The sequence below is a fragment of the Pelodiscus sinensis genome, chromosome Z, assembly GCF_052426305.1.
Source record: "Pelodiscus sinensis isolate ZL-2025 chromosome Z, ASM5242630v1, whole genome shotgun sequence".
Lineage (NCBI taxonomy): Eukaryota > Metazoa > Chordata > Testudines > Trionychidae > Pelodiscus > Pelodiscus sinensis.
In genome coordinates this window covers 23,833,253-24,837,500 of record NC_143085.1, presented here as the reverse complement: position 1 = coordinate 24,837,500, position 1,004,248 = coordinate 23,833,253, and the positions used below count along the sequence as shown (strand labels likewise).

General features: G+C 44.0%; 3 protein-coding genes and 1 pseudogene across 12 annotated transcripts; 2 read left to right on the top strand and 2 right to left on the bottom strand.

Annotated features, from left to right (window-relative positions):
* Positions 1-16,246: 16,246 nt before the first annotated feature.
* Positions 16,247-83,967, bottom strand: SLC15A4 (solute carrier family 15 member 4). 2 transcript variants are annotated; one of them, XM_006120489.5, is made up of 8 exons: positions 83,260-83,965; positions 65,734-66,029; positions 63,371-63,539; positions 59,368-59,445; positions 39,617-39,785; positions 33,763-33,918; positions 23,320-23,478; positions 16,247-17,759 (listed from the first exon to the last, which is right to left on the bottom strand). In XM_006120489.5, exons 1-8 carry the CDS (start codon positions 83,851-83,853, stop codon positions 17,611-17,613), a joined length of 1,770 nt encoding a protein of 589 aa, XP_006120551.5. In that variant the 5' UTR covers positions 83,854-83,965; the 3' UTR covers positions 16,247-17,610. The 2 variants fall into 2 exon arrangements, with proteins under 2 accessions (XP_006120551.5, XP_089631455.1); XM_089775329.1 differs by lacking the exon at positions 33,763-33,918 and having other exon boundaries at positions 83,260-83,967.
* An 8,361-nt stretch (positions 83,968-92,328) lies between these two features.
* On the top strand, positions 92,329-243,294 carry GLT1D1 (glycosyltransferase 1 domain containing 1). 8 transcript variants are annotated; one of them, XR_012895997.2, is made up of 14 exons: positions 92,329-92,608; positions 116,784-116,932; positions 120,906-121,011; positions 128,370-128,421; positions 152,838-152,874; positions 154,527-154,583; positions 185,818-185,913; positions 192,062-192,109; positions 192,516-192,565; positions 200,643-200,693; positions 203,951-203,994; positions 205,627-205,747; positions 206,186-206,322; positions 218,671-218,769. XR_012895997.2 is itself a non-coding variant. In XM_075898460.2 (14 exons), exons 1-14 carry the CDS (start codon positions 92,541-92,543, stop codon positions 240,380-240,382), a joined length of 1,125 nt encoding a protein of 374 aa, XP_075754575.2. In that variant the 5' UTR covers positions 92,333-92,540; the 3' UTR covers positions 240,383-243,267. The 8 variants fall into 8 exon arrangements, 7 of the variants coding, with proteins under 7 accessions (XP_075754578.2, XP_075754575.2, XP_075754576.2 ...); XM_075898460.2 differs by lacking the exon at positions 206,186-206,322 and adding an exon at positions 240,236-243,267 and having other exon boundaries at positions 92,333-92,608; XM_075898463.2 differs by lacking the exons at positions 206,186-206,322; positions 218,671-218,769 and adding an exon at positions 240,236-243,273 and having other exon boundaries at positions 92,331-92,608.
* Positions 144,374-152,831, top strand: LOC149520705 (uncharacterized; annotated as a pseudogene).
* A 47,795-nt stretch (positions 243,295-291,089) lies between the features above and the next one.
* On the bottom strand, positions 291,090-888,406 carry TMEM132D (transmembrane protein 132D). 2 transcript variants are annotated; one of them, XM_075898457.2, is made up of 9 exons: positions 887,404-888,406; positions 711,868-712,756; positions 606,161-606,307; positions 476,744-476,927; positions 363,026-363,169; positions 303,566-303,771; positions 302,065-302,338; positions 298,305-298,496; positions 291,090-293,993 (listed from the first exon to the last, which is right to left on the bottom strand). In XM_075898457.2, the coding sequence occupies exons 1-9, from the start codon at positions 887,480-887,482 to the stop codon at positions 292,809-292,811; spliced, it is 3,300 nt and encodes a 1,099-aa protein (XP_075754572.2). In that variant the 5' UTR covers positions 887,483-888,406; the 3' UTR covers positions 291,090-292,808. The 2 variants fall into 2 exon arrangements, with proteins under 2 accessions (XP_075754572.2, XP_075754574.2); XM_075898459.2 differs by lacking the exon at positions 711,868-712,756 and having other exon boundaries at positions 291,091-293,993.
* Positions 888,407-1,004,248: the final 115,842 nt, after the last annotated feature.

The window sequence follows — 1,004,248 nt, the reverse complement described above, 5'->3', positions numbered from 1 at the left end:
AGCATCTGAGAAGAGATAAATAGAAGCTCTGAAGCAGGGAGGAGGGTGGGACATGGAGCACCCACAGGGACACACATCTCAAAGAACAGACGTTACTGCACAGGGTGAGTAACTCTCTCTTCTTCATAGAGCGGTATCCCCGAGGTTGCTCCACTCGAGGTGAGTATTCAGTAGTGGTCCAATGCTACACGTGTGCTTCAGGCTTATAGCCTCTGTGCTGTAGACAAGACAGCCTAGGCCACCACTGAATCGGACTTCAGTATGTTTGCGAGGGCATAATGTCTAACGAAGGTAAGAGTAGATGACCAGGTTGTTGTATGGCATATGTCCTGCAATGGTACTCCCCAAAGGTAGGCAGTGGATGTCGCCATGCCCCTTGGGGTACTCGGCTATGGACAGGAAAAGTCGCTGAGACTTCCTAAAGACCCATGTTCTGTCAAGGTAAAAGACTAGCGGTCGCCTGACATCCATGGTGTGGAGGCGTGACTCTTCTGGCAAGGAACGAGGTTTTGGATAGAATGTTGGTAGGTTTATGGGTTCATTTCTATGAAAAGCAGAGCTGACCTTTGGCAGAAAGACTGGGTGCACACAAAGTACCGCACCATGGTTGAAGAACAGTGTGTATGGCGGGTCAGCCAAAAGAGCCACTAAGTCATTTAGGGTATGTCTACACTACCACCCTAGTTCAAACTAGGGTGGTAATGTAGTCAACTGGAGTTGCAAATGAAGCCCGGGATTGAATTTCCTGGGCTTCATTTGTATAAAGCTGGGTGGCGCCATTTTTAAATGTCCGTTAGTGCGGACTCCGTGCCGCGCGGCTACATGCAGCATGGACTAGGTAGTTCAGACTAGGCTACTGTGAAACGAGGAGTAACGGTAGTTCGGACTAGGAAGCCTGGGATGATTGAGGGCTATAAAACAATGACTGTTTTGGAAAAAATGAATAAGGAAAAGCTATCTACATGTTCCCATAATATAAGAACTAGGGATCACCAAATGAAATTAATAGTAGCAGATTTGAAACAAACAAAAGGAAGTATTTCTTCAGGCAGTGCCCAGTCAATCTGTGGAACTCCTTGCCAGAGGATGTTGTGAAGACTAGGACTTTAACAGGGTTCAATCAAGAGATAAATAAGTTCATGGAGGTTAGGTCCATCAAGGGCTATTTGCCAGGAATGGTGTCGTAGCCTCTATTTGTCTGGAAATGGATGACAGGAGAGTGATCACATGAAGAATACTTGTTGTGATCCGTGCCTCTGGAGCATCTGGCATTGGCCACTGCCAGCAGACAGAATACTGGGCTAGAAGGATCTTCGGTCTGACTTGGTGTGGTGTAGTGGGGGTGCTGTCTGCTCTGTGACCCAGGGTGCCCCTGCGCTTTGATTGGAGATTCTCACTGACTCTCCCAAATGTGTATTAACCCAGACACCCAGGCTTAGCCTCCCAGGGAGGGAGACAAAGGAAGGAAGGCGGAGACCAGCACCTGGCTGGGGGGCAGGGCTAGAAGAGAGGTTTTAGTTTCTGTCTGGAATCATGGAGGAAGCAGCCTAAGCAACAGGCTGGGATTTAGGGGCCCAGTCTCCCCCATCTCCAGGGGGGCTGAGGTACCCTAGGCCTGCCCTGTAACCGGATTACATCTGTGCTGTATCCTGGAGAAGCAATAAACTCCATCTATTCTACTGGCTGGTAGAGTCTGTTTGTGCCACTGCGGGGGTGCAGGAGGTGGGGGAACCCTGACGCACCACCACAGTGGTGTCAGGAGCGGGATGCACTGAACCCCGTGGATGAAGCTTCCAGCAGTGAGTGTCAAGGCTCAGTAGAAGCAAGGGCCTTAGAGCCAGGCATGCTGGAGACAGAGCAAAGTGGTTCTTGGGAATTGTGCGGTACTGCAGCACTAGACCGGTAAGTCCAAACCAAGGGGACTGGCAAGGAGATGGCCTACACCCGACTCCTGAAGGCAGAGCTGGTGAGGCTTTGCAGAGAGAGGGGCCTGCCCGTGGGAAAAGCAACCAAGGCCCAGCTGATTACCGGCTAGAAGAGAATGACCAGCCACAGGGCTGGAACCCTGTCCCTGTGGGAAGCAGCCAGACTCCCCCCGGGAGCATCTCAGGCTCCAAGAGGGGGCGGAGCACTGGAGCCCGCCAGGTAGACGGGACAGCTTCCCATGGAAACCCTGTAAGCTGTAGTCCGTCTAGGGCAGGGGCCAGCCCAGCAGAGCTGCGGCGGCTGGAGATCCAGCTGCAGATGAAGAAATTGGAAGTAGAGGACCGAAAGAAGGAGTGCCAAGATCGAGAGAGGGACCTCCAGGACCGAGAGAGGCAGCGACAACTTGAGTTGGCCATGGCAGAGCAGAGAAGCGGTGGCGCCCCAGCTGCGCTGAATGGGGAGGGGCCCCAGGGGTCCAGAGCTGCCAGATGCTTGGAGAAGCTCGTGGTGGCCCAACTGAAGGACGTGGGTGACACAGACGGGTTCCTTTGAGAGGGCCTGTGGACTGCAACGGGTCCCCCCAGCTGACTGGCTACAGGCGCTCATCCCCACCCTGAACCAGGAGGCTCGCGGGGTGCTCAATCAGCTGGAGGGCCTACAGCCAGGGGATTACAACTGAGTCAAGAAGGCCCTGCTGTACAAGTTTGGGCTGACCCCCGAGACATACAGGAAGAAGTTCTGGGGGGTGCAGAAGGGGCCATGGGAGACCTATGTGGATCTGGCCTCCCGCCTGGTTCAATACGGCTGCAAGTGGGTGTCCAGGGTTGGAGCCCAGACCACAGAGGACCTGCGTAAGCTGACCATGATGGAGCAGTTCTATGAAGCGTGCCCGCCCAGTCTGAGGCTGTGGCTCAAGGACCAAAGTCCAGGGGATCCCCAAGAGGCTGGGAGACTGGCAGATCAGTTCACGGAGAGCCGGTCCAGGTGTGAATGGGAGTCCCCAGGAGAGAGGGAAGCACGACGAGATCGATTCCTGGCTAAGCAACGGAGAGAATCACCAACGAGCCGAGCCCAGGAGACCAGAGAACCAGCCAGGACCTGGACAGAGCCAACCCAAAGGGGGCTGCAGGACCTAACTTGCCATCACTGCGGGCAAAGGGGCCACAAGGAGGCTCAGTGCCCCAGGCACCGGGACAGATCCCACAACCCAAGGCTTGCTAGGATTAACTGGTGGGGTGAGGGGAAGGACAGGCCGCCCCAGAGGCAGGGGCTGGCAGACAAACCTCAGCTCAGAGTGGGGGGAGGGACGTTCAGTGCCTCTTCCCTGGGAGGTCTGACCCTCGGGAGGCAGTTTTCTCCATGTATTGGGTGGGGGCAGGAAGGCCCCTGAGGAGCAAGTGCCTCATGCCCCTGCAGGTGGATGGCAGGGAGGTGATGGGCTACTTGGACATGGCGGCGGAGGGGACGCTGGCCCGGCCCGAGGTAGTAGCCCCAGACCACATGGTACCTAACACTCAGCTGACCCTGAGGGGCATAGATGGGACCCCGTTTAAGGTGCCCGTAGCCCGGATGCATCTGAAATGGGGGGCCAAGGAGGGCCCCAAGGAAGTGGGGGTGCACCAGCACTTGCCCACAGAGATGCTGATGGGGGGTGACCTAGACGAGTGGCCAGATGGACCCCACAGGATCCTGGTCACCGCCCGTAGCCAGAGCCAGCTAGGGGCTGGCGACCCTGACCCAGGGGAGGGCTCCCTGCTGGGGGCTCAGGGCCCCATTCCAGGGGACACGGAGTTCAGCCAGGCTGGGACTCTGGACCTAGGCAAAGGTTGGGAACAGGTCCCGATCCCTGCCCCAGAGGCTGAATTCCAGGCTGAGGTGCAGGCAGACCCCTCCTTGCAGAGGCTGAGGGACCAAGCTGGCCTCCATGCAGCTCAGCCCCTGGGGGGAGGTGGCCAGGAGAGATTCCTGTGGGAGCTGGGATTCCTGTTCCGGGAATGGCTTTCCCCCAGGAAGGTGAGGGCATGGGGGGTCCAGCGGCAGCTAGTAGTCCCCCAAAACTATCGCCTCAGGCTGCTGTATTTGGCCCATGACGTCCCCTTTGCAGGCCACGGGGGATCTGGTGCACACGGCTGAGGCTGCTCCAACACTTCTACTGGCTGGGGATATTTGCGGCTGTGCAGTGATATTGCCGGTCCTGCGACTCCTGTCAGAGGGGCAGGAAGGCCCAAGATGGGAGGAAAGCTGCTTGGGGGTCCCTACCCCATATAGAGGAGCAGTTCTGTAAGGCAGCATTAGAGATAGTGGGGCCTGTCGGTCAGGCGACCCAGACGGGGAACACATACATCCTGGTAGCTGTGGATACGGCTACCCACTGCCTCAAGGCTGTGGCTCTGTCCTCTAGCGAGGCAGACACGGTGGCAGACACACTGCTGGCCCTTTTTGGCAGGGTGGGGTTCCCTAAGGAGGTCCTCACGGACCAGGGATCCCATTTCATGTCGGCCCTGCTCTGGTGCTTATAGGAGAAGCACAGGGCCTGGCTTACCTGGACACCAACGTATGGTGCCCGGCCCAGCAGGCTGGTGGGGGGTTCATGGGGACCCTGAAGCAGATGCTGGAGGCCTTTATGCTCCGGCACCCACAGAACTGGAATAAGTACCTGCCCCATCTGCTGTCTGCACAGGGGGAGGCACCCCGAGGGTCTGCCAGGCTCTCCCAGACCGAGATAGGGTGCAGAAGCAGGAAGGACCCCCTGGGCTTGCTGAGAGAGTTATGGGAGGAGACAACCTCCCAGGATGGAACGTCGGGGGTGGAAGATGTCCTGGCTTTCTGGGAAAGGCTCGCTGGCTCATGGGCCCAGCCGGAGAGACCCTGGCCAGAAATCAAGGGCAGTGGAAGGGCTGGTACAGCCACCAAAGACGGGCCTGTGCCAGTCCCACCAAAGCTGTGCAGCAACGGGACGGGGGGAGCCGGCTCCTGCAGGGCATCACTGCAGCCAGCCCGAGCCAAAGGGACCACCAATGTCACCACGGCAGCTTTCCCGGGCAGGGGACCTGAACTTCCCTAGGTCACAAGTGGAGTGACCCTGCTCAATTTGCTCTCTGAGGGGGGACAGCTGTGGCGTAGTGGGGGTGCTGTCTGCTCTGTGACCTGGGGTCCCCCTGCGCTGTGATTGGAGATTCTCACTGACTCTCCCAAATGTGTATTAACCCAGACACCCAGGCTCAGTCTCCCAGGTAGGGAGACAAAGGGAGGAGGGCGAAGACCAACACCTGGCTGGGGTGCAGGGCTGGAAGAGAGGTTTTAGTTTCTGTCTGGAATCATGGAGGAAGCAGCCTACACAACGGGCTGGGATTTAGGGGCCCAGTCTTGCCCATCTCAAGGGGGGCTGAGATACCCTAGGCCTGCCCTGTAACAGGATTACATCTGTGCTGTGCTGTATCCTGGAGAAGCAATAAATTCCCTCTATTCTATTGGCTGGTGGAGTCTGTTTGTGCCACTACGGGGGTGCAGGAGGTGGGGGAACTCCGATGCGCTGTCACATTCGGTATGGACATTTTTATGTTTTTATGTACAGTAAATAGCCAGGCTAGACAGAAAGATGGTAAAATTTACCATGTGGTGATTTTATTCAATTTTCTTTCAACCACTTTGAGTAATTTACCTCTCATGGTGCAAATGCAGTATTTGCCAGAAGAGAAGCACCTGTTTGATGTTCGTACCCGATCATGTCCTGCTGTCTGAGGTAATCCTCTACACCCCAATTTAATTCCTTTGCACCTGGAGCATTTCAGGAAATCCCAAAATGAAATCTATCAAAATTTAAGTTGCATGCCAGCAACAAATTCTCTCTCAAAATAATACTATCAGTTTAACTGATGCAGTATAACTTGCCTGGTTTCTGTATTGCAACACAAGAGCTTTTCCAAACCATCATGGATGTGTGACTGCACCTTCCCCCCTACACTCCCATTGGGTGCTTCATGACTCTCTCAACAGGTGATTCTTGAGTATGAAATGCAGTACAAGCAGTCCCCGGGTTACATGGATCCGACTTACATCGGATCCCTACTTACAAACGGGGTCAGGCAACCCCGCACTAGCTGCTTCCCCCCAGCAAACCAGGGAGACACGAAGCTAGCGCCTCCTCCCCAGCAGACCAGGAAAACGTGGAGTGGCTTTTCTCAGCAGACACCTCAGCTTGAGAATAAAGGACTGAGGGAAGTGAGGTGTGGGAGAATAAAACTGAGCTCTGGAGAAATGTTTGGCTAGAGTTTCCCCTACAATATGTACCAGTTCCGACTTACATACAAATTCAACTTAAGAACAAACCTACAGTCCCTATCTTGTACATAACCCGGGGACTTCCTGTACTACTTCAATAAGCATTTGGCTACATAAACATGAGAAGTCATGGTTGTCAGCTAAACCCACCAACAATTCCCCCATCATCCGTATCTTGCTACAGACTTACAAAGAGGGCTGCAGCAGGATAGATCTCTAACCTTTACACTACTGAGGTAAGAAGAGAGTTCTAGCCCTCCTTAATCCAGCAGCTCCAGCCTCAAGATCTAAAACGAGAAACAGCAGGATGTCCTAACACCATGCTGTTTCCCATCTCTCCTCCCCATGCCTTCAATGCCAAAATGCCCAATGTCAGAGTCAGCCACTACAAGGCAGTAACAGGCTCCTAGTCATTCATCAGCACTCTAATAAGACGTGATACAGAATAAATTGCATCAGAAATCTGACATTAAATATAGCTTTTGGACCTACCAAACAGCATATTTCACTCACTTTATGATGAGCTGCCTAGCAATTATTTTGACAGGAGGTTATCAGTTAGCAACCTCTTAATAAAAAATTGACAATGACTTAAAGAGTGACTCTGGAATCTGCTGAAGTCAACACTGATATTTGCATTTAGGCAGTCAAAAGCTCAAAAGTTTAGAGAATATAATTTCATAATAGCATAACTCTGTGTCATCAACCTATTAAGAATTTGTGTATTTTTGACTTGATGCATTCCAACTTTCCTATTAAACTTAAGGCTAACTGCCTTAAGACATAGTAGCCTCAAAGAGAGAAGAACAACCTCTTGCTTCCCCGTCAACAACGCAAGTTTACTATTAGCAAAAAATTCAGATGTTTCCACAGAAATAAGCTAGGAAGACAATCAGACCAATTGTGTATTAATTCTGATATGATGTAGATATGTAGCAGCACAAAACATTATTTAAAGTTGTAGCCATCACCTTTCTTGAGAGAATGTTTTCTATTGCTTTGTTAATATGAATTTGATTGGTTATCACTCCACACCACAGAAGTTGCTTCATATCAGTGCTGTTACAAAGATACAAAGGGCTTTGGAAATGACAAACAAAACATTTTAAAATATAAAATTGTGCAACACCTTGTTCCCTAGATCAGCAGTTATCACAGATCCATTACAATCCTTCCAATAAAAAGTTGGCCAAATCTCACATCCAGGCCTGTAAATACTTCCTGGTTTATCACCCCAGTAGTGGGAACTGGATCAGATTTTGCTATATGGAATATCAGCGTGTCAGGCTGCTTCATGAAACTGAACCCTGAATGTGAAAAAGTTTCAGAGTGGTAGCCGTGTTAAGTTTTTTCTCTTACAGACTGAGCAACAAATAGTCCTGTAGCACCTTAGAGAGTAACAAAAAATGTAGATGGTATCATGAGCTTTCGTGGGCATAACCCACCATTCATCTGAAGAAGTGGGTTGTGGCCAGATAGCTCATGATACCATCTACATTTTTTGTTACTCTCTAAGGTCCTGCAGGACTATCCCCTGCATGTTAAGTTAGATTTAAAAATAAGATAAAAATAAAACCACAATTTCAGTTGCCATAGTATCACGTTAGCAGTGTGAAGAAAAATTAGGGATTTGACTGTGTAGAGAACACTGCTCCTTGCAAAAAGTTAGATTTTACTATAGCCTAGCAATGAAAATGTTTGTCCCCAAAATCCATGGCAGGTAGCTTGTAATTTTGACACCTGCACTTTTTAAAAATCGTTCTTTGAACATAAACATAACAATGGCCATACTGGGTCAGACAAAAGGTCCATCTAGCTCAGAATCCTCTCTGCTGACAGTGGCCAGCACCAGATGCCCCAGAGGGAGGGATCACAACAGTTAATCTTCACTTGATCCCTCCCGTCACCCACTTCCAGAAAAACAGAGGGTGGGATAGAATTTCTATCCATCCTGGCTAATACATTCATGGAAGTTGGATCCATCAATGGCTATCAAGTTATTTTTAGAACCCTGTTAAAGTTCTAGCCTTCACCACATCCTCTGGCAAGGAGTTCCACAGGTTGACTGTGTGCTGAGTGAAGAAAAACTTTATTTTATTTGTTTTAAACCTGTTGCCTATTAATTTCAGTTGACAACCCCTAGTTCTTATATTGTGGGAATAAGTAAGTAACTTTTCCTTATTCACTTTTTCCATATCAGTCATGATTTTATAGACCTCTATCATATTCCCCCTTTGTCTCTTCTTTTCTCAGCTAAAAAGTCCAAGTATTTTTAATCTTTCTTTATATGGGAGCCATTCCAAACCCTTTTCCGAATGTTTTCCAGTTCCAATATTTCTTTTTTGAAATGAGATGACCACATCTGAATGCAGTATTCAAGATGTGGACATACCATGGTTTTATATAAAGACAATAAGATATCTTCTGTCTTATTCTCTATCCATTTTTAATGACTCCTAAGACTATTTCATGTTTTGATGTGCCAGTTTTTGTATCAGCAAGGGTCAGGAGAATCATTCTGGAGTCTAGAAGTTTCTAAGAGAACACAGAGCAAAAAACTAACTAGCTCTCATAAAAGGAGAATTAGATGGGAACTCAGTTACATACCAAGTATTTTTTAAAAATCTATAGTGCCTGAAGTCCATAGATGCCCTAATTTCTGCTAATGAGCATCCACACAGCAACCTCAGTATAGGCATATAGGCTACAATGCCCTGCCCCATCTGTTGTATGATGAACAGGCCTAAACCCACAAAATGAAGACCACGGTAGCCTCTCTTATAGCTTCATCTAACCAATGGACTAATGGATATTCTGGCATCTCAATCTCTCTTGCAGCAGCCACTCTATTGTGTATCAGTAATTAAATATGCATTGTGCTGGCAAGAGAAAAAAATGGCTGTTTGGGGTAGGGATGTTAAACATAGGTTAATTAACTAATCGACTAGTCAATGGATTTTCTCTTGACTAGTTGATCAGTCAATGAGCGGGGGAACCGCAGCAGGGTTAGCTCCCGGCCAACCCCACTGCAGTTCTGCCTTTTAAATATATTAAGAGCCTGCCAGCTCTTAATACATTTAAAAGTCTAAAGCGCAGCAGGAGGGGGACTCAGCGTGTCCCGGGAATCAACTGGCTTGGCTCGCACTGGGTCCCCCTGCTGAACTTCTGATTTTTAAATGTATTAAGAGCTGGCAGGCTTATGGGATAGTCATTTACATCCCTAGTTTGGAGTCACTGGAGGTGGGGAACTAAATACAAATCCTGTCTTCATATCACACCTGGGTCTCACATATGCTGAGTGAGTGCCCTAGCCTCTGAGACAAATGTTGAGGGAGGTTGCTGCATTTCTTCTCCCTCCAGCATTGCTTAGATGCCCAACTCCAAAGACTTCATCACTCAGAATCCCACCCACTGACCCTGACTTAGGTGCCCAGAGACAGAGTCTAGTTCCCAACCACCTCCTTTGGATTTCCTACTGGCTACCTTAGGGACCTCTCTGCTCAGGGCGCTGGCTTTTGTTGATCACATTCTTGGACTCTTACCTCTGCCTATCCATAAATAGGGAGTGTTGGCACTAAACTCTGGGCTGAGGATTCTACTAGGATGGTAGGAGTTAGGCAATACAATAACAGGACCTCCTCTATACAGGAGTTACTACACACAGGGTTGAAATACAGAGTTGGCAGGTGTATAAAATATATATGTGGTAGTGATCCCTGTTTTTATCTGCATCACTGCATAAACACGACAGAGTGCTGCAATATCTATGTCCTTTTGTGGATCTAGTCCTCGGTCTTGTGCACGTGTGTTAATCTGACAGGGAAATGTAAATTTCATAGACCTAAGCAATGTTTGCATTTTATTCCTTGTTAAAGTCTGAATTATTTTGCTGACAGTCCAAGATGATTTATGGACTCTTTTATATCACTAAATCACATTACTGAGGTAAGAGGGCTAGGAAGCCTTATCAATAAATAACCTTGTATTCAGAAAACTGAAGCATTATACTACTGAATACGGATACAGGATGAACAGGAAAGAGATAGCAAGTGTTTTATTAATATTTTGACCTCATTTGCTATAGAAGATTTTCATAGTAAAGTTTCTAGGACTCAAAGAAAATCCTAGTAGTTTCTTTAAATCACCCCCCCAAACAAGACACGCAAAACCAATTTTCTTCCCAGTGTAGCTATTCCGTAACTACCTTCTGTAGGGTTATTTCCATCTTCCTCTGAAGTATCTAGTACTGATCACTGGCAGAATCAGGATATTGGGGGAGATGAACCACTGCAGTTCCTATGATCCTATGTTTGTGTAAACATGTTTCCATCTCCTCCTCCTCCAGAGTACAGGTTGCAGATCACCATTCTCATGCTACAGGACTATTGTAAATCTGATACAGGGAATCTAACTTGTCCCTAACCATGTTTTGAGGACTATCCTCAATACACATTTTGTGAACGTGCAGTATATTCTGCAATAAATCTAGTCTGGACAGAAATATGTTCAGCCACATTCTGAACACTATTCTTAACTTGAAAAATCACCATACACCCAGACTACGTCAACTAGCACTTCACCATTTTTATTCAACCATTATTCAACACCATTTTGAAACTGGTAGGACCTAGAGAAATGCATCCTTATACACGTATTTATCCTTCAACGGGTATTGCTTGCCATTCTTTTTATTTTCTGTTCATTCACTGTAAAGTTATGTCATTGCATTGTCCCTAGAAGGAACCACAAACTCTCAAATAGATACATTAAATCACCAGCAGAGACTAAAAATTCTCAAGTTCCATAAGGACATTTACATCTCAAGCTCTATTTCCTATGAGGTTTGTCTGTACTAATATAGCCTGTCTTGCATGCATGTAAGGACACTTGCTAATGTGACTTAGTTTTTAGAAAAGCATAACCAATTTAAAATAAAAAAATAGTTAAGAAGTCCACGTATCCATAAGCAAAGGTTTACTACCAAGACAAAACTTCCTTTGACGAAGTTCAGTACTGAGCAACTTTTACAATAGAACTAAATAGTGAATATAATGGAAATGCTAAAAGACTCTTAATACTGGCAGAAGCCAGGATGGCTATAATTAAAGTAATTCACTCAGAAGTTTTGTATAAAACACAAGATCGATGGGGACTTTCTTTTAAATTCCCCCTTGTCTAAAAATAAATTGTTAGTTCATTCCATGTAACAGGTACCCGCAGTGAGAGGAAAACAGGTTTTTGCATATTATTGAAGATATGCAAAAAATTAGAACATGTGAAAAAGCAGTATATCTATGCACTTATCCCAATGAAATACTAAAAAACTATACCTCATGTTTGTATGCTATTCTTGCACGTAAGCCATGATTTATTGCTTATTCTTTGTATACTTTGTTGTAAACAGTAATTACAGTAAGCTTGAAAGCGTTACATAGTCTGATGCCCCTAACAATAAATATGAACTTCTTGAGGTTACATTTTAAATTAAGAAGATACCTGAAGAAGTCAGGTGCTTACAAATGTCCTTTTACGGTGACTCTTGTGAAGGATCTTTTTACAACAATGGAAAAAGTGAACATAACTAAATTTAAATTGTACACTTCAAGGTATTTCATTAATTAGCTATAGGGTTCAGTCATGAAGTTAATTGATTAATCCTACTTCTGTGAATGGAGTGGAAACACTAAAAGATAAGGCCCGGAGAATGAATCAGCTAAGCCTTTTAGTCACAAAGACCTTATCCCTTTGATGAGAAGTGCCAGATTAATCTTCATAAATGGTCTAATTACTTGTGCCTGGAGCTCAGCCAAGTCATTCCAAATAAAAATTAAATTATACAACTGATTGCATGCTCAGTTTCCTCTCCAGAGTTTTAGAACAACCATACAGCCTCACAATATAATCTGACATCTACTGTTTATTTACGACAGTGAAGAACAGGGCTGGGCAAAATAAGGCTCAGGGGCCAGATCCAGCCCACCAAGCCACTGGATCCGGCTTGCAGATCACCTTGCTGGGACCCTCAGAAACACAGCTGCTGAGGTTTAAAGTGCAGTCCAAGTAGCTCTTTGCTCAGAGGGAGCAGGAAGCTTCATGTGATCACCCCGCCCCCAGCCAAATTCTCTGCTCTGATTGGTGAGAAACAACCAGCCAATAGGAACTGACCCCCAGCCAATCTCTCAGCTTGTATTGGCTGGAAACAACCAGCCAACAGGAGCTGAGTGACTGGCTTAGGGGTGGGGGTAGTTCAAGCTTCCTCCCCCTCTGGGATCTGTGAACCATGTGAAGGGAGCAGCCTGCACTTTAAAGTGTACTGCGGTTCCCTGGCTGGGGGGTGCTACAGAGCTGCTGGCCAGGAGATACTTAGGAAGTGCCTCCCAGCCAGAGCCTTACTGTGGCACCCCAACCCCTCCTACACCCCAACTCCATTTCCCAGGTTACCATACAAACCCTCTGCCACCCAGTCCAAAGTCACAATTCCCTCCCAGATCCTGCACCTCCTCCTGCACTTCTTCCCCAGGTCAGAATCCTCTCTTGCACCTCAACACTCTCCCAGACCCTGCACCCCATTCCCCTTCCCCAAGTCACTACCCAAACCCTCTGCAGTCTGCACCCCCTTTTCCCTTTCTCCAAGGACACAATTCCCTTCCAGACTTTCCCTCTCCTAGTGCTCCTTCCCCATGCCAGAATCCTCTCCCTCCCTGACCTTGCACCCCAATCCTCTGACCTAGGTCACAATTCCCTCCACCCAAACTCCCTCTCAGACCTCACACTGTCTCCTACACTCCAGTCGCATATTCCACACATCCGTCTTCATTCAACCTTCATCCTAGACCCTGCACCCCCTTTACAGGAAAATGTGGCCCTTGACCACTTTCCAAAATCTTGGAGTGGCCTCTCTTGGAGTAGTAGATTAAAGACTAACAAGATGGTTTATTAGGTGATGAGCTTTCATGGGCCAGACTGGGTCTGGCCCACGAAAGCTCAACACCTAATAAACCATCTTGTTAGTCTTTAAAGTGCTACATAGTCCTGCTTTTTGATTCAGCTACACCAGACTATCATGGCTACATTTCTATTAGTATAGTAAACATTCTCCTATTACTGAACAGGAGAAACTAGTCAAGACACTATAGCTTCAAGGCCACTGTTTTTATTATGGTAACATCCAAAGACCCACTAATCAGAACTCCATTGTACTAAGCAGTGTGAAATACAGACTCACCTGGGTACCCACATGATTTTGGAGTCTAAAGATAGGTCTAATCTGCATTGTGAAAAACCAGTGGTGCCAGATCTCAGGTCAAGTGGAGCAAAAAGAGCAGTATAGCATTTCTCCTGAGGATGGATCCTGGGCTCAAACATGGTGAGAGAGGAAGGGCTTGGAGCCTGAGCTATTTTGAACCCTGCAAAACCAAGTCAATTGACCGGAGCTCAGAATAGGAGCTGTTTTTTCTCTGCAGCGTAGACATACCCTATGTGACTCTAACCATGGAAAATACTACCCTTTGTTCATTGTACAATCTGAAGACAAGAAACAATCTCTGGTCTCCCTTCTGTTAACAGAGGTAAATTACTTTTGAGCTATTTGATGGTCCTCAATAATTTTAAATATAGTAAAACTCTAATAGTCCGGCATCCAATAGTCCGGCTCTCCTGATAGTCCGGCATCAAAATGGCAAGAGCCTAGTGAGTGAGCTTCGGCAAAAAAAGAGTCACAAGGTAACAGCGGCAGCAGCTGAACTGAGCAAAAAGGGTAAAAAAGGCTTAAAAAAACTGAAACGTTACAGTATACTGTATACAGTATATACAATGAAAAGGGTTAAGAACACTTTATATACAGTATATAATGTATACAGTATATATATAACCTGTTTATAGTACCTCCTGATAGTCTGGCATATTTGATAATCCGGCACCACCTCAGTCCCATAAATTGCGGATTATTGGAAGTCTACTGTAGTTCCCTAGCCTAACATAATGGACTTGATTTCCCTCTCTCTCCACCCTGATCTCATCCCCATTTTAAAAGTGACCTTGAAGTCACTGTATATATATTTATATTTTGCTATAAGCAAACCCAAAGAAGCTCTGAGGAGCAGAGTCAAAAGTGAGGAGGACACACAGGACACACGAATCCAGAGCCTATGTCTGATAAGCCAGCCAGCCCAGCCAAATGGAATTCTCTAGGAACCTAAGGTATATTTTATTCTCCACAATTGAACCTAGGTGACAACACACGCTTGGCAATTTGTCAGGGCAGAGGATACAACCTGAACTTGTTTCATTAATTACTCTCCATCCTAAATAAATATGGTTTTTGATTAGCCCAACTGAGTGTTACACAGTTTAGGAATTTCATGCACATCACTGGGAATCTTTGAGCTCCAAAAAAAGCTAGTGAAGGAAGTTTGCTCCTCTTTGGGAAATCTCTATCAAGGGGACCTTATAGTGTCCTTGCCCATGTGTCTCATGGAAGGCCTACTGTTCCATGATCACCACAACAGCATTTAAAAGGAGACCAAAGATGACACTTCTGTCTCAGACTGATATGCATTACCCTCTAGCCCCTGAACGGGTTTCTTGAATAAGGAGAAGACAACTCAAACCTCCAGATGAGTAACTAACAAGAAGGGCTCTCTAGGAAATGTTTGGAAAGTAAGCTGATTGCATACTGCACCTGTAGATCAGTTTACATCAGGGATTCTTGTATCACTCTGACTGAAAAGAGGAGGTTCTGGTATTCCTTTCAGGAGACCCAAGATTGAAATGAAAAACACTCAGTCCCCCAAAAAGGAGAGAAACATGCTAAGTAAAATGTATATAAGGTACTACCCACTTTTGGATTAAGCTAACTGAACCACACTTAAATCTTGTCTAACCCAAAGAATTTAATCTGTGGTAGACCTACTGTAGCAAGAATCCAGTACCTTCCAAAACTGCCATTACCAATTCCCTAGAGTAGATACGATCTTAACATACATCTTACTCAACATATAAGTTTCCCAGACCAATGTGAAATGGAACAGTTCTATCATCAAGGATCAGGGTTGAGAATAAATTCATGAGATTAACCCACCAGTGCAGATGGGTATCTGCAGAGAATTCTGAAAACACATTGGCTATGTCTACATTGCACATTCTTGCGCAAGAAGATATGCAAATGAGGCACCATTTTTGCACAAGGGGCCTTTGTGCAAGAGGGAGCTGTCTACACTGCTCCTTCTTGCGCAAAACCTTCCTCTTGAGCCAGAGCCATTCTGCCTGATAAGTGGCAGAACAGCTCTTGTGCAAGAGGGGGTTTTTGCACATGAAGGAGCAGTATAGACTACTCCTTCTTGCACAAAAGCCCCTTGTGCAAAATGGCAGCTCATTAGGTATTCATCACCGCGCTTCATTTGCCTATCTTCTTTCGCAAGAATGCGCAATGTAGACGTAGCCATTGAAAGAAATTAGCTAAAGCATATAAGTATTTACTGGCATAACAGAGTAACAACGAGCTGCACAGCAGTTATTTTGTGAAACTACAAATGCTTCTGAAATATAAACCTGTATTTATATGAAATCAAACCTTCCTGATTCATCCCATCCTTAGAGTTCTGTCATCTTAAAAAGGAAGATCTCTAGATAAGTAGATTTTTAGATAGTCATATGATTCTTTTGTAGGCAACTCCAATCTTTGCAAAGAATATTAATCCCACCAGACCACATTGGTTTTTAATGTGATGTACCACAAATAGGGGATTAAAAGCTATATAGAATACAAATTACATTAGCCAATAGGGAATATTTAAAGTTTTGCTTACAAGAGCTGCAGATCTTATTTGTACTCTTCTGTTCACATCTTATATCACACTCAGGAGGCAGGTAGGGACTTACAAACTATTACCAAACTTACTGGGTGTATGTCTTTTACCAAAACAACAAACAGATGTAATTACTCCCAGGCTCATCCCATACTAATACACATTCCATTGGGTGGCACAATTAATAGGATTTCAAAATGCATCTGAGGAAATAAAGACCAAAGAACAATGGATATATGCATTGTAATTTTATTCACCTGGGAACAAAGGGTCAGTCACAGCACAAGAGTTTGTTTTGCTTTGTAAACTCATTAAAAGGACATTCTATGCACTGAAAAATATTTAACATTTAAATGTGAAAAAAACTGTAAAAGCTCACACACTACACCATTTAATATTAATTTTTCAGTTTGTTTTCTTTATAATCACTTGCAAAATATTGCTTTCTATATCACCTTGCATATGCAGTCTTAAATACAAAAGGGTGAAGCAATTAAAGTTGAACAGCCTGAAAGATTGAGAATTACATTTACTCTGTAATAGGAATGTGTTGCTGAAAGGTACTAGCCCTGTAACACATTAGCAAGAATTACATAAAAGACACCAGGATTTTAGGGCTATGAGACCTCCAACAGATATTACACATTCATTTACTAAGAAGCCAAGTGAAATTCAATCTCCAATTTATTTTCACACCCTTGAAAATACTGAAGTACCTTTAAATAGAGATAACGAGAATGATAACCTTAGATAAAAGACTTAGTTGTTCAAAGGACACAAGTTTCTCATATGATCTAATAAACCTAACTGTGACCTAAAAATAAAATAAATTCTGGAATAGAACCTGTTCAGTCCCCCAAAGTGTTTAACATGTATCAAAAATTATAGCAGCTACAAAATAACCTACTGTATCTTCCAAATGCACCCAAGGCCATTTATGTTAAATACTGAAGTGTAGGCTTTAAACATTTGTCCTATTTGTAACAGATTAATTACATATAGGCCATCCCTTTTTATCCAGGCTAATATAAAGTTCAGATTGCTCCCACCTGCCCCAAAACTGACTTGTACAATTTAGTTGCCTCAATTTTTTAAAATTTAGAGATTTCTTACTTATTTCACTGAGCCTCTTGAACTATACCCAGAACTTCAAGAAATTAAAGTATTTTATGGAAAAAACCAGGTGCCATGAACATAATAAAGACTGCTTAAAAGTATCCTCTTCCCCCATCCACCTTCCTTAACTGAACAAAGTTGTTCAGCTAGGAGTGAACCTTATACTACAATGGTTTCCGTACTAGTTATGTTCAGTTTCCAAAGATGTTAAGTAGTCCGAATGTCAGCATGAGCACAGCACCTGTAATACCTAGAGTTAATGCACTTCCAAGATCTGAATTTGCCCTACCAATAGGGCATACGAGCTTCACCAAATAAGGCACTTACCTACTGGGAAAGGGGAAAGAATGAGAACTCATGTAACATACAAGCTTAAGGAGCAGTCCCACTGGAGAACAGTTTTAAGATCTTGCAGTCAGTTCATTGCCAGTTAATTTATTGTGTGCTGGTCTAATAAACTGTTCTTCCACTTCACAGAATATCAGGTCCTCCTACTGGCAGCCACTCCATTAGTCCTTGATCTCTGATGATCATATTTCACAGAAACAATAAGGAAAAGTAGGAGGGTTGCTCCTTGGATAGCCGCCAGCAGGAAAAAATAGTAGTTTAAAAAGCAGCCATTAATATTACCTAGAGAGAATTGGAGAGGAAAAATATGTTCACATGGGAAGTATACAAATAAAGATGTCAATCCTGATCAGTCCTATGAGTACTAAGATTTCTCTCTATAAAAGTATCAGCAAAACCAAACCCAAAATCATACTTCTATCATGTAACAAGTATTTCTGTTTTAGGCATAATCTAGAAAAAAAAGTGCATTTCTAGGAAAATATACATCTTGCATGCTATGCTTTGTATTTTGTTCTTCTACCTCTTAAGTTAGTAAAGTCCTTGCGAAGTTCAGACTCCATTAGCCCACAAATAATAGGATTTCTTCTCAATTACTGCACAAAACTCCTCAACTTTACAGGTATTACATGTGTATAGCACGAAGCACAAGCCACTAAAGCCTAAACAGTTTTTAAAAAGAATTAGTAGCCTGAGAAAAAGTACATTTATAGACAGGAAGGCTATGAGGATGCCTCATTTTTTACAGTTGATTTTCAACTTATGCAGAATGTGAATTCATTACATAAACACCTAAAAGAGAGAGAGAAATATAAGCACTTACCAGAAGTATTTAGAAATGATGTTCCTATGCAATGCCTTGAAATACAAAAGCATCTGAACTTAATGTGCTTTCAATTTACACATCACAGTTTCTTAAACTTGAAGCACAACTCATTCTTCTGCTCTACTCTGCGCTAGCTAGGCCTTAGTTGGAGTATTGTGCCCAATTCTGGGCACCGCATTTCAAGAAAGATATGGAGAAATTGGAGAGGGTCCAGAAAAGAGCAACAAGAATGATTAAAGGTCTAGAGAACATGACCTATGAAGGAAGACTGAAAGAATTGGGTTTGTTTAGTTTAGAAAAGAAAAGATTGAGGGGGGACATGATAGCAGTTTTCAGGTATCTAAAAGGGTGTCATAAGGAGGAGGGAGAAAACTTGTTCATCTTGGCACCTAAGGATAGAACAAGAAACAATGGGCTTAAACTGCAGCAAGGGAAGTTCAGGTTGAACATTAGGAAAAAGTTCCTAACTGTCAGGGTAGTCAAACACTGGAATAAATTGCCCAGGGAGGTTGTGGAATCTCCATCTCTGGAGATATTTAAGAGTAGGTTAGATAAATGTCTATCAGGGATGGTCTAGACAGTATTTGGTCCTCCCATGAGGACAGGGGACTGGACTCGATGACCTCTCGAGGGCCCTTCCAGTCCTAGTACTATGATTTTATGATTCTATGAAAACAATTAAAACCAAGTTTATACAAAAAATTATAAAGTCATTGCCCATCTCTAGTCATTAACAGCCTTACAGAAGATGAGATTTTTCTTCTGAGTAAACTGAATCATTCTCTTTTAGCTGTCTAGTGTTCCAGTTAAATACATCCACAATTCTTAGCCAATACTACCTAAACTTCTATTTTCCACCAAATAATTTATGTAATGAAAAAGCTAAGTGATCTAATTTTAGTGAACTCTTAGAATACAGTGAAACCATAAAGCTTGAGGTTAAAAACATGTTTTACGAAATCACTAAAAAGGATGAAGCATAAACAGAATTCTGAATTTCATGTACTGGAATTTCTTTAGAAAACCTCTTAGTCTTGCTCAATATTACATGGTGCCTATATGTCTAAAGACCTCAATCTCCCTCCCTGATAGGTCAAATGGGGAGCGGAGGTGGGGAGGAGGAGAACAAAGGAGTCAGGAAAAAAAATCAATGCTATCATGAAAAATGTAACATTATCATACAAAGCCATTACAGCAATTCTCCTTCAACCCTCTCAAAGTTAGGAATCCATACAACAAAGTGGAAAGTCTTTCAGGTTTAGCTCACATCTGACATTTCCTGAAAGTTGTTTTAAACTAGAGATTTGTGGCATATTACATACATCTAAATTAAGAAAGCTTATTGGTAAGCCTTTTATTAAGAAATAAACTCAGACTACTGCTGAATTTTCAGAAACAACACATTATAGATCACTACCAACATAACACAATAACTACAGCCAACTGGACTATAATAACCGTTATAAGCAGAAGGAGGGGAAGCATAAAATAGAGAAGCATACACGAATCCTTACAAGCTTTGACTGCAGCATACACATATGAGTTGAGATTAAATTATGAAAATTTAAGATCCAATTAAAATGAGTTTATAATAAAAAAGCAATAAAAGCAAAAAGCAGTTTTCTCTTGATATTTAAAATACAACATACTTCTAAAACTCCATTTGAAGAGCAGATGTGTTTAAAAAAGTATTAATTTTCCTTTGTGGGGTAGGATGGGATAGGATGTTAACTACATGAAATCTTGATTTTTATCACATAAATAATTTAATAATTTCAATATAGGAATCAATACTTAAGTGTCACCAGACAGTGTACTCTATCACCATCAATGGGAAATAGGAGCAAGCAAATGAGAAAACATTTAATGCTCTTAGTTTATGCTTCATTTCTCTAAATATTTATAGGTGTAGAATACCTCATGAAAAATGCCCAAACCCTTAATTCACAATAAAGCTTCTGTCTCACAACTGATGGGAAGGACCCTTGAAGTCCTTAGTAGGTCTTACTAATTTAAAATTTGATTAATCATTTGCTAAAAAATTTTAAAGTATAAATAGTGAATTTAGTACTTTGAAAAGTACCCAGTAGCTATAAGAAATGAAGCCCTCTTTATTCAGTGGAGAGAAACAGTCCATATAGAAGCAAGTCAAGACAGCACAACCCAAAGCCATCCTACTGGTAGCCTCAACTCTGATTCCAAGTACAAACTCTGAGAATGCAAGAGGTTAGAGCAGTGTTCCCCAATGCGGTGTCTGCGGGCGCCATGGTGCCCGCTGGGGCATTTATGTGCACCCGCCAAATGATTTGGGCCGCATGCGTGGTCCCAGCCCCGGGTGTTTGGTGCATGGGTGGCTCCTGCCCCCAGACGCCCGGCGCGTGAGCGGCCCCGCCCCCTGACGCCCGGCAGCCCCGAAAGGTTGGGGAGCCCTTGGTTAGAGTTTTACAGTTGCTGCTCAGGGCCAAAAGCAACAGGGATTTTTGGCAATTCCCTGGTAACAGATGTCCCCTGGGAAGCAGACTGAGCATACCTGGCTTATTCTGCACAGCTGATCAAAGTAGCCCCCGAGGCAGCACTTATCAATCTTAATCAATTCAGGAAGCATTTGAGTCAATCTAGTTTTACACGAGGGGGCTACCTTTTCTGAGGCTGTTTTATCATAGCTTAAAGCAGTGGTCACCAACCAGTAAATTGGGATATACTGTTATAACTTGGAGCCTCTGACAGGTGATCCTGACTGGATTGTCTAAGAAGCTATCAAGTGCGGGCACTTCAGCTGCCCTTCCCCCCACTGCTGTGCACTTCCTGCCCTTTGCCTTGGAGCTGCCTCCTCCCACCCCCAGGAGCTTCCAGCTTGTTGTGCAGGGCAGGGGAGGGGAGGGAGAAGAGGGATGCTGATGTCAAGATGCACCCTCTCCCACACTGTATCCTATCTCCACAGAGCAGAGTGGAGGAGGGGGGAGGTGCGGCAGGGCCCACAACAGGACTTGGGATGGAGTTTGCTGGCTGCTTTTGGGAGTGGTGCAGGGCCAGGGCAGGGGTGAGCCTGCCTTAGCCTCACTGCACCACCACCTATGAGCCATCTGAAGTAAGCAGTGCCCAGCTGGTGCCCACATCCTCCCAGAGCCTGCACCCAGAACCCCGTCACCCCAAATGCCTGCCTCTCCCAGCTCAGAGCTCCTGCACCCCAACCCTCCGCCCCAGCCTGGTGAAAGGGAGGGAGGATGGGGGAGGGACAGTGGATGGAGTAAGCAGGGGTGGGGCCTCAGGGCACAAAAGAGGTGGGGGGCAAGGGTATTTGGGTTTGAGGTAGATCTTGGATAGCGCTTAAATTCAAAGTTTTAATTCAAAGTGATCTCATGCTTTAAAAGGTTGGAGACCACTGGCTTAAGGGAAACAAAACGGGATGGATCATACTGGAAAGGGGGGAAAAAAACAAAAAGTCTCAAAAAAGCATTCCTAATTAAAATTAAAGATGTTAAATTATGGTTATCTGACTAATCGTGTAGTGATACAATTTGTATCAGCTACATGATTAGTCGATAAGGGCCGCTCTGCAGAGCCACAGTGAGGGTAACTCCAGGAGCTGGCTCAAGTAGTTGATACTCCAGTCGACTACTGGATAAGCTTATGCTAATATCCCTAATTAAAATGTTCAGGGTGACAAACATTTTAATACTTATAACTTCCTCCAGGCTTGTGCACATTTCTTATATTATATTCATGCAGTAAGAATGTACAGATTTCATCTCCAATATTGCCATGGCAGAGCAAATCTTGTTTTTAAAGTCTTTTTTTTATCTTCAGAATGAACAAACATCCTAACCCCACAGGCACCAAGTCTCTCACTGAGAATTTGTAGGTCTGGTCCTGCACTGTTCAACCACTGGTCTAATAGTCTTCCATGTAGCCCAGGGTTTAGCAAGAAAGACAAGATGGGTGAGGTAATAAGTTCAAAGATCTCACAGAAACCAATTTCCCATTCATGTTACCTGAAAATCCCAAACTGAAGTTATAGAAGAATTTTTTTTTAGAAAAAAAAGATTACTCCCATGAAAGCCATGACAAAAACCCTATGTTCTTAGAAACTCAACAGCTACTGGTGTGTCAAAATAAAATATTTGTTACTACTGTGCAGTTGAAATGCTGGCCCTCAGTCTTTGGAATAAATGTTGCATTGGTTAAGACATCTGTTTTTAAAGAAGGAGCTTTAAAATGAAGATGTCAACTTATGACATGAATACAGTTCCCAGAGTGTTAAAAAAGCCTAAGTCAGATTTGATATAGCAGAAAACACAAAAAATTCAGCTCTAAATTTAACTTTGGACATATTTAGGGGCTACAAACTACGCCTGAATATCAACATTCAATTTAATAAATAAGGGTTTTACACACTCTTCTTGCTGGAGCTAGTCAAGCCAATGAAATCTGTAAATGATTTTACAAAATTCCCAAGGTGCCACCTACTGGTGCCAATGATTTTGTTTAATTTCAACTAACAGTGAAATGCATGGCTTGGGTTAAAACTATTATACAAATAAAGAGATTGCAAGGTAGAAATGCAAAGCACATTGAAACATAAGGTGCAAATAGCACTCAAATAAAAAACCTGTTTTATTATTTTTACTGAAAATGTGTAATTTTAAACTGTTCAGAGAGAATAAAAAAAGAGATTCAACTTTCTTTAACTGCTCCTACTAATCTAGACACTTCATATAAAATATTCTTAAATATACAACTATCTTCTGGTGATAAAAAATAGTAACACAGCTGAGCAATTAACTAAATCAGCTCTTTTATAAAGTCCACTTTACAACATATGCATTTCTGATTCATTCATCATTTAAGACTATCTCAGCTCCAATTACAGCAAGATGAAATTGTGTCTTTGCCATATTAAGAGGGCTTACAAAATTCAAAGTGCTAGAATTCTAAGATAAGTTCCCACCCTTGAAATAAAATGACTTGATTAAGCATTTTACTGCATCGTCCTCTAATACACTTAGGATAACTTACCAAAATCTGTATGACTACTCATCCAGCCAATTGCATTAATAGACACTAACGCCAGAAGTCCTGAGCCAACAAATGACCCAATCCCAGAAAAGAAAAAGAACAGCCCCATAATGGCACTCTGCATGGATTTTGGAGCAGCTGAATATGCAAATTCTAAGCCTGTGTTAAAAGAAAAAAAAAGAATTAACCTGTAAGAAATTAACGTACTTGGTTAGTAGCTCAATGTGCCTGCTAATGACCAATATCCACAAACACAGAAAACAATACATGTGTCCAAGGTTAAAAACAATAACTTGGATTTTCAAAAGACTAAGGGATTTGTGTAACCAACTCCCATTGATTTCCAAGTATCTAACTCCTAGGCTGCTCTGAAAGTCTTAGTCAAGGTTATTAATGTTTTATATTAACTCATTAAGTCCTGAACATCTGGTTATTCAGATTTTTATTTTATGTGCTGCACCATTCCTTTCGTTCTCTTTTTAGCAAGTGTAAAGCCTTTTAGCCAACAAGTTTTCTCAGAAATCGTATGTATTTCCAGAACATACTCATTTTATTTTACAAGTCAACTGATATCAATCATCAGTGTGTACCAAAGTCAACATACTATCTAGAGAATTTACATTATACTTGGCTTCAACCTTATCCAAAATGAGTTAAACCGTTAAGATGCTCTCCAGCCAAAATGTTTTAGGACAATGGTTAAAAGACCATGATTGAGTCTTGATGGACTGTGACTACAATATGATGTAAACTTGAAAATGTATTAAAGTTGTTTTTGTAACAAAGCCAGCTCTCTTGACTTTCACTGCAGTTTTCTCAGACAGACGATTTTCCCTCATACATCTGGTGTTAAGTTGGGAACCAACTGGCAAAGAACACTTGTTCGGAAATTGTCTATGGCAATCACTATCCTTTCCCTTCTGCCTGCTCAAAAAGTGGCTTCAGTTGGTGAAGATCCAGGTTCACTAAGAAAATTGTTACTGTGACAGGGAATTTAAGGGAATCTGATTATTATCTTTCCATCATTTCATTCTTGTTTTGTGAGGCTGCCATTTGAGTTTTACTGAATGATATGTATAAACGCACTGCCCTTTCTGACAAGAATAATGGATGAAAGAACTGACTGTGGCAAATGCCCCAAGGACATGAGTTTCATTCAACTTGGAGCAGTTAGAATAAGTCTAAATAATTTTTAAAAACATTGAGAGAAGAGGAAATTTACTTAGGAAGATGGGATCTAGAATCTATATATCAGTAAGGTCAAGCAGCCCCAGTGCCCCAACATGATACACTGTTATAGGGCCTGATCCCACAAAAATTAAGCAAATACTTAATTTTACACATTTATAATCCTATTAAAGTCAATGGGACTACTTATAGAGTGCAACAGAAAGCACACAAAATTCTTTGCAGAATTGCAGTCAAAGTATGGTCTATCAAAGGGGTCAATTATCTTTGGCATGTGGCCCATCAGAATAATCTGCTGGTGAGCGGCAAGACATTTTGTTTACTTGGACTCCCCATGGGCATGCCCTCCCATCCCCCAGCAGCTCCCAGTGGCCAGACCAGCAAATGTGACTAGGGTTATCAGACGGTTTAACCAAAAATACCAAACACGCCCCCTCCCTCCAAAAAAAAAAAAAAAAAAAAAAACCACCGGGGAAAAAATTCTGTTGAGAAAAAAAAGGGGGGGGAGAGGGAGAGACAAAACTTGTTGACATTTTAGGTGTCCGGTATTTTCTGAATTTTTTTACTGGACAGGAGGCGAAAATACTCGACTGTCTGGGTCAATATCAGACACCTGGCAACCCTAATGTGGCCATTGGTAACTTCTGGGGGCCATGCCTAAAAACAGTCAATTACCACCAGCAGATTACCCTGATGGGCTGCATGGTCTACAGATAAGGTAAGGTATAGGAGACTTAAAACAGTCTGTATCTTTTTTAAATTAACTGGAAGGACTCTCCACCCTCACTTTTTGCAAAGACATGGCCGTGCCCATAAAGCAAGCTCAGAGCCACCTTCTGTTCACAGAATGTTGATTATTACTATTCATCCACACATAGCACTTAATAGGAACACAATGGTGTTTTCCTTTAAGGAAGGCTTAAAGCTTTAAGCCAGCTGGGTCAATTACTCAGGGCTAAAGGGAGCAGTGCTGTTCAGAAAGGTAAGTACATCAGAACTACATGTTTTCCCTTACAGATCTGATAGTGTTGTGTCACGCCACATGGGGAACTCTGTCTGAACCACCACATTATTTCCCTTCTCCCTTGAAGCAGAGTGCACTTGAATGTTATAAAATGGCATGGCTCTGATAAAGGTAAATCCAGAATGTGATGCTCAGTGTCCTTACAGATAAATGGAAGACAACAGTATGTTTCTAGAGGTATGTCTAGACTACATGCCTCTGGCGACAAAGGCATGTAGATTAGACTATCCGGCTTAGGAAAATGAAGCATCGATTTAAATAATCGCCGCTTCATTTAAATTTAAATGGCTGCCGCACTGAGCCGATCAGCTGTTTGTCGGCTCAACGTAGTAGTCTGGACGCTCCGCGGTTGACATCAAAGGCATCTGTCGACTTCCCAGGTATGCCTCCTGAGATGAGGTTTACCTGGGAGGTCGACAAATGCCTTTGATGTCGACCGCGGAGCATCCAGACTACCGCACTGAGCCGACAAATAGCTGATCAGCTCAACGCAGCAGCCATTTAAATTTAAATGAAGCAGCGATTATTTAAAATCGATGCTTCATTTTCCTATGCCGGATATTCTAATCTATGTAGTCTAGACATACCCTGGGTGAAGAATATTTCTTTTTAACATGATGAACACTAAAATATGTCAAAAATTTGTTCAAATCCTAGGTACTGGGATGTTTTGCCATTATTATTACAGTTGAAATAATTTCTCATTCTTACTTAGCCAAATCCTGATTAAAAATGCAGCAGTCTGTAACCTTTCACTAGTTTCATTTTAGGTAAAAATAAAATAACCTTAGCTGTCAGAAAAATTCCCAGCCTATCTAATTCAGTCTGGTAGCCATATTGGATACTATTCACACAACTTAAACTGAAGTACACTTAAAGAACTCCAGTCTGATTTTTTTTCTTGTTTCCTTCACAAAAGCATTGGATTTGAGTGATACTGGGAGAAAAATACAAAGTTTATAATGCTATATACTTCCATAATTTAAAAAAAATATCATGCTTTCAAACGTGAATAATGTTCATAGTAACCCAAATATTTAATCTAGCCTAAAATACATAATCTTTTCTTCGCCTTCAGTGAAACTACTGCCTGCTGGCAGCCATTGATAGCAATTTCATGCTACTTCAAACAAGCAGTTTTGAAATTAAACCCTCTAGTTGGTGTTGTCATGTGAGATTATGATTCCCAGCTAAATAAGGGTGCTTTAAGAGGATTTCAGGGAATAATACACAAGATTAATGCAGTGTGTGTCATCTTTTTAAAAGGTACCTGGAGTGAAACTAATATGGATTAATAAAAGTATGCTCAGCTTTACTGTAAACAAAAACAAACTTATGTTTCTGCTTTTAATATATTTAGTCTTTTTGAACATAGTAAGTGCTTTCAAATCAATATAGTACTGTAACCATTAACATTTCATTTTTAAACTGAATTTCATAGTACAACATATGCACCTATCACACACACTCACACACACACACACACACAAAATCACATTTTCCCTGAAGTATCTTGTGCTCAGTCTTCCTTATAGCCAATTGTGTCATTTGGATAATGATTAGAAGACTGAAACAAAGGATAACAGAGAGCAATAAAGATGTGTATGAACTGTTGAAATAGGAACATGTATATTCCCCACCTCCAAAAATTTGGCCAATGAACAGGTTTTGAAGTTATAAAACCATTGTTACAGCTGCAGCAAGTGCAAAAGAACAGTGTACTTGCTTGAGAATAGGACAAGTCTTAAATTATTCTGTTTCCTGTCTATTAATCCAAGCAGAACAATCAACCCTGAACTTAAGAGCTCAACTGAAGATTTAACTTTTTTTGGTAAAATCACTGATCCTTTGACAAATAAATTGCATATATTGGCTACACTTTCTTTGGGAACTTCTATTAACTGTGTAATAAGTCTGAAAGTCAAAAGAGAAAGATGACACTTCAAAACAGTGAAGCATCTAATACCTGTTTTCAAGTATACAAGCATTTCTTGTAAGTCAGTTGCATACATGAATTCAGACAGAGTTAACACAATTCTCCTAATGTTGCTAAGCAACTATGTATTGCTTTTTCTCTGCTTTAAGCTTTCGGTATAGTTGAGAAAGACATTAAGACAGAGATGACATTCAGAAAGTGACTTAAGCAAGAATTCCTATCACTTATTCTGAAATGATAGAAGCAGTCATTAGGAGCTGGGTGTAGAAAAATATTATAAGGTAAAAGGAGATGTTAGGGATGTTATTAAACATTTAATAAAAGTTAACATGATAGAGGGCAGCACTGATTATTGCAAAAGATCAATTTTGCACTCCCACAACACATCTGCCACAGAGGTTAGTGTCTTACATTGCGCCACCCCCATTTTACAAAAAGTTAAGCTGAGACAACACTGTCAAGGTGCTAAATTTTCATTTCTTCCAGTCCAAAACAATGCCAGTCTAATTATGCCCTAGCAGCGGACAGAAAAAAAAGATAGAGGAAAGCTTGCACCAGCTAAGCAGGCCAGTTTTTTACCCTTTAAATAATGAAGAGCAACACTAAAATAAAAAGCCAAATATTGGGGAAAACATGTGAAAAGGCAAGTGCCTCAGAAGAAATGGATAAAGTAGCAGGAGGTAAAGAGAGTTAAAGGCTATGAAACACACATGTAAAAAACATGAAATGGACACTACTGATCCCTTCTGTCCCCCCAAAAAGTGTCAGGTTTGCAATATAAAATTGGTACCAAGGATGTCGTTTATTTAAAAAAAAAAAAAAAAAAAAGAGAGAGAGATGTTTGCTACAGCCAGAAGGCCTCTGAAACAATGTTTCATCTTGAGATGGTTTGATGAACATTCATGTTATAAAAGTTGATCACAAATTCCAACATTCAGTGTGTATTCATGTAAATATACAATGCTTCTTTCATATGCAAAGTAAGTTCTCTTCCTCTTTTGCTCTAAAACCCAACTCTGAGTAAGTCCTAAAATTTTCATACCCTTTGCTCCTTGTTTCCTGCTCTCTTCCATTTTTTCCCTCCTCTCCCCTATTTATTTTGGGTCTGCACATCCTAAACTCAAAACTCCAGTCATCTGAAGAAGTGGGCTGTGCCCCCGAAAACTCATGATCCCATCTGCATGTTTTGTTAGTCTATAAAGTGCTATCAGACCATTTGTTGTGTTTTAAGTTTATCATGTACAGACTAGCTCGGCTATCCCCTGAAGTTTCATTTCCTAGTAGTAATGTGCCATGGCAGGAGACCAGTGGGACATAGATTAACAAGCTAAATTCTCTCTGCTGTTGTAATAAGAAGGAAGCATACTATGTTGGAACTGGAGGTAAGACAAGCTATGCGTTCTAATTCTAGTTGGACAAAAGGGAAGATTAGCCTCTGAAAACCCTCTTGTCCCATAATGGGGAAAAACAAAAAAAGCTAGGAAATCCTATTTGAGGGAAATCATCTAAGAGGCTCTCAAACGCCCTAAGAAGGTTTGGACATGAGCCAGTAGGTGCCAGCTGCCTGTCTTTTGACCAAGATGTGCTGCCAAAACACAGAGTTCCACTCAGTGTAACGGCTAAACACTATGGGAAGAGGCTCTACTCAGTGCTCTGCCCCTCAGCTTGGGTCTGCCACAGAAATGATTAAATACAGGGCCTGTTTCCCCATCATGCTTTGACCAGCCCTCCCCCCAGTGTTCCATTCCGCACAAGAGCTGGTCTCTTCCATCGTCTCCTGTGCTCTCCTATTTTGCTGAAGCATCCTATACAGTATTACAAGGGTTTCCCCTCCATTCCTGTAGGCCACCATCTCATCCCCACCCTATTCTGAGGGCTCCCCTCCATTTGCGACTGAACTGCTGCTCATCATGAGCAGTGGAGCTGGGCAAACTGGGATTACCAACAGGGTTTCTTTGTGATCACCTGCAGTAGTTGGCTTCCAGTTCAGCATCCCTATCATTGCAGCAGATCCTGGCACCACCTTTCTCCTTGTTCCCTTGTTCAACAGGGTCCCTCTGCCTGGTCAGGTGCCAGAGAGAGCCTGGCTCCAGCACTGTTCCTGCATGAAGTGATGTGTTGCCTTCTGCACGGTGCTAGTGTAGCTAGAGAGTAACTGGTTGATGTGAGCCAGCTATAGCCCCAGCTCCTCTGATCATGCTATGGCAGAAGCCCATCCCAGCTACCCACTATGTTCCCATATCAACTTTTGCTGCACTGGACCAATGCACAACCAGCTCAGGGGGATGGTGAACTAGTGATTGCCCAAGAACCCCACTGCTCCTGCCCACTTGCTCTAAAGGGGCCTAGCACCCATGAGCTCCACTCTGTTCTGAGCAGAAAACTGAGGAGTTATAGTGTTAATTGGTGTTACATTTTCTGAAAGTATTTGGACAGTTACTGTAGCTGGCCTAATCTGTATTTTCAGAACAGAACTGAGAGAACAGAAAAAGGTGCTTTATGAAATATAAATAAAATTAGTACTTCTGACACAAATACTCATACTTAGAATTAATCATGCTTATTAACACAGTAAACTATGATAGAGGAAGGGGAATTATTTTTGCTTCACTGAATTCCTATACAACAAAGTTTAAGAACCTCTGAGCTAAGAAGAAGAAACTAAGCTCAGTGTTTAACTTTAAACATCTATACAAATGAAAATAGTAAATAATTGCATCTATTAATATATACAGTCACGTTATGGCTCTAAGCAAAAGCTTCATGTGACTATGTTCACTCCCTCAGTGACCTTTATTCAGTTCTCCCACTAGTTGGCTATACTTTACTCATACTGTATTAAAATATCTACTTATAGAACTAATCCCAATATACTGGTTAATGCTATTAACTATTGTTCACAAGCTCCAATAGTAAACAGAAAAGTTTATTGAAATAATTCACAAAAGCAATTTGTTTAATTATAAGAAGAAACCAATGCAAACCATATCACATACAAAACAGATGCAACAGATAAATGGTCTGTGAGTTTTTTTGTGCTAATGAACCCTAATGTGCGTGAAACAGACCAGAAAATAAGATTTTATAGTCTCATTCACACTCTCCTCCCACTTCAGCTTCAGCCTAAAAATCAATATGATCTCACATTGCTGTTCACTACACCACAGAAGAATGGCCCGGAGAGATTTACAGACACTTGTGATTCAGTTCCAGGAAGATGTGGCTTGAGTAGTGCTTCAGTTTACTTAGTATTTACTACACAAAGTACTAGATAAAATGCGCCTCCTGAACAATTATCCTAAAAGCAAAAGCATGTCTTTGAGATCATTTCCAGAAGATTCCTTAAAGCTTTACTAGTGCTACTTATTTGTAAATAGAAAATTGCTAATCTAGCCTTGTTGGTTTATAGATCAATGCCTCCTGACCAGCATAGTGACAAATTAACTATCAACTCTGCCCTAAGAACAAACGAGTAGTCTACATACCATGCCAAGTCTGTGATACTGAAAGTTTTTTTTTTTTTTAATCCAGAAAGTTTTATAAAAAATGTTTGTTTATATCATGGCCTAGATCGGGGGTGGGAAATAATTTTTGGCCAGGAGCCACTTCAAAAATTTCTGAAGTGGCCCTGGGCCACCCGGAAGGGGCGAGGCCTAAACTGGAATGGGGGGGGGGACCAGGAGATTCTCGGCTACCCCACCCACGGACCATGATTAGTCTGGGAGTGGGGGAGCCCCTTTGCCACCCCCTTCCTACTAGGCACTCACGCCACTTGTGCTCCGCCCTGCCACATATTCCTTGCATGCCAGGCGTAGGGCAGGAAGAGGCTTCAGGTGCTCCCCTCAGCCCCAGACCAACCAGAGCCTGGGGGCAGGGGAGCGCTAGAAGCTTCCTTCCACCGTGAGAGGAGCGCGTAACACGTTGAAGTGCCATGTGCTCCTTGCAGGGCTTGGCCAGGGAGAAAAAAGCTTTGCGCAGTTCCCCCACCTTACCCACATCCTGTGAGGAACACGTGGCACTTCAAAGTGCTACATGCTCCTCACACAGTGGGAGGAGGCTTCTTTTGCCCTTCCCCCCCACCCTGCATGAGCGTTTGCCAGTCTGAAGTGCTATGCGCTCCTCGCAGGGCGTTGGGAGGGGAGGGCGAAGGAACCTTTGCATGCTCCTCCTGCCCCCAGGCCAATCAGGGCTTGGGAGCAGGGGAGCACGTGACGTCTCCTCCAGCCCTGCGAGGAGCTCATAGCACTTTGAAGTGCAGCGTGCTCTGCACAGGGCGGGAGGAAATTTTGAGTGCTCCCCCGCCCACAGGCAATATTGGCTTGGGGGCAGGGGAGCGGCATGGCCTCTGCAGGCTGGATTAACCCTCTTGGTGGGCCAGATATGGCCCGTGGAGGCCCTTTTGCCCACCCCTGGCCTAGATGACTGAAAAATGAATGCTTTTTATTTCCAAATGTTATAGTTAATTAACACTGAGCAATATTTGTTTTAACTTTTCATGGTAAGTTTCATGCTTGGGAATGTAAAAGATTAAGTGCTTCACTAACAAGCCATGCAAGAGCTTTCCCACATCATTTTTGTCACCTTTAGACTAGCCTACCTCCTTAGCTTTTCTTAAGCAGATATTCCAAAGGGCGCTAAATTGTGTGGCAGATTATGTGGGGAAAAGAAGAGATCAGGTTCAGTTTAGATGGGAAAATACCATCTTACAAAACCAAAACCAGACTGCCTTCATGAGACTAACCTCTTATGTTCTCATACTAAACACAAGAATGGCTATACTGGGTTACACCAGAAGTCTATCAAGACTAGTATTCTGTCTGCGGATAGTGGTCCATGCCAGGTGCCCCAGAAGGAATTTACAAAACAGGCAATCATCAGATGATCCATTCCTTGTCACCCATTCCCAGCTTCTGACAAACAGGGGCTAGGGATACTATCCCTGCTCATCCTGGCTAATAGCCATTGATAATCCTATCCTCCATACATTCATCTAGGTTTTTTTTTAACTCTGTTATAGTCTTGGACTTACAACATCCTCCAGAAAAGAGGTCCACTGGCTGACTGTGTATTATGTGAAGAATGTGAAGGGAGCAGGTTGCCAGGCCACAGGGCAGGAGCGGGCTGGGGGCAGGCTTCCTGGTAAAGGAGTAGGAAGGTGGCTGCCTGGCCAGCGAGGTGAGGTAGCGGGGAGAGGCATTCTGGCAAGGGGGTGTCTGGCCAGGAGTCTGGGGTAAGGGAGTATTCTGGACAGGGGGCTTATGGCAGGGGGGAACAGCAGGAGGTGTCTGGCCAGTGGGCTGGGAGGATTTTGGCCAGAGGCTTGGGGCAGGAGAGATTCTGGCCAGGCGGGCAGTATGGGGAATTGAGGGAAGGGGTTGTCTGGCCAGGAGACTGGGAGTGGGATTTTGGCCTGGAGGCTTGGGGCAGGAGTGATTCTGACTGGGGGTAGGAGGGAGGATTCTGGCTGGGATGTGCCTGGGTAGGGGGCTGGGAGTAGGCGGATTCTGGCCAGAGGGCCAAGAGGGAGGCAGGGAGGGATGATGGGGAAGCGCAGGGGACAGGTAGGGATTCTGCGCAGAGGGGATTTTGACCAAGGGGGCAGGGGCTGTGTCTGGGGTGGTGAGTGAGAGACTGGGGGTCTGGGCTTGAAAGGGTTGGGGGGACACTTACTTGTTTGTGGCAGGCACCATGTAACATGCCTCCTGCTGCTCTCATTACCCAGAAACCCCCAGGAAGGATTTGCAGAGAAAGCCTCTAGGAAGGGTTTTCCCAGAGGGATGAAAAAGGGCAATGCGCATGGAGCCATTTTGGCTACTTGTTTCCCACATGCGGAGGGAAGGAAAATAACTTCACACAGACACATCTTTTGCTCCGTTTGTTGTCTGCATGCCAGATCCAGTGCAGAGTTTAGGGGGTTTCTCCTCTCCTCCCACCAGAAGTGGGCACTGGCGCTCCAGTCTTGTGTGTGTGGGGGTGGAGAGACATAAGGTTGTAGCACCAGTGCGGGTTTCCTAAAGAATTAAAATATATGTCCTACTGCATATTAATCATACCAGAACTGGTCATTTAATGTAATGGGTAAACGTCAAACAATTAATAGCAATCTGCTAATCTTATAACCCAGAGTAACTTTCAAGAATTAGGTTCTTTCCCTTAAAAATTAGTTTGCATTTTTTAATGATTGTGTGCATTAGGAAAATGATCAGACACAAACAAAAGTTACATGAAAACCTGACTTTAAAAAAAATAAAAAAATAAAGAAAAGAAAACAGAAAACAGAAAACAGAAAACTTACCTGCTATGCTTGCAAATATTTCACTAAATCCAATCAGTACATATTGAGGAATCTGCCACCATATTGGCAAATCAGCAGCATAGTATGTAACATTTCCAATTGTCTGATTAATTGTTTTAACCTTTACAATATTCAGTCTGTTACCTTCCAAAATTCCTAAAAGAAAAAGAAATCCTAAAATACAAGAATTTTTTCACACCTAGACCTAAATTAGGATCCAGATACTGCATTACATGAGTATCTGAACCATGCAATAAAAAGCTTAGATACCATGAATAAGTACTTCATAACATTCCATATCAAGTACTACAAAGTAATAGCCAAAATAGTCTTATTTCAGAATATTCAGTTCCTCTGCCACAGGACTATAGTTATTCTATTCTTCATCAACTATAATTTCACAAATCTTTACTCCATTTCAAGTGGTTTATCTCACAGAGCCATCTGATACAAACTTAATTTTTTTAAAGGCAAATTACTTTGCAAAGTTAAATTATTGCATGTGCAAGCATGAAAGTACTACATCAGTGACTATTTTTCTGTTTGAAATAGTCAGTGCTACACAAATGCAGTTTACCTTATTCATAATCGCTTACTGTTGACTTTCATTTGTATAGCAACTTTCATCACACTGAATTCCAAAGCTTCTTATGAACTCTCTTATAAGTTACATTGCACATTGAAATGCAGACACTAATTTGATTTCTGTGTCATGAAGAGAGTGAAATGCAACAACTATTTAATGGTGCTCATCAACACAATTGGGCATGTTAAAGAAAGGAACTCATATCTAAATGAAGCAGTAGGAGAAATTTCAGCAGGTAGTGAATGGTTCGCCCAGACTGAAATTAGGCATACAGTTACAAAGAATGCTTAGGATCTTTAATAACCAAAACTAAGCATGGCTTCTAATTCATGCGTTACCCAAAGGAATCCACTTCTGGTTAGCAATACAACTGTGTCCACAACCCTATCAATCTGGTACACTAGCTCATTGCTGATTCAAAAGGCAGAACAGTGCCTATTGAATCATTAATACTAGTTCCTGAAGCACTCATATTGAAAAGGTAGGTCTCCATCTGAATGCAGTTAAGGATCAGCCCTGTTTTGGTTAGAAGATCAAGATCTGATCTTATACCTAATAAGAAAAATAATGTCAATAATAATAAAGAGTTCACACATCTGTAACATGCCATGTATACAGAGTTGCTGACAGTGTGCTTAAACAACTAAGTATTATAGTCAATTTCCCCACTTATCAGATCCAGATAAAAAGCAATGGGTGCAATACCCAGACAGGTGCATGTGTGCCATAATGCTGAGTCCCTGATAAGATAATCACGTATATGAAATCAGCCCAAGATTTGAAGGGAAAAAAAAGTCTGCTTTGTTTTAAAAGCCTGAATGTGGTGCAGAAATTGAGCAAGAGAATTCTAGAGCTGAGCCGCTTACAGTTTCGGACTAAAAATACTGTTGTAGTTCACTACTGTGCAATAGGAATGCTGGGGCTCAAGCTCTGGAAGTAAGATAAAAGGTTCACGCCTATTTATAGGTGCATTAAGTGGTCTATAATGTTCTTTTCAGAAGGGTGGAAAGCTTCCTATATGATAGCACAAGTTTAGCCATTAATGTTAAGAACGGGGCTGCTGATAAAAGGGTGGGAGGGAGAGGGGAGAAAAGGACTGCTGCTCCAGGACCTAGCGACTTAGAAGGGCATGGGACTCCCTGCTGCAGCTGCCACTAACATAGCGGTGGCTGATGTTCCAGGCAGTTCAGGATGGGCAGCAATGAAGGGCTGGCTGGTGGAGGCTAGCCCTCAGACCTGCACTTTCCAGGGGCTCAAAGCTGTGCACTGCCCATTTATCCCTGGGGCCCACCAGTTCTGTCAGCATCCTTGGTCAAGAATCAATTGTAGAAAAGAAAGCTCCTAACTGTTCCATTGCCGATTATATTGAAAACAGCAAGTGTGGAAAAAATGGGTACTTTTATTCCTGAAACTACTCCAATTATACTTTGCTGATCCTACCACCACCTTTAACACATTTCAAAATATACTCCCCACTGTAACAATCAGAGCCTGAACATCGTAAAGGGAGCAGAAGTACAAACACTAAAGAATAAGCAATTGGATCAACAGGTTGAATGTAAAGTTACTGTGTATAAAAACATTCCAAAATATGTCTTTTATGAAAGGTTGTAATGTTCTGAACTTGATGGCCCTCATGAGATATGTATAAAGACTAGTATTAGTACAGCAAAGAAAAACTCCTTCCAAACCAGTTGTTCACATGATTGTCAATTAAAAGTACTCGTTTACTGTCCAGCCAGGAAGAGACAATGGTGGACCATTAGAATAAGTGGGAAGTTATTGCACTAACTTGAAACTGAAAAGAAAAGCTTAGTCTTGGAAAACTGAGGGTATGCCTATAACAGCTGCAGCCATGCTGCTGTGGTTGGAAGCAATGGTAAATCCAACTTTCTTCCAGTGACCTATTGCTAAAGTTGACTTATCATAAGTTTATTTACTCATAAGCATTATAGAGGATCAACAGAAGAAATCTTCCAATCTAGAGTTGTCTACACAGGGATTCGTCCCTGGTCTAGGCTACAAATTTATTGGCATAACCAAGTCACTCAAGGATATGGAAAAATCCACACAATCTCTACCGACCTAATCCCTGGTGTACTCAGCACTATGTCAATGGAAGGGCTTCTCCCATTGATATTGTTTTCCCTTCTCAGGGAGACAAAAGTATCAACAATGATCGGAGAAACTCTCCCCTTAGCACAGGTAGTGTCTTCACTAAGCACTACAGCAGTGTTATAAGTATAGACAAACCCTTAAATTGGATTAACTACACCACTCTGGAGGATGGATTTTTCATACTCCTGAACAATAATTATTTCTAGGGTAGATTAGGGCTACACCTAAAAGCTGCAGTAGCACTCCTGTAGCACTTTAGTAAAAATGCTTAAACTGATGGAAGAGCTTCTCCTGCTAATGCAACAGTGCAAGAGGCAACAGATATGCTGATGGGAGATTACAATGGGATTAGGTTTGTACAACTGTTGTCCAGGGGCATGGATTTTTTATGCCTCTCAGGGTATGTCTAGACTACATGGCTCCGTCAATGGAGCCATGTAAACTAGTTTACCCGGCATAGTCAAAGAAGTGGGGTTTTAAATAATCCCCGCTTCATTAAAATAAACATGGCCGCCGCACTGTGCCGATGATTGGCTGATCCGGCACAGCGCGGCAGTCTAGTCGCGGATCTGTCGGCAGGGGAAGCCTTTCAGATGTATGAATTTTTTTATACCCCTGAGTAGCATAGGTAGATCAACCCAAATTTTAGGTGTAGAACAATCCCAAGAAAGGACAGAATTTCCCTCACCATGAGTCACCATAGACTGAGAGAAAGAAAAAACTGCAAATCCTTCAAAGAGAAAGAATCTGAAATGAAAGGCAAAAGAAACTGAGGGCCAGCATGTAGGTGAAACATTGAATCTATTCCTTGACTATTCAGAAGCAATAATTAGATAAATTTACTTTTTTAATATAAGTTAATATAGAACATCTGCTCAGTTAAAGTCTTGCTGAAATTTAATTGCGTCAAATATAGTATAAAAGTCTATGGCGATGCTTTATGTATACTCAGTTCTTGTAGCTACATGCTGCTGATGCTTATATTTGGCCTCAAGACATGGCTACTATTTATGAACCTTCAGACTAATTTACCATAAATTTACCTTCAAACCTGAAGATTTTAGAAGCTAAAATCCACTGATTCTTTGTTGGACTATACTTGAATGTGACAAGTTACGAGTTTAAAATTCTTTTAACTATTAAAACTTTAAGATTAAATTCTTGCTACAATTGTTTAGAGTCTCTAAATGAAGTTGATTTTCCAGTTGAATAACCTTAAATACTGCTATTAAGAATTTACAATAGAATGCATGAAGTAAGCACAGCAGATGTTCATTAAATGTAATCAGTTGTATTCACTCAATTTATAAAAGGTATTTAAAATAATCTAAACAACCTAATTGGCAGTCTAACTCATGTCCAGAACTACTACCAGTTTGGCAAACATATTAAAAATAAAAACAAGGCACAAACAAGTTAAGTTGCTTCCAAGACTGCAGATTAAAAGATATTGGTATATTTATATTATTCCATATTGTCATCATGATTTCTGTATAAGAAAATGGTGGTCAGATAGATATACTGCAGTTTAAGAGTCAAAGATAATAGCTTTTATAAATGCCACTCATTAGCCTGCCCTGTAAAATGAAACACTCCATGAATTATTAATATAATTGGAAACAAATTTGTATTAACTTCAGCCCCAGAAGTCCATCTGACTTGGGTTCTCACATTCTAGAATGTTAGCTTACTTCAATCAGAGGTCAAGATTGAATTTCTCCACCAGGGGCTTCAGATCAGTGTTTCCAAGGCCAAAGAACCAAAAACCCTGCTGATACCATATTTCTAAGTCAGATATTAATCCTGAAAATTAAGTCATTTGAAATTTTTTAGAATTCGAGTATATGAAACCTGACTCCAATTATTTTATTTCAGAGTGCTTCTGTTTCAGTAGTAGTGGATACTTGACTTTTAAATCAGTTCATGTAAGAATTCTGAACCAGCAAGTATTTCAACTTAAGGCTAACATTCAACATTTCTTGACACTGCCCTCCTATTAGCAAAGAGGAGCTCCCCAAGTGTGCTTAAGTGCCATTGAATAAGAGAAAGATTCCTATTTTAAGTTCAGATGACTTTCACAGTAAGAACTTTATTTTATTAGGCCATGGTCATTTTTGTACGTGGGCAAGTAATTACCTTTCCCGTTGGGAAAAATCTTGATAGCTGTATGAAGTATCCCACTTTCCAAAATACAGAAGAATAGGAGAGAAGAGCTTAATTTTATTTAATGCTATAATGCTTTATCGATATGTTCATTACTGTGATACTTGGTGAAGGGTATAGGGATATAAGACACATTTCTCAGAAATGTTCAGTTCCACATCAGTGCTTAACAACTTTAAACCATCCTCATAGGAGATGATTTATGGTTTGAAAGTGATGCCATCTTTTTCCTTTCATGCCATAGCTAAGCTATTTTACACTACAATAATTCCAAACATTAGGGAACATTAACACCGGGGGGAGAGGGGGAGCGAAAGTAGGGGAAAAGTCTTGCTCAGAAATAAGCAAATTTTATTACTTCTTCTAAATACAGTTCTAAAATAGAATCTCGAGTTTGTTTAATATTTGAAAATCAGACTATAGTAAGGACTAACATTAATTTTTATAAAAATCTTGTTTTTCCTGTGCTTAACATTTAAGTGAAGTGATTTTAATAGTCAGATGATATTGCTTTGGGGCTTCCTTAATATTTAGAATATGGAACTAGAATTTTGTATTTATTTTATGAAGTGGAATGCTTTGCAATCTGATCACCAGTTGCAAGCCAAAACAAAGCTGAGTTCATCTTCAGTGATACAATGATAAAAGTAGCTCTCTGGCTACTTTTCAGTATGCTTAATCTTGATAGCAGCTTATCAGAGAAGCAAAACCTTCATCTTCGAGACTGTGATTAATCAATTGCTGCAATTTATGCTTCTTTAAAAGTGCTAATGTATAACCTTGTTTCAAGCAGAAAAATGGTCTAGTAGTTTTATACATGATAAATAAAAACATGAAAACTTAGCAATGGTATGAGTAAAACCTCTTTGATTAGGCACAAACATTCATGCAGCTCATCCAACAGTTGAAGACTCCAGCACTATTTCAGATACTCATAACAGGACTCTGCAGAAGTGAATCAAATGTATATCTAAGTTGCTTTCTTACCTGCTGCAAGTGCGGAGCACATCACAAAGAACATTCCAACTGCAATCCTCTTCAAAGATGATGGGAGCAAACCATTCCTTTTTAGAATAGGGTCTACCAGTTTATCCTTTAAGGGTATTAGGATCAGAATAAGCACTGCATCAAACATAGTCAACCAGGCTGCAGGAAACTGAGAACAGAGTAGATGGATTAATTCAACTATGTATTACTTACCACCTGATTTATTCTTTTATTTAAAAATAGCATTGTATTTTTCATGCAATATTGAAAACCTGGGAGAAACCGTTATAGACTCTCATTAAAATAAAATATTTGAGTCTTTTGTCAGCACTTAGCTTAGCTATTCACGTTTTACTTAGCTACAGTTTTTTAAAATTCTTCTGGCTTAAAATATTAAAAATAGTGGCTTTCCAAAGTAAGTAGGATACCACTGCATGCTCCCACTTCTGGAATCACATCCATCTGTGCAGAGCTTTGTGAGCTTCCCAAAAAGCAGTGGGGGAGTTGCACAGGCATCCTCTTGCTCGTGACAACATCAAATGTTTAAAATCAAAATTATAAGATCCAACTGCCTCAATTCCTTCTGCTAAACCTAGTAGTTCTAAAATCAGAATGCCAAGGAAGAGGGAAAGATGGAAAAGAGTGTGATTATCAAGAGACATTCTCTGAAAGCCACATGATCCATAAAGAACCCTTCTGCTTTTGAAAATAATGGCATAGCATGATTGCACATTTGGGTATAGTAGGAATGGTATCAATGAAGTATCTCAGCTATTTAGATAGTTGGTCATTTGCAGATAAAAGTGAAACAGGTGTTCCACAAATCAAACCTTTTCATACCTCTAAGACCGTGGTCCCCACCCATCCATCATGATCAAATGGTCGATCCCACGGGCTCGACTGGTCAATCACAAGGCTTTTGGGGCCCCCCGACTTCTCCCCTAATCCCCAGGAACCCCGCTCTGAAGCTACCTCCAGCAACAATGGAGGTAGCATGGGCTTCCTGTGAGGTGAGGAGCAGTTCTGCAGCTGCACACCACGTCCAGGAAGTGTGTGGGCTGCTCTTCCTTCCTCCTCAAACAGCCAGTGCCATACCTGAAACTCCGGCTCCATTGTGTACCGGGGATTTCCTTCCCCTGGCTGCCTTCCTGAGTGGGGGGAGGGGGGGAGTGAGGGAGGGAGAGAGTAGGAGTCCCACGCCAGAGACTTCTTTCTCCCTGCTGCCTTCCTGCATATTGGGGAGGAGGGGGAGAGAGGAGAAGGAGTCCTGGGAACGCACCAGCTCCAACTGCTCAGGCAGTGCCTATTCCTGAAGGGAAGTCCCTGGCACAGGATTCCTACTTCTTCCCCATACTTCCCCCCCCCCCCCCCCCCCAAGCAGGAAGGCAGCAGGGGGAAGGATGTCCCCAGTGTGCAATGCAGCCAGGGTTTTAGGTACCGCACCAGCTGTTTGGGGAGGTGAGAAGAGCAGCCCGTGCACTTCCTGAACTTGGCACGCAGCTGTGGACTCCCCTCTTTTCCCCCCAGGCGCAGGAAGGCAGCAGGGGGAAGGAAGTCCCCACGCGCTACCAACCCAACCTTTCAGGTACTAAGCTGGCTGTCTGGGGGGAGGGAGGGCAAGCGGGGAAAGGGAGGATTCAGCCTATGCACTTCCTGGATCCCCAGTTACTAGGTTGAGTTGTACCAGTCCCCTCCCCGTCCCAGACCCACACGAGTCCTCAGGACCCTGCTGCAGCCCCCACCAGCACCTGCATTTGCACCCTGCCCCAGCGCACAGCAGCAGCCTGCCTCAGCCACTACCAGCATGCTGCCTTAGCACCCTGTCTCAGCTTGCCCCAACCCCCACCAGCAGCCTCCACCTGCCCCCTGGCCAAACCCCCATGAGCACCCTGCTCCTGTCCCCTTCCTCCTGGTCAGACACCTACCCCCAGCTTGCTCCTGTAACCCATTTCCCACCTAGATTCTGTATCCCCATTCTTATCCCACTCACTGGCACCCCTGTTCCATACACTGGATCCCTCATTTTTGGCTCCACCTCAGATTGTAGAGGGCCCCACAAATGCCACTAACCCTGGAACCCAGGAGAGTTAATCTGGCCTGGGGCTGGACTGCCAGAGGAGTGAAGTGTCTCAGTTGGGGCCACATTAGTGAGGCTTGGGGGGTTTTGGAGGGGTTAGTTTTTTGCATCTCACTTATATGGCCCCAACTGACTTTTCTTTGGGTCAGTGACCCATGAACTCAAAACAGGTTCCCCACCCCTCTCAGAAATAAAGACAACGCTGAAACATTTTGTTTAACATATTTTATTTAAAAATTAAGCCTGGCCCACAAGCCCCCATCTGGCCACTGCATCATAACACTTTTGCACCTCTGCCAGACCCCAAACCTGAGCCTCTCACAGCCTCAAACTCCTGCACCCCCACATCCTCAGTCTTGTGCCACAACACTCCTGCACCATTCACACACTGCAAATTTGTGTCCTGAGCCCATCATACTCCCAACTTCCCTGCTCTGAGCCCCTCACACACTCCAACCCAAACTCCAGCACCCTCACATCCACAAACCTGAGGCTGGCTCAGCACCACAATCCTCCTCCTGACCCCAATGCTCCCCAGCCTGGAGCCCCCCTCCGCAAACTAGCATCCCCTTCTCCACGTCCTCCTGCATCCAAATTCCCTCCCAGAGCTTGCACCTCTCATCCCTTCCCACACCCAAATCCTGCACCTCCTGTCTCAACCCAGTCAGGGTGTAGGATTGGGGATAGCAAGTGATGGAGAAGAGGGGAACAGAAATGCAAAATGCAAAAATATCAAACATTTAAGAGCTCAATTATAGAAGGCTGGTAAAAATTATCAGTGAAGAGGCTGACCGGGGCTGTTGCAATACATTGGCCATGGTCCACCTGCTTAGTATCTGAGCCCACCCAGATGTGAGCACCAGGAGCAATGTTTAAATTGAGGGAGGCTGCAGACCCAGAAAAGGCAGGTTTATTTAAAGATTGAGCCAGGTTACTGAGGGGGACAGTTTTATAATAAAGCTGCTGCTGCCTCAGACTGCTCATCTCAGCCCACTTGATTTTTAAACACAGGTTCAGACACTGGCTCATGCCACCCACATCTAGTTACTGCCCTACCTCTCCATTGGATGATTGTTTGGGAGATGAGAGCAATAGGCAGGACAGACCTCTGCTAATGGGGATGAAGTAACTAGAGCCAGGTGAGGTGGGACGCAGCTGGAGCTTGTGTCGATGGGAAACAGAATGAGCCCTTGGACTAGGAGGAGCTCATGCATGAGGTCACAACACACAGGCTCAACCATCTCTCTATCATTCATTCCGGAGAATAGATATTAAATCATTAAGCTAGGTGGCTTAATGGTGGAGTCGTTTTCCCGTTGGCATGATGGAAGAGTAAGTGTGCCAAATCTGTGCGGGACATCAACCACTCAGCTCTCTAATGGATATAGGTTTCACAACATATCTATATACATATAAGTATTTGGTCCTGCCATGAGGGCAGGGGACTGGACTCGATGACCTTTCGAGGTCCCTTCCAGTCCTAGTATTCTATGAATATTGAGCTTGGATGGGAAACAGAAGACCCACAAATAATGTCATTCAGTTTTGGTCCAGCTGCTCCACTGCCATGATATCTGGCAAGGGGTTCTGGCTATTAGGCACAGATGTGGAGACTAAGCCCCTCTTACTCTACCGAGCTGCTCTCTATGGGTATGTCTACACTACAGGACAAAGTCAAATTAACACATGCAACTTCAGCTACGTTAATTGTATAGCTTAACTCAGCCTTTGGCCTGTCTACACTGTTGGAAGTTGAAGAAAGAACCCTCTTCCTTCAACTTCCCTTATTCTTTGTGAAAACAGGACTACCAACATCAACCAGAGTGCCCCTCTCACTTAAAATTAGTGGTCATAAGTAGTCCGCTAATTTGAACCCTGGAAGATCGACAGCAGCAACTTTGATCTTCCTCTGTAGTGTAGACGTGCCCTACTGGATCCACACCATAAGCCATCTGAGCATTCCACACCAATGAATTTCAGTGGGTTTGAGTAGACTGGAGTGATGTCTAGAAGTGCTGGCACAATGAGTTTCAGAGTGCTGGCAGAGCCAGACTCTTCATCTGAATCAATGAATAAGGACAAAAAAAGGAATAACTGACAGAACATCATGATCACTGCTAGAAGGATTAGCTTCATCTTAATATCTGTATTGTGTGTGTCTTGGAATGTACTTAATAGAAAATTCATTATCCTGAAAGAACTTTCATGTCATTAAGATCTATGAAATCACAGAACACTTATCTGTTGAATTATCGATTGTGCCACTTGTCTCTGGTAAACAAATATTTACACATTATTTAAACAAATATACCAAGATGCATCTATAATAGCAATCAAAGGCAATTTTAATGGCATATATGGCAGATGGTGGTTTAATACAATTAGGTATTCCCTGCTTGTTTATTTTGCTTCCAAAGAGGTGTTCTTGAATCTGAAAATAGGGTTAGATTTTCATTACTCAATTGTTTCTATTCTAATCATGAGAACTATTTAGTAGACAGATGCTATAGATCTGCCATTCATATTATGACTTTTCATAGTTGCTGCATAGTAGAAAGAGTATTTTACTAATATAATGCAACATATAATTAAAATGAAATTATAATTGTCAAATGATCAAAGTGTATTTTGTGACACATTTATTCTAACATCCAAAATTCAGTAATTCACAATAAGATCCCAAGTCTACCAAGCTTTAAAATATTTTGAGTCAATTCTAAATGGATAAAGATATTCCATTATGCACTAAGGAAATACTATGCAATTACAAAAATAGCTTTAGAAATATTCAATCTATCCAATTGCACTATTTCCACCATAAATAGTATTCCAACTAATAAAATCCAAATGAAAAATTTAGAGAGTGCAAAGCATAAATCTCTCCTATAACTATTTTTTTTTTAAAAAGAGGACTCTAAAAGGCAGAATCTTTGTATAAAAAGCCTCATGATAGCATCAGCAACTAGGGCCAGTCCATGTAAGTCTTGGAGGCACATATCTGATTTGGACCTCCAAAGAGAAGATGCAACATTTTATTATCAAGTCCTTCCACCAGACCTAGCTGAAACCAGTTGTGTTTGGGCAGTGACTGCATGTACAAGATAAACATTGTGTCTGTAATAAATATTCAGAAATTGAGTTAGAAACCCAGATTTAATTTTTTAAAGATAGAAAAATTAGATAGATTCTGTGCAAAGAGTTATGATAACAGTGGATATAAGTTTCCTGGCGATTAAGCAGAAGGAATAGGTGTCTGCCTCTGAGTTCTTTTCAACTCTGCTAAGCTGGACTGCTGCTTCTTGGAATTCAAGACTTTTTTAAGCTTTTGTTTTCAAAAGTTGCAATCTTAAGTTTTATCTTCTCATTTGACTGCATTCTGTCAATTTTTTGAGTCTTTTTGATAACATCCTTGAAATGCTATTTTGGGCATCCTTTACAGGGAACTGACATCTGGCAAAAGACCCAGAGGATGCCCTTTGAGATGTGCCAATAATTCATTTGGCAAATATGCTCAAGTCAGCACAGACATCTCTGTTTGAAGAGTGTTTGAATGCTGGGTCTGTTGGCCTGCTTTAGCACCTCAGTGTTGGTGACTGTCCCGCCAGGAGATTCCTAAGATTTGACCAAGGCAACACATATGAGAGCTGTTAAGCCTCTTTTCTTAACTCCATTAAGTTATGAAAAACTGGAAATCCTCAAAGACTGAACTATTATATCTCACTGTGCTGTACACGCTTTCATGGAAGGACAGAATTATGATTAAGAGCTTGTGGGACAAACAGTTATCTTAAAAATTAATTCAACAACTAAGAATTCCTATATTACACTCTATGCTTTGAAACCATTATCTTGAAATAATCAAAACACTTGGAAATATTTAACAGTTTGATCTGCTTGAACGATTAACTGTTCAAAGTAGTAAGATTATGGTTAAAGGGACCATCGTGTATTTTTGACAAAAAATATTGTTGCTTAATAATTATGTACTGGTTATCTTTTTGCTTTCCAGTAGAGACTCAGTAAGTATGATTTAAAGTTAAATATTTTAAAAATTAAGATTATTTAGATAAAATATGAAATGAACCCACTACTATAATTTAAATATTAAAGATGCATGTTTACTGCCATGCTTTTAAAAAGTCAAGTCACTGAACTGGTGAAAAGTCACTAGGTAAGCACCTGACACCAGAATCTGTTGCACTGCTAAAGTAGCTTTGTTGCACCAGTAGCCTTTTTGTAAGTGAGTGCAGAGGGTATAACTACTTAGGCTAAGTCTAGACTACAACCCTCTTTTGAAAGAGGGATGTAAATTGGAGATATCGAAATTGCAAATGAAGCTGGGATTTGAATTTTCCGTGCTTCATTTGTATAATTGTGTCACAGCGTTTGTTTCAAAAAACGCTATTTTGAAAGTGAAACCACAGTCTAGACACGGTTCTTTCAAAAAGAAAAGCCTTTTTCGAAAGATCCTGTACTCCTCAAAAATTCAAATCTTGGCTTCATTTACAATTTCGATATGTCTAATTTACATCCTGCTTTCGAAAGAAGGATGTAGTTTAGACATACCCTTAGTTATTCATGCTAAGTTAAAAATCAATTAAGAATTAAGAGTAGGAAAAATGGTTTCTCTTCAAATCTTTGAATAAAAGCCAGATAGGAAAATCTAGTAGTTCTAAAACTCTGAAGAAAATGGGAACCAAAACCAGTTTAATTCACTAGCAAAAAATATTTCCTTTATTTAATCAGCTTTAAATACAAAATGTTTTGATACATCAAAAAAATATCAATGTATGTTTTACTGAAGTTTTTTTTTTTAACAACAAACCATCCCCACCACCAAAAATGTATTTAGCATAAATGACTTTTACTATCTCACTACATTAACCAAGAGCACAAAACTTGAATAAAAAATACTGGTTTTGTACATTAATTGAATCTGAAATACCATCCAAACAGAGCTTGAGAAATAATAAGTAAATAAGTAATAAGTATATATAAATAAATAAGTATCAATAAGTAAAAAGGTTAGTCTAATTAATACAAAATGGTGAATGATGCATTTTGTAACAGAATACATGTAAGAATTAAGAAACTAAATGTAAGTTAAACTATATAATTGCTTAAATGAATGTGTGTAGAGGTCATGTGTGTTCCTTGTTAGAAAAAGGTAATAAATGTAGTGTAAAAAGCTGTATTTTAGTTGGTAATCCATGTGTATTAATGGTTAAAAAATGAGAAACAACCTCTCTTTGGAAAATAAATAAGTAAAAATGCAACAAGTGACTGAAATTGATTTAAAGTGGGGTTTCCTGCTTATTTATATCAAAATTAAAATCAGTGGTTTAAAATCACTTTGAATTAAATCAATCCATCCAATTCAGAAAAAATTTCAGTTAGATTTCCCTCCCTCCAGCAATCCAAATATATTTAGCATAACTAACTTTACCATATCACTACATTATTAATCACTATTACGAAACTTGAACAAAGTAAAAAATGTAGCAGGTGTTCTGGTACTACTGAATTTTGTAAAGGAGAACAGAATGTGCAAGTGTCCCCAGCATTCGTGTTCTTCACAGAATTCAATCAGAAGTTCTTCAGAAAGTACCCCGTTCCCATTTCTATTTATCAGGAGTTGGCAAATTGAGAGTATTTACATGTTTACATATTCTCCTGCTCCTGGATAAAGAAACTGTATACAGTATTTATCCTGCTCACTTTAGAGATACATTGCGATGCTTACACAGAAAAAGATGGGGGAAAAAGCCACATTCACAGGAAAATGTAGATCTGAAGAAACATGACTCAACTCATCATTTATTTAGCGACCACAAATCACCATGTCCTGATGGTTAAAGGCACGTATGATAGCTTTACAAGTGACAGAACATATACACATATTTTTGGAAATGTAATGTTCTACTATGATGCCTTTTACATGACCTAAACAGAAAAAGTGATAAAACCACAAATCTACTTTTAGATGGTTTTAAAATATAAGCACAGAATTAGTATGAAGATTTCAAAAGAAAGCAGCGAAAGAACTGCAATAGAAACATTGCAGAAGTGGGAGCTGACATTTATTTATAAACTAGGTGGTAAAAAAACCATTTAAAATATCAAGACAGACACGAAGATGACTGTTTCTATAAAAATGCCATATTATTTAATACTAAATACAATTAAAGTGATTTGTAAAAACACAGTTTAAAATCAGAAGAAATAGTCATATGGCATGAGAGGTATCTTAAATCCTTTTCAACAAATGCTAGTAATAGTCTTCATTGCTTATCTGAATCAATTCAATTTCTGAACCTACCATTCCACTTACTAAAGAAAAAAAGGAATGAACATGGCAAAGGCTAGAATAGGTTTGATTAGCAAAGTTTATTCCCAGAGCAGAAACACAATATATTTAAAGTTACAGTGCATCTCTAGAGGAAGTGGGTGAGGGGGATGGGTACACACTGCCTACTATAATTCATACATATTTATATGCATAATATTATTTAGGGGCCTAAACGGAGAAATATAACATTGTGCTTTGTTTAAAAATAAAATTTACTGCAAAAATCAGTTCATGCTTCATTAATTTCCCCATATTAGATAAAAGCGTGAATATTTCATTAAGTCTTCGTTAAGTTAGAGGACAACTTATCATTTTGTTCAGTCTAGCAATCAGGAAGCTCAATTCTGAGACTTGTTTAATATTTGAAAAAGTCATGAGATTGCCTCATGACAAAAAAAAACCCTACAGAAATGCAAGAATTAATATTAATAAAGGGCAACAAGGGTTTCACAGTAAGAATAAAGTAAAACTTACTTGCAACTATCAGGGACCTGTGGTCAACTGAAAGTGAGCTGTGCTCTTTTAAAATGTACATCTCAAATCTGGCCCGAAATTTGATTATGCTAAGACCTTGTTTACACTGGGAGTTTAGGTTGACCTTAACCACATTAGGTTGGAGGTGAATTATACCACCACCATGCCCATTTTGTCAACTTTAAGGGCTAAGTCGATTTCAGTACTCCTGCTTTTCACAAGAGCTAATGCTGAATTCGACCTTACACAGTCGACTTAACAGTAATACAGATGCAACACTATGGAATTTGAAGTTCTTGGCCTCCAGGAGATGTCCCACAGTAACTACTCTGGCCAGGACTTTCAATTCCATTGTTCCCCAGGGGCATAGTGGGGTGGGAGAGTTTTCAATTTCATTCCCTGTGTGGCCAGCATGGCACATAGATCTCTTAAGCAGGCCTAAGCAGCACACCTGACCATGAGTTCTCAGGGTCTCAGATGAGCACCAGCATAGAGCTCAGAGCAGATCCTGGACTTCACTGTTGCGTGAGGAGAGGAATCTGATCTTGCAGAATTACAAACCAGCAAAATAAATTCAGACATCTATGCCAGGATCACAGAGGGCATGGAAAAGAAAATACCCCAGGGATGCCCTGTATTGCCAAGTGAAAATAAAGGAGCTTGTTGGAGGTAAAGGAGGAGCAAGGGGAGAGTTAAAATGGTTGTTTTTCTCTCTCTCACCTGTTAATGATGTTATTTGGTTCCCTAAACTGTTGGAGTGTTGTCTGTTAACCCCCTATCCCTTCCCTGAGTGAGTGCAGAAGAATGTTTGAGGTAAACAGCAGGAGTAAACAACAATGCACATGGCTCCCAGCAGGGAGTGCACATTCCCCAAGAGGTCCAGAGACTCAGAGGCTGCATGTGGCTGATCCTTAAAGGAGAGAGGGACAAAGACACTGTGGGTTGACCATCAAGTGGCGCCTCCCAGAACGCCCTCTGCTCGGATTGCCTGGCCAGCGGACCAGCTTAGGAGTCAACTTGGGAAGATCAAACAACATGAACTGCCTTCTGCTCGCCTTATTATCCTGCCTGGCACTGTAACTGTGGTTGAGTGTATGACTGAGATCCTCCTCCCTTCCCAGTTTTAACTGAATAAACAAGCCCTTTACACTCCTATGTGGTGATCCCCTCTCCTTAATGTTTAAAGCAGTTGCAATCCACATCCTCTTGCAACATTTTTGGTGGAGATGCCGGGGAAGAGGGATAAGTGAAAGTCCTTTACCCACAGGAAGTTGAGACGGTGAACTTTGGGGGACTGGGGTGTGTTGAATCGTGATAGGCTAGCAACCCACGTCACACAGTCCAGGTTCCCAACAACAAGATGCCCATTTGGGGTAAAGGAATGGGAGGTGTAAAAGACTCCCAGAAGGGAGGAGAAGGGTGGAGTGCAGCACCTATGTCCGGACCCCTCAGGTAATGGATCCAAAGTAAAGAGGATGACCCCTGAACCCAAAGGGCGGTGCTCTCTGGTGCTTCAGTAACTGATTAGGAACTAATGATGGAAAAATGTGTTACTGTATAAGCCAGACAAGGGAGGTAAGGAGAGAGCAGCTGCCTGGCTGCTATGACAGGCAGTACATCAGCGGCAGGCAGCTAAGAGTCGGCTAGCACAGGATGCGGAGCAGTTGAAGGAACAGAAGGAGGAACTGGAGAAAGAACGAGATATGTGGAAAGCTCAGGCGCTTACAGCCAGCGCCCAAGCCTCTTCTCTTTCTGTTGCCGCCATACAAGTGGCAGCTGCAGAAGAGGAACGGGATCATGTCCAGGAGGAGAATAGAACTTTAAGTGAAAGGGTGCAGTGTCTCAAGGAGTTGGTTTTGGAAGAGAGTAGGCCACAGGGAAGGCTGCTTTCTAAGGAAAGAGTAGTGGCTGTAGGGCTTCCTAAGAGAAGTGATCAATCAATATCCTGGAGCTCAGAGGCGTTTTTCCCACCACCTTCAGAATGGACCCCATGGTGGAATGAGATAACAGGCACGCATGTGAACCATTTCAACATTAATTCAACTCTATGGTGTATATCAGCAGCTCAGTTGGTTTTGTCACTGCTGATGGAACCACCTTATCCATAATTAACCCATCTGGCCATTTAGGAGCAAAGCGGGGAGGGAACCCATACGACATGGGTTCCATGGCTAGGCCTGAAAACCCAATTAATGTGTCCATGGTGTGGCCCAATTGTTCCCGGATGGTGAAAACATGGTTGAAATTGGCTCTTAACCCCCCTTACCATGCTAAGTGGGATTTGGGAGGCTTGGGCACAGGAGCAGGCATTTTAAATGCGGTAGACATCGAAGTGGTGGCCAACAAGTTACCTGCCACAGGGACCCTATTTCAAAAGGCCCAAAAGACGGCTGCTAGTATTTCTGAGGACTTCAGCGGCTGGGCAGAGTCTTGTTGCCTCAATGGGAGATCTACCCCTCCATCTGTTAACTAATACCCTTTCGGCCTTGGTAAAATCTTTTGTCAATCATTCCCAGAAGGAACAGTATTTAACAGTTCAGCAAGTTTTGTTTGTAAGCTGGTTCCAGCAACATACCCTCCTAGACTAGGGTTTGGTTCCACGGTGGTGCAACTGAAATCGATTGGAAATATGCTCATCGTATATCCTATGTACCTAAGGAGCCATGGACAGGGGTTTTGTCATTATTGGGAGTTCCCCAAAAGTTCCCACATTTTACCCTGTGCATCCTGGTTCCTATGCCCAAAGCTTTAGGACTGTCTCTATGGATTCCCCGTAGTGTTCACAGCCATCACCACCCACAACTGGGATTTTTAAATTTAGGCAAAGAGTGTGTAAGTCCAAGCTTTGGTCGATGGATATGTCCTGCCAAAATGCCAGCCAAAGATGATTCTTATTCCCCATGGGATGCCGAAACCATGTGTGTTGCAGTGATTACAAGAACCGGTAGTGGTATTGACCCCCAGTCCACTATTTATGTGTGGGGTTCGGGCAAACTTATCCACTGCAGTGGTGTGGACCCCATCTTCCAATGCATCTTGGTGCGCACTCAGAAATTATACTTGTGTATCTAACGTTACTGGGGTTGTTGTGGATGGGATATTTTCACCTGCCATATTGCCTCCCCCAGTTGAGAATTTCGCTGTACAAGCAGTTATGTGGTCATACGGACCCCCCACCCCCCAAGCATTAACTTTATTGTTTGGGCTGAACTACAAAAAGATGCCCAACCTAGTCTTCAGAAAGCCAAGGCTGTGGCACAACAAATTAAAAATAAAGAAATACACATTATTCAACAAAGTAAGTGCCTTTCAAATTACTCAACATCATTGGTGGAACATTTTTAAAGGGTGGTTAGGATCTACCAGATCTATCTTAAGAGTTCTGGTCCACCCTATTCTGTGACTCTTGTTATTGTTAATTGTGTTCTTTATTGTATTTTTATGTCTATGTTGTTATACTCATAGATTGGGAAACAGGGTAGTACGCCTTCAACAGGTAACCTTTGCCCTCCAACGACATCACCTAATGGACTGTTCAGTAGATCAAGGGGCGGGGTGTTGGAGGTAAAGGAGGAGCAAGGGGAGAGTTAAAATGGTTGTTTTTCTCTTTCTCACCTGTTAATGATGATATTTGGTTCCCTAAACTGTTGGAGTGTTGTCTGTTAACCCCCTATCCCTTCCCTGAGTGAGTGCAGAAGAATGTCTGAGGTAAACAGCAGGAGTAAACAACAATGAACATGGCCCCCCAGCAGGGAGTGCACATTCCCCAAGAGGCCTGGAGACTGATCCTTAAAGAAGAGAGAGACAGAGACACTGTGGGTTGACCATCAAGTGGAGCCTCCCAGAATGCCCTCTGCTCGGATTGCCTGGCCAGCGGACCAGCTTAGGAGTCATCTTGGGAAGATCAAACAACATGAACGGCCTTCTGCTCGCCTTATCACCCTGCCTGGCACTGTAACTGTGGTTGGGTGTATGAGTGAGATCCCCCTCCCTTCCCAGTTTTAATTGAATGAACAAACCCTTTACACTCCTATGTGGTGATCCCCTCTCCTTAATGTTTAAAGCAGTTGAAATCCACATCCCCTTGCAACAGAGCTGAGGAAAGAATATCAGCTGCCAAAGGAGGCAAACAAATAATCTGGATCATTGCTGCTATGAGCAGCTGCATGTAGTCCTTGGGGAGAATCCAACCTGCTCCCCCTAGCCAGTCAATGGATTCTTCCTAAGACACTCTTCAAGCAGCATCAGGCAGTAGCGTGAAGGACACCATTGATGAGGAAAAGGAGGACAGTATTTAGCAGATGAGTAGAGCAACCAATATCACTGATGCCAGAATACTATTAATAACCCTACCAGAATGTCTTGCAGTCGGGCACTAATTATGGGAAGGACACCTCTGGTTAGTTCACATTTTTCATCTTGCTACAAGTGAATTAAGACAATCAGGTGTGATGTATGGTCCCTACATGAGGTGGGATACGGAGTGTCCCCAGAACAGCTTGTTAACCTGTCTGCAGACAAAGCAGGAATCCTCTCTGCATATCTCCATATAGCTCTCATAGAGGAACTCTTTCATTCTTCTCCCAAGGTATCTGGGGAGGCCTGCCTTATTCTTTCCTCCACAGTAGGACACCTTTCCATGCGAAGTGGTCTGGTGTTGTTGCAACACAAAGCATTGCAGTGTAAGGTCCAGGTTTCTGGCCACAATCAGTCAGCACCTGCTTCTCATCACTACGTGTGATTCCGAGAAAACTGATATCTCTCATGGAAACCTGGATTAAGCAGAGGAAGCTATTAGCAGATTCCTCTTCAGTAAATCTCTGTCGGCTCATCCCACTGAAGAATGGCATGAGCCTGTGCACTGCCCTGCCCCCACACCTGGAACCCCTATCCCACTCCCACCCACATACTCCCATGGGAATGGAAAGTTGCATTCTACTGGCAAATGGAGTGGTGCCAAACACACAGGCACCATGTGAGCCTCTGCCCAGCCCTGATGCCTGAAGCCTCCCCTATCCACACGCTCTTGCAGGAAGGGAAAGTTTCACTTGCCCATGAAATGGAGAGTGCCAAACACACCAGTGCCCTTCCCCCACAGGCATGAGCCCTGGCCTGCACCTTACAATGTCTGCCTCCAAGCCCAGTCCTAAGAAGCTGTGGTGTACCTGCTACATAGTGGCTGCTTAAAAGCATAACTGTGGCCTTGTACATAACACATCCCTATTGTCTCTAGACAGACCTTCCTTTTATGCTAACAAATTAAGTTTTATGTATCTCCTGTACAGTCTGCCCCTCACTTTTTGTTACAGCAGGAACAACAGTGAGCGTGCTTCACGCTCCTCCAGCTTTGCCAGCTGTCCATCTTGAACAAATCTGCAAGCAAAAACAAAGTAGGGATGACACATTTAAGGAGCAATCTGCCCACTTGAAGCACTTAAGCAAGTGGAGGAATACGCTGCTGCTGGAGATGAAAGTGGACTGTGAGGAAAGGAAAGCATGTAGGGAGTTGTAAGTTAAAGGCCAGCGAGTCTTGAACTCCATGGCGGATGTGATTAATCACATGGCAGCCTTCCAGGACAGCTACATGCACAGACCCTATCTGCCCTCCAGGCCTGTGGAACCACATTTCATAGAATAGAATCAGAGCTGGAAGAGACCTCAGGAGGTCATCAAGTCCAGCCCCCTGCCCACGTTCCATAGCCTCCTCTCCTAGGGGCCTTAGAATGTGAGGGAGGGAGAGTCAACTGCAGCCACATACTTAACCCCCAGGGATGCATCACAAAGCAAAAAGGCTTTATGTCTCATAATTGTTATCAGCACTGCCAAGCCTCCACCATGAACTTCTTTTCTGTCCCTATATAAAAATGCATGATTTCCAAACAACAGTCTCTTTATTGCTTGTGTTGAAGGGGGGTACAGTAGGCCTGGGGCCAGATGTAGCCTGCAGCATGCCTAGATACAGCCCCCAAGGATCAGGGCCCTCCTTAGCACTGGGGGGCGTGTGCTGGCACTCCAGCCCCACCAATGTCCCGCTCTAGGGCTTTCTCATTTGAATCTACGAGGTTGGAGTTCTCTTAGGCTCTGGTGAGAGAGGGGAATGTGGGAAGTGTCTTCCTCCTTCTCAGTTGCGGGCCACATCAGTGAGGGATTTCTTTTCTTCTCATTTGCATGCAGCCAGGCCCTGACTGATTTTTTGGTGGGTCAGTGGCCCTGACCCAAAAAAGGTTCCCCATTCCAGGTTTACAGGCAAGCACACTGAATGCAGGGGCACCTTGCTAAGAGCAACACGCATGGCTTTTAAAACTGGCCATTCATAAAACGCTCTCTCAAAGCCTCTCTGATTTGCAGTGTCCTTGCTGTGCTCTCCTTATTGCCCTGGTGTCTGGATTCTCATATTACTGGGAAGGCAGTGTGTCTTAACACCTCACCCTCCCATATAAAACTTTCCTCCTTACTCTCATAAATATTTTGGAGCACATAGCAAGCTGCCACTACAATGGAAATGTTGCATTTGTTAAGATCTAATCTAGTCAGTAGAATTCAGAACCTTCCCTTTAAATGCCCCAAAGCACATGCTGCCACCATTCTGCACTTGCTCAGCCTGTAATTGAAATGCTCCTTACTGCAGTCTAGACTTTCCACGTTCGGCTTCATGAGCCACGGGAGCAAAACTGGGCTGCTAAGGATCACTATTAGCATCAACCTTTCCGGTGGTAATTTTCCAATTTGGGAAGAAAGTTCCAGCTTGCAGCTTTCTGAAGAAGCAGACGTTTCTAAAGATGTGCACGTCATGCACGTTTTCCAACTATCCCACACTGTTGTTGATGAAACAGCTCTTGCAATCCACCAGTGCCTGCAGCACAATTAAGTAGTACCCCTTATGGGTCATGTACTCTTTGGCAAAGTGGTCAGGTGCCAAGATAGGGATGTGTGTCCCGTCTACCATCCCACCACAGTTAAGGAACCCCATCACAGCAAAGCTCTCCATTATGTCCTCCATGCTACTTCAAGTCACTACCTTCCATAGCAGGATACTGATTGCTTTGGCTACTTGGATCAAACTGCCCCCACTGTAGATTTCCCCACTCCGAATTGATTCCCAGCTGACCAGTTGCTGTCTGGCACTGTAGGCCTTAACAGGACTATTGCCACTCACTTCTCCACTGTCAGAGAAGGTCTCATTATGATATTGCTGTGCTTCGGGGGTGCAAAAGCAATTCATAAACTTCCATGAAAGGGTCTTACACATGCAAAAGTTTTGCAGCCACTGGTGATGATCCCATAGCTTCATCACTATGCATGATCCCACCAGTGGCATTTGCCAGTTACTCAAGTGCTATGCAGAAAAGTATGTTCATGCCTCCCAAGATTATTCCTCATTCCAGCAAACCCTAGAAACTCTCTGAATATATTCCAATATAAAGCTCATCATGGTTAATACGATTGCCATGCTTTGATGTTCAATGTGATCCACGATTGAATCCATGCTTATATTTTTATGGTGTTTGCACAGATAACCAGGGGGGGAAAAAGAGTGCAAAGAGACTGTTTGCCATTGAGGAGATGAGTGTATTATGAGACGCTAATGACACCTACCCAGAATCACCCATTGCACAGTTTTGGCCCCAGTGTGCAGTGAGAAGATAACCCAGATTGCAAAGGGGTACAGGAACTGTATGATAGCTACCCATTCTCAATGTGCATCATTCTCAAGCCATCCTACTGGAGACACACTACTTCAAACTGCACTGAATTCTTAAGCACAGTGGGGACATGCACCTTCTACTTTACAAAAATCAGATGCTAAAAAAAAAAATCTACCTTAATAAATTTGGCCTTATCTTGTAGTGTACATATGGTCTAAGGCTAAATTTAACATACCCTAGGGACCAATGAAAGTATTTCCATTTTTAAAAGTTTCTATTCAAATTTTAAAATGAATATTACCTTCCAATAACTGAAAATCAAACACTGCAGCACTAAAAATCTGGAAATGAAGTTGCTTTGACAGTGAATGAAACGGTGTCCAAATTAAGTGAAATTTTAAAATAAGCAGCAAAAAGTTAGCGAATCAGCTGTTCAAGCTCTGGGAGGGAGGGGAAAAAAAGCGAGGACAAAGTGTGAATTAATAGATCCGCAACATTTCGAAAGTGCTGAGAGGAGAGGAAGGAGTAGGAAGTACAAGGCTCCGGTGCTCCAATCCACAAGTGGCATATGAGGGGCAGACAGGCTACGTCTACACTGGCATAATTTTCCGGAAATGTTTTTAACTGAAAAGTTTTCCGTTAAAAGTATTTTCGGAAAAGCACGTCTAGATTGGCAGGACACTTTTCCGCAAAAGCACTTTTTGCGGAAAAGCATCCGTAGCCAATCTAGACGCGCTTTTTCGCAAAAAAGTCCCGATCGCCATTATTGCGATCGGGGCTTTTTTGCGGAAAATAAATCTCTGCTGTCTACACTGGCCCTTTTGTGCAAAAGTTTTTCGGAAAAAGACTTGCCCGAACGGGAGCAGCATAGTATTTCCGCAAAAGCACTGATAATATTATATGAGATCGTCAGTGCTTTTGTGGAAATTCAAGCTGCCAGTCTAGACAGCTAGAAAGTTTTTCCGCAAAAGCGGTTGCTTTTCCAGAAAAAAGTGGCCAGTCTAAACACAGCCACAGGATATAGGCAGGGGGACCCCAAAGGGCTGCAAGCTGCTATGGTCTACTGAAATGAAGGAGGACCACTCATGAGGCCCACTTACTATTCCAACACTAGAATAGAGTTAGGCAAACAGAAATTATAGGTTGATAAAAAGTTGGCTTGATGCACCTAACCAAATCTTATTTTTGCAAATGGTTTCACTGATGAAAGAATACGAAGATGATCGAAATACAAAGATGTTTTCAAATATAATGTTACTTTAATTTTACTTATGATGCAGTTTACAGTACACACATTTCATATTTGCATTTGTGAAAAAAGCAGCGAAAGCAATTTTGATATTGTTATATCACTAAATTTATGCCAGTGGCTTAATTTCAAAGGCATATTTAGCAAGCCTCATAACTAATTTATACTGATAATCATTATTTCCATTTTACACAAAAAGCGTGTTTCATTAAACACTTCATGTTAGACTTTGCAAGTTCTTCCTTGAATAAGTTGTTTCCATAACTTCCTTCAATATACTAGATCCATGGTCACCAACAGATCGATCGCGATTGACCAGTCAATCGCGAGGCCTCTTGTCCGCCCCGCTCCCATTTCCCTCCCACCCCTGAGAAGCCCCACTACCTACCTCAAGTGAAAATGGAGATAGTGCTGGCTTCCCGTAGATGGACAGAAGTCCCGCAGCTTAGCTCCACTTCCACTGCGGGAGGAAGCATTGGCTCCCTGCACCGCACATGAGGGGTGAGTCAACCCCGGGGGAGGCGCGCGCAGGGGAGGGGGTTGGCCCCGGGGCAGGCGCGTGCTGGTTTCCCTCGGGGGGGGGGGGGCGGCAGGAATCCTGGGAGGAGGCAGATGCAGGGGACTCTGCCTCCACTAGCACCCCACTCCCCAGCCACAGAGCTCTGTCCCCACTCCCCTGTCCCCAGCTACAGAATTCTGCCCTTATTCCCGTCCCCACTCCCCGAACTCTGTCTCCACTGGCACCCTGTCCCCAGCTGCAGAACCCTGTCCTCTGCCCTCTCAGCACCTTGTTCCCTCTCCCCTGCCCCCAGCCGCAGAACTCTGTCCCCACAAAATTATAAACGCTTCATTTTATATTTAAATAGCATGAATAAAAACAGACCATTTATTTCATAACTATAAACACATGATTTTAATTTTATATATTGCATAATTTAAAAATAAACTGTTTATCAGAATGTGTAAGTAAGGGCTGGGGACAGCAAGTGATGGACAGGAGGAGAATAGAGAGGGCGGAGCTTCAAGGAAGGGGCGGGGTGGTAGATCTTCCCCTGTTCTAAGATTTAAAAAGTGATCTTGGGTGTAAAAAGGTTGGAGACCACTGTACTAGATTATCCATTTCACCCAGGATTACTGATTAATCAAGACAAAATGCAAATATAATTAAGGGTATGTTCACACACCATTTTTAAAAAACTGTAACAAGCCCAAAGCAGGTAACATAGAGTAAGTGGCTGTTTAGTTGCACCATAGAAGGTAGGGCATGAGCGGGAGCCTGGATTCTAGGACCCTGAAAGGCAGGAGGGTACCAGAATTAGTGCTCAACCCCAAATAACTATATTGCAATTTAGCAGCCCCACAGCCCAAACCTGATAAGCCCCATCAGCTGGCATGGGCAATCTCTGTTTTTTTAAGTGTAATGTAGATGGCCTATACTTCACTTTTAGCATGAGTAGTTCCACTTGTGTTTATTTACAGATCTCTTCTAAGGACCATATTTTGCCACCAAGAGACACGGAGACCAGTGTACCCTCTAAGATGGCAGTAGCATAGCTTCACATGTGATTGATCAGCTCTGGCCACTCAGTAAGCTCCATGCATAGAAGCCCTGAGCCTCTTACTGGGTGGGGCTGATTAATCACCTGTGAAGCTGTGCTACCCTGCAGCTTAGAGAGAACACTGATGGAGATTCCCAGTGAAGTTAGCTACCTGCATTCACTGAAGAGCAAAACCAGGCTCTCAAAGATAGTAACCACAAATACATTCTGATATTTTACAAATTTTAGTTTTATACTAAAAAATTGACATTACAATGAGTTCATTTAACCCCAACAAAAGCGTTTACTGTTCATATCATCACTTGTTACATTGGACCATTTGCTTGGCTCAGGGAATTTCAATTGAACAAAACAATTTAAAAAGAACAAAACACTCTCCATATTTTGCCCAGCTTACCGTATGAATATGGGTAGTGACACTTGAAATTTCAGGGATTTTCAGATGAAGACTCTGCAAAACATATGTAGTCTGCATCTAACATTAAGAAAAAGTAGCATTGTTACTTGATAAAGTCATACTTTGAAATGAATGAAATACAATATCAGTGACTTACAAGAACTGCATTTTAATGTGCTAAATAGCTGTTAAAACAAGGTAGACAATGAGACACTTCCACATCTCTTCAGGCCCAAAACTGAAGTTTTGTAAAAACACAAGCTTTTAGACTCATAAATCGGAAGGGACTATCATGATTATCCTGTATGATCCCCTCTACATTGAAGGCCAGAGAATCTCACTTCTCCACTTGTGTGATAGACCCATAACCTCTGGCTGAGTTACTGATGTCCTCAAATGGCGATTTGAAGACTAAATTACAGAAAATGCATCACTTACACTAATTTAGACCTGCATGTGACCCTTGACCCATGCTGTAGCTGAAGGCAAAAAGCTATCAGGCTCCCTTTCAATTTAACCCAGGAAAATTCTTTTCTGACCCCCAAATATGACGATAAGTTAGACGTTGGCCTTCTCTTAAAAAAACTCAAAGTACTGCTAAGGCAGATTCACACTGGTGCTTTGTAGAGTTGTACCTGGCTGTACTTGGGAGGGCACGGAAGGATAAAGTTATTAAATAGCCAGAAAGTTGCTACACAGGCACTTTACTATGCTGATTTAGCCTTTGAGCATATCCAAATTTCAGCTTTCTACTGAAAAACTCACGCCAATGAAGTTTCCCTACAAACTACATTTTATTCCAATAAAAGCAATTAGTGTTCATATCATCACTGTGTTATACTGGACCATGAGGTTGGCTCAGACCCACGAAAAACACACCTGAGAAAAAATTCTCTATAGTAGCCCAGAAAACTCCCCAATCCAATATCCCAATCCCAGTTTTTGGAGATATTTGCTACTGGCAGCTGCGGGTTACTATAGTGGCATGTAGGCAGTCTCATCATATCATTTTCTCCAGAAACTTATCAAATTTAGTCCTGAAGACAGTTAGGCTACCTCTACACAACAAGTTTTCTCGGCAAAAAATATGCTAATGAGGGACTCATTTGCATGAGAATCTCATTTGCATATTTTCTGCTAATCCATTTTTGTGCTAGGTGTTTATGCGCAAAAACAAGCAGCATAGATGTTTTATTTTTGCGCAATCCCCTCCTTTTTTGGGGCGTAAGGATCTTGTGGAAAAAGGGGTTTTTGCTCAAAAAGAAAACATTGTCACTGCTTGTTTTTGCATAAAAATCCCTACTGCAAAAAAAATGCAAATGAGATTGTGACTCATGCAAATGACTCCCTCATTAGCATATTTTATGCTGAGACAACTCACTGTGTAGACGTAGCCTTAATGTTTTCTGTCTCACACTGCTCTTTTTGGAAGCCTGGTTCCAAAACTTCACTTTTCTGATAGCTAGAAACCATAAACCCTGAAGTTGTTCATGACCAGTAGTATTCTGTTTAAGTGTCAACACTGATGCCTATCTTAAATAACTGCTCTTTATAAATACATCAGAGGGATAAATACCAGAAAGGGAGAGGAATAACACCTCTCTTTAATTTGACCAAACAAAAGCTAATCAAGCTCTCCATCTTCTCTTATAAGGTTGGTTCTAGGGATGTGAAGGATTAGTCGCTTCCCCCTCTCCTCACATTGCTGCCTATCAAATAGAGGCAACAAAGGAGGAGAGAAGAGCAGCGTACTTCAAAGCAGCAGGACTGCTCTGTACAGCACTGCTGCTTTGAATGACGTGGGGAGCCCGACGTCAGAGTCTTCACAGCATTTCAAAGTGGCAGCGCTGCATGGAGCCCAGGATCATGGGCTCCATGCAGCGCTGCCACTTTGAAATACCACATGGAGCTTAGGATCAGCTGCAGAGCTGGGCTCCTCATGGAGCTGATGCTTTAAAATTCCATGGAGAACCTGGCGTGGCATTTCAAAATGGCAGCACCACTTCAAGCCTGGGATCAGCTGACCCTGGGCTCCCTGCAGCACTGCTGCTTTGAAATGCTGCGAGGAGCCCAACACCCAACTTCCCACAGCATTCAAAGTAGTAGAGGCCTGGGCTCTTTGCAGCACTGCTGTTCTAAAGCACTGGTGCGGTGTTTCAAAGCGGCAGCACTGCACAGAGCCCGGGGCCAGCGGGAGAGTCCCCAGCTGACCCTGGGCTTCGGTGCTTTCGCCTTTGAAGTGTAGCCCTAGGGCTGTTGCTACATTTCAAAGGCGGAGGTGCCCTATTGACTAATCAATAGTCAATGCAAAAATGCATCGACTATTCGATTAATCTGTAACCCGATACTTAACATCCTTAGTTGGGTCTCCATTCCTCTGACCTTCCTAGTAGCTCTTCTCTGCACACTGCATCTATTCCAGTTTGAATTTATCATTCTTAGCCATGGGAGACCAGAATTGCACATAATAGTCCAGATGAGGTCTCACTAGTGTTTTGTATGATACTACCACTTCTCTGTATCTCCTGGAAATATCTCCTCTGATGCATTCTAGGATGGCATTCACTTTTTTCATGGCTACATCACACTGGCAACTCATAGTCAGCCTGTGATCAACCAATACAACCAGGCCTCTCTTTCTCGATCACTTCCAATTGATAATTCCTCAACTTATAGCAAACATTCTTGTTGTTAGATCTATTACAAGAAGATCTAGATGATCCTGACAACTAGAGTAACAGAAATCAAGTGAAATTATAACATGTAAGGTCACATCCTTTGAGGTTAATAGCAACAGAACCATTCTCAGAGCTTTTTAAAAAAGTGACTTTAAAGCTTTAAGAATTTCCACATAAAAACAGCCAGCCATCTAATGTGTTTGCAACCTAAGCTCTGCAGCATGCTGCCAATATAAAGAAACAAAGTGCAATGGATTAAAATAAAGTGACTTGACTAATACTTTTTACTGACTAAGATAAGTGAATCAGAAAAGAAAATGGTTTAATGTTGAAAAGTATAGATTTTCTCTAATTATGAGATTAAAATACATATTTTGAAAATATTCTCAAAATCCTTTTAGACCATTTATTCATCCCTCAACTTCAGAGGGAATTTTACATTTGTGAAGGACACTATGTAGCACTTCACATTTAGATACAGATTGGACCTCCCTGGTCTGGAACTTTTGGGACCTGACTAGTCCCGAATAAGGGGATTTTGCTGAACCAGGGGAGGCCCCCTGCCTTTGGCCTTCCAGCCTGTCTCCCCTCATGGTCTGTGGCCAGCCCACTGAACCATGTTCAGGTTCCAATCCAGCCATCAGAGGAGCTAGGGTTCCACAGCCACTGCCGGCAGGGGAGCTCCCTAGCCACCAGGTCCATGAGTTCCCTGCTGCAGTGCCTGTTCCCCTTGCCAAGGGGCTCCCATCCCTGCCACCAGCACTCCCTGTTCTGGGCTCTGTGGCCCAGGAACATCCAAGTTGCCAGACCAGAGAGTCCCACTTTAGGGATGTGCAACCTGTACTAGGACATATTGGTAAACCTTGCTCCATGACCATTTTGCTTAAAAAGCCAATGAGCTAGCAAACGTTTTTGTCATTACTAATCACTGGCTTGTTACATAATTTTAGCTAAATTGTACTAGCAAACATACATCTATGAGAACTACTTTGGAATAAACCCTAAAACTAACAGTGTATATCGTGTAAGAGTCAGCTAGTCTACAAAAAATAAGGCTACGCAAAAATTGTTAGATTTCCAGCCTCTCAGAATTTTAGGCATGGACATGTTGAACTATTTTATTTAACAAAAGCTCATGGAACATTCCCCCCCCCCCCCTTTTTTTAAACATTCCTTCCAAACTGAAGGTTTCAGTGCAACTTTCAGAGGAATGAATTTTTATGATCTAAACTCACAGTTGTGATCCTATTATAGCATCTACAGAGCTTCTAATTGCAGAGTTGAAAATGTAAAGTTATAGTATTTGTTTCACTGGAATCACTCACTTGAAAATACACGGTCCAGTAAGGTATCAGAGCCAAAAAGACAGGGATAATCTTGACAAGGGCTTTCACATCTTCCACTTTATCTTCTCTGAACGGCCCTCCACGAGAGATCTTTGCCATCTCAAATAGGCTTTGTTTACGAGGTTGCTGCAGTACTTCCTGAATTTCTCTTTTAAAAATAAAGTTAGTTCAAAAACTCATTGACAGGTCTGGACTGCCTTTTCATCATAAAAACACCTTGTGCATTTCAGAAGTAGAAAATGCTTTTAGATTCAGAAAAAAATCACATGCCAGTCAAAATGGATCAGAAATGGGTGAAAGGCACAAATTAAACTAGTATTCATAAAAAAATTTACTAGACATGTTATAATCTTTCTTCATTCACTGAGCATAACTGAGTATTACAAATGCAACATTTGAAAATAATAATTGGTTTACTCAAAATATCAAAAAATAAGTTAATCTAACCGATTTATACACCTGATTCTGGGGCTGTGTCTAGACACATAGGCAAAGGCAAATGAAGATTAGACACATAGATTGTAGATTAGACACATAGGCAAAGGCAAATGAAGCCGCGATTTAAATGATCACGGCTTCATTTACATTTACATGGCTGTCGCGCTGAGCTGACAAACAGCTGATCAGCTGTTTGTCCGCTCAGCACACTAGTCTGGACGCTCCCCTGCTGACATCAAAGCCCTTTGTCGGCAGCCGCATTATTCCTTGTGGGATGAGGTTTACTGGGGCTGCTGACAAAGAGCTTTGATGTCGGCGGGGGAGCGTCCAGAATAGCGCGCTGAGCGGACAAACAGCTGATCAGCAGTTTGTCGGCTCAGCGCGGCAGCCATGTAAATGTAAATGAAGCCGTGATCATTTAAATCGCGGTTTCATTTGCCTTTGCCAAAACAACAAATCTACATGGCTCCGTCGACGGAGCCATGTAGTTTAGACGTACCCTGGGTGTGTCTAGATTACAGTTGTGTCAACAAAAGTGGACTTTCATCGACAAAACTATACCTGCGTCTACACTACCGCCGAGTTCCATCGACATAACATCGTCAGAACTCAGCAGTTTTGTTGACAGCGGTAAACCTCATTGTACAAGGAATAACGCCTTTTGTCGACAGAGTTCCGTCGACAGAAGGCGTTATTGCATCTACACTGTCCTTTGCGTCCACACTCTCATGTCGACAAAGCAGCTTGCTTTGTCGACAGAACTGGATGCAGTCTAGATGCGCTTTGTCGACAGTATCTGTCAACAAAGGCTGTAGTCTAGATGTACTCTATGTGAACACATGAAATTCTGTAATGGGTGAACCACTTGAAACCCTTTGCCAACCTAAGGAGGGTAGCTGAAGCTACCATTTCATGAGGACCTCTTTCTGTGGGGAAGACAGTAGCTCTACAAAACAGTTAGAAAATGGTTATACAGCTTAATTGCCTCATCATGTCTATTGGGATACGAAGGCAAATAAATACAATTTTAAAATGAAGATGTGTCTATAGAGTGAGCAAAGCAGAAAAGAAAAATTGTTAGTGCTCCGTAAAAATTTTTTTTTTTTACAAATGTTAGTCTAGAGTCTGACGTGTAGATAGATTCACTGGGAGTATGCCTACACTATAATGGCATAGCTACAGTGCTGGAACTGTGCACTGTGAAGCACATGCTCCTATGTTTACAAAAGGATATTTTTTCCCCTCCATTTACATAGCTAAATCCACCTCTCTGAAAAGCATGGGCTTGTATCCTTCTATTGACCTAGCCATGTTGCCAACAAGGACTAGATTAACCAAACTATGGTGCTTAGGGAACAAAATTTTTCATGACATAGCTAGGTAGACCCAGGGACAGGACTACACTTAATAGTTAGGTCAAACCAGCTATGTCCCTCAGAGGTGTGAAAATTCCATATCGGTGATGGTTAAGCCAACCCTATTTGTAGGTTGATGTAAGAATTCTCTCATCGACCTAGTTATCTTTCTGGAAGACAGATTAATTATAATGAAGCGATAACTCCATCTGCTGTTGTAGTGTCTACAGTGAAGTGGTAAAGCTGCAGCATTTCTACAGAAGATATAGAGCAGGCCTGAAAAAAGGAGCCACATACAAAATGTTATAGAGCAAGAACAGCAAATCTGATTTTGCTGTACACAGGAACAAGATGAAAAAACAAAGATATATTGTTTATAAGGACACATAACCGCCCCTCACCTTCACCCCAAGCACTCAAAGATATAAATTGAAGTCCAAATCTAAAACTGTATAAATAGACTAGAATACACAGCATTAAACAAAGTGGCTTGAGACCTTCGTTTAATTTGAAGTGGGTTAAGCCCATACTGAAGAGTTCTTTACAAACCTGTTAGTTCGGTGTTCACTGGATCTCTTTCGTGAGCAACACGAGTATGCCAGAATTTTAAACATGTCCGTTAAGGCGCTACCATCAGGTGGCTTTGTGATGAAGAAACTCTGACCACACAAAAATACCATGAATGAAATTCCAATGCAAACTGTTGGAATAATATATCCAATAACAAAGCTGACATTTTGTTGAATGTACGCAATGCCTCCAAGGGAGACAATAGCCCCCAAATTAATGCTCCAATAAAACCAATTAAAAAATCTTCTTGTGGCTTCTGGACCTCGGTCTTTGACCTATAAGAGATTAAAAAATAGGCAAGTCATTAGCTTTCTGATGACTGAAGCCTACATACTAAAATTCAGTCAACCACAATATAGACTCAGAAGTTAGGTGTAATACTAAAATGACTGAAGTGGGCTAGGCTTAGTATGGTATTTAATGAAGCAACACTGCATTGTGATCTCCGTAACATCACTGGTCTTCCAACGAAATTAGTACATATTCAATGTGTGTACAGAAGAGCTGTACCAGACCTATTCTGCTCTTACTTGCAGATAGTCATTACTTCCACAACATTAGTATACCTTGGTTGCAATGCATCAGTGAAAATGTTTTGACAACTAAGCAGTCTATGTAGGATTCAAAATAATGTTTATGTTTTAGGTTCTGATCAGACAGTTATAAATTTTTAATAATATTTTTCTAATACACATACTTCAATTATTATAGTTTGATTATCTGAATTAAGTTCTCTGGTTTGCATTGCAAAGTTGCAGATATTTTAACAGCTTTCCCCCAAAAATTGTAATATAATTATAGAGAAAAAGTCTTAAGAGTAAGTTGCTCACTACTTGAAGAATAAGGCATTTTAAAAAATTAGGTATTATCCCTATTGCAACGGTAGCTTAACTGCATACAGAAGATAACCAGTTTTCAAAGATTTCTCTATCACCAACAGGCCCCACCAAACCAAGTAAAATATATATTTCCCCTTGCAAGAAATAAAAATTAAACACAAGTCATTCTTCAGCCAGAAGCTTTAATTCAACATCTCTACAGTCATTCTACAAACTCCATAAGTTTATGATTTCCCCCCTATGAAATTCCAAGTTCTCCTTATTCTACTATTTAGAATTACTATTTCAAGTTAAGAACAGGCAGTCCCCGGGTTACGTACAAGATAGGGACTGTAGGTTTGTTCTTAAGTTGAATTTGTATGCAAGTTGGAACTGGTACATATTGTAGGGGAAACTCTAGCCAAACATTTCTCCAGAGCTCAGTTTTATTCTCCCACACCTCACTTCCCTCAGTCCTTTATTCTCAAGCTGAGGAGTCTGCTGAGAAAAGCCGCTCCACGTCTCCCTGGTCTGCTGGGGGGAAGCAGCTAGTGCGGGGTTGCCTCACCCCGTTTGTAAGTAGGGATCCGATGTAAGTCGGATCCATGTAACCCGGGGACTGCCTGTAATAAGAACCTTGTATAACTCAGGACAGGATGCAGTTTATCAGAAGTTCAAATTTGGAAAAAAAAAAAAAAAAAAAAAAGCCTTTACTTAATAAGCCTTTACTTACAGACTCCATGGCATCCTATAACTCTAATGACTGAAACATTTAAGTCAGCAAGCACCCTTTGGCTGAAAACTGACAAACTATTAACCAATCAGCATCACATACCAACTTAATGGAATTTGATATCCCATGACTGATGATCAAAAGCTCCCACTTTTTAATTTGCCTGGCACTCAGAAACCTGGAAGTACGATGTGTCTCTGATCCACATGCTGTGTGTCTGATCCGCATCTGAAAACCCAACTTTTTCTACAGGTAAGTTCTATTGCTGGTACTGCTCTATATCTTCTGCACCCACAACAGTGAAAAAAGTACTGTTCAAAAACTTGATTATGCTATTTGACTCAACAGCTGTAGGAGGAGGCACAATTTAGCCTGACAAAGCTGCTGTGTGAACCCTGGAAGTCTAAAGGGCCCTTGCAATTTCTATTTTTCTTCAAATTTATATATAACTATCAAAGAAAAGGTGTCTCACTACAAGGGAGATGGAAGTGGGCCTGCCCTGAGTTTCACCATGGTAGGGCATGGAAAGGTTGCACAACTATGGGGTGCTAACATATCTTTGGTTTTCTAGCAAACAACTTGCCTAACCTGCACAGAACTACAAATCACAGCTCCCATCTATTCTACCACTAAGGGACAACTAAAGAGTCCCAATTTTGCAAGTTTAAGACAAGGACTTCAGAAAAGAGAGTGAAAGGATTGACATTAAGTGAAATGTAGGTCATGGGCCAACAGGACAATGTGGAAAGTAACAGATACATTAAGCTGGAAGGGACAAGGTGTTCCCATCCCCTAAGGTATTCTAGTCCATAATAGAACAAAGGAAAACTAAGACTGAACTTTGATTGCTGTTGAGGTTCTTGTGCTCTGTTCCCATTAAATACACGCATATCGTTCCTCTCTAGGAATCTGTATTTCTTACGGTAATGAACTAGCGATGTAAAAATTTGTTTAAAAATATAACAGCTAAAAATCAAAACAGTTACATATATTGTGGGCTTAAATTAATAAGCTTTATACTGCAGAGCCTGCAGCAAAGCCTCCCTGAAAGAAGGGGGGGCAAAGAGGCTTCACTGGGGACTCTGCAGCCAGCTCCCCAGTAAGGATGTTAAAGGCTAGTCAAAAGGTCAGGTGAGCCCATAGCATGGAGCCCAGGGTCAGCAGGGAGACTGAGTGCCACGTGAAACTGAGTGTGCCACTTTAGGCTCAGCTGGGAAGCCCCCAGGTGATCCCAGGCTTAGCTGCCTCCCCTCTGAATCACGTGGAGGCGGCAGTTTCAAAGAGGTAGCTGCCACACAGCTGATCAGCTGTGTGGCAGATGTCCCTTTGAAACTGCTGCCTCCGCGCAGTTCAAAGGGGCAGGGAAGCCCATAGCATTGAGCCCGGGGTCAGCAGGGGACTTATAGGCTCTCCATGGCTTTTAAATGCACACGAATTCCCACTGGGGACTCGTGTGCATTTCAAAGCAGGGACCCATGTGCAGCCCAGAGTCAGCGGGACTTCCTGCTGGCCCTGGGCTGTATGCAGAGTTCCACATTCCTCTTTTGAAATATACAAGAGGGGACCACGGGGGTTCTTGTACATTTCAAAGGAGGAATGCGAAAGTGCATATCGATTAGTCAATGGAAATTCTGTCAACTAGTCTATTAACTGCATTTTAACATCCTTACTCCCTAGGGTGCAGGCTGGCCAGTGTGTAACCTGCGGCGGGGGGATAAGGATGGGAGATGTCACCACAGACAGAAGCTGTTCTGGCAGGCACAGCAGGGATGGAGCAGTCCCCTGTCCAGGTTAGGTTGGGAGCTGCTCCAGCCGCTATCAGTTAACCAGAACTGGTTAGCCTCACCCATGCCAGTAAACTGGTTAACCATTTACATCCCATTTAATGAACAGACAATATGCAAACTGTAAAAGTAAAGACATTCTAATCACTGTTTTGGCTACATGTAACCACTAGCATTGTTAAACATTTGAGCAGATATACTACAGGCAGTCCCCGGGTTACGTACAAGATAGGGACTGTAGGTTTGTTCTTAAGTTGAATCTGTATGTAAGTCGGAACTGGCATCCAGATTCAGCCGCTACTGAAACTGACCAGCGGCTGACTACTGGAAGCCCGAGGCAGGGTTGCTCTCAGCCGCTGATCAGTTCAACAGGCTGAATCTGGACGCCAGTTCTTACATACAGATTCAACTTAAGAAACCCAGGCGTCCCCAAGTCAGCTGCTGCTGAAACTGATCAGCGGCTGATTCCAGGAAGCCCGGGGCAGAGCAACTTTGCCTCAGGCTTCCTGTAGTCAGCGCTGGTCAGTTTCAGCAGTGGCTGACTTGGGGATGCCTGGGGCAGAGCAGTTTGGGTGATGCTGGGTTGCTCCAGTAGCGCCGCTCCTCCCAGCAGCACCCAAGCTGCTCTGCCCCAGGCATCCTGATTCAGCCGCTGCTGAAACTGACCAGCAGTGGCTGAATCAGGACGCCTGGGGAAGAGCAGCTGGGGTGCTGCCGGGTTGGTCCAGTAGCGCCCAGAGTGGCGCTACGGGACCAACTGGCAGCGCCCCAGCTGCTGTACCACAGGTGTCCGGAGCAAAGCCGCGGAGCACAGGGGCAGCGGGACAGCCCAGTCGCGCCGCGGCTGTCCTGCTGCCCGCATGCTCCGCGGCTTTGCTCCCCGTCTTCCTGGTCTGCTGGTCTCCAGCAGACCAGGAAGATGTGGAGCAAACCCCGTTCGAACTGCGGATCCGACATAAGTCGGATCCGCGTGACTCGGGGACTGCCTGTATAGGCTAACAGACACAGCCTCAAGCTAGCAATTTCAGGCTTCAGGACAGTCAGCACAAATCAGATATCAGAAATAGTAACACATGTAAACCTGGAGGGGAACATTTTAACCTCCCTTGTCACTCAAATCAAGGATTTGAAGTAGCCGTTCTTCTGCAAAGAATTTTCACCACCCAATTAAGAGAGAGACTGCAGAATTGGATATCTGCAAATTTGGTACTGTTACCCCGGGCTTGAATAAAGACATTAACTGGCTAATTTACTATATACAAAGCCAGTTTCCTCTGCCTTTGACATCAGCATTTAGACATCAAAAGCTATAAATGGGACACATCCAGCTCACTTAATTAGCATCATTAACACAGGTCCTACAATTCACAGGTACTTCTTTTGCAGTTATATACATCTTGGGTTCTCTTGTTTCCACTAACTCATCTGATGTTATAGATCTGTTGGAGTAAGGTGCCACAAGACTACCCGTTTGTAAAATTAAAGACTAACACAGCTACCCACCTATTCCTGATTACTTTACTGGCATCAGTTCCACTTTCAATATTGCTTCACATCGGCTTTCTTTTTAAAAGCAAAATGGTATACATGCCAGTGAATTATTAATGAAGGATATACCATTTATATTAAAAACAACCTTCCAACTTGCATAAAAGTAGATTAAGTTTCTGACAAAGGACTTCCCTTTTTCCTTTGCAGAGTGAGAATTTGACTACTCCTATTAACTCCATGCCTCTCTATGCAAGTAGCTAACTCAGTCACATTATCAAAAGAGAAAAATGGGGAAATTAAAACAGAATTTGAAAATGGAAAAAGAACACTGGGATCTACCTCCATGATGAAGTAGGCTTACTAACCACTTCCTTAGACAAAGCATATTTGTCTCTTAAAACTGTATTAAAACTCCCTGCTAGATAAACTAGATATAGCAAAGGGACAGAAGAGAATTTCTTGTCAACTACAGAAAATACAGCACAGTTAAAAAGCATTCAATGTATTTTCTTTCAAAATGAAGCATTGGTTCCTTAACAGATTAGATATACTAGATACGTAGAGTTCTCCACCCTCTAATTCTCCTTGCTGGCTATAACTTGAATTGAGTGACAGCAGGAAAAATACTAATCTACTCTCTACAGTTTCTAAAAACCATGTATTAATTGACTAAAATAGTTTCTTATTTTAAGCAAACCTACCCCTTCTGCTGCCATCACTTAGACACTTAAATTTTACTATGAGAACAAGTACTAGAGAATTGCAAAATGACTTTTATTAACAAGTAAATATTTGTCACAACCCTGAAGGAATCCTACTTTGCCTCCTTCCTCCCCCTCCATTTTCCCATTATGTTCATTCACCCGAGCAGAAAAATGTTAGTTCACTCTACTCAATTTCATCTGTGCTCAGGCATAACACCACAAATAGTTTGATTAAATTCTTAAGACCTGCAGCAGGACAGTGCTATCATGCAAGAGCCACAGGCATGGCCCTTTTCCTATGTTTCCAATAATGTTCTGCAAGTACACCGAAAGCAGAAATTGGTATTACTGAAAGGGCTCATACCTATATAGTCTTGTGCATTGGAGGGGAAAGCAGCTGATGTGCTGTATCTTGATTTTAGTAAGGCTTCTGATAGTGTAGCTATCAGAAATGTAGCTTAGAGATGCAACTACTGCAAGGTGAGTGCATAGCAGGTTGGAAAACTGAGGCCAGGTCTACACTACAAGAAAAAGTCAAACTAAGATACTCAACCCCAGCTACATGAAAGCATAGTTGGAGTCGATGCAACTTAGCTTGACTTCTGGGAGACTCTCCCATCACCTTCCCTTACTCCTTGAAACCCAGTGAAGTACCAGTCAATAAGGGCATGATCTGCACCTGATTTAGTGGAAACTATGCAAGATGGATCGCCACCACATCAATCTCCTGGTAAGTGGATACAAGGCCTAAAAATAGTTATCAGTGGCTCACACTGAAACTGGAAGAGATATTTAGGTCTCAAAGGAATTGTTCTTGGGCCCAATTCTGTTTAGTGTCCTGATGAATAAATTTAGATAATGGCAGAGGGAATTCACTTATGAAGTTTACATAATATAACCAGGTGGGAAAAGTTACAAGTGCTGTGGGGAATAAGGAATAAAATTCAAAATGACCTCAACAAACCAGAGAAATGGTTTGAAGTAAATAGAGTGAAGTTCAGTAGGAAAAATGCAAAGCAGTCCACTTAGGAAGGAACAAATCTGTTGCACACATACAACAAGGGAAATGATTGCTTAGGAAGGAGTACTGAGAAAAATAATCTGGAGATTTTGGTTTAGAAAATATGGTCACCATGACTATAATTAAGGATATGTTAGCCACCCCCCTCCTCCCCAAACCTCCATTAGCCACACCCTGACAGAAGTTCCAACCCTGGAGGTAGTACTCCCAGTGTCAAGATGGACACATGACCAGAAGTAAAGGGTGTTGTGTGACTCCTCTAAGAATTCCTACCACTATCCTCTTACCAAAAGGGATGGGTTTGGCCCCCACTGGAGTTCCCAAGCAACTATCCTGCAATTTCATTAACCCAATTTGCATTGCATTAGCTTGAGGGAAGGGAGAGGCTGAGAGAAAGAGTTCCCTCTAAGATTTTCCTACTATGAGTGGAGTGAAATTTGTCTTGTGCACCAGTATTGAGTTCATGTGCACTTGTTCAGATTTGTGCTACGGTGGCATCCAAATTATTAATAAATATCTTGTAAACCTCTCCCTTTTCCCTCTGTTGCCATGTCTCCCACCCTGCCCTGGTGCTTGGTTATTTACCCCCTCCCCCAAAACACACATGTAATAGTGAAGTCAATTACTCGATTAACCGATAAGCAAAAGCTTATCAGCTAATGGGTTAATGCTAAGACTACACGCATTTCCCCCTCCCCCTACCAGTAATTTGCTGGCCAGCAACCTGGCTCAGTCCTGGCTTGTGCCAGGTCCAAGACCTACACCTGCTGCAATTCTGCATTTAAAGAGCATTAGGCAGGCAGCAGCACATGGTAACAACAGGAGGTGGTTTTTAAACTGGCTCTACTTATGGACCAGCTCGCAGCAGGGGGCTCCTCAGGAGTGGGGCTGACAGCACTAGCTGCCAGCAAAATAGTCAAGTATCAATAAAGCTGTCCAATAAAAGTAACCGATCAGCAATAAGTTTCACTATAAAAATTCAAGATGTTTTAGTTGTGAGCATTCACAATGAAGAGTTGATACTTCAGTGTACCACTTTCTTTCATCTGTACCAAGTCCAAGGAATTCAAATGCCACAAGATGGAATATGATAATTATTTCGTCTCTTTGATATTTAAGGCAAACAATTCAATTTATTATGGGCAGCTCCACCTTAAAAAAAAAAAAAAAAAAAAAAGACTCCAAGAGAATAAAGCTAAACTCATCACCATTTTAGAGATGGGATGCATCACGTGAATGAAAACTACCAATTTTTAATACTTACAAGTCCTTATCTAAATTTCTATAAAAGTTACTCACACTTAATCATAGGGCAGATTTACAGACTTAAACTTTGATGATCTGACAAAGTCCAAACTTCTCACCAATATCTAGATGTTTAAGTGTTGGGGAGGTTGGAGTCTAAATCTAATGAACAGCTGCTCTATACCAATACATTTTGCCATTTCTGCTGTTATAGACGCCCTTCTTCCAGGCTAAGTAGGCATAACAACACTGACACTTGGACAGCATGCTCAGCTGCCATCTTGGAGCTAAGGTAAGGTCATCTTGCTAGTTTATGCAGACTTTGATTAAAACCCGTTACTAATACAATTAATATCACAGAAACTCCATGGCTGAGGCTTCCTAATACAGAGCAGTAACTTCAAATAGTTTGGCTTCCAAGGGAACACAGACTCCGCTTATCAGAAGCAAATAATAAAACACTCGGAACACTCCATATTCACTACAGATAGTCCCTGACTTACGAATGGGTTACGTTCTGAACACCTGGTCGTAACTCAATTTGTTCATAAATCAGAAATACCCTTATACAGTACAGGTAGCTATCGACTGCCCACTACCAGTTATCTTTACACATTACTGTAATATTAATTCACTAGCACTTCAAACATAACAAAGCACCTACAAAACAACAAACAACAAAAGAAACATGAAAAAACTGCAGTGACAGCAAACTCAAATTGACAAACATGAACATGAAATACTGTACAATACACAATGCAATAATGTGAATACTGTAACGTGATGTAAATATTGTACAAGAACTTTTCCTTTATTCCAGGTATTGTCGTACACACTTGGATTGATAATTACTGTATGAAGGTGAATGAACTGAATTAATTGGATGAGGAATTGGAGGAAGTAGGTGACAATACTCCAGGATCATCATTATCAACAGCAGATTCATCTTCTACTTCAGCAGTGCCTTTGCTTGTAGAAGACATTGGTTTCTTCAAAAAAATATTCATTTTAGACTGGACAGTTTGTTCTTTCCTCTCATAATACATTTCTTTATAGCAAGCCACAGCATTCTGAATTAAACGATCCACTTTTGAGAATCTTGCAACATTAGGGTCCATTTTTTCAAATGTTTGCATTCCTTCATTTATTTTGCTGAAGGCTGCAGCCATCTCTTTCATCACAAATTTTTGGGGGGCTTCTTCTTCTTCTTCTGGGGCTTTTAGTCTCTCTTCTTCTACTACCCTCTTTGACTCCAGGTCCATCAAATCTTCATTGCTCCTCCTCCCCAACAGCCTCAACCAGTTGGCGTATGTCTTCATTATTCACTTCCAGATCCACTTCTTTCACAAGCACTACAATATTATTGGAAATTTTTTCTAGCGCCTTTTCTTTTTCAAAGCCTGTTAAACTGGTGACATACCTTTTAAGATTGTCTTCCATATGCCATTCATACATTGTTGAGTGACTTCCTCCCACACAGCAGCAATGTTCCTTATGCCATGCAGAATGTTGTAGTCCTTCCAAAATTCATGTAATGTTTTGGCATTTTCGCGTTCTGTGGCAGCTATTGCCTTTGCAAATGTGTTGCGAAGATAATATGCTTTGAAAGAAGCTATGGCCCCCTGATCCATGGGTTGGAGAATAGATGTGGTGTTGGACAGAAACACCACTTTCACGTTAAGATGTAAGTCATAGGTATTGAGGGTGACCCAGAGTATTATCCAAAATAAGCAAAAAATTTTGAAAGGAATTGTTTTCTCGAGAAAACATACCTTGACTTCAGGAATGAAACAGTTTGTGAACCAATCTTCAAAAAGTGCAAGCATCATCCATGCTTTCTTATTAGTGCAATAACCAGGGCTCAACAACTTTTGGAAAACACTACTCGCCAGACAAAAATGGGACTTGCCACCCTTCCCCCCCCCAAAGTTTTTTTTAATGGCATAAATTCCTAATAAGAATAAGAACAGTAATTACTAATACATTCTAATAAATATCACCCAATCTATTAATAAATATCTTCTAAACGTCTACCTTTTCCCTCTGCTGCCATGTCTCCTCCCCTTGCTCCATCAGCTCCCCTAGTACCTGCTGCCCCCCACCACCTCCTCACCCTCCTCTGCTGTCCTGACTCTTGCCCTTCTCGCTGCTCTCAGCCTTCCTGAGACCTGCCCCCCTCCACCAGCCCTTCTCTCCCCCCTGTGCCCACTCCTCCAGTAGCCCCACTCTGATCAAGTGAGCTACCCCTCCTCATCCCCTCTCCTAACACCTTCCTCTACACACCTGCCCCTCTCCTCTGGTGCTGGTCCCTCCCCTGCATGTGTCTGCCCTTCTGCTTCACCCCCAGAATCTCCTGGCACCTGCACTCTCCTGGTGCCTCCCTCTTCCCTCACTGCCCCTGTCCCCTCTGCCCTCTTTTTCCCTGATACCCACCCCCTCAGCACTCTTCCCCCATTTCCCTCATGCCCCTGCGCCCTCACACATGCCTTGCTCCATCCTCACCTTCCTTATGCCCACCCGTTCTTTCAAACCTTCTACCAGCACCTCCCTCTAGCCCCCAGTGCCCTTACCCTCTCCTCTCCCAGCATCACCCTGTTCCCCCCTCCCACTGACAACTCCCCTCCTGCCCTTTTCCTCATTGTCTGCACTTGGCTCCCTGGCATTTGTCTCTCCTGCACCTGTCCCTTGGTGCGGGGTGCGGTGGAGGCACAAGGAATGGGATGTGGAGAACGGGAGGGGCAGAGGGATCGGGATCTAGGGGCAGTGCAGGGAACGGGCAGCACAGAGCTGGGGGGGGGGGACAGGGATCAGGGGGAGCAGGGTACGGGGTGCAAGGGTGGCACAGAGCCAGAGGGAGAGCAGGAGATCCAGGGTGCAGGGGCGCCGTGGGGAATGGGTGGCGGGAGCCAGATGGGGCGCGGGGCGGGCGCAGCGAGCCGGGTGGACAGCCGGGGGCGCTCTCTCGCCGGCAAGGGGCTGGGGCTGTGGCAGGACTGGAGCCGGTGGGGCGGGGCCTGGCTCTGCCACATGCCGCAGCCAGCTACCAGGGACACACAGCCAGAGCCGAGCTGCCCTTTAAAAGAAGCGGGGCCACGTCATGCCAGCGTCCTGGCAGCTGCACGCAGGCAGCCTGGCACTGAGAATCACCATGGTTCCCCCTCCACAGCAGCGCTCTGCTCCTCCGCCGGCTGGCGGATTGGATGGGGCTGTGCCGCCCGTAGTGCGGGCTTCGGCCAGCCCGTTAAAACAGCCCACCGGGCCAGTCCGCTCCTGCACTCGTCAGCTGGCAAAATCTACTCATCATGGGCGAGAGGGCAAGTGTATTTGTCGAGCCCTGGCGATAACGACTGGTAAAGTAGCCTAGCTGATATTCTTGAAGGCTCTAGGGTTTTCAGATCGATAAATCAATAAGGGTTTCAATTTATATCCAGAAACATTCCCTCCTAACAAGAGAGAGTTAGTCTTTGAAAGCCTTAAAACCAGGTATAGTTTTTGCCTCCTTATGTATGTAGGTACGGTCGGGCATTTTCTTCCAAAAGAGACCTGTCTCATCAACATTAAAGATCTATTCTGGCAAATACTTTTCCTCTTTTATTAGCTTATCCAATTCTTCTACGAAAGTTTCTGCTGCTTTCAAATCAGCACTGCTGCCTCCCCACTTACTTTCACAATGTGAAAGTTTGCACGATTCTTGAAACTTTTGAACCAACCATGACTGGCACTGAAATTTTGGTCGTAGTCATGCCGCTCCTTTTTCTTTAAGTCTTCAAAAAGACTACAAGCCTTATCCTGTCTCATCTGGAGGCTTAACGGGGTGTGTTTTTAAATTTGGTCTTCCATCCAAAGCACTAAGAGTTTTTCCATGTCATAGATGGGACCTGTTCTTTTCTTTGTTATAACCGTTGATTTCATAGGTGCAAACCCTTTCACTGCTTCACAAACGCGATCACTATCCTTTATAATGGTGCTTATGGTGGATTTCGATAGGCCTAAATTACGCGCGATGAACGACACTGTTTGACCCTCTTCCTATTGCCTCACTATCGCTATTTTCTGTTCTAAATCAATAGCTTTTCTCTTTCTTTTCTCACCATCCTTAACACTAGCACTTTTCCTATTACTTGCCATGATAGCCACCAGCAAACACAGAAAATACTGTAAGGGCAAAATACTGTATACAGTATGAGGGAATGACACGTGAACACACTGCCCAACTGCAGACACGCAAACACAACATGCTACTGAGGAGAAACACAAAACGGGGAGTGAGGAGGGGGCAGAAGAACACGACCATGACTGAGCTGTAGTTCTCATACCACGCTGCCCGTGCTGGTCGTAAGTATGGATGGTCGTAAGTCAATGCGTTCGTAAGTCGGGGACTACCTGTATTGCCTCTTCTGCAAGTGAGGTCATGAATAGCCCCTGTTTTCCACAGGATGAGCTGCTGCTGGACAGGTTTTCACCTAGTTTTCTGAACTTGAAAGATATGCACAGAACTGGAAGGGTATGCATTGAAAGGCTGAACATAGGGTGAGTGCTCCCATTGCCTGACATCCAGCCTCAAGTCTCCTAGAGTTGTGAGTTCACATGCAAATCACTTAACCTACATCTCCAACTGTAAAATGAGGATAGTACTTTTTTCAAAAGAGAGTAAGGCATAATTTATACAGAGCTAGAATGCACTACATAGAGACACGTATTAAATAAGGGATCAGTAGAAGAGAAGCATTTATTGGAACAGGAAGAGACAAGGCCTCCAGACCATGCTTTCAAATGCAAAGTATTTTACTTAAGATTTTGATTATTGTCAGAGATGTGCATTTACATGTTCCATCCTGAATTCCAAAGTACTTCAACACCATATTTCCATCAATGCAGACACTAGTGAGAATGAACACCCTAGCTCAGGGGTGGCCAACCCGCATTTTTGCCGGGACAAAAATGAAAAACAAAACAAAACAAAAAAAACCATTGCAAAATGCAAACATGCATAAAAGACTACAAAAAAGGGAGCGGGGGGGGGGGGAAATGTTTTGCTTGGGGCAGAAAAAAAACCTAGAGCTGCCCCTGGGGGAAGGGAAGGAGCTGGGCTGGGCTGCAGGGAGAGGAGGGAAGGGGCTTGTGCTGAGGGGAGGGAAGGAGGTCAGGAGAAGAAAAAGAAGAACAGGGGTGCAAGAGAGACAAATCCCAGGGGGCCAAGTGCAGACAATTGGGAAAAGGGCAAGAGGGGAGGTATCAGTGGGAGGGGGGACAGGGTGATGCTGGGAGAGGAGAGGGTAAGGGCACTGGGGGCTAGAGGGGGGAGGGGAAGGTGCTGAGAGAAGGCTTGAAAGAAGGGGTGGGCATGTGGAAGGCGGAGATGGAGCAAGGTATCTGTGAGGGCACTGGGGCATGAGGGGAACAGAGGAAGAGGGTGGATATCAAGGAAAAAGAGGGCAAAGGGGGTAGGGGCAGTGAGGGAAGGAGGAGGCATCAGGAGGGTGCAGGTGCCAAGGGATTCTGGGGGTGAAGCAGAAGGGCAGACACCTGCAGGGGAGGGACCAGCACCAGAGGAGAGAGGCAGGGCAGGTTTGTAGAGGGAGGTGTTATAAGAGGGGATGAGGAGCGGCAGTTCACATGATCAGAGTGGGGCTGGAGGAGTGGGCACAGGGGAGAGAGAAGGGCTGGCGGAGGGGGGCAGGTCTCAGGAAGGCTGACGGCAGTGAGAAGGGCAGGAGTCAGGACAGCAGAGGAGGGTGAGGGGTTGGGGGTAGCAGGCACCAGGGGAGCTGATGGAGCAAGGGGAGGAGACATGGCAGCAGAGAGAAAAGGTAGAGATTTATAAGATATTTATTAATAACTTGGGTGATATTTATTAATAACTTACTAGTAATTACTGTTCTTATTCTTATTAGGAATTTATGCCATTAATAAAACATTTTCTTGGGGGAGGGTGGCAAGTCCCTTTTTTGTCTGGCGAGTAGAGTTTTCCATAATTTGTCGACTCCTGTTTATTGAAACTGCAAGCTTCTTAATCCAAGACAAATACTTTCTGCATATGTATATAAATATATATAGATATTATATAAAATTATGTATCTGACAGTTTGTGAGCAAATGAGTTTCTGTCCATCTGTTTATTCAAGAACTAAAACAAAAAGAGCTAGGACCCCAAATTTGGTATGAAGCTCCCCCTTATTGTAATTTACAGCATAACTTAAGTGCGGGTGCAGTGGGTATCATAAGGAGGGGAAGGAACGGACTTCCCAAACCTCAAGCCTAGCCCAGCCCAGACTCTACCCCCAGAATACTTACTATAGGTATACTGGGAGTGGAGTTGCTGCCCCCAACTGACCATGCACTCCTCCCCATGGTGCTTGGAGGTGGGAGAGCCCTTAGGTCCTGGGTCTGGGGGGGGGGGGGAGTTAGGGGAGCTGTGAGCTTGCCTTCCCCCAGCTCAACCTTAGCTCACTGCTCATGCTTAAATGTTTGGTTGTGTGAGGAGAGAGCAGCTGAAGCTTCTCCCCTTTTCCCCCAATGTATACAGCCGTGGTCACCAACCAGTAGATCGCGATCTACTGGTAGATCTCAGGGGCTCTAAGAGTAGCTCTTGAGCCTTCTCTGAACTGCGCACCTGCGCAGTACATTTACATTAGATTTCATCATGTAATGTAGGCAGGGCTTCAAGGAAGGGGCGGGGCAGTAGATCTTCACCTGTTCTGAGACTTAAAAAGTGATCTTGGGTGTAAAAAGGTTGGAGACCACTGGTATACAAGGACTAAGGATATGAAAGTGTAACCTTATGTATGATTAACCAATGAGCCTAGGCTCATCTGTTAATGTGCACAGTTACACACAGCACACACTGGAGCTGCTACCTCTGTATCAGAGGCAACAGCACAGTGAGAGGAGGAGAGGACAGGAAGGAACCAGTATGTACAGGGAGCTGACTTTTAAGCTGGCTTGTTGGGAGCTGCCTGACCTTCCTCTCCCACACATGCAACTGCTGAAGGTTTCAGTTTTTAAATGTTTACTTTAAAACAATTTAACATCCCTAACAGGGACTCAAATTGTTACCGAGAAGAGACAGGATTACCAGGCAGGTAAAAGGGGCTAGCTGGAGTGCCACCCTCCTGGGAATGCCCCAATCCTATGCCTTCCACACTATGCTCTTTAGGGGGGACAGAGGAGCTGCAGTTCCCTCCTCCCATTACTGGCTGTTCCTCTTTGTCAGGGAGGAAGGGGAAAGTGAACAATTTCCTCCATTTCTCAATCTGCCTGAGCAATGCAGGAGGCAGATGAATCTGGACCTGCCCCAAGCAAGGGACATGCACCCCTCCCTTGCCTGCTGGAGCTGTAGTAGCCATGAACAGGTACTCCTCATCAGACCCTAAGATGCTGTGGTGAGAGAGGGCTGGGGTAGTTCTCTCCCAATGAGACAGCCTGCATCCTGAACCCCTCATCTCTAGCCCCACTCCAGAATAATTTAAAATGAAGAAAAACAAAAATGAATTGAATTAAGGACCTGAGCAACCATGGGTAAATCCTCTAGCATGTATATACGATCAGGTGGTTATGCAGCTGAATTCTACACCAACATAGAATTCTTATTTGGTACCAATAAGCAGGTGAATATAATGAAATCTGATCCCAGCATCAGCTGCTAATGACTTCTTGTACTCTGGGTCCCTGAAATTTCTTCCAATGAAATTTCAGTCCTTCTGCTTATCCTTTGCTGAGTCATGAAAGCCAGTTCAGCATCCTCCTGCTATTTTTTACCAATAATAATAATAATAATAATAATAATAATAAACAAAAAACAAAAAACCACCACCCAAACAGAAATGTGTGTTTGTTTTCAAAATATTAACACTGTCAATGTTCACTTACTGACCAAGTAAAGTCTCTCTGAAGGGCCGTTTCCCACAAAGCATTTTCTAGCCCTGACAGGCAGATGCTGCAGATGGCAAAACAAAACAAAATCCACTAAAATAACCTCAGCCATCCCCAACACAGCTAAAACTATGAGTGGCCACGCAGAACACCAAGGACTAACTATTTACCATTTTTCCTGTTTGTCCCCAGATTACAGAAGTAATGAGTGATGGAGGACAGTTCAGCATTCAAATTCATCTTTACAAGATTCATGAAGCTGTGCTTTCACATCTTTCCATTCATTACTATAAACAATCTTTTTTTGTTGTTTTAAAATACACTGACGAAGTTTATGCAATATCAGTACAACTCCATAATTTCAAACCTTTACCCTGAAATTTGGACAGTTTGCTGTTAGGCTTCACCCTATTCCATGATCACTTCTGTATTTAACTTGCCTGTGCAGATTTTTTTAACCCACTATTTGAGGGCATCAGGGATTTGAAGTCCATGCTTTAAATTAATCAAAGACATATTTACACTAGGAAAATATGCTTAAATGCTTCCTACCATTGTTAGCACTACTTTCAGTGTTACCAACTTCAAGATTTTTGCTAGGCCGCTAGCTGCCATCTGAGTTAACCACCTGTTAGATTTTTTTCAATACAGATGTGCCAGTCCCTCTAATCTTCAGTTGAAAAAAACCTTTTCCAAGGAAGTCTGATTGTCCTGATGGATAAAAATCCATCTACATCACTGCCAGTGTTATTCTGATGGAGCTGAACTAGCTTTAGCAACAGTTTAAAAGCTTTGGAAAAAATCTCCTAGAGCCTAAATCATCAGTCCTACACAGCAAAACAGGAAGTAACTGAAATGTACTTACAATAAAAAGGGGAACTGGAAAATACCAGGTTAAGTCACATGTTTACAAACACTATTCTAAGAAACATCAGTGTCAGAATTAAGTCAGTATACTGAATCACACCAACCATATAGGAAAACAACTCTTGCAAAATATTTTTTGGAATTTACATCAAGAATATACATTTAATAATGAGCTCATCACACTGACAGAGAAATGACTGGAAATTGAAACTAAACAAATGAACACTGGGCATAAACTCTTAACAGGGAGAGCTGTTAACCACAGGAACAATTTACTAAGAGTCATGTTGGATCTTTTAAATCAAAATTCCATGTTTTTTTCTAAAAGATATGCTCTATTAATTGCTTAAGGTAAGTTTGTGGACTGTAAGACACACAGAGTCAGGCTAGATGATCACAATGGTTTCATCTGACTTTAGAATCTGGGAATAAGCAAAATTCAGTAGCTAAATTTACAATAATTATGGGTGTTAAACTGACAGACAAAAACAGTTTTGTACTAAAAAGCCACTTGTAAAGTATTTGTAAATACCTCAAAATCTGTATATTTAATATAAACACTTTGAATAATGTCCTAAGTTGGATTAACAGAGTCCTAACTTAAAAAGCAAAGTTCTATGATCTGTATTAGGCAGACAGCCAAACTAGTGGATCAAATAGTCCCTCTTCTGGCCTTCAAATCTCTGATTCTCTACAGGCAGGTAGCACATTCCCCACAAGCTGGCTGACTCAAGGCCAGTGTTCCCTATAAGCTTGTGCAGCTGCTCAGGAGATTCAGATGCCACCCAGCTAATTAGCAGAGCACCCTCACATAGCCTTTTTTCTTTGTACTGGTGGTGCACATTCACACACACCTCAGGGCATATACATTTATTCTGCACATGAATGGAAAAAAATTAGAGACACCATTGCTCAGAACCACCAGGCCCAGTCACCAAGCATTCCCTTCTCTCCAGAGCCCAGACTTCACCTGGTCAGCGCCGAAGGGAGTGATGTTGGCTTTGACAGAGCCCACGCTCAAGCCCACGAGGACCAAGCCGGCGAAGACCAGGGCGGAGCAGTAGCGGGTGGCTCCCTCCGGGGCGCAGGGGGCGAGGGTGGCGTTGGCAGGCGGGAAGGAGCAGTTCTCGATGGGGGAGAGAGGGATCTTCCCGCAGAGGGCCTCCCGGGTGCCCGAGGCAGCCAGGGCCGGGAAGGTCAGCATCCCTAGCAGATAGAGCGCCATGCTGAGCAGGATGGTGCCGAATTTGCCCAGCAGGGCATCGGCCAGCCAGCCGCCGAAGGGCGAGACCAGGTAGGTGATGCCCATGAAGAGCAGCAGGGCCTGGCTGGCCTGCGCGCCCTCCCAGGTGTAGGGGGGCCCGTTGAGGAAAAGCACCAGGTTGGAGGTGATGCCGTAGAAGGCCACCCGCTCCAGCAGCTCGGCCAGCAGCACCGCGGCGCAGGCCAGGCGCCGGCCCTGGAAAGAGCTGGGGCCGCCGGGCGGACCTCGGCCCCGCCACCGGCCGCTGCCCCCCAGCAGCGGGCTCCGCTCGCCGGGCTCGGCCCCGCGGGCCCCTTCCATGGGGGCGCCCTTTGACGGGAGCCCGGAGCCCCCTCGGCCGACGCTGCCGGGCCAAGAAACTTCTCCTCCCCCTGCCCCGCGTCTCCAGGCTGGGGCGCGTGCCCCGCCCGCTGCGCGCGCTGATTGGCTGCTTCCGTGGTCACGCTGCGAGGGCGCTTCTGGGCTCGGCATGCATGTGGGGAGCAGGGGCTGCCCCTAGTCCCGGTCCCGCCCCCGTGGCGGTGACGTGGTGGGTAGGGCGTGGCTGAGCGCCTGGCGGGTTACTGCAGCGAGCCAGTGAGTGGTGGGTTGCTTGTCTATGCTGGGGGCAGATGCCACAAGGATGGGGCCACGTGCTGGTTACTTATACTCACCCAGCTAGGGGCCAGAGGTGGCCCTGATGCTCGTGGGCCTGCATTCACTTTACAGGGCCATGAACTGCTGACTTATAATTGTCTTTTTGACCTATTATTCTAGGTGCAGACTATTCTTATTCATTGTGCAATCAAGTTTTATTTTATTTATATGGTCCAACAGGTGCCTGCAACACTTTACAGACGGTGAAACGACTGAATCAGAACATTATGTGGTGATTTGACACTCAGCATAGCAAGAGAGGAAAACAAACAATGGGACCATACCATTGAAGTAGAAGATATAACAGGGAAACAGGATTTTATGCATACTTTTTCTCAAGTACATATCTTTTGAATTCTTTGGAAATAAATTTTCACCATAAACAATGACACACCCTGTTGCCTCTCACTATGCATTTCCATTAAAACCACACATTTTCTGTTCCTTTTAGGGTCTTATACTGAATTCATCCTCATGGCGTACATAGATTTACAGCTAAATTCTGGACTACATTTTAAAGAATGTTCTTCTTACTTTGAATAACCTCACTCATCTTTTTTTTATTCTCACTTCTTTAAATGGTCACAGACTGAAACAGTTCCTGCCTGCATATCGTGAAATAGATGCATCTGTTAATCTTCACTTTGGATTTCAACACTGAATTGGAATTAAGTTTGCTTGTAAATAATAAGATATTACTATGAAAACATTATTTTTCTTTCACTGCAGTTCATAGAAAAATAAAACTAAGAAAATAGGAATGATAGACAACAATTATCTTGAAAAAATGGAATTCTGAGTGTAATCTGTCACTTTTTCATCACATTGGTATTATAGACTGATCATTTGACACACCTTCAAAATTATTAGTATTTATATTTAACATATGGTGGTAGTGTATAATATGTGAAAGATAAATGATTAAAAAGCTTAGTTTAGACTTGCCTATTTTTTCTTTTCTTCCCACTGTATTTGAGTTTTACTGTATGTCTCCAGCTTACCTTAAGCAATTAAGGCATTGACATCAGTGGGACCCATTCATGGTAATAAAGTTAACCATGCTGTCAGTGTTACCTGAATCAAGGTCTTAAACTTCCCATTTTGCCACCTTCATTTATGCTAATTAGTAGTTGACATTAATGAGACTAATTTTAAAATGCAACTCAGCAATAAAAGGACATTTAATACTTCAGTGGAACTAGTAACAGAAGTAAACACAATACTCAGAAGTATGTATTATAATATCAAGCCCTAAGATAAAATGTATGCTGTGAACAAAGTGGAAAAAATACTGTACTCTTCCTGTTCTCAATAAAAAAACAGACTGTTAGACAATATGCCACCACACCCAGCTATCTGGTCATAAATTTTATAATTGTCAGTAAAGGACAGCCTGTAGCTATGTGTTGATAATTATACAGCTGGTGCCAGTAAAAATGCACTTATCTTTAAAGAAGGGCCTTTGTAAATAACATACTGACCTCATGGAAGTGACTCATTAAATATATTTGCTCACTTTAAAGTTTAAACCTAAAGACAAAGTGCAGCAGAGCTCTACCAGCCAGCTGTGAAGGAAAGATCTCTGTTATAAATTATTGTTGTAAGTATCATGGGGTAGCATTGTTAGTCTGCTTCCACAAAAACAACTAAGAGTCCTGTAGCATCTTAAGGTGCATCTACACGGTGGTGCTAGTTCAAAATAAGCTATGCAATTTGAGGTATGAAAATTGTATATCTTATTTCGAGCTTATTTCAAGATAGTCTATTGTGAAATTTGGCACTGTCTACACAAGTTGGCACTGTCTATCACTATTTCAACAAATCCCTTAATCCTTGTGGAACAAGATTTACCAAGACTTCAGAACGGCAAGCCCGTTATTTTGATTGCATTTGAAATAACAGGCGTACTCTGAAGACACAGAAAACACTATTTTGGGATGCTGGACATGTGCCCCAAAATAGCACCCGCTGTCTAGACATACTCTAAAAGACCAACAGATTTATTTGGATATAAGATTTCCTGGACAAAAACCCATTTTGTTAGATGCAAGTGGGTTTTTGGCCATGAAAGCTTATGTCCCTATAAATATGTTGGTCTTTAAGGAGCAAGGGACTCCTTGTTGTTATTGTTGTAAGATCACTAATATTTTGGCAGGAACAGACCAACATTTTAGGTTTATAAGACTTACCTAATTCTATATGCTATTCCCCTATATGGAACCAGTGTGATTACATTGTCTAAGGTTTCCACTAGCTTTGCCCAGAGATTACCAAGTAGATAACATTACTTTGTGTTAGTCCACATTTTAACGTATACAGATATCATATTCCAGTTCCTGCACAATTTATCTTAATAGCAGTATGCTGACATTGTATATAGGCCTATTCACCAACTGTTAAAAACATCTAGCAACACTGAAATAATCATATTTAATATTATTGATGTACATTACAAAGTGTTATGTGTGTCTTTAGGATTCAGAACTAAGTAGGTTATGACAGTCCCAATGAAATTCAAAAGCATCTATTGAATTTAATATTGATTAAAAATAGTGGCTTCAACAAGACATTTTTTATTTTCCTCCAAACAAGAACATTTAGCTATAGTACATTTAAAATTCCTGCATGAGGATATACTCATGATGAATTTACTGCCCTATGAGCTCTTGCACCACTTAGTGTTGCATAAAAATAAGGATTTTCCATGGAAGCATTTTATGAAGGACATAGGCGTGAGTTTTTGAAAGCAAGGTAAACAGATGGAGAATTGTTTTTCCTTCATGGCTTACTTACTTTTGAATTAGGACTCTCCAAAGGGAAAGAAAAACCTTTTGTCTGAATGCCACATTTATACACTTATGTCAATATAGATATTTTAAAGACACAGCAGTAAGTAATCATGGCACACATTTAGAGTGTTATGTCTTCAAGGTAGAGTCTAAGCCTTTTGTAAACACTATATTCTTTCCTATTTCTCTCCTCTGCTACTTTTTTCTTCTTTCCTCACTCATCTTTATTCTGATAATTTTCTTTAGTCTGTTAGTTTGAAGCTAGCATCTCTCTATCAGAAATATTTTCCCATCTCCCTTCTTTTAAAAATGTTTTTGTCATGGGGAACAGGTCCTGATTAACCAATGTGCATTCAGTGCACTAAAAAAGGCCCTCAGCTTAGAAAAGGTCTCAAGCACCAGAAGAAATAAATCGAATCTGCTACAACTCCAAGCACTAGGTGCAACATCAGTCATAGAATCATAGAACCATAGAGCTGGAAGAGACCTCAAAAGGTCATCAAGTCCAGCCCCCTGCTCTAGGCAGGACCAATCCCAACTAAATCAACCCAGCCAGGGCTTTATCAAGCCGAGACTTAAACACCTCTAGGGATGGAGCAACCCAAGGTAACCCATTCCAGTGCTTCACTACCCTCCTAGTGAAATAGTTTTTCCTAATATCCAACCTGGACCTCTTTCACCACAACTTGAGACCATTGCTCCTTGTTCTGCCATCTGTCACTACTGAGAACAGGCTCTCTCCATCCTCTTTGGAACCTCCCTTAAGGAAGTTGAAGGCTGCTATCAAATCCCCCCTCACTATTTGCTTCTGGAGACTAAACAGACCCAACTCCCTCAGTCTCTCCACATAAGTCATATGCTCCAGCCCCCTAATCATTTTGATTGCCCTCCACTGGACCCTCTCCAATGCGGCCACATCCTTTTTGTAGTGGAAGGCCCAGAGCTGGACACAATACTCCAGATGTGGCCTCACCAAAGCCGAATAAAGGGGAATAATGACATCTCTGGATCTGCTGGCAATGCTCCTCTTAATGCAACCTAATATGCCATTATCTTTCTTGGCTACAAGGGCACACTGCTGACTCTTATCCAGCTTCTCATTCCCTGTAGCCCCCAGGTCCTTTTCTGCAGAACTTCTACTTAACTGGTTGGTCCCCAGTTTGTAACTATGCTTGGGATTCTTCCGTCCCAAGTGCAGTACTCTGCACTTGTCCTTGTTGAAACTCATCAGATTTCTTGTGGCCCAATCCTCCAATTTGTCTAAGTCACTCTGGCCCCTATCTCTGCCCTCAAGCGTATTTACCTCTCCCCTAGCTTAGTGTCATCTGCAAACTTGCTGAGGGTGCAATCCATCGCCTCATCCAGGTCATTAATAAAGATATTGAACAAAACCAGTCCTAGAACCGAACCTTGGGGCACTCTGCCTTTGGCCAAACCTGAGTGAATGACATTGCAAACTGGTGCTTGGCTGTCCAATTCAACTATACTACCAAAAAGCTTATGAGTCCCTTTGGTAGAGAACTTCTATTTGAGATGTTAGAAGAGGGGCAGCACACTTAAATTTTGTCTGGTGCAGCAGCTTTCTTGTCTGTCACATGCTCTGTCTAGTTTAAGGAAGGTGTGTGGTGGAGGAGGGCACAATATCCTCAGTGGACAGTGCCCTAAAATTCTTTAAACTGGGCCTGATGGGTAATCCAAAATCTTTGAATATAAACAAGGTCTGCAAATCTACTCAACCACAGTACAGTGAAAGCTAAACTACCAGACATAGCATAATTGGAAGAATACACACATAACACACCCTTCTTCCTCCTGCCCTCATCCTTGCAGCTGTGGTGAGAAGTGCTGATTTAATTTTGAAACACAGATGTCTTCTGACTCTGCACCTCCTCCTCAGATCATATGCATCTGTGAGTAATATGGGCCTAAAGAGTCAAATCTTGTAAAGTGCAATGCAACTGTGGAAGTTTAAAAAAAAACTGCTAAGATCCTGGCCCTGCTGAAGTCAATGGCAAAGCTTCTTTGGTGTCAGTGGAGCCAAGATTTCATCCCAGGCTTTCTATAATGGATGAATGGTTGCAGTTTGATTATTTGACATAAAAGGGAGCTCAGGGTTTTCAGCATTTTGCAAAGTTATTCTACAGTCCTCAGAATGTCAAGGTTGTCCCAAAGAAAATAAAGACTTGTGAGCAAAGCACAGGCAGAGCTATACAAAATGCTTACAACTTCCCTGAATATACTACACTAATTGATCTTCATCACTTTGGAAAACTTAATTCTTGAAAATGAAGAATATTTTACAAACTATTCAGGAGCACTACATTTTGAAAGAGTTCAAGATTACATCTCTCATTAGGACTCTGTTTCCCCTATGTGAGGATTTCTACCTTGTAAGAAATAAGGGATTTATTTTTCCTTCAAGTATGACAAATTTGTTGAAAATTCACATTTAAATTAAACCAAACTTCTCCAAATGGTGCTTAGTTCTTGAGAATTAAAATATTTTTTACTAGGATTTCTAAGGACTTGTTTACACTATCGCGTAAGCTAATATAACTTACATCGCTCAGGAGTATAAAAAACCTTCTCTTCTGAGCAACGTAAATTACATTGTCTTACAGTGGTTCCTACACTGTACTATGCTCTTCCCTTTTTACTCTTGTTTCAATGGAATAATTATATCGATAGGAGAACATTCTTCTGTCAGTGTAGTACATCTTCACCAGGTACATTATAGCAACAGTGATATAATGTGGTAGTGAAGACAAGTCCTAAGGGTATGTCTAGACTACATGGCTCTGTCACCAGAGCCATATAGATTAGTTTACTAGACATACCCAAATGAAGCAGCAATTTAAATAATTGCTGCTTCATTTAAATTAAAATGGCTGCCGTGCTGAGCCGATCAGCTGTTTGTCAGGTCAGCGCAGCAGCCATTTTAATTTAAATGAAGCGGTGATTTTTTAAATCACCACTTCATTTGGGTATGTCTAGTAAACTAATCTACATGGCTCTGCTGACAGAGTCATGTAGTCTAGACATACCCCAAGTGTTTGTCCTAGTATTCCCTCCCAAAGATTCAGAAATGTATTTTGCGGGAAATACACTGAATGCTTCTATTGTTGGGAAAGTTTGGATCTACTGATTTTTTTATTTGGTTTTCATACTGAATGATAACATAGACCCATGAAATCATTATATAAAAATGAAAACACATACAACAGAAATATTATTCCAGGTTATAGTAAAATAAGTATTTATGTGGATTGTTGTTTGACAAATGATTGGTTTCTTTTCATGTGCAAAACAGAACAATGGAAAAGAAAATTAATAAAAAGGAAAATATGTATAAATCTCCCCTCACTTTAATGAAATAGTCCTAATGGACCATTTCTTTGTTAATATGTGCAGATTTGCTACATTTCAATTGTTTGGAGGGAGCCTCCAGTTTTGTATTAATTTTGTGGTTGTTTTTAAAGTATCTTGTTTCAATGCAACAATTTGAAGCCCACACTTTGGGGGAGGGGGAGGAGTGCTGATTTGTCTTTTAAACTCACTAATTCTGTTTAAGTATTGATCTAGTCAATATCTTCATCGACTATGTAGATATTGACAAAGAGAGTACACTTACTAAGTTTGCAGATGATACCAAGCTGGGAAAGGTTGCATGTAATTTGGAGGATAGGGTTATAATTCAAAGTGATCTGTACACACTGAAGAAATGGTCTGAGGTAAATAGGATGAAGTGTAATAAGGTTAAATGCAAAGTACTCCACTTAGGAAGGAACAATCAATTTCACACATACAGAATGGGAAGGGAGATAGAAATGTAGCCGTGTTAGTCTGGTGTAGCTGAAACAAAAAACAGGACTATGTAGCACTTTAAAGACTAACAAGATGGTTTATTAGGTGATGAGCTTTCGTGGGCCAGACCCACTTCCTCAGATCAAATAGTGGAAGAAAATTGTCACAACCATATATACCAAAGGATACAATTAAAAAAATGAACACATATGAAAAGGACAAATTCAAACTTAGGCGTAAAGTGTCAAATTTAAGCATGAATGACAGTTCTGAGGGTGAACCACATATTCACAAAGCTGAACCACATATTCACTCTGCTGATACCATAATTGGACCTAACCAAGTGAGTTATAAGATCAAGAACACATATTCCTGCGCATCCAGAAATATAATTTATGCTATCATGTGCCGAAAGTGTCCATCTGCTATGTACATTGGACAAACGTCTCAGACACTTCGCCAAAGGACCAATGCCCACAAAACAGATATTAGACAGGATCACAAAGAAAAAACAGTTTCTTGCCATTTCAACCAGAAAGGACATCGTCTCAACGACTTGATTACCTGCATCCTGCTTCAAAGGCCTTTTAAGACTACACTTGAAAGAGAATCCTCTGAACTATCATTCATTCTTAAATTTGACACTTTACGCCTAAGTTTGAATAGACTTTAATTATCTTACCTATTACAAAGATAGCTTCCCCAATTATCACATCTAATATCTTTAGCTCACCGACATTTACCTCCCACCCTCCCATCCCCGTTCTGTTCTGAAATTGGATTTGTCCTTTTCATATGTGTTCGTTTTTTTTTTGTATCCTTTGATATATATGGTGGTGACAATTTTCTTCCACTATTTGATCTGAGGAAGTGGGTCTGGCCCACGAAAGCTCATCACCTAATAAACCATCTTGTTAGTCTTTAAAGTGCTACATAGTCCTGTTTTTTGTTTCAGAATGGGAAGTGGTTGCCTAGGAAGGAATACTGCAGAAATATCTAGGGGTCATAGTGGATCACAAGCTAAATATGAATCAACAGTGTGACACTTAGAAAAAAAGCAAATATGAAATTAGCAGAAGTGTTATGGGCAAGACTTGAGAAGTAATTCTTTGCTCTACTCTGTGCTAATTAGGCATCAATTGGAGCATTTTGTCTAGTTCTGGGCACATTTCAAGAAAGATGTGGAGAAACTGGAGAGGATTCAGAGAAGAGCCAGGAGTAATTCAAGTCACTAATGTAAACATAGTGCAGAGAAAGCCTGTCTTTGTGAGATTGAAGACTGGAACAGGGAGTCTCTTTCTTAACCTTTACTGGCTGGAGAGGCTAGCCCAGTGTTGGGAAGCCTAAGGAAAAGCCAATGCCTATCTCCCCTTCAGGGTTTCTCAGGATGTGGCCCCAAATTTAGGGCTGGATCTTCTGCGTACATTTGTCACTGGTGTCCTTCCTGGTGGTAGGAAGTTAGGGGTGTGTCTGTCTTTCTGTGGCCCCTCCCCCTAAAGCTCAGGACTGCCTGTCACTAGAACGGTCTGGCCGCCTCCCCCTCCGCCCTGTAAGGAGCCGGAGGACGTGTCTGCCCCGCCCTGTCGCTCTGTCCCTCCCGCAGTCGGGGGAGGGGAGGCGGAACGCTAGCGCCGGGCGCCTGTGGCCGGGGTGCCGTTGTGGGGCCGGACCGTAGGCGGCCGGGGAGCGCTGGCTGCGGAGCGATGCTGCTGGTCCTGCTGGGTAGCCGCCCGTAGCCGCAGGTGGGGCCGCGCCGCTATGAGGCTGCTCCTGCTGGCCTGTCTCCGAGCCCAGACGGGGAACGCCACCACCGCGGGCAGGATACAGTAAGTACCCCCCGCCCGGCCGTGCCTCTCTCTGCTCCCTGCACCAGAGTGAGGTGGGGGCCCCTGGACCTGCCTGCCTCGCTCCTCTCCTCGCCGGTGACTGGAGCACGAGGGTGTCTCACCTGGACCCGCCCTTCTTCTCTTCCCCATGTTCACAGGCGGTTCCTTGGGGTTTGCCTCCCCCCTTCTCAAGGAGGATCTTCCCATGTTTGCCTCTCCCCCTTGCAAAAGAGAGGGGGGGGTCTCCCTATGCCTGTCTCCTCAGCTGTGAGGACAAGGGGAAGGGGGTCTCCCCTGTATTGTCACTGCCTTCCCTCATATGCTCTCGGGCAAGGGAAAGCACTCATCTCCCTTGTGCCTGGTCTCCCTTCTATCCACATGGGCAAGAGGGCACTCTGCCTGTCTATCTCTCTCCTGCTCCACAAAAGATGGGTGAGTGTGTGTGTGTGTGTGTGGGGGGGGGGGGTTCCTTTGTGTGTAATTATTCCTCCTGTCCCCCACACCAGTGTCTTCTGTACATTGAGCACTTGGGTGGCCACCTAAGAGAGAGGCCAATGCTGGTCAGCTGATTAGCAGAGTACCTATAGCTGGCAGCATATGTTTCTAATGGTTGTGCACATCTGCACTTGCCTTGGTGCCTGTAACAAAGTGTATTCTTCCCAGGGATGGGGGAAAAAAATGGAGGGAACACTGTTCCTCCCACTCTCAGTCCATTTCCACAGGAACAACTATGAGAAGAATGGGTGCAGCATAATATTGTGGTAGTCCCACCCATCCTTTGTGAAAATTGACTTATGAATATAAAAATGCTTAATTTGGAGATGCTTTGGACAAAATACCTCATGTAACCTATAAATTTTAAAGTTACAGTGTTTTGGATTTCGCTATCATATTTTGATAGAAATGTAGCCGTGTTAGTCTTGTGTAGCTGAAACAAAATACAGGACTATGTAGCACTTTAAAGACTAACAAGATGGTTTATCAGATGATGAGCTTTCGTGGGCCAGACCCACTTCCTCAGATCAAATAGTGGAAGAAAATAGTCACAACCATAGATATGTGACTATTTTCTTCCACTATTTGATCTGAGGAAGTGGGTCTGGCCCATGAAAGCTCATCATCTGATAAACCATCTTGTTAGTCTTTAAAGTGCTACATAGTCCTGTATTTTGTTTCAACTATCATATTTTGGTACACATATCATTCTTGAAAGAGAAGTTAGAAATATGAAATGTGAGATAGATTATAGTTTTAAATGTGCTCATGAGAGCCATTACTGGTGCCTCCTTCTCATCCCAAGCCTTAATGACTTGGTGATCAACTTAACGATTTGTAAAGACATATGACCATACTACCTGGTACTGGGATTCCATTTTGACCCAAGTATTTTTCCATGGAAGGGGGAATGCAAGTTTTTTGTTAACTAGCATTAGCTATGCATTTTCTTTTCATTTTAACTTGCTAAAACTTTGATCTATCTATTTTCACTTGCTACCACTTAACTCCTATTTCAGAGGGGTAGCTGAGTTAATCTGTAACAGGAAAAACTTAAAAAACAATAAATAGTCTGGTAGCACCTTAAAGATTAACAAAACATGTAGATGGTATCATGAGCTTTTGTGGGAAAAATCCACTTCTTCAGATGACCGGAGTATAAATCCTACTGTTTGTACTTAATAAAAACTAGGGAAATAAAAGGTTAACTGGTTAATGGGTGTGGCTTACTGATTTCGGTTAACCTGTAGGGATTAGTGTGGCTCCCTGCCCACACTGGCCAGGGGATTTCTATAGTCCTGTGGGGCTCACTGCAGGCAACGGCTGCTCCAGCCAGGCACAGCAGCCCCTGGCAGTGTTGGGCCCCCTGGCTTTCCCACCTCAGGTTATATGCTGGCTCCCTGGGAGCTGGGCTGAAAGGGGCTGCTGGCCCCACTCCCTGAAAGCTGGCTGCAGAGCCTGTAGTGAAGCCTACCTGGGAGCAGGCCCAGTATGCCTTGCCAGTCCTATCCCCTGGGAGGTTTCACTGTGGGTTCTGCATTATAAACTTTATACTACAGAGTCTGCAGCACATGTAACTACTGGGATTTCTAGCAGTTACAGTTCTACATGACGTTTTACATCCATAATAAAACTACCTTTGTTTACTATCAAACTCAGTGTAAAAGTTATCTGCAGGAAATCTCCAGTGTACATATCTTTCTTTCATTGATAAGAGGCAAACATCCTCATGAGTTTTCCTTGTGTAAAGTTTTACACAGAGAAATCCAGATTTATTTTTTACAGGGGTTTTGATCCCTTTTGGGGGTTAATTACCTGGGGGCTGTACTCTAGAACTGCATTGTGACAGAGCTGAATTGGTTCAGTATCTGCATTGCTTATTAGGAGGATGGTAATTGCAACTCTGTACCTTGTCTGATGGAGAATAGAGGAGCTGGCTGAACATGACAGGGTGGTGCAGAGCCTGATAAAGCAAGAAGGTAGGTGTCAGTGGCATAATCAGCACACTGGGGAGCAATCCGTACGGGACGTCTGTGATATCTTACCCCCTCACAAATATATTTTCCAATCAAGGCTTTTCTCAAGTCCTGAGGAATTCCTTCATTGATAGAGATTGGGTCTGTAAACATCCGCCTGTGACGGGGTGGCTCCGCCCCACATCCAGCCCCAGGAAATCACCTGGCTCAGGGGGCAGAGAGGGCCATGCCCACGCAGCCCTACTCGGCATGCTCCCAGGAGGCCCCAGGTGTAAAGGACTGCAGTCCTATTCAGTTGGGCGGACAGCCACCGGACCCAACTTGCAGAGCCGCCGACCCGTCAGCCAGAGAGGGGGTCGGCAGGCCCAAGCCAGGCTCAGCCCCAGTGTCGGAGCTGCCAGCCAGCCACCCGGGACCCAGGCACCGGACCTGCCACTGTGACCCCAGATGCTGAGTCAGAAGGTGCTGCAGGCATCGGGCTAATGCCAACAGGTGGGATGCTGCTGACCAGGGGAAGGGGATAGGAAGTGACCAGGGCAGGGAGCCGGAAAGGCCCCGGAGGGCTCTGCGCGTTCAGGAAGGAACCCCCGCCGAGCCAGTGGTGGGAGCTGCCCGCCACTGATAGGGCCCAGTGGAAAGGAAGGGCCCAGGCGCCTCTACCCCTCCTTCCCTGACCCCCAGTGAGAAGGGGTTTGCCTAAAGGACTAGGTCTCAGGGCCTGCGTACTTTCAGACTAGGCCAGCGGGCCGGGCCGTAGATCCCCTAATAGAGGAGCAGCGTACTTTCAGACTGGGCCAGGGGCCATAGTTCCCCTAATACAGGGGCAGCGTACTTTGAAACTAGACCGGAGAAGTCCGAACTATGCCCAGGAGGCGGGCAGCCCGCCCCGAAGGAGGGGCGGCTCCCTGTCACCTCCAAATAAGTCACAAAAGAAACAAGGCATCTTCTAAATCACGGAGACTTGGGCAATGTCAGGCTAATGAGATGAGTGCTACATAGTGTTTTTATAAAGTTAACACTCCACAAAAGGAATATCTTTATCTGTATCTTGTATGTCACAGTACCTTAAAGCTAGTAATGACAATGCAGGGCAATAAGAGTCAGAATTTGTAGGTTATTTTCCTAACTCTTCTACATTGAGTGATGCTGAGTAAGTCGCTTAACCACTTTGTATGCCTCTGTTTATCCCCACTTGTAAAATCAGATTGATAAGGGCTTGTCTACACAGAGAACTTATCTCAGATGACACATGATGTAATTTAAAGCAAAATAGCTATTCTGGTCTTTTCCCCAATGTAGACAAATTCTAGTATATACCTTTTCTGAGCAGTATGAAAATTCCTTAATTAATGTAAAGTACTATGAAATCTTTAGACTAATGGCGCTATACAAATACAGGCAGTCCCCGGGTTACGTACAAGATAGGGACTGTAGGTTGGTTCTTAAGTTGAATTTGTATGTAAGTCGGAACTGGTACATATTGTAGGGGAAACTCTAGCCAAACATTTCTCCAGAGCTCAGTTTTATTCTCCCACACCTCACTTCCCTCAGTCCTTTATTCTCAAGCTGAGGTGTCTGCTGAGAAAAGCCGCTCCGCGTCTCCCTGGTCTGCTGGGTGGGGCGCTAGCTTCGCATCTCCCTGGTCTGCTAGGGGGAAAAGCAGCTAGTGCGGGGTTGCCTCACCCCGTTTGTAAGTAGGGATCCGATGTAAGTCGGATCCATGTAACCCGAGGACTGCCTGTACATATTATTATTGAAGTAGTGTTGATGTTACCATTTACCTAGTACTTTTCTATAAAATATAGGAGAAAAATGCATTATGATTAAGAACATAAGAATGGCCATACTGGGTCAGACCAAAGGTATCTGTATCTTGTCTGCCGACAGTGACCAATGCCAAATGCCCCAGAATCAGTGAACATAACAGGGATTCTTCATGCAATACCTCTCCCATCACCTAACAGACAGAGGCTAAACACACTGACAGAGGCTAAACACACTGTTCCTACTCATCCTGGCTAATAGGCATTGATGGACCTGACCTCCATGAATTCATCTGGTTCTTTTTTGAATCTTTGTTAAAGTCCTGGTCTTCACACACCCTCCTTTGGCAAGGATTTCCACAGGCCAACCGTGCATTGTGTGCAGAAAAACTTACTGTTGTTTGCTTTAAACCTGCTATCTAATAATTTCGTTTGGTGACTTCTAGTACTTATGTTACGGGAACAAGTAAATAACTTTTCTTTATTCTTTTTTTCCATACCAGTGGTTAAGTGACTTACTCAGCATCACTCATTTTGTAGACTTCTACCGTATTCCCCCTTAGTTTTCTCTTTTCTAAGCTGAAAAGTCAGTCTTTTAAATCTCTCTTCATATGGGACCCATTCCAATGGGCTTTCAGAGAACCATTCCAAGCCCCTAATCATTTTTGTTGCCCTTTTCTGAACCCTTTCCAATGCCAATATATCTTTTTTGACATGAGGTGATCATATCTGTACACAGTATTCAAAATGTGGGCGTACCATGGTTTTTTATAGAGGCAATAAGATATTTTCTGTCTTATTCTCTAAACCTTTTTAGTGATTCCTGACATTCTATTTGCTTTTTTTTGACAGCCACTGTACATTGAGTGGGTGTTCTCATAAGGATGTTAAAGGCTAGTCAACTAGTCAGCGATCCAGTAAGCAAATGCTTATATGATAGTCAGTTGACTAGTCAATCTCCCCACCCCCTTGCTGCCTCTATCAGATAGAGGCAGCAAAGGGGGACAGGTAACGGGGTACTTCAAAGGGCAGCACCGCACAGCCTGATTCCAGAATCAGTTGTGTGGGGCTACCTCTGTGAAACCCGAGGCAGCGTTTCAAAGCGGCAGAGCCACTTGGAGCCTTGGGTCCCCTGGGAACTCCCCAGCTGATCCTGGGCTCCATTCAGCATTTCCATGGAACCCAGGATCAACTGGGGAGTCCCCAGCAGACCCTGAGTTCTGGGGAAATGCCGCGTGGAACCCACAGTTGGCTGGAGAGTCCCCAGCTGATCCCAGGTTCTGCTGAAATGCCGTGCGGAGCCCAAGATCAGCTGGGGAGTCCCCAGCTGACCCCAGGTTCCCTGTGGTATTTGAAATAGGCAGTGCAACATGGAGCCCAACCCCTTCTCCCTTCCTCCCCCCGCTGACCCTGGGTTCCATGAATGCGCTTTCACTTTGAAATGCACAAGAACCCCCGCTGAGGACTGTTGTACATTTCAAAGCTGGCACGCCCACATGCCGCCCAGAATCAGCGGCACTTCCTGCTGGCCCCAGGCTGCGCGTGGTGTTCTGCATTCCTTCTTTGAAATATACAAGTGCCCCAGAGGGAAGTGCCTATCGACTAGAAATTCCATCAACTACTTGACAAGTAAATTAATCACTATTTAACATTCTTATGCTTTCAGAGAACTATCCACAATGACTCTAAGATCTCTTTCTTGAGTAGTCATACCTAGATTGGTCCTCATCATAATGTATGTATAGTTGGGATTATTTTTTCCAATGTGCATTACTTTACATTTACCAACATTACGTTTCATTTGCCTTTTTGTTGCCCAGTCACTGAGTTTGGTGAGATCTTTTTGAAGCTGTTCGCAGTCTACTTTGGCCTTAACTATCTTAAGCAATTTAGTATCATCTGAAAATTTTGCCGCCTCACTGTTTACCCCTTTTTCCAGAGCATTTTTAAATAAGTTGAATAGGATTGGTCTCAGGACAGACCCTTGGGGACCCCACAATTTAGCTCTCTTCATTCTGAAAACTTACCATTTAGTCCTGGGGTGGCCAACCCATTCTTGGCAAAGAGCCAAGATATCAGTGGATGCAGTGCGAAGAGCCGGGGCAAAGTTGTCAAAGAAAAAAAGGATTGCCCCTTTAAGAAAATGCATTTCGAGGCTTTTTGGCCACATCAGGTTCCACCGGCTGGCACGATCTTTAAAACTCCATCTTTAATGGCTATGCCGGATGGCTCTCTTGCACCAGTGAGCACAGGGAGCTGGGAGAAGAGGGCCGTTTTCAGGTGCATGGGGGCAGCTTTATGAGCCACGGGAGTGGAGGGGTTGTTGTGAGCCACGGGGGTGGAGGGGTTGTTGTGAGCCACACCCAGGGGTTGAGAGCCACATGCGGCTTGTGAGCCACAGGTTGGCCATGGCTGATTTAGTCCTACCCTTCTTTCCAGTCTTTTAATTAGTTACCAGTACATGAGAGGACCTTCCCTCTTGTCCCATAACAACTTACTTTATTTAAGAGCCTTTGGTAAGGGACCTTGTCAAAGGCTCTTTGGAAATCTAAGTACACTGTAGTATCTGCTGGATTCCCCTTGTCCACATGTTTGTTGAGCCTCTCAAAGAACTCTAGTAGGTTAGTAAAGGATGATTTCCTTTTATAGAAGCCATGTTGACTTGCCGCCAACAAATTACGTTCATCCATGTGTCTGACAATTTTATTCTTTACTATTGTTTCAACTAATTTGCCTGGTACTGGTGTTAGACTTACGGATCTGTAATTGTCAGGATCACCTCTAGAATCCTTTTTAAATATTAGTGTCCCATCAGCTATCTTCCAGTCATTAGGTACGGAAGCTGATTTAAAGGATAGGTTACAAACCACAGTTAATAGTTCTGGGCTACGTCTACATTGGCATGATCTTGCCCAAATACTAGAGTGTCTACACTGGCATGTGCCATTGCGCAAGAGATGTGCTTTTGCACAAGAGCATCCGTGCCAGTGTAGACACTCTCTTGCACAAGAAAGCTCCGATGGCCATTTTAGCCATCGGGCTTTGTTGTGCAAGAAATTAACATTGCCTGCCTACACTGGCCTCTTGTGCAAGAACAGTTGCTCAAGAGGGCTTATTCCTGAGTGGGGGCATCATAGTTCTTGCGCAAGAAACACTGATTTCACACATTAGAACATCAGTGTTCTTGAGCAAGAACTCCCTGCTAGTGTAGACAGGCAGCATGTTTTTGCGCAAAAGAAGCCGCATTGGTGCAAGATCGCACTAATGTAGACACAGCCCTGCAGTTTCTCATTTGAGTTCTTTCAGAACACTTGGCCATGCCACAGTGACTTGTTACTGTTAAGTTTATCAGTTTGTTCCAAAACCTCCTCTAATGATACCTCAATCTGGACAATTCCTCAGATTTGTCACCTAAAAAGAATGGCTCAGATTTGGGAATCTCCCTAACATCCTTAGTTGTGAAGATGTACGCAAAGAATTAATTCAGTTTCTCCGCAGTGACATTGTCTTTGATTGCTCCTTTGGCATCTCTATTGTCCACTGGTCCTACTGGTTGTTTAGCAGGCTTCTTGCTTCTAATATACTTAAACAACAGTTTGCTATTACTTTTTAATTTTTTTTGGCTTGCTGTTCTTCAAACTCCTTTTAGGTTTTTTTTATTTTACTTTTACACTTAATTTGACAGAGTTTATGCTCCTTTTTATTTTCCTCACTAGGATTTATCTTCCATTTTTTTTAACAATGCCTTTTTGTATTTCACTGCTTTTTTTTTACTTGGTTGTTAAGCCATGGTGGTTCTCTTACTGTGTTTTTTTTAAATTTGGGTTATATGTTTAAGTTGGGTCTCTAATATGCAGGGATTTTACTTCTGTCACTGTATCTCTTAATTTCTGTTTAACTAACCTCCTAATTTTTGTGTTGTCCCCCTTTCTGAAATTAAATGCCACAGTGTTGGACTGCTGAACTGTTTTTCCCACCACAGGGATGTTAAATTCTACTACATTATGATCACTATTTCCAAGTATAGCGGAGTCCGGATTAACCGACATCTGGGAATCTGACACTCCACTTTATCCGACCCTGCAGCTCCTGGGGACTTTGTCCCAGGAGCTGCAGGGTTGGATACAGCGCAGGCTGGGAGAACGGCCCCGCTTGCTGCCCGGTCGCTCTCTACGAGCGGCAGCAGCTTCTCCTAGAGAGCAAGAGAACAGCTGATGCCGCTCCTGCCGGGGACGTCTCCGCAGGAGTGGCATCAGCTGTTCCCTTGCTCTCTAGGAGATGCTTCTGCTGCTGCTGGGACGCTTCCAGGCAGGAGCAGCAGCAGCTTCTCCTAGAGAGCAAGGGAACAGCTGATGCCGCTCCTGCCGGGGACGTCTCCCGCAGGAGCGGCATCAGCTGTTCCCTTGCTCTCTTGGAACAGCTGCTGCCGCTCCTGCCTGGAAGCATCCCAGCAGGAGCGGCAGCAGCTGCTCCTAGAGAGCAACGGAACAGCTGATGCTGCTCTGCCGGGGATGCTTCGTCCCGGCAGGAGTGGCATCAGCTGTTCTGTTGCTCTCTACAGTACCGTCCGTATCATATGACTTATTCACTAATCCGACCATGTGTCGGTTCCGTTTAGGTCGAATGATAGGTATTCTACTGTAGTCCACTTATATTTATCCCTTGGATCAGATCCTGTGCTGGAAACTAGTGACGTTTCATAATTGTGAGCTCTTATATATATATTTTTGGGGGCGGGGGGAAGGGACATAAAAATAAAACGTTATCTCATAGTGGCTTTGTCTGCTTGTGTCCTGAAGTCATCCCTTGCTTTTTGTATTTTCAGATCTGGACAATAACTCACCATTGTTATAATTTGTATTTGCAAACTTAAGCCCTAACAGTGTAATGGTCTACTAACATGCTCCATTCTTCGCGCAAAAATAGTCCATTGAGTTTGTTTTCCAAGAATTTTCCTTCCAGATTCTTAATTTACTTCCTATTCAGTCTTATGTAGTTGGGACTCCAAATGGCTGTCAGGCTTCTAGAACAGGGGTCTCCAAACTGCGGCCCGCGAGGCCCTCTCATCCGGCCCGTGGAGACCTTTTTGGATTCAAAGGCAGAAGAAGTGAGATTGTTTCAAAACCCATTTGAAGCAGATGTGGCCAGTTGCCCAGATGAACTGCAGCTGGAAGTCATTGAGTTGCAAGCAAATGACCTCCTTAGGGACAAGTTCAAAATAGGACTGGTGGGTTTTTACCAGTTTTTGCCCAAGGAAGACTTTCCTAATGTCAAAACTTTTGCATCAAGGTACCTTTCAATCTTTGGAACAACATACCTGTGTGAACAAACATTTTCAAGAATGAAATACGTGAAGAACAATTTGAGAACAAACTTGTCCGATGATAATCTCAGGTCACTGTTGATGTTAGGGACAACAAATCTAAAGCCAGAAATGTCTGCTATTTTGGCATCCAGGAAACAATTTCACCATTCACACAAATACAGGTGTTCATGTGTAGTGTATGAATGTGTTATTAAATAATAACTGAATAAAATAATATTAAATAAATAATTAACAACATCCATGTTTTGATTGTTTTTTATTTGGACCTCAAGTGTGTAGTCGGCCCCCGAACTGCTGTTTGATAGTTAATGCGGCCCTCGGGCTGAAAAGTTTGGAGACCCCTGTTCTAGAAGATAGATTTGTAACAAGTCTACTAGCCTCCAGTACTTGGAGTGGAACAAAAGGGACATAAAGAAAGATCCAAAGCAGTAGAAAGTTAAAGTTTTGTATGATTTAATAGAATGATGAATGGTAAAATATTACAATAAAATGGCTATAACTGTGTGTGACAGAAGTTCTATATCAGAAGCTGAGGATAGGGTTGTGGGCGGGGAGATCACACACAGCCTCCTTCTCTTTCCAGAGCAGAAAGCCACAGGGTTGCCGGGTGCTTAAAGGTCCTGGGCGTGTAGTATGTGGCCCAGAGCCGGTGGCTGGGTGGATGGGATGCAAGACTTATCTTGCTACCCCTATTCTATATCTGCATACTCAACACAGTTTTTTTGAATTTGTGTACTGTGATTTCTGTGTCTATTTATATTATCCTTTTCAATTTCCACTTTTTTTCTAACAAAGCATTCAATTGTATAAAAAACGATATACAACTGGGAACAGATAAAACAACCCAACCATTGCCAGAGTATTCTACTCTTCTCTCTCCTATGTAGCATTATTTTTCTGCCTTATAAATTACACAGCTTTAAGCTAGCCTTCCAAATATTATCTATAGCCTTGGAAAAATGTAAATCTTCAGCCCTTCTAACAGTTCAGGACTTGTCTATCTGCAGTAGCTGCACTAATACAACTTGAGTCATCTTTTAAACTTATTATAAAAGCTGTTTGGATAATCTTTTTCAAAATTAAAAAATGGCTAAACTGAAATAAAAGTGTCCACATAGGATTGTTACCAGTTTAAAAATATCAGTTTAAATTAATACATTAAGTTAGATTGATGCAACTTTCTCTGATCTCCCATAGGGATGTAAGCGACTAGTCAACTATCTGATAAGCATATGCATACTGGATAGTAAACTAGTGTCTCTATTAGTCGCCCCTCCCCTTCTTGCTGCCTCTATCAGAGAGGCAGCAAGTGGGGGAGCAGGAGCTACTGCTTGGGAGAACCATCTTAAAAGCTGGCTCTCTTCCCAGCACCATCTCCATGGGGAGGCAGTGGAGTAGCGGGGAACTGGGCGCCAGCTGGGTATTAGCCTCACTTTAGCCTTTTAAATGTATTAGGAATGTCTTGTCTCAATTATAATAATCGCTATTCATAGCAGTGGTGTAAAGGACCCCATAAAAACATCTAATCTGGATAATGTGTAAGCAGTATTAGCTAGAAATATATTCGGCTGTTTAGTAGTGTTAGCTGCCAGTTTAGATTAAACAATTCTACATTGACACTGCCAGGTAAGGACAGTTATTTTAATTATTGTACTTATTATTTAATCAGGTTTTAAAGGCCTAGAGCCTCATACATTTTAACTTTATGAATTGGAATTCTCAGTGTGTTAAGTTAAGCACATACATAAGCCTTTGCAGCACTGTGCTTGAATATATAGATTTTATGTGCTCAAGGAAATATACTGCTTGCTTTAATCACATCCATGTTTGCACATACTATTTTATTTACTCAAGCCTTTTTATATGTTGAGCTGTAGCAAACACCGGTTTGTTTAAAAAATTAAAATGCTTAAGTTATTCCCAAATGGGAGAGAGATTAATATAGGTTGATTTTATGTCCCAAGATCATTGAGAGTGCTAAATTTGTGAGACTGGTTTGTTTATGTAACTATTTTGTCTCCTCAAACAATATTTTCATCTTCTGAATTTAAGCTTTTGAATTCCTAAGTGACAGAAATACCAGAGTTTGATTTCAGAGGGGTAGCTACCTTAGTTTGTTTCAGCAAAAAATGAGGAGTATTGTGGCATTTTCAACACTGAAGATGTGCCTAGACTACAGGGTTTTTTTCAAAAAAAGTAGCCGTTTTTAAAAAAAACTTCCCCTGCATCTAGACTGCTGCTGCGTTCTTTTGAAAGTAAATTGAAAGAACGCAGCGGTTTTTTTGACTGCGGAAAACCTCATTTTATGAGGAGGAATGCCTTTTTTTCGAAAGTGCTCTTTCTAAAAAAAGGTGTTATTGAAAGCAAACAGTGCTTTTTCGAAAGAAAGTATCCAGACTGCCTGGGTGCTCTCTTTTGAAAAAGCGGCTCTCTTTTTCGAAAATACTGGTTGCTGTCTAGATGCTCTTTTGAAAGAGGCTTGTAGTCTAGATGTAGCCCTAGTGTTTAATGCAGATACAGCATGTTGAAATGTTAACTGCCCTAGAGATTGATTAGAACAGTGGTTTTCAAACTGTGGGCCATGACCCAGTAATGGGGTTGTGGAACATCAGGCACTGGGTCTTGTTACTGCAGGGTGATCAGGTAACCAGTGTAAGTGCTAAGGTAGGTCCTGCTGCTTGGTTGGGGGGAGGGGTGGAAGAGTGCACAGAGCTCAGAACACTGCCTCTGCTGTGAGCACTAGCTCCATACTCCCATTGTCTGGGAACTGAGGCTGGCTGCTTTTGGAATGGAGCATGGTCTGCGGAGCCAGGAGAGGCAGGAAGCTGCCTTAGCACTTCTTATGTACTGGGAGCTGCTCAAGGTAAGCTTGTCTTTCTCTAGCCCTGATTTTCCTCTCCTCCCTGCCCCACTCCAAACTGGAGCCCTCGCCTGCACCCCAAAGCTCTTATCCTCAGGCTGATCCAGAGCCCACACGCTAGTCAAATTATGTTGGGCCTTGGGCATGAGCAATTTTCTTCAACTAGGTTATGAGAAAAAAAGTTTGAAAACCATTGGATTAGAATATTGGGTGTCTGCATGCATGCTACATTGCAGGTTAAATATTCATCAATATTCACAAAAGCATTGTGGCTTTTATTTGTTTTTCTTTTTTTTTCTTGCGCTTCTTACCTGGAATTATTACTATGGGAGAGGGTGTGCTCCCCATAGGGAACAAATGCTGAATTAAGAAGGTATTTTCCATTCATCCTCCAGGCCCAAGGCCTCATATTCTGACATTTACAGCCCCAGCATGTGATGCGTGCTGCATTCCAAAAGGATTGACATAGCTGATCCTGTTTACAATTAGAGTGAAATGTCATTGGGTTCAGTTCTACCTCTAGAGGGAAAACTACTGACCTCAGGCACTAGAGGCAGACTGTTTGCCCCTCATGATTATTGTTTTAATGTTTCCATTCCACAATGGATGTGATCCAAAGTTAGTCTTGTGTATCGGTTGGTGCATATTCATTTAAAGCCTAAAAAAGTTTTCTATGTTAATCCCATGCTGTTTGGAAAGTGATGTCCACGGCAGGGAAAAATTTAAAAAAATGGATGTTGATTAAATAAATATGGATAAATTAAGCCAATGATTGAGAGTGTACAGAAGTAATTTTAGACTTCTGGCCACCCTTATATTTTGTTACACTACAGGAATAGTATATAATTTGCAAATAAAGGTGCCTCATTATTTTATAAGGGAGAAGAATAAAACCTACTGATAAAGGCAATTTCAAACCAAAAAAGGTGTTACCAGGACAGATTTGGTTACACAGTTAAAGCATCTCAAAGTTGTACTTTAAATACAGCTTCCACAGACTTCATTGAGAATTGTAGTTCACTAGCTTTTGAGGGTAAGGCACTACTTAACTGATCTAAACACAGTACACCAGATGAAGTTGAACCTCTCTGGTCTGGCACTGTCTGGTCAGGCCACATCCATGGTACAGCATGATTTTAGTTAGTTGGATGTCCACTTATCATGAGTGTGGCCAACTTTTCCACAATCCCATAAAGCTTGTTTACAGCCACCGAACTCTCAATGTTGTGTGCTGTTATTTAGCTCTAATTTACCCCTACAAGTCTTCTAAGAGCCCAGTAAGCAGTGGAAGTGTTGATAATGCTGCTAGACAATACTGACCTTCCATACTTTGGCAAATTCTCAGGTCCCGAAGGTGCTGGACTAGAACAATTCTACATCTAAAAATTATTTCATTGACTTCAGTACGCTTAACATTCGGCCTACTACACTCAGTTTAGAAGCACTTTATTCCACCACGTGTGTCACCAAATTCAGTTGGACCATTCATAGATTAATGTGTTACTCAGGATGGAAAAATCTGATAAGGATGGCAAAATCTGGCTTAAAGTGAAGAATGTCAGTAATGAAGATTTTTCTTTGGAAATTTATTCACATTCTGTAAGGAAACAATAGAGAAAATACTATCTCAAGTTTCAGTATTTCTTGCAAGGCTCTACTGCAGGGCTACTTAACTTTGGGAGCCACAGTGATACTCATAGCACATGCCAAGGGCCACAACCGAAGTGTGGTTACAAATGCATGCAAATAGATTCTTTCACACTGACGGGAATGAATAGAAAAATCAAAGCAAGACTACACAACACGTAGGCCCCATTTAATTCAGGTCTGCTGATATTAATAAAATGCAATATTTACTTGATTTTCACCCACATGACAGCACTTTTAATGAGCAATGACAGCCCAGGAATTTCACTACTAAAACGCGTATCAACAGAAGACCATTATATTGACTACTTTTTTGTTTTGACTCCCACCCATGGCACACAAACAAATGGGCCACAGGTTTCATATGGCCCGTGGGCCACGTGTTGAGTAGCCCTGCTCTACAGCATCAGAGCTGTGTTTGCTTTATGAAAATGCATTTATTTTTATTCCAATACTGCTTGTTTATGAATTGACCAAAAATATAAATACACAGTTTCTATCAGAAGGGAAAACAAAATATATCGTGAGTGAGTGAGTGTGTGTGTGTGTGTGTGTGTGTGTGTGTGTATATATATATATATATATATATATATATATATATATATATATATATATATATATGCATGCCTTGGCCTGAGTCAGGGCCTTTTATGACTTCACAGACAGTTGAGTTTTCAAAACAGAATAAAATAAAAACCTTGCAAAACTGTCTACAAAGCATCAGCTCTCTGTCATTTTGAAGTGGCAATATGTGTTCAAGTACACAGGAAGTTGTACTCTTTATGCCCTGAGCAACAGTAAGCCTATCATGGAGGAAGAAAATTACACTCTGTACACTCAAGTACTTTCAATAACTCCTATTTAATAAATGTGATCTCACAAATATTTATGCATGAGCTTAATCTGAAGCAGGCAAGTGAGTAGTCAAATTGAACTCCATGGCATGAGTATAAATGTTTTCAGCATTAGGGATTGTTAACATTGTAAAGAATTTCCAGACTATTCATTTTAACTTTCTAAATTGTTTACTATCTTTTGCATGCCCCTGAACAGCCACTCATAAAGTGAGTCAAGCTTTTTATCATGCTGTTCAATCAGCAGTTCTCAAACTAAGCTGGGACCCCATAGTGGGTCATGCCCCATTTTAAGAGTGTCACCAGGACCAGCATTAGAGTGGCTGGAACCCACATTGGAAGCTGAAGCCCCACCTCCTTCCAGGGAGGAGTCAGGGTCAGTGGGCCTCAGACTCTGAGGGTACATCTACACTAGCCCCCTAGTTCGAACTAGGGGGGCTAATGAGGGCGACCAAAATTGCAAATGAAGCGCAGGATTTCAATATCCCGCTCTTCATTAGTACTTTCTCGTGCGGTTGCCATTTTAGAAACTGACTAGCCTGGAATAACTGCCCACATCTACAGGCAGCAGTCAAACGGGAGTTCTAAGTAAACCCCTTAACTCGAATTAGCTGTTAATTGCCTCGTGGAATGAGGTTTATTCTGGGCTAGTCACTTTCCAAAAGGGTGACCGGCCGGAAATATGCTAATGAAGCACGGGATATTTAAATCCTGCACTTCATTTGCAATTTTGGTCGCCCTCATTAACCTTCCTAGTTCAAATTAGGGGGCTAGTATAGACATACCCAGAGTCTCTGTTCTCCTAAGCTGGGAAGGTGGGGCTTGGACTGCCTCTCTAAACGTATTGGTTAATCTAGCTGACTGTTTACATACACAAGTAGCGGGGGGCAGGGGAGGGCGGTATCAAAGGCAGCGGAGGAGCAGGAGTCAGTGCTGGGAGAGCCAGCTTGAAAGCCAGTTTTCTGCAGCACAGACTCTGTGGTGCTTCCCCTTCCCCCTCCCCCCAGCACGCTGCTGCCTTTGTGAGCTGTGAAGCTGTAGACAGGCCTGCAGAAAGAGGCTGCTTTGTGACAGCCTCCCTTGGTCTTCGTACTCCCTCCCTCACTCCACAGCAGCCTCTGTCTGTGGGAAGCTCAGATCCTGTGGACAGGGGCTGCTACCATTCCACAGTGCTGCCTCTATTTTTAAAACTGGTTTTAAAAACTGGCTCCCTTCGCATACTGGATTGTTCCTGGCATCCTGCATTGTTGCCTGCTACAGAGGCAGCAGCTCAAGGCTGTGGGGGCTCTCTGGAAGTGGGGCCAGATTGCACTGGCTGTCAGCCCATCCACAGGGACTATAGAATAGTTGAGTAACCGATAAGAATTCATGCAGTTACTCGACTATTCAATTAACTGATAGCTAACATCCCTAACGACGAGTCTAGGACTCTTCATTGTTTTGGCAGGTACAGACTAACACAGCTACCTCGCTGAGATCCTTCAATAAGAGTGTCCTTCACAAAAATCAGTCTTTTAGTACATCACAAGGAAATAACCCTTCCATTTACTATTAAGACTACCATTGTTCCACTTAGATTTTCTTCTGGCAGGATCAGCTCTGTTGGCAGATTTTGCCATTGTTCCCTCTGTTTCAATATGTAACACCTAGGCTATGTCTCCACTGCCTTTTCTTGCAGAAGAGGATATGCAAATGGATGCTCATTTGCATTTCTTATGCTGATCCTTTTTGCGGAAGAGGTTTTTGTGATAAAAAGTCCCGTGTAAATGGGGCCATTTGTCAGAAAAATACCCTTTTTCGCAAGATCCTGTAAATCTCATTTTTTGAGGAATAAGGGATCTTGTGCAAAAGATTTTTTTTTCCAGACAAATAGCCCTGTCTATATGGGGCTTTTTATCGCAAAAACCTGTTCCGCAAAAAGGATTGGCAGAAGATATATAAATGAGAGCATGATTTGCATATCTTGTGCCGAAAAAATCCTGGCAGTGTAGACATAGCCCTCGAGTGGGAGTAGGGAAATTTGTTCTGGGTAGCCCATCAGCTAGTTTTGGACCAGGCTCTGCAGAGAGCTCTCCCTTTGTCACCTTTCTCATCCAGTCTGAATAAAGTGTTGCTCTTTGTGCCACATGCTGTGCTGCTTCCATGGGAAAAGCAAGTCAAATAAATCCTACTTCTGCACTACAAAAACTAAAGGATTAGGGAACCAGTGTTCTGACGTGATTAAGACATGGTTCAGTCTTGGCTGGAAGATGGGGTTGCTACTTCTGATGTGGGGAAAAAAACCCAACAGGACATCCAGGGTAATCCTGAGCCCATAAAATTGGGCAGCTGGTAGTGTATACTGAATATCTCTACAGATTTACAGTGTATACTGAATATCTCTACAGATTTACAGGGACAACTATCTTAAAAAAAAGATGAACCTTTTTTGATAGCAACTCCATGGGGTAGATTAGATAAAGCTTTTAAAATTACACTAAACACCAGTGATAACACCATAAAGTCCCACATGTACAGGTTGAACCTCCCTAGTCTGGCACACTCAAAACCTGATGGATGCCGAATCAGAGGATTTGCTGAACCACAGGAGGTCAATATTCTAGCTAGTGGGTCTCTTTATTTTTATTTTGACAAGGCAAACGGAACAATGTTTGCAGTGCTGCTTAATATATGACTATACTGATACACCCTATATAAACCTACAGCTAATCAGCTCTCTTCATAGAAACATAGAACACTAGAACTGGAAGGGACCTCAAGAGGTCATCAAGTCCAGACCCTTGCCCTCAAGCACAGTCTAGATCATCCCTGATAGATGTCTGTCTAACCTGCTCTTAAATACGTTTAGTGATAAGAAATTTTACAACCTCCCTAAGCAATTTATTCCAGTGTTTAAGTACCCTCACAGTTAGGAAGTTTTTCCTAATGTCCAATCTAAAACTCCTTTGCCACAGTTTAAGATCATTGCTTCTTGTCCTATCATCAGAGGCCCAGGAGAACAATTTTCCTCCCTCCTCCCTGTGACTCCTTTAGATACCTGAAAATTGCTATCATGTTCTGTCTCAGGCTTTTCTTTTCAGGTACATCTACACTTGCTCCCTATCTCGAGATAGGGATGCAAATGTAGTGTACCGAAATTGCTAATCACATTATTGCAAAATAAAATGCCCCGTGTAGCAGTGTTATTTTGAGAGAGAACCCTTCTCTCACAATAACTGTGAGTTATGAGGAGTAACAGTTATTTCAAGAGAAGGGTTTTCTCTTAAAATAACGCTGCTACACGGGGCGTTTTATTTTGCAATAACACGATTTCAAAATGGCGCCTGGATGCAATTATGCGAATTAAGCACTGGATATTTAAATCCCACGCTTCATTAACAATTTCGGTACACTACATTTGCAACCCTATCTCGAGATAGGGAGCAAGTGTAGACGTACCCTTCCAAACTAAACAAGCCCAATTTCTTCAGCCTCCCCTCAAAGCTCATGTTTTCCAGACTTTTAATCATGTTTGTTGCTCTTCTCTGGACCTTCTCCAATTTCTCCACATCTTTCTTGAAATGTGGTGCCCAGAACTGGACACAATACTCCAATTGAGACTTAATCAGTGCAGGGTAAAGCAGAAGAATGACTTCTTGTGTCTTGCTCACAACACTCCTGTTTCAAGGCATCCCAGAATCATGTTTTGCTTTTTTTTGCAACAGTGTCACATTATTGACTCATATTTAGATTGTGATCCACTATGACCCCTAGATCCCTTTCTGCCATACTCCTTCCTAGACAGTCGCTTCCCATTCTCTATGTGTGAAATGGATTGTTCCTTCCTAAGTGGAGTAGGTTGCCTTTGTCTTTATTGAACTTCATCCTGTTTACCTCAGACCATTTCTCTAGTTCATTTTGAATTATGACCCTAACCGCCAAAGCACTTGCAGCCCCTCCCAGCCTTGTATCATCTGCAAACTTAATAATCATACTGTCTATGCCATCATCTAAATTGTGGATGAAGATATGGAACAGAAGTAGTCCCAAAACAGTCCTCTGAGAAACCCCACTTGTTCTTCCCGTCCAGCATGACTATGAACTGTTAACCATTCTCAGAGAGTAATTATTATCCAGCACCCACTTATGGTAGCCCCATCTAAGTTGTGTTTGCTTAGTTTATTGATAAGAAGGTCATGTGACACTGTATCAAATGTTTTACTAAAGTCTAGGTATTCCATGTCAACTGCTTGTCCCTTATCCACCAGACTTGTTATCCTGCAAGACTTGTTATCCTATCAAAGAAAGCTATCAGATTTGTTTGACATGATTTATTTGTTACAAAACCATACTAGCTGCTACTTATCACCTTATTTTCTTTCACATAATTTGCAGACAAATTCCTTAATTGCCTGCTCCATTATCTTTTCTGGCACAGACGTTAAACTGACTAGTCTGTAGTTTCCTGGGTTGTTTTTATTTCCCTTTTAATAGATGGGCCCTATATTTGCCCTTTTCCAGTCTTCTGGAATCTTTCTGGTCTTGATGATTTTTCAAAGATGATAGCTAAAGGTTCAGATACCTCCTCGATCAACTCCTTGAGTATTCTAGGATGCATTTCATCAGACTCTGGTGACTTGAAGACATCCAACTTTTCTAAGTAATTTTAACTTGTTCTTTCTTTATTTTAACATCTAAACCTATCCCATTTCCACTAGCATTCTCTATGTTAGGCATTCCTTCATCATCAGGCTTCTTGGTGAAGCCTGAAACAAGTCATTTAAACACACCTGCCATTTCCGAGTTTCCTGGTATTGTTTCTCTCTCTTCACTGAGCAATGGGCCTAACAAAGTGTTAGTGTTGTTACACAATTTTACTGTATTGGCACAATGAAATAAGTAGATAAAGCATAAAAACCATGCTTACACTTAACAATATTACCAACACTTCCATTGCTTATTTGGCTCTTAGAAGACCTTTGGAGGTAAACTAGGGGGCTGCATACCATGCTTGCTATACTCACCAACTTCCTTCTCTCTGGGGGTAGGCGTCTGACCAGGGGAAAGGGGACAAGCATGGGCTGGGGGGGAGGAGTAAGGGTCTGGCCAGGAAGAAGGTTCAAGAGCAGGGGAGGGTGCAGGAGCAGGCTGGAGGTACGGGGTCTCAGCGGATGGGGTGAGGGATCTGGGAGGGATTGGGCTCAGATGGCAGAGAGGACCTGGCATGGCCCGGGGAGGGCTGGAATGGCTGAGGGATGTGGTGCATCCCAGGGGTTCAGGCTTGGATGGTGGAGAGATCCCAGCCCCAGCAGCTCCTCCCTGGTGGTGCAGCCCCCTAGAGTGTGAAACTAGAGCTGGAGTAGCCCAGGGCCAGAGGGAACAGCACCGAGGATAGCCACAATAAGCAGCTGAGGATGGAGGTGGGTGGCAGCGGCGGCATGAGGATGCAGATGATGTGAAGACATCACTCTGTCATCCCACAGGACATTATATATATATTAGTGCTAAATAACAGCACAGAACACCGAGAGCCAACACGGGTGGCTGTAAACAAATATTAGGGGACTGTGGGAAATTTGGCCACACTTATGACAAGTGGATATCTGGCTAACTAAAATCATCCTAGATCATGTATGTTGCAGGATTAGAGTGTGCCGGATGGAGATTCAACCTATACAAGAAAAGTGTTTAATCATGTCAGGTTTTAGTATGTTGCATTTGGGTCCCTTAGCATGGTAGTTATGTAGACGTACCCTAACTAGCCCCCTAGTTCGAACTAGGGAAGCCAATGAGGGTGACCGAAATTGCTAATGAGCGCGGGATTTAAATAGCCTGCGCTTGATTAGCATATTCCCGGCCGGTCGCCATTTTGGAAACTGACTAGCCCAAAGTAACTGCCTGTGTCTACACGCAGCTGAGAAGCGGGATTCCGAGATAAACCCCTTAATTCGAATTAACTGTTAAACCTCATTCCATGAGGAGTAACAGTTAATTTGAACTAAGGGGTTTATCTCGGAATCCTGCTTCGCTGCCACGTGTGGATGCAGGCAGTTACTTTGGGCTAGTCAGTTTCCAAAATGGCGACCAGCCGGGAATATGCTAATCAAGCGCAGGCTAATTGCTTCATTAGCAATTTCGGTTGCTCTCATTAACCTCCCTATTTTGAACTAGGGGGCTAGTGGAGACGTACCCTTATATAGTGGGAATTAAACCATGGTCATTGAAGACAAAAGGAAATATCACCTTGTAGTTAGACAAGATAGCTTCAGCTCACATTTTCTAGCTGAGTTTATTGGGTTCTGAAGTCCTTGGCGTGTGATGCTAGGGAGTTATTTTCAAATTAACTGCAACATGCAGACATATTGCTTGTACATGATCATGATGTATGCTAATTGGAATACTGAAGGGGAAAAAAATTCTTTCAGACAAATTAATGAGCACATGAGAATGTGTGAAATGTGTGCATGAGCATCCCAATTGCTTGCCCAAGAGAATGCATTTCTACAGCTGTGGGGTTTGCAAGTGCATTATTATTTAATTAGGGCCAAATTGTGAACCTCATACATTGGCAAAGAGGTACTTACATAAACAACTTGACTGAAATACATGGGACTTGCTCATATGAATAATTGCTCAACAATGTGAATAAAGGCCTTGAAATCTGGCTGTATTTTATTATTTATTAATGCTTACTTTAATGTATTAGTTTTATTTCAAATAGTGAAACCCTAAGTAAAATTAATTCCTATTCAGTATAATGGAGAAATACAGGACCATATGTTGTGCCAATAAGGCTTTGTCTGTTATAGTACTAATAAGGTTTCCAGGGCCTCAAGATATTTTATAATATTTTTAGCAGCAATTTCTGCACTGGTGACTAACTTCTCCAGGACAGATAATTACATTCTTTGGGAGGCTGTGAAGTGAACAGCGAAAGGAAAAAGAACAATATTCAAGAAGCTATTGAATTCGTGCTTTTTTAACGCCAGAATAATTAATAGTCAGATGAGAAATGAAACCACTGAAGCACTATCTAATGACTGCAAAAACTGTAGCATTCTTTTTATGATGCTGGAAATGTAAACACTTCATGTTTTATTTTTTTTTGATACACTATGAAAGTTTCTATTAAAATATAGACATGTTCTTCCACTAGCTAATGACAATTGCTAAACTGTGAATTAATCTCAGTTTCAGAGGTGGAGGAGAGATGTAAAATCTCACTGATAATAAATAGATTGCTGGTGCAAAACCTGTTGTAATCCGTGGAAGTTTTTCCGTTGACTTTAAAAGTCTTTTCACTCAGGACTTTAACTGGAAGAATGTTGTTAGATTTAGAGATGTCTCTCAGAAAGAGGCAGCAAGGGAGGGAGCAGAATCCAGTGCTGGGAGGAGACTGGCTTAAAAACCGATTTTTCTCCCCAGCACCATCTCTGTGGGACTGCTTGGGTACCTCACTGGCTTTGTCACAGGCAGCAAGGCAGGGGCAGAAGGACCTGGTGCTATGGGGGAACCAGCCTAAAAGCCGGTTCCCCCAGCACTGCCTCCACTCTCACCTTCCCCCCCAATGCCTCTATTAGAGGGAGCAGGAGGGGGAAAGAGGAAAGGGTAGGGGCCAGACACTGAGGACAGGGGTTGCTTCACAGGCAGCAGCCCCTGTCGGTGAGGGTCCCAACTTCCTGCTGGTATCCTCTGCAGCCAGAGGCTGCCGCTGTAGAGCAGCTCTATCCGTGGCTAGGTGCTGCAGACAGTGGCTGCTATGTGGGCAGCAGCTCTTGTCCACAAGGGTCCCAGCAGGGAGCTGAGACCTCCAATGGACATGGACTGCTATTGACAGGACAGGCAGGCCTTCTCAGTGCCTGCGGCTCTACAACGTAAAAGAGTAGGAGCTGGGCAGCCTGCCCCCTGTCTCCTACTACAATTTATATTGCAGGGCCACAGCAAGGTTTTGACCCTGACCCAGTGCAAACAGAGACTGAACTGAACTGTCTGCTCCCCCACCGTTCCTATTCAATTTAGGAGCCAGGTCCCCAGCCCGGTTCAGTCCCTGCTCACACTGGGTTGGAGACCAATCCTCGCCGTAGTTCTGCAATTTAAAATTCAGTAGGAGTCAGGGAGCAGGATGCCTGGCTCCAACTAGGGTTGCCAGATGGTTTTAAAGAAAAAATACTGAAAAAAAAGAAGACCTCGGAGAGTTGTTAAGCAACAAAACAAAACAAAAAACCCCAAAACAGCGTGGTCCCTTTAAAAAACGTGTGGGGATGCTTTTTTACCCTAACCCTGAATTGAGCCTGTGTGGGGCTGGACAGCTCCCCTGTGGAACCCGGTAAGTACTATGGTTGTTGGGCTGCCTCCGTATTGAGCCAGACAGCATGGGATTTTCGCCTCCTGGCTGGGAAAAAATCAAAGTACCAGACATTTTAGGTGTCCAGTATTTTCAGAATTTTTTTTACTGGACAGGAGGCAAAAATATAGAACTGTCCGATTCAATACCGGACACCTGGTAACCCTAGCTTCAACTGTGTTTTACATTGCAGAGCCACAATGGGGTTTGGTCCTGGTACAAGTTGGGACACCTTCCCCTGTTGAGTAATCAAGTAATCAATAACAATTCTATCGACTATTCGATTACTAAAATAACCTCAATTTAACATCACTATCTCAAAGCTCCAGTGGATCAGGCCCTCAGGGGGCTAAGAAATACAGACATAGCAACCAAAGGAACTCTTTCCAGTGATTTGAAGGGCATTGGACCATGTTCATGGAACCAGATCCATACATATGCTGAATGTTTTCAACTTCCACTGATTTCAAATTAGGCTGATAATTCTCAGTGCCTTAGAAGATCCTACTACTGAAAGCACACTCCAGTGTTCCCTGTACTTGTGTAGCCACTCAGGAAAGATTCCAATGATTTGCAGAGTGCACAAAGCTTGTCTTATGTTGTGGTTATGTAGTGGTTGTGCACATTTGCACATGCCTTGGTGCACATAAAACTTTATTCCACATATGAATGGAAAAATCTGCACATGGATGGAAAAGATTCAAGGGAACATTGGCACAGAACCTGTTAAATAAAGATTAAAAGGACGAGATATCAGAAAAGAGCTTTCATGGGAGAGTATTTTCAAACCCAGGTTGCATAAGGAAGGTGAATCTAGGGACAAAAATTATTAAGCAAAACATGTTTTTATTAAGCAATTTAACATACTGGAAAATCTGCAGCATATTCATATTCATCATCTTCCATTTGTTCTATTTATTTTGTGATGAAGGGATCATCTAGAAGCTGTGGGTCACAAATGCAGTCTTAAGGATGCTTTTGGCTATGAGAACCCATCTGAAATAGCAAATCTAATCTCTGCAGAGAAGTTTGAAGCAGCCTTGGCCATTCATCTTTATAAAGGAGGCAGACTTCTGCAAGGTAATCCTCTTTCAATTTAGCAGTTAAAATAACCCTTAAAAGAAAGAGACTGAAAGTAAGCAGGATGAAGACAAATAGCTACAAATGGAAAATGTACATAAACCCATGCATAATGTAGTTATTCTTTATTCATTTCAACAAATGTTAATAAACATTTAAAATGTTTCTCTGTGGGGGGAGCCTAGTTCAGAACAGAGGAATAAGTAACTGTACTTTTAAAGGACACTGTGTGTTTTATAATTAAATATTTTTACTACAGTAAGATAAGAGCATTACAGTAACTTTAAGATACTTTCAATAAATGTGCTCTTTCAGAGGATGATAATAGCTTGGCTAAGTATAGCAGAGGTCAAACAGAAGAAAGGAGAAAGGCTAATTTGATTTTCTGTTGAAAAATGAATCATGTTTTCTAGACATGAAATAACTTTGAGTTGTCAGTCATGCCAGCTAAACTGCAGGAGACAGCATGTTAGCTGACAAATAATAAAATCTTCCATTATAACTGGCGAAGTAGAACAAAATTTTAGTCTGCCATTAATGACATGAGCAACATTGGCTTCCTGAATTACTGAGGCCCCAACTGAAATTGGAAATATATATCGCCCCCTTCTTGAGATCATGTTTGGATCGTCCAAGCCTGTATATTTGGTCAAATGTAGATAATTGATTACTTGCAATAGACCTGGAAATAACTCTAGTTTTCAGGTCCTAAAAGTCTCCACCTTTCAGATACTATGAGTGTTTCAAAGCTTAATTTATTACAGCTAGTATGCATTGGCACAGTGTCCATCACAATGGAATCCTGTTCAGATTGGGAACTCTGGAATATAAATAAGAAATAATTAATCATCTTAATCTGTGTACTGTAATTTTTATTGTGTTGCAGGACACAAAATAGTTACAGCAAAGGCTAATGAAAGGTGCTAAGATTGATCTAACATACTGTTGTAGGTGAAGAAGTGAAGATAAGGTTGGATTTTCAAAAGTGATTAATGTTTGGCTAATTTGTACAGAAGTCAAATTCAGTTAATGCTAAGTACTTTTCAAAACCGCACCCTAAAATCCAAAATGAATTGAAACCTTGCTACTTATCCGATAAAGGAAAATCTTACTAATCTAAATGAATCATAGTTGCACTGTTCCTATAGGCAGCTGCAATAGCGAACAGAATTATATTGAAAAATGAAATAGAAATCTACAGAGAAAATACACTAATATGGTTATCAGAATGATTGAGCTGACAAATCTTGGATGGATTATTGAGCTTTGAAATGGAAAAAAAAAACCCCAAAAGCCCAGAATGTGGGAGAGAGATAGTAATTGGTTTCAAAAATTTAATAATTGGCGTGCATGTTTACAGTAACATCTATTTCAGGGGCAGGCAAAATACAGCTTGTGTGTTGGATCTGGCCCTCCAAACCTTCATATCTGGCATATCACAATTCCATGGCCCTGCAGGACCCTCAGGCAGACTCCCTGCCTGCTGCACCGCCACACACTGCACAAAACAGCCGGCTGCTAAGGTCATGTGCATCTTGGTGCAAAGGGGTGGGGGTCTCCTTACATTGCTACCACTCCCAGCACAATCTAGAGTAAGCGGCCTCCCAACCAGAGCCTACACCTGGCACTTCACCTCCTTCGTCTCCCCAACTGTCTGTCCCAGGTCACAGCTCAAACCCCTGCACCTCTGCCCCAAGTCACAACCCCTCCCAGATCCTGCACCTTCTGCTGAATCCTAATCCTCTGCCCCATCCCCGCCTGCCCTAAGTCATATCTTACACAAGACAGGGCTGCAAGATGGGGCTCTATAATAAAATATTAGAAGTAAGTTGCATTTCTGTAGTACCTTTCTACCTGAAACCCCCAAAACACTTTAAAAATAAGTATTACTTCAATCACTACGGAAAAACAGTTAGCTCTGAGTTAAAAATACAAGAGTGATTTTGACAGTGCATATAACATTTTGAGAGGTGAAAATACCATATTCAATTGAAAATGCAGGGGGAATTTTTGGTAGGAAGAATGGAATTGAGTAAATTGGACATTAGCCAGAACACTGTGGTAACAGTCTAAATCTTGTAAAAAATGTTAGTTTTGTTAGTTTTAAAGTAACAATAAATATTCAGGGCTTTAGTTTTTTTTCCTCCAAAAGATGGTGTCTTCAGAAGCACACTGTTCCCAATGACATGTTGTACATTGGTCTAATCTTTAGAGGAAAGAGTGCCATCTGCTGAATCATTGACCCCACTGCTATCCAAAGGTAAAAACATGGAGCAAATAAAATCACTTTTTTGGAGGGAGAGGGAATGGAACTGCACCATTTTCTCTTTGCAGTCCTCTTTAAATGTTCACTATTATGGGTTATCAATTATGAAACATAATAGTGCGTTAGAGTCAAAATGATAGAGCTCTGCCATAAAGTGCTAATAATCAATAGCTACAAACCCTAGGCAATGGACAGCTGATAAAGGTTCCTCTATCCTAATGGATAGAACTTCATAGTTCTATATAAAACCCACAAAAAACAATAGTCTAGATGACAGACCTGATAAACTGTATCTAGCAACACTGGAAGAGGGGGATGCATTTTGTTCTGCCAATGTGTAATCTCATTTATCTGGAATTTAAAATTAATATTAGCAACAATCAGCTAGTTGTTTGTAGCATACTGAAGTTTAAAACTGACCACTTAATTGTTTTCAATACTTTTGTAATGCTTCAAGAATCAAGGATAATATCCTGTGCTAATTTGTTTTTGGTAGCTATTTACTAAAAATCATCTGGTTCCAAATAAACAAATGCTATTAGAATGGAATCTCATTTTTAACACCATTTTTTCCCTCTAAGTAATCTTTAGGCCATGTTCACATTAAGACTTTAGCATCAATGTTAAAGCGCAGGTGTAGCTGCCCTTGGTGTAAACTTTGACACCCTGCACTTGTAGTGATGCAAGTCCCAGTTTACAGAAGTGCAGTTTGTCTAGAGTAGGGCCGTGTCCAGACTCAGGGGTTTTTTCGGGAAAAGTAGCCTGCGTCCAGACTCAAGCCGCTTTTCTTTCGATGGCGGTAAACCTTGTTTCACGAGGAAGAACGCCTTCCTTCGAAAGTTCCTCTTTCGAAGGAAGGCATTCTTCAATGTAAAGAGGCCGTCTTCGAAAGAGAGCATCCAGAGTCGCTGGGTGCTCTCTTCCGAAAAAGCGGATTTCTCTTTCGAAAGATCCGCCTGCAGTCTAGACGCGATCTTTCGAAAGATGCTCTTTCGAAAGAGCCTCTTTCGAAAGAAGCCTGCAGTCTAGACATAGCCTAGGATTTTACATCAGTGCAGTATTTTGGTGTAGCTATACCTCTGTCTAAAAACTGGAGTGTTGACAAGTCTTTATTCACAGCAGCCCCAATATAATAACATGTTGGCACACCAAACACAATTCTTACAACTGTAGTTGCAAGCATTGATGCTTGCAGAAGCTGCTTCTGGATAATCTGTAAATTAGATCTGCCACTGTACTGTAGGGCAGAGTTAAGCAGAATGGTTAATCCAGTGCATCTTCAGTTCTCTAAGGAGACACTATGATGGACTAAAATCCTTTTGTCAAACGTTGCAATTAACTGGTTCAACCAGTGTTTGTAAAGTGCTTGAAAAGCAGCTGAGTATGGAAACTCAGGCTGTTCCAATCAGCTATTTATTGCAGCAGCTTTTTGGCTGAGTATAGGCAAGGCTTGAGAAAACCTTACAGGTAAGTAATAGACTGGCATGCATGTAATAGAGTACACATATTGTACAATCTCATTAACATTTAGGCTTACCCAGTTGTTATGAAAGGAGTGTGCTTATGAGTGTACGAATATAGCTTGGAAACATACTATTTTAGGAATATCATCTCATTTTCACCAGTGCTATTCACCAGTACTTTCTTCAAGTCCTTATCTTATTACATATAGCTTGCTTGCTTCTCTTGTCTATTTTCATTTTGCAGGTAGTAGAATTCCTTTTGGAATCATCTTCGGTGGGACGGATATAAATGAAGACATCAAACATGAAGAGAAACACCGGGTGATGGGAGCAGTGTTAGAAGAAGCCAGGTAACAATGAATGTAGGGTTTATGGAGAAGTTTATTGTTAATCAGTAAAAAATAAATATATATTGTGGTTAGTGTTGACTAAGGCCCAAACCTGTTCCCACAAGAGTTATTGGGAGTTTGACATAGACTTCAAAGAGAATAGAGCAAACCTTCTGTAAAATCAAATGTGGAAACATACTGTAGTCACCACTGTGCTATTTGTCCATGTTAATGACTTGCTCCAGTCATACAGGGAACTGGAGGAAGGGCCCTGATTTCCTCCAGTAGGATTTTCAAAAGCTTCTGTGTTAGTTAGGAGTTCAAGTCCAATTAAAAGTTAATGGAACTTGTGGCCTAATTATCTAAACCACAACTGTTCCCAAGAATAGTGGATGTGTGCATGCGAGGAGGAAATCATATTATAGGACTGGTAAATGGCACAATAATCTTATAATGCAGTAAAATAATACCTAGCATGTTTAATTTGTATGTGATCAGATATATGTGTGTAAAGGGAGGGTATTATTATTATTATTATTCATTTTTTGAAAATAATAGGTTTACTTTTTTTAAGACAGTCTCTGGAACAGGGGTGAGCAGAAGCCTCTCACCGGGCCGGATCCGGCCCGCTTTGGGCTTTGATCCAGCCTGCGAGGCAATTACAGGCCCCGTGTGCAGAGGAGTGGGGGGTGAACTTGGCCACTGCAGAGAAGGCAGTGCTGGAGCTGAGGCTTCGCAACAGGGCCAGCCCCGGAGGCGCCGCTTTCATGGCCATGCGATCTGGGGCCAGCCCCGGCGTTTGGAGGCGCCACTACCACAGCAGTAGAAGTGCTTCAGGGTCTGGCCCCAGGGCAGCTCTGGGCCACTTGGCCATGATAGCAGCACCTTCGGGCTGGCCCCATGCCGTGGTAATGGTGCCTCCGGGGCTGACCCCAGGACACAGCAGCAGCCCCTCCAGGGCCAGCCCTGGGATGCCAGGCTGATGCAGTGGCCCCTCCAGGGCTGGCCCTAGGCCACCCAGTAGTGGCACCTCTGGGGCCTGCCCCACGCCACCTAGCCATGTCAGTCGTGCCTCTGGCATCCGGGGAGGTGTGTGAATGCGGTTCCTCGGGCCTGGCCCCAAACCGTGTGGCCATGGCAGTGGTGCCTCCGGCTTCCAGGACTACGTGGCCGTACTAGCGGGGCCTCCCTCCGGGGCGGACAGTTCAGGGTGGCTGCAGCTATTGCTTCAAGAGAGTATGAAATCAGGTAAGGTTCCCCCTCATGCCCAGAGCCCCCCACCCGCACCCCAGTCCCACCACTTCCCTCCCCCCAAGATCCAGCATCCCCAGCTTGCTCCAACACCCTCCCTTGTTTTTTCACCCTCTCTCCTGGCCACACACTGCACCCTCCCTTGTTCCTGCTTACTCCACCTGGCCAGACACCCTACTCCTAGCCTGTATCTGCAGCCCAGTTCCTTTCCAGATCCTGCACCCCATCCCTATCCTACTTGCTGGCCGCCCTGTCTCACGCACTGTACCCCTTATTTTTGTCCATACACCAGAGCCTAAGGAGGTCCATAAAATCCAGAACCCCAGGAAAGTAAATCTGGTCTTTAGGAAGCCCTGAAACTCAGTTTCCCTCTTCCCTTCACCCTGTGAGGTTGGGGCACCAGGGGAGTGAGGTGTCTCAGTTGGGGCCACATCAGTAAGCATTGAGAGAGGAGATTTTGCTTCTCACTTGTGTGGTACCCAGCTGATTTTTTTGTGGGTCAGTGACCTGACCCAAAAAGGGTTCCCCACCCCTCCCATCAATAAAGAAAACATTGAAACCTTTTGTGTTGGACATAATATTTTACTTTATTTAAATGAAGTTTGATAAAGTTAAAATGAGAAAGTTAAAATGCTTAATCTGTTTCATAATTTAAATTAAACTGCTCTTACTAGCTGCAGAAAATAAGGTCACTGTAACCAGCAGGGTAGTTCTCAACCCCACCCGTTCTGGGTCAGCGCAAGGCCACTTCCGAAATCTGTGAAGTGTCCCCCCTTCCAAAATTATTGCCCACCCCTATGGTGGAAGCGTATTGCTCTTTAATGGTAGACTGGTACTGAGTTTGCATTGAGATCTGTCTTTTCTCTTGCAAAAATATGTATCTCTTTGTCAATCTGAATCTTTCCATTGACATCAGTGGGCTTCGGAGTCAGGCTTTTAATGGGTTCTTTCATTTCATGCATTGGAAATCAAAACATTTCAGGATCATGTGCATTTTTATTTGTATTTGTATTTTAAAATTCAATGACCCTTACTCATGTTGAGCAGGGCTTTCCTCTGAGAGTCATCCCACTGACATTCAAATAAAACATGATTTTGGTGGGACTGTTCAACAAGTAAGGGCGGCTGTACTACTCAGCATAAATAAGGCAGAATGAGCTTAAAAGCCCTTACAAGTGATCTTTGCATGAATGTCAGGATGGGTCCACATGGAGCTCACTGAAGGGTTGGGTCTATACACCCTGATGCTGCAAGGTACTTCTAAGCCCGTGCTGAAATTTAAGACCTGAGTAACTCCACTTAAGCCAAGGTGCTATTTGCATGCTTAAAAATTAGACACATTCCTTAAATACATGAATGAACTGAGGCTTTACACTCCAGTTCAGAAAAGTGTATTAACATCAGCTCTTGTGCTTGGGTACAAGTCCCAGTAAACCAATCACTAGAGAAGGGGTCAGCAACCTACGGCATGTGTGCCGTAAGTAGCACGTGAGCCAATTTTTCAGTGGCATGCACAGTCTGCAGAGAGAAGAGCTCAAGCCTCTCTCTCCGGAGCCTGCACAGCTGCAAGGCTTGTAGCACTAGCTACAGCTTCTGGGTACACAGGAGGGGGGGGAGTGAAGGAAGCCCCGACTTCCATCCGCCCCCAGTGTCTGAGAGAGCTGCCTCGGTTCCCCACCCACCTCCACTGGGTGGCACAAGGACCCTTTGCAGAGCCTGGAGGCTTCCCTCTCTCCCTCCTCCCCACCTATGGGATTGAGGTTCCATTGCCCTGTGTGCGTGCTGCTGTTGTGCCCGGTCCAGCTCTGCCAACATGTGGAGGGGCTGGGTAAGAAGGAAGCAGTGGGGTGGGAGTGTCTGCTCCTGTTGCCTCTGAGAGCTCCCCCGGCTCCCAGCCTGCTTCCACCAGGTGGCACAGGGATTTTGCACAGAGCTGGATGATTGAGGTCCTGCCCCTGAACTTGTGCTGTTGCTGATCTGCCTGCCCCAGCTTTGCCTGCCCCAACTCTGCCGGCATGTGGGAATGTGCAAGTGTGGGAAGGGGGTTGGGAACAAGCTTTCCTGCCCTCAGAGCCTGGTCAGGACTGTCTCTGAGCAGCCACCAATGTGTGAGATGAGCAGTGAGGATCTGGGATGTCGAGGGCTGGAGGGTGACAAGGCAGTAGGGCGGCTGGGTGTGAAGTGTGGTGGGGAGAGTCCACGCCGGTACCTCCAAGCACTGCCCCAGTTTCCCACCCACTTCCACTGGGTGGCACAAGCACCCCACACAGAGCTGGAACCTCCCTCTATGGAAGGGGTGGGGGTGTGGGAACCAGGGGTGTGGGAAGTGGGGGCAGGAATGAGGAGGAAATAGGGGAATTGGGAACTGGGGTGTAATGGGGTCAGGCTCAGAGGGTTGGGGGGTTTTAGAGTAGTTTTTTTGCATCTCACTTGTGTGGTCCTCAACTGATAGTTGCTCACCCCGGCCATAAATAAAGAAAACATTGGAACTTTTTGTGTTGAATATAAGTTAATATTTTACTTTATTTAAAATGAAGTTTGATAAATTAACATGAGAAATTTAAAATGCTTAATCTGTTTAATAACTTAAATTTGCCATTCCCCCAGCTGCATAACTAGCAAAATGGGTCGGCTGAAATTATATAATTAATGTTGAGTTTCCATTAGCAGCTGGTGGTCCGTGAAAAGCTTTGCATTGAGCCAGGTGGTCCATGGACCAAAAAGTTTGAGAACCATTACGCTAGAGGGCAAGTGCTGCCCGGGCTGCAGCTCTGGGGCTGGGCAACAGTGTGGATTTCTAAGGGGAGAAAATGCATGAGGAATCCTCCTGCCTCAAAGCCAAGTTGGGTGCTGGGTACCTAGGTCTGTGGCAGGAAGGCGAAGGGCCTCATTGACTGAACCTCTACTGGACCCCACCCCTAACAGGGCTAGACACCCTGAGGTCACCCACCAGTCTCCCCCTCACCCATTTCCCTGAACCTCACTCTCCACAAGCCACCCTGACCCCAGCTTGTGCTGACAATCCAGCATCGTGCCCCCCAAAAGATTGGAGCCAAGACTTGCTACCTGCAGGGAGTGGGGGAAGTCCCAAGGCTCCATGCTTCCTCTGGCTTCTGGGGAAGCGTGCTCGCGCTGTTCCTCCCCTCCCTGCAGGAGACCAAGCGGGTGCACAGTGTGCGGTGTAGAGAGCTCTTTCCCACCCCCTCCTGGGGGAGTGGTGTGGCCCAGGGCAGATGGGTTAAATCTTAGCACACCACTTTGGACCCCTGCACTAGAACATCATTTATTTATAATTCACATTTTGACTCAAGACTATTTAAGCATATGCTTAAGTCCCAGTGGGATTTATAGGTAAGAAGATATTGCAGTGTGGCTCTGAATTAAGGCCTTAGAAATGTATTCTTGCTTGTAATCAGATAGTTAGAATATCATTTATATTACATTGCAATTTTCCTTTCAGAAATACCTATGGTAATAACTTTGGAAAAGGAGGAGAAAGGAAAGACAGGCGAGTGCAGCTGAAACAAAAATATTAAATGTGAACATTAGATTGAAGCAAACGAAACATTTTTATAAAAATTGGGCTTTTATTTTTTTCTTATTTTTCTCTATTGTGACCTGTATTGGTACTTAGAGAATATGCAATCTTGCAGCAACATAGCTTTTGCATATGTTAAGTAAGTTCTATGGGTAGTCAATGCAGAGTTGTGGTGATTAGTTTAGGAATTTTAAATGTATTTTATTATGTTGGATTTGTTCTAAATGCTTCAAAATGCATTACCATGTGCATTGTAGAGTTCATAATACTTTTTCTGGTACAGGAAAAATAATTCCATTTTCTAGAAGCTACAGTGAGCAGATTGCCCTGCTAGTATTATCATAGTATTATTCATTGCATAGTTATTAAAATAAAGATTGATTTTTTTTATTATTGATTTCAGGATTCTAAGTAAAAAGTTCCATGAATTGTAGATTACTTGTCCAGAACAATATACCACCAAATTCCAATAAAACAAAGTATTGAACTGTGTCTAGCTTTATAATGAGTGTTTCATTTTTAATCAAATTCCTCTAAATGGTGGTTGTACTCCTCCAGGGTATATTTTCAATTTGACAGAACTTTGTGGACTTGGGAGCAAGAGTTTTTCTGCTTTTTAATGTGATGTATTGAAAGTAAAATTGTAAAAACTTGAAAGGGAGCATATGCAACTTGAGAAAACAAGCATTTTCAAAGGCTTTAATAATCTTTAAACTGTCAAATTGTATATGTGGACTGCATTGTAATGATGTAGAGCAGATGCCACCGAGCAACTGCACGGAAACAGGCTTGAGACTGTGAAAATAAATATAATAATTTAGCACTATGACTTCTGATGAATGATTGTGACTTCACATTAACAAATTATAACATTAACAGTTCTTAGTGAAAGAGCATTTTTGTGACTATAACTTTCTAGTGTACTTCACCCATTGATACTATGGGAGTATAGTATAAGCACTAACAGTGAATAAAACAGAATTGTGCAGTTGTATGAGCTTCGATGATGTGGCTTATGTGGGTAGGTCCTGTGATGATGTCACTTGTAAAGATAGGTGGACAGAATTGGCAATGGGATTTGTTACAGGGGTATGTTCCTGGGTAATGTATCTGAAGTATGATTGTGACTGCTGGAAAGTATTTGTTTTGGGTTAGAGGTTTGTCTATAGGCGAGGACTGGCCTATCTCCCAAGGATATAACCACATAAGCCACAACATAAGAGGCTCACATCCTGTATAACTGCACATCCTCTACGTGATCTATGCCAACATGTGTCAGCAATGCTCCTCTGCCATTATATTGGCCAGACTAGACAGTCTCTATAACAAAGGATAAATGGACACAAATCAGACATCACATAAACCTGGAGGGAAACATTTTATTCTGCCTGGGCACTCAATCATTGATTTAAAAGTAGACATTCTTCTACAGAAAAGTAGGCATTCTTCTTTCACTGGCTTCAGGGGGTAGCCGAGTTAGTCTGTTATAGAAAAAAACCAGCAAGCAAATGGTCTGGTAGCACTTTATAGACTAACAAAACATGTAGATGGTATCATGAGCTTTCGTGGGCACAGCCCACTTCTTCAGATGACCAGCCTACAAAAGCTCATGATACCATCTACATGTTTTGTTAGTCTATAAAGTGCTACCAGACCATTTGCTTGCTGTTTTTTTCATTTCTCTAATCAGTTACTGAGAGTGTGTGGAATTAGTATTCATCTGAAAATTTGATAATGTTTCCCTGGGCTTGAACAAAGACATTAACTGGATGTAGCATTATAAAGCCAGTCTTCCTTGCCTTTAATGGTGCATTTTTACATCAAAAGCTAAGTATGGGACACTGCCAGCACATTTAATTAGCCTCATTAGCACCAGTCCTGGGGAAAAGGTGTTACACTCACATAAAGAAGTGCAAATTGCTGGGCTGGGTTGATCTGCCAGCTATAGTATGGAGGGTTATGTCTACACTATCACCTATGTCAGCATAGCTGATGTTGCTATGGGGTGTGAATAACCACCTCCGCCGAGTAACATAAGTTATAGCAAGGTAAGTATTCATGCATATAGTGTTGGTTCTGGAAGAGCTTTTCCTGCAGACATAACTTCTGCTGTTCACTGAGGTGGTTCTTAATGCTGACGGGAGACCTCTCTCCTGTTAGCATAGAGCATCTTCACCAGACACGCTGCAGTGGCACAGATGGATTGGTACAGCTGTGCTGCTGCACTCTGTTAAGTGTAGAAATGCCTTAACTGTATTGGAGTTCAGAATCCTTCTCTTGGTAGAAAGCTGTGTACTGTAACTTGAGAGCAGAACTGGGAAGAGCAGCCTTGAGGCAACGGTGTCAATCTGGATAAATGTCAGTGGGCATCCCCAATGTGTGGGCTTCCAGTGAATGCAATAAATTCTCACTTTAGCTCTACTTGGCAAAACAAATAGAATTTCTGATTCCTGCATTTCCATCTTACTTTAATCATTTTTATCAGCTTTCAGTCTTTGTTTTGATATACTTTTATTCTGAAGTGCTCCTTTATTATTATATTTAAAGACTTTAAGCAGATGATCCTACCCATTTTTGTTCATTTAACTAGGTTTGCAGTGGCTTTCACAAAGAAAATGAAGGAACTGGCAGCAGCAGAGTGGGTATGTTTATATGATTATTACAGCATTATCAACTATATAGTGCCATAAAATTTAATTCTGAATAATGCTGGAGAATTATAATAATCTTCATAGTGTGTATTTATGATTTTTTCTGGAGGAAACAACATTTTATATTTATGCACTTTCCCGGGTCAAATAGGTCTGGCATTTAAAAACCTTTAGTACTTGAGAAGAGTTTACAGTTGTTTTTAAATGCACCACTTTTAAAACTAGCCTTTGCCTTTCAAGTCTCTTTTGAGATTATATTTATGTTCTTCTCTTTTATTTCATTTGTTAAGCCCCTGGATGTTACCACAATTTTATTTAACAGTTTCTACTTACTGTGAGCAATATTTAAAATTAGTTTGTAAATACTTGCTTTTTCAACACAAGAAGTTTGCTTTATTTTCTAAGGTAAACTGGAAAATTAAAAGGAATGGGGGGCTAAGTCCAACAATATGATATCTCCATTTACCAGGCTGTGAATGGTATAAAATACATATTACTTTTAAAAAAAATGTGTTCATTTGTGAATTCAAAATGAAAAAATATATGCTAAATGATACATCTGGCCAAACACTGAATAAAATTATTTGTAATAAAACACATTAAATACAAAAACATCATTAGAAAAATTATTTGAAGTATATTATCTGTCAGTTGGCAAGTTCTTCCAAACACTCTTAGTCCTGTTAGTTGAAGCATTTTATTTGCATGAAGTACATTGAATTCAATTTTATAGTAAGTGTTCCATTTAAATTTTACTATAATGGAAAAGATTGTTAAAAGGAATGTTTTCTTATAAAATTGCGTGACTCTCAAAGATAAATTTTGAACTGTTACAGATGTCAGGAAAATATTTTTGGGGATAGAATTTTTGTGATATTTCTCTATTTCAGGATGTATGTATATATTATATTTATGATACTTAGAGCCCTGCAAATCCTCAGATATCCTCTATATATCTGCAAATATGGATGCGGATATCTGTGGCTCATTTTTCCATACACAGATGCAGAAACAATTTTGTATCTAGAACCCTGGAAATTTGCAGATATCCACTTTATTCACAGGTGTCCTCATAGGTGAATGTGGATATCTGCAGTTCATTTTTGTGGATATGAATGCAGATACAAATTTTGTATCTGCATACAGCTCTACTAATAATCCGTATACCTAATACCTGATTTTGTAGACAAATCTCTTTCCTCTCATGCAGCCTTGTTGACTGTGGTGAAGTTCCACATGGACATAGGAATCCATCTATGTGGAACTCTTTGATGGACTAGGACCCATGTGTGGTGACATTTAACTAAGTCTTAATGCTTCATCACTCAAGTCAATGATAGCTCTACCATTGACTCATTGCCTAGAGGATCAGGGCCTTAATTACTAGGGTTTGTTTTCCAGTTTCTGGACTGATTTCAATTAGGATTTTCAAGATTTAGGGCTAAGTAATTTACTTCTAGTGATTGAAGTCACAGTAGTTCCAAACTACTGCACTACACAACACTGCATGGGAAAGAGGTGGGCAGCCCTCAGTGGAGAAAGAAGAGGCTGAGAACTATTTAGAAAAGTTAGACATACATAAATCCATGGGGCCAGATTTAATGCATCCGAGGGTGCTGATGGAGTTGGGAGATATTGCAGAGCCTTCGGCCATTATCTTTGAAAACTTGTGTAGATTGGGGGACATCCTGGATGATTGGAAAAAGGCAAATGTAGTGCTCTTCATGAAAAAAGGGAACAAGGACAATTCAGGGCACTTTAGACTGGTCAGCCTCACCTCAGTCCTCAGAAAAATCATGGAGGTGATTCTTAAGGGATCCATTTTGAAACACTTGGAAGAGAGGAAAGTGATCAGTAAGTCAACATGGATTCACCAAGAGCAAGTAATGCCTGACCAACCTGATTGCCATCTATGACAAAGTAACTGGTTCTGTGGACATGTGGATATGATATACCTTGACTTTAGCAAAGCTTTTGAAATGGTCTCCCACATAATTCTTGCTAGCAAGTTAAGAATCCAAAGTGACCTAGGCAAATTAGAGGATTGGGCCAAAAGAAATCTGATGAAGTTCAGCAAGGACAGGTGTAGAGTTCTGCACTTGGGATGGAAGAATCCCTGTGACAGGGTGTACCAACCCTGCACTGGGCCTGTAATGTTTAACCAGGCCTACCTGCCTGAGAGATCCCCTCCCCCACAGCCTACTGGGCATGCTCCAACTGAAGGACCAGTATAAAGGCCAGTGAAGCAGCTTAGTCTGGGCTGACCACCACAGAGGAAGGAGCCAGTGCCAGAGCTTAGGAGAAGGAGGAGCAGCAGATGGCTGGTGCAGCGGAGGCCAGCCAGTGGAAACCGGCCAGGGCAGCTCCAAGTCTGGAGGAGGCAAGTGGGGAAGATGCTGACGATTGTGAATCAGATAGGAAGTAGCCTAGGTTGGGGAGCTGGAGCCCGCCGAGAGCTCAGCGTGTTGCAGGAGGATTCCCCACTGAGCTAATGGTGGGACACACCCACCACTGATAGAGTCCTGGTTTGGGACCCGATTGAGAGGGAGGGCCCAGGTACCCCTACACCACCTTCATTATACTTGAGGGGGACACTACTGCTGGAACTATTGACTTTGGCTCTCAGGCCTCACTGCCCTGTGAGCTGGGGGCTGTTGTAGACTTGGGCCACTGGACCCTATTGCCCTACGAATAGTGGATTGTTATTGACATTGGCTGCAAGGCCTTAGTGCTATTATAGACTCGGGCCGCTGGGCCCTATTTCCCCACAAACGGGATTGCTATTGATTTCAGTTGCAAGATCTTATTGCCTGGTGAACCAGAACTTACTATTGACTTAGGCTGCTGGGCCCTTCTACTGACTTTGGTGACAAGGCCAGACTCTTGTATGAAAGTACTGGGGTTGGTACCACTCACGGGGTGTAGCATGTATTGAGGACTCTGATAGTCACAACACCCTGCCTCAAAGGGGGCTGGACATACCTGTCCTATTACAATCCCAAGCACTGTTACAGGCTGGGAACTGACTGGCTAAGCAGCAGTTTGGCAGAAAAGGAAATGGGGATTATCGTGGGTAAGAAGCTGGATATGGTCAACAGTGTGAGCTTGTAGCCAAGAAGGCTAATGGCATATTAGAGTATATTAGGAGGAGCATTGCCAGCAGATCTAGAGAAGTGATTATGCTTCTTCGAGCGGTTGCTCATGTGCATTTGAATGAGGTGTGTGCATGCTGTATGCATGGCTCCTGGAGCATTTTTTCCCCAGTGGTACCCGTCAGGCCGGCAGGTCGCCCCCTGGAGTGGAGCTTACTGTCTCGTGCAGATCCCAGCTAGTTAATTGTTGCCCATTGGCAGTTCTTTGTTCGTTAAGTAGTTGTTAGGTATTTAGTAGATCGTTTGCACCTTTCTCTCTCCTCCCTACCCCCCGCTGGGGGACGGTGATGCCAGGCCTGCAGGGCTTCAAGCCTTATGTGGCTTGTGCTAAGCCTATGCCCTAAGGAGACCCCTTAAGTGTCTGGGGGAATTTCATCTCACGGACTCCTGCAAAATCTGCCGCAGTTTTAAGCCTCGCACTAAGAGGGAAAGGGATTCCCGTCTAAAGTTACTTCTCATGAAATCGGCACTTCAATCCATGCCTTCAAAAGAAGTTTCTGGCCCCTCCCGCACCTCAGTACTGAAGAAGATGGCACCGCGGCACCGATCTCAGTCTGCGGCACTGAAAAGGGTGAAGGACTCCAGAGGGAGACACCTGGCTGAAAGGCCTATGGGGACTGGCCACCGGCATAGATGTTCTCCGACACCATCCTCATCACTGAAGAGGAAGGCAGACTCGCACCGGGCGCGAAGCTCAATGCCTATTCCAGCCCATTACCCCTCCACTCTGGAGACGTTCAAGTTGGCTTATGAACTGATAGAGTTGACAGTCTCACCTCTGTCGCCCCTTTCCTTGGAAGGGTTCTTGACTTCGGTACCGGGAGCCTTGGGTGCACCAGTGACTTCCCCGCCTCCAGGACCCTGACTGGCACTGGCAATGAGGAGACCAGCCGTTGCTGCCGGCACCAGTTACAAGGGGTCAACCTGTACCAGCACCAACGGCAGCGCCTAAGGTGCTGGGTGACCGCTCAGCACTGCTCTCGGAGGCAGTAGGGGCGGCACTGTTTCCCACTCCGGGGACATCTGCGGCACTGTACCCACTGCCAGCACCTGTGAGGCCGGCGGCTCCATCAGCCATGTTGACACCAGCACCGGCACCAACGCCTCTGGCTCAGGCCCTGACACCAACAGCTCCAGATCAGGCCCCAGAACCGACAGATCCAGTGCCAGCAGCCCCTGCTGGGACCCCAGGATTGGTGCCGCAGCACCAGATGGTTTTTGGCATTCTGATACCACAGTTGCCACAGCTGCACCCTGTACCCACGCCAGAAAGCCGAAGTCTATAGTGAAGTACAGTACTATAGTGGTAATACAGGAGCAGCCCTCCACGGCACCACCGTGGTTGGCGTCGGAGCTGTCCTCCGAATCCGAGGCAGAATCCCTATGTTCTGCAGGTTCATCCCACCTGTTGTCACGGTACCGCTCTTGTTCCCAACACCGACCGATACCACAGGGGTTCGAAGAGATGTAGCCCCCACAGGCACAGCAGTCCTGGCCCTTTTGGACACCTTGGGCCTACCACCAATGGCAGGGCCCGATGCCGCCTCCCCATTCGGCTAGTGGGTCTTACAGATGGTCCACACCGTCCGCCTCATTGTCCAGAGCTCCACCATCGCCCAGAGGGGCCAGTCCACAGGAGCACACCGACTTAGGAGGGTCACACGCTGATCTCCAGCAACAGCTGGTAGTGCCGCAACAGCTGGACCCTGCACTAGTGGTGATGGAGCAACCAGTTCGAGGTCCGGAATCATCGTCCTCGTTGTCTCCAGATGAGGCCCTGGCAGACCCGGCTCCATCTATGCCAGCAAAGGACACCAGATCAAACCAGGAGTTGCTCTGTCGGCTCGCAGCAAACCTAGGGGTGCCAGTAGATCCGGTGACTGAGGAGTCCGACCTGATGGTGGACATTCTCATTGAGGATGCCCTGGCCAAACTGGTCCTGCCACTTAATAAAACTGTGGCAAAAATTACTAATGCATTGTGGCAGATGCCAGCATCCATATCCCTGACACTCAAGGGCAGTGAAAGGAGATATTACGTCCCCCAGTCAGGGCACGAACACCTTTATTCGCACCCCATACCAGGCTGAATCGTGGTCCAGGCAGCAGCACAAAAAGAGGGGCAGGGGCAGCCAGGTCCAACCCCAGAGGCTAATTACCCTAAGTACATGGACCTGTTGGGGTGCAAGGTCTATGCAACTGGAGGGGTGCTATTGCACATTGCCAACCAACAGGCAATGCTATGCCTACAACACCTGGCAAGCGATGGAGAAATTTCGTGACCAGCTTCCCCAGGATGACAGGCAGGAGTTTGCCGCCCTAGTTACAGAGGGCAGAACAATAGCCCACACAGCTCTGCAAGTGTCCCTTAATGCAGTGGATTCGGCTGCCAGGACCATGGCATCAGGTGTGGTAATGAGGCATAATGCCTGGCTGCAGGTCTTGGGGATCCTGTTAGACTTGCAGTCTACAATACAGGACTTATCTTTCGATGGGAAAGCCCTCTTCTCAGAGAATACTGATTCCAGGCTTCATAGCCTCTGTAGTGGGCCGGAGTGGCCGCCCATTGATCCGGAGGAGGAGGAACCCTCCGGCTGCCATGTTGGGCTAAGGCTGGCCCCGCCAGCCACCTGACTGGAAGCCAAGGGGCAGGCCCAGAACTATTAAAGCCCAGGCAGTCGGCTGAGCCAACAGAGAGACCAGAGGTTGGGAGGCTGGGATTGAGGGCTGGCCAGGGCTTCCTACCTTCCTGGGCGTAGAGGTCGACTACCAGCCCCATGCCGGGGAGGCTGAGGCCTGGCCCGGTGCGCCTACATTTGTTGGCCATGCCGGGGACCAAGGGGGCCAGCCTGATCCCTTGCTCCAGACCCTACCCAGGAACCAGAAGTGGCTGCCGACCTTCCGACCAGAGGGCCAGCCCGGGACCCATGCCGAGCCCAACTCTGCAATCCGGCCTCAGCGCCTGACGCCGCCTGCACTGGGAGCCCAGCTGAGGCCCGCAGACCCACACACTGCGGAGGACTGGACCGAACCGCCCTAGTGGGATGAGACCCTCCTGGACTCCCTGCCTACTCAGCCCGACACTCAGGTACCGGTCGAGGGAGAGAACAGAAGTGGTCCAGGGATTATTGGGGGCTGTTAAAGGCCCCAAGGCCGGTGTGTTTTGGGCTAGAGCCCCTGCTGAGCCGTAGCAGCCTGCATTGCTGCTCCTAGGCCCTGGGCCGGGGCGCAGTGGAGTGGGTGGGCCTGTGCCCCTCCCTGCCACCCACCTGCTGGGTGGCTGTCTCCCCCTCGCTGCTGCCACAGGCAAGTAGCCTGTCCACATCCTAAACCAGGTGATCCACCCTGCGTGAAACTGTGCTTGTTTGTTGCCCCGCCCTGGCTGCGGGCCAGGGCCTCCCTAACTGACTGTGGTAATGGCTGTCATGCCCTGAACTAAGGACCTGGCCGCTCCTATAACTGTGTTTGTTTGCTGCCCATCCTGAAACAAGGGCCGGGCTGCTCCCTGGACCTGGGTTTGTTTGTTGCTCTGCCTGGAGTGAGGGCCTGGGCCTCCTAAACGGACTAAGCTACGGCCGCCATGCCCTGAACCAAGGGCCTGGCTGCTCTTCGTAGACACTAACTATGTATGTTTGTCGCCACACTCTGATCCAGGCTTGGCTGGACCCCCAAATTGGGACTTAGGGGATTTGCTGCCCACCCTGAACCAGGGTTGGGCTTGCGTAAAGACGCAGACCGTGTTCGGGCTGCCCACCCGAAAGCAGGCTGGGCGCGGACATGGGGCTTGCCTTAAAGGGGCAGTGTAGTGGGCTGGAGTGGCCGCCCATTGACCTGGAGGAGGAGGAACCTCTCGGGGCAGGCAAGCCGACTACAGCCTCAAAGATACCAGATCTACTCTTAGGTCCTTGGATATCCATACACCGGCGCCTCAGCGCAGGCAGTTGCTGAGTAGACAAACAAATAGGCCGCAGTTCCTGGCTGTGCGCCCAGACTATTTGAGGCATAGACCTCAGGGCTTTGTTAATACAGCTTTGTTAATACGCCGAGCTCCAGTACATGCAAGAGGCGCTATTGGCCTCGCCCGGATGCAGGCAGGGGTGCTACTCAACCCCCTTCCCATCAACCCAAGCAGCCATTTTGAAGGCGCGCTTAGGGACCACATACCAATCCCTACCATCTCTCCTCCCTTTGGGGACCTTTTGTTCCATTTTTCTCAGGCCTGGTCAGTTATAACCTCCGATAGGTGGGTGCTAGATATAATCACCAAGGGGTACTCTTATCACGTTCTTGAGTTCCCACCCTTCCCTTCCCTCCTCCTTGTCCCTCTTCAGGGACCCGTCTCACGAGGCTCTCCTCAGGCAGGAGGTCCTCATGCTCTTGGAGAAGTGAGTGGTAGAAAGGATCCCTTCCCATCTGGAGGACAGGGGGTTTGCTCCTGGTATTTCATCATTCCCAAGCCAAAAGCAGGGCTTTGGCCTATCCTGGACCTCAGAGATCTCAACAAACATATACGAAAGGCAAGGTTCAAGATGGTGACCCTAGCCTACATCATTCTGGAGGGGGGCATCCTGTACCACCCGGATGTCAAGTTCCTCCATTTGACAGCATGGCTTATCCATGGCTGAAACAACCGGAGCAGGCTTGCTCGCAGGGGGTGCAAGCGGTTCTCCTAGGGAGTAGGAAACCAACCACCAGATTGTCCTACACTGCCAAATGGAAAAGGTTTTCAGTCTGGGCCTCTGAGAGGGGAGTATGCCCCTCCCAGGCCTCTGTCCCCGTGGTGCTAGACTACTTGTTTGAACTGTGTCAGGTGGGTCTGTCTACATCGTTGGTGCGGGCACATTTAGCGTCCTTGACAGTGTTCTACGAAGGGTTTGGGGGCAGATCACTGTTCACAGACCCTCTGATTAAAAGGTTCCTGAAAGATCTAGACAAATTATTCCCGCAGGTGAGAGCCCCTGTACTCCAGTGGGACCTCAACTTGGTGCTGACAAGACTTATGGGTCCTCCCTTTGAGCCCCTGGCATCCTGTCCACTCAAGTACCTATCTCACAAGGTAGTATTTATAGTGGCCATCACTTCAGTGCACAGGGTGTCTGAGCTGCGTGCCCTGACGGTAGAACCACCGTACTTGGTGTTTTCTGCAGATAGGGTTAGGTTGCGCCCCCACCCGGTATTCCTCCCCAAGGTGGTGTTGGCCTTCCACATGTCACAAGATATATACCTTCCAGTCTTCTTTCCCAAACTGCACCGCTCCCCTAAGGAGCAGGCGTTGCATTCCCTCAACGCAAAAAGAGCTTTAGTGTTTTATATAAATAGAGCAAAACCTTTTCGTAAATCATCCCGGTTGTGTATTGCCTATGCAGAATGAATGAGAGGGCTACCGGTGTCAGCCCAAAGACTATCGGTATGGATCTCATCGTGTATTAGAGAGTGCTATACTCTGGCGCACAGGGAGCCACCCCAAGTGTCAGCACATTCCACTATGGCGCATGCTTCGTCTGTGGCTTTTGGGGCACAAGTCCTGATACTTGAGATCTGTAGAGCAGCCACATGGTCCTCTGTCCACATGTTCACAGAACATTATGTGCTCACCCAACAGGCCATGGAGGATGCCGCATTGATTTCCACTGTGTTAAGTTCAATTCTGTTTAAAAAAAAAAAAGGAAAAGAAAAGGAGATTGATGTTTTCCATGATCGCTGTACCTACCTCTCCTGAGTTCCTGTGTTGTGTTTTGTTATGTTCGGTTGTGATTCTATTACATTTCTGGTTCTTGCTTATGGACATGTGTAGGTGTGTCTGTCTTGCTAAGTGGTGGTCCGACCCCGCCTCTGGTTGGATAGCTTGGAAGTTTTCTCATTCGAATGGACATGAGCAACCACTCGAAGAAGAAAACAGGGTTACTTACCTGTAACTGTTGTTCTCCAAGATGTATTGTTCATGTCCATTCAATTTCCTCCCCGCTTCTCCTGCATTGGAGTCTCCGGCAAGAAGGAACTGAGGAGGGAGAGGGCTGGCAGGGGTACTTATGCTCCGCTATAGCGGCGCCACTCCAGCGTGTGACCTGCTGGCCCGATGGGTACCAGTGGGGAAAAAGTGCTCCAGAAGCCGTGCACGTGGTGTGAGTGCACCTCATTCAAATGGACATGAGCATTACATCTTGAAGAACAACAATTACAGGTAAGTAACCCTATTTTCTCCTTTATTTGTCACTGGTGAGGCCACATCTGGAGAATTGTGTCCAATTCTGGGTCTCCCATTACAGAAAGGATGTGGATGCATTGGAGAGGGTCCAGGAGAGGGCAAGAAAAATGATTAGGGGGTTGGAGCACATGACTTATGAGGAGATGCTGAGGGATTTTGGCTTGCTTAGTCTGTAGAAGAGAAGAGTGAGGGGAGATCTGATAGCAGCTTTTAGCTACCTGAAGGGAGGTTCCAAACAGGATGGAGAGAGTCTGTTCTCAGTAGTAGAGAAATGGTTGTTCAAGTAGAAGTGAGGGAGGTCTAGGTTGAATATTAGGAAAAACTATTTCACTTAGATGGTGGTGAAGTACTGGAATGGGTTACCTAGGGAGGAGGTAGAATTTCTATCCCTAGAAGCTTTTAAGTTCCAGCTTGACAAAGTCCTGGCTGGGATGATTTAGTTAGGGTTGATCTTGCTTTGGGCAAGGAGCTGAACTCAGTGACCTTCTGTGGTTTCTTCCAGCCCTATGATTCTATGTTGATATATTATTTAAGTAACATGAAATAAGTTCAGTAGCCTCATCATGTATTTTTAGTGTGGTGGGTGTGTCCACTTGATAGCTTGAGATGTCCAAAATTTAGTCCAAAAGGAATTAATTAAAGCCATCACCATCTCTAAAATTGAAATAAATTAAGGTGAGTGAGACAATGATCTTAAATATCTTGTTCCACATTAATTTTGGTGTAATTGAGCTTAAATCTGTGTGGTTCTATCGGGTGAATATGACCACTTTCCCAAATTTGTACTATTAAAAATATAGCTCAAAGGAAGGGGCAAAGTAAACGACAAGGGAAAAATGTAAATTTGTTTAACTTTTACAGAGGCATTCACAAATTTCAGCGAGAGACTGAAATTAAAGGAGTTTAAGAAACAGGCCTTACAAATAAATCAGACAGTGAAGTTGCGCAAAAACTACGATTCTCTTAGATAATTTCTGTTTGAGCATTCTTTCTAAAGTCATAGTTTTAGTGTAATTACATTTTGGTTCTCACACTTTACAATATTGTCAGATTTTGCTTTGTGTTAGTAATCCTTCTTAGTGAACAAATTTGGCCCAGAATATAATTTAACTAATCCCACTAATTATCATGAAATAGAAAAGCAGTAGAGCAGTCACCTCAAAACTAGTAATCTAGAATTTGGTGTATTTTTTTCTCATTTGTCATTTGTGTGTTTTGTTTTGTAATTGTATTGCATGTGTGGGAAGGTTTTAAAAGTTAATAACATGAATTTGTTTTGAATGGAAATAGTTTATATCCTGAAACAGTATTCATTATAGTGATAATATAATATTTTGCATTTCAGTAACACTTTCCTTTTGAAGAACATGAAGAATTTTATAGACTTCAGGCCAGATCCGAATCTAGTGTAAATAAGTTTATCTTAATTAGTTTGAATGAGTTATGTCACATTACACCAAATGAGGATATAGCCCATAATATTCATGTTTGAGGGCTTGTCTTTGTTCCCTCAATTATAGACAGCATCATAACCTGAACTACTAATTCCCGACTTACAGGGAATACTGCAATGGTAAAGCTAACCTCTGCTTGGAGCCATTTAGGCTGCAGCTTAGTGTTCTTTATCCTGCGTATAACAGTATTTGAGTGGGGCAGCTACACTTGTGCCTGGCCACCGGATGGAGCCATGCCAAATGTAGACAAGGCCTGAACTTGGACACTTCACAGAAGCTTAAGAATGTGGAAGGCACAAGGAACTGGGAACAGCTACAGTCTTTGCCCTCGTTTGATCACTAAGATTGCTTCTGGTTAGTACCATTATTGAGTTCCTGGCCCACCTCAACCTCCACCCACCATGAGGAGGCAGAGTTCCTCAAATTCAAAGACAAGTACATACTGCATAGCTTAAGGATAGGTCTACTCTAGGGATGTAAGTGACTAGTCAACGCTCTGGTAAGCAAAACCTTATCGGATAGTCAACACACTAATCGACAGGTCTACACTAGGGATGTAAGTGACTATCACAAAGAGGCAGCAAGGGGGGGAAGAAGAGAGGGTACTGGGGGGAGCTGGCTTAAAAGCTGGTTTCCCCCCCCCAGGTCCAGTTCTGTGGGACTGGGCAGGGGCACAGCAGCAGGGCTTTGACATGCACAAGAGCCCCAGCAGTGCTCTTATACATCTCAAAGCAGAAGCTCCTGCATGGAGCCTGGGGTCAGCGGGGAGTCAAAGCGGAAGTGCCTGCATGGAGCTTGGGGTCAGCAGGGACCCCTGCTGGGACACATGTACATTGCAAAGCAGAAGTACCTGCATGGAGCCTGGATCAGCAGGAAGCTCCCTGCTAGCCCTGGACTCCACATAGCTTTTCAATCTTTGTACATTTCAAAGGTGGAACGCTGCACTAGTTCTTATCGACTAATTGAATAGTTGATGGAAATACCATCGGCTATTCGATAGTTAATCTAAATTTAACACTCCTAATCTATAACACAAGGACAGGTCAATCTAAGCGATACAATTTGAGTTATGTTAGTAATGTAACTTGAATCAATGTAGCTTAAATCTACTTACTGCTGGTAGGTCTTTTCTAGACTCATTAAATTGTCAGTGGATCAGTTGCTGTAGCATCCATCTTCTCAGTAGGAGACAACCCCTAAGATGTAGGTGAAGTAGCTCTGCTCTCCATTTGCTCCATGTGAGCCAACACTTCTGCTTGGAGAGTGATTTTTGAGCCAAATACAGATGGTTGAAACCATTGTTTTCCATTATTGAAAGCTTGTTTGGGAGTCTCCTCTACAGTGTACCAGAGCCTGGGCCTGAATATTCCATCATTAATTGAAACAGCAGTCCCTTTAGAAACTGTTCTACACATAGCAAGAGAAATCCTTTGACTGCTAGCGAGAGGAATCCCTTGTACTGTTCACTAGGCAGATGAACTCAGGAAATCTTCATTTTTTCATATGCTAGCCTGAATGAATGAGCTTCAATATGACTGACTCCAGGCATTTCTTAGGAGGGTATTTTTCTCTAACAATTCAATTCTTCTCCATCTCTTCTCCACTTGTTCCCTTATTTCAATCCCCAACAGCAGTAGGAACTAACTGCCTGTGCTATCTCTTAGGTTTTAAATTTCATAAGCATGCACTCATTTTCCTTAGGCATTTGGTTCCCCACCCTTCCCTCCACCAACAGAAAACTGTTAAGAGGTACAGTCCGTATGTCCAAACAATTTAATGATGCACATGAATGCTGTCTATAGTTTCTTCAAGATTAATTGACTTAAATCTTTTAGTGAACACAACAAAAGCAGGACACCCAAAGAGATGTGTGGTCTAGTAATTGTATTATTTATTGTGAGTAATGACCACAAGGTGCTAGGCACTATAGAGTCTAGGGATGTGAACGACTATCCAACTATCCAATAAACAAATGCTTATTGGATAGTTGATACCCTAGTGTAGTCGACTAGTCACTCCTCCCCCACCCCTCCACTGCCCCTATCAGAAAGAAGCAGCAAGGGGGGGGGAGAGGAGGGAGTGCTTCAAAGCAGCACGCTGCAGGGAGCCCGGGGCCAGAAACAGGGCTCCACGTGGTGCTGTCACTTTGAAATGCTGCCTACAGACCAGAGCCAGCTGGGAGGTCAGCCTTGGAGCTATTGCTACACTTCAAAGGCGGAGGCGCCCTTATCGACTAATCAAATAGTCGATGCAAATTTCAATTATTATTTGATTAGCCAATTAATTGATATTTTACATACCTAATACAGGAATCTAAAAACATGCTCCCTTTTCCAAAGAGTTTACACTTGAAAAAGTCAAAACAAAGAGCTGGACAAAAGATAGAAGGCAAGAGTACAGTTAGACTCTGGAGTCCTAACCCTGGTTCTGACTGTGGCTCCCTTAGTAACCTTAGGAAAGTCATTTTTATCATGGTACATATAATATTGGCTAATAGTCATTAATATATTAGCAATTAGACATTTAATTGCTTCTGAAAAATCTATGTATTTTAGGCACATTTGGCTCCAATCACCATAGTAATGGCTCTCCTTACAACAGGTTGTAATACCTGCCCATGGGTTGGATCCTGTCTGACAAGGTTAACCCCTGACAGACCCCCACACTGCTGTTTACCTGTTCCTCTTGTGATACGGGGATCACCAGTGGAGGCATAGGTAAATATAGCAGCAGAGGCCCACCAGGGGCTAACCTTGGTGAATTGATGCCAATTTATTGTGCACCCCGGCCTTTCTATTTTTTAGTGTATTCATCCTTCCCACACTCCTGTGAGGCAGAGCAGTGCTATAATCCTCATTTTACAGATGGAAAAACTGAGACACAGAGAAGCTGTGTGATTTGTCCAAGAGCATACAGGAAGTCTGTGACAAAGAAGGGTCTTCCAAGGCCTAGACTCTTAATTAGCTGGGTCTTAAGTACTGTTATTTCAGGTAAAACAGCTGGATATGGAAATTTCAACTTCAAACTTTGAGAAATACAAAAGCACCTTTCTTTGCTATTCTCCTCAGACTATTATGATTTCTTATCCATTATTTCATACTAATCTGAGCTATATCTTTCTTCCAGTGTGCTGTTTATTGGTTAATCAGTAATTTAAGAATTTAAATTCCTAGCAAATACTGGGAATTATGAAGTACTCAGTAGGCATGTAATAGTGTAATTGATTAACCAATAAGCAAAAGCTTATAAATTAATGCTGTATGCTACATGCATTCCCCACTCCCAGCCAGTAATTTTTTTTGGCAGGCTGGCCAACATCCCAGCTCAGTCCTGGATTGTACTGGGTTCAGGACCTATCCCCACTACAGCTCTGCATTTAAAGAGTATTAGGAGCCAGATGGGCAGGCAGCCCGGCTCAGTTCTGGCTTGCACTGGGTCTGGGAGCTCAGACTTCTCCCATCCCATTGAGAAGAGCCGCTGCTACCCCTCACCGCTGTCTCTGTATCAGAGGCAGCGCAGGGTGGCAGATAGCCAGTCCATGAGGAGAGCTGATTTTTAAACTGGCTCCCCTCATGGAACAGCTCTCGCCTGGCACCCCACACTACTGCCTCTGATAACATGACACACATCATACCCAACCAGATTTTAAATAAAGGGGTGTAATTTTGTACATTTTTAAAAATTATTTAAACGAGATGATACAATTTAAACATGTATTATTACAGGACACTCTTTATTGTTCCCATTGGAACTGACTAGATCTCCTAATATGTATCATGTTTTTTCTGTATCCTTAATAAATGAAACCATGGACAAAGAGGTTTAAATCCTGAAAAACCACAAACCTTTCATAATCTCAATTTAATTTACAGTTCCCCATATATTAATCTTGGTTTCAACAAGAATGCCTAGTTTGGTGACAGCATAGAACTGTTGTTTGGGGTGGTGGCTCTCCACAGGAGCTTTGATCCTGAATAGTCTAGGTTACAATATGTTCTTTATTACCTTTTCCACTTTAAAGCATAACTTAAAATCTTCTGACATATGCTTATCTTTGTATTTTTGGACACTCATTTGGTTTATAATTTAGTTGTTAAGCAAGTGACATACTAGATCCTAAGGAGTTATGGTTATTTCAAGGCAATGGAAAGAACACATACTGAGCAAAGAAAGTCCAATCAGTATGCAGAGCATAATTGTGGCAAAGTTCTGGCTGTGCCCGATGGGTCTCACGCTATTGATAATATTAGGCTCAGAGACTTGCTTTGGTCCTATACACCCTTTTCTCTTTACAGGAGGCAGGGGCCACAGCTTAGTGAGTGATACTCATCACAGGCTAGTCCACGGTTTTGGGGTGAAAACCCTCTGATAGTCCTGGTCTCTCTTCTTGGGACAGGCTGTCTTGGCGTGGGGAAAGGTTTGGGGGGGAAAGGGCTCATCCACTACTCTGGGTTCTGGCCCAAGGCCCCTACAGTAGCAGCAGCAGTCAAGGTTGTTTTTCCTTCTGACTTGGCAGCTTTTTCCCTGGGCCACTTCCTTAAACAGCCCCTCCAGAATATCTCCCTCTGGTTCACACACAGCATCCTCTTGTTCCTCCCTTTTCTCCCTCCGGTCTGTCACCCTTTGTCTTCCCCCTCTCCTTACCTATGGGAGGCCTTTTAAAACCACTCCACTGGCTGTAACTGGTTGCAGGTGTTGAGTGACTTGCTTGAGGGAGCAATCTAGTTAATTAGCCCCAGGTGTTTTCCTGCTTTCATTTTATTGCAGCAGGCTCTAGGGCTGTGTCTAGACTACATCCCTTTTTCGTAAAAGGGATGCAAATTAGACATATTGCAATTGCAAATGAAGTGGGGATTTAAATCTCCCCCGCTTCATTAGCATAAAAATGGCTGCCTCTTTTTTCCGGCTCAGAGCTTTGCCGGAAAAAAGCGCCAGTCTAGACGCGGATCTTTCGGAAAATAAAGCCTTTTCTGAAAGATCCCTTATCCCACTTAAAATGATCTCTTATCTTAAAATGAGGGATAAGGGATCTTTCGGAAAAGGCTTTATTTTCCGAAAGATCCGCATCTAGACTGGCGCTTTTTTCCTGCAAAGCTCCGAGCTGGAAAAAAGCGGCAGCCATTTTTATGCTAATGTAGCGGGGGAGATTTAAATCCCCGCTTCATTTGCAATTGCGATATGTCTAATTTGCATCCCTTTTACGAAAAAGGGATGCAGTCTAGACACAGCCTAGTAGTTTACTCTGGAAAGAGAAAACCACTTATCCAGTGCTCTGTTTACCTGCCTTCCACCAGTGTGTGGCAGACTGCTGGCTTAGGTTTGTCACATAATATGCACGCATGCACATACACCCAAACACATATCTGGGGCTCTTGGCACATGTGGCTTTTAGTAAGAATGGTTTATTGTTATTTCTTGTTCTTAACCATGACTGGCTCATCAGGCTTCAGAAAGTGCCTGACATGCCGGGACTCTATGCCCGCCTCAGACGGGCTCTCTTCCTGCATCAGGTGCCTTGGGGAAGGCCACATTCCTCAAAAATGTCAGCACTGTTCAAAGCTGACAGTGAGAGCATGGCGCAACTGTGAAATGCACCTCAAAATGCTCTTATTTGATAAGGCACTCCACCCACAGACAGGGGCTGAAGAACAAGTGGCTGTATCTCGTCAGCCCTCCCCTGTGGCAATGAACTCTTGAAGAAGTCGCTCTCCATCGCGCTCCTTGCCAGCGGTGAGGGTGAGCTCCGAGGACAAGCCGGGCATCTCTTATAAAGTGGCAGCTCGAAAGCAGCACAAAGACAAACCGGTCCGAAGTATATCGGCACCAAGCTCAATGGCGCATGTGGCGCCGAAGCCGACCGGGCACCTCAGCCGGCGCGGCCAGCCCCAGCACCTCCAGCATCTGATCCCACAATGGCACTGACTACAGTAGTGCTCATGGTGCCCAGGGCTTCGACACCGAGGCCAGCACCGTGAGAATCGACGGCACAGCACGGGAGCTCTGCACAGGCACCGACGGCCAACGCTGCCAGAACGTGCACCGTCATCAGTACAAACAACGCAGTCGGCACCAACATCCCGACCACATCTTCACACCACGTCATCACATGCGGCCCTGGAATCCCCGGCACCGCTAAGACACTCACCAACTCCATCATATTCCCGGAGGATCTCCACACTAAGTGCTTCTCCACCTACACCCCGATGCAGGTGTCCCCCTCCTCGACGAGTGGGCGACTGCCAGTAAGCCCAGGACTGATGGTTTTTTCCTCAAAGCTGCCGCCTACACCTCAACACTGCCGACGACCAAGACACAGTATCTTCCCCCCCATCGAGATACTGTTATTACAGATACTATTGATCGCCATCTCCCTGCTGCTCACACCGCAGATCCAGGTCATTGAGATCCCCCTCGTATTCTTGGGATTCCAGATACAGGGATGACTACAGACACTCATATCACTCTTGATATGATGACCGCTGGCACCCACATCACGACCATCGAGACCGATGTTTCTGGTCGATCTGTTCGTCACCATCGCCAGCTCCATCACGGCTCACTCATGGCAGGAGTAGGTCCTCCATTCCGGCAGCATCCAGACCACCTACTCCAGCCGGCGATTTATCTCCTATGCAACAGCCCATCGTGGAACTACCGCAGGTCTCCGAAGTAGAGGCACCATAACAATTCTCTCCCACAGACGTGGCTTCCTTTTCTCTGGACGACGCCATCCTCACCGGAGATATGTCACCCTCCGATGACCTCAAGGAGTTCCAGGACCTTTTCCGTCGAGTAGCAGACACACAGAACGTGAAGCTCACAGAAGTCCAACAGAAACAACACCATCTGTTGCACAATCTACATCCTTCTTCCCATGCTTCCAAGGTCACATTGCCTCTGGATGAGGCTATATTTGAAATTGCCAACGCCATCTGGCAAACACTTGCCACAGCCCCACCCATGAATAAAATGGCAGATAAGAAATATTACGTCCTGACCACGGAGATGGAATACCTGTTCACCCATCCCCAACTGAACTCGTTGGTTGTGGATGCGGCGCAACAATGCGCAAAAGCTCTCCAATACAAGGCAACTACTGGGGACAAAGATAATAAATGCCTTGATCTGCTCGGGCGGAAAGTTTACTCTTCAGCCACCTCCATCCTTTGAATGGCCAACTACTCCACGTTGCTGGCCAGCCATAACTTCAATAATTACACAAAGTTAGTCCTGCTACTGGAACACCTGCCAGACACAAAACGCCAGCTGCTCAAGGCCATTATCCAGGAGGCTTGCCGTTCAGCGCTGAACGTAGCCCTCGACATGGTAGATTTAGCAGCTAGAACGACGGCGACATCTATAGTTATGCGCAGGGCTTCGTGACTCCATATGTCAGCGGTCCCCAGGAAACTTCAATCTAAGGTTGAGGACTTGCCTTTTGACATCCAAGGTTTGTTTGCGGAGAAAACAGATCAACTTCTCCATTCCGGTAAGGACTCACGTACCACCTTGAGAACTTTAGGCATGTATACACTGCCATACTGCCGCAAGAAGTATACACTATATCAGAAACAGAGACTGCCCACCTATGCACAGCCACGACAATATGAACAGCAAAGCTCTAAGCAGTGTCCCCTAAGATGATGTCCACAGGCTCCCAGGCCTACAACTCAACCACAACCCAAGCAGCAAGTTTGACTTTTGCAGTCTATGATGACTACCCCATTCTTATGATGGTGGGAGAAGAGCTAGCCAACTACATAAAACAAGACCAGAGGGTTGGAATGGTCACTTGCAGCAGGCCTAAGCAAGCCTCCACACCTAAATCCATTCCTGAGCCTCCGACCAGGGATTAGTCTGTGCACCCAAGCACCCCAGGACCAGACACACAGATGGAGGTGACAGAGCCAGACCCCAGGCCAGCAACCTCAACTGCAGCAGTGGATCCAGTTCCTAAAATCCAGGTGGAACCAGAGCCAGAATTGGAATAATCAACCAAAGATGCCACAGAGCCTACATCAGCAACTGAACCTGCACAAGCCCACCTAAGCCTTCAGCACCACCCAGTACACCAGCAGAAAGTGGTTCCTAACCAGCAGAGATACCCACTTCACTTGCTTCGCTTCCAGAGGAACCAAGCCCAGGTTCACAACCCAGCAAGGAACCGATGACTCCAACATCAAGAGAGCAGTTCCAGGCCGAACAGGAAGCAGACGAGAGCATCATGGTAGCTTGGATGGTGGCCAGAAGTGACCTGCCACCTCTCAGCTCTTCTAACAGCCAAATTTGCAGTCAAAAGAGGACTTTTATACTGAGAGACTCTTTCTGGGGAGCACAAGGAAGACTGGCAGTTGGTAGATCCAACTAAATACAGAAAAGACCTTTTCAGCTTATCCCATGATCACCCTAGTGGCCATACTGAAGTCAACAGAACCAAAGACTGGTTGGGAAGGTCATTCTACTGGAAGGGAGTGGGCAAGCATGTGGCTAGCTATGTCTGAACTTGTGAGGTGTGCCACCAGGTGGGGAAGTCCCAAGAACAGGTCAAGGCACCTATCCAGCCTTTCCCCATATTAGAGGTCCCATTTCAGCAAGTAGCTGTGGATATTATGGGTCCTTTCCCTAAAAAGACCTCCAGAGGGAAACAGTTCATACTGATTCATGTGGATTTTGCCACATGATGGCCTGAAGCAGTAGCTTTAGGGGACGCTACAGACATGAATGTGTGTCAGGCACTAACAGATCTTTACTAAGGTATGATGACCCTCAGAAATCCTTATGGACTTAGGAACTCATTTTCTGGCAGAGACCATGAAATGTCTCTGGGAAGCTCATGAGGTGAAACACCTACTTGCCACTTCCTCTCACTATGCTCAAACAGATGGCCTAGTGGAAAGATTTAATGTAACTTTGCAAGCCATGATACACACATTTGTAAATGAATGCTCCAATGACTGGGACCTGGTTCTGCAGCAGTTGCCGTTTGCCGATAGAGATGGTCCACATCCCAGTTTGGGATTCTCACCCTTTGAACTGATGTATGGCCATGAGGGTAAGGAGGATTAGATCTTATGGAATTAGAGTTCATACAGGATCTGTAGGGTGCAGCTCATGCCTATGGATAGACCTTTTTCCCTTTAATTGCAGAACTAGTGTTTGTCTGCAGAGCGCCTGTGAAATGTCCACTGCAGAGTGTCTGTGAAATGTCCATTTAAGCGACTTCCACTTCAGCTTCCTATCCCTTTGACTGGATTGTTTGAGTAATTGAAAGAGAATGTCGTGACTCAGCAGTGGAGAGGGCCAGTCACGTAGGACAAAGTTGAAAAACAATACATGCAATTGTTTCACATTGGTTTTGAATTGGGACTGTCTCCTAAAACAAGTACTGGGTCACAGTCTGCTGATAGAGGTGGATATCCTAAATTGCTTTTATCTGAGGATGCTAAACTCTGGGTAATATAGGGACTCTCTGCTCCATTGGGCAACTCCTCGTGATAATAGTTGGAACTATTTAGGCAAGCACTAGTCATCCCTGCAGCCCTAAAGTACTACAGTTCTGAGACCAGTATCCTCCAAAATAGGATGGGTAAGATGGTCTACATGGTACCTGGTACTTAGGCCCCATGCTGATGAGGGAGACCCCTCAGAGGCCCTGAGTTTACTTCTTGACTAAAGGCTTACTTTGCTGTTTTCAAGGTAAAATGCATATTATACGGCCTGATTTGCTCTAGAATCAATTCTGGAGAGAAGGAAGGTTATGAAGTATCAAGCTCTTCTTTAAACATATACGCTTTGTCTCCTGGTGGAAACTGCTATATCCGCACTGTATAGCTATTCCAGAACACTTTTGGAAATCATGGAATCATAGAATACTAGGACTGAAAGGGACCTCAAGAGGTCATCGAGTCTAGTCCCATGCCCTCATGGCAGGACCAAATACTGTCTAGACCATCCTTGATAGACATTTATCTAACCTACTCTTAACTATCTCAAGAGATGGGGATTCCACAACCTCCCTGGGCAATTTATTCCAGTGTTTGACTACCCTTTTAGATACCTGAAAACTACTATCATGTCCCCTCTCAATTTTCTCTTTTCTAAACTAAACAAACCCACTTCTTTCAGCCTTCCTTCATAGGTCATGTTCTCTAGACCTTTAATCATTCTTGTTGCTCTTCTCTGGACCCTCTCCAATTTCTCCACATCTTTCTTGAAATGCAGTGCCCAGATCGGGACACAGTACTCCAAATGAGACCTAACCAGCGCAGAGTAGAGCGGAAGAATGACTTCTCGTGTCTTGCTCACAATACACCTGTTAATTCATCCCAGAATCATGTTTGCTTTTTTTGCCGCATCATCACACTGCTGACTCATATTCAGCTTGTGGTCCACTATAGCCCCTAGATCTCTTTCTGCCATATTCCTTCCCAGACCGTCGCTTCCCATTCTGTATGTGTGAAACTGATTGTTCCTTCCTAAGTGGAGCACTTTGCATTTGTCTTTATTAAACTTCATCATGTTTACCTCAGACCATTTCTCCAATTTGTCCAGATCATTTTGAATTATGACCCTATCTTCCATAGCAGTTGCAACCCTTCCCAGCTTGGTATCATCTTCAAACTTAATATGCATACATTCTATGCCAGTATTTAAATCGTTGATGAAGATATTGAACAGAGCCGGTCCCAAAACAGACCCCTGCGGAACCACTTGTTATACCTTTCCAGCAGGATTGTGAACCATTAATAACTACTCTATGAATATGGTTATCCAGCCAGTTATGCATCCACCTTATAGTAGCCCCATCTAAGTTGTATTTGCCTAGTTTATTGATAAGAATATCATGTGAGACCATATAAAACGCCTTACTAAAGTCTAGGTATACCATATCCACTGCTTCTCCCTTATCTACAAGACTAGTTATCCTATCAAAGAAAGCTATCAGATTGATTTGACATGATTTGTTCTTTACAAATCCATGCTGGCTGTTCCCTATCACCTTGCCACCTTCCAAGGCTGTGTCTAGACTGGCATGATTTTCCGCAAATGCTTTTAACGGAAAAGTTTTCCCGTTAAAAGCGTTTGCGGAAAAGAGCGTCTAGATTGGCACGGATGCTTTTCCGCAAAAGCACTTTTTGCGGAAAAGCGTCCGTGCCAATCTAGACTCGGTTTTGCGCAAGAAAGCCCCGATCGCCATTTTCGCCATCGGGGCTTTTTTGCGCAAAACAGTTTTTACCTGTCTACACTGGCCCTCTTGCACAAAAGCATTTGCACAAGAGGGCTTATCCCTGAGCGGGAGCATCATAGTATTTGCGCAAGAACACTGACAATCCTACATTAGATCGTCAGTGTTCTTGCACAAATTCAAGTGGCCAGTGTAGATAGCTGGCAAGTTTTTCCCGCAAAAGTGGCCGCTTTTGAGGAAAAACTTGCCAGTCTAGACGCATCCCAAGTGTTTACAGATGATTTCCTTAATTACTTCCCCAATATCTTCCCTGGCACAGAAGTTAAACTAACTGGTCTGTAGTTTCCTAGGTTGTTCTTAGTTCCCTTTTTATAAATGGGCACTATATTTGCCTTTTTCCAGTCTTCTGGAATCTCTCCTGTGTCCCATGATTTTCCAAAGATGATAGCTAGAGGCTCAGATACCTCCTCTATCAGCTCCTTGAGTATTCTAGGCCACATTTCATCAGGCCTTAGTGACTTGCAGGCATCTAACTTTTCTAGGTGATTTTTAATTTCTTCTTTTTTATTTTATCTTCTAAACCTACCCCCTTCCCGCTAGCATTCACCATGGTAGGCATTTCTTCAGACTTCTCGGTGAAGACTGAAACGAAGTCATTAAGCATCTCTGCCATTTCCAAGTTTCCTGTTACTGTTTCTCCCTCCTCACTGACCAGTGGGCCTACCCTGTCCTTGGTCTTCCTCTTTCTTCTAATGTATTTATAAAAAGTCTTCTTGTTTCCCTTTATTTCCGTAGCTAGTTTGAGCTCATGTTGTGCCTTTGCCTTTCTAATCTTGCCCCTGCATCCCTGTGTTGTTTGCCTATATTTATCCTTTGTAATTTGTCCTACTTTCCATTTTTTTATATGACTTCTTTTTTTTTTTAGATCATGCAAGATGTTGTGGTTAAGCAAAGGCCGTCTTTTGCCATATTTTCTATCTTTCCGATGCAGCGGAATAGCTTTCTTTTGGGCCCTTAAAAATGTCCCTTTGAAAAACTGCCAACTCTCCTCAGTTGTTTTTCTCCTCAGTTTTGATTCCCATGGGACCTTACCTATCAGCTCTCTGATCTTACCAAAATCCGCCTTCCTGAAATCCATTGTCTCTATTTTGCTTTCTCCCTTCTACCCTTCCTTAGAATTGTGAACTCTATGATTTCATGGTCACTTTCACCCAAGCTGCCTTCCACTTTCAAATTCTCAACCAGTTCCTCTCTATTTGTTAGGATCAAATCTAGAACAGCTTCCCCCAGTAGCTTTTTCAACCTTCTGAAATAAAAAGTTGTCTCCAATGCAGTCCAAGAACTCATTGGATAGTCTGTGCCCCATTGCGTTATTTTCCCAACATATATCTGGATAGTTGAGGTCCCCCATCACCACCAAATCTTGGGATTTGGATGATATTGTTAGTTGTTAAAAAAAAAGTCTCATCCACTTCTTCCACTTGGGTAGGTGGCCTGTAGTAGACTCCTAGCATGACATTACTCTTGTTTTTAACCTCTTTTAGCCTAACCCAGAGACTCTCGAAATGGAGTAGTGTCTACAGAGGGGAGTTATTCCCAAATAGCTATGCTTGTCAATGTCTACACATAGCTAGTGACGGATGGCAGAACAAGGAGCAATGGTCTCAAGTTACAGTGGGGAAGGTGTAGGCTGGATATTAGGAAAAACTATTTCACTAGGAGGGTGATGAAGTACTGAAATGGGTTATGTAGGGAAGTGGTAGGATCTCCATCTCTAGAGGTTTTTAAGTCTCAGCTTGACAAAGCCCTGGCTGGGTTGATTTAGTTAGGGTTGCTCCTGCTTTGAATAGGGGGCTGGACTTCATGACCTCCTGAGGTCTCGTCCAGCCCTGTGATTCTATGATTCTATAAGTCCATATATATTCAACAGTGATCTTTGACAAAAGATGGTATGAGAGATAAGTGGAGTTTTGGTTTTTGTCTGGTATATTTGAAAGTCCTTTTTAAAGATAAAACCAATTAATGTTTTTCTACGAGTTCCTGTGTTTTTGGAAACTACAGCCTTCTGCAGAGAGTTCTTTTTAAGAACATAGTTTTCTGTTTCTTCATACAGTGAGCAAACAAAAATGTCATTGGCATAAGCCAAAAAATACGTTTTATATTAATCTGGTAATTGTATCAAATTGCAAATTTAGTTGGTACATACTATAAAAATTGATTAAACCTATTTAAATCACTGACTTTGCAAAAGTGTTCCTTTCTAATGGTCAAAACCCACTAGAAATTAGATATACAGCTGGTCTCTTCTCAGTACTCAAAGGGCAACTATGCAGTGGAGCATTTTACTGCATTATATTATTGTGAGTCTGAACAGTTTTTCAAATTCATTATTTTACTCTCTTCTCTTTAAAGCCAGGTGCTAGAAGCAAAATATACATCCAAACTCAAGGTAAGTTTTGAAATATTCTGTAAGGTATGTGCTTGCTTTGAAGTTTGCTACCGAATACCCTTGTAACGCCTACTTATGTACATTTTTCTGGTGATACAAAAGTCTTGCTGAAACAGCCATAGGATGAAAGCCTAGTTCCACTGAAGATAGTTTTGCTGTTAACTTCAGTGGACCAGGATTTCACCTCAGATCCTAGATTTTCACGTGAACTCTTGATTTTGGGTGACTCATGTTTCAGCTGCTCGACATGACACATTCATGGGTTTGACCAAAAGCACAGTGAAGTCAACAAGAGTCTTTCATAGACTTCAATGAACTTTGCATCAAGCTCGTTTTGCCTAATTTTCAGAAAGTGCTAAGTATCCATTCTGGAAAAATAAGGCCCCTTTAACATGCCTCAAGTTGGAGCCACAAAATCAGAGGCTCACAAATAATATCTATCTATCTATCTATCTATCTATCTATCTATCTATCTATCTATCTTTTTTAAATCTTGGTAGGACAATCAATGCAGGGAATGTGGTGTATGCTGTTTCTAAAGTACTATCTTCATCTATAGTGCCATCTAAGTATATTAATACAAATTAAGATCTAGCTTGGCATTTTAAATGTTGCTTCTTCAGCTTCTGCTCTCATTGCCTAAACTAACCAATTGTAAATTGGAAAAATAAAATATAATTTAATATAATTCATATAATTTGGTAGTGACATCAAAAGATTTGGACATGATATTTTATTCCATGATACTTTGGTATTTGTGTCACAACAATTCAGATGATTTTATCAAGTAAAATCTACATATGAGATGCCCAGGCAACAATGTACAATAATTCCTCATTTAACACTATAGATAAGTTTCAGAAAATGATCGTGGTAAGTGAAAACGTGTTATGCGGTGTCAATTTTACCATTGAAAATTATGGAAAAGGTGGGGGTTGCGTTTCAAGCGGTGGTGTCTGTTGGGACCGGGACATAAGGTTGTGGGAGAAAGGGCACTAGGTTACAGTAGGGAGGGAAGGTGTTTGGTTCTGGGGAAGTGAAGGGGAAGAGAGGGGAAGGGCATTGGGTTTGGAGTATGACCCTGTGATGGGTCTGCTGGGACCCACACTGCGTCCGGCGAGGGGGGAGGTCGCTGGGAAACAGCGTGGTGAGTGGCGAACCCTCCGCCACTTTGTAGGGAGGCAGGGGAAACCCTGCGCAGCCACCGGCAATGGGCCGGCTGGGGAAATCGTGTTATTCCGGGGATGGTCGTGTCATTCAAAAAATGTTCCCTAAAAAAAAAAATCTTGCTATTGCAAAAACATGTTAAGCGGGCACATGTTAAATGAGGAATTACTGTAGTATTAAGAGACCAAGCCAACATTTATGCAAATAGGTCTGACTCTGTGGACTTCCTAGGAGTTGCACCCTCTGATTTCATTTGGCTCAAAGTATAAATACTGGAATCTAAACTGGAACAATGAAATGAAACGTTATAGAAATTCTAGGTGAGGAAATGTAGATGGAAAGGAAAAGCTTGAAATGGGAGCAATTGCAAGTGTGATTTAGAGTATTTGACAAAGACATTATTCACTCAGTGCAAGACTTCTAGACTATAGTTCTACCACCCTGCATCTAATAAATCATGATGTAGTTTTTCCCTTTGAATCCAGGAATTATGACCACACCCAGTGCATCTTTTAATTGGAAGAGATTTCTACAAAATGCAGGTAACATGTAAAACTGCTTTATGCTTCTGAACAAATTGCATGAAGATCATAGTTCACACATGCTTCCTCTTCCTCTAACTATTTTCAGTATATATTCCTGATACGTTTGAATGATTTTCTGTTTTTGCCTCCATTCTGGAGGGGATCTTAGCATATGTAAGTTGATCTGTTATATGATTATTTTTTTTAGTGATTTTAAAAAGGAGGGACTAACAGTGGTAGGTAGAATAATTTAGTTAGAATTCTGTCATTGCTTGTTAATCACAGCAGTGAACTACTCGTGCTATATCTAATCCCATCCTTTAGCTATACTTAAATTTCCAAACATGAAATAGCCATTCTATTCTTAGGTGCAATGAGAGATGGACAAATGTTACCTGGAAATTTATTCATTTCACTCATGACCAAAGAACAGGTACCTGGGCATACTAGTGATACACAAAAAATGTGGTGGAGGCTACTTTGACTTTGACAGAAGGGATGAGTAGGGCATCTGAAACAGCCGTTCAGACTTCCACAATCTAATCAAGTGAGTTTAATCCGTGACTTGGAGAGGTCAGATATCACTCAGTATTTGTACCTATACTCTATATAGACAAGACAGATTGGAGTATTGGGCCAAAAGAAATCTGATGAGGTTCAACAAGGACCAGTGCAGAGTTCTCCATTGTTACAGGCTAGGGACCAACTGGCTAAGCAGCAGTTCAGCAGAAAAAGACCTGGGGGTTACAGTGGCTGAGAAGCTGGATATGAATCAACAGTGTGCCCTGGTAGCCAAGAAGACTAATGGCATATTAGGGGCATTAGGAGGGGCATTGCCATTAGATCTAGAGAAGTGATTATTCCCCTTTATTCGGCTCTGGTGAGGCCACATCTGGAGTATTGCGTCCAGTTCTGGGCTCCCTGCTATAGAAAGAATGTGGAAGCGTTGGAGAAGGTCCAGGAGAGGGCAACAAAAATGATTAGGGGCTGGAGCACATGACCTACAAGGAGAGGCTGAGGGATGTGGGCTTATTTAATCCGCAGAAGAGAAGAATGAGGGGGGATTTGATAGTAGCCTTCAGCTACCTGAAGGGAGGTTCCAAAGAGGAAGAAGAGAAACTGTTCTCAATAGTGATGGATGGCAGAATAAGAAGCAATGGTCTCAAGTTACAGTGGGGGAGTGTGACGTAGTGGGGGGTACCTGGCTGGTTTCTATGCTGCTGGCTCTGGGGTAACCCCCACTGGCTGCCGTGGGTACCACGACCCAGCAAAAGAGGATGAGTCACTATGCAAACGAGTATGGCCAGACAGCCCCCATGGAGAGGAACAAAGGAAGGTGGAATGCTGCCCTGGCTGGGGGGCAGGGCTGGAAGAGGGTTAGTGAGTTCCTAGCTGGAAGGCAGGGAAGAAGGAGCTGGGGAGGGGGGCTGGGACTCCCCTATCTCAAGGGGGGCACTGAGGCCTCTTAGCCCCAGTTCCTGTAACCAGATTACATCTGTGCTGCGCTGTGCTGGAGGAACAATAAACAACCTCCATTCTACTGGCTGGTGAAGTCTGTTCATGCCATTTCGGGGTGCAGGAGATGGGAAAACCCCGACGCGTCGTCACAGGGATGCCTACGCTGAATATTAGGGAAAACTATTTCATGAGGAGGATGGTGAAGTACTGGAATGGGTTGCCTAGAGAGGTGGTGGAATCTCTATCCCTGGAAGTTTTTAAGTCCCGGCTTGACAAAACCCTGCTGGATGATTTAGTTAGAGTTGGTTCTGTTTTGGTCAGGGGGCTGGATTCGATGTCCTCCTGAGGTATCGTCCAACCTAAGAGTCTATGTTTCTATATCAGAGGTTGGCAACCTTTTCAAACCAAAGAGCCAAATTAAACCAAAATTCAGAACGAGTGGTCAAAATGAGCCATAAAAGAGTGCCCATTTGTATGACTCCAAAATGCACAACTTACTATAATTGACATAATTGACATAGTGATTAATAACTGCATAAATGAAACATTGTACTCACAGATTTACTTAATGGGACTTCTGCTGCTACATCTTTTCACACATTTCTTTGAAGTTTACAGCATGACTGGTCAAATCTAGATTCATTCAGGCTGTCTTCTGTCAATCTTTTGGCAGAGGGCGTATGTGGGGGTGCAGGAGTCTGAGTTGGCGAATATGGGGGCTCAGGGCAGGGGGCTTGGGTGTATGATGGACTCAGGCTGAGACCTAGAGGAAGTGCAGGAGTGTTATGACACTGCAGCCAGATGGGGGCTGGATCCCAATTGGGGGCTTTTTGTCCAGGCTTCATTTTTAAATAAACTAAAATATGTTCAACACAAAAGGTTTCAACATTGTCTTTTTTATGGCAGGGGTGGGGAACCTTGGGACTTCTGAGAGCCACTGACCCTCAGAAAAATCAGTTGGGGAGACTACACAAGTGAGAAGCAAAAAAAAACATCCCTCCAAAAACCTCTAATCCTTACTGATGTGTCCCCCAACACAGATACCACACTCCGCTGGTGCTCCATGCTCATGGGGGAGGAAGGGAGGGAAAGGGAGGACTGAGGTTCCAGGCCTCAGGCCAGATGAACTCTTCTGGGGTTCCAGAGTTAGTGGATTTTGTGGGCCCCCCATAGGCTCTGGGGTGGGGCCAAAAACGAGAGGTCCAGTGTTCAGGACAGAACAGCCAGTGAGTGGGCTAGGGATGGGGGTTCAGGATCTGGGTGGAAGGTAGGGTGCAGGAATGGGCTGGGAATAGGGTATCTGGCATCAGAGAAGGGTGCAGGAGCAGGATGGGAGTGCAAGGTCACAGGCAAGGGGCAAGGGATGCAAGGTCTGGGCCAGGAGTGGGCAAAGGGGATGCCCTGCCATTCCCCCACCCCCTAGCCAATCAGGGTCAGCGTGAGAGGGAGTACGGAAGTGTCTTGAACCCGCCCATTCTGCAAGAGGCCCTGTCCCTTCTGTGGTGGTTTACGGCCATTTCAAAAATTAGTGAAGTGGCCACGGGCCACTTGTCTAAAATTATTGCCCACCCCTGGTCTGGGTGGCACTTACTTTTTTCCCCCAGTGTCTGTAATAGGGTCTATTCATTGAAACAGATACAAGTCACTCCCACGTGTCAGCTATCCACTGCGCCACATGGGTTATGGCATAAGTTAGCATCCCAAGGGCCCAGTGTGGAATGGAAGCCACACCTTGCCAGGAGTGCAGGGAATCTGGCTGGTGGGTCTGGGCATGGATGGGAACTGGCTGTGCTTTTTGTATCTCTCCAGGCTGGCCAGGATCCAGCCCACTGGCATCAGAAAGAAGGTGCTCAGGCCTGTGACAGACTTCAGCTGCCCCCATGGGGTTCTCCAGCAGGTGTGAGTGCATGGCGCACATGGGTGGTACAAGGCAGGGGTGGAGCAGTGCACGGAGCAGTGTGCACATGGCCATGGCAGCAGTGTTTCCTTTGTGAGCAAGATGGTGGCTGGATCTGCTTTTTGCACCTCATGCTGTTCTAAGGTTTCCTGTCCCAGGTATGAGTTCCTGCTGCTCCATTTGCCAGATTTTGGCCAATGGAACAATGGGAAAAGCCTCAAGGCAGCGCACGTGTTCTGCAGCTGGGGTAAAGGAAGGGGGAGGAGGAGCACGCTCTGGCTCTGTCTTCTTCCCCAATCATACAGCAAATCTCGGGGCTTTCTCCACCTCTCCCTCCCCCAAAAAGCCAGCACTGGCTCCAATCTTGCTGGTATGCGAGGCTGGATTATGGTTGGAGTGCATGGGGGCTGAGCTTGAGCTGCGAGTCATATTTGGCTTCTAAGTGTGCCATATGTGTCTTGTGAGCCATACATTGCGTACCACTGCTCTATATGGCCTCACCATGAAGACTATCCTAAAAAATGAGAAACACGCTTCGACTTCTGGACAGGTATTATGCTGCCACTGAACTATTTGGCAACTCTTTTACAGTGATAATTTATATATATCAGTCTGGGCTGAAACTTAGTTTCAAAGCAGGAGAAAATTTTGGAAAAGAACAGATTTGTTTTATTAATAAGTCTTTTAAATAGATAATTAAGGTATTTCAGTGAGAACAGGATGACACTCCTAGCACTGCATCTAGAGTTCATAGACATCAAGAATAATCATCATGTTATTAGAAATGGTTGAAAAAATTCAGAGTGAACTTTGTCAAAAATATTTTGTGAGATTGATTAGATTTCTATGAACTTTGCATGGATCCCAGTTTGACAGCAAGAGTCCGGTCAGCTTCACTCCTGGTATGACATTTGTTCTGATGTGGGATGGAAAGTCTTCCAGAATCTCAAAAATTTTCCTGGGATGGAAAAACTGATTTTCCACTAATCTCTAGTTATTGTTATTAAATATTTAATCGGGTACCCTGACGGACTTAGTCAAAATGTTTAGATGCATTTTTGAATTGCCCATTGAGTCTGTTGGTTAAAATGCCCATTAATAAATTTAGAATTAATATGCCTACTTTACATTTAAAATACTGGGGCATAATGATGCCTTTGAGTACTTACTCACTTGAACAGTAAGTATAAATACTTTAAAAATTATAGCTCCTCTAACCTGAAAATTGGAAAGTTGATATTTTTCCTTTTCAGATTGAAACACAAATCATTTTCTGGGCTCAGAGCACCTTTGCCGGTTTTCAGCCAAGAACAGCAAAACCTTGCTGACTTACTTATTTGAATACAAAATAAATACATACATGGAAGCAGACTGGATTCAGCAAAGGATTTTTGTCCAATTCTGGGGGGCATGGATGGGAATCAGAAATGCAGAATGACTTGTGGCGAATGAGAGTTCTTAGGTGATAAATCTGAGAAATTGTCCAGATTGAGTGTCATTAGAGGAAGTTTTGGGACAAATTGATAAGATTAACAGTAACAAGTCACCAGGACCACATGTTATTCACCCAAGAGTTCTGAAAGAACTCAAATGTGAAATTGAGGAACTATTAACTATGGTTTGTAACGTATCCTTTAAATCAGTTTCTGTACCTAATGACTGGAAGATAGCTAACATGATGCCAATATTTAAAAGGAGCTCTGGCAATTACAGACTGGTAAGTCTAACTGGTAGGTCAGTACAGGGCAAATTAGTTGAAACTACAGTAAAGAATAAAACTGTCAGACACCTAGATGAACGTAATTAGTTTGGGGAAAGTCAACATGGTTTCTGTAAAGGGAAATCATACCTACTAGTGTTCTTTTGAGTTTCAAAAAGATCTCGCCAAACGAAGTGTTTGGGCAACAAAATGGCAAGTGAAATTTAATCTTGATAAATGTAAAATAATGGACGTTGGAAAAAATAATTCCAACTACACGTACAATATGACGGGGACTAATTTAGCTATAACTCCTCAACATAAAGATCTTGGAGTTATTGTGGATTGTTCTCTGAAAACATCCACTTGGTGTGTGTGACGGGGCAAGCCTGCACAACGCGGGGGCGTCCCCCCAGGAGGCATTGTGGGGCGGGAGGCTAGGCAACCACCGGCGTTCTCCCGGTTGCTCGGCAGCCGCGCAAGACGCCCATAGCTCCGGCGCAGCGGGTGACGTCAGCCGGAACGCGCCACGACGCTGGCCGTGTTACCATGGCAACGGGCCGACTCTCAGACGGAGGGGCGAGGCCGCCGCGACGTGCTGGCGCCATGGTTCCGGCGCCAGATTTAAAAAGCCGGTCAGAGGAGAGGACAGGGGGAATTCACTGCGGACGGAGGCAAGCGGCGGGAAGAGCGATCAACGCATCCATCCCCAGCAGTTCCCCCAAGCGGTCCCCGATTGGAGACGGTGAGCAACTTGGACCCGGGGGCATGACGATGGGAAGGGAAGGAAGCAGCCCAGGGCAGAGTCAGGAAAGACTGGTGGGCTGATGAGTTAAGGGGGAACACCCCGTCAGCCAGGTCGGGTCAAGCTGAGTCCGTACCCTTAGGGCCCTGGGCTGGGGCCCGTGAGAGTGGGTGGGCCCGGGCCCCCCTTCCCCTCCCATCTTGCTAGGGAGAGGGAAACTGAAGATAAGCATGTCTAAAAGAAAGACTACGGGAAGTGGTTCGGGGACGTAGGAGTGAGAGCCCGGGGAGTACGCTGCGGAGCGACTTCGGGGCTTCACAGTGTGCAACAGCAGTCAAAAAAGCAAATAGAATGTTAGGAATCATTAAAAAGGGATTGAGAATAAGACAGAGAATATCTTATTGCAGGTATATAAAACCATGGTACACTCACATCTTGAAAACTGCATACAGATGTGGGCACCTCATCTCAAAAAAGATATATTAGCATTGGAAAAGGTTCGGAAAAGGGCAACAAAAATTATTACGAGTTTGGAACGGGTGCCATATGAAGAGAGATTAAAAAGACTTGGGCTTTTCATCTTAGAAAAGAGGAGACTAAGGGGGGATATGACAGAGGTCTATAAAATCATGACTGGTGTGGAAAAAGTAAACAAGGAAAAGTTATTTACTTATTCCCCATAACCTAAGAACTAGGGGTCACCAATTAAAATTAATAGGCAGCATGTTTAAAACAAACAAAAATAAATTTTTCTTCACTTAGCACACAGTCAGTCTGTGGAAGTCTGTGCAAGAGGATGTGGTGAAGTCTAGGACTTTATCTTGGTTAAAAAAAGAGATAGATTCATGGAGGTTAGATCCATCTATAGCTCTTAGTCAAGATGGATAGGAATGGTGTCCCTAGCTTTTGTTTGTCTCTAAATGGATGACAAGAGAGGGATCACATGATGATTATCTCCTGTGTTCCCTCCCTCTAGGGCATCTGCTATTGGCCACTATCAGCAGACATGATACTGGACTAGATGGGCCTTTGGTTGACCTAGTATGACTGTTCTTATAGCTTTGTTATTTTGCCTCCATTCTCATAATCTGGCAATCAGCAGCCCTTCCATCCTTTGAGGATTCTTTTAATTTTTTTAACTCATATCGAAAACATATACTAACATTATATGAGAATTGAGAAGGTATTTTATATAATAGCTACCAAATGAGCATTCATAAATAAAGCCCTATGCCTGTCTACCCAAATCTTCCTACAAGCTTGAAGATATAAATTGGTTTCACAATTTTGCTAATGACAAATTAGAGCCGTCTCTTCTGCTAATGTAAACTAGAGTAATTCCTTGGACTTCAGGGGCTCTGTGTCATTTTATAGCAGATAAGTTTAAAGACACCATAATAGAGGCCCAACTTAACTGTATACCTCAAATTAAAAAACATAGCAAGAGACCTAAAAAAGAGTCACTGTGGCTTAACCACCATGTAAAAGAAACAGTGAGGGACAGAAAGGTATCTTTTAAGAAGTGGAAGTCCAATCCTAGTGAGATAAATAGAAAAGAACATGAACACTGTCAAATCAAGTGTAAAAATGTAATAAGAAAAGCAAAAAAAGATTTTGAGGAACAGTTATCCAAAAACTCAAAAAGAAATAACAAAATGTTTTTTAAGTACATTAGAAGCAGGAAGCCTGCTAAAAAACCTGTGGGTCCCCTTGATGATCGAGCTATAGAAGGAGCAATCAAGGACGATAAAACCAGTGCGGAGAAACTAAATGATTTCTTTGCTTCAGTCTTCACGGCTGAGGACGTTGGGGAGATTCCTGAATCTACACCGTCCTTTGAGGGTGATGAATCTGAGGAACTGTCCCGGATTGAAATATCATTAGAGGAGGTTTTGGAACAAATAGAAAAACTTAATGTTAACAAATCTCCGGGACCGGATGGCATTCATCCAAGGGTTCTAAAAGAACTCAAATGGGAAATTGCTGAGCTATTATCAGTGGTTTGTAACCTATCCTTTAAATCGGCTTCCGTACCTAATGACTGGAAGGTAGTCAACGTGACACCAATATTTAAAAAGGGCTGTAGAGGCGATCCTGGCGATTACAGACCGGTAAGTCTAACTTCAGTACCGGGCAAATTAGTCGAAACAATAGTAAAGAATAAAATTGTGAAGCATGTAGAAGAACATAATTTGTTGGACAAAAGTCAACACGGTTTCTGTAAAGAGAAATCCTGTCGTACTAATCTGTTAGAGTTCTTTGAAGGGGTTAACAAACGTGCGGACCAGGGGGATCCAGTAGATATAGTATACTTGGATTTTCAGAAAGACTTTGACAAGGTCCCTCACCAAAGGCTCTTGTGTAAATTACATGGCCATGGGATAAGAGGGAAGGTCCTTTCTTGGATTGCGAACTGGTTAAAAGACAGGAAACAAAGGCTAGGAATAAATGGTAAATTTTCAGATTGGAGAGGGGTAACTAGTGGTGTCCCCCAAGGGTCAGTCCTGGGACCAATCCTTTTCAACTTATTCATAAATGATCTGGAGAAAGGGGTAAGCAGTGAGGTAGTAAAGTTTGCAGATGACACCAAACTGTTTAGGATAGTCAAGACAGAAGCAGACTGTGAGGGACTCCAAGAAGATCTCACCAAACTGAGTGATTGGGCAACAAAATGGCAAATGAAATTTAATGTGGATAAGTGTAAAATAATGCACATCGGGAAAAATAACCCCAACTTATACGTACAGTATGATGGGGGCTAATTTGGCTATGACAAATCAGGAAAGAGATCTTGGAGTTATCGTGGACAGTTCTCTGAAAACTTCCACACAGTGTGCAGCGGCGGTCAAAAAGGCAAACAAGATGCTAGGAATTATTAGGAAAGGGATAGAAAATAAGACCCAGAATATCTTACTGCCCCTGTATAAAACTATGGTACGCCCACATCTTGAATACTGTGTACAAATGTGGTCTCCTCACTTCAAAAAAGATATTTTGGCCTTGGAAAGGGTTCAGAAAAGGGCAACTAAAATGATTAGGGGTTTGGAACGGGTCCCATATGAGGAGAGGTTAAAGCAACTGGGGCTTTTCAGTTTAGAAAAGAGGAGACTGAGGGGGGATATGATAGCGGTCTATAAAATCATGAGTGGTGTGGAGAGGGCCGATAAAGAAAAGTTATTTATTAGTTCCCTAACTAGAAGAACTAGAGGACACCAAATGAAATTAATGGGGAGCAGGTTTAAAACTATTAAAAGAAAGTTCTTCTTCAAACAGCGTGTAGTCAACCTGTGGAACTCCTTGCCAGAAGAGGCTGTGAAGGCTAGGACTATACTAGAGTTTAAAGAGAAGCTAGATAATTTCATGGAGGTTAGGTCTATAAAAGGCTATTAGCCAGGGGATAAAATGGTGTCCTTGGCCTCTGTCTGTCAGAGGCTGGAGAGGGATGGCAGGAGACAAATCGCTTGATCATTGTCTTCGGTCCACCCTCTCTGGGGCACCTGGTGCTGGCCACTGTCGGCAGACAGGATACTGGGCTGGATGGACCTTTGGTCTGACCCAGTACGGCCGTTCTTATGTTTTTATGTTAAGTTCTGGCCTCTTAAACTTTCAGTTAAAAAGGTGTTTATTCCAGAAATGCTGTAGGTGATGGGAGCTAAAACAATGGTGCTTGACCGGAAGAGAACAAAAAAGCAGGATCTGAGGTATCCGGTAGTCATAGAAATTCAGAGTTACAATAGCCTGACAGGTTGCACTGAGATTCATAGATTTCAGTGTTCATTGTGATCATCTGATCTGACATCCTGAACAACACATGCCATACAATCTTGCATTGAGCTGTGTAACTTCTGGAACACAAATGCAGCACATGCTACTGTAAAGTTGACAGGTGGAACCAACCCTGGAACCTCTGGAGCTTTGTGCATGCACCTTCAATCTACAGCTTGAGCTAAAAGTGAGCTGACTATTAGCAAAAGCTGTAGAGGAGACTCATCGTTCTCTGTAAGTGGTCTCGGTGCCACTATGTGGAAAATACACCACACCCAGCTGTACGTGGGTTACACTACTTCGTGCTATGTCTCTAGGGGAAAAGTAGGTGTGTGGATCATTCATTTATGTGTGCAGTATGTCTGCCATAAGCAGTACCACGCTGGTGTAGACAAATGAATTGTGCCTTCACAGAACGTTTATGAGCCACAGCAATGTTACACTGAGTTCCTATGTCAGCCTTTCAGTAAAAGCAAGCTCTTCTAAACTTTCTCCTTTAATGGCTCATCTGGGCAACGGACTAATTTTAAAAAGCCATTTCACCTTCACTTTGATTATTAAAGCTCCTTTAGCCACCAAGAAAAATTTTCAGGCTTTTTACCCTGAATTTTTTTTTTTTTTTTGGCCTCTTGTTCATCAGTCTGATCTCCAATAGTAAAGCTGTTTCTTCCTCCAGTTATAAATGAATCCACACTGTTCAATTGCTTAATCACTTCAGTAAATGCGTGTCATTATTCAGAACCCATGTCCAATTTTAAATTGAGCTTTGTGAGGTTATTTCGTTCCCAGTAAATCATAGCACACTAGCACAGCACCACTAAGATTAATAATTTTCAGAAGTATAATGATTTGTCACTAGCCAGTATAGCCCTAGCATTGATTGGATCCTGTGTCTTGTTATTTCGTGATTAAAGGAACTGCCGGGTCAGGAGTGCAATGGAGAAGAAGATTCCCCATAAATACAATTTGTCTGATATATTAAAGGCACTTTTATCCTAATGTACTCTAATGCAAAACTGCAAAATAATTCATTATTCACATAAAAAAGCAAACAAAATGACTGTGACTTCCTTGTCTTCTAAGCAATAACTTGAAAACCGACAAAATTATTCAGTGTGTATTGGTTTTATGACCAAGTGCCTCATCTAATTTGTCTTTATCATCAGTCCTGCTCTTCTTTCTGTATTCAGAGATGGACTGCAGGTCTCATCAACTCTTTCCCTATGCCCTGGTAACATTTAGAACATGTTCCATTACAGCAGATCAGGTCTGGTTGTTTGTTATTCTCCAGTAAGCACATAATTAGAGTCAAAGGGAGCAGAAAGATGCTTTTCATGCCATTTGCAATTTCTAGATCCCATCTCTTATACTCTGAATTATGGCAAACTTGTAACAGTTACTGACAAATGAGAAAATATAGCAGTGACAATATTTTCCTCAAAGTAGGGCCATTTTGATTTAGTTAAAGCATGCATTTGCTGAGTGCAGTGCACTTTAACCAGATCATCTACTATTTATGTGATCCTATGACTGCCCAATCTAGTTCATCTTATGAAATTTACTACCTTCTGTCATGTATTCACTACTATATCTATCCTGTCTCTATAGGTGATTAACAGTTTTTTCTCCAAACACTTCTCCTAATAACTGGAATGTATTTTCAGTAGTGTTCTCCATGTTATATGCCCAATTTGTCAGCCAGTACCTAGCCATACAGTTCCGACCAAAGTAACTGGGAGCCATAAATGCTCAATTTCCCTGAACACCTGGTCATATAGTGCTAAGTAAGTGTCATTACATCAGTGGACTCTTTTGAAAACTTTATTTTTTCCTAATTGTTTATGCTCCACTTACATAATCCAACATAGTACTAAGTTCCATATCCTTGGTGATGCCTGATACTCATGCTGAATATAACTTTATATTTAAATAATTCTGTTAAAATCAGTCACACTGTACATGAAGTGAGGTACGTCTATACTGTAGCCTTCTTGTGGAAAAGCATATGCAAATGAAGAGTTGTGTGAAATATTGCTATGCTCTATTTGCATAAGAGCAGATATTTTTTCACAAGAGGCTTTTGCGCAAAAAGGAACTCTGTAGACAGCTCCTTTTTGTGCAAAACCCCCTCTCTTAAGAACATAAGAACGGCCATACCGGGTCAGACCAAAGGTACATCTAGCCCAGTATCCTGTCTGCTGACAGTGGCCAGCACCAGGTGCCCCAGAGAGGGTGGACCGAAGACAATGATCAAGCGATTTGTCTCCTGCCATCCCTCTCCAGCCTCTGACAGACAGAGGCCAAGGACACCATTTTATCCCCTGGCTAATAGCCTTTTATGGACCTAACCTCCATGAAATTATCTAGCTTCTCCTAGTGTAGTCCTAGCCTTCACAGCCTCCTCTGGCAAGGAGTTCCACAGGTTGACTACACGCTGTGTGAAGAAGAACTTTCTTTTAATAGTTTTAAACCTGCTCCCCATTAATTTCATTTGGTGTCCTCTAGTTCTTCTAGTTAGGGAACTAATAAATAACTTTTCTTTATCGGCCCTCTCCACACTACTCATGATTTTATAGACCTCTATCATATCCCCCCTCAGTCTCCTCTTTTCTAAACTGAAAAGCCCCAGTTGCTTTAACCTCTCCTCATATGGGACCCGTTCCAAACCCCTAATCATTTTAGTTGCCCTTTTCTGAACCCTTTCCAAGGCCAAAATATCTTTTTTGAGGTGAGGAGACCACATCTGTACACAGTATTCAAGATGTGGGCGTGCCATAGTTTTATACAGGGGCAGTAAGATATTCTGGGTCTTATTTTCTATCCCTTTCCTAACAATTCCTGCATCTTGTTTGCCTTTTTGACTGCCGCTGCACACTGGAAGTTTTCAGAGAACTGTCCACGATAACTCCAAGATCTCTTTCCTGATTTGTCATAGCCAAATTAGCCCCCATCATACTGTACGTATAGTTGGGGTTATTTTTCCCGATGTGCATTATTTTACACTTATCCACATTAAATTTCATTTGCCATTTTGTTGCCCAATCACTCAGTTTGGTGAGATCTTCTTGGAGTCCCTCACAGTCTGCTTCTGTCTTGACTATCCTAAACAGTTTGGTATCATCTGCAAACTTTACTACCTCACTGCTTACCCCTTTCTCCAGATCATTTATGAATAAGTTGAAAAGGATTGGTCCCAGGACTGACCCTTGGGGGACACCACTAGTTACCCCTCTCCAATCTGAAAATTTACCATTTATTCCTAGCCTTTGTTTCCTGTCTTTTAACCAGTTCGCAATGCAAGAAAGGACCTTCCCTCTTATCCCATGGCCATGTAATTTACACAAGAGCCTTTGGTGAGGGACCTTGTCAAAGGCTTTCTGAAAATCCAAGTATACTATATCTACTGGATCCCCCTGGTCCGCATGTTTGTTAACCCCTTCAAAGAACTCTAACAGATTAGTACGACAGGTTTTCTCTTTACAGAAACCGTGTTGACTTTTGTCCAACAAATTATGTTCTTCTACATGCTTCACAATTTTATTCTTTATTATTGTTTCGACTAATTTGCCCGGTACTGAAGTTAGACTTACCGGTCTGTAATCGCCAGGATCGCCTCTACAGCCCTTTTTAAATATTGGTGTCAAGTTGACTACCTTCCAGTCATTAGGTACGGAAGCCGATTTAAAGGATAGGTTACAAACCACTGATAATAGCTCAGCAATTTCCCATTTGAGTTCTTTTAGAACCCTTGGATGAATGCCATCCGGTCCCGGAGATTTGTTAACATTAAGTTTTTCTATTTGTTCCAAAACCTCCTCTAATGACATTTCAATCCGGGACAGTTCCTCAAATTCATCACCCACAAAGGACGGTGTAGATTCCGGAATCTCCCCAATGTCCTCAGCCGTGAAGACTGAAACAAAGAAATCATTTAGTTTCTCCGCAATGGCTTTATCGTCCTTGATTGCTCCTTTTATAGCTCGATCATCTAGGAGACCCACAGGTTTTTTAGCAGGCTTCCTGCTTCTAATGTACTTAAAAAACATTTTGCTATTTCTTTTTGAGTTTTTGGCTAACTGTTCCTCAAAATCTTTTTTTGCTTTTCTTATTACATTTTTACACTTGATTTGACAGTATTCATGTTCTTTTCTATATATCTCACTCGGATTGGACTTCCACTTCTTAAAAGATACCTTTTTGTCCCTCACTGCCTCTTTTACATGGTGGTTAAGCCACGGTGACTCTTTTTTAGGTCTCTTGCTATGTTTTTTAATTTGGGGTATACATTTAAGTTGGGCCTCTATTATGGTGTCTTTAAAAAGTTTTCATGCAGCTTTTAGGGATTTGGCTCTAGTCACTGTGCCTTTCAATTCCTGTTTTACTAACCTCCTCATTTTTGTGAAATTCCCCTTTTTGAAATTAAATACCAGGGTGCTGGACTGCTGAGGTGTTCTTCCCACCACAGGAATGTTGAATGTTATTATATTATGGTCACTATTCCCGAGCGGTCCTGTAACGGACAAGAGCTGGTCTTCCTGAGGAATATAAAGGATAAACAGAGTTAGAAGATGTATTGAGGATATCAAAGACATATTCCACTAGTGGACATAGTCATCCAAGATTCAAACTCTGGAAGATAAAATAATCATCTCAGACAGAATTTGAAATCTCAGCAAGAAACCTGTCAATACTCTTTGGTAGGAGATCAGTTAATACTTTGAAATGTTTAGGAGACAAAAAAGCAAAAACAAAAAAAACTGAAGTTTTCAAGAGAGATTAAAGATTTGGTATGGTTCAAAGTGAACAGAAAGAGTGATTTGAGAATGGATTCAACCTCACCCTCTGGTCATAACTTAGGCATAATTTGTGAACAAAAGCAAATGCAGGAAGATAATCCTAAATAATGTGGACCTAATATAGAGCTCTAACAGTCTTTGAAATACAAGTGAAAATCAAGCTGAAGTCAGGGATTTAAAAAAATTAACTTTGCTTGACTTTGACCTAGCATTCATAAGACAGTGTTTGTTTATGTGTAACTCTGTACCACAAATTAAGTTATTTAAATACACAAATACTATTTATCTAATCTTTAATATATATTATTTTCAAATCTTAAACTATAAAAAGTAAAACAAATGTTAAAGTTTTGGAGGGAGGGGGCAGGGGTATTAGGATTATAAAATAAATTCTGTTAAAAATAAGCACTCTAAATGAAAATCCTCAGAAGTATGTTTTTTCCCCATTGGAGTTTTGTGAATGCATTTCATGAAAACAGCCATTAAAACCTCTAATAAGAAAAAATATCTGTATTTGAACGAACAGTTTAAAACTAAGTCATGTGTGATTAGATGTTCTCAGACAGCATCCTCGCCTCCAGCAAGTTAGAGTTTGATATCACCCAGACACATAGACTCCCGAGACTCTGCAGTAAGATTTGTAAGAAGACTTTTATACTATATAACTGAAATTGCTCTATCAGATTTTTCTTGATGGTTCATATTGGGAGGGTGTTAAATCAATTTGCTATTTTAAAGTTCTGTGAGGTGACGATGGTTGTCTTTTACTCTTGCCATTAGCATAAAAATAATGTAATCAGGAATGCCTCAGAAATAATTCCTGAGATGCTACTTAGTTTGTTTCTCAGTTAAAATGTCTTGGCAGCTAAGGCATGGATTATTTTCAAGGCCCCATTCACCTAGTACCATGCTATATCTCAGTTCTGAAGGAGAATCTTTGTTTTTACTTCCTAACATATTATGTAATCTTTTTATATATAAACCTTGGCAACATCTACCCTAGTTTCTGTGGCCCTCACATTATTGCTGCAGGGAGGAAACTGGAGGATTTCCATAGTAATAGATCTTCCAACACCTTGGATTTAGTACCACTTCACTACTTGATACTAATCAAATGACTGCCTCTTAAACAAAATACACATAGTCTTTCCCAATTAAGAATCAGTCATTGTCATTTACTATTAATAAACTAAATATATTCTCTAGGAAATTCTTTTATTAGGCTGTCATCCTGACAGAGGTCTTGTCTACATAAAAACTTCCGCTCATTTTATTACGCCAGCTCAGTTAAACTGCCTTAATAAAACTAGTGAAAGTTTTTATGAGCAAACCCGTCTGGACACTTTGAATGGTTGATTTCAGTTTAGGATCAGGTTTAAGCTATTTGACTGAAGCTAAACTGAAACAGGCACAATTGAAAGTGAAATAAGAGCATTCACATCTGTTTAAATCCTTTTATAGTCACATCTCAGATTAATGACTATTAAAATCTAGATTAGGTGTCCACACACAAATGTTTGCAAAGCAAAGAGAGCAATATACTTGTTGTTAGCCATCAGCTCATAGCAACAGTGAAAAGAGTCATGAAGCCAGATGATAATGGATAGTTCTGTTGTCAGGATAGCAAAATGTAGTCTTTGTAATTATCTTTAAAATTGTAAAATTTCATTTAAAAAAGAATGATCACTTGAAGTTTCTGAAAACAAACAGGATTTCATCCAAAATATTAATTAAAAACCTGTCCCCTTACTGGGAAGAAAAGTTTGAAAGTCCCGAAGACTGATGTTATTTCCCCGCTATAATGTTTCATATCTAGTGGCACCACTATCAAATGTGAGAAGGTAACTCTGTCACCAAGTCCATGGCAGTTCTGCAAAGTAGGAATGTAAAGGACTAGTCAGTTAGTCAACAGGATAGTCAACTTCCCTCTCCCCTCCCTCCATTCTTCCTGCCTCTATCAGATAGAAGGGGAGAATGGGGAGGGGGGTAATTAAAAGCAGCAGTGCCTCACAGAGCCTAGGGTCAGCTTTTCAAAGCAGAAGTGCCCATGTGGAGTCCAGAGTCAGCAGGGCTTCCTGCTGGCCCTGGACTCCATGCGGTGTTCCAATTTTGAAATGCACAAGAGCCCCAGCTGGAGCTCTTGTTTATTTCAAAGGCGGAACGTGGAAGTGCTTATTGGCTAGTCAAGTTGTCGATGGAAATTCCATTGACTACTCTACTAGTAAATTAATCACTGCTTAACATCCCTGTTGAAAGCTTGTTAATAATCGGGCCAACTGCAGTGATGGTGTTTGCTTTAGTGACACTTATCCACTAAGAACTGGAGAGAGAATGCAAACATTGGATGGCAATCATATGATAGTGCCATTTGAGCACTGTCTGCCTCGGCTGGATTTGAATAAAGTACTCAAAAGAAAAAAGGTTAAAAATCCGGTTTTAGGATGTCATTTCTTTGTAGTTGGTTCTTAAAAGACAATCTATTATTTCCTCAGTTTTATTTTAAAAAGCTCTATGACCTTATGGAATACATGGTAAAAGATTTTATTTTATGGATATAGGAAGAAGTCTATATACATCACAAATAAAGCTCAAAGGAAGGAAAATATTAAGGACATCTATACGAATACAGGGGCAGAGATTCTAAGAAAAATTTCAACAATTTCTGTCTTTCTTCCCACCTAAAGTTATAATTATCTGTTAGTGACATTCTAGTTGCTTGCTGTGAAAATGATTGATGTGACAAACTCAGGATTATGATTTCAGATGAGGAACAAATTGTAGGAGCTGAACCAAAAAAGATCTTGTTTTCATGCAGAAGTGTTGTATAATCAGAGTTCTATCTAACCACAAGGTTTTCCAAAAGACACGCTTGATCTTGAGAAGCTTTTTGTATTTTCACTGTGCTTTTCAGCTGAGAAGTTCAAAACACTTTACCAACATTACTTGGTTACAACTTCATAACATCTCTTGTGGAATTATATTTATTTTACAGATAGATACATATAGGTTGTTTGCCATTAAGTGATTCACTCTTGATCAGGTGAGTCAAGAACACAGCCAGGCATAGAATAGATTTATATAACTGTAGGACAGAAAGGAATTTTGAGCAGTCATCCAGTCCAGACCCCCGTACTTATGTCAGGACCAAGCACTATCTAGATCATCCCTAATAGATATTTGTCAAACCTGCTTTTAAAAATCTCCAATGCTGCAGATTCCACAACTTCCTTAGGTAATTTATTTTAGTGCTTAACCACCTTGACAGTTAGCTATTAGAAAAAATTTCTTAACGTAAACCTCTCTTGCTGCAATTTAAGCCCATTATTTCTTGTCCTATCATTAGAGGTTAAGGAGAATAGTTTTTTCCTTCTCCTTGTAACAAACAACATTTTGGTTTCTTGAAAATAGTTATGTCCTCTCTGTCTTCTCTTTTCCAAACTGAACAAACCCAGTTCTTTCCATCTTCCTTCATGGGTCCTGTTTTTTAGACCTGTAATATGTTGAGGCCAGTTGAAAACTAATCAGTGTGGAGTACAATGGAAGAATTTATTTCCTTTGTCTTACCTACAAGACTCCAGCTAATACATCCCAGAATGTCGTTTGCTTTTTTTGCAACATTGTCATACTGTTGAGTCATATTTCATTTGTGGTCCACTATGAAACCCTGCCCCTAATCCTTTCCCCTTTTCTATCCTAGTTATTTCCCATATTGTATATGTGCAACTGATTGTTCCTTCTTTAAGTGGATTAATTAGCCTTTGTCCTTATTGAATTTCATCCTGTTTACTTCAGAACATTTCTCCATGTTGTCCAGATCATGATTAAGAATCCTATCCTCCAAAGCACTTGCAGCCCTTCCCAGGTTGGAATCATCTGCAAACTTTATAAGTAGATTCTTTCTGTGCCATTATATAAATCATTAGTGAAAATATTGAATGGAACTGGACCCAGGACATATCCCTCTGGAACTGCTCTCATCAACTATGTCTACACAGCACCGTTATTTCAGAATAAGCTATTCTGGAAGAGATTTTCTGGAATCGCTTATTTCGAAATAACGCATCTACACACAAAATGTGTTTTGAAATAGCACTTAGCTATTTTGAAACAGAGCATCCACAACTGATTGGACATTGAATTGCATTTAAGACCATCCAGAACCAGTTCAGGCAGGGCATCAGGTCAGTACTTGCTTTGTGTACTGACAAGATAGCTGCTTGAGGCTATCTGAGGGCTCGTGCTTAAAGGGATGCCCGTGGACAGCTGTTTCTCAGGTTTCTCTGCTTACTTCCCTACATCTCTGAAGGACAGCAAAGTATTTTTTCTTTTTGCTCTGGTTGCCCTGCTTCAGGACACCACAGCACTCTCTGCTATGCAGCTGAAGCTGCCTCCAGGAAGTCTTCAGTTCTTGCAGCTTTTGCTGCCGGTCATGCAGCACTTTCTGCAGGCTGCCTTCCACATTCTGCTGGAACCCAGCCCTTGTGGCAGTCCCTCCTTGGTTATGTGAGGGCACTCACAGCTGGAGGCTGCCCACCATAGTTTGGATGCCTTGCCCTGCTGCATCTGGTGTCTGGACACAAGTGCAGATTGGTGGGACTACATCGTTCTGGAATGCTGGGGAGACCAACAATGGCTCCAGAACTTCAGAATGAAGAAAGGTACCTTCCTCAAGCTCTGTCAGTGGCTCACCCCTGCCCCGAGGCAACGGGACACGCATGTAGGCTTGCCATCCCCCTCCAGAAGTCTGTTTCCATTTCCCTCTGGAAACTCTCCATGCCAGTTCGGTGTAGGGAGATTGACCATCGGGGCACTGGTTGTGCAGGTATGTGGCATTCTCGGGCTACTGTCGTAGGAGGGGGGTAGAGGGATAGAATGAGCTTCCCTAAGGAAAGGGGGGGGTAGAAGTGGCGGTGGTACAAGTCCCCTCCCTTGGAGGGTTTGTTCTCTTCCGTCCTCACAAAGCCCTGGTAAGGGTGGGCATGATTGCAGGGATTGCACGTGGGGAGGGGGACTAGGTGAGAGTAGGGAGTAAACTCTCAGGCACCCCTATGATTCTTGGTTTGTCTCCTTCTGCAGGTGGCCAGGGCCATCAGCAGCATCCTGATGCACAGAGCCATCTGCCTGGCAGATGAGGACACTGTCATCAAGGAATTTGATGCCCTGGACTTCCCCAACTGTGGGGGGGGGCTAGTTATTAAGGGGACCCACATCCCTATCCGTGTTACAAACCACTGGGCATCAAGCTACATCAATTGGAAGGGATACTTTTCGGTGGTCCTGCAGGCCATGACTGACCACCGGGGTCAGTTCACAGACATATATGCCGGGTGGTCGGGGAAGGCACATGACGCACGTGTCTTCAGAAACTTGAGTATATTCCAGAAGCTGCATGCCAGATCTTTCTTCCCCACCCATCTGCCTGGTGAGGGATGTGGCCTATCTCGTGCACACATGGCTCACGAATTCCTTCCCTGGTTATCTCAACCTCAACCCTTCACAACAGGCATTTAATGACAGGCTGAGCAAGGCCCGCATGGTGGTCAAGGTGCACATCTCAGGGAGACCAGTGACACTCCCCTGATACACCCAACTGAGGGTTTCTGCTTCACCCCTCACTGCCATCCTTCCACGTACCCCTCCTTTTCCTGATGAAAAAATAAAGACACTTTTTTTGGAAAACTTAACGCTCTATATTTTACATAACTGGGAGGAGGGGTGTCAAAGAAACTAGGGAGAGACTGGGGAAAAAGGAGAGGTGATAGGGTGGAAGAAGGGGGGTATTGAAAACCTTGGAGGAGGGAGCTGGAAGGGGGACAAAGGGGAAGGATAGGCTCAGGACTGGGTGTGGCACCGGGTTCTGTGGATCCCACTGCCAGAGATGCCGGGGCTTCAGCATCCACTGGGGGATAGGGAGACTGTGGAGGGAGGAGTGACAGCAGGAGATGGAGCAGAGGTTAGAGCGGGAGGAGGCAGCATGCTCTGCACAAGGGAATGCACATCATAGCACAGAGAGGGGCCCTGCACAAGCAGCTTCTGTCAGCTCTCCAGCCATAGCTGCAGGTGATGGATAGTTTGGTGCAGGGCCCAGAGTGCCACCAGGTGCTGCCTCTGGTATTTGTTCATGGGATGGGTGTGCCTGTGGAAGCTTCGGGTCTGGGAGGCTGTCCTGGGTGGTGTTAACTGCCCTGAGGTGGTCCAGCTGTGGAGAACAAAGATAGATGGTCAGTCATCCCAGGGGACACAGTGCCTGGAGCCCAGCCCCTGTCTGCGAGCCAAGATCAACAGTTCTCAGCTCTGTGTCAGGCGATGTGCTTGGAGCTAGGCCATGTGCGCATTGGTCAATGGCCCCAGATGTCCCCAGAAGTGGGGGCTGATACAAGTGCATACCCATGAGCCATGCACAGGACTGCTTTGGGTGTGTGTGTGTGTGTGTGTGTCCCCTGCCTCCTTGAGGTGGCTTGTGGAGGGAGGCTGTCCCACCCCAAGGTCAGGAGCATAGCAGGCCTCTCCAGACACCCTGTGCCCAATAGCCCAAGGATCCTCTGAGGCAACCTCCTGGGGTCATGTACCCAAGAGAGGTATGGCACATGCCCCTATGTGCATAGGTTGCTGCGTGATCCACAGCCAGCAAGGGCCAAGCGAGGAGCACCCAGCTTCCCCCAACTCAGCCATCTCCTCCACCCCCTGTATGAAGGGAAAGTGATGGCACTTAGACGATGTTCCTTCTCCAGCCTCGGACAACACCTTGGACCTGTCCACAGGGAAGGTGTCAGGGTCCTGGGTTAGCTGTGTGCTGAGGCTGGCCTTATCCGGGTCCTGGTCCTTCTCCTCGTCGCCATTCCTTGCCTCCCTCCTCCCGGGGGGATGACGATGGTAGTCTCCAGCCCGGAGTCGGATCTCTTTCACCTTCATCCTCACCTGTTCTTGGGTGCAGATGTGCCCCTTTGCTTCTCAGGCTGTCTGCCATTTGACCATAGACGGACGCATTCTTGTGTCTAGTGTGGAGATCCTGGAGGTTCATTTGGCCTCCCCATCACCCCAACCTCAATAAGGTCCAGGATCTCCGCACCAGACCAGGAAGGCACATGTCTTTTGCAGCCCCTGGCAGGCTGCTGGGAGCTGTCTGCATGCTCTTGGGGAGCAGTGGAGGGCTGGGTGGCATCATGAGGCTGGTTCATTTTGGGACCTAAATGCAGTCAGGGGAAGCTGCAGGGGTGGTTTAAGGCTGTCGCCTGCTGTGAGCCACAAACCCTGTCTGCAGAGTCTGCAGCTTTAAGGGCCCTGGAGGGGGAGGAGTTCTTCTGTGTGTAGACAGAGTGGCCAGCAGGTCATCCTGGGAAGGGCTGGAGCCCCCCTATTTCAAAATAGCCCCTATTCTATGTCTACACAGCCCCTATTCCGAAATATCTATTGCGGAATACGTGCTATTCGTAGAATGAGCTTTACAGAACTCAAAGTGGCTTATCTGCTATTTCAAAATTATTTCAAAATTGTGGTTTTGATGTGTAGACGCTTGCAAAGTTATTTTGGAATAGTGGCTGTTACTCCAAAATAACTTTGCTATGTAGACACACCCATCGTGTCCTTCCATCATGATTATGAATCATTAATAAGTATTCTCTGGAAACTCTATCTATGTTATATTTTCCTAGTTTGTTAATGAGAAGATCATACAGGACTGTATCAAATGCCTAACCAAAGTCTAGATATAGCACATTTACGAGTTCCGCCCTATCCATAAGAGTTGTTACCTTGTCAAGGAAAGTTGTCAGGTTGGTTTGACATGATTTGTTCTAAGAAATCCATTCTCTTACTTATCACCTTATTATCTTCTTGGTGTATGCAAACTGATTCATTAATTATTTGCTCCATTATCTTTCCTAGTACAAAAGTTAAGCTGACTGGTCTATAATTCCCTGGGTTGTTCCTACATCCCTTTTTATAGATGGGCACTGTATTTGCCCCTTTCCTGTCTCAGATGTCTCTTCAATCAGCTCCTTGACTATTTTAGGATGCATTTCATTAGGCTCTGGTGACTTGAAGCCATCTAACTTGTCTAAGTAATTTTTAACGTGTTCTTTCCCTATTTTAGCTTCTGATCCTATCCCATTTTCACTGGCTTTCACTATGTTAGGCAGCTAGTCGCCAACAATCTTCTTGGTGAAAACTGAAACAAAGAAGTCATTAAATACTTCCGTCATTTCCACATTTTCTGTTGTTATTTTTCCATCTTCATTGAGTAATGGCCCTACTCTGTCCTTGGTCTCCCTCTTTCTTCTAATTCCTAGCCCCTTATTATAGCTACAAGACAAAATTTTGGAGACCAAATTCTATGGTAGTGTGATTGCACTGAAATCAGTGGAGTTATGCCATAGAAAAATTTACCTGCTCTCTTTATAGTGAAATTATACTCTGATATATCATTGTAAAAGTGGCAGCCCTTTTAATGAACTATTAATGGTGGTCAAGTTTGTTCCATTTACAAGTTTGCTTTACAAAATCAATCAGATAAGTGCAATACAGATATTGCAGGTCAAATCTGAACCCAGACATCAGAAGTGGAGAGTGGAATTTTGTCCCATAGGAGCTGGAATTTTTTTCTATTTATGATGCGTGAGCCAGAACACAATTCAGCTTATATTGCCAAATCATTGACTCTCTAATGCTTTCAATAGTGAAAGTAACATGAAAAAAGTAAAAATAAATAAATATTTTTTGTCATCAATGCAAGAAGATTCTATCAAAGTCGAATCTTTCTATTAAAAGTGTTACTTTTGCATATTTGCTTTTCAACCCACACTTTCAATAGAAATTGCATTACAGCTGAGTTAAAATTTCTTGGAAGCTCAGTGTCTCAGCAACAAGTGAAGCTCTAATTTAAGCTACCTCTCTTCCCACCCCCAAAAAATCAAGAACAAAAAAACCAGGTGCCTTCTGTCAGACATCAATTTCCACATAGCTGTTATGGCAGTAGCACCTAAAAAGCCAGTAGCACTGACTGTATTAATCTCTCCCCATATTAGGGCTCTTGAGTATCTTGTGAGGCCAAATCAAAACTGAGAATGTTGAAATGATTGCTTTCTTGTCCAGATAGTTATAGTTTACTTTTCACAGCAGGGGTTCCAAGAAGTCTTGGAAGAGCACCGAGGAGGTGAAAATCCAGTGGTAGCATTATCTTCATGTGAAAATTTAATCATCTTCAGTGAATAAATAGAAAGCCAACTAGACATACAGGTGTTGCTTAAGTCTGACTGTAAGCAGACCCAAAATAGAATGGACTACTGACAGTGGGGATTGGCTGTAATGCTCCTGCGAAGGAATCTTCCCACAAATGTTTTTTGATATGAGTATTAGGTTGAGGAAAGTTGAGACATAAAAATGAATTGGGCAAAGAGTAAGATGTACTGCATGTAATAAAATATAATTGTTAACTGATTCCTGGCTCAGGAATTGGATTGTCGTAGCTGGTAATAGCTCCTTTTTGATAGTTTTTAGGACAATCAGAATTGCCATATAGGATCAAAACCATGTTCCATCTAATTCAGTATTATGTCTCTGATAGTGAATATTATGAGAGGTTTCAGAGGAAGGGGCAAAAAGTCCCATAATGGACTATTAGGATTGGATGTTCCTGTCTATGGGAGTTAGGCACCCAGTTTCAATTAAAAACCAAACTCCTTTAATGCCCTTTGAAAAAAAATCACAGCCTTATGAAATAACCTGCCCATCAGAAAAGCTGGTTATGAATGTTTGCGCAACATTAGGAAAGAATATATCAGTAATTTGCGCTACAGAATTCCAGTGGAATGTATAGAAAGTGCACAAATACATAGGTGCTACCCTGCTGTCAGACTGGTATAGATGTGGCTCTTTGAATGGTAACTTTAAATACTGGATGAATGAAGAAATCTCTTACAAAATAATGCAATTACCAGTTAGCACTTACAAAGGGCCCAAGCCACAGAACTGCAGAGTAATGTGCACTATGTGGGCTAAAGCATTACACTGGGGTGTATGAGACCCGGATTCTATTTCAGGCCCTGCCAGTAGCCTGCTAGATGCCTTAGGCAAGTCATTTCATTTCTCTCTGTTATCCCCATTTTACATGGGGATACTGAATCAAAGTGCTCTGAGATCTGCTGATGAAAGCTCTCTGCAACTATTATTATTTATCCTGGGTATGTCTACACAGCAAAGTTATTTTGAAATAACTTTCCTAGCATCTACACAGCCAAACCGCTATTTCGAAATAAATTCAAAATAGCAGAGCGTGTATTTAGAATTTGGTAAACCTCATTCTACGAGGAATAACGTCAAATTCAAAATAGCTATTTCAAAATAAGTGCTGTGTAGACACTTATTTCCAAATAGGGGGCCTCCAGCCTTCCCAGGGTGCCCTGGTGGCCACTCTAGCCTCAACCAAGAACACTTCTCTCGCTCCCCGCTTCCTCGGAGCCCTTAAAGGGGTAGAGTCTGGCCACAGTGCCTGTGCCAGCTTCAAGCCTGCCAGCCCAGAGCCAGCAGTCACTACCCCTGACCCAGTGGCCTTAAAACATGAGCCAGCAAGCCACTGGCAGCCAGCCCTCCACCGCTTTCCAGGAGCAGTCTGCCAGCTCCCAGGAGCCTGTCAGGGCCCAGAGAAGGTGGGCACCTTCCTGGTTCAGGGTGGAGATCATGGACCTTATTCAGGTTTTGGGGGGATGCCCCCAACGTCCATGATCTCCGCAGTAGATGGAGGAATGCGGCCATCTATGGCAGGATAGCTGCCAGCCTGGCCACCAAAGGCCACATGAGAACCCAGGAGCAGGTTTGCATGACAATCAAGTTGGTCTGGTGAGACCCCCAACCCTGAGCCCTGAGCTTCCCCTCTCCCTTCTTCTGCTTGCTTCCCCCTTCCAGCTCCCTTCTCCCAGGTTGCTCCTTCCCCTCTCCCACCCTCTCTTTTCCCTTCTCCTGCCTCCTTTTCCCAGTCTCACCAGAGTTTCATTGCCCCCCCCCCCCGTTTTGTTAAATAAAGAGAGTTTGTGTTCATGAAAATATGTGTACAGGCAGTCCCCGAGTTACGCGGATCCGACTTATGTCGGATCCGCACTTACGAACGGGGCTTTCTCGCCCCGGAGCTCACAGGCAGCGATCCGCCACCTCGACCTCCGGGACGAGAAAAGCTGCTCACGGTGCCCCTGGTCTGCTGGAGACCGTCTCCAGCAGACCAGGGGCACCGTTAGCGAAGCTGCAGCGGTGGCGGGTTCCCACGCCTCTGACACTTTGCCAGAGCAAAGCCTCAGAGGCGCGGCACCCCGCTGCCACTGTGGCTTTGCTCCCCGTGTCCCTGGTCTGCTGGGGGGGGGGGGCGCAGCTAGTGTGCCCCCCCCAGCAGACCAGGCTTTTGTTGCCGGACCCTGGGGCAGAGCAGCTGGGGCGCTGCCGGTTGGTCCCGCAGCGCTGCTCTGGGCACTACTGGACCAACCCAGCAGCACCCGAGCTGCTCTGCCCCAGGCGTCCTGATTCAGCCGCTGCTGGTCAGTTTCAGCAGCGGCTGAATCAGGACGCCTGGGGCAGAGCAGCTGGGGTGCCGCTGGGTTGGTCCAGTAGCGCCGAGGAGCGGTGCTACTGGAGCAACCCAGCAGCACCCCAGCTGCTCTGCCCCAGGCGTCCCCAAGTCAGCTGCTGCTGAAACTGACCAGCACTGACTACAGGAAGCCCGAGGCAGAGTTGCTCTGCCCCAGGCTTCCTGGAATCAGCGCTGATCAGTGTCAGCAGCAGCTGACTTGGGGACGCTTGGGGTTCTTAAGTTGAATCTGTATGTAAGTCAGAACTGGCGGTCAGTTTCAGCAGCGGCTGAATCTGGACGCCAGTTCCGACTTACATACAGATTCAATTTAAGAACAAGCCTACAGTCCCTATCTTGCACGTAACCCGGGGACTGCCTGTATTTTATTTGACATCAGGAACGGGGGTTAGGGAAGGGTAAGTGAAAGGACTTGAGGGAGGAATGAGGTACAAGCCCCCACTGGGGCAGACCAGAGAGGCTCTTAGTGCTCCTCAGGCTGAAAGCTCTCCCTAAGGGCTTCCTGGATACTGACAGCCCCCCAATGGACCTCCCGGATGGTAGCCTGCAGAAAGTGCAGCCAGGCTCGCAGCAGCGTGTCCAAGAGAAGCACCAGAGTGCTCAGGGGCAGCTCTGGCTCCATGTTGCAGAGTGCTGTGGTGTCCCGAGGGAGGGCAACCAGAGCAGGCAGAGACAAAATGCTTTGCTGTCCCTCATTGAGGTAGATAAGCAAGCAGGGAAACCTGAGAACTGGCTGTCTGGGAGGGTTCCTTTAAGCACAGACCTCAGATAGACACAGGCAGCAGCCTCACAGAGCAAATTCTGACCTGGTGCCCTCCTGGAACTGGTTCCGGCCAGCCTTAAATGCGATTCAGAGTCCACTCAGTGTGGATGCGGTATTTCGAAATAGCAAAATGCTGTTTCAAAATGTATTTTGTGTGTAAACGCATTATTTCAAAATAACTATTTTGAAATAAGATATTTCGAAATACCACTGTAGTGTAGACTGCTGTGACTTGAGGTTGCCCAGAACCTACTGCAGGATGCTCAGCACCTTCCAGATTTGATCTCACTGTGCTTTTCATCTTCAAACTGCTTTACAAACATTATTTACACAAATAAATAAAAAGGCAATGCAGAAAAAAGATGCTAAGAGCTAGGAAGAAGCAAATATATTAGATTTATCAAGGCCAGCAGGTATGTATTAAACCCAAGGATCTTCATAACTTTTGTGATGAACTCTACACCTACAATAACGGAATTCTGGATACTCATTGCAGTGCAATTGTTAGTGTCAATCTGATGTTCCTATCCACAGCAGCCAAAGAGGTTAAAAAGTATCAGGAGGTGGAGAAAGCTTAATTTAAATCAAATGTCTGTGCCTTACGTGTAATTAAAATTCAGGCAGAGTTGCTATGCTCAGTCTGACCCTTTTTCTAGCAGTTTTCTTTGTGGAAGTTTATATTATGACTCAAAACCAGTCTAGATTCTTCTAAGAGCATAATGTCTTAATGGGGCATCATACCAGACTAAAGGACCTTTCCAGGCCAAACATTGTGTATTATGAATTATTCTTGGTCCAATAAACAGCATAATTATCTACCTTGTCTGCTGCAGCCACTCTGTGACAGCTAAAACTATTCAAATTAAATCAAAATGACTCAATGGCAAATGCTGTGAAAAATAACATTTAAATTCCCATGTTAGATTTTAATTTTAAATGCAATATCACTTGAATATGTCATGAACTACCCATTGTGTGCCTATGGATGACCACGAAAGCTCATTATACCATCTACATGTTTTGTTAGTCTATAAAGTGCTACTAGACTATTTGTTGTGTTTTAAGTTCATCCTGCACAGGCAATCCCCGGGTTACATGGATCTGACTTACATCGGATCCCTACTTACAAACGGGGTGAAGCAACCCCGAACTAGCTGCATTTAGTGAAAATGGAAAAACAAGAATATGAGATAAATCTAAATAAGGCTGCATCATTCCATTTCCTATTGTCTTTTAGAATTAGAGGGTGTCTCGGAAAATAGAATGTGTGAGGAGACGAGCTAATGTGCCAATGAATAAAATAAGATTGTCCCTGTTTAAATAAAGCATAATTCTTTACTACTATTGATGTTTTATGTTCCAAGGGAACTGTTGGATATATACAAGTTGTTCCAGAAAAAAAAATTGCCTTAATGATTCATTACACAGAACTGGGATATTTGTGTTTAAATTCTGACTTTTTCCCTAAAATGTAGATGATGTGGGGATGTCACTTAAATATTTTCCCATCTGTAAAAATGGCTAATAATATTTCTCTTCCTCATGGGAGAATAAATTCTTTGATGTTTGTGTAGTGATGAGACACTATGTGAGCCCAATCATTGTACAGTCAGAAATAAGCAAAGTTAGATCAAGCCAATTGTGTTTCATCTTTAAGAGCATGTCTGCATAGTAGGGCTAAAGCCAAAATAAGCTACACAATGTAAACTAAATCAATTGGGTAGCTTTAGTCAAAGTAGCTTATTTTGGCTTTTGGTGCTGTCTATATAGCGGGAAGTCCGAGGAAGAGCACTCTTCCTCTGACTTCCCTTACTCCTCCTAAAATGAGGGCTACAGGAGTTGGAGTAAGAAGTCCTCCAGCTTGACATTATTTTGACATTATGTCACATTATGTCAAAATAACTGCTTGCAGTGTATTGAATAATGTTATTTATTCCAAAATAACTTTGCTGTGTAGATTTATACTTAGGCTCAGGTTAGCAATTCAAAATAATTAGCTGGACATAAGGCTGAGGTTTTATTTTACTGAGAAATTCTTAGAGATTTGTTTCCCTTCAACAAAGGTACTTGATGCTTCGCAGAAGAGGTTGTAAATGTTTTATACTATTTTTTGATTTATCACGTCCTGCCTCAGTTTTTGTTGTTTTCTTCTTTCTATTCTTGAGGTCATTTGACTTAAACTGGTTGTTTGTTTCTGAAGAGTCCATTTGTTGCAATTGTTTATCTCGACAGTGTGTGTGTATTTTAGTTGTCCATGAAAGAACAGCAACTCTTTAATAAAATTAAAACAATCAGATAGGGGCGGATAACCTCATAAATAAAGCTCTTGATAACATGGCTTACAGCTGTAAAGTTTTGCAGACATTAGGTATATTGGCTCTCCTTGCCATAATTCAATAAATGTGTGCATGGAATTGATCTGCTTTGTGCAGTGTTCAGCCAGGAAATGGAATTTACCAACCCCCAAGAATTCATTACGTGATGTTGCTGTTATGTACACGCATTGAGCAATTTGTGGATTATATTAAATTATGGTGAACACATTTGATCCAAGCACATCACATGGTGACCCATCCCCAGAATTATATTCTGAGTGTATCTGTGCTATTTTACATTAGAATGTCGTTTTAAAAATTATATTCTTGTGAGAGTGAATGGAATTTTATGGTTCCTATTTGTGTTTCCAGCAGCATTTAAGCGTGGATGCTTTCTTTCTTTTTTTTTTACATTGAGATTTTTCAGATTAGTTTTGATTTGCATTTCTTATCCACAACATACCAACCACTAGTTCAAGTGTGACATGAGAGGCCCTGTCTTGACAGATTCATTTTACCAGAAAGATGTAAAATAAATAGTGAAGGGTATAGTTCATTATCTTCAAAAGGTTTTCTTGTCAGTGTGCTACAAAGGAAATTTAAGATTAAAATAAGTGCTTTGCAGTCATGTAAATTCTGGTTAAATATTCTGTGACAGCTTGGGGGTTTAAAGGATAGATACCATTTTGGAAATTGAAGCAATAAGATTTTGCTCTTATTATGCAATTCCTTTCATATGAAGAACTCACATCTCTTTACAAACATGAAGCGCTTCACAGCTCACAACACTCCTGAAATAGGGCCATGTTATTACCTAGATACACATTATCTCTATGTCACTGATGGGGAAACTGAGTCATGGAGGATTTTTATAATTTGCCTCTCTGTTACGAAGTTAGCAGTAGAACTGAGGCACCTTGGCTACCAGATGCTTTCCATTGAAAATGTCAGTGGTTACATGGTTAAATGCAAGGGGGCAGCCAGTTCCATGGGAGCCAGTGCATGCTGGGAGCTGGCTTTTAGGGGACAGAGGCAGCAGTGCAAGGCAGCAGCTGGCTCCCAAGGAGACAGACCAGGAGTCACATATAACCATTTGAGTAACTGATAAGCTCATGCTTATTGGTTACCTGTTTAAACAGATATACTCTTACATCCCTAGTCTACACCAATGGAAAGGATTTTTCTGACAGTGCAGGAAAACCACCTGCTTAAATTTGAGTAGTTTCAGCAATATAAATATTATTCTGTCAAAAGAGATGCATTGACAGTGGGATTTAAGTTAGCATAACTGTGTAGGCGAGGGGTATGGGTTTTTCATACTCTTGACTGACGTAGCTATGTCCAACTGACATATAAAGGTAGAGCACCCCTTAATATTCTAGATGGTAAAATGCTGCTTGTTGCTTCACTGAAACTATTTCTAGAGTACAAACAATATATTTTTTACTTGCAAACTATTGACTCTTAATGTAAGACTGCCGTGCTGAATGTGTATGACTGTAAAAATAAATAATTGGAATACTCTGTTATACTCAATGCCATATGGAAAAAAGTGGAATCTACTTTGGCTAAGAGATTTTGGACAACACTAGACACTTACTTTTGACAAATGTAAACTTGCAGTATTGGATGGTTAGAGCATTAATTACATAACAGGAAAGCTGCATTTTTTTCATTCACTGCAGTTAAGAAGAACAAGCACAATAACAGCCTTGCACCCAATGAGTTATATGCACTTTGCATTATTGTGGGCATTTGCTTGAGTTTTATTGTTTAAAAATTAATATTACATTATTAAAATATGCAATCCGGTTAACTGACTACTGGATTAGAAACCAGAAACTCTGGATTCAAATCTAGATTCCCTTTAAACAAGAAATTTTAACCTCTGCATCAGGTTTTCCATTCATTAAAAGAGTAATATTTCATCAGGATGCTAAAAAGACTCTCAGTGATTGCAGTGAGTTTTGGATTAGGCCCTTAATGCTGAGATGCACTGAGACAGGCAGTGCTTAGCATTAGGGGTAGAATTTTCAAAAGCTCTCAGTATTGACTAGCTGCTCCCTCTTAACTCACATTTACTTCAATGAGAGAACTTAGTTTGGTGCTGGGTGGGTACTTTGGAAAAACGTCACTCTATTTATATATTCCTATCATTACTGCACAGTAAGCATGCTCACTCATAAAGCAGCTGTGGTGAAGATATTTTAGGGTTCTAACTGCATTCAGTATTTTTGTGTTACAGGCATTCCTCAAGACACAGACAATTTATGCTTGTTTCTTTTGATATGTGGACTTAGAAGAGTCAAGGACCCTCTTTATTTAGTGGATGCATTTTCAGGTATGTACCCTGCTGTTTAAATATCTCTGCATTTTCACTGGATTTGCTTTTTGCCCTCCAGACATTATTCAGATACATTTCTTGGTGTTTATGACTGTACTATAAATTGTGTTTTTCTCTGCAGAATAATTCATAATATATTTATGTTTTTTAAAAATGTTCCTATAAACATTGATCTTTTGAACATATTTTTCTGTACTGTGTCTTTTTCTGCCTGTTGGGAATAACATAGAATTGCAATCAAAGAAAAATATTTGGTCCTTTTGCCTGTTTAGGGAGTAATTATTTTGCTGCTAGCATGTAATATTCATAATACACAAAAAAAAGTTTACCTAATTCAAAATAAGTTTTTTGGTTTATTGTGTCATGGTTATTACATGTTTCTAGGTGTACCAACGAAGACTGTTAAAGTTATAAGAAAATCTCTTTTCACATGTGCTTAGATCAAAGCAATAATCTAAATGGAGGTTTATTTACATAGCATATAAGAAAATCTTACAATCCTGAAAAAGGTTGCAAACGACCATATTTCATTTACTAGAACTATGCCAAAAAAGTTTCCAATCAGTTCCAAATTTAAAAGTCTACTGTATTCAATGACCATGAGCATAACGCATCTCTCAGAGCCTTGCCTTTTGCCTTTCACAAAAATATTAGCAGAATATAGTGAGAAATAATACAAGGTATTCTTTCTAGGAACTAGGGTGTAAATGGGTCTTCCTACTTTTACAGGGATTTTATCTGTGATGCAGTTGTAGTGTTAGTCTGAATCTGCAAAAGCAACGAGGAGTCCTGTGGCACCTTATAGACTAACTGAAGTGTAGGAGCATAAGCTTTCATGGGCAAAGACCCACTTCGTCAGATGCATGGCGAAGTGGGTCTTTGCCCACGAAAGCTTATGCTCCTACACTTCAGTCAGTCTATAAGGTGCCACAGGACTCCTCGTTGCTGTTGTAGTTAGGGTTGCCAGATGATTTAACCAAAAATACCGAACACCCCCCTCCCCCAAAAAAAACTACTGGGGAAAAAATTCTGTTGAGGGGAGACCAAATTTGTTGAACAAAAAAAAAAAAAAAAAGACACCGACAGCATGGCCCCTTTAAGAAGAGTATTTTTTGCCAGTGGCCATTTTGTTTTTCTTTCCATCCACAAGACAAGCCCCCGTGGAACCAGGTAAACGGGAGTAGCCTGGCAGAGAGTCCGGGGGCCAGTTGCTGAGTGTGTCGTAGGGTTGCCAGGTGTCTGGTATTTTCACCTCCAGGCAGGGAAAACCCCCCAGAAAATACCGGAAATATTAGGTGTCTGGTATTTTCTGAATTTATATTACCAGACAGGAGGCGAAAATAGTGGACTGTCTGGGTCAGCACCAGACACTTGGCAACCCTAGGTGTAGTAGTACAAATTGAACCTCTCAGATCTGGGACTCTCTGGTCTGGCAGGACCATGGATGTTGCTGTACCAAAGAGCCATGCAGGCTGGGAATGGAAGCCAGCCTGGAGCCCAGTGGCTGCAAAGCCCCCATGGTAGCTGGGGAATCCCAAGTGGGCTGGTGTCAGCCAAGGAGCCGTGGCCATAGGAAGCCCCCTTGGCAGTGGGACCAACGGCAGCTAGGGATCCCTGGTGGCTGGGAAGCAGTGACAGCAGCGGGGCCAACAGTGACCAGGGAGCATCAGTGGCAGTGGGGCTGGCAGCAGCAAAGGAGCCCTGGCTCCAGGAGCCCCAATGGCAGTGGGGCCACTGGCAGCCCCAGCAGGTGTAAGGCCGGCAGTGGCTGGGGAGCATTGGCTCTGGGGATTCCTGGTGGCAATGGAGCCTGTGGTGGCTGGAGGCTGGGCTAGCAGCAGCAGGACCAATGGTAGGGTGGGGAGCCCTGAAGAGGGGCTGGCAGACAGCAGGAGATCATTACCATCCAGGGGCTGGGAAACTCTGTGGTTCTAGAACCACTCAGGTCCTGAGAGTGCTGGACCAGGGAGGTCCAACCCGTAGAATCATACTATCTCGAAGCTCTAGTCATGGACTACAATCCTATTATGCAAACACAAGCCACAAAGAGAGTTTCTGCTCCAAGGAGCTTACAGTCTAAGGCAAGAGACAACAGTTGGATAGTGACAGACAGAAAGGGGAGTACAGGAAAATAATGAGATAGCATTGATCACTTTAATAGGTAGCATTATCATTGCACAAGCAGCCTAGCTGTTGCCAAGAATTTTTTAGGTAGTAATTAGAGAAAACAAAGGTTTAATGGAGGATAATGAGTTAGTTTTGCAGATGTTTATCAAGCATTGCACTCAGGTGAGAGGAGTAGGAGGGGCAGGATGGGTAAAAGCATGAAGGTTCTTGTTTGAAAAGTTAACAAGTGGAAAAAAATTATATTACAGTAGTAAAAAAGATACTTTTTCACACAATGCACAGTCAACCTGGAGAACTCCTTGTCAGATGATGTTGTGAAAGCCAGGACTTTAACAGGGTTCAAAAAAGAACTAGCTAAATTGATAGAGGCTAGGTCCATCAATGGCTATTTGCCAGAATGGGAAGGAATGGTGTCCCTAGCCTCTGTTTGTCAGAAGCTGGGAATGGGTGAAAGGTGGGATTACTTGATGATTACCTGTTCTGTTCATTCTTTCTGGGGCACCTGACACTGGCCACTGTTGGCAGACAGGATACTGGACTAGATGGACCTTTAGTCTGACCCAATAAGGCTGTTCTTATGTTCCTATAATAGGTGAGACAGGGATGCTGTGAAGGGCTTGGAAGGTGATGATAAATAGCTTATGTTTGTTTCAGAAGAGAAGGGGGAGTTACTGAGGGATTAAAAGAAAGAGGTGACATAGTCCAAGTGAGAGACTAGAAAAATACTTTTGGCAGCAGCATTTTGAATGGGATGAGAGTAGCAAGAATGTGTTTGTCAAGGCCAAAAGTTCCAGTAACACAAGATGATAAGAACTTAGCTCGGTGATTGCAAAGGAAAGGACATGTTTCACAGATCTCATGCAGAAAGGATCTGAAAAATGTAAACATAACCTGGATGTGAGGGCTCAGAGGAAGGGCCAAGTCAAACTTGACACCAGGGTTACAGCCTTAGTGAGTATCAGAGGGATAGCCGTGTTAGTCTGAATCTGCAAAAACGAGGAGGAGTTCTGTGGCACCTTATAGACTAACAGATTTATTGGAGCATAAGCTTTCATGGGCAAAGACCCACTTCGTCAGATGCATGTAATGGAAATTCCAGAGGCAGGTATAAATATACAGGCATAAGAAAAGAGTACCAGTCAAGAGTAGGGCTAGAGATAACGACGTCAGTTCAATCAGGGAGGATGAGGCCCACTTCTAGCCGCTGATGTGGAGGTGTGAACAGCAAGAGAGGAGAAACTACTTTTGTATTTGGCTAGCCATTCACAGTCTTTGTTTAATCCTAAACTGATGGTGTCAAATTTGAAGATGAACTATAGCTCAGCAGTTTCTCTTTGAAGTCTGTTCTTGAAGGCGCTTTTGTTGCAGGATGGCTACCTTTAAATCTGCTACTGTGTGTCCAGGGAGATTGTTCTACCGGTGTTCTACCGGTTTTTGTATATTACCATTCCTGATATCTGATTTATTATTTTACATAGGACTTTCCATTTTGGCCAATGTATATAACAGAGGGGCACTGCTGGCACATGATAGCGTATATTACATTGATAGATGTGTAAATGAATGAACCCATGATGGTGTGGCTGATCTGGTTAGGTCCTGTGATGGTGTTGCTGGTGTAGATATGTGGGCAGAGTTGGCACTGAGGTTTGTTGCAAGGATTGGTTCATGAGTTAGAGTTACTGTGGTGCGGTGCATAGTTGCTAGTGAGAATTTGCTTCAGGTTCAGGCAGGTTGTCTGTGGGCGAGGACTGGCCTGCCTCCCAAGGCCTGTGAAAGTGAGGGATCATTGTCCAGGATGGGTTGTAGATCACTGATGATGCGTTGGAGAGGTTTTAGCTGAGGACTGTAGGTGATGGCCAGTGGTGTTCTGTTGGTTTCTTTGTTGGACTTGTCTTTTCGTAGGAGGCTTCTGGGTACACGTCTGGCTCTGTTAATCTGTTTCCTCGCTTCCTCAGTCAGGTATTGTAGTTTCAAGAATACTTGGTGAAGATCTTGTAGGTGTTTGTCTCTGTCTGAGGGGTTGAAGCAAATGTGGTTATACCTTAGTGCTTGGCTGTTGACAATGGATCGTGTGGAGTGTCCGGAATGGATGCTGGAGGCATGAAGGTAGGCATAGCGATCTGTAGGTTTTTGGTATAGGGTAGTATTTATGTGACCATCACTTATTTGCACTGTAGTGTCCAGGAAGTGGATCTCCAGTGTAGACTAGTCCAGGCTGAGGTTGATGGTGGAGTGGAAATGGTTGAAATTGCAGTGGAATACTTTCAGAGCCTCCTTCACAGGTGGTCCAGATGATGAAGATGTCATCAATGTAGCATAAATAGAGAAGAGGTGCTAGTGGACAAGAGCTGAGGAAGCGTTGTTCCAGGTCAGCCATAAAAATGTTGGCATATTGTAGGACCATGAGGGTGCCCATAGCGGTGCCACTGATTTGGAGGTATATATTGTCACCGAATCTGAAATAGTTGAGTTTTAGGGTAAAGTCACTGAGGTCAGCCACCAGTTGTGCTGTGGCATCATCAGGGATATGGTTCCAGACAGCTTGTATTCCATCTAGGGATGTTGGTGAGAGCTGTAGTAAGAGGGATGTTGGTGTTGTCCACAGTGATCAAGGAAGGAGGTAACAGGGAGGGCAGATTAGGACATCTGCTTTAACCACATTAAGATTAAGCTGAGGATTGAGGTCCACACAGAGATGGTACAGGCCACAATTTTAGTTTGGACTGGAAGAGATAGGTATGGGTCAGAGAGATAGACCAATGAATCATGAGTCATCAGAATGAATTTGAATTGTCATCAGAATAGTTGAATTTGTGTGTGCCAGTGAGAGTACCCAGAGATAAGAGAAGAAGAGAAAGAAATCAAGGATAGAGCCTTGTGGAATGCCCACTGAAAGTTGGAAGGGGGATGGGAAATGAGAATGATCCACTGAAAGAAGTGATCAGAGAGAGGGGAAAACAGAGTCATGGAATGTAAGGAAGGATAAGAATTCAAGAAGAGCAATGTCTTGACATTGTCAGTGACAGCTGACAGATTAAGGAGGATGAGGATGGAGTATTGGTTCTAAGTTTTGGCTAGGAAGATGTTATTTTTGCAAAAGCAGTTTGAGTGGAGTGTAAGAGGTGAAAGATTACAGAGGGTCTAGAATGGAATCAGAGGGAGGAAGTTGTGATTCTAAAGTGTGCGTTCAATGAGCTTACAGAACAGAGAAAGGAAATGGAGTGGTAAGCTAGAGAGGCAAGTGGCGTTGAATGTGGCACTGAATATGGGGAGAAACTAAAGCATGCTTCTGTTGTGAAGGGAAAGAGCCATAGAAGAGTGAAAGACAGAAGAGATGGGAGGGGATGTGAGTGGGCATGAACAGGGCTCACCAAGTGGCGGCGAGCCCTGCTCGCCAGCCACGTGGTTCTGCGTATGCGCAGATCATTCTGCACATGCGCAGATCGCTCTGCGCCGGCTCTTCCGGGATGTAATCTACTTGCCACAGGTGAATATATTATATTATTTGTCGAGCCCTGGGCATGAAGGAATTCAGGGGTGAGGTGGAGTTTCTGTGCAAGTGGAAGGGATACAGTAGTACCACTGCATTTGTGGCAGAGAAAGTGGGACTGATGGGAGAAGGTCGCATTGGTTGTGTCTACACTACAAAGAAAAGTTGGAAAAAGATATGCAAATAGAGAACTGCAATTTGAGTATCTTTTCTGCTTTTCTTCCGAAAGAAGCTTTTCCGACATTTGGCCCGTCTACATGGGGCCAAATTTTAAAAAAACCCACCTATTTCGGAACATCCCTTCTTCCTCATGAAAGAAGGTTTACAGGGATGCCCACAAAACATCCGCTTTTCCAACATTTTTTTCCGAAAAGCGGACGCGTTCCTTGGATGAGGCAGAGCTTTTCTGGGATACCTACTTTGGCAATGAAATCTTTAAAGAAAGGCATTTTTGCAAATTCTAGAGTTACAAAACACTATATAACTATAACACCACTGCAGTTATTTCTTCTTTCCATTCACTAGTAACAACAGAACATTGCATTTCCTGGGGGCCACATGCAGGTGCTGGTGGTAAGAATAAGTCCATTTAGGCAGTACAAGAATCCAAACCATCTTGATTTAGTAACCCCATTCACTAGCATTCTGTAAAATGTTTTGCTGTTTAAATTATTCTAAAATAGTACCTGAGCTTAATCGCAAAAATAACACTTGAATCATAACAGAATGAATGAAAGAAAAATTAATGCTAACTTCAATAATGTTAACGAATCAAATATGACGTGTGAATGTTGGAGGTGAAAATCTCATCTATGTGCTATATTTAAACACTGTTGCTAATACTAATGTCCAGATTCTACCTTTCATAGTCATATAAGTGTCTCATTGATTCCAAGAGAGGAAGACAAGCCCTGTATGGGGGTGCAAGAATATTAAGCATAATTTGTTAATATTTTAAAAAATTACTGTTGTGTTTTAGAGTGGCACAGAAGAGAGCCCCATATCCACCTTGTTATAATTGGACCCGCGGTAAGTTGTTTTTCTCCCTTTTTTTTAAAGTAAGTAATTATATTGACTCATACAGATTTATTTTAGTGGACAAATGAGATTTTTTTTTCCATGTTTGATTGCAAATGGAGACAGAGCTAATCGTGTTTGAACTATTACAAAGATTCCAAGTACACCACCAGATTATTGGTGTAGCTGGTCAAAAGGTGCTCTGAATGATAGAAGTCAACCAAGCACTAATGTTTTAATTTCCAAAGCTTCCAATGGGTCACCAGGGTCTCATGTTTTACAAGGTTTAGACACAGTTACATTTTGAAGGGAATCTAGAGATATGCTCCCCGTGAAGTCAATGACAAAACATCAGTTAGTGGGAGCTGGGCAGACTTGAGTTATTTATAATATGGTAGTATGGAGCAGTCCTAGTAAGGATTGGGGTCGCACAGTGCTAAATACTATATAGATCTATGGAGACGATGGTCCTTGCCCAAAGAGCCATACATACAGTCTAACTGAGGCCACGTCTCCACTTACCAGAGGATTGACATTGGCAATCAATCTTCCAGGATTCGATTTAGAAGGTCTAGTAAAGACCTGCTAAATTGAACACTGATGGCACCTCTAGCAACAGTGATACTCCTTACAACATTGAGGAGTAAGGGTAGTTGATGGGAGAATTTCTCCCATTGACCATCTGCTGTAGAGCTGCCCCAGAATATTGATTCATGGTAGGTCAACTCCAGCTATGCAATTCACATAGCTAGAGTTGCATATTTTGCCTTGATTTTCTCTGCCAGCATAGACCTGCCCTAAGAGGGAATCAGAATTGATTTAATGACCTCCAAAATGTATTTCGCCAATTTAGATGCCAACTGTGAGACTCAGACCCACTTACTGTCTTGGAACTTACACTTTTTCCTTCTTGTGCCATCACATCTGAATTAAGCTGATCTACCTCATGAGCCAAAAGGCAAGAATGGAGTAGTGTAGCAAGTGCATGGTGAAGTAGCCCCCACCCATCTTTTCCTTTCATCCAGCTCTTTGCATACAATCTGATTCATTGACTTTTGCCATTGACTTCACTGGGCTTTGACTCAGGGCCCTTGACCTTGCTTACATTTCAGCACGTAATTCTAAATTAGACTTTATATGTCACCTCTGAATTTGGGCTACATCCTCAGCTAGTGCAAACAGGCATATGTCTCTTGACATCACATGAGCTAGCCTGGTTGACTGCATCTCAGGGCCTTATGTCAGTTTTGTAGATACAGAGGACACTCTTGTGATTGGAGCAAATATACTCTCTTCAGTTTGAATATTTAAATTCTGAACATTCACATATTAATGATATTCATTGATTTCAGTCTCAGAGCAGAGGCTTTAATATCACATATTACCACAGGACCAACTTTTGGAGGGGAAAACTGTACATTTAACATTTTAATTTTAACATTTACTAGGGTATTTATACCATTAGTTTAACATGCTGATTCTCTGCTGCAGACTGAAAAAGAAGTTGAAAGGTCAAATCTTGTAAAATGAAATATTAGAAATTCATACTTCTGTGTGAATATTTTATGAACAGAGGTTATCTAGCATTTTAAAAGACAGCAGTTATCATTTCTGAAGTTTTTCAGAGAGTCTTGTGTTATGAAAATTTTTAATAATATGTAGATTATATCAAGCACCTTCTAGTTGGTGGTATACTTTTGTTAGCTAGTAGGGATGTTAAAATGCATGTATTTTTGTAAAAATGAGACTGCTGAATTTTTCAGTGGTGCACATTTACACCTGAGAAGGCAGGCAGGAGCTGGTGCTTGTAGCGGGATGGCTTTTAAGCTGTTCCCCCACAAGCATCAGCTCCCACCTGCCTCCCATCCCGTTGCCTCTGAGGGGGTGGGAAGGGCATGCAGGCAGCTCTGCAGGAGGCAGCATGCATGGGGAGTCAGCTTTAAGCCCGTTCCCCACACGTACCAGATCCTGCCCTTCTGTGAGAGGCAGCAGCATGGGGGAGAGGGGGAGGTGGCTCCATGGGAGACAGCACCCATGAAGAGCTGGCTCCCCACATGTACCAGCTCCCACCTGCCACATTCCTCCCTGCTGCCTCTGTATCAGAGGTGGCAGGGATGAAAGGGGGCTGTGCGTAACTCCTGAGGATTAACCGTGTACATACATGGGTACACTTTCACATCCCTACTAGCTACTTGGCAGTATTTAGGGAATACAGGATGCTGCAGGCAAAGTATATGAAGAAAGAGTAGTGGAATTTTGTGTGAAAGTTGCTAACATGATATTAAAGACTTGTGTGACTGATTTTCTGTTACTAATGTCAGATTTTTTAAGAGCTACAAGCCTCAGTTCTTCAAGGTACTAACTTCAAGGTTCCTAACTTCAAGCACATGAATAGTCCAACGGATAGGGGGATTAGTTAAGCAAGTGCTTTGTTGGGTCAGGGATCTAATGCTTAGTTCCACTGAGCTATCACTCCCCCCAAAGTGGTTTTGTGGACCACTTTGAGAAACACCGGGCTAAGTGTTTGCAGGTTGTCTCTCAAAATTTAGCTCCATGTTACATTTCCTATTTCAACTGCTTGAGATGGTTTATCTTTTGTAAACAGAAGAAGGCCCTTAACAGGCAAAACTAAAAAGCTGATTCACCCCCTAATTTTCAATAACTACAGTTAAAATCTGTGAATCCTGTGACATGTAGCCTGTTTTAAGACTTGTATTTGTGTGCTGAGATAAGTCTTCCCTTCCCCAATTTTGGTTTATTTAAGTTTCTGTTCACACTGATTTTGCTGATGCAGGAGGCTCATTCAGTTTAGATTATTTTAATGACATTTGAACTAGTGTGAATTTTCATACAATTAGCAGATATCAGCTGGTGCAAAATGCTGCTAGGCTTTTTTCTGACAGCAGACAGTGCACAGCATTTGAACTGACAATGAAAATCATTGACGTCTGTTTCACTTTTGGATTCTGAATTCTGTAAAGTTTTGTTTGTAGCTATCAAAGGGGAATGTTTAGAATGTTAACAAACATCCCATGCATTTACATTAGTGTTGTTTTACAGACCCGTGGAACTTATACAGTCCATATTTCAGGCTAAATATGAGTTGACAGCATCCCTGGAAATGACTGGCATATCTTTTTTGAAAGTGTTGGTTAACGTTAGATTGCATGCTTTACAGTAGGAATTTTTCTTCCTTCTTTGGATTAGATTGGTTTTGTTTTATCTCCTCATGCAAAGAATGTTAAAAAGATGGATACTATGAATAACTCTGATTTTTAAGTTTTGGGTATAGCCTGTATCAATGGCTACTATGCTTTATAGTGTTGCCAACTCTCAGGATTTCATCATGACTTACAATATTTATAGTTTGTCCTAAAACCCTAGCTCTTGGAATCATAGAGTCATGATTTAAAATGATCATTTAAAAAAAACGTAAGTTTTTTAGCAGCATTCACTCGCAGCGGCACTTAGTATTTAGGCATTAGGTTTCTATGTGTCCTACCCTCAGTATCTCTCGCCACTGTCATGTCTCTTGGTGATCTGCCTTTTGATATGTATGGACTTCACTTTGTGTCATATCACCACGTAAGCTTTTCTTCTTCTGGGGTTACAGAGTCCCAGAGACGATATTGGGTTCCAGGCCCTTACTGCTGGGGGGACCTACAATCAATCTGTTGATCCCTACAGGCTCCAGTTCCAACCCTGGATTTTTCAGAGTTTTCATCCTTCCCTTGCTTCCCCAAAGGGAAGTCTGTAAGTGGGAGTTGTGTGCTCTTCATAACAAGGGTGGTTGATAGTGGAACCCAGGCCAGGGTCTTGTAAGAGGCAATGATATTGAGACCCAGAAGTACCTAATGGCTGCCTCTTTGGATCGCTTCCTACTGCCCACCACCCTGCCTTATTCTTACAAGGTCTGACACAAAGGCCATCTGCCCCGTCACAGACCTTTTAAAAAACAGAGCCTTATTGTTCAGTGTATATTAGGGATGTCAACGAGTAGTTGACTGTATGTTTAACCAATAAGCCTGGGCTCTTGTACATTTCAAAGAGGAAGCGCCACTTCTGCACCCCTGCCCCATCCCACAGAGCTGGAGCTGGGGGGAACCAGCTTTTAAGTTAGGTCCCCCCAGCACGTTTTCCTCTCCCCCTCACCTTTGTGATAGAGGCAGAAGGGGAGGTAGAAGTGACTAGTTGACTATCCAATAAGCTTTTGCCTATCAGATAATCAATTAGTCGTTTATATCCCTAATACAGTGTGCCCCAGGGAGTGCACTGGCGACTGGTCCTGCCCCCGGAGACTATCAAATAGTCATGTGTCCACAAAGATTTCATGCGGTTATATGACTGTTCAATTACCTGATATCTAACATCCCTAGTATATATGCAGCTTACATTTTTGTGAGTTCTTTCAAGTGCAGTGCCAAGAGAGAGATGGCTTTTAGCTATAGACTATAAACTGAACCATTAAAAAACACAAGAGAGAATGAGATTTAAGATATGCTCATCTAACCCAAAGATTTTTACGCTTTTATTCCCGGTGAGCCAGATATTCCATTGCACTGAGTTTATAGTCGCAAATGAAAGGACCAAGAAAGAGAAAGAGGGCTCTAAACCACCTTACTGCTCTCCCAATACTGGACAAGTGGAGGGCCAAAATCAGCTAGGACCTAAAAACTACTTCAAGGCCACATCTATACTAACCAGACTGGAGATCAATCTCATAGCATTCATTTGAACAAGTATAGTAAGGACGTGCTAAATCGAACATTGAGGGTGTCCCCAGTCAGTGCAAATACTCCTCAATTTATGAGGAGTAATGCTTCCTTCAACCTCATGCTGTTGAGATGGCACCAAACTCGGCTTAAGGTTCATCGACTCCAGCTATGTTATTTACGTAGCTGGAGTCAACGTTCCTTAAACTGACCTTCCAGGTCTATTATAGACCTAGCCAGTGACTGCTGCACTGGCCAGAGATCTGGGGGAGAATCATTCAGTCTGTCATGCCTTCCAGATTCTAATATGTACCATCTGTCAGGAGAAATCCTTAGTTTCTAGGGAAACTCAAAGCAGCTCTGAATGCATTAACACACTGCACTTGCAACCGCATCACACGGTGGAGAAATGGTTTTGGTGGCTGGACACCAGTTCTGACTGGTAGGACTGGCTGGTGATGGAGCGGTGGGATGGCCAGAAGTGGCTCCAAAACTCCAGAATGAAGAAGGAGACATTCATGGAGCTGTGTGCCAGGCTCACCCCTGCCCTCCATCAACATGACACCCAGATGCGACCCACCCCTCCCCCTGGAGAGATGGGTCACCATCGCCATCTGGAAGCTTGCCACCCCAAACAGTTACTGGTCCATAGGCAACTAGTTTGGCATGGGAAAGTCTACCATTGGGGCCCTCCTCATGGAGGTAAGGCACTCTCAGGTTGCAGGCCCGGGGGCGGGTATATGGAAAGGGGGACCCTAGGGAAAGGGGGGTTGCAGGTACATGGGGTGGGCTTCCATGCCCTCCCGTCCTCCCAACAACACTCCTTCCCTGCAGACTATTTAGTTAGGAAAAAAAGCTTGCTTGCTTTTTTATTTGGGATAAAAGTAACTAGGAAGGAGGAAGCGAGGCTGAGAACCTGGATATGGAGAGGGAGGATGAAGGGCTGAGAACCTGGATATAGGGTAGAAGGAGGGGGGTTCTGAGAACCTTGGAGAGGGGAGGAGAGGCTCAGAGCTGGGGCTGAGACTGGTGCATATTTTGGGTGGTAGTTCCACCTCATGTCTAGGGACCTCAGCAACCTTGGGACGTGGGATGGGGCTCCTGGAAGAACAGGAGGATAGGCTGGAGTGGGGGCTGGTGCAGGGTCAGGCATGGCAGGGAGGGCAGGGGCTGGCATAGGAGGAGGAGCAAGGGCTGGCATGGGAGGGGTAGCAGGGACAGGAGCTGGGACTGGTGCTAAGTAGGTCACCATGTCTCGGATGGTTGCACACATGATGGGGCCCACTTGGTCCACATCTGGGTCCATCATTGTTCATTATCTCAGACATTCTGGGCCAGCGTCTGCTACATGTTCCTGAGGACGGACACACGTTCCCTCATTAGGCCCTCATGGATCCTCCGATGCCTGTGGCTCCCCCAGGGTTGGACGGCTGGCTCAGATGCTGGTGATCGTCCCAGTCACGTCTGGTCTGAATAAAGAGAGATGATCAGTCATCCCTGGAGCTACTGTCCCTGAGACCTTGCCCTCATTAGCAAACTGACAGCTATAGTCCTTGGGGCAGAGAGCCATGACCCGGGAGCAAGGCCATGTGTGGCCTGGACAATGAGCCCTGCCCCCAGCCAATGGATAAGCAGACAAGGGAAGTGTCCAGCCACACTGGGATCCTCTGGGCGGGAGAGGGGCCTGGAGCATCCTGGCCTTCCATCAGGGCTGCACACACACCTGCATCTAGCAGTGCTGTCCCCAGGAGCAGATGGTGCCTTGAGTGTGTAGGTATGCTCATGTGCTGTGTGCAGTATTCCATGTGCGGGCATTCCTGTGCCCTTGTCCCTAGCCTCCTTCCAGCAGTGGCTGGTGGAGGGAGGGCATCCATCCTTGGGAGTCAGAAGTGTGTCTGGCCTCCCCCAGAACCTGTGAGCAGCAGTCCAGGGGTGCTCCGGAGATGCCTCCTGGGGCTGCGTGGCATAGACTGGCGCTGCAAGTGCATCCACATGCACAGACTGCAGCACGAGGACCAGGCTGAGAAGGCCGAGCAATGATTGCACCTCAGCCCCATAGCATCTGCCACCCCTGCCCTATGTGTGTGAAAAACTAAGAGCGCTCACCTGATGATTGCTCCCCGGCTTTGGAGGATGCCTGGGAGGCATCCAGGCCCGGGGATACTGGCTCTATGGTGATGGTAGTCACCATGCTGGCCATCTCTTCATTTTCTTCCAGGTCTTCGTCGTCCTCCTCCTTCTCCTGGGCTGGGACCCCTGGGTGGGAGACGACGGGCATCTCCAGCCCCCAGTCCATCACCCGGGGTGGGGAAGGGCTGTACCAACCCCCAGGATGCAGTGCAGTTCTGCATAGCAGAGGCAGGAGTGGAGTCCTGCCCCGGAGCGTGAGCTGCACTCCCTTGCCCTGGCATAGCCCTGCTGGAGCTCTTTCACCTTTCTCTTGACCTGCTCCAGAGTCCGATCGTGGCCTCTCATAGCTAGGGTCTTGGCCATCTGGCCATATATGTCGGCATTGCTCCATCTGGAACTGAGATCCTGGAGGCTCTCCTCTTCACCCCATACCTCCAAGAGGACCAGGATATCCACCCCAGACTAGGATGATGCACGCCTTTTCCAGCCCCTGGCAGGTTCCTGGGAACCCCATGCATGTTCCCTGGGAGGGCCATTGAGCTCTTGGCGGGCTTGTGGCTGGAACATTGGTGTCCGCATGCAAAGTACTGGCAACCACACAGTGTATTGCAGCTCCCAGAGCTGGTTTCCTGCCACAAGCCCTTTCCCAGGTGTCTGTAGCTTTATGAGCTGCTGGGAGACAGAAACTATAGAGTTGTGATGAGTGTGGCCAGAAGGGCACCTGTGTTATTTCCTGGAGGCCTCTTTTTTCAACAGAACTCTCTCTTCCACATCCATGCATGCCTTTTTCCAAAAAAGCTTTTTTGGAAAAAAGCTTATTACTCATAGAATGAGCTATACTGCAGTCAGAAAAAGCCCTCAGTTATTTCAACTTTTTGTTGAAATAACGCAATTGTAGTGTAGATGCTAGTATTGTTTTTCCAGAATAACGGCCGTTATTTCAGAAAAACACTGCAGTGTAAATGTATCCTTATTCTCAGTATTCTTTTTTGCAAAATTCAAAAGTATCACAACAGGATACCACAGTAACTCCACAATTAAACTTGCTGTATTTATTTTCTTGTGACCCTGAAAGTTTACAGGTAACATGAGAAAATGAATAAAATCTGAATGAACAAATGATTTTTTTTCTCCTTCTTACTCATTTTTGTTCTCTTTAAATTTCAGAATATATAGTTCTATTAAAATACTACAGCATCTTCCTTCTTTTATGTTTTTCTTTTTATCTTCATTTCTTTCCACTCTAGTACACGAAAAGATTTGAAAGTGAACTGATGTGGAAGATAAATCTGAAGCAGGTATAATGCAGTTTGTGTTTGCGACTTGGAAGATGCATTTTCTGCCTCAAATGAAGACTTTAGGCACTTCAGTTGTCTTTTTAAATTTACTTCACTTTTTCATGAATGAACATCATTACGAAAAGTAACCAGAAGGACCCAACGTTAATATAAATAACACATCCATAGTGGTTGAATGATTGACCAAACTTTTAAAACTCTTAAAATATTTAAAAAATATTTCCACACCTGGGAAAGGGCTTGTGGCAGGAAACCAGCCCTGGGAGCTGCAATACACCGTGTGGTTGCCAGTTCTTTGCATGCGGACACCAATGTTCCAGCCACACACACAGAGAAGGACATTTTCTCCAAATACTGTTAAATATATTTCAATATAGGAGGGGCAACTCTCCATCTCAAAATAAATCTTAGCTGCATTCTAACTCACTCTGTAATAGCCTTGTTTACATTAACTCATACCACAAGATTCTTTTGAACTCAGTGGAGTTACTTGTAGTATAAGATAGTATTCATTGTTGGTATCACGGCCTGGCTCTTAGCAGTTATCATCACATAACAACAGATTAATGTATTTTATTTTCTGTTTGTGTTTGATTATAATTTGTATCCTTCATTCTTCACTTATGAGTATCTCTGTTTACTTTAATGGGATTGCTCATTTGTAACAGTTGCAGGAAGCTCCTTCACAACTTTTTTCTTTCCCCCATTTCTATTTTTAATGATAAAAACACATGTAACTTGTAAGAACAAAAGCTTACAGAATCTTATTCTGAAAAGATAAAAAATCCTCTTGCAGAACTTTTGTTCATTTGAGCTTTCCCTACTGCAAGTTTAGCCTCTTGTACTGCAATAAACTCCTCTTGATACCCAATTTGACTATACCATATAATTTTTAACCATGCAAGTGGAAAGTACAGAATATTGTTATGTTTATAGTGATATTATTTTCCATTGACAACTATTTTTTTCATGTCTGCCTTCTTCCTGTTCCCACTGACTCAATTGTTGAATTCAGTATCATCGAATCTAGAAATAGAAAGAACCTATCAGGTCATTCTAGCCCATCTCCTTAATAATCAGGACTCTTCCTGACTCTATGGTTTGTAGTAGTTTTTTGTAATCCAGTTCTGAAGGAATCTACCAGTGACACTCCTAGCAATTCAAGTACAAAATTATTCCACTGGCTCCCAGACCTTACTGTTGGGAAAATTTCCCAGTGTGAAGTCTACATTTTTCTTTAACTTCATCACATTTCTCCTGTATCCATTCCTACAACCTTCTGTTATAATAAATAATTCTGTTCCATCTTTGATGGTTACAACTTCAAATAACTGTACATTTGTATATTCCCTCTCTTTTAGCAGAGTAGTCAGTTTAGATAGATAGATAGATTACATTCTAGGAATACATATGTACATGAGGGTGGGGCAGTGCCAGATGTGAGTGAGCAGCCAGCCCTTTTCACCTACTTGGTGATTCTGTATCTTTTTATATATCTCCTTATGCATGGGGAGACTTTTCCCCTGCACTGCCAAATCCTGACCTTGCTTTTAGTTTTGATAAGAGGAATCTGAATACCAAATATAGTGGTCCTAATTGAAACAGGACAGTGCACTTGAGATAAGAGACCTGTAATCCCATGATCCAAAGAGTAGAGAGGAGGTCCTGTGGGATCACAACAGCCACACACTATGAGGTAACTGAGAAAAAAGTGTGCTCTTCAAGGCCTCCACAACAACAACCCAAGGGCTGATACTTGTAACTTTCCCATCAAAGAAATCAGAGACAAAGGCATTTCAAGCCAGCCAGTTGACCTAAGAGCAACATCCCCGAGCATAACAGTGCCTGAGCCAGAAGCTATTGCCCAGAGTGCAGTTCCTGAGTGACTCTGAAGCTCAACAGGACACACAAGTTAAAGAAGAGATGCTTTTTCTTTTTTCAAATAAACACATCCCATGAAGAACAAAGCTGTTCTTATTGAACTTGCAGGCATAGCTTTTGACTTTCTGTTGCACTCAGGGCAGCATGTTGACAGACTGCAAATGTGCTATGAGCTCTCCTTTTTACAAAACTTAGACAACAGCAATAGTCTTACCATCATCAAAAAATTCTGGACCACTTCTTTAGTTCAAATTCATTTTTAAATGGCAGGTGTTTAAAATAAGGTGTTTGCAGACAGTTCCTTTGGATTTTTAATATGATATGCCCTTCACTGAAGCAAAGACATCTTCATCATTGTGTTATATTTGATCTATGGCTGTTTTCACAGTGTCGAACATGTCTCAGAGATTATTCTTGCCTGTCAGCAAACTAGTGCTTCCCTCGTAGCTTAACTTAACCCTGCTGCTAAGCATGGTTTCTTACTCTCTGTATCCATTGACTTTTCATTTTGCTTCATGTGCACTTACAGAAACTGTTCATATAACACAACCAGTGTTTCCTGTAAGCTGTGCAGTTTTGATCTCAGGAGAGATTGAAAAGTTGCCCAGCTGATTAGCTGAATTCCCACAACTAGGTTTTTTGTTTCTACTGATGGTGCACATTTTGCACATGTTTTGGTGCATATTAAAATTATTACGCATGTGAAAGGAAAAGATGAGAAGGAACATTGAACACAACCTCAGTGATAAGAAATCCTTAATGTCTTTCCTGGATTTCTTTTTTTTTTTTTTTTTCCCCAATGGGGAATTGTTTAATAAAATGCACTGGACAACTGATAACAACTTTCTGCTTTTTAATACTGTATTTTGCACAGTCTCTCATAAATCAACTTAATAAAACCTCAATATAACAAAAAGAACTTGTGCTCTTCTTGCTTATCTGGTTATGATTTCCAAATGCCTATTTATAGTTTTTAATCCTACTAAATGAAAATAGCAGAGTTGGTTAGTTTCTGTAAATAAGCCTGTTTAATTTCCCACCTCTACAAAGGGGTTGTGAATTAAGCTTGAACATTCTTCCCATTATATTCACACATTTTAGATTATTACATTAGTAAAAGCTGGAAATGGAACCCAGAGATCCTGATTCCCATTCTAGTGCCTGCATCACAAAGCTATCTTTTTCTCAAGAACTAAATATGACCTACCAAGTAGGATTTTCTATAACATGATTTTAACATCTAAATTCCACTCTAGAATTACTGCATATTCTTGCAAATATCGAACTGCGGAAATTTATATTTTCCTTTTAGGTGTTTAATTTATATGTTGTATTGCTATGTAGATACATGTAACCGTGTTTGTGTGTCTTTATAGGTTGATCCACTGTTTACAAGTGAAGTCAATGAAAAAGTTAATAGGTATGCAGTTATTACTCCTCCTTAGTTTAAAAAAAGAAGCAAAGAGTTAATTCTGCCTTTGTTTTGTTCATATCTGTGTGTGCGTGCAAATCCTTGTACCTTATATGTATAGTACTCTTCATGTCTATCAAACTAGTTCTACTAGTTTGTATATGAGACTCACAAATAAAATATTGTATGTTTCACTTTTCCAACACTAAAGCAGAACCCTGTATATTGTTTTGTGTTAACTCACAACTGATTTAGAATTAGATTTCTTATATTTATAATTCATGTGGATATTCTCCTTCGAGTCTTCCCCTGTGTTTCTGCAAGATCTTACGTGTTGTTGGTGGGCGGACGAGATAACCTGTCTCAGTTCTTTTCTGTTTCTAGTTTAAGTTTTTTCTAGTTGAAGGGTATACATTTTAAGAAACAGATTTTTTTTCTGCAGTACATAAGGATTTCTTGGCTGGAACAGAACACAAGAGCAATTTCCTAACTCTGGTAGCCTGTGCTAGATGGACAGTTAAGAATCAGCACAGCATATGTGCTCTGTAATATTCTGCTTTCCTTTGATGTTATATTAAGTTACAGTGCCATACAGTTGATATATTCATTTGCATCTATAATAACTTGGTGTAAAATATTGTAGAATTAGAATGGTAGCTTTTGGTGGTATAGTCTAGGTCTGGGGTGGGCAGGAACATAGCAGTTGTTCACCAGAGTTAGCCCCTGGAGGGCTGTTACCACTATATTTACCTGCAGAGCTGCAGGTACTGATGATTGCAACTGCCGTTGACTGTGGATCACCAGTCCCTGCTAATGGGAGTGACAGGAAGTGGTACGGAAGGGGCACTGCTTTCCACAGCTCCTATTGGCTGGGAATGGTGATCTGCAGCCAGTGAGAAGTGAGATCATCAGCACCTGCGTTTGTGCAAGCAAATATAGTGGTGGGGGCCCACCAGAATCTAAGCCTGGTGGATCAGATCTGGGTCGCAGACTGGTATTTGCCTAACCTGGATCTAGGTGCTGAATTGGGATCCAAAAAATAAGGGGTCTAGTCAGGGCCCCAATATCAGATGACGTCTCTTAGGACCACTGTAATACAAATAATAGCTCATTATAATATTCAGCACAGGGGGTGAGCAATACATACGTGCTAGCAGTAATAATACATTGTGCATAAGGAATCTTTTATCTAAAGATCTATTAATATTAATTAAGACTCATTATGCCTCTCATTTTACCCATGGGCAAGTCAATGAGTTTGTCTGCAGTGCAATCAGAGTGCAGTTTATTTAGGTCTGTCCATGCTAGCTTTAATCTAGTTAGCACAGCTAAAATTAGAAATGAAGATGCAGCAGAATAGTATATACTTGAGATGCTAACCTATGTGATTCCACCGCATTTTCACTGTAAGTGCTATTCAGACTAATTAGGTTAAAGCTGGTGTGGGTCTGCCTCCATGAACTGCAATCATCTCCAGTTGCACTACAGATACTGATTCTTATTGCTGGAATCAGAAACATAATTCCCAACTGCCAGAGTAGTTTTAACTACTGGGCTATAACTCAGTGACCCTAAATTCTGAGAAAAAGTCCATAATGCTTGTAGTTGAAGATGTTCTAACTATGCCCTGTTTACTTCTAGGGCACCTGGGGTACATTTGTTACAGGAGATACCTCAAAATGATCTTCATGCTGCTGTGAAAAGATGCTTTGCAGTGGTGAACAGCTCCATTTCAGAAGGGATGTCTGCTGCAATCCTGGAGGTAATTACATCAAAGTGTTGAATGTGTGCAGAGTGTGAATCTGAAATTGCTTTGTATCTCCTGAAATTTGTCAGCATTCCTATGCATATTTCAAAGCCACTGAAGGCAAAACCAATTTTTTTTCTTCACAAGAATTAATAGTTTTTAAAAATAAGTTAAATATTTAAATATTAGAGTTTATTTTTAAAGACAGGCTGTATTTTCATCAAGCTTGTTAAATTAATATTACAGACCCTTAGGTCGGATGATCTAGATTTCCTGTGGGTATCAAATATTCCTGGTTAAATATCTATCTACTTATAAAACTGCTCAAAAATGCTTTATTGTTATTTAAGTGTTACTATGTCTGAGGCTGAATTTGGTTATTAAAGTGATTAATACGTTTAAGACAAGCTCATTTTATTCATTTAACATATTGTGGTTAAAACAAAATCTCAGGTGTCTTTCATACCAGTCAAAGTAAGGTCCTGCTTGCTCCGACTCCTACAAAAATCATGATTTACTGAGACTATGTCTACACTTGTCAGCATATAGAGGACATGCACTTCATGCATAGCTACATGCAAGAGCAACAGGTAAGCTGCATCCATACGTGTCACTGCTTTGCACCAGGAAAAGGCTTTGGCGAGGAGGCACGAGGACACTACATTGTTAAAATAACAGCGTAGACGTGGGAGATGGTGCTTGGGCATGTAGAGAGCTGTGTAAGGTAAATACCCATGGGTTTCAGGTATGTAGTGCACTCTATTCACCTAAGCCATACCTCACCATCTGCACTGCTGTTTATACCCATTCTAGCAGGAGTGCAGAGTTTATATTCCACATGCTGTTGTAAGTGTAGACGTACCCTAAGATTGTACAGGGCAGTAGCCCATCTTTATATTCTGTTTGTGTAGTGCTTAGACACACTAGGGGTATTAGCCCATGACTGAGATTCCAAGGTGCTATGACATTATTTTTACTACTATAACTACTGTTAATAGTGAAACTCCTATTGCTGTTCTTAGCAAATGTTCACTTCTAGAATGTTTTTCTAGATTTGTTTGTATGTAACAAACAGTTTCGTAAATATTATCTCATTATACTCATTATACTTCATAAGACCTCTGCAAGGTAGATAAATAGTAGAGAAGGGAGCAAATCATTCATCACTGATTTGTAGCCACCTCTAGGATGGAAGGCAGACACAGTTTGACTGCACAAAGCCATACTGCATACACTATTAAGACCAGAAGCACTACTGCTTCTGGGCAAGGGCTAAAGAAGGTTATGACATTTCCATAGTTTTCATTGCTGCATTTTTTTAACATTGAACAATTGTTGAGAAATGCTGGAGCATAACAACAGCATCTTATCTCTAACTCGAGATCTAAGAAGAATCAAGGAATACCACATGCAATTGATATACTATGAGTAAGTTAAATAGATGTTAATTATCTGAATAGAAATGTTATTATCTGAATCTGAATTTGCTAGGGTGTCAGAGTAAACATGGCAAGTGCCTTGAAATCTTTAATTTCTGAAGTGGTTAGGAACTCAGTTTTAGATGTTCTTCAAAAAACAGCAAGACAGTAACCCAGGGGTGGGAAACCTCAAGCCTAGGGACTGGATACAGCGCCTGGCTTGCCTGGATCTGGTCTCCAAGGCTCAGCCCCTCCCTCCCCCCCCAGCATTGTGGAGCCCATGCTCATGCTCCAGCTCTCCCACTGCCCCACAGCGGGCTAGAGCACACAAAATCTACTAGGTTGGGCCCTCCCACCAGGCTCTGGTGTGCAAGAGGAATGTGGGGAGTGTCTTTCTCCTCAGTTAGGAGTCTGTGTCAGTGAGGAAGTTTTTTTTGCTTCTCATTAGTGTGCAGTCCCCGACTGATTTTTCTGTGGGCTGTGGGTCAGTGGCCCCCAACCCAAAAAAGGTTCCCCACTCCTTTAGTAACCCCTAGCAGTATCCAGAGCAGTGGATTTAGTACTGACTCAAAGGAATGAGTGCTCCCTGCTGAGTCACCAACACCGCTTCTTACTGCACTTGCATGTCCCCTTAAAGAAATGGCCAATATTCAACCTGATTTTCTTTGTGCGGGGAGAGGGGAGAACAGAATCTCTGTGGGGAAACAGGATCTCTGAGGGTTTCCAACAGAACCTGGTGATTCTGCTGAGGCGAGGAGTAGTTTTTCCACAAGGACGGGACTGACAATTTGTGATCATTGCCATAAAGGTTTTCTGTGAAAAATCCTCTCCCTCAGGTTTTAATGTGGGAGGGAACAATCAGCTCTCATGAGCAGGTGAGTAATTTAACAAATGTTTGTTGAGTCAAAAATGTAAGTCAACGTGAATTTACTTGAAAGAGAGTATTGACCTGAATTCAGGGATTATTGATTTCAGTTCTGCTTTGTTGAAGTCACAGTTCTGACAAGCTTTAGTTCTGATGCCTGACAGACTAAATCAGTTATCAGCAGGATTCCGATGAAGGTTTGTATGTGTGAAATAGAATACCGCTACTCCGTATGCAATTTTTCATTATTGCATTTCTAAAGAGTTGAGTATCACGTCAAGGGGAAAGCTGCCTTATTCTAAATTTCTATTACATAGATGAAGTAAGTTTCAAGGTGCATAGCTGCCACAAAACCCCTATATTCTCATGGAAAACCTTTCTTTCTTTCTTTCTTTCTTTCTTTCTTTCTTTCTTTCTTTCTTTCTTTCTTTCTTTCTTTCTTTCTTTCTTTCTTTCTTTCTTTCTTTCTCTCTGTCTCTGTCTCTGTCTCTGTCTCTGTCTCTGTCTCTGTCTCTCTCTCTCTCTCTCTCTCTCTCTCTCATATATATATATATATATAATCCCCCAGATGCTTTCATATACATTACTCCATATTGAATTTAATTTTATTTCCTACTAATACAGTAGATCAGTGATGAGCAACCAAAGCTTGGGAGTGAGCCACATTCGTGGCCCTCCTTCTTCTCAATGGGCTGCAAGACTGTCGTAACCAAGATGGTCTTGTAGGCTAGGGTAGTTTTGCTAACTGCACTTGTGCACCTGCTGTGTCAAGTATTAGAGGGGTAGCCGTGTTAGTCTGAATCTGCAAAAGTGGCGAGGAGTCCTGTGGCACCTTATAGACTAACTGAAGTGTAGGAGCATAAGCTTTTGTGGGCAAAGACCCACTTCGTCAGACGCATGCATCTGACGAAGTGGGTCTTTGCCCACGAAAGCTTATGTTCCTACACTTCAGTTAGTCTAGAATTTGTGGTGTGTGCTGACTGAACCATAGCAGTGCTTTTATTGTGCAGAGGGAGTGCATGTCTCTCACAGTCAATGTTGTGTGCTAGCAGCATGCACCTCACCTCACATGTCCTTGTTTTACATGTGTGTCATTTTAGTAATATCAACAGGAAAAAAATAAATGGATTTAAACCAGCAAAATCAGGCCACCCCTGCACGTGCGCAATGATAAACGAAATGTCACATGGGCCATACGTAGAACCCCAATGGGTTTCAGGTTGCCTACAACTGCAGTAGATCATTTGGTATTATTTTCCTACGTTTGCTGGTACAGGTAGCTACTAAAGATGGCCCAATTTACTACTGTGTGTAGTTTTTCAGCTTAAAAGCTATTTTGCAGAGACTCGCTACATTGAAAATGGAGGGGTGATTTGTAGTTGCTAAATACTGTACACTCTAATAACCTGTGAAGTACTTAAGTGGAAAATGAAACTCCCTTACTCTAGGTGCAAGAACTGATCTTTAGTTGTTTGCTTGTCACTTGTACATGATGCTATTGAAAGAGAAATCATTCTACCTACTTTCCATTGTTGTATTGATGGGATCATTTCATAGCTTGTTGTAAGTTTTGGATTGTGTTCCTGCATAATGATGTATCTACTTCCAGATCTTCAAAACTGAGCTTAGCCTACACTTAAGAGTTTAAAGCACAGCTGTGGCAGTACTTTAAACTGAAAGAGTGGCCATGGCATGAAGCACTGGGAGAGCTCCTCCAGCACTCTATGTAAAGCATCACCACAAGGAAAGTATTTAACAGTGATAGGAGCATGGCTTCTAGAGCTGTAGCCTGGTTCACATGGTGCTTTACGATCCTGTAACTTGCTGTGCCCTGAGGGGTGTTTTTCACACCCTTGAGCCAGGAAGTTACAGCACTATCTTGGCCTAAGACTCTGGACTATTTAAAGTTGGCCTCCTCTTCTTAGGTATGTTGATGTAGTATATTTTAATTTTGCTTTTTATTCTGGAGATAAAATAAGGCAGCATATTTACTTACAATTTCTGCTGCTACTGAATTTCTTTATATATTACTAGGGGGCTGTGCCCCTTGCCTGCTGTACTCGCCAACCCCCCTTTCTCGGGGGTAGGCAACCCTAGCTTTCCCTGCCAGCCACAGGGGAGGGCTGGGCTGTAGCTGTGCCAGCCCGGGTCCCTTTCCATCCTCCCCCTGCCACACCAGCCCGGGCCCCTTCTCCCCCACCCACCACACCAACCCAGGCTCTCCTCCTCCCAACGAGCCAGGGTCCCTTCTCCCTTCCTCTGCCCCCGTGAGCCAGAGTCCCTTCTCCCCTACCCTCCCCACCAGCCCAGGCCTTTTCTCTCCCTGCCCCAATCCTAACCCCCCTCCTGGCTATGATGCGTGCCAGGCCCAACTCTAATCCCAGCGTCTGGGGAGCTGCAGGGGTGCCTGCCTATCCCATGTGCGGCTCAGGTAGTGCCGTGTGTAGGCAGTGCTCCAGAGCACTGCAGCCTGCTGAGGTAGGGAAAGCAGCAGCATGGTGGCTGCTGTCCCGCCCTCTCTCCAATGAAGTCCCACCTGCGCTGCTCACCACCCCAGCACTGCCCACAGAGCCCAGGGCTGCCTGCTTGCCGGGAGCGGAAGGGAAGAAACTGACAGCTTGGTGCAACAGCTCCCCCAAGCAGCTTGGGAGTGCTCTGGCGGCCACAGTAAGTGCAGCCACTGGGAAGAGGGTGACTGTCCATGGGGGCAGCTGGACTCTGGGCAGTCAGACACCGCACTCCAGTTCCCCAAGAGCTTGGTGGCAGGGGAGCCCCTAAGAGCGGAAGCCCAGCTGGGAGTCCTGCTCCTAGCACTGTCTCCAGGCTGCTGTCCCAACCACCTCCTCCTCTCCCCTTCTTCCCCCCACTCAGTCACATCTGCGATGTGGAGTCTGATGACTACTGTGCCATGTGCACTGTTGTTGAAAGCCCTGTGGGGTGGGGAAGGCAGAAGAGGAACAGGGGCTTGGTTTGAAATAGCAATTCCAAGTGGTGAGGGGAAGCAAGCGAGGTCGGGCTTTAGCTGGAAGAGTGGGGAAAGAGAGGGGAAGCATGCGAGACACAGAGTGTCGTCCCATAGGAAAAAATGTTTTTAATATACAGAGAGATTTTACCAGTGTTTTCTGTGCATCATTAAGAAAATGTTACTTGATAATTTCCTGTTGCAATAAATAGGATCTAATAATGGAGGCTTGAAAATGGCCATAGCTATTTTGTCTGATTCACTTGACTATGATTGCTATATACCGTGTTCTCATAACAAGACGTGTTGTCTCATGATCTGAAAATGTCACTGGTGTCAGGAACTCCTGAGTAATAATCCCTGTTCTGACAATGACTCCCTCTTGGGCTTTGGAGAAATGATTTATGGCCCAGGAAGTGCTGAGAACCCGCAATTCGCATTTGCTTTTGGTCTCCAGAGAAGATGCTCAGCATTTTTGAAAGTCAGACCATTAACCTCTCTTTAGTTCCTCCACAATGTTGTTATTAGAGTCAGCACCAGTTACAACTCAAGTGGAATAGAGAGAACACAAATTATTTACCTTTGCCTATCTCAGTGTGTGATATCTGTTGGTAAATATTGAACCATTATAGTAACCACTGTACTTACCCAATTCTTATTTAGGGGCTGTATAAGAATTAACAGCTGTAAAGATCTATGAAGATGTCACTGCTGAGTATTATTCAAAATTCAATAGTGGCTCCAGGGCTTGTACTTTCTCAGAGAGTAAGGCACGTGAAGCCATAATGATACTCCATTTCCTTCCAGCACTAACAAACCTGTACGGGTCAGCTGCTGAATCAAGACAGATGTCTTTAGTATTGCCTTGAGAGCAGAAGACTGGATTAAAAGACCAGTAGGTCCCTTTCAGTCCTAGGATTGTATGAGTCTATGGATACATCCTTTTTTGGAGTCTACTAACATAAGCTGAGCTTATGTGACAATGATACAAAGAGCTAGTACCCCTTCAAAAGTCTGAGCATTCTGGCTCATGCTCACATCAAATGAATGACCAAGCTACAGTGTAGAAAAGATAATCAAATGGACCATGTGCTAGAGAGGGACTCAAAAGTCCTGGGTTCAGTTTTTGGCTCAGTCACATATTTCATGTGTGGCCTTGGGCAAGTTACTTAAGCTATATAATGGGGATAATAATTCACATTGGATTGTGAGAAAAAAATTCCACCAATGGTTTATGATGTGCCCAGACATTACAGCAATGAAGACCATGGAAATAGCTATATGGATAGTGCTGTTTATTTGTTAAATCTCTTTTAAAGATAATGGGAAGCTCAGTCCAGGTTAGAATTGCTGACAGTCTTCCATTGACCTCAATAAGAGTAGAATCAGGCTCTTAATTTTCCATTAGGCTAGAACTTTTTAGTGACATCAGCCATAGAGCCACTTGGTGCTTTTGCAATTAATTTCCTCAGGATAATTATATGGTAGGATTTGGTAAAACAGTGGAACCACTTCCCTTGAAAATATCTTTTGAAACAAGGTTTTAATTTCCTTAGCTAAACCCCGGACCTAATATTTCCAACAGTAGGAAGAGCCATTTGTCAAAATATTGTCATCTTATCAAAACAAAACAAATTCAAAATTTTTGGATCAGAAATGGAATAAACATTGTGCTAGGATTTAAAAAAAATTGCTGTCTACTAGGGAATTTAAAATGTAGAGAGATTTGTATCCTGCAAACATGCCGGCATACACTTAATTTTATTCATATGAGTTGTCAGTGGTCTCTTCAAACTATAAAATTATGTCTGGTTGAAAACTAGCCCTGATTCAAAGTGACCAGAAATCATTACTGTCAGATTGTTTGATCTGGCCATCTAAGATCTGTTTTTAGCATCCAGATCACAATAGAATTGTCACAATTATCACCTTTTCTTCTTCACTGTCACTCAAGAAAGTAATGTGTGGGGTTTATTAAATAACCTTTGACCCCTTATAGTAGGGGTGGGAAACCTAAGGCTGCGGGGCTGGATGTGGCTCCCAGCTTACCTGGATCTGCCCTCCAAGGCTCAGTGCTCCCTCCCCCCAGCCTTGGGGAGCCCACACTGGTGCTCCAGGTCCCCTGCTGCCCCACCACAGGGCTAGAACACACACATTCTACTAGCCTGAGTCCCTATAGGCTCTGGTGTCTGAGAAGAATGTGTGTGGCCTCTGACCCAAAAAAGATTCCTCACCCCTGCCTTAGAGGGTACAGGGACTTGGTTATTATCACTGTCCTACATAGCAACTTACTGTCTAGTGGCTGAACAAAAGAGTTTGACTCTTCACATCCTTTTACCACATCACCTTTCCTCTGCTCTATCATGAGATATTGCTGGAATTCAAACAAACAAAAAACACAAACCAATCACCTAATTAAAGAAAACTCAGCACAGAAATGAAAACATCATTAGATGTTTACCCTCTGATACAGAGGTGAGGAACCTTTTTGTGGTCGGGGGTTGCTCACCCACAGAAAAAAATCATTCAGGAGCCGCACACAACTGAGAAGCAAAAAAACTCCCCAGAAACCAAAAAACCCAAACCCTCTCTGATGTAAAAACAAAACAAAAAACAAACAGGACTATGTAGCACTTTAAAGACTAACAAGATGGTTTATTAGGTGATGGGTTTTCATGGGCCAGACCCACTTCCTCAGATCAAATAGTGGAAGAAAATTGGCACAACCATCTATACCAAAGGATACAGTCAAAAAATGAACACCTCTCTGAAGTACACTCCAAGTGAGAAGGAGAAAGACATTCGCCATATTGCCCTAGCATAGCAGCACCTGGGGGGCCCATCCTTGTAGATTTTGTGTTCTCTAGCCCCGTGGTGGAGCTGCCAGGGGAATGGAGAACGAGTGTGGGCTTCAGGGGCCAGATCAAGACAAACTGAGGGCCACATTTGGCCTCTGGGCCTTAGGTTTCCCACCCCTGCTCCAATATTCTATATTGTGGTACAGATTTACTCTTAGTCCAAAAGCCCAGATTTCTGCTTTAGAACAACCTACAGAAAGCTAAGGAAGAAAAAATTAAGCTGGAAGACAGTAGGTAAGAAGTGTGGAGATACCAAAATGACACAGAGAAGAAGGACTATGAGGCAGCAAATGAAGGACTCCCAAAAAAGACCATACAATGAATAAAATCCACAATTCCCCCCTCCATACTTGCATGTGTGTAATGCCTAACTTTACATCCTGTATCTGTCTCAAACTGCTCTTAAACATATTGTCAGGATAAGGTAACAAAAGAGAGGGCCATCAGCATAAACTTTTACATTAAGTTGTTATTGACAGATCCCAGGTCAGTAATTATATATTTCCAGCAATACAAATGATTCTCTTTACAGCTTAAAAATAGAATAAATGTCTAAATTAAATTCAAGACTACTTGATATAGCAATTATTTACAGCATAATCCATTTGTGTAAGACTGGCTGGTGCAAAGCCAATTCCTTGTCTTATCCACTTGGCCATCTGTTGTATCTTTCAATGGCTGCAGTACATTAATGCCTATGTGATTCCAGGCTCCAAGTTTTTCAGATGTTGCATTTATCAGCCTCAGTCCCCAACTAACAAGCACTATACATCTCTTTCTCCACTGGGTTCAGAAATGAATTATAAACTAAAGCTCAAATTAACAAAAAGTTTGTAGGTGCCTATATCCCATTGTTTTCTGTAAGAGTTAGATGCTTAAATACTTTTGAGGATCTGGGCCTTTGTGGCCATTTTTAATAAGCTGCAGCCTATGTGGCATATGGAGAAAGAAATGAATAACTGTACTATAGCAAAGTGCATAATAATGAGGGAACACTTCCAGACTGTGGTGCAGCAATATTGCAATACATGTACAAGTTCCCAGTACTAAACTCAACCTAAGGCAGAATTACTATGGGCACTAGTACCTTGAGTCGGTCATCATTATTCATGTATCGAGTGGCGTGTGATGGCCTCTTGTTTAGTATGCCTAATTTACTTCTCCTATCTGTCCTGCCTACCCCAATGTATGGATAGCAGGCAGTCACAACAGCCCATTCTAGAGCACTGAGAGGAATTCAGAAAAAAAAAATCTTTCCATTTAATTTAATTTTAAAGGAAATGTCTTGGCCTCTGAAGTGTATCCAATGTAGTCTTGTTCATACGAAAAAAATCTACATAAAGTAGTCAAGTTACTTTTGAAGCATTGTGGCATTTTTTTTAAATTGAAGGAGAAATATAAAATTTACAGAGCCAAGTACTGCATTGTGCTTATCTCCCCCACTGAAATCTAGGAGACACAAGACAGTACAGAACTGGACCCTAAGGGTTACACAACAAATACTTCCTTTGAAAAAAATGTCCACTGTCAACTAGTCTTAATTGCTTTTGTGTTGGTTCCTGTTATAGATTTGAGAGATGATTTTTCCTGTCACTAAGCTGGTCCTGATTTTCCAGAGCCAGCCATATGAGCCTATTTGGTTAAAATGATGGTGCTTTTAACATTTATTCTCTTCTAACTTTCTGGGAAAGCACTGTTCCCTGGGGCTTTGTAATCCTCAGGGGGTGAGGAAACTTTTCTGGAGTTGTTATCATATAGCGTTCCCTCCCTAGACTTCAAACAGGCTAACTGATGGTATGGTTCTTTGATAGAAGAAGCAATCTGTAGTCCTTTCTGAATCCTGGCCTTGAGGGCCACAGTATAAAAACAGAACAACAAAAATCAGAGTTATTAAGGAACCTAGGTCTAAATTAGTGTCTTGAACTCATCTCAATTGGTTACCTTGTTTACATAACTGGATAACTGGAAATAGTTATCCTATTCCCCATCATATGCAAAAGACCAGATTTACAAAGGTATTTAGGTACCTAATGCTTTAGATTTTCAATAGAACTTAAGTGACCTAGGCACTTGACTTCCATTGACTTTCACTTGAAAATCACCCTCTACACCAGGGCTACTCAACTTTGGAAGCCCGGGGATTACTGTGGTACTCACAGCACATGCCAAGGGCTACATGTTAAGTGTGGTTGCACATACATGCAAACATATATGCAAATTCACACTGACAGGCATGAATAAAAAGATTAAGGCAAGACTACACAACACACCGGCCCCATTTAAGTCAGTTCTGCTGATATTAATAAAACACAATATTTACCCCATTTCCACCCATTTGACAGCACTTCTAATGAGCAATGGCAGTCTAGGAATTTAACTACTAAAATGCGTATCAGCAGAATACCATTACATTGACTACTTTTTTGTTCTGGCTTTCACCTGTGGGCTGCATGCGGTCCACAGGCCGCATATTGAGTAGCCCTACTCTACATCTATTTGTGTCTTTAGGTGCCTAAATCAGTATGTAAATCTATGCATACTCATTTATCCAAGATTGTTAGACCATTTAATTTCTTCTCATGAATCTGTTGCTTAGAATTATCTCCATTTGGCTCACTATTTAGACTAGAATGCCTGTGTCATTAAGGATTATTAATAGGCTTTTTAGAACAATCTGCTGAAAAGCATTGTAGCATCAGCAAGTTGATGGGCTTTATATGTCTAGTCTAAATTTCTCTACACTAACTATGTTTTCCTTGGATATTTTAAACTATGAATGCATGTTGCTAGGCCACTGCATTCCTTTACTTGTCAACTTGCCGTTGGGTTTGTACGCTAGTGGCTGGGGTATAAAGTCTTGTCCAGATTTACAAACCAAAGAAGCATTTTTCTTCCTCACTTCTTTCCCCATTTAGCTTTTTCATGCTACTTATGCTGACAGAAAATTGCTTCCATCAGAGACTATAATGACAATAATTAAAAATGTGTTCTCTCCAAAGTGACAGTGAATCAGTATGAAATAGATTGTACATTTTGGAGAGTGAATTTGTTTTTTGTTTGACACTGTGATAATTGTATAAGATTAGCCATTATACATTCAGGGTTTGTGTATTTCAAGATTTCCAAATCCCACATTGGTAATTAAAATTTCACATCAGGGCTTGACAAATGCATGAGTAGGCGGTGGGTAGGGATTTTCCTTGGGTGACTAGGCTTTGCACACTGGGTTCTGTACACTTAAACTTTTGTTCAAAATTTTCTAGCTCTTATCTTTATTATGGAGATGATTTACTGGAGATAAACTCATGCGGTGCTGTCTCTGTACTCCTCAATCTACAGACAGCCTGAAATGATATGAGAATAAGCTTAATACTCCATGCTCCCTGGGTATGTGTTTTTTTTAGAAGGGTGTCTGCAACGACATGAGGGGATCGCTTTTCTGCTTCTGCAACATTCTACTTGACTTTTCAGAAGCCTAGACTTTGGGATTCTGTGGCTGTTAAAGGAACAGATTCTTCTCCACATAACTCTTGGATTGAGATAACTATTTTAGTTTTGAGAAAATGGAAATATGCAATGCTTCCCTTGTACACTGCCAAGCTTAGTGAGTTCTCTACTATAGCATTAATGGAAAAAATGACTAATAGAAATGCCTGGAAAAAATATGAAGTTGGTCACACTTGAAACTATTGCACACTTGTGCAGTTTAGTAGATAATTGTCCCCAGTATTCATAGGCTGTATTCACACTTACTTATCTGTGTAGTCACTTTAATAGTTGTTGCCTTGCAATGACCTCTGTGGGTTCAGGTTTTGGTTTGTTTCTTTCCAAGTTTTTCAAACAAGAAACTTTTAATTTATTTTATTTATAGTCTATGTATATTGCATTCTTATTGTATTTTTCATTGTGTGTTTATATTTTATATAAAAACAAAAACAAAAAAAAATTTAGAACTCCTGAAGGAATCTGATTATCGTTAGAAGCTATATTAGCTTGTGCCATCTGCCCTCCTCTGTGCTTGGAACCCTCTTTTGGAGAGCGCGATCTAAGCGAAGCCACAATGTAGAAACAGAGGCATGTTTAACAAGGGCCTGTGGGAACCAGGGCAGCAGAGAAGAGGCCAAGGCATTTCCATGGAACTGGGGGTTGCAGCTACATGTGCTCTCCTGAAGTAGTAATAACAATCCAAACATATTGTGTCTACCTTCAGCACCCCCATTATAAAAATTGTTCCAATAGGACAGACTCCTTGGATGTCCTTGCCTCTAGAGGATTTCCTGTAAAGATTTTGGGAGCTACGTGGATCATAATTTCTCTCTTCTTCTATGGAGAGAACAAAGAGCCATATGTAGGGGAGAATTAGTCCTTTCAGGGTAGCTGTGAACTGTGTCTGTTCAACTCCGTGGGATGTCAACTGTGGCAGGAAAAGTGACAGGCTTCAATCTAGATCTTAGTTTTAACTCCTCATGTCCTGCTGCATGCTAGGAATTTCTAGGAGGTTTCAGCCTCTTCCTGGGCCAACACACCCTGATTACTCTGAATACCTGCCTTGAGAAAGGTGAACATATCACCCAGTGACCTGCCAGATGGGCAGAAAAAGGCTATTTCAGATATTATTTTGAAAGTGATAAGTCCTGATTGCCAGAACCAACATGACAAGTTTTATGGTTTCACATGGTTCCATAAAGTGGCTAATATGGCCTCCCATAGATCCTTGTTTTAAAAAAAATTTGGAGAGGAGAAGTTTTTGGAACAGGTTTCATACTTTGATTGTATTTTTATTTCTCATCACAAGCCCTAACTGACTACATCTTCTTTTTTTCCACATTCTTTAGGCAATGGATTTAGATGTTCCAGTGCTGGCAAGGAATATTCCTGGGAATGCAGCAATAATAAAACATAAAGATACAGGACTATTATTTACAGATCCCCAGGTAATAAGAACAAAAACCAAAGCATCACAAAACAACCCTTTTTAAAAATTATTTTCCTTTTCCTTTATCTGCTTGGGCACATCTAACCTACATTCCTCTTTCAACAGAGGAATATATATGAAGCCAATCAAAAGTTCAAATGAAGCGTGGATTTACAGATCTCATGCTTCATTTGCATAATCGCATGAGAATGGTTTTTCGAAAAAAGGTTTTTCAAAAAAGAAACCGCAGTCTAGACAAGGTTCTTTAAAAAAAAATCAAACTCTTTTTCGAAAGAACCCATACTCCTGAAAAAATGAGGTGTACGGGTTCTTTCGAACAAGGGGCTGTTGTTTTTTCAAAAGAACACTGTCTAGACTGCTGTTTCTTTTTTGAAAAACCTTTTTTCGAAGAAGTGCTCTCACACGGATTTGTAACGAGATTTGTAAATCTGCGCTTCATTTGAATTTTTGATAGGTCTCATTTATATTTCTCTTTCAAAAGAGGAATGTAGTTTAGACATAGCCCTTGTGTCTTGATGCTCTACTTATGGTAACTTTCAGAAGTTCTACCCTCATTCTCTTAAAACGTCTCCAAACTGATCTTGGTTTTAATGAAGGTTTTTCATGCTCTCTTTGCAGTTCACTGAATGTGGGGGGTAGGGAAAGGGGGGAATCAGCATTATTGAACATTTCTTTTTAGCTTATGACTCTGCTACTTGCTTAAATGCAGTTCAGTTGAGATTTTATCAGCTGATTTAATTTAGTTTTCGGAGCTTCTTAGGCAAACCCTCGAATAGATGCTGTTCAGATGTCTTACTTCCTTCAAGCACTCTCTGAAATGTGAATGTATATCATAGAAGCAGTGGATCACAAAATCAAAAAGAGTTGTGAACTGAATTCATTGCTAGGATTACAGAAAATCCTAATATAAAGAATTAGTATATCATAAATAGCAGTAGGACAGAATATAGTTATACAGAAAGTAAACACTATATTTTGCACTCTGGATGTGTTGGAGAGAACTCTGTGGTTGCATTTAGACTGGCAAAATTTTGCACCAAAGCGACTGCTTTGGTGCAAAATCTTGCCGCCTATCTAGACTGGCCGCGAGTATTTGCGCAAGAACACTGACTTTGTACTGTACAAAATCAGTGGTTCTTGTGCAAATGCTTTGACGCTCCCGCTCAGGGATAAGCCCTCTTGCGCTAAAATGGCCATCAGAGCTTTCTTGTGCAAGAGAGCGTCTACACTGGCATGGATGCTTTTGCGCAAAAGATGTCTTTTGCACAACAGCATCTGTGCCAATGTAGATGCTCTCTTGTGCAAATCTTTTAACGGAAAAACTTTTCCGTTAAAAGTATTTGCGTGAAATCATGTCAGTCTAGATGCAGCCTGTATGTATTTAAGTCCTAGATATTCTTTGATTTGTATGGTGTTTTATGTGGAATGTAAAATCCCGTTTAAAACGTTAACCAATTAAATTATATGTTTAACCCGTTAAACAGCCCGCCATGTCGCACCATGGGCAAGGATGCCTGGCCGGGCTGCAGCAGCAATCTACCCAGGGTGCAGTGGGTTGCTCCACTAAGCCAAGTGCCAGTCAACCGGTTACACTGGTAAGCATGCCGGTAAAGCAATGCTTACCAGGTAACCTGTTAACACTTTACATGCCTAGTTTTATCTAATGTGGTTTGCTGTTCTGCCATTGTCTTTGTGCATTGTGTGCACGAGAGGCTCTGCCACATGTTTTTTTGAGTCTTAAGCAAATCTTAATTTTTCTGCCTCACTTTCCCCATCATTAAAACAGAGCAGTCAAACAGCTATCAAGAGCCTGCCAAGGACCAAAAAAGACATGCACCTTCCTGATCTGCTGCAGAGATCCTGGAACTTATTGAGGTTTAAGGTGATGAGACCAACCTCCAGGATCTCCGCATCAGATGCAGGAATGTGAAAGTCTATAGGTGGATGGCTGACAGCCTGGCTGCAAAAGGATACATACTAACCCAAGAACAGGTGCGGATGAAGGAAAAGGAGCTCCGCCAGGCATATGCCAGAGCCAGGGAGGGAAACTCCCACTCTGGGGCAAGCTCCACACCTGCCCTTATTACAGAGACTTAGACCACATCCTGCGGGGTAGGACAGTCCCACCTTACTCCTCGCCCACAGTTGTAGACTCCAGGCTCAAGACGCCCATCGTCATACTCGGGGGGGAGAGATGAGGAGGAGGAATAGGACCCGGATGAGGCTAGCATCTCCACCCAGCTGACCCAGAAGCCTGATAGTCTCCCTGAGGATGTGTCCCAGGTGTCATCTGAGGCTGGGGAAGGTAAATCATGTGAGTGCCATCGCTTTCCCTTCATACAAGGGGTGGAGGGGATGGCTGGGGCAGGAGGAAGATGGGCGCTTCACATTGGCCCTTGTTGCCCACAGATTGCATAGCAGCCTGTGCATGTGAGAGCATGTGCCACACCTCTTCTGGGCAAACAGCCCCAGGAGGCTGCCACAGAGGACCCTTGTGCTATTGTACCGTGGACATCTGGGCCCACTGGCCAGAGTGCACATGGCCTTTCTTCAAGCACATCACCTGTGACAGAGCTGAGAACTGTTGTTCATAGCTCACAGATGGGATCTGGGCTTCAGGCACTGTATCCCCTAGGTTACTGACCATTTATCTTTGTTCTCCACAGCCAGACCAGCTGTGAGAGAAGGGGTGGTCAACACCACCTGGGACAGCCTCCTGGTCCCGAGGACCTGCAGCTGCATTGGGAGAGCTGGTGGAAGCTGCTTACATAGGGCCGCTCCATGTGCACAGCTGTCCACTCCCTTGTGCAGAACATGATGCCTGTTCCAGCTTCTGCTGTAGCTCCTTCTCCCACTCCCTTTCTTCCTCCCTCTCCCGCTTCTCCCTCAACACCTTCCCCACCCTCAACAGAGCCTGACACCACTCCCAGCCCCAGTCCTGAGCCTCTCCTCACCCCTCTTCCCCTTCACAGGTCCTCACCACCCCTTTTCTTCCACCTCCTCTCCTCTCCCAGGTTCTTTCCCCAGTTTCTTTGGTCCCACATAAAAATACAGAGGTTTTAGTTTTTCAAAAACAAATGTGTCCTTTATTTTTTCATCAGGAAAGAGGGGAAAGAGAAAAAGAAGGGTTAGTGGAGGGACAGCAGTGAGGGGTGACGCAGAAGCTCCCAGTGGGGCAGCCCAAGGGAGAGTGTCACTTGGCCCCCAAGGAGAAGCTCTCCCTCAGGGCCTCCCAGATACACACAGTCCCCCAAAGGACCTGATGGATGGCAGCCATTTGCAGCTGCTCATAGGCGCTGCCTATGAGGTCAGCCTCTGCCCCCCACCCTGGCAGGAAGGCCTCCCCCTTCCTCTCACACACGTTGTGCAGGACACAACACGCAGCCACCACATGTGGGATTTTGTGCTCCCTGAGGTCCAGACAGGTGAGGAGGCGTCTAAAGCGCGCCTTCAAATAACCAAAGGCACCCTCCATAACCATGCGGGTCCTGCTTAACCTATATCGTTCTCTGGAGAGATTGAAGTGGCTGGTGTAGGGTTTCATGAGCCAAGGCTGCAGAGGATAGCCCACATCCCCCACCAAGCAGATGAGCATCTCCACATCCCTGACCCTGATGGTGCTGTCAAGGAAGAAAGTTGCGACATGCAGCTTCTGGAACACGCTCAAGTTCCTGAAGACACCTGTGTCATGCGCCTTCCCCAACCACCCAACATATATGTCGGTGAACTGTCCCCATTGGTCCATCACGGCCTGCAGGACGACTGAAAATATCCCTTGTGGTTGATGTAAAGTGATACTCAGTGGTCTGGGGCACGGATGGAGATGAGGGTCCTGTCAATAGCCTCTTCAAAACTGGAGAAGCCCATGTTGGCAAACACAGTGATGATGGCGTCCACGTCTCTAAGGGAGATGACTCTTCACAGCAGGATGGTGTTGATTGACCTGACCACTTGCAGAAGGAGACAAACAGAGAATCACAGAGGTGCCAGGGTGCCTGAGAGTTCCCCCAGTCCCCTTCTCCCCTCCCCCACTCACCAGAAGCAACCCACTCCAATCACCCCAGCCCAAGGCACGGTTTTGTGAGGGGGCTTGCACCCTCACCACCCCCACATCCACGCCCCTTTCTCTAGGGAAGCCTATTCCATCTTTCTACCCCCTCCCCCCACTCTCCCCAGGACAATAGCCCGAGAATGCCATACCTGCATGACCAGGGCCCCAACAGTCGATCTCCCCACACTGAACTGGTTCCTCACCGATCAGTAGCCATCTGGTATGGAGAGCTTCCAGAGGACGATGGCAACATTCTTCTGGAGGGGGATGGCAGGTCTCATGTTCATGTCCTGTTGCCTCAGAGCAGGGGTGAACCACTCACAGTGCTCCATGAAGATGTCCTTCCTCATCCTAAAGTTCTGAAGCCTTTGCTGGTCTTCCCAGTGCTCCAAAACAATGTGGTCCCACCAGTCTGCACTGGTGTCCAGATGCGGCGGGGCACGGTGTCCAGAGCAGGGCGGGTGGAATCCAGCTGCAGGAGCCGTGCCTGCACAGACCCAAGGAGGGTCCCCAACAGGGGCTGGGTATTGGGTTCCTGCAGAGCCTGGGAGGCTGCATGCAGAAACTGCTGCATGACTTGCAGCAAAAACTGCAAGAGCTGCAGACTGCCCAGCTCTACAGCGGAGAGTGCTGTAGTGTCCAAAAGCAGGGCAACCTGAGCACACAGAGAAAATACTTTGCTGTCCCTCAGAGAGATAGGCAATCAAGCAGGAAAACCTGACAAACAGCTGTCCAGTGGGACTTTAAGCACAAGCCTCAGATACCCTCAAGCAGCAGCCACACGAGGTGACTTGCCACACTGACTTGATGCCCTGCCTGATTTGGTTCCAGATGGCCTTAAATGCGATTCAGGGTCCAGTCAGTGTGGATGCTATTTCAATATGCATTTTGTGTGTAGACATGCTATTTCAAAATAAGCTATTCCAGAAAATCTCTTCCAAAATAGCTTATTCCAAAATAACTGCAGTGTAGACATACCCTTAGTGTCCTATGCAAGTCCCTCTAAAGCTGGACTGGGCTGATGATCTTTAAAATGTGAAGTCTCTTCTCATCATGAATATGTCAGAGACTGTACAGTAGTTTCTATTTGTTTGGCATGGCAATGTATTGGATTATTACTGTAATGGTATGTATTTCTAAAGCTTCCATTGTCCCATCACCCAAGAAATGAAATTCTACTAGTGGCAGTGATGAAATCTATTACAGTCTAATATACAGTTTTCAAAGTGTTCATGTGCCTACTCTATGTGAAAAGGATTTTTTTTTCATGTTAGACAATATGCCAGTTAAGATAATTAGATGGTTTTGGGATCTTGCACAGGGGTATGAATCAATTTGTTTACTATATAAACCATAGTTTATGTAATACCAATCACGAGCTAAACATGGCACAGATTTTTGTCTAACCCCAAATGAAACTTCCTTGAACAAAATATTTGTTCATTTTGCAAAGCGGAAATGCATTATATTTACCAACTTTGCAGTACATGTGTGATTAATGCATGCTATTAAGCATAGTCTTGGAAGAGGGATTCCTTTTATTTTCATTTGTTTTTTAACTGAAAAAATTATTTCCAGTAACATTTGTCTCTCTGGAAAATTCACATTGTTCTCTATGGTTTTTTACAACCAAATCTTTTTTTAATTACGGTAATTTGTTTTCCTTTGTGGTTTTTTAATTACTCTCTGGGTGGCAGAGCTGTCAAACTGTTCTCAGATAAACCTATTTATATATTTAAACCTTGATTCTGCAACTACATGGAGCCTCATTGACTACAGTGGGATTTCACAGAGGCTCAGGCGTCCATCTGCTTGGGTGTAGTTGCAGGATTGGTGCCCAATACTGAAACTCATAATGGTGATGGCCTACCTGATATTGAAAAATAGCAGGAAGGTCACAAGTGCATGTATAAGTCTTTGCAGGATCAGGGCCTATGATCCAAAGCGTCAAGGTTAAATTAATGAAGACACACAGCATACCTAAGCACTGACTCCTTCACCTAAAAACCTTAAAGTTATAGCAAAACTTCAAACATGTTAAACTGAATTCAGCTATTATTAGCTTAAATGTTTTGCTGTATCAGTACAGAGAGAGAGAGACAGTAAATATGATTCCAGTATTTCTAGAATTCTGTACTTCTCAATTCCTGTCAGTATAATCCCTTGCTGTGTTCCCCTTCAGCCCCTTAAATGTTGCCTCTAATATTAGTGATTCCTTTTTATTCTGATACTGTTCTTCTACATCCCTTAGGCTGTATCTAAACTACATTTCTTTTCTCAAAAAAGGGATGTAAATAAGACACTTTGAAATGGCAAATGAAGCCAGTATTTAAATTTCCTGTGCGCCGTGGTTCTTCTTCGAGTGTTGTCCCCGTGGGTGCTCCACTCTAGGTGTCGGGCTTGTCCTGCGCCGCAAACTGGAGAGTCATGAGCAGTGGTCCAGCCAGACCACTCATGCATGGCAGGCGTATCGCGCCATTCGCACCGACTCTGAGTGCACGTGGTCCGGCTCCTGCCAGTTCCTCCTGACCATCTACGGCTGCAGACGGAGCTCTTTTTCTTCTCCTGCATTCTGACAGAAAAGTTGAAGTTATAGTTAGTTCAGTAGGTCTCACTGTTATAGTTCTTTAGTCTTAGTTATTCTAAACAGTTTAATAGTAAACAAAAAAAACCCAAACCAAAACATTATCGTCATAGTTAACTTCTGCGTAGTCGCTCCTCAAAACACAACATGCCAGGATCCCCTGGCTTAAAAAAATGTGCTACATATCAGGACGCAATGCCCGCCTCGGACAGGCATTCGCGATGTTTCAAGTGCTTAGGTAAGGGCCATATCCCTTAAAAATGCCAGCACTGTGCCAAACTCACGGCACAAGCCAGACGAGATCGCGAAATGTGGCTCAAAATGCTGCTATTTAGCAAGGTCTTGCAACCAGCCGAACCTGATGCCTCATGGCCCCTAGACACTCCGGCATTGGACAGGCATCAGGCCACCCCAAGTGCGCCTAAAAGAAGGTCTTCGCCACCCCGTGCAGTTGGGGGACTGCAAACCATCCCTTTAGCATACCATCCACACGACTCACACAAACTGTCATCATTGATTGAGACCATACCAACATCGGTGGTTTGCCATCACTACCGACAGATGGGTACGCAAGGTAATCACATCGGGCTATACAATCCCATTTGCTTCTCTACCCTCACCCTTCCCCCCTTCCTCGTCCTTCTTCAGGGACCTCTCTCACGAGCCTCTCTTACAAAGAGAGGTTCTCCTCCTACTCGCAATCGGTGCCATAGAGAGGGTGCCCAAACAGTTCTGGGGCAAGGGAGTTTATTCCTGGTATTTCCTTACCCAGAAGAAATCAGGAGGGTGGGGACCAATCTTGAACCTCCGACGACTCAATCGATAGCTGCGAAAGGTTCAGGATGGTGACATTAGCCTCCATAATCCCAGTGCTCAATGCAGGGAACTGGTTTGCGTCCCTCGACTTACAGGAAACCTACTTTCAAGTGACTATACATCACGTGAAAGTATAGTCTGCTCACAGATGTTTCTTCAGGTTCCTGGTGTGCGACGAACATCAGCGCCTAGAGTCTTCTCAAAGACGTTAGTGGTATTGGCCACTTATCTACGCCGACAGGGCATCATAATATTCCCATATCTGGATGATTGCCTAATCAAGGCGCCTTCTTTGGAGGAGGCTTCATATGCGATCAACAAGACACAAGCTCTATTCAATGCTCTTGGGCTCATAATTTTGCGAAATCTTCCACGACTCCACAGGAATCCCTTGAGTTCATTGGGGCACAAGTGGATTCCACCATGGCCAGGGCATACCTGCCCCTATCCAGATTCCAGGTAATTCAAGATTTCATACAGATACTTTCCACAAGCCCCAAGACTTTGATACTTACATGCTTGAGGCTCATGGGTCATATGGCCACCACCACACATGTGGTGCAGCATGCAAGGTTACACCTCAGATGCCTCCAGCATTGGTTAGCTTCAATTTACCTACTGGGCAATCACGATCTTCACAGAACAATGTCCGTCCCTGCTACAGTACGAGGCTCCCTAACATGGTAGAGTACCCCCACAAACATGCTCGCCAGCGTTCCTTTTTGTCGCCCACAGCCCATGGTGCTGATCACAACAGATGTATCCTTAATGGTTTGAGGAGCCCACCTTGGAGAATACCAAATTCAGGGCCGATGGTCTGCTTAGGACTCCCTCCAACACATCAATTTCCTCAAACTGAGAGCGGTAGCCAATGTCTGCAAGCATTTCCTACCCAGTATTCAGGGATGCTCTATATAAGTTCTCTCCGACAACATGACAGCAGTATACTACATTAACAGTCAAGGCGGAGCCCACTCACGATCCCTTTGTGCAGAGGCTGCCCATTTATGGAACTGCTTATCTGCCACAACATTTCCATTATTGCGACATACTTGCCGGGCAAGGACAATGTCATGGCCAATACTCTCAGCAGGCACCTAGTCCATCAACACGAATGGCAATTGAATTCCAAGGTAACACAGCACATCTTCCGGAGGTGGGGATGTCCCGCTATAGATCTATTTGCAACATATCATAATACAAAGTGCCCCTCTTACTGCTCCAGAGGGAGCCTCGGACTGAAATCTCTCCGAGACGCTTTCCTAATAGATTGGAGTCATCACTTGCTGTTCGCTTTTCCTCTGATTCCACTGATTCCCAAAGTCTTGGAGAAAATAGGCAGAGATAACACTAGGGTCATTCTCATAGCTCCCTTCTGGCCCCACCAGACATGGCTCCCATTTCTCCTCCAGATGTCCCCCATACCACTTACTAGACCGACATGACCTTCTGACACAGCAGCATGAGAGGCTCATACACCCACAGATCCACCGCATGCACCTAATGGCTTGGCTCCTAGCTGGTTCCGGCAAACAGAAATTACCTGTTCCCAGAAGGTCAAGCATGTGCTGATGCATAGTAGAAAAGATTCCACACATACTACCTACCTATACTAATGGAGCCGTTTCCAATCCTGGTTCTATGCCAACAACCTTGATTCCAGTTCGCTTCCCATCCAGCATATCCTCGACTATGCCCTGCAATTACAACAATCAGGTTTAATGCTTTCTTCTATTAAAGTTCACCTTGCGGTGATCTCTGCCTTTCGGCTCCCCATAGGAGGTTACTCACTATTCTCCCACCCAATGACCAAGAGGTTCTTAAAGGGACTCACAAACTTATACCCCCTGCACAGGGAACCTCCGGACCTGTGGGATTTGGAATTAGTTTTAGATGCACTAATGTGTCCCCCCTTTTGAGTCAATGGTGACATCGAATCTGCCCACACTCATGATGAAGGTCACCTTCCTTCTGGCTATTACTTCTGCGCTAAGGGTGGATGAGCTGTCTGCCCTCTCAGCCACACCACCATATACACTTTTCACCAACAAGGGGGTGATACTACGCCCCCATCCGAGCTACCTCCCCAAGGTGAATTCAGAATTTCACATTAACGAGCCTATAGTTCTCCCAACCTTTCACCCTAAGCCACATTCCTCTATCCAGGAATCTCGTCTACAAACCCTGAATATCCATGAAGTTCTGGCGTACTACTTGGACAGAACACGAGCTTTCCATAAATTCCAGTGCCTGCTACTATCCACTGCAGAGCCTCTAAGGGCCAACCTCTGACAGCGCAGCGCATTTTGAAACTTATTGTCTCCTGTATTTTATGCTGCTACTCGTTATGAAATTTAAAAAAAACCTCGTGCCCTGAGAGCACATTCAAGCAGAGCGATAGCAACTTCTACAGCGTTTCTTAAGGGGGTCTCCTAAGCAGACATCTGCCATGCAGACACATGATCATCCAACTTCACGTTCACGAAACATTACGCTATCAACACTTCTATGCATGACTCAGCAGTTGCTTCCACAGTTTTGTCCACAGCAAAAAGATCATAACTCCAATACCCGCCTCCATAGGCCAGACTACTGCTCTGAAGTCACCTAGAGTGGAGCACTCACGGGGACACCACTCGAAGAAGAAGAAGACGTTACTTACCTTGTGCAGTAACAATGGTTCTTCGAGATGTGTGTCCCCGTGGGTACTCCACAACCTGCCCTCCTCCTCGCTTCAGAGTCTTTCCTTATGTATTTCAGATATCTCCACTTAGGAGGAATTGGCAAGAGCTGGACTGCGTGCACTCAGCTTCGGCATGAATGGCGCGAGACACCTCTCACGCATGCGCGGTCCGGCTGGACTGCTGATGACTCTCCGGTCTGTGGTGTGGGACGAGCCCAACACCTAGAGTGGAGCACCCACAGGGACACACATCTCGAAAAACCATCATTACTGCACAAGGTGAGTAACTTCTTTTTTTCAAAAAGGGGCTATTCAAAAGAAAAACGACTGTTTAGATGGTGATTGTTCGAAAATAAACCCTTTTTTGAAAGATCCTATACTCATTTTTTCAGGAGTACAGGATCTTTGAAAAAGGGTTTTATTTTTGAACGATCCCCATCTAAACAGCCGTTTTTCTTTCGAAAAGCCCCTTTTCGGGAAAAAAACCCCCTATGGCTGCCATTATGCAAATGAAGTGCAGGAAATTTAAATCCCAGCTTCATTTGCAATTTTGCAGTGTGTAATGTACATTCCTTTTTCAAGAAAAGGGATGTAATCTAGACATACCCTGAGTGCCTACCAAGTAAAGGTGTTAACTTACATTACCATATTAACTAACATCATCCTAAATAATATTTGCATTGGGATAATTAATGTTTGTGCAGGTGCTCTATCTTGAAAAGTGAAATAATCACTTTTCTTTTTCTGTACACCAGCAATTGTATTATATTTAATAAAGCTCCTTTTAAAAGTGCTTTGGTTTCAAATCATGTATAAAGTATCAAAGTTTACAAATGGGTCAGAAAAAGGTTTGTTTTAATGTTAATACCAGGATTCCACCAGGAGGTTGTTGGTGATAATTGTCACCTGCAGTGTCTGCCAGAATGCCACTCACTTTCACTAAATCTTTCAGTTTCACTAGGTGTTGAAGGGAAAGTATTTTATGATTATCCCATATTCCTTGACACCACCAATGTGTGTCAAATACAGTTTTCCAAACCTCCATATGTAACACATGATCAAGAGAGGGATAACAGAACAAAGAGTTCAGGAAACATTTCTCATTTCAAGCAATTGCTAAAACCTCTTTGTATTGTTAGAAATGGCAGTAATACATTTTATAGCACTTTGCATAGTCTGCTCTTAGAGCACTGGTACTTGACCGGGGGTATACGTTTGCTGATTTTTACAACAGGCTACATAAAAAGCACTAGCAAAGTCAGTACAAACTAAAATTTCTTACAAAAGAATGAGAATGGACGCAATCTTTCAGTAATGGTGTGCTGTGACATTTGTGTATTTTTATGTCTGATTTTATAAGCAAGTCATTTTTAAGTGAGGTAGAATTTGGGATACACAAGATAAATCCAACTCCTGAAAGGGGTACAGTAATCTGGAATAGGATGTAAACAACTAACCATTTAACCAATAAGTGGATACGTATCAGTTAATGGTGTCAGTCATTGCAATGGTATCAGCTTCACTGCAGCAGGGCAGTGAAGCCTCCTTTCTGGGAGCTAAGTGAGCAAGAGCTGCTGCCTCCGCTCCCATGAATTCTCCCTATGTGCAACAGCTAGAGGTGCTGCTCTCAGGAGGCTTCACTGTGGGCTCTGCAGTATAAAGCTAAGTATAGGCAGTCCCCGGGTTACATGGATCCGACTTACATCGGATCCCTACTTACAAACAGGGTGAGGCAACCCCGCACTAGCTGCTTCCCCCCAGCAGGCCAGGGAGACGCGAAGCTAGCGCCCCCCGCAGCAAACCAGGGAGACGCGAAGCGGCTTTTCTCAGCAGACACCTCAGCTTGAGAATAAAGGACTGAGGGAAGTGAGGTGTGGAAGAATAAAACTGAGCTCTGGAGAAATGTTTGGCTAGAGTTTCCCCTACAATATGTACCAGTTCCGACTTACATACAAATTCAACTTAAGAACAAACCTACAGTCCCTATCTTGTACGTAACCCGGGGACTGCCTGTATATAAATAGTGTAACAGGGTAACAACAGTTACAGTTACCTATTACACTATTTTTAACTTCCCTTCTAGAAAAGTCTAGAAAATGTCTATCTTAGAGGAATTGGCATGCCAGTAGAGGCAGGCCAACCTTGTGTGCTGGAAAGCAATGTGTTTTTTACATTTCTCTTCTGATTACTTCACATCTTAAGTACAGTGAAATCTTTGTTATCCAGTACTCTGTTAACCAGAAAACTTTGTTAACCAGCATTGCCCCCAGCCACAACACTGGCACCTCTTCAGGCGCACAGGCCTGGCTTGGTTTACCATGATTGGCTTAACAATTTTTTATTTAAGAAGTACTAATCATCTTTAACTCAAAATAGAAATGTGAGACCAACTGCCTCACACTTCAAAACGACCAATATTAAAAACTTGAGTTTTACTGTTATTGTCCATTGGTTTTTCCTAGGTTGATGGGACCCTCAGATAACCAGAATTTTTAGATAACCAGAATGTTCTAATCCCCGAGCGTGCCGGATAACACAGGTTTTACTGTATTTGGTAAAATATATCCCACAATAACCTCAGTTTGTTCCTAAATTAGATGTCTTTCAGAACCAACTGTTCAGAGCTAGTCTTTTGGAATTCATCTAAACACAAAGGTTTACATGTAGTTACACCTCTGTCTAATTCTAATTCAGATTATTCAGGAAATAGAAGCCACTATTTGCTTTCTGTTAACTACATTATCTGAATTGTCCAGATTTTAATAAACTAAAGTTTATTTGCAATGCAGGTCAACCCACAGACACATTCCTGCTGGTGTTTGCTTTGTTAAGCAGTATCCTACATCAGCAGTACTCAACATGCGGCCCGTGGGCCTCATGCAGCCCGTGGGCCACATGCAACCCATGGCCCGTTTGTTTGTGGCCTGCAGTGTAGAGCCAGGTGGGAGCCAAAACAAAAAAGTAGTCAGTGTAATGGTCTTCTGTTTTAATAGTTAAATTCCTGGACTGTCATTGCTCATTAAAAGTGCTGTCATATGAATGGAAATCAGGTAAATATTGCATTTTATTAATATCAGCAGAACTGACTTAAATTGGCCCTGTGTGTTGTTTAGTCTTGCCTTAATATTTGTATTCATGCCCATCAGTATGAAAAAAAGCTATTTGCAAATATTTGCATGTATATTTGGAGGTATATGCAACCACAATTAAGTTGCAGCCCTGGGCATGTGCTGTGAGTATCATTGTGGCCTCTGGGGCTTCCAAAGTTGAATAGCCCTGTCCTAGATCATTCTTTCCCTGTCTACAATTAGCTGGTGGATAGTAAGTATAATTGAATCTAATTTTATTATTTCTTTACAATTAATATATTTTCCTCACTACATAAAATATTATGGTGCAATCTGAATGGCTTTATTGAAGTGTTTGGAGGTTCCACATACTAATAAGGGTGTTTTCATACTACTGCAGGGTCCTAACTCTTTCAGCAATTAGCTTTCTCTTTCAGATAAGCCTCTCTTTTATCCTTCTTTTCCTCAGAAGGTGTCCTCCTTTACACTCCTCAGCACTGACTTTTGAGCTCTAGAAGAACACTCTGTTTGACTGATACATTAGACTTATTCTTTATTGCTCCATTGCCTAGGACCGCGTTTCTCAAACTGTGAGTCCTGACCCCCTGGGGGGTTGCGAGCAACTTAAAGGGGGGTCGCGATATCACAAAGTTTGAGAACCCCTGGCCCAGGATAAGCAGCAGATGTAGCAAATTTGTGTATTTGAATCTAGATCTATAGTGTTAAAAATATTGCAGTTTTATTTCCTTCCCCCCCAAATACTAACTATGAAAAGGGGCAAGCTAGATACTGTGGAGGCTTGGTTATTGGACATGAATCAGTCTTGTGGATATTTCAGTTTTTATGTCAGGAAACTAAATAAAATGAGTTTTATATGATATATGAGAAAATAATAATTTTAAGTACAAACTTTCCTTTTTTAGTGAGGAAAAAAGTGATGTTTTCTGGCTTACAAAGAAATCAGGCAACTTTTCTTGCCTAATTATACTCATTATAATTAATTGTTGGTAGATATTCTGAGCCCTCATGACCATGTACATAGACAAAAAAAGAAATAGCCAGCTGGACGCAGCTGTTACCATATAAGTGAAAAGTCATGAAACATGTTGCCCTTGATTCTTGAGTTACACTCCTCATTTTAAAGCCATGTTTTATTCTTGCCATTACTCAAATTTGCAAGTTTATGGAATATGTGACACTGAGTTAATGTGACCCAAAAGGAAAACTGATAACTAAGAAATAAAGGAGTCGTGGGCCCTGTTTGGGTCATAAATAATCACAAAGCATATTCAAATGGAAGACGTGCACCATTATTCAGCAGACTAAGCTTTAGGGTTACAGAATGTCCAGCATCTGTGAAGAATCGCAAAGGTGGGCTGGGGGAGAGAGTACGTAAACCTCTTTCGCCCCAGTCAAAACAGAAGTTCTTGCTATTAGGGAGCAACTGGAATTAGTAATATTAACTGTGTAAGGGAGGCAATCAATTCGTGGACCTACAGGCAGGAGCACATTCATAGTAAGTTGTCTTGCTGTGGCAATGTGGGGGTATGCCATCCCATTGTAAGGTGCTATGATGACATGGCCAGGATTTAGCCCTTAGACTATGCTTCTAGTCTTGAGGACTTTCGTTAGCTTTCAGGATAATATTGAACAGAGCAGTTTGCTGTTTAAGCAATGATCATAGAATCATAGACTCCTAGGACTAGAAGGGATCTCGAGAGGTCATCGAGTCCAGTCCCCTGCCCTCACGGCAGGACCAAATACTGTCTAGACCATCCCTGATAGACATTTATCTAACCTACTCTTAAATATCTCCAGAGATGGGGATTCCACAAACTCCCTGGGCAATTTATTCCAGTGTTTGACCACCCTGACAGTTAGGAACTTTTTCCTAATGTCCAACCTAAACCTCCCTTGCTGCAGTTTAAGCCCATTGCTTCTTGTTCTATCCTCAGAGGCCAAATTGAACAAGTTTTCTCCCTCCTCCTTATGACACCCTTTTAGTTCTTGAAAACTGCTATCATGTCCCCCCTCAATCTATTCTTTTCTAAATTAAACAAACCCAATTCTTTCAGCCTTCCTTCATAGGTCATGTTCTCTAGACCTTTAATCATTCTTGTTGCTCTTCTCTGGACCCTCTCCAATTTCTCCACATCTTTCTTGAAATGCGGTGCCCAGATCGGGACACAATACTCCAAATGAGACCTAACCAGCGCAGAGTAGAGCGGAAGAATGACTTCTCGTGTCTTGCTCACAATACACCTGTTAATTCATCCCAGAATCATGTTTGCTTTTTTTGACACAGCATCACACTGCTGACTCATGTTCAGCTTTTGGTCCACTAAAACCCCTAGATCCCTTTCTGCTGTACTCCTTCCTAGACAGTCACTTCCCATTCTGTATGTGTGAAACTGATTGTTCCTTCCTAAGTGGAGCACTTTGCATTTGTCTTTATTAAACTTCATCATGTTTACGTCAGACCATTTCTCAAATTTGTCCAGATCATTTTGAATTATGACCCTATCCTCCAGATTAGTCGCAACCCCTCCCAGCTTGGTATCATCTGCAAACTTAATAAGCGTACTTTCTATGCCAATATCTGAATCGTTGATGAAAATATTGAACAGATTCGGTCCCAAAACAGACCCCTGCGGAACCCCACTTGTTATACCTTTCCAGCAGGATTGTGAACCATTAATAACTACTCTCTGAGTACGATTATCCAGACAGTTATGCATCCACCTTATAGTAGCCCCATCTAAGTTGTATTTACCTAGTTTATTGATAAGAATATCATGCGAGACCGTATCAAATGCCTTACTAAAGTCTAGGTATACCACATCCACCGCTTCTCCCTTATCTACAAGACTAGTTATCCTATCAAGGAAAGCTATCAGATTGGTTTGACATGATTTGTTCTTTACAAATCCATGCTGGCTGTTCCCTATCACCTTGCCACCTTCCAAGTGTTTACAGATGATTTCCTTAATTACTTGTCCCATTATCTTCTCTGGCACAGAAGTTAAACTAACTGGTCTGTAGTTTCCTGGGTTGTTCTTGTTTCCCTTTTTATAGGTGGGCACTATATTTGCCCTTTTCCAGTCTTCTGGAATCTCTCGTGTCTCCCATGATTTTCCAAAGATGATAGCTAGAGGCTCAGATGCATCCTAGAATACTCAAGGAGCTGATAGAGGAGGTATTTCATCAGGCCCTGGTGACTTGCAGGCACCTAACTTTTCTAGGTGATTTTTAACTTCTTTTTTTATTTTATCTTCTAAACCTACCCCCTTCCCACTAGCATTCACTGTGTTAGGTATTCCTTCAGACTTCTTGGTGAAGACCAAAACAAAGAAGTCATTAAACATCTCTGCCATTTCCAAGTTTCCTGTTACTGTTTCTCCCTCCTCACTGACCAGTGGACCTACTCTGTCCTTGGTCTTCCTCTTTCTTCTAATGTATTTATAAAAAGTCTTCTTGTTTCCCTTTATTCCCAAAACTAGTTTGAGCTCATGTTGTGCCTTTGCCTTTCTAATCTTGCCCCTGCATTCCTGTGTTGTTTGCCTATATTCATCCTTTGTAATTTGTCCTACTTTCCATTTTTATATGACTCCCTTTTTATTTTTAGACCATGCAAGATCTTATGGTTAAGCCAAGGTGGTCTTTTGCCATATTTTCTGTCTTTCCTAACATGATTGGGAATTACCAGTCTGTTGTCCTGCAACTGCTGCACTTTGCCATTACTAGTAGGTGCATTGCTATTTATAACTGTTAATTTAGCTTTATATCTGGAAATTGTCTTGCCTGGGTTTATACTGATCTATTTAAATTCCATGTCCCTTTCCTCTCCTGCAGCCGAGTCTGAAATGGTTTAATTACAGATTTTAGCTTGGTATTTGCTGTGTTTTCAGGGCTCCTCTTTCCAAAACATCTGGGTCTGTAGGGATGTTTGCAAAATTTGGTACTGAATGATTTGATATGTACTGTTGCATTTTCTTGAAAGCTAATTTGGCAATCTGCCTGAGGGAGAAACATATCAGTGACATCATTTTTGAAGATAACTATTACCTAGGGGGATACTGACTGTCCAGAAACAGGGCATGCATCACATTACTTATAAAACTAAGCAGCCTAGTGTTTGCCCCAATATTTTTGTTCAACTGATAAGTAAGTCTTCACCCTATACACACATATCATTTATGAGGTAGGTAATTGTTGTTTTACCCACATTTCCATGGGTTTATTTTGGTAGATAGAAATTAAGGTCTTCATTTTCAGAAGTGGCATCTAATTACAAGTGCCTCATTTTTTGGATGCTCAGATTCAGCAACCTGGGGCCTGACTTTCAAAGATGCCAAACAATTGCAGCTCCAGAAGATGTCAGGGGGAGTTGCAGAAGAACACGTGAGTATCAGGCCCTTACTGAGCATCCAAAAATGGAGAGACTCTAAATTAGATGCTCCAGGAGCCTGGTCCAAAACCCAGCATCATGAAAGCCGATCTTTACCATAGCTTCAGGTCACACCATGAGTGACTTGCCTGAAGCTGCACTCTGAGTCAGTACAACAGCTATAACTAAAGTCCCCTGGCTTTATCCATTTGCTATTTTTCCCTCCTGCCTTTGCTTCCCCTTTCCTCTTTGGACTTGTGTTTAATATTATGCTGAAATTATCAGCAGCAAAAGGCAGTTTAGCACTGTAGCAGTGTCTCATTGCTTCTATCATTTACAACGTTTCCAAGTTTTTATCCTCTCTAGCCACATATTAATAGAACAACTCAGCAAGCAATGGTACATTGCAGCTTCTGATATGTATAATTTACATAAATTATTTTTAAACAAAATAAAATCCTCTACAGGAGCATAACATTAAAGTTGGAATGCAGTGGAGTGAAAATTATTATTTATTATGATCACATAAGAGATTCGATCTAACTAGAAGGCATTTAAAGGTTTTCCCCACTTATCCTGGTGCTGTGTGTTCTTGGCAGTATGGAAAAGAGCACAGAGATGGGATGTGGAAAAAGGAAATGAAGTATTAAGAATAGACTCACTGGGAGAACAGAAAAAAACAATTGAGAATGCAACAAGAGACAAGTCTTGAGAGCTGGTTCAGATTATGCCATGCTTTGCAGGGGAGAATGTGAAGTTAGAACTCTGTTATTTTAAGGGTTGCCATCAGATGAATGCAAGGGGGAAGTGTGTGGTGTAGTGTGTGTGTGTGGGGGGGGTGCTCTGACATGATCAGGTCAGTAAGCAAGGAAAATAATCTTTGCAGTCATGTTTTGGATGGGTTGATATAGGCAATGTGCATGTCCTGGAAGCTGGAATGTTGTAAATTGCAGTAGTCAATATGGGAGTGGCTATGGGCATGGACAACATGAGCAAGAAAGATCAGATTTTTATTGTGTGTTTTGAAGGGGGAAAAAGGCAGCTGGATTTGGAGATGGTGGGAGAAGAAAAAAAAAAGAGGAGTCAGATGGTTACAATCCTGGGTGACTGAGAATGTGGGTGCTGTCTACTGCAACAGAAAATGGGGAAAGTGGCGAAGGTTTACAAGAGAATATATTAAATGCCTCTAATATAATATTATGATTATAGCTCTTAATTTGTTAATCTCCACTTCTGATTCGAACCTCTTAAGAGAATAAATTCTCTAATTTTGAAAGCATTTTTCAGGAAGATTTATTCCATTCAGAGATTTCACAACTACAGCTATTACAAGAAATGAACACATCAGTAGGAATCTTTGAGTTCATGAAGGGCTCCATTGTGAATTAATCAGATACTTTTTCCACAAGTGGTCGTTTTTAAATCCCTGTAAATATGCAGATATCTGGTTTATATCCACACTTTTTTGTGTGTGGATGTGGATACAAATTTTGTATCGGGGCAAAGCTCTAGTCATTCTGTTTTAGAATGTTGAGCAGAGGAAAAATGTACAAAGAATTCCTCAAATGAATCTTTAGCATTTATGCAGAAGAGGAACTCATCTTCAAGTTGTGCAGTGCCCTCCTGTGTGTCATTATAGGATGAGAGCCTTAGTAATGCAGTCCCCCCAACCCCGCAAGTAGGGAAGCTCTTCTTTAGCTCTTTTGTGTAACCTTTAGGGGCATGTAGAAGGAGAGATGCTGGTGCTATAGAAAGCTTTATATACTTATAACATAATGTTTCCAAGTAGCCTGACGAGGTAAGTATTATTATGTAATCAGCAGGCAAAGCCTCATCCTACAAACCCAGGTTACATTTTCAGAGGTAATATTTTTAAAAATTAAAGTTATTTGTGGGCATTTAATTTAGAATTACAGCTGCTAATGTGATTCATGTAAACTTTATATTAACCACATAACCAAGACATGGCTATTGAAAAATTCCAGAAGGTTGGAAAATACTTGTAATGGCCAGCTAAAGTGACATACACACATTTTCTGCTGTCATTGCTGGGCCCAGTTTGCACTATCGAAGCATAGCAATCATCCCATGTGACTCAGCATGCAAGATTGACGCCATACTCTAACTGGATATATACAGTAATGACAAAATTGACATGTGAGAATTCATCTTATTTAGTCTATTATTAAGAATGTAAAAAATAAAAAAAAAATTAACCATGTAACAGATAAAAATTCTATTGGTTACATGGTTAACTGTTCCCGGGGCTGCCATAGCTTCCAGCCCCAGAGGGCTGCCAGGGTTCCTGGTCCCATATAGGGGCCCATTAGGGCTGGAGCAGCCCTCTGCCCACTGATTTAGTTGGGGTTGGTCCTGCTTTGTACAAAGAGTTGGACTAGATGACCCAGATGGTCTCTTCCAACCCTAATCTTCTATTATTCTATGATATGCACCACTAATATACATGCTTCTTTGGCTATGTAAACTACATGCCACAGTGCTCCATATGTTAAAAACATGTGCATGTCTTCTCAATGAGCATCAAAGGCTGTGATTGGAACATGTGCAGTATTATTTCATATCTCAGCATCGGTTCCCAGTGGTAATGCTGAAGTTGTATATTTTGCACATTGACCATATAAATTACATCAGCAACCATAGCTCTTTGATAACCATTTTTTGTGGGTGAGTTTAAGTAGAGTTGGCTAATGAAGGAATTGTTGATCAAATATGTATTTTCAGCTCTTTGCTGGAGGGCCTCAGTGATTTTCCCTTTAATAGTTGACAGCTTATTGTCAGGAAAATGCCATCCATGTCTAAATGCTATTATTACTCCACTTGGAGTCTATTACTGATTTTTATCATCATTTGTGTAGTAACTAATGATCTTCACTTTATATTGATCCTACCAGTGCTGACCTTTCTGAACTAGTGCACATTGCTATACTGGTTTTGAGGTACTTCTGCAATCTAGCTTCAATGTTGAAAGTCGTCCTGTGATGGCAGAAAATCAGACAGACAATGCAAAAGTGCATTTGTTTACTTAGAGGCCTCCAACTGTGACATGAGCTCTCATATTCATTAGTTTGGTACCTACACTTCCTAAAACCAAAACTGGAATGGCAGAGCATTGGCCAAAGAAGTCTTGTTCTATCAGTTTCAGTAACTTGTCTCATAGGGCTAAAAGGATTTGATATACTGCATTTTGCAGGCTGTTTGATATTATGTGCCAGATGCTGCCTAGATTCCAGGTCATTAGCTTCCAGCATCACACAGTGCAGCTCTTCTTTATTAGCTTGGATCAATCTTGCATCTATGCCCTGGCACAATACAGATAATTTGTTGCTGAGTGTGTGTTCTTTACTTTATACTATAGACATCTTTGTGAAGTGTTTTTCTTGACCTCATTAAGAGCATGCAATTACCTAAAGATGCCTCATTAGCAACCAGGCATATGCCTAGTTGAGCCTAGATCAAAACTGTCTGCTACCACCTCTCCTTCATCCAGCAAACTAGTTGAATTTGTAACTTCTTACCCAGCTATGGCATGCTTCATTGCTGGAAGTATCTGGTGTTCAAACACTTTTCTGTCTCATTAAATTGTTTGTCCATATTTTGTCTGATTTAGCACTCTAGGGATTTGGCCATGGTTTAAGTTCTTTCATCAGTGGGCTGTATAAAAGATTTAAAAAATTGTATTTGTTATTTATGGAGTTGTACTTACATATAAAATATGGTACTTGACTCTGAGGAATGGCTCTTGAACTGCTCAGTGGGTGCATTCACTCTAAACTCAACTGCTTTGCTTCAGTTTCAAGATTATTTCAGGGTAAGTAGATGCTCAAGTAACATTTATGTTTTCTTTAACTTTTTAGGAGTTTGTCCACCTCTCCAAAAGTCTGATGAATGACCCTTCTTTGGAAAGAGAAATTGTGACACAGGCAAAAGCATATGTGAAGAAACACCATTCATGGGAATGTGAAAGAGAAGCCTATCAAAATTTTGTCCTTAGACTCCAGTGAATCAGTGGGTATCAAATGTGGAAACTGATCATATTTTGTTTCACTTTAATGATGGAATTGTAATCAAATTATTTTAAAGAAAAAAATCACACATTATGGATATATTGTTCCACTCAAACTGTGCCCACTGTACAAACATAGTGCATCAGATGGTGGTCCATCCAACTCACTATCCTGGCTCCAACATGAATGGCATAGTGAAATCAAGGATGTCAATTTCTTCATAGTATGCAATCATGTGGGCCTCAAAATAGGGCTCTTCTTTATGCACAGGCGGGGATTTCATCCACATTGAACTTATGCAATGCCAGTTACTGTGTTTTAGCCTGACAATGTTAATAGGGCTTAAGGCATTTATACTCTAATCTGAATTTATCTGGATACATGTCAATGATACACATAATGTTGTAAGAGTGGGTTCATCTCGCTATATATACAGTAAGGATGTTAGCTGGGTCTATGTGATCTAAAATTTTAAAGGGGAAGGATCATGAATTAGTCAAATGACTGGTACTTTAATCAAGAATGTAACTCTCTGGAGCTGGTGAGCATTATAGAAGTTGATGTTTTCTAGCATGATCAATAGTAGACACTGTTTGCTGCCTACATATTCTACTTTATTTATGAATTATTGGAAGACAGCAGCTACCTCTTAAAATTACCAAACTTTGGGGACCTCACAGATGGCCATTCTTCTTACAAAAGATGAATGGAGGCTGTAATAAAGATCAACAATGTAATTTACTATTTGGTATGTAATTTGGTAATTTTGCCATGAGTGACTCTCAGGAGAAAGACATAAGAGAAATCTGTGAGCAGTTTAGTCAAATAAAAAGGGTTTTTAAATTATATAACAAAAGGAATCTTAATAGTTCTAGGTACTGGCTCATTACTATATGTATATGGTAAATATTACAGACAAAAATGTTCAATATTTCTGTTCTGTATTTTGAGAAAAAACATGATCTATTAATATTTTATGATTATATATTTTCCAATTACAGTAACAAAGGGTGATATTAAACAGTAGCTATCTAAAGTCAGACATCTTTAAAAATCAGCAGATCCACATAAACTGTACCTAAAATTTATAAAAGAACTGACTAAGGAGTTCTCTGGATCAGTTATGCAAATTTTCAATTAACTTTTGAACAATGATGAATCTTCAGAGGAATGAATGAAAATTAATGTTTTGCCAATATTTTAAAAGGACAAGCAGAATGACCCATCTCACAGAAGGCCTGTTAGCCTATCATTAATCCCAAGCAAAATAATGGAAATATATGGAACTCAATAAAGAATTAAAGGAGGATGATATAATGAATGCTAATCAATATGGGATTATGGAAAACAAGTTGTCAAACTATATCACTTTTTGATGAGTATGGTTAATAAAAGTAATAGTGTTGAATTAATATACCTCTCTGTAAGACATTTGACTTGGTACCACACGTCATCTGCATTAATAAATTAGATTGATGCCAAATCAGCATGGTATCTGTTAATTGATTAAAAATGGTTAAAATGATAGGTCTCAAAATTAAATTGAAAACAAGAAGTCATAATTGAGCAACTTAGGGGCTCAGTTTTTAGCTAAAATTTTTAACCAATCACTTGGAAACAAACATAATAATCACTGGTAAAAGTTGGCAGATGACACAAATATTGGGTGAGTGGTAAATAATGAAGAGCACAGATCACTGAGAGGGAACAATACAGATTGCTTGGTAAACTGAGCACATGCAAACAAAATGCATTGCAGTTTAGCCACATATAAAGACATACATCTAGGAGCAAAGAATGTAGGACACCCTAACAGGATGGCTGATTGTATCCTGGGAAACAGTGCCACTGATAATTAGCTGAACATAAGCTCCCCGTGTGGCCAAAAGGGACAATATGATCTTTGGATTTATGAATAGGGGAATTGTCGAGTAGGAGTAGAAAGTAATAGTATTGTATTGCTGCTTGAGCACTGAATCCCATTATGGTGTTCCCTGTTCAGGAAAGATGTTGATAAATTGCAGAGAGTTCTGAGAAGAACTATGAGAATGAGCTAGGGATTGAAAAAAAATCCTAAAGACTTAAGCTATACAGACTGAGCTCTTTATCGAAGAAAAGATTAAAGAGATCACTCGATGACAGCCTATTAGTTCTTAAAAGGAGATAGAAATTTCATGAGAGTTCTCTTCATTCTGCAAGACAAAGGTATAATAAGATCCATTGTCTGTAGGTGTTAGATAAATTTAGACAGGAAATAAGGTGCAAAATTGTGAACAGTAAGACTAATTCCTCATTGGAATATCCATTATGGTACATTTGCTGTTAGTGGCAGTTTTTAAATTAAATCTGGATTTTTTTTTTAAAAAAGCTGTTGTGTAACTAGAGCTATTGAAAATGAAGCAGGAATTAAAAGATGGAAGTCCTATGGCCTGGATGAATTCAGACCGGATGATCACAATGTTCCCAGGAAATCTATGGTATAAATCTATTTTGGGGAGCAGTTAGCCACCTCCTAGAAGCTGAGAAATAATTACATCAGCCTGAGTTCTGAGTTTAATGGCCTCTAGCCACTGCATATTAACAGATTTTAAATCTGCAAATTAATTTTGACTTACCAAACTTAAAAAATAACAAAACAGCAGAATCGAAGGGTATGTCTACACTTCAACACTAATTCGAACTAAGCTAATTCGAACTAGTGCATCTAGACTAAAAAATTAGTTCGAATTAGCGTTTTGCTAATTCAAACTAGCATGTCCACACTGAGTGGACGCTGAACTAAGGTTAAGGATGGCCGGAAGCAGTGCCGGCAGGGCATCAGATTAGGACTTAGAGTGTGGAGCTGCTGCCTCAGGCTAGCCAAGGGCTGTGCTTAAAGGGACCCGACCCCCACCCCGGACAGACAGTTCTCAGGGGTTCCCCGCTTGCAAAGCAGTCCTGGCTTGGAGTGCCCTGAGTGCCTACACTCGGCACATCACAGCACTTGGCCATCAGCCTGGCTGCACTTGCCGCAGGCTGCCATCCGGAGGGGGGAGGGGGGGTCAATCGAGGGGCTTCAGGAGAGCTTCCACCCCGAGAAGCCCGCAGAGCCACCCCAGTCCTCCTCATCGGGGGCTCGTACCCCATTCCTCCCTCACCTCCTTCCACTTACCCCTCCCTAGCCCCCCTTCCTGATGTACAAAATAAAGGACACGTGTGTTCAGAAATAGAAACTCTCTTTATTGAACTTGGGGAGAGTGGGAAAAGGAGGTGGGAGAGGGGAGGGCAACTACAATATCGGGTTTGGAACAGGTCCCATATGAAGAGAGGCTAAGGAGACTGGGACTTCTCAGCTTAGAAAAGAGGAAACTGAGGGGGGATATGATAGAGGTCTATAAAAGCATGAGTGGTGTGGAGAGGGTGCATAAAGAAAAGTTCTTCATTAGTTCCAATAATAGGAGGACTAGAGGACACCAAAGGAAATGAATGGGTAGCAGGCTTCAAACTAATGACAGAAAGTTCTTCTTCACAAAGCAAAGAGTCAACCTGTGGAACTCCTTGCTGCAGGAGGCTGTGAAGGCTAGAACTAGAACAGAGTTTAAAGAGAAGTTAGATAAAGTCATGGAGGTTGGGTCCATGGAGTGCTATTAGCCAGGGGGTAGAAATGGTGTCCCTGGCCTCTGTTTGTGGAAGGCTGGAGATGGATGGCACGAGACAAATGGCTTGGTCATTGTCTTCGGTCCATCCCCTACAGGGTCCCTAGGGTTGGCAAGCTGTTGTCAGACAGGCTACTGGGCTAGATGGACCTTTGGTCTGACCCGGTACGGCCATTCTAATCTCAGTGCTCAGGGCCGGGGGTCTCAGTGGACCACCTTGATTTTCATGCACACCTGCTCCTGGGTGGCCAGGTTGGCAGCTATCCTGCCCTAGACGGCCACTTTCCTGTGCCTAGTGCGGAGGTCATGCATGAGGTCCACGATCTCCACACTAGACCAGGCGAGCGCCCGCCTCTTGCGGACCCGGGCAGGCTCCCGGGAGCCGCCAGCCTGGTCCCAGGAAGAGGCGGAGGGCTGGGTGGCAGCGGGTGGCTGGCTCGAGCCGTGTCAGGTGCAGGGTCTGCTGGCTGGGTGCTGGCAGGCTTGCACCTGGCATGGGCACCGTAGCCAGCCCATGCCCCTTTAAGGGCTCCGGGGCCAGGAGGGGGAATAGAGTTTCCCTGGTGGTGCCCAGAGTGGCCACCAGGGAAAGCTGGGGAGGGCTAGCCTCCCACTAGTTCGAATTAAGTGGCTACACAGCCCTTAATTCAAACTAGCTAATTCGAAGTAGGCGTTAGTCCTCGTAAAATGAGGTTTACCTAGTTCGAATTAAGTGCTCCGCTAGTTCGAATTAAGTTCGAACTAGCGGAGCGCTAGTGTAGCGCCTATCAAAGTTAATTCGAACTAAAGTCTGTTAGTTCGAATTAACTTTGTAGTGTAGACATACCCTTAGAGACTAACAAAAAATGTAGATAGCATCATGAGCTTTCATGGGCACAACCCACTTTTTCAAATGAATGGAATCAAAGGGTCCAGTTTCCAAATAAATAGCAAAGAAAAGAGGAGGTGTGGGGGTGAAGAGAAGGGAAAAGAAGGAGGGTGAAGGGAAAAAATTGTCCATTAGTGTATCCATGCTAAATGAAGTTAATAGAGTGGGTTCTAAGTGCTCTTAATACCCAGTGCTTGATTTTTTATGCCATTAGGATGTTGAATATAGCGGGCCATCCATGCAAGGTCTTTGTTTAGGCCTCTGTTGCAGGTATCTATTCATTATTTTTTATGTTTTTTTCAGTTAAAGACTAATTTGGATACCCCTCAAACTCTTGATGTATCAGTCATTCTCTGCTATTCTCATTTCAGACTGTAGGCCCAATATTGCTGGAGGCTCCCCAGTTGACAGTTATTGGTGAGGTAGCTCTCCAGCTGACAGTCCCCCACTTCTTCCACAAGAAGTTAATTCCTGAAGGCAGGATTTAAGAGGATATTTTTCCAGGGAACCACAAGGGGTGCATCCTCAGGCAGTATAAATAGTCCTAGCACCATTAACTTCCAATTTCCTAGAACCAACTCTCCCAGGACTTCCCTGTTTGTATTTCCTTGCTCCTCCACTTGCACAACTATGACCTATTATACACTGGTTTTCCTCCATCCTACCACACAAATTGTTTTCTGACAAATATGCAGAAGCATGAGCATTTAAAAAAGTAAGATAGTGTTCAGCCCTCCTGTTAAGCCCGAGTTAATGGTGTGATGATTAGAAAACTTGTTTTAAAAGCAACACATTAAGTGCCAACTATCAAGCAACCTTATGCCTGGACAAATTGGACCTGAATAACGCATTTGCAGAACTTCCAGCAAAAAACGTGTTCAAGTAAGGAATTCTGCTACATCCACAAAACATACTTAACATGCAGTATTTGATCTATAAATATGAAAAATGCATCTGGGAAACAGAGCAATGCACTCATTTACATGTGATAACTGTGCAGAAAGAAAACAATCAACCCTCCTCAAGGATGTTGGCCTTTTTTATATAGTTATCTAGTTATACCGTTCAGTGATTATTGGCATTCAGTGTAGATGTCATTTATTATTTAGCTGACTTGAATTCTTGGGACCATGCTGAGCTAAGATTTGAGGGAGAGAGGTTACTCTATTTGCTAGGGGCTATTTTTCAGTCACAAAAATGTATATTATACACCCAACTCCATATGTTTTGTACTTTATCCAATCTTTTAGCCAGGGATTACAAATACTCATTACACCTGTGAGGTAAATATTAGACCCATTTGACAGATGGACGAACACAATGGACTTTTCATGCAACCTTAATTTTAAAACAGCATGCTCATTTTACATGCAAGATTAATCATTTTGACCAAAAGACATCTTCCTTCTATTACCACCCTTACAATAAACTTTTGGCTTCCTCTTTCTGGAGCCATTTCCTTTATCCTAAGAAGTCTTGCAACTGAGCCCGGCCTTAGTTTAATAACAGCTGTGGCTCCAAAATGATTTGCTCCAATTTCTGTCCTAGGAAATTTCACATTATGTATTAGCTCTGTGGCTGGTACTGCGTTTCAGGACCTCCGACATGTACAGTTAATTAATCCAATTAGGCACACCCCAAGAGACATTACAACGCAGACACAGCTTTCAGAGATTAAAAATTTACTTTTGGCCTATACCAGTAACCAAAATTTCCTTTTCCCCCCAACATCTGCTCAGAAACTCTGACAAGCAAATGGGTGAATTAGATCCAATTCTCTATTCTTAACTCCTATTCTGGAGAAGGAGTAAGCAGGTGAGAAGCCCCACTTATCCCTGAGTGTAAAATTCCAATAACTTGCATAAGGGTGCAAAGGCTTTCTTATTCCCTATGGGCACACACAGTCTGTGTCAGAATCTAGCCCCTAATGTTAGCATTCACAGTCTGAATACCCAGTGTTTGTAGTAGTTAGTTCTTACTCAGAATCGTGCCCCAACAGCACCAGCAACTTCAGTACCACAATATGAAATGGTTCTTATACAAGCAATATAGCCCTGACAGAATTGGGAAAAAATTTTGTATATGGCTCTTTAAGAGTTTACAGAGAGAAAAAGTCATGCTTTCCTGTTCGGATATGTTATGACTCATGGAAATGTGCAAAGAGTTAAAAGCCAAACAAAATACAAACAGTCTCTCCCAAGAAACAAGACTATATTAAAGGGCTGTGAGGACATGCTGGACATTTGAAAGTATTTTAATACCCAAGGGCTCTTTGGGGAGATAGGCTTCAACTTTAATTGATGCCTCATGGCACTTAGAAAGTTTACATTTTAAATTTGTCCTTAACAAAGTGGCAAAAGTTAACAATTCTACTGAGCAGGTGTCAGTTTATCAGAGATGTCAAATACATGTTAAATCCTGACATTTTGCAGTAGGTCAGATGGCTCAGTGGATTAATCAGAGCGCTTTGGGATGCCACTTTCAATCAAAAATTGACCAGAGTGATTTAAAATTTTAATGGATGGCTCAGTGCTAACAAATTAGCTAAAGGTAGTTACTTTCAGATCTCAAGAAGTCAAGTTCTTTTCCTCTTGCTATTAAGCTAGTTCAAATATCAGACTTTGAAAAAAAGCCATCAGAGGAAGATGTTAAACTATTTTAAGATTTAAAAGCACTTGGTGCTTCTTTTTCAAATACAATTTGCCATCAGCTTAACATGATCATCAAGTGAACTCAGATATGTTACACTTAGACCCTTTCTGCTAATTGAATGTGCAAATCTTATCTATCTTCGCTCTCTTTTCCGTAGATTAATCTCCCCAGTTTATCTCTTTTCTGTAATGTAGTGGGGCTTGTAGCCTGTTCTCTGTCCCTTTATCACTCTCTTTTTAATCTTTTGGTCAAGAACAGTTCTTGAGGAAAATAAAGAAATTGTTTTGTCAGAGGCTTGTCCAAAGAGATGGGTGCTTCCATGTGAAAATCAATCATTTAATGGTTCAGTGGGATCTGAGAATTTTTTTTCATTAAATTGTCCAAAGTAATTTCATCACCCTGGAATTTATTCCACTCTGTCCGGTTGGTCAGAGTCTAGGTGCTTTAATATTGATAGTTTAGACTCGAACCACAGGTGAATCCCTCCTGCCCATTATGTGAGAATGCCTATTATATTAGCCTAAGGAGGTGTCCCAAGTATTCATAGCTACTGAAAGAACATATGGTAAATGAAAGAACATTATACAAAATAAGGCCCCGCAGTTGCACATATGTAACATCACAGTACAGTGGGATACTAACATATGTACATTTACACAGGAGTTTAAGCATTTGCGGAACTGGGGCCTAAAATTTTAAGGATGCTAAATTGTTGTAAGAGATAAAACAATGCATTCAAGTTCTCACTGCTTTTAAAGGGCAAAAGGCATTTACTCATATTGAATGATGCCTTATAAGCAGTGTTCCCTCTTCTTTTTTCCATCCTGTCATGAATAGGAGCTGCTAAGCAGAGTCTGACTTACCTGGATAGTGAGAAAAGAGTTAAGCAACTCTGGAGATACACCTGAGGGAGGGGGCTTCCAGGAATTCAGCCATTGAAATGCAGATAAGAATTTCAAACTGAGAGAAGGTTTTTTTTTTTCTTTCTTCTTTTGTTTTTGAGATCAAAGCCATTTTCCCCAGGTAACAAGGGAGACAGCCTTTCCCAGGAATGGACTCCTTGAAATGTGCAAGTAGGGAAGAGTTTAGATAGTCCATCAGATTTTATTGTTTTCCTTGTTTGGGGGTTTGGAAATCATGTCTGAGCTGGTTAATCGTTTTTCTCTTTTGTAAATAAGAATTACAACCCAAAGGATTTCCCCTGAGTCTATTTCACTCCATGGCTTTTAACATCCAGTCGTTTACTATGCTTGCAACAGTAATCTTGTTTTGATAATCAAAGTGTTTTCTTTTTTGTTTTGATTAGCCAGTATTGGTTGATTTTTGTGTCCTTAAACTTATATGCCTAAGTTACCTGGGAGGAGTAGAGCCCCATTGTTCTCTGGATTCCCTCTGGTTGTTTTCCTAGCTCCAAGTGAAATGGAGGTTGAGGTAGGGGGGAGAATTTTGCTTCAGCGAGGGGATTCCCAAATGATCTCTTCTTTGGAAAAGGGTTTATTTTATTTTATTTTATTTTATTTTATTTTATTTTATTTTATTTTATTTTTTATTAACTACACTTGAGTGGTGGCAGCAACCGATCTTCTTCCTTTTGGGTCTCAGGGAAACTGAGTCCGGACAAGTTTGTCTCTGGGAGTTAGAGACAGGTTCTTACAGAGTTTATTCTGCTAGCTGGTCCCCATATCTATACTCGAAGTGCCAGGTTGGGGAATTGAGCCATGACACATCCATATATGGATTAAAATTTGTTATGTGCACCAAGACATGTGTGGATGTGCACCACCAATAGAAACACATGCTGTGTGTGCAGTGGGCACTCTGCTAATCAGTTGAGTGTCATTTGAACCTCTCCTGGTTGGCCATCCAAGCGCTTAGCTTACAGGGAACACTGTTTATAAACCATTGTCATATAAATTTCTGAGACCCAGGAGTAAGGTAACATTCAGTGTAAGGATGTCACATTCTGGCCCACAATTTTGAACAGGATTAAAAACAAGCTTGCATTGGCTGAGCAACAGCTGTCGTCTTATTCTTTAAGGACCATCAATTAGGAAAAATGTCCCTTGTGCCATGTGCCTAGAACCCTGCCAGGTAACAGGAGACAGAGCAAGCTTAAGAACAATTCTTCATTGAGAAGTGTCCCTGTAGGTGCTCTACTACAGGTGTTGGGTTTGTCCCGGTGCCGCAGCTTGGAGAGTTTTCCTTATCAGTAGCCCCCCGCTGGACCGCGCATGTGCAGATGCTGCCTCACACAGTTTGCGCCCTTTCTGTTGAGCGCAGTCCAGCCTGCCAGTTCCTCCTAACCATCCATGGCTGCAGATGGAATCTGGATGAGTTCCTCCTCAGTTCTGAGGAGAAAGAGAGACAGAAAAAATTTTAAGTAGAAAGTTCTGTTTTTCTTTTTTTGTCCCAGTTTAGCCCCTTCTCAATAGTTCTAGTTCCAGTTTGTTAAAAAAAAAAAGGTTTTCTTCTGTATATAGTTATATGCAGTTCACCGTGCAGTTTGACAAAAAAAAAAAAAAAGGAGAGAGGAGAGGAGAAAGAGAGAGGAACAAGGACTTAGGCTTGGTAGTGGTACCATCATGCCCGGTTCCCTGAGGCTAATCAGAGGCACCACTAATGCCACCTCGCATGGGGAGAGGTTGGAACCGAGATCCCTTGCCTCAACTCCAACTAGCCCTACGGGTTCGGCTCCACCTCCTGCGCGTGCCTCTACAATGCCTATTAAGGCGCAGTGCAGGTCTAGGCATGTATGCACACCAACACCAAGTCCTGAGGTGGCTGTTTTTTCTCCTGAGCCTTCTCCTCCACCTTCCTACAGGAAGTCACAGACATGAATGCTACATTTCACCTCCACAATGTTATCAGAGATCCCCATGTCGATCACGCTCACCTCATCATTACTACCAATCCTACCCCTCTCATTCACCTTCACACTACACAGTGCAATCAAGATCACCGAGGACACCAATGTCACTATATTCTTGCCATTATAGGAGCCCAAGTTCTTACTCTCCAAGGGTATGTCTACACTACCCTCCTAATTCGAACTAGGAGGGTAATGTAGGCATACTGCACTTGCAAATGAAGCCCGGGATTTGAATTTCCCGGGCTTCATTTGCATAAGCCGGGTGCCGCCATTTTTAAATCCCAGCTAGTTCGAACCCCGTGCCACGCGGCTACACGTGGCATGGAGTAGCTAGTTCAGATTAGGCTTCTAATCCCTAGATATTGCTGACTGTGCCTCTCGGATTACAGCAACATCAGTGGTCATGTGGCGTGCTTCCTGGCTCCACCTGGCATCCATACCAAAGGACCTCCAACCAAAAGTAGAGGACCTACCCTTTGACCGTCAATTGCTGTTCACTCAGAACACCGATCAGGTCTTCCATTCCAGCAAAGACTCGTGTACCATACTGAGGATACTCAGAATGTATATGCCATCATACAGGCACAAGAGATTTGGTCTATACAATAAGCAAAGACCTTTCTCATGTGCCCCACTTCAGGCCATATGATCAGCCGAGGCAGAGACAGCGTACACAGAGATGCTGCCAGCAACCAGGCAAAGAGTCCAACCAACAGCACCCTTAGCAGCAGGTATGACATGTTGATTGATCGAGGGACTGCATGCCATTCCCCTTACAGAGGCTCCACACAACATGACCACATTATTCCATCACCAGTTGAGAGTGTACCACCGCCACTGGTTTGCGGTAACCACAGACCATTGGGTCAGAGAAATCGTCACGTCTGGTTTCACCATCCCATTCTCTACCTGCCTCCCCCCCCACCACCCTGCTATCCCGTCCCTCTTCAGGGACCCCTCTCACAAACCTCTTTTGCACCAAGAGGTCTCACGTCTACTTACCATCAGGGCAGTGGAGATGGTGCCAAAGCAGTTTAGAGGGAAAGGCTTCTATTCCCGGTACTTCCTCACCCAAAAGAAGTCTGGGGGTGGAGGCCTATCCTGGATCTCTGCAGACTCAACGGCTACCTTTGAAAACAAAAATTCAAGATGGTCACGTTAGCCTCTATCATTCCAGCTCCAAACGAAGGGGATTGGTTTTTCTCCCTTGATCTGCAGGATGCTTATTTCCACATAACCATGCACGCTGCTCACAGGAGGTTCCTCCGTTTCACATTGGGCAAAGAACATTACCAGTACAGAGTGCTACCGTTCAGCCTTTCAGCAGCACCGAGAGTATTTTCCAAAACCCTAACAGTCATAGCCACCTACCTCCGACACCTCAGCGTCACCATCTTTCCTTATTTGGATGACTGGCCTGCTGAAGACTCCTTCTGCAGATGAAGGTATGGCAGCAGTTAACACATTCAAAGCTTATTATCAATATCCTGAAGTCTACTTTGACGTCTTCCCAGTCTCTCAAGTTCATTGTGGCGAGGCTGGATTCTGAGCTGCTACAGTGTATCTGCCCCTGGACAGGTTCCATACCATCCAAGACCTCAGGAACAATTTACTTGTCACCCCCAAAACACCCATACTTACCTGCCTGAAACTGCTGGGTCACATGTTGGCCACCACTTATGTGGTGCCCCATGCAAGACTCCACCTGAGGTGCCTTCAACATTGGGTACTCACCATATATACACGGGGCAACCAGAGCACATGGAATTCTGTTGTTGTCCCCAAACACGTCCCTATTCCTTACTGTGATGGCTCAACCCAAAGAATATCCTATCGGGAGTCCCCTTTCACAGCCAACAGATGCATCCCTAATCGGTTGGGGAGCTCATATGCGTCACTATCATGCTCAGGGGCTTTGGATGCATCAGGATAAACTTTCTGGAGTTGCGAGCTGTGTTCAATGCCTGCAAACACTTCCTGCACATAATATGAGGCATCACAATACAAATTGTCAATGACAACATTTGCACTGTCTTCTACATCAATCGGCAGGGAGTTGCCAGATCCCGATCACTCTGCACCGAATCCATCTGATTATGGAATTGGGCTGTCCAGCATGGAATCACACTCACTGTTGCTTACCTCCCTGGCAGGAACAATACTATTGCTGATGCCCTCAGCAAGGCCTTTCCCCTGCAGCACAAGTGGGAATTGCTCAACAAAGTAGTCTGCAACCTCTTCAAGCATTGGGGTATCCCACCATAGACCTTTTTGCCACTTGGATCAACAGGAAGTGCTGCTGCTATTGTTCGAGAGCAGGCATAGACACAGCTTCCCTGGGGGATGCCTTCCTTATCGACTGGGGACCTCACCACTTACTCTACACCTTTCTCCCCATCCCATTCATTCCACGGATGCTGGAGAAAATAGCTACGGAGGGGACGACAGTGATAATGATAACACTGTTTTGGCCCCGACAGATCTGGCTATCTCAGCTAACACTGATGTCAGTATCACAACCACGATGACTTCCGCAATTACACAGCTTCTGTTGCAATGCCACAGGTCGCTCCTTCACCCTCACATCGACTGTTTGCACCTCACGGCTTGGCTCTAATTTGACTCCAGGGCCCAGAAACGACTTGCTCTCAGGCAGTGAAAGACGTCTTCAGACATAGTAGATGCCAGACCACCCAAAAGACCTACCTTCACAAATGGCATTGATTTCGGTCCTGGTGTGAGATAAGGGCTGTTGATCGTCTAGTGACATCGGTCCAGCAGATACTGGACTATATTCTACAACTAAAGACCAGAGGATTAGTGATCTCCTCACTTCAGGTCCATCTGGTGGCGATTTCTGCCTTTCATCTGCCCATCAAGGGTTGGTCAATCTTTGCTCACCTACTCACCAAAATATTCTTAAAGGGTATCGCAAATCCCCTCGCAAACCTCCCCTGGAAGAGTGGGACCTAGGTCTAGTCCTGGACACTCTGACTCATCCTCCCTTCAAACCACTTGCGACATATGATCTGCTCACACTCACGAGGAAAGTGACATTCTTGCTTGCCGTCACCTCTGCACGGCGCATGAGTGAACTCGCAGCACTCTCTGCTTATCCCCCATATATGTTATTCATCGAGCGGGGGGTAACACTGTGCATTCACCCTGCCTTTCTGCCAAAGGTCAACTCTCCGTTTCACATAAACGAACCTATAACCTTACCTACCTTTTACCCGAAACTGCACTCCAATGTGGAGGACATGCGTTTACATATGCTAGACATCAGAAGAGCCTTGCTTTCTATCTGGAAAGAATGCACACCTTTCGAAAGTCGCGGCTTTTTCTATTATCTATAGCAGACCGTTCTAAGGGCCAGCAACTTTCCGCACAGTGCATTTCCACCCGTCTCGTATCCTGCATCACTCGCTGTTATTCCTTGAGTAATAAATCATTATCTCATAGACCTAGGGCACATTCTACTAGAGGGATTACAACCTCCATGGCTTTCCTGAAAGGTGTATCACTGCGAGACATATGCCGTGCGGTGACCTGGTCTTCCACCTTGACCATCGCCAGGCATTACGCCCTCGCAAGCACACTAACAACCGATGCTGCGGTGGCCCAGATGGTCCTATCCACGCAGAGACTTTGATTCCGAAGCACATTATTTACATCGGAGCACTGCTTCGTATTCACCTGTAGTGGAGCACCCATGGGGGCACTACTCGACAAAGAAAGAGTTTCTCATCTGTGCAGTAACATCTGTTCTTTGAGATGCGTGTCCCCGTGGGTGCCCCCCCAACCCACTCTCCTCCCTGCTTTGGAACTGTTGCCTTTGTTTTTCAGATGGTTCCGGCTAAGAGGAACTGGCGGGCAGGACCATGCTTCACAGAAAGGGCGCAAATGGTGCAAGGCGGCATCTGCGCATGCGTGGTCCGGCTGGGGGCTACTGCTAAGGAAAACTCTCCAAGCTGTGGCACCGGGACAAACCTGACATCTATAGTGGAGCACCCATGGGAACACACATCTCGAAAAACAGATGTTACTGCACAGGTAAGTAACTCTTTCTTTTCTGATATATCTGAACAATGCAAACAGGTGATCTACATATTCAGCATGCCCTCATACCATTTCAACCTTCCAGATGGCTTTCTGAGGACCATGGTATTAGCCCCTTTCCAAGCAGGGTTACAAACCTGGCCCAAGTCCTGGGGCATAGTTTGATGATTATATTTATTGTTTTATACTGATTATAATGGTTACTGTTTTATTCTTGTGAGGTGCTAAAAGATTTCCCTGTGGTTGTATTCATCTTGCTCGCTTTGCTGTTCCCACATGTGTGTCCCTGCAATAGTCGCTTGGTTCAGATGAGACACCAGGATGTATTTAGGATGGCACTAGAACAGAAAGGCTCCTAGACACAGCAGTCATGGCAAATCTTCCCCTTGCCTTTTTACTTGTTTTTTGCTCAGGTCTTTCAGAGCAGAACCATTGCTGCTGGTAGGGCAGTGTCACCAAGGGAAATCTGCAGGCAGTAGCATCAAATAAGAAGAAATTGAAGCTTGTAAAGAGTTAACAGGGGCCATCTGATCACATGGCCATTCAGGGCCTGAAAGAGAAGCCTCGGGGAATTATTACCCAGTGTTTTTTCAGTTGATTAGCTTCTGTTTTGTGTATAATCAAGCAAGGACAGGGTCTCACAAGGATTGGTCCTGGGAGCTTTACTCCAGGGGCCCTTCCCCTGGCTGGTGAACCTGCTGTCTTCTTACAAGCAGGTTTTACAGTGGTACTGCTTGTTTCTATTAATCTCCAAGTCCCTGCAGATTGCGGGTCTGGAACAACGGAGCTGACAACCTGACTGGATTCCTGGGCAAAGTGAGGGAAGGTCGGCTCTAAGCTCATGGAAAAGGTGAGTGGAAGGGGCAGGAGCAGCCAGCCATGAGCGCTGCTCGGATCACAGTATGCTTCTCCTCAGCCCTCACAGATATTCGGAGTGTGCTGCTCGGTGCTCTGGCGCTGATTTAAAGGGCCCGGGGCGTCAGTTGCTGCCACAGTTGTGGTCATAGACAGGAGCTCTGGGCCTCTTTGAATCACTGGCCCCAGGGCAGTTGCCCTCTTTGCTGCCCCATCCCCCTATTGGCAGGTCAGCTCTGGAATTGCCCCAGAATCCCCCCAGTGGGTGACAAATAGCAAAATAGCCACTAAATCCTCTTCAGGCCCTAGACTATTGCCAGCAAAGGTGATAAGACCCTCAATAAGATCTCTGAAGTACAGGTATGTGGACTGCGAGGAATGGCAGCCCTGTGTTATGAATCATGGAACAGATGAAAACTCAGCCAGAGAGGGAGGTGCAACCACATGAGAGGCAGACCAAGGAGACAGAACCTAATTTCTCCTCTCACACTGGTGTCATGCTATTGATTTCACCCAACTTACTCCAGATGTACCCCAACATCATGGAGATTTGAATGTACCCCACTGAGAAAAGTATCCAGAGATAAGCTCTCTGGCTCACATACTGTACTGACTGTACTATATGGTTTCTTTATCAAGAAAGTCACTTTATCAAGTAGTCACTCAGCCATCTGCAGCTAGATTTTTGATCCCTGTTCTTCGGTAGTCAAAGGAACAAAGTAAATATATTGTTGTTTTCTAAGATTACTCAGCCCTTTTATTCAAGGGATCACCTGTCAGCTTCTGGCAGCATAAAAAACACACTGAAGAGAAATGTCATGCCCAGGAAAGATGCCAGCTTGGCACCTCTGGAAACCATAGATATGAGATAGCAGAGGTGGTGGCAGTGCCAGCTTTACCCCCACACCATTATGATAATTTGCCTCAGCCCTCAGAGGTTTGCAGTCTTTAGAACTCCAGAGGCACTTTGGCCTGGCTCTCTCTGCTCTCACCAGCAGCAAAGTTGCCATTTAGTGCTAGCCCAGTAGTAGGGGGTTTTGTGTGCAATATGAATGCTTTTCCAATAGGAACTGGACTGAGAATACCATCTCCTTTCCTATAGGCCACTGGACAGCTTGACAGAGGGTAGGAATTTCACCCTCTGAGCAGGGCCGAGGAGACTATGCGGGGCTTAAGGGAGAGAGGGGTCAGCTCCAGATGGGCAAGGGAGGTCTAACTTCCCCCAACCTGCTCTTCAGCACTGCTAGACATGTGCTGCCCAGGATCTAGCAGTGATTTAAAGGGCTCAGAGCTCTGGCTGCTACTGCTGTTGAGATACCAACAGCAATGGCCAGGAGCGCTAGGCCCTTTTAAATCACTGGTCCCTGGACCAGCTTCCCACTTTGACTCCCATTGTTGGCAGCCCTGACTCTGAGCATTATAAAAGATTTGCGGAGGCAACCCATCTACACACACCAAGCCCCACTCCAAGCCTATCCCATGCACTGCCAACATTTTTAAAGATAATCCCCATTTTAACTAGAAAGACTGCCTATTGGCGCCAACTTGTCTTGAGCGGCAGCTGCTAAATCTAATGGCAAATGCATTCACATCTCTAATTTGAAAATCACAGCCCCAAGCACTGAAGAGTCAACTGGAATAGTAGGATCCAATCATTAAAATCCATGTAATTCTAAGAACCCATGTAAGTTAGCATGTCTAGTCTCAACAGAATGGCCAGTGAAGTTGTTCCAGGAAGACCAATAAGTTGCTAGAAAAACCAGCCCGAGGCAGCCCAGCCAAAGTGGCAAATTGCCAAGAAAAAATTTCAGAGGTCAGAGTCACGAGAAAGAGAAGAATGAAGGGGGAGACGCTCTCCAGCAGCCATGGGCAAGAATGGGTTCACAGCACATTCAATATACTGGGTGAATATACTTACTATTCATAATGTCGAGATATAGTGGATACATCACAAATCTCTGGGAGGAAGAAACCCTCCTGTCTATCTTGGCACAAACTTTAGACTAAGACTTAGCAAGCTGAAGCAAGGAATACTTCAAAAAGCTGTAGCTTTAGGTCAGGAATGGATTCCCTGGACCCCCAGTGAACAAAGCTAGTTAACTGCCAGGAGGTAGGGATGGGAGGTGTTATACAATACACAATACCAGAAACCTTTCAGACAGGCAACTGGTTGAGAAGTCATAAAAATGACTACTGCTGAGGTAAGAAAACTCTATTACATCATCAACTACATGGGAAAGAATTGTTTTGCCTTTGCATTTTCATGTGTGTGCACCCATCTCAATGAAGATCTAGGAGCTAGGTTTCAAAGGAAAAGTGTTGTGATTTTTCCTGTTGCCTTGAGGTGACAGCAGACGCATTAATTTAATCAGGCTACCAACCTTAAAAATGACAAAACAGTATTTAACACCCCTGGAAAACTGCTCTCAGACTCTATTCATATTGACTGAGCAACTCTGTAATCCATGGGTGCTACAATTTTAATAGCAACTCTAAGGTGAAACAGCCTGCGATGTCATGCATCCAGACACTGATGGAAAATAAATAAATGTTGTGCCCAAAGACAGAGTACAGCATGAGAGTTCCACAGCTCTTAGTAAGTAAGATGGAGGTCTGTATTTTCTCCATGGATTTGTTTCTGTGATTTTTTTCCATTTTTAAAAAGTCACTAAAAAAGAAAAAGAATGGGAAAAAATCCAATGCTTTGTGATAGACTGTTCAGCTCAGTTCAGTGTATAAAATATTCAACAAGAAACAAATAATTCTATTTAGGTAAAGAGAAATGTAGAAATCTGCTGTTGCTTATATCTCTGAGGCTACGTCTACACTTCAAGAATTTGTCGGCAGAGGCAATGCAATGAAGTGCTCATTAGCATAGTCTCATGCTTTCATTTGCATAGTCTCTTCCAATCCTTTTTGCTCAAAAAACTGCAGTGTAGACGAGGCTATTTTGCGCAAAAAAACCCCCACCCTTTTGTGCAAGAACCCTTATTCCTCAAAAAAGCAGGTACACAGGATCTTACACAAAAGGGTTTTTTGCCCCACCTACGCTGCGTTTTTTTTCCGCAAAAACCTCTTCCACAAAACGGATCGGAAGAGACTATGCAAATGACAGCGCTGGAAATGCTAATGAGCACTTCATTTGCATTGCTTTTGCCAACAAATCCCTACAGCGTAGATGTAGCCTGAGCTTCCAGCCCCCACATGTCTCACCACACCAATCAGACAGATGGACTATTTCCTGCTTTGGTATTTCATAGTTAATTTTTATCCAGAGAGACACAGTGACACAATGGCACTCACATGGGAATGGAAGTCTTTGCAGGATCAGAGCCTTGATTATGCTTTTGCTCTGGCTCAAGTGACTAGAAACGACTTCCTGTTCGGCAGTAGCCTTTTTATCAGTGGTTATTGTATGTGTGGACTTACATCCATCTGTTCCCTTTCATATTAGACATTCTCATGCACCACAGATGAGATGTAAGATTTATTTAGGAATGAAGCAAAAGATGTGGCAGTGAAACAGCTATTGGATTTGCTCATAAGTAACATGGACAATGTTTTCTCTGTTGCATCTTCTGAATGTTATCTGCAAATGCCTAGTTCTCCCTGTTTCTAACTATTTTTAGCACAGCCAAAAGTCCTCCAGCAGAATATAATTATCTCAGCCAGAGATGTCAGGAGAGCTTAGAGCTGAAGTAGGTGTCTCCCTGCTCAAAATATTAAAATCTGTGTGGGTGTGTATTTTAAAAGGAAAGTTATTGCACAGTGTTGTTTATCTATAGAAATTTGAGAATTCTGTTGAACAGGTGGGAGTGATTTCTGTAATGTTTCTATTGTGGGACAGAGTAAGTCACATGAATCCACTTGATTTTAACTTTCAATCCTTGGGATTGAGCAAAATAAATCAGTTTTAATTAAATCGCTGTTGCTTCACCCCATGGAGAGGATGCACCTAGTAGAAGCCCCTATTAATGCTAATACAATGACATTAAAAAACCAAGAAGGTCACCTAGGACATTGAAGCAGCTTACAATCTTCTCCACTGATTTGGAGCTACCATTAGGAAACTAGCACATACTCCCTCTCCTTCTCTGATGTTACCAAAAAGTCCAAGGATCCTCATACAAAGCTTATTTGAAATCACATTAGAAGGAGGCACTGTGGGTTCAGGCCATTGATTCCGACATCACTTAAAAAGGGCAGGTAACAGCTGGCCATCCCAAGAGGAGTGAAAAACACCATGATGGTCCATGATGACCCCCTGACCTTGCTGCTATATTGCTATGGCATTCAGTTAAGAATGCCATCTCCCAGAGTTTGAATTGCACACAATGCAGGGGAATGTTAACATAGTGGCTACATCTAGACTGGCATGATTTTCTGCAAATGCTTTTAACAGAAAAGTTTTCTGTTAAAAGCATTTGCGGAAAAGAGCGTCTAGATTGGCATGGACGCTTTTCTGCAAAAGCACTTTTTGTGGAAAAGCGTCCGTGCCAATCCGGATGTGGTTTTGCGCAAGAAAGCCCCGATCGCCATTTTCGCGATAAGGGCTTTTTTGTACAAAACAATACCATGTTGTCTACACTGGCCTTCTTGTGCAAAAGCATTTGTGCAAGAGGGCTTTTGCCCAAACGGGAGCAGCATAGCATTTCCACAAGAAGCACTCATTTCAGACAGTAGGAAGTCAGTGTTCTTACGGAAATTCAAGCGGCCAGTGTAGACAGCTGGCAAGTTTTTCCACAAAAGCAGTTGCTTTTGCGGAAAAACTTGCCAGTCTAGATGCAGCCTGTTTCCTGAGCACTTTTAAAATTTATTTTGATTAGGTTTATATCCAAGCATATGTAAATATTAGAACAGAATCTCCACTTCCAGCCTAAATTACCGGATAGGCTCCCACTTAGAAAAACACTAGCTTTTAAAAGGAGACAATTATTATAAACAGTTTCATTTGTGGAAAGGAGGCAAGGCCCAGTAGAAACAGGGGTGAGGGGAGAGGAGGAATCCCAGGCTGATATTAGTTTATGGAAAGTCACTTTGGCCAAAAATTTCAAAAGTGCCTAACTCAAGAGAGGTAGGGCTCAGTTTTCAGAAGTACAGCAGTATTCACGCTATTTTTTTCCATCCATGTGCTGCATAAATTTTATTATGTCCACTGAGGCATGTGTGAATGTGCACCGCCAATAAAAATACATGCTGCTGGCTGTGGGTGCCTGCTAATCAGATTGGCAGCATTTGAATCTCTCCCAGGTAGCTACCAAAGAGCTCAGCTTATAGGGAACACTGGAGTAACTCAGACCTCACACTGACTCTGACAAGACTTGTGGATCATAGAACTCATAGAAATGTAGTATTAGAAGGACTCGGTTCGGTCATCTATTCTAGTACCTTTCACTGAGGCTCAGACCCTATATGGTATATGCTCAGTGCAATAAAAGTAACATTTTACTCACAGGACAAGAGGGATGGGTGCTTGTTGCTTTATTCAACTGCATCATAACAAGCCGAGTGGGGCAAAGTCCAGACTTCCGTTAACAAAATAGAAAGTACGGAAGTACATTATGGTGTTAATTGTTCCATCTCTTCAATAAGGGTAAAAATACACACTTCTCTACAAAGAGCTTTGTTGATGAGAAGAATCAAAATGGTATGTGACCATACCTGTAGGCTGTGTCTACATTGGCCCCTATTCCGTAATAGGGATGCAAATGTAGCACTTTGGAATAGGCAAATCCGCGGGGAATTTAAATATCCCCCGCGGCATTTGCATTAACATGGCTGCCGCTTTTTTCCGGCTTGTAGATAAGCCAGAGAAAAGCGCCAGTCTGGACGCGATCCTCCGGAAAATAAGCTCTTTTCCAGAGGATCGCATCCAGACTGGCGCTTTTCTCCGGCTTATCTGCAAGCCGGAAAAAAGCGGCAGCCATGTTAATGCAAATGCCACGGGGGATATTTAAATCCCCCGCGGATTTGCCTATTCCAAAGTGCTACATTTGCATCCCTATTACGGAATAGGGGCCAATGTAGACACAGCCCTATTGTATTTGTATTTAGATCTAACACCAACATCAACCTGGTTACCCACTGAGAAACTCAAAGGGTCAGTTTCCATTGTTAGACTCACATATGCAACCCCCTTGATTTTAGCTGGGTTACAAGGTCTAATGAAGGATAAAATTAGGTCCAGTACAATGGCTGCAAGTCCTCATTATTCTGTGAAATGTGTTAATTCCCTAACGCAGCTAAGCGTTGTTCATTATTTTTCAAGAGCTGCAGTAGTATGAGAAAAAACACACTATACATTGTATTGGATAATATGCCCTGTTATTTTGCTAACACAATAGCGGACCCCATTGTTCTCTTGGTGCTGATGCTAAATCAGGGGTGGGTAAAAGACTCTCAGCGGGCCGGATCCAGCCTGCCTTGGACTTTGATCTGGCCCACGAGGCAATTACATGCCTCATGCCCAGACACTCCTACCCAAACTCCAATCCCATTACTTCCCTCCTCCACAAGACGCAGCACCTTCAGCTTGCTCCAACACCCTCCCTTGTGCTTGCACCCTCTCTCCTGGCCACACACTGCACCCTCCCTTGTTCCTGCTCCCTCCACCTGGCTACACACCCTTCTCCCAGCCTGCTTCTGCACCCCAGATCCTTCCCAGCTCCTGTACCCCATCCCTATCTTACTTGCTGGCAGCGTTGTCTTGCACACTGTACCCCTCGTTTTTGTCCCTACCCCAGAGCCTAAGGAGGTCCATAAAATCCACTAACTCCAGACCCCCAGAAAAGTAAATCTGGTCTATGGGAAGCCCTGAGCCTCAGTTTCCCCCTTCCCTTCCTCTCGCCCCGTGAGGCTGGGGCACCAGAGGAGTGAAGTGTCTCAGTTGGGGCCATATCAGTGAGCATTGGAGGGTTTTGGAGGAGATTTTTCTTCTCACTTGTGTGTGGTCCCCAACTGATTTTTTTGTGGGTCAGTGACCCCAGAACCAAAAAGGGTTCCCCACCCCTCCCATCAATAAAGAAAACATTGAAACCTTTTGTGTTGGACATAATATTTACTTTATTTAAAATGAAGTTTGATAAACTAACATAAGAACGTTAAAATGCGTTCTGTTTCATAATTTTAATTAAACTGTTCTTATTAGCTGCAGGTGGTTCAGAAAATAAGGTCACCGTACCCAGCAGGGTAGTTCTCAACCCTGCTTCTTCTGCCTGAGGTAACGCCCCTTCCAGGTTGGCCTCCAAAATTTGTGAAGTTGCCCTCCTTCCAAAATTATTGCCCATCTCTGTGCTAAATGAACAGTAAGTTCAAGTTATCTGAAGGAAAAAAGCAAAAATAAGTGCTAACAATGAGAATAATTAAGAACACAATTCACTGGTAAAATGTTTTAATCAGCTAACTTAGCTATAATCACAAGGAACTGTTTGCGAGGTTAAGACTGCAATTCGGTATTTGAGTGAGAAAACATACAGCATTATTCAAAACATGCAGTTTCATTCTGGCTGCTTGACTCAGATCTAAAGCTGAAGAGGACAGTCAGAGTTTGTTGTCCTTCCCCACATGAGTGATTTCCAACAAAATAAAAGTTAATGGGATATTTACAGACAAAGAAGCTACTTTGCAAGGAAATACGCTGCCAAATGAAGCCTATGGCCAGCCCTATGATGCCCAGAATAACACATCTAGAGGGAGGATGGCATTGGGAGGGTTGGGTTCAGTTCCTATTCAGCCATAGACCTCCCCTGTGAGCTTGGACAAGTCAGAGAATCTCTCTGTGTCTATTTAATGGAGGCATTGGGAGGATAAATCCATCAACAAATGCAAGATGCTCAGATGTTATGTGTAAAAGCCACGGAAAAGCCTATAAGGTAAGTGGTTCAGACTTCCTCTCGTGTCAGCAGGATCAGACTCTGCCTCATTAATCTGTAAGGAGCTAACAGTCCCCTCTAAGAGAACTATAAGAGGACTCCTGTGTAAGAGGGAGCTTGGCATTTATTCTGACAGGCACTGGATTGGATCCTAAATGAGAGATGAATAATTTGAGTAACTCAGCTCTGGGGAGTTGATCTCTTTCAGGCTGGTGGGCATTATAGGCCATGGGAGGCTGTCTCCTCAAATGCCCAAGCATGGCCCTTTCCACACTCTGCCCCCAGCCTCTCTCCTGCTTCCACTTAGCACAGCAGCTGCTTTTCCGGAATAAGTGGCCCAGTGTAGACACAGCCCAGAGGTTTGCTTAAAAAGGAAGCCTTCGCATCTGTTTCTTAACAGCCTGAACTTTATGCAAGACTCACCTAATGCAAAGCCCAACTCAGTATGAAAAGGGCTCACTCATAAAAGATAATTCCGATGGCAGATTTGGGCATAAAACTAGATGGCACCATTGCAGAGAAAGGGCTGGGTCCTGGGGAGAATGAAATGGGGCTAAAATATCCATCCGTTTGGAAAGAAGGATAAGGGAGCATTACAGACAAATAAATGGTTACTGCACAGAAGATCAATTTGGGGGCCCTACTACCCTTTTCTATAATATAAGAATAAGAGGTCTTTCCATATGGAAAAGCACCACATCTAAAACGAAGAGCACTTATAATGCATAGTTAACCCGAGGGACTCAGGGCTGCAGGATAGCTTGGGCAGTGTCGCATAGTTGCTTTGTGCCAGTCACATAAACAGGCCACTAGGGGGCATCTTGTAATTTCATGTGAAAGACCCACATCAGCTGAAAATAAAGCATCTTAGTTACCTTCATTCCAGTATCTTGAGGCTTTTCTCTAGTCCGGGACTCCTGAGTGCTATTCCTGCCTCTGCCTCTCAGTATGTGACCATCGTAAGCCAGAAACACTTTCTCTTACTGCGCCAATCTGGCCAAAGGACTTACCTATATTGCAGGAATGTTGTGAGATATAAACAACAGCTGCTTAGAAGGGGGCTAGAGCTCCGTGCAAGAAAGCTGTTACGAGTGCAAATGATTATAGTTACCATGCATGCAGAACAGCATTGGCACTTTGACTGGTTGTGATGACAACTGTAAGGGCCATGGAGCTAAAGCTAATCACTAGCTGGCTTCAGGAAGAAATGAGACTCATCATATTTTCAATCTATTGAACTATAAACTACCATTTTAGTAGGCCCTATGTAACTTAACTGATTATTATTGTGCTGTGCAAAGAAACATGTAAGGTGTATCCTGTCATTCACTCCCATAGATGCTCAGCTTGGATCTGAGGTGGGTCCATCTAATGAGACAAGGTGTCCCTTCGGGTGTAAATCAAAGAATATGGACTAATATTGTGGCCTCCTGCCCTGCTCTAATGGCTAGGAATCACCACAGAGGGTTTACTCCTCTCTTTATACTAGGGGTGGAGAATCATTTTTGAGTCAGGGGCCACTGACCCACAGAAAAATCAGTAAGAGGCTGCATACAAGTGAGAAGCAGAAAGAAAGAAAGAAAGAAAGAAAGAAAGAAAGAAAGAAAGAAAGAAAGAAAGAAAGAAAGAAAGAAAGAAAGAAAGAAAGAAAGAAAGAAAGAAAGAAAGAAAGAAAAAAATTCCCCTCACACAGCAGAGCCTTGTGGGTAGCGGGCAAGCCAGTGGATTTTGTGAGCTCCAGCCCTGTGGGGGAATGGAGTGGGGGCTAGAGACCAGCATGGGCTCCTCAAAGCTGGGGAGAAGCCCCAAGCCTAAGGGGCCGGATCCAGGCAAGACGGGGTATGTTTACACTAGCCCCCTAGTTCGAACTAGGAAGGCTAATGTAGGCATTCAAAGTTGCAAATCAAGCCCGAGATTTAAATATCCCATGCTTGATTTGCATCTTCCTGGCCGGTTGCCATTTTTGAAATTTACAAGTCCAGACTAACTGCCCGCATCTACACGTGGCAGAGACCCGGTAGTTCGAAATAAAGCCCTAGTTCGAGCTACCTGTTAAACTTCATTCCAGGAGGAATAACAGATAGTTCGATTTAGGGCTTTATTTTGAACTACCGGGTCCCTGCTGCGTGTAGACGCAGGCAGTTAGCCCGGACTTGTAAATTTCAAAAATGGCAACCAGCCGGGAAGATGCAAAACAAACGCGGGATATTTAAATCTAGGGCTTGATTTGCAACTTTGAATGCCTACATTAGCCTCCCTAGTTCGAACTAGGGGGCTAGTGTAGACATACCCCCGGAGGGCCGCATACCAGCCCTGAGCCATAGGTTCCCCACTTCTGATCATCTGGCACACCCTACTGGACTAGGTGGAGCACTGGAGTCTCCTCAGCCAGTCACTTTATCCTGTCTTTTGAGTTACTTTTACTGTATCATTAAGGATTCTTTAAGAAGTCACTAGAGCAGGGCAATAGGCCACATTATTAGTCCACATTCTTTGATTTTAACCCAAAGGGGCACCTTGTCTCATCAGATGTACCCACCTCAGAGCCAAGATGAGCATCTAGGGTGTGAATGATATCATACACTGTGGCTGTGTCTACACTGGGTCACTTATTCCGGAAAAGCAGTCACTTTTCCGGAATAACTTGCCAGCTGTGTGTACTGGCCGCTTGCTTTTCCAGAAAGCATGACTATCTACTGTAAAATTGTCAGTGTTTTTCCGGAAAAAACTATGCTGCTCCCGTTCGGGCAAAAGCCCTTTTCTGGAAAAACTGTTCCGGAAAAGGGCCAGTGTAGACAGCACAGTAGTCTTTTCTGCAAAAAAGCCCCGATCGCGAAAATGATGATCGGGGCTTTTTTTGCGGAAAAGCACATCTACATTGGCCACGGATGCTTTTCTGGAAAAAGTGCTTTTCCGGAAAAGCATCCTGCCAATGTAGACGCGCTTTTTCCAGAAATACTTATAACGGAAAACTGTTCCGTGTTAAGCATTTCCGAAAAAGGGTGCCGGTGTAGACGTAGCCTCTATGTTTCCTTGCACAGCAGAGTGATAACAAGGTAATTTATGTAGGGCCTACTGTAATGGTAATGTATAGCTCAATCGACTGAACATATACAGAACTTTAAAAAGCTATTCCTTTAGAGAGAATGTCTGTAGAGATGTGATCAGTTTGTGATTTTAGATAAGGATTCACAGTCTCTATAAAATGATGAATCAGGGTGAGCTAATGTCTTCAGGTGTGTGGCATCTACTTTATAGTAAGACACACACATGCCTCCCAATGAGAACATTCTGGAAGAGAGTATTAGAGTTGCTCTTATATCAGAGCCAACAGATAGGTTCTCTCTCCCCTTCCCCTCCTCATCGGCTGTGTCTAGACTGGCAAGTTTTTCCGCAAAAATCTGATTTGCGGAAGAACTTGCCAGCTGTCTACACTGGCCGCTTGAATTTCCGGAAAAGCACTGACGATCTCCTGTAAAATCATCAGTGCTTTTCCGGAAATACTATGCTGCTCCCGTTCGGGCAAAAAAAAAAGACTTTTGCGCGAAAGGGCCAGTGTAGACAGCATAGTACTGTTTTCCGAAAAAAAACCCTGATTTTTCTGTGGGTAAGCAGCCCTCAACCCAAAAAACGGTTTCCCCCCCCTGCGTTAGAGGCTGAGAATCCAACCTAGACCTCCTTCCTAGACCATTTCTGTGGGTCAACTTTATTCCTGAATGCACAACCCAGATACAGGTCACAAGCTTTACCCCTGGGCTCAGGATGAGCACAGGAGTGAATGTCTTCCATGTGTTTACTCATGCAAGGAATCTCACTGAGTTTAATGAGAGTCCAACTTAGCTGTATGAGTAATGGTTGCAAATTGGGCCCTGCTGCAATAATTCCTCTGGCTGCCACTTTAGTATATTAAACCAGCATTGATGCCAGGCCACACCATCACTCACTTTTATCCAACAGCTTGAAAAGCTTCAGAATCACTTTCAAGACATGTGAAAGGCAAAGGAAACAGTGACACAGCGCTGTGGAAAGCAACAGGTGAAAATCATTGCACCGTCATATGTCATCTTGGCACCAGAAGCAAAAGCAGCCACAAGGGAGCATCAGACTGTTCCAAACAGATAGCAAGCAAGAATGGAATGTCACAGAGACTGGGACAAAACACCATCTCCATAAAAAAAGATCGAAGCTACGAAGACTTCATTGGGCAGGGGGGTCTGCAGCCAAGCAGGACCTAGGGCAGAGGAACCCCAAGCATCAGCAGGCTCAGCTGCCATGATGCTGGGTGTCAGGGGCACGGTGCCAGAACACCAAAAAGCTAGAGATGCTAACCACCCTCCACATCCCTACTTCCAGCACTCTGTGCAGCAAGAGACAGCTTCTGCCCCCAAAACAAGCTAAACAGACAAGTCAAAGGATGGGAAAATAGAGAATAGAAATCACTTGCCATGGGCCATACAGCAGACAGGGCAAAGGGAACTCACGTCTCCCGAATCCCAGCTCTGAGGCCTCTCCACATTGTTTCACAGATGGCTGGATTGTGAAATAAAGGGACAAGATGTTGACCGACTGAGACCTGTTAGAATATTGTTCCCCATTTGGGTGTGAAATTTCTATCCGATTAACAGCAGACCTAACAGGTTCTCAAATCCAAGCTCTTCCAGTCATTGACATGGCAGGTCGTTTAGATGGATGAGCAGCTGCAACTTTTGTTGGCTTAGGTGGGTACGAGCACAAACATTTTGTGGTTAATCATCAGTCCCAGAATGGTTTCCTTTGTCATTTCTTCTGGAAATTCTGTCCATTCAGAATTCTCCCTCAGCCTGGAAACAGAGCAGCCAGGGACAGCTAAAACCCCCCCAGTGCCATCTAACTCAATGAAAGTGCACAGGGGCACACTGAAAAAAAACCCAAATCACCTCACTGCCTGACCAAAAAAAAAAAATCCTATCATGGTCAAGGGGGGATAATTAGCAACGTGCTTTCCAAGCAAGGTTGCCGCTAATGACCACTTTCCAGGAATCTGACCCAACCTCTAGCCTCAACGCAATAAATGATTTAACGCACGGGGCTTCAAAATCAGCCATGCTCTGCACTGAGGGGCAAATGTAGCCTAAACAGGCAAATAATCGTGCTGCCCTTTCAATACACATACAATTTATAGTTACTGCAATATTTCAGTAGAGGCGCTTTCTGAAGGAGGAACTGTCCGCAGAGCAATTAGAATGAAAAAGAGTTTGGGCTGCCTTTCGCTTGGTAGCTCGCTTCTCTGTCACGTAGGGAAATTTATGCTGCTGCAGAAAGTCTGCATTAAAGGGTTGGAAGGAGGGAGTTTGCCCTCCAGCTCTCGAGATCTTGCAGTGGTCAGAAGTGTCTCTGTGGTGCCAAAAATTCTGTATTAAAATGATAAGCTGCTTGGAACACCATTAGGAATAATAATAATAATAAAGCAAACTTCCCTTTCCCCCAACCACCACAGCTGCTTCTTTCCTTCTCTATTGCACAGGGGTAGCTATAGATCATGTTTTACACAGGGGAACTCCCCACAGCATTTTGCTGTGGTTTCCTTACCCCTCCAGCTGGAAGATAGGCCTCTTGCTCCAGTCCCAGTAGTTACACAGATTTAAGGAATTAAACATTTGAATAACCTGGCCTCCAGGCCTGAACTTTCCTATTATAGAGGAGGCAGAGATTCCACTTTCTATTCTAACAGGGTTCTACAACTAGTTCCTGCTAATTTTCCATTAACACCGGACAGTTCTGCCCCTCTCCCCCAGACACAAAAACATGGGTTGGCTACTTTTGGGAGCAGCTGGCAGGTTAAACAGCTAGAGCTAGGCCCAAGTTTGGAGCAAATTAGGGGGACACCAGATAGTTTAGGCCTCAATCCCGCACACACTTAGACATAATTTTAGCCATGTGCCTAGCCTCTTCATTCCAATGGGATCAGTCACTTATTTAAAGTGAAGAATGTGCAGAAGTGTTTGCAGGATCAGGGCTTAATCACAACATGCAATTCTGTACTGAATGGCCCTGCTAAGACTATCAAGAAAGGCGGGCTACCAATAAATGCAGTCCTGCCTGTTGCAAGGGGATGTGGATTGCAACTGATTTGAACACTAAGGAGAGGGGATCACCACATAGGAGTGTAAAGGGCTTGTTTATTCAATTAAAACTGGGAAGGGAGGAGGATCTCAGTCATACACTCAACCACACTTACAGTCCCAGGCAGGATGATAAGGCGAGCAGAAGGCCGTGGTATCTGATCTTCCCGTGTTCCCGCTGGCCAGGCAATCCAAACAGAGGGCATTCTCTGGGAGGCTCCATTTGATGGTCAACCAACAACCTGTGTCTTCATCCCTCTCTCCTTTAAGGATCAGCCACATGCAGCTTCTGGCTCCCTAGGCATCTTGGGGAATGTGCACTCCCTGCAGGGATCCCTGTGCACTGTTGTTTACTCCTGCTGTTTACCTCAGTTTTCTCCCACCTCTTGTGTCCACCTCAGACACACTTAGGGAAGAGACAGGGGGTTAACAAATATCACTTTAACAGTTTAGGGAACCAAATAACATTCTTAACAGGTGATAAAGAGAACAACATCCATTTTAACTCTTTCCTTGCTCCTCCTCCTTTGCCGCCAACAGTGCCTTTTTATTTTTATATTCAAACAATTGCACACTAAGTACTAAGTCAACCAGCTCAGTTCACTTGAGGCACAAGTACCTGAAATGGCTTTGAATTAGTGACTTAAGTAGGAAAGGCCGTATAGCCCATCACCCATCTTCTGAGCCTCTCTTATTTAGCACAGCACAGTTGCCATTTGTAACATACACACCTGCTAGGTGTGGTGCACAGTTCCATCTAATAGTGGCACTAAGACCACTTATAAAGAAAACAATAGAGTCATAGAATCCTAGAACTAGAAGGGACCTCGAGAAGTCGAATCCAGTCCCCTGCCCTCACCCTAGAACTCAGCACCATCTAGACCATCCCTGATAGATGTCTATCTAACCTGCTTTTAAATATCTCCAGTAATGGACATTCCACAACCTCCCTAGGCAATTATTCCCATGTTTAACCACCCTGACAGTTAGAAAGTTTTTCCTAATGTCCAGCACCTCCCTTGCTGTAACTTAAGCATTGAGTCTGCTCTGTAGCCTTTGCTAATAGTCATCTGGATTTTAGCTCATATAGCAGCGGCTCATGCACTAAGCTCAAGAGGTATTTTGCCTGTGAGTATTACAATTGCTCTATTACTGAAATCAATGCAAACATGACACCAACATTTTCGGTAGCAAACCATGTCGGTTTTTACACAGCTCTATTTCAGGCAGACATGTTATGCATTAAAAACAACACCTACGAGGACAGCATACTCTTTTAGCTCAGATACACTTTTATATAGGTAAGTGTTCCATTTCATATGGTTAGTTCTGCTCACATTCAATTACAGCTCTAGTTCAGACTATCTTGCACTATGATGCCATCCCCAGAGACATGAGGGTCTTGCAGTGTCCAGGGTCAGCACATAGCCCCCCAAACTGGGTACATTTTAAACTGCAATCAAGCAGAATCACATTAAGGAAGTACTCCTGCAAGCTATACCTGTATAGTTAAAACTCCCTTTAATAGGACCTTCCTCATGTGGATGTAGTTATACTAGGTAGGATAAATGCACTAGCTAAGTTTATTCCCCCATGGAAAGGGGACCAGTCTATATTGATATAAAGCACCTTACTACTGATCTAACTACACCCACACTAGGGGTTGCACTGGCATACTGAACCTGTAGAAGATTACAACACTAACCGATAGAGTTATATCAGTACAAGAACAGTGTTAGGACTAATCCTCCTTTGTGGAGCAAAATTTTGATTGGTAAAATTGACTTTAAAGATACTTTATATTAAGAACCCGCCCCTATACTACACTCAATAGTCCCCAGAAATATAGTTACTTGGATGCTTTGCTAGCATGTCTTTATGATGCACTGCCCTTGCAACTTGACATGGAAATCTACATCTATAAAGGGCCTCCAGAAAATTGTATGCCTTCTGCCTATCAAGTGTTGTGACAGGTGGAAGTTTGTTATCTTCAATAACATTTTGGGTTGTGGAGATTGCTATGCACCCATCTCTGTTGCAGAGTAGGAAAAGAACACAGGTAATCTTGCTTAAAATGTCTCTTCCCATTCAGCCCAACTGTAAATGCTGAGGGTCTCTGACATGCCATCATTTTAAAAGAGGCTTCGAATGTTACTAAGGAAGTGAGAAAAAACAGCAGTGAAAAAAAAGAACAGAGGAGAAAAGGGAAAAGAAAGGCATTGCCACTTTCCTGGCTCCCTTGAAAACAAGAACTGATTTAAAAGTCAGCCCTGCCCCCTGGAAAATGTTACTGCAGAATAAGAGGGTCAAGCTCTTCCTTTCTGGGTGATTTGCAAAGCTCACCCGCTGGGAAGGCACCTGCACATTGCTGGAGTGGTAGCAAACTCAATAGCACTAAGAAACCAATGGTCTCCAGAGAAACAAAAGAGACGGCATTCTGATAGCCTCTCCCTAGTTCGTGAGCACTTGGAACATTAGTCTAATGAATTTTTTTCCCTGTTAGCACTATAAAAATATTTACAGGGGAACCAGAGTGCATCTTTCTGCACTGTTGGTAAAAACAGGAGTTGATTTGACCTGTTCTTACCTGCATACCCACACACTGTATGTATACCCATACGTTGTTTCCTTGTCTAATACTTAATTGCTTGAGATATTTAGTGTACACAGCTATTGCTTACAAATGAGATGTTTCATGCTGCTTGCACTTTTAGAAGGGGGAAATATCTGTGATCAATAAATCAAGTCAATTCTCTACCCCCTGCCTTTTACAGGAAAACAGCCTATTTCTCTTCCTTTCCCCCATTATTGTTATATTATCGGAGTGAGTCAGGCATTGGCAAGGAGAGGGGGGAAATGACAGGACATTCTAAAAGAATTTAATGAAGTGGCTCCAAATATTGTATCAAAATAAATGAAGTGAATAATGCAAGAACTCATTCCAGGTCCCTTCTACAACAATAACTATTGTGTGAGCAGCACATTTGAGGCGATGGAGATGGATGGGTGAATACGAAGGTGCCACTCCAGCACATTACAGAGCAAGGAACAATGGCAGCCTGAATTGCTATATTTAATTGCAGTAATTCTTTGAGTCCGGCAGCCCTGGAAGAAAACGGAAGGAGGTAAAAGGGGAGGGAGAGGACCGGCTCTCAGTCTTTCTGATCTCAATGGCCTATTTTCTTTCCCATGAGACAAGAGGAAAAGAGCCCGTTTGGTGGCTGCATGTTTTAACTCTGCTGCAAACCTGATATGCATTTTGAACAGTTCATTGAAGGCTGTCAGCTGGCAGAACTGGGTTCCAGCCAACAGGAAGAAATTCATTTGATAAAGTCATCACTCCCATTTATGCGTTATCTGCCTTCTGCTGAAAAATACAAAGTGAAATGTAACAGAGATGGCCACCTAGAGGGTGGGGATCTGGGCATTTGGCCCTTCCAAAGCTTATTTTGGGGGAGAATGCTCAGCTCTAGTAGTAGGTAGAATTGCCTGATCTTTCTGTTGACTAGGCCTATTCAGGTGGACCCCATGGCTTGGCCTGAGCTTTTTGCAGTATTGAGTATTTAGGTGTCAGCCACGGCTCTGCCTGGGGCCATGCTAAGCTCGGATTCTACCGGGAGCAGGATCTGCCTAGATTAAGTCCTTGGATTGTACATGGAGATAAGTTTAAATGTCCAAATTTTGAGGTAAAATGAGTTAGCCGCTTTCCTATTGATGCAGTTTGGATGTGATTATTTCACTCTGTACCATGGGAGACCACATCTGAGACACTAGAAAAGTACATTTCTCTTTTTCTAGACACCTGGAAAATACCCATTCATTTTCCCTATTTCTATCGGGGAGTGCCACTCGCAGAGTGCAGTGATTTGGGTTGTTTGTACACAAGGGTACCTCCAAGATGGCCTCACAGCTCTGGGAACTGAGTTTGTTGACTGACTATGGCAGAGACAGCAAGGCAAGCACATGAGCACAAACCTCTGATTTCAGTTTGTTTCATTTTCTGCATGCATGTTATTGAGGCTGGCAGTTGAGTTGTGGGCCTTGGACAGCTGCACGATAGTCATGCCTGCTCCTGATACATTAGATGGGGCATAGAGGAGTGCAGGAACTGGGATATTCTCTGCATTACAACAGCCCCATGATGGGGGAGAGGAAGGAGGGAGACACCGTCCGCTTTTGAAAACCATTGATTGTTACCCCTTCCCCCACACATCTGGGGCAGTGGAATCCATGTCATTTAATTCTTCCCTGCCCCTCAGCTTTGCAGATGTCTACCATACATTATATTGCTGCCACCCACTAGCAACCACCTGAGAGGTTCCATTTGAGCTCTTGCTTATACTCTGTGGGCACATCTAGGCTACGTCTACACTGGCATGATTTTCCAAAAATGCTTTTAACAGAAAACTTTTCCATTAAAAGCATTTTAGGAAAAGCGCGTCTAGATTGGCAGGATGCTTTTCCGCAAAAGCACTTCTTGCAGAAAAACGTCCGTGGCCAATCTAGATGCGCTTTTCCACAAAAAAGCCCTGATCGCCATTTTCGCGATCGGGGCTTTTTTGCAGAAAACAGAACTGTGCTGTCTACACTGGCCCTTTTGAGCAAAAGTCTTTCGGAAAAAGACTTTTGCCCGAATGGGAGTAGCATAGTATTTCCGGAAAAGCACTGACGATCTTACATGAGATCGTCAGTGCTTTTCCGGAAATTCAAGTGGCCACTGTAGACAGCTGGCAAGTTTTTCCAGAAAAGAGGCTGATTTTCCGGAAAAACTTGCCAGTTTAGACACAGCACACCAGTGGGCAGTTATTTTGAAGTAACTTCCTTATTTTGAAATAATAAGGCAAGAAGCCACACTACCAAGCCTTCTACTTCGAAATAATGGGCTTGTTATTTGGAAATAATAACTCCTACTTGTGAAGAGGAATAAGCATATTTCACAATAGTTATTTAGGGAGTTTTTTCAAAATAACTTATTTCAGAATAACCTGGTAGCGTAGACATAGCATGCGTGTGCGGGGAGAGGAAGAGAGAGAATCATGCCACTGACAGGGAGTACAGAAATCTAAGGCATAGGGGACTCATCCTCCCTTCTGTCCACTTTTCTTTGAAAACACTTTCCCTTTCTCCTCTCTTCCTTTTATCTTTTGTCCCTACCATTCTCTCCTGAGTCACTGATCAGTAGTGAATGGAACGTACGCCTCTGTGAAGGCATACACAGGCCAGAATCTCACAGTGAGCAGCGCTGCACCTATTTATGTCAACTGAGGCTCTGGCTTATACACACCGCGTAGACTTTAGAGAGGGAGCTGAATCTAAATACTATTACAAACACCCCTGAAATTTTGGAAGTTTGCTTTAAAATCTGGGCTCCTATCATGAACCTACCATAAGGCAAATGCTCCCAGATCTCCAAGCAGTTTGGAATTGGGAGCAGAATTTTGCAAACCCATCTCTAACTGTAACCAGCAGTAGTGCTGCAGATAGAGAATTTTGAGTCCCAGTGTGGAATCAGCTGCAGAACCTGATGCACTCTGACTTTTGCTTGTAAACGTTCTTTCTTTCCCTCTGCTCTAATTTCCTCCTGCTGAGCAGCCTCATCACATGCCTAGAGCCTGTGGTTTATAGCCAGAAAACAAAAGCAAACTCTTACCACACTTTACATCAGCGTCACCCCATGGACTGGCCACAGGGCCTTCTTCTCTCCTTGGGAGGCAGAGCTTTTCCCTTAGTCAGCCCCTGTCAGTCATGTGTTTCCTAATCCAACTGCATTTTGCTGACAGCTTTATTCACAAATTCCTTCTCTACACAGATCGTGTTAAGAACCTTAATATTCCTGCAAATTCAGAAAGGGGATTTCCAACAAGCATTAGGAAAATTAAACTTCTCTCAATCCTAAAAGCTATTTCTAGCTCCTCAAAGTACAATACATGAAAAATATTAAAAGGGGAAGAAGGTGAGATAGTAATAAGCAGAATGATGAATTAAAAGTGGAAACCAGGGCATCCTATGTCTCTACGTTGAGGTTAAGACTCCCTGCCTCCACCAGATGCAATGTTGGAATTTCCCAGCCTTCTTCCCCATCTAAAGCAGTAGGACGTCACCAGTGTGAGACATGCCCCTCAGAGATTTATGTTGACACAGCATTAAACATGCCTGAGTGCTAACCCTCCCTGGTAACAGACTGGAAAGCTGTCGTTAGAACAGTAGCTATTCACAAAGGACATTTCACCTATCGGTATAAATCACTGGTGAAAGTCCATTGTTCTGCTCAGAGGTGAACTCAATAGAACTGAGAAGAAACACATAGCCAGCTAAATTATATAGAGCCCTCTCAAGAAACAAGACAGAGATCCACTGGTATGTGAATTGGCCTGTGCCTTATCTAAGTCTGTAAGGCTAGTAACAAGGTGACTTTTTAGGCCCGGGATTTGAATTCTGGCCAAGACCAAGAATGGAGACTCTGTAATACATGGGCCCTACTATCCCTTTTATCACCTCAGCAACGACACATACAAAATAACTTTGTGCAGTTCCAAATCCAGTGTCTGTTTTCATATCCACTTGATACACGGCAAGCAGACAAAAATGTCCCTTCCTGGCCCATCTTGTTGCATTTCTTTCTCCAGCTTCCAGAACCTTTCTTTTTTCCTCCCACCCCTCCTTAGTTTTAGAAGTCTTACCTGTAGCAGAACAGAACCACTTCTTGTCTCCAGACTCTTCAGCACTGAATTCAAAATGGAGGACAGCCTATTTATAAAATGGGTGGGTAATATAGGTGGGGCTATGGCAATGGCTTCCTTATAAAATAATGGCTGGGGGAGATTAACCTGGGGTTACAATCTGAAGAGGAAAGATTTAGACTGGGGTTGCTGAAAGCCTCTCTATCTCCTTCGGCAATGTATAGTCTTGGCATCTTGAAATTTCACTTGTTTCAGTCTTGTGATTAGTATTAGTTACCGGTCTACTTAGCTGTTACACTTGTTCCTCCTCTCTGACTTTTCCCTCCTCACAGGTTCTCTTTCCCCTTATTCTCTTTCATGAATCCTATCATGAAATCTCCTGGGTACACTCTGTTGGGAGAGTACCCTCTTTTCATGTAGCTGCTTGGTGCTTGTGACCTGGCCCAGCATGGTTTTACAGAAGAATATGACACTGATTCCATACGGTGCCAGAGAGAGCAGACATTTAGAGAAGCCAATTAAAATCTCATTAATCACAAAGGAACTGCGTTACCTCACCACCATGCTGTGATAAATCTATCTGAATGTGGACTTGCAGCCTTGCAAATGACATTTTATTGAGTGTGGCTCTAAAGCCATATTCCAGATTGTGTAGACAGAAAGGTATGGTGCTAAATCTAATCAATGCTTGGGATCTTTTAATGTCACAAAATATTTTGAGTCAAGTCAAGGCATCTTAATACTATTTGTTTAAAAAAAGGACACAAAAAAGGCTGGTTTGACCTTGGGAGCCTGACTGACTGACTGAACAGAAGGGATGCCAAATGCTAAGAGGAACACTATTGATAAGGTCTGAATGGGATGAACAATGAAAGAAAGCCTTGAGTTGTTATAAATGGCAAAGAAAAATAGGGTGATCTGGATTTCCATTATGAAACTAAAAGGACAGAAAGTAGGGGCTCAAAGAGGAATGCAGGTGTGTGGAGGTGTTGAAAGCAGGAAGAGAATCTTGCACTCCTTTATGGTTTTTAATTTCTATGAGGCAAGTCATCAAAGCTATGTAATCTCTCCTCCTCCTCGTCCCTAACACCTCAATAGCTACATTAATTGTGGTCAGTTTATTTAGGGAAATGGATACATAGTGACCTTTGAAAAACACAGGACTTCCCTCTCACTTTCCCTCCTTCCACCCTCTCCCCCCCTCCTATCTCTCTCTCTATATATACACATCTGTATCTCTCTTTTTTTCAGATAAATCCATCAGGGCTTGATTCTTCTCACAGTTGCACCAGTGCTGTGCTGAGCTTTGGCGTCCTTAGCACAGAATCATTGTAGAAAAAAGGACACAGGGGCTGCGTCTAGACTGGCAAGTTTTTCCGCAAAAGCAGCTGCGGAAAAAACTTGCCAGCTGTCTACACTGGCAGCTTGAATTTCCGCAAGAACACTGATGATCTCATGTAAGATTGTCAGTGTTCTTGCGGAAATACTATGCTGCTCAGTAGTATAAGGGCACTGTGCTCCCGTTCGGGAAAAAGCCCTCTTGCACAAATGCTTTTATGCAAGAGGGCCAGTGTAGACAATGCGGTATTGTTTTGAACAAAAAAGCCCTGATAGCGAAAATGGCAATCTGGGCTTTCTTGCGCAAAACCGCGTCTAGATTGGCACGGATGCTTTTCTGCAAAAAGTGCTTTTGTGGAAAAGCATCCGTGCCAATCTAGACACCCTTTTCCGCAAATGCATTTTACGGAAAAACTTTTCCGTTAAAAGCATTTGCGGAAAATCATGTAGTCAGGGTGAGAATGGCAATTTGGACAAGTTTTTATGTCATTGATGCCATCCAATTGCTGACTGTAGAAAGCTCTTGTTTAATCAATTAAAAATTCTGAATGAAAATAAGCAAAGAGAAGTCTACTGACTTCAGCAAAGTGCTGCATTGTTCAGATATTGCTACAGACATTCCAATCACAGCTACATACAACCGAGGGAAGCTTTGGGTACAGAATAACTAATATTCACACTTTGTCATTCTGCAGCTCACAAAATAATTCACTTATTTCAATCAAAGGAGGAGAAGCAGCCTGAATTGCTTCAAAAACCACACTGAGTGAGGGTACCTTTGCTTCCACCAACAGAGTGAGCAAAAGAAGGCTAAGGGAAAGGCAGATGAATTCTGCTAGGGTAAGAGGTAAAAGATGTCTCCATGCTGGAGTGTATCCCCTCTGGGCTCAGAGGGAAGTTTTAAGAGGCCTGTCATATGTAATCTAGCAGCTGTCTTTAAAATGCAAAGGGAATTTCTTAGTGAAAACTGGCAGGACACACAAACAGCTGCAGCATTGCTTCCCCAAACATTAATATTACATACATGGACTACTTAATTTGCTCCACCACACAGAGGCAATTCATATAATGAAGGACTTGTTGACAAAGTTCCCAGACCCAAGTCTGTAAGAAGGTAAAAAGGGCCCAGTCTCCAGGATGTTCCCTTTCACTCTTGGCAGACTCAGTCCATTTAATTCCATATTTATGTGCACTGAAAAATTATTTCTATTGCTGTTCTATACTGCTGTCATAGTCCTCATAGCTGAGTACTTTTGGAACTTCCATGCTTTAAACCTTTTAGCCAGAAGCCAAACAATAAAGCATTCCTCACCAAACTCCTTTGCAGAGGCATTGTTCTGTACTACTCTTGTTTTGCCTGTGGAGAAATGGAGGCATCTAGCAGCTAAGGCACTAATTCAGCAATGTACTTAAGTAAATGCCCAACTTCAAGTATGTAAGCTTTAGGGGTTAGCTGAGTTAGTCTGTACAGGATAAACTTAAAAAACAACAAATGGTCCGGTAGCACTTTTTAGACTAACAAAACATGTAGGTTACATCTACATTGGGCATTCTTGCGCAATAAGATATGCAAATGAGGCACAACAATGAATATCGCCATGCCTCATTTGCATACCGAGTGAGCCACCATTTTGCGCAAGGGGCTTTTGCACAAGAGCCATTTTGCCGCTTATTTTCAGGCAGAACAGCTCTTGTGCAAGAGGGGGGCTTTGTGCAAGAAAGAGCAGTGTAGACTGCTCCTTGCACAAAAGCCCCTTGCACAAAATGGCAGCTTATTAGGTATGCAAATGAGGCACGGTGATATTCATTGCCACACCTCATTTGCATATCTTCTTGTGCAAGAATGAGCAATGTAAACATAGCCATAGATGGTATCATGAGCGTTCATGGGCATAGCCCACTTCTTCAGATGACCGGAGTTTTGATTTAGGATGTGTAGAGCCAAAATAAATAGGAGGGGGTGGTGGTGAAGAAGTAGGGGTGGGAAACAAGGAGCAGAGGTATGGAAATATCAAAGGGAAAAACAGGAAGGCAGAGCTGGAAATAGTAAGCACCTGAAGATTGGGTAGTTAAAACAAAGCAGATAAAAATTAAAGGCAATAACAGGAATTTACACAAAGAACTATTTGCACCTTCATTGAATGTTAGGTTGATAGTGTCCCAACCATCCCTCATCACTGATTAAGACCATTAGCATGAGAACTGAACATGCAAATGAATTGTAATTTCAACACCTCTCTGTGTATTTGGCTAGTATAATTGGTTGGTAAGTAAGTAAGCAGTTTTATGGAAACATGCCGAAGGTCAAATAGTGACTTGGTGACTGAGTTGGAAAGAACACAAGTCCCTGCCCCTGCCCAAAGCAGTTTCCTCTGCTAGCAGTGTTCGTGTCTTTACCTCAAAGTATCCTTGAGTATTTGACACCTATCTTGGAATAGAATCCCTTTACCAGCCGCTAATGTGCAGGACATGGCAGATATTTAAAAGATACAGCCACAGTACACATTTTACACAAAGGGAAAATTTCTTGCTGAAATTACATGAGGGAATTTAGGAGGAGAAAATGTAAAAACCAGGATGGCATTATAGTCTCATAATAAACACCAAAATATAATTCTACTGTAATCCTACTGTATTGTGTATTGGGCACAATACAGAACATAACTGATTTTATAAGGTATACATTGTATAGCAGAGGCAAATTCAATCCCTAAATCTGATTGTTACAGAGTGCTTATATCTAGTCTTGGAAGGATTTGCTTGTTATCAATACATGTCGGTAAACAGCAATTTCACCATACACATATAAACCACTGAAAATATTTCTGTTGATAATAATAGAAATTAACAGATAGACAACGTGAGGAAAATGCTGCTTGAGAACTTATTATTTACCTTGTGCATTATTACATGTGATACTGACAATTTGTGATTTTACATATAAAGATTTAACTTTTTAAATCATAACATCAACAGCCATTAAATAATTATTGTCATCAACTAATTGTTTGACCCCTCTTCCATAATTTCTTGCAACTGTGAAAATGTAAACGGATAAAAATATTGTCACTTAAAACTCATGGGCTACGTCGACACTGGCATGAATTTCCGAAAAGTTTTCCGTTAAAAGCATTTTCGGAAAAGCGCGTCTAGATTGGCAGGATGCTTTTCCGCAAAAGCACTTTTTGCCATCCCTGATCCCGCCCCAGCCCTCCCTCCTGCCTGTGGTCCTCATACCCACCCAACCCCAACTCCGATGAGGTCCCCGCACCCAAGGTGGCACATCTAGCCACCACTCTGAGCCCCTGCTCCCTCTCCAGGTTATGAGCCCTCCCTCCCCCTTCAGGTTATGAGCTCCCCTCCCCCTCCCCACCTTTTTTTAATGAAAGATAAATACAGACTTCATTTTTTTGGAAACCAAGCAAGTGTTTTTATTGCGAGGTCAGGGAAGGGGTAAAGGGAGGGATTGTGTTGGGAAAGGGTTGGGGCAGCAAGCTACAGGCCCCTGTTGGGGAGGCCCTGGGGAGAGTTACTGGAGTCCTTCAGAGAACTTCTCCCTCAGGGCCACCCGGATGCGCACTCTGACCTGATGAGCCTGGTGGATGGCGGCTGTCTGAGGCTGCTCGAAGGCTTGACCCTCATGGCCAGCATCTGCCCCCATGCTGGGAGGAAGGTCTCCCCCTTCCTCTCCACAATGTTGTGGAGGACACAACATGCCGTGACCACATCAGGGATGTTGTGCTCTCCCACGTTCAGGCAGGTCAGCAGGCACCTGAACTGCGCCTTGAGGTGGCCAAAGGTGCACTCAACCTGGATCCTGGCCCGATTCAAGTGGACATTAAATTGCTCCCCGCTGGGGTCCAGGTGTCCGGTATTAAGCTTCATAAGCCACAGCATCAGAGGGTAAGCTGTGTTCCCCACAATGCACAATGGCATCTGCATGTCTCCAACTGCTAGTTCATGATGGGGGGAAGAATGTGCCTCCCTCCAGCTTCCCATACAGACTAGAGTTGCAAAACATGTGGGCAACGTGCGCCCTGCCCAACCACCTGACAAAAATGTCCATGAAGTGTCCACGGTGGTCAACGAGGTCCTGTAGCACCATTGCGAAGTAGCCCTTCCTAGTAATATACTGGGCTGCTCGATGCTCTGGTGCTCGGATTGGGAGGTTGGTCCCATCTATGGCTCCAACACAGTTCGGGAACCCCAGGGCAGCAAATACGGCCACAATCGGGTCTAGATCTCCCAGGCGGATGACCCTCCACAGCAGGATGGAATTGATGGCCCTCACAACCTGCAGAAGGAGACAAACACACACACAAAACAGAGAATGAGAGAGCGAGTGCCTGACCTCTTGGGATGTGCCTGCCCCCCTCTCCTCTCCCAAATACCCCAGGAGCCACCCCCTGAGAGGCCACCCTCCCCCCAGCAGCAGGACTGTGTGAAGGTGGGACAACATAACCCCACAGGGATGGGCCTTCCTCCCCATCCCCACTCCACCCCCCACAGCTCCCAACCCCCCTTTCCCAAGGAACTCCCTTTTCCAGGACTCCCCCCCCCCCCCCGCCTCCTCCCGCAGGGACTGCAGCCCCAGAGTGCCTTACCTCCCTGAGGAGGGCCCCGATGGTGGACTTCTCCACACCAAACTGGTTGCCCACTAGCTGGTAGCTGTCTGGAGTGGTGAGCTTCCAGATGGCAATTGTGACCTGCTTCTCCAGGTGGGTGTCACATCTCTGGAGGGTGAGGGTGAGCCAGGCACACGGGTCCCAAAAGGTGGCCTTCAGCATGCAGAAATTTTGGAGCCACTGCTGGTTGTCCCACTGCTCCATCACCAGTTGGTCCCACCAGTCCGAACTGGTGTCAAGCCTCCAAAAACGCCTCTCCACAGTGGGGTGCGGTTGCCAGAGTGTAGCTTCCGCGCTCATGGAGAGGGTCCTAAGAATGACCTCGGGGTCGAGCTCAGTCAGGACCAGGAAGGCAGCTGGCAGAAAGTGCTGCAAAAACTGGAGCATGGCTGTGTGGGGCCATCGCATGCCTGGGGCAGCTCGGGCTCCATGGCACAAAGGAAAAAGCTGTCCAAAAAAGCAGGGCAACCACAGCAGGCATTGTGAGAGCTTTGCTGTTGCTCGAAGAGATAGGCAAGCATGCTGCAGAAGCCGATAAACAGCTCTCCAGGAGGTCCCTTTAAGCACATGTCTCTGAAAGGCACCAGCACCAGACTTGGAAGCAACTAGTGACCTAAAGCCCTGCCTGAACTGGTTCCGGGTGGCCTTTTATGCGAGAGATCACTTTTTCAGTGTGCTTTTGTGTGTGGGCGCTTTCTTTTGGAAGAAGTTTTTTCAGAAGATCTCTTCCACAAAAGCTTCTTCCAAAAGAAGCTCGCAGTCTAGATGTAGCCTCAGGGACTAATGCAGCTTGTTCCGGCTTTTCCCCAAGCCAGAAAAAAAGCGGTGGACATGTTTATTTAAATCCCGCGGGGGATATTTAAATATCCCCCGCGGATTTCCCTATTCCAAAGTTGGAAATTAGCATGGCTATTTCAGAATAGGGGCCAGTCTAGACGTAGCCTTGGTGTTTAGCCATAAAAGTATATAGCATGCAAACAGAATAATAGTTTTGAGGGAGGGGAATGGGGCCAATTCTGTTCATTTCAGGGTATGTCTACACTACCACCCTAGTTCGAACTAGGGTGGTAATGTAGGCAACCGGAGTTGCAAATGAAGCCCGGGATTTGAATTTCCCGGGCTTCATTTGCATCTCGCTGGGCGCCGCCATTTTTAAATGTCCACTAGTGCGGACTCCGTTTCACGAGGAGTAACAGTAGTTTGGACTAGGAAGCCTAGTCCGAACTACCTAGTCTGTGCCGCGTGTAGCCGCGCGGCACGGAGTCCGCACTAGCAGATATTTAAAAATGGCGGCGCCCGGCTTTATGCAAATGAAGCCCAGGAAATTCAAATCCCAGGCTTCATTTGCAACTCCGGTTGCCTACATTACCACCCTAATTCGAACTAGGGTGGTAGTGTAGACATACCCTCAGGTAGTATTCTTGACTGTCTGAAAGATTATCTTTCATTCTGGAAGCCATTCCACCCTTTCTTTCTCTCAGCTCCCTTACTTCTAAAGACTGCTTTGCCCATAATCCCGCATGAGAGCCCAGCATAGCAGCAACTAAGGTTCTAAACTGTGACTCTTGGCTATCTCTATTATCATTAATTTGGAGTCAGGTCCACCAGGGGTGGACCAAGGAAGGCAGTTGCTCAGGGGCCTGCTGATTCAAAGGTACCAGGGCTCCTGGCTGCTGCAGCAGTGATGATGGTCGAAGCCCTGAGTCCTTTAAATCACTTGGCAGAGTGCCACATGGAGAACAGCTCTTAGGACTGCCTGGGGAAGCAGGGGCACCCCACCATGCACTGAATAGGATGGAATGGGGGGCGAGGGGCCGGGGGGAAGAGGGAGGGAAGCAGTGCTGCAGTCTGGATTGTGCTGAGAGCTGGTGGCCCAACCCTGCTCTTTCTGCCTGAAACCCTGCTCCTTCCAAGGGCATAGAGCCACCTCCACACACACCTTTCCTTGGGGCCTGTGGCAGCTGTTGGCTTCCCTCTTTGTATTACAGTAGCATCTAAAGGACCCAACTGAAATCAACACCCCAGTGTGCCAGATGCTGCCCATTGGAGCTGGAAAAAACTGACAAAAATGAAAAATAATGATCATTTTCACCAAAACTTTCAGTGGGAAATTTTGATATTTTTTGGTAAAAAAATCAACAATGCAGAATCTGATCTTTTTGTTGTTGTTGTTGTTGTTGTTGAATGTTTTTTTCCAAGTTCAGCTACAAACCAAGGAGCACCATTTCTCCTTCCTCCAATTTTTAGCTGAAATGTTCTAGGCTTCTTGTGTACCAATAAAAAGATCAAAAATTTCTTAGGAATGTGAGACTTCACACAAAATAATTTGTTTTGCTGAAAATTCAATTTCTGTCCAAAAAATTAAATATTGGGAAAAATCACAAGTAATCTTACCATGCATAGAGAGTAAGAGAAAGCCTCTACCTCAAACACGTTACACTCTTAGGCTACATCTACACTGCAGGCTTCTTGAGCAAGAAGCTTTTTGAGGAAGAGATCTTCCGCAAAAACTTCTTGTATGAGAACGCATCCAGACTGCAAAAGCTCATCGAAAAAGCGATGTGTTTTTGCACAAGAGAGCGCCCAGACTATATGGACACTCTCTTGAAAGAAAGCGCTGATTGCTATTCACAGAATAGCCATGAGAGCACTTGTGCTTTTTTTGATTGGCTCTTTTTGCACAAAACCCCCTTTACACGTCCACACGTACCTTTTTGCACCAGAACTCTGGTGCATAAAGGAGTAATTCCTCGTAAAAAAAGGAATACCTACACCACAAAAACCCCTCTGTTCTTTTGATTTACTCTAACTTTTCTTGCACAAAAACGTGCTTGAGGTGTGGACGCTTCGTGGGGTTTTGTGCAAAATCCCTGCAGTATAGATATAGCCTTAGGCTACATCTAGACTGCATTGCTTTTTTGGGATACTGGAGGGTATCCCAAAGGAATGCATCCACATCCAAGGAATGCATCTGCATAGCGAAAAAGTGGATGCACTCTTTTGCCAACCCAGTAAACCTTGTTCTCTGAGGAATTGCGTATCTTTTTCCGATTTACCAGTGCAGTCTAGAAGTAGCCTTAGAAAAAAATGGGAAAGGGAACATTACCATAACCTCATGACAGCTGGAGACCTGAAGCACAGAGGGCTTAGCTACAGGGTAAAACTGTGAACTGAAGTTACATCTTCTGAATCTTGTGTAGTAATCACGTTAACACTCTTCCTCTCCAGACAGCCATAAGTCAGGATAAGACTGGCTCTCCTGCATGTGTCTAATACTGTTGATGCAAAACTTCAAGGATTTTCTTTTATCCATTGATCCAGGAAGACAAGAGCACAAATATTTATGGTTGTGGGCATCTGCTATTTACTTTAAATAAGAATCTAATATATATGTGGAAGTGCTTGCACGAAGGCCTTTGACTTGCAAATTAAGGGCACCCTGCTTCCAACTGGCAGTATTTATTCCTTGGTAATCAGTTTTTAAGGACATGCTGTAACAGGCATTGGCCACCAGGGATACTGTTCTGGTCATCCAGTTTTCCTTTCTGAGAAACCCTACTGGACAGCTTTCCTTTTGATTGCCACTGTCTTTGGTACCCAATGAAGAGCTCCAGAATGAGAGGCTATTTCTGCACTTCACCCACACTGGAAGGAGGCTGCACCTGGCACGTCAGCTCAAAACACTTGTCAGGGAATGGAGATATTTGTGCTCCTTTTGAGCTATTTAAAAAGAGACTCTCTCTAGATACACTCCATTTGAGTGGCTGCTCCTGCCAAGGTGGCGTGTTGTTGCCACTGTGGATAAGGGAGGATGAGAGGAGATGACTATACAGAGTGAAGAACCAAAAAGCATAACTAATTAACAGTTATGATAATCACGGAAGCAAAAATGATAAATAGCCCCCCTCTGGATTCCCCCGGGCTCCTGCTGCAGCTTTGTTTGCAAATGTAAAGTGTGAAGCCAAGTGAGCATACAGCACAGAGCTCTCTCTTTCTTCCTGCAAGAAGGAGCGAGCAGAACAAAATGTGCGAAAGTTCAGCTGCAGTGGATCCCCAGCACTCTGTACTTAGCACTTACCTACTGCAAGGAGGCTGCTGTAGGCTTGGTCCTCCATTACATCATTATTGTTATTATTCTTTGGCTTCCCGTCATGGACCAGAACACCATTGTGCAAGGCACTGTACGAATACAGAATAAAAAGACCTATGAACTACATTTCTTACAAGAGGCTCCAGTGATGTGATGCAAATGGGATGGCTTTCATTCCTCTCCATGCAGTCAGATCACTTGCTCAGCTGTTGGACTTTTGGCTGCAATACACCTCACAAAACAGCCTATCCCAAAAACTGCAGGTCACCCTGTCTTTACTGTAGCCACAGAACTTGTGACTGCACACAAGCAAGTGAAAATTGATTCAGCCTGCTTCAAGGACTTTCAGATGGGAAGTTCCAGCATAAGGAGTATTGTGCAATCTATTTGTAAGACGCATGCCTCTTCACTGACGTCTTTCCAGATCTGAATCTGAGGGTACGTCTACACAGCAGAGTTAATTTGAAATAACAGCCCTTATTTCAAATTCACTTTAATTGCTTCTATACAGGCAAACCGCTATTTTGAAATAAAATCAAAATAGCAGGGCTCTTAATTTGAATTAGTTAAACCTCATTCTATGAAGAATAATGTCAAATTCAAAATAGCGAATTCGAAATAAATGCTGTGTAGATGCTTACTTCAAAATAGGGGGCCTCCAGCCTTTCCTAGTTTCCCGTGGTGGCCACTCTGTGCCAAACCAGGAAGACTCTTCTCCTCTCCCCCAGCCCCAGAGCCAGGGGCGGATGAGAGTTTTGTGGGGCCCAGGGCAGCACAATTTTGCGGGGCCAAGCTTTGGAGACAAAATAGAAAAAAGGCGTCAAATGCGCAAATCGAAGGCTATTTTTCACATTAAATGTGAATTGTGTAAATTTGATAGAAACTTAATTTAGCTGGATAATTTTTATTTTAATTATATTGTAATTCATTCTTAAATACAATTCTGCATTAATAATTAAACATTTTAATTTGTATTTAAGTCTACTATAGCTGTCTAGCTCTTTTGGCAGCACATTCTTCAATTATGTCAGTAAAGGCCATTTCTTTACACAGGTCGTTTTCGATCGATATAATCAAAAGACCTACAAAACGCTCCTGGCTCACAGTAGATTCTCTTTGGCTGCCCATGGCTGGTATTTGCCTGGCAGCGTTGGGTGTTCCGTAGCCAGGCAGCATTGGGACTTGCGGGGGCCAGGTGGAGTGTAGGTGTTGAGACTAGGGGGGGAGAGCAGGGGGCATGTGGGTGTTGAGTCTTTGGGGGGCAGGCAGCGTTGGGTGTTGGGGGGAGGCAGCATGTGGCTGTTGGGACTTGGGGGGCCAGACAGTATTAGGTGTTGGGATTTGGGGGGGGGACAGGCAGGGTGTGGGTGTTGGGACTTGGGGGAGCAGGCAGCGTGTGGTTACTCGGGTTGGGGGGCAGGCAGGGTGTAGCTACATGGAGGATGGCGCACAGATGGGCCATAGGGAGGACCAGCGGGCAGGGGTGTCTGACTCATCAGACAGGCCAAAATTACCATTTCAGCCTCTCGAACAGCTCCTGGCTGGGCGGGGGCAGCTGGCAACTCCCTCTGGTCCCAGGGAAGCGTGTGTGTGGGGTGGAGCTGGATCGTACTGTGCCCACAAGTTGGGGGAGGTGGGGACTGGCGGGAGGAGATGGGGGCTTCCTGGCGGGCGGGTCGCTCTACCCCTGGGCGTGGCAGGAAAGGGGTCTGGGCTCCCCCCGGGGATAAACTGCGCCACCTCCAGCCTCTCTCTGGCTGGGGCAGGAGGGTGGAGCAGCGGGATACCCGGGCGCCATGGCCAGGCATTGCCCTTCGCCTCACTGGCAACGAGCCGCAGCCGCATGCGCCACTGGCTAATGGAGCTGCTTGTGGACTCGCAGCGAAAGGCAGCAGTGGAGGCGGCTCCAGCAGCTAAGGGCAGCAGCAGCAGATATAGGGCAGGGTGAATGGGGCTGGCGCAGGGCCTATTGAAGCGCGGGGCCCAGGGCAGCCGCCCTGTTCACCCTGCCCTATATCTGCTGCTGCCCAGAGCCCTTAAAGGGGTAGACTCTGGCCACACTGCATGTGCCAGATCCAGGCCTGCCAGCAGTCACTGCCCCTGACCCAGTGGCCCCAGGATGAGCCAGGCATCCAGAGCCAGCCAGTGGTCCCCCGCCCAGTCCCCCAGCGCTCAGGAGCCAGCCAGGGGCTGTAGACAGCGGGTGCCCTCCTGGACTAGTGCGGAGATCATGGACCTCACTGAGGTTTGGGGGCAGGACCCAATGTCCATGATCTCCACACTAGATGGAGGAACGCAGCTGTCTGTGGCCGCATAGCTGCCACCATGGGCAAGAAAGGCCACAGGTGCACCCAGGAGCAGGTGCGCCTCAAGATAAAAGAGCTGCAGCAGGCATACACCAGGGCCACTTGGGGCAGCTCCGCAGCAGGGGCAGACACCTGCCGCTAATTCACTGCCCTGAACGGCATCCTGGGGGGCGGTGTGGTCCATGCCACTCCGGGGAGCAGCGAACTGGGACCGGAGGGCCCTGACCAGGGCGTGGAGGAGGAGCTGCCATGCCAGCAGGACCCCTGAGCAGTCCCAGGAGAGGAGTCAGCAGAGTCATCTGGGGAGGCCACACCATGTAAGAGCTGTCACTGTCCCCTTTCTGGGAGAGGTGGGGGTGGAGTGAGACCAGGGACCGCACGTGTGGCCCTTGCTTACCACGCATCACGCAGCAGCCTGTGCACGGGCGAGCATGTTCTGTGCCATCCCAGGCAGGTGGCTCCAGCTGCCTGCTACACAGGGGCCATGGCCTGATAGCCACATGCGTGAGTGAAGAGACCTGACATGCTCCTGATCCCAGGGCGGGACACAGCAGGATGCCCTCCCTTCACAAGCCTCCTCTAACATCTCCCCCCACCTCGGCTGCACTATACACAGCACAGGGGCATGGCTGCAGTCTTGAGGCAGCTCCCACTCCTGGGGAGAGCCAGACATCCTGACCATGGCCTCTGTGGAAGCACGACGGCTCTGACAGTGCAGGGCACGGTCGTCTTCACCTCGCAGCGGGGGGCTGGGCTTCACCTACTGTGTCCCCAGGGAGAACTGACCACTTCTCTTCTTTCTCCACAGTCGCATCAGCTTCATGTGCAGGGCGCATCACCCTGCCCGGGACATCCTCCCGCACCGAGGGCTCAGCAGGTCCACTGCAACACCGTAAGGGTACCAAGACCAACAGCTGGATGCCCTGTGAGCCCTGCACCACACCATGGAGCAGAGGGTGCAGGATGAACGGGAGTTCCGATGGTTGCCATCTGTGCCCATCTGCAGACCCTGGTGCAGAGTGTGCTGCCTCGTGCCGCTCCAGCGCCTGCTGCCCCCCCAGATACCGTTCCTTCTCCCACTCCTTCTCCCCCTCCCGCCTCTTGGTCCTCAACCTCCACACCCTCCTTCTCAATCTCCACACCCCCCTCCCCATCCTCCCGGGGACATCGAGGCCCCTGCACCTGCCATGCTGATAGACAGTTGGCCCAGCGAGATCCCCAACCCTGAGCCTTGAGCTTTCCCTCCCCCTTCTTCTCTTTGCTTCCCCCTTCCAGCTCCTTCCTCCCAGTTTTCCCCCTTCCCTCTCCCACCCTCTTTTCTCCCCTCTCCTGCCTCCTTTCCCCAGTCTCACCAGAGTTTCATTGCCCCCCCCCCCCCCAGTTTTGTTAAATAAAGAGAGTTTATATTTTTGAAAATACATGCATTTTATTTGACAGCAGGAAGAGGGGTTAGGGAGGGGTACGTGGAAGGCAGGCAAGCAAGCAGGGACACTTGAGAACTGGCTGCCTGGTGGGGGGAGGGGAGGGAAGAGTCCCTTTAAGCACAGGCCTCAGATAGCCTCAGGCAACAGCCACACAAAGACATTCCTTACCTGATGCCCTAACCCTGACCTGGTTCCGGCCGGCCTTAACTCTGACTCGGTGTCCACTCAGTGTGGATGCGGTATTTTGCAATAGCAAAATGCTATTTCAAAATGCATTTTGTGTGTAGACGCGTTATTTCTAAATAACTTATTTCGAATTAACTATTTTGAAATAAGATATTTCAAAATAATGCTGTAGTGTAGATGTACCCTGAAGGACTTACTATATTTGGGCCTTTTGGACCACCTGTAATTGACTCATTTAGCCCTGACCCTCTGAGCCTAGGTTCCTCATGAGTGAGGAAACTTCTGTGGAGTGTCAGAAAACATATGGAAATTTTACCATGTGGAGTCACTGCTCTGATTCCAGGGACTGAAACATCTTTCAGAGGCTTCTCTCCATTATGCTGGGGATAGATGCTGCAATCATTGATCCACTGGCTGTCGATTTATTGCATCTGCTTAGATGCGATAAATCAGTGTCCAAGCACTCTCTCGTCAATGCTGGTACTCCATCAGGATGAAAAGAGTAGTCGGTGTTGATGGGAGATCAGCCCCTGCCTGCCCTTACTGCACACAAAATGATGCAGTAAGTACATCAACTACAGCTACACTACTTGCATAAGCTGAAGTTACGTCAAGTAGATCAGCAGTGGGGGTTAATGTAAACAAGGCTTTATAGAGAGAACACTAAACCCTCAGAGGCCATCTACTCACGTGCCAATATACAAGAGGCCTCATTAATCTGACCCCTGTACAGAGACACTCTCCATGACATGCTAGGCCTATGCTACATCCAATATTATTCTTCACATTCTCCTGGTATGTTTGCCTCCTCTCTAGATACGCCAAGTAATTCTTTTAAAGTTGTCCTCTAAGGAATTTTTATAAATAGAAACAAGGGCCAATATCTATTGCTCTCTTTCTGGCTGCCCCAAACTGAACACCATCCTCATCTCATACAGAAAGCTTTCCAGGCAGAAATACACAGGTGTTATTTGCAAAGAGTTCCAAATCCTGAAAGGGTGACTTGGTGAAAAACATACTTCATCATAATGTGTTGTTATTTTATTTTTCCCCAACACAAAGTGCCACAGCACAAGAGGGAAGAGTTTGTGACTGGATTGTGCTGAGATCCTTAAATCTGTGTGTTCCCTTAAACCAAGGACGGTTGTATGCATTGCTGGTACTCTTTTAAAAGGTGAACAAGGGCAACGGGAGAGAACAGGAAAAAAGATGAAGCCCACCGAAATGCAAATTTTATTTGCCGTTGGTATGTTTATAAATATATAGTACATTCTTACAATCTACAATACATTCTAAATACAGAGGGATTCAGTCAAGGCGTTTCTGGGTAGAATAGAGTATTAAATTGGACAACCTAGATTTGGTGGCTGTGAGAGACTTTGTAATCCACTAAAGGCATGGGCTTAGTTTACAAACCAAAGGAAAATTAGGAAAAAGAAGCAGTCCAAACCAAACCTCATTTCTTGGCACTTTGCCACTGGTCACTGGAAATTAACTCTGGATCAAACAGATGATTTCTCAGTTTTAGGGCAAGAGGGCACTTCAGATTCAAATGGCAATTACTGGAATTCTACTGTACATATATGTAAAAGGAATGAGCAGATACAATCATACTGCTGGATGAAACAAATGTTATTTACCAAGCTTAGCCTTCGCCTTCCTGGCCTTCATGTTGCCATATAAATATGCCCAGCAGTGGGTCTGAAAATGCATGATCAAAGTGGAAGTGAGCAATCTAACCTCAAAAGAAGAAGGAGAACAAAGAGCCAGTCACCACTGGTTTCTGAGTTCAGCACGAGTTATACCTACCCAAGACAGAATAGCTAACTTTAATAAATTACAACATGTAAAGCAAGTACCCATTTAGGTCCAATGGCTTCTGCGCTTGGCAAAATTGCACTGTGGATAAATAAATTTGGATCTGAGAGAAGGGAAAAGTCACCAAACTTACAAACCAGATTAGTGCTAATAAGTGCCCCCAGCATATCAAATGAGAGTGCTCTAGGAAAATGCATGGGGAATACAAATTTAAACAGGAAAACTGGATAAAATGGGCTTCTTTAAAAGACGTAAGGTTTCTCAAACCTTTCCAAAGCAAACCTTCCTTTATATGAGCAGTATGTTGATTATAGATTATACCTTCTATTTTACAAATTAAGAAATACTGAAAATTGGCCAGCAAAGTTTATTATCTCAGCATCTACTTAAAAAGAAAGCTTCAGTTATCACTGTACATGTGTAACCGTTCTCAGTGCTTGGAAGATGATCATGCGGGTCTGTAAACAACTCAGTCACTCCCCCTGCCCTGCTTTATTCTTTGGAAATTCATAACTTTGCAACTGTGGTTGCTCTGCTGCTCATACAGCAGTTGTTTGTCAGCTTTAAATTAACGTTCTCAGCTGGGTATCCTCTGCTTGTGTCTTGAATGACAAGCTTCCTTTCATTGATCCATTTATTCCAAGCCTGATTTTCACTTTTAACTACAGCCTGTGATATTGAACATTAGAACTGTGTGAGCTTTGTAATATCCAAACGGTGTTGGAGTTTGTTATTTTTATTGATTTCCTGGGAAAGCTCAGAGAATGAGATCTTATTATTTTGCTAAGTTTTTTTTCCCATATTGCCATGCATCTGAAACCTCACATACATTTTGCTCCAGTCTCCAAGAACATAGAAGACTTGAACTGTATGAGATGGCCAGGATCTCTGTGTCTCAGCTGGTTTTGGGTGGCTTTCTGGGGCTCCAGTGAGGTATGATTCACCTCTTGATTCTCATTTGCCAATGCATTTTTTGCCCCAATACCCAAAATTAAAGGCAGAAAGGTGTGTGAAAACCAAAAACCAAAATGGTCCTTAGCGTCTCATTACACATTCTCATGTAACCTCTCCATATAGTTTTTTAGCTCTTTGCACTCCCCAAGGTCCATATCCTGGCACACCCATTTAATATCATCCTCACTACTCATCAGAATGGAGTTGACAGTAGGACATCCATCGTCAGATGAGATGGTGGTAAATGTGGTGAATTTGACTCGTTTCCGCTTGGAGGTAGGAGAGGCAGTTGGTTCACTTTTCTGTTCTTTCTCTTCAGTGAATGTGGACTCTTGTGACCTGAGGACCTGATCATTAATATTCTTTTGGGCATTTGTGTTGAGAAGATACTTGCTTTCCTCAAAGTCTACCCCTCGGTCAATGGCAGTGATGCACTCATCTTGAGGGGAGGAGAAATTAATGTGATTCTCCAGAAGCTCTGCCCGGTTACTCAACCCAACCCAGTCATGAGAGTGGTTCATGCCTTCCTGCTCTTCAAAAGGGACCTGCTTGTGCCTGTACTTCAAAGCAAAAGTGACACAGTTGATAAGGAAGACAAGGATGGCCAGGCAGAAGACTCCCAACAAAGCATACATTCCTATCTCCAGATCACTGAGCCCTCGGGGCGTCTGCACAAGGTCATTTTCTTCCAAGTCCCCATTGCTTCGTGGCAAGTCTACCTGTGCAGGGAAACTGGTGAAGTCTATTGGAATGTTCTGCATATAGCTGTCATCATCCAGAAGGCTTTCTCTGTCCTCTTTTTTACTTAAAATTGACCTGTCCGTGGTAGTTCCTCTGCCTTCCATACGGCCCACTGAGGAGCTGCTGTAATACTGCCCATCTGGCCTAACTCTGTCTTGAAAAGTGGTTTTCTGACGCCGGTCACTTGCATGGTTTTCCAGGTGGACTCCAGTTCCACTTTGCTTGCTGTCACTGACATTAAGATTGGTGTCACTCTGTCCAAACTTGACTTTAATGTTCCCACTCCCAACAGCCAGGACACTCTTCCTTTTGGATTTCTGGCATGGTTCACTGATCACCATCTCTACCTTCACCAGTGGCCCCTGGCCTTCAGTCTCAGCAGTGAGCATGGGCCACTTGAATTTAGGGTCGTGATGAACGGAGATCACTTTTTCATCTAGAGAGGTAGCCATCAAGGAGAAATCTTTGACATCGTAAATATCCAGGGGCATGACAGATCCATCACTGAACTGGACCCAGCAGCTGATGGTCGCTTCCTGTAATATATGAAATACACACAGAGAGAATAATCAGCAAGGGAAACATACAATCTCCCCGAGGGCTCCCTCTACCCCCAAACCATTTATAACTAGGACAGAAATAAGAGTGAGCAAGAAGAATATTAATTCCTCTCTAAGACATATAAAAATACTAGTTTTAAGCATCCCTTGGTAATACGATTTGTTTTCCCTGGAGGTGCTAAAAAGGAGCTATGCCCTTTGAGATCTGTGGAGTCTACTAAAGCATGATAATAAATTGCACGTCAAAAGGCATTACCAGCATTGACTTCATTTACTGCTGTTGTATATTTAAATGAAAAAATATTTATTTCATTATTTCTAAACTGCTTAAGATACAAGATAAAAGCACCTAATCTAGCAAATAAAGCAACAACGACTCCGGGTCTTCAAGCTTTGTTTTTTCCTTTCAGCATAAAAATGATTTTGCACAAACTGGGTCAGGAAGGGTTGTTGTTGTAGAAGTGAAATGCTCAAGGTAAATTTCATGTCTGCTAACAGTGAAAAGCAAGACAATACTGCCCCTTTGTTTTGAATTATGATGTCCTGATCTCACATCTGCTAAAGTCAACAGAAGTGTTGCTATCTAATTCAGCATGGGCAAGGTTGAGCCCGAAAGCTGCATCTTACACAGACAACAGATTTTCAAACATGTCTAGTGATTTGGGAAGTCTCCATTTTTTGGTTGTCTATTTGAAACACCGTTACTGGGGTTTCATCTTCAGAGGGCAGGTGCTTAGCCATTTCTGAAAATCAGGACATTTCAGATGTCTGAAGCTGGAAATCAAAAGTAGAGTCACTCAAACTTGTTAGTAACATCTAAAAAGGTTGGCTGGCACGCATCCATGTCAGATATTCAATTGGTATAAAGTCAGTATAGCTCCATTGGACCCATTTACATTTACTTATAATATTTGTATTTAAAGAATAGATGAATAAAATAACCAAACAAAAAACTAGGCTGTTTTTACATCCTAACTCAATACACATGTGGGCTGTGTCTACACTGGCACCTTTTTCCGGAAATGCTTAAAATGGAACAGTTTTCTGTTATAAGTATTTCCGGAAAAAGAGCGTCTACATTGGCAGGATGCTTTTCTGGAAAAGCCCTTTTCCCGGAAAAGCGTCCGTGGCCAATGTAGACGTGCTTTTCCGGAAAAAAAGCCCCAATCGTCATTTTTGCGATCAGGTCTTTTTTGCGGAAAAGACTACTGGGCTGTCTACACTGGCCCTTTTCCGGAACAGTTTTCCGGAAAAAGGACTTTTGCCCGAGCTGGAGCAGCATAGTTGTTCCGGAAAAGCAGCTGATTTCTTACAGTAAATCGTCACTGCTTTTCCGGAAATTCAAGGGGCCAGTGTAGACAGCTCGCAGCTTATTTTGGAAAAGCGGCTGCTTTTCCGGAATAAGTGGCCCAGTGTAGACACAGCCGTGGAGAGTAAACTTTTTCCTTTGTTTTTCAAAATTATGTTTACCAGTGGTTTTCCCGCATGGATCACTATACTGTGAAAGAATTCTCTTCTGGTTTAACTAAGGGTCTGATTCTGAAGTCCTTCTGAGTAAAACTCATATTCTGAGTAAAACTCCCAGCATACTCAATGGGAGCTTTGCCTGGGTTGAGGACCAGGCCCTAAGACTTTGCTGGCTCTGTCATAAATTTTGGCTTTGTGTTTATTAATCTTTGGATGTTTCCTGAAGGCCACATGGAATTTATTGCATCAACTCTTGTCCTCCCTCTGTGCTGCTTAAACCAGCATAATCATTTAATAATTTCACATTGCTCTCTGTGTGAGGAATGTGCTTTGAAATATAATGTGCTAAGTAATGGCTCCAATCAACACCAATTAAAACTCATAAAGCCCTGCCAGGGTGAGTATTTTCCTTTCTGGTTTGTTACATTTTCCTCAGGAGTCCATATGCGCCACTGCCCCCAGAAAAGGGATTCAAACACACTTGATTTCTTGGAACTGAAATACCACAGCAGTGCAGTATGCTGGGGCTAAATGCCAATACACCCCACATCTGAGCTGATTTCAAGATATTGTCTTTAGCTCCACATGTCAGCCATGGATTAGCTCGTTGGCTCTATTTCTAGTTGTGCAGCATCATCTTTTTAGCTCTTGGGAGACTATGGGAACCTGATTTTTATCATGCTATAAAAACATCAGTCCTATGTGACTTTCAGGGGAGCCGACAGCCTGGGCATGGTGTTTGTGTCGGGGGGTGGCTCCACGCGCTCGGAAGGGGCAGGCCCTGGACAGAAGAGGCTGGGCTGGGGCAGCCTACCCTCAGTGCGGCCCAGAGTTCAGTGTGCCCCTCCCCCACCAGCCTTCAGCGCTGCCCAGAATTCAGTGTGTCCCCCCAGCCCTCACAGCTGCACAGAGCATATGGCGTGGTACTCTGGTGGTGATTTAAAGGAGCCAGAACTCCAGCTGCCACCTCAGTAGCAGCAGTGGAAGCCAGGAGACGAAGGTCCCTTTGAATTGTTGGGCCCCAGGGCAACTACCCGCTTTGCCCTGTGCTGTCAATGGGCCTGGTTACTTCTCATCCACCTGATCAAGGATAAGAGCCAGCAATGAATTAAGTCTCTCTCTCTCTCTAGAGCTGGCCAGCATTCAAATGTATTTAACCTTCTCACTTACTATTAAGCATAAACCGTGTTTAAACATAAAGACAATTCATCCTGGCTGTGTCTAGACTGGCTTGATTTTCCGCAAATGCTTTTAATGGAAATGTTTTTCCGTTAAAAGCATTTGCGGAAAAGAGCATCTAGATTGTCACGGACGCTTTTCCGCAAAAGCATTTTTGTGCAAAAGCATCTGTGGCCAATCTAGATGCGCTTTTTCGCAAAAAAGCCCCGATTGCCATTTTCGCGATCGGGGCTTTTTTGCGCAAAACAAATCTGAGCTGTCTACACTGGCCCTTTTGCACAAAAGGATTTTTGCCCGAACAGGAGCAGCATAGTAGTTCCTCAAGAAGCGCTGATTTCTTACATGAGATCGTCAGTGTTCTTGCGGAAAAGCTTGCCAGTCTAGACACAGCCCCTGTGTATAACTCATTGGTCTTCCATGGTGAAAACCCACAGATGACTTTGATATAAAAAATAGATAATTTCAAATGCAGACAATATAAGGCAGGAAAAAGACCATTCTGTCACTGATTGCAAATTTGTTACATGATCCAGTGTTTTCAGACTCAATGAGCTGTGTGAATGCAGACAGCACAGGGCTACTGAGTATATATGTGCATGAGTGGAACCTTGTAATTTAAGCACACAGGTCCCCCACACAGGGGTTTCACAGTGAGGTGTGACTGAGGAGCACACAGACTCAGCGTCGCATACGATGGGAATTTGGGTCTGGCATTCCTGGGGTCAGCAAGAGGCCAGAGCTCAGACAGGAGGAAATGCCTGATTTTGTTGCTCATAAGGGAACACGCAGACAAATGCCAGAACAAAGCTGAAGGACCTCGGTGGGAGCACAACCTGCCTGTCCTGGTCAAATGTGAGGTTTTTGAAGGAATCAGGATGGGTAGAAGGGATACGAGAAATGAAGTGGTCCCTGACAAAGGAGAGTAAAGGTGACTGAAAACAGCCAGCCCTTGTTTCAGATCAACATGGATCAGTCTGCATGGGAGGTTCTCAGGGCCATTTGAAATACTAATGACAAAGAAATAAAAATGGAGGAGTCTGGCGTTATAGAAAGCCCACCCCCATTTGTTAGCTATTTGCAACACAAGAGACCCTGCTCTATTCTCATTTTCACCCATGTCAACTTGGTTTAATTCTGCCAACATTGACAGTTACTCCAGTATGTAGAAGTGAAACTAGACCACAGTTGTTTACTGTGAGGAAACAGAAAGCTCTTTCCCTTTTTATTTCCAGACTACAGAGCAGTGCACACATAGATAGCTACTATGGAAGGTGCTTGGGTGTGCATGTGTTAATTTTGATGGAATAAATGAAGCCCGAGATCCCAACAGTGGGTTGGGAAGGGGGTTATACAGTTTATTAAAGGCACACAATTGGATTGTTGGTGGGGCTTTGCATTATTTATGGGCTGTGACCCACAGAGAGGGAGAGGGTTGTTTGTTGGCACTTGGTGGTGGGTTTTTTTTTCAGACATATTGCCTTTTTATGGGAACTTTGCTTTTCTGTTAAGGTGGCCATTAGCATTCAGTTGTAGGTGTCTATAAATTACAATGTTTTGATAGAATCATATTAATAAAAGGACACCTGATCCCATCAGTTTAGCTGGTGGGAAATGCTGACATGACAGGCTGGGGCACTGTACCTGCTTCGGTGACTGAAGAAGCTCTTGCGCTACTGCGGTAGCAAAGATGGCCTTATTGCTCCCTGGACTGAGCTGGAGGGAGAGTGACAACCCAGTTACCAGCTGAACTCCGAGGTCTGTAATTGTCACCTTCTCATCCATAACGGTCACGGTCTTCTCAGCCAAGATGGCATCCGAAAGAGGGGACAGTATCTGAAAAGGGATATTGCTATTAGTGCCGGTTGTTTTTGTGTAGCATTCGGCACAACAGCATCCCTAATGAGGCTTCTGGTGCTACTTTAAGTCAAAGAAATAATACATTATCTTACTAATTAGTGCACACATTTAATATTAAGGCTATTTTTACACATTAATAACAAATGATAGGTTAATACATGGTGTCCTAAATCGATATAAAGCCTAACATGTAAATAGGCTGCTTACAAACATATACAGTAATTCCTCATTTAACACTATAGATATGTTTCAGAAAATGATAGTGTTAAGTGAAAACATGTTATGCGGGGTCAATTTTCCCATTGAAAATAATGGAAAAGGTGGTGGTTGCATTTCAAGCTGTGGTGTCTGTTGGGACCAGGACATAAGACTGGGGGAGAAAGGGGACTGGGTTACAGCAGGGAGGGGAGGTGACTGACTCTGGGGAAGGGAAGGAGAGGAGAGGGAAGGGGGATTGGGTTGGGAGCATGCCCCTGTGATGGGTTTGCTGGGACCCGCACTGCGTCTGGTGAGGGGTCGCCGGGGAATGGCGCCACGAGCAGCGAACCCTCCGCCGCTTTGCAGGGAGGCGGGGGAAGCCCCGTGAAGCCACCAGCGATGAGCTAGCTAGGGAAACACAGCTTCAGGCCTGCAAGCAGGGGTAGAGGAGATTCAAAAAATGTTCCCTAAAAAAAAATTGTGCTATCGTGAAAACGTGTTAAGCGGGCACATGTTAAATGAGGAATTACTGTATAGCACTTTGTATCAATGTGCTGAATTCAAGTCAATCACAGGGATTAGTTTCAGCTGGAAAAATATTTCCCAGAAATGAAAAAACATTTTGTTTTGACATTTTCAGAATGCATCATTTTGAATTTCATTTCAAAATGATGTTTGCAATATTTCGTTCAACTTCATGCATTTTTGAGATTTGGTTCTGTGATACAAACAGTTTCAGTTGATTTTTTATCCAGATTTGTCAGTACATCCCCCATGCTGAAAAATCATTTTTTCATTCTGTTCTCTTTAAATTAACCCTTTGTAAGTTCATTGTACATGTAACCATAATATTAAGTACAATTTAATTAGTAATAATTTAAAAAGTATGTTGTTCCTAGTGTGGGAGAGAGGTGGAAAAACTTTGTCATAAGATTCTATCACAACACAATTTGTAGAGGATCTGTAGAATGAGTTTTATTCCAAATTCTTACCCTGGGGAATTAATGGATAAGAGTGCATGGAAGAAAACTCCTGTGACAATGGGAGGGAAACATACAAAGGAGGCTTGTTAGGATGAAAAGGGATCTGAATACACTGAATAGAAGTTACTGGACTGAGAGAGCACTAACCACAGGTTTGGATTTAGAAGAGGACTTAGTTTAAGCTTGTGTGGTGGGCTACACTTTCCAAATCTGCTCTTAAAACTTATTTTGCTATCAGTTTCTTTCCCTTTGAATTCCCTTTTCAGAGTCACTCAAGCTATTGATGTACACTTGGAATGAGCACTGCAAGTCCCAGCGCCTTGAAGCCTATAAAGACTTTTTATTGAGGCTCCTGGTCACAGAAGACTCAGAAACCCGCTTCCCCAGGACTGACAATCCGTGCAATCAACATATGCAGATGCAGATTTCTACTGGGCTGTCCTGAGAGACTGAGGTCATGAGCATATCTGGGGATGGGAAGAAGATTGTCTCCCTATTAGCCCTAGTGCCTTCTGATAGGAGTAAGTATAGGAGATTTATCATTCCAGTTGTGGGATCCGACTTCCTGATTCAGTGGATAGTTTACCAGATCAGCTGTTAGCATAGCTAGCTTCATGGTATTTTGGCTCTGCCACTGATTCTCTGTGATGTTGGGTAAGTCACTTAACCTCACTAAGCCTGTAAAATAGAATTAATGTTCCACATTCTCTGCTAGTGTTAATTTGCATAGATCCACTGAAGTAAATGGAGCTACTGCAACAGAAATTTGGCCCAATCACACTTAACCTCATTCTTTCTAATGCACTTAGAGATGGTTGGCTGGAAAGCACGATCTGAGCACTTATTGCGATCTCCCTGTAATGTTTATATCCTGTAATACAAGTTGAATTTGCATGATTTCAATCCCAGGGTTTCATATTTCATACTTCCATTCTGACTCTTCAATCTGCCCTAGTTAATATCAGTTTAACCGCTTTGCTTTGCCACTTTAGGCTTGAGAACATTAAGTTATTTCACCAGCCGCCTCCCATGTGATATCTCCAGTTGTGGATTTGATATCAAAAAAGTATTAGTCAAATGGAGCAGAAATGGGGACTGATGTTACCTGAGCGGGGATAAAATTAGAGAAGCCTGTTATCCCCAGGCTTGAGGGCACAGGCTGATCAACAGCTGGGGAAAAAAAAGCAACAGTCGTGTTCCATCCGCCTCCCACACACTGTAAAGTATTGCACCGGGAATGTAGTATGTAGGTTTTACATTTTTTGCTGAAATAAAGGGTCTTTGCTCTGTTGCAGAAGGGGCACTGTGTTCAATGGCAGCATTCTCGTGTGTTAAAATGTCAACTTTTATGGGTGGACATAGGGCTGGTGACAACTCTTGAGATGGAAACCCTTTTATTATCTGTAGGATAGACATAGCTGGGGCATTGTTCATGCAACCTTCTCTGCCCACGTGCCTCAGCCATGACTCAAAAGTTCACCATTTCTGGGGGAGAGGGTTAATCAGCTTCAAGCTAATTATTCAGTCTCTGCCCTCTCCATTGAGGCTGCCAACAAGGGGGCATATTGGTGGCTGCTATGGTGGTTTGTAGAATGTGGACACAGTGCATGCCAGTAGAATCACAGCATCACTAATTTTTGACATAGGACAAGTAGCCATTGGATGGTAAAAGTTTTCCGGCACTACCCACTCAGGCCAGATTCAAACCCAGGATCAAGTGGAACAGCAAAAAGCTTTGTATTCTTCCCAAACCTAAATCCCCATTTCCTATCTAGGGTTACGTCTAGACTATAGGCTTTTGTCGACAGGGCTTTGTCGACAGATTCTGTCAACAAAGCTTCTGTCGACACAGAGCATCTAGACTACATCCAGTTCTGTCAACAAAGCAAGCCGCTTTGTCGACATGAGAGTGTAGACGCAAAGGACAGTGTAGATGCAATAACGCCTTCTGTTGACAGAGCTCTGTCGACAAAAGGCGTTATTCCTCGTAGAATGAGGTTTGCCAACGATGACAAAACTGCTGAGTCTAGACACACCCTAAGAGTCCCTTGAGACCACGGAACCTGAAGAGTTCAGCTCGTGATGCGGGGGGAGAGGAAAGGTTGGTGTGTCCAGTTATAAAGAAAAGAGCAACTTGTAAAATTCAGATCCAGATACAGGTTTAGTTTTCAACCTCCTTCCCGATCCAGCTCTGAGGATGTTGGATCTGGGGCAGTTTGGCTTGACACTATTGCTATGCTCCTGTTCCTAATGCAGGGTGTCACCTGGCAATGACTGCCAAGTTCTGTTCTAAGTAGGGCAGGGTAAAGCCTGAAACACCAAGGAGAAGGAGAAGGGGGAGCACAGTAACCAGTTTTCCCTACCTGAATTGTCGTCATTCCGAGTTCCTGCCCAATCAAAACCTGTCCACCTTGCAGCTTAGCGATTCTGGGCTCCTCCACCTGCATGAAGTCACTCACCAGCTCCGTGATATCAACCTGCCAGTCAGAGCCCAGCAAATAGCTTAGCTGGCCACCTGAGTCGGAGGGTTCAGCGACAAACTGTGTTAGGACTCGCACCATGGCATGCTGGTACTGCAGGGTGCAGCCTCTGCCCTTCCGCTCATCCTCTTCTTCATCATCGCTGTCTCGAGCTGGTCTGGTAAAAGAACAAGATAAAAAATATCAAACCACCAAAGGAATATGTCATGTGCCATGCTGTAACAGCTTGTTAAGCACTGCGAAAGGCATTCAATCAGAGATGCTCAGCTCTTTCCTTTCTCTTGTCCCCCTGACGCATCCAGGTTATGCCCACTCCTGCAGCTTCTTCCCCTGGAATATATCTGACATCTGTCATATTCCCTCATTTCCCCCCAGAATTATGGTAGCCTCCTGGTTTCTTTAGCCTTCATAGCACCCAGAAGGCCCACACCCTTGGGTCACACATAAAATCAGCTGCTAAAGTCACCTTTTTTACCTGCACTTCTGAGCACACCACCTTTCCCCCATCCTCTTGGAATATCTCCAGTGACTCCCCATGTCAAGTCCAACATTCTCATCTTCACCTTCACACCTCTTACTCCATGATTCACCCCACCCTGTCTATGATGCCAGACTCGTGTGTGCTTTGGTCAGCGACAGTCACAAACATCTCCTCCAACCTCTTACTAGCTGCCCATATCAACAGCTGCAGTTAATGCCCTCGCTGAATAGGTCTGCAAGGCCACGTCTTCAAACCCTTTCCTCAGAACCATTCTACTGTGACACTCCCAGGAAACCAGTCAATAAATGAAGGGCACATGACAACAGTTCACATTTAATTGATTTGCTATAATTGTAATTAATAACTTTGTTTATATAAATCCACATCTCTCTGGCACTATCCTTCATGTGCTGTTTGTCTTCATAGCATCTGCCACAATAGGGCCCTGATCCTAATTTGGGCCTACTGTAATATAAATATGGGATATGTAAGAGATGCAGACAGAGTTAGCAATTATTACACGTAATAAATAATTATTAACAATAAAATAAGCAATGGTATCCCATGTATCAGGCCTCAGACCAGACAGATCTGGTCTTTGCTGCTGTCCTGCAATATGCCACATGTGAAAACACTGACCCTGCCTCTCCTGGCCAACAAGCAATTTCCATTTAAGCCACTAGTGCTATAAAAGGAAATTGATTTTCAGTGCAGATCCATACAATCTGTGGTTCCCGTTGCCCTAATAAGTACAATCCGACAGCTGATTGAATAAATGCCTGGTGACCTTCAGGTTTACACCGGAATTGCATTAAGGCCAAATGAGTGTGTTCAGATCCGCTGGCCCTGTCAGCCACTTGGAAAGTGTATAACCCAGACTGAACATTCACTAATGAAACCTACCTCTTATTAGAGAGGATGGGGACCCTCCACCCCTTGATCTGGTTTAATTCTGTGTCAGAGATCTCTATCTGTAGTGGGAGGCGAGGAACCCAGACAGTCAATTCTAGTGAGGCAGTCAGATGCTGGTAAGTAAAATTAACAATGACATTCACTTTGCCTTTCATTTCTTTCCCGTTGACAAAGACATAGTCACATCTGTCAGAAACCTGTAAAAAGGGAAAAGGGGAAAAAATTAATGAGTTTCTGTCCAAAATTATAAAGCTCTCCCCCATGTTGAGTGAGTGGGAGGGAAGGAGAGATAGATTTTGGGTTTGAACTAGTTCCAAACTCTGAGGACAACTAGCAGCATGAAAAGTCTTGCTTTGCTATTAGCAGTCTGCATAATTTAGCAACACTTGTGAACAAACAGGCTTTTCCTGCTATAAATATTTCCAGTGTGAATTATGATAAAAGAACAGCTCCATTCTCTTCCCAGTCCCACCACTAGGAGCCATGGCTCTGATTCTGATCTTGTTCTGGCTCTGATGCTTGTCCACTATATCACAGTCCTATCCCTCAATAAGTCAGATTAAGTTCCCCATCCTCATGTTTGGTGTGAGTCTAAGGAACTGTACTGTAAACATGTGGAAAGTCAGATGGGTGGGTGCTAGCACAAGCAGGGGCAACACAAGGGAGACACAAAGGGTCACACCCCCAAATACTGCAGGGTGAGGGACAGGGGCCAGCTGTTGGGACTAGTGGGGAGCCTGGTGGCAGCAGCAGCAGGGGTCAGGCCCACCACTGCACTCACTGGCAGTGGGAAGAATTGGAGTGACTCAGCCCCAGCCTGCTTCACTCCCTGGCTCCCAACGTCACTTGCAGGGGAAACTTGGGGGGAGAAGGGGTGGAACTGCCCCTGCACCCACCAGTGGCAGGAAGTGGAACAATGCAGCTGGGAGTGAAGAGAGAGCTGGGGCTCCACCTCCTGCCACTGCCAGAGAGAGGGAGAGTGGGTGTGTATGTGTGTGTGTGTGTTGCCTAATGGGGGCTTAGGAAAAGGGGTGAAATGGTGGTGGAGCAAGGGAAGGAAAGGGGAGAGAGGGTGGAGCAAGGGCAGTAGGGTGGAAAGAGATGGGTGGAGGGAGTGTTGTCTCAGGCCCCACAGTCTTCTAGGGACAGACTTTCCCCAGGCTAGGTATGGCATGGGGAGGATTCACATGGGGGGCGATCACATGGCCAGTGTCCCCTCTTGTGTCCCTCTCAAGATATTGAACAGAAGGTGCACTTCCCTAATCTGTTCTGTTGTGATGTCCTGGCAGGAGTGGATTGGTCTGGCGGGACACCGGGAATTTCCCGGTGGGCCATCGTCTAAAGGGCCATCGTGTCTGCACCCCATTGCCCCTCACTTCAAGCGGCTCCTCATCTGTGCTGTATGTGTCACGCAGAGCCCAACGCGCCGCCTGCGCCGCATGCCGAACATGATGCAGAGGGTGGGGCTTGAGGAGCACGCAGGAGTGATGTCCTGGGAAGGCCCGTTCTCAACCCATTTCCCGGGCCTATTTTGATTGCCAGTACGCTCCTGTCTCCTGGAACGGTGACAGCAAGCAGCATTAATGATTTAGTAGGTAGCACTCTCCCTCTGAATCAGTACTGGCCCGACACTAATGAATGACACCAGGGGTGCCTGCTTTGGGGGTGTGTGTGCCACATTTCAGAGAAGACACAAAGCTGGCCAAGTATGTGAGATTGTTTTGTGCATGTCTGTGCAGCAGTGTGGACAGCTTTTAGACCTTTCATGCTTCCTCTGTGGCTTCCCTTCTCTCTCTGACCTATACTGGTCCTCTTTCCTCTATGTCTGCAATGTCTTTAAACAGCCCCAAGTCCCTTGGTCCCAGCACATCTCCCTGTTCTTGCACCACATTTCTCTCTTCAATAGCTTCCCAACCTTCCCCTGTGTGGATGAATTTTGGGCTCTGTTCAAACCTGGCTTTGCTTGCCCTAGTGTCCTGCCTCATACAAAATCCAAGAGACATGTAAGTTATTCTAAGGTAGTGCTATCTTTGACTTCGGTGGGAGTTTTGCCTTAGTAAGGACTGCAGGATCTAGAGTCCCTCCTGAGGAATAGTAGTGAAACAGAGTTGGAGGCTCATGACTAAAACAAATCCAATGTACTGGCATTCATGGAGCTGCGATTAAAACAAGAAAATGTTTGGGGGCTTTGAAACTTTTTTTCCCAGTTTCACAAGGGCTAAGAATGCATTTTTAGGTCAATATCACAGAGTAAAACAAACATATGAAAAGCCAACAGAAGATGCCATTTTGTTGTTCAACAGAAAAAAGGGGAGATTTATAATTCATTCATATTTAAAAGCATGTACTCATGGTGTCAATAGGGCTCCATTTATCAGTTTAAGGTCTGAAATCTCTCTTGATACAAAAAGCTTCCAAAGTGGATTGAAAAAAGTTTCACTGAAACACGTTCAGACAGGTTTATTACAATTTATTGCATGGGCAGTTCTTTGAAAGACTACACTTGCTAAGGATTATTTGATATTAGCATTTTCCCCTCAACCTCTCCTTAATAAAGAACAGTATTTTTGTATTTTAAAAAGCTGAATAAAATAGTGTCTTGACTAATGTACAGCATGAAAGGTAGGATGAATTGTTGTTTGTTTCATGAAAAAAGTGTATAAGTACATAGGGTAGGAGGGGGAGAGGAAGGACCAGACTTCTGTCTGAACCACTTCTGAACTGTGGTAGTTCACATGAAATGGAACTCCTGTTCCCTCTAATTTTTCCATCCATGTATGGAATAAATTTTGTTAGGTGCACTGAGGTACCTGTGGATGTTCACCACAAGTAGAAACACATGCCTCCAGTTGTGGACACTCTGGGAGCTCTGCTAGTCAGCTGGGTGGCATTTGAATCTCTCTTGGGTAGCCCCCCAAGTGCTCAGCTTATCCATGACCTTGTAAACCCAAACCTGAAGTCCAATGTCCTTATTCTTGACACTTGAGTTAAAGGCTCAATTGGGCAATGACTGTTCCCTCCCTCCTGCTGGCACACCCAGCTCAGTAACCTATGGGATCTGCTGTCTTTATAATTTCTTTCCCTGAAAGAAGAAAGCATCTGCTCAACCATCTAACGATGCCTTTACTTCTTCAAACATGACCTAGAATCCATTGGCTGCAGCAGCGCTCCAAAAGAGTACAAATGATAGTACAAAGGCTTCTGGGAGGCTAAGGCCTTGCTGCAACCAACTGAGCACAAAGAATAAAAATGTGGGACTGGCCAGCTGATGAGCATCCAAGGCAGTCACCATGGGGCTCTTGAAAAATAATACCCTAAGCAACCACTTATCTCTTAGGCTGCCCCAACGTGCTATATGGATTGATAGCAAAAGGTTCTATGTTAGCACAGTTAGGATCTGCCAAGGAAGAGATGGACTCGTGAGTCCACAGTTGACCTCAAGACAGGACACCTCTGCTGTCTAAAAGCTCAAACCTACCTCATTATTGTGAGTGTGACATCCATTTTACACAATGTCCTTCCAAACCATTTCTGATACTTTATTCATAATAACCTGTGGCTCTGGCCATCAATACTGCTGAGAGTTACTAAATCTCATTCAGGCTCTTTGGCAGCTACTGCAGGAGTCTAGGTGAGCCGACAAGACCTGTTCATTACAGCTAGTTAAAATATATGAGTAAATGTACATGTCAAATAATTTATTAACTACCACTTTACAGTGCTGATGATCTGAAGGAATGATCTATTAAAACCCTGAACTCTTTTCACAATCCATTACCAGCCAGACCTTCTTTTCCATTACGTGGATATATTTAATATTTCTGACTCTTGTATGCATAATCTTGCACTTACCTGAATTTAATGTCGTTTTCTATTTTTGTTTAAATGTTGAGTGAATTTAAATGTTATTTAAATATCACCAGCTTTTGTGGCACAATTTACATCCCCGGTGTTTTGTTTTTCAATACCAAAGATCAATATAAAGGGTTTAATAGCAAACCATTCCACATTTTTTGTGTCTGTACCACGGCAAACCTGAAAAAAAAAGGATCCTGAAACTGCATTGTTCATTACTTGCTCTAGGATGCTTAACTTGTTGGTAAGATCAGAGGACACATCTTTTCAAGCTGAATTCTGTCCTCCCATACAGTTTCCAGGTGAGAATGATAGGCAGAATTTGTACTACTACAAATATCTAGAAGCCAAATCAAGGAGCAGCTCCTGGGGTGCTAGTGGTTGTAGAGATAAGTGAAAAAAAGAGGCTAGGGAGTGCAACTGCAAACAGAGCTGAGTTGAGGGTGGGGAGACTCAGTAAAGCTCTGAGCCATGCTGTGTCTCAGGTTGCAACAGAAGGGTCCAGTAAGAGCTAGAGGAGAGCACCGAGCTCAACATCACTTCAGATGCTGCAGCTTAGTCCCTTCCCTTTAGCTGCATGGACGGATTCTTGTATGTGCAGGGTTGATTCCATCCCATGGGCACTGGAAGAGCGCACTCCTTTGCGGCTGCCTCTATGCAAGCAGCACAATGCTGCCTGGAAGTCCTGTGCTCCCATGACTTGCATCATTCTTCTCACCCATATTCTACAGTGTCTTGTCTACTAGACAGGAAGGTACAGGGCCCTCAGGAAGTGACTGGTACCCCTCCTTCACCTCTCACCTCACATTACCTTGCCTCTGCGGGAGAGGATCCTCTATTCCCTGCTAGCAATGCATGTTTCTCCTAATCCTTCCCTGAGTTTTAAGTGATGCTCTGACACAGAAAATCTCTGGTGGGCTAATGAACTTCATCTGCCGCTTGCTGGCTCACTTTTTTCCTTGGGATGCCAGGGAGGAGAAAATTGGACAAAGCCTCAAACCACACATTACACTTGAGCCATGGCAGATCAAAGTTCAAGCTAAGGTGGCCCTGAGGAAAATAATCAGCTTGGGAGCTGAATGCCTCATGTACGTATCTTGCCTCCACACACTGAAGGCCAGATATTGACTGCAAATGAATGGCCTGGAGATGGGGATTTTCCTTTCTCAAGCTTGAGGCCAGTGTGTTAGCTTACAGCTCACTTATGATGAGTTATAACAAACAGTTACACAGCCTTAATGAATGAATGCATCGGGGAAGCAATTAACCACTGATCTTCATTTCCCAGAAGCGGAAGCTTGGGCAGAGAAGCTAAGTGTCTCCCAAGGCCACAGAGCTGGGACTAGACCTCCTCCAGGAGTAAGTAACTTCTGACACTGATCTGAGAGTGAGACATAGGGTGAAGTTCTGTGCTGAACTACTAGGAGGTGCGCCTTGCAGCCCTGGGGCCTTACATTCCAGCCACCTCACTGAGCCATCCTGCAAATGGCACCACCACCCAGTCCAGCACTATCTGCTGCACTCTCAGTGCCTCAACATGTCTCTCCCAATCTCAGCCAGGCCCTGCCCCAGCACTCTACAGCTTGAGGAGGGGCCTGGAAGCAGCTTTGCAGTGCCTGCACTAAAGGAATCATTCCCCAGCTGGATACAGGGCATCTATATACCAATTTGGCCCTTTTATGCAGCATGAAGGAACCAGAGTACAGGTGGGAATCTCTCCCTTTTAATGTAGATTTGTTGTTTTGGCAAAGTCAAATGAAGCCGCGATTTAAATGATCGCGGCTTCATTTAAATTTACATGGCTGCCGCGCTGAGCCGACAAACAGTTGATCAGCTGTTTGTCCGCTCAACGCGCTAGTCTGGACGCTCCCCTGCCGACATCAAAGCCCTTTGTCAGCAGCCCCGTTATTCCTCGTGGGATGAGGTTTACCGGGGCTGCCGACAAAGGGCTTTGATGTCGGCAGGGAAGCGTCCAGACTAGCGCGCTGAGCGGACAAACAGCTGATCAGCTGTTTATCGGCTCAGCATGGCAGCCATGTAAATTTAAATGAAGCCGCGATCATTTAAATCGCGGCTTCATTTGACTTTGCCAAAACAACAAATCTACATGGCTCCGTCGACGGAGCCATGTAGTTTAGACGTACCCCTAGATATTGAGCTTGGCCCTGGCTGCTGCTGGCTCAATCTGACAGAAGGGTTACATACATGGCAATTAGTTATCAACAAATGCTGTCCCCAGTAAAATCCTTGTTCTTCATCCTTCACCATCTGAGAGAGAAATAGATAAGCTCCGAATTCAGTAAGCTCGTGAGTGCAGTGAGTCAGCATTGCATGTGTCTAAACAAGCAAATTTCTCCCTATAAGATTATTGTGGGGTATGTGCTCAGAATGAGTTTATTTTCCTCAAACAGACAATTTTCAGAGAACTAGTAAGCATACATGGTAAGTAACTTTTTAAAATAGCAGATGCTCCATAAATATCATTGTATTTAATAAGAATCTTTGAAATGTGAAATATGAAAGCCCCTTTCCAGCAATCAAATTGGATAAAAATGTGTGTAAGTGTGCATATGAATATGTATACACCAAATCCCATTGGAGTATTGTGGGCACCTTCCCCCCAGTGTTCAGAAACCAGAAGATGGTGAGATGGGGCAATATCATGATTTCTTCCAAATCAATCAGGTGTTCCACACCAACCCAATTATTTATTTCTAGCTATTTTTGATCTCTCAGGGCTGGCGATGCTCTGTCCCAGTAGAACAGAAATGAGCAGAGAGAGGATTGTGAAACTGAATTCCATTTTCTTTTGCTGCTCATGTGCTCTTTTCATAGGCTCTGGCCCCTCTCTAGGCTCTGGCCACTGGTAATGCCATAACACAACAATGCCATTAAATCATTTCAGAGCCACTCTCTTTCTAAAGTTTTATAGACCATTGTATCACAATAGGTTTCCTCACAAATGTGCTGAGCTGCCTGCCCTCCATTTAATTTATAGAGAATGCAATTAGTTCCCACAAGACACTCCACTAATCTTTCAACACGGGGAAGCTTTTATCTCCCAATGAGATGGTCTCTTAAATGGTATTTGTAACAGTGACCTTGGAAGCATAGTGAAGCACGTGGAGTTTGATTTGGCTCTTGCAATTCCCCTCTTTCTCTTCTGCAGCTGAACAGCTAGGAAAGCTTCAGTAAGCTTGCCCTGAGCCACATACATGCATGTAATCTCCATCAACCAGAGGAGCAGAGGTTAGAGGCTGCTTGTCAGCAGCAGTATGCAGAGTGACACAGCAGAATTATGAAGCATGTCATGAAGGCACTAAATAAAAGACTTAAGGCAAATTGAGTGTGGGGATCAATTGCTAAGGCTACAAAATTTGCAAAATGAGATTTTTAAACTGGCTAAACTCTACACTCTGACGTTGATGGCAGAACTTCCATTGAGTTCAATGGGAGTAGAAGCACTAAGCGCTTTCAAAAATCCCACCCATCAACTACACTGCTCATTCTTGAGACAAATGTCAGTCTCCAAGAATGGTGCAAAATATGTGGTATGTAGCCCAAGACAGTGCATACAGCTCACGTGGAATAGCAAACTGAAGAGCTTTTTCCTGGAAAGCAAATATGGACTTCAAAGAGTGGGCTCTTTGCTGTGCCAAGACATCTTAATTTTCATTGTTAAAATGTCTGATTGTGTTATTTCAAAAGAAACCAACTTTTCACTCCAAAACAGCTCAAGGACTCTCCAAACTCTTCAATTTTGATCATAAGTAAAGTAAGTTACAAATCTCCATTATTATTTTTTTCACAAGATAAAACAAAATCTGAAAATTATTTCTTCCTCATATTGACGATACTGTATTTTAGAGAGTAGAGCTTCCTATCTAAGCAAGTGAAAACAAAGACATTTGCATCCCTGTTACATGGGGGCTTTGATCTGTCAGCAGAAGTCATCAACAGTAACTCCTGTCACTGGGCATCAATTCCTCAAATACTTTTCACCCTAACTTCTTACTCCTAATTCTGTGCTACTCCACATCTATGTCATCAGGTACAGTCGTGCAAAGGGCACATGAAGGGGTGGAGGAGGAGGTAAAATGCTACTGCTGTTGTAAGAGAGGAATTCTGACTTGGCAGCATTCTACACCCACTATCCACAGGTATAAAGGCCATTGGAAGACTCTGGGCAGTGCAGAATCATAATCATTAGCTCCACTGCTGGTCCTAATAATACAGCTCTGCTTTTTTCATACTTAGAAACTGTCTACCTTGGATTCTCCAGCTAGTCAGACCTGCCTTTGTTAGTTTACTGTGCTGAGTGGATTATTCAAGTGTAGTAAAACAACAGGACGAATAGTACATTTTGTATTTTGCAGAAGAAGGCTAACACATTTCTTTCTTATCCCATTGGAACACCACCAGGGCCTAAAGCACTTCCCCATCTCATTTGTATCCTTTAGCCCACATGTGAGACTGATTAAAAATCCTTTCAGGCAGCAGTTTTTTTTCTCTTCAGCAGTAATTCTGTTGGCTCTTTTACAAAGCGACACCTAGTACATCTATGAAAATTAGATACATAGTCAGTTATGAAGACTCTAGATTAGGGCATCTTGAGGGACAGCCGATTAGGAAAGCTAGTCTTCACTGTTCCCAATTGACAATCAATGTTTCAGGAATGCATTACGCACTGGGCTTCTAATCTTAATTCCTGGCAATGCAGGACAGTAATCCTTCCCCAGCGCAAGCACTTTCTCTTTCTACTGTATGTTTCAAAAACAGACCTACCACCTTGGCAGGCTTAGCAGACATTTGCAGATTTAGCATTGCACATGTTGCCTAGTCCACAAGCATAAGTAGGAGTCATTAACAAGATAAATTATATTGAGTCCTGCCTGAATAGGTACCGTCACTTACAAGAACAGGAGAATTTCCCAGCTTTTCTATAATCAGGAAAAAGTTACTGACAAGGGACATAAACAAATGAAATTCATTGTCGCTTTGAAAGACTCCAGGAGGCATCTGAGCTGTGTATATCAAGGTGCAAAAGAAGAACACCATCTCTACTCTGTAGGACATTTGTGAGTGCTTTGGGAAATGTGGAGTCACTTCTAACCATGGATACTTAGCACACAGAGGAAGAATGAAATACATTATTGTGAAGTCTGGGAACTGGCTGTATTTTGAAACTACACGAGATGGGTGATAGCTGACGAGAGTGACAAGACAGGAGGTAAAGTGGGACCAAGGTCTCTATGTAGCTAGAAAATACATCCTTCCTGGTTCTGAATCCAATCATAACCAAAACCATAAGACATCAGAATCTAATAGTAAGAATCTACTGATGGCAGCACGTTGCCTGTCCACACCAAAGGACTCTGGAAATCAGGAGTAATCAGTGAACATCTGCTCCCTGAGGTACAGTATTTCCCCGTGTAGTAGAGGAGAGACTTTTTTTACTCTAGAAAGGAAGGGCTAGGAAACAGAAATTACATCAATTTTAGGCCAGATTCTATTGCCCTCACTCATCCTTGGGTAGAACTTTCTCCCATAGACCATGGACTCACATATTATCTGCAGGGGGAGATGCTACTCAACATACAATGTTTCCTCAGCTATCAGCAGCTGCGTGTTCAGTGGCATAACATCCCCAGCTCCATAGCTGTAGTGAAAAATGCACAACTTGGCTTGAAGCTCAGCATGGGTGGTTGGTAATGCAGGCAAGGGAAGGCTCAGTCTTCCCAAAACTGCCTACATGACTGATTGCCTAAGGCTGGGGTCGCTGCTAGGGAAGGCTGGAATTGCAGCGCGGCAGCTTGGCTCTCCATGTGTGGCACTGGGCTATTGGGGGGGGGGGGGGATGTGGGGAAGGCTGGAACCGTGATGCAGCAGCCCAGCTCTGCCCGGCCACTGGCAAAGGCAGCCCAGCTCAGCAGCCTGGCTTCCGGGGGACGGGGAGGATGGGACCACGATGGGGTAGTGTGCTGGAGGGCTGGGCCAGGGGCATCACGATGTCCCCAGCTCTTCACATTGCCAAGCACCATTGGGCTGGGGCGGGTAAGGCCTTAGGCAGAAGGGACAGGACTGGATCTTGCCTTCCTCGGCTGGGCTTTCACCTGATGCCCATGAAGTTCAGTTACTTAACTCCATCCAAATCCTAAATCTGATGTTGCCTTGAGGTCTGTCAACGTGTATTTATTCTAGATGGGGAGGGGGGGGGGAGGAGGGAATGTGAATGTCTACTCTTTGTACAGGTTATTTCATCTCATCCCAAGTAATTCATCATGTCATAAATGTCAGCAAAAAAATGCAAGAGCCTTTTTGTATGTCTGTATTTCTTTCACTGAAGTAGTGCTCTGAAATAAGAAAGAAACAAAATGGGCTCATGTCAGATTGGCATATTAGGCCAGGTTGCCTGCATCCTAGTCCACAACAAAATGATACCAGAGGATCAGATGCTTAAGGGATACTCTCGGAGTTCCTTCCATCCTCACGAGCAAAGAAAAACAGAAAACAGAAGGCCCTGGAAGTGAATGGCAGTGTAGGTAAGTGGTATAAGGCAGGTGGTTTTTATTTTGTGGAACACTGGTCTACCTTTTATTATGAAAGGAGCTATACAATTTGGATTGGTTCTTGGCACTGTGCTCTTTAACATTTTTATTAATGATTTAGAGGAAAACAAAATCACCCCGATAGTTTGTAGACGGCAAAAAAGACTGGGTGACTGGCAAATAATGAAGAGAATAGATCACTAATGCAGAGTAATCTGGATTGCTAAACTGGGCACAAGAAAATAGCATTGTTATGACATGGTCAAATGTAAAGTGTTGCATCTAGGGACACAGAATGTAGGCTCTACTTAAAGAATGTGGGACTCCCTCTTGGGAAGCAGTGACATTGAAAAGAATAAATGACCTGATCATGATCCTCCATTGCTACACTCTGGCCAAGAAGGGTAATATGATCTTTGGATATATAACGAGGGGGATCTTGAGTAGCAAATGGAAGGCTATATTACAGAGCAGAGCAAAATATGGCCCATGGGCTGGATCTAACCTGCCAAGCTGCCAGATCTGGCCTATGGACACAAAGGGGAACCTCAAGTAGGCTGCCTGCCTGCCCCACCTACTGGCCTGCCACTCAGAAAAATGGCTGTTCAGCCATTTGTCTTTCAACAGCTGTGGGCCCTGGGGAAGGGGAGCAGAGGCTTCACGTGCAGTCCCCACTCCCAGCACAATCCCATTGGCTGGTTTCCATCCAATGGGAGATGCCTGTTTGCAGCGCATGAAGTAGCCTTCTCCCTCTCCCCTCAGGCTCATAGTTATTCACAAATGCACATGGCCCCAGCAGCCATGCCTGGGAAACCTGCTGGGCTTCTGGCTGGGAGTTGCCTAGGTAAGTCTCCCATCCAGAGCCTGCCTTTGTCACCATAACCCCTCTGTCCCCCAAACCTTCTGCCCCCTCCTGCACCCATACCCCCTTTCAGACCTTCTGTTCATTCCTGAACCCATGCCCCCTCCCAGACCCTGTATTCTGCCACAGATCACAACCCCCTCCTGCCTCAGTTCACACAGCTTAAACCCTTGCAGTCCTGCCCTAGGCCACAATCTCCTCCCAGACCCTACAGTCCCTCCTACACTCCTTCTCCAGGTCCTCCTGCACCCATTATCAGACCCTTTCCTGGACCCTGGACCTCAATTCCCTGCCCCAGGTCACAACACCCTCCTGTCCCAGGTTATAAGCCGAATCACTGCAGCTTCCTCATGCACCCCAGGCCTCTGCCCCAGGTGACAACTGCCTCTTTGACCCAAACTCCCTCCCAAACCCACATGCTCTCCTGCCTTCCAATCTGTTACACCAAGCTCTCTTCTGCACCCAAGTTCTATCCCACACCCATGATATTACTGGAGGAGGGGCAGGAAGAATGTGGCCCTTGACCACTTTCCAAATTCTTGGTGTGGTCCCTCATCAAAAATTATTGTCCACCTCTGGACAAGAGTATAACAAGATTTAATAAAGTTGTGAGCAACCTTCAGCTCATTGGGGTTCTATGTGCGGCCGATGAGACATTTTGTGTACTGTTGCTCATGCACAGGGTTATCAGATTCTGCTGGTTTTTGTCTGCATAGTTTTTTTCCTACTGATATTACCAAAGTGATGTGCACATTGAACAATGGCATGTGAAGTGAGGTGCATGCTGATTGCACATAACATTGTGAGAGCCATGTGTCCCCCCTGCATCCAATCAAAGCACTGCTATGGTTGAATCAGCACACCTCTCAAATTCTAGGTACACAAGTGCAGTTAGCAAAACTATCCTATCCTAGGAGACCATCTTTTTATGACAGTTTTGCGGCCTGCTGAAATGAAAGAGAGACACTCATGCGGCCCACTCATTAGTTTAGGTTGCCCCTAATTGATCTAATGGCTAAAAGCTGCAGCTAGAAAAATTCAGAGTGGAAACAAGCTGCAATTTTTTTTGCAGTTGAGTATAATTCATCATTGGAACATCTTAGGCTGTGTCTACACTAAAAAGAAAAGTTGGAAAAAGACATGCAAATTGTGAACTGTAATTTGCATATCTTTTCCTGATTTTATTTCGAAAGAGGCTTTTCCGACATTTGGCCTGTCTCCACTGGGCCAAATGTCAGAACCCCCCCCCCCTTTTGGAACATCCCTTCTTCCTCATAGAATAATATTTATGGGGATGCTGAAAAAAAGTGTCTGCTTTTCCAAAATGTTTTGGAAAAGCAGACACGTTCCTTGGATGCAACAGAGTTTTTCCAGGATATCTCCAATACCCTGGAAAAACTCTGTAGTCTAGATGTACCCTTACTAAGGTCTGGGGTGGATTGTCCATTACTGGCAGCTTTTAAGTCAGCATTTTCCCCCCCTGAAAGATATGCTCTAATTCACACAAGAATTCTTCCAGAGAACTTCTTTGTCTTGTGTTCTAGCCACTCTATCTATGAAATGTTTTCTTCTGTTTGAAAAGGTTCTGCACAGTAGCTCCCTATTATGTGACCCCCATCATATCAGGTTCCAATCCCAGCTAACAGCACTTCTGCCTCAGAAAATGTTCGAACACACTATGGATTTGGGCAGAGACCCATGAAGATAAAAGATAGCTCTCTGATCGCTTTCCTCATGTGTTAATCTGCCTTGAGCGCATTTTAGGAAATATTGATTAGGAAAACACTGCTTCCAATTAATTTCTGAGGAAATCTTATTTTGTTCTGCAGCTTTGTGGCAAACATCAATACATTATCCCCAGCAAAATATACCTTAGTGAAATATGCAGTAGCACATATTAAAAGTACTTACAATTCTGGGCAAACATCCAGTTCTAGTTGCATGCTGCCTCCCCTGTGAATGTTATGGATCAGCCACAATATATGAAGTGTATAGGTGTAACTAACTGAAAGCCCCTTGGTTAAAAATCTCTTCTGGGGAATCACCTCCTTATTATTAACCTAGATCAAGAATATTTCATTTCTGCAGATTTTTCCCCTTCAATTTTAATTTTGTGCATGCATTATTACGAATAACATGGCCCAGTACTCAACTCTGTGCAGGGAGCTAGCAATGACCTATGCATCATCAAGGAGTTAAGTTATACACAACGTGTATACCAGCCTTCTGCACACAAGTAAATTTTGCCAGAGAAAATGATCCTTAGTTAGATGGGATAGGGCATATGGAATGCAGGAGTGCACACTCCCAGCATGGCCAACAACTACTGCGGGCCCTGGGGCAAAGTATGTGTATGTTGGGGGCAGTGCTGCACCTCTGGAAAGGGCAGGGGCCTCAGGTAAAAGGGGCAGGACTGAGGGCTGTCAGCCCTCCGTGCCATCTAGATTGCAGTGCATCCTTCCCAGCCCTTAGAGCTGCATAGAGCATCCAGCATGGCGATTCAAAGGGGCCTGGGACAGTTGCTGCACTGCTATGGTGGATAGTGTAGTACAGGGATCTCCTACCTTTTAAAGCATAAGATCACTTTTTGAATGTAAATGCAATCCAGGATCTACCTCAAACCTAGATACCCTTGCCCCGCCTCCTTTGTGCCCCTTCTGCAAGGCCCCACTCTTGTTCATTCCGTCCTCCCTCTCCCATTCTTCCTCCCTTTCATCAGGTTGGGGCACAGGCTCTAGTTTTGAGCTAAGGGATATGGAGTGTAACAGGGGCTCTGAGCTGAGCTTGTGGCAGGGAGCTGGGATGCAGGAGGGGGTTCAGGGTACAAGCCCCATAAGGGAGTTTGGATCCAGGGGGGTCAGGGCTGGGGCAAGAGGTTGGGGTGCAGGAGGGGATTTATGACTGGGGCAGGGGTTTGGGATTCTGGCTCAGGCTGGACAACCGCTTATCTCAGGTGGCTCCTAGGTGGTGGTGCAGTGGGGCTAAGGCAGGTTCACCCCATCCTGGCAGTGCATCACTCTCAAAAGCAGCCAGCAAACTCCTTCCATCCTTGCATCCCAAGGACTATTGTGCCTTTCCTCCCCCCCACCCCCCCATGATGTGGAGATAGAATACAAGGTGGGAGGGGGGCACCTTGATATCAGCATTCCTTCCTCTCTCATCCCTGCTCTGAACCACAAGCAGGAGGCTCCCAGGGAGGGGCAGGGGATACATAGCAGTAGGGGGAGGAGCAGCTAAAGTGCTGTGCTTGGGATCCTCATGGCCAAACCAGTCAGGATCACCTATCAGAGGCTCCAAGATCTATCAGTAGATCCTGATCTACTGGTTGTGACCACTGGTTTAGTAGTTCTTTATGAGCTATCTATACCCTCTAAGAAGAGCTTCCTTCACTTTTCCTGAAGCTAAACGCTTCCTGAAGCTAAATACTTGCTCACAATGGGCAATAACCAGCATGGGGTACAGTCCTGGTATTCAGTGGCCTCTGCCTGAAGCTACAGCTTTGTGAAGAAAGTTCTACTCTGGGAAGGATTTTAGAACATGGTTTCATGCCCCATCAAAGTGAAAGTGAAAAATTTCAAAATTCTGCCTAATGGAAACTTTGGAAAGAAAAAAATAGTTTCAAGTCGATTAGCATGTTCTCTTTTGACAAAGTCATGTTACTTCCATTGTGCCTTTTTTACATAAATTCTGTGTTATTAAAATATATAATCTCACCCAGAATAAAAAAAAATTGAAAGGAAGCATTGCTTAAAGACAAAAAAAAATCATATTAGTCTGTTTCAAAAATAAAATAAAATAAAATAAAATAAAATAAAATAAAATAAAAATGTAGGAACCAGATGTTCTGACATTTTCAGAACAAAATGTTCAACACTATTGTTACTTCCCCACCAAGCTTTTTTCTATTAAGGACTGTTGTAAAAAAGATAATCAATTATTCTCCATGTCCACAGAAGGTAGAATAACAGTAGTTGGTGTGATTTTTGGCATGGGAGATTTGGATTTAGATATTGAAAGAAGTTTCTAACTACAAGATAGTTAAGTACTGGAATAAGCTTAGAAGATTTTGTAATCCTCATTATTGGGGATTTTTGAGAACAGGTTGGACAAACACCTGTTAGGGATGGTCTAGGTAGACTAGGTTCTTGCGTTAGCCGGGGGAAGAAGGGGTGGACCAGATGACCTCTCAAAGCCCCTATATTACAATTTTTCTACATAAGGCAGCGAATCTGTATTAGCTGGATTTACTGGGTATATGATTTATACTCTACTAGAGTTGCTTTCCCATTGCTGCATGGAGTGCAGTGTATGTTATTCTCACTTGCCTGTAGAACAATAAAAACAAAGCTAGAAGATCAATACCAAAAGAAATCATATTTTCACTTAGGATTGCTCATCCCATAAAAAGCAAAAATGCTCAGTAAGAAAAGATTCCCTTTAAGCACTCATGAAATTTTTCATCTGTAGGTCCAATAGGGAGAGTGGAGGTCAGGCAAAATTCCTATTTCACTATGACTACAGCAAACCTTGCTGTGCTTAGGGGAGATGTGGGTGGAAGTGGCCTGGAAAAGACCAGCCTGTTTGTCCTAGCAGAGTGTCTGAAGGAAACAATGCAATGCCACAGAGCTATGTGGCTGTCCGTGAGTGCTCAGAGACCAGTATTCATAACCAAACAACTCTTCTCTTCCTCTATAGCTGAAGAAACATCTCCGATTGTACAAATGGGCAGTTCTCCTGTGGAATGGGGATGGTGGCAGGATTTACAGGGGCTCACACATGGGGGTGTGTTTTCTCCATGTGTGGCACTATACTATTGGTGGGGGAGAGCAGATCTGAAGGCAAGACCATAGGAATCCATTGCCCTAGAAAAGAAAGCAAGGTACAAAGCTTCTCTAAGGCCATGTCTACACTAGGAAATAAAATTGAAAGAAATAAAATAGAAATAATAATCCCTGAAATAACAAAATTGAAATAGCGTGTCCCAATTACTGGAGAGAATCAAAATAGCTCAGAAGTATTCTGATATGGCACGTCTACACTGATTGGAGTCTTCCTTTGATACACAGCCCCCAGAAGCACTCTGGGGAGGACATGAGGAGAGTTCACACTTCCTGTGGCTGCTTAGTCAAGCAGCCACAATGTGTGCTTTCAGGGGTTCCTCTCTATGTTCATGTCTCACACTCCACTGCCCCCAGCTATGTGGAGGAGCCTCAGACCTCACAGGCTGGATCAAAGGAAGGCCGTCAGGCCGTAGGTTCCCCACCCCCAATATATAGAGACCTTAGCCTGCCTAGTATCCTGGCAAACACCATTACAAACTCTTTGGAGTCTTTCCTTAAAGAAAGAAAAATGTTAAAGTATTTGAAATGCAAAGTATTAAGCCAAGCCTCCCTGGGCCTCCAGGCAAGCTGTGGGGGTGGGGGGAGGGGGAGAGCTCTATGCTCTGAAAATGGTGGGACCTCGGGCAAAAGGGGTAGGGCTGGGCCAGCCAGTCACTGTGTCACCTGGAGCATGGAGCTTGTCATGGGCGGTTGGTGAAGGTAGGGCAGGGGGAGGCAGGCCCCCAACCCCTCCTACAGCTCTGCCCCTTCTGCTGAGGCCCCAACCCCCATGGGGAAGGGATGAGGGTGCAATGGAGTGAGCATATACATGCCCTAGCGTCCCTAGTCCCAGAGCAACAGGGGTGTGTAACCCTAGCTTCCCCAGCCCTGGTGCAATGGGAAGGGAAGAGGGTGTGAGGCTCCCTCCTGTCCAGCCGTGGAGCATGGGGATGGCAGGCACTAGGATCAGTAACATGCTGCCCTCAGTACTCCTACAGCAGGCATTCTGGGGGCAGAGTGTGGGCAGAGCCATGCCTGGAGGTTTGGGATGGCAGAGCCTTCCTTTGCCTATGGTACCGAATGTCCATGGTGCTCGTAGTATGCCCCATCCCCCAGTCATTAGCATGGCAATGTGCATGGAGTGCAGTGAGGCTCTCTCGCAATGATAGAAAGGGTCTGGGGCTCTGGCCACCACCTCTGCTGCAGCAGTAGCTGTGGCAGCTGGGAGACCCAGGCCCCTTTGAATTGCCAGGACTTTGGGAAAGTGCTTTCTTGGCTCCCCTCCCCGCACTGGAAATCTCACGGCTGGCAAAGCACATACCAGTGTTATGGGGCTAGAGAGCCTGGGGCTGCATGCTGCCCACCCTTCCCATGCTCTAGGACCAGGGTGACTCAGGCCATGTGCTGCCATGCCTCCTTGTAATGCTGGGATATGGGGCCTGAGCAGAAAGGGTGGGGCTGGAAGTGGGGGTGGGGGCTTGCCTCCCGAGCCCCACTTTCATCTATTGCCCATGCTTATAGAAATTTAATTTGTTGGGTGATATTAGCAGTGAATCCTGCCCCTGTTAACTACTGCAGTAGTGATACACACAGTCTGGTTACAGTATTTGTGTTGTTACAGTATTTGTGTAGAGCAGTATTCTCAAGAGCTTTCCTATTGTAGCAATGAGGTCACATATATTATAATTATGTTAACAAGCCTGCCTTTCTAAAGAACTGACTATTTTTCTTCTAATTTCCCTGAGACATGTTTCCCCATCTAGCCATAGCAGGCTATTTTGATGGATTGCCACAATCACAAACAACAATTCTGCTTCTTGAGCAAACTCAAATCAGTGCAGTAATAGTTGTGGATGTCTCAGAATAAAGCCTAATGCTTAGAAAAATCTGCTGGGAATATGTTGAAGATACCTGACCCTATATATGTTCATTATATCCAGCTCTGTCCTTGGGGAAAGGGCTATAGGAAGGCTCCATATATTCATTCTCTAAACTATTTCAACACTGTATTCAGCTGAATGAGGAACAAAGAAAGGGTACGTCTACACTACAGAGTTAGTTAGAACTAACTTAGTTCGAATTAGTTAATTTGAACTAAGCTAATTCAAATTAACGTGTCTAGAACTAAAAACTAGTTAGAATTAACGTTTTGCTAATTCGAACTAGCATGTCCACATTGAGTGGACCCTGAACAGGGCTTAAGGATGGCCGGAAGCAGTGCCGGCAGGGCATCAGAGGAGGACTTAGAGCGTGGAGATGCTGTCTCAGGCTAGCCGAGGGCTGCGCTTAAAGGGACCCGACCCCCACCCCAGACAGACAGTTCTCAGGGGTGCCCCGCTTGAAAACCAGTCCTGGCTTGGAGTGCCCGGAGTGCCCACACTGGGCACATCACAGCACTCGGCCATCAGCCCGGCTGCACTTGCCGCAGGCTGCCATCTGGGGAGAGGGGGCAATTGGGGGGCTGCAGGAGAGCTTCCACCCCCAGAAGCCCGCAGAGCCAGCCCAGTCCTCCCCATCGGGGGCTCGTACCCCATTCCTCCCCCACCTCCTTCCACTTACCCCTCCCTAGCCCCCCTTCCTGATGTACAAAATAAAGAAAACATTTCTTCCAACATTGACTCTGTCTTTATTGAACAAAACTGGGGGAGACTGGGAAAAGGAGGTGGGAGAAGGGAAGAGAAAGGCTGGGAGAGGGGAGGGCAACTAACATGATCAGGGGTTGGGAACAGGTCCCATATGAAGAGAGGCTAAAGAGACTGGGACTTTTCAGCTTAGAAAAGAGGAGACGGAGGGGGGACAGGATAGAGGTCTCTAAAAGCAGGGCTTGGGTGGAGAGGGTGCATTCATAAAAGTTCTTCATGAGTTCCCATAAAGAAGGACTAGAGGACACCAAAGGAAAGGAATGGGTAGCAGGCTTCAAACTAGTAAGAGAAAGTTGTTCTTCTTCTTCAGAAAGCAAATAGTTAACCTGTGGAACTCCTTGCTGCAGGAGGCTGTGAAGGCTACAACTAGAACAGAGTTTAAAAGGAAGTGAGATCAAGTCATGGAGGTTGGGTCCATGGAGTAGTCTTAGCCAGGGGGTAGGAGTGGTGTCCCTGCCCGAAGGTTGTGGAAGGCTGGAGAGGGATGGCACGAGACAAATGGCTTGGTCACTGTCTTCGGTCCATCCCCTCCAGGGTCCCTAGGGTGGGCCGCTGTCGGCAGACAGGCTACTGGGCTAGATGGTCCTTTGGTCTGACCCAGTACGGCCATTGTAAGCTCAGGGCTCAGGGTCGGGGGTCTCAGTGGACCCCCTTGATTTTCATGAACACCTGCTCCTGGGTGGCCAGGCTGGCAGCTCTCCTGCCCTAGATGGCCACTTTCCTGTGCCTAGCGCAGAGATCGTGGATGAGGTCCACGATGTCTGCACTAGCCCAGGAAGGTGCCCGCCTCTTGCGGTCCCGGGCAAGCTCCCGGGAGCCGCCAGCCTGGTCCCGGGAAGAGGGGGAGGGCTGGGGGGCATCGGGTGGGTGGCTCGATCCGTGCCAGGTGCAGGGTCTGCTGGCTGGGTGCTGGCAGGCTTGCACTTGGCACGGGCACCGTAGCCAGCCCGTGCCCCTTTAAGAGGTCCGGGGCCAGGAGGGGGGCAGACGAGTTTCCCTGGTGTTGGCCAGAGTGGCCACCAGGGAAACCTGGGGAGGGCTAGCCTCCCACTAGTTCGAATTAAGGGGCTACACACCCCTTAATTCAAACTAGTAAGTTCTAACTAGGCTTAGTCCTCGTAGAATGAGGTTTTCCTAGTTCGAACTAAGCGCTCCGCTAGTTCGATTTAAATTCGAACTAGCAGAGCATTAGTGTAGCGCCTATGAATGTTAGTTCAAATTAACATTGTAGTGTAGACATACCCAAAGAGATCTGCCAGATCTCAGCCATGGTCCATCTTGTGATGTTCTGACACTTGGCTGTATTGGATACTTCTGAAGCAGGCCAAAAAGTGAGTCCCCCTTAATTCATGTTGCCAAGGCTGAAAGTTGACCCCTGTATAGAGGTCTAATATGAGGCAAACACAATACTAAGGCCATGCTTTAATGGCTTAGATGGAATGTAACTGGGTGCATAAGTAATCTACTGGTTAGTGTCCATTACAGGTCCTCCTTCCTGTCTGATCCACAAAGGACATGAACCCTAAGCCTTTGGTTTTTAACTCTAACATTAGCAGCTTATGCGTCTTGCTCAGGAAGTTCCTGGTTCACGCCTCAGTCTCTGAGTTAAGGTGACAGATATCACAAACCTTCTGGAAGCCCTTTAATCAACCCTACAAAGGAAAGTTTCTTCCTGACTCCCTTGCTGGTCAGTTTATGCTCCAAAGCATGACTGCCCGTAGCTTTTCTACTTGTTACCTACTTAGAATAGTCTAAATGCTATTATTTGTTTGTTTCACTTACTGCCAAAGATCAACCTTTGAATTGTGTTTCATGTCTGTCTGGAATTAATTTCATTATTACCATGTTAAAAGACATTCCCTGTGATATCCTCTTTTTAAAAGGCTTTCAGCACTCAATGCAATCAAATGGAAAACTTAATTAAAACCCCCAAACAATCAAATTAGATGAAATAACTCATGCCCATTACTGCAGGGCTGCTGTGGCACTTGCTGTTGGGGTGGTCCAGCTGAAAGTAGAGGAAAATCATTCAGGCCAACATAAAAAAAAATTATTTCCTTTACAACTTGAAAGGAAAGAGAAATTTAAATCCTCGTTGATGTTTCTGGATTTCTGAACTATTAGGGTGTGCCTAGACTACAGGGCTTTTTTAAAAAAAAGTGGCCTTTTTTCGAAAAAACTGTACCGATGCGTTCTGTCGACAGTAAATCAAAAGAACGCAGTGGTTTTGTCGAGGATGGCAAACCTCATTTTATGAGGAATAACGCCTTTTTTCAAACGTCATCTTTCGAAAAAGGCGCATGAAAACAGGGCTTTTTGAAAGAAAGCGTCTAGACTCTTGAAAAAGCGAGCTGCTTTTTCAAAAAAATCTTCTTGTCTAGACACTCTTTTTTGAAAGAGGCTTTTTCAAAAGAGGCTTGCAGTGTAGACGTAGCCTTAGAAACAGACATGCAGCTGACACATCACACAGCTTTTGGAAATCATTCGTTTCTCATCTCAGTCCCTGCACTGAGCACTGAAGCACTGCAATTTTGGGGTGACAAGATGCTCATTTTTCCAGCTTCCAAAAAATCTTTAGCCACGGCATGTCAGCTTTAATTAGCCCATACATGTGGCAGCAACAGGTGGCTGCTGAGGACTCAGCAGTGATGCTTGATCATTTGGAGATGGAGCATGAAGTTCTGACAATGGACTTATTGAGAGCAAGGGGATTGTGTGTTGGTTTGGGCAGTAGCCTTGGTTGGGGAGATCCTCTGAAGATTTCCTTTGTCACCTTGGGCTTGTCTCTTTGAGCATGTTTAGACAGATAAAAATTGCAAATGAAGCCAGGATTTGAATTTCCCGCACTTCATCTGCATAATGGCAGCTGTGCGTTCTTTCGACAATGGGTATTTCGAAAGTGAAACTGCTGTCTAGATGTGGTTCTATCAAACCTCCCCCCCCCCTTTTTTTTTTGAAAGATCCTGTACTCCTCAAAAAATTAGGTTTATAGGATCTTTCAAAAAAGGCTTTTTTTTCCCCCCGAAAGAACCGAGTCTAGGCAGAGGTTTCACTTTTGAAATACCGGTTTCAAAAGTGAACCTAAAGCCCCAGCACAGCAGCTCTCCTGTCCTCAGTGAGACTGACAGCCTGGCCAGGCCCTGGGGCAAGGAGATGGGGGCCCTTCTCCATATCTGGGAAGGGGTTAGGCCTCTACAGGAAGGGGTGGGACTGGGAATAGGCAGCATTCAGCACTTCCTGGAGAGCACTGCACCTCCCTCAGGCAGCCCTCAGTGCTGCCTGGAGTGCAGTGCATGGCGCTCTGGAAACGGTAATGGCAGCAGCGGTTGGGAGCTCTGGGCCATTTTCTATCACCAGGCCCTGGGATAGTTGTCCCCATTGCCCCTGCCATTCCCCATTGGTGGGCCTGTCTGCCCTCTATCTGTATGTCTCCTGCTCTTTTAATTTTCTTCCCAAGAATAATAGGCCATCCACCAGTTTTAACTATGGACACCACTCAGAAATGATGTAACCTCAGCCAAGTATAAAGCCAGACCTCCAGCAAAGAATGGTACCTGCTAAAGGAGAGGGTCAGAGGAGGGGTGAGAAAAATGAAGCTGCAGGGAGATGAGAGGAAGTAGATGAAAGGAGAGAAGAGAGTCTGAACTCCTCTGTGCTTTCAGACTCCACTGCCCCATGAGCAGAGAGGTCATCCCTCAGCTGGTGCTTAATAGAACAATGGCCAAATAATGCTGAAATAACCTTTGTAACCTAGCCCCTCTTCTGAGCAACAGTGTACCGACAGAGTCCAAAGGCATGTCTGGCACTGACCATATGATGAAAAGATTAATCAAGTCTCCAGCATGGACAGCGTCTAGCAAATCCTGCTTCATCAGCCTTTTGGGAACCCACTGCTACAAGGACAGGATGAATTTTGCCTAGGTAATAGGATGTTTTCAAAGGTAATCGTCCAGATTAATTCCACTCCCTGGCATGGTGCTGGCAAAAGCAAAAAGGAGTTCTGCTATGCCTGCCTCAGGCATGGATTCTATTATATAACTTAAAGGGTAGAAAAAGGAGACAATCTGTTAGCAGAATATAGAGTAAGGATCTCAAGCATCTCAGTGTACAGCCAATGGGCTAACATCTGCCAGGGATTGGAGTCAGATGCTACGAGAGACATTCACAAATAAGTTCTCAAAGACATCTAGGAGTCAAATAAAAAATCACCTTGCAGAGACATGTGTGACTAAGTGTGTAACTCAGCTGTTAGCGCACAAATAACCCAGGCAAGATCAGAATCAGAAGTTCTGGGCCACCTAAAGTGCCAGCACATGTTTTCCAAGTCACATTCACTATGACAGTAACTTTGAGACCAGCAAGGGGTTAAAAAAAAAGTTTGGGAATTTACCTGAGGGGCCAGTACCAACAGTCAGAGTTGGGAGTTACTTTCCTGGAGTACATTATCCACAGCAATAACACTTCACAGTGGTAGCAACTGAAGGGAAATCTAATTGATGACCTTGATTCTCTGCACATAGCTAGTGCTGGAATGGTAGGCTGCACTCTTAATTAAAGGAGGTAATGAGGCTGTTTGGGAACAATTGTATGCAACTATATTATCTTTCTTCAAAAATAAAAAATGGGACTTGAATTCAGAGGAGCCTTCGAGCAAGGAATGAAGGGGGTGGCTCCGCAATTCTGAAATGGGGCCGAAGGCAGAAGGAGCAGGGCCAAGGGCAGCCACCTTCAGTGGGCATGGAAAGCAGTGCGGCCCTCCCCCTCAGCCCATAGTGGTGCAGGGAGTGTAGCGATTTAAAGGGCTTGGGGCTCCAGCCGCTACAACTACTGCTTCAGCAGCCCTGCATCCCTTTGAATCACTGGGCCCCAGAGCAACTGCCCTCTTCTCCCACCCCCGTCTGTGGGCCTGCTTGAATGTGAGTTTTTCCTGCTCTCCCTCTCTCAGTAACTTCCCTGAGTAGTGTCACTGAGATCAGTGCTTTTATTTGCATGAAGAACAGCTGATCTCTGTGACGAAGGGGTTTCTAATCTGGCCCGAACAGACAGTCATCTAAGCTATTTTTAGTGACCCACCAAAAGATCTGCCAACTCCTACCTGCACACAAAGGTGCCCAGGCTACTAATTTGCTGACAATTGCCAGAAGGCTGCCCAACCTTGCCCCTTGCCTACATGCTGGGCAATCTATCCATAGCTCCTTAAGAAAAGTAATGAGTAGGATGCTGACCCCTTCAGCCTGGGAATAATTTTTGTTTTTAATCTGGAGAGAGAGAGAAACTGCACAAAACTCGGCAGTGAGAGTGTGAAAATGTGCTGTGTTTGGGGGGAGGGTGCAGAAAGGGTATTCCCAGACATCCTTCACTAACAAATGAAAGTGCTGCCTCTGCCAGGCAGAAGTGAAAACATCTGTAAAGCTCTAAGATGCCTCCTGCCATCAGCACATGCTGCTGCTGCTAGTTCTCAGGCCTCATTATGCATGGCAAAGCAAGCACCTCCAGGTAGCACTAACTGTCATCTTTCTGGAAAGAGCCAGAGTCCAAAGTCATTATTTGGACCAATTAGATCTCACTCATTCCACTGTGATAACTTGGAATGAATCAGCATGGATCTTCCTCTCCCTTCCCCTCCTCCCTTCCCCACAGGCCTGTAAAATGATGATCATATTTCATATGAACCACTTTTTAAAAATCTAGATTGAGCTCAGTCAGTGTTTCATTTTTAGGGATCAGATTTAGGTATCTGACACCTGACCAGTGTTCCCTGTAAGATGAGCACCTGGCTGGCCTCCCTGGAGGGATTCAGGTGCCACTCAGCTGATTAACTGAACACCCAGACCCGGTGCCATGTGTTTCTAAATCTGGTGCACATCTGCACATGATTTGGTGCACATAACAAAATTTATTTTACAAATAGATGGAAAAAATAAGAGGGAACATTGCATCTGACCTACATTTTTTTTCTGATACCAATCAAGATACAGTACCTACAAGAAGCTTGGTAGTTTCTCTGGGTAACAAAGGGACCATATAGCTCATCATCTTTGCATTGCAGATGTCATAGTTACCAACTGAGTAAACAGGTCTCCCAATGAAGTGGAAAATATATTTTGGAGACTGACGGTAAAACCTGCCTCCATACTCTTCTATATTCAAAACAAAGCCAAGACTCTATTGCTTTATTGGTCTTGTAGATAGGAAGTTAAGAGCGACTCTGAAACTTACACTGTTCACTGCCTTCATGATGCCCTGCAATGAACCTGAGTCTCTGAAACATCATTACTTATGCAGTTGGAGTGCAATTATATACACAGTTAGCAAACAAGGCAAACACTGTTTCCCTACTCACTTCTTTCCCTGGCAGATGTGACAAAATGCTCGATATATTACATTCACCTATATTAATAGGAATGGTGCTGAAAACTCAAGTAGTTTCTATAAACTATTCAGACATCTTAAAGGAGCCTGGGCCTGCACACTGATTATCAGAGGATGATCCTACTACATATTGTACACTTAGGTAGTTCCTTTCATCTGATGAGGTCAAAGCACTTGGCTCATAAAGAAATCAGATCAGAAAACTCAGCACTTATTCTGTACCCCTCTCTGGGATATTCCTGTGCCCATCCCTGTGACAGTTCAGTTCTTATAAACTAAACCTTGCAACACCATTTATAATACAAGCTTTAGCTCCTTCCTTTGACAGGCGAGGAAGAAATGGCAGAACAGAGAACTGAAGCACTTTGTCCAAAATCACAGTGTCTGAGTTAGGAACAGAATCCTGCTTTTGTTCCATCGAGTATCCAATCTGTTGGACCATGAAGAGAAGTTGTATTGCATTTCTCTTTTTTTTATGAACAAGCAAACAGAGAGTGAAGGTCACAGCCAGGGTAGAAGCCAGGAGCTACTGTTCAATCCCTTGCTCTAATGGCAAGACAAGATTGTTTTTCACAGCCCAATGACAAAAGAACAACATTTAAACCACTTTGTCTAGTGCCTAGTGCACTAGACTGGGATGCAGGAGATCTGCATTGTAGTCCCAGCTGTAGCACTGCCTGGCTCTGTGACCTTGGGCAAGTCACTTCCCTCCTTAATGCCTGTGTGTGCCCCACCCCCCACACACTCATTGTCTCCTTAGGGCACATCTATACAGCAGCATTATTTTGGAATTATTCCAAAATAACATAGTCGGTGTCTATACACCAGCAGTTATTTCGACATAATATTGAACTGGAGGACTTCTTACTCGAACTCCTGTAACCCTCATTTTTTAGGAGCAAGAGAAGCTGGAGGAAGAATGTTCTTCCTTTGACTTTCTCCTGTGTAGACGGAGCTAAAAGCCTAAATAAGCTATTTTGACTTATGCTACTCAATGGATATAGCTCAAATAGTGTTTCTTATTTCGGCTTTAGCCCTGCTATGTAGACGTACCCTTAGAGTAAGCTCTTCAGGGCAGAGGGTTGTATTCTACTATGTGTTTGTAAAACACCTGGCATAACAAGGCTTAGATTTTAGCTGAGTTCTCTAGGTGCTACTGTAATGTAGACATCACCAATAAAAGGTCCCACCAACAAAAAATAATGGCATCATCAAGTATCCATATTTGTGGTAGCACAGAAAGAAGCAATGACTTTAGTCTCCAATAGCCATGGTGAGGAGGCATTAGGAAAAGCTGATAAAGCTCTTAAAATATACTTAGGGTTAGTTTAAGGTTAGAAACATAAATCAGCTTTTTGTTAGTCAGCCTGGGACATTACAAGCCAAACTGTGGTTTGGCTTCACAATCTGTCAGATTAACTCTAACTATTGGGCTTATGTGAAAAGAGTCAGTCATGGTACCATTTAGCTTTGGAGTTAAAAGCATTTGGTTTTGTACCTAATCAGAGTCTATAGTTCCTTGGTGCCCCTTCTCACCTCTTACAGAAATGACACAGGGAACACACTTGAATGGGGAAACTTCAAGAACAGGCTTTGGCAAGAGTAGAGGTGGGGTGGTGGGCAGTGTTCCCTGTAAGCTGCAAGGCAGTACAGCTTCATAGGTGATTAATCAGCCCCGCCCAGTCAGAGCTTCAGGGCTCTGTGAAGGGAGCTGATAGACTGGGCAGAGCTGATTAATCAACTGTGAAGCTGTGCTGCAGCTACCTTAGGGGAAACACTATTGGGGTATGTCTACACTTTCCCCTACTTTGAAGTAAGGAGGCAAATGAAGCATACCGAAGTTGCAAATCAAGCCCGGGATTTAAAGCCCCTAATTCGAAGTAGCTGGTAAACCTCATTGCAGGAGGAATACCAGCTACTTCAAATTAGGGCTTTAAATCGGACTCCCATTTCACTGCCGCATGTAGACGCGGGCAGTTACTCCGCAGTAGTGAATTTCTAAAATGACAACCGGCTGGGAACATGCAAATCAAGCACGGGATATTTAAATCCCGGGCTTGATTTGCAACTTTGGTATGCTTCATTTGCCTCCCTACTTTGAAGTAGAGGGCAAGTGTAGACGTACCCTTGGTGTGTAATTTTGAAGCATTCTGTCAGATTTCCCACTGACTCTAATGAGATTCATGCTGCTCTGATCAGCAGAATGCTTTCCCAGCATTCCCATGGTGACAGATGCTAAGCACATTTATTGATTGATCGAGTGATTGGTTACTAAGGATTAGGTGATGGACCATGCACACAATTGTATGAAAATCCTGAAGCATCAACATGGCTAAAAATTCTAGAGAGATCTGGAGGGAAGGGCTTTATGCTGACATGTATCCAGAATACACATGCCCATGCGGAGCAAATAATGACAAGAGGCATACAGAGTCAGTGGCATAGATAGGACATCAAGCCATGTGAAACCACACTTCAAGCTGTTGTTACCTTCATTCAACTGTTGACCAATCACAGCCTTGAAAATCCCTTCAACAACTGCAGAAGCCAAGGGGAGGAATGTTTACTAGGTTGACCAACCTATGGTGAAGCAGGACTTCTGTGTGTCCATGTGGTGTACTCTCTTTAAGTCACGAATTACTTCTCTCTGTGCTGCATTTTACTCATGGTAGCATAATGCTACTGCTACATATGTGTTGTGAGGCTTAAATGATATTTGAAAAGCTCTTTGAAATCCTTGCACGATTAAAACCATATCAATGCACAATAGCATTGCTCCTGAAACATTTATGGAGGTCTTAGCTGAATCTGGGCTGATAAGTTGAATAATGTGCTAATGACCCAACATACTCCACTAGTTTTGCACATTAGAACTGGGATTTCCAGAGCCACTGAAGGGACTTGGGTGGCTATTTCCGAATTACCAAAGTAACTTTGAAAATCCTATCCTGTAAATCCAGATTTCATCCCAGTTGAGTGATGGGGAACTCACACTGCAAAGTCTGAGGGGGAAGGTCTTTTAGCCCACCCTGGCTTATATGACACTCTCAGACATCATGGAAATAAGAGCTTTTCTATTTAGACAAGCTGACACACCTATGCACGATCCATTTTGGAAAATATGCAACTGATAATCAACAAACAGCAGCTTCACTTGTTCTTCATGGGGCGCTCGCAGAAATGTTACATCTTTACTACATACTCCTACAACCAGCTGGCAGAAATGCTCCTTCTCAAACACAAGTGCTCCCCTGAAAGCTGTGCACACATCACTGGGTGGTGAAAATTAGTGGAATTTTACATTATTTATTGATTTGTTCTGTGATAGCACCTAGGAGTCCAAACATAGATTCTAAGTCTACAAAGGACTATTGTGATTACCTAGTATGATCTGCACAGCACAGGCTATCACATTCCCCTTAAATAATTAATGGATCAGGACCCCACTGTGCCAGACTGTACAAACACAGAACACAAAGCCTAAATCCAGTCCATTTTTATATCATAGGGTATGTCTACACTACCCCCCTAGTTCGAACTAGGGGGGTAATGTATGCATACCGAACTTGCTAATGAAGCCTGGGATTTGAATTTCCCGGGCTTCATTAGCATAAAGCCGGCTCCGCCATTTTTAAAAGCCGGCTTGTTCGAACCCCGTGCCGCGCGGCTACACGCGGCACGGGCTAGATAGTTCGAACTATGTAGCCATTCCGATCTATCTGTACACCTCGTTCCACGAGGCGTACAGATAGTTTGGAATAATTACGTAGTTCGAACTATCTAGCCCGTGCCGCGTGTAGCCGCGCGGCACGGGGTTCGAACAAGCCGGCTTTTAAAAATGGCGGAGCCGGCTTTATGCTAATGAAGCCCGGGAAATTCAAATCCCGGGCTTCATTAGCAAGTTCGGTATGCATACATTACCCCCCTAGTTCGAACTAGGGGGGTAATGTAGACATACCCATATGTATTGACTATGCTGCTCAGTACTGAATCACTGCTTCTCTTAGGGTATTGCTACACTAGCCACCCTAGTTCAAACTAGGTTGGCTAATGTAGTAATTCAAACTTGCAAATGAAGCCTGGGATTAAAATATTCGAACTACCATTACTCCTCATTAGGAACTTTAATTCGAACTACCTAGCCTGTGCTGCGTGTAGCTGCGGGCAGGGGATTCGAACTACCGGGCATTTAAAAATGGCGGCGCCCGGGAACATGCAAATAAAGCCTGGGATATTTTAATCCTGGGCTTCATTTGCAAGTTGGAATGACTACATTAGCCACCCTAGTTCGAACTAGGGTGGCTAGTGTAGACATACCCTAATTGAGCCAGTGGCAGAACTGAAGTTCAGACTGATATACAGGTTCAACTCTCTAGTCTGGACCAAATTTGCTGGTTCTCTCATCTGAACCAGAGAATTTGCTGAACTGCAGGAGATCAATATTGTCTAGCAGTATTACCAACTTCCACAGCTTAGTAGGCTCTTAGAAGACATTTAGGGGTAAATTAGAGCTAAATAACAGCACAGAACACTGAGAGCCAGGATTGGTGGTTATAAACTAAATTTATGGGACTCAGGAAACTTGACCACACCCATAATAAGTGGATATTCCGCTAATTAAAATCATGCTGGACCATGGATGTTGCTGGACTAGAGAGTGACAGACTAGTGAGGTTCAATTTGTATGTGAATATGGGTAGCCTTCCAGTATCCTGCTACCACAGCCTGGGGCTTGAATCTCTTTTCACTGTCATTGGTTTTACACTGGTGTCATTTCAGACGGAGTTACTGAAGATTTACAGAGGCACAAAATAGATCAGCATCAGAACCTATGGATCATCCCCAAAGATGTTACTTGTTTTGCTGACAGTCATGCTTCCAGAAAGGGTGGCACATTTTCAGCTAATCAGCAATGCTTTATATCTCTATAAATCCTGGAGGTGCAACTTTCAGGAGTGGGAAGAGCAGATCTAGCTGGTGCTCATTGGCTCTGATCACTGTCAGAGTTTTGACAGTTTTATATCATGCTGAATCACTTGGGACCCAAGACTGTTTCCAAAGAAGGTTCTCTTGCTAATGGTAAAAATAGAGAAGCTGGGTTACTGGAGGATTTTTTCCAGACAGACTGAACAATGCAGATTTAGGTCCACCAAAAGTATTAGCTAATTTGACACAAATCTGGTGAATTGTTTCAGATTAAAAAAAATTGGGCAGTTTGGTGGATTCCCAAGGCACTTAGCCTCCCTTCACAAAGCAATTTGTGGTGCTGTCTTTATACCCACCAGCTCCATTGTTACAGCTCTCAGCTGGAAAGTGGGAGACAATTTTAAATCTCTATTTCAGGAGCTAGGACATGAATCCTGGTCTCCCGACTTCAACCATCTGACTACCAGATACTCTAGACTGGGTCACTCTGTATCTGCAGTTGAAGCTGTTCCACTTTGTATAAAATCCTTGAATTTGACCAGAAAGAGAGCTGGTTTCTAAATTGATGATTAGAGCACTCCCACAGGCTTTGAAAGCTCCATGTTTAAATTCTTGTTCCAGTGATTATTTACACAGAGGGTATGTCTAGATTGCATCCCTCTGTCAGCAGAGGGATGCAGAATAGGCAGGTTGACATTGCAAATGAGGCAGGGATTTAAATATCCCATGCCTAATTTGCATAAAAATTGCCACTCTGTTTTGCCGACTCAGCACCTTGTCGGCAAATAGTGGCAGAAGGAGGTTTACAGGGTCTGTCGAAAAAGGCTTTCTTTCTCGACAGATCCCTCTCTAGACTGCCACTTTCTGACATACTCAAAATAGAACAACTTTAATAGGAGATCCTGAGAAAGATCCACTTAGCTTGATTCACAGAGAGGAAGATATCTGGGTTCAAAAATCTGCTTTCCCATATCCCAAGCAAATGATCTCATTTTGTGGTACTGAACATAATGGGCGATTGTACTGATACCACCTCAGACACTGGTTATGGGAATTCAGTACTTCATGTCCTTTTCTTTTCTTTTCTTTTCTTTTCTTTTCTTTTCTTTTCTTTTCTTTTCTTTTCTTTTCTTTTCTTTTCTTTTCTTTTCTTTTCTTTTCTTTTCTTTTCTTTTCTTTTCTTTTCTTTTCTTTTCTTTTCTTTTCTTTTCTTTCCAAAAGGTTAAAGTGCTCAAGAACAAAACAAAACACTTCATTATTCATCTAGCAAAACATTTAATCAACCCAATAAAATGTTTGATGACTTTTTATAAGCCAAAAGTTCTTAAAAATTTCAGTTTTGATTCAGGTCAAAGAATTCCTCCACTCCCCTGATTTTCTGGTATTATTTGCCCAAAATACTTATTTGGTGAAAAGAATGAAGTCAAAGACTCTGATAGGTGTAGGGTTCAAGACTCCCTCTGGCAGTGAGATCAGAAAGGTTTTCTTAGCCACGACTCAGGATTATACAAGCTATAGAGCAGGGGTGGGTAAAAATTTTGGCCTCAGGGCCACATCTGAGTAAGCCCCTGACTCTACCCCATGGTTGGAGTGCCAGAGCAGTGTAAACCCCGACCCTGCTCCTTGGCTGGAGTTCCAGGTGGATAAAGCTGAAGTACCAGAGAGGGGCAACAGAGTTTGAGGGCTGGATTACAAGCTGTGATGGGCCACATATGGCCTGCAGGTTGCAGTATGGCCACTGCTGATGGAGAGTTAATAAAAGGGACAAGAGCTCATACAGGAAGAAACCTTTGAATTGGTCAGCTCAGGAGTGTGCTCATATAAACAACAATTCAGAGGCGACTGCAAAAGCTTATCCCCATGCAGCCCATCAGACACCTGCTACTTTTCACAAATATTTTCTTCTATGGAGACCATGTAACCAAACAGCAGCAACACATACTGCAGTGTCTATATATGGTGCCAAACATGCCCTGTGGAATCAGTCTTTTATGCTTTCCTTATGCTTATCCCCAGGTCCTCTCTGTGACTGTACCATTGCAGCTGTGCCATGGGCTCTGGATTTTCAGGAAAGGTGAACACTGGACAGCTCTATTTGTATGAAAAGTTCCTTGGAAAAATGTACTTACTAATGCTAAGCTCTCGGCATTGGGAGCTGGCTGTAGCCCAATGTGGTTTTAGCTTCCACATGCAACAGCAGGCTATGTAGACAGCGTATGACAAGATCTGACCCCTAGAACAATTATACTAAATACAGGTGGATACTGCAAATCTATCACTCATAAACTTACCCCCAGTATTTAACACAGCCTAACACCAGACAAGATTCAATATCCTTATGCTCACCATGACAAATCTGGTGTACCCCTACAGCTAAGTAACAGGGAGCAAATAGGTTAGGCCTGATTTCCACTCCAAAACACATGTTTTTGCTATGTCCTAGTAGTCATGGCACTCTACTTCTTTGCACCTCAGTTATTCCATCTGTAAAACAGGGCTACACATGCATTTGAGACTTACTGGAGGAAAAAATGCCATGTACGTGCAAAGGATTCTCATTAAGTCCACTTTACAGATAGGAACAGTGAAATGCAGATAAGGTAAACACATGCTTCGGCAATGTTTGGTGGACTGGGTTACGCATAAACCTATGACCTGGTATCCATTCTGCTCTCTTTTAAGTATTTGCTGTGTCATGTTAGGCACGTTGCTTTGCTTCCCCACCTGTACAATGGCAGGTACCTACCTCAGGAAGGTTCCATGGGGGCCATTAGGAATGCTCATGGGATTCTTTGAAGAAAAAGATGGGAGATTGTCAAGAGATAGGGCACAAGTATTTTCCACAGAATCAAAAGTTGCCTGCTAAGTTTGTGTTGCGTGGATCAGCAATCCTGGACTAACTTCTGGCTTTTCATAGGCTATGTCTAGACTGCAGGCTTCTTTCGAAAGAGGTTCTTTCGAAAGCATCTTTTGAAAGAGCCTCTTTCGAAAGATCGCGTCTAGACTGCAGGCGGATCTTTCGAAAGAGCAATCCGCTTTTTCGAAAGAGAGCACTCAGCGAGTCTGGATGCTCTCTTTCGAGGAAGCCCTATTTACATTGAAGAACGCCTTCTTCCGAAAGAGGAACTTTCGAAAGAAGGCGTTCTTCCTCGTGAAACGAGGTTTACCGCCATCGAAAGAAAAGCCGCGTTCTTTCGAAATAATTTCGAAAGAACGCGGCTTGAGTCTGGACGCAGGGGAAGTTTTTTCGGGAAAAGGCTACTTTTCCCGAAAAAAACCCTGAGTCTGGATACAGCCATAGTGTGTGTGTGCTTGTATGTTTGTGTCTGTAGGAAGCACAGCAGCCAAGAGAGGGAGCCCTGATTTAAAACAAAAACCAGACAGAATGGATGAAAGGGATTTGGAAGATGTGGTTCCGACTGCACGTACTACCCCCAGCACACACTTTCATGTGATCTAGGCTTTCAGTTGCTTCTTGTTGGGGCCATAAAGCAACAAGAGTTACAGTAGAGTTATTCCTCTCCCCACAAAGAATAACTACTTTTTGCTCAAGAGTTCTTGAGCAAAAAGGCATGTGTGGACACTCAACAGGGGTTTCTTGTGCAAAAAGAGCCTATCACAAAAAGCACAGGTGCTCTGATGGCCATTTTGTGAATGTCAATCAGAGCTTTTTTGCACAAGAAATGTCCATGCAGTGTGGATGTTCTCTTGTGCAAAAGCCTGTCGCTTTTGTGATGCGCTTTTGAGGTGTGGAAGCGCTTTTGCAGAAGATCTCTTCCACGAAAAGCTTCTTGTACAAAAACCTTGCAGTGTAGACAAAGCCATAGAGTGAAGCTGTCTCTTTGCAGTGAGAGATGTCACCTCTAAGTACGCAGAGAGCTAGGCTAGTAGGCAAGCATGGCAGAAGGCTTGCCAGCTGCTGCCTGTGCCCTACCTGTTCTGTGCTGAGAGGACATTAGCTTCCAGAGCTTGTCATCTCAAGCCCATTCCACCAGGATTAAAGACTCTGCAGCCCTTGTAACAAGCTGGCATGGACATGTCATTAGCTGGGTTCTTCAGATCACATTTTTAATGGGATAATTTACCACTTCTATATTCATTTAGAACTCTCCAGACAAAGGCTTATAAGCAAAGAATGTTTTCCAGCTGGTGAACGTGACTTCTTTCCCCTCAGGCATTTTCCTGATAGACAGTATGTAAGTTTGAAAGCAGGATGTTCCTGACTGGTATGTTATTTCTCATACAATTTTAAACAGGGTTTATCTAGTTTGAGGAGATTTGGCTTCTTCAGTCAAAAGTTGCATGGCCCTAGGGATTCTTCACCAGACAAATGGATGATCTTTTTTAACACCTTCAGATTCTGACATTCATATCTTGCATTAAAGCAATCTTCTGTTCATGATTTATATTTATGCCAATGCCCAATTCTATTATAACTCTCTCTTCTGCTTTCTCAATTTCCTCTAGTATTCTTTTTTTGGCTCAAAAATATCCTTTCAGTAGCTAAGTCATAGGCTGTCATTTCATATTTATGAATAGAAACATAAATGTGCATTATTGCTTTGTTTTTATGAAAGTCCATAATGACTAACACGTTGATTGAATCTCTAGAAAGCTTTATGTTTGACTTCATGACTTTCCCCTCGAAAAAAATCTTTATATAATTGCAATATTTACATACTGAATACGTTGTAAAATTTCTTCATCTCCTCCTGCTCTCCAGAGGACTTCAAAAATTATTAGGTGAACATACTAGAAACTGGGGTTAGGTGAACATACTAGCAACTGCTTAGCATTTTTGTATATTTCAGGCTAGATTTTTTTTCTAAAAGGGGGAAAAATTCTTCCAACAAATTGAGGAGTATTAACCAAAAGGAACACTCCCAAGCTAGTTTTAACTATCAGAATTGGCAATTAGTTGGTAGGACGTAGCATTACTTTCCCTTTCCCTTAAAATGCTGAGTTTGATTCTGTTCCTTTTTTCATCTGTTATTTTCAACAGGATTTTCTCTTGATTTACAATCATAATGGTGCAGGCAGAACTGGGTTTGCAATGTTTGTGAATTTCTTTCCTGTTTTCTCATTTCCTCATGCTGAGGAGCAGAAGGCCACCCATTTAGATTGACTGGGCTCATCCCACTCACCTGGTCCCTTTGCATTGATGTCATGGTGCAAAAGGTACAGAACACAGATCCATTTTCCCACCATAGGGCTCTTCCCAGCTGACCCAGACCTGGCATAGCTTCTAATGCCATCCTTTGATGAAAGGGGCATGCTGGGAACATTCCTAGGAGGAAGGGGTCAAGGCCAGAATGTGCTGTTCTCCAGCCATGCCTGGTGGGTGGATGGGTCTTTGGGGCCATAGCCAACTCAGCATAATTTAGAGCAGCCTTGGGGCTGCTGTAAACAGTTAGTAGCCAAACTGGGGCCTCCATCTAGGGTTGAGAAGCCAAAAATGTTTTCCTCCATCTATGCTGTTTTCTGCAAATACTGCAGAGATGGTGGCCATTGGCTCTAAAAGCCTCTTTTTAGGCTGAAAATGTTATGCTAGCCCTGTAATAAGATTGTGAAATCAGCAGGGTACTTTGCTTGCCACATAACTGTTTGGGGAATAAGAGTGGTTCCGTTTTCGTGACATAGGAACTGGATTGCAATGACAACTGAGATGCTGCTGAGGTAGAATTCTGGAATTGCTCAGGTTATATTTCAGCCTGACCATGATTCTGAAGTAACCTGTGCTGGGATTTTCCAAAGAATAGAAAAAAATTGAAGATGCAGCCCCATTGAATTGTAATGGGACTTGGGAGCCTATTGATAGGAAGACTTTGAAAATCCTAGCCCAGGCTTGCTAATAAACTCATGTTCTTGATTTTTTAATTCATGTCTGGACCTTTTTTATGAAACACAATACAAAGTAAATCCCAAGTCAAATGCAGTATTTCTCTGGGCTGCCAGCTCTAGCCATCATCTTGCCATTGCATTTAGTTTCCTTTCTTCATTTTATGTTGCTTGTGGATTTTGCCAATATACTTTCCATGAACCAATGCTGACTCAGGGGGCATGGAACAATTTCTGTACTGGGAGTGATAAAAGCCATTGAACCAAACTGTAAACCTGGTATATGCTGGAAACCACTTTAACCCAGGGAGGCTGTCTAGATTGCAAACTTCTTTCGGAAGAATCTTTTCTGGAAGAAATCTTCCAGAAAAACTTTTTTCAAAAGATAGCGTCCACACAGAAAAAGTGCAATGAAAAAGCGATCTGCTGTTTTGAAAGATAGTGTCCACATTGATTGGATGCCATCTCACATTTCAGTTGTGCTTACCAGGCCTCCAGGGCACCTGTGTTTTTTTCCTGGAGGCCTCTTCTTTAAAAAACACAACAACAACAACAACAACAACAACAACAACAACAAAAAACAAACCACCTCCTCCCCATCCACACATGCCTTTTTCCGAAAGAGCTCTTTCAGAAAAAGGCTTCTTCCTCACAGAAAAACCAATGCCAGAAAAACCTCTTTGGTCTTTCGGTTTACTTTTGGAAGAATGTGATTGTAGTGTGGATGTAACGCAGGTTTTGTCAGAAAAACAGCCATTTTTCCGATAAAACTCGATAGTGTAGACATGCCCGGAATGTGGCAGCACCTCCAGCATCTCTAGCTCCAGCATATATGGACTGAATCCCTCTGGGGAAGCTCACTGCAAACCAAGAAGCAGTTTAAGGCTTCATATTGCCATGATCATCATCTGGGTGTTTAAAAGTAACATCTGGCAAAGGCATATGATTAAACTTAATTATTTAAACCTTGAAATGTTTCTGAGTGGCACAGCACTACTGATCTTTTGTAAAACAGATGACTTGTCTTTTGCTCAGCAATGACAGAAGTTGGAAGGAGACCAATATCCTTCTGCTTTGGATAAAACACCCCTGCGGCGTAACAGCAGAAGGGTTCCTGGGCTGTGGAACAAGGAAATCCTCTTCTGGTTTAAGCGCCTCAAGGAGCATCTTCATTCACAGCTCCTAATGAAATTTGAATGGTTTCTTTTCCTTGATTTTTTTGACACATTTTATGGCGTTTAGTTTCTCATTCCAAACCCCCGGGTTGTTTTATTGTCTTGACAGCAAAACAAAACAAAACCTATCAGTAATTAGTTTTGCTGGCAGCAAACAGATCCGAGCACTAAACAGTGCAGGTGTGAGGAATCTAATACTGTATTATAGCCTCTCAGGAGTGCAAGTCCCCAAAGAAGCACATATCAGTGACTGGAGCTCAGTCAAATGTAATTAAAAGAAAAGGAAAATAGAGATGCAATTAGACACAAGCGTCATTTAGCCTTGCAGCAAAAGACACAATTTGGAAAATTTCTTGTCAAATGTCTACAAAAATTAACATGAGAACATGAAAAGATATTGCCAGAAAGTCCCATTCCCTGGCCTTTCCACTGCAGATAAAGTTACAGTGCAAAGCGATCACGATAAAGCCCACTTCACCCTTGGGGAAAATCAATTGCTTTTAGGCTTTGTTACAAGCTAGAAACTCAGCTCAGCCTCATCAAAATGTTCATAAAACTTTCAAAGAAACCTGGGCCGATGTACAGGTGTCGCTTTAAATCAGCTGAAACTTGGTGGCCCTGGCTATGTTTTGCTTTGATGTTGTCGTCAGAGGGGCCAACAGCCTCACTGGACCCCTGAGCAAGGCTGAAAGGAACCTGCTCAGTGCCCTGAAAGAGGCAGGGCCTCGGATGAAAGGGGCAGGGCCTCAAGAGGAAGGGACTGGCCTCAGGTGGAAGGGGCAGGACTGGGATTAGGCAGCCCTCTGCACGACCTGGATTGTATCATCTGGCACTCCTGCAGCAATTTTAATGGCTTAGGACTCCAGTCACTGCTACCGTATCCCTTTTGTACCTCTGGACCCTAGGGCAGTTGCCCCTTTTGTCCCTACCCCACCCCCACCCCGTTGGCAGGCCTGGTTGTACTAAACTATCTCATGTTGGTGCAGTTCTACTTAGCAGGACAAGCTGTGCTCTAAGGTCTAGGGTCTTTCTGCTGTTCCAACAGGATAAACTCTATCAGCTTCAGTGGGGTTACTTCAGATTTATACTGCTGTAAATGAGATCGGAATCTGGCTTGATGGCCAAATCTATATACAGTTACAACTCCAATTTGGGAGGACTCTCCCTTCCCTTGATTACAGTACACTGTATGTAGGTATCTGAGAACAGAGTTTGGCCCTGGTTCTCTATTTTAGTGGCACTCAAGTACAATTAATATAATGGTTACAGACAGCTTGGCACACATGCTTTGTGCTTTTAGGTGCCTAGCCAACAAGCCAAATTATAAATTCTCCTACAACCAGAGCTTTGCTCCTCTTTCTCATTGGCTTGTGGTCATATAAAATGTAGCTTTTCATTACATCCTGCACCAGACTTGAGGTTTTTGTGTATCATTTCTGTCAATGTCCTTTTATAATCAAAGAGCTCTGAAATCACATATATTACGTGACTTTTTAGCCACATCTAAAAGCCAAAACTAGTTGATGCCAGCATCTAAATTCATAACTCTAAATAAGACTCCACATTTACTTTAATCAAAAGGCTTTTTTGAGTCCCACACTAAATAGCTGTTTGCAAAGAGATTACTTTATTTTTTTTAACATTTATTAGCTTTGGATCATGAGCTTTGGAATGGAAAAAGGCAAAGTCCATCTTTTACAATACCCACTAGCTCCAAAGCCAGTACTAAATGTTGACTGGAGCTGAGCAGCCAAAAAACATAGTTATCCTGTAACCAATTTAACAAGGTAAGCCTAAATTCAAGAGACTGAAACAAGGGACTCTTTTTGCCTATGCATGGGTAGCTAATGTGGTAATAAAATAACATAACTAATGCCTGCTATGAAAAAAACCAAAATACATATAGCACAGACAACATCTTAGCAAGTTTATAAAAGGAAGGACAGAAAATCCACCCACACAAACACAATATCAGAATAAAAATGTTGTTATAGATAATCATGATTTGTAACTACTTGGGTTTATATAGTACCTTTTATCCAAAGATCTCAATGCATTTTGCAAATATTTCTGAATTAGAGCTCTCCACCCCCTTTGAGGTAAAAGGAGGAATGCAAGCCAAGTTTATAAATGAACTAACCTGGGACACAATGACCATGTCTTCGCTTGTTGCACTGGAGATTGATCTTGCGGAATTCGATTTAGCAGATCTAGTTAAACCCGCTAAATTGAATGATTGGCACCAGTAGTCCTTGCAGTCATGAAGACGGCACCACTCTCAGCTTAAGGTAAGCTGATTCCAGCTACGTATTTTATGTAGCTGGAGCTGCGTGCCTGACCCCAACCTTCCAGGTCTAATGGAGACCAGGCCATAGTGAGTCAGTAGAGCTCAAACAACCCAGGAGTCCTGAATGCCAATATCCTGTTCTAAAGCCCAGACTATATTTCCCACCCACTAGCTATAACAAAAGAACCTAACAACAAACTACCTCAATATACTGGTTGCAGAGCACCTGGAGAAGAGTAAATTCTGCATTTGATTACTCTATTATAAAAAGGTGAGTCTGCTTTTCACTGTAAGACATTTGCTCTAGTGGAGCTATCCCCTATCTTACATTCCTAAATGGCAGCTGAGCTCTTTTGGAAAAGCTGTCCTTGGACAAAAACTACTTATACTAGTATACATGGGAATTCTACATACCTTTCACCTCAGTAGCAAAATACTCAGTTTGCCAGTGTGTTAATATCCCTGAAGAAAAAAGTCTTGCTATCCGGTAGCTTTTAAAAGCTGCCCTAGGAAGCCAATACAAGAAGGCTGAAAGGGGCAGTGTGTTGAAACTAGAAGTGTGGAGCGGGCAGGATCAGAAAAACGCAGACACAAAAATTTAAGAAAAATCAGGCACGGAAAAAGGCAATGGCCACTGGTGGAGTAGCATGACAGCATTACAGAAGAACAGTGGGAGGAACAGAAATGTGAAGCTGAACAAGGATAATGGAGGGAGGAAAAGCCAATGAGGATGGCGCTGAATGTTAGCAATGATGCCATTGTTCGACTATTGAAAAGTCCATTTCAAGGGGATGCCCACACCCATATAATCTTTCTGGAATACCTACATAGTTGTACAGATGGTAGCATGACAGACAGAAAAATCCATGGAGAGACACATGCCTGTACTCCATCATTATGAATTTTATGAGCACTCCTACAGGATTTCCTCTTGAAGTTAGTATCAGTGCATCACTATTCAGAATTACAAAATGCCCATCTGTGGTGCTAAGTGGAAATAATCTAAGCAGTCATTCTTTCTCAGGAGCCAAGATTCCTAACTCAGCTTTATCTAAGGACTTAATAGTGCCCATGGGCAGTGGGTTTAAAAGGCAAGGATTACCTCCCCTGGGTCTTAGTGCCCGAACATTCCTGCTTTCCTAGCCCTAGTCTGAACATTCCTGCAGGAATCCCACAGTGGGCTGTTGCAGCCTGGTGAGTTTTCCTGGCAGGAGAGGAAGGAAATCTAGTAACTTAAAAGTAAAAAGCTTTCCAGCTTGCCAGACCTAACATCATAACATTGAGCCCGTAAAAAGTCTATGCTCCATTTTCTTTAGAAAGAAATTGTAGAAGCGTGTTGTGGGGTTTTTTCCCTCCAAATGTCATTTACTACATTTGAGTTGAGGGATTTGGCTAGAAGGGGATGAACAGGGAGAGGGAAGGAAAAGAAAGGGGAGACAGTGGGGAAGGGGTGGGCTTGGGAAAGGGGTGGGGAGGACTGGTCAGAATCACAGGCTAGGGAGCTTGCCTCCCCAAGCAGCAGATTCACCCATCATGCATATCTGTCCCCATTTGTTACTAGCTCTCCATACTCCATGTGCTGATATTCTCTCTGCTTCATAAGGATTCTCTCCATGCTTCGGTTCTTCCACCATTCCTGGAAAATAATCCTTGGCTTGGTAATTAGTGAGCATGATTAACTTCCCATTAGAGAATAGGGAAAAGATTAATAAAATTCCTCATTGAATGCACGGATCTTGACAGAAGTAAATTCCTTTAGCCAGGGATCTGACATAAAAACAATAACCTATCTGCTAAAATTGGGGAAAACAAGGTCAGGATCAATGTTCCCTCTAATCTTTTCCATCCATGTGTGGAATAAATGTTATTTGCTCTGAGAATTGTGCAAATCTGCACCACCAGGAAAAACATAAACCTAGCTGTGAACACTCTTCTAATGAGCTGGGCAGCATTGGAATCTCTCCTGAGTAGCTGCACAAATACATAACTTATAGAGAATAGTGGTCAGGACCTTACTTGAACAGTTTAGAAAGCAATTAAAAGTGTCCAGAGAGGGTCCACAGAGTAATGAGACTTCAATCAGCAGATCTAAGTGAACTTCTTCACACGCAATCTCTGCCTATGGCAGATGCAAAGGAATGAGTTCTACATCTCTATTAATCCACCAACGTTTTGTCAAAGGGAGTTTCAGGCTACATTGTGATTAATGTCAATTTAGTGGGGCTGCTTCAGAAAAATAGTGAGCTCAATCCTAATTAGTTTCTGAGAAAGTCAAAGACATCATGAAGTAATAATAATACTTTGTACTTAAGTAGGGCCTTTCATCTGGGCATCTTTACACAGCTGGGTAAGCATTACCACTGGCGCTGGTAGGAATTCTCACAGAACACTGTTTTGTCAGATGAGATGAGTAAAAAATGAAATGGTCAGATGGAATCCTGCTTGACAGGCAGGTTTCAAAACTTCTCAGTAGCCCTCTTGAAGGACTGTCCCAGGATCTGGGAACTCCAGGCTTTCCAGGGTCCATGGCTCCAGGGTAGCTTGCCATACATACCACCCATGTAATGTTCTTTCTAATATTTATTATCCATGAGTAGATTTTTTCCATCCATGTGTGAAATCATTTGTACATAAGAACATAAGAACGGCCGTACTGGGTCAGACCAAATGTCCATCTAGCCCAGTAGCCTGTCTGCTGACAGTGGCCAGCACCAGGTGCCCCAGAGAGGGTTGACCGAAGACAATGATCAAGCAATTTGTCTCCTGCCATCCCTCTCTAGCCTCTGACAAACAGAGGCCAAGGACACCATTTTATCCCCTGGCTAATAGCCTTTTATAGACCTAACCTCCGTGAAATTATCTAGCTTCTCTTTAAACTCTATTATAGTTCTAACCTTCACAGCCTCCTCTAGCAAGGTGTTCCACAGGTTGACTACACGCTGTGTGAAGAAGAACTTTCTTTTATTAGTTTTAAACCTGCTACCCATTAATTTCATTTGGTGTCCTCTAGTTCTTCTATTATGGGAACTAATAAATAACTTTTCTTTATCAGCCCTCTCCACACCACTCATGATTTTATAGACCTCTATCATATCCCCCCTCAGTCTCCCCTTTTCTAAACTGAAAAGCCCCAGTCGCTTTAACCTCTCCTCATATGAGACCTGTCCCAAACCCCTAATCATAGAATCATAGAATCATAGAATAATAGGACTGGAAGGGACCTCGAGAGGTCATCGAGTCCAGCCCCCCGCCCTCAAGGCAGGATCAAGCTCCGTCTACACCATCCCTGACAGATGTCTATCTAACCTGTTCTTAAATATCTCCAGAGAGGGAGATTCCACCACCTCCCTTGGCAATTTATTCCAATATTTGACCACCCTGACAGTTAGGAATTTTTTCCTAATGTCCAATCTAAACCTCCCCTGCTGCACTTTAAGCCCATTACTCCTTGTCCTGTCCTCAGAAACCAAGAGGAACAAATTTTCGCCTTCCTCCTTGTGACACCCTTTTAGATATTTGAAAACCGCTATCATGTCCCCCCTTAATCTTCTTTTTTCCAAACTAAACAAGCCCAGTTCATGAAGCCTGGCTTCATAGGTCATGTTCTCTAGACCTTTAATCATTCTTGTCGCTCTTCTCTGTACCCTTTCCAATTTCTCCACATCTTTCTTGAAATGTGGCGCCCAGAACTGGACACAGTACTCCAGCTGAGGCCTAACTAGTGCAGAATAGAGCGGCAGAATGACTTCACGAGTTTTGCTTACAACACACCTGTTGATACAACCTAGAATCATATTTGCTTTTTTTGCAACAGCATCACACTGTTGACTCATATTCAACTTGTGGTCCACTATGACCCCTAGATCCCTTTCCGCCATGCTCCTTCCTAGACAGTCGCTTCCCATCTTGTATGTATGGAACTGATTGTTCCTTCCTAAGTGGAGCACTCTGCATTTCTCCTTATTAAACCTCATCCTGTTTACCTCTGACCATTTCTCTAACTTGCTAAGGTCATTTTGAATTATGTCCCTATCCTCCAAAGAAGTCGCAACCCCACCCAGTTTGGTATCATCTGCAAACTTAATAAGAGTACTCTCTATCCCAATATCTACATCATTGATGAAGATATTGAACAGTACGGGTCCCAAAACAGACCCTTGAGGAACTCCACTTGTTATCCCTTTCCAGCAGGATTTAGAACCGTTAACAACAACTCTCTGACTACGGTTATCCAGCCAATTATGCACCCACCTTATCGTGGCCCTATCTAAGTTATATTTGCCTAGTTTATCAATAAGAATATCATGCGAGACCGTATCAAATGCCTTACTAAAGTCTAGGTATATGACATCCACCGCTTCTCCCTTATCCACAAGGCTCGTTATCTTATCAAAGAAAGCTATCAGATTAGTTTGGCATGACTTGTTCTTCACAAACCCATGCTGGCTATTCCCTATCACTTTATTACTTTCCAAGTGTTTGCATACGATTTCCTTAATTACCTGCTCCATTATCTTCCCTGGGACAGACGTTAAACTGACCGGTCTATAATTTCCTGGGTTGTTCTTATTCCCCTTTTTATAGATGGGCACAATATTTGCCCTTTTCCAGTCTTCTGGAATCTCCCCTGTCTGCCAATCATTTTAGTTGCCCTTTTCTGAACCCTTTCCAAGGCCAAAATATCTTTTTTGAGGGGAGGAGACCACATCTGTACACAGTATTCAAGATGTGGGCATACCATAGTTTTATACAGGGGCAGTAAGATATTCTGTGTCTTATTTTCTATCCCTTTCTTAATAATTCCTAGCATCCTATTTGCCTTTTTGACCGCCACTGCACACTGTGTGGAAGTTTTCAGAGAACTGTCCACGATAACTCCAAGATCTCTTTCCTGATTTGTTGTAGCCAAATTAGCCCCCATCATACTGTACATATAGTTGGGGTTATTTTTCCTGATGTGCGTTACTTTACACTTATCCTCATTAAATTTCATTTGCCATTTTGTTGCCCAATCACTCAGTTTGGTGAGATTTGTATGTGCACCAAGGCATGTGTGAATGTGCACCACCAGTAGAAACATAAAACCCTTGGTGGTCCCTCTGCTAATCAGCCAGGTGGCATTTGAATTTTTCCTGAGCGGCTGCACAAGTGCACAGCTTAGAGGGAACACTGCCCCCAGGGCTTTCAGGTTTCCTGACATGGAGCCAGGAGTCTGGCAGAAAGTCCCAGTTCTACTCAGTGCTCTCAGGGTTTAGATCCCTGACTCTGCAGCAGGGAGCCTGGAAGTCCTGAGGGCTGTTTTTGCAGAGTTGGGAGACTGGCAGCCCTGGGAGCCATGATTCTCACACTCCCAGCTCAGCTGTGACTCCAAAGGCTTCAAGATTCTAAACTCTGCATCAGCCCTGGGAGCATAGCTGAGCAGGTGGTCTTGTAACTTGGGCTGGGGTTCCCGTGTGGAATTTCATTTACAAATTTTCACAAAGAAACATTTTCCGTACTGCAAAATGACGTCTTGAGGGGAATTTCCGCTTTTTGTTCTGAAATTAAACTACTATTTTTCCAGAATTTTGGCATTTCCCTGAGAACGGAAATTCCAGCTTTTGATCTGCTCTACTTGTCACCCCCCTCTTACCAGGGCAAGGTCAGCTCCCAGGCTAATGCGCTAAGTGACGCAGTATTAGATGAAGATGGACAGCCCTTGGTGGGGAAAGAACAGGTTGAGAACTATTTAAAAAAGCTAAACGTACATAAATCCATGGGTCCGGACTTAATGCATCTGAGGGTACTGAGGGAGTTGACAAATGTCATTGAGGAGCCTTTGGCCATTATCTTTGAAAAGTTGTGGAGATCGGGAGAGATCCTGGATGATTGGAAAAAAGCAAATGTAGTGCCCATCTTTAAGAAAGGGAAGAAGGACGATCTAGGGAACTATAGGCCGGTCAGTCTTACCTCAGACCCTGGAAAAATCATGGAAGGGATCCTTAAGGAATCCATTTTGAGGCACTTGGAAGAGGGAAAGGTGATCAGGAGTAGTCAGCATAGATTCACAAAGGGAAAGTCGTGCCTGACCAATCTGATTAGCTTCTATGATGAGGTAACTAGCTCTGTGGATATGGGAAAGTCAGTGCAGATAACACTAAGCTAGGGGGAGAAGTAGATACACTGCAGGGCAGGGATAGAGTCCAGAGTGACTTAGACAAACTGGAGGATTGGGCCACAAGAAATCTGATGAGGTTCAACAAGGACAAGTGTAGAGTCCTGCACTTGGGACAGAAGAATCCCAAGCATAATTACAGGCTGGGGACCAACTGGCTAAGTAGCAGTTCTGCAGAAAAGGACCTGGAGATTAGCTGATAAGCTGGATGTGAGTCAACAGTGTGCCCTTGTAGTCAAGCAGCTAATAGAATATTAGGTTGCATTAAGAGGAGCATTGCCAGTAGATCCAGAGATGTGATTATTCCTCTTTATTCGGCTCTGGTGAGGCCACATCTGGAGTATTATGTCCAGTTCTGGGCCCCCAATTACAGGAAGGATATGGATGCATTGGAGATGGTCCAGCAGAGGGCTACCAAAATGATTAGAGGGCTGGAGCATATGACTTATGAGTAGAGGCTGAGGGAGTTGGGTCTATTTAGTCTGCAGAAGAGAAGAGCGAGGGGGGATTTGAGAGCACCCTTCAACTTCCTTAAGGGAAGTTCCAAAAAGACTGGAGAAAAGCTGTTCACAGTAGTGATGGATGGCAGAACAAGGAGCAATGGTCTAAAGTTGCAGTGGGAGAGGTCCAGGTTGGATACTAGGAAAAACTATTTCCCTAGGAGGGTGGTGAAGCACTGGAATGAGTTACCTAGGGAAGTAATGGAGTCTCCATCCCTAGAGGTGTTTAAGACTCAGCTTGACAAAGCCCTGGCTGGGTTGATTTAATTGGAATTGGTCCTGTCTTGGGCAGGGGGCTGGACTTGATGACCTCCTGAGATCTCTTCCAACTCTATGGTTCTATCTTATACATGCTGGTTCAGTCAGAACATCTCTCTCTATTCATCATGTTGTCATCATGACCTCATATTTAGGATGGGTCAATGTGTTCCTGTTATTGGTGGGGAATATGTTTTTATTGAGGTGTTCTGGTACCACCCTTCTGGGACATCCTTCCATGAGTGTTCTGTGTCTAGCAATATCAGCCCTATGCTTGTGAAATTCTGGGACCAGAGTCTGCCTCTTGCTCACAACATGACTTTGCTTTAAGGAAAAGGGACTGAACTTCCTTTTCCAAAATCTCAGAAGGCAGCCAATCTCTTCAAAGGAAGAAAAATGAGAAATTCCCAATTAAGTAACAATAAAGAGACAATGCTTGGCTGACAGCTCTGCAAACTAGGTCATTAGAGTTGTTTCCTGCTTCTTACAACCACAAATGACCATTACCTGCCTGTCTGCATCTCACCAGAAACAATTCAGATCATTTACTAATGAGAAGTGAAACTTTATTTTTGCTCCCTGCTTCACTGGTCGGTCAGGAAGAAATTCCTTACCAAGAGTCTAGTGAGAAATGCTTTTTGACAATATTACTTGGATACTATTAAGTAGCTTGTTATTCTTTATCAGGTTCATGCCTTACTATTATTAATTAGAACTATCAGTGGCGAAAGGAGGTTATTTTTCTCTGCATGCACTGGCCATACAGTCTCTGCCATGTAGACACAAAGGACTAAATTCACTGATGCCTGATGTGAAGGCATATTTGAACATCAGTGAAAGTCCCATGTCAGCAATGAATTTGACCTATGCTACCATAACTATGACTCCACAATCAGCCTCTATTTCATGTTTTGTGATTCTAAAGAAACACGGCCTTGATTTTTGCCTCATAGAAATTTCTATTGAGAGCCAAGTTGAACCTTGACCTTCGCAGAAGACTAGTAGACAGGTATGCTCTCAAGAGAGAATTTCAGAGTCCTGATACCAGTCCAACCTATTGGAATAAATTGAAATGTACAGTGGAAGTTATGGCAAATTCTGTATTGAGTACATATTTTTGCCTTTCCTGATTTTAATCTGGGGAAGATTAAGGATCTATTTCTGCTCCCACTAAAAACAACTTCAATAGCATCAAGCTTGGGCACACTAATTATTCCTGTGATCTTTATTTTAATACTATATTTTCATGATACCTGTGATCACTAGCGTTGACTGAAAAAAATGAAATTTTTGCCCCCCTTCAATCTTCTTCCTGAGTTGTGATGAAACGTAAAATAATATTTTTCATGGGCTGAAAACTCTAGAAAAATTTTCTAGAATATTCGGGAATATTGAAACTGGGTTGAGATAATAATTATTTATTTCAATACCATTGATCACAATTAAATGTTTAGGCACTCCTGAATTAAAACTTTTCATTTCCATTTCTGAAATGGAAAGTTTTATTTCAAGTTAATGTTAATCACACTGTGTCATGATAACTTAGCCGCAGTGAGATGCCACAATGCATAATGGGAAATGTAGTCTAGTCAGGCTACGTCTACACTATAGCCTTCTTTTGGAAGAAGCTTTTTTTGGAAGAGAGTTTCCAAAAAAATTCTTCTTCCAAAAGAGCGTGGCCATGCTGCAAAAGTGCCTCTAAAAAGTGATCTGCTTTTTCGAAAGAGAGCATCCAGACTGAATGGACAATCTCTTGCATGTAAGCTGTGATTACTATGGATGGAATGGCCACCAAGGCATCTGTGCTTTTTCCTGTTTCCTCTTCTTTTGAAAGAACTCCCTCTTCCTTGTCCACACACGCCTTTTTGCAAAAGAGCTCTTTCGCAAAAAGGTTTCTTCCTCGTAGAATGAGAATTACCAATGCCGGAAAAACACATCTGTTTTCAATTTTCATGCGGAAAAACACAATTGTTCATCAAGTTTTGTCGAAAAAGGACCATTTTTCTGACAAAACTCTGTAGTGTAGACATACCCTCAAAGACCAGAGCTTAAAGGGGAAAATGAACGCATAAGGGGCCAATGTTCCCTCTACTTGTTCTGCCCATATGCAGAATAAATTTTGTTATGTGCACTGAGCATGTGAGGATGTGCCCCACTAGTAGAAACACAGGTTGCTTGTAGGCTCTGTGGCACTCTGTACATCAGCTGGGCAGCATTTGAATTTCTCTTGGGTGACTGCCCAAGCACTTAGTACACAGGGCACACTGTGAGGGACCCAGCACTAAGCCTTCATGAAGGTTCAGATGGACACAAACATTCATATATCCAAACAACCAACAAGGAAATGTTTCAGTTTGATTTTCCCCAACAGAAAATTCTGTTTTTCCATAGAAAGTTTTATTTAAATGAAATCCCATTTTCTGACAAAGTTTCATTTGAAGTATTCTGATCATCTCTATGTTCACTCATACTTTTTTAAACTGCAGTATCACCAATCCCAAGCATTCAAAAACTGTGAAGCAGAACCCCAAAATCATGAGACTGTCTTAAAAAAAATCATGAGATTGAAATGAAAAAACCCCACAACCTTATTCACTATTTTATTTTTTGCGTCTCTGAGATACACTTACTTCATATTTTCAAATTTTCCCTTGCAACCAGAGAAAGGACTAAAAACTTACTTCTGAAAAAGGAAAATGGGATGATCATGCCATCATATGTCTCCAAGAGCTGGGGATTTAACATAGACTATCATGACACAATAGCTTTGTGAACACTGGCAACACTAATTGTCCAGCTCAAACTACAGCCCTAGTCAAAACCTTGGACCTGATTATCTTTTCCCATTGGTTTTAAACCCATGCACTGATTTCTATGTGGTGAATTTTCTCCTGAATTATATTGGTGTTAGAAAGAGGAGAAATAGATGCTAAAAGTTTAATAGCTGTGTCAGGCTATTTCAAAGGCTAGGATGCCTTAATTCTGGTGGGAGCAGCATGTAATGTATATCACTTAATTAGAGGGAGGTAATTTTTACTACTAACAAGACCACACTGAGTTTTTAGTGCTAAATATATCATTCCGCAAGAAGACTTTACAAAATGTCAGAGGCATTACTGTCCTTTCAGTACTACTCAGAGTGGATAGGACAAAGTTGCCTTGTAATGCTTGCCTCAGAACCAATAACAGAATGCTGATTGTTCATACCTGAAGGTTACATCTACACTGGCATGATTTTCCGGAAATGCTTTTAACGGAAAAGTTTTCCGTTAAAAGCATTTTTGAAAAGAGCATCTAGATTGGCATGGACGCTTTTCCACAAAAGCACTTTTTGCGGAAAAGCGTCCGTGCCAATCTAGACACGCTTTTGCGCAAAAAAGCCCCGATCGCCATTTTAGCCACCGGGGCTTTTTTGCACAAAACAGTACTGTGCTGTCTACACTGGCCCTCTTGCACAAATGATTTGCGCAAGAGGGCTTTTGCCCGAACGGGAGCAGCATAGTATTTCCGCAAGAACACTGACGATCTTACATGAGATTATCAGTGTTCTTGCGGAAATTCAAGCGGCCAGTGTAGACAGCTGCAAGTTTTTCTGCAAAAGTAGATGATTTTGCGGAAAAACTTGCCAGTCTAGATGCAGCTGAACAGTTTGGACCTGGTTTCTGCAGAGGTGGTTTGATAATAAAAATAAGCAATGCTCTGGGGCTACATCTAGACTGCAGGCTTCTTTTGGAAGAAGTTTTTCTGGAAGAGATCTTCTGAAAAAATTTCTTCCAAAAGAGAGCGTCCACACTGCCAAAGCGCATTGAAAAAAATCCATCTGTTTTTTCAAAAGATAACGCCCACACTATCTTGAAGTGTGGATGCTATCTTGCATTTCAGCTTTGATTACTATGGATGAAGTAGCCACGAGAGCACCTGTGCTTTTTTCCTCTTTCCTGTTCTTTTGAAAGAACTCCCTCTTTCACATCCCCACACACCTTTTTCTGAAAGAGCTCGTTCAGAAAAAGGCTTCTTCCTCATAGAAAGAGGTTTACCAATGTCGGAAAACCCCTTCTGTTCTTTTGATTTTCTTTCGAAAGAATGTGACTACAGTGTGGACGTAAGTAAAGTTTTTTCAGAAAAACAGCCTTTTTCCCAAAAACACCTCTGTAGTGTAGACATAACCTGGGGTAGAAATTCACTATTCCATTGTCCACCCACACCTGGGAGAGCAGCATTTGGGCAGGCTAGATGCAGGAAATCTATCTTTTGGCCATAGACCTGCAGGATAACCCTCTGCTTGTCCAATTGCAATGAAGCTGCCTCATTTTAGTACAGAGGCTCTCAGCTCCCTCTTCATCTGGATCATACTCTGAAAGGACTTTGGCAGGCATCATGAGATACTGAGGGTCTGTTGCCTTCCTTTTGTTACGAGTGTGGGTCCAACATAGACGAGGGCTTTTGGAGCTGCTTTCCTTTTCATAGCTTTATCTGATTTCAATGTGTGGAACACTAGAAATGAAGATCCCTCAAGGAACTTTGTTAGAAGCATAATATATTTTTGGATAAAAATCAGTTTATGGGTGTGCTGTGCTCTGTATCAAATACTCAGTGATAGAGTATTGCCTAAAGCAAAGGTGAGCAAATCCTTGTTCATGGGCCAGATCCAATCTCCTAGCTTAGCCCCTAGTAGGCCTCAGCACCACTGCATTTACCTGTGCCTCTGCAGGTACAGGGGATCATAGCTCCCATTGGCTGTGGATCACTGTTGTTGGCCAATGGGAGCTGCAATCGCCCTTACTTGCAGAAGCGCAGGTAAATATAGTGGCAGCAGCCCACCAGATACTAACCCTGGTGAACAACTGCTGTTTTATTGCCCACGCTGGTCTAAGGGCTAGAGAAGGAAATTATGTGCCATTAAGAATTTAATATAAGAATCGACATTCTGGGTCAGACCAAAGGTCTATCTAGCTCGGTATCCTATCTTCCAACAGTGGCCAATGCCAGATGCCCCAGAGGGAGTGAACAGAAACAGGTAGTTATCAAGTGATTTATCTCCTATCTTCCATTCCTGCCCCTGATAAACAGAAGCTAGGGACACCATTCCTACCCATTCTGTCTAATGTTAAAGTCCTGGTCTTCACAACATTCTCTGGCAAGAAGTTCCATAGGTTGATTGTGTGCTGTGTGAAGAAAAAATTTCCTTTTGTTTGTTTTAAACTTACTACCTATTAATTTCATTTGGTGTCCCCGAGTTTTTATGTTATTGGAACATATTCCTGGCTCTGGCACTAACTCACTGTGTGACTTCCAAAAAATTCCTGTGGAAAAGACTATTTGCTGATTAGGATACATGGCTAGGACTGATCAGCTTTGGGTTCTATTTCCTGCTCTGAGAAAGTCATCTTGTATTACCTTGGCTAAGTTTCCAAGATTTTCTACAAAATGACACCACCCTGCTGCAGGCAGGTTTTGTGAGGATAAATACCTAGAGGTACCACAGCGATGGGAATCAGAGAGTAAGCTTTTCAGAATCACTCAGGACTGGCTTATGACTACTCTCTCAGAAGTCTATGGGACATAATGATAAGGACTTTGGAAAAATACCACTCTCAATCTCTTACTTCTCAGAGTCTTCATTAGTGGCATGAGGATCTGTGTTCTCCCCAAGCTGTGTGGCAGCATAGACTACAGCTGCTTAATGAACCCTGCCCAGCTAGGGGCTCAGTACTCATGCACAGAGCTGCCTAGCTAGGGGAGGGACTGGAAGAGACAGTGAGTCTCTTCCAGCCAGTAGGGAGGAAACGCGGAGAGGATCATAACATGCTTTCGGGGGTATTGGGTGGATTATTATGGTCCAAATCACCTTAAATGATCACTTATCATCAGTAGGGTTCCATCTAAGTTGCACAACCATACAACCATGCAGCTGCCTAATAAGCCCCACATTGGGGCTCAGGGATGCAGCACACAGAGCAGTTGCAATTGGGGAAGAGACCACAGTGAGACAGGCAGGGAACTGTTGCAGCTGGAGAGAAGTGGGCCTCCCCAGGCAAACCCAGCCTCACCGGAGTTGCTATAGCCAGCAGAGAGGTGCCTCTCACTGAGCCTAGAGCTGCTGCTGTGACAGAGGACTAGGGGAGCCCTCTCTCCTGTGGGAGCGAATACCCAAACCTCCTCATCCCTATCCCCACCCCAGATCCTGCACCCTCAGCCACAGCCTTCACACTGGCACCCCAACCCTCACCCCCAGCTCTGAGTCCCCTCCTGAACTCCAGATCCCTCATCTTCAGTCTCACCCCAGAGCCTGAACTCTCAGCGAGAACCCTCATCCCCCCAACACTGAGCCCCCTCCTGCACTCTGAACCTCTTGGCCCTATCCCCACCACAGACTGTCCACCTGTAGAATGAATTGTATTATGTGCACCAACACGGAGGAGATGTGTTGCACATTTTCTCCATATGGGCTTACATAACAAAATTCATTCTACACATGGACATAAAACCTTAGAGGCAACACTGGTCCTCGCTGATGGTGAATTAACAGCTAAGTATCTGCTATAATTTATCTCGTGTAACCTTGTTTAAGTCAACAGTATTTCACAGGGTATAAAACAGGAAAAAATGTGGTCCAATTTTGTGCTTTGAAGTTCCAAATGAACGGAGCTAGTAATAAACATAACCCTGAAACAAAGACTGGCACTGACTACCCTCATCCTCTGGGAAAGATTAATCAAAACAATATGAGAATAAAAGAAAGCAGAAAATATCTGACCTCTTAAATGTTACAATACCTGAAATGGATACATTAAAAAAACAAAGACACAGAAAAAAAAAGGAAAGGAAAAACACCTCTAACGACAGTAAAGAAAGAATTGTAACTTTAATCTTTGTATGATGGGCATTTTTAATCAACTGTTTCTTTCTCTTATTGTTCTAATATCCAGAGAACAGAAACTCTAATTACAACCCCATGCTGAAGGCTGACCACTAATTATGGATGTTTATCTTCATTACTTGAGATTTCTGGGTACAAGACTAAGTCTGAACACAGCTGGTATACTGAAAATACAGTGATGCGTTTTCAGTGTCATCCATGGAAGTTTACCTAAGCCTGCAGAAATTGGTTTTCTGCTGCAAAGTCATTGAGGTCCATGGGCCTCAATTTGTGGAAGACAGTACCTTCTCAATTTTAACTGATCAATCTCTATTTGGTCATGGTCTAGTTATCTCCACACTGATCCTGCATACATTTTTGCATGTGCATAACATGTTAGGTACCTAAGTAATCACAGATTAAATTAAAGATGAACAAGGCATTGGCCTTGTTGTCTAATTCTCTTCCAATGCAGGATTATTTGCTTGGATATTGTATTTATTTCCTTTTCTAAACACTGGGTACTATGGGAAGATTGACAAATGTTCACTATTTAACAAGGATCACTATTTATTTTACATTTCACTATCCAGTCTAAAGGTCTCAGCCACCTATTCCTAGCCACATTGCAAGCTTCTTTATTAACAGTTTAAACTAAAAAAAACGTTATAAATCTTCTGCTATGTATTTTAGAGAATTTATGCATCTGTCTGTGTCTATCTGGCTGGCTGTGAGTCCATTTGTTCAAGAACTTCTCCTAAATTGTAGGAGCCAGGACCATCAAATTTGGTAGGCAACTTCCTCTTAGTATAACTTAATGCAAAGTCAGGGAGTGTTTGTGCCAGGACAATGGGATGTGCCTGGAATGTGACGGTTTCACATCTAATGGAAAGAAAGGGGCGTGATAGTAGGGACAGCTATACTCGTAAATGACCACAAGGGAGCAGCAAGTGCCTCAGCCCTGGGGAGCAGCCCATTGGCTGGCAGCACAGCTCCTCCCACCCCAGGCTGCCTGTGGGGTACAGCCGCCCATTGCGTAGTGTGGCTCCTGCTGCTTTGGGCTGGGCCTGAGCAACACCGGGTAAGCCTAGTATCACCATGCAAAGGAAGAGGGGCCGGTTCTCCAACATATATAAACTGATGTAACATCATTGATTTCATTTACATAAACTATGACTTTGGTTCATGATCTCTACAATGACTCAGCAATACATGCCAGCAAATTTGTTTTTTTCCCTGAATCAACATTCAGTTGAAATCAATTTCTTAAATCAGAGGCATATTTACTAGATTCAGGAGGATCTTGCAGAAGCAGTAAAAAAAGAGGATTAAGAGAGACAGAAAAGCATACTTAATCAGAAGCCACCAACATGACAGCTGGATTTGCAACTGTTAAGATAAATGGAAACCCTGTGTAGATTTCAAAAAAGGAAACATAATACACTGGACTTTCAAACTGCGTGGCCTCATCTTTGGTACAAGATGTTAATATGAAGATAAAATTTCCTAAAACAAGTAAAATGGGTGTAAATGTTACAAGTAGACAGGCTATAAGTTTTTCAGTCAGAACTTTTTTTCACTGAAAAATACATTCTCGGCCAGCTGAAACATTTTGACAAAATGTTTGAGTGGAGAAAACCCTAAATATTAACCAAAAAAAGTGTTTGAATGAAAACATTTAGATTTCTCGCTTCAAAATTACTTTTTACTGTGAAATTTGCTTCAGTTTATTTAATATATTTTGAAAAAATAAAAGCTCAAAATTTAAATGAAATGTTTCATTACAGTGTAGATGAAATGTTTCGACAATCAAAATACAAAATGTTTGACTCTAAACAAAATATTTTCAGCTTTTTGGTGCAGTGAAATTTTTTTGTTTGAGTCAATGTGAAACGAGGTGTACCGGTAGTTCGGAATAGGCACCCTAGTCCGAACTACCTAGTTCGAGCCCTGTGTAGCCGCGCTGCACGGGGTTTGAAGCAGCGGGGATTTAAAAATGGCGGCTCCCCGCTTATGCTAATGAAGCCCGGGAAATTCAAATCCCGGGCTTCATTAGCAAGTGCGGTATGCATACATTACCCTCCTAGTTCGAACTAGGAGGGTAGTGTAGACATACCCTCAGTTATCTGGACAGTTCTAATTATAATCTCCCAACAGAGAAGTTAAAATATAGTTTACGGCAGTCACTTTTCACCATCTACAGCTCTATGTGTTTCAAGATGTTTCGTTACTTTGTTACTTCCCTCCTTAACTTGTATGTAAATTTCAAGCTCTCAGCAGGCTGCTCCTAACAGTAACATTTGATTACCTGCATTGGTCTTACAGGTGCATGTTAAGGAATATTAAGCAAAGACTCCAGTTGCGGGTATGCACCATTTGAACAAAATGCAGTTTTCAGTTCCACTTCAACACTACAGGATGTCCACTAGGAAAGCCCTGTTATCAACTAATGGGGCCCAGAGAGGATAGATTTGGAGCTAAATATTTCCTGCCGGGGTATGAATCCATCTTAAAATGGGCAAATGCACTGCTGAGGGAGTTCAATATTCCTGTCAGCCTTTGTCTGAGGAAAATATAGCACAGGGCCAGATCCTCAACTGCTGTAAATTGGTGCAGAACCACTGAAGTCAGCAGGACAAGGCTGATTTACACCAGCTCAGGGAGAGGCTCACAGTGACTAAGGCCCATTGGCTGCCAGATAAGTTAGGTTAAAAATATTTTAAAAGGCAACTTTGGATTCACAAAGGAATTTGCTTCTAGTCGGTCTGGTTTTAACTCTAATTTTTGGCTGTGTCGGCCTATATTTAAGGACAAGTAAACTGGGTGTAAATGTTACAAGTAGACAGGCTACAAGTTTTTCACAGGCCAGCTGTGATTTTCTGAAGTAATAATGGCAAATCCCAGAGAAACTGGTATTGTCATCATTCTGTGCTTGGTTTTCTCACTCCCACCTCATACCATCCTCTACATCCAACCCTGCCTATCATTGTCTTTCTTCCTTTGTCCACTAACATATATTAACCAAATGTGGGATGCTGAGTTTCTGAAAAAAACTTTCAGTATTCATAGTTGTATTATTCCACATTGAATAAACTAAATGGCCAGTTTATTCTCCAAGAAACCTGATGGTGAAATCTACATCCTTTCAGAGCACATCATCGTGCATTACAATAGATGCATAATGAGTCTTGAGAAAAAAATATGGCCCAATCTGTCATTGTGCTGATAATCTCTTGTGAGATGCTTAATCCCCAGTTTAGGGATGTAATAGGTTAACTGGTAAATCTCACCCTTAACCTGTCCAGGCTCTGCAGTATTTAAGCTTTATACTGAAGAGCCCACTGCAGTGTATGTAACCTTGTACAGGCCATCCTCGCTATAAGTCCAAGATATGTTCCAAAAACCTAGGATTTATAGCAAAATAACTTAAAGCGGGGAATTATTTTCCCTGTGGCTGACTTCCACAGGTGCAAACTGTGTTTGGGTTTTTTTTTGGTGTGACTTAAGAGCAGGGCACAGAATAACTTATAATGCATCAGTTCCTACAAGCATCAACAACATTAGTATGGAATCAATGTATACCTAAGTGACTTATAGCGGGGACACCTTATGACTGTTATAATTCTTTGCAATTACACGGTTACATTTTTAACTGCATTTTTACATCCCTAATGCCCAATTAAACCAGAGGAGTACTAGAGTTGGACCTGTAGTTATCAGAAGTTGAGGGTACTCAGCATCTTTCCTGATTATGGCCTCTATCTCTAAGATGTCCACTCTGTAGATTTACTAATTTTAAGATCTAGTTTTATCTCCCACATACCACAGATGATTGATTTTTACCCCATAATTCATACATCAAGCCCAACAGCTATGATGGTATCCTTTACAAAGGGACCCAATCTTGTATTATTTTAGAAAGCCAGGCAATATTGTATAGGAAAAGAACAAACTATTAATTCTCCATAAGATATATGAAAAACAGAAGTAAAAAATATATAAACAGGTCCAAATCCGTTCCACCCCAAACTTTTCAAATCTTCAAAAATCACATCTGAACTTTTTGTCTTGAGACAATCATTTCTGGTATTAATGATGTGTTGGCAGGTTAAATGAGTGAAAAAAGTAGGAATGAAAAATGAACGTAGGCTGTTTTTATTCTGAACTAGAGCAGTTCTGAGTACTGAGTGCAATGACCTGAAATAGCAAAGTCTTGAACTCTCAAAGTCACATGGTATCCTCAACTCAGAAGTGAAAGTTTGATTAGGATATATGTGCTGTCTGGCTTGAAGGGCTGTAGAAAGCACTCTGTTTATGAGCTGTGGGTTTTTTCTTACACATTTGGGGCCTGATCCTGTCATTTTACACTTGTCTGTCACTCACTTGTGTGAAAAGTAATATACATGCCCAAGGTTTGGAAGACCTAATCTATACTACTAAAAGATCAGTGGCAAAATAAACTGGATTTTGGTTCAGCATGTTTCTCTCATGAAGACATCATATGCATTGGATAATTTCTCTTGTGTAGGTATTTGTGCTTTATTTGTTACAATTTTATCTTTTTTCTTTCTTCTTCCAATTCATGCTTATGAGTGGGAGGCACTTCACTTGCAAAGCGATTTTCTTCCCATCACATGGAGGTTCACTTTCATTTTCTGGTTCACAACAAAATAAGACTCACAATATTCACTATCTCTGGATGCATTTCTCAAGGCTTTTTCCATTTTAATACATGTTTACTTGCTCTTCAAGCAAAGAAACTAGGAATGGCTAAGAAGTCAAGTGAACCTCAACTGGAGACAAGGAGACAGAGAAAGTATTAACAGATGAATGAGTTACACAGCACAAGCAAGGCTGCACATGAGTCTAATCCAGTGTCACTTTCTCACGGGCTACAGGAACACTTCAGGTGTGTCCACATTGCACCACAGATTGAAACAAGATACGCAATTTGAGCTTAACAAATTATGGATCTTATTTTGATTTTATTTTGAAATAGTTTATTTCAAAATTTGGCCCTTTCTACACAGTACTTATTTCAGAATAAATCACTATTCTGAAATGTCCCTTACTCCTCATGGAATGAAGTTTGCAGGGATGTCAGAATAGCGAGCCCATTATTTTTTGAAATAACGGATGCTCTCAAAAGATACAGAATAGCTATTTTGGGATACCTCCTGTATTCCAAAAAAGCTCTGCAGCATAGACATAACCTTCCAATCCCTCCACAGGATGGCTACACTGTGGCTGGGAGTGAACTGCCCAACCCAGGAAGACAGATTAGCAATGGCATTAATACACTAAACTTAGTTAATCAGGACACAGCACATAGGCCAGCAGAGGCTTGCACTACCCACATGAACTTAAACCCAGAAACTAAAATGGGCTTCTGCAGGGTGGAAAAAAACCCAGACCTGCACCAGTATTGCTATGTCTACATAGCTATTTCCAGCACGCTAGTGTGAGTTCTATTATAAGAAGACTGTCTATCTGGATAGGGAGGCTTGCTCTCAGCTGCAGTGTAGACAAACTCACTGAGGGACTGGAAGAGAGGGATGAAACAGGAGAAAGCAGCTACTAAGAAGGTTTGCAGTGGACTTTTTTTCCTGTCTTCTAGCCATTCAGTGACAAATTTTGCTGTCAGTTTCCCCAGTGTACCCCATTCATTGATTCAACCCCATTGAAATGAGAACAGAATTTAGCCCTTACATTATTACCTTGCTGGAATGGCATTAATCCCAGCAGAACTACTCTAGATTTACACCAAGGTGAGAGAACTGCAAGTGACACAGATACAAAGTCCTTAGATGAGAGTCTCCCCTGCATCAGAGTTTGTGCTAACTCTGCCCTGAAGCTGGCATAGCTAGCCAACACACAGTCACCCTTCTGTGGACTAAATCACCTGTGAGAGAAGAGGCAAGGTGGAGGGGTGTGGTCGACGCTGGGCCCTGACAATCACTGATCTCTATGCATCTGACGAAGTGGGTTTTTGCCCACGAAAGCTTATGCTCCTACACTTCAGTTAGTCTATAAGGTGCCACAGGACTCTTCGTCGCTTTTGCAGATTCAGACTAACACGGCTACCCCTCTGATATTGATCTCTATGGCTCAGTATTTACTTTTGACAAACACCCTCCAAGATGCTGAATAGAGATTTGGGGTTTTCAATGTGTTTTAATAAGTCCAGTACACTGGTTTATACAATACAATGACAGTTCTTTGCTTTCTAGTGGAAGGACAATCAAAAGGGATTAAACTAGCCACACAGAGAACAGACTCCTGTAGGTCAGAGGATACTACTGGCAGCATTTCTTGCAGAGAGTGGTCTTCCATTAATTAAATGATAGGCTCTTACCTTAATTACATCTTCATCAGATGATCTACACTCCACTGATTCCAGAAGATCAGTCACTGTCCCATCAACCTCCACTGAAACCACCTTAACAGGGACAGCCACAGTTTTCCCAGTGAGAATCGCTGTGTTCAGGATCTCAGCTTCCTATAACATCAAACAACAAAACATTGGTTCAGATGTTCCTTCCTTGTCCCCATGTCTTCCATCAACCAGCAACTCTCCTTTTCTTGGTCCACCATTAAAACAATGAAATGTACGTTAATTTCCAGCTGATCTTCCAAGATTCTGGCACAGTGGACATGACAATTATACAGTAAGTTGCACCAAGTGGAAGGTAATACTGAGGAGTGGGATCCTTCCCCAAGATTAAGGGATTGCCTTCAGACACATGTAATTAGGCATCTTGTTGCACTGATCTCCCCTTATAAAACTCAGTAGTTATGCTCAGAACTTTGCAGCAATGCAGCACTGTATGCTATTAGCCAGAGGTGGTATTTTAATGCATGGTTGGAGGAAAATGAGAGGTCTGTTTTTAAGGGTCCAGCTTGCTTCATGAAAGCACAGAATCATTCTCTTAGGGATGGCTGAGAAGAATCAAGGAACTCTAATCGTTAGAATACTGTGAGCCAGCAATATATGGAGAAGATGACAGTGCTGATTTGGATGTGTACTAGATCCCAGAATACCCTCTTCTGTAACCCTGTGTTAATTATTAATTATTGCTGTTATTTAGTATTTCTGCTATAGAAGTCCCAAATCCTACCTGAGATTGAGAACCATTGTACTAGGTGCTATACACATAATAAGAAAGAGTCTCAGACAACTTACATTTTAAACAAATAAAAGAAACAGAGAGACAAGGACATTCCTTATGTTATAGGCTAGTGAGCAGCAGAGCCAGGAATAGCATCACAGTCCAGTGCTCTAGCCACTCAACACAGCTGCCTCTCATGATGCTTCCAGAGTGTCTCTGATTCTGTACAGTGGATGTCCATTTGATTCTGATGCCAACCTCTCTTCTATCATCAGAGCTGTTGGGTACTTCCCCAGTTGACATTCAATGAATATCAGGTATTAGAGGATGACATCTAAAGGAGATTCCACATAGCATGGGCATGCATGTATCCAGTATTTAGCAATGGGTTCTTTAACTGAGAACCCGAGAAAAGATCTCCTAACAGCCATGTTGTTCACCTGAAAATACCACGATATCTTAACCTTTGTCTTTTTACCATTGGACTCCTGCTCCAGAAGATATCCTATAGCCAATGACAGTCTAGAACAACGTCAGAGAAAACACTACTTATGTAGTTAGAAGAAGGATGATACAGTGGTAAAGGCATTAGTTTAGGACCTAGAGGACACTCAGAATCAAAGTCTTTCTGAATGACCTTAGGTAAGGTCCCTCACCAAAGGCTCTTGTGTAAATTACATTGCAATGGGATAAGAGGGAAGGTCCTTTCTTGGATTGAGAACTGGTTAAAATTCAGGAAACAAAGGGTAGGAATAAATGGTAAATTTTGAGAATGGAGAGGGGTAACTAGTGGTGTCTCCCTAGAGTCAGTCCTGGGATCAATCCTGTTTAACTTATTCATAAATGATCTGGAGAAAGGGGTAAGAAGCAAGGTGGTAAAGTTTGCAGATGATACCAAACTGTTTAGGATAGTCAAGACAGAAGCAGACTGTGAGGGACTCCAAAAAGATCTCACCAAACTGAGTGATTGGGCAACAAAATGGCAAATGAAATTGAATGTGGATAAGTGTAAAGTAATGCACATTGGGAAAAATAACCCCAACTATACGTACAGTATGATGGGGGCTAATTTGGCTATGATAAATCAGGAAAGAGATCTTGGAGTTATTGTGGATAGTTCCCTGAAAACTTCCACACAGTGTGCAGCGGCGGTCAAAAAGGCAAATAGGATGCTAGGAATTATTAATAGAAATGTAGACATGTTAGTCTGGTGTAGCTGAAACAAAGAACAGGACTATGTAGCACTTTAAAGACTAACAAGATGGATGGTTTATTAGGTGATGAGCTTTCGTGGGCCAGACCCACTTCCTCAGATCAAATAGTGAAAGAAAACTGGCATGACCATATATACCAAAGGATACAATCAAAAAAATGAACACATATGAAAAGGACAAATCAAATTTCAGAACAGAAGGGGGATGAGGGGAAGAGGTAAATGTCTGTGAGCTAATGATATTAGAGGTGATAATTGGGGAAGCTATCTTTGTAATGGGTAAGGTAATTAATGTAACGGGTAAGGTAATTATTAAGAAAGGGATAGAAAATAAGACAGAATATCTTACTGCTCCTGTATAAAACTATGGTATGCCCACATCTTGAATACTGTGTACAGATGTAGTCTCCTCACCTCAAAAAGGATATTTTGGCCTTGGAAAGGGTTCAGAAAAGGGCTACAAAAATGATTAGGAGTTTGGAACGGATCCCATATGAAGAGAGGTTAAAACAACTGGGACTTTTCAGTTTAGAAAAGAGGAGACTGAGGGGGGATATTAGAGGTATATAAAATCATGGGTGGTGTGGAGAGGGCGGATAAAGAAAATTTATTTATTAGATCCCATAATAGAAGAACTAGAGGACACCAAATGAAGTTAATGGGTACTAGGTTTAAAACTAATAAAAGAAAATTCTTCTTCACACAGCGTGTAGTCAACCTGTGGAACTCCTTGCCAGAGGAGACTGTGAAGTCTAGGACTATAACAGAGTTTAAAGAGAAGCTAATAATTTCATGGAGGTTAGGTCCATAAAAGGCTATTAGCCAGGGGATAAAAATGGTGTTCTGGCCTCTGTTTGTCAGAGGCTGGGGAAGGATGGCAGGAGACAAATTGCTTGATCATTGTCTTTGGTCTACCCTCTCTGGGGCACCTGCTTGCAGGCCACTGTTGGCAGACAGGCTACTGGGCTAGATGGACCTTTTGTCTGACCCAGTATGGCCGTTCTTATGTAAGCCACTTAGCTGTTCTGTGCCTCAGTTCTCCATCTGTGAAATGGGGACAATAGCACTGCTATACCTCATTAGGGTGCTAAGAGGATAAGTACACTCAGATCTGTATGGTGCTCAGTTATTTTGTGGTAACTGGGACCATACGAGCACAGGGAGTGAGTCTGAGACTCCACTGCTCTGCATGTTTGTATTGTTGGTTATGCCATCACTGGCTGCGATGATTTAGTTGGGATTGGTCCTGGTTTGGGTTTGGGGGCTGGACTTGATGACCTCCTGAGGTCTCTTTCAGCCCTAGGATTCTATGATTCTATTCCAGAGTGTTTTGAAAACATTACAACTCAGATCTGAGATAAGCAACCACAAAAGATGGAAGGCAATAGAAATCCAATGTATCTTGTTTTTAGAATCTGGGATGGTGAATCTGGAAACCACTCTGACTCTGTCTCTGATTTGTCATATGACCTCTGGCAAGTGACTTTGCTTAGTTTCATCTCAGTCCCTTTGTCTGTAAAAAGAGACTAATATAGAGCTGCCATGTCTCAAGGAGTAAAGCTGTCTGAAAAGTGCTTTGACCTCTTTACATGAAGTGCATTATATAAGTGAATAGCATTACTATTGTATCACTATTGTCACATTATTCCAAAAGGAATATTACCCTTGGATGCATTACCTGCACATTTTAAGAACAGTAGTACAGATTATACAGCTATATTTTGATTCAGAAACACAGTACTAAACTGTTAGTTACCCTGGTGTAACTTCATTGTCTTCCCTACAGTTATCCTTGATTTACACTAAAAGAAACAGGGAGCACAATTTGGATCCTGCATTCTTCCATTCCTAATTACAAGGTACTACTCATTCCTGGAAAGGTCGTAAGCTTTTCAGAACCAGGTTTCTGTAGCAAGGAATATCCCTTAGAACAAGGGCTACTTGATTTCAACTGCTTCTTATGAACTAAAGGCTTTGAAAGTGTTAAGTTCTCTATCTAAATAGCTCATGCTAAGGGTTCTGAGTCTGACCTGATTTTACTTGTGGAAGGAAACAAAGCAATATTGAAACTAAGTAGTCAGAAGACAATGACTCCCCCTACTGTCTATTGGGGTAGAGCACCAATTTTTCTTATTTAAAATATGGGATCAAAAAAGAGCTCTTCACACTATTTAAAGGAACAGACACTTTATTCTGGTTCAAAGTAGTACCTAAAGATGGAAAAAATCCTAGTCCTTTGATAGCTCCCTTGTCAGAAACAGCCCCTGCAGCCCCATGATCTTTAAGGGAAGGAGGAAATAGAATTTTACAAAAAGAAAAGTAAAGAAGAAAGGCTTCTTCCCTCCCTCAGCCAGCCCCCAAACTCTTCAGATATTCTGATATTACAATTTACACAAAGGTAAATGACTCTGAGGACAGACAACCTGCAGTGTGAGGCCTGGCACCCAGTATCTTCAGGAGGTTTGCACTAAATTACCAGATTATTTATTTTTTTCCTTGTATTGAAGACACCACAGAGAATCTCCAGCCTACTATAATCATAAGGCTCTGTTTTGCAAACATTGCACCTAATATATAAGTGCTGTAGAGCCAAGAACCATAGGCACTGACCCTGTAGTACCTTGTGCATGTGTTTCATTTCAACAGGATTATTCATGGTACTAAAGCTATGTTGGCAGCAACCATTAAGATGGCATTGATCTCTCTTCTCGGTGCCATATTTTGTAGGCCCTTGTTGGAATGCCGTATAGTAGTGATGGGAAACCTAGGCTAGTGAGTGCGTCACGTGAGTGGCCCTCCTTCCTTTCAATGGGCTGTAAAATTGTTGTAACCAACACCGTTTGCTGGGTAGAGTAGTTTTGCTAACTGTGCTTGCATACTTAGAATTTGAGAAGCATGCTAAGTGAAACATAGCAACACTTAGACTGGATGCAGAGGAAGATCCTGGATTTTAGTCAATTTTACTTCATGGGCTCTTTCTTTATGTGTGTGTCACTTTAGTAAAACTGGTACAAACAAACCCAAAATGGATGGAAACCAGTGGAATCTGGGAACCCTGTGTGTAAGCAATCGTACACAAAATGTCTTGTGGGCTGCACATAGAGCCTTCAGGCCACAGGTTGCCCACCACTGTCATATAGGAAAGGAGGACTTGTAATGCACTCTTGCAAACAATCTGACTGATGAGATATGTTGCTCCTAAGAGCAACTTGGTTAACAGCTAGTAGAGGCTGAACCTCAAAATGTTCAGGAGTTTGCTCTGAGTAAGTAGCTAGCAGTATTGAAGCTTATCAGAACCATATCTGAATCTTTTTGGTCTGCAAAGAATGCAGACAGAGCACATCATAGAATTTCTGGTACCTCTGACATTTAGATGGGCTAGAAATCCATGGAAACAGTCTCTTTTATGTAGTTCATTGGCTATAAAGAGGCACTGGCAAAGTAATCCATCAATAAAAAGCAATGTAACAAAATTAATATAATTCACTAGTAGTTTACATTTGGATTGAGTTTGGGTAGAGTGTCAGGTAGCGGCGTTATTGATTAACAACCATTTAATAACCCAGCGACAACCATCTGAATCACTGTAGCTATGGCACTCAGAATTGTACAAATGCTGACAGATGTGGTCCCTATCCCAACTGTATTACAGTGACCCTATCTGGATCCAGAAGATCCAGATGTGTGAACTTAGCTTCATACATGTGAATAGTCTCAGTCTGTCTACACTGGCAAGATTTTGAGCAAAAGCAGCTGCTTTTGCGCAAAATCTTGCCGCCTGTCTACACGGGCCACGAGTACTTGCGCAAGAACACTGACGTTCTAATGTATAAAATCAGGGCTTCTTGCACAAATGCTCTGATGCTCCCACTCAGGGATAAGCCTTCTTGCGCAACTGTTCTTGCACAAGAGGCCAGTGTAGACAGGTAACGTTAATTTCTTGCACAAGAAAGCCCAATGGCTAAAATGGCCATCGGAGCTTTCTTGCGCAAGAGAGCATCTACACTGGCATGGATGCTTTTGCACAAAAGCTCATCTCTTGTGCAAATGCATATGCCAGTGTAGACGCTCTCTTGCATGAATACTTTAACGCAAAAACTCTTGCGTTAAAAGTATTTGCGCAAAATCATGCCAGTGTAGACGTAGCCTCATTGTCATTACACTGGTCACAGGCAAAAAAACCAAGTGTTTGTGGAACAAGTATCTGAATCAAATTGGTTCTTGCTATGTTTAGAGAGGGTCTCTACCATATTCAATCACTCAGCTTTCAAGGGATTCCAAATCTGGGGCTTGATCCAGGCTCAAAATTGGCTTGCTTTTTTATTTGCCAAACACCTGTCAGCTTGACACAGTATATTATAATATTACTACTTTTTAAAGAACCACCAAAGACTCTTTAAAACCTTGGCAAACATTTTTTAAAAAATGCCTAGAGTATATAGAACCCCCTAACATTCTAAAATAGGGTTATGATTTCCCATCAACAAGTATCAAAGCATTTACTCTGTCTCAGGTAGATAAATTCATTTGATACTTCCAGAGAGGTGCAAAGCGAAATGAGCAATGTTTAAAATCGGTGAAGCAGCCAAATCTTATTGTGTCTGCACAGTTTTCAGCAATTCCACCTTTGTGCACTGTGGGAATTTCTTCTTTAGACATGTTGGTCTGAATTTCTCATGTGTATGGAGAGGTGTAAAGTGAACTTACACCAATTTAAAGAACAGGGGGCATAAAATATTTCTGCTGTCATTTCTTTATAGATAGAAAGGGCTTAATGTTCCCATGGTGAAATAAAAATAAATAAAAATATTTCATTCCAAGAAAACAAACAAAATACTTTATACAAAGATTTATCATTCAAATTCCCAATATGTGGCAGCTATAAATCTAAAAACACTAATTTCTGCCGTTTAAAGTATACTGGAATCATTTGAAGAAATATGTTATTATTTGTCCATATCTAACATGGATTATAGGAGACTTGGTGACATAGGAATACAACTAGGAATACTTATAGGCTTTGAAAGGCTTTATCCTAATATTCTGTCCAGTGAAAGTTGATTTTCGGAGGAGCTGTAAAAGGATGATCTTTTATAACCATTATATTATGTATTTTGGTGCACATCTCTTTAACTTACGCACAACTAAATTCAATAATAAAATAAAATAAAATAAAATAAAATAAAATAAAATAAAATAAAATAAATAGCAGATGAAAGGATTTCTCTCCTCATCATAGGAGTGGACTTATCTAGTAAAATTCATACCAAATAACTGAAGTAACACATTGAGAAGCTTCACACAACAACCATGTTTTTAACTAGAAAGGCAAATGGAGTGTCTACTAGCTGTCCAGCTTTAATTGGTAGTGCCCTTTCAATTTAATTTCCCTTAGAATAATTGTTGACCTTTAATTTTTAAAAGGGAAGAAAAGAATAATATCTTCATAAATTTTGGGGTTCTTCTTCCTCCTCCCAATAGGCTCTTCGCTGCCCAACAGTTATTTCTGAATGGTCATCTTCATGATTACTTGACTAAATAAGCAGATGACTGACTCATGCTTAGTATCTAAGTCTCTGCACTGTATTTATAATAGGGCCACTTTGTTTCATATTAAAGTACAAAATGGTGATGGTCTCTGTTCTCTTCCAAAAGCACTTCAACAGGATTAAAGAATTTATTTTAGCAGCCTTTTTTCCTTGCCCTTACAAGCCACACAACACCATAGGCAACCGTGAACAAAGCACCAATTTGTTTTTCAAAGAAGACCTACAGGCATTTTTCCTTAAAATAACTTGAGCTGATCTGCAGCCTTAGCTCCAAGGAGGAGCAGAAAAATGCAAGGAAGCATGAAATATGAGCTATAGAAATGGAGTTTTAAAACGATTCTGATTTCTGATTTCAAAGGAATAACTCCAGATTTACATCTGAGCACAGAAACTGGCTCTTATTCAGAGTGGGAGGATGAAATCAGATTTCTAAATGTCATACAGATTTATTAAAAAAGAGAAATTGTAGTTATTTCAAGAGAAGTTAGTATGGGGGATGCATATGAATAAACATATTAATGTTCAATACATCTGCTGTGGTCCATTTAGTTATATAAGGAAAGAAAAGAAACATTAAATTGTCATTGAAATACTATAAGTCATTGCAAGAGTGCAAGATCTTAATACACACTTTTTTTTTAAACTACTGGAAAGGATCAGAGGGGTAGCTGTGTTAGTCTGTAACTTTAAAAACAAAGAGTAACCTTTGACTGTTGCTGTTGATCTTCCAGGGTTCAAATTAGCGGATCTAGTTAAGAAAGCTAATTTGAAGTGAGCAGGGTGCTCCAGTCGATGACGGTAACCTTGCTTTTATAAGGAGTAAGGCGAGTTGAAGGAAGAGTGCTCTCCCTTAGGGTATGTCTAGACTACATGGCACTGTCGCCAGAGCCATGTAGATTAGTTTACTAGACATACCCAAATGAAGCGGTGATTTAAATAATCGCTGCTTCATTTCAATTAAAATGGCTGCCGCGCTGTGCCTATCAGCTGTTTGGTGGCACAGCGCTGTAGTCTGGATGCTCTGCAGTCGACATCAAAGGCATTTGTCGACCTCCCTGGTAAACCTCATCCCATGAGGCATACCGGGGAGGTTGACAAATGCCTTTGATGTCGACTGCGGAGCATCCAGACTACAGCGCTGTGCCCCCAAACAGCTGATCGGCACAGCGCGGCAGCCATTTTAATTTAAATGAAGCGGCGATTAGTTAAATCGCCACTTCATTTGGGTATGTCTAGTAAACTAATCTACATGGCTCTGGCGACAATGCCATGTAATCTAGACATACCCTTAGACTTCCTGCAGTGTAGACCGCATCAACAGCTGAGTGAAGCTCCTTTGAATTCAGCTGAGCAATTAATGTAACTGAAAGTTGCCTCTCTTAATTTGACTTTGTCCTGTAGAATAGGCATACCCTTAGGCTATGTCTACACTGCACATTTATTTCAGAATTCGCTATTCTGGAATAGAAGCTTCAGGGGGTAGTCGAGTTGGTCCGTACAGAAAAAAACCAACAAATGGTCTGGTAGCACTTTATAGACTAACAAAACATGTAGATGGTATCATGAGCTTTCATGGGCACAGCCCACTTCTTCAGATGACCTGAGTTTTGTTAGTCAATAAGGTGCTACCAGACCATTTGTTTTATTCTGGAATAGTTATTCAGAAATAGATTATTTCAAAATAGCACATCTATACTGAAGAGAAGCCTCAAAATTAGTCCAAGGTAGGCTTCCCTAATGTAAATGTGCTATCTTGATTTAGAGCCTCAGGAGGAATCATTTAGAATGACCTTGGTGAGAGGCTATTTCGAAATAGCAGAAGTGGAGAGTCTATACACACCTTATTTCAAAATAGCTGTTTTGGAATCAGCGTTATTCTTCATAGAATAAAGTTTATAGTAGTTGGAATAAGCCTCCCATTATTTCTAAATTATTTCAAAATTACATTATTGCTGTGTAGATGTTTGCAAAGTTATTTTGGAATAACATCTGTTATTCCGAAATAATTTTGCTGTGTAGACACACCCTATTAGAGACTGCTGTGTAGACACACCCTTGGAGACTAACAGAAATATATATACAGTATCATGAGCTTTTGTGGGCAAAACCCACTTCTCAGATGAGCTCATCTATACACATATTTTTTTGTTAGTTTCTAAGGTGCCACAGGACTATTCTTTGTTTTTAAAGTAAAGATTCAGACTTGACACCTGCTTTATGATATCTATTGAAAATAGCAAGGAACAAAAAGTATCTCAGTCTTTGAGTTTAGTGGCTACAGACTCTATTAGGGAAGGGAATAACAGTTATTGAAACCTTTTAAGGTCAAGTACATGCCACTAAATGAGAATGAATAGCTTGTCTTACAACTGTCTTACTTAGCACTCACTAGTACACTCTCTTTCCTCATAGCTTTTCCAAGTCTCAGTCTCCAGAGCATTAACCCTGGGTGTCACCCAGAATCCCAGTGCTGTTTATTTAAATGAGGCCTAGCTTCTCCTTCTCTTCTGCTGGAAGCCATCTTAGCTGTATCACAGAATACATGCCTCAGTCATGCATAACTAATTTAAAATCTTATTTAGCATCAAGTCTCAGAATTAAGAAGCTAAGTGACAGCTGTTTAATTAACTCCTTAAGCTGATTAGACAGCATTACAGAAATCCCCCCAAGGAAGAGTTTATAACTGTCAAGAGAACCGAAGGCCATGTTAATGCTTCTGTTTAAATTTAGTAAGCTTCTAAACCAATAAACTATAAATTCCTGACATCCTCAAGAATGTGGTCATATTTAGTTGTTTTCCCTTATGTTAACAGCTACAAGGATGGGCAACAAAAACAACATATTAGAGATTTTCCCAGAAAAAAATCTAACTGGGGGAAGGAGGATATAAAGAGACACAAGTGTCATTATGAAATGGTTCATGTTTATTAATTCCAAACACCTGATGTTTGATTATATTGAATTAGTCCTCAGTCCTGGAGTAAAGCTGAGTCCACACCTAAAGTGCAGAGCCATCTCCCAGCACTTTGGTGTGAGGATAAAGTGTAACTCATTGGCTTAAACCTTTAAACTATGCAATTGGGCAGATTAAATAGAAATTTTAAAACCAGACACAGAGGCTAGTTGCCTGGCAGAGTGGCTTGAATATTTCCAAGCAACTTTATTTGGCTAACACACACCTATCCCAATTGCAAGCTTTCAAAAATCATGAGTCAGGGGCCCGCAAAATCCTGAGGTTGATTTAAAAATTATAAGAGTCAAAAAATCATCCGTGCCTCCTCCTAGAAAAAACCATCAAAGTCTAAGTTCCTTTTATTTGCCTTCTGGTTTCTGAGTCTTCAAAGTGCACATAGATTGTATTTTTCAGCTTCTCAGCAACCATCAGGACAAGAGACTGACTTAAAAAAAAGCAGATTGTGCGAACTTCTCATTCACTCTTCTGTTTGACATGTGGACATATCGGTGACACTGAAGGCTACTCTATATGAACTATATTAAATGGAAGGAGGGGACTGCCCCTCTTTTATTTAGTTTTGTGGCTTTGTACACTTGTTAGTATGTGGTGTATAACCAGTTTCACTGTTTCCCATGTACAGAAGAGATGGGTTTCCTTTCCGAAAAACTTCTTTATTCCACAGAGCTTTGAGCACCAGCTTAACTTTAAACACGGAAATAAAGTGAAGCACACTCTTAGGGTACCTTCAAACTACATCCCTCTGTTGGCAGAGGGAAATAAATGAGGCCCTTCGAAAGTGCACATGAAGTGGGGATTTAAATATCCTGCGCTTCATTTGCATAATCGAATCATAGTGCTCTTTCGAACAAGCGCCATTTCGAAAGTAAAACTGCAGTCTAGACGTGGTTCTTTCGAAAATTACAGGCTTTTTAAAGATCCTGTACTCCATAGAGTACAGACTGTGGTTTTACTTTCGAAATGGCGTTTGTTCGAAGGAGCGACATGACACGATTATGCAAATGTAGTGCGGGATATTTAAATCCCCGCTTCATTTGCACTTTCTAAGTGCCTCACTGAACACAGCATTAGGTATTTAAGAGGAATTTAAGCATATGCTCAATTGCATTCTTGAACTGGGACCTTAGTCATCTCCCGCTGCTCAGTGTATGGGACTTTCACACAACAATATGTGTGAAATATGGAGATATATTTTAAAAATAGGAAAATGTGATTGTGAAAGCAGAAAAATTTATAGGCATAAGGGAACAAAAGCAGTATCTGAAATGACTTTTAATCCTTTTTCAAAAAACAGACTATATTTTAAGATGCTAAGTTCCCTTTAATATTAGCCAAACAAAATCCCATCCCCTACAAAAGACAGGCAGTTTCCTTCTTTCCTCATCCTCTGTACTTATGAAAATATTCCCCAAAACAGACAGGAGAAAGGAATAATAATATGCATAACCCTGCACTGCCTGCCGTCCAGGGAGTCCAAAGCACTTTATATATGAACTAAGCCTCACAACACTACTGGGTATGAACCTCCTATATCATGGCTTATGGGAAGAGATTACTGCCACATGAATGAGGTGTTATCACTTTTGATCTCCAAGGTCTGTCAGAAAATTACAATATTGAAAAACTCTGCTCCTGGTGGCAAGATGACTTTGCCATCTGGTATGCTCAGAACGCTGCATGCATCTTGCTTGAAATTTCTTGAGAACAACTTTGAGTGAGGTCTCAATTACTTTTTAGAAATGAAGCAACCATTGGAGATCCAGGCTAGTGCAAAGTAGAGAGAAGGCTGTACATCCCTTATATATTGTACAGGCATGAAGTTCCTTCAGTAGGCAACCGCATTAAATATGTTTTATTTTACAGATATATCCTATTCTTGATACAGCTTCTCCTTTCTACATAATTGAAACAGCAGTAAAATACTCTGATGTAAGAATTAACATTAACCTAAGAAGGGTAACACACACACACGCACGCATACTCAAATACTTGCACATGCAACCTCCAAAATAATGTGCATAATTAACATTTTATTTTAAAAAAAGCATTTTAAATACCCAAAACATGTTTTAGTACCTTCCTTAAAATCTAATCTTCAATTAAATTCTTAAACTAAACTCAAAACTTAATAAACTTTTATTTAATAATACATATGGGGATGTAAAATGGCCACCGAACAGAGTACATACATTAATTAAATTATATTTTTATTAAAAGTCCCATGCAAGGTCCCAAGGACCCTTGTGATAGGTTTAAAAATCCACTTCATTTAAACAATGTCTCAATAAGGAGCAATGACATATATTAAGATAATGTGAGAGTCCATATTAGCATATCATAAATAGGCTAATAGTGAATTACGACATCTATGACGTCAGTCATCTATCCACCTATCTTTCTACTTAATCATCTGTGGGTTTCTGTAGGGCCCAGCAACACAGTGTCTATAATTTAGAGGTGTCAAATTATGTAAACTGTCTCTCAGTTTCCATGTACTTTCATGTCTGTCTGTATCCATGTGTTTTCCTTTGTCTTCTACTTAGATTGACCTCTTTTGGTCAGAGAGCTATGTGTCCTCTAATTTTTTTTCAACCATACGTGGAATGTAGTTTGTTTTGTACCCCAAAGCATGTGCAGATGTGCATCACCAGTAGAAACAAATGCTGCCAGGTGTGGGTGCTGTGGACACTCTGCTAATCAGCTGGGTAGCATCTGAATATCTCCTGGATGGCTGCACAAGCACAAAGCTTATAGGGAACATTGGCAGAGAGTGTCTCATTGTTCTGTGTTTGTACAGAGGCTAGCATAATGGGGTTCTCACTGATGATTAGGACTCTTAAGCTATGGCTTATTAATATAAAACTTGCTTCTTCCCATGAAAACAACTTCAGTCTTGTTATTTCAACCCATAAGACCTCCCAGGGATCAACTATTAAGGAACTAAAATGAAACCACAAAACTCAATCTCAAAAATTCTAGCGAGAACAAACTATTTCATTTGAAGCTTAATTAAACTATTATAGATCAATAAAGTTTCACAGGAAGCCAAGCAGGTTTAATTTCCAAAAATAGCTGAATTTTACCATGAAAAGTTCACACAGCTCTAGTAATTACCATGCTACCACAGTGGCTCGAAAGCAATTTAAAGTCAAAATCACTCTTGGTGTAGGTAGCTGCCTCACCACCGAAACCAGACTCTGTACCTGCTCAGTCCAACAACTAGTCCCTAAAGGCCAAAAACAAAGATGAAACATAAAGTGTTTCCCAAAGTTCTTGGACTGTATTTGCAAAAAGTTGAACAGTTAGTACTTTAATTAATTGAGAACTAAATTAGTGTAATAAATTAAACAGGTGTAAATCAATACTGTCCTAATCTTTACTCAAAAATATATCCTCAAATTTTTTAAAAAATTTTAGTCAAATTCCGTGTAACTTCTTTGGAAGAAATATGATTCCAATAACTGACAGTTAATGGGGTTGCCACCAGTCAAACCAACGGCTTCTGTGGCCCTCCAAACACGACATCTCTGAGAGATGAGGATATCAGTACATCTGGTCTTGTTTGTAAGGGAGATTCTCTAGGGATTGAGAATGGGAATGGGCAGGCAGCTCTGGTGAAGACAATTAGTGAAATTCAGCCTGTGAGATACTTAAAAGTGCAGCTGTCAGATTTTCTCACTTAAAAACAGATATCAGTCAATGACTGGATTTTGCTCCAGGAAAGAATTCAACACATGAATACCACCACAACAGCTGCCTTTCTACCTCTTATGGCACCCTGGGTATGCAGAAAACATTCTTGATGTGAATTTATTTTTAACCTTTGTGAGGACCTCTGGACAGTACTAAGAATGACTTATCCCTTCCACCGTTAAAATACAGAAACTTTCATTTCTAAACACCAGATACAACTTACCACAGACAATTTAGAGTTTAATCAAAAAGACATACAAATATCCCAGATCCTCTGTGGAACAACCCTTTGAAACTATCTCAGATCAACAAATTGACTGATAGTTCTATTAGTGGCCAATAAGGAGTTTGAAAAGTTAGAGCTGGATTTTTAAAAGGGGCAGGGCCTTTAATATTATGAACAATAGTAGCATGGTTCCTATTTCCCCAAAGGTAAGAGTTGTTTCATACTTCAAGGCATAAACCATTAACAACAAAAGTTAGGAAGGAATGAAATGCATCTTATGCTGACATAGTAAGTATGTGCTTACTCGATTTGGTGAAAAAGTGTCAATACATTGAATTCTATATTCACATGTTTCTGTGCATCACCAATGAATGTCATAGCATAGACACCCATGAGTTTTGGCAGTCATTGTACATCTCAGGAATGAAAAGGCATATTATCCAGTTGTACTTTATTATATGATTCATTCCATCTCAGTAAAGTATGGTTCCATTCTGTTAAAATGGGACTGTCTTACATGATCATTGTGTCTCTCAGACTCTAGATCAGATTTGCTCTGTTTGTAGATGGAAATATCTGATTTGCTCCCTGTTAAGATCCCTGGGTGAATTAAGGACCTAAGAATCTTAATTTCTAGGCGTTTTTTTTTTGGCTTGTACATGATCATCAGCAAAACAAATTCTGCTTTAAGTTACACCTGCATAGCCCCAGTATCTTCAAAGGGATTGCACAGATGTGATTCATGGCAGAATACAGCATTTCTCAGTGATGCACAAGTCAGAATAAGACTTTCCTCCCCTCTCACAGCAGAAAATGGCTCTGCACATTACATCCTTTCCCCCAATCTTTGCCTGTCTTTCCTATTGAGATTGTAAATTCTTTGGAGCATGGACTATCTCTTGCCCTGTATTTCTGCAGTGCCTAACACAGAATTCTGTTGGGATCTCAAGGAATGATTCCAATACAAATAAAAGTAATTGGAGTAAAATGTATAATTCATTTCCTTAGATTAAGAAATTCAGGTGTGAAATATACACAGGAAGCAGAGTAGAACTAAACTATTTCAAGCTTCTACACTTTGTCAAGGAATCCTTACAACAGGAGTCATGCAAATTGTACCTGAAATCTAATGGAGAGTGCGGAGTTCATTAGTGCAGGGCCAGTTTGGCTTGAACACCCACAGTAAGCTACAGAGTGGTCGACTATCTGCTTCAGAGCCAGGTAATTGGGGAATCAAGCTCTCAGTTTTCTGCTGGGAGTTTTAAAAAGCTAGTTTTAAAAAAAAATCTCCCACATTTAAAATGGTGCATGTTCCCTTAATATTTTGACTTTTAACTTTTTGAAATTGGTTAATCTCAAGTCATAGCTGGTGATTTGGTGGTTGTTGGCAATAAGACAGATGGGATGACACCAGAAAACTGTTGTGTGTGCACACTGTCTGCTTATCAAAGTCAGACAACTATGCAGACTGTGAAGTCTGTGGGTTGTCAGACTATGATTCTTCTGAGAAATCACTAATTAATTTACAGGCTCCAAGCTGTAATTCCATGAAGCGCTGTATGCATATTTGATTTTGGTCTCTAGACAGAGTTCTTTAGGGGCTGATAATCAAGAGTGCTCACGTTTTTTTTAAAAAAACCAGTGGTTACGTTTTCCTCTGCTTTTTCTTAAGCAAAACTTTTATGCATCGCTAAGGGGGAAAAATGCATGTCTGATTGTCAAAGGAAGCCAGCCTTTGAGAAGAGCAAAGCTAGGAGGTCTGGCCTAAGGTACACAAATATACTACTGTATCTGATGCTGCTGAATCGCAAAGACTTGTGAGACTGTTAAGGACATGTCATGCAAAATTAGCTAAGCCCAATCAAAATTTCACACATGGAACCAGTTTATCATTCCCAGGATTGATGTGCTATCCATGCAGGTTCTTTTGATTCTTGGACCCGTAGTTAAGAAATATTATGTAAAGGTTGGTGCCCTTGGGGTCTGGTACTCTTCTGAGGAAGAAGATGGGGTAGTGTTTAGGGATTTCCAGCAACAAAATGAAAGCTTTAGGGTATCACTTCAAGGGAAAAATCTCATCCAGCCACTAGAAATGCAATTTAACAGAGTAAATATTTGCAGCTATTGCAGAGTCTAGCAGAGCCAGAAAGCCTGGGATCAAACTGAATGGCACAGATTTACTTTGAGGAAAGGAGAATTTAAAACTGCCCAAACAAACTGCTGCCTCTGCTTAATGTGTCCTCTTTCTTTTCCCTTTGCTTGGCTGCTGAACTTAGCGGGGTACACTCTGAATTTTGCTTCAACCTTACTGTGCCTCTCCTGTATAGCAAGATCATGTGCCAACACCATTTCAGTCCCTGGTTTTGAGTGTGTAAGAGGATGCACAGAAGAACCATACTGAACTCCAGGGACGCCTAGATGGAGGAGGGGGCAATTTGCCCCAGACCCCGGACCCCGCAGGGGTCCCTACAAGAATGTCTGAAGTCTGAGATGCAGTGCCAGAAAGGGGCCTCCGAAATTGCTTTGCCCCAGGCCCCCTTAATTCTCTAGGTGGCCCTGCTGAACTCCACCTGACAGATAGCTCCTTGAGGGCCTAATCAAATAGGATTTGTTTAGAGCAACCCTGGGAATTAGGAAACTGCCAAGCTCTCCTTGCATTTGCTGTGTTCATCCTCCCATCTCCAACTGTACTCATCCGTCTCTGCTTTCACTGGTAGTGGTCAGTAATATGAACAAAGGATATTGAAAGAGACATTTCATCAAACCCTGTACATAACTGGGCTCCAGCATAAAGTGTCCCCAAATTCAGGGCATGTGGATTCAGCTAGCTTTGTAAACAGTCAATGCTCGAGGAAATAGGGGTATGTCTACACTACCAACCTAGTTCGAACTAGGGTGGTACTGTAGGCAACCGGTGTTGCAAATGAAGCCCGGGATTTGAATTTCCCGGGCTTCATTTGCATAAAGCCGGGCGCCGCCATTTTTAAATGTCCGCTAGTGTGGACTCCATGCCGCGCGGCTACACGTGGCATGGACTAGGTAGTTCGGACTAGGCTTCCTAGTCCGAACTACTGTTACTCCTCGTTTCACTAGGAAGCCTAGTCGGCACTAGCAGACATTTAAAAATGGCGGCGCCCGGCTTTATGCAAATGAAGCCCGGGAAATTCAAATCCCAGGCTTCATTTGCAACTTTGGTTGCCTACATTACCATTCTAGTTCGAACTAGGGTGGTAGTGTAGACATACCCTAGAAGTCTTTATTTCTGAAGTGTCTTTAGATCCTCCGGTGTTTTACCAGCAAATGTATTCACACCTGCAAACAACTTTAGTATAGTCTATTGGAGTGTGATGGAGTGTCTGCTGTGCACTGTCTGTTTTTTTTATTATGAAGGATTTCATTTGTGATTTAAAACATTGCATGTCCTCCCTGCAGTGAGCCATTCAATTATTTTCAAATACCAAGCCATGGTCAGCTGTTTGCCTTGGTGACTCACCATTTCTTTTTCTCTCCTTTGTTTGCATGAACCACTTGAAAGCTAACTTGAGACCTCTGAATGGGTAGAGGCATTGGTTAACCACTTCAATGCTACCTCACTTTTAGATGCATCTGCATAGAACACAGCTCCTTTGCCTCTGCATCTCTCAGGAACTCCCTAACATTAATAAACGTGCACTTGCTTGTGCCTTTCGTTTGATGATCCCCATAAGTAAAGCACAAGCTTCTTGTGTTTATCCATAAGAACCTGGATGAATTGGTCCCATCCTACCTTTCCGAGTCAGAACTACAACAATGGCTGCCCATCGCAGGGAGCCACAGCCTGTAATACCTCTAAGGCTGGTATAGGGGGTTCTGTCTGTGAGGTGGAGTGTTTTCCATATAAGGGCATGTAAATTAATAATCTTCCCCTGCTCGCTCCACCCATTGCAGTGAAAGATCAGCCAATGGGCTGACTTGTGCTTAGGCCTGCTACTCCACCCACTGCAGCAAAAACCAACCTATGGGGTGATAAGTTCACAGGCAATAAAACAGGCAGGCAGCCCCTCTCTCACTGGGGATTCACATCGAGTGAACGCCTGGCCTGATCACCCAGACGCCTTGCACCCCCCGCTCTCGAGTCTTACTGAGTGTACTCCGAGTTGGTCGACCCGAGTGGAGACAGTTTATGAGCATGCGACCGGTACTTGTGTTCCTGCTGTCTCCAGAATTGGTATAAGCCCCCACCCCCGCCATCATCCCTATCCTAATTGATTTTTTAGTTGTCCTTATTGCTTGTCAAGTGACAGTGGTTATAAAGTTACTAAGTTAGTTTATAAATAGTTGTGGTTTAGGGTTTTTTACTGTTTCCTTGTATAAAGTTGTGTAAATAATCTGCCCTATGGACAATACCAGTGTTAATTCAACTGTTTCTAACCCCTGGGCAGTTATTGGGAATTATTGTGATTTAGAAAAGCCTCAGGGAATTGTTTTGTGTTGTCTGGCAATCTGTTTAATTTTTGTTCTGATGATTGTCTGGCGTCGTCAACATAAAATCAGTTTGTGCTTTTTAAAACCCCCAGTTGTGGTCTTATCCTTTCCGGCATCCCTTCGAACCTCGTGTATTACGGGGACTGACACTACCTAGCTGCCTTTTCAGTTCATCAACTCTCCCTCCCCTCCATCAAATTTCCCAACTTTTAATATGTACTAGTCAGCTTTCCCCACTAGACTATTCCTAGTGTCTTCTACCTCATTCCACGAGGCGTACAGATAGTTCGGAATAACTATGTAGTTCGAACTATCTGGCCCGTGCCGCGTGTAGCCGCGCGGCACGGGGTTCGAACAAGCCGGCTTTTAAAAATGGCGGAGCCGGCTTTATGCTAATGAAGCCCAGGAAATTCAAATCCCGGGCTTCATTAGCAAGTTCGGTATGCATACATTACCCCCCTAGTTTGAACTAGGGGGGTAGTGTAGACATACCCGAGATGTTTAGGGTGTTGGAGGTGTAACTCTTTGACCAGGTAAAGCCAGCAGCAGCCAGGGCCAGGTTCAATATCTAGTGGTATGTCTACACTACAGAGTTTTGTTGGAAAAATGGCTGTTTTTCCAACAAAACCTGAGTTATGTCAACACTGCAATCACGTTCTTCTGCAAGTAAATCAAAAGACCAGAGGGCTTTTTCCAGTGTTGGTAATCCTCTTTCCACAAGGAAGAAGCCTTTTTCTGAAAGAGCTCTGTCGAAAAAAGGTGTGTGTGGATGGGGAAGAGGGAGTTCTTTCAAAAGAAGAGGAAAGAGGAAAAAGCTCAGGTGCCCTGGTGGCTTCTCTGTCCATAGTAATCACAGCTTAAATGCGAGATAGCTTCCACACTGAATGGACACTACCTTTCAAAAGAGCAGATCACTTTGTGTGGAGGTTTCTTTCGAAAGAAGCCTGCAGTCTAGACATTGCTTAGGGGTTCCGCTCTATCCATCCAACACAGAACCAATCACCTGTGAAATTTACACAACACCCTGGGTGCCTCTGAGAGGCAATGCTTCCCCACTCACCAGCACAGAGTCTGAGTGTAGAAAAGAAACCTTTAAAAAAGGGGGAGGGAAGACACCACAAAGAGAGTTCATAACCAACACCACGAGTAACTGTCCCAGTAGGCTGTGCTATGTCCTTTTCCTCTCAGGTCTTAAGCCCAGCAATGGAAATGTCCCCTTCACATTCCCAACCCTTCTCTGCACCCCACTCACAATTGCAGCTCTGGGTGAGGGCAGACCAGAGCTCAGAGGTGCACCACAGAGTTCACCTCTCATTCTGAGTGGGGAGGGAGGGAAGGTAAGGAGGCCTCTTAATCACTCTGCCAGTCACTCACCATCTACCTGCTTTCTGCTCTCTGCCGCTCTCTGCTGCCCCCTTGCTATCAATTTGCCTCACCTTGCTGCCACTGCTCAGTTGGCTGCTCATTACACCTCTCCATACCTGCTCTGCTGGATGCTTATTGTGCTGCCGCTACTCTGCTAGCCGCTTGTCACATCTTCCACTGGCTTGTGGTGGTTTTGGCTCTGGATCAAACCTAGTGATTTCAGCTCTTGGCTCAAAGCAGAGTACAGCTACAAGAGATTCCAACATCCACTGGAGTAAATTTCAAATAATAAAGAGACTTCCTATGGAGTCTGCTCTAGTTCTATCATTAGAACAGAGGGAAGAAACAGGTTGAACCAGTCTTACAGCTCACACCTGGAGGGCATGCAGCCAGCTGATTCAGAGTCCTCTGCCCTTTCTCCAGTCAACTTCACAGAGGTTTGGCTGGGGAACCCTTATCCCTCTTAGGTTCTTTACACTGAGGTTGTGTCTAGACCACATGGCTCTGTCGACGGAGCCATGTAGATGAGTGTACTCGGCAAAGGTAAATGAAGTGACGATTTAAATAATTCCCACTTCATTTACATCAAAATGGCTTCGGTGCTGTACCGATCAGCTGATTGTCGGCACAGCACGGTAGTCTAGACGAGGATCAGCAGACCCCAGATCCCTTTCTCGTCTGATCCTTTATGCCTCGGCACAGCGCGGTGGTCATTTTGATGTAAATGAAGCGGTGATTATTTAAATCGCCGCTTCATTTTGCTATGTCTAGTAAACTCATCTATATGGCTCCGTCGACGGAGCCATGTAGTCAAGACACACCCTGACAGTCTAGCAGGCCTAAGCAAACTGAGTGAACTGTATTTACATTCACTTGTCCAGAATCTCATTCTGTAAACTGGGAATGTTTCCCTCTTCTGTGCTAGATTAAGCACAGACTTTCTTCTTTTGTATTCCCCCCAAAATTACATACATTGCAATTAGTGTTAATACAATGTGTGACCCAAAACCAGACAAATGGATTACAATGAACAAAGCATCATTGTGTAGCTGGATATCTAACACATCTAAGTGAAGCAGGGGCAAACTGTATTTACATAACCACACACAGGATATCTTTCCCATTCCAGCTGGCTATAATGGAAGCATTGATTCAGACCCTGCTTACACAGGATAGCTTCCCAGTGAAAGAGAAATCAGTGATATGGAGACTGGGTACATTATAGATGTAACTTGCTTTATTTACACCCATACACTTGTCCTGGAACAAAGTAGTCACAAACAACATGCAGGCAATCCTCTCTTCCAGGCCACTCATCCCAGCACTAACACCTGCAATACAGCTAGCAAGTGAGCTGCGCCTTACATCTTTTTTATGTCCCTCATGAATGTACTCCTCAGCACTCTTAAAGGTGTACTCTCCTGGTTAAACCAGTCTGAGACTGGATCTGTCGGCAGCAGCCCTCTGTTCCCCAACTGTGTTAATGTGATAGGCTCAATTTAACATCTCTCTCCCCTTTTCCTGTGGGAGCCTGGGACAGCAATTATTTACAGTGATTCAAAGTAGAGATGTGAATGGTTAATTGATTAATTGTTTACCTGGTAAACATCACCCTTATCGGGTGATGTTTACCAATTATGGTTAACTGTCAGGAACCCAAGCAACCTTGGGTTAGTCACAGGCAGGAGGCTGCTCCAGCATGTTTGGAGCAGCTCCCACCTGTGGCAGGTCTGGTGTGCTGTGGGCAGGAGTGCTTGTTCCACCTGCCCCCATTTAAATGGTTGAACATAACGTTTAACTGGTTAACTGATTAAATGGGATTTTACATTCCTAACTCAATGAATTTCTTCAAATCAAGTAATATTTATTCACCCAAAAATATATACCTTGCAGAGCACACAGTTAAAAATAAATTAACATGCATTAATTCTGCTTACCTAAACAATCATTATTCTTTGCAAGATTTGGTAAGTTCCATTCAGACCACTTGCTTTCATCTGTGGCGTGGGAGAAGCATGCAGTAGGTGCTCTGTGTCTTTCCCTGTGGGAGACTCATTTCAAGCCACATGCTCATAACCTCCTTCCTTTTCTAGACAAAGGGCCCTTTATTAGTTTTTATATCTTCTTTGATCCTAGGCTCAGACATGGCCGAGTAAACTTTGCTAAGCTGGATGGATTCAGGCAGGGGCATTCCCCAAATAATGGCACCACTCCTTTGTTCCTTTAAGGAGCCTTATCTCTATCATTAGTTGTTTCCTATTTGTCTGCTCCCCATCCTCCTCCTTTGGTTTATCTGCACAATCATGAAGGATAATATGAAGCAATTAAACTGAGATGCACATGATCATGGACAGTTGGTGAAGGTAGGGCTGGGGGAAGGAAGCCTCTAGCCCCACCTCCAGTACCTCCCCTTCTGCTAAGACCCTGCCTCCTCTCCACCCCGTCCCCCCCCCCCATGGAGAGGCAGGGCAGCATACCACGTGTGGCCCCGCACCAACCATGGGGAGAGGAGAGGGTGGGTGTGAGCTCGCCCCATCCTCCCTGGCCCCGGAGCACCTGGGAGGAAGGAGGGTGTGTGTGTGGTGCAGCCAAGGGTGCCATTTGGGGAGGATAATGGGGGCAGCAGCCATGCACTCAGGGACATGGCTAGGTTTTCATTCTGTCCCCAGACAGTAAGGGAATGAGGGGGAAGTATGTGCATTCCATGCACGCCTCCCACACCAGGCTGCTGAGCGCCCTTCACAAGCCTGGTGTGAGATGCTTCCATGGAATGCAACATTCCCCCTCACCTAGTGCCTGGGGAATGGGATGAAAAAGTAAACCGTACCACGAGGGAGGGAGGAGAAGGGTAAGCAGCTCTAGTCTCCCTGCCCCGGAGCACAGGGATGGCAGGTTGGCAACATTCCACCCCCAGAACTCTAAGCAGGTGTTCAGGCAGCAGAGTGTGAGAGGGGCCATGCCTGGTGGTTTGGGAAGGAAAAGCCTTCCCTCACCTAGGCTACCAGATGCCCATGCACATTTTATTTATTAAAAAAAAACCCACATGGGCATCCGGTACGTAAGGCAGGGGAAGACTTTGCCTTCCCAAACTGCCAGGCATGGCCCTGCCCACACTCAGCCCCCAGAATGCCTGCTGTGTCCATTCTGGGGGTGCAGTGTTGCTGCCCCCAGTGCCCACTCTCCTGGTGGTCTGGGTCTGGAGAATCTGGGCCAGGCTGCATGGCGCGCTCTCCTCTCTTCCCCAGTGCTCTGGGGCCAGAGAGACTGGGCTAGACCATGTGATGAGCCATTCTCCCTTCACTGGTGCTCTGGGGTTGGAGAGGCTGAGCCAGGCCGGGCAACACAGTATGACCTCCTCTGGGGCTGTGGAGGCTGGAGCCATGCCGTGCACCCTCCTCCTTCCCCCAGGGCTGAGGAAGCTGGGGCCATGCAGTGCACCCTTCTTTCCCCCAGGGCTGAAGAGACTGGGTCCATGCCGCATGCCTTCTGCCCTCCTCCTTCCCTGGGCTGGGGAGGCTGGGGCCATGCTGTGCACCCTCCTACTTCCTCCGAAGCTGAGGAAGCTGGGGCCATGCAGTGCACCCTTCTCTTTCCCCCAGGGCTGAGCAGACTGGGACCATGCCACATGCCCTTGGTCCTCGTCCTTCCCTGGGCTGGGGAGGCCTTGTGGTTGGGAGGGGGGAGTGTGCATGAAGCACAGTGTTCTGCCTGCCTATGGGGAGTGGGGAAGGAGTGGGGCCTCAGCATAAGGGGTGGGGCTGAGGGTTTACATCCCCACAGCCCTGCCTTCACCTGCCACCCATGGAAACTCCTGTACACATAACTCCCTCATTCACCACAACCTGGAACTGACAAGGCAAGCAGCAACCTCTCCTGCTTTTCATATAGCTCCCATTTCCCCAAAACTGCATCAACCTCTGAAATCCTGCCTAATTCAAAACTGACATCACTACAGCATGTCTCTCTAGAAGTCACATCTTACACACATGCTAGGAAAAAGATCTAGTTATAATAGAATCACCTACTTACGCCAGCCACAGCAGTATCCTCTGCACTTCCCAGAAGGGAAAACTGAAGCCCACTGAGGTTAAGTGACTTGCCCAAGTGCAGTCAGCCAGTGGCTGAGCTAGGAAGAAAACCCAAGAGTCCTGATTTTCCATTCTTGTATCAAAACCTTCTAAGTTCTCAAGTGGCCTTTTCTTACTTTACCTATTAGAAATCATTTTTTCATTGGTTTGTGTGTATTCAGGGAAATCCGTATTTACTGACATTTACTGATAAATATCTAATAATTCCAAGCCTAAGTGTGGTATATTGAGCCATGCCTGTTCTTGGACACATATGAATGACTTCAAGTAAAAGGCACCCAACATCCAAGCACAAAAACATTATTTTTTGTCAAGCTAGCTTGACAAAAAACATTATTCCATCCCACTAGCTGCACCTGTATCAGGGATTGGGTTGGCATAACTATTGCACTCAGGATGTTGATTATTTTTCTCTCTCTGAGCACTTTAGCTAGGCTACCCTATATTGCGAGTGAATTCTAGACCAGGCCTAAATGGTTTAGGAGCTTACATCTCATTTTCAAAAGTTACTTGGGCAGTTAGGAGTCTAAATGGAAGTCAGTGGGACTTTGGCTCTGAAGGAAGACATTTGTAAAGGTACTTGTTGTACCAACCTGGTCCGGCACTCTCGGGACCTGACTAGTCCCAAATGAAGGAGTGTGCCAGAACAGGGAGGTCAATTCTCGCCTCTCTTCTGATGGACTCTGGTCTCTGCAGGGGTGCTACTGGCCTCCTGGCTGGGCTCCCCACTTGCCTGCTGATTTTGCTGCCAGCCCAGTCACCAGGCTCTATTGCCAGACCTGGCTAGGCTACCTGCCCCCAATCTGCTGGCCTGGCTTTGTTCCCAGCACCAATTAGGCTCTGGCCATCGCACCCCACCACCAGTTGCCCAGCTCTGCTCCCAGGCACTGGTTCCCTGGCCACAGGACCTGCTCCATTCCTAGCCCTGGCCAAGCTCTGGTCACTGACCCCAGGTACCGGACTGGCTCCGCTCCTGGCTGCTGATCCTCCAGCTGCCAGCCCAGCTCTGATCTTGGCCCCAGTTGGGTTCCTGACCTCTTGATCTTAGTGATGTAGGTAGTTTAAAAAAATATTACTTGTAATCACATTACTAGATAGTGTGAGAACTGTGCGCTCCCTTGCATACCCCACCAATTCTAGATATGCAAACGCAGTTAGCAAAACTACCCTATCCCAGAAGACTGTCCAGGTTACAATAATCTTGTGGCCCACAGAGATGAAGGAGGGCCACATATGCGTCCCACTCACTAGCCTACTTTGCCCTTCCTTCCCCCCTACTGCCTTAGATGTTGCTGAATGTTATACATGCTCTTCCTTTTATAAGTAGACATAGCCTAAATAGGTGACAAGCAGAACAGAAAAGAATCCAGTTGGAATGGTAGAGTATTGAAGAGAAACTACAAGATGATATTAAAATAGAAAAGTGGCCCTGAGGCAAAGGGATGAACTAACCGTGACACTATGGATGACTGCACTACTTTTGGAAGCAAGAGCCAGAGGCGTTCCATGTCATGTGTGCAACAGTTCAGGACAGGTTATGTATTGTGTTTATCTCCAGAAGCTTGAGTGCTTATCTAAGCCTCCACTAAAATCAAAGAATGTCTTTCCATTGATTCAAGGGGCTTTGGATGGTGCCCTTCGCTCATCTTTCAAATGTGCTGTTGCACTTGTGATATTTTTGTAGCCTTTGCTTAGAAAAAGTAAATAGTTTCTCATGTTTTTATCCCCCTGCTCTTTTAGAGACAGAAGGATACAAGCTAGAGGCAAAGACTGCTGAAAAGGTGTTGTTTTACCTGCAGTAAATCAGGAATCATTGATAAACCACTGCAATCACCTGGTGAAAGTATATGTATCTGTGACACCCCAGGTCGCCCCGTGGCGTCCTGCCCGGGGTCACTCCCCTAGAACAATGAACCACTTCTTTTAGTTTCCTCTCAGACGCGTTCGTCTTCAGTTTCCCACTCCCTAGCAAGGCGGGAAGGGAAGGGGGGCCCGGGCCCACCCACTCTCACGGGCCCCAACCCAGGGCCCTAAGGGTTCAGGTTCAGTTTGACCCGACCTGGCTGATGGGGCATGAATCCTTAACGTGTCAGCCCACCAGTCAATCCAGACTCTGCCCTGGGCTGTTTCCTTCCCTTCCCGCGCCGGCGCCACTTGGCACCTGGCCTTCCCAAATGGTTCGCTCACCGTTGATACTCGGTGCCCACTCAGGGGCACCGGGGGATGGGTCCACCGACCGCTCCTTCAGCCGCCGGCCTCCGTCAGAGGCGATCACCTCCGCTCCCCTCTGTCTCTCCTCCGCTGGGCCATTTTAAATCTGGTGCTGGGGCCGTGAACCCAGTGTCTCCCGGCGGCCCCACCTCTCGCACCTGGTTGGCCTCATGTTGCCATGGCGTCGTGCCCCATGCCCCCGCGGGCTCCGGCAGACGTCTTCCGATGCGCCGTATGCCGGAGCGTTCTGCGTGGCTGCCGAGCAGCCCGGACAAAGCCGGCTGACGCCCGGCATCTCGCTGTATAGCGCCGTTCGGGGGGGTGCCTCCGCACTGTGCGGGCCTGTCCTGTCACAGTATCCCACTGGCTTTTATTGGCCTTTACTCCCTAAGGAGAAAATTGTTTCAACTGGGGAGTATTAAACATCCAGGGGCGGTTCTTTTTTAGCTTCCTGTGCTAGGATGATGAGCTATAACTCATCTGTGGCCCTGAAGTTCCTACTGATCAGGTGCACAGGAGAGAGACAACTATGAATTCGAGTGTGATCAGGGGTTTGTTATCGTTATAAAAGTGAGAGAAATATGGACATGAAGATATTGCATTCAGGGTCAAATCAGCAAAAATTAATGCAAAACTGTTTTCTGCATGAGCTCAGCTATGTTTGGTATAACATTAGAGATACAATTCCAGTGTAGATTATTGAATCCTGCAAAACTAAAATTCCAATGCAACTTCAATTGGGTATTGGGTTCTTCTGCACACCTATCCTAAACTGCTGTGTAGTGCTCTCTCTCTAGTAAAGAAGTTGTCAGAATGTGTATTGAAAGCTCAGTGGTTAGTGAAGTGTTTTCTTTAGTGGGAAATGTGTACAGAATTTAAGATCCATTGGAATGAAAGACACACTACAGTAATTACTCATTTAACACATGCCTACTTAACGTGTTTTCTCAATAGCACGATTTTATTTTAGAGACCATTTTTTGAATAACACGACCATCCCCAAAATAACACGAAAACAATCAAGTGGTGGACTACTTTGCGCAGCAGTATAAGTTGGTGAAAACAGTGGTAATATGCATGAGTGGATGAATACATGTGGTCACAGTGCTCCTCCGCTCACTCACATGTTTATCTTTGTGTTTTAACAAACTGCGGCGACTTGTATTGCTAGATATCTAATGTTGACGTTGACAACCCAGCACCAACAAAAAATTGACTTTACCACCACCACCTGAAACACAACCCCCACCTTTTCCATTATTTTTAATGGGAAAATTGATCCCGCATAGCACGTTTTTGCTTTAGCAGAAACATTTTCAAAAACACACTATAGTGTTAAATGAGGAATTACTGTAATCAGAAGATACTCAATGAATTGGGCAACATGTATGTGTACCACAGCCCCCTTCTGGAGAGAGTCAGAACTGCTCCACTTTAATTATAGCCCTTAATGGAGAATCTCCTTTAATTTAAGCATTTGTGCTTTTGGAGCAGATTATAGGTCTGTTGTCATGAAGCTCCTAGTGATCATGGTGTGCAATGAAGGGACAGTTTTGAATTTCTTAGTGCACCAAGGATTTGATCAAAGATTATTGTAATTAGAATGGGCATATGTTTCTATTAACTTTGGGATCAGAGTTGATTTACGGTACTCCTACCTGTTTTTAGAACACACACAAATTTAAATTCTTTACTGTTGCATGTTTTTCAAAAAGAGGACTATGGAAAAACTTAGAGCCTCAACTGGTGTAAATGGGGGTAGCATCATTGACATCAATGGTGACTTCAACTCCCCTGGTGATTTATATAAGCTGAGGGCCTACTGCACTTGTTTTCTAAGGGCGAAATGGCACCCTTTAATGCCTATATCAAGGAGCAGTGTTGAGTTTATGAGGACTTAGGAGGTAGAAATGAGAGGGTGGCAAACCCGAAGGCCTCTGCTTTAATCATGTAGCCTCTGAAAATTTGGGGCAAATTTTCTTTTTCTTCAAGAATTTGAACTGATACAGATTTATATGAGCAGTTAAAAATAATACCAAGTGGGAACTAAACTCCTTCCTAGCTCCACAGAAAAGCAATAAACTAAAGAAGCAGTTAGACAGACAAGAATGATCAGAAATGTTTTACAATGAAAAAAATTATTAACAATGAAAAAAGAGCTGTTGGATGTTTGTAAATCAAGCTGTGGCAAGCTGAAAACAGAGAATCCAAAAAGTCATTAGAAAAAAGACATGAAAAGTCTTGTAATAATATCCTAAGGAACATGCATACTACAGATTCAATGCCTTTAAGACTATATTGTGTGTTCTGCAACAATTGTTTAATGTCTAATCCTTCCGGAATGATTGCACAGAACTTATTGTTAACGTCTACTCAATGTGCTCAAGAAAATAAATCTGAGCTTCACATCAAATTACTTACTTTGTACCTGGAACATCTGACATATTTCCATAATCGGATATATAGGGAGAATTGCATACAAGATTTTACCTGATAATAGTGCAGATTAGTGGCTTCCCCCTCCTTCTTTGCTAACGTGCTCGCTTTACTGTATTTTTGGCTGGTCTTCTCCAAATGGAGAAAGGGCAGAGCCAAGGATTGACAGAAGCTATGTATATCAAGGTGATTGATTTACTTGTCTAGGTTCCATTAGACAGTTACACAGGATTTCATTAATTATTGTCAATACTAACCTACTGGGGTTTAGGTTGAATACTGTACTACTCACTTTCTATTAGGAGAGTGCCACAATACTGGTCGAGTATTAACTATATTGGAGAGAGGAATCTTTTGTATTGTTACTAAATGTTTGGTACTTCTCAGCCCCATGGACACATAGGCTGCTTCTATACTAGCAAGAAGATTGATGCTGTGGTGATTCATCTTCTGGTGTTCGATTTAGCAGGTCTAGTAAACACCCACTAAATCAAAATTGGAGAGTTTCCCTGTCAACTCTGGTACTGTTCAATTCACAGTGACTGGGATGTTATCACATATTGGTGATCATGTGATACCCCATGTATTTATAACTTCATTTATCCCCAATTCCTCTTTGAAAAAACTCCACCAACCACAGTTCCCCAGTTGCAAAATGGGAATAATATTATTTCTTTAGTCTTTCACGTCTATTTAATCCATAAACTCTTGTAAGCAAGGACTATACTGTATACTGTGTCTAACACACGAGAGTCCTGACCCCACCATTGAGCTAACAATATTACGAATCATTAGCCATCAATAAGAGAAATGGAGACAATGTGACATGAACATGTCTTTATATATCATGAAGCAACAGACACATATTTCTTAACTGTTTTGCTTGATGATTATTATTTAATATTTAGTATATAATATTTAATATTTCATCTTCCTCTTCTGACAATATTTCACTCATATTATTTTAGTGTAGGCTATGATAGCTGATAGAACTTTTAACCGATCTTACTAGAAACCTTTACTTTTTTTACTCTAAACATGTCTTAAAACTGAGCTTATGTTTAAAAGTATGCAGCATAGATTTGGTCACCTTTTGTCCGATTTTCTGGGAAACCTTTGTATAGGTTGATTTACCTCAAACAATTATATTGGTTAATGGAATGGTCTATGGCATTAGTGAAAAATATAAAACCTCAATATGAAATATTAAATTACTCTTGATTAATCCTTTTATGGTCTTGGACTTACAACTGATGTAATGTCTCCCGGATAATTACTTCTATTATAATTCTGTCTTTGATTTTTAATTAAGTGTTCAAAGTTTCTTATTTCAGCTTAATGTTGCCTTTCTACAAATAGTCAACTCTCTCCTTTGACATTCAGTTAACATTCGACTAATGTTTGGATTTCAGAACCTGAACTGCAAATCTTTCCAAATTGTGTAGGCCTATAAAAGAGAGTGATTGCTTACTCTAAATAATTATCTAATTTTTAAAAATGCTTTGCTTCAACATGCTGAGCAGTGATATTTTATGAGTCGCCCCATACTCTTAGGCTGTGTCTACACTGCACCCCTTTTCCGGTAAAGGGATGCATATTAGACCAGTCGGAATAGCAAAATCCGCGGGGGATTTAAATATCCCCCGCGGCATTTGCATTAACATAGGTGCCGCTTTTTTCCGGCTTGGGGATAAGCCGGAGAAAAGCGCCAGTCTAGATGTGATTCTCCGGAAAATAAGCCTTTTCCCGGAGGATCTCTTATTCCTACTTTGGGGATAAGCCGGAAAAAGGCTTATTTTCCGGAGAATCACATCTAGACTGGCGCTTTTCTCCAGCTTATCCCCAAGCCGGAAAAAAGCGGCAGCCATGTTAATGCAAATGCCGCGGGGGATATTTAAATCCCCCGCAGATTTTGCTATTCCGACTGGTCTAATATGCATCCCTTTACCGGAAAAGGGGTGCAGTGTAGACACAGCCTTACTGATATTATTCCCTAGAAACCTTAACTCCTCCTATACTTTGCTGGTTATGTCTGTAACGAGGGATTCCATTTTCAGTTACCTCAGTGGGATATCTCACTTGCTTAAATTAATCACATAGATGTTTGAAGGATGGGGACTTCAGGTTATTAGCTCCTTGAGACAAGGATCAAGTCTTTTATTTCTTTTCTAGAAGTATCCTGACCTGTCATCTAAAATAATCTAGTACACTCTGGGGAACTGTTGACATAATGAATTGACACTAATAATCAGCAGCAGGTGTATGTGAATGCAGACTCATTTTCTTTTCCTTCTAGAAATGCATGTTGAAATTTAAGATAAGCATCCCACTAGCTTTGAATGATAGTAAATAAAACTATTTAGCTGAAGATAGAGAACATGGTCTAATGTTTTGGTAGCAGTCTAGTAGTTAGAGCAGGGTACTAGAAGTCAATATGGCATCTGTGCTAGTCTTTGTTGTGCTACAAGATCTCAGGCAAATCATGTGGGCCAAAATTTTCACACTGTAGTGCTCAATGTTAGGCACCTTACTCATGGAAGGGGCAAGGCCTTGGGAGGAAGGCGCAGAGCTGGGAGCACAATATGCCATCCCCACCCCTTGCCAGCTCTCAGATCCACCTGGAGCACTGCAATTTAAAGGACTCTAGTTACTGCTGCTCCTGTAATAGAGGTGGCAATCGCTGGGTCCTCCTGGACTCTTTTGAATCACCGGGTACCAGGGCAACTCTCCCTCTCCTTCTCCCGTGAGCACGCCTGGGCACCGCATTCCATATTTACGTACCTCACCACAGACTTGATGAGCATCCACACATTCCATTACAGTTCAATGCAAATGAGGTGAACTGACCCAGGAAGTTGTATGTGTACAGCACCTTAGAATACCAAGACCCTCACAGATAGGAGCTTGACAATGGATTAAGGTATTAAACACACATGTTTGAATATGTTAGCTTGGCTTTAACCTACTTGTGTCTGAGCCTACCCAGTTGCATAGTGAGATGATGATAATAATACTTACAAACCTCCCCGAGGTGATATGAGGCTTAAAAGCACTGTGAGAATCTTGGCCAAAAGGTGCTACATAATGCAGAGTACAGTCATTGGTTCATAAGTTATTGAATTGTGACAAAGAGCTGGAGTTGCACATTTTCATCAGCTGCTCCACATGTGCACTTTTGAAGATTCTCTCTGGCTCTTCCATACATTATTTACCATCATCCTGATGTAAGGGCAGCTAAGTAGGGCTGGGGATGGTACCAATCATTGCCAGTTATGAAGCACCCAGAGGGCATTGCTGTAGAGTGGCACCAGCACCTCCCTGCATCTTGATGCCAACTGTGATTCCTCAGCTGTACTGCTGGTTCCTTCAGGCTCAGAAGGAAGGAACAGAAATGAATCAAACTCTGACCCACCACATGGAATCTTGTACAACTACTGAACTAGCACCAACATGGCTTCAATGAAAACCTGTTATCAATTTCCTCCAGTAAACTATGATCTTAGAAAAACACAGTGCAGTTTTTCTAAAACACTCTGATACCACTCTCATCTAGAAACTAGGTGCAGTGCTGATTTCTTGCAGAATTTAAAACTGTTCTCTTTAGAAACAACAAGGAGATTGCAGCACCTTAAAGACTAACAGGTTTACTTGGGCATAAGATTTGTGGTTAAAAACCACTTTCTCAGATGCATCTGTAATTGTCTTTAAGGTGCCAACAGGACTCTTTGTTGTTTTTACAAATACAGATTAACATGGCAATTAAAGGAGCAACACCTTAAATATGATTTACTCTGCATCAGAGGAGAAAGTAAGTGGGTGCTCCATGGTGAGCAGCTCCAGCAAGAGCTGGCTGAAGCAAAGGATAGGAGGGAGTTATTTAAAGAGCTGGCAGGAATCTGGGTTGTAATAGGAGAGTACCTGTAAGAAATTTTAAGTTACTTTTACCGCTGCTCTATATACACATTATCAGTTAGTCCTCTCTCTGTGCCCCATGCTCTTTTCCAAGTGTGCACACATGACTGGCCACATTTCTGGTTTGTAATGACTGATAGCATGGCAGGCAATGGATTTAAAGAAAAAGCAATGATGCTGTCAAAGATACCCTCCCCAGACCAAAGTGAAATCAGCAGTCAATGTCAGGAGCTGATTTACAATGAACTGATGTAATCTTCTTTAATTAAGTCAGTAGATCAAAGTATTTACTGGCATGCTGTGCTGGCAATATATCGACAGCACCTCATATCAAATCCAAGTGACAGTCCAGCTAAAGTACAGTCAACATGCTCTGTGAGCTACTCAGAGAGAAGGTATGTTTGTATAGGAAATGAACTTCCCAGGAACTTGCTGATGGTGAATTCTGATATAGTGACACTCTGACTGTAGAGCATTTCAATATACTGCACTGTGCCCAAATATGTCCAGAGGTAGCTGAGCAACACAAGAGATCACAATTCATTTGTGACAGTTGAACCAGAATCACTGGAGGAGTGGTTTATGGGGAACTTGGTGGCACACAGGACAGGGGTGGATCAAACTGTCATGATTCATTAAGGGTGTGTCTAGACTACATGCCTCCTTCGACGGAGGCATGTAGATTAGCCAGATCGGAAGAGGGAAATGAAGCCGCGATTAAAATAATCGCGGCTTCATTTAAATTTAAATGGCTGCCCCGATCTGCCGATCAGCTGTTTGTCGGCAGATCGGGGGAGTCTGGACGCGATGCCCCGACAAAGAAGCCTTTCTTCATCGACACAGGTAAGCCTCGTGAAACCAGGCTTACCTGTGTCGATGAAGAAAGGCTTCTTTGTCGGGGCATCGCGTCCAGATTCCCCCGATCTGCCGACAAACAGCTGATCGGCAGATCGGGGCAGCCATTTAAATTTAAATGAAGCCGCGATTATTTTAATCGCGGCTTCATTTCCCTCTTCCGATCTGGCTAATCTACATGCCTCCGTCGAAGGAGGCATGTAGTCTAGACACACCCTAAGAGAGGAAGCTGTGGTTCTGAAATCCAGAGTGGGAAAGGAAGGAAGATAAACCTAAAAGGTGAATGACAAAGTCATGTCATATTTGAAGGCAGAAAGCATCCACTGCCACAAAAACAATCAGTGTCTTAGGATATATTATATTACTAGCCTGCAAAATAACAATTCTGTGCACATAGTCACACCTTTCCCGAAGAATCTCAAGCAACGTGCAAACACTGCAAACATCCTTGTGTGATCAGTAACTACAGGCTGAACCTTTCTAGTCCAGAACTCTCTAATCCAGAAACATCCACTGTCTGGAATTATTTTTGTTAGCTGGATGTCCATTTATCACGGGCTTGGTCAAGTTTCATGTGGTCCCATAAAGTTTGTTTACAGCCACCAGTCTCAGTGTTCTGTGCCATTATTCAGCTCTAATTTACCCCTTCACATATTTTAAGAGCCCAGTAAGCAATGGAAGTGTTGGTAATGTTGCTGGACAATACTGACCTGCAATCTGGCAAATTCCCTGACAGGAACTGGTCAGGTCCCAACAGTGCCAGACTAGAGAGGTTCAACCTGTAGTGCTATTTTCATTTTACAGATGCGGAAATGAAGCCCAAAACACATTCAATGATTTGCCCAAAAGGATACCGGAAAAAACTGACAAAGCGAGGAAGTGCACCCAGGAGTCCTAATTTGCAGTCCCATACTCTTACCATGGGACCAGGAAGTTCCAACATGGGGGTCCATGAACAGGTGTCAAAGGTGACCACCTGCCTTTTCCACCGGTGTTGTCTAGATGAAAGTAGGATATTAGGGTATGTCTAGACTACATGCCTCTGTCGCCAGAGGCATGTAGATTAGGCTACCCGGCATAGGAAAATGAAGCGGTGATTTAAATAATCGCTGCTTAATTTAAATTTAAATGGCTGCCACGCTGAGCGGATCAGCTGTTTGCCGGCTCAGCGTGGTAGTCTGGACGCTCAGTGGTCGACATCAAAGGTATTTGTCAACCTCCCAGGCAAACCTCATCCCAGGAGGCATGCCTGGGAGGTCGACAAATGCCTTTGATGTTGACCGCAGAGCATCCAGACTACTGCGCTGAGCCAACAAACAGCTTGATCGGCTCAGCGCGGCAGCCATTTAAATTTAAATGAAGTGGCGATTATTCAAATCGCCGCTTCATTTTCCTAAGCCGGGTAGCCTAATCTACATGCCTCTATCGCCAGAGGCATGTAGTCTAGACATACCCTTAGTGTGGAATAAGAGATGAACCATTGGCCTGCTTTCCTATCTTTGATTTTTCAGGACAGAGTAGAGACAGCAGGAGTTAATCTTTCATAATGATGGCAGTTATAGGTGGAACTGTCCTTGGTTCCCCTTCTAGTAAATCTTAGTTTCATAGCTGTCAATGTGCTTCAGGAAAGTAAGGTCACCTCCCTGCTCCTCTTGTTCTTCCTTCTCTTTTGCTTTCAGCAATGATTTAACATGTGTGACTGAGTGAGGAAAATAAGTGTCATCAAACCCAACATAATTGTTGGTCATTATTAACCCAGTGCAAGGGGTGCGGCTCAAGATCCCAAGTCCCGATCCTTTTCTCGTCACCAGAGTTACACCTGACGACATGGAAGCCTCTGAATTTTACCTTCAAGCTCCAAGATAATGGTAACTGAGGAAGAATAAAGTCATCTCAGAAGGTGAAATGACATTATGAAGAGAGCAAGGGGAAATATTCTCACTGTAAATACTTAAAATGATTGACACCACATGTTACTGAGCTATGACGCCCCTGATAGGAACCTATTCAAATTTCAGTGATTTCCAGTTCTTGATCACATTCGATATAATAAGATATAACTGTATACTCTGAAGTTTTGCATTTGATCTCCTGGAGCATAACTATTTGTGAGAATATGAACAGTACATCCCAAATAGCTTTATTCTGTTGGGGATTTATTTTTTGGTCTGGTGAATAGCTCTGATATGCATCTTATGCCCAGACCCCTTTCTCCCTGTCGAGGGGCATGTCTCCCCCTCGGGGTTGGGACCACCTGACCGGGTTCTATAACCTGTCCCTAGGGTATACACAGCCCTTGCAGCCCAACCCAAAAACACCCTTCTCCCGTGTTAGGTTACAGGCGTCCCTTAAAGCATAGCCTCAAAGTTCAGGCCCCTCTATCAGGGTATATATGGCACCTCCGGCCCAATCAGAAGAAAAGTCCCTCCTGGCGAGGGGTGATCGTCCAGGATAGTGAAAAGAGAGGTCGGGGGACCCAGGCGCTCCCTCTTCACTGGGTCCCAGCCCAGGGCCCTGTAGGCAGAGACTGTTGCTCCTGCCTGCTCTGCAGGGAATCTAGCTGATACACACCGAGCCACACTATCAGTCCTCTGCCCTGGGCTTCTTCCTACAGCACCCTGGTACCCGTGTAGTCTGCTGGCCTCCTGGACCAGCCCTTACCAGGGCTGGGGCTGCGGTTGCTCCTGCCTCCCAAGGGCTCGGCTCCAGGGTCGGCTGCAGGCGGTGACTCGGGTCTCAGTTGCTGCAGAAACATAGGTGCGGCCTGATCTACTCCTTCCCCCAGCGGCCTTCCTCGCTGCAGGGCTCTTTCTGCTTTTATACTCTGGCTCTGCTGCAAGCACGCCCCGCAGAGCTGGATGGGCAGGGCCTTCTCAGCCAGCTGGGCCTGGGCTATTCCCTGCCCTTCAGTGCGGGGCCTGTTTGCCCCGTCACACTGCCCACATCCAGTATCACAGAACAAGCAGAAACCTACATGATTCCATTAAGCAAAAAAGGCACAAAATGCTTAGTGCTAGTAGTTACCTCTTCCAAAATTTCCCTTGTGTCAAAACATTAGAATGACTGTTAACATCCCACAGATAATTGTAATTGGGGATGAATAAACACAATTCTGTTAAGCACCTGAAAACTGGTGAGAAGATGTTGGGGATTTGATTCAGTGCTAAGGTGTTCTACCAACAAAATAAACCATTGCTGCTCTGTCTGCCAACAGCTTTAAAGGTATGGTCATTAAAGTTATAAAGAGTGCCATAAAGAAGAGCCTGAACCAATACATTTGCCCCAAGCCAGAGTTTTAAAATAACATTTGAACAAGAGACAGAAAGGAAGAATAAGCTACTTCATGCTTTGCTGGTCTTGTTTGATACTGCCAGGAAAAAGCCCCACAGACATACTGTCTGTCATCAAAATAGTGGAGGATGTTTGATGTTACGTTTATCTCCCTAGGTTTCTGGCACAGCTGTTGCACTGCATATTAGCTTGTAAAGCAGTGAAAGCCCCTCTTCTGTGATCTCCTAGCTAGGTACCTTACAAATCTTATTCTAACGATAAGATGTCCAATATAGATTTTCTGAGTTGATAATGTGGGACTGTTAGCACTACAACTATCACATAGGAAAGGATGGCTTACACTGTTCAAAAATTTTTTTTTACTTGCTCATAATAGCTTGAAAAAATTAAATTTCATTGGCAACTGAGGAGCTGATTCTATTGTTTATCCCAGTTTTAGATTAGTAATTCACAATCATAGCATGTGGTTGTCTGCATCTACTGGCCTTATTGTATCTAGATATTTGGTGTTTTCTACAGCCTTTGAGCCAACAGGGCTGCACTTTTAGCTTGAACAATAAAGGTTCACGCTTTTAGATCCAGAGGCTCTGGGTTCTAGCCCCACAGGTACCCTGAGCAGAGGTATCCTTGTATTCTTTTAACTTGAGTAGAATTATTTATAATATACACCAGGCAGATCACAATCACTTAATAGGTTTTGAAGACAAACTCGAATGTGCATTGGGAAGTCTTGCCCCTGAACTGATGGCATACTGGACCTTAGCAAAGATGTAATTCTCCAAAATATTCATTACACTTTGGAGTTAAAATACATGTTACCTAAAAGCAAGCAGAACACAGATTTTGACATAGTCTGAATATCTTCCACATCTCCATTGCTCAGCTTTCACTCTCTCATCTTGTGAATATGACCACTTATGCTTTAGTCATCTGAGGGTACATCTACAGTGCACAGCTATTTCAAAATAAACTATTATGGAATAGTTATTCCAGAATATCTTATTTTGAAATAGCATGTCTGCACTGCAGGGAAGCCTCAAAATTAGTCCAAGGCAGGCTTCCTAATGTAGATGTACTATCTCCATTTAAAGCCCCTGGAGGCATTGGGGAAGGAGAACTTTGAATGGCCCTGGTGATGGACTATTTCAAAATAGCAGCAGTGGAGCATCTACCCTTGCCTTATTTTGAAATAGCTATTTTGGAATAGGTGTTATTCCTCATAGAATGAGGTTTACAGATTTCAGAATAAGCCGTCCATTATTTTAAAATAACAGAATGGCTGTGTAGACACTCTCATTATTATTTCGAAATAACTCTAGTTATCTCGAAATAATGGTGCAGTGTAGATGCACCCTTAGAATTTTTCAGGCTAAACAACAGCTGAATTTCTAATTTTCAAAACAAACAAACAAAATCTCACCACCAATCCCAAGCATTATCTTTCAGAGGCACTGTATTGTGGACAAGATGATCAATGTCTGAAACAAGTTCTCAACAGAAGAATGTTTGGAAGATGCACAGTCTCAGTCTGTATTATTATTATTATTATTATTATTATTATTCCACAAGGGCTGAACAAAAATGATGCTGGTATCAAAAAGTTGCATGTCCCTCCCCATTCTTTTTCTTTCTCATTTTGCCCTCTCCTCTTTATGGCCACTTTCCCCATCTCTCTCTCCCCATATCTCTCTTCTGTCACTAAACTTACACAGTCCTGTTTTTTGTTTAAACCACACCCAGGTTCTCTCCCAGACTAAATTCACTGTCATATTAAAAACAAAACCAAACTAGGGATCTGATTCTGGTCTCCCTTCTGCTAATTTTGCAGCAGTGTGACTCCACTGAATCACTCCTGATTTCTACCAGGGGAAGTAAGCTCAGAATCAGACCACAGAAGTTCAGTATTCTGCACAGGCTCCCATTCCGTTACTGAACAGTCCTTTTACTTCTGGCCGTGCAGGGCAAACATGGACACAATGCATCACTAAAGCCGACTTGTCAATCTAAACCTGGTATGTTAATTTTTTTAGATAGCTTTCAAGGACATTTACTATAAATCTGTAAAAAGAGAGCTACTTACAGGCCTGGGATTTACAGAATGTGCTGCCTATTTGTATTCTGTCTTTTGTCAATAGCATTAAGATTTGCAGTTTGCACTGAATTATCCGCTGACCTAAATCCTTGCAAGCTATCAAAATCTGTTTCCTAGATAAAGTCATGCTAGAGTTTGATACATTTATCAGTGCCAGGCACACAGCAATGCTTACAAGCAGGGCTATTTTTTCAAGTCTTCTCCAGAGTCAGACAAAAGAGAGATACAAATGAATTACAACCCATTGACACCAATGGTTTAAAATAATTATCAACCGCTTATTGTCTGGAAACACAATAGCACAATTCCTGCCTCCCCATTTCCCACACACTCCCAAATACAATGACACACTATTTATTTACGTAATGTAAAGCACCTGAGTATTCTACTGACAGGTCCAAAATGATTTATTGTTCTTACATTATGCTAAATACTCTGGGTAGATCATGCCTCATTATACAAAATATAATCCATTACCATTCAGCTGAATGAAACTTGATAGGGGAGAGGCAGGGGACTTGCTAATTGTCACAATAGCTTCATGGTGACATATTCCCTCAGTGGCAAGACTCAAATATTTGACAAAAGGATACTCTCCATTCCTTCTGCCCTCTCCTAATGCAGGACTCTCTCCTCTTGTTGAAGCCACTGGGCGTTGAATGGGAGCTAGAAGCAACATAGTTTCTAATTATATAGTTAGAGCATTACTCCAAAGTGCTCTGCAAACTATAGTCCTGATCCTGCAGTCCTTTCTCAGGCAAAACTCCTATCCAGTCACTGAGTATCCTGCCTGAACAAGATCCCTAGCATAGATTAGACAGGCACATGCAGTCAGAAATCACATCCCTCATCATTCTCCAACTGCAAATGAGCAACCTCTGTTTTGGGCTGCTTGCCTACATTCACTTCAGTGTATAAAGTGCATATTTGCAATAGTCACCATTTCAGCCCATGTACTAAGGACTGAACTGAGAATCGTCAGAGCTAAATTGCTTGAGATAGTATAACTCAGGAGTGGGCAACCTGCAGGACACATAGAGCCCACTGGGAATCCACCTGTGGCACCTGTGGCAGATCCCCTCCCCCCGCCCATTCCCTAAGAACATAAGAACAGAACGGCCGTACTGGGTCAGACCAAAGGTCCATCTAGCCCAGTAGCCTGTCTGCTGACAGTGGCCAGCACCAGGTGCCCCAGAGAGGGTGGACTGAAGACAATGATCAAGCGATTTGTCTCCTGCCATCCTTCTCCAGCCTCTGACAGACAGAGGCCAGGGACACCAATTCTATCCCCTGGCTAATAGCTTTTTATGGACCTAACCTCCATGAAATTATCTAGCGTCTCTTTAAACTCTATTATAGTCCTAGCCTTCACAGCCTCCTCTGGCAAGGAGTTCCACAGGTTCACTACACGCTGTGTGAAGAAGAACTTTCTTTTATTAGTTTTAAACCTGCTACCCGTTAATTTCATTTGGTGTCCTCTAGTTCTTCTATTATGGGAACTAATAAAAAACTTTTCTTAATCCACCCTCTCCACACCACTCATGATTTTATATACCTGACTTTATATATGAACTTCTTGTGCCCTGAGGCACCAGAGCCCCGCACTTCCTACCATCCCCCCCTTTTCCTGGCACTTTCAGGGTATATCTAGACGACATGGCTCCGTCAACGGAGCCATGTAGATGAGTTTACTAGACATAGCAAAATGAAGCGGCGATTATTTAAATTGCCGCTTCATTTTGCTATGTCTAGTAAACTCATCTACATGGCTCCATTGACGGAGCCATGTTGTCTAGACATACCCTCAGAGTGGGAAAACCACCTGATTAGCACTCTGGCCTCTCTCCTTCCCCTCTCTTCCAGAGCTCAAACAGCTGCAAACAGCTGATTTGCAGCATTGCAGCTCTTGAAGGGAGGGGGAGAAGCAGGGTCTGAGTGCAATTTGTGCACCCCAAAAGTGCTGGGAAGGAGGGAAAGGTGTAAGAAGTGCAGGGCTCCAGTGTCCCAGTGTGCGAGAGGCAGATGGGGGAGGAGGGAGGATGGGCTGCAGGTGGCTCACTGACATGAAGGAGGCAGTCACTCCCTATATTTGGTCACCCATTGCTTGTATATCCTGAATGAAAATGACATGTGTTCTAGCATGCCTGCAACAGACTCATCCCCTTGGTGGATCAGCCACAGGGGTACTTGTCGTACAACTCACCAGTGAATTACACATGGGTGTCACTGAAGGTGGGATCTGGCCCACTCTGAGACTGAACAGAGGATGATGAGGTTATTCTGTCAGAACTGTAGCTCATTGGACTGTAGTTCAGCATTCCCTGTAAGCTGAGTTCTTGGGCAGCCACCCAGGAGAGATTCAAATGCCACTCAGGTGAATAGCAGAGCACCCACAGCCGGCAGCTGGGGGAGCAGCAGCCTTGCTGGACCTCTGCAAAATGTGGGGGATTGACTCCTGTGCTCCTGAAAGGGGTGGGACCTCAAACAGAAGGGATGGGGCTAAGGGCAGTCAGCCCTCAGTGCCACATGCAACACACCATTCCAGCCCTTAGTGCTGCCCAGAGCATGCCACACGGTGCTCCAGTGGCTACTAAAGGGGCCTGGGGCTCCAGCTGTTTTTGCTCCTGCAGAAGTGATATAGTGGCCAGCAGTCCCAGACCCTTTTCAATTGCTGGGCTCCAGGGCTATAGACTCTGCCTATAGACTCTGCCTATAGTCTGGAGCAATGCCTCCTACTTCTAATCTCGGCTGGAAATTCCATGCCACAACTGCATTAGTGGGGCAGTTGAGTCAGTTGACGATTTCTCACTGGGGATAAGGTGCTGAGCGTGATTCTATTTTTCAGCCTGGAACCATGGAAAGCTACGTCAGAGTATTCTGAGCCATCAACAGCTCCAGCTTGCACTGCCATGAGGGAATCACAATGAAAAAGGAACCTCTCTGCTGGGATACAAAGAGACTCCTCATCTGCTTTCCTGCTTCTGGGCAGATACAATCTGCATTGTGAAAGGGTCTGGCCTTCTGAGACACTGGAATGTCCATCTGGTAGCAGTACAGATGCTGCTGAGCAGACAAAGCATTGTTAAAGCCTTCAGCAGATGCAGCCTATTACAGAAAAGCCATCAACTCTCCATTTGAGCTTCCCAAGAGAAATCAGCCTGAAGGTTGCTGTGTATCCTGGGATTTCTGGGTAGGACCTAATGTTTCTAGGGAGGTCAAGGGGCAAAGCTTCAAGTCATAAAAATATCCACCTCTCAGCTGTCTTGGGGAAAGGTTGTCACTCGGGTAGAAGGAGCAGAGAGAGGAAAGGGGGGAATTTTGCTGCACAAAATCCTAGAGTGAGAATGTAAGAGTTTTAAAGAGTTTGTGAGAGAATTCGGATGGCATTTGGAAGCATTCTAGAGTGTAAAGCCCACCTTAAGATCAGCTTAGGTTGCACAAGTGCTTTTTTTCAAACTCATTATTGTTATTATTATTATTATTATTTATTATTATGAAACCCACAATATTAGCACAGTAAATGAGTATGGCATTACAGCCTCGTCTCAAATGCTGCTTTCTCTAATTCTCTGATTACAGGGCCTGGAGGGCTTTGCCAGCTTGGAAAACTCTGTTAGAATCCACTGTGTCCCCTTTTGCTTTTTCCCCAAAACAATTACTTTACAACTTAGTTGCTAAAATAAGGTTAAGGGTGAGATTTTAATGCTGAGGCATGAGAAAGGCAGAGCTGGGCTTCCATTCCATGGAGTAGTGATTAGACCTGGGGATGGTATATCTGGCCCTGTGCTCTTTGCAATGTTTTCAAATATTTATTTTTCTTCCTGCAAATGCCAGAGATAATATAATACCACCTGCTTTCCTAAGTTGTTCATTTTCGTTATGAATCTTAGAGATAATTTAAAACAAATATCTGACACTGTCCCACAAAAAATGCCTGTAAATATAATTAGAAAACAGTCGAATGAACTGTGATATTCTATAAAGCCAAACTAAACTAAACTACTTGGGAAAATACAGAAGCTGATCTTAGTAATGACTTGTACACCAGATCCCAGCTAGCATGCACTGGAGCAGCTCCAGTGGGTCATCCTGATTCATACTAGTTGAAGTTCTTCCCCCTTGATTGCAGAACAGATAAAAATTATTATACAATAGAGACAGAAAATCATGCTGGCATTAGAAAAGTAGTCCTTCAGCACCAGAAATATAGGCCTCTACTGCTCAAGCTAAAAGGTAGTTCCTTTACCTGTTGGTAATAGCAGGCTTCTTATCTTAGGTGCGGCATTACAGGAACACATCATTCAGAGATATGCACATAAAAGCTTGTACATTACCTCTACATAATGCCACACAAAGCTTATAATTTCTGACAAGTCTCAGAGGGGTAACTGTGTTAGTCTGCATCTGCAAAAGAATGAGGAATCCTGTGCACCTTAAAGATTAACAGGTTTATTTGGGCATAACCTTTTGTGGGTAAAAACCTCTTCATCACATGCATCTCATGAAGTGTTTTTTTATCCACAAAACCTTGTGCCCAAATAAACCTGCTTTGTTTTTAAGGGGTCACAGGAATCCTTGTTGTTCTTACAATTTTAGTCACGTATTTGCCTAACTTTGGGCTAAATACAAGGAGGGGTTTTCTTCCCCAACAAACTTAGTTGGTCAGAGAGAGCTGAATATAGAGAGATGTCAGTTATTGTTGCCACTGTGTGAACAGATATGGCTAACGTTTGTGTTTTAGTGTATGCCATGTGTCCAGATGCCACATGAATTGTGCACTTTATTGAGGGCTAGATTCCAACATTCTTATACATTGTTGAAATCATTGGGGCTGTTTGATGGGCTCCATACCAAAAGGAAGCAAAATGGATCCTTACATAAATAACCCAAACAAACAATATGAAAGAACAACAAAAATAGATGGATGCAAGAAGAGACAGTTTCAGAAGTATGAATATTACTCTAAGGGTGCGTCTAGACTGGCAAGATTTTGCACAAAAGTGGCCACTTTTGCACAAAATCTTGCCACCTGTCTACATTGGCTGCGAGTATTTGCACAGGAACACTGATTTTGTACTGTACAAAATCAGTGGTTCTTGCGCAAATACTCCAACGCTCCCGCTCAGGGATAAGACCTCTTGTGCAAGTATTCTTGCGCAAGAGGGTGAGTGTAGACAGGCAAGTTAATTTCTTGTGCAAGAAAGCCCAAAGGCTAAAATGGCCATCGGAGCTTTCTTGCACAAGAGAGCGTCTACACTGGCACTGATGCTTTTGCGCAAAAGCGAATCTTTTGCACAAAATCATCCCAGTCTAGACGCAGCCTAAGGCTGTAGCATTTCCCAGATGCATTCCAATTGTTTTTGTCACCATGCAGTGTGCACATCACTCTTTCATAAGAAGCTATTTCAAGTAAAGATGTCTTTGATTACTGAAAAGGATTTTACTTGCCAATTATGAGGCTTAGTCAAGTGGTTGGCAAAAAAGCATTTGAGACTTTGTTCCAAGCAACTCAATCAAAACTGGTCAATCAAATTTAAATCATGTTGTTCTTTAAATCTGTTGTAACATACCTATATATATTAATTTCTACAGTGCACTGATGACATCTGAGTGATTCAATTTGTGAAAAAGGCCAACATATTAAGTCCTAATGTTTATTAAATAGAAATGCTGACAGACCTTTATATCTATATTGAGACATGCTGATGTAATTAAGAGTGAGAGTGGTGAGGTGGGCAGAGAGTTCCTGCTAAGATCAGGTCCTAAGCAGCAAACGCATCTTTTCAAATTGTTTTTCATGTTCTGTGCCAGGCTGTGTACTGCAGAGCAAAGAAGTCTATTTATGTTTACATTATAAGCCAAATCTCTTGTGACTAGGATTTTTAAATACATAATAAACAGTTTTTTTTCTTTTATGACCAAATATGTTTGTGCAAGGAGAAAGGTAGAGGCAAGAGTCTGGTGCTTTGGTATGAACGCTACACTAGTCTCAAGAATTATTTGCATTTCTTGCATTTCTTCTATCCTTTAACTCCCAGTTCAACAAAGCACATGTTTAACTTTGAGCACATGAATTATCCCATTTAAACCAATATGCTTGAAATTAAGCCAATGTTTAGTACAGATTGAACCCCTCTGAGGTTCAGGGAGCCCTAGGAGCTGGAAACCCAGCAGCTGGGGCTGACCCCAGGCAGTGGATTCCCAGTGGCCCAGCATCTTCAGTGGTCCAAGGCAAACGGCATCCCTGGTGGCCCTGGAACAATGGAGTCCTGGCAGCCCCAGGGCAGTGGAGCCCCAGCAGTCTTGGGGCAGTGGTCTGGCCAGGGAGCCAGGAGCCTGGCAGCAGGGGGAAGGGTAACCCTGCCGGGTCTGCTGATGTATCCCAGGAGAGCCCAGAGTCTATCAGCCAAGCGGTGGAATTGACGTCCCCTGGTCCATCAAATTCTATCGTTCGGCACTGGTCAGGTCCCCAGGGTGCCAAACCATGGAGGTCCAACCTGTATTTTACTGAATCAGTGTCTGAGTCTCTACTCTCTGCCACATTACTGATGGATATTGCACCATTTGGCAAAAGCTGAACTCACAAGTGGAACTACATGGCTCTCTCATTCAAATTGCTTCCTTTCTTACCTACTCTTCCACTATGTCCAGGCACCTACAGTTAGGTCCAGATGCAAATTGTGGAGGTCACAGCTAAAAACTTGGTAGCGAGAGAAAGAGGTGCACAAGGTGTCATTGCACTTTATAGTCTTATGCAGTACTACTTGCACACAATGAAACTTGAGGTGTTTGTTCCATTTTGCAGAACTTCAGGCCATTAACTTATTTACAGTGTCCATTGCAAGGAAAGTTCCAATCTCTGTGGATCTGTAAGTTCCCTGTGATTTCCCAGGGCTCCTCATCGATCCAAAACAGACTCTTGTTTTCTGATACACATTTCTCCCTTGGCAGATCGCATTAGTGTGGGTACTGTACAACTATTCAATTTGGGAACACATCTGGGTAAAATCATCCCTTGATGCCATCTGTTGCAGCTGAACTATTGAAATAGTTAGCCTGAACTTTAAGCTCGTTCATGTTGTTGAAAGAGCTAATCCACTTAGAAATATTTGAAGGCATTTACGCATCTAAAACAACCCAAGGAAACTGTCAGCTAAAATGAAAGGTCTCACTGTCTATTCTTAGGTGCACTCTACCTAACCTTTTTACTCTGAACTACAAATCATTGACATGATGATTAACTTTTGAGGATCCCCTCCCGACTTCATTACTAAATAAAGGGAGAGCTACGCGCACCCTCTTCTGATTACAACAAGAAATCAACTAGTCCAGAGATGACCTTTTGGCATGAATTAAAGTTAACTTATTTCAGAGATTTCACAGCTTGTTTGCTGGGTTAAATATAAAAAGCTAAGTTAACTTGAAAATATGTGGGGAAGTCAAGTTTGGTGGGCAGAAGGAAAAGTATTCTTTGTTGTACTTTCTGCAAGCCTTAGAGGAATCGGATGGAGACAGAGCTTTGCTTAAGAACCCCATCTGAACAGAGGTTTTAAGGAGATCTGGGCTAACATTGAGACAAATAATCTATTGAAAAAAGGAAGTTTCAGTCAACTCAAAGCTATTTAGGAATTTGGTATGAAGAGTGTCAGCCAGTGGAAGAGAAGTCACTCTCCTTCCCAATTCCCTGTTACGGGCTGTGTCACTCGGGGAGGGGACTTGAGGGAAGAGGTTGAGAGGGGTCAAGAAGTGGCAGGACGTGAGGCAGAGAGCGGAGTTGTTCAGGGCCCTGCACTCTCCTACAGACAGCCCTATAGGCCTGGGTTAGGGGTGATGTAAGGAGGAGATACGTAGGCTGGCAGTCACATAACCACTGGCTTCCTTGTGACCCTTTCTAGCAGTAGCCTATGCTGGGGAAGGGTCACTCTGCATTACACAGTGTAAACTAGGCCTTTAAGTTGCTCTGAATCCCCCAGTCTGGCCCTGCATGCTACTGCACCACACATGGAAAATCTTTGTGGCCTGGGGGGAGGTTTGAGCGGAGCCATCATGTCCATGTGACACTTTGGGGCAGCCGCCCCGGGCTGTGTGCTTTGGGGGCCCACACAGTGGCCACCCCAAATGTCCTATGGGCAGGATGGTCCCCCATATTCAGGTAGGTCCACTGATGCTGGCTGAATGGGTCAGGCCTCCTACATTCACCACAGCAGTGGGAGCTGCAAGAAAGCAGAGCAACACAGCAGCATGATCTGCTCTGCTGCCATCTCCTTGGCTAGCCCAGGGTACGTCTATACTATGATCCTCTTGCGGAACTGGAAATGCAAATGGAGCACTCATTTTTTGAGGAAGAACAGCTCTTGCACAAAAGGATTTTTTTGCGCAAAAAGGTGCCATCTACACAGAGCTTTTTTGTGCAAAAACCTCTTGCACAAAAGGGAAAGGAAGAGGAAATGCAAATGATAGCACAACAAATGCAAATGAGTGCTCCATTTGCATTTCCTCTTCCTCAAGAGGATTGTAGTATAGACGTAGCCCCAGTCTCTCCACTTCCCTCTGGCTCCTGCTATTGTGGTGAGTGTGTGAGCTCCTTCTGCCACCCCACACAAGCTCTCCCAGTAATCTCTAAGGGTGAGTCCTTTCAGGGGAGGGTAGGAAGGGCTGCAATAGGGAGTGTGACAGGCAGAGCTGGGGCTTGGATGGTGCATATGTGCCAGATTGTGGCACTGCGTGGGCTCTAGATGGCTTCCAGGTTGTGAGTTTGAGCACCCTGCTCTGAATGAGGTCTTCCCCCACCCTTGCTTGATATTCTCCACCCATTCTCTACCACACTTTTGCTCTGCCTAGCATATAGGCAGTAGACTCTTGGTGCTGGTAGGGATAGGGTTAGGGTTGCACTATGGAGTCTTCTCATCACCATGTTAATTCTCATCTCAGGTTACCAGGTTTAATGCTACAAGTTTAATTTATTTTTGAAGAAAGGACCCCCCCCATTACCCTTCAACTCACTTATTTTCATGGCCATGGCCCAGTGGCAATTTGTTACATTTGTAATATACTTTCCACCACACCAAGAAACAAATATTCCTGTCGCAAGAAGCCATACCTGGAACACAGAGAGATTTAGTAGGGCTCTAGTTTGTTACTTCCTGTTTTGTCCTTGGGAATAGAGCAAATACATTCTCAGTGGCAGACTGATTCATGATGGAGGAAGGTCCATTGCTTGGCCATAATTCTGCATTAAGGGGAAATGGGTTCAAGAATTAGCTCAGGATGTTTCTGAATCATTGTCAACAAAAGCCGCAATCAGAATGGTTACTGGCAAGAATTTGCAACATCAATTTGACAGGTACATATTTCTTGTTTATACCAAAGGAGGGTCCAGAGCAAGAAACTATTATTTTACGTTCCTCAATGATGGACTCTAATAATATACAGTCTCTCACCGAGGAAAAAGAGAAATTGTTTAAGAGTCTGTGAAAAGCTATAACTAGGGACATTAGGATGAAAGCGAACAACAGAAAATTTAGCTTGAACACCAGAAAACAATTAACAATGATGGTTTTATATGACTGCAAGATCTCAGTGGAAGTGATGAATTCCCAAGCATCTCAGTCATGTAAGGATGGTTGGACACTGAAGATTATATTATAGACTCATAGACTCATAGACTTTAAGGTCAGAAGGGACCATTATGATCATCTAGTCTGACCCCCTGCACAGTGCAGGCCACAGAATCTCACCCACTCCTCCTAGAATAATCCTCTCACCTATATCTCAGATATTGAAGCCTTCAAATACTTTGAAGACCCCAAGATGCAGAGAATCCTCCAGCTGTGATCTTTACCCCATGCTACAGAGGAAGGCGAAAAATCTCCAGGGCCTCTGCCAATCTACCATGGAGGAAAATTCCTTCCCGACCCCAAATATTGCGATCAGCTAAACCCTGAGCACGTGGGCAAGACTCACCAGCCAGACACCCAGAAAGTTCTCTATAGTAACTCCTATCATCCATCCATTGATCTATTTCCCACTGATAATGAATGGTCAATTAGTTACCAAGATCATGTTATCTCATCAAACCATCCCCTTCATAAACCCATCTAGTTTAATCTTGAAGCCAGATAGATCTTTTGCCCCCACTACTTCCCTTGGAACAAGCTACCTAAGGCCTAGATCCAGCAGGTGATTAAGGCATTTTGTATTTGGCTGTATCAAGGTTAGATGGCCTGATGCAAGACTCATTGAAGTCAACGAGAGCCTTTCAAACAATTTCAATGGTTTTGGATTGGGTCCTAAATCAATTTTTCCATTTCTGTTTCAGATTCTTCTGTGACTGAAGAGCAAAAACTGGGACTATATTAACAATATTTTCCTGGTGCCTAAAATTAGATAAAATTGCACAATTTTAAACTCCGAAGCTAGGACATGATAGGAAAAAAGTCGAAAAGGAATTTTGTAATTATGTAATTTTTATCCTTTAGTGAAGCCTGTGAATAGCAACTGGTTTGATACAGCTTTTTCAAACCCTGTCCTTTGCATGAAATGCACACATGTAAATATTACCTCATTTATCAAGCACACCCATCCCTAAACTGCATGACTTCATAAAGGACATGTTAGGGAAATGTTCAGTCATCAGATAATTCCATCGTATTTGAAGTTAAGTACGTTAATGTATCTTGAATTAATTTTCTTGGTGTTAAAGTGCAAACTGGGCTAATAAAAGTGACACATTGACTTTTTCCAGAGAATGATGTTTGGCTTATGAGGAATGGCAGCATAAATGAAAATTAGCCTCAAGACAATGTTAATTACGTTTTATCCATTAGTAGGAGGTAATTGAACCACTCATTTTCACAGCAAAGAAAACCCTGCCGGCTTCATAAAGGGAAACGATTGTATTTAATGTGCTAATTAAAGTCTAACAATGTAGCAATATGGAAGAGAAAGAAAAGCAAAATGGAGGCTATATATTATATACCTATATAATACAATGATGGCCATCTTTACGCATTATCAGCCTCTAGTTGGGTTAAGATGGACTTCAGAGGGACAACTACATAGTAAGACGATGAGTCTCTCCTGTGCGAAGCTCCAGCCAATTGTCAAGTCAGGAACTGGTCTGGTGAGTCCCAGGACATGTATATAAGCTTCACAGGAGAAACAGCTCCTCAGTTTCCTCAAGGTCTGTTCAGGGATTAGAACTCTTTCCTGCATTATGGTGGCAAGATACTCCCTAAGCCTGAGGCCACATCTTTACTTGCTGCGCCAGAGATGGATCTTCTGGCATTTGATTTAGCCTGTCTAATTAAGACCCAGTAAAGCAAACACTGAGAGGGTATGTCTACACTACTCCGCTAGTTCGAACTAGCGGGGTAATGTATGCATACCGCACTTGCTAATGAAGCCCGGGATTTGAATTTCCCGGGCTTCATTAGCATAAGCGGGAGGCCGCCATTTTTAAATCCCCGCTGCTTCGAACCCCGTGCAGCGCGGCTACACGGGGCTCGAACTAGGTAGTTCGGACTAGGGTGCCTATTCCGAAATACCGGTACACCTCATTTCACGAGGAGTAACGGTAGTTCGGAATAGGAACCTAGTCCGAACTACCTAGTTCGAGCCCCGTGTAGCCGTGCTGCACGGGGTTCGAAGCAGCGGGGATTTAAAAATGGCGGCTCCCCGCTTATGCTAATGAAGCCCGGGAAATTCAAATCCCGGGCTTCATTAGCAAGTGCGGTATGCATACATTACCCCGCTAGTTCGAACTAGCGGGGTAGTGTAGACATACCCAGAGTGACTCTGATCAGCATGGATACTCCCTCCTGTCAGCCTCCCTCTGTGAAGACTTAAGGTAAGCCAACTCCAGCTACATATTTTACATAGCTGAAGTTGAATATCTTAACCCAACTTCCAGGTCTAGTGTAGGTCTGGCCTCACCCTCACTCCAGCTCTGTTCCTAGGTGTGCTCTAGTCCTACTCTGGGACTCCTTATTATGGCACTGACTCCTGGCTTTGGCCAGTAGGCACAACCATCCCATGATGATTTCTGACAGTAATCAATGTTATATGGAGTAATTAAGATCTTCTGACATGATTACACTATACATAAATACATGTATAGTTAAAACAAATTCACTGTTTATAACAAGGGTGGGCAAATTCCACCCCACAGCCTGGATTCCTACATATTTCCTTGTTCTTCCAGAGGTGTTGAGCGATTGCAGCTTTCATTGACCACGGAGTGCTGTTTGTGGCCAATGTTAGAGGCAGGAAACAGTCCTGGTCCATGCTGCTTCCCACTGCTCCCATTGGCCATGAACAGTGATCCACGGCCAATGAGAGCCTTCCTGGGTTGAACTTTTGCTGGTCCAGGACTATATATTGTCCATTCAGGAGCTCAGATTATAGAACCTTTGAATCATAGGGTTGAAAGAGACCTCAGGAGGTCATCAAGTCTAATCCCCTGCTAAACACAGGGCCAGTACCAACTAAATCATCTCAGCCAGAGGTTGTTAACCCAGAACTTAAAAACTTCTATCAATGGAGATTCTTCCATTTCCCTAGGTAACCCAATCCAGTGCCTCACCACCCTCCTAGTGAAACAGCTTTTCTTAATATCAAAACGAGGCCTCCCCCACTGCAACTCGAGACCATTGCTCCTTGTTCTATTATCTGCTATTGCTGAGAAAAGTCTCTCTCCATTCACATCCCCCCTCACTCTTCTCTTCTACAGACTAAATTAGCCCAAATCCCTCAGCCTCTAACTAAAACAATTGCTCAAGAAACTTCCTGCTACAATTCAGGACCAAATCTACACAAATGCACCCCCAAATCCCCAGCCAGGAGTTTTCTATCTACTACCCAAGATACACAAACCTGGAAATCCTGGACAACCCATCATCTGAAGCATTGGCATTGGCATCTGAAGCATTACAGCAGAATTATTTGGTTATATTGATTCTTTCCTCAGATCCTATGCTACCAGCAACCTAGCTTTCTTCAACACACCATTGACTCTGAAGGAACTACAGAGCATCAGTAATCTTCCTGAAAACACCATTCTTGCCACCAAGGATGTAAGAAGCTCTTTATGCCAACATTCCACACAAAGATGGATTACTGGCTGTCAGAAACACTATCACTGATGACGCCCCTGCACACTTGGTTACAGAGCTCTGCAACTTTGTCCTCACCCACAACTACTTCCAATTTGGGGACAATTATATCTTCAAGTCAGCGGCACAGCCATGAGCCCACATGGCCTCACAATATGCCAACATCTTTCTAGCTGACTTTGAACATTTCCTTTAGAAATTGACTAGCCTGAAGTAACTGCCCACATCTACATGTGGCAGTGAAATGGGATTCCAGAATAAAGACCTTAAATTGAATTAGGTGGTAAACCTCATTCCACGAGGAATACTACCTAATTCGATTTAGAGCTTTATTCTGGAATCCCATTTCATTGCCGCATGTAGACACGGGCAGTTACTTTGGGCTAGTCAATTTCAAAAAATGGCAACTAGCCGGGAACATGTAAATCAAGCGTGGGATATTTAAATCCCAGGCTTGATTTGCAATTCCAGTCACCCTTATTAGCCTCCCTAGATTGATCTAGGGGGCTAGTGTAGACGTACCCTAAGGTACTACAAGACTATTCATGTTTTTTTAAGTTTTTCCTCATAAGTCATGTGCTCCAGCCCCCTAATCATTTTTGTTATTCTCTTCTGGACTCTCTCTAATGTGTCCACATCCTTTCTGTAGTGGGGCTACCAGAATTGGATGCAATACCTCAGATGTGGTCTCACCAGTGCCAAATAAAGGGGAATAATCACTACCCTACATCTGCTGGCAGTGTTTCTACTAATACACACTAACATGCCATTAGCCTTCTTGGCTACAATGGCATACTGTTAATTCATATCCAGCTTCTCATCCACTGTAATCCCCAGGTCCTTTTCTGTAAAACTGCTGTTTAGCCAGTTGGTCTCCAGCCTGTAACAATGCTTGGGATTCTTCCGTCTCAAGTGCAGGACTCTACACTTGTCCTTGTTGAACCTCATCAGATTTCTTTTGGCCTAATCCTCTAATTTTTCTAGGTCACTCTGGACCCTGTCCCTACCCTCCAACATATCTACCTCTCCCCCTAGCTTATTGCCATCCATGAACTTGCTGCGGGTACAATCCATCCCCACATCCAGGTAATTAATAAAGAAGTTCATCAAAATTGGCCCCAGAACTGATTCTTGGAGCATTCCCCTTGATACTGAGTGCCAACCAGACACTGAGCTATTGATCACTACACATTGAGCCTGACAATCTAGCCAGCTTTCTATCCACTTTACAGTTCATTTATCCAAGTCATACTGTTTTTACTTGCTAGCAAGAATACTGTAGGAGACTGTATCTAAAGCTTAGCTAAAGTCAAGGTATATCACATCCACCACCTTCCCCATTTCCAATGAGCTACTTACCTAGTCATAGAAGGCAATCAGGCATGACTTGCCCTTGCTGAATCCATGTTGACTATTCCCAATCATTTCCCTCTTTTCCAACTGCTTCAAAATGGATTCCTTGAGGATCCCCTCCATGTTTTTTTCTGGGGACTGAAGTGAGGCTGAAGGGGCTGCAGTTCCCTGGATTGTTCTTCTTTCTTTTTTTAAAGAGGGGCTCTATATTTACCTTTTTCAAATCATCTGTTCTTGTTACCTTTCACATCTCTTGCTAGCTTCACTTCCAATTGCAATTTGGCCTTCCTGATTACACCACTGCATGCTTTATGCTCCTCCCTAGTCATCTGTCCAAGTTTTCCCTTCCTGTAAGCGACCTTTTTGTGTTTAAGCTCGCCAAAGATTTCACTGTTAAGCCAAGTGGTTAATACACATCAGGATGGTTTGTTCCTGCACTTTCCATAAGGCTTCTTTAAGGTACAACCAGCTCTCCTGGACTCCTTTTCCCCTTATGCTAGCATCTTAGGAGATTCTGCCCATCAGTTTCCTAATCAGTGTAATATTGCAGGAGCAGAAACATTTTGTTGTGGATTGATGTTAGAATAAAGGAAAGTCTGAAGGGACTCAGAGGTTTGGCATGGCAGAGTAAGTTTCTGGTGAGACACACTACGGTTTTCTGGGCACAAATAAGGTTTGTGCAAATAAGGTTTTCTGGGCACAATTATAAAAGCAATTTACCATATGTACATCATTACAGTTATATACATACACATATATACAAGGGCTGTCAATTGACAAGCATTAACGCCTGTGATTAACGCAGTCCAGGATTAATGTGTTAATTTTTTTAACGCTGTTAATTGTAGGCATCAGTGCTGTGCTGCCCCTTTGAAGTACACTACCCCGGTGATTAAAAGGGGCAGCACTGTATGGAGCCCGTGGTCAGCTTGGGACTTTAGCTGATCCTGGGCTCCATGCAGCACTGCCCCGTTGAAACAACAGAGCAGAGTTTCAAAGGGAAGGTGCACGCAATTAATTGCATGATTAATTGCAATGCAATTTTTTAATCATGTGATTAATCATGATTAAATTTTTTAATCGCTTGACAGCCCTAATAAATACACATTCTTCTCTAAGGGTATGTCTACACTACAGCGCTAATTCGAACTAACTAAGCTAATTCGAACTAACGCATCTAGAACTAAAAACTAGTTCAAATTAGCGTTTTGCTAATTCGAACTAGCGTGTCCACACTGATTGGACGCAGGGGCGCATTTAAGGGCGGCTGAAACCGGTTCTGGCAGGGCGTCAGGTCAGTAGTTGCGTTGTGTGGCTGCTGTCTGAGGCTATCTGAGGCTCGTGCTTAAAGGGACCCCCCCGGACAGCCGGTTCTCAGCTTTTCCTGCTTGCTTGCCAACCTCGCCGAGGGACAGCAAAGCATTGGTCTCTGTGCCCGTCTGTGTCGGTGCTTCCCTTTGGGGACGCCGCCACAGGTGGCAACATGGAGCCAGAGCTCGCCCTGCACCTTCTGGTGCACTTTCTGGACTTGCTGCTGCAAGCCTGCCAGCAATGGCTGGAGGCTGCCTGGCACCACCTGGTGCACGTCAGTCCCCTGCCTCTCTACCTGGCCGCCCTGGGGGCCGTGGAGGAGCTGCGGCAGCACCCCAGCACCAGCGTGCCCCGCCGCATCTGGCGTCTGGACACCAGCAGCTACTGGTGGGACCGCATCGTCCTGGAACGCTGAGAAGACCGACAGTGGACCCAGAACTTCAGGATGAGGAGGGACACCTTCCTGGAGCTCTGCGAGTGGCTCGCCCCTGCTCTGCGCAGAAGGGACACTCGCATGAGGCCCGCCATCCCCCTCCAGAAGCGGGTGGCCATCGCCCTCTGGAAGCTCTCCACGCCGGACAGCTACCGATCCGTCGGGAACCAGTTCGGCATGGGGAGATCCACCATCGGAGCAGTGCTCATGCAGGTATGGCACTCGTCGGCCACTTTGCCCGGGGGGGAGCGGGGCTGCAAGGAGGGGATGGGCCACCCTAGGGACAAAGGGGGGGTGGGAGGAGGCGAAAGCGCCCCGCACTGGAGGGGTCAGTCTGTCCGGCTGTACTACACGCCGCCAGGGGGGTTGCTTCCGGGAATGGGGCATGGGGCACTGCCAGGGCACAAATGCTCCCAGCCACCCGGGCGCCCCGCTGATTGGCGCTTTGCTGTGTCTCTCTCTGCAGGTGGTCAAGGCCATCAACCGGGTGCTGCTCTGCAGGGTGGTCCGCCTCGCCGACCCGGATGCCGTCATCCGGGGATTCGGCGCCCTCGGCTTCCCCAACTGCGGGGGGGCCATCGACGGGACGCACATCCCCATCCGTGCCCTGGAACACCAGGTGTCCCGTTATGTGAACCACAAGGGGTACTTCTCCATTCTCCTGCAAGCCGTGTGTGACCACCGGGGACAGTTCACGGACATTAATGTGGGCTGGTCCGGCAAAGCACACGACGCCCGGGTGTACCGCAACTCCTCCATGTGTGAGAGAAAGGGGGAGGCTTTCCTGCCAGCCTGGATGGCTGAGGCTGAGCGCATGGCTGGACACTACGGTCAGCCCCACACCGCCGCCGTCTGGGAAGCCCTGTGGGGGGCTGTCCAGATCCGGGAAGCCCTGCGGGAGAGCTTCTTGGTGGAGGAGGAGGACTGACCTCTCCCTGCATGCCCCACTGGGGCCTTCTTCCACCCTACCCCCTTCTCCTTTCCCCTCCTTACCTACTGTCAAATAAAGACACCTGTTTTTCAAACAAAAATGTCTTTTTATTTAACATAACTGGGGTGGGAGGAGGGAGGAAGGAGAGTGGAAGAGGGGAGGGGGAAACCTGGGACGAGGGAGCTGGAAGGGAAGGGAAGGGAGGAAGGGAAAGGAAAGCTCAGGGGTGGGGGTCCGGCTGCCTCTCCTGTCTCGCAACACTGCGGATCCGGGGGCATTGGTGGGGAATGGTTGTGGAGGGTGGGGCAGGAGGGACGGGGGGTGTGGAGGAAGCAGGAGTGGGATCAGGAGGAAGAGCAGGGGGATCAGGAGGAGGAGCAGGGGGAGCAGGGGGAGGAGGAGGAATTGGGAAGCAGTCGAGCAGGCTCTGGAGGTGGCCTCGCAGGGCACGGCCCTGCTCCTCCAGTGCCTCCAAGCTCCTCCGGCGCAGCCTCAGGTCCTCCTGGACCCAGTGGGCCTGGATACGGAGCTGTTGCTCCAGGAACCAGAGGTGCCGCCTCTGGTAGTCCTCCTGGATCCTGGCTCTCCTGCTTGCCCGGGCACGGGCAGCTGCTGCAGGCGGGGTGGTGCACCCTGCAGGCCCAGGTGCTGCGGCTGTGGTGAAACCAGAACAGCGGTCAATTACCCCAGGGGCCCAGGTGTGTGAAACCCAGCTCCCCTCTGCAAGGCCAGGGCCCCTGCAGGATCCCCAGCTGCTGCTCCGTGGTGGGCAAGGCCCAGGCGCACGGTCCCTGGGCTCCCTCTCGCCCCAGCCACCTGTACACATAAGGGGAGCATGATGGTACTCACATGTGGATGCCTCCCCGGCCTCGGATGACACAGGCGAGTGGCTCTGTGCGGTGCCTCGGGGGTCCCGGGTCCTGGGCAGGCTGCCGGCAGGCTCCTGGCTCTCGGAGCCCTCGTCCTCCTCCTCCTTCTCCTCCTCCTCCTCCGTCTCTGGGAGCGGTCCCTCTGCCCCGGGGTCTATCACGTCCCGGGGGGCAGGGACGACATGAGCCCCCAGGAGGCGGTCCAGAGCCTGGAAGTGGGGGCACATCTCCGGGTCGGCCCCTGGCAGGCAGGCCTGGGAGTAGGACTGCCGCAGGTCCTTGATTTTCCAGCGCACCTGCTCCTGGCTGCACTGGTGGCTCCTGGCGGCCAGGCTGGCAGCCATGCGGCCGTACACTGCCGCGTTCCTGTGGCTAGTGCGGAGATCGTGGACATTGGAGGCTTCCCCCCAAACCTCGATGAGGTCCACGATCTCCGCACTAGACCACGAGGACACCCGCCTCTTGTGGCCCTGGGCAGGGTCCTGGGAGCCGCCAGGCTGGTCCCAGGAAGAGGGGGAGGGCTGAGTGTCATCGGGTGGCTGGCTCATGGGGTGTCAGCTGCTGGGTGTGCTGGCACGGGTACTGGCAGCCTTGCAACTGGCACAAACTGTGTAGCCAGCCCGTGGCCCTTTAAGGGCTCCGGGGCCGGGAGGGGGGCAGTAGAGTTTGTCTGGTGTTGGCCAGAGTGGCCAGCAGGGCAAGCTGGTAAGGGCTAGCCTCCCACTAGTTCGAATTAAGGGGCTACAGAGCCCTTAATTCGAACTAGTAAATTCGAACTAGGCTTAATCCTCGTGGAATGAGGATTACCTAGTTCGAACTAAGCGCTCGAAGCGTTTAGTTCGAACTAGCGGAGCGCTAGTGTAGCGCCTATGAAAGTTAGTTCGAACTAACGTCCGTTAGTTCTAACTAACTTTGTAGTGTAGACATACCCTCCGATACCTAGAATGAGACTTTTGAGGCTAAATTCATTATTATATTAGTGAAATGGGTTAAAAGCTGCAGATGAAGCATACTAAGGAAATGAAACATATTATCCTTATACTGCGGCAAACACTCAAGATCATCCTTTACAGAAATGAGGGGAAAGAAAAAACTTTTTTTGACTAGAGAGGAACAACTGAATAGAAATCCACTAAACAAAGGTCCATGATATTGGGGTCAGGAAGTGGATTGTACAAATAAAGATGTAACCGGAAATAACAATTCTGCAATCTATTTCATCCACATTTGGGGACCTTGTACTAATCACGCTTCATGGCCTGAGCTGGATTCTGAGTTGGTATAAAAGCAGAGTTGGCCACTAGGTATTGATGGAAAGCACGTGTTTACCTGAAACAATTGTTCAAGAACCAGCACATCCATCTTTACATAACAACTTCCTCTGTAATGATACTAAAATCAATGATTTCTCTCCAAGCACAGTCAGCTCCTGACTGGCAAACTCCACTCAAGTACAACAAATGCGAAGAAACATTTTCATGAGCAATGCACATCAGGCTGCAAACTCCACCAATAGAAATAATTGCTTTCCTGGGGCAAGATCCAGCTCCCACTATTATCAATGGACATCAGTCCATTGAATTCAACAGCATTTGGACTAGGCCCTGGATCTTGCCAGATGCACAAAGTTCAGTTACAGTACCAGTCAGCTAATAAAAAGGAGGAGTATTCTGCCTCTAGCACGCTCTGAGTTCAGCTTTGTGGGGGATGCACGTTTAGAAGGCCATGAAGCCAAAAACAGAGAGACCAAAAAAAAAAAAAACCAATTACAAAAAATAAATAAATAACAATCAGCCTTTGTCATCATTCGCTAAATTTTTAAAAACATTCTTTTATTATGAAAATGAAATGACTTAAATTTTCCCTCATTATTGTTTTCCCAGGGGGGAATAAAAAAGCTTTTTATTTCGATGTGGCTGAAGCTGCCATTTGCATTTAAATGAAGAGATCTGAAGAACAGGAGTTTGAAAGTTACTTTTTTTTCTCTTCTTGTGCGCAATGAGATTTCATTTCATTTTGCTGTTCTCCTTTAGTACAAACCTGGCTCCTCTTTCTGCTTCATTAAGTAGTCAATCACAAGCTGTTTTCCAAAAATGCACAGAGAGAACTAGACTCAGATGATGCTCAGTCAAGGTTCTGAATGGACTAACAATATATTTTTAATATCCCTTTTAAAAGTTGCTGTCATGACTGCTTATTTATTACATAAAATTTCAGTTAACTTCTCAAATGATACTTTTAAACAATCTATATTCTTAAAGCTCCATGGTTTGTGGTCCCTCCTCCGCCCCCATCAAAAACTTATTTAAATTGAAAGTTCACAAGCAGCTCCAAAATACACACATCCAAAAGCACAAATATTCATTGCACTGTTAGCTGTGCTAAGGAAAAAAAATACAGAGATTGAGCTTGCACCACTGAAGTCTATGAGAGTGGTGCTGTTGATTTAAATGGGAGTAGGAGCAGATCCTGGTATGAAATACACCCCCAGAGTAAGGACTACCAGGAGATCAATGAATCAATTCCTACTTAAGTTCTGTTTGATGTAAAGTATGATGTTCAGGTCTTTTGCTGGCTTCTGCACAGTGATAACTTTCACCATAGTGAATAACAGGTAGCCATTCAAGAAGGCAAAGAGATCTGGGACTGCCTTCTGAAATCTTAAACCTGACACCGGTACCTAATTTCAAAAGATAACTATTCTCATGGGGGAAAGCACCCACCAAGGAAAGAATCTGATACAGGAAACAAGTCAAAAGAAAATAGAGAGTAGAAAGAAGGGCCAGTGTGCTGGTGATTAGGAAATTACTGAGCAAAGTAAGGAATGACAATTTGCAGTAATAGCATTGGGTTTGGGGGCAAGGAACTAACATCTTGCAAGCGAAGCAGGACTAAGCCCAGTCAAGAGTAGATGGCAAATATTCCATTTCTCTTTCCTTTAGGTACACAAAAAAGGGGGAGATTGGTAAATTCAAGGTGCTCTAAAGTTACCAGTTATACATGATGGCTGTGTCTACACTGCACCCCTTTTCTGGAAAAGGGATGCAGATTAGACCAGTCGGAATTGCAAATCCGCAAGGGATTTAAATCCCCCGCGGATTTGCAATTCCAAAGTGTCTAATCTGCATCCCTTTTCCGGAAAAGGGGTGCACTGTATACACAGCCGATGTGTCCTGTTTATGAAGAGCCTAAAACCAAAATAAGATTTGGTTTTTGATATGCATAGGAGCAAGAAAATACAACAATGGCCTATATGGTCAATGAGAAAAAACAAAGGCTTTGTACAAAAGCAGCCACCATTGTCCTCACATGCCCTTCACATAGGAGAAGAACAGGCTGTCTCCTTTACTTGGCCATCTTACAAAGCAAAAAGTGGATTTGAAATTGGCAGTAAAATGGGCAGCAGTGGGCCAGCAGTTGCTGATCGAAATGTTCATCAAAAAGAGAGTACACTTAACAAGACTGCATGCTTTGCTTGAGGGGGTCACTCACTACTAGGCTGCACTAGTGGGAGTCAGTGGTTTTAAAAAACCAATCTTTCGTTCACTAGCTGCTTCTGACTGATTTGTTTCACTGAAGTATTGGGCAATTTTACAGTAGCTGCGTGAAAAATAATACTCAAATGTAGAGACCAAGGGAGACAGGAGGTTAGTGCTCAAATTATATCTAGAATACTGGAGTTTATAAAAAAACACACATTTGTTTTTATTTAGAGATTTGCTTCTATCAACAGCTAGATTGCCTTCAACACATACCAATGGAATGAATCACAGGAGATTCATGTGAACTGTAATTATCCATAGATACAACTGTTAGTGTTGCTACATTTTTAATGCAGTTGTATCAGTTATCAGTTAAGTACATCGAGAACAAAATAAAAAAGTGATTTTTCTCCTCTCTTTTATTATGCTGTACTTAAAGTGTTTTTCAAGAGAGACTTTTAAACTAAGTACTGTAGTAAAACAATCTAACTAAGAGAAGTATCCTTCTGGAGCAATATAAAAACATTTGCATTAACTGCACTGGTGTTGCTATTAAGGGGAACAAAAGAGAAGAAATAAAGTTAGAAGGAAAGCAACAGGAATTATGGAAAGAAGGATCAAACTCTACCCTCAGAGGCAATTTGATGCAATCTCCATCAAAGTTCATTGGAATTGTGTGTGCATATTCAAGAACAGAGTTTGCTCTAAATGGATGATTTTTCAAGGGTGCTGAATTTGCTGTCTAAAAACCTAGCATTTCACTAGCCAGTTTGCATTTGTAAATGCAAGATGGGTAATAGCAGTCTCACATGTATACTTTAGTGTGCAATTGTCTGTTCTGAAAACATAACAACAGGGTTTTGTTAGTGCAGCCTTGTTGAATCCTTAGACCAAAAAGTGAGAACCCCACTGATATACTGAAGAAATGAATCCCACATGCTCTGAATACCACCCAGGGCTATGGGCAAGCAATGCATCCCACATCCTTTCCCAACCCCCACCTGTAGATGTAAGCACAAGAAGAAGCATTCAAATGGCAGAACTGGGGACATTGTGTATTATCATGGTTATAATTCCTGCCCTCCTGAAATGTATGCATATGGTGGAGAGTCACAAGGGTCAGAACCATACATAGTGGCTGTGTCTACACTGGCAAGTTATTCTGGAAAATCAGCCGCTTTTCCGGAAAAACTTGCCAGCTGTCTACACTGGCCGCTTGAATTTCCGGAAAAGCACTGACGATCTAATGTAAAATCATCAGTGCTTTTCCGGAAAAACTATGCTGCTCCCATTTGGGCAAAAGTCTTTTTCTGGAAAACTGTTCCGGAAAAGGGCCAGTGTAGACAGCACAGTAGTGTTTTCTGCAAAAAAGCCCCGATCGCGAAATGACGATCAGGGCTTTTTTGAGGAAAAGCGCATCTAGATTGGCCACGGACGCTTTTCCGGAAAAAGTGCTTTTCCGGAAAAGTATCCTGCCAATCTAGACGCGCTTTTCCGAAAATGCTTTTATCGGAAAACTTTTCCGTTAAAAGCATTTCTGGAAAATCATGCCAGTGTAGACGTAGCCAGTGTGTGTGTGAGCACATGCACATATGTATAGTTGCCAAATTTCTAATTGCACAAAACAATGCCCCCTGCATCTTCCTCAAGGCCACATCACTGCCTTACCTCTTCTCTGAGGCCCTGTCCCCTCCTTGCCCCATTCCCCCTTCCTCCATCACCCACTCTCCCCTCACTCTCATTCAGCTTTCACCGGGCTGCGGGGATGTGAGGTGTGAGTGTTCTGGCTAGGGGTGTGGACTTGGAGCCAGGGTTGAGGAATATGGAATATAGGAGAGGGCACCAGGCTGGGGCAGAGGGATTGGGTGTGAAGCAGGTATGGGCTTCAGGGGCCAGGAATGAGGGATTCAGGGTTGGGGAGGGCTCTGGGATGGGGTAAAAGCCTGGAGTGTGGGGAGGCTATGGGCTCCAGCTGGGGATGTAGGCTCTGAAGCCGGGCCAGAGATGAGAGATTTGGCATGTAGGAGGAGACTCAAGTCTAGGGAAAGGGATAGGGAAGTAGGGGAGACAGGGGTGAGGTACCGACTCTAGGAGAGTTTGGGTGCAAGAGGGGAATCCAGGCTGGGCCAAGGAGTTGGAATTCAGGATCCTGATGGTGTTTGCCACAGCTCCTGAAATGGTTCCCAGGTCCCTGCAGACTTTAGGCATTTGGTGGGCAGCCAAGAAGGCTCTGTGCACTGTCCTTATGCCTGCAGTACCACCCCTACACATTGCCTAGATCATGGTTCCTGGCCAATGGGAGCTGTTGGGACAGAGCCTGAGGGCAGTGTGTGGAGCCTCCTTGGTCATCCAGGGACCTGGCAGCTGCTCCTGGGAGCTGTGTGGAGTCAAAGCAGGTAAGGAGCTCACTGTGCTGCCAGCTGAGCTTTTAATATTCTAGCCCACACTGCCAACCAGAGCTGCCTGGTTCCCTTTTCATACAGTTGTTCCAGTCAAGAACTGGACAAACCTATACATATGGCTAGGAGTCAAATGGCAAAATGACTTCACTGGCTGGACTAGGGCCCAGCATGGTATGTTGGTAAAGTTCCCAACTGCCAAATAAACCATGAGTCTCACATCTCCACTTCGCCAGCAATGTGTTACTTTAGAATCACCAGCTTAATGACATTATGCATATTCAGTTTTTAAAGTAACCCCAAGGCCTCACATGGAAGCACAGTTTCCTCAAGCCAATTCTATATTAGAGTATTTTTAGCCCCCACTTTTTTCTTTTTGCAGACGCTTTCAGGAAAACATGAAATAGTTGCACTCCTCTGGATTAGAAATAATTAAGAACAACCTACACAGGCATTTTGGGAGCTAAATTAATGTTTCCATATGAGGCAGCAATGGCACAAAACAGAATAAACAGATACTTTCAAGAGATTAAAAATACCCAACCTTGTGGTTCTTTTAAATCAAATTTTTCTACTGCTTGCACATTTGGGACCCACTAATTATAAAACTGCAGTATTTTTCTATACTGAAAGCAGATTTTATCCATTTGCTAAGATGGAAAGATAAAGACACTGGAAAAGCTTGTGGTTATTAGATCTCATCCAGATGTTCTTAAAAGCATTTTTCATCAGATTCAGTGATGCTTGTTGAAGATAAGTTAGCCATGGTTATAAAAATCAAGCTACCCAATCCTCTCAAAGTGCTAAAGGAAATACCATTTGTGAACTGTTCAGAACAGATAAAAATCCTGAACATATTTATATCTTCCACAGTAAATGCTAAATGCCATAATTTCTAAATTCTCCTCCTTTACCTTGAAAATCTGAATCTCACAAAAATCAACTGGATTTAAAAAAAAAATTGATAAATGTATAGCTGTTAAGGAGACTCCTCCATACTACGAACTATAAAGAAGTTTCATAAAACAATTAACAGAGGTTTTAAGCTATAGTTGTGAGCCAAGGTATTCTTTTATCAGAGAGGCTGTGTCTAGACTGACCAGTTTTCCGGAAAATCAGCCGCTTTTACAGAAAAACTTGCCAGCTGTCTACACTGGCCACTTGAATTTCCGCAAAAGCACTGACTTCCTACTGTAAGAAATCAGTGCTTCTTCTGGAAATACTATTCTGCTCCCATTCAGGCAAAAGTCCCTTTTGCGCAAAGCTTTTGCGCAAAAGGGCCAGTGTAGACAACTCAGATTTGTTTTGCGCAAAAAAGCCCCAATCACAAAAATGGTGATCGGGGCTTTTTTGCGGAAAAACACATCTAGATTGGCACGGACGCTTTTCTGCAAAAAGTGCTTTTGCGGAAAAGCGTCCGTGCCAATCTAGACGCTCTGTTCTGAAAATGCTTTTAACGGAAAACTTTTCCGTTAAAAGCATTTCCGGAAAATCATGCCAATCTAGATGCAGCCAGAGAGTTTAATAAGAGAGAGGCTAATACCAATGAGGGATTACATCGTTTTTATAACTTCTCCTGTTTTGCTAAGATCAGAGGTCTCACAGAGATCCCATTAGTCTCTAAGACAAAGTGATATGCAAAGATTTATTCTAAAGAAAAAGAAAATTCATATTTTTATAAATTAAGAGAGTATGACTTGAAGATAAGACATGCCACCTCCTGAGGGATGGGTCGCCTATGAGAGACATAAGTTGGTCATTGTCAAGTTCCCAATGAACAGATTTCTATATCTTGAAACTTTTAACCATGCAAACTGTCACCTATTGGGTCTAGGCCTAGTACTTTTGAAGTCAATAGCAAAACCCTCATTGACTTCAAAAGGAGATAGAATTTAGCTCCTGTCTTTGCAGTCTCTCTACAATGGCCATTGCCTAAACCATGGAGTCTGAGCTGTTCTTTTACATCAAGATCTGGTTCCTTCAGGACAGACTTGAGACATTCTGGTGTGGTAACATGAGAGATAAACTCATACCATGCTGACTTTGCAGTACCTGTTCTCAAGGCTGGCCTTACCATGAGGTAAACTGAGGCGGCCGCCTCAAGTGCCAGACTGTGTGTGTGGGGGGGGGATGCCACTAGGACCCAGAGTGTAGAAAATTGTGTCTGCTGCTGGTGTATATGTATTCCCTCTGCAGTATCATGAGAGGAGTACACAGGAAGAAGGCAGAATTGAGACCTTTCAAAGTTTTGGCCCAAGTGAGGGAGCTTAGGGGCATCATTTGAGCTCCCCGCCTCAGGTGCCAAAATGTTGTGGGTCAGCCCTGCCTGTTCAGCAGCTGAGATTGTCTCTCTCCCTTGTCCAGACATGCATCCATCCAGGTAGAGTCCCTTTGGGTAGCATTCATTGAATCCTTGGGTTCCTTCTTGGAGCAGCAGGTTCTGACTAGGGTTCTGTGCTCAATGTCCTCTTCTGGTTCCTTTGGTTTGATCCTAGAACCTGCACCCCATCAATATCTTTTTTATTCATTACCCCATATATTCTGGTTGATTCTTGGTCCTGAAGTCCCTCCCTTGCCAGAGGAGGTGGGTTTCCTGTTACTTTGGTGGACTCTGTCCAAAAATGTCATCATTTAAATTGAACAGCATCCTTCATTAGCACTAAATCCATTTAAAACATATTTAGAACCAACATTAATTTAAAAATGTGAACATGGGCTCTGCTATTCCATATGGGTATGTCTACCCAGCAAAGTTATTTTGAAATAACAGCCGTTATTTTGAAATAACTTTACTAGTGTCTACACAACCAAACCGTTATTTTGAAATTAATTCGAAATATCGGAGCGTGTATTTCAAATTTGGTAAACCTCATTCCATGAGGAATAATGTCAAACTCAAAATAGCTATTTCGAAATAAGTGCTGTGTAGACACTTATTTCAAAATAGAGGGCCTCCAGCCTTCCCAGGGTGCCCTGGCGGCCACTCCAGCCTCAAACACGAACACTCCTTTCCCTCCCCCTCTCCCCAGAGCCCTTAAAGGGGTTAACTCTGGCCACAGTGCCTGTGCCAGCTACAAGCCTGCCAGCCCAGAGACAGCAGTCACTGCCAGCAAGCCACTGGTAGCCAGCCCTCCACCGCTCCCCAGGAGCAGTCTGTCAGCTCCCAGGAACCTGTCAGGGCCTGGAGAAGGTGGGTGCCTTCCTGGTCCAAGGTGGAGATCATGGACCTTATTCAGGTTTGGGGGGATGCCCCCAATGTCCATGATCTCTGCACTAGATGGAAGAATGCGGCGATCTATGGCAGGATAGCTGCCAGCCTGGCCATGAAAGGCCACATGCAAACTCAGAAGCAGGTGCACATGAAAATCAAGTTGGTCCGGTGAGACCCCCAACCCTGAACCCTGAGCTTCCCCTCCCCCTTCTTCGCCTTGCTTCCCCCTTCCAGCTCCCTCCTTCCAGGTTTCCCCCTCCCCTCTCACACCCTCTTTTCTCCCCTCTCCCATGTTTTTTCCCCATTCTCACCAGAGTTTCATCTCTCCCTCCCAGTTTTGTTAAATAAAGAGAGTTTGTGTTCATGAAAATATGTGTTTATTTGACATCAGGAAGGGTGATTAGGGAGGGGCAAGTAGAAGGACGTGAGAGAGGAATGAGGTACAAGCCCCCAATGGAGCAGGCCAGGGAGGCTCTTAGTGCTCCTCAGGGTGGAAGCTCTCCCGCAGAGTCTCCTGGATACTGACAGCCTCCCGGATGGACCTCCCGGATGGCAGCCTGCAGAAAGTGCATCCAGGCTTACAGTAACGCATCCAAGAGAAGGACCAGAGTGCCCAGGGGCAGCTCTGGCTCCATGTTGCAGAGTGCTGTGGTGTCCTGAGTGAGGGCAACCAGAGTACGCAGAGACAAAATGCTTTGCTGTCCCTCATCGAGGTAGGCAAGCAAACAGGGAAAGCTGAGAACCAGTTGTCCATGGGGTTCCCTATAAACACAGGCCTCACATACCCTCAGGCAGCAGCCACACAAAGTAACTTCTGACATGATGCCCTGCCAGACCTGGTTCCGGCCGGCATTAAATGCGATTCAGCATCCACTCAGTGCGGATGTGCTATTTCAAAAAAGCAAAATGCTATTTCAAAACGCATTTTGTGTGTAGACATGTTACTTTAAAATAACGTATTTTGAATTAACTATTTTGAAATAAAATATTTCAAAATAACGCTGTATTATAGACATACCCTATATCTGGAAGAGATCCTAGGTTATTTTTGTAGTTTCTCATTTTTTCTAGTTTCTCTTCTAGCAAGATTGTCTTTTTAAGGAAAATGAAGAACAACAAGATTATTCTTTGTTGCCTGATAAGCTCTCCTCATCTAATGTCAGGCAAGCTTTGATAAGCACATAAAGTGAATTAGCCAAAGGACAATAATTACTTGATTACTTTATTTACAATTCAACATTATCAACTCAAGATTGAATAGGGATCTCAACTGGTTAAAGCATTACAAAGGCAATTCCCTCCTCTGAATATTCACATCTCTACACCAAATGCTGTGAATGATCCACCCTGGCACTTATTAGTTTCATTAACACCAGAAACTTCTGTGTTAACGAGTTTGGTAGTGTGGACGTTCCACTTGTTATTTTCAAATAAAGGGTGTAGACCAGGGCTAAGGTGCCACATGCCTCCTTGTTGTTTTTGCAGATACAGACTAACATGGCTACCCCACTGATATAATTATTTGTATTCAAACTCTCTTATACCCATTCATTCAACAGAATGAAAACAGTATTAAAATGCTTCCCCCACTATCATATTCCAAGGTTCAACCTGGACTAGAGAGATTTTTTTTCACAAGCTGCTTGACAACTGCGAGTGACTCACAATGCTTTGTTGTTGCAGCTCACATCCTGCGTCACTCACAAGCATCCTAACAGCATGCAGGTCACACTCTGAGGCTTCGTCTACACTGCAACATTTTCGCGGAAGAGGGAATGCAAATGAAGTGCTCATTAGCATTTCTTGCACTCTCATTTGCATATTCTCTTCTGAACTTTTTTGCAGAAGAGGTTTTTGTGGAAAAAAATGCAGAGTAAGCGGAGCCATTCTGTGCAAAAAAACCAAAAACCCTTTTGCGCAAGAAACCTTATTCCTCATTCCAAAAAATGTACCAGGTGTCTTGCCACAGCTGGATGTCTTCCTGAAGTCTGTGGTCCAGGGTCAGCTCCATGGATTGGAGTGCCATGATCAATGGATTTGGCTGCTGCCTCATGTCCCATTCTCGTCTGTGAGCCAGGCTTCATGACTGGACTCTCTCTCTCAAAATGCACTGTGATCTCTCTTCTTTCTGGCCTCCACAGAGCATCACGGGGTCCCAGGTGTGCAGGGCATTCAGCCAAAAACTGGAAATTCTTCACTTGTGGGTTGTTCTGTTTTCCACAGAATGCAGATATGTTTTGTGAAGTTACAGTTACTCAAAAACACAATTTTGCACAGAAAGAACAGCCAATTTCTGACAGATTTTTGACCAGGCCTACAACCTCAACAGGAAAGAGACAAAGGATAGGCAGGGAAATGGAGGGGTAAAGAAAATTACCCAATTTTCACAACGAGTGAAGCAACAGAATTAAATCTTAGGCCTTCAGACTCTCAATACAGCACCCTATCCACTAGGGATGTTAAAAAAGTGGGAGTGGAGGGTTTGGTAAACATGTAACTGCTGAAAATTTCAGTGATTACATGTTTACTCACAGGGAGGCAGGCATTTAAGTTAGCTCCCCTTGAGCACTGGATCCCACCTGCTCTCTCCCCCTGCCTCTGATACAGTGGCAGCAAGTGGGGGGCTTGCATGTAACCATGAAAGTTAGCCAATGAATCCATGGGCCCTCATCCTTGTGGGACACAGAAAGCTATGGTTACGTGGAGTGAACTTGCTGCCAATTCCCTGAGACAGAGCAATCACTGCTGCTTGGGGTAAGTGCAGGGGATGACTGCTCCCTAGTGTCCACTGTCCTCCTTCAGGTCCCCTCCCCTCACTGGGCTGAAACTGGCTTGTTTTCCAGGCCTTGTCACATTCACCAGGATCAAGGGCTTTGAGAGGCTGCTGATGAGATCTGACTCACTGAAGAGGGGTGCATTAACAAAAAAAGACTGGAAATCTCTGCACTCAGACCATGGCAGAAGCAGGATTCAATTTTTTCTGAGAACTTTTGAAAATGTAACCATGTATCACCATGAGTTTTTGAGTAACTGAAACTTGTGTTTTTCAGTAACTGAAACTTCACAAAACATATCTGCATTCTGTGGCAAACATGGTTCCACAGGAAAAATAGATAAAGAGATGAGAGATGCTCAGAGAGTGAAGGAGAATGTCTACTGCATTAGAAAACCTCTCATGCATCAAGGAGTCCATTCTATAATACAATAAAAATACTCCCATGACCCAAAGTAAGCACCATTAAAATTGCTGAGATGTATAAAAAGTAAAGAACATAATGTGCCTTTTACACCTATTTAGTTCCCAACGCAGTGGCTTGCTCCATTACATTTCTTTAAATGGGATACAGGTGAAAAACTTTCTTTGAAATACTGTTTCACTCAACACTACTTAATTAATCCTCTAAAACAATGGCATTTCCTTATGAGTAACAGTGCAAGATTAGCATATAACTACAAGTAACCTACGAAACATTCACAATTATATATTGCCATTACCAAAAGCAAATGATGCACTTTGGCAGGATTCACATGCCATCCAGTAGAGGGCAGGAAGAGGATAGAGATAAGGTTAGAGTAATGATTTTGTTCAGAGATTGATCATACATATTCCTTGAACTTTTTATTCAATTCTCCTCCCTTTTATCAGCATTTATTAAGCAGCTTCTATTGGAAGTTTCACAATTGCACCACCAAGTTTATAGGATTAAACCTCACAAGAGGCTTTTGTGGCAGGAATGGAAAAGCATTATCTCCATGTCAGAGGACAGCAAGGTGAGTTTACTTCAGCAATATTTACCTATATATATTACCCAAGCTCATGGAGCAAGCCAGCATCTGCCTGAGGGCTTGCAGCGTCTTCTTTTGATTCCTGGCTTTTGTTGGAGCCATTGGACTACAATGTTTCCACATCAACACCCTGCTTCCTTCCCCCTTTTAGAAATCTACCTCACTGATCTGCCTGAAGGTATGGTGACCATCTGTTTTCTACATAGCTTCCCAAAGCTGAAATATCCCATTCTTATACCATTCATGGCATATGAATTTTTTAACGGAAGTGACACAGGCAAAACATTATTTCTCCGATGTGCTCAGTATTGTTGTGTCTAGGGATGTTAAAAATAGTTTAATATGGTAACTGTGTAGCCACTAAAAATCTTAGCAGTTGCATGTGCTGTGGGCTTTGCAGCATAAAGCTTTCTACTGCAAAGCCTGCAGCAAAGCCTTCGCCGGAGTGGGGCTGCCACTCCTTCCTCAGGAGTGGAGCGGGCATCCCTTAACTGCCAGGCTCCTGGGGTTCAGGCTTCGGAGCTGGCAACCCTTTCCTGCCTTGCTTTCAGGGGGGAGGCTTTGCTGCCCTGCTACAGTGAAGCTGCTTCCCTGGGAATTGGCTGAGTTTTAATTAACTAATAAGCATCAGCTTATCAGTAATGGTTAATTGGTTAAATTCTAACATCCCTAGTTGTGTCTACATCTAAGTATAATATTTAGCATCTTTATGGGGAAGTTTGTCCTTTGTCTGAGAATACTCATTAAATATTGTCTTTATACAGCTAGATATCATAGGGCATGTTTTAGGGAAGATGTCTTGAAATTGCTGATCCTCTTTTTAGAAGATTCACATTTACTAATCACTGTGAAAAGTCAGTAGCAAGAATTCTTATAGATTGAGCAATTAAGATCTGCTCAATGAAGTCCCCATTGGAAAACTAACCATAAAATATTACAAACTCACTGAATTGTAATGGGCATGCACCAAACTGGGTAATTTAGAATGTAACAAGAAATACTTTACATTCTAAATTAGTATGAAAAGAAAATCAGCAACAGCATCACCGGCCTTCATATGCCACAAATGAGTCCCATAAGCATATTCCCTGACAAGACTATGTCAAAATCATATTATGAGTAAAGAGATTTCTTTGGCCATCCAGAAATTGCAGATGCTGTGGCTAGGGCTGGCTTTATGAAAAAAATTAGGTTGTTGCTATTAATTACTTGCATTGCCATAATGCCTAGGCACTGTGGCCAAGGACCAAGATCCTGTTGTGTTAGGAACTGTCCAAACACAGAACAAAAAGATCATTCCAGAGGTTGCCAAACTGGCTTTTGTTCTGCAATGTAATGGAAGAAAAACTTTTAATTTAAAAAGCAGAAGACAAACCCATCCTGTGGAAGTCAATAGCCCTGTAGCTACAGCACATACATGGGGTGAGAGAGAACCCCGATGAAGTGTCTGCTCTGAAGACAGAACTGGGCGGCTATTCAGGGTTGTGGTCTATCTCTTGTGGCAAAAAATCAGTTTGGATGAAACCACATTTTCTGATAAAAAATCACTTGATCAAAAAAACTCCTAATTAGTGCTAGTTATAATCAAGCAGCTGTTTTACATGGACACATAGAAAAATTAAAATCATGGTATACGCAGGGGATTTGCTGGCACTATGAAAACAGAGGAAAACATTTCTCTGCAGTCTCAGGCACAAATTACTAAGGGATTTTTAAGCTCCCCTAGTATAAATCTTCTGACAGAGGGGATGGATATCTGGGCTATGTGTTGCCCCAAAGGTATTTACTGCAGTAATGAAATTAGGTTACCCCTCAAGGTTTTTGCAGGTAAGAGAGCTGATATTTTAGGTGGCCACCTGTTGGCTGCACTAGGAAAGATGCTGAATCTTCTTAGAGCAACTTCAGAGCTCCTGATAAGTGGTAAATGCAGAAAAATCCATTTCCAACTCTCCTCAAAGTCTAGAGCTTCTGGAATTCACAACAGATGCTATGATCCAATGTCTACACTGATATCTTCACACAATTCCATTTAGGATTAGAAGAGGAGAAATCTATCTGGAGAAATGGCTTTAACCCTGGATGCTTTCTGGTCTTTTAGAGATTGCAGATTTTTCTGGCCATATCTTTTTTCCTAAGCCAAAAAAAAAAAAAAAATGCAGATTTGGGTCAGCTGAAACATTTTGTGAATTCATGTAGATTTCAGCCAATTGTCTTGACTAAAGATAATGTGAAGAGTTGGAATGTTTCATTCTTACACCATATGACAAAGTATAGGGCCCTTGATCTCAATTAATTTGATAGTGTATATTTTTCTGCTCTTTTTTAACTGTGTGAGTGAATGTTGATTCTACTGATTTGGTAATCTTCATGTTTGCTCTCTAGAGCTGGTGGGGAATTTTCTGATAAAACATTATTTTTATTGGAACATGATGATTTGTTGAAATCAAAGCTTTTTGCAGGAAAGGGCAGGTTGGGCATGGCCATGAGTGGGCCACAGCCCACATACTCTGCATCCAGGTCCGCCACCCACCAGCCCACCAGGTGATGCAGCCAGGCCGTTGGATCAGCATAGGGGCTCACCTCACTCTGTCTGGTGACCCATCTGGGGAGCCGGGCCAGGGCACTGGGTCTGGTATTCCAGATGGGGAGCAGGAGTAGCCAGGCTAGAACCCACATTGCAGTGCTGGGCACGCATCAGAACAAGGCAACCCCCTGTGTGCAGACTCTACTCTCTGGGTGCATGTCTGGGTTTCTCTGGCCAGTTGCAGGGAGGTGGCCCCATCCTTCTTGTCCTGCCCCCCCCATGTTCCATTCTTACCCATCCACCCAAAGTCAGGGCTCAACCATGTGGGCCCTTCTGGCTATACCATTGGGGCAGGTTTTGACAAATCTGGCAATTTTGAGAAAATTTTGAGAAAGTTCTGAAATTGCCAACACAGCCTGTTTTGACTTTTTATGATTGAAAAGATCTATTAGTAAGAATTAAAAACAAATTTTAATAGAAACAAAATATTTTGAAATGATCAAAGTGAAATATTATGGTTGACAAAATAATATTTTGTGCAGTTGGCAAAAATTCTCAAGATTTCAAGTTTTTGCCACAATATGGTATGGGAATTTTGTTCACATTCTCAAATTCTCACAGGATGGGATAATCATCTTCTGATCAACTTTAGTGTTTTCTTCTGGTTTCATATATGGCAGTGGCAGTCATTCAGACGTGCAAATATTTGCACATCTGTTCCTCCTATTCCTGTCGGGAATGTTAAAATGTTTTTTCTTCCTGTTCTCTGCCCCTCTAGAAGTCATAACTTTGTTGGTGGTATCTGGTGTCAAAGCTGTGAAGATTTCTCTATAAAGAATTCCAGTCGTGTTTGGTGTTACAGTGGTTCACAAACTGAATGTGAGTCAACAATGTGAGGAAGCTGCAAAACTGCTAACTCTGTATAAACAGTAGTGTTATGTTTAGGACATGAGAGATAATTGTCCTGCTCAACTTGGCACTATGGAGGTGTCAGCAGGCATTCTGTGTCCAGTTCTGGGCATCACATTTTAAGAAATACAAATAAGAGAGTCGGGAGGAGAACAACAAAATCATGAAAGATTTAGAAAACCTGACCTGTGAGGAAAGGTTAAGAAAACACCCGGGGTATGTCTACACTACCCCGCTAGTTCGAACTAGCGGGGGTAATGTAGTCATCCGCAATTGCAAATGAAGCCCGGGATTTGAATCTCCCGGGCTTCATTTGCATGAAGCCGGCCGGCACCATTTTTAAATGCCAGCTAGTTCGAACCCCTAAACCTCATTCCACGAGGAGTACAGCTAGTTCGGATTAGAAGCCTAATCCGAACTAGCTACTCTGTGCCGCGTGTAGCCGCGCGGCATGGGGTTCGAACTAGCCGGCATTTAAAAATGGCGCCGGCCGGCTTCATGCAAATGGAGCCCAGGAGATTCAAATCCTGGGCTTCATTTGCAATTGCGGATGACTACATTACCCCCGCTAGTTCGAACTAGCGGGGTAGTGTAGACATACCCCCAGGCATGGTTAGTTTTCAGAAAAGAAGAGCGGGGGGAGATGGAGATGACAGTTTTCAAATTAGGGATGTAAAATCCCATTTTAAAAATTAACTGGGTAAATGGTACAGTTAACCCTTTAGCCAGGATCCCATCCTGGCACTGAGCCACAGAGCGGAGGGCTACTTTGGCTGGGCCACACTGTGGGTAGAGAGTTGTTCCAGCTGGGCCGGACCTCCTGCCTTGTGTTGTTGGTACAAAGCTGCTCTAGCCTGAGTCCGCCATGTTGCACCATAAGCAGGGGGGCTGCTCTACCCCAGCTAGGCCAGAGCACCTCCCTCCCCACCCACAGCACAGCACAGCAGGCCTTGCCAGGCTGGAGCACCCTCTTCCCACAGTATGGTGTGGTGGGTATGGTTGGGCCACCAGTTAAAGGCAATGCTTACTGGATAACTGGTTAACCCTTAAAAAGCAGCGAGGAGTCTTGTGGCACCTTAGGCTATGTCTACACTGCCACCCTAGTTCGAACGAGGGTGGCTAATATAGGCATTCGAAGTTGCAAATGAAGCCCGGGATTTAAATATCTGGGCTTCATTTGCATCTTGCCTGGCGCCATCATTTTTAAATCCCCGTTAGTGCGGACTCCGTGCCCGCGGCTACAGGTGGCACGGAGTAGGTAGTTCAAATTAGACTCTCTAATTTGAACTACCGTTACTCCTTATGGAATGAGGTGTACCTACTCCGTGCCGCGTGTAGCCGCGGGCACGGAGTCCCCACTAACGGGGATTTAAAAATGGTGGCGCCAGGCAAGATGCAAATGAAGCCCGGAATATTTAAATCCTGGGCTTCATTTGCAAGTTCAAATGCCTACATTAGCCACCCTAGTTCGAACTAGGGTGGCAGTGTAGACATAGCCTTATAAACTAACCAAAGTGTTGGAGCATAACCTTTCATGGGCAAAGACCCACTTCATCAGATGCATGAAGTGGGTCTTTGCCCACGAAAGCTTATGCTCCAACACTTCGGTTATTCTATAAGGTGCCACAGGACTCCTCGCCGCTTTTGTAGATTCAGACTAACACGGCTACCCCTCTCTGATGGTTAACCCTTTATATCCATATTTCAAATATGCTGCGAATGTGCAATTTTAATTCATGAGCGCTGAAGCTAGAACAAGAAGTAACTAGCTTAATGCAGAAGAGAGTTTTAGGCTAGATATTAGGAAAAAGTTTCTAACTACTGAATATAGTTAAGCACTTGGACAGACATCTGGAAAGAATTCTCTGGGGTATACTTGGTTCTTCCTCAGCTCAGGGGAGTTGGACTAGATACCCTCCCAAGGTCACTTTCAACCCTACCTTTTTATGATTCTGTGAAAATTTAGCCCCACCATCATTGTTCAAAGGGCAAAGAGAAAGCTGTACATAAAAACAGAGTGTCTTTATTTTGTTTATACAAAGAATTGCCTGCTTTCAAATCTACTGTACACAATCAACTGTACACATCGCAATGAACAAAATTTGAGATTTTACAAATGGAATTACAATAACATTTTTCCCTTTACAAGCATTTTGCCTTTTATAAAACAACATTTTTCTATATGTTGTCCTTCTACACTATTTTTTACTGCATTTGACAGCCTCACAATCTATTTTCAAGAAGACTGATTTGCATGCAAGGTACAGAGAGGGTTATATACTTTCTTCCACAGTGTTTGGGGCTGACAGGTTTAAGAAAAATAAGTTTGAAATTGCAGAAAAAAACCCACTTTGAACTGTAGCTACCATATCTCCAGAGTAGTAATTTTGCAGAATTCTATCCAGGGTAGTAATTCTGTTATTTTATGACAGGCCTACTAGTGAGTGGTCTGAAAGGGAATCGGAATCCACCCTCCCCCCATTTACATTTCTTATATGCTTACAATTTAGTCCTTTTATATGTCAGCTTTTAAAATATAATATTTACCCCATCTCTGATGTTTTTTCCCTATCTTCCTCACCTTAGAAACGACATCAGTGAATATTAAATAGTGAGATAGGTGCTCTGAAATCTTTACATTTTCACTCTTCCATTTCTCTCCTTGGTCCTCTTCAAGGTCATAAACCCTGTGAAAAAATGACTCCTTACAAGTCCCTTTTTGTTTTGGTTCCATTGGATATACTCTCAAGGCAAACCTTCTCTCCTTGTTCCAAGGGGAGCGGGATAACTCTGCTGTAGTTCATTTGCTCACACTGTTCCCACCTATCTACTTACTATTCACTTTACAATACCTCTCTGTACAGTCCATCAGCTTCTTCTTCATCTCTAAAGGCTCAATTGTCTCTCCAGGCATGACATGATCTGTTCTATCACAGGAAGCATTGGGAGTCACAATCTCTTCCTTTGCTTCCCTCCTGCCTATCTGAGCAGATAGCTACTAGCCTCTTGCCTCTCCTTGTTCACAGGGGGGCAGATTCTCTGATTTGCCAAGTTCACCTTGCACAACCACAGTGCACAGTGGAAATAAAGCAGCAGGATTTGCTGCTGATAAAGCCTGTCTGTATCAAGGAAAATTCTGCTGGTGTGCAACTGGCAAAGGCAGCTGTACACTTTCCTGTGCCAGAATCTCATGTCTTGACCAGAGATGTAAAATCCCATTAAAAAGTTAACTGGTTAGATGTTACATTTAAATGGTTAACTGGGATCCCGCGGGTGCAGGGCTTATTGGGTACATAAGAACATGAGAAAGGTCACACTGGATCAGGCCACAGGTCCATCTAGCCCAGAATACTGTCTGCCAACAATAGCCAATACCAACTGCCCCAGAGGGAATGAACAGAACAGGGAATCATCACATGATCTGTTTCCCATTCCCAGCCTCTGACAAACAGAGGCAAGGGACACCAGCTCTGCCCATCCTAGCTAATAGCCATTGATGGACCTCTCCTCCATGAATTTATCAAGCTCTTTTCTGAACACTGTTAAAGTCCTGGTCTTCACAACCTCATCGGGCAAGGAGTTTTGTGGGTGGCAGACTGCTCCAACCTGTCCATGCCCACCATGTTGCACCATGGGCTGATGCCAGTTAACTGGTTAACCCTTTACATCCCTAGTCCTAGGATTTGGGAGGAGAGGCATGGCCATGGCAGAGTGCAGCAAGGTGCAAGTAGCTCAGTGGACAGGGGGCATGCAGCCTTCACACAGAAATTGACAAGCTGGGCTTCACAATGGTTGAGGGCTGATACCCAGATGCCGGGACAGTTTCTGGATCAAGTGGTCCTCAAGAAGTTTGTGCAGGGCCACCCAAATAGCATGTGGGCCTGGGTTCAGCGGCATCAACCTGGCACAGTAGATGTTGCAGTCAAAATGACCGAGGAAGATGCAGAGGTGCAGGAAGATGCAGAGGTGGAGTTAAGGGAGCATCAGATCCAGAGAGACACAGAAAGAGGGAAGAAACACCATAAACAACCTCGTGGGAAGCCAGGAGACAAGTGACACGGAGACCACAAGGGAGCCACTCGTCACCTAAGACAACTCATATTCTGGTTAAATAGACAACTAAGGCATAAGAGCAGGGACTGGCTGGTGATGGACTGAGTCATGGCAGTCCTGCAACTGGCCTGAGGCCGGGGGTGGAGAAGGAGGCTTGGCTTAGCCACCATCCCTGTTTAGGTGCGGAGAAAGGTCCAGAGAGGATTGGTGAATGTGGTCTTTGCCTGATCTCTCATACAAAGGCATTAGAAAAGCCACATTGGCCTATCCCCGGGGAAAGAATACAGCTCAACCAATCCAGGAAGATAGAGAGGTATTATCATGTGGCCCAGGTACCCCTGGAAGTCCAGTGAAAATCTGCCTGGAAGTGAGTGGGGGATGTTGAAGGACTGGTTAAGACCCGATGGTCTTAGAACCCTGCCCCAAAAGAGAAAGAGGGCACGGGGGGAGAGCAGTGGAAAAAGTGAGAGGGAGGAGTGCAAAGGGAGGAATCAAAGCCCTTATGGTAATAACCCAAGAAAAGAGAGTTCCCCACAACCCTAAGAGGATGAAGAGAGAACCCCTAGACAATCTAGTCAGGATCAGGACCTGACAGAGGTGGCCAACGGGGAAATGGAGACCCTGGGACAGGACCACCCAGGGGAGGGAATCCTGGTGATAGAGGAGGAGAGACTGAAGGCAGACTTGAGGATAGAAACCCCAAAAGAGGAAGCCCAACTTCTAATAGACAAAGGCGCAGAACTGGAGACATGGGGCAGCCTGGGGGTGCAATTCACACTGATCTGATTCCTGTACCAGGGAAGAAAAGGGAATGTCCAAGGGGTAGTCCACCCCCCTACCCAGTGCATCTTTTGTTAGGGGTGGTACTTGGTCCTGCTGTGAAGGCAGGGGACTGGACTCAATGACCTTTCAAGGTCCCTTCCAGTTCTAGGAGATAGGCAGTCTCCATTATTATTATGTGCATGGGGGATGTCAGAACCCAAATGGGTGAGCCTAGTTGGGCAGAGAGGATGTCCCCAGAATAACCTCCTAGGCCAAGGAAGGCGGGGCTGATCTTAAGACTTAAGGGTAGAGGTATGTAGCAGATGGCTTGTGTAAGAACAACTATTTAGCCCCTGCCCTTTCAATCCCAATCAAGGGGAAGAGTTTGGTGCTGATGAAAAAGCCTGATGCCGGTGTGAAAACTGGCAACACTAGCCAGCCTGATGAGCCAAGGGCCGGAAGGGATGCCTTGGGCAGGGAGCACTGCAGTCTGGCTGGAGCAGCCCACAACAGCAGCGGGCCTTGCTTGGTCTGGAACAGCACACTGTGGGTGAATGCATTCCAGCCCAGCCAGAGCAGCCCCCACTTGTCCCCATTTAAGTGGTTAACTGGTTAAACATGACCACTTAACTGATTGAATGAGATTTCACATCCCTAGTGACAAAGAAACCTGTGGGAAAGCAGGAAATTAAAATAATCTTCTCAATCTTAGGCCAGTGCTTCTTTCACCACATTAATCTTCCTCGTCCTCTGTTTTGCTTCCTGTATCTGATGCTATCTGACAATGGAGAAGAAACTCTCTTTTAATACGAGTGGCTGCCAATTAAAAGAAGGATGGAAAAGTCAGAGAATAATTCACCTAATTGACTACTCTTATTACTGCTTGTAATCTAGATGAAATCAAATTAATTCTACATGAAGAATGACTATTCTTTAGTGAAGTGTAATTCCAGATCTCTGGGGCTTCATTTTATCATTTGTTAAATTATCCAATTACACACTTGTAAAAATCCATTTTGGGGAGATCTTCATGCCTTGTAAACAATTTCCAAAGATTTAATCCTTCACAAAGCTCCAACAGTACCTCAAAAATCACAAAAAACTCCAAGCAAAATAATATAAGAAAATTGAAGAAATGAATGCTGGCATGTTTTGTTTAGGCAGCACCATAAAACCTATGCAACTATTTCAGAGGTAGGATGACTTGGGTCTTGTTTCATAGGAGGGCTGTCTCCCATTCAGTATTTTGGCTTCCTTCCTTCCTTCCTTCCTTCCTTCCTTCCTTCCTTCCTTCCTTCCTTCCTTCCACACGGAGCTAGAGCTGCTGCAAAGCAGTGCCAGGCCCATGGGCCTCATGCTGTGCCTCATTGCACAGTTGATCCACATTGTCCACGTTCTGTTTTAGGACCACAACAAGCAGCCCAGACTAGGGGACCTCTTTGTTCATGCCCTGGTGTTTCTCATGTAGCAAATGATCCATGATCCATTGCACACCATGGAACGCCACTTTTGGCAGAGGGAGATCAGTTCCAATGGTGGGACCGTATCATCCTGCAGTGGTTCCAGAACTTCCGCATGTGGAAGGCCACCTTCCTGAAGCTCTGTGAGTGGCTTAACCCTGCTCTCAGGTAACAGGACACTCACATGAAACCTGCCATCCCCCTCCATGTAACCATCACCCTGTGGAAGCTCACAATGCTGGACAGCTACCACTCCACCAGAAATCAGTTCAGTGTGGGGAAATCCAAGGTCAGGGCCATGCTCATGCAGGTAGTCTAGGCCATCAACATCATATTGCTGCAAGGGCTGTCACTCAGGGGAATGCTGATCTGATCATTTCTAGCTTTGCTGCCTGTGCTTCCCCAGTTGTGTGTGTGGGGGGGGGGCATGGATTGCACCCACATCCCCATCCTGGCCCCCGACCACCGTGCCTCAGCCTATGTCAACAGGAAGGGGTACTTTTCGATGGTGCTTCAGGCCCTGCTAGACCACAAGGGCCAGTTTACAGACACCAATGTCAGCTGGTCAGGGAAGGTGCACAACGCCTGCATATTCTGGAACTCAAGCCTGTTCCAGCGGATGTACACTGGTACTTTTCCCCTTGACTGCACAATCAGGGTCCAGGACATGGACATACCCATGTGCATCCTGGGCGACACAGCCTATCCCTTGCTCCCCTGGCTGATGAAGCCCTAGGTGGGCAGCTTGGACCCTGCCAAAGAACAGGACAATGCCAGACTCAGCAGGTGCCACAGGGCGGTGGAGCGTGCCTTCGTCTGCTTAAAGGGGAGGTTCATAAGTCTGCTCACACACCTGCACCTCAGCAAATGGAACATCCCCTATGTGGGGAAGCCTTCAACTTCCTGAAGGGAGGTTCCAAAGAGGATGGAGAGAGGCTGTTCTCAGTAGTGATAGATGGAAGAACAAGGAGCAATGGTCTCAAGTTGTGGTGGGAGAGATCCAGGTTGGATATTAGGAAAAACTATTTCACTAGGAGAGTGGTGAAGCACTGGAATGGGTTACCTAGGGAAGTAGTGGAGTCTCCATCCCTAGATGTGTTTAAGGCTCGGCTTGACAAAGCCCTGGCTGGGTTGATTCAGTTGGGATTGGTCCTGCCTTGGGCAGGCGGCTGGACTTGATGACCTTCTGAGGTCTTTTCCAGCTCTATGGTTCTATGATTCTTGGTGTGCAGATCCTGGATGTTGCTCTTCTCCTCCTAGACCTAGATGACATCCAGGATCTCCTCACCAGTTCAGGCCAGTGCCCTCTTTTGCCCCTGGCCAAGGACATAAGAGGGTGCTGTGAGCATGTTGGCACAGAGGGAGCACTGGGGTCACTCATGGCTCCGCTCAAGGGTGCTGCATGACATGGGGCTAGCAGAACTCTTCTGGTGCCCCAAGCACTTTCCCTTCTGCCTACATCTTTAAAGACTGTAGGAGAAGAGGAGCAGTGGAATTGTCAGGGGTGTGGCCAGAGTGGCCACAAGTGCAGCTGTAAGAGGCTTCTGGAGGCCAACTTTTTTGAAATAGCAGCTGCTGAGCATCCACACTAATGCTATTTTGAAATAAGAATTTTGAAATAAGCATTATTCTTCATGACAAGCTGGAGTTATTATTTTGAAATAACAGGCTTGGTAGTGTGGACGCTCAGTCTGTTATTTTGAAATGAGGGGAGTTATTTTGAAGTAACTCCCTAGTATAAACCAAGGCTCAGGTTGAAAACCAGAAGAATAAAATGTGTTTGTAGACTTTTATCATCTATCACCTGTATCCTCTTAGGTGGGCTATCTCATAATCCAAGAATTCAGAATTCCAGAAAAATAAGAAAACTTTATAGTAGGCAGTGTAGCCTAGTGGTTAGGGCACTGAATTGTGCCTTAAATCTCCTGGTTTCAATTTGTGGCACTGGTCTGCGGGGTGACGTTGGGCAAATCACAATCTTCCCTGTGTCTCAGTTTTCTCCATCTGTAAAAGTAGGATAACACTATCACACGTCTTCATAAAGTGTTTTAAGATCACTGTGAGAAAATGACAATAGACCAACTAAGCATTATTTTGCAAAGAGCTCCTTATGAGTCAGGCTATGAAACTGTGTAAACATGAGGACGAATCCTATTCAACTAATTTATAAATCATCTAGAGAATGGGTAAACAGTGAGGTAGCAAAATTTGCAGATGATGCTAACCTGCTCAAGATAGTTAAGACCAAAGCAGACTGTGGAGAGCTTCAAAAAGATCTCACTGAACTAAGTAATTGGGCAACAAAACGGCAAATGAAATGTAATGTTGATACATGTTTAGTCAAACACTAGAATAAATTGCCCAGGGAGGTTGTGGAATCTCCATCTCTGGAGATATTTAAGAGTAGGTTAGATAAATGTCTATCAGGGATGGTCTAGACAGTATTTGGTCCTGCCATGAGGGCAGGGGACTGGACTCGATGACCTCTCGAGGTCCCTTCCAGTCCTAGTATTCTATGATTCTATGAATACCAAAGCTGGGTTTGAGCCTCAATAGGCTTTGGAGAAGTTTGGGTCTAGATTGTAATTTGGATGCATGGGGCCATCTTTTCTCCATGCCGCTAGTTCCCTCCAATATGCCTGGCTCCACCCAGGGGACCTGTCATAGAGTGTCTGACATTTCAAGAGCACAGAGAGGAGACAGGCAGCCCAGAAATCCCTCCCCCCCATCACCATGCCAGACTTTCATTCCCTCTGCAGTCAGCCCGGGCATGTATTGTTCCAGTGCTGCAGCTGCCGATTGGGTTACACCTCTCCCAAGTGGCGTTGGGTTTCACTTTCGGGCCAGAAATTCCACGGCATGAAAAAGGAAGGCGTGTATTTTTGGAGGCAGTGTTACTGTACACGTGTGACGGCACACCAAAGGATTCCAGGGCTGCGTGCCAGCCTCCTTCCCCCCCCCCCCCCCCAGTGGAAATCCCATCAGAAGCTTTGTCGCACCAAAGAAATCAATCGCCGTGAATATTACCCCTCTTGGAGGAATTGCTCCTGCCGTGTGCCTCAGAGAGGGAGTGTAGCCAGCCCCTGGGGTGTTTACGCACGTGTAGGTTCAGGCACGAGGCTGGGACTTTAGGGAATTGAGTTTAATTCCTAGATGGGTAGGGTGGAAAAATGAAATCGATGGATTATATCTACGGTGGAAGCCCGAAAGCAGGGGGCTGCAGAAGCCAGGTGAAGGGCAGGTACACAGGGAGTTGGGTGTGTGGGTTTATGTGTCTTGAATAGTCTGCCAGCGACTGCGGCTCAGCCATTTGGTCAGAAAGGCACCTGAAGTCTGTGATGTAGTGGGGGTGCTATCTACTTTGTAACCCTGTGTTTCTGCCTGTCTGTATTGTGTTCTGTGTGATTCTCAATGACCCACTCCAAGTTTTAGTCAACCTGTGGAACTCCTTGCCAGAGGAGGCTGTGAGGGCTAGGACTATAACAGAGTTTAAAGAGAAGCTAGATAATTTCATGGAGGTTAGGTCCATAAAAGTCTATTAGACGGGGGATAGAAATGGTGTCCTTGGCCTCTGTTTGTCAGAGGCTGGAGAGGGATGGCAGGAGACAAATTGCTTGATCATTGTCTTCGGTCCACCCTCTCTGGGGCACCTGGTGCTGGCCACTGTCGGCAGATAGGTACTGGGCTAGATGGACCTTTTGTCTGACCCAGTACGGCCGTTCTTATGTTCTTATGTTCTTATGTACATGTAAAGTAATGCACATTGGAAAAAATAATCCCAACTATACATACAATATGATGGGGATTAATTTAGCTAAAACTACGCAAGAGAGAAATCTTGGAGTCATTGTGGACAGTTCTCTGAAAACATCCACTCAATATGTAGTGACAGTCAAAAAACAAATAGAATGTTAGGAATCATTAAAAAAAGGATAGAGAATAAAACAGAGACTATCTTATTGCCTCTATAGAAAACCATGGTAAATCCACATCTTGAATACTGCATACAGTTGTAGTTGCCTCATCTCATAAAAGATATATTGGCATTGGAAAAGGTTCAGAAAGTGCAACAAAAATGATTAGGGGTTTGGAATGGGTCCCATGTGAAGAGAGATTAAAAAGACTTGAACTTTTCACCTTAGAAAAGAGGCAACTGGGGGAGGCGGGGGGTGAGGGTTAGGATAAAACTCTACAAAATCATGACTGGTGTGGAAAAGTTAATAAGGAACATTTATTTACTTGTCCCCATAATAAAAGAACTAGGGGTCACCAAATGAAATTAATAGGCAGCACATTTAAAACAAACAAAAGGAAGTTTTTCAGTGCACAGTCAGCCTGTGGAACTCCTTGCCAGAGGACGCTGTGAAGACTAGGACTTTAAACAGAGTTCAAAAAAGAGCTAGATAGATTCATGGAGGTTAAGTCCATCAATGGCTATTAGCCTGAATAGATAGGAATGGTGTCCCTAGTCTCTGTCTGGAAATGAGTGATGGGGAGAGATCACGTGAGGATTACCTGTTGTGTTCCCTCTCTCTGGAGCATCTGGTATTGGCCACTGTCAGAAGATGGGATACTGAGATAGATGGACTGTTGGTCTGACCCAGTATGGCTGTTCTAATGAGGAACTTTTTCTCTAAGCATGTGTGCAATCCTGGTACAATCTGTGGTATATCAGTCAAAGCACGGGAGATGACAGGTTCTGTGGGGTCCTGGAAAAGGTATGAGGGGGCCCAACTCTATGCTCCCAGAAGGGGTGCGGTGGGAGCAGAAAGCCCTGAGTGCCCCCCAGAGTATACCACACCAGTCCCCAGGAAGCACTTAGTGCTGCTTGGAGTTCAGTGCACATACCCCTCCCCCCGCCTTTAATGCTGTCCAGAGCACATTGTACAGTGCTCCAGCAGTGATTCAAAAAGCCCAGTAGCAGTGGTTGAGAGCCCTAGGCCCTTCTGAATCATTGGGCCCCATGATGATCACTTATTCTCCCTCCCTCCTTCCTGTAAATGCTCCTGAGTCAAGGTACCAGCTCTCATTTGTGTTCTTATTTTAGGCCTTGATGCTATAAAGTCTTATATGCATCTTAATTTTCTCCAATCTCATTAAAGTTGCTGGGCCTACTTTTAATATGTAAAGTCAAGCCCAGGAGGGAAATTATTTCAACAGTTCCCTGAGGTGCCAGTCAGGATCTGGTTTTCATTATGCTATGTACTGTTCAGAAATAAAGAAAAAATAAAATGGTCCCTACCCCAAAGATCTGATTTCATGTGAGACAAGAGTTAAGAAATGGGCAAAACAACCAAAAAATGTAGCTATGCAGATGAGCTATGCAGAAAAGTAAATGGTTCTAAGTGTGTAGGTTCCTCTGAAAAATCTCAGCAACAATAAACAAACCAACCAGCTATTAGTATCTCCCAGTTATTACTATCTACTTAGCTCCACGAGCCCATTGTCAGTTGTTTTTTTCCTAATGGGCTCCATGGTAGAAGTGGATCTTAATAAAAAACCCTGAAGGAATAGAGGGTAGAGGCTTTGGGCGTTAGTCTGTGGAGGGGAGCCTTCCCTCCAGACAAGAAGAATTGACAAATCGTAGTAGTCAAGGCGGCATTGTTGGCAAAGCCAAGAGAAATGGAAAATCTGACCCAGGACCTGGACTGGGAGGTTACAGATTCAGAAGAACTGGGAACTATAGTACAGGAGTAGCTGAATGCTAGTTTCAACAACATTTACTTGAATCAGAGCTTTTAAGGTGATATGTTCTTTAATTGCGCACTAATGCTTTTTTATTTCTATCAGCTCCATGATAAACTCACCTGCCCTTTTCATGCTTACTTGCTTATCCCAGAAATCTGCCTCACAATGATGCCAATGAATATAGTTTTCAGGAACAAAAGGCAAATTGTTCCTTGTTATGCATATTTTTAACATGTGCAGAACAATTTTTAAACAAATTGTTTCTCATTATGAAGCAATTTGGTATTTAACTCCCAACAACAGATTATAATAAATTCATTATTTCAGTGTTTTCATTGGTAGGTTATTCAGCTGGGTACCCAGCATATTTCCACAGAGGTTTCTTGTACTTTTCCATTAATTATTTGTTACTAAATGATCTGCTATGTAAATGGTCTAAATGCTGTTAAGAAAGATACACTCACGAGCAAAAGGAAAATTTTATAATTAGTATGCATGTAAAGGAACACTACCAAGTCAATTTAAGCATTAAATTCAGGCTTCACAAAACTTCGATTTTACCATTTAGATTTTACCAAACCTACATTTGAAAAAAGGATTAGATAACGTTCCTTGATTTAATTTTTTAATTCCAATTAGAATCATTTAGTGTTTGTAATTAGGCATTTCATTGTAATTTTTGTTATCTTAATATGGCAGCATTACATTTGTGCCTTACACTTGCATAAGAGCAGGAAGTGAAACTGATGTGAAACAAAAGTGACACTGATTATAGTAATCCATTTTCTGTGCACTATGAATTTCAGTAAAAGTCAGCAAATCACAAACCTTGGGAAAATGAATTGATTTTTAAATATTCTTTCAATGTGGATCACCAAGACTCATTAATAATTGATGTAAGGGAATTAAAAACATAAAGGTCCAAGATTTTTAACAGTGACTAGTGATTTTGAGTACCCATCCTGAGACACTTTAAAAGAGCCTGATTCACAGAAAGTGTTCTCCCCTACTCTCTGAAAACTAGGGCCTCTCAATCTGGCTCAAGCTGGGCACTTTACTAGCTGTTGATGAGAAATCTTGGCTGTGGGAACCAGATCCACCTCTTTATTATTTCAGTTTTAATAGCTATGTTACTTTACTAAAAACAACAGAATTACAGGTTTGTGAGACTGGTGAGCTCCCCATGGGCATGCCTACACTAGGAAATTATTTTGAAATAACTTATTTTGAAATAATAACTCCCACAATAACTATTTCAAAATAGTGTGTCTACACTATGGGAAAACTCAAAATTAGTCTGAGGCAGGCCCACTTAATGTGGATGCACTACCTCAACTTTAGAGTCCCAGGGAACGCTGAGGAGTAATTAGTCTGAATTACTCTGGGGAGAAGTTATTTTGAAATAGTTGCACTGGAGTGTCCATGCTAATGCTATTTCAAAATAACTATTTCAAAATTAGTGTTATTCCTTGTGGAAAGCAGGAGTTACTATTTCAAAATAATGGGTATGGTAGTGTGGATGCTCTGCTTGTTATTGCAAAATAATCATACCAGGGCCATGATTTTTAAGCGAAGTGTCCATTAAATAAGGAGAGAGTTCTGGGTATTACTTCTCCAGCCTCAAAATCCCAATACTTTTCTTGCCTTAATCAGTCTGCACCTTTAAAGCAACATAGTAAAGCTAGGGCTAAGGAATTGTGTTGAAACAAGAGCAATCCGAGAGCTTCTCATCAGACAGAATGTATGTTGCACTCGCTTACGAAAGAACAGCAGCTGTTACGCAAAGCCATTTTTCTTTTACTTTAATTTATAAGAAAAATAAACCCGTTTGCTCCTGCTTTTCAAGGAAGACCCAATTTTCAATGCTCTGCATCAAACTGCAGTGCTGTCAGTAGCATTGCCAGCAGCTAGTCCAAGCCCTACATTACTCAATCCCCTATTCAGAAAAAAAATGGGTGCCTATTGCCATACATCATTAGTGGTGATTACAGTATTAGTCAGCTGGTGACTGAAGTTCCCAAATACAAAAACAAGCTTTCTAAGCTCCAGAGTTAAACCCTGCAAACAACAATAACAACAAAAATATTTTTTCTGTTGTGCTACAGTTCTCAGGAGGAGAAAATGGAATTCTATTAAACTGGAATTATGCTTTCTAGCTGGCTTTCACTGCTGGAAAATAGCATCGCTAATTGTTTGCCCTTATTTTGTGGTTTAATGAGTAATTAATGCAGTTGTCTCTTCATTGCTTATTCAACAGGTCAGCTAAGTGGCTAATTGCAGAAGTACAATAGCTATTACTTAATTTTTCTAGTTTTAAATGCACCAAGGTCTCAATTAACTCCAAAAAGAAAAAAAAGGTCTAAAGAATATTTTGTTTGTTGGATGCTGTGGTTAAAGGCAAGAGGCCTTTTGCTACCTGATGCTAAATGCTTGCATTACCTTTTCAATTCAGTATTTCTACACAAAACAAAATGCTTCAATAGCTACCTGCATCTTTGTCTATTTGTTGGCATTTTTAGAATAGAAACCCTTCAGGCTAAGGGCAGTGTCTAGCCGATGAATAATAATAACAAATAAGTGACTATTCAAAAACAAGTTTAAAAGGCAGTTTTCCTCCAAAAGCAATTATGAAAAATTGGCACATATAGGAAATATTATGCTGAACTGAACCATTCAGTCATTTGATCCAGTATCCTATCCCCAGGCTATGTCTACACTACAGAGTTTTTCCAGGGAATGTGTCCGCTTTTTCGGATCACCCCATGTTGGTACCTCTGCACCAGAGACAGCAGCACAGGGAAGCAGCCAGCTCCCCAGGAGTGAGGTGACAAGCAGCAGCCAGTGCTGGCCAGGAGCATCTGATACAATGTAACCATGCAACCACTGAAATGTTCAGCTGTTACATGGATAGCAAATTATACACATTTTAACATCCCTAATTCTCAGGAGGCTTCAGAGGAAGGTACAAGTAATAGATAATTATGTAATAATCTAGGATAAACATTTCTCTTAGCTCCAAGTAGCTAGAGCTTCCATTATTCTCTGAATCATGAAGGTCCATATTTCCCATCTTACCTGGTCTCTATGTCACTGACTAAACTATTTACTTAACATTTTTGCTCCTCTTAGCTCTGCATATATATTACATCTTGAGAGTGACAGCAGTATGCTGGTCTGACTCATGCATCATATACAGACAAGGACAGTGGGTGGCCCCACCCTTTTGGGGGACTGATCCTCCCCCCACTTGAGCCCCAAGCATCCTCCTCTGCTCCCCCCACACTGTGCCACAGGAGCCGTGGACCAGCCAGAGCCCTGAACCCACTCTGTGGTGGGAGAATCCCCAAACTTCCCCAAGTCCCAGGCTGACTCCAACTGCTGAAGGGGAAATATGCTATCCAGGCCTTGAGACCCCTGGCAGGAAAAGCAAAAGCTTTTCCCTAAGAACTCTGGAGCTTTTGATATGTGCCATCGCTGTTGCAGGGCAGCTGATGAGGAGGTATCAGAGAGATTACTGATGAACCCAGGAAACTGAATAGCCAATACCAGAACCTGCATGGGTATGATCATGAGCAAAAACTCCCTCCAATGGAAGCCCAGTCCACTCCTAGCCCTCATGAACTGCAAAACCCCTCAACTCAGCATCCAGCAACAGCAGCAGTGTCTGTTTCAAGGGAGGCTTAGCCTGCTTTGGCCTATGATACCTGCTACCTATGTGTGCCAATTACTAACAAAGGCCCAGACCACAAAGGAACGTGGGTATTGCAATGGAAAGCATCACAGCACCTAAATTCTAGGTGCCTAGAAAAACCACAGGAACAAGACACAATCCACAAAGCCGGAGTTAGGAATGAAGGCTCCTCTACAATGAATGAATGCACCTTAGAATGCAATCCAGACAGTCCCACAGGCTAACCTGGGAGCTACCTTAACCATTGATGGGAGATGCTGACAAGCTGATGTGTCCTATGTCTGGCCCCTTGTCAGAAATAGGCACCTATCTACATTAGCGCTGAACATACCAAGAGAAGGTGGGTTTTTCTCTGCCTAACCCATGTGTTAAGCTGCCATTCTCCACATAACGTGAAGCTCTGATGTGCTCATTCAGGATGTGAGAGACCTCTAGTGAAAATCCCCCCTGTCTGAAAAAGATTTAAATAGGGATCTGCCACCTCTCATGAGAATGCTCTAGCCATGGGGCTACAAGATTCTGATACTGGGCTCCTTTCATCTGCTTATTATAGTTAATATAAATTTAATAATTGAACAGTTAAATATTAATTGGGCCAAAGAATGACTGATCCTATAGCCTAACAATTAGCATACTGACCAGAGATGGCATATGCCATCTCATCAGGGAGAGGTGAGGACTTGAAGCTAGGGATTTGTACAACCTGGGTGAGTGCTCTACATGGGAGCCTACATGGCTCCCAGAAGGGATGGGCCCTGGGGAAGAAGAGGCAGGGGCAGAAGCCCCTGCTCTCCCCAAGGCACAGAGCCATGTGGACTGATACTCCACAGGTGATTTACAGAGCCCTCACTGCTTCTGTAGTAGCAGCATCCAGAAGCCATGGACTCCCTTGAATCACTGGGCCCCGGGGCACCTGGCCCTTTTGCCCTCCTAATGGCCAGCCTACCGCTCTGAGCATTGACCTAGAGGTTAAAAGAGAGCACCTACTCCTTGTTTTGTGTGTGGAGTTAAGGAGCAATTGAGCATCCCTACTTAATTGGGCCCCACATGTAAGCTAAGGAGAGGAGCTCCTGTTTTCCTCCCAGTGTGTGAATTGTTCTGGAGTTTAGGTGAGAGATAGGCACCTGGACTCCTAGGATATGTCTAGACTACAAGGTTTTTTTTGAAAAAAAAATGGCCTTTTATTGAAAAAACTTCCCCTGTGTCCAGACTGCCACCGCGTTCCTTTGAAAGTAAATCGAAAGAATGCAGCAGTTTTTTTCAACTGCAGAAAACCTTGTTTTACAAGGCATAACACTTTTTTTCAAAAGTGCTCTTGAAAAAAGGCACTGTACATATGCTAGCTACATTGATGACATCTTCATCATATGGACCCTCGGAAAAGAGACTCTTGAAGAATTCCACAAGGATTTCAACAACTTCCACCCTACTATCAACCTCAGCCTGGACCAGTCCACAAGGGAAATCCATTTCCTGGACACTACAGTACAGTTAAATAATGGACAAATTTCCACCTCCCTATATCGGAAACCTACCGACCGCTACACTTACCTTCATGCTTCCAGCTGCCATCCCAGAAACATTTTTCAGTCTATTGTATACAGCCAAGCCCTACGATATAACTGGATTTGCTCCAACCCCACAGACAGAGACAATCACCTACAGGATCTTTACAGAGCATTCCCAAAACTGAAATACCCACCTGGGGAAGTGAAAAAACAAATTGACAGAGCCAAAAAAGTACCTAGATATGAACTACTTCAAGACAGACCCAAAAGAGAAAATAACAGAACTCCTCTTGTTTTTACCTATAGTCCACAACTCAGACCCCTCCAATGCAATATACACAATATACAACCCATCTTGGAAAATGATCCCTTGCTCTCAGAGGCCTTAGGAGAAAAAACTATTCTTGCTTACAGACAACCCCCTAACCTGAAACGTATTCTTTCTGATAACCATGCCACACAACCACATCATAAACCTCCAGGAACCCAGCCTTCCAACCAAAAAAAGATGCCAACTCTGTCCACATATCTGCACTGGCGAATTCATCACTGGAGCAAACAACATAAGCCACAAAATCAAAGGGTCATTTGACTGCACATCCAGTAATTCGATCTATGTCATCAAATGCCAGCAGTGCCCCACTGCTATATATATTGGACAAACTGGACGGTCTCTGTGGGAAAGAATCAATGGACACAAATTGGATATACGTAAAGGGAATATACAGAAGCCTGTTGGCGAACATTTCAGCCTTCTAACCACGGCATGACAGACCTGCAAGTAGCTGTCTTGTCACAAACCAGCTCCATAAGCCAGATCCACAGGGAGGCCCTGGAATCACAGTTCATCCAAAAATTCAATTCACATGCTAATGGCTCAATCGTGATATGGGCTGGTGGGGACTCTACCTACTTAATAACCACTGAAGGTGCTAACAGCCAGAGTTGTTGACTCGAGTCTCATGACTTGAACTTGAGTCTGACTTAAGTCACCTAGGTGACTCGACTTGAGAATCGACTCAGATTCATTGTTTGTGACTTGAGACTAGACTTGAGACTTGCTAATTTTGTTAAATTGACTTGGTGAAAAAAATGTCCGAAAATGCCAATATTGATGGCTTGTACAAAAGTAACTTGACATTTTTTTAAATTAAGACTTGAGACTCAACTTGGGACTTGACAATGACGACTTGAAGACAACACAACTAACAGATCCCACAGTGGTATCCTTGCTGTTTTAGGAATCTATCTACAGGCAGTCCCCGAATTATGAGGATCCGACTTATGTCGGATCCGCACTGACGAACGGGGCTTTTCTCGCCCCGGAACTTGCGGGCGGCGGGACCACCCCGACGCGCAGTGGTCCCGCCACCACGTCCTCCGGGGCAAGAAAAGCTGCTCCGGGTGACCCTGGTCTGCTCGGGGTGTCCCTGGTCTGCTGAGAGGGGTCCCCAGCAGACCAGGAACACCCCGAGCAAAGCCGCAGAGGCGGCGGAGTCCCGCGCCTCTGCGGCTTTGCTCCAGAGCAAAGCCTTGGAGGCGCGGGACCCCGCCGCAGAGGCGGCTTTGTTCTGGGTGTCCCTGGTCTGCTGGGGACCCCCCCCCAGCGGATCAGGGACACCCGGAACAAAGCCTTGGAGGCGCGGGACCCCGCCGCCTCCGCGGGTTTGCTCTGGGTCTCCTTGGTCTGCTGGGGGGCGCAGCTAGTGCGCCCCCCCCCAGCAGACCAGGCTTTTGTTGTGGACGCCTGGGGTAGAGCAGCTGGGGTGCTGCCGGGTTGGTCCTGGGGGGACCTACCCGGCAGCGCCCCAGCTGTTCTGTCCCAGGCTCCAGATTCAGCCGCTGTTGAAACTGATCAGTGGCTGATTCCAGGAAGGTGGGGGCAGAGCAACTCTGCCTCGGGCTTCCTGTAGTCAACCCCTGGTAAGTTTCAGCAGCAGCGGCTGAATCTGGAGCCAGTTCCGAGTTACGTACAAATTCAACTTAAGAACAAACCTATAGTCCCTATCTTGTACGTAACCCGGGGACTGCCTGTATTGATATTGATTTTTACCTGCTTAGGTTTATGTACCCATTCTCCAAATACTTAATGATGCTCTGTCTCCACCCTCTCCCTTTTTCTTTCTCTCCCCCCTTCCCTTCCCCTCTCCTATTTATTTCGAGTTTTCTTATCCCCAATTAATAACTCCCGTCATCTGAATAAGTGGGCTGTGCCCACAAAAGCTCATGATCCCATCTACATGTTTTGTTAGTCTATAAAGTGCTACCAGACCATTTGTTGTTTTTTTCTGAAACAGACTAACTTGGCTACCCCCTAAAGCTCCTGGTTGTGGTCTAGACTCTCTTTTTCGGAAGAGGCTTTTTTGAAAGTATCTTTCAAAAAAGCCTCTTTTGAAAGAGGCTTGGCAGTCTAGATGTAGCCCTAGGGAGGACAGTGCTCAAACACAAAACCTGGGCACATAGGGAACTTGTACACCAAAAAAGTAAGCTCCAAGAGAGTTTTTTGGGTCTTAGTGTCTGGGAATAATGAGTTCAAGTATCTCGGAGTTTCTTAGCCTAAGTTCTAAATTATCCTTATTGTTGATTCATGAACCAAAAAATATCCAACGTGACTTCAAGATCCAAGGTGATTTGGCAGGACTGGCATTTAGTAGAAAAATATATCAGTCAGCCAAGCAGATTTCATCTGTAAGTCAATGACAGCATTTTTTTTAAAAGTCACTTTTCAGACCAAGCTCAAATTTTAATGAAGCCTTTAGAAAGCTGCGGCGTGAAGTTATTCTAGAGCCTTCAAGAAGTTATCAGTTAGGGACTTAAAAGTTCTCTAGTACTGTAAAAAATCATTTCCAGATAGGTTTTCTTAAAGATGATAATCAAATAGATTTTTTTTAAGTTCTACAACTTTCAGGAACAAGATGACTCCGGAGGGCTGTGTGTCCTTATACTTTTAAGCTGCCAGGTCAAATCTAGACCATCAGTGATCAATAATTGTTACCACTTGTAGTCAACAATTTGTTAGTCCATGTCAAATGTATCAATGGAATTTCAAAATCAGTGGTAATATAGCCATTGATTTTAGAGGGTTTTGGATAATGCTCTTGATATCTCTCCCAGGGTATGTCTACACTACCCCCCTAGTTCGAACTAGCGGGGTAATGTATGCATACCAAACTTGCTAATGAAGCCCGGGATTTGAATAGCCTAATCCGAACTATCTAGTCCGTGTCGCGTGTAGACGCGCGGCACGGGGTTCGCACTAGCCGGCTTTTGAAAATGGCGGCGCCGGCTTTATGCTAATGAAGCCCGGGAAATTCAAATCCCGGGCTTCATTAGCAAGTTCGGTATGCATACATTACCCCCCTAGTTCGAACTAGGGGGGTAGTGTAGACATACCCTCACTTACCCATCTGCAAAATAGGAGGAGGAGGATGATAGCATCATCTCTCTCCCCCACTTTTTTTCTATCTTATCTATATAGACAGGTCTTCAGGGCAGGAATAATCCCATATGTGATTGTACAGCCCAGCTTAATAAATAAAGGGCTCTGGGCTCCAGGATACTCAAAACAGGAACCTATTCTGATACCTTGGGCAAATCCCGGGCAAAATCCTGTCCCAGTTACGGTTGATGACAAAGCTCCTCTTAACTTCAGTGGTGTCAGGATTTCACCCTCTATGTCTCTGTTCCCCATACTTTAAAATGTAGATGATGTTTACTCCTTTTCTCCCTTTGTCTGTACACATTGTATTCTTCAAAGCAGGGACTGATTCTCACTGGCTGTGTCTAGACTGGCCAGTTTTTCCGGAAAATCAGCCACTTTTCCGGAAAAACTTGCCAGCTGTCTACACTGGCCGCTTGAATTTCCGCAAAAGCACTGACTTCCTACTGTAAGAAATCAGTGCTTTTTGCAGAAATTCTATGCTGCTCCCATTCAGGCAAAAGTCCCTTTTGCACAAAACTTATACTCAAAAGGGCCAGTGTAGACAGCTGAGATTTGTTTTGCACAAAAAAGCCCCGATAGCGAAAATGGTGATCAGGGCTTTTTTGCGGAAAACCGTGTCTAGATTGGCCACGGCCGCTTTTCCACAAAAAGTGCTTTTGCGGAAAAGCGTCCTGCCAATCTAGACATTCTTTTCCGAAAATGCTTTAAACGGAAAACTTTTCTGTTAAAAGCATTTCCGGAAAATCATGCCAGTCTAGACATAGCCACTGTGTATTTGTACAGCACCTGGAAGAATGCGGCCCTGATCTCAGGTGGGTCACACAGGCACCACAAATAAAATAATAAATGGAAATAAAATAAAATAAAATAAAATAAAATAAATTAATAAATGGAATGTTCCAAATAAGCATTTTTATGAGGCCATTAGCACATAATTAGTTTGAAGCAGCCCTGCAGTGTATTAGCCACAGGGTGGACTGCTGGCATTTGTAATTATATGGAATTACTTTAGTATTGAGACTTCTATATGAGAGATACTTTCTCTGTGATAAGCACAGATTTTGATTAAGTTTGGTTTTGCTCTATTAATCCAGGTTCTTATATTAATGGAACGGAGAAATGGGTTTTTTTTCTACTGATGTTTGCTATAAGTCAAAACAACAGGACATCGGGATGAAGTAAAAAGATTAAATATCCAATGGTACAATATCAGACTTACATTTGTTCTTCTGGCTCCAAGAGATTTAACAGCTTAAATGTCACTGCCTGCCAGACAAAATAAATATGATGACAAAAGAACATGACCATCTCTGGAAATCCTAAATAGGAAGCCCAGGTTTATATTCTTATGTTGCTAAGTAAGTGTCAGGTGAAACTTCTGTGGTGAGGCAGCAACTTGCAAAATCAAAGGAGACTCCAGAACAATTTTTAAAGAACAGAAAGCTCACATTAAAAATAAAGCTTATGGCATGCTCCAACTGACAGACACTCTATGATCAGCAAGTACACAGAACCTTCACTTTCCTCAGGTTTTTACATAGCTGCAATTCTAAAAGAAATACTACATTAGTGGTTTAAATTACTACAAAAATTAATGGAATTATACCAGTCCTAAAAGTTTAAAAATGGTTTTACTTTGAGGTGTTGTAAGGAACAGAACAGTGGTTTTACAATGGTGTTTTATAGAAGAGGCGACTGATTCTGCCATTTAAAATCTTTAACTTCTAACATTTTTTAGTTTTGCAACTACTCTTTGGACCTATGCATGTGGGCTTGATTGAGGTCCTGATTCATGAAAAACTTTAAGCACTTTAAGTTCAACCCCTGTTCAGGAAAGCATATAACCATGTGTTTAAGTGTTTTCCTGAAGGTGCTTGTCTGAGTTGGAGCCCAGATAAGTAAATATGATTCCTTAGTTCTTTATGTTTTGTTTGCTACAAAGTAGCAAACCAGACTCCAGAAACTGCTTCTCTTTTTAGGATGCACAAATCAGGAGTCTCCACGTCTGATTTACTTCAAATTCAGCAGGAAAAATTCGACTTCTACTCCAAATCCACCTATTGATTTTCAGGTCGGTATTTCATTTTTTCTGGATTTTAGAAGAGGGGCCAAAGTCAGATGGATAATGGACACAACTGCTACTGCTACTTCATAATTCACTCTAAGTATGGCTAGCATGGAGAAAAGAACATGAGAGTTTTAACTGGAGATGTTCTCCAACCAAATAGACTGCAATAGTTTTATTGTTAATTGAGTTTCTTCCCTACCTCATTTCATGTCATTAGTAATGAGGTTAATTTTAAGTACACATTGACTGTACTGTACATCAATTTAGGAGTTGCTCTGCTGCATTCAGTGAGGAGGAGAGAAAGAATGCTAATCAAAGGACATGTAAAAGGCATTTAATAACAAAATCAAAAACAAGCTCAGACTGATAAAGATTAAATGAACAGAAAAATTCTGCTAGTTTCTAGAAAAGATGAAAGCTGCTAATTTGGCTCTAGTGCCAGGCAGGCTGCTTTGTTTATCAATGAATTTAATTACCCAGATGTCTCTATGCAGGAACAAAATTAAATTATCAATTCTGAAATGTTAGTACAGGTTGAACCTCTCTAAACCATGAATCTCTGGTCCAGTGCTTGACCACGGATGTTCCTGGACCAGACCGTCCTGGTGAAGGGCCAGTAGCTGAGCTGGCTACAGGGGAGGTGGTGGCCAGGAGCCCTGCTCTGGGAGTCCAGGAACCCCAATGGGCCAGTGGGCTACTGGCAGGGCCAGTGTGCGGAGTTGGGAACTCAGGTGGGCTGGCAGGGCAGTTGGGCCAGCAATACAACGGTGCTGGCAGGGAGGCTAGCAGCAGGGAAGCCAGCAGCCCTGCTGTGGCCACAAGCCTAGCTGGGCTCGTGGCAGGGGGAGACCTGGCCTGGAAGCTAGCAGCCAGACCAGGAGTAGAGCCACGCTGCAGGGGGCCAGTGGTAGGAGGACCAGAAATGACTCCCTCTTGGCTGGCAAAAGGCCTCATTTAGGACCAGTCAGGTCCTGAGGCGTCCAGACCAACAGGTCCAACCTGTAGTATGATTAATATGAGATAATCAATAGCTACGTGGCCACTGTTATATCTAGGCTGAACCATTCTGAGATCCTTGCTGTAGAAAGCAGGAGCATTTGCATTGATTCCTAGCTATAAAGATAATGCAAGGAGCTCTGTTACCTGCAGCTCTGACATGAGGGGTAGGGACTCTTTCAAGGAAGTGAGACAGATCTAATGACATTTCACATTTGATATCTCAGACAGACTATTGAACTGCTTCTCCTTCCTTTGCCAGCATTCTATGCCCAATGGAAAAGTCAGAATTTAGGCAGGTCAGGCAGCCCTGCTTACTAAGATTACTGAACTCAAGAGCCTATTTTCAGCTGTTTATAACTTTGTGACTTTAATCATTTGTTCCGATATTTTCCATGTAAGTTGTGTGCCTAAGACTGATTTTTTTTTTAATTTCACCCAAAACGATTCATTTATTTCTGAGAATAAGGCTGCGGGAAAATACTTATTTTTTAATATGGGCAAAACAATGTGTGAATTAAAAAAAATCTCTATCTACTATGTGGCTTGGAGCACAAACTTGAAATTTGTCATGGGACAGGGCTTTATAAGGGGGATGAATTGTTTGCCATTTCCATAACAACCCACGTGAATCTCACCAAGTTACAAACCTTATAGAAAAATCACAGTTCACACATGCTCAGTAGAGACTTACTCCATTTTGGCAGCTAAAGTCTCCAAAGATTCCAACCTTACTAGGCCTATCAGGAATTTTCAGATGAAACAAAGTTAATGAAAACAGTTCAGGTTCCATGAATTTTCATTGATTTGCAGACAGTATTCCATTTTGCTGATTTTTAGGCTGATTGCCCTGCTAGGCAGTCTGCCTCAAATGAGGGCTCTGGGTTCTGAAGGCTTCCTGCTGCCGAGTTGGGAACCAGAAAGCCTGAGAGACCTGGCTGTAGCTCATGGGTTTTTCCATGGTGCTCATCACCACAGTATCTAAGTGCTTCACAAAAGTTAATTTAACTTCACAACATCCCTGTCAGGTGAGGGGGCATTAGCCCCATTTTACAGAAGGGGAGCTGAGGTACAGAGAGATTATGGCTACTGATCTTGGGTGCCCAATTTGAGATGCTTAGGACCTGATTTGTCAGAATATTTAACAAGATACATCAATTTGTATGTTCCAAGCATAGCTCCCCTGCCTTCATTTGTAGAGGTTAGAGGTCAGAACTTGAGCAAATCAGAAACCAGGTTCCTAGGTCAATGTTCCCAGGCAGCGTCTGCTGTAACATGAGGTGAGAACCAAGATACTATACAATTCTACCGCATATAATTCTCTACTCACAGTCCCCAGAAAAAAAAAGTTCATTGCTCTATGACATGCAGCATAGCCTGAATGCCCGATACATATCTATGTGGCAGACACTGCCCTAGCTCCAAAGCCACTAATAACTATGAGCCCCAGAATTGGAGTCCCCCTCTAAGGTCACCTGGATTTTGCTGGATTATAAACACATCCGTGCAAACAGGGGAGTAAACACTCTGCACCTAATGTCCGGTATGTCTCTGAGGTATCAGTTTATGGGAGTGGCTGATATACTGAGACTCCTGTTGCTTTTTCTTGCGCCACTATGAGGGGACAGCCCTGGTTCCTGCTGACAATTGGCTGGATCACTGAGCACTTCTCTTTCTGCAACATCCCACAAACTAATTCATAATTTTTTTGTTATCCGACAGTCTCCAGGTAGAGGCACTTTGTATTGATTTACAGCATCTGTTCTGTGATCTGGCCTTTAAATAGTATTCTGAATGTAACTTCTTTATTGTGCCTGACCCCAAGGATATATATTTTTAAGCTCGATGTATAGAAGTACAAATTAAATAGGGAAACTGAGGCATGGATATGGATGATAAAAATATCACCATGGTTCCCACATTCATCACAGCACTAGTTACCAATTTAGATTGAATACAGGGACCATTAAGCACAAGACCACAATTTTAAACCATAATATCATGGGCAAGAAGACTGCTATATTTGTCTTATTGATCCATAATTGACTGCTGAATTGGAGGTCTAAGTGTCATGTGAAAGGTCCAGCAAGATACCTGGTAAAGAAAATCCCTCCAGACATAACTAGAAAAGATCCACAATCTGATCCAGAAATTTGTGACCATGCCTACATTGTTGTGCAATCTGAGTACAGTGAAACTGTTGGAACATCTGTATTGCAGCATGTGCAGACATACCCACATTAGCTTTCATCTAAATATCTTGGATAACAAGAACAGTGCAGCTGTGACAGCATGAACTAACAGCTACTCAAGTAAATAGCACAGGATCCCATGTGGGCTAGCACAGTGGGTACATGTTGCTGCAGCTTCACTCTTTGGGAGCTATGCAAATTGTGTCGTTTATTTTGAATTAATTTTGAAATAGCTTATTTTGAAATTTAGCATTGTCTACACCAAGCCAGATTTCAAAATAGAGCGCTATTCTGAAACATCTCTTCATCTTCATGGAACAGGGTTTACAGGGACATCAGAATAGCAGACCCATTATTTTGAATGCTATTTTTGAATAATGGGTATGCTGTCAAGATGTGGAAAATGCTATTTTGGGATACCAGAAGTATCCTGAAATAGCACTGCTGTTTAGATACACCCTTAGTTTATTTGACCTCGCTATCCTGAGTAGCATTTGTTTAGCAAATGTAGTGCCCATCTTTAAGAAAGGGAAGAAGGACAATACAGGGAACAATAGGCCAGTCAGCCTTACCTCAGTCTCTGGAAAAATCATGGAGGAGACCCTCAAGGAATCCATTTTGAAGCACTTGGAAGAAGGGAAAGTGATCTGGAATAGTCAGCATGGATTCATGAAGGGCAAGTCATGCCTGACCAGTCTGATTAGCTTCTGTGATGAGGTAACTGACTCTGTGGATATGGGAAAGTCAGTGGATGTGACATGGCTGGCTAACCTTGTGAGGAGGGCTCTGTAGCCAGACACAAACCCCATCTTGGTTTTCCACGAACCCCATCTTGGTTCCCCCCCCCCGCCCCCCCCCCAGAGAGCAAGAGAAAGGCAGTCAGCCTTTGATGCCCTGGGAACACAGGTGTGCTGCCTGTCCCTGACTCTACCATAAATAGAAACCAGACAGTAAATGGGCTAGCTGACGACCCGGGGCCTCCCGTCGCCCTGATGGCTAGTACCAGTAATTGACACGCCTGCACTGTCCCAGGAGAGGAATCTTCGCCCATCACATACCAGAAGTGCCCATTGTCTGCATTTTCCCAGGTGTAAATTATGCTTTGCACCCTTCATGGGAAACTTGGCATTCAAAGCCATTTTTCCTAATTGGCCACTTGAAACCAGGAAGAAGCCTACATGACCCAAGGGGTATAAAAGAGGTTCAGCAGCCCACCCCATTTGAGCTCCAATCATCTATACCTGCTGGCAGGTATTGATTGTCTCCCGAGGTCTGTGGGACGCCCAACCTCGCCCTACTTCTTCCCGAGGGATTGAGAGAAAGACGCTGGCCACGCCAAGTCTGGAACGCAGGGGTGAGAATATATACCTGCTATGTGTCTATTTTGCATGCATTTAATAAGAGCTCAGAGAACCAAAGGGTTTCATGGTACCTGTAAGTGACTTCTTAGTGTAAATTCTGTCCTGTCCTTTGTAGTGTCTGTGTTATCTGTAACACAGTAGTAGCATTTAACAACTAAGTTTACCCTGTAACAATAAATAGTAACTGTTTAAGCTTTAACCTGACTCCTTCAGTTGCTGTAACAGAACCAAGCACAATTTAAAAGAACTTCAGCCGGTCATAAGGGACTTACTGCCCTGACCGTCGGCTGACAGGCTCTAAACTAGGTTCGACGTGGGCAGGTGAACAAAGCCCACAGGTAAGTGCTGAATGTGCGGGCCTGGGAGATGGGTTGGAAATGGGGGGGACTACGGCCTATAATGGCAAGGAGAAAGGAGGGTCAGGGCACAACAGGGAGGCAAGATCAAATCAGTATCTTAGATGCCTATATACAAATGCGAGAAGTATGGGTAATAAGCAGGAAGAACTGGAATTGCTAACCAATAAATACAACTATGATATCATTGGTATTACAGAAACGTGGTGGGATGGGACGCACGATTGGAATGTTGGTATGGAAGGGTACGGCTTGCTCAGGAAGGACAGACAGGGAAAAAAGGGAGGAGGGGTTGCCTTGTATATTAAAAATGTACACACTTGGACTGAAGTGGAGATGAACGTAGGAGATAGCTGTGTAGAGAGTCTCTGGGTTAAGCTAAAAGGAGTAAAAAACGAGGGTGATATCATGCTAGGAGTCTACTACAGGCCACCTAGCCAGGTGGAAGAGGTGGATGAGGCCTTTTTTAAACAATTAACAAAACTATCCAAAGCCCAAGATTTGGTGGTGATGGGGGACTTCAACTATCCAGACATATGTTGGGAAACTAACACAGCGAGGCACAGGCTATCCAATAAGTTTCTGGACTGCATTGGAGACAACTTTCTGTTTCAGAAGGTTGAAAAAGCTACCAGAGGAGAAGCTGTTCTGGATTTGGTTTTAACAAATAGGAAGGAACTAGTTGAGAACTTGAAAGTGGAAGACAGTATAGGGGACAGTGATCATGAAATAATAGAGTTCATGATCTTAAGAAAAGGTAGAAGGGAGACCAGCACAATTGAGGTAATGGATTTCAGGAAGGCAGATTTTGATAAGCTCAGAGAACTTGTAGGTAAGGTCCCATGGGAAGCAAGACTGAAGGGAAAAACAACTGAGGAGAGTTGGAAGTATTTCAAAGGGACGTTGTTAAGGGCCCAAAAGCAAACAATTCCGCTGTGTAGGAAAGATAGAAAATATGGCAAAAGACCAGCTTGGCTTAACAAGGAGATCTTGCATGATCTCAAAATAAAAAAGGAGTCATATAAAAAATGGAAACTAGGACAACTAACAAAGGATGAATATAGGCAAGCAACACGGGAATGCAGGGGCAAGATTAGAAAGGCAAAGGCACAAAATGAGATCAAACTAGCTACAGGCATAAAGGGAAACAAGAAGACCTTTTATAAATACATTAAAAGCAAGAGGAAGACCAAGGACAGGGTAGGCCCACTGCTTAGGGAGGAGGGAGAAGCAGTAACAGGGAACTTGGAAATGGCGGAGATGCTCAATGACTTCTTTGTTTCGGTCTTCACCGAGAAGTCTGGAGGTGTGCCTAACGTAGTGAATACAAGCAGAGAGAGGGTAAGTTTAGAAGATAGGATACACAAAGAACAGGTTAAAAATCACTTAGGAAAGTTAGATGTCAGCAAGTCACCAGGTCCTGATGAAATGCATCCCAGGATACTCAAGGAACTGATAGAGGAGGTATCTGAGCCTTTAGCTATGATCTTTGAAAAATCATGGCAGTCAGGGAAGATTCCAGAAGACTGGAAAGGGCAAATATTGTGCCCATCTATAAAAAGGGGAATAAGAACAACCCAGGAAACTACAGACCGGTCAGTTTAACGTCTGTCCCAGGGAAGATAATGGAGCAGGTAATTAAGGAAATCGTATGCAAACACTTGGAAGGTAATAAAGTGATAGGGAATAGCCAGCATGGGTTTGTGAAGAACAAGTCATGCCAAACTAATCTGATAGCTTTCTTTGATAAGATAACGAGCCTTGTGGATAAGGGAGAAGCGGTGGATGTCATATACCTAGACTTTAGTAAGGCATTTGCTACGGTCTCGCATGATATTCTTATTGATAAACTAGGCAAATATGACTTAGATAGGGCCACGATAAGGTGGGTGCATAATTGGCTGGATAACCGTAGTCAGAGAGTTGTTGTTAACGGTTCTAAATCCTGCTGGAAAGGGATAACAAGTGGAGTTCCTCAAGGGTCTGTTTTGGGACCCGTACTGTTCAATATCTTCATCAATGATGTAGATATTGGGATAGAGAGTACGCTTATTAAGTTTGCAGATGATACCAAACTGGGTGGGATTGCAACTTCTTTGGAGGATAGGGGCATAATTCAAAATGACCTTAGCAAGTTAGGGAAATGGTCAGAGGTAAACAGGATGAGGTTTAATAAAGAGAAATGCAAAGTGCTCCACTTAGGAAGGAACAATCAGTTCCATACATACAAGATGGGAAGCGACTGTCTAGGAAGGAGCATGGCGGAAAGGGATCTAGGGGTCATAGTGGACCAAAAGTTGAATATGAGTCAACAGTGTGATGCTGTTGCAAAAAAAGCAAATATGATTCTAGGTTGTATCAACAGGTGTGTTGTAAGCAAAACTCGTGAAGTGATTCTGCCGCTCTACTCTGCACTAGTTAGGCCTCAGCTGGAGTACTGTGTCCAGTTCTGGGCGCCACATTTCAAGAAAGATGTGGAGAAACTGGAAAGGGTACAGAGAAGAGCTACAAGAATGATTAAAGGTTTAGAGAACATGACCTATGAAGCCAGGCTTCATGATCTGGGCTTGTTTAGTTTGGAAAAAAGAAGATTAAGGGGGGACATGATAGTGGTTTTCAAATATCTAAAAGGGTGTCACAAGGAGGAAGGAGAAAATTTGTTCCTCTTGGTTTCTGAGGACAGGACAAGGAGTAATGGGCTTAAAGTGCAGCAGGGGAGGTTTAGATTGGATATTAGGAAAAAATTCCTAACTGTCAGGGTGGTCAAATATTGGAATAAATTGCCAAGGGAGGTGGTGGAATCTCCCTCTCTGGAGATATTTAAGAACAGGTTGGATAGACATCTGTCAGGGATGGTGTAGACAGAGCTTGGTCCTGCCTTGAGAGCGGGGGGCTGGACTCGATGACCTCTTGAGGTCCCTTCCAGTCCTATTATTCTATGATTCTATGACATACCTTGACTTTAGCAAGGCTTTTGATATGGTCTACCACAATATTCTTGCCAGTAAGTTAAGGGAATGTGGATTAGATAAATGGACAGTAAAATGGATAGAAAGCTGGCTAGAAGGGCGGGACCAGCAGGTAGTGATCAACGGCTTGATGTCAGGATGGTGGTCGGTTACTAGCGGAGTGCCCCAAGGTTCGTTTCTGGGGCCAGGTTTGTTCAACATCTTTATTAATGACCTGAATGAGGAGATGGATTGCACCCTCAGCAAATATGCGGATGACACTAAACTACGGGGAGAGGTAGTTACGCTGGAGGGCAGGTATAGAGTCCAGAGTGACTTAGACAAATTGGAGGATTGGGGCCACAAGAAATCTGATGAGGTTCAACAAGGACAAGTGTAGAGTCCTGCACTTGGGACAGAAGAATCCCAAGCATTGTTACAGTCTGGGGATCAACTGGCTAAGTAGCAGTTCTGCAGAAAAGGACCTGGGGATTACAGTGGATGAGAAGCTGGATATGAGTCAACAGTGTGCCCTTGTAGCCAAGAAAGCTAATGGCATATTAGGAGGAGCATTAGGAGGAGCATTGCCCGTAGATTCAGAGATGTGATTATTCCTCTTTATTTGGCTCTGGTGAGGCCACATCTGGAGTATTGTGTCCAGTTCTGGGCCCCCAATTACAGGAAGGATGTGGATGCATTGGAGAGGGTCCAGCGGAGGGTGACCAAAATTATTAGTATCAGAGGGGTAGCCATGTTAGTCTGGATCTGTAAAAGTGACAAAGAGTCCTGTGGCACCTTATAGACTAGCAGATGAATTGAAGCATAAGCTTTCTTGGGCAAAGTGGATCCCAAATGAATCTTTGCCCATGAAAGCTTATGCTCCATCTGTTAGTCTATAATGTGCCACAGGATTCCTTGTCACTTTTGCAAAATGATTAGGGGGCTGGAGCATATGACCTACAAGGAGAGGCTGAGGGAGTTGGGTCTATTTAGTCTGCAGAAGAGAAGAGCAAGGGGGATTTGATAGTAGCCTTCAACTTCCTGAAGGGAGGTTCCAAAGAGGATGGAGACAGGTTGTTCTCAGTAGTGACAGATGGCAGAACAAGGAGCAATGGTCTCAAGTTGCAGTGGGAGAGGTCTAGGTTGGATATTGGGAAAAACTAGGAGGGTGGTGAAGCACTGGAATGGGTTACCTAGGGAAGTAGTGGTGCCTCCATCCCTAGAGGTTTTTAAGTCTCAGCTTGACAAAGCCCTGGCTGGGTTGATTAAATTGGGATTGGTCCTGTCTTGGGCAGGGGCTGGACTTGATGACCTTCTGAGGTCTCTTCCAGCTCTATGGTTCTATGGTTCTATAGCACTAATCAAGTGGCTATTCTAAGTAGGAGATTTCAGCCTTGGTAAAATGACCCACAGGAGATCACAAACAGGGATCAGGGGGTTATAACTTCGCTGCTCTTCTCAGATTACTAAATATGAGTGAGGTGCTAGCTAGATGGTGTGGTGCACTAAAAAAGGGTGCCAGTATGAAGAAGGTTTAGAGGATACACTGAGGCAATCAGGTGATGTGGGTATTTCAATCTCAGTTTAACTCTAAAACAGATATATTTTAATGGTTATGATTAATAATCATTTAAAAAATAGTATTTACAGATCATTTACCAGCATGCTAATGTGCCCTCCACCTATGCCCAATAGAGATTATCTTGTACACATATAGATGCCTCCAGCATTATTTGTCTCTCTCAATCTATTCTGAATCACTGAGGCTCCACAAAAGGCAAAAGTCATAATTACGAAATAGCTAATAGGATGTTTAAAAATAGAAAAGAAATTGAACAGTCAATATTGTGCAGTTGATTATTTAACAAAACAGATGGAAGAGAGTAAAAAAATCCACACAAATGAAATAAAAACTGTGAGGCTGATTCTTTCCGGTGAATATAAAAGATTATGCTGTGTCTGGAAAATCCGGGAGTATGGTCTCTCTGGCTGTCATGGTACATCATCAAGCTCTCAGCTCAGCAAGCCTCTGGATGAGGGGTTATTATGTTGAGGAGATTCTGATGATGATTTTATGTAACAAATGAATAGCACTAACACCACTTTAACTTCATATTTCCAAGGGTTTTAAAAGGAATTGACAAGGTCCATGATTATATGGATGGCCCATTACCAGCATTTGAAGAAACTGAATGTGTGTGCAGAGGAGATCAAGCCAGATCTTATTAACTGTATAGAAGGAACTGGATTTGAACTGGTGAGTAGTTGTTTTGGATTTCTGGAGGTTCTTGAACCACAGACTCCAATAATGCTGTGTGGAAACCCCAAAGGCCTCTTCATCTGCCATCACATCATCTGCCATCACACCATCTGTCTCTGTAAGGCCAGTACAAAGGAGACAAATTCTGAACACCCCCCTTTTCATCCTCTACTTGCACAAGGACTGTGGAGGCAGAAGGTTCCCTAACAACAGAACCACAAGCAGAATGGGAAAGGATTTATGGGGGAGACCATGCAGGGTGTTCATAAATGGCAGACGCTGTGCCTTACAGCTCTGCCGATGTTTCTTCAGTGAAATTATGGACTGGTATTTCTGGGTGGAATGGGCCAGGGGTGGAAGTTCCACTAATAAAAAGATCCTCTAATCCAGTGGTGGGCAATAAAATGTTGACGGTTCACCAGTTAGCCTCTAATGAGCCACTGCCGCTATATTTACCTGTACCTCCACAGCTACTGGCAACTGCAGCTCCCATTGGCCATGGGTCATCATTCCCAGCCAAAGGGAGTTGTAGGAAGCAGTGCAAACACTACTTCCCGCAGCTCCCATTGGATGGGAATGGTAATTCGTGGCCAAGTGGTGGTGGACATAAATACAGTTGGAGGTGGCCTGCAAGTGGCTAACCCTAACAGACCAGCTCTGGCACGTAGGCCAGTATTTGCCCACTCCTGCTATAATTCCTCTCCACTGAAGAGGGGGCATGTAGTGGGAACATGAATCTGCTGTAGCCATTAGGATGGGGCTGCAGGGTAATTCTGCAACCTCTTGACAATCTGAGACGTGAAGAAGTGGCAGAGAAAGATCCATACGTGGCTCAGCTATACTACGGTGGAATAGGCTCTAAGGGTACATCTACTCAGTAACATTATTTCAAAATAACTAAAGTTATTTCAAAATAAGGCAATCCGCATCTGCACAGCAGACAGTTATTTCAAAATAATGTTCAAATACTGTCAAGCTGGAGGAATTCTTACTCCGATTCCTATCATCCTCAGTGTACAGGGAGTAGGGGAAGACAAAGGAAGAGTGCTCTGTTTTGAAATAAGTGCTGTGTAGATGCTCCCAATTTCAATTTCAAAATAAGCTACGCAATTGACGTAGCTCAGTTTTCATAGCTTATTTCCAGTTTAAGCTATGCTGTGTAGATGCACCCTAAGTGATTCATTAAGTGCGGAGTTGCATTCACACTGCTATAAAACAACATGGATACGTACTCACTGGGCCACAGGGGTTATTGATGAGAGCAGAATTTGGCCCAAACTTGTTTAATTGCTGGGTGGCCATAATAATCCATCTAATAATCACCTGGTTCTTCATGCTTTGAGGAATGTCTCCCTTATGTAAATGAGGCATGGCATTTCTGCGAGGCCTATAACATGCATTACAAAGCAATTGCAGTGATAGGCTATATGCTGTTTGTATCCAGTAGCTCCCTGAATAAGCATCTCTGCCTGTGTTTTATCAGCTTAAAGGGGATGAACAGTGCATCCCCAGAGCCAGAACAGGTGGTTATCATAATCTAACTACATATCCAGATGTTCAAAGTGATTTATCTGGGTATAAAAGGGCTTTCTTTTTGGTAAATTTGACTTGTAAGCCCATGTTTCTGAGTTACAGAGTACTAAAGCTGGCTGGTGTCCAGTACATCATTGTTGTCAACACTGATTTTTGGGACCTCTGGAACATCAGAACCTGAAAGGTACTTTATTCTTTTCTTTTCTTTGGATTTGAGCAATCTTCAGGTAAGATGATAAAAGAGGAAGCAAAATCTTCAGCCAGTCAGAGGAGATCAAGAAAGTTACTCTTTTTTAAAAGCCAAATATAACTGTTTTGGCAATAGGATTATTTAGAGATTGGTGACAGATAAGAGTTTTTCACTTGTGGGTCACTGAATCAAATTCCAGATCATGAGTGACTAAAAGTCTCAAAGTTGTTTGGTAGCCTCCCTTAAAGTGACATATCCAAAGCCCACTGAAATTAACAGAAAAACTCTCTTCAACTTGAATGGGCTTTGGCTAAGTGCCAAAATGTCTCACTGTGGTTCCCAACAGACATGCTCCACATTTCTATTGGCACTAACTGGAATTTGGCCTGTTGGTTGACAGTCTCAGCAAAGACATCATGACTGAACTGTCCTGGACAATGCTTTGCATTCTTAGCTTTTACAGGGGCTCCCTGCAGATTGTGATGATAGATGAATCCTTCTATGGCAACATGGGTAATGGCTGTCTCCTATTTCACACCTGTCTAGCTAGAGGATTTCAGTCTGTACGGCACCTTTCATTAGCACTAAAGTCACTTTTTAAAATGCTGACTAAAAGGGCATTCTTCCTCCACATTCCAACTTCCATGTGGGGTGGGGAGGAAGGAAAGCATGAATATTAATATTCCAATGCAAGTGAAGACTCATTCACTGCATGTTGAATGAAACATGTCTTTGGCTGTGCTACCTTAAAGCCTGATGGCAAGAGCATGCTAGGCTCCCATGCATAACTTGCCTAAATGGATTTTGTCATGCTTTAAAATTAGAAAGGGCTTAGTTATTAAAGTGTCAGAAAGGGCTGGTCTTTATGGTACCCACACATCAATAACATGCACAGCACAGCTTTTTTCATCAGGACCCTAGAGCTCTTCTAAGCTTCTTGTTGCTGAATAGTCCTGCAAAGTCTCAATAGTTAAAATGCTGACTTCTTCATAAAACTGACCCCCATACTGGGGAAAGGTAACGTTGTAGCAACAGTCCTAATAATATTAATGGGGATAGGAGATTTCCAATAAACCTTGATGTTGATATGACACAGGATAGAATCTATAGTCTGATGCATTAATCAGAATTTAATTATCTTTTCTCTTAGAGTTTTCTAGCTTAAAAATATATTACATCAAACTGGCTGATAAGCTGCTGTTACTGACTCACAAATCCATGACAGTAATCAAAAAAGAAATTGCAGAATAGAAAAGGGTGCGAGGGTATTAAGTGGTAGCCTACAAACATGTATGAAATTTTAAGATGTAAAAATGTTCTTTGGAAGATTCACTTTAATCACCATGTTCATTTGCACTGCAGTTTGGTGGTTGCAAACATGAAATTACATGCTCCATAAATAATGAAAGCCCAACAAAGCTAACCTGAGCTGGTTCCAACTCTCAGAAATATTTGAGCAGTTTAACAGATATGCTTTCATTGCTGTTCTCCCTGGACACAGATTTTGGCTTATATGGCTTTTATGTGTACTTTTTATTATTTCTTTACCCCCAATTCCTTTCCCAAAAAAGCCCTGGCTCTGACAAAGTCACATGGAATTCTGAAGTGCCAGACTAGAGTTACACATCTTGAAAGATCTGTACCTGAATCATCATTAACTAAGTGCAGAGTGAAGTACTACAAAGATGTTTAGATTTTTCATGAACAATGCAGTAAATATAAAGTAGGTTAAGTCTGTCCTTGGTTTGTCAGTAATGATGAAACACCTGCCACATACCTATGCTTCCTCTGCCACCCAGTACTCCAAACACCTGTTGCCTTGCACCTACCACTACTTTGTAAGCTTCATAATGAAGTGAGTATACAATTCTAGATTTATTGACAACATGTCCCATTTATCTATAGAGTGATGGCAGAGTCCTGGCTGTTTTGCACAAATGATAAGGAACATGGCTGTTTCTTTTAAAAAGACTGGCCAAAAAATGTGATCTGCTACATCCTGCTGTGTTTTGTATTATGAACACATACAAGTAGAAATAGTGTATTCCTCCGCTAACACTGCAAGGAAGGCAACACATACATTCATCTGGACATGGTGCAATCACAATTGCCCATAATATAGATCATATAATACAGATCAGATCTAGGGTTTCAGCTCTGAATACCTCCAAACTTTGTGGAAGTTCAGATCTCCACCCAGGGTTCTCTGTGGTATCAACAAAGCAGCAGAGCTCACCCGGTACTTGAATGTGAGAATTAGCAGATGGAAACACTCCTGCACAACAAAGCATTTATAAAAAACACGGCTAGAATGTGATAGGTGACTACAGTCCCAGATGGACGCAGCTGTTTCAACAATTATAGCTAATGCAGCACTGGAAACAAGAGTCTTTTTTAAAAAGTAAGTGTGTGTGTGTGTGTGAGTGAGTGAGAGAGAGAGAGAGAGAGAGAGAGAGAGAGGTGAAATACCATTTGGTGAAAGTAATTGTCAGAATGACATCTGAGTTGTTTTAAAGTTGGTAAATTACAATAATGGCCTATATCAGCTGTGTGTAGTTCTGATGTGCACAATAACACTCTCAACCTTCACTAATGGCATAATAATTAACTGGCTGTCACTAGGCAACAATCCAGGTTCCTTTTATTTTTAAACACTTCATGATTGATTTTTATTTTTCTTTCAGTGCTAAATAATAACATGTGTCAATATTTTCTAATTGATGGTCTAGGGGCAGACACTGGGCAATCAAATCTTGGATGATTATACTTTATTCCTGACAGGAAGGTAATTGAATTGTGTGTGGGGGGAGGAAGAAGGGGGGTGGGCGAACCACATAACACATTGTTTCCAGTGTGAATCTGGAGCATCCAAGTGTCTTAGATGAGATCAAGGTCAAAGAACAACATGCTTTGTTAAGCATCTTCTTTGTATCTTGATTATGGAGTTATCCTTGTGAGCAGGATTAGATACTCAGTTTACATAGTACTTTTCATTATCCACATACTTCACAGTTCTTTGGAAAGTGACACATCATGACTGGTTGCCCCTCACATAAATCAGAGCCAGAGTTCAAAAGCAATAAAAGTATCCATTTCAGGAAGATGATTAAGAATGAGCCTAAATTTAAATATTACAAATGGGAGTACAAGGTTGAACCTCCAGCAATATTTGTGGTCTGGTATGATTTTAGTTAGCTGCATAGGTGTGACCAAGTTTCCCGCAACCACCTAAAGTTTGTTTACAGCTGTCAGTCTTGACTGTCAGTATTCTGTGCTATGGTTCAGCTGAAATTTACCCCAAAATGAATGTCTTCTGAGAGCCCAGTAAACAGTGGAAGTGTTAGTAATGCTGCTCTTGTTCCAAAGAGGATGGAGAGAGGCTGTTCTCAGTAGTGACAGACGGCAGAACAAGGAGCAAGGGGCTCAAGTTACAGTGTGGGAGGTCAAATTGGATATTAGGAAAAACTATTTCATGAGGAGGGTGGTGAAGCACTGGAATGGGTTACTTAGGGAAGAGGTGGAATCTCCATCCCTAGAGGTTTTTAAGTCTCAGCTTGACAAAGCCCTGGCTGGGTTGATTTAGTTGGGGGTTGGTCCTGCTTAGGGCAGGAGGCTGGACTCAATGACCTCCTGAGGTCTCTTCCAGCTCTAGGATTCTATGATTCTATGACAATATTGACCTCCTGTGGTTTGGCAAATTCTCTGGTTCAGCACCTGTCAGGTTCTGAGAGACTAAAGAGGTTTAACCTATACTCATAGGCTTAATGGTAGGCATTCTGGGGCCATCCTTGTGTGCTACAGTAGGTGTTAGGGTAAAATACTGAGGATGCTGTGACCATGTACTCAATCCCTACTCTCCTTGAGGTTAACAGCAAAAAATGTATTCAAAAGGAGCAGGATTAGACTCTACGCAGGCGACAGTGCGTATATTTATGCATACATTCAGCAATAAATGAGAAACAGATTTGGAGGTCAGAAGCTGTTTTACTGAGATAGTGGTATAACATCCAAGTACCCACTCATATAGACACAGAGTATAAAGTTTACTGGGTTATATTTTTAAGAAATTAATGAAGCAGCTTGATTATGAGCCTTGGGAAAATGAAATATTTTTTCCCCTGTAACCTAGATGTGCTGACAATTCCATACCTTCTTATTATTTTTATTTATGAAGCCTTGTCTATGTTGAAATGTGAACATGAAATGTGTGAATGGGTAAGGAACTGTATTTGTGTTTTTGTAACTCCAAGGACAATGGGTCTTATGCTATGACTTGGAATGCAATGGTCCTCAATGGTGAAGGAACATTAAAGAATCTTAGCTGTTCACCAAAACACAAGAGATTGAGATCATCTGGGAATAATCCCCTCCTGTTATTCTCTAATATTATTTATCTGGGAAGGAGACAAACTTGTCACACACTTTAAAAGGAGATTGCCTATTTGTGTGATGGTATCTGAGCCACAAGACTCTGCCTGGTTTCCCAAATGGCAGGTCCTGACCAACTCTGAGACACTGCAAGACCAGCAGGCTAAAGAGCAGATATTATTTTTTCTAAGTGACTTTATTCTTTTTGGTTCTTTAACAGGACATTTGAACACCGGGTCATAGATGCCTATCCAGAAAGACCAATCCTAATATTTTTTTGGAGAGGGGATGTCCATTAATAGTAATGAGTATATATGTATATAGCAAAAGAGTTTATATGCATAGTATAAGCTACCATTAGGAATGATTAACATATGTTTGAAGCAACTCTTATCATAGATCACTAAGAATCACCTGGGATACCTAAAGAATTGAATCTGAATTTATTATTTCCACAAGGTAAAGTTGAAGCTGCTAAGTAAACCCCACAGAGATTGAAAGATTAAATTAGTAATTTAATCATTTGTGTTATGTTAACTTTGTGATTTGATTACTGTTGCATTCATGCAATAACTTGACCGATAGTTGATCTTAAGTTGTGTGTTTTGTAGTTATCCAATTTTTAATTGTATTACTGTTAACAAGTTGATTTGACTAACTCAATTTATAGAGTCATGTCAATATTAATTATATTGTAACACTTTAGGGAAATAAAATTAATTGTCTAACTGTGTAGTTATTAGTGCTCTTGAATGAAACTTGTAATTGGTTTTCTCTGATCAACTAGAAACAAGGTAAGAACATTGCACTCAAGTCCTAGGAAAACCCTTATCGTTACAGTGGAATTCTTTCTTATCCTTTTACAAAGAGGCTATGTCTTCATTACAGAGGGTTTTTTTTTTTTAGAAAAACATCTGTTTTTCTGAAAAAACTTCACTTACGTCCACACTGCAATCGCGTTCTTTTGACAAAAAATTGAAAGAACAAAAGGGGTTTTCTTGAAATTGATAAACCTCTTTCTACATGGAAGAAACCTTTTTCTGAAAGAGCTCTTTTGGGAAAAGGCGTGTGTGGACGGGGAAGAGGGAGTTCTTTCAAAAGAAGAGGAAAGACGAAAATGAACAATTGCCCTGGTGGCCACTCCATCCATAGTAATCACAGCTGAAATGTGAGATAGTATCCATACTGAATGGATGCTGTCTTTTAAAAAAGAAGATCACTTTTTCAATGTGCTTTTGCTGTGTGGACACTCTCTTTCTGAAGTTTTTTCAGAAGATCTCTTCCAAAAAGCTTCTTCCAAAAGAAGCCTACAGTCTAGACATAGCCAGAGTGTATATACCTTTGCTGACACAGTGGTAAACAACATTTAGACCTCACAAAGTAACGGGCAGTCCCTTACCATCGCCAAAGGCAAGACTCCTACAAGATCCTTCTGGCTTACATAGATCTTGGAGACTCCTAGATCAGACGATGTATCCCCAGGATATTCAACCTGCCATGTGATAAGTTGCGTCCCAGGTAGATCACTGAGGTCTTCAATTTCAAAATCAATCTGCATGATCTCAGAGGAAGGGTTGTCTGCACTGCAAAAAACAAAAAACAAAAACAAAAAGAGAGAGAGAAATGCCTTAATTCATCTGAGTGACTGATGTTACACCACATCATCTTCATAGAAAAATTGTTATGATATGAATATAAATAATACATACTTCATGCAAGGGGATTCATGTAAGATGTCATTGGAAAGGTTATGATTTACTGAATGTCATTATCCAATTTGTATACATGTAGCACTTCTCTATCTAAAGTTAGGAATACTGACTATACAACTATTTCAATTGGGTGTGTATTTGGAAGACAGTCACCAGACAATAAGTCATCAGCCTTGATGAGCCATTAAGACTGTGAAGATACTAATATCTCTCCTTCCTGAGACTCATCCTTGGAGTAGCTGGGACACTAATGGTTCAGGTGTTCCTGTCACCTGATATTAAACATTATCTTGGACATGTAATTTTCCATTAAAAGGAGAGGGGGAGGTTAAGTTTAGGAAACAAAAGATTCCTGCCTCATATAAATCTTATTTAAGGGTGGGGAGGAAAGCAAATGGGACTCTACTCCCTTGCCTGTCTGCTCAAGACATTCAAAGGGAAGGGAAGGGGGAGTCCAAACTGAGATAGGGGTCCAATCTGAAAAAAGTCATAACTGGAACTCAGCTGCAGAAGCTTTGCAACCTACCTAAATTAATATTTAACATATGAAATCACATTTTGTAACCTGTTTTTGAATGTATTAAGTTTAGCTTGCATTTTTTTGCTCAGTAATCTGCTTTGCTGTCTTTGTTATCACTTATACACACTTAAAATCTACTCCTTCTAGTTAATAAACTTATTTTTTGTTTACTCCGAAACCCAGTTTGTATAATCCATAATGTGCAGCAGGGGCGCATAAGAGGCTGCGCACCCATTCCTCCACATTGAGAGAATGGGAAGATTTAGGAGTCTGCACTGGAGGAGAATTGGGCACTTGAGTGCTAGGGCAACTAGCTGAGGCTTTCTAGAATTGATCTCAGAGTCTGTGTGATTCTGCAACTGGGTGGTTTTCCACCTGTGTGTGCGCTGGAGGAGGCGAAGAGCCTGGCTCAGCAAAAAAGGGTGCCCAGGCTAGAAGAACAGGCAGGCTCAGTGGTATTTTGGTACATCAGGTGGCATCATAAATGGGGGCATACTGCTGCATATTGAATTATATCTGTTCCTAGATTTGTGGGATGAAGAAATTAGAAGTGAATTAATCATATGCAAGTATTATTCCAGGCCCTTTGTGCTCTTCACGTACATTCCCTATGGTTCACAAAATAGACAGTACTTAGCTATTTGTACTTCACCAATAGGGAAATGGAGTCAGGGAGAGGTTAAGCATTGAGGTTAAAGTCATAAGGTGAGTCAGTGGCAGATCTTGGAATGCCTGACTCTAAAGCTCTGTGTTCTAACCTTCGGATTGTATTTCCCCCTTGTTAAAAGCAACCTGAAAAAGGAATGACCTATAGACAGTTGTCCACTAAGATATGAGACTAATGCAGATTCTTTCTTTGAAGCAGCTCATGACCTTTAAAAAGGGGAGGACAGACAAAACTAGGCTATGTCTGCACTGCAGAGTTCTTTCAGGGAAATATCCCAAAATAGCTATTCCACATCTTTAAAGCCGCCCGTTATTTCAAAATAGATTTCAAAAGTACAGGTTTGCTATTCTGGCATTGCTGCAACCTGTGTTCCACAAGGGTTAAGGGATGTGTCAGAATAGCACTTTATTTCAAAATTTGGTGCTGTGTAGAAAATACCAAATTTCAAAATAAGCTATTTCGAAATTACCTCGAAATAAGCTACACAATTTGCATAGCACAAACTGTGTAGCTTATTCAAGGTAAGGGTGCAGTGTAGTCACACCCCTAAAGGCTATTTCTTACTTTACCCACCTCACTGTGATATGAATGGAAAATACCTTAAACTCCATGGCTGAATCTAGACTGGCAAGTTTTTCCACAAAAGCAGCTGCTTTTGCGAAAAAACTTGCCAACTGTCTACACTGGCCGCTTGAATTTCCGCAAGAACACTGACGATCTCATGTAAGATTGTCTGTGTTCTTGTGCAAATACTATCTTGCTCCCGTTCGGGCAAAAGCCTTCTTGCGCAAATCATTTGCGCAAGAGGGCCAGTGTACTGTTTTGTGCAAAAAAGCCCCAATGGCTAAAATGGCGATCGGGGTTTTTTTGCGCAAAAGCGTGTCTAGATTGAGAACTACAATGTTATTAGCTGTGATATCCCTGGATCATCTGTATTAGAGTGTCTGATATAGTACCACTACAGTGCTGTTTATTTTTATAGTGGTTTTTTTTTCTACATTCTGTTACAAAATGCTTTAGAGAGCAAATGAATCACAACCAAAAGGGAAAATGGTGGATGCTCTACAGGAGAGATTTAAAGCAGGGAACAGAACAGTGACTCATGGAATTAGATCTTTTAAACCTTATTATAAAATGAGCTACTGCACAGGAAACAGTGCAGTGCAGATTCTATTGTGTGTTATTCTACCTGCTATTTTAAAGGGGCCCCAAAACCTCAGGATGTGCAGTGACATTCCCTAGCAGTGCAACATTTTGAGGACTATTGCTGATGACAGTGATTTTACATCTCAATCACTGATGGCCATTCAGTGATCTTTAATGCAGGTATGTAGGGGTGAATAGTGAAGGCTGAATGTATTTCAGTGCAGGGGTGAGACCCGAAGGCTTGAGAGAAAGGAAGGAATGTCACAATTACAGAAGGATCACAAGCTGCTCAAGCCACCTCATCTCAGAGGGCACAACTGGAAGATAGAGAAAACACAGCAAGTGATTGATGGGAAAGCCATGGAAAAGTGTTTAAACCATGCAATCTTCCCTGGTCGCTGTAGGAAGAGAGTTAAAACTAGTCATCTCCTTGATCAAAACCAGTTGTGACAATAGCCCCAATTCAGGACTGCTCCCAAAATGCCCAGGGTTTTTTATCATTTCAGCTCTGTTCAATTTCTTGTCTAAAGCCACTGCTTGGCGATTTTAATCTGCAGCCCCTGAAAGCTGGACTCTAATGGATGTATTGAGTCATTGCTGTCACAGTGAGAATTTAAAAAGGAGCTTTTGCATCAGTTCCACCCTTGGCAGAATTAATGGCGCTGAATGATTTTACATTTTATTCAATTCCTCATCACTTTATGTCAAACCCACGAAAGTGCAATTTGCAAACTAATACTGAATGCAACCATATTCCTCATGACCTGAGTGGGACCAGAAAACTGCTTTACACAGCTACTGCTATTAAAACTCACTTAGCCTTACTGTATAAATAGGAATAGGCAATGCATTACCCATACAAGCAGGATACTGATCTCACTTTGCACAATACACGTCAGCTTTACTTCTGTTAAAGAGACAAATTTAATCATTGCACAGCAGCATCAGGGTTCTGAGCTCTATTTCTGGTTGCCTTTCTTTAATCTTTTAGTGCACAGGTGGCTACTGTTACTAGTCCCTGTTGCTGTTGAATTGGTGCTGCCGCAGGCAGGGTTTCCTGTCAGTCATTGGCAGAATGGGCCACTAGGGAGGTTGGCAGTGCAAAGAGAAAGGCATGGGCAAGCTAGTGGCAGCTGCAAGAAGAAGATTTAATAAAAAGAAAGGATCGATGAAAACTTTTCAAGATATGGAGAGTTTTAGAAGGAAAGAGGGAGAAGTGAAAGGCAAAAGAAAAGGGAACAATGAAGAAGAAAAGAAGGGATCTAGAGGATAGTATAACAAGCATGGGAGAGGCTGCAGGGGAAAACCAAAGGAGTTCTGAATACTACATACAGATGTGGTCTCCTCATCTCAAAAAAGATATAATGGCATTAGAAAGGTTCAGAGAAGGGCAACTAAATGATTAGGGGTTTGGAATGTGTCCCATATGAGGAGAGATTAAAGAGAGTAGGACTTTTCAACTTGGAAAGGAGGAAACTAAGGGGGGATATGATAGAGGTGGCATGGAGAAAGTGAATAAGGAAAAGTTATTTATTAGTTTCCATAATAGAAGAACGAGGGGCCACCAAATGAAACTAATGGGCAGAAGGTTTAAAACAAATAAAAGGAAGTTCTTCTTCACACTGCGCAGTCAATCTGTGGAACTCCTTGCCTGGGGAGGTTGTGAAGGCTAGGACTATAACAGGGTTTAAAAGAGAACTAGATAAATTCATGGAGGTTAAGTCCATTAATGGCTATTAGCCATGATGGGTAAGGAATGGTGTCCCTAGTTTCTGTTTGTCAGAGGGTGGAGATGGATGGCCGGAGAGAGATGGCTTGATCATTACCTGTTCGAATCACTCCCTCTAGGACACCTGGCATTGGCCACTGTCGGTAGACAGGGTACTGTGCTAGATGGACCTTTGGTCTGACCCAGTGTGGCCATTCTTATGTTCTTCTTCATTCTCCCCCCACATGCAACTTTTTGATTCCTTTTTAACAAAATTCTCTTCACCCTTGTTTTCCTCTTCATGCCACTGTGCCACACCTCTCCTCCTTAACTCAGATCCTTCTAGGGCAGGGGCCTCGACAGTCTGCCTAGCTGTAGTTTTACTGACATCAATGGGATCAAGTGCTAACAGTTAGGCTCATGCTTTTGTTCTTCGTTAAACTGGTCCTCAATGTTTACCTGCCTTGCAGTCAGTGCAAGTTAAAGACTAGGTAAAAAAGATGAATAAGATTATTAAGGTTTTTCACATTCTGTGGACTAGAGATTTTTCAGTAAGGAATCATTTATCATACTTGTTTACAGCACCTACCCTAAGGGAGTCTAAATGGGTTGATGTTTCTAGGTGCTGCCACAATATGAATATTCAATGAAAATAACAAGAGGAAAAGCTCCTTTATTAGGAAGCATCATCTTTGCACAATTTTCCTTAAGCACAACTGCAGACCAAAATGAAATGATTTTCATGCCCTCTGTGATATTCTCATCGGTCAAAGAACAAGAATGATCACATAGGAGTGTCTGTGAAAATGGGACTCATGCTTAACCATACTGTTAGTCAAAACATTTTTTTCTCCCCATTGCATATCCAAATTTGCACTGAAAAAGTGGAATACTTAAATATTTTGTCTTCAAACTAAAATATTTCTATTAGGAATGCTGCCACAGTATCCCATGGAAGTTGTAGGCATCTCCTACTTTCATCCGTGGGATGACATCACCATAATCTCCCTTTGAGAGTTGTAACCTTTCATGAAAAACCACAATTTAGTAAAAAAATATTTTCTATTGAAAAACAATTCCAACCAGACCTAGGAACAGAAGGCTCTTTTCCTTATACCTAGAACTGACAGATCAAGAAGTGTTTTAACCATCAATAAAGATCTGAACATTAATACAAAATATGTATAGAAAAGTGTAAAGGTTTCTCTGGTCTATGCTCAGACCATGCCTAAAACCATCAAGTCAGGAACTTTTGCTTAATTCGTTAACTTGAAATTCAAACTTTAATTTACACGGCTATGAACATCTCTGTACGTATAATTCTGAGAAAACAGAGTGACCATCTTTTAGTACAGATTGGACCTCCCTGGTCTGGCACCTTCAGGACCTGCCCAGTCCTGAATGAGAGAATTTACTGGATCAGGGGAGGTGTCCCCTGCCACCTGTCCTGAGCCAGCTGACCTCCTACCTCTGCCCCCACTACTTCTTCCCCAGCTGTCAGTCTGTCATGCTGCCACTGCACACCCTGATCTGCCATAGGCAGCCAGGTTTCCCTGGCTCCATGCTGCCATTGGTGGCTGAGATTCTCACTGCTGGGAGAGGCTGGGTTCTCTGCCCCAGCCCTTCACTACACAGGTGGCTAAGATTCCCTGCTCCACACTGCTGTGTTCTATCTCAATCACTGCTGTGGGCAGATGAGATTCTCCAGCCCACGGCTCCGTGTTGCTGTGGGTGACCAAGGTTCCCTGGCCCCACACTGGTGTGGGCTGCCAGGGTTCTACAACCCTGATCCCAGTCCTATCTCCAGTACTGCTATGGGGCTTCTCTGGACCTGCTGCCCCCAGCCCTGGCAGGGCTGCTGGCCCTCGTGCCATTAGGTTCCCAGGTTCTCTCATTCAGGAACCTGTAGTAAAATGGCCAAACTGAAATAGAATTATCAGTTGCAAATCTCTATAGATGAATAAGCAAAAAACAAAAAAACAACCCCCCCCCCCCCAAAAAACCCTTAACCCCCCCCCCACTACTCAGTGAATAAGAATGGGGTGTCATCTTCTTTAAATTAACAAAAATTTCCAGTGGATTTGTGAAGAGGGTATGGGGTGTCTTTCTGTTTAACACAAGAAAAAAAAGCTATATATTAATTCCAAACCTATAAGAGGAAGCAGACAACTTCCTGTCGGTATGAATTTATCTGAATTGCTAATATGTTTTTCTTTCATTTCCTACAAACCAGTGAAATGCCACTCAGTACTTAAGCTTCTGAAATCACAAGTTTAAAACATAGGTGGAGAAACCTGCACAAACAAATGGGATCATCAGAAAAAATATTTGGGTCACACTGAAAATACTCGGGACTATTTTAGTGAAGGTGAAGCTGGATTTTAATATAGGATTGAAGCTTGGTTGGTATCTATAATAATTTGATTTTTCATGTAATCATGAAGCCATAATATTCTAGTTATCCTGCATGGGATTTCCTGAACTATGAAAAATTCCACTGAATATTGTTGTGCCTATCTTCACAAGAATTGTAAGTCATGTTAGAGCACCATGTTTTTAACACAATTTATGGTTGTTTTGTAACAGACCCTGATTTTCCAATGAAGAAAAGTTCACTGAGTAGCTAGCCACTGGTGCTTTAACCACTCCACTGTCTAACTCTCCTAAGAACAGATCTAGAAAATATGATGGTGAAAACACCATGTCTTCAGCAGTGCCTTGGTGAACATTGCCACCACGAGAACAGCTATTCACGTGGTACCAATAGATAAGAAGGAAAGACAGTAATACAGGGTATGTCTACACTTCAAAGTTAATTCGAACTAACAGCAGTTAGTTCGAATTAACTTCGATAGGCGCTACACATACAAACCGCTAGTTCGAACTTAATTCGAACAAGCGGAGTGCTTAATTCGAACTATGTAAACCTCATTCTACGAGGACTAACGCCTAGTTTGAATTAACTAGTTCGAATTAAGGCCTGTGTGGGAGGAACTAGTGGGAGGCTAGCCCTCCCCAGCTTGCCCTGGTGGCCACTCTGGGCACCACCAGGGAAACTTGTCTGCCCCCCTCCCGGCCCCGGAGCCCTTAAAGGGGCACGGGCTGGCTACGGTGCCCGTGCCAGGTGCAAGCCTGCCAGCACCCAGCCAGGAGACCCTGCACCTGGCACGGCACGAGCCAGCCATCCGCTGCCACCCAGCCCTCCGCCTCTTCCTGGAACCAGGCTGGTGGCTCCCGGGAGCCTACCTGGGTCCGCAAGAGGCAGGCGCCTGCCTGGTCTAGTGTGGACATCGTGGACCTCATCGAGGTTTGGGGGGAAGTCTCCAACATCCACGACCTCCACACTAGGCACAGGAAAGTGGCTGTCTAGGGCAGGAGAGCTGCCAGCCTGGTCACCCAGGAACAGGTTTGCATGAAAATCAAGGTGGTCCAGTGAGACCCCCGACCCTGAGCCCTGAGCTTAGAACAGCTGTACTGGGTCAGACCAAAGACAATGACCAAGCCATTTGTCTCATGCCATCCATCTCCAGCCTTCCACAAACAGAGGCCAGGGACACCATTTCTAACCCCTGGCGAATACCACTCCTTGGACCCAACCTTCATGAATTTATCTAACTTCTCTTTAAACTCTGTTCTAGTTGTAGCCTTCACAGCCTCCTGCAGCAAGGAGTTCCACAGGTTGACTATTTGCTTTGTGAAGAACAACTTTCTGTTATTAATTTGAAGCCTGCTACCCATTCATTTCATTTGGTGTCCTCTAGTCCTTCTATTATGGGAACTAATGAAGAACTGTTCTTTATGCACCCTCTCCACTTCACTCATGATTTTATAGATCTCTATCATATCCCCCCTCCATTTCCTCTTTTCTAAGCTGAAAAGTCCCAGTCTCTTTAGCCTCTCTTCATATGGGACCTGTTCCAAACCCCTGATCGTTTTAGTTGCCCTTTTCTGAACCTTTTCCAAGGCCAAAATATCTTTTCTGGTGTGAGGAGATCACATCTGTACACAGTACTGAAGATATGGCGTACCATAGTTTGATACTTGCCCTCCTCCTTCTTCCCCTGGTTTCCCCCTTCCATCTCCCTCCTCCCATGTTTCTTCCTCCCCTCTCCCACCCTCTCTCTTCCCCTCTCCCACCTCCTTTTCCCAGTCTCCCCAAGTATTGTTCAATAAAGAGAGTTTCTATTTTTGAACACACGTGTCCTTTATTTTGTACATCAGGAAGGGGGGCTAGGGAGGGATAAGTGGAAGGAGGTGAGGGAGGAATGGGGTACGAGCCCCCGATGGGGAGGACTGGGGTGGCTCTGTGGGCTCCTCGGGGTGGAAGCTCTCCTGCAGCCCCCCAATTGCCCTCCCCCCGGATGGCAGCCTGCGGCAAGTGCAGCCGGGCTGATGGCCGAGTGCTGTGATGTGCCAAGTGAGGGCACTCAGGGCACTCCAAGCCAGGACTGCTTTGCTGTCCCTCATTGAGGTAGACAAGCAAGAGGGGAACCCTGAGAACTGTCTGTCCGGGGTGGGGGTTGGGTCCCCTTAAGCACAGCCCTCGGCTAGCCTGAGACAGCAGCTCCACGCTCTAAGTCCTAACCCGATGCCCTGCCGGCACTGCTTCCGGCCATCTTTAACCCCGGTTCAGGGTCCACTCAATGTGGACATGCTAGTTCGAATTAGCAAAATGCTAATTCGAACTAGTTTTTAGGTCTAGATGTGTTAGTTCGAATTAGCTTAGTTCGAATTAACTAATTCAAATTAAGTTAGTTCGAATTAGTGCTGTAGTGTAGACATACCCACAGAGACATAAGGGAGAGGTGTGGCTCTCTTGTGTAAGAAGAGCTTAGGGTACCCTTCTGGAAGACGTTCCAAGTCTTTCTCCCTAGAGTCAGAAAGAAAGGGGTTTTTCATTTAGGCTATGTCTAGACTGCAGGCTTCTTTCGAAAGAGGCTCTTTCGAAAGCATCTTTCGAAAGAGCCTCTTTCAAAAGATCGTGTCTAAGACTGCAGGCGGATCTTTCGAAAGAGAAATCCGCTTTTTCGAAAGAGAGCACCCAGCGAGTCTGGATGATCTCTTTCGAAGACGGCCTCTTTACATTGAAGAACGCCTTCTTTCGAAAGAGGAACTTTCGAAAGAAGGCGTTCTTCCTCGTAAATTGAGGTTTACCGCCATCGAAAGAAAAGCCGCGTTCTTTCAAAATAATTTTGAAAGAACGCGGCTTGAGTCTGGACGCAGGGGAAGTTTTTTCGGGAAAAGGCTACTTTTCCCGAAAAAAACCCTGAGTCTGGACACGGCCTTAATGGTGGCCGCCTGTATTCCACGGCCAGTAAATCTGTGATTTTGAGAAGCTTTTAAGCAAAAACCTATAGAGGTAAGGTATTTTTAAGGTCTCTTGTGGGCTTCCTCCTTTTGCACTCAGAGTGCCAGAGTGGGAAACAGCTTTAACACAGAGTCACAAAGAAAGGAGGGCCTGCTATTAATTTAGACAGCAGCCAGAAAAAAGAAAAGACAAATATATTCCTCTTCCTAGTACAACCCCACTATTCCACCCTGTTTGAAACAGTTTGGGGAAGAGCCCAGTAATAGCCTTACATTTTATATCCAGCAGAAGAAGATCTCTAGGTTCCTTTCTAGTTCTTAGTAAATTCCTAACAAATAGCCACAACTCCAGTTTCAAAAAGTTAACATTTTGTTTACTTATGTTTCCTCTTACAACTTTTCAAAAGACTCAAAATATTGCATCTGGGATACACATTTGCATTTTCTTTATGGAAGCAGGAGAGATAGAGATCACATCCCTTCTGCATAAAGAGGTACTCACAATGCAATAAACTCCCTCTGCTTGGTGTGTTGATGGAGCTGTAGGTGTTAATAAGTATAGGAAACACAAGTCAAAAAGAGTGGGGTCAGCTGCCAAGGAGACTTTAACTCACAATTTAGCTGTGTGTACACAATGCATGTATTTATGGGAATAAGAATGGAAGAAAGCCATATTTAGTGATGGATCAGTTATCTGTATCTTTCTCAGGTGCTTATCACTACAGTATGGACACACCAAACATACATTTAAGAAATATTATTTTAGCTGTTCTCTAAACTCTTTTGGTTTCAGTCAACTGGGAAATCTTTGTGATGGATGATGCTGGGTATACATTTCACACCCACGTTAAATTTGAAATTATAATTTTTTTTTATTTTATCAACTGCAACATGACACCTCTAAGTTCTCCTGCATTGGTATTTCTTTAAAGCAACACACAGAGTCATGTCTACTTCAAGCAAGATGACATCTCAGCAATACAACACCAAAAGCCAAAGTGGCGTAAGCTTTTCCTGAGCAATACAAAAGCTTCCAGTGCAGGATATCTATGGGGACGGTGACTTCATTGGGAATATATTGCCATAGTACAGAGTTAAAGAATTATATTACCCCCACTCCAAATGATGTGATTAGCAATCATGGGATTTATAACAATTAGAAATGTGTGTGTGTGTGTGTGTGTGTGTGTGTGTGTGTGTGTGTGTGTGTGTGTGTGTGTGTGTGGAGGGGGCGTTATTTGTCTTCTGTTTCTGACCTTTTTGCGTGCACTTGTTTTACACAGTTGAGCTTTGCTTCATATCCGTAAGAGACCGCCAACTTGATTGTTTAAATGAAAGCTGAGATTTTAATGCAATCTCTTGATTTCAGCAGCACAGGTTTAAAAAACACTTTCAAATACTGCAAGACTGCGATAAAATCTCAAGAATTAGCAGTTCTGATCTTGACTTAAATCAGGCAAGGATTTACATTTATAAGCTGGCAGGATAATGTGGTCTGAGCTCAGCCATGGCCTTGAACGCCCAGTGAGAAAAGGGTGTATATAATTTTTTTTTAGAATTTAGAATACTAGATCTGGAAAGGACACGGAAAAATCATCAAATCCAGTCCCCTGCCCTCACATCAGGACCAAGCATCATCTAGATTAGCGGTGAAAAAATCTTGTTTAATCAGTTAACCAGTTAAATGTTATGTTTAACTGGTTAACCACTTAACAGAAGCTGCTCCTGCCAGGCTGAAGTTCCCCTGCCCATGGCTTGCTGCTCTGGCTGGGCTGGGCATGCTGCGGATGGGGACTGCTCCAAAAGGGCTGTTAACCTCTGGGCTGGAGCAATCTGCTGCCTGTGTCATAACAGGTAAGCATCTCCCAGTGAGGGTGATTCTTCTCCATTAACCAGCTATCAGGTTAGCCATTCACATCCCTAATCTAGATGATTTCTTATAGATGTTTATTTAATCTACTCTTAAATATCTCCAGTGATGGAGATTCCACATCCTCCCAAGGCAATTTATTCCAGTGTTTGACCACCCTGACAGGAAGTTTTTCCTAATGTCCAACGTAAACCTCTCTTGCTGCCATTTAAAACCATTGTTCCTTCTCCTATTATCAGAGGCCAAGGAGAATAAATTTTCTCCCTCCTCCTTGTAACACCCTTTTAGATATTTGAACATTGCTATCATGTCCTTTCTCAGTTTTCTCTTATCTAAACTAAACAAGCCCAATTCTTTCAGTCTTCCCTCATTGGTCATTTTTTCTAGACCATTAATATTTTTTGTTGTTCTTCTCTGGACCGTCTCGAACTTCTTCACGTTTTTTGAAATAGTCCAATACAATACAAATACACACAATACTCCAACAGAGACCTAATCACTACAGAATAGGGCAGAATTACTTCTCATGTCTTGCTCACACCACTCCTGTCAATGCATCCCATAATCATGTTTGCTTCTTTTTTTTTTCTAATAACGTCACATTGTTGACTTTCATTTAGCTTGTGGTTCTCTATGATCCCTAGATCCTTTTCTGCAGTACTCCTTCCTAGACCGTTACTTTCCATTCTGTATGTGTGCAACTGATTGTTTCTCCCTAAGTGGAGCACTTTGCATTTGTTCCTTATCAGACTTCATCCTATTTACCTCAGGCCATTTCTCCAGTTTATTCAGCTCATTTTGAATTTTGACCCTATCCTCCAAAGCTGTTGCAACCTTCCCAGCTTGGTATCATCTGCAAACTTTATAAACATACTCTCTATGCCATTCTCTAAATCCTCAATGAAGATATTGAACAGAATTAGTCTCAAAACTGATCCCTGCAGAACCCCGCTTGTTATACCCTTCCAGCATGACTGCAAACCTTTAATAACTATCCTCTGAAAATGGTTATCCAGCCGTTATGCACCCACTTTATAGTAGCCCCATCTATACTGTATTTCCCTAGGTTATTTATAATTAGGTTATGAGTGACTGAGATTGGGGACCTACTGTGCTAGGCACTGTGAAAGTCAGTCTCTGCTCCCAAAAGGGGACAATCTAAATATATAGCAGAGACGAAAGACTAGTATTCCATTATACATGGTAATTGAGGTCCAGCGAGATTTTCACTAGGTGATGCAGGAAGCATAGAAATCAGAATCCCAGCCCAGTTTATCAAGCAAACAATCATTTACCACAACAGATCAGGTAGGAAATACAGAAATAAATTAAAACTTAATTTTATCCAGTGTCATCTTAGCATTAAATATGCAGTAAGGGGGTGTCTGATCATTTTTCTTTAGGAATCAACCTTTGACATTAGTCAAACCAGCAAGAAAAATGGCAAAAGAATGAGCTCGCTAATCATGAAATGGTGGTGCTTAAAAAAATTAGACCCATCTCAATAAGGCATGATGTCAGTAGAGCTGGTGAAATAATATTTGCTGAATAATTTTTGATTAACTCTGTGCTATTTTCAAATGAATTATTCAACAGAGAATTTTCCAGCTGGAGATGTCACTTTGCCCAAACAACACAAACCAGTCATTTGATTTTTTCCTTCAAAAGAGCAAAAAATTAGTAACGTCTTTAATTGGACATTAAATTTAAAGCCCAAATTCCCCATCGAGTCTGCACTTCAGTTTATAGAGCCCTGTCAATGCGCCAAATGTCTCTCGACATAATAAATCTAGTAGTTATTTGCCACATTATGCAAAGGAAATGATACATCAACATGGAATTCATTGCAACCAAACTAATAATAATCCAGCACTTTATTCAGCCTGACACTCAGTAAACATCAAGCACTTTTGAAGTAGCCCAATCAAGAAGCAATAGTGGAAAAGCTTCAGGGCTAAGGATGTGTGTTTTTACTGGGAACTGAAAGTCTGATCAAACACTGGATGTTGCTTTCTCAGGTTGCCCAGCCTATTCCTACCTCTGATTATTTAAGAGCATTCAATATTTCTTGTTTAATATACAATATGGTGTAACAGAGAGAATCAAAGGGAAGGAATCCATATATACAGATACAGGATTTATGATTGTGTTATCAAGGTGGCACCCCCTTGTGTCTCCTCTGGGCACAATTGACCCAACTGTGGGTCTCTACTGGTATGTCTGGTCCAATGAGGACCAGCATGGTGGTATTTTGGCCTTCCTGCCAAAACCTCCTCAGTCCTACCTCTTTCAGGCCATTTAAGGTTCAATGGTAATCAGGAATAAAAATAAACACCATTCAAATCTAGGGTCACCCACAAACCATCAGGGGGGTCCTATCCTCCCATTTAGGCTTGTTCCAGTTGATTCCCTTTTCAGGATCTGGTTGCCTCTCCTAAAAGGGATGGTATTGCTGGCAAGAGAGTTCCATCTTTGTGCTGCAGCCAAGTCTTTCTCCTGTCAAGAAGGTAGAGAGCTGTCCTCCCTCCTGCCTGGCCCTGAATTGCTCCAGGCCTTCTTCTGTTACCTTTCCTCTCCATGCCTGACATTCCAAATGTAGTGGGGCAAGGCCATCTCGGCCCACAAACGTCCCTAACTTTTGTTGCCAGTAGGGACTCTTTCAGCCAGAGTTGTCCTTAAGATTTATGGTGCCCCTAGGCCCAGCAGCAGCTGCGGGAGAAAGTGGGGAGGAACAATGATTTTTTAGAGATGTGATTTTATAATCTCCAGCAACACACCAATGAAATGTTTTTAAAACAAATTTTAAACTAAGGCCCTGCCATCTAACACAGTCAATTCAGAAACTGACAGTATGTAGCTGGGACTGGCAAATGCCTGTTAAATGGCATCTTTATCACTTGAATGACTCTTTAACTGGTTCAGTGTTCTGCTAATAGCTCTGACAGGCTTTTTCACTTTTAAGTTAACTAGATTTACTTTGAGGGAAGCAGAGCCACAGAACAGGAATAGGAAGAGGCAGGTGGTTGGACATTAAGACCAAGGGATGCCCCAAACTTTTGGATGCTCCACAGAACTGTATATTCTGCATATTGGTAAGGACAGCTCTGCCTTCACCCTCTCTGACCTCCTTGTCACCAGTGTGGGGTTATTTTTTTTCTCATAATATGTTTATTGTTATTTATTGTGGAGCAGCCTTTGATGGGCTCAACTGAAATCGGGGCTCATTGTACTGGCACGATACTTACAGATAAGGTATGTCTGCACTGCAGTTGGCAGCATGTTTCCCAGCTTGTGTCAGCAGGCACATAAAAACAGCAGTGTCACCAGAGAGAGTACAGCTTGGGCTGGCAGCCTGACTACAAGCATGTCTGGAATCCCTAGGTACAGTCTTCGGTGAGTAGCACGAACTGCTGCTTGTGGTATCTCTTGCTACACTGCTCTTTTTAGTGTGCTAGCACCTCTGTCTACCTGAGCTGGGAAGCATCCTTCCAGGTGCAGGATAGATGTAAGAATAGGAAGAGCCTAGCCTTGCTCTAAAGAACTTTTATAATTTAAGCAGATAGGACAGACAAAAAATAAGAGAAAGAAGGTACAACCCTCATTTGACATATGGAGAACTGAAACAGAGAGAGAGAGAAAAGGTTCCAGTGACATTATCACATGAACACATAGTTTAGTGCTTTGCTGAGTCAAATCCTAAGCGACTTCCCCAAATCCCACAGGAAATCTATGGCAGAGCAAGGAATTAAAACCAGATCTCCTGAGCCCTAATGCCTCAATCACAATATTGTTCTTCCCAGTTAACAACATTCCTAAATAAAGTCATTTGTGTGACAATCCCTTAAAAACAGATAACATAACACTCAGACTTCTGGGGCTTCATTCACTACTGTGTTCATCTAAATGAAGCAACAGCATGGGAAAGGGCAGAATCATGGTGGCCTAACACAGAATGAACACTCAAGGTATTTGCATACAAGTGGAAAATACATGGCCCATCTTGCAAACATTTAGTGTTGAGAGCAATACCAGCATACTGCAGGATAATTCATAACATTAAGTTTGTGCTTGACAGTAAATGCCCACACAGTTGGGCACATAACTAATGAATCACAAACTTTGGCCCTGATCCTGCATATACTTATGTGCATCAATTCCTGCAGTAGCCCTGTGAGTAAATTCACTCACATGTATAAGTAATCATGGGGCTGAGCCATTTGACTCCAAAAAAGCTAGCCATCAAGTTGAACTCACCTGGATCCCATAATATAGGAAACTCTTATTGAATTTAATAGGAGTTTTGCTTGAATAAGGATTGTTGGGCTGCAATGCTAAGACCATGACCTCTCAGGGTGCGTCCACACTGCACCACAAGTAGAATTAAGAGGTGCAATTTGATCTATGCAAATTGTGTTTCTTATTTTGAGGTTATTTTGAAATTGCTCATTTCATAATTTGGTACTGTCTACATAGCATGTAGTTCAAAATAAATGGCTATTCCAAAATATCCCTTACTCCTCATGGAATGAGATTTATAGGAACATTGGAAAAGTGAGCATGATGCTTAACATGGTATATTTCAGGATCCTGACCAAAGGAAGAAAGGAGAGTAGCAAAATACACACTCTGGGCTTCAGAAAAGCAGACTTTGATTCCCTCAGAGAACTGATAGGCAGGATTCCCTGGGATGATTATATGAAGGGGAAAGGGATCCAGGAGAACTGGCTGTATTTTAAAGAAGCCTTATTGAAGGAGCAGGAAAAAAACATCCCGATGTGCAGTTAGAAAAACAAATATGGTAGGTGACCAGATTGGCTTACTGGGGAAATCCTTGGTAAGCTTAAACACAAAAAGGAAGCTTATAAGAAGTGGAAACTTGGACAGATGACTAAGGAGGAGTATAAATATATTGCTAGAGAATGCAGGGAAGTTATCAGGAAGTCAAAAGCACAACTGGAATTGCAGCTAGCAAGAGATGTGAAGGGTAACGAGAAAGATTTCTACAGGCATGTTAGCAATAAGAGGGTGATCAGATAGTGTGTAGGGCACTTACTGGATGAGGGAGGTAACCTAGTGACAGATGATGTGGGAAAAGCTGAAGTACTCAATGCTTTTTTTTGCCTCTGTCTTCTCAGACAAGGGCAGCTCCCAGACTAATGCACTAGGCAACACAGTATGGGAAGGAGGTAGGCAGCCCTCTGTGGAGAAAGAACAGGTTAAGAACTATTTAGAAAAGCTAGACATACACAAATCCATGGGTCCAGATTTAATGCATCCAAGGGTACTGAGGGAGCTGGCAGGTGTCATTGCAGAGCCTTTGGCCATTACCTTTGAAAAATCATGGAGAGCGGGAGAGATCCCAGATGATTGGAAAAAGTCAAATGTAGTGCCCATCTTTAAAAAAGGGAAGGACAATCCAGGGAACTATAGACCAGTCAGCCTTACCACAGTCCTAGGGAAAATCATGGAGGGGATCTTCAAAGAATCTATTTTGAAGCACCTGAAACAGGGGAAAGTAATCAGGAATGATCAAAATGGATTCACCAAGGGCAAGTCATTCCTGACCAATCTGATTAGCTTCTATGATTAGGTTCTGTGGATATGGGAAATTTGGAAGCTGTGATATATCTTGACTTTAGCAGAGTTTTTGATATGGTCATCCACAATGTTCTTGCCAGCAAGTTAAGGAAATATGGATTGAATAATTGAACTATAAGGTGGATAGAAAAATGGCTAGATTGTCAGGCCCAACAGGTAGTGATCAATGGCTGAATGTCTGGCTGGCGGTCAGTTTCAAGTGGGGTGCCCCAAGGATTGAATCTATGGCTGGTTTTAGTCAATATCTTCATTAATGATCTGGATGAGGGGATGGATTGCACCCTCAGCAAGTTTGCAGATGACACTAAGCTAGGGGGAGAGGTAGATACATTGAAGAGCAGGGACAGCATTCAGAGTGACCTAGACAGATTAGAGGATTGGGTCAAAACAAGGACAAGTGTAGAATCGTGTACTTGGGACAGAAGAATCCTGAACATTGTTACAGGCTGGGGACCGAATGGCTAACTAGTAGTTCAACAGAAAAGCACCTGGGGATTACAGTGAATGAGAAGCTGGATATGAGTAAACAGTGTGCCCTTGTAGCCAAGAAGGTGAATGGAATATTAGGGTGCATTAGGAGGAGCATTGCCAGCAGATCCAGAGAAGTGATTATTCCCCTTTATTTGAGACTAGTGGGGCCACACATGGAATATTGCACCCAGTTCTGCTCCCCTCCCCCCACTACAGAAAGGATGTGGATGCATTGGAGAGGGTCCAGTGGAGGGCAACCAACATGATTAGGGGGTTGGAGCACTTAACCTACGAGGAGAGGCTGAGGGATTTGGGTCTATTTAGTCTGCAGAAGAGAAGAGTGAGGGGGGATTTGATAGCAGCCTACAACTTCCTGAAGGGAGGTTCCAAAGAGGATGGAGAGAGGCTGTTCACAGTAGTGATGGATGGCAGAACAAGGAACAATGGTCTCAAGTTATAGTGAGGGAGGTCTAGGTTGGATATTAGAAAAAACTATTTCCCTAGGAGGGTGGTGAAGCACTGGGGTGGGTTACCCTAGGGAGGTGGTAGAATCTCCATCCCTAGAGGTTTTTAAGTCTCAGCTTGACAAAGTCCTGGCTGGGATGATTTAGTTGGGATTGGTCCTGCTTTGGGCAGGGGGCTGAACTCGATGACCTCCTGAGGTTTCTTCCAGCCTTAGCATTCTATGATTCTATGTTAGTGTAGATGTAGCCTAAGTGAGCTTCATGTGGCAGGTCTGAGAGGATGCTTCTGAAGTAGTTCACACATACCCACACACACACACACTATCTAGGTTTATTACAGTAATCATTTATACTCTTTTCTACTGTTACATTTACAATAGAAGGGGAATTTTAAAAAGTGATTTTGAATAAAGGGTCGCCAACCTGTAATGAGACACAATGAGGGGTCTAAGGCATATCAGTTCTGAGGCTGACTCTCAGTATGGTGTAATATTTTTCCAGAATGTTACCATTTCCACATTGTCATTATGCATGCAGCACTGTGTTACCTGACGCTCCATGAATCCCTAGGAGGGTGGTGACGCTCCATGAATCCCTAGGAGGGTGGTGAGTCACTCTCTCTTTTTGATGCTTACCTTGGTCATTTTACTTTGGAATCCAATATAATGAATTACCTTCTTAAATCCAGAATAGAAGATCCAATATGTTAACCCATAGCCCATTCCACACTTCCAAGGTGAGAGTCATTTCACATTCCTTTTCATACCTTGCTTATTAGTACCCAGACTGACTCTTGAGTAAATGAAATTATATGTGGGAGCAGAGCTACATTTCACAAGACCCAAGGCCATGATATATTTTAGAATTAGGGGCTCTTCTGCAGTCCACAGCGTGTGTCCAATAAATGAGAGATTACTGTCCTCTGTGGAAGAATCTCCTCTGCTGTGAATTATTCAACAAATATTTCTGCGAAGTGAAGAAAATTGCAAAAATATACCAGTGCTATATTTTAATCTAAAAACTCACATTTCCCCCCTTTTCCAAACTTACAGCAGTTTTTGGCTGATTCAAGAAAGAAAAGAGAAAACAAAGAGGAAGATGTATGCATGAATAAGATGAAATATTTATTGGCAAGACCCTTCCCATATCTGTCTTCCTGTCCATTTGCAAAGCAATAAGTTCAAATAAAAATGTAAGGGGACCTCTAAACTGAGGTGTTCCTCCTTTCGGAGATGCATTTTGTTGAAAATATATGAAATTTCTGCTTCTGCTTTCCACAAAAGGGTGATCTTTAGGAACTGATCTGTGCTCTTTTGGAAATATTTGCATAGCTTGGTAATGGGCCCAGCTGCACAATTTGCAGGTGAAGAGGGACTCATTCTTCCATGTAGAAAACAGATCACTTGCCTCTTTTTTCCACCTCCTCTGGATTCTGGTGTGTTGGGGGTGGTATTCTAGAGGGATTGAGTGAACCAGGGAAATAGAGAATAGGCAAAAGGCAGGTCCAGGGACTTGTGCCTCACTTCCCCCCTGCTCTGAGAAGCTAAGGGCAGAACTGTAATAAAACACCGGACATGCCCTTTATAGTCACACACATTCTTTAAGGGGTTCCCTGTGGTACTTGCTGGCAACAGCATCCCTGATAGTACAGCTCCAAAGGAAAGGAAGGCAGAGACCCAGAGACAGCATGCAGTCATAAGGACTTTATATAGATAGCCCAGCCTCCCATTGTTTGTCTGGGATCTGTGGAATTAGTAGGTGGCAAAGTCTTCCCCCGACAGAACAAATGGGGAGAACTACCCCAGAGGAGAACTCTGTGAAATGCTCCTTCCCATTAACTGCCCTCAGCACAGGATCAGCATGCATTAGCGCACACCAAGAACTGCCTTGGTCACTGACACCCACCCACCCACACACACAGAGACACATGCAGACACAAGCATGGAAACTTCCTCAGTCCCATTTATTATGGGAGGATTCCAGACTTGACTGCAGCTATGAGTTGTTGAGAGTTGTTGAGCCTTCTACTCTGTTGCATAGTATGAGGAGTGATTTAACAAACCACTGTGCCCAAGCTTAATGGAAAGAAATCATTAAGGTGTGCGAGGAGAGCTGGAGCTTTGTAAATTCTCAGAGGCCATCTTCACCAAAAATAGATTCTTAAGTTGGAAATAAAAGATCCAGGGGAGTGCTAAGAAAGGTTATGTGACAGGGACTGCAGCGCTGAATAGCTTTTACTTAAAGATAGAAATTAAATGATAGGGCTCCTACCATGATTTGCCAGCCTATTTTCAAGACTGTCTGGCCTGCAGCAAAACCAATAGCGGCTGATCGCCTGTTCTAAATGGAAAACTGCCACTTCTATTTTCCATTCATTTAGTCATGGAATTCCATTTGCTAGCTACAAAGGATTGGTGAGCTTTAGCGCAACTGAGTAGTTTAAAATGTAGCCATCTATTTCAATGTCATTAACATTCACTGCGTTTTCACTAGGTAATGAGACCTTGGTGGAAAAAAAAAAGAAGCACACATCACAACAGCAGAGGGCTTAAAGACTCAGCTGAGAAATAAATGTATGAAATCAAGAAATTATACAATGACTCTGGAAATTATATACTTGCATCTGGTGTAAACTGGCAAAGCTCCATTGACTTCAGTGGAGTTGTGCTGATTTTTTGCACCACATGAGAATCTCATCCTTATTGATGGTTCCAGTTAACTGGTGGGGACTGGAGCAGCTCCCCACCCATCCCAGGCAGGTGGGTGCTCCAGCCCCGTGGGGCCCGTCATGGACAGGGGTGCTCCTGCCAAGCTGAAGCAGTCCCTGCCAGTGGTGTAGGGGCTAAGGATGTTAAATATCAGTTAACTGAATAGTCGATTAACCTTATGAATTTTTATGATTACTTAACTATTCTACAAAAGCAGCAAGGAGTCCTGTGGCACCTTAGGGTATGTCTACACTAGCTCGTTAATTCGAGCTAGGTAGGCAAATGAGGCGACCGGAGTTGCAAATGAAGCCCGGGATTTAAATATCCCAGGCTTTATTTGCATGTTCCCGTCCGGTCGCCATTTTGAAATTTCACTAGCCCGAACTTACTGCTGCACGACTACACACGGCAGTGAAACATTAATTCGAATTAACTGTTACTCCTCATTCCAGAAGGAGTGAGTTATTCTTGCATTGAGCACAATAACCTGGATTACAATAATCATATTCTAGCCCTCTAGAGACTAAATTGTTGTGTGCTCCAGGCAGAGAATGAGAGGAACTTGAGATCCTAGGAGTGGCAGGGATGATTTGGTAGAATATTTCCAGATGAACCACGCTGCTAAGCAAGGTCTTAATGAAGCTCATAATATAAAACAATGGGCTACTTTTTAGAACAACTAATTATTTTGGGGAAATAGACCCAGCATAGTTCATTTTTATGGTTTTACTAACTCCTGTCCCAATTGAGTGGCAGTAATGATGCCAGATATCATTCCCATCCTAGTGTGAAACATCTGGGCTGTGGTGTGACAGTATGGCTTTGTTAATTTCTCAAGCAAAACTCCCAGCCAATAGTATTTTTGCTTGAGCCAGGGATGAGTGGAGAGCAAGGAACACTGCTTATAATCAGCAATCAATCAGAAATATACAGCTCATTACTTTGCAGCCCCAGTGATGAGCACTGTATTTTCAAAATTACCTGAACAACCCTTTAATGTCAGGTACTAAGCGTTTTTAATGCAAATAAATACTGTAGACATTAGAGAAAGGAATCATTGCACAACAAACATGGAGAGAAATTTGGGTGTGGGTGAGCAGCTAGAGAAATGGTAAGAAAGCTAATAAGAGTTAACAAAATTTTTAAAGAGAATCAGAAGCACCAAGTTAGCCAGTGAGTCACTTTGATCCCGACATGCACAATGCCCACTGTTCATAGTCCTCTGTTGTACTCTCTCTTCCACTTCTCCAAGCTTTCTGTAGGCTCTCAAGACACTAAGGCTGTGTCTACATTGGCAAGATTTTGCGCAAAAGCAGGTGCTTTTGCGCAAAAACTTGCTACCTGTCTAAACTGCTCACAAGTTCTTGCGCAAGAACACTGACGTTCTAATGTAAGAAATCTGTGCTTCTTGTGCAAGAACTATAACGCTCCTGCTCAGGAATAAGCCCTCTTGTGCAGCTGTTCTTGCGCAAGAGGTCAGTGTAGACAGGCAACATGAATTTCTTGAACAAGAAAGCCCGATGGTTAAAATTGCCATCGGAGCTTTCTTGCATAAGAGAGCGTCTACACTGGCATGGATGCTTTTGCGCAAAAGCACATCTCTTGCGCAAAAGCACATGCCAGTGTAGACTCTCTTTTGCACTAATACTCTAATGCAAAAACTCTTGCATTAAAGAGTATTTGTGCAAAATTTTGCCAATATAGACGTAGCCTAGCAGACTTTTCTTGTCTTAGTAAACACTTTGGGATATGTTGAGTGCCAGGATAAAACCTTATAGACAGGATGAGGAAACAGGTCTACAGTACAATGCTGTGCCCTGTCACATCAAATCACAGACTCTACAGTACTGTCTGTGTTGAAAATGTTGGGTTCCAAGGCACCTAATACTCATGTTTGCATTTATGTCAGTTATTTCACTAAATCAACCAGTTGAGTATCAGAGGGATAGCGGTGTTAGTCTGAATCTACAAAAGCGGCGAGGAGTCCTGTGGCACCTTATAGACTAACTGAAGTGTTGGGGCATAAGCTTTCGTGGGCAAAGACCCACTTCGTCAGATGCACGTAGAGGAAATTTCCAGAGGTAGGTATAAATATGCAGGTCAAAATCAGGCTAGAGATGATGAGGTGGATCCAATCAAGGAGGATGAGGCCCACTTCTAGCAGCTGATCTGGAGGTGTGAATTCCAAGAGAGGAGAAGCTGCTTTTGTAGTTAGCAAGCCATTCACAGTCTTTGTTTAATCCAGAGTTGATTGTGTCAAAGTTGAAGATGAACTGTAGCTCAGCAGTTTCTCTTTGAAGTCTGGTCTTGAAGTTTTTTTGCTGCAGGTTGGCTACCTTTAGATCTGCAATTGTGTGTCCAGGAAGACTGAAGTGTTTCCCTACAGGTTTTTGTATGTTGCCATTCCTAGTATCTGATTTGTGTCCATTGATTCTTTTACGTAGGGACTGTCCAGTTTGGTCAATATATATAGCAGAGGGGCATAGATGGGACATGATGGCATATATTATGTTAATAGATGTGCAGGAGAATGAACCAGTGATGGTATAAATCAACCAGTGTTATTCTTTCTAGATCTCAAGTGCAGTCAGATTTGTCAGCACTGTGCTTTTCTCCACATGGGGCTAGATCTTCACTGCACTTGAGCCCTGCTTAGCACTGCTGGGAAGGGAGGGCTGATAAAGTTATCTTTACATCATCTTTGCATTCCTCTAATCCCAAGGCCTAATGGGGCCAGTTCAGCACTAACATAAATTTAGAGCAGCCCCAAAGCAAACTATGCCCACTTCCTCCCCCAACATACCCTCTAAATTTGGTTCTGTTTCCATATCCTTGCAAACTTTGGCTGCTCCGCTGGGAATATCAACAAAGAAAATCAATTAGTACCAGTTGTGATAATCGTTTCTGTGTCATGAGAAAGCATTCATTAGGATCTGTACTAAGGCCAACAAACTCATTTCAGAGCCGTCTGTCAAACAGTCTCCAGCGAAGGGCAGCATGAAAGACAAAGCAGGATAATTTATGCACATGCGCCAAGCAAGCTCAGCCACCAGACAGGAGACTCTCTCTTGGCAGGTGAGGTCCACTTTAACGTCTGGCCACCAGCTGCCAGGCAAGCTGAACAGTTTCATCAGAGTCTTGCTCATGCAGATGTTCCACAGGCTGGCACTTTCACATCCTCTGCTATTGATCCCCTCTGAGCAATTCCAGGTGATGGAGTACATTTCCCACTCTGGATCTTCACATGCCAAGAGGAAGCACTTTGAAAATCCAAAACCTGGAAGCACCGATGCATAAAGCTACTAAACACTACCTGCTGCTCTGTGGGCCTATGGTCCAGAAGGAGGATCTTATTAGGATGACATGAGCATAGAACGCCAGTTCATCCTGCATTTTTTAAGTCAAAAGACTACTGGCAAAACAGAGAGGAGCTCAGACAGGAATACAAGCAAGGATTTGCTTCAATACATAGGTTTGTTCCATGAGATATGCATGTTTATTTGTTAAGAAAAGCTTGTATCCAACTAATGCAGTGGAAAGACAGACGGTGAGAAGGGAGTGGCACTCCTGTTGGTTTGGAGAACCTCTGGGGACCAGAGTAGCCCTCAAGGCTGGAGCACTAAACACCGAGCCTTTGTTCAGAATTGCCAAAGCACAACATGCTCCAGTCATACTCACCCAATACCATTGCCACAGGGACATTCTGCTAATGAAAGAAAACTTGTGTGAGCTTTAAAACCTGGTTAGAATAATCAAAGCTGCATCAAAAATAGCATCTCAACACCACTTCTGGATGTGATGGGGCAGATAACCCCCTTCTTGCCAGTGTGGGGCCGAGCTAAGGCCTGTGGTACTGTTACATCTGCAGTAATTGCTGGGAATGGAGAAGGGCCTTAGAAGGAAGATGCCCAGCTCAGTCAGGGGCTGACCAGGAAGGAAAGCAAAGCTCTGCTTTTTCCTCTCCAAGGGATACTTGATTCTAGATAAGAGCCCAAGGCAACTTGACCTGAGCAAGAGTTCCAGTGGAGAAGATTACTGGGTCCAGCAAAACCAACAAAAAGGACCTGCTGCACAAAGACCAGTCAGAGTAAAGGGGTGGGATCCTGCTGGCAAATCTTTGGATTACCCTAGTTTTTGGACTCTTAATACTCCTAAAGAGGTGGGATTCAAGTTTGCCATAGCAGGAGGATTAAGGCACATCAGCACTGGATCTGTGGGAGGCGACATATGACCATCAGGGTGGGTGAATGATGTCCTGTCAAGTCGTTTTGGCAAGCCAGATAGAAATGTGGTGGAGAATGTGGGCATTAGTCTGGTCCCTTCAGAAGAGACCAGGTCAAGACATAAGAAAAAGGAACAAAAAACAAAAATATTTCCTCAGTTAATCAACATGAAACAACTATTGAAATAAGAACATAAGAACATAAGAACAGCTGTACTGGGTCAGACCAAAGGTCGTTCTAGCCCATTATCCTGTCTGCCAACAGTGGCCAGCACCAGGTGCCCCAGAGAGGGTGGACCGAAGACAATGATCAAGCGATTTGTCTTCTGCCATCTCTCTCCAGCCTCTGACAAACAGAGGCCAAGGACACCGTTTTATCCCCTGGCTAATAGCCTTTTATGGACCTAACCTCCATGAAATTATCTAGCTTCTCTTTAACTCTGTTATAGTCCTAGCCTTCACAGCCTCCTCTGGCAAGGAGTTCCACAGATTGACTACACGCTGTGTGAAGAAGAACTTTCTTTTATTAGTTTTAAACCTGTTACCCATTAATTTCATTTGGTGTCCTCTAGTTCTTCTATTTAGGGAACAAATAAATAACTTTTCTTTATCGGCCCTCTCCACACCACTCATGATTGTATAGACCTCTATCATATCCCCCCTCAGTCTCCTCTTTTCTAAACTGAAAAGTCCCAGTCGCTTTAACCTCTCCTCATATGGGACCTGTTCCAAACCTCTAATCATTTTAGTTGTCCTTTTCTGAACCCTTTCCAAGGCCAAAATGAATGGAGGAACAGAATGTTCAGCACCAGCTGCAACAACTCCTACAGCTGTTGGTCACCCAGCAGCAGCAGAAGCTGATCTAAGAGGCTGATCAGCAGAGGCTGATCATATTGTATCCTCTTACAACACCCAGGCCTTCTAACATGGCTCTAGTGGGGCCCCGGTAGATTAAAAACAATGGGACCTGAAGATACTCCAGAGGCCTTTCTTGAGACTTTGAATGCAGCATCACTAGGATTTGCCCCCTACTTAACCAAGATGGCACAAGTGGTTTATCATGGGAGTATACTCAAGTCAAGGTGTTCATTTTAGACTCACTGAATATCTTTGAGGACATGTTCTGCCAGAGATTTTGGGAGGAGTGATATGCTATGGGCATCTGGCCCTATAGAAACAGTGAGATTGGTGTTGGTCTCGAACTCAGACCTGAGAGAAAGACAGGCATTCAAGCAGTGAAATGATTCTGCCCAAACAATGTATTCAGATACTCTCTTCCAGGGGAAAGAATTTGATCTCATGCTTCTAGCCTGAAGCAATGAGGAAGCCATCAAGCTAATGAGATCTGTACAGTGGCTAGAATAGTTGAAGGGACATCCAGAGATAGACCCTTGGGGCCAACATGAAGGGAAACTGGCCAGGGGGACCTGGGTCAACATCCTGAAAAACCCTGCCAGGCTTGTCTCTCATGAGGATCTAAGATACCCAGGAAGCTGTATTGGACAGATCAAGGAACTGAACTTCCCCAAGCTGACAGTGTTATGTAGCATCTCCTCACCCTTTGTGGGAGGCTAGAAATATTAGGCACCTTCCAAGAAATTCCTAAATGAACAAAATCTCAATCAATCAACCTACAGTAAGGGAGCTTTTCTCCAAGAGCTCAAACCCAGAGAGTGGGTATTCTTGTTGCTCCCTAGCTTGGAATCAAAACTCATTAGCAGGACCTTGACAAATTAATTTTCCAGATAGGCCCCAGTGAATTATAAAATCAGGCACTTGGACAATCCCTTCCCCACCCCCACTCTCCGCACAATAAATATGTCATGCCAATCTGCTGTAGTCTAGGAGGGTCTAATTATAACCCTCTACACACCAGAATTAGAGAAAGGTCTCAAATAGCAAGCATCTCAGGGCCCTGTCCCTGTATCAGAGACAGTCTCACACTGGAACAGAAAGTCCAAGTCCAATAGCTGATAGCCACCTTCTCTGTGGTATTTTCTGCTCAGTCTGGGAGAACTCACCTCACCTCCTACCACATCTAAACTGAGCCTGGACACCATTATGGGGAGACCATGCCTTCATAGCTATTGTTATTTAAGTTAGCTAGATCCAAGTTAGCTTGCTTATGTCTATATGTACTGCAGTCACACCTATGATTGCCATGTAGACATACCGTATATTCTAGGAAGACACTTTCATGGACACAACCACCACGTTTTTGTAATCAGAGTGCTCCCCAGAGGCACAAATTGTGTTGCTTCTACTCGTGAGAGCTTTAGCACATAAAAATCTTTCTAATTGACAATGGGAAGCTGTACATCCAGCTCTTTAAAAGGAAATATTGATCCTATTGAGCTGGCAGCAGGGGATAGGGGACCCTAATGATTATCACCAGGAAAGCAGTAATGCCAGAAATCATTATTGGTTTCAATGGGTTCATAAATCATTCTCATAACAGTAAGGAGCGGAAAGTGACGATCAATTTTCACTCCAAGGCATCAGAAAATGTGAAACCCTTATTGAAATTTGTGAACCAGATTTCCTTTCATGAATAGCATTGCTTGAAAGGAAGCTGACAATGAGACTTGAGGTGAAGAAGTCATGCTTCAGAACATAGGCAGGTTTGCAAGGCAGCTACCCAACATATTGGAGTGCTGGAAATTATCGACTCGCCTTTGTTTAATGCTCTGACAGCTATTGTGCTATAGTCCTGGAGTCCAGTCTTGTGATAGGGCCTTAATTGAATCTATAGTGTCTTTCTTCCAAGGCTAACATCAAACCATTGACAGTAAGTACAATACTGCAATGTTAAATCTTCAAGGGTGCACCAAGAGGCACCAAACAAAGAATGCAAAAAAAGTAAATTTAAAAATATCTCTCTTGTGGCTGGATTTCCACAATGTTTTAGATAGGTCACATATTTAAGACATCAAAACTAGCATGCTTCTTGGGATATGAACGGAAAAATCAAAAGGCAACTGCTGTGTCTGGGAACATTCAAAGCAAGGGGATAACACCAGCAAAATTACTACTGCACCATGTGAATATAAGTTAAGTATTTGGGACAGATTCTTAACCTATGCTGCTTGAACTTTAGTGCATTCAGTTCTGGGTTCTGCAATACCAGAATGAAGTGTAGACACTGGAGGGAATTTGGATAACAGTGACAAGAACTAAGAAGTGTCACACAAAGAAAGAGTGGAAGAATCAACATCTTGATTGCTTAGTAGCCAATACTTCCACTGAAATCAATTAAGTACAGCAGGCAGGTACTTAACAGCTCTTTAAAAAGAATCAAGCCATAGATATCTTGGTTTGAACAAGTGATAGTTATCAGGTGTGTGATAATTATCCACAAGAACTGAACCTCCAGGAAGGAAGACAGTTGCTGAAGGTGGTAGAAGGGGGTATAATTAAGAGCAGTGAGATGACATTAAGGAAATGTGAATTTTGGCTAAATAGAAGCAAATAGACAGGTAGCAGGGGAACTTCCTCAAGGCAAGGGTAGAAGCCATCATTAGAATGGTCTGAAATCAGACCGTGTAACGCACCAGAATGGATACTCCCTGCACTGACAGTAAGGTGGGCCTAACAGGTCTTTTCTATTTTAACTTTTAGGATTCTATGGCTCTCATGGCCTCAGTTCAAAAGTACCTTCCTATTTATCAAAGAACTTAAGCACATACTTAAGAACCATGGGACCCAAGCACATTCCATAAATTGGCTACATTTTTAAATGCTTTGCTATATTATCAGCAGGGCCATGCATCCCTAGTGGGGCATACCTGGGACAATTCCCACACAGTGTTGCTGGTGTGGGGCCCTGGGCAACTCCTACACTGCAGGGTCCGCCTCTGCTCCATCCTACCCTATGCCCTCCCCTTGCCTGTAGCAATGGGGCAGCTGCAGGGGTTGCCTCCTCTCACATTCACTATGGTGGCAGGAGCTGGAGTAACCTGGCAGCCTGCCCCTCTACACCCTCTCCCAGCCCACTGCGCCCCACTTCTCTGCAGCAGTGGGAAGTGGAGTGCCCTGTGATCAGGGTGTTCTGATTCCTGTCACCATGGTGAAGTGGTGAGCAGCATGTTGGGAGGCAGTGATGGGTCAGGGTGGGGTAGAGCAGGCTGCTGGGTCATTCCAGCTTCTGACACTGCAGTGAATGTGGGAGGAGGCCAGTCCCTGCTGCTGCCATGCACCAGGCTTTCAGGTAATCCTGCAGGCCCCCTGGGCCCACCCATCGGATGGTTAAGGCAGCTGCTGCAGGGCCCTCCAAAACTCGGGTTCTGAGTCAGCTGATCTGAACCATCCTATGGACGGGATGCTCTGATTATCCATCCACCTCAGAGCCCCATAGAGGCAAATGCACCTCCCTACTTCACAGATTTGATGCACATTGAAATCTGGTGATGAAAGGTGCTATAAAAGAGATAGGCATTGTTTCATGGAATGAATACATCTTGGAGAAATAGTACAGTGGCAGAGATATTTCTTCCTGATTTTCTCTAAAAAATAGGAAAAATTACCTTGATAGGGAATATAGACTAGTTTACAGACTTGTGTATGTAGTAGGATCCTGTTTAATATTAATTCCACCAAAAGTTGTATAGGAGAGTAACAACCAATGTTCAGAAAATTATTGTGCACAAACAAGACTTTCTGCTCATTGCTGAACCTCCAAGCACAGTATAGAGTCTGACTACTTGGACTGTCCTCATTGGTCTTACTACCCTGAGAATAGAGGCTGATTTGGTCTCAACTCAAGCTCATACAAGTCTCCACAGGTTCCCATGAGCCATTGTGCATCTAAAATTCAGGAAATAGCAATAAATAAATAAATATAAAAATTCAGCCATAATTTTCTCCATATAAACATGTAGCAAGGATTGGTTTGAAATGAAAATCAAATGTACTGCCTTCTCACAACATGGCTAAAGGACAGGAATATCTGCAAAAAAAAGGGTCTCTACCTCTTATTTCCATATTTAATAATTTAGAGCTCTTATTGTTTGTTGAGAAGACAAGCAGTATCTTCTGCATGTTTTATGGATGTGTGAAACAAAGAGCCCCAAATCAGCATCTAAATTGCTAGTGAATGCTTTACTAACCCTCCTGAGCAAAGTATCCCTGATTATGAAATGATCAAGGACTGACACCAGGTTAAATGAGGATACACGGAGAGGAGATGAACTTGGGGAAAAATCATAAATCATGCCCACTGGAGATGTATACCTAGGGACTCAGGATTATATAATGGAAACTCTGATCCTATGCTGGCTAAGTCTGACAATGACAGCATCTACACCATGTATTTTCTATCTGTAGCTACCACAAAATAAAAATATAGAGAGCCGGATCCTCAGCTGGTATAAAGTAGCATGCCTCCATTAATTTTATGTTGCTCTAAATAAGATGAGATTCTAGTTTAAAATGCCAAACCAGAGCCATTGTCAATACTTGGTTTTATCAGTATTTATTAAGACTTTTGTCCAAACCGTTGGGAGTTTGGACACAATAGGTCCTGAGGTAGAACCAGCAGAAGCAATGTGGTCAACATAAGGCATTGGACTTTGTATCAAAGAGAAGTGGTGGTCCCAGAGACTGACAGCCAAAGACAGCTACACATGCCTACCCGCTTACAGACTGAGTCAGAAGAACTGGGTTCATTTCCTGGCTCAACTAGTCAGGATGGAGAGTGACCCTGGGTAAGCCACTTCATCTTCTTTTCAGTCATCAATGGTGAGAATGATGGTTAAGTCCTTAATAAATAATTTTGAGATCTATAGATAAAAGTGCTATGTAAAAGGAAGGAAGAACCTTGATCCAAACTGTTCCCAGGCCTGGATCTTTGAGATAAAACCTTCATTACTGAGTTTTTGCAAAATCAAAACCCATCCTTTAATGCTAATGGAATGGAATGATTTAAAATGCTTTCTGCTGAGATTGGAAAGCACGAAAGAAGAGTTAGTCACTCATTTTGACACTCCATTGTCATTGATGTACATCCCCATGGAAGATGTCTTCCCAAAAGGAAAAACTGCAGATTCCAAATATGAGTTCCTTAAAGATAGACCATTTTCCTCCTAATTAGGTTTTCCACTCATTTCTAACAAACATCCTAATTTCCCACATGTTCCCTTTAACGCAGCTATATGGAGGCTCTTTCACATGGAGGCCTTAGCATTTTATCAGCTTGCCCAACTAATGGAACACTTCTGATTTTCTAATCAGAGACAAGACACAGCCTATTTTGATTTGCACCTTTACAAATTTGGAGGCTGGTTAGATCCAGCTTCTAACTCTGAGCAATGTAGCAGAGTTCCACCGTTTGGCTGCAGGGAAGAAAAAAGGAAAGCAGCTTTTGGTGATTCCATCCTTCTAGGTGAATGGAGATGTATGTTGTCTATATAAAGAATGAAAGTCCAACAAACTAGAATTTTATAACTGCAGCAGGTTAGCAGCACCGAGTTGCAACATCAGCAACACCAGACCCTCCTGAGACACTGCAACAGGGAGAAATTCTCAGCGTCACATTCCTACTTACTACACAGCACACAGTCCAGCAAATGCTGTAAGCAGTGCTAGCTTATAGAGATATATATCAGTCTGATCTGGCTGAAGCAAACCCAGCAAGTGGCCTGTGCCAAATTGACGTTGTTGTCTTCTTTCAGTTACGATACATCACTCAGGGAATCACATCATAATGTACAGTGACACACGTAGAGGAGTTAGAGCAGGAGAAAGCTTTCAAAGTATTTCAGCTCTTCTTTAGGAAACATAAACTCAGGACACTGAATTCAGTCACAGCTCAGACTGAAATGTTCAACAGTACAATCCACTTTCGGCAACTGAAATATTTATCCAGGCATAATTATCATATAAGATTAATATTTTAATTCAGAGTAATTTGTTTGCTTTCTTCCTTTTCTTTCTTTTTAAGACACAGAGTTGTAAAACTGAATGAAATTATTTAGTTCTCAGAGTGGATTTTATCATTTATTAATAACAGCCTGGAATTATGAGCAATTGATCAAACTGTGCATTTTCCAGAGCGAGGGAGGGGAAATCTTAGCTTTGAGCTCTGGATTTTGCAGCCATTACTGTCAATTATACACCCCACTGTGGGAGCAAAAGGAATCTCTATCCATGCCAGCTGCAGGGGTGATTGCTACTGCAAATGCTGAAGGAGAGAAAAAAGCATATCAAGTTTAGTCATAATGCAGAGATTAATATTCTAGCCTCATATTTGGGGACAACTGATTAGTCTGTAATATATTGGAAATAACATTTTGAGTAACAGCAATAACAACGGTTTGGTTTTCAATAGTATCTTGCCCTTCATAAAGGGACACGGTTATCTGTCCCCCATTTTGCACATAGCAAAACTCAAGAGGGAGGTGCAATGACTTGTCCAAAGCTGTGTAGCAGATTAGCAGCAGAGCTGTGAATAAAAATTGTGGTGAAATGCTGGCCCCAACTAAATCAATAAGAGTTTTGCCATAGGCTTCAATGGGATTAATATTTCATCCCTGCCTATTGTCCTATTTATTAGGCCATTCACAGCCAACTCTAGGTGCAGCGTCACTGTAATGAAAGATGAGATTTGGTGCCCCTTCAAACAACCCCAGTTATAAATGCAGTGTAGGCTTCAGCATTGATTTCAGCAGTCATTTGCTGAGAACACGGTGCAACAAAGAAGAATGTTTCTCTCTTTCTCTGTATTTCTTTCCTTTCTCTCTTAGGGTATGTCTATACAGCAACATAATTTCGAAATAACTTAGTCTGCATCTACACAGTAGGTAGTTATTTCAAAATAATGTCAAAATACTGTCAAGCTGGAGGACTTCTGACTCCTACTTCTGTAACCCTCATTGTACGAGAAATAAGGGAAGTCAGAGAAGAGTGCTCTATTTTGAAATAAGTGCTGTGTAGATGCTCCCTATTTCAAAATAAGCTCAATTTGCATACCTTATTTCAAGTTAAGCCCTGCTGTGTAGACGCACCCATATATATCAGAGTTGTCTAACTATCTGTTTGCACTCACAGACTCATGACAGTCTGCACATGCAAATGCAGGCCTTTGTGCATTCCCACTATGCTCGTGACTTTACGAAAAATCAGTGGAGTGATGCTACCATAACGCCATAATAACAGTAGTGAATCATGACCAAGACCTATTTTCCTTTCCCTTCCCCCCAGACTGATTTTGTATCTTCTTTCTTTCTTTTCTGTTGGAAGCCTTTATAAAGTTACACAGCAAGCTTCTGTCAAATTAGGGCTCTGGATGATAAGCACCACGTGGCCGAAGCTGAGCTTCCAAATGCTGCAGGGCTCCAACTAAGTTCCCACAGAGTTCCTCAGCTCCACAGGAATCGAACAGTAAAGACACTCCTTGTCCCCACCTGCCGAATTTAGCAGTTCCATGGTGAAATACAGCATTGCACCAGTTGTGCTCTATTTGACTGAAGTTACCCAGAGTGGTAGAGAAACAAAGCTCCTGTGAGGCATAGGAGCATTACAGGAGTAACTCTTCAGTCAGAACAACCCCAACCGATTGTCAGTTAACTAGAGTTTGGAAATGTGCGACTTGCTCTGAACTGGGAGTTGTACTGATAGTGGCACTAATTGATTTGCTGCTATTCTGGGCAGCCCTAGGTTATATACATCTTCATGGTTTTTGTAAAGCCCCAGCTCTTGCAGACACATGATAGGTAAGGAGCTCAGCCTTTTTTTTTAAGTCAGATTTTGGCCCTCAGACTTGCAGAAAAAATCTTGAAAGTGATGCATGTACCCAAAAGACTCACAAATGAGAGGTCACATTTTATTCCACAGTAACAAAGCACATTGCAAACGTTAATTATCTTGTCAATAAATGCTATGACCCCCACATGGACGAACTGATGTACACAGAGGGCAACTATTCGATTTCTGTTTTTATAGGCACTTATTCTGTCCTCAGCTCTGCAAAATGTGTGTGCCTTCCAGTAGTGCGATAAGTCATATGACTAACATCTCTCATTTTTGTTTACTCTATCATATCCAAGGAGCATCTGTTTGGGAAGGGTTTCTTTTTGTATGCCCATGCTGGTTCCATGCTTATGTTTGAAAAGACAGGATGAAGAACTCTGCCTTCCACTTGAAGTGGAATCAGTGAAGTTTGTGCCGTCATTGGTTCCTGGAGGAGTTTACTGCACATTCTGGGATTGCATATCAGGAAAGTTTGGTCTCCTCCCCAGATAAGCTTTGCCTACATAACAGAATGTTCCATTGTGCTGGAGGAATGAAGCTATCAACCACAATCTTCATCCCAGAGTATTAGGTGATTTCTTACCTAGTATGTGTCCAGATCATTGAATATCTTGAAGATAAGGACTAAGACCTCAGATGTGACTCAATATTCTATGTGAATCCAATGCAGAGAGTGGAGGACAAGTCTGTTATGTTCAGAGCAGCTAACTTTCCCATAGGTCTTGAATGAAGTCAAGTGAAACCACACAGTCCACTCGATTTCCATATGTTGGCTAAGCTTTGCTCAGAAAACTTGTCAACCTTTGAGTAAACATGAACTGGAGTTCAAAACAATGCAAGTTGCTGAGTCCTTTCCATTTCCAGGGGAGTTAATGCATGTTATGGGTCCCCAGCAGCTCAGAGAAATGAGCTTTTGATATGAGCTAGGATTTTAAGTAAATATTGCTATAAATAATCTGATACACTAACCCTAAAAACTTCAAGGGGAAAGTTGCACAAAATGGCTTGGAGGTTCAGCCCCTTAGTTACTGCTACTTTATGTCTCTACTCTTCTATGGGATGTGGAAATGATTGAGTCATCATCAGGAGAGTAGTATCTTTTCCCTAAATCAGGGATGGAAATCTTTATCTACACAGCTCCCTGTTCTATATGCCATGGTCAACGATGAGCAAGCAGCACACAAGGAATGGAACTACCCTGCTGAGGTTGCACCACTGTTTGGAGAATTAAATTCCTACTTGCAGGGAGCACTCTCAATGATGCACACAGGAAAGGCAGATGAGAAGGCAAATTTCCTTTCCTTACTGTTTAAAATTTCAAGAGATGCACTTGGGAACCACCAGAGTTACAGTGCACAACATTAAAAAGACATTGAGAGTAAATGGACAGGAAAACCTTTTGGTAACTTGAGTTCTGGTCATCCATTAGATTTTTCTAAGAATAGCATGCATGCAAATAACTAAGAAAAACAACAAAACAAATGTAATATCTGGCTTCCAAAATTGGCTTGGAATGGAGGATTTTTAATGTTTCAGTTTTGATTCAGGAAGATCTGATATGACTGAAGTTTTCAACATGTTCATAAATAATCTGGAAAAGGGAGTAAACAGTGAGGTGGTAAAGATGTTACAAAATTATTCGCAATAATTAAGTCCAATGTTGACTATGAGGAGTTACAAAGGTTCTCATAATAAGAGAGTAAATATCATAATGCTATTATATTAATCCATGGTACGCCCACACCTTGTATTTCTAGTCATACCATCTCAATACATATATTAAAAACAAAAAAGGTACAGAGAAGTGTGATAAAAATATCTGGGACTGTATCTAGGAAAAGAGATGACTAAAAAGGTATACATTACAGCATAGGCGTGCACACAGGGTGTGTCGGGTGTGCCCAGGCACACCCTAATGTTTCAAAGGGCTGCCCTGGTATGCTGGGGAACGGACGCTGCGCAGGGTTTGCCACGTGTGCGTGGCCAAAACCGGCGGGTCTTAGGATCCCACGGAAACAGGTGGCAGGGAGCAGCATCTTCACCCCGCCTCCCAGTCAAGCGAGGTAAGTTTAAACCCCGGGCGGGAAGGTGGGGTGTGTGCCCTGGGCAGGGGATCGGGAGCAGTGCAGCTGGTGTGTGTGGGGGGGTCGGGTCAGGAGTAGCACAGCTGGGCCTGGGGTCGGGAGAGTTGGGGGACCCAGGGGCAGCGCAGCTGGTCTGGGAAGGGAGGTGGCCAGGCCCAGGGGCAGCGCAGCTAGTCCAGCCCAGAGTCAGGGGGGCCCGGAGGCAGCGTGGTTGGCTCAGGTCGGGGGTAGCGTGGCTTGTCTGGGGCCGGGGAGGGGGGCTGGGGTCAGGGGCAGCACGGCTGGCCTGGGGCCGGGGGAACCCGGGGGCAGTACAACTGGCCCAGGAAGCAGGGGCTCAGGGGCAGGGGCAACACGGCTGGCCCAGGGTCGGGGGCAGTGCGGCTGGTCTGGAGGGGGGGCAGGGGTGAGGGCAGAGTGACTGCCCCCCCTTTCTCCCCCCCAGAGCTGCTTCCCATCCCCCCTCTTCCTCCTGGCGAACCCAGCGTTCCGTGACACCCCCCCCCCAGCTCTGCTTCCTGCACCTCCTTCCTCCGGGCTCCCCTTTCTCCCGGCCAGCCCTGTGGCCCTTGACCCCCCACCAGCTCTGCTTCCCACCCACCCCCTTCCTCCTGGCCATCCTCCCCCCGGTCCATGAATAAGTGTGTCTGTTTTTTTGGGGGGGGGGTCTACCTGGTAACCCTACTAGCTGCAGCCCCACAACATGCTCAGGGACAGGCCTTCTCCTCCTCCCCAAGACATCAGACTCAACTAAAGGCTCCCAGTGCCGATTGCACCCCACCTTCCAGTCATTTCCCCCACTGCCACCAGGCTTCAGTCTGGCGCTCAGCCGGAAAACCAGGAAATACCAGACGTTGCATGTGTCGGGTATTTTCTGGATTTTTTTACCGGACAGAGGTCCCAAAAACCAGACTGTCTGGTAGAAAACCGGACACCTGGCGATTGCCAAGTCGGACCCGGTGCAAGCACCAAGTGATGGGGAGACTGCCAGAACTTGGGGACCAGACACTGTGGGGTGGGGGTTTGTGGCCCAAAAAGAGGCTGAGAAACCTAAGAAAGACAGAGTAGGGAGGGCACCAGAAGGGTGACAGTCAAGGCGACCCTAGAACTCTTTTACAGACCAGCTGGCGGCTGCTGGAGGATGAGAGGAAAAATAGGGGGAAAGGGTCAGAGAGGAAGGGGCTTGTGCTGAGGGAAGGGGGGCAGGTCAGGAGAAGAAAGGAGAAGACACCAAGGGACAGGGTGGAGGAGAGAGACAAATGCCAGGGGGCCAAGTGCAGACAATGAGGAAAAGGGCAGGAGGGGACGTGTCAGTGAGAGGGGGGGACAGGATGATGCTGGGAGAGGAGAGGGTAAGGGCACTGGGGGCTAAAGGGGAGAAGGCGAGGTGCTGGGAGAAGGCTTCAAAGAAGGGGTGGGCGTGAGGAAGGCAGGGATGGAGCAAGTCATGTGTGAGGGCACAGAGGGGCATGAGGGGAACAGGGGCAGAGAGTGGTGAGGGGGTGGGCATCAGGGATAAAGAGGGCAAAGGGGGCAGGAGCAGTGAAGGAAGGGGGAGGCACCAGGAGGATGCAGGGGTAAGGGAAGGTGCAGGTGCCAGGGGATTCTAGGGGTGAAGCAAAAAGACAGACACCTGCAGGGGAGGGACCAGCACCAGAGGAGAGAGGAAGGGCAGGTGTGTAGAGGAAGGTGTTAGGAGAGGGGATGAGGAGGGGTAGCTCATATGATCAGAGTGGGTCTACTGGAGGAGTGGGCACAGCGGGGGAGAGAAGGGCTGGTGGAGGGGAGCAGGTCGCAGGAGGGCTGAGGGCAGTGAGAAGGGCAGGAGTCAGGACAGCAGAGGTGGCTGAGGGGTTGGGGGAGGCAGCAGGCACCAGGGGAACTGATGGAGCAAGGGGAGGAGACAGGGCAGCAGAGGGAAAAGGTAAATGTTTATAAGGTACTTATTAATAACTTGGGTGCCACAGTGGCACATCCAAACAAGCCACAAACTCAGTACTGGTGCACAACACACAATTTATTGTGCTCATGGGAGGAAACTCTTAGAGGGAACACTTCCCCGCAGCCTCTCTGCCCCCGAATTAATGTCACACACATTGGGTTAATGCAATCGCAGGATAGTTGCATGAGGGGGGTTTGGTGAGGGCCAAACTAATCCCTATTGGTAGGAGGATGGTGGGGAAAGTCCTTGGGGTGTGTGTCACATGACACCTTTTATTTCTGGTAATGTGTCCATATTGCCCTGAAAGTATTACCTCCAGCGGCGTGGCTAATGAGGGACAGGGGGTGTGGCTAACGGGGGCAAAGAGTACATTTAAAAAAAATTATTTGGGTGCACACCCTAATGAAATGTGCTGCGCACACCTATGCATTACAGGTCTATACAATAAGGAATGGTGTGGAGAAATTGATTAACATGTAACACAATGCATAATTTAAGAAACAGAGGTCACCTGATGAAATTAAGAGACAACAGGTTTAAAACAAAGAGGAAGTACTTCTTCACACAACACAATCAGACTGTGGAATTCTTTGCCAGGGGATGTTGTGAATCAAAAACTATAATTGGATTAAAAAAAGAATTAATCAAATTCATGGTCAAACGCTGGCTCTTAGCCAAGATAGTCAGATATGCAACCTCATGCTCTGGGTGTCTCTAAACCTCTAACTGCTAAATAGTGAAACTGGATGGTAGTGGTAGATCATTTGACAATTGGCCCTGTTTGGTTTAGTATCTCTGAAGCACCTGGCATTGGCCACTTTTGGAAGACAGATTACTGAGCTAGCTAAACCATTGATCTGACCCAATATGGCCATTCCTATGTTCACATGTTTCCTTTTTGAAGCTTCCTATTAATATTTATGGGTTTTCAGGACATCACATTTCTTCTGTGATTGTTCACCCCCAGACGTATGATCCTCCACCAATTTAGGATACATTAACCAATGTAAAGAACAGAGTGGAGATGCTTACAATAGGTTGCCCATAAACTGCACATTGGATCTGTGGGAAAGATGAAGCTGAATAATACTGATCAATTTCAAAAGGGGTTCCCCACAAGGAAACATTCAAAATTTTGCAAAACTTTGATAGTGACTTACTTTACTCTTGTAAATGCATTCAAACCAAGTCTTAGGACACAAGTGAAGATGTATGTGGAGAACTCATCCTACCATCTACCACCATTAGAGATAGCATGTTTAGTGATCAGCCCTAAAGTGCCCCCAGCCTGGAGCAACAGGGATCTTGCAGACCAAAATGGAGGTGCATGGTGGAGTCTGATTCCAAAACATGCTCCAGCTCCCCTTCTTTAAAAACAAATAGTCCCCAATTTATGAACAAGTTACATACCAAACACTTGGTCGTAACTCAATCTGTTTGTAAGTCGGACTCCATTCATTTAAATGTGACCGCGCTGTTCATACGCGTGGATCACGCGTTCGTAACTCGGGGACCAGCTGTAATGTGCTTAATGGGAAGTTGGTCGTAAGTACAAACGATCATAAGTCGATGCATACGTAACTCAGGGACCACCTGTAGTGTTAAGTACACTTGATTAAAAAAAGTAGTTTGAGAAGATCATAAATGTATGCTCTTTTGGCAGTTTGGCAAAATGCTGTGAGATCACCACATGAACTTCTGTGAACCTGCCCATCTGTACTTCCACAGAATAATGACGGACATTTTCTGCTCTTATCTTTAAATGCAGATCCCACAGGTTTTCCAAGTTCTCTTCACACGCCCATGATGACTTTGTGAAACTTCAAACACTGTAGCTTTGGGGTCGGGTGGGTGGGGGTGAGTGTGGAATATGATGTACAGAATGGGGAACAGAACTCAAATGGAGTTTTGTAGATTCATATGTATATTGCACAAAACTTTTTTCTCTGCAGTGAACTTAATGCTTTGCTTTCAATAGCAACTTCCATCACAGATGCCAGTGTGCTTTATGAGCATTAATGAGACAAACCTCACAAATCCCATGTGAGTTTAAGGATATCTCCTTTCCACACTTGAGGAAAGGGAATTACAGAGAGTTTAATTGGTTTTTCCCAAGGATACATTCAGTGTCTATGTCACAGCCATAAATAATACCCAGATCTCCTGATTCTATGTCCTATTTTTTAGCCATGAAATCCAACTTTATTCAGCATTTATCCTGTGCTCAAAATTTACAATTATGTAATGCCTAAAGCTAAAGATAAAAGTTTAAGGCATTGGGAGGATGGGAGGGGGACAGAAAAGGCTTTTTGGCCTGACAGTCACTTCTGGGTATGGAAATTGTATGACAAGCCAAGGTGAGGCAGGGTCTTGCATGGGGGGGAGGGAGTTCTGGCTCTATAAGGGATGTTACAAGGTGGAGGATGGGGGACTCTTTGCGGAGCGGCTCTGTAAGGGATGTTACCAAGGTTTGGAGAGAGGAGACTCATGAGGTGTGATGTGTGGGAGCTCTATAAGGCTGGATCCAGGAGCCCGGCTGGCAGTGACACCGAGGCAATCATACCAAGCTGCATCATGAATGGAGGCAACCTTGCTGGGATGGGTGCAGCTCTGGCAGTTTTGAAGCTCTTGAGGGTGGAGCTATAGGAGACTGGGAAGGGACTGGATGAACTGCTGCTTGGAGGTGGGGCTCAGATCCTGGAAAGAGCATGCTGAGGTCACACCTGTGCACTGTGGTTCTGTGCATGCCATAAGATGGTGGAATTGTGAGCTGGGAACTGGGAAGCATTGGGTGGGCAGAGCAGGGAAAGCCCTCAAGCCCCACTTCCTGATCCTGCTCTCTGGCTGGAGCTCATGAGCCAGATAAAAAATCTACTGAGCTAGACACAGCCTGTGGGCTCTTGTTTGCCCACCCCTGGTTTAAGACGAGCTTATCAGCTCATGTAAATAAGCATAGCTTAGTTGAAGTCAATGGAGCAATGCCAATTTACAGCACATAAAGGCTTTTAATGTAAACTGAAATAAATAAATCCATTAAATAAACCATGTTTGTATATTCTGACTGCAGGGCCTAGGAGGTCTGCAGGGCATAAGAGAAATGCAGAATTTTGCCCACAGTGGGTTTGATCAAACATTATTCCTGGTCAAGCTGGAAAGAGTTCTGCTGATATGGTGAGCCAACATTAAAAGTGCATAAAAAGGAAAAAGGAGACAGTATCCCTCTGTAATATGCTTGTATGCCCTCCCAAGCATTAGGACTTCGTCTACACTGCAGGGTTTTTGTGCAAGAAGCTTTTTGCAAAAAATATCTTCCACAAAAACCTCTTGTGCAAAAGCATGGCCACACCGCAAAAGCACATTGCAAAAGCGATGTGCTTTTGTGCAAAAGAGTGTCCATACTGGACATCAGAGCACCTGTGCTTTTTCTGATAAGGTCTTTTTGGGCAAGAAACCTCTGCAATGTGTCCACTCATGCCTTTTTGCACAAGAGCTATGGTGCAAAAAAGGAGTTATTCCTTGTGGGGAAAAGAATAACTCTACTGGCAAAAGCCCTATGTCCTGTTGATTTACTGTATTTTTGGGGGGCAAAAACACGCTTAAGGTGTGAATGATCTGCTGTTTTCTGTGCAAAAATGCCTGTTTTTGCGCAAAAACCTTGCAGTGTAGACATAGCCTAGGTGTTTCAGAAGTTTTCTGACCCAGATATAGGACATCAGGAGGTTGGAATGACAGGGAAGAATGCTGCTAAGGCTATTGATGAAGGACTTGGACAAGTTACGAAGAAGGGATCTCTAAAAAGTTGGCTCTTAATCTACTTTCATTACTAACCGTGCAATAGCTCATGGAAGGAACCTAGCCCTTTTATCATAGAACCAGTGGTAGCCGGGTGAAAACATTATTTATGTCAGATATGTACATTCACATAGAGTGAAAGCACAAGACAGGGACAGCATGAGCAGTGGAGAACTAATGCCAGTTACCAATTTTACAACTTTTTACACTTTTTATTTTAAATATTAATTTGAAGAAACTTGAGTCTAGCACAGCAGAAAGCATTAGCTAGGTGTTGCCCTGTCACCACTTAGCTGAATACCTAATAGTTTTGGGAAAAACTGAAGTGAATGAAGTATTGCCAGCCCCATGCTTTCAAAACCATGAGTCAAGTCTTCAAAAAAAATTAAGAAATTAAAAATATATAATATATTCCTGGTACTTTTCATCTGCCTTCTGGTTTCTGAGTCTTTAGGATACTCTTATGTCATCCTATCAATTTTTTCCTTTACAATCATGATAGCTAGAAGTGTACCTGTTTTTGATAAAAAGAAAGAAAATTCAGATCATCTCAACAGTACATAATTCCATAAGCTGGGGCATCCAATACAACCTGACTCATGATGAAATCAAGAGACTTGGCAACACTGACGTGCATGGCCAATCAGAGAGGGGATACAGGAAGGCCATTTGGGCTGGACCTCAAGTTCAAAGGGGGCCTCAAATAGACACTTAATTGTTCTTGCACAGAAAAAGGCTAGAAAAGCATTTGTTAAATAAATTAACATTAAAATTATGATCTCTCTTCTTTGGTGACTTATTTGGTTTTCATGTGTCATCATTTCTTTTTTTTTATTATGGCGACCTCTGAGAAGGCCTGCTAATATATCTGTTTTATACCAGCTAGTTCTCATACTAGGTCACCTGCTGGTCCCTGTCACTATCCCCTCCAGTGGAGAGGGGAAAGCAAATGAAGAGATCCCATATTTGTTATTTTTAAAAAACACGATTGTTATTCCTCTTCCATAATTTTTGAACTTTTGGGATTGGCAATTGCACAGGCCTAGGGAACTCCGGGTCTGCTGATATACTAACATAGTCCAGGGGTCTGTAAGAAAAAAGGGCAGAGTGAGTGACTGAGTAGAATTATCCAGTTTATCACCAGACCATTGTGCTCGTGCCCACCTACTTATACAGGGATAGCTATGCACTCCTCACACACACTGAGCATCGGGGGATGACAGATTTCCAGGCTCCTGGGAGAGATGGGGAAAAGGACCTGTGCTCCCGGAAGGGTTGAGACGTTGGGCAGAAGTGATAGGGCTAGGGACAGTCAGCACTGCCCAGAGTGTGACATTCCAACCCCTGCAGCCTTCAGAAGATTTAAAGAGCCTGCAGCTCCAGCTGCCGCCATTCTTGTAGCAGTGGTGACTGGAAGCACTTCTGAATCCCAGGACACCAGGGAAACTGCCACCTTTACCCCCTCTGCCATCAGTGGGCCTGTGCATAGCATCTTCAACCCAGGCTCCAGTTCCACTTCTGTGAAACAAAGTTAAACTTAATGAACTCTGGCTAAACGCAGCTGTAAAGTTCGAGGGCAGCAGCTCCGAGAGTACACACACAAATGGCGATACCATAGCATGGATGGCTTCCAGTCACTGGGAGCCTCCTGGACAGCTTTTACCCCTGATAAATACAAGTCTTCTCAAGGGAGGCTGCAGTTCGCTGACTTTATTACATTGTCCACCTCATCACTAGATTTGTGACTTGGTCTTTAGCATAGTGCTGCTGTACATGGCCCCATGAATGTGCTCCATTCCTGACTTGGAGAGAGGGCTGAAAAAATGTCAGCCTCTGTGACTATCTTCTCTGCTAAGGCTGCCAAGAAGCATAACACAGATACCTCTCCTCCAGGTTAGTGCTTATTTAGAACTATCTTCCTCTATAGATTTCAAAATATATTAGAATAAGGAATACAGATAAGTATCCCCATTTTAAGGGGCAATGGAGACAGAGATTACTGTGGTACTCCTCTGAACTTTAGTTTTCTGCAACTTGTGCATCTTCCTCCAAGTAGTGGCCACCTCTTGGGCACAAGGAATGTTTAGAAAGCATCTACCACATTGCTGTTGCTCCAAGAAAACAAAGATAATGATAATCAGAACAGGATTTAAAATGGTTAACTTAAGGTGACTACCTCCAAATGCCTTTACCACTCTCCTAAGGCATCTGGTCCTATAGTCGGTTTAAATTGTTTATTTAAACACATATTGAAGTTCACTTTATGATACAGTGACCAGTGCACCCATGAAAAATATTATTGATGTTTTAAACTTCATTATTAATAGACCTTATTTTGATTTTCTATTTTTCTCTTGTAAATTATACATTTTTGTTGGGTTCGCAAAGAAAAAGTAAAAAGCAAAATTCTTCACGTTTACCTGAAATTTAATATACACTAAGATATAAGAGAAGTTATTTTGCTTTGGCCTTATGGCTGGGTTTTTGTGCTTCTATCATGTCAAGGGAAACTTCAAAGCTGTTTGGGAAAGGGCTGTTTGATCCCCCTCAGAGCTCCTGGAATGATTAGATGAAGGAGTTAAAACTGAGTATCTTTGAAACACTCCAAGTTTGTGGGTTCACAGCAGGGATTTTCCTGCAGGTCTTGCAGGGTCACATGCCTGCTACATGTTTGCGTGTTTGTGTGTGTGGGAAAAAGGGGGGAAGTGAGGAAGAAAAAGGCTTGGAATTTACAGGAAATGTATATACTGCACTTTGCTTGGAGGATGTGTCAAAGGAGAAAAATAAATGCCTTTTGACAATTGCTAGTCATTTTGGGCCCATAGCAAAATACAAGAGCTATGTTTTCTTTCCCTGAATGCACACAGAGCACAGTGGATGAATCACTCTAGCAAATTAACCTTTCAGTAATTTGTGGCAGTAAATTGTCACTGACATCACAAAAACAAAGTGTAACCTTCTGATTTTATTAACATATCACAGAACGTCACTTGGACATGCTCTGCTAAATGGCATATTTTAAGCTGTACAATATACTCGGTGTCCTCACCTTTCAGCCAAGATTGAAGAGGAAACACACAACTGAAGTCTGATATTATTATTCTCTTATTTTTACAAAATATGCTACTTTTAATTTATTAATATGTCATGCACTACCATAAACCATGTGAACTAAATTGCACCTGTTGAAATATAAGCACCGAGTATATCTTGAGATATTAACCTTGCTTATCTTGACTAGGTTTGCTCAGTTTCTTGGTAGTTTGCAAAATGCTTGGATTTGCAAAGGGTCCACTTTTTCAATGGGAAGGTATGTCTACACTTGCCCCCTAGTTGGAACTAGGGAGGCAAATGAAGCATACCGAAGTTGCTAATGAAGCATTGGATTTAAATATTCCGCACTTGATTAGCATATTCACAGCCAGTCGCCATTTTAAAATGCCGGTAACCTGAATTAACTTGCCACGTGTAGACGCGTTAGTCCAATCCAAAACGCTTCCCTTGAATTAACTGTTACCCCTCACTGCATCTTTTAAAAGATGTCTTTTAGTCTAAGTAAGGATGAAGAATGAGCCAAGTAAAAGAAAAAAAACGTAATGGCAACGAGCAAAGTCACCTCTCTCAGGGAAAGGGACATGTCTGCCTACCCAAAACACACACTCTAAAGCAGTATATTTTTCTAGCAGACTCTTCCAAGTTGAAAACCCATCCCACACTGAGAAATTGACATTCATTTGGGAGTTTCCAAAGAGGCTGCCACCTTCCTTCCATTCTACAAGACGTTGTCATTTATTAAAAAAAAAAAGAAAGGCCATCAGTAACTGGTCTGCTTTTATGTGGAATTAACATCTTCAGGACAAATATTTTATTCTGTCCTGTTTCTTTAACCCAGGGAATATTTCATACAAAGGGACAAGAGCAGCGTGGCTTAAATCTGGAGTGACAACTGAGCAGCATTAGCGCATCCGTGTGTGCAGAAGGAATGTGGATTCCTTTATAAATGATCCTATTATTTTTTGAAACCACCTTCTGGGAAAGGATTACTCCCCTTCAAGGGTGAAGCACTAGATCAATCCCCCTGCAGCCTCTTTTGAAATAAATAACTCCACATGTGGCTCGATTCATGCTGTGGAACTATTTCCCCCTGCCCTGCCAGTAAAGCAACGTGAGGTTCCTAAATATATTTGAAAGGCAGCCTACGGGAGATATTCTGCCCAACAGCCTATATACATTCCTGGCATCAAGATCCTGACTTATAACAAAAGAACTCCTCCTCTCCCAGACCTCCTTTCCCCCACCCCCCATGAAACCTACAGCATATTCCTTCAGGGGACTCAAGTGGACAGAGAAAACCCTGGGAAAGAAAGCAGAACCAATGGGATACAAAAATAATTAAAGCACAACATTTTCCCTTTTAAATGTCCAATTTTTATCCCCTTTACGTGGACGGGCTTTTAAAGACTTTATGTGTAACAATGACATGGTTAGGAAAGCAGCTCATTCTGCACCATCAGTGCCTGCTGTCAAGATAGCACCAACTAGAGTCATTAAATAGCAAATTAGTAAGGGACACAGCCCTGTAAATTACTTTCTCATTGTTCTGTCTCATACAGAGCTTCACTTTAATATCTAAGTAGGATAATTGCAACCCAAGGTGCTTTTTTTGTGCAGAGATTCAAAACCAACTAGCTGCTGACTGCCAGGCACTGGAGGGATTTTATTTTTAAATATCTCCATTGGGCAGGTCCTTAATATCCCTTTCCAGAATAAAAAAATAAAGGACCAGCTGAGGGCAGATCTACATGTAAAGGTTTTGACAGTGTAATAATGTCAATTAGAAGGGTGATTTTTAATGGCATTTTATAAAGGCAAAGGCCTAAGTGAAGACAAAGTGCTTTTGTGACAATAACTTATTTCACTTGGTGAGCTGGTAAAAGCTATACTGGTAATATCTTTTGCTGATGTAGGTTGCACCTACAGTAGGAGGGTTTGCCAACAAAGCAATAGCAGACTAGGCCTAAGTAGGTAACATGAAATACAGCTCCTGAGGTCAAAGAAGGACTAAGGAAGAAAAGGGAGGTGGGCAGGGGGGAAGCACAAATGGGTACAAAGGGGCATTTGTTGAAACTTCAAGTGCTAGGCCAAAACAAGGATTCTCTAGAGCTTGTAGGTCAATGCTGATTTTTTGTGGCTGTCAGTGTCAGCAGATCTGTGTTCTATTGTAGTATCTGCCATGGATTTGTGTTTCACTTAGGCCAAGTCATTTACAGCCAAATTCTTCTGCCAGTTACTATTTGGCAAAGCCCAAATTCAGCAAAGCTTTTTCAGGGCCTGCTAACCTTTAAACATGTGAGTAACTTTATCGGTATTCATTAGAGTACTTAAACACATGCTTAACTTATAGCAGGTGCTAATGACCACACCTATTCAGCAATACACCTAAGCATGTGCCTCATAGTAATTAAATGCTTCAACAGGAGTGTGCGTTAAACATGATCTTAAGAGGTTTGTGGAACTGGGGCCTAAATCCAGAATAAGTCTAATCACCAATGCAGATGATTACATTAATTTGACCCTTAATCTTTCTGCATTTCCATCTCTCCATCTGCAAAATGAGACAATGATTGATATTTGCCTCTCAAATGTGTTGTGTGCCTTAATATACTTTATATCTGAGAATTTGTCTGTTCGTGCGTCTGTCTGCTCAAGAACTCCTCCTAGCGGGTAAGAGCTAGGACCACTAAAGTTGGTATACAGCTTCCTTTTACTGTAACATAAAGCAAGGTAAGGGTTTGGTTGTGACAAGAACATGGGTTATGCCTAGAATGAGATTGCTTCTCATAGAACCAAACAAAAAAGAAATAGAATCACCAGGCAGGTGAAAGGAGATGGCTAGGGGTTCCTCCCTCCCACCTACTGTCCAGAACTGCCCTAGCCCTGAGCCTCACACCACCCCGGTGCCCTTTATGGGGGTGGCTGAAGTCCACCATTTCATTTCTAGAGGAATGTTGCTGGCTGCTCCCATTCATCAGGGAGTGAGAGGAAAATTCACCATTTGCTGCATTTCTCACTCTGGATGGGGAGAACTGGGTCCTGCCCTAGCTGGGGACCATGTGCCCCTTCATCAGATGTTCCTGCTGGAGCTGCAGTCCTCATGAAGAGGAGTTTCTCACCTGGCTCCAAGTTGCTATCGTGAAAGAGCTGAGGTAGTCCTCGCTCCCTGGGGCAGCCTGCATCCTGAACCCCTCAGCCCCACCCCAGAGCAATGGTTTCAATGAAGCATGGACATTTTCATTTTATTTTCCAAAAATCAAAAATTTAGTGATGGACCTGAGCAACACTGGTAACTCTTCTGGTTTTTTAATATTTTATTAAAACGTGAGATCATCCACAAAAGAAAGGTGCTAAGTAGCACATTCATCCTTGTTGCTAGCATTACAAGTCTTACAAGTCCTATCCTGTTTTAGAATGATAGTCTGTAGTGTTTGAAGTAATAGTTTTACCACAGTCTGTGGGCATGTTAGAGACATTACAGTCAGCAGAGGTCAGTTGAAATTACAGCAGAGACAAGAGAAAGACAAACCTCTGCAGAAACTTCTTCATAATGATAGAAGACAAAACAGACAGGCTCCTGAGCATATCCACCCCTCAAAAACTCTGAAGGACATCAAGTTACAATCACCACATCATCATTTCAGAAAGCTCCTATGGAGCGATCCACCCAGCAAGTGGCACATTGTTTGTTTAAGGACTTAGATTTTGAAATTAGACATTTCACTTGACATAACCAGCAAAAATATTTCACAGGACAAATACAGCAGTGGCTATACACCTACAGCAACACTATGCTAGAAAGAAAACTAGGCTTCCTCTTTTCTCAGCTGTTATAGTAGAGTAAGCATCATGGAAGACTGTGCCATACTGAGGTACTTATGAGTCATTGAGCTTTCCATCAGGCCCTTTGTATACCTTTTGGCACTGACAGCTGTTGCATACCATCTGAATACCATCAGTACAAAAGCTGCACTGCAAAAGCATTCTGTCTGGGGTTGTACTTTATGTTATTTCTAAAACTGCTTTGTTTTCGGCAAAATACAGGCACTATATTTTGATTGCCTAGAGCTGGCAAATGACAATTGGTCAAATTCCTCCCTGGTATAACTGTGTTCAAGATAACTCAGTGACACCAACTATTAACATGGTCAGATATCTTACATTTAAATAACAATTTAAATAACAATTTTTCATACTTGAAAACTCAACAAGACTTACCTGCAAGCCATTGATAAATATGGATTCCCAAAGAACTCATTTCAAAGGGTCACTTTTCAGAATAGAACTATGCTTTCAACTAAAGAAACATAGTGCAGAGTAGTTAGGAAACAGCAGAATTTTGGGTTCCATTCCCAGCTAAGCTGCTGACTTGCTTTGTGATCTCAGCCAATCAATACAATAATAGATAAGGCTTCATGAGGCAATTTTACACTATGCAAAAAGGAAGGATGCTCCAGTGGTCCTGTACTGAAGGATGGTCCAATGGTTAACTGGCTACCCTTTGATGCAGTTCCCAGTTCTATCACACACTTCTGTGATGTTGGACAAGTCACCAACTCTCTCTGGGTATGTCTACACTACAGCGCTAATTCGAACTAAGCTAATTCGAACTAACGCAGCTAGACCTAAAAACTAGTTCGAATTAGCGTTTTGCTAATTCGAACTAGCGCGTCCACACTGATTGGACGCAGGGGGGCATTTAAGGGCACCTGAAACCAGTTCTGGCAGAGCATCAGGTCAGTAGTTGCGTTGTGTGGCTGCTGTCTGAGGCTATCTGAGGCTCATGCTTAAAGGGACCCCCCTGGACAGCCGGTTCTCAGCTTTTCCGCTTGCTTGCCAACATCGCTGAGGGACAGCAAAGCGTTGGTCTCTGCGCCCGTGTGTGTTGGTGCTTCCCTTCGGGGCCGCCGCCACAGGTGGCAACATGGAGCCAGAGCTCGCCCTGCACCTTCTGGTGCACTTTCTGTACTTGCTGCTGCAAGCCTGCCAGCAATGGCTGGAGGCTGCCTGGCACCATCTGGTGCACGTCAGCCCCCTGCCTCTCTGCCTGGCCGCCCTGGGGGCCATGGAGGAGCTGTGGTGGCGCCCCAGCACCGGCGTGCCCTGCCGCATCTGGCGTCTGGACACCAGCAGCAACTGGTGGGACTGCATCATCCTGGATCTCTGGGAAGACCGACAGTGGACCCAGAATTTCAGGATGAGGAGGGACACCTTCCTGGAGCTCTGCGAGTGGCTCGCCCCTGCCCTGCGCAGAAGGGACACTCGCATGAGGCCCGCCATCCCCCTCCAGAAGCGTGTGGCCATCGCCCTCTGGAAGCTCTCCACGCCGGAAAGCTACCGATCCATTGGGAACCAGTTCGGCGTGGGGAGATCCAGCATCGGAGCGGTGCTCATGCAGGTATGGCACTTGCCAGCCACTGGACCGGGGGGGGAGGTGGGTTGCAAGGAGGGGATGGGCCGCCCCAGGGAAAAAGGGGGGGGCGGAAGGAGGCGAAAGCGCCCCGCACCGGAGGGGTCGGTCTGTCCTGGCCGTACTTCACGCTGCCAGGGGGGTTGCTTCTGGGAGTGGGGCGCGGGGCACTGCCAGGGCACGAATGCTCCCAGCCACCCGGGCGCCCCACTGATTGGCGCTTTGCTGAGTCTCTCTGCAGGTGGTCAAGGCCATCAACCGGCTGCTGCTCTGCAGGGTGGTCCATCTCGCCGACCCAGATGCTGTCATCTGGGGAATTGGCGCCCTCAGCTTCCCCAACTGCGGGGGGGCCATCGACGGGACGCACATCCCCATTCGTGCCCCGGAACACCAGGCCTCCCGTTACGTGAACCACAAGGGGTACGTCTCCATCCTCCTGCAGGCCGTGTGTGACCACCGGAGACAGCTCACGGACATTAATGGTCCAGCAAGGCACACGATGCCAGGGTGTACCGCAACTCCTCTGCGTGCCAGCGGCTGCAGGACGGAACCTTCTTCCCCGACCGCCACATCAGGGTCAAGGACATGGACATGCCCATCTGCCTGGTGGGGGATGCCGCCTACCCACTGCAGCCGTGGCTGATGAAGCCCTACACGGGGCACCTCAATCCCTCCCGCCAGGCCTTCAATGCCAGGCTCACCAGGGCCTGCATCGTGGTGGAGGGGGTCTTCGGGCGACTGAAAGCCCGCTTTCGATGCCTCCTCACCCGTCTGGACCTGGCCGAGCACAACATCCCTCCCGTGGTGGCAGCATGTTGTGTGTTCCACAATTTATGTGAGCGAAAGGGGGAGGCTCTCCTGCCAGCCTGGATGGCTGAGGTTGACCGCATAGCTGGCCACTTAGCTCAGCCCCACACCGCTGCTGTCCGGGAAGCCCAGCGGGGGGCCGTCCGGATTCGGGAAGCCCTGCGGGAGAGCTTCCTGGTGGAAGAGGAGGACTGACCTCTCCCTTGCATGCCCCACTGGGGCCTTCTTCCCCCCTACCCCCCTTCCCGTTTCCCCTCCCTACCTACTGTCAAATAAAGACACCTGTTTTTCAAACAAAAACATCTTTTTATTTAACATAACTGGGGTGGGGGGAGGGAGGAATGAGGGTGGGAGAGGGGAGGGGGAAACCTGGGATGAGGGAGCTGGAAGGGGAGGGAAGGGAGGAAGGGAAAGGAAAGCTCAGGGGTGGGAGTCCGGCTGCCTCTCCTGTCTCGCAGCACTGCGGGTCCGGGGGCGTCGGTGGGGAATGGTTGTGGAGGGTGGGGCAGGAGGGACGGGGGGTGTGGAGGAAGCAGGAGCAAGAGCAGGGAGAACAGGGGGAGCAGGAGGAGCAGGAGGAGCAGGAGCGGGAGCAGGTGGAGCAGGAGGAGCAGGAGCAGGGGGAGCAGGAGCAGGAGCCGGAGCAGGAGGAATTGGGAAGCGGTCAAGCAGGCTCTGGAGGTGGCCTCGCAGGGCATGGCCCTGCTCCTCCAGTGCCTCCAAGCTCCTCCGGTGCAGCCTCGGGTCCTCCTGGTCCCAGTGGTCCTGGGTGCAGAGCTGGTGCTCCAGGAACTGGAGGTGCCGCCACTGGTACTCCTCCTGGTTCCTGGCTCTCCTGCTTGCCGGGCACGGGCAGCTGCTGCAGGCGGGATGGTGCGCCCTGCAGGCCCAGGTGCTGCAGCTGTGGTGCAAGAAGACCAGCGGTCAATTACCCCAGGGGCCCAGGTGTGTGAAACCCAGCTCCCCTCTGCAAGGCCAGGGCCCCTGCAGCATCCCCAGCTGCTGCTCCATGGTGGGCAAGGCCCAGGCGCATGGTCCCTGGGCTACCTCTCGCTCCAGCCCCCCGTACACATAAGAGGAGCATGATAGTACTCACAGGTGGACGCCTCCCCGGCCACGGACGACACAGGCGAGCGGCTCTGTGGGGTGCCTTGCAGGTCCTGGGTCCTGGGCAGGCTGCCGGCAGGCTCCTGGTTCTCGGAGCCCTCCTCTTCCTCCTCCTCCTCCTCTTCGGTGTCTGGGAGCGGTCCCTCTGCCCTGGGGTCTATCACTTCCCAGGGGGCAGGGACGGCATGAGCCCCCAGGATGCGGTCCAGAGCCTGGAAGTGGGGGCAGGCCTCCGGGTCGGCCCCAGGCAGGCAGGCCCGGGAGTAGGACTGCCGCAAGTCCTTAATTTTACAGCGCACCTGCTCCCGGCTGCACTGGTGGCCCCTGGCGGCCAGGCTGGCAGCCATGCGGCTGTAGATGGCCGCGTTCCTGTGGCTAGTGTGGAGATCGTGGACATTGGAGGGCTCCCCCCAAACCTCGATGAGGTCCACGATGTCCGCACTAGACCACGCGGGCGCCCACCTCTTTTGGCCCCGGGCAGGGTCCTGGGAGCCACCAGGCTGGTCCCGGGAAGAGGGGGAGGGATGGGGGGCATCGGGTGGCTGGCTTATGGGGTGTCAGCTGCTGTGTGTGCTGGCACGGGTGCTGGCAGCCTTGCAACTGGCACAAACCCTATAACCAGCCCGTGCCCCTTTAAGGGCTCCGGGGCCGGGAGGGGACAGTAGAGTTTCCCTGGTGTTGGCCAGAGTGGCCACCAGGGAAAGCTGGGGAGGGCTAGCCTCCCACTAGTTCGAATTAAGGGGCTACACACCCCTTAATTTGAACTAGTAAGTTCGAACTAGGCTTAATCCTCGTGGAATGAGGTTTACCTAGTTCGAACTAAGCGCTCCGTTAGTTCGATTTAAATTCGAACTAGTGGAGCGCTAGTGTAGTGCCTATGAAAGTTAGTTCGAACTAACGTCCGTTAGTTCGAATTAACTTTGTAGTGTAGACATACCCTCTGTGCTTCTGTTCCCCATCTGTAAAGTGTGGATAATAGCACTGCTCTGCCTCACTAGGGTTTTGTAAGGATACATGCTGTGTGGTGCTCAAGCAGTATGGGAATGGGCACCTCAGAGAGAAAGGCAATCTCACTCAGGGTACCTCACAGCTTGACACAAGGTTTGGGTGCAATGCAGGGTACCAGTGACTGACGTATTTATTTACTAACTTCTTCTGGGCATTGTAGAAAAGGTCAAGTATGAACTATAATAGGATGGGAATTTAATGTACTGGGGGCAACACAGAGATGAACGTGTGCATTAACCTAAGACTGAGAACAGTTTAGTCCAAAGCCCTGTTTTGCTCGTTGCTGTGGGCTGGTGTGTTCTAGAGAACTAGAACATTAGCCTATGAATTAAGAAAATCTGGGTTCCATTCCTAGCCCTACCCCTGAACTATTGCTGTCCAAGTCTAAGTCACTTTACTTCTCTGTGCTGCTTCGTCCACTCACACTCTTTGCTTTGCCACTTTGCATTGTAAACTCTTTGAGACAGGAACAAAAACAACAACATAGTTCTCACTTTCTACAGTGTCCAGGACAGTGAAGCCCTCACCCACAATAGCTAAGAGCTGCTGTAATATAGTCAATAATGATAATATACATGTGGGGAAGTGAGGCTCTGAAGTTTGTAATGTATTGCCATTTTTACTCTAAAGATTTTACCCAAACGGAATATTCTCATATGTCTTTGTTAGCCCTTCCCTTGCATGTTACTTACTGTTGTTGCTATGATGACTTTTCCTTTGTTACTTGCTGTCAACTTTCAATCTTCTTTAGGATTAATAAAGATATACAGATGAGCTCCTTATCTTTGATAGGAATTATGTTTATAATCAAAAAATGTTTTGCTCTAGACGGGCAGTGCAAGAAAAGCTAAAGAAGAAACATGGAGGGAATAATGAGAAGCGTGAGGGCTGAGGGCAGATGGCTAGCCAAACACAGTTTATTTTGTAGTTAGAATTTGAAAGCTTATGTTCATGATGAGCTACATGTATTAGATTTCACATGTTATTGCCTGAGTGAGGGTCAGGGTCTGAGCAGGTGAAAGGGTAGTTCACAGAGGCTTTGGGGTAAACTTGCAAAGGCATTTTAGAGCCTAGAGTTGCAGATAGCTGTCTAGTGGGATTTACAGAAGTACCTAGGCAAGTTAAAGTGCTACATAGTCCTGTATTTTGTTTAGGCAAGTTAGGCCTTTAACTCCTATTGATTTGTGCTTACAATGTGCATTAACTGTGGAGCATCTGTTGCCAGCTGTTGACTTTTTAATGGTGATCGTCATGTGCCCATGATTTTTGATAGCAAAGCAGAAAAGTAACTGTTCATTCTACAGGTGGCTCTGGTGCAATTGAGTGGAATTTTGTACTTGTTAGGGAGCACAACATTGCTAGAAAAATAGAAGAAAATTGACTTTCTGCTTCAGAGTCAAGCTACATGTGTGATCATGGGGCTAAAGGAGTGGTTTAGGAAGAAGGACTAAAGACTTCTTCTGACAGAGTGATCCAGCAAAGTCTTTAACTTAAAATATGTAAATCATGGACAAAGTAAACAAAGACCATGTAAAGAGTCTCACTGACACCACTGTGACTACTTGGTCATGTCTACATTAGAAAACTATTTTGACATAACTAAATTCAACTTAATAACTCCCAATTTTACAAAATCGAAATAGCATGTCCCCACTATGGGGGAGCCTCGAAATCAGTCCAAGGCAGGCTCCATTAATATGGGCATACTACCTTGACTTAGAGCTCCAACAGGCACTGGGGAGTAATTAGTTTGAATTGCTCTGGGAAGTAGTTATTTCAAAATAGCAGCACCAGAACATCTACACTACTGCTATTTCAAAATAACTATTTCAAAATTAGCATTATTCCCTGAGAAAAGCAGGAGTACGGATTCTGAAATAAGTGGCTCCTTATTTCAAAATAACGGGCTTTGTAGTGTGAACACTCCACTTATAAATTCATCTTACTTTTTTTAAAAAAATAAAGCCCTAGTATAAACCAGGTCCTTGCGTGTTTAAAGTAAAGCAGATGATTACGAGCTTTCTTAGATCAGGGCCAGGGCACTCTGTTCTTTGCAGGATTGGGCTGTAAAAGAACAAAATACTCTTGTCTGAAAGGTGTCATGGGCAGAGAGAGAAGGGAAAAGACACTAAGTGTCTTTAGCAATTTGAAGGGTATACATACTAAGGCAGAAAATGAATTATTGAGGGTAGTGCATAGGATGTGACTAGAAGTAAAATGGCAGAAATAAGAAAAAAGGAAAAAATAGGTTCCTTACAACTTCCTTACAATGAAAGCTATTAGCTTGCAGAGCAACCTTTCAAGGAAGTTATAGAAATGCCAGGTGGTGAATTTCCATATCTAGACTGGATAATGTATGAGAAGAAAGAATTGTAAGGGGAAAAAAATCTATATGGTAGGAAATGGGCTAAGTGACCTGACATTCTTGACTGATGGCCAGTAGTTACTTAAAGGTTACACTGTTTCTTCATACAGACATTGCATTCCCAAAAGAGCATCTTTCTTCAAAAGTTCCAAGGCATTGTGAGGGTGAAAGAACATTCCTATAACAATCCCCTCTTCACCTAGATCCTTCTACTTGCTAGACAATGATGAACATGTTGGTGTGAAGCCAAAAAGTAGAAATTCACAAATGAGCCTGCAAAAATAACCAATAACTGTGAAATGCGTAAACCAGTGACGAATTTGTGAAATTCAGCAAAATGAGGTGAATATGTTACACAGCAGAAAATAATTGCAAAGTGCTGCAAAGTCTTCAGAATCAATGCATACTATATTTATAGTGAGATAAATCACTCAAAAGTTTATTGTTCCTGGTGTATAGAGTTACATAAGTCAGAACAGCAAAACATTTACAACCTCTAATATAACCCTAACTAAAATAAAGTAGTTGGACAACAAAAACATTTTCTTTTTTCAAAGAAAATGCACCCTGTCCTCCAATATTTATCCAATAATATATCATGAAATGAAGCAAAGATACATATTGTAGAATTTGAGCAGCACAGCACAAGTCATAGCCCTATTTTTAGAAACACGCTTATCCTTTAATGTGCATGCTCAGCTCCCATCGACACTAATTAGAGTCCAATGTGTACAGGGGGACAGGTATTGCCCTTCGTTACTAAAGGGGAATATTTCTTAAACACCTTGACCTTTGCAGGCCTTATGCCTCATTGCATATTTATAATGCAGTATTCAGGTTTACATCATTAACCCTTGCAGTTTCCTTCACACAGAACCTCTGAACCTCTGTTCTCACCCTCAATCCCATGTCATGGGACAAGGATATTACAGTATTGGTGCTCACCCTCCCCTACACAGTATTTATTCTTGCATCAACATTGGTGTAACTCTGCATATCCTCTGGCAGCCTGGTATAAAGCAGCAAGTGTGTACCTTCCTCAGTTTCCCCTTTATGGGCTAGCAATAGGATTGAAAAGTTGAGCCCCGAAATACCCAGCCACACACTGTTGTGATAATTTTTTTCAAAATATGTCTTGTGAGATAACATCTCAAAATTAATAATTCACTAGTCAACAATATCATGAGCTATGTCGCACCACTTTATATGCAAAGTTAGGAACTGTCCCTGTATGATGTCACTGATTAACTAGGATAAATTAAGCAGTCCCTTGTCTTCTTTAACCTGCACTAGGACCTAGGGCAATATACACCTGGCCTGCAAATGTCGGACTGGTTACCATATTTCTGACAGCCCTATATCAAAGTGGGCCTTGGTATTCTAGTCAGGTACATAACAGGCCTGAGCTATTGAAGCTGGTGGCAAGACTTTTGAGCCCTAAATTCCTGCCATCTATAGGCTTTCCTCATAGAGTTGGGCAGAAACCTGATTTTTTTTGTTTTTTGTTTTTTTTTGGTTCATTGGCTGTTTCAAAGAATTGAAAAAGAAATCATTTTGGATCTTTTTAGAAATTAGGTGAATCAAAAAATTGTTCTGGATCAAACAAAATGTTTTGCTTGAGCCAAAATGAAATTTTTCAGTATGGGGCGTGTTTAACAAAAGTAAAGGAAATGAAAATTCACAAAGACAGAGAAGGAAGTCGAGGTGTACACGTTGTTACCTTTAGCTCAATGGTTAGAACACTCATTTGGGAGACTTCTTCCCTATCCCAGGTGAATTTCCCAACCCTCAAGCTGTTGGCTACTCTAGTGTAGGGCTCTTTCAAACTCTCCAGCTACGCCTACACTGGCATGATTTTCTGGAAATGCTTTTAACGGAAAAGAGCATCTAGATTGGCACGAACGCTTTTCCACAAAAGCTCTTTTTGCGGAAAAGCGTCCGTACCAATCTAGACGCGCTTTTGCGCAAAAAAGCCCCGATTGCCATTTTAGCCATCGGGGCTTTTTTGCGCAAAACAGTACTGTGCTGTCTACACTGGCCCTCTTGCGCAAATGATTTGCACAAGAAGGCTTTTGCCTGAACGGGAGCAGCATAGTCTTTCTGCAAGAACACTGACGATCTTACATGAGATCGTCAGTGTTCTTGCAGAAATTCAAGTGGCCAGTGTAGACAGCTAGCAAGTTTTTCCGCAAAAGCAGATGATTTTGCGGAAAAACTTGCCAGTCTAGACACAGCCTCCTGTTAGAACTCTTCCACTTAGTATTGGAGCAAAGTTTTGTTTGTAGATCTTCCACATTCTAGCTGAATGTCCTAACAACTAGACTAATGAAGAAAGGATGAGACATGAACACCAGTAACATTTTTATGATGATCATCAATATCATAGAACACTAGAACTGGAAGGGACCATTGAGTCCAGTCCCCTGCCTTCACAGCAGGACTAAGTACCACCCCTGACAAATTTTTGCCCCAAATGACCTCCACAAAGATTGAACTTGTAACCCTGGGTTTATCAGGCCAATGCTCAAACCACTGAGCTATCCCTCCCCCATTTTAGATATTCAAACATCGCAATCGTATCCCTTCTCAATCTTCTCTTTTCTAAACCAAACAAGCCCAATTCTTTCAGTCTTCCCTCACTGATCATTTTTTCTAGGCCTTTAATCATTCTTTTTGCTCTTCTCTGGACCTTCTACAATTTCTCCACATCCTTCTTGAAATGTGGTGCCCAGAACTGGACACAGTACTCCCACTGAGGCCTAATCAGTGCAGACTAGAGTGGAAGGATGACTCCTCCTGTCTTGCTCATCACACATCTCTTGTGATATAGCCAGAATTACAGAAACAAACCATGTGAATATTTTCAAATGGAAATATTTCAGTATTTCCTTTTTTGTTTTGTTTTGTTTTGTTTTGTTTTGTTTTGTTTTGACTGAAACCATTTGCTGAAACTAACGTAATTTTTATCCAGTTCTGCTGCCCTGCACCTGATGGTTCAACTTTGCAACCCTCAGTAAAGTTTATTTCCTGTTTATCATCACAGCCACATTCTCACTCATTCCCCAAATCCCCAAATGTTTAGTCAGGGAAATGTAAAAAAACAAACTCAGATGAGTAATGGAACCCATGGCACTGTGACCAAAGCCCATCTGTGACCATTAAACAGGATGCTGGAAGATACAAAGCACCAGCCTGGATTTTCTGTTCTGAAACTAACAAGTAAACAAGGATCTGTAACAAAGCTCCATGCTGAAACAGCAGAAAGTTGACAATGTTCAGCATCTATCTACATTAGCTCTCCTCCAAGGCTTTGAAATGTATTGGAAGTGAGCCAAAGATTTCCTACTCTGAAAGCAAAGCACTCAGCACACATTAAAAAACCTGGTTTCCTTGAAATCCCTGACTAAAGCCAGGCTGAACACAAAGCTTGAAAGGGTAGGAAAAACTTAGTACAGACATACATGTGCAGAGTACTATGTATGTGGAATCTCTTCAAGTGAAATAGCCATGCATGCAACATGTGTTTGAATGAGATACATTTGGAGACCAAAGTTGTGTGGTGACAATGAGGAGTTGTAAACCACAAGTGTTTCACAATGTAGTACATCAGTGCACACAAGGGAACATCTGGTGTGCAGCAACTGGGTCCATGTGGACAGTGTATATCACGCTGGAGCGCTGTAGATTTACATTTCAGCTACTTGTGTAGCAGCTTTCCAGGTACATATGTCCTAAGAGTTGCTGGGCTTTAAGTCCCATCTGTAAAAAAGGGGGTACTTCCCTCTCTCAAAGGTATTAAAGGTTGTGAGGGATACTGTAGTGATGGGGGTCATGTAAAAGGTAGAGTCTCCATCTGGTTCCCTGACCCCAGCTCTAAATCATGACCCTGAATTTACATGGTCTTTATTAATGGCACACTAACACACTTTGGCTAAGTCACTTTGGTTATGTCTACACTGCGGTTAACATCTGTGGCTGCCATGTCACCTGACCTGGACTTAAGCTGCAGATCTATACAATTGCATGTAGATGTTTGGGCATGGGCTAGAGCCTCAATATCTATGCAATAATATTATAGTCATGCAGGGTGAATACCATGAACCGAATTCTGCTGCCACGGGACTAGTCCTGGGTGTTTAATTGCAGTGTAGACATACCCTTTACTGCCTTACAACCCTAGGTATCTCATGAAAGTACGTGGGGGTGGGAGCAGTGGTACACCACCATCCATGCCAAAATTTTGATTGCTAAATGGGGTGCCCCCACATAGCCCCTCCCTGCCTCTCTAGATAGCCCTACTGGCGCCCTCCTCCCCTGTAGGCAACAGTGGCCCCTGCCGACAATACCCTGGTAAGTAGGAAAGTATTAGTAAACTAATTTTATAGATGACTAAACAAAGTGAGAGGCTTTCTTGCTTCAACAAAGAACTGAAATATATGAATAAACCATGTTCTCTATGTGAAAAAAATATTATAGAAAATCGGCCTGTTTGTTGAAGATCCATTTGCAATGCTTGCAGTAGTGGCAAGATTCCATTACGAAAACATATATTAACTACTGTTTCAAAATCACGATTGCGAGGATGGGGGTTACACTGACACATCAAGGTATCATATTGAAACATCATAATAGTCATAAATACTGTACGTTTATAGTTTTTCTCAATCCTGTACTTGAACCCAGTACTTTGGCTTCAACGTCCTAGCTCCCTGAAATGGTAAATAAAAGAGGCAGCATCTGCCACTGAGTTACCAGGCAGGACACCAAGTACTCTTTTGTTGCTTGTCTTGCACCTGTCTAGTGAAGCATGCATTTTAATTTAGTCTGACACTTCAATATATTTTTAAATCTGATTTTTGCATCCCTTATGCACAACTTAGTTAATTTCCAAGCTGGGAGATGTGCTGCAGGGTGCTAATTGTAAGGAACAAAGTCAGTTTCTTTATATACACCACATATATGCAAAAAATTCTATGCCAGAAGTTGATGAAACCTACATGTGGTCCTGTCTGAAGGAAATCAGAGATCATTAACAGAGTAGAATGAGAAAATGATAGTTCAGTGGACAGAGGAGGTACTTCGAATGCAAGATCTCCCAGTTTTAAACTTTACCAATGCCAATATTTGCCATGCAAATACATACTTTTTGGCAATGATCATGGTATACTTATGTGGACGATATACGTTTTGTGCTTTGCATCATTAGAGAACTTGGATAGTTCAATCCTGTTAGGAAGTGATCTAGAAATGACTTCAATGCTTTTGACTACAATATATGCAGAATAAAAGGAGACAGCTAAGAATGGGCATACAAAGTTATGCACGCCACTTAGAGACTGATTTTGAAGTATTTATATCTTTGTCTCTTTCTACATATCTCCCTGGGGCAAGCAAAGCTTCAGAGCAGTAAGTGGGAAGAAGCCATGGGAGAAGAAAGGTTCAGCAAATATTGGTTACAACCACAGCCCGCATACATTGCTAATCTTTCACATCCTTAACAACTATGAAGACAAAGAAGTATTAAGTTGTTGCAGATATGACAATATCCTGGAGATACCTTATTGAAATAAATTTAAATATTTTAGGGAGGTCATGTTAAAAATGCAAATATGTATGAACTATTGAGGCGAATAAAAAAAGTGAATAAGGTGAATAAGGAAAAGTTATTTATGTATTCCCACAATATAAGAACTAGGGGTCACCAAATGAAATTAATAGGCAGCTGGTTTTAAACAAACAAAAGAATGTTTTCTTCACTCAGCACATGGTCAACCTGTGGACTCCTTGCCAGAGGATGCGGTGAAGGCTAGGATTTCAACAGGGTTCAAAAAAGAGCCAGATAGATTCATGGAGGTTAGGTCCACCTATTAGCCAGGATGGGTAGCAATGCTGTCTCTAGCCTCTGTTTCTCTGGAGGTGGGTGACAGGGGAGGGATCACATGAGGATTACTTTTGTGTTCCCTCCCTCTGGGGCATATGGTATTGGCCACTATGGGCAGACAGGATACTGGGCTGGATGGACCATTGGTCTGACCCAGTCTGGCCATTCTTATGTTCTTATATTCTTATGAGGGATTGTATGTAATTCCATGTGGCAAGGGAGCCACTGCTCCAGGAACTAAGACCAGTGTGACTGTTAAGGCAGATTCACTCAGAGTGTGTCTAGACTACATGTTTTTTTTTTAAAAAAAAAAAGTGGCCTTCCCCTGCATCTAGACTGCTGCTGCAGTCTTTCAAAAGTAAATCCAAAGAATGCGGCAGTTTTTTTGACCGCGGAAAATCTCATTTTTTGAGGAAGAATGCCTTTTTTCGAACGTGCTCTTTTGAAAAACGGTGCGATGTAATGCAAACTGTGCTTTTTCAAAAGAGAGCATCCGGACTGCGGCTTGCTTTTTCAAAAGTACTGGTTGTAGTCTAGACGCTCTTTTTCGAAAGAGGCTTTTTTGAAAGTGTCTTTCGAAAAAGCCTCTTTCTAAAGAGGCTTGCAGTCTAGATGTAGCCTCAGGTTTCAGCTCCTACCACCATCTGCAGAGAAGCTCATGTATACTGATTCAGACTGGATTCCCCAAAACCATGCAAAGAAAGGAATTTTGGTGAAAGAGCCTGAGTGAAAAACTAATACTGGGCCTCGCTTCTCATCCAGACAGACAGGACCTGTGGTCTAGTCCAAACCTGAAAGAAAGGTTGGTAGAACTTTGGCCTGTTGAAGTCCTATGAAACTAAAGAGCTGGTTCTGAGCAAAGCCTGTTACAGACTGGTGAGCATAAAACACCCCATGTGGAGCCCTTGCGGAAGTTAGAGGCAGATATCTGGTAAATGTGTTAGCATGTGTGTAGGTTCTTTTATTGTTTTTAATGTTTTTTCTGTAATGCTTTTATCTTAAGAATACATGTGATTGCTTATAAAGAGCAATGTGGCAACTTAAATCTGTAGGCAATTACACTATGTATCATCGCTGAGGAGAGAAGCAAAGCCGGGTTGGCAGGGCCATCTGTCTTTTCCTAGGGAATATCTCTGTGAAAGGAGGAAACAGCCTATTCAGAAGGGAGAGAGATGGGTCTTGGCATTAATGAGGGACAGCTGAGGAGCAGGACAGCTAGAACAGGTGGTCTTGCCACACCTTAGACTGGGGATCAGCTGCCCACTACTGTGACTGAATCCAACAAAAGCCACAGACAAATGTATTCTACCTCCATTCATGAATACCTAGGATATATGTGGTACAAAGCCATTTGTTGCCCATGAAAATATTCTGTTTAACAAACATTTGCTCAAGAATTTCAAACTGACATGGTTACTGTAGAAAAAAAACCCAACAACAACAAGCACTGGATGTGCACATACTTACCTATTCTTATAGAGCCATCTTTTCAAGGAGGCTAGCTATTATGTAGGAACCAAGATTAGAGTCAGACTTTTTCAAGCATTCTTAGCATCTAGCCGCTCCCATTCTAATACCACCAGAGAGAATTCATCTTCCAGGTGCTGGCGGGTTGGACCCTGGCCCACCTTCCTGGACCTACCAGCCAGACTTCCTGAGTTCCTGGCAAGGCACGGCCTTCATTCCACACTCAGCCCAGGGGCGGCTAACTTATTCCCTGTTTGGTGCAGTGTCTGGCTGCCACATGGAAGTGTTACAATAAATAAATGCTGTAAAATAAATGCTCTGCAGGCAGAGCTCTGCCCCAGAGCAGAACTGGGCTGCTCTCCTGTCCTGTCTAGCTGCTGGGGAAGGCATGTCTGGGATCCTGAGACCTGTCCTGCTTGGGGGGTGGTACTGGGAGTTGCCCTGGCTGGAGCAGCAGGGAAAGTAGGCACTGTCCTACAGTCAAGGCACTGAAAGCAAGGAGCGACACACCTCCACTTTGGCAAACCTCCCCTAGGATTGAGAGCCCACCTGTACCAGCTTCACCCGCCAGGTCCTACACCTCCAGAGCAAGCTGCTCACCCCTACCAGCTCTAGCCCTGGGGAAGCTGGTAATTCACCTCCTTCCTCTCAGCTGGTGCTAGCTCTAGCCCTCAGGAAGCTGGAGGCAGCTGCCTGGCTGCTCTTGGAGTGGGACTCAAAGCCACAACACCCCAGGCTCTGGAGGTTAATGCCTTAGCCTGTAGGCCACTGGATTACCCACCCCAGACCTAGGCTTCTCAAAACTTCCAGTGTATTCTCAAACATTCTCTGTGACAGAGGGTGTGATGGACACCTCTTCTTTTATACTAGTATAGATATAGATTGGTATTACAGTAGCACCTAGGAGCCCTAGTCATAGATCAGGACCCCACGGTGCTAGGTGCTATACACACAAAACAAATACATAACAAAAAGATGGTTCCTGACCCAGCAATTTATAAGATTACAGACAACAAGTGGATACTGACAGAAAGGCAGGGAAGCACAAGGAAACAATGTTACAATATCAGTCAGTACAATAGGCAGTGGCCTCTGCACACTAGCCATTGTCAAGCTTTTTGTACGCATCAAGTCAAAGGAGAATTTTTAATAATAATTTTAAGGAAAATGAAGTGGCTTTGCTATTTATGACAATGAGGGATGGCAAGGAGAAAGCACTAAAGGACCTCTTTGAAAATTTAACAAGTAGGCAAGAAAGACTGGCCTCAATGATCCAGCAGATGCAGGAGCATATGTTTCAACAGTGACAAAGACAGGAGGGCAGGAATAGGCTATGAAGAGCTCTCTTGAAAATTTGGGCACTTATCTATAGTGTTTAAAAGGAAGTGGAGCTCTTTCAATATTCCTCTAGTAGTTCTCAGTGCTTCAACACTCTGGCTGATTACTGAAGATACAAATTACAGTAAGGAAGTGTTTTTCTAACAGATGTCCGCCTTTGTTCCAGCTATTTTTTCAGCTAGATTGAAGCCTCTACTGGCTTCACACTGTCCCTCATTTATTAGATGGAATTAGGGTGAGCCTGCCAATAAGAACTAGGACTTTAAACTACTTTGTTCACTAATTAAACAGCTAACCCAGAGATAGACCCCATTTAATTAAAAATACTTTCCAATTAAACATTTGGTACCAAATCACATTCTTAACTCTGAAAAGTTACTCCACAAATCTGCTGGTTCATTATGTGGTTTGCTTGGAGGCAAAGATAGCCAAACAACTGGCGTTAAACCAAGTCATTAAATTGGACAGGCATAGTTTAGTGATAAAGCACATTGCTCAGATAAGTTCAGACTTCAGTTCCTGAGTCTGCCACAGAATTTGGCTCAAAACCCATAATCCTGCAAACTGGCCTCATGATTTTGGGTGCCAAACTGGAACGCACTTTGGTTCTGATTTTCAGAGGCACCGAGCACCCAAAATTCTCACTTTAGCAGGAGCTGGATCCACAAAAATGGAGAGTCTGAAAATTTAATTGGTTGCTGATGAACATTTGGTCTTAATCTTTCTATGGATTGGTTTTCTCAAGAGAAACAAAATTTATCCCCACCCTCTTTGGTAGGTAATGATATGAAACTTAACTTGGATGGAAAGTACTACAGAAGATCAAAGATTAGTATTATCCTGGGAGGAACATGTCCATCCTGGCTAGAGTATTGGAGGAGATGAATTAGATGATGTAAGTGGTCTTTTCCACCTCTAATTTACCAGGAAAATAGGGGCAAAAGCATCTTTCTGCTCCAGATAGTGAACCTACATTACCATATCAGTGTTGTCCTTCCATTCATATGTGAAAGCTACTGTCTTGACAGACATCAGGAATAGGAAAACATAAGTCTCTATAGCTTGAACTAAAGCCAGACCCTAGGAATGCAGGAGATTCACATCCTCTGTGAATCAGGCACGGATGGACTTATGTGACACACTCTTTTTAGTGGGTGACACATGGAACTCCTATACTATGCCTCCTCCATAAGGAAATCCACATACAAAAATAGATCTGAATATCTAAGTCAAGATGCAAGAAGAATTTTGCCTTTGGATTGTTATTTTGGGAACACTTTACAGTCTGCTTTCACATCTGTCTTCTTCTAATAAATATTCTGCTAAACTTGGCCATTACACTCTTCCCATTTCTGGGCACTCAAGTTAATGACAGGCAATGAAAATATTACCGGAATTAGAGTTTCATATGCTACAGTAGTGGCAAAAGCTGAGTGTTAGCAATTAAATGTAGGAAATTAAAAATGGCTGTGAAGAGTTTCTTTCTCTCTCCCTCTGTCTCTAAATGTTTCATTTCTTAACCATCCCTTCTCCTGTTGCTTTAAGGAAGAAAAATACTGTAGAAGTGATTTCAGTATTAGAAGTGTCAATAGAGTCTGCCAACCTTTAATCAATGTGCCTGCCTGTTGTACTAGGTAGGCACAAACTTTCTGTATGAAATAAACACCTGAGTTATTACACTTCCTGTTAAATACTGAAAATACTCCCAATGTGTTGAATACAGCATTATTTAACTATCAGTTTGAATCTAAAATATGCTAATCCACAGAGATGGAAAACAACTGCTGTCAGGCATTTCAGCCAGTGACTGTGACCTTCATGAATTCTTCTACCTGCTCACTTTTTAAAAAATCCTAGAAAAGATATTTTTGGGGGAGGAGGGCCTTGAGGCTGCTGCTTGCCAGCCAAAATAGCGAGTTTTCAGTTGGGGTTTAATCCAAACCAGTGAAGTCAATGGGAGCCTGTATATTAACTTAAATGGCTTTGATTCAGCCCCCTAGTATAAAATAGTGTAACCCCATGTCACAGAGTTGATACACCCTGTCACTCTTTGGAGCAGGGAAGAAGTGTGTCATAGCTCTGCACCCAAGTTTGAGTGGTGCCCCACATCTCAGAGCTGTGCAGCTCAGGGCTGCATCTTTTAGTACAGCCCTTGACTGCAGGGTGGTGCAGCCAAAGTCAATACTTCAGCCCCTGCTGTCAGGGCAGAATGATCCAAAGGCCAGAGTCAATTTGCTTCGTGGGTTAAACGACCACCTATGGGCGGGTAATGGCCAGGTAGGGGGATCCACGCCCTCTCTTTCTACAGGGTCGTGACCAACAGCCCTGTCAGTGGCAAGTTTATTCACCACCAGCTCTCTAGGGATCTTACCAAGACATGCTGAGCCTTGGTCCAGTTCTGCCACAGTTGCCCAACAAAGCCCCCCTAGGTCAACTTCTACCCATTGTCTTGTGTTACATCTTCTGTGCTAGATTGAGAAGTACATACAAACTGTAAATAAGTCACCCTTCAAACTTTGTTAAACTAAACAGATTTACTTTTCGAGTGCATCTCTGAAAAACATTTATTCTAATCCTTTGTTCATTCTTATGGCTCTGCTCTGAATCCTCTCCAATTTATCAACATCCTTGAATTGTGGACACCAGAACAGGACACAGTATTCCAGCAACGAGCATACTAGTAAGGATGTAAGCGACTAGTTAAGTAGTTGACTACCCAATAAACCTAGGCTTATTGGATAGTCGAGTCACTACTTGACTACTTGTTTCCCCCCTCTCCCGAGGAGTGGCAGGGGAGGCAGAGTCACAATGGAGGAAATGGCATGAGCTGGGATTCCCTGGTTCACGCCATGTCCCCAACCACTGCACCTCTGCCTTTTAAATGTAGTAAGAGTCAGGCAGCTAGGACTACTTTTGAAAGACAGAGGTGCAGTGGTCCCAGAAAGCTCACGCTGCCCCCTGGAGCTAACCCCACTGCGGTAGTAGGAACTGAGTTGCCTGCACGCTTGCCTTCTACTACATTTAAACTGCAGAGCCACAGACAGGGTAGTAAGCACTCCCCTACTGACTAATTGAATAGTTGATGAAAATTCCATTGACTACTCAATTACCCAATTAAACGCTACTTAAAATCTCTACATACCAGTACCAAATTCAGACATAACTTAATCTCTCTAACACACCTTGAGATTCCTCTGTTTAAGTATACCAGGATCGCACTATCCCTTTTGGCCACAACATCACAAGAAAGCTCATGTTCTGATGACTATCCATGATCAATCACCCCCAAATCTTTTTCAGATTAATTGCTTCCCAAAACAAAACCCCCCATCCTATAAGCATGGCCTATATTCTTTATGCATGGATATATACTTTTACTGTTTGCTGTATTAAAATGCATATTGTTGGCTTATACTCAATTACCAAACAATTCAGATTGCTCTGCAGCCATGGGGTCCTCTTCATTATTTGCAACTCACCCAGTTTTGGGTGATTTTATGTTTTTTTCTGGGTCATTGAAAATTATGTTAGGATCAACACCAGATCCCACCAGGGATGCACCACAATCACACCTTCCCAGTGATGATTCCCAGTTTACAATTATTCTTGGGAGATCTGTTGCTTAACCAGGTTTTAATCCACTTAATGCATGCCCTGTTACATGTATATCATTCTACTTTTATAAATTGAAATGCTATGTGTTCCAAGGCAAAAGCCTTACAGAAGTCTTAGAATATTATACCAACTCTATTACCTTTCTCAACTAAACTGTAAGGGACCAGATAGCAAGCAGTTTGGACCAGCAGTCCTGGTGAGACTGGAATCAAGAAGTCAAGTATGGCCACAAGGCAGTAATCAGCAAGCAGGGATTAGAATAATGCCTAGAGCGGGGCTAGAATCAGGGTTGGGGTCAAAGACCAGGTGGGAATCAGGAGACAAGAGTTAGAATCAAGTCAGAGATTGGACACTGGACATCAGAAAGCAGGCACAGTCTAATCACAGGAGGCCAGAAACCTATATGATTGCCTAATCACCTCCCTGAGCCACTCTCCAGGGTAAAATAGTGCATATGGGCTAATCAGTGAGCCATAGAGTCCTATCACTTTGGACACTATCAGAGATACTTTCTTCAACACTTAATTTCCACAGTCGAGTTTGGATGAGGCTATGCATGTTTCCTGGGACTGTCCATTGTCCCAAGCTCTGCGAACCTGTACTCTAGTCCCATAAATCCTTACATCAAAAAATGATATCACACTAGTCTGAAAAGATCTATCTGCTATAAGCTCACATTGATAGGTATAATTATTTTACCCTCTTTAATTCTTTATTAATTAAATCTTGTATCAACCACTCCATCTTCCCTGGGACCAATGTCAGATTGACAGACCCACAATTATCCAAGACATCCTGTTTACACTTTTTAAATATTGGCACATTAGCATTCTTACAATCTTCTGGAACTTCCCTAGTGTTTCAAGACATACAGTATTAAACATTAACATGATCCAGTGAGCTCCTCAATCAGCTCTTTTAAAACTCTTGAATAGAAGTTAGCTGTACCTGCCAATTTAAAGAAGTGTGACTTTAGTAACTGCTATATAACAACTTCCTGAGATACTAGTAGAATAGAAAGAGTATTGTCATAATCATATGATATGACTATATTTTATATCACAGTTACAGAACTGAAATGAACACTTCTGAATTTATTGAGCACAGCTTTTATGTATTAATATGGATAATTCTATCATTCCAATGTAATAATGTACTAGTACCAATATTAGGGATCTTTTGTTAATAATATACTTTTAAAATGCCATCTTGCCTTAATTAGCCTATCCATTGATTTCTTCTTGCATCCCTTTGCTTTCTTCTAGCAATTTCTACAATCCCCATCTTCTGATTTATATTTATTGCTATCAACTTCTCCTTTTCTCCATTTGTTATTGAATTATAACAGCCTTCATTTCTCCTCTAACCCCCAACAGTTTTTTAACCAATTTGACCTTCTTCTTCACTTGTGAGACTGCAGCTTTGGGGGCATCGAGTAAAGTATGCTCAAAAAATTCTTAATTATCATCAGGGATCCTAAAAGTTCATTTGCCTTGGAGTAAAAGCTTGGAAAAACATGGAATTTGGAGTTGCTACAGTAAATCTATGGTTTTTACATTTTGTGAAAAATAAAAACATATGATTAGATATTAATCGTTAACAATTAATAATTAATAGTTAAAATATGAGCTATTAACTAAATTTTACTGAAATTACCCAATGTCACTTACTGAAGGTGTGCAGCTTCTCCCTCTTGTGGTTGATTTTTGACAGCACTTTCAATTTTCAGTGGAGCCCTATTTATTGGATCTAACTGGGATAGAGGCCAGATTGAATAATGAAAAATCGGGAGAAGTAGGAGAACTGACAAAGAACTTTCAAGCCTATATTTTAAAATAGGGTAGGGGGAGGAAGCAAGGAGGTCAGATGTCCTGAGCTAACAGCTAATAAACTGAGCCTCAGCCACTGTCAGAGATGAGCTTCTGGTGGTTTTGTTAATATGGAGAGCCAGGTGACACAGGCTCCAATAGATAAGGTTCTACTATCAATCAATAAAACACGATGTTCAATTGCTATCTTTTTGTACATTGTGGTAAGGGAAAGTAAAGGTCAGTATTTCATTTTAATTGTAGTAAAATGCAGTTGCTTATGCCTTTTTATGGGGAATTTTATTGGGGAATTTTTTTATAATGGAAAACTAGGATCCCTAATTATCATTCATATTTTTCTGTCTAAATTCTTTCTACTAGATGATTTGGCTCATCATTGTTTTCTGTTTTGTGAAACTGGCCCTTTTGAAACACCCACTACATATAATACTGGGTAGGACTTTATTCCATTTGCCTATTGTAAGTGTGATCAAATCATGATTTGTACCCAAGCAACCTTCCTAAAGGGGCTCTGCAGTCTATCCTGTGGAACATTATAATGGAGAATCATTCTTGAATAAATTAATGCAAATGTGAAGTGGCAAATACTGTGTCTGAATTTGAACAACATAACTACAGATCTCATGCAAGTGATGCTGATGATGGGAACAGCAAGAGTACTATGAGAAAGATAAGTGCATTGACAGAGCTGAGGGGGGATGCAATTGCAAAACTCGCAGTATGTTTAGATTTAGAGCTCTGTATTGGGAAGTCAGGGCTAAATTGGCAAAACTTTTAAGAATAAACTTAAATCCACCCCACTAACAGATTAATTTTAAGCAAGTACTATAGTTTAACGTTTTGCAAATGTTTCATACCACGGATGTCTATAACATTTAAGTATATACTTGAATATTTAATATTTGTTTCTGAAAAATCTGTCTAGAATATAATGGCCACTGTAGGTCAAAACTAGAGAGACGCATTACCAGAAATGGGTGAAAACAACTTGAAGGGCACCTAACTGCAGCACAATTACCTCCAAATGAGAAGCGGTTGCTCTCTCTGCAAAAACATGTTGACATATGAAATAACATTAAAAAATTAAAAAGGACATTTTCACCCAACAGATTAAGCCTTCCAAATGTAACTATAGCTGCAGAATGTTGTAAACTCTGCAAGTTCTCCATAATTATGAGCTATATAAAATCCAGATAAGTGTGCAGTCAAACTTCAAAAACTTCCTTTAAAACAAAAATCAGGTCTGTATTTCTGGCTAGCTACACCAATTTGTGGTACTTTAAAATACGTTCTCTCCTATTTCTATTGTAACTTCTTTCTGTTGAATACAAATAGAATTTTAATTTTCTTCCTCCTCTCAGAGGCTATGTCTAGACTGCAAGCCTCTTTCGAAAGAGCCTCTTTCGAAAGATACTTTCGAAAGAGCCTCTTTCGAAAGAGAGCGTCTAGACTGCACGCGGAACTTTCGAAAGAGCAAGCCGCTTTTTCGAAAGAAAGCACCCAGTGAGTCTGGATGCTCTCTTTCGAAGAAGCCCTATTTACATTCAAGAACGCCTTCTTTCGAAAGAAGCACTTTCGAAAGAAGGCGTTCTTCCTCGTGAAATGAGGTTTACCGCCATCGAAAGAAAAGCCGCGTTCTTTCGATTTAATTTCGAAAGAACGCGGCTGCAGTCTAGACGCAGGTGAAGTTTTTTCGGAAAAAGGCTACTTTTCCCGAAAAAACCCCTGGGTCTGGACACAGCCAGAGTGTAGCAAGAGTAACCAAATAGAAGTTATGTACATTCTAATGACATGTAAATAAATAAAGGCTTCCATACTACCTGAAGTAATATTGTTTTCTATCAAAGCAAGCTGCTTTGTCGACATGGCAGTGTAGACGCAAGGACAGTTTACATGCAATAACACCTTCTGTCGACAGAACTCTGTCTACAGAAGGCGTTATGCCTCATAAAATGAGGTTTACCAGCGTCGACAAAACTGCTGCGTTCTGTCGACGTTATGTCAACAGAACTCAGCGGTAGTGTAGACGCAGGTATAGTTTTGTCGACAAAAGTCCACTTTTGTCGACAAAACTCTGTAGTCTAGACACACCCTAAATGTCCATAAAAATGTTACACAATTAGAAAGCAGTTGGTGGGATTCTAAACTTATGTAAAACAAAACAAGGATGGAGGAAAGACAGAAGTTGTGAATGATCCCCAAAATAGTAGAGGAGCAAAATAAATTATGCTGTTTGAGACCAGGTCTTTGAGGTCAATTTAAAAGGATGAAATGCCATCTCTCAGTTTGATGTAGTCTTACTAGCTACTCATTTCCTGCAAGCAGGAATCATGATGAATGACTCCACCACATTTGGCTCAGTTTTACAGCACAGCTCAGAAAATTTATTGGATTTTGCCTGAAAAAGAGACAGCATATAATAATGCTCATCTAGGAAGGATAAATAACATGCTGGGTATGGGAAGCAAAGCATCTCTCTGTTAATTGTGAGGCACACTGGAAAGCTGGCATGGGTATGATGGATTGATGACGAAAAACTTCAAACTTGCTTCCAGCATGATCTGCTCGGCAGGGGCATCCGCTTCCAAACAGGAAGTCTCACTTGTCATTTTTCATATTTACAATATAACCCGCTTAGCCATATTTTCAGAGTGGTGATTTTATTTGTGTAATGATCTTTCTATACAGTAAAATTTCATTTATCTAAGCCCCTGTTATCCTGTTCACTTCAACAGGTCGAGTGAGGATGTGGCAGCTAGATCTCATGCAAGCCACATCTGCTGTGCAGTCATTGCCCTAGTTTTACCATATATGCAATGACACATTTATATGGTATGATGGTACTTTCAATTTATATAGACCAATGTTTCTCAAAATGGGCCTCAGGTCTGCTTTGGGAACGCCACTAATAGGCTGCTCCACTTTGTATATCTAAAAGTGCCGAAGCCACAGAGCCTCTAGTCTCCCATTGGCTATGGTTTGCTGTTTCTAGCCACGGGGAGCCCGTGGCCCACTTTGAGAAACACTGATGTAGACTAAAAAGGCTTTTTATCAAGAGATCTAAAAACTTTCTATAGATAGGTAAGATTTATCGGCCACCAGAGCAAAGCTATAATGGTGTTTATATAAAAGAATCAAGACTAATCCAGAATTCTAACAGTCTTCCTCCAGTCAGGGAAATAGATTCCAACATATCTCAAACTTTGCACCAAGACTTGCCATGTTCTTAGGGTCTGTCTAATTTGCTTACACAGTCACTTTTTTCATTACATCAGTATCCAATTTATTGTATGGGACTCCCTCTGAGAATTACTGTGCATAAAATAAACATTTTTTGAAATTCCTCGTGTTTTATACATTTATAGAATTTAAGGCCAGAAGAAATCATTAGATGTTCTACTTTGAACTTTTTCTATAAAACAGACACAGAACTGTACTTTCCTCCCAACCAGCTTTGAGATCCGCTTCAGTTCAACCCCCTTTATTTTACATATTCAAACCACATAAAACCTGATCTGCACAGAAACACTGATGGCTATTTTTCAGCATTACATCTCTTGCTATTCTCTTTTTTAATTATTTGTATTGCTATAATAATCATTGAGTCAGTTCCAATCGACATTGAGGCTTCAGTATTCTGTACACTATGCAAGGCAACCTCTCCCCAAAGAGTTTACACATTAACCATAAAGGAGAGGAAAAAAATGGAAGGAAGCAATTATTAGTGTGGAGATACTGAGACACAAAGAGTCTAAATTACTTGCCCCTGGCCACATGAGAAGTCTGTGCACAAGCTAAGAATGAAACCTAGATCTTCTAAGCACTGGTCCAATGTCTTAATCACAAGATTGTCCTTCCTCTGCCATCATAATCCTCAGCCACAGCCACTAGGATATAAAGTTGTAGCATTCTTAATACTAGTCACAGGCTACATCTAGACTGCAGGCTTCTTTTAGAAGAAGCTTTTTTCAGAAGATCTCTTCCAAGAGAGAGTGTCCACACAGAAAAGCGCACAGAAAAAGTGATCTGCTTTTTTTCTCTTGTGTGAAAGGCCACCCAAAATCACTTCAGACGGGGCTTTAGATCACCAGGGTAGTAGATAGGAGGAGCAATAGCAGGCGTGTGTGCCATCATTTCTTGCATGACGGCGCACATGCTATTGCACTACTGCCTGAGCTGGTCCCAAGCTTAGCTCCACCACTTAGTGTCCTTGTGTATCTTCTGCGCCAGGGTCTGCTGAATGTCGCGCAAGACACTGACATGCTGGGGCATGAGGTCTTTGTGGACCCTGGTGCACTTTTGGGTCCCACAGGCTGAGGCAGCTGGCATGGGAGGTCTGGCTCACCCCTTAGTTCCAACTGGTTTGGCTGTAGAGAACACTAAGAGGGAGAGTCATCCATGTGGACACTGTCCCTGAGGCTGTGCTCTCCTTGTGAACAGAGACCAACAGTCCTCGGGCCAGAGAAGGGTGATGTCCCAGGAGCAAGGACATGTTTGGCCTGCACAGCAGGCTCTGCTTCACAGGGGCCCCGAGGTGACAAGAGAACCATGCTGCCTACTCCCTTCACCTTCCCGCTAGCCCACAGACAAGCAGGCAAGGGAAGTGGCCAACCAGAGGGGAACCCATCGGCAGAAGAGGAGCCGGGAGCAGCCTGGCCCTCCCTAGTGTCCACACACACATCTGCGGCTCGCAGCACTGCCTGCAGAAGCGGGTGGTGCCTGGCACGAGTAGGCATGCCCGAGTCCTGTGTGCAGTACTCCTCAGGATGTCTAGGGTCATGCCTGAGCTCTTGTGGCTAGCTTGCTTCCAACCATGGCAGTTTCTGGGAGGGCCACACACCGCCCTGGGCCAGATGTGTGTGGCCTCCCCTGAGCCTGGCAGAAGGATCCCACCCATGCTCAGGGGCTGCCTGCTGAGTCCGTGTGCTGCATATTAATGCTGTACGTGGTTCCTGAGAAGTCCCAGCAATGCTTGCACCCCACTCCTTATGTGCCTGCCTCCCCTGCCCTGTGTATGTGACAAACTGAGAACACTCACCTGATGATATCTCCCCAGCGTCAGATAAGACCTGGGAAACATCCTGGCTGACAAGGAGGAACAAGATCTCTGCTCCGGACCAGAAGGGTGCCCTCCTCTCGGTCCCCCTGGATGGGTCCTGGGGCCCTTGGGGCTGCTCCCTACGAGGACCAGGGATATTGCGGGAGGCTTGAGGCTGAGTCATGGGTGGCAAGGCCTGTAGCAGGGAGAGCCGCACAATCAGAGTGCTGCTCTCAGGCCGGCTTCTTGCCTCGAGGCTTGTCCAGGGTGCCTGCAGCTTTAAGAGCTGGCAGGAAACAGGAACTGTAGAGTTGTGATTAGTATGGATGGCGTGTCCACTAGGGCACCCTGTGTTATTTCCTGGAGGCCAGTTCAGCATGGAGAGATTGACCCTGAGGGCCCTGGTTATCGGTATGGTATTCTCAGGAGGGGGTGGAAGGACGGAATGGGCTTCCCCAGGAAAAGGGAGGACAAGGGGGAGTGCAAGCCCCCTCCCCGGAAGGGTTTGTTCAGTCCCACCCTCACAAAGCCCTGCCAGGGGTTGCGGTTACTGCTGGGGGTTGCTCCTGGTGAGTGGGGAGAGGGAGGAGTATTTGGAGGAGGGACTGGGGGAACTCACAGGTGCCCTGCCAGCCCTGTGATTCTCTAACTGTTTGTCTCCTTCTGCAGGTGGTCAGAGCGATCAACACCACCCTGCTGTGCAGAGTCATCTGCCTTGGAGACATGGACGCGATCATCACCGGATTTGGCACCCTGGGCTTTCCCAACTGCAGGGGGGCTATCAACGGGACCCACATCCCCATGCATGCCCCAGACCATGAGGTATCGCTATACATCAGCTGGGAGAAATACTTTTTGGTGGTCCTGCAGGCCGTGACTGACTATTGGGGCCAGTTCACAGACACATATGTTGGGTGATCAGGGAAGGCAGACAAAGCACATATGTTTTGTAACTCGAGTATGTTCCAGAAGCTGCACGTTGGAACTTTCTTCTCTGACCGCAACATCAGGTTCAAGGATGTGGACATGCCCATCTGCCTGGTGGGAGATGCGGCTCATGATGCCCTAGACTGGCCACCTGAACCCCTCCAGAGAGGTACTCAATGCCAGGCTAAGCAAGGCCCGCCGGTCATGGAGGGTGCCTTTGGCTGTTTGAAGACATGTTTTAGATGCTTCCTCGCCCACCTGAATCTCGGGGAGCACATCCCACATGTGGTGGCTGTGTGCTGTGTTCTGCACAACATGTGCGAAAGGAAGGGGAAGCATTTCTGCTAGGGTGGGGGGGGGTGGCTGACTGCATAGGCAAGGCCTACGAATAGCTGCTACAGCTGCCATCCGGCATGCCATCAGGGGGCCATGCACATCCAAGAGGCCCTGAAGGAGAGACCAGTGACACTCTCCCCTGATCCACCCCATTGGGAGCTTCTGGTTCACTCCTCACTGCCGTCTCTCCGCTTATCCCTCCCTTTTCCCCTTCCGCCCTTTCCCGATGAAAAAATAGAAGACGCTTTTAAAAAAGACCCTGAAAGCATGTATTTTTAATGTGGGGTTAAAGAAACTGGGGAGAGACTGGGAAAAGAACATAGGAGAGGGGAGGAGAGCAGGTGGAAGAAGGAGGGTGGTGAGAACTTTGGAGGAGGAAGGAGGGAGCTGGAAAGGAGAGGAAAGGGGGGAGGAGAGGCTCAGGGTTGTGCCTGGGAGTGGCACCGGGCTCTGGATCCCACTGCCACAGGTGCAGAGGCCTCGGTGTCCACAAGGGGGGTGGAGATGATGTGAAGAGAGAAGCGGGAGGGGGAGTGGGAGTGGGAGGAGGAGTGACAGCAGGAGATGGAGCAGAGGCTGGAGTGGGAGGAGGTATCATGCTCTGCACAAGAGAGTGGGCATCTGTTTACATGGAGCAGCCCTGCGCAAGCAGCTCCCACCAGCTCTCCTAATGCAGCTGCAGGTCCTTCTGGACCCAGCCATGGATGGTCTGCTCCAGGGCTCGGAGTGCTGTCAGGTGCTGCCCCTGAAATTTGTCCTTGGAACGGTGGCACCTGTGGATGCCTCAGGTCTGGAAGGCTGTCCCGGGTGGTGTTGACCACCCCCCTCTTACCACTGGTCCAACCGTGGAGAATTAAGAGAGATGGTCAGTCATCCCATGGGACAGGGTACCTGAAGTCCAGCCCCCATCTGCAAGCCACGAGTGATAGTTCTTGTCTCTGTCACAGGCTATGTGCTTGGAGCAAGGCCATATGTGCTATGGCCAATGGGCCCACATTTCCCTGGGAGTGGGTGCTGCCCTGAGACTGTGGGCATGCCTGTGTGCCATATGTAGGACTGCTGAGTGTGCCTCCTGCCCCTCCATCTAGAAGTAGCTTATGGAGGGACGGAGTGAGAGTGTCCCACCTTGGTGTCAGGAGTATGGCAGGCCTCTCCAGACATCCTGTGGCCAATAGCATGTATTTTAATATGATACGAGCTCAAGGGTCCTCTGAGGCAGCCTCCTGAGGCCATGTGCCCAGGAGTGGCACGGCACATGCTCCCACATGCACAGGTTGCTGCACAATCCATGGCCAGCAAAAGCCAAGCATGGAGCACCCAGCTCCCCACTGCCCAGCCATCCCCTTCACCCCCTGTATGAAGGGAAAGAGATGGCACTCATATGATGTACCTTCCCAGGCCTCAGATGACACCTGAGACATGTCCACAGGGAGGCTTTCAGGCTCTTGGGTCAGCTATGTGGTGAGGCTGGCCTCCTCCAGGTCCTGCCCCTCCTCCTGCTCTTCCTCATCTCTCTCCCCTCATGAGGATGATAGTGGGCACTCCTGGATGCTGTCCAACTCCTTAAAATAAGGGCAGCTTTGGGGTTCTGCCCTGGATTGGGAGTTGCCTTCCCTGGCCCTGGCAGAGCCTGGCTCTTTGACCTTCATCTGTACCTGTTCTTGGTTGTGGATGTGGCCTTTAGTGGCCAGGCTGTGGGCCATCCAGCAACCATAGACATCCATATTCCCACATGTGGTGAGGAGATACTGGAGGTTGGTCTTGTTCCCCCACACCTCAATAAGATCCAGGATCTTTGCACCAGACCAGGAAGGTGCACATCTTTTCCAGCGTTCAGGCTCCTGTGAGCTATCTGACTGCTCCCTGGAAGCAGTGGAGAGCTGGGTGGGAGCATCAGATGGCTCATTGTGGGGGCACAGCAATACAGGTGCAGCTGCAAGGTGGCTCAGGGTTGTCAGGCCTGCTGCGAGCCACAAATCCTTTCTGCAGAGGCTGCAGCTTTAAGGGCTCCTGGGAAGGGAGGCGGGGAGATAGAATTTTGCTAAGTGTGGACAGAGCAGCCAACAGGGCACCCTGGGAAGGGCTGGAATCCCCCTGTTTTGAAATAGCTGCTATTCCCTGTCAACACAGCCCCTATTCTGAAATATCTATTTTGGAATAGGCGCTATTCCTCATAGGATGAGGTTTACAAAAGCCAGAATAAGCTGTCCACTATTTAGAAATTATTTCAAAATAGTGGAATTGCTGTGTAGATGCTCGCATAGTCATTTTGGAATAATGGCTTTTATTCCAAAATAATTTTGCTGTGTAAATACACCCTAAGACAGCCTCCTCTGCATACAGCAATATGACATGTGCCTGCAGACTCAGGACATTTACAGTTAGACTTTGCAAAGGTGCCTGTAATTTTGGGCCGACAGAAAATGAGCATCATGCTCACAAAAGGAAGATGTAACACTGCTTCAGATTCATTCATGAAATACTGTTTCCCCCATAATAAGCAAGGTGTTGAAAACAGAATTAGATAAATTTCCATCCATGGTTATTATTAGCTAGGTTTGGCAGAGATGCAAGACCATGCTCTGAAGCATTGCTAGTCTCCTTTTGCCAGAAGGGAGAAGGGGCAAAAGGAGATGGGCCATTTGATAATTGCCTATTCTGTTCATTCCTTCTGAAGCATCTGACATTGGCCACTGTTCAAAGACTGGATACTAGGTTGGATGGACTATTGGTCCAACTCAGTAAGGCCATTCTTATGTTCTTATTAATTACTTCCTTGCAATGAATTTGATAAAGTTATTTACATAGCAGAGATTTAAGAACTTTAAAAATGAAATAACTGCAATGAAATTGGACCTGAGAACTTTCCTAAAATACATGAGATACATCATCCACTAGGCTTTAAAAAAGAGAGGTGAGAATTATTATAGGTTTTAAATTAGCCCCTGGAATCTGCTCATGTTGTCCTTTAAATTTAAATAAAAACACACTTTGATTCATAGTAAATAAATGAATGTTCAAACTATGCATACAGAGGCATTTTCCAAAGGGCTTTCTTCTGTGGTCTAATTCTGTCATTGAAGTCAATAGTAAAATTCCCATTGACTTAAATGGGACCAAAATTTGGCCAATGCTAAGCTGATGATTACAAGTGGGAAAGCAGCTAGATTTTTTTATTTAATGGGAAAATCCATCTTTTTATCCTTCTGAAACAGAACATGCACACACAAAAAAAAATACAAATTTATCACAAAACAGAATTCCAAGGTTTTTTGTCTTAGAAAATCAAAACATTTCTCACCAATTTTTACTTTTTAAAATTTTATCATTATATAATGGAAATCTTTAAACCTCACTGGAACTCTTTTTCATCAATTTTTCTTTTGACACTAAATGTTGTCAAAATTGACATGTTTTGCTTTTGATGACTCAACATTTCTATTGGAAAATTTCCTACCATCTCTAATGATGACATTTAACACAAAGCTCTCGTATCATATTAAAATACACATGAGTTACTATGATAATTAGGCATCCAACATTGTAAGTAAACAATAATTACTATATCACTTCCCCAAGTCATTTTGGCTGACATCAATATGACCAGCATTTATATTGCCCTTGATATTGAGTTAATCCAATGCCTAATAAAATCAAAGAGATTCTTTTAGGCAGCTTTGAATGAGACACAAAGTGAAATGAGATCTGTAAAAAATAATGAACTGAGTTTAAGATAAGTGACTGAATTTATACAGCAAGCTGAGAACATAAATGTGTTTTTCTTGCTGGGTACTTTTTTCTGTTTTCATGTCAGGTTAATCAGAAAAATGAAAGAGAGTGATCCTGAGAACATATATGTAGCAAAATGGGACAGTCTACAGTGCAAATTTTAAAAAAACACTGTCAAAACTTCCAAACTAATTTGGGAGGTAAGCTTGACCAAAGATAAACCTAATTAATTTAACAATAGCACAGATTAGCCATCTTTGTGGAATGCAAAATGCCTGCATGCACAATATCTTTAGAAATTAAATGTCTGAATTCCTCCTAATTGCCAGCTGAAATGAAATAAGTCCTTTCGTCCAGTTGCTGTTCCTAAATTAATCGCAGTACTAGTTACTAGTACAGGGAGGCTAAAGCAAGAAAATTCAACAGAAATCAAACAAAATTCAAAGAAATACAAATGTGCTCTTTGACATGCACTTTTCCAGCTGTTCCAAACTGCAGGATTCCATTCTAAAGCCCTGCATACAAAATTTGCCCCCCTCCCCAGCTTTGCAACAGGAACAGTCCTGATGTCTGTGCAAGGGCAGGGAAATGCAGGATTGGATCTGTGACATAAAAAAGCACTTGCTATTAAATTATTCCTAACAAATGAAGAGTCTCAGGGAATCCTCTATCAGTCTGACTCTAGGGAGTAAAAATAACAGGCTAGTCAAGCCAGTCCATTAGTGAGCCTCCCACACAGAACATGACAGAAAAATGCTGTGTAGGCTGCTCAGATGCATTAACAGCCATCAAAACTGCCTGTATTTTTGGCACAGACAGCAAATGAGCAAGGAACCACTAGTATCCGTATAATGGCGTCCCTCTCTCTCTCTGCTAGCAAAGATGTTATTTTTGATAAAACATCATTCAATTTGCAAAGTTTGGGGGGCCTATTTCTTCATCCATGTGCCCAGAATTCAGGTTGATATGACTTTGTTTCATTCATCAACTATCCTGTGTCACAACAGCACAAACTTATTTGATAATTAATAAATTCCATCTGTCCCCAGCCCTTTTTGGTTGAACAATGAGAGAAGATGTAGATTTTAAAGCAGAGGAGATAACTAAACTGAAACATTTTGAAGACAGAGGGAAGCTGGTCTAAGCCCATTTCTGATTCACAGTGTTCCCACATCAAAGTATGGAAAATTCCATTTCAGAGTGTAGTTGCCACCCATCCAGTTTTCAGCTGGCCAGTCTGGGTTTCGGTTTGTGCGTCTGGCTGCCATGTGTCAAGCCCTGGTGTCTGATCCGAACACAATGAGGTAGCACTACTATCAACTAGCACTACTATCAACTAGGGCAGTGGTGGGCTTTATCTCATTGAATTCTAATGCAGACTATACTTTTCAAGTGAATGGAATAATCACCTCTGGTTACATTTAGGCTATGTCTACACTAAAAGCTTTTTGTACAAAAACTGGTGGAGCATACACACTTCAAGCAAGTTTTTGTGCAGAAAAAAAAATATACAGTAAATCGAGAGGACAGAGGGCTTTTGCTGGTAGGTTTATTCCTCTCCCCAAGAGAAATAACTCCTTTTTGTGCTACAGCTCTTGAGCAAAAAGGCATGTGTGGACGCTCCACAGGGATTTCTTGAGCAAAAAGAGCCTATCAGAAAAAGCACAGGTACTCTGATGACCATTCTGTAAATCTTTCTTGTGCAAGAGTGACCATGCAGTGTGAACGCTCTTTTGCGCAAGAAGTTTTTGCGTAAGATCTCTTCCTCAAAAAGCTTCTTGTGCAAAACCCCTGCAGTGTAGACAAAGCCTTACACAATACTTAGCCTCACATCTCCAACCTCAAATACACACCATATCCAAGACAACAAGAACTCAGACCTTGGGATATATCTACACAGGGATATGTCTACACAGCAAAGAAAAATCTGCAACTGGCCTTGGACTCACCGTGCAGAGCTGTTACATTGCTATGTAGCGTTCTGGGCTTGGACTGCAGCCCAAACTGCTGGGACCCTCTCAGGCTTTGTCTACACTACAAGATTTGCCGCAAGAGCCTATGCAAATGAAGCGCAGATTAGCATTTTCCCGCACTTCATTTGCGTACTTTCTTTTGGTCTGTTTTTGTGCTAGGGGTTTTTGCGCAAAAACAGGCAGTGTGGCCATGGCCGTTTTGCACAAAACCCCCTTTTTCTGCAAGATCCTTATGCCTCTCTGGGACAGGCATAAGGATCTTGCAGAAAAAGAGGGATTCGCACAAAACAGCCACAACCACACTGCCTGTTTTTGCGCAAAACCCCTAGCACAAAAACAGACCAAAAGAAAGTATGCAAATGAAGTGCGGGAAAATGCTAATCTGCGCTTCATTTGCATAGGCTCTTGCAGCAAAAGTCATAGTGTAGCCACAGCCTCAGTCTCCAGGAACCCTGAGATTGGGACCTGCCTGAACCTGCAAGTCCACATAGCAATGAAACTCCCCTTCAGCTGTCCCCTTATCCCAAACTGGGCCAGCAATGGATGTCCAGCTGCTGTGTAGACACACTCTCGGATGTCCTCTGAAGAAAGCAAAAGATGCAGAGATGTGGCAGATATGGAAAGCCTAATAACACTGGCAAATCACAGGCTTTGAGAGTAGCCAGATTCTTCTCTCCTAGTGTCATTATGGTTCCAAACTCTGACCCAAAAAGATGATTTGTGTGTATTGAAGGATATGATTGAGATAGAAAAATCATATTAGTGATTTCCTATTCCAATTTCCGCATTAGCATGCAATATTGCTAATAAGATGCAAAAGATATTGATAAAAATGTCAACAATATATCACTTCTGTATTCATCTGGGAACAATTAAATATTAAGCTCATGTATTGGCCCTGTCTCTTTAGCACTGAAACAACATTTTCCCAGCATAACTTCAGTCAAAAAATGTGGAGTAACATTAGTTCGAGCCAAAGGGTTTGGTTTGAACTAACGTGTCCCGGCACGTACTCTCTCTTTCAAAACAGCTGGCATTTGGAGTAATATGCCTGTGAGATTATGCTAATGAAGCATGGGGTATTTAAATCCCTGCTTCATTGACTATTTCAAATGCCTGCATTTGCATCCCTAGTCCGAACTAGGGTGCAAGTGTAGACATACCCTCACTGTCCCATTTGTGGCTAGCCTTATGGTGCAGTCTCCTTCACCCCCCTAGCACTTCCCTCTGAGGACTTCAAAACTTGTTACAAGCATTAATCAATTAAACCTCACAATCCCCTTTTGAGCTACATATTATTGTTATCACCATTTCACATATGGGTAAACTGAGGTAAAGTAAGATTCTCTCACTTGCCCAAAATCATACAGCAAGTCCAGAGCAAAGCCAAGGGTTGATCTCAGTCTATTGCCTCTAACCACCAGACAATACTTTCCACATGATAATCTACATCGCTGAATATATACACCTATTCTAACCAGGCATTTTCACTCTGGACACATAGGTAGCAGCAGCAAAGGCCTGGCTGGATCATGTTGAATTCATACTCTCTATTTTCAGGTCACCTCCAGATGACATCTCTTAACTTCAGGACCTTAAGAATGCAATAGATACATAATCCCACAAATGTTATACAGGCATATACATTACAATGATCCAACCAATGGGCGACCACCGCTCAACAGGGAGCACACTTGCCATCCTTTGAACTATTATGTAAGTGTCTGACCAAGGGGATCCCTGAAAAACCCTATGCACCACCCTGTGCCCTCTGTCAGTGGCACGTAGAGGTCCCTAGGCCACACATGGGACCTATTTCAGCCATTACAATATTTGAATGGTTGTGCTATAAATAAAGCCATACAAGTCACATATAGTAATAGCAGAAATGCAGTGGAAATATTTTAACTTAATCTACCATCCCCTATTTTCAAGGAGGCAGAAACAATTGTGTGCAGCTGACTCTCTAAGGGAAAGCATAAACATGGCTGTTGGTCTTGTTTTCCTTCAAAAGGATCTGTCTTCACAGACTGAAGCAATGTACACAGAATATGACACTGATTGCCACTGAAGAGCATCTCAATGGATTCAGAATCTTTCAGGGACTGACTGCTTGAAATATGCGGAATACACCATGGACCACATATCTTCTGTTATCATCTCATGCTTTTGTCATGCCCTGTCTCCATCAGTAAAAGGAGACACAGAAGAGTGGAAAAAGGTAATCATACAAATTTCAGATATTTTGTTAAATGAACTAAAAAGGCTTTTGGAATAAATCCCTATTTCTTTGCTAGCGAAAAACCCGGATCTCAAGCAATTTCCCCTTTCTCCTACCTTCTTTAATGTATTAATTGGTCTGGTACTCTCTCAAGCATTTACTGAAATGTAGGGAGGAAAAAATATAGACTCTATGATTTGGAGAGGGATGGGGTGATGTTACCTTGCTTTGTGTCCTGTGTGCGAATCAACCTGGAATCCATGGAGAGAAATGATAGGGCTGATCAATCTCTACTCCAGGACACTGCTCAGATTTGTAGCTTGGACAATAAATGCAATGTGTTTTGAGAGAGGGAATGACTATATAAAATGAAAGAGATGAGGAGTCCTGTGGCACCTTATAGACTAACTGAAGTGTAGGAGCATAAGCTTTCGTGGGCAAAGACCCACTTCGTCAGATGCATTAATCAATTAAACCTCACAATCCCCTTTTGAGCTACATATTATTGTTATCACCATTTCACATATGGGTAAACTGAGGTAAAGTAAGATTCTCTCACTTGCCCAAAATCATACAGCAAGTCCAGAGCAAAGCCAAGGGTTGATCTCAGTCTATTGCCTCTAACCACCAGACAATACTTTCGTGGGCAAAGACCCACTTCGTCAGATGCATGCATGCATCTGACGAAGTGGGTCTTTGCCCACGAAAGCTTATGCTCCTACACTTCAGTTAGTCTATAAGGTGCCACAGGACTCCTCGTCGCTTTTGCAGATTCAGACTAACACGGCTACCCCTCTGATATATAAAATGAATGCATTTGGTTTATTTACTTTCTAAAATAATTCTTATGGACAATAATGTGGAAGGTGAGACAGAACTTTGTCCTTTTCAAGATGTAACATATATATATATATATATATTTTAAACAGTGAGACCAAGGCATTTTCACACTGAAATGCTTCACGTACAAAATTAAAAGAATGCCCTTTAGGTGTGCTTCCATGCCAAGGAGAATGGTTATGCTCCCTCCCAAATAACCATTATTACACCATGATGAAGAATAAGTAGAACAGGGATATTCTCAGTGGTTTCAGCCCATGGGGTCACACACACATTTTTTCCAACATCAGTTCACACAGATTCATTTAATATCAAGTTTCTGGTTTTAACAAAATACATCAAAGAGATACATACCTTGGGAAGTGTCACCTATGAGAGGTGAGAGGAAGCAAAAAGGAGCAGCAGTGAAGTCTTCAGGACAGAGCACTGAGCTGAGGTGTTGAGAAACTCATTCAAATCAATGGGAGTTCCGCTTTTTGTCTTCAGTGCAGCCAGAATTTTCACCCAACTCAGCCACTGACCTGATGTATGATCTTGGGAAGTTACTTCACCTCCCTATGCCTCTGGTCCCCTTCAGTTGTTAGTTTAAATGGCAAGCTCTCAAGGGCAGATACCAATACTCACTCTACATCTAGACTGGCATGATTTTCTGCAAATGCTTTTAACGGAAAAGTTTTTCCGTTAAAAGCATTTGCAGAAAAGAGCATCTAGATTGGCACGGACGCTTTTCCGCAAAAGCACTTTTTGCGGAAAAGCGTCCGTGCCAATCTAGACGCAGTTTTGTGCAAGAAAGCCCCGATTGCCATTTTCGCCATCAGGGCTTTTTTGCGCAAAACAGTTTTTAGCTGTCTACACTGGCCCTCTTGTGCAAAAACGTTTCCGGAAAAGGGCTTTTGCCCAAACAGGAACGTCAATGCATTTGCGCAAGAAGCACTGATTTTGGACAGTAGAACGTCAGTGCTTTTGCGCAAAATCAAGCGGCCATTGTAGACAGCTGGGAAGTTTTTGCACAAAACTTTTTGCTTTTTCAGAAAAACTTGCCAGTCTAGACACAGTCTAGACGCAGCCGTTGTATGTATAGACAATGCCTGGAAACATATGCCACAACCCTTACTGAGAAGTCTAGGCACTTTAGATAATAAAAGATAAAAAAATTAATGGAATCATCAAGGGCATATGCCTTATGAATTGGTCTATGACCATGCCTCATTGTATTCTCTAAGGGAAGGGATAGGATTATTTGTTTATTTTCATTTTCATTTTCATTATTGTGACAAAGCTTCTACTTAAACTTGGTGGTTCCTACACTTCCTGTGAGCCTCTGAAGCAAGTAAATTCCTGGCGAATTTGCTTGTCTCATAGGCTCACAGCAGCCCCCAATTTTAGACACCACACCTAGGCTACATCTACACTGCAGGCTTCTTGCACAATAACTGTTTTGTGCAAGAGTTCTTGTGCAAAAGGTCTTGTGCAAGAGTGCAGCCACACTGCCATGTGCTTTTGCCCAAGAAATGTGCTTTTGCACAAGAGTGTCCAGGGCAGTGTGGCACTCTTTTGTGCAAGAAAGCTCTGATGGCCATTTTAGCCATAGGGGTTTCTTGCATAAGAAACCATTGTTGCCCGTCCACACTGCCTTCTTGTGCAAGAGCTCTTGCGTAAGAGGGCTTATTCATCGTGGGGAGAGGAATAATTCTTGTGCAAGAAGCCCTCTCTTCCAACGCTTTACTGTAAATTTACTTGTGCAAGAACGCGCGTGCAGTGTAGATCCTCCGCAAGGTTTTGCGCAAGAACGGCTGTTCTTGAGCAAAAAGCCTGCAGTGTAGACATAACCCTTGGGTTTTAGTTTGCTTTTTGCTGAGCTATAAGTATGTGATCACATTGGCCAACATGTGATGTAAGGGGAGAATAGTATCCACAGTCTTTTCACCAAGTGGAAATGGGGAGGTGGGTGTTGGGGGGAACACGGTCCCATCCTCTAATCTTGGTTCTAGCCGAGGGCCACTTGTCTCTTTTCCTCCTACTCCCAGCAGCACTTTCCTCCATCTTCTCAACTACCCACACATCCCACCAACTGCAGGCAAGCTCCTTTTATAGCCAGTCTCAGCTGGCTTTCCTTAATTAACCCAGGTGTCATAATCAGCCCAGGCTGGCCTGACTCTGCAGGCTTGGTCAATTAGCCCCAGGTTTTCAACTGACCCTGATTGCCTCTGCAGGTTACCCTGGGAACAGAAATTTTCTTAGTCTGAGGTATACATATCTTCCTTCCACTACTTTTTTTATAGCCTTCACCGCTGTCACAGTATTTATTTATTTATTGGAATTGCAGTAGGGCCTACAGACCCTAAATGGGATTAGGGCTATTTTGTGCTACAAGCGGTACACCTAGCAAACATTTACACCGGTCTAAAACAAGGCTTGTCTTTATTTCATAGGGAGATAGTAGCTGGTCAACACCATGGCAACACTATGTCCATATTATTCCTTGAAGCCCTGTCAAGTAACCTTTAAAAAGCTTTTTATAAAGAGATAGTTCAGTGTAGACTGGGCGCACTGTCAGACCTACTAAGACATTGGCATAACACCTTCTTTCTCTCCTGTTGCTCTACCCAATGTATTCTTAGGATCTTAATTCCATGAGCAGAAAATGCAGAAATTTTAGGACCAATACATCCAGAAGCCTTCGTCCATACAAAACTTTCAAAGACGTGTCTCAGTGTTTGAGGATGCAGTTGTACAAAAACAAAAACTGTGCCTGTAGCTCACTGTGGGGAAAATAGTAGGAATTACTGCCAGTCACTAAAGGTAAAAAATTGCCCCTCCAGAAAATTAGGCTGAGTTAATGTTTAAATCTCAATTGGACCATAATTTTAAACTGAATTATTTTTAAGGGCATTATTCGATTTGTTTTCTATTGTGGTTCAAATTATTAGATAACCTGTGATAATTTTGTAGGCCTGCCTTGACATAAGTAATTAGATATGTACAGCAGGTCCAACAGCCACTATTGGCCTCAGATAGACAGCACTTAGAGCCACCCAGACAGCAGTGCAGTCTTTCCAGTAAGCCCTCAAAACCACACAGAGCAGTGGAGAAGCACTCTGGCAGCAATTCAAAGGGTCCTGGGAAGCTCCTCACCGCTGCTGCTACAGTAAAGCGGCAGCTGGGAACTCCAGCTTGTTTTGAAACTCCAGGCCCCCTGTCGGTGGACCTGGATATATGGGATCACTGTGAGAAAACTGTCTCCAAATTGCAAAGTACGGTTAAACCATTAACTGTAAACACTGGTAAAGTAGAAACCATGTATGAGAGAAATAACAAATATTGTGTGAGAATTAAAAAAAAATCTGGCAAACCCAAAAAATGTTATTTTGTTCGGCTTATGTTTCGTTTCAAAATGTTCTGTAATAATACACTATATTATAAAATCTGGCACAAGATATAAATAAATTAAAATTAAAGTTAACATTACAAAAGGATGCTCTAAAAGCTTTATTTTATTTTAACTTCAATAGGGAAGAAATACACTGATCCTTTCTATCAGGGGTGCCATCACCTTCCACGGGCCTCTGGACAAGGACAAAGGGGGGGGGGGGCATTGTGCTCCTGGAAGGGGTAGGACCTCAAGAAGAAGGGGTGGAGCCAAAGCCTGCCACCACTCCTATTCTTTAGAGCAGGGCCAATCCTAACCAATTGGCAGCCTTGGGTGACCTCCCGGATCGCCTGTAGGGTTGTCAGATGGTTTCAAAAAAATACTGAACAGAAATTTGTCAAGCAAAAACAAAAACAAAACAAACAATGCTGGGGAAAATTTGTAGAGCAAAAAACGCCCAAAACTTGGGGAGTAACTAGGGAACCCAGGGGGGAAGTTGCAGCCCATAAGAACAACTCTGTTGGTGGCCCCTTGAAAATGGTTGCCCCAGGTGATCACCCGGCTCACTCACCCCTAAGACCAGCTCTGCCAGAGCCATGCAGAGCAGATGGCAGGGCACTCCAGCAGTGATTTAAAAGGCTTGGGACTCTGGCCGACGCTACTTCCACAGTATCCTCAGCAGAGGCTAGCTGCCTGGGCCTCTTTGAATCACCAGGCCCTGGGACAACTGCCCTTTTCACTCCCCTCTTGGAGGGATAGCCTGTTCCATACATACACAATGTTAAACAATGCTGAGCATGCCACTGGAAAGCCTTTTGCCTTAAATCACTACTATTTTTAGCTCCCTCACCCCCACCCCCACCCCCCGGTTCTGTATTACTTGATAGACTTGCCCTGCATTCCCCTTCTTCAAGAACATTCTCCTCTAAAGAAATGGCAACTATTAACAGAACACTCAGCCCTGGAGCTAGCTTTAATGCCTTCGTTTTGTGATAATTAACAAAGAGAAATATTCAATGAAATATATTTAAACCTATCATGCTAGACTGTGTGAAGTGGCCTTTAATCTTCTGGACAGTTCAAAAATGCAATTGGTTATTTAATTTGGAGACCTCACTAAAGCAATTTTCCTTCTTCTTCTTCACCTCTTGTGAGTGAATTTTGACAGCCTGGAGAAATACTCTCTGTCCTGGTCCCAGCCCCTGCCCCAAAGGTGTAATGGAGTCAATGGGTGTGTCTAGACTACATGGCTCTGTCGATGGTAAACCTCATTTCACGAGGGATAACGGAGCAGTCAACAAAGGCTTCCCTTGTTGACCGCTACACGTCTAAACTCCACGTTGTGCCGGATCAGCTAATTGTTGGCACAGTGCGGCGGCGGCCATTTTTATTTTAATGAAGTGGGGATTATTTAAATCCCCACTTCATTGACTATGTCAGGTAAACTACTTTATATGGCTCCGTCAACAGAGCCATGTAGTTTAGACACACCCAATGAGTTCAAAGCAGTTTGTTACACTGCTAATTTCAGAGGGCAAATACTGCTGCTCATTCCCCACACTGAACAGACAAACAAAAGATTTCTGCACATTCACACACCAAAATGTGGCTAGATTCTGTATTCTCAAAAAAAGTGCTGCTTTTCCATTGGCATTAAGTTCAGGTGTTTGCTTCCAAGAACCTGAGCATCTAAACTTGCCCCAGAAGAACCTACTAAAAATGTATTAAAATCTATCTTATGGCCAGATGTTTCAATAATGATAATTAAGATTTCCCCCCAAGGAAGATGGTTGCTCAAATTGCTCTGGTTCCTTGCAACACAATACACTGAGCTGATAATTGCCCTGATTTCAATAGAAGCTAGGAGGCAATGCTTCATGCTTTAGCTCTTTCCTCTGACTCAGGATCACAACTTATCTATGTCACACTTACTCTGAGGCTTTGTCTACATTTAAAAGTTTAAAACACATCCATTGCAGTGCTTTAAAGTTAAAGTGTGGTCATAGCAGGAATGTTAGGAGAGAGCTTTATGTAAATCTTCTCCATGAGGGGAGTAGCTAACAGCTCTGGGAGCCTGGCTCCCAGCACTGTAGCCTGGTTCACATTGGTATTTTACAGCACTGTAACTTGCTGTGCTTGAGGGAGGGATATCAGAGCCTGAGCTAGAAAGCTACACCACAGTAAGCACCAGTGTAGACTTAGCCTCTGTATCAGCAGCACTTTGTTCTGGCACTACAGAATGAATCTTTCTAGTCCAGTCCTCTCTGGTCTGGTAATATCCATGGTACAGTATGATTTTAGTTAGCCAGATGTCCATTTATCATGGGTATGGCCAAGTTTCTCATGGTCCCATAAAGTTTGTTTATAGCCACCTATAGCAGCTTTTAGTGTTCTGGCCTGCTATTTAGCTCCAATTTACCCCAAATGTCTTCTAAGAGTCCAGTAAGCAGTGGAAGTGTTGGTAAAGCTGTCAGAAAATAGTGACCTCCCAGGTTCGGCAATTCTCTGGTTGGGCACTGGTCAGGTCCCAAGGGCAGGGCTGGCTTGAGCCATTCCTGCATCCCGGGCAGCAGGCGCGTGATGCATGTGCAGCTCTGCCCACGGGCGCACAGCACATGTGACCCCACCCCCAGCGCACTGCATCCCTTACAGCTGCCATCAGGCACATGGTGCCTGATGGCAGCTGTAAGGGGCGCCGCGTGGTCCCCGGCCCTGGGCACGCGGGACCTCATTGCAGCTCTAAGGGGCACCGCACAGCCGGGCACATGGCGCCCCTTGCAGCTGCCATCAGGTGCTCCCCATAGGTTGGTGCTCTGGGCAGCTGCCCAGCTAGCCCCCCGCCCTTAATCCAGCCTTGCCCTAGGGTACTGAACTAGAGAGGTTCAACTTATATAAGCAGTGTGGAATTCCTGTACTGTTACTTTCCAGCTTAACCTTGTCATCTAAACCTACTCAGAAAGTTAACTTTTTGGTAGTGCTCTTGCAAAACCTGTTTAGTGCCCCTTGGCCTATCCCCTCATCTTTCTCCTGAAAAAACAAGGGGTCAGAGATGCAAGCTCCTTTGTGAGGTCATCTGTTCAAAGAAGGTAACTGCAGAAGAAAGGAACCAGTGAGGACAGACTCAATTTATATGGCCCAGAAAAGACCATTTGCAATTGGGTGATCTAAACACTTCTCTGCATCAGTTTTCCCATGTTTAAAATGGAGATAATGACATTGACCTCCTTTCCGAAGTGTTCTGGGATCTACTGTTGAAAAGCACAAGATAAGAGCTTAGGTGCATTATACTGAACCTGGTGCATTCTAAAGGACAAAGGTCCTGGCAAAGATTGAAAGTCAGGAAGGCAACAACAGCCTCTGATTCTGGCACTGGCTCCCCCTGCTTTTGGTTCATACATAACACTGAGCTTCCTAATTGTCCAAGGTACAGACTTACCTAAAGCCTGATCAGACCAACCGAAACCCCCATTTAAATAGATATGCTCTCCTGGGCAGTCATCGGTTTGGAGAACCCCCTAATTTTGTACATAGAACTAGCACAGGATCTGCACAGGCAGGAGGGATAATTCCTAAATAGAGGGGAAAGCTTTATTTTCTTACTATATTTTAGAAGTGTGTGTGTGTGTGTGTGTGTGTGTGTGTGTGTGTGTGTGTGTGTGTGTGTGTCTCTTTTGTCCATCTGTCCTTGAGTCTGTTTGTTCAAGAACTCCTCCTAAAGGTTGAGCTAGGACCAGAAATTTGGTATGCAGCTTCCTCTTATAACTGAAAACACAGTAATGGTTGGTTGTGCCAAGACAATAGGATGTGCCTGGAATTCGACTGTTTCTCATAAAATGAAAATGGAAGAGTTTGGTAGGAGAGACTTATGTTGTAGAATTACCACAAGGGGCAGCAAGAGGCCAGAGATGGGGACTGGGATAGCAATAATCCTAGTTGGCCAGCAGGAGGCAGGGTTGGAGAAAGAGACAACTATCTATTTCAGAGAGTTTGTCTGCTTGTCTGTGTGTCTGTCTGTCTCCCCAGACAGGTGACATGCACTCTTTCCCCAGCGGGGCCTGCTGGAGTTGCAGAGGTCATGGAGAGGTGCTTCTCACCTGGCCCCAAACTACTGTAATGAGAAAGGGCTGGGTTAGTCCTCTCTCCCCAGAGCAGACTGCATACTGAACCCTCACCCCCAGACCACCCTAGAACAACTATTTAAATGAAGAAAAAGAAAACGTATTTGAATTAAAAACCCTAGCAATTCCAGGTAACTCTTAAGTTTTTTATATCTAGCAGGCACAGTCAAGTCCAGGTTCATGTGGTTCCCAGCCAGAGTGGGAAATGGAGCAAACTGTGCACTTTCCTCTTGTTCCCTGATGAAGTGTAACATCCAGCAATGTTCCTTAATGAATTGGGGGAAAGGCGGGAGGAATCTCCAGGTCTCCCTACCCCACTCTTCCTAAGAAACCTGGAGGGTTGAAGGCGAGCCCTGAGATCATTCACTCAGATGGAGATCGTGCCCTCAGCCAGCCCCTTTCATCTGCCTGGTGATTCTCTTTGCTATATGGTTTATGAATTCCCCTATGAATGGGAGGGAGTTCAGTAGCCCCCAGTCCAATACAACCAAACCCTCACCTTTCTTTCAGTTATGATACGAGGAATCTGTATGCCAAATTTGGTTGTCCTAGCTCTTACTGTTTGGGATGAGCTCTTGAACAAATGGACAGATAGAGGACGCTTGCTCACTCACAGATAAACATACTCTCTCAAATATATAATAGATATATATTAATAGGTAGGTGTGCATATAACCTATTAGGTTAACACCCCTACATACACACACACACACACACACACCTGCACACACACACAAAAGAGAGAGAGAGAGAGAGAGAGAGAGAGAGAGAGAGAGAGAGAATTACATCTACACTATATTTCAATATATTATTTTCTGTTCTTTTCTGTGCCTTTCACTGGCTTGCATTCACCTCACAAAAAGGGCTTGGCATGTGGATGTAAGAAGCAAATTAATTGCTTTTAGCAATTAACAAGAAGATGCATCTCAGAGGAAACATGTCACAATCAGTCAGTTTTCAGGTACAATATTTGCTACCTAACCTATTCTTAATTGGATTGAAAATTACAAGGGTTAATTACTTTTCTTCCTAAATTTTAGCAATTTCAAAACTAAATATGAGTTGAATAATCTGAAAATGAAGGAGTTCTCACTCTGTCCACGACATTCTTTTTTTCACAAGCTTCTAGTCAATGTTATTTGTGTTCATGTATTAAATACAAGCCTGTTTACAAAGCTGCTGACCACTCAGAGGCTTATATACTATGTGGGAGATGCAGTATGGTACTAGGCATAAGGTACATCTACACGAGCATGTTTTGTTGACAAAACTTATGTCAACACCAAAAAATCAACAAAAGAAAAATTGCCAAAGGGAGTCACACTTGCTCCCTCATCCATACTGGGGGCACGATCATTGACAGTGTGACCAATGCATTGTGGGTATATATATCCCACAGTGCAGTGTTGTGGGAAGGCAGAACTGATCCCTGTGCATCTTGGGATTCCCCCCGAGTTCTCCCACAGCATTCCCAGCTGCTGGGCGCTGTTTCATGAGTCATTCTGTGTGTGTCTAGACTACAGGGATTTTAAAAAAAAGTGACGTTGTTTTGAAAAAATGTTACCTGTGTCTAGACTGCTGCCGTGTCCTTTTGAAATTAAATCGAAAGAATGTACGTTTTTTTGACTGCAGAAAACCTCATTTTACGAGGAACAACACTTTTTTCGAAAGTGCTCTTTTGAAAAAAGGCATTATTGAACTCAAACAGGGCTTTTTCAAAAGAGAGCATCCAGACTGCCTGGTGCTCTCTTTCGAAAAAGCAGCTCTTTTTTTGAAAATACTGGTTGCTGTCTAGACAATCTCTGTCAAAAGAAGCTTTTTTGAAAGATACTTGCAAAAAAGCCTCTTTCAAAAGAGGCTTCTAGTCTAGACGTAGCCTCTGTGAGCTCGCCATGCTAAGGAATATCAAAGCAGCACAGCATCCGTCTCCCTCTCCCTGCAGCAGTCTTCCTGTTGCTGTGTTCCTGGCAGGGTAGAATAGGAGCAGTCCAATGATTTGTTCTTTGTTCCCCAAATGGAACAGCTCACTCAGCTGTCAGAGACTTCCTGGACCCTTGAAAGGGGAGAGATGCTTTCCTGTAGGTATCAGAGGAGTAGCTGTGTTAGTCTGAATCTGCAAAAGTGGCGAGGAGTCCTGTGGCACTTTATAGACTAACTGAAGTGCTGGAGCATAAGCTTTCATGAGCAGAGACCCACTTCGTCAGATGCAAGACCCACTTCTTGCATGTGACGAAGTGGGTCTTTGCCCAAGAAAGCTTATGCTCCAACACTTCAGTTAGTCTATAAAGTGCCACAGGACTCCTCGCCGCTTTTCCTGTAGGGCAACACAGATCAAAACACTGAACCGAGCCATCAGGGCAGGCATTGTGGAATACTGGTGGAAGCCAGGTCTGTTGACAAAACAAATAGCAGGGGCTAGGGTGGCTCTTTGTTGACCATAAAAGGCGTGGAAAAGAAGCTCTCTCATACAGGTGGAAGTTTTGTCCCCCAAACTGCGTGTTTTTTTTAACAAAAGTAGCATTGCAATGTGAACGGTCCTCACTTTTTGCCGCATTAAGTCGATGTAAGTTATCTCAGGTAGGTTTTTTACAACCCTGACTGACATATCCTATGTTGACTTAAGCCAGCAGTTCTCAAACTTTTGGGGCTCTGGAGCCCTTTCCATGCAGAGCCCCAGCAGTCCACGGATTGTACGTGTTGTACCTATCGATGTTTCCAGTTTGTCAACCTCACGGAGCCCCTGGAGATGTCTCGCAGAGCTCTGGGGCTCCGTGGAGAACAGTTTGAGAAACACTGACTTAAGCAGTAGTATAGAGAAGGCCTAAGTTAACTTCATCCCCAAATCTCAGCGGATTTTCCCACCCATCTTGTATTTTCACAAATAGGACCATAGAAATGTAGGGCTGGAAAGGATCTCAAGAAGACATCTAGTCAACCCCCACTTCACTAAGGCAGAGTCAAGTAAACCTAGACTGTCCTTGACAGGTGTTTTCTAACTTGTTCTTAAAAACCTCAAGTGACAGGGATTCCTTGATAGCTATTCCAGTGCTTAACTATCATTAGAGACCGTCAGACCTACACCGTGGGGAGCAAAGGGGGCAAAGCGGGAAGTTGCCTCAGGCCCCATTGATTCAAAAAGGCCTGTGGCTCCCAGCCACTGTTGCTGCTTCTGCAGGAGAGACTGTGTCTGGAGCCTCGGGACCTTTACATTGCCACCAGGGCACCATGCGGCATGCTCTGGGCAGTGCCAAGGGCTTGCTTCTCCCAGCCCTGCCTTATTCTGCCTGAGGCTCCACCCCTTCTGGGAGTGTGGACCTGAGCCCCCCACCTTGCCCAGAGGCCCAGTAAATTTGCGAGTCCCACTGGAGACAGAAAGCTTTCCAAGTATCTAATTTATGATTGATAATACAATATATGGTGTATGTCACCTCATCAATCACTATGTCCAAGGAATCATGAATAATAAATCTGAATAAAACTAAGGAAACATATCACTATACACCAGCTTAAAGCATTTTTCCCCTGTTGAATTTAATGGGGTTATGACAGTTTACCCAGCTGAGAATATGGCCCAGTAATGAGTGAAGCAGCAAACTACTGTGAAGAAAGCATATTTTGAGCTCAGCAAGAACGATGAGTGTTGTGGGAAAAGACAGAGCCGCAAGGCGACTTGTAGACGACTGCTGCTGCTTTTTATAGGGAGTCTTGTGATACCCAAAGCAAACCCAGAACAGGTGGCAGTACTAACCCAAGACAATGCTCAGAACAAGGAGGTCAATGGGGCCTAATAAATGGAGTACTGGCAGGACATGCCCTAGAAGAAACTGTACTGGAGACCTGAGTTCTGTTTCTGGCTCTGCTGTTGCCGTGGTGGATGACTGTGGGTCACAGGAGCTCTGTGCCCGAGTTTCCCCATCTATAAACAGAGATTAATGATACAGATTTCCTTTGTAAACCATTTTGTCTACTTATGACAAGTGCTAGGTGCTACTGATTTTTAGTGGGTAGTGTCATGTCATTCTGGGATTGGATCAGTCCTCAAGACCTGTCCCCAACAGTCCTGCACTAGCCATTAGAACTGAGGTCTCCAAGGCTATGCAGACTAATATCACTCTTCTAGCCTGTTCCTCATCACAACCTTTCTGGCTTTGAGACATCTGCTGCCTTGCTGCAGGACTGAATGAGCCATTGGTGAGACTGAATTTCACATCAATACTGAGAAGTCCTTTTATGTTGCCTGTCCTGATCCTTGTTTAATTCTACAGATCGCTGTACTGTACTATAGTATTCTGCCTCTTCCCAACAGCTGTTGTATTTCTCAATCAGAGCTCTTGTACTCGATTTGCAACTTGTCCAAGTAATGTGTTCATAGTTTAAAAGCACATCTCGTTTCTGGCATTGCCAGCATTTTGATTGAGGCTCAACCCTTTTAGATTGCTGTTCACTCCTCACATTTAGACTAATTTTTTCCCCAGGAATGTTACATTATTTTCAGGATGACTGATTTGATTGGGCTGGATTGGATTGGGTTTTTTGCAAGTGGGGGTGGAAACTGATGACTGGATGAAAAAGCACTATGTAATAAATGACAACATATCACCCACAAGACCATAATATAACAGATACACACCATTCATTCAAGCAAAATAGAAGTCTGAGATGTAGACATTAGATTAGGTGATGGAGCTAAGAGGTAAGTTTACCCTCAGATAAGACCAATAATGACCTGGAAAAATATATGTATACTGCAAGTGAAGGTATGACTGTAAGTAAGGCTAGATATGGCTAAAAATACTGCAGTTGTATAAAGGGCATAATAGCACTGTCTTAGCTCCTAGGAGAGTTCAGAAGGTAACTTTGTTAGGGTATGTCTACACTACCCCGCTAGTTCGAACAAGCGGGGTAATGTAGGCATACCGCACTTGCAAATGAAGCCCGGGATTTAAATTTCCCGGGCTTCATTTGCACAAGTGGGGAGCCGCCATTTTTAAAACCACGCTGGTTCGAACCCCGTGCAGCGCGGCTAGACGGGGCTCGAGCTAGGTAGTTCGGACTAGGCTTCCTATTCCGAACTACTGGTGCACGGGGTTCGAACGAGCGGGGTTTTAAAAATGGCAGCGCTCCGCTTATGCAAATGAAGCCCGGGAAATTCAAATCCCGGGCTTCATTTGCAAGTGCGGTATGCCTACATTACGCAGCTAGTTCGAACTAGCGGGGTAGTGTAGACATACCCCCAGATGTACAAAATAAAGAAAACATGTGGTCAAAAATAGAATCTCTCTTTATTGAACAAAACTGGGGGAGACTGGGAAAAGGAGGTGAGAGAGGGGAAGAGAGAGGGTGGGAGAGGGGAGGGCAACTAAAATGATCAGAGGTTTGGAACAGGTCCCATATGAAGAGAGGCTAAAGAGACTGGGACTTTTCAGTTTAGAAAAGAGGAGACTGAGGGGGGATAGGATAGAGGTCTATAAAAGCAAGAGTGGGGTGGAGTGGGTGCATAAAGAAAGTTCTTCATTAGTTCCCATAATAGAAGGACTAGAGGACACCAAAGGAAAGGAATGGGTAGCTGGCTTCAAACTAGTAACAGAAAGTTGTTCTTCACAAAGCAAATAGTCAACCTGTGGAACTCCTTGCTGCAGGAGGCTGTGAAGGCTAGAAATAGAACAGAGTTTAAAAGGAAATGAGATAAAGTCATGGAGGTTGGGTCCATGGAGTGGTATTAGCCAGGGGGTAGGAGTGGTGTCCCTGCCCAAAGTTTGTGGAAGGCTGAAGAGGGATGGCACGAGACAAATGGCTTGGTCACTGTCTTCGGTCCATCCCCTCCAGGATTCCTAGGGTTGGCCACTGTCGTCAGACAGGCTACTGGGCTAGATGGACCTTTGGTCTGACCCAGTACGGCCATTGTAAGCTCAGGGCTCAGGGTCGGGAGTCTCAGTGGACCACCTTGATTTTCATGCACACCTGCTCCTGGGTGGCCAGGCTGGCAGCTCTCCTGCCCTAGCTGGCCACTTTCCTGTGCCTAGTGCAGAGGTCGTGGATAAGGTCCACGATGTCCGCACTAGACCAGGCAGGTGCCCGCCTCTTGCGGTCCCGGGCAAGCTCCCGGGAGCCTCCAGCCTGGTCCCGGGAAGAGGGGGAGGGTTGGGGGGCATTGGGTGGCTGGCTTGAGCCATGCTAGGTGCAGGGTCTGCTAGCTGGGTGCTGGCAGGCTTGCACCTGGCACGGGCACCGTAGCCAGCCCGTGCCCCTTTAAGGGGTCCTGGGCCAGGAGGGGGGCAATAGAGTTTCCCTGGTGTTGGCCAGAGTGGCCACCAGGGAAACCTGGGGAGGGCTAGCCTCCCACTAGTTCGAATTAAGGGGCTACACACCCCTTAATTCGAACTAGTAAGTTCGAACTAGGCTTAGTCCTCGTGCAATGAGGTTTACCTAGTTTGAACTAAGCACTCCGCTAGTTCGAATTAAGTTCGAACTAGCAGAGCGCTAGTGTAGCGCCTATCAAAGTTAATTCGAACTAACGTCTGTTAGTTCGAATTAACTTTGTAGTGTAGACATACCCCCAGTGATGGAGATAGGGGATAGAAATAATACAGCCTTCTTTTTCCTATAGCATCAGACTCATGGGCTACGTCTACACTGGCCCCTTTTCCGGAAGGGGCATGTAAATTTCACTAGTCGTCGTAGGGAAATCCGCGGGGGATTTAAATATCCCCCGCGGCATTTAAATAAAAATGTCCGCCGCTTTTTTCCGGCTTTTAAAAAAGCCGGAAAAGAGCGTCTAGACTGGCCCCGATCCTCCGGAAAAAGTGCCCTTTTCCGGAGGCTCTTATTCCTACTTCGAAGTAGGAATAAGACCCTCCGGAAAAGGGCGCTTTTTCCGGAGGATCGGGGCCAGTCTAGACGCTCTTTTCCGGCTTTTGTAAAAGCCGGAAAAAAGCGGCGGACATTTTTATTTAAATGCCGCGGGGGATATTTAAATCCCCCGCGGATTTCCCTACGACGACTAGTGAAATTTACATGCCCCTTCCGGAAAAGGGGCCAGTGTAGACGTAGCCATATGGTTTCCCAAGAACAAGGATTTTGCAAAGGCTTCCACTATTAGGGAATTACAATAGCTAATACAGTAAATGTCTAAGATGCCATTCAGTAATAATGAGGGCTTAAGGTGGCAGTAAGTACAAGATCTTACAACATCCCTGAGACAATGACAGCTCGTTTTATAAGTAAGAAAGGATGTCCACGGTGATAAGAAGTTTAATTCCTGGTTTACTTCAATATTATGTTTACTGAATCAGTGCTTGTGAGAGGTGCCAGGAAGGCCGCATGGAGACCAAGAACTGCTTCAACACAGGCAGCGGCTGTGCAAGCAAACCCTTGTTCCCTCCCAACCAGTACTCTGCCCATGCACCCCAGCCATAGCACAGAGGGAACACCTCTAAGCAGGAGGGACAGCCTGAACAGGGTACCTGAGCCTTCTTTCAGTCCCTGACCTTTCTGACATTGGGTATGTCTACACTACAGAATTAGTTTGAAATAACAGACATTATTTCGAATTAACTTTAATCGCTGTCAACACATACAAACTGAGCCCTTATTTCGAATTAGGTAAACCTCATTCTACAACGAATAGCACCTAATTTAAAATAGCTAATTCGAACTAAGTGCTGTGTAGACAATTATTTCAAATGAGGGGGCCTCCAGCCCTTCCCAGTTCCCCCTGGTGGCCACTCTGGGCCAAACCAGTAAAATCCCTCTCCTCTCCCCCAGCCCTGGGGCCCTTAAAGGGGTAGACTCTCACCAGACAGCACTTGCCAGAGCCAAGCCTGCCAGCAGTCTCTGCCCCTGACGCAGTGGCCCCAGGATGAGCCAGGGAGCCAATGCCAGCCAGCTCTCCCCCACCGAGTCTCCCAGCACCCAGGTGCCAGCCAGGGTCCATAAACAGCGCATGCCCTCATGGACTAGTGTGGAGATCATGGACCTCATTGAGGTTTGGGGGGGAGGCGCCTAACTTCCATGATCTTTGCACTAGGTGGAGGAATGCAGCCATCTATGGCCGTATAGCGGCCACAATGGCCAAGAAAGGCCACAGGCACACCGAAGAGCAGGTGCGCCTGAAGGTGAAAGAGCTCGGCAGGCATACTCCAGGGACACCAGGGGCGGCACCGCAGCAGGGGGTGACACCAGCCCCTACTTCCCCACCCTCGACTGACTCCTGGGGGGAGGAGCGGTCCGCACCAGCCCAGGAGGCAGTGAGCCGGGATCGGAGTGCCCTGACCCGGGCACACCAGAGGGGCCACTGCCAGCTGTCCTGGCACCGGAGTCAGCAGTGTCATCCAGGGAGGCCATACCAGGTAAGTGCCAGCACTGTCCCCTACCCGGAGGGGGAGATGGAGAGGGAGACCAGGGACCGTGAGCATGGACCATGCCTCTCATGGATCACACAGCCACCTGTGCACTTGCGAGCACGTGCCATGCCATCCTTGGGCAGGTGGCTCCAGCTGCGTGACACCCAAGAGCCGTGGCCCAATAGGCGTGTGTGAAGAGACATGACATGCTCCCAACCCCGGGGTGGGACCCAAGAGGACACACCACTTCTCTTCTTTCTCTACAGCCGCACCAGCTGCTCGTGCAGGGCGCACCACCCCACGCAGGACATGCTCCCGCACCCGCGGCCTGCTCTGGACCACCAGCATGCGGCAGGAGTACCGGGACCAGCACCTAGGGGCCCTGCGAGCCCTGCACCACACCATCTAGGCCTGAATGCTGGAGGACGTACAGCTCCATTGGGATCAGCTTGCTGAGGACCGAGCCATGAACACAAACCTGCAGGCCCTGCTGCAGAGCGTGCTGCCCTGTGCCGGTCCTGCGCCTGCTGCTCCCGCAACTACTGTTCCTCCTCCCACTCCTGCCCCCCCCTCACCTCTTCCTCCTCAACCTCCACACTGTCCTCCTCAATGTCCACACCCCCTACCTCAACATCCGCACCCTCCTCCCCATCTCCCTGGGGACACCGAGGCCCCCTCCCCCAACGTGCTGGGAGGGAGTTGGCTCGGTGAGATCCCCAGCCCTGAGTGCTGAGCTTCCCCTCCCCCTTCTTTCCCTTGCTTCCCCCTTCCATCTCCCTCCTCCCAGGTTTCCCTCTCCCCTCTCCCACCCTCTCTCCTGCCCTCTCCCGCTTCCTTTCCCCCACTCCGCAGAGTTTCATTCCCCCTCCCCAGTGGTGTTCAATAAAGAGAGTTGTTATTTTTGAAAATATGTGTCTTTCATTTGACATCAGGAAGGGGGGGCTAGGACAGGGTAAGTGGAAGGACAAGAGGGAGGAATGGGGCACAAGCCCACACTGGGGCAGACCAGGGAGACTGTTAGGGCTCCTCAGGGTGGAAGCTCTCCCGCAGGGCCCCCAGATTCTGACAGCCTCTTGATGGTCCTCCCGGATGGCAGCCTGCAGACAGTGCAGCCAGGCTGCTGGTAACATGCCCACGAGACGCAGCAGAGTCCCCGGGGGCAGGTCTGGTTCCATGTTGCAGAGTGCCGTGGTGCCCCGAGTGAGGGCAGGCAGGGCACTCCGAGACACAAATGCTTTGCTGTCCCTCAACGAGGTAGCCAGCAAGCAGAGAAACCCGAGAACTGTCTGTCCGGGATGGAGGGTCAGGTCCCTTTAAGCACAGACCTTGGCTAGCCTGAGGCAGCAGCCCCACATACTAAGTCCGACCCTGATGCCCTTTTGGCACTGGTTCCGACCAGCCTACCTTCGATTCAGGGTCCACTCAATGTGGATGCGCTATTTTGAATTAGAAAAATGCTATTTCGAATTAGTTTTTGTGTCTAGATGTGTTATTTCGATTTAGCTTATTTCAAATTAACTAATTCAAAATAAGTTAATTTGAAATAGCGCTGTAGTGTAGACATACCCATTGTCAGCGCGGGTGCAGGATTGCACTGATGAGACTTGTCACATTGGGTCTGCCCACTAGAAAGTGAATTTCAGCAACAAATCCCCATAAGAAGGGGAATTTCAATCACTACCAATCTGAGCTGTGCTTGACTCAGAGACCTAGGTTATCACCTGAGCTATCAGCTCCCCAGTGACCAGAAGCTTTAAGGTCCATCTCAGAAAATATACTTATCACTTCCAATACAGAGAAGCCTGAGGCCCTATGGAGCATGTAGTAGCAATGAAATACTGTCCTAATAAGGATTCCAGTAGCTAACCATAGCAGCAAATAGTAAGCTTGTCTCCTTGGCATCCTCATATTACAAAACATGTATGTAGTTTGGTTTCTGCTCCCCCTCCTTTTTCTGAATGCCCCCCATCCCCTGTGAAAATTCAATTTTGTATAAATTATTGTGCAGCACCTTTTCTCTGCATTCCCATACTCAGTTTTTGGCAGTGCATAATACATAAAGAACAAAATTCATAAAACTGCACAATGAGGATGGAATTCAATAAAAAAAGATCCAGATCTTAGGAAAAGGTGCAAATTGAAAGCAGACTCCACAGAACACAGGAAAACTCATATTTCAAATGACATCTAAAGCTGGAACTCATTCTCAGAAGCCTGGATGGGGGTGGAGAGAGGAGAGCAAAAAATGCTTGTTTTTACAGAAAACTGGAAAGAGCAGTGGAGTGTTTTTATTGCACACTACACCTACATAACCCCAACATGTCCACTGAGGTCAAAGGGACAGTTCTGCCTTGCAGGCGCATACCATATTGAGACTTAAGATTTCTCTTCTTTTATAGTTAATGCTTTGATGTATAACAGACATCCCCCTGGGGCCAGCCAGCCAGCCTGTTGTCCCCGTGAAGTCAGTGTCCTCCTACGAACTTCCATATCAGATCATACAGTCCAGTAGGCAGTACCAGATACTTCAGAGGAAGGTGCAAGAAGCCCTGCAGGAAGTAGCTGTGGAATTACCTGCCCACAGAGAAAGTTTCTACAATAGCCAGTGATTTTAGTTTATTGTGTTATGTTATATGTAATTGTTGTATGCTACATATCTTGTGGGATTATAGAGGCATAAGACTGATCAGTATTTAGGGCAATAGTCATGTATTAGCTATGTAAGTAAGATTGAAATGCAAGGCCTGTAGGCTGAAGACCAAATGCAAGGTTTTAGTTCAGCTGTTATAGGCTAATAAAAGCTAAGAAATGTTAATATAAATAAGTGGCCAAAGAAAAACCTAACTCTCTAAGGGTATGTCTACACAACAAAGTTAATTCGAACTAACAGACGTTAGTTTGAATTAATTTTAATAGCGGCTACACATGCAAATTTAATTCGAACTAGCGGAGCGCTTAATTCGAACTAGGTAAACCTTATTCTACGAGGACTAATGCCTAGTTTGAATTAAGTAGTTCGAATTAAGGGATGTGTAGCCACTTAATTCGAACTAATTGGAGGCTAGCCCTTCCCAGGTTTCCCTGGTGGCCATTCTGAGCCAAACCAGGGAAACTCTTCTGCCTCCCTCCCAGCCCCGGAGCCCTTAAAGGGGCACCGTCTGGCTATGGTGCTTGTGCCAGTTGAAAGGTTGCCAGCACCCGGCCAGAAGACCCTGAACATGGCACGGCATGAGCCAGCCACCCAGCCCTCTGCCTCTTCTCAGAACCAGGCTGGCGGCTCCCAGGAGCTTGCCCGGGGCCGCAAGAGGCGGGCGCCCGCCTGGTCTAGTGCAGAGATCGTGGACCTCATCGAGGTTTGGGGGGAGGCCTCCAACGTCCACAATCTCCACACTAGGCACAGTAACACGGCCGTCTACTGCTGCATGGATGCCAGCCTGGCCACCAGAGGCCACATGCGAACATAGGAGCAGATTTGCATGAAAATCAAGTTGGTCCAGTGAATCCCCCAACTCTGAGCCCTGAGCTTAGAACATAAGAACATAAGAATGGCCGTAATGGGTCAGACCAAAGGTGCATCTAGCCCAGTAGCCTGTCTGCTGACAGCGGCCAACACCAGGTACTCCAGAGGGGATGGACCAAATACAATGACAAAGCGATTTGTCTCATGCCATCCATCTCCAGCCTTCTACAAACAGAGGCCAGGGACACCATTCCTACCCCCTGATTAATAGCACTCCATGGACCCAACCTCCATGAATTTATCTAACTTCTCTTTAATCTCTGTTATAGTTCTAGCCTTCACAGCCTCCTGTGGCAAGGAGTTCCACAGGTTGACTATGTGCTGTCTGAAGAAGAACTTTCGCTTATTAGTTTTAAACCTGCTGTCCATTAATTTCATTTGGTGTCCTCTAGTCCTTATATTATAAGAACTAATGAAGAACTTTTCTTTATTCACCCTCTCCATATCACGCATGATTTTATAGACCTCTATCATATCCCTCCTCAGTCTCCTCTTTTCTAAGCTGAAATGTCTCAGTCTCTTTAGCCTCTCTTCATATGGGACCTATTCCAAACCCCTAATCATTTTAGTTGCCTTTTTCTGAACCCTTTCCAAGGCCAAAATATCTTTTCTGAGGTTAGGAGACCACATCTGTACACAGTACTGAAGATATGGCGTACCATAGCTTTATACTTCCCCTCCTCCTTCTTCCCCTGGCTTCCCCCTTCCAGCTCCCTCCTCCCAGGTTTCCCCCTCCTCTCTCCCACCCTCTCTCTTCCCCTCTCCCACCTCCTTTTCACAGTCTCCCCAGAGGTTAATCCCCCCTCCAGTTTGTTAAATAAAGAGAGTTTCTATTTTTGAACACATGTGTCCTTTATTTTTTACATCAGGAAGGGGGGCTAGGAAGGGGTAAGTGGAAGGAGGTGAGGGAGGAATGGGGCACGAGTCCCTGATGGGTAGGACTGGGGTGGCTCTGTGGGTTCCTTGGGGTGGAAGCTCTCCTGCAGGGCCTCCTGGATCCTGACAGCCCCCCGATTGACACCCCCAGATGGCAGCCTGTGGTAAATGCAGCTGGGCTGATGGCCGAGTGCTGTGATGTGCCGAGTGTGGGCACTCAGGGCACTCCAAGACAGTACTGCTTTGCTGTCCCTCATCGAGGTAGACAAGCAAGCGGGGAACCCTGAGAACTGTCTGTCCAGGGTGGGGGTCAGGTCACTTTAAGCACAGCCCTCAGCTAGCCTGAGGCACCAGCTTCATACTCTAAGTCCTAACCTGATGCCCTGCTGGCACTGGTTCTGGCCAGCCTTAACTTTGGTTCAGGGTCCACTCAATGTGGACATGCTATTTCGAATTAGCAAAACACTAATTCGGATGAGTTTTTAGGTCTAGATGCACTAATTCGAATTAGCTTAATTTGAATTAAGTAAGTTAGTTCGAATTAGCGCTGTAGTGTAGACATACCCTGAGATTGTGAGTAGAGAAGTATGAAATAATAATACTACAAAAAAATTAGCCAGAAGATTAATTTCAAATCATAAAAATGCTGTAAAGGCACTTCTGTTTCCAGCATATGCCTTAACATACTGTGCATGGATTCTATGATAATCTACTACATTTTGTCTCTTTGTCTGTGTGTCTGTCTATCTGTGAGTCCATGTATTCAAGAACTCCTTCCCCCCTAAATGGCAAGAGCCAGGACCATCCAATTTGATATGCAGCTTCCTCTTCTCATAACTTAAAGCACGGTCAGGATTTGGCTTTGCACAAAGGAATGCACGTGGAATGTGACTGTTTCACATCAAATGGAAAAAGCGTGTGTGATAGCAAAGACAGTTACATTCATGAATGACCACAAGGGGCAGCAAGTGCCTCAGTCCCAGGGAGCAGCTGATGTCTCCCATGTGGCCCCCACCAGTCCCAGGCCAAATCCCAGGAGAAGCCAACAGGTGGCCTCTGTGACCAATCATCCCCTCAGGCCAACCCTGGGGAAAAGTCAGCAGGGGGTCCCCACTGCATGGGGCTAGACTCAGGCAATTCCATGTAAGTCTTCTAAGTAGGAACATAAATACCTAACATAAATAAGGGAAGTTTCAATGTATCTTCTTTAACGAGACTGGGTGATGCCTGAAAATGAAGGTTCCCAAAAAGCATCCATTTTAAATCCTCAGTTCTACAGTGCAAGATGTTTCCCTTATCCCTAAAGCTAGCCATGAGGAGAAGAATCCATTAAACACTCAGTATGACATAAATAACAATATCCATTGCATTTCATCTTGGTACCTGTGGTTAAAATTTAGATAAGAATAATTTAATCGTCTAAATACATATTAGACACACTGCATACCGACACGAGCCTTCCAATTTGTGCACTATTTTGAGCTGACTGAGAAGGAAAATTAACATCCAATGACCTGCTTGTCACAGAGTGGGATTCCCTTGTACTACACTACCACATGTAGTCCCACTCCCAACCTTAACTCTGTCACCTGCCCACTTCTAAATGACAGAGTAATTAAAATGATTTCTCAGAGGATGTCCTTGAAGGGGAAGAAAACCCATAGCAAAATGGTGATAATTGCTCATGACACAGAATCTTCAGATTTAACATTAGATTTTCCACGGGATTAAAGCAGCTTTCTCTCTTTTTTGGTACATAGTAAATTCCTCCTGTCCCACTAGAATTGTGAGTAAGAGAGCTAGGGCCATCAATGTCTTAAAGGACAGAATTTTAACTATCCGAGATACAAAGAGAGTGCATGGTGATGATGAATCTTAAGGGTTCCTAAGGGAAATCTCTCCCTTCCCCCCACGAACATTAAAATTATGTTTATTGCACTGGACAGCACCTGCATAAAAATTAGGGTATTAAAAATGCATGGACATATCCAAATTATTGAAAAAATCTTTTGTTTCTTGCACACAGCAGAAAAATAAAGTAGAGGAGAATTTTTGCATGTGCACACGAGCTACCCAGCCTTTGGTCAAAGAGCAAGGGAGCTGGAGGCAGCACTCTTTGATTATTGCCAGCCTTTTTGTGAGCTCAGGTGACTGTAAAACTGTATTCCTAAAATTCATGATTCACTTAGCTTACACATTTTAGGGTATGTCTAGCATACTGAGTTTTTTTCAGAAAAAGTGGTCTTTTTTTGAAAAAACTTCACCTGCATCTGGATTGCCGTTCCATTCTTTCAAAATTAAATTGAAAGAATGTGGCTGTTTTTTTAATATTGGTAAACCTACTTTTACCAGGAAGAACGCCTTTTTCCGAAAGAGCTCTTTCAAAAAAAAAGTGCTCTTGAGCGCAAACAGGGCTTTTTCAAAAGACAGCGTCCAGATTGCCTGGGTGTTCTCTTTTGAAAAAGCGGATTGCTTTTTCAAAACCCTTGTGGCTGTCTAGATGATCTCTTTTGAAAGTCTAGATATACCCTTACAGAAGTGTTTGTGGATTAGTAACTTGTGCCATGATCCTCTGAGGGAGGTGATAAAAAGACAAAGTGTTAATATTGTGCCTTGATTTTACAGGAGCTGATAATTTAGGATGATATACTGAAAAATCATAAAAATAATGAAAAACCTCCATCATAATCATCCAGGGGCCCACCCTGCTATCAACCTTAGTGCCAACTCTGTACACACATCTATACAAGCAATATCATCACAGGACCTAACCTTGCAAACCACCGGTTCATTTAACTGTACAGCCACTAACGTAATCTATGCTGTGAAATGCCAGCAAGGCCCCACTGCCATTTATATTGGCCAAACTGGACAGTCTCTATGAGAAAGAATTAATGGACACAAATCAGATATCCAAAAAGGCAACACAGAGAAACCAATTGGGGAACATTATAATTTGCTGGGCCCTCATTAATAGGTCTCATAGTCATCGTAGTGTTTCAGGCCAATTCCACAAGCCAGCTACACAGGGAAGCCTTAGAATGTAACATCATTTACAAGTTTGATGACAAAAGTATGAATAAAGACATTGGCTAGATGGCCCACTACATTCCACATCCTAATGACATAAAAAACAAACAATGGGTACTTAAGAACAATTTGCACCTTCTCTATTAGCTTCGTGTAGCATGGACACTCTAAGGGTATGTCTACACTAGCCCCCTAGTTCAAACTAGGGAGGCTAATGAGGGTGACCGAAATTGCAAATGAAGCGCAGGATTTAAATATCCCACGCTTCATTAGCATGTTCCCGGGCGGTCGCCATTTCTACGTGGTTTAACTGGTAATACGAAGTAAGGAGTTTATTTCAGAATTGCCCTTCTCTGCCGCCTATAGGCGCAGGCAGTTCTTCAGGGCTAGTCAATATCCAAAATGGCGACTGACCGGGAACATGCTAATGAGGCACAGGATATTTAAATATCCCTTGTGCAGGAGGCATAAGGGATCTGTCGAAAAAGGCTTTCTTTCGCAACAGATCCCCCTCTAGATTGCCCCTTTTTGCCGACAAAGTACTGAGTCGGCAAAACACGGTGGCCATTTTTATGCAAATTAAACACAGGATATTTAAATCCCTGCCTCATTTGTAATGTTGACGTGCCTAATCTGCATCCCTCTGCCAACAGAGGGATGCAGTCTAGACATACCCTTACAGACTAACTCAACTCTAAAACTTTTGAAAAATCATGGTGAGGCCCTTAAGTGAAAAACTCTGATATTCCAGCTCAGTCAGATAACCACTAAGGGTATGTCTACACTACAAAGTTAGTTAGAACTAACGGATGTTAGTTCGAACTAACTTTGATAGATGCTTCACTAGCGCTCCGTTAGTTCGAACTTAATTCGAACTAACGGAGCACTTAGTTCGAACTAGGTAATCCTCATTCCACGAGGAATAAGTCTAGTTCGAACTAGCTAGTTCAAATTAAGGGGTGTGTAGCCCCTTAATTTGAACTAGTGGGAGGCTAGCCCTCCCCAGGTTTCCCTGGTGGCCACTCTGGCCAACACCAGGGAAACTCTACTGCCCCCCTCCCGGCCCCGGATCCCTTAAAGGGGCACGGGCTGGCTACGGTGCCCGTGCCAGGTGCAAGCCTGCCAGCACCCAGCCAGCAGACCCTGCACCTGGCATGGATCGAGCCACCCACCCGATGCCCCCCAGCCCTCCCCCTCTTCCTGGGACCAGGCTGGAGGCTCCCGGGAGCTTGCCCGGGACCGCAAGAGGCGGGCACCCGCCTGGGCTAGTGCGGACATCGTGGACCTCGTCCACGATCTCCGCACTAGGCACAGGAAAGTGGCTGGCTTGGGCAGGAGAGCTGCCAGCCTGGCCACCCAGGAGCAGGTGTGCAAGAGAATCAAGGGGGTCCTCCTCTGATGCCCTGCCGGCATTGCTTCCGGCCATCCTTAAGCCCGGTTCAGGGTCCACTTAATGTGGACATGCTAGTTCGAATTAGCAAAATGCTAATTTGAACTAGTTTTTAGTCTGGATCCGTTAGTTCGAATTAGCTTAGTTCGAATTAACTAATTCGAACTAAATTAGTTCGAATTAACATTGTAGTGTAGACATACCCTAAGTTTTGTATGACTTAAAAGGTACAGTATTACAATGATCTAGGCAATCTTAATTCTACCTTTGTGTATGTATTACCATACAATCTTCAATTACATGCCCATATACTAATTTGTTCCCTCGCAGGTCATCAGCAAAGGTTCAACGCAAGACCTTTCACATTCACCTCATAGTCCTCTACCTCTTGAGTGAAAACATTAGTTGGCAATTATGATGAGGATGTTAGTGTTCCCATTCTTAAATTCTTAGCTGATTATTTGAATAAGATACTATACTAGGTACTGCCCTCTTTTTTCTTTTCTTTTCTTTTCTTTTCTTTTCTTTTCTTTTCTTTTCTTTTCTTTTCTTTTCTTTTCTTTTCTTTTCTTTTCTTTTCTTTTCTTTCAGAGTGATAAGTAATGTTTGTAACCTTGTTTTCTTTTCTTTCTTTCATACAAAAAAACCAATATAATTTAATTCCAAAATATATAGATGATTTTTTTTCTGATAAAAAATTTTGGCCTCTGATCCCCGCTTTTCAGATGAGATCGGACAGGAAATTAAATTCAACTTTCCTTACAAGCACTGTGCACTCTGCCTGAAGCCAAAATTCTTGCTGTTCAAAGTCCCACCCCAGGTCATTGCTGAAATGAGGTTAGGAGAAGTCATCCTTAACGCTAATGTATGTGAAACATGGATCTGCTCCAAAATGAACTAAGCAGACTCTCTCTCAGGTTGCCTTCCATTGTGACATTTTATGTGGTGTGAAAATGTTTTTCACAGTTGTCCGATGTACAGCTATGGAGCAGAGTTACTAACTTCGTCATTGCAGAAACCTGAACAACCTTGCTTTGCCTCTACCCTGGGCTTCTATGAGGCCCGCCCCCTGCTCACTCCACCCATGCCAGCTCCCCATTGATTGATGTCCCCCATGCTCACTCCCTCGCTCATTTTCACCAGGCTGGGGCACAGGCATGCGAGTGTAGGGAGGTGAGGGCTTCAGCTCGGGGGGTAGGTTCAGAAGTGGGGCCAGAAATGAGGAGTTCAGGATGCAGATGGGGGCTGTGGACGGGGGGGTGTAGCCAAAGAGTATGGGCTCTGGGCTAAGGCAGGCAATTGAAGACTCTGGACTGGGAGTATGGGTTCTGGGGTAGGGCCAGAAATAAGGGCCTTCTGTATAGCATATATAACTTCTGTATAGCAGCACTAGAAGATTTACCTAGCATTGTGTGACTCCTTAACTCAATTAATTTTTGTTTTTTTGGAATATAAAATGAAAATGTACATGCTTTATGTAAATCATTGCTCTGGAATGGGGCTGGAGATGAGGAGTTCAGTATGCAGGCTGCCCACGGACAGAGGACTACCTCAGTCTCTCTCACCACTTGGAAGTAGGTGAGAAGCACCTCTTCACAGCCACTGCAGCGCCACTGGGCAGAGCTATGGGTTTGTGTGTGTGCATGTTCCCCATCTGGGGCAGGTCCAGGTTCATCTGCCCCTGCACTCCCCAGACAGAGTGAGGAATGCAGCAAACTGTGCACTGTCTTCTAAGTCTCTGACAAAGGGGAACAGCCAGCAACGTTCCTGTACTAATCAGAAAAGGAGAAGCTTCAGCTTAAGGTCACCTGGACAGTGGAAGGCTTGGAGCTGGGACAGTCCTGGATGGGGAAGAGTACACCCCCAGCCAGCTCCTTTCTATATGGTTTATGAGAAGCAATCGCATTCCAGGCACATCCCATTGTCCTGGCACAACCAAGCCCTTGCCTTGCTTTAAGTTATGAGAAGCAGAAGCTGCATCCCAAATCTCATGGTCCTCACTCTTACCATTTAGGAGAAGATCTTGAACAGACAGACAGATGGACAGATGGGTGGATGGGGAGGTAAACTCTCTCAAAGATATAGCAGATTTGCAAAGCGTATGGAGGTGGAAAATGCTGTATGAATAAATACAAGTTCTTACAGACAATTCAGTTGCAAAGAGCAATACCTCGCTGAACTGGGGAAAGAATCCTTTTTCTTACAGAATGCTCCAAGAGATTATGACAACCATTAATTGTCATTTATTCCTTATTTTTAATACCATTATGCTCACAAAGAATCCCTGCTATGCTCCCTTCCTATGGATCATCTTAAAGTTCAGCAAAGATTAAAAGAAATCTTAATCTTTGTAATGACAGCTGCAATGCCCTGTGGTAACTTTTGTGTCTAAATGTCATAGCTATAGACACAAGGTCACTTCCAAGATGCCTGGACTCTTTTTGTTTTTTTAAATAAATGAGTGTCATTCAAACAAACAGGTGAAAAAAGTCCCCTAATGGTGCCTTTGTCTAAGAAATTCTGGTTAATATTTCATCTCTTCCCCTTTGATTTGCAGGAAGAAGATGAGCACAATGTATTTCTTCAACACATTAGCACTGGTGAGACATACTTAAAGAAAAGACTTGGTTTCTCAATAAATAAAATAAGAGTTTTATTATTAAAATTATAGAAAAAGAGATTAATGTGGAGAAGAGTGAAGGAGTCAGGCCAAATTCTGTTCAGATTACAGTGACGTAAACCTGCTGCCAGGACTGGAATTACTCCAGATTTACACTGGTGTAACTGACAAGTAAACTCACCAAGGACCTACTAATCAATGGCTGCGTCTAGATTGGCATGATTTTCCAGAAATGCTTTTAACGGAAAAGTTTTCCGTTAAAAGCATTTTCGGAACAGAGCATCTAGATTGGCATGGACGCTTTTCCGCAAAAGCACTTTTTGCGGAAAAGCGTCCCATGCCAATCTAGACGTGCTTTTCCGCAAAAAAGCCTCGATCGCCGTTTTCGTGATCAGGGCTTTTTTGTGGAAAACAAATCTGAGCTGTCTACACTGGCCCTTTTGCACAAAAGCTTTGTGCAAAAGGGACTTTTGCCTGAACGGGAGCAGAATAGTATTTCCCCAAGAAGCACTGCTTTCTTACAGTAGGAAGTCAGTGCTTTTGCGGAAATTCAAGTGGCCAGTGTAGACAGCTGGCAAGTTTTTCCAGAAAAGCGGCTGATTTTCCAGAAAAACTGGCCGGTCTAGACACAGCCAATATGTTTTAAGCCTTACTACAAGTGTTTTAAGTAAGAAATTGATGCTTTGCAACTGTTCTGGCCAATCTGTCTTGAAACAGTGACAGCTTAAACATCATTTTTTAGGAGACCTATATATGGCATTCTCAGAGCAACACAACAGTTAAACAGTTTATGTCTACATTTCATGCTTATTTCAAAATAACTCATGTTATCGTATATATAGTAGCTCAATGTCTGTGACTCTGTAATGCTGAAATGCTGGCTGTTGCCTCTGAGCGGCACTGTTGCCTCAGTTACGTCCTTTGCCTCCTGCCGTAGTGCTCGGCTGACTTCTGCGCCACTCAACCGGCCTGCCGCAGGGGAGCAAGTGGCGCAAGTGGCCATTCGGGCGCCATGGTCCCTATGCAGCAGGGGGAGCGTGGAGCCCAAATGGCCGTTTGGGCTCCGCAGTCCCGCGAATGAGAGGCAGGAGGGGGAGGAGAAGAGAAAGAGAGAGTGAGAGGCAGGAGGGGGAGGAGAAGAGAAAGAGAGAGTGAGAGGCAGGAGGGGGAAAAGAAGAGAAAGAGAGAGTGAGAGGCAGGAGCGGGAGGAGAAGAGAAAGAGAGAGATGGAGAGAGAGGCAGGAGGCGGAGGAGAGGTGAGTGGGGGGGAGGCAGTAGGAGGAGGAGGAGGAAGAGGAGGAGAGAGAGAGAGCGAGACATGGACGTGGAAGAGAGATCTGAAAATCCCGTCTTATGATGGGCTATTGGCTAGTTTTGAAATAATAGAATGCATGTCTATTCAGCAAGCCAATTATTTCAAAATATTTTCTAAATAATGGGCTCCTTACTCCTACTTCTGTAAGTCTCATCTCACAAGGAGTAAGGGAAGTAAACGGAAGAGGTTCTTCTTCAGCTTCCTGCTGTGTAGACAGTACAAAAAGCTGAATTAAGGTACTTCGACTTCAGCTACACAATTTACGTTGCTGAAGTTGCGTATCTTAACTCAACTTTAGCGCACAGTGTAGCTGTACCCTTAGATTACTGGGACAGCCCCCAAATGCCAAAACCTTTTCAAATCTAACTGATATGCATTATGGATCTCATGAGCTGCCAGGGAAGGGGCATTTACAACCGATGAAAAATCAGGCAGATTTAGCTCATTCCTTCTCGTAAGTGCCTGAGAAGAGAGAATCAAATTAAACACTGGATATTTCAGAATGAAATTAACACATAATCTCTTTCTGATTTAGTTAATACGGTCCAGATCCTAATGGTGTTATAGACTAGATATTCTGATTAGAGCATTCACATACTTTGGAATGCTGAATCCTTAAAGGTGCCTGATTTTCAAAAGTCTTGGGGTTAATGCTTTATTAAAATGCCCTTTTAAAGTGTCTTTAGACCCCACTAGGCCACCTAATATTACTAGTCACTTGAAAACTTCATTAGTTATTTGAATAAATGTACATTTTCAATTTAATATTTTCATTTCAACAATTTAAATAATAAATACAACAGTGCAAATTAATGACTAACCATTTCCATAAAGTCTGCAGAACTGGAATTTATCCACAGATTTGACACCATTATCCTGGGCCTAAACTAAGACATTAACTGGTTGGTGCATTACAAAGTCAATTGCTCCTTCTATTAATATTTGCATTTCCACATCAAAAGCAATACACGGGATACAACCAGCCCACTTCATTAGCGTCATTGACGTGGGTCATACAATTCACTGGTACTTCTTTTGCTGTTAAATATCTATATCTATATCTATATCTATATCTATATCTATATCTATATCTATATCTATATCTATATCTATATCTATCTATTAGTTTCTGTTATTTCCACTCCAATTTATTTAATGAAGTGTGTTTTGCCCTCTAAAACTCATGCTTCTATATATGTTGATTGGTTTTAAAGATGCCACAGGACCACTTGTAGCTTTTAAAGTTACAAACTAACATGGCTACCCTTCTGAGACTTTTTAGTTGCATTTGTATGGAGCTTCCAATTAGACTGCTAGGGCAGCCAGGAGCAGAACACATTACTGCAGTCTAGTCTATTGGTGCTCAACCAGGATACATGGATCCCTAGGGAACTGTGAGCAGGTTTCAGGGGTTATGGCAAGCAGAGCTGACATTAGACTTGCAGGAACTCAGGGCAGAGAGCCAAACTCCCACCACACTCCAGTGGAAGCCTGGGGCTCCAAATCCTGCCACCTAGAGCTGAAGCCAAAACGTGAGCTACTTAGCTTCACAAGGACCCCAGTGGTTTATGGCCTTGAGCAATTGTCCTGTTTGTTATCCCGGAACACTGGGACTGGCTTTATTTGGAGAAAAACAGCTATTGTGGACACAAGCTGGCCATAGAGTGTTTATAGTATGTTGAAGGGAGGGGCTAAGAAAGAAAAAGTTTGAGAACCCTTCATTTCTGGCTCCACCCCAGAGTCCACATCCTCAAGCCAGAGCCTATTGCCCCTCTCAGATGCCAATCTCCTCCTGCCACCCATAGACCACTCCCACACTCCAAACCTCTAAGTCACACATCCCCTATCCAGAGCCCTCTCAACCCCAACCCCACTGCAGAGCCTATACCCCAGATGGATTCCTCACCCCCTCTTTAACTCCAATCACCTATCCCAGTCTGGAGCCCCCTTCTGTACCTAAAATCCACCATGAGTGGCCCTATCCCAGAGCCTGCACCTCTAACCAGAGACCTCCTACCCTCCTGCACCTCAGTCCCCTACCCCAACCCAGTGAAAATTAACATGTCATCCAGAATGGGAGAGAGTGAATGATGTGGGGCATGGTGTGCAGTCAGGGAGAAGGGGCCTTATTGAAAGGATGGAGCAAAGCTTTTTGATTTTGTGCCATCAGAAAGTTGGTAGCCCTGCTTATTCTGCTTTCAGCTATATCTATCACAGCAACTCCAGCACAGAAAGAGGTTTAAAGAGGCGACGTGACTCAAAATCTTGGTTCCCGATAAACAGAGTAAAACTAAGTGAGAGTCAGTCCTCCAAGCATGAAGAATCAGAAGATAAAACAAGGAAGGCAAGACCAAACAATTTTGTAATATAGGGATGTAAAACCCCATTTAATTGGTTAACTACAATCAGGGGCTGCTGCAGCCTGGCCATAGCAGCTCTTACCTGCAGCTCACACAGGCCCACTATGGATAGGTGCAGTTCTGGACAACCGAAACAGGCCTGTACATGGTGCACTGCCCTGCCCATGGTGTGGTAGGGAGCTGCCCAGTCTCCACTGCTTAACCAGAATCAGTAAGCATCATCCATTAAGTGTTAACCTTTCACAACCCTATTCTAAAGCACCAAAGAGATCAGTTGAAACACAAGCTGAATACAGTAAAACTCCAATAGTCTGGCATCCAATAGTCTGGCATCAAAATGGCAAGAGCCTAGTGAGTGAGCTTCAGCAAAAAATGAGTCACAAGGTAACAGCAGCAGCAGCCGAACTGAGCAAAAAGGGTAAAAAAGGCTTAAAACCCCTAAAATATTACAGTATACTGTATAGAGTATGTACAATAAAAAGGGTTAAGAACACTTTATATACAGTATATAATGTATACAGTATGGCTACGTCTACACTGGCCACAATTTCCGGAAAAGCCATGCAAATCAGGTAAGTCAGGATAGGGAAATCCGCGGGGGATTTAAATATCCCCCGCGGATTTAAATAAACATGTCCGCCGCTTTTTTTCCGGCTTGGGGAAAAGCCAGAAAAAAAGCGTCTAGACTGGCGCGATCCTCCGGAATAAAGCCCTTTTCCGGAGGATCTCTTATTCCTACTTCGAAGTAGGAATAAGAGATCCTCTGGAAAAGGGCTTTATTCTGGAGGATCGCGCCAGACTAGACGCTTTTTTTCCGGCTTTTCCCCAAGCCGGAAAATAAGCGGCGGACATGTTTATTTAAATCCACGGGGGATATTTAAATCCCCCGCGGATTTCCCTATCCTGACTTACCTGATTTGCATGGCTTTTCCGGAAATTGTGGCCAGTGAAGATGTAGCCTTTATATATATAACCAGCTTATAGTACTTCCTGATAGTCCGGCATATCTGATAATCCGGCACCACCTAGGTCCCATAGGTTCCGGATTATCGGAAGTCTACTGTATATGTTCAGGAAATCAAGGCAGTAGAGCAAAGGAGCCAGAAACTACCCATTGCCCTGCACCTTTTACATCAGTACAGAGTGCTGCAAAATGCTACATACCAGGGATGTCAAATATTGGTTAATTGACTGGTTGAGTAACTTCATGAATTCTTATCTGTTAGTCAACTAGTACATAGTCCCTGGGAGCGGGGCCAGCAGCCAATGTGCTCTGGCCTCATTCTGGAGGAGCCCTCTGCTACTCCAAGCTGCTGCCTCTGAATCAAAGGCAGCAGCATGGGGTGCCAGGAGGGAGCTGGTCCGCAAGGGAAGCCAGTTTAAAAATCAGCTCCCCTTGAGGATTGTCTGCCTGTTGCCCTGTGCTGCTGCCTTTGATAGACAGGTAGCAGTGTGGGGTGACAGCAACCCCTGTCAAGGGAGTGTGAGCTCCCAGACCCGGCACGAGATAGAACTGAGCTGGGCTGCCTGACCCCCCACCCCCAGCTCCTAATAAACTTTCAATACAGAGCCGCAGCAAAGGCAGGTCCTGGATCCGTCGCAAGCCAGGACTGAGCTGGGCTGGCCAGCCTCCTAAAAAATTTACTGGAGAGGGGAGCGGGGGAGGAAAATGCATGTAGTCCTTAGCATTAACCTATAAGCTTAATCGACTACACTATTACATCCCTACTACAAACAAGAGCTGTAGCAGATTTTGCACAAAGTTCTAGGCATGGGAAATTTTGGCCCTTGGCTCAGGGAGCAGGTACACATACGCTTAGGATGAGAGGAGTCAATGAAGAGCTTTGAAAATGAGGCAGGAAAAACTACCTTATCAAAAGAATACAAAGTGAATCAGACCTCTCTGAACATATACTCAAATGGGGCTTTTCCTCTAGAGCAAGGGTTTTCAAACTGGAGGTTGAGACCCTCAGGAGATTGTAAGGTTACTGCATGAGGGCTGCAAGCCATTAACCTAAACCCTCAAACTCTGCTTTGTCTCCAACATTTGTAATTTATTTAAATATTTCAAAAAGTGGTTTTAATGTACAAGGAGGTTACCCTTAATGGCTTGCTGTGTGAAACGGCTTACCAACACAAAAAATTGAGAACCCTTCCTGCCCCCTTACCCTCCTGCCCCCCACTCTAGAGAAAAAAAATGCTCTTAGATTGTCATACAATTGCTTACATATGTACAAGAAACCACCTATTGCTTGTAGAACTATTGTAATGATATATTAGCTATGTTTAGTCCAAAATCCCAGACAGCTTATATTACTATTTTCTCACTGAAATTTCAAGTCCAGTTATTTACATTAAGTTCAAATAAAGCATATGGAATGGGACACGTTCTATTTTGGTTTGGAAAGGTGGATTGGTAATTCTACTGAATACAGCATTTTATCTCCCCTAGCGTTAATATATACTTGGTGGGTAAAACTATGTAAAATGCAGTTTGCAGAAAAAAAAAATCAACATTACTGGTGATCTACAACACCAGACCACGTTTACAAAGCATTTTGATAAAAAACGGCACCCACGTAATATAATTATTGTTGCTATTAGACTGTTATTTATGTCAAATTTGTTGCTTTTATAGCTCTAGCAGAGAAAGCCATACAGTATTTTAGGAATATAGCTCTCTAGAGACCTTATCAAATGTAATGGCAGCAGCAACAAGTACAAGAATGAGGCAGTAACTCACTGCAGTTATAACTCCAAAACTAGATGCTAAATAATTTAATGTGAGATTCCATAGTTGATTTGAAAATAAGAGATGCGGGATACTAAACTTCCCAGTCTGCGTATAATAAAAACGAAGTATGGATAAATCATAGGGAACGTTACAATATGTTCCCTCTTCCCTTACTTCCAGATAATATTTAGTTTATCTCATACTCTTCTGACAATTATGGAGAAAATTTACATACCTCAGATTTTAGGTTCTTCTCCAAGATTTTCCAAGTTTGCCCATCTCCATTTTCAACATGAATGGATATTATTCCATGTATGGAGAAATACACTAAATTCTCCATACACATGCAATGGACAAAATTTAGTATTCATTGATGTAAACAAAAATAGAGTGGCTTAAAAGGCTTATCTGTCATCTATGTTAGATACCTATTGTATCCATTTCTGTAGTGGCTGAGCATCTCACAATCTTTAACGTATTTATCCTCACAACACTCCAATGAAGTAGGGAGTTGCTATCGTCCATATTTTACAGATGGGGAACTGAGGTGCATAGAGTCTAAGTGATTTGTCCAAGGTCACATAGGCATATAAAAATACAAGCCTGTCCTTGCTATTATCTAGATCAGTGGAAATAAACTCATCCAGGCTGAATTGTGATAAGAAAGACCCATTCAATCATACCCATTTATTTTGGTTTTATTCCAAAGTTTTATCTAACTCTCTGAACTCAAGAATACTCTGGACTTTGTTTGATATTGAAAACTTGTTTTTGTCACTATGGGTATGTCTACACTACAAAGTTAATTCGAACTAACAGACGTTAGTTCGAATTGACTTTCATAGTCGCTACACATACAAACCGCTAGTTCGAACTTAATTCAAACTAGCGGAGCGCTTAATTCAAACGAGGTAAACCTCATTCTATGAGGACTAACGCCTAGTTCGAATTAAGTAGTTCGAATTAAGGGCTGTGTACCACTCTGGGCACCACCAGGGAAACCTGTCTGCCCCCCTCCCAACCCCGGAGCCCTTAAAGGGGCATGGTCTGGCTACGGTGCCCGTGCCAGGTGCAAGCCTGCCAGCACCCAGCCAGTAGACCCTGCACCTGGCACGACACAAGCCAGCCACCCGCTGCCACCCAGCCTTCCACCTCTTCCTAGGACCAGGCTGGCGGCTCTCAGGAGCCTGCTCGGGGCTGCAAGAGGCGGGCGCCCACCTGGTCTAGTGCGTGGATCTCATCCACGACCTCCGCACTAGGCACAGGAAAGTGGCCGTCTAGGGCAGGATAGCTGCCAGCCTGGCCACCCAGGAGCAGGTTTGCATAAAAATCAAGGTGGTCCAGTGAGACCCCTGACCCTGAGCCCTGAGCTTAGAACATAAAAGCATAAGAACGGCCGTACTGGGTCAGACCAAAGGTCCACCTAGCCCAGTAGCCTGTCTGCCAACAGCGGCCCACACTAGGTACCCTGGAGGGCATGGACCAAAGACAATGACCAAGCCATTTGTCTCGTGCCATCCATCTCCAGCCTTCCACAAACGGAGGCCAGGGACACCATTTCTACCCCCTGGCTAATAGCACTTCATGGACCCAGCCTCCATGAATTTATCTAACTTCTCTTTAAACTCTGTTATAGTTCTAGCCTTCACAGCCTCCTGTGACAAGGAGTTCCACAGGTTGACTATTTGCTTTGTGAAGAACAACTTTCTGTTATTAATTTGAAGCCTGATACCCATTCATTTCATTTGGTGTCCTCTAGTCCTTCTATTATGGGAACTAATGAAGAACTTTTCTTTATGCACCCTCTCCACACCACTCATGCTTTTATAGACCTCTATCATATCCCCCCTCAGTCTCCTCTTTTCTAAGCTGAAAAGTCCCAGTCTCTTTAGACGCTCTTCATATGGGACCTGTTCCAAACCCCTGATCATTTTAGTTGCCCTTTTCTGAACCTTTTCCAAGGCCAAAATATCTTTTCTGGGGTGAGGAGACCACATCTGTATACAGTACTGAAGATATGGCGTACCATAGTTTGATACTTCCCCTCCTCCTTCTTCCCCTGGCTTCCCCCTTCCAGCTCCCTCCTCCCAGGTTTCCCCCTCCTCTCTCCCACCCTCTCTCTTCCCCTCTCCCACCTCCTTTTCCCAGTCTCCCCGAATTTTGTTCAATAAAGAGAGTTTCTATTTTTGAACACAGGTGTCCTTTATTTTGTACATCAGGAAGGGGGGCTAGGGAGGTGTAAGTGGAAGAAGGTGATGGAGGAATGGGGTACGAGCCCCCGATGGGGAGGACTGGGGTGGCTCTGTGGGATCCTCGGGGTGGAAGCTCTCCTGCAGCCCCCTGATTGACTCCCCCTCTGAATGGCAGCCTGCGGCAAGTGCAGTCGGGCTGATGGTCAAGTGCTGTGATGTGCCAAGTGTGGGCATTCAGGGCACTCCAAGACAGGACTGCTTTGCTGTCCCTCATCGAGTTAGACAAGTGAGCAGGGAACCCCTAAGAACTGTCTGTCCGGGGTGGGGGTCGGGTCCCTTTAAGCACAGCCCTCGGCTAGCCTGAGACAGCAGCTCCACGCTCTAAGTCCTAATCTGATGCCCTGCCGGCACTGCTTCCGGCCATCCTTAACCTCGGTTCAGGGTCCACTCAATGTGGACATGCTAGTTCGAATTAGCAAAATGCTAATTCAAACTAGTTTTTAGGTCTAGATGCACTAGTTCGAATTACTTTAGTTCGAATTAACTAATTCGAATTTAGTTCGAATTAGTGCTGTAGTGTAGACATACCCTAAGATGGTTCATGTGTAACTGAAATTTAAAATATTAGGAATGCCTTATTCAGCATGTTGATTTTCTTATAAAATTTTACTCATGTCTGTTTTGCCACTCACTTTTAGGAGAAAAAGCAAGCATTATAATGGGGATATAGAAGAGGAAGTGAACTTCTATTGGCAAATAATTCCTCTTTATATTTGCATATTTAATGGTGCTAAATATGCAAACTGGATAACAGTTAAATACTGACGTCTTATCAAGTTGTTTGCTTTCTGGAGTTCTTTTATAACTTCTTCAAACTCTATTTACATATTGTTTAATTACTCTTAAAAATCAGAGATCTGATCACATGAATTCAGAGGTGGCAATGTTAATTAACTTGAGATTCAATGCTTTTGTGATTCTGATAGTTTTACATGGATCAGGAAATAGTGTTAATAAAGCTTACTTACTGTGACAGGTGTAATTTCACGGATTAAGGAAACACTTGTGCAAGTGACAAACTTAACTTAAACTTAGCCTGAACATTTCTTTATCTAAGTTTTGAAATATATCACTCATTTTGTTTCGGGAAGTTTTGGCACTAGAAGCTTATCATAACAGGATTAACATATAAATATTATCACAGCCAGCAGGATGTTTTTGTATTAATATTAACAGCAAATGTTATACATCTGTATCAGAATAACTAATTAAGCCCAGCTGTCAAATATCATTTGAAGTTTTCAGTGCCCTGTTTAATACAGGCTGGTGACAATGTTCCAGATTAATGGCGACACAACCATAAGGTTTCCCTCTTCCTCAGTTCTTCACATTTACCCTCATAGAAGCGTAAACGTATACAAAAACTAAATCATGACTTCTATGATTAGCAGATTAATTTAATATCTGTAACAGCTGTACAATCCTTTACACTGTACAACCACCTATTTATATTTTTCTGCTACAAGGAAAAATGTATAGCAATAACTTTCTCTATGAATGAATCAATGACTCAGAAATGCTTTAACTTGTGAAAAACTTAAAACTGATTGAAGTATCAAGTTGGCCATCCTTTGGTTTATCTTTTGAGTTTCTGTTTCATTATTCATCATATATATTTGCTCAAACAAATATGAAAACCTGTGTGTCAGTGTATCCTGGGCTGCAGAAACTTTTCAGAGGCTTAAAGTTGCCCTATATGCAATTTGAAGCTGAGCTTTTCAGCTTCCCTAAACATGGCTGACACAAGAAGGAAGAATGCTTAGAACTCAGGAGACCTGAATCCAAATCCTTGCACCACTTACAGACTTCCGGACTGACCTGCAGTAGTAGTGTAAATCCAGAATTCCTTTGATTATGTTGGTTTATGCCCCAAAACCATGAAACCATCTTCCTCAACAATGAAATCTCAAGGCAATGTTCTGTTGAGGTCTATACTATAGTATCTGTGTTGTAGGGAGGAGGAAAGGTTTAGCCACCACACAGAAATTAAGTCTAAAACAGGAAGCTTTAATTAGCCATAAAATTGTGGTCCAGGCATTAGATAATATTTTGATTTCTTACCCATTTAAATTATATATCAGATTAATTTGGTAAAATTCTTTCTCTGGGATTTAAAAACAAAGTGGATGGCCATCTTTTTAGAACCCTCTTTAAAATGTATGTGAATTGATTATTTTTAGCAGTCATTTGATCACTCAGTTAATTTGAGAGTGTAATTTCCATCCACTACTGAGACTAATTTGTTGATTTGATCTTGATTTGATTGTTGTAATGCTTCATTTTTAGTGTAGTTGTAGTAGCTTCTCTTTGGTGATATGTTTTCTTGATTTTGTGTTTTAATTAAATTTAAAATAGATACTGAGCTACATTGCTTGCAATAAGCAACATGGATCTGGAACTTCAGAGGACCTGTCCTGGGTGAATACCGCTTAAGTCAACCAAAAAGCCTCTCTAGCTCCCCCCGCCCTATTAATATATGTTCTCACCTGCCTTATCTAAAGCTGCAAACCAGCAACAAACTAACTTTACTGGGCAGAGACCGAATGATAATGGTGGTCTGCTAAGATGCAGGGATTTGCTCATGCAGAGCTTATTGCAGAATTGGAGCTTAAATCACTCTGGGTATGTCTACACAGCAAAGTCATTTCGAAATAACTTTTCTAGCGTCGACACAGCCAAACCGCTATTTTGAAATTAATTCAAAATAGTGGAGCACTTATTTTGAATTTGGTAAATCTCATTCCACGAGGAATAATGCCAAATTGGAAATAGCTAAATCAAAATAAGCGCTGTGTAGATGCTTATTTTGAAATAGGGGGCCTCCAGCCCTTCCCGGGGTGCCCTAGTGGCCACTCTGGGCACAACCAGGAAAACTCTTCTGCTCCTGCCCCAGCCCTGAAGCCCTTAAAGGGGTAGACTCTGGCCACAGTGCCTGTGCCAGCTGCAAGCCTGCCAGCACAGAGCCAGCAGTCCATGCACCTGGCCCAGCATAAGCCAGCAACCCAGTGGCACCCAGCCCTCCACCCTCCCCAGGAGCAGGCTGGCAGCTCCCAGGAGCCTGCCAGGTGCTGCAAAAGGCGGGCACCTTCCGGGTCTAGTGCAGAGATTGTGGACCTCTTTAAGGTTTGGGGGAGGCTTCCAATGTCCACAATCTCCACACTAGACACAGTCTACAGGCGGATGGCTGACAGCATGGCCACCAAAGGCCACATGCACACCCAGGAGCAGGTGTGCATGACATTTAAAGAGTTGTAGCAGGCCTATGCCAGAGCCTCAGGGGGCAGCTCCCAACCAGGGGCTGACCCGGATCCCTGCCCCTATTATGATGCCCTGGACTCCATCCTGGGGGGGTCAGACAGTCTGTGCACCTCAGGTGGTCATCGACCCTGGGGCAGAGGGCCCTGCCCATGACATTGAGGAGGAGGAGGAGGAGGAAGAAAAGGAGAAGGGCCAGGAGCTGCAGGAGCCTGGAGGGCATGTGCTCCATACCCAGGACCCCCAAGCCGTCCCAGCAGACCCAGTGTCATCTGAGGCCAGGGAGGCCTCAACTTGTGAGTGCCATCACCAGGGTTTGACAAATTATTGAAAATCCTATTTGACAGACAAGAAAGGGACTCGCTACCTCCCTTCCAAAAGTGTTTTAATGGCATAAATTCCTAATAAGAATAAGAACAGTAATTACTAATAAGTTATTAATAAATATCACCCAAGTTATTAATAAATATCTTATAAATCTCTACTTTTTCCCTCTGCTGCCATGTCTCCTCCCCTTGCTCCATCAGCTCCCCGGGTGCCTGCTGCCCCCCAATCCCTCACCTTCCTCTGCTGTCCTGACTCCTGCCCTTCTCACTGCCCTCAGCCTTCCTGAGACCTGCCCCCCTCCACCAGCCCTTCTCTCCCCCCCGTGCCCACTCCTCCAGTAGCCCCACTCTGATCATGTGAGCTACCCCTCCTCATCCCTTCTTCTAACACCTCCCTCTACACACCTGCCCTGCCTCTCTCCTCTGGTGCTGGGCCCTCGCCTGCAGGTGTCTGCCCTTCTGCTTCACCTCCAGAATCCCCTGGCACCTGCACCCTCCTGGTGCCTCCCCCTTCCCTCACTGCCCCGGCCCCCTTTGCCCTCTTTTTCCCTGATACCCACCCCCTCACCACCCTCTACCCCCATTCCCCTCATGCCCGTGCCCTCACACAGGACTTGCTCCATCCCCACCTTCCTCATGCCCACCCCTTCTTTCAAGCCTTCTCTCAGCACCTCACTTCCCCCTCTAACCTCCAGTGCCCTTCCCCTCTCCTCTCCCAGCATCACCCTGTCCCCCCTCCCACTGACACCTTCCCTCCTGCCCTTTTCCTCATTGTCTGCACTTGGCCCCCTGGGATTTGTCTCTCTTGCACCCCTGTTCCTTGGTGCCTTCCCCTTTCTTCTTCTTCTTCTCCTGACCTCCTCCCCTCCCCTCCCCTTCCCCATGTTTTCCCCCTTCCCTCAGCACAGCACAGCACAGCACAGCACAAGCCCCTTCCTCTCCCCTACCAGGCTTCTGCCTTCCACTTTGCGGGGTTACCAGAGCCTTTTTGAATCCGGCAGTTGCCAGCTGTGACATCAGGAAGCCACGTCACGCCAGAGTCCTGCTGTCTGCTGGCATCCTGCCATCTGGCTTTCAGCCCCACCCCCTCACGCCGGAGCTTCATGCAGGCAGCCCAGCACTGAGAATTGCAGCACTTCCCTCTTCCCGGCCGCGCTCTGCTCCTCCACCAGCCAGTGGATCGGAGGGGGCCACGCCGCCCGTAGTGCAGGCTTTGGCTAGCCTGTCACAAGGCCCCACCGGGCCAGACGACCCCTGCACTCGCCATCTGGTAAAATCTACTCACCATGGACGAGCGGGCAAGTGTATTTGCCGAGCCCTGGCCATCACTGTCCCATTATGAGGGGCAGGGAGTGGGGGAGAGGGAGACCAGGGACTGTGCATGTGGGCCTGGCTGACCACAGAGCATGCAGCAACCTGTGCATGTACCATGCCACCCTGGGCATGTGGCCCCGGCTGGCTGCCACACAGGTGCTCTGGCCTGTTACCCACACGCGTGTATGTATAAAGGCACATGACGTGCTCCTGACCCGGGGGGAGGGACACTGCATGATGCCCTCCCTCCAAGAGCCCCCTCTATGCAGAGGCAGGGCACATCTTCCCTCCCTCCCCTCACCCCCAAACTAGATACAGCACAGGGGCATAGGTGAAGTCCTGGGCCAGCTCACACTCCTGGGGATAGCAGGACATACAGAACATGGCCTGTGTGCAAGCACATCGGCTCCGATGCTGTCCTTACCATGCAGAGGGGGGCTGGGATTCACCCACTGTGTCCCCAGGGAGAACTAACCATTTCTCTTGTTTTTCCATAGCTGCAGCAGCTGTCAGGGATGGGCACACCACCCAGCCCAAGATAGTCTCCCGCACCCAGGCCAGCAGGCTGGCCAGTAACCAGGAGGAGTACCAGTGGCAGCACCTGAGGATCCTGTGAGGCCAGCACCGCACCCTTGACCACTAGGTGCATGAAGACCTGCAGCTTCGGCGGGAGAGCTGGTGGGAGTTACTTGCCCAGGGCCATGCCATCTCTGACTACCTGCAGACCCTGGTGCAGAAATTGTTGCCTCCTACTACTTCAGCCCCAGCTGCCGCCCCAGCTACCGCTCCTCCTCCCACTCCTGCTCCCCCTCCCACTTCTTCCTCCCCACTCCACCTGCCCCCCCTCCATACTCGCTCCCCCCTGGGGACGCCAAGGCCCCCGCACCTGCAGTGTGAGGAGACAGGTGGACCAGCAACATCCCCAACCCTGAGCTTCTCCTCCCCTTCCTCCCCTTGCCTCCCCCTTCCAGCCCACTCCTCTCAGGTTCACTCCTCCCCTCTCCCACCCTCTCGCCTCTCCTCCCCTGCCCTCATTCCCTTCCCCCAGTTTTGTTCAATAAACAGAGTTTGTTTTTGTCAACACATGTGTCTTTATTTAATGGGAAGAGGGGTTAGGGAGGCATCAGTGAAAGGATGTAAGGGTGAAATGAGGCACAAGCCCCCAGTGGGGCACACCAGGGAGTCCTCCTCCGGGTGGAAGCTCTCCCGCAGGGCCTCCCGGATACAGACAGCCCCCCGATGGGGCTCCCAGGTGGCAGCCATGTGGGGCTGAATGTACAGGCCAGCCAAGTGGTCAGCCTCTGCCATCCAGCCCAGAAGGAAAGGCTCCCCCTTCTTCTCACATAAATTATGCAGTACACAACACGCTACCACCACATGCAGAATATTCTGCTCGGATAGGTCCAGGTGGGTGAGGAGGCATCTAAAACAGGCCTTCAACAGGCCAAATGCCCCCTTCACCACAGTGATGTCCATGAACTGGCCCTGGTGGTCAGACACAGCCTGCAGGATGACTGAGAAAGTATCCCTTCTGGTTGATGTAGAGGAAGGCCTGGTGTTCTGGGGCACAGATAGGGATGTGTGTCCCGCAGTTGGGGAAGCCCAGGTTGCCAAACCCTTCGATCACTGAGTCCACATTGGTGAGGTGGATAACTCTGCGAAGCAGCACTCTGTAGATGGCCTTGACCACCTGCAGAGGGACACACAAAACCACCGAGTTTCACTGGGGTGCCAGGGTGGCTGAGAGTGCTCCTTCCCCGCCACTTCCTCGTGCCCCCACACCCAGGAGCAACCCCCCCTGCCGCAATCCTGGCCACTGCGGGCAGCCCATAGTGCGGGTGGGACAGATTAAACCCTCCTGTGGAGGAGACTTGCACCATCTCTACCCCCTTTTCCCTGGGGCAGCCCATCATCTCCTTGCCCCCCACCCCATCCCAGACACAGTGGCTGGAGACTGCCATACCTGCATGAGCACTGCTCCAACGGTGGATCTCCCCATGCCGAACTGGTTCCCCACGGATCGGTAGCTATTCGGTGTGGAGAACTTCCATAGGGGAATGGAGGGCCTCATGTGAGCGTCCCATTGCTTCAGAGCAGAGGCAAGCCATTCACCGAGCTTGAGGAAGGTGTCCTTTTTCATCCTGAAGTTCTGAGTCCATTGTTGGTCTCCACAGCGCTCCAGGATGATGTGGTCCCACCAGTCGCTGCTTGTGTCCAGATGCCAGATGTGGCAGGACACGCTGGTGTCAGGGAGCTGCAGCTACTGCTCCCTTTCCCCCAGGAGGGTCCGGAGGACGGCATGGGGGTCAGGCTGCAGCAGATGCTGCGAGGCAGCCTGTAGAAAGCACAGCCAGGCTTGCAGCAACATGTCCAAAATGAGCACCAGAGTGGCCAGGGGCAGCTCTGGTTCCATGATGCCAAGTGCTGTGGTGTCCTGAGTCAGGGCAACCAAAGTAGGCAGAGACAAAAATGCTTTGCTGTCCCTCAGCAAGGTAGGCAAGCAAGCAGGGAAAACTGAGAACCGGCTGTCCAGGGGGGTCCCTTTAAGCACAAGCCTCAGATAGCCTCAGGTAGCAGCCACACAAAGTAACTCCTGACCTGATGCCCTGCTGGAACTGGTTTCAACTGCCCTTAAATGCAATTCAGTGTCCAATCAGTGTGGATGAGCTATTTCAAAATAGCAAAACACTATTTTGTATGTAGATGTATTATTTCAAAATAACTTATTTCAAATTAACTAACAAAATAAGATATTTAGAAATAACACTGTAGCAAGACATACCCTCTGTGTGTTTGTGAGAGAGAGAGAGAAGGAACATACTTCAGTTATGGGTTCACCTTACATAGTGATCTGATTAAAACAGATGAATGTTTAAAGGCAACCACTGTACGCTTAGGCTTAGGACAATATTGAAATCTAATAAGTACCCTTACTCTGACCTTGATATCATGTTATATTTCACTATGACCAAAAAAAGAGCAGGGACATGCTGCACTGCATCACAGAGCACAGCCACAAAAAAAGGAAGGGTGGATGGTGGTAGATAATTCACTGTGATAATCATTACTTTGGGACAAAGCCCAGTAAAGTTAATGAAAAGGCTCTCATTACTACAGTGAGTTTTGAATCAAGTCTAAGAATCTTTCTCCTTTTTTTTTAACTGTGGAAAAAGTTGTCCTCTAGGGCATCCTTCCTAACCACTAAAATTCAGTCAGCTGTGAAATGGTATATGGTTTAGGGGAGGAACTGGAAGATACCATATTTGGGGAGGGGGTTATTTTGAAATTGAACTGTAGTGTGGGGGATATCTGGAAAATAGAGGAAATCTCACTTTCCCCTCCTTCCTGTATTCCAAGGTCACTGATCTTTCTGTGTATCTAGTGGTAAGAGGTTTTCAGTTAAAATAGTCCAAATCTTGCATCCAGTGCAAACTGAATGAATTTCAATGGAATTTCACAGCAGATAAATCACTGCAGAATTTGACCTCCTTCTTCATAATGCAAATTTAATAGTAACAGTAATTAATATAACAAATCTCTGGCCAGTTAGCACTTTACCAATAAGCTCTCCTTATGTTTTCTCATGTCCAATGAATGAAGTGAAACCAAAATATATCAAACATTTATTCTTAAAAACACTCAACTGTGATTATAATCTGAAATAACAGTTCACCAATGATTGTTTTAGGAGTTCCCTTAGAAAGCTTATTATATGAATTGAAGACTGTAATTAACAGTCTCTAGGATAATGCCTGACCCATTTGGAAGCAAATAATTTAAAAAGACTATACAATGTGGTTTAGCTAAATTCAGAGAGATAGAGCAAGTCCTTTTAAATGTTGTGAAATGAACATTTCCTGATCATTTTCATTTCCTTTAGGCAATCAAGATGAATTTAGAATACATATAGTACAGTAAGCACAGTATTACAAGTTGAAGACAATATCAGTTTTTCTATTGACATATTATTTACTATGTGTATTTGGAAACTATAATGAAAGTTTTATTAATAATATAGAAAAGCGAATACACCTGCTTTTAAAAAGCAAAATTATCTCATTTATAAAATGTGAAACTATTGGAAATGACCTACCTGTTTTCAGAGGTAGCAAATTTCCTTTGACAAACAATAACAGCTGGTGCATATTTCCCAGTATAATCCATGCTCTCTCTAATATCCCATAAGTATGGGTTGCTGGCTCTTACACTTAAAATATTCACACCTTTCTTCACCTTTGCCCTAAGAGAAACAAGAGAATTTGTCAACAATTAGATACAGAATTTCATCTCCAAGCTGTTACATAGATCTTCATTGTTTTCTCATTACTGGTCCTCTGGAGATGCTATAGCTCATTACAGATGGACCACATTAGTCAGAAGTAAAGGTATAATGGAATTTAATCTCCCCATAGTTTAAAAGAATTCTGCCAAGATAATAATGTTATTTCTATAGCGGTAAATAGAATTGTATTTACATTTTCTTCCTATAATACATTAGATCACTAAAACCAAAAGAATTTTAAAGATTTGCTACAATTTTTCACCATTTAAACTGCTTTGATTTTAAGTTTCTCCATGTCATTTTGACACTGAAACTAGCCTAATCAATTATACTTTCAGCCCTCATTGGTTTAATAGGCCCTGATCCTGCAAGCTCTTATGCGCATGCTTATCGGTACATAATGAGTGATCTAGTTTCAGTTAGACTGTTTACATGTGCAAAATTAAGTACACAATATTGTTCACCTACTTGTTTGCAAGATTGTGCCTTCAGAGATCATGGTGATGGGACTGATTATGACTAGAAAGACTAGGCTAGAAAACATGGTGATGTCACTAATGGTAGAAAGCGTTACAGGCTCTAAGATTTCCTATGGAATCTTTTAAAAAAAGAGTAAAAATGCACATGGACAGAGCCTTCCCTTGAGCAGGAGAAATTGGGGTGACTGCCCATGAGGTCTGTCCCAGTATTTAGCCTTTTGTTCTGAATTGCAACAAATGAATGATCAGCAGGCAAAGAGGATATGGAGGCAAGCAGGGAGGCAGGTGAGGAGGTAGGTGGGCCGACCGAAAGGAGGAGAACAGCAGTTGGGTGGAATGGGGGGAGGAGCTGAATGGATAATGAGCAGATGAGCAGGTAGTTGAGTGACTAGCAGGCAAGGAAGTGAGCGGCAGGTGGATGGGAGAATGGGGATGAGGAGGAGAGTGGCAGACAGGTAAGTAGGAGCTCCGAGTGCGCAGTGAGGAGACTTGTAGGGAGGTTGATTTGTTACAGGCCCCACACCTTTGTAGGATTACCCTTGAGCACGGGATTCCTTCTATGAATTGGATATTCTAGGTCAGGAGTGAGCAAACTATGGACCATGAGCTACATCCAGCCAATCAGACCTTTTAACCTGGCCCTTGAGCTGGCACAGGGGAGCAGGGTTGGGAGCTTGTCCTGCTCTGGTGCTCCAGTAGGAGAGCAAGGTCAGTGGCTTGCCTCACTCCACTCATGCAGCAGTTCCACATGACTCCAGAAGCAGAGGCAGACAAGAGCCCCGTCCTACACTCTGAACCCCTTGGTCCCAGCCCAGAGCATCCTCCTGCACCCTGGACGCCTCCTTTTTTGGCTACACCCCAGGACCTGCATCTCCAGCAGGAGCCTTCACCCATGCCTGTACCCCAAATCCAATTTTGTGAGCATTCTTCGTCGTCCACACAATTTCCATACTGAGAGGTCACCCTAAGGTCAAAAAGTTTGGCCTGTGACTGCAGTGATAGTTGTCACTATTTTATTCGTTTGAAGCAGAGTTTAGCCACTGTTTAGAAATTTTCTTAGCTTATCCATGACCATTATTATGTGGAGACCAGATAATTTGAGCTTAGAGTCTTCTATGCCAGTTTCACAATATGCTGCATTATAGGCAGGATGCTGTATCCATTTATAGCCCTATTATAAACATCCCTCAAGATGATGGACCAATGACCCTATCAGAACTTTGGAAATTACCTTAGAGTCCATGCAGGTTTACTAGAGACACTGTGCCAGAGTAAGACAAACAAAACAAGGTAGATTGAACTTCAGATGCAACTTCAACTAGTCCCAAAGACTGCAGTGATGGGAAATCTTTGTAACTGCTCTGTTTACTTTCTGTCCACTGGAAAGAACTAGTATAAGGCCCAAATGGGAGGTAGAATACCACATGCCTTTCATGACCTGGGCCTAAATGATTTCATTGGGTCTTGTGAGCACTCAGTAGCTCTCAGGATCAGGCAACTATGACTGTGAATTCATACATTCACACCCCCACATATGCCCCTGTTATAGTTTTCCAGAATGCTCACCTAAACAGCTCACCAAACTGAAAGGAGTAGTACTGCTAATTATAGCATGCCAGTGTGGGATTAGGACTTCCTGTTAAGAATGTCAGGCCACGTCTCCACTTATGGAAATATCAATACTGCGGCAGTCGATCTTCTGGCATTTCATTTAGCGAGTCTAGTAAAGATCTGCTAAATCAAACACTGAGCGTGCCCCTGTCGATGTCAGTACTCCTACTCCTCATGTGAAGTAAGGGAAGTCAGTGGGAGCATTTCTCCCATCGACCTTCCGCTTTGAGGATGCCGCCAAAGCTTGGCTTAAGGTACATTGACTCCAGCTACATTTTTACTTATCTGGACTTGCGTACCTTAAGCCAACCTTCCCCTGTAGCGTGGACATGGCCTCATATTAAGACTAGTCTACCTGCATAGGCCTGAATCATTGCTGCTCCACACTTAGCATAGCCATTGATACTAGTAAAAAATGGGTATGAATCTATATAAGGCACCTTTCTGTGCACACTCACTCCATTATGGAAGTAAGCACCTCACAACATCATGTGAGGCAAGAGAGTGTTGCCCATGTTGCAACTGGGGAACTGATGCATAGAAATAGTATGTAACTTATCTAAGGGCTTGTCTATACTATACTGCCGTCAAAGTAATCTACATCAACTTCATCTATACATATAGTGAAGCTGAAATCAATGAATTTACCACTGTGTCTTGTGTGTGGTAAGGTTGTGGGGGCTGCTCTCCATTGAAGTCCCTTACTCTTTTCATTCTGGTGGAGTACCAGCATTGATGCCAGAGCACTCAGAGATCAATTTACTGTGTCTAAGCAGACATGATAAATCAACAGCTGATGGATTGATTACTACAGCATTGATCCCCAGCATAGTAGAGATAAGACCTAAGGTCACACAGAAAATCTGTTGCAGTTCAAGGGTTTGAATGCAGGTTTCCCATGTCCTTATTATTGGCCAAACTATCTTTCCTCCCTAGCATAACAGTAGCATTTTACACCCACTGTTGACTGAAGTAAATGAGTACCCAAAATGCATGCAAACAAAATCAGGCCCAATATATTTATAGAGCTGTATCTAGAGAAGTACGTTGCATGAATGCATACATCTGAGAGAGAGAGAGAGAGAGAGGGAGAGAGAGAGAGAGAATGTCTACACTGCAGTGTTTTTCTGGAAAAATGGCCATTTTTTGGGAAAAACAATACTTGTGTCTACACTGCTATTGCATTTTTTCGACAAAAGGTCAAAAGAACGGAGAGGTTTTTCTGACGGTGGTAAACCTCTTTCTATGAGGAAGAAGCCTTTTCCAAAAAAGCTTTTTCGGAAAAAGGCATGTGTTGACAAAGAAGAGGGAATTCTGTCAAAAAAAAGAGACCTCCACAAACAATACAGGTACCCTGGTGGCCACTCTGTCCAAACTAATCACAACTCAATAGTTCCTGTTTCCTGCCAGCTCTTAAAGCTGCCTGTGACAAGCCAGGTGGCAGGAATTCAGCCCTAAGAGCTGCACCAGACCATGCGGCTCTCCCTGCCACCCAAATTTGGACCCATGGCCCAGCCACAACCCCTCGGAGAGCCTCCTGGCCCTCGCAGCAAGCACCACCAGAGGTCCCAGGAGCCAGCCAGGGGCAGCAAAAGGTGTGCGCTGTCTTGGTCTGGGGCAGAGATCCTGTCCCTCTTGGAGGTGTGGGATCTCCTGCAGGATCTCCACTCCCAGAAGCGCAATGCAGACATCTACAGCTGGACGGCCTAGGCTCTAGCTGCAAGAGGCTACCACCCATGGACCTTGGAATAAATCTGAAGCAAGGTCAAGGAGCTCTACCAGGGCTATGCCAGGGCAAGTTCCTTCCCCACTGTGGACTCAAGGGTAGAGACACCTGTTGTCACCCACCCAGGGCTCCCTGTTGAGGAGGAGGAGGAGGGTGAGGAGGAGGAGGAGGAGGACAAGCTACAGGAGGAGGAGGATACAGTCAGCATGGTCACCCTCACCCTGGAGCCAGTACCCCAGACCCTGGATATCTCCCAAGCATCTTCTGAAGATGGGGAGGGATCACCAGGTGAGTGCTCTCAGTTTTTCACACACACAGGGTGGGCAGGCTGGTGCAGAGGGGATGGGTTGCAATAGTCACATGGCCTGCTTGGCATGGATATTGTGCTGCAGTCAATGCACATGGAAGCACATGCTGTGCAGGTCTGTTCCACGCAGCCTCAGAAGGCAGCCCTGCAGCACCCCCAGGCTCCTGCTCACAGACTCTGAGGAGGTCACGCACATGTCTGACCCCACGGGCAGGGGTGCACACCCACCACCAGCCACCACTGGAAGCAGGCTCGGCACAAGGTCATACGCACACCTGCACACAGACCGAGGAGTGCCGCACATGACACATGGACATGCCTGCATGTGCAAGGCCCCACCCGCTCCTGCGGACAGCACTGCGAGGTGCAGATGTATGTGCAGGTCCCATGGAAGGCCAGGCTGCTCCAGGCCCCTCTCCTGCCCATTGGATCCATGTGTAGCCAGACACTTCCCTTGCCTTCTTGTCCATGAGCTGGGGGGAGTGGGAAGCATGGTCCCCTGGGCACCTAGGACCCCTGTGAGGCAGGGCCCGCTGTGCAGGCCACTCATGGCCTTGCTGTCAGGACATCCTTGACCTCTGGCCCAAGGACTGTTGCTTGCTGCTCACAGAGGAGGGCACGGCCTCAGGGACAGTGTCTGCAAGAATGACTGACCGCCTCTCCCTCTTCATTCTCTACTGCCAGAGCAGCCATCGCTGAGGGGCAATCAGGGCCGAGGCAGCCGCCTGACCCCGGGGGAGCCGCAGGCACTGGAGGGTCCATGAGTACCTCATAAGACAGCACATGTTCTTCCTCCATGACATGCAGCAAACCCTGGCCCAGAAGGTCTGGGATGACACCCAGTGGCAGACCCGCATGTGGGATCCGCTTGTGCAGCAGGGCAATAGCATGAGTGCCACCATCCGCAAAATGATGGCACACCAGGCTCCCGTCCCTGCTCCTGCCTGCTGTGCTCCTGCCCCCCCATTTCCCCTGCTATTCCTATGCCCTCTGCTCCTGCTCCCCCTGCTGTGCCTATGTCCCCTCCCTTTGCTCCCTCTCCACCATACCTGACCCAGCTCCAGCCCCCTCTCCTGTTCATCCCCCTGTTGTCCCAGGTCCCACCCACCCCCAAGGTCGCTGAGGTCCCTGAACCTAAGGTGGCACTTCCAGCTGCACCACGCGCCACTCCCAGCCCTGAGCCTGCCTCCTCCCTGCCCTTATCCAGGTTCTCAGACCCCCTCTTCTCCAGTTATTTTTATTATGAAAAAAAAATTCAAAGTTCTTGTTTCATAGCTCAAAACTGGTATCTTTATTCAATGCACAGGGAAAGGGGGATGGGCGGGGTTGTTATGCGAAAGGCATAGGGATGCAAGGCACAGGCCCTTTGAGGGGAGGCCCTAAGGAGAATTACTGGTGTCCTTGAGAAAAACTCTCTTTCAGGGCCTCCTGGATATGCACCACCACCTGAGGGGTCTGGCAAATTGCAGCTGTGCATGGCTGCTCAAAGGCCCTTCCCTCCTAGCCAGCCTCTGCCTGCCACCCCGGGAAGAAGGCCTCCTCCTTCCTCTCCAAGATGCATTCAGAGAACACAAAAGGCTGAGACCACTTCAGGGATGTTGTGCTCCTCTACATCGAGGCAGGTCAAGAGTCACCTGAACCGACCGCACTTACAGGTGCCCGAAGGTGCATTCAATCCACATTCGAGGTGGGCATTGAATAGGTCCCTGCTGAGGTCCAAGTGGCCAGTGTACAGCTCCATGAGCCACAGCGTGAGAGGGTAGGCCGCATTCCCCATGATGTCCCGTGGCATCTGCACATCCCCAACCTGAAAGTCATGCTGGGGGAAGAATGTGTCAGCCTCCAGCTTCTGGTACAGGCTGGAATTTCAGAAAATGCAGGGATCATGTGCCCTGCCTGACAACTCAAGTAAAATGTCAGTAAACTGTCCATGGTAGTTGACCAGGGCCTATAGCACCATCGAGAAATAGCCTTTGAAATTGATGTATTGGGTGGCTCAATGATGTGGTACGTGGATGGGAATGTGGGTCCTATCAATGGCTCCCCTGCAGTTGGGGAAGCCCAGGGATGCAAATCCGGCAATCATAGGGTCCAGGTCTCCCAGGCGGATGACCCTGCGCAGCAGGATGGAGTTGATGGCCCTCACAATCTGCAGAAAACACACAAAACAGAGAATCAGAGGAAGTGCCTGAGCCCTTTGGAGGTGCCCACTTCCTTCCCATCCCTCCCGCAAACACCACAGGAGCCATCCCATTTAAGCCCTCCCTCCCCACCCCCCGAGCAGGGCTGTGTGAGGACAGCACGGCACAACCCCCCAAGGATGGGGCTTTTCTTCCATCCCCAGTCCACCCCGCACTCCCACCCCCCTTTCCCTAGGGTCCCCCTTTCCAGAACTCTCCCTCTCCAGGGACTGCAGCCCGAGAGTGACTTACCTCCATGAGGAGGGCCCTGACGGTGGACTTCCCTATGCTGGTAACTGTCTGTGTTGTGAGCTTCCAGATGGCAATGGCAACAGCGACCCGCTTCTCCAGGGGGATGACAGGTAGCATCCGGGTGTCCTGTTGTTGGAGGGCAGGAGCGAGCCAGGCACATAGCTCCATAAAGGTGGCCTTATGCATTTGGAAGTTTTGGAGCCACTGCTGGTCATCCCACCACTCCATGACCTGTCAGTCACACCAGTTGGAACTGGTGTCCAGCATCCTGAAGCATCTCTCCACCATGGAGTATGGTTGCGAGGGCATTGCTCCTGCACACAGGCAGAGGGTTTCACTGATGAGCTCAGACCATGACTACAGTGTTCACAAAGTGCTGCAGAAGCTGCAGCATGGCAGTGTGGGGCCATTGCATGCCCAGAGGCAGTTCTGGCTCCCTGGCAAACAGTGTTGTGCTGTCCTGAAGCAGAGAAACCAGAGCACGCACTGCTAAAGCTTTGCTGTCTCCCAGGGTATGCCTACACTACAAAGTTAGTTCGAACTAACGGACGTTAGTTCGAACTAACTTTCATAGGTGCTACAGTAGCGCTCCGCTAGTTCGAATTTAATTCGAACTAGCGGAGCGCTTAGTTCGAACTAGGTAAACCTCATTTTACGAGGATTAAGCCTAGTCCAAACTAGCTAGTTCGAATTAAGGGCTGTGTAGACCCTTAATTCGAACTAGTGGGAGGCTAGCCCTCCTCAGGTTTCCCTGGTGGCCACTCTGGCCAACACCAGGGAAACTCTATGCCCCCCTCCCGGCCCCGGACCCCTTAAAGGGGCACGGGCTGGCTACGGTGCCCGTGCCAGGTGCAAGCCTGCCAGCACCCAGCCAGCAGACCCTGCACCTGGCATGGATCGAGCCACCCACCCGATGCCCCCCAGCCCTCCCCCTCTTCCCGGGACTAGGCTGGCGGCTCCCGGGAGCTTGCCCGGGACCGCAAGAGGCGGGCACCCGCCTGGGCAAGTGCGGACATTGTGGACCTGGTCCACGATCTCCGCACTAGGCACAGGAAAGTGGCTGGCTAGGGCAGGAGAGCTGCCAGCCTGGCCACCCAGGAGCAGGTGTGCATGAAAATCAAGGGGGTCCACTGAGACCCCCGGCCCTGAGCCCTGAGCTTACAATGGCCGTCCTGGGTCAGACCAAAGGTCCATCTAGCCCAGTAGCCTGTCTGTCAACAGCAGACAACCCTAGGGACCCTGGAGGGGATGGACCGAAGACAGTGACCAAGCCATTTGTCTCGTGCCATCCCTCTCCAGCCTTTCACAAACTTTGGGCAGGGACACCACTCCTACCCCCTGGCTAATACCACTCCATGGACCCAACCTCCATGACTTGATCTCACTTCCCTTTAAACTCTGTTCCAGTTCTAGCCTTCACAGCCTCCTGCAGCAAGGAGTTCCACAGGTTGACTCTTTGCTTTGTGAAGAACAACTTTCTGTTACTAGTTTGAAGCCTGCTACCCATTTCTTTCCTTTGGTGTCCTCTAGTCCTTCTTTATGGGAACTAATGAAGAACTTTTCTGTATGCACCCTCTCCACCCAACTCCTGCTTTTAGAGACCTCTATCCTGTCCCCCCTCCGTCTCCTCTTTTCTAAGCTAAGAAGTCCCAGTCTCTTTAGCCTCTCTTCATATGGGACCTGTTCCCAACCCCTGATCATTTTAGTTGCCCTCCCCTCTCCCAGCCTCTCTCTTCCCCTCTCCCACCTCCTTTTCCCAGTCTCCCCCAGTTTTGTTCAATAAAGACAGATTCCATTTTTTAACACAATTTTCCTTTATTTTGTACATCAAGAAAAGGGGCTAGGGAAGGGTAAGTGGAAGGAGGTGAGGGAGGAATGGGGCACGAGCCCCCGATGGGGAGGACTGGGCTGGCTCTGTGGGCTTCTGGGGGTGGAAGCTCTCCTGCAGTCCCCCAATTGCCCCCTCTCCCCAGATGGCAGCCTGCGGCAAGTGCAGCCGGGCTGATGGCCGAGTGCTGTGATGTGCCCAGTGTGGGCACTCAGGGCACTCCAAGCCAGGACTGCTTTGCAAGCGGGGCACCCCTGAGAACTGTCTGTCCGGGGTGGGGGTCGGGTCCTTTTAAGCACAGCCCTCGGCTAGCCCGAGACAGCATCTCCACGCTCTAAGTCCTTCTCTGATGCCCTGCCGGCACTGCTTCCGGCCATCCTTAACCCCACTTCAGGGTCCACTTAATGTGGACATGCTAATTCGAATTAGCAAAACGCTAATTCGAACTAGTTTTTAGTTCTAGACGCGTTAGTTCGAATTAGCGCTGTAGTGTAGATGTACCCTCAGAGAGGTGGCCAAGCAAGCAGCAGAAGCAGAGAAATGGCTGTCGGGGGGGTGGGGGGGTATCCCTTTAAGCACACATGTCAGCTAGCCTTAGGCAACAGAACCTGGAATCAACTGCTGACCTAATGCCCTGCCTGAACAAGTTCCATGTGGCCTTAAATGCAAGATAGCATCTAATCAGTGTGTACGCTATCTTTTGAAAAAGCACATCCCTTTTTCGTTGCACTTTTGCTATGAGGACACTCTCTTTCGAAATAAGATCTTCCAGAAGATTTCTTCCAGAAAAGCTCTCAGTGAGGGAAGGGGGGAAAGGGGAGAAGAGAGAGAGAGAGAGAGAGAATATATATACAATCACAAATGAAACATACACATAGATATTTCTCTGTGAATTCTGAGTGTCAAAGAATACGCAGAAAGAATATTTGATTTTGATTCTGGGTCAAATATGTTTTCATTCATTTGGTTAGAGAAACTAGTTAGAATTAAAAAAGAACAACTGCAGTCTTTAGTGTCAGAAAGTGTGGAAGTGGAATGAAATGTCCTTGCAAATCGAATGTGCCAACAAATCTCTGTATATCAGTAGTAGTGTAAATTCTCCTCTACCTGCTGCCAAATTTAAGTAAAGGTACCTCAGTGAAAATGGGAATAGGGCCCAATGTCTTAGTTCTGCTAAAAATATAGCCACTAACATAGAATGGAAGGAATCTTCTGTTTCCCTATAAAAACAATTGTAAAAGTACCAAAAAAAACCAGAGATGCAAACATTCTCGCTCTTCTTTGTTATCTTATAGCTGCATTTCCTAAAGTAATAGTGTGGTGTAGCAAAGCAGGTTGGACACACAAACAGAAAGACAACTTGAGCTTGTTTACCCTTGACATTCATTTTTGATGTTTCAAAACAAACACAAGTCCTTGCATTCCTTCGTGGAATAATTGCAGTCTAAAGGATGAAGATTTCTTTAAAAGGGTTTTGATAAGGTCTAATTTAGTCATCTGTTATAAGCCCCAAGCCCCTAATTTTACAGAAAACAATAATAGAACTAGATTGCTGTTTTCTACAGAATTAGAGGTTACTAGCTCTTTTTAGTAGACAGTTATACATGCTCCTGTAATTACCACCAAAGCTTTGACTCCAGCAAAATCCAGTTTCATTCATTTTCTCAGGAGTTTCTTGGTACAGTAAACTTCCAATAATCTGGCACCTTTGGGACCCAGGGGGTGCTGGATTATCGGATATGCCGGAGTATTAGGAGGTACTCCGGAACGGGGGGCGTGAGGGAGGGAAGCGGGGGAAGCCCCGTGCAGCCGCCAGCAACAGGCCAGCTGGGGCTGCAAGTGGCAGCAGCAACTTAAGGAAGTGGCGGGACAGAGAAGCTGGGGTGCTGCCGGGTTGGTCCCGCCGTGCTGCCCCTCACCTGAACTGCGCTGCGGACCAACCCAGCAGCACCCCAGCTGCTCTGCCTGCAGCTTCCCCAAGTTCACTACTCATCAGTTTCAGCAGCGGCAGACTTGGGGAAGTGGCGGAGCAGAGCAGCTGGGTGCTGCTGGGTTGGTCCCTCAGCGTCGCCCCTCATTCCCCTGCTCGGTGCCCGGCAGCACCCGAGCTGCTCTGCTTCGCAGCTTCCCCAAGTCCGCCACTCGTCAATTTCAGCAGTGGCAGCCGCGCAGAGCAGAGCAGCTGGGGTGTTGCCGGGCGCCGAGCAGGGGAATGAGGGGTGACGCTGAGGGACCACCCCGGCAGCACCCGAGCTGCTCTACTCTGCGCCTTTTCCCCAAGTCCGCCACTGGTCAGTATCAGCAGCTGCAGCAGCGGACTTGGGGAAGTGGCACGAAGCAGCTCTAATTGTCTGGCTGGCCGGAGCACTTCTGGGTTCCAGTTGGTGCCAGACTATTGGGAGCGCCGGACCACTGAAAGCCGGACAATTGGAGTTTTACTCTATTTTGTTCGCTAATATTGCATTGCAGAATTTTCTTCACCCAACTTATCTTGACACTCACACTAAATTATCAAAGAGAAACCTGGAAGAGATTGGGTAGTACTAAAAAAGGCACATTATTTGTCAACAAACTAAAACTGAAGGTACTTGAGAAGTTTTTATAAAACTGTTGTCAGGCTTCAATTTACTTCTTCCAAAACCTTTTTTTTTTTTTTTTTTTTAAATTTGTGTCTGACTGCCATGGTTACAAGACAAGCTGTGTTTTTTTAACCCTTTGCACCCCACAAGTGACAGATATCTCTTCCTGAATCTCTCAAAGGGGGAAAAAACCACAGTTCAATGATTTTTAGACTGGGTCTCTAGGGGTATGTCTAGACTACATGGCTCTGTCACCAGAGCCACGTAGATTAGTTTACTAGACATAACCAAATGAAGTGGCGATTTAAATAATCACCGCTTCATTTAAATTAAAATGGCTGCCGCGCTGAGCCGATCAGCTGCTTGTCGGCTCAGCGCGCGAGTCTGGATGCTCCATGGTCAACATCAAAGGCATTTGTCAACCGCCCCGTTATGCCTCGTGGGATGAGGTTTACCGGGGCTGTCGACAAATGCCTTTGATGTCGACCGCGGAGCGCCCAGGCTAACGTGCTGAGCCGACAAATAGCTGATTGGCTCAGCGCAGCAGCCATTTTAATTTAAATGAAGCAGCAATTATTTAAATCTCCGCTTCATTTGAGTATGTCTAGAAAACTATTCTACATGGCTCTGGCGACAGAGCCATGTAGTCTAGAACAGTGGTCCCCAACCTTTAGAGGCTCCCGGGCGCCTGGAGGTGGGGCCACTCATGCGCCGGGCGCCCGAGGGGTGGGGCCACTCATGCTCCAGGCGCCCAGGGGCGACGCAGCGTGTCCTGGGGCACGCTAGGGGCGGGGATGCCCTTGCACTGGGCGCCAGCATGTTCCCCAGGGCCGGGGCCGCCTGAGCGCCTTGTGCCGTGGGCCCGGGGCCGGCACCGCCACCCGAGCCGTACGCCTGGGGCCAGCACCGGCGCCCGCATGTGCCCCAGGGCTGGGGCCGCTTGAGCGCTGCGCGCCAGGCGCCGATGCTTGTCGCGCTCCTGGGGCCGGCGCCTCCAGTGCGCCGCGCGCTGGGGGTGGGGCCGGCCCAGGTTGTCGGCGGGCGCACACAAATGCGCCGGCGGGCGCTATGGCACCCACGGGCACCGCGTTGGGGACCACTAGACCAGAAATTTTGACACACACAAGAAAACTTCTGGGTGCCTGTGAACCATTCTGGTTGACATGAGCCAAAAACAACTTCTTCAAAACAGGTGTATTGCTTCTTCACCCACAGATCTATAAAAAACAGATAAATTGACAAAAGTCTATGCCCATCTATTCTCACTTACACTTTATCCCTTCACATTTTTGGTAAGTTTCATTCAGCCCATTCCCCTTCTTCTGGGCTGAGAATGTGTTGCCACATTCTTGTCAATTTCATGGCTAAACTTGAAGTTGACAAAAAGGCTGGGCTACCGCAGTGGCCTGGGAGCTCCATCTAGAGTTCCTCTGCCTCCTGGATTATTCACTCCCTCTCAGGTTGCACTCATTGCATTCCTCATTTGCTCCCTGCCTTTCTGCAGCTCAGCTGCTTGATTTGACTCCCAGTTCTGAATGTGATGTAACTCCCAGATCGGCACTGCCATCAGAGCTGCTGCCTGGAGTCCTAGTATTGCCCAGAGCCTCCTGCTCCTCTCTCCTTACTGCTGGGATCCTGGCTGTCCTTCCCTCAAGCTCCCACCCACCATACACATGCACACACAGCCTCTTAGTGCTTTGCTCCCAACCTTTTAAAAAAAATTATTTAAAAACTACTTTTTGTGAAAAAATAAAATAGAGGTTTTTCTATTATTACCATTTTCCAACTGGCTTTAATATCTGAAAATGGAGAAAACTACTCAACAGTTTTTTTTTATCAATGTACAGGGGGAAAATTTAGTCCACGCATTTTTGAAAACAGGGAGAGGCAGTGTGTTTATATGTATGTCTGTGTTTGTGTCTGTAAAAAAAAAAAGAAAACAAACAAACAAAAAACAGACAAAGAACTCCCCTGCTCCTCAGTTTTACATGTTTCAATAACCAGTTAGTCAAATAAAGTGTCTCCCATTTATCCATATAATTATCTGTGATTTGCATCATTGTTTGCTTTATATACATGACAGCATATTATTTAGTGCTGGTCTGCAGTTATGAGACCTTTGCTCAGTTTACTATCTTCACAAATCAGTCCATGTAAGCAATGGGCTTAGGAGAATTCACCCACTGAAAATCTGTCAGTACTGGCATAGTGCCAAACCAAGTGTGCAAGAGAGGAAGAAGGCATAGCGGGAACTCCCAGATTTTCCTAAGTGCATAAAGATAGTGATTTCTCAATTTCATCTTATGACCCACTAAACACCATGTTTACTCCAGTGATAAAAAGAGGCTTCAACTCATGCAATTAAAATGCAGGAGATGCCCCTTTTCATTTATCGAAGTGTCTGGTGTAACATCTCCCAGTTTTCTTTGTAGTTTACAACCAGTTAGCACTTAGCTTTCAGCCGTGTCATTACCGCAGGCTGGTAATGGCTGTGAAATTGTTACTTAAGTGTTATATAAAATGGAACAGCTGGCTGGTAAAAAATAACAGTGTTACAGCACGAGTGCCACTAAGTGCCCCGGTACAATGTCAACATAGTGTTGGGTCTAAAACACCAAGCAGAAGCAAAAAAAGAAAAAATTCCAAGACCACTACAGGGAAATCAAAGGGGACTGGCAGATAATCTAGATAATCTTCCTCTAGTGAGGACTCCTAAAAGGTCTCTGCCTACAACATGTCATACAATTCATACAACTATTCACTCTCCTCCCTCCTGCTTCCACTCTCCCTCCAAAAAAAGCCAACCGCAAAAACATTTCTAAAAAAAGATGTTTCAAATCCGTGAAATTGATTCTGGTTTTCTATTACTGCAGTTGCTCAAGGCAAAGACATATAGAAATCCTTCTTAGGAAAGGAAGCTATACTCAACATTTACAGAGAGCCTATGAACTGCTGTACTTCCAGAAGCTATCACCTCATTAGGGGTGGAATGGACAAATGTATGTGCCTTGAGGGATGGGGTAGATTTTCAATAGCACAAGGTAGCCAGCTCCCACCAACTTTTTGTAGGAGCCCAGTTTCCCTTTGTGCTGTTAGAGATCTCCCCTGTTAATCACTACTGCTCACTGAGGGTATGTCTACACTACCCCGCTAGTTCGAACTAGCGGGGTAATGTAGGCATACCGCACTTGCAAATGAAGCCCAGGATTTGAATTTCCCAGGCTTCATTTGCATAAGGGGGGAGCCGCCATTTTTAAATCCCCGCTGGTTCGAACCCCGTGCAGCGCGGCTACACGGGGCTCGAACTAGGTAGTTTGGACTAGGTTCCTATTCCGAACTACCGTTACTCCTCGTGGAATGAGGTGTACCGGTAGTTCGGAATAGGAACTCTAGTCCGAACTACCTAGTTCGAGCCCCGTGTAGCCGCGCTGCACGGGGTTCGAACCAGCGGGGATTTAAAAATGGCGGCTCCCCGCTTATGCAAATGAAGCCCGGGAAATTCAAATCCCGGGCTTCATTTGCAAGTGCGGTATGCCTACATTACCCTCCTAGTTCGAACTAGGAGGGTAGTGTAGACATACTCTGAAGGACTTGAGAGGTCTGGTTTTTCATCTGTTGTACTTTTTATTGCACAGGTGGTTCCAGGATGTTGTACTGAAATGTCCAAAGCAGTATCTGACCCCAAGAAGTGACATTCTTGGTGCTTCCGGAATTCCCCCTGCTTTGCAGTGTCAGCTTGAACCATATGAGTGATGGGCCTTTACCAATCCATTCAAGTTTTTAACACCCAGCACAAGATGGTTGCTTTCTTACCATGCAGTTCACTTAGTAAAATATCTGGAGAAATGTTGCCCTACTTGCCAAGCACTACTAATAAGAGGGAGCTAAATGCTACTATATACCTAATGCAGTGGGCAAGTTTATAAGGCATCATCATACACACGCCCACTCAGAGAATCAGATAAAGTCATCCTTTCAGTATGCATCCAGCCAAGGTCAAATGAGGTCATCCTATACCACAGGGAATGTCACAATGACACCTACATGCTCATTTTTCATACCCTGCATTTTCTTCTGGAATGGTTCTCTCATCTTCCCACCACTTGACTGTGAAGGTCTCAGAATCAGGACCGTGGGAGCTTTTCAAGTACATAAGTAAAGATATCATTCTTTGCCATAATTCTTCACATCCTTGCCAGTTACTCCTGTGCTCTTGTTTCTTCCAACAGGTCCAGAATTAAAATCAAGGAAAAAAAATAGAGCTTATGAATTCTGCCTTCCCTCAAATCCTGAGCTGTTTACCCAGAAATAACCTATTTCTTATCTTGCACTGGATGTGCTAGCACCCAAGGATGCTTATACATTAAGGACTTATGAAAATGCAGTGTATAAATAATGTGTTTAACCTGAGACACAACTAGATTGCATGAAGACCAGTAACAAAAATGTTTGTCTTTACATCTGTACCACTTAAACAATCAGAAAGAGTTTCTCTAGTTGGATTTTTTAAAATTTTGCAATAACAAGAGACTGCACTATAGAACCAGACCTCTAGATAACAAGCTACCTGGCAAATAATGAATAGCACTGAGATGGAAAAGAACCTCAAAAAGAGTGCCAGACAGACACTGTAAGTGAGCTTCAGGGGCAAAGCCAAGAGAAAGATTCCCAAAGAAATCAGAAACAAGAGGAAATTTGATGTATTGAAAGTTCCCTTATAGTCTCTAAACACACACCAAGGTTTCTCAAAAGTATAGTGAATCCATCACTGGGGGGTAATTTCTCTATCTGCTTTGAGATGCTGCTCTTGATAGCTAAAGCCTTCAGCTGACTAGGACCTACCAATGTAAGGGACCACTTGTCCACTCACCTTGACTGCTAGGCTAAGGGGGAGAGTCTCTCTGAATTGCGGGTATTCTTAATGGGAGACTGTCTACCCAAGAAGGATTCTGTGTATAGTCATCTTTAAAGAGCTCCCTCTTTCACAGGCCTTTGCCTAACATTGATGACAGCAAACCACATTGGCTGTATTTCGACCTCTGACAGAACTGATCAAAATATCTAGTGCAAATCAATAATGCAATAAATGGTTGGAAAGTGTGTTGTTCTCTTGCTATTTGTACTTTTAATTGCATGTATACCACATCTAAACAATATGGTGATGGGAACTTTATACATTCCTAAAGATAAATTCTACCTGATTTACCCCCACTGTTTTGCTTGTATGGAGTTAATGTAGAATAGAATGCGGTCCTCACACAGATGTATGTCTTTGCCTAGAAATCATGCAAAAATGTGTCTTCTGTGAGAAACCAGGCAGAGCTCCACAATTTCAAGTGAGTTTTACATTAAGATTTAGGATTTATTTGTATTTTAAGGATGGGCATTAAAAACCACAAAAGCCACATGGGTCTGGCGAGATACAGGATAGAGGAGTCTCTTAGGATTTTCCTGTTAGGAACAACCCAGCATGTTGAAGAGTCTATCCAACAGAGTGCAAGGCTGCCTCCGTGATGCACCCTCTTGAATGAAAACAACAGGAATGTTCTAAATACAATGGAACCTGTTGCACCTCTGAAAGTCAAGGCTACTCCTTGATTTAGGAGCCTAATGTTAGGAACCAAGATTGGAAAGTTTTGGTCATTGATTTTAGATCAGCTTTGGTTCAGTTTCAGTTAGGCTTTGGTTTAGTTTTGGTTCAGCTTTGGTTCAGTTGGCTAAGTTGGGCTTCAGGACTGAGTTGGCTTTTACTGTTGTTTTCAAAGAGGATGTCACAACGTTTCTTCTGGTTATAGCTTTGTTGGTTGAAATTCCACAGCTGAAGAGAATCAGGAATCCCTTACAGATACTGATGGAGTTAGAATAATTTATGGAGAGCGATCTAGCATAACACAAGCTATTTAATGCTGTATAATATACCCACAAAGTTGTATTAAGGTCTGTGGTTTTCAACCCTGTGAGACAGAAACGAGTTATCATTATGCTCCACCATGAAAGCAGATTAAAATTAAATCAATCTGTTTATCTTTGGGCTTGCAATGCTGCTTTCTCAAAACCTAAAATATTCTCAGCCTAATTAAAATTTCAGGAGGAAAAACCATTTCAGCCGGACACTTGAACAGCCCCATTCAAATTGTGATATTAGAAAAAATGAATTCCAAGAGGTGTGGCAAAAGGGAATAAGGAAAAGTTATTTACTTATTCCCACAATATAAGAACTAGGAGTTACCACATGAAATTAATAGGCAGCAGGTTTAAAACAAAAAAAAATGAAGTTTTTCTTTACTCAGCACACAGTCAGCCTCTGGAACTCCTTGCCAGCGGATGTGGTGATGACTAGGACTTTAACAGGGTTCAATAAAGAGCTAGATAAAGTCATGGAAGTTAGGTCCAACAATGGCTATTAGCCAGGATGGGTAGGAATGGTGTCCCTGGATATGGGTGACAGGAGAAGGATCACGTGAGGATTTCCTGTTGTTTTTCCACCCTCTGGAGCATCTGGTATTGGCCACTGTTGGCAGATGAGATTCTGGGCTAGATGGACCTTTGTTCTGACCCAGTATGGCCGTTCTCATGTTCTTATGTTTAATAATCAAGTTTAATTAGTAAAAGAGCACAAGATCAATTTAGGCCTCAGAAAATGAACTGTGCCTGACATGAGTTAAATAAAATAAACATCTTTGGAATATATTTATCTTGTATTGGGCAAAACCTGCCTTTCCTGCTTTTTGTTATACGTATACATGGGTTGGGGGAGGGGGAGCTTACACTTTATTTTTATAGTGTTCAGTCAGAAAGTTAATATGAAAGCATGTTTTGCAAGAAGAAAATTAAACTTAAAACCCATACATCTCTGGGGGATTAAAGGGAGCGGGGGGAGCATAAAGGCTGATTCAATACAGGTAAATATCATGTGTTATGCTATTCTGACTTCCATCCACCTATATGATATAGTCTTACAAACCTGGCCCTCTTTGTTAGTAGGAATTGAGGGTTCTCAGAACCTTGCATGATGAAACCTTCAGATTCTCATTTTTAATAAATATTTGTTCTGATGAACAAGTGTGTTTGGCTATGTCTACACTGCTGAGAAAAGTCGGAAAAAGATATGCAATTTGCGATTCACAATTTGCGTATCTTTTTCTGCTATTTTTCTGAAAGAGGTTTTTCCGAAATTGGCCCATCTACATGGGGCAAAAATTCAGAAAAAACTCTTTTTTCAGAGCATCCCTTATTCCTCTCACTGAGAGGATGCCAAAAGAACAAGTCTGGTATCCCGGAAAAGCTCTGCAGTTTAGACATAGCCTTTGTTGCTTTATGATGTTGTGAAGTAATCTCAGGACACAGTACAGTAAATTTCCGATAATCCGGCACCTTTAGGACCCAGGGGGTGCCAGATTATCAGATATGCCAGACTATAGGAAGGGGGGGCAATGAGGGGTCTGGGGTGGGGTGGGAGGATGCCACTCCAGACCCCTCATAGCCCCACCTTCCGATAGTCCGGCTCTGCCCCAGGCGTTCCCATTCAGCTGCCGCTGGTCAGTTTCAGCAGCGGCTGAATCAGGGACGCCTGGGGCAGAGCAGCAGGGGTGCTGCTGGGTTGGTCCTGCAGTGCTGAGGAGTGACGCTACGGGATCAACCCGGCAGCACCCCAGCTGCTCTGCCCCAGGCATTCCCAAGTCAGCCGCTGCTGAAACTGACCAGCAGCTGATTCCAGAGCCCGATGGGCAGCACTAGGGGACCATCCCGGCAGCACCCCAGCAGCGGCTGAATCGGGGAAGCCGGGCGCAGAGCGGCTCCAATTGTCTGGCAGCTGGAGCACTTATGGGTTCCTGATGGTTCCGGACCATCAGGAGTGCCGGAGCATTGGATACTGGACCAATGGAGTTTTACTGTATTACCATCCTGTGGATTTGGCACATCCTGGCATGATATACAAAGACAAGATCACAATGTCATGACCTGATATCATGATAACAACATCATTGTGTCTTCAAACTATTTTCTTGAAACTTAAAAGCTTCTGAAAATCCACATAAGGTGGTGAAAACCCTACTGCTAATATGCCATTTAAGTAAACATTTATGTTTTAAGGGTACCCCAGGTAGCTGTATGAAAACTGATATTATCTTCAAATTTCAGCAGGCATGACCTCTACTCCCAATCTACACACAATGTGTTATTATCCAAAACTCACCTGTGTTCTAGGATTTTCCTTTATTCTCAATTAACAACAAATATGAGCCTTAACCTGAGTTGCTTTCTGGACTGGCTATTCCGCAGGGCTTTTCCTTGCAACACCATCTTTACCTGGCTTTCCATTGTCTTAGAATAGCTCCCAACTTCTATTCCTCAACTAGAGTGAAAGAGATCAACATGATTTAACTGTGTGAGTAGTGAGAATAGCTCTGCATACCCATCAGGGTTCTAGCAGCTGACATCTCAGGACAGGAAATATGAGTGTGAAGGCAAAAGCTGTTTTGCTTTTGTTTTGCTTCTGCTGTCTCTCTGCATAGTAATATAGCTGCTGGTGGCATTTTCTTCCTGCCTTCTTCACACTAACTGTACTTAAAGAAAGCTGGGTTGCAGACCAGGGCGGAACAGGAAAATAGCAGTATTGTACGTACAAGTGATCTTATAGACATGGCTGTTACAAGCAAGAAAAACCTAATTCCTGGAATTAGCTAAGATACTGCTATTAGCAGTAATGGTGTTATAAACTAGGGACACGCTAATGAGGTATTATTGCATTAAAGGACAAAACCATGACCCTGCTAAGAGCCATGTATCAGTTTGGAATTATGAGGCAAACACTCAGGTGGTTGCAGAGAAGTGACTGTCTTTGTGCTGTTGATAGTTAGGAAATAGACTGCAGAGGAAAATGATCTTGTGTTTATCCAGAGGCCATTCACAAATGCAGTGCCAGTAATAGTAACTCACATCTGCATGCCACTTTTTCAACCAGCAGCAGAAAATTGGAAAATTCAGTGGGACAGTAAAATGTGTGTATCCAAAAGAACAAAGTGAGTTTATTTATAAAAACAGGAGCCAGAGATGAACAGGGCTGCCTGCTAAAGGAAGTTAGGAACCCAGTCCTTTGCTTTTGCCTAGTGCCAAAAAAGAGATGTATAAAAATATCTGTGAGGGCAAAACTATAGTGCATATTCTTAACTAGTTTTTTGCTAGTAAAAGAAAAGAGTAAAATGGCTGCAAAAGCTGTTTATCATCCTGTGCAGTAAACTCATTCAGCCTGTAGCTACTTGAAATTTTCATAAAATCCAATTCAGATTTGGGGGAGGTTGGGAATAACAATATCTCAAGCAGCACCTTTGTACACAGATCTCCAACCACTCTGCAACAACAAACAAATCAGCAGCTGCAATGTAGACTGCGGCCCGGGCAGTGAGTAGAGATTGAATTGTCATGAGCTCTATTTTGCAGATAGGGAAACTGAAGCCAACACAGCTGATGTGACTAGCCCAAGCTCTCCTAGCAAGCCAGTGGCAGAGGTGATCCCTGAGTCCCAGCCCACAGCACTAACCTCTAGGGCATACATCCTCAGAAGCTTTTAATCAAGGTTCCTTTTACCGTGGGAAATCAGGCAGAGATACTTCCTTTAATTGCCAACATTTCCTCTGACATAACTCTTATCAACCAGCTCTATACTCACAGCCCAGCCTCTCCACTCCTCATATCTGCATTGCACCTACTATCTGTTTGGTTTTCTGGCTCTTTTTTTTTAATTAGCTCCCATTGTAGCAGACCCTGTATTTCCTTGATCTGAATAAACTAATGGTATACAGACTGCTATTTAAAGACTGAGGCTAAAGTGGATACACTAACAACAATATTTTGCATTTACATAGCACTTTTTATCTCAAATAGCCCTAAGGACACTTTATCAAAATTGTAATAAACTTGCTAGCATGTGTGTAACTCTGCTCTCTGCTGAATGTTCAATTATGGGTCATAGCTCTAAAAGTCCTACTTTTAATGAGGTAGCTCTAGTGACAGGGGCCAGTGCTTTGAAAGCAGAAGAAGCTGAATTCTATCCTTGTTGTCTAGCAGAGTGGCATCTGTGACATGAGTAGTTGCCCACAGTCATACTCTTGGCTTACAGCTTAGTGTGGTGAGGTGATATAAATCACCGATTTACTAAGAAGCTTAATTTAAATGTCAGCAGGTTACTCCTATGTTATTCCAAGTTTCCATCCACCACTCCTTACTGGGCATGAAGAGATGACATGCTCAACCAATGAAACAGAAGCATGACCTCAAGAGAAGAACCTTAGACTGATCGGTGAAAATGGGTCAACACTGTTCCCTAGCAACTTCTGAGCACTGCAGCTAATAAAGCATTTTGTGGATTGTGCATATACACCACATACCTATACAAGAATCCCTTCACCCACCACCAAAATACAGTCACCTTTTGAGGAATGCAGCAGCTATTTAACCAAGAGAAGCAACATTACACTTTAGCTAATTCCAAAAAGTGAGAAAGAATACTGCATTCTGCTGAAACAATGTTTCCATTCGCCTTTTACTTATCAGGGATTCTTATTTCGTATCTGTCTTCTATTAGACAAATATATGAGACATTCAGGCTATTCACAGCATAACGAAAAACAAATTCATGTTAAGCCTTGCAGGAGATCCTTACTCACATGAGTAGTGTTACCAGATGTAAATGAAGCCACTTGAAGGCTTTCAGCACCAAGACAGTAGTATCGAAAATGTGAAACAAAGAAGCAGAAGGATGCAGATTCTACAGTGAGGAATTAAAAACAGCTGGATCATGCCAAAGGATTTTGATGATCACAAAGCAGGTATTCACCCAATAGGACTTATTGTTCTATATACAGCATATGCTAGATATATATATTTAGTGAAGTACTTTCCCATCCTTTCTGTCATCTGTGAAGTGCTAGTAGTTCCAAAAGAAATATTTCCTAACAACAGGAAGCAGTCCATAGGCCAACCTTACCAGCTCACTGTAGCCACTGATGCAGAAAGGAGTGCAATTAATTAATACAATAAAGACACAGTCTAACATTATTGTGTGTCCCTAATCTAGAATACAAACAGGGAGAGGAGGAAAAGTCACAAGGTATCTCCTGTATCTACCCACGGTACTTAACATCAGTGCCTGTCAAAGCAGATAAAAGAGCTACAAGAGATGGCTTTGGTGGTCTAGTCAAGGAAGAATACATATATAACTTGGAATTATAGAACATTTTGGTTGCTGATTACTTCCTGTTTCACAGGAATATAAGGGTAGTTTGTAACTTTCTCCATATATAAAAATCCATAAGAGAAACAATATTTATAATTGCATCCTCCTCTCAAAATGTCACACAATGTTCCTTGGACTAGCTCATCCTATTTGTATGTTTCAGTCTTTGAAATATAAATGAGAATGAGAGTTAAATGTCTTGCATCACAGCTTAAAATAATCCAATATATTACACTATACTACCTGATTTGCTAATGAACCCAGTGTGAATTTACAAGGCATGTTAGTAGCATGGGAACCACTGTGGGCATTTGTCACATTTGGCTTAGCAGTGTCTGCATATGAGATGTAAGTGGGCAAATATTATAAAGTTCATAAAACATAGTATGGAATCATCAACTATTGACTGAGCCAGAATTATATTGGCGCTATGATTTTTCTTTGGTCCATGGGATTACAAAGTCTTTTTAATAAATGGATTGCAATGACCCTTAGTTGTGCAGACAGATTGATCTTTAAAAACTGCATAAGCTCTTTTGTGCCACTGTTAAAAGCCAGCGTGCTGATGTGACAGAAATTGCTTCATATAAAGAGATTATTTCTAAGATTAATGACAATACTGGTGACTTTTCTTCTTAGCTAAAGAAAAATACATATGTGTTACTAGCTGGCGCATGTGGCCATTCACTAGTTTTAAGGTGATCAGGAGTAAGAACCCAATGCTTTGCTTTTCTAAAGAACTCCTTTGTTTCTTGCTTATCTATAGCTTGTTCTTTTTAGTCATTTTTCTTAACAATGGTTTAAAAAGAAACATTCTGTTAAAAAGTATAGTGATGTGACCAGTTAAAAGAGTAGGTTGCTACCATGATAAAGATCTTGTTGGTGTCGTTCTTATAGATTCACAGATTTTAAGGCCAGAAGGAACCATTTTGATCATTTAGTCAGGTTTCCTGCAAAATACAGTCCATAGAATTCTCCCAAAACAATTCCTGTTTGACCCAGAGCAGATCGTTGAGAAGAAAACAGCCAATCTTTATTTAAAGATTGGAAGAGATGCAGATTCTACCATAGTCCTTGGTAAAATGTTCCAATAATTAATGACTCAATATTAAAAATGTATGCCTTATTTCCAGGCTGAATTTGTCTAGCTTCCACTTCTTGCTATTGTTTAGCTTCTTGAAGCTACAGAAGGCATCAATGTGAGCTCTTTGCGACATGGACAATGTTTTTGTCCTCTGTGTAGACAGCGCCTAGCACAGAGTGGTCTTGGTTTTCAACTTAGAGTTCACAGGCACTACTACAATACAAATAAATAATAATGAACAGGAAATGGACAGCAGCTGCAGACAGGGGAGTTTGAGAGGGCATTTGGCAGAGGGAGGCTTACGATAGTCAGGAAGACCCGCAACACCTGTGCAAGCACTGCTTCTGTCTCCTCCACCGGCATCTGTAGCCAGACAGAACACCTGAGCATGGATGCCTTTACCTAGATCCTGGTGTGGTTTTGCAGGGACTGTGGATTGCAATTCCCACTTACTGATATCCAGGCTGGGGAGATCATCGAATGCAAAAGGTGCCTGATGGTGGAATCTCTCAGGCAGCTGGTGGCAGAGCTATAGGAGGAAGTAGCTAGGTTGAGGAGCACCCGCATCCATAAGAATTCCTGGACCGCATTCATGAGGAGACAGCTGAGGTAGCTGTCCCGGTACACAGGACTGTGGACACACCACTGGTGGAGGAGGAGATGGCTGAGGGTGAACAGTGGCAGCTGGTTACCGCTGGCAGCAGGCACTGCTCCACCCCTGCTCTGAACCCTCCCACTGTGGTACTAGGAAACCGTTATGCTCTTCTTTATACAGGAGATAAGTAATCACCCCCCTACACCAAGGGAGGAGAAGCCTCGTACCCCAAGGCTGGGAGGTCTGCTGCCATCACTGCAAATAGGAAACGTAGGGTAGTGGTGGTCGGAGACTCTCTTCTGAGGGGGACAGAGGCGCCCATCTGTCGCCCTGACATTTCATCTCGGGAGGTATGCTGTCTGCCGCGGGCCCGTATCTGACATGTTACGGAGGCATTATCAAGGATTATCTGGCTCTCTGACTACTACCCCATGCTACTCATCCATGTGGGCACAAATGATACTACGAGGTGTGACACTGAGTGGATCAAGAGTGACTACAGGGCTCTGGGAGTTCGGGTGAAGGAGTTTGGAGCACAGGTGGTATTCTGTGTATTAAATGCATTAGAAGCAAGAGGAAGACCTAGGAGAGGGTAGGCCCACTGGTCAGTGAAGAGGGAGAAACAGTAACAGGAAACTTGGAAATGGCAGAGATGCTCAATGACTTCTTTGTTTCGGTCTTTACCAAGAAGTCTGAAGGAATGCCTAACATAGTGAATGCTAGTGGAAAGGGGGTAATTTTAGAAGGTAAAATAAAAAAAGAAGAAGTTAAAAATCAATTGGAAAAGTTAGATGCCTGCAAGTCACCAGGGCCTGATGAAATGCATCCTAGACTACTCAAGGAGCTGATAGAGGAGGTATCTGAGCCTTTAGCTATCATCTTTGGAAAATCATGGGAGACAGGAGAGATTCCAGAGGACTGGAAAAGGGCAAATATAGTGCCCATCTATAAAAAGGGAAATAAGAACAACCCAGGAAACTACAGACCAGTTAGTTTAACTTCTGTGCCAGGGAAGATAATGGAGCAAGTAATTAAGGAAATCCTCTGTAAAGACTTGGACGGTGGCAAGATGATAGGGAACAGCCAGCATGGATTTGTAAAGAACAAATCATGTCAAGCCAATCTGATAGTTTTCTTTAATAGGATAATGAGTCTTGTGGATAAGGGAGAAGTGGTGGATGTGGTATACCTAGACCTTAGTAAGGCGTTTGATATGGTCCCGCATGATATTCTTATCAATAAACTAGGTAAATACAATTTAGATGGGGCTACTATAAGGTGGGTGCATAACTGGCTGGATAACTGTACTCAGAGAGTAGTTATTAATGGTTCACAATCCTGCTGGAAAGACATAACAAGTGGGGTTCCGCAGCAGTCTGTTTTGGGACCAGCTCTGTTCAATATCTTCATCAACGATTTAGATATTGGCATAGAAAGTATGCTTATTAAGTTTGCAGATGATACCAAGCTGGGAGGGGTTGCGACTGCTCTGGAGGATAGGGTCATAATTCAAAATGATCTGGACAAATTGGAGAAATGGTCTAAGATAAATAGGATGAAGTTTAATAAAGACAAATGCAAAGTGCTCCACTTAGGAAGGAACAATCAGTTTCACACATACAGAATGGGAATCGAAGGTCTGGGAAGGAGTTCGGCAGAAAGGGATCTAGGGGTTATAGTGGACCACAAGTTAAATATGAGTCAGCAGTGTGCTGCTGTTGCAAACATGATTCTGGGATGTATTAAAGGGTGTGTTGTGAGCAAGACACGAGAAGTCATTCTTCCGCTCTACTCTGCACGGTTAGGCTTCAATTGGAGTATTGTGTCCAGTTTTGGGCACCGCATTTCAAGAAAGATGTGGAAAAATTGGAGAGGGTACAGAGAAGAGCAACGAGAATGATTAAAGGTCTAGAGAACATGACCTATGAGGGAAGGCTGAAGGAATTGGGTTTGTTTAGTTTAGAAAAGAGAAGATTGAGGGGGGACTTGATAGCAGTTTTCAGATATCTAAAAGGGTGTCATAAGGAGGAGGGAGAAAACTTGTTCATCTTGGCCTCTGAGGATAGAACAAGAAGCAATGGGCTTAAACTGCAGCAAGGGAGGTTTAGGTTGGACATTAGGAAAAAGTTCCTAACTGTCAGGGTGGTCAAACACTGGAATAAATTGCCTAGGGAGGTTGTGGAATCCCCATCTGTGGAGATATTTAAGAGTAGGTTAGATAAATGTCTATCAGGGATGGTCTAGACAGTATATGGTCCTGCCATGAGGACAGGGGACTGGACTCGATGACCTCTCGATGTCCCTTCCAGTCCTAGTATTCTATGATTCTATAAATTTGGGATAAGGTAATCAGCACTACAGATGATTGAAGGTTTCAGTGGCCTCTGAGATGTTGGGGGGAAGGAAGTACCTATAATTTCTGAACTGAATGGTGAAAAAGGATATTGAATTTCAGAATGTGGCTCTGTGAACACTGGTGATTTGCTTTGAGCAGTGGCTAACTGCTAATACTGTAGCCAGCCAAAAGTGAACTTCTCTCCATAGCTCAGAAATATACCTAGTCCCCAAAGGTCCAAAGCAGCCACTGATTTTAATGCCTCAGTTTGGTATGTCTTGAGATGAGACATTGTACACCTAATTTCCCAAGTACATACATTGACATCAGCTGAAAATGTGGTGGCTTGGCATGTCTGAAAAAGTATCTAAAGTCAGGCATCTAGGGGGTACTGAATATTAGGGACCACTTCTGACAATCTGAAGCAGGGAGGAGGCTGTTTGCTACCAGTAGACATTAGCTCCTGAGAAGGAAATATGCGCATGATAAGCTGCTGTGATAAAAAGCATGGAGAAGTAGTAGACCTCCGATTTCAGCCCAGGACATTGAAATGGGTGAATTAGAAATGCCAGGGAATGACAGAACAAATGAAAAAGGGTGGAGGTGAAGGTGCAAAAAAGGAGAAATTGTGGAGGAGCCTCTCAGGGGACAAACGACACTCAGCAACATAACCTAAACCATTATCTGATGAGAAGTTCCTGTTGCCTCTTTCTTTAGCCTACATGAAATGTGAGTTGCAGATTCAAGAATCCCCATAATACTATTATATGGTAAGGATTTTACAACACAGCATAGATAATGCTATTGTTCAGCATGGAATATCTTTTTGTTCTAGGAAGGAAATTAATAGTCTACCTAGGGATTAAGTTATTGCTCAGATCCAGGAAAATCCCAGCCCCTGCTGATGTACATAGTTTGCATTACATCTCCACTGATCAGTAAACTTCTCTGCTATGCCAAATGGCAGTATGGGTCCCAGAATTATTTGAGAGAGAGGGCTTTCCTGCTGGTAATGGGTGTTTTTGATACACACAATATCAAAATCAAGCTGTATATTTGTTTGGCTCTGAGCTCTCTTTACTATCATACAGAAATCCATCTAATCACAAGGACATAGAATTGCAAACTTTCTCCAAGCACAAAAAATGCCTCCCTTCCTGGGAGAATGACATTTCTAACTTAGGGTACGTCTACACTACCACCCTAGTTCAAACTAGGGTGGTTAATGTAGGCAACCGAAGTTGCAAATGAAGCCCAGGATTTGAATTTCCCGGGCTTCATTTGCATCTTGCCGGGCGCCGCCATTTTTAAAGCCCCGCTAATTCGGACTCCATGCCCGCAGCTACACGTGGCACGGTCTAGGTAGTTCGGATTAGGCTTCCTATTCCGAACTACCAATACACCTCATTCCACGAGGAGTAACGGTAGTTCGGAATAGGAAGCCTAATCCGAACTACCTACTCCTTGCCGCGTGTAGCCGCAGGCATGGAGTCCGAACTAGCGGGGCTTTAAAAATGGCGGCGCCTGGCAAGATGCAAATGAAGCCCGGGAAATTCAAATCCCAGGCTTCATTTGCAACTTCGGTTGCCTACATTAACCACCCTAGTACGAACTAGGGTGGTAGTGTAGACATACCCTCAGAAAGTCTCATCTCAAGACAAACATCCACACCGACTAACACATTGCAAGACTTTTGTTCCACCAGACAAGAAATCTACTATACATACTTCTATTCCCTATAACAAAGAAAAGACAATAAACTTTCTAAACTGCTCCACTCCACAGGCTACAACAGCAACTACCTCAACCCACCGGATAATATTGTTAACCTCTCCAGCTACAAACTCAATCCAGCAGAAGAGTCTGTCTTATCCCGGGGTCTCTCTTTCTGCCCCAAATCCCTACAGACTGGATACAATTTTGTGGTGACCTTGAGGCTTTTTTTCGCCGCCTCCGAGAATATTTCCAAACCACCAATGAACATCAATCTGACCTACCAGATCCCCCCTATCAACACCAAAGGAAAAATAATTCTATATGGACTCCCCCTGATGGTCGGAATTACAATCTGGATTTCTATATACAAAGCTTCCGCAACAACGCACAGACTGACATTATTCGCAAATGACAAGTGACACACAAACTCAGCCATGCTGAACGCCAAACCATCCAGAGTCTCAAAAACAACCTGGACATTATAATCTAACCAGATGACAAAGGGGGTGCTATGGTAATTATGAATAAGGCTGACTATAACCCGGAGGCAACCAGACAACTCTCCAACACCATATTTTACAAACCTCTCTCCTCTGATCCCACCTCGGAATACCAAAAGAAACTACACTGTCTCCTTAAAAGCCTCCCTACATCTTCTCGGGAACAAATCCACACAGAAACACCTTCTGGCCCCCGACCAGGATTGTTCTATCTGCTTCCCAAAATCCATAAACCTGGACACCCCGGACGTCCCATCATCTCAGGTATCGGCACACTCACTTCTGGTTTATCCAGCTATGTAGACTCTCTTTTCAAACTCTACGCAACCAACACTCCCAGCTATCTCCAAGATACTACTGACTTCCTAAGGAAACTACAAAACATTGATAACCTCCCCGATAACACCATCCTTGCCACCAAGGACTTAGAAGCTCTATACACTAATATCTCATATGAAGACGGATTACAAGCAATTAGAAACACTATCCCAAAGGACACCGCTGCCAATCTGACAGCAGACCTATGTAACTTTGTTCTCACCTACAATTATTTCCAGTTTGAGAGCAACTTATACCTCCAGATCAGTGGCACAGCCATGGATACACGCATGGCCCCACAGTATGCTAATATCTTTATGGCTGACTTAGAACAACGTTTCCTCAACTCCCATCCCCTTTTACCCCTTAGAATCATAGAATAATAGGACTGGAAGGGACCTCGAGAGGTCATCGAGTCCAGCCCCCTGCCCTCAAGGCAGGATCAAGCTCCGTCTACACCATCCCTGACAGATGTCTATCTAACCTGTTCTTAAATATCTCCAGAGAGGGAGATTTCACCACCTCCCTTGGCAATTTATTCCAATATTTGACCACCCTGACAGTTAGGAATTTTTTCCTGAAGTCCAATCTAAACCTCCTCTGCTGCACTTTAAGCCCATTACTCTTTGTCCTGTCCTCAGAAACCAAGAGGAACAAATTTTCGCCTTCCTCCTTATGACACCCTTTTAGATATTTGAAAATCGCTATCATGTCCCCCCTTAATCTTCTTTTTTCCAAAGTAAACAAGCCCAGTTCATGAAGCCTGGCTTCATAGGTCATGTTCTCTAAACCTTTAATCATTCTTGTCGCTCTTCTCTGTACCCTTTCCAATTTCTCCACATCTTTCTTGAAATGTGGTGCCCAGAACTGGACACAGTACTCCATCTGAGGCCTAACTAGTGCAAAGTAGAGCGGCAGAATGACTTCACGAGTTTTGCTTACAACACACCTGTTGATAAAACCTAGAATCATATTTGCTTTTTTTGCAACAGCATCACACTGTTGACTCATATTCAACTTGTGGTCCACTATGACCCCTAGATCCCTTTCCGCCATGCTCCTTCCTAGACAGTCGCTTCCCATCTTGTAGTATGGAACTGATTGTTCCTTCCTAAGTGGAGCACTTTGCATTTCTCTTTATTAAACCTCATCCTGTTTACCTCTGACCATTTCTCTAACTTGCTAAGGTCATTTTGAATTATGTCCCTATCCTCCAAAGAAGTTGCAACCCCACCCAGTTTGGTATCATCTGCAAACTTAATAAGCGTACTCTCTATCCCAATATCTACATCATTGATGAAGATATTGAACAGTACGGGTCCCAAAACAGACCCTTGAGGAACTCCACTTGTTATCCCTTTCCAGCAGGATTTAGAACCGTTAACAACAACTCTCTGACTACGGTTATCCAGCCAATTATGCACCCACCTTATCGTGGCCCTATCTAAGTTATATTTGCCTAGTTTATCAATAAGAATATCATGCGAGACCATATCAAATGCCTTACTAAAGTCTAGGTATATGACATCCACCACTTCTCCCTTATCCACAAGGCTCGTTATCCTATCAAAGAAAGCTATCAGATTAGTTTGGCATGACTTGTTCTTCACAAACCCATGCTGGCTATTCCCTATCACTTTATTACCTTCCAAGTGTTTGCATATGATTTCCTTAATTACCTGCTCCATTATCTTCCCTGGGACAGACGTTAAACTGACCGGTCTGTAGTTTCCTGGGTTGTTCTTATTCCCCTTTTTATAGATGGGCACAATATTTGCCCTTTTCCAGCCTTCTGGAATCTCCCCTGTCTGCCATGATTTTTCAAAGATAATAGCTAAAGGCTCAGATACCTCCTCTATCAGCTCCTTGAGTATTCTGGGATGCATTTCATCAGGACCTGGTGACTTGCTGACATCTAACTTTCCTAAGTGATTTTTAACTTGTTCTTTGTGTATCCTATCTTCTAAACTTACCCTCTCTCTGCTTGTATTCACTACGTTAGGCACACCTCCAGACTTCTCGGTGAAGACCGAAACAAAGAAGTCATTGAGCATCTCCGCCATTTCCAAGTTCCCTGTTACTGCTTCTCCCTCCTCACTAAGCAGTGGGTCTACCCTGTCCTTGGTCTTCCTCTTGCTTTTAATGTATTTATAAAAGGTCTTCTTGTTTCCCTTTATGCCTGTAGCTAGTTTGATCTCATTTTGTGCCTTTGCCTTTCTAATCGTGCCCCTGCATTCCCGTGTTGCTTGCCTATATTCATCCTTTGTTAGTTGTCCTAGTTTCCATTTTTTATATGACTCCTTTTTTATTTTGAGATCATGCAAGATCTCCTTGTTAAGCCAAGCTGGTCTTTTGCCATATTTTCTATCTTTCCTACACAGCGGAATTGTTTGCTTTTGGGCCCTTAACAACGTCCCTTTGAAATACTTCCAACTCTCCTCAGTTGTTTTCCCCTTCAGTCTTGCTTCCCTTGGTACCTTACCTACAAGTTCTCTGAGCTTATCAAAATCTGCCTTCCTGAAATCCATTACCTCAATTGTGCTGGTCTCCCTTCTACCTTTCCTTAAGATCATGAACTCTATTATTTCGTGATCACTGTCCCCTATACTGTCTTCCACTTTCAAGTTCTCAACTAGTTCCTCCCTATTTGTTAAAACCAAATCCAGAACAGCTTCTCCTCTGGTAGCTTTTTCAACCTTCTGAAACAGAAAGTTGTCTCCAATGCAGTCCAGAAACTTATTGGATAGCCTGTGCCTCGCTGTGTTAGTTTCCCAACATATGTCTGGATAGTTGAAGTCCCCCATCACCACCAAATCTTGGGCTTTGGATAGTTTTGTTAATTGTTTAAAAAAGGCCTCATCCACCTCTTCCACCTGGCTAGGTGGCCTGTAGTAGACTCCTAGCATGATATCACCCTCGTTTTTTACCCCTTTTAGCTTAACCCAGAGACTCTCTACACAGCTATCTCCTACATTCATCTCCACTTCAGTCCAAGTGTGTACATTTTTAATATACAAGGCAACCCCTCCTCCCTTTTTTCCCTGTCTGTCCTTCCTGAGCAAGCCGTACCCTTCCATACCAATATTCCAATCATGCGTCCCATCCCACCAGGTTTCTGTAATACCAATGATATCATAGTTGTATTTATTGGTTAGCAATTCCAGTTCTTCCTGCTTATTACCCATACTTCTCGCATTTGTATATAGGCATCTAAGATACTGATTTGATCTTGCCTCCCTGTTGTGCCCTGACCCTCCTTTCTCCTTGCCATTATAGGCCGTAGTCCCCCACATTTCCAACCCATCTCCCAGTCCCGCACATTCAGCACTTACCTGTGGGCTTTGCTCACCTGCCCCCGACAAACCTAGTTTAAAGCCCTTCTCTACTTACGATACATCAATGACATCTTTATGATCTGGACGCATGGCCAAGAAACACTGGAGACATTCCACAGAGATTATAACAACCTACACCCCACCATCAATCTCAGCCTGGACCATTCTACACGAGAGATCCATTTCCTGGACACCACAGTACAAATCAGCAATGGAAAATTAGACACCACTCTCTACAGAAAACCCACTGACGCATACAGTTACCTACATGCCTCCAGCTCCCATCCAGAACACACCATACGATCCATTGCGTATAGCCAAGCCCTTCGATACAACCGTATCTGCTCTAATCCTACTGACAGAGACCAGAAACTTCAGGATCTCTACCAAGCATTTATAAATCTCAACTACCCACCCGGAGAAATAAAAAAGCAAATTGAAAGAACCAGACAAATACCTAGAAATCATCTACTTCAAGACAGACCCAAGAAAACCAACAATAGAACACCACTTGTCATCACCTACAGCCCTCAACTTAAACTTGTCCAACACATTATCAATAAACTACAGCCTATACTGGAACAGGATACTAAACTCCAAGAGGCTCTGGGAGACAGACCCATAGTCTCCTATAGACAACCACCTAACCTCAAGATGGTTCTTACCAACAATCACAGGACATACCACACTAATACCAACCCTGGTACCTTCCCTTGCAACAAACCCTGTTGCCAGTTTTGTCCACATATTCACTCTGCAGATACCATTATTGGACCTAACCAAGTGAGTTATAAGATCAAAAACACATATTCCTGCTCACTCAGAAATATAATTTATGCTATCATGTGCCAAAAGTGTCTGTCTGCTATGTACATTGGACAAACTTCACAGACACTTCGCCAAAGAATCAATGCCCACAAAACAGATATTAGACAGAATCACAAAGAAAAAACAGTTTCTTGCCATTTCAACCAGAAAGGACATTGTCTCAATGACTTGATTACCTGCATCCTGCTTCAAAGACCTTTTCAGACCACACTTGAAAGAGAATCCTCTGAACTGTCATTCATACTTAAATTCGACACTTTACGCCTAAGTTTAAACAAAGACTTTAATTATCTTACCCATTACAAAGATAGCTTCCCCAATTATCACCTCTAATATCATTAGCTCACAGACATTTACCTTTCCCCTCCTCCTCCGCATCCTCCTTCTGTTCTGAAATTTGATTTGTCCTATTCACATGTGTTCATTTTTTTAAATTGTACCCTTTGGTATATATGGTTGTGACAATTTTCTTCCACTATCGGATCTGAGGAAGTGGGTCTGGCCAACAAAACCTCATCACCTAATAAACCATCTTGTTAGTCTTTACAGTGCTACATATTCCTGGTTTTTGTTTCAGGTATACCAGACTAACACAGCTACATTTCTATCTCCCTTCCTGGAGGCCTTCTTACTTCTCTGAGACCCTGCTCCCTACTTACTCCATTCTCCCTCTCTCAATCCAGGGTATGAACATTCCCTAGGAGACACAAGATTTAGCTCTGTATGAGCTCCAAGCCTAACTACAAGCAAATGACAGGAGTATGCGTGGAGTATGCGTAAGGCTGGGGGAATCCTCTGCTATTTGCTCTCCTCTTTCCTGCAGGAAAGAGTGAGAGATGGAGTAGGCTGCTTCAGCCACTGGGCTGCAGTAACTTCCATTTTGTGGCTCCGTGTGGGCAGAACTATTCTCCCCTTGCCCCACGCTATGGATCCACTCTGGCATAACCCAGTTCTCTGGCTAGGCACTGGGCTCTAGATTTGTTGCTGATAAAGAATGTCACCCTCCTAGGCTGTCAATCCAGCATCTCATTGCAGCACCAAAACCCTCTTTCAAGTTTCTTCCTTAACACGATAGCTATTAATTTCCAATCTACTGCTATTTACCTTTGAACAAGAAAAAGTAGTCAGTCATCTCTCTGTGGTGCAAAGAATGTCTCTCTCCATGGAGGAGAAAGCCAAAAGAGAAGCATAATATATTTTATTAAAAACCTCTTTCCTGTTGGCTGGAATGTTGGCTGCTGTTAACAGATGGATGAAAACTGTCTCCATCTCTTTTTTGACATGTTGCTTTTCCTTTTCATACATAAAACAAATTTAAAAAAATAGATGCTGGAGAGTATATATCTCAGTAATTCCAGTTGCAAGATCAATCACAATTTAAGTATTACAGTAAATCCAGTATTTATTAGATCCATGGGAAAACTTGTGATAGAAATGTAGCCGTGTTACTCTGGGGTAGCTGAAGCAAAATGCAGGACAATGTAGCACTTTAAAGACTAAAAAGATGGTTTATTAGATGATGAGCTTTCGTGGGCCAGACCCACTTCCCCAGATCAAAAACTTGGGAAAACTTGACGAGGAGTCCTGTGGCACCTTATAGACTAACTGAAGTGTAGGAGCATAAGCTTTCGTGGGCAAAGACCCACTTCGTCAGATGCATGTAGTGGAAATTTCCAGAGGCAGGAATAAATATGCAGGCCAGGATCAGGCTGGAGATGACCAGGTGGATCCAATCAAGGAGGATGAGGCCCACTTCTAGCAGCTGATCTGGAGGTGTGAATTCCAAGAGAATAGAAGCTGCTTTTGTAGTTAGCAAGCCATTCACAGTCTTTGTTTAATCCAGAGTTGATTGTGTCAAACTTAAAGATGAACTGTAGCTCAGCAGTTTCTCTTTGAAGTCTGGTCCTGAAGTTTTTTTGCTGCAGGATGGCTACTTTTAGATCTGCAATTGTGTGTCCAGGAAGATTGAAGTGTTCCCCTACAGGTTTTTGTATGTTGCCATTCCTAATATCAGATTTGTGTCCATTGATTCTTTTACGTAGGGACTGTCCTGTTTGGCCGATGTATATAGCAGTGGGGCATTGTTGGCACATGATGGCATATATTACGTTGGTGGATGTGCAGGAGAATGTACCAGTGACAGTATGGCTGATCTGGTTAGGTCCTGTGATGGTGTTGCTGGTGTATATATGTGGGCAGAGTTGGCACCGAGGTTTGTTGCAAGGATTGGTTCCTGAGTTCGAGTTATTATGGTGCGGTGTGTAGTTGCTGGTGAGAATATGCTTCAGGTTGGCGGGTTGTCTGTGGGCAAGGACCGGCCTACCTCCCAAGGCCTGTGAGAGCGAGGGATCATTGTCCAGGATGGGCTGAAGATCACTAATGATGCGTTGGAGAGGTTTTAGCTGGGGACTATAGGTGATGGCCAGTGGTGTTCTGTTGGTTTCTTTCTTGGGCTTGTCCCGTAGCAGGAGGCTTCTGGGTACACGTCTGGCTCTGTCAATCTGTCTCCTCACTTCCTCGTGTGGGTATCGCAGTTTACAGAATGCTTGTTGAAGGTCTTGTAGGTGTAGGTCTCTGTCTGAGGGGTTGGAGCATATGCGGTTGTACCTCAGTGCTTGGCTGTAAACAATGGATCGTGTGGTGTGTCCGGGATGGAAACTGGAGGCAAGCAGGTAAGTATAGCGGTCGGTAGGTTTTCTGTATAGGGTGGTATTGATATGACCGTCACTTATTTGTATCGTGGTGTCCAGGAAATGGACCTCCCGTGTAGATTGGTCCATACTGAGGTTGATGGTGGGGTGGAAGCTGTTGAAATCATGGTGAAATTCTTCCAGAGTCTCCTTCCCATGGGTCCAGATGATGAAGATGTCATCGATGTAGCGTAGGTAGAGAAGGGGTGTAAGTGGACGAGAGCTGAGGAAGCGTTGTTCCAGGTCAGCCATAAAAATGTTGGCGTATTGTGGGGCCATGCGGGTGCCCATAGCAGTGCCACTGGTCTGGAGGTATATGTTGTCACCAAATCTGAAATAGTTGTGTGTGAGGATAAATTCACAGAGTTCAGCCACCAGTTGTGCTGTGGCATCATCAGGAATACTGTTCCTGACAGCTTGTACTCCATCTGCATGTGGGATGTTTGTGTAGAGAGCCTCTACATCCATGGTGGCTAGGATGGTGTTTTCTGGAAGATCACCTATGCATTGTAGTTTTCTCAGGAAATCCGTAGTGTCACGAAGGTAACTGGGAGTGCTGGTGGCATAGGGTCTGAGCAGAGAGTCCACATAGCCAGACAGTCCTTCAGTAAGAGTGCCAATGCCCGAGATGATGGGGCGTCCGGGATTTCCAGGTTTGTGGATCTTGGGTAATAGATAGAACAACCCTGGTCGGGGCTCTAAAGGTGTGTCGATTTGTTCCTGTGTTTGTTTGGGGAGTGTCCTGAGCAGATGGTGCAGTTTCTTAGTATATTCCTTAGTGGGATCTGAGGAAAGTGGCCTGTAGAATTTGGTATTGGAGAGTTGTCTGGCAGCCTCCTTTAGGTAGTCAGGCCTGTTCATGATGACAACAGCACCTCCTTTGTCAGCCTCTTTGATTATAATGTCAGAGTTGTTCCGGAGGCTGTGGATGGCATTGCGTTCTGCACGACTGAGGTTACCAGGCAAGCGATGCTGTTTTTCCACAATTTCTGCCTGTGCACGTCGGCGGAAGCATTCTATGTAGAGGTCCAGACTGCCATTTCGGCCCTCAGGAGGGAGTCCATGTGGAGTTCTTCTTCTTGTGCTGTTGGTGGGAAGGTATCTGTGTGTCAGTGCACTGTTCAGTGTCGTGTTGGAAGTATTCCTTGAGACGGAGACGGCGAAAGTAGGCTTCCAGATCACCGCAGAACTGTATCATGTTAGTGGGGGTGGCGGGGCAAAAAGAGAGTCCCCGAGATAGAACAGATTCTTCTGCCGAGCTGAGTGTGTAGTTGGAGAGATTGACGATATTGCTGGGTGAGTTAGGGGTACCATTGTTGTGGCCCCATGTGGCAGGTAGGATTTTAGACAGCTTACAGTCCTTTTTCCTCTGTAGAGAAGTGAAGTGTGTAATGTAGATCTCCTGTCTTGTTTTAGTAAAGTCCATTTGTGCAGAAGGTTGGCGTTTTATGAGAGACTCCAGATTGGAGAGCTCTTTTTTGATGTTTTCCTGTTTGCTGTACAGGATGCTGATCAGGTGGTTCCTCAGTTTTTTGGATAGTATATGGCATAATCTCTCACTGTAGTCTGTGCAGTATGTAGATAGCAATGGATTTTTCACCTTCAGTCCATTTGGTATAATGTCCATCCGTTTGCATTTGTAATTCAATTGTATCCCATTGAAGTTAAAGCCACCATACAGTGCTGTGGGATGAACTCCTTTTATCCATTGAATTGCACAGCATTTGGTACTGTTTGCTGGAAATACTGAATACGTCACAAGGAGAGGTTCCATGCTGCATAGAGCCTAGATTTTTAGAAGAAAGCTCATGTTACACACAGGTCAGTGTCCCCCCCCTATGCTTAATCCACAGAGCATGTGGGTCTCTAGCCTTTGAGGTGTCTCTTGTTCAAGAGCAAAAGGTGCTTGCTTCTTGTTTTAGAGCCTGGCAGTGACTGAGATGGCGGCCTTCACACATGTACTTTCAGTTTGGTGTGCAGCATTTATTTTAGGAAACCATCCTCTCTCGGGCTATGTCTATACTAGGAGATTAGCCCGAATTTACTAAATTCACTTCTGGGCACCAAATTTTACAGATTTTAAGTTCCGTGTCCTCACTACAGGGAAGAATCAAATCAGTCCTAGGCAGGCTCTGTTAATGTGGACACACTATCTTGGACTCAGAGCCCTAGAAAGCACTCTGGGGAGCCGCGGGAGGCCTCCCGGAGCCAATAAGTTAGAATTAGCAGCTCTGGAGTGTCCACACTAATGTTATTTTGGACTTACAAGTTCAGGAATAACATTATTCCTCATGAAAAGCAGCACTACAGAGTTTTATTTCCATGGTCCCTTATTCTGGAATAACAAGCTTGGTAGTGTGGATGCATTGCTTACAAATTTGACCTTGGTGGGCCAATTTCGGACTAAGGTCCTGGTATAGACTAGGCCTAGGAGAGATGGAGGATAATTCTTTGGGAAGAATAAACAATCCCAAAGCTTGGAAAATATCATTAGGTTTTCTTCCTCCAAAAGTATGTGCATGGAGTCAAGGGGTTATTGCTGGAGGAGATTTACTAAAATGACTCCTATAAAAAATAACAAACTATTTCATATGACAGCTCATTGTAAAGGTTAATTTGAAAAACTTCTCTCTTGGAGATTCTGTGTTTCTGACAGGAATGCCACTATACATATTCATGGATGTACTGGAACACTGTATGATAGTACTTCATTAACTTTCCCTACACCTGGCTCTAAATAAATGGACTGAAGGAAAGAAGAGCCATGAACAGCAGTGGAGAGTGTCAAATAGGAACAATACATTTAACACATTTTTATCCGTTTTAGCGGGTGTGCAATAACTATGGTATATAAAGTTAGAATGAATTATCTGGTGTCAAATGTTCATTAAGTTTGTCCTTGAGAAATCACAGAGCAGGGTCAATCTATGTTTAAAACTTACTGGAGCGAGGGTTAGAAAAGTGGGTCACTCTCTTTGCTGCTCAGCATAGTGACATATAAATGGAGGCATTACCATATCTGCAAGTAACCTAGCAAGTCATCTGTTGTATAGAGAGACAAGCTAACAGCTTCCTCCCAAGATTTGTTATAATTTGGCTTTGAGATGATCCATAGTGCTGAATTTTCTCAGTGATTTGCTGCATGCCGATCATGGGTTTGATTAAAACAAAAACATAATTAGATAAAGGTGGGTGAGATAATCTTTTATTGGACCAACTTCTATTAGAGAAAGAGGCAACTTTCTGTGTGGCTCACCCATTTTGACTCTCTAATATCTATGGCCAACAGAGCTATAACAAACATTGCAAACAAAAAATAAATGTAACTTATGTTGCTTGTACAGAAATACACATAGTTACCTAGTAAAAAATACAGCCTGTTAAATGAAGTGGAAAAGAGTGATAAAATAGAAATTGAAACACAGGAAGGGATAAAAAAGAATGTGTTTAGTGCCACAACTTTCTAGAATTTACAATATGTGACCTTCACAATCTCTTTTAAAGTCACTGAGAGACTATTCATTAGTTTAGTAAACTAATATCAGCTATATAGGATTTTTCATCTTCAAACATTAATTAATTCTCAGAACACTCCAGAGAAGTAGGTATTATTATCCCCATGTTAGAGAAAAAGAAACTTCAGCAAGAGTAGGTTTGGCGGGGAGGATGGGGGAAGAGTTCTTAATGATTTGAACCCAAAACTACAATGGAGTTAGTGGAAGACAAGGATTCAGAATTTTGTGGGTAATAGCCCAGTGCTCAAACCACTAAATCATATACTGCTCATGGAATTTAAAGAGCTCTTCAGTGCCATCTCTCCAAATTGGTATCCCTGTTCAAATTGCTTGTCTCGCCTCTACGCTGTCTGCTTTGAATAACACTGAGTATAAGCTGATCCAGAATCCATTCAAGCACAACATTGGAAATGTTCTTCTTGCTTTACATAATGTAAAATGATTTTGATACCAAACAAGCTTGGGGCCAGTTAGGGTACTGAACTTCAGAACTTTTTTCCAAAATCCCAAGGAAAAATTTCATTAAAGCTGTAGAATGGAAAGAGAAGGTTTATCAGTGTAAAGTGGGTGAATAAAAGGTGGATAACCAACCTTTTGATTTACACAGAAAGAAGTTGGCTACACTCCACGCTACTTTGCTGTTTAGTCATGGGTTATGTGTACATTGTAGCGCTATTTTGGAATACGGAACTATATTTCGAAATATAACGGGCTTGCTACTCTAACATTCCTATAAACCTCATTCCACAAGGGGGAAAGGACATTTTGGAATAGCGACTTATTTATAGTTAGGGTTGTCAGGTATCCAGTATTGGCCCATATTTGTGGCATGTGCCCAGTAAAAAAAATCAGAAAATACTGGACATGTAAAATGTCTGGTATTTTCTGTTTTTCTCAGCTGGAAGTCCACTTGGGCCATGCTTCCCCTGCTGCATCTGGTGGGGAAGGGGGCAGAGGAGAGATTTAAAAGTGCAGTGACTGGATTTTTTTGGTGCGATTTTTTGCTCAACCAATTTTTTTCTCGCCATGTTTCGTATTTTTTATGAAAGTATCTGGCAACCCTATTTATAGTAAGTGACAAATTACTAAATAAGATATTTTGAAAAATTGACTCAAAATAAGCTATGCAATTTGCGTAGCTCAAACTGTGTAGCTTATTTCAAACTATGGGTGCAGTGTAGATGCACCCATGGTGAAATGTTTCTGCTAATGGCAGCCTACCAAAGCAATTCTACTCTCCAGGAACCAGATTATGAGGAGGTTTGCTTTGCTACACTGATCCCATAAATTCCTGCTACTTTCCTGTTACTCGGAAGAGAAAAATGAAAAGTTAGGTCCAGGTGACTGTATACCATGGTATTCCAAGTGTGCCAATTCTCTAAGCCAGAGGCGGGAACTTTTTTTGGGTCAGGGGCTGCTGACCCACAGAAAAAACAATTGGGGACTGTCTACAAGTGAGAAGCAAAAAACAACAACAACAAACAAAAAATCCTCACTCATGTGGCACCTGACTGAGAAGGAGAATGACACTTCCCACATTCCCCTTGCACACCATAGCATAAGGGGCCCAACCTAGTGCTTTCTGTGTGTTCCAGCCCTGTGGTAGGATGGCAGGGGTGCTGGAGCATCAGAGCAGGCTCTCCAACTCTGAGGGTGATCCCTGAATCGCAGGGGCCCCATCCAGGCAAGCCAGTGGCCACATCTGGCCTGCAGGTCTGAGGTTTCCCACCCCGCTCTAAGCAAAGAAATTATTGTATCTGTGTTAAAAAGAAGGAAGCCATTTGCACAGGAAGTTAGATCTCTTTTAATTTCAAGTGTGAAAAAAGATCAACAAAGTCTTGAAATAGGAAGAAAACTGTCGTGTCAGTATATTACACAAATGCAAGTTAGATACCTGTCTTCTAGAGATGATCTGTCAGAACATGTCTCAACTTGCAGGAAGATCGATACTGTGGTGATCAATTGTCCAGCATTCAGTTTAGCAGGTCTAGTGAAAACCTGCTAAATCAAATGCTGAGGGGGCCACTGTCGGTGTTGGTACTCCTGTTCCTCACACGGACTAAGGGAAGTCAATGGGAGTGCTTCTTCCAGTTGATCTCCTGCTGTGAGGTTTGCGCCAAAGCTCAGCTTAAAGTACATCGACTCCAGCTACAATTTTCATGTAGCTGTAATTGTGTATTTTAAGCCAGCCTTCCCCCATTGTGTGAACACAGCCAAAGCTCTTATTACCTTACGCACAGCTCTGCGACAAAGTCGCTCTTGGTGTCTCAGGTTGGACTCTCAAAAAACAGAAGCAACCCCATCATGAACATTTTGAAATGTTGTTTTGGAACTGTCTGTTTTTCAACTTCTCAATGGATATTGCTATCCTGTTGTGGGCTTTAATTTCTTATAATAACGGTAGAGCTGATAATAAATAATACTGCTACTTAGCATTCATAGAGCACTTTTCACATTCCAAGCACTTTAAAAACATTATCTAATTTATGCTCAAAACAGCCCCTTCTCTTGATGTCTGCAAAGTGCTTTGCGATGCTCAGATAGAAGGTGTCAGGTAAGTACAAAGGATTATTACTATTCATGTATTTGAGCACTCAGAGCTACTAGCCTCTCACAGATTTTCCTGTAATAACATCCTACAATAGTAAGGCATCTTCTATTTATTGTAATTTCACAAAGTACATAATAATATTTAACAATGCTGCACAACATGATACCCTAGAAGAAAGCGTTGATGGTCTGGCTTAATGCTTTAACCCTCTGGGTTCACTAAATTGGAATAAAGGTTTCCTAGAGAACACAATGGAAATAGGTTCAATTTTGTTTATCAGGACAGGACAATGTTTTCTAATGACAGCTGTCACACAGATTTCCTACTCTCTGAACAATAATATACTTTCAAAAAATGGCTGGGTGGATTAATATACGTGTTTGAAAGCTCTCAGCTAAAAAATGATTGAAACAATAACCTGAGATCTGAAGATAATCCAATGAAAATGTTTGTTCAGTGCACCATGGTGGTCAAAAATGCAAACAGGATGCTAAGTGCTATTAAGAAAAAAGGGATAGAGGATAATAGCGAACATATTATAATCTCAATATTACTTGGATTGTGAGCTCACGGGAGCAGGAGCTATCTTTTAGTTGTTTGTGTGTACAGAGACTCGCAAAATGAGGTTCATGTCTGGGGTTTTACGTGCTACTAAAATATAAATATAACTAGCAGACTTATCCAGCATTGCCCAGGTCCTTCAGGATAGCGGGCTGTCTGTGTGTGGGGTGCAGGGGTTTAGGGAAGTGGAAGGGGGAATTCAGGAGGCTGGGGGATATGAGAGTGAGGGTTGGAGGCTGAGGAGGGGCTCAGGGCAGGAGATCCCATCTAGGACTGGCCTTTTCTCTCCCTCCAGCCCCCCCATGGCCACCAGAGACATTTTTTATCTTCCTCCTCTCCTCCCCATGGCTCTGTGGCCAAGGGGGGAAGGATTTGGGACAGGGGGGCTACTTATCCAGTGTGCCCGCATGCAAGATGGCAGAGCCTCAGCCCTGCTGGCCACTCCCTTGGTGGTCTGGCTGCTCCCAGTGGATACTCTGCAGGAGAGCTCTCCCCTATGGGCTCACTGCCCTTAGTGGCCACTCTCTTATTGTGTCCCCCAAACAGCTGCCTTTCCCTTTACATGTTATGAGAAACTGTCCTTTTCTAAGCACTTCCTGGCACAACCAAACCCTGACCTTGCTTTAAGTTAGAAGAGGATGCTGCATACTAAATTTGGTGGTCCGAGCCCTTAGTATTTAGGAGGACAAAAGTCTCATAGACAGACAGATGCACTCTAAAAGATAGATAGATAGATAGATAGATAGATAGATAGATAGATAGATAGATAGATAGATAGATAGATAGATAGATAGATAGATAGATAGATAGATAGATTAACACTGATAAATTAGGAATGTAAATCCCGTTTAATTGCTTAGCCCATTAAACATTACATTTAACCTGTTAACCAGTTAAAAGGAGCACAGGCTAGGGGGCTGCTCCTGTCCTGCTGAGCTGCAGCAGTCCCCCTGCCCACCACAACCAGGCTATGGCAGCTCCTTCTGCTGCAGCCAGGGGCTGCTCTAACCTGGCCCTATTTGTGATGAACCCAGGCATGTCTAAAACAGGAGCTGTTCCAGATGATTGGAGCAGTCCCTGTCTGCAATGTGCCTGGACTCACTGCAGACGAAGGTTACTCTGGATGACTGGAGCAGTCCCTGTATGCAGCAGAGCTCCTGTGGGGCTGGAGCAGCTCTCTGTTCATGGCAGGCAGGGATCTGTTCCAGCCCATAATGATTAACTGGAACCAGTAAGCACCAAGTTTTAAGTGTAATGCTGACCAGTTAACCAGCTTACCTTTCACAGCTGTGTAATAAACGACCTGGCAGCACACTCTCGCCAGGATACTGTGTTCAGGTCCAGTCACCCTCTGTCTCTCAGAGGATTTAGCATGCCAGAACAAGAAAAAGGAGCAGAGTTTGCAAAGCCTTCCATGTGAGCACAATTTTTAAAAAAAGAACCAATATAGTTTGGAGAGGAGATAAATGGGAAGTGATATGCTAGTGCCATGTAAATTAATGAAAGATACAGGGAAGATAACCTGGGTGCTCTTATTTACTCTCTCTTATAATAAATGAACATGAGGACATGGAACAGAATAAAAGGCAGCAAATTTATGTTAGGCAAAAATGAAAAGAACTCCTCCAACACATACAGAGAATTAATCTGTGGAACTCAGTGTCCTAGCATGTTATTAGAGAAAATAGCTTAGCAGGATTTAAACAAAATGAAGCATTTATATAAATAATAATATCTGCAATTCTACTAATAAAACTGAAGATGCATAAGGGATACAAACCTGCATGCCTCTGGGCACAATCACTAACTGACCAGAATTAGGAGGACGCTTTCCCATAGGCATGTTTTTACACAGCTGTGCATTATCAGATTTTATACTCTCTCTACAGAATCTGATACCAGCAACTGTTACAGATGAGCCAGTGGACCATTGGTGGGAACCAGTATGATATAATTCCTGTGTTCCAAAATCCCTCTCTTTAGAGCATGTCTTTGACATTTTAATAAAAAATAAGCAGAAAATTTAAAATGCAATGTATATTATTGACAACATTTATACTGTTATCAAGAAAAAACTGAAAATATAGGAAGACAATGAAACATTTGCAAGACATGGAGAAGAGAAGCTCCACATCTCCATCTGAACCGAATGAGAAAAATTATGCAGTAATTTAGTAAGGCCTAAGAAACAAGTGCTACAAGTGCTTCTGAGTCTGTGGACCCACTATATAATAGCCCAGCTATTTATCCAAAACCTACAAGACGTCACCAGCCAGTCCTACACTGGACTTCCTCAAAACACAATGTATCATCAGTGTCCGAAGCAAATGTTAACAAGCAAATTTTTATCAGAATATAATATTTCCATAGCAATGGGAAATTGCCTCATGGCCCATTCAGGTCCATGAACAACAAGGCTGTGTCTACACTGTCTACACTGGCAGGGAGTTCTTGCACAAGTACACTGACATTCTAATGCAGTGGTCCCCAACCTTTTCAGGTTGTCGGGCGCCAGGGGGCGTGGCTGTTTGCCCGCCGGGAGCCAGGGGGCGGAGACACGTGCGCGCCCGGGGCCAGGGCCCCCACCCTCAAGCGCCGCGCGCCCAGGGCCGGCGCCCCCTGCCGAGCGCCGTGCGCCCGGGACCAGCGCTCTCCCCCGTAAGCACCGCGCGCCCGGCGCTGGCACTCTCCCCGTAAGCGCCGTGCGCCCGGGGCCGGCGCTCCCCCCCGCCGAGCGCTGCGCGCCCGGGGCCAGCGCTCCCCCCGCCGAGCGCCGCGCGCCCGGGGCCGGTGCCCCCCCCCGTGTTGGGGACCACGGTTCTAATGTGTGAAATCAGTGCTTCTTGCGCAAGAACTATGATGCTCCTGCTCAGGAATAAGCCCTCTTGAATAACTGTTCTTGTGCAAGAGGCCAGTGTAGACAGGCGGCCAAGAGATTTTGTGCAAGAGCCATCCAAAGGGAAAAAAGCCCCAGTGGCCGCTTGGACGCTCTGTACGCGCAGGCAGCTCCAGATTTCCTGGTAACCCGAGCCCCCTTAAAGGCAGACGCAGCCTGCAGAGGCCACGAGGCAGAAGCTCCTCTGCCACCACTGTCACCCAGCTCTGCCGCGTAGCTCTGCTCCCTCCAAACAGCCACCAGACCACCCAGGATGGCCACTCCAGGGGAGGAACAACAACCCATACCCCCAGGGCAGGAGGCCCCAAGGGGCACAAAGCGGCGCACCCTCTCCTGGTCCTCAGAGGAGATCGAGGCCCTCCTGGGCCTCTGGGGAGAGGAAGAGGCCCTCCACAACCCACGGTCCCGTCAGCGGAATGCAGACATCTTCCGCCAAATGGCCCAGGCGCTCTCTGACCAGGGTCATCCATCCCGGACCCTTGAACAGGTCCGGGCTAAGGTCAAGGAACTGCGCCTGGGCTATGTCCGGGCCAGTGAGGGCCAGGGGGCAGGAGCCGGCAGCTGCCCCCATTACCAGTGGCACTACGCCATCCTGGGAGAGGCAGCACCCCAGGGACTGTCAGTGCCAGTGGACACCAGCAGGCACCCCTTTCCCCCCGTCACCAGGCCCAGCTAGGCAGGGGATGAGGAAGAGCTGCCCAGTGGGTGGGAGGAGGAGGAAGACCAGGTAAGCAGTGTGACCCTCTAGCTGGAGGTCCTCTCAGGCAGCCCGTATGTCTCCTGTGCATCATTGGAGGCCGGGGAAGGATCCACTGGTGAGTGTTGCACTTTGCACTCACAAGGGTGGGGGGGGGGGAGCCAGGAGCCCGAGGTGGAGGGGGAGGGAGTGTCACTCAGGCCTCATGAGCTGCACACTCTGTACCATACTAGTATGCAGCACGTGCAACCACATGCAGCCTGGTAACTGAGCGGTATGTGGCTGCGGCAGGCAGCTCCAGGGCATGCCTGGTACCGTGCTGCTCACACACATCCGGACCAGGGGGGAAGGGTGGATTCCTGCTGGAACCAGCCAAGGCCCCAGGGACTCAGGCCAGAGCCCGCACCTCTGCCAGGGTGCAGCACACAGAACGGCAACACTGTCCCATGCCTGGCTGTGAGGCACAGCCAGCTGCTCCTGGGAAAACCGCAGCGTCACAGTCCTGTGAGTGTGGCCCCCACTGAGCCCCTTGCCTGCTCCCGGTGCCTTGGCTGGCCCCCCGAGGGAAGGCCCCACTGCAGCCACACATGTCCCTGGGCTATGTGTGTGAGGGCTAGTGGGAGGGGGAGGGGAAAAGCGCTCAGGCCGGCCCCCTAGGGCCACCTGAGTTTTGCTGCAAGGATGGTACACTCCCCAGTCACTCTCCTGGTTCCATCCAGGAGACATCCCACGCGATGGGGATCTGAGAGCCCAGACCACGTCTGCCAGATGTGCTCCCAGGCACTGTGTGGGAATTCATCTTGCTCCCTGTCAAACACCACTGATTAGCCCAAAGCCTCAATACATGGAGGAGCACCCTACTCCTGGGGCGGTCCTGTATGCAAACATACAACACAGGGGGGGAATGTGTGGGCCCAAGCCACAATAATGTGGTGTCACCTGGGCTCAGGGGTTGAGGGCATAGGGATGGTGGCTGGGCTGCCTGACTGACCCATCTTTCCTTTGTTCCCTGCAGCAGGACCAAGCAGCAGTGGGGGACCCTCCAGCCCTGCGGCAGCGGCAGCACCCCCAACCGCTCAGGCACCAAGCCGGCGGGTCCGGCAGCAGGACCAACTACTTCAGCGGCATGTCCAGGCCATCGAACGGCATGAGGCAGCCTTCACACGCTGGGTGGATGCGGACCTGGAGTGGCACCAGCAGGCCTAGGGCCGCTGCCAGGCCCAGTGTGAGCACATCGGCGATGCCATCACTGCCCTCACTGCGCAAATTGGGCAAGCTGTGTATTATGGGATGGCATTACCCCATGTATCCGCCATCCCTCCCATGCCAACGCCTGTGCCCCCTCCTCCTCCTGCCCTTCCTGTTCCTGCAATGCCCCCTCCTGATGCACCCCATCCTACCCACCTCCCCGAGCTGCCTGCCCTGATGCGGCCTGAACCACATGTAGTGATCCGCCCCCACAGAGGCAGTCGCAGGGGCCACCCCTCCCAGCAGTAGTTCCCCCCCTTCTCCTCCCCCCTCCTAGTTCAGAGCCTCTTCCCCCCTCCCAGTTCAGAGCCTCCTCCCCCCTCCCATCCTACGTCCCCACATTGTAAATAAAAAGTTCAAGACGTTGTTTTCCAAAAAAACCTGTATTGGTTGTTTATTGGGAGGGACAGGAAGGGGTGGAGGGAAGGGTTGGGGAGGGTAGGGAGATGTCAAGGGAGACAGAGGTGACCCTACTATGGGGCCTGGGAGAACATCTCCATCAGAGCCTCCCAGATGCATACCCCATCATGGTATGCCTGGCGGATGGCAGCTGTGCGGGGCTGTTCAAAGGCCTGGCCCTCGCCTGCCATCCATGCCGGGGGGAAGGCCTCCCTCTTCCACTCCACCATGTGGAGCACGCAGCATGCAGGCCTGTGCAAGGGAGGGACGGACCAAACCCCTGGGTGATGGGGCATTCCCCATCACCCCAGACTGGAGTCTTGTCTGCCCCTGGACATGGAGTGTAGCACCCTCCTCCTCCCCACCAGCACTTACCTGCATGACAACGGCACCGACCATGGATCTGCCCACCCCAAAATGGTGTGCCACTGATTGGTAGCTATCCGGGGTGGCCAGCTTCCAGACTGCGATGGCGACCCTCTCGTCCACGAGGATGGGTGCCCGCAGCTGGGTGGTGCTTCTCTGGAGTGCAGGGGTGAGCCAGGCACACAGCTCCAGGAACATCCGCTTTCACAGCCAAAAGTTCCAGAGCCACTGCTGGTCATTCCATTGTCCCAGGACCTGCTGGTCCCACCGCTTAGTACTGGTGTCCAGTGTCCACAAGGGCCTCTCCACGGTGGGGTTGGAATGGCATACGGATGCCATGGCCTCCCTGGTGAGGGAGTCCAGAGTGACCTGCGCCTCAGGGTCCTGGACGATGAGTGCAGCAGCCTGGAGCAGCAGTTGCAGGCACTCCAAAATGGCCAGAAGGGACCAGAGCAGGCACAAGGCCACTCCTGGCTCCATGGCACAAGAAGAGAGCTGAGGTCAAAAAATCAGCAAATGGCACTAAGGCGCAAGCTGTGGTATCCAAGAAGGCAGAGGGCAACCACAACTAGAACTGCTATGGCTGTTAGTCCCTGCAAGAGGTCCTAAAGCTCACAGCAAGAGAGAAATAGCTGTCTGGGGAGATCCCTTTAAGCACGTGTCTCAAAGGAGCTCCAGACCCCGCCCCCGGAAAGGGCTGGTGCCCTTTAGCCCTCTTCAAAATTGTTCCGGGATCCTGCTTTTGCACAAGAGCATCCCGCCAATGTAGACACTCTCTTGCGCAAAATTGCATCATTCTTACAATGAGTCCTGGCCAATATAGATGCTCTCTTGAGCAACTACTTTAATGAAAGAACTCTTGCGTTAAAGAGCATTTGCGCAAGATCGCGCCAATGTAGACATAGCCCAAAAGAAGAGGGTTTATAGTTACCCTTCTAAGGCTGTCAGGACATTATTATAGAAAGCCAGTTAAATATGTTAAGTCACTACATTAATATTCCATTAGCCAATCCACAGAAATGGTGTTAGTAATTATGTTGATTGGGGGGGGGACATTCTCCTATTTAAAAAAACTTTATCAGTACTAATGACAGCCCACGGGATTAACACTGCAGCAAACCACACTGTTGTAGGGCAGAGTTCTTAACAAATATCTCAGGTCAGCTTCCTTCTGCAGAATGGGTCAGAAATATTGAGGGTTTTTTAATAGAAAATGCCATCTTCACAATCAGATCATTTTGAAAAAATGTATTCATTTCAATTAAGATTTTTGCAAAAATATTTCAAAAAGGATTAGGCTTTTGAGAAAAATGTCAAAATTTCACTCAATTATTTTATATTTATTTTTCATACTATTTGTACATTATTTCATGATGTCAGCAGTAGACTATGCCATTAGAACAGGCATTGCTACTGACATATAATATGACATAATGTAACCATTGAAACAGCATTTTATTTTTAAAAATTTCACAGGTACTAGCTGCTTAGTACTGATGGATACATTTTATGTTCTTTTCTAGATCAAAGTGCCTCCTGTTTGTGTTATAATAAAATGGCTTGAAACTTTGATATCTTGGCACAAACTTTTTCATGTCAAAATTTCCCATGGACATGTCAGACAGCTCTACCTTTCTGATGTAGTATTAGTCCATATGGGTACGTCTACAGTACAGTGCTAATTCGAACTAACTAAGTTCGAATTAGTTAATTCGAACTAAGATAATTCGAACTAACGCATCCAGACTAAAAAACTTGTTCGAATTAGCGTTTTGCTAATTCGAACTAGCATGTCCACATTAAGTGGACCCTGAACCGGGGTTAGGGATGGCCGGAAGCAGTGCCAGCATGGCATCAGATTAGGACTTAGTGGAGCTGCTGTCTCAGGCTAGCCGAGGGCTGTGCTTAAAGGGACCCGACCCCCACCCCGGACAGACAGTTCTCAGGGGTTCCCCGCTTGCAAAGCAGTCCTGTCTTGGAATGCCCTGAATGCCCACACTGGGCACCTCACACCACTCAGCCATCAGACCGGCTGCACTTGCCGCAAGCTGCCATCCCGGGGGGGGGTCAATCGGGGGGCTGCAGGAGAGCTTCAACCCCGAGGAGCCCGCAGAGCCAGCCCAGTCCTCCCCATCAGGGGCTCGTACCCCATTCCTCCCTCACCTCCTTCCACTTAGCCCTCCCTAGGCCCCCTTCCTGATGTACAAAATAAAGGACACGTGCTCAAAAATAGAAACTCTTTTTATTAAACAGAACTCGGGGAGACTGGGAAAAGGAGGTGGGAGAGGGGAAGAGAGAGGGTGGGAGAGGGGAGGGGGAAAACTGGGAGGAGGGAGCTGGAAGGGGGAAGCCAGGGAAAGGAGGGGGTGGGGAAACTCAAGGATCAGGGGTGGGGGTCTCGCCGGGCCAACCGCCTCCCAGCATGGTGAGGGAGGGGGCCTCGGCGTCCCCGGGGAATGGGGTGGAGGATGCGGAGGTTGAGGTGGGGGGTGTGGACATTGAGGAAGAAGGTGTGGGGGTTGAGGAGGAAGTGGTGGGAGGGGGAGCAGGAGTGGGAGGAGGGACAGCAGTTGGGGGGGCAGCAGGCGCAGGACCAGTACGGGGCACCATGCTCTGCAGCAGGACCTGCAGGTTTGTGCTCAGCCCTTGGACCTCAGCCAGCAGCTCATGGCGGAGCTGGAGGTCTGCCCGCATCCAGGCCTCCAGTGTGCGGTGCAGGGCTCGCAAGGACCCCAGGTGCTGGTCCCAATACTCCTGCTCCATGCAGGCCACGGGTGCGGGAGCATGTCCCGGGTGGGGTGGTGCGCCCTGCATGAGCAGCTGGTGCAGCTGTAGAGAAAGAAGAGAAGTGGTCAGTTCTCCCTGGGGATGCAGAGGATGATGCCCAGCCCCCTCCCCCATCCCGCAACGTGAGGGTGACCATGTCCTGCACCGTCAGAGCTGCTGTGCTTATACAGAGGCCATGGTCAGGATGTCTGGCTCTCCCCCGGACTGGGAGCTGCCCCAAGACCACACCCATGTCCCTGTGCTATGTATAGTGTGGCCGGGGCAGCAGGGGCGAGGGGGAGATGTCCCCTGCCTCCATGTAGAGGGGACATGTGAAGGGAAAGCACCCTGCTGGGTCCCGCCCCAGGGTCGGGAGCATGTCAGGTCTCTTCGCACAAGCATGTGCCTATTGGGCCATGGCCCCTGGGTGTCACACAGCTGGAGCCACCTGCCCAAGGGTGGCATGGCATGTGCTCATACGTGCACAGGTGTCTGCATGATCCGTGGAAGGCATGGCCCACGCGCGTGGTCTCTGGTCTCCCTCCCGCCTTCCCACCTCCCCCCGAACTACTTAATTAGAACTACTTACCCGGTACGGTCTCCCCGGATGCTGGGACATCCTGTGGTGGCCCCTCTGGGGTGCCCAGGTCAGGGCCCTCCGGTCCCGGCTCGCTGTCCCCCGGGCTGGCACGGACCGCCCCGCCCCCCAAGAGTCTGTCGAGGGCGGGGAAGTAGGGGCAGGTGGCAGCCCCTGCTGCGGCGCCGCCCCTGGTGGCCCTGGCATACGCCTGCCGCAGCTGCTTTATTTTCAGGTGCACCTGCTCCTGGGTGGCCTGTGGCCCTTTCGGGCCATGGCGGCCGCTATGCGGCTGTAGACGGCCACGTTCCTCCTCCTAGTGTGGAGATCATGGAGGTAGGGGGCCTGCCCCCAAACCTCAATGAGGTCCATGACCTCCGCACTAGTCCAGGAGGCCGCGCGCCGTCTACGGCCCCTGGATGGCCCCTGGGTGCTGGGGGACTGGGCAGGGGACAGCTCGCTGCCACTAGCTGCCTGGCTCATCATGCAGCCACTGGGTCAGGGCACAGACTGCTGGCAGCGCTGGCTGTCTCAAGTGCTGTCTGGCCACAGTCTACCCCTTTAAGGGCCCGGGGCTGGGGGAGAGGAGAGGAGTTTTCCTGGTTGTGCCCAGAGAGGCCACCAGGGGGAACCTGGGAAGGGCTAGCCTCCCACTAGTTCGAATTAAGGGTCTACACAGCCCTTAATTTGAACTAGTAAGTTCGAACTAGGCTTAGTCCTCGTGGAATGAGGATTACCTAGTTCGAACTAAGTGCTCCGCTAGTTCGAATTAAGTTCGAACTAGAGGAGCGCTAGTGTAGCGCCTATCAAAGTTAATTCGAACTAACGTCCATTAGTTTGAATTAACTTTGTAGTGTAGACATACACTATCTTATCATCCCATTATCTAGACCACGGTAAAGGGTCCATACTTCATAATTCAGACCACTGATTATATGAACCATGCAACAAAGGCTGTCATCTAGCACACATTAGGACTTGCTTCCATTCTTCCCCTGCCAGATTTTTTACATGAGATCCTGCACTCTGGACTCAACTTAATCTGTCCCTAAATAGTCCATAAGAACCAGAAGCAATGTAATGAGTACATTTTTAAAGACAGCTTGCTCATCACAAGATTTTCAGGGCTGATGGAAACCTATCAGGGACTTTGACGCTGGGCTGCACCCCAGTAACTTTTCATTGCCAGAGCAGCACAAAAAAGTTCTAAAATTAGTAGGTCCTGAATCTGGAGGGTAACCTAGGGGCATAGAATTATTTTAGCTAGCTGCTCCTATACCATACTCCATCCCTGTAGCCTGTACAGGCTGCATGGTAGGAAAAAAATGAGCCTGACTGAGACAACTGAGAGAGATCCACAGAGATCCCTACCTCTCAAAACAGCCATGTGGGGCTGCTGGCAGCTGGCGCATGCTAGAGCAGCCCTAAAGCTGCTATAGCTTGTATCAGGGGAGGTGTCTAAATGAAGAGCTGTTCCAGGATCTGAGACATGCAAAGGGGCATCTTTGTGTAGCTCTTGCTCAGCTGCACTGAATGCTTCTTGGCTGCAGCTGAGGAACTGGGACTTGCTCCAAAACCCACCAAAGTCACTGGGAATCTTTCCATGGATTTCAATGGACTTTGGCACAAGCCTGTTAATTTTTTTTAAACCACTGATGATATAATAATATATTACAAAGCTATTTTAAATCACATGACCTTGTCTTCCTCAGGAAGACTGTGTTTGAAAATCAAAGGTTATAATATACATATTTGCTCCTATTCTGAACATTCAATTATTTATTACGTCTCTTTCACATTTCAAGATTCCTAGACAGATAGTTAAAAATATGTGAAATGATTTATTCAAGGTTAGGAGCACTTACAGAATCCATAATAAATCTCAAAATGAGACTCATTTTTTTTCCTGGATGTACATTACTTACACTAGCAGCTGAAACATCTATAAAACTTCTGAACAAGTTTAATAAATCTTTTCAAAAACAGATGTGCATAATTGATCTCATACATTTTCCCATGGAGATAGGAGGTGCCGTTCATTTTTAAACCCTGAAAGATACTGGTTCCATTTGATTTCCTTGGGCATTAAATTCCCAAAATTCATTCATCTAAATAAAAATGTTGCACTTTGATTTGCATTTGCCTAACCATTTTTCCAACTCTCAACTCACTTCATAAATATACCAATCTGTTCTTGTCATTTCCACAATTCCCTCTTCTGAAGAATATTTCTGGCATTACTGTGTCTTCAGAACGACAGGCTGTTATAAGGCCTTTGTATTTAATAAAAATGTTCTTGATCTGCATCTGATTTTTTCCTCATGGGAAAATAATTTGTTTTAATACTATTGTCCAACCTCCTTAAGGCTTTTGTGATGACACTATAATTTTAGAAATGTAAGATCCACTTAGTTACTAATTATTTCTCATTAAAGGTAAACAGAACTTTTGACTTTATAAGTTACTATACAACTTATATAACTGCCCTATATAAGAGGATATTCAAGGTACATAAGAGAATACATATAAGTTGAAAGAACAAAGTTTATCAGCTGTAATGAGCTAGTGTCCTGTTATTCTAAGTTATATCAAATGGCCCCACTCTCATTTAATTAACCTTTCCCAAAGTAGGACTGATCTATTTAAACTAAATGTTCCCTTTCACCAAATAGAGAAAAGCTGGTTTGGAGTTCTGTCTGAATTCAACTGTTTACATCAAACATTGAATAGTTACAGAACATTAAAAATGTCTGTGCAGAATTAAGTTCAACTACCAGAAATAGAAGCATAGATGCTATGTAAAGAATGCTATTTCGGATTCTCCGGAAGTCTGAAATCCAATTTGTTTGTGTTAGCAATCAAGTTGATTATCTATATTGCTGTGACATCATTACTACTGTTAGTTATTTTTTATGTTGTGTAGAACCGAAGAACTCCAGTCAAGAGTGAATAAAATTGTTAAAACTGCCCTCGTGACTTAGATACCTATTTCCTATTGGCTTTCAATGGGAACAGGTTCCATAGTGTCTAAGTCCCTTTTGAAAATTTTATCCTAGCTAAAAAGAGGCATTCAGGTATTATTGTTACCTATTTTTAAAAGCCAGGCTATCGTCATAGAATATGGCTCTGTCTCAGCAGGCCCTCATTATAAGCACCTGAGGGTGTGCTTAAATCCCACTGAATTCCATGGGATTTAGACACTTGCACAAAGGAGAGCATGTGTTCAACTGATTAACTGGGGCCTAAATTGGATACCATCTGCAATTCAATATTGGCAGTCTGATCTCCAGTGCAGTATGATTCATGGTTTACAGTTCTTTCTTGATCTCAGCCAAAGACAATGAACACCCAGAAAGATGCCAAACCTAACCATACTGTCATACATGGTAAAGGTTTCAAAACTGCCTACATGATTAGGATCTCAAATCCTAGAAGCCTAAGATCTTCAGCAAAGCAACAGAATTTAAGTTCCTAAGTGACTTATCTTAGAAGCTTTTGGAAATTTTACCTATATTATTTTTTAATGAAATGTACACAAAATTTATCCTGGTGGCAAGCATTCCTTTCTGACACCAGCTGCATTCTGTTCTAAAGACTTTAATTTGCAAAGCAAGCTTAAGTGTTTGGAACAGGATGAAGTCTCATTCTCTGCCTTGGTACAACATCATTTTTTATTTTTTATGACTGAATTAAGGTTGGAAGCAATCCTTTTCTTTCACTTAATAACTTTAGTTATCAGCTTCAAGGGAGAGCATTATGATCACAACAAATACCTGAAATAAAACCTTTTTTATACAGACTGGAATACACAATGTCAAATGTCTTTTCTCATTGTTTACATCCATTCTTTGACTTCATGCTGACTTGTCCCTATGAGCCACAAAGACTTAGCAGTTGCTTGCTGAGTTTTGTATGGCAGCTGGCCAGGTTTTAATTCCCCCAATCAACTTATAACATACTCTTCAAAGATTAAATCATTGTATCCTGGGAGCATTATGCTAGGTGTCTGTATCCAGCCCACAATCCGTATGTTGGTGGAGCAAAAGGAGGAGTCTAATAGCTGAACAGCTTGTTTCCCTTTCATCCTGTGAAATATTGATTGCTGGGAGGGGGTGGGGGGGGGAGAAACAGAGCACTACAAAGTGAATAAAACAGTATCTGCAAATCCCAAGCCTTTAGATTATAATCATTGTCAAAGAAGAGTAAAGGGTCTTTTAAAAAGCCTGAATGCAGCCTTTTACTCTTAAACTGGTCAAATCAGAAGCAAAAATTGTTGATCTGTTAATATCCACCAGACTTTACTGGACCAGGTGAGTTTATAAGGCACGATAAAGCACAAACTTTCAAAGCATGGGTATGGGCTGGTACAGACAGCAGAGTGAAAAATAAGCATACTGCTTTAAAATCCTTGCGCAATTTTGTTGAGTGCATGGTTAAGTTATGATTTTATTTCAGAAACAGATTTTATGAGTGAAGAAATGATGAATGAAGTACAAGAGCCACTCATAAATAAGTAGGTTCTGATAGAAATTGAACTGGTGGTAATTGAACTGGTTATTGACTACATGCTGCCACTTGGATGTAGTGAGATATAATCACTTATAAAGTATTTACAAACTAAGTATGTTACAGGTCTGTTTTGGCATTTGCTAGGTGCTCCACTGGCTTGGCAAACAAAAATTCCCTGCATATTCTGTGGTTTTGTTTGTTGCCATCCAACTTCTTTTCAAGGAGCAGGGAAAAGCAAATATGACTACAGAAGTAGAAATATTCAGAAAGGAGCAGAAAAACAGCGCTACTGGATTATGCTAATTTGCAAGGAGAACAAGCAAGGAGAAACTGGTATATATATATATATATATATATATATATATATATATATATATATTGTAATCTTCTGCACTGCCCAAAAAACAGTGACATGTTATTCCACTATCCATGCAGTCCTAAGTGATCCTTCCATCATATACATCATCAATGTTTCCCAAAAGTCATGTGCTCCTGAGGCCAATAGGCTAGTCCCAGCACAAACGGCACTGCCGAACATTAATTTATTCATTGGGTTCATATGCTAAGTGATGCCTGTGACTTTCTTTTTGTGTCTTCAAGCCTAGGAGAGCATTTCACACTTCTCAAAATGCCTCTCCAATGCAGGTAAAACACATTGCAACATCCAGTTGCAACTGTACGAGCCAATTATACCAGGCTATGTATTGCACTCTTGGCTGTAGCATACAGATGTTGAATACAACAACAGAAAGAAGTGTCATTGCTGTCTGAGAGCGAACTAACTTAACTCTAAGGTCAGATTTACTAAGGATTTAGGTGCCTAAAGATACCAGGAAGTATCTGGTTAAGCAGGGTGGCATTCAGCTCCCAGGCACTAAACTAACTTCAAGCACTTTTGTAAAGCACAGCTACTACTTTCAGGCTCATAAGTACCTCTGTAAATCTTGCCCTAAAACATTGGCATTGCATTAGAGGATTGTAGGTCACACAATTTGTCCCCAAGGGTATGTCTAGACTACATGGCTCTGTCGACGGAGCCATGTAAACTAGTTTAGCCAGCATAGTCAATGAAGCGGGGATTTAAATAATCCCCGCTTCATTAAAATAAACATGGCCGCCGCGCTGTGCCAACGATCAGCTGATCCGGCACAGCACGGCAGTCTAGACGTGGATCTGTCAGCTGGGGAAGCCTTTGCCGACTGATCCTGTAAACCTAATTTCACGAGGCATAAGTGATCGGTCGGCAAAGGCTTCCCCAGCTGACAGATCCACGTCTAGACTGCTGCACCGTACTGGATCAGCTGATCGTTGGCACAGTGCGGCGGCCATGTTTATTTTAATGAAGCAGGGATTATTTAAATCCCTGCTTCATTGACTATGTCGGGTAAACTAGTTTACATGGCTCAGTCGACGGAGCCATGTAGTCTAGATAGACCCAAACAGAGTTCCTTTGATTATTACTTCCTGAATACCAATAACAATGCCTAGCTCTAGCTGTAAGTGTCAGCTCAGAGACCTGAACCCAGACTGTGACAGCAAATGAAAAATCCTTGTTCATCACACCTGATTTGGGGAACAAAGCCCACACCAGCCACGGATAGCTCCTGCCCCTGAATGTTTCACATCTACAGAAAAACTTGAGTTGACACAGGAAAAATAGTCAGAAAACTTATATAACTTTAGTATCATTTTTTATGGAGACCCCGACAGCGTTGTATTTATTGCATAACTCCAACTCAAACATTTACAATATAATCTTTCTAAATAGCTTTCCCATCAGTATTCCCAACTATTCACTTTGTTGACTTTTGTCATTGTATTCCTATGGCATATATGGTCATGCCAATTCTCTTCCAGAATATGATCTGAGTAAATGGGTCTGGCCCATAAAAGCTCATCGCCTATTAAGCCATCTTGTTAGTCTTTAAAGTGCTCCATAGTTTTTCCTTTTGTTTCCCCAACTAATACAGTTAAAGAAAGACCAGATAGTCCAGTTCTTGTTTGTTTGGTGTCGGGGTTTTAGATTTTTTAAACTTCTTTTTCCTTTTGAGCCTTGTTATCAAATGTGATGGTAAACTATCTTGGCAAAGCTACATTCCCTGTTTTATTAACAGACTTGTGGGCTTGCGTTGTCTGAGACTCAGACAGTTGTGTCCTCTCCACATGAACCAAGCAGTTGGTACTCTGAAAAGTTTTATCTCTAGAGAAGAAAATTATTAAAATGTTATCATTTCTATTATATTCACTGAGCTATCGGTGGATCAAATACAAAACTTGTATATTAATTCTCTGATGTATCCAAAGCATCATATGCTGTTCAGTATTCATAGGACTGGAGAAATGGTTGAATTACTTGCATTTCTTTGCAGACATGCATCATAATAGCAGGATGAGTTACACAGAAACTCATCTTAGGGCTTCAATACAACGTTTCTCTTTCTGTGATACATATTTACTATTGTACACAACTATAATAGGAAAGCAGACAGATAACAGATAATTACCATGATATACAGGCTAATTAGGTTAAGTATCTATGGAGGTATATTCATCTGGCATTACATTTGTATTCCGATGGTGGACAAGAGAAAATAGCCATTCATTCTATTGGCTTCCTTAGAGGGCAAAGTTGAAACACAAATCTAATGGGCTCTTTTTCATCAATAAGTGAAGAAAGCATTCAAAACCCTTCCCCATTTATTGCTGGACATATCATCAAATATCTGCCTCTGTATGCAATTTTTCAAATAGCTGGGAAGCATTAAGACAGCAGGATTCCATGTGTCTAGACTACAGGTTTTTTTCAAAAGAAGTGACCTTTTTTCAAAAAAACTTCCCCTGCATCTAGACTGCTGCCATGTTCTTTTGAAAGTAAATTGAAAGAACACGGCCATTTTTTCGACCGTGGAAAACCTCGTTTTACAAGGAATAATGCCTTTTTTTTGAAAGTGCTCTTTCTAAAAAAGGCGCTACGTAATGTAAACTGTGCTTTTTCGAAAGGGAGCATCCAGACTGCCTGGGTTCTCTCTTTCAAAAAAGCGGCTTGCTTTTTTGAAAGTACTGGTTGTAGTCTAGACACTCTTTTTCAAAAGAGGCATTTTCAAAAGTATCTTTCAAAAAAGCCTCTTTCGAAAGAGGCTTGCAGTCTAGATGTAGCCTAAGGGAAAGGACTCAGTAGACCTGGGTCCTGTACCCAGCTCTGCCATTGACTTATTATAGGATGTTGGGTTATTCAAACACTTAACTTCTCCATGCTTCAGTTTACCCACCTGTAAAATGGAGTAATGATATTGCAAAATGCTTTGAAAAAAGGGCTAGCTCAGTGCAAAGTTCTATTATTACTTCTGTTTTTGTTTAGCCTTATAAGCTCATGTTTATTAAGATAAGCCTCAAGATAATAATTTTCTACTATTTTTAAAACACCAAACAGCACATTTACAATAGTTCTTCTCTCTAAGTTCTTCTTACACTGATGGTATTCTGGAATATAGGGGCCAAAATATTTCTTGCCAGCATCTATTTGCATCTACTGTATCTATACACCCCCACACTCTTTTTTTAGCTCTCTCTCTAGCCAAAACTTATCAAGACAAGAAACGTCTCATATTTGGCATATATTGAATACTAGTACCTGCTTCTCACATGCTGTTGCACTGAGCTGTGGCAAGAATATTCCCAGAGTATATCACCTTTTGCTGTGAATAAATTACCAAATGCTCTTCTGGAAAATGGCAATTATACACAAATTGTGGCAGTGGTGATAATGCATAGGTTTGCACACATTACATTTAAAGCTGGCTATTTCAAACTTGAATAAAATGCACCTGTGGAGCAGACAGGCTTTTATTTTATTTGAGCTGTCTTTTCCAGCTCTCTAAACACCAGTTTAGCTACTAGGAAAAGTCAAATTTCCAAAAACCACAAGATAAGAAGTTTGTAAACTATGTAAAGCTTTCCCTTACTTTATTTTTATTAAAAGTATGCGCCCATACTTCTTGGAGGTATCTCCAGCAAAGAAAGATATGAGGACTTACTGAATCACAGTCTGCTCTCAGGTTGCTCAGGGTAAATCCAAGAGTGACTTCAGTGTAATGTAGGGTTTGTCTACACTACCCTCCTAGTTCGAACTAGGAGGGTAATGTAAGCATGCCGCACTTGCAAATGAAGCCCGGGATTTGAATTTCCCGGGCTTCATTTGCATAAGCGGGGAGCTGCCATTTTTAAAACCCCGCTGGTTCGAACCCCGTGCAGCGCGGCTACACGGGGCTCGAACTAGGTAGTTCGAACCAGGCTTCCTATTCCTATTCCGTGGAATGAGGTGTACCGGTAGTTCGGAATAGGAAGCCTAGTTCGAACTACCTAGTTCAAGCCCCGTGTAGCCGTGCTGCACGGGGTTCGAACCAGCGGGGTTTTAAAAATGGCGGCTCCCCGCTTATGCAAATGAAGCCCGGGAAATTCAAATCCCGGGCTTCATTTGCAAGTGCGGTATGCCTACATTACCCCGCTAGTTCGAACTAGGAGGGTAGTGTAGACATACCCGTATAGATTTACTGTAGATTTATACCAGTATAGCCAAGATCAGAGTCAGTCCTAGAATACGTGCAATATCACATCAACTATAGCCCATGTTGAGAGATCATGGATATATGTGGTGGATGGTGTTGCAATGTTCAGAGTGCACTTCCCTGGTCTCGTTTGCACTCCATACCTCCAACCCTGGCTCTCCCTTCACTTCTGTTGTTGCCATTCTTCTCCACCAGTTCCAGTCCATATGCCCTATAGAAAATATTCCATATATGGAAGCTGGTGGTGGCTGAGCAGATAGCTGAGGGCTGGAGTCATGCCGTGACTAGGAGCAGCCACCACCAGCTTCCTGAGGGACGGAACTGGCACCCTTGGAACACAGGAAGGATAAGGGGGGTTCTGATGGTAGAGAGATTGGGCAGCCACTTCCACCCTCCCAGGTCTTCAACAGGTGCCAGGCTGAAGGTGGGCAGGATAAGGCATCTGGGGAAGGAGTGGTGCTGGGATGGGTCTTCCTGTGGCCTCATGAATAAGGCACCAGACTCTTTCACTGAATTTCACTGAATTATTTCACTCTTCTAGATTTGCATATCACACCCAAAACTACAAGAGTATCCGTTTGATCCTGTTGCGTGGTCTCAGCTACTCCCTAACTCCCAAACCTACCTCTCACCCTCCATCATTAATCCTTCTATCTGATCTCACACCTCAAAATGTCACTCACATATTCACTCCAGGGGTATGTCTAGACTACATCCCTCTGTCGCCAGACGGATGTAAATTAGACATACTGAAATTGCTCATGAAGTGGGGATTTAAATATCCCGCGTGTTATTATAATAAAAACAGCCACCACTTTTTGCCGACGCGGCATTTTGCCAGCTAAAAGCGGTAGTCTAGACAGGGATCGGTCGATAAGGAAAGCCTTTTCCGACAGATCCTTTATGCCTCGTGCAACAGAGGGATGTAGTCTAGACATACCCCAGGAGACTCACAGCTCTCTTAAACTTAGCATCTCACAAACTGGATTCTATTTCTTTTGCCAGGTAGGACCTTGTAGCTTCTTCATCAGAAACACAGTCCATCCATTCCTTGTTCATGCCTATCTTTATGCTTTGCCAACCTCTCCCCTTGGTTACTGGGTCCTTTTTTTCTCTGTCTACTCCTATGTTTTGCTTTTCTCTCTCCCAAGCTATCCAAAGTACCCAAAAAGCTTCATAGTCAGTCTCATCACTCTCAGCTCCTTTCCTCCCTACAAGCACCTCGCTGTTTGTTCTTGTTCTCCCATTTGCCCTCACACTCTGTAGGCTCCTCTGAATCTTCTGTCCTTCCTGCTTCCTTCACTTGTCTCCCTACAATTCCTTTGACTCCTCAGAGGGCTTTAATGACGATCTCCTCTCCACAAGGTTGTGGAAGACAACCCAATTGTCACTGCATGTTAAGTGTCCAACCCTTTATCTGCCAAGGGCAAAGAGGAACATTCCCACTTTATTCACTCACTGCATAGATGTGTGGATTAAACAGCAGAAATCTGTCTGAGGCTATTCACTGTATAACTTTTCCGAGGGTCACCCATACCCTATTTATATGGACAACGTGAGTGTTCATCCACTTTATACTTGCTCCAGTTTTATCCCAGTGTGATAAAACCACTGACTTCCAACATAATTGTTCCTGATTTGCATCAGTTAGAGGTGCTTCTTGCCATCAGGTTCCTCATATCTATTCTCTCCTGCAGCTGATCCTGATGACTCAGCTCCTCAGTTGATATAGATATAGCTCCATTGGCTTCACAAATGAGAATGTATTGATTCTAGGGACCTAATGTACAGAGCAGTAGACTGGGACTCTGAGAAGATGAGTTTTCAGCCACTAGTCTTTTTGGTAATCTTGGGCAAGTCACTTTGCCTCTCGTGTCTAAGTTTCCCAATATGTAAAATGGGGATAATGGTACCTCCTTTATAAAAGCACTTAGAGTTGTACAGCTGACAAGCACTATGTAAGAGCTCAGTATTATTTAGTAGTAGTAGTAGTAACTTCATTGAACTCAGAGGCTACGTCTACATTGCTCATTCTTGCACAAGAAGATATGCAAATAAGGCAAAGCAGTGAATATCACCGTGCCTCATTTGCATACCTAATGAGACACCATTTTTGCACAAGGGGCTTTTGTGCAAGAAGGAGCAGTCTACACTACTCCTTCTTGCACAAAACCCCCCTCTTGCATAAGAGCCGCATCGCCGTACCTCATTTGCATATCTTCTTGCACAAAAATGCTCAATGTAGACATTGCCTCTTGTGCCACATAAGAACTTAGCTGTTTTTCATGTCCCATATCCAAATGGTGATTTGAACAAAAATACCAAAGAGAAAAACAATAATAAAAAAGAACCTTAAAAAAATGTCAGAAAGAGGGTGAAATCAGCTTTGACTAGTCTCTTCTACAGTCATGTTATGTGAAACTCTGTGCTTAGTATTTTTCAAAAAAAAGGCAGCATTGAGTCCCACACAGTAAGCGCCTGAGAATATTTAGTAGAAAAGCCAAACCTGCTCCTACTGAAATTATTCTGAACCTCTGGAGTCATAATTACACTGTCATAATGGGGGAAGAGGGGGAGAACAGCTCTAATAACTAAATACCTTTAGTAAATCGCATTATGGAAGCAGTAATTCCCTCCAAAGTAGGCATTATCATGTCTTACTGCCCACATCAGATCATTATGATGCCTTTGCCATCCCAATGGAACCTTCGTTTACTAAATGAATGTTTTGGGATGATAGTGCCAACTTGGTACTTATTAGTTAATTGAATATAGAAACATTTAGCCTATTAGCAAACATTTAAAAGTGTTTTATTTCAAAGATGTTAATTTATCTTGTGGAATCTCCTTCTCCCTCCCCTTCTTCTAATTCTTTCACTCCAGGGTAATTATCCTCATTTTAACTCAATTAGTTTTAGAAAAGGAAAAAAATGTCATGGTAGCAACTGTCTGAAAAGCTATGGTGAGTGGCATGTCTACTCTTAAGGTTTTAAAACCCATCTTGTGGTCTGGCATTTAAAGTCCAGTTTACAGAAGCATTGAGCCCCCAAAACTCTACTCTAAGGCCAGGTCTACGCTTGACCAGGAAGCGTGGTTTAAGGTATGCAACTCCAGCTTTGTAGATTATGTAGCTGTAGTCAGCTTATCTTAAACTGAGTTTGGCAACATCCCCACAGTAAGAGGCTAACAGGAGAAAATATTCCTGTCAGCTTCCCTTACTCCTTGCAGAAGTAGGAATACTGGACAGTGGGAGGGGAGAGGCACTCTTCCAGTTCTGTTTAGCGAGTCTTAAGCAGACTTGCTAAATTGAACTCCGGAAGATCGATCATGATACATGTGGTCTTTCCTTTAGTGTGGACAAGGCCTAAATAAACTAAAACAGCACAGTATTGCCATACTGAGTCAAAAACTATGAACCAGGCTACAATAAATCATGAGATCAGTTTAAAAATCATGAGATTTTCAAAATGATACATACTTTATCTGAAAATGGAGATCCTCCCTTAATCACATGACTCTAGAAGTTGACTTGTCTCCATCTCATCTTCAACATGAAAAACCTGAGTCGGGTGTGTATGTAGGTATTTTCACAGGGTTTGCGTGCATATACTGAATTTGCAAAGTGTGAGAGTGAAGGTGGATAACACTGAACACATTTTATTATGTGCTCTCCCGTGTTGTCCCAAAACAAATAAGTCCTCTTAAGTCTCTTGGGTCCAGTGCACTGAAAAAGTGAGAGAGGATAGAGATGTCCTTTGCCACCCAGTTCTGTATTTTGCTGATATCTTTCATGAATAGCAAATTACTCTGAGGCTACATCTATACTGCACTCTCTTCCGCAAGAAAATATGAAAATGAGGTGAAGCAGTGAATATCATTGTGCCTCATTTGCATACTTAATAAGCCGCCATTTTGCACAAAGGGCTTTTGTGCAAAAAGGAGAGGTCTACACGGCTCCTTTTTGCGCAAAACCTCCCTCTTGCGCAAGAGCTGTTCTGCTACCTTTTTTCAGGAAGAACAGCTGTTGCACAAGAGGGGATTTTGCACAAAAAGGAGATGTGTAGACAGCTCCTTTTTGCGCAAAAGCCCCTTGCACAAAATGGTGGCTCATTAAGTATGCAAGTGAGGCATAGTGATATTCACTGCTTCGCTGCATTTGTATATTTTCTGGTGCTAGAGAGCACAGTATAGACGTAGCCTTAGGACTGCAAAATGTACAACGTATTTGCAAATGTATGATTTCTAGTAATCAGGGTTTCTGTAAAATAAATGTATTCTAGCTGAACAACAGAATCATACAACCATAGGTGAAGGTTGTCAACTTTGTAATATTTAAAAAACAGCTATTCCAGCAGGATTAAAGGATCATATCCTGTCTCTTCCCCTGGGGCCTCACTCTAGCCCCACCTCTGGTCCCAGAAACCCCACTGCCATACATCATCCCCGCAAGGCCCTACACCTGCCATGCCTTATCCCCCTGAGGTTCCACCTGGATCCTGCTCTGACCCACCTTTTCCTGGTACACCACAGCCTCATTTTCTCCTCCTTCCACCTTCCCCATCTCTTTCTGCTTTTCCCCTTTCTTATCCTCCTCCTCCCCACTCCAGCCTCCAGCAAGGCTTGGTAGCTGTATCCGCCCCAATGCAGATAGGAGGTGGCCCTGACTGACTTGGAGAGGGTGTGGGTGAGCCTGGTGCCTCCCCACCACCTCTATACCACAGGAACCAGATGTAGATCTTGACACTATCAGGACCCCTTTTTGGTTGCAGATTAGACAGTTTTGAAAGAATTATCTAGTCTAACCCCCTGTCAAGATATAGTAAGTGTTGTGTCTAAACCACCCAAGACAGATGGCTATCCTGCCTCCTTTTGCAAACCAGCAGTAAATAGTTCAAACATTGGAATTCTACATTAAATGAGGCCAGATTCTGCCAGCCTTACTCAATTTGAATAGTGCATTACACAATGAGGAGACAATGAACTTCAACTACTCACTTTCCATTTTGGCCTGGAGGTTGGGCATCACAACTTTCTTCTACCTTCCTCCCACTGCCACAACTCACTTTTGCTATGAAAACCTCTCCTTACAGTAAAATGCAGGACAATGTCCTGCATTTTGCTTCAGCTACCCCAGACTAACACGGCTACATTTCTATCACTATTCTCCTTACAGTACTGATTCAAGGGCTTGCTTGGATGTTATGAACCCTGGATAACATGAGCTGCTTTCTATATCTCAGGCATCTCCATTAAAGGCAAGAAATAGTGCTGACATCTTCATTAAGAACAGATAATTTTATTAGAGGAAGAATTTTTAGGTAAAGAGGAGAAAAACTGCCAAGAATGTAGGAAAAAGGTGAAAGTATAATACAGCTTTTACAGGAACTCTGTTACAAGTTGATATTGTTCCTTTAACCTTCTTTTATTTTTTCCCTTTATTGTTGCCCCTTTTCATTCTTAGACATGCATATACCTGTAGTTCTGCTATTTTTATTTCCATTAAAACAGTGGAAGAGCTAGTTATAACTCACCCCACAAACTGTAGTGTTAATGCTGGAATTTGAGATTGACCTTCCACATTTGTAGTTGGCCACAAACTTCAGCTCATATCAATTGACATTACTCTTAGAAGATCTGAAAATTGGTCCTGCCTACAGATGGGTAAAGCAATTAACATGTCTTCCAATGTTAGACCATTGACAAACTCTATGGCACTTTGGAAAGGCAAGTCTAGCAGGATTTAAACAAAAAAAAAGTGGCGTCTGATTCAAACCCACACTGAAATCACATTGAAGACTGTCCTTGGCTTCAAAGGGCTTCGGTTCACACCACAAAATACAGTAGTTGTATTTTGAACTACAGGATTTATGAAACATGAAGTTTTATTATTTTTATTTTATTACAGTAATGCCATGAGGTCTCCATCCACAACAGGGGTCATGCTTGGTACTCTACAAACTACAGTGTTGTTACCTTCCACAATTTTGTTTTGATACTTGGCTTTTTTTTCTTTTTTTTAAGCTACAGATCTGGGAGTTTCCTGAATATATATGTGAGAATCCCTGTTTTCGTTTTAGAAAGAATGAAACAAAGTATGTTTCTAGCCTTCATGTTTGCAGAAGAGAGCTTGAAAACATGAACCCTACAGGTTCAAAAATCAGAAAGCTAGTTTTTGCTTCTATTGTACCAGTTCTGTTGCACTTCAAAGGCCATGAATCTCACTTGCTTTTGATGTGTGAAGAATTACTGCTGTTGTTTTAAAGAATGTAGGTAATTACTGCTGGGTGAATAATTGATTTTTTTTTGTTTGGTGGCTGAATAGAAAAATTAAAAAAAATTACTTTCAGATCAACCTCAAATGACAATTTTTGGGGTTTTCTTTCCCAAACAAAGAAAAATAATTTTGAGTTGAACACTGTGTTTTGTTTGATCTGAAATGAGAGGATTTTAACTCTTTTGTTTGTTAGTTTTCAGGGGATTTTAACTTCTACACAGATTTCATTTTGCCACTAAGAAATTAAAAATGTGTGTACCCTGAAACTAGAGATCTAAGGATCTTTGACTAAACTTAAAGGGAACAGAGAGGTGTAAAACCAACAAACAGGACAAAATAAAAATAGTAGGATGAGTAGGATTGAGGCTCACTTGAAATGGTAAGGTTACTATATTGCCCAGTGATGTGCTGTGCAGGATTATTAACCATGATCACAGAATGGGTTGGTATTGCAATCCACTGATGGGGATGAGAAATTCTTACCTATGGATGAGCTCAGCACACTACTATGGGAATGTATTTGATACTGACATGTTCATAACACTTACTCACCAGCCCGAATATTTACTCTATTCTATAAATGTTCTCATACCTCACTCTTCACCATACTGCATGAAGGGATAAAAATGAATAATTTTAAAGCAAAGTACAAGCAGATAGGAGGAACTGTAGGACATGGTTATGGTCTAGTGAGTAATAAAATAAAAATCACTTGATGGACAAATAGTAACATCTCTTTCACAAGACAAGGAAGACATAAAATTGCCGTTCTTTTTAGTCATTCACAAGTTCTAACATGGCTTCCTAGCTGAAAAGAAATGATACCATGTATGGCAAGAAATATGAATGGGATAAAAGAGGAATATAGGAGATATTATGAGCTATAGCCTCAATTGGTGACTTCAATTGGACTACGTGCATTTAGATCCAAGCTGTGAATCTGACCCTATACATGCCTTGCAAGGAGAGTTGTAAAACATTTCCCAAAACTTTTTGATGGAAAACTAGATTTCCAATTTAACAAAACATTTGCAAAAAGTGAAAACTGAAAATTGTTTGGCAGTTTTCAGCTGTTTATGGGTTTTGGCAAATTACAGCTGAAAATTACCAGTTTTCAGCTGCCAAAAACTGATGAAAAATCTACCTTTTTGTGCTGAAAATATCAATGAAAATGATACATTTTTCATTTTGGCAAACTTTCCAGGGGGAAAATAAACCCTTTACTTACAAGGCCTGGAAGCAAATAAATCATTGTTCTGTGAAGCTATGGAAAATAAAACAAAGTGAGAACATAGAGAAAGTCGTCGGTCTCAGTAGGAAAATAAAGCAAAGCTGGAAAGACCAGTGATAATGCAGAAAGTAGCCAAAGTAAATGTTCACAGTTTGGCTGACTAACAACTGTGATTGCAAATGAGCTCCGCAGGGTGGAGGTAAGGGGGCAGAAATAAACATATCATTGACTTGAGCCAGTTAATGACCAGGATGGATGGAAAAAGGTCTCTCTGATGGCAACAGTTGTTCCAGGAAGACTTCAGCAGGAAGGTATCCAGATAACACTGCTTGCGTTATGGCTGGCAACAGAGCAAAAAGAGGAAAGTACAAAGGCTGAGAAAGCTGGGACAGATGGAAAGGGAGGCAAGCTGTAGGAGACAGAGCAGGCAGATGAAGACAGGAAAAGCCTCTGGTAAACATCTGTGCCTGGGTAAATTGTCACTGACGAGCTCATAGGCTGGAGTATTTCTGATGAGGAAAGAATGTCACCATATCATGCCAAAAGTGAAGGAAACAAAGAATGTGTCTCAGAACTGAAATGCTACTGGGTTGATTTGAGCATTTTGAGTTCAATCTGACTGAAGGACAGCTCTTTGGCAGAAAACCTCTGAGCTATATACCTGGCTAAAGAGGAGGATGTGGATGACATGAGCTAATTACGCAGTTACAAAGATTATTTTGGAGCTTGGATCTTACTCATCCGATAATTTTCACCACCATTTCTTGCAAAGGCTGAACTACCGCACCCAGCTACCAAATCTTCACACTGACAAAGCGGGTCACTGGATGAGTTTTGTGAGCATGTAACTGAATTTGGAAAGAAGATGTCTGTGGACAGGTGAAACTGGATAAGGTAACTAGACAGATTAATAGGCTACTCTGTAAGACATACCAGGAGAGGAAGGATTGTGTATGGATTTTATGGGTCTGTGTCAGAACAGCGTCTAAAAGTTAAAAGTCTGCTTGGGCTGAAACTTGTCATATATCTTTCTGTTCAACATTGCCACATGGAATTTCATGAAAGGAGAGGAAGGAAAGTGAAAACAATGACAGGAACATTAATAAGAATGGTAATAATTCTGATAAAAGCCTATGAAAGATACCTCTCATTCAGCAATTCTCAATTTCAAGCTCCCAACAAGCTATGATGGAGCTCCACTCTCCCAAGCACTAGCACTAGACCTGTAATATATCAAACACAGAAAAAAGAATGAGTGAGTGAGAGAGAGGGCATCCCAAGAGGAACTTGGTAAGAGGTAGATGTGGGTCATGCAGAGAAGTGATAGTGATATGACACATTGCCTAACCAGGAAATCTGTTTGCTTAGTCACTAGAGGGAGGATATCACGTGAAAAATCTAGTAATCTAGCGGCCAACAGGTGCATTTTCACATGCATGGTGCCAGCTAGGAGGTCACAACGAAGAGCAAATCTGAAAAGCGAAGAGTTGCTGGTCTCTAGTCAGACCTTCATATGTCAATGGATGATTGACGGTAACATAGGAATGACCACATTGATCAGTGGACCCAGGGTCCCAGCTCCAGCTGTGGTCAGTAAAATATTTGAGTGGAAGGTTCAAGAATGGGCATTTAGATAATGACATGCCCTTAGGGAAATTTCTTGATGAACAAACCCTCTCTCCTCCTTCCACAACAGTGTCACTTTGTTGGCTAATATGTGGGGTTACGTGGACTAACAAGCCTCTAAGGGCCACTGGAGTAAATGAAAGGCCTTAATTTAGAAACATCCACCTTAGTACTTTAATTTGACAGTATAGCAGAACCAGACACTTCAGTCTGAGGACCATCGAGATGCACTCATCTGTCTAGGAGCTGTGTGAAGCTGGTAGTAAACTCAATGGGACGTGTTTATTCTCTAAAATGGTGAGGGAAAATGCTAGTCTGCTGATCAGATCTGGTTCCCCAGACCACTGACAAGCTGTCACCACTATATGTACCTGCATCTCCTCAAATACAGGTGATTTCAGCTCCCATTGGCCACAGATTCCCAGCCAATGGGCGCTCCAGGAATGGTGTCCCAAATCTGCACCACTTCTGACAGATCTCATTGGCTGGGAATGGTTATCTGTGGCCAATGGGAGCTGAGATCCCTGTACCTGTGGAGGCACAGGTAAATATAGCAGCGTGGGGAGACTTTGCGGCTTATAGGAGTTAAATAGCAGCGGTGGCTAACTCTGGCGAACTGCCACCATTTTATTTCCCCCTCCTGTTCTAGAACATGGGAAGAGAGGATGGGAGGTGGCTCACTGCAAGAGACTCGAGAGAGACTTTTGCTGATCAGACATAGTCCCTTATTTCTGACACAATAATGGCAAGACTTGAATGAAACAAATTCAGCATTAGGGAGATTACAAGTGCTGCAGAACAATGGATGTGCCATGTATTATCTCAAAAAACAATGTTTGATGCTTCTTTATCTATGTTAACACACCTTAAAGTCAGGTTGCTCCTAGCACTATGCCCTCACTTGGTCCTTTCTTCCTGTTGGGTTCACTTCATTGGTCGGTTGGGGATTTAAGTACATCACAGTGACATCTCCCACTTTTAGGTAGAAGTGTGATGGATGACAGGAGCAGCACCTGCAAACAAGGCTTCTCACATGTTGTCAGTGCCAATCACACTTACCATCTGTCTTCCATTTATCTAGCACAGACCTGACAGCACTCTCCCAGATTGTTTCATTTTCTCAGCACAGAGGAACCTCTAATATTTTCTCTGCAGAGGACTGAGAAGCTGTCTGGGAGGGAAAAGAAACAAAAAAACCCATCCCCACCAAAGACACTGATTGGCAAGGTTTAACTCCTATAACCCCCAAAATCTTCCCAAACTCCTAAAAACCCAAACCCATTTTTGCCCACCATAACCCAGCTAAGTGGATTTCTGCTGAGGCTCCTCTTCTATCTAAGTTAATGAAAACTATATTGAAAAATACTTCTCTCCTTTCCAATCACCCCAATGTCTCTGCACTTCAGAAGAACAATAATTCTGAGCTTAGTGGATCAGCTGCCAGGCCCTTCAAGTCAATGTAATCTAAAAATTGCTAGCATGCACAGTGTTTTTACATATATTGCTTGGACTATATTGAAGCATTCGTCTCATCAATCATTTCAAGCCTGAAATAACACATCTACGGAACAAGGAAAATGTGTTCTTGATGTGTATGTCAGAGTCTAATTACTTTACATTTTTACTTTATCAAGGGAATTTTCTAGTTACACACATAGATGGGCTTTTTTTGCTCAGGTTGCTTAAACCAACTCCACTTAAAGAGACAGCATCAAGATAAATGGTTAAGCCTAGTTCTTGCTCTCACTTACACCAGTGGAACTGCACAGATATCAAAAGGGTTGCACTGGTATAATTGACTGCATGAGCAGGGGATGCTGTCCCCTCAGAATCAGCATTGCATAAAAGCACAAATAAGACTTCTGAGTACACTATATATTGGAGATGCTATTTTTCATATAAAAAACAATGTCCTGATTATTTGTGTTCATAAAAGCTCTCTTATCCCAAATACTGAGTGCTCTCAACTCTTGTGGTTTGCAGTGAGAGAAGACAATGCTCTACTCTAAGCAGAAGGAGGTGATTAGTTCAAACAGAGAATGTAAGGATCAAACTGGGGAGTTCTAATTGACTGATAGGCTGTCTTGTGGACAGTAACATACATGCCATCTCTGTACTCCTTATGACCCAAGAGCCTTCACCACGGTTTGAGGTTGCACAGTGGAAGGATAAGAAATTAAAACAACCAAAAAACTGTGGACCTGCTGAGGCACTGTTCTACATAACCCATGCAAACCAGGCACTTTCCTGCTCTGGCATCTTACACTTAGACCACCAATTACAATTCAGTGTGTTCAGTCAAGACATGCTTGGTCTTCATTTGTCAGGCACTTTCTGCCATTACTTAGAAGCTGAGGGAGTTCTAATGTATTAAGTTAAGCAGGGACAGCAATTAAATATCTGGAAAAAGTAATCTGTCAAAACTTGTTGGCTATTTTCCCATGATTTTCATATCCTCCAACATCTCTACTGATCACCAGCCAACTACTCTGTAATTATTTCATCATGTGACTTGTTTTATACAATAGTCCTGGGATATTAGGATGCTTGTTGAAAAGGTCCCGTTTCCAGGAAAGCTGTGCAGGCCCCAGTAAACACTGATGTGAACTTAGCCAGGGATCTGATTGTAGGTGTTAAATATTGCTTATGTGCTCCAAATTATCTCCTTTGTTCTCCAGACAGCAAGCTCAAGAATAGCATGAGAACACAACTCGCACAGAAAAAGGGACTCACATTAGGGGCAAGAAACATACAGGGTCTGATTTCAATGGAGCCACACAGATTTTCACCAGCTGATGATATGGTTAATAAGGTGAAGCTCATCCTGCTATAAAGAACCCTCCCCACAAGCGGCTATACAAGCCAATCTACCATGTGAGTGGAAAGAATCCCTCCTTTGAACTGGCCTCACAAAGGCTGGCATAGTAGACCACTTTGAGGGGCAGGGTTGTGGGCATCTGAAAATCCCATGCAATGGGCACAGAGGCACTGCAGTTGCTTTGAAAGGTCTCAGGCTGGAACAGAGGCCATGAATGTTGGTTTGCCCTGGGCTGTGAGTCCCTGCCCTTTAGGTGAACAGAGGAATTTCACCCAAAAATGAGAGGCCTGGATTTTATTAGCTAGTTTTCTCTTGAACAAAAAGAAGTACAAACTGGATTATTTTATGGCTAAGGAAATAAACCCTCGCTGCCATAAAAAAACAGTAAGAATTGACACTCTTCGTTTCCTGTTGTTCCAGTGCTGAATGCTTTATAAAAGGATGCTTTTCATCCGAGACATGCAAGTTAAAAAGACATAAGGCTCATGCATGCACAGCATAGGACTACAATGGCACAGGCCACTAAGGCTCCTGTGAGTGTTCTTATACACAGAAGGAACTAGGGAAGTGAATGGTTAACCGGTAAACCTCAGCCTTAATAAATGAGGCGTACTGGTTCTGGTAACCCGGTAGGGGCTGGAGCACCTCTCCACCCATGGCAGGCAGGAGGCTGCTCAGTTGCTGCTCTGGCTGGCCAGATCATCTGCTATCTGTAGCAGGCCTGGATCAAGTGATTCACCACATGCAGGGACTTATCTGGCCAATTAGCTGGTGCAGTCATTCTCCATTGCTGGTGGCAGGAGAGCACTCCAGCCCAGGTTTCCCCCTTTAACTGGTTAACAAATTAAAATGGGAATTTGCATCCCTAGAAGAAACCTGCATTGGAAGCAGTCTAAACAAACAATGGAAATCATTTCAACTGCACTGTGAACTGTCCAAAAGAGAGACAGGTGCAGTTGTCCAAAATGCAGCAGTTCTCCACTTTGGTAATAGGATCCAAATGTGCATACCACTTTAAAGCTTACTTCAGGCTATAGTCCACCACACGGTAGCCCAGTGTGCCAGCTTGCCCCAGTGTGCAAGCTTGCCCCTATTATATTCATTGCTTGGCATAACATCCTGTTTTATTAGATTTAGCAGTAATGTAAGGGGCCTACAGGTTTGTATCTTGTAAAGTAAGACATTGGCTTTGACAGTTAGTATAAGTCTTGAGACCTACACACTTTAGCAGTTGGAATATCCAACTGCAACTGTGCCATGTCAACAAACTGACATATATAATAGAGGGGTGAAATCAGAGATATGCTAACAGAGGTGAAACTGAGCAGGTGCACCCTTAATAAATGCACCCAGGCTGCAACAAAAGCCAACAGGGAGTTATTTAAAGAGCTGGCAGGGACCCAGGTTGCAATAGAACTGTACCTGTAAGAAATGTTAAGTTACATTCACCACTGTATCCTAACCTATAGAAAAAGCACACCCTAGCATTTGTTAGGGGAGGAAATACAAATAAGCAAGAAGGGCAAACCCCTATAGAATATGCATTAGATATGTTAATGTCAGTGTAACAGATAATAAAAGTGGCCTCCCAGAGCAGCAAGGGGAGAGACCTCCTTGGAAGGAGTTGGAACGATGGCCACTGGTGAAGATGAGGAAGAGAATGGTGAGAAGGAAAATAGTGGCTAACATATTCAGTTGTTCTGCAAGGGATGGTGTAAATATGGATGTCCCAATGTACCTTCTGTATTATCTCTTGATACCTTGTGGAATTAGTGTGTGTAACTTTACTAAATGTGTAAATAAATAAAAAAGAATTCCTTTAGTGTGAGTGTTGCACCCGTGCATATTGGGGTTCTCAAACATAGGATAATTGTACTAATAATTTAACTGGGCCTGATCTTGGGACAAGATCCTGTCAACCTTCTAAGTGATAAATGGGAATCTTCAGATCAGTTATTTCGAAATACTGCTACAGTTTAGATGTGCCCTTCCTGTCCTTGTGCACAGGGTGAATTTTACCCAGGCAGCACTAAAGAGCCATGTACAATAATATCACCAGCATAATTTTATTATAATGGAACATTAAAAGGCTTCTCAGCTGGACTAGTTTCTCAGGTGCTTATGCAGAACTCCCATCTAACACCGTGTTTTGCATGCCCAACGCATGCACACACAGTGAAATCTGACTAATGTATCAACCCCAGGGACCATGGCAAATCATTTGCTTTGTTAAAGACCTCCGTTCATAAAAGCTCAAACCAAGCCCTGCTGGATGTGAGAACCTCTGGGATACTTTCAAAGGGTTGTTTCAGCCCACAGAGATTGCTTTGTGCAGATGCAGGGTTGCCTGTGTATGCTGTCGATTCTGAATGCTCATCTAGAGTGTAGCTTGAGTCAAAGAGACTGAGGCAGAAGCTCCCTATAGCAAAGAGAGAAGTGTCAATCACAGCACACTGCTGGGCCCTTCCTCTTCTTCTCGCTCTGGAGAATGGAGCAGATTTTAAATATTTGAAAGCTACCATGCCTGCACTGGCTGTGATACTCTGACTTTTTCCACATACTTCTCTGAGGACACTGACCCAGATTTTTTGTGGGTGTAAACTAGTTTGGCTTCATGCAAGTCGGTGCCAATTTACATGCCCAGAGAATCTGGTCAGCTGTAACATTCCATGACTAGCCTACAAGAGCGTTAAAGAGAGAGGCATCTTCCAGAATCTGTCTGTCAGCTCCTCTCCTCATACAGACCACGTTCTCCAGGCTGCTAAGGCCACTTGTGCAGAATAGCCAGTGGAGAAGTCCGTTTGCATATGGGAAGTTTTTGCTGATGAAAAGCCTTGGGCTTGCTATCTTGCCACCTGTAGAGGAAGGGGAGGAAAAGGGTACCAGGAATATTCCACTGGTGGAGTGAAGGGGGTAGGGATGGAATGAAAGTCAGTGTCTGGTTCCCAATTTACTAGCCCTGACCTCTCTTTTAATTATCCTAGATCAGATCCTCAGCTTCTGTAAATAGTCATTGACTTCTATGGCAATTTGCATCATTTGAAGATCTGGTTCAAAAATTGAGCAATTAACTTTTCTTAACTATAAACTCTCTGTCCTGTTCTCTGCAAGCTCCCAGGTTTTTATCTAAACCCCCTTTTACTCCCCCTTCCCCATAAGATGCTTCTATCTATGAAGAGTAAAAAGCAATTAGCTCAGCATGACTGCTTCATCCTCTGCCATTCCCCAAAGTCTAGTGTGATCATCGTCCCTACCATTCTGAGCAACTAATTACAGCACGGCAAACAACAGAGCACAGAGCACAGCAAAACAAACATCCGCTCTAGGCTGTTGAGTGCAAGGGGTCTGCACAGCAGAATGGTATGCATCATTGTGCAGCTTGCTGGCTTAGCAACTGTGTTCACCCGGGCTGTGCTCTAGCTCTGAGCATACAAGCTGGAAGGTGAGGATCAGAATTATTCCACCCATCTCCACTTTGAGTGGCAAATAAATCAATTCCATTGGAGCTAAAAGTGAAAGCTACCTAAAAGCCAAATAAACACGTCCCAGCTTGCTCTTGTGGCTGTACATTTGGTTAAAGATCTGTGCTGAATTTTATTTGACAAAGAACCAGCTTCCTTTTCACTAACTGTTCCCACAAAACAGTCTCACGAAGCTATGTGCACCAGGTTTCTAAGCTGAGCCATTTAAGCACTGTATACTTTGCTGTTTTTCCTTAATACTTCATAGACCTAATGCATACAATAGACCTTCGCTAGCTGTCGGCAGGACATTGGCAGACCCTGGTTGTCTGCAAGTAGAATCAAACCTGGGACCTCTGGAACTTAGTGTATGAGCTAAAAGCCAGCTGCCTTTTAGGAAAGGCTGAAGAGCAGACTCATTGCTATCTCTGTAAGAGGTCTCAGTGCCACTAGATGGAACAGTACATCACACTGAGGAGTATGAACCTCTTCCGCATGAACTAAAAGGTTCTTAGATTAACAAGAGCTGGGGTGGGCAGTAAAACGGTGGCAGTTCACCATAGTTAGGCCCTGGTGGTCTGCTGCCACTATATTTACCTACACTTCCGCAGGTACAGGCAATCACAGTCCCCATTGTCCAGGAATGGTGATCCACCATCAACGGCAACTGTGATCCCCCCATCTGTGGAGGCACAGGTAAATATGGTAGTGCAGGGACCTGGCAGCGGCTAACCCTGGGAGACCAGATCCAGCCCACTCTAGATCTAGAGATCAATGAGTCTGAAACATTGAGAAACAACTGGGGTGGGGAAGGGAGGACAGAGTGCCACATCAAGCAGGCACAGGTCACACTAGGATTCTTGAATTTTAGCCAGCAGTGAAGTTGCTCCCATACCATAGACCCAATTTACACAAGGGTAACCTGAAAAAACTTAAAAAGCAATGAATGGTCAATTTGCACTAACGCATCTTAATCCTGCTTGATGTAACCTCCACTACTCTGAATCATACCATGCTGCTGGGAATTATGTTAATGCTAGAACCCTGTTTGCCTGTGGAAGAAGGAGCTTTTTCCATCAAGTTAGCTCAACAATGGGTTCTGTGTTTGGAAAGCCCCCTGAAGACTCGTGTCAACAACATGGGACCCTTTACAGCCCAGGTGGGAACTTAGGCTACATAGCAACAAAGTCATGTGGTTTTAAAGCTGTTCCTTTGAGTCTGCATAGCTGTGATGAGGCCTCACTTAAGCACCTTTTCCCCAGATACAGGCAGACCACATACCAGTGCAGTTTTCTCAGTGCCTGAATTGCTAATGTAGGCTACAGGATGATTCCCTGCTATATATTTTCTTCTGTCATTTTATAACTCAACTCAGAATGCCTAGCTCTTTTCACCTGGATATCTGAAAGCATTTTCCAAAGGAGGGCATTTTATCCCCATTTTACAGATGGAGAAACTGATGCTCCAGGAGGAAAAGTGATAGGTCACACAGCAGGCCAGCAGCAGAAAGAGAACTCAGGCCTACTGAGTCCCAGTTCAGTACTCTGCCCATGATGCATGCTGCCTCTAGCTTCATGAGTGGGGTTTTGGAGAATAACCACAGTGGGATCTATGCTGTACCATTCTTCTCATGTTGGGCCTGATCCTACAAATCCTTGTAGGATGGGGCTAATAGCTCCACTGAAAGAAACTAATAGGCAATGTGCCCAATCCATAGGGTGGCATGTTTCTACAGTGCCCACAGTGAACAGATGAGAGTGAAACAAAACTCTAGCTGGGGGCAGGAGAGGGGAATGAGATATTATTCTGTGCACATCTCTGGCTTGGCTCATGTGGGTTTGTGTGCCTTACCCTCAGGTTGGTGAAATAAGACATAAGGGTGGTTAAGCAGGGAAAGACAAAGAGGCGTGAATGATCTTGAAGACAGAAGAAGGAGAAACAAAAACCAGGACTATGTAGCACTTTAAAGACTAACAAGATGGTTTATTAGGTGATGAGCTTTCATGGGCCAGACCCACTTCCTCAGATCAAATAGTGGAAGAAAATTGTCACAACCATATATACCAAAGGATACAATTTAAAAAAATGAACACATATGAAAAGGACAAATCAAATTTCAGAACAGAAGGGGGATGGGGGAAGGTAAATGTCTGTGAGCTAATGATATTAGAGGTTATAATTGAGGAAGCTATCTTTGTAATGGGTATGATAATTAATGTCTTTGTTTAAAATTAGGCATAAAGTGTCAAATTTAAGTATGAATGACAGTTCAGAGGATTCTCTTTCAAGTATGGTCTGAAAAGATCTTTGAACCAGGATGCAGGTAATCAAGTCGTTGAGACAATGTCCTTTCTGGTTGAAATGGCAAGAAACTGTTTTTTCTATGTGATCCTGTCTAATATCTGTTTTGTGGGCATTGATCCTTTGGCGAAGTGTCTGAGACTTTTGTCCAATGTACAAAGCAGACGGACACTTTTGGCACATGATAGCATAAATTATATTTCTGGATGCGCAGGAATATGTGTTCTTGATCTTATAACTCACTTGGTTAGGTCCAATAATGGTATCAGCAGAGTGAATATGCGGACAAAGCTGGCAACAGGGTTTGTTGCAAGGGAAGGTACCAGGGTTAGTATTAGTGTGGTATTTCCTGTGGTTGTTGGTAAGAATCATCTTGAGGTTAGGTGGTTGTCTATAAAGGCTATGGGTCTGTCTCCCAGAACCTCTTGGAGTTTAGTATCCTGTTCCAGTATAGGCTGTAGTTTATTGATAATGCATTGGACAGGTTTAAGTTGGGGGCTGTAGGTGATGACAAGTGGTGTTCTACTGTTGGTTTTCTTGGGTCTGTCTTGAAGTAGTTGGTTTCTAGGTATTTGTCTGACTCTTTCAATTTGCTTTTTTATTTCTCCAGGTGGGTAGTTGAGGTTTATAAATGCTTGGTAGAGATCCTGAAATTTCTGGTCCCTGTCAGTGGGATTAGAGCAGATGTGGTTGTATCGAAAGGCTTGGCTATAGACAATGGATCGTATGGTGTGTTCTGGATGGGAACTTGAGGCAGGTAGGTAACTGTATGAGTCCGTGGGTTTTCTGTAGAGAGTGCTGTCTAATTTACCATTGGTGATTTGTACTGTGGTGTCCAGGAAATAGATCTCTCATGCAGAATGGTCCAGGCTGAGATTGATGGGGAGTGTAGGTTGTTAAAATCTCTGTGGAATGTCTCCAGTGTTTCTTGGCCATGCGTCCAGATCATAAAGATGTCATTGATGTAACATAAGTAGAGAAGGGGTAAAAGGGGACGGGAGTTGAGGAAACGTTGTTCTAAGTCAGCCATAAAGATATTAGCGTACTGTGGGGAGGAGGACTGTCTGTTTGGTCTGTGTTTGTACTGTGCTTGGGGGCAGTGGGATACTAATCCACAGCTCTTAATTTTTTATATTACTCTAGAATCTAAGAGGATGGCAAATGGGAGTGAACAGATGCAAGGAGCTGGGTAACAACATGTGTAAAGCCACGGGGGAGTGAGATTTTTAGGAGGTGAACTTTGTACGAATCAGAGGGATGGATGAGGGAAAAGAGATCAAACAGATTCTCCCCAGTCTTACAGCAGATACACCAATCCAGGGCTGGAATGCCAGGAACTAGCCACATAATATATGGCCCAAAGAGAAACCCTTCCTTTTGTGCAGGGTGGTGTGGGTGGTAACCTTCCTCATCGCCCTTTGTTGCTTGATTGTCTCTCTCAAAATATGATTTAGTTCAGTGCTAAGAATAAAATTTGATTTCACTCAGCATGAGGAGAGAGCACAAGCAGCTTGAAAAAATGTCAGTCCTATTTAAATTGTCTTGCTGTCTAAATTGAGTGCTAATGATCTTGACTCAGCTACCCTCATGTATTTATGCAACCTCTTTCATATTTGCTAGCTTATTATTGATTAACTGTTAGATGACAAGGCAAATAAAAGAAGTCAACGTAGCCTAACCCCTGGAGGCCTTTTAAGGAAACATTTTAATCATGATCAAAGTGCACTGTTTAGTCACTAATATGATTTCACTTGGGTCACTGCACTCCTATCATTTTCATTGGCTTCATCTTTAGTGATAATTATAGACGAAGCAGAATTTGAGCTTCTCTCTCAAACCCTTCCAAATCATAGTGGACTGGAATGGAGGAATGGAGGAACTGATCAACCCGTGTGCTTTACATTCTGAAAGATGTGAAAAACACCAGACTGACATGGTTTTGCTAAATCAAAAACAATACCACTGGAGTTTTCCCAGTTATGAACATGGGACAAAACAGATTCATTTTCTCCAAGGCTTATCTTTACCAAGGTTCACTACCACTAGCCATTGATGTCTCTTGGGAACTACAGTAAACTTCTGATAATCCGGCACCTTTAGGACCCAGGGGGTGCCGGATTATCAGATATGCTGGACTATCGGAAGGGGAGCGCTGGTCAGTTTCAGCAGCGGCTGAATCGGGGACAGCTGGGGTGCTGCCGGGTTGGTCCCGCAGCCCCGAGGGAAAGCGCTACGGGACCTACCCGGCAGCACTCCAGCTACTCTGCCCCCGGCTTCCCCGATTCAGCCGCTGGTCAGTTTTAGCAGTGGCTGAATTGGAGAAGCTGGGGGCAGAGCAGCTCCAATTGTCTGGCTGCCCAGAGCACTTCTGGGTTCCTCATGTTGCCGGACCATCAGGAGTGCCGGACCACCAGATGCTGTACCATAGGAGTTTTACTGTATAACACCTGGTACCATTAGATCAGGTTTTCACAGGAAAAGGAAGGCAGACAGTGCAGCATCTCAGGCAGCAGGAGTTTGGCAGTGAGGGTATGTCTACACTACAGAGTTAGTTCGAACTAACTTAGTTCGAATTAGTTAATTCAAACTAAGCTAATTTGAACTAACGCGTCTAGAACTAAAAACCAGTTCGAATTAGCGTTTTGCTAATTCGAACTAGCATGTCCACATTAAGTGGACACTGAACAGGGCTTAAGGATGGCCGGAAGCAGTGCCGGCAGAGCATCAGAGGAGGACTTAGAGCGTGGAGACGCTGTCTCAGGCTAGCCGAGGGCTGCGCTTAAAGGGTCCCGAACCCCACCCTGGACAGACAGTTCTCAGGGGTGCCCCGCTTGAAAACCAGTCCTGGCTTGGAGTGCCCGGAGTGCCCACACTGGGCACATCACACCACTCGGCCATCAGCCCGGCTGCACTTGCCGCAGGCTGCCATCTGGGGAGAGGGGGCAATTGGGGGGCTACAGGAGAGCTTCCACCCCAGAAGCCCGCAGAGCCAGCCCAGTCCTCCCCATCGGGGGCTCGTACCCCATTCCTCCCTCACCTCCTTCCACTTACCCTTCCCTAACCCCTTTTCTTGATGTCCAAAATAAAGGACAATTGTGTTCAAAAATGGAATCTGTCTTTATTGAACAAAACTGGGGGAGATTGGGAAAAGGAGGTAGGAGAGGGGAAGAGAGAGGCTGGGAGAGGGGAGGGCAACTAAAATGATCAGGGGTTGGGAACAGGTCCCATATCAAGAGAGACTAAAGAGACTGGGACTTCTCAGCTTAGAAAAGAGGAGACGGAGGGGGGACAGGATAGAGGTCTCTAAAAGCAGGAGTTGGGTGGAGAGGGTGCATACAGAAAAGTTCTTCATTAGTTCCCATAAAGAAGTACTAGAGGAAACCAAAGGAAAGGAATGGGTAGCAGGCTTCAAACTAGTAACAGAAAGATGTTCTTCACAAAGCAAAGAGTCAACCTGTGGAACTCCTTGCTGCAGGAGGCTGTGAAGGCTACAACTAGAACAGAGTTTAAAGGGAAGTGAGATCAAGTCATGGAGGTTGGGTCCATGGAGTGCTATTAGCCAGGGGGTAGGAGTGGTGTCCCTGCCCAAGGTTTGTGGAAGGCTGGAGAGGGATGGCACGAGACAAATGGCTTGGTCACTGTCTTCGGTCCATCCCCTCCAGGGTCCCTAGGGTTGGCCGCTGTCGGCAGACAGGCTACTGGGCTAGATGGACCTTTGGTCTGATCCAGGATGGCCATTGTAAGCTCAGGGCTCAGGGTCGGGGGTCTCAGTGGACCCCCTTGATTTTCATGCACACCTGCTCCTGGGTGGCCAGGCTGGCAGCTCTCCTGCCCAAGCCGGCCACTTTCCTGTGCCTAGTGCGGAGATCGTGGACAAGGTCCACGATGTCCGCACTAGCCCAGGCGGGTGCCCGCCTCTTGCGGTCCCGGGCAAGCTCCCGGGAGCCGCCAGCCTGGTCCCGGGAAGAGGGGGAGGGCTGGGGGGCATCAGGTGGGTGGCTCGATCCGTGCCAGGTGCAAGGTCTGCTGGCTGGGTGCTGGCAGGCTTGCACCTGGCACGGGCACCGTAGCCAGCCTGTGCCCCTTTAAGGGGTCCAGGGCCGGGAGGGGGGCATAGAGTTTCCCTGGTGTTGGCCAGAGTGGCCACCAGGGAAACCTGGGGAGGGCTAGCCTCCCACTAGTTCGAACTAGGCTTAATCCTCGTAAAATGAGGTTTATCTAGTTCGAACTAAGCGCTCCGCTAGTTCGAATTAAATTCGAACTAGCGGAGCGCTAGTGTAGCGCCTATTAAAGTTAGTTTGAACTAACATTCGTTAGTTCGAACTAACTCTGTAGTGTAGACATACCCTGACTGTGCAGTATCTGAAGAGCACTGAAAGATACTTATAGATGGAAGAGGTCACAGTAGGCTAGATTATCAAATGGTATAAATTCAGGGTGTGTCTAGACTACAGGGTTTTGTTGACAAAACTATACCTACGTCTACACTGCCACTGAGTTCTGTCGACATAACATCGACAGAACTCAGCAGTTTTTTCAATGGCTCTAAACCTCATTCTATGAGGAATAACACCTTTTGTTGACAGAGTTAACACCTTTTGTCGACAGAAGGCGTTATTGCATCTATACTGTTCTTTGCGTCTACACTGTCATGTCAATAAAGCGGCTTGCTTTGTCGACAGAACTGGATATAGGCTAGACACTCTTTGTCGACAGAAGCTTTGTCGACAGCATCTGTCAACAAAACTTCTGTCGACAAAAGCCTGTAGTCTAGACGTACCCTCAGATAGCTTTATTAGTTTCAATGGCACTGTACTGGATTGGCACCAGCTGAAGATCAAGCCAGCATTTCTAATCTCCCACAAGCAAGAGGTAGAAAGAAAATACAGTAATCAAAGATCTAACGCTATAAGCCTGAATGAAAGTCAAGAAAGTTAAGAAGTAAAGCCCACTCCAAACCCTTTTCCACATGATCTCTTAATTTCTACCATTTAATAAGCTGTTTATCCTACCTAACAATATACTTAACATTTATTAAGAAAATGTGCACCAGGCAAACGATCCCCCTCTAGAAAGAGGATTGTGTGAAATGTTTCAGGAACCTGACCCTCACGCCTGCCAACGGATGTGAAGTGGGCAGGGAATAAAGGAGGCATTTGCCCTAGGGCATAGTGATTCAAAAAGGATGAGAGTTCCTGGCCACTGCTGCAGTAACTGGCAGCGGCCAGAGTCCCAGGCCCTTTAAATTACCATTGGAGCCTTCAGGTGATGCTATGGGATGGTTGGGGGATGCAGCATGCTCTGGGGGATGCACTAACGGATGACTGTCCCCAGTCCTGCCTCTTTTGTCTGTAGCTCCACTCCTTCCAGGAGTCTTAAGCTGAGCCACCTCCACTCATTTCCCAAGGTCTTGGCAAGTTTGTCAGCTCCCCTGCTGTCACTTTTCATAGGTAGATGTATTTACCTAATTAATACAGGAAGAAATCAAAGCAAGAGAGTAATCAAAACTGTCACACTATGAATAAGCCAGTAAACTAACAGATTCATACATGATAAGGCCGGAAGAGAGAATTGTAATCATCTAATCCAGGGGTGGGCAAAAGGGCCTCTGTGGGCCTGCCAGAAAGAGTTGATCCAGACAGCGGTGGCCCTGCCACTCCCGCATTCCCAGGCCAATTAGGGCCTGGGAGCAGAGGGAAGCTCACAACGTTTCCTTCGCCCTGCAAAAGGCATGCCGCGCTTAGAAGCACCACACACTCCTGGCAGGGTGGGAGGAGACTTTGCACACTCCCCCACCCACAAGCCCTGATTGGCAAAATCTCCTCCCACCGCCAGGAGCATGGGTGCCTAAGGGGAACCTCAGGCACGAGGTTCCTAAAATGTCCGGTATTTTCTGAATTTTTTTTCGGACAGGAGGCAAAAATGCCGGGTACCTGGCAACCCTACAAACACTCAGCGCCTGGCTTCCCCCTCGCCTCCAAGTTCCCCCCCAGCTCCCGACCCAGCCCCTCTGCTTACCTGGTTCTCCAAGGCTGCTGGCACAAAATGGATGCCGGCCAAAAGGCTTAGGGGAAGCAATGCTTTCCCCTGGGTCTTAGTGCTCAACCGCTCCTATCCCTGCACTCACTTTGAAAGGGAAAATGCTGCTTTAATGCTGTTTTATTTTAATTTTTGGATTAGTAAGTCCTTGGAGTCCTTTTTTTTTTCTCAACCACTTTGGTCTCCCTCCTTTTTTTCTTCTCTTCGACAGAATTTTTCCCCATTTTTGTATTTTTGTATCAACCATTTGGCAATCATAGTCACAGCAGACCGCAGCCCACTGGGGTTCCACCTGGACCTTATGGTCCTCCTGTCTGCCCTGCCTCTGCTATGCACTTCTTGTGCACTGGGGCACCAGAGCCCTGCATTTATCTGCTCTTCCCCCTCTTTCCCAGCACTTTGAGCATGCAAATCATCTGATTCGCGCTCTGACCCTGTTCCTCCCTCTCTATCTCAGAGCTGAAATGCCGCAAACAGCTGATTTGCAGTGACCCAGCTCTGGGAGGAACAGGGACAGAATGCAAATCAGGCAATTTGCGCCTCTTTCAAAAGTGCTGGGAAAGAGGGGGGAGGCATAGGAAGTGCGAGGCTTTGGTGCCCTAGTGTGTGAGAAGGAGAGGGCAGGCAGGAGGTTTGTGGGCTGCAGGTAGAGCCCAATGGTCTGCATGCAGCCTGTAGGTCAACACTGACCTAGAATATAAGCACCATGAATCTTTCAATTCAGTGCAACCAACTTTTCCATTTATACTATCATCTCCTACATATGCTACAAGACTATCACCATGCAAAATGAGTTATCTCGGTAGACTGGGGAAAAAACAACAACCTTGTACTTGGGCTGGTGAGGGAGGTGAAAATGTCATAGGTAGAAAAAAAGATTTGCTTCTAAATGTACCAGTGAATATCTCACATTTACACATAATCACCCTGGGAGGAAAAGAAACAACTGAAAGACTTCATGCATTGAGTGATTATCTCAACCCACTTCAAAAAATGCTTTCAATTCTTTACTTCCTACATTTCTTTGTTTAGAGCTACAGAAACGTCATCCTGGAGCTCACAAGCCTAAGCTTTTCAAATGGCCTGTTTCTCCATACTGCAGTGTACATGGATGAAACAATCAAGTTACTTCATACTTCAGTGAAATGACCTCTCCTTATTCCCAGCCTTTAATAGCAGTATCTCTGATAGGGCTGATGAACAGAGGAAAGAAGGTGGATTTAATCAGGTAACCAAGGGAGACAGTTCCCACACTTTCAAACCAGCAAGGACACAGACACCCAACTATGCAATGACCAAACACACACATTTACTTTTCAGCGTAAATAAACACAGCGTGGTAGTTTGGAAAGCAGCAGCAGCTATAGCACTGAGTGCTTGCTGAATTCTTGCCTTCCAGGTTGTTTTCATGCTAACCCCCACTGATGCTTGTAGCAAATCTTATGTATTTTACTTCTTGTGAAGTCCACCACGAAAATATTGTAGTCTGATCAGGGAGCAGTAGGGAAGCATTGTAATGGATCTTAAGAGAAGGAAGAAGATGCAGCAAGATGGCATTTTTTTCCAAAGTAATTGTTAAATGAGGCTGCACTTTCTTTTTGCTTTATGCCAATGTTCAGCACAAACCTTCTGTTGACATATGAACTGGTGACAAATGTATGTCAGCATCACAATCTGCCACATACCTGAACCATGTTAGTCCCAGGGAGCTTTTTAAGTTACATTCTAGATCGTGGTGGAATTGTAGGAGCTCCAGTGTTTCCCCAACCTATTTTCTCATCATGCACAGTACACTACAGAGCTCTCTGTTCTACATAGGTCTCTCAAATGTTCTGTTAAATACAATAGGAACCACATGGAACACTCACATTCAAAAGAGAAGCGACCAAAACAGGCTATGGACATGTGCTATCACTCATAGCACTGGGTATGTAATACTTCAGAACTTCACTAGACAGATAGCATGACCTCACAGTTAGACCTCATTAGACAGAATGTGTCTAATCTTCAACACATTAATAATATTAACTGTAGGAAAGTTCAGTGTAGAGAGATTAACTAACTTGACCAATGCCACAAAAGGGGTCAGAGTATGAGCTGAAAAGAGAACTAGTTTCTTGAAACTCCTGATTTAGTCACTATCGCAGTTCACAGGCCAGCCCAATGCCCATGTTCATACTTTATGGTCATTATTTCATTTTATGCATTTCCCTCCCACCTAGCCACCCATGCCTCCAGTCTTCCTATGCTTTCAAGGAATTTTAACCTCTCCAGTGCACAAAAAACAAAGTATAATCTTTATTGGTTGTTTAACAAAATCAGTGTTGGATACCCAACAATTTCATGTGTAACTACTTTAAGCCCTCTACCATGTGAAAAGTAATTGCTATGGGAAATAATGTGGTTACCTTTCAGTCTGTATTTAGTAGCTATATCTTCTGGAGTCAGTGTCTTCTGTCAGTTCAAATCATACCCAAGGAACTTCCTAAACTTTAACATCATTTTTTTTAAACAAATTTTATTGAAATGGAATTAGCAGTTTTTGACTGGTGATTGTGTTCCTTCGATGTTATCTCTCATTTTTGACCACCACATCCTATATATTCCATCTGTTCAAGCCATAATTTCCAGTCCATTGAAGCAAAAGCAATGGTGAAAAAACATTTTTGCCAGATGCCCTTAGCCTTGCGTTTTGAACGTAGAAGCCAAGTCTTGCTGCCACTCAAGACAGGATTTCCAAAAACAAGTGACTGTGCTTCAAAGAACAGGACAAAAAAGGCAATCATTTCATACTGTTTGTGGTGATGTTCTAGCTGCATTGGTCCCAGAATATTAAAGGAATGATAGAGGATAGAAAAAAATCTTTCATTGGACCAACTTTGGTTGATGAAAGAGACATGCTTTTGGTATACATGGAGTACTTTTTCAGGTCTGGGAGAGGTACTTAAAATGTCATAGCTAAATTCAATGTGGAGTGGATTGTTTAGCATAAGTGGTTAATATATTCTAAGGGACAAGAGATGCAGAACCTGAAGACATAGCACCTCTGCTTCGATGATCAATACTCACAACAGCACACCTTTCAAGTGACATGGGCCTTATACATGCCTATCATGCCAACACATGTTACACCTCATCCCGACCACTAAATGACCCAATAATAACTAGAGCCCTGTAAATGCTTGGATATTTCCTTTACGTCTGCAGGTATCCAAATCTATGGATGTGGATATTCTCAGTTCATTTTTACAGATATGGTTCAGATACAACTTTGAATCTAGAGCCCTGCAAATGTGAAGCTATTCATTTTATCTTCATGGGTATCCACAGATGTCAATGCAGATATCCATTTTTGTGGATATAGATACAAATTTTGTGTCTGCACTAGGGATTTAAAATCCCAGTTAATCAATTAGCCAGTTAAACATCAGGTCAACCTAATGTTTAACCAGTTAACTTACTGAGCCAGATCCTTATTGGGAAATGCTCCATCCACCTGAAGAAGCCCTTAGCCTGCATGGCTTCCACTCCTAGCCCCCAAGCGGGAAAAGGGGCTGACACCGGTTCCTAGCTCCCAGCCCCTTGCAACCTGTCCCCAGTCCCCTCTGTAGGAGCAGCCCCTGCATGCAGGGCACCCAGGTGCCCCTCAGCCAGAGTCTACACCCCTCTCCCCTCCACAGAGGCTACTGCAAACAAAATCAGTCCCTATATAGACAACTCTGCTGGCCACCCTTCTCTGATTCACAGAGAAGAACAGTCTTCTAGGCCCTTAATAAAAATGCATCCAATAAACTGTGTGTGATTATATCTGATTCAAGACAGAAAGAGATCAGAAGGATCCTTGTAATTCAGCATGATCACACTGTTGCTCTTAGGAGTAATTAGAATATAGATTGTATTCTAAAGAAAATACGATGAACAATTAAAAGTTTGTACTAATAGAAGCATTGTACTGAAATAGATTGATACCTTTTGAATGGACAATTGTAACCCTTTTGCGATATGTAAAAGGGTTGTGTCATTCCTGGGGAGGGGGAGTGAATGAGTTTGAAAAGTGAATGTTTGGAGAAGAGGCCATAAAACTCAGACGCACCAAGCAACCATCCATTGGGCCCAATACAAAGCAGTCTGATGGAGGACTTCTGGATGGCCTTGGAGTGTTAAGAAGCAAGCACCCTTTTACAAACAAGACAGCCTTGAAATAACACTGGGAAAGAGGCACCAACACATTGATGTCAGATGGCAAAGAAGAATGATTTCCAGATAAACAGATGTTAAAATGGTGATGAATGTAGAACTGATGCAGCAAAATGCATAGACCCGAGCAGAAGAAAAATTGTATAAAAGATGAGGCATCTTGCGTGAATCTCCAGGTCTCATCTTGTCAAAATCAGAGTGTCAGTTCAGACAGAGAGAAGCCCCCAATCCTCTTCCTCATATTTAATTTGCCTGGCCATTGAGTTATTGTGAGCAACAGACTGGTAATTTTAAGCAACAACAAGACTATACATGTGTATGTTTGTGTCTTTGCATGCGTAGGTAAATGTGAATATGAATTTAAATATCAATGTTACATTGTCAATAAATGTGGTGTTTTGCCTTATCCCCCTGAAAAGATCCTGTGAAATTATTTCAAGTATAGCACCTGGCCACAGCAGGTCCTCTGTGTGGTTGGAGCAGTCCCTATCAGTAGCAGGTGGGAAGCTGCTCCAACCCTCATGGGTTACCAGTTAACCAGAACTCGTAAGCATCACTGGTTTAGGGGGTGATGCTTACCAGTTAACCTTTCACATCTCTAATCTGTGCAGGGTTTCACCCAAATAATTATTTCACCCAATAATTATTTGGGTGAAACCAATCACTATGCTCTTGAATGGATTCACACAGAAAAATGCTAGAAAATAAATCACCATATCACCCCATGGCAAATACTTTTCATAACATGATTACTCCATATCTGACCTCTCAGTTCTTGTCTTCAAAACACATCTGCATAATAATAACTTGCAAAGGCAAATCTCAGAGTTTCAGTAGATAACTTTGCTACACACTAAAAAACATGGTTTCAATGAAGCCATTTGTCTCAAGGCTTATTACAACAATCTGTGACCTAGTAATCCCCATTGTGTCCCATGGTTGCAAGGATGTTAACAGGTCATTTTGCTATAAAGTCTCCCTTAGAAGAAGAGCTCTGTGTAGCTGAAAAGCTTGTCTGTTTTACCATCAGAAATTGGTCCAACGAAAGAAACTATCTTCAGCCACCTATCATCTCATATCTCAGCTTGTTCCACAGAAGGGAAATGTCTCTGTTCCGTTAATGTGTATATAGTCCTTTATAAGAGGGTTCACTATTATGTTATGATCAGAGGAGGAGCCCAGTGTGATGGAGCAGCAGATGGACGCAGTGCCCTGTATTATGATTTGTATTGCAGTCATGCAAAAAGACTGTAATGCACTGGTGATCTGCACACATACAATCTTAGCATTTTAAATCACTAACCAATAAACATACTGGAAAGGGGCCAGCAGACTGGACAGTGGGCCCTAAGTTAAAATGGTTAACCAGCTTAACACTATCATTTAACCAGTTAACTGTTTTAACATCCCTAACAACAATAACCCCTGCTTTGACGAGTTTATAATCCAAGCAGAAACACAGATCCTGAATGGAAGGATTGACTGTTATCCCCATTTTACAGATAGGGAGCCAAGATAAGGCAACGGAGGCCAAGAATACACTGCACATGCCTTACTGGAATATCTAGGCCAGCAAAGTCCCAAAGGCTACATCTACACTGCAGGGCTATTTCAGGATACCGGAGAATCCTGAAATAGCTATCCCATGTCTTAACAGCAAGCCAGTTATTTCAGCCTTGTTATTCCCACATTCCCCCTGTAAACCTCATTCCATGAGGAGTAAAGGACATTTCAAAATAGTGGGAATTAGATTGGAATAAGATATGCACTTTGTGTAGCTCAAATTGCGTATCTTCTTTTGAGCTATGGTGCAGTTTATCCTACTAGAGTAGGTATGGCTTGTGATGACAGATGGTGGTTTTTTTGTCAGCATAGTTACCTTATTTCCCTGATGCCATCTTGCTACACTGACAAAAGCTTTTGTCTGTGGCCATACCTATGACTACACTAGAAGCTTTGCCAGCATGGTTGTGTTGCTAGTGAAAAGGTTTTTGCCCACTCCTGCCCAAAACAGTTATGTTAACAAAATTTGTAAAACATACCATGCCTGACTTGCTGTTTGGGCCTGGGGCCCACTAGGGATGTAAAAATGCATATAAAAATGTAACCGTGTAACTGCTAAAAAATCATAGAGGTTACACGTGCCACAGGCTCTGTGGTATAAAGCTTAAATGAGTTTATTTAAGCTTCATACTGCAGAGCCCTCAGCAAAGCCTCCCTGGGAGTGAGGCTGGCAGGGGAAACTTGGCTGCTGCTGCTCCCAAGAAGTTGGTCTGGCCGTGCCTGTGAACCCTTGCTAGGTCTACACTACAGAGGGAACACTACTCCGGACCCCTGGATCTTTGGCCAGGGCCTCCTGTTAACACTATGCCAGGTTACCTGGCCCTGACACTTGGCCAAGGTCACACAGGAAGACTGTGGTACAGTTGGATACAGACCCAAAATCCCTGAGTCTAACTCCACTGCCTTAATCATAAGATCATCTCTTTGAAACATCAAAGCTCTACTCTCCCGTTTGTGCTGGCCTGAAAAATGTGTGGGGTGTTTGTTTGTTTGTTGGTTTTGCCATAGCCCTGCCACCCTTCCACCTCCTTCCCCCACAATCATGACTAATTCTTTCTCACTAGTCTCACTCCCACTTCACACCAGACTACCTAAGGATCCTGGGGCAGGTTAGTGATGGTCACTGAAATACACCCCTCACTGTCATTGATTTCATCTACAAATAGTTTGGGTGAGTGCATGCACAATTGATTGTTAGGTCCTCACAGACTCCAGCTGCACAAGTGGAACCCAGCTGCTTGTTTTGTTCAATCTCAGAAATTGGGTTATAACATTTTATATTGTCACAGCTGCCAGTTCCACAAAAAGAGCAAGGAATTTATCTCAGTCCCCTCCAAAAGCTACTAGCAAAATATTGGCCACAACTTGGTCTCGGCTGCCACAGGGAACTTGCACAGGTCTTCCCCTTCACTGGCTGCTTTCCCTTGTCAAGATGCATGGGGCAAACCATCCAGTGTGTCACACATTCTAGCTGGGCTGAGACTGGATATCTCCTTCTTCTAGCAGGTAGAAACCAGAGCAATGGAGAGTAGAAGAGTTTTGAAAAGGACCAAGGAGATGCCCAACCAACTCCCCTAGAATTGAGTGCTACAGGAATACACCAAGGCTGTGTCTACACTGGGCCACTTATTCCGGAAAAGCAGCCGCTTTTCCGGAATAAGCTGCGAGCTGTCTACACTGGCCCCTTGAATTTCCGGAAAAGCACTGACGATCTACTGTAAGAAATCAGCTGCTTTTCCAGAAAAACTATGCTGCTCCCACTCGGGCAAAAGTCCTTTTTCCGGAAAACTGTTCCAGAAAAGGGCCAGTGTAGACAGCACAGTAGTCTTTTCCGCAAAAAAGCCCCGATCGCAAAAATGACGATCGGGGCTTTTTTCCGGAAAAGCGCGTCTACATTGGCCATGGACGCTTTTCTGGAAAAAGGGCTTTTCCAGAAAAGCATCCTGCCAATGTAGATGCTTTTTTTCCGGAAATACTTATAACGGAAAACTGTTCCGTTTTAAGCATTTCTGGAAAAGGGTGCCAATGTAGACTCAGCCCACTAGTCTTTCACTTTTGTGGCTGAAGTTGTAGCCACCTGCATGAAAAAAATGCCATGTGTATAAAATTTAAATACCTCTTGGGAGGAATCTTTGGTCAGAACAATCTTCTACCCTTTTTAACAGCATTAAGAGAACTTTAATTTGCACCTGTGCAAAAGGGGACCTTTGATTAAAAGTATATCTGAAGAAACCATTGGGCAACTCCACCCTTCCCTTGTAAAGCAGATGAGGTAAAAGAGGTCTAGATGCTAGTATCGCAGTAAGTCTGAGAACTAACAGTAGATCCACACCTACAAATTATGTGCAACTGAGCTAAAATAACATCTTTCCCCTAAAATGCAGCTCTGGTTCTGATTCATGGATGTGATTAGTTGCCATGTTGTGAACACTAGTATTGCCAACTCCAAACATTCAGAAAGTTGAATTAAAAAAATCAACCACCTGGCTTAAAAACAACAAATAACTTTATTTGCCTTCTAATTATTGAGCCAATCCTGTTTTGTGTTTTCAAGCTTTCTCCTGAAGCCCTGAAGGCTAGAAACTGATTTTCCTTTTCAAATGAAAGAGGAGAATCTAATATAATCCCACTGCTGTGGGAACTGGGACTATAAAAAAGTCCCACCAAATATCATAAGATTTGCAATAAAAAAAATTACAAGCATTGGAAACATAGGTGAATTATAACTCTACTGTATGTGTTAAGTTATATCCTCCACTGCTGTAAACTGATTTCAGGGGAGCTACACCAATGTATGCCAGCTGAGGTTCAGGCCCATTATTTATCTTGTTCTTCAAGTAGTAGTATTGCAAGTTATGAAAAAGAAAATGCATTGTCAGAGTGTGGAGAGGGAATGGTGCATGTTGCATGAACTAGTGAGTCCATTTTCATTAAAATGAGCATGCCATTATGTGCACATAATCAGTAGATCTTAACTTGGGTCCTTGTTAATAGTCTCATAAAACATTTCCTAATTTTTTTGTTCAGTGTTTCAAAGAAAGCCATATATGCACATGAGTAGCCAACCATGCACCATTGCCTTTTAATTGAATGGAAGCAAGAACAGCTGCACTGTTCAGTAGAAACTTTTTTTTAATTATAAGTTATTGAAAACTTAATTTTCACAGATCATAAATTAATTTCAAGATGGGTAAACACTAAGCATATCTTTTGCGTTTCATCAAAACTTGGTGCTTGGGTATAAACAGCACTGTTGGTCCATGCAGTTCTGTCAGGAAGACTTTGTTACAGGTACATTTTCGTTCAGAACAATGCATGGAGTCAAACTCTGGGTTTGTGTATGTAGGCTCCCTTTACTATAGGAGCCTCTGACTTTCACGGGGAGGATCCCTGTGCTGCAATCTGGCCCTAGAGAATACAACTCCCATGAACATGATGCATTTGAAAAAAAGGAAGAAAGATGGGGGGCTGGCTCTGTTTTGGAGAAAATAGCCAGATTGCTTTGTGGAGCCTTTTCCAGTCCAGGAGCTGCTGCTGGAAGCTACAGCCTGTTGCTGAGAGCCTGCTGGGGCTTGGATCTAGCAGCCTGCTTCAGGCATGTTGGTAACTGTCCATGGAGGGGAGAGACCCTGGCTGAGCTTATGTCTTACAAGGGCCTGCATAGAAGTAACTGTGAGTAACTGCAGCTATTTGGGAAAGTGCTGCCTGGGTTGGAGCAAAGAAGACTTGGGATGGACTTCACCTAAGTAGGGAGGGAAATAGACTTCTAGGATGGAGGCTGGCTCAACTGATTAAAAGAGCTTTAAACTAGGAATTTGGGGGAGACGGTTGGGAGATGTCCAGGTAATCTCTACGCCGGATTTTAACACTGAGAGAGAGGAAAACGAAGTAAGAAAGGATATAGCTGGGGGTAGGAGAATGTACATGAGGAAGGGTAGGGTGGATACTAGTCTAATAGGTCATATTGGAGGTACAATGTCCAGGCCAAATTGGGTAAAGAATGTGAATGAGGCCAAACAGCAAAAATTAAGATGTTTGTACACCAATGCGAGGAGCCTACGTAACAAAAAGGAGGAACTAGAGCTATTGGTCCAGGAAGTGAAACCAGATATTATAGGAATAACAGAAACTCGGTGGAATACTAGGCATGACTGGAGTACAGGTATTGAAGGGTATGTGCTGTTTAGGAAAGACAGAAATAAGGGTAAAGGTGGTGGAGTTGCATTGTATATCAAAGAAGAGGTAGGTTGTAAAGAAATAAAAAGTGATGGAATGAAGAAGACAGAGTCTGTTTGGGCAAAAATCACATTGGGAAAGAAAACTATCAGATCCTCCCCTGGGATAGTGCTTGGGGTGTGTTATAGACCACCAGGATCCAATTTGGATATGGATAGAGACCTCTTTAATGTTTTTAATGAAGTAAATACTCATGGAAACTGCGTAATCATGGGAGATTTCAACTTTCCAGATATAGACTGGAGAACAAGTGCTAGTAATAATAATAGGGCTCAGATTTTCCTAGATGTGATAGCTGATAAATTCCTTCATCAAGTAGTTGCTGAATCAACAAGGGGGGATGCTATTTTAGATTTGGTTTTGGTGTGTAGCGAGGACCTCATAGATGAAATGCTTGTAGGGGACAACCTTGGCTCGAGTGATCATGAGCTAATTCAGTTCAAATTAAATGGAAGGATAAACAAAAATAAATCTGAGACTAGGGTTTTTTATTTCAAAAGGGCTAACTTTAATAAATTAAGGAAATTAGTTAGGGAAGTTGATTGGACTAAAGAAATTATGGATCTTGAGTTGGAGGAGGCCTGAAATTATTTTAAGTTAAAATTGCAGAAGCTGTCAGAAGCCTGTATCCCAAGAAAAGGGAAAAAATTTATAGGCAGGTGTGTTAGACCAAGCTGGATGAGCAAGCATCTCAGAGAGGTGATTAAGAAAAAGCAGAAAGCATATAAGGAGTGGATAATGGGAGGGATCAGTAAAGAAAGCTACCTTATTGAGGTTAGAGCATGTAGGGACAAAGTGAGAAAGGCTAAAAGTCAGGTAGAGTTGGACCTTGCAAAGGGAATTAAAACTAATAATAAAAGGTTTTATAGTCATATAAATAGGAAAAAAAAACAAAAAAAGAAGTAGGACCACTAATTACTAAGGATGGAGTGGAGGTTAAGGATAATCTAGGAATGGCCCAATATCTAAACAAATACTTTGCTTCAGTCTTTAATGAGGCTAATGAAGAGCTTAGGGATAATGGTAACATAACAAATGGGACTGAGGATGTGGAGGTAGATATTACCATATCTGAGGTAAAAGCCAAACTTGAACAGCTTAATGGGAGTAAATCGGGGGGCCCAGATAATCTTCATCCAAGAATATTAAAGGAACTGGCACATGAACTTGCAAGTCCATTAGCAAATTTTTTTAATAAATCTCTAAACTCAGGGGTTGTACCATTTGACTGGAGAATTGCTAATATAGTTCCTATTTTTAAGAAAGGGAAAAAAAGCGACCCGGGTAACTATAGGCCTGTTAGTTTGACATCTGTAGTATGCAAGATCTTGGAAAAAATTTTGAAGGAGAAAGTCGTTAGAGACATTGAGGCTAATGGCAATTGGGACAAATTACAACATGGTTTTACAAAAGGTAGATCATGCCAAACCAACCTGATCTCCTTTTTCGAGGAAAGTAACAGATCTTTTAGATAAAGGAAATGCAGTAGATCTAATCTACCTCGACTTTAGTAAGGCATTTGATACAGTACCACATGGGGAATTATTGGTTAAATTGGAAAAGATAGGGATTAATATGAAAGTTGAGAGGTGGATAAGCAACTGGTTAAAGGGGAGACTACAGCGGGTTATATTGAAAGGTGAACTGTCAGGTTGGAGGAAGGTTACTAGCGGAGTTCCTCAGGGATCAGTTTTGGGGCCAATTTTATTTAATCTTTTTATGGTTGACCTTTGCACCAAAAGTGGAAGTGTCCTGATAAAATCTGTGGATGACACAAAGTTGGGAGGTATTGCCAATTCAGAAAAGGATCGGGATATCATACAGGAAGATCTGGATGATCTTGTAAATTGGAGTGATAGCAATAGGATGAAATTTAATAGTAAGAAGTGTAAGGTTATGCATTTAGGGATTAATAACAAGAATTTTAGTTATAAACTGGGGACACATCAGTTGGAAGTAACGGAGGAGGAGAAGGACCTTGGAGTCCTGGTTGATTATAGGATGACTATGAGCCGCCATTGTGACATGGCCATGAAAAAGGCTAATACGATCTTGGGATGTATTAGGCAAGGTATTTCCAGTAGGGATAAGGAGGTGTTAGTGCCATTATACAAGGCATTGGTGAGACCCCATTTGGAATACTGTGTGCAGTTCTGGTCTCCCATGTTTAAGAAGGATGAATTCAAACTGGAACAGGTACAAAGAAGGGCCACTAGGATGATCCGAGGAATGGAAAACCTGTCTTATGAAAGGAGACTCAAGGAGCTTGGCTTGTTTACCTTAACCAAAAGAAGGCTGAGGGGGGGACATGATTGCACTCTTTAAATATATTAGAGGGATAAATACCAGGGAGGGAGAGGAATTATTTAAGCTTAATACCAATGTGGACACAAGAACAAATGGATATAAGCTGGCTAGTAGGAAGTTTAGACTTGAGATTAGATGAAGATTTCTAACCATTAGAGGAGTGAAGTTCTGGAACGGTCTTCCAAGGGAAGTAGTGGCAGCAAAAGATCTATCTGGCTTCAAGATTAAACTAGATGGGTTTATGAAGGGGATGGTTTGATGAGATAACATGATCTTGGTAACTAATTGACCATTCATTATCAGTGGGAAATAGGTCAATGGATGGATGATAGGAGTTACTATAGAGAACTTTCTGAGTGTCTGGCTGGTGAGTCTTGCCCACATGCTCAGGGTTTAGCTGATCGCCATATTTGGGGTCGGGAAGGAATTTTCCTCCAGGGTAGATTGGCAGAGACCCTGGAGGTTTTTCGCCTTCCTCTGTAGCATGGGGTACAGATCACAGCTAGAGGACTCTCTGCATCTTGGGGTCTTCAAAGTATTTGAAGGCTTCAGTATCTGAGATATAGGTGAGAGGAGGTGAGGGTGAGATTCTGTGGCCTGCACTGTGCAGGGGGTCAGACTAGATGATCATAATGGTCCCTTCTGACCTTAAAGTCTATGAGTCTATGAGTCTATGAGTAAGACAAACTGACTCTGGGTCCAAAGAGAAGCAGAGTGATCTGGCCAGTGAACCAGAGCTGCTGGCATTTGGTGGGGCCTACTTCAGTGTCAGAGGGATTTTGCAGCTAGTTGCCTGCCTGGACTGACGCACACAACCTAACCTGCACAGCACTGTCTCCACTTCAGCTGCAGACCTTCAAGCATGCCGATGCAAGCAAGTGTCTGGGACTCAGATCCAGAGGAGTGCACACTCTGGGCTGGGATAAATGGTGGCATTGCAAATGCCAGTTCATTCCTATTACTTCTGAGTACTTTGCTAATTGATTTTATTCATTTTTAGTCTGTTAAACCCTGTTTCTTTAAGTGGTTAAGTAAAGGTGTGTTAATTCTAATGTAATCAATTAGATGTATATTCTTTGTAATTGTTATTCTGGTGTTAGATCCAGATTATTACTGGAGAAAGTTCACTTCTGGGGTTCCCAAGGAGCACCATTAAGTGTGTATAGGTGCCAGCCAGGTGGAGGCACTGCCATTTTATATTCCTTTAGAAGCAAGGGACTGCAGCAAAGGGGTGGATAGGGGATCCCCAACTATTCAACATCATCACTGGAGTACTCAGTTTCTCTTATAATGTTAAAAATCTCAGGCGCCCAGGTGAGCATTGCCTGCTCCTGAGTAACGCAGGAAGGAAAGAGAGAGTTACATATAGATGAACAGTATAGATGAACATGGCAAGCTGGAGTGTAAATCTATAGCAAATATAACCTGCGGTTTATATTTGTTTTTATAAACCCCGCACCTGCCCCCCCCCCTCCGTGGGGTATACTCAGGTGCGGGCTATACGTTTTTTTTGTTACTCACCTGGTGATGAGCACTCCCCCAGCCCTTCCCCCTGTGCGGGGACCGGGAGATAAGCGCTCACCCTGCCCCTTCCTGCGGCTGTGCAGGAACTGGGGGATGAGTTCTCCCCCACCCAGAGGCTGGAGGCTGGCGGCTGGCTGCTGCAGGAAGGGGCAGGGGAGCACTCTTCATTCCCCCACCTGGAGGTTGTGCAGCTGCATGGGAATCAGGCGAGGTGAGTGCTCCCCTGCCTGGAGGGTGGCTAATTCCCCCCTCCGACCCATAGAAGCCCCCCACCCGCAGTTTGAAAAAAGTCTTGTATACCCTGCGGGTTATACTCATGCACGGGGCATACAAGATTTTTTTTACTCAAACTGCAAAAACCACGGGATATATTCGGGTGCGGGATATATCCACTAAATTACGGTAGCTCCATAGGGCTGGAACAGCCCTCTGCCTATGGCAGGCAGGGAACTGCTCTGGGGTAATGGTTAACTAGGGATGCAAGCATATAGCAATAAGCCTGGGCTTATCAGTTAATCCTAATGATTGTATCAGCGGCAGTGGGGGAGGGGGCAGGAGTGGGACCTGGTACCCATGAGGAGCTGGCTTTAAGCAGGCTTCCCATGAGCATTGGATCCACCTGCTTTCCATACACACTCCCACGTTGCTGCCTCTGATAGAGAAGCCAGCTCTCCACACATATCAGCTCTGCGGACCCACCTGCCCTCCACCTGCTGCCACCTACAGAGGCAGCAAGGGGAGGCAGGCGGGAGCCAGTGCTGGGGGGAGCCAGCTTAAAAGCCAGTTCCCCCGAGCACCAGTTCTGCAGTGCTCTCTGCCCCCTTACTGTGCTGCTGCCTCTATCAGAGGCAGAAGTGGGGGATGGGAGGAGGCAGAAGAGGATGCCATCATCAGGCCTCTGTCTGCAGTGGCCTGGGCTCATTACAGACAGAGGCTGTCCTGCAGCAACAGCCCCTGTCCACAGGGTGTCTGAGCCCCTAGTGGACGGGGGCTACTGCCACCCCACATTGCTATCTCTGATACAGAGGCAGCAGCACAGGGTGGCAGGCAACCAGTCTGTGCAGGGAGCTGGTTTTTAAACTGCCTCCCCTTGCAGACCAGCTCCCGCCTGCTACCCTATGCTGATGCCTCTGATACAGCACTGGGTGCACACTGGCTGCCACCCCTGCCCCCAGGGACTATCAAATAGTTGTGTAACCCCATAAATTTCATGAAGTTACAGGACTATTCAATTACACAATATCTAACATTCTTACTAGGTTAACAGTTAGCTGGTAAGCATCACACAGAAAGGGTGATGCTTACCAGGTAATCGGTTTTCTGGTTACCTGTTCACATCCCTAGTGGCAGTAATGCAACCACCCTAAAATAAACTTGTGACCTCACCTTCCCAAAACTCCCTTTTGGGTCAGGACCCCCTCTTTGAGAAACACTGGCCTCCTTCATGAAATCCATATAGAATAGGGTAAAAGCACCCATAAGACCAAATGTCATGAGAAGAGACCTGATTTCATAGTCTGTAACATGTTTTTTATTACCATGAATTTAGTAGCACCCTACTTATGCTTGGTATGGGTCTCTCTTCTGTCCATCCTGGACAGAACCCTTTCCTGAAAGATTAATTAAAACTGATATATTTACTAATCATTTTTTCCAATAACAACAAGAAGTTAATTATAAAGTTCCTAGCCAGCTCTGCCTTCAGTGGTCATTTACACAGTGTAAACACAACAGTTTGAACTAGGGATGTAAAAAGTAGTTCAAAAAGGTATCTGTGTTACAGCTAAAAATCTTAGCAGTTGTACAGTAACACATGCTATGAGCTCTGCATCCTGGGCAAGGCAGGCCAAGGGAACAAAGCATCCTTCTGGTTTTGATTTCAAATGGACATTTACATCATAAGTGAAATAGTGTGATCAGGTTTCACAGCCCGACTAAACCTTCCCCATCTCTAACAAAGAAATTAACTTGTCTGTCTTTGTTCAGGTTGCTCAGACAGGTCAATTATTTGCCTCTCCATGTCCTTTGCAGGTCAGGTACAGAAGCCTAGAAACATCTAGCAGCTGATGTGCTGGGACTTGTTGCTATTCCTTGTAAACACTGAAGCTTAATTATGACAATTTAATATTAATGTTGTCAATTAAGCTACTGATATTTTAAAGCAGAAATGTCCACTTGCATTGTGAGCAGAGTTTGGATGCACTATCACCATAATTTTCCCTAATCGTGGACAATTGATCATAAGAGAGTCAGAGATTTTAAAGATAAGAAGGGATCATTAGGATTTCCTGCACTGGTCTCTTGCATGACAGGCCGAAAAAACCAAATCCAGTAATTTTTTTTATCAAGCTCCTAATTTGACTTAGAAACCACATAGGAAGGGAGAAGGACTGATAGACTTAAGATGCTGCTGGCTCTACCACTGAATAGGAAGATTATATTTGGAAAATCAAAAGAAGTGAAAGCAGAGCTGTTGCTGTGTGCCATCAAAGACAAAAAGGGGAAAAAAATCTAGGATACTATTGGAGGATCACAGGCTAGAATGGGGTTTTGTAAAAGGCCAGTCCATTTGCAGGTCATTTGTTAGCAGCCAGGGTCCTAGTGCACAGGCAGGAGGACTATATGTGGAAAGCTGGCTTGGGTCTGTGTTACTCATCCCTCACTTTTATGCATCTTCAATTTATTCAGAAGGGTTTTTTTAATATTATCTAATGAAAATTGTGCATTTATTACAACCTAAGCACTTCACTGCCTGATCTGGAATTTGAAAAGACATAGTGGTACCTGTTGGACTTTCCTCTTCATTATCATCATCATCATCATCAACAACAACAACCATGGGCTCAACGCTGTTGTCCAATGCCTCCACTTCCCTCTTGCTGGACCTTATTCTACTATGCGCAGCTACTAGAGATTGTTGCATTTGTAATCGGTTGTTCACACTGGTGGGTATCAGCAGTCATTTCTGTATCCCCCAGATGTAATTATGGAGCAGTGACTACAGCCTTAATACTGCCATTTGTGCCTTCATATTTTCAGGATGGGTAGGAATCCCTTTTGAAACCTACACATTTGTATCTCTGCAAACCAATGTTCATTCCCTCTAATCTTCTCCATCCATGTGAAGATTTTTTCCATTCATGTGCAGAATAATTTTCATATGCACCAAGGCATGTAGGAATGTGCACCATCAATAGAAATAAAACCTAGCTATGGGTGTTTTGCTGATCAGCAGGCTGGCATTTGACTGTCCCCTTAGCAGCCACACAAGTTCATAGCTTACAGAGAGTACTGCTGCTGTTTCTATCACTTGTCTGCAGCACTGTGCATTCTGAAATCAGAATAGGCTGCTGGATCACAAAGTATCAGTTCCATAACTGACAGGCTCATGCAGTAAAATGAATGCTATGTTAGACCAACATGTCAGGTCCTATTTTATGACAGAAAATCTTACTTCAGTCATAGGACAGAGTTTGAGAGAGATTTAAATTGCCCTGCAATTAATGTCCTTTAACTCATAAATCCTTGGCATATAGACTACCAGCAAAATGGATGTTAAGAGGGTGTCTGTACATGCTTGCACTCACAGTACTGCAGCCTTGTATGCAAATATTTGATAGCACCAAAAATGTTTGAGAGGAAGGAGATCTATTACACCATACCTCCTGGGGACCAGTGGAGGATGTTCCCTTCAGAATATTTTTGCTGCCATGTCCAGACCAGTTTTAAACTGTCGAAGCAACTAGCCTTCCCCTATGATTAGACAGCTTAACAAAGATCACTATCAGGAAGATGTTCATAATATACAGCCTACATTTACCCTGAGTCACAAAGCACTCCTTCTCAATGGGACTCTGAGCATGTCTGAACATTCAGGATAGATGTTTCAAAACTGAATAAGGGCACTGAATTGAATGCCAAAGGCTTAAGCATCTTTGTAAATCTCTGTCTCAGATCACTCTTCTCCTCTCCTTAATTATATTACAAATAGAAAAATGCCTATACTAAGTACTGATAGAAATGTAGCCGTGTTAGTCTGGTGTAGCTGAAACAAAAAACAGGACTATGTAGCACTTTAAAGACTAACAAGATGGTTTATTAGGCGATGAGCTTTCGTGGGCCAGACCCACTTCCTCAGATCAAAGTTTTTGATCTGAGGAAGTGGGTCTGGCCCACGAAAGCTCATCACCTAATAAACCATCTTGTTAGTCTTTAAAGTGCTACATAGTCCTGTTTTTTGTTTATACTAAATACTGATATGCTATTCCAATGGATAACGACAGATCACAAAATTTACTCCTGTGTAGAGGCCAGCACCAAGCACTATTCCCCACTCAGTCCCTGGGGTTAACGCGGGGTGAATCTTCCCCAAAAGTTCTTTCTTAGCACTCCTCAAGAGGTTGCTTGCTGTCCTATGCCAAACAACATATACAAACAGCAGCACTCCAAACACTTGAGTTAGACAGGTATATTTCACCGCAGGGCAAAAAGGGAATATAGATACTATAGTGATGACAGAGGTGTTAAAATACGAGATATGGTAGCTTAATTAGAGACAAGCAGAGATGCTTCAGAAACACATTTAACTACTTTGCTATTACAGCAGGCCATTCTTTTAAGCAACACGAGCTAGAAAAAGTTCAACAGGATCTTTTTCCAAAGAAAATACCTAGAAAAGTTCTATCAAAATGCTTCTTGAAATCAACTTGACTTGGGTAAAACTTTGTTTTGGCAAACAAACATTTTCCAAAAAATGTTAATTATGCCAAAATGTCCCATTTTGATATTTTTATTTGAAGTGATTTCTCTTTTTCTAATGATATATTTTATGTATTATAAAATAAACAAACCCAGGCTTTTCACTCAATGCTAAGCCACTTCCTTCCCCCAGAATTCTGAAGTTTTTGCATTTCATTCCTATAAAAAACAAAGCCAGATTTCAAACTCTTTCATGAATTGTAATTCTCCAGCAAGCTCTACCGTTTAATGTTCACAGCTAATTAGCACATAAGTTCTTTGACATCAACGTTTTAGACCCTAAATTCTCAGTGTAAATGCAATGAAGGAAAGTTGTATTTATTCTCTTAGGCTGAAAAAGTCTATCATCTTTATAATTAAATCACATTTCAAGCATAGTAGGAATTTCCATGCATGTCTGAAGTGATATCCTCCTAAGATAACAAGTACATAAATAATTAGAGGTGAATGGGTGATAAATTATTGCATTCTTTACAGACACACTTCCTGTCTTCTAACAAACTCACAGATTAGTTAATTGCCCAAGATTCCTTTCTTTCTGACTTGAAAAAAAAAAAAAAGATGTTTTCAACAGATGCAAGGTACTGTAAGGAGTTACTGAAAGTTCTAGGCACAGTTACCAAATGCCAGACTTAACCAAAACAGAAAGAGCAAAACAAAACAGAAAGAGCAATTTTATAATAAGTGTCAAACAGCTGAAGACACATGGTTCACCCAGTCCATATCTTACAGTTTGAGAGGGAAAATAATCACATTAGGTGACAGAAAAAACAAGCCCTATGCTTACCAATTTTACACTGGTTCTGTTCCACTGGTTCTGTTCCATCAATGTGGAATTGAATGAAGAATCAGACCCAATATTTCCTCACTTTAGGAGTTCAGAATCCATTGTCAGCCTTGTGCTATTCTTGTGGTTCAGATTTCTGAGAAGCTGAGGTGGGGTTAGCCAGAGAATTTGGGGTTCAACTTAATGCAACTGGTAGAGAAGTTTTACCTCAAGGCAGAGCACTAAAGTTTTGAAAAGTGTTCTTAGAGTAGACGGTGCTGAGGGCTATATCCGGTATCTTTAACATGCAGAGAAACTGCTGACTGTAGACACTAAAATTGCTTGCCAAGAGGGAGATCTCATTTGAGGCACTGTGCTTGAATGTTCCCTAAATCTGTGTGCTGCAGCTTATCTCTACCACATGCTCAGAAAGACATCTCTCAAAGCACAGTCTTAGGCTTTGTTTCCCATTGTGACGAGGATCAACATTTCAGCCTGTCAACTCAGGAAATTCTCCAGGATGAGAAGAGTAGCCAGAGTTGATGGAAGAGCAGTCCCCACCAACCTTACCGTGTGGAAGACAATACAATAAGTATGTCGACTTCAGCTATGCTATTAGTGTAGACAAGGCCATACCTATTCAGTTTCAGAAGTCTAGACTACAGTCTATGACATTTACCTCCAACACTAAGGCTATGTCTAGACTTTCGAGGAAAGATATACCGAAAAACTTCTTCTGAAAGAGAGTGTCCACACACAAAAGTGCATAGAAAAAGCGATCTGCTTTTTCGAAAGATAGCATCCACACTGAATGGACGCTATCTTGCATTTAAGCTGTGATTACTGTGGATGAAGTGGCCACCAGGGCACCTATGCTTTTTCCTCTTTCCTCTTCTTTTGAAAGACCTCCCTTTTCCCCATTCACACATGCCTTTTTGTGAAAGAGCTCTTTTGGGAAAAGGGTTCTTGCTCACGGAAAGAGGTTTATCAATATCAGAAAAACCCTTCTGTACTTTTGATTTTTTTTTTTTTGAAAGAACACAATTGCAGTGTGGACATAAGTGAAGTTTTTTCAGAGAAGTGGCATCACTCATTGGTGCGGAATAATAATCCGAAATTATCTTGTGCACTTCTCTTCCTTGGCAATACAAGATATTGGTACAGAGAGAATGACAAGCTTGAAAGCAGAGAATCCACTGGGGAAAAGGTCACTTGTATTTCGTGCACATCTATTGTCCACTGAAGCCTTCTGGTTAACCGCCTGCTACACTGTAAGCGCTCAAAGCTTGCTATAGTAAGGCCGGAAATCCTGGGCTGCCAAAGAAGCAACCAAATACAACAGAGTGATGCTGCAATGCGAGCTACAGTTTTCATTAAAACTTCTCACCTGGGTTGAGGAAAAAAAATATATTTATTTTAATCATAGGATATTTGGGATTCCTAAGAAGAAAATATTAAATAGCCTAATAGGGCTTACAAGCCAGGTAGGATGAGAGGCATATAGATGTTTTAACAAGAGGCTCGAATGACAGATCATGTTAGGTCTAGGATAGTGATTCTTCGACCTCAGTGTTTCTTGAGCCAAGAAGTATGTTCAACTTTACCCAAAAGAGTTCCAGTATTAATTAATTCATTGTTTCATTTTCTAGTCTATATATGTATATTTCCTCACAGCACAATGGCTGACCAAGTATTATACATAATTATTAGCATCACTTACCATATTAAAGTATCCCGATTGGTTAATTATTAAATCAGACAGTTTTTTAATATCAGGTGGTGCCAACAACTGCAGGAGACAAAGAGCCGTTCTAGGCACTCTGCAAAATCCAGCTCAGGGGAAAATTTGCAGTTTATTCTACTCATGGGTAAGTGATTTTAAATGTCCCATTTGCAAAATTATACAACGTCTGCTGTCCTGCCTTCCACAAATTATCCCACAGCCAGGTCGCTCAATATTTTGAGTGGATAATAGAAAAAAAAGGAGGCAACTTTTACTAGTTTGGATCAAACAAGCAACAATATTTAAATCACATCTATAAAGTAGAAATTGTGGGAAAGCTACCAGAAATCTCCACTTGTGAAAGAGACGTCCAATATAACAAGGCAACAGCAACATCAGAAATCTCTGATTTTCAGGTTAACAGAGCAATTTAGAAAGAACTTACCTCAGAGTGAACTGGTCTTCTGTTGAATTTTTATCAATAGACACAAGGAAAGTCAAAATATCACCTTTCTTGACAGTCTTTGGTACATATCGGATGACAATATTCTTATCCAACCTCATTTCACTTAAGGATGGGTCACCATGTGTCTGGTAAAGGAAAACACTTCCAATTCTCTGCAAAGGAGGTACTGATTCATCAATATCATTGCGGCCCAGTCTGATCCCATTATTTTTCCTTACATCTTCCTTAGTGCACTCCCCAGTCTCATCCCCTGGCTGGATGGTATAATAAAGCTCCACAGGGCTCCCTTCAGACTGATTCATCACTTTCTTACGGCCGGCCACCACTGTGGGGGGGTTAAACCAGCTCGGCAGGAGTTCCAGCTCTGCCACGCACAATCCCAGATCCCCCTTTAGGCGGCAGCTGCCTCGGACTTCCCTCGTTTCGCGGAAGGCAAACACACGCAGGCAGGGCAGCCTCTCTGTGGAGCTGTAGTCATCCCAGTCCCTGCCCACAATGTAGAACAGGATCTGGACTTTCGGCTTCCTCAGGTAAATTTTGTCATTCATGATGTAGGCTTTAAGTCTCCAGTTAAAGGAAAACTTGTTGATGGATCCAAATGGATTTGAAGACAACATTAGATCCTGAGGCACTGTTTGTTCAACTGAAAAGGGTCCATAGCTTGCATTTAACACAGGTGGCCTCTTGGATTTATAGATCAGGAAGGATTCTACCCGGGATTGCAAACTAGAGTTCCTCATGATATCCTGGTTGGCTTCCTTAAGAAAGAAGGAAATGTCTGCATTGTGGATATGATAGTTCACAGGCAGGTAAGTTGGCAGCAAAGAAAATCTCTGAATACTCTCCAGGATGCCTCGGCTGTCGGTCACTGTTGAAAGGAAAGGAGAGTTTAGAAGTTCCATATGCTAGAGAAAATTTGGGAACATCCAGTATCAAGATGCAATCTGATCCCATCTCCAGAGCAGAAGTACAAAGTGACTACTGAGAGAAGCTGGAGTGTTGGAAAGGCAGACAGTGAGTAACTGGCCTGCTTTCATGTTTGTTTCCGTGTTCTTGATCAGCAAATTGTATCAGGCACACAGAGATATCTTACGATTGTTCCCCATATCCTTTTTGGATAGTTAGTAGAAGTAGTATAATAGTGATGCTTAGATGTTGTGGCCAATACTAGTCCCTGTTGTGCAAGGCTTAATACTAATACATGGTAAGAGACAGCACCTCTAAGAGATTAAAGTCTAAATCAGTGGTGGGCAACTCGCAGCCCATCAGAGTAATCTGATTGTGGGCCATGGAACATTTTGCTGATGTTAGCCATCCCCAGGAATGCTGCTCCCAACCAACCTCCTGCAGCTCCAAATGGCTGCAGTTCACCTTTCCCAGTCAATGGGAGCTGCAGGAAGTGGTGGTCAGTACTTTCCTATGGCCCCTTCACCTTCATGCACCATTCCCATTGCTCCCACTGGGAGCAGCGCGGGGCCTTGCACATTGATAACATCAGCAAAAAGTCTTGCGGCCCATAATCAGATGGGCCACAGATTGCCCACCACTGATTTGGACTACTACTGGTCTAAATAGTCAAGACAAACATGAGGGAAAACAGAGAGATGAAGTGACTTTCCAATGGTCAAAGTTGGGAATAGATCAGGACTCTGGAGACCCATTCTAGTGTCATGTCCAGTGGATTATACCATCTCTCCTACTTGTTACATAAGAACATAACAATGTAAGAACACCATACTGGCTCAGACCAAAGGCCCATCTAGCCCAGTATCCTGTCTGCCGACAGTGACCAATACCAGATACCCCAGAGGGAATGAACAGAACAGGGAATCATCAAATGATTCCTCTCCTGTCATCCCTTTACAGCCTCTGACAGACAAAGGCTAGGGACACCATACCTACCCATCCTGGCTAATAGCCATTGATGGACCTATCCTCCATGAGTTTATCTAGTTATTTTTTGAACCCTGTTAAAGTCCTGGTCTTCACAACCTCCTCTGGCAAGGAGTTCCACAGGTTGACGGTGCACGGTATGAAGAAAAACGAAGTAAACTGTATCCACTGGATCCCCCTTGTCCACATGTTTGCTGACCCCCCTCAAAGAACACTAGTAGGTTAGTAGGCATGGTTTCCCTTTACAGAAAGAAACCTTGTTGACTTTTCCCCAGCAAATTATATTCATCTATGTGTCTGATCATTTTATTCTTTACTATAGTTTCAACTAATTTGCCAGTACTGACATTAGACTTACAGGTCTATAATTGCCAGGATCACTTCTCAAGCCCTTTTTATATACCGGTCTCACATTAGCTATCTTCGGTCATTAGATACAGAAGCTGATTTAAAGGATAGGTTACAAACCAGTTAATAGTTCCACAATTTCACATTTGAGTTCTTTCAGAACTGTTGGGTGAATGCCATCTGGTCCCAGTGACTTGTTATTGTTAAGTTTATCAATTTGTTCTACAAGCTCCTTTAATGACACCTCAATCTGGGACAATTTCTCAGATTTGTCACCTAAGAAGAATGGCTCAAGTTTGGGAATCTCCCTAACATCCTAAGCTGTGAAGACAGAAGCAAAGAATTCATTTCCTAGAATCATAGAACACTAGACCTGGAAAGGACCTTGAGAGATCATTGAGTCCAGTCCGCTGCCCTCACAGCAGGACCAAGCACTATCTAGATTGGGGTGGGTAATAATTTTTGATGGTGGGACACTCCAAGATTTTTGAAAGAGATCAAGGGCCATATTCTTCCATTAAATTAATGGAGGAGATACGGTGTCTAGGATGGAGGTTGGATGCAGAAGGGAGCTTGGAGTAAGAGATTGGGGTACAAGAGAGAGACTGCAATCTAGGAGGGCATGTCTACACTTGCACCCTTTTTCGAGAGAGGACTGCAAATGAAGACATTCAAAATTACAAATGAAGCCGAGACTTAAATAATCCTGCACTTCATTTGCATATTAGCATTATGGCCCTATTCCTAAGGATACAGAGCCCTTGCCAAGAGTGGAGTAAATGGGAATCAATGAGACAAAGGGAGGCAGGCACACACAACTTTTGACACATGACCACATGCTGCAGAGGGTGCCAGGGAGTCCCTGAAATAGGTGAGGGTGGGAAGGCAAAACACAAGGAGGGAGAAGTGCAAGGGCTCCAGATGTATGCAATATGCTTGGACTACAGCAGCAACAAAGTATGTAACCTGTTAGTGAATTTAACTATCACCATTCCTTTGTGAGGCAGGGAAGTGCAATCATAGGGTGCATCTACACAGCAAACTTATTTCAGAATAACTAGCATTATTCTGAAATAACTTAGTCCACATCTACAAAGCAGGCAGTTATTTCGACATAATATCAAAATACTGTCAAGCTGGAGGTCTTCTTACTCCAACTCCTGTAACCCTCATTGTATGAGGAGTAAGGGAAGTCAGAAGAAGAGCGCTCTATTTCGAAATAATTGCTGGGTACACATTCCCAATTTTGAAATAAGCTATTCCAAAATAAGCTACGCAATTGATGTAGCTCAATTTGTGTAGCTTATTTCAAGATAAGCTCTGCTATGTAGATGCACCCATATTTATTTTTGAGAGCAAAATGACATGCCCAAGATCACACAGGAAGTATGTGGCAAAGCAAGGTTCCAAAGCGGGATCTTCGGAGTCTGAACTAGTGCCCTAAGCACTCAACCAGTCCTTCATCCTCTCTGGAGTTTGAGTTAAAATACTCAATAAATGTCTGCCATTAGAATGGCTAACATGATATCTGTTACACATAGACAATTCACAAAAAGTTAACACCCTAGAATGTCATGCTTCCATGGAGGAGTGTGGGGGACAACTTTTGTTCACTGGACTTTGAAAAACTTAATTGACAAAATCCCATAGAGTGCACTGTGAGGATTAACATATTTTTAGTAATGGTGCAGTTACATTCCTGTGTACTTTTCTGCCAGCAGAGTTTATGACATCCCTTTGTGCTATGTTTATGCTTACTTCAAAGGCCTACATAATTAAACACTAAAAGGTCGAGAAAAGGTCAGCACACTGATACAACCCATGTAAACAACATTGTGGCTTTAGAGCCACCTGGAATGCTGAATTCCTCCTCCAAACATCTCCTCACTGGTGCCCTGAGGAGTTGGAAGATCTGGCAGCTTACCATTTCAACTGTGCATTGAAAGAAATACCCAGAACTCTGCTAGGCTAGGGACCCAGGTTTCAAAATTCCACGACCCATAGCCCCATAAAATGTACCCATAAAACTGTACACTGTTGTGGTTTGGACCATTAGTAGGCCATGTCTACACTACAGATAAGATCGAAGCAGCCACAATTGATCTTCTGGGATTTGAATTAACAGATCTAGTGAAGACACGCTAATTCCAACTGAGAGGATGCTCCCATCGATGCCAGTAATCCTGCTTTTATGTGGAGTAAGGGAAGTCGAAGAGAGAGTGTGCTCCCTTCAACTTCTCGCAGTATGGACATCGATAAAATTCAAGTTAAGATGCTTAGACTTAAGCGACGCAATTAACGTAGCTGAAGTTACATATCTTAATTTGACCTTGACCCATAGTGTAGACCAGGCCATATAGAATACCACTGACAAATGTTTTTATACAGGGACACAGAAGTGCATCTCTCCTCAATATTTGGGGTGTCAGGGTATATCTATACTGCCACCCTAGTTTGAACTAGGGTGGCTAATGTAGGCATTCGAACTTGCAAATGAACCCCAGGACTGCTGGCTGCAAACAAACTTTATGGGATGGCAGGATACTTGTCCACATCCATGATAAAAGGACATCCAGCTAACTAAAATCATGCTGGATCATGGATGTTGCCGAACAGAGAATACCGAACTGGAGAGGTTCAACCTGTATTAACAACCTTGCAAGTATCACTTTTCACAGCACACTTACTCAGCCCTAGCAAGCCTGGGGACAAATGAAGCTCTGGGTGGCAGCAGGGTGGTTGGGAGAAGCAATGTGAGGCTGGAATCTGAACAGACGCATAGCGAGGGTGTTATGCTCCCAGGGGCAAAGGAAAAGTGTATGCTGTCCCCCGCCATGCATCAGGGCCTCGAACCTGGTGCATGGCTGAGCCCAACCCTGCCCCCTCCAGTTTGGGTCCGAGCCCCTGCCTGCACTAACAAGCCGGTAGAGATGGAGGAGGATCAGACTGCGGGTGGAGAGAAGACTCTAGCCACCGCTGGCACACGGAGGAGGAGCAGGTAGCCGAGGGATGATAGGGGCAGCAGAAGGGGACTAAATTGGCACCCCCCCCCAATGTGGCACCAGAGGACAACTGCTTCCCTCTGCCTCCCCCTCGCTACGCCACTGAATCAGAAACCTTAAGGCCAGAGATCCGAAGCCCTGTAGCTGGCACCTGAGCATTGAGTCCAAAGCCATGTGGAGAGAGGAGGCCTTCCCGCCACTCCACAGCAGACGCACAAAACCTGAGCCCCATCACCCCTGGGAAGGTGGGGAACTCACAGGCTGCCAGCTCCTCCATTGTTATTCCCCTTGGGTGTCTCCAGAGGAAGGAGGGGGGTAGGTCCAACCTCTGCTGGTAGCCCCAACAACCCATTCAGCAAATCCAGGAGGAACAGGGAGGGGAAGGGGCCACTATTTTGCTCACCATACATATCACAGCTCAGATAGGATGTGGACACAAGAAAAACTCCTAGTGGCTACATTTAAGACATGTGCATCAGTACAAGGAACTGGCAGGACTAGGGACTGGCAGGCTTGATGTCTTCTTTCAGCCCTATATTTCTAGGATTCAATGATTGAGCCTAATAAACACACTAAAACCCTTTTCTATCTCTCTGGCAATGAAAAGAAGCCTAACAGGGAATGTAATTAGAATATAGCCTCATTTACAGCCCTTTTTACTTTGCCAGAGCGGGATAAGAGGGTGTTAGTGTAAATGACAATCAGAACGTATAGTATTTAATTGCTGTTGCACAACCCTACCTGATCCAAGAACGACATAAATGCAACTGAACAAATGTACATTCTGTGCCACCGGGCACTAAGAGAACATTTTCAATGACACTGAGCTTCTCCTACTGCCAGATATCTATCTTAACTGTGCTGTCGAGCAATTACCTGAGGCAGGCTATCATATTAAGGAATAAGCTCTCCATCCTTTCTAGGAACTGTCAGTCCTGAAGAGCAAAGACACACACTGTTAAACAATAATACGAATCACAAATACAGTCCAACTTTTCCTGTTTGAACATCTGACCTTCGTACTCAAGGATGAACACCTTAATTGGTCAATAAATTACATATTCTTCTAAGTCAACTTCAGATCCTTATACATAGTCACAAGAGCAACAAGGGGTCACTGTGAATGTCATTCAAAGAGACTTAATTTCCAAAGCTTTATTCCACAAATGCTTTATTACTCTTCACTTGGCTTGCCATCTGACCTAAATATTTATTGTCTGGACAAGTAGTGAATTGACCTGAACTGATGTTCGTTATTCTAAGCCACCAAAATACCAATTATGTTCAGCTATTCACTGCGGAAGGCTAAAACAGGCTCATTATCCTCAAGCCCCTAGGGAGGGAGTGATTAGTGCCTAAGAGAACAGATTCCACATCAGAAATGCCCAAGTGCTGCAACTTTGGAAACCTCTTCTCAACATGAAAAATAATCAGGACACAAATGCAATAGGTACGTTTTATGTTTTGTTAAGAAAAATATCTATATGGTAGTAGGCTATTGCATTCATGGGTGTTTGATATCATGTCACATGTGATAAGAGAATCATAAAGAGACAGCCTTGTAAATAAGGCACTGGATTGGGTCTCAGGAGATCTAAGGGTTCAATTCCTGCTGCTACCATTAGCTATTTAACCTCTCTTTGCCATAGCTCCCAATCTGTAAAATGGGGATAATACAGGTTTCTTCCTCTCTCCCCACTTTTGTATGTCTGATCTGTTCACATTGCAGGCACTTCAGAAAGAGGCTGTATGTTATGGCCTCAATCTCAGCAGAAGCCTGTAGGGCAGAGGTGGGAACGTTTTTTCAGTTGGGGGCCACTGACCTACAAAAGAAACAGTCAGGGGCCACAAACAAGTGAGAAACAAAAAACAAAACCCAACAAACACACTACTTGCCTGACTTGCGGCACTGGGGCTTCCTTTGTGCTCCAGCCCTATGTGGGGGGAGGAGTGTGCCAAGTCTTAGGGTATGTCTACACTACAGCACTAATTCAAATTAGTTAATTCGAACTAAGCTAATTCAAATTAGTGCATCTAGACCTAAAAACTAATTCGAATTAGCATTTTGCAAATTCAAAATAGCATGTCCACACTGAGTGGACCCTGAACTGAAGGTAAGGCTGGCCGGAACCATGGCTGGCAGGGCATCAGGTTAGGACTTAGGGTGTGGAGCTTCTGCCTCAGGCTAGCTGAGGGCTGTGCTTAAAGGGACCCGACACCCACCCTGGACAGACAGTTCTCAGGGTTCCTTGCTTGCTTATCCAACTCGATGAGGGACAGCAAAGTAGTCCTGACTTGGAGTGCCCTGAGTGCCCACACTCGGCACATCACAGCACTCAGCCATCAGCCCGGCTGCACTTTCTGCAGGCTGCGATCTGGGGGGGGGGAAGGGTCAATCAGGGGGCTGTCAGGATCCAGGAGGCCCTGCTGGAGAGCTTCCACCCCGAGGGGCCCACAGAGCCACCCCGGTCCTCCCCATCGGGGGCTTGTGCCCCATTCCTCCCTCACCTCCTTCCACTTACCCTTCCCTAGCCCCCCTTCCTGATGTAAACAATAAAGGACACGTGTTCAAAAATAGAAACTCTCTTTATTTAACAAAATTGGAGGTGGGGGGATGATTAACCTCTGGGGAGACTGGGAAAAGGAGGTGGGAGAGGGGAAGAGAGAGGATGGGAGAGGGGAGGTGGAAACCTGGGAGGAGGGAGCTGGAAGGGGGAAGCCAGAGAAAGAAGGAGGAGGAGAAGTATAAAACTATGGTACGCCATATCTTCAGTGTGGTCTCCTCACCTCAAAAAAGATATTTTGGCCTTGGAAAGGGTTCAGAAAAGGGCAACTAAAATGATTAGCAGTTTGGAACAGGTCCCATATGAAGAGAGGCTAAAGCGAGAAGGACTTTTCATCTTAGAAAAGAGGAGACTGAGGGAGGATATTATAGAGGTATATAAAATCATCAGTGGTGTAGAGAGGATGAATAAAGAAAAATTCTTCATTAGTTCCCATAATAGAAGGACTAGAGGACACCAAATGAAATTAACGGAAAGCAGGTTTAAAACTAATAAGCAAAAGTTGTTCTTCACACAGCACATAGTCAGCCTATGGAACTCCGTGCCACAGGAGGCTGTGAAGGCTAGAACTATAACAGAGTGTAAAGAGAAGTTAGATAAATTCATGGAGGTTGGATCCATGGAGTGCTATTAGCCAAGGGGTAGGAATGGTGTCCCTGGCCTCTGTTTGTGAAAGGCTGGAGATGGATGGCCCGAAACAAATCACTTGGGGTATGTCTACACTACCCCCCTAGTTCGAACTAGGGGGGTAATGTATGCATACCGAACTTGCTAATGAAGCCCGGGATTTGCTACACGCGGCACGGGGTTCGCCCTAGCCGGCTTTTAAAAATGGCGGCGCCGGCTTTATGCTAATGAAGCCCGGGAAATTCAAATCCCGGGCTTCATTAGCAAGTTCGGTATGCATACATTACCCCCCTAGTTCGAACTAGGGGGGTAGTGTAGACATACCCTTGGTTATTATCTTCAGTCCATCCCCTCCAGGTTATCTGGTGTTGGCCGCTGTTGGCAGACAGGCTACTGGGATAGATGGACCTTTGGTCTGACCTAGTATGGCCATTCTTATGTATTAATCTCAGGGCTCAGGGTCGGGGGTCTCACTGGACCAACTTGATTTTCATGCAAACCTGCTTCTGGGTTCGCATGTGGCCTTTGGTGGCCAGGCTGACAGCTATCCTGCCCTAGACGGCCGCATTCCTGTGCCTAGTGCGGAGATTGTGGACATTGGAAGCCTCCCCCCAAACCTCGATGAGGTCCATGATCTCCATACTAGACCAGGCGGTCGCCCGCCTCCTGCGGCTCCGGGCAGGTGCCTGGGAGCTGCCAGCCTGATCCTGGGAAGAGGTGGAGGGCTGGGTGGCAGCAGGTGGCTGGCTCATGCCATCCCAGGTGCAGGGTCTGCTGGCTGGGTGCTGGCAGGCTTGCAACTGGCACAAGCACTGTAGCCCCTTTAAGGGCTCCGGGGCCGGGATGGGGGCAGAAAAGTTTCCCTGGTTTGGCCCAGAGTGGCCACCAGGGCAACCTGGGAAGGGCTAGCCTCCAACTAGTTCGAATTAACATGTTAGTTCGAATTAACATAGACATACTAACTTTGTAGTGTAGACATACTGGAGTACAGTCACCAGCCTGTCTCACTGCAGAAGAAAGCCTCAAGCCGTGCTGCAGGCTAGATGAAAGTAAGTAGGGGTATGTCTACACTACCCCGCTAGTTCGAACTACCTAGTGCATACCGCACTTGCAAATGAAGCCCGGGATTTGCATAAGCGGGGTGCCGCCATTTTTAAAACCCCACTAGTTCGAACTACCTAGTTCGTGCCCCGTGTAGCCGCGCTGCACCGGGTTCGAACCAGCGGGGTTTTAAAAATGGCGGCTCCCCACTTATGCAAATGAAGCCCAGGAAATTCAAATCCCGGGCTTCATTTGCAAGTGCGATATGCCTACATTAACCTCCTAGTTCGAACTAGGAGGGTAGTGTAGACATACCCCAAGGGACTAGATTCAGCCCATGGACATTAGATTCCCCACCCTTAATCCAGGGCCTACTCTAATACAAACAGTGATTAATAAGAGAATCCTGCATATGCATATGAAGTAATCTCGTACCTGATTTTCTAGCAACAGTGCACTGTTCTATATAATCACATTATGGGATGTTACCAATATTCCTTTTAAGGTGAGTGCTTAGGCAACCAGCCAGGAGAGATTCAAATGCCATCTAGCTCATCAGCAGTGTCCAGAGCCAGCAGCATGTGTTTCTATTGGCTGTGCACATCCACAGTTGCCTCGATGAAGGTAACAACATTTATTCCACACAATGATAGGAAAAAATTAGCGGGAACATTGGATATTACCCAATTAAAGATTAGGAGAATAGTACATTATTATGTTTACATAGAGTAAACGTCAACTTTTGCGATAGAAACAACTTTATCCTCACTAGTTCAGGAATTATGCATTATGAGAAAGAATATGTCCTGTGTATATTGAAAGTAATTAACAAAATACTAACTAATTAATCTGCCAACATCCCCGTCAAGTAGTTAACATGCTCTCTATTGTATTGATGAGGAAAGTAGACAGAGATATGAAGAGATTTCCATATAGCCACAGAGTAAATCACTATCAGAGCTGGCATTACAATTCATCAGTCCCTCGTCCTGTACTACATCTTGGCTGTGCATGCAAGGAAACAATACCTCCCCTGTAGCTCTCTCTCTCATACTCTCCTGCAGCTTTAAGTCAATTTTGCATACAGTATGGTGCCAGTCAGAAAACTGTGGTCATGCCATCTGACTAAAAGCAGTATTCATATTTCCTGAATTGACAGGCATGGAAAGCTGCAATATTCAGACCCAGAATCTGAAAGCTCTAGTCCAGCAGTATTTGGCCACAGGGCTTTGATTCAGGTCTGTCTCCCATGTACGTACCTAACCAAAAGTGGATTATTAAAACATGGTTCCAGAGACCCCCATCACAACTTTTTCATAATCCCAGTGCTATGAGCAGGGCTGGTGTCTGTCTTAATGAGCCTGGTTGCCATTTTTACAGTTCTTCCCAACAGGGAAGTGAAGGCTGTTGACATGGTTTGTGACAGAGAAAGCGCTAATCAGCAGAAATAATCAGCCTGGGAGAAGCTGGCAACTAGAATGGTAGTTTTAAAACAGGTTTTACCATTGATTAGAAGAAATTATATAGAGAAGAAGTTGGTATTTTTCATATGAATCCAATGTTATAATTAACAAAAAAGCATGTGCCTGAGATGTCAGAGAGCCTGCCTCATCCCTGCCCTGAATGTCTCCAGAGGCTCCTTGTGCACTCAATTCCAGAGCAGCACTTCCTTTGTCACAATACAGGTCAGCAGCCTGGCTTCTTGTTCACTTTGGTTCTGTTGAATAGTGTTTTATGACCAGTGCCCAGAAGCTGGGATCATGCCCTGATCGTACACTGCCCACATCCTGCCTGTGCACTCCCAGACAGGAGAACCCCTGATGCTAAGTGTCGGGCTCACTCAGCCTCAGCCAATTGTGTACAAGAGTCAGCAGGGCTTGGGAGGACACCTCTCACAGCACTGCCAGTGAATGAAGGGACCTGCAAGAGCCCCTCTCAGCACAGAAAGGAATGGGGTGGAGCACTTGGTCTTTGAAGACCTTCACTAGAAAAACACTTTGTTGTTAACTCAAATGGGCAAACATGAGATTAAACTTTTGTGAGGACAAAGGCACTTGGTGCTTTGGTTGGTGGAGGTAAACCTGAGGATCCTCAACAGTCCTTTAACTTGAGCAGTTAATTCATGTGAAAACTATATAAGCAAAGAGCTCTCACTTGGGAGAGGGGAACCTATGATGTAAGGCGAATAACTGGGAGACCAGGGTAGGTGAGAGATCAACTGGGAGGTGTGAACTATGGGAAAAGGAGTGCCTATGGGGCAGGGAACGGGGGCTGGGGGGGAGGGGAAGGGGCAGGGTGCTGGGAGAGGGAAGCAGGGGTGATATTTACCATTTTAGAATTTTACTCCTCCACTACCCCCCTCATTAAAGAATGAAATCAAAGATTTATTTTTTTGCCTGTCCAGCAATGAAACTTAACTGTATACAACCCCATCACATGTTATTCTATAAAGTGATCTCTCTCCAGGCAGAGCTCCCTGGGACACCTGGGCTGGAATGAAAGGAGGTGGAGGGTAATGCTGGTAATGAGATGAAGAGATACCCAAGTCCTTTCTACAAAGTAAATTTCAATTTACCCTCACTTGGTAGCATAAACTGTCTACAACCTTGTCTTTATCTCTATCAGTTGTTGTCTTTGTCTCTCTCCACTCACTGAGTGAACAATCAAAGTTATTACAGACTCTTTTCCAGGTCATCCCCAATATGATCTCAGAGAACCTTAACTGGCTTTGCAGCCAAACTAGTTCCTATGTCTGAACCTAAGAGGAAGGTACCACTGCTGTCCTGCCCTTATGATTAATTTGTTCTGCAGCATTACTTCTTGGAACCTGCCCTCCTCTGCCCCCCCAGCCCATCAGACCCTCCAGCTAGTTCTCTGTTAACACATCACACACATGCTTATTTGGCACTCCTCCTAGCAACCCACAGCCAATGCAACTTGGAAAGAGCATGCAAGTGAACGCGTTCAATTTTTATTCCTCTCATTCCAACCACAACTCTCCTCCCCTTCCCCCCACAGGCAGAATGTGGAAGGGTATGTCTACACTACAGCGCTAATTCGAACTAACTTAGTTCGAATTAGTTAATTAGAACTAAGCTAATTCGAACTAACGCAGCTAGAAGTAAAAACTAGTTCGAATTAGCGTTTTGCTAATTCAAACTAGAGTGTCCACATTAAGTGGACCCTGAACAGGGCTTAAGGATGGCCGGAAGCAGTGCCGGCAGGGCACCAGAGGAGGACTTAGAGCGTGGAGCTGCTGTCTCAGGCTAGCCGAGGGCTGTGCTTAAAGGGTCCCGACCCCCACCCCGGACAGACAGTTCTCAGGGGTGCCCTGCTTGCAAAGCAGTCCTGGCTTGGAGTGCCCTGAGTGCCCACACTGGGCACATCACACCACTCGGCCATCAGCCTGGCTGCACTTGCCGCAGGCTGCCATCTGGGGAGAGGGGGCAATTGGGGGGCTGCAGGAGAGCTTCCACCCCCAGAAGCCTGCAGAGCCAGTCCAGTCCTCTCCATCGGGGGCCCGTGCCCCATTCTTCCCTCACCTCCTTCCACTTACCCTTCCCTAGTCCCTCTTCTTGATGTACAAAATAAAGATAACGTGTCTTCCAAAATGGAATCTGTCTTTATTGAACAAAACTGGGGGAGACTGGGAAAAGGAGGTGGGAGAGGGGAAGAGAGAGGCTGGGAGAGGGGAGGGCAACTAAAATGATCAGGGGTTGGGAACAGGTCCCATATGAAGAGAGGCTAAAGAGACTGGGACTTTTCAGCTTAGAAAAGAGGAGACGGATGGGGGACAGGATAGAGGTCTCTAAAAGCAGGAGTTTGGTGGAGACGGTGCATATAGAAAAGTTCTTCATTAGTTCCCATAAAGAAGGACTAGAGGACACCAAAGGAAAGGAATGGGTAGCAGGCTTCAAACTAGTAGCAGAAAGTTGTTCTTCACAAAGCAAAGAGTCAACCTGTGGAACTCCTTGCTGCAGGAGGCTGTGAAGGCTAGAACTGGAACAGAGTTTAAAGGGAAGTGAGATCAAGTCATGGAGGTAGGAGTGGTGTCCCTGCCCAAGGTTTGTGGAAGGCTGGAGAGGGATGGCACGAGACAAATGGCTTGGTCACTGTCTTCGGTCCATCCCCTCCAGGGTCCCTAGGGTTGGCCGCTGTCGGCAGACAGGCTACTGGGCTAGATGGACCTTTGGTCTGACCCAGGACGGCCATTGTAAGCTCAGGGCTCAGGGTCGGGGGTCTCAGTGGACCCCCTTGATTTTCATGCACACCTGCTCCTGGGTGGCCAGGCTGGCAGCTCTCCTGCCCAAGCCGGCCACTTTCCTGTGCCTAGTGCGGAGATCGTGGACAAGGTCCACGATGTCCGCAGTAGCCCAGGCGGGTGCCCGCCTCTTGTGGTCCCGGGCAAGCTCCCGGGAGCCGCCAGCCTGGTCCCGGGAAGAGGGGGAGGGCTGGGGGGCATCAGGTGGGTGGCTCGATCTGTGCCAGGTGCAGGGTCTGCTGGCTGGGTGCTGGCAGGCTTGCACCTGGCACGGGCACCGTAGCCACCCCGTGCCCCTTTAAGGGGTCCGGGGCCGGGAGCGGGGCAGTAGAGTTTCCCTGGTGTTGGTCAGAGTGGCCACCAGGGAAAGCTGGGGAGGGATAGCCTCCCACTAGTTCGAATTAAGGGGCTACACACCCCTTAATTCGAACTAGCTAGTTTGAACTAGGCTTAATCCTCGTGGAATGAGGTTTACCTAGTTCGAACTAAGCGCTCCGTTAGTTCGAATTAAATTCGAACTAACAGAGCGCTAGTGTAGCACCTATCAAAGTTAGTTCGAACTGACGTCCGTTAGTTCGAACTAACTTTGTAGTGTAGACATACCCGAACTTCATTAAGTTATTTTATATTAAAATTAGCAGAGTGTCTCACCTCATAATTTTTTAAAAATTGTTTAGTTTAATGTTTAATTAGCTGAGGGATTAAAAATCACTTTCTCTTCCTTTTCCATAGGACAATGCCTTTTAAGAGGCTGTAAATCAGAGGCTATTTTTGCTACAAGAGCAACAGAAATGAAAAAAGGGAAGGGGACAGACTGTATTAAAAATACTCCAGATGCAGCAACATCTGCTGGTTTCAAGGTTATTGGGCAGCAGGAGACTGGTCCACTCGCTACCATGCTTCTCCCTACTAGCGAGTCATGCGCATGTACTGAATACGAATCAGCTTGCATTGAAAGTGGAAGCTGACAGCAGCTTTGCAAACAAGCAAAGGCCAAAAATTCAAACACTTCTACACTTTATCTGAGGACAGAGAGTTACAATCAGCAGAAGCAACAATGATCTCAGACAACTACCCTGAGCTCTGTACCACCATCTGGATTTGAGCAGGAAAATTTAACAAGGATTCTAAAGTATGGCAAATTAAAAAAATAGAATCTGAACGACAACCTTAATTGTTCTCATACAAACTAGGCATGTATCTGCAAAAGAGTCTGGTGTAGAAACCAGGGTGATGTATGTTAAAATGAAGGTCATGAAAAAATAATGCCCATAACACAGTAGGGTCTTTAAAAGCTCACATAGGTCACTATATATTGGAAGGGAGATCAGAAATGAGAGTCAGCTTCCCATTTGCATGAGAGTTAATGGGGCTTCATCCTGCTTCATTTCACTTGTTTTGTCTACAATAAACACTGCAGTGACCCCATGCTGTTATGAACTAATCCGTTGGAAGAAAACCACCTGGATATTTTTAAGGTTGCCAGATGGTTTCATCAAAAATACCGGACACACTTGACATTAGATCACAATCTACATTACATCTTATTTAGAAAATACCGGTCATTTATATTTTCTCATTTATATTTTCTCATTTTGTTTCCCAAACAGAAAGCTCAAATACTGGACTGTCCGGTTCAAAACCAGATGTCTGGCAACCCTACTGGATAATCTAGATGACCTTTATAGAGTAGAACTCAGTGCTTCTTCTAGTTTAGTGCTGAATCAATTCAATTGTGAGGAGTGACTAAAGTGCAATTAAAAGGCATAACATCAGGATAAATGGAGATCTGGGAACTGCAACTCATCTTCAATATCTATCACTATTAACTGAGCATGTGCAGATAGCTATGCTGAACACATCCAGGCAGTGGTTGAAGCAAACATTGTTTTAAACAGGACTTGCACTATGATGGCGGGGTGAGTAACGATGAAATTTTAACTCATGTAGATCAAATCAGACAATTTCACCTGATTTCTTGTATTGTAGCCATGTGCAACTATATATTTTGCATGCAACCCCATAAAATCAACCCTGGATATTTAAACCTGGACCCAGTTTTGTTTCCATAGCTAAAAAAACCATCAGCAAATCTTTCAGTGAAGCTGGTCTGAGAGGCTCAGTTTGACTGGGGGAAAAAAAGTTCTAAGGCACCAGTTAAATTAGTATTTACTTGGGGCCTCTCTGCTGATTATTTATGAGCTAAAAACTACAAGTAGTCCTGTGGCACCTTATGGCATGTCTACCTTAGGGAATTATTTCAAAATAACTAAATTTGAAATAACAACTCCTGAAGTAACAAAATCAAAATAGCATGTCCACACTAGAAGGGAGCGTAGAAATTAGTCTGAGGCAGGCTCCGTTACTGTGGATGTATAACTTTATCTCAGAGCCCCAGGAAGCACTGGGGAGTCATTAATCTGAATGACTCTGGGGAGTAGTTATTTTGAAATAGCAGTAGTGGAGTGTCCACACTACTTCTATTTATTCCTCGCAGTATGCAGGAGTACAGGCAGTCCCCGGGTTACGTACAAGATAGGGACTGTAGGTTTGTTCTTAAGTTGAATCTGTATGTAAGTCGGAACTGGTGTCCAGATTCAGCCGCTGCTGAAACTGATCAGTTTCAACAGCGGCTGAATCTGGAGGCCAGTTCTGACTTACATACAGATTCAACTTAAGAACCCCAGGCATCCCCAAGTCAGCTGCTGTTGAAACTGAACAGCAGCTGATTCCAGGAAGCCCGGGGCAGAGGCTTCCTGTAGTCAGCCACTGGTCAGTTTCAGCAGCGGCTGACTTGGGGACACCTGGGGCAGAGCAGCTGGGGTGCTGCTGGGTTGGTGCAGTGGCGCCCAGAGCGGCGCTACGGGACCAACCGGCAGCGCCCCAGCTGCTGTACCACAGGCGTCCGGAGCAAAGCCGCGGAGCACGGGGGCAGCGGGACAGCCCAGACGCGCCGTGGCTATCCTGCTGCCCTCGTGCTCCGCGGCTTTGCTCTGCTCTGCTCCCCATCCCCCTGGTCTGCAGATCAGGGGGACGGGGAGCAGAGCAGAGCAGAGAAAAGCGGTGGAACACGCGGCCAGCTGACAGCTCAGACGCGTCTGGGCTGTCCGCTGCCCGCGTGTTCAGCTGCTTTGCTTCTGGAGAGGGAGGGCCCCGTTTGTAACTGCGGATCCGACATAAGTCGGATCCGCGTAACTCGGGGACTGCCTGTACAGATTTTTAAATAACCAGCCTGTTATTTCAAAATAACTGGCTTGATAATGTGGACGCTCAGCTTATTATTTCAAATTAAAGGAGGTTATTTGGAAATAACTTCATAATGTAGACCAAGGTTTAGAGACTAAAAAAATGCACAGGATCATGAGCTTTCTTGGGTACGACCCACTTCATCAGATGAGTTATATATATGAGCTAGTTTAGCTAGTTTGACTTCAGTAACTCTAAAGTTCAATGATCTTTTCACTGCATAGGGGAGAACTAACTTCAAGATTCTAGTGTGCAACACTGAAATCTCTTCTTCTCCAAATGATGCATATCAGATCAGTGAGGGAATTAAGGTCCTGTGGTGTTGGACTGACTAGGTTTGTCAAGCTGTAGGATCAATATTCTTGGCACCATAAACAGTGAAGGAAAAAGAATTAAATAGAAGCACATGCTAAAGATCACAACAGACTTCACCTCTGAAAGCAAATCACACTTCCTCTTGACCTTACATTTCTTTCGCTGGTGCTTGTCACATCCTGGGAATAGGCAGGTCTCATTATACATTGTTGCAAAGTTGGGCATGTGAATCTAGAGACGATATTGCTAGGCATTGCAATCACCCGACTGGGAGATGCTAAGGTGAAGTGGAAGAAAGATGTGCGCTCACATCAGCCAGTCTTTTGCTTGCATCTATTTTTTCCCCCTCACTACTACCCACAGATAATCCTTCTTAGGATTTATATAAGCCCAGTGTATGCTGGGACCGGTCACTGTAAGTTTTGCAAAGTGCTGTATGGATGCCCGTGCAACGCAGACAGGATCAAGGAAGCCATGTAGTTTAGGTGTCTCACTACTGAGCCTCAGGGCAGATCCTCAGCTGCTGTACATTGTCATAACTCCACTGAAGTCAACAGCATTCTGACAATTTATACCAGCTGAGAATCTGCCCTGTCTCTGTTCTGCTTTAAGGACATGATGTCCCCTCTGCCTCAATAAACTGGAACATGTCAACACAGGCCAGTTCCCACCGCTGTACTTAAAACCAAAGCTATTAAGTTTGAAATGCTTAGATCTTAGCCTGCACATGGTCATCTCTGCTGTGGAAGGAATGTTGAGGATTTCCATCAAGGGACATCCAGGAAGAGATGCCCTATGAGGATAGTTTACCTTCTTTTTCCCTCTCTAACTCTTCCCACAATGTACATTGTTTAAAAAAATAGTTGTCCCCAGTGGGAGAAGGGAAAACCTTTGTAGGTCATGGACTATGGAAACAGGTAACTTGATTAATCTTCAGAAGAGGCAGTAGAGTCAGTCTCCTTTTGTACAGCACATGCTTATGCATATGGGATATCCCTGAGTTTCCCACCACATGCATGCTACACCTGCCTGTCAAGAAGTTAAGACAACTTCTACATGAGAGTAGCACTGCACTAGAACAGTAACATTCTGGCCAAGACACTAAGGGCATGTCTACACAGCAGGGCAAAAGTCAAATTAAGATATGCAAGATTAGCAATGTCAATTGCATAGCTGAAGTCAAAACAGCTTAACTCGACTTTTGGTGTTGTCTACACAGCAGGAAGTCGAAGGAAGAGCACTCTTCCTTTGACTTCCCTTACTCCTCAGGAAATGAAGGTTCCTGGAGTCAGAATAAGAAGTCCTCTACCTTGACATAAGAAGTCCTCTACCTTGAAATAACAGCTTGATGTATAGACATATGCTACGGTATTTTGAAATAACGTCAGTTATTCTGAAATAACGCCACTATGTAGATGTACCCTAAGAACTTGATTCCCTTTCACATCATGAAACAGTAGCTCTTGGACAACTGCAATACAGCTGTTCATAGCTCAGTTTTACTGCAGAATTATTGACCATAGCTTCAGGAAAACAGAGGAAATCTACCAGATCACTAATTTAGTCCCTAGTCTATGAAACACTTGGGACATGCACATTCCTTTACTTACAGTTGTTTTAGATAAATAATAATAATCTTTCAACTGGTTGCATAATGTGAATGTTTGCAAATCAATTCTCATTACTTTGGGTTGACTAGAGAGAGACATTTTAAATCTATTTGTACAGCAGAAAGATAGGGACCTCAGTAAGTTTGTTTTGAGAATATAATTGGGATAGATAAGGTGGTTTCTTGCAATATCCTTGAAAAACATTATTGAAAACATTACTGAACTAAATTTAAGTATCTTAGAAGTCCATTTTATTGAACTGGAACTTTATGTATTATTGTGGGATTCAATGTAACTTCTCTAGGGGAGAGACAAAGCCAATATAATCTTTAGGAAGTGCTCTGAGTATCAAAGGGCTATTTTAAACAATGTGCCAGAAAAGAAAGGAGTTTTGGAACAAACTTAAGTGGATTTCCTAGAAAGTATGGGGGGTGGGGGAGAAGGAGAGGTTGATGAATTGAAATTCCAACCTCTAGACCCAACATTCTTAAGCTATACCGTAAGGAGAGAACTGCTCTCTGCTGATCACCTGTTTCATAAGCACATGATCAAAGGCCCAATTAGTATGAAGGAAAGAATGATGTATTCTCTGTTATTATTCTGAGCAAAAGTTGTTATGAATGTGTAACTATGGGAAAGACTCTTGCGTGGGGTCTGAAGAGGGGTCTGATCACCTGCCAGGGCCCTTCTTGGATTTGGGGTTTATCTCTGTTCAGATTTTTCTGATTCTTTTCAATGTTTTCTCTGTAATGCTTTCATCTTAAGAATAAATGTGCTTGCTTAGAAAGGGCTACATGGTAACTGATAAATGTGGGGGAAGTGCAAATGCTTATGGCCTCTAAGGAGAAAGCAAAGTACAGATCTCAGCCTTATTAGGCAGTTTAACTTGCTGGGGAATAACACAGTGTAGGTTGGGAACGGTGTGCAGCATGACAAAACAACAACTTACGAGGGAGAGAGAAAAGTGTTACTGTCCAAGAGAGATCATGACAGGTAGCCAGGAGCCTAACAGTGGGTGCCCTGCTGTCACACAGAGCAGTTGCCCTAAACTGTGACAGTGACATCTGGAATTTGGTATTTCTCTGTGCTCATGAGCTCTCGGGGGTTCTGCCGAATCAGACTGGACCAGGATTCTGGCTTACTTGATCTCATTGATCTCTCTTCAGTTCTGTCTCTACTTTTGCACTCATGGGTTCCATCTGCTGAAGAAGGCTATCTTTTTCATTGTTTCAATTCATTTACTCATTAGGGTTGTGAGCAAGTCTTACAACATTTCAAGCCTAGTTTTGCAAACTCAGAACTGCTCAGACAAATATAATTTCTGTGTGCTTCCTCCCAACCCCACCCAGCAAGATGCCCTCTATAGAGCCAGAGGCAGCTGTACAGGAGGGGAAGGTTTCATGCCCAGAAGAAGGCAGGGGTACTACTATTGCCATGCTCTTGTAACCCACATGCCTATGGGGTGTGGTATACTGTCCCATATAGTGACACTTAGACTACATAGAGAAAGAAGAAGAGAAAGAATGAATTTGCTCAGCAACCTTCATTGAGAGCCAGCTGGCTTTTTACCTAGAACTGTAGAGGCTCATACACTAAGCTCCAGAGGTTCTAGGTTCAGTTGTGCCTGCTGGCGTTACATGCGCACAGGTATTCTGTTGAGATCTGAATCAGCCCATCTCTCAGTCCATCTGGCTTTGAAGCTCTGCAAGCCTGTCCTTCACCAACTGCCTCTTGTATCCCACCCCCTAGAGGAGCAGGAGCTGAGAATGGTTTGTGCCTGGCTGCCCTCCCTCCAGATGGAATCACTTGCTCCTGAGGCATTAGAGACAAGACCTAGTGTCATTCTGTGTGCTGGTCTGAACTTCTGGAATCCTAAGAATGACTTCTTTATTCAGGGCCAATCCTAGCCAATTGGTGGCCGGCCCCTTTAATGTCCATGTGTCCCAAGCAGTATTCTGTCGGGCTCTGTCGGCAGCCCTTAAAAATGGCAGCCCCGGGCGACTACTCATCTCACCCACCCCTAAGACCAGCTCTGCCTTTACTCTGCCACTAGGGGTTGTTGAAAGAGAACAGTGGTAGGCACTTGTATTACACTGATTAGTGGCAAACTTTTGGGGAGAATCCTTTGTCATTCAAATGTTCAGTCTCTTCTGCACAGAAGGACTAGAAGAACCCTGCTCTGGTTCAAGCAGTCAATGTTTCAGGCATTAGGCAGAAGTAGACAAGGCTGGAGCACTGGTGGTGACTTACTCAATTACTTGTTCTGTCTGTCCTATAGCATCCTTCGCTTAAGACAACGAGCACTGTGTTTTTAAGCTTTTCGTTAAGTGTTATGCTCCACCGAGAACAACTTTATTAAACAGTGGCAGGCTGGGGGTAGGTTTTGATCTCAGTCAGAAAGGAAAGCAAAGACGTCTATATGGCAGTAAGATATGGATGGTTTTAAGAGCATTCAGGCTATACTCTGGCAACACTCAAAGGCCAATGGCCAGATGCGAGCTGGCATATCTTCATCAAGAAGGAGCAGCACAGGGAGGAAAGGGAGCTTGTATTTTACAGCATCGCTTAGTATGAGATGGGAAACAGGACAGTCACAGTGCTCAGATAGCATCAGAGGTCAATGAATTAAAGCTGCAAGAAGAAACAAACTGAAGAGTATGATCAAAGACCTTCAAACTCAGACAGGATCATAGTGCAGATAAAAATTCTACACTTTGGCTTTTGAAGTAGCATTCACCCAATGGCATGATGTAACAAGTCAGGACTCACTGCCATGGTGTCTCCTGGTCTGCTTTGGCCATTTTGCACAGTGTAAGCTACCAGAGAATTCATCTTTGATGTAACTCCACTACCTATTGCATCTTTAAAATAGGGCCTGATCCTACACAGTGTGGAGTATCCTCTTTGCACCTCAAAGCAACAGTCCAATAGGGAAGCTCGCCTTTATCCTACACACGTCCCATTTCTTACAACTACTCTTCTGAAGTGCCAGAAAATAGTCCCCTTCCAGATAGAATATTATATATGAAATCGTGCAAAGATTATGGTAGCCTTTGCACTGCCACATAATATGCATGGCTGAGATGACAGTCAGCCTACTATTATCATAGTTCACATCAGAGCATTGATTTCCTGTCACCCTGCCTGCACCTTCCTTGCTGAGAAAAGAAGAGGCAACGATCTAGGATTGCTTACATGTATCTGTCATACCAACACAGATATTAAAAACCAATGGGTGACCTTTTCCGACAGAGGGAGCCCCCCCGCCCATTCCTGCCCAGGCTGCTGTAACGGCACAGCAGAATGATTTCCACAATGCCAGTGCACTGTGTGTCCCTATCAATAATCACTGTTAAGAAGGGAGAACCAGCCAATTAAATTAACGAGTCAAGTATGCATGGAGCACTGGCCAGAAGAGATCAGTAGACGTCAAAATAGAGAGAGGAAAAAAAATCAAATACTGGAATCCGAAAATCTACACGTTTATTTTGCACTAATTTTAAAAAGAAAAAGGAAGACTGAAAGAGCGAGTGATACGGCTTCAAAGTCAAAAGTAACCAATTAAAATAAAAGGAAAGTCCTTCCTTCATTAGCATGTTACCCTGAGAACCTTGCTTGGGTTTATAGATTTCTTGTAACCATTTCATTCAAGGGAAATTATCATTCTTTTCTGACAGAATAGCTTCTCTCAACCTGTCACCCTCCCCCTTCCACCAAGTTCATAACAACTCGTTTTCCAATTCTGCATATCTTTCTGGAGCTTGTTACAAAGTGAGGGAACAATTACTTGCACATCAAGGGATGAGAAAATGTGGCGGAGCTCCTTTGTAGTGAGGCAAATCCTCATTTCTTATAAGAGAGTTGAGAAGAAGTTGGAATATTGTTAGAGGATGTAATGTAATAAAAGATGGTGGGAATACAGTATAAAGAAGGTAGGTTAAACTCAGTACAAATTTATGTCTGCAGTCTTATAGTCTTTACAGAGATGACACTGCAGCTATAAACTGTTCTTTTCTATGAAACATGCTGTAATGCAGAAACAAAGGTTTATATAGACAGAAAAAAACCCCAGGATCTAAATGCTTGAAGCCCCAAGGCACTGAGCATCCTGGAAGGATTTTGGCATGTGATGAACACAGTGAAACTGCCCATGTGCTTACAGTTACGCATATGTTTAAGTACTTTGTTAGCATGGCTTTGCGAATAACCTGCAGGATCAAACACTACGGCTGTGTCTAGACTGGCAAGATTGTCTGCAAAAGTGGCTGCTTTTGCGGAAAAACTTGCCAGCTGTCTACACTGGCCACTTGATTCTGCGCAAAAGCACTGACTTTCTACTGTCTGAAATCAGTGCTTCTTGCGCGAATACTATGCTGCTCCTGTTCGGGGAAAAGCCCTTTTCCGGAAATGCTTTTGCACAAAAGGGCCAGTGTAGACAGCTGAAAACTGTTTTGCGCAAAAAAGCCCCGATGGCAAAAATGGCGATCGGGGCTTTCTTGCGCAAAACTGTGTCTAGATTGGCACGGACGCTTTTCCGCAAAAAGTCCTTTTGCAGAAAAGCGTCCGTGCCAATCTAGACGCTCTTTTCCATTAAAAGCATTTGCGGAAAATCATGCCAGTCTAGACGTAGCCTATAAGAAGAAATGCATGTTCAACTCTGGTGTATCAGTTGCCATTCTTACTGAGACCTTTTCACTCAGCTTATCCAGAACAACTCATCGAGATCTGGGAGAATACTCCATTCATTTCTCTGGGATCCAAAAAACTCAGTCCATCTCCAGCTCAGAGTCACTTAGATTACTTTGCTGTAACAGCTGTTTGCCTTCACTGCTAAAATAGACACAGGGGACTGGTCATCATGGTGATACCACAATTTTCAATCAATGGCAAATACCACATTGTTTATATACATCTGTCCTAGCTACTAAAGTTGAAAATTCTTGCAGATGAAGACCAATCACTCTGAAGACTGTACAGACCAATAAGAAACATGTATTGTTCAGGGTGTTTCTACCTACTTTTATGAACAGGAAAAACTTGAAAAACAACGAATAGTCTAGCAGTACCTTAAGACTAACAAAACATGTAGATGATATCATGAACTTTCATGGGCATAACCCATTTTCATGCTCGTGACACCATCTACATGTTTTGTTAGTCTTTGAGGTACTGCTAGACTATTCATTGTTTTCTAAGTTTTTCCAAATATGGCACATTTAGACTTGCTTTCACTTTCGAAAGAAGATATATAGATGCCTATATACAAATGCGAGAAGTATGGGTAATAAGCAGGAAGAACTGGAATTGCTAACCAATAAATACAACTATGATATCATTGGTATTACAGAAACCTGGTGGGATGGGACGCATGATTGGAATGTTGGTATGGAAGGGTACGGCTTGCTCAGGAAGGACAGACAGGGAAAAAAGGGAGGAGGGGTTGCCTTGTATATTAAAAATGTACACACTTGGACTGAAGTGGAGATGAACGTAGGAGATAGCTGTGTAGAGAGTCTCTGAGTTAAGCTAAAAGGGGTAAAAAACTAGGGTGATATCATGCTAGGAGTCTCCTACAGGGCACCTAGCCAGGTGGAAGAGGTGGATGAGGCCTTTTTTAAACAATTAACAAAACTATCCAAAGCCCAAGATTTGGTGGTGATGGGGGACTTCAACGATCCAGACATATGTTGGGAAACTAACACAGCGAGGCACAGGCTATCCAATAAGTTTCTGGACTGCATTGGAGACAACTTTCTGTTTCAGAAAGTTGAAAAAGCTACCAGAGGAAAAGCTGTTCTGGATTTGGTTTTAACAAATAGGGAGGAACTAGTTGAAAACTTGAAAGTGGAAGACAGTATAGGGGACAGTGATCACGAAATAATAGATTTCATGATCTTAAGGAAAGGTAGAAGGGAGACCAGCACAATTGAGGTAATGGATTTCAGGAAGGCAGATTTTGATAAGCTCAGAGAACTTGTAGGTAAGGTCCCATGGGAAGCAAGACTGAAGGGAAAAACAACTGAGGAGAGTTGGAAGTATTTCAAAGGGACGTTGTTAAGGGCCCAAAAGCAAATAATTCCACTGTGTAGGAAAGATAGAAAATATGGCAAAAGACCAGCTTGGCTTAACAAGGAGATCTTGCACGATCTCAAAATAAAAAAGGAGTCTCATAAAAAATGGAAACTAGGACAACTAACAAAGGATGAATATAGGCAAGCAACACGGGAATGCAGGGGCAAGATTAGAAAGGCAAAGGCACAAAATGAGCTCAAACTAGCTACAGGCATAAAGGGAAACAAGAAGACCTTTTATAAATACATTAAAAGCAAGAGGAAGACCAAGGACAGGGTAGGCCCACTGCTTAGTGAGGAGGGAGAAGCAGTAACAGGGAACTTGGAATTGGCGGAGATGCTCAATGACTTCTTTGTTTCGGTCTTCACCGAGAAGTCTGGAGGTGTGCCTAACGTAGTGAATACAAGCAGAGAGAGGGTAAGTTTAGAAGATAGGATACACAAAGAACAAGTTAAAAATCACTTAGGAAAGTTAGATGTCAGCAAGTCACCAGGTCCTGATGAAATGCATCCCAGGATACTCAAGGAGCTGATAGAGGAGGTATCTGAGCCTTTAGCTATGATCTTTGAAAAATCATGGCAGACAGGGGAGATTCCAGAAGACTGGAAAAGGGCAAATATTGTGCCCATCTATAAAAAGGGGAATAAGAACAACCCAGGAAACTATAGACCGGTCAGTTTAATGTCTGTCCCAGGGAAGATAATGGAGCAGGTAATTAAGGAAATCATATGCAAACACTTGGAAGGTAATAAAGTGATAGGGAATAGCCAGCATGGGTTCGTGAAGAACAAGTCATGCCAAACTAATCTGATAGCTTTCTTTGATAAGATAACGAGCCTTGTGGATAAGGGAGAAGCGGTGGATGTCCTATACCTAGACTTTAGTAAGGCATTTGATACGGTCTCGCATGATATTCTTATTGATAAACTAGGCAAATATAACTTAGATAGGGCCACGATAAGGTGGGTGCATAATTGGCTGGATAACCGTAGTCAGAGAGTTGTTGTTAATGGTTCTAAATCCTGCTGGAAAGGGATAACAAGTGGAGTTCCTCAAGGGTCTGTTTTGGGACCCGTACTGTTCAATATCTTCCTCAATGATGTAGATATTGGGATAGAGAGTACGCTTATTAAGTTTGCAGATGATACCAAACTGGGTGAGGTTGCGACTTCTTTGGAGGATAGGGACATAATTCAAAATGACCTTAGCAAGTTAGAGAAATGGTCAGAGGTAAACAGGATGAGGTTTAATAAAGAGAAATGCAAAGTGCTCCACTTAGGAAGGAACAATCAGTTCCATACATACAAGATGGGAAGTGACTGTCTAGGAAGGAGCATGGCAGAAAGGGATCTAGGGGTCATAGTGGACCACAAGTTGAATATGAGTCAACAGTGTGACGCTGTTGCAAAAAAAGCAAATATGATTCTAGGTTGTATCAACAGGTGTGTTGTAAGCAAAACTCGTGAAGTCATTCTGCCGCTCTACTCTGCACTAGTTAGGCCTCAGCTGAAGTACTGTGTCCAGTTCTGGGCGCCACATTTCAAGAAAGATGTGGAGAAATTGGAAAGGGTACAGAGAAGAGCGACAAGAATGATTAAAGGTCTAGAGAACATGACCTATGAAGTTCATGAACTGGGCTTGTTTAGTTTGGAAAAAAGAAGCTTAAGGGGGGACATGATAGCGGTTTTCAAATATCTAAAAGGGTGTCACAAGGAGGAAGGAGAAAATTTGTTCCTCTTGGTTTCTGAGGACAGGACAAGGAGCAATGGGCTTAAAGTGCAGCAGGGGAGGTTTAGATTGGACATTAGGAAAAAATTCCTAACTGTCAGGGTGGTCAAATATTGGAATAAATTGCCAAGGGAGGTGGTGGAATCTCCCTCTCTGGAGATATTTAAGAACAGGTTAGATAGACATCTGTCAGGGATGGTGTAGACGGAGCTTGGTCCTGCCTTGAGGGCGGGGGGCTGGACTCGATGACCTCTTGAGGTCCCTTCCAGTCCTATTATTCTATAATTCTATGATATGCACAATTGGCACAAATTTGCATATCTTCTTCTCATCACTTTTTCGAAAGTGGTTCTTTTGAACAAGAAAGTAGTCTAGATGAGGTTCTTCTGAGAAAAAAAACTCTTTTTGAAAGAACCGTGTAAACCTAATTTTTTTAGGAAGAACAGTTCTTTCAAAAAAGGTTTTTTTTTTTCTCAAAAGAACCATGTCTAGACTGCTTTCTTTTTTGAAAGAACCTCTTTTGAAAAAGCAATCAGAAGAAAATATGCAAATTCGTGCTCCCATGGGACTGCACAGCAGCTCTGCCCCGGGCTTCCTGGAATCAGCCGCTGATCTGTTTCAGCAGAGGCTGAATCAGGGACCCCTGGGGCAGAGCAGCTGGGGTCCTGCTGGGGTGGTCCCACAGCGCCGTCCTTTGGTGCTGTGGGACCAACCCGGCAGCACTCCAGCTGTTCTGCCCCAGGCGTCCTCAAGAGCAGCTGGGGTGCTGCCGGGTTGGTCCCGCAGCACCGAGGGGCAGCGCTATAGGACCAACCGGGCAGTACCCCAGCTGCTCTGTCCCAGGCGTCCCCAAGAGCAGCTGGAGTGCTGCTGGGTTGGTGCCGTAGCGCTGCCCCTCGGCGCTGCGGGACCAACCCGGCAGCACCCCAGCTGCTCTATTGCAGGCATCCCCAATTCAGCTCCTGCTGAAACTGACCAGCAGCAGCTGAATTAGGGACGCCTGGGGCAGAGCCGGACTATCGGAAGGAGGGGCTATGAGGGATCTGGGGTGGCATCCCCTCCCACCCCACTCCAGACCCCTCATAGCCCCCCCTTCTGATAGTCCGGCATATCTGATAATCCGGCACCCCCTGGGTCCTAAAGGTGCTGGATTATCAGAAGTTTACCGTAGTTAGTTGTTTTAGCAATTACTTGATCAGGCATGTCTTGTCTTAACTTGGGCCTGCTCAACTAAGCCAGCCCAACAATGTCCTGGTCATCATACGATTTCTTAACCCATTTGGCTTCTGCATTAGCAGTTCTATATGCTTTTACACCCACCACCATCTTACAGTGTTGTTTGCAAATGTCCTCTTTGTGAAGCTGGAAAGGGAGTTTCCGTGAACTGAATGGGGATCTGACACAGCCTCCTAGTGAGAAGTAGTGAGGAATGACTGGACAAAAATTCCTCCAGTAGTATAAGGTCCTCTGCACTAAAAGTTGGACCTCTGTAGTCCAGATTTTAGCCATTTGGCAACATCTGTGATCCTCCTTCCCCAAGGGTGCTCCTGGACTGGAGCATTCATGGGGAAAAGCCAGACCCTACACTCAGGACCTTCCCAGAGCTTCCAGAGCACCACTTATAGCTCATTTGTGGCTCTCTAACTCAGGGAGGGAGGGGAAAAGGAAGGAAAAGGAGCTTGAGGGAAGAGGTAGGGTAGCTGCCGATCTCTGCAGCTGGGGGCCAGCAGCGCAACCCTGCAGAGCCCTCTTTCCCCAGGCCTCTATCACAGTCTCTGCTCAGTCAGCGTTTGCCCCTCTGGCTCCTGGCTGGCCTGTTGTCCCTCCCACCCACGGCCTGGGTTTGATCCTTCCCTCCATTCAGTCTTAGATGTTTCCAGCAGGCATCTTGGGTGGTACGCAGGTGTGTCCTGATGTCTGACAGCTGCCCCTATTGTTTGGCTTCCCACCTTTATATAGATTTTATCCAAGGCAGGAATCCTTTGTGTTCAGTTTAAACTTTTTCTCACCTTCAGTGGAAAAGTGCAAGTACCATGATGGTGACCTAAACACATGTCTTTGTGGGAACTATTAGCCCCTCCTACTAACCGGTCTATAGGCAAAACAAACCCATATACAGATCATTGACCTTATCCATGAGCTACCAAGTTCTGAAATATCCTTAATGGCCCTCATTTAGCATGTCTAGATTAGTAAAACAAGTTTATACTTCATATCTCTACATTCAAATACAGGAATGATATGTGCACAGAAATGGGAAAATCACTTTCAGTAGATTACAACTTTTTAAATGATACCTTACAAGAAGTATTTTGCATAAAGTATCTTCCAGTTATGTATATTCATATTTATAAGCATATATCCATAAAGAATATGAAATGCACTGTGACACTGAGTAACGGGCATAAGAGAGAATCTGAATTTGGCATACTCTAATGTCTTGTCCCAGATTGTACGGTGTTTAGTCTTGGCTTAGCTGGAGTAGTTTAATGACATAGTGATGATCATAGTTGTAACATAAGAGTGGATAGGAACTGGTTTGTGTTCTAGACTCTCCCTGCTTAGCACAGAGCATAGAGGGAAGTTGTATTTGAGTTTATTGAACTACCTAATTGAAAAATGAACTTCTAGGAAGAGAGCGTTTGCAGCATCAAATAAAGCCATTGGTCCATGAGGTACCAATACTGGTCAATACCCAATGCTTCATGATAAGGCCAGAAAACTAAAACCCATCACATATCTGTAGCCCTTCTGCCAGGCCGAGTAAATAGCAGCAAGGGCCAGGTTCAGTATCTAGGGGTCTCCTCCCAACAAGGTAATACAACACCGGCTCGAGCCCCCACCCAGTGACCTGGGAAATCTTACATACATCTCTGGGTGCCTCAAAAGAGGCAATTCTTCCCCTCTCGCAAGCACAGAACCTCAGTATAGTAGCAAACCTTTAATAACATGAGGTAACCGACATCAGCATTAAATTGGGAAACACCACAACTCAGCATTAAATTGGGAAACACCACAACTTGGATTTACAGACCAAACATGAGCAAAGGCCCTCCCCCCAGCCACAAATCCCCCCAAATTCCCAAAAGTCCAACACCCCAAAAGTCTCTGCCCCGGGTTTGTGCCTCACCCGGCAGGGTTTCACCATCCCAACCTGGAGGGGCAGGGATCGATACACCTTACATGGCCTGCTGGTGGTTCCGCCTCCGTGGGGTTCTGCCGCCGCTGTGAGTCATTCCGCCACACTCTACCTGCCGTCCAGTGAGCCGCCTCCGCCGTCTCGGTCCACACCCCTGGCTGCCAGCTGGTTGCTCCTGCCGCTGCTCCGCTGGCTGTCTGCTGCCGCTCCTACCAGCCGCAGGTCATCCCGTCAGCCGCATCTGCTGTCCGCCTGTACTCACCGGTCGTCCCGGCAAACCACTCTGCTGTCTGCCTGCGCTTCTGGTTGTCCCTTGCAAGTTGCTCTGCTAGTAGCCCAGCAGCTTAGCACCAGGCTCCCCACAGCACCAGTGATTTCAGCTCTCATCCACAGCACAGCGCCAGGCTCCCCACAACACCAGTGATTTCAGCTCTCATCCGCAGCAGTCCACAACACAGCAATTTCAGCTCATAACAGAGGAGCCTTAGAACTAGCACTCCACTGGCCCACAGTGAAGTTAACTCCACAGCTCACAACTAGACTCTTAATAGAATCCAAATTAACTCTGATATTCCACAGTGGAGGGGGAAAGGTGTGTGTGCAATCAGTGTTGTTTAGGCCCTCAGACAGCACCCCGCCACCAGGTACAAAAATCTGTCCCCAGCCTCTCTCAATTTGACTGGGTTTGGAACCCATGCCCCTTGTCTAGCGAGTGCTACTTAGTTTATGGCGAATCCCTCAGTCATAAACAGTTCCACCATTCCATTGTCCTTGATTCGCATAATCGGGGTAACAACACTTTTATCCCCCCACCTCAATAACAGAGAGACTGGGGATCCCACAGTAGCCAAACTGACCATTTGGGCTGCTGTGAGCACATACTAGACAGGGTGGGTGTGTCTATGCAAATTGGGCTCAGCCCCTGAAGTCTCTTTGCACCACTTAGAATCATAGAATAATAGGACTGGAAGGGACCTCGAGAGGTCATCGAGTCCAGCCCCCCGCCCTCAAGGCAGGATCAAGCTCCGTCTACACCATCCCTGACAGATGTCTATCTAACCTGTTCTTAAATATCTCCAGAGAGGGAGATTCCACCACCTCCCTTGGCAATTTATTCCAATATTTGACCACCCTGACAGTTAGGAATTTTTTCCTAATGTCCAATCTAAACCTCCCCTGCTGCACTTTAAGCCCATTACTCCTTGTCCTGTCCGCAGAAACCAAGAGGAACAAATTTTCGCCTTCCTCCTTGTGACACCCTTTTAGATATTTGAAAACCGCTATCATGTCCCCCCTCACTTGCCACAGTTCACCACCAGATGTCAGGATAGAGTTTACCCTGATCCCGCTTACATATCTACTAATTGTACTACATTGTACATGGAGGAAAGGGGAATTCCTGTGACAGGGGTCTGACAGAAAACATGAGATTTAGTTAACTGTGTCTAACGAAGGATTTTTAATGTACCCCTCTGTGCAATAGACATGGGCATTGAATCATGTTATGCATAATTCAGCTTACTTAACTACAAGTAATGTTAAAACCCATCAACTCATCCAATACTTCTTAAAATCTAGCTACTGTGTTTGACTCAATGATTCTATAAGTGCTTGCCCTTGACACACACTCTGTGATACAGATTCTGCTTTCTGTTATAGCTTTATTAATCCAGAGAAAACCCAGACTGGGTTCAGTGAGTTTACACTGGATTTATGCCCTTTGATGCAAAAGAGAGAAAGAGGGTATGTCTACATTAGTCCCCTAGTTCGAACTAGGGAGGCTAATATAGGCATTTGAAGTTGCAAATGAAGCCCAGGATTTTAATATCCTGGGCTTTATTTGCATCTTCCCATCCGACCGCCATTTTTAAATCCCCTGAGTCCGAACTAACTGCCCACGGCTACACGCAGCAGTCAAACGTTAACTCGAACTAAGTCCTTAGTTCGAGTTAACTGTTACACCTCATTCCATGTAAGGACTTAGTTCGAGTTAACGTTTGACTGCCGCGTGTAGCCACGGGCAGATAGTTCAGACCAAGGGGATTTAAAAATGGTGCCCGGACAGGAAGATGCAAATACAGCCCAGGATATTTAAATCCCAGGCTTCATTTGCAACTACGAATGCCTACATTAGCCTCCCTAGTTTGAACTAGGGGGCTAGTATGGACATACCCAGAAAGAGAGAGAAGGGGAGAGGAAAGGAGAGTGAGAGAGATTGGCCAGTAAATAGCCCTGGTCTACACTTGGGAGCTATTTCAAAATAATAAGTAGAGAGTTCACACTACCAAGCCCGCTATTTCAAAATAAGGTGCTGGTTATTTCAAAATCTGTACTTCTGCTTTCCTCAGGAAACAAGCTTATTTCAAAAATGTGATTTCAGGAGTTATTTCAAATTTAATTATTTCAAATAATTTCCTTGAGTACACATGCCTATTTACTCTACAGGCCTCTCTGCCAACAGCATTCCACTGTCCAGCTGGTATCAGTTGGCTAACACCACAGTATTTTTGTTCAATAGCCCTGATTTACTGAAGTTTCAAGAGAGAACGTGGGTGAGGTAATCTTTTACTGGACCAACTTCTGTTGATAAGACAGTAAAGCTTTCGAGCTTACACCAAGCTCTTCTTCAGGTCTCTGTGTAAATGTGAAAGCTTTTCTCTTCACCAACATAGGCTGGTCCAATAAATGAAGTTTCAATGAACATTCTACAACTTAAATCACTAACAACAGTATTACTCATCATTGCTCCTTTGGAGAGAGACAAACACTCCAGCCGTCACTTTATTATTCACACTGACAGAAAAAAAATCATTTAAATAAAAGGGCCGCAGTAGAATGCACACATCCTTATAGCACTGAGCAATACAGAAATGATCAGAGGCAGATCACATAACAAAGGAAAGTTCCCATCTGAAAAGCTGGCAATATAATAATTGCAGGGGAAAGTATTAAGATAAAAGGATCTGGTGATGTTTCACATAAGTTCTGGTGACAGCCTGAACATGAAAGGGCAATATGAATGATGGGCATGTAAACAGAATAAAGCAGGAAAAACTAAATCCCATTAATAACTGATGCAATTCTTTAATCAACAGCATAGCAATAGAGAGTCACCTGTTTAACCAAGAGGGGCACATGATTCATAACTGATGAAACATATAAGCAGAACTGCATGTATTTTTTTTAACAAATTGTAATTTAATTGAAAAATACATTTTTCAGGGCATCAAAATATTTCATGAATTTGGCAAAAAGTAGCAGCCAAAAGAAACCCCCAGAAAATAAACATTTCAGAAATGCTGAAACAGATTGTTTTGAAAAACATCAAAATGATTAATTTGAAATATTATTTCAATTCAATATTTTATGTCAAAATATTATTTCAATTCAACATTTTATGTCAAAATATAATTTCAATTCAACATGCAGCATGTGCAGCATGCGATTTTGTCCCAAACAAAATTTTACAGACTTTAATATTTTATTTAAAAAGGCAGAAATATTCAGTTTTGGTTCAAAATTACCAATTTCATTCTTTATTTTTCAGTTCAAATATTGAACCAATATATAAGAACAGGCAGTCCCCGAGTTACGCGGATCCAACTTACGTTGGATCCGCAGTTACGAACGGGGCCCTTCCTCTCCCTGGTCTCCAGCAGACCAGGGAGAGGAAGCAAAGCGGCGGAACACGCGGGCAGCGGACAGCCCAGACGCGTCTGGGCTGTCAGCTGGCCGCGTGTTCCGCCGCTTTGCTCTGCTCTGCTCCCTCTCCCCCTGGTCTGCAGACCAGGGGGACGGGGAGCAAAGCAGAGCAAAGCCACGGAGCCCGAGGGCAGCAGGATAGCCACGGCGCGTCTGGGCTGTCCCGCTGCCCCCGTGTTCCACGGCTTTGCTCCGGACGTCTGTGGTACAGCAGCTGGGGCGCTGCCGGTTGGTCCCGTAGCGCCGCTCTGAGTGCCACTGGACCAACCCAGCAGCACCTCAGCTGCTCTGCCCCAGGTGTCCCCAAGTCAGCAGCTGCTGAAAATGACCAGTGGCTGACTACAGGAAGCCCCTGCCCCGGGCTTCCTGGAATCAGCCGCTGATCAGTTTCAGCAGCAGCTGACTTGGGGATGCCTGGGGTTCTTAAGTTGAATCTGTATGTAAGTCAGAACTGGCGTCCAGATTCAGCCACTGTTGAAACTGATCAGTTTCAGCAGCGGCTGAATCTGGACGCCAGTTCCGACTTACATACAGATTCAACTTAAGAACAAACCTACAGTCCCTATCTTGTACGTAACCCGGGGACTGCCTGTACAATATTTATAAGTACCTAGACAGATAGCGAATATCAATACTGAAAAATCTACACGGTGTCAAAAAAATTACTGTCAACAAAATAATAGAGACTTTTTTCCCTTCAGTTAGAAGGATGAGGTTGTGATGAATGTTACATGGAAGATAAATGACAAGAGCAGCTCAGGCTTGAAGGAAACCTCAAGATACTATGAATTGTTTTTCTATGTGAGTACATTTTCTATTATGTCTACACCATAAGGGTATTTCGAAATAAGTTATTTAGGAATAACTCATAAAATAACTATTTTGAAATAGCACATCCACACAACAGGGAAGCCTCAAAATTAATCTGAGGCAGGTTCCCCTAATGTGGACCCCCCGGAAGTACTGTGAAGTTATTACTTTGAATGGGCTGTGGGAGGAAGTATTTTAAAATAGCAGCAGTGGCGCGTCCACACTACCACTATTTTGAAATAACAATTTCAAAATAAGCATTATTATTCTAAAATGAGGGTTTATTATTCTGAAATCAGAAGCCTGTTATTTTGAAATTATTTCAAAATAACAGGCTTGCTGTGTGGATGCTCGCCATGTTATTTTGAAATAACATGAGTTATTTTGAAATAACTCTGCAGTTTAGACATGCCCTATGAGTACTATTAGTTGCAAAGCTTAATAACCAATATGGAGGTGGTGGGGGTAGAGGGAGATAAAATGGAGTAAATAACTTCAGTAGTCCAGTCAAAATAGTCAAAATTGACAACAAAGATGTTAACGCACCTTTAAAAAGAAAAGAAACGATGACAAGGAATACTGGTGGTGCAGAATCTAAATGACTGTTAAATTAATATATTTTTAAATTGGAATAACCATACAATGATTGTCAATACTATTTGCATATTTTATGTGTCTTATACAAATGTATGTCATATTGATTACATGAAAACATAAGTATTGGATAACTCTATGTTTAGTTTTGCTGTTTGTGGGTTATTTCTTAATACCTAAAGTATAGAGGACTTTCATCAACATGTTGTCTCTGTTTTTCCCTCCTGTCTGTTTATCAACATGCACACATTGCTATTGTATATGAAATTATTGCAGAAAAAGCTTTTAAATCCTGAAAAATCAATATAGTAGTGGTTCAGTATCATGCTAAGTCAATTCAGAGCTGCACCAACAAAAGCCCAACTCCAGCAATGGCTTAAAACTCAGAAACATTTGTGGTGTTTTGTGTGTTTCTTTTCTTTTCTTTTCTTTTTCTAAGAGAAGCTAAGGCCCTCATGGGACAAGTAGTCATCTGATCTCAAGGTGAATCTGAAGTAACAGAGAAAAGCAAGTCAGGCATGTTAAACATTCAAAGCCAAATCCTGATATCTTCATTCAGGCAAAATTCCTGTGGACTTCAATGTAAAGACTTTAGGATTTGAACTCACATTTCCTACACAGATATATATATATATATATATATATATATAAGCTGCTGATGCCAGGAGTTTTGCTGCTAGGATGAAGAAAAAATAACTCTAGGCATTCAGTTAACATCAGAGCTCGTGGGATGCATCTAGACTGGCAAGATTTTGCACAAAAGCAGTTGCTTTTGCGCAAAATCTTGCCGCCTGTCTACACCGGCCGCGAGTATTTGCACAGGAACACTGACTTTGTACTGTACAAAATCAGTGGTTCTTGCACAAATATTCTGATGCTCCTGCTCAGGAATAAGCCCTCTTCTGCAAGTATTCTTGCGCAAGAGGGCCAGTGTAGACAGCCAAGTTAATTTCTTGCGCAAGAAAGCCCGATGGCTAAAGTGGCCATCGGAGCTTCCTTGCGCAAGAGAGCATCTACGCTGGCACCGATGATTTTGCGCAAAAGCAAATCTTTGCGCAAAGGCACATGCCAGTATAGACGCTCTCTTGCGCAAATACTTTTAATGGAAAAACTTTGCCGTTAAAAGTATTTGCGCAAAATCATGCCAGTCTAGACGCAGCCTTAGAGCAAGAATGATTTATAAAGGCCCAAATCCTGATCCCTTTCAAGTCCATGGCAAAAACATCACTTAGTTCAATGGGACCAAAATTAGGTTAATCAAAGCCCAGTAAAGTCAATGTAAGCCTTTCCATGTGCTTTAGATCTGATGTATGGTCTAAGATTCATGCAGTATAAGATTCATTGAGGAGGGTGGCATTTGTCAATGGGATTGTGTCTAGACTATAGTGGCCTTTTTTAAAAAAAATTTCACCAGCTTCTAGACTGCTGCCATGTTCTTTCAAAAGTAAATCAAAAGAATGTGGCAGTTTTTTCAACCGTGGAAAACCTCGTTTTATAAGGAAGAATGCCTTTTTTCAAAAGTGCTCTTTCGAAAAAAGGTGCTATGTAATTCAAATTGTACTTTTTCGAAAGCGAGCATCCAGACTGCCTGAGCACTCTCTTTTGAAAGAGCAGCTTGCTTTGTCGAAAGTACTGGTTGTAGTCTTGACGCTTTTTTTTTTGAAAGAGGCTTTTTTGAAAGTATCTTTCAAAAAAGCCTCTTTCGAAAGAGGCTTGAAGTCTAGACGTAGCCTGAGAAAAAAAGTGCAGTACAGAAGCAGGTCCCCATTGATACTATTATAATTATAAGAATGGCTAGGATTTTCAAAAAGACCTTAGGGATTAGGCACACAGTGACAGCTGAGTGTTTAATTGCCATAAGCACCTTTGGGAATCCCATCCAATAATAATATACATTTCAGAATTCCAGTTATCCTACTGGAAGTCGGTGATGAACAAGTTGTCATTACAGTGCTAAGAAAGAGGAAAACATGTGTAATCACGGAGCTAGGTCCTGGGAGGTACTCAGGATCCAGAATGTCCACTTAAGACAACAAGAATTGCAGGTGTTTGGCATTCCTATCAGCATTTTGCCAATGTCACATGACCTGTTTTGAAAAAAGTAATAAAGCTGACACAGCATCTTTTATCTGCAAGTCTCAATGTGATCTTAACTGTCTATTAGGGAAGAAACTTTATTGTGTCCATTTTACAGATAGCAAACTGAGGCAGCAATAGAACAGTTGTATGAACTCCCAAAGTAATTGAAAGAATAAGGAACAGAACCAAGGCATCTGGGTTGTTCTAACTATTATATTATAGTGCACTAATATTTTAATCATGAGACCACATTAACAGATTGCCCATCCCTTCGTTGCTCTGATTTAGCTCTGTTCAAATAAAGATCCTCTTTTCGCTCTCCTTTCTACCATCTTGTGATGGGGCAGTTGCCCTGCACTGGGAAGGAAAGGGTTAAAACAGCCCTAAGACAGGGTTGTAGCTAGGAGCCATTTGAGAAAGGGTTTGTGGCAGCTAAACACAGCCCAGGAGGGCTTTATAAAAGAGAAGGATTGCCAGGTTGAACTCACTCTTGCTCCAGCTCTGGAGTGAGAGGGACCTAGCTACCTTCTAGGACGGTCCAAGACAAAGCAGTGCTGGACAAAGGCAGGCAAACCTGAAGAGTTCTGATATGATGAAGTTTAATAAAGACAAATGCAAAGTGCTCCACTTAGGAAGGAACAATCAGTTTCACACATACAGAATGGGAAGCAATGGTCTGGGAAGGAGTATGGGAGAAAGTGATCTAGGGGTTATAGTGAACCACAAGTTAAATATGAGTCAGCAGTGTGATGCTGTTGCAAAGAAAGCAAACATGATTCTGGGATGTATTAATAGGTGTGTTGTGAGCAAGACATGAGAAGTCATTCTTTCGCTCTTCTCTGCGCTGGTTAGGCCTCAATTGGAGTATTGTGTCCAGTTCTGGGCACCACATTTCAAGAAAGATGTGGAGAAATTGGAGAGGGTCCAGAGAAGAGCAACGAGAATGATTAAAGGTCTAGAGAACATGATCTATGAGGGAAGGCTGAAGGTCTAGAGAACATGATCTATGAGGGAAGGCTGAAGGTCTAGAGAACATGATCTATGAGGGAAGGCTGAAGGAATTGGGTTTGTTTAGTTTAGAAAAGAGAAGATTGAGGGGGGACATGATAGCAGTTTTCAGGTATCTAAAAGGGTGTCATAAGGAAGAGGGAGAAAACGTGTTCATCTTGGCCTCTGAGGATAGAACAAGAAGCAATGGGCTTAAACTGCAGCAAGGGAGGTTTAGGTTGGACATTAGGAAAAGTTCCCAACTGTCAGGGTAGTCAAACACTGGAATAAATTGCCCAGGGAGGTTGTAGAATCCCTATCTCTGGAGATATTTAAGGGTAGGTTAGATAAATGTCTATCAGGGATGCTCTAGACAGTATTTGGCCTGCTGTGAGGGCAGTGGACTGGACTCGATGACCTCTCGAGGGCCCTTCCAGTCCTAGTATTCTATGACCCAACTCACATGCTGCAGGCCTGATACAGGGGCCTGAGCGTACTGGGTTTCAGGGAGACAGCCAAGGCAGGAATAGGCAGCAGGTCCATACTCCCTTGTCAGTGAGTGGCCATTTCAGATTACAGTTTGCCCTGAGGCAGGAGCTATATGATGGCTGGCAGTGGGTCACTGAGGCAAGGTGGGTATAGAGGTTTTGCTGTCCCCTGAGAGGGAAGGACCCCAGAATGTGGGGTATTGTCACAGGGCAGTACTTTGAATGAAAGGCGCCATGGTCTGGAAGGGACACAGGTCCAGATGAGGGGTAAAGAGTGGACATAAAGGTAACAGCAGGCAAGACACCGCCAGGAGAAGGTGCTCTGAGACTGCATTGAGCTAATTCCTGGCATGACCAACAGTAGGCACTGCAATGGTGAGTCACGAACTTCTACACATGCCAGTGTTTTATCAGAACAACTGCCAAGTGCCACCTTTCCCCATATGCTGTCAATGGTTCAGAAACCGAAGCCTGTGCCAGAAATAGACCGCAATCCTCAATCAGCTCAGAGATGCTGGTTATTGATCCTCAGTCTTTTTAATGCACTAGCTCTTCTCCAAACATGAATTTGACAAGAAAAGTGGTTGTAAGTATACTCACATCATTCTACATCTGCCAACTACCACGAAAATGGCTTGGTAGCTTTTCTGCTCATAGAAAGTTGGCATCGCCTAATGGAACTTATCCACACATTTTGTATTTTTTTGCAGCTGAATTCTGAGGTTATAAAGGGTGTGTCTAGACTATAGCGATTTTTCGAAAAAAGTGGCCTTTTTTCGAAAAAACTTCACCTGCATCTAGACTGCTGCTGTGTTCTTTCAAAAGTAAGTAAAAAGAACGGCTATGTCTAGACTGGCCACAAATTCCGGAAAAGGGATGCAAATCAGGTAAGTCAGCACAGGGAAATCCACGGGGGATTTAAATATCCCCCGTGGATTTAAATAAACATGTCCACCGGTTTTTTTCCGGCTTGGGGAAAAGCTGGAAAAAAAGTGTCTAGACTGGCGCGATTCTCCGGAATAAAGCCCTTTTCCGGAGGATCTCTTATTCCTACTTGAAAGTAGGAATAAGAGATCTTCCTTGAAAGTAGGAATAAGAGATCTTCCGGAAAAGGGCTTTATTCCGGAGGATCGTGCCAGTCTAGACGCTTTTTTTCCGGCTTTTCCCCAAGCCGGAAAAAAAGCGGCGGACATGTTTATTTAAATCCGCGGGGGATATTTAAATCCCCCGTGGATTTCCCTATGCTGATTTACCTGATTTGCATCCCTTTTCTAGAATTTGTGGCCAGTCTAGACGTAGCCAACCAGTTTTTTTGACTGGAAAACTTCATTTTATGAGGAAAAATGCCTTTTTTTAAAAGTGTTCTTTCAAAAAAAGGTGCTATGTAATGTAAATTGTGCTTTTTCGAAAGAGAGTATCAAGACTGCCTGGGTGCTGTGTTTCGAAAAAGCAGCTTGCTTTTTCGAAAGTACTGGTTGTAGTCTAGACACTCTTTTTCGAAAGAGGCTTGTAGTCTAGACGAATTTCCCTTCTTGATGTCAGGTGTTTTTTTCATGTTGCCAGAAGTTTTATTATCAGCCCTGAAACACTCCTGATGCTTTTCATCTTTTTCTCAAATGAGAATGGACCCAAGGTTCTCTTGGTAAAGGAATTCACCTCAAAACAAGCACACAAACTTCAGAAGATCACACCTCGCAGCTGCAGCCAAAGCCCCTTTTATTTTAGCCAGTAAGTGAAGCTGAGACCTTGGAAATTCTTTACTCACTCTGTGGGAGAGAAGATGGGTTGGGAATATTCAGCGATATAAATTAACTCCTCAAGCACCTTACTGCAGTACTTCTGCTCGCTGTGTAAGGAACATGCACCAAGGGAAAAACAGAACATGCACTGGATTTTTCTAAAGAAATCTTGTAGATGTTGGAGGGTGAGAGTGAATTGCTGCCAATGAGGATACAGCTATGCACCATTCCCTCCACTCATCCTGCCAGCTCCATCTCCAGCTCTCCAAATGGCACTGACTATAATCCCACTGTTTAAGGCACCAAAGAGCATTTTCAAATCCTTGCTGGCTCAAAAGTATACAGAGGAGTAACGGTAGTTCGGAATAGGAAGCCTAATCCGAACTACCTAGTTCGTGCCGCGTGTAGCCGCGGGCACGGAGTCCGAACTAGCGGACATTTAAAAATGGCGGCGCCCAGCAATATGCAAATGAAGCCCGGAAAATTCAAATCCCGGGCTTCATTTGCAACTCTGATTGCCTAAATTAACCACCCTTGTTCGAACTAGGGTGGTAGTGTAGACATACCCCTAGTGATTAGATCAGTTGGGGCTCATAGGTTCTGTTCTTAGTTCAGTCACTAGTCTATTACATTACCTTGGAAGTTTGTTCCAGGAAAGAAATTAGTATAATAGAGAGAAAGGAAAATGGATTATAAAGTTGAAAGATTTTATTTTGGTTATTTTGACTTAACACTGAAGTATCCCTTTAAAGATAAAGAGATTAGTATAAATTGCCATAGCTCTACTAGAATCTGCCCCAAACTGTCTAGAATTATAGCTCTCGTGCTCTCCTCATCGTCCAGCTGAAATGCTTTGGTAGCTTAGTTTATGCACATACAGATGCTACCATATTTGCTATTCTATATGCACTGAAAAATAGACAGATGAGGTAGATCTCATTTTTTTCTGCATCAGGATGAGTCTCCAATGTTTTCTTTAGTGCCTCCTTGGGAGTTTTTTCACACAATTTTGAGTCAGTCTCACACCTCCTTGCAGATTTTCAAAGGTCATACTAAAATCTGTTCCAGCTAAATACCTTGTTTTCTTGAAGTTAGGGACTAGAAATTGGAATGTTACACCTAGTGTCACTAATCAGAACTCTCAAGGGGATAACAGCATTGTAAGGCTCTGGCTATTTAATTGCAGCTGAAAGTTCTTCCCAAAGACTATGGAGGATGCTTGAAATTCAGCAGCGATAAAGCTGAGTGCTTTTCTGTGTGGTAGCTGCACAAGCAGCACTAAGTGCTCAGTTTATTCTTTCCTACCCTGCAATTATCTTGGATACTTAAAGCTCCCTGCTATTTAGCAGACATACAAACGGTTTTGCATGCCAGAGTTGTTGAGAAGCTTCAAAGAAAGATTTAAAAGTACTGATAGAAAGCATACAGTAACAAACCTAAACAACCACATACAATAGAAATGTACTTTCTGAAGAGCAGATATCCCCCACCCTCTTAGGAGAGCAGATATCCCCCACCCTCTTAGGAGAGCACAAGTCACAGCTAGCTTTTCCAGCCTTACTCACTGAACACCTGGGATTCAATTACAGCCATCAGTGCCAGCCCCATCCAAAGTGACTGAAATGATTTATATTTCATGTGAGGCAGACTTAGAGGTCATGGTTCCTTTCAGTTCAGTTTTTCTATCCCTCTATACCCCTAATTTAGCTGCTCAAGGTGATATGTAGTTAGGAATACATATTTTTCACTTTAAAATAACTCCACATCCAGTATTAATTAAAACCTACTGCTTTAGCACTTCCCTTCCTTGACACAAAGAAGACTCATCTCTAACCCTTGCTCACATAGATGTATCCCTGAGGGTTTATGCCCTCTGCTTTCTTTCAGTCTTTTTAAAGGTCATGCTCTGACATTTTGCACAGTGTTGGAAGTCATTGTCTGCCTTTCTATATGTGTCTTTCTCCATCTAAGCACTATTTCTTGTTAGTCACAGGGCCCAAGGCAACAAATCACTACTTTATGAAAAGACTAGATCTGGTAACTGCAATTGGAGTCCAGGCAACTCAGCTGAAGTGAAGCCAAATACACAAGAGTTACAGAGAAATAAACTGTCACCCATAATGACAGAAGACACTTTTCTTACTTAAATTACAATTTCTTACATCAGATTCTGTCCATCCCCCTTTATATACAAATATATGGCCCACTACCATAATCAATTGCCTGTATTGGAAAAGTATGGCAACAACTAGAAAGGCCCCACTTTTTTAACACCACTGTCGTCCCAGTCCTTCCCTTTCACTCCCTCCCCACCCTCACCAAAAGACCTCCAATCACCACATTCTGGTTTGAAACAAGTAAAACACATTTTATTTACTACATTGTTCCTTCAAAGTTATTGCAACTGATAAATGATGTCACATCTATCCCTAAAGTACCTATCTTGCCCCTAATTCTACTCAGACTGTGACACCAGGGATGCACTAGCCATGCTGAAGTAGCTCAACACGGATGGAGCAGTCCCATACTCGCATCAGGAGAGGAACTGCTACAGTCCCCACTGGTTAACTTTGACCAGTAAGCATCACCCATCAAGGGTGAGACTTACCCATTAACCAGTTAACCAGTTAAATATTCATATCCCTAGTCTCAATGTTGCTGTAAACTGTGCCAGTTTATAATGAGAAAAGGTGGACAAGATAATATCTTCATTTGATATGAGAGACAAGCTTTGGAGCTTACCAAAGATTTTACATCATCCATCTCGTATCGCTCTAATACCAGGGCATCTGCGTGGTTACCCAGTTTGTAAAAGCCTTTCACAAGACAGCTACAAAACAACTGAAGCACAGTGCACTCCAGCCAGGCTCCCTCCTGCCATGCCCTTGAGCCAGGAGCCACAGACCCTATGTTAAAAACTGACTTCTGTTGTGAGGTTATCATTCAAAGGAAATCTCCAGCTTTTCTTAAACTATGTTAAGGGACCACAACATTGCACAGAATTGTCTCCTTTCTTACAGAATTTAATCTTAACACTATCATATAAGAAGCTTCATTATCTTTGGTGGTGGAGAGGGTTGTGGAGAACTCATTCTTGGAAAATGTTTGTAGCTATAAATAGGAGGTGAATTTAATCTTTTCCCAGTTAGCCTAATTGGTATAAAGGCTGATTGAGGCTTGAGAATAAGAGGTTTCATGCAATTTAAAGGTTGGGGGGAACCAATAGACCTTGGTAGAGATAGTTGGGAGGAGGAGGACAGAGACAGAAAGTGAAGATAATGGAGGTAAGAAGTGGATAGATGCAATTGTATTGCCTTCTTTGAACGTCAGTACTGAGGGTATGTCTACACTACAGAGAAGATCAAAGCTGCTGCTGTCGATCTTCCAGGGTTTGATTTAGTGCATCTAGTGAAGACAGCTAATTCAAATTGAGAGGGTTGCTCCAGTTGATGTCAGTAGTTCTGCTTCCACGAGGAGTAAGGGAAATCGAAGGAAGAGTGTTTTCTCTTTGACTTCCTGCAGTGTGGACAGCACCAAAAGTCTAATTAATATACTTTGACTTCAGCTATGCAATTGATGTAGCTGAAGTTGAGTACCTTAATCCAACCTTTTCCCATAGGGTACGTCTAGACTACATTGCCCCGTCGACAGAGCTATGTAAAGTAGTTTACTCGGCATAGTCAATGAAGCGGGGATTTAAATAATCCCCACTTCGTTAAAATAAAAATGGCTGCTGCTCTGTGCCGACAATCAGCTGATCCGGCACAGCACAGCAGTCTAGACACGGAGTGGTCGACAAAGGAAGTCTTTGTCAACCACTCTGTTACACCTCGTGAAACCAGGACAGAGAGTATTTCTCCAGGCTGTCAAAATTCACTCACAAGAGGTTCAGAAGAAGGAGAAGGAAAATCGCTTTAGTGAGATCTCCAAATTAAATAACCAATTGCATTTTTGAACTGTCCAAAAGATTAAAGGCCCTTCACATAGTCAGGGCCAGGAGTGTTCTGTGGAGCAAGTCAGTATTTAAATCATAAACAACTCTAATAACAGGGAATTATTCTGGATAAAAGCTACATGGGAGGGGATTAAGGCCTTGATGGGTGCAACACCAGAGCTATATTTTTGGGGATCTTTTGATGAAAACTGACTCCCTCAGAATTCTTTGTCCTTGGTTCTGCAGAATGAACATTTGGGAGGTCATCTAGGGTGATTTTGCTTATTGTTTTCTTAGCTTTTATGTCACTGTCAATACAACCGTGACTCTGTTTACGTAAGGAACCCTCAATACTAAGCCCACAGAGAGACACATACAGTCAGAGATTACTGTTTGAAGTGGGATGAAGTTTCCCCATACAAAAGCTGTCTCTTGATAGCCAACCAACTAGCAACCCAACAGCTACGTTTCCAAATGTAAAAAGTAAAACTTAATTCAGAGACAGAGCCTGCAACCTGTATTCATGCAAGCAGCCTCCATTTTAAGGCCTCCCAGAAGTGGGGGTGAGAGAAATGGCTAACATACAAATAAAAAAATTACATTTATAGACAGAGAGCAAAAGAGAACAATTACTCTATTTTTTCCCATAGGCCCTGAACTGTAACAATCACGATTTCATTTCAAGACTCATCAGACCACCCTAACCTTTTTGTGACTAGCTGAAGCCCTGCTATGAATTACAAATATATGCTGTCTCATAAGGACTCAAGGGGTGAAATCCCAGTCAGTATGCATTTTCCACTTTCAGCAAAAGAAGTCAAGGCCTGTGTGAACTGCAGCAGCTCGAACACTGGTCAGTGCTTTACCAGTTTGTGTGGATAGACAATTATAGGGACTACATTGCTTTTTTGGGGAGGAAATATTTATGCTGCAACATTATTTTAATGGCATGAGGCCTCCAAAGGTCAAGGGAGTGAGTGTCATTAAATGTAGATATATTAGTCTTTAGTAAGCATTTGCCATTATCTAACCTTCAGACTGACTGAAATTCAGCACTGTAGTAACAGTGTGCATATATGCAAGTATATTATATAGAAACATCATTATAAATACATCACTATACTAATAAATTACATACATCATTAAGCCAAAATCTAGAGTATCAGTTTACAGTGTAAAAAATTCTAAACTCTATACTTGAATTCTATGTTTTCTACATAAACAGAATGTTGATTATCATTAGTATAAAGGATAAAAGTTAAAGCAGAGCATGATTCCTTTAATTATTTATTCCTTTAATAATTTACTATATTTACAGGTGCTCTCACTTTTGACTCCAATGAGAGTAGGACTGGGCCCACTGGAGCTTGATTCTCGTCTCATTTCACTAATTGAAACCAAGAGTTTCAGTGGAGTTAATCTGGTATAAGAGACACCATAACTGGGCCTTAAGTCAGAGAAAGCAGAACCTTGAATCTGACAGTCTCTTTTGGAATTTTACAGGCAGATACAGAGATCTAAATCCATCTTTGTAGTTTTGGTTCTGATCTGAGCACCACCAAAGTGTTATCTGATCATCTTGGATCTTATGTCTCAAGAAAAGTTTGTGAAATTTCATCTCAGTATAACTAAAACTAAGCTTGGTCACACCTGAAAACAAGACCAAATATACCCACAGATATATTTGCAAATCCACAGATGTGGATCTGGATGCAAATTTTGTATCTGTTCAGGGCTCTACAATTGTAATTCACAGCCCATTAGGGACCACCCTGACTAAAATAAACTCTCACAATTAGCATTCCTGAATTCACTGACCTCAACAGAACTAATGGCTAGAGATATGGTATGCAATCAAAGTTAGTAACCACGGGGGCTTTTTGTTATGCATAACTTTTCATGACTAAAATCCAGCTCAATTCACTACAGGCCCACAGGCACAGCTTACTGATTTTAGCCATTTATTGTGCAAATCATTTACTTGACTATTGTGCTGCTGTGTGACATAAGGTGTATGCAAAGTTGTTACCCTTTGCTTGTCAGGTGGTTCATATGAAGTTAGAATTTGTTGGTGTCTGCCCATTTCCCAATGGACAGGCAGTGACTCTAACTGACACCTTGTTAGCTAGCACTCTCAACAGCAGCCAACAAATGAATTAGTCATAGACCTGTATTGTATGGCTTGTGTTTGTGTTCATTAAAAGATTGGATTGAAGAGAAAACAGCATAGTACAGAATAGTATAAAATCAGAAACAGAAACTCCACTAAAAAAAAGTATAAAAATCACTGACAGAAATGCCATTCGAAATGAAAAACAAGCAAAAAAATGTGAACACAAGCAATGCTCCAGTTCCGAGCTTTAAATTCAGAGTCCAACGTGGGTCAGTTGGTCACCCACATTTTTTTCCACCATGCCCAGCAGCTTAGCAGCTGCAGAAACCTGGTTAGCTACTGATATGGGGAGCTGACCTCTCTTTGCCAATATTGAGGCTTGTTGGGAGGACAATATGAGAGGTCTATTGTTCATGGTTTTTTGCTAGCAAGGGAAGGTTTAATTATATTTCACCCAAAATAAGGCAACGTGACCTAATCCCCAGCTGGATGAGGAATAGAAATGAACTGACAAGGAAACAGAACAATAATCTCTTTCTCACACATACATCCTTCTACCTGTCTACATACCAACAAGACAAAAGTCAAATGAAAACAAGAGCAGTGCAATTTATCTGAAAATATATATGTGTGTTTCAGCAGCTCCTTGCCAACAGCACTTTAACCTGCATCAATCTTTCTTTATCACTGTAAGTTCAATTTTGCAATGGATTTGGGAAGAGCAGTGCATGATGGAATAGCCCTCTTTCCTCATATACTTTCTTACTACTTTAGAAGTGAGCCCCGAACTAGAAGCTAACCACGTTCATATGAATAATGCTAATGTTGAACTTTCAGATGTGGACTGTGTAATAACAATTCAGCCCAGTCTAACAGTCAGCATATCTTCTCTCTGTGACCCTATCATCTAAATAGGAACTAGCCACAGAAGGAATTTTAATGTTTGCAGCAGATTTGTTAACAAAGAAATGATGATAGGTATATTTTATCCAAAGATGTCTTAACCCATGAAATCTGAACAATTTCATTCTCGGGGTGCAGTCTCCTATTGATACAGGTGCCCTGAGAGGAGAATTTACAGTGTTCATTATTTTCTAAAATAGGAAGCAATGAGAAATGACTGTGTAAGGAAAGTATCAGAGAGGTAGCCGTGTTAGTCTGAATCTGCAAAAGCGGCGAGGAGTCCTGTGGCACCTTATAGACTAACCGAAGTGTTGGAGCATAAGGAAAGACACTGTAAAAGGCATCGCTTAATCTAAGATTTGTGGGAGTAAAACTCCATTTTAAGCATGAAAAGCCAAGTTCGAAGTCCACTTGAAACAGAATCTGTAATACGATAGCCCATAACCCCAGAAGCTGCTCTGCCCACTTAAACAAATAATGACTGAAATTCTTACACTGTCATTACATGGGACCATTTATCTTGCTTAGTGTCTCTGAGTAATGGAGAGGACACAGACACTGACAGAGTACAGCAGATTCACTGCCATGACCATTGAGATGTGGAGTAAAGAACAAACACAACGCTTTTCATCTTGCTCTGACAGAATGGCCTGGGAATAAGTGAAAAGTGATCGATACTGTCCTGGGAATACATCTGCTGGCTTGCTGAGCTGTAAGCACATGTACCGCATTGGGCTGGAAATGAAGCTCTTAATTAGTATCCGATTCTGCCACCCACTCACACCCAGTCATACATTATTTCCTGAGTAGTTCCACTGAAGTCAATGGGGCTGCTTGAGAAGCCAGGGACTTCTCAATGTGAGCGTAAATCCACTGTGGATCAGCTGCATTCCCCTTTTCTTTTACAGGATTATTTTCTTTTTTGTGCATGCTGGCATAAGGTGCTAGACAGACATCGGTCCTTCAACAGCTGGAACTTCCCAGTACAGTGAATGCTCCCCAACATACCTCTGCCAATATGCATCTATCCTGATCAGGCGGTCTGACAGTAAGGGTTGGTGTATAGCTCGATCCTTCTGCCTAATCAGTCGATAGCATCTCTGACAATACCACAACTAGGTGATGCTGTGGCTTTGTATGATCTATTTTCAGATGCTTTCAAATGATTATTATTGATGTGTACAGTCACAAGCATGCATAGCAGTTTATATAGAGAGAAAATACATGCCCTGCCTAAGGAATTTAAAGTCTAGATCAACTATAACCTGTGATGTTCAGAGGGAAGACATCAGGCAATGCTACCAAGGGAAATATCCTGATAAAAATCTATCCGGAAACAGCTCCAGAATTAAAGGGCAAATCCAGAGGTCTTTACTCCATTTCACAGTGCCCTCAGCAGGAAACTATTAATTGAAGTCAATAGGAGTTTGCAGTCTTGCAAACCTTACCCACATGGAGACTATCAGAGTTCCCAGTAAAATAAAGGGCAAGACCCTCCATGTCTGTGCCTGAATGCAGAATACAGTGCAATATTGAGGAAATTCAAGTCTTGGATTATCAAAATGAATCCTTACAACATGGAGGTAGGTGCTTGGAGCCTGCACAGAGATACACACTATTTTTGCTGGTTCAGACTGGTTTGAACTTCCATTTAAGGTAGAGAGAAATAGGGACAAGATGCAGAAGTCCAGCAGGGAAAAACTCTAGGAAAAGCCAAACTCAGGAGAAAATTCAGGATGAGGCATATGTTGTCCCTGTTTAACTTTACAATAAATTGGAACCTTAGAAAGGAGGCAGGTTTGGATCAACTCCAACACATACTGTGTTAAGAGAAGGTAGATGCTAATTGCTTATAGACCAGATAAAGAACTTCCTATTTTGGAAGTTATAGAATAACAGTAATCAATTCAGAGTGTTGAATTAATGAAGTCATCAGATCCTGTTTCCACAACAGCGGAGTTAATACTCATATGGGAACTTTTCTGCAGTACAAGGTGCAGATGTGAAAGTAATAGGACTGGTGTTTCCTTTAAAGATCCACCAAACTAAAGGGATGTCTACACAGTAGTTAATACCCATGGCTGAACTATGTCTGCAGACTCAGGCTAAGAGGCTTAGGTTGAGTGGTTGCTGAATGACAATGTTGACACTAGATGGTGTATGGGTTCTGGGATTTGTGACTAAAGCAAGCTGTCATCCTGGGCCAGGAACGGATGTTTAATTGAAGCACAGACAATCCTAAGAGACTAATAAAGGCTGGTAAACAAGATACTGGATGGAGATATTCTCTCAGACTGATTGGAACAGGACAAATTTCTCCGGCGCTGTGTGGGGTACTTAGAAAGTTTGAGTCTCTGTCACAGATTCTGCTGTTACTAGCATTCCATAGTTGAAATAAATGCCAATTAACACACACAGCACTAGAAGGAGCATATGTAAAAGGCAATATAGATAGATAAACATAAGATCTAAATGCAAGAGGAATTCAAGAGATAAAAAGGGATAAAAAATCCCATCAGCCAGCACCCAGTGGCAATCTGTCAAAGGTGCTCTAACTTCATTATCACTTCTAATGTGCAATCCTCCTCTGGTCCAGCCATGAATGTAGCACAAGAATATTTTAAATAGGTTACATAAAACAGACACTTGGCATGGAGCCTTGGTTTTATCATCCAAATAGCCTTTTATGTTACAGTTGGTTCCCCTGTACCTCCTGGTTTTAACAAACCTATTGATAATAAATGAAAATGTTATACCACTTGGTAAGTTAACCAAAATGCTAGCATCTAGCTAATGAGCCTTATAATTGAGTTGTAATGAATTTTACATCGTGCTCTGTGATTCAAATGGTGTAATGAGATCCAGAAAGAGATTCAAGAAGGAATGTTTTCAGATTTTAACTCTTTGATTTCTAAAAAATGGACAACACTTAAGGGCTTTCCTCCTTCCCAAACTTTATTCCTGTGAACAACAGTTGAAGTTAATTAGATTACTCACATAAGTAAAGTGGTAGGATCAGGTGTAAAACAGGAGAAATCTGAAATTCTTGTTCTTGTGTATTATTGCATAACCTAAGCCTATTCACAAGACACATTTTGATCAGAATACAGACTATTTCAACACTATTACATAGCATGGTTGCTCTTTAGAGAATACATCATCAGTTTTTTGAAGTAATGTATTTCCACTGATTGAGATACACTCCTATAAGCCTGAAAAAAATCCCCTCACCCAAAACTTGTTTTTCTCTCATGCACCTGATCAATACTTAGTTCTTTGCATTTCTAGTGGAGAGTCATTTAAAATGTGTGACTAGTCACCCAGATCCCCTAATTGGAAGATCAAATAACCAATTATGAACTATATTGTTCATTGTAGAGTCATTTGGGATAAAGGCAGTGAAATTTCAAGCCTTGAAAATTTTTTTTGTGAATGTCCAAAAGTCATCTGAATAGTTCTGGACTACATAAAATAACCCCAAGAACAGCAGTGAACCCAGGCATCTACATTTACTGGCAAAGTCTATCTACATATACTTTGTGTATTCTTACCAGGCGTCAGCTGAAACCAGATTGTCAAGGAGCATGTTTACACTGCAGTGTATAACTAACATTTTGAAAAAACAAGGTGAGAGTCTACACAGCAAGCCGATTATTTTTAAATATCAAAATAACAGGTTTCTTATTCCAGAATAAATAAACCTTCATTTCAGGAGGAATAACACCTATTTCAAAATAGGATTTGTGTAGACAGTCCAGCTGTGATTTTATTTTATTTTTTAAATAATTGGCTGCCAGGACTCCTCACAGCTGCCCTCATGGCCACTCTGTCCACACCCCTCACATCTCTCTAGTTTCCCTTCCCCTGCAGCCTTTAAAAGTGCAGCCACAGGGGAAACAGTCTGTGGTACAAGGAAGGCCCTGACAGCCCTGTGCTACACAGCAGGACACATTTCTGCATTCTTCAGCAAGGGCTGACCACTGTGATCCTACTCAGCCCCACAGGGCTGCTAGTGAGCTACCAGCCAGCTCCCAAGACCCTTTCCAGGGTCGGAAGAAGGCCCCTTCTTGGTCTGGTGCAGAAATCCTTGCTCTCATTGAGATCTGGGGAGAGGAGGCAAACCTCCAGGATCTCTGCACCAGATGCAGAAATGGAGAGGTCTATGGCCAGATGGCTGCAAGCCTGGGTCAGAAAGGTTACATCCACACCCAGGATTAGGTGCGCATAAAAATAAAAGAGCTCAAGCAGGCCTACACAAACACCAGGGAGCTAAGTTCCTGCTCAGGGGTAGCACGTCTGTTGTGCTGCTTCTATGAGCAGCTGCACCGCATCCTGAGAGGGAAGTTGGTCCCACCCCTGCTGGTCGTGGGCTCCGGCCTGGAGACGCCCAGTGTGAGCCTCCTGAAGGGCAGAGCTGTACATCAGGAGGAGGAAGAAGAAGAGGAGGAGAATTTGGAGGAAGAAGACAAGGAGGCCTATCAACTGAGTTCCATTGTTTTCCATAGATACACATGGGGGAAGACAGTGGGCAGCAAAGGCCTCACACTCCTTTCTTGGCCTTCTTGTCCTGGGGTTCACACAGCAATCTGTGCACATGGGTGCACATGGTGTTATAACACCAGTCCAGAGCAAACAGCAACATCAGGCTGCCACAAAGGAACTTTTCACTCCTACTCACAGGGCTCTTGAGTGCCTTATTCACAATTCCATAGTGGGACAACTTCCCACTATAAGCCACCACTAAGGAGGCCGGGGTCATAGACACACAGCAGTGACACACGTGGCACAGGCTCATGCCCACACTCTCGGGGTAGCATCCACTCCTGGTTAAGCATAGCTATGTGGAGGACACTGTGCCCCTTTATGGGAACCTGCCAGTGGGAGGAAGAAGAGGGTCTCTAGTAGCACCCTCCCTGGCAAGGGGCATCTACTGTTCATGCACACCTCCCCCAACACCCTTCCACTCTCTCCTCCAGTGGATAGGGATAGAAGTCCTCTCCCTGTGGGATGTTGCCACTTCTAGACCTGGCATGTGCGTGGCACAGAGGGAAGGCAAGCCACTCCAATGGCCCCTCCTACCAGCAGGCTACTGGCCTGGATGGCATCTTCCCATGCCTGCTTGTCCTTGGGGGTAGCAAGGTTGCCCTGGGACATCTGTGTCCCTGCAGGACAGTGCATGCTGTCCAGGCCACAGATGGCCTTGCAAGAAGCACATCAACATCATCTGAACTGAGACCTTTCAGTGTCAGCTAAGAGATGAGGGCTAGGCAGCATGCACAATGTCTCCTGGGATGACTGCCCTTCTCACTTTTCTTCACAGCTGGACCAGCTGTAAGTGAGGCATGTATACCACCTCTAGTGCCATCCTCCTGACCCCACAAGAGCCGCGGCACAGACAACCCTGTGAGGATCTAAAGCGAGAACACATCACCTGCCTGCATGCCATGCAGCAGTGTCTTGAGTGGCAGGAGCAGAGGTTGGACACCGACTTGGAGTTGTACCACACCATCTGATAGGAGCTATTTGAGCAGACCTAAAGTATGTGTGTAGTATACTGTGCCACTACTGATCTCCTGCTCACTGCAATTGAGCAGCCCGGAACCCCCTGCACTTGTTCCTTCCCAAGTGGCCTCCGCACCTGATCCTACTTCTTTCCCTGCCCCTGCTCCTCCAGCTTCTACCCCAAATGAGGGCCCCACACATAAGGCGGTGGTTGGGACCACCTGAGACAGAGGCCAGTTCCAACCCATCTTTCAGCCCCTCCTTCCCCCTCCTCACCCTTCCTGCGCCCTTCCAGGTTCTTTGTCCAGTCCCTGCCCAGTTGCATTTAGCCCAAATAAAAAAAAAACAGTTTATTCTTTCAAACCAAAACGTCTGGCTTATTGTATCTGCAGGGCAGGGGAGGATGGGAAAAGAGTGAAGGAAAGGCTGGGGAAAGGAGGTGTGGGGCGGGACAGGCACAGAGAGGCAATGCCGAGGATCCATGTAGGGAAGCCCAAGGGAGAGTGTCACAGTTAGCCTTGTCTTAAATTATCCGTCAGGGTATCCCCCTGATGGGCTTGCTGGATGGCATCAGTGTGTAGCTGCTCAGAGGCCCTGGCCAACTGCTCAGCCTCTGCCTCCCACCCTGACAGGAACATCTTCCCCTTGTTCTTTCACAGCCGCAGGACACAGCAGTCCACCACCATATGGAGGATGTTCTGCTCGCCAAGGTCCAGACAGGTGAGGAGACAGCAGGACCTCCCTTTCAAATGGCCAGAGGCGTCCTCCACCATGGTGTGGGCCCTGCTGAGCCTGGCATTGAACCATTCCTTGGTGGCATCCCATGTGGGGTTTCATAAGCCAGGGGAATAAAGGGTATGCTGCACTGCCCACAATGCACATGGGCATGTCCATGTCCCTAATGGTGCAGTTGAGAAAAAAGTGCTGGTGTGCATCTTCTGGAACAGACTGGAGTTGGAGAATATGCAGGCATGATGTGCCTTCCCTGACCACTTGACATTAATGTCAATGAAGTGTCCTTGTTGGTCCACAAGGGCCTGCAGCACCATGGAAAAGTACTCATTCCTATTGATATAATTGGGGGCCCAGTCCTGATGGGGATGTGAGTGCCATCAATGGTCCTCCTCAGTTGCAGGAGCCCATGGCAGTAAAGCCAGTGACGATGGGGTCCATATCGCCCAGGATGATGACCCTGCACAGTAGGATAGCATTGATGGCCCTCAACACAGGGTTGCCAGTGTTCTCAGGATGTCCCTGAGCCCAGCCCCTTCCCACAGCAGAAGCAACTCCCAACCACCTCATCCCTAGGAGGGCTTTGTGAAGGTGGGCCTGCAAAGGAGTGAGATTCCATCCCCCCCTTCCCTAGGGAACCACATTCCAGTGCTTCACCACCCTCCTGGGACAATAGTAAGAGAGTCATACCTGCATGAGCATGGCCCAATAGTTGATTTCACAAGCCTAAATGATTCCTGACGGAGTGTAGCTGTCTGGTGTGGCAAGGTTCCTAATAGTGATGGCAACATGCTTCTGGAGGGGGATGATGGGTCACATATGAGTGTCCCATTGCCTGAGGGCAGGGGTGAGTCACTCACACAGCTCCAGGAAGGTGTCCTTCTGCATGCAGAAGTCCTGGAGTCTCTGCTGGTCATCCCACTGCTCTATGATGATTCGGTCCCATCAGCCAGAACTGGTGTCCTGGTGCCAGAAGCGATGGTGTACGGTGTGCAGGGGAAGTTGGGAGGGGCTATGCTACATGAGCAGCACATGGAGTGTGGTGAGGAGGTGCCCCAGAGTGAGCTGCTGGTCCTGGTCCTGCAGTGCCATGTGGGAAGCCTGCGGTAACTGCACCAGGAGGAGCAGCAGGATGTGTAAGGGCTGGTGATTGCTTTGCAGAAGGTCCAGCTCCATGGTAGAAGTGCTGTGATGTCTGCAAGGGCAACCAGAGGATGCAGTAGGAAGAGTTTGCTGTCCCTCCAGGAGGTAGACAAAGGAGAAGAGCCTCAGACATGGCTGTAGAAGGGTGCTCCATTAAGCATGAATCTCAAATAGCCTCAGGCAGCAGCTCCAGGAAGTGACTGCTGTACTGATGCCCTTACCCGATGAATTGCCCTTCCCAGATGCAAGTCAGCCTCCAATCAATGTGGATGCACTGTTTCGATGGGCATTTGTAGTGTGGATGCGCTATTTCAAAATACCTATTTTGGGAGTTATTATTCCAAAATAACTTATTGCGTAATAAGTATGTAGTGTAGACATACCCATACCCATAGACATACACTGGCATGATTTTCCGAAAATGCTTTTAACGGAAAAGTTTTCCATTAAAAGCATTTTCAGAAAAGCGCATCTAGATTGGCAGGATGCTTTCCCGCAAAAGCACTTTTTGCGGAAAAGCGTCCGTGGCCAATCTAGACGCAGTTTTCCGCAAAAAAGCCCCGATCGCCATTTTCGCAGTCGGGGCTTTTTTGTGGAAAACAGTACTGTGCTGTCTACACTGGCCCTTTTGTGCAAAAGTCTTTCGGAAAAAGACTTTTGCCCAAACGGGAGCAACATAGTATTTCTGGAAAAGCACTGACGATCTTACATGAGATCGTCGGTGCTCTTCCGGAAATTCAAGCAGACAGTGTAGACAGCTGGCAAGATTTTCCGCAAAAGCATACGCTTTTGCGGAAAAACTTGCCAGTCTAAACACAGCCATAGAGATTTAGAGCCAGTTTTCCAAGAGCTCACCAACAACAAATATATCCAGGTTTTCCAAATAGCTGAAATTTCTTTTAGATGCCTAAAGGAAGGCCAGATTCAGTATCTAGTTATTCACCCACAGCTAGGTTAAAATAAAACCCCTCAAAACAGACAAAAAACCACAACTTCCTCCATTGAGTGCTGAGATCTTTTGAAAATCTAACCCAAAAGACCAAACCAAAAAATAAAAAAATTCCTCCAAGCCTTTGTTTAGAAACTAGAGGACATTCCTCTGTGATTATATTTTTACATTTGATCCTTACTAACTTAACCTACTTCATCAAGTTCTATGACTCCTGGGTAGCTTGCCAAAGTGAACAAATTCAGTGATGACACATAACAATCTTCTGCATAAGTGGATTAATATTGTGGTGCTCTCATTCATGCCAATCAGAATGACAAGTGTCCTATACACCTTCCACCCTTTCTTTAACCCCCCTCTTCTCTCCACCAAGCATCTTACATTAAAAACAAATGGGGATTACAGCTGCGCAGTGTGGTGTCTTCACATTTCAGGATTCCAGGTAGGAATATCTGCTTTCATTTCAAACTGAGATGGATGGGTTTCACATTCCTAAAGTTTTGGAGTCACAAACTCAGTCCAAAATTTTATCTGGTTTTCCTTTGGAAATTATATGAAAGTGAAACACACTTGATTTTGATGCAAAAAGTTAGAGACCTCAGGTCAATCAAAAAGTCTGGGAGTCGTTCAAGGAATATGGACTGATCCAAAGCTCACTTGATCCCCAGAAAGGCTGCTCCTCTCTACAATGGGCTTGGGACCAAATGCTTCATCTAGGTTTTCAGCTAGTTACAAAACTCAAAGCCAGGTGAATTTTCAATGGCTTATGGTTTCCTGTGGGGAGTTTTCACTGCTTGGCTACAGACATAACTGCCCTCAAAGACATCTCCACTATCATCAACCCTAAGTATCCACCCAATTTTTGCTGACTTCAGCATGGACATTTAAAGAAAAAATCAAGAAAAATATTACCTCCGGTAGACACATGGAATCACAGAACACCAGAACTGGAAGAGACCTCCAGAGGTCATCAAGTCCATTCTCCTACCCACGAGGCAAGACCAAGCATCATCTATATTATTCCTGACAGATGTCTATCTAACCTGATCTTAAATATTTCCAATAACAGAGATTCCACAATCTCCATAGACAATGTATTCCAGTGCTTAACCAAAATGACAGGAAGTTTTTCCTAATGTCCAGCCAAAATCTCCTTTGCTGAAATTTAAATCCATTGCTTCTTATCCTATCATGACACATAGAGGAGAATAATTTTTCTCCCTCCTCTTTGTAGCCCCTTTTTAGGCCCTTGAAAGCTGCTATCATGTCCTCTCTCAGTCTTTCCTTTTCCAAATAAAACAAATCCAGTTATTTCAATCTTACCTCATAGGTCATGTTTTCTACACCTTTAACCATTTTTGTTGCTCTTCTCTGGACTTTCTCCAATTTCTCCACAACTTTCCTGAAATGTGGTGTCCAGAACTAAACATAATACTTCAATTGAGCCCAATCAGTGAAAGCAGAGCAGAAGAATGACTTCTTGTGTTTTGCTTACAACACTCCTGTTAATGCATCCCAGAATCATGTTTGCTTTTCTTGCAACAGTGTCACACTGCTGATTCATATTTAGCTTGTGGTCCACTATGACCCCTAGATTCTTTTCTGTGGTATTCCTTCCTAGACAAGCAGTGAGGAGTCCTGTGGCACCTTATAGACTAACTGAAGTGTTGGAGCATAATTTCCAGAGGCAGGTATAAATATGCAGGCCAGAATCAGGCTGGCGATGACGAGGTGGATCCAATCCAGTCTTTGTTTAATCCTGAGTTGATTGGGTCAAACTTGAAGATGAACTGTAGCTCAGCAGTTTCTCTTTGAAGTCTGGTCCTGAAGATTTTTGCTGTAGGATGGCTACCTTTAGATCTGCAATTGCGTGTTCAGGGAGACTGAAGTGTTCCCCTACAGATTTTTGTATATTGCCATTCCTAATATCTGATTTGTGTTTATTGATTCTTTTCGTAGGGACTGTACAGTTTGACACAATCAACTCAGGATTAAACAAAGACTGTGAATGGTTTGCTAACTACAAAAGCAGCTTCTCCTCTCTTGGAATTCACACCTCCAGATCAGCTACTAAGAGTGGGCCTCATCCTCCCTGATTGGATCCACCTCGTCATTTCTAGCCTGATTCTGGCCTGCATATTTATACCTGCCTCTGGAAACTTCCACTATATGCATCTGACGAAGTGGGTCTTTGCCCACGAAAGCTTATGCTCCAACACTTCAGTTAGTCTGTTAGGGTATGTCTACACTACAGCGCTAATTCGAACTAACTTAATTCGAATTAGTTAATTCGAACTAAGCTAATTTGAACTAGTGCATCTAGACTAAAAAATTAGTTCGAATTAGCGTTTTGCTAATTCTAACTAGCATGTCCACACTGAGTGGACCCTGAGCTGAGGTTAAGGATGGCCAGAAGCAGTGCCGGCAGGGCATCAGATTAGGACTTAGAGCATGGAGCTGCTGCCTCAGGCTAGCTGAGGGCTGTGCTTAAAGGGTCCCGACCCCCACCCCGGACAGACAGTTCTCAGGGGTTCCCCACTTGCAAAGCAGTCCTGGCTTGGAGTGCCCTGAGTGCCCACACTGGGCACATCACAGCACTCGGCTATCAGCCTGGCTGCGCTTTCCGCAGGCTTCCATCCGGGGCGGGGGTGGGTCAATCAAGGGGCTTCAGGAGAGCTTCCACCCTGAGAAGCCTGCAGAGCCACCCCAGTCCTCCCCATCGGGGGCTGGTACCACATTCCTCCCTCACCTCCATTCACTTACCCCTCCCTAGGCCCCCTTCCTGATGTACAAAATAAAGGACACGTATGTTCAAAAATAGAAACTCTCTTTATTGAACAAAACTCGGGGAGACTGGAAAAGGAGGTGGGAGAGGGGAAGAGAGAGGGTGGGAGAGGGCAGGGCAACTAAAATGATCAGGGGTTTGGAACAGGTCCCAGATGAAGAGAGGCTAAGGAGACTGGGACTTTTCAGCTTAGAAAAGAGGAGACTGAGGGGGGACAGGATAGAGGTCTATAAAAGCACGAGTGGTGTGGAGAGGGTGCATAAAGAAAAGTTATTCATTAGTTCCCATAATAGAAAGGCTAGAGGACACCAAATGAAATGAATGGGTAGCAGGCTTCAAACTAATAACAGAAAGTTCTTCTTCACAAAGCAAATAGTCAACCTGTGGAACTCCTTGCTACAGGAGGCTGTGAAGGCTAGAACTAGAACAGAGTTTAAAGAGAAGTGAGATAAAGTCATGGAGGTTGGGTCCATGAAGTGGTATTAGCCAGGGGGTAGAAATGGTGTCCCTGGCCTCTGTTTGTGGAAGGCTGGAGATGGATGGCACGAGACAAATGGCTTGGTCATTGTCTTCGGTCCATCCCCTCCAGGGTCCCTAGTGTTGGCTGCTGTTGACAGATAGGCTACTGGGCTAGATGGACCTTTAGTCTGACCCAGTATGGCCATTCTAAGCTCAGGGCTCAGGGTCAGGGGTCTCAGTGGACCACCTTGATTTTCATGCACACCTGCTCCCGGGTGGCCAGGCTGGCAGCTATCCTGCCCTAGACGGCCACTTTCCTGTGCCTAGTGCGGAGGTCATGGATGAGGTCCACGATCTCCGCACTAGACCAGGCGGGCGCCCGCCTCTTGCGGACCTGGGCAGGCTCCCGGGAGCCGCCAGCCTGGTCCCGGGAAGAGGCAGAGGGCTGGGTGGCAGCGAGTGGCTGGCTCGAGCCGTGCCAGGTGCAGGGTCTGATAGCTGGGTGCTGGCAGGCTTGCACCTGGCACGGGCACCGTAGCCAGCCCGTGCCCCTTTAAGGGCTCCGGGGCCGGGAGGGGGGCAGAAGAGTTTCCCTGGTGGTGCCCAGAGTGGCCACCAGGGCACGTTGGGGAGGGCTAGCCTCCCACTAGTTTGAATTAAGTGGCTACACAGCCCTTAATTCGAACTAGCTAATTCGAACTAGGCGTTAGTCCTCGTAAAATTAGGTTTACCTAGTTCGAATTAAGCGCTCCGCTAGTTTGAATTAAGTTCGAACTAGCGATTTGCATGTGTAGCGTCTATCAAAGTTAATTCGAACTAACATCTGTTAGTTCAAATTAACTTTGTAGTATAAACATACCCTAAGGTGCCACAGGACTCCTCGCCTCTTTTGCAGATTCAGACTAACGCGGCTACCCCTCTGATACTTCCTAGACAGTCACTTCCCATTCTATATTTATGAAACTGTTTGTTCTTCCCTAAGTGGAGCACTTTACATTTATCCTTATTAAACTTCATCCTATTTACCTCAGACCATTTCTCTAGTTTGTCCAGATCATTTTGAATTATGATCCTATCCTCCAAAGCAACCCCTCCCAGCTTGGTATAATCTGCAAACTCATTAAGTGTACTATCTATACCATCATCTAAATCGTTGATGAAGATATTGAAGAGAACCAGTTCTAAAACAGACCCCTGCAGAATCCCACTTGTTATGCCCTTCCAGCATGATTGTGAACCATTAATAACTACTTTCTCAGAATGGTTATCCAGCCAGTTATGCATCTACCTTATAATAGCTCCATCTAGGTTGTATTTCCCTAGTTCACTAATAAGACAGTCATGCTAGAAGAGAAGGGTGGGGGATTATTGTTAGAGCCCTGTGTGGATATAAAATTTGTATTCTCGTCCAGTCTGCAATCCCCAAACATGGTTCATGGATATCTACACCCCAGTATCTGCAGATTTGTAAGACTCTAATTAGTGTTTTTATTTGTATTATGGTAGCATAGAGAGGACCTAACCAGATGCCGCAATTGTACTACACACTGTAGAAACACATTATAAAAACCAGCCTCTGACCAAAGGGTTTACAGTCTAAAAGGAGGAGGAGTTGCACTATATGTAAGAGAGCACTACAATTGCTCTGAACTCCAGTATAAAGAGGGAGAAAAAACTGTTGAAAGTCCATGGATTAAGTTTAAAGGAGCAAACAACAGCAGTGATGTTGTGGTTGGTGTCTGCTACAGGCCACCGAACCAGGTGGATGAGGTAGATGAGGCTTTCTTCGGACAACTGAGCGAAGCTTCCAGATCGCAGGCCCTGGTTCTCGTGGGGGAGTTTAATCACCCTGACATCTGTTGGGAAACCTATACGGCAGTACACAGGCAATCCAGGAAGTTTTTGGAGAATGTTGGGGATAACTTCTTGACACAAGTGCTGAAGGATCCAACCAGCGGATGTGTGCAACTTGACCTTCTGCTCACAAACAGGGAGGAACTAATAGGGGAAGTGGAGGTGGGTGACAACCTGGGAAGCAGTGATCATGAGATGGTAGATTTCAGGATCCTGACCAAAGGAAGAAAAGAGAGTAGTAAAATACACACCTTGGACTTCAAAAAAGCAGATTTTGACTCCCTCAGAGATCTGATGGGGAGAATCCCCTGGGATGTTAACATGAAGGGGAAAGGAGTCCAGGACAGCTGGCAGTATTTTAAAGAAGCCTTATTGAAGGCACAGAAAGAAACCATCCCGACGCATAGCAAGAGAGGCAAACATGGTAGGAGACCAGATTGGCTTACAGGGGAAATCCTTGGTGAACTTAAGCACAAAAAGGAAGCTTACAAAAAGTGGAAACTTGGACAAATGACCAGGGAGGAGTTTAAAGGTATAGCTCGAGAATGCCGGGGGGTTATCAGGAAGGCGAAAGCACAAATGGAATTGCGACTGGCTAAGGATGTGAAGGATAACAAGAAAGGTTTCTACAGGCATGTTAACAAGAAGTAGGTGATCAGAGAGGGTGTGCGGCCCCTAATGGATGAAGGAGGTAACCTAGTGACAGATGATGTGGGGAAAGCTGAAGTATTCAATGCTCTCTTTGCCTCTGTATTCACGGACAAGGTCGGCTCCTGGGCTTCTGCGCTAAGTGACGCAAGATGGGATGAAGATGGACAGCCCGTGGTGGGTAAAGAGCAGGTTGGAAACTATTTGGAAAAGCTAAACGTACATAAATCCATGGGTCTGGGCTTAGTGCGTCCGAGGGTACTGAGGGAGTTGGCAAATGTCATTGAGGAGCCTTTGGCTATTATCTTTGAAAAGTCGTGAGATCGGGAGAAATCCCGGATGATTGGAAAAAGGTAAATGTAGTGGCCATCTTCAAGAAAGGGAAGAAGGATAATCCAGGGAACTATAGGCCAGTCAGTATTTCCTCAGTTCCTGGAAAAATCATGGAAGGGATCCTTAAGGAATCCATTTTGAGGCACTTGGATGAGAGGAAAGTGATTAGGAATAGTCAGCATGGATTCACAAAGGGCAAGTCGTGCCTGACCAATCTGATTAGCTTCTATGATGAGGTAACTGGCTCGGTGGACATGGGGAAGTCAGTGGATGTTATATACCTTGACTTTAGCAAGGCTTTTGATACAGTCTCCCACAATATTCTTGCCAGCAAGTTAAGGGAATGTGGATTGGATAAATGGACGGTAAGATGGATAGAAAGATGGCTAGAAGGCTGGGCCCAGCGGGTAGTGATCAATGGCTCGATGTCAGGATGGCGGTCGGTTTCTAGTGGAGTGCCCCAAGGTTCAGTTCTAGGACTGGTTTTGTTCAATATCTTTATTAATGATCTGGATGAGGGGATGTATTGCCCCTTCAGCAAGTTTGCGGATGACACTAAGCGGGGGGGAGAGGTAGATATGCTTAAGGGCAGAGATAGAATCCAGAATGGCTTAGACAAGTTGGAGGATTGGGCCACAAGAAATCTGATGAGATTCAACAAGGACAAGTGTAGAGTCCTGCAACTGGGACGGAAGAATCCCAAGCATAGTTGCAAGCTGGGGACCAACCGGTTAAGTAGTCGTTCTGCAGAAAAAGGACCTGGGGGTTAAAGTGGATGAGAAGCTGGATATGAGTCAACAGTGTACCCTTGTAGCCAAGAAGGCTAATGACATATTAGGTTGAATTAAGAGGAGCATTGACAGCAGATCCAGAGATGTCATTATTCCCCTCTATTTGGCTCTGGTGAGGCCACATCTGGAGTACTGTGTCCAGTTCTGGGCCCCCCACTACAAAAAGGATGTGGACGCATTGGAGAGGGTCCAGCGGAGGGCATCCAAAATGATTAGGGGGCTGTAGCATATGACTTATGAGGAGAGGCTGAAGGACTTGGGTCTGTTTAGTCTGCAGAAGCGAAGAGTGAGGGGGGATTTGATAGCAGCCTTCAACTTCCTGAAGGGAGGTTCCAAAGAGGATGGAGAGAGGCTGTTCTCAGTAGTGACAGATGGCAGAACAAGGAGCAATGGTCTCAAGTTGTGGTGGGAGAGGTCCAGGTTGGATATTAGGAAAAACTATTTCACTAGGAGGGTGGTGAAGCAGTGGAATGGGTTACCTAGGGAAGTAGTGGAGTCTCCATCCCTAGAGGTGTTTAAGTCTCGGCTTGACAAAGCCCTGGCCGGGTTGATTTAGTTGGAATTGGTCCTACCTAGAGCAGGGGGCTGGACTTGATGACCTTCTGAGGTCTCTTCCAGTTCTATGATTCTATGATTCTATGAAATAGAAGACAGAGGGACAGGGAGGGAAGTGTCTTGCCCAAAGTCACACAACAGATCAGCGACAAAGCAAGGAAGAGGCTTAAAAAAGAATCAACCATCTATATTCTTTCTCAGCAGGTTAATATAGTCTCCTAAGTCCATCATGCCTTGACCTCTTTACTGAGCTTTTTTGACTCATGGGGACACTTCGTATTAAATGGAATAGCTCCCATGTGTGATTGTGATTGGCCTGTGGCAGTCAACCCACTTGTCAGAAACCAATGAAGAGCTGTCAAATTTCAGCCACAACCCTTTGGGGCTGGATTTGAACCAGTGGCATGTAAAAGGTTTCCAGAATCATTACAAAGGCTACCCACTCATGCTCCTCACAATAATTTATGTGTGTTGCCACTCAGTGTGTATGACAGGTTCCTCTCTTCCCACACGGTTGTCTTATAGAGGCTATGGGTTTCACCTGGAGAGGCTGGCTCAAATCATAGAGGCTCATTCTTTTAGGTGTGGAGGTACCTAATTTAATCCATGGTACCAGCCAAGATGATGGCTATTACTCTTCTGTCCTACCTCACGGCTCTGGTTCTTCCCCTCACTAAGGAACACAGTCATTTTAAATAGAACAGATGTGACTTCAGCAAATTCCAGGGAGATACACTGGTTTAACAAGAATAAACAAGAGAAGAATCAGAACCAGCAGTTTTTATCATGAGCATATTGTGGGCTTTGATCTGAAACAAGGACTTTGCCTTTGTCATCTGTAAGGAAAGAGTTGTGACTCATAGTCTGAATTCTGGCTGTGACTGTAATTTTATACCAATGTTATGTTCTCATGCTGTGAATCAGGTGGTCAAGTGATTTACAAACACCCTCTCCCCATCTCCCCCAGTAAATATAATGAATTAAAAACAGAAACTTCGCCACAGACAATATTTTATATTATCAAATGCTCCATCCCTGCAGTTATGAATAGAGTACAATTGGCATTATTCTGCTCTACTATTTTATATAAGCCTGATGGCAGCCTTTTAACTCAATCATATAAATGTCTTAATACTCTGCATTGATCTGGAATCAACACAGTTGCCGACATGTGGATAAAAAGCATCTGGAGAATTTGTTGGTTGTTATTTCAAGCTGTTTATTATTCCTTGAGGACTCATATGCACGCTCAGAACTATCATGCCTGCATTAATAGTGTTCTCTGACACCGCTGGGTACAGTAACACTGTACATTAAAGATGCTTTAGAAAATTGTTTGTGAGCTGCTATTGCACTGGGATTCCTTTGTACAATCTTCAGCTTTACTCTGAACAAATATTGGAAACCCACATGCTGGGAAAGAGGAAGTTTGCACTTCTCAAACTGGCCCCTGGCATATAGTTATAAAATAAAATGGTGATATTCAGAGAGTTATAGACTGAATATTGGATTCAGCACATTTATTATTAACAAAGACACATGGAACATAGGCATTGCCTTGCCCTAAGAATTAAGTGTAAGAATAACTTTGGAATACAGGATCTTATGAGACCAGTGGAGAAACAGGTAGTAAGGATGTTCTTGGCATCCAGATGAAGGCAGATGAGAGACATGCCCTCCCTTTAGACACACTGCAATCCCTCTTGGGCATCTATCTGCATGAAGGACAACTAAAAGAAAGGATGTATTCCAGCTTGCTATTTCCACTTTTTCATTTGATGAAGGACTGTGGGCCAAGTTCTCAGATGTCATAGCCCAAATTACGTCAGAGGGAAGGCAAGCAAGCTACTCACTCACCTAAGTTAAACCTGAGGAACTAAGCAATAGATCATCTAGACATATCATACCAGCAACCATTTAGTCTGAGGATAAAAGGCCAGCAGACTGTTTATGCTGACCAACAAGGCAACACCAAATAAACAGGGGGATACACCATGTCCTGTTGTGTGATAGGGAGCACACTGGCTACTGATAGCATCCACTCCCTGAATTTTAGTCATTTCAGTCCTAACATGGTCTAACATTAGCACCATCACCATAGATCAGATGCAGCTGGCGCAAAGAGGGAAACCTACTGTGCTGTAGTTTTAACAAGGAAATCACAAGTACAGTGTACCTCAGCACAATCTTAACAATGTGTGTGTTTATTTATGGAGTTCAGAGCACTTTACAAACACCCTTAAAAGATATGCAATCAAATAACACCATCACTACTGTACAGATGGGGAGACAGAGAGATAATGTTCCCAGGGTTAACCAGTCATTTCAGAGATAAGAGTTGGGAGCAGAACTTCATGCTCTTTCCTCCAAATGAGGCTTCCTCCCAAGTCAAATTTTGTGAAAACCTCACAAACTGTATTTGAAATGTGTTGTACTTCTAACAGAGATCCCTTTAGAAAAAACAGGGTAGATTGCAATCTTCATGGGATGTAAATATAGCCTATTACAAGCAACCACATAAAGTGTGTCAAGAGTCAATGGATTCTTGTCATGCTCTTTCATGGTTATTGCAGCAATATGGCTAAAATGAAGTCATTACGATCTTGCTGTGAAAAATTAAAGATGCTTCTCTATGTTATATTTTAAAAATACATTAGTGCCTTGATGCCTTCAGAACTTAAAGAATTCAGAATTTGTTGCTTTCTTAATCCAGCATCCTCGTACACCTCTGAAAATGCCCTAATTCAAATCATGTGTGAGGGCAAACTGACCTGAGCTCAGGTCTGCAAGCCTATTGATAGCCTTCAAACTGTTCCACTTTGGACAGACATCTCCAGTATAGTCCATTACATATTTTAGAAAGTTTGTCTGTCTACCTGTCTGTCCATTTAAGAATTCCTCCTAAATGGTAAGAACTAGAAGCACCAAATTCAGTATACAGCTTCCTCTTATTGTAGCTCAGGTTGTGAAAGGAAAACGGGATGTGCTTGGAATAGGATTGCTTCTCATAAAACCATATAGAAAAGAGACAGAATCACCAGCTTTGTGAAAGGAGCTGGCCAGGAGTGCCCCCACCTCTGGGACTGCCCCCTCTCCAAGCCTCCCACTCCCCAGGAGCCCTTTAGGGACAGGGTTCTGAGCCCTCCTCCCTACCTCCCTTCCCTCCCCCCCACGCTTTGTACAGAGACTTTGGCTGTTCCCCTTCATCTGTCAGTGTACGTCTACACTTGCTCCCTAGTCTGAATTAGGGATGCAAATGTAGCATAAAGAAGTTGCTAATGAAGCATGGGATTTAAATATCCCATGCTTGACTAGCATATTTGCGTCCGGTCACCTTTTTTAAAATCCACTAGTCTGAATCAACTCACCGCATGTAGACGCGGTATTCCGAAAGAAACCCCTTCCCTCGGATTAACTGTTACTACTCGTACAATGAGAATTGCTGGTTTACTCATATCATGTTGAATATAAACTTGCAATTATTTTTCAGAACACCTATAAAAAGCAGAATTTCTGACTCCCATCATCACTCCCCGCCATGATTATTCAATGATTTATGCCTTTCACACTTAGTGGTGTTGAACAAAACAGTGTGACAGTTCAGAGACTAGTTATAAGAAATAACAACTGACTTGATCCAAGAGTAAGAATTGAATTCAACTTAATAAAATAATAAAATAAAATAAAATAAAATAATAATAATAATAATAATAATAATAATAATAAAAAACTTTACAGGATAGCAAGCTAGAGAGAAGCATTGTACTTCTCCTGGCTTCCAGTAGACTCTGTCCACTATCAGGTTACAAAAGTTAACTGGTCAGAATGAACTCTCATTAGCTGATAACATCCTGTGGGAAGGATGCTGATAGCTATACAAATTAACATTTTCATGAGTATTCCACAGACAACACCGATATGGAGATGCGATGTAATATAAAAACAAACACTACAAAGCCCATAAAAGAAATCCAACTGGCATGTTTGTGTCTCCATGCATCTGCTTCTCTTTTTTTCTTAAGTTAATTCTGCCCTTTTTCTTTCTGGCTTTCTCTGTGAACTAGTGGTACCCAGTAGGGATGTAAAATCCGATTTAATAAGTTAAGCAGTTATATGTTAGGTTTTAACCAATTAACCAATTAAGCGGGATGTGGGGGGATCACACCAGTCTGGCTGGAGCAGCCCCTAGACCACAGGGCTGCTGCTGGTGCTCCTGGTCCTCCAATGTGGGGCTGCTGCCAGCTCTCTTGGCCCTCTTGGCCTTCGTGCACAGGGTTACTACTGGCTCCCTTTGGCTGCCTCCAATAGCCCCGGCGGCCCTGCACAATAGATCAGGCAGGGCAGGAGTAGTCCACCACCCAAGGCAGGCTGCGGGCAGGGGACTGCTCCCGAGCTTTGGTTAACCGGTCCTTTCACATCCTAGTACCGAGTCACTGATATACACTCATGTGAAGATGATAATGGATTACTTGTATTGTGGTAATGCTTAGGACCTCTACTTATGAATAGGACCCTATTGCATTCAATGCTGTACAAAAACAGAGCAAAAACATGCTTCCTGTTCCAATGAACTATGAGACAAAGATGCTCAGAATCAGACTGTCAGTTACTCAGATGTATGAGTATCAGCACATGATGCATTAGTTCTCATACCTATAGTATACCCTTTCATGACTCATCCCTACCTGCACCTCCTTGCTCAAAGTGTCTTCCATTGATCCCAGGGTTTGCATCAGTCCCAAAGACAAGAGTGGCAAAGGGCAACCATCTTCACTGTAAATCAGCTTCTTTTTTATCAAATACCTTTCACTTGTACTTAGTGTACCATTCAGAACACATGCAGCCTTGAGGAATACAAATGCTTTGGATGGACAAAAAAGTCAAAAACAACCAGTAATACAATAAAAAATATGAGGGAAAATATACCACTGAGGTCTGCATTTATGTCTTATGTGCTGTCTAATTATACTTCTCCTTCAAATTAGATCATAAACTAAGACACCTGACTCCAGAGCAAGGGTTCATAAACCAACCCTGAGTCATGGTACATTTCTCATCCAGTTGAGGGGAAATGATCACACAGTTAGCAATGAGGTATTTGAGCCCCAGGGTAAGTCTGTAAAAAAGGGACTAATACTGCTTTCCACAACTCATGGTAGGAATGCTAAGCCTCATAGGAACATAGCCATGAAAAGACACTATACTGATCTTAGACAGTTTAAACCATGGGGTCTTTTTGCAGTCTGGCAAATTAAAAATAATAAAAATATAGAAATAGCACATTCTGGAATATGCCCAACATCTCCAGTATCTGGAATGAAATTAGTTTAAAAATTCACAGTGACAGCTACATAATATTTGAAATGGGAGACATTTATTACCAAAGTCTAGGTAATACACTCAGATCTAATATCACACATTCCATAAAGAAACATGAGGCCAAAATCATATAATATATCCTTCAAGCCACACAGCTGCATCCTGTAAATTATGATTGTCAAAAGCAAGAAAAGGTTAATGCCTGGGACTGGGTGACATTTGGAAATTTCTTTCATTAGACCTTAGGTTCATGATTCAAACTAGCTTATTGCATTCCGCTAAGGCTAGTGAAGGTAAGTTGTATTTGGATAGCCCTCAAAGATATTGCAGTTTTGCACACTTAGAGGTAAATGTGCCACAGAAATGCAACATGGGATATATTATTATTACCTTTTTACTGTTTAGCTACCATTACTTCTGCTGAAGTTACTGCTACTCAGGGGAGCCGACAGCTTCAGTAGGCCCCCAGGCAGTTCTGTGCCCCCAGAAGGGGCGGGGCCTTGGGCTGAAGGGATGGGGCAGAGGCGGCCAATCCTCACTGCTGTCTGGATCATGGTGCACTGTCCCCTCCCCTCCAGCACTTAACGGTACCTTGAGCACAGCACTCTGGCAGAAGTATAAAGGGCTTGGGTTTTTGCCAACCACTGCAGAAGTAGGAGAGATGGTGGCCAGGAGCGCCAGACCCTTTTGAATCACTGGTCCCCAGGGCAACTACTTCCTGTACCCCCCCCCCCCCCCGCCCAACCCCTATAGGAGGCAGGGCCAGCTTTAGGAAGTGCAGGGCCCAATTTGAACAGTTTTGGCGGGGCCCCCCACGACCCAGGATTTTTTTGTTTAGCAAAAAAAAAACCCCCAAAAACCCACCATGTTTTGTACATTGTGGCATATATTGTACACACAAGTTTGGGTACATTGCGGCATATATTATAAATATCAAGTTGGTTAAGCTGTTACCCGACAGACTTACGTAAGCAATTGCTGTGGAGCCTAAGCAATTAATCAAAGCCTATCCCCCCACAGAAGCCAAATTCTATCACTGCTGGACTGACATTCACCGCTGTATCTATCACCGCTAGACTGACAATCACAAATCAGACCAGACAAGGTTTAGGGCCAAACCATGTATTTGAAAGTTAAAGGCACACAACAAGCAACTACAACGAATCCACCCTATCCCAGAAGAAGTCTTGTGTGTCTTAATTGTAATACGTATTGTAAATGTTGCTGTGTATAGAAAATTGTTTTTTTTTAATGAAAGGATAATTTGAGTAAAGCAGAAGCATGAATTTAAACCAACAAAATTAATAATTGGGCCCAATCAATTGGCAACTGTAAACTTAGTCAATTGTCAACTTTAAAATTTAGTGAAAGGATAATAGTTTGGTAATTGTTTAGGTTAGGAGAATGTTAACAATGTCTCCACAGGTGAACAAAAAAGGAACTGGAAGGAAGCAAGGAGTGCATCATGTGAACAGAAGGATAGGAGACAGATACCAACCCCCTCTCCCACCAGATTGGTTTTGCTTTAATGGCCACACAAATGAAATATTTAGCTTCTGAAAATTTGCACACCAACCATAAAAATGGTTTGGCCAGAGATAATAAGAAATCTGTAAGAAACAATACGGGCAAGTGGGACATCAGCATATTTAAGTAAAGATGCCCACAACAAGGAGGAAACTAGTAATTTCACCATTGAAATAACAGCTACTTGCCATGCTACTCATTGGTGCCTGATGCCTTAAAAGGCCTCAAGAATTATGGAATTGCATTAACAATTAAACATCTGTGAACCATGCTTGGTCCCATAAGAAAAACAGTGAATCCAGTTGTGACGGGGTGAGGCAACCCTGTCACTGGTTCCAGCGGGGGAACCCGAGCACAGCCGGGGGAGGCGTGGGCCCACCGCAAGCGGGGACAGGCCGAGCAATGCCGGACACCCCCGGGACCAGGGCGAATCCATGCGACATGGCAGCGTGTCAGCTGGGGGGTGGGGAAATGCATGGACAGCCACCCCATCCGTCGCGCTGTTTGACGTCATTGGCACGATGGAGGGGGGCAGGGCAAGGGGACCAGCAGGGCCTCTGGAGCGGGTGACGTCTGGGGCGGGAGTGGAGGAGACGGCGCACATAAAAGCGGGGGAGGGAGAGCAGGAAGGGGGAGCTAGGATGGCAAGTAAAGAGGGTTTGGGGGAAAGTGGTGGAGGAGAAGCTTCCTTTAGGGGAGGACTGTGAGGAATTTCTGTGGCAGAGTTGAATGTGGCCCAGGGAGGGTCGTGGAGCCTGTGAACAGGTGAGTTTAGGGGTAAGCCTCCACCTGTTACCACTGGGAGTGGTGTTCCTGGTGTTAGGGCCCTGGGCTGGGGTCTGGGAGTGAGGGAGAGCCTGGACTCCCCTCTCTGTCACCGGTCCTTGTGCACAGTATCACTAACAAGGGTGACAGCCTGGCCTCGCGGGGACTGTTCCACGCCACAGTGTGGGTGGGCAAGCTAGCCTGGGTGATCGGGTGTGATAGACATGTGAGCAACCCGGTGCAATCGCTGAATGAAATAGTGACCTTGTAACACCAGTCAATGAAACCAGACTTCAAGTCACATACATAGAACAAATTTACACTAATAGCGATGGGGAATACACGGCCTTGGGCCGCCCCTCATTCATACAATTATTTTGTTTATTATAACAACATGAACACTACGAGGACAAAGAATACACAGTCCTCCGAGTTAAAGTTTGTATGGAATATTGTGGGAAAAAAGCTAAACACTGACATCAGGCCACCGAAGTTGGACCTACTGACTCCCACTGGGGCTTACCACTTAAGCCCAAACAAAGGTAACTCCTGAGGCATGGCTGTTATTTGTTAAACAATGGCCATTGCTAACTTGCCCTCATTTGGGTATTATTAATCAGGTCCTTAAGGACAAAATAGAGCCTCCCAATTGTGCATCATGCCCTGAACAGACCCCTGTCCCAGAACCAGGACAACTGTCACTGGTCCTTACCTTGGTGATGTTCCACATTGGTATAGACCAGCTGTGTGCTAGACTGGCTAATCAAATTGGCAAGTGCCTGATTAGGCAACAATGGGGCTTAGCAGATACCATCACAGATTGGTTTGGGGCCTGAAAACTCTGTCAGCAACACTTATGTCATAGCCCAGAAATTGTATAAGAATCCAGGCTGGTAGATGCAGTAATACCTAGTGCCTGTGAAGGCCTAGACACAAGCCAAGCCAACCACTTGATTCTGGATAGTTTGAAGGATCTGTCCAGCTCTGGGTCCACTTCACTAGATCTAACCAGATATTTGGACCAGAGACTAATTGTATTGTTAATTAATGGAACTAAATTAAAGCAATTAGAAGGCCAGTATTGAAGAATAGGGTAAGCTTTCGCCACTCCCACCCAGCCCTTATAGAGGTGGTGAGTCCCCATCTCCCCCGTGCCTATCCATGAGAGTGGAGAAGTAGAGAATCCATGAGGACCCAAAGACCCACCTGGACAGACCATAGTATAACCTTTTGTTTGTGGCCCCTCTGGGGATTCCTTACTCACAGTGATCAGAATGGTAATCTCCCTGTCTGTACCCAAGCAGGGGCATATAGATAGAGTCGAGGGCATTGCTTATTCTGAAGGTGTGGGAGCCTCCCTGTACCCAGGGATTGTTGCACCCACTTTGATAAGGAAATCTTATGTACCTGCCCATGTAACATCATGACAAATCTGCCTAGGTTTGATGTGGTTGTCACAGAAAAACAAATGAACATCAAGCTGGTCCAAATAAATGGTACCTTCTGGTGTTTGACTACCCAGACAGATCACTCCATCCTGCCCCTCTACATATCCGTCTGTGTGCATAACAGCCCCTCTCCGAATGATCCTGACCGTTGATGGAATGCGGCTCTATCACACTTCGGCAGTAATGGGTAACCTAACATGAGATCCTGAATGTCACGGCAGAAGTAAATACTTAGAGGTCCTGCAGGCAAAGATCAAGGAGTTGGTGGCCAATGCCCAAAGACATATCGGGGCTGGTCGTCTGAGGTACACACAGATAGGGAAACACCATGGACCATGCCAAACACCTACCTCTGAGGCACTCAACCAGGGTATGTCTACACTACCCCGCTAGTTCGAACTAGCGGGGTAATGTAGGCATACCGCACTTGCAAATGAAGCCCGGGATTTGAATTTCCCGGGCTTCATTTGCATAAGCGGGGAGCTGCCATTTTTAAAACCCCGCTGGTTCGAACCCCGTGCAGCGCAGCTACACGGGGCTCGAACTAGGTAGTTCGGACTAGGCTTCCTATTCCGAACTACTGGTAAAAATGGCGGCTCCCCGCTTATGCAAATGAAGCCCGGGAAATTCAAATCCCAGGCTTCATTTGCAAGTGTGGTATGCCTACATTACCCTCCTAGTTCGAACTAGGAGGGTAGTGTAGACATACCTCCAGGCAGTAGAGGTCAAACCTATAATCATGGGCAGCGCCAGTAAGGCGATGAAATATCATGGGGATGGATTTGAATAGTGTTTGCCAAATTATGTGGGAAGTTTCGATGATAACATTCATAACAGTGCTGGTGCTGTACCGGCGCTTCCAGAGTAAATTAAAACCCCTTAAACTGTTGTATTTAACCTAGCGGGTTAAAGAACCCTGAGGTCAAGAGGAGGGAACTGTAGGGTAAATTGAGGCAGTCCATGGTATCTTGCTGAGAACTGACAAATTCAAATCTCAAATCATTAGGCCAGCCCTGGGAAGCATACACTACAGCAGTTACTGTGATCCCAGTTGCCCTGGCAACTACATTCCAAAAGGGCCTCACTTTGATAAGGCCGGTAGCAAACAACCAAACAACCGTGCAGGATTGCTTTTATGGTTTGCTTTATTCCTAGGAAATAACCTTGGTTCCAAAGGAGCCAGCTGGCTTTTAGCTCAGAGAATAGAGACTCTTATGTCCATCAGCGAAAGACGGCTCTAGAAAGACCTTTACCAAGTTTTGCTAACTACCAACACCGCTGTGAAGTGCCAAGAACTGACTGTTGGCCAATGCTTCTCACTGCAAAAAGATCCCTCCATCTCGAAATGATCCTACCCCAACTGCTGATAAGCCTCTCTCTCCTTCTGGTCCTGCTTTATTAATATTCAGATTTGTTTACTGTATCTTTGAAAATGTGCCCTGCTTGCTTGTGACCTTCTTATGCTGTCGTTTCCTCAGTCAAACAAAGTTGAAAGCTAAAGAACAAAACATGTTGCTTGATTAACCCAGTATCCCCCAAGCACCCTTCAAAATATTCTATTTAAGATACAAGGAAAGAGAAGTGATATGCATTCAGGCCTCTCATGTCATTGATAGCTTCCAAACTAATCTACTTTGGACAGAGATCTTCATTATTGTTCAAAATAACGCAAAGTCCCAATGTCTGTGAGGGTATGTCTACACTACCACCCTCGTTCGAACTAGGGTGGTTAATATAGGCAACCGAAGTTGCAAATGAAGCCCGGAATTTGAATTTCCCGGGCTTCATTCGCATTTTGCTGGGCGCCGCCATTTTTAAAGCCCTGCTAGTTCAGACTCCGTGCCCGCGGCTACATGCGGCACGGAGTAGGTAGTTCAGATTAGGCTTCCTATTCCGAACTACCAGTACACCTCGTTCCATTTGCGGGAAATCATGCCAGTCTAGACGTAGCCATGCGGTATGTCTGTCCAGCATTTTGGAACAAGACTCCCAGGCCAAGTCAACAGAAAGTAGTGCACTAAATATAGCTATTAGACAACATTTTGAAATTGTGGCTTGTGTTTTGGCACATAAAGAGGGGGTGATAGTCTTCAGAGCCTGAGCTCATCCACTCAATGTGCAGCATCTGTCAAATAAGCAAACAGAATGTTTGGAATAATTTAAAAAGGGATAGAGAATAAGACAGAGAACATCTTATTGCCTACATATAAATCCATGGTACACCCACATCTTGAATACTATGTGCTGACATGGCTGCCTCATCTCAAAAAAGATATATTGTCATTGGAAAAAGTTCAGAAAAGGACAATAAAAGTGATTAAGGGTTTGGAATGACTGCCATATGAAGAGAGATTAAGAAGACTGGGACTTTTCAACTAAGAAAAGAGGAGACTAAAGGGGGATATGATAGAGGTCTACAAAATAATGACTAGTGTGGAGAAAGTGAATAAGGCAAAGTTATTTACTTGTTCCCATAACATAAGAACTAGGGGCCACCAAATGAAATTAATAGGTAGCAGGTTTAAAACAAACAAAAGGAAATGTTTCTTCACACAACACACAGTCAACCTGTGGACCTCCTTGCCAGAGAATATTGTAAAACCAGGACTTTAACTGGGTTCAAAAAAGAACTAGATAAATTAATGGAGGATAGATTCATCAATGGCTATTAGCCAGAAAGGGACGGGATGGTGTCCCTAGCCTCTGTTTGTCTGAGGCTGGGAATGGAAGGCAGGGGAGGGATCACTTGATAATTCCCTGTTCTGTTCATTCCCTCTGAGGGGTACCTGGCATTGGCCACTGTCAGAAGGCAGAATACTGTGCAAGATGGACATTTAGTTTGACCCATTATGGCCATTCTTATCTTCTTAAGCTTGAGCCCAAGAGACAAGTTCAAAATGCTCTCTGTAGCAGTATTTTTAGAATGTTAATATAGTCCAAGTTTGTCAACCTAGACTAGAAGGCTCATACAAAAATGCTGGGCAGACATACACATAGGGGCTAGTAAAGCCTAAACATACTGTGGGCTTACCTTTGTAATTGACTGCTCACATGGAAATTCTTGATCTCCACAAAAGTTCTAAACAAGTAAAATTACTATAACTTGTCGTCTTATATTTTAGAGACTTTCTCGCTTTGATTGAGATTGTATCTTGCAATGATTTTCAGCGGGGTGGAATATTCCTTAGTACTAATCTGTCCCTGACACTGACTTCTTTCTTTGGCTTCAGTCATGACATTGGACCTGTCGCAATTTCTTCTTCTGTAAACCAGGAATAATAATACTTAACTTCTGGCGCACTGATGCAGGAGGACTGGGGGGGGGGGAGAGGGGGGAGCAAGGGAGAGGGAACAAAGGAGGCAATTCCCCCAGGCCTGGTGATTCAAGAGGGCCTGGGTCTCCTGCCTGCTGCTGCCACAATTGCAACAGCAGCAGCCAGAGCCTTTTAAATTGTCACTGGTGCCCCAACTGGTATGCTCTGGGCATCGCCGAGGGCTGATTGGAAGGGGTGTGACATGGTCTGGTCAGTGTTGGAGGCTGATTACCCTAGCCCTGCCCCCTATGTTCAAGGTCCCAGATCTTCCAGAAGCGCCTACCCCACACCTTGTCCAGGAGCCCAGCATTTCTGTCGGATCCTCTGCTTAACTGCCTATCTCTGGGTATGGCTACACAGTAAAACTAACCTCAAAATAAGCTACACATCTTGGGCTATACTAATTACATACTTTAAGTTATTTTGAAATAACGGGTTTGCTGTGTAGATGCGCAATATATTGTTTTAGAATAACATCCGTTATTCCAAAATATTGCTGCTGTATAGACGTATCCTCAGAGGGATGTTAAAGTGCTTTGAAAACTAATATTAGTATGTCCCCATTCTTGAGTTATTTAGTTGTTTTCCACAGCATTGCAGGTATACATTGCCCAATGCATGCATTGCATACAGTGAACAATACTGCATAATACTGCAGACATTTCAGTAAGGAGCAGTGGCTAAGCTGAATAACCTGGGTCTCTAGCAGAAGTACTAATCAAATTTCCTACAGTCTCAGCTGCATCATCATCATTGTGAATACTGAACCATCAAAACTGTCCTCAAAATACAATTGTTTTAAAAGCTACCACACAGATGCATGGCATATTTCATAACGAGTAAACTACTAAAAATAATAAAAGCACTATATGAAACTTTTCTTTCCTGGATTTCCTGTAAATAGCCTGACTCAAGATTTCCAAAGAACAATCAGAAGAAACCTTAGCTTGTTTGGTTGGCACAGTGATAATTAGAAATGGGGTTAAACTACAAAATTCAGAACTGGATCTTGGTTCTGATTTCAGTTCCTACCCTTAGCCTTTAAAATTAGGAGCAGTGTTCCTCCTAATTTTTTCCATCCATGTTCAGACAAAATTTAGTTATGTACACTGAGGCATGTGGGATGTGCACCATCAATAGAAATACATGCTGCCACTGTGGGTGCTCTGCTAATCAGCTGGGTATCATTTGAATCTCTCCTAGATGACTGCTGAAGCGCTCAGCTTCCAGGAAACACTGGTTTGGAGTACTGGAAGTTTTGGTCTGGGCCCATTTCTATTGATTAAATGTCCACTTATTATTCTCCTCTATATAATACAGGAAGTCCCCGGGTTACATACAAGATAGGGACTGTAGGTTTGTTCTTAAGTTGAATCTGTATGTAAGTCGGAACTGGCGTCAGCCGCTGCTGAAACTGATCAGCGGCTGACTACAGGAAGCCCAAGGCAGAGTTGCTCTGCCCCGGGCTTCCTGGAATCAGCCTCTGATCAGTTTCAACAGGCTGAATCTGGACGCCAGTTCTTACATACAGATTCAGCTTAAGAACCCCAGGCGTCCCCAAGTCAGCTGCTGCTGAAACTGATCAGAGACTGATTCCAGGAAGCCCGGGCAAAGCAACTCTCTCCAGCAGACCAGGGAGACGGGGAGCAATGCCGCGGAGCACGCAGGCAGCGGACAGCCCAGACGCGCCGCGGCTGTCCCGCTGCCGGCATCCTCAGAGGCTTTGCTCCCCATCTCCCTGGTCTGCTGGAGACCAGCAGACCAGGGCGACGCAGAGCAAACCCCGTTCGTAACTGCAGATCCGACATAAGTCGGATCCGCATAACTCAGGGACTTCCTGTATACCAAATTGGATCTCAATAATAAATTATATGCACACACAAACCATTTTATCATGAAAGGATATTAATTAATGTTAGATTACAAAGGAATAAATTGGAATTATGCGTTAAATCTACACAGATATCTATACCATAGGGAAACAAAAGTGATTTTCATTTATTATAAAGCATTGGTGTTCATATCATCATGAAGCAAACAGGGAAGAAAGTACTACATGGTCAATATCCCACAACAGGAGACCAGTCACAAGTTTGGAAGGGGAAACTCAGTAGTCACAAGCCTTTGGGAAGTCTCATACAAAATGGTTTGAGAAGTTAAATAACTTTCAGCCCCACAACCTACTTACCTTTGGGCATATTACCTTTCAGGTATCTAAAAGGGTGTCATAAGGAGGAGGGAGAAAACTTGTTCATCTTGGCCTCTGGGGATAGAACAAGAAGCAACGGGCTTAAACTGCAGCAAGGGAGGTTTAGGTTGGACATTAGGAAAAAGTTCCTAACTGTCAGGGTAGTCAAACACAGGAATAAATTGCCCAGGGAGGTTGTGGAATCCCCATCTGTGGAGATATTTAAGAGTAGGTTAGATAAATGTCTATCAGGGATGGTCTAGACAGTATTTGGTCCTGCCATGGGGGCAGGGGACTGGACTCGATGACCTCTCGAGGTCCCTTCTAGTCCTAGTATTCTATGATTTTATGATATCTACAATACAGTGTTATTTTGAAATTAGCATCCAAAGAGCAAGCCCGTTATTTTGAAATTATTTCAAAATACCAGACTTCTTATTACAGAATAATAAACCCTAATGGGTGTGTCAGATGGGAGCCGTGCACAGCTGTTCAAAGGCCCTGGCCAGCCTCTATGCCTCTGCCTCCCATCCTGGCAGGAATGTCTCCACCTTGTTCTCACACAGGTTGTGCAGGACACAGACGGCCTCCACCAGCTGGAGGATGTTCCATTCCTTGAGGTCCAGGCAAGTGAGAAGAACTAGAACCTCCCCTTCAAATGGCTGAAGGAGCCTTCCACACTGATGCAGCACGTGCTCAGTCTGGCATTGAACTGTTCCTTAGTGGGGTCCAAGTGTCCCATGTAGGGCTTTATTAGTAAAGGGAGCAATCCCTGGCAGGGCTTTGTGAGGGTGGGACTGCAAAACCTCCAGGAATGGAGATTCCATCCGTCCCTTCCCTAGGAAACCCTATTCTAGTGCTTCATCACCGTCCTGGGACAATAGCTGAAGATCACCATACCGGCATGAGCACAGCCCTAGTAGTCGATCTTCCCACGCCAAACTGGTTCCTCATGGAACGGTAGCTGTCCGGCATGGCAAGCTTATAGATGGTAATGACGACGCACTTCTGCAGGGGGATGGCAGGTCACATGTGGGCATCCCATTGCCTGAGGGCAGGGGCGAGCCACTCACAGCGCTCCAGGAAGGTGTCCTTCTGCATGCGGAAGTTTTGAAGCTACTGCTGGTTGTCCCACCATTCCATGATGATCCAGTCCCACCAGTCAGAACTGGTGTCCTGGTACCAGAATCAGCAGTATATGGTGTACAGAGGAGGTTGGAAGGGGCTGTGCTGCCTGTGTAGCACATGGAGAGAGGTGAGAAGGTGACCGAGAGCGAGCTGCTGGTCCTGGTCCTGCAGTGCCATGTGGAAAGCCTGCAGTAACTGCACCAGGAGGTGCAGCAGGAGGTCTAAGAGCTAGTGACTACTTGCAGAAGGTCCGGTTCCATAGCAGAAGTGCTGTGGCGTCTGCAAGGGCTACCAGAGCATGCAGTGTGAGTTTGCTGTCCCTCGAGGAGGCAGGCAAAAGTGAAGAGCCTAAGATATGGCTGTAGAGGGGAGCCTCTTTAAGCATGAACCTCAGATAGCCTCAGATGCCCTACCTATAGTGCTTCCGGGGGGAGGGGAGGGCATTAAAAGTGATTTAGGCTCCAATCAGTGAAAACACTCTTTTTTCTATATAATTCTGCTCTATTTCAATGGGCATTTAAAGTGTGGACGTGCTATTTAAAATAGTTATTTCAAAATAGCTTATTTTGAAATATGTGTGTAGTCTAGACATATCCTTCCTGACCTAGGTTGGATAAGGAATACTGGTATGAGTAACTAATAGCCCTAAGCAAGCTGGGAAACCAATTAACATTCAGCTGTGTTCAATTAATATAATCCTATCTTGCACCTTCCATTAAAGGCTAAAGGAATACTTTTAAAACAGTCATTAGCTCTTTGAGGTATGTAAGTAGTATAGCTATTTTATGGCTGTATTGTCTAAGGCAGAATGGTTATGTGCTTTTCCTATGCCATACAATGAATCAAGTGTCAAAAACCGGCATAATCACCCAGGAGTCCTGGGAGCAGATCCTCGGTGAAAATTGTCAATTAATATCAATAAGCTGTTAGAGTTTCTATTAACTGAGAATCTGCTCCTTGATTCCAAAGAACTTTGCTTTAAGCACTAGAAAATATTTATTTCCTCTCCCTTTATCTTCAAGGTAAGCCAGCTGATGGAACTCCTGCTTCCCAGATTTTCAACAACAAAAATTTTACTTTATATTTTTAGGCCTATCTCTAGCCATTTTGTCTTAGCTATTCCAATGAAAGAATTTCAAACACAGCTAAAAAGCGATGGTATTCAGGTATCGATTAAAAAAATTATCTCTGGAATCCTTGTTTCATAACATGTTCCCATTTCACTCTCCATTGGAGTTGTATCTATAATGTGTATCATATCCATTTCTTTCATTTCAGTGCACCATTTAATGCTGCCCAGCAAGACACAACCAAATTAACTTCATCTGTCTGAAGGAGCAGTTCAACCTCATTACAGACATAAAAGTAAACATTATTCATATACATAATATTCCAGAAATCCAGACCTGAAAGACACATTGATCCAAACAAACCAGCAAATGTAAAAAAAGGAAAAAGAAAAAGGAAGACATCAAAACCTTTGGTTTTCAACTGTTAACATATTTAAATAGCTGGTGGTAAAATAAAGTTGATTGTGTATTATGTAGGCAACATTCTGGAAAAATGAGGAACTGGCCCCACAAAATATGGTATGCTGCCAAACCAGCTTTAATTTACATTCATATTCTAAATGAAAGCAGCAAAACAATTGAAAGCCTGCCTCTGTAGTTCTCGCATGTGCATGTGCGCACACAGGCTGTTTATAGAGGAAGAAATTAAACCACTTTGCAGAAGGTCAGAAGAATAAGTTCACACTATGACCTTAAACAGGACACAATGGTGCATAGAATTTGAGCTGTCACATCTGCTGTCCACTGCAAAAAACAGGAATAACTTCTAGGCTTCGTCTACACTGGCCAGTCTTGTGCAAGAACATATGCAAATGAGGCATGGTGATGACTATTGCCATGCCTCATTTGCATACTTAATGAGCTGGCTGTATTTTACTGACATCCCAATTGGAGTGACTACAGGGCAAAAACAGCAAAAGACTTACTCAAATTCTCACAATGAGGGAAGTACCTCAACTTTTCCTTTTATCTTTGGACACTCGGGTTAACTTCACAAGATGAAGGGTATGTTTACACTACCCCGCTAGTTCGAACTAGCGGGGTAATGTATGCATACCGCACTTGCTAATGAAGCCCTGGATTTGAATTTCCCGGGCTTCATTAGCATAAGCGGGGAGCCGCCATTTTAAAATCCCCGCTGCTTCGAACCCCGTGCAGCGCGGCTACACGGGGCTCAAACTAGGTAGTTCGGACTAGGTTCCTATTCCGAACTACCGTTACTCCTCGTGAAACGAGGTGTACCGGTAGTTCGGAATAGGCACCCTAGTCCGAACTACCTAGTTCGAGCCCCGTGTAGCCGCGCTGCACGGGGTTCAAAGCAGCGGGGATTTAAAAATGGCGGCTCCCCGCTTATGCTAATGAAGCCCGGGAAATTCAAATCCCGGGCTTCATTAGCAAGTGCGGTATGCATACATTACCCCGCTAGTTCGAACTAGCGGGGTAGTGTAGACATACCCGAATACAATACATGAGCTCTATTTTGTTTATGCTGTGTCTTTGTCATATTACACAATACATAAGATATGAAGAAACAGCACTGGAACAAATAATAGTGCTTACTGAATATATAAAACACAATCCTAGCTACATAGACATTTGGCTACTCTGATTGGGCTCTAATGGCTTCTAAAATACAGAACTCAGTAAGCACCAATTGGTGGGCTATTAATAGGAACACTACACAATCTGTATACACTACAACTTGCATTGGATCTACCCTAAATTCAGAATTTTTAATTTGTACTACTTCACTCAGAGGAGGATTTTAAAGGCTAACTACAAAAATATTTGTGGGAAAGTTCAACCTTAAAAGTATATGATATCTGAAGACTAAAAATACTTGAGCATTTTTACTGTTTTATTGAGATTTCAAAGTGATCCTACAGAAGTTGAGAGGTGATAAATAAATCATATATGTCTATGTATCTCCAGCTCTTATCTAGTCCTCTAACTAAGAGAACCTGCTGGAGAAATCTTCACTAGTCCTACAACATATTGGACCAGTAATCAGGAAAAAAATAGTTTGAGCAAATCCATTATAGAGTCCTTTGCTGAAATGACTACAAGTTGAACCTCTTTAGCCCGGCACCCCTCTCCCGACCTGACTGGTGCCAAACCAGAGAATTTGCTGAACCACAGGAGTTCAATATTGTTCAGTAGCATTACCCACACTTCCACTGCTTGCTGGACTCTTAGGGTGTGTCTGAACTACATGGCTCCATCAATGGAGCCATGTAGATTAGGCTGATCGGCAAAGGGAAATGAAGCCGCAATTTAAATAATCGCAGCTTCATTTAAATTTAAATGGCTGCCGCACTGAGCCGACAAACAGCTGATCAGCTGTTTGTCACGGCAGCCATTTAAATTTAAATGAAGCCACAATTATTTAAATCGCGGCTTCATTTCCCTTTGCCGAACAAACAAATCTACATGGCTCCGTCGACGGAGCCATGTAGTTTAGACATACCCTTAGAGAAGATTTAGGGGTAAATTAGAGCTAAATAACAGCACAGAACACTGAGAGCCAGGCCTGGTGGCTGTAAACAAACTTGATGGGACCACAGGAAACTTGGCCACGCCCATGATATGTGGACATCCAGCTAACTAAAATCATGCTAGACCATGGATGTTGCCAGACCAGAGAGTGCCAAATTAGAAAGGTTCAACCTGTAGAAGAACATACAAGATCCCACCCTTCTGACCCTGTAAGGCTATGGTACCTTTGCTGGGCTTAATATATAATCCTGATGGTCTCTTGTCCAAATTCTCATCTGGTCACTGAAGTCTGTGGACCTACCCCAGGAGAGAGTTGGGCTTCTTAAATCTACTTCAAACTAAGGCTGCAGCTAGGATGACATCAAATTGATTACTGTGGCCCAGAATGCAGACTTATAAGCATCTTACATAGAAAAATCTCAAGATGAACTTAAAATTATTTATCTGCCTAAGTCACCAGTTGACTCATTAAAAAACTCAATACAAGCCTTCTTATTTTAGACAGGCAAGTGCCTGCATTTCCACTCTTCTCCCCACTAGGCAGCAAGGTATTTAGGCACTGAAGATAGTCAGGCAAGGGCAAGTTGTTTACGATGGAGTTCAAGTTGCATCTGAAATCATCACCACATTCTGCCACAAGCAGACTGCTATTGGAATTGTCCCTGATCTTGTTTAGAGTGCACCATGCTAGCAGAAAAAAGTTTTGCCATAGTCTGCAGGACAACTACCAGAAATTAATTGGTGAACAGCCATTAATTGGTATAATTTGTATATTTATTTCCACTACCAGTGCATTTTTACAGCAAGCCTTATGATAAAGTAAAGCAGAATGATACCCATTGATTTAACAGGAAGCTTACAAAGACCAGGGTTATTTAATGCTAACTATGTATTGGAACACACATTAGGAGTGATAAGTTGCTAAAATACTTTAGAATTAGCATGAGAAATATCTCAGAAGCAGGAATGGTTTTACCATGAAGAAGTGATCTCTTTTTAAACTTTGTCTCATTATGAAGAAAAATGTTATATTTTTAGGCAGAAATTTAAAAGCTAAGAACAGCCACTGCACAAATATTGCACATTTCTATTTTAATCACAGATAGGAAAGCTGAACTCACCCATTAGCTCTGTCTCAGCAATTCTCTCTTCAGGAGAAGGGAAGCATCTGGGATTAGCAGAGTTTTATACTGTTAGGGTACGTCTAGACTACAGGCTTTTGTCGACAGAAGTTTTGTCAACAGTATCTGTCAACAAAACTTCTGTCGACAAAGAGCATCTAGACACATTCAGTTCTGTTGACAAAGCAAGCTGCTTTGTCGACAAAACCCTGTAGTCTAGACACAACCCTACATGCAATAACACCTTCTGTTGACAGAACTCTGATGACAGAAGGCGTTATGCCTCGTAAAATGAGGTTTACCAGCGTCGACAAAACTGCTGAGTTCTGTCGACGTTATGTCAACAGAACTCAGCGGTAGTATAGACGCAGGTATAGTTTTGTCGACAAAAGTCCACTTTTGTCGACAAAACTCTGTAGTCTAGACACACCCTTAGTCTCCTAACCTGAAGAAAAGTGGGTTTCAAAATGACAAACTGTTTATCCCCAATTCTGGCCTGATGTATTTTAACATTGTTGGAATTATGTGAAAATACCCCTAAAATTAAGAGAATGGCTAGTAATGAAACCCTCTGACATCTATGCGGGTTACTGAAATCTGGTCCTTATTTTGAGTCCATATCTTGCAGCTAAGACACAACTGTACAAAAGTCTGAATGAACCATTTGGTTGGGGGGTGGAGAGGTTAAGACTCAGTGCTATTTATTGAAAAAAATTTGGGGGGAAATCCAGAATTGTCATTTTTATGCAAAACTTTACACAGAAACAATGACATTTGCTCTCTTGTTGGCTCTGTATTAGTAAGCAAATAAATATAGATGATAAAGATACATAAAAAAGAAAAGACATCCAATGATTGTATTTTTCAACAAGAAAGTTATTTTTATGAAATAATTTTTAAGATGGGAATGCCATCAAGTGCTCTCCTTAGGGGAAACACATTGAGCTCCATTCTCTGGGAAGAGACGAGGTCTAAACATTCAAAAACCCTGCCTAAGCTCTTACTTTGATAGTGCACTTATCTGCCTCACAAGATTATTGCATGAATGTGCTGCCACATTGTACTAGGCTCCCCGCCCGCCCCTCCCTGCCCAGTGATTTGCAAGTGTAGGTCCATTGTGGGACAGGGTGCCATTGGAGGAAAAGGTAGGGTGATGGCAGGAAGGAGTGGAGCTTGGGGAATGGGAATGAACAGCTGGGACTCCTAGACTGGATTGTGACCCCTGCTCTAAATATAGGGATGTTGATGGTGAAATTGTGAACCCAGGCAAGACTGCAATCTCACAGATCTCACTGCATTTAAAGTATGGCCATGCTTACCAAGTCTAATATAGAATGTGTTTTCCAGTCTTTGATTGTAGGTCATTAGAAATGTTGGTAATGCTACTCGACAATATTGACCTCCAGTGGTTCAGCAAATTCTCTGGTTCAGCACCAGTCAGAATTCTGAAGGTGCTGGACTAGAGAGATTCAATCTATACTGTGTTACTGTACCACAGAATGTATTGAATAAGACATTTTATGAAAGCTTGTAATGTTCTAAATTGAATGGTCATTATGACACAGAAATACAGACTATGGTATGAATCTGTGTATTTCTGTATACAGAAATCTGTGCTCATAACCTGTACCACAACTGCAATTGACAGCAGGGAGGAGCATCTCCCAAGACAGGTGTTTGAAGAAATCTGACTCCAAGTAACAATCCATTGCCCAACAAGGAAGAGACAATGATGGCAATTAAGAATTAATTGAAAAATACAGCAACATCTCAAGTAAAGAGAGAATTTCCACACTTGGAATAAATATTAGTCACCATGAACTGAGAGGAGAAGGACATTTTTAAAAAGAGCAGAAAGCCTTTTAAAATCAGGCTTGTATCTGTGGTTTTTAATAAAGAAATTGAGGGACAGTCACTTGATGGTTGCTCTCTGTGAAATGCTGGACCTGTTTTATGTCTACAGGGTACACTTGGAAACTGATCAAAGGCAACAAGCAGCTTCTTTTGGTATAGGGATTTTATCAAAAATGGAAGTGCAAATGTTTATTTTATGTGCAGCTCTCATATAGTGTTTCTTGAAGTGCTATTTCATCTTTGAATCTGTGGTTTTTTTCTATTACACAAATCCTGTGCTTATGTCTACCCCAAGCAGGCTATACGTGATTGCAGGGCTAGAACCACAATGAATACATACCAGAGATGCTGACTTACTGAGTTCCCAGGGGAGGAGGGGTGTGTAATCTACCCCATGCCCTACCCCCACTTCACCCTTTCTCCCAAGTTCTGGCCCCACCTCTTCCCCTACCACCTCGCCCCACCTCTGCTCCACTTCTTCCTGCCTTGTTCTGCTTATTCCACATACTCCCTGTTCCTATTTCTCCCCACTCAGAACCTTCTGCACAACTCTGAACCACTGATCATCAGCAGATAGAAGACACTGGAGGGGAAGAAGAGGAGCTGATAGGTGGGGCCCATTGGTGGGCCAAAGGGGCTGGAGGAGCTGATCAGTGGGGCTGCCAGTGGGTGCTGAGCACCCACTATTTTTTCTGTGTGCTCTAAGCACAGGGCATCCATGCAGTCAATACCTGTGATATATACCCACCGGTTGTTCTGCAAAGGGAAAAGCCAAATCATATGCTGAAAGGACATAATGAGTGGGATTCCACAGGGATCAGTTTGGAGACTGGTTCTGTTCATTATCTTCAACAGTGCTTTAGATAATGGCTTAGAAAGTACACTTATAAAGTTTGCATATGATACCAAGCTGGGAGCAGTTGCAAGTGCTGTGAAGGATAGGGTTATAATTCAAAATGATATGGACAAACTGGAGAGATGGTCTGAAGTACTGGAGAAATTCAAAGTATTCCACAGAGGAAGGAACACTTAGTTGCACACATATGAAATGCGAAATGACTGCCTAGGATGGAGTACTACAGAAAGGGATCTAGAGGTCATAGTGAACAATGACCTAAAGATGAGTCAACAGTGTAAAAATGTTGCAAAAAAAAAAAGGAAACATGAATCTGGGATGTATTAATAAGAGTGTTGTGAGCACAACAGGAAAAGTAATTCTTCTGTACTATTCTGCACTGAGTAGGACTCATCTGGAGTATTGTGTCCAATTCTGAGTACCACCTTTCAGGAAATATGTGAACAAACTGCAGAAGGTCCAAAAAAGAGCAACAACAATGACTGAAGGTCTAGAAAACATGACCAATAAGCAAAGACTGAAAGAATTGGGATTGTTTAGTCTGCAGAAGAAAAGACTGAGAGGGGACATGATAGCCTTTCACATATCTAAAATACTGTTACAAAGAGGAGGGAGAAAAATTATTCTTCTGAACCTGTAAGGATAGGACAAAAAGCAATGGGCTTCAATTGCAGCAAGGGAGGCTTAGGTTGGACATCAGGAATAAGTTCCTAACTGTCACGGTACTTAACCTATGGAATAAATTGCCTAAGAGGGTTGTGAAATCTCCATCATTAGAGATTTTAAAGACAGATTAGACAAACACCAGATAGATGGCCTAGATGGTGCTTGGTCCTGCCATCTTTGATGGTGACTGGACTTGATGACCTCTCGAGGTTACTTCCAGTTCTGTAATTCTATGATTCTATATCTTTTCATTACAAACCAATAGGCCTTAGTCTTAGAATTTTTCCTAGATCCCAAGCCCACTTACATACGCACATAGCCCTGTTGCTGTCAAAGGGACTTCTTGTTTCTTTCCAGCCTGAGAAAAGGATCCACAAGTTGGCTCAAATTAAGCTGTTGATTGCTGACTTGGTGCAGAAACACTGGATACCTAATTAGTCACCTAGACACTCTCGTCAATATATTCAAGCACAAAGAACACTCTGGTTAATCACCTGGTCAGTGACTTTTTGTTGGTGTTGTTTTGTGCTTTAGGCAGGTCACACTATCAGTTTCCTTGATGTATTTTTCATTACAATCCATAAGCTGCATGCAAACCTCATTTGCCATGCCTTTAAATCTAGCCTTGGGATACATTTAAGGAACCAGAGACAGTGCTAGCTCACTGGGGGCCCAAAGCTGAAATATGCTCCTTCCCCAACACACATAAGTTAAGTAAATAGGGGGGCACTTTGAGCCACTTGAGGTCCTAAGCAAGTGCTTACTCTGCTTATGCCTCATGCTAGCACTGTTAGGAAGAATCATCACAAAGTCTTAACTACTTGCAAAAAGTTGGCTAAAGAAATGCCATTAACTTGACAGATTAAACAGGTGTTTGTTTGTTAGTCCCATAACTTCAACACAAGTAGATTGACAGCTAATATATGTAGACTATTGGTAAATTAATGTGGGGGGGGGGGGGAGAGAGGTTCAAATGTATATTGAAACTGAGAAAGCACATCCCTAAAAAGTAATATATAAAAGTTGCTTTCCTACATTGAAAAAGTGATTAAAAAGGTAATCTTACAGAAATGTATCACACATTTGTTTATATTAATGTTAATAACTTGCTAACTAATGATAAATGTATGATAATTTATTCTAAGTGAAATGAAGTGTGCCCTTAAGACAGACTCTGCAAATGAAAGCTTCTGCTCACACAGGTTTGGAACATGAACATTAATAACTACACTTCTTCACTGCAGAGAAAATGAGTGCATGAAAATGATATGCAAAGGAAAACCATGGGAGCAAGAAAACAATGTCAGCATAAGAATATCTACAAACTATGATGTTTCATATGGGACCTTTTTCAATATATTAAGGTCTTGAGATGTCATGTGAGATCAAAATATTCTCGCTCCCCTTCCCAAAGAGAAACAGTTTTCAACTTCCCTTTTAAAAGTCCTTTGCCCTGTTTCTCTCCAATGCAAATGGGAGTGAAGGCTACTTGTGGAGTCAAGAGAAGTTAAATAGCTAGGCAAGTTCTTCCTCACTGCGGGTATGTCTAGACTACATGTCTCTGTTGATGGAGCCATGTAAACTAGTTTACCTGGCATAGGCAAAGAAGCGGGGATTTAAATAATCCCCACTTCATTAAAATAAACATGGCCGCCGCTCTGTGCCGATGATCAGCTAATCCGGCACAGCGCAGCAGTCCAGACATGGATCTATCAGCTGGGGAAGCCTTTGCCGACCAATCCTGTAAACCTTGTTTAATGAGGCATAAGGGATCCATTGGCAAAGGCTTCCCCAGCTGACAGATCTACATCTAGAGTGCCGCGCTGTGCCGGATCAGCTGATAGTCAGCACAGCGAGGCCAGCAGACCAGCAGACCAGGGAGACGGGGAGCAAAGCCTCTGAGGACGCCAGCAGAGGGACAGCCGCGGCGCGCCTGGGCTGCCCCGCTGCCCAAGCCCCTCCGCAGCTTTGCTCCACAGCTTCCTGGTCTGCAGACCAGGGAGAAGCAGAGCAGCTTTTCTCGCCCCGGACTACACGGGCGGCGGGACCGTGAGGTCCCGCAGTCCGTGTCCTCCGGGGCGAGAAAAGCCCCGTTCGTAACTGCGGATCCGACGTAAGTCGGATCCGCGTAAGTCGGGGACTGCCTGTACAAGAATTTCTTGTGTTTCTTGACAGTCTTGGAAGGAGTGGGATCATGTCCACAAAAAATAATTTTTAAACAACTTTTCCCTTCCTCTTGTTTTTGAGTAACATGACTAGAATTAATAGCAGACAATGAAGAGAGTTTGTGCTATTTCTAAGACAGTTTATTTAACACTGAGAATACTTTCAACATGGAATTAGCTATCCCCTCACCAAATGCCATAACCTAAAGTCACCCACACAAAGGCAAAAAAAAAACCCCCAAAAAACCCTGATGCAGACTTTCCAAAAATGGTGAATTTTGCAAAGTTGTAGTTTTTTTGGTTTAATCATTACAAAGTATAAGTGGTCATCAGACCCTGAAATTTTCTGCTGAGCATGTGGATCTTGTAGTCAGGGTTTTGGAAGCACAATATTTCTTTTAGACAAATCCAAAGATCTTGACAAATTCATGTCTTCCTTGATAATTTAAATAATTGTGTACCCTCTGAGCAATACAGGGATGGGCAGTATTTAAATTGCTTTCTGTGACTTCAAAGTTATAATATTCACCAAGTTTTTTTATTATCTCTGCTGCCTTTACTAGTGCTTTCCTGTTGGAAAGACAGAGTTATGCAAATCTTTGCTTAAATTATGGACTACGCGTCTCTAGGAAAGGTGAAAAATAAGAACCAAATAGGACCCCAGCACTATGACTAGGTACCAGGTCTCAGCGTTTGCCACTCAGTGGTTCATTATCAGTGGTGGGTAACCTGTGATCCATGGACCACATGTAGCCCATCAGGGTTCTATGTGTCACCCACAAGACATTTTATTTTCCTACTGGCATTACTGAAGTGATATGCAAGTGAACCGAGGTATGTGCTGTGATTGCACATAATGCTGTGAGAGCTGTATGGTCCCTCCACAGCCAATCAAAGTGCTTCTATAGTTCAGTCAGCACACCCTGCAAATTCTAGCTACTCAAGCACAGTTAGCAAAATTACCCTATTCCAGGAAACTGTCTTGTTTAAGACACTCATGCAGACACTCACTAACTAGGGTTTGCTCATCCCTGTTTTATATTATTCTCATATCTTTTCGCTCTATCTCCTGCAGGATCCTACAGAAACATACAACTCCACCATTCTGCTTTTCCGATTAATTAATTTTTGTGAATCATGGAACTTTCTGATTATTCTTTAACTGCCCAATTTTACTTCCATAAATATCTGTGGTAGCACTCTCATTTACTTTAATGGAGTTCTAGGTGACTATAGATATCCAAAGTCATATAAAAAACGAAAGTAGATTTCAGTTCCTTTTTGTCTTCCATCCCCTCCTCCAGATAAAATACAAGTAATAATCAGTATGAAAATGAAAGACATAACCCTTCTAACATCCACCCCTGAGATGTAAATCACTGACCTGTAGATTTATTCAGGCTGCTTAGACAAGCCCTAGCACAGCCTCATCAGGGAAGAGTTCCATTAACAACCAAACTTACAGAATTCTTTGAGAAGAATTGTCTTCTTAGTGGGTGTAATTAATTCCTTGACCGCCACAGAAGGACGCTCTGAATGAAAACACATCCTTAGACTGTAATGATTATGCTAATCCACTAAAAAGAAAATCTGTGTTGTCAATTAATCAAAGCACTGAGCTTCACAACTCAACTTCTGAGAGTTCTTGAACTAAACTATCTATAAGAGGGAGACACACACACTCTATAAGCACAGGAGGAGGTCTTTGGACTTTTTTCCTCTCTTTTCTGTGCATCGGAAGGTTTGTCTATACAGTGATCATGGCATGTAATTCCAGTTTTGGTAGACAAACCCAAGTCAATCTAGCTAGCCCAGGCGCTAGAGCAATGAACCTCCTACAGCATAGGTTTCGCCTAGGGATGTTAAATATCGGTTAATTAAGTATTGAATAACCTCATGAATTCTTATTGGTTACTCAACTATTATATAGTCCCTGGGGGTGGGTCTGGCAGCCAGTGCACTCCAGCCCCATTCCAAAGGAGCCCTCTGCCACTCTGCACTGCTGCCTCTGTATCAGAAGCAGCAGTGCAGGGTGCTAGGCAGGAGCTGGTTCGTGAGGGGATCCAGTTTAAAAACCAGCTTCCCTTGCAGATTGGCTGCCTGTCAGAAGAAGGGCTGAGCTCCCAGACCCAGCACAAGCTTTTGCTTATTGGTTAATCTGTTACTCGACTACACTATTACATCCCTAGTTTCACCATGGGCTAAAATATCAGTAATTATCTATGTTTTCAGGTGGATTTTTTACAGCTGACCCTGAAGTCCACATTGTCATGGTTTCACAGCCCTCATACCCAACATAGCTAGAGTAAAGATAGCGTGACGACATCTATTCAAGCTGTTAGCACGCCTTCTAATTGCAGACATATCCTGATTCAAATTTTACTAGTGGGACACCAATAGGAGGTCTGACCAGCCTATTGTGAAGGTACTATTCAGGTGGAATAGAACTACTTGACTGGCAATGGGACTTGAGAGGTGTCAAGCCACTCCTGATGACCTGTCCTATGAACATTCAGACTAGCATGAGAGCAGTGGAATCTCTCTGTAAAAGAACTGAATCACACATGACTTGCTCGTGTTACTCCAAACGCCATCTTGGGATATATTTTTCCACAGTGGGACCAATGAAATTCTCTCTCTGTCTCTGGAGGATCTTAGCTACAAACTGAGGCTCTAAAGAAAGTTCTGAATGACGCATCCCAGTGTGGATATAACCCAGATATGTAACTTAAACCAGCAGTTTATTCCATCACTGGTACAAGCTTGCATCAAGAACTTTGTGATTGGTCTTTCTTTCTTTCTTTCTTTCTTTCTTTCTTTCTTTCTTTCTTTCTTTCTTTCTTTCTTTCTTTCTTTCTTTCTTTCTTTCTTTCTTTCTTTCTTTCTTTCTTTCTTTCTTTCTCTTTCTTTTTCTTGATGGCCCATTTGTGCAACAGGAATGATCACCTCTGCTCTGTGCCACTGAGTCACTGTGGCTTTATTGGTTTTGAACAATGTTTCCTAGCTAGTCTCATACATCCAAACAAATCCACAAGTCAATTCTAGTTATTTGTGTGTATCACTAATAAGCCTCAAAACCCATACTCTTCATGCACATAAATGAAAAAAAGGGTGGGGGGGACTGAAAACATCTGACAAAATAGGTGTTAGCCCTAAAGCAGAAATACCTGGCTTATTAGGCTTATTAAGCACAATATTTTTGCTTAATTAAACTAATTTCAAACTCCAAAGCCCCCATGCTGCATTAATATGGCACTTCTCAAATTATTCAAATTCTCTCATGGGTCTCTGCTGGAGGAGACATTTCCTATGTGAATATTCAGCTTACTAGCTCTTGGTCTCAGATACCAACTAATAAGTTGTTCCTGTAAAAACATTAATTAAGTTAGAACATTCTATGAATACCAAGAGCCAGGAATTGCACAGCAAATGGGACTTACCCAATAACTTCCAAACTACAAAGTATAAAGGGATAAGGTGGGGTTGGGGGTGGAGGGCACCAAACTTTCAGAATTCACACGATCAATGTGAATTCATAATTTAGGAAAAAATCCAGTCTATAGTTTAACTTAATGAGTTTTGCATCATTCAACCAAGAGAGAGAAATGGAGCAAAATTCATTCCTGTAGCAACTGGCTGATTTGAAAGGAGTCACACCAGCCATGAAGGTTTCAGTTTCTGCTTCCATCTATTCCTCCGTTCACTAATTGAAATAGAGACTTAATTCTGATTCAGATTCTCAGCAATTCAACACATGAGCTATTTGAGGGCTTAGTGGCTGTCAATTTATCAGAGTGAAGATACTGTGATAAGTAGAACCAAGTACATTGATTTCAGCAATGTTAATCATGTAGCTCAAGTTGTATAACTTAGATGGATGGCCCACAGCAGTATAGAGTAGGCCTAATAGTCGCTCACATAAGCTATGAACCCTCATATTACTACACCAAACAAAGAGACAGCAACCTTTAATTTTAAAGTCAAAGGTTGAAATCCTACCACCACTGGAATCAATGGCAAAACTCCAGATCATTTCATTAGGAGCAGGATTTCACCCAGATCTATCCCCCAAATTGCAGGTGTGCAGTTTGGACAGTGAAGTGGTAATTTCTTTGCAGTTGAACCTGGATAGTAACCAGCCAGCAAAGAATTTCTAATAAGCACTATCACAAGAGGTTTTTTTAAATCAGAGATTCTGCTTCAGCCCATGTGACGCAAGCCCCACATTGCATCCATGCACATAGCTGCCGTCCATGAGGCATGTACAGCCACAGTTCATTACAACTCTCATACTCACCAGCTACTGTTTTCTTTCTTTCTTTCTTTCTTTCTTTCTTTCTTTCTTTCTTTCTTTCTTTCTTTCTTTCTTTCTTTCTTTCTTTCTTTCTTTCTTTCTTTCTTTCTTTCTTTCTTTCTTTCTTTCTTTCTTTCTTTCTTTCTTTAGGTGAGGTTGTTCTGCTGAATGCGTCTGCTTTGACTTTTAATACCTCATGATATACAAACAGCCTCAGTGGCCCCAGATTCTAAAAGTCAGTTGAGTCACCTTGCTGTGATTGATATTTGGGGAAAGTGGCTGCTCATTTGTAGTGTATGTCTTGACTTTTATTTCATAGTTTGGCAAACCAAACATCCACTCATAATTCTTCCTTGTCACATGCCTCTATCTTACACCAGCCAATGTTCTACAACCCTGATAGCTAGAGCCAAGATTCATATAATTATTATGTCTGTTCTAGTAGTATTAGCCCAAGGTCACACAGTTAGTCAGTGGCAGAACCAGGAATAGAACTCAAGTCTCCTAATTCCCATACCCTACATACTAAGCCACACTGCCTCCCATTTTAAAAGTTGGTCTTTTTGGTCCTTTAACATAAATCTAGATAGTTGCATTCTCTAGTACAGGAGATCCCAACCTGGGGTACGCGTACTCCCAGGGGGTACGAGAAGCTTGTCAAGGGGGCACAAGGAATATTTGATAAATAACTAGATTATCTTAATTGAAATATTCCAAAAGTAGTAGTGTTAGTGAAAAAAGTTGTGGATTATAGTCTAGAATTTATTTCCTTTCATATTGAATAGGGGGTACGGAAAGGTTTACTAAAAGCCAAAGGAGTACAGGGACCGAAAAAGGTTGGGAACCCCTGCTCTAGTGGATGCAAGGACAAAAGTGTAACTGAAAAGAATTTCACAAGGATTTTAACAACTTCCATCCCCCCCATCAACCTCAGCCTGGATCAGTCCACACAAGAAATCCATTTCCAGGACACGACAGTACAATTGAATAATGGATAAATTTCCACCACCCTATATTGGAAACCCACCGACTGCTACACTTACCTCCATGCCTCCAGCTTCCATCCCAGACACATTTCTCAATCTATTGAATACAGCCAAGCCCTAAGATACAATCAGATTTGTTCTGATCCCACAGGCCGAAACAAACACCTACATTAGGAATGCTTTATACAGCATTCCTAAAACTGAAACATCCACCTGGAGAATCATAGAACCATAGAATACTAGGACTGAAAGGGACCTCGAGAGGTCATCGAGTCCAGTCCCCTGTCCTCACAGCAGGCCAAATACTGTCTAGAGCATCCCTGATAGACATTTATCTAACCTACTCTTAAATATCTCCACAGATGGAGACTCCACAACCTCCCTGGGCAATTTATTCCAGTGTTTGACCACCCTGTCAGTTAGGAACTTTTTCCTAATGTCTAACCTAAACCTCCCTTGCTGCAGTTTAATCCCATTGCTTCTTGTTCTATCCTCAGAGGTCAAGATGAACAAGTTTTCTCCCTCCTCCTTACGACACCCTCTTAGATACCTGAAAACTGCTATCATGTCCCCCCTAAATCTTCTCTTTTCTAAACTAAACAAACCCAATTCTTTCAGTCTTCCTTCATAGGTCATGTTCTCTAGACCTTTAATCATTCTTGTTCTTCTCTGGACCCTCTCCAATTTCTCCACATCTTTCTTGAAATGCGGTGCCCAGAACTGGACACAATACTCCAACTGAGGCCTAACCAGCGCAGAGTAGAGCAGAAGAATGACTTCTCGTGTCTTGCTCACAACATACCTGATAATGTGAAACTGAAAAACAAATTGACAGAGCCACAAAAGTACCCAAATATGAGCTACTTCAAGACATACCCAAAAAAGAAAATAACAGAATTCCGCTTGTTACCTATAGTCCACAACTCAAACCCATCCAACACATTATACACAATTTGTAACCCATCTTGGAAAATGATCCCTCACTCTCAGAGGCCTTTGGAGAAAAGCCTATTCTCACTTTCAGACTACCTCCCAATCTGAAATGAATTCTTTCAGGTAATCATGCTACACAACCACATCATAAGCATCCAGGAGCCCAGCCCTGCAATCAGCTGTGGTGCCAACTCTGCCCACATATCTATACAAGCAAATTCATTGCTGGAGCCAACAACACAAGCTACCAAATAAGGGGATCATTCAACTGCACATCCAGTAATTTGGTCTATGCCATCAAATGCCAGCAATACCCCACTGCTAGATATATTGGACAACCTGGACCATCCCTACGGGAAAGAATCAATGGACACAAATCAGATATATGTAAAGGGAACATACAGACACTTGATGAGGAACACTTCAATCTACCTAATCATTCTTTAAAAGATCTCCAGGTGGCTGTCTTTTCACAAACCAGTTCTACAAGTCTAATACAGAGAGGCACTGGAATTAGAATTCATCCAGAAATTCATTTCTCACTCTGATCATCAGCTCCTCAATGGAGATAATGGATAGCTGAGACATTGCCAACTGTAGCCAGACAGGAACACCCCCATGTAACATCCATCTTTTCTTGCCTGAAGCATGCAGGGCACACAGAGCAGTAAGTGTTGAATAGAAGGCCCGGGCTGCTGCTGTGACCGTGAATGGCTGTAAACAGAGATATGCCAATTGCTGACCAAGAGGCTGCCAAAGAGTGCCCTTGACTAAAACCCATATTGATACGAACACACAGCCATCGGCGGGGGGAGGAATCTCTTGCCCAGCAAAGAATATCTGGCACTCCTAATTTAGCTATCTTCCTCTCTTACAAGTGAAAATTAGTTAAAACTTGCTTGTAAGAACTGGTGCCACAAAACAGACCAGTACAATTTTGCATCTTAAGATAAGAAAGAGGATACGGGCCCCCAGCGGTATAAAGACGGGTCCAGCAGCACATTTACTCTGAGCGTCAATCTGCCATCTATCTGTTGGTCAGGTTTGGTGTTTGACCTCCCGAGGTTCTACAGGGACGCCCACCTCGTATTCGTCTTTCCTAGGAATTGAGGGACCGGCCCTGGCTTGACCTGCTGGAGTCGAGAGGCACAGAAAGGGGTAAAAATTGTACCTGGATGTGGTCCTTTGTCTTAAGTGTACACATAGACTTAGAGCTCTTTAAAGATTAAGCTGTCATTTGGTACCATTATTTCTATTTTCTATCTTTATTTTCTTTGTAACCATTTTTGAGATCTGTATTTGCTAACAGTTAAGAAAGAGAGCAATAGCCATTGTAACCATCTGCTTTTATAAGTTTTTTTTAATAAACCTGTAACTGTTTAAGTTTTAACCTGACTCCTTCAGTTGCTGTAATAGAACCAAGCACAATTTAAAAGAACTTCAGCCGGTCATAAGGGACAGGTAGAGGAGGAGCTTGGGCATTTGGATCGTGTCACTCCCAGGTGACATATCCATTGGGGCATCTCTCAGTCTTCCCTAGACTGCCCACTGCGAAGGGATCCTGTATCCTAGCAGCTAAAATCTGAGGTGTAATAAGCTTTTCCTATAAACAGGGGCATCTGTCAGCCTGTTGGCTGCCCTCTGCGACGGGACCCCAGTCCTAGCAGTAAAGTCACGGACGTTAAACCTTTTCTCAGTGCACACACACACACTGCCCTGACCGTCAGCTGACACTAATATTCAATGAAGGTGCCAACAACTCTCTGTGTGGATTCTTGTATTATAGTTTGATCCTTATCTGCTTCCTTTTAACTATCCAATCTTCGGGTGCTTATAGGCACCAGCTCTGCCTACTTGTTTTTCCCTTTGATATTTTCATTCCTTCTGCTCCTTGTTTCCCGCTCCCTTCTCTTTTTCCTTACCTCCTCTTTCTTCTCCCCTATTTATTTTGGGTCTGCACATCCTAAATTCATAACTCCGGTCATCTGAAGAAGTGGGCTCTGTTCACGAAAGCTCATGATACCACACATTTTGTTAGTCTATAAAGTGCTACCGGACCATTCGTTGTTTTTTAAGTTTATCCTGTATAGACTAACTCGGCTAACCCCTGCAGCTTCTGAAAAGTTACTGTTTATTCTGATAGAAATGTAGCCGTGTTAGTCTGGGGTAGTTGAAGCAAAATGCAGGACAATGTAGCACTTTAAAGACTAACAAGATGGTTTATTAGATGATGAGCTTTCGTGGGCCAGACCCACTTCCTCAGATCAAATAGTGGAAGAAAGTAGTCACAACCATATATACCAAAGGATACAATTAAAAAAAATGAACAAATATGAAAAGGACAAATCAAATTTCAGAACAGAGGGGTGATGGGGGGGGAGGTAAATGTCTGTGAGTTAATGAGTTAATGTCTGTGAGACATTTACCTCCCCCCCCCCATCCCCCTTCTGTTCTGAAATTTGATTTGTCCTTTTCATATGTGTTCATTTTTTTAAATTGTATCCTTTGGTATATATGGTTGTGACTATTTTCTTCCACTATTTGATCTGAGGAAGTGGGTCTGGCCCATGAAAGCTCATCACCTAATAAACCGTCTTGTAAGTCTTTAAAGTGCTACATAGTCCTGTATTTTGTTTCAGCTACACCAGACTAACACGGCTACATTTCTATCATTAATAACCATACTGTGACTTCTGTTTTTCACTGATATAAATCCAGAGTAACTTTGCTGACATCAATGGAGTTACTCTATTGAAGTCCGTCTGCTATGTACATTGGACAAACATCTCAGACACTTCGCCAAAGGATTAATGCCCACAAAACAGATATCAGACAAGATCACAAAGAGAAAACAGTTTCTTGCCACTTTAACCAGAAAGGACACTCTCTAAATGAATTAGCCACCTGCATTCTGCTACAAAGACCTTTTACATCTGCACTTGAAAGGGAATCCTCTGAACTGTCATTCATGTTAAAATTCGACACTTGCCAACAAGGACTTAACAAGAATTTGAACTTTCTCACCCATTACCAAGACAGTTTCCCCAATTATCACCTGTAATACCATTAACTCACAAACATCCCACTCTCCCTACCTTTAATATCAGCAATTCACAGACACTTACCTTCCTTCCTCCCCCTTCCCACCCCCCCGCATCCCTCTTCTGTTCTGCAATGTGATTTGTCCTTTTCATATTTGTTCATTTTTTTTAATTGTATCCTTTGGTATATATGGTTGTGACTACTTTCTTCCACTATTTGATCTGAGGAAGTGGGTCTGGCCCACGAAAGCTCATCATCTAATAAACCATCTTGTTAGTCTTTAAAGTGCTACATTGTCCTGCATTTTGTTTATTCTGGACATTTCACAGTTAGACTGGGGGAACCTATGTATTTTTGAATAAAAATTATTAAGAGAAAGTAAGAAAAAATAATAAAAGAGAAATTCACTGGGTCATTTTCAGGTCTGGGTCTGCTCTTCCTCCTTTCTAGTATCTACAGGTCACCTACCGAGGTACATTAAACACTTTGCGTCCATATATATCCTTCATCCTGCGTGTGAGAAGGAAACAAACATTGCTGTCTATGCTTTCAAGACTCTGATCTTGAAAACAATTATGCCTGATGTAAATAAACACAGTGCCTTTCCTATGCCGTGAATCTTCTGTCAATTCCTTTCCACCCTTCTTCACACCAACATAGCAGCAGGAGCAGAATGCATCCCCTTTGACAGTCCTGTCATTTCCCATTTTTCTAGAGCTCCATCCCAAAAGATGCCTCTAAATTTAAGTATTTATGTCATCACCTGAACCTCTCTTTATCTGACAACTGAATAGCGCTCCCTAAGAATCAGTAGTCCTTCCTGCCTTTCTCTAGGAAGTACATTCACACAGGGAAGCAAAGGAATGAACTCAGTTCTTAAGCAAAGTCATTTAGATCACTCTCTACATGGTCAGGCTTACTCTAGTTGCATTTGAGATCCTCATATTCACTGACCACATCAGGCAACTGTTGACAGAAATGGGGAGAAGATGCAAAGGATTCTCTACAGCTCTACATTCTCCTGCTGGCACTATAACTGAATTCCATCACAGCAAGAATTCATAGAAATCAATGATTTTTTAAATTAAAAATACACTTTTCAATTTAAACTGGATTTTTTTATTTAAATTAGATTTTTAATTTTTAAAAAAATCAATAAAATACTAAATTTATCATTTAAAAATAAGTTACAATTATATCTCATCATGAACATGTTTCATTTTTATGAGGCTGTAAGTGTAAATGTATTAATGGCTCTAGTCTGCCCAGCTTAACAACCTGTTCTTGCTTTTTGAAAGTTCTGGGATTTCTGTTTCTCAGCTGGCTAACATGTATTGAAAACAGGATTGTTTTTGTTCTGTGCTTATGTGGTGGTGAACCTCAAAACTGAAGAGTTAATTAAGACCTTGTCTAAAAACACAGAGATAACATATGGGAAAGGACAGAGGCAACATAGAAAGGAACAGTGAAGTGGACTGGAAAAAAGGAACACATTATTCAGCACATACACAGCTTTCTGTACTCCCCTTCGCTTTTGCCACAGAAAAATTGTCATGTCTTCTGGGTGTAAAGAGACCCTATCCGGGAATAATTAATTCCCTTGGCAAAAAAGGAAAATGTGTTAAGTGTAAGCAGTGCAAGAAGATGCAAAGCCTACTTGCAAGAATGAAACATAAGAAAAAGAGCTTATTGGGATAAAATGATGTAGATGAAGATGTAGCTATGTCTGAAGAACAATATGAATCAACTTTGTGATGCATCATTCTTCAAGACTCTCTCTATACCTTTTAGTATAAGTATGATTTAACAAGTAAATTCTCAAGCTATTTGCTATGTTGGATGTTGCTAGGAAAAAAAGGGTTAGCTTAGCTAATTCTTATGGAGACTGCTGCAATTCCAAATGTGAAACGTTTAAGATTTTGTTTAATAAAACATAACTGCTATTATTTTTATGTGTATGATTTCATTCTTACCATTCCTGTTGCTCTGCTGCTGCATCTACAGCTTGACAAAGGTAATGAGTATTATGTATTATCTCCTAAATTAATAAAAATCAAGTTATCTAAAAAAATTACACAAAGTATACCCACTTAGCTGTTGTAAAATGCTATACTGAGCTATAAATTAACATATTTTAGCAATCAGATTTGCACCATCATTTGAAGAAATATGTGAAGAAGTATCAGTGGGAAACTTGATTTTTTTTTGGTGAGTTAAATTATTATTTAAATCACTTTGATTTAACTGATCCAACCTGATCATAACCCATTCAGGTTTCTCTTATAAAGGCATTTAAGTAATCTACAGTTTGCTATATAGATTAATAGCTGCTTTTTCCTCTCTGTGCACCTGTGACTCCCATTAACAGTAATAAATCAAAAGACAAAGAAAAATGCCCTCCTAAAACTTTAGAGATGAATTACTATCCTCAGAAGCTTCTTTTGTTAGCAGTAGATCTGTACATGCCATTTTTTAAAATACTGTGTCTAGAGACCAACAATTATTACATTTAAACCTACAGCAAACTCAAAGACTTAAGCAGCCAAGCACAATTACCTTGTAGCTATAGCCATTAACAAACTAATTAAAGGAACCATTAATAAATCTATCCTAATTGATTCCAACTTTTCCAGAGGAAAAAGAAACCTCATGAAAGAAAAATCTGTTCCCAACTTAGAACACAGAATTTGCTTGAAGTGCAATCTGGTGAACAGAAGAAAAGCTTACATTAGCTACGCCCAATATTAACTCACATTGCAAAAACCTGTCATGTTCAAGGGTGCCTCAAAGTGCATTGAAGTAAGAAATAAAGGAGTCAGCCCTTTTACCCAATGTCCTCAATAGCACTTATCATGGGAGCAAGGATAATATAAGTGAATAAGGATCAAGCAGCAATTTTTTCCTGTATACTTTTATGAATATAGATAGTAAACACTAGATATCGTTTCTAGGGCTGACCAAAAACTGGATTTTCTATTTGGTGGAAACTTCAGACAATTCAAAATTTGTTTTCATTTCAAAGCAGAACAAAAAGACCTCAAAAACAAAATTCCCATGAAACAAAATTTTGCCAAAATTTGATTCAGAACCATCACAATATTTTCTTTCAATAATGTCAAATTGTTTAGTTTTGGTAAAATAAAAGCACTGTTTCAATCCCGTGGAAACATAAAGGATTATATCAAATGTGTTATATTTAATATTATATATGAATATATTTATATTAGTATTTTGTATAATACAAAAGTTTAAGTCTAAATTAAATAAAACAACATTGAAACAAAAAATTTTACCTAAGCAAAATTAAATACTTTGACAATACTAAAACAAAACTTCCATTGATCTGGCATTGAGTAAAGTTAGCCCTAATGGATTCAATCAGCATCCTGTGAAGTTAACTTCAACTAGTCTGTCCTTTGACTTTAACACTCATTAAATCAAGCCCAATAGCAAGCCCACTTGTGGGGCATCCAGGAAAAACGTCCTGGAGATACCACGCAGAAAAAATTTTATATAGGGAAGTTTGCTCATTGATCAGATATTTTCTCTACTTGTCTCATCCTTACAGACATCAGCATTTATTTCTGTTTTCAGTTCCTTTCACTTTGGAAGCCACAAAATCTTTTTTGACATAATAACACTACAGAAACCAGTGTTTCACAGAAACCAATGTAATAGCCTAAACAAAATCAAGAAACTCTAAGGGTGATCTGCAAATGATTTTTTTAAACCGGACTTGTTCTCTTTTTAATGTCTTTAATGATGTAAAAATTTGGCTTGAAAGGCTTTCCAAAAATAAATATTTTCTGCTTTTTTCTTCTCCACAAACTTCAAAAATAATCAGAAAAGGGTCTGTTTTTTTCCACTTTTGCTGGAGAGCTTATTGGAGTCCTAACGGGTATAATTTAATTATCATGTCTTAATTTAAAAGGCAAAACTTTAACAAAAGATCCCTTTCTTCAAAAGAGTTAATTAGTCACTGAAGTGAAATAGGTGTTAGAAAAAAAACCCCAACAACCCAAGAATGATATCCTCACTGTACTGAAATCAATGGGAGTTTTGTATTGAACCAAAATACTGAATATCCATTCTCTATTCTTCAAAAGATCAAATTTCACAATTTTGGCTCTTGTGGAGTCATCAGTTCTCCAGTCACTGTAGAGTAGGGATCGGCAACCTATGACTCGCAAGCCAAATATGGCTCACTAGGGGGCCAAATATGGCGGAGGGAGAAAGCCTCGAGCCTCTCTGCCAAATTTGGCATGCGGAGAGCAAGTGGAACCAAAAATGGCTTAGTGAATGTTGCTCTTTTTCTTCTCCCAATGTGCGGGGAATGCACTCTGCACTCTGCCATTTTCCTTCCCCTGGGATACATTTCCTAGAAGCTTCCTTCTGGCAAATGAAGTAAAACAATCCTCATATCTCTTAATTAGGATAAAAATGAGAGGGGAGGTTTATTTAAAACTGCTTGTATTTTGCCACCTTCAGTTTTTTGAGTATGTCACGAGGCTTTGCTGGTTACAAACAGGATGTTAGGAATCATTAAAAAAGGGATAACGAATAAGACAGAGAAAATCTTATTGCCCTTATATAAATCCATGGTATGTCCACATCTTGAATACTGTGTACAGATGTGGTCTCCTCATCTCACAAAAGATATACTGGCATTAGAAAACGTTCAGAGAAGGGCAACTAAAATGATTAGGGATTTGGAACTGGTCCCGTATGAGGAAAGATTAAAGAGACTAGGACTTTTCAGCTTGGAAAAGAGGAGACTAACGGGGGATATGACAGAGGTATATAAAATCATGAGTGGTGTGAAGAAAGTGAATAAGGAAAAGTTATTTACTTGTTCCCTTAATATAAGAACGAGGGGCTACCGAATGAAATTAATGGGCAGCAGGGTTAAAACAAATAAAAGGAAGTTCTTCACATAGTGCACAGTCAACCTGTGGAACTCCTTGCCTGGGGAGGTTGTGAAGGCTAGGACTATAACAGGATTTAAAAGAGAACTAGATACATTCATGGAGGTTAAGTCCATTAATGGCTATTAGCCATGATGGGTAAGGAAGGGTGTCCCTCGCCTCTGTTTGTCAGAGAGTGGAAATGGATGGCAGGAGAGAGATTGCTTGATCATTACCTGTTCGGTTCACTCCATCTGGGGCATCTGGCATTGGCCACTGTTGGCAGACAGGATACTGGACTGGATGGACCTTTGCTCAGACCCAGTATAGTCGTTTTTATGCACAGTTGGCTGCCATATCTTTACAATTTTTTATAAAATACCCATTGTAAAAATAATTGATCTTCCATTGAATACGTAATATGATTCTAACCAAGACATTCTTTGGTTGGGATTGTGGGCCAATCAGAAGAGGGCTAACGACAGCCAAACAGGGCCTGAATAGGCCCTATAGGAAGGGATCTTGGAGAAGAAGAGCTCAAATATTCATGCTCTACCTGTGGATCAGGAAGGACCTGGCAGCCTGATAAGCTGGCACCTGAGACAGAGCAGTGCTGGGAAGGGCAGGCAAAGCTGGAAAGCTCTGGCCTGGTCCAGCTCCTAAACTGCAGGCCTGATACAGGGGCTTGAGGGGTTCTAGGATTGTAGGGAGACAGCCTGGGCAAAATGCAGTAGGTCTACTTCCTCCTTGCAGACGATTCATGGCCATTTCAGACTGCAGTTTTCCCCGTTTAAATGATGGAAACAAATTTTGTTCTCATTTACTCTACAGTAATATCACAAGAGTTACTTTACCTTTGTATCAGTGTAACCTATAGTAGAATTTAGCCAGGACCCTTCAATGTTAGATGATAAACACATTCCTTAAGTGCTATCAGGCCACCTAACAAACTCTTCATGAAGGCAGATTGCATTCTAATCAGTGGAGAACTATGACAGGGGACCTAAATGACAATTAGAACAGTGTTAATAAGACTTTATGTGTGTCTGGTTCATTAAATGCTGCTATAACCCCTGATGTACTCTGGGGATAAAAGCAGATTGTGACACAGACTGGAACATTAAACCCCACCAAAATTCAATTTGGGATTTAAGAAAAAGAAAAGAAGAAATGTTTTTTTTTAGTTTTTTTAAAGTGCTTCTCATCCCTTCATTTATATTTTAACTTGAAATATTAATAGTTGATTTTACCCCTTGTCCATCTTATAGTAAATGGCCTGTAACCTCATATTAATTCTTGAACTATTTTGTCCTATTTGAAGCACGTGAAATATTCATAAAATGGTCTCATGCCACCTGCAAATGAGAACATCAAGAAAGATTTACAGTTCAGAGAGGCACAACTCCAAAAGCTTTGAGAAAGACTAATTTAGTACATCTGTCATGTACAATTACACAGTAAAATGTAATCCAAAACATCTATTTTTTTCCTCTGTGAAGGTAAAAGAGCCAATTGCCTAGGCTCAAAATTAAACAGCTGTCTCTCAAAACAAAGATATTAACCTCCAAGGTTTTTATGAACCAATAAAATTTGATCATTCAGTGCACTTCTCAGTAACAGTTGCTTTCTCCATTACATAAAATGCTACAGTGGATTCTCAAGCCTAAACCACTACAATGAATCAGTATTAAAAGCAGTGGGTGGGATATTATTAATACAGGAATGCAGATGTCCTCTTTATCTATTATGGATTATTCACAACAAAATGTTCTTCTTTTTTTGTTAAATAGCTATGATGCAGGAAATACTCATCCATTGCCTTGGGGATGGGCACAGTTTAAGAACCTGGCTAGAACAGAACCACTATGGAGACTTTAATGATCTCCCATTAAATGAAGATTAAATCACATCAGTTATGAAGGCAGTCATTACCATCATTGGACTCTGTTGTTACCAAAATGTACCCACATTTCTGTTAGCCTTAGAAACCTGGGCCTACTGAAGTAACTGGGAGTTTTAGCATTGACTTCAGTAGGGCTAAGAGGATACCCAAGACAGATGGTGCTGAGATACTATTCTCTTCTCTCCATGGTTTACTGAAACATCTCTTGAGAATTATCACAAATTCAGAATTGTGCATGCTCACAGCACATACAGGCAGGGGAGAAGTCAACTAAGATCCAAAAGTGCTGGTTCAGAGAGCTTTGGTTCAGAAGGCTATGGGGCACAAGGGACAGACAAGTCTTTATGTGAGGAGGGTAATAGAAAGTATCTTTTTCAAACAGCTTAGAAAGAAAGAAGATCCACAGAGATAGTTCTTTCCATGGATTTTACAACAGAATCAGAATTATTTGATGACTTAAATAGTATCTATCCTACCAAACTAGCTAGACTAAAATAAGAGGCCCCCTATTCTTTCACACCAGTCTGTGTTCTGGCTTCTGGTATATCACAATTACAACTTTTAAAATAAAATTTTGCTCATCTCTGTACTTCATGATTTCAAGCTGTACTGAAGCAAAAAGAGTTAGACATACCATAATACTAGACCAGATTTGGATACAAGCACTGAAGAGTAAATATAGAGTAACTCCATTGATGTCAGCAAAGTTACTCTGGATTTATATCAGTGAAAAACAGAAGTCACAGTATGGTTATTAATGATAGAAATGTAGCCGTGTTAGTCTGGTGTAGCTGAAACAAAATACAGGACTATGTAGCACTTTAAAGACTTACAAGACGGTTTATTAGATGATGAGCTTTCATGGGCCAGACCCACTTCCTCAGATCAAATAGTGGAAGAAAATAGTCACAACCATATATACCAAAGGATACAATTTAAAAAAATGAACACATATGAAAAGGACAAATCAAATTTCAGAACAGAAGGGGGATGGCGGGGGAGGTAAATGTCTCACAGACATTAACTCATTAACTCACAGACATTTACCTCCCCCCCATCACCCCTCTGTTCTGAAATTTGATTTGTCCTTTTCATATGTGTTCATTTTTTTAAATTGTATCCTTTGGTATATATGGTTGTGACAATTTTCTTCCACTATTTGATCTGAGGAAGTGGGTCTGGCCCACGAAAGCTCATCACCTAATAAACCATCTTGTTAGTCTTTAAAATGCTACATAGTCCTTTATTTTGTTATGGTTATTTAATCTTTTATAACATGAATCCTGCTTTCCAGAACAAAAATTTTCACAAGGCTCTGGAAAAGCATCTGGATTTCTATGTATTTATTCTGAACACATTAACCCTTCATATATCTGAATGAGAAAGCACTTTGCATCTTCAAAAGCGTCCCACAAATATTAACTCGATCCTCAACACACACCCTAAGTTGCTCCTCCCTGCAGAGCACAAGCCTGTGTTCTACATACTACTGCAAGACAAAAAGTGATGAGAAAGATAGGGAATGCAAAGGAACTTGATGGTGACTTAATGAAAGTGCTACTCCAATGCCACCATGTTACTCTGGCCTACTAATAGATAGGGATGTAAATGGTTAACGCTTAATGTAAATAGTTGTAATTAACTGGTAAGGGCTGGTGTAGATCCCCGCCTGCCCCAGGCAGGGGGCTGCTACAGCTCCACAGGGCCTGACGGATCAGCCCCTGTCCATTGTGGGTCCGGCTCAGCCCTCCCCATTGCAGGTTACATGCTGACTCGATGTTACATGCTGACACCCAAGAGCGGTATCAGCTGCCCCTGCTGGCCTTGCTCCTGGGGAAACTTCACTGCAGGCTCAACCGTATAAAGCTTATTTAAAATTTTTAGCAGTTACACGATTACATTTTGAAATGAGATTTTACATACCTAGTAATAGGAGAGAGGCCTAAGAAGGGAATGCATAACTCATTAGTATCTTGGGGTATGTCTACACTACCCCGCTAGTTCGAACTAGCGGGGTAATGTATGCATACCGCACTTGCTAATGAAGCCCGGGATTTGAATTTCCCGGGCTTCATTAGCATAAGCGGGGAGCCGCCATTTTTAAATCCCCGCTGCTTCGAACCCTGTGTAGCGTGGCTACACGGGGCTCGAACTAGGTAGTTCGGACTAGGTTCCTATTCCGAACTACCGTTACTCCTCGTGAAACGAGGTGTACCGGTAGTTCGGAATAGGCACCCTAGTCCGAACTACCTAGTTCGAGCCCCGTGTAGCCGCGCTACACGGGGTTCGAAGCAGCGGGTATTTAAAAATGGCGGCTCCCCGCTTATGCAACTGAAGCCCGGGAAATTCAAATCCCAGGCTTCATTAGCAAGTGCGGTATGCATACATTACCCTCCTAGTTTGAACTAGGAGGGTAGTGTAGACATACCCCTGAGGACTGGGGTTAAGCCAGTCTCTTCAGACCATGCTCTCTGCTCATACCCCGTCATTTTTCACTGAGCATACTATGTTCACGGTATGTTAAGGGAGTATTTTCACTGGAGGTTGGAGATATATTACCACTGCACTCTCCATTTCCAAAGTAATGAGTTTCCACTGTCTGGCATTGGTGTGGGACCTGGGAACATGGAGGTTTTCAAAACATCAGACCTATGAAAATACAAATGTCCGAGTAACACATACATCATTGATTCTGCTGAGCAAAAGTATGCATGTAGATAGCAATTACAAGTAAAGACAGCAGATATATGTACACAGAATAAGTTCCAACCCAAGCTTCAACCACACCAAACCAAATTCAGTTAGAAGCTGTGTCCTTGGGAATAGAGATGCTGCAGATCATAAATGATCCTCAGTTCAGAGCCTTTGATATGTGCATTTCCACTTCAAATGCTATGAATTGGACACATCCAGCCCAACTTAATTAGCTTCATTAACACAGATCCTCCAGTTGACAGGTAAGTGTTGTTGTTATATATACCCTGGATTCTGTAATTTCCACTCTAACTCATCTGATGAAAAGTGGGTTTACCCACAAAAGCTCATGATATAATATATTTGTTAGTCTCCAAAGTGCCATGGGACTGTTCTTTGTTTTTAAAGTTGCAGACTAACACAGCTACTTCTCCGAGACTAAGAGCTCAAGGTAGGGGAAAACACTGAATTCACTTAAACTTGCTTACTCTTAGGGTATATTAGGCCACAAGGAATCTGGATTACATAAGCAATGACCATAAAAGGAAACTTTCCCTGGAGACTTTTACTAAAATGTGCACAACACCTCAGATGATGTTTCCACTGACTAGCCAAGCTGCCCAAACCAATATCAGTTTAACAGTGAAATCATACATGCATCTTCTCAGATTTCCAAGAGCAATGTATATTTAGATTTGCATCATCACCTGCCAAAAGGCTTTGATATCCGAAATCACTGTGAAAATTGAAAGGCCTATCTGATAAGCCATCGATTCAGGAATGACATTTCTATGGTCTAGGTTTCTTTGTGGTAGTTAATGTTGACTCTGTGGGTCCAGTTCCCCTCTCACTCACAGCAGTGTAAATCTGGTAACATGTATGGGAAAGGTTCTTGAACCAACCAACCAACCAACCAACCTGCCCTCCCTAGGCAAATGCCCTATCCTCTAGCCCATCACAGAAGCCACCCCACCACCCTACCTACAGGGCAACCCTTATCCTGCCTTCCACAGGGGCAGCCTACGTGTTGGCTGTTCTGCTACTCCCTTGGTAGGCAGGACTTGAATCCATCATCCGGCCCTCCCCAGGTGAATGGGATGCCAAAACCCACCACACCATCTTACTTTCAGCTATTAGCTTAAAGAAAGTTGTTCAAAATTTTTCACATTCCTAGAGATTTTCCAAAATGTGTGAAATTACTTTACAGACTAGCAAGGATTAGGTTACGTACGACAATTTCTCCTAAAATATTACCCCTTAACCCAGAATGATCATGCCACGAAATGAAATGCAAACTGGAAGCTTAGTAGACACATCTTCACTTCTCCTTACATGTATGGTGTAAGAGGTAACACTAGCATAATGTGGCTCCCAGTGGGCAGCATTCTCCTGTAGCTTTCCTTAAGTTTATAGTAACAATGATTTGTAAGGTAGTTAGATAGTGTAGAAAGCAGAACTGAAGCTACCAGGCCTGATTATCTGCTCACTTAACCAGGAGTAATTCCAATAAAGCCAAAAGGGTCTCACTAGTGTAAACGAAAAGAGAATCTTCCCTCATTATCACAAACAAATGATTCCTACTGATTTCAATGGCCAGTGGATCGTACTCTCAAGATGCAAAATGAGTGTAACTTACTTACTAAAAGGGCAGAGTTGAAGAAAGAAAATCAGCAGTGATGAGGGTGTAATATACAGCAGACCCTAGAAAATGTTGGCAGCCACACTGCTTCTTGATGAAACAGGTTAAGTAACAGATGTGCAATAACTTTGACTGCACCAAAGTAGAAACAAGGTATTTGGTGCAAATATGATCCATTACACCCAAAGGAATTATAGTGTGGCCTAGAGATGTCATGGGTTAACTGATTATCTGGTTGGTTGGTGTTCCAGATGGGCTGGAGCAGCCCTTGCCACCACCACGGACTGGGGCGTTGCAGCCCAACCAGGCTCGTTGCACTGTACCACAGGATCCCATTAAAGCAGTTAAGTAGTTAAACTTAACAATTAACCAGTTAATTGATTAAATGGAATTTTACATCTCTAGTTAGATCTTTCTGAAAGCTTGTGCATTATAACTGGGCTATTTCATGGTTTCCCTCTCACCTAGTTTGCCTAACCAAAGTTATTAAATGATTAGATTTCCAGGCCAAATTCCCTTGGGAAGAAAAACAAATCTCTTAGGGTACGTCTACACTACAGCGCTAATTCGAACTAACTTAGTTCGAATTAGTTAATTCGAACTAAGCTAATTCAAACTAACGCATCTAGAACTAAAAACTAGTTCGAATTAGCGTTTTGCTAATTCGAACTAGCGTGTCCTCACTGATTGGACGCAGGGGCGCATTTAAGGGCGGCTGAAACCAGTTCTGGCAGGGCATCAGGTCAGTAGTTGCTTTGTGTGGCTGCTGTCTGAGGCTATCTGAGGCTCGTGCTTCAAGGGACCCCCCTGGACAGCCGGTTCTCAGCTTTTCCTGCTTGCTTGCCAACCTCGCTGAGGGACAGCAAAGCGTTGGTCTCTGTGCCTGTCTGTGTCGGTGCTTCCCTTCAGGACCGCCGCCGCAGGTGGCAACATGGAGCCAGAGCTCGCCCTGCACCTTCTGGTGCACTTTCTGGACTTGCTGCTGCAAGCCTGCCAGCAATGGCTCGAGGCTGCCTGGCACCACCTGGTGCACGTCAGCCCCCTGCCTCTCCGCCTGGCCGCCCTGGGGGCTGTGGAGGAGCCACGGCAGCGCCCCGGCACCGGCGTGCCCCGCCGCATCTGGCGTCTGGACACCAGCAGCGACTGGTGGGACCGCATCGTCCTGGAACGCTGGGAAGACCGACAGTGGATCCAGAACTTCAGGATGAGGAGGGACACCTTCCTGGAGCTCTGCGAGTGGCTCGCCCCTGCTCTGCGCAGAAGGGACACTCGCATGAGGCCCGCCATCCCCCTCCAGAAGCGGGTGGCCATCGCCCTCTGGAAGCTCTCCACGCCGGTCAGCTACCGATCCGTCGGGAACCAGTTCGGCGTGGGGAGATCCACCGTCGGAGCGGTGCTCATGCAGGTATGGCACTCGTCGGCCACTGCTCCGGGGCGGAGGGGGGCTGCGAGGATGGGATGGGACGCCCCAGGGACAAATGGGGGGCGGGAGGAGGCGAAAGCGCCCCGCACCGGAGGGGTCGCTCTGTCCCAGCCGTACTACATGCCGCCAGGGGGGTTGCTTCCGGGAGTGGGGCGCGGGGCACTGCCAGGGCACGAATGCTCCCAGCCACCCGGGCGACCCACTGATTGGCGCTTTGCCGTGTCTCTCTCCGCAGGTGGTCAAGGCCATCAACCGGGTGCTGCTCCGCAGGGTGGTCCGCCTCGCCGACCCGGACGCCGTCTTCTGGGGGTTCGGCGCCCTGGGCTTCCCCAACTGTAGGGGAGCCATCGACGCGACGCACATCCCCATCCGTGCCCCGGAACACCAGGCGTCCCGGTACGTCAACCGCAAGGGGTACTTCATCCTCCTGCAGGCAGTGTGTGACCACCGGGGACAGTTCACGGACATTAATGTGGGCTGGTCCGGCAAAGCACACGACGCCCGGGTGTACCAGAACTCCGTGTGCCAGCGGCTGCAGGCCAGGACCTTCTTCCCCGATCGCCACATCAGGGTCGGGGACGTGGACATGCCCATCTGCCTGGTGGGGGATGCCACCTACCCACTGCAGCCGTGGCTGATGAAGCCCTACACAGGGCACCTCAATCCCTCCCGCCAGGCCTTCAATGCCAGGCTGACCAGGGCCCGCATCGTGGTGGAGGGGGCCTTCGGGCGACTGAAAGCCCGCTTTCGATGCCTCCTCACCCGTCTGGACCTGGCCGAGCACAACAACCCTCCCGTGGTGGCAGCATGTTGTGTGCTCCACAATTTATGTGAGCGAAAGGGGGAGGCTTTCCTGCCAGCCTGGATGGCTGAGGCTGACCGCATGGCAGGCCACTACGGTCAGCCCCGCACCGCCGCCGTCCGGGAAGCCCAGCGGGGGGCCGTCAGGATCCGGGAACCCCGGCGGGAGAGCTTTCTGGTGGAGGAGGAGGACTGACCTCTCCCTGCATGCCTCACTGGGGCCTTCTTCCACCCTACCCCCTTCCCCTTTCCCCTCCCTACCTACTGTCAAATAAAGACACCTGTTTTTCAAACAAAAACGTCTTTTTATTTTACATAACTGGGGTGGGGGGAGGGAGGGAGGAAGGAGGGTGGGAGAAGGGAGGGGGAAACCTGGGACAAGGGAGCTGGAAGGGGAGGGAAGGGAGGGAGGGAAAGGAAAGCTCAGGGGTGGGGGTCCGGCTGCCTCTCCTGTCTCGCAACGCTGTGGGTCTGGGGGCATTGGTGGGGAATGGTTGTGGAGGGTGGAGCAGGAGGGACGGCGGGTGTGGAGGAAGCAGGATTGGGAGCAGGAGAGGGAGCAGGGGGAGGAGCAGGGGGAGCAGGGAGGGCAGGAGGAATTGGGAAGAGGTCAAGCAGGCTCTGGAGGTGGCCTTGCAGGGCACGGCCCTGCTCCTCCAGTGCCTCCAAGCTCCTCCGGCGCAGCCTCAGGTCCTCCTGGACCCAGTGGTCCTGGAGACGGAGCTGTTGCTCCAGGAATCGGAGGTGCCGCCCCTGGTAGTCCTCCTGGTTCCTGGCTCTCCTGCTTGCCTGGGCACGGGCAGCTGCTGCAGGTGGGGTGGTGCGCCCTGCAGGCCCAGGTGCTGCGGCTGTGGTGAAACAAGAACAGTGGTCAATGACCCCAGGGGCCCAGGTGTGTGAAACCCAGCTCCCCTCTGCAAGGCTAGGGCCCCTGCAGGATCCCCAGCTGCTGCTCCGTGGTGGGCAAGGCTCAGGCGCACGGTCCCGGGGCTCCCTCTCGCCCCAGCACCCCGTACACATAAGGGGAGCTTGATAGTACTCACATGTGGATGCCTCCCCGGCCTCGGACGACACAGGTGAGCAGCTCTGTGGGGTGCCTCGGGGGTCCCGGGTCCTGGGCAGGCTGCCGGCAGGCTCCTGGCTCTCTGAGCCCTCCTCTTCCTCTTCTTCCTCCTCCTCCGTCTCCTGGAGCGGTACCTCTGCCCCGGGGTCTTTCACGTCCCGGGGGGCAGGGACGGCATGAGCCCCCAGGAGGCGGTCCAGAGCCTGTAAGTGGGGGCACACCTCTGGGTCGGCCCCTGGCAGGCAGGCCCGGGAGTAGGACTGCCGCAGGTCCTTGATTTTCCAGCACACCTGCTCCCGGCTGCGCTGGTGGCCCCTGGCGGCCAGGCTAGCAGCCATGCGGCCATAGACTGCCGCATTCCTGTGGCTAGTGCGGAGATCATGGACATTGGAGGCTTCCCCCCAAACCTCGATGAGATCCACGATCTCTGCACTAGACCACGAGGACACCCGCCTCTTGCGGCCCCGGGCAGGGTCCTGGGAGCTGCCAGGCTGGTCCCGGGAAGAGGGGGAGGGCTGGGTGTCATTGGGTGGCTGGCTCATGGGGTGTCAGCTGCTGGGTGTGCTGGCACGGGTGCTGGCAGCCTTGCAACTGGCACAAACTGTGTAGCCAGCCCGTGGCCCTTTAAGGGCTCCGGGGCCGGGAGGGGGGCAGTAGAGTTTGCCTAGTGTTGGCCAGAGTGGCCACCAGGGCAAGCTGGGAAGGGCTAGCCTCCCACTAGTTCGAATTAAGGGTCTACACAGCCCTTAATTCGAACTAGTAAATTCGAACTAGGTTTAATCCTCGTGGAATGAGGATTACCTAGTTCGAACTAAGCGCTCCGTTAGTTCGATTTAAATTCGAACTAACGGAGCGCTAGTGTAGCGCCTATGAAAGTTAGTTTGAACTAACGTCTGTTAGTTCGAACTAACTTTGTAGTGTAGACATACCCTTAAAATGCTTATAAAGACTTCTTGTGGATTAAAAGTTGTAGAAATAATCAGAGAGTTGGAAGTACCTCTCCTTCCCTTTTCCACAACAGTGTCTAATTAGACTGAATGCCTTTTTATTTCATTCAGTGCAGAGAATTTCTGAAATCCCAGTTTAATCAAGCCTCAGTCCCATTGCTCCTCTGAGAGATCTTTTTTGTCAAAGCCACAAACTTCAGCCAAGGTTGTATTAATAGTACTTTGTTCATTTTCTCCCTTTTTTCCCTTTTGCTAATTTCATTTTTTTCTGAATTAATGATAATCAGGTTCCAACAGCATTTTAAAGTGTCTCAGACTTTTTATTAAATCCCACAATTTCTGACATAGTATTTTAAATTCTCCTTTTTGTCAAGACTTGTCAAATATGTTCAAGGGTTTAGAATTCATGGACTTGGGAAGGATTCTGTAAAAGGACTGGAGCAGCTACCACAGTTGCTTCATTCTGCAACCTACATCTACGTTTTGGTTTTGTAAGGATAGATAAAACCTGATTATGGCTAGGCAACTGATGTTCTGTGTCCATTGCATGTCATGCTGGCCAGTTTCCTTGTGACCCTGATGGTCCATCAGATCCAGCTGTAGTCTCTGTTATATGGATGTTAGATAATGTATAATTGAATAGTTGTGTAACCGCATCAAATTTTAGTGCTTACACGACTATCTGAGTAGCAGCCAGTGTGCTCCCGGTCCCATTCATAAGAAGTCCCCTACCACCTTGCGCTTCTGCCTCTCTATCAGAGGCAGCAGTGCAGGGTGGCAGGCAGGTGCAGTTCCACGAGTGGAGATGGTTTAAAAATCAGCTTCACACGAAGACTGGTTCCTGCCCGCCACTCCATGCTGTTGCCTCTATACAGATGAAGCAGCAGGTGTGGCAGCATCTCCTGTCCACAGGGGCTATGAGCTTCCCATGGACAGGGGCTATGGCTGCAGAGCAGCTTCTGTCCACGGCAAGCCCGGGCCCACCATGTACTGGGGCGGCTATATGGCAGCCTCCCTGCCCCTTCGGTGCTGCCTCTCCAAGAAGCAGCAGCATGTGGGGAGGGGAGAGGCAGCACTGCAGAGTTGCATAGCTCCCCCACCCACCCAATTCTGTAGCAGGCAGCAAGGGAGGGCAGATGGGTCCACAGACCCAGTACACAAGGAGCCATCTCCCCATGCATATTGCCTCGTGCCTGCCCCTCTCACTCTCCACTCTGCTGGCTCTATATCAGAGATAGAAGCATGGGGGTGGGGTGGGCAGGCAGATCCAGTGCTTGGCTCCCCCCTGGACATTGGCTTCCTCCTCCCTTCCCCTTGATGCCTCTGATACAGAGATGGGGGGGAGGGAGGAAATGCATGTAGACGACAGGATTAACTGATAACCCCAGGCTTATACAGTTGTCTATACATTGACATCCCTTCTTTGTTTTACTTAGGACTTGTCTACACAGGCATGTTTTGTTACACAAACTGCTAGAAAGGTGAGAGCATTTACACTGCAGTGTGACATTTGTCAAGAAATTTTGATGACAAGTTTTGATGACAAAATGCTTCCATCCCGAAAGAGACTTTTGTCTCCTCCCCCCCCCCCCCCCCCGCCTTTATCTTTGACAAAGAGCCAGTGTGGACTCTGCTGTTTGTTTTGTTGAGAGAACGGTGTTCTGCCAGTATCACATAACGCCTGCCAGAATGGCTATGATCAGTGTTTTATTATCTTTGCTGCCCTGAAACCATGTGCCCCTCCCCTTTCAAAGCTCTGGCAGGTATCTGACAGCTGAGCTGCTCCATTTGGGGAACAAAGAAAGAACAACTAATTGGAAAACTCCAGTTCTGCCCTGCTAGGGACACAGCAGCAGGAAGACTACTGGTACAGGGGAGGGCTAGAGAGACAGCTGTGCTGTTTTGACATTCCGCAGCATGGAGAACTCACACATCTACAAAGGAATCCCAAGAAGCAGAGGGATCGGCTCTGCCTTCCTGCAACACTGCACTGTGGGATGCTTCCCCACATTGCTTTGCTCTATCTGTTGACAGGGTGCTAGCAACATAACTATCAAAACAGTCTGGCCCATAGACTCAGCAGTCTGTCTCCCGTGCAGCCTCCTCTGCTTTCCCCACCCCCACACACGGTGCTCAGAAAAGCAACTGTGGAACTGTTTGTGTTTTACAAACTGTGAGCTGGGACGGAAGGAGTGAGTGGTGCTTGACAGCTACTCCAACCTCAGGCCAAACCCACAGGCTAGTTTCTGGCCAATGGAAGAGAAGTACAATCCTCCCTCCCTTCGGGCTCTTATTCACAGAGCACATGGCCCTGCAGCGTGTGCGGGGGGGAGGGCCGGCTCCTTCCTGAGAAATGTGTTGGGCTGCTGGTCTGGAATCTCACTGGTAAGTCTCCCGGACAGAACCTGTGTCTGGCACCCCTGACTACATCTCATTACACCCAGATAAGTCCTCCCTCCCCACATAAGTCAAACCTTCTGTCCCTCTCCTCCTGAGCCCATCTATTATTTTTTAGTCCTTTGGGCTCCTAATGGAGCATAGGCTCTCTATAATCATTCTCTACTCTTGCAATCATTAGCAATAGTCTAGATTTGATCCCATGTTAAGCCAGCTGCTTTTACTTCATCCAGGCTTCTTTGTTGCCATGTTTGTTTTGGACGTCCCCTTTTCCTCTTTCCCTTTGGATTCCATTCTAACACTTGTCCCGTGATACATTCCTCACAGTCCTTACGTAGAATGAGACCTGCCCATTGCCATTTTTTTCTTAATCTGGACCTCCATTGGTTTCTGAGTTGTTTTGATCTACAAGGTTTCATTTGGCACTCTATCATACCACTTTAGCTGGAGAATGTGTCTAAGGCATTTATTGACAAATGTCTGAATTATCTTAGTGTTTCTCTAGACAACACGCCACACCTCCGAGCCATACAGTAGCACTGATTTCATATTGGAAGTGAAAATACATAGTTTAGTTCTTGTTGAAATGGCTCTTGTACCCCAGACTGGTCATAGTATGGCAAAAGCTTGTTGCACCTTTCTTATTCTTGCACTGATGTCCTCTTCAGTTCCCCCATTCTTGCTGATAATGCTCCCCAAGTATACAAACTGATCTACCTCTTGCACTGCTTTTCCTTCAATTGTAATGTCACCTTCCTGTCTGTTAATGCACATCAACTTGATCTTCTCTTGACTAATTTTGAGGCCCACTAACTAAGCTGTTTCCTGTTGGGCATCTGTCTTCTCTTGCATGTGCTTTAATTTGTCTGCAAGCAGGGCTAAGTCATCTGCAAACTCTAGGCCTTCAAGTTTCCTAGTTTGAATCCATTGGAGTCCCCTTCCTGAGTCAGCATATGCTGTTTTTGTGACCCAGTCTAGGACAATCAAGAAGAGTAATGGAGAAAGAAGGCAGTCTTGGCGTACACCTATTGTGACCTGGAATTTTTCCAACAATTTTCCATCATGGATGACCTGAAAGAGTATTCGTCATCCTTCCTGAGCCCATATCCCCTCCCAAACTCTGCATCCCAATCCCCTGCCCCAGATCACAGTCCCCTCCTTCCCTAAGTCACAAACCAACCCCCAGTATTGTAATCCCCCACCCTAGGTCACAATCCAAACCCCTACCTCCTTTACCCAAACTCAGTGGCTCCTGACTCAAAAAATATTTCTCACCCTTATCATAAATAAAGATAATGTTGTGTTGGACATAATATTTTACTTTATTTAAAAACGAAGCCTTGTCAACAAGTCCCTAATTGGGACACAGCCCCCATCTGGCCTCAGTGTCATAACACTCCTGCACCACCTCCCACACACCAACGCTGAGCCCATCATACATCTGAACCCCCTGCCCTGAGCCCCTCATAATTCCACATACCCAGACTCTTGCACTCTCACATCCCCAGTTCTGTGCTATAAAACTCCTGCACCCCCATACCTCAAGCTTGTGCCCTGAGCCCATCATACATCCCATCCCAGACTCTTGCAGCCCCATATCCCCAGCCCTCTTCCATAACACTTCTGCCCCCCCTCACATCCCAATCATGTTCCCTAAGTCCACCATACACCAGAACCCCCTACCCTGAACCCCTCACACCCCAACATCCCTAGAATGCTGCACTCCCACATCCCAGCCCCTGCCATAAGATTGACAGAAGACAGCCAGAAGACGTGCATGAAGCTGAATTTGACCAGTCATGATGTAAACGTCAAAGAAATGTGTGAAAAGATACAGAAGTCCCATTAAATGAAGTCTGTGAGTATAATGTTTCATTATGATATTATTAACCATTATGTTAATTATGTTAATTATCAATAATATTAAGTTGTATATTTTTCGCCATGCAAACAGGCATTCTTATGAGGCTCTTTGTTGACCACTTGTTCTGAATTTTGATGTAGTTTGGCTCTTTGAAAAGGTTGCCGATCCTTGCCTTAGACTGAAAGCTCTTCAAAGACCACCTCTTTGTTATGTTTGTATAGCACCTAGCTAGAGACATAAAAGGTAACAAGAAAACATTTTACAAATACTTTTGAAACAAAAGGAAGAACTATGACAAAGTAAGCCTATTACTCAGTGGGGTGGAGGGAACAGTAATAGAAAATATGGAAATGACAGAAGTTATCATAGAATCATAGAATCATAAAACTGGAAGAGACCTCAGAAGGTAATCAAGGCCAGCCTCCTGCTCTAGGTAGGACCAATTCCAACTAAATCAACCCGGCCAGGGCTTTGTCAAGCCAAGACTTAAACACCTCTAGGGATGGAGACTCCACTACTTCCCTAGGTAAGCCATTCCAGTGCTTCACCACCCTCCTAGTGAAATAGTTTTTCCTAATATCCAACCTGGACCTCTCCCACCACAACTTGAGACCATTGCTCCTTGTTCTGCCATCTGTCACTACTGAGAACAGCCTCTCTCCATCCTCTTTGGAACATCCCTTCAGGAAGTTGAAGACTGCTATCAAATTCCCCCTCACTCTTCGCTTCTGCAGACTAAACAGACCCAAGTCCCTCAGCCTCTCCTCATAAGTCATATGCTCCAGCCCCCTAATCATTTTGGTTGCCCTCCGCTGGACCCTCTCTAAAGCGTCCACATCCTTTTTGTAGTGTGGGGCCCAGAACTCCAGATGCAGCCTCACTAAAGCCGAATAAAGGGGAATAATGACATCTCTGGATCTGCTGGCAATGCTCCTCTTAATGCAACCTAATATGCCGTTAGCTTTCTTGGCTACAAGGGCACACTGTTGACTCATATCTAGCTTCTCATCCACTGAACCCCCAGGTCCTTTTCTGCAGAACTACTACTTAACCGGTTGGTCCCCAGCTTGTAACTATGCTTGGGATTCTTCCGTCCCACGTGCAGGACTCTACACTTGTCCTTGTTGAACCTCATCAGATTTCTTGTGGCCCAATCCTCCAATTTGTCTAAGTCATACTGTACCCTATCTCTGCCCTTAAGCATATCTACCTCTCCCCCCAGCTTAGTGTCAGATTTCTTCTGTTCCAGTTTTTATGAAGGAGTTTAGTAGCAATTGGACATCTAACTTATCAGCTTAAAATAGGAAAGAACAATTTAGATGTTTTCAAGTCACCACGGCCAGATGAAATACGTCCTAGAACACTCAAGGAGTTGACTGAGAAGATATCTGAGCCATTGGCAATTATCTTTGAAAAGTCATGGAAGATGGGTGAAATTATATAGGACTGGAAAAGGGCAAATATAGTGTCAATTTACAAAAAGGGAAATAAGGACCATCTTGGGAATTATAGACCAGTCAGCTTAACTTCATACCCCAGAAAAATAATGAAGCAAATAATTAAGCAATCTATTTCCTACAAGGTGATAAGCAACAGTCAGCATGGATTTTTAAAGAACAAATTGTTTCAAACCAACCAAATAGCTTTTTTTCACAGATAACAAGCTTTGTGGATAGGAAGGAGGCAGTACTTGTGGTCATTATCTTGATGTCAGTATGATTTTTTATACTGTCTTGATTGACCTTCTCATAAACAAACTAGTGAAATACAACCTAGCTGGACCTACTATATGATAGATACGTAACTGGTTAGATAACCCTTTGCAGAGAGTCATTGTCTGTGATTCAGTCAAGCTGTAATGGCATATCAAGTGGAGTTTCAGGGGGAATAATTCTGGGTCCAGTCCTGTTCAATAACTTCAACAGTGATTTAGATAATGGCATAGAGAGTACACTTTCAAAGTTTGTAGCCAATATCAAACTAAGTGCTTTGAAGGGTAAGATTAAAATTCAAAATGATTCGAACAAACTAGAGAAATGGTCTGAAGTAAATAGGATGAATTCAATAAGGATAAATGCAGAGTAGTCCACGTTAGGAAGGATCAATCAGTTATACTCACACAAAATGGGAAATGACTACCTATGAAGGAATTCTACAGAAAGGGATCAGGGGTCGTAACAGATCACAAGGTAAATATAATTTGATGGTGTAACGCTGCAGAAAAACCAAACATCATTCTAGGATGTATCTGAAGGAGTGTTGTAAGCAAGCTATGAGAAGCAATTCTTCCAATCTACTCCACGTAGATTAGGCCTCAGCTACACTATTGTGTTCAGTTCTGAGTGCCCACGTTTCTGCAAAGATGTGGGCAAACTGAAGAAAGCCAAGAGAAGAGCAACAAAAATTATTCAAAGTCTAGAAAATATGAGCAATGAGGGAAGACTGAAAAATTGGGTTTGTGTAGTTTAGAGAAGACTGAGAGAGGACATAATTGATTTCAAATATACAAAAGATTGTGACTAGGAAGAGGGAGAACGAATGTTTTACTTCAACCACTGATAGGACAAGAAGCAATGGGCTTAAATTGCAGCAAGGGAAGTTTAGACTGGACAATAGGAAAAACTTCCTAACTGTCAGGGTATTTAGATACTGGAATAAATTGCCTAAGGAGATTGTGGAATCTCCTTTATTAGAGACTTGTAAAAGCATGTCACAAATGGTTTAGATAATACTTACACTAATCATACCTAGTGATGTGTACAGTCCATACATACCATAAGAAATGGAATAGTCATGCTTGGAAAACTTGTTGGGAATATAATCTTACATATGTGAACTGAACACAAACTAATGGAAAACTGCTTTGAAATCCAACAGAAATTAAGACAGAATGAGGTCAGTTCAACTGGTATTTGTAACCACCCTATGGATTTTTCTGACAGGGTTATCATCCTTTGATAAAATTTAAAAAACAACAAATAATCTTACAGCACCTTAGGTAGTAAAAAATATGTGGATGGTATCATGAGCTTTCATGGGCACAACCCACTTCTTCAGATGAAAGGAGTTAAGGGGTTCAGGGGACAAATAAATAGCAGAGAAAGAGATGGGATGAAGAGGGAAAGAAGAAAAAAATATTATCAATTAGAGTATACATGGTAAATGAGGCTGATAGAATGGGTTCTCGGAACTCTAAGTATCCAGTGCTTGGCTTTTTATATCACTAGGGTGTGGAATGTAGCAAGCCACCAAGTTAAGGTCTTTGTTTAAATTTCTATGGCAGGTGTGAAACTTGTAAATGAAATCAAGTTCTATAGCTTATCTCTCCAGCTGGTATTTGAAAATGCCTTGTAATAATATTGTCACTTTTAGATCCATTAACTTGTCCAGGCAAGTTAAAATGTTCCCCAACAGGTTTATGTGTGTTACCATTTTGAAAATCTGATTTGTGTTCATTAATCCTTTGTCATAGGGACTGTCCATTTTGGCCAACATACATGGCAGAGGGGCACTGACAGCACTTGATGGCATAGACCACATTGGTGGATGTGCAGTTATATGAGCTTCTGATGTGGTGGTTTATATGGTTAGGTCCTGTGATGATGTCGCTTATATAGATGTGTGAACAGAGTTGGCACTGAAGTTGATTGCAGGGTTGGTTCCTCGATGAGTATGATGGAGGTGTGCCACATGGTTCACCAGAATGGTCCAACGATCCTTGAAGAAAAAGTTATTTTCCATCACATCCTCCTGGGTGGTTCTGAAATAATGGAACACAACCCTCTCCTCAGACTCAGAGGCTACGTCTATACTACAAGGCTTTTGCATAAAAGCTGCTATTTTTGAACATAAACTGATGGAGCGTCCACACCTCAAGAGTGCTTTTGTGCAAAAAAATTGACAGAACAGAGGGCTTTTTGCGGTAGAGTTATTCTTCTCCTCATAAGGAATTACTCCTTTTTGCACTACAGCTCTTGCACAAAAAGGCATGTGTGAACATTCCGCAGGAGTTTCTTGCTCAAGAAACCCCTATTGGAAAAAGCACAGGTGCTCTGATGGCCATTCTGCGAATGGCTATCAGAGCTTTCTTGCGCAAGAGTGTTCATGTAGTGTGGATGCTCTCTTGCGCAAAATCGCATCAGTTTAATGATATGTTTTGAGGTCTGGACGCGCTTTTGTGCAAGAAGTTTTTCCACAAAAACCCTGCAGTGTAGACAAAGCCAGACTGTTTTCCTGGTAAGTTCCAATCTTAGCCATAAATATTTCTGTATCAATGAAACGCATGCTTGTTTTTAGGGCTAGAGTGTGCCACTTTGATTCAAGTGAGGAGGAGGAGGAACTAAGAACATATATCCCCCTTACTTAATGTTTTCACACAAAAACTGTGTATGACCCCACAGGAAAAAGCCCTAATCCCTGATAAATCTCCCTTAGCTATTGAAAGAGACAGACTGTGGTCCCACATCCTCTCCACACCAGCTAGAATAATCAGGCATGGAATAGCAGAAAGTATACTTCAGCTGCTGGAAGAATTTAACTTATTCAAACATCTTGGCGGTTCCACTATAGAATCACCCCACATCAGGTCACTTTACTTCTAGTTGTGAGCCTCAGAAACTAGTGAGGCACCTGAATCCTTTATAAACAAGGCCAGACTTCTGGAAACATTTCTGATTTTTTTTCCTACCCAAGAGATGTAACCTTTTCTAGTGTAAGTTATTATTGATCCCTTGGGTCTAATGTACTGACCAGTCAATCAATTTAAATCCTTCAGCAGCTTTATACTTTTCAAGAATTAACCTTTCAAAACAAGAGCTGACCCCAATAAAGGCCAGTCTGCTAAAACTTCTTCAGCTTAATTAGCGCATCTTGCCTCCCCACCACTCACAGTGGGGAGCAACTGGAAGAGCTGTAGATTAGCCAATCCCCAAGCCTGCCCCCATTCGGGGTGGGGGAGGGGGAAGTTACTGGTCAAGGAGGGTGACTATACACCTTATCCTTGCAGACCACTGACATAGGCTTGTTTGCAGCCATGAAGAGGAGGTCAGACTCTGTACAATCCAAGGGTCAGTTATTATCTCATTTGCACCAATACAAAGCCACTGCAGCACACCATCCACATTCAGGCCTTGTGTATGCAGATTAGGGATGTAAAATCCCATTTAAAATATTACCTCGACTGCCATGTGGTGCCATTGGTGGAGCAGCTCTCTGCCCAGGGCATGTCATAGTGGACCCAGCTAGGTTGTAATGCCCCCCATCTGCCAGGGTGGGCCCAGCCAGTTTCTGGTTAACCGGTTACCCTAGTAAGCATGCCAGTAAGTCATGTTTACCAGATAACTTATTAACTGGTTAACCCTTTACATCTCTAGGGCAGATTCAATCTCTCTCAAGCCAACAAAGCTGCAAGTACTTATGCTGTGGCTAAATATGGCCTGGCGAGCTGTAAGAGATCATAATTTGACTCAAAGGTGTTAAAGCATTTATACATTCTAACTCTTAGGCTACGTTTACACTGGCCAATCTTGCACAAGAACATATGCAAATGAGGCATGGCAATGAATATCGCCGTGCCTCATTTGCATAAGTTCTTGCACAAGACTGGCCAGTGTAGATGTAGCCCTAAAGTCTTCAAAGCAAGACACGGTTCCTTTCTGGAATATATGCTCTAGACCAGGGATGTGCAATAGTGGCTAACCATGGCGAGTACTGCCCTGTCTGTGGGCCATTTATTGCCCACCCCTGCTCTAGTGAAACACAAGTTGTTGGATTCGGTAACTGGATGAACATCTATGGCTTCCATTGTACAGGAGTCCAGACTCAATGAGCTAATAAAGTCAATGATGTCAAGAACAGCCCGGTCTGAGCCCAAACCACACAGCCACAAAGCATACCCAAAAGTATATTTGAAGAAGAAAAGACACACATACAACAATAAGCATACATAGGTGTGAAACACACTACACACATACAACAACAAGCACACATAGGTGTGAATACACACTGTAGAAATCTCTCAACATTTTGTTCTTTTTCTAATTTTCTGAAAGCAAAAATTAAAAAATAAATACAAAGGTTTTGTCATGTTAGTTATGAAGACCGATAGACAAATATCTCAGGGAGAAGCAGCTTTTAGCACATTAGCTACTAGATACCCCAAGAAAAATCACTTGGGGAGTAAACATTGAATTATTTTCACTTTTTAAAACTATGTCTCAATAGTTAATGTCTGCAAATGTTTATGATCATCTCACCTGCCTGAATCCCGTGGGGATATTTAAAGAAAATAGCAACCTTCAGATTTTCAAGAAAAATAAAAAGATATTTAAAAAAACCTCAGCATAAGCCTGTTTCCAAATATGGCTGATGTAATCTCCTTTTGAGCCAGTAAAAGAGGAGCATAGGAACACAGGATCCCAGGGGTGAACTGAAATACAGAAATGGGACATTCTGTTAAGAAAACTGGGCATCTTGTAACCAGCTAGCTCTGAATCAGAATGACAAATACCCTTTTTAAAAAGCAGATGGGGACTCCACACTGCACAAAAGAATTTTTTTCTCTACTTGTATTCTGGGTTGATTAGAATGTATCCAAACTCCCATTTAATAACAATCAGCGATTTAATCATAAGGGCAAATCCTAATCCAACCCTCCATGGCCACTGAAATCGCTGAATACAGACAGCCAAACTGGTCTATTCTAATGTGGAGAGATGTCTCCGGATTCAAAGAGCCCTCACAGAATATCTGCTCTCTGAGGATTCATTGCTCTTTAGCTAATAGACAGTAGCAGAAGAAGGAAGAGCCAGCATACCCATGATGTTATAAATATGTGTTCCCTGGAGAATACTCTTGTCCATGACAGTTTTAAATGACTCAAGTGATAGAGCGTCCACTATGTTTCTTGGGAGGTTATTCTATAGCCTTATAGCTGTCAGTGTTAGGAAATATCTCCCTTTATTTTAATAATATCTAGTGCCTCTCACTATGTGAAATTTCTTGTTCAGATGCTGCTTGTGATGCTTCATGTTTTTCCCACTTTCCAAACAGAGGCAACTTTATTTATTCTCCAATGTGTTTTATTTTCCCCTCACAATGTCTCTGAAAGTCTGAACCTGAAAGACCCTTGTGAGGGAAGGAATGGGGGCACTGGACTTCAAAGGCTACGGATACAGTACGGCTTTTGCCGGAAGAGGTAGTGCTTTTGCTGGGGAAGGCACAAGGATCTTGCGCAAAAAAGGGTTTTTGTGCAAAAAGGAAACATCTATACTGCATGTTTTTGCACAAAAACCTTTTGCACCATAAGAGATTATGCAAATGAAGCGCAAGAAAATACTAATCTGTGCTTCATTTCCATTGCCTCTTCTGGCAAAAGTCATAGTGTAGCTGTAGCCTAACTGAATTCAAAACAATCCATTAATATGGACAAAAGGAAAATGCTTTTTTGCACCATTTTAAAGTGTGATCTACATTTTTAACAAAGATGGCCTCAAACTTCATCTAGCAAAGGATACTAATGACTTTCTACAAAAGTAACAAATTCTTTTGGTTTGGAAGGGATCTGAACCAGTATTGGTAAGCAAGCTTGAGTGACCCAAAAGGGCACCAAGTAGACAGAGCTATCAGATGTATTCCTTTTGCTAGTGCTCAGGTGAAATCTGAGACAAGTCTAATTAGAGGGATTCATCCCTCCATATTTCATGCATTGAATATATACTGTTATTCTGGGAGATTCTGTAGATGGGGGAGGTTGTCTGGCACAGCCCCCAATCATAACTCATTTGCCTCTGCATTGACTTGAAAAAATACTACATTTCAAAGGGATGATAGACTAATGGTTAATGCACTAGCCCATCCATTCTGGATCAAATTCGTGTTGTTAATGCATTGCTCCACCTTTTCCAAAGGAAGGAAACATTTTCACCATTGTGCTGTGGTTTACACCAAGACTGAGGCCAACAGTCTCAAGGAGGCTTCAGGCGCTAGAGACAATCAAAAGACACACAAAAGCTAAACAACAAGACTTGTGACATTTTATACCCATCAAATAACTTTTCAACACTAGGTGCTATTAATAACTCAAGATTAGCCACACCATGTTATCTGTAATCCTACAACAATTCCTATTCCTAGCAGGGAAAAATAATATGCAGCCCATTTATGCCATCTTATAAGATAGACGGGGCTTTCCTGACAAGTAAAGTGCTGCTCAGCATAAGAAAGCATGGTAGAATTTGGCCCTGAGTTGGCAACAACCTCATTTACTGTAATGATTGTTTTGGCTGAGTCAGGGCAGGAGAATTGGGCCTTATGAGTTAACCAAGTGGGAGGAGGGGTTCACTGTTTGAAGTATAAGGAATTTTGAAGAATATGAGGAACAAAGCATGTGGCTGGTTTGTGGGCAGCTGAACTGTGCATAATCATAACCAGTACACTGGGAAAACTCCCATTAACTTCAGTGGGGCTAGAATTTCATCCTATGTATGTTTTAGAGCTTTATACTAGAATCCACCATCAACATTCCATCTGAGCCTCTCCCAGTTCAACTGTAAGGCCCCGAAGAAACATTATCAAGTCTCCAGCTCCTCTCAGACCTCTGCTTTAGTTTGAAGATTTTGGGGAAGGTAAGAGCAGCAGCTCTTATAAATATTATTCTGGTTATGGTGAAAATGTTTTCTGCGGTAGACCCCGGCCTTGACTAACAAAGCCTTGATTCCAGCTCTTCAACCATATTTGTAATTCACATTGCCCCAAATGAGTGCAATTGTCTTGATGGTTGAGAAAGGAAAATGTGGACTTGAATGTACCTGGGACTTCATCTATATGTACATCTGAAATTCAAGACCAAGGCCTCAAGCAGTAATCAGAAGCCGAGCCAGTACCTCGTCAGTAATAAATACAGAAAATCTAAATTACAAACAAAATGATGCTATTTCCACTGGAAACAGTGGCATGATTTTAGCCATCTTACACGTTTGTCATGTGTTGCTCTTCTAAAGTGCTCACTGAGTTTTGTCTCCTACATTTCTAGCATCTGAAATATGTCTTGAAAGGTGGGTTCCAAAGCTTTATTTATTCCCCTGACAGTCCATTACATTTTCTGGACGATCAAATCAAAGGGACAAACACAGAATAAGAAAATCAAGATAGGAGCCACAGCTCAATTCTTTACCTTCAAACAATCTAAACAAAGTATAGAAGAGATCAACTTGTACTTATTCCCCACACCTACTGAAAGAAGTAACTCACTCCTAGTGAAGTCAATTGGGGTCAGATTGTCAAAGAGCTCAGAGCCATTAGTGTCTTTTGCCATAAAACTAATACTATTTGTATTTCGTTAGTAAAGGTCCTCTCAGCCCAAAGCAGGTCCCATTATGCCAGGTCAGGGTGGGCAAAATAAGTCTGGAGGAGAGGGAAATGTGTGTGCAGATCCAGTCCACTAAGCATTTCTCCCTGATCTGACCAGCTGATTAGCAGAGCATGCCTATGTAAGCTGGCATCTTGTGTTCAGTTGCTCCTCCCACAACTTTGGTCCATCCTGCAGCCAAGCTGCTCCCAGGATTCTCCTGCTTGCTGCGTACAGTGCAGTGGGAGGGAGGTGAGAAAGGAGAGCTGAAGTCAGGGTATCTCCCTGTACTCCATCTCTGCAGAGAAGGGGTCAGGGAGAGGGAGACACACAGCAGAGCTGCTCTAATCTGATGCATGGATGGTAAGTGACTCAGAGGATAGCAGAGCAGGAGAGGAGGAAGACAACAAAGCAGGACAGATTTTCCTTAAAGACACAGAGTGTGGCTTCCCTCAGAAACTTACCCAGCAGTAGCCAGCACACACACCCCGTTTCACTCACACACACCCATACTGTCACATTGTCTCTGTGCCACACAGCTACAGTCACTGTCACATATACACTGCTGCATACAATCTGTGTCCCAAGTCTGTCTCTCACACACAAAGGCTACGTCTACACTGTCATGATTTTCTGGAAATGCTTTTAGCGGAAAAGTTTTCCATTAAGAGCATTTTTGGAAAAGTGCATCTAGATTGGCAGGATGCTTTTCTGCAAAAGCACTTTTTGCAGAAAAGCGTCCGTGGCCAATCTAGACGTGCTTTTCCACAAAAAAGCCCCGATCGCCATTTTCGCGATCGGGGCTTTTTTTCCGCAAAACAAATCTCTGCTGTCTACACTGGCCCTTTTGTGCAAAAGTTTTTCGGAAAAAGACTTTTGCCTGAACGGGAGCAGCATAGTATTTCCGCAAAAGCACTGACAATCTTACATGAGATCGTCAGTGCTTTTGCGGAAATTCAAGTGGCCAGTGTAGACAGCTAGCAAGTTTTTCCGCAAAAGCAGATGATTTTGCAGAAAAACTTGCGAGTCTAGACACAGCCAAAGTGTCTCTCTTTCACAACACATACTGTCGCTCTCTGTAGCCCCCAGCTCCACCCTTTCTGCTTGAGGCTCCACTCCTTACAGGGGACCTGGGGATGGTCATGAGTTAAGTGGGTCCCCCTTCAAAAATTATTGCCCACATCTGAGGTTTGTGCTCTACAAAGATGCTCAGAGACAGATTGTAAAGCATTTAGCACCCACAACAAGAGCCAGAATCTCAAAGAAGTTCAGCACCCCATGTAATCCTGGTTTGGAGCTTCATCTAGGTGAAGCATGGGTTGAGTCAATGCTGCTTTTAGCCCTTTATGTCTTTTGGCTGTCAAAATTTTGACTCCAACAGCCTGCCAGCGGCCCAACTTGTTTACTCCTTGCAGACTAACTTTATTACCCTTCTGGTTCCCAATTTATCCCTTAATAAGGACCAGTCCTTCTCACTACACTCTCCCAGAAGACATATTAGGGTCACTGGCTCCTGCAGACACAGTTTAACTTTCCATCTTGTCAGCTTATTAAAAGTTTTGCTTAACATACACAGCATTGACGCCAGGGAGGGATCTTCAGGTGAGTGCTCTCAGTTTGTCACACACAGAGGGCAGGAGAGGCGAGCGCAGAAGGGGCAGGGTGTGAGCGTCGCTCAGGCTGCTCGGGCTGGACATTGTGCTGTAGTCCATGCATGTGAAACCACGTGCAGTGTTAGTGTGAACCACATGGACTCAGCAGGCAGCCCCTGAGCACAGGTGGGTCCTGCAGACAGGCTCAGGGGAAACCACACAGGTTCCGCCCTATGGGGGGCCCTCCCAGCACCTGCCATGGCTGGAAGAAGGCTAGCCACAAGGGCTTAGGCATGACCCCAAACACCCCGAGGAGCGCTACACACACAACATGGGCATGCCTGCATGTGCAAGGCACCACCCGCTCCCACGAATAGCATTGCGAGCCACAGGTGTGTGTGCAGACTCCAGGGAGGACCAGGCTGCTCCCAGCTCCTCTGCCCCCCATGGGATCCCACTGTGGCCAGACACTTCCCTTGCCTGCTTGTCTTCAGACAACTGAAAGAAGCTTCCAGATCACAGACCCTGGTTCTCATGGGGGACTTCAATCACCCTGACAGCTGTTGAGAGACCAATACAGCAGTAAACAGATAATCCAGGAAGTTTTTGGATATGATGGGGGCAACTTCTTGGTACAAGTGCTGACAGAACCGACCAGGGGCTATACACATCTTGACCTGCTGCTCACAAACAGGGAGGAACTAGTAGGGGAAGAAGAGGTGGGTGACAACCTGCAAAGCAGTGATCATGAGATGGTAGATTTAAGGATCCTGACCAAAGAAAGAAAGGAGAGTAGCAAAACAGAAACCCTGGATTTTAGAAGAGCAGACCTGACTCCCTCAAGAGAACTAATGGGCAGGATTCCCTGGGATGCTTTCATGAAGGGGAAAGGAGTCCAGGAGAACTGGCAATATTTTAAAGAAGCCTTATTAAAGGCACAGGAACAAACCATCCCGATGTGCAGTAAGAACAGCAAATATGGTAGGCGACCAGATTAGCTTACTGGGGACATTCTTGGTGAGCTAAACACAAAAAGGAAGTTTACAAGAAGTGGAAACTTGGACAGATGACTAGGGAGGAGTATAAATAGATAGCTCAAGAATGCAGGGGAGTTATCAGGAGGGCGAAAGAGCAATTGGAATTGCAGCTAGCAAGAGATGTGAAGGATAACAAGAAAGGTTTCTACAGGCAAGTTAGCAATAAAAGGGTGATCAAAGAGAGTGTGGGGCTCTTTTTGGATGATGGAAGTAACCTAGTGACAGATGATGTGGGAAAAGCTGAAGTACTCAATGCTTTCTTTTCCTCTGTCTTCACAGACAAGGTTAGTTCCCAGACAAATGCACTAGGCAATGCAGTATGGGAAGGAGGTGGCCAGCCCTTGTTGGGGAAAGAACAAGTTAGGAACTATTTAGAAAAGCTAAACATACACAAATCCATGGACTCTGACTTAATGCATCCGAGGGTATTGAGGTAGTTGGCAAATGTCGTTGCGGAGCCTTTGGCCGTTAGCTTTGAAAACTCGTGGAGATCGGGAGAGATCCCAGATGATTAGAAAAAGGCAAATGTAGTGCCCATCTTTAAAAAAGGGAAGAAGGACAATCTAGGGAACTACAGACCAGTCAGCCTTACCTCAGTCCCCAGAAAAATCATGGAGGGGATTGTTAAGGAATCCATTTTGAAGCACTTGGAAGAGAAAAAAAGTGATCATAGACTCATAGACTTTAAGGTCAGAAGGGACCATTATGATCATCTAGTCTGACCCCCTGCACAGCGCAGGCCACAGAATCTCGCCCACCCCTCTCAGAATAATCCTCTCACCTATGTCTCAGATATTGAAGCCTTCAAATACTTTGAAGGCCCCAACATGTAGAGAGTCCTTCAGCTGTGATCTGTGCCCAATGCTACAGAGGAAGGCGAAAAACCTCCAGGGCCTCTGCCAATCTACCCTGGAGGAAAATTCCTTCCTGACCCCAAATATGGCGATCAGCTAAGCCCTGAGCATGTGGGTAAGACTCACCAGCCAGACACCCAGAAAGTTCCCTATAATGAATGGTCAATTAGTTACCAAGATCATGTTATTTCATCCAACCATCCCCTTATCATAGAATCATAGAACTGGAAGAGACCTCAGAAGGTCGTCAAGTCCAGCCCTCCGCTCTAGGCAGGACCAATCCCATCTAAATCAACCCGGCCAGGGTGTTGTCAAGCCGAGACTTAAACACCTCTAGGGTACGTCTACACTACAGCGCTAGTTCGAACTAACTTAGTTCGAATTAGTTAATTCGAACTAAGCTAGTTCGAACTAGCGCATCTAGAACTAAAAACTAGTTCGAACTAGCGTTTTGCTAATTCGAACTAGCGCGTCCACACTGATTGGACGCAGGGGGGCATTTAAGGGCAGCTGAAACCGGTTCTGGCAGGGCATCAGGTCAGCAGTTGCTTTGTGTGGCTGCTGTCTGAGGCTATCTGAGGCTCGTGCTTAAAGGGACCCCCCCTGGACAGCCGGTTCTCAGCTTTTCCTGCTTGCTTGCCAACCTCGCCGAGGGACAGCAAAGCGTCGGTCTCTGTGCCCGTCTGTGTCGGTGCTTCCCTTCGGGGGGGCCGCCGCAGGTGGCAACATGGAGCCACGGCTCGCCCTGCACCTTCTGGTGCACGTTCTGGACTTGCTGCTGCAAGCCTGCCAGCAATGGCTCGAGGCTGCCTGGCACCACCTGGGGAACGTCAGCCCCCTGCCTCTCCGCCTGGCCGCCCTGGGGGCCGTGGAGGAGCCGCGGCGGCGCCCCGGCACCGGCGTGCCCCGCCGCATCTGGCGTCTGGACACCAGCAGCGACTGGTGGGACCGCATCGTCCTGGAGCGCTGGGACGACCGACAGTGGACCCAGAACTTTAGGATGAGGAGGGACACCTTCCTGGAGCTCTGCGAGTGGCTCGCCCCTGCCCTGCAAAGAAGGGACACTCGCATGAGGCCCGCCATCCCCCTCCAGAAGCGGGTGGCCATCGCCCTCTGGAAGCTCTCCACGCCGGACAGCTACCGATCCGTCGGGAACCAGTTCGGCGTGGGGAGATCCACTGTCGGAGCAGTGCTCATGCAGGTACGGCGCTCGTCGGCCACCGAGCCGGGGGAAGGGGGGCTGCGAGGAGGGGATGGGCCGCCCCAGGGACAAAGGGGGGGGCGGGAGGAGGCGAAAGCGCCCCGCACCGGAGGGGTCGGGCTGTCCCGGCCGTACTACACGCCGCCAGGGGGGTTGCTTCCGGGAGTGGGGTGCGGGGCACTGCCAGGGCACGCACGCTCCCAGCCACCCGGGCGCCCCACTGATTGACGCTTTGCTGTGTCTCTCTCCGCAGGTGGTCAAGGCCATCAACCGGGTGCTGCTCCGCAGGGTGGTCCGCCTCGCCGACCCGGATGCCGTCATCCGGGGATTCGGCGCCCTCGGCTTCCCCAACTGCGGGGGGGCCATCGACGGGACGCACATCCCCATCCGTGCCCCGGAACACCAGGCGTCCCGGTACGTGAACCGCAAGGGGTACTTCTCCGTCATCCTGCAGGCCGTATGTGACCACCGGGGACAGTTGACGGACATAAATGTGGGCTGGTCCGGCAAAGCACACGACGCCCGGGTGTACCGGAACTCCTCCGTGTGCCAGCGGCTGCAGGACGGGACCTTCTTCCCCGACCGCCACATCAGGGTCGGGGACGTGGACATGCCCGTCTGCCTGGTGGGGGATGCCGCCTACCCACTGCAGCCCTGGCTCATGAAGCCCTACACGGGACACCTCAATCCCTCCCGCCAGGCCTTCAATAACAGGCTGAGCAGGGCCCGCATCGTGGTGGAGGGGGCCTTCGGGCGACTGAAAGCCCGCTTTCGATGCCTCCTCACCCGTCTGGACCTGGCCGAGCACAACATCCCTCCCGTGGTGGCGGCATGTTGTGTGCTCCACAATTTGTGTGAGCGGAAGGGGGAGGCTTTCTTGCCAGCCTGGATGGCTGAGGCTGACCGCATGGCTGGACACTACGGTCAGCCCCGCACCGCCGCCGTCCGGGAAGCCCAGCGGGGGGCCATCCGGATCCGGGAAGCCCTGCGGGAGAGCTTCCAGGTGGAGGAGGAGGAGGACTGACCTCTCCCTGCATGCCCCACCGGGGCCTTCTTCCACCCTACCCCCCCCCTTCCCCTTTCCCCTCCCTATCTACTGTACAATAAAGACACCTGTTTTTCAAACAAAAACGTCTGTTTATTTCAGAGAACTGGGGTGGGGGAGGGAGGAATGAAGGTGGGAGAAGGGAGGGGGAAACCTGGGACGAGGGAGCTGGGAGGGGAGGGGAGGGAAGGGAGGAAGGGAAAGGAAAGCTCAGGGGTGGGAGTCTGGGTGCCTCTCCCGTCTCGCCACACTGCGGGTCCGGGGGCGTCGGTGGGGAATGGTTGTGGAGGGGGGGGCAGAGAGGACAGGGGGTGTGGAGGAAGCAGGAGCGGAAGCAGGAGGAGCAGGAGGAGCAGGGGGAGCAGGGGGAGCAAGAGGGGGAGCAAGAGGGGGAGCAGGGGGAGCAAGAGGGGGAGCAAGAGGGGGAGCAGGGGGAGGAGGAAATGGAAAGCGGTCTAGCAGGCTCTGGAGGTGGCCTCGCAGGGCACGGCCCTGCTCCTCCAGGGCCTCCAGACTCCTCTGGCGCAGCCTGAGGTCCTCCTGGACCCAGTGGTCCTGGAGACGGAGCTGTCGGTCCAGGAACCGGAGGTGCCGCCTCTGGTAGTCCTCCTGGTTCCTGGCTGTCCTGCTTGCCCGGGCGCGGGCGGCTGCTGCAGGCGGTGTGGTGCGCCCTGCAGTCCCCGGTGCTGCAGCTGTGGTGCAAGAAGACCAGCGGTCAATTACCCCAGGGGCCCAGGTGTGTGAAACCCAGCTCCCCTCTGCAAGGCCAGGGCCCCTGCAGGATCCCCAGCTGCTGCTCCGTAGTGGGCAAGGCCCAGGCGCACGGTCCCGGGGCTCCCTCTCGCCCCAGCCCCCCGTACACATAAGGGGAACACGAGGGTACTCACAGGTGGATGCCTCCCCGGCCTCTGATGATGCAGGCGAGCGGCTCTGTGGGGTGCCTCGGGGGTCCCGGGTCCTGGGAAGGCTGGCGGCAGGCTCCTGGCTCTCAGAGCCCTCTTCCTCCTCCTCGGTGTCCAGGAGCGGTCCCTCTGCCCCGGGGTCTTTCACGTCCCGGGGGGCAGGGACGGCATGAGGCCCCAGGATGCGGTCCAGGGCATGGAAGTGGGGGCAGGCCTCCGGGTCAGCCCCTGGCAGGCAGGCCCGGGAGTAGGACTCCAGGCTGGCAGCCATGCGTCCATAGACGGCCGCGTTCCGGTGGCTAGTGCGGAGATCGTGGACATTTGAGGCTTCCCCCCAAACCTCGATGAGGTCCACGATCTCCGCACTTGACCAGGCGGGCGCCCGCCTTTTGCGCCCCCGGGCAGGCTCCCGGGAGCCGCCAGGCTGGTCGTGGGGAGCAGTGGAGGGCTGGGAGCCCTCGGATGGCTGGCTCATCCTGTGGCAGGTGCAGGCTGTGCAGGCACGGGTGCTGGCAGCCTTGCAACTGGCACAAAGTGAGTAGCCAGCCCGTGGCCCTTTAAGGGCTCCGGGGCCGGGAGGGGGGCAATAGAGTTTCCCTGGTGTTGGCCAGAGTGGCCACCAGGGAAACCTGGGAAGCCTTAGCCTCCCACTAGTTCGAACTAAAGGGCTACACAGCCCTTAGTTCGAACTAGCTAGTTCGAACTAGGCGTTAGTCCTCGTAAAATGAGGTTTACCTAGTTCGAACTAAGCGCTCCGTTAGTTCGAATTAAGTTCGAACTAACGGAGCGCTAGTGTAGCGCATAGGAAAGTTAGTTCGAACTAACGTCCGTTAGTTCGAACTAACTTTCTAGTGTAGACATACCCCTAGGGATGGAGACTCCACTACTTCCCTAGGTAACCCATTCCAATGCTTCACTACCCTCCTAGTAAAATAGTTTTTCCTAATATCCAATCTGGACCTCTCCCACCACAACTTGAGACCATTGCTCCTTGTTCTGCCATCTGTCACTACTGAGAACAGCCTCTCTCCATCCTCTTTGGAACCTCCCTTCAGGAAGTTGAAGGCTGCTATCAAGTCCCCCCTTACTCTTCGCTTCTGCAGACTAAACAGACCCAAGTCCCTCAGCCTCTCCTCGTAGGTCATATGCTCCAGACCCCTAATCATTTTGGTTGCCCTCCGCTGGACCCTCTCCAATGCGTCCGCATCCTTTTTGTAGTGGGCGGCCCAGAACTGGACACAGTACTCCAGATGTGGCCTCACCAAAGCCGAATAAAGGGGAATAATGACATCTCTGGATCTGCTGGCAATGCTCCTCTTAATGCATCCTAATATGCCATTAGCCTTCTTGGCTACAAGGGCACACTGTTGACTCATATCTAGCTTCTCATCCACTGTAACCCCCAGGTCCTTTTCTGCAGAACTACTACTTAACTGGTTGGTCCCCAGCCTGTAACTATGCTTGGGATTCTTCCGTCCCAAGTGCAGGACTCTACACTTGTCTTTGTTGAATCTCATGAGATTTCTAGTGGCCCAATCCTCCAATTTGTCTAAGTCACTCTGGACCCTATCTCTGCCCTTAAGCGTATCTACCTCTCCCCCTAGCTTAGTGTCATCTGCAAACTTGCTGAGGGTGCAATCTATCCCCTCATCCAGGTCATTAATAAAGATATTGAACAAAACTGGTCCTAGAACCGAACCTTGGGGTACTCCACTAGAAACCGACCGCCATCCTGACATCGAGCCATTGATCACTACCCGCTGGGCCCGGCCTTCTAGCCATCTTTCTATCCATCTTACCGTCCATTTATCCAATCCGCATTCCCTTAACTTGCTGGCAAGAATATTGTGGGAGACAGTATCAAAAGCCTTGCTAAAGTCAAGGTATATAACATCCACTGACTTTCCCATGTCCACTGAGCCAGTTACCTCATCATAGAAGCTAATCAGATTGGTCAAGCACGACTTGCCCTTTGTGAATCCATGCTGACTATTCCTGATCACTTTCCTCTCATTCAAGTGTCTCAAAATGGATTCCTTTAGGATCCCTTCCATGATTTTTCCAGGAACCGAGGAAGGACTGACCGGCCTATAGTTCCCTGGATCGTCCTTCTTCCCTTTTTTGAAGATGGGCACTACATTTGCCTTTTTCCAATCATCCGGGATTTCGCCCGATCTCCACGACTTTTCAAAGATAATGGCCAAAGGCTCCTCAATGACATTTGCCAACTCCTTCAGTACCCTCGGGTGCATTAAGTCCGGACCCATGGATTTGTGTACGTTTAGTTTTTCTAAATATTTCCTAACCTGTTCTTTACCCACAAAGGGCTGTCCATCTTCTTCCCATCTTGCGTCGCTTAGCACAGAAGTCCAGGAGGCGACCTTGTCCGTGAATACAGAGGCAAAGAAAGCATTGAGTACTTCAGCTTTCCCCACATCCTCTGTCACTAGATTACCTCCTTCATCCATTAGGGACTGCACACCCTCTCTGATCACCTTCTTGTTGACATGCCTGTAGAAACCTTTCTTGTTATCCTTTACACCCTTAGCTAGTCGCAACTCCATTTGCGCTTTCGCCTTCCTGATAACCCCCCGGCATTCTCAAACTATACATTTAAACTCCTCCCTAGTCATTTGTCCAAGTTTCCACTTTCTGTAAGCTTCCTTTTTGTGCTTAAGTACACCAAGGATTTCCCCTGTAAGCCAATCCGGTCTCCTACCAGGTTTGCCTCTCTTGCTACGCGTCGGGATGGTTTCTTTCTGTGCCTTCAATAAGGCTTCTTTAAAATACTGCCAGCTGTCCTGGACTCCTTTCCCCTTCATGTTAACATCCCAGGGGATTCTTTCCATCAGATCTCTGAGGGAGTCAAAATCTGCTTTTTTGAAGTCCAAGGTGTGTATTTTACTACTCTCTTTCCTTCCTTTGGTCAGGATCCTGAAATCTACCATCTCATGATCACTGCTTCCCAGGTTGTCACCCACCTCTACGTCCCCTATTAGTTCCTCCCTGTTTGTGAGGAGAAGGTCAAGCTGTGCACGGCCCCTGGTCGGATCCTTCAGCACTTGTACCAAGAAGTTATCCCCAACATTCTCCAAAAACTTCCAGGATTGCCTGTGTACTGCCATATTGGTTTCCCAACAGATGTCAGGGTGATTAAAGTCCGCCATGAGAACCAGGGCCTGCGATCTGGAAGCTTCGCTCAGTTGTCCGAAGAAAGCCTCATCTACCTCATCCACCTGGTTCGGTGGCCTGTAGCAGACACCAACCACAACATCACTGCTGTTTGCTCCTTTAAACCTGACCCATAGACTTTCAACAAGTTTTTCTCCCTCTTTATACTGGAGTTCAGAGCAATCATAGTGCTCTCTTACATATAGTGCAACTCCTCCTCCTTTTCTCCCCTGCCTATTCTTCCTGAACAATCTATACCCTTCCATGACAGCGCTCCAGTCATGCGAGTCATCCCACCAAGTCTCTGTTATCCCAATTAAATCATATTTCTTGGTCTGGGCCAGGGCCTCCAGTTCTTCCTGCTTGTTGCCCAGGCTTCTTGCATTATTGTACAAACACTTCAGGTAACCAGTTGATTTCGAAACTGGGGTCCTCCTTTCTCGCTCCTTGCTCTATGCATTTCTTCCCGGTCAACATCAGGAAGAGTCAACATGGATTCACGAAGGGCAAGTCGTGCCTGACTAATCTGATTAGCTACTATGATGAGGTAACTGGCTCTGTGGACATGGGGAAGTCGGTGGAAGTGATATACCTTGACTTTAGCAAAGCTTTTGATACAGTCTCCCACAGTATTCTTGCCAGCAAGTTAAGGGAATATGGATTGGATACATGGACTGTAAGATGGATAAAAAGCTGGCTAGACGGTCAGGGCCAACTGGTGATCAATGGCTCGATATCAGGTTGATGGTCGGTTTCTAGCAGAGTGCCCCAAGGATCTGTTCTAGGAACAGTTTTGTTCAACACCTTTATTAATGACCTGGATGAGCAGATGGATTGCACCCTCAGCAAGTTCACAGATGACACTAAGCTGGGTGGAGAGGTAGATATGCTGGAGGGAAGGGATAGTGTCCAGAGTGACCTGGACAGATTAGAGCCATGGTCACAAACCCGTTGATCGCTATCGACTGGTCGATCGCGAAGCCTCAACCGATCGATCTTGAGGCATTCAGGCACCCCCACCCCTCATTTTTCCCCCACCCCCGAGAAGCCCCACTACCTACCTCTAGTGTAGTGCCGGCTTCCCGTGGGGTGGATGGAAGTCCTGGGTGAAGCCCGTGTCACTTCCGGCGGCTCCGGAAGTGCACAGGCTGCTCCCCTCCCACAGCTCTGTCACGGGAGGGGGTTGGCCACGCCTGTGGAAGGGGGTTGGCCACGCCGAGGGAGAGGGGGTTTGGCCCCGGGACAGGCTACTGCGGGAGTTTGCAGGAGGGGGGGTTGGTCCCAGTGCAGTCACGCGCGGGGTTTCCCTGCACTGTGGGGGGGGGGGAGTCGGGTCCAGAGGAGGCACATGCTGGCTTCCCTCTGGGCGGGGGCAGGGGGAGAATCCTGGGAGGAGGCAGATGCAGGGGACTCTCTGCTGCGACTGGCACCCTGCCCACTGTCCGCACTCCTTGTTCCCCTGTCCCTACTCCCGTCCCCAGCTGCAGAAACCCGTCCCCGCTGGCACCCTGTTCCCTCTCCCCTGCCCCCAGCCGCTGAACTCTGTATAATTATAAATGCTTCATTGTAGATTTAAATAGCATGAATAAAAAACAGACCATTTATTTCATATCTATAAACACGTGATTTTAATTTTATATATTGCATAATTTAAAAATAAACTGTTTATCAGGGTGTGTAAGTAAGGGCTGGGGATAGTAAGTGATGGACAGAAGGAGAATAGAGAGGGCGGGGCTTCAAGGAAGGGGAGGGGAGGTAGATCTTCTCCTGTTCTAAGATTTAAAAAGTGATCTTGAGAGTAAAATGGTTGGAGACCACTGGATTAGAGGATTGGGCCACAAAAAATCTGATGAGGTTCAACAAGGACACGTGTAGAGTCCTGCACTTGGGACAGAAGAATCCCAAGCATTGTTACAGGCTGGGGACCGACTGCCTAAGTAGCAGTTCTGCAGAAAAGGACCTGGGGATTACAGTGGATGAGAAGCTGGATATGAGTCAACAGTGTGCCCTTGTAGCGAAGAAAGCTAATGGCATGTTAGGGTACATTAGGAGGAGCATTGCCAGCAGATCTAGAGAAGTGATTATTCCCCTTCATTAGGCTTTGGTGAGGCCACCTCCGGAGTATTGTGTCCAGTTCTGGGCCCCCCACTGTACAAAGGATGTGGACACGCTGGAGAGAGTCTAGGGGACAGCAACCAAAAGGAATACAGGGCTCGAGCGCTTGACGTATGAGGAAAGACTGAGGGTATGTCTACATTACAAAGTTAATTCAAACTAACAGCCGTTAGTTCGAATTAACTTTGATAGGCGCTACACAGGCAAACCGCTAGTTCGAACTTAATTCAAACTAGCGGAGCACTTAATTTGAACTAGGTAAACCTCATTTTACGAGGACTAACACCTAGTTCGAATTAGCTAGTTCGAATTAAGGGGTGTGTAGCCACTTAATTCGAACTAGTGGGAGGCTAACCCTCCCCAGCTTGCCCTGGTGGCCACTCTGGGCACCACCAGGGAAACTCGTCTGCCCCCCTCCCGACCCCGGAGCCCTTAAAGGGCCACGGGCTGGCTACGGTACCCGTGCCAGGTGCAAGCCTGCCAGCACCCAGCCAGCAGACCCTGCACCTGGCACGGCTCGAGCCAGCCACCCGCTGCCACCCAGCCCTCCGCCTCTTCCCGAGACCAGGCTGGCGGCTCCTGGAAGCCTGCCCAGGTCCGCAAGAGGCGGGCGCCCACCTGGTCTAGTGCGGAGATCGTGGACCTCATCCATGACCTCCGCACTAGGCACAGGAAAGTGGCCATCTAGGGCAGGATAGCTGCCAGCCTGGCCACCCAGGAGCAGGTGTGCATGAAAATCAAGGTGGTCCAGTGAGACCCCCGACCCTGAGTCCTGAGCTTAAAATGGCCATACTGGGTCAGACCAAAGGTCCATCTAGCCCAGTAGCCTGTCTGTCAACAGCGGCCAACACTAGGGACCCTGGAGGGGATGGACCGAAGACAATGACCAAGCCATTTGTCTCGTGCCATCCATCTCCAGCCTTCCACAAACAGAGGCCAGGGAAGCCATTTCTACCGCCTGGCTAATAGCACTCCATGGACCCAACCTCCATGACTTTATCTCACTTCTCTTTAAACTCTGTTCTAGTTGTAGCCTTCACAGCCTCCTGCAGCAAGGAGTTCCACAGGTTGACTATTTGCTTTGTGAAGAAGAACTTTCTGTTATTAGTTTGAATCCTGCTACCCATTCATTTCATTTGGTGTCCTCTAGTCCTTCTATTATGGGAACTAATGAAGAACTTTTCTTTATGCATCCTCTCCACCCCACTCATGCTTTTATAGATCTCTATCATATCCCCCCTCAGTCTCCTCTTTTCTAAGCTGAAAAGTCCCAGTCTCTTTAGCCTCTCTTCATATGGAACCTGTTCCAAACCCCTGATCATTTTAGTTGCTCTTCCCTCTCCCACCCTCTCTCTTCCCCTCTCCCATCTCCTTTTCCCAGTCTCCCCGAGTTTTGTTCAATAAAGAGAGTTTCTATTTTTGAACACACGTGTCCTTTATTTTGTACATCAGGAAGGGGGGTTAGGGAGGGGTTAATGGAAGAAGGTGAGGGAGGAATGTGGTACCAGCCCCCGATGGGGAGGACTGGGGTGGCTCTGCGGGCTTCTCGGGGTGGAAGCTCTCCTGAAGTCCCTTGATTGACCCCCCTCCGGATGGCAGCCTGCAGCAAGTGCAGCCAGGCTGATGGCCGAGTGCTGTGATGTGCCGAGTGTGGGTACTCCGGGCAATCCAAGCCAGGACTGCTTTCCAAGCGGGGCACCCCTGAGAACTGTCTGTCCGGGGTGGGGGTCGGGTCCCTTTAAGCGCAGCCCTTGGCTAGCCTGAGGCAGCAGCTCCACGCTCTAAGTCCTAATCTGATGCTCTGCTGGCACTGCTTCCGGCCATCCTTAACCCCGGTTCAGGGTCCACTTAATGTGGACATGCTAGTTCAAATTAGCAAAACGCTAATTTGAACTAATTTTTTAGTCTAGATGCACTAGTTTGAATTAGCTTAGTTCGAATTAACTAATTCGAACTAAGTTAGTTCGAATTAGTGCTGTAGTGTAGACATACCCTGAGGGATTTGGGTTTGTTTAGTCTGCAGAAGAGAAGAGTGAGCGGGGATTTGATAGCAGCCTTCAACTTCCTGAAGGGAGGCTCCAAAGAGGATGGAGAGAGGCTGTTAACTCTGTGGTGACAGATGGCAGAACAAGGAGCAAAGTTGTGGTGGGAGAGATCCAGGTTGGATATTAGGAAAAACTATTTCACTAGGAGGGTAGTGAAGCACGGGAGTGGGTTACCTAGGGAAGTAGTGGAGTCTCCATCCCTAGAGGTGTTTAACTCTTGGCTTGACAAAGCCCTGGCTGGGTTGATTTAGTTGTGATTGGTCCTGCCTTGGGATGGGTCCTGCCTTGGGATGGGTCCTTCCTGAGATCTCTTCCAGCTCTATAATTCACTGATTCTAAGCAGGCAGCCTGGGCCCTGGGCACCTCAGGGCCCCTGGGAGGCAGCGCCTGCTGTGCATACCACACATGGCCTTACTACTGGGACATCTCCCTCCTCTGGCCCGAGGATTGTTGGTCACTGCTCACAGAGGAGGGCATGGCCTCAGGGATGATGTCTGCAAAGAATGACGCACCACCTCTCCCTTTTTGTATTCTCCACAGTTGGACCAGTTGCGACTGATGGGCGAGCAACGCCACCTGAGCCAGCGGCCACAGCCCGGGGGATCCGAAAGCGTACCAAGATCCTGGAAGACCTGATGCAGAAGCATGTCAAGAGTCCCGCATGACATTCAGCAGACCCTGGTGCAGAAGATCTGGAAGGACGCAGAGTGGCAGAACTGCGTGTGGGACCAGCTCATGAAGCAGTATGATAACATGAGAGAAATGATGGCACACCTTCCTGCTGTCGCTGCTCCTGCCTACCATCCTCCTGCCCTCCCCCCCCACTATGCCCATTCCCCCTCCGCCTACCCCCCAAGCGATGCCTCTGCTCCCTCCCCAAGTGATTTGTATGCCCTCTCTTCCTACTCTGCTGCCATCCCTGACCCTGCTCTAGCCCCCTCCCCTCCTGCCCACTGCTCTCTGGTCCCCAGACCCATCCAACCCCAAGTCCGAAGAGGCCCCCCGCACCTGAAGTGGCACATCCAGCTGCCCCCCTATGCCACTCCAAGACCCACTGCCCTCCAGGTTATAAGCCCCCATCCCCTCCAGGTTATGAGCCTCTCTCCTCAGATCTTTTTACTGAAAGATCAATACAGAGTTAATTTTGTTCAAAACCAAACAGGTGACCTTATTGAGAGGTCAGGTAAGGGGCGAAGGGAGAGGCTGTGGTGGGGAAAGGATAGGGCAGCAAGCCAGAGGCCTCTAGAGGGGAGGCTCTGGAGAGAGTTACTGGTGTCTTTCAGAGAACCTCTCCCTCAGAGACTCCCTGATGCACACCCCGGCCTGATGAGCCCGGCGGATGGCAGCTGTACGTGGCTGCTCAAAGGGTTGCCCCTTACTGCCAATGTCTGCTCCCAATCCCAGGAGAAAGGCCGCCCCATTCCTCTCCCTAATGCTGTAGAGAACACAACATGCAGCGACCACCTCGACATCAAAGTGAGTCAGGAGGCACCTGATCTGCGCCTTGAGGCGGCTGATGGTACACTCGACCTGGATCCTGGCCCGATTCATAGAGGCATTAAATTGGTCCTTGCTGGAGTCCAGGTGGCTGGTGTAAGCCTTCACGACATCAGGGGGTAGGACGCATCCCACACGATGCACAGTGGCATATGCACGTCCCCAGTGGGAAAATCACAGGAAGGGAAGTATGTGCCCACCTCCAGCTTCCTGTACAGAGTTCTGAAAGACACAGGCATTGTGAACCCTGCCCAATCATCCAACAGAAAAGTCCATGAACATTGTGGTCCACTAGGGCCTGCAGCATGACGGAGAAGTAGCCCTTTCTATTAATATACTGGGCTGCTCAATGCTCAGGTGCGTGGATCGGTATGTGGGTCCATGGATTGCTCCAGCGCAGTTTGGGAACCCCAGGGCAGCAAATCCGGCCACAATGGGGTCTCTCAGGCAGATGACCCTGTGCAGCAGGATGGAGTTGATGGCCCTCACCACCTGCAGAAGGAGACAAACACACAAAACAGAATGAAAGAGGGAATACTGAGTCCTTGCGAGGTGCCTGTCCCTGCTCATCCCCTCCCCACACCAAACACCCCAGGAGCCATTCCCTATGAGGCTACTTCCCCAGAAGCAGGGCAGTGTGAGGGCAGGTTGGCATAACCCTCTGTGTATGGGGCTTCCCCCATCCCCACTCTACCCCTCACAGTCCCCAACCCCCGTTTCCCAAGGGTCCCCCTTTTCCAGGACCTCCCCTCTCCCCTGCATCCAGGCAAGGGCTGCAGCCTGAGAGTGTCTTACCTCCATGAGGAGGGCCCCAACAGTGGACTTCCTCACGCTGAAATGGTTGTCCACCGATTAATAGCTGTTGCAGGTGGCGAACTTCTAGATAGTTATTGTAACCCACTTCTCCAGTGGGTGGAGGGCCGCAGGTGGGTGTTGCATCTCCGAGCCAGGCACATAGTTCCAAAAAGGTTCCCTTCTACATGCGGAAGTTTTGGAGTCACTGCTGGTTGTCCCACCGCTCCATGACCAGCCAGTCCCACCTGTCGGAGTTTATGTTGAACCTCCAAAAACACCTCTCCACTGGGAGGTGCAGTTGCAAGAGTGTAACTCCCACATCCAAGTAGAGGGTCCCATGAACTAGCTCGGGGTTAAGCTTGTGCAGGATCAGGAAGGCATCTGGCACTAAGTGCTGCAGAAACTGCAGAATGTCCAAATAGGACCATCACATGCACAAAGGAAAAAGCTGCGGCATCCAAAAAAGCAAGGTAACCACAGCAGGCAGTGCAAGAGCTTTGATGTCCCTCAAAGTGGTGACCTAAAGCCCTGCCTGAAGTAGATTCGGGTGACATTTTATACAAGAGAGTGTCCAATCAGTCTGGATGCTATATTTTGAAAAAGCAGATCGCTTTTTCAATGCGCTTTTGTGTGTGGACACTCTCTTTTAGAAGACGTTTTTCCGTTCTTCCAGAAAAGCTCCTTCCAAAAGAAGCCTGCAAGCTATACATAGCCACCCTGACTCTTACAGGCAGAGTCAATATGCCAAGCTGTTTTCAAAATCTAGTCCTGCATGCTATATACAGCAAAGAATGGAGACCGAGACTCCCTCTTCCCCTACCACCTAAGCCATGTGAATGTAAGGTTGTTAAGATACCAGAAGAAAGTGTCAACTAGCATAAGAGTATGTGGTGATTTCACATATGTTGTAAATGTTATGTTTTATGTTTATTTTCTTTTTGCAGCTACAAGAGATTTCAATACGAGAGAAGGCTACAGCGAAAAGTGACTCCAAAGCAAAAAGCCTTTAAGCAATTCTTTGGAGGGCTCCACAATGGCTGGCACTTTCTATGCATTAGGTATCTTTCTGCCCACAGAGATCACATTTAGCCAGTAAACTTGCCCTTTCAATTCACTTGAAGCTGTTACCTCAATCTATTCCATCTGTGCTCTCTGAACCTTTCATTTCCAATAGGTTTGGCCTAATGCAGAACAGCCGAGGAGGTTGACAAGCAGTACCTTTCTTTCACATCCTTGGGGCTACATGCTGACAACTTTAAAAGAATTTAGAAATAAATCTAATACTGCTTCTTTCACACAATAAAATTATTTATTTGAATTCCATCAAGAGAGCACACCGGTATAAACAAGGGACGGCTCTGTGGCTCAAAAGCACTTTAAAAAGCCATTTGCTCCTATGTGAGTCTAGCCATTCCGTTGTAATAAAATAAAACACTATTGTAAATTGACACAGGCTGAGTTTAAAGTCTGATGTCTTAAGGAGAAGTAAGATAGACTTAGTTAAAAAAAAATCACAGTAGCCCAGGTACAGATTAGCAAGTGTTTGTAAACGCTTTGCATCTTGACATACACAAACTATTTACAGCGGTACATGCGATGGGGTCTCATTTCCCAGATGGCATCCTGCTATTAATACACAGAAGCTGGAACAAGAAGCCTGAGTCAGATCTGATGAGATTATGGCTTTTATCAATTCAGTCACAGCACCAGTTCATGGGGGGGGGGGGGGAAAGTGCCTAAGAACTGTGAACTGCCTGGGCGATAGGCAGATGTGAAACATCTCATACAATAGTGCACTTTGTTTCTTAGCACAGATTTGAGATGCAGAGAGAAAAGAGCTGGCTCCCTGGAACATGAAGGCACAGCCCCAAGCCATGACTATAAAAGGAGAATGTTCTGCTTTTTTTTTTTTAAATAGTTTTAGCAGTAGCCATGAGTGTCAATGGATAATGACCCCAGCTATGTTAATGAATCCAGGAAATAAAGTGACATTTCTTCCTAGCACTCCTGTGTCTCACACCTTCATTAGAATAGCAATATCCCCACAGGCACCGCCTCAGAATTGAGCTATCCATTGCATTACTTCCGGAGATGGAAGGGGAAAATAAACTTTCCCAACTTTCTCAACCAATACTGCTCTATTAAAACACCCATCACACAGGCAAGCCACATCCTACTAGAATATCTACTTGCAATGGGCCAAGTATTGTGGCTGCGATCTATGGGTATGTCTACACTACATGGCTATTTTGGGATACTGTCACATGTATTTTTTTCTTAAGTTACCAATTAATAAAGGGAATAGGGATGATGTAATGGTAATGCTAGTGACTTGCAAACAGACATTGTAAATATTGAGTGATCATTACAAGGCTGTTTCATTCCCCTTTGTCTCCTTTCCATGTCATTACCAAGGATCGTTACACATCTGATTTCAATAATAATGATTTACATATGGGGACTGGCTGCCTCAGAGGAATGGGAATAAATCTTTCCTATCTAGGACAACCGCTTGAATTCAGCCCAGAAAAAGGAGGATTAGAAACTGCTTCCTTCTGACTGGTATGGTAACCTATAGAATCCTAAACATATAGGAATGGAAGGGACTAACTACAGAGGTAATTTGGTCTAGTCCCCTGCATTCAAGGCAGGATTATGTAATAACTAGACAATTCCTGACAGATGTGGTCTAACCAGTTCTTATAAACCTCCCTCCTCAGTTTGATCCAATGCTTAACTAGCATCATAGAACAATAGAATACTATAATTGGAAGGGATCTTGAGAGATCATCAAGACCAGTCCTTTACCCTCACGACAGGACCAAGCACCATCTAGATCAGGGGTCAGCAATCTTTCAGAAGTGGTGTGCCAAGATTGAACTTATTCACGGATCTGTGTTCTGGGTGCAAGAGGTGGGCAGGGGCAGGCTGGGTACAGTGACCATATTTTCTGAACCAGCTGCAGCTACGGAGAACAGGTTAAGTTATTAAACAGATTAAGCATTTTAACTTTCTCATGTTAATTTATCAAATTTCATATTAAATAAAGTAAAATATTAATTTAAATCTAACACAAAAGTTTCAATGTTTTCTTTATTTATGGCAGAGGTAGGGAACCCTTTTTGAGTTGGAGGGTCACTGACCCACAGAAAAATCAGTTGGGGACCACACAAGTGAGAAGCAAAAAAAAAAAAAAACTCCTCCAAAAACCCCTAACCCTCACTAATGTGGCCCCTAACTGAGACACCTCACTCCTCTGATGCTCCAGCCTTATAGGGGAAGGGGAAAGGGAAGGGACAGGGAGGACTGAGGTTCAGGTTTTCCCATTGGCCAGATTTACTTTTCTGGGATGCCAGAGTTAGTGTATTTTATGGACCCCCTCAGGCTCTGGGGTGGGGACAAAAATGAGGATTTCAATGTGCGAGACAGGGCTGCCAGCGAGTGGGATAGGGATGGGTTGCAGGATCTGGGAGCGAGGTAGGGTGCAGAAAGGGAACAGGTTGCATGGTTTGGGTGGGAAGTAGGGTGCATAAGCAGGCTGGGAGTAGGTTGTTTGGCCAGTTGGAGGGAGCAGGAGCAAGGGAGGGTGTTGGAGCAAGCTGAGGGTACAGGGTCTTGGCGGGGGGAGGGGAGTAAGTGAGGAAATTTGGGCAGGGTGGGTCTGGGCATATGGGGGGATACTTACCTGGCTTTGTGCCCCCTTGCACCAACTGCTGCAGCAAGAAGGTCCCGGGCCGGCCCTGGAGCAGCCACTGCTGTGTCCAAGTGGTCCGAGAGAAATCACAGAGAAGTGCTCAGAGATCTCAGGTGATAGGAAAATTTGCACAAGAGCAGCAGAAGATGAAACTTAAGAGAGATGGGGGAAAGCTGGAGCTAGAGCCAGGATATTACAGAACCTCCTTCAGGGGCTGGTGCTTCTCAAGGCATGTACCGGGGTGTCCTACTCCCAGGTTTTGGGGTTCTCACTGCCCTGCATTTTTCTGAACCTGCACAGGAAAGCAGCCCCCTTGCAAAGTGAGGTGAGGCATGAGCCAGGGCTATGCAGCCTGGGCCCCCTCAGCCCAGTGTGCTGCAACCCCAGAGGTGGCCAAGGCATGCACAGTGTGATGCAGCCCCTCCCACTGCGCTAACCGGGGATGACACAAGCCAGACCTATCCAAGCCAGTGCCATTGCCTGCTCTGGCGAGGCCTGGGCTGTTGCCACCACCCCCACCACATGACCCAGGCCAGACTGAATGGGGGCGGGTCAGAGAGAATCTTCCTGGGTCAGAGGCATTTCCGAGAGCCTGGCTGTGGCTGTGGCTGCCACAGCAGCTCATGGGGTGTTCATGCCACTGAGGAGCCACAGCCCCAGCTGCTTCCTTCCCCGTGCTGCCTCCTCTCACCATAGCAAACCTGCTGCTGGGGAAGAGGGAGGGCTCCAATGATACCCCAGGCTCCCCGCTGCATGGGGGAGAAGAGGTGGGGCCGAGCTTCTGCCACATACCTGTGCAAATTGGCTCACATGCCTCTTATGGCATGTGTGCTGGGGGTTGCCAACCTCTGATTTAAATCATCCCTGAGGATGATTCTAATTCAAACTACCATTACTCCTCATTCCATGAAGATCTTTAATTCGAACTACTTACTCTGTGCCACGTGTAGCCAGAGTTCAGACTAAGGGGGATTTAAAAATGGCAGCACCCCAAAACATGCAAATGAAGCCCGGGATATTTAAATCCCGGGCTTCATTTGCAACTCCACTTGCCCTCATTACCCTACCTAGCTCGAACTAACGAGCTAGCGTAGACGTACTCTGTTAGATGTCTATCCAACCTGCTCTTAAATATCTCCAGTGATGGAGATTCCACAACCTCCCTAGGCAATTTATTCCAGTGTTTAACCACCCTGACAGTTAGGAAGTTTTTCCTCATATCGAACCTAAACCTCCCTTGCTGCAATTTAAGCCATCAGAGGCCAAAGAGAACAATTTTTCTCCCTCGTCTTTGTAACACCCTTTTAGATACTTGAAACAGCTATCATGTCCCCTCTCAGGGTATGTCTACACTGCCACACTAGTTGGAACTAGGGTTGCTAATGTAGTCATTCGAACTTGCAAATGAAGCCCGGGATTTAAATATCCCGGGCTTTATTTGCATGTTCCCGGGTGCCACCATTTTTAAATGCCCCGTAATTTAAACTCCCTGACCACAGCTACACGCGGCACGGACTAGGTAGTTCGAATTAAAGCTCCTAATTCCAACTACCGTTACTCCTCCTGCAGTGGTTAGGAAATTTTTCCTAATGAGTGAAATTAGTTTTTTATTCTCAGTCCAGGTCAAAGTGAATAAAAGTTCACAGCACAAAAACCACCTCTCCACGTGGTGAGACCCCTCTTGACCAATAAATAACTTCACTCTCCAAGGCATTACGGGAACATCTAAACAACAGCATTATTCCGGAATAACTGATGTTATTCCAAAATAACAATGCAAGTGTCTACACAACAAGCACACTATTTTGAAGTAATATCGAAATAACAGGCCTCTTATTCCAGATTCCGTAACCCTCATCCTACGAGGAATAACACATATTCCAAAATAGCTATTTCAGAATAGGGCATATGTGACAGGGCAGCTGGAGTAATTTCAAAATAAGGGGCCCCTGGGGTGTGCGCATAGGTGTGCGCTGCTGGCTGTTCTGTCCACAGTCATCAGAACTCTATAGCATCCCTTTCCTTGCCACCCTTTAAGCTGCAGCCTCAGGAGAAACACAGCAGGCCCTGACTTCCCTGAGCCACACAGCACCTGCCAAACCAGCACTTCCTGCCAGCACGAGTGATCCCGTTGTTCACACTTAGCCCTCCAAGGATGCAAGGGAGCTGGCAGTCAGTTCTCAGGACCTTGTCCAGAGACAGAAGTGCTAGCTCAGAACACACAGACCCAGGAGGCAAAAACTGAGGACCCTTGTGCTCTGGCTCAAAGGGTGTCTGGAGAATCCTGCCTTACTTCCAAAACCGGGATGGGACACCATCCACCACAAGTCACCACTAGAAGAAGGCTGGGGACACGGAGACACACACACACACACACACCCCACAAGTCACCACTAGAAGGCTGGGGACACAGACACATACACACTTAGCAGTGCCTCACATGGCGCACAGGCAGGCCTACACTTTTGGGGCAGCATCCACTCCTGGGGACAGCGCAGCGAGGTGGAGGAGCATTTGCTGTTCACACACACCTCTCTCCCTCCACACACTCTGTCCCCTCTCCTCCAGTGGGCAGCGATACAAGTCTTCTCCCTTTGGGATGCCACCACTGCTGGACCTAGCATGTGTGCGACATAGAGGAAAGCCCAAATGCCCCATGACCTCCCTCCCACCTGTAGGCTCCCAGTCTGACTAGCACCTTCCCATGCCTTCTTGTCCCCATGACGTGGGGGTAGTGAGACTCTCCCCTTGGACATCTGTGCCCCTGCAGTAAAGGGCCCACTATCTAGGCCTCAGGTGGCCTTGTTGGAAGCACATCACCTTCATCTGACCCAAGACTTTTTGGTCAGATCAGATCAGAAATGAAGGCTAGGCTTCATACACAATTTCTCCTGGGATGACTGCCCTTCTCTTTGTTCTCCATACGTGCACCAGCTGCAAGAGGGGAGCAGTCGATACCTCCTGTGTCATCCTCCCAACTCCACATGATCTGCCAGCACCGGATAGTCCATGAGGACCTCCACAGGGAGCATATCACTGCCCTGTGATCCCCGCAGTGCTCCATGGACCACCGGCACCAGAGAGCCCATGAGGACCTCTACAGAGAGCACATTACCACCCTCTGAGCCCTGCAGCACTCCATGGACTGGTAGGACCAGACTCTGGAGGAGGACCTCCAGCTGTGCCGCGACACCTGGTGGGAGCTATTGCAACAGAGCCGATCCATCTGCCTGGCCTTCTACACAGTCATCAATCACTGGTGGCTGTTCCCGTACCAGCTCCTTCCCCTCCAGCTTCTCCCCGTAGTCTCCCCCATGGCCTCTGAAGGCCCTGCAGATGAGATGATGGCACCACCCACTGCAGGTGCCACTCCCAGCCCCAGCCCTGAGCTTCTGCATCCCCCTCCTCTCCCTTCCACTTTCCTCCTCCTCCTCCCAGATTCTTTCCCCAATCCCTCCCCAGTTACATTTACCCCAATAATAAAATCAGATTCTGTTGTTTCCAGATAAAAAGTGTGGTTTATTGTCTGTGCAGAGGAGAAGAGGGAGAAAGGGTGGGGGAGGAAAGGGAAGTCAGTTCAAGGGATGGGTGTGGGAGAAAAGGCAAAGAGGGGCATTGCACAGGCCTCTTGTGGGAGGCCTGGGGAGAGTGCCACTGGGGCTTTGTGAGAAACTCTCCCTCAGGGCCTCCTAGATTTGCACAGCCTCTTGATGGACCTGCTGGATAGCAGCCATACATGGCTGCTCAAAGGCCCTACAAATATGGTCAGCCTCTGCCCCATACCCTGGCAGGAATGGCTCCCTCTTGCTTTCACAAAGGTTGTGGAGGACACAACACGTTGCCACCACTTGGGGGACGTTCCACTCGCCAAGGTCCAGCCAGGTGATGAGACAAAGGAACCTCCCCTTGAGATGCCCGAAGGTGCCCTTCACAATAATATGGGCCTTGCTGAGTCTGGCATTAAAACATTCCTGGGTGAGGTCAAGATGTCTGGCGTTGGGCTTCATAAGCCAGGAGAGCCAGGAGGTTAGAGAGTCCCTGTGACGGGGTGGCACTGCCCCGCACTCAAGCCCAGGGAATTCACCTGGCCCAGGTGGCTGAGAGGGTCCCACCCCCGCAGCCCTGCTGGGCATGCTCCCAGTGCAGCCCAGGTATAAAGGGCTGCAGCACAGCTCAGTTGGGGCTGACCTCTGGTGGAGAAGGAGCTAGGGCACAACCTCCAGAGCCACGGCCACCGCAGCCCGAGAGAGAGGTGCCGGGCTGGCTGATCTCGCCGCTGCTAGGCCCCGGCCAGGCCCGACCCCAACGCCGTAGACGCCGCACAGCCTCCCTGAACACAGGTGCTGCACCTGCCGCTGCTACCCGGACGCTGGGGGGGAACCGCCGCTACTGATGCCCGACTCCGCCTACAGGTGGGACGCAGCCGGCCGGGGGAAGGGGGTAGGAAGCGACCCAGGGCGGGGAGCTGGAAAAGCACCAGCGGGTTCGGCGAGTTTCGGGAAAGACTCCCTGCCGAGCCAGTGGGGGGAGCCACCTGCCACTGATAGGGCCCTGGGTCGGGCCCGGTAGAGAGGGAGGGCCCGGACCCCCCTAATCCCTGCACCCCAGAGCCCTGTCGAGTGGGGGATCATGTAAAGGACTAGACCAGCGGGCCGTATTTCCACTAAGACAGGGGCCTTGGACTTTAAGCCTAGGCCAGCGGGCCGTATTTCCCCTAAGACAGGGGCATTGAACTTTAAGACTAGGCCAGCGGGCCGTATTTCCCCTAAGACAGGGGCAATCTACTTTGGGACCAGACCCAGGAGGCCTAAAGTATGCCCTGGACCTGGGTGGGCACACCCCAGAATGGGGGCCACCCCTCGACAGTCCCCTACAACACAGACTGGCTTGTCCATGTTCCTGACCCTGATGGAGCAGTTGGAGAAAAAGATGCCAGCGTACAGCTTCTGTAACAGGCTGGAGTTTTGGAAGACATGTGTGTCATGCATTTTCCCGAACCACCCAATGTAGTTGTTGATGACTGGTTGTGATGGTCGATATGGGCCAGCAGAACCATAAAAAGGTACTCCTTTCAGTTAATGTATTCAGATGCCTGGTGTTTGGAGGCCAAGATGGATATCTAGGTGCCATCAACAGTCCCCTGCACTTGGGGAAACCTATGGCAGCAAAGCCAGCAGCAAAGCCAGCAATGATGGGGTCCACATCACTCAAGTTGATGACTCTGCAAAGCAAGATGGTCACCTGGCCCTCACCTGGCAGGTTTATGGCCCTCACCATCTGCAGAAGGAGACAAACGGAGAATCATAGGGGGTACATCTAGACTGCAAGCTTCTTTCAAAAGAAGTTTTTTCAAAAGAGACCTTCCGATAAAGCTTCTTTCGATAGAGAGCATTCACACCTCAAAACCAGATAAAAAAGGTGATCTGCTTTTTCTAAAAAGAGTGTCCAGACTGCATGGACGTTCTCTTAAAAGAAAGCCTTGATTGCTATTCACAGAATGGCCACCAGGGCACTTGTGCTTTTTTTGATTGCCTTGTCTTTTGAAAAATGTCCCTGTTTTGCGTCCACACACACCTTTTTTTCAAAAGAGCTCTTTCGAAAAAGGCGTTCTTCTTCATAATTTGAAGTTTAACAAAGTCGAAAAAACACCTGCATTCTTTCGATCTAATTTCGAAAGAATGCAATTGCAATGTAGACTCTGGTGGAGTTTTTTCAAAAAAAGGGCAGGTTTTTTCAGTCTAGAGATACCCAAGGTTGCCAGAGCCCTTGGGAGGCCCCCAAATCCTACCCCCATTATCCCCGCCCACATCAGGAGCAACCCCAACTTGCTCCATCCCTTGTCAGGGCTTTGTGAAGGTGGGACTGAAAAACATTCCAGGGAGAAGGCTTCCACTACCATCACCACCCTTCTTTCCTGGGGAACCCAATTGCAGCAGTTCAGTTCACCAACCTCTGGGACAATAGCATGAGGGCACCATACCTGCATGACCATGGTCCCAACAGTCGATCTCCCCATGCTGAACTGGTTCCCAACTGATCAGTAGCTGTTCAGTGTGACGAGTTTCCAGATGGAAATGGTGACCCTCTTCTGGAGGAGGATGGTGGGTTTCATCTGGGTGTCCCACTATCTGAGGACAAGGGCAAGCCACTCACACAGATCCACGAAAGCACCCTTCCACATACGGAAATTCTGGAGCCACTGCTGGTAGTCCCACCGCTGCAGGACAATCTGGTCCCACCAATTAGAGCTGTCACCAGAAGTGGCGGTGCACAATATGCAGGGGAGGCTGGGTGAGGTTGTGCTGCATTAGCAGCCCCCAGAGAATGGAGAGGAATTGCCCCACAAAAAGGATGTGGACGCATTGGAGAGGGTCCAGCGGAGGGCAACCAAAATGATTAGGGGGCTGGAGCATATGACTTATGAGGAGAGGCTGAGGGACTTGGGTCTGTTTAGTCTGCAGAAGCGAAGAGTGAGGGGGGATTTGATAGCAGCCTTCAGCTTCCTGAAGGGAGGTTCCAAAGAGGATGGAGAGAGGCTGTTCTCAGTAGTGACAGATGGCAGAATAAGGAGCAATGGTCTCAAGTTGTGGTGGGAGAGATCCAGGTTGGATATTAGGAAAAACTATTTCACTAGGGCTATGTCTAGACTGCAAGCCTCTTTCGAAAGAGGCTCTTCCGAAAGTATCTTTCGAAAGAGCCTCTTTCGAAAGAGTGCGTCTAGACTACACGCGGAACTTTCGAAAAAGCGGCTTGCTTTTTCGAAAGAAAGCACCCAGCGAGTCTGGATGCTCTCTTTCGAGGAAGCCCTATTTACATTCAAGAACGCCTTCTTTCGAAAGAGGAACTTTCGAAAGAAGGCGTTCTTCCTCGTAGAATTAGGTTTACCGCCATTGAAAGAAAAGCCGCGTTCTTTCGATTTAATTTTGAAAGAACGCGGCTTGAGTCTGGACGCAGGTGAAGTTTTTTCGAAAAAAGGCTACTTTTTTCGAAAAAAACCCTGAGTCTGGACACAGCCTAGGAGGGTGGTGAAGAACTGGAATTGGTTACCTAGGGAAGTAGTGGAGTCTCCATCCCTAGAGGTGTTTAAGTCTCAGCTTGACAAAGCCCTGGCTGGGTTGATTTAGTTGGGATGGTCCTGCCTAGAGCAGGGGGCTGGCCTTGATGACCTTCTGAGGTCTCTTCCAGCTCTATGATTCCATGATTCTACAATGAGCTGGAAGTCCTGTTCCTGTAGGGCCAGGAAGGCAACCTACAGAAACTGCAGTAGGAGGTGCAGCAAGATATATAAGAGCCATAAACTACCCAGAGGCAGGTCTGACTCCAAGGCAGGAGTCCTGAGGTGTCTGCCAGGGCAACCACAAAAGGCAAAGAAAAGGCTTTGCTGTCCCTCGAGGAGATAGGCCAAGGAGAAGAGCCTGAGACATAGCTTTACAAGGGGTCTCTTTATTCATAGACTCATAGAGTCTCTTTAAACACAAGCCTCAGATAGCCTCGGGCAGAAATGAGAAATGACTGCTGTCCTGATGCCCTGCCTGAAGTGCTTCTGGGTGGCCTTAAATGCGATTCAGCGTCCAATGAGTGCGGATGCTCTATTTCAAAATAGCTCAGCACTATTTCAATGGGCATTTGCTGTGTAGAAGCGCTATTTCCAAATAAGCTACTTCAAAGTATTTCCTCCAAAATAGCTTATTCCAAAATAAGCGTACAGTGTAGACGTGCCATAAGTTAGCTAGCACTGAGCTGCTTAGCTTTCCTGTTCAGATAGTCCATGTTCATAAAGGCTTAGAGTCTTTTTACTCTGTCTATGCAGTGTTTAGCACAAGATCTTGATGTCCACTGCGATTTGCAGAAAATAGTGTATTACAATCACTAACCATAACTAAGCCCTAATTAAAGTAAAAAAACCTCTTTGATGCCAGTGGTGCTTTTACCTAAATAAAGAATATAAGACATACTTTCCCTTCAGTTTACTAGAGCAACTCATTGACCTTATGCAGAGTGGAACTGTCATAAGCGGGGAGAGGATACAAATAAGCAATGGCTGAATAAAGACATCAGGATTTGATCTTGTATTTCTCATTTCTATGTATCAGATTAAACTAATCAATATTGTATCACTGCTCTCTTGTGCTCCTCTGTCTCTAGCAGTTGTCTCTTATCTTGTACTTAGATTATGACTAGGGCTCTACCAAATTCACAGTCCATTATGGCCAATTTCATGACCGTAGGATTTGAAAATTGGAAAATTTCATGTTTTCAGCTGTTTAAACCTGAAATTGGGGCACTAACCTAACAGGAGATGAGAAGATCACTAATCTCTTACTTGGGGGGCGGGTCACAGAATTGCCATCCCCACTTCTGTGCTACCTTCAGATGGACTCATAATAATTTTAAAACATCATGGTTTCATCTGTTTCTTAAACTTCTTCATCATATCAAGATCAACAGGTTCTTTGAATGGAAACATTGCATCTAAAATATCCCCTAACTACATTTTTCATCCCACTTGCTAGATCAAAGGCTTACTGTAGTGCATTGTAATTTACCACTATTGCATTGCCACAACATTTGGAGATAGTTAATCCAGAACAGAAGGCAAGGGCCATTGTATGCACTGCACAATCTGCTTCCAGTGAGGAAGAGGTAAATATCTTTTAATATCACTGTTTGCCAGTTAGTCAAAGAAGGGCATTAAAGACATCTGTAAAGTGCTTTAGCTACCATGAAGCAAGAGGATGAGTGCTGAGAAGTGCCTTTGGCAATGAGCAAGAAGACCAGGAATGGGATGAGGAAGGAGTACAAGGGAAAAAATATCAACAGAAAATATAAGAGGTGTTATTTTTAAACACTGAATTCCGCATTCGCATATTTCAACTTAACTTTTGCAGATACCATCTTACATGGCAATAGGCTAATATATTCCATATAAAGAGAGACCCAGTGAAACTGAGCTTCAGTTCTGTTGCTTGTTTTTCAGTTTTAATGGACAAGGCACAATAGAAACCTATGCAGAAATATAAATTAATCTATTCTCCTATCATTTTGAAGAAAATGGCCAAGTATGCTGTTATAAGGGCAAGTGATTTTGCGTCTTGGCTATTTGTATGACTGAAGCAGAAAACAACAGTTGAGCAAAATAAAAAATCTTCATTTTTCAGAAAATTACGGTATTCTAACTTTTGTTTCTGTCTCAAATCATGACTCATATCTGAAATTTTGATTTTTTTCATAAAATTAAATATTCTAAATACTTCAGAAGAGTCACATTTTGGTTTGTCAAACTGGAATGTTTCATTTCTAGTCAGTTCAACACTGAATTACATTTCCTATAATCTCAGGAAGTATTAGTTGTGAGCCTGATTCCCCCATTTTCCCTTTAGGGCCAGGTTTTCCAACCAGTTAGTTAGCCTACAGCTTGATTAGAAGGGAGTCTGCTATAATCCTCCAGGAAGCTAGAACCATGGGGGAGAACTGGGTCCCAAACTACAATTCCCATGAGGCTATGTAATGGACCCAAAATGCAATTACTGGTAAATGTTTTGTTGAGCTGATTTGAACCAAAATATTTTTGGTCAGTTAAATAAAATGAAATATTCCAATTTGAATCGAATTGGTTATTTCATTCTGAATTTCCCAGTGAAACATTATCAGCAAAACCGAAATTTCCTTGTAGAAAATTTTGATTTCGTGGAAATTGCATTTTCCATTGGAAAATTCCCAAACAGTTCTCAAGAAGCAATAGTTGGGCCTATTTATTAACAGTTACAATTGTGCAACCCTTAGTTATCTTGGTAAACTCTTACTTACATGGAGTAATCCCATCATAAGCCTACTTGCATAAGTATTCACCTCAATGAGTATGCCCAGTCTAGCCTTATGAACTCATAGAGGACACTTAAATCTTGTGCAGAAGTATTTATACCTCTGAGTAGATGATGGGTGTGTTGGTGTTTTCTTGGTATGGAGAATTCAGATAATTAATTTAATTTGCTCCCACCTCCACTGAGCTGTGTTCCCTGTAAACTGTGCACTTGTGCAGCTGCTTAAGGCAGACTCATATACCAAGCTGATGATTTGCAGAGCTCCCACAGGTAAGCTTTTTGTTGGTGGTGCTCATTTGCACATTTCTTAGTGCACATAAAATATTTATTCTGCACATGGATGGAAAAAATCCGCATGCGGATGGAAAACATTAAAGGGACCATTGCAACAGAATGCATATTTTCTTGAAAAAACAAGAGGCACATCAGATTTTCAAATTCCAAACCACCAAAGGTGACAGAATACCCCATTGCAATACAATGGTCTTTTGTAGATAACTTGAACAAAGCCTTCAGAGACAGAAAACACCTAAAAAACACCATGAAAATAATGAGTTTCATGCAGGCAACATTCTGTCTCTCAAAGTATAAAACAGTACAACTCTCTAGGAATAGGTGAAATAAAACATGGGGCCAAACTTTAAGTACACTGTGCTGGTTTGTGGGATTAATATGTCAGTTCACAAGATGAAATAAAACAAAAAAAAATTTCTACCCATATCCTTCTAGGTGAGTACGATGATAATTACTTCTAGCACAATGTTTAAAAACTATCACATCTTTAAACAGAAACTTCATTTCCTCTCTGTCTTTCTGCTTCCATTTAACCATGTACGTTTTATGCTATAGGTCACTTTCCCCCTATTTTTCTAGAATGACTGCTGGTTGAACCTCTCTAGTCTGGCACTCTCTGGTCCAGCAACATCCATGGTCCAGCATGATTTTAGTTAGCCGAATGTTCACTCATCATGGGTGTGGTCAACTTTGCTGAAGTCCCATAAAGTTTGTTTATAGCCACCAATCCTGGCTCTGAGAGTTCTGTGCTGTTATTTAGCTCTAATATACCTCGAAATGTGTACTAAGCAGTGGATATGCAAGTAATGCTATTAGGCAATATTGACCTCCCATGTTTGGGCAAATTCTCTTGTTTGTCACTGGTCAGGTCCCAAGGGTGCTGGACTAGAGAGGTTCACCCTGTACAATAGGTTATATTAGCTTTTTTCTAGAGACATTCTTAACATCATTTAACTTTTACGCCTACTAGAAACTTTTAAAAATATTTCAACCACTTAGATCAGATCAGCAGTCTAAATGTTTTTAAAGATAAGCACATTTTGAGCCTATTACTAGTTTTCTGGACAACTTGTCCTTTTTTATATTCCCATGCCATTATTTGTAACAAGCAAGCCCAAAACACACACAACTGAAATTTGATATTTAAAAGTTAAGCATTTGGTTTAAATATTATATATCAAGATGCTTGTTAAAGGAGGATTAACGCAATATGGAAAGTTTACCCAAGATCCCCATACAATCACAAATGTATTCCAGTTTGTTTTATTTCTGTAAGATAGCTAGCTGGCTCAGAAACACTAACTGTAATTAAAAATATACAAAGCAGCTAATTTTCAATTAGTCTGTTCATGTTGAAAAGTACATCTAGGCACTTTAAAATTACAGATTCAGCAACTTACTCATTAAAGGAAATGACAGACTATAGCATTGTTCCCAAGTGCTATATGAATGTTATTGCTCACAGCTACCTTTTGGAACCTTACTGGTAGCAATCTTTTGGGAATTTTCTATGTTCTATGATCTGTATTGACTCCCAGTAAGTTTCCAGGCAGTTGAGTCCCTCTTTTTCTCTCTCTCCCTGAGACCAACAATCACAGGTGAGATCAGCAGACATGACTGAGCTAGAGATTGTTCAGTTGAAAGGGAGAGTCTGACAAGTGGTTCTTTGGAAGAGTTCTTCAGATTTGGAACTCCCTCCCCAGCTTGGTTCACCACAGCCAAGAGTTGATACTATTCTGAGCAACAGTTGCCACCATCTTTTGTAAGGCAATTCAGAAGGGAGTATGTTGAGGTGAATCCCTTTGAGGGCAATTCTTTAATGTTATCTGTGTGTTTTAATATATGGGAAACTTGACTACAATTTCATTTTTAAATCAGAAGAAACAAACAAACAGATAAATAATATCATTGCACATATCCTCTGTATAGCATATTCAGCACTTGTACTGGTTTCTCTCTTTTTCCTTTTTTCCTAGACTCTGGATACATAGACATAGATATCTCAAACCATATGCATTATTCTTGTTGAGACTGATAAAAAAGAAAGTATTATTATAATACCAGCGGGAAGAAAATCAAACAAATACATGTTTCCACAGTCATTATTGTGCCATAACTCCGATTTATTGCTACTCAAATAAAAGACATAAGTAGAAGACAAGAAAAGAGGCAGCTGACGCCCGCATTATTTTTAAACTACTGTAACCGTAGAAATTTAGGCTGGCTTTTGAGAAACAGCAAGAGTAATATCAGGACAGAGAAGGAGAAAATCCCAACAGCAGCAACAATTGGAGGTTTAGGCAGCACAGACTCTAGGCGTAAACCTTATTTAGCAGCATCTCATCCATCCATTACACAAAAGAAGCATAAATATAAGAAAGAACAGGCTCAGATTCACTAGTCAAAACATTAGGCTAGAAAATACAGCTATTTGTTTTCTCAGGGGTTCATAGAAATATTTGCTTTCCATTTGCTCTAACATAGATTTGTAGTCTTCAAGTTTCAACCTACATTCTGGACCACAAGAAAGATAATGGAGCCAATTGAAAACTGCTGACAAAATTTTCATGATTCTGACAGAAAACCATTAGCCATTGACCAGGGGGCATATGAACCTGAATGCAGGTTGGTTGAGATGGTTCCTAGGCATTTGAGCAAGCTAGTCTGAGTATGTAACAAAACCTGGTGATAGGCGAAGTTGCACAGGATCTCAAGATTCCAAAAAAAAGACCTCTTTGATATTGGCTGCAGCTTCAAAAATACTGAATAGACAGGCTGCTGCTCCTCATGCAGGGAAGGAATTTTTCCAGCTATCCCACAAAAAGAACTCTCATGTGTACTTCCCAGACAGTAATAATACCAAATGGTTCTAAAGAATGCTGGCTGTGCACATTAAGAGAGGATGTATTGCAAAGCATTCCAACAGCTGAAGAGTCTCAGAAGCCCATAAAAAGGTCTCCCTCTCGTAATGGTCAATGCACATGAAATACTACAATAGCATGGAAGATTGTCTTTTGAGTACACAGCAATAGTGATTCTCCAGGAAAGAGGCAGAGGGTGACAGAGGCAAATATGCAGCAGGAACTTTGATGAAACAGTCCTGCATGTCCGGCCCACTCAGGAGGCTGTGTAGCCCTCTGGAGAGGATGCAAGACCTCCTGGATTACCTTGGGCAAAGTTACTTGTGTTTAAATGTTCAAAAGGGTCTACCAATTTTGAATCTTCCATTTCTTAGGGTACATCTACATAGCATGCTTATTTCGAAATAAGCTATTCCAGAATAGTTATTCCTAAATAGCTTATTTCAAAATAGCACGTCTACACTGCAGGGGAGCCTCAAAATTAGTGTGAGTCGGGCTTCTCTAATTTAGATGTGCTATCTCGATTTAGAGATCCAAGAGGCACTGGGGAGGAAAAACTCAAAATGGCCTTGGCAAGGGGCTATTTCAAAATAGCAGCAGTGGAGCATCTACTCATGCCTTATTTCAGAATAGCTATTTTGGAAGAAGAGCTATTCCTTATGGAATGAGGTTTACAGAAGCTGGAATAAGCTGACTGTTATTTCAATATTATTTCGAAATAACAGACTTGTTTAGTAGATTCTTGAATTGTTATTTCAGAATAACGCTAGTTATTCCAAAATAAGAGTGCAGTGTAGACGTACCCTTAGAGTCCAGCTCAAAATGGCAGGATTTAGCCTTTCATTTTTTTCTAGCAAGATCACCTTAATGCCACTCCTGAATCACTTGACTCTCTTGACTTACTGACATGCACGAACTTTAAAAAAACTCAAGTCATTTGAAGGGATAAAAAAGGAGCAAAGGAGTTCATAAAACTGCACTGTCTGCATAAAGACAATCTCTCCCATAAAAGGTTTGTTCCAGTATTAATAGAAACATTCAAAATTAAGTTGGTTTCTTTACTAGTTCAGTAACATGGATTATCACGGGGAGAAAAATAAAGATTTCTTCATAATATTTTTCAAGCCACTCTGTGTTTTCTTTTCACTGTTACTGTTTAGATAATTTATTGATATTACACTGCTAGATGGGTTGTGAGATTAATCACTGTGTTGCATTTCGTTATGTGTTCATATTGACCCTTTCCCCCTCTTAGGTGCAGTGCCCACAGGACTTTGTGTAATTAACATGATCCAGCAGTCAGTGCTAGGTGCCACAAGTTGCAATACTGTGTTCTGATTTCTAGCACTGTTACTATTTGTATTGCAGTAGTGCCTAGAAACCTCAACTGAGATCAGGACTTTACTGGAGAAGGTACTGGATAAATATAAAGGAAGTGACAGCCTGAAAGCTGTTCAGAGCAGGGACTAAGGCAGACAGAGGGCAGAAGGAAACGGGCTCAAAAGTGGTGAAAGTCAGAGTCAGTCCAAGCACTTTCAGGGATTGCACCTTGGTCTTCTAAGCTGCAGCCCCAGGCCCTATCAACGAATCACACTGTCTCTGTAAGCCTGCTGTTGATTCTTGGCTGATAATACCAGTCAGGCTTCCTACTGACGTAGCACATTACATGCATTTTACAAAGGTGATTAAGTATCATTCTACAGATGAAGAAACTGAGGCACAGAGAGGAGACGTGATTACCAAAGAGCAAGTTAATAGCAGGGACAAGAACCCTGGTGCCCTGACTCCTCAATCAGGGTACTCTTCCATGGACCATCTTCCTCCATTTCTTTTAACCTCATTGTGTTTTAATCCATTCTAATATGGTCTCCATCTGCAAAAGGGAGGTGATAATAACTGTCTCACAGAAATGTGGCAATGAATTCAGTCTTGTAAATGTTTTGGTGATACTCTGGTAAAAGTGCATGTTGAACCTCCATAGTCCGGCACCCTCAAGCCCTGTTCAGTGCCAAACCAGAGAATTTGTGGAAATATGGGAGGCCGACATTGTCTAGCAGCATTACCAACACTTCCACTGCTTACTTAGCTATTATAAGACATTTAAATATAAATTAGAACTAAATAATAGCACAGAATACTGAAAGCCAAGAATCGGAGCTGTAAACAAATTTTATGGGGCTGCAGCAAACTTGGCCACACCCACGATAAGTGGACATTCCACTAACTAAAATCATGCTGGACCACAGATGTTGCAGGACCAGAGCATGCTGGACTAAAGAGGTTCAACCTGAAGTATGCATCTGCAAATTCTTATTATAAATGAGCTATTACAAATGGTTCATATTTGCTTAGTTTTTTACATATTAGGGAGAGCTGTTCCTCTGACCCCTAAAATGTCAGAGAATACAGAACACCGCCTACAAAACTTGGAAGCAAATGTTCATATTTGGGGGCTTTTAATTTGGAGAATACTCTGGGGGCTGCAATGCAGACTGGCTCAGTGGAAGCCCATTAGATTACTTTAGTGGGCAGATGGTGTCAAAGAGTCAGAAGTATGTAACAGACTCCTGCTGTGCCCAAGTGTTCAGTACGCAAGAAATCATCTCTTACCAGACAACTGCTCCAGGAAACACAGTGAAGCACAAAGGAGAGAGAGCAGGGCATAGCTAAAGTCATGAGCCCTTACAAGTGCTTGCCCAAAGATGTCAGCAAATTATCCAGTGACAGAACCAAAACTGGGAGGAGTGAGCCAATGAGACAATGGCAAAGGAGATGTGATCCACACTGTGCCACTGGGGAACATCTTCAAATGTGTGGGACATACCTCTGTAGACATACTTGCCCTCAATGTGCCTCTGGGAGATGGAGAAGTAAAATTCACCCTTCTCATTGATGTTAAAACTGCTGTTCCAAGAGGCTGAAACCAACTTTTCAAAAGCATCCCCTAATTTTGGGAGCCTGAGGTAAAAAAGCCAGGACCTGGATTTTCAAAGGGAAACTAGGAATAGACTCCAGGCACACACATCCTGAGTCCCTATGCTTTTAGCCACGAAGTAATGCTTCTCTAACTCCTACCCATTATATGGTAAACAGCCAAGGATTGGAATTACTGTATAAGCAGTCTACCAGTGCCTAGTGATGAAGTCTTAGTCATGATCCAGAACCACATGCATTTGCCTATAATGTGGCACCACTGATGCAGTGTTAGTATCTTCTGAAACACCCTTTTTGCATGCATTCATGTGACACTATTCTCCTCTGCTTATGCTAGGATGAGTTATTCTAGTGCAGTGATCTCCAAACTTTTTAACCACAAGATATTTTTTTCAGTTTAAGTGCAATGTAAGATTTCCTTAAACCCAAATACCCTTGCCCTGCCTTCTTTCCTGCCCCTTCTTTGAGGCCATGCCCCTGCTCCACCCCTTCTCCAAGACCTCACCCAGCTCACTCCATTCCCCTCCATCCTCACTCACTTTCACCAGGCTGGGGTAGGAGGTTGGGATGCAACCTCTGGTCTTGGGCCAAAGGGTTCAGAGTGTGGGAGGGGCTCCAGACTTAGCCCAGGGTAGGAGATTGGGGTCCAGCAGAGGGTTCAGGGTGCAAGTTCTGAGAAGGATTTTGGATCCAAGGGGACCCATGTCTGGGGCAAGAGTTTGGATGCAGGAGGGGGTTCAGGACTGGGACAGGGATCCAGGATGCAGGCTCTGGCTGAGCACCACTTAACCAGGTGGTGGAACAGTGTTATTTAGGCAGGCTTAGTCCTGCCCTGGCCCTGCACCACTCCTGTAAATGCCAGCTGCTTTCAGTATTTGCTCCATGGCATCATGTGCTGCCCCTCATCTGCAGGCATTAGCCTGGTGCTTCTACAGGCCATGGTTCCCCATTACTGATCAATGGGAGCTGCAGAAGTGGACAGCAGGCAAGGACAGTATGTGGAGACCCCCTGCTCTGCCTTTCTCAGGGGCTGCAGGGATGTGCCAGCCACTTCCAGGAGCAGCAATTACCACAGGCATAACAACTTCAGCCGCAACAGGTTCAGAATGTTAGAACTCACTACTCAAAGAATTAAATTTAAGCATAAGAGTATGTCTACCCTAGCCCCCTAGTTCAAACTAGGGAGGCTAATGTAGGCATTCAAAGTTGCAAATCAAGCCTGGGATTTAAATATCCTGCACTTGATTTACATCTTCCCGGCTGGTTGCCATTTTTTGAAATTTACAAGTCTGGACTAACTGCCTGCATCTACACGCGGCAGGGACCCGGTAGTTCAAAATAAAGCTCAAGCTGGAACTACCTGTTATTCCTCCTGGAATGAGGTTGAACAGATAGTTTGATTTAGGGGCTTTAATTCGAACTACCGGACCCCTGCTGCGTGTAGATGTGGGCAATTAGTCCGGACTTATAAATTTCAAAAATGGCCTCCAGCCGGGAAGATGCAAATCAAGCGCGAGATATTTACGTCCCAGGCTAGATTTGCAACTTCGAATGACTATATTAGCTTCCCTAGTTTAAACTAGGGGGCTAGTGTAGACATACCCTAAGAGAGAAATGAAAATGATGAAATGCTCAGACCAGTCAAAAACCAAAACTAAGCAGTAAAAGAAGTAACAACAACAACTCACATATGTGTTGGGTCGGGACATGAGAGTGAAGGTCAATGTGTGTTTGTGGGAATGACAGAGACATACACACTGTGTGAGAGTGACAGATTTGCCTTGCCAAGCTCCCTTCATCCCCTTTTCTCTGTGTGAAGACAGGGAACAGAAGTACAGGGAGGTGAGACACCCTGACATCAGTGCTTCCCTCTTCTCCTTCTCACACCCTGCACATCAAGCAAGGGGCTCCCAAGGGGGGCAGCTCCAAGGCAGAGGCCAGGAGCAGCATTACACTGGGGGGAGGGCAAGTGAAGTGCCAATGCTTGATAGCTTCCCGGCCAAACCAGTCAGGATCACCTGTCAGAGGCTCCAAGATCTACTGGCTGGTGACCACTGTTCTAGTGTCATCACATGAGTCAGATGCTGTATGCAGGCTTAACAAGGCAGGACACTTTGCTCAAGATAACCAGTACAGAGCTACTAAAATGTGGATTTCAAACCACATAGAACTGAAAAGGTCCTAGACTGGTAAACACACTTTAGATAAAACTCTAAAATTCTTTTCTCCATCTTGAGACCTATTACTCCTTTTTTCTTACGGAGTCATGAAGCATTGTGATAAGTTGGTTGTTGGGAATGTGCTCCAGTGCTTTCTACTGGATAGACTTAGATTTGTTCCACTCTGTGTCACAAGCCCTTTACTGCTAACCATGTAAGGAGATTCTTCTTCAGTTCAAAGGTAAGGGTCTGTACTTCTGTACTGGAGGTCCTAAGTGCTATTTCTGTTGTTGCTATAAATGCCACTGTGACCACAGAGGACTAAATAGGGACAAGGCAAATTCCCATGGATTTATTACAACAGAAAATACTGTAACAGCTGCACATTTGCTCACAAGTGGCTTAAAAAAATATAGCCTATGATGATAGGGTACCATAAAATCAAATTTCCATTTTGTTTTTTAAAAATGTATTTTTCCAGTAAGATATTGTAGCAAAAACCTGCTGGGACAAAATATGTCTGTGGCCAAAATAGCAAACTCAAAGCTTAGTCCTGCAGCTCCAAGTCAAATGAAAATTTTGCCTGAGTAAAGACCTCAAGATCAACTGTGATTTATGACCAGTATAACAATGTAAGCTTTATGAGCCATCTCTCTAGACCAGTGGTGGGCAACCTGCAGCCCAGTGGGGGTTTTTGTGTGGTCCACAAGACATTTTGTTTACCACTGCCCATGTGCAGATTGCCATATTCCACTGGTTTTCACGCTGAGGCTGCTGCCAGCTCCCACACTGAAGCTGGGACTGGAGGTAGGGCTGTCTCTGTCAGGTCCCAGTCTCCACACAGTGGCTGGGGCTGCTGCCAGCTCCCAGCTCTCAGTCCCCACCAGAGCAGCCCCGTTCATGGCAGACCTGGCCTCCCCATGGACAGAGGTTTCTCCAGATGAGAGTAGCTCCTAACTGCAGCGGGCCCCCTGCCTGTGGCAGGCAGAGAGCTGCTCCATCTCCACCAGTTACTAGTAAACATTCACACACACATCCCCTTTCAGCTCCCTCTGGTTTTCCAGTTAAACAGTCACATCTCTAATCCTGGAAGACCATCTTGGTTATGACAATCTTGTGGCCCATTGTGATAAAAGGAGGGCCACTCATATAGCCCACTCACTAGCCTAGGCTGCTCATCACTGATGTGTTAACTGGCCAAGCCAGAAGGGAATCCCCAGAAATGGGTAGTTGTATGAGGCCTGAGGCACATAAGTGCAGTTCTGATTTCATAAGATAGAGGGCAGTGGTGTGCAAGCCTGCACACACAGTCACACACCAGTTTATTACAACAAAGGATGTTAAATATCAGGTAATTTAATGTCACAAATTTTTATCAGTCGACTATTCTGTAGTCCCCAGGAGCAGAGCCAGCAGCCAATGCACTCCAGTCCCACTCCGGAGGAGCTCCCTGCCATTCCACCAGAGGCAGCAACACGGGGTGCCAGGCAGGAGCTGGTCCGCAAGGGGAGCCAGTTTAAAAACCAGCTCCCCTCATGGGACCCAGCACAAGCTGGAACTAAGCAGGACTGCCTGCCCACCCAGCTCCTAATATACTTTAAATGTAGAGACACAGCAGGAGTAGGTCCCAGACCCATCATAAGCCAGGACTGAGCAAGGCTGCTGGCCAGCCTACTAAAAAACTTACTGGCAAGGGCAGTGAAGGAAATGTGTGTAGTCTCTAGCATTAACCTATGAACTTTTGCTTATCAGTTAATCGGTTAATCGACTACACTATTAGGGTATGTCTATACTACCACAATAGTTCGAACTAGGGTGGTAATGTAGGCAACCGGAGTTGCAAATGAAGCCCGGGATTTGAATTTCCCGGGCTTCATTTGCATCTCGCCGGGCGCCTCTATTTTTAAATGTCTGCTAGTGCGGACTCCATGCTGCGCAGCTACACGCGGCACGGACTAAGTAGTTCGGACTAGGCTTCCTACTCCGAACTACCGTTACTCCTCGTGAAACGTGAAACGGAGTCCGCACTAGCGGACATTTAAAAATGGCGGCGCCCGGCGAGATGCAAATGAAGCCCGGGAAATTCAAATCCCGGGCTTCGTTTGCAACTCCGCTTGCCTACATTACCACCCTAGTTCGAACTAGGGTGGTAGTGTAGACATACCCTTACATCCTTAATTACAATCCTGCTCAAACAACTTTTAAAAATTTTTCTAGATGATTTTACAGCCATTATTTGTCTCTACTGTAGAGATCAAAAACTAACTAACCATATATGTGCTACCTAATTAAAGGAAACCAAGCAAGACTCTTATTACAGTAACACCTTAGATTCATAACTTAAAAGGATAACTACAGAGATCTCATTTGTGGATTGCTGGATGCTACAGTATACCCAAATCACTGCCATTAGTTTACAGTAAAGACAATCAAATTACTTACCACAATCAGCTGTGTATGGAGATCAACATCTCCCAAAACCCCAGGTCTTCTCATAATTGGGCTAGCTGAGGCCTGAAAGACATTACTGCTACTGAATGGCATTGTTTTACTGTTGTTTATTCTTGGGTGATTATTATTGAAACTATTGGCTGTGCAGTTTATTCCTTCTTTAATTGTATCTTGGGATTTTTCTTCTTGTACATTTTTCTTTTATAAATGACTATCATACGTACAGCAGTGGGTAGGTGCTTTATACATCTAAATAAAAACAGGGATATTAAGCACCACAGAGAGTAGTTCTGAGCTCAGTTAGCACTAGGCAAGACTGAGCTCACTGATTCAAAGGATTTCTTTGGCATACAATGGACATGAGGACTCATCTGTGTGATTATCTGTTCATCTGCTTTGTTTCCCAGCCAGTGGCCTGCACACTGCCTGCCCAATTGTCTTCCTACCTTGATGGCATGCAGCTCAAAAGGCATACGTTACAGCCGCCTGAGGCAGCTAGATAGGGCACATTTCCTTTCACTGCTTTTTAGCATACATTAGGATTCATACAGAGTGCTGGTTTCCTTTCTATGTCTCTGCTTGGCCCCCTAACAATCATTTCCACTGAGTACCCATCTTCACACAAAGCTGGTTTGCTTGTTTGCTTTTCTTGCAGAGCTTGTAGCAGCCTGCAGCTTCCTACTGCCCATTCACATCTGAGGGTCCCACACAGGTCACTTTTAGATAGGGTTTCCTTTGCATGCTTTGAAAGACTGCAGTGCAGCAAAATGGGAAGGTTCAATAGATCAGGGAAGGAATGTTACCCAGTATGATATCGTATCATCACTGTAATAAGGTGGACCATGACCTGAGGCCCCTCTACTGGAGGCCTTTTGGTCCTGTCACACCTTGTCCAGAAAGGCTATAGAGAAGTCCTCCAAGCCGGGTAGAGTGGCAGCAGAAGAAGCATCCAATCAGGGGCCAGGAAGACCCTATAAAAGGAGCTGGGAAACAGTTCTTCTTAAGACTTCAAGATGTGAAGACTGGGTAAGTAGCTGGCTGAGAGAACGGCAGTACTGAAGATAGCTCCATATGGCGAGATTATTGGAGACTAATGGACTATGCTAGGACTCTAAAATAAAGCCCTGAGGACACGGCAAACATGCTGCCTCCAGAAGGGAAAGCTCTGGGGAGCACCACTCTTCTCCAGACAGTTCAAGGATACCAAGGTGGGCCCCTGTTAAAGGTGTACCCTTGGATGAGGTTTATGTTGATTTGCACACAGGGCAGCATGTGACTTGGCCAAAGGGCTGAGTTGACAAAGAAGTTTTAAACAAGAGAGTGCAGGTACAAACACAGCCAAAAGGGAGCACCTGTGAGAAAAGAGTGCCACCCTGTTACAGTCACCAAACCTTTCCCCTTTAACTCAGCGCAGAAAACACAGGATAGGGGATGAGTGATCTCCAGCAAGCTACTCTTACCTGGCCTGTATATGAAATGACACTTGACTGAGTCAGGTCCCAGTCCACACCACTGGAAACACCATGTAAACTGGCAGTGGCCAGCCCCCTTTTTGGACGTTTTACCCAAGAGGCCAAGAAATGAGGGTCTGAGTAAAAACCTAACACCCCTAGGAGTTTCGGCATTAACTTCAAGAGGCCCATTGTAATTACGAAGATTGAGCTGCCCTCTTAAACCTTAGAACTGGTGGGAAGGATGAAGAGAGAGTGACTACCAATTCATCAACTTCCTGGGGCTTTCAGACTGATACCTTTCATCAAAATTAAAGTTCCTTAATACAGGATGAAAGCAAGAATCTAAATATAGAGGAACCACACCACCACCCCCATTCTGCTTTTCCATAGAAGAAAAAATAGGTTGGCTTCCTCAAATATGTAATTTTTAACCTTGCTCACGATAATTAGTGCTAGTTAAGTGCCACCAAAACTACTTAAAATCCACTTAATTTTGAATTATTATTAATAATGCAGCAAGAGATATTATGCAGAAGGATGAAAAATCAAGTAATTTAATGTAACACTTCATAAATGAAACCTGCAATGAATCTTAGCTGCCTGTTCAGACTCTCTGTAATCAATCTGTCTGCAGTCATGTTTATGTATCCTAGGACCGAGTGATAGACTGCCACCAGACTTGGCATCTACGACAATCTCAAGAGGATGATTTAATGTGAATGCAGCATGAAAAATCAGATTATCTTTAGATTCTCTCTTTTATTAAATAAAAATGATCTTTATTGAATAAAGCTGCTTTTATTAATATCTAAAACACTGGTTGGTGCCATAGAGCCTGCTCATCCCATGGAACTAATAAAAGGAAAAGCGGAGGTAAAAATGAGAACATTACAGGGAAATATTAGAAATTAAATTGCATTGAGTGAGTTTTGTGGATAGCAAATACAACTAAGGCTCTTCTGTAGAACTATTTAGTTTCATTTGGATTTATTATGTTTTGTTCTGTTCATACTGAGATGAAAAGTTGGAATAGCTCTCCAGATGCACATCGTGTCAGGGTGCAAGGCCATTAACAATGACCAAGGAGCTAATCTTACTCCCCCTAGCCTAGCATAATAGCCCAAAGAACTATAAATGACCTTCAGGGTGAAAGAGGGCAAGAATGGCTGTTTCACCAAATTAGCTTGACCCTCAGGCTGAGGAAGGTTGGTATTGGTTTGTGGAGGGGAAAAGAGGAAGCTTAAGCAAATGTATTTTGATTTCTGGCTACAAACAACAACACTCCAGGAAAAACCCTTGCTGAATGCCTCTGTGGTTTGTTTCTGCTGAGTCATTCCCAACACCCCCTTCCCCCCCACTGGCCACAAACTCTCTCTCTCTCCTGTTCTCTCTCACAGACACACTTTTTCCCAACAAGCTCACCTCCCCCCACCGCCCCTAACACACATACTTTTCAACATATGGCAAATCATACAAAATTACCAAATTAAAGTTATGCAGCTACCTCAACAAAGACATTTTTGACAACAGATTCCCAGAGGTGTTATTACTATTGTGACACTTACAGAAAAAAAGATTTGTTTCCTTATCAAAAACAACAAGCTTCTGTTACCAAAACAAAACAAATCACAGATTGTAAAATGCTGATTAGACTTACTCACTGTAAAACTCAATCCTATTCCCTGTCTGGAGATACCAGAAAGAGTTAAAAGAAAGAGAAATTATATCTTTAATTCAAACTCAAGATTCTTTAATTATAACAACAACTAACAAATAAATATAGAACAAGTATCCCTTACCAACAGAATAAATCCTGTAATGTTTCTGAGTAATAATCCAAAAGAAATTGTAACACTTTACATTTTAATTTTCCATATTCTTATTCACGATAAACTTCCCATTCTCAGAGCTCCCATGGACATCACTCAGAAATATGCACTGGAGCTCTTTCAGAAATGGCTCACAACTTAGGGTACGTCTAGACTACATGCCTCTGTCTTCAGAGGCATGTAGATTAGGCTACCAGAAATAGGAAAATGAAGAGGCGATTTAAATAATCGCCGCTTCATTTAAATTTACATGGCTCCCGCGCTGAGCCGACAAACAGCTGATCAGCTGTTTGTCAGCTCAGCGCGATAGTCTGGACGCGCGGGTGGCAACATCAAAGGTATTTGTCAACCACCGAGGTATACCTCATCCCAGGAGGCTTACCTGGGTGGTCGACAAATACCTTTGATGTCGCCACCCGCATGTCCAGACTATCGTGCTGAGCCAACAAACAGCTGATCAGCTGTTTGTCGGCTCAGCGCGGCAGCCATGTAAATTTAAATGAAGCGGCGATTATTTAAATCGCCGCTTCATTTTCCTATGTCTGGTAGCCTAATCTACATGCCCCTGGCGACAGAGGCATGTAGTCTAGACGTACCCTTAGTGGAAGATAGGAATATAAAAGAAACACAAGTAAAGAGTTCGCTCCTGTATTCTTTGTGTGTTCATTATTCCCACTCCAAATAACAGATGAAGGAGTGAGTAGCAATGTGTTAACTTCCTGTATAACTATAACACCCCCATCATGCAGTAATTGCTGTAATAGGGTATTTCTTATGAGCAATCAATCATATCAGAGTAACCCATGGAAGTCAATGGAGTTGATCAGATGTAACTAAGGCTGAAGTTTGGCCCTATCTAAAATACAAAGAAGTGGGGGGGGGGGGGGAGAAGATGTTATGTGATATAACTGATACTACTGTGAGGGTTCAAAGACCAATAAAACACAATATTAATAATATATGTCTTAAAAGACATTTAGGGGTAAATTAGAGCTAAATTACAGCACAGAATACTGAGAGCCAGGAATCGGAGCTGTAAACAAATTTTATGGGATGGGAGGAAATTTGGCCACACCCATGGTAAGTGGACATCTGACAAACTAAAATCATGCCAGACCACAGATGTTGCTGAACCAGAGAGTGCTGGACTAGAGAGGTTCAACCTGTATCAGATGTTTAATCAAAAACAGTCAAGTCCAGTTAAAGGGTATTGTTTTGTTTCCTGGGAGATTCTTTTTTCCTTCCCTAAATTAGGAGATTGACATCACTGCAAATTGAATTTGTATCTCCCACACTAGTGGTGAAAACCCTTTGGAAAGTATTCCTGTCTAACCCATCTGCCACGCCTATACACAACAAATGGTCTTCTGTACCTGGAGGGAACAGAAAATCCAAACAGAAGTTTTATCACCAAAAAAGAAATCCCCATGAAAAATTATCTCTTGTGAATATATCTGCTCTTCTAATGATGGAGGAGAAGGGCATGGAATGCTCAGGAAAATGTAGGAAGACAAAAAAACACTGTGAACTGTGACATTCTCTTGCTGGTACTATTTAGTTCCTATTAACTTGGACTGCTGTTTAAAGCAGGTGTATGCACAGGTCTTCCAGGGGTACATTCATGCACCTAGATAATTGCCAAGTTTTAAAACAGGCTACATAAAAAGCACTTGCTAAGTCAGCACAAACTAAAGTGCCATACAGACATAATGAGAGGGTAAGCAATCTTTCAGTAACAGTGCACCCTGACACTTTCGTACTTTTATGTCTGATTTGGTAAGCAAGTAGTTTTTAAGTGAGTGAAACTTGGGTCGTGCAAGACAAATCTGAGTCCTGAAAGGAAAGCAGTAGTCTGGAAAGGTTGATAACCACCGATTTAAAGTGAAGGCTCTCCAACCTTTGACAGAGGGTTTTATTGGCTCAGTGTGCGTAACATCCCTCAGGTTCCATTGGAAGATTGTTAAGAATCCTCCGTACCTCTCAGGCAATATTGAGGTCATTGCAGAACTGGGCCATAAAGAGGTATTTGGTGTTAGAGGAGATATCCAAGGCCCCCATCTTACCCTCATAGAAGCCAATCAGAGTTCTGGCCTTTACACAAACAACCTGTTTAACTTTAAAAGACATGGACAACATGTCCTTGCTATTAAGCCTGCTCATATTTGGTAGCAATAGATTCAGAATTTTACTATTGAAAATCTCTGAATGTTTCTATAGTTGGAGATAGATTCCACTCCCATTGATATCAATGGCAAAATAAACTGTCTGTGAGCAGGATTTGGGAGTCACATTAAATGAAGCTCTACAGCCACATACTTGCAATACACACATCTCATCATCATTTACAAGTAGTTCTGCTGAGAATGTTGAACTCGTTACGGAAAACATTACAACATTTCACCTCCTGGGCTTGAACTAATTTCTCCCTTCCCAGGATAAAAGCAAAGCAAAACCATAAATGGTGCTTTTCAAGTCTTGAAAACGTGTAGGAAGGAGCTTTGTTGCCATGCTTCAAAGTAATCAGCAACAGACCTATATACAATAGGCAACTGATTGCTATTGCATGTTAAAAAAATGTGTCTCTCTCTTACTAAAACTTTGCTATAATGTCATAAATGAAAGAGCATTTCTATTAGCAACAACAAAGCATCAAACAAAGAATTATGCCCTGTAGCAATAATCAAGACTGATTATGTTTTCAGTTTTCCTTCTGTTAGGGAGATCAACCTTTTGCACAATGTCTAATTCATATTGCAAATCTCTAGAAACCTCTGGTCTTTCTGACTATTCTAAGTCTCAATAATAAGATCTCGGTCTACCACCAGATAAGGAAATAGTTATGTATGTATAATATTTTTCTAAATCACAACTCAGTATACACATCCAGCAACCATGCAAAAGCATGTTTTCAACTCCTAAATACAAAATAAGCAATACCAATGATTGTAGAAGAACTATTAATAAGATCAAGTGTATGTAATTCGAAAGGTACACTTAATGAGATTTCATATTTTATATGGGAAAATACGTGTGTAGTTTTTCATTAGTATATTTTTATAACAATATCTCCTTACCAAATCCAATTTTCTGCCCAGATTTATCTTTCAAAATGGGGTGGGGTGGTTTAATAATTAAAAATAAAATCTCAGATGAATGTTATAATTACTGAGAAAACCCTCAATTTCAAGCAAGTAATTTCTGTAAGTCTCAATCAAACACAAACTTTTTTATTAATCAAGTGTAGAGGTTGCAAATTGAAATACACCAAAACAAACGCAGGAAATGAAAAAGTTAGCATTCTTACTGAAGTGTTTATTGATCAAAAACGAGACATGGCTTGTATTAAAATACATATTTAACAATCTAACTAGTAATCAGAAGCTACAGATTGGTAATGTGAATGAAGTAATCTTAGAGCAAGAATCATCTTTATATTCTCTGACTTTATGGGCTTTCATTTGCAGCTAGGAAGTTGCACTAACAATAGGATTTTGAATTTAATTTACTTTGGATTGTTATGGTTGTTTTGGAAGTTCTTATATTTGTTTTAAAGGTATGAGAGGGAAAAGGAAAATCCTTAGTTGGAAACACAGAACTGTGGTCTTTAGATACACAAAAAATATTAAGCCTGGCACCCTACAACTACACTATAATACTGCTACAACTTTGACATGCCATTGACAATTATGTAACAAAACTTTTCTAAAAACACTTCACTGCATATAAACAAAACTACAGTAATTTAAAATATTTTTACAAAGAAATTAAAAGCATAACTCAAAGACATATGGCCACAGTTCCTCACTGATGGCCTATACATTCTAAAGCTATAACATTCAAGCCAGTTTTCAGCTATTCAGGCACAGACAAGTCCTTAATATCTTCCTGAAAATGTATATTCTCTCTGCTCCCCCCTCCATTTTTATAATTCAAGACAAATTTAAAGATTTTCTTCGTGCATTGAAAAAATTAATTAATCTATGGGCTTACACCAAGCATCAGAAGTTTAAGTATTCAAAGGAGAATTTTTGATTGCAAGAAAGGTTGTGTGGGTGGAGGGGGGGTATGTATCTTGGTCTTGTAACCCTTTTTCTAACTTTATTCTGGTACAACTCTCACTCAGGAATTATGTCAACACATTCCAAATCAGTTCAACATATTGAAATTCTAAAGTCACTGACATGAGATTTCAGAACAATAAGCAGGTCTTGGACATTTCAACCAACCTGTATTACTATTGGAAGGATGGTCTGTTAGTTCCCATCATGTGTTCTAGTAAAAGGCTGTCAGATGAGATACAGGGACTTTACATAGGAATTATTACATAGGGCATAAAGCTAGGGTACTTAAACCCAAAGTTAGGTAGTCCTGAAGAATTTTAGAAACCCAGCTAACTAAAAACCTTTGTAGTGCACATCAGAGGTTGTCCGCCAGTATCATATGCATGAACAAAGATATAGTAGACAGCTTACAAATGTAGATCTGGGAAATTCTAGGAGGTGGCTTTAGCTATAAACACAATTTATTTTCAGAATGTATTCTTTGTGTTTGCCTATCACAAAGATCCCCCCAAAACGTTTCAGCCATAAATCGTACAGAAGACAACAATATCCAAGACACCCTGAGAGGTTGCTGTAGTAAAGAAAAGAATAAATTGCTCTTTACCTTTGGAAAAAAATGCTGCCAGGCTGAAGAGGAACGGTGACAGAAGCTGCCACATATTGCTAACCCCAGCACTGCACATCCTTGTGTCTGTTGGGAACTTTAGGGTTCTATTTCACACACTTTGGATTCAAAATAAAAACCAATAAGCGGCAGAGGTTGCATTTTCAGAGGAGGTCATCTGGAGAGCGCAGAAGGCATTTCCTTCACAGAGATGAATTGTTTCTTTACTTTCCTTTTTTTAACCCTCCCTCTCTCCTCCAGAATAGCCGAGGGTATTAAAATAAATACACTCGCAAATAGCCCCCCCCTCCGCAATAAACAAAAAACCAAAAACTCTTCCGATTCTGCTAGATCGTTAGTCCTGTTCCCTGTTCATCTAAAAAGTAAACAACTCCTCCTTTTTCCCCTCGCCTTCACACACACTCTCACATACATCCAAATAAAAATATCAGCGCTGGAGCTTCTAGGCAAGGATCTCACGCGCAAGCCTAGGGCGCTGTTGGGGTGAACACACACATTCCCCCACCATGCTCAGGAGAGCGCCTTGATTTTATAAACCAGATGCCCACATCTCTGGGCACATTCGTTCGCTTCGCTGCACTAAAGTTTTCTGGGAGGTGGGGATACTGACCAACCCAGAGCCCAGACAGGCACAGAGAGAGGCAGACTGGGTTTGAGTCTCTCCTTCCCACTCCTCCCCCGTGTTTTCTCAGTCACTTGTTTAACTCGGAAACAGAGTCTCGCCCGAGAAGGTTACTGCTCTAGACGATTTAATGCTTTCGGGAATGTTGAAAGCAGCGGCGGCGGCGGACGAAAACCCCAAAGATGCAGCAGAAGTTGATCTCCACTCAATATGCTGGCCCCAGGCTCCGAGCTCCTCCTCCTCCTCTGGACCCGACCAGCCAAGTCCAGGGTATCTTTTAAGCCAGTAGGTTTCGCGAAATAAAAAAAGAGGAGGAACATAAATAAACGCACCTCTTAACTAGACAGCCAGACTCACCAATCCATGTGCACAGTACAAGGGCTGGGTGGAGCTACTAAGCCCACCCCTCTTGGTTCCCACACAATCACAGAACAGGTGGGCGGAGCGTCTGCAGTAGTTTAGCGCCCTTTCCCCCTCCCAGCAGTCATTAAACCAGGATCCTGCTAGGACTTAGCAGGGACAGGGAATTGGGGGCTGGCTGGCTGCCTGGCTGGCAGGCACCGTGACGAATCAAGGTTGATGTTATCATCTCATCCACTGTAGGAAACAAAGAGGTGCATGGCTTCCTCTCTTTCTTCCCCATCCGACTCTGGTAATGACGGAAATTACAAAGAGAAAAAGGAAAACCTCACGGACTCTGATAGAGCCTGTTGCCCTACAAAAATCATTTTAAAAATCTAGATTTCACCTTAAAAAATAGACCCTGAGAACTCTGCATAAAATCCTGCACCTAGATCCACAGCACTACAAAAACTCAGATCTAGAATCTGGTTCCTGCCAGATTTTGGCTCCAGACTTAGTAGTTGTACTATCAACATAGGACATTAAGTGTTGCTTCAGCTGCCATAAAATCTGAATCCTGGCTGGTACAAGAAACTGCAAAACAGTCTAGCTTGACAGGTGTATATTACAATATATGGTTGGGGTTTGGCTGGTTATATTCCAAGTTTTGACATCTAAATTTGTTATTTATGCAACTCCACATAGTCCATCAAAATATTCTGCATCCCAGCATCTTACAATGTATCAGTGACTGGAGACTCAGTAAAAAAGTGATTTCACAGCTATATTGAACTCTGTACACACGCCACTGACAAAGCAACAGAATTACTTATTCTACCTAATGTTAATAATGTGTTATAAATAATACTCTAGTCTAAAATGTTCCATAAATTGCTAACTGTACAAATTGTTAAATCTGTATTTACATTTGGTCAAGGATAATAAGTCATTATTTCCTAGAATACAGAACAGCAGCAAAATAGAAACAGAAAACCTCAAACTAAAATATTGCAAGGCTGGCACGCTGTGTATGATCAACCATGCAATAGAGAGAGATTGCATTTCATATGTATGTTTTAGAAGTTCATTTTGGTTTGAGAGGCATTACCAGTTTCAGAGAGATTCCCTAAATCCCTGATCTTTAAAATGGCAAATACCTCTACAACTGATGTTATATGTAAAACTGAACTGAACTTTCTAAGGCTTTCTCTACACTGCAGGGTTTTTGCACAAGAACTTTTTTGCAGAAAAGATCTTCCACAAAAACTTCTTGTGCAAAAGCATGTCCACACATCAAAAGCTCATCACAAAAGCACTGTGCTTTTTTTTGCAAGTGATCAACAACGCTGCATGGACACTCCTGCGCAAGAAAGAACCTGTGCTTTTTGTGATAGGCTCTTTTTGTGCAAGAAACCCGTGTTGAGCATCCACACCTGCCTTTTTGTGCAAAAATTCTTGTGCAAAAAGGAGTTATGCCTGTAGAAGGAAGTATACCTACACCACAAAAAGCCCTCTATTATGTCAATTGACTATAGATTTTCTTGCACAAAAACAGGCTTGAGGTGTGGACGCGTGGGTTTTTGAGCAAAAACAGCTATTTTTGCACAAAACCCATGGGCTACGTCTACATTGGCAAGATTTCATGCAAATACTTTTAACGCAAGAGTTTTTGTGTTAAAGTATTCATGCAAGAGAGCGTCTACACTGGCATGTGCCTTTGCACAAGAGATGTGCTTTTGCACAAAAGCATCCGTGCCAGTATAGACGCTCTCTTGCTCAAGAAAGCTCCGATGAACTGTTGCGCAAGAGGGCTTATCCCTCAGCAGGAGCATCAGAGTATCTGCACAAGAAATACTGATTTCCTACATTAGAACGTCAGTGTTCTTGCACAAGTACTTGCGGCCAGTGTAGACAGGTGGCAAGATTTTGCGCAAAAGCAATTGCTTTTGCGCAAAATCTTGCTAATGTAGACACAGCCCTATAGTGTAGACATAGCCTAAGTGTGTCCAGTGTAGGAGGAGAAGTATATAAGGCTACTGACTAAATAGATATAGAAACAGACACACACACACACACACACACACACACAAAAGAGGTTGCTCAAGAGAGGAATTCTTGTATCCATCTTACGCAGGGTTTACAGTTTGGTCCTTTGATTGTCGGTGCTCTCACTCTACAAATTGTTCCAGCACCTCTAGATCCAGATGATGCTGTTGGAAGTATTTAGGGTTGCAGATATAATATATATATAGGCAGAACCAGTGGGTAAGTGTTATGGGAGATGTGGGAATTTCACAAAAAACACTGTTGCATCCAAGAGGATATAGGTTTACATATTTTTAAAATATATATCTTTTTGCAGCTGTCATGTATCATGGGGCAACAAATAGAGTTACTGTTTGTTTTTGATTGATTGACTGGCTGATACATTAACGGATTGTGGTTTTGTACTGGGACACATTCAAGGCCAGATATTTAAGGTACAGTAGCAGCTCTTAATTATGTTTTCCATTTAGTCACTGGAGTCCCGGCCCAAACTGGCAGGAAGGTACCCAGTCCTTTTTTTTTTTTTTTTTTTTTTTTTTTTGCAACACTAGTGTACCAGGATGTATCAGGGTCTGGTTTTTTGTTTGTTTGTTTTGTTTTAATTTGCAACAGAAGTAGCAAGATATGTTCATAATTTAGGCAGGGCTAGAGCCAGGATCTTAGTCTTGGTTTGATATGCATCAATCTACCCTGAGAAATAGAAACCAGAAAGAGAATGGAATACAGCAAGGCCTGCTCCTGTCCCCAAAAATATGGCACACAATAGTCCTTTGGAGGGAGGAAGGAGAAGCTGTGATGGTCTTGGAAACTAGTGCATTAACCCTCCTATCACCACATATTTATTGTGATTTGTCTTTAAATATAGCTCTTCTACTCCCATCTGATTAGGCAGTAATTTCAATGAAAGATAGAATGGCAACAAAATATCCATTATATTAAAGAAGCCACTGGAAAGCAGATATCAATTTAATGTTGTATTTTTGCAAGTTTTTCTCCTTAAAAACATCTAAGGGAACATTTCCCCTGCTGTAACTACTGAAGTCAGATGAATTACATCAGGGATGGATCTTTGTCCCCAGATACAGCCATATAATTCCAGTGTGTTCTATGCAGTTCCAATGGTGGAAATGAGGGTGAACAATGGACCCTAGTTGCTTTGCGAGTCACACTCATATGACAGCAATCCTTCAGATCAGGAGTTTAAATAGTGTGAAAGAGAAAAAGAGTAGGAGGAGAGACGGATTCTGATAATTCTTGTTTAAAATGGACCACAACACTGACAAACCAGTGCTAAATTCTTTGAAATCTAATGGTGATTTTCCACCTAGAATATATGATGGAAAGAACCAGTTTACTGTATGGCTATGTCTAAACTACATTCCTCTTCCAAAAGAGGAATGTAAAGGAGTCCGATCGAAAATGCAAATGAAGCATGGATTTTCAAATCTTGCGCTTCGTTTGCATAATTGCGTGAGAGTGCTTTTTCGAAAAAGGGTTTTTTTGAAAAAGAAACCGCAGTCTAAACTGGGTTCTTTTGTGGAAAAAAAAAACCCCTTTTTCGAAAGAACCTGTATTCCTGGAAAAAATGAGGTATATGTGTCTAGTCTTAATTGTCAGCCACTGAAGGACTGTCCTCTATAATTCTAGACTCTTTCCAAATACATTTCAATTGGTTCCTTCCTGTATGTCTAAACTTGTGTTTACTACATGTTTTTTTTTAAATAGATTTTATTTTTCCTCTCTCTGTTTAAGAAAGTTCTTGTAAGTCTGCTCCTTCACAACTCCCTCCAATTGTTTCATTTGCTTCTCCATCTGGTGAACCTCCATACCCTGAGATGTTTTTTACATGTTTGAAATGATAAAAAAATGTAACCAGTTGGTTTTTGCTCAGAATTGGCCTAGGGGAAGAAATAAAAATCATCTTCCACTTGGGTTCTACTATTTTTCCAGAATGTTTTAAAAATCTTTCTAAAAATATCACTAACGATGAAATGTTGCACATTGGGATGGAAGAATCCCAAACATTGTTACAGGCTGGGGACCGACTGGCTAGGTAGCAGTTCAGCAGAAAAGGACCTGGGGATTACAGTGGATGAGAAGCTGGATATGAGTAAACAGTGTGCCCTTGTAGCCAAGAAGGCTAATGGCATATTAGGGTGCTTTAGGAGGGGCATTGCCAGCAGATCTAGAGAAGTAATCATTCCCCTTTATTTGGCACTAGTGAGGCCACATCTGGAGTATTGTGTCCAGTTCTGGGCCCCGCACTACAGAAAGGATGTGGACACATCGGAGAGGGTCCCGCACAGGGCAACCAAAATGATTAGGGGACTGGAGCACATGAGGAAAGGCTGAGGGATTTGGTCTTATTTCATCTGCAGAAGAGAAGAATGAGGGGGGATTTGATAGCAGCCTTCAACTTCCTGAAGGGAAGTTCCAAAGAAAATGGAGAGAGGCTGTTCTCAGAAGCGATGCATGGCAGAACAAGGAGCAAGGGGGAGATCTAGGTTGGATATTAGAAAAAACAATTTCCCTAGGAGGATGGTGAAGCACTGGAATGGGTTACCCTAGGGAGGTGGTGGAAACTCCAGTCCTAGAGGTTTTTAAGTCTCAGCTTGACAAAGCCCTGGCTGGGATGATTTAGTTGGGATTGGTCCTGCTTTGGGCTGGGGGCTGGACTTGATGACCTCCTGAGGTCTCTTCCAGTCCTATGATTCTAAGATAAACATCACTATTCACAACAGTGCACCCTGTAGACCAGTGGCAGCCCCTGCACTGTAGACCAGTGCAACCTGCAGCCCCTCAGGGTTCTATGTGTGGCCTACAAGACATTTTGTTTTCCTGCCAGTAAAGTGACACACATGTAAACTGAGCTGAATGCTGATTACACACAACATTGACTATAAGAGCTATTCACTCCCTTTGTATCCAGTCAAAGTGCTGCTTCATTTCAATCAGCTCACCCTGCAAATTCTAGGTACACAAGCACTGTTAGCAAAACTATCCTGTCCTGAGGAAACATCGTGGTTATGACAGTCTTGTAGCCCACAGAAATGGAGGAGGGCCACTAAGGTGGCTCCTTCACTAGCCTAGGTTGTTCATCACTGCTATAGACTCCACAATGCAGACAAAACTACGTATGTTCTGCCATTATCCCAGCTTTTCACTGTCCTGTTGAGGTTCCCATCAGCCAGCGTCAAGTCTCTTTCTTTCTCATAGCTGCTCTCCTCAGTTTTTTTGATTACCTCATAAAAGGTGTGGCGGCATAGATGTGAATGTTATATCCACTTCATAGATAAGCAGATTGAGTCTGCAATCTTTAAACAAACAAATTCTTCATTTTCTTCAGTGAGAAGTTTTGTCCAGGTCAAATAGGCATGATTGGGCCCTAGAAACCTTCCCAAGCCTACACAGCAGGACTAGTGGATTCAAGTTATCTGCTATGACCATTTGCTAACACCCCTTTAACAATACAATCTATATTCACTGCAACTAAGGCTATGTTAAATGAAAAAGGCCTTTGCTGGAAGCTGCCCAGGGTGAATTGTATCCATTCATACTATAAGACATGAGAAAACATTTTCCTATTTTATAAGCAATATGTTAGTTTGGCAAGTATGTCTAATCTTCTCTGGGTAATTAACACAACTAATTATGGAGGAAACATTGCCTCCAGGAAAACACCAGTGAGCATGGAGAGACCTGCCAGACCATCATCTCCACAACCTATGGTGTTTGTAAAGCTTCGAAGCTGAATAATCTGCTTCCAATAAATTAATACAAAGAAATCTTTGCTCTGAGGCTTCTAGTTTCATTTTCTCTGCAATATATCAACTGGTAAATCTAATCTGCTTTAGGTATTTAACACTACTAATTGTCCTCACTTTGCTGGTTTGGCTTTTCTAGAAGCAGTGGTTCTCTCTGAATGATGGACTTGATTTGTAGTGCTAGTTTGCGAGATGTCCACTTGGCACTGCAGGAGGTTAATAGTCTGGAGGAGTGGACAGAGGCTTTGGATGTTTCCTTTCCTCTCCCAACATCCTATCCTGCTCCCAGAAGTGGAACACTTTCCCCAGTGGCAATTTTACAAGTGGTGATGAATACATGTGCTGTGAGCCAGTAGCGGACATCTCACTGTTAGGGGGCCAGTTTGAGTCCTCCTCTTGCATTCTAGAGACATAGGAGATAGAGATCATTTAGTTAAATTCTGTTTAACTTTGCAGCTGTCTTTTCCAAAAACTGGAGACTTTTATCCAGTCCATTAAATTCCAAGCATGAAATCTTAGTCCAGTTGAAGTTAGTGGGAATTTATCATGAACTTTACTAGCGCTATAATTTGACCTCTGGGAAGATTATCCAGTGTTTTATTCATGGAGCCTTGAAATGATAGTCTGGCCTTTCTTACCCCATTATAATAGGCACTATATAATCTAAGGAGACTAGCCTCATCTAGCTTCATTGATTTTAAGGCCAGATCTCATAGCTAGTTTGTATACAACGTTCTATGTCTTGAACAGGGATGGAAGAGCAGAAAAAGAGACTTCCAGGGCAAAGAGCATGTCAGAGAGTGCACAGTACTGAGATGCCCACAAAATAGTTGCCAGTGGTTCATGGATTCCAAAGCTGAAAGGACCTTGGACTGCTAGTGTGCTGTGACTTTGATTGTTACTTTGTGCTTCCATCATTTGTTTGTGGCATCCACCTCGTCTCTCATTTTAAACTTTGATTATAATTGCTTTTTGTTGTATGTATAGTCAACGCCTCATAAAACGGGGCCTGGATCCAGGAGTACGTGCATCACAATACAAAGAAGGATGCTAAAAGCAGGAGGCAGTGGAAAAAGCTGAATTTACAGGAGAAAAGTAGGAGATGCTTTATTATTATTTGGTATTAATATCTAGATCCTATTCCCTTTAAAGCCAGAAAGGGTAAGTCTACACAGCAGGGCTAAAATCTAATTAAGCTACGCAACTTTAGCTACGTCAATTGAGTAGGTTAAGTTGAAACAGTTAACTCAGCTTTTGGCGCTGTTTACACAGCAGGAAGTCTGAGGTAGAGCACTCTTCCTTCAACTTCCCTTAGCTATGTCTATACAGCAGCATTATTTTGGAATAGTGTCAGTTTGAACAAGTGTTTGAACAGTTTGAACATAATGTTGAAATAATGTTGAGCTAGAGGACTTCTTATTCCGACTCCCGTAACCCTCAATTCAAGTAATAAGGGAAGTTGGAGGAAGAGTGCCCTTTCTTGGACTTCCTGCTGCATAGGCAGTGCCAAAAGCCAAAATAAGCTATTTCAATTTAAGCTATGCAATTGATGTAGCTAACGTTGCGTAGCTTGTTTTGGCTTTAGCCCTGCTGTGTAGCTGTGCTCTTATTCCTCATGAAATAAGGGTTACCATGGGTGCTTCTACACAGCTGTGCTAGTTCGAAATAAGGTAAGCAATTTGTACACAGCTTATTTCAAGGTAGTCTATTTCAAAATTGGGCACTGTCTGCACAACACCAAATTTTGAAACAGAGCACTATTCTGACAAATGCCTTAATCCTTGTGAAATGAGGTTTACCAGGACATTGGACTAGCACACCTGTTATTTCAATTACATTTCAAAATAACGGGTGTGATGTCAAGATGCAGAAAATGCTATTTTGGGATACCAAAAGTATCCTGAAATAGTGCTGCAGTGTAGATGTACCACATGAGTCAGAGTAAGAAATCCTCCAGCTCTACATGATTTCGAAATAAAGGCTTGTAGTATAGACATGCACTTTGTTATTTTGGAATAACATCAGTTACTGTGTAGATGTAGCCAAAGAGTTTCACGACTGCATTCCAAGAGAAAAGGACCTAGCACAGAATCTTACATTTGTTTTAAATATGATTGTTTTATCTGCTTGAATTTACCATATTTATTTTCTTTTTCCTACATCTTGTTTTGCTTCATATGGCTTCTCTGATATAAAAAGGTAAATTTGGTTCAAATTGTAGGCCAGACTAGAATAAAAATCTCTTTGACAGCTTGTAATTCTGCTGTCAGTGGTAATACCCATTGGAATGCCCATCTCTTTAATGATCAAAAGCTAACCCTTTAGATGTGAATAGGATTCCTGTTGAGCTACTTTATATTGCTGGACTTGCAGTCGGTTCACAATAGCTGGAAAGGTAGAAGATGTCAGTCACTGGGTTTTCACCTAGTCTCCTTGTTCCCAAGAAAGATTTCTTGAAACAGAGAACTTAGTTCCAAGAGATTTAAATTAGTAGATAAATAATTTAATCACAACCCTATTTATGCTGTCTTCATCCATTTTAGCATCACATATGCAAGAGGGCATTTTCTTTTAATTAAATACACATGGATACGTTGATCAGCTTTTTCAGACAACAGAATTGTAAGAAGCACATTGACTGCAAAGGAATTCACCTTCACCATTCACTGCTATATGCATTGGTTTATATAAAGCAGATCTTGTGAGATGCAGGGCCTGAACAGAGTGGAAGATGTAGAGCTCAGGGCTTTGTGAGGCGGACCCTAAATTAGTTATCTGAAGCTGGCATGGAAAAATTCAGCCTTAATGACTAAAAGTTAGGCAAGTTTTAAGCAAATGCAAATAAGATCTTATAACAGAATGTGTCAAGCGACCTTATGAATTCAAACTATAATAAAATTAAAAGAAGAAAAGCATGCATCTCCAGAAAATCAGAGGCTACAACTGGAATTCTGTGATCCTGACTAAGATGAACTTTAGCCACTTTGGTCACTGCATTCTACAACTAGCAGCTGACAAGTTAAAACAGCTGAAATAAATGTAAGTTGCTGGAACTTACTTAAATGTAAGTTTAACATGTAATGATGTCCTCCCTGAAACTTGATTACATTCTGAGTGGTGTAATTTTGAAACTGACAAAGAGTGGGTTTTCAAAGCAGATGACATGATATAATAGAGATATTACCTTGAAAACTGTAAGCAGTAATGTGAGACAAATTGAAATGTTACGTTATGCTTACAACTCACTAACATTTTTAGGGGAGAAATTTATTTGAAATGGTATATGGAGGTTGTGGAATATACTTTGCTCATGGGTACCCAGTGTATTCCTTCCACGGTCTTATTCACTTATATATCCAATATAAAGGAAAATTCTCTTTCTCCATTTTGCTGTACCAGTGACCCTTATTAAATGCTGGCATTTTTTTTTAATTATTCATTTATAAAAGATGGGACCTAAATAAAAATTCCTATCACCCCAAACTTTTGGGAAGTGAAGGTAGATGAGGTAATATATTTTATTGGACTGACTTCTGTGAGTAAACGAGACAACTTTCAATCTACACAAACTTTTGGGGGCATTTGCAATCTAAACTAGAATCTGAATTCAAATTTTGCAGCTAAGCCTTATCTTATACTGAGCTGATCCAAAGCCCTCCATAAAAACATCCCTAGTAGTGAGATACTTAAAAAAAAAATCTAGATCTGGCTTCCTGCTTTACTCTTAAGCCTATTCTGAGTCTCCTCCACACCAATGGGAAAATTGAAGTATTTCCACTAGTAGGTTTATTAGTATAGATCTGTGAACATTTATTCATCATTTAGGTTTTCTAGGGCACTTTTACACTACAGGCTAAGGTTGAGTTAAGATACGAAACTTCAGTTATGTTAATTGCGTAGCTGAAGTCGAAGTATCTTAACTCAACTTTTCGTGCTGTCTACACAGCAGGAAGTTGAAGGAAAAATGCTCTTCCTCCAACTTCCCTTGCTCCTTGTGAAAAGAGGTTTACAGGAGTTGGATTAAGATGTCCCCCAGCTCACCATTATTTTGAAATAATGGCTTGATATGTGGATGCACCCGTTGTTATTTCAGAATAACGTTAGTTATTCCAAAATAATGCTGCTGTGTACACATAGCCGTAGAGTGCCTGTAATGTCCCTGATTTCGGTGGGGAAGAAATACTGATAAATATTATGATTTTTTTGTATAATAGATGAAAGCAACCTCTTTAAGCTTAGCCCACTTGTTATTTTTAAGTGTAACTGGCAAAGATTATAGACCATGGTAATTAATTATTACATTATTATCACTAGCCAATTAGCCCGTCATAAGACAGGATTTTCAGGTCTTCTATCCTGAGCTCTCTTGCTCCGTTTGTCTGTCTGTCTGTCTCTCTCTCTCTCTCCTCCTACTGCCTTCCCCCCCCCCTCACCTCTCCTCCGGCTCCTGCCTCTCTCTCCGTCTCTTTCTTTCTCTTCTCCCCCTCCTGCCTCTCACTCTCCCTTTCTCTTCTCCTCCTCCTCTTGCCTCTCTCTCCCCTCTGTTTCTCCCTGCCCCCTTTCTCTTCCCTCCCCCCGTGGCACTCGGCTGAGTGCTGCCTGCTCAGCCGGGCTGCCGCAAGGGAGGGGGGCGGGGCGGTGACATACACAGCTAGGGGGTGGGGCCATGTACGTCACCGCCCTGCCCCCCCTTTCCCTCCGGCCACGGGGGAGCCCAAATGGCCCCTTGCGCTGCTGGCTCCCCCAGCAGCCCAGCTGAGGGATGCAACACTCAGCTGAGCGCCACAGCAGGGGGGGGGGGCGGTGATGTACACGGCCCTGGCCCCAGGCCATGTATGTCACCGCCCCGTACCCTTCCCCTCCCTCCATGGCTGCTCGGTTGAGTGTTGCGCGCTCAGCCAGACCACCGCAGGGAAGGAGGTGCGGGGCAGTACACGGCCCCACTCTCTGGCCGTATATGTCACCTCCCTTCCTTCCCCTCCCCCACGGTGGCCCAGCTGAGGGGCGCGGCACTCAGCGCTATGGCGGGAGGGGAAGAGGGGCGCTGATGTACACGGCCACACTCCTGGCCATGTACGTCGCTGCCCTCCCATTCCCTTACCCTGCGGCGGACCGGCTGAGGGGCGAAGCACTCAGCCCCATGGCGGAAGGTGAAGGGGCAGCACTGATGTACACGACTCACAGACACTGAGCTACTATATATATGATGCTGAAGATAGGCGCCCAATCCTCAGATATTGTGAATGTCTTTCTGGATTTGCTGAACTCCAAAAAACTGAGGGCCCAATCCTGCAATCCCTCATCCTTGGGCACGGGATGTATTAACTGTAACACAGTGGGCAGTATGCGTGATAGTAATAATTTTGGACCAGGTTCTAATTTAGCACAACATACAAGAAGCCATCAGATACAGACAAACAAAAATTGTAGAAATATGAAAAGAGCGGCAGATTTGAGCAGGCTTTGTTCTTTCATAAACATAGCTTTGTAAACACATATGGTGCCTACTTGTGTGCATACATTAGGCAGAGCCTAAAACAGTTATGTGCTTTGCAATACAAATATTATTAAACTGTATGCAAGAGACTGTTACCATGACAAAAGCAACCACATTTCTCATGCTTCTGTTAACAGTGGAGTTTTACTGACCTCTAGTGCTAAGTTATTCTACAAAGCTCAGTAAATCATAAGCCTGGATAGCTTTGGAGGGGTCTTCCAAGGAGTAAACCTAACTACCAGTGAAACCACTTGCCTGTTGTTTGCCAGAAGGGAGAATGGAATTCCTGACAATGGGGCAGTCACACAAGCATATGGATTTGACCCATCAACGTGTTCTGTGCTAGCCTTTTAGCAGTTGCAAGGAAGACCGTTTTAAATAGCCATCAAGCAATTTTAAATTGTTTGCATGGAAATTGCTGTCCTCAGAAGCTGACTAGTTGACAGTTTCAGAGACAGAAGCCCTCATCTATCTGCTGAGTAGCGCTTAATTCGAACTATGTAAACCTCATTCTACGAGGACTAACGTCTAGTTCGAATTAACTAGTTCGAATTAAGGGGTGTGTAGCCACTTAATTCAAACTAGTGGGAGGCTAACCCTCCCCAGCTTTCCCTGGTGGCCACTCTGGGCACCACCAGGGAAACTCGTCTGCTCCCCTCCCGGCCCCGGAGCCCTTAAAGGGGCATGGGCTGGCTACGGTGCCCGTGCCAGGTGCAAGCCTGCCAGCACCCAGCCAGCAGACCCTGCACCTGGCACGGCACGAACCAGCCACCCACTGCCACCCAGCCCTCCGCCTCTTCCCGGGACCAGGCTGGCGGCTCCCAGGAGCCTGCCTGGGGTCGCAAGAGGCGGGCGCCTGCCTGGTCTAGTGCAGACATCGTGGACCTCATCCACGACCTCCGCACTAGGCACAGGAAAGTGGCTGTCTAGGGCAGGATAGCTGCCAGCCTGGCCACCCAGGAGCAGGTGTGCATGAAAATCAAGGTGGTCCACTGAGACCCCCAACCCTGAGCCCTGAGTTTAGAACGGCCATACTGGGTCAGACCAAAGGTCCATCTAGCCCAGTAGCCTGTCTGCCGACAGCGGCCAACACCAGCTACCCCGGAGGGGATGGACCGAAGACAATGACCAAGCCATTTGTCTCGTGCCATCCATCTCCAGCCTTCCACAAACAGAGGCCAGGGACGCCATTTCTATCCCCTGGCTAATACCACTCCATGGACCCAGCCTCCTTGAATTTATCTAACTTCTCTTTAAACTCTGTTCTAGATGTAGCCTTCACAGCCTCCTGCAGCAAGGAGTTCTACAGGTTGACTATTTGTTTTGTGAAGAAGAACTTTCTGTTATTAATTTGAATCCTGCTACCCATTCATTTCATTTGGTGTACTCTAGTCCTTCTATTATGGGAACTAATGAAGAACTTTTCTTTATGCACCCTCTCCACCCCACTCATGCTTTTATAGACCTCTATCATATCCCCCCTCAGTCTCCTCTTTTCTAAGCTGAGAAGTCCCAGTCTCTTTAGCCTCTGTTCATATGGGACCTGTTCCAAACCTCTGATCATTTTAGTTGCCCTCCCCTCTCTCAACCTCTCTCTTCCCCTCTCTCTCCTCCTTTTCCCAGTCTCCCCGAGTTTTGTTCAATAAAGAGAGTTTCTATTTTTGAACACACGTGTCCTTTATTTTGTACATCAGGAAGGGGGGCTAGGGAGGGTTAAGTGGAAGGAGGTGAGGGAGGAATGGGGTACGAGCCCCCGATGGGGAGGACTGGGGTGGCTCTGCGGGCTCCTCGGGGTGGAAGCTCTCCTGCAGCCCCCTGATTGCCCCCCCCCCACGGATGGCAGCCTGCAGCAAGTGGAGCCGGGCTGATGGCCGAGTGCTATGATGTGCCGAGTGAGGGGACTCCAAGCCAGGACTGCTTTGCTGTCCCTCATCGAGTTAGACAGGCGAGCGGGGAACCCCTGAGAACTGTCTGTCCGGGGTGGGGGTCAGATCCCTTTAAGCACAGCCTTCGGTTAGCCTGAGACAGCAGCTCCACGCTTTAAGTCCTAATCTGATGCCCTGCCGGCACTGCTTCCGGCCATCCTTAACCTCGGTTCAGGGTCCACTCAATGTGGACATGCTAGTTTGAATTAGCAAAACGCTAATTTGAACTAGTTTTTAGGTCTAGATGCACTATTCGAATTATCTTAGTTCGAATTAACTAATTCAAATTAAGTTAGTTCGAATTAGTGCTGTAGTGTAGACATACCCAGGGTTACTTCTCATGTTTGAGGCTAGTCCCGAAGCCTTTTTGCCCCTTGTCTCTTCTGCAGATACAGCTATACTTTCTATTGCAGTTGTGCCAAGGACCATCAATCAAAGATCGAAGCCCCATCAGGCTGGACACTAAACTTTTTAATAGCAAGCAACAAAGAACTTATCATTGCCTTAGTGAACTTGCAATGTAAATGTTCGATCCTGCAAGGTACTGAGCACTTTGGCCTCACGCCAGAGAAGCACTTAGTATTCCTTCCTATAAGGTGCTTAAAATGCCAGACAGAAAGCAACAGGTCAATGACATGCACAAAGAGCAGGTGAGATATTGGGAAAATGAAGTAAGAGTAAACCAAGCAGAGTTTAGCACAGAAGCAGAAGTCTCAGATCATCTCTGACTGACAAGGAGTAGTTGTTTGTAGGTGTGATAGCTGATAGACACTTACAGGGACTAGATGGATCCTAGGAACTTATTTGCATGAGACACCCCTACACTCTTTGGTGCTGTTTCAAAGGGAGCATCCCCCTGAGATTTTTATTCAACACAAATGCTAAACTAACTAAGCAAATAGTATTTTGTAGGACACACAGACATGTTTTCTCTTTCCTTTCCCAGCTCTGCATGAGTAGTTAACTAACAAATGCTCTTCCCAGAGCTATTCAGCCATAAATCAAAGATACTGGTGCACAGATAAACAATATTTTGGCATATTCAAATGTAGTTAACTTAAATTTAAACAAAACAACAACTAGTCACACTTTATACTAAGGTTCTATTTACATAGGATGAATACATTATGAATAGAAGTGTTAATAAATGGTTAATATTTAGTGTCTAACAGATCAATTAGTTACTTATAGACATTTGTAGCACCTGCTAGTGATATGTTTATGAACATTTATAACACAAACTATTCTTGTCTCTGTAACATGTTGACTGTGTCTTTTAATAATTTATTAGCCATTTAGAAACCATTTATACATGGAACCTTAATATAAAAACATTAGAGGGCTGCATCCCCTGCTCGCTATGCTCACCAACTCGCCCTCCTGCTTCTCTGGAGACAGGTATTTAGCCAGGGGGGAGGGGGCAGGAGCAGTTTGGGACAGGATGTCTGGCTAGGGGGAAGGAGCAGGCAAGGGATAGGTGTCTTGCCATGGGGAGGGTGCAAGAGCAGGGGAGAGTGAAGGAGTAGGCTGGGGATAAGTGTCTGGCCTGGGAGAGGGGGCAGGAGTGAGCTGGAGCTATGGGATCTCAGTGGAAGGGGTGAGGAGGATGGGGGGACAGGCTCAGATGGCAGAGAACACCAGGTGTGGCCCGGGAGAGAGGGATGTCAGGCTTGGATGGTGAATGGGACCCAGAACCCCCAGCAGCTCCTCCTTGGCAGCACAATTCTCTTCCCCCCCCCCCCCCCCAGCATGAAGTGGAAGCCAGAGCTGGAGCAGCCCAAGCTCAGAGTGGAGGGTGCTAAGTCTGATCACAGCAAGAGGCTGAGGATGGAGGCAGAGGCCCATGGCAGCATGTGGATGCAGATGACCTGATGACATCACTCCGTTGTCCTGCAAGAATTTTTTTTATATACAGGCAGTCCCCGACTTACACGGATCCGACTTATGTCGGATCCGCAGTTACGAATGGGGCTTTTCTCGCCCCGGAGGCGAGAAAAGCTGCTCCGCGTCTCCCTGGTCTGCAGACCAGGAAGACGCGGAGCAAAGCCGCGGAGGGGCTCAGGCAGCGGAGCAGCCCAGGTGCGCCTGAGCTGCTCCGCTGCCCGAGCCCCTCCGTGGCTTTGCAAATGCCTCGGGGGAAGCCGGCAGCGGGGCAGCCCAGACGCGCTGCGGTTGTCCCTCTGCCGGCGTCCTCAGAGGCTTTGCTCCCCGTCTCCCTGGTCTGCTGGTCTCCAGGGGTATATCTACACTACCCTCCTAGTTCGAACTAGGAGGGTAATGTAGGCATACAGCATTTGCAAATGAAGCCCGGGATTTGAATTTCCCGGGCTTCATTTGCATAAGCGGGGAGCCGCCATTTTTAAAACCCCGCTGGTTCGAACCCCGTGCAGTGCGGCTACACGGGGCACGAACTAGGTAGTTCGAACTAGGCTTCCTAGTTCGAACTACCGTTACTCCTCGTGAAATGAGGAGTAACAGTAGTTCGAACTAGGAAGCCTAGTTCGAACACCTAGTTCGTGCCCTGTGTAGCCGCGCTGCACGGGGTTCGAACCAGCGGGTTTTTAAAAATGGCGGCTCCCCGCTTTTGCAAATGAAGCCCGGGAAATTCAAATCCCGGGCTTCATTTGCAAGTGCGGTATGCCTACATTACCCTCCTAGTTCGAACTAGCGGGGTAGTGTAGACATACCCCAGCAGACCAGGGAGACTGGGAGCAAAGCTGTGGAGGACCCGGACAGCGGGACCGCGGTGCGTCTCGGTCCGCCACCCGCGTCTTCCTGGTATGCTGGGGGGGGGGGGCGCAGCTAGTATGCCCCCCCCCCCAGCAGACTAGACTTTTCTCCGGATGCCTGTGGCAGAGCAGCTGGGGCGCTGCCGGTTGGTCCCGCAGCGCCGCTCTGGGCGCTACTGGACCAACCCGGCAGCACCCCAGCTGCTCTGCCCCAGGCATCCTGATTCAGCCGCTGCTGGTCAGTTTCAATTCTTGGAGCAGCCCAAGCTCAGAGTGGCATAAACAGTTATAAGGTGTTTCTCCTTAAGTTTGGCCCTTTTTTCTTTTCAATAGCATAAATACTAGGAATACTGATTATGAGAATTATGTGTACAAATCAAGGGAAGAAAAGTCTTCTTAAGAACATGAAAGACTTATCAGTCTTTTACAATTTAAAGGAGAGCAAAAATTTAAAAATTAGGAGACCGCTCTTTTTTTGTGTTACTTGTATATGACGGGTAGAGAGGGTCTAAAAGGAACAAACTTCTTTACTCCAGAAATATCAAGTATGTCTATTCCAGTAATCCCTGGTTTTGCTCACAGGTTTGTTGAACATCCCGGAGAATCTTAATTTAACTGATGAGAGTGATAATATTTAGCAAAGCCTTCCTTTCTCTAAAATGTGAATTAGTTGAAGTTAAATAAATGTTAATAATAACAAGACATTTATATAGTGACCAAAAAAAAATCCTTCATCCCTTTTCATTCTTGTGATGTTGTCTTTTCACTAATTCTCCACCCATCAGACAGAGTTTCAGGCTGGAAAAAATCTGAATCTCTAATGTTAAATGAACAGAGAAAATGAAATGTGCATACAACTTCCAGGTGTTTAGTTAGATATCTGTAAAGAAGCAAAAAAAAGTTAAAAGCCTTTTGTGGGCTACCTTTAAGGTGGGCTGAATTTGAATGCTATAAACCAGATGAAACCAGCCAGAAGTGGCCATCACCTAAGGCAGTAAAATTTTCTGTAATTTTTTGAGTGGCTGTGGGGAAGTACGGGTGGACATTATTATTTGCTCGTTTACCTTAAGCAGCTGATGCCCTGGAGCCTTCCTCATGAAAAGCCTCAACATTTTCTCTTTGAATCAGTGAAAGCTTTTTTCCCCTCCAGCTTTTGGCCCTTTCTAAAGCCTGCAGAGAGAGTACGCGAAAGGAGAACTAGATTAAAATATCTTTATTCTCTGAGTGGACTCTTCAAAAATAAGTCTGAATGGCTTTTAAGTATAGGAATTAACTTTCACAACCAATTCTAAGTCAAAGTAATCCTCATACATGTGATTAAAATACTAAAATGCCCCACTCCACAGCTGGGCATGTAAGTAGCTCTGACCCACAGATTAGGCAAGCAAGCAGAATCAATTTCTGTTCTTGATTTCTAAGTATCTCTCTGGTAACTGTAGTGTTTGTTTTCTATCAAGCCTTAAAATCCCAACTGCTGCACTGGGCAAACAATCATCCAGGAAAATGTGTTATCAGGAACACAGGACATGAGAGCACATGTGAAGTTAGCAAAGTCTTTCTGCCCCCTCTGCTGGCTTTGTCCTGGACTGATGGATCCCCCAACTGAGAATTTACAGAACCAGAAGGGAAAGTTGAAGGAACAGAGCATACATATACAGACATAATGCAATAGATGTGTACACCTTTGGATTCAATCTAAGTCTTGTCACTGACTCCAGTGAGAACAGGATCAGGTTTTAATAGAGAGGTACCCTTGTTTTGCTTTTTATTGTCATAATATACATTTCTGAATAATGTATATTTTCCCTTAGCTGACTTGTCTTTAGATATTTCTGTTGTGCCCATTGCCATTGTATTTATATAACATGGGATTTTTACAAGGACATACACAATCTTCGGTTTTATTAACAGGGACAGGAGCCTGTGCCAGTTCAAAATGTTGTGTGAACACATTCAGGGTATGAGGACGGGGGGCCTGACAAAGGGAAAGAGAGTCTTGAACCACTAGATCTAACTCCAATCTAGCTCAGTGTTGCACACAAAGTGTAAAATAAAAATGTTTGCATGCACCCTTTCATTTTGTCTAATTTTCTGTGCAACATTAGCCTTCTAGGTGCCTCACATTCAGAAGTGCAGAGCACCCAAAACACCACTGGAAGCCTCCAAATCCTGCCAATGCATAGCACCCCTGAAAATCAGGGCTCTGGAGTGTTAAGATGGGTTTCCAAAACCAAAGCATCCATGCTGGCAAAAATGACGTTGCCATGATTAATCAGCAATGGAACTGCAAATAGAAGCTAGAATTCATGACTCCCAGTCCTGCTCTCTGAAAACCATGAGATTAACCTTTGTTCTCTCTTGGAAAACACTAATATCAGCAATATTCCACCATCAGAATTCACTCATTGTGGCAGTTGCTGCTGCCATGATTCAGCACATCTATATTGCGGCTTCTAATGGCTGGTCTCCTGCGGAACCCCCAACAGAAACTAATGTAACCCCCTTTTTCCTCCCTGGGTTACTCGGGAGCAGGTCACACTCAGAGGTGTGTGATGGTTTTAACCCAAAAGGAGATCCTGAGCACCCCAGTGGTGATGGTGTCTAGTTGGGGAAAGCCCTATCCACCCCCTTGCTGCAGTCCCTTGCTCATAATGAATGTAAAATGGCAGTGCCTCCACCTGGCTAGCCTTGTACACATTCACTGGTGTGCCTTGAGAGCCTCCAGGAACATACTCATTCCAACATAAATCTGGATCTAATTCCAGAACAACTACAAATCATATACATCTAATAGAATACTTTAAAATAAACAATCTTTACTTAACTTAAATAAACAGGGTTTAACAGATTAACAATGAATAACATTAACAAAGTGCACAACAATAATTGGAACTTATATATCTAGCAGCTACACTGCCAATATTGATCCCACCCGAGAGTGTGCACACCTCTGGACACACAGTCCCAGACTCTTGCTTGCATGGGTGTGCTGATGAACTGCAGCTCTAGTGGAGATTCGGTCCAAGCTAGACAGCAGCTCTGTCCCAGGCAGCACTTTCCCAACAAGCCCCAAAACTTACTGCCTCATGCTGTGCCTTTCGGAAGCAGCCTGCTAGATCCCAGTTCCAACAGGCATCTAGTCCCAGACTGTAGCTGCATCCAGCAGCCCCTGGACTGGAACAAACTCCTCCACAGGTGCCTGGCTCCCCCTTCAGTTTCAAACTCCAAGGCAGAGTCCAACACTGCTAAGCCTCTTTCTTCATGCACACAGGAGAGCCTCTCTCCCACACAAGAGTCACTTCCTTCCTGTTTTTCCCAAGGGCTCATGAGAATTGCAGTCTGGATTGCAGCACACAGGGTCTTTCCTGAAAACAGAGGCCCCTTTAGTAAGGGGACTACAGTAAGAATTCCTTTGTCCCACCAGAAACCCTAGGGAAATGCAGACAATGTATTACTTCCCTCACCCGCCTCCCTTTCACCAATCTCCACGGACCTGTGCACACAACAGTGTTATTCTGGACTAATGGATGTTATTCCAAAATAATTATTCGAGCATCTACACAGCAAGCCAGTTATTTTGAAATTATTCAAAATAACAGGTGTTTTATTCCAGATACTTCCACTCTCACAGAGGGTTCATATAGGCATCACCACTCCTTCCCTAAGGAACCCCACTCCAGCAGTACAGTTCACCATCCACCTAGGCCAATAGCATGAAAGCACCAGATCTGCATGACCATAGCCCCTATGGTTGACCTCCCCATGCTGAACTGGTTCCTCATGGATCGGTAGCTGTCTGGCATGGTGAGCTTCCAGATGGTGATGGTGACCCACTTATGAGTAGGGGAAGAAGGATGGTAGGTTGCATGTGGGTGTCCTGTCACCTGAGGGCAGGGGCGAGCTACTCACACACCTCCAGAAAGGTGTCCCTCCTCATCTGGAAATTCTGGAGCCACTGCTGGTCATCCCACTGTTCCAGGATGATCAGGTCCCAACAGTCATTGCTGATGTCACCAGAAGCGGTGCTGAATGGTGTGCAGGGGAGGGCTAATAGGATCATGCTGCATGAGCAGTGCCTGAAGAGAGAAGAGGTCAGGAGGTGTCCTGCAATGAGCTGGAGGGCCTGTTCATGCAGGGCCAGGAAGGCAACCTACAGAAACTGCAGCAGGAGGTGCAGCAAGACATATAAGAGCTGCCAACTGCTCAGAGGCAGGTCTGGCTCCATGGCAGGAATGATGAGGTGTCTGCAAGGGCAACCACAGCAGGCAGAGGAATGGGTTTGCTGTTCCTCAATGAGGTAGACAAAGGAGAAGAGCCTGAGACACAGCTGTATGGGGGTGGTCCCTTTAAGCACAAGCCTCAGATGGCCTCAGGCAGAAGCTCCAGGAAGAAAAAAATAAGCCCCGCCTGAACTGCTTCTGGGTGGCCTTAAATGCAATTCAATGTCCAATCAGTGTGGATGCTCTGTTTCAAAATAGCTCAGCACTATTTCAATGGACATTTGGGCTATGTCTACACTGGCAGGTACTTGTGCAAGAACATCTTGTGCAAGGATTCTTCTGCAAGGACTCTTGTGGAAGAACACGTCCACACAGCCATGTGCTTTTGCGCAAGAACGATGGCAATGTGGACGCTTTCTTGGGCAAGAAAGCTCTGATGGCCATTTTAGCCATAGGGCTTTCTGGCTCAAGAAACTGCTGCCGAGCATCCACACTGCCCTCTTACGCAAGATAGCTTACACCTGTTAGAAAAGAGCATAGCTCTTGCGCAAGAATCCTCTCTTACCACACTTTACTGTAAATCTTCTTGCACAAAAACAGGCGGGCCGTGTGGATGTTCTGCGGAAGAACAGCCATTCTTGCGCAAGAACCCTACATAGCCTTGCTGTGTAGTCATACTATTTTTAAATAAGCCATTTCAGAGTTTTTCTTCTGAAATAGCTTATTCTGAAATAAGTGTGCAGTGTAGACGTGCCCCAAGAGTCCTGGAGGTGAGGGTTAGCACAAAGCAGTCTAATTCACACCTCTCTCCAGGTAGTATGACCAGGTGTCCAGTTTTTGACCAAACACCTGGTTGGAAAGGGACCTTCCCCAACCCAATGAAAATAAGCCAGTAAGTGAGGATGGGGGAGAATGAGCAACAGAGGGAGGGGGGATGAAGTGAGCATGGTGAGGCCTGGAGAAGGAACAGGGCAAGAATGTTCTTTTTTTTTTTCCAGTGAGAAGGTTTGCAACTCTACACAGCAGATGAACTTGACCCTTGTAAAAAGAAACAGCACAAGGTCAAATTTCACCCTCGATGAAAAATAACTCAGGGTATGTCTACACTACAAAGTTAGTTCGAACTAATGGACGTTAGTTCGAACTAACTTTCATAGGCGCTACACTAGCGCTCCGTTAGTTTGAATTTAATTCGAACTAACGGAGCGTTTAGTTCGAACTAGGTAATCCTCATTCCACGAGGATTAAGCCTAGTTTGAACTAGCTAGTTCGAATTAAGGGGGGTGTAGCCCCTTAATTCGAACTAGTGGAAGGCTAGCCCTTCCCAGGTTTCCCTGGTGGCCACTCTGGCCAACACCAGGGAAACTCGTCTGCCCCCCTCCCGGCCCCGGACCTCTTAAAGGGGCATGGGCTGGCTACAGTGCCCGTGCCAGGTGCACGCCTGCCAGCACCCAGCCAGCAGACCCTGCACCTAGCACGGCTCGAGCCACCCACCCGATGCCCCCCAGCCCTCCCCCTCTTCCCGGGACCAGGCTGGCGGCTCCCGGGAGCTTGCCCGGGACCGCAACAGGCGGGCACCCACCTTGGCTAGTGCGGACATCGTGGACCTCATCCATGATCTCCGCACTAGGCACAGGAAAGTGGCAGGCTAGGGCAGGAGAGCTGCCAGCCTGGCCACCCAGGAGCAGGTGTGCAAGAGAATCAAGGGGGTCCACTGAGACCCCCGACACTGAGCCCTGAGCTTACAATGGCTGTCCTGGGTCAGGCCAAAGGTCCATCTAGTCCAGTAGCCTGTCTGCCGACAGCGGCCAACCCTAGAGACCCTGGAGGGGATGGACCGAAGACAGTGACCAAGCCATTTGTCTTGTGCCATCCCTCTCCAGCCTTCCACAAACCTTGGGCAGGGACACCACTCCTCCCCCCTCGCTAATACCATTCCATGGACCCAGCCTCCATGACTTGATCTCACTTCCCTTTAAACTCTGTTCTAGTTGTAGCCTTCACAGCCTCCTGCAGCAAGGAGTTTCACAGGTTGACTATTTGCTTTGTGAAGAACAACTTTCTGTTACTAGTTTGAAGCCTGCTACCCATTCCTTTCCTTTGGTGTCCTCTAGTCCTTCTTTATGGGAACTAATGAAGAACTTTTCTGTATGCACCCTCTCCACCCAACTCCTGCTTTTAGAGACCCCTATCCTGTCCCCCCTCCATCTCCTCTTTTCTAAGCTGAAAAGTCCCAGTCTCTTTAGCCTCTCTTCATATGGGACCTGTTCCCAACCCCTGATCATTTTAGTTACCCTCCCCTCTCCCAGCCTCTCTCTTCCCCTCTCCCACCTCCTTTTCCCAGTCTCCCCCAGTTTTGTTCAATAAAGACAGATTCCATTTTGGAAGACACGTTATCTTTATTTTGTACATCAAGAAAAGGGGCTAGGGAAGGGTAAGTGGAAGGAGGTGAGGGAGGAATGGGGCACAAGCCCCCGATGGGGAGGACTGGGCTGGCTCTGCGGGCTTCTGGGGGTGGAAGCTCTCCTGCAGCACCCCAATTGCCCCCTCTCCTCAGATGGCAGCCTGCGGCAAGTACAGCCGAGTGCTGTGATGTGCCCAGTGTGGGTAGTCCTGGCACTCCAAGACAGGACTGCTTTGCAAGCGGGACACCCCTGAAAACTGTCTGTCCGGGTTGGGGGTCGGGACCCTTTATGCACAGCCCTCGGCTAGCCTGAGACAGCATCTCCACGCTCTAAGTCCTCCTCTGATGCCCTTCCGGCACTGCTTCCAGCCATCCTTAAGCCCTGTTCAGGGTCCACTTTATATGGACATGCTAGTTCGAATTAGCAAAATGCTAATTCGAACTAGTTTTTTAGGCTGGATCCGTTAGTTCGAATTAGCTTAGTTCGAATTAACTAATTCGAACTAAGTTAGTTCGAATTAATGTTGTAGTGTAGACATACCCTCAGTTACCAAGAGATGAAAAGACCATGAATATGAAGGATTAGTAATCTCTATCAAAGGTGGTCTGATTAATAGGAAAATTAAAGAAGATGGTTGCTTAGGTAATAATTGTCACCTGGAAAATACGCATTCTGGCACTGTATTGATTTCAGTTAGCTGTGAGGAGAAATAAACAAACTTTGGGTAGTGGGAAGGGAAGAGAGAGATAAATGTTGAACACATTTCAACTACAATCAGTCATGCTTATTTTTTCTTTTTAATGCAACACTCCTCTTTTTTTTATCACAGATGGAAGAACATATGGCAGAAAGTCTTTACAGTATGTCTGGAATAGCTTCCAGATTATAATAGATTTCACATTGAAAATCTGCAATTGGTACATGGGAGAGAGCGGCCAATGATGTTTTTAATGTTTTAACCTATTTGCCATAAACACTGTCTGCTTTCATAGTTGAGGATGGTGGAAAAGGACATTTGTAGGTTCAGGAGCAGCTGAAGGTGGGAAATTAAATTAGCTCCGTAAATGGGGAGAAAAGGAGCAAGAAACCTTGAAAATAATGTTTTGACAAATAGAGATAAAATTACATGCAAAATTGGAAACCTGAAGAGATAGAACCTGCAACAAAGTTACAATGGCAGAATTGAAAGAAAAGGTAAATGGTCTCAGGAAAAGGCATGGATGAGGAATTCTTGACTTCTGAGTGATTTGAATCTAACCCAGGTTTACTCAGACAGTTTTACAGTGCTACATGAAATGAGCTGTCAGGTGTCAGTCCAGTTCACTGTAGACAGGTATCCAACCACTATTCCCACAATTAGCAGAGCTTGTCTGTTGTCCGTATTTAAGTTGTGAACCATAATAGTACTGCACCCCTGCAACTTATTACAGCCAGCAGTGAAAATCCATGCTGCCTTTCCCACAAAAAGCTATGTGGAACCAGTGGTATCTTCTGTACATGCCGTGAAGGGGGTGAAGGCTTTGGTGAGGTAGATCAGGGAGCACTGTGACCCTTTATGATTGAAAAGGTGCTAATTACCCTCCTCTACATTGTGGTACTTTTTAGCTGTCAAGGAAGTGAAAGATTTTCCCAGTAGTGGTACTATTAGTTCAGCTGCACTAGTGCAGGGCCTCAGTGTATAGCAAATCCCTTGTAGCTGGTTCAAGTTTTACTACCTTGCTAACTAAACTTACTTGTCATCAGCTGGCTCCTGGCACTTGTGACTTTGTTAACAGCAGCAAGAGGAGAGAAAAAATTAAATTGACCCAGCAGACTTTAAAGTTCTGCATATGGATACTTTGACCATTTCTTGCTTACTCCACTACGTTTGAGAGGAATTTTTCAATAGTTGCTGGGTTCTTTCTATGGGACAGTGTGAAATGAAATATTTAATTTCTGGTCAGCCACAATTGAAATATTTCAGTTAGCAGAACCAAGCTGAGATGTGTACTCTGGTGCATCGTGGGAGATGTAGTCCCAGTCAGAAAGCCCAGCCCACGAAGGAGAATTTGATCAAGAGGTACCTAAACTTCTATTTCCCTGAGACAATATAGCAGGTCAAACCACTAATGATTAACGAATGTATCCTCTCCCAAAAAAACCCTGTTTAAAATAATCTGAACAAAACCATAGGCTATGTCTAGACTGACAAGCTTTTCCGCAAAAACTTGCCACTGGCTGTTTGAATTTCCGCAAGAACACTGAAGATTTCATGTAAAATCATTTGCGCAAGAGGGCCAGTGTAAATAGTACAGTACTGTTTTCCGCAAAAAAGCCCCAATCGCGAAAATGGCGATCAGGGCTTTTTTGCGGAAAACCGCATCTAGATTGGCCACGAACGCTTTTCTGCAAAAAGTGCTTTTGCGGAAAAGCATCCTGCCAATCTTGATGTGCTTTTCTGAAAATACTTTTAATGGAAAACTTTTCCGTTAAAAGCATTTTCGGAAAATCATGCCAGTGTAGACATAGCCACAAAGTTTAATTTAGGCTAACATGACACAAAATATTTTGTTCAGATATTCCCAATGAGAAAAACAAATCTTCAGCAAAATTCTTTTGCACAAAAGTTCTATTTTGAGAAAACTGCATTTTCCAAAAATAAATACATGAAAATCACTGACTAGTTCTACTGCTCATCAATCAACAGATATTACTAGAGATAGTTTGCTGTCCATGTGATTAGTGGCTTTCCCCGTACATCAGATGTACCAGCCCGTGTTCTGCTTGTTGTTACTGGGATGTCTTTGTATGAGAATTTGCCCCCATGAGTATTGCCTTTCCCATCATTGGGCTGGACAATGATAGTGTTACTATTGCATTCTTGAATATTTTGTCCTCTAGGATAGGCCTATGCTATCAAAAACAGCCCTGCCACTCAAGGTATTATCATGCTTTCACAGACAGAGGTTTGAAAGCTATATCACTTCCTTTCTCTTCTAACTACATGCAGCAATAAATGAGGATTACAATTTTATTCTCATTGAAGGGCTCTGACTTTAACAGAATGAAAGGAATCTTTGAGTAATTTAGTCACCAAACTCTGAAGAGTAAATGTATTTATTTTGACATATAAAAATACACCTATCCAAAACTCTAGTCTATCCATTTACATCCTACATAAAATCAGTCATGAGTGCACTGCATCTGTGCCTGGCTCAGTAAGGCTACGTCTACACTGAGGGTTTTTTGCAGAAGAGGATGTACAAATGGTGTGCTTTGAGGAAGAGGTTTTGCTGTTAAAAAGCTGGGGCCATTTGCTGGGAAAAAACCCTTTTGCGCAAGGTCCTGTAAACCTCGATTTTTAAGGAACAAGGTGTGTAGTCAGCACCAAATTCTGAAATAACCGTATGTTCTGAAATGTCCCTTACTCCTCATAGAATGAGGCTTACCAAGACATCAGAATAGCGAGCCAAAAATAACAGGTGTACTGTTAAGACGTGGAATAGCTATTTTGGAATACTCCGGCAAGAAGGTTTAACGGTAGTTCGAATTAGGAGCTTTAATTCGAACTACCTAGTCCATGCCGCATGTAGCCATGGGCAGGGAGTTCGAACTACAGGGCATTTTAAAATGGTGGTGCCTGGGAACATGAAAATAAAGCCTGGGATATTTAACCCTGGGCTTCATTTGCAAGTTCAAATGCCTACATTAGCCACCTTAGTTCGAACAGCCGTTAGTTCGAATTAACTTTAATAGGGGCTACAAATACAAACCACTAGTTCGAATTTAAATCGAACTAGCGGAGCACTTAATTCGAACTAGGTAAACCTCATTCTACACGGAGTAACGCCTAGTTCAAATTAAGTAGTTCAAATTAAGGGCTGTGTAGCCACTTAATTCGAACTAGTTGGAGGCTAGCCCCTCCCAGGTTGCCCTGGTGGCCACTCTCGGGCAAACCAGGGGAACTCTTCTGCCTCCCTCCTGGCCCCGGAGCCCTTAAAGGGGCACGGTCTGGCCAAAGTGCTCGTGCCAGTTGCAAGCCTGCTAGCACCCAGCCAGAAGACAATGCGCCTGGCACAGCATGAGCCAGCCACCAGCTGCTACCCAGCCCTCTGCCTCTTTTCAGGACCAGGCTGGCAGCTCACAGGAGCCTGCCCGGGGCTGCAAGAGGCGGTCGCCTGCCTGGTCTAGTGCGGAGATCGTGGACCTCGTCGAGGTTTGCGGGGAGGCCTCCAACATCCACAATCTCCACACTAGGCACAGGAAAGCAGCCATCTAGGGCACGATAGCTGCCAGCCTGGCCACCAAAGGCCACATGCAAACCCAGGAGCAGGTTTGCATGAAAATCAAGTTGGTCCAGTGAGACCACCTAACCCAGAGCTTAGAACATAAGAATATAAGAATGGCCGTACTGGGTGAGACCAAAGGTTCATCTAGCCCAGTAGCCTGTCTGCCAACAGCGGCCAGCACCAGGTACTCCCGAGGAGATGGACCGAAGACAATGATCAAGCGATTTGTCTCGTGCCATCTCTCTCCAGCCTTCCACAGAGTCCAGGGACACCATTCCTCTCCCCTAGCTAATAGCACTCCATGGACCCAACCTCCATGAATTTATCTAACTTCTCTTTAAACTCTGTTATAGTTCTAGCCTTCACAGCCTCCTGTGGCAAGGAGTTCCACAGGTTGACTATGAGCTGTGTGAAAAAGAACTTTCTTTTATTAGTTTGAAGCCTGCTACCCATTCATTTCATTTGGGGTACGTCTAAACTACATGGCTCCGTCGACGGAGCCATGTAGATTTGTTGTTTTGGCAAAGGCAAATGAAGCTGTGATTTAAATGATTGCAGCTTCATTTAAATTTACATGGCTGCCGTACTGAGCCGACAAACAGCTGATCAGCTGTTTGTCCGCTCAGTGCGCTAGTCTGGACGCTCCCCTGCCGACATCAAAGGCCTTTGTCGGCAGCCCCGGTAAACCTCATCCCACAAGGAATAATGGGGCTGCCAACAAAGGGCTTTGATGTCGGCAGGGGAACGTCCAGACTAGCGCGCTGAGTGGACAAACAGCTGATCAGCTGTTTGTCGGCTCAGCGCGGCAGCCATGTAAATTTAAATGAAGCCACGATCATTTAAATCGCGGCTTCATTTGCCTTTGCCTATGTGTCTAATCTACATGCCTCTGATGACAGAGACATGTAGTCTAGTCACAGCCTTGGTGTCCTCTAGTCCTTCTATTATGGGAACTAATGAAGAACTTTTCTTTATTCACCCTCTCCACACCACTCATGATTGTATAGGCCTCTATCATATCCCCCCTCAGTCTCCTCTTTTCTAAGCTGAAAAGTCCCAGTCTCTTTAGCCTCTCTTCATATGGGATCTGTTCCAAACCCCTAATCATTTTAGTTGCCCTTTTCTGAACCCTTTCCAAGGCCAAAATATCTTTTTTGAGGTGAGACCACATCTGTACACTGTACTGAAGATATGGCGTACCATAGTTTTATTCTTCCCCTCCTCCTTCTTCCCCTGGCTTCCCCCTTCCAGCTCCCTCCTCCCAGGTTTCCCCTTTCCCTCTCCCACCCTCTCTCTTCCCCTCGCCCACCTCCTTTTCCCAGTCTCCCTAGAGGTTAATCCCTCCTCCCCCCCGGTTTTGTTAAATAAAGAGAGTTTCTATTTTTGAACACACGTGTCCTTTATTTTGTACATCAGGAAGGGGGGCTAGGGAGGGGTAAATGGAAGGAGGTGAGGGAGGATGGGGCATGAGCCCTCGATGGGGAGGACTGGGGTGGCTCTGCGGGCTCCTCGGGGTGGAAGCTCTCCTGCAGGGCCTCCTGGATCCTGACAGCCCCCTGATTGATCCCCCCGGATTGCAGCCTGCAGCAAGTGCAGCCGGGCTGATGGCCGAGTGCTGTGATGTGCCGAGTGTGGGCACTCAGGGCATGCCAAGACAGGACTGCTTTGCTGACCCTCATCAAGTTAGACAAGCAAGCGGGGAACCCCTGAGAACTGTCTGTCCGAGGTGGGGGTTGGGTTCCTTTAAGCACAGCCCTCGGCTAGCCTGAGGCAGCAGCTCCACACTCTAAGTCCTAACCTGATTCCCTGCCAGCACTGGTTCTGGCCAGCCTTAACTTCGGTTCAGGGTCCACTCAATGTGGACATGCTAGTTCGAATTAGCAAAACGCTAATTCAAATTAGTTTTTAGGTCTAGATGCACTAATTTGAATTAGCTTATTTCGAATTAACTAATTCAAATTAAGTTAGTTCTAATTAGTGCTGTAGTGTAGACATACCCTTAGAGATGTAAGCAAAATGCCTGTTGAAGGGAGATTTTAAGCTCAGAGAGCATCGAAGTGACTCGGACATTAAAGGTTAGCTTTTCTTGGCGTTAACAAGTAGATCCAGACACCTCCAATAGAGTCCATATTCCCAGGAAATGTGCAGCAGCATACTGATCATTATTATGATATGCAGTCAGTAATAATGCTTTCTACTTGTATGGTGTTTTCCTTCCAAGGATCTCAGAGCATTTTACAAACATGAATTCATTCTCCTTGACACACCCTAAAAGAGAGGGAAAACAGACAGGGAATCTGAGGCATGCAGCAAGATTAAAACAAAAGCACACAGGTTGTTTGCTGGAGTTAAGGACCCAAGCAACTCTGAGTAAATTGTCCAATTTCCTTGTAATATTACTTATGAATATGAACAATGTTACATGTGAAAACAAACAATTAAAAACATAATTTTACAGTCTGGAGTATTTCTTGGTGTTAAACCCAATAACTCTTGGAAGCTTAATCTAAATATCACGTACTACCAGAAGTGTAGCTGATTCAGATTTCTCTTTTGTACAAACAAAAGGATGCTAGTTTCTTTCTTTCAGATAAATCTATACCTCAAGACAAGCCATTTCTTGAAGCCTCACCCCTGCATATCGTACTATTCATCAAAATCAAGTTGGGGGCGGGGGTTAGAAAAGAATGCAGAATGAAGCCCTTAACATGAATCTTTAAAGATAGTCAAAGAGTTGGCTCCTAGGGAAGGTCTCCATCCTGCAGATGCATATGCAACGGCTGAGCTTTTCCACCATGAGTCCCACTGATTTCAAAGCTAAATCCATGGATAAATGTTTGCAGAATCAGGGCCTATGTCTGTAGCTGCAGCTCAGTTCTGATCCTTATTTTTCAATGTACAGTGAGCCCTCGCTACTTCGCGGTTCGACCATCGCGGATTCACGACTTCGCGGACTTTTTTCATTACGTATGTATATATTATAAAAGAAATATATCGCGGATTTTTTTAATATTTGTGCCTGTTTTAGTTTAGGGTACTGTAGTACATGCATTAAGTGTTCTGTACATTAAAGGGTGGTTTGTTAACAGTACTACGTAAAGGGAGGGTTTTAAAAGTCTGAATATACATGTTAAATAAATACGTAAATATGGTGTCCCTACTTCGCGGATTTTCAGCTATCGCGGTCGGGTTTGGAACCTATCTACCGCGATAAACGAGGGTTCACTGTAAATCGTTCCATGAGTCTCTTCTGATGGGATTTGTTACAATGTTTATTTTAGAAAAGCTAAGAGTTGCCTTTGTCAGGAGTGAATGGAATTCCAGAAATCAAAGTACATGCTACTATGTTGACTTTAGCCAGTGTAGCAGAAGGCTGATGTATTTCATTATACTGGCACTGCTCAATTTATCCAAAGCCCTTGCCAATTGCATAAAAGGGATTATGATGATTTGTAATTAATATGTTCTGGATTTTCAGGAATCCACTAAAAAGCCTTAAAATAAGTGACTTAGGTTTGGCAGCTCTGTGAATAGAGCACTAGGGAGTATTACACAGGAGACTAGATTTGGGGAACAAACCTCCTTGGCTTTGTCAGCAAGGTCAGTGGATTGGCCTCTGCCTTCAGGACAGGCAACAGATATTGGGCTACAGCAAATCTCATTTTTGAGAACAATAGTTCAGCATCATTGGAGAGTATAATATTCGCAAGGCTGTATGACTTGAACAACACAGAGATGCTAACGGTGGAGTGTACTTGACAGGCATGTTGCCAGAAGTGCTGACTGGAGCAGAGGCACTGGAACTTTTTTTAGGGTGAAGGTACCGAGCTGCTCCCTCCCCATACCTGTTTTACCCCTCAGAGGGTCCCACTGAGGCTTGCCAACTCTGCCAAATCAGAGGGACAGGATACCATTACAGCAAATGGCATCTGGTCCAGAAGAGTTGACAACTTTGCCACTACTCGAGGTGGCTGCAGAGCCTGGGCTGGTGGTAAGACCCAGAGCAGCAGTGCAGCCTTCAGTGCCAGTGGCCTGGACCAAGGGAATTGAGAGCTGCAGAGTCCATAGAGATGGTGTGTAGTGGGACCCCGAGGACCCCAGAGTCTGGGACTAGGAGCTGGCAGCAGAGCCAGACCTGGGCACAGGGAATACAAGTGGAAAATCTTTGGGTGCTGGACCACCCATTCCTACCTACTTCCCACACCTATGTTCTGGAGTTTTGTTTGCCTAGCACCTTCCAGACTCAGTCATTAAACGCAACAGGGAAAAAATTAAAACATTTACAAATAAACACACCTGTGATCAGGTAGGCTGCTCCTTCTACACTCGCTTAGACTGTTATGAATCATCCTCTCTTTGTCAGAACCCCACCTATCAAATGCCAATAAAGCTGGAGTGGGCAAACTACAGCCCCGGGCCACATCCTGCCATGAGGGCTTTTAATCTGGCCCTTAGCATGACCAGTCTGGTGGCACAGTGAATCTAAAGCCGACTCCTTGCCTTCTGTGGACCTGTTCCGCCCCCAGAAGTGGCCAGTATGCCCCTGCAGCCAGAGGTGGACAGAGGTTTCCATATACTGCCCTTACCAGTAGGCAACTGTTATTGTCCAAGAACAGGGAACTGTGGCCAATGGAAGCTGTGGGGGCAGTGCCTGCAGGTGTAGGCAGTGCACAGAGCCATCTGCTCCCCCCAAGAGATGCTTCTGTCATGCCCGTTATTTCTGGGAGTGTCACAGAGCCGGGGGTGGAGGGGAGAGAGATTTCCTTAGCCCTGATGTGCCACCAATCAGGAGCTGCCTGAAGTAATCAGCACCTAGCTGGAGCCCACATTCTAAACCCCTCCTGCATTCTCTCCTACTGTATCAACCTCCTACTCTAGGCCCCGGGTGTACTCCTCTGAATCTCAACCCTCTGCGCTGAGCCCTACCTCATAGCTTCTCCCACACCACAACCTCCGGCCCTAGCCCATGCCCTAGTCCAGTGGTCCCCAACCTTTTCAGGTTGGCGGGTGCCAGGAGGCGTGGCCGTTCGCCCGCCGGGCGCCAGGGGGTGGGGACACTTGCCCGCCCGGGGGTGGCCCCCCCCAGCCGCATGCCCGGGGGCGGGGCCCCCCCCAGCCGCATGCCCGGGGGCGGGGCCCCCTCCATAGCTGTGCGCCCGGGGAAGGCGCCCCCTGGCAAGCGCCGCACGCCCGGCGCCCCCCCCCCCCCCGGCAAGCGCCGCGCGCCCGGCGCCCCCCCCCCCGTAAGCGCCGCGGGGCCGGGGCACGCGCGGCACCAGAGCCGGCAAGGGCACGCGTGGCGCCCCCGGGGGCGGGGCCAAGGCCGGAGCCGGCAAGGGTACGCGCGGCACCCCCGGGGCCGGGACCAGCCATGCGCCCGGGGCTGGCACCTGCCAGCCCAGATTGCTCCGCGGGCGCATGTAAAGAGCCCGGCGGGCGCCATGGCGCCCGCGGGCACCGGGTTGGGGACCACGGCCCTAGTCCTACATTCATGGCCTGCCATATACTTTCCTTATTGAGATGTGGCCCTTGGGCCAAAAAGTTTGCCCACCCCTGCAACAGAAGTAGTCTAGGGTTATAGCTTCGCAGTACACAATGTGATGCTCAGTGTTGTGACACTTAAGTCCATTAATGGATCCCACCCATAGAATCTAGCTTTTGTCATTCACAAAATTTTAATTCTGACTTTACCTGTGGTTCTATTTCCATAACACAAGAGATATTCCATGAGAGAAAAGGTGAGGAAAACTAGTTGGACTAGTCGCACAATTATGTGGCTTTGGTATGTTATGGATATCTGACCATAACAACCACTACAAAGAACATTGATGATGTTGACAAACCATGGTATACATTTCAAACCATTATATATATTTCTATACATTTATAATAACTTTACATGATACGTCACCACCAAGTATTATCACCCACAGCAATTACAGCTTTGCTTTTAGTGCAAGCAACTAAAGAGTCAGCATGTGCAACTATGGATGGCTCCAAAGTATAAGGGGAATCTTTCTGCATGGTAATTGCCAGTAAAAACTGATTCTGTCATGGCAATCACTGTTCTTAAAAGGTGGAAAAGCAAATTTTATACATATCCTTAGCAGTGGGGAAGTCCAAATAAACAAAACATGTGGTGCTGTTGGAAATCTTAATGGCATTATTCCCTCATGCATTCTCTGTACACATGGTACATTGAAATTGATACATTTACAACACATCAGTGTTGGAACCCAAACTGTGTAAAATCCAGGAGAGTTATCCACAAGCAGGAAAAATCATATAATTGCCCTTAGTTAGGGCAGACCACACAAAACTTGGTAGTAGCTTTGTTTTGCTCTGGTAGTAGCAATACAGTCTATTCTCAGTTCATGAAAATACAATATGTACCATATCATCTGTCAATACTCCCTCCCCACACCCTCACCTCCAAAATATGCCTTTTGGAAGAGGAGCTGGCTTGATAAAGCAAATTTCTTGTACTTCAATGGGAGTCTAGAACAGACATGAGAGGATTAAATATTAAACCAGACTATGGTAGAGCCTTATAAACAGTCTGGTCACAAGAGTATACAAAAAGGCACTTAAACATATTTGGAAAGATGATTATTATCAGCAAATGTTGATAAACAGCAATCCTAAACTCACAAACTGTCTAAAAAAAATTCCATTGATGATCATCAAAATTTGCAGACAAGCAAAATAAAATAAAGCACCTCTTGTGAATTTAGAGTTTGATTTAAGGATATTTACTGTGTGTATTTTTACATTGTGATGTTGACAATTTGTGTTGTATCAGCTATAAAGTTTTATATTTTGAAAATCATCATCTTCTGTCATTGAATTATTTTTATATGACAGCTGCCCTTACATTATTTCCCTCAACTGTACACATTTAAAAAACAATAAAAATAGAAAAATGCTTAAAACAGCCAGCTATATTATCCATCAAGATTACAAAAAATAAACATTGAATTCTTTCAAGCTTACATTTAAACAATGTCATATTTTGTTTTCTTAACGTCACTTTAGGAAATGATAGAAATTAAGATTGTCCCAGTCTTGGGCAAAGTGGGTTATTATCCTGCCTCCAAACATGAAATAAAATAAATATATTATAAATAATTAACATACAAATCTTCTCTCTCTAGTTGCAGAGCTGAAAATAAAGGCCCTCTTTGTCATTTAAAAGACACAAAGGACATGTGACATGCACATTAAGCAGCTAAGCCATACGATTAAGTAAATGCCATTAATAAATAATTTAAATTGCTTTGCCTGATGTGTTAGATGAACAACACTTGCATTGTAAAAATTTCAGAATCTTCATATTATCAAGAGGAAAATCACAGAATCAGAGAATACCAAAACTGGAAGAGACCTCCAGAGGATATCAAGTCCATTCTCCTACAACATGGCAGTACCAAGCACCATCTAGATCATGGGTTACCAGACTGGGGAGCATGCCTCTCTGCTGGGGCATGAAGAAATTCTGGGGAAGGGGAGGGAACGAGGTGACCCAGCCTTCCCTCTCCCCCATGTGTTAATCCTCCCCCCTAAGTTTTGCTGCTATTTTTGTTTTTCGGCCCCGATCAGTTCCTTTTTTTTTTTTTTTTGGCTCAGCAAGTTTTGCTGATTTGGGGTGTGCGTGAGGGTTTCTCAAACACCAAAAAGGGGGCATGTTGCCAAAAAGTTTGGGAACCACTGATCTAGATCATTCCTGACAGATGTCTATCTAACCTGCTTTTAAATATCTCCAATGATGGAGATTCCACAACTTACTGAGGCAAGTTATTCCAATGCTTAACAAAACTGACAGGAAGATTTTCCTAATGTCCAACCAAAATCTCCTTTGCTGAAATTTAAGCCCATTGCTTCTTGTCCTATCATGAGACATAAGGAAAATATTTTCCCCCCTCTTCTTTGTAACCCCCTTTTAGGTACTTGAAAGCTGCTATCATGTACCCCCTTCTGTCTTCCTGTGACGGGGCATGTATACCCTGCACTGCACCTCAAAAAAGATATTTTGGCCTTGGAAAGGGTTCAGAAAAGGGCAACTAAAATGATTAGGGGTTTGGAACGGGTCCCATATGAGGAGAGGTTAAAGCAACTGGGACTTTTCAGTTTAGAAAAAAGGAGACTGAGGGGGGATATGATAGAGGTCTATAAAATCATGAGTGGTGTGGAGAGGGCCGATAAAGAAAAGTTATTTATTAGTTCCCTAAATAGAAGAACTAGAGGTCACCAAATGACATTAATGGGTAGCAGGTTTAAAACGAATAAAAGAAAGTTCTTCTTCACACAGCGTGTAGTCAACCTGTGGAACTCCTTGCCAGAGGAGGCTGTGAAGGCTAGGACTATAATAGAGTTTAAAGAGAAGCTAGAAATTTCATGGAGGTTAGGTCCATAAAAGGTTATTAGCCAGGGGATAAAATGGTGTCCTTGGCCTCTGTTTGTCAGAGGCTGGAGAGAGATGGCAGGAGACAAATCGCTTGATCATTGTCTTTGGTCCACCCTCTCTGGGGCACCTGGTGCTGGCCACTGTCGGTAGACAGGATACTGGGCTAGAAGGACCTTTGGTCTGACCCAGTACGGCCATTCTTATGTTCTTATGAAGCAGGTGAGGCTAAGACTCAGTGGAGGAGGAAGTCCCACCCCTTTACTCAGACTGGGAATACTCCAAATGCTTAGGTAGCATAAAAGGCAGCAGAGAAGCTAGTGACTGCTCTGGGCTGGCTAGTAAAGGAGAAGGACCTCCAGCCAGAGCTCCCGAGCTGCAGCAGTTAGTGACGCAGATCATGGGAACTGGAGTCCCAGGAGACTGCTGCTACACAACCCACTCGGAGTCCCAGGGAGAAGCTGCAGCCAGGGACCTGGAAGACCCATCCACTATGTGGAATGTCAACCCAGCACTGGTAGGAAGTGACCCAGGGAGGGTACAGGAGCAGCCTCTCCTACTCAGGTACAGTCAGCGTGTTTCGGCCAGATTCCCCACCAAGGGAGCAGTAGACCATTCTGCCACTCATAGAGCCCTGGGTTGGGACCTGGTGGATACAGATGAGCCTGGGTCTTCCAACAAGTGAGCTTTCCCAGCCCTGCTGACTCTGGTTACTCATCCATGCCACCCAGAGCCAAGGGCTATTTATTTACTCTGACCATTGAGCCATTCTGCCCTGCAACCAGGACTACTTACTGACTCTCTGTGTTGCCCTGTGTCAAGGGTTACTTATTAACTGTCTGTGCTGCCCTGAGCCAAGGGCTATTTATTGACTATGGCCATTGGGCCATGCTGCCCTGCAACAAAGTCTACTTACTGATTCTTTGTGTTGTCCTGAGATGAGGGGAGCCTACTAACTCTGGCCATTAGGCCATATTGCCATGAGACCAGGCCTGCTTACTGACTCTTGCCACTAAGCCATACTGTCCCAGAGTAAGAGCTGACCACAGTGGACTCTGACCAGTGGACTGTACTGCCCTGAGGGAAGGGAAAGCATTGTTGACCTTGGGCACTGTGCTCAGCTACCCTGGACTGCAAGGGGAAATTTATAGACTATAGCAGAGGTGGGCAATAAGTTTTGCCCTGGGCCACCTCGGAAGGGGCAGGACCTAACCCAGAAGAGGCGGTGCCAGGATGCTTCTGGGCTACCCCATCCACAGACCATGATTGGTCTGGGGGTGGGGGAGATCCTTTGCCCCACCTTCCTGCTAGGCACCCATGCCCCTGGAAGGGCAGGAAGAGGCTTTGCATGCTCCCTACCCCCAGACCAATCATGGCATGGGAGGGAGGGAAGTGACCAAAGCCTCCTCCCACCCTGCAAGGAGCACGTGGAATTTTGAAGTGCTGCATGCTCCTTGCAGGGCCGAGGCAGGGTGAATTGGCCTGGGAGCTGGAGAGCGCGTGAAACCTTCTCCCACTTCAAAGTGCTACATGCTCCTCATAGGGTGGGAGAAAGCTTCATGCACTCCCCGCACCCCCAGGCCAATCAGGGGCTGGGGGCAGGGGAGTTGCGCAAAGCTTCCTTCCCCCTTCCCCCACCCTGCACGAACATACAGCACTTTGAAGTGCTGTGCGCTCCTCACAAGGCAGGGGAAGGGTGGAGGAAACTTTGCACGCTCCTCCCACTCCCAGGCTAATCAGGGCTTGGGGGTAGGGGAGCCCATGACAGCTCCTCCTGCCCTCTGAGGAGTGCATGGTGCTTCAAAGCACTGCGTGGTCCTGCCAGGACAGGAGGAAGTTTCATGTACTCTTCCGCTCCCAGACCCCCTAATTGGCCTGGGGGCGGGGGAGCAGCAGGGCCTCCACGGGCCGTGCTCTACCCCTGGACTATAGAGATGGTTGGCAACCCTGTGGCTGGTTGGGCAGCGTCCACACTCCTGAATATACCCACCCCTGTGATGAGGTGTGTACATGCCTCCAAACTTACTTTTTTCCAAACTAAACAAATTCAGTTCTTTCAATCCCCTCATAGGTTATGTTCTCTAGACCTTTAATCATTTTTGTTGCCCTTCTCTGGGCCTTCTCCAATTTCCCCACGTCTTTCTTGAAATGTGGTACCCAGAACTAGACACAATACTCCAACTGAGGCCTAATCAGTGCAGAATAGAGCGGAAGAATGACTTCTCGTGTCTTGCTCACAACACACCTGTTAATGCATCCTAGAATCATGTTTGCTTTTTTTTGCAGCAGTGTCACTCTGTTGACACATGGTTAGCTTCTGGTTCACTATGACCCCTAGATCCCTTTCTGCAGTACTCCTTCCTAAACAGTTGCTTCCCATTTTGTATGTGCGAAACTGATTGTTCCTTCCTATGTGGAGTACTTCACATTTGTCCTTATTGAACTTCATCCTATTTACCACAGACTATTCCTTCAGTGTGTTTAGATCATTTTGAATTATGATCCTCTCCTCCAAAGCATTTGCAATGCCTTCCAGCTTGGTATTGTCTGCAAACTTTATGGCTGTGTCTAGACTAGCAAGTTTTTCCTCAAAATCATCTGCTTTTGCGGAAAAACTTGCAGCTGTCTACACTGGCCACTTGAATTTCCAGAAAAACACTGACGATCTCATGTAAGATCGTCAGTGCTTTTCCAGAAATACTATGCTGCCCCCTTTCGGGCAAAAGTCTTTTTCCGAAAGACTTTTGTGCAAAAGGGCCAGTGTAAACAGCACAGTACTGTTTTCCTCAAAAAAGCCCCGATTGCGAAAATGGCGATCGGGGCTTTTTTGCGGAAAACCGCATCTAGATTGGCCATGGACGCTTTTCCGCGAAAAGTGCTTTTGCGGAAAAGCATCCTGCCAATCTAGATGTGCTTTTCCGAAAATGCTTTTAACGGAAAACTTTTCCGTTAAAAGCATTTTCGGAAAATCATGCCAATGTAGACGCAGCCTATAAGTATACTTTTTGTGCTCTTATCTAAATGGCCAATGAAGATTTTGAACAAAACTAGTCCCAGAATGATTGCTGCAGAATCGCACTTTTCTATGCCTTTCCAGCATGATGTGAATGACTGAACTACTCTCTGTGTATATTAATACAGAAACGGAAGAGAGATTTTCCTGTGATTAAGGCACCAGATTGGGCTCCAATGATTGGGGTTAAATTCTTGTCTGCTATAGACCTTTTCAGTGAGTTTTGGCAAGTCATGTAATCTCTTTGTTTTTCAGTTCCCTATCTATAGTATATTCTTTTTTTTCCAAGGATGCCTTAAGGATAAATTCCTGAATGTCTGTAAAATGCTCAGATTCATATACAAGTGATATAAGTGCTCAGATTCACTTATATGTGGGACTATATAAGTACCTGTATACAATTTTAATAACAGGTGAATGAAAAGGAAAGAAGGAAAACTAAGAGAAAGAGGACTTCAGGAGAGCTGTCAGTTTTTCAAGGAACAAAAGACAGAACTATGTAGCACTTTAAAGACTAACAAGATGGTTTATTAGGTGATGAGCTTTTGTGGGCCAGACCCACTTCCTCAGATCAATATGTGGAAGAAAATTGGCACAACCATATATACAAAGTGATACAATAAAAAAAATGAACGCATGTGAAATTGACAAATCAAATTTTAGAACAGAGTGGGGGTGAGGGAAGAAGGTTAGTGTCTGTGAGGTAATGACATAGGGGTGATAATAGGGGAAGTTTCTGTGAGGCAATGACATTCTCAAGGAAACTGTGTTAAAGCCACACTGCAAACTATTCTGTGGTGAAGGAAAGACAGGACTTGAAAATCAAAAAGGAATCCTACAGAAAATGGAAACGTGGATGAATTACTAAGGATGGGTACAAAAGAATAGCACAACCATGTAAGGACAACAATATAAGGACAAAATCAGAAAGTCTAGCTCAGTCAGGACCAGGAAGGCAGCTGGCAGAAAGTGCTGCAAAAACTGAAGCATGGCTGTGGGGGCCATCGCATGCCCAGGGGCAGCTCCGGCTCCATGGCACAAAGGAATTCCAAAAAAGCAGGGCAACCCCAGATGGCACTGTGAGAACCTTGCTGTCCCTTGAAGAGGTATGCAAGCATTTAGCAGAAGCAGAGAAATGGCGGTCCGGCACCAGCACTCGGAAGCAACTGGTGATCTGTGGTCCTGCCTGAAGCAGTTCTGGGTGGCCTTTTATGCGAGAGAGCATCTAATCAGTCTGGACTCCCTCTTTTGAAAAAGTGCATCACTTTTTCTATGAGCTTTTGTGTGTGCTTTTGTGTGCAGATGATCTCTTTGGGTATGTCTACACTACAAAGTTAATTCGAACTAACAGACGTTAGTTCGAATTAACATTGATAGGCGCTACACACGCGAACCGCTAGTTCGAATTTAAATCAAACTAGTGGAGCGCTTAATTCGAACTATGTAAACCTCATTCTACAAGGACTAACGCCTAGTTCGAATTAACTAGTTTGAATTAAGGCCACTCTGGGCACCACCAGGGAAACTCTTCTGCCCCCCTCCCGGCCCCGGAGCCCTTAAAGGGGCATGGCTGGCTACGGTGCCCATGCCAGGTGCAAGCCTGCCAGGACCCAGCCAGCAGACCCTGCACCTGGCACGGCTCGAACCAGCCACCCGCTGCCACCCAGCACTCCGTCTCTTCCCAGGACCAGGCTGGGGGCTCCCGGGAGCCTGGCCAGGTCCGCAAGAGGCGGGCGCCCGCCTGGTCTAGTGCAGACATTGTGGACCTCATCCACGACCTCCGCACTAGGCACAGGAAAGTGGCTGTCTAGGGCAGGATAGCTGCCAGCCTGGCCACCCAGGAGCAGGTGTGCATGAAAATCAAGGTGGTCCAGTGAGACCCCCGACCCTGAGCCCTGAGCTTAGAATGGCCATACTGGGTCAGACCAAAGGTCCATCTAGCCCAGTAGCCTGTCTGCCGACAGCGGCCCACACTAGGTACCCTGAAGGGGATGGACCGAAGACAATGACCAAGCCATTTGTCTCGTGCCATCCATCTCCTGCCTTCCACAAAGAGAGGACAGGGACTCCATTTCTACCCTCTGGCTAATAGCACTCCATGGACCCAACCTCCATAGAATCATAGAATCATAGAACTGGAAGAGACCTCAGAAGGTCATCAAGTCCAGCCCCCTGCTCTAGGTAGGACCAATTCCAACTAAATCAACCCGGCCAGGGCTTTGTCAAGCCGAGACTTAAACACCTCTAGGGATGGAGACACCACTACTTCCCTAGGTAACCTAGTGCTTCACCACCCTTCTAGTGAAATAGTTTTTCCTAATATCCAACCTGGACCTCTCCCACCACAACTTGAGACCATTGCTCCTTGTTCTGCCATCTGTCACTACTGAGAACAGCCTCTCTCCATCCTCTTTGGAATCTCCCTCCAGGAAGTTGAAGGCTGCTATCAAATTCCCCCTCACTCTTCGCTTCTGCAGACTAAACAGACCCAAGTCCCTCAGCCTCTCCTCATAAGTCATATGCTCCAGCCCCCTAATCGTTTTGGTTGCCCTCCGCTGGACCCTCTCCAATGCGTCCACATCCTTTTTGTAGTGGGGGGCCCAGAACTGGACACAATACTCCAGATGCGGCCTCACCAAAGCCGAATAAAGGGGAATGATGACATCTCTGGATCTGCTGGCAATGCTCCTCTTAATGCAACCTAATATGCCATTAGCCTTCTTGGCTACAAGGGCACACTGTTGACTCATATCTAGCTTCTCATCCACTGTAACCCCCAGGTCCTTTTCTGCAGAACTACTACTTAACCGGTTGGTCCCCAGCTTGTAACTATGCTTGGGATTCTTCCGTCCCAAGTGCAGGACTCTACACTTGTCCTTGTTGAACCTCATCAGATTTCTTGTGGCCCAATCCTCCAATTTGTCTAAGTCACTCTGGACCCTATCTCTGCCCTTAAGCATATCTACCTCTCCCCCCAGCTTAGTGTCATCCGCAAACTTGCTGAGGGTGCAATCCATCCCCTCATCCAGGTCATTAATAAAGATATTGAACAAAACCGGTCCTAGAACCGAACCTTGGGGCACTCCGCTAGAAACCAACCGCCATCCTGACATCAAGCCATTGATCACTACCCGCTGGGCCCAGCCTTCTAGCCATCTTTCTATCCATCTTACCATCCATTTATCCAATCCACAATCCCTTAACTTGCTGGCAAGAATATTGTGGGAGACCGTATCAAAAGCCTTGCTAAAGTCAAGGTATATAACATCCACTGACTTCCCCATGTCCACTGAGCCAGCTACCTCATCATAGAAGCTAATCAGATTGGTCAGGCACGATTTGCCTTTCTGAATCCATGCTGACTATTCCTAATCACTTTCCTCTCATCCAAGTGCCTCAATATGGGTTCCTTAAGGATCCCTTCCATGATTTTTCCAGGAACCGAGGTAAGACTGACCGGCCTATAGTTCCCTGGATCATTCTTCTTCCCTTTTTTGAAGATGGGCACTACATTTGCCTTTTTCCAGTCATCCGGGATTTCTCCCGATCTCATGACTTTTCAAAGATAATAGCCAAAGGCTCCACAATGATATTTGCCAACTCCCTCATTACCCTTGGATGCACTAAGTTTGGACCCATGGATTTATGTACGTTTAGCTTTTCTAAATAGTTCCTAACCTGTTCTTTACCCACCACGGGCTGTCCATCTTTATCCCATCTTGCGTCACTTGGCGCAGAAGTCCAGGAGCCGACCTTGTCCATGAATACAGAGGCAAAGAAAGCATTGAGTACTTCAGCTTTCCCCACATCATCTGTCACTAGGTTATCTCCTTCATCCATTAGGGGCCGCACACCCTCTCTGATCAGCTTCTTCTTGTTAACATGCCTGTAGAAACCTTTCTTGTTATCCTTCACATCCTTAGCCAGTTGCAATTCCATTTGTGCTTTCGCCTTCCTGATAACCCCCCGGCATTCTCGAGCTATACCTTTAAACTCCTCCCTGGTCATTTGTCCAAGTTTCCACTCTTTGTAAGCTTCCTTTTTGTGCTTAAGTTCACCAAGGATTTCCCCTGTAAGCCAGTCCGGTCTCCTACCATGTTTGCCTCTCTTGCTACGCGTCGGGATGGTTTCTTTCTGTGCCTTCAGTAAGGCTTCTTTAAAATACTGCCAGCTGTCCTGGACTCCTTACCCCTTCATGTTAACATCCCAGGGGATTCTGCCCATCAGATCTCGGAGGAAGTCAAAATCTGCTTTTTTGAAGTCCAAGGTGTGTATTTTACTACTCTCTTTTCTTCCTTTGGTCAGGATCCTGAAATCTACCATCTCATTATCACAGCTTCCCAGGTTGTCACCCACCTCCACTTCCCTTATTAGTTCCTCCCTGTTTGTGAGCAGAAGGTCAAGCTGCGCACGGCCCCTGGTTGGATCCTTCAGCACCTGTGTCAAGAAGTTATCCCCAACATTCTCCAAAAACTTCCTGGATTGCCTGTGTACTGCCGTATAGGTTTCCCAGCAGATGTCAGGGTGATTAAAGTCCCCCACGAGAACCAGGGCCTGCGATCTGGAAGCTTCTCTCAGTTGTCCGAAGAAAGCCTCATCTACCTCATCCACCTGATTCGGTGGCCTGTAGCAAACACCAACCACAACATCACTGCTGTTGTTTGCTCCTTTAAACTTAACCCATAGACTCTCAACAGGTTTTTCTCCCTCTTTATACTGGAGTTCAGAGCAATCGTAGTGCTCTCTTACATATAGTGCAACTCCTCCTCCTTTTCTCCCCTGCCTGTTCTTCCTGAACAGTCTATACCCTTCCATGACAGCGCTCCAGTCATGCGAGTCATCCCACCAGGTCTCTGTTATCCCAATTAAATCATATTTCTTGGTCTGGGCCAGGGCCTCCAGTTCTTCCTGTTTGTTGCCCAGGCTTCTCGCATTAGTGTACAAACACATCTTCTCCATTCGAAACATGGGTCCTCCTTTCTTGCCCCTTCCTCTCTGCATTTCTTCCCGGTATCCGACTTTCCCACTCCCCTCAGGGTTTTGGTCACCGTACCCCGACTAACCTAGTTTAAAGCCCTCCTCACTAGGTTTGCAAGCCTGCCCGCGAAGATGCTCCTTCCTCTCTTCGTTAGGTGGATCCCATCTCTTCCTAACAATCCTTGCGCCCGGAACAGAGTCCCATGGTCGAAGAAACCAAAGTCCTCTCTGCGACACCATCTGCGCAACCACGCATTTACGTCCTCAATTCGATGATCCCTGCCCAGTCCTTTCCCTTCAACAGGGAGGATGGAGGAGAATACCACTTGCGCTCCAAACTCTTGGATCTTTCTTCCTAGCACTACATAATCTGCAGTAACACGCTCAAGATTATTCTTGGCCGTATCATTAGTTCTCTTTAAACTCTGTTATAGTTCTAGCTTTCACAGCCTCCTGCAGCAAGGAGTTACACAGGTTGAATATTTGCTTTGTGAAGAAGAACTTTCTGTTATTAGTTTGAAGCCTGCTACCCGTTCATTTCATTTGGTGTCCTCTAGTCCTTCTATTATGGGAACTAATGAAGAATTTTTCTTTATGCACCCTCTCCACACCACTCATGATTTTATAGACCTCTATCATATCCCCCTTCAGTCTCCTCTTTTCTAAGCTGAAAAGTCCCAGTCTCTTTAGCCTTTCTTCATATGGGACCTGTTCCAAACCCCTGGTCATTTTAGTTGCCCTCCCCTCTCCCACCCTCTCTCTTCCCCTCTTACACCTCCTTTTCCCAGTCTCCCCAGAGGTTAACCCCACCCCCACCCCGAGTATTGTTAAATAAAGAGAGTTTCTATTTTTGAACACGTGTCCTTTATTTTGTACATCAGGAAGGGGGGCTAGGGAGGGGTAAGTGGAAGGAGGCGAGGGAGGAATGGGGTACAAGCCCCCGATGGGGAGGACTGGGCTGGCTCTGCGGGCTCCTTGGGGTGTAAGCTCTCCTGAAGCCCCTTGATTGCCCCCCCCTCCGGATGGCAGCCTGCGGCAAGTGCAGCCGGGCTGATGGCCTAGTTCTGTGATGTGCCGAGTGTGGGCACTCAGGGCACTCCAAGCCAGGACTGCTTTGCAAGCGGGGAACCCCTGAGAACTGTCTGTCCCAGATGGGAGTCGGGTCCCTTTAAGCACAGCCTTCGGCTAGCCTGAGACAGCAGCTCCACGCTCTACGACCTAATCTGATGCCCTGCCGGCACTGCTTCCGGCCATCCTTAACCCCGGTTCAGGGTCCACTCAGTGTGGACATGCTAGTTCGAATTAGCAAAATGCTAATTTGAACTAGTTTTTAAGTCTAGATGCACTAATTCAAATTAGCTGTAGTGTAGACATACCCTTTCAGAAGAAGTTTTTTGGAAAATCTCTTCTGAAAAAAAGGTTCTTCCGAAGGAAGCCTGCAATCTATATGTAGCCTCAGTAAATAACTAGAGATATTTAAAATAAGGTAAAAAAGCTTATATGACGTACTTGCATGTAAAAGAGACTTTCTTGGCTCAAAGTTACTATGGTGCTAGATTTCAACTGTTTAGGTATCATCAAGTAATATTATATTTTGAATATTATAGTTTGAATTGTAGGTCAGGAAATCTTTGAAAGATGTTGCATCTTCCACTACAATCCATTGATCCTTCAGTGTATTCAGCAAGCAGAAACTAACATTTGGTTAAATATTGCAACTCCCATTAGATATTCACTTTTTTCATCCACTTCATACACATCAAAGAGGGAAAATGCAGATGATATCTGCAACCTTTATTTCTGCTTCTCTGAATTATAGTACATTGCTACCTTGAGGCTAAAGAGCTATTAATGGAATAAAGTTTTTTTAAGTCTTATTTTATATAAAGAAACCCTACTTAACAAACTTTGAAACTAGCCTGTCTTATATTTGCTATTGTGCTAATTGGATTTATCCTTTGCTGCATGCCTTGGTTTCCATTGTAGGAAACAAATACAGGAAGCCACCCAACAATATCTAAAAGAACTCCCAACTGCATCTCAGAGACTCAACATGAATTAATACTCAGAAATGTCCTTGCCACACTGACTGTCAAACAACCAGTTAAGGACATCAGTATCAGATGTTATTCATTCACAACAAAATTAGATGTTATTAACTACAGATCTGGCTGAATATTGCAGAAAATGTTCTGTGTAGTGTGCAAGAGTACCACCTACTTATAGAAAATTTAGGACAAGCCATTAGCCCCATGCCTGCCCCTTCTTTTATAAGAGTATTGAGACCTGCTTGTGATGGGACCACTGGTATGCAGCCGTACAGAGAATATAGGAATTCAGGAATGACTGTAGAGTATAGAATCTATAGGCTACACTGCCTACCTCTGTATAAGAGCACCATGCAGCTATGTAAAACAGCTCTTCAGGAACAGAGTAGATGGGCAAGACTGTTTGAATCCACTGGCTACTGATCCACTGGGGCAAGTGAATTCCCCACAAGTTTCTCTGGATACCAGGGTGATGGATGCTATTAAAATGTCTATGTGTCATTCTGTTGACCTTGAGCAGAGGTGGGGAAGTGTATTGGTTTCAAAGACCCTGAGTCCTGAGGTTGTAAAATGGTTGCAGAGCAGCCCTGAAACTAGACTGCAGAGTCAGGTGGGCAGGAGGAGCATTAACCCAGCGTTCAGTCCAGCTTTTCCAGCTCAGCAGGGGGGCCAACAGGATTTGTTGGTTAATTAACTAGCATATATGGTAGGTCAGGGAGACTGGTGACTCACTCTTAAAAATATTGATGTAGAGCTTCCACTGTCTGACATGCAATAAAGATTTTTTCAGAGGTGGCTTGGTAACACTCATGAGTAGGGCCCTCCCAAATTCACAGATCACTTTGGTCAATTTCCCAATGATAGGATTTTAAAAATCATAAATTTCATGATTTTAGCTATTTAAATCTGAAATTTCACAGTACTTGGCCATGAGGATGTTTGTATTTGTATAATGATGGTTATTTGAATATGATGAGAATTTGCGTGAGTGAGTCTCAAGCTCAAACACATTCAGATGTGATACAATCCGTACAATTTTCTTGAGGATTTCAATGTAATACTATTTATGTAATGAAAAATAAATAAATATTGGCTGTAACATCCCATTATACTCAAGAGTTGATTTTAAATTACACTTGAATAAAATAACTGGCTATGGGCTGTTTGGGTTTCCTTACAGTTCTTGTTGGGAATGGAAAAGACTAATACTGTCCCTTTGGGTGTATCTAGACTACAGGGTTTTTTCAAAAAAAAGTGGCCTTTTTTCGAAAAAAATTCCCCAGCGTCTAGACTGCTGCTGCATTCTTTCGAAAGTAAATCAAAAGAACGCGGCAGGTTTTTTTTGACCGCAGAAAACCTTGTTTTACGAGGAATAATGCCTTTTTTTGAAAGTGCTCTTTCAAAAAAAGGTGCTATGTAATGCAAACTGCTTTTTCAAAAGAAAGCATCCAGACTGCCTGAGTGCTCTATTTCGAAAAAGCGGCTTGCTTTTTCGAAAGTATTGGTTGTAGTCTAGAAGCTCTTTTTTGGAAGAGGCTTTTTCAAAAGTATCTTTCAAAAAAGCCTCTTTCAAAAGAGGCTTGCAGTCTAGATGTATTCTTTCTGAGCAACCTCTATCCTAATAATCTGACTCTAAAGCAGGGGGATCCAATCTTTTTGAGCACAGGATCACTTTTAACCAGGATCTACCTCAAGCTCAAATAACTGTGTCCCATCTTCTTTCCTGCCCCTCTCCCCTTCTTGAAGTCCCCATCCTACTCACTCTGTGGTGATGGAATACAGAGGCAGGGGTGGGGGACAGTCTGACATCAGCGCTCACACGTAAGTCTCTACCCACCCTGTATAACAAGCAAGAGGCTCACAGGAGGCATCTCCAAGACAGAGGCTAGGTAGTTGGGAGAGGGGCAGCTGAAGTGCCAACACTTGATAGCCCCCCAGCCAACCCAGTTAGGATCACTTGTCAGTGGCTCCAGGATCTATTCGTAGTGGAGACCAGTGCTCTAGAGCTAATTTATTGGAGGAGGACTGATGTTCTTCTAACTCAGGATGTTATAAATCAGAAGTAACTTTATTGAAGCAAATGGAGTTTCATCAACAGTAGGAAAAGGAGGTTCTTATATCTAGCAAGAAAAGGTGTAAGAAAATCCAATGGCTGGAAGGTACAGATTGATACATTTAAGATGGAAATAAGGGACAAATTTTAACAGTGATGGAAACTGATCACTGGAATTAAAAACTGAGCAAATAATGTGGCTTCTCCATCACTTGGGATATTTAAACTTTTCCAAACTGATTATTTTTCTAAAAGATACTCTGTAGTTAAATATAATATTTTTGGCCTAATGCAGGAATTATTGGATGAAGTTCTCAGGCATTCTGATATGCAGATAGTCAGATTTGATTATCAAAATGTTTCTTCTGGTTTTAATCTACAAATCAATGGAAACTAGGGTGAGAGGAAAATTGTTCTTTATAATCTTAAACAAACAAACAAAATACCTACAATTCTAAACATCCTCAGCCTTTGAATCCTAATTTGGATCTGAACTTCAGGAATGGCTCTTATATAACACGCTGAACAAAAACACCAGTTATGAACCCTCCTAAAGCTTTTGTGGCACATGGATTCAGAGCTGAATTTTTTAGTTCAAACTCATCTCTTCATTACCACAGACTGGGGCCTAGATTTACCAAATGTCAGAACCCATCCACTTCCCATCAAAAAAAAAAAAAGTCTGTACCTTCACTGAATGCACAAAGCAGGACATGCATACTATCTAAGTTAATAAGACATTGTATAAATTTTGCATTGCACTGTTATAATATTCCTTTTAATATCTACTATTATGTAAAATAGAATAATATTCCTAATCTATGTTTATATGTTAATATATCTTTTATCAGTAGATACAGGAGAAGAGCCTCAGGTGGTGTAACTCCACATACCAGCACTGAAGTCATTAGAGAGAAACTGATTTATACCTGCTGAGGATATGGCCTCTGGAATTGCAGCTATTCTCAAGCAGAGAGAACCAAACGCAGCCATCTCACTCACCAGAGAAACAGACAAGCTGTATGAACTGCTTCTCTCACATCACAAACAGTAGATTCTTAGAATTCTGTTCTATGTTCCTAAATTCAGTAACTGCATCCTGGTACTCCAAGCACACTGCCCCAAGCAGCCTCTGACCACAGATATAATACATTCAAGCCTTTAACTTTCTGAAATAAGGACCAGATTCTGTTTCTTTAGTCACAGAAACAATTTTTTTTCAGTATAAAATGTGGAAGCAGAAGTCTTCACTGTTTTTTGTTGGCCACCAGTACAAACTCAGAATTCAACAGACTGTGTTACTCTGTGTGTTTATATACTAAAATTACATATCTTGCCCTAGGACATTCTCCGTAAGTTCCTCAGGACACTTGAGTGCCCTCTCTTTCAAGTCTGTGAAGAATGATGCTTGCTAGACTAAAAGGAGCCACATGTGGCCCTGGAGCTGCTGAGATTTGCTAAAGCAGGCTTTTCGTTGTGGGTAACACAAAATCTGCTACTGAGTGGCATATAAAGAAGCAGATAAACAATAGAAGGTGCCTATTGCATTTATCAAATAGATGAGGCTAATTTAAGAATGTTAGTTATAAACAACCGTGCCTTTCATTCCCACAACATTCCACAGTGCCTTAGAGAGTAATTAGAAAAAGCTCCCAGTACACAGACTTTGTAAACAAATGAACAGTCATTATGCTTTCAATAATAGCTCACATGCTGAATTGTATAATAAAACCTGGTTTTGAAAGAGGGAATGTTGGTCAATGGGCTGGAGCTAGATCCCTTTTATTTTTGAAAGGTGTCACATAAGCATCTGATGTTAGACCACATGATCACAGTATCTTCTGCTCTTAAAATCTATGGAAAAGCCATCACTTTCTCTTAGGCCAAGTCCACACCACATGAAGAAGTTGACCTAAGATAAGCAATTCCAGCTACGAGAATAGTGTAGTTGGAGTCCACTTACCATAAATCGAATTTTTGTGGCATCCCCACTGCAAGAGGTTGATGGGAGAAACTCTCCCTTTGACTTCCCTTACTCCTCATGACCTGATGGAGTACCACGTTGACAGGGGTGCCATCAGTGGTCAATTTAGAGGGTCTTTACCCATCTCTTAAGAGTGTAGCCACATTGCAAAGAAAGTGAGACAATGTAGAGTAGAACCTTTAATCTTGCTAGCTTTTTCATGGTTCAAACAGAAGACGAGATTCCTTCGCTATTTTATGTATTTTTTTTTCCTGATATAATGTTGTCCCTCTTTTACAAATGACAGCTTGTGCTTAGTTGCTTCCTATCTGTCCTAGCCTTGCATGAAAGCTATTGTTAGAAATGTCTCCATATGGAAAGCTCTGCAAAGCTGGAGAGTATGCAAAGGTTATATCGCCAACACTGGTTCTTAGAAAAATATACAGCAAATTGAGACTGCACAACCTGGATTTAAGGGCTGTCAAAAATCAAAGCACAGAGGAAAGTATACCTCAGACTGCTACCTTCTCTACAAAAAGTCTTTCAGTAGCCTATCCATATAATATAGATAGACTTGGAGATATTTTTGATCAGTTGATGGGCAATACAAATAAATGACAAGAGCTGAATGCAGAGCTTGAACATGGAAAGTAAATGTGGAATGAAGAGAACACTAAACCTTATATAAATGAACAGCAAAACCATGGGAGGCATAAGAAATATAGTTCAGCAGAGAGAAATATGAAGAATGAATTAGCAGTGCCAGTCCAATGTGAGACCTACAGCTTCCTGCCAGGCCTGCCAATGAGGGTGGGCAAAGAAGGTAATTGCTCTGGTCCCCACAGCTACTACTGCGGTGGTGGCTGAGGCCCTGAGCCCCTTTGAATTGCTTCAGGAGCACTGCTCTTCCACTCTAAGAGCTGTGGAGGTGGGGGGGGGCAGTACTGTGTTCCAGGTGATGCTAAGGACTGATTGGCCTTGGCCCCACTCCTTCCACCAAAGCTCAGCCCTTTCTGGGGGCATGGAGCTGGGCTTGTACACACCTTGCCCCAGGTCCATGTGACCCCCCTGCTGCCTGCAGATGGGAAAGTATAGAGAAGCTTATGATTCCATGTGATGACTCTGCTGTGCTTGGGCAGCTGTTTGGGTCACATGGAAATGAATCAAGAACCAGCTCAAAAGTCAAGCTGGTGGATATTCAACAGGAAGAGAAGGAAAGATAAATCTCTAGTTGCACAGAGTGGCCCAGATTTTCAAAGGAGCGCATTCATGGGCAAGCACACATGGGAAGCAGGAATTGCACAAGGAGCTACCTTGAAAGACAAGATTTATATATAATCCACCCTCAAACCCTCAGCTGGAGTTGGGCTATGACATCCTTAGAAAAGGAGCTACTTTCATTTTGCTTGTTGGAATAGCTGCTGGATAAAGGCCTTACTAAATCTTTAAGACATTCATACGAGTGCTTGGTGCTATAGGGCCAGATCTACATTAAAAGGGAATGTCAAATCAAGATATGTGACTCCAGGTATGTTTATTACATAGCTGGAGTCGATGGGCTTAGTTTCAAGTTTATCTGCCCTTCCCACAGTGGGAGGCTGACAGGAGCAAATGCTCCCATTGGCTTTCCTTACTCCTCACAGAAGCAGGACTACCAGCTGCCAGCAGGGGCACACTCTGAGTTCAATTTAGTGAATTGTAATTAGACTTGCTAAATCAAACTCCAAAAGATGGATCGTGGCAGCATCGATCTTCTGTTCAGTGAAGACATAGCCTTCATGTTCTGTTCATGAAATGCAGACTACCTCCCTTACATCTGCATAATGTACAAGTAAGGAGAAATTCTGTAGGGCTATGTCTAGACTGCAAGCCTCTTTCAAAAGAGGCTTTTTCGAAAGATAATTTCGAAAAAGCCTCTTTCGAAAGAGAGCGTTTAGACTGCACGCGGAACTTTCGAAAAAGCAAGCTGCTTTTTCAAAAGAAAGCAGCAAGTGAGTCTGGATGCTCTCTTTCTAAAAAGCCCTGTTTGCTTTCAAGAACACCTTTTTTCGAAAGAGCACTTTCGAAAAAAGGCGTTCTTCCTCGTGGAATTAGGTTTACTGCTGTTGAAAGAAAAGCCGCGTTCTTTCGACTTAATTTTGAAAGAACGTGGCTGCAGTCTAGACGCAGGTGAAGTTTTTTCGAAAAAAACCCTGAGTCTGGACACAGCCTAGGTGTTTAGTTCAATGGGAGCAGGATCAGACTTGAAGTCATTGGTGTATTTGGAAATTAGGGTGTTTTCTAATTTAACCTACAATCACTTAATTGTTCTAACAGTGGCTTTTTCAAGAGTGTTACCTTCCTGGGGGGAAAAAAACTTTGGAGAAACAAACAAATTACTTAAAACTGTGGTCTTGGATGTCTTTTTCTGAATTCTAAAGTAAAGGAGAATACACATTGATTTTGTGTTACTATTCAGAGTATAGTTTCTCTCGTAAAGTCAGTCATACAAATTCATTAAACTGGCTTGGTCTCTGAATAATCAGTCATTTTTATTTTATTTTATTGGTTTCTGTCTACCCCCTGCCCCTGCCAATCTTCTCTTAAGCTTTGTATTTGGTATCTACTTTACCTCAGAAGTAACTACAGTCCTGATCAAAATCGTAACAAGGGAAAGACATTCATTGAGTTCCGTGTGCTCTGGATCCAGTCCAGGAGTGCAACTCTGCCACATGTAAATGTCTCTGCAATACAGTATCTTGGTAGTGCTTACTCTTGATTCAGATATGTTTCAGAAAGTCCTAGCTCCTTAAGTAATTTATCTTTTTTTAAATGCTAACCTCCTTCATCAAGATCTGTAAACACACTATTAATTAATATGACCACCAGTTCTAAACATCTGGGAAATAATTTTCAAAATGTAGGATGACTGTACAATCTACTTAGTACCATATAAAGCCTTTTAGTCAACTTAAGCATATTTTAAAAAATTAAGACAAACTTCTTAATATCTAATGACTCAATACATTGATCATTTATTTAAGCAGAGCACACTAGTTTTCTCCAGCACAGTGCCCAGAGTTCATGTCCCTGTTGACAATTAAATCTCAGGAAGAGATTTTGATCAGTTTCCACAGCTCAGTAGTGGTGTTATTAGGCCACTAGCCTTGCTGTTACCTCAAGAGAAATTGAAAGGAAACATAATTTCACTCACCCTTAATAAAGCGTTTCTCTAAAATGAAGAAAAATCTTTCCATCTCCAAGGCTGTATGAAACAAAAGAGATGTCTAGAGATGGAGGTTGGGAGGGTTTTTTAAGATACCACCTCGGTTAGGGTGACAAGACAGAATGGCTGCAGCAGAAAGGTGAACCAGGGTTGTACAACTTAAATGACTCTGGTAAAAACCCTCTGCCTTTCTTCTCTCCTCCATGTATGAGGGATCCGTCTGTACTTTCAGCTATAACATCTGACCAACCAGGAATAGGAACTTATACTAAAAACCATATTAGAGCAGTGAATTTTATACTGCAGTAGAAAATTCCAAAGTGCTTTATAATACCTCATAAAAGATGGCGTCAGTATTGAAATAGCTGATCTAAACACTTATCCCTGGGTATTACTAGGATCCCATGAATAAACATTACACAATGTAGTTGGTACCTGAGATAATTATAACAGCTTATATTTATACGACATAGCATCTCCCATCACATGGTTCTGCAAAGCAATTGAGATACTGGTATTCAAACTAGATTCAAGGGTCACTTTGCTTACTGTTGAAATGTAACTGTATCTGTAGTGAAACATGAAAGGTGCTTAACAGCAATCTTAGAGTTATTTAATACAGGAAATAGAGAGGATGTTACCCAGATGAAAATACAGAGGGAATTTGGATAGCACAATTTACCTAGGTTGGAATTTGGTCTGTACATCACAATTAATACAATCTAACACTTATTACAGGTAAGGTAAAATGTTTATGGTACACAAATAGGCAAATTGCAGGATGGAAATGGCCTGAAGATTGCAATTACAAGTGGGTGAATTTTTTTAAATCACAATTTAACAATTATCTGAAAGCTCAATTTGTACTTTTATTTCTTATTACTTTGCAAAAGATTGAAAGTCTTTGACAAGAGAGTGGGTGGCAGGATGTGGTCCATGGAGACAGTCTTAAAGCAGTCGGAGGCGCTGGAGAAGAGCTGCTGAGCCCAGATTCAATTTTCAAGCAACCTGACCAACAGCAATAATAGTTATGGTCCTTTTCTTGTTGCTGATTTCCTTGCTGTAGATGGATTTTCTTAGCAGGCAGTGCAAGCTTATGCCATAGTAAAAAAATAAAAATAAAATTCACAGTTCTTAAAGTGCTCAGAAAACACATTTTAACATAACAACAAATAATGTTTCATCCACTGTTTCATTTGGTTCTTTCATTTAGACTTCACTTCAGCAAAACATCTCAATACACAGCAAAATAAGCATAACAAAGCAAGTTTAAGTATCATTGGCAATGACCTTTGCACACACTTTAGCACTTTGTAGAAGAGAGATGGATTTAAACTCAGGCTTAATTATTTTGCAGCAGTGCGGCCTTATTTAAGATACAGAATATATGACTGATTTTTAGCCAGTGTGTGTACTGTATACAGGGCTAGCTAAGGTCACATGACCCTATGAGACTATTGAGATGGGACCTTTATTCCTCTCACAATATCATAGAAACCCTTGTTCCACCAAGGGGTCTATGAGATTTGGGGTTACATTTGTTTTCAGGGACTGCCCTATTCATCCCTGTGTAAGAGTGATATAGCAAAGAAGTTTCTGGCATGTGCACCTCATGGAGTACCATTGGGACTTTTTCAGTACAATATTTATTTGTCTCTCTTCTTAATCTACTCTGTCCCCCTAAGTGTAGCCTAATATTTAACACAAAAACTTGGCAGAAAGAGGATTAAAAGGAATTTGTTAAAGCCTGGGCACAGGATCTTGTTATTTCTTTTAAATAGGAGGTTTATACTGAATGGAGAGTTAAATCAAAGCATGCACAGAACAGAACCCAAATTACCTAAAGACTCATTTGATTTGATTCTCTTTCATCAATCAGATTGAGATGGCAGAAAGAAATGAGAAACATTTACCTGTAGACCTCGTGGGTTATGTTCACAATGGTTAAAATGCACATCAAATGTGTGCTTACATGCATTTAAGATAAAGATTGTAGCTCTGATTGACAAAGACATCCTGAAGAAATTGTCCTCAAGCAAGACTTAGCACTCAACATAGGTCATTAATCAAACAGTCAGATAAATCAGTATTTCATTCATCCACTCCTCTGGTGAGCTTCTGGCAAGAAAGACATGCACAATAGACCTGACTTTCAAAGCTGCTGAGTACTCGCAGCTCCCATTAGCTCCAATTGGAGTTCTAAGCGCTTAGCCCTTATGAAAATCAGGTCTACTGAGACCAGGTACTATTTCAGTGCTATAGTAATTTGATATCAATCCCAGACTCCAGTCAGCTACCCTACAACAGTGGTTTTCATGCTATGGGTTGCAACCCAGTACTGGGTTGTGGAATGTCAAGCAGTGGGTCTTGTTGCTTCAGGGGGATCAGGTAACCAGTGGGGTGCTAAGGCAGTTACCTGCCTCTCCTAGCACTGTAGACTGCACAACAGGCCCAGTTCCTAGGTGACAAGAAGCAATAGAGTGCACAGGGCTCCAAACATGGCTTCTGCTCCTAGCACTAGTGGCACAGTCCCATAGGCTGGGAACCTGCTCCTGGCAGCTTCTGGGGCACAGCATGGTCTGGGAGGTAGTAAGCCTGCCTTAGCACACACCTCCTGCAGCACTGACATGGAGCTTCTCATGGTAAGCCCCTCCTGACCACCTCCCAAATCTAGAGCCCCTCCTGTACCCTAAAACTCTCATCCTCAATCCCATCACAGAGCCCACACTCCAGTCAAATTATGTTGGGTCACTGGCATCAACCATTTTCTTCAGGGACACAAGAAAAAAAGTTTGAAAACCACTGACCTGCGGTATGAGAGCCAAATCCTCAGCAGATCTAAATCAGCACTGTTCTCCAGACGTCAGCAGAGCTATATTTTAGGTATAAACATCAACTGTTTCTGTTGGGAAAACACCTACTGAATTCGATGGGAGTTTTACCTGAGTCACAACTGCTTCATCAGATCCTTTGTGTATTTCCATTTTCAATCATGTTTAACTAGTAGGCTGTGCCCGGTGCTTGCTATACTCGCCAATCCCCCTCTCTATGGCCACTTTCCCTTTTGTGGCTAGAGAATGTGAGAGCGTGATTACATCATTCTTTCTCCTGACAAGGAAAACTTTTTTATATATAGAGAGAGAAATTATTTCCTCAAATAGGCAGTAGCTTTGCCTTGATGTGCTTTCAGATGGATAGACGGTGTCACCGAGGCTGTGTCCAGACTCAGGGTTTTTTTCGGGAAAAGTAGCCTTTTTCCGAAAAAACTTCACCTGCGTCTAGACTGCAGCTGCGTTCTTTCGAAATTAAATCGAAAGAATGCGGCTTTTCTTTCGACGGTGGTAAACCTAATTCCACGAGGAAGAACGCCTTCTTTCGAAAGTGCTCTTTCGAAAAAGGCGTTCTTGAAAGCAAACAGGCTTTTTAGAAAGAGAGCATCCAGACTCACTGGGTGCTTTCTTTCGAAAAAGCAGCTTGCTTTTTCGAAATTCCGCGTGCAGTCTAGACGCTCTCTTTCGAAAGAGGCTCTTTCGAAAGTATCTTTCGAAAGAGCCTCTTTCGAAAGAGGCTTGCAGTCTAGACATAGCCTTAGTGGTTTTCAAACTCTGGGTTGTGACCCAGTACTGGGTTGTGAAATGTCAGGCACTGGGTCTCATTGCTGCAGGGTGATCAGTGGGGGTGCTAAGGAAGGCTACCTGCTTGTCCCAGGACTGCAGACTGTGCTGCACCCCAGAAGTGGCTGGTAACAGGCCCAGCTTTTGGTGCGGGGGGAAAGTACACAGGGCCCTACACTTTGCCCCTTTCCGGAACATTAGCTCCATGTTCCCATTGGCTGGGAACCTGCTGCTGGCTGCTTCTGGGGAGCAGCATGGTCTGCGGTGCCAGGAGAGGCATAAAGTTGCCTTAGCACCCCCTCTGCAGTACTGAGCAGGAGCCACTCCTGACCCCCTCAAAGTCCGAGCCTCCTATTACAGCCCAAAACTCTCATCCTCAGCCCCATCACAAAGCCTCATCACTTCAATGAAAACACATTTAGTCAAAAACGTTCCAACTCTCTCTAGCAGTCTTTTAGCCTTAATTGGGTTGAAATAACTATATAGAAGTTAAGGAAGGGAAGGTGTGTGTATTCAAAAGGCTGGTTTAGTAGGTGGAACTCTAGGATTTGGACTCAGGAGACATGGCTGAGCCTTAGGTTTGTATAACTTTGGACAAGTCATTTAATCTACCCTGTGTTCGTTTTCCCATCTATGAAGTGGGAACAGTACTTCTGTACCATACAGTGTGTTGTGAGGCTAAAATGCATTAATGAATGTGAAGTGCTCTCAGATACCATGATGAGGGCCATGTAAGTGTCCAAAAGGGGAATTGTATAATGTTCTACAGGAGATCAGATCACAGTGGTCCTTTCTGGCATTGGAACCTCTGAATCTCTTAGTAGGCAGATGATCGTCCCTGGACAATGTTGAAATACAGGGCTTACAATTTAGTGTCCTGCAGCACTTTGATCTAATATAGGTGGTTATATTCAGTGTGTGGGTGCAGGGTGGCCTCTGACAAACAGGAGAGCAGATTAGATTAACCAGTTTTGCTTCCTAGCCTTAAAAATCTATGATTCTATTACTTTAATTGCCTGCATTTTAGGAAATCCTGGGAGACAGGTTTTATATGTACAAACTTACCTGCTCTTTAAATATGTTTCAAGTTACAGACCATGCTCTATTACATTTAGGCATTGAAACTACCCCAAATACATTCACATACTTCTGATCTGACAAGTACATTAAAACATAAAGCATGACAAAAGCCAGCAATAATACCAACGATGTAAAAAACCCAAAGCAGCCAAGCAACACCCTTGCCACATCTGCCTTTTACAATCAGGTTGCTGTAGCCTCCTAAGCAATCATAGGCAGTAATGTCTGAATTAAACACTAATGTGCATTGGAATATTCTGACAGCAGGCTTTCAAAAGAACAAGTTTTTTAACCTTATGATATCTTCCCAGTTTTCTATTTGTCTTTTTTCCCCCAATATTCATGTTCCCTTCATTCATTTCCTCCCACCTTGTGTTCTCTGTCCTGTTGGGATATAAAAAAAATTAATAGTGGTCTGAGATAGTGGTAAGAGGTCAGCCACCCCAGGCATTACCCTTTAAAAATGTTTTTCCCCTTTGTCCTGGCAGCTTTGAAAGATGGTTGCACTGAACAGTGTCTTGTTTTGTCTTTGCACTTGTTCTGTAAAAACACTTCAAGGGTCTGAATTCTTTCCCCCTCCCTTGAAACTGTTGCTTAAGATAGCATGTATTGCTAATTTAACTAAAAACCAGTAAACAACAAACAAGGGTGGGTATAATTGTATTCATCACCTGCTTATTCACTGTATGAGAGTTAAGATTAATAAATAAGGTTTTAGAGAAAGTAGTAATAAACATGTAAATTAACATCCTAAAATAAATAAAAGGGTTCCAAATTGTTGCCACTTGGAATGTTGTGATGGGGGTCTGAGGTTAATGTGCGTGGGCAATAAAGCAGTTCTGTTTACTCCATCTGCTCCTGAGTTGCCTGTTTCTTCTCTAACATGACCCTGAATATTTCAGTTTTTTAAAATGTTCCATTTTCCCTGTAATGTAACTCTTCTCTTACACCCATTTAATTCTCCATTTTCTTCATGTAGAACCATCCTCCAACCCATGTCTCTTCTAGCTGTGTCTCCCAGCCAGAGACAACAGAGAAAAAGGGTAACCAGTATTGTGACAAGTCTTCTTTTAAGAGGCAGATGGCAGGCTGAGACATCTCTTCGGGAGTTGCTGTTATGCCTCCAAGTGATGGGGAAAATGGAAGGCCTTGGGAATTTCTATAGTGGCTGCTTTTATTTCAAATCATCCAGTCTTGTGAGAGTCCTCATTTCACCAGAGTAGAGTTTAATGGAAGTAGTATACCATGGGACAGAGAGGGAGAGTATGGGAGGGGGATCCTTCTGATGTAAACACAGGAAAGGTTACTACTGAATTCAATTGCACGACTTTTGGTCTCCTAAGAGGTCCCCCTAGTCAGCAATGTTTCTAATGTGAAAACAATCAAACAATTATGAATTACCACCAAACTGTGGGGGAAGGAGTTGTTTGGTTTTTTAAATGCAACACACACACTCACTCTCACCCTGTACATCATATAGAACCCAAAAAGGGTAATTGGACAAATTTACTTTCCTTTCTTTAATCACAAGATGATCATTGGTCCCCTAGACTTGTTTGCTGGTAGCCTAATCATAGAATATTAGAGTTAGAGGAGACCTTAGCAGGTCATCTACTCCAGTCCACTGCTCAAAGCAGGACCAATGCCAACTATATAATTTCAGATATGATTTTATCAAGCCTGGCTTAAAAACCTCTAAGAATTGAAATTCTACCACTTTCCCAGGTAACCTATTCCAGTGCTTTATTACCCTCCCTAATAAAATAGTTTTTCCTAATATCCAGCCTAGACCTTCTCCACTGCAACATGGAACCATTGATTCTTTGTTCTGTCATCTGCCCCCCTGAGAATAGCTTAGCTCCATCCTCTTTGGAATCCCCCTTCTATGCTATTATTTTGTGATGGTTTCTACCAAATTCTTTCCTCAACTGGCCCCCAAAACTGCTTTGGTCCATCACCTTGATTTTGAACAAATCCCTCCACTGTAAAGATGAAGATACAATTCAAGTTGGGTTCCAAATATTTCCCTACAGTGTGACAGTGTTTAACACATAGTGAGGGAAAGCAATACCTACGCAAAAGATTTTTGACAATGTTTCAAATATTTTAATTTATTATTTTTAGCAATGATCAATCAAAATGATTGCCCAGCTTCTCAAAATCTTTTTACCGACAGGGTCATTGAGCAGTAATCTTGTTGGCAGCCTCTCTCATTTTCACTTTTTGAGAGAAATGGCTGTTCTTCACTGAGAACAGTACATATGGTCACAGGTCAAGACTACTTTGTAGAAATATGCTACTTCAGAGCAACAGTACTTTACAGCAAAGCCTAATAATTAATTCTGCTATCAGAGCATCTGTAACACCATCGAGCATTCAGTGAACTCCTACATGTGGAGCTAGGAAGACTGTTAACAAGACACCTCGTGCTTCCCCAGATGTTCACTTTATAGGGTTCCATCATTAGGCAGAACGAGTTTTGTGCTTATTAGCGCAAAACAGAGCAATCAGCTGAAAACCTCAATGCCATCTGGAGTGGAATCAGTGTCTCTCTGTTGGCCAGATGGGAACAGTTCAGACCAAACAGGAGTTTTGAGTTTGCACAGGCTGGTATATAACGTTCCTAAAGAAGATTTGGCATTGCGTCTTGTTTTATTATTTAAAAACTGTTGGGTCAGTGTTCTTCCTTTAAACAGCTAATGTTTATCTATGGTAAGACAACTAAAACATGTCTTCCCTAATAGATCCACATCACTAATCAGGAACACAGCTTTTTTCCAGCGTTGCCTGAAGCATATTTTTAAAGTTGTAAGCAAACAACAATTTCCTACGTCTTTAGCAAATTAAATTTGCAAAGCAATTCACAAACATTATGCACCCAGAAACCAAGTTTTGATTATCCACATCCTTAGCCATTAGCATGTGCATGTGTCAAAATCAGTGTGTCAAGAAATATTTATTAATCATCTAAAGTGATTTGTTCTGCACATGAGAAGACTTGGGATTAAATGTTGTAGCTGCCACAATTAAGTAGGAGATGATCACTAAGCTGTTTGTTTCCATAGCAGGAGAAGTTGAGCACTGATCTCCTGAGGAATAACATTAACATGGTGCTTCTTAAGCTTACCAATCTTTTTGTTAGTGGTTAGTAATTGTTTCAGAGTTGACAGGTAGGCTGGGAGAAAAAGGATTTTAAACTAATGCTAACTGAAAAATCTGCCTTTTCTGACACACTCTGCTAACTTCATGGGAGATTTCTAAATATTTAATATTGGCCTGCCTAAAGCAGCAGGAAAAAGAGATGAGTCTTATTTAACATCAATGGCAAAGTGGCAAAACACTAATGAACCTATATAAGCTTTGTCTGAATTTCATGGTGCTCTGTGAGTCTAGAGAAAGTTCCTAATGTAAGGAAGGATCAGGTAAACAGAGGTAGAGAGAAAAGGGGTAGTATTGGTATCTTCCTGAAAGGTACCACTTCATCACATTGGAAAACAGCTGCTACAGTTAGACCTAGACAGGGAATGGTTTTCCCATCCTGGGACATTTCTGAGTTATGAAAAAAAAATTCCCAGTCTGAATCAGGATTAAAAGCCAAAAATCTCAAACATTTTTGTGATTTGACAATTGGAAAAAAATCAGTTCAGGTCTATCAAAACACTGCTTTGATAATTTTGAAACATCTTGATTTTTATTATTCGGTATTTAAAACATTTTTTCCTATGATCATCTTATACAGGCAGTCCCCGGGTTACATAGAAGATAGGGACTGTAGGTTTGTTCTTAAGTTGAATTTGTATGTAAGTCGGAACTGGTACATATTGTAGGGGAAACTCTAGCCAAACATTTCTCCAGAGCTCAGTTTTATTCTCCCACACCTCACTTCCCTCAGTCCTTTATTCTCAAGCTGAGGTGTCTGCTGAGAAAAGCCGCTCCGCATCTCCCTGGTTTGCTGGGTGAGGGGGCGCTAGCTTCGCGTCTCCCTAGTCTGCTGGGAGGAAGCAGCTAGTGTGGGGTTGCCTCACCCTGTTTATAAGTAGGGATCTGATGTAAGTCGGATCCATGTAACCCGGGGACTGCCTGTATTTCAAAACAAAACATTATTTTTACCCAGAAAACTAGAACTTTTCATTCTGAAGATGTTGAAACCTTTTTTTTTTATGATAAATTGGAAACTTTTTTTAATGTCTAGCCAAAAAATGCATTCCTACTGTCCTTTTCCCCCATAGAATTTTGGGTTAAGTAAATCAGCAGTTTCAGTTGGGAAAACATTTCATTGGAAAATTTCCACCCAGCTCTGTAGACCTTAGAAGTAAATGATTTGGTTGAGTATGAACCCAATGTGATTTTAAAAATTGTGTGAAGATCTCATAACAGAAGATCCTCTTGTGAATTTGTTGGTGTTTCCTGCTTTGATTTTGACTAGAAATACAGCACAAAGAAAGATATTTGGCATCTTGGTTATGCTTCTAGTCCTGACCAGAATCTCATTAATATGAAAAAACAAGTTATAAATATTATTTGTTGATCAGTAGTAATTAATTGCATAGTCTAATCAATTGTATAGTCTATCTGAGCCAAAGCGTCACAGAAATGAACTGCACTATCATTTTTGAACTGACTAGATGCATTTTTTTTAATAAGGAATCCCTATGAACCCATCTTGGTGAATGTCAGTAAGATAATTATAAACTGATCTCCCTTACCCTCTAGAAGCAGCAGGTAGAATGAGCATTAGATTAAGGTAATAAAATAATCTGCTGGTCCTGGTCTACTCTCAGAAGTTATTTGGAAATAGCCTCCCTTATTTTGAAATAGTAAGCGGAATATCCACACTATCAAACCCATTATTTCGAAATAAAGGGCTGGTTATTTCAAAATCTGTACTCCTGCTTTTCTCAGGGAATACACACGGCACGGAGTAGGTAGTTTGAATTAAAGATTCTAATTCAACTACCGTTACTCCTTGTGGAATGAGGTGCTCGCCTGGGGGGAACAGGGTTGTGGGTTCAAGTCCCATCTCGGCTGGAATGGAATGGGGGAAAGTCAAGCGGCCCTTGGACAGGTGGAATAAGGGGCCTCTCCACGATATGGTGGTGGGGTAGGTTCCTGTGTGGACTAAGGGATAGGGGCTTGCCTAGGGAGGACAGGGTTGTGGGTTCAAGTCCCACCTCACTTAGGTCAGGGGAAAACCAAGTGGCCCAGGGGTATGCAGAATAAGGGGCCTCTCCCCAATAGTGTGGTGGGGAAGGTTCCTGCATGGCCATGTGGATAGGGAAATCACCTGGGGAGAACAGGGTTGGGGGCCTGAGTCCCACCTCTCCAGGGTAGAATGAGGAGTAATAGTAGTTTGAATTAGGATCTTTAATTCAAACTCCATGCCACATGTAGCCATGGGCACAGAGTTTGGACTAAGGGGGATTTAAAAATGGCAGCACCCAGGAACATGCAAATGAAGGCCAGGATATTTAAATCCCAGGCTTCATTTGCAACTCTGCTTCCCCTAATTTTCCTACCTAGCTCAAACTAACGAGCTAGTGTAGACATACCCTAAGAGACTAATAACTGGAAAGATGTTGCTTGAAGATGGGGAGCAAATTTGCAATTCATAGATATTAGGATCAATCTTATTTTCAATCCCACGACACTGAAATTATCTTCAACATGCTAAGTAATACAGGTTGAACCTCTGAAAATTGGGACTGCCTGCTATAGCAATAGCAATATCTGACAGGACCGTGGATGTTCCTGGGCCAGAGAGGCCCAATTGCTGGGAGTTGGGTGTCAGGAGGGAATGTGGCTGGAAGCCCTTCCAGAGCCAAGAGTTTGCCTGGGCCAGCAGCCTGGCTGGGGTTAGAGCGCCAGGGCTGGGAATCCATCTAGGGCCAACAGTCCATCCATGGTTGGTGGCAGCATGCCCAGAAGACTGGTTTGCATTAGTGGCAGTAGTGGGACCAGCAGCCCAAGCAGAGCCAGGATCCTGACTAGGGTGGGTGGCAGCAGCCAGTCTAAGGGACCAGTGCCTGGGAATGGTGATAGGGTGGGGAAAGCCAACAGCTGGGGCCAGGAACAGACCTTGACAGGAGGGGCCAGAATTGGGCTCCCATAATCCAGCAAACTTCCTCATTTTGGATTAGTTAGGTCCCAAGGGTGCTGGATCAGGGAGGTTCAACCTGTAGTTTGGATTGCGGAAGACTAGCATTTATTCATATCTGGTGCTAAATGACAGTAAAATAGGGAAAATCCAGAGCTAACTAGAAGGGAGAGTGAAGTCTGTTCTATAGGCTTAGCTAAGAGTTAGTTGGCTTTTAGCTCGTGCAGCAGATCGGGGTGAGCAATAATTTTTGTTGGGGGTGGGCATTCCAAGATTTTGGAAATTGGTCAAGGGCCACATTCTTTCATGATATTAATGGAGGAAGTGTGGGGTTCAGGATGGAGGTTAGATGCAGAAGGAAGCTTGAGGTCTGGGAGGGAGTTTGAGTGAAGGAGGCAATTGTGATCTACAGTACTGGTCAGGAGTGCAGGGATTTGGGTTGTGATCTAGGAACAGGAAGGGGTTGTGGCCTGGGGTTCAGGTGTTTGGGTTGTGACCTACAGAAGGAGATAGGGGCTCAGGGATTTGGGATGTGACCTATGGATGGAGGGGGTTGTGACTTGTAGCAGGGGATTGGTGTGCAGGATCTGGGAGGAGGCTTGGGTTCAGGAGAGGCAGAGGGTTTGGGTTATCTGAGGTAGGAGACAGGAGTGGGGGAGGGCAGAAGACTGGGGGAGGGAGGCGCTGGTGCACCAGAGGCAGGCTGTGGCAAGGAGACTAAGCTGGGTGACTCCCAGCCAGCAGCCCAGTATGTTTCTGAGGCATCCGCCCTGTCTGCCCCACCCTTGCACAGGCTGCAAGGGCCATGTGAGTGTGTGAATAACTATAAGCCAGAGGGGAGGGGGCCCTGGCCCTTCATGTACTTCCTGTTCTTCAAACAGGCTGCTCCCATTGACCAGAAATTGGCCAATGGCATTGTGCTGGGGTCGGGCACAGCACATGAAGTCTTTCGTCCCTCCCTCCCCTCTCAGGGTTCACAATTGTGAAAGAGAAATGGCCCAGCAGCTGCTTTTCTGAGAGCATGTGGGTGGGGCAAGGCAAGCAGGGAAACTGCCTGGGGCTCTCTACTGCACCCGCAGACAGGATCTGGTGGCTTGGTGGGCCAAATCTGGCACACGGGACATATATTGCCCAGCCCTGAGGAAGAGGCTCATAACTTTAACTCCTAAGGTCCCAGATTCAGTCCCACCTGTCGATGACCCGGGTCCCATTGGCTTTACATAAGGATACTAAGAAAGATGGTGGCAATATTTGCTTAAATCTTTTGTTAAGTCTTGCTATAAAAATAAATATTGAACATTGAAAAAGAGTTCTCTTGACTGTCTTAGACTATTGATGCTGAAAGCCCAGGAGAATGGATTACATTGATCCTGGAATGCTGGAATTTTTACTCATTAATTTCTGGGACTTCATTTCTTACTGTCATTAACCTTCTCCATCTCACTTGAATTCTTAATTCATTAGCTTTTTCCCCCTAGCACAGATGGTACTTTCACTTTAAGGTGGTTACTAGTTAAAGACAACTATTTCCTGTTTTTCTCCCCTGGTTAATGTTGAAGTACTAACAAACAGGATTTTTAAAAACTAGTTTTATTTTCTCCTGCTATACAACTTCTCTTTTCCCAGATGGATTTAGTTCCTCTCTTCTGTTCATTGCAGAGACCACTTTGTGTTATATGTAAGGCTGTATTTCAGAGGCTAAAGGAAAGTATTAATTAGATGTCTGTATGTGTCAAGGAGAGGACCCACTTAGCAGACCACATTGACACCTACAGAATCTCCCTACTAGGTTGGCAGAGCACTAGGAACTGAATAGTGACACACCGTGAGCTAAATTCATCCCTGGTATAACACTACTGATATCAGTGGTTTGTAAAGCAGAGCTAGAACTGGATAGAGGGAGCAGGAAATGTCACTGATTTGCACAATCCTGTTACATATGTTTTCATTCGGGGTAGAAACCATCTTGCCGATGAAAACGTTGTCATATCATGCATGAGTTTTCACAAAGTGGTGCTTGTCAGATGACAGCTTACATTCCACCACTCTGATTCTGTGCTTCAGGTTTTGCACTCATTTAAAAAAAAACTATAGCAAGCTGCTCACCATATTTTAGGTACTGCAGCCAGCTGATAATGTTGCCTGAAAGGCATTAAATTGATCAGGCACTCAGGCAGAATGGCAATCAGAGTGAATTCAGTGTGCAACCAGGGAGTTGGTGTATTGCTTTGAAACAAAGCAAGGTTTATTGCCTTATTGATTGAAAAAACAATTGCTAAAATAAAACCATATTCTGTACTAAAAATGCATTGCCATCTTGTTTTCTTGTCTCAGACCTCCCTCCCCTCTCCACGCCCCTTCTCCCCCCGTTGGTTGTACTGCTTTAATTGCTTTCTTGTGTTGATACTGCATGTCCTGTGTTGACACTAAAGCTAGGTCTACATTACAGAGTTTATGTGCAAAAATAGCCATTTTTGTGCAAAAAGTCATGGAACGTCCACATCTCAAGTGCGTTTTTGCACGAGTAAATCAACAGAACAGAGGGGGGGTTCTGATGTAGTTATTCCTCCTTCTATGAGGAATAACTCCTTTTTTCACAAGAGTTCTTGCACAAAAATGTGTGTGTGGACAGGAAACAGACTCCTCCCTCCTCCCCCCCCGCAGGGCCTGCAGACCCAGAGTGCCTTACCTTCATGAGGAGAGCCCCGACAGTGGACTTTCCCACACCGAAATGGTTGCCCATCGACAAGTAGCTGTCATGGAGTGGCGAGCTTCCATATGGCAATGGCAACCCTCTTCTCCAGGGGGATGGTAGGTTGCATCTGGGAGTCCCTTCAATGGAGGGCAAGGTTGAGCCAGGCACACAGCTCCATGAAGATGGCCTTCCACATTCTGAAGTTTTGGAGCCACTGCTGGTCATTCCACCGCTCCATAACCAGCCCATCCCACCAGTCGGAACTGGTGTCCAGCCTCCAGAACTTTCTCACTACCATGGGATGTGGTAGCCAGGGCCTTGTTCCCTCATCCATGAATTAGGACTTGAGGACATGCAGGACCATGAATACAGAAGCTGCAGCATGTTAGTGTGGGGCCATCACATGGCCAGAGGCAGCTCCGGCTCCATGGCTAGAAGTGTGCTGTGGTGTCCTTAAGCAGGGCAACCAGAGCACACACTGCTAAAGCTTTCCTGTCCCTTGGAGAGGTGGCTGAGCAAGCAGCAGAAGCAGAGAACTGGCTCTCCGGGGGGGGTCCCTTTAAGCACACATCTCAGATAGCCTTAGGCACCAGCACCCGGAAGCAACTGGTGAAATAATGCCCCACCTGAACGGGTTCTGGGTGGCCTTATATGTGAGTTAGGGTCCAATCAGTATGGACACAATCTTTCAAAAAAGCACATCGCTTTTTCATTGCGCCTTTGCTGTGCATATGTTCTCTTTGAAATAATCATTTACGGAAGATCTCTTCCAGAAAAGCTTCTTCTGAAAGAAGCTTGCAGTCTATGTATCAGGCTGATGGAGACCAGAAGCCATTCTCCATCCCTTTAAAATCCTCATATTTTTGAAATTCCTTTTCCTGAGTGCTCAGTACAAAGAGGGGTAAAGGATAATGGGGGGTTAAGGAGCTGTCTGTTCTGTGGGGGAAATCTCGCTTCCCTGGGGTATAGAGCCCCCAGAAGGGTCCGAGGCTGGAGGTCAAAGCAGAGAGGCAGGAGAGAAACTTAGAAGGAAAACTTTATTATGCATGCATGCAGGCTGACAGCTACCAGAGTTAGCAGCCAGCCCTGAGACACAGTTTCAGGGATTCTTTATACAATATGTTCAGACAGTAGTTGTTGATTGTTTTTCTTTAACATATCAAAGTCTCAGCAGAAGTACTCTGAGATGTTTCTGTTCACACCAGGAGTGCTAGAAGTAAGTTTTACAGAACAAAGGCACATGAGAGAGTTTACATGACAAATTGTGACAGACTAGGAATCTTCATGAACTTGAGATAGGAGGCATTGTAAGGGTCTTGATTAGAGGTAATTTGATTTCTCTCTGTTACAGGGAGAGAGGCCTGGAAAACTTTTAACCCTTACAGCAGTTTTCTTTTAGAGAGTTTTTATTTCCTGCACAGTCCCCCTAGACACAATTGGAGTTATTTAATTTTTCTCCCACAGTTCTTGGCCATGTCTACCCCACCACACCTGCAAAACAAGCACACATAGAATCATAATATCATAGAGCTGGAAGAGACCTCAGGAGGTCATCAAGTCTAGCCCCTTGTAAAAGGCAGGACCAATCCCAACTAAATCAACCCAGCAAGGGCTTTGTCAAGCCGAGAAGTAAAAACTTGTAAGGATGGATATTCCACCACCTCCCTATGTAACCCATTCCAGTGCTTCACCACCCTTCTAGTGAAATACTTTTTCCTAGTGTCAAACCCAGACCACTCCCACTGTAACTTGAGACCATTGCTCCTTGTTCAGCCATCTGTCACTACTGTGAACAGCCTCTCTCCATCCTCTTTGGAAGCTCCCTTCCAAGTTGAAGGCTGCTATCAAATCCCCCCTCAATCTTCTCTTCTGCAGACTAAACAAACCTAAATCCCTCAGTCTCTTCTCATAGGTCATGCGCTCCAGTTTCCTTATCATTTTGGTCACCCTCCACTAGACCCTCTCCAATGCGTCCACATCCTTTCTATAGTAGGGGCCCCAGAACTGGACACAATACTCCAGAGATGGCCTCACCAGAGCTGAATAAAGGGGAATAATCATTTCTCTGGATCTGCTGGCAATGCTCCTCCTAATGCACCTTAATATGCCATTAGCCCTCTTGGATTCAAGGGCACACTGTTGACTCATATCCAACTTCTCATCCACTGTAATCCTCAGGTACTTTTCTGCAGAACTACTACTGAGCCAGTTGTGTCCCCAGCCTGTAACAATGCTTGGGATTCTTCTTTCCCAAGTGCAGGACTCTACACTTCTCCTTGTTGAACCTCATTAGATTTCTTTTGGCCCAATCCTCTAATCTGTCCACTCTGGACCCTATCACTGCCCTCCAGTGTATCTACCTCTTCTCCTAGCTTAATATTATCTGCGAACTTGCTAAGGGTGCAATCCATCCCCTCATCCAGGTCATTAATAAAGATGTTAAACAAAACTGGCTCTAGAACCGATCCTTGGGGCACTCTGCTAGAAACCAACTGCCAACCTGACATTGAGCCGTTGATCACTACCTGTTGGGCCCCACAGTCTAGCCAGCTTTCTATCCATTTTACAGTCCATGTATCCAATCCATATTCCTTTAATTTACTGGCAAGAATATTGTGGGAGACTTTGCTAAAGTCAAGATATATCACATCTACTGACTTCCCCATATCCACAGACCTAGTTACCTCATCATAGAAGCTAATCAGATTGGTCAGGCATGACTTCATCACTTTCCCCTCTTCCAAGTGCTTCAAAATTGATTCTTTAAGGATCCCTTCCATGATTTTTCCAGGGACTGAGGTAAGGCTGATTGGCCTGTAGTTCCTTGGATCGTCCTTCTTCCCTTTTTTAAAGATGGGCACTACATTTGCCTTTTTCCACTCATCCGGAATCTCTCCCGACGTCCATGGGTTTTCAAATATAATGGCCAAAGCCTCCGCAATGACAATTGCCAACTCCCTGAATATCCTCAGATGCATTAAATCCGGACTCATGGATTTGTGTATGTTTAGCTTTTCTAAATAGTTCCTAACTTGTTCTTTTCCAACCAAGAGCTGTCCACTTCCTTCCCATAGTGCGTTGCCTAGTGCATTTGTCTGGGAGCTGACCTTGTCCATGAAGACAGAGGAAAAGAAAGCATTGAGTACTTCAGCTTTTCCCACATCATCTGTCACTAGGTTATCTCTCTCATCCAGTAAGGGTCCCACACCCTCTATGATCCCCCTAACATGCCTGTAGAAACCTTTCTTGTTATCCTTCACATCTCTTGCTAGCTGCAATTCCAATTGCACTTTCATCTTCCTGATAACTCCCCTGCATTCTCAAGCAATCTATTTATACTCCTTCCTCGTCATCTGTCTGAGTTTCCACTTCTTGTAAACTTCCTTTTTGTGTTTAAGCTTACTTAGGATGTCCCCGGTAAGTCAATCTTGGTCACCTACCATATTTGCTGTTCTTACTGCACATCGGGATGGTTTCTTCCTGTGCCTTTAATAAGGCTCCTTTAAAATACTGCCAGCTCTCCTGAACTCCTTTCCCCTTCATCTAAGCATCCAAGGGAATCCTTCCCATCAGTTCTTTGAGGGAGTCAAAGTCTGCTTTTCTGAAGTCCAGGGTGTGTATTTTGCTACTCTCCTTTCTTCCTTTGTCAGGATCTTGAAATCTACCATCTCATGATCACTGCTTCCCAGGTTGTCATAGAATCATAGAAGACTAGGACTGGAAGGGACCTCGAGAGGTCATCGAGTCCAGTCCCCTGCCCTCATGGCAGGACCAAATACTGTCTAGACCATCCCTGATAGACATTTATTTAACTACTTTTAAATATCTCCAGAAATGGAGAGTCCGCAACCTCCCTGAGCAATTTATTCCAGTGTTTGACTACCCTGACAGGAACTTTTTCCTAATGTCCAACCTAAACCTCCCTTGCTGCAGTTTAAGCTTACTGCTTCTTGTTCTATCCCCAGAGGCCAAGATGAACAAGTTTTTTTCCTCCTCCTTATGACATCCTTTTAGATACCTGAAAACTGCTATCATGTCCCCCCTCAATCTTCTCTTTTCTAAACTAAACAAACCCAATTCCTTCAGCCTTTCCTCATAGGTCATGTTCTCTAGACCTTTAATCATTCTTGTTGCTCTTCTCTGGACCTTCTCCAAATTCTCCATATCTTTCTTGAAATGTGGTGCCCAGAACTGAACACAATACTCCAATTGAGGCCTAACCAGTGCAGAGTAGAGCGGAAGAATGACTTCTCATGTCTTGCTCACAACACACTTGTTAATGCATCCCAGAATCATGTTTGCTTTCTTTGCAGCAGCATCACACTGCTGACTCATATTCTACTTGTGGTCCACTATAACCCCTAGATCCCTTTTTGCTGTACTCCTCCACAGACAGTCGCTTCCCATTCTGTATGTGTGAAACTGATTGTTCCTCCTAAGTGGAGCACTTTGCATTTGTCTATTAAACTTCATCCTATTTAAATCAGACCATTTCTCCAATTTGTCCAGCTCATTTTGAATTATGACCCTATCCTGCAGATTAGTCACAAACCACCTCTACTTTCTCTACTCGGTTCCTCCCTGTTTGTGAGCAGAAGGTCAAACTGCGCATGGTCCCTGGTCAGTTCCTTCAGCACTTGTACCAAGAAGTTAACCCCAACATTCTCCAAAACTTCCTGGATTGCCTGTGTACTGCTGTATTGGTCTCCCAACAGATGTCAGGGTGATTAAAGTCCCCCATGAGAACCAGGGTCTGTGATCTGGAAGCTTCCCTCAGTTGTCCAAAGAAAGTCTCATCTACCTTATACACCTGATCCGACAGTCTATAGCAGACACCAACCACAACATCACCCCTGTTGCTTCCACCTCTAAACGTAATCCATAGACTTTCAACAGTCTTTTCTCCCTCTAAATACTGAAGTTCCGAGCAATCATACTGCTCTCTTACATACAATGCAATTCCTCCTCCTTTTCTCACCCGCCTGTTCTTCCTGAACAGTTTATACCCTTCCATGACAGTGCTCCAGTCATGCGAGTCATCCCACCAAGTCTCCATTATCAAATCATAGTTCTTTGGCTGGGTCAGGGCTTCTAATTCTTCCTGTTTGTTTCCCAGGTGTGACGATGCGTTGGGGTTCCCCCGCCTCCTGCACCCCCGTCATGGCTCGAACAGACTCCACCAGCCAGTAGAATAGAGGTGGTTTATTGCTTCGCCAGCATACAGCACAGCACAGATGTCATCAGGTTACAGGGGAGGCCTAGGATGCCTCAGCCCCCCCTTGATATGGGGGGGGTCTCGGCTTCTAAAGCCCCCAGCCTCTTGCTGAGGCTGCTTCCTCCATCCTCCCAGACAGAAACTAAACTAACTCTCTTCCAGCCCTGCCCCCAGCCAGGGCAGCATTCACCGGTTGAGAGATCCCTTTGCATAATGATCCATCCCTGTCCTTCTGGGCTGTGGTACCTGCGGCAGCCAGTGGGGTTACCACTGACCCATAGAAACCAGCAAGTTCCCCCCCCCCCACTACGTCACAGTTCTCCCCCCTCCGAGAGCGAACTGAGCAGGGTCACTCCGCTCGTGACCTAGGAAAGTTCGGGTCCTCTGCATGGGAACCCGCCCTGGGGACATGGGTGCTCCCCTTGTCTCGGGCCGGCCGCAATGAGGCCCCACATGAATTGGCTTCCCTCTGTCCACTCACCGCACTGCTCCGGGGGGACTGGCACAGGCCTGTCCTCGGGGGTCACACCCACCCTTCTGCTGGCCTTGATCTCTGGCCAGGGTCTCTCGGGCCAGGGCCATGAGCCCAGCGAGCCTCCCCTGGGCAGCCAGGGCAGCTTCCACACCCGACACTCCATCCAGGGGTGCTTCCCCTTCCATAACCCTCTCAGCGAGCCCAGAGGGTCCTCTGTATGGGGGAGGGACCCCAAAGCCGCTTTCCTCCTGTCTTGGGCCTGCCCATCCCTGGGGACCTGATGCACTGAGCCCTCTTGTGGCCTTTTTTCCCACAGCGATGGCAAGTTAGGCTTTGGGCTGTCTCTGTCCAGGCCCTGGCTAGTTCTCTGGGGCACAGATGACCTGTTCCTTGGGCTCGCCTCCTAGTTGACCCCCTCCGTCGCTCAGCTGAGATCTGGTCTCTGCGCAATACCCTTTCTCTCCAGGACTCCCATTCACACCCGGACCAGCTCTCCGTGAACTCATCTGCCAGCCTCCCGACCTCCTGGGGGGTTCCTGGTCTTCGGTCCTTGAACCACAGCCTCAGGCTGGGTGGGCACGCTTCATAAAACTGTTCCATCATGAACAGCTTCAGCAGCTCCTCTGCAGTCTGGGCTCCGACTCCAGACACCCACTTGCGGCAGTATTGTGCCAGGCAGGAGGCCAGATCCACATAGGTCTCCTGTGGCTCCTTCTGCACCCCCCAGAACCTCTTCCTGTACATCTCGGGGGTCAGCCCGAACTTGTGCAGCAGGGCCTCCTTGACTCGGTTGTAATCCCCTGGCTGTAGGTCCTCCAGCTGACTGAGCACTCCGGCTGCCTCCTGGTTCAGTGCGGGGATGAGCTCCTGCACCCAGTCAGCTGGGGGGACCCGTTGCAGTCCACAGGCCCTCTCAAAGGAGCTGAAGAACCCATCTATGTCACCCATGTCCTTCAATTGGGCCACCACGAGCCTCTGCAAGTGTCTGGCAGTCCCGGGACCCTGGGGCCCATCCGCTTTTGGCACAGCCGTGGCCCCACCGGTTCTCCACACTGCCATGGCCAACTCATGCTGTCGCTGCCTCTCTCGATCTTGGCATTCCTTCTCTTGGTCCTGGCGGTCCCTCTCTCAGTCCTCTACTTCCAATTCCTTGATCTGCAGCTGGATCTCCAGCCTCCGCAGCTCTGCTGGGCTGGCCCCTGCCCTAGATGGGCTACAGCTTACAGGCCTCCTGGGGGAAGCTGTCTCATCTCTCCGGTGCGTTCCAGTGCTCCTCCCCCTCTCTGAGCTTGACCCACGCTCAGGAGGGGTCTGGCTGCTCCCCCAGGGGACAAGATCCTGGCCCTATGGCTGGTCATTCTCTTCCAGCTGGGCAATCAGCTGGGCCTGGGTTGCTTTCTGCATAGGCAAGCCCCTCTCTCTGCACAGCTTCACCAGCTCTGCCTTCAAGAGTCAGGCATAGGCCATCTGCCCGCTGGTCCCCTTGGTGCAGACTCACCAGTCTAGAGCTGCAGCACCCCACGATTCCCTGGAACCGCTTCGCTCTGTCTCCAGCATGCCTGGCTACCGGGCTCTTGCTTCTACTGCGCCTTGTCACTCGCCGCTGGAAGCTACATTCACGGGGTGCAGTGGATCCCACCCCTGACACCAGTGTGATGATGTGTTGGGGTTCCGCTGCCTCCTGCACCCCTGTCATGGCTTGAACAGACTCCTCCAGCCAGTAGAATAGAGGTGGTTTATTGCTTTGCCAGCATACAGCACAGCACAGATGTCATCAGGTTACAGGGCAGGCCTAGGATGCCTCAGCCCCCCTTGATATGGGGGGGAGGTCTCAGCTTCTAAACCCCCCAGCCTCTTGCTGAGGCTGCTTCCTCCATCCTCCCAGACAGAAACTAAACTAACTCTCCTCCAGCCCTGCCCCCAGCCAGGGCAGCATTCACCTTCCTTTGTTCCTCTCCATGGGGGTTAGCTGGTCGGACCGGTTGAGAGATCCCTTTACATAATGACCCATCCCTGTCCTTCTGGGCTGTGGTACCTGCGGCAGCCAGTGGGGTTACCACAGACCCATAGAAACCAGCAAGTTCCCCCCCACTACGTCACACCAGGCTTCTTGCATTGGTATACAAACACCTTAGATAACCAATTGATCGCCCTTCCTTCTCCATCTGAATCAGGGCTCCTCCCTTGTTGCTCATTCCTCCTTGTGTTTCTTCCTGGCATCCGACTTCCTCTCTTACCTCAAGGCTTTGGTCACCATCCCCCAAAGAACCTAGTTTAAAGCCCTTCTCACTAGGTTTGCAAGTGTGCCCATGAAGATGCTCTTTCCTCTCTTGATTAGATGGATCCCATCTCTTCTAAGCAATCCCTGTGCCTGGAACAGAGTCCCATGGTCAAAGAAACCAAAGCCCTCTCTCCAACACCAGCTGTGCAACCGTGCGTTTACTTCCTCAATTCAATGATCCCTACCTGGACCTTTTCCTTCAACAGGGAGGATGGACAAGAACACCACTTGTGCTTCAAATTCCTTGATTCTTTTTCCCAGTGCTACGTAATCTGCTGTGACCCACTCAAGGTCATTCTTGGCTGTATCGTTAGTTCCTACATGGAGAAGCAGGAAGGGGTAGTGATCTGAAGGTTTAATCGCTTTTGGAAGACTCTCGGTCACATCCTGAATGCAAGCTCCCGGTAAGCAGCACACTTCTCAAGATTGCAGCACACTTCTCAAGATTGCAGCACACTTCTCAAGATTGCACACTTCTCAAGAGTGAAGGAGGAATTAAAAAGGAAGCAGAACAGCTTGATTGTGGTTAGACCAGGAAAAAGAACAGACCTTCAGGTTTCAACTCGTGAGGAAAGGCAGTAACTTCCCCAACATCTAACACCTGAAACCATCTCTGAGAGAAGAGAGGGCCTGATCATGATACATTCTGAGAGGAAGTCATTTCTTGCTCTCTCTTAACCCTTATCTATACTACATGAGGTTAACCTAAGTTATTCAACTTCAGCTACATGAATATTCAACCCACTGCTGGATTGGTCACTTCCCATAGTGAAGATATATCCTAAATCACACAAGGCTATGTCTAGACTGCAGACTTCTTTCGGAAGAAGCTTTTCCGAAAGAGATCTTCTGAAAAAACTTGTTCCAGAAGAGAGCGTCCACATTGCAAAAACTCATTGAAAAAGTGATCTGCTTTTCTGAAAGATAGTGTCCACATTTAAGCTGCAATTACTCTGGATGGAATGGCCACCAGGGTACCTCTGCTTTTTCCTCTTTCTTCTTCTTTCAAAAGAACTTCCTCTTCCCTGTCCATACACACATTTTTCTGAACAAGCTCTTGCGCAAAAAGGTTTCTTCCTCATAGAAAGAGGTTTACCAATGTTGGAGAAACCCCTTTGTTCTTTCGATTTTTTGTCGAAAGAACGTGATTGCAATGTAGACATAAGGGAAGTTTTTCAGAAAAAAAACCTCTGTAGTGTAGACATAGCCTCAGTTGATTTATGTTAACTCCTCTTGCTTTTTGTTTATGGGCAACCCTGGGAGGGGAGAGTTTGAAATTATATGGCCAGAAAGCCAATTTTCCTTTCCTTTTTCCTTTCTAGAGGATTATTCAGCCATCATTTGCAATATGCATGTTAATAGTGCACAGCTGTGCAGGCTCCAGGCTCCTGTCAGAAATAATAGGCAACACAAAGTGGCATGTGGATCTGTGAGATTTTTTTAAAATGTACAAAAATAATGGGATATGGGTAGCATTTGAGTATGGAGATAAGGGGATTATGGGACACCATCTATGATGGACAAGACAGAATGATGCTTTTTCCCAGTCATCTGATGCCACTCATTTCTGGCCCACAATGCATTGCCAAAATTTTCCTACAAACAGTGTATCTGATAATGGTGAGATGCACACTGGAATACCTACACACTATGCATCAATACAAGCTCTCCTGGTAAGTACTGGCAAGGCTGAAGAGAAGTCCAGGATGCATGTGCGCAAATGATATGCTAACTGTAGCAGTTTCATGCCACTATAATGTATGTCAACCAAAGTTTGTGGAGTAGGTGGTTTTCCATCACCATAGTTAATCAAACCTTCTGAGAAGCAGTGAATAGTCTGACAAAAGAATTTTTCTTTTAACTCAGCAGAGTCTATATTGGGGCTTCATTACCTCTCGGAGGGATGTGAATTTTTCACACCCCTGAGCAGAGTAGCCAGGCTGACCTGTTTTAGCTTCCCTTATTTTGAAAATGAGGCATAGATTCCTAAGGACTTGTTTTCAGTGCAGAATTAACTCAGGTGGTCTCTTCATTCAAGTCCTGTTCACACACATAAAGTCCTCATTGAAATGTGTTGGTACTTTTAACTCAAATTGTCTTGGCTGCCAGAAGGTGGAGGAGGCTATCATTTGAGAGAGCATAACTGGTCAATGGCTAGTCCAATCACTGCGATGTTCATCCAGTTGCTTAAGTATTACTATTTTGCAGCATGCCTGCTTTCACTTGAGAGGAATTATCCCTTATAAATAACTTGGGCATATTTGAAAATGTTAGTCGATATCTTTCTGCCTCAATTTCCATTCTGTGAAATGAGACTAATCATATTTCCTATATCTGTCTTGCCTTGGTTACCTATTTAGATTGTAAACTCTGCAGGGCAAGGACTGTTTCTCACTATGTATATGTAAAGTATCTAACATAAGGGGACCTTGTTCTAGCTTGGGGGGGGGGGGTGGCGGTTGAGTGCTATGCTAGCATAGATTACTACAACTTGTATTTAATTTTCAATTAGTGCTATGATTTTTCAGTTTTCCTTTCCCAGGAAGGTGATGCCTCTACCTTAGCAAATACCAAGGTTTTTAATGGGAGGACGAAACAAATAGAGATAAGGGACATTAGGCACAAAGGGAAGTGAAATGGCCGTGTTCTTTTAGGTTACAATTCACAAAGGCAATTACAGGAGTGGTTCTTTTCTGTTAGCTCTTTCTTCTGTCATACCATTTTATTTTTGCACTGAAAATGCAGTATCTTGCTGGCAATTTATATGACCGTTGGTATATAAATTATCTAACTGTACATTAGTGAATAAGGAGGTGATATAAATTATGCTGTCCTTATGCAGCGAGGAAGGGCATGTTTCTTCATGCTCAGATCAGATATGTTTGTAGTCAACTGCTCAGAGCCTGCTCTAAATTGAAAACACCAAGTCAGTAGTGTGTTAGTCTCTTCTTGTAGGATAGGCAATTGGGAGAAGGAGGAGCTAGGACAGAGATAATATCAAACAACACATACTGACAATTGATTTAAGATCTGATCCAAGATGTTCATGTCTAGGTGCAAGCTTGGATGTCCTCCCCTTCCTGCCCCTCAGAGCCTGGAGCTTAGAACCTTGATGTTAATTAAATAAAGCAAAATGAAACAAAGTGTTCTGAAGTGTGAACATCTGCTGTGACAGATGCATTGTGAGGGATGTCACTCAGCCCAGTACATTAATAATTTATTTAATTCTTTGTATTGCCTACGGGGGCTGTAGTCATGCACCTGGACCCACTGGGTTAGGAGCTGTCAATGATAATCCCTGACCGGACAATTTACAATCTAAGACTGGCTTTGGCCTTCGTTCTCCAGGTTTTCATTTTCCCCATGCAATTCATATGTCACCTCAAGGCCAATAATTGCCATTCTGGGCTACTGTCTGCTAGTCTTAGGTCTGTGCTATAAAGCTAATGCTGTGGACCATATCATTCTAATCAGTGGATGAACTAATGCCTTTGCAGACAAAGAAAGCTCTAGGTCATGGGTGGGGAACCTAAGGCAGGGGCTGAATGCATCCCCTAGCTTACCTGGGTCCAGACCCCAGGGCACAGGGCTCTCCCTCCCAGCATTCCTTTCTTCCTTCCTGCACTGGCACTCCAGACCTGCCGCCACTTCTCCCAATGAGGCTGGAGCACACAAAATCTACCAGCCTGGGCCTCACTAGGATTTGTGTGTCTGTGTGTGTGTTGGGGGGGGGGGGTGTTTTGGTTTTGACTTCTGGGCAGCCCTTGACTATTTTTTCTGAGTCAGCAGCCACCAATCCGAAAAAGGTTCCCCATCCCTGCTCTAGGTATGGGGGCATAGAGACATTGCCCCTGGTATGAGGATAGGATTCTTGGAACACAACCGGTGGGGAAGTCCCTACTTCAGTACAGCTTTGTGGAGCTTGCTGGTATGCACATGGGTTTGGGGGCAGGCAGGGCTGACTTTAGGAAGTGCGGGGCCCAATTTGAACCATTTTGGTAGCCCCCCACATCCCACTCTGGATTTTTTGTTGAGCGAAAAAAAAAACCCACAACCACACACATCAAGTAGATCTGATCAAAATCATATCTATATAATTGAACATTTTAAAAAAAATGCCATCCTTTATTACACAAAATTAAATCAGTTGCCTTAAGTGTAGGTGAAATATTTTCAATTGCAAACTATCCAATTTTTTCAATAAAGTTTAAAGTTTGATTTTTAAAAAGTTACCACAGAGCGTTGCAGTTTTCTGTTACATTGATTTACTTTTTAAATAGCAAAAATGGAGTCTTTGTTAAGAAAGTGTCAATTCTGTGGTCAAATTCCAGTCCTTAGTGATTTCAGCACCAATGATTTCACTAGGTAATATGGTACCTCACCACCATTGCCTCCTTGCACTGCCCTTCAACACATTGTCTGCATGTTGAGTCCAAGGTCAGTCTACACAAGATTTTATCAATGATTTTTGCTCAAGCGATCACTGAGACAAGACAAGGACTCTCAATCGATTCTAGTCAGCTCTGCCTTTAAAAACTGGATGTAAAGTATCAGATATAATTGAGGACACCCAAATAGACTCTACACCACCAGCAATAAAACCTGTTTCCATCTTTTGTGACTTTCAGTTAGATGTGACTCACTATCCTCTGCTTAGTGTTCAAATTATGGTAGACCCTAAGCCAGGTAATATTAAGTTCAGGTCTTTAACCTTTTAATCATACAATATGGATAACAACATTTCATTCTCCCAGCTCCAAATCTTAAGTGAATTTCAACCCAAAAGAGCCAAAATTGATCACCTTGACACAGCAAGTGTGTCTACTGATCTCTGTGGCAAAGTAAGTTGTCTATATAAATAAGGTCTACTTGTGAAGCCTTGTCCTACAGCTGATTAACAGATGGCAGTAGATAGCTCATTCAGACCACTGGCTGATAATAGTTAGTCACCCTGACCAGTCATTAACCATAGTTATGGACTCACTCTACTCTCCACTGTCTCTATGATTCTCTATAACCTGTGACAAAAAAGGAGGGTGGAAAGGGAAACTGAAGGGAGACACCTCTCTAAATTCACCTGTGACTGTGCCCCCGCCCTCAGCCCATCTCTGGGGGAGGGGGAGGAGCGGTCACTCGACTTTCCGGAAAAGTTGCCGAGTCTTGGGCGACGAGCCCGTTCGTGGGCCCGCCCTCTCTCCCGGACCCCAGCCCAGGGCCCTGAGGACGGAGACTACCTATAAGTCTCGGTCCAACTGGTGGGGGCATGCCCCTAAACGCACCAGCCCACGGGCTATCTCGCCGCCCTGCCCTGAGCTGCTTCCTTCCTCTCTCCTACCCCGGCTCCAGGGTGTCACTCCTTCCCTGCTGGTTCCTGCTGCCGAAGCTGACAGTGTCCTGCGGCTCCTCCGCCGCCAGTTTTTCCCCTGCTCAGCCCGTCGGCATTTCTGCGGGTCCTCTACTGCCCGGGGGGGGGGGCGGTACTCTCGCGACCTCCTCGCGTTACCCCCCTCCTCGTCCTTGGCAGCTGGCCAGCTTTTAAGGCTCTCCGCCGGCCCGGGGGGGGGGGGGTTACGCGCCCCGCCCCCCTTTGCGTCTACCGTCGCGCGCTTCTTCCCTCCCCGCCCCCTTGCTGGAGCCACGTCCCGCTGAGCTGTGCCGCCGCTCCTCTCCAGCTGGGCAGCGGCATCAATCAGCTGAGCCGCGGCTTTGCTCAGCCGCGCCGCGGTGCCGCTCCGCTGAGCCGCAGCGTGTGAACAGCCGGCACAGCAGCGGTAAGCACTCTGTTGCCCTTCTCCCAGGGCACAGAGTCTTGGTGGTTGGGTGCGGGGTCTCGGTGCCCTGTCACATCACCAAAGAGCAGTATTGCCAATTCAAAAAATCACAAGGAATGCCTATACACAGTTATGAGAATGGTCTACAAATCATAAGATATTTTAAAAATAAAACGTTGGATTTTTATTGGCCTTTTGTTTCTTGAGCATTTAAGGTTAATGTTTTAAAGCTTTTCTCCTTAGCTATAAGGCCCAAAAGTATAGAGAACTTTTTTTAAATTAAAGCTGAGATTCCTACATAATCAATTGACTCCAGGCTTTTAGAAAAACACCAAGGCTGTGTCTAGACGGGCAAGTTTTTCCACAAAATTATCTGCTTTTGCGGAAAAACTTGCCAGCTGTCTACACTGGCCACTTGAATTTCCGAAAGAACACTGATAATCTCATGTAAGATCGTCAGTGTTCTTGCAGAAATACTGTGCTGCTCCTGTTCGGGCAAAAGTCCTCTTGTGCAAATCATTTGCACAAGAGGGCCAGTGTAGACAGCACAGTACTGTTTTGCGCAAAAAAGCCCCAATGGCTAAAATGGCGATCTGGGCTTTTTTGCGCAAAAGCACGTCTAGATTGGCACGGACGCTTTTCCGCAAAAAGTGCTTTTGCGGAAAAGCGTCCGTGCCAATCTAGATGCTCTTTTCCGAAAACGCTTTTAACGGAAAACTTTTCCGTTAAAAGCATTTCCGGAAAATCATGCCAGTGTAGACGTAGCCCAAATGTTTTGAGACTCATGGTAAAATAATGGAGGAATTCTTGTGAGCTCATGCTTTGCCCACGGTATAAATAAAAAAAATCTTCTCCACTAAACATCCTAATGAGATACTGCAAATGGTAAACTGAATTCAACAGCTCCTGATATGAACAGGTATCAACCATTTTTGAGATGGGTTACCAGGAATCATGCATGACAGTATGAAATCATGCATGACAATATGAAATCTTTCCACTCTCCAGTCAGCATATTCAAAAAGCACCTATAATTTTGATCCATGCATTTATTGGATAGTGAAAGAGAAAGGAGGGGAATTAGTGTAGGTAAATGTTTAAATTAAAAAAAAAGGCTGAAGGAATTAGGACTGGGCTCCTACATCTCACGTTCAGAACTGACTAAGACACTTATGACCACATTTTCAAAAGTGTGAAAAGATCAGATAGATATCTTTGAAGATCTGAGCTGGCAACTGTCTCTTTAGGAGCTTAATTACCTTTGAAAATCTGAGCTTAGATTTCCAAGTCCAATTTTCAAAAATGACTCTAGTCACTCAAGTGCCTTTGAAAATTTTAACTGGGGGCCTAAAGAGACAAAAATAGACAAAAGGCAGGAGATATGGTATTCCTTTTAAAAACGTGTGATTTCTATTTTTAGCTAAATTTTATATTATTTTTCTCCCAGGGGCAACTGACCCCTCCGGCCCCCTCACTATGCCACTGCTCCCCCTCCTGCAGACCTATCATCTTATGCATGTGCAAGATCTGTGAGAGCCATCCCATGAATCTGAAGTTAGTGCCTATGGCGCCTGCTTCTGGGTGGTGTCTCAATGCTGCCACATTTACCTCCAAAGAGGGGGCTTCCCAAAGCAGGCCCTTGCTGCTGACCCCCAAGGCATCCACAGGTGCAGTCTCCTTTCAATGGGCCCATTTCCCAGGGCTCATTGATCTTGGATCTGGCTTCCATCCCCTCTCCAAGCCCCTTCAGAACCACTGTGCCCTCCTTAGGAAAAGAATAAACAGGAGGATTGGAAATTAACCCACCCACTCTCATATCCCCTAGGCAGGGAATGAGCCATCTACATTAGGCCCCAGCTGGAGTATCATGTCCAGTTCTAGGTGCCAAATTTCAGGAAATGTGGAGAAACTGGAGAAAGTCCAGAGAAGATCAACACAAATGATGAAAGGACTAGAGAACATGAGATATGAGACAAGGCTGAAGAAACTGGCCTTGTTTACCTTGGAATAGAGAAGACAGAAAAGGGACATGAGATCAGCTTTCAAGTATCTAAAAGAGTATCAGAAGGAAGAGGAAGAAAAATTGTTCTGCTTGGCCTCTGAGGTTAGGATGAGAAGCAATGGGCATAAATGGCAGATATTTAAAACCAGGTTAGACAGACACCTGTCAGGGATGAGCTAGGGCAACTCAACTTTGGAAGCCCCAGGGGCCACACTGATACTTACAGAACATGCTGAGGGCCTCAACTTAAGTGTGGTTGCATATGCAAGCAAATATATATAAATAGCTTCTCTCACACTGACAGGTATGAATCCAGCCTCCAATACTCTTCCCCTTTCCCCTCCCCACATCACCCTGTCCCCCTCCCACTGACACCTCCCCTCCTGCCCTTTTCCTCATTGTCTGTGCTTGGACCCCTGCCATTTGTCTCTCCTCCACCCTGTCTCTTGGTACTTTCCCCTTTCTTCCTCCTCCCCCGCCACACCAGCCTCTTCCTCTCTCCCCCCTACCCTCCGTACAAGCCCCTTCCCCTCTGCACAAGCCTCTTCCTCTCTCCCTCTTTCCTCCCTACAAGCCTCTTCCTCCCCTCTCCATTCAACCTCTTCCTTTCCCACCCGATCCAAGCTGCTCTCGCTCCTCCGCCGGGCCAGACTGTGAACCGTGTGTGCCACGGCGATGACCATGTGGCACTTTTCAGTTTTAAAATCCTGGGTGTCTCCCTGCCCATCTGTGAACTGCACGCACAGCAGGAGCAGCCAGCAGCGTGCACAGGTATTGGCGGGAGGGAGCCGAGCCGAGGGAGCAACTTCCAGGTGCAGGAATGCGGGGCACCCTTAGGCGCGGGGCCCGATTCGGTGGAATCGGCTGAATCAGCTTCAGGCCGGCCCGGGGGGCTGGGTTGGACAGTGAATCCAGAACTACATGCATCTGTCACTGCATGTCTGGGATACTTGTCCTGCATGGTTGTTGCTGCAGGAGTAGCTTTGGAGCAGTTCAGATATTTATGGTGTGGGTGGTGTAAGAATTAATTTCCTTGTTCTACTTAGCCATTGAGAATCCTTGTAGCCAGAGTCAAGATTTACCACAGGAATAGGATTTGCTCTTCAATACATAACAGCAAAACTAAACATAACACCAATATAACACCTTTCATGTAAAGATCTCAGTGTTCTTTTATGAAGTCTCACAATGCCCTGTAAAGTGGGTCATTGTCAGTGACACACTTCGTGTAGAAATGAGGCATGCATGTTACTTTTCATATGTTATCTGTGTACCCTGAGCTAGATCATTTGGGGTACGTGTATACTGCACTGAAACTCAAAATAAGATACGCAATTTGAACTATGCAAATTGCATAGCTTTTTTGTTAATTTCGAAATAGCTTATTTTGTAATTTGGCACTGTCTAAAAATCTTTGAAATAAAGCATTATTCCAAAACGTCCTTTACTCCTCATAGAATGAGTTGTACAGGCATGTCGGAATAGTGAGCCCAAAATAACGGGTTTGCCATGAAGACGCAGGATAGCTATTTTGGGATATTCCTGTATCCTGAAATAGCACTGCAGTGCACACGTAGCCACGTTGATATAAATCAGCTCCACTGAAAGGTCTGTACATATTACAGTTCTTTTTCTTACTGATCTTGCCAAGCCCTGATATTACATAACATAATATGCATTATAGGAACTAGAAATTGTGCCTTACCTTGAACAGGAACCAGGAGTTTACAGCTGAGATGAGAAGTAACTTAAGTGTGAAATATTTCTGCATGTGGTACAGTGCACTACTTGGGGATAACAAGACTCTAGAAATCTTATGACTTTATTTTGACTTTTAATGTTGCCAATGCTGCTAGACAATAGTGATCTCCCATAGAACTAATTTGCCTCAGGCTTCCTGTAGTCAGCCCCTGGTCAGTTTCAGCAGTGGCTGACTTGGGGACGCCTGGGGCAGAGCAGCTGGAGTGCTGCTAGGTTGCTCCAGTAGCGCCGCTCCTCGGCGCTACTGGACCAACCCAGCAGCACCCCAGCTGCTCTGCCCCAGGCGTCCTGATTCAGCCGCTGCTGAAACTGACCAGCAGCGGCTGAATCAGGACGCCTGGGGCAGAGCAGCTGGGGTGCTGCTGGGTTGGTCCAGTAGCGCCCAGAGCGGCGCTGAGAGACCAACCGGCAGCACCTCAGCTGCTCTACTACAGGTGTCCGGAGAAAAGCCTGGTCTGCTGGGGAGGGGCGTACTAGCTGCGCCCTCCCCCCCCAGCAGACTAGGGAGACGCGGGCGGCGGACCGAGACGCACCGCAGTCCCGCCGCCCGGGTCCTCCACAGCTTTGCTCCACATCTCCCTGGTCTGCTGGTCTCCAGAATACCAGGGAGATGCGGAGCAAACCCCGTTCGTAACTGCGGATCCGACATAAGTCAGATCCGTGTAACTCGGGGACTGCCTGTATTTGGCTTCAGATGATCAGTCTGGGAAATTCTCCCAGTTCATGGCTGTACAGATTAAAATGGGAGACTTTAGCAGCTTCAGTGTGGTGAAATTTTTATGAAAGCCTCCAAGCACAGTATTGTACTTTGTGCTTATTCCTCATTTTAAAAGGCTAAAGTTTCTGGTCATGGGAGAAGGTGAAGACAAGGTTAATACAAACTTGGTTACCTGTGTCCTAGAAACAAAACATTTTCCCCTGTTTCTTATGGAAGGCAGGTATATAGGGCACTGGATAAATAGTTTTCTCTTCCCCAAATAAACTCCTAGAGACTGCTGCCATGAAATGAAGGCAGGCAGACACCTGGGGCTAGTTAATGAGGGAATAAGTTAATTAAACACCTGCAGCCAATAAAGCTTGTGGGGCTGCTTTAAAAGTTTTCCCCCAGGTAAGGAGAGGGGAAAGACAAAGAGTAATGGACTAGAAAGAGGAAGAGCAGTACAGAAGAAGCTGTGTGTGTGTGTGTGTGTGTGTGTGTGTGTGTGTGTGTGTGTGTGTGTGTGTGTGTGTGTGTGTGTGTGTGTGTGTGGCTAGCAGGTGCCAGGGGGAAGGAACTTGAAGGGACCATTTGGGGAAGTGGCCCAGGGAAAAAGCTGCCACACTGTAAGCAAAACAAAAGTCTGTTGCTGCTGCCTGGGTTCTCCCTAACCATCTTCTTCTACATCAACACAGAGACTGCTCCAAAGAGATTGAGCAGGACTATAGACGGGTTTCACCCTGAAACCTTAACCTGTGATGAATATGGCTTAGTAAGCTGTGGACTCTGCCTCTTGTAAAGAGAAACAAGCTATGTGGAGGGCCACAGAGAGCCTCTGAGGCTAATACTATCTGCCAGGAGCATGAGAACCATGAGGCTTGGCCAGAGTTTTGCCACAATATATAGTATCATGAGATTTCATGGGCAAAACTCCTTTCCTCAGAAGACCAGAATGGTTTGCTAGGACTTCATTTGCAAGCAGGAAAAGAGGCTCCCATCAATTCCATACTTCATCTGCCAAAGCTTTTATCTCAATGAGCTCTCCTAGGCTTTTTACACATGATTTTCAAGGTGCTATCTGAGAGTGTCTGCACTGTTCCTTTAAAATTGAAGCAGAAAGTTATGATGGAGGAGTTGGAAAAGTTCACAGACAGAATCTCTGAAGCAAAGAGAGAGACCAACTGCTTTAGGTAATATACTATAGTCCTATATGGAGCTGTTGGCCCTGACCAATCCAGTTTTCAGTTCCTTAACCTTTGCCAAACATCAATCTTTTGGGCTAAAATTTGCCATGTCAGGGGTCTGTCTCAGACTCATGTTTTTGAGAAAATTTCAGCCGAAACAGTTCAGCCACATTCAAGAGTGATACTTAGGGGGACAAGGGGGAGCCTAGATTTGCTCATGTTAAAACATTCTGACAATCTTTTCTTTGAATGGCTCTGGCATCCCATGCTTTTGAGCAAGAAATTAAAATTTGTCAGGGGACTTTTGCCATCTTTATGAAACACCACCAAAATGTGGCCAAGATAGTGACTTTGAGTATGTTGGTCACATCACTGGGGAAGCACAGAGGCTACGTCTACACTGGCCCCTTTTCCGGAAGGGGCATGTAAATTTCACTAGTCGTCGTAGGGAAATCCGCGGGGGATTTAAATATCCCCCGCGGCATTTAAATAAAAATGTCCGCCGCTTTTTTCCGGCTTTTAAAAAAGCCGGAAAAGAGCGTCTAGACTGGCCCCGATCCTCCGGAAAAAGCGCCCTTTTCCGGAGGATCTTATTCCTACTTCAAAGGAGTAAGGAATAAGATCCTCCGGAAAAGGGCGCTTTTTCCGGAGGATCGGGGCCAGTCTAGACGCTCTTTTCCGGCTTTTTTAAAAGCCGGAAAAAAGCGGCGGACATTTTTATTTAAATGCCGCGGGGGATATTTAAATCCCCCGCGGATTTCCCTACGACGACTAGTGAAATTTACATGCCCCTTCCGGAAAAGGGGCCAGTGTAGACGTAGCCAAGAAAGTGTGAGCCCAGGTTTATTTGGACTGCATGGACTATGTCACAAAAATGCTGATCTACTCCAGTTTCCAAGACTTTCTAATGAGATCATGGATCCTTTTAGTTCCTGTTAGAAATCACTTCTAGATCAGTAGCTTCTACTCAGGGTATGTCACTATTTCAAGCTTGGAGTGGTATTCTAATCTCAAGGAGACATTGCTATAAGTGTTTTCAAACTAGGATCCCGCAAAGGGGAATAAGGTCATTACATGGTGGGGGTTGCAAGCTGCCATCCTCCACCCAAACATTGCTTTGCATCTATTATTTATAAATGTTAAATATATAAAATGTGTTTTAATTTATAAGGAGGGGATCATACCCAGAGACTTGCTATGTGAAGTGCGTCACCAGTATAAAAGTTTGAGAACCACTGAGCTAGAGTGCTAAAAATAGAAGTATAGCTGTAAGGAGCAGGTGGGGCTAGTCGCTTTGAGTATATACCCATCCAAAACCATAGTCCAAACAACTAGTTTCCTATGCCATGGCAGCTACCCTCTATTTTTAAGGTGCACATTACACCCCCATTTTGAAATGTTGCCAGATGTTGAAGGATTAAGTCCTGCATGGCTTACTCACATGTAATTCCTACTGATTTCTCCTCACTCAGTTTTACCTGACCATTTCCAAATCATTTTATTTATATTGGAAGGGCTGAGAAAATGTAAAATATTCTGTGAAATAGTATCTGCTGTCCAGTATCAGAGAGGTAGCTGTGTTAGTCTGAATCTGCAAAAACGGCGAGGAGTCCTGTGGCACCTTATAGACTAACCAAAGTGTTGGTTATGCATGCATCTGACAAAGTGGGTCTTTGCCCACGAAAGCTTATGCTCCAACACTTCGGTTAGTCTATAAGGTGCCACAGGACTCCTTGCCACTATATACTGTCTGCAACTTCAATTATCTTTCCTTTTCTGATGGCTTGATTGTACCTTTTTCCTAGACACATACCTCCATACAGAAAAGGAACCAGCATATGTTACAGATGCTACAAGTCATATATAAACAGATTCATAGAACTATATCAATATTCTGGTTTTTTTTTCTCTTTCCCATCCCCTTCCTCTTTTTGGCTGTGATCTTGCATATTATTTCTATCCTTCCCAAATAAAGTGGTTTCAAATTGAATTAATGGGGAGTTAAGGCCAAACACTGCCCTCAGTTTGGGCCCAATCCTAGAAGATGTTGTGCATAGCCTGATGGATTGGGAGTAGTCTCATTACCTAATGAAACCAGTGGAAATTGACTGTGATCACTGGTTTGAAGAAGGGCTGTAACATTATAGTTGATTAACTGATAAGCAAAAGCTTATAGGTTAATGCTATGACTTCTCTCATTTCTCTCCTCCTCCCCACTAGTACATTTTTTTGCAGGCTGGCCAGCAGCCCGGTTCTGGTCTGGGTCATGCCCGGTCTAGAACCTATCCCCGCTGTGGCTCTGCATTTAAAGTGTATGAGGAGCCAGGCAGGCAGGCAGGCAGCCCAACTTAGTTCCAGTTTGCACTGGTTCCAGGAGCTCAAACCACGAGCAGGGGCTGCTGCTACCCCGCACTGCTGCCTCTTCACCAGAGGAAGTAGCACATGGAAACAAGAAGCTGGTCTGCAAGAGGAGCTGGTTTTTTAAGTGGCTCCCCTCGCGGACTAGCTCCTACCTGGCACCCTGCACTACTGTTGGCCCCGCCCCAAGGGACTATAGAATAGTGGACTAATTTATAAGAATTCATGAGGTTACTCGACTATTCAATTAACTGATATTTAACATCCCTAGTTTGAAGGATTAGGCTTCTACACGGGCATATATTTGGAAAGTGATCACAAAAGAGTTAATCCAGATTTACTCTAGTGTAAACTTCCAGAAAAATGTGGCACTTCCATGCACCTTAAAAATATCAGGAAACTTAAAGGTAACATTGTTTTTGTCTGCCCATGTTCAGCCTGGTTGATACACATTTATAAAACATATATTCCCCAGTGTAGGTCCCAGTACACTGAATCATTTAAGTATATGCTTTAGTTTAAGCATCTGAGTAATCAGCTAGGATGGGATTACTCATCTGCTTCAAATTAACCGGATGTTTAAATGCCTGGCAGAATGGGGGTCATAATCTTGATGGGATGGTATAGTGTGATTATTAAACAAAACAAAGTATTCTGTCACATTTCTTACTTTATCGTCTAACACAGGAGTGGAGAACCTCAGGCTGGGGGCCAGATGCCACCCACAGCTTCCCTGGATCTGGCCCCTGAGGCTCAGGGATCCCTCTGCAGGGCTGAGACACACAAAATCTACTAGCTTGGGTCCCTGTAGGCTCTGGTGTGCGAGGGGAATATGAGGAGTGTCTTTTTCCTTCTCAGTCAGAGGCTTCTCACTTTTGCTTCTCACTTGTGTGTGGCCCCTGAGTGATTTTTCTGTGGGTCAGGAGTCCTGCTCCAAAAAAGGTTTCCCTCAAACTAAAAGCAGCCTTAAAATAAACGTGTGTATTGCCCAGTAAAGGCAACAGATATTGTACCCGCTAATGTTGGGGCTCCCTTTGACCAACTGTGTTCTTATTAGAAGTATCTGCTAGTGTCAACAATTGATTGTGTCATACCCTGTTCTTGTACCTAAAAGCCCTAAAAATTCCACTCAAATATAGAGCCAGGCCTCACTCCATTGCTACTAAGAACAATGAGCAGACAATTACTGTAGCTTTGGCACCTCCAGTCACTACAGGAGAGATTTTCAGGGTCAGGGACACAGTCAGCATGAGCTGGGTGCCTAACATTTTTTTATGCCTTTGAAAGTCTCCTCCTAAACTAAGGATCTTTACAACAATTGTTTTGAGGGCTGGAAAGTGCAGCCATCAACTCTTGCTGGTTATTCTCACTTCACTTTAGAAAAAACAAATAAATAGGCACATATGCCTATTTCCTATATCCAAATCATTCTAATTTGTTTTTGTAGGATTTTTTTGTAGAAGAGGAGACTGAGGGGGGATATGATAGAGGTCTATAAAATCATGAGTGATGTGGAGAGGGCCGATAAAGAAAAGTTATTTATTAGTTCCCTAAATAGAAGAACTAGAGGACACCAAATGAAATTAATGGGTAGCAGGTTTAAAACAAATAAAAGAAAGTTCTTTACACAGCGTGTAATCAACCTGTGGAACTCCTTGCCAGAGGAGGCTGTGAAGGCTAGGACTATAATAGAGTTTAAAGAGAAGCTGGATAATTTCATGGAGGTTTGGTCGATAAAAGGCTATTAGCCAGGGGATAAAATGGTGTCCTTGGCCTCTGTCTGTCAGAGGCTGGAGAGGGATGGCAGGAGACAAATCGCTTGATTGTGTCTTCGGTCCACCCTCTCTGGGGCACCTGGTGGTGGCCACTGTCGGCAGACAGGATATTGGGCTAGATGGACCTTTGGTCTGACCCAGTACAGCCGTTCTTATGTTCTTATGACCCAATAATAAAAACAATGGACAGTTATCGCTATTCTTTATTGGACCTAAGGAGAATAGAAGCACAAATAAGGTCCTTTGCACATTGAGGTTTTTTTAAAAAACTTGCTAGCTACTAAATCTGTTATAAAAAGTGATATTAACAAACATCTCTGTTCACAGCAGACCTACTCAGCCCTGGCAAGCATGTAGACAAATTTAACCTCAGACAGGGAGATGGGTACAGATGCAGCAGTGACCGGAGGGGTAGTGGTAATGGGGATGAGCTCAGGCCAGAGCCCACCACTGTCCATTGCTTTGCTCTTCCCTCCATCACTGCCCATCAGGTTGTGACCATAAGAAAAAACACCACATGCAGCTGTGGTGGCCACATTTGAGAAACGCTGTAAAAACAGATACATTTCTATCAGCAGTGTCACTCATCTTCTTGCATGTGGCTTATGAATCAGCCTTTCTGATCAGGAAATAACACACAAACTTTTCATTCCCCCCTAGGAAGAGGCCAACTTAGGAAGCTGACCTCTTCTATTGTCTTCCTAAAAAGAGATTAAGAGGTCCTCCACTTGTACCTAGCGCCAATGATTCTCCAGACTCACCACAGCCAAACCTCAGCACCATATGCTTTGACAATTCCTTGGCTTGATTCAGACCTATCTTTTACTGACAGTATCTCATCAGCATAAATGGAATCTCCTCAGGAGATACTGGTTATTTCTATTTACTACATATGGTTTTTCATAACTTCTAGCTCTACTCCCAGGACCATTTCAAGCACTCCAAACTCAGGAGTACCTCAGTAATTGAGGAGAGTTAATGGCACATCTAGAGACACTTTAAGCTATTGATTCTCCCCTCATGCTCACATGCATGTCTGTTGAGATGCTATAGTGGGTGTGTTTATCTGCAAAGATCACTATTAAGAGTAATTATTTTTCAGTGGTTAATAGCACAATGCGCTACAGCCTGATGGCATAGAGACAGTACAGACCCCGTTTTGGCAGGCATGGTTCCACAAATAAGCCCTGCTTTATTTTCCCTCACCCAGCATATAAGTAAATCCAGACAGATCTTTTTAATCAAAGAGGCACAATCATGCAACTCATTTATTAAAAAGAGGCACAATCATAAGCTTACTCAAGAACATCTCAGGCTCACTCTAACCATCAATCTCTGGCTCTTTCCTTCAGGAGATTCTTCCTTCATGGCCTGTAAGCAGTCTCTGGGGCAGTAATTGTCCCACTTTATTCCTAAGCTGCACTAGTTACACCCTCCCCCCAGCCTCTTCTCTAAAGCTGGGTTCACCCGCTTCTCCTTTAGTTGGCCCCTTCTCCTGGATTATCCTCTAGGGTACTCAGCAGGCTGGCCTGGCCCTACTGATGTCTTCCCTGCTCTGCAGTATGATGGAAGGAAGCCTTTATGTTGGTCCCCTTCTCACTGTTCATTCACAGGTGGTCGAACCCTCAAAGAAAAAGTACAAGATTTCTTTTCCATCTTCTCTTCCTTCCAAAACCACTTCTCTCCTAAATTCTTATACATATAGTCAGACCTTTCAGTATCTTAAAGAGACATGCCACATGACAGGGTGAACTGACCGCTGGGACCACTTCCCTTAAGAAAACAGATGGATTCACGTAGAAATAAGTCAGCAGTATTGCATTGTTAAATCAGGTATATTATTCCTTATGGGCCATAAGATGGGTGGTGCTACCAAACACCTACCACTCCCATACCCTTGGCAAAGTAACTAACTGGCACCACTCAGGATTTCTGCCAGTATGAGAGAAAGTAATTTTGTCATCATTAAAAAGAAAAATCCCAGGGTTATAAATTAAATAACTCTAAAGCTTTGGGCCAGATTACAGCCCAAATAACAAGGCTCTGCAGGGAGAAGGGAACATCCAGGAGCAGGAATCATCCCTAACCCAACCTGTGACAGAGCAGCAGAGCTACAGTGAACTGCATCAAAACCCACAGGTTCTGCACCCCCGATCTGCAGTGCCAAATGGCTAGTGCATCCATTTCATCATAGCTCTAACAGTCCTACCCCAGGGCATAGTTCTCTAGCATGTAGGATTCAAGACCATCCTTTTAAGAATTACAGCATCATGTCCAGCAGCACTGTATCATCCCCCTCACTCCCATACACACTCTGCAGGACTTAGGGTCAGCAGGTTTTGCCCCTTAGAGGCCAATCTGCAGGTATTACTCAATATTTTCCTGGCTTCTATAGGCGCTCGGTTTATGGTAGTCAGCCGCCTCCTTCACTGGAACTACATTAACTAAGGAGAATTGGGCCAATCCCCTGCTATTAGGGGAACTTATCAATTTGGAGAAGTTAATTAGCTTTGACCACCAAGACATGAAGAAAACCAGCTCAACCCCAGCCTGAAATATGAACTAGTACTTCTAATTGATGAAGCAATATTACATCAGCATCCTTCGAGATGCTGTTATAATACAAAGAAGGAGTTGGCATTCTATCGACTCTGGATCAAGTGGAGATTATACATTTATGAGGTGGGAAAACTAGTTCCTGTGCTGTGGGAAGCCTAAAAGCAGAATAAAGATTCCTGAAGCTGATTAACTGACAAGTGTTTATGAAACTAAGAGGCCATGGCACTTAGGGAGGAAAGGAGAATAATGGAATTCAGTACCTGCAAGAGAACCACCTCGTGGCCAGGCATGGAATAGGGATTTTCTCCTGCATAGAACCTCTGCTGAGAATAGACTCTCACAGTGTTTTCTCTGTATGACTCAACTGGGTCACTATATAGTCCTCTCCTTCCAGTATATCAAAGTCTCATTAGGCAAGCTATCTGTATACTATGTTGGATTGTCTTCCAATACAAGTGTAGGTCTAGAACCACTTTCCTAGTGCCTGGTAGGGGAACCTAGGTTAGCCCGCCCACTACTCCAAGTTCTAGACCAGGTATCCTCTACCTAGCAAACACAATCTATTCACCTCTGTTGCTGTTTCCCTGGACACCTTCTTTCCTACCTCACCTGTCTATCTTCTTGCCCACCTCTGAGTTTTCCAAACTCCACACCCCAATGTACACCACCCTTTTAATCTTCCTCTCTACTTCAGGGCATGATACTAGGGTCCACTTCTCCCATCCCCAAGAAGTCATCCTCCTTATCTCCAGCTAGGCCTCTTTTTCTCTTGGGGGTGAGTGCAGAAGTCCTAACAGTAGGCCCCTTTTGCTTTCAACTTCCTGGCTTTAGACAAGCTCAATATGTGTGCACACCTGGACTTCATCTTCAGTAAGACTTTATCAGTCCCTGACTCTCTGCCAGGCAGCCTTTAAGGTTAATTTATAACATGTAACATGTTAGGCCTTGTGTGGGATGGACACCTTGTCATAAGGAGATGGTTCCAAAAGATGACTATTTAATGTAAAATCAGGACACCCTGGAGCAGAGCAAATCACCTGTGAGATGCCAAGGACCCTGGAACAATAAATGTTCAGTAATAATAATGAAAGGTCTATTAATTATGAAATTATTCCTCTGGGTCTGTATATACATGTGGCTTTGCATGTAGTCTATGTAATCTGACTAATGCTCAAGCTAGGGCTACTATTCAAGGCTTGTTTGGCATGATTAATATGATGAACTAAACAGACAAAAAATTGGGGCTGCTGTGGTAGAGACTTTTGTCCTTCAGCAGAGTGAACCACAGACCTCAGGAGATAGGTTAAGTTGACTCACAGTAACATAGAATTTAAGACAAAACAAATCACAATGATATTTATAAATGTTATTTAAACTCTGTTGGAACTGGGAACATAATAGCTAAATGCTGGGGACAGCATGCATTGTATAATTCAGGAAGGCAAAGCATGTTCTTTTGAAATCTTTGTTCCAGAACTGCTGCAGAGAGCATCTGAAAGGCCCACAGCCACACTACAGACAAGCTTATCAGGTTCTGTAATTCAGCACAACTCCATTAAGTCCTATAGAACAACCCAAATTAGCACAAGTTGGCTTACTAGCCCAAACTCAGTAATATAAATCAACTTCTCAAAACAGAATATCCCTGGCAAAATTCTTACAGGTACTTTCTTCTTCATAGCTGCATTTCTATGTGATCCATCTTTAGCTTCACATGTTTAAATATTTACTGAAATTAAGGGCACTGGTAGGTCAGCAAGAATGGAGAATTTTATTAAAGATCTGGAGAAGTCACCTACTTGTGGAACAAAAAAAATCTGTAAATCCAACCAGACAGTATTTCCCTACTGCTGTTTCTACAGAAGAAAGGAAATATGATTTAGAGATTACTGGGATACTACTCATATTCCTCTTCCTAAATCAGCCTTATGAAAGTCGAACAAGGTATTAGAGCCATTTATTTCTATAAATGGAAGAGACACTCGTTTTACCTCAGGGTTAGGCGATGACTTGGCTTTGCTGATCTAAGCTAATTAGCTGTTATAAATCAATTTTTCTTGCCTCGTGATAACAATTTAGACCCACAGCAATTTTTTTAATCAATGCTGTTTTCCCACTGAGACTTAGGACAAAGGCGGAGTCATAATAGTTGCTCACTAGGCCAAAAAACTGCCAGCTTATTTCACATGGTTACTCTGCACAGCTCTGATTTAGGAAGAATCTCATTAAAGGATCCGACCTCTCTGCAGATAGTGGAAGATTTAGATGAATCTTGAAGCTTGGTTTCATTGTAAGTAGCTGATGAAACTGCCAAAAATGTTATACTCTTATCTGCTGTGCATCAAAACTAGAAAGATTATCTGATGACAAAGCTGATTGAGATCAAAGAAAGAAGTGTGAAAGTGTGTGGCTAAAGCTGATGCTGGAGGAGCTGAGAAACTACAGGATCTATGGCACTTAAATTCAATGATGATAAAACCAAAGCAATGCATTTCTCCAATAAAATTCAAATAAAGGCCCTCTTGCTTCTTAGCATAGATGGCAATGCCCCTAAATGGGTGTATGGTTATATTGACAGCAGGAGGATAGCTGAAGAAGTTACACATCAGATCCACCTTGCATCACTTGTCTTTCTGTGTCTTCAAAGGCCTGTGGCTGGGCAGCAAGGTGTTTGTGTGATAAGATATGAGCATTAAATGTACTAGCAATTACAACTTGTTTTATGGAGCAGAAATATAGAGTCATTAAAACATCTGAGGCAAGAGAACTTCTCAGTGTCAGAATTTTTTTTCAGGGACAAGTGCCCTGAGGCCCAGCAATTCAAAAGTAGCTGCCGCTACTGTAACAACAGTGGTGGCCAGGGCCCTGGGGATATTTAAATTACTGCTGGAGCCCCAGGCAGTGTGCTTTGGGCAGTGCTTAAAGCTGTCGTGGATGAGGAATGGCCTGGCCAGCGATGAACTGGGGCCCCCGTCTTGTGCAGAGGCCCAGCAATTCTATCAGCCCCCTTGTGTTTTTTTTAACATCCATTGGTTTGAATTTGTCCCAAAGAGGATACACTCAGAAGATCCTGGCAAACTGCTGTCTGGCATCAGATGAGATCCTGCTGGAGTGGTGGAGTAATGGCCAACGTGCAGAAGAAGATACTGTGATGCTCCCCCATGCTTTATGAAAATTAACTTATGAATATTAAATATGTATAAATCAAAGGTGCTTTAGAAAAATACCTCATGTAACTGATCAATATTACATTCAGCAGGATCATTATATCCTATTTTGGTGCATGTATCATTCTTGTATATGAAATATGAAGTGTGAGTCTATTTATCATTTTAAATGTGCTGATGAGAGCCATTACTGCTGCCTTGGAAGCCTAGTGACTGTGTGATCAACTCATCAACTTTTAAACAGCTTTGTTTGTCCTGTAAGATCAAGTGGTAGTTGGTGTTAGAAAGACACGTGACCAGGTACTGAAATCCATTCTAAACCTAGTATCTTTTCATGGAAGAGGGGAGGTAAAACAAAAGATTCCCACCCTAGGGGATAGTCTATTTAAGTAATGGGAAGCTATCAGCCTTTGTTTTTCAGCTGGTTTTTGAAACTACATGACTCACTCTGAGAGGAAGCAAAGAACTTTGAAGGGCTGGAGACCCAAGTCAGTATAAAAGATTGTATTTGATTTGAAGATTATGCCTGAAATAAGAACAACTTTTAAATGTCAGACTCTACATTAAATAAGTTTCTTAGAGTATGTCTACACAGAAGTGTTATTTCAGAATAACTTCCATTATTCTGACATAACTGTGCGAGCACCTACATAGCTAGTCCGTTATTTTTAAATAATTTTGAAATAGCGGATGGCTTATTTTGGCATTTGTAAATCTCATTCCATGAGGAATAATGCCTCTTCCAAAATAGCTGTTTCAGAATAGCAGTAGGGTGGATTCTTCACTGCTGCTATTTTGAAATAGCTTCTTCTCCAGGCCATTCAAAATAATTACTCCCCAGTGCTTCCTGGGGCTCTAAATCGAGGTAGCATGCCCATATAAGAGGAGCCTGCTTCAGACTAATTTCCAGGCTTTACTGTAGTGTAGAGATGCTACTTCAAAATAAGCTGTGCATATCTTTCATTGATAAATGGAGCTTACTTGATAAGCTTTTCTCTATGTAAAACTTTTACACAGAGAAAGATTTATCTGGGAAGAGGAGTTGGTCCCATTTGCAAGTTGATTTTCTGGGAGCTGAGCTCAGAGCTGAATTGGTTCAATGCCTGCATTGGTCTGCAGGGAGACAATAACCTCCAACTCTGTGCTTTGTCTGGAGTACAGTCCACCAGGCCAGAGTGGTGGGAAGTCTCAGCGAGCAAGAAGATGGGTGTCAGTGGAATGATCAGCACATTGAGAAACAATCTCAGGAGGTCTTCTGTGACTGCACTCCATCACAATTACTGTTTTACTGATGATTTTATAGAGATAAGGTCAAAGCAAGTGATGCAGTTGATAAATCACAAATGAAGTTGGAACATGAAATTTTGAAGTATTTAAGAAGTCTAAGCCACTTCATTCCAACATTTGCTGAAAGAAGAATATTTCTAGATGGAAGTTGTCTCTAACCCCACCTCAGCTCCATCATAGCTATGCTAATAGGCTACTGCTACATAAAGAATAGGCATGGGGAACATCTCTGCCTCCCTGCCCAATTATAAAAGTGAATTCCATTTATATTTCTATTTAGGTCTGTTCTGCCCAGTTACCTGGACTCCTGTTGCATATCAGTCAAAAGCAAAGGTAGAGGGCTAGCTATGAACACAAAGCCCATAATGGGTTCAGCTGCTTAAGTAAGTCTGAATTGAGGTCAGATAGGAATAGAGCATAGTTAATTAAGAACTACTCCCAAATGCTGGAAAAATTACAGTGGCAGAGTTTGGGGCAGCTCTCTAAGCAGCTCTCCACAATGAAATAGGGTTATCAATGCCACTCTTTTACAAACAGTTGCTTCATTCCATTTGAAGACTACAAAAATAATATTTATGAAGAATAAATTCAGCCTGTTTGTGCATGACTTATGTAACTCAATTGAATTATTTTGCCTTTGTATGTAAACTAGTTCTCAGTTGCTGAGTTATTATTATGTTCATTCCAGCTCAAGTGTTTGAGTAAATTAAATGATAAAGGAAAAATGAAGTCATGCCTCTTAAAGAATGAAAATGACTGAGTAGAAAGAGGCTGAATTCTAACCAAAAACACCCCAACCCACCATTGACACTAGTTCCTTGATTCTCTCATAATTTGCTGCAATATATTTTTGGAGTGTGATGATTGCAATTAAAATGGTCATCACGAGCCAGTAATCTGAATCAAAACACTCCACTTCTGACAATCTCCTGGAACAGTGCAGAGAATTTCAGTCTGACAAATGCAGCAGGTAACAAACAACAGTTCAGAGACTGATCTCTTTCATTCGATTAAAAAGGCCTGTCTAAAAACAGACAGAGAATATAGATGCTGCCTCCACATTGGTGTTATGATTAAAACTCTCAGGAGATGATTCTCTGTTGCCCTGCACATTGTATAATCATTTACACCAGTATAAAGGGTTCTTATATTAGTGCAAGCTGCTATGGGTCATTTTCTGATCTCATACACATTGGCTACGTCTAGATTGGCATGATTTTTCAGAAATGCTTTTAATGGAAAACTTTTCCATTAAAAGCATTTTCGGAAAAGAGAGTCTAGATTGGCACGGACGCTTTTCTGCAAAAGCACTTTTTGTGGAAAAGCATCCGTGGCCAATCTAGACGCGCTTTAATGCAAAAAAGCCCTGATCGCCATTTTCGCAATTGGGGCTTTTTTGCACAAAACAAATCTGAGTTGTCTACACTGGCCCTTTTGCACAAAAGTTTTGCGCAAAAGGGACTTTTGCCCGAATGGGAGCAGCATAGTATTTCTGCAAAAAGCACTGATTTCTTACAGTAGGAAGTCAGTGCTTTTGCGGAAATTCAAGCGACCAGTGTAGACAGCTGGCAAGTTTTTCCGGAAAAGCGGCTGATTTTCCGGAAAAACTGGCCAGTCTAGACACAGCCTTAGAGTAAAATCACTAATGTAATCCAAACAATCCTGCTGTTGGCAGGAGGAGGGGTGCAACTGCCCCGGGGCCTGGTTATTCTAAAGGGCCTGGGGTTCAAGGCTGCCATCACCATTATTACATCATTGGCAGTGCTCAGAGCCCCAGGCCCTTTAAATAATCACTGGAGCACTGTTTGGCACATTGTAGGTGGCTCTAAGAGCTGGGGAAGGAGGGTGCACCACATTCCAGGTGGTGTGAAGGTTGTGTCCGCTGGTGCGCAGCCCAAGGCCTGCCCCCAGGGTGCATGATGCATGCGCTGCCCAGCCCAGCCAGGCCAGCATTGCTGGCACGCGTGCCGGGCCGTGCAGGGCCCCGCGGCTGTGGGGGGAAGGGTGTTGCTGGCTGACGCCGCGGGGGCTGGTGCTGCGGGAGCTGGGCGCGCGGCGCCTGATGCCAGCTGTAAGGGACGCTGCACACCCCTTACAATTGCCATCAGGTGCCCCCATCGGTTGGTGCCCTAGGCAGCTGCCTGGCTCGCCCATGTCTCAATCCGGCCCTGCCTTCAGGGAGCACAGAGCACTCCCCGCAGACCTTGCCCAGGGGCATGGCATGGCTGACAGCTCCCCTTAGCCTAAAAGAACTGTCCTGCAGTGTTGCTTACAACATTCCCGAGAACTCATCCCAGAATGATGTTTGCGTGTTTGCAACAGTGTCACACTGTTGATTCATATTTAACTTGTAGCCCACTATGACCCCTAGATCCCTTGCAGCAGTACTCCCTCTTTAACAGTCATTTCCCATTTTGTATGTGTGCAATGGATTGTTTCTTCCTAAGTAGATTACCTTGCATTTGTCCTCATTGAAATTTATCCTATTTACCTCTCACCGTTTCTCCAGTTTGGAGGATTTCAAGAAGGCAGGTCTCCATGGTTTTGACCTGGGGAGCTGACAGCCAGGTAGGGAAGAAGAGATCCTCAGTCCCAGAAGTGGCAGGGCCTCAGGCAGAAGGGTCAGGAGCAGGACAGCCAGTTTTTAGTTCTAGACACGTTAGTTCGAATTAGCTTAGTTCGAATTAGCGCTGTAGTATAGACGTACCTTAAGGTGCTGCAATTTTTCTAGCATATAATGCCTTTTCCCTGGTCCAAACTAAATAAAATGCAAACCTGCAGTAATATACATGGAGGCTCAGATTTATGCATTGTCAATAGTCCTATGGAAATCAAGGGGAGCACTACACATTTAGGGCTTGCAGGATTGGGCTTTTATTTTATTAGTGAGATAGGGAAGGAACTTGTTTGGTTGGCTTTTATTTTATCTTGACAGTTTCCCTTTAAGAATTTGAATATGTTTTAAAGAGTGAGTATGAAGGAGAAACATTATTACACTTTCCATGTGAAATAGGTAAGTTATACTCTGTTTTCTAGCACATTGTTTTATCTTGCATGTCAACTCTATCATAATATAGTGAGCTGGGCCCTGATTCTGCCACCACATACTCTCACTAAGTTCATGTCCTTGCAAATGAAGTTAAGCACTTGAACAACTTGTTGTGGGATCGGGGTACTAACTAGAACATTGTTGAAACTAAGCTTGGCTCTTTCACATTAAGGGCTTGATCCCTTAATGAAAGCAGAGTTGGTCCATAACTGAGAAAATGAAAAAAAAAATAATGAGAAAAGAAAAATGGCACACAGTAAATGTAATTTAATAACAGAACCAGGGGGACTCTATGCTGTAAGACAAATTATCTAAAAACGTACCTGCATTCTCAATTATGAATAAGTAAGAGTGCATTATGAACACTTTGGAGTATCAGTGTGTGGAGGCTATCATCTTTAATTATGTTTCAATGAATATCCAAGCACATCGACGCTTTAGGGAAAGAAAGAATAGAAATGTTCTACCAGTCACCAGTGGGAAAAGTGCATTCAACACATTAGATAGTGTTAATGTGGTTCTTTTGTAAATATTTTATATTAGTAAGAAATAAACCAACAGAACAATGATTTGCAAAATAAACTCATATTGTTAACATTACTTATTGTGGAGAAATGTGTAATTGTTAATGCTGCTAATGACCCTCTTCTGAAGATAAAATGAGTCCACTTGTGTGAATGGTTACACCAATGTAAGAATCAGTGCAAGAGGGAGAAGAATCAGCCCCTCTGTGTTTGGAGATAAAACTAATGAGGTGCAAATCCTGAACTGGTAATAAGAGTGCATGGTGGACTTAGAATGATTGATGTAACTATGGGGGAGTTGGCTTTTAGAAGCATGAAGAGATGGCACCCATGCATTTCCCCCAACCTAGCTTTCAGTGCATTTCAATTAAGGGTTGGGTTAGCCCAGCTCACCAAGTCACTAACAGGGTATGTCTACTTTGTGGGTTACAGCCAACTTAAGATATACAACATTAGCTACATTAATTGTGTAGCTGAAATCCAAGTAGCTTAACTCGGCTTTTGGAGCTGTCTGCACAGCAGGAAGTCAAAGGGAGAATGGTTCCTTCCACTTCTTTACTCCTCATGAAATGAGGATGACAGAAGTTGATGTAAGAAGCCCGTTATTTCAGAATTATTTTGAAATAACATGATTGCTGTGTAGATGTGCACTTTTTTCAAAATAACATGAGTTATTTCAAAATAAGCATGCAATGCAGACATAGTCTTAGAGAATTAACTCTATTCTGGGGTGGTGGAGTCTCCAAGTCAAAGTTCAACATAAACACAAACTAAAGTAGGTTTCTGCTCTGCAGAGCCCAGCTCTTTGTCCTTTTCCTTTCAGATGTGTCCCATACTCAGTAGCTTTCCTTAACACCTAGCACCAGATTCTTGCTAGCCAAGCCAAATGCTGAGGCTGTGTCTACATTGGCATGATTTTGCACAAAAGCAGCCGCTTTTGCGCAAAGACATGCTGCCTGTCTACACTGGCGGGGAGTTCTTGTGCAAGAACACTGACGTTCTAATGTGTGAAATCAGTGCTTCTTGCGCAAGAACTATGATGCTCCCGCTCAGGCATAAGCCCTCTTGCGCAACTGTTCTTGCGCAAGAGGCCAGTGTAGACAGGCAACATGAATTTCTTGTGCAAGAAATCCCAATGGCTAAAATGGCCATCGGAGCTTTCTTGCGCAAGAGAGCGTCTACACTGGCACGAATGCTTTTGCACAAAAACACATCTCTTGCGCAAAAGCACATGCCAGTGTAGACACTCTCTTAGAATCATAGAATACTAGGACAGGAAGGGACCTCAAGAGGTCATCGAGTCCAGTCCCCTGCCCTCATGGCAGGACCAAATACTGTATACACCATCCCTGATAGACATTTATCTAACCTACTCTTAAATATCTCCACAGATGGAGATTCCACAACCTCCCTGAGCAATTTATTCCAGTGTTTGACTACCCTGACAGTTAGGAACTTTTTCCTAATGTCCAACCTAGACCTCCCTTGCTGCAGTTTAAGCCCATTGCTTCTTGATCTATCCTCAGAGGCCAAGATGAGCAAGTTTTCTCCCTCCTCCTTATGACACCCTTTTAGATACCTGAAAACTACTATCATGTCTAAACAAAACAAACCTAATTCCTTCAGCCTTCCCTCATAGGTCATGTTCTCTAGACCTTTAATCATTCTCGTTGCTCTTCTCTGGACCCTTTCCAATTTTTCCACATCTTTCTTGAAATGCGGTGCCCAGAACTGGACACAATACTTCAATTGGGGCCTAACCAGTACAGAGTAGAGCGGAAGAATGACTTCTGGTGTCTTGCTCACAACACACCTGTTAATACATCCCAGAATCATGTTTGCTTTCTTTGCAACAGCATCACACTGCTGACACATATTTAACTTGTGGTTCACTATAACCCCTAGATCCCTTTCTGCTGTACTCCTTCCCAGACCGTCGCTTCCCATTCTGTATGTGTAAAACTGATTGTTCCTTCCTAAGTAGAGCACTTTGCATTTGTCTTTATTTCAAAATAATGTTGAGCTGGAGTACTTCTTACTCCAACTCCTGTAACACTCATTTTATGAGGAATAAGGGAAGTAGAAGGAAGAGTGTTCTTCCTTCGACTTCCTGTTGTGCAGACAGTGCCAAAAGCCAAGTTAAGCTATTTCAGCTAAAGCTACACAATTGATATAGCTGAAGTTACATAGCTTAACGTGACTTTACCCTGTTGTGTAGATTATCCTAGATGTGGTAACATTCCTGATTTTAATGCAACAAGCAATGATTTTACAGCAGTTGCTATAAAAGATGGAAACTAAAAAGGGGATGAAAATGATTTTGTCTGATTGAAAAGATAGTCATACTGCTTGCTTAGTTATCACATCCCACAAATAGCTGAATACTGTAAGATAAGTGGCTCCATTGTCTCAGTACATATAGTATATGAATGCTGATAATAGGCAATACTCTGGAGTAGCTGTGTATTAACAAGGGGGAAAGAATTTTCTTCTTTAAAAGAAATGCTTGAGTTTAGGGATGAAATACAAAAAAGTTAGTAAAATGTTATTACACCAGAAAAAAGTGTGTTGCTGTGAGTTCTTGACTTAAATCTAAAGCCCTCATGTCCCTTAGCAAAGGGATTAATAGTGTGGGACTCTGGTGCATGCTTGTTATTTAACCTAAATTGCACAAGTTCATTTTTCCTATTATTGTCTGAAGAAACATGATGACACAATATTATAGATTATTGTTTCTGTTTACTGGTAAATTTGTATTCTACCCTCATTCCTGCTGCCTTAAACAATGTTAAGAGGGCCTGCTTGAAGTTTTGTCTTTTATATATTGAAGCAGTGGAGCAGCTTAACACACTATGGTAATTAGAACTTAATAAATATCAAGTACTGGCAATTCCCCAAAATATCAGAGGAAAACATGGGCTGAGGGTCAAATTGAAAACAAACTTTTTTCAAATTTGGGGGTAAATTGAAATGTTGAAAAAATATTTAGAGTTATTTTGCTTCACACAAAATAAAATGGTTCATTTCAATTTCAAGCATTTTAACATTTTTAATTTTTTAAATAAAATTAAAGGAAAATTTGAAAAAATAAAAAAATTGAAAAGTTTTATTTTGAAAATGTTGACGTAATTTTTTTTTAATGAAGCAATTGCGTGAAATTGACATGAACCCACAAAATGGACATTGCTGGATATGCATTTTTTTGCTGAGAAGAGTCTGAGTTGGAAAAAGAAATCCCAGCTCTACTGGTAATAATAAAAAAAAAATAGCACAACATCTATTACAGTGAGTACAATTTAACACACAGCTCTGTCTCAAAAGGCAACTAATTAACCAAATGGTTGATTAGCCTGGGCCTGATCAGACTGTGCTATTTGTATAATGAAAAATATGTAAGTCTGGACATTTCTAATGGCAGAAAGAAAGCTATTCTAATAATTGACTGTTTCTTTGGTGGAAAATAGACCTGACAAATTTCCCTTTATTGTACAGCATATCCATTTTGATTGTACAAAACAGATAGGGGTATGGGATTTAATAAAATATATGAGCTGAAACTCTGTTATATCGAGCTGTTATTCTTGAAGTTGATGGGCCAAAGAGGAATTGGATTAAAATCTGGGCTTGGTTTTAGCCTAAAGGTCAACATTTGAAGACATATCAGGGCTAGAGTTTGATTTTGAATTTGATTGTCTGAAATATAGCAATAGAAATGTAGCCGTGTTAGTCTGGTGTAGCTGAAACAAAAAACAGGACAATGTAGCACTTTAAAGACTAACAAGATGGTTCATTAGGTGATGAGCTTTCGTGGGCCAGACCCACTTCCATCTTGTTAGTCTTTAAAATGCTACATAGTCCTGTTTTTTTAAATATAGCATGCTTTGATGGTAAAGAAGTACATTTTGGAGCTCTTTGCACCAGTCAGCAGGAATGCAGACTGTCAGCTGGAGTAATTAGCAACTGGTAAATGACAATCTGAAAAAATGCACTTTGTTGTTGGTTTAGAAATCATCCAGAGTTGATATTTCAAGTTTAGTTCTGAATCTGTCTGTCTGATATTTCATTGGGTGAAATTCCCACACGTGCAGCAGGCCAGAGCAAGACTTCTTCAATAAGGCTGGTTGAAAAATTATTATTTTGATTAAATTCAGTTTTTCACAAACTGCCCTTTCACATAAATTTTCAATGAAAGATTGAAAATCAAACACTCAAATATTGCAAAATGATGGCTACAAATTGAAAACATTCTCTAGTCTGAATATGTTTTAGATATACCATAGTAAATTAGGGGAGTTGTACTTCAGTGGCTTCATTCCTCCATTCTTCTCTATGGGCTGAACTCCCCAGGTGCATTACACCTTTCGTGATACTCTGCACCCTCTCTCCAGCTGGGGAGTCTGTGGTGCATCACTGGAGATGTAGTCCAACCAGGGAGCCTGTCAATGGAGGAAAATGGGAGTATAAATTGGGACTACCATTCCCAAGAGGCACCTTGGAAACAAGAGGGAAAAAAGGTTTCCTGAATAGCTCTATTTTTCTCTATTTAAGTTCCACTAAGAGTTATTGAAGCTTGAAAGTTGTATACAGCCTTGTTCTTTCTGCAGAGGAGTTCCTTTGCCATTATGAATTCTATCACTGTGGTATCTGAATGCAGCCAATTTGCCAGGGGTGTTTTGTCAGGGTTGCTGAGTTGCAAGTACAGTAAATCTAGTTGAACTCTAGTTATTTTCTTTCTGTTTATGGAGTGGAAAAGAGAAACCTATTGTCACAGCTTGTATTTTATTTATTTTAAGTTAGTTGGTGGCATACTTATTTATCATTTTATGACATGACAATCTGAAGGGGAATTTATCACTTTTGATTATTCAGAGCCCTGAAATATTATGCTGCGCCCCCACAAAATTAATACTCTGCCATGAAATAAATGTTCTAGTGTTCAGATTGCTCTTCTAGCTATTTGTTATTGGTTGTATTTAGACTCGTCTTTGGCCAAAGGAAGACCCTAAGTAATTTGCTTCTGATTAAAAAATGTATTAAAACAACTTTCTATTATGGTAACATGAGCAAAGCCATAAATTTATTGGTTTCTATTATCATAGACTGCCACATACTTTTCTAACAATAACTATAGGTATGTATATATCATACCATATGTAAGTGTCACCAGTGTCCATGGCCCTTTACAAATACAAAAGAAGAAAACGTTCACGGACAATGAGCTTAATTTTTTTTACATAAGCAGCCTTCTCACATGGGATGGTCTCCATTTCAGTTTATTACACCATTTAATAATGTGATAAGCCTGATGCAGCCCTCTCTGTGACTTTTCAACCAAATGGTCTACAGCTATACATTACCCAGCTCACCAAGTCTTTTGCAGCCTGTGGTTTGCAACTGAAACGTGCAACTTGTTGTTTGCATAGCCTAGTCTTTAGGATGTGAATCTGACAGTCATTAAGACTAAGGGACACCATAAATGCAAAATCTCTGGAATGAACATCTTCTGCCAAGTGAAGAGTTCTACAAATAACATTTTCTACCAAGTGTTATTGGTAGCACCAAGGGCCATGTTAAAATAACTAAAGGACAGAGAAACCTCACACTGGCAGAAAAGGGGTTAAACAGAGTCCTAGTTGCCAGCCCTGTTGTACCAGCAGCCAATTGACAGGTCTGGAGTGAGAAGAACAGAAAAGAACCTGGCTCAGTTCAAGCACTGAAGAGGCAGGAGATAGTTTCATCTCTCTACTTGAGGGAACTGACAATGGAGACAGCTTTCAGGGGAGAAGCACTGTGTTCCTGGTCAAGAGACAAAGGCATTGAAACTGAGGAGCACCCAGTAGTGAGCAAACTGTACTACTTGACTGTAAGGATTTTGTGGTGGTAAGCTCTCTTCGACCTGGCATGTGTCCTGAGTGACATGAGATTGCAGCAGGTCTCAAGTGGGTGCTACTCCAGGAGAGATATGAAAGACTATTTTGAATATAGGGGCCAAGACAAAACTGCTCTTGGGCAGTCTCCCAAGTGTTCAACTTACTGGGAACACTGATCAAGAGTATATTTAACTGTCCAGCAAACTCTTGCTTCAAAGTAGGAGTCATTTTCTCATCTCTCAATTTAACTTCAGTTCTGAGTTTGTGAACATTTATTTTGATTCTCAGAGTGGCCTTGGAGGAATTCTGGGTAGAAATATTATACAAAGGAATCTCTCACTGTAGCTATACTCCTTCATGTTCACCAACAGACAAGGACAGAAAGCTCCTTCCATCCTGCATCTTCTGTCCATCTGTCATTTTGTGTACATAGTATATAAAATGAGGTAGCTGTGGCCATTCTTCCCCTGTTCTCCAACAGATGGGAGAAGAGAACTCCTTATCCTTTAGAGCTTTCAGCAAGAGGGCTTACAAGAATTCTTTTGTTACAGTCAGAGTATGAGTGGGTGATTATGCAGTCATGCCAGGGACTACACACACATACTTACTTATACATAGATGGGTAAGGAAGTTTAAGAAGAAACAGAGAATGTCCAGGACTTTGGCTGCACCTCTCTATTTAGTAGCCAATGCAGTTGACCAGCATAAAAGAGGTAGGCTGTGTCTAGACTGGCATGATTTTGCGGAAATACTTTTAACGGAAAAGTGTTTCCGCAAAAGAGCGTCTAGATTGGCACGGATGCTTTTGCGCAAAAAATGCTTTTGCGCAAAAGCATCTGGGCCCAGTATAGATGCGCTTTTGCGCAAGAAAGCTCCAATGGCCATTTTACCCATCGGGCTTTCTTGCACAAAAAATTAAGGTGCCTGTCTACACTGGCCCTCTTCCGCAAGTATTCTTGTGCAAGAGGGCTTATTCCTGAGCGGGAGCATCAAAGTATTTGCACAAGAAGCACTGAATTCTTACATTAGAACGTTAGTGCTCTTGTGCAAATTCAAGCGGCCCGTGTAGACAGCTGGCAAGTTTTTGCGCAAAATCTTGCCAGTCTAGATACACCCGTAGTATTTTATTGTTAGCATGAATCCATTATAAAAATTGCTACTTCCAGGACCAAGAAGGAGCCAAAGGAGAAATTGTGACTCACAGGTGTCCAGATGACTACTTTGGATTGTGCCTAAAGTCACAAACTAGCCCTTTCACACAGTCATGTGTATATGCATGTGTTTATTTTAAAATATCTATAATCAAGGTTAAATACAAATAAATGCTTTCTCTTGGCACATTCTGTCTGCATATTATGAAATACAAAATAATAGGCTCAAGACCAACAAGACTTTCAGATACACACACACTTTTTAAAAAAAATTATACTTCATTTAAGTTTCCAGTAAATACTAAATCTCTCTCTCTCTTTTATTTTACTGCAGTGGGAAGTAGATGGAAGAATGCAAAAACCCTACAGCAACCTAAGAACATATTCACTCTTGCACTGCATCCATAATTAATCTGTTTTCTCTTATCAGGGTTTTTGCAGCAGATAACTGCATCCATGTAGATGCCACAGTGCACAGACTGGTAGACAGTACTGCAATTGAGAGATAATTAAAACACAAAAATCTTACTTTCAAGTGAGAGCCATTTCAATCCCCCCAAAGCTAAGCAATTGTTCTGTGTGGCTATCCAGGAGCAGGAATAAAAAGCTATGCCCTGGGGGAGAAAATCCACAGCACAAGAATGCTCATAGATTGGGAAACATCATAGGAAGAATCATAGAACACTAGAACTGGAAGGGACTTCGAGAGGTCACTGAGTCCAGTCCCCTGCCCCCATGGCAGGACCAAGTACCATTCCTGATATATATCTAGCTAACCTGCACTTAAATATCTCCACAGATGGAGATTCCACAACCTCATTAGGCAACTTTGCTGAAGTTTAAGCCCATCCCTTCTTGTCCTATCCTCAGAGGCTGAGGAGAAAATTTTTTCTCCCTCCTCCTTTTGACACCCTTTTAGATACCTGAAAATCGCTATCATGTCCTCTCTAAGTCTTCTCGTTTCCAAACTAAACAAGCCCAAGTCTTTCAGTCTTCCTTTATAGGTTATGTTCTCCAGACCTTTAATCATTTTTGTTGATCTTCTCTGGATCTTCTCCAATTTCTCCACAGCTTTCTTAAAATGTGGAGTCCAGAATTGAACACAATGCTCCAATTGAAGCCAATCAGCACAGGGTAGAGCGGAAGAATGACTTTTCGTGTCTTGCTCACAAAACTCCTGTTAATGATTCATGTTTGGTTTTTTTGCAACAGTGTCACACTGTTGACTCATATTTAGTTTGTGGTCCACTATGACCTCTAGATCCCTTTCTGCAGTACTCCTACCTAGACAGTCACTTCACATCCTGTATGTGTGGGAGTGATTGTTCCTTCCTAAGTGTAGTACTTTGCATTTGTCCTTATTAAACGTCATCCTATTTACCTCAGACCATTTCTTCAGTTTGTCCAGATCATTTTGAATTATGACCCTATCCTCCAAAGCAGTTGCAACCATTCCCAGCTTGGTATCATCTGCAAACTTAATAAGCGTACTCTCTATGCCAATATCTAAATCATTCATGAATATATTGAACAGAACCACTCTCAAAACAGACCCCTTTGGAACCCTACTTGTTATGCCCTTCCAGCAGAATTGTGCACCATTAATAACTACTCTCTGAGAATGGTTATCCAGCCATTTACGCACCCACTCTATAGTAGCCCCATCTAAGTTGTATTTGCCTAGTTTATTGATAAGAATATCATATAAGACCATATCAAATGCCTTACTGAAGTCTAGGTATACCATGTCTACCACTTCTCCCTTATCCTCAAGACTCATTATCCTATCAAAGAAAGCTATCACATTGGTTTGACATGATTTGTTCTTTGGAAATCCATGCTGGCTGTTACTTATCACCTTATTATCTTCCAGGTGTTTGCAGATGAATTCCTTAATTATTTGCTCCATTATCTTTCCTGGCATGGAAGTTAAACTGACTGGTCTGTACTTTCCTGGGTTGTTCTTATTTCTATTTTTATAGATGGGCACTATATTTGCCCTTTTCCAGTCTTCTGGAATCTCTCCTGTCTTCCATGATTTTCCAAAGATGATAGCTAACGGCTCAGATACCTCTTCTATCAGGCCCTTGAATATTCTAGAATGCATTTCATTGCAGATATCTTGTAGACATCTAACTTTTCTAAGTAATTTTTAACTTGTTCTTTTTTTATTTTATCTTCTAACCCTATCCCCTTCCCACTAGCATTCACTATGTTAGGCATTCCTTCATCATCAGACTTCTTGGTGAAGACTGAAACAAAGACATCATTAAGCACCTCTGTCATTTCCAAGTTTCCGGTTACTGTTTCTACCCTCCCCACTGAGCAGTGGGCCTACCCTGTCCTTGGTCTTCTTCTTGCTTCTAATATATTTATAGAATGTCTTCTTGTTTCTCTTTTATGTCTGTAGCTAGTTTGAGCTCATTTTATGCCTTTGCCTTTCTAATCTTGCCCCTGAATACCTGTATTGTTTGCTTATATTCTTCCTTTGTGATTTGTCCTAGTTTCCACTTTTTATTACTCCTTTTTTATTTTTAGATAATACAAGATCTCCTAGTTAAGCCAAGGTGGTTTTTTGCTGTACTTTCTGTCTTTCCTATGCAGTGGAATAGCTTGCTTTTAAGCCCTTAATAATGTCCCTTTGAAAAACTGCCAACTCTCTTCAGTTGTTTTTCACCTTAGTCTTGCTTCCCATGGGACCTTACCTACCATGGGAACTTACCAAAATCTGTCTTTTGGAAATCCATTGTCTCTATTCTGATGGTCTCCCTTCTACCATTCCTTAGAATAATGAACTGTATGATTTCATGATCACTTCCACCCAAGCTGTCTTTCATTTTCAAATTCTCAACCAGTCCCTCCTTATTTGTTAAAATCAAATCTAGAACAGCTTCCCCCAGTAGCTTTTTCAACCTTCTGAAATAAAAAGTTGTCTTCAGTGCAGTCCAAGAACTTATTGAATGGTCTGTGCCCCACTGTGTTAGTTTCCCAACTTATATCTGGATAGCTGAAGTCCCCCAATTCCACAAAATCCTACGCTTTGGATGATTTTGTTAGTTATTTAAAAAAAGCTTCATCCACCTCTTCCACCTGGGTAGGTGGCCTGTAGTAGACCTCTAGCATGACATCACCCTTTTTTTTTTTTACCCCTTTAAGCCTAACCCAGAGGCTCTCAACACATCTGTCTCCTATGTCCATCTCCACCTCAGTCCAAGTGTATACATTTTTAATATATAAGGCCACACCTCCTCCTTTTTGTCTCCGCCTGTCTTTCCTGAGTAAGCTGTACCTTTCTATACCAATATTCTAATTGTGTGTATTATTCCACTAAGTCCCTGTGATACCAACATTGTCATAGTTGTGTTTATTTATTAGCACTTCAAGCTCTTCCCGCTTATTAGTCATACTTCTTGCATTTGTATATAGGCATCTAAGATACTGATTTGATCTTGCCTCCCAATTGTGCTTTATCCATCCTTTTTCTCTGCTATTATAGCCCAAACTCCCTCCCAATTCCATCTTCCAGGTCTCCATGTTCTTCACTTACCTGTGGGCTTTGGTCATCTCCCCCATCGAACCTCGTTTAAAGCCCTTCTCACTAGGTTAGCCAGTCTGCATCCAAATACGGTCTCCCCCTTTCTCAAAAGGTGAACCCCATCCCTGCTTAGAAGTCCTTCCTGACATAGCATCCCATGGTCAAGGAAGCCAAAGCCCTCCTGGCGACACCATCTTCACAGCCAGGCATTCACCTCTAGGATGCATCTGTATCTGCCTGGGCCCCTACCTTTGACAGGAAGGACTGAAGAGAATACCACCTGTGCTCCAAACTCCTTCACCCCTGGTCCCAGAGCCCTGTAGTCACTCTTTATCTGCTCAGTGTCACACCTTGCGGTATCATTAGTGCCCACATGGATGAGTAGCATGGGTTAGTAGTCAAAGGGCCAGGTGATCCTCGATAGTGCCTCCGTAATGTCTTGGATATGGGCTCCCGGCAGGCAGCATACCTCCTGAGATGACATGTCAAGGCAACAGATGGGCACATCTGTCCCTCTCAGAAGAGAGTCTCCGACCACTACTACCCTACATTTCCTTCTTGCAGTGGTGGCAGCAGACCTCCCAGCCTTCGGGTATGAGGCTTCTCCTCCTCAGTTGTATGGGGGGATTCCTTATCTCCTGTATCGAGAAGAGTATAATGGTTTCCCAGTACCATGGTGGGAGTGTTGGGAGCAGGGGTGGAGGACTGCCTGCTTCCAGAAGTGACCAGCTTCCAGTGTCCCTGCTGAGCCATCTCCTTCTCCTCCAATGGTGTATCCAGAGATTCCACCAGCAGGCACCTTTCACATTGGATAGTTCCCTCAACCTGGATATCAGTAAGTGGGAATTGCAAGCCACAGATCCTACAAAACTACACCAGGATCTGGGTAGAGGCACCCATGGTCAGGTGGTCTGTCTGGCAACAGACGCAAGCAGAGGAGACAAAATCAGTGCTGGCATAGGCGTTGCTGGTCTTCCTGACCATAGTAGTCCTCTCCCTTTAAAACTCCCTCTTAAACTCTCCTCTCTGCAGCCCCCTACCACTTCGCTCTCCTGGTTGCTTGGCCTCTGGCATTTAAAGCCTGCTGGCCTAAGTCAGGCCTACCTCCCCCTTAGTCACACAAGGGAAGGCTGATCCTGAGGCTGATCAAAGGCTATCAAGGGAACAAAGGATCAAACACTCCCAGATGCACAATCCCATCTGCCACAGTAACTGAAACTGAAATCACCTGAAATCAGAATCAAAATTCAAAAGTAAACTCACTCACACCAAAAGCTAGTACTCTCACCTGGTAGCCTGTTCAGCAGTGGGATCTTTTGATCTCCCTGTTAATCTCCCCTATCTGTAGCCCCCTGTCCACTTCACGGAATGTGGTAGAAGTTATTATTTCATATGCTACAACCTTGACAATATTTACAGGAGCAAACATTTATGAAAAATTGACTTCATTGTAGTCAATGGGAATTTTGGGCCATGATTTCACCTGGTGTTTTCAGAACTGGCTGATTTGCTACTGATTAGGCAGATTTGGCTTCTTTCAGTGTATTCAGTACAAACTTGTATTTTACTAAGCTCCCTGGTATCCTGGCTTCAGTAATTTTATATTTTCCTAGTATCATTGTTCCAGTTGGGCATCCAGAAAATATCTATTAAAATCTTAATGGTTTCTTATCCTTTTCCTTTCAGAACAGCTTTGTTATTATCAATATGCATTTCTTCCTCAGCATTTAATATATTGAAATGTCAATAATGCTTTGTTCTATAAAATACATCAAGTACTTTCATGCTGTATCCAGCCTCATAAAACTGTGCTTGAGCTGATAAACAACATCCATAAAATGGATAAAGAAGGTTGTGTTGAACCAGAATAATAGAAAAATTGCTTTTTTGACCCAAAAGATTAACAAACAAACTTAAACCTTTTCTTTGACTTTTTGTTTCAAGGTAATGAAAGTTTGAGAACTAATTAGCACAGGGTCCCTTAATTCTGAAGTTTGTTCAGATATTTAATGGGTCAAATTCTCCCCTGGCACAATTCCTGTGCAATCAGTGGAATTATGCTACTACAGAATTTGGCCTCATGTCTGTCTGTTTTACTGACATTATTATGTCTGGAATTACTTCCCAGTCGCTGGGGGCCAGAATTCTTTTGCATGTTCCACCCTGTCCTTTGCTCTATATCGGCAGACAAGAATCAAGCCCACATTCTGTGCATACGACTCAAAGATTTTCACCTTATTTACAACAAATCCCCTTTACACTATCAAAGCAGTGTAAAAGGGTCTTAAATTGGTGCTAATCATTCAGTATTATTGTTTGGGGGTTAAACGAATCCCAAAGATATTTTGCAGCTTAACTTCTCTTCCTTGCACCATGATCCTCTCTTTGTGCACAGGAAAATTTGTTTCTAACCTTGCAATGTCTTGCAAGGACCTCTGAGGGACAAGGGAAAAAACCTGAAATTATACACAACAGTAAATTTAAATTGTTTATGTTGGGTTTGTCTTAAAATAGCTTTGGGCATTCTTCCATCTACTTCCCATAGGTTTTTAGCATACTCTGTATTACTATAGTGATGCATTTCAAAGTCAAGCAGAGTTTAATTAAACATAGTAATGAGGACATGAACAATTGGAAAAGCAGAAATTCTTGGTGGGAAGCAAGGAGGGAATGTTTCCTTTCAAGAAATTTGTTCCTGAACTTTTTCAGACAATTTATGAAGGACACTGTAGTCAGTCCAGCTACCTGCAATACCACAAGCTATGCCTGATCTTGCTATAATTTCCATAGCCCTAGTCTACACTAGGGAGTTATTTCAAAATAACCCCCCTTGTGTTGAAATAATAAGCAGAGCTTCTATACTACCAAGCCTATTATTTTGAAATACAGGAAGTCCCCGAGTTACACGGATCCGACTTATGTCGGATCCGCAGTTACAAACGGGGCTTTTCTCGCCCCGGAGGACGGAAGTGGCGGGACGCCCAGATGCGCCGCGGTCTGCCGCCACCGTCCTCCGGGGTGAGAAAAGCTGCTCCCCGTCTCCCTGGTCTGCAGGGAGACAGGGAGCAAAGCCTTGGAGCACGCCTGCAGCGGGACAGCCCGGGTGCGCTTGAGCTGTCCCCCTACGGGCGTGCTCCACGGCTTTGCTCCCTGTCTCCCGACCTGCAGACCATGGAGATGGGGAGCAAAGCCTCAGAGCACGCCAGCGGTGGGACAGCCGCGGCGCACCTGGACTGTCCCGCTGCCCACGTGCTCTGCGGCTTTGCTCCACGTCTCCCAGGTCAGCAAAGCCGTGGAGGACTTGGGCGGTCCCGCCACCCCCGTCTCCCTGGTCTGCTGGGGGGGGGGGGGGTGCAGGTAGTGCCCCCCCAGCAGACCAGGCTTTTCTTGCCTACCCCTGGGGTAGAGCAGCTGGGGGCTGCCGGGTTGGTCCTGCTCTGCCCCAGGCTTCCTGGAATCAGCCGCTGATCAGTTTCAGCAGCAGCTGACTTGGGGATGCCTGGGGCAGAGCAGCTGGGGTGCTGCTGGGTTGCTCCAGTATCGCCGAGGAGCCGCGCTACTGGAGCAACCCAGCAGCACCCCAGCTGCTCTGCCCCAGGCGTCCCCAAGTCAGCCGCTGCTGAAACTGACCAGTGGCTGACTACAGGAAGCCCCAGGCAGAGTTGCTCTGCCCCAGGCTTCCTGGAATCAGCCGCTGATCAGTTTCAGCAGCAGCTGACTTGGGGACGCCTGGGTTTCTTATGTTGAATCTGTATGTAAGTCAGAACTGGCCTCCAGATTCAGCCGCGGTTGAAACTGATCAGTTTCAGCAGCGGCTGATGCCAGTTCCGACTTACATACAGATTCAACTTAAGAACAAACCTACAGTCCCTATCTTGTATGTAACCCGGGGACTGCCTGTAACAGGCTGGTTATTTCATAATTTGTACTCCTGCTTTCCTTCGGGAATACTGCTTATTTCAAAATTGTTATTTCGAAATAGTTTTAGTATAGACACTCCACTGCTGCTAATTGAAAATAATTGGCCTCTCACAGCTGCAGTTCTGACTGTTCAGGCCATACCTGTCATCTCCACTGCTCCCCTTCTCCTGTGGAGCTTAAAACTCCAGGCTTCAGGAGAAGGGCTTGTGCCATGTGGTCAGTTTTACAAGCCCTGTGCCCTACCGCACATAGCCCAGGGTCATGCCTGCTCTCAGACAGCAATCGCTCCCAATCAAGTGCATCAATGCAGAGGAGACTGATCCTGTGCATGGGAACCTGTCAGAGTCTGGGGGGGGGGAGGGAGAAGGAGTGGATCCCATTAGTACTTTTTCCAGCAAATGGCATCTGCCACTCACACACAGCGCCCTCATTACTCCCCCACAGCAGGCAGGGATAGAAGTTCTCTCTCTGTGGGACGCAGCCAGTGCCAGACCTGATGTGTGTGGAACACACTAGGAAGCTGGGTCACTCTATCCCCCCCTCCCCGCCAAAGGCTTCTGACCCGGCTGGCACCTTCCCATGCCTGCTTGTTCCTGGGCCGTGGGTATTGTGATGTTCCTCTGGGACATCTGTGTGCCTTCTAGAAAGTGCTCACTATCTAGGCAACAGATGGCCTTGCTTGAAGCAAAGTGCCATTGTCTGAACCAAGACCTTTGGTATCGGTGCAGAGATTAGGGCTTATTCCAACCTTCATGGTGGGACACCTTCCCATGACAAGCCACCAATAAGGAACCACACTGCAGTACTGCACACAGCCCAGGGTCATGCCTGCCCTCAGTGTCTCCTGGGATGACTATCCTTGTCCCTTTTCTGCACAGCTGGGGCAGCTGTGAGTTTGGAGCATCCCCCACCTCGCATGCCATCTATCCGAATCCGCAGGATCCACAGGCAGAAGAGAACCCACAAGGACCTGATGCTGGAGCAGATGGCCTGCCTGCAGACCTCATCTGAGGGCTTGAGGAGGAGCCCTGGGAGCAGGCCACTGACCAGGATCAGAGGAAGTCCACCTGCGACAATCTGGGGCATCAGCACAAGGCCATGTGCTCCTCACTCACCTCAGTGATGGAGCACATGGCCTCATACATGGAGTGTGCCACCAGCCAGCTTCCTCTTCCACCTAACTCCTCCCCATCCTCCCCAGGACTGCTGGGGCTCCAGAATACATGTCATTGGGAACTTTCAGCTATCTGAAGTCTCCTGAACATCCCAAGGCAGACACCA

Coding starts and splice junctions, on each gene's coding strand:
- GLT1D1 (XM_075898460.2), top strand. CDS start 92,541: ATGAGGCTGCTCCTGCTGGCCTGTCTCCGAGCCCAGACGGGGAACGCC. Junction 116,933..120,905: donor AGGAGGCAGACTTCTGCAAG/GTAATCCTCTTT, acceptor TTCATTTTGCAG/GTAGTAGAATTCCTTTTGGA. Junction 154,584..185,817: donor GAGATTTCTACAAAATGCAG/GTAACATGTAAA, acceptor TTTGTGTTACAG/GCATTCCTCAAGACACAGAC.
- TMEM132D (XM_075898457.2), bottom strand. CDS start 887,482: ATGTGCAGTGCTGGGGTTAGCAATATGTGGCAGCTTCTGTCACCGTTC. Junction 303,772..363,025: donor CTGATGAAGATGTAATTAAG/GTAAGAGCCTAT, acceptor CCCTTTTTACAG/GTTTCTGACAGATGTGACTA. Junction 298,497..302,064: donor TCGGAATGACGACAATTCAG/GTAGGGAAAACT, acceptor ATCCCTTTTCAG/ATACTGTCCCCTCTTTCGGA.
- SLC15A4 (XM_006120489.5), bottom strand. CDS start 83,853: ATGGAAGGGGCCCGCGGGGCCGAGCCCGGCGAGCGGAGCCCGCTGCTG. Junction 66,030..83,259: donor CTCCCTTCGGCGCTGACCAG/GTGAAGTCTGGG, acceptor AATCTCTTATAG/GTCAAAGACCGAGGTCCAGA. Junction 59,446..63,370: donor ACTGGACCGTGTATTTTCAA/GTGAGTGATTCC, acceptor TCTTAATGTTAG/ATGCAGACTACATATGTTTT.